Source organism: Aspergillus melleus, assembly GCF_016097325.1.
Source record: "Aspergillus melleus strain CBS 546.65 chromosome Unknown contig2, whole genome shotgun sequence".
NCBI lineage: Eukaryota > Fungi > Ascomycota > Eurotiomycetes > Eurotiales > Aspergillaceae > Aspergillus > Aspergillus melleus.
Genome location: NW_025763371.1, coordinates 4,586,257 through 5,506,458, shown reverse-complemented (window position 1 = coordinate 5,506,458; position 920,202 = coordinate 4,586,257). Strand labels below are relative to the sequence as shown.

The following is a 920,202-nucleotide window of genomic DNA, read 5'->3' as shown; positions in this document are numbered from 1 at the left end:
CTTTTAGACCTCGAAAGCAGCCCACATCTAGAGGCTGGAGATTGTTGAAAGAATGCGGAGACATGCAAATAAAAATAATATTATTTTCACTGCATAATTGATCGAATTGAAGTAAGAGATGACTGTCATGGCCGTCCATAATTAAAAGGCAGTATTTCTCAATCGTACGGTGAATAATCATAAAAATAAAAAGATATTTTAACCAGCGAAGGCTTATCTCATTAAAAGTCCATCCATTAGGACTAACTTCAAGCCTGATATCCAGTAAAAGCTTTGATTTTTCATACCAACCTTCTATATGAACCTTCCCTTTGAAGATAACACACGGAGGAAGCACCCAACCAGTAGAGTTAATACATTCAATCGAAATAATCCATTCCCGATTGCCTGACTGTACAACACGCGCTTTGCCATAATAATCAGCTCTAATAAGTACTCGAGCATTAGATATTAGGCCCATAGCGAAGCCAATTTCGTCGAAATTGTAGATATCCTCCTGTGCGATCCCATGTTGCATTATAATGATTTGTACGCGATCAAACCACTCTTTCATCACTTTAAGATTTTCGCATTTAACGCGTCGATAATCATATCGTCGAGAAAAGCAGGATTTTACTTTAGAACGGCATTTAATAAAGTTAATAATCCAGTTCACTCCAACTAATTAAATAAATGTAGTACCGCGGCCAGCAAGAAGAATATTAGCCATTTTTCGTGCATTTGATGGCTTAGGAGGAGCTCCACGTCGATCTAACAATAGAATCCATTGTACAAGCGATTCCTCTTCATTTTGAGTCATTTTATGATTGTTGGCGCGTATTTCTGAGCGCGAAGTTCTTCCGCTAAGTCGACGATTGAGAGTTTTATGGCAAATATGAAAAACACGCGCAGCTTCACGAATACTGCGAATTTCTTGATTTTTCAAAGCAGCAATAGCAAGTTTGATTCTGTCTTCCCGTTCTGCTAATTTTTTTGAATTTTGACGCGTTTTTGGAGGCATGGTTGATGGTTGAATTAGGTGAGGTTTTCCAACGCGTCTAAGTTGCGGGCGGTGTCACGTTCGTTTGTGTGTCACGTTCGCTTGTGAAATACGTTATGATCATATGAAACGATTGAAGGTCTTGATTATTCTAATCTACTGCAAAAAGAAGCCATATTTATGCAATTTCAGGGGCTTCAGATATGCAATAAAAGAGCTTGATCATACAATTCAAGCTCTATAATCGTATGATCAATATTGATCGATTGCTTAATCGATTAAACAAGATGATGAAATAATTGTTTAATTAGTTTCGCGGCCACACATCCCCTCAACACCTTGCGTAGAGCCATTATTTTTCTTTTTGAGTCATAATGAGGTCCTTGATATTGACAAGATTTAACATCTTCATGAATTTGTGATGATTTTGAACCGAAAAAGGCTTCGTGAGCCTGTCTGCAATCATTTGATCGGTAGAGATCTATTGTACGTATAGATCACCTTTCTAAGCTTCCTGGCGAAACCATGAACGATATATATCAACATAACAAAACTTAAAACGTTGCTTTATGTCTTCAAAATTGACCAATTAAACGATTTGTTGATTATCATAAAAAACAATCATTTCGTATTGAAAATTGAAGTCTATGATGTTGAAGACCCTTCTCCATCAATATATTGCCTTGACGGCTTCAGATAAAACAAGAAATTCAGCTTCAATTATAAAGATTGTTACGGTTTGTTGCTTACTCGCTTTCCATTCCACAAATCTGTTATAAAACTTCATTAAGAATTCTGCAGAGCTTCAGCAATCTGATCGATCTCCAAAAACTGTATCTAAAACAATAATTGCGATCTTTTGATCATCTGTTTCAACGGAATATTCAATTGCATAAAAACACATAACATAAAGATAAACGATAATTCGATCTGCAGCGTGAATATAATCTGCTGAGAGATTCTTAAACACTTCAGATAAACAGCTCATCATGTGTGCAATATCCAATCATGTGATTATTGCAGAATATTGATTTGACCCTATCTTCATCAAATATTCTTTGATTTTTATTTCCATTATCTGGCCTTCGTGAGGATCGAGATTAAGCAAAATTGAATACAATGTATTCGACCATTTCGTGAGATCATTCAAATAGAACTTCATAGTAATATTCTCGAAATATGTATTTTAGCAAAGTCAGAACTTCTTACAAATTCTATCTTGAATGATTCTGATTTCGAGGAACCAGCCCACTTTTTCCATATCACGTAGCTCATATTCCTTTGCAAAAACTTCTTTGAATTATTTTGTGATTTCTCAGGTTTCGGTGATAGATAGATTGATAATGATAATATTGTCAACATAAATTAATACGATCATATATCGGTTCACAAAGAGATATTGCTTTTCAAATATGAAATGGAAATCAAATTTGAACAATGTAATAAAAAAGACTTGCTGCCAAAGACGTGACAATTTCTATAATCCGTATAACGCTTTCTTTAGCTTTCATATCTTCTCTTTTATATAAAATCCCTTTAATAATTTCATGTATACGACTTCTTCAAGCAGAGTGTTTAGAAAGACATTTACAGCATCTTTCTGATCCATATCAAAGTTAAAGACAGCTATTAGTGTTATAATGACTCAAAATACTTTAGCAGATGTTATTATCGCAAAATTATTAACAATAATATTTTTTTCAAGATCTTCTTTTACGCAGATCCGTTCTTTCACTTTTATGAAATTGTCGTTTTTATCAAATTTGTATGTAAGAACCCATTTCAATGGAAAAACTTGTGAATCGTGAGTCTCTTTTTGATTAATGAAAATAAAGTAGTCTTTTGTTTTGAGATTTTCTACTTCGATTTGCACAATATGCAAGAATTCATTCTTAAACAGATGTTGCAATATTTTTGCATAAGAATTTGGTGAAAAAAAAACTCGTTGTGATGCCAATGTCTTCTTTCTCTTCCTGCAAACTCTATAACCATTGAAAAAGCCTTTTGAGCGATATAGAGATTGGAAATATAAAAATCGATAATCGCGTTACTATAATAGAAGTCTGGATCCTTTCAAATAGACCTTGATCTCTGCTTTGTATGCAATATATTCTCTTTCCGGGTTTCGTTATCAATAAAGCCTCTTCCTTTACATCTTCCACCCCCTGATTTCGATGAATTGTGTGAATCATGATCTTTCTTTAATTCGTGAAATTAAATTAATAATGCAAATGAAACTCATAAATTCTTTGTTTCGAATATCGAGCTCTGCAACGAATCTTATAAAAGTCCGGACAATGATTTGTTTTGTGAAAGGGCCATTGAGCTTTGCAGCGTTTGATTTAATATTTCAAATGTAAAATCTTCTAGAAATTCTTCAGAAATTGTTTCAATGCGATCACAGCTTGAATCGATTTTTTCATGAGCTTCAGTATGTGGTTTAGATATTAATTCAAATGTTGGTAGATTGTTCGATTGCGCGGGATTATCGTGATAAAAGATCTGCTTTATTTTCTGATCTTTTTGACTCCTTTTATTACTTGATTCTCGATCGATTTTATCGATTTGAACTTCTTCTGATTTTTGATTCTTTACAGTTTGTGAAAATTCTTTTATTTTAATGTGATTAGTCTCTTCATCGAAAAAGATCTCTTCGTTTTTCAATAAATTTAGCATCTCTATGGATGGCTCTGAAAACGCTTCGCTAAGCAAATCTTCAAGAAACGGTTGTGTGAGATCATAGGATTATGTTTCGTCAAATACGACATTTCTCGCTTCTTCAACACGTTGTCTTTTCAGGTTCTATATATGCCAGATATTCGAAATCACAAAGTCAAAGAGGATGCTTTTATACACGCAAGAGGCCATTTTATCATTTAATAATTGGTCTTATCTCATATATGCAACGCAGCCGATTACACGAAATATTGAAATGTCTGGCTTTTCGTTTGTAATTATCTTATATGGCATTTTCCAATTCAAGACTTTAGTAGAGATACAATTAACGATATTTGTTATTCTTTTTATGATTCACAATCAGAGATCTCGAGACAGTTTTGTCTCAATCATCATCTTCCTTTCTTTAAAATGGAGAATGGTTTCTGCACGTTTTATAGTGCCATTTTGTTTAGATGTGTCAATCACAGAATATTCGTGAATGATGCCTTCAAGTTCTTCTTTGTGCTTAACCACATTATCAAAGATTTGTTCGCGATTGCTTTTAAAAAAGATAATCTTTGTTTTAACGAGACGTTGCATCTGTCAAATAAAGATATTAAAAGCTCTTACACAGCCGTTCTTCAAGCGATAAATATAAACGTTGTGGAAGCGTGAATTTTTGTTATAAAAATGTGAAATCCACTGATTACCATTCAACGCAGGCTTCATTTGTATAAGATCAAAATGTACGTGTTAAAACAGTGCTTTAATTATCATCATAAACTGCCTCGAGATCTGTTTCAGAGTTTCGAACAATTTATATATCTCGCATTTCGGATTGTCATATTGTTTTGTTCGAGAATGATCAATTTGGACATCTTGAACAGTTTCAAATAAGTGATAAAGCGCATCTCAATTCAGATAAGTCATGCAGCGGTGCCACAAATCAATATCTTTTTTTAGAATATGAGATTTTGCTGATCTACGTGGATCATGATCAAATTAAATCATCGCGAAATCGTAATAAGTGCTTTTATTCTTTTTAATGATTTATAATCTTAATAAATGTTCTTTTATTTAGAATACAACTCTGCCGTTTTGTAAGATCGTGTTACAAATCATACTGAAGTCGTAATCGGCTTGTTTGAGTTTCTACGCGCTTAGGATATTTGTATGAAAACCTGAAACGAAGACAATGTTGATAAAAACAATCTTTTTATTCTCTTTTTCTTTTTCGCAATTTGATTATATCCTGACTTTTTCAAATCCTTGGATTTCGATAGTTGAATCGTCAGCATGAAGTTGATCTTTGTTTGATTAATTAAATTTCTCGAATCTCAATATCTCGTTACATACATGTGTGCAAGAACCGGTATCAATAATAAAGCAGTTTTTAAGCAGAACATCGAGCGAGGCACTGAATGAAAGAGCTATGATATGATATTTTTGAAATTTTTCATCATCTTGTTTTTAATTTTTTTCAATGATCGATCTAACCATTTAGACTTGTGTTGATGATCCTGCGACAAAATCTTTGATCTTTTTTATTATTTTATTATTTGCCTTCCAATTCAATAATTGTAAAATGGGATAAAACTGCTAACATTTATCCATACGATGCTTTAATCTGCATACACAATAGAGAGATCCTTCTTTCTCTGCTTTTTGAGGCTTTTGGGCATCTGCTGGTTTATCACTTTGATCGTTAAATATGACGAAATTGTGCGTTACTGCTAAATCGTTATCTCAGTCACTGTTGGCAAAATAAATGCGGAAATCGTTCAATAAAACATAATAAATAATATTGCAAATGTTGAAATAATACAGTTTCAAATACAAAAGATCTACGGCTTCAATTGATCGAAAAAAGTCCTTCTGTACATGTTTATCTTGGCTCTCGCTCATGTTGAGCCGTTTGATCGCGAGATAAATATGGTCAAAATCCTCAACTCATGCGTTGATCTTGTTTTTCCGTAATAATCTCTTAATGACTGCTTTATACTGCCATAGGATCTTTTCTTCCATCTTGTCCTCCATTAGCTCATATTGCTCTCTCAACATTTTCAATATCTCAAATTGTCGCTTCTTCTCAATCAACAATTGTACATAAATTGCAATAAAGACCTTGATCGCTTCCTTCATCTTCACAATATTATTGCGAGCATTCTTATAATCTTGAAAATCGAGTTAATATGCGCGGAAATTGGTTTTCATGAACTCTCCGAGCCTCATTGGCTTCACGGAGACTTCAAAACGTTGTATAATCAAAAAATCTTCCGGATTGAAGTGATTTCATACATCAAGCCGTTCGGCATATTCTTTGATATTGAAGATCCAATTACACCAATTATCTCAGCATTTTAAGATGACTTTAACCTTCGTGACGCTATCTAAATCAAATGAAGAAATCATATTGGTTTCAACAGCGGATCAGCTTTCCTGAATCGCTTCCTTTTGCAGGATTTCGTTGAAGTACCGTTTTTGTGTTTTGTTCAGAGCAAGAAGCTTGTATAGCTTCAATAATTGATTAAAGCGGTATGTTTTCTAGAACTGAGCCGGACTCATAACTGTGACAGAAATGGTCTTGGCAAAGAGCTAATTAATACGCCGAGTTTATATGATCATATGAAACGATTGAAGGTCTTGATTATTCTAATCTACTGCAAAAAGAAGTCATATTTATGCAATTTCAGGGGCTTCAGATATGCAATAAAAAGAGCTTGATCATATGATTCAAGCTCTATAATCGTACGATCAATATTGATCGATTGCTTAATCGGTTAAGCAAGGTGATGAAGTAATTGCTTAGTCAGTTCCGCGGCCACATTCCACTACCCCCCCTCCAGCTCCTTCCCACCACCACCATTACAATACTGCAACCGCACTTCCCACTTTCATACCATTCAGCATGGCCTGCTCTATTGCTGAGCTGACAACGTACGTTGGCTACTTTTCTCTGAGTCGTGATAAGCCAGCGAAAGGGTAGGAATGCAGCACACTGTCGTGGCACTCAAAGATTGGATGCTTGGCTGTGAGTGGCGGCAAACCCCGTGCGCCAGCATCCATGCTTCAATGAGGCAACATTATCTGAGTGATGGTTCTCATTGGTTCCGCGTCGACCAGTGTTGTCCTGCAACTGTCCCTGGTCTGTAGCCTCGCCTTGGCGCGAAAGTCAGCATGTCTGATTGGAATCCAAGCCCGCCTCATGTGACAATCCTGGGAAAGCCAACTCAGAGTGAGTCAAGCATCCCTGCAGCGAGACTGGATCGATTGTGCCCGAATCTTCTGTCGTGGGTGAGGCTTGCCAAACCGGGTGGTGGGTGGGGTATTGTCTGCTTATAAGGAAGACAAAAACCTGGTTTGGTCGGAACTCAGGTAGGTAAATTTTAATCTTGCGGAGGGTTACAAGCCTGGGAAGAGCGGAAGATGGCGGTCGCCGTTGCAGAGCAGTTTTCAGACTGCGTCTCTCAGACTCAGAAGAAAGTTGAGGAGATGAAGGTGAAGAATAAGCAACTTAAAAAAGGACGTTCCCACTCGATCACTAACTTCTGTTATCCAAGGCTTTTTCCGATCAGATTAAGAAGTTGGACAAGGAATTTCGCGACGTCTCAAACGACCTTCAGAGGGAGCGTGTTGCTGCCAGACAAACACAGGAAGAGTCGAAGTCGCTGATGCGTCAACTTGAGGAGTTGCAGGAGGCTGTCGTTCGTCTTACTCTCATTTTCAGGCCTTATCTTCACAGAATATAGGATGATGATAACAATGAATCCAGGAGCGAAGCTCGTTCGTGTTGGTTTTAATTGACGCCGACGCTGATGGCTATATTGTAAGTATTTTCTCCGCGAAAGATCAGAAAATGAGCCCTCACGTGTTTCAGTTCAAGGAAGACTACTATAAGGACATAGACGGCGGTCGGAATGCAGCTTTAGATCTTGAAGCTGCTGTTAGGGAGTATCTGAAGAGCTCACATCCAGACTTGTCGAGTATGCCGATCATGATCAAGGCATTCGCCAACGCTGATGGGCTTGCTCCATTACTGGTTAGGGCAAAACTTTTGAAGTCTCCAGAGTCGCTGACAAGTTTTGCGAAGGGGTTCTCGCAGGCCCGTGACGCATCCGATTTTGTTTTAGTCGGTAGTGGCAAGGATCGTGCGGATGAGAAGATAAAAGGTTAGCCGCACATTTCCAAACAGTAGCATATCGATTATTTACAAATGCTAACTGGAGAAAACCGACACAGGTACCTTTCAACAATTTATTACGAATCCCACCTGCCGTCATGTTGTCTTCGGAGCATGCCACGATAACGGTTATGTTCGTCTCTTGGAGAGGCATCAGAACACCCCTGCTGCAGACCGAGTGACTCTCCTTCGCTCCTTTGAGACAGGGAGAGAGTTTGCTGGTCTGATAGGCTTCCACTACATGCGGCTGGAGACGATCTTCCGGAGTGAACCTGTGGTTACTCGCAATTCGCCGCCTCCCGCACATCGAACCTTGAGTGCGGAGGAAGTCAAAGGTGGAGGAAGCCCACCCCGAGGAAACCCGTGGGTGACTCCCCGCCCCACGTTGCCCCGAAGTGTTGTTTCAAGGAAGCCCGAAGATTTGCCCCCAAACTCAGTTTACATAAACGCGGCAAATCAACGGCTTGACTCTGAGTTACCTTCTGCGTCCGCAGAAGCAGTACGTAGCTGGGAGCACAAAGTCAAAACTGCAAAAATGAGATACTGTCGGAAGTATCATTTGCAGGAGAATAGATGTACTGGCGGTTGCTGCTACTCGCATGGGCCTTTGACGCCCAGGGAGGTCTTGGTCTTCCGGCATAAAGTTAGGCAGGAGGTGTGTAATGATGGTCCGCAGTGTCGGGATGCAAGTTGTTTTTATGGGCACCATTGTTCATGCGCCAGGCCATCCTGCAAGTTTTCAGCTGCGATGCATCATGTTGATTTGTCTTCGGTTTCAATTTTTCGGTGCGCTTAGAGTGACGTTGAGTAGGAGGTATGGGGCTGGGCAGTTTGTTAGCAGTTTGCTGTTGGACCATTCTTGTCTGTGGGTGCTTATTGCACATACTTTGTAAGAGACAGCTCTTCAACAGCGCTGTCGAGGATTTCGGCTGTTTACGTCCTGCATCCATTATTATCCATCAAAATGCGAGTTATGAGTCGTGATACATGATGAATGCTTTCAAAGGTTTATTCGAGTCATTGCCGAAAATGTGCCGTGCAAGTATAGTAGTCCACGTAGCGCTCTCCAGTGGTGAGTGCTGGGCCTTTTCAGACAGCTCTTCGACCCCAGAAGTAGGCGTTTTCCTCGTACAATAGTACCTGTGTCTCACCACAGCACCGATTCTATTCTTTCGCATACGTTCCCCAAACATTATTATTTGGATTTCTTGAATTGTTCTGTGTACGGGTCCGTCAATGCTGCTGTTGGTGGTTTGTGAGACAGGCCACCCCAGCTATAAACAATTCACCGATAGGTCAGATATCGGGTGTTGGTTGCGGGGTTTCGACGGACGATGCTGTAACTGGATTGCTTGAGTTAGAAGTTGACTAGTATCATGGGATATCAAGAACACGCGCGGAAGAAAGAATTGCGTTACTATGTAGTTCTTACATCCATCAATCTGCTGCCTGCAAGCGTGGATCGTCACACAAGTTGTTTGCAGCAAGTTGCTCGGCATCCTATATTTGTACTAGGATCAATAAAGATTCGAGCAATGTACACGGAAATAAGACTCTTTTTCCAATTCAGAAACCTGATCTTGATCACCAAAACCTATTGCAGTAACAATCTCATTCACAAAACAATGAATATTAAAAAAGAAACAACAAAAATCAATCACATAATGATTTAAATCACAGCAACTCCAGCAGCAATCAATTCGACTTAAAACATTTTTATCTTTAACAATAAGCTTTTTAGAACTACATTGCAACTCGAGTCACTCTTCAATTCAACCATCTAGTTTAATATTCAAAAAAAGAAAACAAAAATAACGATTAATTTTCATAGAAGAATCCGAGATCGAATTAAAAATAACAATGTCTTTTAAAAATGTTGTGATATTAGATTAAGACCTAAATAAAATATCAATATTACTTAAATTATCAGATTTGTTGTCAAAAGTAAACAAGACATTGTTATAAATTTTATTAAAAATAAAATTGATTTTTTTGTTGCCGCATTCTTTATATCAGATCATTTCTAAAATTTCAATTATAGAATGAAAAATCTCATAACTAAAGATTTTACTAATATACAACAAAAAAATATATTAAAATTTAATCATACAATCTTTTTCAGAGATTTCGGCATAAATCCAAAAAAACAAAAAACGTTAGTAATAAACAATTATTAATTTGTTCTTATTTTGTTTAATAACTGTTAACTCTCTCTTCGCTTCTTCTTTCAGAAAATGATTGTTCAAATACATCTCGAGTTCCTTTATAAAAACTGAATAAATTATATTTTTTATATATATAATATATTGATTCATAATTTTGAAAACATTCTTAAACATATATTTCAAAACATATAAAATCTTGAAAAAATCATCCGAATAAAAAATGCTATCAATATAAAACTTTTTATTTATTATAAAATGCCATATTGAATAAAAATCAACATCATTTTCATCATTGTCTAAAGAAAAAATCGGCTTTTTTTCATAAAGATAGCCAATATCAATAATTACAATTTTAATAATGCGTTAACATTTAAAATGTTGAAATTTAAAACATCGAAATTAACTATTAAAATATAGATTTTTATACAGATTGTCAAATAGATTGTCTTTCATATTTTAAATAAATTTTTCAATCTTATAATTATCTTTATTTTTAATGAAAATCCACAAATCCCAAAATTAAAAAATCTCAAATTATTTGAAAGCTCTAAATTGCTTGAAAAACTTAAATTATTTAATAACGATTTTTAAATGAACAATTTTTTTTTACAAATAAAGAACCGATTGATTGATTTTTATAAAATTCTTTTTATAATATTCAACGCAGATATCTTGCATATAAATTAACATTTTAATTTTGTTTTTTTTTTGTTTTATAAACTTTTGTTTGTTTTTCAAAAATTTTAATCTGTATTTTTAACATGTCAATTTTTATATTATTAAAAAATGTTTCAATGAAATAGTCAAAAACAAAAATTTTAAAAAAATATTTAAAAAAAATACAAAAAGTTTTAAAATTATTATTTTTATCAATATTTTTGCGATTTAATGTGAAAAATTTAAAAATTTTTTTTGTTTACATTGATATTGTCAAAATCAAAACAAATATTTGAAATAAAAACAATCACGATAAAAATTGTTTTCAATTTTGATTAAATGTTAATAAAAATAATTTTTATAATCTTTTTTTTTATTAATTTTTTTATAATAATATTAAAAATCAAAAGCTCAACGGATTCATCACATTTTTAAAAAAATGTTATAAAATTATATTATCAATTCTGTTCGAGATTTTATTAATAAAATAATTCATTTTAAATTTTAACAGAATTCTGATAGAATTTTAATAAAATTCTAGAAGGATTCTGAAAAGGCTTGGCAATATCAAGATAATGTAAATAAATAATCAAATAAAAAATTAAATAAAAAATCAAACAAAAAATTAAATGAGATTTCAATTAATCAAATGATGATACAATTTATTAATGTAAAAAATATAAATCATTGAATGTAGATATATATTAACAAAAAATAAACTGCATGAAATGCAGTAACTGAATGTGGGCAGAAGTCTTTATTTATGATATTGTCTATTACTAACATGATTGTCAGGAATCGGGAGATTTTTGGCGGGAAGTTCTATATGGAGGGATCCTACCGGCAAGTTCATGGGAACATGCCGGAAGGTTCCTGACAAGGATATAGTTCAGGCCTCTGATGATCAGTCCGACTGATCTTGGAAACAGATAATATTTATCCGAAAAGCACCGTTGTTCCTGAATGATTGAAAATTATATCTAAAAATCAAATCTGGATTCTGATGAACTAATTCGATGATCAAAAAATCTTTTAACAATTAAAATAAAAATAAGATCAGATTGATATATATATCTTTTTATAATAAAATATGAACAAATCGCATTAGCAGTGTAATTCTTGTAATTATTAAAGATAATGATTGTATTGAATGTGAAAAATTAAACAAAAATTATTTTAAATATATGATAATGAATGTTCTTATATCTTTTTCTTTTCAATCTTTTGTAATTGATAAAAGATAACGTAATTCCCAACCGAGCGGGCCACCCCTACCGAGCGGGCCACCACTTCAATTTCTCCACAACGCTCATGAATGAAGCAATTCAACCATCAATCATGATCCCGAAAAGAAGTCAATCATCGCAAAAAATAGAGAGTCAAAAAGGGAGGATTCTATTAGCAATCTAATCAATTAAAAATCAAGAAATTCGATCAATTTGTCGCGCAGTAGAGCTTTTTCAAATTCCATGTACGACCTTTTAGGCGCGTTTTAAAGGATGTGAATATCGCGTGGAAAAACGTGCAAATTGTCATTGATTATTGTTTATTCAAAAAAATTCGCTTGTGCAATAAATATTCTCGCTAAATTTGCGTGAAATGGCTTTGAGACTTTCGCATGTACAAAAAATGGCCAATATTTTTTTAAACAAAAAAATCAATTCAGTATAAGTCTATAAGCAAGAATTGGGTTACTTTTTTCATTAAATGACATTCCAAAATAAAGATTTGTTTTATAAGGCGATATAATTATTCTCGCGTAAAATGTGAAGACTTGAAGATTATAAACGCGTGATTTAATAATTTATAGAAGATTCGAATGTAATACAATATATAAAATAAAGATATTTTTAATTTTGACAAAATCGATTTCGCAATAAGTTTAATCATTATTATTAAGATAATGACGAAAACTAATATGATTAGAAAATCTTATTTGATTTAATTAAGCAATCACGAATGAATTATTACAATCAAATGTAATAATTCAAACAATTGAGCAATTTTTATTTGCATTATCTTCAAAGAAAAGATTCATATACAAAAATGATATGAAGAATACAATATTCCGGACGATTAAAAAATTGAAGTTAATATAAATAAATAAATTATCGATAAAATCGGACTTAAATGACTTCAAAAAGTTTTTATTTTTGCAACTTTTCATTGTATTGTTAATTTTTATCAACTTTTTATTTTCGATGATCATGAAAACCATTTTACACTTGCATTTGATATAATATATATAAATAATAAAATTATCGTTTTATGTATGCCTGTGTATTCTTCGCATTTTTTACAGCCTTTTGATGTTGCCTATTTTAATCCTCTAAAGAAGGCTTACGGAGGTTTTATAGAATAATGAATGAGAAACAATTTTAATCATATCAATAAGCTTGATTTTTTGAAAACGTATTCTATTGCTTGTATAAAGGTCTTTACAATTTCAAATATTCAAAGCGACTTTGCAGCAACTGATATACGATTTTTTTCACGGCAGATAATTTTCAATGAATTAAATATACAATTAACAACGTTTATATCATTTACAAATTGTGGATCCATTTCATTTACGCTCGCTACACTTCATATAATGCATCAATTAAGAAAGTAGATTTTGTCAATCAAAAAGTTGTTTAAAAAAGATTCCCAAAATCTTTTTATATTTTTAAAATCGGCTCTACAACAGCTTATAAAAGATTACAAGATTGCAATGCAAAGTGTTGTTATATTAAGTAAAGAAAATCACGATTTACATTTAGCGAATAGAAAAGAAAGGTTCAAAAATATGTGATCAAGACATCAAATGATTCCGAATGAGGGATTCTCCGTGCAGAAAATTAAGGAATTAATTTAGTGTAAAAATGATCAACAGAATAAAAATGAAATTTTATATTTTGTATCTCGAACCTCTCCTTCAGGGACTCCAAGAAAAGCTCCACCAACATATTCTAATTGTTATATTCAAGGTTATACAAAAACTAGGTGTCGTACACGCGCAACTTAATTTATATAGCGAAATTCGCGTTGTTTTGTCGTTTAAAAAGGCTTCATTTTTGTATAAGCGGTCAAAATTCAGTGCGGGTGGCCCGCTCGGTAGGGGTGGCCCGCTCGGTTGGGAATTACGTTATACTAATATACAGATTGTGACCGTATATTGTCTATTTGTATATTATATAATCATGTGTAATGCGTGTAAAAATCTAAATACGCATAGATGCATACATACCATAATTTTTAATATTTTTGCTGTTTTTGATCTAATGTTCAGAATGTGTTCACTGAATATTGAAACAAATAATAGATATCTTTTTGTTATAAAATTTGATTAATTATTACTTGTCTGATGTTCTGTCTAACGTAATTGTTTTCATTTAAAGAATTAATGTTAATGTTATAATATCATTCTTTTTTTTAGATTTTCATTTCTAAAAGCATAAAAACTTAATCATTTCTTTAAATAAATGCTCATTAAACATTCTTTTATTTTTTTAATGCTATCTCATCATGTCTAAATGTCGCATTGATAATATATTAAAGAATATATTCAAAATTTTTTGTTTTTTTATAATCAAACCGCTGTTTATCACAATCAGATAAAATATATTTTAAATCATGATTTTTGATTTTCGTGTGATATGAATATTGCTTTTTTTTCAACAAAAAATATATTATAAATTGAAATTATTATTATTTTAAATATATCTTTTGCATTTATCACCATTGCATTTGTTGTCGTGATCTTCATATTAATAATGAATAAATGTTGTTAAAATATATAAAAAACAAAATTGCTTTTGATTTGTCTATAATTAATAATGAATTGGAATTATTGCAATCTAAATTTAAACAATTATAAATTTATTTAACTGAAATTCAAATCAAATTGATCAAAACTTTAATTTATCATTCTTGTTTATAGAAACAATAAGGATTTTTTAAATTGAAAAAATTTAAAATGTCAAAACATAACACAAAATTGTTATAAATTTTAAACAAAAAAAATAATAACACATCTCAATTTTTTATAAAGATTATTTAATTGGCCACTTCGTTTAATAATTTTTTAATTTTTATTTAGATAACGAAAAAAATCGTGTAATTGTTTTTTTTCTTTTCAAAATCTTTCAATCCTTTCATTAATAATATTGTTAAATCAATCAATAACATTTTGTCAAATTTTCGATAAATTTTCAAATATTTTTTGAAATATCATATTTCTTTCGTTTTATCAAATAATATGATTTTTTCTTAACTTTTTTATGTTGTAGAATTTTCTTAATTTTATATTTCTATTCTGTGTCATTTATAATTTTCATATTTTCTATAATCTGAACATTTTTTAATGCAGATTTCGATAATAAAATATGAAACATTGAATGTATTTTCATCAATTCTAATAAATTCAAATGATAATTGACTTTTTCGATTTTTTTATTGATTTTAAATGATCCGATTTTCTGATAATCAAATTTCTGATTTGATTATTTGATTTTGATATTTTTGCAAGATAAAAACACTTTTTCTCTCTCTTTGAGATTAGATTCTTCTTTATAATACTTATTGTAATAAACTACTGTCTTGAAATTGAAAAAATCGATATCTTTTGTCATTTATATATAAAAATATTTGAACATGTCAAACATTTCTTTTATTTTTACTACAATCGATATTCTTTTTTTTTGATTTTTCAATCAAAATAAAATTATAATTATAATTTACATAAAACGATATAATTTCTATTGTTAAATATATTGTATTATTGTACACAAACAATATGATAATAATAATCCTGCTCAATCATCTTGTTGATAATTTATATAATATTTTAGATATTGTGTTATTGTTTAATTCATTCATTTTATTTGATCATTTTTTTGTGAATGATATACCGTAATCAATAAATAATTAATCTTTATAAAATTTATAATTGATTGTCAAAATTTCGATATAAAAAATATGTTTTTATTTAAAATGATTTGCTGTGATATTCCACATTATATAATAATATGTATAATCAACAAATAAATCATGTCATTGATTATTACTATAATTTTGTTAAACACAAAATGTACATATTTTGTCAATCTGTTCATAATAACAATAATCATATTTCATCTTTACAATTTGGATAAAGATCTTATAAAATCTATTGTGATTTATTTTCATAATTTTAAAGATATATTTATTGATTGTATTTTTTTGTAAAATTAATATCTTATTAATTTATTTTTAATGCAAATTTCACATTTTTTAATGTATTCTTATATTTTTTATTTAATATTAAAAAAATAATAATTTCTCAAAATCTGTTTTGCAATCTTTTTTGTTCCGAAATGATTGTACAATGAATTATTATAATATATTATAATGATTTTATTTCTTATACATTCAAATATATAAATAAAATTATACATATATATCATTCTATCTTTATTTATAATTATTTTATCATTATTTTTTGAATTAATCAAAATCTCTTAAATCAATATATTACTTTTGATTGTTTTAATAATTTTGCTAATCAAATAGTTATTGATATTAATTGTTGTCAAAATTAAATGCTCTTTGTTATACAATAATAAATTATTTTTATTTTTTTTGAAAATTGTTAATTTCACAATTCAATTAATGATCTCATAATCTAATCGTCAATTAAACACATTTATTTCTATTTTTAATTTTCTTGCAATGCTCTATTCTGAAATCAAATTGCAATAATTTTTTTGATTATTTTATTTGTTTTTTAGTCAATTCTTTAATCATAATAAAAAATATAAGATTTTTGTAATCTGTTTTCATTAGAATCTAATATTGAATTTTTTTCAGATAAATTTTTCATATTTTAAATGTTATCACTATGATTAACAATTGTTTATTGTAAATATCATAATTTATTTTTGTTTGAATAAACTTTCGCGAGTAAAATATAATTGATTTCATTTTATTGTTTTCATTTAATTGCGTCAATCTCACTTTAATGACATAATTTAATATATTAATTTCAATTATGATTGATTTGTTTAGATTATATTGCACAAAAATTAATATAATAATAATTTTTTTTAAATTTTTTGAAAATTTATTGTGTTTGTAATATCCATTCGAATTTTTTTATTTTCTTTATTAAATTAAATATCAATATTATAATGTTTGTATAACCGTTAATGAATTGTCAATAATAATTGATCAATTCTGTAAATTATTGAATTTTTTCAAATTTTTTGATGTAAATCAATCTCTAATTGTTTAGACTTTGTTTTTTTTCATTTATATCTTTTTAATAAATATTTAATGTTCAAAAGACTCTGTTTCATAAACATGAAATTCACATTTCTTGAATTTCAATCGTAATTTAACAATGTATAACTTTTGTAACATTTGTTTCACATATTAAATGTGTTTTTTTTTAATATTTGAAAATATTAAAATGTCATTCAAATATGCAATGACAAATATATCGAATAATCTTTTCAAGATTTCGTTAATGAATTGTTGAAATGATATTGATGCATTAATCAATTTGAATAATATAATTATATGTTTAAAATGTCTAGATTTTGTTTTAAAAATCATTTTTTATTCATTTTTTTATGATTCACAATCTATTGTATATATCGATAATATTAAATTTGATAAATTATTTTATTTTTTTAATCTTGTCTTAAATCTTTAAAATAAATAATAATAAGTGTTAATCTTTAACTATTTGTTTATTTAAGGATCGATAATCCACGCATAATTGTAAATTTTCATTTTTTTTGACACAAATAAAACTTTGTGTTTTGTTGACAATGTTAATAATTTAATATATTTTTTTGTCAATTGTTTATTGATGTATTGTTGTAAAATTTGTAATTCTTTTTTTAATATTGAATAATTTTTTTTGCATGCAACTTTGTTTTCATTTTTAAATAAAGTATGATAATTATATTTGTTATAATTCAATAATTTAGATTTCTCTAGTTGTTCGAAAAATTCCTGAAAATCTTTTGTATCCATGTGATAATTTTTTTGATTTTTTATTAACCATTAAATTTATAATGTCAATCATCTGTTATGATTTGATTTTTTTATAAAAATTTGCGTGATATTTAACAATAATTATTGTTTAAATATATCATTTTTTTGTGTTTGAAACTCAATTAAATAATTATATCAATCATTTTTTATCAATAAAATTGATTGTTGTTATAATTGTGTTTACAATATTATATTTGTTATTATCAATTAATGTGTTCATAAATTTATTTTATAATTTTTTAACAGCAATTCAACAATCATTATTCTGAATGTGTCATTTAATTTTAGATATTTTCAATATTTTGTTTTATTGTGGACATTCATATTGTGTGAATTGAAAACTTTTTGTTTTTCAATTGATTCCTGAATTATAATTTTTAAATCATAGAATTTCCAATATCACATTATATTATTTCAAAAATGTTATATCGAAATTTATATATTTGAAATGATTTTTTACAATCATAAGTATCGATCTCAATTTAATTATAAGATTTTTTTTCAATAATTTGTCATTCAATTCTGAAATAGATTCTGATCTCATCTTTATGATTTTTAAAATTTTTAATCTTCTTAAAATCTTGAATTTATAAAATTGTCTGTTGCTTCAAAATCTATTATAATTCGAACATTCTAATTCAAAAACTTAATTATCAATTTCAAATATAATCTTTTTTGGATTGTTGTCGATAGATTCGTTGTTTAATAGGATTTGTGTAATTTTTATAATTATTGTGAAAAATATTATTTTAATTTAATGTTGTAATATGTTAAACAATAATTCTCATAACATTTTTTTCAATGTCGTGTGTTGTGCTTCGGATAAACTAAATATTCAATATAAACATATTTTGATTTTTTACAAAAACATTGTCGTTTCTTTAAGTCTTGATATTTTTGAACAATTGTTTTCAATATTTCATATATTGAATAATCACAATCCTCATCATAATATACAATTCATGAAATGGAATAATATTTTAAATGTGTTTTTCGATATAGACATTTGCAATTGTTTTTTTTTTACATTTATGTGATAATTTAATGTATTTTATAATGTAATTTTTTGCGATAATAATTTGATTATGATTATAATTTTATCAATTGCATGTTTTGCATTTAATTTCGTGTTTTATACATCTCAAATAATACATTTTCTAATTTTCTGTTTGTGGATTCTAACAATTTAATTAGACCTCGGCATGGAACTTCCACGGGTAGGCATTTTGGTTCCAGACCCGTGGAACAGGTAGACGAGTCCTACCCATTACCCATGACCTCCCTATCCATTACCCACCATGGGTACCCCGCGGAGTACCCGTGAACTATTTAAAAATGCATAACTAACCCTTTTTGGACGTGTCAAGCCGCATAAAACTGTTTATTTTCCTAATTAAAATATTGGTTTTAATATCTGTTTGGATCATTTTTCAATGAATGACGCAATATAATCACAATATTTATGTAAATTAAATATCAAAATTCGAAATTATCTTTAGAAGCTTTAATAATAGTAAAATATGTTTATTTTCAATTGATTATATATTAAAATAAAGATAGTTTTAAATAATATTAAGGGAAATGTCTTGTCGAATGTCTAAAATATATTTTGATATTTAAAAAAAATAATTGTATTTTTTTATAAGAATTATCTTTATCTCTTTATGTAATTTTATATCAATTAATTATATTAAAATATTGATAAATTGAATTATATATTCTATTTTTATTTTTAAATTATTCTTTTATTGACTTTATATATTTATAATATGCGTGAAAAAAACTTAAACTATTAGATTTTGTCGGAAATTAATGAGATTGAAGTATAAAAAAAATTATTAAAGTGAAACAAATATTTTGTAAACTACTTACAGAATATCCATTTACTCGCGAATAGTTCATGAGATATTTGCAAATAATTCGTAGAATTTATTAATTAAAATAATTTATCATTGATATAATGAATCATTTATTTATATATTATTATAGTTTAGAATATTTAGAGTTTTCAAATCTAAAATTATTAATTACAAAATTTATTGTAATAAATATTTATTTTATTATATGACTTTATATTATTGGTCTGGCTTCAATTTTTTTATTATAATGTTTTAATTTTTTTAATTTTCTGACGCATACGCATCATTTTTATATGATGTTGACAATCTAGATAATTTTCAAATTATTCAATCAAACAATCTCATCTTTAATCTTTTGTTTAATCAACAAGCGTTATAATCAATTGTTAATTTAGATTTTATTTGTTTATCTATTTTCATTTTTATATTTTTTTTTTGAGCGTGTTTGTTTTGATTGAATTTTAACGTATTTTGTTTATTCTGATATGACAAAGAACGATTTTATAAATTGATAATTTCAAACTGATTTTGAACAAAAAAAATGAATATATTGGAATGTTTGGCAGTAGTTTGACGTTTGGAAGCATTTTGATCAAATGATTAAAGTCAACAATAAAGTGTTGAAGATTATGTGTAAATGATGTAAAAAAATGTTTAATCATTTACAACAGCATGAAAATAGCATTACAACAATAATCAAGCATTCAAAAAAGATTCGATGTTGTAATCAAAATAAATCTAATATTAAGCAATTTCTTCAAGAAATAATATTTTTTTATGTTATGATAATTATTGAATTAATATCTTTTTTTTTATTAGGCCACATCTTTTTTAGATAGTCTTAGTTTCACTCAAAAGATTTGGAAAACAAATTTGCTCCATTTTATTATTGATTTTCGGCTATCATTCTAAATCTTTGAACATTTCAACTTTCATCATTTAATTTATATGGTTTTTTGTGTCTTAAAATATTCACAAATCTTATTTTCAAAGACAATTCAACGTTGATTTCAAAGCATTATTATCGAATGTCAAAATAATATTTTTTAGAAATTATTAAAAGATGAAAAATTATCAATGATTTTAAATTGTTAAATGTTTTTTTTTAACAGACATTTATGACAATTATTGATTACTTTTTCAATGAAGATTGAAATTATCGAAAAATATTTTTTGATTTTGAATTGTTACATAAAACATATTCAAAGATTAATTTTAGTGTCATTTTTTTTGAATTATTTTAGAAATATCAAATCATAAATAAAATATTTGCAATTATTATCGATAATGCATTAAACAATAATATTATGTTATTGAATATTCAAAATTTTATTTAATCTTTTGAAATTGGTAATCGTATTACAATTATTAAGATTTTTTATTTTGTTTATGTCATTCAATTCAGTTTTAAACAGTTTTTCGAACAAATAAAAATAAATCTGAAAAATGATATAGTTGAAATACAATGATTTAAAACATAAAATCAATTGATTTGCTCAAAATGATAAAAATAAAAGATTGTTGATACATTTAATAAAATCAGTTTATAACTTTGATATAATGAAAGTTTATTCATTCATTTAATTATATATAGATATGAGATTTAATTATTTTTATTAACGCGAGTTTTCAATGTTTAAAATTATTCTGCAAATTTTAAATTACATCAACATTTTTTGTGTTAATTCAAAACGTTAAAACATGTTGAAATTCGATCTTTTTTATGTTTCAATGTGCGAAATGTCTATAATTTATATTTAATAAGTTTTGCATTAAATATAAACATTTGCATTTGAAGTTTGATCAAGAGCAATGATATTAAATTGATTATTTTTTTTATATTATTCAATCTTTTTTTCAATTCACGAATGCGTTTTCAAAGACAAAAAATGTTATAATATATCTTATTTTTAATATTTATAACAAATCTTTTGGCTATTTCAAAAGATCTATTAATCAGTTTAGGTATAAAAAGATAGTTTGAAAAAAGATGATGCTAAACGCATTTTATATAGTGAAAATGAAGCTTTTTTAACATTATAATAAAATAGATGACATTTTTGACAATTTTTTTATTATTGAAATAATATTTGTGTTATAAAGCAAACTTTAATTTAAAAAAAAGATTGAAACAACAAATGGCGTGATCGATATCATTAGAGTTTTATAAATTATTTCGAATTTTATAAGCAATGTTTATTACAGAATTAGATATTATTAAAAATTTATATATTCACAATGAAGAACAAAAGACAGAATTTCTCAACGAATTTTTTTCTATCTACGAGATAGAGACAGCAAAGGAAAAAAAAAATGAGAATTTAGAGAAAATTGAAATAGGGCCGATTAGTGACATTGAGAAACAAAAAAATGAAAAAGTAATAGTGATACAGAGCCATATAGAGTCTAAATTACTAGAGAACATCACATAAATATGAGTTTCAAAAAGATTCAGAAAGAAAAAGAATAGGAAGAATGATGAGTTTGAATATCATTAATATATTAAATTATTATTTTTTAAATAATATTTTAATAATTAATCTCTGCACGCTGATCGCTTTAGCAAATAAAAATATAAGATATAATTAGACGAAATAGACATTACAACGAATCAATGATTGTTTTTCAAGAGAAATAATATAAAAGAAATATTCAATATTATAGCTAAAAAATGCATAAGTTATGCAGTCATGAGATCGGTGCATGTTTGCACTGTTTAATCTAGTTTGGAGGTCCATTTGGGCCCCATCTAATGGTCGTGGGCCCCTGGGCTCTGATGAAGTCTAACAAAAATACAAAGTTGAACAAATTCTACAACATAAAAAAGTCAAAGAAAAATCATACTATTTGATAAAATGGAAAAAATACAATATTTCAAAAAACACTTGAGAATCTATCAAGAACCTGATGAAGTGTTATTGACTAATTCAACAATATTATCAACAAAAAAATTAAAAAATTTTCAGAAAAAAGAAAATAATTGTGCAATCTTTTTTGCTATCTAAATAAAATCTGAAAAATCATCGAACAAAATGATTAGTTGAACGATTTTCGCAAAAGATTGAGATATATCATTATTTTTTTATCCAAAATTCGCAACAACTCTGTGTCATGCTCTAACATTTTAAATTTCTTGATTTAAAGAATTCTTGTTATTTCCGCAGACGAGAATGACAAGTCAAAATTTTAATTAATTTGATCTAAATTTTGATTAAACGAATCTGCAATTGTTCGAACTTAGATTGCAGCAATTTCAGTTCATTATTAATTGTAAACAAATCAAAAGCAATCTTGTTTTTTGCACATTTTAACAATGTTTATTCATTATCAATATGAAAATCACGACAACAGATGCGATCGCGATGAATGCAAGAAATATATTTGAAATAATAATGATTTCAATCTATAATACATTTTTTGTCGAAAGAAAAACAATGTTTATATTACACGAAAATCGAAAAATTGTGAATTAAAATATATTCTATCTAATTGTGACGAATGGCGATTTGATCACAAAAAATGAAAAATCTTGAAAACATTTTTTAATATATTGTCAGTGCGATGTTTAAACATGATAAAATGACATTAAAAAAATAAAAAGATGTTTAGTGAACATTTATCTGAAGAAATAATCAAGTTTTTATACTTTCAGGGACGAAAACATGAAAAAAAGAGAATGATGTTACAATATCAATATCAGTTACTTAAATAAGGGCAATTACGCTAAATAAAACATCGAGCAAATAACAATCAATCAAGTCTCGCAATAAAAAGATGTTCATTATTTATTCTAATGCTTAATGAACACACTCTGAGCACTAAACCAAGAATAGCAAGAATGCTAAAAATCACGGTATTTATGCAATTATATGTATTTGGGTTTTTACACGCATTACACATGATTACATGATATATAGATAAATGATATACGATCGCAATATATATATCAATATATCTTTTATCAATTATAAAGGGTTCAAAAAAAAGATATAAAGACATTCATTATTATATATTTAAAATAAATTTTGTTTAATTTTTCGCGTTTAATACAATCATTGTCTTTGATAATTATGAGAATTACACTGCTAATGCGATTTGTTCACATTTTACTACAGAAAGATATACGTATCAATCTAACTTTATTTTTATTTTAATTATTTAAAGATCTTTCAATCATCGAATTAATTTATCAGAATCTAAGTTTGATTTTTCGGCATAATTTTCAGTCATTCAAGAGCAACGATGCTCTTCGAATAGATATTATTCGTTTCCAAGATTAGTCGGACTGATCATCAGAAGCTTGAAACTATATCCTAGCAGTATAGCACAGCACAGCTTAGACGGATCCTAGGGTTTGACATGAATATATATGTTAATGAAATAAAAAATAAAACAAATATTATAAAAATAAAGATATATCGATTAAATCATTCAAAAAATTGAGAATTAAACTTATAAAAAAAATGAATAGATTTAACACAGAAAATATAAACAAAAAAAATAAAGAAAAAATAAAATAATCATTAATATATATTTATTTAATAAAAATATAATATTTTATATTGACATTATTATGTTTATTATTATATTTTTTTATATTATTACATTTATCATTTTTATTATTATTGTTATTATTTTTATTATCATTATTTTTATTATCATTATTTTTATTATCATTATTTTTATTATCATTATTTTTATTATCATTATTTTTATTTTCATTAATATAAAACACAAAAAACAGATTGTTTAGTCAAATATAACATTTATTAAAAAATATAATATTTTTTTTAAAAAAGATCTTACCGTTATCAGTAATTGTTTGAAAAAAATTTATATTTAAATTGTAAAAATTTTGCAAATTTTATATAATTTGAATATAAAAATATATTATTGATTTGTTGATTAAAAAAATGATTAATAAATATAAAAATATATATAAAACAAAAAAATGAATATTATTTTTGTAAAAAAATGACAAAAAAAACAAAAAAATAGATTATACATTAAATTTAAATGTAAAATTCAAAAAAAAAAGTAATAACAATAAAAACAAAAAATTATAATATCATTTTTTCATCATTGAAAAAAATACAAATATAATACGAAAAAATTCAATTAAATAATTATAATATTATAATAAATAATTAATAAAAAGCCAACACGTCGTCAAAACAGAAAATAAAAAATTTGATGAAATGAAATAATAAAATATTCAAGAATAATTAAAAAGAATCATTATTATCATTATTATGACAAAAACAAGTTTGTTGAAATAAAATAACAATCAACAATTAATAAGAATGCAAGAAGCTCACGGTTTTTACTGACTTAGACAAGATATGTATATAATTAGGAAATGAGTCCAGCAAAAGAGGGGTTCTCGGTAGACTTCCGCACAATCCAACATAATCCGGACCCAATCTGGATCCAATTCGGATTGGATTGGGTTTTGGATCAAAGATTCTGATTAAATGTTGGATTTAGATTAAAATTGAATGATTCAGTTTGGATTCAGGACTTTAATTTAAGTTATAAATGTAATATAACGTAAACCACAAGCGAGTCGCGAATCTGAGCGAGCCGCGAATTTGTATTCTCATACAAAATGGCGCTTTTGAACTCGGGATATCTCAGCCATTTCTATGTCGTATAAGATACTATTTAAAACTAGAATTATATGACACTATTTAACAATAATGTACTAAATTTTAATCTATGTATTAGGCTAATTGTCCAGGTATTATAAATTACACTGTATTATAAAGCTGGTTATGTATTAAAGACTCCCATAGGTTTTTTTATTATATAAAAAAGATATTATACTACTTACCTATATAATACTTCAGATCTTTAATATATTTTTTTAGAATAGAGGTATGGTAGAGATATTCCAAGTTGAAAAGTGCCAAATTGTATGGGAATACAAATTCGCGGCTCGCTCAGATTCGCGACTCGCTTGTGGTTTACGTTATATATCAAGGTCTGTGATTATATAAATTATACATTTTTTATTAATAATATTAAATATTTTTTTACAATTAAATCGGCAGGAAGCAAAAACAAAAAAAATTATAATATTTCAAAAATTAGAAAACAAACTATAATATATTTTAATTTGTATTTAAAATTTAATTAATGATATTTAAAAATATTATTATTACAATTCTTGCATTTCTATTTTGAAATCTGTATTTTCTTCCGCTCCTTCAGTTCCGGCGCCAGTCTATCCAGCTGTGTGGCATCGTCGAGGGCAAGTCGGCCTTGTTCTACTAATTGCATACAGGCAATCCCAGTGAGGAGCTTTGTACATGAGGCGAGCCATAGGACAGTATCGAGTGTCATTGGAGGTTGGTCAATGAGGCTTGTGAGGCCTGATGCGTGCGATAGTATAGAGTCGCCATTCTGATCCACAGCGATGCAGACGATTCCAGGTATTTTGGGGTTTGGGCCGCGGGTGGCCTCGTCGATCTTTGCGACGGCGGCATGGAGCGTTTGGGAAGAAGTTTCGGACATGTTGAATCACATAGAAGGTGGTGTTGAGAAGGCTTGGTATGTGTGAAGCAGCGATAAGAAGTGAGCAGCTTCTTATCCACGCGCTAGACACTCAAGCCCGATCCAGAGTATTTCGCAATCGCACTTACGTTGTGTGTGATTGCATCTGACCTTCTTAAAATCATTCGAACTAACTCTGATTCGCCTTCCTGAAGATAGAAGGGCTTCCGTCGCCTCCTTCCCCCTCCCCCGTAGCCAAAAACACCCATTAAGGAAACAGGAGCATCCCGGCGAGAAAAAAAAAAAAAAGGCTCAGATAACGAAATATTCACCAGTATCGTATACGGTGGAGTAACCAAACCCCGAGGTACCTCGAATCCACCCCCACACGTACTCAATAATGGACAGTGGGTCTGAGAATGTGGAACCACCATCAAGTGCTGCTGGAACCATTACCGGATTCGGAAACGATTCCAACCTCACTATCCCGGTCTGTCGCGCAGAACAGCACTAAATGTAACAGAAGAACAGAGACAATTGCACGATGACGCATAAGCACCATGTTTTCTTTTCTGATTCGAGGGCGCAAGTTTCGACAAATCGAGAAATATAGGCAACTCCTCTTGCTCCGATAGAGGCGACCATATCCTCGTCTGCGGTGTCAGTCGAGGGAAGGATAAATACCAACCCATTCGACATCTTGCTCGTAATTCTTTACCATCTTACCATACAGTGCCTACGTTCTTCCCCTCTATGTTTCATTTTTTGAGAGACTTGAACTAAATATTGTCGCCATGTTTCACCCCCTCGACCCCCTCGACCCAACCGAACTGCGCACCGTCTCACAGGCCGTACGAGCCTACCATGCCCCGACTCCGGTTCGATTCAAGGTTATAGACCTGCTCGAAACCCCAAAGACTACCCTCCTTGCATACTTGCGTGACAACACGCGAAGTGTCCCGGCGCCGCCTCGCAAAGGATACACCTACTACCATAAGCAAGGAAGCCAGACGCTGCGGAAAGCGAAGATCAATATCACCACCGGCAAGGTGGAAGAGGACACAGAGTATCCGGATATTCAAGGGCCGGCGGATATCGATGAGATAGAGCGGCTTCTGGATGTCTGTAGTAGGAATGCTGAGGTCGCGAAAGAGGTTGAGAAGTTGAAGTTACCGGAGAGGTACGTTAGGGATTTTGTCCCCTTTGATACAGTTGTTGATAAATTTATTGGTTGCTAATTTGGACTGTGCTGAAGTGCCACTGTTATCAATGATCCATGGCTTTATGGAACGGACAATGCAAATGAGCGCCGTCGTCTATACCAGTGCTATATGTATATGGTGCTGAACGATGACCCCGAAGCGAATCACTATTCCCTCCCTCTCCCACTTGCCCCCATATTCGACGCTCATACTCTCGAGCTGCTTGAAATCGAGAAACTTCCGCTGGGTGTCGGTGCCGAGCTAGAATCCGAAACTCAGCCATGGGACCCTGCCATCCCCGTCGAATATAGCCAGACACTGCTAGGAAAAGAGTACTTCCGAAAAGACGTCAAGCCTCTTCAGGTCGTTCAACCGGAGGGTCCGTCGTTCAAAATCGACGTCCGCCACATCAGCTGGCAAAAGTGGTCGTTCCATATGGGCTGGACGGTGCGTGAGGGGCCAATTCTGAACAATGTCTACTATGACGGACGGTCGCTATTCCATCGGGTCTCCATGAGCGAGATGACCGTGCCATATGGTGATCCTCGCTCTCCGTACCATCGCAAACAGGCCTTCGATCTAGGTGATTCCGGTTTCGGTATCACGTCCAACACGTTGACCCTGGGCTGTGATTGTCTCGGACACATTGCCTATTTCGACGGCATTCGGACCACCGGGGCCGGAGAGCCATTGGTGATGAAGAATGTGATTTGCGTGCACGAGGTGGACGATGGAGTTTGGAAGCATACCAACATCCGGAACGGGCAGGCTTCTATGGTGCGCAACAGACAGCTTGTGATCCAGTGTACGGCCACCGTGATGAATTACGAATACATCCTCGCCTTCATCCTGGACCAAGCGGCCAATCTACATATCGATGTGAAGGCGACCGGCATTGTGTCGACCATGCCGATTAGCAAGAAGACCCTATCGCCATGGGGAACGGTCGTGGCTCCGGGAGTGCTCGCCGTGAACCATCAGCACTTGTTCAGTGTGCGAGTCGACCCCGCCTTGGACGGCGTGCGAAACACAATCGTGTATGATGACATTATTCCTGTACGAGGTGAACCCGATTTGGATCCTTTTGGCTGCGCGTTCCGAGTGAATACCACGCCCATCAAGCGACCGGGCGGGTATGATCTGGACCTGACCAAGTCCAGGACTTATCGAATTATTAACCCCGACCACATCAATTCCGTGTCTGGCAAGCCAGTCGGCTATAAGCTGCATGCCCTGCCGAGCCAGATGCTGATGATGGGACCCGAGACGTTCAATTACAAACGTGGTCTGTTCTCAAGCAAGCCCATCTGGGTGACCTCGTACAAAGAGGGCGAGCTATGGGCTGCTGGAGAGTTCACTAACCAAAGCCGAGAGGACACTGGATTAGGAGTTTGGGCGCAGAGAAATGAGAACGTCGAGAATGAAGACCTCGTGTTGTGGCATACATTTGGGGTGACCCACGTAACGCGACCAGAAGGTAAGAGGCTCCCACAGCCTGATAAACGCACCTCGACGATGCTAATGGTGAACAGACTTCCCGGTGATGCCAGTCGAGAAGATGTCGATTTCTTTGAAGCCAACCAGCTTCTTTGAACTGAACCCTGCCAACGATGCTCCCCGTTCAAGCCAGAGTCAGAATCAATCCACCTTGGTCGAACATTCCAGTGTTGCTCCGGACTCGTGTGGCAAGTGCAGTCTTTAGGGTTCGGCTTCGGTCTAGAGAGACGTATGCGATCCTCAATGAAAGGCACATTCATTTCAGATGTCACAATGTGAATCTTATGGCTCGCGAGCAAGTCGGCGACCCAATGAGGTTAGGACTTGGATCAATTCCTTGTTATAGGAACCGATACAAGAACTGCAGATTCTGTAGATTAAGAGACTCCTGAGACTGTGGACTTCCGAGAACATCCGTAAAATCGTCTGTAAAATTGAACAAGCCGTACCAATCACTCGGTGCTGCAAGATCTCCAGCAGGAGCATATGGCGAGGCATGAAGAGACGGCGCGAGCGTAGGGTCATTCGAATTGGATGTCATCATAGTATTTGGCGTCCTGGGCTCTCGCTCATGGCTTACCACATTCTCTCCATTCGTATGATCCCCAGTAGTCTGTGTTGGCTGAGCTGGTGGGTTGATAATATCCGTCAATCGCAGTGTACGTGCCGTACAATCGTCTAGACAACGGAAGAAGAGATCTAGAACCCAGTTCTCCAAGTCCCATGTCTTTTGCAGTTCTTGTAATCCCAGCAGACAAAGCCTTGCGCGGTGTTCTGCCAATTTCCGGGCTGTGCCTGTCGTTCGTCGGCAATGGATAGTTTGAATGCACAAGGCGGAGAACGAGTGGGTGATCCTGCTATGTTAGAGTCTGTCCATGCATTTAACGGGATGACACTCACAAATGTGTTGCACCATGTTGGACGAGGTTATAAGACAGCATATCCTCGATAATCCTTGTGGTCTTAGTGGCAGCGTTCAATGCAATTTGGCCCAGTTCGTCCGTGGCCGAGTTGGATGGGTGGAGAAACAAGGATCGGTAGAGTAAGACGTAGAGATAGCTTCAAGTCGGTTAGCGATATCACCCCAATGGTGCCAAATCCGTCTCACTTGTGAGTTGTGTGTAGCAATCCCGTTAGGAACATAGCCCTAGGGCTAGCAGTATTCCCGAGCCTCAGAATAGAGGGTATGTTCGATTCCCATTCTGTAAGTTGATTATGAAGCTCTTGCCTAAGAGATGTATCGACAGAAGCTTGGATGGGCAGATATTGCGTAGAGACAATCGTGCGCACTATCATCGTCAGCATCTGATACCTAGCTATAGATAAGTCAGGTCGTACAAATCCTAGCTAGTCGGGCCATTTCGACTGGGTACGGCACATCTTCCACGTTCTGGGTGCCAAAGATTTCTGGGTTCTCCACAACCTCGTCTTCCCTGATGTCGTTCTCTGCAAGCATAGCCACGTCGCAATCCTCGTCACGTATCCGAGCGGGCAGTCCAAGAGCCGAGGCGCTTTGTTGGTCACGGATCTGGGAAGTTAGCCTGGTCTCGAATTCATCGTGTCGCTCAAACTCACATATAATGCCCACCATATCCGTTTCCACAACTTCTCTTCTCGGGATGAAGTAAAGGAAAGTTTCGACCTAGACCTGTCAGTGATGTAGTCAAACTACCCCGACAGGGACCACAAACATCATATGCATTCCGCGCTTCTGAGCCAAACTGATAGCTACACCGAGCCAAAACCGCGTGTCCTGCTCCTCAGAGGGACCTCCACGCCAGTAACTCAACAGAAACAGAGCTTGCAACTTAACTGTCTTATTCGACTCCCAGCCCGCATCATAGATTGCCTTCGCCCGACTATAGAACAAAAACTTGGCTCGATAGCGGACCTCAAACCCTGTTCGCGCAAACTCATCATCCGTACAAAGACTGACACCAATAAAAAGCATTGCTTGTAACAGGAGCGGCGAAACATTGCACTCAGCAAAACACTGCTGAACGGTCGTGCGGTCTAGGATCGGAAAGCAGGGATGAAACCAGGTGAAGTATGCGCGTAGCAAAGTCTCGACCGTCTCGGTTAGGGGGTACGAAAAAGCCCCGTCTGCAGTCAATTGGGCCTCCAGCTTGGCCTTGTGCGTCCGGAGGGCTTCATCACGCGTACTGCTAGACTCCAATCTCTCTGGAATCGGATAGTGAAGACGCGTCTTTTGCATCGCATTACTAGACCCCTTATCGGGCGACCGTCGTCCCTCATCAATCACACACGTCAAAGGACTCGACTCGCCCAGGAACACGCTAGTCGAGTCCCCCGGGGAGATCCATGGGGCACGGGGGCTATTCACATGCTGCTGCGCCTGCCACTTTTTAGTCTGCTGGGAGACGCGCGAGACATCAGACTGCGTGAACGGCGTGTCTCCATTTCGGGAAGCCGACGAGACGGTGGAGTCGACGACTGGCGGAGAGATCGGATGGCTCGGAGTAGTGGGCCGGTGGATATGATTGTTGTTTTTCTTGCGCGGGTACCTGCAACAACGTTACCAGAATGATGTTGGCACTGATCACTTCGGCGATCGAATTTTCAGAAAGCCTGCATGGCCTGGACTGGACATTTGCTTACTTTCCTCTCTTCGAGACTCCGACCTCGCAGGGCACGCTCATCGCGACGCAGTTCTCGCAGGGACGCTTCTCCAGTACATTGCAGCGGATGCGACGACGGTTGCAATGAAGGCATGCCTGTCTGGCGCGAAGTCTGGTTTGACGATGACCTGAATCTACTTCGGGTGTCATTTTAGATGATTCGATACGACTCGAGGGGTCATTGCAGAGGTAGGATTCTTGAAGAGAAGAAGAAGCCGAAGGGAGCATGATGCAAGTCGGCTAACTAGTCTTGGCGTTTGTCTGAGTCGGCTTTATGCTTGCCCGCCCGTTTGCACTCCACACTTCACTTTGCCCAAGTCTTTCTCGGTTTTCCCCCTTCGTTGTCCTTTCCCTTTTTTTTTGTTTTTTTTTTTTTTTTTTTCCCTCTTCATGTTTTCTTGGGTTATTGCATTCTCTGCCACAAGAGTTGACACAGGACTGAAAATCCAAGAAACAACAACGTCGCTAAAAAAAATCTTGTTATAGTTTGTCGTTCAATGGTTGGTGCGGAATATATACTTCGAATATTTGTGGCAACTATATGATGCAAGCATATATCAGGATGCCATAATTATTTCAGCCCAAACTGTAAAAATAGATCTATTCAGAATCCTCAACCCCAAGCTCCGCCAATATCGCCTCATTATGCTCCCCAACATCCGGCACAGCATCCATCCTCGCCCCAAAACCACCCCCTTTCTTCTGCATCCCCGGCGGCAGCAACGCAGGCACAACGCCAGCAGGAGTCGAAACCTCGGTCCAGCGACCCCTCGCCTTAAGTTGCGGATGATCCCAAACACCCTGCATATCATTAACACTAGCATTCGCGATCGCCGCCTCATCCAGCAACCTCAGCACCTGATCCGCTGACCTTGTCTTGAAAACATCACAGATAATCGCCCTCAGGACATCACGGTTCTTAACCCGTAGCGAATTACTGGCGAACCGCTCATCCGTCGCCAGCGCTGGCTGTCCAAGAACTTGATCGCAGAACTTGGCCCATTCGCGCTCATTTTGGATCCCAAGCATAACGGTCTTCGTCCCGCCCTCTGCCTCAAACGGTCCGTAGGGATAAATCGCAGCGTGCGAGGCTCCGGCGGGCGTCGGGCCTGCCGCATTGTTGTAGGTGTAGTACATCGGGAAACCCATCCACTCGACCATGCTTTCGAGCATGGAGACGTCGATGTTGGTTCCGGCTCGGTTCGGGTCTCTATCGCGTTGGATCAACGCGGCGAGGATGTTGGAGTAGGCGTAGCTACCAGCTGCGATGTCTGCGATCGAGATACCGACCTTTGCGGGTTCCGTACCGGTCCCTGTGACGGAGAGCATGCCCGCCTCGCTCTGGATGAGAAGATCGTAGGCTTTCTTGTCCCGATAGGGTCCGTCGGGCCCGTAGCCCGAGATATTGCAGACAATCAGAGACGGATTGTCCGTCTTTAGAGCATCATGCGATAGCCCAAGTCGTGCACTAGCGCCAGGAGCAAGGTTCTGAACTAGAACATCGGCGCGACTTAGCAGACGCATAAGGACCTTGTGATCACGAGGATTCTTCAGATCAAGCGCAAGGCTCTCTTTGGACCGGTTGGTCCAGACGAAATGCGAAGAGAGGCCGTTGACGCGGGTGTCGTAGTTGCGTGCAAAGTCGCCAACGCCGGGTCTTTCGACTTTGATCACACGGGCGCCTAGATCGGCGAGTTGTCTGGTGCAGAAGGGTGCCGCGATGGCTTGTTCCAGGCTGACTACTGTGATGCCGGAGAGGGGGCCTTTTGTCTTGGTTGATGAGGCCTGAGTGGAGGTGTGTCGAGTGCTCGGGACATGATGCCGTACCGTCCGGGAAAAGGATCTGAGAAGACTCATATTGTGGAGGTGTTTGCCGGGAAACGTATTGAGTTGTCAAAAGGTCTCCTTGAGCTGATTGTAAGAAGTAAATACTTTATCAGGGCTCGAGAGGTCATACCTCGGAGAGTCACGCGGGGGTGGAGATGCCGGCTACTTGTCGGCTACTTGTCGGTTACTTGGCGGGCTCTTGCTTGCTCGCGACGGATCATTACTACACATAAAGGGCCCCTTCAATTCCCCAGAACAGTGTTGCTGAGTATTACCACCAGATCACACAGAATGTCACGCATATACACTCCACGAAACTTACACCATGGACTGCGGTCGGTGTTGAGATCGCGCCCGGTGACATCCCCATCGCGGACGCCGCGGTCCTTCTCCACTACCCTGCAGCGACCGTTGATGGAGTTGACCGGGTTCACAGAGGAGCAATTGACCGTCCGCGACGCCATTTCAGCGATCTGCTCCAAATTCCAAAACACATATTGGCAAGAATGTGACCAACAAGAGCGTGATCCGAAGGATTTCCACGCCGCCCTAGCAAGGGACGGATGGTTAGGAATTGCGCTCCCGGAGGAGCACGGCGGAGCGGGATTAGGTGCGTTGAAGACCCTCCATATAATTCTCGAATTAGAACAGAGACTGATTATGTCCAGGTATCTCGGAAGCCACCATGATGATGCAGACCATTACCCAGTCCGGTGCTGGTATGGCAGGTGCTCAGTCCATCCACGCCAACGTGTATGCGACCCAACCACTCGCCAAATTCGGCACCAAGGAGCAGCTCGAGGAAACCATCCCCAAGATCATCAACGGCACCTGGCGAACGTGCTTCGGAGTCACCGAGCCCAACACCGGCCTAGAGACACTGAAACTCAAGACCCTCGCCCGGAAGCACGAAGACCGAGACGGGTACTCCGTCACCGGCCAAAAGATCTGGATCACCTGCGCGCAAGTAGCATCCAAAATGATCCTCCTCGCACGGACCACACCTCTCGAAGAAGTCCAAAAATCCAACCAGGGGTTATCGATGTTCTGCATTGACCTCGACCGCACGAAGCCGGGGTTGGACATGCGCAAGATCAAAAAAATGGGCGGTCGCGCCGTGGACGCCAACGAGGTGTTTTTCGATAACTACGATATCCCGTCGAGTAGCCTGATCGGGCAGGAAAACGACGGATTTAAAATCATCCTGCACGGTATGAACGCGGAGCGGTGTCTGCTTGCCGGCGAGGCTTTGGGGCTGGGCTACGCTGCACTGGAACGGTCTGCAGAATATGCCCGTGAGCGCGTGGTTTTCGGACGGCCGATTGGACAGAATCAGGGGATCGCGCATCCCCTGGCAGACGCGTACATGCAGCTCGAGGCAGCTAAGCTGGCGACGTACCATGCGGCGCGGCTATACGATGCGTCGACGACGGACGAGTCGATCCCCTTCCACTCGGTGGGTGTGGCCTGCAACAGCGCGAAGTATCTGGCAGCGGAGGCAGCGTTCAAGGCCTGCGAGCGTGCAGTCCTCAGTCATGGCGGCATGGGATACGCGATGGAGTATGACGTGGAGCGATATCTGCGAGAATGTTTGGTGCCGCGGATCGCGCCTGTGAGTCGCGAGATGATTCTCAATTATGTGAGCGAGAAGGTGCTACAGCTGCCTCGTAGCTACTGAGAGGCTTTGCACTGTTGTTGCTTGTACATAGAAGGATTACAGAGCAGGGCTAATATATGGTCGAGTAACTGTACTGCCTGAGAATTGGGGCATCGAGCAATATATGATGACGTATAATCCATGCCTGAGGCTCGCAATCTGTGTGGACTTGTCTGCGGTGATTCAGTCCCTTTCTCTTCATTTATAGAGGACTGTTAGGCAAAGAATTTGCTTGGATCTCGGGTGTGGAGCATAGGCCCAAAGCAATGGAACTACGGTGCCCTTTAATACTAGCCACAATCAACCTGGAACCCAATCTTTCTCTTCACATAAAAAGCGCTGCTGATGTAGGCTGATGCGCGAGGATGGAACTGGAGGATACTAGGTTGAGATACGCAGTTGGCCAGAAGAAATAGTGATAATCTAAATTCAGACTCCCAGTCCTTTCAAACTCTTTATTGGTCACGTTCTATCACCACAGCAGTCGTACATGCATATCTTACAACACATCTCAAGCAGTAGATCTCGCCGCGTTCCCCAAGTCCCCCATCAACTGACACAGACTCTGTACTAACGGCGGCAGTGCATCATGCGACGCCTCAGCACAAAGGACTCCCCGCGCAAGTGCCATAGTTTGACTTGGGTCTGCAACCAACACAGGCTCCAGCGGGCCCTGCAACGCCGGACATCCACATCCCAGCGAGATGAACTTCTGCACATCGGTTGAGTCGCCCCCATCCAGGAACACGGTCGGCCATCTCCCACCATAATGTCCCTCCGGTGGACTCCCTGCCGGCTTCTTCGCATTTTTCGCCTTGTAGACAACGCTATATGACCAGAACGCTAAGCTAGCGTAGTATACACCGACGGCGAGGAACCCAGTCAGAGAGCCCGACGGCATGGTCTTTGCCGCGCGCAGAACCTGACCAGCATGCCAGAGCGCGCGACGCGAATCGATACTATTGATCCACTCGAGAGCGCTTTGATACACGCGTCTGGCTTCTTTCTTGTCCTCTTTCCCAGCAAAGAGTTGTAGCTCTTCAAGAGACATGTAAAGAAACATGGAAATCATCTCATAGACAAGCATGATCTGTGGGCTTGGGATCTCGGCGAATTCGTGGTAGAGCATGCGGAAGTGGGATAGAATCTGAGAGAGTTCCTGTTGGCGGGAGTTGATGACTAGGGCGTTCCAGTGTTTGGAGTTACCCTTAGAGATGAACTTGAGGCGGTGGTATTCGTTTATAAGGGCGGAGAGACCGTGGAGGAGAACAAAGGTAGAAAGGTGTAGGTCGATGTAGCCTCGAAAGGAAGATAGTTCAGACATATCATGAAGTGTATCGACTAGAGACGGCAGCCGGCTAGGGCCTGCTCCGGTCCGTAGGTATATGTCTCGCCATGCATCGGCGGATTTGGCATCCCAAAGCGCTCGAACAGCAGGAAATGGAAGCTCTAGCTCAGCGTAGGAGAGGATGGGGGTGACATTGAGCATCATGGCGGACTGAGCGTCGTGGAGAAAGAGGTGATGAGCGAGCCTTTTGAAAGATTCTTGCTCGGCCCAGGTACGCCATTTGCGCTGAAGGGATTCCGGAGAGTCCTCCATGCTCGGAAGAATATTCGAATAAGCCGAGCGTCGGAAACGCATAGAGCGTCGCAGCATCGTAATGAGCGGATTTTGAAAGCTTTCAGCGATTTCCGTGCGTCGACCGTTCCCGCTCCAGATACCAATGTCGAGAGTCAAGGCGAAGGTCTGCGAGGCGCGCAAGTCTCGCGTCGTGGAGTTGTCATTTTCATACTACAGCCTGATCAGTGATGATTTCATCGGTATAGAAGGCCTTCCTGACCTTTGATGATAGCTGAAGCCGGGCAACTTCCATCAACGCATATCCCAACTTCCTGATTGTCGGAATAGGCGATCTAATCGCGCCCGCAGCGGCGACAGCGGCCAGCATGTCAGGATTCTGATCGTTTGGCTGAAACGTGGGGCCATGGATCCAAGAATCAATATTGCAACTCTGGAATTCAAAGTAATCCTGGATCAGGCTGTCCAGCAGCTCTGTACTCGGGAATGACTTCATGATGCGCGTCAGATTGGCTTTCGTGCTAGTTTGGAGAACCATGCCAAATATGAGATCGCGACTCCCCGCCGACAGGCGTTCCGATAGAATCTGACGTTCCGATCGCATACTAGCTTCCGGGCTGTCAATTGATTTCGGAACAGACAAGTCGCCTTGGTTCGCGTATGCGGTATCATCGTGAGCTGGTGTCCAGTTGGATAATGACGACCGACGATACGCTTCGGCACCCAAGGCAATGCCACTATCCTCCGATCGGTCGGTTGATGCGTCGGCGATCCCTCGAGTATTGAAGAAGTCAATTAGGCCAAAGTCCACGTCGGTGAGATCGAAGCCAAATTGCACATTATGATCAAATACGTCGTGAATGTAATCGTGAGGTAGGTTGGTGGAAGTGTGCATGTCATTGCGCACAAGGGAGGGTATCAAAGAATCGGGTATGAAGTTGGGAAAGAATGTGCCGTCAATGCTGAAAACGCCGCTGTCATGGTCCATTGTCGGTGAAATTGTTTGAACTACGTCCGTTCATTAGTTACGAGAACGTGGGAATTGATGGGGAACCGTATCTACCATCATAAGTCATGGATATTGTATCATCCGGGATCGAGGCTATTCCCGTCGGAGGCAGATAGTTGTCTATTGAGACATCCGGGGAATTGAACCCGGCGGGGTCAACAGCATCGGGCATATCGGTCTCGTCGTCATGAGTCAGAGATGTGAGCGGGGGCTGCGCGAATGCCTCGTCGAGGGAATAGCTCGGTTCTTCGCCATGAGATGCTAAACCTGGGGAAGGCGATGTATCGTTCCCACCGTCAGGCCAGTCGCACGCGAATCCCTTCTCCTTGCATCGTCTGCACGGCTTCTCTTCGTCGCATTTCAACTTACTTTTCGCACAGGCCGCGCAGGCCTGAGAGACGCGACCATTTTTGGGATATGGTGGAGGCCGTTTTCGCTTTCCTTCGTCTGGGCTGTCATGGCCTGCCGCATGGCGCTTCATCAAGTCACTGGCCCGGATTAGCGATGTCTGGAGTGGAAACCGGAGTGATACTAACGGTCTGGCGAAGCCTTTGTTGCAAACGTGGCAAACGTAAGGTTTCTCTCTTGTATCTGGGCATGGATTAATTTCCTGCCTTTTCAACCGCTAGGTGACTAGGGTACTAACGAGAGCGAACGTGTCGAATGAGATGGTCAGCGCGAACATAACTCTTGCTGCAACTGCCGCATTTGAAGTACCCCTTTGCCCCCGACCTCTGCGGCGACGTGGGAGAGGTGGTAGAAGGGGAGCCACCAAACATGGCGAAGGGGGATGGAGGAGACAAATGAAGGAGGGAAAAGGACAGAAGCACCGAAGGACCGAAGCGCATGCAGAGGGTCGGAGTGTGGGGAAGAAATGCGGGGAAAACAATGCTCTCCTTCTGCAGTAAGCTGCTTTTTCAAGACACCATTCCCATCGCGGGTCATCCGGACGCTAGGTCCCATAGATCTGCGGATTCAATTCCCTGCTCTCGCTACAATTGATCCCAATCATAAAGCATCCTCACATGACTCAGCGGAACCGGAAGTGGCGATTCGGCATGTGGTCCACTTCTCTCCCGATGGTCAGGAGGCGTTTCTGTCCTTGAAAATATACATATCAATTTTCGACATTTGCTGTAAGGGAAGGACCACTTTGGAACCTCGAGAATATGCTGACAGCAAGCACTCTGGCGCTTCCCCAACATTGTAGGATTGAATGCAGATTCATTCTCCGGCACTGACTCACCAACGATTTTTCATCATAATACCTTCGAACTTTCCAGAATGCTGAAAGAAGCAGAGTCTAGTCAGGTCTCAACCAGAGTTAATCACAGTTAATTGTCTTCTAGCCACAAACCCGCCAAAGTCGAAACACCAGAAAAAGACACCACAGATAGCGCACTAATCGCCGAACTCAGAATCTCCTAGACCATCACCAATCTACACAATCGCCCTACCCAGCCGCCAGTACGTAGCAAGATGGTAAAACCATCCAGAACCGAGGCTTAGCGCCAAGAGATAACCTCGTGGGGCGCCGGTCAGCAGGTTGCAGGCCTCATCCATCGGAGGCAACCCGGCCTTACGCATTAACTCCGATTGATGACGGAAGGCAAGTATCTATAAACACGTCGATTGTTTGGATTATGTCGATTTAGCAGACAAAGAGCTATCATTTCGTTTCGTTTAACCTTTGTACATGTACATACGTTGACATTTTGCCACGAAATGGCGCCGTGGTTGTTGCCTCTGATTCTTTTGACTCTTTATGCCGAGGAGATGCTGGCGGATTCTACAGACGAGGCAGAGTTTGAGGAGGCTAGTGATTGATGGCGAAGACATTTTCATGTGTGAATGTTTTAAATTATGGCTCGAGGGCGTTGAATTTTACGAATATCTTCACTGTTTTGACGAATCATGTATTGCCCTCTACGTTCATCAACTAGCCCATTTCCTTGATTAATAATGAACAAGTGGAACTGGTTTGCGACTGTAGAGATCATACCTCCTGGTAAACGGTGCGATGTTCTTAGTAATGTCAGTAATACTTCTATAGACTTCAGCGAGACAAGACCCCCGAAAATAGAATAAACGCACTAGAAGGCAATCTTCCAGAAACGCCATTTGTCCATGACCTAGAAACCATCTCGAATCAAGAGACCAACCCTCCTAATGTGTTCCTAAAACCCTACAAAAATCCAAGCACAGCCACCAGCAACCCCCTCCCCGTGCCTAGTCCGGTCCTTGGCATCGATGTCCCACCACTCGGAGTCCAGAAACCGACACAAAGTCCAAGACATCGAGCCATGGGCGGCTGTGCTTGGACGTAGGGCTCCGGTATTGACACCGCCAGTGGAGCCACAACCAGACCATCTGTCAGCATTGGCGGGTCTCGGTCGATGACGAGTCGGTCTTGGCTTGCAGTTTCTTTTCGGCCTCGGCGGTGGAATGCGGTTGATTTACTCTGATGCCTAGATGGGTGGGTCTGGTTTGGTGTGTATGCAAAGGTTGTTGAAGGCGATATATTTGCAGATTGGATTGGATGGGTTCGAGTGGTGCTGGGATGTATAAAAGGGTGGCCGTCTAGGGTACAGCGTTCATGTGTGGCTGTCTGCGCCAAACGTCTGTTCTGTAAATCATGAGATTCTCGATCTTTAATCTCGTGCTGGTATACTTCTTCTCGCTACTTCAACTAGCTACGGGTAAGTGCATACTGACACCCCTATCTGCCCTTTGATGTGACAAATCGCATACTTACGTTAGCAGGATACTCAATACATTCTTACGCAACCGACGGATCAGGCACACTCGAACATGTGACAATCAATACCCCCTCCCATAAAGTAACACTACGAACAGAATTCTCTCTCACATTCCGGATCTCCAATCAAGACCCGGACTTCAAACTGCACATAGAACCTAACAATGATATCTTCGTCCAAGCCCCGCATATTCGCCACCTGGACGCAAGCGGCGGAATCCGGCACACGGAGACTCTAGATGGCACGCAGCATAGAGTCTTCAAGGGAGCGGTCTGGGCTCGCTTCGGAGATCACGACTGGCAGAAGAAAGGCTGGGCGAGAGTATACGTGCTTCAAGATGGAGAAAATCCCATGTTTGAAGGCGCGTTTACGATTTCAGGCCAGCGGTACCGTATTGAGGCTATCTCAGACGAGGATGATGGTGGTATGGAAGAGAGGCTATCGCATATGGTTGTGCATCATGATGCGAGAAGAGGTGAAGACAGTGTTGGAGAGACATGTGCAGCTGGACGGATGCCGTCAATTCCCGGAACGAGTGACATTCTCATGGATAGTATCGGCATGATCACTGGCTCAACAGGACTAGACAAACGCCAGTTCGGCGGCTTCAATCCCGGAGACTTGACTGATAGCATCGGGAGCGCAGAAGGATGTCCGACAACGAGGCGAGTAGCGTTGGTCGGAATCGCGACAGACTGTTCGTACACAGCAGCGTTCAACTCGACAGAATCGGTGCGTCGAAACCTGATAAATATGGTCAACACGGCGTCGGAGGTATTTGAAAGTACGTTCAATATCTCATTGAGCCTTCACAACGTGACGATTAGCGACGCGAGCTGTCCAGACAGTGCATCGGACTCAACCCCTTGGAACGTCGAATGTTCCGAGGGAGATATGGACTGGCGACTACGACAGTTCTCATCTTGGCGACGATCGCTCGATGACTCCACCAATGCCTACTGGACACTCATGACGACGTGTCGAACCGGCGGAGAGGTCGGAGTATCGTGGATCGGGCAACTGTGCAACTCGCGAATGAGCACGAATGTGGTGGCTCGAACGTCCAACGAATGGCAGGTTTTTGCGTAAGTAGCCTCTACTCCTCCTCTAGTAGGTGGCATTGACACTGATAACTTTTTTCAATAGCCACGAGTCCGCCCACACATTCGGCGCCGTCCACGACTGCGTCGACTCTACTTGTCCCTCATCTCGAGGGCAATGCTGTCCGCTATCCACGTCCACATGCGACGCAGACGCCCAGTACCTGATGAATCCCTACTCCAGCTCCTCCCACAGTGACTTCTCACCCTGCACCCTGGGAAACGTCTGCTCCGCCATCGGATCCGGCGACGTGCGAACAAACTGCCTGATCAGCAACGACGACGTACCCACCATCACACCAGGAGAATGCGGCAACGGGATCGTAGAGGCGGGAGAGGAATGCGACTGCGGAGATAACTGCGACGGGAACTCCTGCTGCAACGGCTCCACCTGTCGATTCCGAGACGGGGCAGTCTGCGACAACGCGTCCGGTCCGTGCTGCAATGACTGCCAATACGCGTCTTCCGACACTGTATGTCGTCGCAGCTCAGGGGCCTGCGATCTCGAAGAGACATGTCCGGGGAATTCAAGCAGATGTCCGACCGATCGGCATGTCCCGAACGGCGACAGCTGCGGCGGCGGAAATAGCACTGATCTGTTCTGTGCCAGCGGTGAATGCACCAGTCGGGATATGCAATGTCGGGAACAGTTGTCGTCGAACAGCACCAGTATCTCGTCATGCGGTGATAGTAACTCTTGCACACTGAGCTGTAGCGACGGGAGCTCTGACTCCGGGAGCTGTATGAGCACAGGTCAACAGGTGCTTGACGGTACGCCGTGCGATGGAGGCTCGTGTCGCAGCGGACGGTGTCGTAGCGGGAACGAAGAGAACGGGGGTGACGGCGTTTCCTCGTGGGTGGATCAGCATCGAACCCTGGTGATCGGTCTGGCGGCAGGGCTTGGAGGCGCGCTTGTACTGGCGTTCCTTGGGTGTGTTGTCTGTTGCTGTTGTAGGCGTCCGAAAGTGAAGACCCCGCCAGCTGTGCCTCGGCGGCCGATGGCGGTGCCCTTGGCCTACCCTCCTCCGCCGCCGTATAGAGTGGCGGAACCCCGACCTGTGTTACCGAGATATGCTTGATTGATGTATGTTATGACGTTTAGTATGAGTTGCATGATAGACAATGGTTTTGTTCTTTCTTATTCTCCCGTGTCCCTGAATTAGAACATCGCCTACCAGAAATTGTCTCAAGAAATAGACAAAGACTCCAAAAGAGTAACTGCACTACCTAATAAATTGGATAATACTCCCTCATCAACCCATTCAAAAGCTCGCAATGTTCCGACACACTAAAAGCCCTCCGCACCGCCAAGCCGCGAATTCGGGAAGTTGACTCCATATTTTCTCCACAAACTGCGTCGATGTGGGGTGAAGAGTTTGTCCCCTGGAGAATTGCCATTTCCAGTCTGAAGAAGCGTCTTCGGAGCCGGCACGATCGGGCTAGCATGGATCTGGAAATAATCCAGGTGGTGCCTGAAACTGTCCGTGGGGAAATGTCGTATGCCAAGGCGATATCGCGAGATCCAAGGCCGGTGGGATAGAGGGGTGAAAGGGAATAAATACCTCACAGGGTAGGCTCAATTGCACTGCGTTCGAAAGTATATTATTACCTACCAGATATACATACAGCACGCCATGCGGTGGACAAGCGTGCTCGCCCTAATGGGCATGAGTGCCCTCATTCAAGCACAGGATACATTCATCAACCCCGTCCTCTGGGAAGACCTAGCAGACATCGACGTAATCCGCGTCAACGACACATTCTACTACTCCGCCTCAACAATGCACTACTCCCCTGGTGCCCCGGTGCTACGATCCTACAACCTCGCCGACTGGGAATACATCGGCCACTCCGTGCCCACACTCGACTGGGCCTCCGATTACTCCCTCGAGAACGGTAAACGGGCCTACGTACGCGGCATCTGGGCCTCAACAATCCAATACCGACCCAGCACCCAGACCTTCTTCTGGCTCGGCTGCATCGACTCCAGCACGACGTACATCTACACGGCCGACACGGCGGAAGGCCCCTGGAAGAAATCCGGCACCATCCCGTCCTGCTACTACGATGCCGGACTGCTCGTCGACGCCGACGACACCATGTACGTCGCCTACGACAAGTACAACATCTCGGTCGCGCAGCTCTCCGAGGACGGTCTCAGCGAAGTCAAAAGCGAAGTCGTGTACCGCGCGCCCGACGACATCGGATATCTCGAGGGCGCACGCTTCTACAACATCAACGGAAACCATTACATCTGGCTCACGCGGCCTGCGAGCGACCAGTTCGTGCTGAAATCTACCTCGGGGCCCTTTGGCCCGTACGAACTCCGCGAGGTCGTCATCGGAGTCGATGCCCCTGTTGCGGGAGCAGGGAGTCCACACCAAGGGGCATTGGTCGACACCCCCTCCGGAGACTGGTACTATATGGCCTTCATCGACGCGTACCCCGGGGGTCGCATCCCGGTGCTCGCGCCAGTCGAATGGGACGAGGATGGCTGGCCATCTGTAACGCTCGATAACGGCGCCTGGGGATCTTCATACCCATTACCCTCGGTATCAACCGACAAGACCATCACCCCGATCCCGACCTCCTATACATTCGAGGAGTCGGCTCTCAGCGCAGAATGGGAATGGAACCATAACCCCGACACCGAGAAATGGTCTCTCGACAGCGGCCTGATCCTGAAAACCGCAACCGTGACAGACGACCTCTACTCGGCTCGAAACACACTAACGCGACGCATCCCCGGCCCGAAATCCAGCGCTACCATCCATCTCGACATATCGAAGATGAGCAACGGCGATCGTGCAGGCCTTTCGCTCTTCCGAGACACGTCAGCATGGATCGGTATCCGACGGGACGAGGGAGGATCCCGAGTCAGCATGACGAGTGGGTTGACGATGGATGCGAACTGGAACACGAAGTCGAAGGGTAGCGAGGAGGCCGGTACAGACATCTCGGGGGATGAGATCTGGTTGCGCGCTACGATTGATATCACCCCTGGAACTGAGCGAAAGGGGTCGTTTGCGTATAGCACGGACGGGTCGTCGTTTACAGACCTTGGGGGCGAGTTGACGCTGAATAGCGATTGGCCGTTCTTTTTGGGGTATCGGTATGGGATCTTTAACTATGCGACTGAGGAGCTTGGGGGGCAGGTTACGGTGAAGAAGTTTGAGTTGGGGTCTGAGTGAGATATTCTGTGTATAAAATGTGCCATGTCTAGTCAAGAAGGAGAGTCAGCATGAATCGCAGACTAGAAACTTATAACCAAGTCTATTCTCAACCAACGCAATCGATGAACACCCCCCTACGTCACTCAAAAAACCCATTAAAAACCCTCGCGACCCTCCCTCTCTTCTTTGCCACAAAAGAAGCCTCATACGCATCAATCTCCCCCTTCAGCCCATTCAATCCCAAATCCGCCGTGCCCGGCCAAAGATACCTCGACCTACGCAGCACCTTCCAAAACCCAAACGCTACCACAAAGAATCCGATCATCGTATAATTGAGGAAGAAACTGGTGGTATCCCACTGCCCGTCGAAAAACAAATCAAACCCCAAAATTAACGTCATCACCCCCGTCCCGAACACCGCATACCACGCCGCGTAGGGTTGGAGACGGCCCGTATACGGCAGCGAGGCACGGTCAACGCCCTGTCGACGACATGCCGCGTGGAAATGCAGGTACGTGATACAAGTCCCGAAGTAGTTGAGCAGGTAGCTTGCGGTGATAATGCTAACGAGCCAGTTCAGGACGGTGGCGGAGCTGTTGCTTACCTGCAGGAAACCAAGGGCTGAGAAGGCCATTGTGCAGGCGACGGCGTAGTAGGGGAGACCGGCGCGGCTGCAGATAGCTAGGAAGGCTGGAGCTTGGCCTTCCAGGGCCATACCGTGGAGGGTGCGGGCGCCGGAGAAGACGAGGTTGTTGCCGGCGGAGAAGACGGAGGTCATGATGAGGGCGTTGACGAGGGAGGGGAGGCCGTGGATGTTGAAGTGGTTCATGGAGATGACGTAGGGGGATCTAAGATGGTTAGCTATATAGGAACATAGGTGACCGGAAGAAAAAGAAAGGAAGGGAAGCACACGCTGCTCCAGTTCCGCTGCCTTCTCGGGTGCCATCTAGGGTTGCGGCAAGCACGGGATCGTCATAGGGAAGAACGATACCCATGCAGAGAGCGCCACCAATGAAGAAAAACATCAGTCGCCAGACAAATGCGGAATAAGCCTTTTTCATGACGGTTCGCGGTCGCTCGGCCTCTGCGGCTGCCATGGAGATGTACTCAGGTCCGACCATACTGGGTTCATTAGCAGCGAAACACGACAACTCATACTGGTGGGTCGTACGTAAATGAGGCCTGAACCATGCTAGCTAGAATTCCGCAGAAGCGTCCAGCATCACCTGGGACAAGGTACGAAACAAATGCGCCCTGCTCGCAATCAGCCTAGTCCAGAACTCTATCAGGGATACAAACCGGATCACGCCAATATCGAAACCCATAAGCATCGTGCCTCGGGTTACCGCCGACCATGGTGACAAATGTGTACATCATCAAGCCTAGCATGAGGATGATTTTGAATATTGATAAGTAGAACTCAGATATGCCAAAGTATCTAACAGTAAGGATATTAAGGAACCTGCATGTCGCCATTAACATCAACCATAGGGGGTACGGCAAGGAATAAACCCTACGCATAGAGAACAATGCATGCTACCACCACCGCAGCGACAGGGACTTTATCAGTCCAGTATGTCAGCAGGACATTAATCGCGACAATCTCATACGGAATGCCCAATGCTGACGGGATCAGTCACAGTTCGACGAAATGCTCAATCCCCATCCGCAAGTAGGGAGCTCACCCAGGTTGAGGAAAAAGTTCCATCCCATCGCGAAGCTCAACGCATCATCCACCCAATGACTGGCTAATCGGACGAACGGCGATGGCACCGGAAGGTAGCACACCATTTCCGCTGATGGAAGAACTGTCAAAATTCGTCCTAAAGTCTCCGGTCTTTACCAACTCTCACCAAAGCACTGATTCACACTCAAGATGATACTAGCGTAAGCCACAAACCCGAGAAACAAGCCCGCGGGTCCGGCCTTGGGTAAGACAGCAGCCATCTGTACGAACAGAGCTGCATATATCAGCGAGCTGTACAATTGCGAGGAAAAGCCTTTGACCTACAAGTTCCGATAGCTCCCCCAACCGCGAACAGCTGGACCTCTCGACCTCTCAGTCGACGGTGCAGATGCTGTGATCCCGCTGAGATGAGATCAGGCTGATCTTGCTCTTCAGAGGGCACAGGAGTAGCATCATCGCTTGCCTTGATTGAATTGCGAGACATGATCATTCAGAGCAGTCGAGTTGAACTTGCATGACAACTGATGCTGAGTGTTTAAGACAGTCAGATTCTTATCGAAAACTCAACTACCCGGGAACAAGGCCCAAGCCATGCAGGATCCAATCATCCAACCCAGGTTGCGATCGTCGATGATATGCATGAAGCGCGGGTATATTCCCCTATCAACATCCCTGCTTTACAGCGGTCGGAATGATTTGTCCAGCATTAGCGTGCTCATACCCCTCCCTCAGCACCTATCAAGGGAATTTGGCCGAGAGGATGCAGCGATAGAAATGGTAGGGTATCTGCAATGAAAGTGGCGGTCACGTTTACCCCTCTTTGATGGCGTTTCCAGATCGGTGTCGGGCGTTTTAGGATTATTCTACTGAAGACATTCGGATCCAAATCGGGCAATTCGTGTTCGTTCAGAAGTTTGTAATTTCCTAGTGGTTAATTCCCCACTTTGCTAGCTGATCCATCTAGTTCCACATTTGGGTACCCACAGAATCACCCACAGCATCATTTGCTTTGGTTTTATTCTAGCAATTTCACATAACACGATCCAGAAGAAGGAGGAGTCAATGGTCCTATATGGAAAACGAGTATTCTTATAGGTGAAAAAAAAGATGAGAATTGTAATTTGATTAGGCATATTGCTCTTGCTGCCACGCGAAGAAGCTCTAACGATCATTAGACGAGGTCAGAACAAGATGAAAAACCAGATACCAAGAGAAAGAATGGAAGAATTATCGACCAGGGAGTCGATGCGAAAGAGAGAAAAAAGAGAACGAAAGATAGATCCGTAGCGGAATCTGAGACAATAGAAAAGAGAAGGAATGCAACGAATGTCCCAAGAAAAGAAGAAATAGTGTGTAATCAACAAAACACATCTGTCCCGCCTATTAAACATCGCTGGAATATGCAAAGATGACACGCTGTCGAGAGAGGCTGCGTGGTTGGCGCTTTACAGGCCCGGGGATATTGAAGCCAAAAAACTAATAGAGAAGTGCAATTAACATCGCCACGAACATAGCCGACAGCCACCCAGAAGGATAACCGTAGCCAGCAGCTGAGTTGGTAATATCTGCTTCTTTGAGGACCATTTGGGGGTTGTAGGAACCCGGCTTGCGACTATCTGTCGTACCATTCCAGCAGTACCGATTGAAGCATTGGCCACAAATGCTGGGCACCGATGTATTGGTGCGCTCAAATGAACGGCTCAACATGGCGCATCCCACGCAGGCTGACCAGTCTGAGTCCCGAGTCGAATTTCCCATGGTAGCGACGTTGTACCCATTCAGGATGATGGCATCCCGTTGCGTGTTGTTATACTTCCGGTCGAACGTGGAAACGTTGGAGTGGGCCATATAAGGGGAGTTGGGGAGGTAGACAATCAAAGGTGCGTCTCCAGCGGTGATGTTGGAACTGTTGCAGCCAAAGAACGTCGGATGGGTGTTGAACCCGAGATTGATGAAGGTATTTTGATCGGGGATCGCAGGGAATGCAGTGCCGTTGTTGATCTTCTGATTCAGACTTCGCTCGTACGTGGCCACCAGCGAAGTTCCGTCGGGCCAATTGTTGTTATCGGCCGATGAGTCGACGGCGAAAATCACATCAACATGGCGTTCAGGCTGGATGAGCGGATGCAAAGGAAGGTTTTGTAGGTCTTCACCCCCGTCTACCACAGCGAGGTATTCTGACTTGGCATAATGGGACTTCGACTCGGGATAGAGGTAGAATGGGTTGGTGTAGTTGGCAATGTCTTTTTCTTCGTCGTCGACCAACTCAAGGATGCCCGTTAGAATACCCCTGGCTGCCTCGGGTATGTCCGTGGAGTTGATTTGGAGCAGGAATTGATTGAACAGGCTGGACGAAGTGCCCATGATAAATCCCGCGTTATCGAACCCGCGAACACATTTTTCTTTGCTCGGGAGCTTGCCACCGATGTATCGCGATCCCAGATACTCCAATGGTACAAACCCGAAGAGAGTGGGATCGAACGTGCCGAACTCCCAAGGGTTGAATTCGTAGACAGTGGCGTTGCCGCCAACATGAAGCTCTCCGGGGTTACGGCCGTCGGCAACGAGAATGGGCAAAGGCATGTCGGCCTCCTGGAAATTATGTGACTTGGAGATCGAAGACCAGGTAAAGTCGATACCTCCCTCGGAGGCGTGGATAAGCTGATATGCAAGCGCGCGACCCCTTTAGAAAACTCGCTATTAGCTTTAATTGCTGTTTTAAGGGACAAGGCAAATTGACTCAGTGTTAAGGCATAATTTGCAGGAGGCTTACCAATAGTCGGTGATAGTAGTCGGGTAGCCAGCTTTCTCCTTTTCCTTCACAGCATCTCGAATCTGTTCCAGATACTTCAAAGTAGACGTCATGAGCGTGCCACTGCCCTCGGGGCCTTTGAGGATTGAATGCTCAAACTGCCAAGGATCACCCTTCTTATCGGTCTGTAGGGAAGAAACAGTGGTGAAATTGTTCATGTAGAGTGAACCCAGGAGCCAACCTCCACCACTGAGACCAGACAGATAGGTCGCAGACTGAAGCAAACCCCCGAGATGTCCCGACGTGGTGGAGTTCTCAGTCCTGCTGTCAAACGCCTTAAGCCCACCCGCGCCATTCATCAAAGCGCGGTAACCTCCACCGGAAACAGCAATGCCTACATTAGGCACATTATCCATGTCGTGGGCGGCCTTTTCGAGATAGGAAACCGCGTCGAACACCTTGATCTTCACGTGGCCGAAAAAGCTTTTCATAGCATCGAGAGTTTTCTTCCGGCGCTGGGTAAGCCATTCCGTTTCGTGGGTCGAGAGCTTTGCTGCACTGCGCACACTGGGGCGGTTTGGTGGGCATTCGACTTCGGTTGGAACATAACCATCTGGAGCGTTGGGAAGAGAGCGCTGTTCAACAGTTATCTGGTCATCTCCTTCGGGCAACGCTGAGATGCCTCCTGGTAAGAACTTTAGTTAGGGCTTGCACAATGCTTCATTGTGGGCAGACAACGCACTAGAAAAAGCTAACGCCAATGCGATAGCATTGAGAAAAAAAGAAGATTTCATTTTGGAACAGCAAATACCCCAGCCCTGAAAAAGGGAAAAGAATGTACGGGCAAGCGCTTCTGCATAACGTACAATCGGGTTTAACGCTCTATCTTATACAATTGAAGGTACTCTACCATTGATCCTCAGTTCAATAGGACTCAGTGAGACAGAGTGGATCAAACCAGGCTTCAACTTTTCTCTCCATGCAACTATACCAGTAGAAACCGGCTAAGGACGGTTTTGGCTACTAATTAGTATGAATGGGGTGCTTTCTGTTAGCCAATACCAACAGGATCCTTCTTAGGCTCTTCCATGGCATCCTCAACCAGTATAGCAAGTCGGGATTTTCCGTCCGATAGCCTTCTACCGCCAGGTAGTTTCTTCTTTAGTAATCCATGGTACTGTGGACCTTTCTGCCAAGCAGCCTAAATCCAGGCAGCAAGGAAAATATTTCAATTTTCAAGGGATACAGCTGCGCCACATTTACCGGTGAGTAGACTTGCTGGAATCGAAAGGCAGCAAGGCATAAGGCGTGGACCGCAAGTGGAGTTTTCACTACGACTAGCGGATGCTTGAAACTAGCTAATTTGAAGGGGTTCAATCCAGGATGAACATGCTTGAAGGATCACGATGATTGACTCTATCAATTCCACTAATTGCTGTGTTATCTGGTATGCGCTATGTTGATGCAGTTCTAGTGTGAATTTACTCTCTTTCACAATGCATATTTTGCGGTGACCTACTTGGCATCACCATTACTTCCATTATCTCCAGAATTATTACTAACCTTTTTCAAGAAACATCGGTAGTCTGACAAAGTAAACTAGTAGAATATTATTATCTGATTAAAATCCTATACAGCGATCCAACTATCCTTGCCCCTCATCTTCCCGGATAAGTCATAGGAAACGTCTCCTGATACCCTTCCTGAATAGACCTGACATACCGATCCGCCTCCTTTCCCTCCTGCACCAAAGCATAACACGGACAAAATCAGGTTGCAACAAAATCCCCACAGCAAGATGATTTGATGTTCAACTTGTTGACCATGGCCCCTTCGCTTGCAGAATTGAAGACACCCACAGCCGAGAACAAGGTTGCATATTGACTAGATCCTGCACTGTAGGGAGCAGTAGTCAGTACCGGTACTAGGAATTCTGAGGGGTCGGTATGTCAGGCTTAGGTCGTACATACATCTGAGTTGCAGCAACCGTAAGACGATCTGTAAGGATCCTTAAGCCGGGCCTGGGTTTTCCCATATTGTATGCAGGAACCGAGCCAGCTGCGTAGACCTAGTCGTACGATTAGTTAGCGGTAGTCTCACTAGGATGTAAACGACACTTGTCAGTCCACGAGAGGAGGAAAACCTACAGATACCAATGGGAGAACAGCATGCATAGAGAGAGAAGCTCCAATCTCGGGGTTCCAATGCTGACGCCATAATGAATGAGGGTAATCAGTTAATTGCCGTGTCAACGATTCAATACATTTTCGCATCGATGGAATGGTAGGAAGCATTCTTCATGCTCTGCACAGTTTGATGAGGAATCATATCTATGCTGTTTATCTCTCCGTGCTTTGGAAAATATACTATCTCATGTTCCGTTCCGTTGTAGTAACCAAAACATGAAGAACTAGTTCAATTTAGGATCACTGCTAGGCGTATCGGACCATATCCACTGTTGTTAATCACGTTGCCTAGATGTTAATTAAGGGACTAACAGCCACAATTTACATAATAGGCACGAAGCGGATGTTTCTAGTGCATCTAGTCAGATTCAGTTGGTGAACGAGAACGCTCGAATAATCCTTGGCGTCTCAACGCCGAACAGTTTTCTTCTATTTCGTTTCTTCTTTTGGGTTTTCCTGGCAATTGACGGTAGCCTAATTATCATTTCCAGATAGCTGTCCATGGAGCATTGATCAAGTGCGTGGGGCCGCGGAAAAGGGTTCACTTAATCTTGCTGACCCACTCCATGCTCGTTAACATTGATCTATAGGTATCAAAAATGGTTATCTACCTTTGTATGGTAGCAGAAATTCTTTGGTATGCTTGGAATGGCAAACAAGTATGTCCTTCCGTTGATAGTCCTTATTTCATCTACATTTTTCCTATGTTAATCGGCGACATACCATGGACATAGTATAATTCGCTTGTTACTTTTGTCGCTTCGCTTTTTCGCTCTTCGGGAACATTTCTCTTCATTTATATATATTTCCGCTGCTATGCCTTAAATATGCCACAAGGATACTTAGTTGCAAAGTTAGTTTATCCCGCCAGACCAGAGGTTATATAGAAACATGATAGACAAAGCCAAGGTATCAAAAGGGCAGCCTCACACGTACGCGGCACCAGGTCCCCCCTATAGTGACTGACGGGCCATAGTCTTGGTGGAAGGAGGCCAGTGTTAAATAAAGCCAAGGCCTATTAGATATGCCGTGAGGTGAGATCCTGTCTCGGGGAGATACAGCAAATAAACACAAGGCAGCTGTACAGGGACAAGAAGCGAGGCATGAATTTGAAAACATGATTCGGGTCAACCAAGAGAAAGACGCACTAGAGATCTGCCGATATAAATTCTGGAACACCCTTGTAGATACGGGATACTACGGTACACAATTCGGGCTGTCCACATATAGGAAGATATTGGTACTTCATAGAAGAGCAATACAGTTCCAACCTCTACATCTCTACTGATCATATGGGGAAATGAACCAGCATCCTGGGATGACCTAAGATGGTTTAGAGTTTGAAGATAAAGAAAATTGGTAAGATAGGAAAAGAACGAAAGACTACGCAGACCATGGAGAGCCGCTACTAGTGGCCTCGTGACTGTGTAGCAGCCCAGCTGTTCAAGAGAAGGAGAGGGAATGACCGTCCACCAACAGGTCAAGCGCTCAGGAAGCGGAAGGCCCGCATGACCACACCACAAACCCTAGGGCCGAGAACCAGTGTCTATGGAGCCAGGGATAGAAGAAATCAATTGCCGCATATGTGTACTATCCCGCGTTAGGGGGGGCTACAGGAAGTGGGCCTTGGGGCGAAATGGGTTGGATGAAAGTTTTCTGGAGGAAAGTTGTAGAAGCATCGATCACAACTTTACTCGTGGCGCGTCTTCTTAAGGCCCCATGACAGATCAAGTGAAAAGGTCAGAACAGACACGATTGTCTCATGCCCAACCGATACTTCTCCTGGCTGTGTGAATGGAGTGTGGATTTCGGGCCGAAAGGGTACGCGCACTAGGACGAAGATCTACCAGATGTTTATTTCCAAAGAGTTTTACATAACAGATGACCCCGAGCTCATCATCGGTACTCCAAAGCGACATATGATCTACTGAGTAGTTCAAGGAAAGCGTGACAGGCACGCGAGCGATTCTTTGGCGGATTCCCAGCCTAATGCAGAGCGAGAATTATACGCGACGGCATCAGCCTCCATTAGAGTCATAGAATCGCACAGATTTGGCGTGTTGAGAGGAGTCGCGTGCCTTGGGCTTGCAATCCAACATCAAATAGTATCATCGTTGTTTAACCCAACCGCGTATCGCTCCACTTACAAGGATGCCGAGACTTGGCTACGCAGTATCATAATCAGCCGAGTGAGCAGATCGTAAATATTGATTCGATGATAGGGAGTGCTAATGCAATTCAGTGAAGATCTTCCCGAATAGCAGGTTTTTGGACGATACAGCCCATCCATTTGCGATGTGATAATGTATCCGGGGCAGCAGCTGAGCAGCGATCAGAGAAAATCACCACTATTGATTATCTCCCGTGAGTTCTCATGTTTGTATCCGTCGATATCCAGACCTTGTCTAGCATATGTCCTTGGACGTAGGGTGTCGCTTGGGAAGCGAACCTTGACGTATGGCCATTCGGCCATGTCCGGGTTGGTGCCCCTCGGGTGCCATACGGAAATCCCCGGCGTTCTTGGATGGTAGCCGAGCGCTGGAAATGAGCGAATGTCCGAGATTATTCAGGAAATCCACCACGTATGCCGCGCACTCGGTCGGCTTGAAAACAGGTAAAATGACATCGGCCGTGCCAGCGTTCTCCAGGCCGAGCGAAGTTCCGCGCAGGGCTGGGGCGATATGGGGTGCCGGCCAAGCCTTGGCTGCCGCTCGGATTTCCCAATGCGGGCAACCCGCGCCTGAGCGCCAAGTCCGTCATGGCGGAACCCGGTCGGTGGTCTTGGCGGTCGGGACCCAATCTTCGGCTGTCGTCGACTTGGAAGTATGGAGTATGGAGTTGGGTTCGGGGCCAAACAGGAGAGAAGTTGCCTATCATACATTCATCCAATGTACGTGGGACGCTCCATGGCAGACCGTGGAGTCCTGATCGTCGGGGTATAAAAATGGGACTCTTTACCCCGGATCAAGTTGCTCTCGATCTGGGGTAAGAGCAGGTCTTTGTTTCGCGCTGTACACTGCCAGGACCGCCCCAGCGCTCATTCTACCATGTCGAGCCCGTCTGTGAACGAAAAAAATGGAGGGGACCTCTTTCCCCACTCACAGCACCTGCAAGACCAGTCATCCGACTCTTCCCCAACACGCAATGCCAGTAAGGAGGAGCGTATGAAATATGAACATCGGCGGGCCAGGAGCGGCAGTAAAATGGATAAGTGGTTTGGGTGGATGCAAGAGCTGCCTGAATGGAAGTACCGTGGCAAAGCGTTGGCTGGCAGGACACTGAACTGGTCCATTGGTTTCATTGCCAGCTGTGGTTTCCTCATGTTCGGGTATGATCAGGGTGTACTCAGCGCTCTTCTCACGTTGGACTCCTTCCAGGAAACGTTGTCACTCATGACGCCACGAGAGAAATCCAACGATCTCTGCTGGCTGGACAACCCGGATAACACCATTCCTCATCCTGACCACTGCAAAGGAGATGCCAATACGCAGGCGGCCGGAGTCGCCATCTATCAGATTGGGTGCTGGCTGGGCTCGCTGGTGATTCTGGCGTATGGGGAGAAATGGGGCCGAAAGTCGTCCACCTTCTGGGGCTCGTTGATCATGATCATTGGAACTGTCATGCAAGTCGCTTGCTTCGAGTATGGGCTGTTTGTTGCTGGCCGTGTTGTCGGAGGCATCGGGAACGGCATGGTTACTTCCAGTACGCTCTCCCTTTCTCGCAGCATACCTTGTATAGCTGATACTAACGGATTCCCTAGCTATCCCAACATGGCAGAGCGAATGCGCTCGTCCTCACCAACGTGGCGTTCTTATCATGCTGTCGGGCGCCTTGATCTCTGCCGGTATCATGATTGCTTACTGGGTGGATTATGGCTTCTACTTCTTGGAAGGCTCAGTCCGCTGGCGCTTCCCTCTGATGTTCCAATCGTTCTTCACAATCATTGTCATGATCGGTCTACTTTATCTTCCCGACTCTCCCCGATGGTTGATCATGAAGGGTCGTCACACCGAAGCCCGCGACGTCACCGCTCGTCTAGTGGACAAGCCGGAGAATGACCCGGCCGTCGACGAGGAACTACGCAACATCAAAGAGGCCTTAGAAGCCCAAAGTCGAGACGGGCCCTTCAGGTATCGGGAGTTGCTCACTAATGGACCCTCCCAGAACTGCCGCCGAGCAGCACTGGCTATGGTGGCGCAATTCTTCCAGCAGATCTGCGGTATCAACCTGATCACATACTACGCCACGTTCTTGTTCGAGAACTCGCTCGGTTTCGGACCCGACATGGCTCGATTACTTGCTGCTTGTAACGGGACTGAGTACTTCCTCGCCTCCTTAGTAGCCTTGCCGCTCATCGAACGAACTGGTCGCCGAAAGTTGATGATGATTGGAGCCTTTGGCATGATGGCTTCCATGGCCATCCTCGCGGGGACGGTGTCCACAGGTACTACGCTGGAAAACGGTGCTCCTCAGCTTGAGACACGCTATGGTATCACAGCTACTGTCTTCCTATTTGTTTTCAACTCTTTCTTCGCCATCGGCTGGCTCGGCATGACCTGGCTATACCCAGCAGAAATCACCAATCTCCGAATCCGCATCCAAGCCAACGCCTTGTCCACCAGTTCGAACTGGATGTCCAATTTCCTGATTGTGATGATTACACCTCCTGCTTTCGCGAATCTAGGCTATCAAACCTACATCATCTTTGCTGTCTTCAACGCCGCCCTGATCCCCTGTGTCTACTTTTTCTTCCCGGAAACCAAGGGCCGCACCCTGGAGGAGTTGGACGTCGTATTCGCTAGCGCCAGCGCACAGGGTATCTCGCCAGTGAAGCAGAGTTCTCAAATGCCTCATCTGGTCGGACAGGATCTTGACCGTGAATTGGCCCGCTACTTTGGCATCGGCAGTGACGAAGAGACCGTCAGATCTACTGAGAAAGTGGAGAGCACCCACGACAACTGATTTCGTCGAACGTGAGGTCCTGCAGATAAAGATACATTTACAATAGACACCATTATCTCCACGGAGCTCTGATACCCAATTTGACAGCATTTTGTGCATTGACCATGATCTTTCATGTATCTTGTTCTTTTCTCTTTCTGGCTTATCTTATTCCGTCTTCTCGCTTCCCTTGTATAGAACATTAAACATTGGTTCTCAGCATCTAAACTACTACTTTAAGTTTTTACCGATCTCCATGTCGGTTTAGAGTATTGCGAGTCTCCATTCCACTACCTCCTTTCGGTAAATAAGAAGGGTCTGACCCACTTTGCAAGGAGTACGTCGACAGTAATCCGTAGGCTGTCCCATTCATTACCTTTGTGAATGTCTATATCTCGAAGCCTAATTCACGCCCAGAACCACATGCCAATTCTGTCACGTCATAGTTTCGTAAAAGGTGAAAGTTAATTCACCCAATTCAGCGCTTATGAATAATCTCACGATACCCCCGGCCATCCGTTTTCCTTCTTCTCTACAACCTCACTGCCTTGCTTTATTGACCCTATCACACGATCATACTGTTCTTTCCTACTACCTACAATAGAGAGTACACTCCATTTAGAATTTTATGATCTTGGTAGCTAAAAGATCCCAAACCTGGCAGAGCTTAAGTCTCTGTGAGTTCCTTCGTTGCATGCACTGGGGAAATTGCCCCTGCCAAATCCAGGAGAATATACAAATCACCATGTTCTTGTCGCCCATTACTACAATATGTTGCAGCTCGAAATCGAGGGAACAGCTTTCTAAAAAACGCTATCTGAATGGCAAAAACCAGTATCGAATTGTTTTGGTCTGCTTGATAGACATAATTACCATGAAGCAGCACATGGGGAGTCATCACCTTGCAGAGGTAGGTTATTAGGCTTCGTTACAGTCATACATCATCATGCCTTGCCATAGAGGGAATGTCGACTGACTTTCTCATCCCTCAGTAGATTGGAATGACATTTGACACCAAAGGAACGAGAACTAGACAATCACAAGGCATCATCCGGAAGGGGAGAAAGAATTCCAAGGTTGCATAAAGCTTCTCAAAGACTAGAGAAAGGCAAACGTGTACCCATTCTTTGTCTTACGAAATGGACGATCTAACCTCTGCCCAGAGCTTCCCTCGCTAGGCATTGAGCTTACCACGATTGTTGCCGTATGAGCAGCGACGAACATGTCCATGCCGCCAACAGCTTTGAGGCTGCGAACGGCAAAGTGTCAGTTCTAGTGACCAGCTTCCATACCGGCGCCGTAAACACCAATGTGATTAATCCTCACGCGTCATCTTCATGGAGCCTCCGAATAATCAACGCCGGGCTACAAGGCTTGGGACGCATCCATTGTCTTGGACGGCGATTCCCTCAGCTAGTGTGGATCCTTTCCCATGTCGCGTCATTCGACGCGCATGTCGAGGCAAACAACATTGAGAAAGCACTACCGCAGGTCCCAGCCGACCTAGAGCCCATTCTCTGGGTGGCCGGTCTCCATGTGAAGGAGACTGGCGCGAATGGGGAGATTATTCGGCGGCTACTCCACTGCTGTTTTGAATTCATTGGTAGAAATGTCAAATATCGGCAACTGCGGCCTAGGCATCCGTGATTATTATGATGTGAAACTCAGTGAATATGAAGACCTATCGACATCTACAAACTACTTTTGTACGAACCAGCCTTGACAGAACGGAAAGGACGCAAGAAACGGATGCCATAGAGAGAGCCAATCCCAAAGGAAAGTCAGCCCTTTAGGCTTTTTACTGAGCCTGATTCTATGAGTCAGAGGCTACACATATGCATTGTTGACATTTCTCGCATACGGAATACGTCCAATCAACTACCCCTTGCGCAAGAAAGGACAAAGATCTTGATCACCCCGGCCACCATTGAGTAGTTCCCCAACGGGGAAGATCTATTCGCAAGCATGACGGGATGACAGGCGTTCTAGAAGTTGGTAGATCTACGCAATCAGATACGCAACACTTGTGAAAACTTCGACAATAAGCTGCGAAATGTCAACTTCAAACACTGGGCCGAGATCCCATGAAAGCAAGGTCTCTACCTTATCAACAATACATTGGGATGTGCGCTCCAGAATGTTCCTCTGTAGGGCAGAGGAAACCACGTTCCAGCCGCTGACAGAGGAAAAAGAAAGAAGATTTAATGATCTCATCCACGGTGCCAATATTGCCATACGTCGGTCAAACAGCGTTGTCTCCATAATATGCCCTTGCACCTCTTAGTAATTCTCTAGCTACAATTTCTAGACGATAGCGACCTTGACCAAGAAGCCTTGCAATATATACAGCTATTCCGTCTCCAACTCTATCACAAACCGGGACGCGTCAACGTCGTTCCTGACGCCTTATCTAGACTCCCAGCTGAGTCGGGCGAATCCTGTTTGAGCGATACGTTCGACCTTGACGCCTTGCAAGTTTCCTGCGCCTGGTCTTCATCGACCCTACAACTAACCTTACTGGTCATGGAAGACAGAGATCGCTGTATTCTGCTCAAGGACTCACACATAAGTGGCAGCTGGAGACATACAAGGAGCTCCAGAACAGGAGCAAGCTCCATGCTGAAGCACTTGCAGGGTAGAACATCGTCATATAGAACAAGGACAAAGCTATCATCGACCTCAACGAAACTGTCGCCACGAGTGTCGCCACCATCCGTGCCAAAGATAATAATAATTACAACGCCACTATCCACACGAAACAAGTTCAGCTCGAGGGCGCCACTCGGGCACATGCAAGCCGATTGCCCGTATGGGACGGAATTACTCAGATATTCTAAAAGAAAAAGTCGAAGAGCTTACCCATCGCATTAAAGAGTAAGACACGATTATAGGATATTAGAATGAGTCTTTTAATCACCATCAAATATTGAAATTGATTATCTTTATCGCTCCGAGTACCCAAATTTTTAGGCGCTTGATCGAGTCGAAGCAATAATATCTGTATAGGGCCCTTGGAAGACTTTAATACTCACTTGACCCCGACTCGCCTACTCTCGCTTCCGTAAGATAAAACCAACCCAGCATTTAACACCTTCCCAGTGTCCACGAAATGCTCCAACCATGTTTGGATCATCCGGGATACCTTCCTGTACCTCCAGTAGCTCAAACCCGCATTTAGTGCCCTCATCCTTCACGCCATCAATGGTGTGTATGTGATCGTCGCTCCAGAGACGTTCCCCAGTCTCGGGATCCAAATAGTTGCCATGCGATATCTTGGCCAAGTCCGAGTGTGTATTGCTGATGAGCAAGTATCCGCCTGGAACAAGCATTTCGTCACACATTTTGAAGAATCCAGGTAGCTCCATGTGCACCAGCACAAGCGTACAAATAATTCCCTGCGCTTGCTCAGCGACATGCGGTATTCGGGAACCCTCCTTTAGGGGATTGTAAACCTGGAAAGACACGGTCTTGGCCCTGCGTTCGGGTGGAGTTTTAGCGAATAGATCTTCGGACTGCTTTTCTGCTACATCTAGAAGACTCTTTGTTGCGTCGAGACCGACAACCTCGGATCCAGGTAGCATAGTTGCCAACTTGAAGGTGTTTCGTCCGGTGCCACAGCCAAAGTCGACCACTCTGAGAGACTCCGGAAAGGCGCTTTGTAATAGCGAGATGTACTTCGGTAAGAATGTCTTCAGCTGGACATCGTCGAGAGCTTGAAGATTGTTGACGCGACCTTGGTTGTAGCCGGCTCCCCAGCGCGAATAGAGGTCCTCAACAGGGACGGATCGGATGCTTTGCGATTCTGTGGCCGCCATTATGAGGTATCAAAAAGGTAGATATGCCCAAGTGATTGGTTCGTTGATTATGTGTTAAAGTAGCTGACCGGATGCAGGTTTGTGGACGGTGTCAGTTTTGCAAACTTATCATGCAGTGCAGTGTTGAAGAGAGGGAATCACAGATCCACTATGGAGACTTAAAAGACCGTTTATCTGATTTATCGGACAGAAGACGTCATAAGGGCTGAGCGAGATACCCCTACCTACGGAATTGTCTGCCTTTTTGCGACAAAGAATCCAGTCTTCCCCGCATCGGTAGAATCCGGGTTCCACTCGGTCTGTCCAGAATCGCTGGCTAGGATCGAAGAATGAGTGTGTCACTCCCTTGACTCTAGATGGCTTATATCAAAAGTATGAACAAGACTATTTCAGCTAGTATTCCACGTGCCCTCATCATCACCCGCCCGCGTCGACCCGACTCTCCTGCATGGCAATCTCTCTCAGCTCTTTACCCAACAATCTCGTCAGGTTGGGTCGCTTGCCGCAATTTATGAAACTCCTGGGGTCGTAGGGGTCGCCTGATCGGTCACCGAATCCGAAGTCAGACTCTTCGGCGTTGACTTCGAAGGCAATTACGCGAACTTCGACCGGTGGCATATTAGCAGGAGCAGCTTCAATCCTGTCCGAGTTCGGCCAAACGATCTGCAGCCTAAGCTTGCGCGCGCGAGGATGGTGTGTTTGATAATTGCGTCTGTGTTCTATACATCGGGCAGCAAACTACAGATCGAGTGCTTTGCTCAACCGATGTTTTGCATATCAATGATCACCAAAGCTATCTTTACCGGAGAGATCCTAGCATGGACGAGCTCACAATCGAGATGGACGCCGTGCTCTGACTTGTCTATGTTTGGACCTGATGGATGGTCAAGCTCTCAAAAGCCATATGACAACAAGAGCTCTCTGTGGAGGTGTTCAAGAGACCTGACTGATGAGGTACTGAACAGTTCAGGTGCCATCTTCACTTCTGGGGGTCTTGTGTCGTAGTATTCCTCGGCGATGGGAGAGAGTATACAACAATGTACAACAAAGAAAGCTAAGTCTTCACCAGTTCACAGACACAGTCCACTAAACTAGAACACAAACGAGCCTACGGGTCTATCTAAACTGAACAAATCTTAGTAGGTTCTTGTTCGGGAAATTAATGAAAGCCCCGTGTATTAGATAAAGCAATGACCCATACTCGGGAGAGCCCGGTTATCAGAGGAACATCATGGTAACAGCAGCAGAGTCAACATTCTAACCCTTGCTATATAAAAGCTGTATAAAGAGCTACAATTCTGACAATATCTCTTTCATCCTTCTCCATTCTCCTTTATCTCATCCTTTGTCTTTCCATTCATTTAGTGTTAGCTACACATCAACACCGCTTACCATGGGTCCTGACTTCAACATGGAGAAGCTCGAGGAATTCCTGCATCTAAACAAGTCCGTCAAGTTTATCCGTCTGCAATGGGTCGACTACTCTGGCGTGCTGCGCGCCCACTTTGTCCCCGTCGGTAGGTGTCTTCAAATCGCCAATGGCGATGACACCGTCCATCTATCGGGGAACAGTATGACGACACCAATTTCTATTGCTCCGGACGTTATCCCACTCCACGAATATCACGAGAGATGGGATCTGCTTCCCGACTGGTCTTCTCTGCGCCGTTGTGGCTTGAACACCGGTCATGCCGTCGCCATGAGCTTCGTCGATCAGAAACAGACCCATGCAAGGTTCGATAAATGTCCGCGCATGCTGCTAACTCGTGCTCTCGAGCGGTTTGAGAAGCAATGGCGTGCAACAGTCACGATTGGATTCGAGATTGAATTCGTCCTCTTGGATAAATCAAATGAATCCATTAAGCCGCTGGACCGCCCGACCGGCTACTCAAGCACTGCTGGCCTGCGCGGCGAAACGTTGGACTTGGTCGAAGAGATCATGAGTGCCCTTGAAAAATCATCCATCGCTGTTCACCACTTCAACACCGAAGCGGAGGATCAGCTCAAGATCGCCCTTGCTGCCCAGCCTGTGCTCCAAGCTATCGATTCGCTCGTTCTGGCGCAGGAAACCATCCGCACTATATGTACGCGCCGAAATATCAAGGCAGCCATGACCCCAAAATCGACGTTTTCTGGACCATCAAATGGGCTCCATCTCCACCTTTCGCTTCATACACTTATGGGTCCACGGCACTTCATTGCTGGTATCCTTAGCCATATGACCTCTCTCTACGCCTTTGGTATGGCCAACTATGACAGTTATGTTCGCTCGAATAACAATGCTGCGGGTGAATGGATTGGATTCGGCACCAACAATCGCGACTTGCCGGTGCGAAGGATCGATGAACAGCATTGGGAATTCCGCATGATGGATAGCACGGCGAACCCGTATCTATTCACAGCGGCTGTTTTGTTTGCTGGTATGGATGGATTGAAAAACTATACCAAGTTGATTTGGCAGGACTGTACTCTCTTTCCAGATTTAATGAGCGGGCATATGCTGGCCGCACATGGAATGGTGAAGGCCATGCCGATCACGCTCAAAGGAGCGCTGGATTGTCTTAAGAAGGATGTCGCTTTTAAAGACTGGATTGGCGAGGCTTTGCTAAAGTATTTCCTCTCCATCAAGGACAAAGAGGTCGAGCAGTTCGGGAAGATGACAGAGGACAAGAGGCGGCTTCGCTTCTTGGAGTACTTTTGAAGTTTTCCGTCCAGCGCGACGTTTTATCCACACTATTTGGCTTTTGCCTACAAACTGAATCATGGATTTGATCCTTATTTGTCTGTTTTTTTGTTTCCTGTTATTTCTATACTGTAGTAATATGCTTTGTATCTGGAGTCGAACACTCTCCCTTGGCGACTTATATACAAGTAATCTCATTAGAACTTTCCCACACCCCTAAAAGCTAATTCATCCCTACCCCCTTCCCTCGCCTCCTAATAACAACCAACATCTCAAACTCCGCCAACCCCACATCCTCCTGCACCTGAACATCCACAAACACCTCCGAGCCGCGAAAACACGGTTCATAATCCGCCCAATCAGCTCTCGGACCCAACCAAACAATCACCTTGACTTCACCCCCGGTAAACCCATCAAGATACCTAGATACGAGTTTCGGCTCGCGCGGATACACAAACATCCACGCTGCGGCGTCCTTGACTCGGGGATGAAGGTCCCATGTGCCCTGGACGATGTTCATGTGTTGTTCGGGGAGGTAACGATTCACGGTGGAGTTGACCTCGACGCCCTCGACTGATACATAGTGTTCATGAGAGAGGAGGGCTTCGAGGAGGCCAGATCCACTACCGATTGAGATGGTGAAGGAGGGGGTTTGGGGGAGAAGAGAGGCGAGGTGGGATAGTAGGGTTGTGGAGATGGAGAGGCAGCAATTTGGGAATGCTGTGGGGGTTTGGGAAAGTTGGGTAGAGATTTGGGTAATGTCCATTGTTGGAAATAAATGATAATTAATAATTTAGCTGAACAGATACTCTGTACAAGTCCTGTGGGAACGGTTCAATGGAGAAGAAAAGGCTGACGCTGAGAGAAAATCAAAGACAAACACGACAAACATGACAGACATCCGAGGGATGGTGCCGGGGCTAATCCATATGCGGATTAGCTGAAATCGGCAGGATCTTATCGCGGGCCGAGCTATGGCGGCGATAAGGAGGAGACCGATCCACCATAAGAGATCACCCACATCAACATCTCACTCCCTTCTCTCGGGATTCGAAAACCACCTTGGTCGCTTTTCTAGGCACCATGTTGGAACGCCAGATATGAACACGAGGAGCGCTCGGGTCCACCAGACTGCAATCATAGCCTAGGATGATCTGCGAGAGAACCACTTTCATCACTGCGGCGGCGTAAAATCGACCGGGACTTGTGCGACGTGATTTGCTGTCAGCGCGAGCAATATTTACATAGAGTACATCACTTACCAAGCCATGCGTCCAGTCCCCCACATCTGCCACGTCTCGTTCGCATCCGTCAACTTGGACGGTCGCGACTGAAGCGGGTGAGATCCTTGGAGCAAACCGGGGTCCGCGAATCGAAAACCGCTAAATTGCGAAGGCTCCGGGTAGTTGCCTGGATCTCGCATCATTGAACCAACCGGGGTACAAGCCCAGTCCCCAGCTGCTAGCTTGGTCCCGTCAGAAAAGGTAAAACTCTGGACAGCTTGGCGGCGAGTACTCACTGGTTCTCTCGTTAGTTCATTCTTGTCTTGTAGGATAGTTCGAGTTGATCTGAAACTTCAAGGAAACACTTACAAGATTCAACCGGGGTGAGACGGGCAGATTCTTTGATGAAGCTGTCTAACAGAGGAAGACCCTTTCCGGTGCTTTGAAAACCATCATATTGACTTTCGATCTCCTTTCGGAGAGAGTCAACATATTCCGGGTGTAGACAGATGTCGTGGATGGCAAATGTGAGCGTCTGTGCGAATGAACAATTGAATAGGCATAGGTGGTTAGCCTCGGACTTGATAGCCTTTTTCCCAGGATATAGCCTTACCATCGCCAGTCCATGTACCGAACCAAACCAGATCGCGATCAATTCGTGGACCATGCGGGTGGGTGAGCATGGCTTCTCACGTGGAGAGTTCTCAAGCATCCACTGGATACAATCGGTCTATCCACTAAGGTTAGAATTGCCGCATTTAATGATAGTGTAGGGAAGGCGGATGCCATACATGGTTCTCAGCCTCATGGCCCAGTTTACCCAACTCTCTCTGGCGACATCGCTCTTCGACAACACGGAGTAGCACGTTGAACACCGTCTCCTGAGCGCGAAATCGACCGGAAATCAAACGACCAACCAGACTATATGACCGTAAGTTAGAGAACCAATCTTTCCATTCCAATTGTTTCTTTCATCTCCATATTATCTACTTTGGATCAAATTCAGACATGGGGGACTTACGGAGCGAGAAAACGCGGCATCAATCGGATCACCTCGGCACCCACCATAGTCTCCTCGACGTAGACCAAAGCCGCTTTCAAGAATGTACGGTCTTTCGCTGTTTGGGGTTAGCGCAAGAGGTCTTTTTAATTATCTGGCAGCACAACCACATACCCAGCTCGGGACCAAAAAATGACAATGCATTGGACACGACCACAAGCTCGAGAACCATCTCGTACACCGGTGATTGCCGTGTTCCTGGTTCTGGTTAATTACTAAAGCAACGCAACGTTATATGATCGGCCTTACCATTAACTACCGGATACTCCATCCGAAGAGCAGCAAACCGCTGTTGAACGACCTTTGTGACATCCGGAAGGAGCTGGGGAATGTTGCGTGTCAAGACAGTACGCAAAGCTCGTGCAAGTCCGAACTCAGCTGCCCCTTTGCCATCAACCCAGTTGAATCCGTGCATAGTGTATTGAGCTTGTAGCATCTATGAAAAGTCAGCATGCTACTGGCTTAGAAAGGGGTATATCCTAACATGACTTGATGCGACATAGAGAGAAAGAACGCTATCAGATGCCTTTTCGACCTCCTTGATATGCTTGGGAGATGATACGAAGATATACCGGGTGTCTGGGGCAAGGATCTCGAACGGTTTGCCTTTGGCCTTTGTATTCCTTCGTCAGTACTGCATTGTCTGGGATGTGGCTTGTCGAGCGATGTCTGACCTGATTATATTTGAAGTTGATCTTCTCAGGGCCAGAGGAAAGGTATGTCCATGCCTGTACATACCTCCTGAGCACCGCAAAGATGCTCATGAGGAGGAACCAAGCGTTATGCTTTGAAGACCGAGGTCAGCGTGGCAATACGGTACTCCTAACATGTATGCTAGAGCTCACCATCATGTTTGCTCTCAATTGACTAGCTCTTTGAAGAAGAAAAAATCCTTTAAAATAGCAAGTGTCCCTGAGAAACAAGTGTTCCTAAATCTGTGAATACCCTCAAAGATGCAAACAAAATGGGAATTGACATTCTTCCTTTTTATAGACAACATTCAACAGCACTCGTGTCTGGAATAACCCCATCCTAGCCTGCAATATATCTACACTTTCAATTGAAGCCTCAAGGGTCTGAATCCTACAATGTCAGCACAACGAGCAAACAAACATGAAAACGACCAACTACGCCTAGAATGCAACCATAACTGTGGGGTCGACGCTGAGACTCTGTCCTAGTTCGAAAATTGTATATGAGGGTAGAATCTATTCAGCCTAGGGGGCGAGCCCCAAGGGTAGGGCGACATGCTCCGTCCCCTGTCAATTCTTCGGGGGTCGAACGTGAGGAAATAGCCATGTTGGAAGAATGCAATCTTCAGCTCATCGTTGGGAAGTCCTGACGAGAAATTCCAACAATTTACTTGCTAATCCTGAGACTAAGACTCGATCTTAGATCTTGCGCGTATCGCCCACGCAATCCTGGCCGCCCGGAATGACTCGGGATCATCATCGTTATGTCCGTTATGCAATAATCTGCCTAACGTGATACTTGGGGGCTCATAATTTCATTCTGGTCGCCCCCGCGCCTGTACAACATTACTTCTAGGACACGGTGGACTGGAGGCTCTGAGCCCAACACACATTCCAGTTCGCCAGTGGAGCAAGAAGGTCGCACGAATCAGCCTAAGAACATACCCTTGTCTCTCTGGGGCGGTTGGGCTTGTCAGCTACAGGGATAAAATCGATCGAGAAATCCTAGGAGTGCCTCGGCGTGTTTGCTAGGATCATTAACCTGGTACCAATTGATAACTGTCCGAGATCGTCCATCAATCATGTGGTAGCTGGATGGGTCTATACAAAGGAATTCCGAACTGGACGGGGCACTAGGGCCAATATATGACCTTGCGCGATGCAACGGTGTCAAAGCTCTAAGCGCTGGGAGCGGCGCCGCATCCTAGCGATACCCCACTCCAATCTAACAGTTCGTACTGGAATCTCCAATTAACGTACTCCACGATGTTGGTTAACCGACACTAGTAGCATTGTTATATTGACAACTCAATTGTATATATTGTGGTGTTTAGTGGCTGAGTTCTACGTGCCAGTTAGCCCCCGCTGAGTCTGGCCAATCGCAAGAAGTAACCTAAATCTGTCAGTCGATCAATCTCAGTTTTATTGTGCTTGCGAGAAGGAAGGTCTCCCCTGTAGTGTTGTATACACTCAGGGGTGTTGGAGGGGAAACCGACGATTGCTTGGCAGTTGGCACCTCAGGCAGCAATGATGTCCATGGTCAATCACGTGGAAGTCAATAAAGTCACGTGATGCTATCATCAGGCAGGCAGGTCGTACGTCAGCCCCTGTTGATTCCACAGAGGAAGCACTAGAACAATGCCAAAATGTACTAGAATCATTGACCTAGGAACTCACTCATGTAGCGGTCCTCGGTGCAGTTGTGCAAAGCTCACCCGTCTGTAAACTCCGTCCAAAAACGCCAAGGCGTCAAGGCAGCCGCGGCTTTGTGGGGTCTCCGCTCCGCTCCCTACCAGACCTCCCCCTCCTTGGGTTTTTCTCCTTCTCTTCCTACGACCTTCTTCTTCGTGCTCGACCACGAAGCTCAAGATCTGCCGGAAATGGCGCACTTTCTAAGAGCCAAGCAGGCTGGCATCCAGAAGGATTTCTCAGACGGCCTGTCGCCGGATCTGTTCGCTCTCGACGATGTACGCCCGCAGGCATCCACATTTCCGTCAACCTCCGTTGCTAACGCGCTCGCAGTTTGCCCGCTACGGCGTCAATTCCCAGATCAGTGCTATCGCATACGACCCCGTCCAGTCCCTCCTTGCCGTCGGTACCAGCGATACACAGTTTGGAAGTGGGCAGATCTATGTTTTCGGCCAGCGTCGGGTGTCGGTCACCTTCTCGCTCCCCCGAAAGGCGTCGGCCAAGTTCCTCCAGTTTTGCGCCAACAAACTCATAAGCGTGGACTCCAAGAGCGAAATCTCGGTCTATTCGCTGGAGACGCGACAAACCCTCTTCTCTTATGCTCCCCCGAACCATGTCAGCGCGGTATTGACCGACCCCAGCCTGGACTATGCATTCATCGGTTTACAAAATGGTATTACAGCACCGCAACATGGAGGAACTTATACGATGCTGATATATCCATGCAGGTGACATCATCGCCTACGACCTCGATCGCGAGTCCCTGACGCCATTTAAAATCCCCAACCTTTGGGCCTCGCGCAACCCGAGAGCTCGATTTTGCCCCGTCCTTGCGTTATCCTTCTCACCTCGCGATATTGGAAAGATACTTGTTGGATATCCCGAAGGTGCTGTGACGTTCTCTTTCAAACAGAACATCGCACAGAAATACTTTGAATATGAGGTTCCGCAAGGTGCCTTCGGTGGAAACGGCGAGGTCCCGGCACACGAACCGCGCAGGCCGAGGTTGACCCAGGCCCTGTGGCATCCGAATGGGATTTTCATCTTGACTGTTCATGACGATAACAGTCTTGTCTTTTGGGATACGAAGGATGGCCGTAGAATCATGGCTAGGTCGATTCAAGATGCGAACATCGACCAGCCGGGCGCTGGCCCAGAACGACCACTCTCATCCGGCGGTGCTGTTGGTCTGAAGGACCCTATCTCCCGTGTTGCTTGGTGTGTCAAGGAGAATGGCGATGACAGCGGGCTGTTGATCGCAGGTGGCCGCCCCAAGGCCGAGTCCAACAAAGGACTTACGTTCTTAGATCTGGGCCCGACTCCCAATTATCAGACGTCATCCTGGGCTATTCTTTCTCGGTATTTCGAGACTCCACGACAGATCATGAACCTCCCAACTCCACCGGGTGCGGAGGTTGTTGATTTTTGTCTTATCCCGCGCGCCTCGCCTTACTACGCTGGCTGTCATGACCCCATTGCCCTGATCTCTCTACTCTCCTCGGGAGAATTGATTACTATGAGTTTCCCAAGTGGCCACCCGATCACCCCTACGAATATGCTGCATCCCTCCCTTTCATTTGTTCATCCTTTCGTCAATAAAATGGTTCTGACGCCAGTGGACCGCTCTGCTTGGTTGGGTTTGAAGGAGAGGCGATCGCAAGGACCAAAGTTCCTTCTCGGGGGCGCTGAAGCGCACAAGACCCTCAAGCGATTTGAACATCGCAGCGTAATCACAACGGCACATGCAGACGGCACTGTTCGTCTGTGGGACGTGGGTCATGACGACGAGATTGAAAATGGCGACGTCATTCAGGTGGACTTGGCTCGTGCTGTTGGCCGAGTCGCAGGTATTGAAGTCACTGAGATGGCCCTGGGTGGCTCAACTGGCGAGCTGTCGGTTGGCCTCCGGACCGGCGAGGTTGTTATATTCAGATGGGGCAACAACCGAAGCTTTGGCAACGAGGGACCCTCCGGGACCAACGAAGGGGCAGGAAAATTGACCAACATCACTCACCGGACCGATCCTGGACTCAAACAAGGAATTCTCCCTCTGACGCTCTTGAACATGCAGCAAGGTCCAGTCACTGCTTTGAAACACAGCCAGGTTGGTTTCGTCGCGGCGGGCTTTGAAGGTGGCAGCTTGGCCATCATTGATTTGCGCGGGCCAGCAGTCATTCACACTGCACATCTTTCGGAGCTTACGAAGCCCAGCAAACGGAGTAGTTTCCTCAAGTCTCGTTCTCCCGAGCAAGCGCCCCCGGAATGGCCTACGAGCATTGAATTCGGTGTAATGACATTGGAGGGCGAGGGTAAGAATCAGGGTCCCAAAACCCTCTCAGTGAGAAATACACGCTAACTATATTTTACAGACTATTCTAGCATTTGCTGCTTTGTTGGCACGAACCGAGGAAATTTCGCTACCTTTAAGATTCTTCCGGCCAGCAATGGAGCTTATGAGGCTTCGTTTGCTGGGTCAATCCCATTAGATGATAGAGTCATCAAGATTAATCCCATTGATGCAGAAAGTGGCGAGCTCGCCTTAGCTACTCCGAATGCGGTTTCTGGTCTGAGGAATGGCAATAGAACCAACGGCGTTGTCCTCGCTGTGACTGTTTCTGGCTGCCGGATCTTCAAACCTGCGACATCCAAGGGCGCCCATAAGTCTTGGGATGATTTTCTGTGTGATTCGGCTGCCGTGGTCAAGACCGAAGGTCGAGGCACTAGCTTGGTTGGACTATTTGGCGACGGAAACACGCGAGCTTTCTCCATTCCAGGGCTCAAAGAGATTGGGTGCAGCGCCATCAACAACATGGTGGATATGAGACGCCTATCGGATTCCACTGTTTCTTCCAACGGAACGGCCCTTGTTTGGACGGGCCCTTCTGAGATAGGGTTGTTTAGCGTGTGGGGATCTGGGATCCCGCTGTATGAGGCCCCTTATATATTAACATTTGTTCCGACGACCGACCGGATGCTGATGGCTTATCTAGGAAACGTTCGGAGGACCAACTTTTCAATGTCCAAGCTGTCATTCCCCCACGGCCTACTATCACAAACATCCAGTGGATATCTGGTACCCAATACATTTCTCCTGCGGATATGGACATCCTTAGTAAGAAACCTGTCTTTTACTATCTTCTAGTCACTTTGGCTGTGAAGCTGCGTGCTAACATCGTTCTTTCAGTCGGAGGTCCCGATCGTCCTCTGTCCAAACGGATGCAGGAGCAGATGCGCCTCGATGACCAGGAAAGGCGACGAACGGAGAGGGAAGGAAGGTCCGCAGCCAACCAAGCTCCGCAAGGTAGTGAAGAGGGGTACTTCTCCTACATGCAGCGCCAAGTGCAAGAGCGCACCGAAAGAATTGGAACGGCCGGAGACCATATGGAACGTTTGGAGGAAAGCAGCAGTGGCTGGGCCCGTGACGTCAACAAGTTTGTGTCGAATCAGAAGAAGAAAGCCGTCCTTGGTGGTAAGTGATCCTCTAGATCGTCTACCTTCAAGCTATACTAATGAAATTTAGTATTGGGATCTAAATTTGGGTTGTAATCTTGCCCGAGTGTCGCTATTCTACCTTTCTACCTAGCGCCTAATATATCCCAAGCCCTACTCTACCCCTTAATACAATTATGGGAAATGTCCATGTTCTAACGATTTGAGAAAACAAAAAATAACTTATCTTCCGCTACATACCCCTACTTTGCTGGCGTTGGTTCTGTCTCGTTGAATGTGTAATCTTTGTCCTTTCTTGTTTTTGTCCTTATTGTTAAACACAGATTATTCGGGAATACTAAATTATAGAGGACTAACGTGGATTTACCAGACTGAATTCAAATCGGAAGCAGACAATTTTTACAGCTTCACTGGTCTATACGTAATCATTGCTTCCTTTGGCAATATGTAGAATTCCCTTAGACGGCAATGAACCCCTCTGACCATTGTATCTCATCCCTGATATTCATCATCGACCGGTGATAATCCTTCGAAAGCCCAAATCGAAGACCATGGAATATCGCGATCCATCATTCACAAAAACAAACCCTCTTCCCTTTTATCCCATAGTATTGAAAAAGGTGCAGACTCCATCGAACCTAATACGTCCACTCACCCACAAATTCCCTGCATCGATCTAATGAATAGTAATCTTCCATCCTCATGATCCGTCGCGTCTAAATCACTCTGTGGTATGCACAGTATATCACTGGCTTCACCGCAAGAACATAAACCAGTGGAGAAAGAGCGCGCATAGCGTAGGTAGGCAGTCTGAGCAGTGAAAACTACAGCATTCTGCCGTGCGCTTTCGGGTTGGCCTTCGTCCTCGCCCTGACTTGCTATTTCACTTGCATTTGCACCTTCACCGCACCGTATGTGCCGATGGTAGGAGAGTAAATGCAGGTGCAGGTGCAAGGTAATGGGTAAGTGAGAGGCGACCACACCACACCATCAAGCACTAGTCGCCGTTAGGTCGGCAGACATGAAAGTGTGGAGTGACAATCCATCATTCACGTACTGGGGGGGATGGTGATCATGCGGGTTTTACTTTGGTAGTTCGGGGCTGTCCTTGCCTTCTCTGTATGTTAGGGGTTTGGTGGGTACAAGCTACGTGCCGGTGGTGTGCAGACCGTTGTGAATGCCTGCCGCAGAGACAGACGTGCATATGGTTCCCTGGTTCATTTATTTCCCTTGCTGCGAGGGGGATTCGGTGAAGAAAGGAGAGGAGTATGGGATTGGTAGGGGCTGTGTGGTAGGGAGTCGAGTTAATCGGTCGTATTCAAGGACGGTATGTTTCTAATTTGGTTAGGAATTAGACTGGATCTATGTCGTAAGAACTAAAACTAGTAGATGCTAAGATAAATATGTAAAATCAAGCTGGTTTTGTCATCATCAACGCGTTGCATTCGAATCATCAGATCATTCGATATATAGAGGAAAATGGAATCAAGGGAAATAAAAGTCCAAGGCGTCAAATCACGTCGAGTAGATCAGTGAACCATCACTTCCGACTGATGGGGTTGCTGAGCCGAAGGGTTGGCCTTGCCGTTGGCAGACTCGTCTTTCTGTTCGGAGTCGTCGCCCATCTCGACGTCCTCGTCGCCATCGCCGCCATCCTCTTCGTCGAGATCGTCGTCATCGTCGTCACTTTCGTCTTCGATGTCCTCACTCTCGGCGTCAGAGATGTCTTCCTCTTCTTCTTCCTTGACGGCGGCCGGCTCGGTGCCCTCCATGTCGTGATCTTCAGTCTTGGGGGCCGGTTCCTTCTCAGAGTCGGCGAGTTCTTTGACCAGAGCGGCTTCAAGCTCGGCTTCTTCGGCACCGTAGGCACCACTGTCGTCGTCCAGGTTGTCGGCTTCGGGCTGGTCAGGGGGGTATTCGGCGGGAGCAGATTCCTCCGAGTCCCTAGTACGATAGAATTAGCCATAGCCAACGACAAGAAGAGGGTGAGAGATTGTTTCCGACAATCACAGAGTTCGTACCATTTGATCGCAAATCGGGTCACTCTGGGCTTCTCAGCAAGGATATTCCGACGAATGCGTTCGATGATAGGCTTCGCGGGCGGCTCGGTGGCAAGCTCCTCCGAGTCGTATTCATTGTTCACGTAGTAACCCACTCGAACGAACTCTCGGCCGTCGTAGCTGCAAGTAAGGAGAATGACCGTCACACCGAGGATTTCCGACGTAGGAATGCGCTTCAGGTCAGGGTGATCGGCTTCAAAAATGAACTTGTTGACACCGACAGGGATGGGTCCGACGAGAAGAGAGTCGAGCTCTTGGTCATATTCGGAGCTGAGTCAATATGTAAGCAGGAGAGGATTATCATAAGTTGGATTGATTGACCGCGAATTCAACTTACGAGGTCGCGGAACCGACGTAGGTGAGTTTCCATTCCAAATCTGGTCGTCCACCATTAGCGGGGTATCTTTCAACTTGGTATCGCCGTGTCGATTACACACCTTTTTGCAGCGACTCGAGACACTCGAAAGTGATCTCAAATTGATAAGGAGAGAGGAAAGGGGCGGGGTTGTTCAGGATCTTGACCCCGAGGAGAGAGACAACCGACATGATGTGCGTGAGAGGGGGGTTGATGGGGACAGGAGGAGATGAGGACTAGAGAGACAGGAAGAGGACTTGGGGTGAGGAGTGAGGTTGAATTTGAGATTGGAACGGGCGAGATTTTGTAGAGGAGAGAGGTAGGGATATGTTTGAAGGAAGAAAAAGCGAGTTGCTTGGGAGACGGAAACAATGCAGAGGGAAAAACTGGAGACGGTCCCCGTAAGGTGCTTCTAGGGCCTCAAAGCAATTAAAGCGTTCGACGCGCCGCGTGTGTCGGACGCATCTTTCGCGCCCACCGCCCTGGGGGTCACGTGTGCACCCGCCCTGACAGCTGCAGCTTCTAACGGGCATCGCCATCATCCATCGCGGCAATTTCTTTGTTCCAGCAGCCTCTGCCACCAACCCCCCCTTCCCCCTTGGACATCGCTCGTTTGCTTTGCGCTTGTCTTTGTATCTTTTATCCCTTTTCTTCCATCTCTCGTTTTATCGATTTCTTTGTCCAAGGCTTAGGTATTTATTGTAGGTGCTTTCCGTCAATCCTGATGACTCCCTCTCTCGCATGCCCATCCCGAACATACCTTAGCTGACCAAGCCACTCCCCCTTCTAGTATATAGGTTTATTCTTCTCTCATTCGCATCCCGTGGTCGCTATCGGAAGCCCATCCTCTTGTCATGGCCGACGATGACGCTGAGAAGGCCTTCTTTCAGGCTCAGGCGATGAATGCGGACTCGGTGGACTATCAGGCGGGTGAAGATCAGGGGGCAGATAATTCAGATTCAGATGATTATGATCCTTCAAACACATTGCATGACCAATTTTCCGCTCCCTTGCCAGACTCCAACCCAAATGGACATGTTTCCGCCAGTGCTACCCCCCAACCCAACTCTCAAGATCAAACTCCCCAAGTCCCCGAAACCGACCCCAGTCAGCCAGCTGGCAACGCCTTCCCTTCCCAGACACCTTCCCGAGCTGAGTCTCAGGTTTCCACCGCGGTACCTGCATCTGGTACTACTGCCCAACCGAAGACCAGAACGATTGGGGGCTTTGTGGTTGAGGATGAGGACGAGGATGACGCGGGTGATGCAGATTATGAGCCCCCAGCTGTACTAGGTGTCGAGGACTTGAATGCTATACCTATGAATGTGCCTCAGCACCCAATCTCAGGAAATGCAAATGAAGATACTTCTACCCCTGATGTATCGTTGGATGAAGCTGCGCAGAGTTCTGCCGGCGTGAAGAATGTTCCTAATAGTTCATACCCTCCTGCTGTTGCTTCTAAAAATGATGCGTCTATTCCTCCGGGCTCTTTGTACAACTCACGTACGTTACAGTCTGACCATGCGCAAGGAAGCGCCACAGCTACACCTGCGCCGGACTCTCCGTCCACTTCGAAGGGTCGATTGCCTCACGATAGAGTGGGCATCTTGGAAGACAGGATCCAAGAAGACCCTCGAGGTGACATCCCCGCTTGGATCGAGTTGCTTAATGAACACAGGAGTCGCAGTAGGATCGACAGCGCCCGGGATGTATACGAGCGCTTTCTGAAAGTCTTCCCCTTTTCTGTATGTCTCTCCCCCTTGTTTTCCACACTTTATCTTATGGAAAATTTCGAAACCTAATGAACTAACCGTTTCTACTAGGCTGAGCAATGGGTTGCGTACGCGAACATGGAATCCGAGCTCAACGAGCTGTTCCGTCTCGAGCAGATTTTCAACCGAACTCTCTTGACCATCGCGGATGTTCAACTTTGGACTGTCTATCTGGACTATGTCCGCCGACGTAATCCTCTAACTACCGATAACGCTGCTCAGTCGAGGACTATCATCTCGTCCGCCTACGACCTGGCCCTTCAGTATGTTGGTGTAGATAAAGATTCCGGCTCTATCTGGGCCGACTACATTCAGTTCATTCGTTCCGGTCCCGGAAATGTTGGGGGTTCTGGATGGCAAGATCAACAGAAGATGGATTTGCTCCGAAAGGCCTATCAAAAAGCCATTGCGGTTCCAACGCAGGCTATCAATACCATGTGGAAAGAGTACGACCAGTTTGAGATGGGCCTGAACAAGCTTACGGTATTGCGAAACTCTCCTTTCCCCTACTTTGATCCGATCTTGTTGTCGATCACTCGATTGAATAATCTCTTTCTCATTGCTTTTCGCGCCGCTTCTAACATATCATGTTTCCACTTCAGGGCCGAAAATTCCTCCAGGAGCAATCACCGGCATACATGACGGCTCGCAGCTCGTACACCGAACTCCAGAACACTACGCGAGACTTGAATCGTACGACTTTGCCGAGGCTACCTCCCATTCCCGGACATGATGGCGACGATGAATTTGGCCAGCAGGTTGAAATCTGGAAGCGCTGGATCCAGTGGGAGAAGGCAGATCCTCTCGTTCTCAAAGAGGATGAGCCAGCAGCATTTAAAAACCGAGTCGTTTACGTGTACAAGCAAGCTCTTATGGCCCTCAGATTCCTACCGGAAATGTGGTTCGAAGCAGCTGAATTCTGTTTTCTGAATGACCTGGAGACTGAAGGAAATGATTTCCTGAAGCATGGCATAGATGCTAACCCGGAAAGCTGTTTGCTCGCATTCAAACGCGCTGACCGCATTGAGATCACGTCGGATTCCGAGCAAGACTCCATCAAACGGGGTGCTCTGGTCAGAGAACCCTATGACAAGCTTCTGGATGCTCTTTACGACTTGATTGCCAAGGCGCGCACTCGCGAAGCCCAGGATGTCGCCCGCCTCGAAGAGGCGTTTGCCAAAAACTATCCTGAAAAGCCGTCCCGAAGGCCCGACGATGACGATGACGACCAAAGTGAGTCCAAGGCCAGGGAATCGCTTAAGAAGGCCCAGGTCGAGGTCCTACGGAATGCGCACGCCTTTCAGATTGGCATTCTCTCTAGGACGATCTCGTTCGCCTGGATTGCGCTTATGCGTGCAATGCGCCGTGTCCAGGGTAAGGGCAAGCCCGGAGAGATGCCTGGTTCACGACAGGTGTTTGCCGATGCCCGCAAGCGAGGTCGGATCACAAGCGATGTCTACATTGCGAGCGCGCTCATCGAGTATCACTGTTACAAGGACCCGGCCGCCACGAAAATCTTCGAGCGAGGCGCAAAGCTTTTCCCGGAGGATGAGAACTTTGCGCTCGAGTACTTGAAGCACCTGATCGACATCAACGATGTCATTAGTGAGTCCATACTCCTGGTCCCCCTTGCTGCGCATAAGAAATGCTAACTAGAACTCTTTTTCTGTTACAGATGCTCGTGCCGTGTTCGAGATGACGGTCAGAAAACTGGCGTCCAACCCCGACAATGTGCACAAGACCAAACCTATCTTCGCGTTCCTTCATGAATACGAATCTCGATACGGAGATCTGGTTCAAGTTATCAACCTCGAGAACCGCATGCGGGAGCTTTTCCCCGAAGACCCAACTCTGGAGCAATTTGCTCATCGGTACTCGACCCCAAATTTCGACCCTACCGGCGTACGGCCGATCATCTCGCCATCTCAGACCAGACCTAAGGCTGCCTTCCCAACGGAACAGGCTGTGTCGCGCCACGGCACCCCCGTCCCGAAGTATCCCGATCCTTCCGTCACCAACTCCCCCAAACGCTCGTTGGAAGACTTTGAAGATGACATGAGTCGGCCGCGCAAATTCGTTCGCGCCGAATCACCGCTCAAGACCACGCAACGGCGACAAGTGGATCAACAAAAACGCGCTCAGCCGACTATGAACAACCAGCCCGGATCGCAGTTCCGGACCCAGGGCTCACCCGCCTCGTTGCCTCGGGAAATCGTACACCTCCTGAGCATCATTCCCCCGGCGTCGGCGTACAATGCCGGTCGATTCTCAGCCGAGAAGCTGGTGGACCTCCTTCGAAGGATCGACATGCCCAGCTCTATCTCCCAGATTCCATTGCCGCAATCCGTCCGCGGACTCGGAACGGGACAAAATCCCATGCAGTCTTTCTCTAGTAAGATCTTGCTACTCGTTCCATCTTTGACAAACCCTGAGACCCTAGCTAACCGTTTCCATTCAGGCATGTACCGCTCTTAATCTACTACGAATATAGACACGGCCTTCTACTTGTTTTCTGATGATGACCCACAACTGAATATCCGGTCCCCCCCTGCGACGTGGGATTGTTCCTCCCCTTTTGTTCTTAATGTCTTCCGATATCATCTCATGGGCCCGATGTAGCTCGGGACTGTTTAGTCTTTCTCGAATGTTTCTTGCATCTGACGAAGTGGCGTTCTCGCTTGGATTTGACTTGACTTGACCGCCACGAAGGTTGTGAGCAGTGGGAGGGTTCGAGTTGACACTTCTCGTTTGTTCATCTGCCTGCCTCGGGAGTACGGGATTTTGTACAGTGGCCTTTATTGTTATTTCTTTATTTTTGGACGATTGGAATAGTCTGGACTGGTGTAGGAATCGCGTGGAATGGATTGAATTGAACTGAATTGAGTTGAATCCGACCGAATCAAATTAGTTTTGTTTCTTCTTGGTAATCTTGTAGGCAGTGCGGATTATAATAAATGCATCGCTTGCAGTGGGTAGGTGAATATCGTCTCTTCCTCCTACTGCTGGAGCCCTCTGTTATCTGTCACCAACCCAGACACTCCTCCACCCTCCACCTTCCCCTCCGGTTGCTCCGATCCTTCCCTTCTCGTCAACATTCATCCATTCCCTCTATCTTCTTCTACCCCTGGCCACCACTATTGAATCCATCTTCAAACTCGATTCATCTCACCTTTCTCAGCTGAGTTCATCACTTCCGTGAGCCAACCTTTTAGGTTTCTTGCTGCCACGGATACTGAAACCGATTCTATGAGTCACAGGTAGTTGCACCTATTCATCAAGAAAGCTCCCGGATACCGAATACATCCAACATCCTACACTATCGCACGAGAAAAAGCCAGCATCGCGACCACTTCCGCTACTATTGAACATCTTTCCAACGGAGAGTACCTATTCGCAAACATGACGGGACACTAGACGTTCGAGCTTTTGGCAGATCTCCGCGAGGTGCGGGAAATCCGAGCAGTGGACACAAACTTGAACAACTGAGGAGCCCATGATAAGGGGCACGCTACTTCATTTCATCTGGATGTGCGTTGCAGAACGTTTCTCCAGTGGGCGCAGGAAAGCTGTTAGTGGGTCCGAAGGCTCCTGGAGGCCACGAATAGCACGAAAGGAAGGAAGGGAGAAGGTAAAGAGTACATAGAAGAAAGGACGAAGAGAGATATCCAATCATCATAAAAAGAAATCCCTGGAATGAATCAAAAAAGTAATTGTAACAGATAACAGAGACGTACATACATACACACAAAAAGAAAGAAAGGGTGGTGAAAAGAAGAGAAAAGAAAAGATGGAAGGAACGCTGGAAGAGGTTGCAAATACAGATGAGATGGATCGATCTTTGCAAAAATAAGCACAGGCTTTCTTCTCCACTGAGTGAGTGGCTCAGAGCTCCAGACGTCAGAAATAAAAATGGTTCGAATGGGAAGGCAAATAAACAGCATTATGATCAACAAGTTAGTATAAAAGGGAGACTGTATCTCTCCCCTCTCTGGAAGTTATGCCATGGTGCGCCATCCATATACCCGACCTTTTTGTATCACAAATCCCAAATGCAAGATAGTAAGTAATAGAGAGATGAATCCAAAGCGGAGGAAGAAATAAACGCGTTGGGAGAAGACCACCACACCAGAATCCTAGTTCATGCAAAGCCCTTGGGTATCAAATCCGCAAATGAAATCGCCATTAGCCAATTTCCAAGAGGCACCAGGCAGGGGGTGCATCTCTTCATGCACAAGCACTATAGCCACCAAGAAAAACCTAGATAGAGGAAATGGGGAAGGAAGGAAGAATAGAAGACCAAGCCAGGTATCGTCGTAAAATCCTACAGTACAGGTATCTCCAAAACTCGAGGTGAATAGCATAAAATGCGGTAAGAACCAAGAGTCGAATAGCTCACGTTGTGTCTCATACATCATGACGCATCGCCGTTTGTCAAGGGCACGGTGCTGTCGTTATTCTTATTCGGGTCAAGATTGGAGACGCTGGTCGGATCGCTGCTTTCTGCACCAGCAGCATCGGTATCAAGGCCTTTCCCGCTGCCCAGGTCTGTGGCCGAAGCGGAAGTTTCATCGGCGCCCGCGTCCTTGTTCTTGAGATTGGTCACTGCTGGGTTCGAAGCTTTGGCCCCGTCGGCGTTCGCGGTAGCCTCATCCCCCTCGGCAGTCGATCCGGGGACGCCCAATGCAACCCCACTGTTCTTTTTAACTTTTTTCTTACTAGGCTCTGCAGTTCCCAGTTTGAGGGCGCTTGCCGGTCCGGTAGCCGTTGGCGGGTGTGGGCGCTTCTGTGGACTGGACGTTGGTCCCGTCGGTCCAGATGAAACCGGAATCTTGCCTGACGCCGGCAGGCGAGGACGGGCGGCCATGGGTCGCTGCTTCGGTGGCAATTCAAGATCTTCAACCAAAGGTTCGTTGTTGTTTGCTTGTAATTTGGCGCTGAAAAATCCTTGAACCAAGCCGATTTGCGATGCCAGCGTCTCCGCAGTGATACGCGGGAAGGGCGGAGGCGGTGCGAAAACAGTGACGGTTTGAGTAGAACTAGTAGGATAAGGTGAACGGATTAGCAGGGAGGGTGCCAGGCTGTCATCAGGGCAAGTGAACAATACGTACCTTGTATTTTGTGCCTGGGCAGCGTTGTACATCCTGTTCTGAAGTAGATGCAGAGGGACACTGAGGGTGGCAAGGCCAAACTCCCTGTCCAGACCAAGTTCCTTGAAACCGAAGAAATCTTCATCGATATCTTCCGCAAAGTCACCACCAATGAACTGGTCGCTTCCGTCGTTGAAAGCGTTGGAGCCATCTTCGCCCCCGTCGGCGAGAGCAGGCCGCAGGAGCTCAGACAGCAACGACTTCAATCGGTCATGGGCTGTCGCAAGCTTCGTTCCCAGTCGCTCCACGTCATCCTTAATGTAGGATTCGAGCGATTCAATGTCGGTGCCAACGGAAGAAAGGGTATGAAGCACGATCTCTGGCTCCGTGTATGCCGACTTCCACTGAGAGTTCGAGGTGTTCTCGACCGAATCGGTATCTGTAACTTTGGGAGCTTCCATGTAGGACTTCATGGTTTCGCCGATCTTCTGGAAAAAGTCCGAAGCGATGTCAGTGACTGCGTCAAGGGACGATGGCTGATACTCCTCGAATCCGGTGTGGTAGAAGATCTTCGCAACAGAGCGTTGCAAGGCCGCTCTGCAAGCCCAAGGCGCAATGACGGGCCCTTGGTCATTCAGCACGTGAGGCGGGATATCCTGCTCGACGAACGGTTCTGGGTTATATTTTTGGAACTGGTTTTGGTACATCTACAATGCATTAGATCAAGCTAGTCGGGGGGAAGGGGGCTGGAACGACCTACCTGAGACTGCAACTGCATCTGCTTCACGATGCCAACCTTGGAGCAAACCTTCCGAGTTTCCTGCATTTGCCGCATGTTGGCATCCATCTTGCGCGAGAGCTTGCTGTCCGGCTGAACGAAAGAATTCTTAGGCAGAATGCGCAAAAACTCCTCCGAGGCGTCGACAATGTTACCGTCGGCGTCTTCTCTCCACAACAAGCGTGGAGGAAGGTCAGGAACACCGGACATCACGTCGTAATAATCCGGGATCACCCGGTCTTCCTCCCCTTCGATACCTTCCGCCAGACTCTCGCCCGCCGCATTCGATTCGATGCCTTGCACATTTGCTTCATGGGCCTTGTCGCCTTCTGCGTTGACTTGTTTGTGGTTTTTAAGCCACCTTCTCATTCCGGCTTTCGTGCGAAGTAAGGCAGGCTCCTCCGAGTTCAGCTTGTCACCCTTGAACAGACGGTGTCGCTCTGCTGCAATCATCGCCCGATCTTTCTTTGTGACCTGCTTCCAAACTTTATACTCCGGGTCCTCAAGCTCCACGCCCGAGGCCGGCAGAGCGCTGGAGGTACTGCTCGAGGGTGCCAAGCCATCGATATCCATCGAGTCACCCTGACTCCCCGGTATCCCGTTTCCAAGACCGGACGGGTCCGACGGCGTTGCAGTTCCGGGAGGCGGCGGCGTCGCGAATCCATTCTGGGTGCCTTCCATGAGAGCATCGGAGTCGGAACGGACAGGAGCCGGGGGCTGTGAGGACGAACCAGCGGGAGGTTCTGATCCGCTGGGGGTGTTTCGAGTCGGCGCGGCACCTTTCTTGGACGATTTACCAGGAGCCTTTCGACCTCTTGACGACATGATCGGCTCATCGTCGCTCTCCTCGGCTCCGTCCAACTCGGCCATTTGCAGTCGGCGCTCTTCCGCCTCAACTTCGGCACGGTCTTTGATCTGAATGTCGGGGATCAGGGGGACCAATTTTTCCGTTTCCTTCTTCATATACATGGCGTGTTTGCGCAAGAAATGATCTGGGTTTGTATTGTACTTGAAGCAGTTGGTCCAGATCAGATTGACATCGTCCACGAAGTCCTGTTTTGACCGGTACTGCAGAGCTTTAAGTTTCTTCGTCATAGTCCCCAGGTCCATGGGATGTTTGATGACTATTATCGATCGTTAGCAAATCCACGTGCCGGAAAAGATCCAGATGTGCTAAGTGCGAGGGATGGGTCAGAGAGCATACTCGTATAGTAATCGGGAGCGTCGCGTTTATTTACGCGAGTCAAGAAAGCCGAGGAGTGCTCCGTCATGGCTTTCAACTCGCTGAGGACCTTCTCGGCAGCTTCGTACAGTTCTTCCTGACCGATCTTATCCTCACTCGCCCATTTGCTTCTGTTCTTGCGAACTTCGCTCATCAGACTGCGCAGTTCCGCATCCGAAGCTTGCACCATGGTCCGCTTCATGTCAATTCGGGCGATCAGGTTCTTCAATGTCAGGCTGGAGGCTCCCAGGTTCGCGTTGCTCAGCGAGCCGTAGCCGTTCGAGGCCGAGTTCGCGTTGGCGCCCGAGTTGGCCTGGCCCGACATTTCGGCCTCAACCTGCCGCTCGGACTCTTCTAGCCGCTGCTGGTCTAGCATGGCGTCTCTATCATTCTCCAGGGTATAGAACAGAGTGTGAAAGCTTCGCTTGGCGGCATCCTCCGTCGCCTTCTTGTCTTCCTCTAGCTTCTTGCGAATATCCTCGAGCGTTTCTTTCTTCGTCTCCTTCGAGGTCTCTGCCGCGGCCGGGGTTGAATTGCTGGGGTGGTGACTAGGAGAGGGCATGCCGCCGGACTCCTGCGAAGGGGGGAAGGGCTTGGGTTTGGGCAGGGAAGCCGCATCGGCATCGTCCTCGTCGTCGTCATCATCGTAGTCGTCGTAATCGTCGTCGTCCAGCTTCCGAGCGGGCTTCTTGGGGGGAGCCGGGGGCGGAGCGGGCTCCTCGGCGCGTGGCAGGTCGGCCTCAGGCACGTCAGGGAGCGCGCAGGCGGAGCTGGCCAGGTCCTCGGCGGCTTTCTGGTTGGCAAACAAGTCATTTATTTTCGCCTCGCTGCGTTTGTACAGGTCGCGAAACGTGGCGATGCGTGGGTCCTCCTCGGCTGCAGCATCAGCCTCCGATATCAAATTACCCGCGTGAGCGGCGTCGGTGTCGACGGAGGCGCGCATCAGGGGGGTGCGCGGACCGGACAGCGATTTGGAGTAGCCATTGACGGACCGCACGTCGTTATGATCATCGGGGGGGCGCAGATGGCCGGGGGGCAGCCAGGCGTGGTTGTGTCCGAGCGACATGCTCGCTCCAAGACCCCGGTTCTGGGGGCGGGCGAGGGGGCTCGCTTCTCCACGGTTATGTTCAGGATCGGGAGGGCAGCACAGAGGGGGGTTGCGGGCCTGAAAAAGACATGAAGAGAAAGGGCAGAGTGAGAGGAGTTGAATGCCGATATTTCCGGGGGACGAACGATGGTCCGAGGGGGGAAGATTTGATGGCAACTTTCGGGCTGAGGTTCTCTGCGCGGATGAGATGAAGTCGAAAGGCGGAACGGCCGCAGTTTTCAGACCAACCGCGCAGTTTGTCGCTAGTCAGTAGTCCGTCGGTCGCGATGCGATCGGATGTCTCCTTGCTCTGGCCGCAATGCCCGGGAATTAATGAATTAATATCTTAAAAAGATGTCCGACGCGCCAGTCCGGCGGTCAAAGGAAGTCTGACACAAAGGGTCTTTGACAGCGAGAGGCAGAAAGAAGAAGTTGATTTCCTTGACGGTCTTCGGCCGATGGGGCCAGCCAGCGCTGCACATGACGCATCCGTCGACACTTTCTTCTCTTCTTGTTCTCTTCTCCCTCTCCAAACTCACGCTTAACACTTTCTCTCTATCAACCTTCCTCCAATTCCTCCCACCATGCGAATCCGCTATCCTTTCGCGGGTATGTTCTCCTCCTCGTACCTCCGCCCGGGGAAAGCTGGGTCGGCCATATCCGCAGAGCCCCGATCGCTTGATGCTATCTCAATCACGATCAGCTAACCAACAACCCTCTCAATCCAGGCGCTTTCGTCTTCCTCCTCATTCTCGCCGCCTACATCGGTCTCCTTCCTCATGGCTCCTACGGCAGCGTCCCCGCCCAGCTACAACCCAACGACAAGTTCCTGCACGTCATCACCTTCTTCCTCCTCTCGCTCGTCTTCTACTGGATCCCCGACACCACCCGCCGTCGCACTCTCCACCTGACGCTCGTCGTCTGCACGCTCGTCCTAGGCATCGGCTCCGAGATCGTCCAGGGCCTCCTACCGAACGGTCGCTCCTTCGATCCCTTCGACCTCCTCGCCAACCTCGTCGGCAGCGTCGGCGCCATCGGCCTCTGCAGCTGGTACCACCGACGCATGCTGGAGCGGAGACGCAAGGCCCGCTTCGGCGCCATGGGTGACGGCGCCGGTGATGACATCGAACTGGGTCATCCCCGAGAGCACGACGACGGTCTCGGTCCGCAGGAATCAGGCGTCACGACGCTGGAGCAGGAGGTTGACAACTGGGATGAGAATGCCGTCGATAATTGGGATGCGGAGGACGTAGAGGAATCTGCTGCCGGGACGCCGGCACAGCGGGACACAAAGACCTCGCCGTCTGCTGTCAACGCCGACGACGAGGGGAGGAAACGAAGTGATTAAATACGTCGGGTGGACGTAATATCTTAAAACCCCGGTCTCGAAATCATTCAGCAAACGAAACAAAAGCATAGCGAAAAGTGAACGCAAAGCAATTGCGGCGCGGCTTGACCTCTCCCTGAAAAATGCATCAACCAACACCAACAGAAATCTCTAGGCATTTATTTTGATCTAGACCATTCTCTCTTTCTACTATCCAGGCCATCGCTCTTGATCTCACGACTCATCTGATTCTATATCACCTCATATCATGTCTAACGCTTCCTGACGTTTTATGTACTCTCACACACACACACTCTCTCTCTCTCTCTCTCTCTCTCTTTTTCTTCACCCCCTCACTCACTCGCCAACCTCACCGAAACACACGAAGAGTCAATCGTTACGATAGTCCACGACCATGAAAATGATACTCATCCATCCATCATCGGGGACACATTCATGCTATCCCCAATCCATCTATCTATCCGTTTATCTACGGTCTACGTCATTCTCTTTCCTCCTCTCTTCTCTTCTCATAATTCTCTTGTCTTATATACCGGGGGCGTGGGGCTGGTTCCGGCATGCTTTGTTTCCGTTTCTGCTTCAGTTCCAGTTTCAGTTTCAGCATCTCTTCACGCATGCGCTTTCGGCGTTGTATGTACATAACAGGTTGGGGACTTGAATTGAATTGAATTGAATGTCATAGCGAGTGGTTTAGTTATTTAAGTAAGTAATGAATGAACTGGAGTCATTCGAAATCGCTCGTTCGTAGTTGCGAGTAAATGTAGTGTAGTCGGGACTTGCGGCTTCACATTGATCCTTCGGAAGCGATATATATAAGCGTACCTTACTAAATAGATTAGGTGAAGGGGCACGCAACCAACAATCAAAGACCGAATGAATTGCCCGAAATGTTTACATTACACCCGAAGTATTATTACTATTGTATCAGAAGAAAATAGATTTCCTAGACGCTTTTGTATTCCTGTAGGCATAAATAGCTACGGAAGGTAGAATGCGAGCTGCTGCTATCCATGTCTGTAGCGTTGGGAGAGAACCTTGCATCGTGAAACCATAACCGGGACAAACCAGGGGGCATAAACAATGTTCTAGATGAAATAGTTGCTATTGAGGGTTGTTGAGAAGAAAAGATATTAGAGGCAACACAGTAAAGTAGCATGGGAGACATGAGTATCATATATTCAATATTCAAACAAGATGACACGCAGGATGCAAGGGTAACAGATCCACTGGAATCAATGCAAAATAGGGGAAACTCATGGTTGGTCGTTAACAGGATAACAGAAAGGATGATGAGACGTAAAGAAACATCAAAAGACTATAGAAAAAAAAAGGCCATATGTACGCGAATGGGTAAATAAAGAAACAGAATACTTCAGAATGGGGCTGTGGTCAGAACAAAAACAGCGAATCAAATGGAACCCTTCAAGCAGACTACTCATTGTCCGAAACCTCGGGCGTTCCTGACCAGCTCCTGTTCGGCGTCGAGCGGCGATCGGAGACGGGCTCCAGCTCCGGTTTAGCTGATGGCAGGTAGTCGCTTTGATCGGAAAGTTTGGCCATCTTCGTGGTTCTTTCGTCGGACCTGCGTTCGGTGGCACTGATGACCTTTCCAAGCTTCATGTCCACTTGCTCCCGTAAGACCTCGTAGATGAACTGCAGCTGCATTTCGTTGTAGACCATCATCATGCGTTGTTCGCGCATCTGGTTGACGGTTTCGAATACTGGATCAGTGCTTTCGTCATGCACCTGCAACAGTTGCCCCGACTCAAGTTCAAGCAGAAGATGGTCAAGAGCTATGAAAGTGCCGGTCCGACCGACACCGGCGCTGCAATGCACGACGCGTGGATTCGAGGGCGAGCACTTCGAGCCCGACAGTCGAATTAGTTGAAGCAGCGCGTCGCGATCGTCGCCTTCCGGCTTGGAGTAATCCGCCCATCCTGCGAACAGAAAGTGCCAAACGGTCTTGGACTCATCGCCCACAGTAAGACGCAGCTTCCGAACCTCGGAGCGAGCTTTCTCATCCCAAGTAGTTTCGAGTAGTGCGACCTCACCGATGAGGTGGTCGTCTGTTTGTTGTTGACCATCTTCGTTTATGTAGGGATGGCCTCTCTCGATCAAAGCCATGGCGGGTGCCTCCTCGTGGATAGGAAAGTATTGCGAACATTTCTCACGACCCGCTTCGACGGTTTGCGTGAGCATGACGATCACACCATCTTCAGTGGATTCGTGGAACACCATTTGCCAAAAGTGAGGGATATTTCCGATTTTTGGACCCTGTAGCATAAAACCATTAGACAACCCGACCGACCGGCAAACGAAGAATCGCATACTCACCTGCGTCGCAATATACCTCCGTTCCTCCCGAGACACTGAATCCCGCAGGACGATCGGCGAAGCATTTATGAAATCACATTCTCCTTCTGGCACTGGCAGATGAATGCGAGAATTTGCCCAGGCCTGCACGTTGATGTATCGGTTTCTTGCCTTAACCTCGGGATCTCCCTCCAGCGCCCAACGATGAGACGGGTCGTTGGCCAGCATGCCCTCCGCCAGACGAGACCGTTGTATCCATTCGAGTTCTTCAAATTTCTGGTGGATTTCTAGCGAGGCAAAGAGATATTAGCAGACGGCAACTGATGTTTGGCAGTGTCTGTTATCGAAAGCGACGAGTGATCATCTGGATGAAACCGAGTAGAGGGGTAAAGGGAGAACAGAAGGGACGCGAGAACCAACCTAAGACCGACTGGCAAAGGAAAGGAGGAACCAGTTCGTTATCGCCGGCTTCCAAACCGGGGTTGTCGTTGTCGGGCCCATCCAGGATGTCGAAGCCATCGTCCGGATCCTCGGGGAGGGCCCGCTTCGTCGCCTGCACGCTGGTATCGATCTTGATGGTGGGATGAGCCATTTTGGCCGCAGCAATCCTCTGGAAGGCCCGAACCTTGCCCAGGACGCCGCGCGCCTTCTTCGAGACCCGCTTCCTAGTCGAATCAGGCCGTCGGGGTCCGCTACGGAGGCTGACGGTGCCGGGAGATGGAGAGCGGGATGGTGGTGCAGTGATAAATTTCCCCTCCGTAGTAAAGCCGTCGGGCGGATCGTCGCTTGCGCCGCCTGCGGGTTGCGGCAGGGATGATATCTGTAGCGTCGATAGGTCGGGACAGCTGTGGAAGCTGCCCCTCGACGTAATTTGCTTGGCCAGCTTTAAGGATCTCACAAGGTCTCGGAGAAATGGTCGACGAAGGGTTCGGAAATTATCGAAGGCTCTATAAATGAGAGGGAGCCTCCGACTCGGCGCAATCGTTCTGGCTGCTGCGAACGGCGCAGTCGCAATTATGACGAATGACGGAATAAATTCTCCGCAAACAATTAAGATTAAGGAAGTATGCGCGATCGGTTGGTTTCGGAAAGAAAGAAATTAAAAAGACAGGTATTAAAAAAAATGTTAGAAAAAAAAGAGGGAGACAGAAATTAGAGAATCATGTATCAGAGCCCAGGAGAAGAGGGTCGAAAAGGCATAGATTATGACCGGACGGTCTTCCCGGATCGATCAATCGGACGTGGCCAGCAGTCCAAATAACCTCAAACAATGCGAGGCGAAGGAATGGTAGATCGGACTGGGAGAAGACGATCCGGTCAAGGCGAGATGCTGGAAGGAAGGACGAGAAGGAAAGATAAGAAGGGAAGAAAGGGAGAAAAAAACAGGGACGGACGATCGCAGTGGAAACGCGGTGATGTAACTCGATCTAGGGACGGGGGAAATTAAAATTATTATTATGAATGATAGAATAAAAACAATAATCTATAGTCCGGAGGGCATGGAATATGAAAATGGACCGGAAACAATTAAACCATATAGAGTTCAGGGAACTTAAAGTGCAATTGTCCTGCAGAACATCGATGGAAGCTCCGTCGAAGCCTTTTCGAAAATTGTCAACTTGCGGCAATTGATCGTCGGCTGACTCATGTTGAGCGGTGAGTCCGGTTCTTCTCTCCTTTCTCTCTCTCTGTCTCTCTCTCTCTCTCTCTCTCTCTTTCCACACTCACAACCCTCCCCAGTGTCCATAGGAACACGCCATATCGACACCCACGTCTATCAACAGACAAGCAGTAATGATGCGAGAATGAACTCGATGATGTCCGAGAACCCCGTCTCGCAGTAAACCCACGACGTTCCCAACCCTCGACAAACTCTGCACCTTCACCACACAATCACACAGGAGGAGCTACGCAGTACCGAGTACCACAACTGTCTCCTCCCAACCTATTAAACCATACACTTCTCTCATCTTCCACAAACCGGATACAGATTGGGTTGTATCTACATTGCGCCGTGAGATGCGTCCCTCATTATATCCGAAGAAGAACATTGTTCCTTTCCGCTTTGCCCGGTCAATCTTCTTTCTTGCCGTTTGACTGGGCGTTGAATTAGGAATCATATATATCTATAGACAGATATTTTGCGTAGTTTGAATTGAGCATGTTTGTTTAGCTTGCTTAAGTTTCGTCCCTCGTTCATCTGTTCGTTAGACGTGTTCATTTAGGCAGTAGGGTGTACGACGGAAGAGCTTTCTAGAATTGACCTAGTCTGTCGGATCGTCAGCACTATGGACATTTCGCACCGTTGCACGAGACTGCCTGACAATCTGTGGCGTCTGCATTGCAGAAAATTGATAGATCATTCAAGATACAGATCCCGAAGAATGATACCTCAGATTCGGTCTCTGCAACGCTGCCGTAAGGGCGTTGCGTTCCTCCATGCTAATACTAGTTTCTTGGACCAGCTCAGCATGGTCAGATCAGTATACGTACCATGAGCTAATTAGTACTTGGAATGAACAGAAGTCTTCGGTTTATTTACTATCCATTTTATATATTGGATACGTTATGCATTATTGCTGCTCCGCAAGCGCCCTGAAAGCCCGCAGCAAGTCATTCTTCAAATCCTCCCAGTGCTCCAACCCAACGCTCAATCTCAACAACTTCCGATCAACCCGAGAGTCGGACAGCGCACGCCACTCGATCAGAGACTCGACTCCACCCAGACTCGTCGCGTGCTGGAAGAAAGCCAGCTTGCTAGGCAGCACGCGGGCATACTCCTCCTTCTGGAGGATGATGGAAAATACCGGCCCGAAGCCGTTCGGCATCTGCTTTCGCAGCCAGGGCTCGTCCTGGAGACTGGCGTGGTGGATCTTTTGAAGAACCGTCTGAATGACCGCCTCGTCGCTCCCCGGTGCAGGTGACGAAGTAGTAAGCGCACTCTGCAGCCACGAGACCAAGTTCCCCGTGGTCTCGCTGGCGCGTTGCACCCGGACTTCTAGAGTCCGGAGGCTGCGGACGCCTAGCCAACCCTCCAGGTTGCCGATGACGCTGCCGATGGCGAGTCGGTCCTCGAGCAGCTGCTTGGTCCAGTCCTTGCGCTTGGTCGCGAGAACGCCGCAGAGCATGTCGCTGTGGCCGCCGAAATATTTCGAACCGGAATGCATCACAACATCTGCGCCCCATAGAAACGGGTCCTGCAAGCCGGGAGGCCCGAATGTGCTGTCGACGATAAGGTATGCGCCTCGCGAGTGGGCCTTCTGAGCGTATGCCTCGATGCTGAGTGCTGTTCCGTACGGGTTCACGGGCGTTTCGAGCAGAATCACATCGCCTTTCCCCAGACTATCAGCCGAACAGTCGAGGTCAAGCTTCTGAAGGCCCGATAGTCGGGAGATGACGCTAATCACTTCGTGGCTGCCGTGGTAGCCCTGCCCTACGGATATCCGGCGGGGATTCAAAAGAGTCAAGGCCGCATGTAGAGCAGCCAAGCCAGTAGCATAGCTTACCGCTTGGCCACCCAGCAGCGAGGAGAGAATAGCTTCGAATCGGGTCGCATTCGGGGCGAATTCTCGAGAGTAGATGTAGTTCTTTCCATCGAACTCGTCCTAGTGGGGAGTGTTAGGCCGCCTGCATTCCGCATATGGTTATCAAGACACACGTACAACAGGATCGACAGATGGAACCAAGTCTTCGGGGTTGCCGGGGAATCTGAATGTTGTTGACAAATGGATCGGGGGTGCGACATCCGTCACTAGGTGTAGAGGGTCATCGGCATGCAATGCACGAGTCGAGGGATGGCTGTTGGTTGACGGCGTCATTGTGGTCCAGAATCGTCAATGAGATGTGGGATGTGGTGAAGTCCGAAAGGATGAGTACCGTGCCCAGTGCTTATAATTCAGCTTTCAGAAATTGCTTGACACGGTACCAGACGAGGGCATTTCCATCTTTCTTATCGAGGCGATCCCCCACTCCATCCAAGTTCCTAATCCGGATGTGATTAGATCATGATCCACTGTCGGCCTCTCATTGGTGTATAGCGACCCACTCCCGTCAAGTTCCTAAAACGGTTAGATCTATCTTCACCCCCGTGATTTTCATGGCCTCAGGTGCCGAAGGGATGACGATAAAGTCCGCGCAACTACCCTCATATCTCTAGACGAGGAGCCAGTCCCGGCCTAGATTTCCAATATTGAATATCCACTGCGGTGAAAATGGCTCCTGCTGGCCCTCTTGTTGCCAATATGTCTGCAGGATTTTAGCAGCATTGATCGTGTTGAAACATTTGGTGGCGGCCCAGAACTTCTCTAAACAGCCAACGAGAAAATCTCGCTGGGTTTGCCATCGACATTCCAAGCCCGCAACAAAGATCGGCCACAAGATGCACTTGTACACTTCATCATCCTCCAATGCACCAATCAAGCCAATCAACTCACACACCAGCTCATCCTGCGGGGAAACGTCGTTCGTAAGTATATCAAGGACACGCCGTCCATATATGAGAGCACTGATTTTCCACGACTGGGACAGTATACAAAGGTTGCTCAGATCTCTCGTATGGGATTGCGGTCGTGGTAGATTTGAAGCCCAAAGATAACAATCAAAGTCCTGAATGGACTCGAGCACAGACGAGATTTCTTGCACACGATGCTGAGTCTCGGTTTCCACCAGTGGCTCTAAGCCCGAGATGGCATCTCTCTGGCTCAAGATGTACTGAACTGCATCCAGAATAAACTCGGGACATCCGACGAAGGACTGTTCCACAATCTCCGAGGGCTGTCGATCTAGACGATCCGGTGAAACGAATTGAGACAATAGTCCTGGTCGTACAAAGGTCGCTCCGAGGGTTTGAATCCTTGATAGCGGTCAGTCACTCGCTCGCGTTATCGGTCGACCTGAAGACATACATATAAATTTGCCGCGTGATGAAATCACGAATTTCCTGAACAGTTTGGCCGGGACCTTGGTTGACCCCTATGCTTGAATCAGGGGATGGCTGATCTAGTGTAATCAAGCTTTTGGCTCCTTCGAGATGGAAGTTCCACTTGTCGCTCCCCGACTCTAGGAGGTCCAGAAATATTAAGAGAAATGCAGCCGCCACCGTGGTGTGTTTCTTCTGCAATGTAGTATCGTTCAAAGCACGTGAAAGCCCTTGCACAGCCTGGTATTTGAAGGCCAGGGCATCCCGATGAGAGTCAGCTAGGGGGGAGGGTGTGGGTTCGTCAAGCTGGTAGAAAGAACGGTCTGCGTTAGCTCTATGACGAGCTGCAAGGGCCAGAGAGGCTTTCAAGAGAACGGGGTCATCTAGAGCAAGAGATATAAGGCTTCTGAAGGGGTTCTTGTCGCTGTCATATACGATGAAGAGTCTGCAAATATTTTCGTGATCTGAGTTTGAAATTAGTGGAGCTGCAGGGTCCAGAAAATAGAGCATGCTTACAATAATCTAGATAATATTTAGAGGTTGCATCTAAGTTGGAGGTTGCAGGGTCCCGGGGTACCAGTGGTAAGCTCAGCGAGGCTCCACTATGAATACCTGAGCAAGTTGAAGGTTAATTAGTGTGAGCCCATCAATGGCTTGTATAAAGAAAAGATAGAGAATGATTCAGAGTGGCCCTCCGAAGGGAGACAACAAGAGCTCACCATTTCGTTCGCATCTCATAGTCTTAACGAACGGGGTCATATTAGAATTTGGCAATAGAGCCGAACTATTCGTTTTCAATTCCATTCCTACATTTGCATTTGACGCATCTCGGGCATCTTGGAACGAGACTCCCCGCATCTTCCCTCGGATAGCCACGCCTTTGACCCATCTAGGGGGCCTTGTCGCGTAGCATTCTACCCCCATTTTCTGACACTTGACGCAAGGGGTCTGCGACCGGTCGCATTGGATGCGTCGTCGGCGACATGTGTAGCATGACTCAAGCATGGCATGCTGTCCCATACGGAGTACAGGGAAGAAAACGTGGACAAAATGCGCGGTGCTTGTCAATAGGAGGGATAGAATCAACTGACGTCACCAGCCACAATATCGTCACTTGAGATTATCTGGGGCAGTGCTCTGTACCCAGGGCCAGGGCAATAGTCAATAATAGAGATGTCGAATGGTGAAGGAGAAGCAAAGTGAGCGGAGGAGCGGCAAACCCCACGGGCCGTCACATGACTGGGTGAACGCCACAGAGAAGTGTGGCTGCTTTCTACTCCGTAGATCTGAGGATCGGGATTTATCAATCTACACCTGCCACTGATTCCAGAGCGCTACACCAGTGTACACTGTACAATTGCCTAGGATTCGAGCGATAGCGAGTATATATCGCTCCCATGCGAGGAGCATCTGATGCATATAAGCGTACGAAGTCTGGGGAAATGGTTACATGGTCCAGCTACCTATCCTTGACAGTACACAGCTAACTAGCAATCAACACCCAGAACCAGTTATGCATGAAGCACTGAGAAAAGGCTGTTCTTCCGGACAGTCACAACAATTTGGGCCACTATTTCAATGCACGATGGCAATCGGCCCCACCTCATGCACAGTTACCAATAAAATCTAATAATGAATCGACCGATTCTCCACTCCTCTCAACTTCCCAAACAGGAAGCCCAACGGAGAAGCGCTTGGCTCAATCAACAAGCTCGCCATTATTCTGCAATAATCCTTAAGCTTTGCGGCTCGATCGGTGGCCACTGGAGAAAGATCCCCTTTCGATTTTTGTTCGCTTCCCCACCGTCTGGCTTCTCGAAGAGGTAGTTGACGGGAGATGGCCGACCAGCTGGTATGCATGTACTTTAGCTAAGCACCATGGGGAATGTTGCAATCATGGCTCCCCTGGGTCCAATTCGCTCAATCCTGCAGATCCAGCTTGTCGGTTCGGTTGGTTAGTACAGCGCGGCAATTCTAGTGGCTTCGAGCTAAAGGGCTCTCTCGGCGTCTTCATAAAGAAGACAAGAAAACTCTTTTCTTCCGACCGCATGCGTTGTTGACGCTGGCTTAGAAATCGCTGTGTCTTGCCTCCCGACAATATGACAAGGAGGATTTGAATCGTATATATTCCAGCTTTTGTCCCGTCAACAGTCTTCTGCATGGATAGCGAACGACCAGTGGCTTTCAATTGTCTAAGAGCTCTATTCGAAACGGGGCCATGAACCCAACAACACCGACACCGGCGGCGCTTGAAGCCAACGAGAAGAATTCGACCGAAGCCTCGTCGCCTGGACCGCAAGATCCAAAGCACGACGGGAGATATGCAGACGATGCTTACATCGAGCAACTGGGACGACAGCGACCGCCATGTTTCCCCAATTTATTCTCCGAACTGGCCTTCTGCTTTTCCATCATGATGTCTCAGATCCTTGCAGTATGTCCTTTCTCCAGGTTTTCGTTAACCAGGGAAAGAATGAAATGCTAATCCGATATCACTAGGAATACTACATCTCCGGCTCGAATGTGCTTCTCCCTACCCTAGTCAAGGAACTGCACATCCCTGCCGCGTCCACGATCTGGCCGTCGACCGCTCTCTCTCTCGTAGTTACGTCAACGCTGCTCATCTTCGGCCGCCTGTCTGACATGTACGGCGGGTACATCCTCTACGTCGCCGGATTTACATGGATGATCATCTCCTCCATTCTCGCCGGCGTCTCCGTGTCCTGGCTGATGTTGCTCATCTGTCGCGCGCTGCAAGGCCTGGCCCTGGCCTGCTTTTTGCCCGCCGGGATGATGATCCTCGGCAGTACGTACCGGCCGGGGCCGCGCAAGAACCTCGTCTTCAGCATCTACGGCGCCTGCGCGGCGCTGGGGTTCTTCGCGGGGATCTTCTTCTCCGGGATCTGCAGCCAGTTCCTCACATGGCGCTGGTACTTCTTTTTCGGCGCCATCCTGTCCGGCATCACCACCGTCTCCTCGTTTTTCTACATCCCCAACGACTACCGCGAGAAGCGCAAACTGGGTATCCAGATGGACTGGGCCGGCTGCTGCCTCTCCGTGCCCGGCACCGTGCTCCTCGTATTCGCCATCGCCGAATGCTCCTACGCCCCACAGGGATGGCGCACGCCGTACATCCCCGTCTGCTTCGCGCTAGGGATCATCCTCCTCGCCATCTTGACCTACGTCGAAGGATGGGTAGTCCCGAACCCGCTCCTCCCCGGCGACATGTTCCACGTAAAGCACATGACCGCGCTCGCCATCGCCCTACTCTTCCTCTACGGCAGTCTCGGCACCTTCCTCCTCTACTCAGTGCTCTACATGTCGGACATCATGGGCGCCGGACCCCTCCAGATCGTCGCCTGGGCCGCCCCCATGGGCGTCGGCGGCCTCATCCTCTCCGCAGCGGGGGGACTCATCTTCCACCGCATCTCGGGCACGATCGTCATGCTAATCTCATGCCTGGGGTACCTCGGCTCAGCCCTACTCTTCGCCCTCATCCCCCTCGGCGGGAATTACTGGGCATTTGTCTTTCTCGCCATGATCTGCGGCACGGTGGGGATTGACATCAGCTTCAACCTGGCCAACATCTTCATCACGACCAGCATGCCCAAGGCGCGGCAGGGCCTGGCCGGCGCGCTGATCAACTGCACTCTGCATCTGGGGATCGCGATCATGTTGGGATTTGCGGATATCGTGCAGACGCAGACCAAGGGGTTGGAGCTGTACAAGAACTACAAGGCGGTGTTTTGGTTCCAGACGGGGCTGGCGGGGACGGGGATGCTGATCGTGTTGTTTTTCGTGAGGATTCATCATGCGAAGAGCGAGCTGACGGTGGATGAGCGAGAGGCGTTGGCGGCAGAGGCTAATCGCTTAGAGAGCGAATGATCTTTTTTTTTCTTTGTTTCTTCGGTTAGATGTGCCGATATATATCATCCGATACTAATTGATGTCCTATTGCTGAGGGTTACAAGTAGCGACTGATTGGGGATGGACCGTAGGTGTAAAGGTAGATATATTTGGTATGGGATTGGATGAATCTGTTATGCTTTGCCCTCCACTCCTGGTTTCTGAGATGAAGCCGTTGGTAATGTCGTCTGTTGGATGATTGGAAGATCAAGTACAGACTTCGTCAACTACGTGACCGCGATCCATTGTTTATCTCCGAGGTTCTACAGAGGACTGAAGGTTTGATGTTTGTAAAGACAAGCAAATAATATCAAATTGCGAAACGAAGCTATCCTGAGGCGCAGAAAGACATTCTAGTCTGCAATCACCGATCTTCCAGATGCAATCTGCCTTGCTAGAGCCAGCTGGCCTTGGTCGATTTGGCCATCGCGAGCCTAAAATTCAAAGTCCACAACCTGATCATTCGATAGCGTATAAATTCAATAAACCAAATCAGTGACAAAACGTGACGCGGCCCATAGAAGAAGAAAGGAGATTCTCAGATCCATGTGCTAAACATGGCTGGCCAGCGTGATAAGAGAGAGCATAGAGCAAAGAACAAAGAACAAAAAACAAAAAACAAAAAACAAAGAAGAAAGAAGAAAGAAGAAAGAAGAAAGAAGAAAGAAGAAAGAAGAAAGAAGAAAGAAGAAATTGTCGGATAAAAGACACAAATCTCGTAGTCCCAAGCGCTTCGTACCTAGATGTACCACATTCCAAATGGCAGTCTGTTGGAGGTTCCATGGATGGGCAACAAGCGCGGGTCAATTGGCTTGTTCTTTGGCTTCGGGTTGGTCAACTTGACTTCAGGGCCACTCTGAGGGCCAGAGCTGGCAGGAACGTCCTCGTGATGCTTGGCGCGCGTCGCGATCAGATGAGCATAATAAACAGCCGGGACTAGAAGAGACTTATGTTAGAAGCGGCAATCAAAGGGCAAGGAAATAAAGAAGGGGACATACACAATGAGACCGAGGTGGTCGACCTCATGTACTGATAGCAGTGATCATAGATCATGTTCTCCAGCTCCTGGGCACGGTGCTTGTTCTGGTCCAAGATGACATGATAATGGACTGGACGAGATGTTCCCTGAAGAGCAATGTGCGAGTACAGAAGGAAGTCCCAATCATGAGGACTGGTGACGTCCTTTTCGATGAGAGTGCCAGGGAGAGGGTTGCCATTCTTATCGGCGGAGTTGCGGTCACCAGCTCGGGGGAACGCCCTGAGGTGATGACGCTTGTTTGCAATCACGACGGTGAACTTTCCTTTCCACTGATCCTGAGTGAGCTGCATAAAGATAGACTTCATAGTGAAGACCTCATCATTGAGAACGTGCTCGAACTGGCCAGTCGACACACCGTCTCGGAAGTAGTACACACGCTCAGGCGCACGTCCTTGACCGACAGTAGACATCCATTCGCGGATAAGCGGGGTCAGCATGATCTCCATGTTAGCACGAGCAATGATCTCGATGCGGTCTCCGTTCGCTTCGCAGGCGCCCCAATAGCGACCCCCAAAGGTGTCCATGCACACGGACATAGCGGCCATGGACGGAGACCACACACCAAGAGGAGAGTGTGTTACATCAGCTCCAATGATCATTGACATAGGCTTAAGGGAAGCCTCAGGGGTTTTGGTGATAATCCGAGCGGTCGTACCCCCAAGCTTCGCGTTGACCTTCATCAGGACGTTGGAGATGTACTGCGGGTTTGCCTTTGCCACATGCAGCGACTGCATGACCTGAGAAGGCACGCCCCAGCGACAGTCACACGATTTCTTGATCCGGGTGTAGGTGAACGAGTTCTTATCAGGAACCACAATAAGTAGGATCTGGGGGTCCTTCTGGAACTTGACACCGGTTGAATTGTAAAGTTTCTTGATCGCCTCACCAATGTCCTCCTTGAGCTCGACGATAATTGGACGCTGCGGGACTTGACCTCCATGACCAGCGTAAGTTTTCATGAATCCATCAACGAATGTTTCCACCTGAGTTCTGTTCACCGCATTGCGCTTGCCGGCGAAGAACCCAACACCCCAGGACTCGAGAGGTCTCTTGTTGGGCTGATAGAACTTTTTGCCCCGAAGGTCCCAGCGACCATTGGTGCCGGGATTATGGCGTTGATTGCCACCAAATTGGATATCAGGGTTTGGCAACAGTCGGGCCTTGGTGCGAATCATGTTTTGGTCGATCTGAAGTCCGAATGTTTTGAGAACAGGATCTGCTTCGTGATCGAGCATGGCCTTGGACTTGTGAATGGATTGCAGACGGTCGCTGGGCCTCGCAGCCGCATACTTGATCATTTGGGACGTCTGATATTCGTTGAGTTTCCAGGGGTACTTCTGAAGTCCATGAATGGTAAGGACCTCCATTGGATAGATGACTCCCTTCTTGGTCATCTCGACAATGGGAAGGTCCCAGTTGGTGAGGGTGAGATTATACTTTCTCTTGAAGTAAGTCTCAATGCTGATCTTTTCGGTTTTACCGGTTGCTTTGTCCTTGATGTCGATAAGGTACTGCCGGGCGTTTCCGTTGATCAAACCCTTCACGACGAAGTTGGTACCCTGAACAGGACAGCCGCGATAATGAGGTTGCACCTGAAGCTTTCTCAAGCGCCGATGGACCTCGAAAAATTGAGTGGACTCGGTGACCCCGCCATGACCGTCAGGAACGGGCTTCAGAACATGTGCCAAATGTTGGTGGTCGCGGCAGTCAAGCACCGCCATCGCAGCACCCATGAAAGAGATTCGTGCCCAGAAGCAAGAGTTGGAAACGTCGATGTTCACAACCAGGCCACGTCCCTAGCGATTCCGTCAGCTTTGCAGTTCTGCAAGACGGAAAAGGAGTATAGGCGAACTTACAATAGCAGGTCGGATAGCCTGATAAACACCCTTGAAGGCAAGAACACCATTGCCCAAGTCTTTGTTGTCTCCGTTGGCATCGAAAAAGGAACGCTTGAGCGCAAGGAACTTGGTGCTGGGAAATTCCCGAAGAACATGATCAAGGAAGTCTACAACTGTCAATGGGGTGGTTCGTAGATGCAAGCAGAAGAAAACCTACTCAGAGCCTCCAAAACAGCCTCGGTCATCGAAGTTTTGCCCGAGAGCCAGGCGTTGAGAACCGCCAAGTTGACAGTCTTGGTCGGGCGCACAAGCAAACGGAAGGTATTTGGGGCCTTGGTATTGGGACGACGGTTTTGCTCGTGATCAAGGTCAACCATGACATTCAGGCCTTGTTTGTATTCATTCATGGACCTGTGGCTTGTCAGTTGGGGGTTTTGGTAAGATGAGATGGGGGAGCAGGAAGGACACACCATGCAAGTTTCTGACCATCGAAAACGATCTGCTTGAGGGCATTTTTTCTGGCATTTGAGTCCCAGACCTTTTTGATCACGATGTTCTTCTCAGCGCCGGAGCCAACTTGGACCTGGGTCTTATGTTAACGGCAGTTGCAGGAGCACGGAAGGACATCCGTTGACCGGCCAAGGGAACTTACATCATACTGATACACGTTCTTGTTGGGAAACTTGACGATGGGGTATGCGTTCATGGAGACTTCGATTTCTTTGCCGGTAGTGTTGAAGCCCGGACGAGGAACCGTCTCGACGGGGACCGAGTACTTTTCCTGTTCGTCAGCCGCGCGAAGACGAAGGTGGCGAAGGCCACCAGTGAGCTTGTTGATCTGCTCGAGGTTTTCCATGATTGCAAACAGAATAGAAGAAGAAGAAGAAGAGAAGATGTGAAAAGTGGAAATTATCGAAAGCGAAAGGATCGAGAGCGGGGAAAAAGGCGAAATTGTAGACAGCGAAGGTTGGGAGAGGACGGAAGAAGATGCGGTGGAAAGAGGGGGGTCGAGGGGCTTATATATACAGAAAACCTCGCGGGCAAATGCATGCTGTGAAGCCTTGATTGTGGCCCAGGGAATGGTGAGACAGGCGGATGAATATCGGCTCTTACATTGAAGGAGGCCTATGGGGTGTGAAGCCGGACCACCATCTGCAGACGCAGTTTGACCGGTGCCCCAGGTGAATGATCACTGGCCCGCGAAGGCCAGGGCTGGCCGAAGGAGGGGAGAAAAACAAAAGTGGTCATTTTCAGGATGATCGGGGAGAGGGAATTAGGGGGTTGCAAACGAGATATTCACAGAGAGCTGAGAATGGCGAAACGAAGACACAACCAGATGGAATAAATCGAGACAGACTGGATCTGGGACGGCAAATTCACAGAAAGTCGGGATGGACAGAGACTTACCAGGTGAAAGTTATAAGCCGCGATGGGCAAGTCCATATTATAGTTAATGTGAGCCATCGTAGCGCTTGATTGTCGCGATCGTCGCGACTGAAAAAGGCACAATGGAGGTGTGTATCAGGGGGTTAATGGTAGTTTCGTGGGATGTGATGGAAAGGAAGATGAATGAAAAAGGGAAGACGGAAGATGATGCAGAAGTTGAAGGGAAGGAGAGTCGAAGAGTAGAGCTGGTGAAGTTGAAGGGGAGGAGAGTAGAAGAGCGAAATTGGTGAGGTTGGAAGGAAGGAGAGTAGAGGAGTAGAACTGATGAAGATAGAAGGAAGAGTAGGACTGGTGAAGATGGAAGAGACGAGGAAGGAGCGGTCAGGTGAGCTTTGGTGTATTCACCCCTACTTCACTTGTAAGCTCCGGCTTGATGCAGTGACTTTGCCTGTGTAGTCAAGAGTGGAGGAAGTGATGAAAGAAGTGAGAAGCGATGGTGGAAGAGATGAAGGAAGAGATGAGGGAAGAGACGAAGGAAGTGAGGAAGTGATGGAAGTGATGGAAGTGATGGAAGTGATGGAGAGAGTCCTCAGACTGTGTAGGTAGTCTCAAGGAGTTCAGTGTGGGTAGTAGTGGGGGATACAAGGTAGTGAGAGTAGGTAGCAAATGTAAACAACCGTCTGATTTCTCACCTTCTTAATATGTGTAATGCTGGTAGTCGGACCAACTCAAGTCCACCAGAGCGAATTTGCAGTTGAATATGGCGAGTACGGAGGGAGAGCGAAGAAGGTTTGTTCTTGATTCCTTTCCTTGGATTACTGTGGATTGCTGGATTCTGATCAAGTGATCCAACACTCGAGGATAGTGTATCTCGATCTTGATCGACCGTCACTCGAATCTTCTATTTCGAAAGATTGCCTCGCGCCCAAGCTTCCCAGAATACCGCTCAACCTGTTCGCGATGAAAAAGTGCCGACTGGGCTCGACGCTTTCACAGCTTACAATCTCGACATGAAGTGTGGAACGTTCTTAGCTCGGGCAATCGGTCAGAAAAGGAGATGATCAAGGAGTTGAGAGGGCCTCTACATGGAGCAGACATTGAAAGAGATGTCCGGATGTTTCAAGAGGAGAATAGATGAGTTTGAACTGTTCAAGACCCTTCTTTCTGCTCCTTTCCTGTTGCCCAACGTTTGGGTAACTCTGACCCCTACTCTATTCTGGCAGCTGCCATTTCATTAGCTTACTTGCGAAATTACAAGAGGCAGCGTATATCCCCCGGTCAAGAAGAAGCATTCGCCCAGATCACGTCTTGTCGCGAGAATATCGACCCGGAAACCCTATACTCGGAGAGGAGGTTGCGAACCTGGAAGCCAGCTGCAATGCATTTCGTCTACGTGGACTTGAAAGCGGAATAGATAGGTTTTGCCAAAACACACGACGAACTGGGGATATAAAGCACTGGCTCCTACACACTGTCTGCCAAGTTCAGTCTATCACTCAGGTCACTCAGGCGGATATCGATAAGGATAAGAAAGAGCAGAAGAACCATAAGAAGAACGGCCCTTTCAGAGACCGTGCTGCTGAGATTTGGGAAGACTTCGGAAACCTGATCGGAAGAGATGAAATACGGCACGCAGCTCAACCTACAACATAATTGTACCCTATAGCTTGCCTCTGTTGTTCAGGACATCCAGCATCAACCAATCGACGAGTATTTCTACGCGGGCTTGAAAACGGACTATATCTGAATTGCAGACGGGTTACGGAGCCTAGCCTTGCCAGAACCGGGCACATGTGGTATCTTCATGACTTCAAAATGCTCGAGATTCATATTGGCGAAAGGTTCAAATATCAATTATTAAATTAATCAATTAATCAACCGAGCCCAGTGGGTAAGCGTTCCTACCATGATAGGCGTCAGGTTGAAGCAACTTCAATTTGTCGGCTCTATCCTCGACGACTTCGAATGTTGGATTTATTTGAAGGAGGGAAGTAAACACGGTACTTGCGCGCGATGTTGCAAGAACTTTTCCTCGGTCGAAAGTTGTAGCCATTCCAGTCACAAGCACAAAGAGACAAAGCGCAAGCCACCGACACGCATCGCCCGGGTTATTCGGAACGATCGTGACCGTCAAGGCATTGAAGGGAAAGCATGCTCGCTGAGTATGTCAAGGCACTCGGCCCTGATTCCACCATTTACCACAAGGATTTACGTTTTACCAAATCATTCAGCAATAATCCGAATGTTGCAGTGAATTAGACCACCAAGAAAAGGCCATTCGGTACGCAATGTTGGAAGTAAGGACTTTGGCATACTCCCCGACAGCGCAATTAAAAAAATTTGCTTCTAGGTCATGAGAAAAGTAGCATGCTCCTCACTACAGGGACCCAAGCATACATCTCCTCTCATACCGCTATGCAGAACGAGAACCGAAACCAGGCCGCCATCAAGAGTCTTCCCTGTTCACCTTTGTCATTCCCCTAATGGTGCTGATGATTATGGATGTTCCATGTTCCTTCGGGATGTTGGGAGATCCGCCTCTTTTGTGGGTATTCCTACAGTGGGCACATATTGCCCCAGGGCTATGGCGTACTCAGTTCATCTAAGATTTCATTGGAGGGACAACCGGCAAGACGCAGTCAGATTTCTAGGGACCCTACGGAGTACAGGCGGGGCTTAATGCGGAGGACTCCTCCAATGTCGACCACTACGATGGTCAACCGCTTCGCCCAAGTAATCGCCGAGGAGGCGCACTACATAAAGACACTCCGAACCAGAAACCACCAAGCCATCGCCCTACTACAGGCCAAGACATTCTGGGGCCTCAAGGCAACGCCCATCTAGAATCGTCCAGTAGACCTATGCGGGTACCTTATGCAGCTCTACGCGGACAAACCGGAGGTTGACGGGCCGCTCTGCTCTAGAAGGGCTTCCAAACGGGAATACCTCTTTTAACCATACCAAGGGAGGGCTGTAATGCCCTCGAACAAGAATCCTAGTTCACGCATGTTCCCAATAAAATGTCAATTTCATCGGACAGCCCGTGCATTGAAGCTCAATCATAGGAATGTCCGAGGGCGGTTTACCAAGGCGGTGCACAGTTACCGGCATGCGCGATGATGCAGCCGCACGCTATGGATGCGGATATGTTGTTTTTGTTGATGATTGGTAAATGAAGATTGTTTCTACGGATCTATCTTCCTCCTGTTTCTCTTCCGCCTCCTCTTTCTCTCCTGAGCGGACGGGAAGCCTTGTACTCTACACCCTGTGGTCGCACATGGCTAAAGAACCGTCGTCATACAATCAACCCGACCAGGCGGAAAACACGAATTGGGATTCGGTTCCAGATCAGCGACGACAGTGCGTTCAGCGAATCGAACAAAGGACGGGCTTATTAGGCAACGAGCACATGCATACATCCAATCACATACAGCGAATCGGGCAGGCGTCGGACAGTATATTACGAGCTTGAGATCTTCTCTCTGGCCTGTTTATATCTTTGGAAAAGAATGACACCCATCCGATCCGTTTGGTTTTAGGAATAGTGTGCTCTTGTTAACCCGTTCTATGAGAAAGCCATGCACAGCTTGTGTCCTTAACCATATTTCCTCCGTCTCTGTACGTTCTACGGATAAGGTGCGAACTGACAGCCCTGGCATGCAATATATATACATCAGGCCGGGAATCATCCCGCGAAGAGCGAGTTAACTAACGGTAGACAAGCAAGCGACTCTAGCGGCGGAGACCAATCATCTTGAGAGCGAAATTTTTTCTACATATCTTTCGGTAATGCGTTGTTTATTATTGTTCAGTACTAAATACTAATCAATTTTAAGCATGCGGTGAACGAGTCATATTTGTTTTGGTTAACTTAACCCTAAGGACTGGAATGTTTCACTGTGGAAGGTTGTGTCTTGAATTTCCATCCATATGGATCCTTGGGATGAGGGGAATAAGAATGCCACAGGGGTTGATTGACATAAGATCAATGTGGCATCGTCATCGTCGTTCGATAGCACATTCTCTAGCCTGTCGAGTCTCGTCCTGGAAACTGGAAAAGCCACGCGGAAGTCCTAGTTTGCGGATAGCCCACGAGCCTGCCGGTCGGCAATAGGGGATGGGTTATGCAATGGCAGGAGAAATCAATGACAGCCGCAAAATTGGGCGTTCTGCCCGGTTTAATGAGTGATGGTTCGCCGGTAATTGATGTCTCGCTGTCATTTGGTTAGTCCGTGAACTAGACTGATGTCGCCAAGATAGCGTGGGCATAGTTCTGGTTGACTGAGGGTTAGGCTGCTACGGACCGAGCAACCGAGGCTCTTTTCCGGAGTAGGTCAGAGAGATATCCAGAGACATAGACGCCCTTTTCCTTCAGTAGCTTGTTACTTAGCCTGTTAGATCGTGAGTCAAGTTAGTCAACTTGTACTAGCGGTCGGACAAACCGAGTCAACGCCGTGGCCAAGCACTTGCACTAGGCAGGCACCAGTGAGTCCATAGCGGGGTTCACTGCAGGGTTAGCCAGGAACAGGATACATTAAAAAAAAATCAACCAGACCTAGCAATCCGGATTCCGGAGTAATCTGTGCTATGTCCATAATATATATTAGGTGGAAATTACATCACCCGATTAGGGACGCAGAAATCGACCCCCTGGTATGCACCAGGCCGAGACCTTTCGCTGCCGGAGACTTAAGGCGATGGATAATTTCCCGAAACAGATGATGGCTTGCGAGTTGGAAGATGCTCGGATGATGGCCGCAGAGGTCATGTGAGGGCCGTGTACTTCGTCCTCCGTCAGTGCCGGGATTCCGACGAGAGAGAGAATTGTGAATTGGGATTTGTGATTTCCTAAGGAGGTATTACGGAGTCGAGTCGATATCCGGCGGAGACATTATTGACCATGTCTTACTTCCGTAGAGTGGTGGATGTTCCATTTTCAATGCCATTCAATTGACTGGGTCGGGTTTATTGGCGCCATGGATAGTCGATGGTCAAGGCCATGTGGTGCCTATTTTTTTTGTTCGATCCAATCTGATCCAACGGTCGGAGGTTGACGGTACAAAGAAAAATCCAACACTTCCAGGGATTGCAACCGTGGATAATTCCATGGCCCCTTGGATCGGACGAATGTAAGAAGGGCTGACATAAGCACCCGAGGGAGTTCGTGGGGCGGAGGACGGAGTTATCGAACGTACCTTAAAATAGGCACACAATGGGTTAATTAATTAATTGACAAGATTGATTGTGCAGTTTGCAGAAAGGCAGAAAGAGAGAACCAACTGATCATCTCAAGATCTTCGACTAAAGTTACATAGTACGACGGAGTGGAGGACACGGTGACAGCCGGTGCGTGGCTAACTCCCAAGACAGTCACAGCCCCGACGGTCAGGCGTGCCGACGTGCAGATTCCAGGCTGGACTTGTCTCACTGTCTGATTTTTTATTGGCGATGTGTTCGTCACTAGCGTTCTTAGCGCCGCCACTAGTGCCAGCCCGCCTCCTTTGGTGTTTGGCGCTTTTTTGGACCTTTGGAGAATTTGCACTGCTTAGCGCCCGTTCGCTGCCGGCGAGCGCTGTTTTCCTTCCTGCCCTTCCCTTTCTTAGTCCCTTGACTCCTCTCCACGGGATTATCAGTCAATCTCACCTCTTCCACTCCATCTTCTCTCGCTTTGCATCCCATCCGTTTTCGCCTCCTTACGGAGTACACTCGTTTTTCATCCATCGTGCAGCTCCTTGTCTGACAAGTCTTTCTTGACTGCCTCCTTTTAATCAACCTAGGTGTCATCTATCTTCGCCTGGTCATTCGTTAAATCCCACTCAGCCCCCCCTTTGGATTACGATCGTTTCTCTCTCGGTCGCTTTCTGACCTTCGCCTGAGAAATCCACCTCACGTCGATAATATAATCCAACCCGAGTATTTTCGATCTCACTCCAGGTCGCCCATCATGCGAGCCGCTCGTTTCTCTTTCCTCGTTTACTCCCTCTCCCTGCTGGCCGTGGTCGCCGGTCAGAGTACCGCCGTCACTAATGGCAACGTTGGCGGAGGAAATGCCATCACCTCTGGAAACGCCGCTCCCACCACCGCCGAAGAAGCAGCCACCACCTCGGTCCCTTCCGCTGAGACGACGGTAGCCGACAAGACTTCCTCCACCAAAGACACGAAGCCCACGGAGGCAACGACCTCGTCCACTACCTCGGAGGAACCAGCGAAGGAGACCACGAGCTCCACCACCGAAGCCCCTGCCGCCAAAACCACCGCAGAGAATACCAAACAGACGACAGCACCCAAGACCACCAAGGCTGACCAGACCACGGAAGCAGCCCCCAAGACCACCGCTGCTGATGCCACCAGCACCGGCACCAGCACCACGGAATCCAGCGCTACCCCCGTGGTGAAGACGATCACCACAATGCGTACCATTAGCGGCACTCCCATCGAAACCACGATGACCACGACCTCCGCCGACAAGAACGCTGCCGCCGATTCTACCGAGTCTCCCGGTCTGAACGGATCCTCCGAGGAGTCCAAGAGCTCGGGTCTCTCGAAGGGCCAGAAGAACATCATCATCGGTGTCGTGGTGGGTGTCGGTGGTGCCATCCTGATCGGAGCCCTCGGTGTGGTAGCCTGGAGAATCCGAGCCCGCAAGCAGAACGCCCGCGACAACGACGAAGCCGCCGATCTTATGAGCGGTACCGCCGTCGGTGCCGGCGCTCGTGAGAAGGCTCCCAGCCCCGGAGCTGGCGGCACGCCCTTCAAGAGCACGCTCGACCAATATCACAACCCCGGACCGGTGAACGCCGCTTCGAACTTTTAAGCTAGCCGCGTCCCCTCGCCCTCGAATTTCTTTTCGAGGACTGTATTCTATTCTCTTCTCGTTCATATGCCAATTTGGGCATGTGAGTTGAACACAAACAGTACATGACGGACTGAAGTGGTTAGATTGTCACTAGTTCTGATTGTCAAGTTTGTACGATATTTACGCAGTTATTTTATCGGCGCTTTAGGATGAGGATATCATCGGGTTGTGTTTTTTGCGTTGTGTTTTTGATACGCCATGTCTGCCTCGCGCAGCATCCGTTTTCTCTATCTGCATTGTCGTTTATAGAACGTCCGTCACTCCTTTCCGAGACCACGCTCCTTTATACCAGCGATATTTGTTCTAGCGTTTGTGCTATTTGATTCCCCGCTCGAAGCATCTGATTCTGCCATCGGATAGTGTGGGCAGTATTGGCTGTCTTACTTATCCTTTTCTCTTCGAACAAAAAGCCTTATTATCCTCGTGATATGTATCTATTTAATTTGACAGAAAGAAACTTCACTTCGAACTGTTCCACTCGTATAGGGCTTCTTCGTACAGATCTCTCATTCCGTACAGGGCTACGTCCACGACAGACCCAGTTACTCCGTACCTTAGTAGATGGAGATTCCCGTGCATGAGAATTGAAACCTACGGAAATTACCCGTCATGCTTATGGTCCAGCATGCAGAAAGTACCTAGAAATCGCATGAAACGACTAAGAATAGCAGACCGCATTTGCAGTTACAGAATTTGAGAATACAGGGACTTCCTCCCCCCCCCCCCCCCCCCCCCTTCCTGGCCCGTGTCCGAAGCCGTTCCCCGCCCTCCATCCTCCAATCTGTTTGTTGGCTTGGTCAACTCACCACACCACAACGTGATCGTCAGTCCTGGTCGTCATCCCGCCACGATGATGATCCGTTGTCGCGTGTCCTCGTCAACAGCCACTCTCGTTGCCAGTCGCCACAGCAGAGGGACTACTTACGGTGTACGGAGTACCTAGTCTTCCTGATACGCCCCGTGCCGGTGAAGTGAGCGCTGACCGCATCTCATGACGGGACTGATGGGTTGAAGTCTGAATGTGGATCAATAGGTACTGTACTTTAGCCGTTAGTGGTCCTTTGACATCACGTCTGCTGATCCATCCACCAAGCACACTTTTCGTCATTTCTTGGGGCGGTGATCTATCTTGCGGGATTAGCTTCCGTTGTTGCATTTCTATATACAGTAGCATGTTTACATAGTATGTATATATTGAGTCTCCGGGTTTCTCAGAGACCACACTGCACGGCGGACGGAGATTTCGCACATAAGTCATAGATGACAAATGGCATGTGCTCCGTATTGGTATAATAATTAGATTGTTTATTTATTAGTGAAGGGCGTTGATTATCCAACCAATTCTGACGGAGTAGATTAATTAATAACGGGTCCGCCGCTGTCAGTACTCCGTAGTCTCGGCGAAGGATCTTATTGTGGACAACGGAGTACACCGTATGTGGACTGTGTGGACTATGGTTAGACGAAGAGAAGATAGATACCCAAATAAGTAATCTAAGCGTTCAGATGTTCTTATTTCGTTTATTAACATTTTTACGCTATAGGTATGGTGTAGATGGTGGGGTTGATAAGTCCGTTTCTCCGTCTATCTATGCATCTGCGTGTCTGTCTATCTATAGAATCCTTCATCCTCTACCTAATCAAGTAGGAGTAGTCCGAGTCTTCCCTCTGGGCAGACTTACTACAAGGACTCAGGTACGGAGTATGGACAATAATATCCTCAAGTACCGTGATCATCCGCTTCGATGAACAGAGAGAAAGAAATAGTATCGGAGAGTCGCCGACTCCATCATACACAATATTAGAACCCTTTTGTAGATAGCAAATATGATTTCTATATACTGTTTTATTATGACCTCAACATACCGCTGAGAAGGCTCAGGCAGAACTCTCTTTTTGGGCAGTGTGACGGTCTCATCATCACAGTTGGCCTTACAACTACGGTCGGCCTCAGCACTATAGAAGGCCTATATAGTGTAGTAATTATATGATGGTAAGGTCAACTATAGTAATGGAGCCGACCGTAAAATCTACTATAGTAGTTAGAGCCCGCGCCGATTTCGCCGGTGTTACTTTGGATGGGCATGGGCGGATACTACTTCCGACATTGGAGATGACGGGAACGTATCCATGGATGTCAGTCGGCACCTTCTGGAATAATCTTCTCCATCCTCATCCATCCTCTGTACCCAATCAACTGTTATTCATCCTACTCCCTCTTCCTATCTTACGCGAGTGCGTCATCCTGCTTACGATCCCTAAGGGCTGTCGCACTGCCATGAGAAGTCGCTTGCCGCAAGTATGACCTCCGACAAACGAAACAACAAACCTTGAGAACTCCGCATTCGACACAGAGAAGATCCTGTTAGGAATACATCTGGTCTAGACAGGCAGGTAAAACCCTTGCTTGCTAATTATTTTTGACCCTCTTGCCCTCGTTCTTTGATCCAATACTGATAAAAAAAACAGAATGATCAGATCCGTTTCCCTACACGACAGGGCCTAAAATGTGGTCGGGATATTTGCAACCACCTAGATCTACGTAATGTTCTACGTTAGGTGTTTGCATGGATGGTTTCTACACCACGGTACCAGAATCTCGTCAACAACGAAATGGAGCAAACCTGCATTGGGAGACCACACAAGCTATTTGCATATGCCCAAAAGGAAAGCCCTTCTTTTCTCCGATCTGCCATTTGCCAGGGCTTGCATGGGAAAACCCAATACCCTCAGATCCAACTTTACAAGTGGCCAATCGAACCCTAGGAAGAAAGCCCTTCCCTGTGTTCTTTCTTCTATGTCTTACCCACGGCACTTCCGGCGCTCCCCGTCTTTCCCTTGTTTACTTCTCTTTCTATATTCATGCACGCTTAAACGGCTATGGGATCACCCGTTTTCTCCCATCGTTTGCTTCCATCCCCCTATCTCTCTCATCGCGTCAAGCAAGTGTTTATAAAAAGGATGCTTGCTGCTTCCTACGGACGATGTCCATTCTTCAGTCCCCATGTTCCCCTCTCGTCCGTCGACCTCATACTTTCCCTCCAAGCAAGTTTTGATAAGACCACTTCTCCAGCTACACCCACCACTTCATCCTCCGTTTCCTCACATTGCTTTCCACACGGTCGAGCAATCTATACAACGTTGCTTTGCCTAGAATGGAAAACAAGATCGAAAAGATGGAAGATCAGCTCTCCCATTGCGGAACAGAACCGAAAAAAGTGAGTCAATCTTCGGGGTCTTCCTTGTCACTGCCAGCAGAGGCTAACCCTTCGGACGAGATGCTGGATGTGGTGATTCGGGAGAGATATGTACTGGACACAATTCGCGCCCCGGAGGATTTCGCCCATGAGAAAGCCCACGAAGCCGCGGGATCAGCAACCCTGAGCGAACTCCCCAACGGAGATGTGGCTTTTGGAAACCCCAAGGGCCTTGAGACCCTGGCGCATGCATCTCAGTTCGAAGAAATCCACAAAGAGTTAGGCGACCTGAAACAGGAACTTGCTAAGGTTAATGAGAAACTCCGCGACCATGACCGACTTCTTGGAGACAGTAGAAGTTGGATGACAGTCAGAAACCGGATTTTTCTCACCTTTCTAAGATATCACAGCAAGAAAGGTTCTTCTTTCATATCAAGACTCGTCGATCCGTTTGGCTCGAAGCAGAAGCAACAGATCAAGGAATGCAACAAGCTCATCCACGAAGCGGACATGGTCACAGATATGCGAATGGTTAAGATGTGTCCCGAGAGCAGCGAATATCATGATGGTTTCGACATGTTCGACATGTACGAAATGATTTATTCATGTTCTCTCTCTGTTGCGGAGTGTCTAGAGGCCAACCGAATGACATACGCAATCAAGACAATTGACCAAATTGCAAGCTACGGACTCAGTGAAGAACATAGAATGTCTCGCGGTCAAGGAAAAGCAGCGAAAGAGTTAGAGTTATATCTTCAGGGAATCAACCCAGGAAAGGGTATTGCCCCGGAGGAAGCTCTAAAGCTGCAAAGTATTTGTGACGCGTTTCAAGCGGCCAAGGAATAGAATGTTTGATCTCTCAATATACTCCCATAGTTCTTGTTGATGTCACGCTTAGTTATGATTAATGCATTAGATATCTACTGAAATACCGTACCATTTCTTCACGTAGCAGAATTCCCCTTGGATTTCCGAACCTGTTCACCTCACTTACTCGTAGTTCAAGCCCAAATCAATCTATGAATACCGGTAACCCAGCCGAATTATCCTGGCCAGAGGACTGTCACTTCTTCGTCCTGGGAGAGCCTAGCCGGGGGCTTCGGGGCACTTGTATCTTCAAGGCAAAGAAAGACCTTGTGTGCAGTATTGACAGCTAGCCGCAATATTTGCGAATATTGAAGTATGTGGTTGTCTATTGGTAGGCGTCGCAGCTGACTGAAATAACCACTTGAAAACCGGATTATAGAAGTATCTGGACCTAATCAGATTCAGAAACGGTGGTTCTAAATTGTGATGGTCTTTCGACATGGTCTCCGTGAAATGGGCCATGAGTGTGAACCAGAAATGGACGAGGCCGTGAGATGAAGCGGAGGATGGGATATTAGAAGTTAAGACGGATACTGCTATCTTGAGAAGTTTTTCTTATTTAGAGAAGAAGAAAAAAAAGAAAAAGAAAGAAAGAAAGACATGAAACAAATAGAGCCGATCGTTGGGCGCAGAACCTTCTGATTATCGCTACCACGACTGTGGTCATTTTGTTGGGCTTCTAGTATGTTAAAAATCTCCTGGAATTGAGGAATCCGTTCTGATTTTCATAATCCCAATCTTTCTATCATACGTAACTTGCCAGAGATTATTATTTGACACAAAGTTCATCGACCAGAGAAAATTTAACGACGGCGCGCGGCGAAGGTAGTACTTATATTGAATATTATTATATTCCTATCGAAGTCTCCTATAGGGAGATCATTAGAGAACAGAAAAGGTCGGGAGACGGGCATCTATCCTTTCTATATTTATTCGGCAATGCTTCCTCTTTCTAGCAGCGCTACGGCTTTATTATTGGCAGTTGCTATCGTAGCTAAGAAGAAGATATTATCAGCGTTCAATTTAGATTTCTCGCTTAGAAAGCAGAAAAGCTTAACCGCTAGATCCCGTAGAGTTAAATGCAAAGCTTCTAAATAGACTGAATAAAATGTACTGTTAGACTACTATAGGTAGTTAGGTAAAAAAAGACGGCGTGAAAGCCTTCTACGGGTAGATACGGGGAAAACTCCAATTACTCACTTACATGTAGATTAAGCCCTATTGGATCTATAAACACCCGTAGCCCATCTAGATAGCCTGGTCAGAGAACTGGAGGCCTTAGTCAATCAGATGATGATGCAGAGTCCGCGCCTAACACCAGCCGTATTTGGATGCCATACCCCCCTATCCTATCCGGCCATAGCCACGTGCGGTGTGTTCACCCTCGTGTCGAAACATCCACCTTGACGTCTTTCCGTTCGGATAGTTCCACCACGTCGTCCAACTTTGCGATCTCAGCCCCAATGCCAGAGCACACATACTTATCAAATTTCCAAGTGGGAACCTTTTCCTGGAACATCTCATCCAGCTCTTCCAATGACCGTCGGCTAGTCTCCGGTACACAGAGCCACACAAAGAATAACGAGACGGCCGAGAACGCGCCGTAAATGAAAGTGACCCGCCCACCAATGGCACTCTGCACGTACGGATTGACAAAGTTGATCGGAACCGACGTGAGAAAGCTGCCCATGGATGCCAGGAACACCGTCCGCTCGCGAAGCTGGCCTGTTCCAATCTCCCCAGTGACAATCCAGCACCCCGGACTCAACGTGAAGCCGTAGATGCAATACCACAAGATCAGCAAAGCGGCACAGGCGTTCTTTGCTTGCGAGGAGAGGTCGGCGACCGTCGGACTCGATTCAATGGCGCCCTACGTGCCCAGCATTGTCGCAGCGTGGCCGACAGAGCCGAGGAAGAGGGAGTTGCGACGGCCCAGCTTGTCGAGCGTGATGAACGTAATGAAATGGGCCACAAAGGAACACCCGGTGACGAGGACGTTAGTCTTGAGGGGGTCTGGGAATCCCATCTGCTGCATAAAGGTGACGATAAGATTCTGGATGAATGAGACTCCTTGTGCTTGTTGGAGTATTTGAACGCCCATCGCCGCAACCGTTCGTCGGAGATTGGTGCCTTTGAAACAGTCCAACACCATCGTCGCTTTATGGAGCTCTCGTTGTTCGTCGATTTGAACTCGCAGCTTTTCAATCTCTTGCGGGATCGTCTCCGGGTGGTTGGATAGCTTTTTCATGACCGCTTCTGCTTCCGCAAATCTACCCCGGTAAACGAGATATCGGGGTGACTCGGGGAGGAAAGGGTAGGCGAGCAGATAGCCAACTGGGACGAATAGTTGGCAGCAGATCACGATCCTTAAAATCTTGTCAGCTTTTCGTTCAAGCATGAAGGAAATTGACAATGTCTATACAGATACTGAGAGCTATCGCTTCTGTTGCGGGATAGGTAGACAACAAGGGTTGCCATGAAAACGCCAAGCGACGTGAAGAATGAATAAAGCGACAGAAAGGCGCCTATGCTCTTAGGCACCATTCCGTCAAATAAGTGTTATACAAGACTTACCTCGAACACGCTGGGATGAACATTCCGATAAGTATGTTGGAACGACATTCGAAGCCAACCCAATCCCCGAGTAAACGATGATTCTCCCAACGGCCAGCTGCCAGAAAGACGTAACGGCACTCGCTTCCAAGATAACTCCCACGATCATAAGGCACGACAAGGTCATGAAGCCAATCTTGCGACCAAATCGTGAAGTGATGACTGGCGCCAGGATACAACCAAGGATGATACCCGCCGAGCCAGTTCCGGTTCCCACGGACGTCTTGTCAGAGGGAATCGCCCATTGATCACGATCCGCGTCATAAGCTCCATACTTGCGCTGGAATTCGGAGAGGCCCAAAGCTCCACCCCATCAGCCGTTGTCGAAACCAAAGCACGCCGTGAGGCCAATGAGGACCAGCCGCCAATTCAAGTCCTGGTATAATGGGGTCTGTTTGAGTGTGGCCAACATGATGTAAATCCTGCTGCACTGTCAGATGGCTGATATAAGACAGAATGCTAGATTTTAAATTATAGAAATCTTCAATATAAGCTTATATAGATATCCAACCCCACGGGGAAGGATCATCAAGCGGAGGAATTCAAGGCCTATCTCTCAGAACGCGGGGAAGATCATCAAAAGAGGCAACGCGAGCCACAGACTGCTAATTGAACTCTCTTGGCAAGATATAATCTACCACCTTAATCATGAGAAGTTTACTATGACCTAGCCTCTGTAGTCGATCATCGATGCATAGGCAAATAGTCAGCTCTTATGGGAAGGGAGATATCCAACTGGTAGGGTCAACAACGGTGTATCGCCTCCCTCCCCCCGCCCTCATATTCATCTAGACAGATAGCTAAGAATGATATTCCAGCCGAACCCAACAACCGATGTCACAACAACTCTCCATTGCCAGGGAACCCATAGAAAATTGACAAGAGCCACTGCGGGCCAGATCTTCCAACCGGCCTTCAAGATTCCGACAATACGAGATTCAATCTCGCGGAATAGGAGACTTGCGCTTTGGAGCCTTGCCCCTGTAGTGCAAGTAATGAATATGGCGTTTGTAAAATATAATCCAATAACAGCTTCCACAGGATATTGGACCAGTTGAGTCGATTTCGCGGAAAAGATTGAGCGTGGGGGGTTGATTCAACGACGACATTTTGAGTTGGGAAGAATCCCTCTGAAGTGCGCTGCCAGTACGAGACTAAAGGCGCCGAAACCATCCCAAGTATAGCAAATTCACCAACTCGAGCCCAGTCTGTTTCGGTGGGTGTTTCCGCTGGCCATTGTGATAGAGTCTGGGCCGTGAGGTTGGCGGCAGCTTTCAGGACAGCCGATTGAACGGTAACAATCAGAAGGGAGGGCATGATGGTATGAGATGGAATAATTGGTACTTTCACAGAGCTATACTTCATAGTGATTGTAAGTTTCATCTTATAGCAACGGCACACATGTCACCCCCACGTCCCAAATAGGCATCTTGAGCCATCCTTTCCTGATCCAGTTGTGCAGGACCGGCCCTTATCTATTTAGTGAGAGTGAAGGATTCCGCTATTAATTCCAACTAGAACCATCAGGAATATCTTATTCCATCCATCCGTCATGGCTGGGTTCCGAAAGTCACTATCCTTCTTTGCTGCATGTTGGGCTCTTTTGTCCACCTCCGTGGCTCTTCAAGGATGCCAGCTCCCAGAATCCCCACGACGCCGCCTCTTCCTGCTGAACGATATTGCAAACGAGCCAGATGATGCACAGTCGTTAGTTCGGCTGCTTGTATACGCCAACGAGTTCCAAATCAAAGGCCTAGTGGCTACCACAAGTTGGTGGCTCAATGACACGACCCGTCCTGATCAGATGAGCGACATCGTAGGCGGGTATGCCGAGTCGGTTGAAAATCTCAAGAAGCATGCCTCGGGATGGCCAGAGCCGGATGATTTGCTCGATCTCATCAAGTCAGGTTCAAGGTACGGGATGAACGGGGTGGGCGAGAACCAGAACAGCGAAGGTTCGGAGCTTCTCGTCGCGGCAGTGGACAAGTCGGAGGAACCGCTCTGGACTCCTGTATGGGGTGGTGCCAACACACTCGCGCAGGCACTCTGGTATGTGAACGCGACTCGATCGGCCGAAAGGTGGACGGCTTCGTTGCGAAACTGCGTGTGTACTCGATCTCCGACCAGGATAACAGCGATTCGACGGAACTGGCCGAATCTGTTCTACATTGCGAGCGTGCATGACTTCAACCGATATGCGAATGCTGCATGGGGAGGAATTTCGGGCGACGAGTACTATCACTTTCCTAGCAATGCAAACAAGGACGTCATCTCGAAATCGTGGATCAAACAGCATATCCAATCTGTGGGACCTCTTGGGGCCCAGTATCCAGATGGAGAGTTCATTATCGAAGGTGAGGTCCATTTCGCCTTGACGTACGCTCAGCTACTAACTGTACAAGGTGACTCACCGGCCTTGCTCTACATGATCCCGACTGGCCTTTCGGACCCAGAACACCCAGAATGGGGCTCTTGGGGAGGTCGATACGGTCCTGTGGCCTGGGGCGAAGGACATTTTGCCGATAGCATCGATACCATTATCAGTGAATCCGGGAGCACAATGATGGGTCCCCACGTCACGATCTAGAGATGGCGTACTGCATATCAGAACGATTTCAAAGAGCGAATGCAGTGGACTGTCCAACCCACGTTTGAAGAAGCAAATCATTCTCCTGTCGCTGTCGTGAACGGCAGCTCGGGCAGAGAAATTCTGGAATACACAGTCAAGCCTGGCGTGAAGATCATCCTGGATGCAACTGCTTCTTATGACCCAGATGGCGACCAGCTCTCTTTCAAGTGGTGGCAATATTTGGAGCCAAGTTCAAACCTCAACACTCCAAGGCGGGATGTGTTTGTTTTGAAGTTAGATGAAACCGACGCTTCGAGACTTTCGGTCGAGATACCCAACACTGCGATTGTGCGCATGCCGGGCAGAGGAGTCCATTCATATGCTGATAAGCACTTGCACATTATATTGGAGGTATCCGATGGAAATACTGTCGCTTATCGGCGAATAACATTGACTATAAAGGGGAGATTTGCTGTGGATGAATCTGCCCTGGAGAACTCGGGCCATGATGAATTGTGAAAACTACTTCAAACATGATTACTTCTGTACATATTCTGCTACTTGTATTCCATATATGTCCCTTGATTTTGAACCGATGAGATTCTGGCACCATGAAACCTTGATGAACTTAGGGCGAGGACCAATGACAATGGCCTTTACTTTCTGAAAAACTTGAGAGAGATCATGTATTCGGAATCCTCTATTGGATGAAATGGATTGGGTGTATCCAATCCAATGGTCAGCCCCCACTGTCAGGCGCATTCTTTAGCGTATGGAGTCGGTTGAATCAATCTTCTACAAGCTACTCTCTACATCAAGGGTTGATGTGGTAGACAGTCAGATAGTAAGACAGCAGTTCGTATACATAATATCATAGGATACCTCTTTCTAGGAAGTGTTTGAACAATTAACAGATTTATTGGTCAAATGAATCCAAGTATATAACCTTCCCTCTTGATATGATATCTATACCTTAGAATTCTTAGTGATCTATAGTTAGACTCGGCCCGCTCTAAAGCAACTGGTCTTTGTCCAAAGGAACCAAGTTTCCCGACAATATTTACACGTTATGCAAACTGTCTCTTACAGTGTCTAACTTGATTAATTGTTATGTCTTGTTCTATAATACTTCCCAGATAATATATATCAAAGTTCATAGGGATACAGACCCCCTTGGTATATTTACTGGATTTCCTGCCAAGACACGAGAGACAAGAAGATCGAGGAATGGTGATGGCAGCCTCAGGAATGCAATATACCCCAAGCGGGTTAGCGCGTCTGAGATCCGACGCGCCGCAAAGTCGCGGCGGAGGCTGGCCATCCGGAGACCTTCATTTATCTACTCCTACCCCGTACTCCTATGACATCTCGCTGTCTATTCTTCTTCCCTTGCTCGATGGACTGACCATCTTCAATCTCATCGCATCCAATCCCTCCTGACAACCCAAAAGCAAACCCCATCCGACGCGTCCAGTTCCCGTCTCCGACCCATCCCGCCACTCGAACCACGGTCTCGATCCTCTCCGAGATACCCACTTACCTGACCTACCTACCTACGAACCTCAGACGGGACCAAAAACTCCTCCAGACAAGATGATGTTCGCTACACCCATGCATCAACAATTCGTCCCCTTCACGCCCCTCCGCCCATCTCCTCTCTCGCCGCGTCGCGCAAACACCACGACCTCGCGCCCCATGACGACAACAACCACTACTGCGTCCTCCCCGACGTCGCCGTCACCGTCGCAATCGCAATCCCAATTCCACTTCCAACCACAATTCCAGTTCCAACCCAAACAACCCACAGATCCATTCACATTGCCATCGACCTCTCCTTCCCCCTCCCACTCCGCATTCACATTCTCCCCTCACCAAACACCCACATCTCCCTCCCCTCGCACATCCACAGCCACAGCCCCATCAACCTACGCGCACCGCTACGCCACCAAAATCTCCAACCCGCTACACAACCAACCGCGCTCCTACACGGCATCCTCGACGCCCACGGCGCGCTCGACGCGTCGCAACGCCTTCCTGAACCGCGTCAAGCGGGAGCGCGACGCGGGACGATTCGAGAACCGGGGCGAGCAGCTCGCGTTGATGGAGCATGTCGCGGAGGAGAAGAGATGGGGGGAGGTTATGCGGCGGAGGGCGGAGAGGTTAGCGATGGGGGAACTGGAATTGGATTATGACTATGAAGGTGAAGGTAGTGGTGGTGGTGATGTTGCAGAGGGTGAGGGGCAGGAGGTGGAGTTGAGCGTTGAAGGTATGGTGTCTATTTCCTTTCCTTTTCTATCTAGTGGGCTATGGCTAACTTTTGTATTCTCTGGTCTAGACGAAATCGCTCTAGAGGAGTACCTCAGACAGGAGGATGCGGCGCACATGGGGCCTTGGGGGTCTGGGTCTGGGTCTGATCATGCAGTAGCTACGGACCCCGGTCAGCTCGGTCAACTCGGTCAGGGCGGTAACAATGGAACCAAAGATGGCGGCTCGTTCAGTGACGAAGAGTACGATGATATCTTTATGGATTTGGCGCAGCCGCCTAGTCAAGATATGGATATGAGTGGGTGAGGTGAGAGGTCATGTCAGATGTGATTATTCGATTGCTTGTCTTGTGTGTCGGATTCATACGGAGTATCTATTGCTTGGGTTCCTTCGGAGAGGCTACTCTGTCCCGGGGTACTGGTGATGGCGTTTTTTGTTTGATGTTTGATTGTACATAGTACAGACGGACCGGGTTTATAGACTGTGAATAAGGGTATCGACATATATGTACAGTACAAAGGTGGCAGGTTAATGAAATAAAAGAGAGCCTAGCCTCATGCAAGATGACAGTGTCCACTACTCCGTATGTCTTGTGAAATTACTGCTGCGGGCAGTCCGGAACACCTCCTTTCGAGTCGTCCCAGGGATTGGCAACCAGTTCCTCGGGAGGGTTGCCGGCCGATTGCATCTGAAAAGTCCAAGTCAGTTGACGTTATCGATTTCGGGCTGAGAGAAAAACTCACTGCTTGCATCTTCTCCCACACGTACTCGCGACACTTCGAGTCCTCGTCCGTGTACCCCGGTTCCTCGAACTTGGTCACGATCTCGCTGACAATGCCGGCCTGCATCTCGTACCGACTCATGTCCTCATCAGACACCTTGCCCTTGCCCTTATTCTCCGCGATCCACGGTCCGAATTTCGTATGCAGCTCCTTCATAGGCTCGTACAGCATCTCCTTGTTCGAGAGCTGCTCCATCATCCCCATAAACATCTTCGCCAGATCCCCGTCCTCTCCGTCTCCCTCACCGGCGCCCGCACCCGCCTCCACGGCCTTCAGTAGCTGCGCCAGCAGATCATCCGAGATGTCGTCCTCCGACGCCGCCGCCGTCGCCTTATCGCCCGACTCTTTCATACGGTTAATTGTCCGATAAATCGCATCGTTGAATGATTCCGGCGCCGGCGCTCCTCCCTTCTTATCGCCCCCCGCAGCAGAAGTCGACGCAGCAGCCGCGGCACCCGCACCCGCAGCGGTAGCAGCGCCCGTGGCCGCCGCCGCGCCAGCTCCCAGATTAGCGCCTGACACGCCCTCTTCGGCCATGACGTCGGCCAACAGCTGCTTGATGAAGTCGCCCGGCGGGATGCCGCTTTCTTCGAGTTGCTTGGTGAAGGCGTCGGCGCCTTGCTCAATGTCCGCGAGGTGGGCGCTGTCCGCGGCGGATCCGGAATGCTGGCCCATCATGTTCGCCATATCTTTTTCGAGTTGCTTCATGAAGGCCGCTTCGTCGAAGTCGGCATCAGCATCGAGAGGGGCGCCGCCTGACGCGCCGGCGGCGGTAGTTGTAGTAGGAGCGGCGGCATCTTTGGGCGCGGTGGGTTTGAAGTTATCGAGGACGTCTGCAGAGGGTAGAATTACATGTTAGTTCACGTATGCCAAGTGGATGATGACTGAGATGGATTGATGAGGCGACGAAGTTCAGTTGTAGCGGCCATGCTTGGTGGATGTGCGCGGAGAGGATTTTGGCGGGGTTAAGTGGGTTTGGTATCAACCTACCGTCTAGCTCGTCAAAGTCGGAGTCATCATCGTCGTCATCATCTTGCGCGGCAGTCTGGCTAGGTTGTTTCTGGGCTTGCGATTGCGTTGAATCTGTCGATGTCGATGGGGGATTCGTGTTCGCGTTGTCTGAGCTGCTCTTCTCCTCCGTTGTGGTGGTCTGTTCGGCGGGGAGTTCCTCGCGAGGATCGACCGCGGGCGGCGCCGAGGAGGCCATTCTATCTGACTGGTCGAAGTACCGGTTGCAGATGCAAGGAGAAGGATGTAATGAGCGGAAAGGATGCAAAAGGGAAGGGAGTTCGAGATGGCGCTGGGATGGAATGAATCTACTCTACGGAGGAAGAGGATCGCATGTGAAGATTGAGAGAAATGGAGGAGCGGAAGACATGACTAAGCCGAGAGGCGGAGAAAGCCGACGAGCCGACCGCCGCGGTTGTTCGACTATGGGATGAAAGTGTACAGAGTAGTAGTTACTTCATACCGGGAGGTCCTCTGTTCTAGTACTGGTATAAAAGAATTGGGATAATCCGACTGCAGGGTTGGGGACGGAGAGAACGAGTTCCAGGGAAGGCCATCGTGGCCAAGGAACAACATACATACCACCTCAAAGTATGTACTTCGTATCTCGGTACTCCGAGGCGTCCGACGAGCTTCTAGATCCTACTCTGGAGTCCTCTCATTCCAATGCCAAGTCTGAAGTCATACTCGGTGTACTTTCCAGCTGGTTACATCGGTCGTCGGTAGGTCGTGGACTACCCAGCTAGAGGAATCTGTCCTGTCGATCCCTGCCAAGCGACCGGCTCGATCAGACCATCGCCCTGGCCTCAGATGATCGCATTCCATCCCACGGTGGCTGAACCTCGTGATGTCCTTCTCCCCGGTGAGAGCTGAGAAGACAGACTGGCAGTGCAACAGACGCTAAGAGAGGGACTCGCACTCGGTACCGGTGTGCCTGTATTGTGTACTGTACTCTGTTCAGGGGCATTCCCGGGGTACTCTCCAGTGGTGCTCATCCTGAAGCGACTCGAGAGTCGAGACTCGAGAGAATCTACTACTCCGTAGTCCGTACTCCAGTCCATAGCAAATCACCCCGGAAATGCCTCCCCCAAGTCACATGTCATTCCACGCGAGACCTGAGACAGTTATTATGATATATATTATATAATAGCATTGAATAGCCTCGAATAGAATACCGTAAGGGCCGTAACTGCCATACGGAAAACTCTGACGGGGGCGAGTGACGGTCGGTCCCAAGCGGAACTTCTCCGCGGGCAAAACGCGCCTCCATTCGACGCCTCTCCAACAAGCCATCTCTAACGAACTACTCCAACTCTCGTGGTCGGAAGGGGTTTTGACTCCGACGAGGGGAGCCAGCCAGGAGATACAGTACATGTTTTGCAACATTCCTTGGTGATGAAGGCCGACGTTGGTTGCTCGTTCGGTCAGAGTCGGCCTGTTGTTGACCAGCGTTCCAGGCTTCCAGCTGGTTGCCAATTGCCTGTCACCGACTTCTCTCCACTCGTTGCCTGCATGGGGTCAAATAGGCGAAACGGAGGCAGTGACGAGTCTGGTGCCTCGAACTAAGCGGATCTTCGGCCGGGTCTGACCTTGAGAAGTGGATCGCGTCGTGCCGTCGCCGAGAGAGAAGATTCTTACCTGTACCTGCGAAGGGGAGAGGGGGAAATGATCTCATCTGAGGGGATTCTGTATTCTGTCATTTTTCATCTTTCTTTGTTTTCTTTCACTTTTAAAGTCTTGGGAGGTCGATAGTTGGAGGATGGAGGAAGGACAGAGGGACGGGTAAGGAAAGGAAAGGAAAGAAATAATAATAAATAATGTAGAGACAAACGGAACCCCTCATCCGCCGTCGTCTGCCTGACCCAAACCGACACAGCGAACCTTTCTTTCTCCATCGTTGGTTCCTCCCGCACTTTTTCTTTTTTTTTTCTTTTTTCTTTTTCCTTTTTTCCCTCGTGCTCTTTTTTTTCCTTAATAACAATCCGGTTCTTTTTAGTAAATAATTTTACCTCACATCTTTCCCACACCTCCCCTTCTTCCTCCCTCTTTGCCTGCCCATCTCACCGTGCTGGTTATCTCTTTATCCATCGTCAATTTCCTTTATGTCACGCCTTTTACTGGCCCTCTTGCTAATCTCTGGCTTTACTCGCACGTCCCTTCCATCCGCCCAGCCGCGCGTTTCTTGCGCCTGATTCTTGTCTATCCCGTTGATTGTTCGCTTTAACCCACCCCGCCGGGGGAAAAAGGTTCCTGTTCTACGTATTTTTTTTTTATTCTTTATTTTTTTTTTTCTCCGGTGGTGTTTCTTGTCTACCCTAGAGCTGGTTAATCAGTCCACGACCATATCGGGGGTCGGTGTATCTGGGGTTTGATCGATTCCATTTTGGTCCCTATTCTTTTTTACCTTCTTTTTGATTTTTTATTTGATCTTTCTCCTCGCGGATCAGGTGTGATTCACCACACGTAAGGGGAGAAACGACGTCATTATAAAAAAGAAAGGAAAGGAAAGAAGACAGAGGGTGATAATCGTGTCTCCCTCAATATAATCCCAATGGTCTCTATGGTGGACACGTCGCATTCAAATCAAAATGACATGGAGGTCGTACCTAAGCCCGAACCTCCCATCGAGGGATCAATCAGTTCCGCCGTGTCGACGCCCGAAGCTGAGGGCGAGATCCTGACGCAGGACGTGGCCCAGACGCAAAAGCGAAAGGGAGGAAGGAAACCTGTACGTAAGAAAAAAAAAAACGAAGCAGCATCTTCCCCCTTTGTGAAATCCGGGGCCCCGCATTTTATCCTGGATTGTCGGCCCTTTTATCTTCTTTCTTTTATCTTCCTTTATCTTGTTTGCTTTATCGCTCTATCATTCTATCGTTCCTTCATCCATTTATCAGCGGCGTTATGCATCACAGCTCGTCCTGATTGATCGATTGTCTCTCCCTTATCACCTCACGCCCCCCTTCCTTTACCCCTTGTCCTTCTACCATTTGTTCCTTGTCTGTTCTGATCTCCGTCGGGCCCCGATCCTTTCTACTTTTACTTTCATTCTTTTTGTGTCTTATCTTTCGGTTTATTGACCCAGCTCCCTAGATCTATGCCACCTCCGAAGAGCGTAAGCAACGCAATCGGCAGGCCCAGGCTGCGTTTCGTGAGCGTCGCACTGAATACATTCGCCAACTCGAATCTACTATCAAGCGCAATGAAGATACCCTGCAGACCCTGCAACAAAATCATCGGACGGCTGCCGACGAGTGTCTGATGCTGCGCTATAAGAACTCTCTTCTAGAGCGTATCTTGCTTGAGAAAGGTACGTCATAGTCCCTGACTTTTCTCTGTCCCTTATCTTTCCTTCTTTCTTCATTTCTCTTACGTCACATTCAATTCCATCGTCCTAAATATCTGTTCCCTTCGATCTAACTTCCATCAGGTATCGATGTCCAAGCGGAATTGCGCCTGAAGGCCGCCACTCCCGGCGGCGGCAAACCCAACCCCATGGCGGCCAAGCCGCCGTCCTTAGAACGGGCGGCAATCAATCGAAATACGGCCCAGCGACATCCGACCGGCATCGCGCCCAAGGGAGAGCCGTTTGGTCTCTCACAGAACCGTGATGGTGCATACGGCATACCGTCGCCTCAATACCAAGGCACGCCCTCATCGCACGTGTCCTCCCCGTCCCATGCCAAGTCCCCGGGCTTTGGCTTCCAGGGCGCCATGTCGCCGGTGGGCGTCGATCCACAACAGGCGCAGCAATCTCGGTCGCAGATGCTGTCGCATTCTCGAAATATCAGTCAAGCATCTCCACCTATGAGTGTCGCGCCGTCGCAAGCAAGCGAACCCAAGTCCGCCGTGCCCGGAACTGGTCCTCGCGCTGCTCGCGTTTCCTCTGCATATTATCCTTCCCCATTCCAAAAGCATTATGACCAACTGGGTAAGTCGATCGCATCTCATGAGAACCAATATTCCAGGGCAGGCGGACTAACTAGAGCGATCAGAACAAGAATATGACGCCCAAGCGGACCTTATTGATGATGAGCATGAATCGTCGGTCGGAGCGTCTCCGTATGTGTCTGGCTTTAATCCGGCAGCATCAGTACCCTCTGGCTCGCATTCCATGGGAGCTCAGAGTCTCGGGCACTTCAATCCTCACGCGGCGGAAGGATCCAACGGCGCCTATAACAATCCAAATCAACTTCTCGGCAATTACGAGCCCATGTTAGATGCAGATCCCTTCGGACTCAGCGCCAGCATGCATTTCCAGACTCCCTTCAGCTACGAGCAAAATAGTACCCGCCATTAACTCTCAACCTTGTCATCTTTGTTCGGTTTGTTCTTCTTGCGTCACGATCCGCTCATGATCCGCCGACTTTTCATATCATATCAAAAACGACAGCATCTGTCGGAATTTCTTTCTATCATAATTTCTTTCTATTTTTTTTCTCTTCTCTTTACTTTCTCATCTCTCCTCCCATGATCATTCTATCCTGATCTTGCATCTTTCGTCATGGAACCGGAAGACAAAAGTTTTATACTTATATTACTTCGGAGCATTTTCTCGGCGCACGCGGTTGATACCATTTGTTTCTGCTGGTCATTTTGTTCGATGCAAAACAACCCCACAAAAGAAAGAAGAAGAATGGTTACTTGATTTGATTTGATTTTCAGCCCGAAAAAGGAAAAACACCAGAAAGACGGATAACGAAACTGAAGATAAAAAATTGTTGGACCGGAAAGAGACAGGGAAAAATGGACAAAAAAAAAACTGCAACACGAGAAACAAAACAAAAACAAACTTTGATATGAGACTTACTTCCTACTTTATCTTACATATGGATACATTTGATTATCATGTACATGATTATTAGCAATAATGTTGATGTTGGTTCAGCCGAGCTAGACTGTGTCTGTTCGGTCGACGACGAATGTTTTTCTCTCTACTCTACGATGAACATGTTGATAATTCTTTCCTTTAACTATCTTTTTCACCCGCAATTGCTTGATGAGACGCCTGAATACCGTATGGACGGGGGTCCATCTCATGGGATTCTAGGCTTGTTACTTGTTGTTCTCTAGGTACACTTACTAAGTAATACTTTCCACATGATATCCCATTCCAATTTCAACCCCTAATCCTTCACCGTTACACCATAGACAGTAGTTAGAAAGATGAGAAAAGTAACTACCTACCCACCTCCATAAACCCGAACTGAAAGCCCGGCAGAACGCAAACACACAACAACCTCCCTTCCCTTCCCTTCCTTTCATCCCCTCTCAAGACCATCCAAACAAACACAAACCAACGAACCAACTAGCACAGCCCAGCTCCGGGCCGTTTGAACCGGACCCGTATAACAAACCCTGCCGGTCTCACATGTACATAAAGTCATGTACATACATAAGGAAAGACCTTTCCTTTCGATGCTGATCTGGCGTTACCCATGGAATGATGTCATGCCAAAGACCACCTCTACGGAGCACCTAACTACACCCTAGTGAGCCATAGATGGGAGCTTCGATTCAGCGATCGACCCTCTCAAATACCTACTCCGTCCGGATAGACAGCGCGGAGTTGTATATTCCTGCCTGAAGGGTAAGGCATAAATCACCACAATGGCTGCCTGACCCATCAGGCATCTGAGATTGGAACCAAGTCACATGACCTAAAGTCTAAAAAACCACAACCGTCACGAGATCATCTGGGTGTGTACAAGATAGAAGATAACGGGTTCTGTATGGGCTTTACGGTTTGTAGGGCGCTGGAATCACCTGATCCTCGGTGTTTTATGTGAAAGTTACGTATCTGGTTAATATAGGTGCTGGCTATCAGACTCTCGTCTCGAATTTGGATTATTGGCGTTTTTGAGGCCGTGGGAGGGGGGTTTGTATCGTGGGGTAGATTTGTTGGGGAGGTTTTTGGGAGGAGGGGAGGGTTGGGCGGTCTGGGTGGCGGTGTCTAACTGGGACGATGGTTGCATACAGATGAGACAGGTCTCAAGCCCGTGCTATTTATCTTTCTTCATTTGTCTAAGCGGGTTAGGTATTAGGACGGTGAAAGTATGTTTCTTATGCAATATGCTTCGCTTGCTATATACAATGTACGAGCCTTCGTAAACAAAAGGGTATTCATGTCTGTATCTGCAAAGGATCTCGATGATCATGGCCTGTCCTATCACCGACGATGAGACGCCAGACTAGTCGAGCCACTCACACTGAGGCTTCGACTCGTCGTGGCATCGTCTCCATCTTCCTCCGGTGATGCCATCGCCACGCCAACTCGGAAGATACCCTCGCACCACTCTGAAAACGTATCGACGTCCCAGACGGCGTCCTCGCGCCCTTTACCCTTCCGCGTACTGACCGCGTGCCCCTTGCTCTTCTCTGTGGAGATGTACTTGTCGAAGAAATCCTCGTAGATCTGGATGACGCGGTCCTGGACCGCGCCGACGAGAGTCTCCCGCATGCGCGTGTCGTCGAGGTAGTCGACCAGGCACTTGCGGAGGGCGGGGACCTCGGACTCGATGGTGCGGCAGGTGGGGAAGATGAGTTCACCGCGCTGGAGGTTCCGTGTGTCGATGAATTGGGCGGGGAGGGAGGCGGTCATTTTCGTGGCGAAGCCGTCGATGAAGTCGTTGATGACGGTGCGGAGACGTCCGTCCAGCTCGACCTTGGCGTCGAGCATGTTCTCGACGACCCGCGGGAGGAGGCCGTGCCCGACGAGTCGCATCAGGTTGCGCGGGTTGAAGAGACCGCCGCGTTCGCGCAGCTCCCAGAAGGTATTGGTCATGCCGGAGAAGTCGAAGGAGACCTCTGGGGCGACATATTCAATGTCGAAGGCGACGATTTGCTGTTTGAGGATGAGAAGGTGGCTCATGAGGAAGAGTTGGCTGTCTGTGGCAGATTTGCTGGACATGAGGGAGCTCGCGTAGTGGAGGGATAGGATGGTTTGGTGGACGATTTGGTGTGCTAGGTCATCGAAGACGGTGGACTGGTCGTACATTTATTAGTTTGGGCGCTCATAAATTATGGAAAACGGGGATAGAGAGAATTACATTGACTAGTCGGTATATCCGGCTCAAAAGCCATATGGCCTTACGCAGGGTTGGATACCAGCCACTCAAGGCGGTTTGCGATTCAAAATCCCACTTGGAGTCTTGATCCGGGGGCGCGTCGGTACCGTCTTCGGCTTGCTTGCCTGGAGCGGATAGGTTCACCAAGGCATCTGCAGGCGCAACCTTCCGGCCCGAGATCTGGCCTTCAGTGACTGTGATTGAGACCGGTCGGTTGCGAGCTGGGTAATCGAGATCTTCCGGCCGGGGTTTGTACCGTTCGATTTCATCGCGAAGGAAAGCCTGCGCTCGGAAGACGAGGCGCGTTTGAACATCCTCCAGCGCAGGCTGAATCAGAGAGGAGAAATCGAGTTGGTTGACATCTGTGTGCTCTGTTTCTTCCTCCTGATCGAACAGATAGCGGGTCTGGAGTAGAGTGCAGAGTTGGCAGAGTCGGATGATCTTGTCTTCGTGAATGATCTTGGGTCGGAGGTGATCGTAGAGAGGTTCGGATAGCGTCTCCAGAAAATCGTATAAGCCGCCCTGGCCATGGAACCATTCTCCCCACAGATCAAATTCGTCCAAGCACACGCCGCGCACGTAGCTGATACTTCCGCGGGCGAAAGCGACAAGGTCCTTTGAAGTGCTCGGGGCCTGCGCGATATCATTGAGGTTCTTGTGCACCAGCGGAATGATGAGTTTGCCACGCGTGGCAGCATAGTTGGCATGAAGTTCGTTAAGAAGACTCTGGTATTCAGCTTCCGTCCCTTGGTCAGGGTCCAAAGGAGGGACGGCTCTCTTTTGGATTTCAAGACCAATTTGCTTCAGTTCTGGTGCCCCAACCCTGAATTTGGCGTAGAGTAGGGCGGACATCGTTGTGTCATTGAGTTGCTTGTCCGCGATCTTCTTGGAAGCGCTTAGGTACACGTCACGCAGGGCGGCAACAAAGTGTCCTCGGATGAGGGTCAGAGCACGGGTCAGAAGTAGCCTGTACCTAGACCGATATACACTGGATTCCTTTTGATCCGGCTGTTCGAGAGTCAGTAAGCTTTCCTTGAACGCTGCTTATCCGGGTGATACGAACATGCGTCTCCATATAGTCCAAGCACTCGTCTAGCCGTCTGAGCATATCCGAGAAGTCCTGCCCGCGAACAGTGTTGCCCGCACCCGGCGCATTGAGCCTTCTGGACGCAGGGTCTAGGAACTCGTAATACTGGAGGTTCTCCTGGATGTCTAACGCCAATTCCGAGTCCCGTTTTTGAGCAGATAAGAGACCTTCGCATTGTTTCTGAAATTTAGAGGTCTGCAATTCCACCGCCTGGAAGTCCTGGGACAGACTGCTGAGAACGTCGAGGGTAGAGGAGGTGTCGGTCAAGAGGGAGTCGAGGTGGGATTTGGACATCTGTAATTCATGAAGACACGCTCTAATCCCCATAATGGTCAGCCTGGCTCCTTTGCCTAGCGTGCGCCCGCAACAGCACTTACTGGTACTCATCGTAGCTAGTTTCCAGCAAACTGTCCTCCACTTCGTTATACCATTCGATGAAGTCTAGCTCATTATGAATTTCCGCAATCGCATCCAGGCCCTCTGGCTCGGCTTTGGTCTCCTCCGCCTCCTGAGCCTGGAACTGCTGAGGCGGGCGAGACGGGACTGTTTGTCGACGAGATCGCGGTCCCTTTGTCTGCTGGCGCATTGTGAGGGTGTAGTCGTTTGACGATCGTGAGTCTCTGCTCTTCAACCTTCAACCCTATAATGAAAAGAAAAAGTCCCGCAGTCCGCCCATCAGCCACAACAAAACGGCGGGTCTCTAATGGTCAAACTTGTCCTCCGCTGGCCGCTTCAATGCGGTATTCTGCCGCCGCCCTCCGCCTCCGCTCCGACTGACGCAAGTCTCTCGGAGCTGGACACTTTTGCCTTCTGTTTCTGCGGGGAAAGCTAATTACTGAGACTCACCCACTCTTGCTTCAGGAGTACACATTATGCACCTTTGAGGAGACTCAGGTCACAGGGCAATATGTGGACAGCTCGCTCGCGACAATCGGCGACGACCATCGTCGCCACCTCTCGCCGTCTTGCTCGAAATGGTCGGTCTGCCATACGGGAGCAAAAGAGATATGCCAGCAATCGTCCGAGGGTAGGAAGCCAGTCTGGCTCTTCGTCGCATTGGTTTCGCAATTCACTGGGTCTTGCAGGAACAGCAACTGCCGCGTTCGTGGCCTATTCGTACCTAACGAGCCCCGGAATTCGGATCGAGAACCCATTAGACCCAAATGCGAAAACCCTGTCGAAGGTTACTGGGGAATTGGGTCCCGAACTCATTCAAAAGAAAAGGAGTGTGAAAAGTCCGGGTGTCTATGTGTGGGGAACGAATACCCACCGTGTTGTTGATCCGGACTCGAAGGAGACTGTGGTCAAGACCCCTCGGAGGATCTCTTATTTCGACGACCAGGTGCTGAGGGATCTGAAAGTCGGTGATAAATCCGGTGCTGCAATTACTGATAAAGGCGACCTGGTTCAATGGGGCAAAGGCTATTCAGAGACGGACTTCAAGCCTACGAAGACTCTTACTGGCAAGAACCTAACCTCCTTATGTATGTCCAATGATCGGATTCTTGCTCTGTCCTCCGACGGAAGCGTTTACTCCCTGCCGATTGCGAGGGACGATCAAACCTCTGGTCGTAAGCTCAAGGAAGGCTCCTGGGTGCCCTTCTGGTCCGGAACGGCCGGAGTAAGCTATCGGCTGCTTCAGCCAAGCCTAAAATTGGGCGAAAGGATCACTTCTATCAGTGGTGGATTGGAGCATGCCCTTCTGCTTACAAGCAGTGGCAGAGTTTTCTCCGTTGCCTCATCCACTGAGAGCTACCCTTCTCACGGACAACTAGGTGTGCCGGGTCTGACATGGGCCACCCGACCCCAAGGTCCAGTTGATACCTGCCATGAAGTCACGGCGCTCAAGGGATTCAAGATTGCACAGATAGCCACCGGAGACTATCATTCCCTGGCCCTTAGCAAGGATGGCAGCGTATTTGCTTTTGGCGACAACTCATTTGGTCAGTTGGGAATGGAATTTGATCCGTCATTGCCATTCAGCGATACTCCTACCGTGATCCCCATCGAGAGGCTTTACCGTGGTAATATCTGGTTTCCCAAAGCCACCAGGATTGCAGCTGGTGGCGCCAACAGCTTCTTCACTGTGGACGCCAAACGGATTGTGGGCCCCGGAGAAAATCCTTCGGCAATCCGTGATCTAGACCGTATCACCGCCGACACTTGGACCTGTGGCCGAGGCATTTGGGGTGCTCTCGGGAATGGAAAGTGGGTTCATCTGCAAGATTCTCCCACCAAGGTGAAGCCATTGAGTGGTCTGTTTGAATACGATGAGCGAAAGAAGACACTATCTCCCATCCGGTTACACGAGATCTCCGTGGGAACAACGCATGTTTCGGCAGTCATGGACAACAAAACCCATATGGACGCTTCTCCGACATCATCTTTAGACAACGACAAGGATTGGGGCTTTGATGCGCTCTGGTGGGGAGGAAACGAGCACTTTCAGCTCGGAACGGGCAAGAGGAGCAACCTGTCCAAACCCAGCTACATCCTCGCACCTCACGAGGGTTCCAAGGAAGACAAAAAGGAAGAGGCGCGACTCCAGATCATGCCTCGCCATAAGAGCAAGGTCGGTTCGCGCACCGTCAGTATGGAGCAGCACGTTGTGTGTGGAAGGCATGTTTCTGCCATCTACTCTTCTGTATAATCGTTCCCTGAATATAGGGACACATTTGTATTATTCGATGTATTAAGGAGTTCTGTATCATGTCATCAAAATGAACAATCTCATGTGTTGAGCATCCATCCTCGTCGCATGTAACTATCGGTTGAGGCGTAGAGTGCAAACCGAGCAAACACCGTTCGATTCCGCGGAAGTAACGCTCGGACCAACGCTTATCCAAAAAATTTCCCTGCGCAAAAAAGAATCCAGTCCGACCAACTATTTTCCACCAGCCAGGAATTAGTGCACCATGCCCCGTGAAAACCAGAAACGAGGCCGCCGTGCCGCCGAAAAGGCCGAAAAAGATGCATCGAAGCGAAAGCGCGACGAAGCTCCCGAAGATGCCGCGCCCAAGCGATTGAAGCCCTCGACGGACGAGATGGAGATCGAGACCCCCGAGTTCAACGAAGGCGCCGACTACATTCCCCTCGAAGAACCTCAAGATCAAGAACAAGGACAGGATGGCGCGCCGTCGAGTGACATGCCGTTCTACGGTCTTCTCGATCCCGAAGAGCAGGAGTATTTCTCCCGCGCCGGCGAGATGCTGGAATTGAATCAGTTTCAGGACGCGGAGGAGCGGCGACTATTTATCGATAGCGTGTACAGGGAGGCCAACGGCAAGGAGTTGAAGATCGCATGCAGTCAGTCTTGCTCCCGACTCATGGAGAAACTTATGTCGATGTCCGACATACGCCAGATCCGGAGATTGTTCAATAAGTTCCTGGGCCATTTCCTGCACCTCGTTCAGCATCGGTTCGCGAGTCATTGCTGCGAAACACTGTTCATCAACGCGGCGCCTGGTGTGACGCAAAAACCATCCAAGACCAAGGAGATCAAAGACTACGGTGATGAGGAGGACGAGCCGGAACCCGAGCTGTCGCTTGCGGAGATGTTCATGCAGGTCGTCCAGGAGCTGGAAGGAAACTGGGGATACTTGTTGACGGAACGTTTCGCATCGCATACAATCCGAGTCCTTCTGTTGGTTCTTGCAGGTGAGCCGGTCGATCTCTCAACAAGCGACTCGGTTGTCGCGAGCCGAAAGAAGGAGAGAGTGGGCACCGTGAACGCCGAAACGACACAGAATGGAGATGCTGCTCCGCAGAAAAAGGGAGTGCCGGAGAAATTCGAAACCACATTGAAGAAGATCATGAGCGATATGGTGTCTGTGCTGGATGATACCTATCTGAGGGCATTGGCCACCCACCCCGTGGGTAACCCCGTACTTCAGGTGCTGGTTTCTTTGGAACTGTCCCATTTCGGAAAGTCGAGTGCGAAGGATCCGAAATCAATCACGAGAAGACTCATTCCCGACGAGAACTTTGAAGAGGGCTCCGAGACGTCGAATTTCATCCGGGGTCTGCTGTACGATCCCGTGGGATCTCGCCTTCTAGAAACCATTGTGCGCTGCATGCCTGGAAAACTCTTCAAAAGTCTTTACAAGAACTTCATGCGCGATCAGATCGCCTCGTTTGCTCGCAACACCACTGCCGGATACGTTGTTCTCCGGGTGCTAGAAAGACTTGGAAAGGACGATCTTCAGAGTGCTATGGAGTCGATCGTTAAGCAAATTCCCAATCTTCTTGAGCGGTCTCGGACAAATGTGCCTAAAGTGCTGATCGAGCGATGCGTGGTACGAGGCGTCAACACGGCGCCGCTTGCTCAATCTATGGAAGCTGCCTACGACAAAGACCCCGCCAAAAGACTGAATCAAATTCTACGCCTCGAGGAAACCGCTCAGGACAACGAAGGACCCGAATCGCAATCGAAAGATCCTGGCTCTGGTCAAGCATCTAACGCGGAGAAACTGCACGGCTCGCTGCTTGCCCAAACGATGTTGACAGCCCCCGGACCGATGAGCGGACTGATTTTCTCGAGCTTGCTAGCCCAGTCGTCCGAGACGCTCCTACAGCTGGCCAAGGACCCTACCGCCTCCCGAGTCCTCCAGCAGTCTCTTACTCTCCCGACTTCCACGCCTCAATTCCGCCGACAGTTTACCACGCGGTTCACTAGTCATCTAAAGGACCTTGCGCTCGACAGCAGTGGATCCCACGTCGTGGATTCCTTATGGACAGCCACTCAAGATCTTTATTTCGTCAAGGAGCGAATGGCGCAGGAATTGGCGCAACATGAGTTTGCACTTCGAGATTCCTTCGTCGGTCGCGCCGTCTGGAGAAACTGGTCCATGGATCTGTACAAACGACGACGGGGAGAATGGGCAGCTAAGGCTAAGGGCATTGATCGTCAGGACGGTTCTGGAGAACGACCGAAGTCGAAGATCGAGCTGGCACGGGAGAGGTATGCTGCGAAGGCGGGGGAAAACAAGGCAAAAGACAACCCGAATTTTGTGGCTGTGAAGAATAAATAATCGAAGGATGCCTGAAGGATGGATGGATGATTGAATGTATTTACTCTCAAGCTAGATTTTCTTCGATCTTGAGGCCTGCATGGAGTCAGGTGATTAACCGCGGGGTGCAAAAATAAAAAAAGAAAATTACCCCAAAAGTCTTAAAAGGATCGTACATACTACATACAATCAACACTCAACATCCATAGAGATGATCGCCAGATCCACTCCAGACACCAGTGCTTGTCAACCATGCAGTGCCGTCCATTCGACATGATGTCAGACCCGCTCGCCCTCTCGCCATCTTTTCTCCACCGAGATCGGGAGGGGCGTATCCTCGGGTTCGGTCATAGGTAGAGGAATTCTCCGGCTTCTGAAGTCTCATAAAATGCGCAATTGATTCACCGCAATTCGACCCTTATAAACTCACATCACGTTGAACTGCTCTACAAATTCCTGTTTTCAACTCGAGCATTGAACAGCATAGATGGCCGTGCCCGCAGCGTCTAGTCGCGCAGACGAAGTGCGAAATGTGAGTCAGACTACCTGAGCCGATTACTCCCAGCACCCATTGGTGGAATTTGGACCTGTTGCTAATCGTTTAATCCTGGACCAGCTTCTGAGCGCCGTCGAAGACCTTCTTATCCCTTTTATCCGCTCCGCAGACGAAGACTCCCTGAACAAAGTGCAGCAGTTGAAAAATGGCGTGAACGGATCCAATGGCTTGAACGGAGACCACCAGCACCCGAGTACCTCGTTGGTCGACTACAAGAAGCCCGACGAATTGCAAAAGATTCTCCAATTACAGCTTCCAGAGCAAGGTACGGGGCAGAATGGCTTGGTCGAAGTTCTCCAGAAGGTCCTGCGCTACTCCGTCAACACCTGGCACCAGGGTTTTCTCGACAAGCTGTATGCCTCGACCAATGCCCCAGGAGTCGCCTCGGAGCTGATCCTGGCGGCTCTGAACACAAACGTTCACGTGTATCAGGTGTCGCCGGCCTTGACGGTGATCGAGAAGTATACCGGACGGCAGCTGGCCGAGCTCTTCGGGCTGAACGGCCCTCGAGCCGGGGGTATTTCGGTGCAGGGCGGTTCCGCGTCCAACACGACGTCGATCGTCATTGCGCGCAACAACCTATTCCCAAGCACGAAAAAGGATGGAAACGGCGATTACCGGTTCGTACTGTTCACCAGCGCCCACGGTCACTACAGTATCGAGAAGGCGGCGCAGATGTTGGGTCTTGGAAGCAGCTCGGTCTGGTCGGTTCCCGTGGACAAGCAGGGCCGGATGATTGCGTCCGAACTGGAAAAACTGGTTCAGAAGGCGCTGAAGGAGAGTCGGACGCCATTCTACGTCAACGCGACTGCCGGATCGACCGTCATGGGGTCCTTCGACCCCTTCAACGAGATTGCCGCCATCTGTAAGCGATACAACCTCTGGTTCCACGTCGACGGCTCCTGGGGTGGCTCGTTTGCCTTCTCCAAGCGGCAGAGGGAGAAGCTCGCCGGCGCCGAAAAGGCCGACAGTATTGCCATCAACCCGCACAAGATGCTCGGGGTCCCCGTCACCTGTTCCTTCCTGCTAGCCGCCGACCTACGACGATTCCACCGCGCCAACACCCTCCCCGCCGGATACCTATTCCACAACGAAGACACCGAACCATCCGACGAGGACCCAGCAGGTGAGCCGGATTCCGAGCTGGCCGTCGACTCCCCCGAGGTGTGGGACCTGGCAGACCTGACCCTCCAGTGCGGCCGACGCGCCGACTCCCTCAAGCTCTTCCTCGGCTGGACCTACTACGGCACTGCGGGTTACGAACAGCAGATCGACACGGCCTGCGACATCGCCAGCTACCTGGCGACCCTAGTCGCCGAGCATCCCGACTTTATTCTCGTCAGCGAGAACCCGCCCCCTTGCCTGCAAGTGTGCTTCTATTACGCGCCGGGCCGAGAGTTCGTGCATCCGCGCGGCATCGTCTCGAACGAGACCGAGCGTGGCAAGGCCAACAGCAAGGTCACGGAGCAGGTGACGCACGCCATCGTCAGCCGGGGATTCATGGTGGACTTTGCGCCGCCCAGCGGCGACGAGGATGCAGTCGGCAACGGGAAGTTCTTCCGCTGCGTGGTGAACGTCCAGACGACCAGGGAGACTGTCGAGGCGCTGGTGCAGGCTATTCAGGACGTCGGTCCTGGTATCGTCGAGCAACTGAAGAAGGCCCAGAACGGGTCGGTGCCATCGAGGAGACCGGGTGAGAGGGGCCATGGACCTGTGGTCCACAATGCTTGATCTACTAATCTTGTATTGGGACCGTCAGAGGCTGATAGGTTTGTTTTCGGGTGGGCTATTTCGGATACATTTTTTTGGGTGTGAATGTTAGAAAAGATCTTCCATAGAGTATATATATATATGTATAATTGATATTACGAACACGGGTCAAACCCGCAGGGCTATTGGCATAAGGAATAGAAAAGAAAATAGGGGTAGTAAAACCATACGATTTATATCAATCACACCCACACTCGTGAAGTCATCAGGCCAGCCACTAAACAGCCTCCCTTAACGAACCAACTAATTACCGATCTCGGCGCGTCGCTCAAGCACACTTCTAGCCTCTGACTCCGCCAGAGTTTCAACCCCTAGCTCAGTAAGAACCTCCCTGGCGCTTTCATTGTCTTTGAACAGCCTCTTCTCCACTGCCCATAGTCCGAGTGCAGAGTCGGTACCTCCAGCAAGAGGATCAGGGGCATTGGAAGAAGCAGACTCGCCTTCGGGCTGCGATGCGTGGGCACTAAGTCCCAGAAGAAGTAGGCCCTCGGACAATTTCTGCAGCACTTTCGCCGAGCCGCCGGTCGGGGTGGCAGGGCCGAGAGCCACGTCGACGACGTTGCAGAGGTGATCGACGTCGCTGATGAGTTGCGCTGCGCCTGCTGCAGAGAAGGTGTTTTTCATGAGGATGGTGCCCCAGAGGTAGGTTTGGATGGCGAGGAGGACCTGTCGGATGATACGGCGCAAGGGCGCAATGCCTAATGTGCGGGATAGGAATGAGATCTCGGTGGACAAGGTACGCATGGCGGGGGTGAGATCGGAAGACGGGGGCACAGGGCCGGTGGAGGATGTCGAAGGCACTGAGATGGTTGTCCAGGTAGACACGCGAGAGTATGGCTTTAGGGTAGATCGCACGTTGGAGGTGAGAGTGGACGTGATGATGGATTCAGACCGCAGTCGGAGACGACGGTATGCGGAAGCGGTTTCGTCAAAGAGGGCTCCTTCCGAAGTCGCGCCGTTGTTGTCACTGTCCTCGGAGCCGTTGTTGACAGCCGGAGAGGTCCTGGAGGCGACGTCCGCCACTGACATGGAACCGGCAACGTTTTTGCCTCCGTCGCGGTTCTGCCGAACCCGCTCTTGGAGCTCCGACCAGAGCTCGACGAAGAATACCTCGTTGCTCCAGTCCTCCATCTTCTTCTCGAGGTATTCGGCGCTTCCGAAGACCCTGCACAGTCGTTCCAGCCCTGCAACTCCTTCCACGCTGGCACCGTCTGTCCCTTGCACCGTGCGACCGATGGTGGATGTCATTGCAAGGTAGGCTTCCAGGGCGGAGTACAGGCGTTCGTGGAATTGGTCGAAGATTGTGATTTGAATGTCAATAAGAAAACGCAGCTTCTGGCTGAATGAGGATAACGGCTGATAACGCTCGGTGATGGTCTCTAGCAGGTCATTCACGCGAATAGCTGCCTTTGTGGGCTTAGTCGCTGAAAGCTCGACGCCATCATAGTCAATATGACCACTGTCAGGCGTATCCACAATGTCCTTATAGCGAGCCAGAGCAAATTCCTTCTCGACCTGGAGCCAACGGTCGAACCATCCTTCCTTAGTCAAAACATCCCATGTAATCCCCTTCCAGTTATCGTCGCTATGAGGGTCTGGTAGGTAGTTCCAACTCTCTCGAATGTCGTTGTCGAAAGTCATCAACTCATGAACTAAGTGGCTTAAAAGCTGCGGGTGCTCGGAGATGTGAGGAAGGAAGCTTGCGATTTTCTGCCTAAGCATAGGCAGGAGAGCCGTGATGTACGCATGCGAGGCGTCGTTGAAGTTCCACTCTAAATCGGACCCAACAGCCTGGGCCTTTTCATCGAAGACGGGCTGGAGGGAGGAGATGAAGAAGCCTCCGAAATTGTTGATCAAGTCCAGAACATGAGACAGGAAGTATTCCGGCTGTAGAACACGTTAGACGGTAGATGGTCGAGTACAACTTAGGGTATAACATGCCTTATCGAGCCGGTTAGTCGGTTTGTTGCCACTGAAGTGGTATTTGAAACGAAGCTCCAGAGGGTGAACCATGACCTCCAACGGAAGCAAGATAGGCGGTTCAACGTTCTGGTGGTTTGCGGTAACGTTGCGACTCTTCAGTTCCCTAGTACAAAGTCAGACACAAGAATAAGATGCGAAGATAAAGGGGGTCCTCGTACGGGGTCTGCAGGTCGAGTAGCAACTCAACGTTTGTTTTCCACTGCGACTTCAGATCCTCGGGGAAATGCAAATCCTTCGATGGCCATTTCATCTGCTCCAACGTTCCTTGAAATCGTCTAGTAAAGTCGCCCTTCAATTGTTCCCTGAGGGCCGACGCCAGCTTTCCGACGTAGTCGACGAGATGGGGTGCGGCGCCTTCTGCTGCAGGCTGAGCTTTGACTAATGATTGGACAATATTCCGGAGTCGGGTGTAGGGTGGGATCGCCAGCTGGGGGGCGGTTTGAATGTTCTTCAGGGCTTCCTTGCTGTATATTTTCTTAGCGGCGAGGCGGATGTGGGATGTTTGGATGATAGGTACCTCAGCTCTTCTGCTTCTTTGAGCAGCGTCACATATCCTCTAGAGATCTCGAGTCGCCGAAGTTTCTCAATTCCCTCCTCGAACCGCTTCGCAGCCTCGTCGCTAGCATCCGACTTCGTTATCGCTTTCAGGCGCCGGTCGATGTCAGCCTGCTGTTCCTTGAAGGCCTCGGCTCGCTTTCGGGTGGCTTCTGCATGATCATTCGAGGCCTTTGTGGCATTTGACAGGACTTCTTGAGCTTCCGCTAGCTATCAAAGATGCGTTAGTTGATAAAAGTTGCGACCGCGGGGAAAGACAGTACCTGTTTCCGCTGCAGGTCATGTTGGGCACGGAGACTCGAAAGTAATGAGTCTAGACTTTCAAAATCCGCCGAGACCTGGATCTTGTCATTCAGGTAGTCCTCGACTCTCGTCCGCTCGTGCGGAGACAGGATAGACGTCGAAGAGGCCATTGTTTGAGGGTGGTGGTAGCAAGAGACAAGTTGCAAGCCGCAAGGTGTCGCCCATCACCGCCTCGGGTGAATTGCCGACCATCGCAAGCCAACCGCCAACTTCCATTTCGTCATCTCTTCTTCCGTCCAGGCATCATGGCGCCTGCTTCAGCCATGACCCCCTTTGACTCCTGTTATTCTGATAGATGATGCTTCACAATGTCAACGCCCACCAAAAAGCGAAAAAGAGACGTGTCGGAGTTCTCGCCGCCGCGCAATCGGAGCATAGCGTCATTCTTCCAGAGTCAATCTGCGGCCAAACCAGAGCAGCCGTCTTTACCACCCGCCGAAGATAACGAGCAGACCCTCTCCGACGAAGCTCTCGCTCGCAAGCTTCAAGCAGAATGGAATCAAGAGGAGGATTCAGCTCCGAGCATGGAGGCCGATACTCCAATCAACGTGGTCGCGACCGCTCCTGCGATTCTCGATGACGACATTTCGCGACCGAGCAACCCAGAAACCAAGAATAATAGCACATTGTCCTTACAATCGTCTACTGGTACAGAAGATACGGTGTCTCTCGCGGTTCCTTTCGATCAAAGTCCTCTCACGTTCGATTCGAGGAAATATGCGGAGGAGTTGAAATCGCACTGGGCGGCAGAAGGTGGCGATGCCTCTTACGCCCTGTTGACTCGGGCTTTCGTTCTTGCCAATGCGACGACGAGTCGTATACGCATCGTGGATACCTTGGTGAACTTTCTGCGGGTCCTAATCGAAGGAGATCCTTCGAGTGTTCTCCCCGCGGTCTGGCTTGCGACAAACTCCATCTCTCCGCCATACGATGAGCTGGAGCTGGGACTTGGCGGGTCCTCTATCTCAAAAGCGCTTAAGAAGATCTACGGACTCAACAGTCAAGGATTGAAGTCGCTCTACGACAAGTACGGAGATGCAGGCGATGTTGCGTTCGAAGCTAAGAAAAAACAGAGCTTCACGTTGATCAAACCGAAGCCGCTCAAGATCAAGGGCGCATATCAGTCACTCGTAAAGATCGCCGCCAGCAAAGGTAGCGGCAGTCAAGAAACGAAACAGAGAATTGTGGAGAAGTTATTGCAGGATGCTCGGGGTGCAGAAGAGAGTCGCTATATCGTCAGGACTTTGGTACAGAATTTGCGAATTGGAGCTGTCAAAACAACAATGCTCATCGCCCTTGCTCGAGCATTCCTGTATTCCAAACCCGACGGTGCGGAATTTTCTATACCCTCCCAAAAAGAGCTTGCTCGTCTCAAGAAAGAAGAGCTCGCGGAAACCTACAGTAGTGCTGAAGAGATTGTCAAGGCTTCGTATGCCAGGCACCCCAGCTACAATGATCTTGTCCCCTGTCTTCTCGAAATAGGGGTCACGGAAGAGCTCCTGCTGCGATGCGGACTACAGCTTCATGTGCCATTACGACCGATGCTAGGTAGCATCACGCGGGATCTTTCGGATATGTTGACGAAACTGCAAGGGCGAGATTTCAGCTGTGAGTACAAGTACGACGGACAGCGCGCCCAAGTGCATTGCGACGAAAGCGGGAAAGTGTCGATATTCTCTCGTCATTTAGAGAACATGACAGAGAAGTATCCAGATCTTGTGTCTTTAGTCCCTCAGATCAGAGGAGAGAGCGTATCCAGCTTCATCCTAGAAGGCGAGGTTGTTGCGGTGGACCAGGATACCGGTGACCTCCAGGCGTTTCAAGTCCTCACCAACCGAGCGAAGAAAAACGTCGACATCGGGACCATCAAAGTAAACGTGTGCCTCTTCGCTTTCGATCTGATGTACATGAACGGGGAGCCCCTGCTTGACCGATCTTTCCGCGAGCGCAGGGAGCTTCTACGGAGCCTTTTCGTCGAGATCCCGAAACGGTTCACATGGGTGAAAAGCATCGATGCAACGTCCGGAGACTCCGAGACGGTTTTGGAGTTTTTCAAGAGTGCCACGGATACCAAATGCGAGGGCATCATGGTCAAAGTTCTTGACAACCTACCCAAAAATGGGAATGGGAACGGTGAGGTTTCTATGGACGGCACCAAAGAATCTGAACAACAACCACGGCCTTCATCTAGCACGGAAGACAAAAGGTCTGCCAAAGGTACCCGACGCAAAGCCCTGCTGTCCACCTACGAACCCGACAAACGCCTCGATTCGTGGCTCAAGGTCAAAAAAGACTACAGCACCTCGTCCGAAACCCTCGACCTCATCCCTGTCGCCGGGTGGCACGGCCAAGGCCGAAAAGCCAAATGGTGGTCACCCATCTTACTTGCTGTCCGGAACCCAGAAACAGGTACCCTAGAAGCCGTCACCAAATGCATGTCGGGTTTCACGGATAAGTTCTATCAAGCCAACAAGGACAAGTACACGGAGGGCAGCGCCAACGTGATCTCACGACCCAGCTATGTCGAGTATGCCGGCGAGCCGGACGTCTGGTTCGAACCGCAGGAGGTCTGGGAGATGGCGTTTGCGGATATCACGCTGAGTCCGACTTACACCGCTGCTATCGGGCTGGTGAGCGACGAACGGGGACTAAGTCTCCGGTTCCCGCGATTTCTCAAAGTCCGGGAAGACAAGTCCATCGACGAAGCGACCACGTCGGATTATCTGGCTCTTCTTTGGAGAAAGCAGTCCGAGAAGGCACGACAGGAAGAAGCAGAGCAGCCAGTGCAGGAGGAGAACCTGGAGGATTGAATTGTCTATCTCCCACGAGCAGTTCGAATAGAGCAATTGCGGCTATTGGTTAGCTGGTTGGTTTGGCTCTTTATTTATAATGGATCTAGATGCGACCCTACTATATAATCGATAGAACCCAACCACATCATTTGGTTAATGTAACTCAAACCACATATCTAACCTACCTAATGAGGAACAAATACCGATAGTATCCCATGGTCGAACGCCCCGCCATACGGAGATGCCACAGATCATAACATAATTGAATCCTCAAGCGATGCCAAGTCAGACCAGTGATCTACAATGCACATCCTAATCACAACTTGTCATCAACCAACAATTCACAATCCGTGATCAACCATCCAGCACCTACACCCTACACTAAAAGTAGGCATTACTCATCAACAGATAAAAATCACGTGGCCCTCAACCAAATCTCCCAAACCGGAAACCCATCGGAGAAAAAAACAAAAAAACCCGCCCACAAAAAACCAGAACACTAGCGTCCCAATCTAACCACATCCGTACTATCCCCCCACCAAGCTGCATTGCACTATCCCCTTTCAGTCATAGCTCCAACGCGAAATGGACACGGTTTTAGGTTCGACGCGTCTAGTGCCGGTTCTGCGCGTTGTTTTCCCCTCTTTTTTCTTTTTTCTCTCCCTTCCAGTTAATCCACTCCCGAGGGCCGGTACGTGGCGTGCACCACTGAGCGGGAGGGGAATTTGCTTACGGACTAGCTGGCATCTTTTATGGATACAGGCTGAAATCAATTAGGTAAAAAAGGAAAAGAAAGTGTTCAAGAAGCCGTGAAGAAAAAAAAAAAGGGACCCATCGAGTGGGGATGTGTGCTAGTCGGTGAATTTTCTTCAGGAATGACGCAATGTTTTTCCTTTTCCTTTTTGGCACATAGGTCAGATTTAGTGGTTGATTTGGGGTATTGGGTTATTCATAAACAAGTGACATTGACATCCAGGTTCATAGGTATATACAACTGAATAGATGCTACTGCATGCACTGTGGATTGTGTGGGCATACAGTAGTCCATACGCAACATATCGTGCGATTCCAAAAGAAAAGAAGAATAACCAGGAAATTGGTAAAGAGTGTGAAGGTGGCAAAAGAGTGTTTGCACAAAAGAAACGGTATGCAGCAAATTAAACATAACATAGGAAACAGGGTATGTATGCACAAAGAAATGCATTATTCAGAGCATCGACCCACTTGAGGACTGATGGTCGGAGAAAACGTGCCGCGATAGGTAAGTAAAATGAAGTAAAATGTGAAAGATCAATCCAATGACCAGAGCATCGGGAAGGAGAAGGGAGTAAGACGTGTGGCAGTATCCGACAATGTATACGTAAATCATTATTTAGTCGTGACAAGATCCATGAGCAGATTCATGGTCATTTCAAGGGACCGTGATGTTTACGGTCGCAGCTCTCCGCCAAGCTGCAAGACTTTGCTGGCATCTTTGACGCGGGTTTTGGGGCTGTCCGCCCCGGGCGGCAACAGGTTGTCCAGGTTGGACCTCCTTCTGTCTTTAGCGGTCAGAGGTGTTCTGGAAGGTCCTCCAGGCGTACGACCCCCAAATGCAGGCTGGGCCGGACTTGGAGTTACGTTGACAAAGTCAGCAAAGTTGAACTGCTGATTGGGGGTGCCAAAATTGGCGAAGACCCCTCCGCCTCCAGGAGTTGGAGTGAGCCCCGGCAGAACGGCGTGTTGGCTGGGAGGGGTCGATGGGGGGAAATCCCGGGGCTGAGGTTTGGCAGAGACGCTGGCTGGCGTGGGAGAGTTCGCCAAGTACAGCAGCAGGTCTGCCCCGTCTTCGTGTCGGAGGTTTCGATCGTTGCGTGACAAGCGAGCATGCTTCGGCGGGGGAGTCCGAGGCGGCGACGAGCCCACCATGGAGCTGACGTGCTGGAAACTGTGTACCGGGAGATCCGGGTCGTTGTCGTCATCGGACAGATGATGATATGCAGGCGAGGAGAATTCGGGGATGGTCGCCGTCTCCGATATAAAGGGTAACGGGTGATGCCGACTGGGAAGATGACGGTTCATCCCCGGAGAGGACTCGGGCAGATGATACGAGCTCTTCCACGACACCCGTGGAGCCTTCACGGTACGGTCTGTTATCGAATCCGACCGAAGACGTTTTCGACTGGCGGACAGCATGGGCTGCATCACTTTGGAATTGAAGGTGGCTGCATGTCGGTTGCGGGACGACCTAGGCAGTTCCTTGGAATAGGTGGAGGTTCGCAAGGGAGGCGAGGTCATGGGGGTCTCGCAGCGACTCTGCGAGATTTCCGACGACGAATCCGAAGGCTTGTCACTCCCCAGGGAGATGTGTCGACTACCATTCTGGTCTAGGGCGTGCAGACGGCCGTTCTGGTATTTGACTTTGGCGAGGCCCAGGCGATCTTGAAGACTGAGGGACACCTAGATTCATCACGAGGAAACCATGCATTAGACTCTTCCAAGAAATCCGGAGGCCAACAATGTACAAAAGAAGGGGGAGGGGAGAAACTATAAAAAAAATGACACTTACCTGAGCAATGTCAATTTTACGGATTGTCTTCTCCGAATTGGTCGGCTGAGGTAAGGCCATTGCCAGCTGAAAATCGGGCTAAGCAGCAAAATGGACGAGGGTCGAGATCATAAACCAGCGGTGGGAAGGGAGTTGGGGGGTGTGCGAGGGTAAATGCAAGAACCAGACTGCAGGGAGGAAAGGGAGCTGGAGAGCGAGGGAAGTCGAGGGAAGTTGAAGTGAAGGTAAGGGCGGGTCAAAGAGAGAAGAAGAGGACGAAAGACTGCGTTGGGTTTAGTTTGGCCGTCGGGGCTGGCGAAGGGAGAAGTTTCGGCACTCTGAGAACTTCCCAACTTAATTAATTATTCACCCAGACACGAACTCCGGGGAAACGACGGAACTAGGGGTTCTTCTATTGATCATTACATTGTGATTCCAACGGATCCATTATGCCATTATGCTTGGTTGATTGTCTTTAGTCTTCAGTCTATGCTCTATCCTCATGCATCTCCCTTCATGGAATCTGTCAATTGTGCGACCCGTCGTTCGTATTGGTTACCAGCAAACCAGACACAGACACAAGATTTCGCCGTTTTAATTCCTCGTTTCGGTGATAATAAACTTGGAATGCTCAAGAGATGTTTATCTACCTAGGTAGGATGTGGAGAGTCGACGCCGGTTCAGGTACCGTAGATTCCCCCGATCATTCCTCATCCCTGAAGGGATCAATCGATCAATCAATCAATAAATATCTCCATAGTACCTCCGTACATCGAAGAAAATTCCGACCCGGAGCTGTTGCTATGCCAGTCGAGAATTTCATACTTTAGCTCGTCTCCATCGCCGTTCTGGCCCGCAGCCACATCGATGCCTGGCATGTCCACTCTGCCTTTCCGGATTCCGACCAGCCTCGGACGGGCGTAGAGCCGTTCGGAGTAGACACTTTCAGTTTCAGGGACGTGGAGAGTCCGATCGAGTCTGAGATCTCGTCGTCCGGTTTCAGGATCGATGAACGGTGAATGGCCCCGACTGGTCGCCACAATGAAGCTTAAGCCAACCCTACGGACCGATCTAAGTAAACAAAACCAATATTTCCCATCTCCTCACCTCAAGTAGGACATTTTCATCCCTTTCCTGGGAGCGGCGACTGAGACTGAGAGGAAAGGACCGCCAACGCACAGATCGCTCCCTATGTGTCAGCCATGAACCAACGGACGATCAACACCCTGATTGATTCGGTTCCTATTCAAGATTCTCATGTAAGATCCCGAGATTTGACAGCACCAACTTGTCAACTTTTTTGTCTTGCGGGTTGGGTGCTGCCTGAATGCGGCGCCAAGAACGATCAAGCACCTATGCGGTGGAGTCGAATTCCCCTGCAATGATCAAGTCCATGCCCGAGAAAGTTAGTGAGCAGAAACAAGGAACTGGAAATGAATGACGTGGACCAAGAGGGGGAAACCCAGGATAGACCGATACTGCAGGACGAGTCTTGGGCGCGTTGTCTTCTACTTAAATCGCATCTTTGTTCTGGACCGCCGATCGGAGGAAATCTTGACCGTAGGGCAGCTGCCAGTATTGACAGACAATGAATCAAATTCACGGGAAGAAAAATAAAATAAAATAAAACAACAGCCGCACTGGTTTGTGAGAGTCGAGATCGCTAGAGCCTAGTCGACCGTCTATTTTAGCCCGGTCTGAAAGGCTTGGAACTGGGCAGTTCCTGTTCTAGTCCGATAGTAGCTCTTTAGCACGACCGAGAGCAACCAAGGAAAAGGGATGAAGAAATGAGGGTCCAGAAATATCCGATGAAGACTCGCGCTCGCAATCTCGCAGTGTCAAGGAAAGATCTTGTATAGTCCGTAGCTATGGCCACCGTCCAGAGCGACCGCAATCGTACGGAGGATTGGCCAAGCATCAACACGGTGTACATCTTGATTGGCGATTCCACATGGAACGTGAAAATAGACCTTATCGAAGCGCGACAAAATTAGCAAGGCAAGCCTCCACTCGGGGTGAAACTAGGCGCTATCTCAATCCTGCGGTTGGCCAGTAAACGTTGGCCTACGTAACGCGCCCTTGTCTATTCGCAACAGGCAGTGCAACTTCTGTCGACCCACTTCTTGCATCGATGTTGCTGTTGTTGGCTTAAACAAGCAGGGAGAGGGGGGTTGATGCTGATAGTCAAGGTCAAGTGGACAAGACAGAGAGAAGAAAGGAAACAGGAAGAGGGAGAAAAGGAGATATTCATCCTCATTCATATCTGGAACATCCCCCTCCACTCAGTGCTCATCAGACACTAAAACCACGTAAAGGGAAAAGAGAAAGATTTGATAACAGAGTAAGCTTCAAATTTTTTATTGTCTAATTTTTTCCTAACTTATTTCCCTGTTTGTTGAAGTAACAACAATAACTCTCCTCTCTTGCTATCTATCGTCCTTCTTTTCCCTCTCCTCTCCCCTCTCTTCTCATCATCACCCCTTCTATTTTATTTTGTTTTATCTTTTCTTCGTTCTTCGTGGTACCTTTCAGATTCCCATTTTCAATTGTTTCTAAGTAATCTCCACTAATGAACTAGATCATTCCAAATCAATCGCAGCATACCAGCTCCACGACAGCCTGCCCCTGAGCATTCTGCGGGGTGGTTGTACCCTTCGTTCCTGTCGCATCCGCAAACGGTCGCCCTCGTTTGCCTCTCCTCTCGATTACACAAGAAAACACGCAAGCTGTTTTCTGTTTCGCTCTCTTCTCCGATTTCTCCGATTTCCCCTCCAGCAACCTGCTGGTCTGGTTTGTCGCTCGTTTTGAGAGGAGAACGGAACTGAACAAAGTACTCCGCGGTTCCTGACGTCGTGCTGCTCTCCTTCCTTTTCTACTTCCACCGCGACTTGGATCACTTCCTTCTTCGGTCGCCTCGACCAGCTCCTTCATCATGCCGTTTTTCACACAGCTTCGTCGTCGGTCCCGGGCCAGCTTTCGTACCAACAGATCCGCCGAGTCGAAATCCAACGAGTCGCAGTCCAATGGAGAGATGACATCCGGTAAATCCTCCTCAACGCTTGAGACGGCCTCCTACAGCTCGGTCACCCCGCCGTCTTCCATCAAACCTACCGCTTCGTCTCCGAACCTGCCCTCGTTGAGCGAAGGCAATGGTAGCGTTAATGGCTCGCAGCTGCAGGTGCCTACCCAAAGACCCGGTCCCCATACTCTCCAAAACCAGCGCAATAGTACCGTGATGGTAGGTCATTCTCACACCTTTCGCATAATAAAAGCTAACTCTCCTTCAGAGTGGCAGCGCGATGTCTGTCAACGGTGCGGCTCGGTCGCCGACTCCATCCTCCCCCTATGCACCCAGAATTATCTCCATTTCCGACAACTCGTGGGTAGGTATTTGATCGTTCTGATTCATCATTTTTGTTTGCGCCATCGACCCCACCCCAAGAAATAGAATAAAGAAATGGGTCAGATAAGGTTCAGCGGACATTAGCCACAGAAGAGCTTACATTTTCTCGCTCCTTTCTTGTCTAGGTACATCAGAAAGTCCTGCTGATCTACGGCCAAATCGGAGACCCCAGACAACATCCGCTGGACGGAAGTATCACGGTCTATCACCACCAAGACGCCTTCCCCTCGGTCAGCTGGCCCGTCACATCTTCCCACTTCAAAGCCCTCGTTCATCTCGTTCCCGGTCCTAATCGGTTACGCTTCGACTTTGTATCCACTAAACTCTCGTCCGGTAGCACGCATCCCGCGATTCATTCGTCGTGGCTCTGCGTCAACTACCTCCCGCTGGTTAACGCCCCGCCTCTACATCTGGTCGTCCTACTGGGCAAGGACTCCGACGGAACCTTCGATGCCACGCCGGAGAGGAAACAACGTGAGGGGAATGGACTCGAAACTGCCATCAAGAAGTACCGCATGGCCGCCTACCTGTGGCAATCGTTCACCGGCGAGCAGATGTTCCGCAACAACTTCGGCAGGCGTTGTTTCCGTTTCGAGGAAGAATGGCAGACCGGCACCTTGAGTCGACGGGATATCGCCAATGGACAAATGCGGAATGAGGCCAAGGTTCACGTTGTGCGCACCGATAAAACCGTCGCGGAGCTGAGGGATCTGAACATCGCCCAGCAGTATGGCCCGGCCACGAAGAAGGATGAGCTGTTCCGCATTGCCAAAGACGCCGTCAGGGACCACTTCCGGCCCCAGCAAAGTCAGAAGCAGTATGTCTCCGTTCTGCTTTTGGATTCTCACTGGGATACGGGCGCCCAGACTATCACCGGCCACGCCGCGTTAGGCTCCGGCGGGGACGATATTAAAATGGCCATTTTCGGCTCTCACAGCCTGCAGAGCTATCCCAGCAGCCTAGAAGAAGTCGTGGATGCTTTCTCCGATTGTACCAGGACCAACACGGACTACGTGGCGAACGACTGCGGCGAAGCAGGGTCCAGCTGGGAGTCGGCCAATATCGGGATCGGGGCACACCTACACGAAGTCGGCCATCTCTTCGGGAGCCCCCACCAAGAGTCCGGTATAATGCTGCGAGACTATGTCCGCTTTAACCGGTCCTTCACTACGCGTGAGCCATTCTCGACTCGGACGAAGCAACAGGGTCTCAAACTATGCTTGCCTCAGGACGAATGTGGTTGGCACCGACTGGATGCGCTGCGCTTCCGTTTCCACCCCTGCTTCCGCCTTCCCGGGGACGCTCCCGTGAGCTCCGACGATAGCGTCCAGGTCTGGCCTGTTGAGAACGGCAAAATCATGATTACCGCCTCGTCTGGAATTGCGTTTTTGGAACTATATGCAGAAGACGATCAAGTTTGCCACAACTTCATCGAGTATATCAACACTGAGTCGAGCAGCAACGGACTTCCCAAACAGATCACGGTGACGGAGAATGAGTTGCGGCAACGTGTGTTTGGCACCGAGAAGGAGAAGAAAAAGAAGGTCAAGATGTCGATCATCTCCGGTGCGCTCGGCTGCCACACCGTGGATTCTATCAGCAGTTTGAAATCCAAACTGTCTCTGGTGAAACTACCCAAGGGTCACACAGGTTATAAAAGTAGTGCATTGGGATTCTCTCAGATGGAAGGGAGTCAGCCCCAGCAGATTTTGCTGGATTGTTCGTTCTCAACTAAACTATTGACCTCCATCAAGGTTTATCACGGAGCCGCGTTGGACGGTCTTGAGTTCTTCTATGAAGATGCCACCAGCCAACTCTTCGGCAACAGAGGAGGCAAACCTGGGGGCGATGATTTTGTGCTTGGTACGCATCTTGACCTTCGGAGTCGGAGAATCACCGACATCCCCTTTTCTTCTACTCGAACATGAGAGCTAATTTGCTTCCTAGAAACTCGACGTGGAGAGATTCTACTTGGATTTTATGTCCGAGCTGGGGCTTGGATTGATGGCATCGAGTTCTTGACGAGTCTGGGCAGGAAGTCTGGCGTTTATGGTAACGCTCAAGGAGGCTCAGGGTATGGTTCATACTAGTTTGTTTTTGCAGATCATTGTCGCTGACCAGGGAATCTTTACAGACACACATTGATCCCGCCTCTAGGTTACAAAATTGCCGGTATTTCAGGGTCCTGTGGGCCTTGGATTGATGGCTTCTCGTTGATAATCATGCACTGATTTGATGCATCTGAGACGAATGTGTTATTTTTGCCTTGGATCCAGACCCTCGGACAGAAAGCTGAACTAGCTGATCCGGTTACCCTCCTTTTCCACCTCTATACCACTATACCTGTCTTTCCTTCGAGTCGACGCTGGCGCGTCTGAAGGAATCGTTGCCAACTCCGCTGCAACGGGCATTTTGATCGACTCGGATATTAGTCTCCTAGAAGAGACCTACTTGACTACTTAATTGAGAGCAGCACCGACTTTATGGCGCACACTTCGGGTTGATAGACCCCTCAAACCGCCAGGGCCCGGTTCCCCTCCAGCACCTGCGTCGTCGGCATCGAAGTACCTTTTATCATATGCCTTACGCTCTCTGTCCACCCCGGTAATTCCTCGGAGGCGCGGCGATATATCCCTCGTTCTTCCTACTCTTTTCTCAATTCTCTTTTGTCTTGACGGTCCACACTGTGGGTTTCCACGGGAGATGTATGGGCAGGTTGTTGAAGTAATGTGTGCCTCTAAATAAGCGGGACTTATGAACACGGGCAGTTAATTCTAGAAATATTTGCAAAAGGAACATAATTGATAGCCGGTCGACGGCATGTTTAGCCAATCGCCTTGTATGTGTCCTGCGCCTGATCGCTCCATCTGTAGTACTGCGCCGTCGTAGGTGGTACCCAAATTTGGCAAGAAATTGGCCAGGAATTTCTTCGGCACCAGGCTTGATTACTTCAGAGTGGCAGATTCAGCGTACTTTTGTTCCAGGAATCTTCTACGTTAGGGGAATAGTGAGTACATCACAGCGCCTCTGTCCAGGAACTCTACGATATCCATCATGATGTGTCAGAACAAGTGCGCCGGTCTACTCTATGCACAAATAAAGCAATTGCCCTGCAAGAAATCCATCCAGTTCCATCATCAATCAACATTACAATTTCCGGGGGACATGCAATGCAAGCCCCGCGGAGGCATGCAGACCAAGCCCGTTCGTCAACGGCTCAACCCAAAACCCATCCATATGGAAGGAACAGAAAGGGGAAAGAGGCGAAAAAAAGGAAGATGCGCTTCGGTGTTGTTTGTTGGACGGGCTTTGGTCGGATTCTCGCTCAGACCCATACATAACATGCCACTTAACAGGCAATGGACATACCATACCACCCACACACACACACAGTTTGCTCATGACAGGGGAGGTGTACGTGTCGAATTCCGGGGCATGATGTTTGTTTGCTTCATTCCCCTGGAGGGAGGGCGTGAGTTGCACGACAGATCCCGAGAGCATTGGGTAAGATGAGAACATGCTGAGTTAAGCGGAGCGGACTGGGAGGGAGGGAGGTCCGATCAGGTGACTGCGCGGGTGGAGGTTTATTCTCCGATGCGCCGCCACATCCCTCCTCCGCCACAAGGCCTGTCCCGCGTACTTTTTTTTTTCATACTTAATGTACACATTTAGTATGTAGTATGTACCATCTACCCCGGTCAATATCATACTACCTTGCAGGGATCTCCTGCAATCACAGGCATTAAAGTTACCTGATTACATGAACGCGTTCTTTGGATCTTCGGCGGTGCGCTGTCATTGACCATGCGCGGCCTTGGGAAGGAGGAGGAGGGAGGATTAGTTTATGAGTAATTAGCACCTACTTTGCCTTTTGGTCCTTTGTTTGCTCAGTAACTACTCAGAATATCCGTACAGACCGCGGAGATGAGATAATGGAAGAGGCACAAACAGTCCCGTGCGCGCGATGAGAACATTGACGCCATGTACATTGTACATACAACCTACTCCACTACCATATAGATGTCCGATTCAGCCTGGTAGGATTCGACTTCCTAGCCCTTGGGTACCTTGTACCACCCTATGTGTAAACATGTAAACATCAGTCATGGAAATCGACACAGCCCTCTACCGAGTACATAGATGGACAAATGACGATTTGTTCGTCGCCCATCTCGTCCGGAATAACAGCGACGGGTGAATACTGAATAGGAGAGACGGCGGAGGAGCGCGACCGGTGGCGAGTAAATGTATGTCATATTAGATAACCATCCCACCCCCTTTTTTCTTTAACTTCCTTTTTATTTTTCCTTTGGTCGAATGATAATTGCGTCGGAGTTGAGATGCGGAGACGCTCAGACATCATCAATCAGCCTACAACATCATATTAGGATTTGGATCCCCAACCGAAATCGAAGTCACAATCAGAATCATACTGCCTGCTCGGCATCCCGGACCTTAAGCCACACATTTTCCCCACGCAGCAGTGGCGACGACGGGATCTGCCCACTTAACTGGATGCGGAAAGGTACCGAAAGGGGTCGATTTTTTTTTTTTTTTAATTCTACCTTTGCGATCATAGTCCGTACATAGTACATACATACTCCATATCTATTGGCGAGGAGGACTCCTTCCTAACAACCACTACGCACCGATGGAGGGGCGGGATATGGTGACGATCAGCTTAAGCGACCATGGGTATCCCGAAGACGTTCTGCTCGCGTTCCACGGGTCGACTGGAAGCATGCACGGCACATGGCAAGCAAGCCGTACTCCGTATGTGAATCAGATGTGGTAGCTAGCGCCATACCCAGGTGGGAAAGAGAGGAGTAATAGGTACTTTTTGTGGCGTAGATAATATTGATTGATGAAGCATCATGGGTTCCCCTTGCCTCTGTCCCGTCTGAGCGAGTCGGCGTTCAGGCAGGAATGTAAGGTATGCACGTTGTTTATACCTGAAGTACTGTATTGCTGGACAATACATACTTGGGTATTTTACCGCATGTTGTATTTTTCGGTGCGGTAACAGTGACCATACCTGCCTATCCGGATGTACCTTAAGGGATCTACACCATATTATGGTGTGCCTTATGGTCCATAGACTCCGTACCTTACTCTCTACCTAGGCAGCTTGTGGTTTCTGTGGGCATCAGGAATTTAGATACCCTTACCTAACCGTGTAGGTACCTACGGGAGTACGTGCACTTACCATTGTGCTGGGTCGCTCTGTACGGACTACTCCGTACGGAATACTCCACTGGCTCCCTAGGGTGCACTACCCACGGAGTAAGACCTATCACTTTTCCTTTGACATTTCGAGGGGAAACAATCCATGTCGGATGAGAGGACAAGCCGTTTTCGGGTTCTCGCTGGATTGGTCAGAATGCAAAATGAAACTCGTTCGGGCAATACTTGCTCTGCGGAGGGCTCTCGTATGATAGACTCATGGACTGTCAGTCTAATCTGCTCCGTACCATGATCCTTCTCATCATCTAATTAGTTAGTCAACTATCTTGAACCATTTGACCAAGGCGAACCCACTTTCGGAAGCCAAGCTCTGTTGTTTGTGACGTCACCTGAACCGGTACTAGAAGCCTAGAATCGGTTCAAACTATAGCAGCGGTTTCATCCGCCATGGTTGTGAAAGGTTTTTGGTGTTCATTTGGAGGTCAAAATAGAGTCTCCGCTCCATGGGTTCGCCGGTTGAAGCTATCCACCAGAGTTGTCTCTCTTGTTAGATAGGGCGACCACCACTCCGAAGGCAGCAGGGGTCTTTGATTACGCCAAGGGGAGCCACTTCGACTGGGCACAGATAGGGCTGAGAAGTCGGAGCTCTCCTTCTCTAGGAATGGATAGATTAATTGAGTGTTATACCAACAAATGCTGGCAGACCATGACAAATCTCCAGTGCGAGTGTATTCACGTGGAGCGCAGCCATGGCTAATTTGCTAAGCTGCCTGTCCACTGTAGGAGGCTGCACGTCTTCCGAGGTCTTCTCCGTTGTCAACCAAAGTCCCCCCTTGAGTCGGAGCATCTTTCCGACAAATCACAGTGCGCGATGGTTGCGTCCGATCGCACCATATTCCTAAAGACACATCGACGGATCGGCAGTTATGAACGGTTGCTTCGATTCCCTGCGTGATGCATAAGTCGGCGGTGATACTTATGTTTTCTTTTTCTTTTTCTTCTTTCTGCTGGCTGTCCTCCCTTATGTAGGCACCATAAGGTGAATGGGAAAGAGCCAAGATGACGTCTCGATGCAGGAAGTTCCTGACAGTCGATTATTTGCTGCAACATCAGCCACCAGGCCGGCCCTTTCCAATCCTGGAGGTGGACCTTGTTACAATCCCAGCAAACCACGGCTCGAAATTGGCTTTCGGAGGGCGCCGTGTGACAGCTGCTCTGAGTATGAGCATTCTCGCTCTCTGATTGGCTGGGACGACATCCCGACAATGAGAGCTGGCGCTTTCCCTGTTGGTCTTAGCGCATATCATCATACATATACGCCCTGCGTACAATACCGCATACAATAATCCAGATTCACTTGCTCTAGGTACTTCGCCGTTGGAGGTGTTGCCGTTAGGGCTCATAGTCCTCCAGCAAATTGATATCAAGGGCAGTCCCTATTATCTAAGTCGTACCAGATATTTTTGCTCTGTGCCTTGCGTCCGCATTCTGTCATATGGAGCTCTTACCATGGGTGGTGGTTGTTGGGAGCTTCTGGTAAAGTTTTGGCTTCCACTTCGTGCCACCCGCTGGCATGGCCCCGTCCCCTTGACTTTAATTCCTGTTCTGGTAGGAGGGAGTGAGTTACTTTCGACGAATCGCATCTTTTTGAATATACTTCCATTCAGTGTTGGCCTCCCTCCCCGAGGAGATATGAATGCTTTTGAAGTGTCAATGGTAGGCGCCCTGCAATCAAAACCTACCTAGGTATGTATGTACCACCTAGCTCACCCCTAGAAATACGTCATTTCCTGGCTTGGACAATGAACTCTTCAATTAAGCTTCCACAACTCCGTCGGTACTACCGTCGAACCGTCAATCGCACATCTTCTACGGACCTTTGAATGGCACGGATCATTCTCTGTCCGGACCTAGCCCTACTCACATGTACGGAGTAGAGTAAGCCATTTCCTAGTCACCCCAGTCAGCCATGCAGTGGCATGCACGAGCCCAGGGCACCTTGAGGTACTGGCATTTCCAGGGGGGTTGGGTTCATGCAGCCTGACTGCGTGGCAGCTCCCGTCCTTCTCAACCAGACCATTCGCCTCCTTGTATAGATAGGGGTCCATCAGTCGAGACTCGACATATACCCGGGAGTGTTCAATTATCGGGAAAGAAATCCAAACTCTACGATGACTCTTTTCCCGCACCTTGCGGTTGTACGGGAATTGCTCAAGGTTGAACATGGCTTAGCTAGTGCCGTTTCTAGACATGGCACCCGGGTGGCATCTAACGGCATTCTTCCCCATCCAGCCATGTCAGTTGCTCTGACTCCTGCGGGAGCTACCATTCCGTTGGGATGTCATGACGACACCGATTACAGATGTGGCTGAGTCTACCAGCAATTCTAATGGATGTCGTGGAGAGCCGTAACCAGTCTACCTCCATAGATAGCTTAGCGAGGTACGGACTTAAACTCGGTGTCTGTGTGCCTGTGGAGACCTTCCTTTTCCTATCTCCTTTTTGTTTCCATTTGGCTTTTTTTTTTTTATTTTTTATTTTGATTAATCGTTCCCCCTTCTTCTCCTCGGTTCCATAAAGAGGATAGTGTTCCTCTTTCTCAGAGGAAATAGCAACCATACTTTTAGTATTAGGGTTCAGTTCGTGAATGCTGTGATGCTTGATGAAGAAGTACGGTGACCTTCCGTGTTTCAAGCATGCGCATAATGCATTACTGTGTAACCGTTCGAGGTCAAGTGCGGCAGGACAGCATTTCCATTGAATTCAATGCGGGGGAGCTGAAGTTCGTGCCGATTGGGTATTTGTGAGTTGATAAGTATTAACCAGGGGTTACCTGATCCGTGACTCTTTCTTGTAAGGTAAAGAGGGAGGTATCTGCGGTGTAGGGATGTACCTGTAGGTAGGCAGTGCCTACCTGGGCTACCTACCTCTACCTACCTACCTTTACGGTGTACCTACCTTAGGTTACCTACAGTACAGTAAATTACAAATTCCCGCTGTCTGTACGGTACCTTGGGATGAAATACGTGGAGGTATTGACCCAGTGTACTGTATTTGGGACCGCTCCACCCCCCTCTTTTGCTCCCCACCGATCCTGGCCTTGACCCAGAAAATCAATCTCCATTAAAAGAAAATTCAAAAAAAAAAAAAAAAAAAAGGCACCTTCTCCCCCCTCCACTTCTTTTTTTTTTCCCCCTCACCAAAAAAAAAAAAAAAAGAAAAAAAAAAAAAAAAAGAAAACTGAAGGCTCCTACTTTTTTCAACCAAATTCACAATCTCCATTGGAACCAAATCAAAAGAGTTTCTCGAATTCTTCCTCATACCGCATTTGATTTCTTTTGTCATCATCAACGGTCATTGCACGTCACCACACCTTTCCATGTGGCCCCTTTCTGCTGCTTTTATTAATAACCCAAGTATCACATTCTTTCCAAAATCTTCCGACCAGCAAATCGTTTCCTCAACACTTTGGGACTTCCACTTTCTTCGGTCGACTCGAGGCTCCCTTAGAATCGAGTATTCAATATTATTGGGGGCTCTGCTACCGTCCGATTCCTAAAGGCCCAGTTTTCTCAGCCTGGGAAAAAACTCTCCCACCCCTCCCTCTCACACTCTTTCTCTCCCCTTCGTCACCATCGACTTTGGAGAGATTCTCCCCCACTAATCTATTTCTTACCGATTCCATATATGGAGTACATAAATCCTACCCCGTCTTATGTGTACTATATATAGTCTCGGGTCCTAAAGTATTCTTCCCTTGTTTGACCGTGTTCGTGGTTCCTATGATTCTCCAGCAAGGGGCACTTCTGCTGTAAACCAAATACCGGCCGTATCTCCATCGCCCTCACAACCTTCAAAGCGCCTTGTCGTCTTCGGATCGGATCTCGAGCGCCCAAGTCCTCGCGACTGCGATTTCACTCGGGTCATTGCCGCTTCTTTATCTTGAGTTGTGATACGCTGGCTATCTTGATCGCAGTCCAGCGCTTGGCGGTCCAACCGCGCAATCCAAACAAACCGATAAATCCGCAATCTCCTCCACCCTCGACCTTCCCCTGTTGATTGCTTCTCTGCGACTGTTCATCCTGCAATGAATGCTATGTCCGCAAAATCCTTCATCTTCAATTAACTCCCGAAACACCCCTCGGTTCTCTTGCGCAACCCACCCAGGTTAACAGAGCTTCCATCTTATCATAATGTTCAATAGCAGGTAAGTCGGCAGTGACGCGGGTGACGCCGGGGCCTTCGGTGTCCATGCATACGACCATCTTGGCTGATTACTGGGGCGACAGGAACAATACGCAGAAGCCCGGTGGCGATCTCATCGAGAGATTCCAGAAGACTTTCCCCGACATCATTCCCTCACAATCTCACCGCAATGTGGCTTCCCTCAATCAGGTCCCTGGTGCACCGATCACTCCGAATAGGTTTGTCTTTTTCTTTCCTTTTGGTCTTTGCTGGCTGCGCCTTTCTTGTTCTCTGATTCACTCTGCCAACTTCATACCCTTGAGAAACCACAACGGTGTCTAATCTTTTCGTGAAATATCTTAGGGTCGGTTTGGAAAACGACGGCACTCTCCCCGGCGGCCACGACATGAGATTCGCACCAACGTTCGTCGACCCGAATTCCCTCTCGTTTATGAACTCCGTGAGCCAGCAGACGGGCGGCTACTATACGCCGAATTCCGGTGGATTGGGCACGGTTTTTCACAATCAGGCGGGCGACCTACATACGCCCAACCTAGGCCTCAATTTGATGAGCCCACTCTCGCTCGGACATCAAGTTAATGGCACAAATATCTCGGCCGACAGTTCATCCATGGGGCTAGATCCATTCAGCCAGCAGTTTATGCCGCCACATTATCACAATCCGCAACACTTTGCGCAGCAAGCAAGTTTTGCGCCCGGCGCATTGGTCCACCGTGATTCAGGTTATGATGCCATGGACGAATCTGTGGATGAACTGTCTCTAAAAGATATGGAACTGCAGGCAAATGCATCTTCACAACTCATCGGATCGACTGTACCGTCCTCGGGACAGCTAGACGCTGAGGCCCCTGGCGAGAAGTGGGTGCCTCCCTCTTGTTTCCAACTTTCAAGAGTCTTCTCCGGTTGTGTGCTTACCATGTTTTCTCAATAGGTTCCGCTATCATGTCACACTACGTGCACCGACAGCCATGGTCAAGGATTTCAATGAAATCCCGGTCTCATATCTCAACAAGGGCCAGGCCTACTCGTTATCCGTTGCCGATACAACTCCGCCTCCGCAAACTGCACAGCCGGTCAAATACAGAACCTTCGTCCGTGTTTCTTTCCAGGACAAGGAGCAGCGATCGAAACCAGCCGCCTGTTGGCAGCTCTGGAAGGAGGGACGAGGCTCTAATGAAGCCCATCAACGTGGTGGCAAACTTCAGGCAGTGGAGTATGTGGATCCGATTCAAGGAGGCATCGAAGACCATAAGAGCAGGCAAATTCAACTTGAGAGCTCGTCCTTTGATGGCTTCTGTGTGACCTGGACCGCCAACCCGGCTACCGGCGCTCCGGACTGCGCGATTTCCGTTCGATTCAATTTCTTGTCCACCGATTTCAGTCACTCTAAGGGTGTCAAGGGTATTCCAGTTCGGCTTTGCGCCAAAACGGAGATGGTTTCCCCGGACGAGACGGACGACAAAGACTCCGAAGTCTGCTTCTGCAAAGTGAAGCTGTTCCGGGACCATGGTGCCGAACGGAAGCTTTCGAACGACGTTGCCCACGTTAAGAAGTCAATAGAGAAGCTGAGGCAACAGATTGCGCAAGCTGAAATGGGTGCTGGCAATTATGGCAAGCGGAAACGTGTCAATGGATCGGTATCTCTCAAGGGCTCAGACGCGCGCCCTTCCAAGATCACCAAGCACAGACGAACCTGGTCAATGGGCTCCCAGGACGGTCCTGATAGGATGTCTATGGAAGATGATCTTCACGTGAAACTGGCGCTGATGCAGGAAATGTTCACGTCCACTCGGCCCGTGAGCATTCTGTCACTGCGCGGCGACGAGCAAGATGACCCGGATCTGTTCCCTGTTCAACTCTCTGATGCGCGCGGCCCTAGCAAGAAAGAGAAAATGGGATCTCAGTTTGGCAGTGTAGATGGGTTGAGCTCTCAGAATCTATCTCCTCTGAGCAGCTCCATGTCGCTGAACTCCCCATTTACCTCCACCAACTTGCAGCAGTTCACATTCGACTCGGGGGGCCGCGGGTCTGTCGGTGCTTTCCCGGAGTCTTCTGAGAGCTCCGATGATAAGTCTGTCTTGAAGCACCCTGTGAAAATTCAACGAGCCAGCACTTCGGATTCCAATGTGTCCTTAGGCTTCATTGAGGCGGTAGATATCGATCCCGCCTACCGGCCCCCAGCAGAGTCTCCACCCAAGCCCAGTAAGTTCCCTCCCAATAGTATTCCGTTAGTCGGGAGTAACCTTTGCTAACAATTATTCTAGTCGCATGTTTCTATGTCCGCTTCCCGCGAAACGATAAGCATCAAGACGACTATTACAGAGCTGTCTACCTCACCGAACTGACAGTTCGGGATTTGATGGAAAAGATCTCGTTGAAACAACATATCGACCCTCGACGCATTGTCCGCATTCTTCTCGTCAAACAGAACGGATTGAGAATCATGGTAGATGATGACGTGGTTCGTGAACTTCCCGACGGTCAGGATATGATTGCCGAGATCTCCGACACATCAGCTATCAACGTCGCTTCCAGCGTCGATCAAGAAGACTCTGCGAGCGCGGGAGTGGAGGTCAAATTGAGATATTAACGCCGTTCACGCCACGGAGCCTGCTTTTACGTCTCACGTTTTCGTTTGCTTCGATAATCCTGGTTTTTACGCCTCGATAGCCCAGAGCACACAGCGTTCTGGGATTTCTCTTTCGACCGGCGCCTGGTGCGCAGGGAACGGGTCGGTACGCTACAATCGACCTCGATGTCTCCAGAAACTATTTTTTATCTTTTCCTTTGTCTGTTTGGTGTTCGGTCTTGAATCTCATTGTTTTTCGGGGCGTTGTACCGGGGGATTATAAACGTGTCTCCTAACAATGATACCCTTTGCTGCGAGTTCTTTTCGTTTCGTTCATCATTCTTGTTTCATAACCAAATACCTCCAATATTGTTTTTTCACCTCCATTCGCGTTGTGTTTATTTTTTATTCTTTTTCATTTCATCTTTCTTTTTTTCTTTTTCTTTTTCTTTTTCCTTCTTTTCCGGTTTATGTTTGGGAATACACGACCAGGGGCGCGTTATTCGATCTCGACTCTGTACTTTCGAGAACTTGCCTCAGGGACGATGCACACGAAAAAGATACCCTGTTCCATTTTCGTCGGATTTGCATTTTTTTTTTTCTATCTCTGGCTATCTGTTCAGTGCCGTTCTATTTAATGTTGTCTTGGTTCGGGTTTCACGTGTTGTGCCGTGGCTACACTGTCCCAGCAACAGACTTGCCCCATTGAACACAGGTGGCGGCGGTCTTTGCTATGATTTGAGGTTTCTTGCTGCTTCTTCACAAACTGTCTTGCGCACCAGAATGGATGACATGGATGTAAATGTCCAGGCCACTGGCGGTTGTTCAGGGTATTTTTTGGGTCACAAGAGGGTTAGATTATATATGAGCCTACCTCCAGAATCGATTCAATTGATTGTGAACAAATTTGTCAACCTTTTCCTGTCCAATTCTCTCAAATCCCGGTAATGAATAATCTTCCTCGCTACACATGAAACCGGGATAGTATTCAGGTTGTAATGGAGTAGCACGCACGAACGGAGACGTTGCATTCCACCTAAAGAATCAGGACATTTCGGGAGTCCTCGGCCAGACTTGTCCCCGCCCCTTTCCTGGAGCAAGTGGAGAGGAGAATGTTTCCGTGTCAACGCAAAGCAGCGTTACTGGCCGAGCCGGACAGGCTTGTAATTGGAGGTATGGCTGGTATGGAGCGGCGTACATGTACCTTACGTACACCGTGTAACCTGAGGTGGAAGATTAGGTATCCCTAGGCGTAATTACCAAATTTCCTTTGCTTCCATTGACACCTTGAAATCGAAATACACACGGACTAAGACTCCACCTTTTCTCTGGATTTACTTATTGGTCGGGCCCCGGACCGAAAAAATCAAATTTTCCATTTCCGGTTTCCAGGTTTTCGAACGTTTCCTGAGACAGCCTCCATATTTTACCTGGAAACGAAGAAGTCGGTTAGGAACGGGCGGGTGTCCCGGACTGTTTCCATCCATACGCAAGTACCGAGCGAACCTGCCGAGCTTGTCATGGTACCGTATCATATACTTACCTACCCTCTCACTCAGCACTTAACCTCCCCATCTTGTCGTATATCGTAGGTATCTACTGACAGTACTGTATGCTGGAGAGGTAAGTCCGGGCAGCTAACTAACTACCTAAGATCTGCAGGCATTTCCAATTATGACCAATATCTGTACGTCCGGGTGTGAGCCGCGTCTCCCGGCTTCTCCGTCTTGAGACTAGGGACTAGGGTGTTGGGCATACCTCCACTGACCTGACCGACTAGGCTACTATGGGGTACGGAGTACGTGTTACACACCGATAGATTCTGCAGATGGTAGTTGCTCCGTGTCAAATTTCAATGGACTCGCGCGGCAGGTCGATGCGAGAGTGAATAGAATCCAAAAGTGGTATCTTCAGACTATAGTATGGCGTATGTACGGTGTACCCTATAGACATGCAAACATGATCTTCATAAAAACAGAGTTTATGGTTTTCATCCGCAATATTGCCGCCTCATCTCTAATTCTTCTATTTTTACAAGATCAACCGCTCCAATCTACGCACATCTCCAACGGTCAGGTTATCTCGCAGTCGATCTCATCGACGGACGCATACCCACCAATCGCAAGTACCTGTGTGCCTTGAAGATAGCACCCCATTGCCCGGGCCCCTGGCCCGAAATCGACGAAGAAATCTTCAACCAAAGATCGTGCATGGATTCATCCGGTCGATCCATGGCCTCGGGACTCGGATTGAGAACCGACCTGCCCTATCGTATCCATCGAGATTGAGATTCAGGGCAGACTAGGTTTCACTTCCTCCCCTATGGACCTGAGACCCCGGGGAGGAGAAGAAAAGGTGGAAAGGTGAACCATCGAAGCACTGCCCGTCGTAGTGCGCAATACGTGGTAAACCGCCGAGACGGACACCGGGGAGGAAAGCTGTGTAAATGACATCATAACCCGTTTGAAACCTTGGTTCTAGAACAGCCCGTTAGGACAGATAAACCGGTATGACATCATAGCGCATGACAAAAGCGAACTACTTTTCCCAAAAACCGGATTTCGAGCGATGGCGCGCCCCACACGGGACGTGCCGATGTGGCTCTGGCCATATGGTCTGGTATTTTACTTTTTTAGGCCTGTTTGCGTCGCGGTTTCGTTACGTATGCGTGTTTTTTACCGTCGGTATGGTTTTTTTGACGGGGGTATGGCTTCATTGGGGGTGGTTGTCGTTGCTCGTGAGGGTTGCGGTTGGGGTTTTGGATTGGCTATGGTTAATGGAGTTTGTGTGATGATGGATAGGGTGTTGGAATGGTCAATGTCAGTGAGGATATATCATTCAGTTTAAAACATACATGTCGTGTAGGTTATTGCGACCTGTCTCTGCCTGCTACTCGTGCTTATGAATATATAGTTCCGATCTATATTCGTATATCCATGTATGGACAAAGTACATACAGCTTGCGCAGGGACAGAAACACAGGCCATACCACCATCCACTCTAATCGGTATAAGCTTGATTCCTTCCCTGGCATGGTTCGAAAGTAATCAGCCACCGGCTTGCCGTGAAGAAACTTACTGAAAAAGGATCTGACTGGGGCGCATCGGCGTCCGATCTGGCGCAAGATCCCAGAATTTGCCACCCAGATTAGATTGACAGCTGCGGAGAAAGCCCGCTAGCGATCAGCCAGCCAGCCCGCTTTGTTTACTAGTATTGGGTCCCCACTGTCCAGTGTTTCTAGAATCCCGCGTGGAAAAGGCGGCGGTTTCTGCAGAGGGTTTGTGCTGAGGACGGCCTGTGCAAGCGGCCCTGACAGGTGACAAGCACTGGGGTGGCCCTGAGTGGTCCCTCCTATGTCTATTGGTTGCACATGTCCGCCTGTCGTGCAAATGTTACCTGGGCAATGGTGTACGGACGCAGGGAAATGGATAGGGGAAGTTACCAGTAGCCTTACTATCAAGGCCACCTTCTGCCGGTAGTTGCCTTGGTACTCAGGTGTACAGGCACGGGTGGCAGCAGGTCGTGCCTTCCATATTGGGAGGTACCTGTCGCACCTGCCCAAACAAAGGAACCTCCCTTTTTGGTCGCCGGCACACCTGACTTGCTCTTTCCTCTTCTGCTTCACTCGCTTCTTTTCTTTCTCCCCCCTCTTCTCCTTATCTCTCCTCTCCATCCACCTTCACGTTCGCTTCATCTCGATTCATCCCAATCCATCTGGTTTCCATCAACGGCCATCCATTGCTTGATTGTTCCACAGCTCTGTGTCTTTGTGCGTTCATCTGCTGCCTTTCACTTTCTGTTCGGGCCTTTTTCTGACTCCTGAAGTGAGTAAAATGGCATTCACCATGAACAAGTTTCTTGCCCTGGTGGCTGTTTGGTTCTTTGTGGTGGGGACTGTGGTTGGTGGTAAGTATCTTGAGTTTGATGATTTTTGGGATGGACTCGGATACTAATGATTGCAATCGGTCTCTTAGATTCTCTCAAGGAGCTTGGCAATGCTATCGATGACAGAGATGTTCCGGAGCGTGCTGTTTGTAAGTGCTTGTTGATTGTCCTCGGTTCTGTCTTTGTGCTGACTCCACAGATCTTGAATCCGGTCTTCTTCCTCGTGATGGTACGTTGCTCATCCAATATATGTTAAACCAATGGACTGTATGATTATTAACCTCTGTCTAGGACATCTCACTGTCACCATCACCGATACCGTATGTGAGACTCGGGTTCCTCCCACTACTTTGGTCACCGCTCCACAGCCCCCCGCTGTGACTCTCACTTCTGTGGCTCCGCCTACCTCGACCATCGAGAATACCCCTGTTCCCTCGGAGTCTCATAGTGGCCATACCACTGCGACTGTTCCTCCTGAGCCTTCCTCCATGTCGACTGCCGAGCACACCCCCGGTACTACTGGCCCTGTCATCCCGACGAGCACAGTTGTGTCCTCGGGTTCGCAGCCAAGTACTCATGTGGGCTCTCAGACCACCGGTCCTACTCCATCGAGCTCGCCTGCGACTTCGGCCGGACACCCAGGTAGCCACTCTGCCAGCTCCCAGACCACGGAGTCGGCGAGCACTGGCACGGCTCCCAGTAGCTCCCATTCTTCCACTGCACCTCCCCTCTCAAACGATGCATTGGCCCAGGGAGGCATGCAAGGCACACTGCTGGCTCTTGCCTTGACCTTCGTTGGCTTCATGGCGGTTTAGACTGTCTGTTCGCCACCCCAGCGTTGAATGGCGGAATTGAACGGCATCTGGTCTGGCTGGTTATGTTTTTCATTTACCGCTTTGATGATCTTACGTCGGAGATGTTTACATGATTCAGTTATGTTTTCTTCTTAGTGGGTTGCACTGACGACTACACGCTTTGCTCCCTTTAATACTGAGGCGGTTATTCGCATCTTCATGATGGGCCAGAGGCTTCTTCAAATCAAACTCTTAAAAGGTTGAACATTGCTTGCATTGTAGATGTTACACTACCATGGGTATCTCCTAAGAAACAAACAAATATCGCCTGTAGAGGCTGGACTTATCGCAAAGTTGAGATGGTAGTCAAAGCCGTTATCATCTTCGTATATGCACCTGCACTTGGAGCTTGTGAGTCAATGAATCTCACGATGGCAGGACGGTAACTCACGAGATTCAGATCAAGTAAACATCCTCATCTGCTTCGATCGCCTACGACCGACACCCCGCATCCCCTGAGCCCACCCCCCAGCACCAAGAAAGATTCAGTCCGTATAGAAGACCGTCTTCCACAATCCTATCCATCTCCCCCTACGAATCAACATGACTCTCCCCAAGATTCTCCATCTCCCTCGCCAGCGCACAAATCCGACATCCATCTCCGACCCGGTCCCTCAACAACCGCGCAGTCGTGACCTTCGGCCCGACAGTCCGGGACGCAGCAGCGGACAGTGACGGTTCGTCAATGGCTTGGGTATGTGTTCGAGACGGCGCCCATGGTCGCGGCGTCTGTGGCGCGGACCGACTGTCTGGTGACGAGGTGGGGGATGATGTAGTCGGGTGGACGTGCGAGAGGTGGAAGACGTGGCCGCAGGCGAAACCGATGAGGATTTCTTTTTCTGTTGGTGGGGAGGGTTAGTTTGTGTGGTTTAGGTGTTGTATTTGGGGTTATGGCTGGGGTGGGTGGGATGAGATGGTAAGGAGAGGGTGAGGTGAGGTGAGGTGAGGTGAGGTGAGGTGAGGAGTATGATATGGGATGGATTTCTGAAGAGGGAAAAGTAGGTGGAAGGTTGATGCTGAACTTACCATTAGCAATGAAAGGCTGCTGACAGCCTGCGCACCGACCCGCCTGCGAGGCCGAGGACGACGAGGCCGAGGCGAAAGGAATAGAAGTTCGCTCTGTGTCGGCGTCGCTTTTCACCTCGTCCTTGCCTGCAGGTTCGATCGACGGCAGGCCGGTAGACGCATCTTTCGTCTTCTCGTCTTCGATGATGTTGAATTTGATGCCGCGTCGCTGGCCCCGGCGCAGGGTGTCCATACCCACGGCGACCTCGCTCTGGAGTACCTTGGCAGCGCCCTGGCTGATACTGGCCTGCAGGTCGTGTTCGCGGATCAGTCGGGAAAGGCCCTCGCGGAGACCTTCGATCTCGAGGCCGCTGGGGATGCGTCGGACCAGCTTGATGGGGTCGATGGAGGTACCGGCCTCGACGAGCAGGCCGTGGATGAACCGCGGCTTGTCCATCGAGTAGTCGAGGAGGTCTTCCCAGAGATCCGGGTCGTCTTGGGACTTGGCGAAGGAGATCGCCTGCGAGACATCTTTCAGATCGGAGAGAATGAGGTTCAAGGCCCGTTTGGTCTGTCCGGTCTTGGAGAGGAGGTAGATGAGCTCCGGGGTGAAGTGGCGGGTCTCGCAGATGGTGACGGCTAGGTCGAAGGAGTACGAAGTGCTGATCTGCAGGAACTCCATCAGCAACGGACGGTCGTAGTCCGCGAAGAGCTCCGCCGCCGTGTCTGCGAAGTTGTCGACCAGTGCTTTCCCTTCATCCGCCGCGAGCTTGCTGGCAGCGTCCCGAATGTGGGCACCATGTCCTCGTCGGGGCTTGGCGGCGCCGTGGGGGAGCGATTCGCCTCGCCACAGGGCTCGCAGGTAGAAGTATAAGAACAACAGGCGATTGGTCGCTTTCAGTTGATCGACGACAATTTCCGGGCGTACAATACCCGTGTACGCTTCGCTGACGAGGAGCTTGATGGGCTCAGACGTCACTTCGTCGAGCTCCGAGACGGGCGCGGATTTCATCTGCGCCTTGGACACACGGATCATGATAAACGCCGGGATGTCGTTGGTGAGCTCGTCCAGTAAACGATGCTCTTTAATGAGAGCCATAGCCGTGTCTGCATCTTGTAGACGAATATAACAGCGCAATGCTTCGCCGTAGTGACCGCCGGCGAGATACAGTTTAGCAAGACACGCCATCAGAATACGCCAGTCCTCTGTTTCGGCCGCAACCACACCAGGCTGCAGTTGCTCTTCGATTATGGCCGCAATGCTGTTGGCGTCAAACAAGTCAAAGGACCACGAACCCACCAGCTCCCTGAGCCTCTGTCGATTTTCCGTGACATAATGACCCAGAATGGCCTGGTAGGTAGCTGGAGGCAGCGGCGGGCGCAGATCAGTCGGAATGACTGAAGAGATTTCGTCGACCTTGTGGTGTTTGATGAACGTCCAGATCCAGTGATCCCACCTTGGCGTGGAATGTATTGCTTTCACGCAAACTTCGGCGGCGACAGTCCAATTGTTCGCGTCAACAAGCTGTTCTATCCACAGCTCGCCAACCCGACTCTTCTCTTGCTCGGCGGGAGAGCCAACTGCCCGGCCGGTCGTCGTGATTGAGGATCTGTCGTCGGCGAAGAACTCACCCAGGCTGGTTTGCGATCGTGCGGGAGTACCGGGTACGCTGTCAATAGGCTGGATGGCAGTCCCTGTCCCTGCTGCCTCAGGATGCTCGTCAAGGAGATTCCAGGCTTCTTCGTATTTCTCGTGGGCCTTGAGCCACGCCAGGCGATCGGTCAACTCCCGCTTGAGTGCCACCACCGAGTCATAGGGGCTGTGTATGAAAATCTTGGGTCCTGAGTTGCCCGCAATAGCTTGTACCTCCTTCGACGCAGGCTCCTCCACCGAAATCCGCCGCGAGGCAAACGTGCTTGGCGCCCGACTAGAGCCTTTGTCGCCGCTGCTTGTCGTGCTGCGAATGCTTGCGCCTGAGCTGAACAGTCGTGCAGGATACATGGTTGCATCCCACAAACCAGTCCCGAGAGCTTCAAGTGTCCCGCGCTGAGAGACGGAGACACCTGTCTTCCAGGGAGGCACAGCACATAGGTGGTAGTCCGAGGACGTGAGTGTCTCATAACGGCTAACCGAAAGGGTGTCGGCGCTGAGCTCTTCTTTACTCTCAATATCGATGATGCGAAGCTCGGGCTCCAGGCCTCTTGGGCGGCGACGACCTCCACGAAGACTACCGTGTTTGGTCCGCTCCTCTTCCGAAACCTCCTTCTCCGCCTCGATGTATGCAAGAACCACCAACAAGGTGGGTGTATAAAGCGATATGCCGGAGATCACACAGTCGGTTCGTAATCTAGCATGAGATTAGCCACTGATCTACGTTCCGGGGTGTACGCTAGACTTACATCGTCGCGACTTCGACAGATCCAATTCTTCGATCCTTGTTGGATTTGCTTGGCCGATCAGGGTAAACGTCAATCACCCAAACAGTGCCGCCCCATCCTACCACAAGTTTTTCAACCCTTTCTTTGGTGGGGATTGCCTGGGCTGGGGTGGAATGGTCTTGGGACCCTTCCTGCGTCTTGAGATCCTCACTTCCCCAGGATCGCTCATCAACCCATTCTGCACGCGCTTTCCAGACACTAGCCATCTCCTCCCATCCTGTACGGTTGGGGCGATCAATGTGGCTGACACGCCTCCAAGCAAGTTCTGCATCGGCCGATTCCAGATGGAGGTTGGATCGCATGATCTTGATCCCTTCTTCATTGACCCAGACCACAAATTTCCCCGACAAAGACCACTTTATTGTGCTAATCGCACCCTCTCCGCTATGCAGAATACTGTCCTTCCCTGTGTTGCCTCCTAGACCTAAAGACCCAAGCCAGCTGGTAGCGGTGGCTGCAGCTCCCCCCATTGTAGTCGAATTTGTACTCGCACCCACTCGACCGCCAGTGGTGAGTATGAGATCGCCAGCGCGCCCTCCGGACAAGAATGTTCGGTCGGTTTTGTACTCTGGAGAAAGTGCCACCGCTTGAACGGGCCTGCCGAAGTTCCGCAAGAGGACATCTTTGGGGTCTACAAGAGACGCAACGCATACGTTTCCATCCATCGAGGACGTGGCAATGTAGATCGCATTCGAAGGTGTGGAAGCGACGGCCGATTGATGGCTTGACCTTGATTGGCCCCGAATACTGCCGCCGCTGGACAATGGCTTGGTCGGGTGGCTGAGGTCTTCGGGTACTCTCGTAAGGGCGTCTGGTTTGATGCTCGGTAGAGGTGGAGGGAAGGGTGAGACCGAAATCGACGTCACGCTCGCGGAGTGGGCATGGTACACACGCAGTGACTGGAACAGGGGGAGCGATAATACATGCTAGGAGAGCTGTTAGCTACACAAAGCACCCTAAGTCAATGAGGATGCCACTTACAGTATTGCCATTATGCGTTCCAATTATCTAGAGAATTCTCAGCGTCTGCAAGTACCCAGGAAATACTCGACAATAGCATACCATCTTGTCACCCGCGGCGAGAAAGGAGCTCGTTGCATCCCCGTTGCGATACACCGCTCCCAAATGCTTCGTCATGTATGTGTACTTCAACCGGGGCTCTTCTTCCTCCTCCTCCTCATCCTCGTCCTCTTCGGTCTCCTCCTCAGTCATGGTACCCTCCGTTTCGTCGTCATCGCCATTCGGATCCTCTTTGTTGCTCTTATCCTCGGTTCGGTGTTTGCGATGGGCGGTAGGTGAATGGACAATCTGCTCGGCAGATGCCTCCATCGTTGGGCTTATCCGAAGGGCATCCTCCGATGCCTCCGTCGCGCCAGGCGCGTCCATGGCGAGAGCCTTGTTCCGTGCCTGGGACTAGGTTGGGATAGTCGGGCTCCCAAACTACAGCGAGCTGCAGCTGTTCCGGCGGACCTTCGAAGCAGATGGTGACTTAATGCGATGACTAAGCCGCGGCACCTTCACAGTCTCCGCCCGGCCAACTCTGGAGAACCTCAATCGTCCGCCCCTCTTCTTCTTCCTTTCTTTCGGTGTCAATGTTCGCGAGACAGTCCGTCTGCTCGGCTTGCAAGAAGCCCGCGGTGCTGAGGCTTGTGCAGCAGCCCCGGAGTCAGTACCTTCATGCGTCCTCACCATTGAATCTTCCCCGCCGGAAGGACTTTTTCTCCTCCAATGCCTACCTCAATCAGAAGCAGGCCAAATCTGGCGAAGTGACTTCTGAGTCGCTTTCAGAACCACAGAAGCAGCGAAGAAGAAGTAGTAGGTTACCGGCCGCTTCAACCTCCCTGCGACGGGTCGCAGTCGAGGCACAAAGGTCGAAGGATGGCTTTGCATCCCGAGCCCAGCTCCGAGAGCAGGGCCTTTATCAGACTAAGGTACGAACACTTGCATATCTACACTAGACGAACAGTATGCTCATCAGGTTGTATCTACAGACCGTAACTGCCTACGCCGTGTCAGAACAGTTCGATATGCGGAAAGTGAGAACCATTCTGCAAGACAGAGGCTACGAGCCAGATCCGTTCGAAACCGGCCTTTACCCCCAAGTCGTTCACGTTCAAGTTCCCCTAGACTCTATTCGACGTGTGAGCAACCCGAGTACAACCGACCTGTCCCCGGAAGAGATCGGCGATATCTTTGTTTTCCCGTCTGGTACGGTAGTGGCATGGGGCCTTCCCGAAGGGTTCACATCTTTCCTAGCAACAAGGACTTTACTTCCAGCGGCTGAAGGGGCCCATGTCGACGAACTGGAAACGGAGGATCTTGAATTCGTTGAGGACCCATCTCGGGAACTCAGTAGCATCAAGGGCGACACCATCATCCTCGGGACCAAGCCCAGTACGAATGAGCCCGAGTCGCAGCAGTTGGGGAATCGACAATCCGTAGAAACGGTTCTCAGCAAGATTGCATTCTCCTCGGGGCTCGCTCGAAGTACGAAGCTGGCAGTTTTGGAGGCATTGCTATCGAATTACTTCGAGTCCACCAGACCTATTCCAACGATGCTGTCGCAAGGCTCCCGCCTTCCCTTTACGAGGGATTTCATTCTTCGCAAGACCGGCCAACTGCTGAGCGTTCGTGCGCAGCTGAACCTGTACTCGGAACTCACAGACTCCCTTCCCGACATCTTCTGGGACAGCCGACATGAGCTCGGATTAGAGGGATACTATGAGCAGGTAGGAAGGGCGCTGGATGTGGGAATCCGCATCAAGCTTTTGAACGAGAAGATGGATTATGCGCAGGAGATCGCCAGTGTTTTGCGCGAAAGATTGAGCGAAACGCATGGGCTCCGACTTGAGTGGATCATCATCCTGCTCATCGCCGTAGAGGTAGGTTTCGAGGTATTGAGGCTGTGGAAGGAGCGGGTCCATGAGAAGGAGCTGCAGGGTGAGGGGAAGACTGTGGACTGAGTGGCCTAGAATTATCTGTACAGCACATCGCGTCTCTCCTCAATATGATACCCTTTTACTTGTATGTCCAAATCGGGAAAGGAGCTGTCACGTATCTTATCAGCTGACCGCTTGCATGTGACGGCTCCTTCTGAGTCATCCGCCTATCAAGCTTCACGTGCTGCGTCATGGGGCGTCGCCTCACTTGGAGCTGACCTTCTTAAACTTAGAGGGACCGGCACTGTAGTCTATGCTCGTTCCTGAAATCTCTCATCGGTTCTGATTCTCCTGGTTTCAATCAATTCATCCCTACCGTCCAAGGCGCCATTGCAACAACGCCATGGTCCTCCCTATCAGCGATACCAATGACTCCACCGCATCGATAAGGCATCGCCTACTCCAATCACTCCCAGGACCCCAGCAGGTCCTGAAGGCCTTGACAGGCTCATTGAGCATACAGTCGCTCTCGGGGTCGGACATTGACACCTCACAGAACACCTTCCAGCATTGCTCCCAGCCGGAGCTGAGCTGTCAAACCAGATATCACGGCCAAGACACCTGCTGCTTCAACTATCCGAGTGGGCAATTCCTGCAGAGTCAATTCTGGGACGCTGACCCGGCAATCGGTCCGGAGGATTCATGGACAATTCATGGACTCTGGTGAGCCCTGGACACACCATTGCGCTGGGAGGCTGGGAGTCTCGGATATATATATACATGTTCGGGGACACTAATCCTCGGCTCTTTCTCTAGGCCGGACTACTGTGACGGCGGATTTGATCAATACTGTGACAATCATCGGAGATACAGCAACATCTCCTTGATCCTCGTCGACTCCGGTCGAGGCGATCTTCTGGATGAAATGCGACGCTATTGGAAAGACTGGCACGGCGACGACGCGAACCTTTGGGAGCATGAGTGGAACAAACACGGCACTTGCATTAGCACGCTGGAACCCCATTGCTACGATACCGACTACTATCCACAGCAGGAGGTGGTTGATTACTTTGATAAAACCGTCGAGGTTTTCAACAATCTTCCAACATACAAGGTTCGGGACTCACCGCTTCCTCTTCTTGCTCCTTGCCCTCGAGGCAACAAGCACTAGGAATATATGTGTATCTAACGAGGACAGACCCTTGCCGATGCCGGAATCTACCCGTCATACGAGAAGACATACACCCGTCACGAAATCCAAGATGCTCTGACCAAAGCGCATGGAGCCGAAGTGTCGATCCGGTGTCGACACAATGCCCTAAACGAAGCCTGGTACTACTTCAACATCGCCGGGTCCTTGCAAGCGGGCAAATTCGTGCCTTCAGATCCGGGTATGTTTGCTCCCTTCCTCGTTCCACTCCAGCATGATAGAGAAGTCACACCCATCCAATCTGATTACGAGAAACCAGATCTAACTTGATCTTCGCGATCCAGACGGCCAGAAATCCAACTGCCCAGCCAGCGGCATCTTCTACCAACCCAAAACACCCCGCAAGGGAACCCCGACCAAGGGTCCATCCGAGCCCACGGCCCCTAGCACGCCGTTCACAGGACGCGGTAACCTGGTCGTCTCGACACTCGGGCAACGCAGAGGCTGTCTGATTAGTCGCGGGACGTGGTTCACGTCGGGGACCTGCGCGACGTTCAGAGTCAAGGAAACTTCTGGTTCGTTATTTCTCCTCCTCTACTTCTTTAGTCGTTCATACCAGGCTCACTAACCAACCAACAACCTTGTAGACGAAGCTACCTCGTTCACATTACAATCCAGCATAGGGGCCTGCGCATTCGAAGACGATGTCTTCAGCTGCGGTCCCCATATCACATCGGCGACTGAGTTCAGTGTAAGTAGCGTCCAACTTACTTTACCTGCCACTTACCCTCTCTCTTCGCACACTCACCCACACTGCCTCTCTGTGTATCAATAGCCGACCCCAAAATTCAACGAAGATACTAACAACCAATTCAGGCCGAGGACACCAAACTCTCATACCGCGGAAACACCACATTCTTCGCAGACAAGGCACCCAAGGGCCCTGTGAAAAGCGAAGTATTTGCATCTGAAGCGGACCATCCGATTCAGTTGGAGATTAGCTGGAAGGGGAATTATTAACTACTCCGTAACAAGTAACATCTAACTAGTCATTCTATCTTAGTCATTGGCTCCTTCGGCTCTGCTCTGGCTATGGCTCTGGCTCCGACTCCGTCTCTGTTTCTGTCTGTTTCTTTGTTTGTGCATGGCTCTAGAAACTAGAAATTGTCCCTGATTAGACCTGCATTGCCTTATATAGGCGGTGCTTATACACTTGTACTGTTATTATCACGGTCATCGGTAAACAGATCTCGAATAGACCTACCTCCAAGGATAATCTACAAAAACCATGAATGAAGATATTCGAGTTCGTCAAACCGATGGATTCTATTGCTAAGTTAAAGTACAGGCCATGGAAACTACCAAGGGGAAGATTAAGTATCTAACAGAAGAGTTCGCATGCCGCCAAGGTCACAAGTCACAAAAAAAAACATGAAACAACATATCAAGTCCAACTCAAAGTCAGAGAGGCAAAGTCAAGTAAAAATCAAATCAGAAAAAAGCAAAATTCATTTAATACAGTCTTGAAATCATCGCAAAACGTAACATCGCATAAAGGTTCAAAGCATCATCAACATGGATAAGAACTCGATGATGCATCGAGTCATAAAGAAAACGAACGTAAAGGACAACATAGAAAAAACAAAAACAGACAAGAAATTCGTCAAATAAAGTAAAACGAACGGATGACCTGCAGAACTCCAATGTGTTGGCAATGTAAAAAAAGTTTCCCGCAAGTCCCAGAATTGTTTGTCGTACACGTAAAAGTCGCTTTGAGAAGATGAAAAGATCGATCGCAATGAAATGCATCAGATGGAAACAACATTCAAAGAAAAAGAAAGAAGATGTAAGAAAAAAGCCCGAAAAATTCTTTTGTCACAGATGTCATTCACAATGGGTAAACTTGTGTGTCGTTGAAATCATTTGTCGTTGGAAAAATTGTACATAAAATCTTGGTGTCGTGATCACTTTTGAAAAGCGTTGTCATAAAAAATTGGGGTTCGCTGTTTCGAGTCGTTGAAATCCTTAAGTCATGAGAAGGTGTATCTTGTTGCACGTTGGCCAGTAAGCCAGCAGAAGTCGTCCGTCGTTAGCTCGTCAGTCCCAATTTTGTTTTGTATGGTTATAGCTCTGTCTCCGCGAAGGGTTGCTATCCGTCAATTGCCATGAATTGCCAGGTCGCCTTAATCCATGAGAAACTCTCGGGTCATGACATCGGATGGCTGCTCGTCGACCTGGAACTGAAAAGAGAAGAAATCGTCACTCATAGGGGGACCGGCGGAGAAACCTTTCCCAGAAAACAAATCCATTCCAGGTTCGAAAGAGGAGTTCACGTAGTCCGGGAAGGAAGCCATGTCAGGGTCCGCCAGGTCGGGGAATTCATGCTTGCCGAAACCCGTTGAAGGAGCCTGACTGATGAAGATGTCGAGGTCGGGACCATGAGACGAGTCGGTCAGAATTGGGGCGGTATGAGGGGAGGACAATGCATGGGTGGTTGAACAGGCGTCCGTGTAGGGGCAGGCGTCACTGTTCGTCAAAGACGGCATGCCGTGTTCCTCGATGATCTTGTCCAGAGGGCCCTTGGAAGGTGACAAGGGGAGCATCTCATCCTCTGTGCTGGGAGTGACCGACCGCTCACTGTAGGTGGGAGACGTTCCGTGATCATGAGTACCACCAGGAGAGGCAGGAGGCGTGAAAGTGAAGACTTCCGGTGGTAGCGAGTAGTTGGGGTTGTTGAAGACAGGCATCTCTGTGGCAGGACTAGGCGCACGTAGACTCATGTTCTCAAACACCTCTGACGGTGGCGAGTTGCGCGACGTATCCGACTCGAGGGAGGCGAGGAACTTTTCGGCGAGTTTCTGGCGAGTCTTCGAGGTCTTCTGTTGCTGCTCCTCGGTCTCGGGACGGTGCTTCTTGGGACGGCCTCGCTTCGTCGTCTTGCGGACAATGCCCTTGTATCCGCCGATGCACATGCCTCTCTGTCGGTGTCGGGTCAGGGCATCATGGCGGGCGAAGACGTTCCCACACAGGCACTCGTATGGCTTGTCCCCGGTGTGGATTTTGGCATGGCGCTTCAGATCGTGGCCACGGACAAAGCATTTATTGCAATGATCGCACTTGTACTGGCGATCGCCCAAGTGGGTCTGAACGTGGGACTTGATGTTCTCTTTTCTGCCAAAGCGCCGTTCGCAACCGGGATGGAGGCACACCCACTTCCCGTCGTCGGGATCAGGGCCGTGGATGAAGGATGCGATCTCGTCCATGGTGACACCGGTCTCTTTGATGGATGCATGAACACGGTCATCCAGATTGAGGTTCTCGATCGAAGCGTTCTTGGGAGAAAGTTTGGCCTTCGACGCGGAGCTGGTGCTAGAGCGCACACTGGGGGACTTCCTCAGGCTGGGACGGCTAGGCGTGGCAGGGTATATCGGGAGTTTATCGGGACGTTCGTTCTCATCTCCGGGGCACGGCATGGCGGCAAGCACCGGGGAGGAGTGAAACGACGACGAGGCTGACGACGAAGCATACTGGCTCTGTGCGAAGTTCTCGGACTTGGGGATTTCAAAGCTAGATCCTTGCTGACAATCAAAAGTATCAAAGTTATCCATTTCAAATGACGCTGTATGGGGAGGGGAGGGCATTTCAATCTTCGGCTGCGTGAATGTTGTCCCAGCCACTCCTTGGAGTGACTTGGCACGTTGCATATACGACGACTGGGCTGAGCCCGGCATCGAACAATTCTGACCCTTGGTTGGCGTTGGCTGCATGTCGCTGTACTGAGCGAGATCCACCGATCTCTTGAATGGCGTCGTTGCTGGGGTAATCGGAACGTAGTCTGCTCTTACAGTCAGAGAACGAACGGCTTGGGTTCCGCGACAGAGGCCTTGCGTGACTTACGTGTGTTGGTGGGATGCTTCGGCGTGCGAGGCTGTTGAGGGATCTGTACATCGGACTGCATCGAGAGCCGTCTCATATCGGCAGGGACGGCGTTTGTCTGGTTGGCAAATGCAGGGCCGAGGTTGTCGTTTGAGTAGAGGTTCCAAGTGCCATTTTCCAGCAGTTGGCTGTCGAGTGGGTTGTTACACGAGACTTTCGAGTGATGTTGGATCAAATTGAAATCGGTGTTCATCGGCCGGTTGTCGAGATTTTGGCCGTCGAGTTTGATCATGTTCGGGGTGGCATACGCCATAGTTGATTGACTGTCCCGAAGACTGCGGTTAGTCAAGGCGCGCAGGTCTTCCTCGCATAGATCCTGGCACTCGGGCACCATCGGCATAGTCATTGGCAGCTGAGAAAATGACGGCTGAGCAGCGCGCATGTAAATCTGGTGTTGCTGTTCCCCGATCATATGCGGGGGTTGTTGGGGTCCTGTTACGCTAGGGTTAGTAGTAAAAGTGCCATCTCGCATGGCCTGCGGTCGTTGCATGGGCAGAGATCGTTGATCAAAGCTCTGTCCTCGGCGATGGGCATGATAGCGGTGCAATGCCTGTGCAGGGAGGGAGGGAGCTTTGGCGGCTTCGAGCGCGGATGGCGTGGAGATCTGCCTGCGATGTTGTCGATGCCGCTCATGCAGATTTCTCTGTGGATTGGCAAGCATGGTGGGCAAGATCTCGGAGCAAGTGTCGCGGATGGGCTGCCGATGTGATTGATAGATCTAATCCGACGTATGTAAGTCTCCGGTCAAGTCTCATGCAGGACGCAACACATCCGGGACTTCAGATGCATACCTCGAAACGCGCGACCAGGTTTTTTGGCTGGGCCAAAGGAGATGGATGATAGGACCGCCCTGTAGTTGTGTCAGTCGGTGAACGCACAAGTAAGAGCACAAACCGAGAAGGTTAGAAAGTAAAGGGAGGAAGCAAAAGCGTCAGTAAACTAGACTAGATCGCGCTATGCGTTAGACCTATCTAAAAAAGAAAAAAAAACGAAGAACAAAACGACGCTTTTGTGGTTGGAAAGCCTCCAACACCGACAAGTAACAGCTGTCGAAGCTTCGGCTTCCTGCGGAGAGACTGAAACTCGGTTCTGAGTGACAGATGGGAAACAGCGAGACAAAGGAAGTTAAGGTATTTAGAGGTGGGAACCAGAGGAAAGGTGGATGGGGATGATGAGGCTATCCCGATCTATCGTCCACGGTTCAGATCAACAATGGCGGCGTTGCTGGGACAACACCGCCCGGCTGAGGCGTCTGGGAAACCAGCGCTCCCTTGGCATCGCCCCGGCCACTTGTGCATCGTAGTGGATCGCCGGGCTCCCTGGCTCCAGCGGATTTAGTATTCCCAAGTGGTCCGAACGCAATTAAGGCAGCGTTAGTCACTGGCCGTTCCCTGCAAGGAGCTGGTTTTCCGCATCTCGCCCCTCGCGGTCCAGACAAACGCACCCTATCTTCAATTATCTATCATCGCTGCGTCCCTAGGATTGAAGGGGCGGATCTGTGGCCTGTGAGGGTTTGAGACACTATTTCACATGGTGCTCCCTTCCGCCGCAATAGTTGGGGAAATAATTGGACGCCCATCCGGCCAAGATTGGCCAATAAAGGGTGACTGGGGGGAGGCAAGAGAAAGAGGTAAAGGCGATGATGATGTTATTTTGGTGTTTTGGGCCGACACGATGTTGCTGCCTGAGGACCCAGGCTGCCATCCCGCGACCCGGTGATGTAATCGCCAAGACAGCGTCCCGTGATCTGAGCTTGAGTCACATGACTACTACCACCGGAAGAACAGAACGTCCGCTTATCGGGTGGCGCTAAGACCGATCAGGACAGGAACCGACACGTGACCGCACAACCGATTTTAACGCACTAAGCCTCTCCGCCGCTGCATATTTTCTCGCACACGATCTCGAAGGTTGAGGAAGACAAGTCTTGTCGAGGTGAGTTTGGGCACCCGTACCCCGAGGTTTTCTCTTGAGGAATAGGACTGGGAAGTTGTCTCAAGTCGTTTGATTCTTTCAGCCTCTGCCTCGTGCAGCGCGATAAGAACTTTTTTTTCACTGTCGTCTTGTTCTGCGACTGTCGCACCCAGAGTGAGGGAAGAGGCTCGAAACGGATCGACATCGACGAAAGACACTTCTCAGCGCCTCAAAATCCTCAAATCGAATCGCACAGACCGAACCAGCAAACTAACAATCGCAATGTATCCAGGCCTTCATCAAGATGCAGATCTTCGTCAAGACCCTTACGGGTAAGACCATCACCCTTGAGGTGGAGTCCTCGGACACCATTGACAATGTCAAGTCCAAGATCCAGGGTATGTTCTCTTCCTCCCTCTTTATCCTTGCCGCCGAGACCGCGTCGCAACACACCAAAAGTCAATCACGAAACTAACTCAACTCTCACCACAGACAAGGAGGGAATCCCCCCTGACCAGCAGCGTCTGATCTTCGCTGGTAAGCAGCTGGAGGACGGCCGCACTCTTTCGGACTACAACATCCAGAAGGAGTCGACCCTCCACCTGGTGCTGCGCCTGCGTGGTGGTGGTAAGAAGAGAAAGAAGAAGGTGTACACCACCCCCAAGAAGATCAAGCACAAGCGCAAGAAGACCAAGCTCGCCGTCCTGAAGTACTACAAGGTCGACGGTGACGGCAAGATCGAGCGTCTCCGCCGCGAGTGCCCCTCTCCCGAGGTATGTTTCTTTTGTCTTTGGTTACAGGTGGTTCTGCAGATGGCTAACTTCTCTTTTAGTGCGGTGCTGGTATCTTCATGGCCGCTATGCACAACCGCCAGTACTGCGGCAAGTGCCACCTCACCTACGTCTTTGACGAGTCCAAATAAGCGGACTAAGCGCGAGTCACCCCGCCTCTCTTTATTTCCGGTCATTTTCGGTGGAAGTTAGGTGGAGTCAGGTTGAGGAGTATTTATGGTTGACAAGATCAAATCATAGTAGCCTGCAATATGACAAATGAATAAACATGAGAACAACGTAACTGATACCTGCCTACTGCAGCTGGGAATCACCGGATGCACTCTGTAAACCAGTATGTACACTCAGGCAACGCAACGAATGTACTAAAAGCAGCAAGCGGCCCGAGTAAAAATCAACCAAAAGAATAGAACAAAACAAACAGAACGGAAGTAACTGATTCAACTGCAACCAAAGGAGAACAGCCTACTGCATCTTGGCTCTCAAGTTGTCGTACTTGCTCTCGGGATAGTCCAGAGCGTTGGCTGACTGGTCCAAAGCCCCGGTTCCGCCAACGCCTGCCACAAAGGTTCCGATCAAGCTGCCGTCGCCTTTGTTGGCAGCCTTTCCACCCCGATCGCCGCTGGTTTCCCACCACATGCCACCGCCGAGGTTGTTCTGCTTGATGAAGTTCACCTTCTGCTCTGCCATGCGGACGTTGTCGTAGGACACCATAGCGCGGGCGGACGGGTCATAGGACCAGGATGCGCCGGTCTGGTTATCATACTGCTCCGTTGCGCCAGCTCTGGGCAAAGCCTTGTAATCCCAAATACCATTCTCCCAGCTTCCCTGTCCGACTCCGGAGAAGGGGGTGCCGGGCCCGTCGGTATTGGTAAAGGCACGTCCGTAGAGGGGCATCCCCAGCACAATCTTCGACGACGGGACCTGCCCGACCTTGGTGTAGTAGTCCAGGGCCTGCACGGTCGAGAACGGCGTGGACGCAGCATTGCTGTTAGAGAAGTTAATGTTGGCCTGGTGGCCAGCCTTGGCGTCCCAACTGCCGGCATAGTCGTAGGCCATCAGATTGTAGAAGTCCAAGTAAGGAGTCATCTGAGCAAGCTTGAGCTTGGTGTAGTTCTCGGGGCCTATATGGAAGTTAATCGCATGGTCAATATATCCGTCTACAGTTCACTTACCAGCCGGGCAAGCGATCGTAAGAAGGAACTTCCGGTTGCCACCGGCAGCCCTGTTGAGAGTCTATGCTAGGTTAGTATTTAGTTATTACCCCTAGCAGCGGATCCTTACCTCGCGGCACTTCTGCAGAAGCAAGACAAAGTTCTGGGCCTGGGTTTCATCTATATTCCCGTCAGCACGACAGATCCCGAACATCGGCCAGTCAATCTCGAATTACCTTTAGGATATTCCCAATCAACATCGAAACCTGTGTCGAACATGTCAGCCATCAACGAATCATTCTATGAGATCCAGAGCAATGTTACCATCCAGTCCCAAATCTAACACCAACTTCGTAGCACTCTCAGCAAACCGAGTCCGTCCAGCGTCGGTGCTTGCCGGCTGGGCAAAGTTGGAGGAATAGGTCCATCCTCCGATAGAGAGCAAGATCTTCAGCTTGCGGTTCTGCTTCTTCAGCAAGTAGAACTGCTTAATGCAGCCATAGACGTTGGTGCCAACGTCGTTCCAGGAGTCCGTGGGGTAGTGTTTCTCGATGTCGGACCAAGTGTCGGACAAGTACCTGCGGCGGATTAGTCTGGGGTTGAAACGCCGGTGGGACAGTACGTCAACGTCAATGCTTACACTTCCCCGGATTCCGGACGCACGTTGGCGAAGGCATACAGAACGTGGGTCAATTTGTCAGCAGGGACATCCTGGGGGTTGTGGTTGCGTCCGTAGATCGCCTTTCAACATTGAATTAGTTAGTTAACAATCCCCAAAATCACAAACACAAGAGTAAAATCAGACATATATGCAGAGACAATCAACTCACCCAGTTGACAAAGTAAGCAACAGACTTCATGGAAGACATGGTGGGCTCCGACGAGTTCTCGGGAGTAGCTACGGAAGTAGTCGTAGGGCTGCTAGGATGCAGGGGGATCAGAGTTGGATTAGATCCAAAATAACGGAAAGAGAAGAAGATCACCACGCCGAGTACGACGAGGTAATTGAGAAAAGGAGGGAAAGCCATGAGTGCCAGCGACGTGAGTTGCACTTACTCTACTTTGGCTTGACAGATTCAGAATCGATTCTCACAGGAAGCTGCAGCAGTAGCTCCGTGGCTGCCTCAGGCTTACCGGGAGTGGTATGGTATGACGTCGGAATGAACTAGTCCCAAAACAGAAATAGCAACAAGTGGCGGTGCAAGACACGGCGTGGGGTGCTGTGGCTGGTGAGTGTTGACTGTGGCTGATGTGACAGGAACCGGATCTACAGATGGACAGGTTTTGGATGGCGAGATGATGTCCCCTTTTTATATCTCTGATCTGAGCAGTTCGGAGACACAGAACTGTCTCTTCCACATTGTCTTGTTGTTTGAACCCCCCCCGGGGAACAATTTAGTGGCGTAGTCATTCATTCCTCAGTCTGACCTTTGCATTCCGGATGACTACAGCAACGTCGCTTCGATGAAGAGCCAAAGTTGGACTGAGTAGAAGCGATTTCAATCACACAGAGAGTCTGTCAGGTTAGCCTCATCTGACGAGCGCCTGCCAATCTGTCACAAGAGCACCTTGAAAGCGACGAACAAAGGATTGACCATGTTGAGAGAGGGTCAGAATCTCGAGGCCAGACCAATGGCCGAGATACTAAGATCGGCAGGGTCTAGAAACCCCAAAGTTGCCTCTTCGCCATCCCAGCGACCTTAACCGACAAGCCGTGGCAGGGACGCGCATGATATTCAGGACCGGAGCTAGAGGAGCTCTCAAGGCCGTCATGGGAACTGGGGTTGCAATTTGCCGCCGTCGGGCTGACTTGGTGTAACATCCAAACTAAACGACCGAAGAGACGGGACGAGCGAGCCAATATATCCTTCCCCGACAGGGGGGAATGCTTGGTTTCGGTAGAGCCCCCTGACTCAAAAGACGGGATGGGCGACTGTCAAAGGGCTACATCGCATGACGCAGAGACCCCCGACTGTGTTACAGGGCGGGTGATGAAGATAGCGACCCTGGTCGAGGGTCCCGGCAGAAGGGAAAGAGATCAAAGAAAGAAACAGAAGTCCACCGAAAAAGAAAAAAAAAAAAAAAAAGATGTGATTAGGTCCCATCAGGAACAACCTTGTTCATCGGCCCCTCAATGCCCTCATGGTCGCAGAATGGGTCCCTGAAGCCGGGCAACGTGGCAGATGACTCTGAAGCCGAAAAAAGGGTCGAGAACGCACGAGGAGAAGAAGAAGAAGAAGAAGACTCCGGTTCAGCTGAGGTCTTCCTGGCGCGCCCCTCACGACTCTGGTCTCCGGGTCGCTGATTTGGCATCCACCGGGGCAACTACTGCAGGGCTCTTCTGCACGGCCACCGTCTGAGATCCCACCGCACGCGCCCGACTCTAATCGAACCGAAAGCCGTGGGTCACGAACTTAGTGCAGCGCTAGCAACCAGTCACTGGCGAGTACGGAGGTAAGGGAAAACGCCCCGGAGGAGTCCAAGTTTCAGGTTCAACTGCCATGCATCCGTGGGAGCGTCTTTCAGCTGGGTTGTGTTCGAGGCAGATCCACCGCGGTAGTCGGTATCGCCGACGGGGATTCGTCGCTTGACGACAACGGTGATATTACCTGCCATTCTGGGACTATTGTGAATTTATCACATCGTATGAGATCCGATTGAATTTTTATCAACTTTTTTTTAGTATCATTTTTTGATCTCGCTCCACATTTTCTACCCGTGGGGATCCACCGTGGGAAAAGTAGGGTTTGACAGGCAACGCCTCGGAAAGCGCAACCACATAAAGAATAGCAGTAGTATGAGCTGCCAAATAGAGAAATAAAATGAAATAGGAAACGATAATTCTCTATTGAGCTAGTCAAATTCAGACCTATCTTACCCACAAGACACAAATAACGCCGAAATTGACCCGGTTGAACTATGTATGTATGTACCTAAAGACATCATCTCATTCTCATCTGACTGGCACAGATCCAGAATACATACATCCAAAGATAACAAATGAAAACCAGAAAATGTAAATCTCTCGCAGAGAGAGTCATCCATCATCTAACATAAATCAAACCAATCAATCACTCGTAGGGGATATCATCACTGTGTATCAGAACAAAGAAATAAAAGAAAAACGCTTTTCTGCCCGGCAAGAATTAAGCGACCTGCGCTTGAGAATCATATCATGCCACCCCGATATTAAGCGTAGAAAAAGAAACGAAAAGAAAAATCAAAACCATCAATGCCGAGGCCCGAAACCGTTGAGGAACCTAAACGTCGTCATATCCTCTCATTTTGGCCCTGATTCTGCCAAGAGATACCAGGCGTCCAACCTTTCTCATGATTGGGTGTCTTCTTTTTAACTCTTCTTCTTTTTGTTTTAGTTTCGGTCTTTTGTAGTTCATGGATGCGAACGGATCCAATTCAGGATCATCTCCAGGGACGGATCATCGTCAAGCCAATGGCCAGCGCGCATATCGGCGGCTCGAAGATCGGCAACAACGTGTTGGTTCGTTACCTGGGCTAGTTCCTGCGCAAGGGTCAGTCCGGGTTTGTTTGAGATTAATTGAATCGAATGCAAGGATTGTCATTACCTGTCGGAATGTATTACTGATAGCCTTAAGTTGCGACGCATGTTGAGGACCGGGTCTCTGGCCTTGGAGGACGTTGGCGCGATGCATCGCCCATCGCTTTGCGGCCGCCGCTCGCAGGTAAATTCGATGAGCTTGGAATCGCCGAGCACTTCCGTCAAGGATGACCCTAGTTCATGACTTATGTCAGTGGATGCTCTTGTAGAAATGGCTTGTCTGTAGCCGCGCGCATACCTTCTTAGCTCTGCCTTCTCGGTCTCGGCAGTGCTGCCGTGGTTGGCCGGCATGCTGGGGCTGTAGTTGGATGACATCAGGTTCTGGGCGGCGGCCAGGGACTCTCGGATGACGACGAATCCTTCTTCGTAGTAGTCGTCGGCCGGAACTTGGACGTTTTGCTGGGGGATGTGCAAGAGGAGTGTGCGGTAGTCATTGATAATCTCGGCCAGTCTTAGGGCACGGGCTTCGTTGACTAGACCAGGTTATATTCATTAGTCTGTCATGCTTTCCAGGTTGATTGAAGATCTAGTTCAGGAGGGCAATTACTCACGTCCGTCTGCCATGGTGATAGTCAAGGTCGTTTTACCAGAAAAGGACCGAAAGACTCTATAACGAGAGGGAATTGGCGAAGAAAAGATAGAAAGCAATTGAGAGCCAACGAAGAGACCAACAACTGACTTAAGCAAATAGAAGCAAGTCTAGTACAGCGACGGACAAGAACACTAATAAAGCAGAACAAGAAAGTGGACTGAATGTTTCATCTCAGAAAAAGTCGGATCCATGGTTCGAGGGTGAGATATGCCTTTTTAAGGTTATTTCGATATCCACGGCCACGATGGAAACTGAGCGCACTATTTCCATAAGCAGAGCTTTCGGACAGTTCTGCAAAAAGAGGATCATCATTGTTCGTGGCTGGCTGCACCAATGGAGGCTGATAATGGAGAACCAGGACATCACAGCTAGAGACTGCAGCTGGGTCATAGTATCCGTGGTGGATCTATAGCAAAACAAAGGCGATTAGTCTTCGGACCATTTACGGGTTGTCTATTTCAGGACTAAAATTTATCAGGACTAAAATTTATTATTCATTTTTCAACAGCACAAATGATATAATTGCTGACATTCCAAGCGTGAAACGACGCAGCTGGAATGAATAAGAGGATGAAACCATGTCGGGTCTACATGTGCATAAGAAATAAAGGCCAAACCATAGAATGTACAATACGAGAGGGAGGCCAAGGGTTGTGGGCAGTGACAGAAAAGAAAAAAAAAAAAGAAAATCGAAAATAAAATAGCCTAGAGTAGAATGAAAAATGCAAATGAAAAATCCAACGGACTAAAACCCCACAAGGACTGAACGCAACAGCAGCAGGTTGCAGGATGATACATCCTTTCATCCCCTCCTGTCGAGAGAGCCAGACCGGCGGGATTTCTCATCCACCGTGGACTTCCTGGAACGGACTGGATCTCGGAAGACGGTAGGTGCATCTCGCAGGTGAGAGAGTGGGGGAGGGCAGCGAGGGCGAAGGAATGGATCGGAAAGGTCGAATGAATGGGCTGATTGATTGCCCGTTCGGCGAACTAAAGCAAGACTAAAAAGGGCCAGCTGGGCTGCTTGGACTTGGTTGACGCCACACTCTAACGACCTGCAAGTTCAGGCCCGAGGGAGACCGTAGGATTGAACTGTATCCGGACCTAGTGCTCAACTATTACTGTGTAATCACTAGTCAGTAGTCTGACCTCAAACAGTGATCAAACTTGGTGGCCACAACAGGCGAAAGTGTCAGATTTACTATTCTTGACGCGAAAGCCACACTTCACAGCTCAGCCACAGCAAGCTGAGCCGTGATCGCGGCCTCAGGCTGTCAGTCCGACGGGTGGCGATTTTCCTCCCGTCGAATCCACTCTCGAGATTGTCCATCCACTCGCCTTCCATCGCTTATCTCCTAGTTCTGGCTTCGCAGTAAGAATATGTAGTCCCTTCACAGCATTGACCTTGGCAGACCTCGCAGACCTGGCATCTTCCTTGACTCCGGTCGCTTCGCATTGCATTCCCTTTCCTTGCACCTCTCCTGCCTCCACGCATTGAGAGCTGGGGGAGAGAATATGCAGACTGTGTGTGTGACTTGGGTGTGACGAGCCCATCGGATCAATCCATCCCTCATGCTACTATGTTTATCTAGTCCGAGGGCCTATTTTTGAAATCTTGCCACCGGTCTGGAGAAAGCTACGATGATCTTCACGGTAGCTACGGAGAAGTTACCCATTTCGATCGTGCTTGGGCAAGCTGGACGCTGCAAGGACGGGAGGGAAAAAGGAAATGACGACATCCAATAACTCGCAAGAACTTGATATTCATATACTCTGGCGTCTAGCAACATGCATGCTCTCAACAATCACAAAATCAATTCGTTTAATCCTTCTCGCTAATGGCCTGCAACCGCTCGTCGATCTCGTCTTCCGTCAGAGCTCGGAACGCGGTGTCTGTGCCCTCCTTGCCGTCCGTCCGGGGACCGCCGACGATGCCGATTTCCAGTTCGTGCTTCTTGAAGTCGACGCTGAGCACGTGGCTCAGGGCCGTGATTCCCAGCTCAACGACCTCCTCCCAGCTGCCTTCGGCGTAGTCCTTGTTCTTCAACTTCTTCTCGAGGTGGTTCAGCGCCTCCTGCTGCTTGGGGCCGGACGCGGTGGCCTTGTATCCGGCGTAGTATCCTGCAGGGTCAGACTTGTAGAGCTGGGGGCCCTTCTCCGAATCCACCGAGATCAAGGTCATGGCGACACCTAGCGGCCGCATGTAAGCCTACAGGCAACCAGTCAGTCAGTACGTCTTCGGTTCTCGATCCAAACCGATGCAAAGGGAGGAAAATGCGCACCCTCTGTGTGTAGACCTGGTTGATGTTGGCCAGTCGCTTGGTAAGAACGTCGCAAGGCATCTCGTAGCCATACTTGTATCGGAACTCGGCCGCTTCTCCGCGAGCACGGTCGACGCTGGCTCTGGCATCGGCTATGGAACCGGTCATGACGCAGCCGACGGAGGGAGACAGGCGGAAGATATGCGAAACGGAGGAAGGGTCGATCAGTTTATCCTAGCATTTTTCTTGTATCAGACGTGGTCGGAACCGGGCGCTAAGGGCGAGCGTTGGGGCCTTACAGCGACTTTCTTCTGCGACAGCACCACGGCACAGTCCTTTCCTCTCACACCGAGCGAGGTGATGTTGGCCGAAGTGATGGCCTTGAACGCATATTCTAGATGAAGGGTATCACGAATTAGCCAAGTCGTCATGCCAGACCACGGAGGTCATGCGCGGAAAGGATCGAGCAACGTCAGAGAAGGCATCATTGCCAGAGTGAAGAACATACCGACTTGGTACAAGCGTCCATTGTCCGAGAAGATGGTAATATGTCTGTCGTAACCTGCGCTTCCTGCTCACGGAGGATTGTCAGTTCATCAATGAAGTCATGCACATCAGGGAAGGTGACGGCCCTACCAGACATGATGGTGGTCGAACTGTGATATCCGGGGGAAAGAAACGGAAAAGTATGGGCGAGGTTGAGGACAAGGGATGAGGTATTAAAGAGGATCCGAAAGAGATAATTGGGGATGAAGACGGCGGGGATTTCAGAGGACGCGTGCCAGAGGGTGCCTGGGCGAAGCTCTAAGCTTGGATTGAGTAAGCTCCCCGAAGGCCGTCACCGCCTTCTGACAGCGCATCATGGCAATATCGCATTGATGCTTCTTTGCAGTTCAACTGTCAATTGATCAATGCTTTACTCTGTCGGACTTGACGGCTCTATAAATAATGGTTTTCTACAAATACATGCTAATGTAGCGATGGCTATGACTTCCGGTCGAAAAAATAACTCCTTCATATGCCTAGCCAGGTATCAAACTTTTCGCTATGAACTTTTAGGGTATATTCTCTGGGAGAACAGAATAAGAAATGAGATACTGAAACGATGCAGTCCGCCAATGACAGAAAGAAAGCAATGATTCCGGCCTGAAGGACTGAGGAAGGCGTAGTAATAGATTCAGTTCTTGAGGTAGAACTAGGAAGACGAAGAATCACTTGAGCTCGTGCTGTCTGAGTCGCTAGAAGACGAGTCGCTGGCATCTTTGCGCGATTCCTTCTTGGGTTGGGGTTTTTTGGCTGTGTCATCGTCGCTGTCGCTATCGCTGGAACTGTCGCTTTCACTGCTACTCGAGATTTCAACGAACGCCGTGCGGTTCTTCTTCTTCTTTTTGCCAGGCTGGGCCTTCTTCGCGCCCTTACCCTTCTGTGCAGCGGGCTTGGGTTTCTGGAAGGTGTAAATGGCGCCATTGACCGCAAATAGTAGAAGCTCTGCTCGCTGTCTCTTCTCAACCTTCTTTACGGTCTCCCCGTCCAGCTCGTCGGCGCTGTGGACGCGATCCAGCTCGTCTTTCTTATCCTCGGACAGGTGCGCTTTGAAAGCGTCAACTGCCTTGTTGTAGCCGGTCGTGTCCTGCTTGGGGCTCTCTTGCGTTTCTTCCGTGCCGTTGGCTTCAGGCTCTGTAGATGTCGCCTCGATCTCTGCTTTCACGACCTCCTCGGCGATTTCACGTAGTCGTTGCTTCGCGCCCTCACTCTTCAGCCCTTGCAGATATGCCAGCAGCGCAGCGTTGTACTGAGTAGGAACGTGTTCCAGCGAGAGAATGTGCTTGAAGAGATGCGTCTCACGGTTCTTCTGGAACTTCCAAGCCGACCGGTGCTTGTAATAAAGGCTGAGATACGACAGGATCGGAGTCTCGTGGATTCTCGGCGATCCGTCACCATTCGTTGACTTTCCATCCTTGCTCTTCTTCTTCTTTTCCTTCTTTTTCTTTTTGCCGCCATCCTCAGCTCCACTCTTCTCGCCAGCTTTCGAAGAATCCTCGTCATCAGCATCAGCATTGGCATCAGATGCCGCAACGTCGTCGTGGTCGCTCTCCTCGCCATCGTGAACCTTCGCATCCGCCGAGAACGACACCCTCTTCTTCTTCTTTTTCTCCTTCTCCTTCTCCTTCTCCTCCTTCTCACCAGATTCATCCTGATCCTTACTCTTACTCTTGCTCTTCTTCTTACTCTTCTTCACCTTCTTCTTCTCCTCCCCCTCGCCGTCCTCCTGCTCATCATCCTCATCCTCATGCCGTCTCTTCTTGCTCTTGCGCTTCTCCTTCCCCTCCTCGTCCTTCTTGCTCTCCTTCGCCTCGATCTCCTCCTGAATCGGATCCTTTGCGTATTTCAGCTTCAACCCAAGCTTCTTCCACGCGGGGATGTTCGCTCCAGCGGTGGAGTCTCCTTCTTCGCTGGCCATTGTCTTGCTAGTTTCCGTCGTTCCGTACCGTAGGTGTGAATGTCGATGTCAATGTCGCTGCCGATTCGCGCGGCGCGGAGAGGGAAATTCGATTTCGATCGGACCAGGTCGGTCGCGCGGTTCGGAGGGGGTAAAGGACGTGATTCCGGATCGATTCAAGCAAGGGAATCGAAGGTATTATTGGGTATATTGGATTCAATTGACCTTTCTCGGCGAAGAGAAAGAGAGGAGGGTTTTTTTTGTCCGGAGAAAATTTCCACGTGAGTTGCGGCGGTCACGGCGGAGCGATCTTTTTTTTTCTCTAAGGAACTAAGGAAGGTCCACTTGATCTTGGTGCCTGAGGAAGAGACTTATCTACTCCGTACAGTTACACGGTCTAGAAACGAGAGAGTCAACTTGATAACAGAGTATGTTACTCTCTGACTAGGTAGTTACTAGCTACTACCTATTTACTACGGCTTACGGAGTAGAGTGATCATTCCGCAAAGGGTCGCATAGTTGTAGATGGACTTGTATGTACTGCCAGTCAAAGCAATCTACCTACCAAACCCCCTAACCAAAATGATACAAAAAATACTTTTATACCAAGTTCCCGCTCTTATCAAGGAAAAAGAAAGAAAAGAAAAGAAAACAGAAAGAAACTCCGGGGAGGAAGGAAGGAAGGAGCGGGGGTGGATCAGAAACCAAAAAGAAAGAAAGAACTGCCCGCCCCAGGACTCGAACCTGGATCTCCGTAACAATATGTTTAATAATAGAGAGGTGTGCTACCAATTGCACCAAGCGGGCTATTTTACATAGCGGGGATCCCAACTAGCTCTTCTGCGCGTTATTCGTATGTTTACCTGTTTTTCCTTTAGTGTCAGGACTCGATGGAGGCCATACCTCCCGTCGTCTGAGTAGGTATTAAAACAAGATGTATGGTGACGGAAGAATTCATCGTTTGGAAAACACATTAAGAGTGTATAAGGGAACGTGGTGGGTTAAAGGGAGAGCATGGTGGCCGGGAGCAGTGCTTTTCCAAGGATCATTCGAGAGAGAAAAGTTTTTAGTAGATTGGGGGAAACCAGCCTTTAAGTATCCGTACACCGTAAGACTACTGTACCTACTATAGCTAGAGGCACGCTATACCAGAACTAGTAAGTAACTCGCTGTCACCGCAGACTTACAAGTTACAAGTAACAGAGCCCTGCAGGATACTATTGGATCAATTGGACTCATAGTAGACTCTCCATCGTTCAAACGAGTCAATTCCCACTTTACAAGAACCATGTATAACCATAAATTCATCATTTGCATTATCATGCCATGCCAGCCAGCCATAGTGCCATGAATCTTGACTCAGTACTCCGTAGTATGAATGTATGTATATAACTTGCCCATTTTGCTCCCTCCCATCCTTGACTCCAGTGAAAAGAATCTCAGCCTGCCCATCACCCTGCGAACAATTCTTCACAAGCATAGAATGAACGAATCAAACAAAACGTGGAGTGTTAGAATTAAGTTCCACTTCCACTCGCATTGCCACCCCCATCAACTTCCCGTCTCTCTTTCTCCTTCTCGCGCTTCGCCTCTCGTTGCGAGCTGCTTTCTCCGTTCGAGGCGGCTGCCTTGCGTCGTGCTCGCTCGCGATCACGAGAGCTTACTCCTGTAGTGCGTCTCCTGCGAGCTGGTTCGTAGACGTCGTTGAAGTTCATGGCGACGCCGAGGAACCGCATGTCCGTCTCGGAATGGTAGGCAATGTCACCGAGGAAAACGTTCAGTCGCGATCGGAACTCGGCGGAGAGCTCTCGCAGGCGAGTCCGTAGAGAAGAGAGCATGTGGTCGTCCACGGAAAGATCGTGGTTCATGAGAGATGAGGGCGTGTCGGTGCCGTCGCCGGCGTTTCCGACGGTCGGCGTCGCAGATACCGAGGACATGGAGTTCTTGTGCTGTCCCAGAAGATCGCGCTCCGTGACGCCCCAGCGGCCTTGCGCTGTGCGAGTTTCGATTCTCGCGCTGAGTTCCTGTCGTCGGGTAAATTCGGCGACTGAGAAAGAATACAGCCCATCGACGGCGTCTTTGTAGGCAAGCATTATCTTCAAGATCTGATGGAGCTGCGTGAGGAACGTCTCTTCCTGATGCTTGTTCGCCGCCGACGTAGAGCCGAGGAGACCCTTGCGCGTGATGGAATTGAGGTAGGCGGTATGCGCCTCAATTAGGTCGTCCAGTGTGCATCCAGGCTTGGAAACTTGGGCCTGCAAATCGTTCCAGCTGGACTCAATAACCTCGAAAAGAATGTACCACTGTAGCTGGCAGACGAAGTGAATCATTTCGGCAATGACGCATCTTGCCCGCTTCCAATCCGGCCCGACCTTATCATCGACGCTGCCCAGGACACCCCGGGCGCCAGTCATGCATCGCCGCCACGTACTGCCTAAGGCAAACTCAACCCGTTTCACTCGCCAGAGAAAGTTGAACATTTTGAGGTACTGCGTGGAGGCCCAGGATGTAATGACGACATCTACCGGAGCATCGATCTTGTATTCGAGCGTGAAACAATCCCAGCCAATGTCACCGTGACTGAGCTCTAACATGCGAGCATCCAAGCGCCGAAGGACATCTGGCGAGTCGTATTGTGCGTTCGACGCACGGATAGCGTGTTCCAATTGAGCGGTCAAAGTGTGTCTATACTGCGAAGTGGCAGGCCGATCGAGGTTCGAGGCCAGCGATTCCATGAGCAAGGCAATGAAATCTCCCTGCCCAAGCAGCAAATACTTCTTCAACGCCTTTAGGTGATCGAACAGTTTGAATTTGTCATTCATGAGGTGAATGAGTTGCGCCATCGTGGTCTTGTACGCCTCGTCGATTGACGTCTCAAGACTGGCCGTATCACCATATCGTAGTTCTTTCGAGGCTTGTTTAGAGTATGCCTCTACCCAGCCAGAGTCCCCGCATCCATACCGTATGAAATTGAGAGATTTTCCGATAAGAAACACCTTCTTCGCGAAATCTTGCGTAATAATGGACGGCACCATCTCGTCGTCCAACTTGTATTTATCTTCCCATACACTCGTCGCAATGCGTCGCGGATCCGTGGCGGGTCTAAACTCGGGCTCAACAACGAAGAACTCCTTGAAAGGATCAGAAAGCTCTCCGTCGTAGATCCACAACCGGAGCATATCATAGAACGGCCTTGTAATATGTGCAAGAAGTTTCTCCGCAAAGGCGCAGACGAAAGGATCGCCATGCGAAGTCGAGAACCCATGGATCAAGGATATGAGTTGGCCGCCTTTCTTGTCTAGATCATTGTTAGATCCAATCCTTGATCCGCGCGTGGTAGAGACAGAGAGACTCAAGAATACTTACTTTGTGCCTCCTCGACAATGAGACTCATCAAACGTAACGCCATGGTGGCATCTCTTGTCCATACGGCGCATCGTTTCAACGTAACACCACTTTTAGCTGCGCTGTTGAAGTTGTTCGGGTCCTCCGAGGCGACCAATGCCCGCCGAATCTCTCCTTCCAAGGTTGCAATGAGGCCTAGATAAGACCGAAGCTCATTCGAGAGAGCTGCACGTAGACTCTGGTTGAGAAGACCACCACTATCATCTTCAACAAAAGCAGACAGCTTCCGATACAGTAGACATGGCTCGGCGATGGTATTGAGGAGTGAGATCATCGGGATAGGAAGCGACGGCGGCAATTTGATGACAGACGCCGACGTGAACTCGAGACTCGAAGAAGACAAGCCTTGCAGGTTGAACGGAAGATCGCGCAGCAAGCCATGTTCAGCGGGTCGAGTCAGATTCTTCTGCGCATCTGCAGTTGGCGGGCGCTGAGCGGCTCCCTGTTCCTCCACGGTGAAGTAACCTCGAGGGGTGTCATCCGGCTGGTCACGATGAACCACTGGCTCAGGGAATCTCTCGGGCTCCAGGTCTGCATCATTCTCAAGTCGTTCGACTCGTTCAACCCGTTCAGCTCGTTCCGGCCGTCGCAAGGACGCCTTCCGTGCCGGCAATTGCGACGCAGACGAGCTAATAGCAGGGCCTTCTTCGTCCCAATTATCCGCCATACGAGGCCCAGTCCCTCGTCTCGGCCGCTGACCTTTCCAAAGCATATTCTGCAAATTGTCCGGCTCCATGTGAGGACTCCGACTCCCTTCCCCATCATCCACAAACTCCTCCCCATCATCCGAGTTCGACAACCGATACAGCAGATACAGGATAGCCCATTTCTGCGACAGCACCGGCTGGGTCAACAAACGCGAGTACATATTCGAGAACCGCACCGCCTTATCCGGGCTAGCGTTTTCCCGCAACAGCTTCCGCTTGATGAGATCCGGCGCATTGTTGACGTTCTCTCCGCCAGCCAGACTGCCTCGGCGGGTTATGCCTAAGCCCGCCGCCGCACCGGAGGGCGAGGCTGAATCATTGGGCGCGTTTGCGTAGGCGTCGATGATGCGCCATGAGCGCTCGTGGTTCTCGCGATTCCGCTGGGCTTCGAGCGCGGCGAAGGTTTCGGTGTCGTCGGAGACGTCGTCGCCAATGGCCGAGAGCGACAGCGGGGGGGAGAGGGACTCGACCAGCTGGTAAAGGGCCTCGTCGACGCGACGTGGACGGGAGGGGTGGCGGGAAGACATCGTCGGTCCTTGGTTGCCCCGGTTTAGTCTTCTAAGCTCAAGTGTATAACCTGCAGTGTCCTTCCAGGTCGTTGGATAGTGAAATGTTAGGTACCTAAAGCGAAAAGGTCGGAGTGTGGAGCTTGTGTTGTAGGATTGTCAGGAGGGTGGTGTCTCAAAGGGGATCTGAGATTCACGGAAAACAAATGGAACAGCGCATGGCGCCCTGCGGCCTTTGCAACCCGGAGATATAATTGATCGCATAGACTTCACAAGTCCGACCCTCGAGCGCGCGTGGATGTTTTATGTTTGTCTGGTTTGGGCTGTTTGAAGCCACCCGCGTCGTGCCAAGACTTTCCACCGTCCAACGTCACTGGAATCTGCCGGTACTCGAGTACGAAGCAGTCTCGACTAAGTACGCATTAATCTCATACGCATTGAATGCCTTGAATTTCTACAGTAGGAAGATAAAATTGAAGATTTGAATTGATTGGAAGCCCCGGCATGCTCCATTCCTAGACGCCTAGAGACATGTTGACTTGAGCACAGTATAAGAATACTGTTGTAAAAAAGCAAAGAGCAAAACAAAAAGCCACCATTACGCCACCCCAGTTGTAAGCACCGCAGAAAATAGAAAGATGGATGGGAAACGGGAAAGAAGGGGAAAGCAAACCGTTCCGCGAATATCAAACAAACGAAGTGAAGTTGTCGCAGCCAATAGAACCTGCCAAATTATAGAAAAGAGAAGACGGCCACACAGAGAGAGGGGGAGAAAAGGACCAGCGTACAATCCTCCAGAAATTCGAGTTCCTTAAGGGGTCTAGGGATTGAAGACCTCCAGGACCGACACAAGACTCGAACGAAAGATAAAAGATAAAGACAAGGGAGAAAAGAAAAGCAGCCAAGAAGCTTTTGCGCCGAATTTGCACCTTCCGGTGATATCTCATGTCACACCATCAGATCCAGCCCGTGCGTTTTTGAAAATCGTATACATCATTAACACCAACCCCATGCCAGGGCGCCCTATGAGAAAAGCCGAAGCTGAAGACGATCATAACGTGGTGACAAGAATCCATTCAGTAAAGCTTGAGCCCGGGACACAGACAGCCGACAAAAAGTCGTAGCTTATACCGAGGAGAAGGACCAAGATCATGGCAATATTAGGATCGCGGTCTATTGAAAGTGTGCTCATTATCGTCGAACTCCTTGTGTCGGAATAGGTGCGCCTGGTTGCATGCCCATGTTGTTGGGGATGTTGTAGGGGTTGGGCTCGAACCCGGTTGACATTCCATTCATCATCAACGGACCGAGTCCCTGCGCTTGGGAGACTGGGCAATCCTTGTGAGCGAGCAGCAGGGTTTTCAGGTTGACGATTTCTTCGCGAAGCTGAGTCACCGTAGCAGTGAGGGCATCATTCTCGGAGGTGAATAGTTCAACTTTGGCCTGAAGGTTGGCTAGCCACTGCTTCTTGCGCTGCCGACATTTGAGCGCGGCGACCCTGGTGGTTCGTGTCAGCGCAAAGTTTCACCAGCGTCTAGTACAAAGTTCAGCACTTACCGGTTCCGCTCCAGGAAGTTCTTTCTCTTCTCTTCGTCAGTCATCTTCTTTGAATCTCCCTGTGCTTTCCGTTTCTGCTCATCATCCTCATCGTCGGAGTCTCCCATATCAGAAGGAGGTTCAGGACTACCAGAGCCCTGGCTAACTTTAGACTTCTTATTCGGACCCTTGACAGGGGTATCATCAGCTTTGCGCCGGTTGTTGGCGGCACCGCCCGTTTTCGTGGCAGCGTTCTTCTTGGATTTCCCTTTCATAGAGGGCTTGCCTTGCTCTGCTTGCAGATCCGAGGCGTCTCCGCTAGGCTCCCGGCCGGCGTTCGGGGCGCCGTTGGCAACGTGAGATGCTCGCTTGTCAGCATCGCGGGCCTGATCTTGACCTTGAGTGTTCTGCGAAGCCAGTGATGACTGGTTTGGCACGGAGAACTGGTTGGAGTTCGCCTGTCCGCCCTTGGCCAACATAAACAGGCCATTGGCCGCGTCTGTGGCGTCAGGATGGTTGATATCCATGGCTGCGGTTTGCGAACTTTGTTCTGGCTCAGCAGTGGGGTTGGACGTAGGACCATTCACCCCGTTTTTCTTAGCAGCGAGTGCGGTACGGTGAAATTCAATAGTCGACGGGGTTGCGCCGCCACTTTGAAGTTGCTGCAAGAGCGCCTGAGAGTTTGGACTGGGCGCCGGGAACATAGACCCGCCACCACCCGGCGTCAGTCCTGTACGAAGTGAAGATTCGTTGGGAGTAGGGAAGCCTCTGCCAATACTATCGAAATAATCATTAGAGCCGGTCGGCCCAGCTAGCATGGCAGGACTCAAGGGTCCCGAGCGCAACGAGTTGGACCAGTTGTAGCCCCCGGCGGCGGAACTGGTGCCCGGCAGGGCAGGAGAAGTGAGGGCTGCGACAGGAGGAAGGATCGACTTCCCGGGGGTCTCGCCAGTACCACCGTTACTACCGTTGCCGCTAAAGGACTGCTCGAAGGGGTTTGGCTCCAACGAGAACGGGTTGTGGATAGAGTTGAAGTAGTCAGGAGTGTCAGTAGAGGTAGTTATAGCAGGTCGAGGAGGCGGCGCCAATGAGTTTTGCGTTTCATCGGCCTTGGGCTCCTTGATTTCAGAGGGGGGCTTGGAGTCTGCACAACGACGGCACAAGTCTGAGTCAGCGAACCAAGTCGTAAGGTAAAAGGTGGACGATGAGGTTCAAAACGCGACGACGAGATAGTATGCGAGGATGTATGTGACGAAGACAGCGTCGCGATGGTGTTCCGACCGCGCGGTCAGGGATCAGACAGCAGAGCCCCATCGATGACGCCAATTGTGAGGTCATCCCGACGGCAGAACAGACAACATAAACATCTGGGAAGCAGTGGCGCGTGCGACCAACCCAGAAACAACATCAACACTATAAAGATGACAAGAAGACACCAAAAGACAATCAAGGCGAGCGCACACAGAAAAATAAAAATAAGAAAAAAAAAGGTTCAAAGTATAAGAAAAGTCTCGGAATACTTCGAGAAGAAAACGCCAGCACAAGGGGATTCCTACTAACCTTCGACCTCCAACGCGTTCTTTTTCGAGTCCATTGGGGATGAATTACGAGTATGATTTGATAAGTTGCTTGGAACTGAGGAAGCAACAGCGGCCGACATAATAATTGAACCGGATGTGGGCGATGTATTAGAGGAAAGACGAAGTCGCAGGTGACCAGGAGCGAGGAGCGCGGTAGAAAAGAGGGCGAAGGTAGCGAGGGTAGGGAAGAAAAAAAAAAGAAAAAAATGGCAGCGAGTGAGAGGAAAAGTGGCAAAGGCGACCAAATCAAACAGTTGCTGGCGAACAAAATTAAGGAATACAGAAACAATATAGAAATGAAGCCAGAAGCATAGATCTTGGAGGCGAGACTTATCAAAATCGGCTCGTAGCTCTCACACTCTGCACGATATCAGAGAGAGTAACTGCGAAAGGAAGGGAGATGAGAAGTTGTGACGTAGTCGGGTTTAACAAGGAGATTTTAGGGGGGGGGAAGAGGGGAGGCGGTCGAGTGTCGTGAGCTAAGCGTTTCCGACGGGCGAAGAACTCGACTCCTGTCACGCCAAAAACTATGCAACCCTGGGTGAGTACAAATTCCCACGGCTCCCAGAGACTGCAACCTCGACGGTGGAAGGGAACAAATCCTGATACTTTTTTCCCACTCCTTGGTTTCTTTCCTCTTTTGGTTCTTATTCTTCTTTTTTTCCTTTTTGTGACTATGGTGTGTTCCTTTTTTTTCTTTCCTTCGAATGGACCGTCTGATAGCTTCTCGACGTATTCTGGACCTTTTCGACTTATATTTGAATATTTGCACAATTATTTATTTCTGTGTGTGCCGTCCTGATTTCTAATCGACCCCAGGCACTTAGGATGGGAGCGAAAGGGGATCAACTGGTAACAAAGGGGGAATAAAAAATCAAGGATGGAACGAATTATGCAGGCAGAGACTGGCCCTTACTTGCAAAAGTAGCCAGAAACTTTGGGGACGGTGGGTTCCTGGTATTACTTTTGGACCAATGCCAATGACGCATGCGATCGTTAGATTGGAAGATGGGAAGATGGAGGGTGGACCGACGGCCAACCACTCGCCAGGAAGGATAGAAAAAAAAAAGAGAAAAAATCCTGTCGAACAATAAGACCATCGTATCTATGACTAACGCAATTTTCTACACACTAACAAATAGATACTGTGTAGAATATAGAATTTTGATTTCAGAATATTACTACACAGTAATTGTTATCGTAGAAAAAAGAAAAAGAAAAAAAGAAAAATAGATAAAATAACATAAAATAAAAGATGGCTTCTACCCCATCTGGACTGTGCGACGGAAGAAAAAGGAAGAAAAGGATGAGATCACGGTGACGACGACAGGAATTTTTCCCTGGGCTGTCGGACCAGCCGGGTGGCCACTCGCGACAGCTTGCCGGCTCCACTGCGGCCAGCCACTCACGGGCATCCTTCCGGGTCCCCGCCCTGGACAGACCGCGTTGGATCTGCCGTTGGAGTACTTGTAGTACACAGTACAGTGTTCACAGTAACTTCCTAGTAAGTTCCTCGAAGATTATTCACATCCGGATACTTCAGGGAAGTTCTATCGCAGCCATTGAATTCATCTATCCTAAGGCAAACGATCATCCAGCAGGTTTAGGGGGGTGACCGGTTCCATCTCTCAGGGGGGGTTGGTTTGTTCTCGGACAATTGACTGATACTGATTGGATCCGGCGGTGATGACGCAATGCTGCCGGGACGTTTCGTCCCGTGGTCCAGCATCACGTGACTAGGCCGGGCTCACTCTCGTTGGCCCTTTGGGATTGCCACCGGAGAGATCGACCACAATCTGGACGCTGAACCCTCCCGATCAGGCAGTAGCGTGATGTTCCTCCTAATCACCCGAGGACATGTGGCTGCTTTTGCTGGGAACTCTAGACTTAGTCTTCTCCGCACTCTGATAGCGGTGTACTTGCTAGTTGGAGTTAGATGAGGTGGTGTTCTTCTACACAGTACTTCTGTCATGCTTCAACTCAGCCCTTCCGTGTCGGTTGTTTCTACCTTAAACGGTACCAATTCCATCAACTCTGTACGGTGTATGTAGTCTCTGATACATTGTCTTTCTCTGGGATTATCATCTGTTGACGACAAGGTGCATACAATTATAATCTTGCTAAAATACCCTACTGGATGGTGTCCTATCTAGTCCAGGTAATTCCTTATTCTGCACCGAACCATCCTGCCAAGAGCAACCAAGAGCAACAATGCTAGTCCTAACAGGGCAATTTCACTCCATGGCCTGCAGTCGTCCTGTCATCCCTTCTATTCGTGGAAACAAGTGCGTCTTCCGGCAATATATCCCGGGTATAGATATAGAAGTGTGCATACGGAGTAGGCTTACGTGAGGACGGCACGAATGACCTCTTAAACCCCCAGATCTAACCAGTCAATCTCGAAGAAGCCTGATCATTCTGGCTGGACTTTCTTGGCCATCTTTTCTACTCCGTAGTATCGTCAACTTTGTTGTGGGTAGCTACTAACTATACGGAGTACAGTAAGTTAGACTTCCGTGGCATCTAGCTTCGCTTTTCAACCCCACTGTGAATGACCCTTCAAATTTAGTGTACGCACCGGGATGTGTCAATAGGTCATATCAACCAAATAGCCCTGAGTACACGTCTCTTGAGCCTCTGCATGGGAATTCCTAGGATAATCGCTGTACAAGAATCGAGAATATAGATTCGGGCCGAGACATAGATCAAAACATCCCCAACGCTGTGCTAACTTACGCTAGGCTATAAATAGCTGGCAGGCTGAAAGAAATTCGGTTTGAAACCTTAAAAAATCCCCTAAAAGACCCTTCATGTAGAATGATACCACTGTGCATAATGCAGTCCGTCAAAATCTACATATATTCCTGGCATCCCTGCCTAGAGCCCGTCGTTTATTTTAGCTTAATCGTCCGTTCAATCCTTAGGTTGCAGACTACTAGCAGTGCTAAACTGCAACAACAGGTAGAACCGCACCAGCTCCCGCATCAGCGTCCTCCATGGATGTGGCGTGCACCATGCAAGGCTGACCCTGTGTCACCGTTGCTTACGTTGATGCCTAACTAGGCTGCCTATTCATATTAATACTCCCCAGGGAAGATGAGCCTCATCTTTTACACACATCCCCAAAGCAGTTGGAGAACAGTGGTAGAGGTCGCATCATGGCATACAACACGGACTCTTCCTATGGGAAGTTCTTCTTCCTTTCCTCCTTCGCCGTGGGATCGTTCATCGCAAAGGCCCTCTTCGACCAATACGGCACTCTTCCGCTGCACCTCTTCTATTCCAGCATCGAGGTCCACTCCTACGACGAGGCATACAACTACCTCATGTACTGGCTAACGAAGCAGCAATTTAACGAAAACAAGCGCCACCTCATCGCCAGCACGTCCCTCACAAGCGGCCAGCCAGATTGGTACAACGAAAAAGCCAACGAGGAAGGCGGCCTTGATGACTTCGATCCGGACGATACCATCGACGACGCCAAATGGAGGGCGTCGTTTGCCAACACCCGTCCGCTGATGTGGATGCCGTCGACCGGCACGCACTGGTTCAAGTTCATGGGTCGGCATCTGGCGCTGACGCGCGAGGTCGAGGAGCACAACGCTATGATGTACACGCGTACCGAGAAGTTGCGGATCTCGTGTCTGGGCTGGGACGCCTCGGCGCTGAAGCAGTTGATGCTGGAGGCGCGCGTGGAGTTCTCGCAGAAGGAAAAGGGCAAGACCGTCATCTACCGCGGCTCGAAGAGAGCGTTCGATAACGAATTCACCTGGACGCGATCGATCTCCCGCCCGGCGAGACCGCTGTCCACGGTTTTGCTGGAGGGGGAGGAAAAACATGCCTTCCTCCAGGATGTACAGCAGTATCTGCACCCGGCGACGATGAGATGGTACAGCGATCGCGGCATTCCGTATCGCCGAGGATACCTGTTCTATGGCCCGCCCGGCACGGGTAAATCGAGTCTGGCGTTTGCGGCGGCCGGTTTCCTCGGGTTGAATGTGTATATTCTGAATTTGAACTCGCAGCAACTCACCGAGGACGCGCTCGCCCAGCTCTTCCAGGACCTGCCGCGACGATGCCTCGTGCTTCTCGAAGACATCGACTCGAACGAAGTCACGAACCGGCGCACCGCGGAGACCCAAAAGAAGCGAAAGGGAAAGAGCAGCCTGTCGCTATCAGCCTTGCTGAATATCATCGACGGCGTGGCCGCCCAGGAAGGCCGCGCGCTGATCATGACCACGAATCACCACGAACATCTCGACCCGGCCCTCGTCCGACCCGGTCGTGTCGACTACCAACTCGAGTTCAAGCTGGCCAGTCGGTATCTCGCAAGGGAGATGTTCCAGAATATCTTTAACGAGCCCCAGACGAACATTGATATGAACTTCGATGACAGTCGGAGTGAGATTGTCCCGGCTACTGAGTCAAAGGAGCTGGCTGTCTGGGACTCTTCAAGCCCTTCAGCTACTACAGACATCGAGGAGCTTGCTGAGGCTTTCAGCGAGAAGATACCAGAGTACACGTTCTCTCCGGCTGAGATCCAGGGCTTTCTGCTTCGGCATAAGAGTTCTCCGGAGGACGCCGTTGCTAATGTTGAGGCATGGGCACGTAAGACGCTAGATGAAAAAGAGCAGCAGGGTCTTGAAGAGACGCAAGAGCCAGAGGAAATAGATACTAAGACGGACGAAGAGCAAGCGGAATCTCATAGCGATGAGAACGAATCGGACCAGGAATCATCTGACGATGACGAAATTGATCAGGTTAAGAAGAGAGCCCAATGAACAGGGCGCTAGTCTCTGTCTCTGTATGAGTATTCATAATATCAGTTTTAATCTAATCATACGTCTCGATTCTTTCAATCTGAATGTAGATCTCCAATTCGTATTCTATATATCGCCTAAACTAGAACAATAGCGACATTGACCGACTCCAAGAAGATAGACTCGCAAAGTCTCCGCAACGAACCTCCCTCCGACCCCTCGGTCAACAGCTCTCACGACCCCCGATAAGTCGAATAATTCCACGGTCCCAAAAGCACCGGAACATGATAATGCCGCCAGCCCTCCTCGCCCTCGCGACCTCTACCCTTCACGGTGAATTTCACCTCCACCTCGGGCCAGAAGCTCTCGACGCCCTGTGCCTCATACCACGGGCCGACGTCGAATCGGACGGACCAGTTCGTCTTGCTGTCCGCGGCCGGCAGTGCGGACAGGATGGCGGGAACGGTCGTCGAGGTGGCCGCTTCAGCTGTCCAGTTTTTCACGCGTCCATCTGCGTCGGTGGTGGCGCGGAAAGTGACAGGGCTGGTCTGGCCGGTCGACGCTCCGGATAGGAGAGTCAACGTCACCGGGAGGCTTGCTGCGGGCGTGCCCGTCAGTGTGTTTAGGACGTGGCAGGTGATTGGGTCGCGAGACATTGAGGATGATGTCGGGGTGGAGGACACGTTTGTTGGCGTAGAAGATGGTGATGAAGAGGAGCTAGAGGATGAAAGAAGCTGGTTCTGGTAGAGGCCCAGTCGGTCTGTGATTCTTCCCAATTGCTCGCTCGACGGGGTTCTTGACCCAAAGTCCATCAAGGAGTAAGTAGAACGGGAAAGGGTAAGGGACGATGGGAGAGTGTTCAAGAAAGGAGCTTAAGAAAAGAGGAGGATTGTTTTAACTGTGGGAATTGATCTCTGGTCTGTAGGTCCGTGGGCCCTTTTCTACCTCCGCTCCTGATGCATCGGAGGACCCCGATGAGCTGCTCAATCACTCCGGAGTATACCTGCGGTGGGGCAGACACTTCTGATAACTGTGTCTGCGTGCCTTGCGTTGCTGGACCGGCACTGCATATGTCCTGTAAATGTGCCAGGGTTTAGCTGAAGATGACCAGATCCTCATAGAGCCATAGCATAGACCCTGAAATCAGAATGATGAAGGATGGGATCGATAGCGATAAAGGATGGATGACATCTCGTGGTCGCCTCAGGCAATCAGCCCCGCACGTGCCTCCAGGGAACGGCGGCCTTCCCACACAAGCGTCGGGGAATCTGGCTTCAGCCCGACTGTCGCATCGCGTTTGACTGACGACATCCTTTAGCCTTCTGTCATTTGTGCAAGGTGGCGGTGATTCTACCAAGTTTATTTGCTGGTGACTTCTAGGCGAAAAACGGTCGATCTTCCGGAAGCTTCTAAACCTTTGGAACTTGCGGGGATAAATACGTGGTAAATCTATCACCCTCTGTCAAAGCGGTAAGTGGCTGATAATTCCGGGGAATCTCTCTCTTTAAATTGAAGCTCAGATAGCTGACCCTTTCCGCAATCCCATCAGTTGATCCGATCTTCGAAAATGTCCTCTACCGCCGTCGTGCAGAGCGACGATCTCATGGAGCCGTCGCTCCAGTCGATTGTCAGCCAAGACACTCTCCGCTGGATCTTTGTTGGTGGTAAGGGAGGTGTGGGCAAGACGACAACATCGTGCTCTCTCGCTATTCAACTCGCCAAGGCCCGCAAGTCCGTTCTGCTTATCTCTACCGACCCCGCGCACAACCTGAGCGATGCGTTCGGCCAGAAGTTTGGAAAGGAAGCCCGGCTGGTGGATGGATACACGAATCTCAGTGCTATGGAGATCGACCCGAATGGCAGCATCCAGGATCTGCTGGCCAGCGGTGAAGGGCAAGGCGATGACCCTCTGGCTGGACTGGGCGTTGGAAACATGATGCAGGACCTAGCGTTCAGTGTACGGTGCCCCTGACCGGTGACTAGGAAGTCGGCCATTGATGCGGTCACCAGTTGCGACCAACGCTAACAGCTGTTAGATCCCCGGTGTCGACGAGGCCATGTCTTTCGCTGAGGTCTTGAAGCAAGTTAAGTCCTTGTCTTACGAGGTTATTGTCTTCGACACTGCCCCGACTGGTCACACGCTTCGCTTCCTCCAATTCCCCACGGTGCTCGAGAAAGCACTTGCGAAGCTCTCTCAGCTGTCTTCTCAGTTCGGACCGATGCTGAACTCTATCCTTGGATCTCGGGGTGGCCTCCCGGGTGGTCAGAACATTGACGAGCTGTTGCAGAAGATGGAATCTCTCCGGGAGACGATCAGCGAGGTCAACACGCAGTTCAAGAACCCCGACCTCACTACCTTCGTGTGTGTCTGCATTGCCGAGTTCCTGTCCCTCTACGAAACCGAGCGTATGATCCAGGAATTGACGAGCTACAACATCGATACGCACTCTATCGTGGTCAACCAGCTTCTGTTCCCCAAGCAAGGAAGTGACTGTGACCAGTGCAATGCCCGAAGGAAGATGCAGAAGAAGTACCTCGAGCAGATCGAGGAGCTTTACGAAGATTTCAACGTCGTCAGGATGCCGTTGCTTGTTGAGGAAGTTCGAGGAAAGGAGAAATTGGAAAAGTCAGCTATCTATCCAAAATCGCCGAGATGATCTTGATTGCTAACCTCTTCCACAGATTCAGCGACATGCTTGTACACCCGTATGTTCCTCCCCAGTAAGGCGATGGTGGCTCTGTGAAATAAAATTATCGTGATGGGACGTTCGGTGAATGTTTATGGGATGAGTTATGAAAAAGAAATAGACAATAATACACGGAGCATTTTTTCTAATCCTCCATTTGGTTATGTCGATCCTTGGGAGCTTTGATCCTGATCGCTTTCGACTATTCTTTTCTTTTTCGGCCTCAGAATTCTGGCTGCTAGATTGCCTTTGCCTTTCTTTCCGTCGTTCGCCCTGCTTCTTCGTTCTTTCCGCGTCTGATGCACTCCTTGTTATCTTCGACTTTGCCTCCGCGCCTCACTCTCGCCTCCTCGAGGCTTTTGACATTCGTATGAACGAAGCTGGTCAGCTGAAACTTTATCCATCAGGGCTGCCTTCCGCCTCCAGTGGGTCCCGCCTAAAGAAACAATCCGTCTCATACTCTATCCGAACATCTCCTCCGTCGATCAGATCAATATGCTGCGATTTTGACCTCTCACATGCATCAGTCTCCATACGCGGCGATCCTGCTCCAATGCAACGACAAACTTCTGACGGTGGTATCTTTTTGGTAACTCTCTGTTTGCTTCCTGACTCGGTCACGCTGGGTCACTAGGCATAAGTAACTGCGGTTCAGCAGCCACCATGGCCGATCAACTAAGTTTCGAGGTCGAAATCCCTGCTGCACTGCGAGTCAGGTGAAGTTTGCTTCTCTCAGCTCCGTTCAGGGGTTCTTCTCCTTCTACTGCAAAGTACACTCGCTCGAAATGCGTGGCACATCCTACCAATTGCAATTGTGCTAAGATGGTATCCTCTGGACTCGTCTACTTCGACATGTTTCCCACGAGTGCTCGAGACCACTGAGCAGCCGCCTCACATTCGAGCCCCTAGAAGGGAAACCGCCGACATCGGTCATTCTATTACATTCCACGCGGACGTGCAGATCTACCATAACGGCTGAATCAGTCTAGGCCCGTCCCACGCCAGCGAATTGCCCGCTACATCACGGATGTGCCATCGTGATTCCCAAAACTCCTAGACAGCTCGCTCTCCAGATGGAGAATATTATGCAGCGCTGGTGGTAAGGCTTGAACTTGCGCATCGGACATCACAAAGTCAAGCACAGTGGATGAAAAGTTTTCGCAAACGCACCTGCAGTCAGCCTTGGCTACGGGACTCGAGGCAGATATCGTAAGTTCTTGCAGCCAGCAGTCCATTCCGAAGCAGAAAAAGCTTTTCTGCACTGGTTTGAGAGTAAGCGTCACTATCAATTGGCTGCGCAATTTAAAACAAGACCGAAGGGACTTGCACCCCCGCCGCAGGACACAAAGTACAGGTGTCTGAATTTCAAAGACAACGGTGTCGTAGCTAACGCATCTATGGAAAAATCTGGTTGTCCTTATACCGTGCGTGTCTATCTAAGAATAGACATGAAACTTCGAGAATTGTTGTGGGTGTCCGGGGCGATGGATTTATCCCCCGAGAGACAATGGCAGTGAGTAAAATATTACACGAATAGAAAAGACAAGAAGAGCAAATGATAAAGGTAAAAGGAAAGAGAAAGTCGTTGCCATGCTGACAGGATTCCGACCGAATATACTTAGCGTTCTTCAGCACTCACACAATCAATACTGGAGGGGCCAAAACAAGAAAGAAAAGAGAAAGAGAAAAAAACCCTTTGTGCGCCTTCGCTATCGTTCCGGTTCCATGCAGACGTATGCCCGGGGATCTTTTGGGATCTCGAGATGCATGAAATCTGGACTCAGAAGGAAAATACGTTTAATCTAAGAGACTGGGGACATGCAGGAGATTACGAAGAGAGGTTCCTTCCGCGTTCAGCCCATGGAGCCACGCCATCATCAGACCAATCCTCGCAGGCTGCATGTTCACCGCAGAATCAGCCAAGACTGGGAAGAAGACAAGAGGACAGGAACGATAACTCCGGGCGCATCAGAGTCGGACGTATTGGCATTTCCTTTCGGCAGCGTCGATTTGTGGAAGCTACTAGTCTCTGTCAAGGTCAAGCCTCACTTTTCCCCGTGCGAAAGGGTTGGATGAAAGAGTGAGGCGGTTTCGCCGGGATCCGACATAAACAGCAACCGAAATGGTCTTCCAGCCGGTTCTCCCTGCTCCTAACGGGGTCTTCCATGGCATATTTGGTTCTCTAAGGTGTGGTAGAGCCAGGAAACTTTCTTCCTGGCCTGTTTCATGGGGATTTACTCATCCTTAAGCGTCGGCCGTCTCCAGCTAATTAGTGGACCAGCATACAGGCTTCCAGATCTTCATAACGGCAAATCCACATACAGCGATAACCTTATTGTTGTGCTTTCAGGTTCGTTAATGGTCTCCTTGCGTGAGCAGTACCAGGATGGATATTTATACTTCTTAGTCTCTCGTAGATGCTCGTTTACAGCTAGGGCTATCATCATTGTGGCACCCTTCTTCCTATCACGTCTCAACACATCTATATAGATCATACGCCTGTTAGGCCAATCAATCAACCCAAGCCTGATCTCGTCAATGAAGATGTCCCAGGTTCAGCAATACTGGCTGCCAGGATACGGTCTTTCTCGACATATTGTGCTTGGACACATACAGTATTTTCTAGGCCCATCCGCCTCGGTCAGACCCTATACTTACCAGGTACATACAATCCACCAAGTCGGCTCCGACGTAGGGCATGAAGAAGGAACAAGTCCCTAACAATCGATCTTGCCTTTCTAAGGGGCGCGAAGGTTACCTCATCGTGGGCGTACCTCTTACTCGGGTCTCTGCCCCTTTCCTATATCTGATCTATGGGCATCAATGTGGACTGATATAGCTGACCCATCATGTACAGGAACAAATCGATGACCTCGCAGTGATGTCCCGAGAATACGAACGACAGGAGTCTCTTCGCATGGCCGGTGATTCTATCGTCGATCGCTCCAGCAGGCAATCAGAGCCGTATATCAATGAGATCGTGCCGGTTCGGAATTCAGGTCGACGGTGTGCAGTCGAACATGAACCGCGACGAGGGCGATGATATACCTACCATTTCCTCTTACCCCCCCCCCCCCCCCTCCCCTCTTTCTCTCTTTACATTTTCCTCGGAATGTCTTTCTTCATTCCCCCTTACTCCTTCTTCTTTCTCCTTCACATTTCATTGCTCTTCTCTCCAATCAACGATATCCCTGTGTTTACGTTGAGCGTTCTCGTACATGTGATTCCCCGTCCAGGGAGCTGCTAAGAGAATAAGTTGGCTCTCATTTTCCGGTCACATTCCCTTTGTCGATGAATATATCCCAATAAGCTAAGCTAGCTCCATTGTCTTTCTTGCTTTACCTTACTTCTTTGTCTTTCTTACCCTCCTATATCATTTCCCAATGCCCTGTTTCAACAGCAGATGCGATACTACACAACTACATACAATTCCTAGTTCCGAAAGTGAATGAAGTCTCAACCAATTAAAAGTAGCGTCTCGTCCGTCCGATTGCAGATTTGCTTGCTTTGATTTGTTGTTTCTTCTAAGTCATGTCCGATATGTCCCTATCTTCACGGCTCATCGTTATCGGCGCTGTTTTTTAGACGCAAAGAAAGAGAAAAGCAAGTAATCTGTCGGACTCACCATCATAATCTTCAGTTTATAGACCAGACCGGCACATAGCTAGGAGCTTGATTATCGGTATAAAATACCCCCGAAATACAAGCGTTAGATGATAAAGAGCCAAGGGTGTGGAAGACAAACTAAACCCGATCCTCTGAGAATCTAGAAACGATGGCATAGCTTATCTCGACCATAAGATCAAGGATATAATCATAAAGATAGAAAAAGAAAGTAGCAAAAAGAAAGGCCTCAGGGTTCAGATAGAATTCCACTCGTCTCTATAGATCATTCGTAACAGCATAGACTAACTAATCAATCAATCAATCAACCACGTGGGAAGAAGACAGAAAGCTTTTTTTTTTGTATCGAAGGCAAGAATCATCGTATCGAGAGAGAAGGGAAAGGAAAACCAATATGCTCGCCCTTCCCTTCTCTCTTCGGAGAAATTCTTTCCATTATCTTTCCCTTTTTTTTCTTTCCCAAAAACATACGTATTTTCATCATCTCACAAGGTTTGGTCTGGTTTGGTTTGAAGAACGTCGACCAAATCGTGTGTGGCATCAAGACAGAGACAGATAAAATTGAGAGAAACAGAAAGAACACAATGATGAAAGGGGGGAAATAAATAAAATATGAAAAAAAAGAAATAAGATAAGTCGAATAAAGCATAAATAAAATTGTGGAACCACCTAAAAACGCCAGCCTGATGCCACTCTGCTTGGTCCCATCACTTTCTCATCAAGCAAAGCCCGCAATTGCAAATCCACGGGGAATACTAATAGGAACAGAACCGACAGGAGAACGGAAAAAGACGCATCTTTTGAATTCGAAGCCCAATGGGATATGGAATCTTGTTTGTATTTTCATAGTTTTTTATTTGGCAACGGCGGCACTAGAGAAGAAAACCGGGTTAGTTAATGGGACTATAACCTGGAGAAAGACTGAACCTGAACGAACCTGAGAACTTGCGTCCGGAAGAAGGCACCCTTCGTCTTCTCAATGACCTGCTGGTACACTGACTGGGGAGGGTGGTTCATGATCACTGTGCCCTCCTTGTAGTCGATCTTAGCATCCACACGGGTGTCGCGGATCAAGTTGACGATCCACTTCTCGCCCTCATCCTGGTTCAGACCCAATCGGGTAGAAAGGTCCCTGCGAGAATAGAACGTTAGTTTTGCTCGTACTATCAAACAGTATTATCAAACAGTATCCGAATTGTTCAAGGGACGTACTTGATGTCGATCCGTTGGTGGATCTTGCAGTAGCTCTCAGAGATCAGGTGGCGGGCAGCCTCAACGAAGGCATCGGCGGCGGAAACCAGGAAGAAATCGCTGCGCAGCACATCCTCGGCCTCACCCAGCTTCTTCTGGGCCTCCTCGAAGTCGAAGTCGACGTACAGCGCCTTGACGAAGTCGGTGATGGGGTCGGTGTATTCGTAGCCCTCCTGGCGGACAATCCGGATAAGATCCTTCAGCTGCTTCTGGTACATGCTGCTGTTCTTGTGGACACGGGTCCGGTTGGTAATGACGCCGGCGGCCAGGTATCGCAGAATCCAAGGGCAGCTGGTCTGGATGGTGTTGATGTAGGCGGGAGAGAAGAAGAGGTCGGTCAGGACATCGCGGGCGGGGTCATGGTTGAAGTAGGGGAAGAGAGACCAGTGGATGAGCCAGGAGCGGTTCTGCAGCTGACCCAGGGGGTTGTTGAATAGTCGGGTTTCAATGGAGTCCTTGACCTTCTGGACCTCCTCCATCGCACCGTCCCAGCTGGTGGTCAGGATCTCCGAGGCCAGCTTACCCCATGTGGCCGAGGCAACCTTGTCGTTGTCGGTGGACAGAACTCGGAACTGGTAGAGCAACTCCGCCGCATTACCGTAGCTACCGCAGCTGTACTGGAACCGGCCGTAGTCGTACAGGCTGTTGACCATCTCGGTCGTGACGCCGTGCTGTTCCTCGAGGAACTTCAAGTTGGCAGCCTTGTCGCTGCGCAGGTTGCCCACGACGCTCTCGTCCTGCAGCAGATCGGTGATCTTGGCGCTTTCATCCTGGTAGTGTTGCAACTTGGCGAGAACCTCCTCCCTCTTCTTCACAAACTCGTCGGGGATCGTGTCGGAGTCGTTGATTTCCTTCCACAGGTTGGCGACGTAGTCGGTCATGTTGGTGTGCTTGAGCAGTTCATATTTGGCCCGAACGACCTCCTTGTCGTCATCCTGGCCGGAGCTGAATTCGAGTAGGGGGAAAACCAGATGGCGGTCGAGGTAGGGGATCAACTTGGGCAGGAGGTCATATTGGTTGGCGATCTCTTCCGCGGTCTTGGGAGGGTGAGCGGCGGCACCGCTGAGCAAAGACTCAGCGGAAGGGGGGACGTTGGCTGCCATAATGAACAGCTTCAATGGGGGAGAGGGGGAAAAAGAGGAGGAGGGGGGAGGGGAGGGGAGATCAAAAGGCGACAAGGACAAGAAGGACGTGGATACGCAGACCAGAGTCTTTCTCAGTGTGCGGCGATGCGAAAATGTGGGCGGGAGGGCTGGTCGAGGCGCTAGACCCGACCGGGACTAGGGGCAGGTCTCCGCGCAAAGAAGATCCGGAAAGCCTCAAAGTCAGTCAGTCCATGTCGCTTTCTCTCGCCCGGCCTCTCCTCATCGCTCTTAACCCCCCTCCTCCCCCGCGCCGTCTCTTCCCTTCCCTTGCCTGGTCCGGATTCTCGTTGGTCGACCCTCTTGATTATCCATGGCGTCTTTCCTACAGTCTCGTCCGGTCTTGTCGGCTGTTCGCAAGCAGTCGACAGCTGTGCCTCTCTATCTACAAAACTCTTCACAGTCCATGCTTTTGCGTTCGGGGACATGTAGCTCTTTCTCTTCTCTATCTTCCTCCTCGAGCTTGGTCAACTCCCGTAAGTAGAAGCTATCCGTTTACTTCGAATCTTGCATTGAAAAACCCGTATCACGTCTTGCTATTCCGTATCTCAGGAACGGAACGGAAGACACGGAATGAACGCGAAAACCCGGATGAGAAACATGACAGGAATCCCATATTGACCCATCTACAGAAACCCCTCGTCGAAGCCTCCCTTCTGCCATCCCCACACAACAATCCCGAACCTTCCTGGTACAATTCAGACGTCAATCCCAGTCCCTGAAAGAAAACTCCCCTTCGAAATCTCCGCCGGCCGATTTGCAGCTCACCAACCTCCCCTACTTCATCCGTCGCACACCCTCCAACCAACTTCCCGTTTACCTGATCACCAAGGCCGGCGGTACCAAGCAACAGACGAAGCTCCAGAAAACCGAAGGCGATCTGGACGCGTTGCGGAGTGACCTGGCACAGTTTTTGGGACTCGAGTCTGGCGATCCTAATGCTCCCCAGAGCCCCGATGTTACCATCAACCGTCTGACTGGGCACATTCTGGTCAAGGTATGCGGCCACCCTCTCCCCCACCCCTGAGCGCTTATCTTTCAGACCCCGTTCCGTGCGGCTAACGGATCGTATGACAGGGTTGGCGGAAACCTGAAATCCAGCAGTTCCTGTTGCAGCGCAACTTCTAAACACCATAATCGAAAGGAACGGCTCCATCTATGACCATTTGACCTCCTAATTCCATCCGATGGGTCTTTCGCAACTACCTTCAAACCGTCGATTTTCCATCTCCCTAAAAAAAAGAAAAGCATCGAGAGGCATAATGTCATAGTCATACCAAAATATCACACACCAGCAGTGGGCCAAAGATGCTCACGAAGGTTTAGAAAGGACGGCAGGAAATAAGAAAACCAAGGACGAGAAACGCAAAGTTTAAAGAGGGGATAAGGCCCTGTTGGGGCCAGCTATTGAGACCTCCGTCTTATATAATTCTTTTTTCTCTTCTCACCCATTTTTCCATCTATCGTGTATTATTTTTCTCTCTTGTGCCGGTGTTCTGCTACTTTTTTCTACTTCTACAGTCTCATTCGTGTTGTCGGGGAGGTGTTGACTGGCTTTTTGCATTCTGGCATCTCTTTTTTTCTCTCTCTGATCTGATCTCTTCTCTGCTGCTTTTGTCGCGCGACTCTCTGTATCCTGTACATGTCCAATGACTTCACGGTTGCTTTTGTGCTAATTCTGTGGCTAATCTCGACAATTGATCTGGTTTTAATGGGCGAAGACAGTACGCGAAGTGTGTAAACAAGGTATCCAATTAAATCGTAATTGCTACAAGGCCCCCGTCCATCGCCGCGGTCATTTTCAAGACTTCATCCTCCAGATTCCAATTTCATGTATTCATTCATATCAAATCTATCCTATCCATTCACCCGTTGAAGAAGTACTCCATAAGTTGGTCCCAGAGCACCATATCAGCAGTCTTCAAATGGATGCACGAGAGCTGCGGATGAAGATATTGCAAGATAGCGAAAGAGTCCAAGAAAATCAAGAAAGAGATGTATCAGGATATGAAATTTACCCATTTAGACATCATGCGTGATCTTGCACCCGAGGGTATTGAGCATTGTACAAGGAGTGATAACCACGATGATACACAATGTTCACGCCTCTCATAATCTTCCCACCGGCGCCGGACACAAAAAAAAAAAAAAAGCACGTAAACCAAGAAATGAAGAGAAAATAAAAAATGTAATAGTTTACTCGATGTGAATAGAAGACATGACAGAAACAAACGTCAACAAGGCGTCTTGGGAGAGAGGTGTAAGGTCTTCGCCTTCGCTAGAAGTAACCAAAAGGAGAAAAAAAATTGTGAAAAGATCGAACCAACTATAACCAAACCATTCCTGATCAGTCCGCCAACCGCGCATATGTTATTAACTGCCGAACAACACCGGGATCTACATTCGGCATCAACAGGGCCCCAAGTAAGCTTTCTTTCTTGGGGATAATTCCGGACGGGAATCGTAATGCACAGTTCGTATCAACGTGTTTTGACTTCTCGGCCAGTCGCCGTAGAATAGCTAAGCCCCGGTTGATAATCGACCCATAGGCGGAAGCTTCGGCTTCAGCTTGTCCCCTTGCAGCATGGGACTGGCGCGTATTGGTCTGCGGAGGAGGAACACGTTCCGTACTTAATAAGCAGGACAGTCGAAGCAGATGTATGGCAAAACCATCGATAGACTCGAGCCATGCTTTGGCAAGGGTCCCATCAGCGTATCCGCTGAGGATATCGGCAGCCAAGAGCCCTTGCATGAGGAATACTTTGCGCGCATCAGCTATAGCAAGAGGCTTCCGAGGCTGGTCGGGAACTGGACAAATGGCAAGCGCGAATGACCGTGTGAGTAGCTCCAGCTGAGAGACTCCTCCACCATCACCGACAAATATCGTTCTGAAAAATGTTCGATTGGGCTCATCTCGGGCCAGTAGCTTTGCCAGACTGTCCACTGCCGCGGGAGTGTATTTATGAATGGATGGGTTGTAAGCCGTGAACATGACACCCTCCGATCCTAATGTCGGGCCTGGAAATGGCGCAAAGGATAAGAGGAAATGTAGAAGGCAGAGTGCTTCTTCCTTGCTCGGTAACTGAACCGTATGGGCCAGGTTACTCAGATAAATCACAGTGTCCTTCATAAAGTCCAACGTATTTTGGTGAGTTCGCAGGAGCATGTTTCGGGTTCCCAGATAGCGGATGATGGTAGAAATAAACTGTATGACGGGAGGTGTTGAGAGGATTCCAAAATTGGTCTCGGTAAATGAAAAGTTGCGCAGGATGGTTGTAATGCAAATGAGTCTATCCACAGCTCGATCTAGCTCATATTCAAGACTTCCAAACTCAGGAGTATCCGCCAGGGATGTCCACTCCGATTGGCACCCTCGGGTGATCTCTTCATAGGATGGAAGGAGCATCATATCTGAGACTTCTGCCGCATGTTCAGCAAGGAACTCAGCCTGGTCTTCCGCACATTCGATCAAGCTTTCGACCAGGTCATCGCAGTTGTCCAACGAAATTTGAATCGCCGGTTCACAAGAGATGGATGCCAGAGTGTCTAGTGCCATGCGCATCTCCGCGTGCATTCCAGATTTGATACTCATTGTGAGTGCATGGATATCGATGACACCAAGTTCGGCAAATGAAGGAACATTGGGTTTTAGCCTTGAGATGTCTTCCCCAAGTTGATACATTTCATCCACGGCAATCGGTCCATGCAGATTATTTTCCGATATAACCATGGGCTTGAAAGGATCCTCGATGGGTTGCTTCAAGGGCATATTGGAAGATTGCTCAAATTGTTCGACGGGTTTTCCGGGCACGGATATAGAGCCCTTCCCAGATTGCGCAGGAGACTGCGCCGGTACTTGTCCAGTAGGGTCATGTGGCGTGGCTGGCGGTTGAGACTGGCGCGAAACGCTGAGTCGATGTTGAGGCTGTTGTTTCGGGCCTTTGACCGGCGTCGGGGTTGCGAAGCCGTTTGAGGCGTTGTTCTGTACACTGCTAGATACCGAGGCGGTACTAGGAGAGGGGTGGCCCATCTGCTGCGGAGTCTCAAACGCCTGTGGGGGTTTGACAGCGGGCGACTGGAACTGCATCCCTGGTTGATCAGTGGGCTGACGAGGAAGTGACGTCTGCTGCTGCATCTGATCTGCGAACTGTTTCTGCTGGGTATTGAGAAATGCCTGCTCGTAAGCAGCAAGATTTCGCTGGTAGTGATCACGAATTTCTTGCACGGCCATTGGAAATTGCATCGGCGGGAACTGGAGTTGTTGGGCGATAACGGACCACATGTTGGTAGCCGATATCTTCTTGGACCCGCCTAATTTCATGACAGTGGCGTAAAGCTGTACCAAATGGATTGGACGACCGCATACAATCGGATTTAGGTCAAGAGGCATATTCCGCGACATCATAAACTTCTGCAAGGACCTCATGAACCCTTCAGGATTGGGGGGTTTCGACATGGTCTGCTGCATCTGCCTGATGGCCGCCATCTGCTGGGGGTTTGCCATTGCGTTCATCCCCGCGGCAACAGGGCGTCCGGCCATCGCAGGGTTCATGTTCATCGGCCGGGCTTGGTTCTGCATTTGCATAGCATGTATTCGCTGCTGTTGCTGTTGAGCGGCCATTGCCTGCTGGTATCCCTGTGGCATGCCACCGAACTGCGCTTGCATTGGGGCTTGGACCGCCGCGGACGACATGGCCGTGGCCGGCGAGAACTGCGGGCCCATGCCCTGAGGAAACGGCTGACCAGGCATGAACGAATTGTTCTGTGGCGTGTTCACCCTGCTCGGGTGGTCCGGTTGCGACGGCGACATCTGCTGGCCAACATGGGGACCCGCGGGCGAAAATGGGCTAGGAGAAGCCGTCCCCATCCTTTGTACGCCATGTTGATCGAAGTCCTGCATAATCGGAGACTGAGTCACATTTGGAGTGGCTCCTTGCTGCAGATGTTGATACTGGGCAGGATGCGGAGCAAATTGCGGAGTCCCGTTCGCCGGTCCTTGGTATCCTGGAAAAGGGACTTGGTGAGGCGTTTGCGATCGCGACGCAGCAATCCCGCCCGGCGCCTGTCTGGGAGACATGGAGATGCCATCCTCCGGTCGAGGCCGTTTGGACGGAATCACTTGATTAGGGTTGTGGAAGCCGGGCGAGACATTTCGCGGCACGCCGTTGAACATGCGTTGGAATTGGTTAGGGTCGGGAGTGGGGGATGCATGGAGAAATGCTGTTGAAGGATCAATGGTCGCCTGGTGAAAAGCACCATTGTCATGGCTGGGAAGATTCGAGCCGTCGGCTAGCCAGGCATTCATGTCGTGTGGTTTTACCAACCCATCTGCAGGTTTAAGAGAGCTGTCAGAAATTATGACACACACCAGGGTTGAACGGTCACTATGCGATCGACACAAATCGGTGCATAAGACCCATTATCCCAGAAACAACAAAAGAACACACTGAGAATGGATGGAATGCAATTAGGGGATGGGATATGAACGCGTCAACTATGGGGGCGGGCCTAGGTCGCGCTCGGAGTCTGCGACACGAGTGAGGCGAGGCAAACAACGAGCGCACCAAGGCAGCGCGACCTCAAGGCGGGGAGGGGAGGGAGAATGCGAGAGGTACATCCAGAGACCAAGCAGGAAGGGAGAAGTGTTTGCAACATAGTAATGGGACAGAGATAATGTACATACCGACAAGGCTGGATAACTATGTGCCGACTCACAAGCGGATGGAAGCCGGTCCCGAAATAGCAGCGGTTGGAGGGCGCAAGAAAGAGTGCGAGGAGGGAGAGGTCACGGGACCATACGCGCCGTTGGCCGAAAATGAGTGGAAGTACTAAAGTACTGTCCCATCAGCATCGGTGCAGAGGGGGGGAAGCAACGGCTCGCGGGAGAAGAAGTCATGAAAAACAGCAGTATAGAGGCTGCATGTTACAATGCAAAGGATGCAGAAATGAAGACATAAAACAAAAATAAAATGACAGAAGAAAAAAAAGATAATGGATAAGCCCAAAAAGAGAGATCGCGGTTCGCAGCATGAGTGCGTGGCCGGTCGTGGTGCGTGGCCATAACGATGGAGGCGTGGGAAGGAGAAAGCAGGCAAAATCCAATCATTGGAGCAGAGGCGGGGAGGAAAAGGCATACGTACCTGGTAAAACCGCACCGAGTTGGAATTGATGGGAAGCCCCGGAAGCTGGTATTTAATTCTTGGTATATTTTTTTAATTTTATTTTAAAGGCCTTTTTTTTCCCACTCTGTACTTTGGGGAGCGAAGGAGATCGCTTTGAAAGCAAAAGAAAGTGGAGGCACGGAAAGGTGGGAAGGGGAGGAATGGAGACCGGCGTGGAGAGTAGCAAGAGAGGGAATGAGAGTCGAGAGTCGAGACACCTCAGGAAGAGAGACGAAAGGTAAGGACAAGAAAAGTGAGGAGCAAAGCGGAAATTCCAAGGGAAAGGGTACGTACAAAACCTTCACTAGTAGGGTTATTTTACCAGTAGTCGCAGAGCGAAGGGGAGGAAGCAAGTCAGCTCAAGTCAGGTCGGGAGGAATTCGGCAGGCGGAATCGGGCGGCAGGTTGGCAGCTGACCGGATGGGATTAGCTAAGCGTCTCGGACTCGGACTAGCGTTAGTGTTACACTGCCGCGAGGTTGGGCGCTCGTCCATCGTGCTCGTAGCAGCTCGCATTTTTTTTTTTAAAAAAAAAAAAAAAAGAAAAAAATATATCTTCTCAAGGACCGAGAAATGATTCCCCGTATACAGTGAACAGTCAGCGATCCTAGAGCTCCCGTATTAGTTGCGGGTAAACAGGATGTGTATTATTGGAGTCACTGGTGGGCGCCGGTTAACTACTAGTTAGTTTAGGTAGTTAGTGGTTTGGGGTTGGGGTTGGAGTGATAGCAACTGTTAGAAATTAGAATGTCCTTCGGATTGTGTTGATCAGACTGCAGTTGCTAAACATCTTGCAAATGCGATTGATCCATCCTATGCACCGCTCGTTCTCTCCCCAGACCCCCGGGCAGAGATTCCGTTGGTTTAACGCGGCTGGTAGGTTAGTTGATCTTGTATACATGAGGACCTCGATCAGAAACGAAAAGAAGCATCATGCGATAGAAATCAAAAGGAACAAATCCAAGACGACCCCCCGATGGGAGAAGTCAACCTGTGGGAAACCAAAGATAACAAATGAGAGAAGAAGAGAAAAGAGAAATAGCCCCGGTGACTGGGAGGGAAAGGGCACCTGCTGCTCTTATAAACTGCTGAGGTAAAGCCCACCGAATGAATCGCCCAATCTGAGTAGGTACGGTATGGATGAGCATAATTTGTCGCCCGCTAAATCCATTGACACTCGCTAGATATCTTCCCACCCTTGCACAGATCCCTTTCGGTGAATTGTGATTTTCTTTTTCTTTTCTTTTTCCGCTTCCCTTTCTGTCGCAGAGGGGGGAAGTCTACCTATCCTATTGATTTGATTGTGTATTGAGTTTTGATCTGAATTTGAATTTAAACCCCTCTTTCTTTCCCCTTTTCTTTCCATCTTTCTGGACATCTCATTGTCCCACCTGCCACGTCCTGACGACGCACTAAATGACTGGGTGATTGGCCACTTCGTGGAGACCCGGATCGGTTCCGTGGAGCATCAGTGTAAAATTAAGAAGGGAACACGGTATGGGGTAGGGTGCTGTAAGGATTTCCAAGGGTGTGCTAAAGAGGATGAATCCGATTCCACTGGATCCTGTTCAATACTGTCTTCACCACCTCAGTCTAGACCGAGTCGTGTGTTAAAATCTATTCGCTGCCGTCATTGTCCGACGTGAATTCCACGGGCAATCTTCTGCAACTATATATTTAATTGCGCCACGAAACTGATGTTACCGAGTCCCCCCCTGAAAACATTATACGCACCACAGACCACGTATAGTATTTAGACAGCTTCAAGTATACCGTAGAAAATTACTCTCCTAAGCTGGGTAGAAGATGACCCTTGTTGGATGCCTTAGAATAACACCCAACGCCTGTAGAGGAAGTTACATGCATTGTGATTTTGGGGTTTCAAATTCTTTAAGCAGAAGGGCTTGTGCATATTTCTTTGGTAGATTCCCAAAGGATCTGAAATTGCTATCTGACATTGGGATCGAAAGATTTTCGTTATGCAGTGGATTGATTGCAACCGAATGAGTTGTACGGAGTACTCGGGCAGAAGATGATGCCTCACGGGATCGGGATATATCACGTGACTGAACTTGGTAAGCTACCTACGTGAGCCCGGCAAGTCATCCTGGAAGCCTCCAGCTCGTTCAACAGCGCACGCCAGCTACCTATCCTCGCCACCTTCCCCCAACTTCTCCTCCACCCTGCACGAAAGCCCAAACGCCAGATACGTCTCTTCTCTTTGTTTTATTCAAAACTCATCATGGGAGACGTCGCCGTGGAGAATCCGGCGAACAACGTCACGCCTTATACCAAGTCAGCTCCGTTGGACACTATTCCCAACATAGAATCCATCGAGGGCACGGCAAATGACGGAGGCGATGAATATGCCACGCTTAAGAAACTCCAAAGACACCTAGAGTATGCCGGACGGCCGCCATCTTCTCGCAGTCCGTACTGACAGCTGCCGTTAGGTACATTCAACTACAGGAGGAGTACATCAAGGATGAGCAACGGTACAAGCTATCTCTACGCTCTCATCGCCTTGAAGAACACCGGCTAACAAGTACGCTCAATCACCAGGAGCTTGAAGAGAGAGCTTGTTCGCGCACAGGAGGAAATCAAGCGGATACAGAGTGTTCCCTTGGTCATCGGCCAGTTCATGGAAGCTATTGATCAGAAGTTAGTTCCCAAACGAGCCGGCAATTAAGTTACAGGCTAACACCGAAATCTCTGTTATAGTACTGGAATTGTGCAGTCGTCGACCGGGTCGAATTACGTCGTCCGTATCTTGTCCACGCTCGATCGCGAAAAGCTCAAGCCGTCATCCTCGGTCGCCCTTCATCGCCACTCCAATGCTCTCGTTGATATCCTCCCCCCGGAGGCCGACTCTTCCATTGCCATGCTTGGTGAAAATGAGAAGCCGGACGTGTCGTACGCGGATGTTGGTGGTCTTGATATGCAGAAGCAGGAGATTAGGGAAGCGGTCGAACTGCCTTTGACGCACTTCGACCTCTACAAACAGATCGGTGAGTGTGATGGGTAGGGATGGAAAAGTATCTTTGTGGCTGACTCTGTCGCAGGTATTGACCCCCCTCGTGGTGTCCTGCTATACGGACCCCCCGGAACCGGTAAGACCATGCTGGTCAAGGCAGTGGCCAACAGCACGACCGCCAGCTTCATTCGTGTCAACGGTTCCGAGTTCGTCCAGAAGTATCTGGGAGAAGGACCTCGTATGGTCCGTGATGTGTTCAGAATGGCCCGGGAGAACTCCCCCGCGATCATTTTCATCGACGAAATTGATGCCATCGCCACCAAGCGTTTCGATGCCCAGACAGGTGCCGACCGTGAAGTTCAGCGAATTCTGCTGGAGTTGCTGAACCAGATGGACGGCTTTGAACAGTCGAGCAACGTGAAGGTCATTATGGCCACCAACCGAGCAGATACCCTGGATCCCGCCCTGCTGCGTCCGGGTCGTCTGGATCGTAAGATCGAATTCCCGTCGCTGCGTGACAGACGGGAACGTCGCTTGATCTTCTCGACCATTGCTTCCAAGATGTCTCTTTCTCCGGAAGTCGACTTGGACTCGCTGATCGTGCGCAACGAGCCTCTATCGGGTGCCGTGATTGCTGCTATCATGCAAGAGGCCGGTCTCCGGGCTGTGCGAAAGAACCGGTACAACATTATCCAGTCCGACCTTGAGGACGCCTATTCCGCCCAGGTCAAGACGGGCCAGGAAGCAGACAGGTACGTGACTTCCCTCCGATCTCGTTATGTGCTTCAGTTGAGACTAATACTTTACCCTACAGGCTGGAGTTCTACCGTTAAACGGCAAACGGTCGGTAATTAATGCGTTGAAAGGAAATGGGACTTGTGCATGGCGAATGGGGGGTTATCAGTTGTATCATCAAGGTCTAGGCTTCCACTTATATAGGGAAATGGCCGGTGTATTGCATCTCTTTCCGTGAAATGTATCCGTAGACTCGTCGGGACCACACCGTAAGTACGGACTCACTGCGGAGAACGGAGTAGACCGTAAAGATTCAGGTGTCTCGACCGACATCTCTTGCCCAGACCCCGTGCAGGCAGGGCAGGCTAGTGGCTTAGTAAGTCGGGGACCTCAGGAAGGTCTTACAGTTACATCATCGGCAGCGGCTTCTGCCGGGTAGGAACTCCGTAGTCCGTAGTTAGGTAGATAATCCTAACTAACTAGTTAATCATAGTAGATAATGGGCTAAGATAACAACTCAATCGCGTGATAACAAGTCCAATCTCCGTACGAAGGAAGAGAATGTAGAGCAACTACTCAGGTATGGCCACGCCGAAAATGCTCGCCCCTGAAACATACTACGGTGTACCTACTGTTGAGCTGGTCAGTCGGGCGCTTGCTACCTTTGGCCGTGCCTGGAGTCCTGGACTTGGCCGCACAGTCAGCAGTCAAGTGATGCACCCGTGATGATCCCCCGAGTCGAATGACGCAGCCTGGGGCACCATGATTGGCCGGCTCCACAGCTAGGCAAGGTCGCTCCGCAACCGACTCATCTCACCTCTCTCTCTCCTTGCCCCGACCTCGCTCCCTCCGCGTTCTCTCTTCCCTTTCCATCCTCTCTTCATCTCATCGTTACCTTCCCCATCGTCCTTCCTATCCATAGAGACGGTTTTTAATTCGAGTTCCTGTCCTTCACTAACTACCGTCTCTGTTGCCCATCATGAAGTCGGCCTCTTTGCTCACGGCCTCCGCGCTGTTGAGCTATGCTTCCGCCGAGGTTCATAAGCTGAAGCTCAACAAAGTGCCCCTAGCGGAGCAATTGGTGAGTCAAGCACTGTTGGGGATTTCTATCATGACCACATCCTCGCAATAGTTTGATGATTTGCTTATCGATTGACTTGACAGTACACCCACAACATCGACGCCCATGTGCAGGCTCTGGGCCAGAAGTACATGGGTATCCGTCCTTCTGTTCATGAGCAGATGTTCCAGAACAGTCCCGTAAATGATATGGGTCGCCACGACGTGCTAGTCGACAACTTCTTGAATGCTCAATGTAAGGTCATCTGTCCGCTCGGTCTTGTCGGGAGATACTGATCAATTCCAGACTTCTCTGAGATCGAAATTGGCACGCCCCCTCAGAAGTTCAAGGTCATCCTGGATACCGGTAGCTCCAACCTCTGGGTTCCTTCTTCGGAGTGTGGTTCCATCGCCTGCTATCTGCACAACAAGTACGACTCTTCCGCGTCGTCCTCGCACAAGAAGAACGGCAGCGAGTTCGAGATCAGATATGGATCTGGCAGCTTGAGTGGATACGTCTCTCAGGACACCGTCAAGATCGGTGATCTGAAGATCGAGGATCAGCTGTTTGCCGAGGCAACCAGCGAGCCCGGCCTTGCTTTTGCCTTCGGTCGCTTCGACGGCATTCTTGGACTGGGGTTTGACACCATCTCCGTCAACAAGATTGTCCCTCCTTTCTACAACCTGCTGGATCAGGATCTCCTTGATGAGGGCGTTTTTGCTTTCTACCTGGGAGACGCCAACAAGGAAGGTGACACCTCCGAGGTTACCTTTGGTGGTGTTGACAAGGACCACTACACCGGTGAACTGATCAAGATTCCTCTTCGCCGCAAGGCGTACTGGGAGGTCGAGTTTGATGCTGTTGCTCTCGGTGACAACAAGGCTGAGCTCGAGAACACCGGTGTTATCCTGGACACCGGCACCTCTCTCATTGCTCTGCCTTCCACGCTCGCTGAGCTCCTGTGCGTATTGACTTACTTGGTTCTTCTCATGTGTAATCCGTCTGCTAACGCCCGCCCAGCAACAAGGAAATCGGCGCCAAGAAGGGCTTCTCTGGTCAGTACTCGATCGAGTGTGACAAGCGTTCGTCCTTGCCCGACCTCACCTTCACCCTGAGTGGACACGACTTCACGATCACTCCCTACGACTACACCTTGGAGGTTCAGGGCTCCTGCATTAGCGCTTTCATCGGCATGGATTTCCCTGAGCCCGTTGGTCCCCTGGCCATCCTTGGTGATGCGTTCCTAAGGAAATGGTACAGCGTGTATGACCTTGACAACGGCGCCGTTGGTCTCGCCAAGGCTAAATAAGTATTATATTGACGATGACTTGCTCTGGTTCCGCAACGTGTGGTTCTCGAGTATGCCTCTGTCCCCTTTTGTAGCTGGCCTATTTGTTTTGCGTTGCCTTAGTGCCTGGATTTCCCTCTGGAGGATTCGGGGTAGGGGAAGAGAGTTATGTTGCGAGTGATGTGCATTTTGCTATTTCGAAACGGTAATCCTTGTGTGGCATACCCTTAGTTCCTTAGCCTTAGCTTCTTTGTCACCGAGTAACTAAATATTGATGATTCGTATTCTTCCTCCAATCTTTGCAACCTCTTTGACAAGGACTATCAATACAAGCATGGGCTCTGACCCTCGAGACAACCGAGGATTGTTAAGGGGAGGTAGGCTGTTGAGCACAGAATAAAGTAGCTACTAAAGGAGCCGAATACACTAGAGTCGACCTCTTGCCCTGTCAAGAGTGGAGCGACGGTCATCATTCAGGCAAACACAAAGGGAGCCATGAAAGACGGACCCTTGGAAGGGTCTGGGCCAAGTCGGTGTTCTTTTGTCTGGCCCCGCACGGGCTGCCGACCGCCCAACTGCACCTCTGCTCTTGCTGGCCTTGGCAGCCGACCTTCTTTCACGGCTCCTCACGCGGCCTTTCCCATCATCATCATCACCACCACCTTCTTTCTTTGGCTCCCAACTCCATCGTGACTCTTCTGATATATTTCTGGCCCCATTATTTATTTGTGGCGCCCGAGTTACTCTCCCATTCCAATCTTCTTTCTTGTTTTGTTCCTTCCCTTCTCGTGCCCTTGTCGCGTTCTGTGGCAAATTTCCTGCTTTTCTATCTGAGCTACGCTTTCACCCCGGTCACGTCAGACCTCGTCAGACCTTTTCGTTTACCGATAAGCGTCACACCCCAATCTTGGTCTTCTGAACTTCTCCTTTCGGATAGGTCGGATTGAGTTTCGCCAGCTTCTGTCTTTAATCCGTGATTGGCGCACGCCGGGTATGGCTCCATAGCCGTCGACCCCGATACATCTCAGCTCGCTACCAACCTCACAACTCAATTGGTTTCTTTCTTGTATCCCGTACTGGCCGACTGCGGAGGACCTTCTCCAGCCGTCTTGGAGGAAATTGGGGAAAGAGAACTAGGAACGAAACAAGCTAGGCTTGCCTAGGAGCATGCTTCTGCGTTTACCGTCTAGCCTCCATTACCCGATCACCGTAACGTCGTTGCTCAAACAGCCCGGCGATGCGGTGGAAAGGGACGAGGCGTTATTCTGGTATTCTTACCAAACGACCGTGACGGAGGGAGATGGGCTGGGCAACAAGAATGAAGTTCTGCGCAAGTTCCCGGCCAAGTTCGAGTCAACCGTTGATGGAGAAATCGTCCAGTGGAAGGTGAATAAGGGCGATGTGATCAGGGGGCCGTAAGTTTTGGACTCATGGCTCGCTCTGTTCGGCGGGCAAGAGCGAGTGTGATCGTGTTCGCTGACATGTGGGGTTAGTGTCGACGTCGTCGAGATCGATGAGCCATGCGCTCACGAGGTCCAGTTTGGGGGACTCTGCGCAGAATGTGGAAAGGATATGACCGAGTAAGTGGTCATACGACGCTTGGCTGTCTGGCTTAGAGGGTCTAATTTGTTCGATTTTAGATCGACGTATAACACGGAAGTCACGGATTCGATGCGCGCGCCCATTCAGATGGCCCACGATAACACGGCACTCACTGTGAGTGAGAGGGAAGCTACCCGAGTGGAGGAAGACGCGAAGCGCCGTCTTTTGTCGAACCGCAAGCTCTCGCTCGTGGTGGATCTTGACCAAACAATTATCCATGCTACTGTTGATCCGACCGTTGGAGAATGGATGGAAGACAAAGACAACCCAAACCACCAAGCCTTGAGCGATGTTCGAGCGTTTCAGCTAGTGGATGATGGCCCGGGAATGCGCGGATGCTGGTACTATGTCAAGTTACGACCAGGACTAGAGTCGTTTTTGCAGAATGTCGCGGAGCTCTACGAGCTGCATATCTACACTATGGGCACTAGAGCGTATGCACAGCACATCGCAAGTATCATTGATCCCGATCGGAATTTGTTTGGAGATCGCATTCTCAGTCGTGACGAGAGTGGCAGCTTGACGGCCAAGAACCTCCATCGCCTGTTCCCCGTGGATACCAAAATGGTGGTCATTATTGATGACCGTGGGGACGTTTGGCGCTGGAGCCCCAACCTCATCAAGGTGTCCCCCTACGATTTTTTCGTTGGCATCGGGGACATTAATTCGAGCTTCCTTCCCAAGAAGCAAGAGCTAGAAGCCAAAAACGAAGCGGCAAAGCCGGCCCTGCCGGCACCCAAACCAGCCCCGTTGGAGCAACATCATGTCAATGGGACGACGACAAAAGTGGGAACGAACGAGGAGGTGTCGACATTGGAACAATTAGTGACCATGGGCGGAGGAGACAACCCGAGGTTGTTGCAAGAGCAGAGTGATGCGCAGGAGGAAACCATCATGCACCAGGTCGAGGATCGGCCGTTGCTGCAAAAGCAAAAGGAACTGGATGCCGAGGACGATGCGGCCGAGAGCAGCGATTCGTCTACGAGCGTAGATGAGTCGCAAGATCCTAGCAAGCAACGGCACCATCTACTGGAGGACCATGACCGGGAGCTCTTTGAGCTAGAAGGACGACTCGAGCAAGTACATAAGCAGTTCTTCGAGGAGTATGAAAAGAAGCGCCTAGGGGCATTGGGTGGACGAGTGGCCGCTCTGAGAGGCGAGAAGACGCCGTCGAAGGACAGGGATGTGGACTTGAAGTTGGTTCCTGATGTGAAGGATATCATGCCGCAAATTAAACGCCGAATCCTTGGCGGAGTAGTCCTGGTGTTCTCGGGAGTTCTTCCTCTGGGGACAGATACCCAGAACGCGGACATCTCTCTGTGGACGAAGAGTTTCGGGGCCGCCATTTCCCAAAATATTAACCTCAGGACTACCCACCTGGTTGCCGGCCGAAATCGCACTCAGAAGGTCCGAGAAGCCACGCGATATCCGAAAATCAAGATTGTCACGACCCAGTGGCTGCTGGATTGTTTGACACAGTGGAAACGGTTGGACGAGGGGCCGTACCTGCTTCCCGTACACCCCGATGACCAAGGCGAGCCGATTGACCCTGGCTCGTCGTGGCCTTCGTCGTCTGACGAGGGAACAGGCACGCTCTGGACGGATGAAGAGGGCGGCGGTTCGGAATCTACGGAAGACATTCTCAAATCCTCAGGGCTTGACGAGACCTCGCAGATCGGTTATGATGTCGACCAGCAAGCCGCCATTCACGAGGAGCTGAAGGAATTTCTGGGGAGCGACGACGAAAGCGAAAGCGACAATGAGTCCTCTTTCTTGGCGGACGACGCCACGGCCGCGGCACCGGGCAAGAAACGAAAACGCGGCGAAGGACCAGGTGATAGCGAGGATGACTCGGAAGATCAAGACAGCCAGGGCGAAGACGGAGGTGACGTGCAAGGTTCGCGCTTATCGCAGCGGATCAAACGGTCGTATGAACGAAGCACCGGACTGCGGGCCGTGGCCAGCGCCGAGTCGTCCCAGGACTTGACCCAGCGTGACGACGACGACGATGATGACACACCCCGGCCCGAACCCAGAGAGTCGTCAGCCAGGTTCCCCGAAGACCCAGCGGACGACGACGACGAGCTGGAGCGGGAGATGATGGCGGCCTTTGGGGAGGAAAGCGACCCGGACTATGACCCCCCTACTACTGCGGAGCTGCCATCTTCCGCCGACAAGTAGACAGACAAACCGACAAACAAGCCAAGCGACGTCCATACCGTTTTTTTGTGTTTTGATTCTCTTCCGTGCTTGATCATTTCGTTGCACATGAGTTGCGATGCAATGCTCGCATAGCGATGGCGTTAGGACCTACATAATCAATCACCTTGATGTCTTTCTATCCGTCGATTTCACCTGGCTTTGATTTACTTGGTCTATAACAGGTTTAACCATTTGACGTGACGTGAAAGGTTCAGAGAGGGGGTACAAGTTTAAAGTTGGGATGTATTTAGGAGTGATCATGTCGATTCTGAATGAATAGCTAGCTCTACCTTAAGTGACTTGAACTCGGATATATCTCAATTGACATGGAATCCATATATGACATATGCGCACAGAGAAAAATAACATGAAGTAGAAGACCCAACCACATGACCATTATAAGTACAGTACATCGGGATAAATGCAATGCGCTTTTGAAAAAAACGATGAACATGGACAAGAACAAGAACAAGAACGGGAAACGCCATGCTTGCAAGCAAACCACACGTAAATGACAACAGAAACATAACCCTCGTAACTTCATCCGACATCAAAACATAAACATATATAGAATTGAGACAAGAAAGAATAGGAACCCAAGTAAGAAGTAAGTCATAAGAAAGAAATAACCAAGGATGAGACGGGGAGAAGGAGGATCAATCAATGGTAAACATCGCGATTGACCTGCCACGACATGATCATCATCCAGAGAAAGAAGATCGTGTTGACGAGTTCGAATGCGAACGCTGTCTTCCAGCAATTACCTATCCAACGAGTCATCCTGGTTAGTCTTGTCTCGGAGATATATGCAGCTGCGCGTAGCTGCAGGTGTATATCAATAGAGGAAGGGAGGGTGGTAGGTATATGTCGGGAAATTGAGTAGCAGCAAAAACCAAAACCACAATAGGTGAGGGGAGGGAAGACATACAAATAGTACTCTGCGTCAACCACGCCATCGTCTGCAGATTATTCCCCCCGAAATGATTATCATCGACGTAGATTTTACAATTATCGTTGACATTGCCGACGACGCCGTACAATTGCAGCGAGGTCTCGATCAGACCCGTCAACCAGAGCACGAAGAGGATGAAGCTGCCGACGATGATGATGCCAGGAAGGAGGAAGCGTTGCGCGGCGAGGATCAGGATCAGGATGATGAAGAAGACGCCAAGGGCGCCGGAGACGGTCATGTAGGGGAAGAGCCTGTTTGGAGACCAATCGAGAGATTTGGTTAGGATTTACTATCAGGATGGGGAGGGGAGGGGTATAGTCCATTGGATTGAGGAACGTACCATGGTATCCCGAGCTCTAGTTCGGATTGCACGACCATGAACCAGGAAAAGATGCCGAGACAGATAGCGGAGGCGGCGAGGACGATGATGATCCATATATTGAGTTGGAGTTCGGGCCAGTGGTAGCGTCTGCGACGATAGGGTCGCACGGCCATGGTGGGTGTGTATACCTGTATGTAGTTCGGGGACGTGGCAGGAGGTAAACAATGATGTGTTTGTGTGTTTGTAGATGAGTGGCTATTCGAGCGGATTGATTGCGGACAGCATGAGAAGTAGTCTCCGATCCTGGATTGTTGGCATATAGGGTTGGCTTCTCGAGTATTATATGGACGGTATAGCGACGTGGAGAGCAAGACCCATGAAGATGATGCTGTCGGGCACGAGAAGCGTGAAAGGCGGAGAAAAGAATGGAAGAGAACAGCGCATCAGCGCCGCAATCCCCTGGCGACCTCCAGCCAGTGGGGAGAGATCGAGATCCCGTTGGGCTTCGTCGGGAAGATTTAAAAAAAACTGCCTGCTGTGAATTGATTTGATTCTCGTGAGATGCTTTGATGCGTTGGTCGACCTTATGTCAGCGGGTCTACCCCGTCTTGCCCTTCCAGTTGGGTCCGGCTCTTCTTCGCAAACAATTCTCCTCGATCTAAACAAACAAACAAGCACACTCGAGAGTCCAATTCTAGGCACAAAGGAAGCGAAGGAAACGAATGCACAATTGTGGAAGAATCAGACCGAATGGAAACCGCTCTTTGATCCATCATAAGTCATAAATGAGGTGGCAGGTGCGAAATTGCGGTGGCGGGGAAGATCGACGGCTGCTAAAGCGACGGACGATGGCTTAGTATCGTCAACGCAATCTATTCTTGGAGCTCTAACAACCTGGGTTCTGCAGGCTCTGTTCATCATCTGATCTGGTCGTTGTCATTTAAGATCCGACCATGTGGAGAGCCAGTACTGAGGTTATTCTAGATAACTCTGATCTCGTCCTTGACGGATCGATCGCTACAACTTCCAAAGAAGCGACTATTCTACAGATAAGATCAGGTCCCAGACTAAGAACGTTAGAGACCCACTTCCAGGTGAAAATGACCGCACGGATCTCTGGTTCATGAGCGCAGAATCCGATGTTCCTTGACTCTCCAAAGCAATTGATGCAATGATATCACTTTGGCTGGTAACTGAGCTTATATGCCTGATACGACAAGAATGACTACTATAATTGTCTATCGCAATATGATGGTGTCAGTGAGCAGGCATGAGTGATTATTAGATGCACCTATACTCCAAATACGCGATGGTACTGACCATGCAGCATGGCCACCCTACAGCTCAAGCCCCTGACCCAGCCTTGGGTACGGGCATTGGGTGTCAACATGGATGACAGGCAACGCGTCCGACCGTTACAGGGTACCAAAAAGTCTACTTTAATCATTCGTTTCATTTCATATCCATGGGGAATATTACAAGCATATAACAAAAAGGAAGCCGCCCTGTTTTATACACCCAACGCCGCTTTACAGGAGGGTATCACCCAGGGCACTGCGCACCAACGAGCATCCGGTGCGGATGGTTTCCGACGCACCCACCGACTCGAGGCTGGGGTTGACCTCGACCAGGTCCATGGCCACCAGGTTACCCGTCTCATGCACGCATTCGCAGATGAAGTCACCCTCGCGCAGGGTCAGTCCACCACGCACAGGGGTGCCGGTGCTAGGCGCCCACTGCGGATCAAGCGCATCGACGTCGAATGACAGATGGATCGGCGTGTCGTTGCCGACGTGTGCCAGAGCCATCTCGACGACGCGGCCAATACCGTACCTGTCTCACGGTTAGCAACTCTATCCTGCATGCATGCGAGTATGCATGTAACCCTGTCTCCCGGTCCAATGCATGTCGGAATCATTCAATCCCGGGAGAGCTACAAGGGCCAGTGAGAAGGCTAAAAGACTTACCGATCAACGTCGTGCATGCTGAAAGCCTTGATTCCGTGCTCCCGGAGCAACTGCTTCTCGCCGCGATCCACGTCTCGCAGACCAATGTAGACCAGCTTGCGCGTGCTCACGATATGCTCATCCTTCAACCAGCCGAAGATATCCTTCTGCTCCTCGCGGGCCAACCGAGTCAGGAAGGCCATGGGCATGCCGTGGATGTTACCGCTGGGGCTCATCTCGGGAACGTTAATGTCGGCATGGGCGTCGACCCAGATGACGGCCATTTCGCGGCCCAACCGTTCGCGAACGGCCTTGGCGGTTCCGGAGATGGTACCGATGGCAATCGAGTGGTCACCTCCCAGCGTCAGAACGAACTTGCCGTCCTTGGCATGCTCGTAGACCTGCGAGCTCAGGGTCTCGGTCACGGCACTCACGGCACGGGGCTTCTTCATGCCTCGGTGGTCGGGGTCAGAGGCGGGGATCTGGTTCTCGTAGTAGTGTACCGTCTGGTCGTAGTGAAGCTCGTAACCCAGGTCATCGCGCAGCTGATCGAGAAGACCGGACTCGATCAGAGCCTGAGGGGCCGCTTCGACACCGGATTGGCACTGCAAGACACACATTCATTGGTGAGCTTTGAATTGAGAAATTGCACGCCGGCGGAATGATCGGCGCTGCCAAGGAAAGGTCACAGAATTACGTACCTGGCCTCCATTGAAACCAACGGCCACAACGCCCAGGTGGCTGGGCTTGGAGAGAAAGCGCTGGGTGATAGTGGAGGGCTGAGTCATGGTGAAGAGAAAGGTGGAGGGGAGATTGAATAGAGGTGGGGTGGTAGAGAGAGAAGAGAGGAAGAGGAAAAAGAGAAGAAGACGGCGAAAAAGCTTCTAGAAGGGGAACCCAAAGAGGACTAGCGAGAGATGCGATAAGATCCGCCGCGGTGGACCTTCCGTTTGCCTCAGGAATCAGGTTTCAGAAATGCGAGGGATGAATGCGCCGGAACGAAGACAAGACGAGCAAAGAAGAACCGGAGACACGACAGATCAAGGAGGAATGGAGAGAATGAAGAGAAAGAAAGAAAGAAAGAAAGACCCGGAGAAGCCGTGAAGAAAGTCAGCTTTAAATCCTGGCTGACCGTGGGTCCCTCCGTCCGCCCTTCTCTTGGACGATCGCTAAGACCTGCTTTTAGGGATCGCGGGCTTCCCCTAAGTACAGGTCGAGGAGAGACGCCCGCCATAGCGTCGCCATTCCAACTCCACCCCCCATTTTCCATTAGCAATCGTTTTCGGGAGGAATGATAACTGTCGGCTGGACTGGCGATGATCCGTCGGGTTATTTCCCGCCTTGGGTTACTATTTCGTGGGTTTTAATGGGTTTCATGGGTTCCAATGGGTATCATTTCTATGCCATATCCTACAACACTGACACTAGCTAGTTACACTACTTATACATGACCGGGCTCACTTCATGGACCCTGGCCGTCCCCTAGGATAAGCTCCCGCAGAATTGCGTCAGCCTTGGGTGCTTCCACGCGACCTTTCTCCCCCATGCGCATCATCTGTCCTACAAACCACCCTAATTTACCCACTTGGTTCTTGCTGCGAATCTGTTCGACCATCTGAGGGTTCTGAGCAATCGCGCCTTCGGCTAGGGTCACATACTCCTCCCGCGAAAGAGGGCGAAGAAGTAGATTCTCCTCCTCCAGAAGCCGGGGGACCGCCCGCGAGTCACCGTCAAACACCATGGCCAATACCTGCTTGGCCGTAGGACCGGTGATCCGTTTCCGCTGCAGCTGGTCGATTATTTCAGCGAGAGACTGTGCGGGAACACGCTCCGGATCCCAGACCAGGTCTGCTTTGGTCAGCAACCCTCCAAGCTCGTGAAGAACCCAGTTACCCGCCACGCGCCCTAGAGTTGCTCGAGTTTTGGAATCCTGATCTTGCTGCAGATCGCGCAGGATATCCACCACGTCCTGGTAGTATTCCAATCGTGCTCCGTCTTCCAGCTCAACCAGCGGTTTGGCATCCTCGATGGGAAGACCGTACGCAGGATCCTTCAACACCCCGATCAGCTCGTCCGAGACCGCTGGCAACGTGTTCCGTAGTTCAGCCACGAGGTCGTCACAAATAAAGAGCGGCGGAATGTCGGGGTCGGGCATATAGCGATAGTCCACCTCGCCTTCTTTGCCTCGGAGCTTCCGTGTCTCCGTGCTTCCAATCGTCCATCCGCGGGTCTCTCCTTCCACCTTTCCTCCGCTCTCGAGGACGGCGATCTGACGGTTCTTTTCGGCGATAATGGCATCCTCTACTGCCTTAAAACTGCTCAGGTTTTTGATCTCAGTGCGTTGGCCGAGACCGCCGATTCCTCCGTATTGGTGGGTGCCTTCGACTTCCCCCCGCTGGCGGATGGATACGTTGACATCGGCTCGGAGACCTCCCAGTTCCATACCCGTTGTGACGGCACTGCACGACTGGAGAATGGATTGGATCTTTCGAACGCATGCCGCAGCGGTTGCGGGCGTATGGATTTGGGGCATGGTGATGATCTCGATAAGCGGATGGGAGACACGGTTGAAATCGAGGAGTTGCGTCGAGGGAGGGTATTCTTGGGATTTGGCTGTATCCTGTTCGAGCTGGACCTGCTTGATGCCAATGCGAACCTGGTCTCCATCTTCCGGCGCAATACCGTCGTGGCTGAAGAGGTCGACGTAGCCGGCTCGTGCAAAGGGTTCTGCCCGAGCGTTAGCCGATCGGTCCCATCAATGGGACGGGTTAACGGTAGGGCGGAATGGTACCATAGTATTGGGTGATCTGGTAGCCAGCCGGTTGATCCTGGTAGAAATAATGTTTCCGGTCAAACCGACTGACCGACTGGATATCACAGTTCAGTGCCAGGGCAGCGCGCAGGGCAGGAAGGAGGGTTGGGATTTGAAATTTCTAAAACAACTCAGCGTCGGAGGTCTTCTGGTGTGATGAGGGCTTCGTAGACGAACGGGTTGACTGCCCGGAAAGGCCAGGTCAAAGAGAGCGACATTGGAATTGGGAAGGTCGGTAGATGACGTCGAGGCACCTGGTTTGCGATCATGGTCAGAGTGGGCTTTGTTTCCCCTCCCTCCCCAGTAACGGGTCCACATACTGGAGAACAATTTGGACTGGGTATTCAGTTGCGCGTGAATCTCAATGCCCACGGTCAATTCCCATTTCTGCCGGGATGCTTCCTCACTCTCCCTCCTCTGGCGCTTGTGAGCTTTCAAGGCCTTGGCACCTTGTTTGAGTTGCTTTCGTAGGGGAACGCGGTCTTCGGGCTCTGCGGTGGAGGTCTGTAGATGCCTAACTCGAGATTGCGATAAAGAAGATGAGATGGCATCAGAGGGGAGCAAACGTGGCCGAGGGATATAGGACTGGCGACAACGGGGACTGGCGAGAGAGCGGGCAGCTCTGGGGCATTGGCGTAGCCATGGTCGAAGCATGTGTGGAGGCGCGTGAGTGGTAGAGAGGCGTGGTGGTTGATAGCAGGGGAGGGTGGGGGAAGGAGGGGGGAACAAAGAACAAACTGCAGGCAGGAGAGAGATGCAGGGAGAGAAAGTCTGGGAAGTTGATCAAGTCAAGTTCAAGTGGAAACAAGAAACCCTTCAGTATCGCCGAAGAACCTCAGGCAGCAGAGACGGTGACAATACCGTACGGGTTACTTTACGCTCACCGCATCGTCTTTTCTTTTCTACTTTCTACTTTCTACTTCTTTCTACTCTCTCTATCCTTTTCTCGCACAAAATAGAAAGAGCCAAATTATTGAAAAGAGTCACCTGCATACTCTGCTTTGCTGCACCCTGAACATGTTTGTGCCTCGATGTGTGCCCCTCTCGCCCTACAATTGTCCCTAACTATAGATTGCTCTTATCCCACCATTCTCTGCCCGGGACAATCATCGCACTCCACGCCTGCAGGATCGGCAGCGAGTCAACGCCAGCCAACGCATCAACCGGTGGTTTAGATCCCTCTGGGGATGGAACATTGCTGATGATATAATTCCTCACGGTTCCGAGGCAAGGGCCCACTGTGGATACATCTGTGTGCTGCATGCCATCCTTCCTTTCGATATATATATCCACGAACTCTTCCCCTCCATGGACATCCCACCAGCTTCTATCGTTGTTTTTCCCTCACTCATCCTCTCTTTCCCCTCCTTGTCCAGTCTGATGGGCCGCTGGCGATAAGACCCGAGTCAAAGACCCTCCCGAAGAACAATCTGATTCTGACCGTCATCCGGTGATCGTCTGGTGATCTGTAGCCCTTGGCGCTTCTTACGCTCTGCAGCGACGAATGAGACTCGTCCATTCTCGCTGGCTTCCGCCTGTTCTTGTCGCATTATTGGGATTTGGTTTCAAATAGCTGCCAGTATTGCCGCCCTGTCTCAGCTTACTTCCCCGTGTTTGGGGCTGAACGCATGGTTTGACCATTGTCCCTCCATTCTCTTTCTTGGTCGGTCGAGATCTCGATATACATTCCCTGCTTTAGAACAGGGATCGCGGATCGGGGGGCGCCTGTCAGTATCAAATAGGAGAAAAGAAAGGGAGGGGGCGAGAGAGAAGGGAATCCAATAAAAAAGACAGGGACTGAACGCATACCTTTCTGTCCTACATTCCTTTGGTGCAACTGTTTGGCCGACCCTCCCTTGATATGCCTCGATTGCTGGCCCCCCTCCAAACAATTCATTCCACACTGCCTTGAACCATCTCTTCTTCACTCGTTCATGTCTCGACTTTCCCCATGTTGGATGGGGTATGGCTCAATAGCTAAAGATTTTCAGCGCTTTTCATAGTTCTGACGCAATTCATTTCTCACCCCTTGATTCGCGCCGGTCCTAATCATAATCACAATGCCATTCTACTCCGGGTCCAGTCGCTCCAAGAAGGCACGCAAAGACGGTTCTAACAGAACCTCAACGGCGTCTGTGGTCTCAACGGGCTCTCATGCTACTTCCAAGGGCTCTCGGTCCTCGGTGGAAAAGTCCAAGAAAGAAAGTTCGCCTACGCAGTCCGCGGCCTTAAAGCACGCTGTACCAGCTTCGACTGAGGCGCCAAAAACGCAGGATGCTAAACCCAAGCCGACCGAGTCGGAGAAAAAGCCTCCCAACGTGTTTGAATACCTCGAGGATGACTCGGAATCGGAGATATCTTCCTCGTCGGAGGACGATGACGACAGCTTGCAGTCGTCGAAATCGTCCGTAGGGGCACCCCCTGCGCAACCCAAGGTTGCATATGCTGCACCTGCCGGACGCCAGCCTATCTCCACAACCCCGGCAGCAAACGGACGCAGTCGAACCTCCTCGATGAAATCCAAAGGCTCCATGGATTCCCACAATTCCACCGGTCCCTATAACATCTCACCAACCACGGTGCCCCTGCAGTTAGCTAGACACAACCCTTCCCATCGAAAGTACTCCACAGATGGGTCCTACGTCTCGGGTCCTTTGCCCGATGGCTCCAACCACCCGGCTAGACGCAACCTTGATATAGTTACGTCGCCGGAAGCATACTATCCATCGCGAAATCCCGCCCCTTTTCACCGGCCTCCGCTTCCGCCTTCTCCTCCTCGAAGTCCCGGGGAGGATCTCCACCGAGTTAGCCGGAGATCTAGAAGAAACACCAAGACTGCTCACATACCGTCTGGCTACGGACTCCTTTCCTGGCAGCTGGACTCATCCGCAGAGGGTAAAGAAACCTCGCTCCCTCCGCTTTATCGCCGGTTTGAAAGTGTGAACCACCGTGTGCTACTACACCTGCAGGATGAAATTGCACACCTCGAAGAAGAATTGCACATGTTGGATGAGTACGAAGAAATGCACCGGATTGCTGCCGCCGATCAAGAGGGGACCAAGGTTTTGCCTGCCTCACGACGCATGGATGTCCAGGCGCAGGTGTACTCGTCCCTCCATTATCGGAGGGAAGAAGTGATGGGGGTTTTGGTACACAAGACCCAACAATACAGTGAGTCCTCCATCTACTCGAAAACAAGAAAGTCCAGCAAGAATATAATGCTAATATGAAGCAAGACACTGCCCTCAGCGCATATAGTAAAGTCTTGCAAACATTACCTCGCGCCTCGGAACAGGATACCGAGACATACCGTACCTGGATGAAAGAACATAATCCCATTGCAGCAGCTGAAACGCGTTTCCTTGACCACGCCCAGGACCTCATCTCTCTCGCACCGCGCACCGTCTCCAGCCCCTCCAACTCTTCGGTCTACTCGGCCATCATCATTGCCTCAGCCGCCATTCTCCTCCCACTACTGTCGTTTGCCATGATTGCTGAATTTTCTGGTCGTCTGCTGGTTGTCGCTGTCGTGGGGGGCGCCGCGGCTGCCATTGCATCCAACTCTTCGAGCGGTGCCGAACAATTGGTGGCGTCCCAGGACGGCTGGAGATGTGCATCACTGTATGTCGACTTCCTCCCTCCCAAGCCATGCTTCTATTCCCCTCCAACGTGAGACAAACTAATTTCCCTTCCTTAGATATTTCGGCTTCATGACCATAGCCGCGATGTTCATTCCTTAACTGACTATACCTTTTCCACCTACCAACAAACCCACGATCAGTGATCGATAATTTGACTTACGAGTGACGAATCTTCTTGGAGAAATCTACTAACTAGCTGGTGTCGACTGACCTTGATTCATTGCATTGCGCATCTTTCTTTATCTATTGGCTTTTCAATTCGTTATACTTCCCTGCATGCTAGCACCGCGGAAAGAAAGAAGGATGGGATAGACTGATAACAAAAAGGCGTTAAGGAAACGAAGAGATTCTTACTAGTCGCAACATAGACGAGACTAGAAGAGGGAGAAAATTACGGGGAAAAAAACAGAAGAAAGGATTCTCAAATCTTGACTGTTCTCTTCTTCTGAGGTCCCATTTGACCCTTGATTTGAACTTGAACTGGAACTGGAAATTGTGTACTCTATGACGAAAGCCTTTATGTATACTACAACACTTGCTCCGGGATCATTTATCCATTTTATGATTTTGAACTCCATCTTTTGGCTTTGGCCATTACATGTACATGATTCAATTTCTAGGATTTAGGATTAGAGTGACCATGAGAAATAGACTATAAGACCTACTGACACAAACCCAACCACGATACTCCGTACAGATTCGAAGGTTAGACTAAACTAGATAGTAGTAAAGGATACACTGAACAAAGTGAAAGGATACACGGACTAAGCTCATACATGGTGAAAAAACATCAAAATCAAGAGACTTTCAGAATCAAAACAAACGCACATATCCACGCCTACCTACACAGTACTGATGAACGACGAGCAAGAGCACAAGAAACGAAGGGATCAAACTAGAGGATCCTCTTCTACCCACCGAACCAAACCAGATAAGAATAAATATAATAAACCAGACCCCGTCCGGAAGTCTTCAAAATCCGCGCCATTCGCTGAATAATATCACCACCCCCTCCTGCGTAGTGTAATTTAGAGTAGAAAAGATGGAAAAATCCCAGGCATTAAGAAAAAAAAAAAAAAAAAAGCGAAAGGCAAAGGGGAAAAAGATAGAAAGTGAGAAAAGAGAATCTTGGTTCAAGAAGAACAAGCACAATCAAAAGAGACAAGTTTCCCAGAGTACAACCAACGCATGAATCAAAGGAGGACTGTGATGCTCATCAAAACACCCCCTCTTTCTCTCGAATAAAATCTAATAGTGAACCATTTCCCTCGAAGATTGAGGGTAAGAATTGAAATAAGGGGATAGGAAAAAGACATTGAAGCAAACAGTAAGACAAAGAAGTAAGTTCCGATCATAAAATGTTAAACCCATTAACCAACCCTTCCATTTTTGGCCGTTCTAGAAAGAGACAAGAGTATAAGAATAGCTATGAGAGGAAAAGGAAAGAAAGATGAATAAATGGGAGAGAACATGGTCAAGGGAGGCAAGCCAAGTTCCAATGCATGCACTATGATTCATCTGCTCATGAAGCTGCCGGGGTACCATTTTGCTTGCTCCCTGGCGTTACACTCCGGTCTTGAGAGTTACCCTGTTCAATAGAAGGCTGTGGCGTAGAAGGGCTCTGTCGAGTTTGGTGAGAAGCAAGCTGGACTTTATTGCGATCCATCAGGGCCGCCTGCTCGGCAGCACTCCGAGCATAGGTCATGGCGGCGGCCGAATTGGAATAGCTACCCGAGGTCTGTGGTACTTGAGTAGGGGGATAATTCCCGTATGGAGGAGGCTGCTGCTGTTGTTGGGAAGCGTATCGCTGAGGATTCTGAGGGTTGGGGCCGGGCGTCATATATGGTGTTCGTGGTGCTGCGTATGCTTGCTGTTTCTGAGGGGAGGCACTGCGCCCTGCGCCATAAGGAACATTGTACGGTGCTGGCTGTCCTGGACGGGGAGTGTATGGCTGCTGCGGAGAAGCTTGAGCAGGAGGCATGCCTTGTTGAGGCGGGTAAGGAGCATAGCCGTTCTGGGTGGGTCTCTGAAATTGAGGAGCATTTCCTTGGTTATACTGAGGAGTGGGCTGCGAGTACCCCTGAAGATAGTTGGGGCGCTGCGACGGCGTTGCTGGTCCACGAGCTCCCGCGTAATGCTGCTGTTGGGGACCAGGGGTGTATGGTGCCGACGCGGAGGGTTGCCGCCCACCATAGTACGGTTGTGGAGTCTGGAAACCGCTTTGTGGCTGTTGAGTCCGGGCATTGGTGGCGTAGGCGCGCTGGTTGTACCCTGCTGGGTAGTTGGACGAGCGTGACGGCGTGGACGTCCTGTTTACACTACCGGCCATCGGGGCCATGGCTGCAGTTCGCTCTTGCTGTAAGGTGAACTCATCTTTCTCCATGGTGCCGTGGTAGTCCGGGTTCTCAATCACAACCTTCCGGCTGATATTCAGCTCATCCAGTTGATCTCCATTTAGCTTGGCGACCGCGTGTGGGGGAAGTGTTGATACAAGCGCTGCTAGACTTGACCTCAGAGTCTCATAAACGGTTTGCTCTGCTGCCGAAGGGGCGTCGGGGGTACCCATATCGGGAACGATCTCTTTGGTGTCAGCGCCCTGACTTCCCGGGGCCTCGAGATTGCGAATCCGTTGATATGAGCTTAGGGTCTCCAGAAGATCCGAGATGTCTCGTAGTACATCCTCCGAGTCTTGTGATCCTTCTTCATCGTTTTCTTCTTTCTTGTTCCCATCATTCTCGTCGGCATCTTTGTTCTTTGGGGCATCGGCACGAGTAACACTGTCTGCAAAGTCTTCCGGTTTGAAGGATTTGACCATCTCCTCTAGAGTGCTCTCATCAAGCTCTCCGATATTCCCTGGTCGTTCCGATATCGTTTCCTCGTGTTCCTGTTGATCTGGTAGAGAAAGTAGCATGTGAAGGCGCTTCGACCCTCGCTTTTTCCACCATACCAAGTCTTTGGAGTCGGCCTGCACGACGGCTCCCGAACTGTCGAAAGATGGGGCGAACGAGGAGTACACCCCCTGCCAGATTGATGCGTCGTCATCTGCCCACATGGCAGAATCCTCATGGAACCTTTCGTCAACATGTTGTTGAGACGACTGCTGCTTCTGCCGACGATTCCAGTACGATGGCGAAGAAGTGACGCCGCCATACTGAAGCCACTGGCCGGAAGGCAGAGGCGCAAGACAGTAGTTGTTACGATCACCGAGGAAGGACTTGAAGTTGGTGACTGCTTCGAACGGATCAACCCAGCTGCTGAATGCCCCTCGGGATGAAGACCTGGCACGGCGAGGTGGTTCCAATTGAGGTAGAGTTTGACGAGGGGCGAAGACCTCCCCAAAGGTCCTTGTAGGCTCCTTGGGTTTAGCCTCAAGATCGTGAGGTTCGACCTTGGTGATGCTGATTCCGTTCGGCAGGCCTTCCTCATGCAACGGCGCCTGCACCTCGACAAACTTCTCGGTTTGCGGGTCGTCCGAAGGCAATGAAACCTTGACCGATTTTTGCAGACTCGAGTATAGCTGTTTTGGGTTGGCTGGGTTACCGAACAAGGTCAACACCAAACTGTCGCTACGCGTTTCCACGTTTGACGGGGTAGATTTCGTGGGCGCCTCCGCATCATCTTCCGATGTCTCCGTCTTGACATTAGCTGGGGTCGTTTGAGCCTGGCGAACAAGACTGTTCAAGTGTTTTTTGAAAGCGGCGATGCGATTAACCGTTTCAGTCAAAGGTGTTCCATCCGCGGGGGTCGCACTAGCTTGAGCCTTGTTCCTTTCAATCACGGCAGCAGACGCCCTCTCGATGTCGCTTAAGAATTCCGAAAGCGTGTTGTAGCGATCCGAAGCTACGCGTGTTTGTATACTGACCCCTTCGTCTTTGTCACCGGATACTTTGGCGCGCTTCGAGCGAGGTTTGGATAGAGAAGTCGACAGCGGACACGATAGAAGGTGAAGTTCTCCGTCAGTTCTAGCGCGGGTTAACAATCAAATGCGCGACAAATGGATACCATAGGGAGCGCGTACTTGCTCAGGATTTCGACGAGATTTCGAAGGGTTTCTTGCAGCTTGACTTTGTCCTGGGAGCCCTTCGAAGCAGACGAACTGGCGTCCTGAGCAGCCTTCTCGTCATGACTCGAGACACGCTTTCGTTTGCCCGGCGTCGCCATAGTAGGCGGATCGGGTGTGGAAGTATGCAGTTCTCCATTTGTGGCCGACATGGGCGCCGTGCCTCCGCCTTCGTCTGCGCTCATGGTTCCGGAGTCGCGCCGTTCCTGCAGTGTTTCTTCGAAACGAGAACAAAGGACAATCCGTCCCAGTCGAACAAGGTTTTTGCAGGCGAGTTTTTACAGGGTAACTCGAGACTCAGAGCCTTTGAAATTGATTTTAAACTAAGAGTTTCACCTTCAAGGAGGAAGGGGCATAAAGCAGAAAAAAAAGAGGGTATCGCAAAGAGCAACACTCGTGGATCTCCGAAGCGGTTGCGCCAATAAGTTACGAGGGCCAATTTGACGGGCGCGCAGGTCAGGACGAGAAGGAGAACGACGGGTGAAGATGCGACACCACAATGGCAGAGTGGCGACGAGGGCGGCTTTCGTTCACGCGGTAGAGGAACTCGAGGACGAGAAAAACAATAGAGCCGGAGAAAATCAGGGTCGAGACGGCGGATCGGATGGCAGGCGGGAGAGGGCGAGGAGGAACAAGATCTCCCTCCTGCGCGCCAGGCAACTCGTGACGATCGCTCACGTGACCCGGGCCCTTTTTCGTGCCATCATCTTCAATTTGTTTTCTCTCTCTTCTGGACCTCTGGAGACCAACACCACCCCCGACCGTGTCAAGCTGCTTTCTGCGCGCTGTTTCTCCTTGCACAGGCCCCCTCTTCCCATATCCTTCATGGATGTCATCGGCATTCAGTCATGCTCCGAGCCGCTCGAGGGTTCCCTCTCTGAGAGCAGCGCACATGCTCAGTAGTCGTTCATGGCCAAAGGTTTGCACCAATTGATTGTTATTAGCTCCGTCATTCTGCAGAGACTAACTACTGCTTTCTCCGTAGGAATGCTTTTCAGGTAGCCTCTTCCACCAACTGAACTTGACTCCGCTCTCAATACTCTCTCCCAATGTCCTCACGTCTTCAATTCCCTCCCGATCGATCAGTTCAACCCCGCGCAGACTTGTCTCAGCTCAAGGAGAGCATGTTAGTGGTTTCGATCAGAATGAGCAGCTTGCGACCTGTGAATACTGGTGTGGGCTGCGGCTTCAGACTATTCTAAGCCAATCCTATAATCCTCCGGGTCCAAATGACAAGCGGCGGCAGCGTACGGAATTCAGCTCCAATCTAGCGTCTTTCAAACCATTCGTTGCTCAGTCAATTATCTCGGAACCGTCGCAGCCACATCTTGTCCCCGACTCTACACCACTATCGCATAGTAACACATCGACGAAGAAACGAGATGCGGAAGGCAAACGGCCGCAAGAGAGGCCCGGCACGGGCCGAAGTAATCCTCGCAGAAGCTCGAAATTGGATTCTTCAACATTCACGCCGACTCCCACGGAGTTTATGATGGATACGCTACAAAATGTTTTCGAATACCCTGATAACGACGGAGGCGGCAATTGGGTACTGGCAGCGAGAAACCCCAACGACCCTCTTATGACACCCTTAACCAAGTCGCAAAGGATCTCGTACAAAATACACCACAGGAATTCGCTCCAGGAGGCTCTTGCTGAATACCTATACGATGTGGAGCGTCGTCGAGGCTCAGAGAATAGGCCCGGAGAGCTCAAGATTAAGACCCCCCCGGACGAGAAATGTGATCTTGACGCTGGGATACAAAGGTTCAGTCGCAGGAAATTTGAAACATACCTTCACCAACGTGGGTACCACATCACTGATCTGACAGTGTGGGCCTGGATATTTCGGGCTGTCACGCCTTACCAGGCTACTCTCCGTCTGCTAGCAACCGAGGATAAGGACAGGCTAAGGAACGCTTCTTATATTCGCACAACTCCTCCATTTATTCCGCTGTTTCTGTTACGGCAAAATCTTGATTTGGATACATTTCGCTTGCTTTTGCTATACTCACTGAGCCTCATTCGCGGTCAGCCGTTACCTAGACCGGAAGCATACGCGAGAGCGATGTCAGAAGATGTGTGGCTCGAAAACGTCCAAGTGGAAGACGCAGCACCCTTAATCAACCCCAACATGTGTATTACATTCGTCGTTCGACTGCTCCATCATGCCCGTCAATTGCTGCCGCAGGCTCAGGTTCCCATTGTGCGCGCGCTCGCAACCTATCTGACTCTCCTGAAGTCAGACAAGGCGCACGGCGTCTCTCGTGCGACTGCACATAACATGAAGTTCATGACGGCTAAATTCAATTTGGTTCTTCGGTTACTCGCACTGCGCTGCAGACAGGGTTCATTTAGGTCGGCTTCAATACAGCAGGAAGCACAGTTCACACTACTCAGAGCGATGGCGGGGAATCAACCCGTTATGCCTGTGACCCGGCAAAGCTATCAGGCTATCGCTGCGGTCCAACTTACACACAAAAAGACATCGGCAGAACGTCAATTTGCAGAATTGAAGGCACCATCGTGGCCACCCTGGAAAGAAGAGAAGTCAGGCATCGACTTCCAGCGCGGATCTGAAGGGATGAGTAGTCGAGCAATGCGCGTGATGGCCCAAATGAAGGAGGCAGGATACGGCCATAGCCGCTGGGAAGAGGTTGCTGGAATCTATGCCGGCTGGGACACCGACAAAAGTCCAACCATCCAAACTAGGGCTTCGACGCCCCAGCCCCGGCTTCTGGGCAATTCGGTAGGCAGTACCTCTAGTGCAGCAATCTGGGAGGCTCGTTTGCGTTCCACTAGAACTGTGCGTGAAGCCTGGGCATGCTTCCTGTCATACCAAGATCAAGGCCTGCCCCCACGGGACAGAGTGTATGGTGCGATGGTTGACAAGTTGATCTACGGCGATAAGCCAGAGAAGAACAACCTTAGCTACTCAAACCATGCGCTGCCGGGCGATGGATTGGAAGTTTTCCCCGAACCTTCCTCCGCCCGAGATTTGATCTATGTACATACCGAGCCACCTACTTTGGGTGAATTTCTCCATCAGATGATGTCCCAGGGCATCCGACCGCGGAGCAAGATGTTGGCTTCGCTTCTTCCTTCCGCGCCTAACATCCGTTGTGGTCTGGATTATCTTTGCTGCAGCCTTCTATCCAACGATCAGGTCATGGCCTTGTGTACTATTTGGGGCAGTGAAACCGCCTATCGAGAAAGAAGTGGGAGAGTCTTGAACGAGATATCAGACTATCTTTTCACTGCCTTTATATCCCTCTTGTGCAAGTTTCCGACCCCGAAGGAGCTTATGTTTCGACACTCCGTGCGCGCCATGGATGCCTTCCCCTTAATTATGGGGTACCGGTCCAAGGCTCACTTGAAGCCCGCGACCCTCTTTTCTTATGCCCCGGGCAGCCCAACCAATTTACAGCATGCGATCAATTTGCTTATGGTACGGAAGTCCAAGCCTCCCGAGGCATGGACTCATGTCTTGTCGGCTATTAGCAGGAACCGCCTGTCTCATGCCAACCGCGTGGTAAATAAAAACACGCAAATTGTATTCGCCTGGTATGAGAGCTTGGAATTACTTGGCCGCATGAAAAAGCTTCGAATTGAACTTCGTCCGGAGGCATTCCGGCTTCTTTGCAACAGTTTCTCCAAATTCATGATGGCCGAGAAAACACATCCCGGCGCAACAGAAGAAGGCATGCAACTTGTAGCAGAAGCGGCACGGCATGGAGCATTGACTCATGTCGATTCAGACTCTCTGCAGCCGCAGGATATCACTGCCCGTGGTCTTCATATCCTCCGAAGTCAATTTGACCGACTGGTTACCCAGGGCTCGATGACATACCCAGTGTTTGGGAAGGACAGCAAACGTCGATTCAGAGCGGAAGGCGCCGACTCACTGCCTCGTTTATCTTACATTCCCTCCCCGGCCATCTTCCACGCACTTGTGAGATCGCTTGGGTTTGCCGAAGATTACGATGGCTTAATACAAGTCCTTGAATGGATGTGTCGCTACGAATCCAACATCCAGGAAGTGTCGGAAGAGTATATGAACGGCGCAAGGATGTTGCGAAACGTCGTGGTGGCAGTCGGCGTGTTCCTCGAGGGACATTTGGGCGTACGGTCCCAACAGCGCTCGACCAAGACGCAGCCGGCTCATGTGCCGACCGAAACACTCTCAGCGGAGGAAGCCTCGTCGGATCATTCCGATGGAAGACCACCTGCGGACCTCTTCTTGGAGAAAGCATATGACATGGTGACGGCGTCGGAGGTCCTGGGTCCTTGGCCGAACCATGAAGAAATCCAGGCGTATTGCCAAACTCATTGGGAGGAGCAGCGGGTGCTGTGAGGGAGGCGGTGTACACTATCATTTATTCACCATTCTTGTATATATTATACCCCTTTGTACAATAGATAGACATAACTATATAGAGCAATGCATTGCAGGCGCTTATCCGCGGCAAGAATTGGGGACGGCTCCCCGCACGAAGCTGGACGGTCGCACTAAAAGCTTTCCCCACAGCCCCGGCGTCATCACCTTCGGGTTTTCATCAGCTGCTTTGCTCTTCTCTCCCCTTCACACTACCCAATCCCCCAGATCACCATCACCTGATTCCTCCCCTATCTCACGCTCTCCTCAAAATGCCCCCACGACTCGCACTACCAGCCCTTTGCCGCCCGCCCGTCTTTTCTGTTCGCGTTACAATCGCACGGTACAGCACCACGCCGGATGAGGCCGTGATCAAAACCCACCAGGTCCCCGCGCCCGGCTCTGGCAACATTCGGGTCTTGCTGTTGAACCGACCGAAGGCTCGGAATGCACTTTCACGAAGCCTCCTGGACAGTTTGGCCAAACACGTGCAGTCCATCTCCGCCGAAGGGGGCGACGGCCCTACACGAGCCTTGGTCATTGCCAGCAATGCCGACGCGGCTTTCTGTGCAGGTGCCGACTTGAAGGAGCGAGTGGATATGACGAAACAGGAGTACGTTCTGTTTTTGGCCTTGAATTTCAGTCTTTCGTATTTTTTGGGCTGCGAGGGTGTATTTTGCTGAATCTGTGTCGTTTTTCCAGAACAAACGAATTCCTTACAAAACTGCGCGGCACGTTCCAAGACCTCGCCAATCTCCCCATCCCCACGATCTCCGGCATTTCGTCGACCGCGCTCGGCGGCGGATTAGAGCTAGCGCTGTGTACGCACCTACGCGTCTTTGGCTCTTCCAGCGTCGTCGGACTCCCAGAGACCCGACTAGCCATCATCCCGGGAGCCGGGGGCACGTACCGCCTCCCCAGTGTGATTGGGGTGAACCGCGCCCGAGACCTCATCCTGACGGGGCGACGCGTATCGGGCGCGGAGTCATACTTCATCGGGCTTTGCGATCGGCTGGTCGAGATCTTGCCCGAGGAGGAGCAGAAGGAGGGTGTGGCGCGCGAGAAGGTGCTGCGCGAGAGCATCAAGCTGGCCATGGATATCTGCGAGGGCGGGCCCGTCGCTATCAAGCAGGCGCTGCAGGCCGTCAACGGATACCAGCGTGGCCAGGAGGCGGAGAACGAGGCGTACGCGGGCGTCATGGAGACGGAGGACCGCTACGAGGCTCTGCGGGCGTTTGCGGAGAAGAGGAAGCCGGCTTTCCGCGGGCGATGAGATGAGGCTCTGATGGGCGAATGTGTATATCAAGGTTGAATACCGTATCACCCTTGTTCTTTGTTTTTGGGCCTCGGTCTCGTTCCAATTATAGTATGCTATAGAGGGCACGAGAATCACAATAAACAGGCGCAGACATGAATACCTAGGCATATGCAGTCACTGAGTCCAGCCCCTCTGGGAATGACACCTGAGGTCTAAGGCTACTGCAACTACACACCATCTCTCATCGGCATAACTATCCATTACCCACCAACGAGGGCATCCCAGGGAAGGGGACCCATGAGTCATGCCTCGCCCACGAACCCACCCCGAGGGTGATTCACAAGGTTGCATCCAGGCCATTTCAGGAGCTCGTTAGTCACACATGGCTCAGTGTCAGAGACCGATACGGCAAACTACAGCCGCATGCCGCCAGAATCACAACGTTCGATGTCCCGTAGAGACTGACTGTAACGTCGGTCCTCCTAGGCCCTCGAATATTAGGTAAACTACATCTGGCTCTCTGGTCGAGTCCCAACGTACCCTGGAACCGCTGGACGGGCCGCCGTTCCACAAGAGAAGCCACTGGGCTGGAAGGTTTGTTTGTTGACAGTCACCGACGAGTGGGTGTGGGGGTGGATTGGATTGTACGAGAATCGGAAATAAGGCTTTTAAAGATTACCATAATGGTGTTGATTAGGTTGCATGCAGGTACCCCCACCACCTTTCCATGGATCTATATGACGTTACTGTACATAATAAGATGTATCCAGGATGTAACGGGCCCACGGGGGAGCCTTGCGATTAACATTCTGCCTAGAACTGGAGTACACAACAACACAGCCTTCTGGTGCATGTCAACTCACTGTCACTGCAGGGACTGTCCTAAAGAAAGAAACATACAGTGACTTTTCGAGATCTGATCTTCAGTTACTCCGGTATCATGTCTCTTAGCCATGAGCGGGCAAATACTGACTACTGTGTAGTTACTAGGCACTATCTAAAAGGAGGGGGCCAAAAGTGAAGAAAAGTAGGGCAAACTAGCGCCCGGCCGGGCGTTACAGCCTCATGCCGGTGCTCGTATAGGTACTTGCCTCGGAGTATAGAGATCACTTGCGTATTGACAGGTTCGGACGGATTGTTCGATTGTTCTCGCTGAATAGGAGGCTCCTCTTTGGCAGGAGAATTAATTAACTGGTCGGTTCACCTACTGACCTCCTTGTTAGCGCGGGATTCCCCCGACGATCTGCAGCGCTAAGCCTTTATCCCGATCTGTACAGTATGTATACCGTACATACTAGGTAGGTAGTATATGTATGACTATAGATGCAGGGTCCGATTCAATTCAAGGTGGTTAACTTGTCATAGGTTATATTTAGAGATATTGTTCACTCTGTCGAGTCTAGTGAATCAAGATCGTAATTCAAGCTGATCCTCAGGGGGAAAAAAAAAAGAGACTTGCATGCAACGAACAGATGACTTTGCCTTGGTCAGCCCCGGCCCATCTTAGTGTCCACGGGATGGTTATTTCAGTCAATTTCACTGCTGGAACTAAGACTCACTAATGCAGGCGCTGCCACTCCGCAGGCACCAGGCACCCTCCTCTCGCCCTCGTCGGCGTCATCTGGCCCTTTCATCCTCCCCTCCTCTTCCCGCTCTTCCATAAATATCCCCAATCTCCCTGATCTTCCTGTTCCCATTCTGTCTCCCCGCAATCCGTACCTTCGTTATATTTCATCATTTCCCCACACGCTTCTTCCATCGAGATCGACAGCTAGTCTTCTCGCCTCTTTCTGATCGGAGCTGTCTCAAGTCGTTTTCCATTTCGCTCTCTTTTCGTATGATCACAACCCTTCTGAGTTTCACCCCGTATCGCCCTTTCAATGACCTCCCTCGCCACCCGGGTCAAGCAGTTCGGCTTGACCCAGGTTTACTGCTCCCCTGAGAAGCCCCAGGTCGACATCGTCTTGGTCCACGGTCTGAACGGTCATCCGTACAAGTCCTGGGCCACCGACTCGGGCATCTTCTGGCCGGCGGACCTGCTGCCTGACGTGCTGGGAACCAGCCGAGTGAGGATCCTAACGTACGGATACAACGCAAACGTAACCGCCTTCACGGACGGCGCCTCGAAAGATCGCATCTTGAACCATGCCGAAACGCTGGCCTCAGGCCTGGCGGCTAACCGAAATGTAAGTGATTCAGCTCCATGGGTGCCTGTCGGACTCGGAAAAAAGTCCCTGGTCGCTAGCCCTAACGCTAACACTTCGCTGCCGTCTCTTGTAGCTTCGAGGATGTTCAGATCGTCCCATCATCTTCGTGTGCCATTCCCTCGGCGGCTTGGTCGTCAAGCGAGCGCTGATCTATTGTCGCAACGTGTCAAATGAGAAGATCGAGCACCTTCGGTCGATCTTCGTCTCCACGTACGGCATCCTATTCCTAGGGACCCCTCATAACGGATCGGACGTTGCCAAATGGGGACTTCTGTTACAAAATATTTGTAGCGCTGTCCTGCCCCGGAAGTTCTTCGACTCGTCGCCGCATCTCGTGAAAATCCTGCGATCAAACAACGAGACGTTGCAGAACATCAACAGTCTTTTCGTGGAGATTATGAGCCGCTTTCATATCTACTTCTTCCATGAGACCCTGCCGACAGATGTCAAGGGCACTCGAGAAGTGATTGTAGATGAAAGCTCGGCTGCCCCCCAGATGGAAGGGGTGGAACGCATGGGCATAGAGTCGGATCATCGACACATGTGTAAGTTCGAGGATGACGGCGCCCCGGGTTATGAGGCGGTGGCAGAAGCCCTCCTGCGGTATTCGCGTGATGCCCCTCACACGATCCAGGATCGATGGTCCGAGGAGGAGGAAACTCGCAGAGTGATGAAACGGACCAAGGTCAGGGAGATTTTCAGCCAGGGTGAGTGAGGCCTCAGTTCGTGGACAAGCATGTTTTGCTGACAGGTTGCTCAGAAAGGATGGAGTCGCCACCATTGGGAGGAAGCGAACCGGATCTTCGTGCAATTGGTAGGGCCAATTTCCTTCCCGAGTCTTCGCCTTCTGTGACTTTGCGAGATTATGAGATTGAGGAGCCCTCGGAGGCATCCTATGCTAGTAAGCATGTGTAACCTGGTTTTGTTTGAATGTCGGCACGGAGAAAGGAAGGGAAACCCGCAAAAGCAAACAAAAACAATGTCTCCTCAAAATGCTGCAATTCATACCTTTTGATATTTCATTTGTTGTCGGGGTCAGCTTGATTTTTTTCCTTTTCTATTATGTTTTCTTCTTACTTTTTTCTTTCTCTCTTCTGTTTTCCTCGTCCTCCCTTTCGGGTTGTTCTTTCTCCCGCGAACGTGACGTTTTATTCTCCATGACTCTTTCCTGTATCCTACCGCGCTGTTGTATCTTTAGAACACAACGAAGCAGCAGTCAGAAGTGCTGACTATTTGTCCCTTAGGTAACTTCGCTGTACCCAACGACAGACGCTTGCCCCCGGCGGAAGGCCGACAATCTCCAGTGTCCGAGCTCGCTGGCAGTACGGATCTGTCCTTATCTAGAATCATGAAGAAAGAACCTCTCTTCGTAGTGCCCCCGGGATTTCATCCGAACTCGACCTTTATAGGAATGCTGAAAGAGCTTGAAGTCCTTCATACGCGATTGTTCAAGGTCAAGAAGCGATCAAATGGTCTGTCGTCCGTTCTGGTCTCTGGGGTGCCCGGCTCCGGAAAGACTCACATAACACGCGAGTATGTTTGGCGCCACCGAGAGGACTATCCCGGCGGTGTCTTCTGGGTCGACGCCAAATCTCTCCAGTCCATCTTCAAATGTTTCTGGGACATTGCTGTGGCCGCGGCACTGACCGACGGCGAAGACTTCCCGGAAATAGACGATAAGATCACTCAGAAATATGTGGAGTTGGTTCGCGCCTGGTTTCAAGGCCGTGAGGGCTGGCTGCTGATCTTCGATGGGCTCTCATTTGATCATGAGAACGACCTCAACCACTTCAAGCAGTTTCTGCCCTTCAACAAGCAATGTAGCATCATTTACACCTCTGTTGATAGGACATTGCGCAAGAAACAGCGATTGTACGAGCCCTATTGTCTGCAGATGACCCCTTTCCAGGTTGAGGATGCCTGCAAGCTGCTTTTCAAGGATCTCGGGATCAAGAGGCCGTCTCCCGATCAAGTCCGCAAAGCAGTCGAGATCGTCAACCACTATGAGTGTCTTCCTTTGGCCATTCATGCCATCAGCCACCGCCTCAGTGCAACCTCAAAGCCCATTGAGCGCTATCACCTCGATTCTCACCTGACCGATGAGAAGTTGGCGGAACCATTCCTCGGCATCATGCATGACCTTTACCGCACGAATCACTTCGAAGCGTTGAATCTCATCAACCTTCTGTCCTTCTTTGGTCATCAGGTTCCTATCGGCATGATAAACCTAGGAAAACAGGCCCTAGAACACTGGCACGTTGACATACACGGTCCAAGTAGACCTGGGGACTCTGGAGACATTGACACAACGCTGGGCACTCTGATTCGGTATGGGCTCATAGAAAGAACATCGGACGCCTATGCCTTGCAAGCAAAGGCCTTGTCTCCCCGCTCCGAAAAGGATGAAATCCTCGACATGAAAGCCGTGGCTCCGGAGTTGTCGGAATCGCAGACGGAGAGTAGCCAGGACGCCTTCTTTTCCATCTACCAAAACTCCGGATCTATTGATATGCTCAAAATCCATAGCGTGGTCCAAGGATTTTGTCGAGACGAGTTGAAGATCAGGGACAAGGAGATTAGGAATATGAGAAATCCATCCGCCGAACCGGAAAGGCCGGTGGCCGGCTACTATAACTCGTGGCTGGTGGTTGCGATCCGCGTTTTTATTCTCTCCTATGAGAACGCACAAAAGCGGATGAATCAAGCCGATGATTATGGCCTGGTTAAGGATTATCGGGAGTATGAGACGCATGCCTCCGCGTTGGCCAACAATTTCCCACGAAGGCTGGTGAACGAACCGACCATCGTGCAAGAAGCCCGACGAGATCTTAAGCAAGTCATGAGAAGTATCGGCAAGGAGATTGAACGGGTCTCCCCGAGCTCTTCGCAAGAGTCTATTCGCAAGTATCGCTCCGTCTTTGACCGCTCCAGTAGTTCCTCTTCCTCCATCCCGGACTCCGTGGGAGAAGACGGACTGAGTCGCCACTTCACATGGGATCTAAATGAAATGACGCCGCCGCCGGTGGAATCGCCAAAGGAGATGAGCCCGCCTTCCACCCACTTCAATCTGGATCCTTTCGTCCCGCATATTTACCGAGAAAACAACGCGGCCAAGGACATCGGGTATGAAACGGATGGAGAAGGTGCGAAGCCAATGACTCGCGGATCGCCGGCACTCTCGCAATTGAGTCATTCGACGGCAAAACCCAAATCGGAGCAGGCTTCGAGTCCTCCGCAACAATTCGACGACCATGGTTGGCAAGTAGTGGAGAAGACGCCCAAGCCGAAGCCAAGCAAGGAAAAATTGCCAAAAAGACCCCCGTTTCCCCGGAAAATCCGGGGTCCGAAGCTAGCTGCGCCCGTTCTTAAGGTGTTTCCTGTCGAAGGGAGAAGTGCATCGACGGGTGTCGTGGAAAGGGCCCGAACGAGTTCGCTGGTATCTGCTTCCGAATCTCTCTCCGCCGTGCATCATGCGAGTCCCCCTCATTCTCAGCAAGATGTCTCAAAGCTGGCGGACGAGCGGCCACTGATCAATGACGAGAACGCACCGACCTATGCTAACGTGGCAGCCAAACGAGCTCATGAGATCGGCTCCTCCGCAAAACAGCGATCTTCTTCTAGTCCTGGCGGGAAAACTCGTCCGACGTTTCTCGGACTTCAGAGCAAATCCTCCGGAGATTCATTGTCCAGCGCCATCCATGTTTCAGCTTTTGAAGCCGAGCTCAAACCCGACTACATGAACCAATCCACATACAGTGAGCCGGAACAGGGACGTCTAACACAACAGTTGCATGCTTTGGACTTGAACATGGCCCAAGGGTCGCGTTACCATGCTCGGCATCTATCAACTGTTAGAGCGGTTGGTCCTATCGGAGACATGTCCGCAAGCACGCCTTCCATTGTCACCTATGTCCCAGCGCTGCCATATGACAGTAACATTGAGGTTACCCACGCGCGTCGCCAAAGTGCTGTAGCAAGACCACCATCCGCCGGTCAGCCGGCGACTAACGTGAGTCCCCTGTCCCATCCGTCTGCGTTTATGCCCGGTGTTTCGCCGCCGCCATCTACCAAGGTCACCGAGATACCTGCTGGGGGTTATGCCTCTGATCCAGCCCCGGAGCCGATGACACGGGGTCCGTCTGCGCAGTCCCACCAGTCGTGGGCGACAGATCCAATCCGCCTTCCCCAGCGATTTTCACCGATGCCTTCAACTGCGCATGCCGCAATTCCTGCCAATATCCACCATGTTATGCCGCATCCGCACGCTGTTTCGGGAGCTGGAAGCTGGATCGAAAACACACCGTCATTTCAATCTCCGCCACCACAGCTGGCGGCCCCATTCCAGCCGGACCCGAGCTATGCCGCACAGCATCAACTGCGAGCAGTCGACCCCCTGAGTCACCCCATGGTGGGCATGGATCGTAACTGGGAATATAGGGAGCCCCAACCGCTATTCATTGGCGCCCATCAAGTCGACGTGCGTGAGGCTCGTCAAAGACCAGGAGCGTTCCCAGCCTACGCGGCACCAGCCATGCCAGGACACCTTGCACCGTTGAGCATGTACCATCCGAACTTGTCAGGACCGCTCATTCCACATGAGTTGCAGATGCAGCCTCAGGAACTGCCGCCGAATGTGCGAGGACGGAGTGGCAGCTCCCCTGTCCATCCTGCATTTGATCGATTTGGTTGACGAGTATGAGTTTTTCAAAGATCAGGCGTCCACAGAAAATAAGGGACGCCTCAAAGACAGGGAAGACATGAATTATAGAGAAAAAAAAAAGAAAAGAAAAGAAAAGAAAAGCATCAAAGGGTACGAGAACGAGAAATGCATATAAGATCAGAGTTTGGAGTTGTGGTTTGATTTCACTCTTTTTGCCTTTCCCCCTTGCAGGCGTTCTCACAGAAGGCGCTTAGGAATCATGTCGAATTGTTGATAGACGCAAAGATGAAATGGATAAAGGGCATATGAGGTGGCGTCTCTCGGATTGAACATTGACATTTTCATATTCACTTGCATTGTCTGGTTTGTTTTGTTTTGTTTGCCTTATGCAGGAATAGGTTGCACAGGTGGGTGGGTTGTTTCGATCTTTTCAATATATATGAGTACGTTGGATGCTAATGAAGTATGACGGTCGGCTTCTCTTTGGGAGTTGTTGTTTGTGTGCATTCCAGCACTTCAGATGGAGGGAAGGGTGACCAGGAACAAGAGACCGTTCATAATGCTAATCCCCCTCTCAGTCAACTGTTCTGTTCTGTGCTACAGAGGCTTTATCCGCAACCGTACAGTAGCCCTATACACTGTAGCTAAGCGTGCATTCACGTGTACTTCTAACCACCCAGTGGGGAAAACAAATTCCCTGTGCGGAAGGAAGACAGAAGGAAAGGAAAGACAACGACATCATCGACTTGTCCCAGTACCTAAAAACCCATGTCGATCCAGCCCTTTAACGAGGCAATTCACTGGAACATGCCTTGGTTGAACCGGATCGGCGCTATACCTCATTGGGCTGGCCACTGACCGTTTATCGACGTAAGAGCTCCGTCGGCCGATGACGTCGCTGCATCATAGACGGTCTTATATAGAGGCGAGGAAGGGGACTTGGGTTTGTTTCATCTTTAGTATTTTTCTTCTGAATTATTATCTACATTGACATTCTCATCTCACCACGATTTCCATCGATCAATTGAATTTAATTAGATCTCCTCCATATACATACAACAATGTCTTCGTCTATCATGCGCATCTCTCCCATGGCTGCCCGCCTGGCAGCTCGCAGCTCCGTCCGCACGACCACGCCCTCCTTGGCTATCGGTCTGAACCGATCGATTTCCTCGACTGCACGGATGCAAAAGGGCCCCGTCGAAGCTGCCAAGGATACGCTAAAGAAGGCCGACAGCACTATCTCCGGTGCTGCGGTTAAGGGTATCGAGAAGGGCCGTATGTGATGACCTATTATTCCCCTTCCCCACCCCCCTTAATGCTCGTGTCTACCTCTGTACTGTATACAGACACTAACGAACAAACAGAGGAAGCCACCGAAAAGATCAAGGAGGCGACCGGGACGGCCGAATCCAAGGGCCAGGAGCTGAAGGGTGAGGCGCAAGACGTCGCCGGAAAGGGCAAGGGCAAGGCCGAGGAGACCCTGGGTCAGGCGAAGGGTAAGGCCGAGGAAACCTTTGGCGAAGCCAAGGGTAAGACTAAGGAGGCCTATGGCGAAGCCAAGGGCAAGGCCAAGGAGACCTTCGGCTCATCGTGAACTTCTCTCTCGCCCTCCCACTTGGATGTTGTGAAAATTAGGCGCTATGGTAGCATCGTTGGTTCCTTTTCTTTTTGTCGTTGCATGTGTAACGAATTTCATATAGTTGAGGATTGTTTATTTCCAAGGATCCTTGTGTAATAATATACATGATCGTTATGACCGAAGGTTCTTGCTGATTATTGTGGTTTTTATCGTTGCGTATATCCAAGGTTGTCTCGCATAGATCCGAGGATTGGATCAGTTCCAGTAGGAGAATCATAAGATTTTATTCCGGCGGAGGAAGCATGAGGACGTATTCTCGACTGCTCAGACCGAACTTGAGCACGTCCTTGTCTCTCACTTCGACATACCTCCCACCTGGAACGGGTTCTCCATTCACACTCGACCCATTGGCACTCTCCAGGTCGATGAGATAAGGCTTGACCTTTCCGATGCGATCGCCGAATTCGTTGCGCTTGTCGACAAACCGAAACTGCAAGGCGGCATGCTGCTTCGAGCAGCTCGGGTGATCCAGCGGGAAATCCACCACCAGCCGCTCCCGTCCGATGAGCCAGCAGCTGCGTTCGTTCAGCTCGACCACTTCCAGCAAGTCCTCGCCCTTGAACACGTAGAGCCGCCAGGGCTCTTTGCCCGGTGGCTTGCGCGCCTCCGGAGGCTCGTGATACTTGAGAACGACCGACTCTCCATTGACCGCGACGGTGTTGCTCTCCGCCGCCAAGCGGCCCGTGTTGCCAAAGTTCGGCTTCTCTTTCTCAACCGGTGGAACTGGGGGTTCCCCTCCTTGCGACACCTCCGATTTGTATGCGTCGTTCTGGGAAGGAAGGGGTCCTCGCGACCGTTTCAACTCGCGCGACGGTGGGCTTCGCGAGCGTCGGACCGGGGAGCGGGATCGGGAGGTACTTCGATGTCTTCGGGAAGGCCTTTCCCTTCCTTTTTCCCTGTCGTCGTCTGCATCTCGGTCCCGGTGGCGTCGATGAGATCGCCGTTCGTCGGGGGAGCGATGCCGGCGTCTTCTTCGGTCGTCGTCTGGACTCCGGTCGCGGTCTCGACGCTCTCGACGACGGCGGTCGGAATCTCTGTGGTGGCTGCTTCGACCGGATGGGCTGCGAGAGGATCTTCTTCGCGAACTGTCCCGGCGCGAGCTTCGGTGGTCATCGCGGCGTCGTGAGCTGCTCTCGTGCTCGTCGTCACCACGTCTCCGTCGGTCGCGGTCATGCGAAGGACCTGGGGAATCGCGCGGCGAGCGATGCCGCCTTCTGTCACGGTAGCCGTCGGGCGATTCGGCCATTATTGGCTTTGTTGTATGAATGGAGTGGAGCAAGTTTGGTTGAAGGAGAAGAAGGCTGGGAAGTTGACCTTTTTTTCTATGGTCGCAAGACTCGGAGATAATACCGGCACGTGATGGTCGGGATTTCGTCACAACAGCGGATAACACTGCTCGTTTCTCCTCTCCATCATCCATCCTCTACCTCCCATGGTTCCTGAATTTTATCGGGGGAGTAAGCCACGTCTCCTCCGTGGAAAATCATGCGGTCATGCTCAAGAAATCCAATGAGATATATCGCCATAGACTCCAATTGCTGATTCCGTCATGCCCCTCATCGCCACTCTTCTCGCGGCTTCATTCCGTACAGCATCTTCTCCATAGATATAGACTTTACGCCACGGCTCATGGTTTCCCCGAACAAGACCTGTCCTGGCCGTCTTCTTCCTCGTTCACCCCCTATGATGTGTTCAAGCAAGACAAGAAGGCTCCGTACTCGAAGTCTCGGTTCTACGAACTAGTCAAGATCTACCACCCCGATCGCCCGTGTCATGACCACCCATTATGCAAAGATATCGCACCAGAGGTGAGACTACAGCGGTACCGCTTAGTCGTTACGGCCCATGAGATTCTTTCCGACCCGGCCAGGCGAGCCGCGTACGATCTCTCTGGCGAAGGATGGAGCCTTCACCCGCGTCGCAGCGAGGGCCCGACGCCCTCCTGGGCCCGATCGGGATCCAGTGACTACGGTCCCATTCATACAAATGCCACTTGGGAGGATTGGGAACGATGGCGTAATCGCCATCAGGGAAAGCAGCAGCACATGGTGGACAATCGCACCTTCACCATCTTCATCATCCTGCTCACGCTCTTCGGAGGTGCAATGCAGGCTTCCTGGATCACTCGGGTTAGCACGGGTTACGAGTCCCGGCTTCAAGAGCTCAATAACGAGTCTGCGCGGTTCTTAACAGGGCGACGGGAGAATACCGTCAACCAAATGGCCTCGAATGAGGCTAAAGTCCAGCACTTTCTCATCCGCAGAGACCCGTCTGGTTATGGGTTGAAGGAGGAAGAACAGACGGTCTATAAGACTTTGTTGAGCCCTCGAACCTCCGATTCTGAGGCTGAGGTCGACGCCGTAACGGCCCAAGGTCAGGGACAGTTAAATCGAAAGCTGCAGGACGACCAGTCCAAGACTGCACATGAACCTGCGCCGGATAGGGGAGCGGCAAACGGACAGTAAAGTCCGAGAATATATCGCTTGAAATAATTGCTGTACATACCTACAAATGCACGGAGCATACGGAGTTTTGACTGATGCCTACAGACTAGAAGCAAGGGGATTATACAATGAACAAGGAGATTGGCCCCACAAAAAGGTTGATCCACTTTTCTGCAGAACAGTTCCATTCGTGTGCTGGCGCTGCATCGAATCGACGTCAACCGAGGCATGTCGAGTTCCCAGTTTTGCGACTTCCGCGGTTCTCCTCCTCGTCGGCTTCTTTTCTTCTCTTCTCTTCTCTTCTCTTTTTTTTTGTTTTGCCTCCCACCCCCTGCGACGGCCTCAGCCGTCTCCATTCTTCCCTCTCTTCTCTGTTCCTTGTATTCAAAGCGCGTCAGTCATTCTCTTTGCTGTGCTTGAGTTTGCCTATCATGAGCAATCTCAGCATGTCTCCCGGCCTCTTGAAGGCCATGATAGCCCGTGTCCCGCTCATTTTAAAGACAGTCCTTCTTCATGGAATGCGCCTGTCTCCTGTCTCTGGCAAACAAGATCTTCGCACGGAGTTAACGGTTGTCATCATTCGCTCTTTCATGAACTTCCTCCTGCCTATCGGTCTCCAGCAAAAACAAAGCATGCGCGACCCCGGCATTAAGGGGCCCATGTGGGTGTCTAAAGTCACATTTCCTGCACCTGAGGATGCGGTTCAAGATGCAGTCTTGAAAGCGATTGATGATCTTAAAGCAGGTGGCGAGACTTTTGATATACCAGCTGTCAAGCCTGTCGAGGCCGAGTGGACTGGGAATCGCAGCGGAGTAGGCAACAACGCACCGCAGCCTGACGTATCAGAGGAAGAGAAGTACAAGAAGTTACAGGGGGAGTCGCAGTCGGATATGGTGATTTTGTATTTCCACGGAGGGGCGTACTTGTAAGTATACTTGCCGTGGCGACTTTCCTTTCCGGGAATGCTGACGGTTCATTTTTTTTTTGTTATAGTTTGATGGATCCGTGTACGCACCGCCCTGCGGTGGCCCGTCTTTCCAAACAAACGGGTGGTCGTGTTCTATCGGTGCGCTACCGTCTTGCTCCTCAGCATCCCTTTCCGTCGGCGCTCCTTGACGCCTTGGTCGCCTACCTCTCGCTCCTCGCACCGCCACCCGGTTCATTGCACGAAGCTGTGCCCGCCAACAAGATAGTCTTCTCCGGCGATTCGGCAGGAGGCAACCTGTGCTTGGTTCTGCTTCAAACCCTCCTTACCCTTCGGCGCATCGCTCCCACAATCCGCTTCCACGGGCGAGAAATCCCCATTGAGATTCCTGCCGGATTGGCTTTAAGCTCTCCCTGGTGCGACGTCACACGATCCATGCCCTCCGTCGTTCACAATGCGCCTTACGACTATCTAGCACCTCCGCCTCAAGACCACGAGGTAGCCTATCGCCCCCCGCCAGTCACCGTGGACGAGTCATGGCCCACCAACCCCCCACGTGTCGATCTCTTCGCGAACGCAAACGCTCTCATCCATCCGCTTGTCAGCCCCCTGGCAGCACAAAAGGACCTCTGGAAGGACGCCCCCCCCCCTCTTCGTCTCCGTCGGTGAGGAAGGCCTCACAGACGAAAGCCTTGTCGTCGCCCGCAGGATGCACCAAGTCGGCGTCCCAGTCGTGGTCGACCAGTTCGAGGGCATGCCACACTGCTTCGCAATGATGATGATGGAGACCTCGGCTGGACGACGGTTCTTCGACGGAATGGCCAATTTTTGCAGTGACGCGGTCGCGAACACGGTCAAGTCGACCGGACATATCAACTACATCACCTACAAACTGCGTTCGACTCACAAAGTCTCCCTGGATGATGCCGTGCCTCTCTCCGACGAGGAGGTTGACGAGCGATTGCGTAGATGCAGTACTTGGCGCGTGGAAGGGGAGAAACAGCTTTTGGAGGAATGGTCTGGGAGAGCGAAGCTTTGAGAGATCTCTCTTACTTTTCATTGTGTCGATTGATTTGGACTATCTGGACATGTTCCAATTCTGGTCTTGTTCTTCTTGGTCTACTTGCGGGCGTTGGTGGATATTCCCCTTGTGTTCTTGTCTTTGTCATTTTGTCTTTCGGAATCGATTGCAGTGACATGCGCTGTATATACAGCTGTATACACTTTCTAGATAGACCTACTGTTATATATCTTTGACTAATTGTTTCAGTGTTAGCAAGCACTTCCTATCATACCACAAAGTTTTGGTGGATGGCTAGGATAGTATGAAAGGTCACATAGGTTACTACATGGAAGAAAAGACGGTATATCATATTAGTCTCCAGCTTTCCCAGTACATACGACCACAGGGTGTGGAGAAATGCCTCCTGCAAATAAAGATAAATACATACGACCACAGGGTGTGGAAAACAGGGCTTCCCGTCCGCTCAGCCGTACTTAAGCCACACGCCGGGAGGTTAGTAGTTGGGTGGGTGACCACCAGCGAATCCCTTCTGTTGTATGTTTTTCAATTTTTGTTTTCCAGACACATACAATGTGATTCCTTCAATGTTCGATAAGACGAGCAAGTTGCCCATGAAAATAACACCGACTTGACTATAAGAATATGTAAGTATGAGTGAGAGCATATCCGGCTACGGCTACGTCATACTTAAAGTCCGTCTTGTGCCATCCAGCCCGATAAGATAACAGATTTAGGATTCTGCCACCGCCTGCCAGGTATTCTATCATCATGGTATTGCAGGCAAGTACCTACTTGGTAACTGATGTCTCGCAAAGGAAATATACTTGAATCGAAAACAACAAGCAGAAATGTAGAATAGAATAGCTGATATACAGAAAAAAGCTCCCGACCTATGGAGAATATGAAAAACACCCAGTCCATAAAACTCAATTTACTCCCATCCGCGCTGCTCTGCCGCAACTCCGCTCGTTAAAATGCATTGAAGAAGGAATAATCGAGAAAGATAATCAAGTAAAGCGTACGTGAAATGGAGGTAGATCCAAGATGTGGGGAATAGAGAGAGAAAAAAAGGGCAAAAAAAGAAAAATGAGCAAAATCACTCAGATCGAGTTCTCGCTTCACGATACATACTACATCGCATTGCTAGATGTATTCGTCATCGTCCATGGATCCGTCGTCGTGGCTCGCTCCAGGCCAGTTCTGATTGGTATTGAGATCAAGATCGGGAACGGGCTCTGGGACGCTCGGTTGACGGGTGTTCTCTTGCGATTTCAGACCGGCGAAGCCGAAGAGCCCTCGCGTCGGGGTTGCAGTTACAGCAAAGTCGCGCGTCTGGCTGCCCCGAATTCGGATCTCACCGGACAGGTTATAGGCGCGAGGAGCCTCGTCCACGCACCCGTCCCAGAAGCCCAGTAGTTGCCCGGCGAGTCTAGATAAGGCAAGCACGAGGGCCCAGACAGGTGCGAGAGCGCCGGAGAGATGGGACCAGCGCCAGAGCATGGTTGGGAGCACAAACGGAAATTGAGGTGCGTCGCGGAGTAAGCAATTGCCCTCGCATACGTTGGCAGCAAGCGGATGGCAATAGTAGTCGCACATGGTCGATTCCGCGTAAGACCAGGCAAATAGAAGAATGATGAACCAGGTCAGGCGAGTCGGTCGGACCCGTCCCGTAGCAGCATCGTGTTTCCATAGACGTGGAAGGGGAATCGCACTCGACGAGTGGTTGTGGGAATGAGCTCTGCATGCCTCACAGCTGTCACTTCCACGGTTACGCATCGATTTGAGGTCCTTTTTCGAGGTTGGGATCAAATCAACCTGTTTTTCGAGGCCATCTAGACCCTTTTTCACCCGATTGATGTTTTCCGAAAACGCGCGTAATTTCTCGTTAAGCCCGTCGAGATCGACGACATCACGACCCTTGGAGCCGGCAAGCGCGAGTTTTTCCATCACTGATTTCTCGTACGCGGCGTCTTCCTCGGCTTCGGTTTTCATCTCATTTGGCTGCTCGTCGAGTATAAGCTGAAGAGACTCGATAGTGTCATCACCAACGTCAAGGCGGTCTTTGTCGGCTTTGAAGTCTTGCATGACCGTCTCGAGGGCACTTTTAGGTAGGTCCGGTTTTGTCAACGGCGGTTTCTGGGCGACTTTGGGCTTGTTTGTTGCGTTATCCTTCTTCTCCTCATCTTTACCCTGTTCTGAGTTCTTCTCCCGAGACTTGATTTCCGATTCTTTCTTCTCCCTTTCTTTCCTCTCACTTTCGGCTTTGTCTCTTTCTTCCTTCCTCTTCTCTCTCTCTCTCCTCAATTCTGCTTCACGCTCCTGTTCTTTTTGAGACTGTGACTCGAAAGAAGTGGGCTTTCCAGCGACTTGTAACTCATTAGGCCGATCCTCCATGATAGGCGATGGTACGATATTTTTCGAGAGATGTTCCGGGAAGCGGTCAGCTCGTTCGGTCATGGGAGTGTCGATCCAGGCGCCCGTCACCACCGGAGTCTTGTCATAAATGCGATTTTCCGGCATTTTTGGTCCTTCCGGGGTCCTCAGCTCACTTAGCCGCTGGGGCTGGTTGGGGCTTTCGGTTCTAGCGAGCTTGCGAAGCAAATCATGTGAGTCTCGTTTGGTGGGACTGCGCTTGGTGAAGGTGGAGTTCTTATAGACCATGATGGGGGTATTGGGAATTTGGTCGCCGCCGGTCAATTTGTCTGTCGTTTGTTCAGAGGAGAGCTTGTTCTGTGCATCTGCAAGGGGGACTCTGCTGTATCGGTTCGCTGAGCGGTCTTCCGTAGTAGCTCGATTTGTATCGGTGGTCTGTTCGAGTTGACTGCTACGCGAGGCCAAATCAAGCTTGAACTTCGGAGGGGAGGTGGCGGTGGGCTCCTCGACAGGCTCCTTCGATTCAGGTTCTTTACGTCGCGTAATATCCCTCAGCCAGTCTCGGCGATGGGTGCCCCGACTGCCCCAGTTTGTCGGAAGATTCAGCCCGGGCTTGAACCCTTCGTCTTCTTCCGGAACTTGCGCCTGCGCCTCCTCTTCCTCCCGTCGCTGTAAGTTTTCCGACGTTAGAGCACTGGCGGTACCGGTTCTGTTTAGTACTGGAGAACGGCTCGAGGTCGCTCGTCTCAATCGTTGCTCGTCCCGGACAGGGTCTCTTGAAGTTCGACGGTATGCCCTATCCGTCGCGTCCTCTGCGTAATTCGCGTCCGTGTGGGTGAAAAGGCCATGATCCCGTATCGTCGAGCCCAGAGAGGAGCCCCTGCTGCGGGTTCCGCGGAACTGCGTGCGCGGGATGTAAACATCGTCGTCGTCCGGCGCGTCGAAATCTATCAAACTGCCCGCGTCGTCAATCTGTCGGTACGTCTCCGCCAATTCATTCGGGGGGTTCGACTCCGGGGATGCATGACTGAAGCTCTGTTGCCTCCGCTTAGGAGTCCCAAAAGCGTAGGGGTCGGTCGAGAAGTCCTCGTTGTCGGTCATGGTTGGGTAATGGGAGAGGGCTTCGAAAGCTCCTCGCAAAGTGCCGGTTTGGCTGTAATTCCTCCGACGTCGAGCGGTCGAGGCGTTGGAAGGGCTTGGAATTCGCGACGCGTCGACTCGGTCGGTGGCGCGAGATTCGAGATGCGCTCGGCGAAAGGGGGAGCGGTGGTCCTGCGGCGGTTCGAAAGCGCGACGCGACCACCCGGACTTGCGCTCGGGGGTAGGCATGTTGGAAGGGGAGAGAGGGGTGATCGTTCTGTGATTGACTTATGAACTTCCTCCCTCCGAAGAAGGAGAGAAGAGTGAATATCCTCCCGATCGGGTTAGCGGCGGGCATCATCTGAATAATTCGGGATTTCTGTCTCCCTCAACTCGTTCAACTCTCGCGATTTACAACACTCCCCTCGACTGACGACGACCTGCGCCTCTTGCTGTTGACGTCCAGCCAATCTCTCCCATCCGGTACGAAATAGGCCCGATCCCTCCCTTCCTCTGTTGGCCGATCATCGTCTGCAGTGCCTCCTTTCGCGCTTTGTGCACTGACATGTGACCCGATCAGCTGTCGTGGCCCTCATTGATCTCCCCGCCTGCTCCTCCACATCCTCGCGCTCAATTGTGTTGGAGGGAAATACCTGCGTGTGAATATCCTGCGGCGGGTAGTTCTGCATCCTACAATATCTCTCCTCGTCATATCTAGTGCCTGCATGCGTTGAAACCGAACCCCCGTTCCACCTCACACGACACCCACACCTTACAACATGGCCAAGTCTGCAAAGCGATCCGGAAAAGCCAAGGGCTCGACAACGCCTTCCTCTTCATCTGGAACCTCGACTCCTAGCTCCCAGGCGGGCCCTCTTCCTCCGTTCGCCAAAGCTCCCGAGACACTCCAGCCCTTTCTCCAAACCTTCGCCCCCGACGAAGTCTACCTGATCCATATCGACCGCACCCCGCAAGACATCAAGAAACAGGCATTCAATGTGCCCGTCATAATCAACATTGTAATCACAGTGGTGATAGCCGCCCGAGTCTACATGGTCCGGAATCTGTACCCAGCTATGCTAGCGACGGTGCTTGGTTTCGTGAGCCCCGCGACGGTAGATACCATCTCGACGCCTTGGCAGGAGCAGGCGGTGACAGTCCTGATCCGCACCGCCAACGTGATGCTGGACTATTTTCTGGTGACGATTTTCCTCTCCTGGCCCATCCGCTTCATCGAGGGTCCCGTCATGTGGCGCCGGAACGTTGGCTTCCGGGACCGCGAGATTATTATCCGACGCAGCCGACCGAGCCTGAGCGAGGGACTGGAGCGCAATCGCTGGATCCGCGAAGACGAGGCGACGCGGGATAAGATCGTGGCGGCCGTCACGCCGGACCGGATCAAGAAGACCGGCTACCTGCTCGTGGACGCCGACTGGGATCTCGATTACGACGCCATGGTCCGGGCGCATGAGCTTGTCGACCGCAGCCGGACGGGCAATGGCATTCCCTTGGACGAGTTCCGCACCGCGGTGGTCGTTAACACCGACGCCGATGGTTGGCTGATGTGGCACGTTGGAGACGAGGATACCGCGGAAGGACGGGCGCGGTCAGCCCAACGGGACCAGATCTTGGCCTTCAAGGATAAGCTGACGGCCATGGGCAAGGAGGACCTTTTCTTCCGATGGGTCGAGCTGATCCAGTACGAGAGCACCCGGCCCGGGGGCTTCACGCCGGAAAGACAAAAGTCCGCCATGGTGCAGGCAAAGCAACTGTTTGAGAACGAGGGGGTAGACTTTGCGCGCTTCTGGCAGGAAGTTGGGGGTCTGGAAGGGTTCATTGAAGAGCTGGATTGAATTTGCATTTGGTAGATTCAATTGGACTGTATACATATAAATTTCTTTTTTTTTCCTGTTTGTTTCCATTTCGGCTCGACTTTGTTTCTTTGTTCTTTACCTTCTCATCCGTTCTTTTCTATTGGAATTATTTGCCGCGGTGTTTTAGGAGGGGTCTCAGTTAGCGGAATTCGATACTATCAATCCATGGGCTTTCAAAATCTATAGATCATAACACCCTGTGCCAATACTTGTATGAACCATATCACCATTGTAATCAATCATAGCTACCTAAGAAAACGCAAGTCTAGTCCCCAGACCAAAGAAGAAGAGGAAAGTGTCAAATGCTGAAAGTGAACTGATGCTTGGGAAATGAAAATGGAAATGAAAACCCCAATAAGATAAGATAGTAAGTAGCCAATGTTCCATATAGATGGGTATCATTCAATCATGGCAATTTCGTGACGCTAAGAAAGCTCCAAGGTATTGTTTCCTGCTGTTGTAGTCGGAGCCGATTCCGATGTGAAATATCGGAAGTATAAGTTTGGTGAAAATATTTGGTGTCGGAGGTCTGGTAGGACCCAGTAGGCAAAGCCACCCAGCCGAGGGTTCCTTTCACTGATTATTCCCGCTTTCCAAGCGGTAGTCTACAGACCAGAGCTTCTCCCAGGGGCGATACCGAGAAGTTGGGCGCGGACTGGAGATCGATCGCGACGGAGTGGTGCTGGCTTCCTCGAACCGGGAGGCAGTGAGTGACTGAGTGCCCCCGGGTTGTCGATGGGATCGCTGCTGCGCGGAAACCCCAGGAGTTCTTCGTTCCAAGCCCTGTGAAGGTCCGTCAGCTCCGTTCAACAGACAACGAAGTCGGGGACCGTGGGTCTCACGGGCCCTGACGCAGTTCGCGGCGAACCTCGTCAAGATCAGGAGCGCCCTCCCGCGACTGCGAGCCAACAGCCGTAGTTGTAGTAGCATCCGGCTCAGGGGCTCGAGTCAAATCCGTCGTGGAGTCATTATTGGGTCGCTGGGATGGCGTTCCCGGCGGCCCTTTCTTGGAGTTCGAACTGTTCCGCCGACTGTCCAGACTCTTTGAGAGTGTTTTCGCGACGTTTCCCCCGGCCGTGGTGCGTTTCAACCGAATGCTGCCTCTGGCGTCGACGTGGGCGGGTGCAACTGTGCTTTTGCCTAACCCTGGGGTGGCCGGGGCACCGGGCTTTTCTTCTGTGGCGTCTAAGAGATACCATCGGAGACCATCGGATAATTCGAATGGATTCTCGTCGTCGAAAGAAGTCCCGTCGCTGACCTCTCCGATTGATCGGCGGTCGGGGTTGGCACCGTTCATTGACTTGGAAAGGTCTACAACTCTCTCCTCGACCTTATTGATACGGGCAAGAAGCCAGTCCCGGGCCTGGAGTTTGTGGGCATCTTGTTCGCGCAGGAAATAGTGTGGCGCGCCAACGTTGAACGCAGCCCAGGATCGAATGGCCTGGTTTCTAGTCGGCAGGAAAAGAGCCAGATCACCGTCTTTGAAAGAGCGAAAGGCAATCTTCTCATGAGCTTCGCTTTGCATGCGATGGTACTTATCACGGTATCCCCTGGCCTCTTTCTGCCATTTGCGAGCGAGTAGCTCGATATCCTTGACCCGTTTAACGACCGCGTCTCCAAAGATATCGACATCGAATTGAGCAAGGCACTCAGTGAATGCCATAAACCTGTCGGTCTCTTCCTCGTCACTTTCCGCCTCCATCCAGGTGAGAAGGTTCGGGTCTGGCTTGACAGACACGATACCGGATTGAGCCAATGTGTCCGCCGTGCCCGAAAGGGCGTTTACTTTTGAGGACCTCTGGACAACTATGTTTCCATCTTGCCGGATGACGGTGAAGCCCAAGTGTTCCAACATAGACTCCAGCTTCTCCACTTGGTCGAACAGCTGCTTTGAGAGATCTTTAGACCGTAATGCAGAAACTTCGGCTCGGGCTGTAGCCTGTTGTTCAGACTGGGAAACCGCTTCAAACTTCTGCTTCCAATCTTGGACTTCGCCATTCGATTGACGCGTCTGGGTCTCCAGCTCGGCCACCCTTTGTGACATTCTGGCCAATTTTTGCTCGTCTTCCACTGCCCTTTCGCGAAGGGCATCGGAGCCCGTCTCACCTGCGTCAAATTGCGACTGCAGCGCCTTCAGCTTTGCGCGCTCATCGTTTAGCTCCGACGTAAGGGCAGCTAGCTCCGATTCTCTTTGTGCAAGTTGTTCTCTAACTTGCGAGATCTCGGTCTCACGCGTCTCGGCACTCGTCCTCAGCTCATGAGCCTCGGATTCCATTTGGCTCAGACGTTCCTCTAGTTCCTTATTTTCCGAAGACGCTTTCGTGGAATTCTCTTCGGCATTCTTAGCATGAATAGCCAATCCCTCTGAAAGCACCTCAATAGTCTTGATAATACCAGGGAGTTGATCGGGAACAACTCCACCAGGAGATAAATTCATGAATGCAGCCTGCAGCGCGTGATAGTTCTCTTGATCCCTTTCTTCTCTTGCGGCTGCTTGCTGTTCAAGGTCATCAATGCGTGCTTGAAGACTCCCCTCTCTCTCATTGAAGCTTTGCATTTGCTCGCTAAGAAGGGCTGCCTTTCGGATTTCGGTTTCTGCACGACTATGAGCATCCTGAAGTTCAGTTTCAAGATGGTGTATGCGTTCATCTGCATCTTGCTTTTCGTGTTCACGCCCATCCAGGATCCGATCCAGCTCTTCCTCGAGTTCCTCGGCCCGCATTTTGATCTTCTTCTTTTCCCCTTCCAGAAACCTCCGTTCGTCGTCGAACTCACGTTGCCGTGCTTCGAGATTGCCAATCAAGTCCTTCTTCGTTGAGTGAGCCTCCTGTATCTTATCAGTGTTCGATTGGCGCTCAGCATGGGCTTCTTTCTGGAGCTTTTGCACCGTCTCGCGCTCGGTTGCGAGTTCGGTCTCGAGGTGGGCAATGCGCTGCACAAGCGCCTTCTCTTCCGAGGATTGATTGGCAGACATGCGTCTTGATGAAACAGAAGACCTTCTTGAGAGCTGGTCCGGATGAGGGGATGCTGGAGAGCTCGGGAAGTCCAGAGTGAAGTTACCGCTTGCAGGACGGCCCAGATGACTCTGTCGATGCAAAAGATCCTCCAGCTTCCGAATACGGCTCTCAGATCCTTTGAGCTTATCCTCTAGCTTAGATTTCTCATCTCGCAGACTGCGGACCATGTCGTCACCACGAACTAACAGAGAGCTGCGACTCAAGTCAAAGATACTGCCCTGTTTGAATGCCTTTGCCCTACGTCGCTGTAGGCGGGTAGGAGCGTCCAAATCTTTAAAGTCCTGGGACAGGTCTTGAGCTATGCTGGCCATACTCGGTTTGGACCTAAGATCATTGATATATGATTCAACTTCCTTCCTGTTGACCGTGGGCCATTGAATCTCGTGGCCTCGGAGGTTGACTTCAATACCCGGCGTCGTCGTGTCGGAGATGGAAATGAATTCGCCCATGTTCTTGACCCATTTCTTTCTTCGACGCTGCTCCTCATCACGGAAGACAGACATTTCTTCCGCCAGAGTGAGAGAGTCGGTTTTCATCTTCTCATTGAATTCGTGGCGTCGCACAGACTCGATGAGAATGGACCCATAGACCATGGGCATATGGAACACGGAGTATATAATGTCAAAGGCATCACTATGGAGGTTGAGGTTGTTTATGTGGGTTTGCACGTCGGACAGACGAGATTCCAAAGTGGAAATGTGTCGCATGTGACTAGGGGTAGCCTTGACCGCGTCATTATACCGTCTGACCGCTTCCTCCTGGGCAGCCTGGACTTCAGCACTGATATCTTGAAGCCCCGGCAGAAGATCTTTGGTGTGACCCAAGGCAAGTCTCGAAACGTTTGCCAGCGTTTTTTGATTATTGGGCAGAGCCAAGACATGCTCATAGTCGGATTGTATTTTCTTAGATATCGTCTCAACTTCTTGTAAAAGGCCTTCGACACCATCGAAACCTGAAGACGCAGTCCCATCGACCAAGTGTTGTGTATCTGACGCAATTTCACCCACAGCTTTCTCGACATCTTGAACCCGATGAGCGAATTGGGAAAATGCGACCGCTGCTTCCGACCCAGCTTTTTGTACTTCTTCCGCATCCACATATTCACGTAGCGATCCAGTCGCTGTCTCTTTCTCCTTTTTCGGCGTAGAAGGACGGCCAAGAAATGGGAAGTCCTTGCGGGCAGGGATGGTCTCTAAAGTCGCCAGGGCTCGTTTCCATCCGTCGAGCGCCGTTTGTTGCTCCTTCAACAAGTCATTCGCCCAGGTCTGCGCTTCCTGAAAGCGATGCTCCAGTGTTCCCACATGTGTTTTCAGGTTCTCCAGAGCTACGCCAACGGCACGATGGATAACGTTGGTCCGCTCATTGCACTCCTGAATGTTCTTATCGACCGATTCACAGCGCTCTAGCAGCGTCAAGGCCCATGTTTTTCTGGCCTCATAGAGGCTCCTCCATGACTGTAGGTCGTTCTGGTCTTTGAGGATGTCGGGCGGGTTGTCGAGGTCGAACGGTTGCGGAGGAGGAAGCTCTGGCAGCTCGGCGCTGTTCTGTTCATTCACGTATCGCCGATCGTATACAAAGATTTCGTCCTAAGGCAAGTGATTAATAGGCGAGGAAACTAAGGTAGCCCAGCTCACGGCGAGACCATACCTCTGTGGCGAGTGTTTGGATCTTGACGTTTTTCCCACGGGCAGTCATCAAGATCTGCCTCTGAGATGGGACTGACGTGTTGCGGGCAATCCATGACCGGAGTGCATCCGGACTAGGAGTCAAGGATTCAGATGTTAGCCAGTATTCCTAGACACACCGGAGAGCCGAGGGAGGGCTTGGGCAGGTTCAAGAGCACAGAAGATGGCCCGGGCACACAAGGGCGGTAGAAGCAAGTAGAGGAACGCAACGTACGAGGCAAACGACACCGGGTCGGCATGTAAATGCTCACCCGAGTGGGCGATATAGATGTGCAGAGACATCCCCTCCTCACCAGCCGGTCAAAGCGGCCCTAGAAATCTGATGTGAAGAATGCGGGAAAGGAGGAAGATAAGAGAAGCCGAAGGCATATGAAATAAACGCAAGGCACCCAGGCCCCGAGAGCTCCCCGGCCTAGACCATGTTTGGTGAATGACGCGCTGCCCCGGAAGCATTCATCGAGCGGCTTCTCCACCGCCTGCCAACCAGCCAAAATAGAAATCCGCCCTCCCCCATCACACGATGCTTGTTTCTCCGCTCTGCCACGGGGCCTAGTTCGATGGCTTCGTCAAAGGCTCGTTCTCTGCCTCACCTGGACCCGGGTGAGGTCACCTTAGTAGAAATTGCCGCCAATGACCCTCGAGATACTGTGTCTTTCTCCGACAAAGAGGCGTCGATCCTGCAGCTCTATCGCCAGATCCAGGAACAACAATTAGAAAAGGCGCTACTTCAACAAGGTAGACCATTTTTCTTTTTACCCTCTGTTTCAACTTCTTTTATTGGGCTCGGCTTCTTTGTTACATCGAACGCTAACATGATGATAGACCCTCAGTTGCTCTCCGGAGACAATGCCGAAGAGCAGTTGGCCATCGCTGAACGCGAGCTTCTCGAGGCGAGAGCCACTTACACGGTCAGGAGGAAAGCTGTCGCAACCATCCTGATGACTGACCCTACTCTGAAAGCTGTTCACCTGAAAGCGACGTCCCCAGCTGAACAGTGAGTTTCCCGGCTGTTGGCCTGCACATCGCAAGAATCTTCAAGAAACATTCCCTAAGGAAACATAGTGATCTTCTTCGCCTGATTAACCGCCGGGATGCACTTTCCCTAGCGCATGAGAACCTCAACTCGGCGCATAATACGACGATCAAGAACCTATCATCCGTGGAGGTCGAAAATCGAAAGCTTCATAAAAAGAACCAGGAGCTTGTACGTGAACTACTAGAACTCACCAAAGATGATGCATCATGGAAAGAACGCCTTGAGGATGAGGAACTGGTATCGCAATTGGACCAAGCAAAGGAAGATCACAAGAAAAGCAAAGCCAAGTGGGATACCATGAAAAATATAGCAAGCGCCATGGTTGTTGGAAGTGGAATAAATTGGGCGGATGACGAGGCCCTGACGGCCCTTGTTCTGGATGAATCTGATGAGTGATGCACTTGACGAACTGATGTGATGCTTGTTCTGCTGGTACTTAGACAAGGCAGGTGTTGGATTTGGACTATACCCTGTTGACTGGAATTTGAATCATTCTTACTACCACACTCGGAGTATTGTATACTATGTAAGGTGTAAATCCATAGGTAGTAAATCCGTAAGCAAACACCGCCGCGGTGGTGCTTACTTGATCAAGATGGAAGCCGCAAGAAAGGCCGGAGACCCACGTGACATCATGGTATCCCCGGTGATGGAAGGCGTTCGTCATGCTCTAGTACGGATTACATACCTCAACACCACGGGAGAAAGTAACAGAGGGAAAAATGATTAGGAGCGCCCATTTAATTATCCAACAGTCACATACGCCATAGCAAGAACGAATTAAAAATCCAGGGAAACACCAACGCCGAACGAGGCAATTTTTGGGAAAGGTCCAAGGGGAGCCGGGCGTTTCCACTTGGAACCAGGCCAGGAGGACTCCATGACCCCCTCATTATTGGTATTATTTTGATTTATTGTTACCATTAACTAACGGAGTGGCAGAGCGCTTACAGGCCCGGTTATTTTGCCGGTATCTTTGACGGGTGCTGTTTAGCCCGGTTTGCGGTGGCATTTAATTTCCATTTCCAGTCGGCCTCTGCAGAACTGGACAATCAATAATAATATTCATCATTATATTATAATAACCGACAATTACAGTACAATAGTCGATCCGAACTAAAGATCGCACTGACGAATATGGTTACTCGGGAAAAACAATTATATCGGCATTCATGTCTTTCTTTCAGGCTTTACACAGCATGAAGTACGCTGGTCCTCTTTCAGCCCTCCACCACCACAAGGACCCTTCGGCAGGTATGTAGGTACTCCGTACAGTGTACACAGACAAATGGTTCTAAAGCAGCAAGCCACTGGTCATCTGGACTGCGGATGCCACTAGACAAATACTACCCAGCCGGGCAAGGGACAGAAATACCTCTCCCCGGTGCAAGGGAAGCCGCGTATGCCGTATGCTATTTCATTTGGCCAGTGCCTAGTGTCGAGCCTGCAGGGTCTGTTCACAGCAAGCCGGAGCATGTACGGAGTACTCCGTACAACCTCCCAAGTGCGGGCATAGCTAAGTCACTAAACCTCGTGCCGTATGTTGAGCAACAGGGTATCTATCGGCACACGCACACCTAACTGGAAAGGAGGACCGAGTGTGGGCGTAAGCAGTACACCTACGGAGTAGATTCTGAGCATGACATGCGGTGTACTTCACCATGAATCGGACAGAACTGACTTTAGTTCCAATGTTATGATCCTCCATCCCAATGAATTGCTGGAACCATAGCGCCCTGCAAAGAGTTCATCCATCATTTGGTTGATATGACATGGTGTGGGTAACTTGTTGTAGCGCTGCGATGTAGGTATATCCTCCAGTACTGGTTACCTATGGCTCTTGCTTGCAGGCTGCCGCGTTCAATCCTAATCAATCACTACTAATTCTCGGAGGGTATCACATCTCCATCTGCAATGAGACCCCCGCGTTCGATCCGCGGGTCAGGTCTACACATTCGCTCCCCCTCAATGATAGTACAGTTTGGGGGGATGTTCTTGTCTTTCTGGCTTAGAAGAAAGAGAGGATTGATTTGCTGGTAGCGTTTCCCTCCCAACGTCTGTAGGCACCGTCTGTGTGAATGGATGTACCGTTTCTGATTCATCTGGAAAATCGCGCTGCGGCAGATGGGAGGCCGTCATGTGACCGGAGCCGAGGGCGCCTTCTTAGCAGTACGCACCTGGATGCTTGGTGCACCCGCTCGCTTCTACTGTCCGCCTTTCGCCTACGGAAAATCCTACGCGCAGAAGTAACTTACCTGTTACCAAATGCTCCGACTGACTTTCCCGTCTAGTCTGCTACCTACTGACTCTTAGTGGCGCTGAGAAATGGACCGTACCGTAGATTACCTACGCTACCTCTCACCTTTATGGAAGATACCCAAGGTATGAGGAGGGTATTGTATTATACCATACAGCCAGATAACGGTGGAGCTCAGCTCGATTGCTCAGCAACCACACACACAGAGAGAGCTAGCTCTGTCTGAGTCTGACGACATTGCAAGCAGTACGGAGGACGAGAGTCCACTTGGAATACAGAAAATATGGATTCCTTCACATCAAGAAAAAAGAAAAGTAAGAACAAAAAAACAAAAAAACATGGTAGCTACTGCCGGACTTAGCTGGGCAGATGGTATGGTACGATACCGGTCATTCCCATTTCCCCCCTCCGAGCAGGAATTCCCTTGCTGTGCTGCCCACTTCACCCCCCTTCAGTCCTTCAGTCACGGTGGCCCGCCTTCCCGTCTCCCTCGCTCGACTACTACTACTCTCCCCTCTCCCTCTCTCTCTCTCCCTCTCACTCACTCTCTCTACTCCTACTACTCTCTCTCACTACGCTTCCCTCTCCCATACAATTCTCTCCCCCATACAAAAAAGTACGCATATCCGCGTCGGTGAGTACCCTAACACAACCTCCCTCTCTTCACAATGCTTCTACCACGCAAATCCTTTTTCCTCTTTCCCTTCAAATCTTCTTGTTTCCATCTTATTTGTTCGGTCAAAATGTCATTTCCTGGAAGTTTTCCTTCACCTCCGCGCCATCTTGCTGTCGCGCATCTGCGCCGGCAACTATATACTTCCTTGTTCAAGCTTCATATCTGCGCCTATTGCTTCCCACGAGCAAATTTGACTCCTCGCAATTCCTAATTTGGGGAGATGTCGTCTTCGGAGTCAATTGCCAGGCAGCTTTGTTTTTGCGCGCTTTTCCTTTGCGTGTTTGACCTGCGCCCGCGATCGCTCTACTCTTGTTTGGGCCGCGCGCAACACCGCGCAGCGCCCGCACTCTCCATTGCGCGCACATCATCGCGTCGTCGTTCAATTCTCCTTCACTTGAATTTTATTTTGTCGCTGCCTTCCTTGCTGTCGGGTCCTGTTGTTCTTCTGTCATTTGCACCTCCCTGAAGCGATTCATTTCGATTCTTCCTAACGAAGCATCATTAGACTTAATCACTCAACATGCCTAAGGAGAAGACCACCCGCAAGACTAAGCCCCGTGTTGAGCGGAAGAAGAAGGGTACGTTGCCATCCCCCATTTCCATCCTCTCGAGGCATCGCTGACCATCATTCTAGACCCCAACGCTCCCAAGCGTGGCCTTTCCGCCTACATGTTCTTCGCCAACGAGAACCGTGAGAAGGTTCGCGAGGAGAACCCCGGCATCACCTTCGGTAAGTCTCGCCCGGGATTTGCGTCTCGGCGCCAAATGCTAACTGCTTTGCAGGTCAGGTTGGTAAGATGCTCGGTGAGAAGTGGAAGGCTCTGAACGACAAGGACCGTGGTCCCTATGAGGAGAAGGCCGCTGCCGACAAGAAGCGTTATGAAGATGAGAAGGCCAGCTACAACGTGAGTTCTCTCCCCACAGCAGCGTCTCTAGGCTGTAAGAAGAGCCCTGCTAACAATGCCATAGGCCGGAGCCGCCGCTTCGGACGAGGAGTCATCCTAAATGCTTGCCTCTTCTCTTAGCAGGTCTCGTTTAGCTTGACCGGTTGGCGTTTCTGTGTCGTTTGTTTTCGCTGATTGCTGGCCTCTGTATTTCGTCGCTTCTTATATTTCCTTTTTCCTCAATGGCTTCTGGTATGGGATGACGGTGGTATCTCCTTGCTTTTTTCTGTTTATGAAGGATCTTCGATGGGAAATGTTTACTGTACGACATGGCGGCTTTTGAGACGAATCGAGGAGCCCGGCGCCGATGATGCCCGAGCGATGGGAGTGCCTCGTTTTCGAGTATCTATGGTGCAATAAGAATGGAAGCTGCAGAAATGTTGTAACGCAAGCTTTGTTGTATACTAGCCTAATTGACCGCATCCTTCTTTTTTCTTTCCTTTTTCTCTTTGTTACTTTTCTACTTGTTCCCCATTCCCTATGTTGTAGGTTCCTCATGCCCCTTATTGGTTTCTTCGGAATAGGCGTTGGCGTGGGCAAGAGTCCTGGTGTTGGCGACGTGGTGACCGAGAAGGAGTGACGCGGGAGTTGCTTGTTTACGTGTCGGACGCGTCGTGGTTCCGACCGACCTCGGTATTGATGCCTGAGGCCAGGACAGTTGGCCGTCAAGGTGTTCGGGCGTGAATCACTTTCACTAGTTAGTATTATTAGCCGTGAAGGATTCCTTCCGGTGCAGCCCGTCAGAATGCAGATAAGGGAAGTGTCGGCTTTATCTACTCCGTACTTCCTCCTACGAGATACTACCATGGCCACCAGTACTCCGTACCAGGTACGGATACTCAAGTTGCACCGATCCTCAGGCGGAGAAGCCTGTCATGCGACGACAACGTCCATCTCTGCACGTCAACTCTCGATATCTGGCGCGAAACTCGTTCCCCGTTTATTCATCCACTGCGTGTCTGCCCGAAGACCACGGCCAGACCACCGAAGTGCATATGTCTAGATGACACGAACGGGATCTGGATGACTTGGGGAGATCTGCTTGGTGGTTGTCGAACTGGCCGCGCAAAACCAGGGACGGTACTCCAGACACGATGCTGGACTGGTCCTTTTATACTCTTGCCCCATAATGAAGTTTTCCGGTTCGCAGCTGGCAGGAGAATTAGCTTGAACCTGGCGGTTTCATTCAGGGCTCGCAAAAATTGCCCGGAAAGGGAACGCGTTCCAAGCTGCATGGATAGATCGAGAGCTATACTGGAAATAGATGGCGTAAGCACCGTAGTTATCGATAGAGATCGAGTGCTTCGGAGTGTTTGTTCTGAACTCGGTCGATGAAGATGCCAGGGGAAGGAAGTTTAATCATGAATTCATAGGAATGCCGTAGTAATGTCGAGTCTCGTGACCAACCGGGCCCGTGACTTGGGGCTTCATCTCTTCGTAGTACAACTTCTTGCCAGAAGGAACATCCGTTGATAGTCCCTCCCTCCACTCTGGCTGTACAGGGTACAGGCGGTGATCGTTCCAACACATCTGCAATCACTCTGACAAGAATCCTAATACTCTGATGAGAATGGCGATGATAACTTGACGCTTTCCAATCAACCGAGTCCATTTCTGCAATGACATGCCAAAGCATGGACGAATGATCAGACCCGCGGGGTTGCACACCTCTTCATCTCTCCCATCACCGCTCAATTCCGCCCATCCACTTCCGCTGCCCATTATTGGCCTCTTCCCTCCAAAGCCGCATGAACACGTCAACGCTCCCAACCCCAAAGACAGTTAGCCAGCCCTCGGAGGCCTTTTGGTTTCACCCCATTGTGCTCCATTTGTCTGTCTAAGTCTCTGAGAGCCGCAAGTAAGCATTGCATGGTTGAGGGTCTCTCGGACACGGTCCATTGACGAGGTCCTGCCCCACTTCAAAGGATTCTTGTGCCCGCATTCTTTCCCGGACGGATGATTGATGCTTCCCTGCTTGGCTGCTGGATTGACTCTATTTTTCCTACCGTCCGCTTTGCTTCAGCTGGACCCTGTGCTTTGGCGGATCCCTTTTGGGCCCTCACTTGCGGTCTTCGTCCGGAAGACGCCAATCGACATGCATCGGAGGGGTGCCTTTGCCGATAGAACGTCGCTCCCTGACTCCTTTCATTGTCCGTTTGTGACTGAGTTGTCGTTTGGCTGCCCCCCTCCCCGGTCGATTTTCTGATTACTTTGTAGTCCCACTGTGTGAAGCTTTTTTTTTTATTTTTATTTTTTTTGTCTCCGGCCTGGCCGCATTTAAAGACTTTTGCCCTATCTTAGTTCCATCCTTTATATTTTAAACATCCCACTCGTGATTGTGATCGGCGTATATCTTGTGGGCGGGCTGCCTTTCACCGTTTCCTCCTTTGCATACCCCTCTTCACGAGTTCAGGACTGCGAAACCTCCCATTTGCTTCTTTTGCGGTCAGAAGGCAAGGGAGGAATTATTGTTTTATGCATGGTCAACCCTAAAGGCTCATCCACCATGGCCCTGCGCACTTCCGCCGATAATGCCGAGGACGTGGCCGCGGGTTTCACCATGTTTCGCGATCCTCTCCCCGAACATTCTACCGAAATCACTGGTCTTATTGCCGATCTATATTCCATTAGCACGTCTCTTAAGAAGCTGGAGGACCTGACAAGAAACCGGTCCTATCGTCACAACTATGCCGCTGCCCATCCCGACTTAGAACTAGTCCGAACTAGTTTAAAGTATACACTGGAGGATATCGTCGACTTCTTCGGGGATCTAGAAGAGCGACCGGCCTCTAGTCGAGATACCTACAAGCGTACATGGTTACATCTATGCACTTATTTTCGGGAAGAATCACAAGATTCATTGTCCACGCGCTTGGCCAAGTATAAGGCATTCCTGAATGAATTGGATGATTTTATGAAAGAGTAGGTCTCGAATATTTGCTTTTTCCTGTCCACTTCTGGGGTAGCATTAACCTTACTGGCTCAAATCTAGCAAATATCCCGATGTAAACCTCATGTCCAGTCTCCGCAACAACATCAAATCCCTCTATATACAACAAAGCAATCGTCTCATACCTCAGCTGGGTTCCATCTCGCTGAGCACGCCGTCCACTGTAAGCAGCAACAGTGCCGATCCGGGGAGCCCTGTCAGCGATCGCAGACCTCGCAACCGAAGGTCGTATGAACGGCAGAGGCCTTCTCGGTCATCTCCACAAACGCCTCTCTCTCCATCGTCAGGAACCTCCTCGGACATTCCTCCATCAGTACCCGATATTCCGGGCTCTCCTCTCACAAGCTCAGCCACAAGCAACTCCTTGAGTTCCACTTTTCCTAGCGATCATTGGGCCCGAAGAGTGTTTCTGGATGAGCACCCAAAGACTCATATCCCATACGTAGGCGAAAGGTGAGACCCTGACAACGCAATCTTCAGACCGGGTGCTGATACAACCGTAGCTCTAAATGCCTTGGGGATATAAAGCCTGGAGCTAGGCGATGGCTGCACGAGGAAGGATTTGAAGAACTGGTCCAACTGCAAGTTCATCATGTTTCAATTTGCATGAACCAGGCTAATTTATTATAGGGCTTTCAACGGCGACTCTGAACTTCACGTTTACTTCTACCAACGTGAAGAGGACCATCGAGCGCGCATTATGTGCAAAACCCCGCGGGGGTCGAGGTCCAATGAATATTCCTGTCTTCCTCTGAACATGCTGGAGATTTTCCGGGTCGGCTCTTGTTTGCAGTTGTGTCGGCGCCGTCGTGGAAAGTATGATCTTGAGTTGTGGGCCAACCTCAAGTTCAGCACTATCGAACGTATGTGCAGCCCTTTCATTGATTTAGGAGCATCACTGATGAACTGTAGATATGGTGCTTTTCTTTTGCACCTTCTTGGCCCTTCGCTCCCAGGATTGCCACAAAACCGTGGAGCGCATTCGTGACTACGAGCTAGACGACGAAGAGGAGCTTTTTGGAGGGTAGGAGCCACGTAATCACCAGAGAACATACCATCATGCTAATTCAGGTGCTAGGCAAATCGTCGACGATAATTTCCTCCATGCCTTGCGCGTCTATCGGGACAACATTTCAGGGGCCGTCAGACTCCAGGCGTCCGTACATAAAGGGGAAATGAAACGGTAAGACAGCCATGCGGTGGGTCAGGATCTTTCTAGCTGACTATAATACCGTCAGAGCACCGGTATGGACTGCTTTTATCACGCACAACATCGGCAGTCGAGGGTGGATTCGGCGTATGGACAGCAAAGTTGTGGTATTGCGTGAACTCCACCCTACCATTCTCACCATTTCAGATTATAATGCCCCCCGAACATCCAAAGGGGAGCACATTTTGAAATTCACGAATAAAGCTGGTAAGTTAGGACATGGTCAGCATCATCCATTCGCGTGGAAGTTGACTAACGAGAGGATTAGACGCCCAGGGGTTCATGGAAACCATGACGGAACTTGCACACTCATGAAAAGTTGATCTTGCAATCGAGACCCGCTTGGAGGTCCTAATGATTCTCAGTATAATTTCACACCCCGCCGCTTCCACACAAAAAAGATAACAAAACAAAAACAGGACCTTTTATGCTGCTGGTATACAGGACCGCACGATAATATTGGATAGTATATTACGACTCACGAGCTATGACACACGATATGATGAACTGACGTTGATGCTGATGACTCGGTGCCATTGCTTTCTCGCTTTTTTCTGTTCCTGATTTTTCTTTCTTGTATTTAGGAACGAACTATTTGGGTGGGCAGCGATTGATTCTATATGGTCCATCAAGGTGGATATTTATACCCTTTTCATTGCTCTCGTGTCAACAATGTCTGTTTCTTATAGGTTCAAAAAACACAATTCAATTCATTAATCTAGGGGTATCATAAAACATCAAATGCAACAGTATACAGATCATTAGGCATCTGCCTCAACCGGGGCGGATCCAGTCCAATCCCCCACGTCGCCCAAACCAGCCAAAAACATCTCCGCACGTCTCTTAGACCGCAATTCGCCGATTGCCTTTCTTCGTTGGTCCTTGACCTGCTCTCTCTCAGCTTTCCTCTTCTGCCGAGCCTCCCGCGCACGCTGAGTCTCATCGCGCGCACTCACAAGCTCCTCCATCTGCTGCCGGCGCACCGTCTCATCTTTCGAGAAAGCATAGAACCCGGTTCCCCGGTTGCGGACCTCAGCGTCAGCATCGTAATGCGTTTCTCCCGGCGGCGTGGGCGACCGGTCCCTTCGTGTAGCTAAATATGACATCTGCGACGCAGCCGCGGCCGACGGATTGAACGCCTCCGCCTGCACCGTCTCCCCGTAGATCAAGTTCTCCGGACGCGACGGACGCCAGCGCTCCTGCATATTCGACCGCTGCCCGGACTCTTCATCCGCCTTTGCTCGCGCGGCCCGCGCCGCTTCGGCCCTGGTTCCTCGACGTGTCCGACCCAGCTCATCTTCGTAGGACACGACGGAGGCGTCATCGTCATCCTCCTCCGCATCGCTTTCGTCTCCCGATCCGGGCCCTTTCTCGCGCTCCGCGTCCGCCCATTTCCGATCGAAATCCACCAACCCCTCGCGCTCTTTCCGGCGCAGTCGAGCAAGATATTGATCCGTCTGTCCATAACCATCCTCCTCCTCATCACTATCCGCCATCAAATACGCCCCACCCTTCAACTCCTCATAGACCCGTGCCTTCTCCTGCATGCGCCGCTTCGAACGATGCAACGCCGCGGCGTCCGCGCCACCAATATCCTCCGATCGCTGATGCGTCTGGAACACGCCATTCTCGTCGTCGCGGAGATCAGCGGCCGCGCGCTTCTGGGCGCCTTTGTTGTGGCGCGCGAAGATGTCGGATTTGTTTGTTTTCGAGGGCCGGGGGCGTCCGCTGCTGCTGGAGCCGTCTTTCGTGTCTTGGGAGATGAGCGAGGAGAGGGTGGTCGTGAAGGCGAGGTTGGAGGCGGAGGGGGCGGAGGATTTGGAGGTGGAGGTTGTTTTGGGACGGGGGATTCCGTAGAGAGAGTCGGACATTATGAGATTATGAGAAGGTGGGGGGGGGGATTGTTGGGCTGATATTTTGATATTGAGACTGGGATGGAGATTGTAGAGAGGATAAGACGCAATCGGAGAAGGCGGTCACCGCTTTCGGAATGACTCAGCGGAGGACCCCCGCGACAACCCCTCCATCTTCTTCTGTTCTTCATCTTCATCTTCGCCTTCACCTTCTCTCTCTAGTTCAATTCGAAGGTCAGACAGACATTCTCACTGATTTTCGAGGCATTGCAATCTGATTGATTCCAGTTTCTTTCCAGTTTCTAGTTCATATCCTTCATCATCATGGCCAGCCCTATCTACCTCGGTGTCATTGGTATGTCTTCATGTTCTCCCTCAGTATAGGATGAGGATGCTATGACTCTCTCTACACATCAATTCCCCACACCATCGCAAATAGAGAACCATACTAACTCTATCATTCAGGCGTCGGCGGCGTCGGCTCTGCCTTCCTGAACCAACTCGCCCGTCTCCCCAACGCCCCCCAACTCATCCTCCTCGCCCGCTCCACGCAGACCCTCCTCTCGCCGACACCGGCCTACTCGCCCTCGATCCCCGCCACGTCGGACTGGCAAGCCGCCGTGTCGACCCCCTCGCTCACCAAATCCGGCGCGCTCTCCGCCGACGAAATTGCCTCTTACCTCTCCGCCGCGCCCGGCCGGTCCATCCTCGTCGACAACACCAGCGACCCCGCCCTCGCGGCCTCCTACCCGACCTTCCTCCGCCGCGGCATCTCCATCGTCACGCCCAACAAGAAGGGGTTCTCCTCCGACCTCGCCCTCTGGAAGGACATCTTCGCCTCCGCCGCCCAAGGCAACGCCCTCGTCTACCACGAGAGCACCGTCGGCGCCGGTCTCCCCGTCATCTCGACCCTGCGCGACCTGGTCGCGACCGGCGACGAAGTGACCCGCATCGAGGGCGTGTTCTCGGGCACGCTCTCCTTCCTCTTCAACACCTTCGCTCCTAGCGGCGCCTCCTCGTCCGCGAAATGGTCCGACGTCGTGTCCCAGGCTAAAGAGCTCGGATACACGGAGCCCGATCCCCGCGACGACCTGAACGGCATGGACGTCGCGCGGAAACTGACCATCCTGGCGCGCATCGCCGGTCTGGACGTCCAGGCTCCGGACTCGTTCCCGATTGAATCGCTCATCCCTGACGAGTTGGCCTCCCTGCCTTCCACGGGCGATGGCATCGCGCAGTTCATGACGCGTCTGCCGGAGTTCGATGGCCAGATGGCGGCGATCAAGGAGGGCGCGGAGAAGGCGGGGAAGGTGGTGCGGTACGTGGGTAGCGTGGATGTCGGTAAGAAGGAGGTCCGCGTGGGATTGCAGCAGTTTGATCGGGATAGCGCGATCGCCGGGCTGAAGGGCAGTGATAACATTATTAACTTCTATACCAAGCGGTATGGTGGAAACCCGTTGATTGTGCAGGGTGCCGGGGCTGGTGGTGATGTGACTGCTATGGGTGTTTCGGCTGATTTGATCAAGGTGGTTCAGCGGTTGTCTTAAGGTTAGGGTAGCTATGGGTTAGAGAAAAGTATAGAGATGAAGATGAACAGTTGAATCTGAACATGAGCCCAACCAAACAAGAAGACATGACTTTCTATTCAGAGTGCACAATAGAGAAAATTAGAGAAAGAAAGATATAGAGACCCTCCCTCCATCCTCCTCCCTTCTCAAATCCCTTTCAACCCCCCCAATCTAAGCACCGCAAAAGTCTAACTAAGATCGTAAAAACCTCTTCACCGCATCCCCCCAAACCGGCGCCCTCTTATACCAATGCATCTCAGGCACATTCCCCTCCTTAAGCCCGTCAATCGCTCGGGCCAGATCCTCGCCGAGCCCTTCGTCTTTGACGGATTGGATCGGATACGTGTATGTGTGGAAGGCGAAGACGAGGGCTTTGGAGCGGGGGAGGCGATGGAGCGTTTGGCGTTCGCAGCGGAGGAGGGTCTATTTTTCGTTTTCAGTCGGTTAGTTTTTTCACTCAACTCATCACATATATATAACCTGAGGTTTTAGTCTTAAGTTCAAAGGGTCATGAAGTGTTATCATGAGAGATAACCGGAATAACAGAAAGATGGAATGAAGAAACAGGGGGAACTCACCGAATCAACATTCAACCCACCCTCCTCAATCGCCCCGCCCTCCCCCTCAGAACCATGCACGCCGCCGAACGCAGCAAACAAGTCCGTCTCCGTCGTGACGCTCCAATTGACCCGCTGCACGAACTTGCCGACTTCAACGCGCGCAAAGAACCGGTCCATGCTGCGTTCCAGCTTCTCCTTGTACCCTGGCACCGGGGCGTGGATGTTCGCGAGCCTCAGACCGATCTTCTCGGCTGGGTTGAAGCCGGATGGAAAGTAGGCGGTGTATGCGCGGAGGACGTATTTGGGTTCTGTTTCTTCTGTTTCTTCTTTCTGGGAGGTGGTGAATTGTGGATCCGGGTCCTGGCTGGGCGACGATGGAGAAGATTCTGGTAAGAGGATGAGAAAGTCCTCGTCAACGAGAGAGCCGAGGATTTCGAGCTGTCGGCGGCCGTTCTGAGGGGTTGCGGTCCAGTCCAGGGGTGCCTGTTGGCCGGTGACGAGACTATGCAGGACGGTGTGCTTCTCCGCAGTCTGGATCGCTCGGAACATCCGGGGATATCGGGTGGGAAGATAAGAGCCCACGACGAACGTGTAGAGTTCATTGATAGCGGCAAGGACGTGGGTATCCTCGGGATCATTGATAGCGATGACGACGTCAGGGTATTGGTGCAGGAGATTAGCGCGAAGAGCCAGCCGGTCCTTATATGTCTTATCCATAGGGATGAGGGTGGAGGGGTCAAGAGAGGACAGCGCTGTTGCCATGTTAGATTGGAACCCTTCCTTGCTGTAGCAACGACCACTTGCCCATTGTCAGATGGTATTTGGGCTTGAAGGGCCGGAAGCATAGCGGTTCGGCGGTTTCCCAGTTGAAATCGGGCAGCGGTTCAATGGGCGGATAGCCCGTTGATTCTGGTGAGGGTTCATGGCTGTAGACATCAAGCTGTCTCTGCGTGGTTGGTTAGTCTTACCCGACTATCCGACAGAGGTGAATCGTACTCGGTTCCATAGGCTGAACAGCCAGGTTGCCAGGACCAAGAAAAGGATAACTAGAGGATTCCTCTCGACGTAGAGAATCCAGTCATCCAGGCTATCCAGCTGCATTGTGACTGCCTCGATGCTGTTCGGGTGGGGACGTTGATAGAGGAAGTCAACCCAAACTTTCGGACGAGCAACCACGGATCTTAAATATCAGTGCCTGTTATGATTTGCCGACAAGGCCGCCCACCGCCGATTGCACCAAGCACCGAGCGGACAGGAACCTCGAGCGATCTGCATGCAACGAGACAAGGGAGAGAGATGAAGGAATCTGGCTGGCAGACCGACGCTCCCCGCTGCTCAGCCACTAAACCGAATCCAGCAGCTGAGGAGAGAAACTGATATCGCCTCGTCATCGGCGTATAGATAGACCAGTCTTGTTTCCCCATTAGCTTATCAGTTCACTTTGGTGGCTGAACTGAATTGCCCCGTCGTACGCCCAACCACCAGAACAACAGTATATCCCAGAGCAAAGCAAAGCAGAGCATCTTAACCTTCCTTTCTATCATCGGTCGGCGTCCTCCGCCTCACCGATCCCTCTGCCTCCGTAACATCCAGCTTCGTCGCCGTACTAATATCTTCATATCCCGCCAGCCCGAAAGCCCTTCGTTGTCCATCCGGTCTCTCGTTCAAGCTAGGCGCGCGCGGTCGTTGCATGCCTCTCGCGCGACCTCCGACCACGGGGAGTTCATACCCCACCGTCCGCCACAAATACAGGCTCACGTCGAAGATGAGAAGCACCGCCCAGGGGAAGATGGTTATTATACCGAGGATGACCTATTGTAGAGGTGTAGGTTAGCGAGAGGGTCATATTGACTTCACTCTGCTCCGGATGTCGACTCAGGGCAAAGTTGATGTCAGGCAAGTCAACGAACGAACGAACTCACAAAGAAACGAGCAAACCAGCTCTCGACGTAGATCAAATTCGGCGGGAGGATAGAATACCACGCCATTCTCTTGTATGGTGTATTCAGAGTATATTGTGTTGCTGCTGTTGCTGTTGCTGTTGCTGTTGTTCTAAGGATCCGATGGTCTGCGAGCAAACATCCGGACTTGCGCACCACGTCGCGGTCTCGCTAGGCAGCAGGCTGGGCACTGGTCGGTTGTTCCTGGCGTTCAGCAGCGTAGAGAAACGTGTGATTCGACGAGCTGGGCTTGGGTTCCGGACTGGGTGGCTTTCGTTTCCTGCGCGCACTGGCTGGGGGATTGTTGATGTGTTGATGTTGATTGCTGGTCGGAGCGGTTGGCCTCGGAAATGCGGCCCGGGCGGAGACGGAGGTGTTCTGGTGAGAAGCAGGCGGAGGGAAGTATTTGGTAAATTTGGTGGAATATAGAGAGCCTCCAAGGTAGCAATTGACTAACTGACTTGAGGAGGTGAAGGGAGCAAAAAAGGTTGTTGTTGGAGTGTTGACAACCCCTGGAAATGAGTGGAAACGAAAGGGGGGAAATCAGGGCGGACCGGAGAAAACGCTGGACTTCCGCCCGCAATCAACCAGAGGATTCATCTTCACGGATTGATATGAACATCAGTTATTTTAATGGAGAGAATTCTATATATTATGTACAGCCCATTCTTGCTCAATAAAATACAGCAAATGTCCAGACATGCTTGTGTACAGCACCATATGTCCTGTTGACTCCAGGTAGTCCCAAAATACAATCGTCATGACCCACGCTCTATACAATCAACAATCCAAACAAATAAACAAAGATCCACAGTCCCTGGCAGATACAAAAAGAAAAGGTCGTCATTCAAATCTATCGTGGCACACGAAAATGTTCGTATGAAGTGGAATTGGGTTCGTCCTGATCCACAGGCCCGTATCCTCCGGTTCGCCATCGACCCAGCGGCGTCGTCGTCTCGCTGATTGCCGGCCCTTGTGCCTGGCTGAGGAGCCCGGCATGACTCTCGTCATCATGCTGGTAGAGTCCTTGGCCCACCGGGCCGCTATCCATCCGGTTTAAGGGCGTGCGGAACGCTGGGTGGATGTGCTCGTTGCCATTCAGATCGTACGGCCGAATAGACGGTAGCGATGGCGTCGGAGAGGATGCACGCGAGGAGGTGGGCGACCACTCGCCGCCCAGATGGCTGTGAGGAGTGTGCGAGCGTTCGGTAATGAGGTCGTCCGGGCGCCCGTAGATGCCGCCGCCAAATTCGTCGCGGAAGTCGGATCGATCCTTGTAGTAGGAGAAGTCGAGGTGGTTTTCCGGAACGACCTCGAAGGGGGCGTTCGAGGGAGCGTCCATCTTCTTGCCCGGCTGCGACGTGGACATGGGGTTCATGGCGATATCCGAGTACTCGCCCTCCGGGCCCACCGAGCCGAGACGGCCCCGGTAGATGCGGCTCAGCGCGTCGGCCGCCCTCGCGTGCACCATGGGAGTGATCAGGGGCTTGTAGAGGGCGGGATGGCCGAACCGCGAGTTGAGTCGTTCGGCGGCCTTCTTGCTGGATTTGCCCACTGCCAGAGCTTCGGCATCGCTGAGGTTGGCTCGGTTGTAATACTTGATGTCGCCATCGAAGGTCTTCATGCAGTAGAACTTGAAGCCCAGCATCAGGAAGGGAAGCGGGATTACGCAGAAGACCATCGTCCAGGTGCCGCGCACCTTGGCCACCAGGGCGATCACCACGTTGGCGAGGATCGTCGCAAAGACCAACCGGTTGAACACGACCCGCCAGAAACGTCCGCCGGATTCGTTCTTCGTCACGAACACGTAGAGCAGCATGTACTTCTTCATGATGGCATCCATGCCAAAGTACAGCGCGGTAACCGGAAGAACGATGGGCTGCAACGTAGCGAAGCAGAGAGCGACCGTCGCATAGTACAGGAAGTAGTTGTAGTAGCTGGCGAATTGGAACTGTGGCGGCGCCGTCCACTCGATAGCCTGCCGGGGCGTGGGGGCCAGGAAGGTCTTGGAGAACCAGACCCAGAACACGTTCACCAGCTGGACGAGGTCGATGGCCGCTCCGAGGTTTCGCTGCAAGAGGTAGGTCACCCAGAACGGCGAGACTTGACAGAGGGCGCCCATCACCTTCCCGTAGAGCTCTCCGCCTTTGATGGTGTTCCAGGCATCTTCGCCACTGTTCGACTTGACGAGCGTTGCGATGAAGGTCCATGCAGCGGAGAAGAGGGAGAAGACAACCAAGTTGTTGAAAACAAAGAAGGCGTACAGGTTGTGAAGCACGTGCCGTTCTCTCGAGGTTTTCGTCACGTCGCCGGCCCGGATGGCCATCCGACGGAAGATAATGGGCAGAAGGATGTAGACAAGAGAGGTAATGGCAGGCGACAAGATACCTTGCACGGCGGCCCAGACCTCGGAATGGCCGCTCAGCGAGGTCTGAAAAGCCGGCCAGACCAAACCCAGGTTGTTCAGGTTGGACAAGAAGACGGCGATAAGGGCGTTGGGAACGATCCAAATCACCGTCAAGATGGCCGAGTAGATCCAGTTCATGAACCGCTTCCATTTGCGAGCCGATTTCGACAACGGCAGGTTTTCCCAGATCAGGTCGCTCGGCCGGGGAGCCAGACGGATGGTGGTGCCTTGAGGATGCTTGTTGCGCGCAGTGTAGGCCACCGCATGCGCATGCTCAATCATTTCCCAGCTGACGAAGCCGAAAGAGAGCGCATTACGCTTGTCAATGGACCCGCGCACATGCTTAATTTCTTCCTCTAGCCGTTGAATTTGGTCGGTCAAGAAGTCGATGGCATCCACCTTGCCCTTGACGCCGTCGCCTCGGTATTTCCGCGGGGGCCGCATAGTCGGCCGATTGACGGGTAATTTATCCGGGTTTTTGAAATATTTGGCCAACACCGACTCGAGCTCCCGCACCGCTTCCTCGTGTTCCTTGATCAAAGCGGGGAGGCCCTTGACATTACGGCCAACGGAAGCTCGGGGTACGGCGGCGGTAGGGTTGACTTCGTCGACCAGGCGCATCACACCCTCGTCGGATCGGGCCGAGGCAGGAACATCGGTGATCTAGACATTCAATCGGTGAGTTACCGGGGTAAGTTGGGGTTGACGAAGGATACGCGACATACCATCAAAGTCCGGGCGTGCAGACTGCGCTGGTAATCCGAACTTTCGAAATAAGCCCTGCGGAGTGCTCGGACGGCGCTGTAGTTCCTCCAGAGAAAGTAGGCGATGATGATATCGAAGGTCCAGGCGCAGACGACTTGACTCCAAATCGCATTCGATTTGACGTTCAACGGAGTCATGGTGGAAAACACGGAAAGGTCATTGCCGTTGCCGTCACTCTGAGTGATATTGACGGGAATCATGATGCCGCAGCCGATGATGCTGAGCAGGATGAAAACGTTGCGGCACATCTTGGTGAAGCGCAGGAAAATGGCGGCATCGAGACCGACGATGTTGATCAACTCCTGCTCTCTGGTGCTCAGAACCGGTTTCACCCAGGCGAAAAGACCCTTTCCCACGGGAGGCGGAGTGTGTTTGCGGTCGGCATGCTTGACTTTAGGGGCATAAACCACCGAGTGTCGAGGGCGAAAGAGCGAGAAGAGCAAGGCGAGGATGATAGCGAGGCCCGCGGAGGTAGCCAAGGAGGCCCAGACAGCTTTCACTTGAAACTGAGGATCGGGTTAGTTGGCGCAAGTGATGAAGGTAGAATCGGGAGGCAGTGGCGTTTCGTCAACAGGGAAAAGGTAAACATACAGCTGATTTGAACGGATCCTGGATGAGATCGAGGAATTGATCCGCGCCGCCCTCGCGGCGCTCAAGGGGATTAGAATCCATGATAAGAGAGTCGAGACGGCATGGATGAAATCCGTTAGGGGGCGAATTGGAGGTGGAAGAGCGTTGAGATTGAAGGACTTTCTCACCAGGAAAAAGGGTTTAAGAATGAACAAGAAAATGGAATCAAATGAAGAAACGAAGAAAAAAAGAAAAGAAAAGAAAATTCAAAACCGAACAGACCGCGGAGAAAAGACAGAGAACGGATAAGAACCAGGAATGACGATGCGGGACTGGAGAAGCGACAGGAAGAACAGGACAAAAGAGAAAGAAAGAGAGGCAGTTAGCGCGGGTGGAGCAGGTGGAGGCGGGTCTGGAACATTATCATATCTACCTCAGGGTTTGGGACTTTGGGTAGATTCGCAAGCGCAAGACGTGGGAGTCTGGAGGATTCGTGGTCAGTGGAGACTTTATTATGACAGTAGGGATTTAGAGAATGAGGGACAAGATCTATCGAAGCGAAACTATTACTATAGAACAACAACTGCACGAGGGATCTGTATACAGCTACACCGTCAGCAGAGGAAGGACTACTGAAAATGGACAGTCAAGACTTGAACAGTCGTGAACAAATCAACAAAGGAAATGCAAAAACTTGAGCAACCACAAACAGTCCACGACCCACTCTATGATCCTTCATTGGGCAAAATGCGACTACTATTTTGGCCAACCAATCCGCGTCTGTCGAGGTCTGGACCTTTCTGAGACACGGCTGGTGGATCTGTCCGCTGATTGGTTCAGCGGCCATTTCGCGTCAGGTGTCGACGGCATCCTCAGGCAGCCGTTGTCAGTTCTGCCCACGCGATTAAGATTCTGACACTCTTAGTGTACGGAGTAGAAGTATACGATTATTGACTATTTATCCACCATTCAGTCATCCTCTCCTCAGCGAAATCCAGAATTCTCCAGCCAACACTCCCAACCAACTCCATACAAAAACCAACGTTGGTCATCCGTGCCATAATCATAATCATAATCATAACTCATAAGACGCCGCCATGCGGCCACCCACCACTAGATCCCCAATAGTCAGACATCCCCAGCAACTCCAACCCGTTAGTGCCGCGATGGCCACAAAATAGTGTCCAACGCTACCCGCAACATTCTTTAAATAGCTCACTCAAGCTCTCCGCTGGCCGCCGCTCCCGGGAAAAATTTCTGTGCCGGGAGACCCTGAATACATCATAAGTCTTCAATATTGGAAATTTCTGAACGAATCAAGGAAATTGCCGACGGGGCAATAGATCGAGTGAGGCACTTGTCTTGGATTCAAGCGCCTAGTACGGGGTATTTACTGCTTGTGTGAGGAACCGTGTCTGTGGGAGTATGACTACGGAGTATACCGTATGGAGTAGGGACCCTGAGGTTTCTACCAGTACCGGCGATAGATGTATTAATGGAGTATGCAGGCTCTCTCTAGTCTTTGCTACTACACAGTTCTATCTACTGAGTATGCGTGTGACTGACATGAATAGGACCACCTGTTCTACGAGGCACGCGGAAACCGGACAATAATAAACGTCATGGTTTAACCCAGTCAAGGGAGATTAATTCCCAGCCCTATACTCCGTAGAACAACAATTCTCCGTGGTAACTAAACACCGACAAAATCATCACAGACCAAAAGTTGGTAGCACCGCCTCACTTCACCAGCCACATCTACAACAAGCACTGCCACGATGATCGCCACAATGTGGCGGCTCGGGTGGCCACCGGATTCTTGCCTGAGTCCTTGAATCCTGAGGCACACAGTTGTGAGTGGATCCCAAGGAGGGGCAGCCCCTCCTTCCCTCGACGTCCGACGGTTACTCGGACAATGCAGACATACGGTGAAGCGGTTGAAACGGCGGTGGTTGTACATCTTAAATTTAACACCGTTTAGGACAAAAAAAGTTCATTAGTGTAAATTCGTCTCCATACTACATACATCGTCATCATCGTCAATCAACCACCACCTCAACTCCGACCCCAGTATCCAAAGTGTTACAAATGACCGTCATCTTTTTTTGGTTTGTTTTGTTGTCCTTCGAATTTATCAATTTATGTACTGGTATCTGAATTCGTCATATCGGCAGACGTCAAATCGAACGGGAAAAGAAAAAAGAAACTATTTTGGAGACATTTACAGCTGGCCAGCAGTGTTGAAGTCCTCCAGGGCCTCCTGGACACGCTTGCTCATGGTCTTCTCACCCTCGCGAACCCAGACGCGGGGGTCGAAGAACTTCTTGTTGGGCTTGTCCTCGCCGTCGGGGTTGCCGACGGTGCTCATGAGGTAGTCCTTCTTGTTGAGGATGTAGTCCCGGATACCGGTCAGGTAGGCGTACTGCATGTCGGTGTCAACGTTGACCTTGACGACACCGTAGCTAATGGCCTCCTTGTACTCGGCCTTGGAGGAGCCGGAGCCACCGTGGAAGACGAAGAAGACGGGCTTGTCCTTCTTGGACTTGGTCTGCTCCTGGACGTAGGCCTGGTGCTTGGAGAGCAGCTCGGGGTGCAGGCGGACGTTGCCGGGCTTGTAGACACCGTGCACATTACCGAAACCAGCGGCAATGGAGAAGTAGGGGCTGATGGCGGAGAGAGCGTTGTGGATGGCGAGGATGTCCTCGGGCTGGGTGTACAGGGAGTTGTTGTCAACGTCCTCGTTGTTGACACCGTCCTCCTCACCACCGGTGATACCGATTTCCTGCAGTAGGCGTTAGTTACCTTTCATAATCTTCACCTATACACGAGAAAGCTTACCATCTCGAGCCACTGCTTCATGGGAGCGGCACGCTTGAGGTAGGCGGCGGTGGTGTTGATGTTGTAGTCGACGGGCTCCTCAGACAGATCGATCATGTGGGAGGAGTAGAGGGGCTCGCCGTGGAGCTTGAAGTAACGCTCATCCTCGTCGAGGAGACCGTCCAACCAGGGGAGGAGCTTCTTGGCGCAGTGGTCGGTGTGAAGAACGACGGGGATGCCGTAGGCGGGGGCAACGCTACGGATGAAGTGGGCACCGGCAATACCACCGGCAATGGAAGCAGCCTGGCCGTCGTTGCTGACACCCTGGAAGAAAATTGGGGTTACTGACGGTCCTGAATATTTACCACAAGATGTTCAACGTACCTTTCCGGCGAAGTAGGCGGCACCACCCTGAGAGAGCTGGAGGATGATGGGGCAGTTCTTGTCACGAGCAGCCTCGAGGGAAGCGATGACGGTGGAAGAGGAGGTCACGTTCTATAGGATGGGTTAGTCCAGATCGTCTTCGGGCTCATGGGAAAAGGTATAGAGCTAGGGAGCTAGGAGAAGGGCCTAGGATGAGCGGTACTTACGATGGCGGGGATGGCGAACTTGTTCGCCTGAGCATATTCGAAGAGACGGAGAACGTCGTCACCGACGATGACACCGGACTTGCGGGAGAGCTGTTCGAGGACACCCATTGTGATAGATAGTAGGTAGAAGTCTTAGAGACAAGAGGATTAGTTTCTTGAGGATAGAGAAGTAGAGAGTGATGAAGAAAGAAGGATGAGAAGAGGGAGAAGAGCAATTAATAAATTCTGCAGCAGAGTTCCAACTAAATGGTTTACCGGACGACGAATACGGAGCCAGGTATTTAGAAGGGCCAGCAGAGGAGGGGCAGCGAGCCGCTAATGGAGGGGCAGCAGCTTGAAAGAACTCACCGGGTAGTGGGGACGGATGCGATCAGTATGATTTCAGTGACCGGTTGGGAGGCTGAACGATGACGATGACGAAGTTGTGGGAGGAAGAAAGAGGGAAGAAGGAAAAGGGCGAAGAAAACGGGAAGCCAGCAGAATTAATAGGAAAATGAATTTACCGTTGGCCGAGGGAATTAACGTGCTGGAAGAACAGCTCGTCTTTTCCATGACGACGACGATGCTTTGGCCTTAGTCCTGAGGCCGCCGGCTCGCCGTGCACCGCTGCGTCCCGGGAATCCCCGCGGCCCGTCACATGACATCATCGCCAGCCGGCTTCCATGGGCCCGACTGGGAGCGAAATCCGGATGAACCATCAATATAACATCATATCCTCTTTTGTATATCTTGTTAGAATCGTCAACGACCCTGGCTGGTCTACACTGTGTGTCTATCAGGTTCCCCCGTCCCATCCTGGCACAGTCCCGACGTGGTGTTCCTGGTTCGGGTGCTGGCTCCTGTGCTCGTCGCTGCGAAAACATTGACCCATCTTCCTCCGTATTTCTTTCGTGCTTCATTCCAACTTCGGGGAAATTGGCGGGGAATCTATCTCCGTAGCCGTGGCTTTTGCTGGTCCCCCCTTCTACCCATTTCCGTCCCTTTCTTTCCCACGGTCTAGATGCCTCTTTGGAAGTCCAGCTGATCTTGGAAGCACTAAAAGAGACAAGGTGATAGTAATGCCAGGAAGCATCAATTGCATTCTTCTTATCTAATAGCCTTGCTTGGAGGGGTACGTCGGTGGGGTCGTTGAACGCATCCGTTGGAAACCCTGTGATATGTCCGGGGGCCTGCCTGGGAATATACAGTAGTCAGATGAGGTATTTCTGGCATTCTGCTGCCAGCTGGCACTGCATCAAGTCTCGACCATTATTGTTCCGATTGTCGCACAGCGTTGATCGCTGCTCGACATGCCCAGACACCGACTGTCTAGCGTCGTAGCGGAGGCACGCTGGCAGGCCCGCCTGCCACGGCATTCAAGCTAGCCTCCACAGTCGGTCGCAGAGCAAACCAGTTTTCCCCATTTATATGCTTGTTTGGAGGGGTTCGGGCCTCTGAGCATCATCAAGTCCGGTTGACTCCATGCCATCCATCGAAAGAATGGCGAATTCATTATTCCACGGCGTTGGCGCCGAGACGGCTTCCTCCATCATTCCCTGACGTTCACTACACCGTAATTGTTATGAATGCGGGATTCTTCGAACACGTCTACAATAACTTCAGATGGTAGCATTTCCTCAAGGTCAAATGGAATATCCTCTTACTTGAAGTAACTGGAACTCCCCCAGGTTCCGAGCTGCCTCAGAGCTGATCCTGAACCTTTCGCGTCCTGTTGCGAGCATATTCCCGATCGGAGATCTAATTCGACGGTCATGTCTGAGAAAAGAATCGTAGCTCGAGTTATATATCTGCGTAGGTATTCATAGGGGTCGACGGGGGACGGGGAGGTCGGATATAGAGCTGCTTACCAGGCTAACCCCGATCGGTCTCTCGAGATCACATGTTGTCTTCCTTACAGCGGTTTCTTTGATCCTTCCTTCTCTTTACCAGACATCCCTGTATAAACGTGGCTCACACAGTAAGCAGCATTCTACTGGCGACTGCTCAACTCAGACGAATGTAATGAAGCGTTAGTTTGTCAGCAGCCATTTGAAGAGACTGGTTCTGGGACCGGTACGTCATGACAAACCATGGCTCCCACTGCTCGGGAGAGCTGATAGAGGCCTCGAGTCCTCGTGGAGACCGATAGGTATTGCTCGACACTCGACTGATACTAGACCTCTTTGCTATCATTTACAGACCACTGGCTGATATTTTACTGCACCATGCCGGAAATTGGAGGCGGAGATTTGCACTGATATAGTGCCCATGTCAACCACATCCGACGAGTACTTCATTCTCATTCTACAGGCTCCACCGGACCTATCAGAGAAACTTTCTAGTTGATTTTGTTCTGCGATAAAGTCAGTCTACAGCCAGCCCACAGTTGACAGATCAAAGTCCTTTCGACATGGGAACGAAACCAACTCTCTCGGTCCGGGACAGACTGGCAGCTGGATGGGGAATGCTAGAAACAAGTATATCTCGACCATCTGACGTGCTTTTTACCTTTATGCACCCGACTAATTTTGACGTCTTGGCCAATCAGTTCCCAGCATTGTCTCAGCTGCATTGACTTGGCCTTTACAGGGTACGGAGCGAGCCTCGACGTACTATCGCCATGTTGCATACACAGCTATGCGAGAAGTGGTCAACAATGTTCCCACGCGGACAATTGTGTATGGCCCTCACCCGATGCTAGGAAGCATTTCCCCACTTGCATGTATCTAACGAATCATTCAGGGGACTTTCGCCGACTACGGAGGAAGCGTATACCGCCTTCATGAAGTCAATAGATAGTACAGCCCATACCGTGGATCTGGGGAATGGCACTCGGGGCCACTGGATTGGCAATAGTTCCGCTGAGCATGTGTTGTTTCATTGTCATGGTAAGTATGGGCGTAATTGTCTCTTGGATTTGCCGTAGATATCTAACTCAAGTCAATTAGGAGGCGGATATGCCATATACGCCACCACTGCACACTTCGAAGGCCTTTGGAACATCGTGCAGGAGCTTCGTCGCACCGGCAAAAGCCTGGCTGTGTTGCTGCTATCATACGGTACGATAATGCGTCTGATCCTACCCACCTGCCGACTAACAGACATTGAAATAGATGTGAGCAGCACGGCACATTACCCAAGACAGCTCCAGCAAGCATCTAGCCTCCTTTCCTATCTCATTCAATCTAAGGGGATCGCATCATCTAAAGTATGCATGGTCCTTTCGATTTCTTTTCCTGTTGATCACCAAATCAACAACGGTGCACGAACCAAGAGAACGATGCTCACCCACTAGTCCAGGTCATGCTCTCTGGGGACTCCGCGGGCGGCCACCTATTGTTATCCCTACTCTCTCACATCATTCATCCTCATCCGGACGTTTCCCCGATACTTCTCCCTCCAGGAGCCATGTTCCTCGGCGCAGCTCTCCTCTCTCCATGGGTCACCTTTGACACCGAGTTCTCCGACTCCATGAGACGCAACCGAACCAAAGACGTCCTGCACATCCCACGCCTCGAAACCTGGTCCGCCAGCTTCACCGGCACCGCGCCCCGAGACAATTACCTCGATCCACTGGGAGCGCCGCCCGAATGGTGGATCGGCCTTCGAATCCGGGATATTCTAATTGTCTCCGGCGCGGACGAGATCTTCATCGATGACATCGATGCTTTTGCACGAAAGTTATCGGTATGGCGGAGCTGGTCTCCAACTATCAATCTATTAAATCAAAGGAAACGGAATGTGAATCCACTAACTCGGCTCTTTCTTTTAGGCCGTTCATCCAAACGTCTCTCATTTCTCGGCCTCCGGGGAAGCTCACATCCAACTGTTCACGGAGTTTATGATTCGAGAGTCAAAGTCGAAACAACGGGATGTGCTCCAGGAATGGATAGGGAGCAAAATCTAAATCAGAAAAGGGTTTCTCTTCATGATTGGTCGTTCTTAACTATATAGTCAATTTGAGTAATTCCACAGTCTATTTCTGGAGAACTTAAAATCAAACCAACGTCTAGATACTCAGACCGATTAGATGGGGAAGGTAAGTATGTAGAATGGCCCTCAAGATCCTCTATTCATGTATCAAATGATATATCTACGATTGACTTAGGTACAAAAAAGATCTAGTCTTTTTAAAAGATATCAACTGTCATCCGTAAGTAACACTTGTTCAATATGTGCATATATTTCATATACATGCGAAGCCCAAACTCCCAGTAACTATATATAGACGTAAATGTCGATAATATGTGCAGTTTATGTGTGTCCTCTGTCTATACATTGATCATTGTTCCATGTTCACACCCAGGTGCAAAGGGGAGTGGGGGCATCAAACGCCAGTAGGAACTTGCGGGCCATGCGCAGGCTTCTCCATTTCGTAGAATAAAAGGTAGACTTCCTTTTGCATGCCCAGCACGTCGGAGGTCTTGCATTCCTTGATCTTCTCGTCGGAGATACGCCACCAGCGGTCGTTTGCCTTGCGGCGGCGGCGAAGGCGCGAGGCGGATCCGGAGGACGTGTCGAATGAGGGACTCGGTGATATACGCTCGCTCATGAACGATGTCCTTGATCCGGACTTGCTGAAGCGGCTACCTTCGGTGGCGGCAGGGCTCTGGGGAGCCGACTCAGGGGACAGTCGTTGCTTTGATTTTGAGCGATGGCTCTGGAAGGAAATGCGGGAGCTTGATGTGCTGGGGCGAGCGGGCGATGAAGGTGTGTTTAGCTGGGATGAAGCTTTGGATTTCTTGTTTGATGCGGACTGTGAGGGCTCTGAGGATAGTGACGAGAGAGACGGCGAGGATGTCGACGCCGACATGTTGGGGTTGGAAGACTCTGCATCAGGAGCGTTGCGGGCCTCCGGACGAGGGCTTGGGGCCCGCGAAGGAGTGGCGCTGGCTGCTCGACTCTGAGCGTAGGAGCTGAAGGCCCCCGGGGTTGCGAAAGGCGGATAGAGATTGTTGCGTCGGAAGGATTCGTAGTGCCCGCTATGGTGACTGCCTTTGTGGCAGACAATCGCCAGCAGCTTGAACCATGTTTGATTTAGGATGCCTCCCAAAGGTAGCCGCTCAGGGAATGACACCTTGGCTGCATTCTTGGTAGAACTGCTTCGGTCGAAGATTGAACGTGAAAGATGAATTGCAATTATTTTGGGGAAAACTGTGATTCTCATGTGACGTGCAATCTTGCGCTTGGGAGCAAATTCAGCAGCGGGCAGAGTGACCCCTTCTAGAGGACCCTCGGGGTCTTTGGCCAGAGCAGTTTGGATCGTTTCAATTTCCCTCTCCAGGTGCTCCCGGTCTTTTCCTGCGCGAGTTCGCGCGAGTTCATGGGTCTTCGTGTCAAGTGCATGCTGTAGTCGACATTTGTCGCACTTGAAATCTTCAATGTACTCGGTTTTGAGAAGACCGTCAAAGCATGCGTTGAGTGTGGTGGAGCTTTTCTGGGGCACCTGGAGCGTCAGGTTCACGAAGGAGGTTTGGTTTGGTTTGTATTGATAATGGCAGAACTGGCATTCAATCTGTGACTCCATCTTGCCCTCAAATGGAAAGCCATACTCGTTATCGATTTCCTTGAGTTTTGTATCGATGATCGCAGGAAGACCGTTAGACGAGCCGTCATCTATGCGCACCTCGATCTCAGTCGGGCTCTTTTCCGACTCGACCGTGCTTTCTTGCTCAGAGGTACCTGACCCCTCGGGCATCTCAATAGCGCCCTGAAACCGCTGTCGCGCCTTGACACCGGCGTGGTATTCATCGCTCAATCTTTCAGCCACGATTTGCAAGAACTCCTGTGCATCCTGTTGATTGCGGCTGATCCGGGTCCGATAAGCATATTCCAGCGATTGAATAAAGGCTCGAGCGGAGATCGTCTTCTTGTATATCGGGCGCTCATTAAGTCGATCCAGAATTTCCTTCAGCGCCCTTGTAATGGTCCCTTGTTGAAGCTCTCGAAGCTTATCCGGTCTTTGTCCACGGGGAAAGTCGTCCAAATCTGGAAGAAGATTGTACATCTCCGGTCCATCCAGCTCACGACGGTGAAGTTCTCTGATCAGGTATACGCGTAAATCGCCGAGACCGGCGAGGGCCTGCAGTACTGAGTTGATAAAGCAGTCATTGGCGGGATTGGACAGCCCGACGATGCTCTTTTTCCGGTTGCTGTCAAACGAGTCATCGCCATCGATCGTGTAGTTCGGCCCGAAGACATAGAATAAGGCGACCGCAGCGAGGGATGCACCGGCCGCATATGCGGCGACCGTGCCTGGTTTTTCTTGCATCAATTCGTCCAAGAGAGAAGGCTGGGAGTGGTTGTGTATGTATGGTGTTGACGCAGAGCTGAGTCGATGTCCTATCGTAGCTCCATTGGCCGTGTTGCGAGAACCAGGCGGGGAACGTCGGAGGATCCGGAAGGGTAATATTCAAGCGGGGAGTCGTATTTACCTGTGATGCAGGCTCACGAAGGGATGCTATGTACGCGGTGGAGATTTCAGCGTCGAGTTGGCGGTTATGACAGGATGCCTGCGATCTTGTCAGCCGTAATTTTCCCCATAAAAAGCCGGCGGTGTGGAGAATGGGGTAAAATCATTGAAGAAAACAGAAGGGGCCACTTCAGTGCAAGTAATGAAATGACGTACAATTTAACAATGTTCCAGGGCAAATAGTATATCAAATCTCCGACCGATGCGTGTAATCATGGTAGCACGATAAATTTCCATGCAGGGAGAGGGGTTCGCAGACAGGAGGAGAGGGGAGAGCCGGCTCTTTTGGCTGCCTGTCCGGAGGTTCTTCAGCGCCGAGCGTCCGTCCTCCGGTTATCTCCACATTTTTCTCACAATGCTCGTCCGGCGCTATTCCAGGATCCTGGAAGCCTCGCAAATGAGACACCTCGCAAGATCAAGGAGTCAGCGATAACCGGGCAACAGGCGGATCGACATGGATGATCGACAAGGAGTGGACGGAAAGAGGGATTGTCTTCAATAGAGGCCGAAGATCTCTGCAGGCGATCGATGATGGTTGATTGTCAATCCATAAACCGCTGTCTCCAAGACGGTTGGGATGCCATGAGTCTTCATTGGAGGATAATTTAGGCAGCACAAATGAAGAAGAGAAGAAGGATCAACGACGGCAGCGGGCTGAATGAATGACAGGATCAGGTGACTGCTTATTAAGGGTTGAATGGCTTTGTATATTTTGTGTAGCTTGGATCATTTGGGATGTTTGTCGGGCAGTAGGGAAATATTATAGACAATCTTTGGTTGCTTTTGAAACGATCAGGCAATCGATGCGCATCCCATTCTTGGTACGCTTACCTTGTCTATCTGTTCTGTGTTACAAACCCTGCCTTTTCCTAGAGTAGTATTGTCTACCTACAGTACTCAGGAATGCTGGCACTAAACCATCGCCAGGGCATGATTTTCCCATGATAAGGTGATTCAAGGATCCCAAGGTCCCTGAGCTTGCGTGCCTGTCAATAGAACTGGCTCGCCATTCTCCTGCACCAGGAAAATGTCCTCATGACGGACCCCAAACTTGTCCACCAAGTAAATGCCAGGCTCCGATGTGAATGTCATGCCTGCTTTGAGGAGTATTCCACTGTTGCCTTTGTTCAAGTATGGGCTCTCATGGGCTGATAAGATATTAGTTCTATCTAATTGTCTATACGAGAACTCAGCACACGGAGAGCTCACCTTTGATTCCAATACCATGACCAACTCGGTGAGTGAACGCATCACCGTAGCCTGCATCGCTGATGACACTGCGAGCTGCAATATCGACACTCGCGGCTGTCGAGTTCTCTCGAAAGTGGTGGCTAGACTGCACCTGAGCTTCAAGAACGATGTCCCACACCTAACTCTGTCAGCAGATCACACAGTGAAGGTAATCTGATTGGACTTTGTAAAGTAGTACCTTCAGTTTCTCTTCCAGATTTGGTGGGACCGGGCCATTCTTGGACGGCTTTTCAAGGAATGGAGGGAAGAAAGTGCGACAAATATCCGATGAGTAGCCAAGAAGATGTGCCCTGGGCAGGTCAGTTGTAACCCTCATATGGCGGGCAAGAAAGAGACACACCCAACGTCAATCAAGACTAGAGTTTCCGCTTCGAGAACCTTGGTGCCATTGGTTCCACCATGAGGATTTGAGGCATTCTCATCTGTGGAACGAATTAGCTGATGATATAAAGCATGGTCACCAGTCTACTTACCAAACAACACAATATCAAAGAACGGTTCCAAACCAGCGGAACGAAGGGTATTGTCCAACACCTCCGCGATTTCGTTTTCGGTCAACCCGGGGTAGAGGCCTAAAGAATCAAAATCTTAGCTGCGGCGCAGAGTCGAATGGTTATTTAAAGCTCTCACATTTCCTCATCTGCCGCACAGCTTCTACTGTGCCAGTATTCACGGCCTGAAGAATACCTACTTCCTTGTCGGACTTGATTTGTCTTACTCGCTCTACTTCACCTTGCAAGCCGATGACCTGGAACCCATTGTCTCCCAGCCCACGCTGTATGAAATCGCGCATTTCCTCATCTACCATGAGTCGTGGGACTCTTTCAAGGCCAGAAAAGATATTCGACCGTTTTAGAGTCTCATACGGATTCCAATGCTCTTCCCACGGGACAACATCCAACGGCTTTGAAAAAGGCATGCCTAAAAGACGAGCACGCTCTGCCTCGAATGATGGACAGAGAAATGACGTCTTTGCAGTGACTTGGCCAGACGAATGGCGATACGGCTGCACTACCATGAGGAAAGGCCGCTCTTCTGGCTGAAGACATAATGAGAATACTGTGAATGAGAATCAATGAACCGATGCGTACCTCCCAAACTTCCCATTCGGGCTGGCTGACGTTTGCAAAATATTTAAACGTGTAGCCAGGCTCAACAACGAAGGCGTCCGCTCCATCCGCTACAAGAGCCCGAGCAAGTCGGTTGCGTCGCTCCTCAAAGTCTTCCAGGGCAATTGGAACTGCAGTTTCCAGGAATTCAAGTCCCGTGTCGTGGAAGCTTTTGATGGAACATTGTTGGAATTCCTCGAACCGAGAGGCTGGTGTGAGAGTCTTCGGGCTGGTATTATGGTTGAAGTGCTGAAAGCATTTCGTAAAACACTCTTTCCCTATCGTAAAGACCCCTACACCCGAAGCCAAGAATATGATCAGAAAAGGCCAGAAAGCTTTGTTCGGGCGCCTGGTCATGTCGCTGCCCGGTGTCTGCTTTGCCTCTTGATAGAGAGGTAAACGAAGCTGCTTTTCCGACATGGCGAGCACAGTGTAAAGCTAATAAACCATGGAAGTTGAGAAGACTTAACACCGTCTGAGAAATAAAGAGCAAAGAGCAAAGAGCAAAGAGCAAGAGATAGCTGCCGTGTGGATCATGCAGAAAGGGACTATGGCCGAAGAGGACAGTCGATACGACGTTTTCCCCGCGCTCTACCGGAGCCCTAACTCGCCCAGCCCCAGACGCCGGTCGCCACGCTACGGCGCCCTTAGCATCCCTCGCAGCACGCCGGCCTTCTCATGCATCACAATGGTTGGCCCAGGGACATTAGTCTGTCCGGATCGGCCTCCAGTTGCCTGATAAGCGATGAGTACCAGGCTTGGTCAAGACATTGTGCCGCTCGCTCAAACCACAGAGATAACCGGAATTGGCCGATCAAGGCAGGCGAAGAGCGTATAAATACAGCCGATCATGGGTGGTGCATTTCTCATGCAGTCAGCAAGGGTGGCATCCGATCAGAATGACTGTCGAAATAACTTCAAGTCCTGAGAGTTATGGGCGCCCCCTGTCCAAGAAAGATGCTCAACTACAGACCATTCATGACGCAGGAGAGCAAGAGGAACAGGAGCAGGCGGAGGGTTCCTCGGGAAAATACTCCAAGCTCTCAGTCTTGTTGATGATCATCTTCTCCGGTTTGGCTATTGGATCGGATGGATTCAACGCTGCCATTATAGGCAATATCGAGCTTATCATGGCTGTGATCTACCCCGATTCGCTCACAACTGACGTGCAGTCTCGGCTGTCTACCGCCTTCATGGTTGGTATGATAATTGGCATGCTCTCGTTTGGGTATGTGTCGGACAGGCTTGGCCGCAAGACTGGAGCTGTTCTCACTACTACGATTTTGGTTCTCGGCATCGCGCTCAGTGCTGGGGCCAGTGGTGTGACGCAGAACGGCATGTTCTGGATGCTGATAATTGCTCGCGGTATTGCGGGTGTCGGCGCTGGTGGGTAAGTCTACCGCTATGAGCTGCAGCTGGTATCTCTCAGTGTATCATCAGGCTGATCGTAGCGTGAACAGAGAATACCCCGTTGCAGGCGCAGGAGCAGCCGAAGCGACCGACGAACAATCTGCTGTTCGTAATAAGCGAGGGTTTATCTTCGCCATGATTGCCGATCTATCTGCATCACTCGGCTTTGCCTTCGGGGCGTTAGTCCCATTGCTCCTGCTTCTGTGTTTTCATCAGCGAGTGAGCAATTACGACAAGGTCTGGCGCGTTGCATTGGCCATGGGTGCCATCCCTCCGCTGTCAATCTTCTGGTTTCGATACCGCATGGCTGTCAGCTCGGCCTACCGCAAGAGCTCCATGAGGAAACAACGCATACCATATTGGCTGGCGTTGAAGAAATATTGGCGACCGCTTCTCGGGGTCTGCGGCTCATGGTTCATCTACAACTACATTTCCTACCCTTTTGGGCTTTTCTCGTCTGCGATTGTCGGCCGCGTCAATCCGAATTCCTCTCTCGCTCTGACCATGGCGTGGGGTACCTTGATAAACTGCTTTTATATTCCGGGAGCCTTTATTGGCGGTCTCCTCTCAGATCGCATTGGTCGACGACGTACGATGGCCCTCGGGTTCTTCCTCCAAGCGATACTGGGATTTGTCCTCGGTGGAGCTCTGAAGCATATCGAGAAGCACCTGGCTCTCTTCATCGTTCTTTACGGTGTTTTTCTCACTCTAGGAGAGATCGGACCGGGTTCAACGATCGTACTCACTGCTAGTGAAAGCTTTCCCACGGCACTGCGTGGCCACGGAGTGGGCTTGGCCGCCGCATGGAGCAAGGCCGGCGCTGCGGTTGGCACGCAGGTCTTCAAGCCGATTCTCGCTAGTTGGGGTGAGGATGAATTTCACGGTACGCAGGCGGTCTTCTTGATCGGGTCGGGATTCGCAGTGCTGGGAGGGTTGGTGGCATGGTTCGTCCTCGTGGATCCGGATAAGGAACTAGACAACGGGGACCAGGAGTGGAAAGACTATCTGGCCGTGAAAGGATACCATGTGCAATGGGGAGTGGAGGGACAGAATGAAGTCCCAGAGAACAAGGCCGTCTCTTAGAATTGGACGTTGCAGTGAGTGATGTATTCACTTGGGCTAGTTAGTTTACTGAGCTATTAGTCTGCAAACCCTATATTTGCCTCTTTAATCCTAGGCTGGAGTTGATTTTGATAAACTTGTATTAGACTGAAACGGCGTTCTGTCTTACCTGAGGCCATCGACAAGGAAGGCGCAGTCAAAGTGGAAGTGGCAGTGGCAGGAAGACAACGGAAAAGGATGCAAAAATAGCAAGAACAAACGAAGAACCAACGGCCGCACGTGCATCCAAACGCCCAGGCTGCCACTTTCCCCTCTTGTGATAACCACTTTCTTTCTTTATCATACTTTGATCACCGTCGATCGTATTTCGAAGAGAAGCGAAAATAGAAAGAGAACCATACACACACAGAGAGAGGGACCGATGCCACCACATACACAAACCCACACCACCGGCTCCCTAAATTATCACTTAACTTCCCTACGCAAACTAGAAGGCCACTCCGGCTGGGTCTGGGCCGCGACTCCATTCCCTGACGGAGATAAGATTGCATCCGTCTCAAACGACACGACCGTGAAGGTCTGGAACACGGCTTCAGGCTACCAGGCGAGGAGCTTCCAAGGTCATACTGGATGGGTTCGGGCTGTGGCCGTATCACCAGACGGCCGACGAGTTGCCTCTGGGTCGGATGATACGACAGTTCGACTGTGGAATGTGGTTTCGGGACGCGCTGAACGATCGTTTGCGGGCCATTCGGGCTGCGTCAGGAGCGTCGCCTTCTCGCCTGATAGCAAGGTAATCGCTTCTGCATCGGATGACATGACAGTTCGCCTGTGGAATATCAGCTCCGGTTATACGCACAGAATTCTTCGTGGACACGCAGGCTGGGTCAGAGCCGTTGCCTTCTCGCCAGACAATCGGCTGATTGCGTCGGCGTCAGATGACATGACTGTTAAACTATGGGATGCAAATACCGGGGCTCTATGCAGGACGCTGGAGGGCCATACTGGATTTACGAGGGCTGTGGCTTTCTCTCCAGACAGCAGCCTTATCGCGTCGGCTTCCAAGGATACGACAATTCGGGTTTGGAATACAGGCACGGCCTCTTTGCAGAGGGTCATCACTGGACATTCGTCCTGGGTCAGAGCCGTGACCTTTTCTCCGGATGGGACACGGCTTGCCTCTGCTTCAGATGATATGACGGTTAGGCTGTGGGATGTGCGCGCTGGTTCCGTACACAAAGTGCTGAGGGGACACTCTGGCTGGGTCAAGGCAGTCAAGTTTGTGGACGACGAGAAGTTGTTGGTGTGTTCTGCAGATGATGGAATTGTTCAGCTATGGATATGATGAGATACGACATGGCAAGTTTTACTCCTAACGGAACACGAGGGTAATTGGGATGTTGAGCTTATCTGAGGGCGATTACCCTGAATGATGAATGATGTATCGGTATTAATTAGACTGTATCTGGTAGTGGCGTACGGCGGGACGGAATTCATTGAGAAACGAAGTTATAAACCTCCACTATGTTCGGATACTACGTCCGTGGCAGTTGTCCATATTTTCGATCACAGGGTGCCATAATGAGAACCTACGCTGATACTAAACATTAAGCAGAGAAAGCAATACAGATACTAGGAGGGAATGTCATCAAGAAATGCTTCCTAGTTCCTGGATTCTTCTAGTAGCTTCTCAGGTAACATGATATACCGAAATAAACTGAATTTTATATGCACAATTTTCAAGCCAAGAGACATCGAATTCTATGGGATATCAATCATGGCAAAGTAGCAACCTTCTCCTTGAACAGATCCTCCGCCTGCTTCCAGACACGGGCATTAGATCGGTCCTTCAGCTGCAAAAGACTGGGCAACAGAGCCTCGCTGAACATCTCGGAACTTTCGCGGGGCAGGAGCGAGGGCAGGTGGTCGATGCTGATGACGCTCAGGGGAGGGCCCTGGGTGCCTGCCGGCAAGGTGACGGGCACGGTGGGCTTGTCGAATGTGGTGGTGATATCGTACACGGGGATGGGGTTGTGAGGGTTGGTGCTGTAGGGAGCGGAAGAGTCAGCGGTGCATATTCAAAACACACGGATAAGAGCCGGCTGGGACTTACGTGTCGGCGCTGACGTCGCAGATGACAGACAGGCGGCGGTTAGGCGAAGCAAGAGTTTCCACGTTGACGAACGGAGGAATCTTAGCAGAAAGGTAAATGCAGTTGACGAAAATGTCGACGTCCTCAACGATCTCCTTGAAGGGCCCGCCTACAGCGTATATTAGTATGGGAAGCGAAACTTAATGGACGGCATGGGATTCCATACCCTTCTTGGTCTCTTCAATATCCCATTGCAGGATGTCGGATTCCGGAATACCGACATCCTTGGCGAGCTGCACGGCACCCTTACCGCAGCGTCCAAGCTAGTAGAATTTAGCGACGAGCCTTTCTATTCACAATGAAGAATTGCACTCACAGCTCCGATCACCAGGACCTTGGGGGACCGGCCAGATTGTTTCTTGCCGGCCTCAACGGACTCCTTCACCGACTCAATCAAAAGTTGTTGGTTGGCGTAAGGGACCTCGCCCGGTAGAGGCTCGCCCTGGTGCGTCAGTTGCCGAGCCCAGTTCTTCACAGCCAAAGCGGAGCCTATAATTTGTGAGTTCCTGTTTCAATATTATATGACCTCCAAAGCATTGCATACCTGCGTAGCCAGCCGAGTAGCCGAAAGCTGCGGAAAAGAGAAAAATCCATAGTTAGGTCCGAGACTCAAATCATCCAGAGTATAGCCTTCTTACCAGCCACTCTGCGTCCGACATCATCCGTGAGGAACTCAAGATCCAAGAGGGTACCGCCTCCACGGGGCCATCGGCTGAGGACCTTCTCCCAGCCACCCTGCTGCTTGTAGCAATGCGCGAAAGAGATGTGAACATGTTCGAGAGGGAAGTCATCTTCAGGAAGCTCCTTGAGACCCAGAATGTAGGCATCCTTAGGGGCATCCTTCACCCAGGAACCTTCTTCGACCAAGGGAGCTCCAACCTATTTAGCCGGATAATGAGTACTCAATTGTGTTGAGAAGGGGGCAAACGGTAGGCAAACCTTGGCGAATTCCTCATCTATCATTGGAGGCCAGGGTCAGCAATCGTTCAACATGAAGCACGGGAAAGGGGTTCGAATTGCAACATACCGTCAAAGATACGCTGGGTAGAGCGTTCGACTGTCACCTTGTAACCAGCATCAAGGAGCGCCTTCGTAGTAGTCGGGGTCACTGGCCATCCAATTAGCTTTTCTGAGCTCTTGCGCTTTTTGCGATGCATCCAATTGCGAACGCAGAAACGAAACGGAATAAATTGACTACCATTGGCTAGGATAGCAATGGCATTGACGAAGGAAATACTCACGAGCAGACCGCGCCTCGGCGGGCTTTGTCTCTGCGCGAAGCCAGATATGAGAAGACATAATTTCTGCGAGTGAAGGACTGTTGCTGATTCTAACGGAGTAAAGTCAAAAGAGAAATTTCGAAGACCGACGATAATCACCCAGCGATTAATACCTTAGGTTGGTTCCCCTCTATGACACAGACTTGCCCCTCTGGTAATAGCGGGGGGAGTTCACAGTTGTTCCGTTCCGGAGCCATGACTCAGCCAGATCCCGGCCGATATCGGCAAAGTGCATTCGTCACGACTACCGTACGGAGTGCATCACTACCTACCTAGTATGTACCTCAGGCATTACTTTCTTTGTACATATACGGTATACTTCGGATGCAGGGCAAAATAATTTAACCTCCTCTAGAAAAGACAGGCACGGAACTCGATGGCTCATGGTCCTTGAATATACCTATCTGAGGAGATGACTTGTCCGACCACGGCTCCACGAACAAAACAATATGCTGACATGCATTGAGCCTACCTCCTATTGCGACCATACTGCATGGTAAGCATTAAAGTGATAATGGAGATGCCGCCCAGCTCATCGAGTCATATATGAGCATCCATTGACAATGCCACCACCTCAAGACACGGCCTTGGTCCGGCTGCGAGTCCGACTACCAATACCATCCGTAGGTATCACCTTCTTCGCGGCTTCTTTCACCTTCTTCGGGCGACCTGTCTTCTTGTTCTCCCCATTCGCCCGGGTGCCATTTGCGGCCGCAGCGTTGTCGTCGGCCTTTTGCTTTTTGGCGATAGGCGCAACGGTGGACGGGCCGGAGGAGTCGGTGACAGGTTTATCTGTATCCGTCGGAGCAGGGGTCGACTCAAGGTCCCGCTTGTCACCTGTGTTGGGTGCATCGGGCTTGGCCTCCCCGGCAGGCTTCTCAGAATCGACGCTCGGAGCGAGGACCGGCCCCCCTGATAGTGGCTCCTCCGCCGCCGGTTTGGCTATATCCGCCCGTCCAGGTGCATCCGTAGAGTTGCTTTCTACAGACGTATGGCCAGCCCCGTCTGGTTTGGCCGAATGATTGTCACCATTGGTCTGTTTTGGTGCGTCATCCGGGACCGTCTTGGTGACGTCAGCGCCCGTAGTGTTGGTGGGGTCTAAGACGCGGAACGTTAGTATCGGTTGATGAATCGCCCGAAATTTCTCAGATAGGGCGCATGGGAAAAGGGCGTAGGATGGCTGAGCGTACCCGGAACTGTAGTTGTGTTGGCGTTGACGGTAGGCTCCGTAGACATGATGGCAAGGTAGGAGTGGTCCCAACCGATATTGGGTGCTTAGGTTGGAACAATTTCAAGTGAAGAAGCGTCGCCGATAGGTAGCGACCGCGATTTGGCTATAATTGATGCCTACTAATACTAAGATTCAGAGGAAGGATGTTCGGTTGATGAGGAGGTCAGAGCAGAAGGAGAAGTGAGGTTGCGCGGTGACGTTGACTAAGGACATCATCGTAGGGCGCTAAACCCGATTTATGCGGAACTCAATCTGGAAATCAATCATTTCGGGACGGAGAGCAAATTAGCGACCAGGAGCTTCAGATACTAATCCTCCGAAGCTCAGCTCGCGAGGTACAGTCAGTAGCGGAGTACATAAGCTGCGCTAGACGGGCTCCTGGGGAAGGGGGGATGAGTATGTGCAGGAGACTAATGGCCCGTACGGGTAACGGAGTAGTAAGCATGCCAAGGAGAGGAGAATCGCCCCAGTTGTGTGGCTGGCTGGGTGGAGCAGGATGCGGAGTAGCGTGGGTTGGCGTGATCGTATGAGACGATAATGGCCAGTCCGCCATTCGCGGATCGCACTGACGAATCATTCCTACTCTCCGGTCGAGGGGGTCCATGACGTTGACAGTCTGGGAGTTTGGAAGTCTGGGAGGCGACTGTCGAGAGAGAAAGAAGAAAGTCGATGGTCCCTCACGGTCACGTGGCCGCGAGGTTCACGCGGGCGAGGAAGTTTTCCTCCACAAACCACCCGAATCCATTCTGCACCGCTTTCTGGTCTTTGAGAGCAGGCAACGACCGTTGCATAATCTGTGCCAGATCAGAGGCATCATGATCCCGGCCCTGGTCCATCATAATCTGAAGCGCCTTGAAACCACCCCGCATAAAGGACTCCTGCTTCTTTTCGTTCCATGATTCAACACGATCAGGAGACAGTCGCTTCGCGTATTGGAGGAACGGGGTAGGGTTTGCTTGTGTAGGGTGGTAAAGATGCACCACGGCAGACAGGCGCCCCATGGGCCACACTTGGTCTTGGATTTTGGCGAAATCTTCGAATACAGCAACGGGAATTTCGGTGGACACCGTCTTCATAAACATGTTCAGTTTGATAGTCGCATCATGAAGACCGGCGGAGTGAAATTTCGGGTCTTTCTTGTCAAGTGCAAGCAAGCTCTTGGCAGCCGGTAGATAACATTTCTGCAAGGCAGCGGGCACGCCTCCACCATGAAAAATCTCCCATCTAATCATATCAAGTAGAAACACACGGTAAAGCTCCTGAGCAGCGTCCCTCGGAAGCCGTTTGAGTTCTCCTTTTGCCAGTAAGTCCAGCCAACCCAAGACGGTATTTTGTAGTCCCTCGGCCATCATGAACTTCGTCAGAGTCCGGGTCGAAACTTGGGACTTGAAAAGTATTCCCAATGCACGGGGGCCGGACGCAAACCACCAGTGCACAAACCTCGACCCGGCCCGCGCCTCCTTCATGGCTTTGGGGTAATCATCTCCCGTATGACGGCTTGCGAGCCAAAGCTGCGATTGCAGGCAGCTCCGAAGAGTCGAGGTAGTAACCGAGCCAGATGCGACTAGATCATCAAAGAGCGCCATGGGTTCCGTGCGCAACCTGTGCTCGTCGAGCTGAACAGAAGAGCGGGCAGGTTTCCCACGGAAGAGCGGGTTGTCCAGGATTAACTGCATATGCTTGTCGGTTGCATGCACGGACGAGTACAGGTTTTCTGGTCGGGAATCCCCATTGTGAGGCTGCTCTGATGGTGAACTGGAAGATGGGTGTTCCCGGTCTAACTGGCGACGAAAGGAGGATGTAAGGGCGTTGAGCAGCTGCTGAGATTGGCGAGGGTTACGGGGTAACGGCTGATGGATTTTCGGCCAAGACGCAAAACGCAAGACCGACGTGCCCTTCATGGCGTGGACAGAGTAGAGTGCCGACTGATTGGGAGAGGAAGGCGAGGATGTCAAAAGGATGGTTCGTCACGGCGGAAGATAAGCATGGGGTGATTATTCTTGACGGGTTGACGGCAATCGTCGACGTCTGACTTTGGCCTGAGGACGAGAAGGCGGTGAGAAGCCGGGCTTAGTCATTACTTCCCCAGACTTGTTCATTAACTTAACTTGACTACGGTGTAGTTAGTTAACTACAACGTATTAGTACTTTGTAGGTAGTCAATTAACAGCTCATCGAGGAGATACAGCGTAAATATTTCACTGTTTGAGGTGAAGGAGCCGAGAAGGAAGGGGGAGTATATCAAGGGATATACTATTGTCTAATGAACGAATTCATTGATCCTCAATTGTCGATGAATGACGAATGGGCCAACTTTCTCGGACTTTAGTGTTAACTCGCTAAAAGTGCTGCCTGAATATTCAGGGTGGCCATCGCAACTCTGAACGGGTTCGTTACGGACGGGGGTGGGTAATTTTGCGCGGTGGGTGGCGGGTGAGCAGGACGATTGGGGGGAATTGGGAGGAAATCAGAATGATGGAATTGGGGCATTTCATATGAGAAGGAATTAAACTCACAGATCGAATTTCGCCTCACTTAGTCTACTCTGTATAGGTACCTACACGGAGTAAGTACTACATACTGTACACCTGACTAGGTTTCCTTACCAAACGGTACCGCCGCCCCGGAGCAGCCTCAGGCAACACAAAAGCTGACCTAAACCTAAACCAAACCGACCAAACCAACCAAACCTTTCCACCTCTCCCTTCCCTTCTTCTTGAAATTCACACCAAATCTTTCTACCTCTCGAACCAACTAAACCTCGTTTTACCCGCTTTTTCTCTTCCACTAGCCACACCTTGTTTTCTCCCTTCGCCCTCTTTCCTCCTTTCCTTTCCCTTTTTCCCTTCCGACCCTCTTTCTCTCCTCTGTTGTCCTGGGAGAATTCACACAAATTCCCATTAGAACGATATGTCTGACGTTCAATCACGACCCGCTGCTTCTCGTGGCAGGGTGTCTGCTCGCGGTGGTCGAGGCGGCTATAGCTCTAGAGGTGGTCGGGGTGGCAGCAGCAGATCTGCAAAGGCAGACAGCTCAGAGGACACGCAGTCCGCATTCGAAGATGAGGGCGAAATCGGTCAGATGAAGAAGAAGTATTCCGACACTCTGCCTATGCTGAATGAGCTGTTCCCCGACTGGACGAACGAGGACCTGGTCTTCGCCTTGGAGGATGCTGATGGTGACCTCGAGGCTGCAATTGATCGCATAACCGAAGGTGCGACCCATACTATGTCCTCCCCTACTCGCTTACTCTCTTCCGTCATTATTACGGCCTGGCTAACATTGTCGTGTTCCGTCTCTCATCAGGCAACGTCTCTCAGTGGGGTGAGGTAAAGAAGAAGACCACAGATCGGAGTCGACCCAAGCCAAAGGAGGTACAGAGCACCCCGACCGAGACAACTCCCGCTCCTGTCCGAGCAGGCCGTGGACGTGGTGGATTTGAAGGTCGTGGTCGCGCTCGCGGAGATCGCGGTCGGGGCGGTCGGGGCGGCCGTGCAGGTGCTCATACCAATGGAAGCCGATTGGAGAAGCCAGCTGTTACCGCTCCCATTGCATCCACTGCCGAGTCGGCTGCGACAGCTGTTCCCGAGGCGCAGAAAACTGACAAGGTGGACGCCGACGCCGAATCCACAACCGTTGAATCGACCGACACTTCGAAGGAGGATGCCAAGGACACGCCCAAGAGCAGCGTCATCCCCGAGGGCACCAAGAAAGGCTGGGCCAGTTTATTTGCCAAACCCGCTCCTCCTCCTCCTACCGCTACTACTGCTACTCCTCCCACTCAGAAGAAACCTGCTGCTCCGGCTCCCGCCCCCGCTTCCGCTCCTGCTCCTGCTGCTCCGGCCGCTCCTGCTCCCACCGCTGCCCCTACTACATCCGCCCCCGAAAAGCCTGCTGCTGTTGAACCAGTCGCAGAGCAAAAAGCCCCCGAACCCGCACCCATTCCTGCCCCGGTCCCTGCCCCGGTTCCCATCCCCGTGGAAAAGGCGCCCGAACCGGTCATCCCTAAGCAGCCTGAGGCGCCGGCTGCTGCCCCTCCTTCAACCGAGGTCACTCCTCCTAAGGATGATTTGACCAAGACGAACCTCGCGCAGATTCCCGATGTTTCTCCCCCTGCTCCTACCGCTACTGCAGCCAGCACTGTGGGAAGCGCCTTTGATGCTCACAATGTCGGCTCAACCGGAACTCCTGGACGTGGCGCCCCTGGTGCCTACCCTGGCAGCGCATTGAGACACAGCGTCCGAGGTCCGGGCGCCCAGCGTCGCGTTATGGAACAGCAGGAAGCGGTGGTTATGCCTGGAAACCATGCCGTTGACCGGGCCGCCGTGCAGTTCGGTAGCATGGGTCTGAACGGCGACTCTGCGGACGTCGACATCGACGAGAACCGCGAGGACGCCGAGACCCGGGCTCAACCCCCTCAACACTCCCCCGTGGCCCCTCGTGCCTCCTTGCCCCCTTCTACCCAGCCGCAGGCCTCGACCGGCAGCCCCGCTGTCTCGCGCCCAGCCCCTGGACTTCCTCCTGTTCCTCAGGTCTCCGCCGCCGACTCTTCCTTCACCGACTTCTCTCGCTACACTGACGCCCACAAACCCTACGACCCATTCAGCCAGCAGGTTTCGCAGCCTCAGCCTCAAATCCAGGAGCCATTCGCCAACCAGGCTCCCGTTCAGCCCGCCGTCACCACCAGCAGCGAGTACTCTCCTTTCTACGGCGTTGACCAGCGTCTCCCCTACAACTATTACGGCACCTACGGCCAGTCTCAGGATGCCACCGCTGCCCAGAGAGCGGGTGCTGGATTCGGTGTTTCCGGCGCCGAAGTACAGCCGCACATCCCCACGACCCAGCCCCCCAGCCGTTACGGCCATGTCGATGCTCCCAACAGTGGTCACAACACACCTAATCCCACTCTTCCAGCGGCTGCTCAAACCCCGACTGCGGCGCACATGCCTGGCCATGCCGCCTACCAATACCAGTACCCCTACTTCTCCAACCCCCACTATGCGACGTACATGAGCCAGATGAACCAATACAGCCGAAACCGTCCGATGTATGATGACGCTCGCCGCTATGATGACCACTACATGCCCCACAGCGCCGCCCAATATGCCTACGGCAATCAGTATGGACCCTACGGCAAGACTGGAATGTACGGACAGCCCCACGGCTTTTCCTACGACCACTCTTCGTCGCCTGCGGCGGCCGGCGCCTTCAACCAAGCTATGCCGGGCCGAGAATCCGTTTACGGACGTACCGGCTCCGCCCAGCCCTCAGAAAGCCAGCAGACCGCGGCCGGGGCCAATGCGTTCGGCACGGGCATGTCTGATGTTTTTGGACGTTCCCAGGCGGGCTTCGGCCAGAGCCAGCCCATTTCCCAGCAGCCCCCGGTGACTTCGGAGGAAACGAAGGCCTTCGACACACCCAAGGCGGGCGGCCCTAGCCCTTCGTTGGCACAGGCCAACCGTCCTGGATCTGCGACCAACAGCGTTCCCGGTCAGTCTCAAGCTCAAACCGGACTTCCTCCTTTGCAGGGCCAGCAAGGCCAGCAGGGATTTGGCGCTTACCCCCACCTCAACCCCCAGTATGGAGGCCTGGGTGGACTTGGTGGCCACCAAGCAGCCGCTACCCAGAGTCACCATCAAGCGACCGGCTACGGTAACTACGGCGGTGCAGGATTCACCAACTACTACGGCAACACTGGTCGTGGAGGCTGGGGCGGCAACTACGGTCACTAAATGATCATGACATTATCATCTCTCGACCTCAAGCTGCTCTAATTTCCATTTCATTTCCTCTTTTCTTTTTTTTCTTCTCTTATGTTTTATGGGCGATGGATTGCGGACTTCTCTTGCTCAGGGCCGGTGAGCCTGGATCAAAAACCGTTTTATATTTGCTCTTTTCCGTTCTGTTTCCTATTTCTATCTATCGTGACGCCTTGAAATGTGTAATCTCTACTCTCAAGGGGAGCTTGGCTGGGTTTCCGTTGGGCTTTTTCTTTTCACCGCCGGTTTGCGTTTCCCTTGTTGTATGGAACTGAAAAAAAATGTTACTCGTTTTTCTTTTCTGTTGTTGCTTTATTACTTTATACGGGTTTATGACATCGACCAACGGGTCTTGTTTTTCACTCATGATTTCCTTGATTAATGTTCTACAAAAACCATGTCCTTGTTCTTTACGTCGCATAATTTCCGCTGCCTGTACTACATACCTGGGGTCAATTGGGATTTCATCTATGCAATTTGACTGGATTGGGATCGGAGGAAGAGGGGCATAAAGAATGCAACGACCTTACTTGGGTGGCGTTTTTGTTCATCGACTCGATCGTCTATCTCGCTTCTTGTAGTCCAATGTACAAGTACCTGAATCAAGTACCTACGTTTCACAATCCTGCCGGCTGTTATCTGATCTGATCTCATTTGATCGGATCAGATCTGACCGAGTGGAGCAGAGAGACCAATGTGCCTCGCTAGCTCTGATCCGGTTAGCGCCGTCAGTGGTCTTTTCGATCCGATCTGTTCCTGCGTTGACTCATGTTCCATCTTCTTGTCTTATATAGATCGGGTTGGGTGGGCTTTTGGACTAATGGTTGTGTTGCTTGTTGATTGTCGACATGGTTTCATTTGCTCGGGGAGTGGAGGTCCATGACGTTAATTGAGGTTGTTCAGATGGATAGCTTGATTAGGCAGGTATGCAAAAAGGCATGAAAGGGGTTGGTTGCTTTCTGCGGGCTGGATGGTGACGGGGTTGGGTTGTTATAAGGGGATTCCGTTGTTTCGATGATGAATGAGATGTGCCAATTCTTTTTCGTACTTTCTTCTCTCCCCTTTTCCTTCTGGAGCTACTAACCTTGGTAAAGAGAAGTCACAGCGCCTTAAGCGAACACCAAGGAAGAGAGAGTGACAGGTGAGAAAACTGAGGAAATTGGAAGGGAGGCAAGGGGAAGAAAGAAGCATTGTTCAGGTAGAAATCGAGATGCTACGATCTTGGAACCAGCGCATCCATGGATCTTATCTATCGTATGCATAGACTGTTTTTCGGTAGGTAAGTACTGAAGGGGACCGCGGGAAGAGGACTAGGATGGGTGGGTAGGTACAATGCAGACAGATCAAGTGGAAATAGAATGTTACGGCGAGGAAGATGTAGGGAGGATGATGGAGAGAGGACGTTTGGGGCAACAACATAAGGAACAAGGAAGAGGAGAACAAAAAAGAAAGGAAGCAGGAAAAACAAAAAGCTCACCCCCGGGATGCGTCCACGCCATCGACTCAAATGAGGAAGGGGACGCGTTATCCATATCCAGGTAAGAGGTCCAACTGACCCCGACGAAGGGGGTAGTGAGATTCCCTCATGCTGTCACCCCCAAACGGCTGGACCGGTACCATTCTTCCCAAACAATGGCTTATATGTCAATAAAATAATCCCGATCAAGAAGGCGGTCGGTATCTGCCATAATTTGCCGCCCGCAGAACAGCAAGTGAGCAGAAGATGCCTGAGGCAAGTTGCCAAGCATTTCGTCGTTTCCCACTAGGCACACCGTAGTTATATGTAAGCCTAGCGGTGCAAGTAGCCCTTTGTATACCAACATGTTCGAATCTATTGCCGTTCGACTTCTGCCAACACCAAACCTAGGCTAGGCAATGGCGAGCCCTTGGAGCTTTAAGGAGACTAGCAAGCCGGCATGTCTCTTGGGGACATGAGGCTATTCCGGAGAAGTATATTTATGTCGTGTGGGTCTACCCGAACCGGACCTTCTCCACATACTCAGTAGTTACCGCCAGCAAAATGCTCTCTCTTTCTCTCTCTCTCTCTCTCTCTCTTCTTCTTACGGTGGACATCTTCTCTAGATTTACCGAGCTTGTTTTTCATCCGAGTATCGTCTTCCAAAGTCTTTGCGGGAGCCTAAGGCATCTTATAAATTCTGATCATCCTTGTTTCCACATGTATACTCTGCACGAAGTGACAAATTGGAATTGCATCCTGACCACGCGCTATCGTTTGTTGGACTACCAGTAGGTAATCTTCCTTGCGACCGATTCGTCCGTCTCCTCTGCCAGCCAGCCGCCTAGAAGTTTAGTGGCATCCGGACTTGGTCTTTTTGATGTATTCTCGATGTACAATCTCCTCGGCCGTGTTCATCTTCGCCCCTTCGCTCAAAGACCATTCGCTGACCGGCTTCGCTTCCTTATTATTAGCTACTGCAGGGTACTTGGACCTAAACATAAGCGAGCTCACTTGCTAAAGAGTGCTAATAGCATCGCCAAGATCCTTAGTTAGCCCGGTCAGCAGCCGTGAAGCGGAGCAAATTTCGGCATTATACCGCGGGAAACTTGCGGTTAAATCACGATCGAGCACGGCCATTGGCACAATATGGTACAACACCATGGCATATTTCGCTCATAACGGGACTTGAAACGTGCATAGAAGCTAATGTTGCTCCCCTCAAGCCACTCCATTGAAGACAGACCCTGAGCAAAAGCTCGAAAGCATACCAATGGTGCCATCCTCTAGGATGATCGTCTTTTCAAGGAAGTCCGCCCATTGCCCTTGTCCGACGTCGTGCTACACATGGCGTGCGAAGCCCTGGAACTTGTTCGGGAAAGACCGTCTTTTCGTGAATCAACAAGGCGACCTCCCTTTATCTTCTCTACTCGTGTTTTCCAGAGGCACGGCCTTATTGTAGTCCACAGCGGCGTAGTCCTTCTACCCCAACAAAGTCCACGATGCAAGGACTATTGCAGTGACAATACCACCAAGAGCACGACTAGCCTTCTTGGCTTGTCGTCGTGAAGACCCACACGGTGGAAGCTGTGTTGTTGATTCTGGGTTTTCCCCAGTTTTCCCTTCCTCGCTCCGCGGAGATATGCAGAACATCCATATTGCACAATTTTAGCTCGACGCGCGCCACTGAGTATCACCAAGTATTCGCCCAAGAGGCATAACTCAGTGTCCAAAATTGGTATTGCACCATCTTTGACCCTGTGCACGTGTTGCACGTTGGGGAGTATATAAGATGGTGGAATTGTTTCGGTCATTGCTGTCAAGACGTCCTGTCAGCGGGCTTAGCGTGTATCGACAATGTCGGGCGACTCAGAATCTAAGAAATGGGAGGATTCAAAATATGCGCCGCAGGAGTTGGTTGTGGAAGAAGGAGCAACTAAAAGGTACCAAGGAAATGGCAACGCGTTCGCGGATGGCGGGGCCACCGAGCTGTACGAACCAATTCCAGAGTACGAGGGCAGACATCGATATGATCCGACGGCCGAGTGGACGGAGAAAGAAGAGAAAAAATTGGTGCGAAAAGTATGTCATTGATCGTCTCTCATCCATATGTTGTGATGTCGCTGACGTCTACTCTCCCGTATTCAGCTTGATTATAGGATCTGTTCCTGGGTTTGTCTAATGTTTTTCGCACTACAACTCGATCGCGGAAACATATCCCAGGCTCTCAGTGACGGGCTTTTAGACGATCTTGGGCTATCAACAAACCAGTACAACTATGGCATGATGATATTCTACCTCTGCTTCTTATCAGCCGAAGTACCGTCGCAGATGATCTCGAAAAAGCTAGGACCCGACGTTTGGATCCCGATACAAATGGTCACTTGGAGCGTTATTGGCATCTGCCAAGCTTTGATAGTTGACGAGAAAAGCTTCTATGCCACCCGTGCTCTTCTTGGCCTAGTAGAGGGTGGGTTCATTCCAGATGCCCTGCTATACCTTTCATACTTCTACACCAATAAAGAGCTCCCGATCCGGGTGGGCTATTTTTACTGTTCATCGCACTTCACCTTCATCATTGCTGCTTTTCTGGCCTACGGAATCTTGCATATGAAGATGATTGGAGGCTGGGAGGGCTGGCGGTGGTTGTTTGCCTTGGAGGGTGCTTTGACGGCCATCATCGGCATCCTTTCCTGGTTCTACTTGCCACCAAGCCCGACACAAACTGCAAGCTGGTTTCGTGGTAGAGATGGTTGGTTTGATGAGAGGGAGGAGGTTATCATGGTTAATCGAGTGCTACGAGACGACCCAGGCAAGGTGAGTGCACGGTCATCTGAACAAGCGCTGACGGACAATGCTGACCTGGGTACTCAGGGTGGTATGCACAACCGTCAAGGCCTGAATCTGAAGCTGCTCTGGGCTTCCCTCATGGACTACGATTTGTGGCCATTATACGCAATCAGTTTTACCATGCTCATTCCCACCAACCCTGTATCGGCATACCTAACGCTGAATTTAAAGTCTCTTGGGTTCGACACGTTCGAGACCAACCTTTTGACCATCCCGGCATATGTCCTGTTTTTGATCCAACTGATCTTCTGGTCCTGGCTCTCGGAGAAAATCAACAACCGAATGGCAATTGTCATGTTCTACTCAGTCTGGTGTCTACCTCTCCTACTTGCCTTGGAGCTGTTGCCGTCATCCGCTAGTCCGTGGAGCTGGTACACGGTGACTATCATGCTGATTGGGTTTCCATACATCCATTCCATTAATGGTACGACGATCCTCTCATCCCCACCCCCTAGGTCTAGACCTGGGTATATAAGCAGAATTGTCTAACCACACTACGCCACAATAGTTAGTCTTACTTCTCGGAACGCCGGATCCGTGCGCACAAGGACAGTGGGCAGCGCACTATACAACATGATCTGCCAAGCGAGCTCGATCATTTCCTCTAATGTAAGCCAGCCGCATCTGTTTTCTCGCTCAACCCGCTTCTTCACATGTTGTTTCTCTTTCTAACCAACCCTCGATCCACACGTAGATCTACCGTGCCGACGACGCCCCCTACTACCGCCGAGGAAACAAGGTCCTCCTGGCCATCGTCGCCTGGAACGTGGTCATGACCGTCTTCATCAAAGTCTACTACATCCGGCGCAACCAGGCGCGTGAACGCACCTGGAACGCCATGAGCTCAGAAGAGAAGGACAACTACCTCCGGACGACGAAGGATCAGGGGAATAAGCGCTTGGATTTCCGGTTTGCTCATTAGATAGAGAGGGATGGATGGAACGCTAGACACTCACACTCTGTTTGAGTAAATTGTTCTAAAGTGTAGCCCTCTCAAAAGAAGTAGCGACGGTTATTGTGGCCCTTGATGATCCTTATCTCCTGGGATGATTGGGTTTCAATGACTAGGGCTAGCTGTTAGATTATAGACGCTTTATGCTTAGCAAAAGGTGAGCTCAATGTACATTCAGAAGTACGATGACTTAAAGAACAACTAGAAAAAGCGAAAGTTCCTCCCGAAAACCAAGAACATCCGAATAGAAATGTAGCATCTCTTAAATATTCAACAGAAACAGAAGCCCCCCCACAAAAAAAAAAAAAAACAAGCACCACAGAAGACCAAACCCCCTAGTACATAGCCACGAGTTATTGAACCAGGACGCAATAGTCCAGACGACAATGTCTGTCACATGTCGTCAACTCTCGAGTCTCGACTCAAGCTTTTCAAGATCGGAAGACACCCAAGAACTAGAAAATAGAAAGCAACTAGAAACAAAAGTGGATCCGAACTACTGACGCGTTCGTTATCCCCATCCCCATTCTCATCCCCTGACCTGCGAGGCTGCGACATGCTAATAGCTAGATGATTTTCAAAAGTCATATGGGAGTCGATCATGGGCCCGCTCTACGAACTAGTCGAAGACGGCAGGAGACGATCGGCTGGTGGAAACTGCAAACTGGAAACATCCAATTCGGAGACACTATATTGAAGATTCTATATACAGGAAGCAAGATTTGCGACAAGAAAAAAAAAGCAATATCCAGAGTCACCCATCCTATTCCTATCCCATCCCATCCCTGATCACGAGACTTTCCTCTATAGTCGGACTGCGGACGTTCTACCTAATGACAAACCTTATGTGGATTAATGAAACCTATATAAAACCTCCCTTTCTCCACTGTAAATTAGGGAGATACCCATATGTATTCTATTTAGTTGCTGCTAAGTCCGAGACCTTCGGGGCCGACGGGGTGGTAGGGCGGCTGGGCACCGGTGGCGCGCTCGCGGTCGAAGCGCCAGACTCCGCCGGTCTTGTCGCTTTCCAGGGATGTCAGGCCCACTGTCTGGGCGAGGCTCTTGAACCTGTCATCATCCTCACCCTCGTTGAGGCGCTTGAAGAATCGTCGAGGCCATTCCCGACCTTCGGACTTCTCAACCTTGCGCAGCTCTCGCTGAGCATTTTCGATGCGACCCTTATGGTTGGACACGGAGTCCATGTCACCGCGCTCGATCGACGCAGCCACATCGCTCCACGCGCGTCGACTTTCGAAGAGGTCCTGTTGCTCCAGGGGGGCCAGCTGTAGAGGAGTGGTCTTGGCGTCCTTCACCACATGCTTGTCGACCTCCTCCTTGGTGCGGGCGTTGCGAATGGTGAATTTCTCTGACCATTGACCTTCGGCGGTGTAAAGGGGCTTCTTCTCGCCCTCACTTTCCTTGAACAGGCTCGCGGTGAACGTGTTCTTCTTCCCGCTCAGCCAGCCCTTGCCGGAGTAATCGATTTTGGCCACGTAGCCTGTGCTGCTGACAATCTTCGTCGTCTTCTCCAGTTCGACAAAGGGCGTGCCGTAGATCAAAGATTCAATGTGCAGATGCGGGAGGGTGATGAGGTACTGCTCTTGCTGGGCAGGGTCGTTCTTGTTCGCGCCGGGCGGGGTGATGGTCAGGAGTGCGTGACCGATCTGCTTGATCTGGATGGTGCTAGAGAACGACGCCTTCTGGGCGTTGTATCCTTGTAGCTACAATAGGGTTAGAATTCGACGTACGATTAATTGATCCCTGTGGTAGTTCGGCACTCACCTCGACACCATGCTTATCGTTCGTAATCGCGTAGGCAGTGGCGGGAGGGTGGTGGCTGGCATTCTCGTCAGCTTGTCATGTTTCCCCCCCGGCAAGCATGTTAATCAACAACCCACCTGACTTGCTCACTGATCAACGAGGTATCCCCGACGTTGTCGTCGCCATTCCACTTTCCAATGAAGAGCTCACCCAGGAAAGGGTTCAGGGGCTTCTTCTCGCTGCCCAGCTTCTCACTGCGGCTGCAGTACTGTTGGTGCAGGGTGCTAAGGAACCATTTCAAAACAGCCAGAGCTCGCTTTTCCGGGTCCGGCTCCTGGGCCGGGGCCACGAACAGACTCGGATGTTCGGCCCAGTAGGCGGAATATTCGACCAGGGAGGTAGAGGAGAGGATGAAGGGTGGAGCGGTCAAGGAGGACAGGTCGCCGTTGAAAGAGGCAATAGACTAGCGAAGAACCATTTCATGTCAGACCAGGTTTCTGACTAAACTAACCGGACGCCAATTGAGTAGTGCGGGCTTACCTTGAGGAAACTCGACCAAGAGCCTTTGCTGTTGGCGGGGATTTGAGATTGTGGATCCTTGCTGGAACTCATTTTCCCCGGGGATAAGATTACAGGTGTACTTTTAGAAAATTCCCGATTAAAGATGGAATGTTATAAAGGTGGGTATGGACAGAGCAGGACCCAATAATGAGAAACCGAGGAAAGGGGGGGTGAACAGAGAAGAAAGGGTGAGAAGTGAAGGAGAAGCGAGGGAGAGGGGGGAAAGATGTCATGGAGAGGGAGAGGAAGAAAGGGAGAGCGAGACAGACGAGAACGGCGGGACCTCAGGCAGAAAGTGCGCAAGTGCAGGGCGGCTCTCGTCACCGCCGACGTCATGGCCCCCGCCTCTTGGCTCTTTGTACCGTCGACTTGTGCCATTTGCGCAGGAAATACCGTGAGTGAAGTCACTGGTACAACGGTACATCAACACCAGCTTAATTGCAAGTACCTTATCAGATGACTCGGTCTTCGGATTATCCTCTCTTCCTTTGTCGTCCGTTTCTCGTCCTCTCCTCCATCTTCGGAGCTCTCTCGGCTCTCAATTTTGGTCCTTCTTCGTTCCCAACAACATTCCTCCCTTTTCCAGCCATGTTCTCCGGTCGGATCCCTCAACTTTGTTGCACGCCTTCCACCAGTCAATGTCATCGCCGGCTCCATCATTGCATAACTTCTTCATCATCGTCGGCAAGATGATGACGCCAAGAATGAACAGAAATAGAACGGCAGGGAAAAATTGTCGGTTGAATATTCGATGAGCGACATCAGGAAATGTGTCTGCAGCCAGAATAGGGGATTGCGGCCTGAACCACTTTTCCCTGCGAAATTAACGGGGGTTGCTGCTCAAAAGATCATCTCAAAATGACCGACCACTGTCAGGCACAACACAAGGCACCGGCTCGAAGAAAAGGGTCTTTTACTTATGGCCTTTACATAATGGGAACGCACTTCCAACAGTGCTTTGGCGCGAACGCCTGGGATCGATCAGGACAACGATGATCGATGGGTCCTCCAGGCGTACGGAATACAAATATTCCCTCTCAAAGACAAGACTAGGATCGATGATTCACACAGAATGTGAAACCAGACCCAGCCTGGGCATCATGTGCAAGCCTCCGTGAAGATCCTCCTGGTCTGGCTCCTGAAGCTTCCGCCCGGCCGCGGGTCGTCCCTGGGCCAAGAGCTGGTTGGGCAACGGGAGCTACCGGATGGAAAAGGAGCTTGTCACCGCGCGCCACGCCTCGGAATGCGAGAAAAAGACTGGCATTACACCATCGGATGATGCGTTCTCGCAAGGTTTAGTAGAACCCGACGTTAGTCGTCAGGGGCCCATCTGCTCGGCCATGTCGATCATGTCCCACACCTCAACCAAGCTATAGGCCCCGGTTCCTTTCCCGAGCTTATAGTTGCCAAGGGCGTGTCCACCGTTCGAGAGTCTCATTGGCTCTGCACTTCTCTAACTTCTGCTTACGAAGATCCAGACCATGTGCGCGCAAAAAATGCTCTTACGATGTTTCCAATTAAAGCTTTGAGAGCTTTGGGCGGCTCCGCGGACAGATGATGTGATGATAGACGTAGAAAAACTGGGGGGGCTATTCTACGCAACGCGCAATGCTGGCCACCAGGGTCAGCTCTCCTTTCTTGGGACCCTGCTCATTTATAATGAATGTGCGTGCAAAACACCTTCATAATATTGCGTTGTCTTACCCAAAAAGGATTCCTCTGCGTCCTCTTCGTCACTCTCTTTACCTGCATGTGCTCTTGTTAGCTTTTATTTTCATCCGTTCTTTTCTTCCGAATTTGGTCCATTGCACAAGGCTTTTTTTCGGGCCTTTTTTTCGTCCATTCATTTTCTTAAAACGGTTGGCCCTGTCGCATGAACATCGGTCGAAATAGTTCCTTTCCCTTAGAGCTTGAAAGCAGACCATTCTTTATCAATCTAGAACTTTATGACACTGTTCTATCAATTGACGTGAATCATGTTGAAGGCTCCTTCGAAGGTGTATCCCATGTCAGGCGGGTCATCCGTCAATTCCTCAGCAACACATGTTGCTTCAGAGTATGGTCAGGGGTCAGAATCAGACTTTGGCTCACCCCCTGGTACACCGAACACACTGATTCCAGTTCAAAGTCATTCCTCGCGTCGTGGATTCGCCGTAGAAGACGACCACTACGACGAGTCCGAGGCCAAGCAGTATGAACAGTTCTCACCCGCGCGCAAAGTTCTCATTCTTTGTATCCTGTCGTATTGTGCTTTCCTCGCTCCCATCTCCTCCACGGCCATGCTGTCTGCCGTGCCAGAGATAGCCAAGACCTACCAGACCACCGAAGAGATCATAAATGCCAGTACGGCCCTTTATTTAGCTTTCATGGGCCTCTCGGCCTTGTTCTGGGGTCCTCTAAGTCAGGTCTTCGGCCGTCGTCCAGTAAGTGCCTGAAGAACAGTCCGAATACTCGATCCTTCTCTCTAATATGCCTTAGATTCTTATTGCCAGCAGTGTTCTTTTTTTCCTCTTCACTATTGGCACCACGCTCTCTCCCAACCTAACCGCTTACTTCATCCTTCGTGTCCTTACTGCTTTCCAAGGAACATCATTTCTGGTCGTCGGCAGCTCCGCAGTGGGAGATATCTATGAGCCTAAAACCCGAGCAACGGCTCTGGGATGGGTCACGTCTGGCAGCTTGATAGGCCCTGCCGTAGGCCCCTTCCTCGGCGTAAGTTCAACATCCCATCTTCTAGCTCTCCAGCATCAACACCACTAACCCGTTTGTCAATTTCAGGGTGCTGTGATTACTTTTCGACCCTGGACCACCATCTTCTGGCTTCTCACGGCCATGAACGGCCTCGCCGCCGCCACTATCATCCTCTTCTTCCCCGAGACCATTCCCTCCAAGTCCAACGCCGACTTCGCCGGCCAAACCGTCCCTCGTCAAGCCAAACTCCTCTGGCATCGAATCAACCCTATCCGCGTCTTCACCCTCTACGCCTCCTACCCCAACCTCTTCTGGACCGGCCTTGCCGCCGGCGCTCTCGTCTGGAACCAATACGCCCTGCTCACACCGATCCGCCCCGTCCTCAACCCTCGATTCAACCTCACCAGCCCCGTGCAAGCCGGGCTATTCTACCTCGCTCCGGGAGCGGGGTTCTTAGCCGGGACATTCGTCGGCGGTCGGTGGGCCGACTACGTCGTGCAGAAATACATCGCGCGACGCAACGGTCTGCGCATCCCCGAGGACCGCCTCCGCTCGTGTCTGATCTTCATCTGCGTCCTGACTCCCGGCTCGATCCTCGTCTACGGGTGGAGTCTGGATCAGGATGTCGGCGGCATCCCAGTCCCTGTCGTCTTCATGTTCCTGCAAGGCGTCTTCCAACTCTTCTGTCAACCTAGTCTGAACACCTACTGTCTTGACGTCCTGAAGGGGCGCAGCGCGGAGGTCGTGGCTGGTAGCTACCTCTTCCGTTACGTGTTCGCGGCCTTGGGCACGGGCGTCGCTCTCCCTGCGATTCAGGAAATGGGCGTCGGTTGGTTCAACACCCTCTCTGGATTATTCTTGGTGTTGGCTGGTGCGATGGTCTGGTTGACGGCGGAGTTTGGGCCGCGGTGGAGGGAAAATGTTGATTTGAAATGTGAGGAGAAGGCGGCCAGACGGAAGGGTTTGGCTTGATTCTTCTCTTTTTGGCTCTCGTTCTCACACTCTATATTCCTTCTTTCGATACGCTCTTATTTCTTGTCTCTCTCTTTCTATCTACCATTTCCGTTTCTGTTTTGTTGACTTGTTGTGACGTGACACCACTCTGTATAACTACTGTATATATGTAAATACCAACCCTTCCCCCCCTTACTTGCCAAACAAATTTCACAAAGGAGGTATATTCAACTCTCCTATAGCAGCTACATGGTCTGTAACCAGACACTGGAAATCTTCCGAATCCATATAGATTGTGTAGCCATCATTCGGTGATCGTCCAGCGCTCAATTTGTCCCCCCATTGCCAGAACAGATCTGCTGCGACGCCTTCCTCGTCCAGTGCTGTTTGCTGCCACGGCTTCTCAGTGCTGCAGCGACTGTAATTAGAGCCATATTCCTCCAAAATACACGGCTTACCGGCCGCCCGGCACACTGCTTCATGCGAGGACACCCAGTCCTTCCCCCACAAGCTGTATAGGTCCCCTTGACTTCGCGTTAACTTGGTCCGAATGGAAGGTTGTAGCTGGACTGGGAAAACCTACATTGATCCGGATAGAGGTGGAAAGTGCCAAAATCAATAGTGGGAATGGCGAGGTTGTTCCCGAAGTTGGTTCCCTCTGCGAACTGGTAGGGATAGCTGTCATCTGAGCCGGTCCAGAGACCGAATCCCTCTGTTATGTTAAGCGTCAGATTTAGAGCTTTTGACAATTACCTAGGGGATGCTGGCTGGCTGGCTGGTTACAAACCATCTCCGATGCCGATCATGTGCCGCGCATCGAGCGATTTAATGTATCTGCTCGTCTCCTCCGCCCAATTGTTTATCACGGTGCTGTTGCATCCTTTGCAACGAGGCTCGTTGGCCAGCTCCCAGGCAAAGATCGCAGCGGAGTCGCGATACCGGGTCACGACGGCCTTGATATAAGTGCGATAAGCGGTTTGTATATCCTCGTGGGTATAAAAGTCCGATTTCCAGGATCCTCCGTACGCGTTCAGGTATGCGTTCATTCCGCCGTAGTCATCCCAATGATTGACGAAGTTGATAATAAGCTTGACGCCGTATTTCGCGGCCGAGGAAACCACAGAGTCGAGCCGTTGCAGTCCGTCGGCTCCGGTATTGATATATGAGCGTCGATTCCTGTGCAGCTGGTACCAAATCCTTCCCTCCTCGGGCTTTTCGTTGACATCGTTGAACCCCCAGACGCGCAGGATTTTGAGGCCTGCTTCCTGCAAATGCGCGAATACCTGGTCCACATCGTTGTCGTCGGTCAGGTACCCAATCCAATAGGCATTCGACCCAGCAAAATACCCCGTCTTGCCGTCTATACCAAAGTTCAGGCCGGAGGTTCTCGCGAAAGAGCCAGTGGTGGAGGCGTCGGTTAAGGGTGCTTGGGAGCCAGCGGCAGCCAGTTGAGCTGATGCTAGGCCGGCCAAGGCCATCAAAAAGCGAAAGATTTTCATGATATGTGTTGGTATAAAAGGGGTTGCTGTGAGCACTCGATGAATGGTTAGAATATTATGTTATATAGGTGCGTAGGTCGGTAGGTACATTACATTACTATGTTGTCTACCACCGGCATTCGGGTAGCTCGATGCCAGACCAGCTTGAATGTAACCACTTGACCCCAACGTCACTCATGGCTAATAACTGTGGGTGACACTCCCCAGCCCCTACTGCATCAGAAGGCTAGTGTTAACCCGGTATATCTTTCTTTGATAGCTTATTAACTGTCCACTCAAGTTGCTAAATTGCTGTCCAGTTATACTAGAGCCATGGGACGAAATGGCCACAGCTGTGGTGGAGACATATTATTGCTTGATACTACTCCACAAACCGGTTTCGTGCGATTAATAGCACACATAGATGACAACTGACATAATAGATGTTGTCAAGGATATTACCATGACAGTTAATGATATAATTTTGGACGCTGTTTTCGTACAATTAATAGTATATATAGATGGCAATTGACATAATAGATATCGCCAAGGATGTTGTCATGGCAGTCAACGATATAAATTTGAACACCGTTTTCGTACGATCTATAGTATATACATATAGTAACTGAGATAATAGATGTCGTCAAGGATGTTGTCATAGCAGTAAATGATATAATTCTGAACACCATTTTGTCTTCTAGGCTCTCCTCTATGGCTATAAATTCAGCCTCGAGAGCCATGAACTGTCGTTCTGAACTGGAACACACACCCAGCAATCCTTCTTCTCCCTCTCCTAAATCATACTCATTACCTACTTGTCATCTACCTTTTGACAACACAAACCATGACACCAAACGAAGAATACGGCGGCCCCGGCGGGAACCAATTCACCCATTCCGAAGACGGTTCCTACGTTAAAGCCCTCTTGATCTACTGCGCTCGTTCCGAGACCTCTGAAGGGGGCCCGTATGTCGTGCGAGGAATATATGTCAGCTGGGCGAATGGTGGATCCAACATGATTGGTACCAGGGCTGCAGACGAGTTCCAGTACTTTTTTGAGGACGGAGAAGAGATCGTCTCGATGGCTCTCTGGACTGGCGAACGCGTGGACAAGATGCAATTTTCGACCAACCGAGCAAAGAGCTTTATAGCAGGTGGAGCCGGCGGTTATGAGCATTCGCTTCATGTTGGTAGAGGCCGAATCATAAGCTTACATGGAGGTGCGCATGGGGACGTTGATAGGCTTGGTGTGGACTTTGATTAAGGAATGCAGAGCACGGAACGGGTCGGAATGAATGCAATAAATACATGTATGCTACAAAGTACGCAGTGCACACAATTCAATCCTCTACGTCTTAGCAGTAATTAGCAGGATGCTACCAGAGATAATCATGACGCATTTTTCCCTCTACGAAGGAATCCAGGAAATCCAGAGGCATTTAGAGAAGCCTGCGGAGTCAGCCAAGTAGCAACCCCTGTATGTATAACTAGGGAAGATGCCGTATGCTGCGCTGTCTGTAGTGGGAATGACAGATTCCGTCGCGAGGGCCGGCCCTGAAAAAGCGTCGGCTTCGGTTGCGACACAGGAATGGCAGGGTGTTGTACAAGATAGGATTGCCGGACGGAGAGATTCTGTCGTGACCTACATAAGAATCTCGCATGGCACTTATCGTCTACTTTATAGTTGTATTGTCTGCACGTTCTACTCGGTGCTACGGTGGCATTGATCTTCCAATATTAAAAGCATGATCATGAAATTAATGCACTCAGTTCGAATCATACTCCACATCCCCTTCCTTTCTAAACTGTTGCATGAAAAGATAGCAGGAGACCCAGAGTTCCCACCCATTGATAATTATCTTCGGGTTCTATTGCTAGTGTGGTTTAAGCTAATGCTGCAGCTGATACTTTGCGTTGTTCTAGGAGAACCAAGCGTCATTCAGATGGTAACCAAAAACGCGGTCCCAAATCCTTTATATCTATAGTCTATAGTATATCTATCTACGTGATATTGACTTCTTTAATAACCCGGAATACACGGGGCGATTTACACTCCCCGTCCTCTTCAATAAAAAGACCTATCGCATTATAAGTAACAAGGTATATCTTAACCTTTTACCTATCTATAGATTATCTTTAATACTTATTCTCTTTGAAGAGATCACCTGTATACTTTGTGATAAATTCAATAACCTCCTACCCGAGAGCCATAAATCCATTAATCTCTTCCCTAGCGCCCCACGTGCCCAGATCAACGCCACGAACGAATAAATCTATAATAATATTAATAATATGATGTACAAGTCTGGCTACGCGACCACGTAAGGAACGTATAAGAAGGCCGTGACCACGCTCTTCGCCTCGCTTGATAAAGTTAAGGCCTGTCTCGCTATATTCGAAGGCCCATTCTTCTTCAGCTCGCGTATTGTCGAGCTTTATATCCGGCTATTTATAACTATTATCCGCTTTAACCCGGTCTACGTGTAGTATTTCAAGTATAATATGCGGGATATTCGCTGGGAATATCCCGCGTTATATCGCTGGTTGAGGATCCTGTACTAAAATATACTGGTATTCTAGAAGACGACGAGTTTCGAGTATATCAAGAAGTACTATATAAAGTGTTCTATGCAGATTGGTCTGACTAGAATCACTTCTATTAGACCGGTGCCGGATATTCTTCCACAGGATGAGGAGGTTAGGGCCGTGGCTGCGGCTAAGAATTGATTGAAGGTCGAGAACAGTACCTGATCATAGTTAATGCTTCGCCAGGGAATTGATGGCAACTGAAGATGTCTATAATTAACCAAATAGTCTATCTAGCCCAGTGCAGTATGTGAAAAATGCCCATTGAGTATTTTCTGATATATGTGGGCGTGATTTAAGGCTGAGCACAATTATCTACCCTAATTTAACACTGACTCCTAGGCTGTTCTGACCTCTATATAACTGCTTGTTATAATTAATAATAATAGCTATTTACACCCTGATATATCCAGAGTAGTAAGGCTGAAGGGTAAGTAGGTCTGCTTTCTAGAGATGGTTAGAACCCTAGGGCGAATTTAGCTGTTTAAAGATAAACTTAAAAGGGGAGATATAAATTACCTTGAGTGGGTAGGGATGCTGGCACATGTGGCGGCTAAATAGTTAACTTGCGTTCTGTTTGTATCACCATTGTTATATTTAACTATAACCATTTAATAGCCTGCCTTCTAATGACATGTTTGATTTTAATAGAAAGGTTACTAACACCTTATAAGATCCACTTACACCTTTTTAACAGCTATATTTGATAAACTGCCGAAAGAATAAATAGATTAGCTTATATAAGGTCGAAGATTTAGTCTTGTTAACCTGTGCTACCAGACTAGAAATGAAAAGAGAGGAGGTCTAGTCCCTGGGGATGTGGTAGACCGATATATAGATAGTAAAGACAATTGCCTGGCACCACAATTGATGGCCGATGGCGTCCGGAAAATAAGGATGACGTTAACCCCAATATGAAGGGGTTAATATACGTACCGACCGGGGTCTAGGCCCGTAGTAGTCCAAACCCATATGCTCTGTAGATACTTGAGGCTTCAGATCAGAATGTTCCGGCCGTGTAGGAGTATTAAGGTTTCGCTCTTACTGGTAACTAGTTATTCAGTAATAGCTATTACGTAGAGGAAGTTGCATAGTCTGGGGCTAGATCTTCTAAGTTGAAGATATGACCAAGTAGTTGCGTGTCCTTGCTCTCATCAATCCAGGTCAGATGATAGAAGTATACTGCGTCTATTTTTCAGACTCCTAGATATTCCAGCGGCGTGATCTGGTCTCTTTGTCCTACTATTACCAGCATCTGGGGCAGGTGCATCATGAGACTAGGTGGTGAACAAGCTTCTACAAAGTTAGATCTCTCTAAGGTCTACTGTGCTAAAATCTTTGGATCCATCTTTCTCTTCTAACTGACTTGTCTAGGTGCTCTCGGGCTAGCCCAGGGTCAAACACACCCGCAACACCCCCCTGATGGGCAATTATATGTCCATCTTGATTAAGAGAGTCGCCTAGACTAGGGACTTCCATGGCTCAAGAGAGTGGCATGCCGCAACCGGACTCCGTTACTCGATGTTCCAGGCTTTTAAGTTAGTTCAGGTCAGACAATGCAGGCTTCTTGGCACACCTTAACTAATAAAGAGTGCGTGCATACAGACTTGATTTTCTAGGATCAACGTGATTTTACGCATTTAGATGAGGCTACTGTAATGAGGTTTATCAAGGAGTTGCTTCATACCTCTAATCACAGGTGATCTATGCGTAATTGCGTATACTGCACTCACTCAGATTTCCTTTCAAGTCACATAGATTTCCGATCAGCTCAGGGAGTTTTTTCCTTTGGGTCATGTTCACATACGAGAATGGGCATGCCAAGAAACTCCTCGTATTTGACGAGTTGCTCTGACATCAAAGCTGTCTCATAGAACGAAGGATCGGGTTGCTCGTTGCCTCGGGAACGTCTTGGCGTGTGGTTACACTTCGCGGTTAGCTACGTCTGTTCCAGAGTATAGAACCAACTGTTCCCAGCATTTGGTAAATAAGTCACAGGTTTGTTGCCAATCTGGTTACCCAGAGTGTCTATACTCTAACTTGCAAAAGAAGTCAACTGGCTGGCTGCCGTAGATGGTACCATGGGTCTACTGATCTGCACTGCGGCCGTTTGCGGCGGAATGGTGCTGTCAAAGGATCTTCCTTCCCCACAGGAGGCCACTAGTAACCAACTATTATTCCGCCATGCTGTTAGAGGAAGGGACTGAGCTGCCATGGAGGAAGCTTTATGGGACTTCCAATAAGAACCTTCTACCCACCAACCAGTGATCACCTTGTCTTGGGTCAGTCGGTGGCTCATTGGGCCGAGGTGTAGAATGGTGCTGGCCTAGACCTTGCCGTTCAGCTGATCATGATCAGTAGTAAAGAAGTGAAAAGCGTCAGGAGACAAACATAATCCGGGGTCTAGGCCGTCAGGGTATGTATGTATTTAGGCGCAGGAATTCTCCGTGGAGAAGTTGAATTTTTCTGTTTTACGGTAAATTCAACCTCTATGGAACTTTGATTTTGGATGACAATTGAAACAACGAAGCAGATGATTGTCCAAATTATTTGCCTCTGTATGCTGTGCCAGGTAGATGGCACAGCCATCAAGAGACAGACTTCTGATGGCGGGGGTCAGCTCAGCCCCGAACCAAGCAGTGGAACGATCCCAAACACCGCTGAAGACGCAACTGCCATGCTCAATGAGATGATCGACACGGGGGCCGCAAATGAAACCCTCTGCGTTTAATCCAATAGTTCGATTAACCCTGCTTGTATCGCGAATTCCAATACTTCACAACCATTACTAGTTCAACCGGAGGAGATCAAAGCACAGGATGCGCCTCTGTTCATGGACATCGTGAATGCCAGTGAATCCGAAAACCCCTTATCTGATGCAACATCCGAGCTTGCCCGTGTCGCCGGTCTCGATATCGGAGTAATTGATACCCAGCTGCGGAACGATTCCAAGGTGACCGAGCTTACGGGAATACCGCCGCCAGATGCCCCGAATTTGCTATCTAGGGACACATCCTGGAGGGCTGTTGCCGAGACTCGAGCGCGTGCCGCACTAATCAACAACCTAGGGCGGCTGCTTCAGGTGTATGACGCTCCCATGCCGGTAGTAACGGACCTCAGAAATCTCGGAATGTGCGGTCAGACCAGCCGATCTATAATTGATAGCTGCAAACAGGGCGTGAGGGCGCAGGTTGCCGCTTGCAAGCAGAAATTGAAAGATGCCATTGCCCAATGCAAGGACCACGTGGGAAGAACCATTGACGCTTGCAAGAAACGTTATTCGCGGTGGGACCCTCGGAAACTCAACTGTGAGCTACAAAGAAAGCCACTGGAGCTAAGTTGCGAGGCCAGGAGACTCAACGTGCCACTCTGTGAATTTGACCGACTGAATGCCGCATGTTGCGAGGGAACTCGCCCACAAGCACAGTCCATGTGCTATGCTGGGTTCTCTGCAGCAGAGATTGAAAAGCAGTCGCAATCCGTTCAGCAGAAGTGTGCTATTGCTGTTGCGATAGCCAAGTCGGCCACCAAATCATACCTTACCGGCCAGGCCGTTGGGATTCTGAGCCAGCTAAGCACAGTCAGGGAAATCCAACAGGGAACTCAGCTTGTTCAAAAACTCCAAAACGCGCAGAAAGATTATCAGTCCTTCGCCCAGGGGGTCACGGCTGTGACTGAGGGCCGGATCAACGATGCTCAGCAGCTGCTCGGTACATTCAGATCCCAACTTCCCTCCCCCATTAGCAATGCTGCAGCCTGGGGTGATGCTGCGCAGGCTCTGGCAAGCCGCAAGTCCAATGAACTACTGAAAGCGGCTTGTGGTGCAGTTGGAGATATCCAGGTACTCTCTAAGGCGGTTGAGCAGATTGAAAGATTTAAGTCGGTCCAGAAAACTCTGCTTTCGATCCAAAGTGCAGCGCGAGAATGCAGTTGGCAGACACGTCTCAACCCGGAGAACTTTAGAGGGTTCAGGGAGGTGAAATCAGAACAACAAGTTAGGGCTGCTATTGCCGCGTACGAGCGTTTCATTGCGGCTGAGATGCGTGAGTTTGCACAATGTCGGGCAGTCTTTGACCGAGTAACCAAGCTTATCAATATCAACTTTTGACGTCTCCAAACGCGACATATTGTTTCGATTAACATATCAAAGACGAGGAAGGTATACAAAGGGCGGGAAACGATAAAAAAACACATGGATAGTAACGCTCGTCAGGGTGACAGATGTCCTGCCATGCAGTATTGTACTCTCGGCTATTGTGTATTCATTGTACTTCATGTGTCTTTCAGTATTGGTCTATTCAACCTGTACAATTACAAAAGTCCCAAGTGATCTGAATATATCGTTTTCTCTTAACATTCTACGCGCCCTGTCTCTTCCAAATACTCTTCCGCGGCGGCTATTTATACACTAGTAATATAGCCACTCAATATCACTCTGTGGCGTTCTAAGCGATCTTAATGTATTTCGAAAAAAGATCTTCAGACAGTGCTTCAAACATAAGACAGATACCACTGATCTGTTTTAGAGAAATTCTTCCGCAGCAACATGCGGCAGGACGATTTCTCTCTATCGGCTTCCACCTGAAATGACTCTTAGCAGACGGTGAAAAATACAGAAAGCAAGACTCGACGCTGGATATATTAGAATAGTGCAACATTGGTTGAAGTTCTTGAGAATCTGCCGGGAAAAGGCATGTTCTACAATACTCATATGTGAAAGCCCAGTGGATGTTGCAATCATTAGTTGTAATCAGGATCTGGAACGGTTCTAGAGGCTACAAGATCCAATGCTTTCTAGGCACAGTAGCTGGGATATAATCCCGAGGGAGCGAGAGAGATTTAATGTTGGTTTTGTTAGAGTTCAGGTTCCGTGACATGAAAGTTTCACTGAAGCTTTGAAGCTATTTTCTTTAGGCGAAACCCTAATGATAATACGCATGCCTTAAAACGGAAATCTTTGTAGGTGGAAGACCTCGTCGTGATAGTAAGGCTCCTACTATACCTAGAGCCGCCAAACCGGTGGCTGACCAAGTTAAATGGTCACGTAGGGATGTGCCGGTAGAACCTTCCTTCTAGTCCTAGTGAGATCTTCCACTACTTTCTCCACCCACGCCAGACAGGTTCCTTTCCCTGACTGTTGTCCGTACGCTGTCTTTACCAAGGTCTACACGAGGCTCGTTCGCGGGCTGAGCGCTGGTGCGTGCTAGCACGAATTTTCGACTGTCCTCGCGGCCCTTTTCCACATCCACAAACCCAATCGCTATCATGGCGGCAGCGCAGATGGCAAAAAGGAAAGGAAACCCCATCCAGTTGTTCTGTGTATTATTGATAATTGCCTGGATAACGTTGGGACCAATAATAGACGACTATAGATGAGTTGTCAGCCAGAATGAACGATGACGTGCAGTTCCCAGCAAAATGAACTCACAGCACGATTAGTGATTCCGAAAAGGGCGAAGAACATGTTATCATAGCCTTGAGGCATGAGCTCACTAATCATGGTTTGCGCATACTAATTTGAAGATAATCAGAAAAAGACGTTGAGTGGATGGAATTTGGGTCTGACGCACGGCATAATAAGGGGCTTGAAACAGCCCAAAGATGACGTTATAGAAGTAGAACTCCCACTATCAATCAAGTCAACAAAGCTCTAGGATCGTATACCTATCAGAGAACTCACCCGATGGTGATAGCCAATACGGTTGGTCCACAAACCTATCATGCCCCAGAGTGGGATCAGTACACTGAAGAAATTGGTGACAAGGAACATTCGCTTGGTGCGGATTTTGAAGTGATTCTGGATATACCAGAACCCAAAGGTTGAGGTTATTGAACACACAGCCTGTGTGATTCCCAAGTATGTTATTTGTAAAAAGGAAAATGACACGTAGTCATTTTGAATGATAGACACCAGCGTTCCTAGATGGAAAAGCCCCTGTAAGCTCTAGCTCCTTCGCGGATGGATGAAGTCTGTTCACTACTTACCTGTAGTGTTCAGCCCATCCGCTAGCAGGAAGTAGGCAACAAAGTATAAGAAGGTTTGTGGCAAAGACCGGACCTCTTTCAGTGCGAGACAGAGTTGCTTGAGTCCAATTGTAGCGTAGTTTGACCCTTTGGGAACCTTGGGCCCCGGTCGTTTCTGCTGGAACATGAACCACCATACTCCTAGGACAACCCAGTCTGCGTACTTAGCATCAGATAATCGTGTTAGTTAGGACTGTGGGGGCTGCATACATGAGTTCGTCAAACAAAGGGCGAGGTTGTTGGAGTAATTATTATTCTGGAGTGGGATCAACACACTCAGGTTAATGAGTAGCGTTAGAAAGTAGCCTATGTTACTATGTGCGGTGGAGATGTTGCTGACATCGTGCGATCCCTTCATTAGTAGAGTCATCTGTAGGCGAAGAAAGAAAGATTACCTGATGTGGTTTCTCTCCAACGACTCGACGGCGTCGTACTCTTCCTGGCTTATTTTGCCCTCTCTCAGATCCTCCTCGCGGGCCTTACGGACATGCGGCATGTAGCGAGCCAGCCGGGGGAAAACGGCCGCATAAAACACCAATGTCGCACCGTATGCCACATATGCGACTATATACATACCCATCGCAGCCGGCCATTGACTAGGATGTTTAATGGCCATCATGCCGTACTGCAAACACCAGCAGACCACCGTCAGGCCAAGGAGTAGCCAGCTTCCGAAGGAGCCATAGTCTGCGGCACTCCCGAGCCAGACAAAAATTACCGTCATGAAAGCGAAACATAGACCATTAGCTATAAGAACAACCGAAGAGACCGATCGTGTCCCTCCAGCCCATGGGACGACGCACGGAGACGAATCGCTGCAAGGTTTGGGAGGATTGGTTCCGGGCTGCCATCCTGCTCCGTTCAAGGCCCACTGGAAACTGAACAAAGGGGCAAAGTCAACCCGAAGCTCTCTATAGTCTGCAAGTCCTGGGTAGACCTACAGTGCCTGTGTGTAGGAACCCGGACCAACTCCATTGTCACCTAAACGTGCCCAACGTTCAAATCAGTCCGACTTCTGGAGCAAGGAGCCGACGCGGGATATTACCGTTGTAATAGAGGTAGTAGGACCAGAGCTCCCTCCGAGAGGTTGTCGGCTGCTCGTACGCCTCCTCTGCCCTGAACAAACGCTCGAAGTCTGTATAAGCCAATTGACTGGGAGTTGTATGACGCGATTTTCCTTGATTCATAGCGGTTGCAGCTTCTGTACTAGATTCGACATTTTCACTCTGATTGCCGATCGGGTTGCGCGTGTCCACCAAGGTGGTCTCCTGGACTGGTAATACATGATCATCCGACATGGCGATGATCTATCGGAAGAAGAGTTGTATATACACCCCTTGTTAGAAGTAGGGATATGCCAACTCATGCGATGTTTCTATAAGTCTGTTAATTATTAGATACGAAGACCAAGATACGTGCAAGGATCAACAGCACTAGTGTAGCAACAGACGGAAAGAAAGAAAAGGCAAGGTTGATGGCGCGGAAGAGCAAGACAGTCCTCTCTCTCGCTGGACGGAGGAAGGTTACCCCGCATGTGACCGTGACTTCCATTTGCAGCAGACCGATCACACCCCCGGGAGATTTTCCTCTCAGTCTACTTCTTGGCTCCCACTCTCACACGTATGAATATCTATATCGAGAGAGTTTGCGTAGGAATAATTCTTCATTATACATTTGAAATGATTGACATTGAGCGTTAAAGTACTGATAAAACACACACCTTTGTAAGGATCAATATCTATAACTTCAAGTAGAGTAATGTATAAGATAAGATAAACATTCTATACATTCTAAATAGTAAGTTAATATTCGTTAATTGGTACGTAGGTTGCAACCTCAGGCATTCAGGCGTCCACCCTAGACCCTAGTGTCGCTCTCTTCTCCGCTCCGCTTCTCCCCCCACATCTTCCATCGTCTCTTCGCGTTTCCCTCTTTACCCTTTCGCGTTTCCATTTGCCTCCCCCTGGATTCGATCCCACCTGTCACCACTAATAGTCTACTGTGGATCCCGGTGATCTACTTACTACCCCGGAAGTTGCTGGCTAGCCCCGACCGTCTTTGTGCGTTCCTGTGACTCACATACCTAAAATCTACCGAGCGGGGCCGCCAAAATGCAGCCCTCCGAGCTAAGGAAAGAAGTTGGCCAGGTAAGAGATAGTAACTCCCTCTTCAAAGCAGACCAGGGCAAGGAAGCCCTGGCGAATAAAAATCTGACAGGCTGAACCTACTTAGCTTTTTGCAGTTGGCTTTCATGGCCTCACGCCGAGTCCGGAAATTAAAACCTTGATCCATGATCACGGACTTGGCGGGATTGTTCTCTTCAAACGAAATGTTCAAGATGCCGCCCAATTACAGGTATGTCAGAACCCTCCCCGACATGGACGATGCGCATCAGCTGAACTGGGCCACTGATCTGTGCGACTAGGCTTTGACATTGGCCCTCCAAGAGGAAGCGAAGGCTGCGGGACATGAGCATCCGCTGTTTATTGGAATCGACCAAGAGAATGGACTGGTCACAAGGATATCACCGCCAATTGCCCCTCAGCTTCCAGGCGCGATGGCTCTAGGGGCTACATATGACCCCGAGCTCGCCTACAAAGTGGGAGCTGCCACTGGAGAAACGTTGAGACTGTTTGGGATCAACATGAACTATGCGCCCGTCTGTGATATTAACTCGGAGCCCCTTAACCCCGTTATTGGTGTACGTAGCTTTGGGGATGATCCCGGTTTCGTGGGGCGGTTTGCGGGAGCTACTGCCCGAGGCCTAAGGGAGCAGAAAGTTGTCCCTACCGTTAAGCATTTCCCCGGTCATGGGGATACTGCGGTGGACTCCCATTACGGACTTCCCGTGATACAGAAGACGAGGGATCAACTAGAACAATGTGAATTGAGACCCTTTCGTCGAGCAGTTGCCGAAGGCATAGAGGCCGTGATGACCGCACATATCTCTCTACCTGCTCTCGGGGATTCTAACCTCCCCGCCACCCTTTCTGCCGATGCCTTGAACATCCTGCGTGAAGACATGCAGTATGACGGTATGGTGGTCACGGACTGCCTGGAGATGGACGGAATCCGGGCCACCTACGGGACTGAGCAAGGCGCAGTCCTTGCTCTTGGGGCTGGCAGCGACAGCATCATGATTTGCCATACCTATGACGTGCAGGTTGCGTCTATCAATCGAGTTATAGAGGCTGTCGAGTCCGGGAAAATTCCAATGGCGCGCCTGAAGGAAGCCCATCGCCGGGTCACCAAGGTGAAGCGGGAATTCTTAAGCTGGGACGCAGCGTTGCAATCTCGGGGCTTGGATGGCCTTGTCTCCATTAATGACAAGGCCCTTAAACTGGCCACCGATACATACTCACAGTCTGCTACTATTGTTCGCGAGAAGCCAGGTGTGTTTTACAAGCTCTTCGACGAATCTTCTACCGTGGTCTTCCTTTTCCCCGGCGAGAAGACCCCGGCCGGTGGCGCAGTAGACGGGGAAGGACTGGGACGGAAAGGATCCTACAACGCCACTGAGTATCTTGAAATACTCAAAAAACAATCAGCGAATGCTACAGAGATTCGCTATGGTGAACCAGGTCTTTCATCGGAGGAGTGGAGTCTCGTCGAGGCCGCCGACGTCGTTGTATTCACATCCATCAATGCGCGAGAATCGCAGTATCAAAGAAACCTAGGCCTTGAACTGCCACAACGTGCTCGGAATCTCGTTGCTATTGCCGCTTGCAGCCCGTACGACTTCCTAGATGACGTGAGCATTGAAACGTACGTCACCACATACGAACCAACGATTGAAGCCTTTTCGGCAGCTGTTCAGCGCATGAAAGGCGGACTGGGTGGTCGAAAAGGTCAATTGCCAGTTGGATCATTAAAGCCAACACCACAATGGATTAAGGTAGATGTCTACAGGGCGGCTAGGGACTTTTACCCTTTGCTGGCGCTTTGGGACAAGGCCCTGCCCACTTACCCGCTACTTGACAAAGATCCGCTATTGCTTCCTAAAAATGCACACCATTTTGTCGTTGGACATGGAAAAAATCTCATTGGATTCTGCCTTTTGTTCACCGAAGAACGACAGGACATTACTTGCGGTCATCTGGCGGCGTTGGCGGTTGATCCGAGCAAGCAGGGGTTGGGCGTGGGAACCGCTCTGGTTGCAGCATGCCGGTCGTGGCTCAAGAAAGAGTTCAAGAACGCTCGTTTGGAGCTGGGAAGCTCATTTCCTCGATTTTGGCCCGGAGTTCCGACTGATCTGCCTCCCGAAGTGCTGCAATTTTTTGTCCATCGCGGCTTCCAGCTCAACCCCGTGTCGGCCCGGTCTGTTGACCTGTACCAGGACATCCGCAATTTCCAGGCCCCGGAAAAATACGTCGCCAGAGCTCGGGACCGAGGATATACGTTTAGACCTCTCAAACCGGAAGAATTTCTGAAGGGTTTGGTAGGACAGAAGAGAAACTTCTCTGACAACGAGGTGAGAACCGTAGAACCCTTGTTAGATTTAAGAACTAATTGTCCTCGGCAGGCCTGGGTTCAAAAATTCATGGACCTTGACCCAAGTGTGTACCCATCCAGCATTATGACTGCGTGGGACAATCGAGGCAACCAGGTGGGCTGGACGTTCATGCTGGGGCCGGAATGCGACATTCTCCGGCAAAATTGGGCTTTCCCTCCCATGTGTGGCCCCAAAACGGGCCTGATCGGCTGCGTAGGCGTGGACAAAGATCATCGCAAGGGTGGAGTCGGCCTCGCTCTAGTCAGCCATGCTATCGAAAACATGAAGCAGAGAGGCATTGAGGGGGTTTTCGTGGACTGGGTGGCTTTGGATGGCTGGTATGAACAACTTGGGTTCGAGGTGTGGCGCAGCTATCGACCAGGACGGATGCTCCTGTAGGTCGGAGTGGACTGTTCACTGATCTAGTAGTTGAATATTAGTCGAGGCACCCTTATCCATCGTGGACGAATGAAAACTGGCTGATTTGTCTTATTTCTTGGCCGAGGGTTCCGAGACGGTGTGGGGAACCTCGGTTATACCTCTCGTAATCTGTTTTCCGAGACGTCTCCCTTGCTCGAACGCAGCTGGCCATTTACTCTTCAAGCCCACCGCGCTCATTTGGATCCCCAATGTATCGTCTATCTCGTATCTCCCATCTGGCCGGGCGCTGGAATAAGGTATTAGGACCGACCAATCGACGGCTATTATCTGCTTCCACACAGCCGTTCCCTCTCTCGGACACCCCTCTGTTCGATCATCATTATGAGTAGGTGCCCCAAATATCGCCAGGCATTTATGATTGAGCATTTGGTCAGAAACTGAAGTTGAGGCCACTGTAGTGCCATTGTCGTCGGGGCGGGAGGAGCCGGCCTTCGCGCTGCTGTCGGGCTGACCGAGTCCGGACTCAAAACAGCCTGTATCACGAAACTCGTGCGTATAGAATCATGATATAGATAGACCAAAGCTGTTGCTGATAGCGAACTTAGTTTCCGACGCGATCTCATACTGTCGCTGCACAGGGCGGCATCAATGCTGCCCTGGGCAATATGACCCGGGACGATTATCGATGGCACATGTACGATACAGTCAAAGGATCCGACTGGCTTGGGGATCAGGACGCGATCCATTATATGACGCGAGAAGCCCCGCAAGCTATTTATGAGCTGGAAGGATATGGGATGGCCTTTTCACGAACCGAGGACGGCAGAATCTATCAGCGGGCTCTGGGTGGACAGAGCTTGGAGTATGGGCGCGGAGGGCAGGCATATCGGACGGCCTGCGCCGCGGACCGGACCGGACATGCTATGTTGCATGCATTATACGGACAGGCATTGAAGGTAAGTCGGGGGAATAGCATGTCGAAAAGCATACGCCTCGAGAAGTTGAACATGCGCTAATCGATGTAGCACGACACTGAATTTTTCGTCGAATTCTTCGCGCTCGACCTGCTGATGGTGAACGGAGCTTGTGTTGGGGTTATTTGCTTATCTCTAGAAGATGGCAGTCTCCATCGATTCTTCGCTCGTAATACTGTCCTCGCCACGGGGGGCTATGGCAGGGCTTACTTCTCCTGCACATCTGCTCATACTTCAACGGGGGATGGCAGTGCCATGGTCGCGCGTGCCGGCCTTCCAAATCAGGACATGGAGTTCGTCCAGTTCCATCCATCTGGTATATATGGAGCCGGGGTGCTGATCACTGAAGGCGCACGCGGCGAAGGGGGATACTTGCTTAATTCCCAAGGCGAGCGTTTTATGGAACGATATGCTCCTACCGCCAAGGATCTTGCGAGTCGAGATGTGGTAGCCCGCGCCATGAACCTGGAAATTCGGGAGGGGCGTGGATGCGGACCACACCGTGATCACATCCATCTGCAGCTGTCACATCTACCGCGCAATCTTATTCAAAATCGGCTACCTGGCATTATGGAGACGGCCTCTATTTTCGCTGGCATCGATATCACTCGAGACCCTATACCAGTGGTGCCAACAGTCCATTACTGCATGGGTGGAATTCCAACAAACTTCAAGGGTCAGGTCCTGAGGATCGATAAAGATTCCATGGAGAGCACCGAGTCTCCCGTCCCCGGTCTTTATGCTGCGGGCGAAGCAGCCTGCGTTAGCGTCCATGGAGCCAATCGGCTTGGCGCCAACTCTCTGTTGGATATCGTGGTATTTGGGCGTGCATGTGCCATTGACATCGCTGAGAACAACGAGCCCAATATGCCGCTACAGTCGTCTTGCTCGGAGAACCCGACCGTTGGGCTGGATTCTATCAGGGACATGCACCGCGTCCGGACCGCGGATGGCGATATGTTGACGGCACAAATCCGCGAGCAGCTCCAGCGAGCTATGCAGTCAGACGTTGCTGTCTTTCGGACCGAGGCGTCCCTCATCGAAGGCACATCTAAAGTACAACAAGTGCAGCACGATTTCTCGACGCGATTAGCCACGAGGGATCGTAGTTTAATATGGAACTCGGACCTTGTAGAGACACTGGAATTGCGGAATTTGCTGACCTGTGCAGCACAGACCGCGCATGCAGCTGTGCAGAGAACAGAAAGTCGGGGAAGCCACGCTCGAGAGGACTTCCCGGAAAGAGACGACGTGGGCTGGCTGCGGCATAGTTTGACGTGGCAAGGCCGAGAAGATGAGGATGTGCACGTGGGGTACCGAGAGGTCATGATGAAGACATTGGATGAGATAGACTGCGCAAATGTTGCCCCCGTGAAGCGAAGCTATTGAAAGGAGATTGAGGTTGATAGCGAGGAGAAAGCAGAGAGTAAACAACTGTCAAGGAGAGACGGGCCAGACTATGCCGGATCAGGATGCCTCCACATGATCTCCGAGAGGAACGTGGAGACGCTCCACTCTCGGAATCTACACGAACCTACGCGCCATAAAGGAATCAATGCATTCGAAAATGTTTTATTATTCAGTCCCCGAGTATATCACACGACTAGTAATACATGTTCTTTCCTGATTAGATATTAAGAGGATATGGAAAACAGGCTTCCGAAGATATCCCGCATCTGACGGACTACTACAACGACGTGAAAACATCCAAGGGACCGAAGGTATCAATCGAAGTTGGGAAAAAGAAATGATCAACTGGATCGGCCTAACGATCATCTACCATGAAGCATGGGTTATGATAGCATCCTCACCAGGGTCCACAGTCTAAGAGGTGCGAGTGGCAATGTGGTCGAACTTGTAAAGCGGCTCCAGTTCGACCTTGCGACGGAAAATGAATCGCTGAATCCACCATGGAAGAACCTTGAAGATTTGGTAGTGAATGTGAACGCGAGTTGGGACTGCAAATATGTAGTCCAACTCCTCGAGGGTGCGCTGCTTGGTCTCGGGTACCCAAAGGAAGATCATGACTAAGGCAGTCATATTCAATCCCCTGGTCAAGTTAGAATCTAGATTGCAAATGTGCGGAAGAAGAAAGGAATCAAAACTTACGCGTAGAAGCCAAATGCTCCAGTTGGAGTCATAGCATGCAACATACGGGGGAAGGTGATGGAAAGCACTGCTGCCCAGCTGAGGCAAACTGCAACAGCCCAGGACATTCCAACCTCTGCAATGCGCGGTATGTCAGTAACTATAGGCACCCTGTAACAGAAGAGGGTAACTTACCGCGATGGGACAAGGGGAAGACCTCTGCGGAATAGGCGTAAGGCACAGGGCCTTCACCGGGAGAGTAGAACGCAGCGAACAAAAAGACGAACAGAGCAATGCAGGCAATGTGTGCTGTAGATTCCTGCGGAATGTAGAAACAAAAGCCGGCAGCCAACAGAGTCCAGGCCATCTGCGGGAAGGTAAACAGCAGCAGAGTTCTGCGACCGTACGTGTCGATGGTGAACACGGCTGGGAAGGCAAAGATGAAGTTGACCAATCCAAACCCCCACGAAGCAAAGAGAGCCCCCGTAACGCTAGCACCAGCCTCTTGAAAGATGGTGGAAGAATAGAATGCCACAATGTTAATACCACACATCTGTTGCGCAATCATCACCACAGACGAGGCGAGAGTGGCACGTCGGACCCGGGGAATAGTAAATAATTCAATGAAACGCTTGACATAATGGCCTTGGCCTGTAATCTCTTGCTCAATCTTGATCTGAGCGTGGATGTAATACAGGTCGCGTGCAGCCTGCAGCCTCGTGTTGCGCAGGCGGCACAGAGATTGATACGCCTGCCTCATCTTACCACACTTGATGTACCAACGGGGTGATTCGGGACAGAAGTACACTCCAATGAGGAGGGGCACGGCGGGAATAAAGGCAGAGCCAAGCTGAAGGCGCCAGGAAATGTCTCCAGTATCTTTGACAGCCAAATTTGCGCTGGTACCGAGGAAGATGCCGAAGGCTGTCCACAATTGCCAACTCATCACCAAGCCTCCACGGATTATGGCTGGGCAATTTTCTGCACAAAAGACGGGAATAGTGGACGCTTTCAAGCCCATTCCAATACCGAGAAGAAGACGGGTAACAAGCAACTGAGGCCAGGTCTGGCACACGGCAGAGCCAATGGGAGTGAGCAAGCAGAAAATAGCGGAAATGAAAATAGCACCTCGGCGGCCCAAGATTTTGTTGCAGGGGTCAGACAGCCAGCAACCCAAGACGGCGCTGGCCATGTATGGCCCTCTATGTTACGGGTCAGCTACTTCAACTAGTCAAGAGAGCATGTGACAGGTGCGACTCACGCATTCACAACACCAACAAGCCACTGATTTCTTTCGGCATCAGGATTATTCTTCTCTGGGATGCCAAGAGCATCAGGAAAGGAGAGGTTGGCTCCTAAACAGATAATGAGTAATCCGTCGTCTTTCACAAGGGTGGAATTTCTTGCTTACCGTTACTTCCAGTCTGATCCCATCCTCTATCACGGGGATTAGTCTACATTCACAGTTGCGGATTCCATCAGGGATAAAAATGGACACTTACTGCACCGCCGCCCCGATGGAGCAGAGGATGATGGTGAAATACAAGGCCACGGGCTGGCGCCACTTATGAGTGACCTCGTTGTCAATAGCGGCAAGGTCAGCCGCCGACATCTCAGGGACCGACTCATAGTTGTCAGGATCACGAGCGATAAGAGCACCCTTCTTCAGATCAGGAAGAATGTCGGTCAATTGATACTCATGAGCAAACTCTTCAACATCGTGAAGAACCTCCTCGGGGCTCAAGTCAGCGAGAGGATTCTTGATCCTAAGAGGGAGTTAGCAGCCGACACAGAGCATCTACAGGATGATCAGGAAGGTGAGCCAGTTTACTTTGCAGAGGTATTCTGGTTGAGATTGATATGCTCAAAGTGACCCTTCTCGGCGGTCTCCTGGTCGTCACTGACGCTACACAGACGTAAGCCACGGGAACTCAAAGGAAAGTGGGTGATGCAACCAACCGCTTCTGAACAGTGACATTGGGAGCTACGATCTGAGAATCATCAATCTCAGCCTTCCCCACGCTTTCAGCCATGGTGACTGCAGCTTGTTGATGAAGAACGAGATAGAACGAGAGAGAATGATGGAGAACGATGGAGAACGATGAAATGAATCAAGGTAAGGAAGGTGGTGAGACGCGATAGGACAAAGTGAAGACGCAGTGAATAAGTCGCGACGCGGGGAAGTAAGAGAGAGAGAGGAAGTGCGGGGGTGAGCAGAGGAAGAAAAAGAAGGAGGAGGGAGAAGCGAAGTGAAAAGGGCAATAGGGCTGATAAATAGCAGGTGACTCCCCTCGTACCTGCTGGTCACTTTTTCTGGGGAACTCCGGAATTTTCGACCGTGGATTGGGGGCCCAACTCCTCTTGTTACCTCCGATTCGAGTGGCGTCGATTGGTTCCTTCTACCACAGTTTACGCATGTATGACCTTTGATGAAGCCAGTTTCTGGTAACTAATGCGGAGTTCTCCTTTGTGTGGAGGAAGCAACCCATGGGTGAGGTAGCGTGATGTCTTCCCCAGGCAGTCTATACCTTCCGCCTCTCTTTTCCTGGAGCGGCAATTGGGTTCTTTGATTCTCTCTACTCGCTTTATCGGCGGGTGCCCCTGTTTTGTTTTCTTCTTGGGTTCTTCCATTTCTTTGTGTCCCCTCCGGCCGACCTTCTCAGACACTGACGATGCGACCAGAAATATTCTGTGCGATACTTGTTACTCGCGCCAGTCCAGGGTGCTTGGCAGTTTCTTACGGTCCGATGACTCGAAAAAAAACTCTCTTTGTTTGATTTGGTCAGGGCATCAGGGTCAACGCACACACGTGTCGGGCGATGGACTTTCCCAGGTTCCTTTGTGGACAGGACTTTGCTTCTCGAAACCGAGGGCTGTCAAGGCTTGCAGGTCATGATCATCCCATACGCCACAGACCGAACGGGGCGTTTGCTAACGTTGTAGAACAGGCTGCTTTGGATAGTGAAACGACTACAGACTGGATTAGGGAATCGAAGTCTAATCGTTTTAGGGTTATTTGGCCCCTTTTTCCAACCAGAACCCGCTCCCGAGTGCCATCGTTCCTTCTTTATTTTTCGTTTCACTTCTTTTTCTTTCGGTGATCCTTTGCCCGTGGCGATGATTCGCTTGCACCCAGACCATTGAAGCGAAGGTGATACTAAAAACGCCACGCTCCCATTGCGATGCCATGAAGTGCCCAGCGGCCAAGCGTTGAGTCAAGAAATCATTGGCTACTCTTGGCTGGGAAGAGGATTAGCTCGGCGCCACTAATCCCGATGCGGCGACTGAGCGCGGGAATCGGCCTCCAGAGTGTATAGCGTGTACACTTCTTCTCGCCGTGGCTGAGTGAGACGGCGTTCTGCCTTCTTGGACGTTTTCGTCGTGGGAGGCTGTCCTTTGGGCCTTGGCCGGTGCTCACATGGTTGAGCTCCATTGACACGAAGGGACGCCAACGCTGGTTACCATTCCCCCACTCGACTACGGCCAGAGGCTCCGGATCGAAACGATTGACTACTAGTTAGGGGGCTCACGCCGTGGCTGTCATATTGAATTTTGGTGTAACCATCCAGGGTAACATCAGGGTTCTATATTAGGTAAGTCGTAAGTCTAATACATTTCTGATTGTGTGTCGCCTGTCGGACTGATCGTATTCTTCTCGGTCGGATATCAAGCAACGCTCGAAGATGCCTTTTACCACTCCCTTCCACCGCAACAAAGAGCATCAACTTGACGTGATGCACACAAGGAAGATGAATAGATTTCAACAGAGGCGGCCTAATCACTGCTCGAGATTATTGTAGGATGAACGGTTGGGGAGGCAAAATCCCTGACCTCAAAGAGCGGCAGAGCGGGAAAAGAAAAAAGAAGGGGAAAAAAAAGAAAAGAAAAGAAAAAAGATACTAAGACACAAGATGGGCTGAGCGAAAAAGCAGTCCAACAAACCGCGCATCTGAGCGCCTTCGTCAAGGATTGTTACCCTCCTGACCAACGGGGGATGGCGCCGGCCTCTCCACGCCAATGACGGGCTCGAGCGTCCGGGGTTGCAACGCCGAGTGGGGAAATTTATCGGCCTGGCCGGGGCTGAGCTTAACTGGCCCGGGTTAGTTTGCCTGAAGATTGTTCGTTCCATTTCTCTGTTTAATGTATATAGTAACTAGCAAGTATACTAAGTGACCCCGGTCTGTTTTGCCATCGCCGGGCTAATCCCGCGACACAATACTAAGAGGGCCTTCCTCGGATCTAGCCCCAGTAGCCTTATACCTACAACTCCAGTCCACAATCCGGCAAATATCAGACCTTACTCCGCAACTATGTCCACGTTTGTTATCGTTGAAATGGTTCGACAACATTTTAATCAAAACAGGTGGCGGCGCAGAAGACTTGTAAGTTGCGGTCGCCATTGCCCGACATGATTTTTCATCACTTTCTTTTTCCGCTCGTATTCGCGCCGCATGTGAGCTTGAATATGCAGTTGAGTTAATTTACTGTGTTGATCACCATTCGCTCGATAGTGCCACCACTAAATCGTCATAGTATAGCTCTTTAGCAGCCAACGCGCCCAAAGACCCTGCACATTAACATCGCATTTGAAAGCTGAAATGACCTGTCGCGGATTTCCTGACACAGCCCTCTGGTGAGCTGACCCGCGTCTGTGTGTTCCGTAGCACAAGATCGATTCAAAATTCCGGTGCGACAGGACTAGTAATCCTCGACCAAATATATTCCCGGCGTGGGGCTCTGGTACCAGTGCCCAGTGTCTGGTGTAATATTGTGCCGTCGTTCTAGGTTCCAATGAAACAACAAATGAGACTGCTTGGTCACTCGCGATGATCGGTGGTGGCCAAGCCTGACGCTTATGCCTACTTTGGTGTATAGTAACGAGCAATATAAAATTCCTGGGGTCATATATACGATAAAAGGCGGTGGGTGACAACTTTAACTAGGCACTAGAGGTATTCAAATGATGGACTGTAAAGGCTGTCTCAATTATAGACTTCTTTCTATCCTTCTATATCTTGTCTTCGTCTAAGGCCGCACGATTCTTCTCCCCCTCCTCCAGCTGTGCTACATTCATACAAAGCCCCTGCGCAACCCAACCCTCGAGTCCCAGTTTATAAAGTGTCCGTTGTTCTTCTCGCGTAGGGGGGTTCGGAGACTTTCCGCGACGCACACGAGACTCTTCAGTCTCGACCAAACTAGCATTGTGTCCCTGAAGATCTATGCCACCTAGATCGTCGTAGACCTCATCGGTAAACCGATACGTTCTATATTCGGTGTTCATCCAGCCAGTACCTGGCGGGGATCTTAGTAGGCGTGTCCTGGGTTAGATAACCCGGGGAGGTAATTGCACTGACCTGTACATCTACAGTTGTCTTCCCAGTCCTCGGTCATATAATGCAGCAGTCCGCCATGCGTGACGACCACTATCTCTTTTTCGGGTCTGTCTCGCAGCCAGGACCTCATGTCGCGAGCACGCAGGGTGATGGCTTCGCGGTTTGGAGCATGTCTTCCGCGCTATTTGACGTCAGCCAAATTCACAGCCATAGATGATCGTCTAGTGACCTTCTTACCTTAAGTTGCCAACCGTCAGAAACTAAGCTCATGTCGACAGGGACCTTGTTGTCTCGAATTTCGGACTCAAGAGCGCCGCGCTCGCTTCCGACGTCGCAAGGAAAATCAGAAATCTCCTGCAAATCAGGATGCAAAAGGATCGTTCTGTCCGGATGTGCCGTAAACACAGGTTCGAAACCCTTCAGCGCCGTGTAGAGAGTCCGTCGGAAAGGGGACGACACCACGAGATCGACGTGCGCGTGGCGGGGGAAGTCTCTCTGGAGTTCCTGGCATTGTTCAATGCCTTTCTCGGTGATGGTTGGATCCGGTATGTGACTGAATTCGAGAGAGAGATTGTGCATGCCCTGCAGAGGGCCTCGTGGCCTCGATAAGTACCGTGCTTCTTGGGAGATGAGCTGCGGGGGTTTGTGATGCTAGCAACATACTTGAGCGTGGCGCACAAAATGGATTATTGGCGACATCGATGCTGTGGACTTGTGCAGGTATCTGGCGGTAGCACTGTACAGTCTTCGTCGCAAGGGATTGGGTTTCACGAAGCGAGTTGTGATCATTTCAATCTGTCTGTTTAGTGTTTGTCCGATCGTCGGGAAGATCGCACGGTGGGACCGGGATTCGTTGGGCTCAGGGGGGATGCTTCATTGATGTGACCCTATTCACCCCATGTAATTTAAGAACACGCACTAAGCCAGCCTTTGCCTGTATGGGTACATTAAGGGAATACTTCTATCTCAGTTCATAGATGATTCCCAACCTACTTGAACAAATATTCATAGAATAAATCAAATACCACTGACATGACTAACCAGATCCAGTTAGGCGCTGGTAGTGTCACGTGCAGATGCCCGAGGCATCATCGAGCGATCATCGTTTCCGAGATGGTCGCTCTCATATCGCATGACATCGCAAGACGCCCACAGACCGAACATGCCACCGCTGGTTGATGATATTTGAAGTTTTTACCCTTATTTGACTCCTATTGTTATGGACTTCTCGGACGCAAAAGTCCCGTCATTCCATAGCCTTCTCCAGTCCGGGGACCCGTGGGTCCCTTTTTCCGAGTTCTCGATTGAAACCTCCCGCGACTTGCTGAGCGGAGATGGCAATAGCTGGGTGCAGGGCAGGCTGAAAGAAGGTCGACCCTTCGTTCTTCGCGGATTTAACCGCTTGGAGAGCTGGGATGCATCCGTCTTCAATAAGGATAGCTTGGCTGCGTTGTCGTCCTCGGAAGGTACGTCGGATAGTGTGCAACCCCAAGAACAGCTTGGTGAACCGGGCTGACGATGCACTCGATACCGTGGTAGCGATTCCTATTAGGAACTGTCAATCAGGTCGAGATGTAAGAATGCGACTGCGAGATTTGTTATCGACGGCAGGGTATGATCGTACCAATATCGTCAAAGAACTGTATGGAGTAACCTTGGTTGCTGTAGGTAAACCTTGCTCTGCTTGACTAACCGTCTTGTTAGACTATATGCGAAAGACCTTCAATGCCCTTCTGAGTGGATCAGGGCGTTGGAAACCGTCTTACCGTCGTCACTGAGGCATCTAGGTTCGCTCGACTTGTTCCGAGTGCTGCCGAAAGAGATTGCCCCGGAAGTTTTGATGGCTTATGTTGGAACTCGAAAATCCTTGTGAGTATAGAGAGGGCCCCAGAAATAGGGTTCAAATCCATTGCTGAACCGTGCCTTCAACGTCTAGCTCTGGATTTCACAGATGCTTCAGCGCAACTGTTGCCCTTAATCTTTTAATTGGATCGGAAGGTGCGTCGGACTTGTTTGAGGCGGGTTTGCCTTGGCATACTGTGGGCAAATTGTAACTCCTTGTGGCATTTACTAACATTTGATGAAGGTCATGGGCCGGGAACATTATGCTTTGGTACAGACACGAGCTCACGGGCTCAATACGACGCATTCATGGAAGAACTCGGAAAATCATCTCACACCGACTGGGCTAACGTTTCCATCGAAAAGCTCAGACTAGCCAAGTTCCCCATATATATAACGTATCAGGAACCTGGGGATCTGGTGGTATTTCCGTCGGCAACTTCCCATCAAATATGGAACACTAGCTCTTTGGTTACGAAGGTAGTATGGAACATCATGCACACTTCTTCGCTCGAGTCTTTCTTCGACTACGTGCAACCGGTTTATCAAATGCAATGTCATGCAGACACGGGTCGAGTTCCTTTGATACCGTTCCATGCTCTGAACAGCAGTCTTGGAGTGCCAGAGACTCGGCTTCTTTTGGAAATCTTCCAGCGACTGTTCGATGATGAAGACATTGGAGACGACCAAAATGTTTCGATTAAGCTTGTGGATACGCAAGGAGCGGTTGTGGAGTGTAACTTTTGTGGATTGACGATCTGGAACCGGCACTTGCATTGTGAGCAGTGCGGTGATTTTGACCTTTGCCTAACATGCTTCGTTTCCGGCCGCAGCTGCAAGCATACCGCTGGCTATGCTTGGGCGGAATTATTGCCCAGTCAGCGTTGCCAAGATATGATAAGAGCATGCAGAGATGTATTCCACGATCAGCCGCTCTCGAGGATGAGAGAATCCAGGTATGGTCACCAAGGGGCTTTTGAGACCTCCAGTCCCTTCCCTTCAGTTGGAACAGACTTCTCGGGACTTGTTAGCTTACTTGCCGACTAGGAAAAGGTCGTTGGGTACGCTCGCAATAGCGGCGGCGGATGCACGGAGACAACAAATGGTAAGATGTTCGAGCTAGGAAAAGCCCTCTACGTGGGCACACCGAGGAGAATAGAAAGTAACCCTATCTAGGAGCGACTGTGCCACTTGTGTCGGGATAGTCACCCTGTGTGGAAGGGTATCACGTGTCCTATATGTGACGCCTTTTTCTGCTTCCGTGGTCTTTACAGGCATTTCGATGTTGATCTTCTCACGTTTCTCCGGAAGGACGAGGCATGGAGTTGTCCTAAATGCGTGCGAATATGCAATTGCCGATGTTGCCATTCAGCCCACCCATACCAAAGCAGAGATAAGCCAGTCCGGGCGCGCATCAAACCCGTTGACCCCCGAGGGCGCGTATATGGTTTTGTGGATAACGTTTTTGACCAAAAGAGAGGTAAGAAGGCAAACTTGCCCTTACACGGCGTCTCTCCACAGGGCGACACCACCCCTCGAGGGCAAAAACGATCCAGAGTGTCAAGCGAAGACGACCAGGTCAAACTGTGGCCCCAAAATGGTCATGCGCGCCTCCCAAGTGCAAGACCTGAGGTTGTCGACATTACTCCATCTAATGGGACACCTTTCAATCCCCCAAGCACCGGATCCCTTGGGCCGAAAGGACAGCTGCGCATTAGCGACCTTGTCGAGGATCAGAATTCGCCCGTCGATGCCACGCCGACCCCTCGTAGCGGTATAATGCATCAGCCGATGTCATCGGTATCCTCGGTGCCGCAGAATGGTACAATCCGCGACCCCAGCGGATCCCGGAATGATCGCCGTCACGCGGAATTCCCGTCGTCAGGGAGTGGAGAAAGCATTGCGGCGCTCGAAAGGAAACTAGACAATCTCCGGCAGTCTGCCGATGTCCTCATCGATTTGGCTTTGACGGATTCTCACGCGGAGGTCATGGAGACCATTCGTCAATTAGAAAGTGAAATCAAACAGCGAAAGCGCGCAAAGGCGGAAGTGTTGTTCAATAATCTCAGTCGAGATTTCCCTCATTTGGCCGATCTGGCTCGCGAGGAAGCGCGACGACGGGGGATCCAGTCTGAATAACTTGTATTGCTTGGTTAGCGAACAAATTAATCTAATGTGGAATCATATAACATCTTTGAGAACCCATGTACGTATATGAAGTAGGAAGAATGGTGACGGAGAGAGAGAGAGAGAGAGAGAAGCTTGGCAGCGGACCTCCAAAGCCCCAAGGCACCAAGGCAAGACCGGCAACGATCCAGGGATCGCAATCAGGCGGAGGTCCCGTCGATCTTCCTCTTCCTCCCACCCCCCTTCCTTTCCATCCCCATCAGTCATTCATTCATTCATGACTAGCTCTACTGTTGCTATTATTATTCCACTTCGTCTCCTATGTCAATCATCGTCAGTGCCATACTGTCTATTCTAAGAATATTTCTTCATCTCCCTTCCCTGTTTCGTCATCGATCCCTACTACCTATCTAGCCGCTTGATGTCACCGGGTGTTATTATTCACTCCTAAGTCGGTTGTCCCGCCTACTACTGACACTAAACTAACGCCAACACTAACAACCCATCACTCCCTCTCCTTTCACCCCTCCGCACCGCTAGTAAATTGGCTAACATTCCGCGGGGCCTTCGCAGAGTCTGAACCAATTTTTCTCTCTCTCCCACATCCCCCTCCTCGCTTCGGCTGCGTGTATCAACCCAAAAGCGCATCGCATCTCCCACGATTCTCGTTTCCCTTTCCCCCCGCGGCCTGCAGCCGCCGTGGCTACGACCGACCCGCGCTCTCGCATCGAGTAGTTCCTAGTCTTGGGGATCGTCGGTAGCAATCTCAACACACTATCCTGACCGCCTCCACAACGCTTGACTACGCTCCTCTCCCCACGACCATTTTCACCTTCCTCGACGGTCCCCCTCCCCGCCCCTCGTTCGACTGCTCTTACGTTTGGACTGTCATCACATAAAGGGACTTTCGTTCTCTCCTTGCCTCCACGCGTCATGCCATGCTTCAAGGGTCTCGCCGTGAGTATACACACTCCGGATGGCCCGATTTCCGAGTATTCCATTCAACGCCAGTCTCGGGCCTCTCGCATAGCTTGCTTCATTCCCGTACCGCCTCCCAAACTCCCCGACTCCGCTACTGGCAAGCCCGAGCAATCGACCTTTGCCATTTCGATCACGCTACTGAACCCCGGCCAAGATGTACCCTACTCCGCCCCGAAGTCGACCCCCGAAAACCCCATGCCCAAGCCCAAGATTGTCGGAGGGTTACCGGGCCAAACGGAAGAGCGGGGACAATACTCAAGTATGGTTGCTCCGTATCAGGCGCTGACCAACTCACCCAACGAGACGGTCGCTGCCTATATATACTTTGACGGACGGCAGAAGGAGGAGGTGGCCACGCTCCTCCGAAGAGGAGAGGAGACTTGGGTCAACTCTCGATGGGTCAGTGTTCCCGATTCGGAGGGAGGAGGTCTGGCCGAGCGGGAGTTTCTATTCCGTGAAGTCGGACTGGAGCGGTGGCTCAACGGACTAGACCTGGAGGGCAAAGACGCGGCCGCCAAAATTGAGCGGCGGCGACAGAAGATAGAGAAGCGCCGCTTGAAGCGACTGGCAGAACAGAATGGTGATCTGGAAATGGAGTCCAAACGTGAGAAGGGGATCATGCGGTATGGCAACGACGATAAATCCCCGCTTGAAGATATCTCCGATGAGGACATGTCCTTCTCCGATTCCGACGACGACCCGATTCCTGAGTCGGCGGGCCAGATTAAAGTGGCCTTGTTTCGCGTTTTAGCCTCGGGCGAGATTAAACGCGGAGAGTACTCGCCACAATTTGACGCCCATGACGACGACGACGAAGGCCAGGGCGGACAAACCAGTAATGGCGGGGCCGACGCGGAAATCGACCACACTACTAGCTTTGCTAAACCAAAGTCGCTTGACCCCAAATCGATCAGTACGCAGACGGTGACGGGGATTGACCCGTCGGACAAGCCCTACGCGATTTTCACCTTTATGTATCGAGGTGAACGTGAGTCTCTACAAATTTGGCTTCTTCACGCTCGAATCGGATAGATTTTGTGCTGACTTTAATTCTTTCGCAGGACAACTACAGAAAATGAAGATCATAAAGGATCCCAAAGCCCAGGAGACACCCGGCTCAGCGAAGCGCAGATCCCTACAGCCGGACTTTGCCAACCTCGGGCCTTTGAAGCCCGGCGGGACAGTCGGCTTCCTGAACTTCCGGGATAGCACAGAGAACAAAGGCAAAAAGGGCAAGAAAGGAGCTGCCGACGACGAGATGGACAGTGACGATGACGACGACGATTCGATACTGGGTAAAGCCGACGATGAAGAGGCCAAGGACCAGGACCGACCGCTGTCCCCTGACGACCTCAGGCGTCAGGGTGAACTCGCCGAGGGCGTTCGCCAAATTAAGGTACGTGTTGAGCCAGGACCTACTAAACAGTCACTGTATCCCGAGTGCTAGTGGCTAACATCATGGTCCAGTTGAAACGCCAGCACTCGTCGGCGTCGCTTGGAGTCAACACCCCCAAGAGCGACGCGGCTAGTCCCCAGCCCTCCGGAGAAACGCCGTCTAACGTCTCGACAACGCCCCCGACGGCTTCGGCAGCAGCCCCCAGTGCGACCCTTGAAGCTCCTAAGCCCACGGTCAACACGTTGGAAGGTGGATTCGTTGGGAGCCCCTTGAAGAAGCAGCGAGCCAGTGTCTCGCAAGCGGACGAACATGCCATGCGCCGACGCATCGAGTCCGGGCTTTCCCAACAGGTTAGCGGCGTCCTCGACAGTGCCGGAACCGAGAATCCGCCTGCTCCTGGAACCGATGCTAAAGCTTTTGGAGAGAGCCTCCAACCACCTCAACCAACGAAGCAACATGACGAGGAGGAGGAGGAGCTGTGAATGAGCCCTCGTCTTTCCCGAGAACACCATGGAATCTCTTTACTTCTCTTTTTTTTTCTGTGGGAATCTCATTCAAAAATTCTCCTTTTGACGATTGTGATGGACTGGCGTATTTGGATCAGTCGATTTCTATTTCTTTCTGAATCATTTTTGGGGAGGATTTTACTGGATCTCACTCCAGTTGATCTGTCGATGGCAAGATGTGTTGGAGGCATTTACCTAGAGATTTTTTTTTTCTTCCTTGCTTTTGAGCACTTTATTCTATCTATCTCCAGTGTGTCCAGGAATACAGCGAGAGAATTAATTGGTATAGAATCAATGAAGTTACGCAAGTTGCCATGTTACATCAAGATCCACTTCTTTTAGTTCTTTTTCTCCGCCAGGCACCCAAACTTACCAACCTTCATCGATCTCCCCCTCTACGGCTCTTTGCCACTTCCGAGACCAAGGACGAGAAAGCAACAGGCACAGAATAGTTCTCACCATGCCGTTAGCACGCTCATCCGATCCCCTAGTGTGGATCGACTGCGAGGTAGGGAATCCTTCGTCTTTCCCCGCGGTCTACCATCTTTCAAAGCTCATGCACTTCCATAGATGACCGGGCTGGATGCCGAGAACGACCACATCCTGCAAGTCTGCTGCTTTATCACCGATGCCGACCTACAGCTACTCGACTCTACGGGGTTTGAGACGGTGATTCACCAGCCGAAGTCGACTCTGGACCAGATGAATGCCTGGTGCATCGACACCCACGGTCGCACCGGGCTCACGGCGGCCGTGCTGGCCTCGTCGGTGACAGCGGAGACGGCGGCGGCCGAGTTGCTGGCGTACATCCAGCGATTTGTGCCCAGGCCTCGAACCGGTTTGTTGGCGGGCAACAGCGTCCATGCAGACAAGGCCTTCTTAGCGCGGGGCCCGTACGCGGCGGTCCTGGACTGGTTACACTATCGCATTGTGGACGTGAGTACCATCAAGGAGGCGGCCCGACGATGGGGATCGGATGATCTATTGGCATCGGTGCCTCCGAAGCGCGAGGTGCATCTGGCAAAGGACGATATTTTGGAAAGCATCGAGGAGATGCGATTCTACCGACAACAGCTGTTTGGTGGGGCGGCGCGGAGTGGATGAGGGGGGAAAGCTGTGTGAGCTGGTGATATGGTATCCTATGGAATTGGGATAAATTAAGGGGGAATTGACATCGCAAACCCTGTAGACAAGCAGACAGACTGATTGAACAGAGAGAGTTATGTAGACTGATGGAAAAGGAGGTGACGCGCACATGACGATCCCGCAGCCCCTCCGTTGTTTTGCTCTTCGTTCTTTTCCTCCCCCACTTCGTTGACTTTCTCCTTCTCCCTTCAACTTCGGCTTCCTCTCGCCTTGCATCGTGTCTCTCCTGCTTCCTCCACTTAGCCTGCATTTCAATAGTCGGTGAGCCGGACAGCTTGGACCTTCTTTATATATCATCCCTTGCTGCCCCCCTCCTCCTTCCTTCCCTCTCTTCCTATTCTCCGTCTCTGCCAACAAAACACTCCCTTTCCTCCCCACCCCACTCGATCCACCATGTCTGTCCAGACCGTCTCGCTGCAGCCCTTTACCGACCAGAAGCCTGGAACGTATGTCGCTTCTTGTCACCCAATTGGAGTGGCCCCGGATAAATCACTAACAACTTGCATCCAGCTCCGGTCTGCGGAAAAAGGTCAAGGTCTTCCAGCAGCCCAACTACTCCGAGTCCTTCATCACCTCCATCCTCCTCTCCATCCCTGAAGGTGCCGATGGTGCCTTCCTCGTCATCGGTGGCGATGGCCGCTACTACAACCCCGAAGTCATCCAGAAGATTGCCCAGATTAGTGCTGCCTACGGTGTCAAGAAGCTGCTGGTCGGCCAGAATGGCATTCTCAGTACCCCCGCTGCCAGCAACCTGATCCGCGTCCGCAAGGCCACCGGTGGTATCTTGTTGACTGCTAGCCACAACCCTGGTGGTGAGTTCTTTTTTTCTCGTTCGTGATGATCGTAATAACTGACATGCTATGCGTGCACGATAGGTCCCAATGCCGACTTTGGCATCAAGTACAACTTGGCCAACGGCGCCCCTGCCCCCGAAACCGTCACCAACAAGATCTACGAAACCTCCAAGTCCCTTGCCTCCTACAAAATCGCCGAAATCCCTCAGGTGGACACCTCCACCGTCGGGACTCAGACCTACGGCCCCTTGGAGGTCGAGGTGGTCCACTCGACCGCCGACTACGTGACCATGATGAAGCAGATCTTCGACTTCGACCTCATCCGTGAGTTCCTGGACACGCACAAGGACTTCAAGGTGTTGTTCGACGGCATGCACGGTGTCACCGGCCCCTACGGTGTCGACATCTTCGTCAAGGAGCTGGGTCTGCCCAGCAGCAGCACCATGAACTGCCAGCCCAGCCCCGACTTCAACAATGGCCACCCCGACCCCAACCTAGTCTATGCACACGAGCTAGTCGAGGCCGTCGACAAGAACGGCATCCACTTCGGTGCCGCCAGTGACGGTGACGGCGACCGTAACATGATCTACGGCGCCAACACTTTCGTCTCCCCCGGAGACAGTCTGGCCATCATCGCCCACCACGCCAAGCTGATCCCTTACTTCCGCGACCAGGGCGTCTACGGTCTGGCCCGTTCCATGCCCACCTCCGGGGCCGTGGACCGGGTGGCCGAGGCCCAGGGCCTGCAGAGCTACGAGGTGCCCACGGGCTGGAAATTCTTCTGCAACCTGTTCGACAACAAGAAAATCTCCATCTGCGGTGAGGAGAGCTTCGGCACGGGTAGCAACCACATCCGGGAGAAGGACGGTCTGTGGGCCATCGTGGCCTGGTTGAACGTCATCGCCGGCGTGGCCAAGCAGAAGGGCTCCGAGACGCCCAGCATTGCCTCGATCCAGAACGAGTTCTGGCAGACCTACGGCCGCACCTTCTTCACCCGCTACGACTACGAGAACGTCGACAGCGACGGTGCCAACAAGGTGATTGCCACCCTGTCGGAGAAGCTGGCCGAGCGCGACACCTTCGTCGGCTCCAGCATCTCCGGCCGCCGCGTCACCGACATCGGCAACTTCGCCTACACCGACCTGGACGGCAGCGTGGCCAAGAACCAGGGCCTGTACGCCACCTTCGATGACGGCAGCCGCATCGTCGTCCGTCTGTCCGGCACGGGCAGCAGTGGCGCCACCATCCGTCTGTACATCGAGAAGTTCGAGAAGGACGCCAGCAAGTTCGGTCTCAGCGCCCAGGAGTACCTGCAGGACAACGTCTCTCTGGCCCTGTCGCTGCTCAAGTTCAAGGAGTACATCGGCCGGGACGAGCCTGACGTGCGGACTTAAAACGTTCAGATTCGTTTCCGTCCGTGTTAACGAGGTTACGTGAGCAATTCGTACAGTGTATTTTCTCCAGCCCGCCTCATGGACAGAGAGAGTGAGCAGCAGCAGCATCGCAGCGTTGATTGATTCGTCGCTTCACCATTGATTCGTAAATATTTAATCATATCATATCATACCATACCACATGCATCGTTATCATATCTTGATAGTCATAACTACTAGTAACTATATCAAAGTAGGAAAGCAAGTCATCACTTCGTAAACCATGAATCCGTCGCCCATATCCTCCCACAGTCCAAGCCAAATATCCAATGAGTATACTACCCATCTTCAGACCACAAGAGCCACCGCTCAATATAGGTCAACTCTCACCCCTCATGCCCACTCACCTTCCTCTCCCACCACTCCCCCCACTTCACAACCTTCTCCTCCCTCCTCGCCTCCTCCGCCGCAAACACCACCGCATGACTCCTAACCGCCTCCTCCAACGAACACCCCACAAACCTCCTCTGCGCCCTCTCAACCTCCCACCCCCTCCTCACCACCGCATCAACCGCCTTCACAAAACTCCGTGCCAATCCATAATCCCCGCCCCCGTGCGATTTCTCCTCTTCCGGCGCCTGTCGAGGAACGGGGATTTCTGTCGTCGACCGCGTCGCGAAGGAGTACACGCTGATGGTGCGCGAGTCGTAGCTTATCTCGCCGGTTGTGCCGTAGACGCGGCCGCGGCGTTCGCATTGTTTTTCCGTGGGCGCGATCATGTGGAATGTTGCTGTTTTGGATGGGCGGGGGGACGCTTTGGAGGAAGAGGAGGGCTGTTCATCGTCCCAGGTGATGGTGACGATTTGGTCGTCGCAGACGGTGTTATCGCCGTCGTACACGCACCGGCCGTACCATGGTCTCGAGGCGATTTCGGTATCCGTCATGGTCTCGCGGGAGTAGTCTTCTCCGAGGCGTTTGAGGAGGTGCGTTTCTGCTGCGGCGATGGCGCCGTCATTGCTGGAGGAGGACGCAAACGGACGGACTACGTCCTCGATGTCCGGACAGACGATATTTACGGGCCAGTCGAAGATGGACTGCTTCACGTGCATGTCGCGGTAGATTTTCAGCGCGCTGTAATTGCATTCCGGCTCGGCTGGACAGGAAAGACAGTTTGTGGCAGAGCCTGCGGCGAGTGGTTTCCGAGCGGGTCGGAATTGAGTGAGAGTGCCTGTGGAGGAGATGGAGCGGGGGAGATGTGGTGATCCAGAGTCTGTCGTTGCATCTGCATCTGCGTCTGCGTCTGCGTTGTCGGCCGAAGAAACCGGCGGCGGCGAGCACAGCAACCAAAGAATGAAATCGATATCATGACACGATTTCGTAAGAAGAGACCCGTCACCAGCGGGGGTCTGACGCCGCCAATTCCCGCGGACGTAGCTGTGCGCGAAATGCCACCAGCCGACAGGTTCGCAGTGCTCGAGGGAAACGATATCGCCGATGACGCGGTCAACAAGCAGGAGTTTCCTCAGGAGGATATTGTGCGGGCTGTATCGCAGGACGTGACCGATGGAGAAGATAGTCGATGGCGACTGGCCGCCCAGCACGCGATAGGCCGTGAGACAGTCGGCCAGCGACAGGGCCAGCGGCTTCTCGCAGAGGATATGGAGTTGGAGCGGGGCAATGGCGCGGAGAATCTCGATATGGGTCTCATCGAGGGTGCAGATGAAGACGCCGTCCACGCCTGGGGGTTGAATGGCGTGCTGGAGCTGTTGACGACGCTTCAGTTCCCATTGCAGCCATTCCTGCCAGTCAGTGAATTCCTGGCCTTCGTGTGGGCTGCCGCCTTTATCGCCCCAGACGAAGTTGCGGCCGAACTCCTGGCGTTTGAAGGCGTGGGGCTCGGCGATGGTGTGGATCACCCCGGCGGTGGTGGTCGTTACGGCACGCGCATAGGCCGTTCCCCGCGATCCGGCCCCGATGACAAGAAATCGGAGGGGCTTGGTGGTGTTTAGAGGGGAGGGGCTGTTGTTGATGTTGACGACGGGAGGTTGAGCTTCCTTCATGGTGGAGACTACCCTGGTCAAATATCAAGATGCGATTAGAGGCTCACGCAAGAGGACATGAATGTAGCTGTAAGATACAAGACGAGGCCAGCCGTCACCTTTGCGAAAGTGAAAAGACTGAAGAAGAGGAAGAGAGAGCAGATGCGAGCAGCGAAGTAGATAATGCAACCCTGACTAATGCCAATCCCGTGACGCTGGTTGGCCGGTTGGCTCGTGTTTTATGTCAGCGACTACATTCAAGAGTTGAAGACTTAAAAGAGTTGATTGTTGATAATTGATTGTTGATTGTCACATTCGATACTTCAATATTTGATAGACAAGCTATACGAGTCCTGATGGTTCCAAAACCCACCATGAAAAGGAATGTACATACAGACAAACAAGGAAAATACAGAATCACGGACAGACAGGAAAACATCGAATTCAATTCGGGGTATCCATAGAAGAAATAGCAGAGAAGGCTAGTACTGAATATCAAGACGTCATCGACATGGCGCGCCGTTGGTGCGCGCAATGGCAGCGGTCAAGCGGCTCGGCCTCGACGATTTACCGTCGAAGCGGTCTTCGTCGGAGGATGTGAGAGAGAAGTTCTCTCTCGTTCCTCATGGAGTAGCCGGTCGCGAGCGCGCCAACCGTCAGTGTATGTACAGAGCAAAAGCTCTAAACTTATATACCCTGGAATGTGGAATGGGGAGGGGCTTTATTATATGTGCACACCATCCACAACGGGAAATTAAAAAGTCACAGCGAGAAATCCAAGGCAAGACTCATAGGTTCTCGGAAAATCGGCTGCCTCGACTCCCATCGAAGCTCGGGTGACTCCGACCCAGCATGTCGGGTCGTTTGGGGATTGTAGGGGACAGTGCTCCCGATAGTTGGGGAACAGCTCGCGAGCCGGTGGGCTCGTTGGAGAGACTGGCACTCGCCGAGCCCGCGACGGGTGTCCGCGCTGGGGACGGCCGGAAGATCACTCTGGAATCCGACTCCTCCGCCTCCCGCGTATAGCTGGTGTCTAGGGGCATGCCGTACGGCACCGACGGAGGCGGCTGCGTGGGCGACCGCGGATACACCGGTGACGGCGGCGGAATGATGGTACTCGGCTCGGACGTGGTCGGGGAACCGGCTTCGAAGCCACCCCCATAACCGTCCCCGCCGGACTGCAGCACCGAGGGAATTTTCCTTCCCGAAATCTTCTGGAAACCACGCTCGCTGGTGCTGGACGTTAACGTGCTATCGGTCCGAGTGGTCTGATTGGACTGTCTCCAGCGTTTCATGAACGCCGGAGCAAAGTACGAGGCGGTGAACAGGGGATCGTTACTCGACCGCCGCGAAGCCATCTCGGCAGACCGCGACACCGATTCGGCCCCGAGCGCCGTCCCCGTCTCTGGTCCGGCCGGGAGGGCTTCTTGAACCGGGGTGCGCGCCGCCTTTCGTCGTCGGAACAGCAGGAAAGCGACAAGAAGCAGGATGAGGGCTCCCGCCACGCCGCCGACCACACCGCCAGCAATCTTCCCCTTGGTCTGACTGTCGAGCGAGCCAGAGCCCCCGGAAGCCACCTCGGTTGACGTGGGAGTTGCGTTTGTCGTGGTGCTGGTAGCGGAAGATTCGCCGCTTCCCCAGCCATAACTCGTGGATGACCAAGATGCCGTGGTGCTCTCCGAAGTGGTCCACACAATCGCGACGGAGCTGGTCGTCGACGATGTCGTAATGGTGGAATTCGAGGTACTGGACGTCGACATTGAGGCCGTCGAAACCGCCGAACTTGACGACACCCGGTGGCTCGACGAAGCGCTGATCGTAGTCGGACTGATGATGGGATGCGAGGTCTGGGTGGAAAGCTGGACGGTGGAGTTTCCGGAAGTGATAGACGTACCGGTGGTGGAGGCGTCATGGCCGGTCGTCATCGTCGGGGTGTCCGCGGTGGGTGATGAATAGGCCGGCGAGGCAGTGGGAAAACCTTCATCCGACGAGGACGAGGACGAGGATGAGGACGCATTCGTTACTGTACTTGTCTCAGATGAAGTATTGTCTGCGGTGGAACGATGGGAATGCGTGACAGACGTCGGGTCGGACGAAGTATGCGATGTTGTGGAGTGATCCGATTTGACGTCTGAAGTTTTTGTCGGTCGAGCCGTTGCGGTGGTGTCTGAAAGTGACGTTTGGGGATCTTGGTCGACCGTGCTAATCACCCTCGCTAGCACCGTGGTTTGCTCCTCCGGGTCGGCGGTCTCGCGGCGTTTCTCCGGGGTAGGATCCCTATCACTACGAACAGACGTGCCGTCCGTTCTATCCTCCACGTCACGGAGCATGTTGGACTGTGTTGAAGAATCGCCATTCCCATCGGGATATTGGTCCACACCTGGTTCCTGACCGTCCGTCGAACGAGTTCTCCTCCTCATCAATCTTGTATACCGGGTGTGTCTGGAGCTGCCATGATGGGACATCCTGACGTGCCCCACGTGTCGGTCGTACAAAGACAATTCCTTCCCGGTTACCGTCACGCAGGAATTGACCGAAGGGGAAAATGGTTCGTTTCACAAAAGATCGATCTGTAACAAGTCTCCACTGGTATAAAACAGGCGAGCCGGCCAACGAAGGCGATTTCAATTCAACTCGGAAGTACGTGGGATTGGGAACAAGAGCGGGAGCTTGTCGAAAGCAGTTCGGAGTAATCGCAAGCTCAAAAGCGAGAAGTCGAAGGAACGTCGAGAATTAAACGATAGAATTCGAAGTCGAAAGAATGAAGTCAATGGGAATGTAAAAGAAGGCGATATCGATATCCGAGTTTGTCGAAGGAGCGATTAAACACTGGAAAGTCGATAATATAACGAATAAATATTAAGGTGAAAAACCAAGGAGCGGACGTCAACTGGGAGAGCAGCCGACAATTGAAAGATCGCGATAGGAAAAACGAAAATCAATGATCGAGAGGCATGGACAACTGGCAGAGGGGGCGAGTCAGTTAGCATCGGGAGCAGTGAGACATTGAGGCCAGTCCACTCGGGATCCATTGCGAAGGGCAGATTGTCTGGACCTACCCGTAGAGGACGAGGAAATAGATTAGTTCCACTTCTCTTTCTTTTCGTTCTTTCTAATTAATTCCAACCGGAAAGAAAAAAAAAGAACAAATGAAAATGAAAATGACCCTTAACACCTTCCCGTTATCCTCGTATTGATGACCGAATTTTTGAACAAATTAAATCCACCGAATTAATCCATTCTCGTTGGAGATAAAATGTGTAGGAGAGTCGAGGTGCGGACAGCTCGAAGCTCCGAACGGACGAGGGACTCCGTAGCGAGGTGATCGTCGAAATTATTTCCGATCTGACGACTTCTTCCCGACGGACCCAGGATCCACGCTGACACCTACGGAGTAGGTTCTGAGTCTGGACCCAAGACGTCTGGTCAATTGATTTGGACTGTGTTGCTCGGTCGAAGGCCGTGCCGTGGTGGTCGTTTTCTGGAAGGTCGATTCGGAGGGGGAGTACCCGTCGCGATAGTCGTCTATCTTATCGTCTTTAGATCTCCGGAGAAGAATTCAAACAATGGAATTGAAAATGAGAGACAGGAGAGAATTGACCACGTCGAAAGGATAGACGGAGGGGGAGGGGGAAGAGGGGGGAAAGAGAAGGGAAGAGGAGAAGGAGGCGGGGAGGATGAACGGACGAGGAAGAGAAAGAGAGAGAGGGAGAGTCGAGGAGGAGAAGAGGAGCGAAGAGAGAGAGAGATCGATCAGGCCAGGCCTAAGAATAACCACAACCCACGACGGGTTGGACGTGCAGCGGTCACTAGCGGTCACGGGATGTAAGACATGCAATCTGAGCATAAGACATAAGATACCGCCATGCCACTTCGGGCGGGGTGTCATTGGCCCAAAAGGGGGAGCCAAGCCTGAGTTTAATGAAACGCCGCTGGAAAGTTTCACCATCCGGGACTAATCAATCCTCTCGCACTCTTAGTCCTATACAATGTATTATTCGTTGTCTTTATTCTCTGGGAATCATCTGAAGAGAAGAACTCTATCAGTGTATCTAGTACACCAATGAACACCTAATTTATCGAGTCAGAAAGACCACGTATAGTGTTGCACACAGTACCTATACAGTAATCTCCTAACCGAGTCGGGATTACAGACCCACTCGGCGTTGGCAAACACCCAATCAGACTTGACGGCGACCAGGCCGAAGCTGCAGGTACCGTCGACTTCCCGTCGTGGGATTTTATTTTCTCATTGTTATTATTGATCATTATCTATGGGAGCCGACAGGATAAAGCCTAATATACGAAGAAGAATAATAATAATAGATTATCAGCGGGGCCCAACGGCATTCCGATGGCGCAAGGGGGAACGCCGTTAATTCCTCGCTTACTTTCTCCGTCAGAATGGCTTTCTGCAAGGTACGGGCTCGAGAGGAAATTAATTAACTAATTTCTCTCGCTGTGTGTTGACAGTGTACTCGGCCAGAATGGTCGCTTCATGCGTTGAATATCTTCATATCTTCTACTTTGTGGATTACACCAGGAGGATTCCCCAGCATGCAGGCTGCAGTCCCATACATGATAATAACAAGTCCTAATAAGTGCGTGTTGGTTTCACATCCCCACCACCCTCCGTACTATTTATATACGGCATCAGTTCGTCGGGTGTAACAAGTTACAGTCTAGATTACAGAATACAATATTGGTTGACGTTGCCTCTGCCCGCTTCTATCCTTGTTTTCTTTTTTATTTTTTTTCGGCCGCTCTTGGCTTCTCGACCTTTTCCATTTGTCTCGGCGTGAGGTCATATCTGGCTGGAATTAGTATTCGGCCTGCCGTGTCCGCCGATCAATCCTATCAATCCTATCGACGGAGTACTCCGTAACTGAACTAGATGTGATGATGACGGTGGTGCAATTTCCCCCCAACATACGAGAATATTACTAGGTAGTTATCCGGTCGGATCCAAATACAATTGCAGTCAGAAAATCATCCCTCCGAATATCCTGTCCCATACCTACCTCTCAACCTGCCTCCCCATCGCATAAACCCCATCGGCATGACCGCAAACGCCAACACCACTAACCCCAACAACGTCCCGCCCCAATGATACCCTAATTTATGGAACAGCGGCGGCCCGGCCAGCGGCAGGAACGCGGCGCTGGCGTTCCGAGGGACCAGCATCGCGCTGGTGGCGCTGACGGCGTAGATGCCGAAGACGTCGACGATGTAGGTCTGCAGGGAGATGGTGGTAGCGACGAGACCGAGGCCGATGACGGCGGTGCCGATGATGGGCACAATGAAGTGCACGTGTGCGTGTACCGTCCAGCCGAAGAGGAAGAAGCCGCTGGACATGAAGATGCAGGAGAAGAGGACGGGCGGGAGACGGTGCTCGGGGGTGATGGGGGATGAGTCGTCGGGGCTGGTCTGCTGTGCCGCTGCCCCTGCGCTGGCTCTGGCACTGGCTCTGGCTTTGGCCAGGCGGATGTACCGATCGAGCAGGAAACTGCAGATGAAAGCGCCCAGGGCAAGTCCCAGACAGAGACCCAGGAAGCAGAGACCCGACGTCCCCGTCGAAAAGCCGTAGATCTCCTGGAAAACGGGCGCGATAGTGGTCATCATGAGGTAGACGTATCCGTAGACGACGCTGATGTAGACAGTGATCAGGATGAGGATGGGGGACCGGACGAGTAGACGCAACGGCCGGATGAAGGCATCGAAGAGCTTGGATGCTGCGCTGGCATCCGTCTCTCCGGCTTCGGTTTCGTACTTAGACCGCAGATTCATGTTCCCCGTTTCACGACGCCGCTGTTTCGCCTTCCGCTTCAGGATGGTAACCTGGTACGTTTCACGATAGAGTGCGAGTAGCAGCAGCGCGAGGGCCCCGGCCACGATGGTCGGCAGCCAAAACGCCCACCGCCATCCCTCCCTTTCGCCCAGATAAGATCCCACGATGGGACCCGCCACGACCCCTAGCGTGGTCGTCAGGGACATGATGGACATGGCGCGACCGCGGCGCTCTTCTTCAAACAGATCCCTCACGATCCCTGGGCCAATTGGTAAGGAGGCCGTGGCGGCGCCGCTCAGAAACCGAAAGGCAATGAGCATCTGGATGTTGGTGCTGAGGGCGGTGCCGGCATGGAAGGCAATGAAGAGAGCGTTGGCGATGTTGAGCACCCAGCGTCGTCCGTAGAGCTCAGACAGAGGTCCCCAGATCAGAGGAGCTACTATTTCTCCAAGTTCCCAGATAGACACGATGAGAGTGCGATAGAGGGCGTTGTTGGAGTGAAAGTCGATCAGGATGGAAGGGGAGACGGGCGCCGCGATGATGGTCGATAACTGCCTGTGTTTGGCTTGAGGTCAGGATCATGTATTGTGATTTTGATTCCATAGCATTATTGAACGTGTACGTACACCACCGCAGAGAAGCTGGCCACGAGCACCACAATCGACCGTTTGTACGGTGGGCGCCAGTTCAGCGGGTTCGCTACATCGCCCTCGGTAAAGTCCACAATATGCGTCGTTGGGTTGACGGTTATTTCTGTGTCTTTCTCTTGCTTGACGCTCTGTTCTATCGCCATCACTTCAGTCATTCCAAGCGATGGGATGCGACGAGCAAGAAAGTCACAGCCTGATCAGAGTGCATTGACCCCCTCATTTGGGGGATGTTGAGGTTACACAAGGGCCCAAACATCGAGATCAAACAAAGACATGATCGTCTGTGAGATTGGAAAATGAACCAGACTATAATACGACTATCAAGCTAACTATTCCGCAAAAGGATCCGCATAATGTCCATGATCTTCGAAATACCGGCTCATGGCGGCAAAATGCGGGCTATCAGCTGGACAAAAGGCATATCGCTCAATACTGTGCACGATCGGCCTGTAGTCACTGGTGATCAACCGTTTATAGCATGCATTGCGCTCCGGAGCTTGCGTCCAGGCGACGAGCTTGTCAAAGTCCTTGCATTGCATCATTTGGCCTTCGCCACTGCCGTTCAGAAGTTCCAGCGACGGCATGGGGGTGTCGTCCGCGGCGCACATCAAGTCTTGACGCAAGCTGTCGAGACAGTGTTCGACGTGGCCTACTGGGATCGCGGTCTCTCCATCGGTCCGGAGGTCATGGAATGATCTACGCATGACTTTCTATAAGAGCAGCATTCAGTGTGAGTAATTCCATCTGAATACCGCGGCAAACCATGATGAGCGAGAAGGTTTGAGTACATACCAGACAGTGCAGCTGATGGAACACCTTGACAAAATAAATTCGTCGGTTCGAATCCCATGGGAATACCCAAGAGGTAGGGAGATTCATGCTTTCAGCCCATTCCAGAGTAGGCGCAATAATCATTGGGTCGATGTTCAAGCTATCCCACATGTAGTCGGCGTGGGTTTCATTGGAGCTTGTGTACTCAGTATTGTGAGCGTAAGGGATTTGTTTATCATAACCGAGATCACCTAGCAATATGCATCATTAGCCATTTGGAACACGTACAGGTTGTGTCCTTATTTGCAAAGACATACTGTAGGGAGACCGATGAGCCGAAAGTATCTCTGATGGCATCGCCTTCTCATCTGAGACATCAATTCTACGCTCAACCAAAAGCCACCATGCGTTCAGTAGCAATGAGAAGATAAGTGCGATGGCCAGGAAGGCTGTCCTCCATGGTTGTAACCTAGAGAGCGATGAGGTCCCACGATCAATTTTTACCATGCTCTCCGACCCCTGGATCAAGGGCTGAGCGGCCTCAGCTCGTTTACCACCCTCGTTTGCATACATTATACACAAATTGTGGAGTGTGAAGTTGACATGAAGTTTGTTTCCTCTCGAGGATGGGCGATGAGCATCCCTTTTTCAGCCTCATTTGACCGGACTTCTCCGAGCTTGGGTGTCCTTCGTTGTTTGCTTTCCGGTTGCACTGCATGATGCCCCAAGAGCAAGCATGTGAGCTCTTCAAATCACTCGTAGCCAAAGATCTGTTTTTCTTTGGCACAGTAGCATCTGTGTCGTAACACAGGACCAATCATATACGTTCCGAACAGGCTGAAAACGTAATATCTTGCGCTTTAAGGTAAAGCCTTGTCATGATACCCCCATACATATTGATCGCCTAGTCCCCGTCCTATTTCTCTAGACATTCGCCTTTCCATCTTTATTCTATGATCAAAACACCACAGGCCTTTGAAAGGTATTAGCATCATCCTGGCCATCAAAGTTTAGAAAATCAGCTAAATATCGCAGAACCAACTCTTGCCTCCGCTGAAACTTAACGAGACGAGCATCATTGACAGACCGGACATGCGGCTTTCCGTTCTTCTTAGCCTTGCCTTGGCTACGGCGATCATGGGCCGCCCGATCCGAGATCTTGATAGCAGCGACTTTTCAATCGAGAAAAAGTCCGCCAATCCTGAGACGAGCCCAGATGAGTTTGAGGTCGCTTCGATTGCTAAATGAGGACAACGACAGGGCTGGGGATGGGGTGTGGATTTTCGCTTGGATTACATGATATATATCTGGCTCTCGGAATCTCAAGATATATGACTGAGATCATGTAATGCATAATCGTGCTTGAGTGTTGCATCACTGCCCGTATTCCCTGTTGATCCGTATCTGTAGCGGAGACCCATGCTTTGATTCTCAATAGGCTGGAACATCCCACTTGGGAAAGACCGAAGAAATTCGCGTAGATACGGCACACAGGCTGAGATGATAGTCACTGTCTGCAGGACCTGACTACATATGACCCATGGCCAGAGTTCAAGCGATATGGAGGAGCGAGCTCCGAATGCGTGGGTATAGCGGATTTGGACAGCCGTAACCACAATGTCCCTAGCAGAGAAGAGAGTCAGTATGTCAAGTACCCTTTGTATATGCGCATAGCTTACAAAGTCCTGATGCTAAAACAGCCAATAACCACCACACGCTTGTGCAAGCTCATATGTATGCTGTAAACTAGCAATGATGGTAGTGCAATAAGCAAAGTCTCAATAAGAATATTGGATACACCGAAATATATCCAAAGCGCAGTCTTGGAGTATGTTAACAGAAGACGTAGTACTCGGAACGATGTTGGGAAGCTCACCAGATTGCGGCAATTGCCTTCTGCTAGATTCCAGACCTCAGGGGGATGGCACTCCAGCGAAGCTGCAATGACCATCGTCACCGTCCAGAGAACCAAAAAGACTGCGGCCGCAACAACAGCCCTGGACCAACGGGTCGACGATAGAAGAACGTAGAAAAGTGCGGTAAAAGATAGCTTTCCAAGGCCTACAGTCAAGACGTGAAAAATCTCGGTGACATAGATAGCTTTTTCCATGGCAGTCAATTGCGCATCGGAGTACATGCCAGGAGACTTCCCCAGGCCACTCTCTGCGGCTATGGAAGCAGCTACACCGGCAAGTATAGACGATATCTAGGGCACGGGAATTTGTTAGTCTCTTGGTATCCCAGAGCCTGCTCAACGAAACAGATCATGTATACCAGAGTCGCTATGAGAAGAGTCACGATGAGGAGCTTTCTCCTGAGCGCCTGCCAACTTGCGATGAGACAGGCTGCCACGACGCCGGACGATGAAATCAGCAAAAAGCAGCTGATAACCTTGATTGCTGCGCTGTGGTCCTCCATAATTGATATAGGCAATCACGATAAGATGTTTCTAAACGATCAAGACGTCAATATCGAATTTGTGAAGTCGGTCATCGACATAAAAATTCAGGATTATGGCACAGTAGATCATCTGCACGGACACTTCTGGGCTCGCCCATAGCCTCAACCGAAAAAAACAATCTGGATACACGTCCCCCTCTGCGTAACCCTTATAACATGGTATATCACCACACGCGACTATGGGAAAAGGCTGACCCTCGACAGGCTGATCGACGCCGTGCCACTAACCGCTTCGACCCTGGTTGGCTAGAAATCTCCAGATGGCTTTGGAATCTGTCCGGTCTCCATAATCTCTGTCCAGTCCGAGTTCCATATTAGCCGACACTCGCACACACCCGGGAGTCCGGTCTCCAACATACATGTTGTCCGTGTGATTCGGTGGAAGCAATCGCATTACTCCGAAATCTGCACAATTCATCATCGTGTCACATTATTATCACATTAATAATGCTCACGTCATATCCTGTGTAACAACGTTGCAGGTAAGGTCGTATTGTCTGGTAGTGCCGAGTTCTTTGTCGAAGGGAAGGAGGAGCAAGGCTCAACTGAGAATCAGAAAATCACTGGATGTCACGGGTTTCCTGCCTGTTCCGACCTGAGGGATCAACGTCAACGCTTCCAACGCTTTCTTTCAGACCCTCAGTTCTGCATTTGTACATACATCCAATCATTGCATTGAATGTCATCCACTATGGCTCGATATCATGCGTCAGATGGCCATCTCGAATTGAGCTCAGCAATTGGTGAAGGAAATCCCGTTTTCGACAAAAGCAACGTAACTTCTTCCAGCAAAGATGCCATTGAACTTGCCAGAGTCGGAAAAAAGGAGGTTCTGAAGGTCGGTGAAGCAGTCTTTCCAGATTCCCATGGGAATTTTTCTTTTCCGACTGATACATATTGTTCACATTCACAAGCGAAGATTTGGCTTGACAAGCACCATTGGGTTCGCTTGTAGTCTCATGTTGACATGGGAAGCAATGATCATGTAAGTTTTCATTCTCATCCCATTTTCGCGATGGAAACATCTGACTCGGCTCAGGAACATACAATTGGGTCTAATGAAGTATGATGTACTCAATTAAAAGTTCTTCAGTTATAGATGCCCGATGTTGACTTCACTCTTAGCGGCGGCCCGGCCGGACTAGTATATGGATATATCGGGGTTTGGATTGGCTTCGTGAGCATCTTCCTCGCGATGGGAGAATTGGCAAGCATGTTTCCTTCGGTAAGAGTGCACAAGAACCGCCATGTTGGTCATGTACCTGATCTCGCATCCAGGCCGGAGGACAATACCACTGGGCATTTCTTCTTGCTCCCAGGTCATCCCAGCGATTTTTGAGCCACGTCACCGGTACTTTCACTTCAACTGTCTACCTTTCCCCATTCCCCTCAAGATGCTGATGAGCAAACAAAAGGTTCCATCTGCATACTGGCATGGACTGCAGGTCCAACGGCAACCGTCTACCTGGCGGGCAGTGTTCTGCAAAACGCCGTCGCAATGAACGTCCCCGAGTATGACCCTAAAGGCTGGCATGTCACCTTCATCATGTGGGGAGTTTTGCTCATCTGCACGGTGCTGAATACATGGCTGGGCATGATCCTGCCGGTCATCGAAGTGTTCATTCTTATCGTCCATGTGCTTGGTTTCTTCGCCGTCTTGATCCCGCTCGTCTATCTCGGTCCGCGAGCTGATCCACGCTCTGTCTTTACCCTGTCATTCAATTACGGTGGTTGGCATGACATTACTCTCGCAACGTTCGTTGGTCTCAAGGGAACAGTTGCAGCCTTTCTCGGTAAGGCTTCCTTGCCAAAGCTATTGAAACCGAGCCTAACAACAGTCTTTCTCTAGGCACGGACGGCGCCGTCCATGTAAGCATTCACCCAAGCCAAACATGCACCACACTATCACTAACCTCATATTGTATCAGATGGCCGAAGAAGTCGCGAATAGCAGTATGGTCGTACCACAATCCATGGTACTATCAATTTTAATCAACGGTCTCCTCGGTTTCGGCATCTTAATCGCATTCCTCTTCACCGCGGGAGATCTGTCTACCCTTATCGAATCCAACGCCGCGTACCCATTCATGGACATCCTAGCCAGCTCGACCAAGAGTAAAGGCGCTGCAATCGTCCTCTCTAGCATGATGGCCATCCTTCAAGCTTGCGCGGGAGTCGGTGCCATCTCTTCCGGTAGTCGCATGCTGTGGTCTTTCTCGCGCGAACGCGCCATTCCAGGATGGCAATGGATCCGTCAAGTTAGTATCTCATGACCTCATATCCTCACCCCCTTCCTCCCCCCCCAAAAAAGGGTATCAAATCCTCTCCAACAAGGTAGCTAAAATAAGATGAAAACAGGTCAACGCCCGAACCTCCGTCCCCTTCCACAGCACCTGCATCATCGTCATCGCCGTCGGCCTCCTCAGCCTCATCAACATCGGCTCCTCCGTCGTTCTGAACATCATCCTCTCCCTCGTACTCGAGGGCTTCTTCGCCTCCTACCTAATCTCGCTCTCCCTGCTCCTCTACCGCCGACTACGGAACGACATCGCCTTGCCACACGACGACGCCGACAGTGGCGGGGTCAATCGCAACCGGAAACCTTTCCTCTGGGGCCCCTTCCGCGTAAACGGCTGGATCGGAGTCGCGAACAATATCTTCGCCATCATCTTCACGGTCATTATGATGTTCTTCGGGTGCTGGCCGCCCAAGACACGTCCGGCGCCGGCGGAGATGAATTATAGTATCGTTATCTTCGGGGGCGTGACTATTCTAGCGGTGGTGTATTATCTGGGTTGGGCGAGGAAGTATTATCATGGACCTGTGATTGAGGTGTAAGAGGGAGTATCCGATCCGGGGTTATACTTGCTTGTGGTATAGGTCTTCTGCTTTTTCTCCGGGTGTTTTGTTCTGTTTTTGTTGAGAACAGGTAATTGACTGGGCTGGACCGGTCTGATTTTTAAACCTGAGCATCAAGACGGGATTGAATTGAGATCAACAAGCACAGAAGAAAAGAGAAGAAAGAAATAATGCAAAGAAATCTATTGATTTTTCTTCCCCGGGCTTGGGAAAAAAACAACCAGATTTCTGACTCTCCAAAGTATACACACAAAGTCAAGTAAAATAAGAATTTCAACAACACACCCCCTTTGTTTCTTTTCTCCCTTCTTCTCCGTTCACTCTCGATCTCCAAGGTCCAATTCAACGTATTAAAAGCAATTCAAATACACGGGTCGGAAGACCACGCACTCAACGCTAGCGACACTACGACGAGGGGGTATTAATAACGGACAGACGTTCCTAACCATGGATCTAAAAGGTCTCCAGTTCATCGGCGCCTGCCTCGGCCTCTGCGGGGATTTCGAATCCTTCCTGTTCCTATTGTTAGTAGAAGAAGGATTAAAAATAGATAATAAAGGGGTGATATGACGCTTCTCCGGGTGGAGAAAGGGACGATGGGGGGACGAGACGTACCTCTGTCGAGTACAAAATGCCTTGGATGTGCTTGACTAACGAGTCCTCCTCCTTGTCCAACTCGGGGTCCGCCTCGATAGCGCTCTGCAGCAGCAGCTCGATGTCGCGTAGCTTGGCAAAGTAAAAGTCCCGCTCCTTCTCCAGACCACCAATGGCCTCTTTCTGGGTGGCGATCTCCTGCTGCAGCGCGGCCACGTTGGCCCCGCCAGCACCGGGGGCAGCCCGAGTGCGACTTCCTCCGACGGTGGGCGTGGTGCCTCGTCGCGTGGCTCCGGCCGAGCTGGCGCCCGCGCGAGAGCTGGCGGCCGAGGTGGGAGCACCGCCGGAAGCCTTGCGACGGCTGACGGCATCGTAGTCACCACCCGGGTAGTGCTGGTCCCAGTATTTCTTCACCCACTGGAGGAACTCCAGGTTATCCTGCATGCGGCATTTCGTGAGCTGCTCGACGGGGACGGGCTTGTCGACGTGGTGGCGCGCGAAAACGTCTGCGATGGGATCGTGTCAGCGATGAACAAAGAGATATAACCGTTTCATCCACAAGGGGGGATTCGTCATGATACGCAGAATTGACAAGACATACTCTGGAGGACCTTGAAGTTCTGGAGGTAAGCATATTCGGTGTTGACGTTGAATTTCACACGGGACATGGGAACATCCACTGGAGAAATGGCACATTAGCAAGTTGATCTTGAAATCGGACACGTATAATCCCCAGGCTTTGCACTCACTGAATATCGAATCGAAAACCTGACACAAGGCAGCACTGTGCAAGATTTACCACATCAGCGTGTCCTGTTCATACTGGGGGAAAGCCTTCATTGCAAAAGACTCTGCCACCCGTCGTCTCAAGGCATCGGGGATAACAAGTCCATCGCCGAAGCGGAGGAATTGCACAGCATGCAGAGTAATAGGAGCGTTGTTCATACCCGGTTCCGCACTGCTCAATCTTGGTTAGGTTCAGCTGCAGCAGATTGTTGAGCCATCCCAACAGCTCTTGTCTAGTCGATTACGCATGGTTAATTGTTCACATTCTGCACGCAAAGAGTTCTTCAGGTCACTGAAGGGGAGGAGATGCCCGACGAACCTGGATTCGCCCATGGTGGGGTAGATGGCGTGAATAGGTGGTAGAATTTAGAATCGAGGAGAGGAAGATTTGACGGTGCCGATACGGCGGGAGTGCAATGAGAGATCAGGGAATGAAGCGGGAGGAATAGAAGAGACGACCCCTTTTCCAGGCAGCGTTGGGAGATTTGTTTATGACGAGGAAGAGGGAAAGAGCCAAAAGAAGAGGATTGTTTTGTTGCTGTCGACAAAACCCACGGGTTCCGCTGGCCGCTAGGGGGCCTCCTCGACCAATCAGAGCCGGGCGGTCGGTCGATTTTAAGGTACGGCTGCCTCAGGCAGGAAACGGGGGGATCCCATACAAACAAGGCAAACATCACAAACACTACAAACCGGGCAAATCATGCAAGAGAAGCAACGGGTGGATTGACGGCCATCTATATACCTTCTAGCAAGTCTAGATGAATCGATCACAAGTGACCATCACCACAACACAAAGACAGAAGAAGAAAACAACATCTATCGCTTGCCAAAACTGTGTATCCCAGAAAGCAAATATAAGCAAGATAAGCAAAAAGAACTCCCGTAACCAATGGCTTTTCCGTATTAAAAATGTCCAGCAAATTTCAATATATGGCAAACCAAATGCCCTGTTCATTATATTATTCTTCCAGCAACTCGATGCCGTCAAGACCATATCCAAAGTCCATGATGACGGCACGAGAGTCTTGACTGGTGGCCACGATACGCCGGTAGTCAGATTTCACACTCAGCATCCAGCTAGTGGTCCATCCCGGGAGGTCAATCGACAATTCTCCCGTCTGCGCGTCAAAGACCTTGACGCTAACATCGTAGCTACCGCTGACAATCCGCTGGCTCATACTATCCAGGTGCAGAGACCGGACTAGGCCAACGTGGCCTTTGAGCTCTTTCACGAGCTCGCCCGTGTTGGCATCGAACTGATAGATCACCTGGTCGTTTCCGCCGGTGAGGATAGTCCGAGCATCGTCGCTGAACTCGACGCATGCCAACCCGCGGTCCTTGCTGGGGAACTCCTTAATGCAGAGACCCGATGTGATATTCCACAACTTGGCCACCCCGTCTCCACTAGCAGAAACGACCAGGTCGCCCCTCAGCTGGACGGCGTTAACCGGTCCGCGGTGTCCAACGAGCCTCTTCACGAGCGCTCCGGTCTGGCGATCCCAAACGCAAATGGTAGTGTCCTTGGAACAGGAGACGATGTACCGCTCGTCAAAGCAGACGTCCAGCACACCGGCTCGGTGGCCTTCAAGGCGACGGATTGGCTTGTAGTCATTGTGAATATCCCACACAATGCACGAGAAGTCCGAAGATCCAGTGACCATGATCTCCTCGTCGAACTGAAGGCACAGAATCGAAGCGCTATGGTAGTCCGAAGACTGGTCCATCGGCGTCACAATCCCGTCAGCGACGGTAGGAGGAGGGCAGATGGTCAGGAAAGGAGGTTTGCCCGAAGACTGTTGGCTTGGGTTGTTCACCGGCCCAATCCCCGGAACATCTCCCGGGGGAGGGCCGATGATCTTTCGACACGGCCAGGGATAATGGGCGTCCCAGATGCGAATGGTCCGGTCACGCGAACCGGTGATGATTTTGTCCCTGCGGGTCATTGTCAGTATGAGAGATGAGAAAGAAGATCAAGGTGGTACATACTCATCAAACTGCGCACAGTATACACTGTCCGTGTGTCCGTGAAGATAGATGGCGGCGGCCTTGCCTTCCTTCCAGCGAGCGTCTAGAGCGCGTCGAACGAAGAACATTCTCTTCCAGTCCTGATTGGGAATGGTCTTTCCCAAACCTGCGGACTGTTTCTTCTTGGACGAAACAGCAGTAGGTCGACTATGTCCGTAGACGCGACGGAATACCTGTCTCCAGATATGCCGAGAGGAAGCCTGCCCATTCCAAGCGTGAGAGACCGACTCGGATTGCATCAACGACTCGGGGTCGAGATAACTAAAGACCTGGGACATGATCTCCGTTGGCAGATAGTCAACCGGGTCGAGACGCACAATATCCTCGAGGTCAACGTCGGAGATCTCATCCGAACGATCACGCAGGTCAATTCCGATGCCGCTTTCCGAATCCTGCGGCAACCTCGCATCGGACAGTTTGGCACAGTCGCGCTCGACTCGAGCCATCTCATTCTGAGCCGCAGCCGCAGCTCGGGCAGCTGAGCCCGCAAAGAGGTCGTTTGGAAGAATTGGAGGCTCCAGGCCATGGCCGGGAATCGGACCATTAATGCCGGCAGTAGGAGCGTAGAATCCGTGCAGACCGGGGACGCCGTTCAGCGAAGCGCGACGGTTGATGTTGGAGCCTCTGCACCAACTATGCCTCGACAGAACCGCATCTCTGTTTGGGGTATGTTCATCATCCTGGCACAGGACATGGTCCCCATGATGAGGGTGAGACACATGTCTGGTCGATTTGTTGCGAATGGTGACTGACAGACGACGGCCGAGAGCGCGTAGGCCGTCCACGGGATGACGGAGACTGGAGAAGCTCTTAGCTCCGCGGCGCCTCGGGACCGGTTCCGGGAAGTGGTTCATTTCTTCCACAACCTGTCCCTCACCGTCGTCCACTGCGTCCAACACGGACAGTCTATTCCAGGCCTCATTTTCAAGTCCGGACGGTTGCAGGGTCGAGGAGGCGGAGGTACGAGGTCGAGGTCTGAGCGAAAGGGAGGGACGTCGTCGGGAGGAAGAAGCGATAGGGTCTCGTGGAGTCATGGCGCGAGAGATAAGGGGGGGGAAGAGAAATTAATCACGATAGAGCCAAGAGACGAGGACAAGGGGATCGCGCAGAAGATCCGGTGGGTTGCGCAGATCGAAATATATACAGACACCCAAGAATCCCCTTGAACACGGCTCACGACACAATTTCAGGGGCGAAACCGCAAGGGATAGGGTGGAGTGGTTGGACTGCGTGGACAGCGGGCAACCTGTGACAGATGAATTATGGAGGACTGAACGTTTTTCAGCAAGGGAGGCCTCCAAGAAAGATTCCAGGTGAATAGATAATAATTAAAACCGATTGCAGAGAAGCAAAGAACAAGCAATAGAGAATGTGCGGGGGAAAATGTCGAGATAAACAGAGATAGGATAGATAATGATAACACAAGAGACACCCCAGTAAACACGTTGTATAAACTAAAAGCCCGAGTAAGTAGACGATATGATCCAAAGGAGAGAAGAATGAGACGACGAGAAAAAGAAAGATAGGTAAGAAACCAGAAACCAGAACCGCAACGCTGACAGAAGAGAAGAAAAAAAAAATGGATGATGGCGAAGAGCGTCAGGGGAGAAGAAAAAAAAGGGCGAAACTTTACTGTCGGGCGGTGAGGCTGAATTTTTGCCTCCCCGATCAGGCCCGACTGGAATCGACCAAGTCTGGAGTGGCCGGTCATTGGTCTTTCCATTGGGTCTAGCTGAGTGGATTCATTTGCCTGAATTCTGTTTTTAATTTTTCAATCATCAATGGCGAAAAAAGCAAAAAAAGCAAAAAAAGCAAAAAAAGCAAAAAAAGCAAAAAAAGCAAAAAAAGCAAAAAAAGCAAAAAAAAAATTTCTAACTAGCCACCACTGGCTGGCCTTCGCTGGTCCCCCCGGTAAGCGACTCACCGCACTTGGTTTCAGGCAGAGAGACACTTAGGCTGACATACTGAACAACGCAGAATTGTTGTCTTCCACATATGTATGGGGCATGCATGTATGTAACTCTACCTGATTGTTCTCTTTTCTTGGTAGAAACACGGCATGGAGTATGCACATGGCCTTATAGAGACCAAGAAGGAAGACCTTGAATCCATCCGACAATGATCGCCCTCATCTCCTTCCCGCCCCCGTGGGGTCTCCGTTTTTCACCCTGATCCACCCGTGCTGAAGCTAGGGGGTTTGGGAACTTGAGAGAAAGGGGCTGGCCATGATGGCAGTGGATTTTTTGCTAATCATCCGAGCTAATTGTCAGCCACATTGGGTCGATTGTCAATCATCGTTGGCCGTGCCCTCTCGACTTAGGGCTAGATTCCCGATTGGGAATATATAACTGGTTAGTGCAGCCCCCTCGGCGTCCTTTACTCACACCGGTACAGAGAAGAATCAAACATTCAAGTAGGGATCACACGTGAAGTACGGAGTAGTGAAGGATATTGTTCTTCATGTGTTTATGCATAGGCCACATGGCTCTTTGGACCGTTTGTGGCAGCAATACATAAGGCCTTTGCCAATCTTTTCCCAGAGTCCTTCCTTGGCATCTAAAACATCTATAATCCATAGTGTCCTTCTATTCTCCGAATGAACTTGACTTAAATTTTGTTACTGGATATCAGCAAACTCGTGATACGAGCAAATCGGATTACATTCTCTATGAATAAACCCACATGTAGGCATGATTCCACGCTTTCCCGCCTCACTCATCTACATCCTTGTAATCAACTTTCAACATCCGATCCGGCGCACCCCAAAACATCATCACTATCTCAAACACATTCAGTAGTGACACCGGTCAAGTCCTCTTGTCTTGGGATTATATTTGAGTGGAACGCCTGATCGGCACTGTCCATTGAAGCCGGTATCGCTATTTATATAGATTTGTCAATAGAAACAGAATGAAGCTTTTGTATACTTCACTCTCCGGGGCAGGACATAGTGGTGTTAATAGTTATGGTACTAGATTAGGTTTAGCGGGGGGTTACTCCGCTCTGCAGGCACCGAAGTATAAGAAGGTAGTTAGACAACACACATCTCTTCCCACTTCACATCTATCTCAGACATTAGGTTTGATATATATTATATTAATTTGGTAGTATTGACTGGAATTGCATAGCCGAAGTCCTCTCCCGCCGCGTCCTATCTAGAGCAAGAAGAGTTGGTTGAATACGAGTCTTTTGACAGCTGTCTTTGAAACAGCTATTTCAATCAGAAATCATGAGATAATCCATGACTAGGCAGCTATAGGAGCCATTCCCATGACTGATCCAGGATATAGTAGCTGTTACTATTTACCCGTGCTGGTCTCCGTGACACCCGGGCAGTTTTCTCTCGTATTGGAGCCCCCACACTCCATTCAATTGCAGTTTGTCCACCTATGAGATGCGACGCGGGTTGAGGTTGGCGTGGGGGTTTGAGAAAGGTCTAGCCCCGCAATCATCGTGGGCCCGGTGTTTTGTCCGAGGTTTTGAATCCGGACCTTGGATTATGTGCTGCTCTCCGTGCAATAATCTAGAGACTAGGCAGAGCTTTCACACGAAGGGACACAAATTATTATAATTTACGAGTTTAGGAAATGCTAGAAGTTCTCGATTTTGATCATGCAATCATACAATATACATTCATTCAAGGTATGAAACAGTTTACGCAACGTCAGGAAGCGTCTTCTCCAGTTCGATCGCTTCCTTGATTCCCTCGGCCACAGCCTGGGTCTGTTCCGCGCTCAGACGTCCCAAAGGCCGACGAGGGTATCCGCCATATCCGTAATACGACTGGATGGCTCCCTTGGTGCCAGGAATGGCGGTCTTGGTGAGAACCCAGTCGGCGGCGCTCAGCAGCTGCTGGGCCTCGACCGCCTCGGCAAAGCGACCTGCGCTCCAGAGGTTGAAGATGTGCACGCAAAGCTTGGGGATGACGTTGGCGCCACCTGCCAGGATGGCCGAGCCTCCTGAGGCCAGCGTCTGCAGCGAGAAGTCTGCGATACCGCCGAAGGCCACGTAGGGGTGGTTCTCGGACTTTTTGGTCGAGATGTTCTTGCGAGGAGTCACCAGGGGCGACTCGGGGGTGATGGCGTTGAGAGCGCGCGCGACACGGGTCAGCTTGCCGGTGTTGGCGCAGGTGAACTTGGTGCCGACGATGTTGGGGTGTTGCGAGATGCGGATGATGAGGTCGGAGTCCATGTCGATGCCGGAGACGGCGCCGGGGTAGTTGTAGAGGATGATGGGCAGGGGAGAGGCGTCGGCCACGGCGGTGAAGTATTCATACAGCGTCTCGTCGTTGCCGACGGCGTAGCGGTAGTAGCTGGGGGGCACGATCAATGCGTACTCGGCACCGGCCTCGGCCGACTCCTTGGTCAGCTCGATGGTGAGGCGGATGCTCTGCTCGCTGGCACCGGTGATGACGGGAACGTTCTGGAAGCCGGCCTCGACAAGGGCAGACCGCGTCTCGCGGATGACGGTCTTCCGCTCCTCCCGGGTCAGGTGAACGGCCTCTCCGTTCGAGCCCATGGTGACCAGACCGACGAGACCGGCCTTGGCTAGACGCACGGCATGCTTGCGGATCGTGGGGACGTCGAGCTCCTCGGTGTCGGGGTTGAAGAAGGTCATGGTGGGAGCGTAGACTCCGGTGCGGAGGGGCGTACGGGAAGCCATGTTTACTGGAGGCTGAATCGGTATGCAGTAAGTAACTGGATTGACAATTGGAGGTGGATTGGGAGGGAAAATACGCACTGTACCTGGACAGACCGGGGAGACTGGGATGGATGAAATTGAATGGAGAGAGAGGAAGACAGCAGACAGCGGGAACTATATAACTTATAAGGCGCAATCTCTCCGCTTTCCGGAGCGAAGTGGCTACCCCTCAGGCAGTCATAAACCATAATAGTGTAGTGAAGTACTGTATACTTCGTCGGCAACGGAAACGCGGGGCACCTGAAGCAGGCACCCCCACCTTCCTAATTGGCGGCTGTTCCTCGCCGGACAGACAATTTTCCACCAATCAGCATCCACCCTCTCCCCAGCTCGGCGGATCAAAGGCCGACGGTACCGTGACCGGATGGAGAAGAGGCGTCAATTCTTCCGTCATGCGAGGGGAAGAAAGTCCAACAGCGGCTTTATCTGTCGCTTGCCCGGCTCAATGGCATTTTTTTCAACTTTCTTTCCTTCATCGCTTGTGCGCTGTCTCTTTCTGACCCGCACCATACCGTAACCCCGTCAGTTCCTTGAATTTTTGGTTATTTCGACGTGTGCGACAACGACGACAACATGGCTCCCAGTGTGTTGATGGTATGTCTGACTAGCTGTAGCCTGATCTCTGTTCAATTGATCAATTGTTGACCGTAACAGGTTGGTACCGGCGAGTACACCACCGGCTACGTGGGCGGTGCTGCCTCCGGCTCCGACAAGAAAGTCGGCGTGGTCGGTTTGACGCTGTTTGACCTGCGACGACGAGGCAAGGTCGGCAAGCTGAGCATGGTCGGAGTGTCGGGCTCCAAGTTCCCTGGCATTCGTAAGTTGGCTCGGAGGTTCTATGGGAAAGACACGCTTGACCGGAAGTGCTGATTCACGCTGGACAGGCGACCACCTGAACAAGAACATCTCGCAGGTCTACAACGGCCTGGACACCTCGTTCGACTCCTATCCCGCCGACAACCAGACCGACCCCGATGCCTACAAGGCCGCCATTGACGCCCTGGAGCCTGGTTCGGCCATCACCATCTTCACCCCCGACCCCACCCATTTCCCCATCGCCCTGTACGCCATCCAGCGCAAGATCCACGTGCTCATCACCAAGCCCGCTACCCAGTTGCTCGCAGACCACCTGACGCTGCTGGAGGAGGCGCGCAAGCACGGCGTCTTCGTCTTCATCGAGCACCACAAGCGATTCGACCCGGCCTACGCCGACGCGCGCGCCAAGGCCCAGAACCTGGGCGACTTCAACTACTTCTACAGTTACATGAGCCAGCCTAAGAGTCAGCTGGAAACGTTCAAGGCCTGGGCCGGCAAGGACAGCGATATCTCGTACTACCTCAACTCGCACCACATTGACATCAACGAGAGCATGGTGCCCGACTACACTCCCGTCAAGGTCACCGCGTCGGCGTCCAAGGGCACCGCCGTCGAGCTGGGCTGCGTTCCGGAGACCGAGGATACTATCACTTTGCTCGTGGACTGGAGACACAAGGCCGACTCGTCTAAGAATGCCATGGGTGTCTACACGGCTAGCTGGACGGCGCCTCAGAAGGCCGGCGTGCACTCGAACCAGTACTTCCACTGTAAGCTGTCCTTATTGCCCCACAGACAAGCAGAGTACATCTGACCAAATGAATTAGACATGGGCTCCAAGGGCGAGGTGCGCATCAACCAAGCCAAGCGCGGTTACGATGTCACCGGTGATGAGTCCGGACTGAGCTGGTTGAACCCGTAAGTGTTCCCTAACTTGACCCAGCACCTCATATAGTTAGTCCCAAATCTAACCCATGACCAGATTCTACATGCGCTACGCCCCCGACGACGAAGGCAACTTCGCCGGCCAGACCGGCTACGGCTACATCAGTTTCGAGAAGTTCATCGACGCCGTGACGGCGGTCAACGAGGGCCGGGTGACGCTGGACCAGCTGGACGCGCGCCCTCTACCGACGCTGAAGAACACGATCGCCACGACTGCCATCCTGCAGGCGGGACGGGTGTCGCTGGATGAGAAGCGTTCAGTGGAGATTGTCTCGGAGAACGGCCAGTGGGCTTTGAAATAGGATCTTGTATATAGTTTAAGGCTTTTGTATTGACATGTACGTGAATGAATGAATGAATTGGTAACAACGGGTCAAATGTTTCAACCCGACTTCCTTTTCCACCCGATATAGTGAGATCCCAGAACACCCCCCAGAGTTACAAAGATGAAGCTAAACCGCTAGGTTCACTTCCAAGACCGTATAATCGTTTTGGAAGAAGCTGGTCCTCTCAATTCATGCTCGCTCCCAACTGGCACTGCCCCTCTAGCCGAGATTCTGCCTAAAGAACCGAGTGAACTTCTCGAACGGAATCATCTCCGCGCGATCAAAGTCTGACTGAGTGTTCTAGAATGTGTATTCCCAGTAGAGGAAGCTGGTTGTTGATGAATAACATTGGGGCAGAGCTCAACTGGTGGACAAGGATGAACAGCCTCTGGGCGAGAGACATCTAAATGATATTCCAGCAACTAAAATGATCCGACGTTTTGAAGATGATCCATCTGCAGTAAACTTCAATTTAGCCCGTGTACTCAATCAATCAGTCAGTCAATCAATCTCACACGATCACATAGAGCAAGTACAGAAAATCACGAGAACACCTCCAACACCGCCGCCATCCATTCCAGGATCGGGTTAAATGCTACCTAAATCCGATAGAAGCAACGCTGAGGAAGGTGAAAAGAAATATCAGACACCATATCGTAGACTCGTCAACGCCATATAACAAACAAGTCCGGAAAAATCAAACCCCAATAAATCCATGCAGCTAGCTAGCAAGAACCGATAGATCAACCGAATAAAAGCCTAAGAAAAACAAGCAAAAAGATTCAACGACGAGGATTGTTGCGCACAATCCCGTCGGTGCCCTTGTTGAGCTTCACTCGACAGTCGGGACAATACCATTTGGCGGTTCGGCTGGGAACTTCGGAGAGACCGACGCAATTAAGATGGAACCATTCTCGGTCGCACTAGATGTTAAGCAATTAGCTGTTGCGAGTATAGACAAAACTGGACAGGCACTTACATCTTGGTTCTCACAACAGATCATCGTTCCGAAGCTCACATCGCCACAGATGCAATAACGGGGTTCGTTGGGGTCGATTTCCTCCAACACGCCATCTTCGTCAATGCGAATGCCCTCGTGGGCTTGGGGGTCCTCCAACAAGCCGGGCTCGCGCGGTCCGATGCGTTTCTTAGTAGGTTTGGCTTTGCGTCGGCCGTAACTGACCGCAGCGCCGCCGTCTTGCCCGGTGGACACGATTCCCGGAGCGGGTCGCTTGCGGCGTCTAGTGGGCGCCGCAGCACCGAGCGCACTTTCGGGAATCGGAGTTCTGCGGGCAGGCGTGGCGCTCTTCCGACGCAGCTCACGACCCCCTAATGTGATGGTAATGTTGGTAACGGGCTCCGCCGATGCGGCCGCAGAACGGCGTCGAGAGGGAGGCCGCGTCACGGGCGGCGTGGTGGTCCTACTTTCCTTAACGGCAGGGACAGCCGCGGTGATGGTCAAGGGGATGGAACTTTTGGATCCGGTTGGGGATGGTGGTGCAGGGGGAGATGGCTTTCGCGCATCAGCTGCATCGGCACCGGCTACGGGCACATTAGTCGACGCCAGGGTGGTGGCCGGAGCGCTGGATGTGCTCACACTCGTCTCCACTGGGGTGGGAGATTCCTTGCTGGTCCTACGGCGTTTATTGACCGAACTGCGCAGGGCCACACGTGTTTCGCTTTCCTGGGGTGCCGGGGCCGGCGGAGGAGGCGGAGGAGGAGCAGCAGTAGCGGGAGAAGGAGGTGAAGGAACGATGGCCGAGGAAGAGCTCTCGTCGAGACTCCTCTTCTTGGTGGCGGCTCGAATGGGCTTTTCCGAGATAAGAGCATCCTGAGAGCTGACGGGAGGAACGACGAGTCCCTGTTTGGCCGCCAACTCCGCCTCCGCAGCGGCAAGGGCTGCTTGTTCCCTCGCCTGGTTCTCGCGCTTGAGCTTCTTGGCCTCGTTTAGCTTCATGCCCCGGTTGCTGAGCTTCGTCTCGAAGGTGCCCTCCGGATCCTTCATTCCCTCAGTACGTCGGATCAACTGGCCCGGAATGTATGTGTTCATGATGTCGTCGCAGTCCACAAACTCGGTCCCTTCCGCGTCCGACTTGGCCTTGGCTGCGCGGTACGCCTCCCAACCCCGCCCCCGGAGAGCCAGCTCGCGGTGGATCATGACCTCGCTGGGTTGCCACACGGCATTCTTCTTCATCTTCTTGCGGAGTTTGGTCATTTCCCATTCAGTGAGACGCAGCCACGGCATGTCCTCGCTGCCGGGTTGCGCGTCCTCCGGAGGTGGTTTGAGCAGGGCCAGGGCGTTACTTGTCGAGATGGATGTGACATGATTGGGATCATGGGTAGCCGCCGAGGTCCGTGATCGCCGGCGCTGCTTCTCCTTCTTGGCCGGACTCAATCCCAGCTCCATGGGCGACTCGGACGGAACGGCCTTAGGTTCGGCCTCCACGTCGGAATGCTCCGTGCTCGCGATGGGGGAATCGGGGTGCAGGCCGGCCAGATGTCCGGTCGCTGACCGCCGCGATCGAGACTTAGGACCACGTCGGGCATTGTCATGGCTATCTAATCGAAGCGTAATGCGCGTCGTGGTCGGCGCACCTTCGTCGCCCTTCTTCGAGGACCGACCGCGTTTTGAGGTAGTCGTATTGGGGACAGGGGGTGCGGGGGTAGGTTCGCGTGAGGCCGGTTTGGGAAGCGCGTTCAGCTTCTGCCGAATGCAATCCAGTCGATTGAAGTGACGATCGACCACGTCATAGAGACGACAGGCCTCGGCGTAGGCGGACTCGCGAGCGTTGATCGCACTGTCAATCTGGGCGGAGATGTCTTTGCGCAATATGCGCGCATCGGGACGAGCATCTGGGGCGAGGTCAGGAAGCTGGCCGTAGGTCTTTGTGGAATCATGGACGCTCTGCGCGGCGTCCAAATATCTCTCGTCCAGACCGCGAATGAGCGTGAGGGAACGAATGAGGTCGGCGGGAAGGTATTCGGTGTAGTCGATGTAATCGGTGACGGTGGCTTGCGCGTCTGGATCGAAGGGGCCGTCCAGGATCACGCCGCCTGAATTATCGTGAAAGTCGGACATGACGAAATGGTGGAGGATGGAGGAAGCGGAGATGGACCAGAGCTATAGGGGTCGGTGATGGGGGAGGTGGAGCTCTTAGGGCGAGGACAGCACCATGGATGTCGGGGTGCGACCATGCAAATGAGACTAATGTCGAGACATGGGTTGAGCGGACGAAACCGACCCCAGAGTCTTGTCAGAGGGAGGCGAAGTTGAAGAAGAAGAGAGAAAGTGGGATGGGATGGGAAGAAGGTCGACTCTGGGAGCCTGGGAGCCTGGGAGCCTGGGAGTCTGGACTTCGCCGGGGACATCGGAGGAAGGTTCTTCCGATCTTGTTTGTGCTTGTTGCTGAGTCATCTATCTATACTTCCTAGTGTCCCTGTTCATTTGAGTCTTTATTCTAAGCAACTGATTGATCAGGCTGACTTTTCATAAAGCCTAGAGAATTTCCTGGACAGTTTCCCTTCCTGATGTTGATCTTAACGATAGCATTATGCTCGAATATCACCCCCCTATTGGGGCACTTCCCGAATCGCCAACCAGTAGTAGTAGTAGTAGTATTGATTAACGTTCAACAGGCCAAGGTACTCCGACCTCCGAGGGGGGAGACCCGGCCCTATGACCTTCCTAGGGCGTACGGGGTACGTGTCTAAGTCAAGGTTTTATGTACTGTACTTAAGTCAATATATGGCCCCTATACTACCCCAGAAGATAATGTCGAGTTGCTGTTTATAGGCCCGATCATAAGAAAATTGTCTATCAAGCCCTGCACGTCCTCGCCGCCTCGAATTAAGGCCGCTTCATTACCTTGAGTGAGAGGTGTCTCAGCGTCTCTGTGCCTAAGCGGTCTAGATATACCAATAAAGCGTGTGTGCAACCCCTGTATTACTGTATTGTCGCAAGTCATGTCGAATGCTCGCCGGTTGTCGCTCTCGCTGTCTAATCTCGATTCCGAGCGCTAATCCATCTCCTTTTGTATGCCATCGGCTCCGGGGCCCCGAAGGATCGGAGGAGGGGGTAGCAGATAGGTCAATGTCATCTCTTCACCATATCACTGAACTTCAAGCGATCTGCAAGTGAAAGTAGAAGTGAAAATGAACGTGGAAGTGAAAGCGAAAGTGAAGGTGGAAATACCCACTGTCACTAGGTAAACCATTCATCTTCTGTGCTCCCCAAACAACTCTCTTCCGCCCTGCAAACGCTTTCCGGACCGGCCCTTCAACTCTCTTCTCCCCCATTCAGTCATCAGCGTTTGCATCAGTTCCATCTCATTCAAGGAAGCTCTAGAAGCAAGTCCTCACAATGGATCGGGTCAGTCGTCTGTGCCTCCTCTTTGACCAGGATGAAGCTCTGTTGCAGGTCAATACGGGGTTAAGGGTGGTCCCCCCGGAAGAGAATCACGGCACCGAAAAGGATTCCAGTGGCCAGACCAGCGTTCTTGTGGAGGAGCACCTCGAGAAAGCCTCACCTATCCAGACAACTCAGCAACACCCCGACCAGCCCCCAGCTCACACCACCAAACCCGATCAGGAATCTGAAGCATCGACTGCATCATCCGAACAACCCCCCCAAGATCCTCTGGAGCACGACGGGTCTTTCTGCCCCCTGCTGGCTATTTCCAGATATCCTTACAGGTTCCTCAAAGACAAGCTCTCTCAGAGCGTGGCCAGCCGATTTTTTGACCGCGGTCAGTTCTGGAGCAGAAGCTGGGATGTGTGAGTAATCCTTTCTGCTTCTGATGCCTGCTGATTTGACATATGATAGTTATCATTGCCATCTCCCTCCTCGTCTCGGGCCCAAATATATCCTCCTCGTCCCTGCCTCCCAATTCCGGAAGCTCATCCGGGAAATCAATTGCGAGTTCAAGTGCCAGTTGTCGCTACCCCCCAACCAAGGATTGCTTCTTCCCTTTCGGGAGAAGAACTGGTATCCCCAGCCCGTTTTCCTCGGTAAATGCGATAGCCAACAGATCAAAGATGAGCTTCAGGCGAAGGTCCCTCCCCCGGTCAACCACGACCAGTGCCTCCCGGAGCTAGATGAGCAGTATCTGGAATACGAGACGATTCTCGAGGCGGCATGGGAGGCGACTCGAAATAAGAAGTCTAAAAGCAAAATGCAGCAGCGCGTACAGCACCAACAGCAACTGGTACAGTGTTATGAACGTATACAGACATACCTAGGATGGCGCTCGCACGAATCGGAGAGTCGACCCGACGTTCTTGACGCCGCCTCATGGGCAGACAAGGCCAACTTGCAGAATGTCGTCCCCAGCGCGACTGTCTGGGGAATGACCCAGCCCATGCCGTACCCCTTCTGGAAGGACCCAGTGCTCATCAGCGTCGACATCGAGTGTAACGAGCGGTGCCATTCCCAAGTGACGGAGGTGGGCATCACAACTTTAGACCTGTCGCGTCTATCGGGCGTTCCACCGGGTCAGCAAGGGGCACAGTGGACGACGCAAATCCAGTCACGCCACCTGCGGGTGCGCGAGTTCGGACACATCGTCAACCACGAGTTCGTGGCCGGCTGCCCTGCGAACTTTGACTTCGGCACCAGCGAATGGGTGTCACTGGCCGACCTGGCGGCGGTGGTGCAGGCGGGATTGACAGCTAAGGACGAGGCAGGCGAGCCGCGTACGGTGGTGGTGGTTGGCCACAACCCTTCGATGGACCTCGCGTATCTCCGAGATATGGGGGCGCCCGTGGAGGTCAAGAGCAACGGAGTCGTCGACATTGTGGACACGGCGGAGACCTGGCGCATCATACGGGGCGAGACATCGCCGCGATCCCTGGGAGCGATTCTGGTGGAACTGGGGATGGAGGGATGGCACCTGCACAATGCCGGCAATGATGCACGGTATACGATGGAGGTGCTGATTCGGATGATGTTGAACCATTTTCAGGAGGTGGGCAAAGTGATGGGCATTAGTTAGGTGGGCGGATGCCGAGTGGGACTACATATAATATCTCCGTGTGTGCCTTACGGCCTAGGCAGCGGCACGTGGAGCGGGCGGTACGATCCATTCTTCGTAGATCAGACTACTATCATCTTCCCTCCTAGGAGGACCCATTCACTATTCTCTTAAAACAATTCTACTGCAGAGGTCTCTCATTACCATGGAGGGAGAATAACCATCATATTTTATGCGCATACAATTTCATAACATGGCATATGCTGCAGAACCCGCTTTACCCATACTCGCTCAGTCTCTTCTAACACTGCCGGAATCGAGAATCGAGACTGACCCCAAAACTGATATTGAGCTCCGAAACTTGGAAAATCAGTCAGGCACATGGAGTCTTCAGGATGATATTAGCTCATGCTTCCAAGACCCGCCCAGTGGTATATTTCGAAAGGGCATCTTCATCGGGATCTCAAGTTTGCGTAGTCAACAGAGGAATGGCAACGTCGATGAATTCACGGGACAGGTAGGATTCAACTCTTATCCAGTTCGAGGATAGATGCTAATAATGTACTCACAGTTTCCTCGCCACCTTCTCTCTGCTTACTTGCACAAACAACCCAAATCACCCACTCCGTTCCCGCGGGCAATGATAATCCATCCAGCTACCTTTGAAGGCTTCTCTCCGAGAAATCTTTTCTCATCACTCCTGTCACCGTCACTGAAACCTCAATTTACTCGCGAGGATGCAATCACCTGCTTGGATTCTGTCCAGCTCTTCCCTGTATATGACGTTGCTGCTGCCGTGCAGGCAATTTCGGAGGTTTCGAACCTCCTCGATAGATCTCGAGAAGAGCGGGCTCGAACGCAAAATTCCGAACAGCTTTCAGAACCCAACGATGCCTCCGTTCTACTTATCGTCGCTGGCCTGGACACGCTGGCCGAGGCCGCAGTTCGTGCTTCGAATACTCTCCGGGGTGCGGCGATTCTGACAACCGCGTTACGCTCTTTGACTCACTTGTCGCGGGTGCACAGCTCAGTCCTGTCCGTGATGCTGGTCAATACCAACGGACTTGGGTCTTTTGGTACCTCCGCCAACGCTCCTAACCATACACAACAAAGTAAATCACGAAGAGACCACCAAGACGATGGCATTCACTCTATCTTTCATACGTCCGAGAGCCCACTGCTACCCAGTTTGCTAATGCGGACGCTGGATCAAGGCATCGATACGCACCTTTTGCTATCGATGACCACGACCGCTACTGTGGTCGAAGTCATCAAGGATCGAGTTGGGGAGAGTGTTGGGAAGTGGTGTATCTGGGACAAACGGGCGAAATAACAATGTTTCCTATCAGATCCTTACAACCATGCAGAGCATCCACTCGGGGTGTTTGCAGAACAAAATTTCACATTCGATATTGTACAAGCCATCTATCAGAGCTCAACCGGTTGTCTTACAGAAAAAGAAAAGCCATCTGAAAATGCGCCAACCTTATGCAATAATGGGTGTTAATATCACAGTCCAAAAATTCCAATCATACCAACTCCAGTGAAAGATACCTGGTGACTTTTGTTTTTTTTCCTGGCTTTCCTTCTTTTTGCCATTTCCATGCAGAATAGGGTATCAATCAAACAGGTCACTTCCGCCATCCTCCGGAGAAAGAAACAAAAAAAAGATAATTAGAGATATTGTGCGTTCACCTCAATGTACATGTGGGAACGAGGCAAAAACCGAGATTGGCGTCATTGACCACCAATTTGGGCATTATCTGTCTCGGCCCACATCCTCAGAACTGCTCTTTCCACAACGTTTTGAGCCTCTTTTTCGCATCTGGCGAGATCCTGGGTCAGAGTATTTTCCTCGAAAAGAAGTTCCTGCTGCTGGATCTTGACCCATTGCTTATGCCGTTCGCAGCGCTTTTTCAAACAGACTCCTCGCGTAGTGTTGGCCATGTCGGTTTCATCGGTGTCCATTTTCGCATCACCGTCGGCATCGGTGGCATCAGGATGGCTTGATGCCAACAATTCAGGCGTGCCGTCTTGAAGCGCTTTCGCCCCGGGTTCGGAAAGTCTCCATTCGTCAAACTCCTCGTCCGACCACGCGAGGCGAGTATCAAACCCGCATATGTCCTTCCATCCACCCTTAGGGTCTGTCTGCTTCAGTTTTTCGATGATGCTCTTGGATCGTTGGCGGACAAGTGTCAGGAATGTGTTACGAGCATTGAGCATGTCCTTGCGATGGTGCAGCTCGTCACGCCACTTGCGCAACTCCTCGATTTTCGCGGCCTCATCGGGAGAATAAGTAAGGCGCTTGGGATCTGGGTCCACATCCAATCCGAGCTTCTTCTTGGGCTTCGTCTCGCCCTCCGGGTTTCCTTCCTTCCCTTCCTTCCCTTCCTTCTCTTCCTCTTCTTCCGGTGGAGGGGTTATGATGCGTTCGCCGAGTTTGCGGAATTCGCTCGCGGAGGAAACACCCGTTACAAGTGCCTTAAGTTCGCCAGCGGTAAGGATGCCGCCTCTGCTGCCAAGTTCTTCTGGAATCCCATTTCTCTGGCCATGGATGGTCGTGGTTCCGTTTCCGACAGGGACTCCATTGGTCTGGGGCTCGGCGTCCTGGCTATCTCGCAAGCGACTTGATCCATTGGTTGTGTTCCGTCCATTCGTGAGGGACTTTTGTGGCCCTTTACTCAATGACACACCGAGTGGTTTTGTTCTTGTAAGCATGAATTCACGGCCATGTTCATCGGTGCAGTATTTGCTGGGATTGTTCGTGTATATGCGGGCAGGTTTTCGACAGTTGGGCAATCGGCACATTGGCTTCCACGTGGTCCATCCTAGACCCTTCTCCTTGCAATTGGGACCTAATCTATAATCAGTTGGGGAAGCCGGGATGGAAGTCCGATGAAAGCTTACATATATACTTTTCAATCAAGTCGGCATCTCTCGGGTCAATGTTCACGCACTTTCCATGAAACCAATCATCACACTCGCCGTCACAGGCAATCATCCAGGTATGGTTATCAGGTTTGCGGCAAATGCAGAACAGCTCGTTCTCATCCACCGAATCATCGTCTTCCTCTTCCTGTTGCACTGCTGGCTTCTTCCTGCCCTTCTTTTTGGTCTCGGGGGCTGGAGATCCAGCGACGGAGGCAGAGCCACGTTTCTTTGCAGCCGGGGTTTTGCTACCACGAGCTGACGAAGGCGTGTTGGACCGGCCGCCATCGACACTCTCGTTGTCTATGTCATTGAGTTTACGTTTCTTGGCTGGCGGCTTCCTTCCAACCCCCTTCTTGGTGGCGCCAGTGGCCGACTTTCTACCGGTCGCTTGTTTGGTAGAATTTGCCGGCGATGATCGCTCGGATGACGAAGACGCTCTGGACGTTCCCCCTTGTTTGAGATTGGCGATCTTTTTAGGGGTCGGATGCTCCCCGGGCAAGTCCGTGCCGTCAAGCTGGCCGAGAGTCGACCGCTCCTCGACATCTTCATCCAAAGGGACCTTGTCAAGGACCATTGCTGAAGGTTCCGTTTTGACCGGAGGTCCGGGTGTGTTTCGATTCCCCGCGGCTCTAGAACCTTCGCCAGCCCCGGGCATATTTTCGTAAAGGCTGAGCCAGGTTTGTACGTTCCCAGATAAGCGGCCAACTCCCCCACCGAGACTTTCCGAGACCCTGAATTGTCGATGGATTTTGTTCGCCCTTCCGAAGCCAAAGAAACCGCAGTGTCGCCAGCCGAGGATCCCCACGACCTGATCGTCGCTCACAATAACATTTGAAAGCGTCATGTTGTTATGCACCAGGTCCAAACTCTCGCCTTCGCCTTTGTCCTTGAACAATATTTCTTTCTCTGTATCCCGAATCTCGGGCGGTAGTTGCGAGTTCAGCCCGCTGCAGACGTAAGAAGGGCTCTCAGGCGGGGAACCAATGTCTCGTAGGCGTTCCAGAATGCGGCGACATTGCTGTTTGAACATGTTAATTTGCTCGTCGCTCAGATGTCTCCACGCAACCTCCAGCGAAACACCCGGTATTCGGGATTCCACGGACACGTTCTTGCCGTCAATGGTACCGTAGAAATATATGACTGGTACGGCAACATTGATCTCCCTTAGCGCATCTTCCGCCTTTCTCGCCGCACTTAACTCGTTTGCGTTGACATAAGAGTATTTTTCGGCCGCTGCGTCAAGGGCGGGCTCGGTGTCCACTCTGATGACCACACTGCCGACCGCAAAGACCTCACGCGACCCAGGCATATTCAATGAGTTTTCCGAGAGCCAGGAAGATCTGACGAAATTCTCCCAGTAAGAAAATGCGCTCGGATCCGACTGATACCAATGGTCGTAGCGGGGGGTAAAATCATCGTCACGTGGGTGATAACGGCCGTAGTGGGGACTTTGCTTCATAAAAGGGTCATCTTTGGGGATGTTTTCGGGGAGGCTCTCGTAGGGGTTCAAGGTTGTTGAATCGGCGCCTTTGTTCCCCTGGCTGGGATCAGCGGGACCATTCGTATCGCCAGCCATCGCAGTGCGACTTTCACTTCTGAGGATTTCTGCGGCGCCGGAGTCTGAACACCTGGATTGTGAACAGGTGGACGCAAAAATATGCCCCAGACTAGTCTTCGAGACGGGTCAGTCGATATTGAATGAAAAGTCTGCAAAGGCGGAGATTATTAGGTGGTAAACGTCGGTCGCTTTGGATGTGACGGAGACATCATGGGATGACCAGGAGAGGCGATGAGTGCTTCCAGCGGCAACAGCGCGCACTCCAAAGCCTAGTTGCCCACGGTATGAAGACCCTCACAGGAATCAGGAGGGGGCGATCGAGCGAAATTGACAGATACGTTGTTTGGGTATCGTCTGGGCGCCCTCTGCGACGGCAAAAGTTGTTCGGAGGTGATTTGCGAGATCAGATGTAAGGCCCCGTTGCGAAATGGCAAGGACGCGGTGTTCTGGAGATCAAAGTTGCGGATATTATGAATAAAAGCACAAAAAACCATTCGAAATACAATTCCCAACGATCCGAACGCCCTGGAACTTGAAGACGACGCGCCTGACAGGATGCAACTCGCGGTCGGTCGCGGAGATTCATTTCAGGATTTGGCGGTTCTGCCGCGGATTTAGTCGAAGGCGGTGTCGACTTAACTCCGATCGCGGTCTTGTCTGTCTTCTGCTTTCGCAAACAGTCAACACTCAACATTCTACGAGAACAACACCGGAGGGAGAGTATTGCATGAATGTGTCGCTCCCCCTATGCTATTATCTAATGTGATGCATTTCTAGCTTTATCTGCTTTGGAGGAATCCAATCAGTTTTCGCGACCTTCGTGAATCTCATTTTGCGACAATAGCCTTTCCATAAATGTCGAATATCCTCCCCGTCTCTCCTTGCTGCGAAGCCTGCGATAGACGACCGAAACCAACTTTGGGCCCCATATCCCCTGAAGTATACAACCATGCAATCTATCATTATTACTAGTAATTGATTATCCGAATTGACATATGCAAGACCAAAGACGCCATCGCTTCAACCACCAGATCCCTACGGAATATTGTTTAATCAAGATGGCCCCCACTGAATCTCAGCCGCTCGAGAACCCACAACTGAATGTGAATACTGGATAGGGGGTTTTAGAATTTGGGGGGATTGTGTGGCAAAAATGTTTATTTTTGGGCGGCCACATGGCGCATGGGGCGATTCATCAACGGTGGCACGGAGTATACTAGGTATAATATACTACTCCGTGCCGTGATTCTATATGGATCCTGGAGGAGCGGTCCCGGTGACAAGAGCTCGGACAAGTCGGCAGGATGACTAGAGTGACCCTTCTTGCTGAAACTTAGTCCAGGGGATGTCGGAGTGAGAAGAGTGCGGAATATTTCCATCCAGGCTACACAGTTGTTCAGCCCCGGCATTATGCAATATGCATTGTGGGGGTATGGTCACTATGTAGTATGTACACCGTACGGTGATGTCAAGCAAACATGAAACAACAATAATAGTAATATGGCGGATCTCAAGCCTTAATCGGCAATCCCCTGTCAAAGTGCTCACGGAACAAACGGCGTAAAGCTTCTGATCCTGCAAGGGCCCTGGAAGGCTAATTACACTACTCCGTAGCCATACAGAGAACACCGTAGTGTACTCATTTATGATTATTGATACTCGTGGGAGATTGTCATGGAGATTAAAGTTCTCGAGCTTTTGCAGAAACGGGTTTGGTGCCTGATGTTGCAGGCCTCCACCGCGACCCTTTGCGGGGATTGAGCGTTTCTACTTTCCACTTCCCGTCCCTGTCGACCGTTGATCCTCTCCCCGTCGCCTACTCCGACCCTCCGAGACATTTGACTCGGATCATGGTATGGTCTCATTGTGATTATGCACCATACATCATCACGATAAAGTCGCCACTTGTCAGCAAGTGGACTGTGCACTTGTCCAGTGAGCACAAGCCTTCGCCCCTAGCAGGTAGTTCGAGCCTGCGACTAACAAGTCAGAATTTGGACCGTCTTTCTTCGCATTTTATCCTCCACTGGACAGGATCTGATAAGGGGCAAGCAAATAAGATGGCCGGGGAAAGACCGACCTGTGTTGGTGATCTACGCCCTAGTCGTGGAAGATACTTTTATTGAACCTCACAACTACAAATCACAACTTCCCTGTACCGGCTGCACCCGCATACGGACTACGGAACAGGAATGCGCATGGCCGGGGTTTGATTGGCTTTGTAACGGTTTAATCAAACCCAGCCTCGGGGTGGATGGGCCCAAGGCCCCAAAGCCACCAATCGAGCCGACAATTCGACATCAAGAGCCAAGAGTCCAAGACTGACAAATCCCCACTGAAACCAATATTACCAGTAACTATCCTCCAAAAGTCTCTCGGTGCTAACTGCTAAGAGACGACTAAGAGCTTAGAGGCGCTGGCTAATTCGGCAAGCCCGTACCGCATTTTCAGCTTCTCGCCGACAATTCGTCCCAGTCCATGACCTTTCACGCCCATATTATGGCGGACTTGCCTCGTCTCATCAGTGTATAACGAAACCCTCTTAGTAAGACTCGGTTTCTTCTGGTGGTGGTCATCCTTACCTGCTTAGCCCCCCACCCCGATTGCAAACCAGATAGCGAGAAGGCAAATTTCTTTCCCTAAACGCTACAGAAATGGAAGGGACCATAAATTGGGGTTATCGATCAGGTGGGGATGTTCCAGTCGGGGCCAACCAGCTACCACTCGAAGATTCCCGGACCTTAATTGCAATCCGACGGCGGACTTCCGATTTTGTACCCACTTCCAAGGTTTTTCTTTCCCCGTGGTGATTCAGCCGGTGGGGTGAGAAGTACCATTTGACTCGGGCTGAATTTCCCGGGTCTCACTTCCCATCTTGATTTGATGATTTTCGTCCCCTGGGTACATCGCATCCTCCGGCCCTGTGAAGTCAGAGTCAGACTTCTCCAAATTTCTCGCCCTTAACCGCAGGATTGAAAGGTGAAACGCAGATCAATCCCCTCCCACAGGGTGGCAGTGGGCACAGACTACGGAGTCGACTACGAACTGCTAATCCAACTGCTAGACCCTAGTGATCTTAGTGTCCCTTAGTATAGTACTTGGCTACTCATGCCCATCTCGGCTGCCAAAGCCATCTTCTCGGAACCCGTGCGGATTCTGGGTACCAGTCATTTGGATATCCGTCCACAAAGCCATCATCATCTACCGGTCTACTCCTAGATCGAGGCTATTATTAGGCTAACTGAACTGCTAGTCTCTCTGGGTGAAACGCCTAACCAATTTGGAGACTCTCCGCTGTCTGCTGGCCACATCTGCGCGCCCATATCGCCCGCTCCGAGTCCGTTAAGCGCAAGCTACCCGATTGCTTTCTTGGGCATAATATAATCCATTATTGAGTCCTTCTTCTACCCAGCATCCCTTATCTGTCGGTTCTCCAAGGGTGGAGACTTGTATTGCTGGTCCGATCATCTGGATTTATGCTCTGCACGTTCCCAAGCCCTCCATCTGGCTGCGGTTGAATTGACTCCGAACTCCGTTCCTATCTTCTTTTCAAAGTCGTTTGCAACTTTAAGCAAACCGGTCTTCGATTTCTTTTATGTCCATGAATTATCTTGGCACCTCTGATCATTGTTGAATTTTTCTTCAAGAAGGTACTGCGAGCGCGATTGACTTAAGCGCAGAACGTGGATCAACTCTACCCCCCAGCCTCCATTACCCCAAATCAGTGGCAGAGCATGTCGACTGAGAGCGACGCCAAAGATTCGAATCAGACCGCTCCGGAGTCATCGCAAATGCGGTGGCAATTCATCGATGCATCTAACAACAGTCGGAGCAATCTGACGCAAGTCAAACGACATGTGATGCAAGAGTATATGCGGCAGAAGCGCCATGTCGATGACATCGAACAAGATGATCAAGAACCCACGAAACCCGATCAAGACTCCCGGCAGCAAACACGCCGCCGATCGAGGAAGGCCCAATTTTCAGCCAAAAATACCAGTGAGAAAGCGAAGAAAGGGAAAACCAAGAGCAAAAAGCGAAGCGAGTCTAAGCTCCAGCCTGCGCATAGCGAAAGAAGTTCAGCTCTGCAGATCCAGGCATCGGATGATGATGATGATAAGACTGTGGAGGAGATCGAACGGCATTATGTCACGAAGCCGGCAGTTCATGCTTTAAAGCTGCCATACAGGGGAGCGACTCCTTCAGCTCCTAGACTGGCGGTTCCCCCTGAATTCCTGGAGCAACACGCTTTTAATGATCAGAGCAGTATATCAGAGCTTAGCAGTGGAACGCCTCCTTCCTCAGCCCCGGCGTCTCCCTTCAACCTCGGTATTTCCCCAAAGACCATCCTCAGCGCCGCTCGAACGGATCCTTTCAATTCTCTTCCCATGGACTTGGGTCTTGAAGGCCAGAGATTGTTCGACTTCTACGTGAATGAGATGCCAGCCTGCTCCTATGGCTCGCATTTCCGATCACACAAGGCTCACAATTGGTACACGGCCGTTTTTGTTCCGGAGGGCATGAAGGGACCGGTGGCATTTCAAAATACTATCCTTGTCCACGCAGCCAACACATGGGCGTGGGTTCGCAATGAAGAGGAGACCGATTATACCTTAGCCCATCGCAATCGATCGATTTCCATGCTTCGAGATCACATGGCAAAGCATCCCGGGGATATCTCTGACCAGGCCATCATAGCCTGTCTCAGCGCCGCAGGGCTTGAGGACTTCGATCCTCGACCGGGGCGCAAACCAGTAAGCTGGGTACACATGCGAGCCGCAAGAGAAATGATCCGTGCGCGAGGGGGGCCAGCTGCCTTTGAGGGGACGCGGTTGGGCATGTTGATCAACTGGCAAGACTATATCCTATCGGGCTATGAAACCAACGGACCGAGCTTTTTCTTCGAGCATAGCCCTCTTTCACGAAGACTGCCCGAACACGGTCAATCACCAGACTCGGGCCCATCTTCATTTTTTCCATCACCGTCCCCTTCTCATTCGATAACCTCAATATCCACTGAAAGCACAACACGTATGCCCGGGCTTGGTTTCGCTGGAGCAGCTCTCCCTCAGCAGTATTTTTCGCCCGCGGATGAGCTTCAGTATCAGTGTGATGAGTTCGTCCATTTCCTCAAACGATGCGAACAGCTCGCTTTTCAACATCAAGGAGTCTATAGTGGACCCGTGCCGTCGATGCGACGCGCCGCGTTCCAACAAAATTCCCCCCTCTTCCAAATCATCGCTGCGCCGCCCGGAGTACGATTCACGGCGTCGGGGAACCGTAAGCAATTTGTTGCACGCTTGGTCGTTCTCATCTTGTTGAATGCAGGCCTCTGGGACTATCGATACTCCATACAACACAGCGAGACTTTTCTGCAGACATTGGAGCTAGCTGTACTGGATAGCGAGGTCGATGTCAGTGGTTCGGTCGAGGCGCTACTCCAAATAATGCTCGAGTGTAACGATGGGAGTGTTACTATGGGGGACCCTCTATTCCTTGCTACATCTCTGGGCGTTGAAGGCTTCCCTGACTTCACGCAATATTCGGCGACCGCTCAGACTGCGTTCGGCCGACCTTGGTTCGCGGGTCGGATGCTCAAAGTTGCGAAGCGACTCAGCTTAGACTCTTGGCTGAGCATTCATGATTTTCTTTTCTCGTGTCTGACCCTACAACCTATGGTCGGATGGGTAGCTTTATGGGAGGGGGCGCTCCGCAAGGAAATTCTCAGTGCACCGCTCACGAGCTACATCATGCCAGCGCTTACAGCATGATCGCTTCAATAATGCTATCAGGGGGGCTACAACCGTCGTTTCTCTTCGTCTTCCTTCACTCCTCTCCCTCTCCCTACCTCTCTCTGCCTCTTTCTCTCTCTTTCTTCTTTTTTCTTTTCTTCTTCTTTTTAATCTGCTCTATCTCAGCTTGGATTCCATTTTGGGAAGAGGACTCTCCAATACCCATTGTATACAAATTGGTCTAGGACACGGCGTCGATTGGAAGTGATAGAATAGCTATAGCGTGTTGCATGTTGCATGGACTGGCGGGGTTGGAATTTGCATTTACTTTATCTCTATCATTTTGGTTTTAGTCATTTCTTGACACTTTCAGTAAAAATACATGTTGGCAAATTTTGGGGTTATCTGAAATCTCTATACTGAATTCTAACATGTCATACAAGTGCAAATCAGAATCGCCTAACTCTTGGGTCTTACCACCATAAGATCCTCCGACCGATGGTCTTCTTTCAAAGACCTGTCACCCCCCAGGTTCAGCGGCGCAAAATTGAGCTCGGAGTCTTGCGAGTCAGAAGTGAAGACCTGCTCGACTTCCTCCAGAGACTTGCCCGCTGTTTCGGGGTAGAATAGCCACACGATGATAGCAGCGGCCCAGTTGAAAGCAAAAAAGCAGTAGAAATAGTTGAAGCCTATATTGGTCCTCGCAATCGGGGAACACTGGGCGAAGACCAGATTTAGACTCCAGTTCGTGGCCGTGGCTAGCGAGGAGCCTCGAGCGCGGATGGCTGTCGGGAAGATCTCGGACTGGTAGATCCAAGAAATGAGACCGATGCTGGTGAAGAAAAAAGAGAAAACGAAGAACATGGCGATGGCGGCACGCACGGCATTCGGGTTTGCCGAAGGGTCGGCGAAGCCGTTGTTAGCCTGGGCCAGTGCTGCCTCGACGCACATCGTGACGCCCATTCCCAGCAGAGATGGAATCAACAATTTGCGACGTGGCACACGGTCAATGAAGAGCATGAATACGCAGTTCCAAAACTGTGCCAGTGCGCCCCAGATGCCCTGGATCATGAGTGGCGTAGGATTCTTCAAGCCCAGAGTCTTGTACAGACCGGGATTATAATTCTGGATCACGTTGGTCCCCGAGCACTGCGTGAAAGCCTGCAGTCCACAGGCAAGTAGCACGCGGCGACGCCATGTGGCCCGGGTGCACAGCAGCTGCCGCCACGAGCGAACGCTCCGGCGTTGTTCTTCGGCGATGCTCTCGCTGATCTCGGCGAACTCCAACTCGACCAGATCGGCGTTGGATTGATCGCGATTGAGGTGCAGACGGGCGAGAACATCGCGCCCTTTTTCAGTCCGACCCTTTTCAATCAGCCAGCGGGGGGATTCGGGGAGGAACCAGACGCCTGCGACAAGGATGACAGCCGGCACGGCCTGGAGCGCCAGTGGAAAGCGCCAGGTAAAGTCGCCGGTGTGATGGAGGGAGCATCCATATCCCGTCCACTGCGCGACCACCACTCCCAGCCCAATCATCCATTGCTGCATCGAACCCAAAAACCCACGGATACGAGGTGGAGATACCTCACTCTAGTCATGGAGGTTAGTCTCAACTCCAGAGAGCACAATGTGGATGAGTGGCGAATCGACGTACGCAATAGACCGGGATGATCGAGGACATCAGGCCGATCGCCATCCCGGCGATCAAACGGCCAGCAATCAGCATGGCGACGGTAGCAGCACCGGCCTGCAATGCCGCTCCCAGAGAAGCCAGGATTCCACCGACGAACATGACAGGACGGCGTCCATAAGGATCGGAGAGATAGGAAGCAAAGAAGGAGCCCAGAATTGCACCTCCTTCACGGGAACCAGATTCGTTAGACGAAGAGGGTCGGCTGAAGAATCGGCAAAGAGAGTTCAATGCACTTACCATTGTAGGAGGCGACGATGCCTCCTGTAGCAGCATCGGACGGATGATTGAAGCGATCTAGAAAGGCCGTCTGCTCCAGAGTCGACGAAATGACGCCAGAGTCATAACCGAACAGGAACGACCCCAGGGTTGCAAAGACACAACACAAGGTGACCAGCATGAACGCCATGATGGATGAGAATGAAAGGAAGGGAAAACAATTGAATTATTCAATGATGCATGACGAAATGAATTGAATGTACGGGGGTTCCTGACCGTTTATCTATCCAACAAGACCGGGGGCAAAAAAGACTCCGTGAGATGAATCGAAGGAACGGAGAAGAATTGAGAAGCGATTGGCAAGGCATGAATAATGGACATCTAAGTCTAACCCCAGGGCCAAGAACCAGTGCGGAATTGGGTCCTTGAAACGTTCTCGAGACTTCGTATAACTGACTAGTTGACTAGATTATCGCAGGCTTACTCATGCAGAGCATCAGCCCTGTCATCCACGGACATCCTTCCAGACGTCTTCTAGTCAATTCCCCTCCGGCGGATCGGATTCCTTTTTCATCTTTCATCTGACCTGCATCTTGATCCCTCGTCTCTCGGTCGGACTTGTCGCGGATGACTGATGCTTTTCTAATTCTTACTCTCTCCCGGTCTCTACTCCTTTCTCGCTCTTCTTTCATTCTTCATCCCCTTCCAATTATTCCCCACTTCCTGTTCCTCTCGCCCTCCACTCGGCGACTGAGACCGAACACCGATAAACTGTCAGTCAGACTAAGGCTAAGACCAGGAGAATAACAGGGACCAAAAGCCAAGAACGAGGATCATTTCGACCAGGCGATCCCTTGCTCGATCTCTTCCTTCCCTACCTCCCTCAAACTCTCTTCTTCTCTTTTTCTCTCTCGCTTTCTATCTCGCTTTCTATCTCGCTGTCCATAAATTCGGCGTGGATTTTTCCACGATTGACTCATTTGTCGCTGATTAGTTATTATTAATCTCGGCCCATTACCTCGGACTTTAGAGCGAACCAAGTTTTCCTCCTTGCTTTCTCATCTTTTCGTCACTGATTGGATCCCACCGACAAGTTTCGTTGGGCAAAAAAAACCTCATCTCCGACCTTCGTCATCATTGCTCCCTCTCACCTCCCACTCCGAACAGGTCGCGGTGCGCCTTCGATGAACCTGTGAGAAGCGACAATTCCACCCTCGTGGAGGTGCGATAACTGTCGGATCGCCACGCGGGCTCTGATCTCCTTGCTGATCGCTGTAGTCTCGTCACTACTTTTTCATTTTCTGCCCCCGCTCGGATACATTCTTGCGCCCTCGTTCGACCCCCTTGCATGACGCCGCGCCGTGCGCCGACCGCCCAATTCCCTTCTGCTCAATCGTTGTGTGTGATTGCGCCATGACCACTTCCGCCAGCCCTTTTCACGCCGCGACGGCTGAGAATGCGACCGAGGACGACCCCGCGACCGCCTCCGACGCATTTTTCTATACCCAGGATGACTCCGACCCCTCGGCCAATGTGCCCGAGATCTCCGGTGACCCCGATGCAGATGATATCGACCCAAAGCAGGCCAAGGAGCCTCTGCCGATGCAGAAGAGGCGACGAGTGACTCGGGCTTGTGATGAATGTCGTCGAAAAAAGATCAAGTGCGATGGCAAACAACCGTGCACCCATTGCACGGTCTACAGCTATGGTAAGAAGATTTCGCTCCTGTCTTATATACCATTCTACCATAGTCGTATGCTTTTGTTCCCAATCACTCATTCAATCTCTGTGTACAGAATGCACTTACGACCAACCCTCCAATCGTCGCCGCAACCCCGCCCCTCAATATGTCGAGGCGCTCGAGAACCGCCTCCACAAGGCCGAAGCTCTCCTTCGCGTCGTACTCCCCGATATTAATCTCGATGACCCTCGATTCGATGTACACGCGACGCAACAAATGCTGGCGACGGTCAAGCGAGAGAAACTTCCGCAGCAGCCGCAGCAGCCGCAGGAACCCGCACCCCAATTTCCACCCTCTCAACCCCAAACTCTCCCTCCGGCCCACGTTAACTCTAGACCGACTGTAGCCGCGGCCGGCCCGGCGGATGCGGCGCCGGAGCATGGAGGATGTGAGGAGTCTTTGCTGGAGTCAATGGTCGATAATTCGGGGTTCTTGGACTTGGATGACCAAGGTCATTGGGATTACCACGGACACACTTCCGGTGTCATTTTCATCCGTCGATTGCGGAAGCAGTTGGGTGCTGCGGACATCTCGGCGCCTACGCTCCGGTCGCGCTCGATCACGCAGCAGATGCTAGACAGTCCCAAATCTGCGTCGGAATCGCCGCAGGACGCAACGTTGCCTCCCACGCATGATCTACCGCCACGCGATGTCGCACGGCGTCTGTGTTACAATGCATTGGAAGACGGATGTTCCTTGATGCGATTTGTCCACGAGCCTTCGTTCTTTGCGACCTTCGAGCGGGTTTACGACACCCCTCCCGAACAGTATTCCAACGAAGAGAATTCGTTCTTGCCGCTTCTATATATCGTGATGTCCGTCGGTTGTTTGTTTTCGGATGATAGGACTGGTCCCCTGGATCTTTCCGGCTATGAGAGTGCGATTGGCCAAGGGTATGTTATTGTGGTAGTTTCTTTCTAGATCCCATTTACTAACTCGGGAGTCTAGATTTCAATTCTTCAAAGCTGGTCGCCAGCTCTTGGAAATCACCGACTGTCGCGACCTCACCTCCCTACAGGCGATCTGCTTCATGGTGCTCTTCCTCCAGTCTTCTGCCAAATTGAGTACATGCTATTCTTATGTCGGTATTGCGCTTCGCTCCGCTTTGCGATTGGGACTTCATCGCTCCGCAGTGACGGCCCATTTTAACCCCCTAGAGCGAGAGCTGCGCAAGCGCATTTTCTGGGTCGTCCGGAAGATGGATGTCTACGTGAGCACGATGCTGGGGCTGCCTCAGATGTTGAGCGACGACGACATCGACCAGGAATATCCTGCCTCTATCGATGGAGACTTCATCACCCAGGACGGCGTTCTGCCCGCGCCTAAGGACTATACGCCTCTTATGGCCGGGGCTAATGCGCATACGCGCCTGTCCAACATCATCCTGAAAGTGGTGAAATATATATACCCAGTCAAGAATGCCCAGCACCGTTCCGAGTCTGATCAGCGCTACGTCGTGAGCCACTCGAAAATTCGTGAGATCGAACGCGATCTCCAGGCGTGGATGGAAGAACTGCCCGCAGCTCTTCGACCGGGGACGGAGGTCTCCCCTCAACTAGAGCGGTATGTGCTTTGATGGCTTCTCTTTCACCTCTCACCCAGCAGAACACAGGCTGACATCTTAATTAGTGTACGACAACTGTTGCGAATTAGCTATGCACACGTACAAGTCGTCATGTATCGACCCTTCTTGCATTACGTCTCGAGCGGCTCGCAGGCGCGCGGCGTGGACCGACGCTCATATGCCTGTGCCGCCGCTTGCGTGAGTGTCTCTCGGAACATCGTTCACATCACTACCGGCATGCATAAAAGAGGACTGCTCAACGGATCCTTCTGGTTCACCATGTACACCACCTATTTCGCCATCCTCTCGTTGCTTTTCTTCGTGCTTGAAAACCCTGATTCGCCAACGGCGAAGGATGGAGTCCTCAAAGATGCGATGGAAGGCAAGAACACACTTGCCGGGCTGGCGAAGAAGAGTATGGCAGCGGACCGATGCTCGCAGAGCCTGAATTCTCTGTTCAAGAATTTGCCGGAACTGTTGAAGAATCGGCAGACCACAGCAAACCCGGTCAACCTGAAGCGACCCGCCCCGGCGAGCAACAATGAAGTCAACAGTAATACCAACAGCACCTCGCCTCTGTTCGAAAAGCAACCGCCCCAACGGTCAAGCACTTTCCCCATCCAATTGCTTAATCGGGGATCCAAAGAAGCCAGCAATACGCCCAAGAGTCTGGACGACAGCAGTTCAGGCCACCGACGCTCGCCCTCGAATGCCCGTCTTAATCATGCCTCGACCTGGTTCGCGTCCACGCCCGAAGGGGCCTCGGAACCCGTGTCGACCCCATCGGATACTTACCCGGTGAGCGAGCCCGTGGGCGCCTCATCCAACACGGCATCACCGATGCCTATGTCATTGCCGATGCGAGACGCATCCGCCACTCAGTATGCCTCGCACCCCTTTAACACCAACGCGGCGAATCTGCCTGATCTTATGGGCATCATGTTCCCGTCCGACGACCCGTTCGCCTACCCCACGCAACCCATGTCCACGCTGGAAGATGGTCATTTCCGACAGGACGGTGGTGCTCCATTCGGCGTGAACCCGGCGTCGCAACAGTCTGCCATCTCATCTGGTCCTGAAACCATGGGAGTGTCGACGCCGAATCTGGATAACTTCGCCAATTTCCCCCTCTTCCCCAACGGCACCCCGACGCCGATGCACGCGACCTTACCCACCCGGCTCGCCAACCCGTCCCATATCAGCCAGTCACGACTACAGTCGCCCGTCTCACATGGATCAACGCCAGGGGCCACTGGCGAAGCCGTCAACAGCCCAGATCTGGTGTCGCTTCCCAACAACAATTACATGTGGCAGGGCTACAACTTCCAGCCCCAGGACTTCCAACAAGGCGTGTCCGCACAGCCGGCTATGCCGTCAGGCCAGGCGCCTGATCTCGGAATGGGTCTCGACGACCCCAACTCGCTAGGAATGGGCATCGATCTAGGGATCTCCCTAGATGACATCTTCGGGAACGGCGACGCGACTCGAGGCGGACTGCCGATTGACGATTGGACACAATGGAATCCGAGTGGTTAGCAGAGGAAAAGCGTATACCCTTTTTGAATGTGTTTTTGTTTCTGGCTTGGATTTGCTTTATCCTTTTCTTCTTACGTTGCAATGTGATGTTCTTCGGTTGCTGGTTTTGGCTACGATATGTAATGAAGAAATGGTGTATGGGTATGGTCAACGTGATGAGGCGTTTTCATTTTTTTTATTCATATTATTATCATTATATATATATACTATTTAGATGTGAATATGGTGCTTTTCTATATATACATTCAGTGTTCTTCCATGGCTTCTAGGCGAGGAAATCGTGTCTTTGTCATCTACACACGTCTACAAAGCATATATGAACGAGAGCTCTATATATAATACATCCAGACCGGACAAATCCAAGTCTTGTATCTACACCCTCCTTCTCGGCGCCTGATACCAACTCCAAATATTCAACCCGAACTTCGTCCCCTCCGTCACCGGCTCCGCGGCATGCCACGTCTCCGGGTATCCGGAGCCATCCGCCCTCAGATTCTCCCAGAAGATCGCATTCCCCTTGATAGGTTTGAACGTGATCCCTTCTCTCCTTCCTTGCCCTTGTTGCCCCTGCCCTACCACCCCATTATTCCCACCCTCTCCCTCCTCCTTCTCCTCCGGCTTTGTCTCCTCATCTGTCTCGCATTCAATAAACCGACACCACCGCTGATCCCTCGGCTTCCGCAGTCTCGGGAAATTCGTCCCTCCTCCCCTACACTCATCCCCCAGATACACCATGAACGTACTCGCGCGATCCCCGCCCCGCGCCACGCTCCCAGCCCAGTCATAATGATGCGTATAGTGTCCCGACGCGTTATACCGTTGCGCCCACATGCGCTCGATGTATAGGTTCGGACGCCAGCCTTGGAACGCGCGCGCGCGGGCCTCGAGACATCGGATTGTGGGGGTGCGCGGGAGGAGGGATCGGTCGGAGAGACGACGGGAGGGGTCCACGATTGAGGCGGTGCCGTTGTAGAGGATGGAGGGGGTGTAGTTTGATTTGCTTTTTGGAATTCGGGTGGTTAATTAGTTGATTGGTTCTTCATTATAGAATTTTGGGGGGGGTGACATGGTATTGGAAGGGGGAATACGCTCATGGGTAAAGGACGAATTGGACCAACTGAAAGGGGAGGGGTGTATGTGTATGTGTGTATAGACGTACCTCATCTCAACAATCTCATCTGCTTCCGCTCCTGAGACGAAATTCTCAATGTAAATGACCAAAGGATCGCGCGCGAGTAGATGGATCTGATATTGATCGGCCTCTGGGGGACAGGTGACTTCTACGCCGTCGTCGAGGCTGAGGACGGATTCGTCGAGCGTGACGTCCGGGTCATGGTCGGTGGAGTCGAAGTCGAGGATGGAGGAGGATGCGGCGTCGGAGGGGAAGATTTGGCGGAGGAGAGGCGCGAGGACGAAGATGTAGAGGGGGAGGAGGTAGAAGAAGGAGGAGAGGAGGGTGGAGAGTTTGATCATTTCGGGGACATGGGGTGCGGTATATATAGTAAAGATGATATTGGAGTAAGGAGATGGATATGGATATGAATCCAGGGAGGATGTAGGAAGAAGAAAGTATAGATCGGATCGGATCGTCGGATCGATTGATAAGAGGTGGATGAGTCAGCGAATATCATATGACCAGGAACTATACGGATCATTATCATCAAGTGTTGATTTATGGGATCTATGTACAAGATGTCTAGTATAGATAATACAAATTACCCTGGAGGTTGGCTGGGGCTTTCAGTTTCTCTATCTGTCAGCTCAGGGTCGCTCACTGCCATGCTTTCCACGCGAGGCTCCTTCGCCTGCATCTCATGCTCTTCTTTCTTTGACTCAGGGTCGTAATCCACCGTCAATCGCGTCACCTCGTCCGAACATACAGACTCTCCGAATCGGTACCTTCTGAAGTCTTCCTGGAGATACCCTTCCCATTCAGACAGACCCAATCGACCTGCTTGTCTGAAATCCCGCATCATATGACTATGCGTGACCCACGGCAGAAGAGCCCCGATTGATCGAGGGATACGAGGTCCTCGGAAGCGTCCGCGGCGTGTGAAGAAAACCCCGGCCATGACTAGCACATCCATTGAGACGATCACGATGACAATGACCATGGTTGGGATGGACAGGGTCATCTCCCAGTACAGGTCGGTTCGGGTCCCGTTCAAAGCGGGCAGCGTAGACTCAGCCAACCGCTCAAGATACAGTTCTCGCCAGAGCGAGAAGTAGGTACTAAAAATGGTCGAGTAAACGGACTGTGTCGCATTGATCAAGATGCCGGCGTCGAATGATGAAAATTCAGGGTCTACTTCTTCGTAGGCATGCGCAGTCAACATCCCAGGCCAGTCAAAGGGAGAAAAAGAAGACAGGCGATGGGTGGCAGATCGTTTGACAACCTGGGCCAGTGCGTGGTTATATCGCGCGAGGCTCTTGGTGGCATTGGCCATCACGCTTCCGCTTGTGATTGCGCTGCCAGGCACCGGTCTGCGCGTTTGCACTTGTCCGTCGAAATTGAAGTCAATTTCGAAATCTTGAATGCTGATATGGGGCTCACAGTGCAATGCTAGTGTGTAATCTGGATCCCCGGCAGTGCTGTTGATCATACTCCAACGTGCAACAACGACGAGGGTGTTCGTTTGGCACTTTCCAGACTCAAGTGGCGTTAAGTAACGAATAGACTTGTCATCGAAGGTTGTGTTATCGATCCCTGCTGGATAAGGAGCTTCCACAGTACAGTGTTCACTACTAGCATGATCGAAGGGCTGGTAAAGCCAGTATTGTTTGCCAGTCTTGGCTTCCACTCGTAGCTGGTTGGCATTAAGTTCCCGACACGTTAGATCTGCGCCAATTCCGCGCGTGGTAGTGGTATAAAACGAACGACCCATCTCTGTGTCATTGATTGCCAGAGGATAAAATGAATAATCAGAAGTGGTCCACGGAAGAAGGGGCATAGTCTTGCTCAATGGGACAAAATGAAAGCTGTCGAATTCGGGTGCAGATTCTGATGTAGAAAATTTCGAAAGGCTGTACTGCTGCGATAGGGCGGAAGTAGGATCCTCGTATTGATTGGTCTGCGGTATGAAAAGACTCCCGCTGACGAGGCTGAGGACTAAATCGATGACACAGGCCAGCGACACGACGGTCAAAAGAGGGGGTCCGTTTCTTGTACATTTTGCGAACACCGCCAGCGGAGTTCGAGAGGAGTAATCCATCAACAGAGTCTGCTTGGCAGTGGCCATACCTCGTTCCAACCGTACCCATGGTTCTAAGGTGCTCAAATGACGTAGGCTAGACGCCAGCAGGGCGGTTATCATGGAGGCGATCACATTGGGAGCGTAAAGGAGTAAAAGTAGGCACATGATATCCCAATTGGAATAAGAGGGGTTATCATCATGGAACCCAAATCGCTTTAGTGATAATGAGAAAACGACCAGCATCACGATGAGCAATAGACATTCAATTGCAAAGCAAGGTATCATGAGGAAATGCGGAACGGGATCTTGCTGTCGACGAGCTGCGCGAGCGGAGATGGTCGAAGAACGTCCATCGGTCGGAACAAAGGTTATCCGCCACCCATGTGGCCCTTCTCGCCATTGGCAATGCAGATTTCTCGCCCATCCGCGAAGCTGTCGGGTAGTGGCCTTGTGCAGATTGGCACATGATAGAGCCTCGGCAGTGTCGGGGTGAAACAAGTCGGCAATAATTCGGGATTGTGCCGCAATAGACCCGGGATCACTTTGCAGAAAGCTCGGTCGGCGTGGATAAACGCAAACGAGATATAACAGTAGAATAATAGCTGAGCCAAGTATGGATTCTGCGATAAGGGCCGTATGTGATATCACCATGACAGAGATCATCGGTGTCACTTGCAGCGCATCCACCTCAATCGAGCCTGTCATCGGGTCGAACATTCGATTCACGGTGAAAACAAAAGTTTGCTTCCAGAGATTAGCAACGTCACCCTGGTACTGCGCCGGATCGGTAATGAAGGTAGCTCTGTGTGGCACTAGTTGGTTGGATGCGTTTGCGGCCTGGCCATGCTCTGCCATGGCGCCATCAGACAATAGATACATCAGGCCCTGGAATTCATCTGCTCTGAAATCCGACAGTCCCAATCGATTAATGGTGTTGGGGTAAATCGAGACAGAATCGATTGAGGAATTGGCGGTGATGGAAACATTGGCCGTCGCTTGTTGGTATGTTACTCTGCAGCCAAACGCAGCAGCTTTAGTCGTCGAGATCGACCCATCACCTCTCACATTCAAGTCAGCTACAAGAGAATAAAAAGCATACTGATCACATTGGCCGGCATTGAAAACTCCGGAAGTCGAATTTCCCTGGCGGGGCTCCCAATAGCGCAATTGGAAGGAGTCGGTATCATCCGGGATGGTACTATTAAGAGCGATGTCGATTTCGCAACCGTTGGTGGTAGTACCTGCCCCGGATACAGGAGATCCATGGGCTTTTAGCGATACCGTCCGACGGCCATCCGCGGTCCTGTTTCCAAAAGAAACGCTCCCGGGGGGAAGCTGATCAAGTATTGTATCGGCGCAGGTTGTGTTGGCCCAATAGACTGTTTGATTCAAATACAGCATGGTATTCTCATTCTGATCCTCGCCAGGCATGACAAATGGGGGCATCGCGTAGTCGGCAGAACGAAGCGGTGGCAGGTGGGCGTTCATGGCCGACATGGCTGAATGGCCGCGATGTGGCAACTGACCATGCATCCATGCTGCTTGGGAATCTCCATCAATTAAGTCAGGCCATAATCTCACCGTCTGGGCGTTATGCATATCCAAATCGTTCAATAATGTGAGACCGGAACATAGCGACGGCAGGAACATTCGTAGGACCAAGGACATGACTGACACGCAGAAAACGAGCCAATGGTTGTGGCGTGCCGCGGTAATAGGAGCCAGGATGCCGTATGAGAAATTATAATTGAGAAAGAGCACACTCGCTGGCGCGCCATTGTGTTTGGATAGCTGCAAATAAGGCTCCAGTCGCATCACGTCGTAGGCACAGAAACTCCAGAGTGTGACAATGATCAGCGCAACGAGAGTTGGCACGTATTTCGAGCCAGCCAGTATAGAGTTCTCGATGTCGGTAAGGTCATTGTAGAGTACAAGGCCCTTATTTCTGTTCGAAAGACATCGCAAGACCTCCAGCGTCACCAGCGTCGCCAGCATGAGTCCGGTCAGAGACAGGAGAAAGGGCGCCCGCAACGGTGTAGGCCTCCAGGCCTGCTTTGGGGAAGTGGCATGCCGGGTTTGGTTGGATCTGGAGACACCTGTGCAGAGTCGCGCCTTAGAACTGAACTGAAGTGGGCCTTGTGTTATAGGATTTAGCTCACCTTTAGGATGCAGCCGCTTGATCGCTCCGGAGAAAAGATTTCTGGACATTTGTCCCCTCTGTCAATCACGACGAATGCCTCCGTTGATAGTTCCCCAGCACAGGGCTGACAGAACCCATTGAGCTCGTTGGCAATGGAACAGAAGGTTTTAAAGGCATACGACTCGATGATCGCGAGAGGGTGTGCGTACGAGAGTGTGGCTTGAGCTGAGAGGCGCGCCAGAAAATTTGTACGGGCACCAGCCTTGCGGGCCGTTGAAAGGGTTCGGCGTGTGGCTCATCATGGTGAGTGTTCTAGCCTTTTAGGCCAATCGAGACCTTGGTCGGGAAGTGCCAAGGCCCACAGACGGATAACCATCGTGTTAGGTTGGCAGCTAGAGTCTTAGTCTCGAATCTTGAGTGCCCCTAACCATTATCAAGCGTCGTTAGGTTGACAGTTGCGAGCCACTCCGGAGTAGTTGACACCGTCGCAAATAGACCGGTGCATGTTGTGTCCAGTCCCGTGTGAGCAAAAGCCCAATTATATATGTGAGAAGCGAGTTTTTAGAAAGGATATTCTAGCTTCAACTGGGAGGGTCTCTCAGGAGGATGTCTCTAGCCGAAACGAATCAACGGGTTTTGTCAGACAAAGAAGTCCCACTCAGTCCCACATTGGGCCAATCGAAGAAACTTTGGTGCCTACGAGCGACGGAGTAGGAAGTCCCGGCAGTTGTGCAACTGGCAGCGAATTGGTCTGTGATCTGAGCTGGGTGGCTACCTTGGTGGTTCAATATGGATGAGGCACAGGAGAGGATTCGAGGAGAAGAAGGATGGGGAAAGATGTGGAGGACACACAAAAAGAGAGAAAATGCCGTGACTGCTTATGTCATGCCCGCCGTACACTCACTAACTTACTCGGTGGAGGAATGGGTGGCCTCGACTCCTTCCATTTACTTGTGGAGAGGCCATTTGATATTAATGAATTGTACGGTGTCATGGAAAATTCTAGCCTTTGGGTCGGCACTTTCTACTCATCTTGGTTTTTCGTCAACTGACCCTCGGTCAAGTTTATCTACACAACGCCTGCGTGACCTGTCTCAATTTATATATAACTTTACTGCTCCGAGAAAAGATTGAGGTCGCCACTTGATTCTGCTATATGATCCCATGCTTTGGAAATCATAGAGACTCAGTAACCAGGCTGTGCTAATCCATGCTGGAAATTTAGTCCCCACTTTGCTTGTTAGGCTTGCAAACCTCCAGAGCCATCTACCATAAACTACGCTAGAGGTCAGATAGCATTACCTAGACCAAACGTCAAGACACTCTCATGAGAAGACTTTTATATGCTCCGTAAGCATGTATTCAAATCCCGAGACCCCTTTAGAGGAATACTGATTGATTCATGGCTTGTCTGCCTAGAGATCACGCCCATGTACTGCCAACATGCGTCGTACAGAGTATACCCTACAACAAAAGGCCATCGCTGGAATTGATTTCGTGTGCTCGATGACAGCATGCCGGGTTTGACCTGTCAAGGTGTGATGCATCCATGACAGCCCCCGGTCCATATCCATACTTCTACCAAACCGGATGTCAGAAAACCCCTCAGGATTACACGGTGTACAGAATGAATGCGTCAGGCCAGAAAGAGGAGGGTAGGGCTGCATAAGGCAAATCGATGGTTTCTACATTATTATTTTTGACGCTGCCTCTGACCCGTTGCTTCTTTGTCCACCGGGGAAAACCTGCATGTCAGCAACATATTAGGAAAACCTGACGAGATTCCAACAACCAGGCCGCGCGATTTTGTCTTCTAGCGCTTGTTCATTGCATGAAGAATGCCTTGTCGGCCCATTCTGACGCATGGTGTAGGAGAGATTCTGGGGCTGAGGTGCCTCCTTGCAGACGGAACCCTCATACCCTAGAAGCCAACGTGATGCAGCTCTCCAAGTGGGACGGTCTCCATGTCACCGAAAACAAGGTAGAGAGCAGAAACGCGGGCTATTCCCTACTGCTCTTAGACCGATCACTAAAGCGACGCTAAACCAGGAGGACGAGGGACCATCCGGGGATGGACGTCCCTAGCTAAGTGATGCCAGCCAACGACGCCATCCGAGGAATCATCTGCAGAACGAGAACGAGAAACCTAATTCCCGTCGTTATTCTACTTCGTTGCCCTCATCCGGGGTTGGAGCAGATAGGCAGCAAGATTAGTAACGGAGGGCGCCAAGATGCAAGACTCGTCGCATTAATCATCCTCTTGGCCACCTTCCAAGACTTCTTGTCCTTTGGACGGAGCGGGAAGGTCAGAGGAGGGATGCCAAGCGAGCACCCGTGGTCGATGTCTGAGCAGGAGATCGGGGAGACGAAGGGGGTTCGCCTAGACTTCCAGAAGGACGACAACTGAAAGATTGGAGGTGGAGGATGCTTGGTTCGGGGAACTTTTTCATTTTCGTCTCGCCTTTGACGACCCCCGGTTGATTTTGGCACGTGAGCCGATCACATTGGCTGACTCGGTTCTCGTGTTTTCCCCCCTTTCTTTTTCTTTCTTTCTTCTTCTTTTTTTTTTTTTTTCTTTTTTTCCCTTCTTTTTCTTTTCTTTTGTCGTTTGTTTTTGGTTCTTTATATAATTTTAACTGTTATCATTATGATGCTTTCCAGGGATATCCAACCGATGAACAGCCGGAGTAATAGTAATTCGTGGAGGTACACGGCGACGGATGGATCAGGGGGTGTTCTGGGAAGTACCAAGGCAGGGAAGGCATCTACGCGGGGTCCGAGGGTTTCTGTAAGACTCGGGCGATTACTCGGACGGGTTTAGCCCTTCGGTATATTACAGATGCATGGGAATAGTCCCTGGTCTTTGAGGGGTTAGACTGACTAGTTCACATTATTATTATGATTATGATTATTATTATGATCAGTAGAATTATAAAAACTATTGTTTATTTTCACTCTATATACTCCCCCTGTGTTTACAAATTCCTGGTGAAATGCAAAGTACATTACGTACGTAGTAAGTACCTAAAAGCCTAAGAGGACTAAAATGACCCAACGCCACCAGCCCCGCACAGATCTTGGCCCGGTCTTGTCCCTGTCCTCCGCCCGGCTGTGCAAGCGGCCTTTTCTGGGCAAGGCTCGGCTCCGGACGCCCGCAAAGGACAAGAACCCAAGCCTCCCCCTCTTGCTTCCAAGACTTTCCTCTCTTCTCTTCCCCCCTTGGTTCTCCTCTACTCGTATTCCCTTTTATCTGCCCTCTTCCCCCCTATTTTAGTGTCTCTGATTGTCTTGTTTCCCTCTCCAAACTGACTGACTTGACACTGAGGCATTTTTTTTTAAACACGCGTGTGTGTTATCTTATTCTGATTATTTGTATTCGTTGTCCTTTCCCTGGACTCACCGCGTCTTTTCCATCATCCATCATTCCCCTGGGGTCGGCTGCAAACAAAAATACGTAGCGACGCCCTCTGATTGACCGTTTCATCCTGTTCGTTGAGGGAGAGCCTTGTCATCTCTCTCTTGTCTTGAGTTCTTGACCCTTTTCCGCCGTGCCCAAGAAAGGGACAAGAAAGATTTTTCTTGGCAATGTCGGAACATCAAGACACCACGGCTGCCGCGACCACGACGGCTCCCACTGCCGCGTCGACCGCACAGGAGCAGCCTGCTACCCAAGCCCCTGCTGCCCAGGTCTCGTCGGCTGCCTCGACGTCGTCGGTGACGGCCACTGCCGCCGCTGCGACCGCCGCCGTCGCCAATCCCCAAGTCAACGGCAATGCTGCTCGCCCCAGTGAAGAACTCTCCTGCCTGTGGAACGGATGCACTGAAAAGTGCCCTACCCCTGAATCCCTTTATGTAAGTTATATCTCTGCCTTCGGTTATGATCAAGTGTTATCGTTTGGTGCTGCTGTTATGGTGTTTTCGCCCTTCATCTTCGTCGCCACTTGAACACTGGCGCGCGCGACCGTGTGTTTTTGTTGACGCTGTGGACGCATCGCATCTTGGCATCACATTGCTGACCTTCTCTTCCGCAGGAACATGTCTGCGAGCGTCACGTTGGTCGCAAAAGCACCAACAACCTCAACCTGACCTGCCAATGGGGAAGCTGCCGCACGACAACGGTGAAGCGCGATCACATCACCTCCCACATTCGAGTACATGTGCCCCTGAAGCCACACAAGTGTGACTTCTGCGGGAAGGCCTTCAAGCGCCCCCAGGATTTGAAGAAACATGTCAAGACTCATGCAGATGACTCTGTTTTGGTTCGCTCGCCCGAGCCTGGTGCTCGGAACCCAGACATGATGTTCGGTGGAAACCCGGCGAAAGGTCGGTTTGATCTCACGCCGTTGATTGTTGTAGTTCATGACTAATTGGTTACTTTCTAGGCTATGCTGCTGCTGCACACTACTTTGAGCCGGCGCTGAACCCGGTCCCAAGCCAGGGCTATGCTCATGGCGCTCCTCAGTATTACCAGTCGCACCCTCCGCCTCAGCCGGCGAACCCGTCCTATGGAAACGTCTACTATGCTCTGAACCACGGCCCCGAGCCCGGTCACGCGTCGTACGAATCCAAGAAACGCGGCTATGATGCGCTGAATGAGTTCTTTGGGGACCTGAAGCGCCGCCAGTTTGACCCCAACTCGTATGCTGCTGTGGGCCAGCGCCTGCTCGGCCTCCAGAGCCTGTCTCTTCCCATCCTCAGCGGTGGTCCTCTGCCTGAGTACCAACCCATGCCTGCGCCTGTCGCCGTTGCTGGCGGAGGCTACAGCCCGGGTGGTCCTCCCCCGGCACCCGCCTATCATCTGCCGCCCATGAGTAACGTGCGCACCAAGAACGACTTGATCAACATCGATCAGTTCCTGCAGCAAATGCAGGATACCATCTACGAAAACGATGATAACGTAGCGGCGGCGGGAGTTGCTCAACCGGGCGCTCATTACGTTCATGGCGGTATGAGCTACCGCACGACCAACTCGCCGCCTACTCAGCTGCCCCCTAGTCATGCCACGGCCCCCTCCTCGGCAGGGCCGGTCATGAACGCGGCAGCAGCCCATTCTCCGTCCACGGGGACTCCGGCCTTGACGCCCCCCTCCAGCGCGCAGTCGTACACTTCGGGTCGGTCGCCCATCTCTCTTCCCTCGGCCCACCGCGTCTCGCCGCCTCACCATGAGGGTGGTTCGAGCATGTACCCGCGCTTGCCGTCGGCCACGATGCCCGACACGATGACGGCTGGCTACCCCACCGCGTCGAGTGCGGCGCCGCCTTCAACGTTGGGCGGCATCTTTGACCACGACGAGCGTCGTCGCTACACTGGAGGCACTTTGCAGCGCGCGAGACCCGACGACCGACCCGTCGACCGATCCGTGGCGGAGCCCATGGACGTGTCTCAGGACAACAAGGAGGATGGTGATCGTACCCCGCCTGCCAAGGCTCGTCCCGCTCCTTCGTCCCCCGGGCGCATCTCCGCCAGCCTCATCGACCCTGCTCTGTCGGGTTCGCCCACTGAGGAGGAGGCGACGCTCCGGACGGCTCAGGCCGCCACGGAAGTTGCGGAGCGCTCGGACGTGCAGTGGGTTGAAAAGGTGCGTCTCATCGAGTACCTGCGTAACTACATTGCTTCTCGCCTTGAACGGGGCGAGTACGAGGGACTCCTGCAACAGCAGCAGCAACAACAACAACAAGAAAGCGGTTCCCACTCGCCGGAAACTGGACTGGACGAGCGCATGGAAGGGGTTGAGCTTGAGTCTCCGGCCAAGTCGGAGGAGCCGCCGATGAAGACGGAGACGGGCAGCGACCAGGTGATGTACCCGACATTACGGGGAGTCGACGACGACGGCGATTCGAAGATGCCCAACTAAAGATGAAAAAATTGGGATTTCTTTCTATTTTTTTAACTGTTTTTCTGTCTTGATAGCCATCTCCCACTCTCTTCACGCCCTCTTACGACTTCGGAGTTCAATTGATTCCAATTCGATTCATCACTCTTCTCTACATCTTGTTTATTCCCTGTCCACTTGACCGTGGAACACTTAGTTTACACTTGTCCGTGACAACCATCTATGTCTTTTATTCTATCTTTTCATCATGCTCCTTCCCCTTTCAATGTCGCGTGTCTCTTTCGTTTTTGTTTTCCACATTGTATGTTCTTTAAGGGAAGGCTGATCTTGGGTTCGAAATGGTGTTTCTATTCCTGTACAAGTGGGGTTCTTTACTATTTTATCTTTTTCTCTACTACAATTCTAGTTTCCTGTCTTGGAATGGCAATTATTATCTGCTACTCATCCATTGAAAGTAAGACAGCCCCTCGAAAACGTAGTTGTAGTGCTGTCGACCCAGCCGTGAGCGAATCGACGTTTTCAACGGGGTGTTTGTTTGGCGAGAGCCGGATGTTGACGGCGAGTGTTGACGCTGCAACAGTCCACGATGCTACCGTTCCGTCGGCCCTTGTTTGATTATTTACGAGTCCGAATCGATTATTTGATTATTTGGTTATTTGGATACCACCGAATGGCTGATCGACTCGACGGCGACAGTTGCGGACACATTCCAGGGCTGGGCGCTAAACTGAACGCGGTGTGGCATGACGCAAACAGACGCCGGTATGCAGATGGATCAGCGACGTTTCTCACGAGCGATCCGTGGGATGCTTTCTCCATGGCCCCATCCGGGCACTACTCTCTGCCAATTGGGACCGGTTTGCCTTGGGGGAAAGGAGACTTGGGTCGCATCAATGGAACCCTTCTAGGTGTTCATCCCAGGTGCATTCGAAGGGTCCGTCCACTGTTTATGTCAGAACCGTCCAATCCCCACTGCCTGTTTTCTTGTAGATGTATGGATCACTTGTAGGCGAGAGATCCTGTAGTTTAGTGGTAGTCCACCTTTTGAGACAGGGACTGATGATGGGTCTTTTGTATGCGAACAGTTTAGCCCGACCAGTTTCTCCCTTTCCCTCTCTCTGAACCGGTTGTGTTTTCCTTTGGTCTCAAGTTGAGAAAAGAGTGATTCGGCCTCTTGATTCGTCGATGCTCCACTGTCTGTTTACGGCGGCGGGGAACGACATCGTGCTGGGAAGGCTGATCCACTCAGTCGGATGGAAGCTGGTTGCTTTTTGCTGTTTCACTTTTCCTGTTCTGTTCCGGGGGTAGGATATTAAAGGCAGCGGGAACCATCAAAAGAATCTGAAGGTCCTCTGTGAATGGGACAGGGAATGAGAGTGAGAGAGAGAGTGAGTGAATGCAGGAATTCGAAGTTGCGAGAGGCAGAGAGTGAAAGACAGACAGAAAAGAGTCTTCCCCACACGGAAGCGGTCACGCCCCAACACGCGCGTTATCGTCATCGCTCCGTCCACAAACCCTTTGTCACGGACTTTCTCCTTCGCGCATCTCGGGGATTTCCTCGCTACATCTGCTCCTCTGAGTTGGATCTCTCCAGTTGTCCCCTGAATTTATCTGCATGAGACGCTAAACTCCCCCCGCCTTTATCTTCTGGTCTACGCATCTGGATTCATCCGGCAAGATCCTTCACACAAATTCCCGTGGCTGGTTCTATTATTCAGCCACGCCCAGTTCGCGTCTGGTCTCTTGCGCGAGTGGCAAACCGTTCTCTGGCTCTTCCTTCCAGCACTTCCTGGTTGAGTTTTCTCGTTGCCTTTTTTTGAGTTCCCTCAGTCCTGCTAGGACTTGGTCGTGGTTCTCTTCTACATTGCTTTGATCCTTTGCGCCATTCCGCCCTTGCCTGCCCGTGTGTGCGACATCGCCGCGATCTTCCCATCTATTGTTATTGCTCTATTTTTTTTTCGACTCCGTCTGATCCGGCACGATATCGACTTGGACGATCGACTCGAACCTTGCGGTGTCTCGAAACTAGTTTGATCTACGTCACCGAAGGAAACACAACCAGTGGGAATTGTTTTCGCGGAGGAAGTCGAGTGGGTGAGACTCAGAATGCCTCTGTCCAATCGCCGTCGCGCGCGGCGCAAGGAAATTCAACTCCAGGAAACGTCGGATGTGGAGGCGCCGGATTCTTCGCCGACTCGGCCTTCGAATAAGAAGCGCAAGGTGAGTTGATGTCGCAGAGAATCCTTCCTGGCGATCGCTGTGGCTAATCTGGTGTTTCTGTTGAAACAAACAAAGGTCGAGCGGACTTCCCCTCATCCTCGTCCCATCAAAACAGCAGAGTCGGCCGACGAAGCCGACGACTCGTCCCCGGAGCATGATCTGTCGGAAAACCAGGACCTGGTGGACATGGTCATCTCGTACCTTGATGCGGCCCGTGAAGAAGTCCGTGTCCTGCGCGACCACTCCAATGCGAAGACCGAAAACAAGCAGAGCATCCGGGCGTATGCGAAGATCGCCGGCCGCAACTGGACCTACTACGTCAAAACCCTCCATGTGAACATTGGCCGCGAACCCGACCGCGAACAGAAGCTGGACGAACAGTCCAGTCCCGTCACCATCGCCGCGCGGGCCCTGCCGGAAGTCAACGTGGATCTGGGGCCGAGCAAGTTCGTGTCGCGCCTGCATGCGGAAATCTTCTACGACGGCGAAGAGACGGCTTCCTGGCATATCCGTGTGAACGGTCGCAACGGCGTTCGACTGAACAATGGCATCCTCAAGCGCGGAACCGATACCATCCTGTCCTGCGGTGATATTATCGAGATTGCGAACACGCAGATGATGTTTGTGACGCCCGGTGACAAGGCCAACATCCACCCCAGCTTCATCGATCGAGCGCAACGCCTGGCCAACGGCGAGGATGATCCCGGCACCTGGGATGCTTCGCAGCATGCGCACCCCCAGACCACACCCAGGTCGACCAACCACGACGCCGCGCCCGCGCCCTCCACCGGTCAACCCTCACTGGCCCCCGCCCCTCAGTTCCTCAAACGCCAGGTGACACCACCGCCTCGGTCGCCAGACACCGTGGGCGCGCGAACGGCGAAGCAGTCCCCGCTATACAACCGCGGCATGATGATGGAGAGTACGGAGGAAATAGACTACAGCAAGGATTCGGCCAAGGATCTGAAACCACCCTTCAGCTACGCGACGCTGATCGCTCAGGCGATTTTCTCGAGTGAGGAGGAGAAACTCACGCTAAACAGTATCTACAATTGGATTATGGACAAGTACGCGTTCTATCGTCATTCGCAGAGTGGCTGGCAGGTATGCATTCTCCGTTGCAGCTCACTGGGGGACTTTGAGGGCTAATGCGAAGTAGAACTCGATTCGACATAACCTTTCACTCAACAAAGCCTTCCAGAAGGTGCCTCGCCGTACCGACGAGCCCGGGAAAGGAATGAAGTGGCAGATTGCGCCGGAATATCGCGAGGAGTATTACAAGAAGCAACTTCGCAAGGGTCCGCAGTCGTCAGCTCCGTCGTCACCAGCCACCAAGGAACCTCCTAGCTCGCGCGCCCACAACGGCGTGGAGAGTATCTTCGCCGGCAAAAAGTCTCCTCCCGTCTCCTCTCCCGGATTTAGCTCGTTCCCCGTGGCCCCCGTCGAGGCCTACACTCCGGAACGGGGCTCGCGGGCAAGTCGGAACGGTCGTCAGGAGCATTCTCTACGGCCACCCAACACGCGGGACTACGAGGAGCCCTCGCCATTGCCCACGCGAACCACCGCCAAGCAGCACAACGGCACCAGTCTGAGTCGGTCATACGGACTGTCCGACAACGTGGCCGGGTCTCCGCCCGTGCTGTCGTCGTCGTACTACGACGAAGGACCGTCGTCCATGATCACCCCGGCACCGCAGCGTCAGCAACCCCGTCTTCCTCCTCCCAGCACGGCCCAGATCCCGTCCAAGTTCATGCCGATGAGCTCGCCCGCGCAGTTCTGGAAATTTGCGGATATCGGTAGCACGCCAGCGCGGCCCGTGCCCGATATGAGTCCTCTGAAAGGCGATCCGGGAGACGGACTGGGCAGCATCCCCAGCAGCAGTCCGCCGCCGCCGAATTTGGCCAGTCCCAGCAAACCGGGCACCTCCAACGGCCTTGGCCATGGACGAGCGCGGCGATCTGTCGACGGCGACGAGACCCCTCGGCCTGGAATGAATGGTGGGGTCCGAGAACGACCTCCGGGACCGGACGAAGACGAGGAGGAGGACGATAATGCAGGATTTGATCTCGCAAGGTGAGTGCTTTATAACAACATTCGACTGATTGAACTTTGGATCTAACTTGAATTACAGAGGGTTCCAACCTATTGGCTCGTACCATCGACAATTAAGTAGTGCTGCTCGAGCCAGCGCAGCCACATCTTGATGATCTACACCTTTCTCCTATCCATGATTCTTTTTATTACTCCGAACTTCTATCCTCACCAGATAACTCGATGGACTTTCTTATCATCTTTGATCTTTATCAACTTGCGCACGACCTACGTTACGACTGCTCTTTTTATTACTATTTCTAGATCGGAACTGCCAGCAGGGCAACCTCGCATAGAATGGAGTGTTGGCAGAATTCAGCAGAGAAAACATGGAGAAAGAAGGCGTTTATTGACGGGATAGTCACTTTGTTTGTTTTTCTTTTGTGTTTTGTTTCTTGCTATGGCTGGTTTTGCTCGATGGATGTACTTACGTGATGCAATGAATCCGAATGACCTCTATTCACTATTTGACTGGACGACCCATTCCTAAGTTACTCGATCATACACAACAACACGGCCTCTAAGTGATTACTACCTTATCAATTTATAGACTGACATCCGGCCAAAACCTCTCCTCCAACCAAACCACCTGCCTCCACCACCTCTCACACCGTCTCATCACCTCCCCCTTCTCCCCATCCGCAACCCCTCCTCTTGCCATCACATCCACCAACTCCCCAATCCCATCCACAAACCCCTCAAACTCCCTACTCGACCAATTCGGAATAAACTCCTTCCGCAGCGCGCCTCCATCCGTATCCTGGGTTCCCCCCTGCCGTTGATCCAAAAACCCTGCTGCGAACCTCCAAGCCCGCAAGTAACACGTCTCCGTCGCCCACAGAACAACCATCCCCTCGAGCACCGACGCCCCGGGACTCCCCGCCGCCATAAATAGATCGATATATGCGTGGGTGATGGCGTTGGGGCCGAATTCCTTCCCACCCTCCTCCTCCCCGGCAGGGGTAGTAGATGTCGATGCGCTCAAATCCAGCCCGTACGCCGCAGCCGTGGCCTCGAAGAACTCGATCTCGCGACGGATGTTGACGAGTGCGTCGATGAGGGTGGAGGAGAGGCGGGATTCGAGGGATGCGGACTGCGACTCCGTCTCCGACTGGGGTTTGGCCGGAAACCGGAGCTTCGAGAGAAGCAGGCCGATGAAGCGGATGTAGGACTGCGCGTAGAGACGGTCTTGGGAGAGCCATTGCTCCAGCACGGGTTTCGGGAGCGTGCCCTGGCCGGCGCGTTGGAGGAAGGGGTGGGTGGTTGCGCGGTGGAGGGAGTGCGGGGTGAGGGTGGGGAGGTGGGTTGTTAGGGATTCTTGGGGGGGCATTGTGATGTGATGGGGGTTTCTTTTTGTATTGAGCAGACTGATTGATTGATTGATTGATTGATTGATTTGGACGAGGGGATTTGAGGTTAACTTGAAATTGTTATATCAACACTGGATTTGATTTGGAGGGGTCAATTAACATTGGAAAACGGTTGGTTACGTCAGGCGGTCCACTCGGCAATTAGCATCAACAATTTCTGTACAGAGTAATGCATCAGAAACTATCCTAAAGTAGATATGAAACAGATCTAGGATGGATTTTGCTAACAAGGACCTGTATGTTAACTCTTTTTAATGGATTCAATAAATAAACGTTATCATACTAAATGTAACATGCTCGCTCAGGGCAAGACTAGAAACTCAAGAAACTGATAAAATCCACTGTGAAACTGATATATGTATACAACCTTTCGGAATATGTACATACAGCACTTGTAAATTATCTGCACAGATAGCGTAGCCGGCTACGCAGGCTTGATAAACTAGTGCCAATGGCAAGCTGAGGCGTTTGGTCCAGTAGTGCAAGAGAGATTTAGAGGTCCACTAATGGCGGTACCTTATTGACTGATTCAGACGAGTTTGTGACTCTCCTGTTCCAAGTGCCGTCGCCGTCATGTACCCAATCGGTATCATCCAAGACCTCGCTAAGTATGGCCGAAAGTTCAGGCCGAAGGGCATCAAAAGAATAGTCATGGGCCGTGAATCGCACAAGGCGCTCTTTTTCACCGAGATCCTTCACCGAATGTGCAATGAGCGAGTACCCAGTGGCGATTTCCATCCAAGGATCGCTCGGGTCCATCGAGCCCTTTTGCTCTATTTCTGTGACTTTGTCGCCCTCGCAAGGCGCTAGCTGAATGCTTAGCGATCGTAGATTCACCATCAATTCGATCGCATTGAGCACAAGTTTCACGTGGTTGTAGAATGGAAACACCGCAACGAAGCTGAAGGAGGTCAGGTTATTAAACCGAACAGATAGTCCAGCTCGGGCCTCGCGAGCGCGGAGGGATGCTACAGAGCCCCATGTACTGAAGAGAGAAGGGCTTTGAAACATGAAGTACTCGTAGTGAGTGTACGCTTTGATAGAAGAAGACTCGTTGAAAGCCATGGATGACCAATCTCGGGTTTCGAGAAGGCTGAAACATTTCTCGAGAGAGGGCAACTGCCCAAGAGCGACATTTTGCGGCTTCTGCTCGAGTTGGATGATTTGCAACGGTACGTCAAAGGCCCAGCTATCTCCCTCGAATATTTCAACGCCCAGCATCGTTCCAATAGACGGGGGTGGTGCGACGATAGTCACACGCAGCGGATCTAGGCAGGCAAGCACCCGGCGCCACCATAATGGATCCTCTGCCTGCTCCATAGATGGCCGACTTTGTACCACGATTGATGTCACATATCGATCAAGGTTCGATGTTGAAATGAAAGAAAGAAACTCGGTGACATTCTCTAGATCAAAGCAGACATGCGCGAAAAGCCGAGGCCGCACAACCTCGAGTATCTGCGATGAAGCGCGAGCAAGATTTTTGAGCGAACGATCATCGGATCTAGAGATACGGGCGCTTGGGGGCTGGTGCAATCGGGCTGCAGAAGGGGGAGAAGTGGCTAGATAGGAGATTATTTCATCAAGAAGCTCATTTGGCAGTGATCCGAATGACGGCACCGACACGGGTGTCATCGTCAATCTTGAGATGGAGGATATTAGTACAAGAAGGGTCTAACTGAGCAACATGTTACAGAATCAAGAAGATCATCTTTGAGAAAGTCCATAGAAGACAGGAAGACGAGTCAAAGGCAAAGGCAGTTGGCGGTGACGACAATAAACGATAACGGTCTCCCGGAACAGCAGGCGGTGGACGGGCGAGGGGCAGTAAAACGTCGGGATTGAACAACGCGCTCAACTGCCGGGCGTTCTTCTTCCATCTTTGCAATTTGCAGCCTCCAATACGCTAGAGAGAGACCGTCTGCTCGTCGGCAAAACCCCTTGGACTGTGGAGTCCTGAATCCGAGAACTGTTATACGGCTTATATCCGTGGTTCTATTTCACTAATTACATTCCTGTCGCCTCTCCGGTGAACCGATCCCATGCAGCGTTTGCTCACAAGTAAAGAGGAATCATCGAGCTGCGAGGAGCTCTAGGATCTCCCTCGCTATCCTGTCAAAAGCCTCAACTGGCCTCTCAAGTGGCGCTAAACAAGCATATAGCTGAGTAAGAGCTGACAAGAGCCCCACCTCTCAATGGAGGTATTGTGCTCTCTTCATGCGTCATGACTTTTGTATCTGCAGATTGGTGCCATGAATCTGCTGAGATGATGCTTGTCAATCAGATAGTATCCGGTTTGAGGATATCACTTCCTCGCTTTTCTTTTCCGGAAACACTGTCTCCTTCCTAAGTGAGATAACCTATCGTCAAGCCTTCGTTCCTCCCATGAGGCCGCTCTGAAATGTGGAGAGAACCTTCAATCAACGGGTGGGGCACCAGTCCAAATTGTGGGCGAATTCGGTAGTTTGGGGCAAGAGTCAGGATCCGGGGAGGTTATATTGAGACGTAAAACTGATCGACTGGGGACTACTGCCCCTCTCCCGTCGGTCTCGTCCTTCCTAAAATCTTCCTTCACTCTCCCGACACTCCTGCTTCACCGTTGGACATACTAACAATCATGTAAGTTCATGAGGTCATACCTGCTCCATGTGAGGACTGGTCGTAGACATTAAGTTACTAACGGATTAAGCCATAGCTTTCATAATGTCGCCTCAACTCCACCGCAATCCCCCCTTTCGTGCTGAGCACTTGGGGTCTCTTCTGAGAACGAATGCACTTCTGGAAGCGAAGACAGCCTTTGAGAAAGGGCAACTCCCCAGTGCCGATCTAGCCGCGATTGAAAACAAGGACGTCAAGGAAGTTGCTGAGACCCAGAAGAAACTCGGCTATGCTGCGATCTCGGATGGAGAATATCGTCGACACAGTGAGGGCCTGCCATTTTCTGTACCCACCCAACAATGCATTGATTGACCCGTCTTCCAGTGTTCTGGGGCACATTTTTCCCTGGTCTTGATGGCTTTGAGGAAGTTACGGATTTCGATACCGATATCTTCCGTACTTATGCCCCCGATATTGCCGCTTTCCTTGAGGCTGGCCACAAGCCTGGCGAGACTGTCCTCTGTACTGGCAAGATCAAGCATGTTGGAAGTACGTACGTCGACGAGTTCAAGTATCTGGCCAGCCTGGTTGCCCCAGAGGAAGTCAAGAACCTAAAACTTACTCTGGCTGCTCCCAACTGGTACCACTTGCGCTATAAGGAGGGCAAGGCCTATCCCAAGGAGGTGTATGCCTCTGACGAGGAGTATTTTGCCGACATTGCCAAGGCGTACCAAGATGAACTGCAGATTTTGTACGATGCTGGCTGCCGCAACGTTCAGTTCGACGACCCCAACCTTGCTTGTAAGATTGCAGAGCCCTTGGTGGTGGTAACGGTAGAGGCTAATCCGGTCGGTAGATTTCTGCTCCGATAAGATGCTTGATGGTTGGAAGGCGGATCCGTTGAATGTCCACACCGCGGATGAGGTCTTCGAAAAGTACATCAAGCTGTACAACGACTTGCTGTCGAAGCGTCCTGCCGACTTCCACATCGGTGTGCACATCTGTCGTGGTAACTTTGTCGGTAGCCGTCATTTCTCCGAGGGTGGCTATGACCGCATCGCAACCAAGCTGTTCCAGGAACTCAACGTCGACACCTACTACCTGGAATACGACACCCCTCGTGCTGGAGGATTCGAGCCTCTGAAGGAACTTCCCAAGAACAAGAACGTGATCTTGGGCGTTGTGACCAGCAAGTTCCCTCAGCTTGAGGATAAGGAGGAGATGAAGAAGAGGGTGTACGACGCCGCCAAGTTCATTGCCGAAGGAAACAACATCTCGGTCGAGGAGGCCCTCAACCAAGTTGGTGTTAGCCCGCAGTGTGGATTCGCAAGCCACCGCGAAGGCAATGACATTGACCACAACGGCATGATTGCCAAGCTGAAGCTGGTCCGAGACATTGCCAACGATATCTGGCCGGGTCAGTTGTAGGAGGGAGATCCAGCTGATATGAATAGAGGGACAATGTCTAAGAGAAGAGGAATAAATGGTGGGTAATTTGTACTCATTATGTAGAATTTGTCTTGCTTGATTCCTAGCTATGAGGGGATAATTGAATGAATGTTATGAACGTACAGAATTCATCGGGCCACACGAGTCCTTATAATCGAGTGCCGAGTACCTTGGGGATAAGCTATGGGATCCACCAACTCCATAGCCCTACGGAGATTAATCCTGCACTGTTCACCAACGAAACCCTTCCAACCGATAGTCACATACAAATATTCCCAGCTCTCCATAGTTACATCCTGGAGACCCTCCCTCCTCAATCCTCGCAACACAACAACAGCCACTATAATATCTACTCATCTGCACTAAACCCACAGAGTAGAAACCCACGACCTACCAACCTACTCCTCAACCGGCCCAATAATACTCGTCTCCTTGATCGCAGACGTCTTATGCGTATGCTCATTCTCAATCTACATCCAACCCACAAAATACGTTGGCACCATGATCGCAAAACAACCACCCTCAGCCACCTCAGCACAAAGCATACCTCATACCGAGGATCATCTTTCGACGCTGCAATATGCCGACCCATCAGATTTATCGGCGAAGTGCGGACTTCGCGAATAATCCCCACCGTCGCGGACGTTTTGGAGTCAAGGCCTAGAATCGGGATTGGTGAGTTTAGTGCCATGCCTTTTCCCTGGGCTTTATATACGGGGTTCGGGATAGTACAGACAAAGCGGAGAGAAGGGGGGATGTACTGTACCTCCGAGAGCCTTGTAGCGGACTTTATCGCCTTCGCTGTAGGTTGGCATGCTTGGTTTCGCGCTATTAGCGGGTTTGATATTTAAGGGCTGTGGATAAGCGTTAGAGAGTGAACCCATAGCTAGCTAGTAGGGTGATTGGTTTTATAGGGCTTGGAAAATCAGCTGTCGTCGACGTAAAGGTGACGCGAGTATACCGTATAGGACTGATGTTTGGACAAGGAACACGATTAACCATCCGTCTACATGACCTGGACGGTCATAGGCGGACCAGAACGCCAGGGCTTCGTTTCCACGGGCGAACTAACGGCCTGGCGTTGGTGGCTATTCTGGACCATGGTCAAATTGTAGATCAACATCGTTGCTATTTTAGGCTATTCTTTAAGATACGCTGGGTTTGGCAGGCAGGTCAAGACAGAATGCTGTATTTATTATTCCAGACTTCCTTCTATTTTGGATGTTTCTACATGAAGAGAACCAAGATGAACAGGAGAAAGAAGAACCAGGGGGCTCGGTTAGAAGACAAGAGGGGGCAGATTATATTAAAAGGGAGATTATATGACCCGCATAGCAACAGTGAGGGATATCATGAGAGGAATAGAAAAAGAGTATAAGAAAATAGGGCGGAAATGGAGAAGCGAAGGATAGGAAAGACGTGCGCGTGAGAAGGGAAAGGTGGTGAAAAAACGGAGTCCAAATGCTGCGTCTTCTGTTCATCAAAACGGACATGAAACGAAAGAGACTGGATGATACAAAAGAGATTGTTGTACATGAGGCAGGATGCGTTGTTTCGGTGCCTCTCGAAAGGGTCCATGTTTCCCATGAACGGGATTATTTCGCAGGTTGGGTTTTGACGTTGTTCGAAAGCCAAGCCTGAACCAGTTAGTTTCGTAATGAAACAAGGTAGTCGGGAGGATCCTTACCAGGCCTTCGAAGATACCAGTTCCGTCGGTAGCCACACTGGGTGCAACATACCACAGCTTGTCCTTGAGTTTGTTGAGTTGCAGGGCATTGGTGACATCTTCAGGGCTGAGATCTACACGCGCAAGACTGTTAGTAACCGGAAACACTCATGAACAAGGGGCCAAACACGTACGGCCTGTAACATCCTGCTTGTTGGCGAAGACCAGCAAAAGAGCGTCCTTCATTTCCCGGTCGTTGATGATCTTGTGAAGTTCGGAGCGAGCCTCCTCGATTCGTGCCGTGTCGCTAGAATCGACGACGAAGATCAGACCTTGGGTACCTGCACAGATTCACACTCGGGTCAGCAACAATTTAGGGCTGAACATGGTGCATCCGGGTCTTACCAGAATAGTAGTGTCTCCAGAGGGGCCGAATCTTATCCTGACCACCCACATCCCACACGTTGAATTTGACATTCTTATATGTAACACTCTCGACGTTGAAACCGACGGTGGGGATGGTGGTCACGTCCTGGTTTGTGAGTTTAAGCTTGTAGAGGATTGCTAATTGGGGAGGCATATCAGCGGGATCATTCTTGAACCATACAAACCGACAGTCGACAGTTGCGGGGTCAAAAGTCGCGTCGAGGGAGATGCAACTCACTCGTCTTTCCAGCAGCATCCAATCCCAGCATCAGAATCCGCATTTCCTTCGTTCCGAAAATCTTCCCCATTATCTTGGAAACTTGGCCTCCCATTTTCACAGGTGATTAAGCGACTTGCGTAGTCGCCGACAACGATTAAGAGTGATTAAGAAAGATTGGTAATAGGTAGCGTGTTGATATCGTTCGGAGGCGTTCGAGGTAGGAACCCAATGGCTGATGAGCGAAGAGGGAGGGGGGGAAAGGAGTGGTTAAAGGAAGGATCGAATAAAATAATTGGAGAGGGAGAAAAAAAGAATGTGAAGTCGGACTACTCCGCTGTACCAGAACTCCGCGTTAACAGGGACCAAGCCTAAGTCGCAAGGTAAACAAGACTTGTGAAACTAACTCACCTTGGCCGAAAGGGGGAAATGAGCAGATGAGGGGGGTACACAACAGGAACAGTCCTGGTTCTGAACCGTGGCAGAAAGGAGACAGGAGAGGGAGAAGGGAGAGAGAGGGAAGGTCAAGGAGAGGAGGAGAAACCACCAATTGACCCTGGTGACTAGTCTAGTCGTCAGTAATTTAATTAAAATGGGAATAAACCAGAGTTCCTGGCGACGATCCACACGAGGCCGAGCAGGACGGAGCCAGAATGGATCGGGCGGACTCCGTAAAAGGGGGTTTGCGCTGACTCAGCCAGTGCCAAGCATTCGGGTGTTTCACGTGTGATGGGCCTGATAACGTGACATCTCTTTTCTCCTCTCTCTCTAAGGAGTCTATCCGCGACAGCTCATCTCCCCATCCTCAGGTCCTGCATCGTCCCTGGTGGGCACGCCTTCCGGTTGGACCCCTCCATGATCCATGCTCCTGACCTGTGTCCCCGAGTCAGGGGCCCCTCTCTTGCTCCCTTTCAATTTCAGGACTAGTCAGGGTCGATGGAGTACGGCTCCGTAGATAGGGTTGAGTGCTTGGGTTTGGTGCACAATTAACATCCCGATCCATTCTCTCTGATTAGATCTCATGAATTAAGCATTGACCGTCCACTGGAATGTCTTCACGGGAAGCTCCTTTAACAGGCTCTGCAGACTCGGATGTTGCGGAGAAACGCGTTTGATGTCACCATTCATACGTCATGGGCTTGAACTGGTGACCTCACCAACGCCTCAGCCAGCACACTGTACTACATACAAGAATACTTGCAATCAAAACCCCTTTTTATCTTCATCCTCATCGAATGCAGCTTCGCTGTTTTCTTATTTCTTCCATATTTCGTACATAGTCTCAGTATCATACATCTTTTATCCGATACATCACGCAACTATGGCGCCTGGTATGGCACCTCAGAGACGTCGAAGTTCGCTGTATCAGCAACGACGTCTCTCTATCCAGTACGAACAAAATTCGTGGAGTGCACCTTCTTCCGGGGTATGCAGATTGCCACTCCCTCTAGTGTACTGTCGTGCTTGATTGCTGAATCAACACCCTGACTGACTTCACTAGACTGTATATGCAGGTCTTTCGGCAAACTTCTCTGACGATGGCCTTGTGACCGTTGCTCTCGCCATCCGGGACGTGACCTACCTCCTAGATTTTGTACAGCAGGAGATAAAACTCAAGAAGAATGCGTCGTTCTGCGCGGAGATCGGAGATTTCATTGTCGACCAATTGCAGAAATTCAGCGAAAGGCACATGGAGAAGTTCATTGGTTTAGCAATGCCGGAAAGTGTGGCAGATGCTTGTCCTAATCTTTGTTCGCGCCTGTGGGCTGAACTCGATGTACTTCCATTGGTACTGCGCGAGGAAAGCAGAAGAGAGGGTGATGATAAATTCGCTTTTGGTCTCCCCAGCAGCCAGGCCTGGAAGATCCGGAGTCTCGACGAGCAGGCTGAATCGATGGGACGTAAATGTGTGAGGTAAGAACTCATCTAGCTTTCTTCTATGGGACGAGAAGCTAAAGCAACGCCTAGACTATTTGGCCCAGACAATCTTCCTTTGCTACAAGTTGGCTTTCTAGGCCTGGTTGAGGTTGATACTGCCTTCCATGTCCGTCTCACCAATCTTGGTGACTTCCAAAAGACGGTAACCCCTAAGACATGGAATGCTGTTCAACACTATGCGACAGATCTCAAACAAAGGAAACTCAAAATTGCCTTTTTCAGTGCCACCCCTCAAGGTGGCGGCGTGGCCTTGATGAGACATGCTCTGGTGAGATTCTCCCATTCGCTAGGTACCGAGATTGCATGGTAAGAGTCTCCCTCCTCTTCCCTTACCCCTCCGACCAAAAGTGCTTGCGTGACCACAATCCGAAATTAAAGGATGGCAACTGATCTGATGACCCAGGTATGTGCCCAAACCACGACCGGGGATCTTCCGTGTCACCAAAACAAATCACAATATTTTGCAGGGCGTTTCACAGCCTGGAGAACGGTTGACCGAGGAGAAATGGGGCCAGGTTGTAGAATGGATCCATGAAAATGCAAAGAGATACTGGCTGGTTCCCGGGGGGCCTCTCGTTCACCCTTCGGAAGGAGGTGCCGACGTGATAATTATCGATGACCCGCAGATGCCTGCATTGATCCCCATTGCCAAAGAGATAGCACCGGATCGCCCGGTCATTTTCCGAAGTCACATCCATATCCGGACGGACTTAATCTCCCAATCAGGCACTCCGCAGGAAGAGGCGTGGAATCGGATGTGGGAAACCATCAAAGCCGCAGACGTCTTCATCAGTCAACCCGTCAGGGCGTTTGTTCCGCATAATGTGCCCCGGGAAAAAGTGGGCTACATGCCGGCATCAACGGACTGGTAAGCAATCTGTTCCCTGCCTGTCATTTGCATTGATTGAGATTCTGGCTGACGTTTTGTCTCAGGCTGGATGGTCTGAACAAAAACATGCGAGACTGGGATGTCGCCTATTACGGCCGAGTTTTCAATTCGACCTGCAGGAACTCGGGCATGCCGACCATTGACTATCCGAAAGGTAAGGGATCCCATGCATACCGTTTTAGTAGCCTTCCTGCAGGCTGACATCGCATTTGCTTGGGGGTTTCAGAAAAGTACATCGCACAGATCGCCCGGTTTGATCCATCCAAGGGAATCCCTGAGGTGGTCGAATCGTACGTCAAATTTCATGAGCGGTTTACGGCCTCGGTGAAAAATCAGTCGCCACCTAAGCTGTTGATTTGTGGACATGGGTCAGTTGATGACCCCGACGGCTCAGTGATTTATGATGCGGTCGTATCGCACATCGAGGAGAACCTCGCCCATCTCGCGGATCAGATTTGTGTCGTCCGGCTGGGATCGTCGGACCAGCTGCTCAATGCACTGCTGTCGAAGACCAAGGTGGCACTCCAGCTGTCCACTCAGGAAGGATTCGAGGTGAAGGTTTCCGAGGCCATTCACAAGGGAGTACCAGTCATTGCCACCCGGGCCGGAGGCATCCCCCTGCAGGTCGCTGACCAGGAGAACGGTTTCCTGGTGGACGTTGGGGACACCGACAGCGTGGCGCAACACCTTTATGACCTGTGCACCGACGACAAATTGTACCAGCGGATGAGCCAGTTCGCGTTGAAGAACGTCTGCGACGAGGTTAGCACCGTGGGCAACACATTGAACTGGCTCTACCTGGCATCCACCCTCACCGGACCGAAGGGCCTAAAGCCAAACGGGCGGTGGATCAATGACCTGGCGCGCAACGAAGCCGGTCAACCCTACACCGAGGGAGAACCTATGTTGAAGCGAGCGATTGATTTAGAGAAGATGGGCTAAACATCACTAGACATGATACACTACTATTGATACAGTGTTCAGACAGATCAGATCTTAGCATATCTTTGTTGTTAGTTAATGTTTTATGAACCTGTTTGCGCTCGACTATTTCAGTATCCAGCTATGCAGGCGACATGTCTTTCCTATGTTACAATATCCCAGAATGAAAGCAAAGAATCAAAGCAGCGATGTACTCAAACACAAAATCCAACCATTTGCTCAGGGGTATAAGAAGTAAGAGTAAGAACAAACGCAGATCAAAGAGAAATCCCAAACCCACCCATCATGATTATCACCACCAGCACCACCACCACCACCACCCATCATGACCACCACCAAAGCCATGAAATCCAACTACCTCCCAACAACCCTATACCTCTCCCTCGCCATCCCCCCCTCCGCCCCCTCAACTCCATACCCCTCCCCGACCTCCCCTACAATCCTCGCCGGCGCGCCCCCAACAACACACCAACTCGGCACCACCATACCCGCCGGCACGACCGCCCCGTCAAGCACATACGCAAAGTCCTTCAAAATCGCCATACTCCCCACCACCACCTCGCGCCCGATATGCACATGATTCCCAACAGTCGCGGCCTCCACGACGGCGCGCTCGCCGACGAACACGTGGTCGCCGATCTTGAGTGGGTAGAACGAGTGGACGCCTCTGTGGAGACGCGACGGGGGCCGCAGAACAGCTTGTCGTGAGATGTAGCTGTATCGGCCGATTGTGATGGCGACGGAGGGGGTTGAGGTGGGGGCGGAGGTTGAGGAGGTGTGGTGGTGGTGGCTGCTGCTGTGGCCGTGGTGGTCTGAGGATGAAGATGAGGTGGAGGAGCGGTAGAGGTCTCCGCGGATGACGGCCTCGGCTTGGATCACGGTCTTTCCGCCGAGGATGATGTGCTGGGTTCCGTGGATTTGGGAGCGGCGGGAGATTTTGTTGCCTGTGTCCTGTGTGGATTTTGGGTTGTGTTAGTGAGGTTTGGGGAGGGAGAGGAGATGGGATGAGATCGATGTGTTGATGGTTAAGAAGGGGACTCGAAAGGAGTGAGTGTTAGACTTACGGTCTCGATGTATTCGCCTTTGGCGGCTTTAGGCGGCATGATGGAGGTATTGCCTGTGGATCAATTATCAATTGAGCTCGATTGTTTTCCCCGGTCGATGCGATGTTTATCAGTGGCAGAATATCCTGAGGGCGGTGAGGTGCAGACACCTTGAGCGATGACATCAAGGCTTTAAGGCGCTCAGGCATCAACAGACATGCTAATTCTCCACTACTCTACATGGTATTGAATACACTTCCAATCTGCAATGCTCAAATCATTAAAATATTACTACATCTCGATCGAAGTACGAGTTCATCTGAGTCCATCACATCCAAGCCATTGCGCATCAATCAAACCAGATAAAACAAAACAAAATTAGGATATCTTAGCAAGCAATTATCACCCGTTCACCGTCATCTCAAACAATTTAGAGCCAACGCAGACGCCGCTCCACCTTAGTGCACCCGCTTCTTAGGGGTGGGAAGCTCTCCGTCGAAGTGGATTTTGAAGGCTAAAGTACATATATTAGCAACCTGTCACACGAATACACTGTCCAAAAGGAATACTCACTGGTTGGGAAGGGCGAGTAGCTGCCCCAGTCCGCCCGCATATACACATAGTAGCCACTCTCGTTGTAGATCTTCTTCACCTGGCCCTGGGCGCCGGGGGCAGGGCGGAGGTTATCCAGACGACCGACCACACGCAGCATAGCTGTCAGGGCCAGCAGAGTGGCCTCCTTGCCCAGTCCAGTGTGGGCGCCAAGGCCGTACTGGATGTACGAGTCCAGCGGGCGATCCAGGTGCACTTCATTGGGGTCGGGGAACACCTGAGGGTCCCGGTTGGCTTTAACAGCGCCAACGAAGACGGTGTCACCCGCCTTGATGTGAACGGGTCCGTTCACATCATTGACCGTGAAGTCTCTCTGCGCCTCCCGGTAGGAGCCAAAGGTTCCGTTGAGACGGAAGGCCTCCAGGCAGTAGCGAGTCAGCTTATCGTCTGACTCCTTGCCTTCCTGCTTGGCTAGGCGGTTGATCTCTGGCAGGTGCTTCTTGCCATCAGGAGATAGATAGTAGTCCAGAATCTGAGTAAACATCTGGGCCTGGTTGTGCACCATGGAGACAGCCGCTGGCAGGATCTGGCCGAAGACAACTCCAGAGACACCCAGGCCGGTCTCCAGGAGCTGCTTAATTAGCTGGTCACCGTAGTCCTTGAGGACATTGTGGTCATCGGTGAAGCTATCAATGATTGCGGAGAGGAAGCCAGGGGAGTTGATGGACTTGACATGGGTCTCAATGACCTGGCCCAGCTGCTGAGCGACAGCGTGCGCCGCGTGGTGCAGGGGGTATGACTTCATCTTGTCCACGTCAAAGAAAACACTGGTGAAGATCACAGCCAGACTCATGAACATCTCATGCTCAGTGAAAACACCCCGGGGGTTCTCTTTGGTCTTCAAAGGCAAGGAGAAGATCTTGGAGGCGAAGTGAACAGGCGCCAGGTTTCCAAGGCTGTCATCAAATTAGTCAGAAGACCACGAAAATATGGAATAGAAAAAAAACTCACTCTCGCGCAACATCGATCTGTCTAATTCCTGCGAGTTTGCACGACTTGTCTTGCAAAAGGGTGATGGTCGCATCTTCGTAGAATTCCTTAATGTTCTTGCGCCACTGGTCGTTGTTGAGCGACTTGCTCCAGAAGTCATTTCCACCCTTTCCAGGGCTGAGCTTGGTGGAGCCGCCCCAGACGACACGGAAGTCCTTCTCCTGCTCCAGGGCCAATTTGACATTGGGGTAAGAGACCAGGTTCACGTGGGGAGGCGTGAACTTGGGCCGGTCGTAGGAGTAGTGCGACTCTCTGCCGAGATTCTTCATGATGTTGCGGTTCTCGCTGGGGATCGTCATGGGATAGTGGGCATAGATCGAATCGGCCTTGTACCAGTTGGGGAAGGCTCTCGCGACCAACTTGTAGAACACGCAGCCCTGGTTGATGTTGAGGTCGTACCGGGACTCGTTGTATCCCCAATTAGTCAGGTTTCTCGGGTTGTAGTCGATCTAAAGTCGAAGTTAGGACATTGGAACAAACTCCGCCAGCTTTGAAGACGAGAATCTTACCGTGTAGTGGCGGTCACCACGCACAAGTGCCACGGCATCAGACAGGACAGCCCGAGAGATGGTGTAGGTAGGAGCAATACCAACACCAGGAACCATGGGCTCCTTGGCTTCTTCCGCAACAATACCAGGGTACAGCTCCACGTAATCCGGATGCTCATACAGATGGCGCAAAGCATCGGCGACCTCAGGATCCGAGTTGATTTCCTCGAAGGTGTCATAAGGCTTCAAGTCGAAGAATTTACGGAACTCGTTAAGAGAACCCACGTTCCAACGACGACCCTGCTGGATACCCAGAATCTCAATAGACCTGAGTGCCTTGGGCACATTACGGGCGCCAAAAGAGCCTAAAAAAGTCATATTAGACACATTGACCCGTTGCACAACTGGTGGGGACAACTCACTGGCAACATCCTCAGTCGCATTGGCCAAGATGGTCACGAGATCCTCATCTTTGAAAGTGCCGTCTTCCTGACGTTCAAGATGGGCAAAGGTACGCTTGGAAGGATCCTTGGGCGTGCTCGCCTCATATTTTCCGAGTCCCATCAAGAGCTCTTGCATAGTAACCTCCTCAGCAGGCTTCCCCATTAGCTCTTCATAGATCTGCTCGGTCCACTTCTCATCGTTGGCACTGATGGCGGAGTGCCAGCGATAGGCAAGGTTGAACTCGACGGAGCACTGATTGCCCAATCCCGACGGAGTAGTGCTGTTACCCTCCATTTGGGCACGAGGGTCCTATAGTTTGTCAGGCATTTGGTTCGACACGTATCCTGTTATTTAGCGACTTACCAAGCACCAGGTGCTGTTGACCCGGTTCAAATTGACGATCGTGCGCAGGTAATCGTACAGGGTAATGTTGATGAAGAGACCGCAAGTGATACTGCAAACTATCAGCGCTCCTCAACTTCGGTGAAGGGGGCTTGATGTATAAGGAAGCTACATACAGTCGGCCTGTCTGGAAGAGATCCTCATCATATTTCGCCCATGCTTTCTTGGCCTCCTCCTCGGAAAGACGGGGGCTAGGCTTGTTGAAGCGACCATTCTCGTTGATTTCGGCAAGTTGCTCCACAACATGGTTATGGAATCTGTTCAGCATGACCAGCATCACCGAGCATGCTGGGGGGAAGGCCTGGAGACGGGGTTCGGAGAAAGTATCGGGCTTCAGTCTGCCACCTTCATGCGTTCGAACCAGATCCTGCTCTTCTTGGACGTCACCGTACAGGATAGAAAGATCGAGATAACCCGAGGTCTTGTTGATATGAGGGTTTCGGTAATCAGTTTGGAAGATGTCTAGCAGGTGGCATTAGCGCATGTACCGTGACAGTCTATCTTCCACAAGCACTCACCGTGGATGACCAAAGAAGCCCAATCGAAGAAAACACTAGAGACCTTATTCGGATGAGGCGTGAACTTCTCACGGGCGAAAAGACAATCGAAGATAAGGCCTGGATCGGGCAGTCCGCCGGGCTGGATGGTCAATGGAGCAATCGAGCGAGCATAGGGCGTGTTGGCAGCTCCAAGCCAAGGAAGAGTAGGGTTGTTGTTTGAGCCATCTGCGCTGCGATACGCATACTCATTTCCCATGAATCTTGAGAGTCTTAGCCAAAGTTCGGATTGGCGCGCGCGAATAGCTGGTAATCAATTTTCTAACTTACGAGAGTGGGGGATGGGGCAAAGAACCCCATAGCTGATCCAAGAAGGCATTCGTAAGGTCGGTACGGGTTTTCGAGTTCCCTGGAAGACCAGCGACAAGCTGCGAAGACACACTCGCGCGTGAGCAAACTCATAGATAGATATTACCGGGGGCTGTGGCATTCGTCTTACCTGAATAATGCGCTCCATCAACATGGTCTTATCGTCGGTGTGCTCTCCCTTCGCCTTCGTTTTCACGATATCTCTCACGGTCCCAACATCCCGAAAGCCCAGAGCGCGAACATCTTGGAACAGGCTTCCGGAGTGTTCCTTGTCAAGATAGGTGCCATCGCCAGTCTGATTCGGCAGAGGGCGTCGCGAAGCATGGAGCACCTGCGCATACTTGTCAAAAACAGACACGCCATCTTCCAGTGTTTCGCTCGGGTCTTCGTCGGACGATGAGAGAGGCGCCGACGACATCTTGGACTGGCGCTTGGTGCCATTTACTTGCGCGCCATTCTGGTTCTGCTTGGGCTCACGGTCGCCTTTCGACTTCTTGAAGGTGGTGGAGAATCTCCGCAACATGATGGGTATCTTATTATGAACAATTAATAAGGAAAGTAAGTAATAACAGAAGGAATTTTAGTAGAGTGGTACGAAGGAACAAGCAAGAACAACAAACGAGAAAAGGAAGCAAAGGGGAATCTCAGGGAGAAAAAGCGACCGAGCTATCGATGCGTCGGCACAGTGGCATTTAAAAAGCAAGCCGCGAGATAATCGGGTTTAGAAATCACTTGTACGGAAGTAAGTAGCCACCTGGTGGAGCCTGCGCGTCGAATCCTATTGATAGCAATAGTAATTAATTAAAATTTCCATGGAATTATTGTGTATGGCTGCCGAGGGCCGCCCTTGAAGCTGTCAAGTAATAATACCGAGTACACATAGCTCAAGCCCCGCGAGTAGCGCAAAAGAGCCGTGTTTTGCCCAACCTTGGTGCTGGGGACCGAGTGGGGACCTCCGATTCGATCAAGCAAGAAGAGATTTAGTGCCGATCGAACGTGGTTCAGCTATGATCGATCTCGGGTTCTGAGGAATCGGGGTAGAGGGAGCACCGTCAATTGCACCGCGTATATCCCTTCTATATTGGTACCACATAACAATTGCAAGGATGGTGTGTGGAATCCTGTTGGAAGGCCCGAAGTTTCTGTTTCCTGTAACTTTGACGTAAGTCGGGATAGGCAAGGCACCTTGAGTCAGTCAATTGCCTCCTGTGCCCGTGCATACCAATTCCAAAAAGCAAGGTGCCCGAAAAGGAAAGAAACCTTTGTGGGGAACAGCATGGCAGAAGGGGGGGGATAATAATAATGATGATGATATGATGTTTCTTTTTTTTCGACGGAGGGAAAAAAAATAAAAATAAAAATAAAATAAGATAAACAGAAGAAGAAGAACAAAATAAAAGAGGCGTATTAGTTTCTAATGCTCAGGGCGCGTCATCGCCAATCAGGCCCGGGGCTGATCGCAGTCCATAGCGGTGAGGGTCGCCAGCCCCAAAGCACAAACAAAGTTGCACTCTGCAGGTATCGTGAATTAGTGACTGGGTGGAGGCCAAGATGATGAGCATTGGAAAGTGGATCCGTCGAGACAGGGAGAGGAGTGAGTCTATCTCCACCTCGGCTCTGGGCTGCCAATTGCAAAGGCAGATGGCCCCAAGCTTGGAGCTGGACAGTTCCGAACTATTGGTTTGTTAATTCCAAATGGTACTGGTCGTACAGAAGCCCATCTGGCTGGGTAAGTTTGGCAATCATTCCATGAATGAAGCAGACTGGACAGACACCTCAGCTGGGGCCGCGTATCGAGGGTCTTTGTCACACCTCACGGCTCACGGCCGTCGGTCAACGGATGTACTCCGTACGTAACCACCGCATCAATTAATATGACCTATCTCAGTCGCTCGTATGCAAGGATGGGCGCCCTATCAGCACCGACATCGTGGCGAACGTTGTCTGTTGGGGCTCAAATAGGGAAGCACAGCCGACGACAACACAAAATGCTAACAGGCCCCTCTTCAAGATTGTCAAAACTTATGTCTTGAGCAATATGCTCGCGAGGGCTAGAAGGTGGTCAGTGATCGATACAACCGAAAGATCCCCCACCGACAAAGGGATTTGGTTTGAATTTCGATTTCACCATTCCAGACACTCGGTGGAGTCCAATCGGGGACGGCTCATTGCTAAGTTACCCACACGTTCGCAACACGGGATCATCATCATTTTACTTGGAAGAAACTAAAGATTAGTGGCATTAGCGTGTCAATCACTCAGGGATGGCAACTGACTAATGATATCTCAATTGTTTGGTTAGTATAGCCGTCCACTCCCAGCCGTCGTCTCTCTCTGCGTTCCCGGTTCCATCCGGGCTTCTGTTCTGCTATCCCCAGCCTTTTCGCATCCCTGTATCTCGGAGAATAACTGGTGCACCGTCGAGACGCCGGTAGACCATGTATAGGAAACCACGAGAAAAAGGTCAATAATCTCCGAGACCGGTCACGGGCAGGCACATAAACACATGCTCAAACTTAATTTGAGGCATCACAGAGCCGGGCGCAAAGGCCCTAGACCACTGTTAACTACGCCGTATGTCAAATACTAATGTTATTCTCAATCAGGATCGTCCAGCAGATCGACAGACCGAAGCGGGTGTTCGCCAATGTGACTGTGAATTTGTAAGAATACACCGTACGGAGTAAGCTCTGAGACTGAATCCATCTGGGAGAATTGGTTTGTCTCGCAGCGTAGTAAGATCATTGGTTGAACCCAGCCCCCTGCAGTCAGTTAGTAGGGAGTCAAATTGTGGTTAGTCCCCCTTGATTTGGTCATTGAGAATCCACCAGAGAACCGAGGGAGGGGTTGGCTAACTTAGTCTTAGTTTGTCCTTCGCAGTTCGCACAGTACTACTAGCCAGATAAGACTCCATCTCGTGGGATTTACCCGAAGCGATCCTGATAAGTGCGGAGTAGAATGAGGATGATACCAGATACCGTGATGGTGATGGAACTTGCCCGTATACAGTATACAGACCATGGACCGAGAAAATGCCGAAGAATGGGAGCCCAACACCATCGGCAGAGTGGCTTGCTGATACGCAGGGAATTACGACAGCCCCAGTGGTGGACGGCCAGCGGTGCGCTGGACGAGGGTTGACTATTGAAGAAATCGTGCAGGAAGGTGGGTTGGAAGTGGACAGGAGGGAACAATCGGGTACTGCCGAGTGGTTCGTCCTTGGGAAGTCTGGGTTGCCTGGGGCCACTAAGGCTCCCCACCGGCGGGGATAGCCTGAGGCCATCGCTCTTTAGGTTTGCCGGTGGATTCAGGCAATACGATCTATCAGACTAGCTGTCTATGAACCACCCGGGGCTCGGTTCCAAGTATTCTCTCTAGTTTCTGGTCCAAACGTACTCCGTAGGTAGACTCAGAGTATTGAACCCGCTGTACTCCGTAGGTGCGAACGCTGGCCCTAAAGGACCAAAGCCGGTCTGAACCTCTTGGTTCGTCCCTTGCTTCGGTCACGGTGCTCCATCGATGATCGCTCCCTTTTCCAGCAGGTTTCTAACACATGGGTCCTCGCCTGGTGCGTCTGAGTACGGCTGTAATAACCTTTCTTATCACATACCAGCGTGTTTGGACCCCAAAGTAAATCCTAGCTTGGTGAAGTCCAATTCGTTTTTTGTTTTTGTGCTCATCACATTCCAATGTAGACAGCACGGGGTAGATCTAGGACACCAACCTTGAATGTGTTGGGCGAGGGCTTTTTTTTCTTCTTTCATCTCCCGATACACACTCAGTACACAGCTAGGGGCACTAGGGTCGACCCGTCAGCGGCAGGATTTCCCCACTTGACGTACTGTGTAGACTGTAGAGTTGGGAATGATCGTCCGCACATAAATCATGGTTCCCCATTCGATGACTGGCGGCTGGATCAGCGGCTTCAAAATGATCATGTCTTGGACTCTTGGTGCACCTCGCATTCCGATTCCCGAAGGAGGGGAGGGACCCAGAGCTAGGGGTTGCGGAAGAGGGGGAAAGAACAGAAAAAAAAGGTTGAGATCTTCCTTCAGTCCAAGAAAAGGAATGGAAAAGACAAAGACGATCGCTGTCGAGGATAGACCATGTCCAATTATGACATTGACAGATAAACGCATGGTCATCCTTAGCGGGCTGGCTGATGTAGCGCGTCAACCCCGGCTGAATGTTCGGCAGTCTTGGCCAGCTCGGGTCTTGTACGGCTGACATGCCAATCACTCCAGTCAGAAAAAAAAAGTCAAACAATTGAGGACGGGGGCATAATCACATTCTTAGAAAAAGAACTTTTCCAAAGCTGCAGATGCCACTAGACTAATACTTTCCGCCTTTTTTTTTTTTTTTTTTTTTTTTCCCTCCCTCTTTGCCCTCTCTCCCTAACCTTCAGAACCACCGAGTGAATCAAGTTGACCAACCACTGTCTTTGCTCCACCTCCTAGGTATGAGCTTGACGTAGCGTTTGGTGAAAGACAAGTCTGCAGGAGCCTATTTGCCAAATCTTGGAGAGTTTCACAGCGTTGCCGTGCACATATTTTCCTGAAGATCCACGAGTGATAGGCCGCAGTCTGTCAGGACGGGGGCATCCATCCGGTCGAGGCTCGCCTGCAGGTGCTGCATGTCTCTGTCCATTATCAGCCCCCTTTGTATATAGACTGTGGGATTCCCTGAATACGTGTCGTGTCAATCTGCCGATTAAATTGTCCTGACGGCCCATAAGCCTTTCCACTTGCTGCACCCTTCAACTCTTGTCCAGACCACGCCACCATGGACGCACCACACATGGGGCCAAGTCCCATGCCCAAGCAGTTCGTCCTCTGCTTTGACGGTACCGGTAATAAATTTTGCGGCGACGAGTCTGACAGCAACGTTCTCAAGATCTTTCGCGTAAGTCGGCTCCAACCGTCGGCTTTGCCTCTTACAGGATGCTAACGATTAATTCAGATGCTTGATCGCAGTAAAAGCCATCAGTTCCACTATTACCAGCCGGGCATTGGGACCTACGTGACGTCGAAGTCCCTTTCTAGCCATGGTCGGTTCCAGCGCATCAAGTCTGCTTACCTAAAAGCCAAGGACTCTGCCGTCGGTTCCTCCTTTGATGAGCATGTTATGGGAGGATACAAGTTCCTCATGAGGTACTACACTCCTGGCGATGAGATTTATTTCATCGGATTCAGTCGGGGCGCTTATATTGCCCGTTTCCTGGCGGAGATGCTCGACTACATCGGCCTCCTCGAAGCAGGTAATGAGGAGCTGACCCGGTTTGCGTGGAAGACCTTCGCGAAATGGCAGCAGCGACGGAGCGGAGGCACCGACGAAGAAAAAGAGGAGAAACGGAAACTGTTCCGTTATATGAAAGCCTTCCGTGAGACTTTCAGCCGGCCGATTACCCGAATCAAGTTCATGGGCTTGTTCGATACAGTCAACAGTGTGCCCCGTTTTGAGTCCGCTTGGATGCAAAGAAGTAAATTCCCATATACGGCCCGTAGCTCGGCCAAAGTCATTCGACATGCCGTGGGAATCGACGAACGGCGTGCCAAGTTTCGACAGGATTTAATCTCGGAGAGCAGACCTTGGCAGCAGAAGAAGAGACGCCACCATAATTGGGGAAGACATCACCTGCATAACATTCGCCGCCATCATGATAGATCCGAGAACGTGCCTGCCATTGTCGTCAATGACGACAACAAGGACGGGAAAGAAGCCACCGACGAGGGATCCACCCAACAGGGACATGAGGACACCGCATCGGTCTATCGCAGCATAGCAGGCTCGCACGACGATGATGACGAGCAAATCCATCGTTACCGCGCCCCTTCCCCTGCTCCTAACCAAAGAAGACTTCTCAGTCTCGCGGTTCCCATGGTGACTGGGTCTACAGAGGACTTGACGTCTGTCCGGAGTGGACACTCTGGTCTTTCACTTCAAGTTCCAGGTGCTAATCCAGGGTACTTCGACGAGGAGGACGAAAGCGCCCAAGACATCCAAGAAGTATGGTTTCCTGGAGGCCATGCGGACATTGGTGGCGGATGGAAACTAGGAGCCGAGGAAGATTGGCCGCTCAGCCACGCACCTCTAGTCTGGATGGTCCAAGAGGCACAGCAGGCGGGCCTTCAGTTTGATCCTCGGAAACTGAAACAGTTTGAATGCTGTGAAGAATACGAGGGACAGTATTCTCCCATCCACGAGAACATCCGCTGGAACCGCAGCAATGGCTGGGGCCACGATCAAGACTATGCTCACGGGGCCAATGGCGAGTCCGAGCACCCTATGTTCAGAATGGCAGTCAATGACGGCGCAAAGTCGCGATCCAAGTCGAGCTGCAACTTCCTTGCCGCTCTTCACAGTTCCAGCCGAGAAGGATTGCTGCACGACTGTCTTTCTTTCAACAAGGGGCTCCCAGCAATGTCCGTCCTGACATGGCGCATCATGGAGTATCTGCCGTTCCGACGCATGGATCTGCAGGATGACGGATCGTGGAAGCCAATCCGGTGGCCGCTTCCTTGTGGTGAGGTTCGTGATATTCCGAACGACGCACAGATCCATGTGTCTGCGATACGTCGAATGACTGCAGACCCGGACTATCGTCCGGGAAATCTCATCATCGGTGGAGGTGGAAGAGGCGTCAAGCGAGCCCCCGAAGAATATGGAATTGGAGAGTGGGTGATCAAAGATTTTGAGGGGGATCCAGTTCGAGAGGTGTACATGCGAAAGAAGGCGTCGAAGATGTGTCAAGATGAAGGACACCGAGATCAGGCGCCCAGCATGTGCAAAGACGATGAACATGAGTAGACCCGGGAGTTCTGCGATGGTATGAGTGAAGTCGCTCGTCCTTATGTTTACCATCTCTTTCTTGCTTTTTCTTCACCTTTTCTTTCTCTTCTCTTTCTCTTTCTCTCTCTTTCATTTGATCCTGTCATTTTCTTTATATCCTCGGTCCACTCATTCCCCCTTTCGCCCATGTTGAGGGGACCATTTAATACTGTGTGCGCTTCCACTACTCGAAGCTCGAACCTGTTAAACTATACAATTAACCAATGTAATGTATTTCGATAGCGGTCTGTCTGTCTGTTGATCTATCATCGAATTTGTGGTCATCGAATCGATCAATACTCTTGAATTCTGGATGGAGCAGCGACGTGAATCATCGTAGGCGATCGGTAAGGAATAGTGGCTCTCCGTACGGACTTTCCAGCCGACAATGCGACGATGATCAGGACTCGGCCAGTCGGGAAGCTCCAGAAGGACTACCGATGTACCTGTTTCCAGGTGCGTCAGGGTCTAACAAGCGAGTGGCTCAGCGCAGTCCCTGCGCCGAGGGAGATGTGCAGGAGATACATTAGTCTTGACCGAATGGCAAATCTCGACCCGTCTGGATCGAGCGCGACAGGAGTCATCCCGCCGTAGTCTTGTTGGAATTTCCGTTGTGAAGGTGGAGGAGTGGATAGTCAAAAGGGGGTGACCCGTGGACGAAGGCGAAAGATGGTCCGTGACTTTGCCCCGGTCGGTGACCTCGTGCCGGCCAAAGGCAAAAAGTCTTGACCTCACCAGTCAAACTCTCCAAACTTCTCTTTCCCCCCCTTCTTCTTCGTCCTCCTCTTCTTTCTCTCTCTCCCTCTCTCCGTCCTTCCTTCCGCCACCCTCTTCACCCCACATCCCCCAATCCCCAATCCACCAACCAACCCCTCCTCCCCCCTGCTGGTTGGTTCTTGGTCTTCTCTCGTGGAGAAGAGGATATAATATCCTGGGGTGCATTCTCCTTTTTCAACTAGTCATCCTTGCTTTTCCCGCTCTCTCGACCTCGGACCGGCTACAAGTTAGGTTTCTCTGGGCCAGTTGTTCGACGCACCAGCATGCAGCCGCTTTAGCCTAATTCTTTTCTTGCCAACGGATATGGAAGCGTCTCACCTACCGCCAGAGGGAATTATGCTTCCCCCTAGCCCCATGGATTCGGTCGATTCGATCGATTCGATCGACTCGACGACGTCTACACCCGCCCACGACTCGACGCCGGAACCCGAGGAGAACGTCATGATAACCTTATCGCTCAATCACCATCCCCCTACCTCTTCTCCGAGCCGATTACCTTTCAACCGTTCCCATTTCCGGTCGCGATCTCTAGCAGAGGTTTCGGGGGTCCCTCCAATGACGCGCGCTCACTCCTCTCCCGGGTTGGACTCTCGAGGAAGATATATTTTCGTCAACGGCCGAGGCGCACCGACGAACTTCGCGGATCACATTCCCAAGCGCTACTCGCCTCTACAGGCTACAGCTGGAGAGAATCTCGAGGCCAGAATGATCCCCCTGAATATTTCCGAAACCATTTCTGAACACGCCGAACTCGACACCGCGATGGCCTCCTCACCGCACGGAGAACCACCCTCTGCCTCACCGATGTTCTCTCACACCTTCCCGCGCATTGGTCGCCGGCGACCATCGTCCCCTCTCCATTTCCATGCCGGAACCCCCACCAGCAACTTGACCAGCAGCCCTTCTTCCGCGCATGCCTCCCCGTTGTTTCTGAACTCGAAGTTCAACGAGTCCTATCCGGGATACTCGGCGTCCTCCGCTTCCTCCGTGCCGTCCACGCCTACCAGCATCCGGTCTCGCAGCCCCAGTATCTCGTCTTTGGAAACTATTCCCGACATTCCCGATGCTGAAGCGGAGGCCACCGAAGCCGATCAGATCGCGATGTTGAAAGCTGCGGCCGACAAGGCAGACGAAGCCGAGGCGGCGGCTAATGGGAGTCGGCGACGCGGTACGTCCGATGCTTCCGGCCCTTCGAGCACGTTCATGAATGCGAGAGGTGGATCGGGAGGCTACGGAGTCCGAGCGGACAAGAGAAAGCGCTGGAGTGTTTGTGGAGCAGAGCGTCGCCAAGACCTGGACCTAGAGACTATTTGGGAAGATTGATCGGTGATAGCTGATCAAGCTGGGATCTCCTTCCTGCTCTGTGCTTCTGTCAATAGACTCTGGGACTTGCATGATCACAAACTTCAAGAATCCTGAGCATACAGCCCTGGGTTTGGTTCCCATCAATTCAGACACCACGAAGAATTATCTATTTGGTCTCAACGCCCATCTAAGGCAGTTCAGTCGGACTGAAGGTGGCTACAATGCATTCTCGTCATTCCGTGTCACTTAATCTCGGAAATGAAGCTGGGTTTTCCTAGCTGCAGCCACTTGACCAAACTTTGCCAGTTTCATCGTTTGTGCGCCATCATACGCTGTACTATATGAGCATTGCTCTTTTTTCTTTTTTCAATCATTGCATTTCTTCCCGACCTGTGGATTTCAAGCTTATCGGATCGCACCTTTGTTTTTCTGTTATTCCGGCGTTCAGTTCGGGATTTTGCGGATACCCCCCTTACTGTCCTTAAGTGGTACTGCTTGTTTTTACTTTTGCCTTGCTTGCAGATTACGCGGAGTCTTGGGGGTCGTGCATGATTATTGAATGCTCCCCGTCAATGGTGCGAAGTTATTCTCTGGAATTCCGTTCTCTGCCTCGCGTGATTATTCCTGCCGCTGCTTTTATTGTTTTCTTTCACCCTCCCCTCGTAGGAGCGGTTGAATAGCGTCTTCATTATGATTCCCCTATTTTTTTTTTCCTTCTATCTTTCGTTCGAATCATAGTACTGGCTGGCTTTTGTGCTTTGCTTCCTGCTGCTGCTGCTGCTTTTTATTGTACAATGCATCCGAATTAGGTCCACTTTTCTCTTTACTGGCCTAGGTACCGTCGGACTTCCGGCACTGAATGGCTTTTGTGTTTCGTGGATGTGTAAATATTGCGAATACATATTACCTTGTCTATTCCATGAACTATATCAATTAGTGAAACTGAGTGAGATTGCTAGATTATTGTGTAGTCAGGAGTAGTTGGCGTTGCATTTATGTAGGTAGGCATATCATATTCCAAACCGAAATCTCTTGTTCTTCTCTAGATTCACCTCGGGTCGATCTATCAATATATAGATCTAGTTGTAGTCTACCTCCCTCACCCTCCCTACTAGCTAGTTGAAATCACCATCCACCACCCCATCCTTCCCCTCCGCTGCCACCGCCGCCGAAGGCAAAGAATCATCCCTCACAACCCCCACCCCAACACTCCCCAGCCCATAAAGCCCACAGATCTGACCCGCCGCGCGCTCCCCACTCCAATACGCCCCCGTCGTGGTCCCCAACGCCACGAACGGCGCCGTATGCTCGCCCGCGAACCACACGCCGCGCTCAACGCCCATACCTGCCCTGAGGACCTCGATGTCGCGATCGCCGTGCTCCAAACCGCGCTGGAAATTGCAGTACGAGCCGTTCCCTGCGTAGGAGTCGTTTTGCCATTGTGTGGCGAGGAAGGCGGTGGGTTGGCAGGTCGGTGAGGTGGGGTTGTAGCCTGGGAGGAGTGAGTAGAAGGGGGAGAGGACGGTGGTGAGGTAGTTGGTGTAGGCTGCGGAGGACAGGGGGAGGTCTTTGAGGGTTGAGACTATGTGCGTGGCGCAGGGGCCGTAGGTGTAGAAGAGGAGGGTGGGTTGGGCGCATGGAGGGGGGAGAGTTGCGAGCGAGACGCATTCTTGGTTCCATATTATGTTGGACGGGTGGGGGGTGTAGGTTGGGTCGAGGAATTGGATGAAGGTGGGTGGTTGTTCGGGGGTGTTGGTCTTTGTTGTTGGTGGTGGTCCGCTGGGATCGTTGGCGTTGTGGTCTGTATGATTGTGCCAGAATGCTTCAGGGAAAGTGACGTATATCTTCTCCAATCGACCGTACGAGATGCTGTTGATGGCTTGGGTGAGTCGGGCTGGGAGCTCGGGGGTGAAGGCCGCTTGGTTGCGCTTCAGCCATCCCAGTGGGCAGGTAACTACCACTTCGTCGAACTGAAAGGTTTCGCCAGTTGCGGTGGTTAAGGTGATTTCACCCGGTGTCTTTGGATCATCTCGGATCTTCGAGTCAATTTTGACGATCGGTTGGTCAAATCGAATCTCGGCGTTCTCAAGGGCGGTCTTGGAGACATGCTGCAGGATAGCTCTATAAGTGGAAGCCACAAAGTAGTTGTCTAGAGTTCGAGTGAGTAGTGATGCAATATGAGCAGAATTAGCGAGAACTTACTGCCGTCTATACACTCTTCAAGGCAAAAGAACTTCAAGCTCTGCCTTTCAATGGGATCCCCGACATATGCACCCCACAGCCTGCTTGATTCTATACACAGCTCCTTTTCCAAGGGAGTGAGACTGGTTGCCTCCAGTCGATCCGTGAGGAAATCGAGCAGACTGCGGTGTGGAGAAATGGTTTCCTTGTGAGCATTGCTGTACTCGAAAGCCTCTCCGATAGTTTCCCACAGGAATTCGGATACTTTGGTAGCCAGTTGGCGGTCTATGAGCTTGCCATCAGAGGAATACAAAATCTGATCTCCCTCAAGGTCGTAAATGGTAGTTCCTGTCAGCGCTGCAATGTCGGCGATTGGATTCTTCCCGGTGCCATGGATCCAATTAGGTCCTCTGCCGTAAGAGTTAGTCTTCCCATTCCCATGGATGTTAACTTCTAAGGGAGGGAAAGTAAGCATACAAATCTACAAGGTTACTCCCAACCTCACTTTGATGGACCTGTTCCAGGTTAGTACGAACGAGGCATCAGTTTGAATGAGTACGCACCCTCCCTCCGACTCTATTCCTAGCCTCGACGATGGTCACCTGGGCACCATTTTTGGCAAGAATATCTGCACATCTGAGTCCCGAAAAGCCGGCTCCAATGATGGCCACTTGAGGCTTTTTGCCCATGGCAGTGATGCAGAGTGAGGTAAAGCTACGTGTCTGATGTCGATGCCTAAATGACGGTAATAAAAAGTCCGATGTTGCAGTTACACCGACATAAGCTGTTCTCTGTTGCACCATAGGATTTAGTTAGCTTATTTCCTGCAGAATGGAGTGTACGACCAACTCCAGCGCCTGTTATATCTCCTTTTTGGGGTGCATCAAGTAGAACCCCACAAACCGAGTATACAGCCATATGCACCAAGGCAATTGAATATGACTCCCATGGAAGAAGAGGTATTCAATGTCCCAGATCATGGGGTATTGCACGAGAATAGCCAAAGAGCAACATCAGAGGCAATGGATTCGAAGTACTCCGTACAGGCAATGTGAGGCAGTTTGAGTACCGCTACATTGATTATGCTGAGCAGAAAATCAAATACTGAAGATCTACAACAGCGATTGAAGAAAAACCACACAGATGATGGAATAAACAAAAACAGACAGATTGAACTCACCGTAAGACGAAACGATCGTCCTCCCCAGCACAAGAGAGAAGCAGATGGACAGCTCATGTGCGAGTTGACGGGAGGGACAAAAGAGCCAAGAAACCGCAGGACAAAGAGAAGTCAGCGGTGCAGGCCACGTGCAGACCGACTAGCCGTGCTTGGTTCTCACTAAAACCTCGCTTATGTGCACTACATGGGCAAGATACAATTCATTGGTCAAAATAATTTGCAGAATATTCTGTTTTGTTTGATAATTGTTATATTAGCCGGAGATTTACACAGGACTATCACTGTGTCCTACTCGGTGGCAAAATTTCATCATCAATGCTAGGCAGTCATTACAGCTCAAGGGCCAGGACTGCACTAGACAGGAAAGACTGGTCAATCGTCATAGAATGAGCATCGCTCAGCATCATACAGGCAATCACCGCTTGCTGGATTGCACCTTCCAACATGATTACAGAAGGAATGAATGGATATGAAACAAAGGAAAATGGACAAAAGAAAATAACAAAAAAAAAAGAAGATTCGTATCAGAGAGATCAGAGCAGAGTCTCTACCTCCATGCACCTTGGCTGAGTGACAGTAAGCCTTGGATGCAATCAAGGTCTTCTTCCTGACTTGCACTACCCCCGCCAGCCATGAATGCAGAGACATCGGCGTCCACTTCTGGTACGTCTTTGCCTCCGCTGACTTTGCGCTGCGACGCCTGAGAAAGTCGAGAGCGTCTTCCGGTGGCCATTAGGTCCTTATTGGCCTTCCCGTCTCTGCCCTTCGACTCTCCGAGTGCGGGGCGTTGTGATTGATGGTGGGAAGCCGCCCGACGACGAACATTGGACGCTCGTGTACCGGGGACCCAGTTCTCCTTGTCGGAATCACCACCATGCATATCTGCGTCGCCGGCGTCCTTAGCAATCTTCGGGAGTAACTTGGGCTGTCTGACCGGGCCAGATGCCGTCCGGTTCAGAAGGCTATGACCAGACTCCAGACGCCCCAAGGAGGAAACGGTACGTGATATCTTGCGTCGCTTCTCTCTTGCGGCGTTGGGGACTGGCGTGTTCAGGTACTCAGAAGATGTGGGAGTAGAAGTCAACATGTTTCTGTGTCTAGCCGATAGGCTTCGGGTTAAAGAACGTGGAGCTCCGGGGCGGAACATCCCCGGGGAGCCAGAGTTGGGCGCAGTCTGGGAGCTAGACGGTGTGGACAGGGCACTTCGGGCATCGGTATCGAAGAAAGACTCCCAGTTGCGAGGGTCTCGTGATCTTCCAAAGAGTCTCTCTTTCTCTGCGGGACCACGCGGCGTTCCATGCACCACAGCACTGTTGCTCCGTCGAAGACCTGCAGACCGAGGTTTCCGGGCCGAGAACATAGAGACCCGGTTCTTAGACGGTGACGGTTCGCCTTCGGCACGGATCACGGCCTTCCCATCTGAAGACATGGCGATTCGAAGCGCGTTGCGTCCCTTCGGCGGAGACGGCGTCAACTCGGTGTCCTTTCTCACCATCGCCTCGCCATCAAATGACAGGGAAATCCTCAAGGAAGGCGGCGACTTAGCATCCGGCACTGCACCCGGCGTGACTGGTTGCTGTACTGCTGGCTCGCATTCACGAAGTTCGGAGATAGATCGTTTTCTCTTCGCAGAGCTCGGGAGTGACTCCTCTGATACGATGGTCTCGTGTATCTGCGTCGGTTCAGGGTCCGGTTCAGTCGTCTCTGAGATGGGCTGGCTATTGTCCGGAACTTCGGATGACTCCACGCTCGTTTGAGAGTCGGGACCAAGTTGTTCAGTCTCATCTCTTTCTGCGGGCGGCACGTCCGCCTCTACCAAGTCGGTGCCGGCCAATTGTTCCATCGAATGCTTCTCGCTGCCCGATTCCTCCGACTGTTCCGTTCCACTTGAAGACCCGGGTTCTGCGGGTAGGACTTCATCACTCGAGATGTTTTTCGACGCGTCGGTCCCGCCGGAACGCGGGGCTAAGAGTTCATGGGGCTGGAGAGGCTTGGACTTTCGACGATCGTTCTGGCGACGGTTCTGGAACCAAATCTGAAAAGACATGGGTAAGAATCAGTCATGGGGATGGATGGTGGCGCGTAATATGTGGAACTAGAAGTTAGGCATACCTGCACTTCCTTCTCGCCCAACGAAACCCGCTGGACTATATTTGTACGGGCGGCCTTGTCCGGCTTGGGATTCAGTTGATACTCCGACTCAAGAATAGCATGGTCCTCCGGACTATATGAAAACAAGATACTCGCGTTAGTATAGTTCATCTTCGCCGGGAAGGTCAAAGGTGGTACACCGCGTACCTCGTCCGGCGACGCTTCTGCCTCGCCAACAGTTTATTGTCGACCCTCGGAGGCAGGTTCTGGGTCAGAGTCTTCTGCGAGTGGACCAGGAAGGCATAATTAAGAGCCGCAGCCGCAGCCGACTCGGGTGCCTGGGCAGTGGCCGGGGACGACGAACGTGCCGCTACAGATGGCTCCGGATCAGACATGGAAGGCTGGCTGGGCTATGAGAGAGGACAGACGGGGAGCATGAGGATACGGGAGAGAGAGAAAGAAAGAAAGAAAGGAAAGGAGAGAGGAATGGAGGAGGAGGAGGCCGTTCAGGGGAGGGCGGAAGTAGAGTGGGAAGGACCCCAAGGCGTAGCAAGAAAAAAGCGCTTCATCTAAATCGCGTCGCGATGTGGACGCGGACGGAGCGTGCAGGCGTTGGACGCATCTTTCTTAGCTCGGTCCAGCCCGCCCGCACGAGATGTCTACGGATATGGTTCACTGTTGAACTGCGGCGTGTCCTGGTTTCACTACGACCTTTTGACAGGAATTGAATTTGAACCAATCCGAATTGATCTTCTACTGACAGCTTTACAATCTCATATGACAGCATCGAGGGATGAAGTGTCCATAGTCCATCGTAGTAGTAACTGAAGTATGAACGCCGGTGTCCTTACGTAAGGACGTGACGGCGTGTCGTGATGCGCTGTCACGTGGTCAGCGTGGTCGACATCACGTGTCTGTCGTTGCCTGAGGGCTTCATGTCTGTCAGTTCAGAGACATACGGGGTATCATGGACATTTTTCAGTCGGTCCACTACCAAAGTGATTTGTGTGGCAGCTAGTAGCTCTCAGGAGCTGAGTTTCAAACACCAATAAAGCCTCCTCCCGTGCGCTCGGAACCGAGTCTCCCTATATATATTCAAACACGAAGCTATTATTGAGACAAAGCCCGTCAAAGAGCAATAGCTGGCTTAAACCTGGCTATACGGGCCTTTTTAATATACTCCTCGCCCCCTATTCCCCAAAATATCATATAATGACGGCTCTCGTAGAAAATCGCAGCGACTCTAGAACGGCACCGGTCATCCTAGCTCGTACTCCGTCTAGGCTGTCATATTCTATAGAACCCTCTTCTATAAAGAACATCAAGGACACTAAATCACTAATAGAACGACCTGGCGCCGGCGTGCGGCCTGGCCAGCCTAATCGAGCCTAGCCGCCATCCCATTGACCAATTCTTTAGGTAGCCAAATACTTTATAACTTTAGGAAAGGGATCTAAAAATATTCGGACGTCGGAGGCTTGTTTAATCAAACCACCCTCCAACTATCCCTCTTCATGGATTCTACAGTTCACATTCACAATGACGTCTGCGAAATCTACTCCGCGGCAAGTTCCCAACGAGCCCTCCGTAGAAAGGGGTGGATCTGCAGAGATTTTTTGTTTTTGCGAACCCACCGCTTGGGGATCGGATCGCCGAGCTATGTGCTATGTATGGAGGGCAGAATTGATCGACATTGCGGTTCGGCGGCAGTTGAGATGAGCTGCGAACTTGCCTCAGTCCAGATGGTGAATGTCGATAGATGGCAACATTGCGATTGTCTCCCAACTACAGTACTGCTTCCGCGTAGTTGCAGTCTAGTTTCTCCTATCCAGCGACCGTGGTTCAGGCTCTCCATCTGCCGACGGAGGCCCTAGGCACCCTAACCATACGCCGTTCTCGATGGTGCCATTAGCTCCTGGGCCCTTCTGTCTAAATTTATCTATACTCCGAGCGCACATCCGCATACATTTCCCTCCCCGGATGAAGAGCCTGGTAAAAATGCCGGTGGCATTGCCACTGGGCCAATCATCGACGGTCGGTCAATCACAGTTCCAGACATGCTGAGTTTTCACTTTTCAGGCCGGGTCGACTCCGTAAGTACCAACTAGTCTCACCTGCCAATCCGGTTTCCCAGGGAAGAGTGGCTGTCCTGGGCGTTGGTTTTGGATGCTTGGAAGAGGGGGCCGGGTGTCACAGTCCATGATCTGAGTGTTACCTCCAGGATCGAGGAGAGTCAGCGTGTCTGACTGTCTGACGTTATGGACTTTGGCCCCTTGGTTAGATGTTTAGAGTACGCACGGAGAAGCGAGTCAAGCGGCAAGCGACAAGCGACATTCCCATGGATTTGCCCCCCCGCGCAGGAGGAAACGGCGAAGGTGCCTTGCTTTTAAGGATCCTCCGATGAAATCATGAAACACCCATGGAGATGGAAACCCCCTGCAGAACTCGGATGATTGGCCCCGCCCCTATCGGTGCTGCAGACGAGCCCGGCCATTGGTCCAGCTGCTGCCTGACCGCCGGTCCGCGCCTTACCGGACGCGGTTGGCGCCAGGCACAGGGATCACGCTAGACCCTGAACGGGGCTAGCGGGGCCCAGCGCTAGTCCCACCCAGGACTAGACAGGGCAGCCACCGCGAGCCAAGAGGGGCGAGTTTCCAGTTTAGGGCGACCCCTTAAACGACTAGAGGAGAAACTAGTGGCATCGACTGCAGAAGGGGGGAGGAAAAATCAAAAAATAAGAAGAAATTGAGAAACGACAAGAAAAAAAAGATGCTTGGAAGGCAGTCCTGCTAATAATAAACCCCCGAAAGGAAATTACTTGCCCATGCGGCCCAAGACCACCGGACGACTCGACTAATTATTTCGTTAGGATGGATTGGGTTAAAGTGAAAAAAGGACCCCATGATGGTCTTTCTTTCTTCTTCCCGTCGTTCCCCTCCGGATCTTCTCATTCATCGATCGTTTCATCCTCCCTCGTCTACATCCCTTCTTGCGGGCGGACTTCACTCTCGTGCGGTTTGATCGCACATCCATTCTTTAATTCCTAGCTCCTTAGCTAGATAGTCATTCCTTTCCAGAATTCCGGGGACGCCTATCAATTGTAAACACTCGCTTGTTGTGTGCGCCCCCCTTTCCGCCCTCTATACTTGGGTAGTCCGCCCAGGGTTCGATCTATATACATACGACGAGTGCGAATCCACGCAGAACAAATCCACCTCCATATTCAACCCACCGGGGGGAGCTGATCCTACACGCGTCCTCCCACCATGTCATTCCTTCGCTTTTTGTCCCTCTGGGCCATCGCCATTGTCTGCGTGACGGCGCAGACCTTCACCGACTGCGATCCGCTCAAGAAAGATGATTGTCCGGCAGCGCCGGCCTTGGGTACCAACCACACATGGACCTTCAATTCGACCCTGGACGACACGATCTGGAACGTCACCAATGGCCGCATCTACTACACCGACGAGGGCGCCGAGTTCACCATCAAATCGAAGTTGCAATCCCCCACGCTGCAGTCGAACTTCTACATCTTCTTCGGTATTGTCGAGTCCCACGTCAAGATGGCCAAGGGTGCCGGTATCATCAGTAGTGTCGTGCTGCAGTCCGCCGATCGGGACGAGATTGACTGGGAATGGGTCGGCTACAACACCTCCGAGGTGCAATCCAACTACTTCGGCAAGGGTAACGATACGAGTTTCAACCGCGGTGGATACCACGGTCTCAGCAACGCCGACACCGAATTCCACAACTACACCACCTACTGGTCGAAAGAGAAAATCGAATGGTGGCTGGACGGCGATCTCGTGCGGACGTTGAAATACGAGGATGCTTTGGACGGCAAGAACTTCCCGCAAACGCCGAGCAACGTCCGCTTCGGTATCTGGCCGGCTGGTGACTCCGGGAACAAACTCGGAACCATCGAGTGGGCCGGAGGTGAGGTCGACTATGATAAGGGTCCTTACACCATGGTGGTTCAGAAAGTGCGCGTGCACGATTTCCACACTGGTAAGGAGTACTCGTACGGCGATCGCTCCGGCTCGTATGAAAGTATCAAGGTTGTCGAGTAGGTTTTCCCTTTCTTACTGATACTGCAGCTCAGACCAGCAGATTTGAGGCTAACCGGGTGGCAGTGGTAACTCAACGACCGTCGAAGAATTGAACAAACCTCCCCCGAAGTCAACGGCGGAGAAATGGGCCGAGCTACCTATGGCGGCGAGAGTCGGTATCTACTGCGGTGCCGCGGCCGCCGGTATCATCCTCATCGTTGCATTCGTCTTCTTCTTCATCAAGCAGCGCAAGAGAGGCCGTCTCGAGCACGCTTTGGATGATGCCAAATGGAACAACAACCGCACCGAGATGACCAACTTCCAATCGGACTGGAAGACAACCGAATTCAGGAACAAGGGCGGCTACCAACCGGTAGCATAACTGTTCTCGTTTCCCCTCAGATGACTGTGATCAGAACCGACTCTCCCTTGCGTTCAGTATGAAACAAAGCAATCAAATCCATCTCGGGGAGGTTTCCCTCGTGCAGCTTGATCTGTAAGGGGGCTCTCACCTTGCCACACCCGCGTGCAAAGGTGTCGCGGAATTTTAGAAGAAAAGATCCTTGCACCCCTACTTTGCTGGCCAAAGTTGCACGGGTTGGTGTTGGAGACATGCTGTATCTTTGGCGTCAAGTGACGGGGGTCGGACTCATGATTCATCCTCACAATCTCTTTCTTTCCTCAAATCTATTCTTTATAGTCATGTCCATATTATACCTCTCTCCGCTTTCTTTTGAGATAAGAGGTCTCCGTCGATTGTATATACCTACCTATTTGTATCGTTTTACTTGCAGCCATTTGATTGTTTTGTTCTGGGGAATTTTGATATTCTGAAAACGCAGATCTCATCTTTTGATTTTGACAGTTCATTATAGACATTTACGTTTGTTTTTTCAGCCACTCTGGACTTCGTTGATATGGCGTATTATTCTACTTCCGCCCCCGCCCCCTTCGATCTCAAATCCCTCGACGATCCCTCGACCTTGGCGGAGTGGCACAGCCATCCTCTCAACGGACCCGGTATTCTCCCTCCTCAGTTCTCTCTGGGCACGTTGATATGTTTCTAGTCTTGCGAAATGAAGCCATCGACTCCCCACGACCGCCATCGCTGGCTAGTAAGATGTAGCCTGGTTCTTAATACCGGGGCCGGAAGATATCCTGTAGTATTATATAGCTCGGCACCTAACTGGTCCTGCTTGGTTCAGATGTCAATACTGGTCTGGGACTGAATAGTCTGGTTTTAAATACTCCGATACCTTAATGAGAGCGAGGGGCCAAGCATCAACTGCGCCATTATTTGGCGCTCAGATGGGAATTCGTTGTTCGATCTGTCAAGCCTGCGGGCGTGGAGTCGTGGCTGGGCGAATACGCTGAAATGGCCAAGTTCTGACGAACAGCAGGGCTGAGTCGAAAGAAGCAAAAGGGTTCCTGAGACAATGAACCAGACATGCCATGATCGGCATAATTGAGAGGAATATAAGATCTCGATGTTATTCTATTCTAGACAAGAATGGGCAAGTCACGACATCGTTCCTCGCCTGAGGCAGACCTGAGATAGTTAAGACATGTCTGAGATGCCTTAGGCAGTGTGGTCTCGTCTCTTGCCCTAATTTCAACCCTTCACTCGGTGATAAGTCGGCGTATTTCGCTTTCCCCATATCTCTATCTTCTCTGGTTCCCAGCTTGTCAACATACGGCTGCGTAAACAAATACAACTGAGAATATGAACCAACCCCACTCCCATCCAAAATGAAGTTTGAGCCAACCTTTGACTCTGTCAAAATGTCACCCATCATGTAACCTCGGCTCATCGCCCCTAAGTAACTAAACTCTTGACATTATTCCCTCAATCTAGGACAGATTCGGAAACACGAGGGCCTGGTTTTTCTTAATTTTTTTTTTTCTACTTTGGCGTGGGCTGTGTCGAGGAAGTGGAGATTGGTGGAGTCATGTCGGGTTCTTTTAGTTTGTAAGGTTGGATTTGAAGAACTTGGCTTTTTTTTTTTTCTTTTTTCCTAACCTATGACTTGTTAATTGTTATAGTGATCGGGCATACTTTCCCTTTTTGATCACGAAGTAGTATCGAGTAGTTGTCGGATATGATCTATTGACTCAATAAATAAATCATTATATGGGAAGTAGAAGTAAATACAACCCCTATCAAACCCCATAAACCATACCCCTATGTATAATTCCCCTCTTACACCTAGTAAACATCACCACATCCTCCAACACCTACTCACTAAACATACTCCCCACTTAGCAGAAGAATTGCTTACTGCACATTAGCAAACGTATCCTCCTTAATCTTAATAGCGTCCGCATGCCATGTCTTTCCACTATCAGAGGTCGTGAAACCAGTCGACGCGGTGCCGCTGTACAAGCTGAGCGTGTCACCGTACTTCTCGTCCGCCTCGCTCAGGTGGATCGTGATGTTGGTGTAGCTGTAGGCTTCGAGGGTGCCACAGGTGCCGGAGCCGGTGTAGCATTCATCTCCGGAGTAGAGGTAGAGGAGGGGGCTGTCTAGGGCTGTGGAACGTATTCTTGTTAGCATTCCTGACTGGTTTGGTTGATCTTTTCGAAGGGGGAGTGGAGGGGGACGTACCGTCAGATTCCTTGGAGACGACCTTGTTGTCGATGGTGACGATTTGGATGACTTTGTTGTTGGAGACGGAGGCTGGAGTAGGTGTTAGATTTCTGTATGGTTTTGGGTGCGGGAGGGGGGGTGTAGAGGTTGGTAGATGGGTGAGCGATACGTACTTTCAAAGTCAACCTGGGTGTCCTTGGGCACGGTGACGTAGGCCTGGCCGTTCTGACCGTCTAGAATAGTCAACGTTAATATCAAAGTTCAAATCATCTGGTGAACCATTTCGTCTGCTCCACCGTGTAAAGCCAAGAATCAAGAAACTAACCAGGAGTATAAGTGCTAGCAGCAACGCACCACTCCTCCGCGCTAGCAGAGCAACCCCTACAACACCGCATTAGCATTCTTTTCCTCATTCTCACGGAAACGAAACCACCCCCGAAAAGGCTCAAATCAACGTACTGAGATTCCTGATCAGGCGACCAGTTCAACAAAGGCTGGTACAGGTTGGCGTCCTGGTCACCAGCGGTCGAGGACAGACCGATCCAAAGCGACACCCAGACCTGGTCGCTCTCGTCCTCGACAGTCACGCCGGAGGGCACGGCAGGGGGCACGAGAGACCAGGTGGCTTTGGTGATGTGGGCGTTACCGGACGAGGGACCGGAGTAGAAGCCGTTTCCGAAGGCCCAGGAGTCCTTTGTAACGGCGGCGGCGCGGAGGGCCAGAGCCAGAGGAACGGTGGTGTAGGCAGAACGCATGATGATGACGGGGATTATGTAGGGAGAAAGAATGGAAGAGTAGCGAGCCAGTCGCTACGGAAAAGGAAGAATGATAGAAGCGAATGGATGGGGTAGAGAACGAAAGGAAGGTGAAGCGGAAGAAGACATGTTGAGCCGGGGCAGCATGGCTAAGATATAACTTTGTGGTTTCTCAAACTAAAAAGCTTAGCTTGTGAGAACGATTCAGGGGGAGGTAGGCTAAATTAAAAATATGAAAAGATTGTAGAGGACCCATTGGTCTTTGGGAGCCAGAACGAAGCTTGTGGGAGACTGAAACAGTTCAAATGAATTGGGTGTTCTTTAGGCTGTTTTAAATCTTCGGTCTGGTGGAATTTCGCCGACGTTAAATGAGCGAGACCCGGGAGACAATCAGATTAAGCATTTTGGACATGGAGTTTGTGGAAAGTCTCCCCATCTCATGATTTATGGGCAGGGAGGAATTGCGTCTTTAATCTTAGTATCTTGTCTATGAGACTGGACAGTGGGAGGATTCTTGAAGGCTGATAGCCTGATGCGCATCGTTTCCCCTGTTGACTGGTGGAGCGACACGGTGGAGACGGCTGTTCTTAGGCTCAGAAGGCTGATATAAACTCATCTCTGGCAACCTTATGGCAATTTAACAATCCCGTTGTGCCCGCTTACTCAGATTCTGTCATTCTGACTGACCAGGGTTTTATCTTCGAGGTCGAAGATGTCAAAGGCTAAAGGGAATAAGAGCTATGCTCACGCGAATAGTTGTTTTGTATGTGACACATCTCTTGCACACCATTTGTCCAAGCTTGAAGGACTTATAAGTAAGTACAATGATCGAAGCAAGAAACCCAGCGGCTAATAAGTGGTGATTGACAGCCTGACAGGTGAGGCCATTCGAGATGGCTAATAATGGCGTGATCAGCTTTGCCCTAATTAAGTCTTCAATCTACAACGACAAGCTCGGTTTCAAGTAGATATTTACGGAGTACGAATTTAGATAGATTACGTATGTTTTCTCTAGCTGGGCAGGTATAAATATGCCAATGGGTATTACAGTTTACCCTGCCTTCAAGAAGACTCCAGGTCGACGCTCGAGTGTGACGAGCTAGAAATAGCTTCCGCCCTCGAGATGCAGCGTAACAACCGATCTCCAACATATTTCTGGCATGCACGATTGATGAATAATTATTAGGTCGTAGGCAATGGTTATTAGCAGGTGTTTCTCATGACTCTGGAGTATGTCATCCTGAGTTCGCGGACGCAAGGAGACTGAGTGATGGACACCCCATTTTCATATTCGAGTTGACTACAAAGGGGCATATATGACCAAGAAAGTCAAGTTTGAAATCCAGCCGCACTCTGGAAGAATCCCATGATTCTACAATTCTGCAAGGGCATGTTGAGTGGATCATTGGCCTGCTTAGGTGCATAGGGTGCAGACCGGTCAGCCTCGGCACTGGCAGACAGGCATCGTCGATCTGGTCCCCAATCTTATCTCATCGTCTCTGGTGATCAATTTTTTCAATTGACAATTGAGATTCCCTACACCGTGTACTTCATAGGTGCAGTTTGTTGATGCCTGGTGCCAATCCAGCCAAGATGGACCATTAGGTAATCTCCCCACTGGTGGCGACAAATCTGAAGTTTGAAGCCTGAAGTCACAAACCCTGCAGAGGCACGATCAGAGGGAATGACCGATCGATGATGCATCAGCAATGCGTCGCACTAAATTATCCGGGAAGATTCAAAATCCAAGATGCAAGTCGACGTTGAAATATCCTTCTGATCAGATCTGATTTCGTGATTAGTGAACACGGGACCGGCCCAACTCACGGTCGGCATCGCGTGGAGTCGGTCTTCTCCGACTCGACTCGGCGGTCGAAAGTTGACTCCGGTGGAACCGTTGGGATCGTTCCTTCAACCTTGGGTCTGTTTATGCACGCGTTATGAGGGAGGTCTGGCATAAGGCCACACTCAATCAGCACAAGGCCTATTCTAATCTGCCCGCCAACAGAGACATCCGAGGCATTTCCGCATGCAGGCATGGGCCCGACCTCGAGATGCGACGATATTCGATCCTTTAACTGGTTCTGGATAGTCCTGGGGTTTTTTATTTATTTTTGTTTGCAATTTTATTTGACTTGTCTTTGACAGCAACAGAAGTTCCGCGTCACACGTGCAACCAGCGAGAGGAAGCTCACACAACCAACGCCCCCCCCCCCCCAACTTTAAATACTGTCCTGCTCGCCCCTCCTTGGAATCCTCTGATCAACCTTCTCCCTTCTTCACTCCTTATAGACTTCGTTTTGGATATAGTCGCATTGGTGGCCGATAAACGTCTTTGTAAAGTCACTTCTCCCTCTGGACCCCGCCTGCCAGCTCAACGACATACGTCATCGATCTCCGATCGCCATGAGCGATTCGAAATTCATCCCCATCCCGGGTCCCAGGGGTGTGCCCTTCCTGGGGAATGTGCTGGATGTCGACCCCGAGGTGCCCGAGCAGAGTTTCTCGTTGATGGCAGATAACTATGGTAGCTCCTCCCATTGCTCTGACAATGAGTTTTTCAACGTAGATCGACTATCCGGCTAACCTGACCAGGGCCTATTTTCCGGTTATCCATCGTCGGAAAAACGAGAGTCTTCATCAGTACCCATGAACTAGTCGATGAGATTTGTAACGAAGAACGATTCACGAAAAAGGTCGTGGCTGGTCTGCAAGAAATCCGAAATGGTGTCGAAGACGGCCTGTTCACGGCCCATTACCCCGGCGAGGAGAACTGGGAGATCGCCCACCGAGTTTTGGTCCCTGCTTTTGGACCTCTGACAATTCGGGCCATGTTCGATGGTAGGCCATTCTCTTCTTCTTTATTTTGCGATCCATCTCTTGACAGCCCAATATGCTAACGTCGTCAAGATATGTACGACATCGCCAGTCAACTTGCCCTGAAATGGGCCCGTCAAGGCCCCAACGTGCCCATCATGGTCACCGATGATTTCACCCGGCTGGCCCTGGACACCATCGCCCTTTGTTCTATGGGTACCCGTTTCAACTCATTCTACCACGAAGAGATGCATCCTTTCGTTGAAGCGATGGTCACCCTGCTGCAAGGCTCGGGTGACCGGGCCCGGCGCCCGGCGCTCATGAACAGCCTCCCCACTAGCGAAAATAACAAGTACTGGCATGACATTGAATTTCTACGAAAGTTGGCCCAGGATTTGGTGGATGCGCGCAAGAACAACCCCGAGGATAAGAAGGACCTACTAAACGCGTTGATTCTCGGCCGCGACCCCAAGACCGGTCAAGGTCTCTCGGACAGCTCCATCATCAACAACATGATTACGTTTTTGATCGCCGGTACGAACGCCACCCTCGTAAGAATGATTTGACGAGCTAACTCACGTTCCAGGCCACGAGACCACTTCTGGCATGCTCTCGTTCTTGTTCTATTACCTTCTCAAGAACCCCAAGGCTTACCAGAAGGCACAGCAAGAGGTAGACACGGTGATTGGGCGACGCAAGATCACCGTGGAGGATGTGTCGAAACTTCCCTACATCACGGCCGTGATGCGCGAAACCCTGCGTCTTCGATCCCCGGCACCTTTGATTGCTTTCCACGCCCATCCAACCAAGAACACTGAGAGCCCTGTGACTCTGGGAGGCGGCAAGTACGCTCTGGAAGAAGACGAGGCAATCGTGGCGATTCTGGGCAAGCTGCACCGGGATCCTAAGATCTACGGCGACGACGCAGAGGAATTCAGACCGGAAAGAATGCTGGACGCCGAATTCGAGAAACTGCCGAAGAACGCGTGGAAGCCATTTGGCAACGGCATGCGCGCCTGCATCGGTCGCCCGTTTGCTTGGCAGGAGGTGCTGCTTCTGGTGTCGATGCTCTTGCAGAACTTCAACTTCCAAATGGATGACCCTAGCTACGATCTACGGTTGAAGCAGACCCTCACGATCAAGCCCGATGGCTTCCACATGAAGGCAACCCTTCGACATGGTATGGATGCCACAAAATTGGGTGCTTTCTTGAACAGCGGCGAAGCGTCCTCCGAAGACTCAGATGCTAGCAGCAAAGACCGCAAGAAGAAGGCTACTCCCGCGGGCGATGCCAAGCCGATGCACGTCTTCTTTGGCAGCAACACTGGAACCTGCGAGGCGTTTGCTCGAAGACTGGCGGATGATGCCGCTGGCTATGGGTTTGCTGCCGAGGTCAAGTCCCTGGACTCGGCTATGCAGAACGTCCCGAAGAACGACCCTGTGGTTTTCATCTCGGCCTCGTATGAGGGCCAGCCCCCGGACAACGCCGCTCACTTCTTTGAGTGGCTGAGCAACCTGAAGGAAAACGAACTTGAGGGCACAAACTATGCCGTTTTTGGCTGCGGTCATCGTAAGTATCCTCTAAATTCTGCAGTATGCCGCACCCTCGCTAATCTCGGGAACGACAGACGACTGGGCATCCACCTTCCACCGCATTCCCAAGGCTATCAATCAGCTGGTTGAGGAACGAGGTGGAAACCGTCTTTGCGACCTTGGAGTCGCCGATGCCGCCAACTCGGACATGTTCACCAACTTCGATAACTGGGGTGAATCCACCTTCTGGCCTGCGGTGACGGGCAAGTTCGGCCGCTCTCAGGCGAAAGAAAGCAAATCGGCCCTTCAGGTAGACGTCAGCAAAGGAACGCGGCCCTCCACATTAGGTCTTCAGCTGCAGGAGGGATCCGTGATCGAGAACAAACTTCTGACGGCGCCCGGGGTCCCCGTCAAGCGGATGATTCGATTCAAGCTTCCCGTTGACATGACCTACCAATGCGGTGACTATCTCGCCGTGCTTCCCACCAACCCGGACAACGTCGTCCGACGAGCCATCAGCCGCTTCAACCTCCCATCCGACGCCATGCTCACGGTCTCGAAACCTTCACAGGCCTCCAACGGGCCCACCGCGATCCCCTTGGGCACCCCCATCTCCGCGTTCGAGCTCTTCGCGACGTACGTGGAACTCTCGCAGCCGGCCTCCAAGCGCGATCTCACCACCATCGCCAACGCCGCTTCCTCCGATGCCGACGTCCAGGCCGAACTTCAGTATCTCGCGTCCAGCCCCACCCGGTTCAGCGAAGAGATCAGCAAGAAGCGTCTAAGCCCCTTGGACATCCTTATGCGGTACCCCTCCGTCAACCTTCCCATCGGCGACTTCCTCGCCATGCTCCCGCCCATGCGCGTGCGTCAATACTCTATCTCCTCGTCGCCGCTCGTCGACCCCACAGAATGCACCATCACCTTCTCCGTGCTCAGCGCCCCATCCCTCGCCTCCTCCGACGAGCAGTACCTCGGCGTAGCCTCCACCTACCTTTCGGAACTCCGACCCGAAGAGCGCGCGCACATCTCCGTCCGCCCCTCACACACAGGCTTCAAGCCCCCAATCGACCTCGACACGCCCATGATCATGGCATGCGCCGGCAGCGGCCTCGCCCCCTTCCGCGGTTTCGTGATGGACCGAGTCGAGAAGATCCGCGGCCGACGCAGCCCGATGGGCTCAGCAGACGAACACCCAGACGTCGGCAAGGCCGCCAAAGCCATCCTCTACGTCGGCTGCCGCACCCCAGGAAGCGACGACATCCACGCTGACGAGCTGAACGAGTGGGCGCGCCTCGGCGCCGTCGACGTCCGCTACGCCTACAGTCGACCCGCTGACGGCACGCCCAGTCGACACGTACAGGACCTGATGCTGGACGACCGGAAGGAACTCGTCGAATTGTTCGATAGCGGCGCGCGTGTCTATGTCTGTGGCACGACGGGCGTCGGCCAGGGCGTGCGCTCGGCTTGCAAATCTATGTACCTGGAGAAGCGGCGCGAGCATTACCGTCAGGCGCGCGAGCGCGGCGAGGATGTCGACGAAGGCGACGAGGAGAAGGCCGCGGAGGAGTTCTTGGAGGGGTTGAAGACGAAGGAAAGATATGCTACGGATGTGTTTACTTGAATGTGAACTTTACTGTAGATAGTTAGGGGTGGAGGGTGTTTTTCTTGGTTTCATTCATTGAGTCTGAGCGTTTTTGGTTTGCATTGAGAGAGAGAAAGAATGTTTATAGAGAATTATGAGATTGGATTGGAGGACCGATTCACTCAGCCACTTGCATTTTGCATATGTTTGAACTACTTAGTCTTCTCGTTCTAGTGACAAGACTGTTAAAACTTATACTTACATCATGAATCAGCAGGGTCTTCTTCTCTACTTCTTTAATCACTTAACAGGGCAGTTATGCTTCTATTTATACAATATTTACGAGAAAGATGGCACGAAGTAGATCATAAATCCAGCTTTCCTGCATTCCGGTCTATCCATGCATCTTCTTCTCACTTCAATAGACAGATACACAGCCCGTAACCATACCCATATCCATCATCCAATATCCATGTCATCATGATCCTTCAACAAGGCGTCTGCTCCCATTATATCGTCATCTCCGATACCACAAATTCCGCACATTCATAACCACGTCCACTTAAGCCTTGAAAGCAACGGCCGATCCAGTAGGGACAGCCGCGCTAGTCGGGGTCGGTGCAGGTTGCTCACCACCAACAGGCTTAGGGGGCTCGGGGAAGAGGCCAGTGGGCTTCGGGAAGTCGGGCAGACCGGTGGGCTTGGGGAAACCCGGGAAGTTGGGGAAGCCGCTGGGCAGAAGGTGGAACGGCAGGCGGCCGGCCTCCTCGTCACGCTTGATAGGGAGTTCGGTGGGCAGTAGCTTGGAGATGTCGGGCAGACCGGAGGGAAGCAAGTCTCCGAGTCCGGATCCGGATCCGGATCCGCTGGACGAGCCAGACTCGCCGGATCCTCCAGATGGGTTCAGCAGGTCAGAGATTCCGCTGGGGATGGGGAATGGTAGGCCACCGGCCTCCTCGTCACGCTTGATGGGGAGGTCGGTAGGCAGCAGCTTGGTGAGGTCGGGCAGACCTCCGGCTCCGCTGGAGGAGCCAGATCCGCCGGAACCTCCGGACGGGTTCAGCAGGTCCGAAATCCCGCTGGGGATAGGGAACGGAAGACTACCGGAGCCTCCTGGCTGTCCGGAGGGATGCAGCAAGTTGGAGATTCCGCTGGGGATGGGCAGGCCTCCGGATCCGCTGGATCCGCTAGAGGTGGCGGTTGCGCTGGATTCGCCAGATCCCCCGGACGGGTTCAGCAAGTCGGAGATCCCGCTGGGAAGAGGGAATGGCAGACCACCGCTTTCGTCGCGCTTGATGGGCAGTCCGGTGGGCAGAAGGTCGGAGATCTTGGGGAGCTCGGACGGTAGAGCAAGGCCGCTTGGAAGAGGGAATGGAAGGTTCGGGAGTCCCTGACTCTCGTCTTGAGCAGGCGTGGGCAAGGCAAGGGCACAGCCCAGGAAGCCCAGAATAGCGGCGTTGGAGTACTTCATTCTGAAAGAAATTTGAAAGTTTGATTGAAAGTTTGAGTAATTGGGTCAAAGAAAGACAGATGAAATCAAGTCACATAAAAGAAAGAATTGAATTCCAGATCCAATTGAGTCCGAGCTCACTGAGTTGGATTGAGAGTTATTCTCATGGACGGGATGTTGGCCTGGCTTTTATAGACTTTGGACACAAAGTAAAGAGTCGCTCCAACTGCAGCAAGCCGGCAACGGCTGTGACGATTGATCAGTACAATTTGAACAGAAAGCACCTCATCATGGAAAGCTGCGGGAAGATCATCAGGTCACGGTCAGGCTTGTCCTTCCATACGGCCCATTGAAGAAACTCAATATTGAGGAGTGGAGCCTTAGACGTCAGCTATCCGAACGGCATGTCTTCAAGGTACTAGGCAAGAAAAAGTGCTCTCTATTTGAGTAGTTAGTACCGTGCAAGCAGAAGCTGCAATGATCTTCCTGTATGCGAAACAAGGCAAGTTCCAGGGTCTCCTAGCTGACGGTGCCGACAAGGCTAAGGAACGGGACCGAGACTCAAAAACGAGACCTCGGATCCCAGGGAAAGTCAATGGAAACGCACACCATATCGCAGGCCTTAACTTAATTCTCACGCTTTATGACGTGATCCTGTAACAGTGGTCAGGGATAGTCCTTCCATCCTTCCATCCTTCCATGCTAGCGACGCGAGTCCCTTCCGAGAGTCTGTAGGCTTTGCAAACCCGACCACTGCACCTCCTACCATGGGACGAAAAGGTTGATCTAGGTGTTTGTGGGGGGCCCCACATCTCACGATCAACACACATCGCAAAACCATGGATGACCATCGTGTAGGGCCAGTGAGACGGTAGGAACTCGATCGATTTGTGGTACGCCGGACAGCGAGTCTGAACCCCGAACTGGTTTTGGGATTCGTGCCCTGGGGAGACCCCTCTGACCCGACCACCTGCAGGCGCAAGGGCACCACAATGGGACCCCCGTAGATGATGCCGTGATGGACACTTAACCTGAGCCGTTTCCCGTCAAGCACGTATCAGATGTACAGAGAAGCGACGATCGTCGCATTCTGGTTGGTGCAACGAGATGGCCTTCACCGAATTTGGGGTATGGTCCGAGAGCACGGGTTGCCGCTTCGTTTCGAAAACGTCTCAAAATTGGAAAATCGAACATCCATGAAACCGACAAGCACCGACCGGAGTTTTCCCGGGGACGTGTCATCAAAAAGGTTGTCCCTGGACCTGAACCAGGCGAAGGGAAGAAAGGAGAAGGACAAGCGGGAGAAACAGCCGATGCGGATAAAACACGCACCCAGGCAGCTGTTGATGCCTGAGGCACAAACCCTTCTATACTTCGGTACTCCGTCGGGGGTCCTGCGATGTTCCTAAACTCGCCTCGTACCGCACAATCAGTTGCGATGATCAGTTGCCACCTATTCTATTGAAATGTGCTTGTAACCAGTGCCTGTACTTCAGCCACAATGTAAGAACATGGCCCCTAAACCATTGGTTTGTAGCTCTTATACTTCGGAGCGGATGTTCTGTCTTGCGGTTGATTTTCGAGCAGACTACTATTATGTCTGTGTTGATACCGACTGACTACGGTGTAGGAACCGAATAAAGAGCTCCGTAGGTTGTCTCAGTCAGATAAGGCTGTCATCCCGTATTAGTGGCAGCGATAAACCCCTCATCATCATATCTCGTCGACTTAACCCGATGTGGTCTCTACATAGGAATTATTCAGAGCGCAACAGGCCGAAGATCACGAACTTTATTTCTGGGCATCAAGGCAAGCAGTTGTTTCGCGTACCTTGCAGGACAGCGTAAAGATCGTCCTATGTGTTGGAAACATTGTTTTCGTTCCACTACTAGGTCTAGAAGTCGGCAACTGAGTTCCAGACGCCGACCAACTCTCTGTCACTGTGATCCATGGTCTAGCCTGGATGACTGATAAGCTCGTAATATAGGAACAAGTGCCGAAGCCCTCGGATTGGCGATCTTCGCTAGATCAGGACCAATTCAACTGCCGGCGACTGCACACGTCGGACACGGCATTCGGACTTCCAAGGCCTGGGCAAGCGGACCATGTATCATTCCCAGGATGGTCACGGAGTGGTCTTTCTCGAATCCTGGAGGTTCCAGGGTTGACACTGCCAACCTCCTACAATGTGGCGTATGTTCCACCCTAGTACGGATGATGACAATGGCAACAAAGGAGCCTGCTTGTACAATTGGAAACAAAATAAATTTTGACGAAGATCAGACGTGATACCCCTTTCCCCCCGTATCTCCCCGTTTTTCAGATTCGATTGCGCGTTCGGCCAATTGAGATGATCCGCGAGGTATTGCTCGCATTCGACTCGAAACGTGTAGGAGAGGATCATTTCTGTGACCTGACGCACGCCTCCACCTAATGTATAAAGGCAACTATCCTACGAGGTATCTGAGAGAGAACTAAAAAGGAAGCTTCGTGAATTTTTGCCATATTCCGCCCCATGCCCAGCTCATAAGACACCGGAATGAGAGACAATTTTTGTTGTAGATGCAGTGAACTCGTTGATTTCCCACTGTCGTAAGGCCAATGAATAAATCAATCTCTGATATGTGTAATTTATCTAAGGAAGATACCAGTATGCGCAGGAAATCAAAGTTAACTCTAACCAGTGGCAATCATCAATGGTCTGCTGGATCCATGTTGAGTTCGTGCCAATCAGCGTATACGTTGGACCCCAGCTTAAGGGTTCCCCTTGTAAGAACCTCGCTGGCGCTTCTGTCTGTATAAGCCGTGAATTTGAATTGGGCTTCAGGAATGAACCCCAGGCCTGGGGAATTGGCAATATTATGGCTGTTGTTCGTTGACCTGAGAGAATATTAGACAAACTCGTTCTGAGCATCAAAGTAGGATGAACTTACAGAGGCTGCAGCGCATGTTCAGGCACAGTGTCGAATTCGATCAATATTCCCGAGCGTAAAGCATCCTGACAGGCACTCAAAGGCGAATAGTTTTGGGCCGTTGCGACCTGAACACAATCGGCACTCAATTGTGCATTTGGCGATTTCATCAAGACGTGATCAATGTGGTACTCCGAACCGTCGCCATAAAGATAAAATGGCATCTTCTTCGGGTATGCGCTGCTCAGACTGTCGAAACAAAGTGACTCCGACACCACGACTCGTTTAATCGTCACCTGGAAACCCGTCTCCAATGGATCTGGCATCACTGGCTCTCCCTCGGGGTTATCTATCGGCCGCTGGGGTTTGGGTATACCCTCATCCATGCGTGCTTGAAATGACCCAGCATTTACCAGGTCCTTAAGGTGTTCTTTCTCTACATTGGCGAGAGTGAAGAACTGATTAGGTTTTGCAGTCCTGAGTTCCGTGTATCTCGACATCACCTCCTCGGGGATCTCGGCCTCTATGATGAACTGGCGCCGATGGTTTGCCATGTGAAACATGGGAAGATGAACCAAGAATAGTTTTTGAGTCCCTTGCATGACGAAGCCATGGATATCGGGACTCGGCATGTTGCGTTTCAGACACCGCTATCTCTACTTAGCTTCACGTTCCCAAATGTCCCACACATTAAGGTATATAGAAGAAGAAGTGTAGAAGAAGAAGTGCATAAGGACTTACCTGGACCTCCTCGCCTGCAATACGTTTGAACCCATTCACCATATTTGTCATGGCTGTGGAATCAGAGGGCCAAGGACTCATTGTCACATTTATCAAGGACACCAGGTCTCCGACAGCATCGCTTCCAAGCCCCAAACGTTTCTTGTATTTCCGAAGACAATCCCCATAGGCACTCTCAGTAAACCTAGACTCAGTAAGAAACATGGGTTTTTCTTCAACTTGATCATTCAGGCTGGTAATTGATAGACGCTTGAAGATTCGTGAATTGAGGTAATTGGCCTCATTCTATCTCCATTTAGTGGCTGAGTAGGTATAGAGGGCCACTCATGACTTACCACATCCTTGTTCGCCACCCCGTGAATCTTGAAATTACAGGCAAAAGCGTTAATCATCAAGTCGCTTCCAATCTTCTTTAACAAGTCAGAAGCAGTAGCGTTCTCAGACACTTCTTTATTGGACTTTCTTAGTATATTCTCTTGAATATACCGTCTCTGGCCAAGCACGTCATCCGATGTCCAAGGTTTCTCTCTGTTGTTCTCGGTCTCGGCAGGAAGCATATTCAATGGTACTACAATGAGGTCTGAATTGTCGCGTCCTTGCTCATCAAGCGTCATCGTGGCCCAGTGGCAGTACAGCTATGTCGGATTCTTCAGTTGAGCCTTCAAGATACATAGTAGGAAACAGTGACCACTGACCTTGGTTGCAGTGAAGATGGCCTCCCCGAGCAATCTTCCATATCCGTCTGGAGTGAGCTTGATGGTTTCATGAGACAGCCACGCAGCGACGGCCGCTGCCCCGGGCTTACTGCCCTCAACACCGTACACGCCCATACTCTCCAACTGATCGCCTTGGTGAAACACGATCGGGCTCGTCCAAGTGATCAGAAATCTCATCCGCTCATCTTGATAGCAGAGGCCACCTGCTGGGTAGTTTATATAACCGGACCTGCAAGTCCATATTAGAGGGTATATCCGGCACAGTTCTCGATTTCAACTCCTTCATACTTACTTGTGAGGGTCAACGGTAATGGTATTCGCATACTGAAGACTCTGCAGTTGTGTGACAGTATAGGGTTTCAATGCTAAGGTAGGAACGAATGGGGCATACCCTGCGGGGCGTCCAAGCATCGAAGTGAAGTAGCCGCCCCATGCGGCGTCACAATGCACTGCAAATGATTTTCCTTCCCTCTCGTAGGTATCTCGGAGACTGATGACCGCGGACAAAGGGTCGCAGGCACCATGCTCTGTAGAGCCCATGATAACAATAACCCCAAATACGGGTGTCTCATTACCAAAGGACTCGTCAAGCTCTTCCTTGAGAGCAGTGATATCCATCCTCGCATGTTTGTCAACCTTCACATCGACGAATCTATCGGAGCCCATGCCAGTAATTGCTGGGTACCATGTTAAAGATAACATAAGTAGAATTCAGAAGCCATCCTTACCTCCGCCCTTAGGCCAAGAGTAGTGGCGAGTAGCACTGACAAAGAATTTGGCTGGTTTTGTGATTCCGAACTCATCCTCTAGCAGCTTCATCCCAGTGGTCTGCACCAGATGCTGCTGCAAAGAAGATTCAAGGAATGAGGGTGAGACACCGTACTCTTTCTGTAGGCGAGTGGGAAGGTTAAGAATAACACTCGGTGCGAGATTCATCAGCTCCCAGGAAGTGAGATTCAGGAAGTCTTTTGAGACCCCCTCGCTGACCTGGACTTGAAAGACTGGTCTGGCTGCCCTAAGAAATTCGAGTGCGTTCCCGCTCCTCATTGCCCGTCGCAGGGACAAGGGATAGAACTTGAGGTTACGGGCTACAAGACCGGTCAGCCGATTGATAGACAAACAAGAGACTTGGGAGCCGCCATGGAACACCAACCTGCCCAGATTGCCTCGAGATTTGCGACAGAGCCATCCTGGTTGCACCGTTAGTTTTGGAAAAAGAACCTATTATAGAAGACATGTGGGGGACCAACGCATGTAATGTGGCCCCATCCAACAGGCCTTTCAATCCCTCGCCTGATATTGTAGCCCATCATTTGGCATAGGTCAAGGCCAACTTGTCGCTCAATAGAAGTGGTATATGGGCTGGACTCCAGGGCCACATTGTTTGGGTTATACATCATCGCAGCGATGTCTTTGAGTAATTTAGTAACGATATATCATAGGGGGCTCGAGATCACCAGGATTCAACTCACAACCAAGATTACTAGCCATTGTAGTGTCCATGTTCATATGTGCATTGTATCTCGGGGACCAGAATGGAATAGAACATTTTTCCAAGTTGTCCATTAGCTCGAGGACCTTCCTTTTCAGAGTGTTATTGCTGGCCCTAGCAGTCTCATGGACCCTCATTTCGCTGGTTATAAACTCCTCATCGTGGTATAAGGTGCTTCTCCTGTTTGTGTGCCGTGAAATGATCTGGTTCAAGAGATCAGTGAAGACCGAGCCATTCTCCGCTCGTGGGCCCAGAAACCAAGAGCCCACTCTAGCATGCTCCCCAACGTGATCAATTTGTTCGGCCATTTCTGGGCTTTCTTCCAGTAACTGAGGTCAAGCGCTTATAGTGGTGGCAGTCTTCTTGATAGGATATGGAACGTGATGTTTCGAGAGAACAATCGCACCGATAGAGGAAGTTGAATCATTTATAGCTAACACAACAGGTTAGCATAACAGACATGTATAACGCCTTGAACTGCAACGCGATGGTGAATAGGCTAGAGAATGGCATACAATACGGCCAATGCAACCCCCTCCACCCCTCCTCCACGGACGTCTCCTAATGATCTGCAGTGATATGGGGTGGCCGGGGGTATCAAGTGGCAGCGTTCCTATTGGTACTAGGTATGCACATACGACTCATGTCGCTCGGGGAAGGCTTCCGCTGCTAGAGGTACATACGTGCTACATGCTGCTAATCTTGATTGAGGAAAGTACAAAGCAAAACGTCGCCATGCCACAGACAGCTCATCTTACGGACTTAATGGAACAAAGAAGGAGCGTTCTATTAGTTCTGGGATGCGAATGAATAACTATTATATGGTTATTGAGTTGAGTGGTCTTGCTGCTTCCTTTTGGAATGGACGTACTTCTTCTTCTCCTTTGTACAGCCGGGGGGACGCTGTCGAGGATGCAACTATACAGCGTAGTTCAGGTATGAAATATCGATCTCTAGCTAGCATGTAGCTATACGACCCTCGCCCGTATGGTGAATCAGTCCGCTTTGACCTGGCACCAACTATGACAGGGGTATTTCCGGTGGGTGCATAAAGACCCGCCAAGAACTAGTTAGGTATTGTTGCATTCAGCAACATGCGATCGGCGCTGTTCGGTGTGTATCATATATAGTTATGCAGAGACTACATACCTAGACGCCTACCTAGTAATGTACCCCTCCCGACATGTCCAATCATCTTTACTTCTCTGTGTACACCTTCACACCCACGACTCCTTAGTACAAGCAAGAGAATGGCATGGTAGAGGTAGAACAGCTAATCAAGCCGCTGCTGCTGTTGCATATGATGACGCGGTCGACTTTCTATGGTTAATTGGTATCATATGTCGCGCACGAAAATGCCTCACCATGCTTCTGGCGGCTATGTGAGAAAGGCCTCGCTCCAAGCTGCGTTACCACAGATCCATCGCTGTGCTGCTTCACATAGAATTATCAGAAAACATCATTTGCTCAATCATCGGAACCACCGGCCTTGACCCGAGGAGATACCCTAAATGATAATTTTACCGATTCAGCTAACTATGCAGCCTTGTTGGCGAGGCTGGGTCTACCCTATACAATCAGTTCCAGCTGACTCTGACGCTGATCAATAGCACCCTAGATCAGCAACCAATTAAGAAGACAATGAGATACACACTAGATCACAGATAGGTCTCCAAGTAGCTGCACTGAGTTACCAAAACAGCAATAGTTTTGGTTCGGGTGTACGTCACCGGTCTATTACAGATGTGATAGGGCGGTTGGGACAGTTGAAGGGCTGCAACATAGAAAATAGCTTATGTTCTCAATCCATGAGGCATGCCACACTGAGATCCGCCGTCTCTTTATATAGCTTGTCAACAGGAAGAGGCAGCCTTCACATCCACAAGTCCTCTTTTCCCTTCGCACCATTGACTCAAATTTGACTTTTCTTATTCATAATACTCCTTTTCCGTTAGGATTATCAAGCTTCTTTGGTGGCTCTTGTACTCTCTTTAAGAATGGGAGACGAAAGAAGGAGAGTCCTAAACGATGTTATCAACGAGGCAGCAAATCATCTTGACAACGGCGCTCTTGAACCCGTTCCAATCCCAGCAGTCCCAGAAGAGCCACCAAATGCAGATGATAGACTACCTGTTATTCCGCAATGTGTGACGCAAGCCCCTACAGACCGTCCTGCGGCTCTTATGGTTGGCTTACGGGATGTAATCCCACGTTGGAGACCAGGTTCCGTGATCAAATTTGCTGCGTGGCGAATGGGGTACCAGTCCCAAGAAGACGCAAACTTCGGCGCATTGCATCTTTGGATTGCTGCGAAGTGCTGGAATGCAGCCAATATCGGGGTCCGAATCGAACCTGTTCACCTCGCGGCCGACGCCGACTTTGTCATCTACCACGGCACCTATAGAGGACGGCATTTCTTTGCTGAAGCGTTTTTCCCGAATGACACGGAAAGGCTTAATGTCCTCGAGGTCTATAGTCCGGCACTGGAACCAAAAGCGAGAAACAATTTGTGGAAAGTTCTCCTTCATGAGTGCGGCCACATCTTGGGCTTCAGGCACGAGGATGCAGCGACAGAGATCGTCGGGGGCGCGGTGCAATTTGGCGAGCCTAATAGGGACTCTGTGATGAGGCCATATTCAGATGGAATCCTACCTACGATTCAGCAATCCGACATTGAAAGCGCAAGGGCATTTTATCAAATGGAAGAAGGAGCCATGATAGGTAACGCCAGGATTAGGGATTACGATCCCCCAAGGTTGCGACGTCAGGTGAATTAGTACGGCTTCAGCTGGCCGGGCTGTTTGGCTTCGACCTTTAACCGGACTTCTTATTTCTTGACGGTGATAGCGTGTGTGAATCTTGGCTCAATGTATTGGATCTGAGAATTATTCAAAACCAATCATTTTAGCATATCTTCGAATAACAAGTCCTCCGGATGACTTTCTCTATCTTAAGGGGGGAGGAAAGATGATGATAATAAGAAGAGACACCCAATCGGGACTAGTCCACCCCACGTGGGGCAATCACCACGTGATCTAAAATCTCTCCGGCGCAAGAAAAGTCAAAGAAAACATCGAATCAACGTCAACGAGAGTCCATTTCACTTTTACTCTGTCGGCACCTGTTGATCGCGTCGCTGCCCTGTCGTGGCCTGCATCTTCAACCATGGTGTCAGTCAGCCTTGGGCCGCTCTCCAACTTCACGCAATCGCGTTATGTGATCCATCTGTCGGATGGCAAGCGTCTGGTGCTTTTCCGCCTACCGTCGATCGAACCGTCGAGCGGCAAAAGTAAGAATGCAAACGAGACCGAGGACGGGTGGTTATATTATGCGATGGAGGCAGAGTGTCCCCATGCCGGTGGCCCGATGCAGGACAGCTCTGTTGACATCGAAGATTCCGCATATATCGTGTCGTGTCCGTGGCATGCATACGATTTCAATGTAGAGACGGGCGAGTCGAGTGTGGGGATTACGGCTTGCACATTTCCCATCAATGTTCACGGTGACGATGTGGTCATGCAGTATCCTGGAGACAACATCACGGCTGCAAAACTCGAGCCAGTGAGCGAGAAGATGCGCCTGAAGAAGAACGAGCCCGCAACCAAGTCGACTGCGTCAACTAAGGAAATCGCTCTGTCTGAGCCGGCTCGGTATCTGGACGAAAATGCCACGCTTTGCGATTGGTGTGCGCATATCTTGAATACCTCGAATCCTGAGCACAAAATTGAACTGACGGCACATCTCTATGCGACCTTTACCGAGAGGGAGGGCTCGTCATCTCCTATGCCGCTGGGGCGTGGCACAGTGCCCGCGCCGGCCGAACCGCCCCGTGATGGATTGACATCCGTCAAACCTTGGGAGATGCCGAGAGCAGGAAAGGGAGGCACTCTCAAAAGTAGAATTTCCATGTTGCACGCACTGGCCAATATTGAGCAGTGGGCCATCGATCTTGCCCTCGACATTTGCATTCGATTCGCTGCTTTCCAGACAGAGGCAGCATCGCAGGGCGGCCCGCGCGAGCTACCACGGACTTATTTCCATGACTGGTTGAAGGTCGCCAATGACGAAGCCAAGCACTTTTCTTTACTTCGGGCCCGTCTCGAAGAGATGGGATCTTTCTTTGGAGCCCTTCCTGTTCACCACGGTCTCTGGGAATCAGCCACGTCTACGGCCCATGATCTCCGGGCGCGCATCAGCATTATTGCCCTCGTGCACGAAGCCCGTGGACTCGACGTCAACCCGATGACCATCGACAAGTTCCGCAAGGCTGGCGACAAGGAGAGCGTGGACGCGCTGGAGATTATTCACAACGACGAAATCACCCATGTGACGACCGGGCACCGATGGCTTTCGTGGATCTGCCGACAGGAAGAGACTGACCCCGTTGAGGTTTTCCGCTCAAATGTACAGAAGTATTTCCGAGGCGCTCTTCGGGGGCCTTTCAACACGGAAGCCAGAGCGCAGGCGGGTATGGATCAGCACTATTATGAAAACTTGGTCGGTTTGCATGGCATTGAGGCAGCTTAAGATCTCCGGGGTGTGGCTTGATCAGATATTGGGCCATCTAGCGGCCCTAGAGCAGGCTCTAATAAGAGAGTCCCTCATGGCGTAGCATGTCTATGTTACAGGTGTTATGACGGAGAAGAGTCGCATAGCCATAACCTTGTGGCAATACCCACGCTGCTTCCCCCAGAACACCGGAGTGGTTCTTTCGAACTGCACTCGCAAAATGCAGATGTATTCGGAGGTACAGGATGAAACCGTCTCGTTCAACCAATGTTGGCTCCGAACCCTAGGATTCGCAATTGAGCTCCCTCTTGCATGTATAAGGCGCTATGGCGAGATGCAGAGATATTGAAAATCGTTTCCATCATCCTTAGAGGATATGGTTATGGTGGAGATCCGGGACAGGTAGCTGTTCGATTCATGGGTTGTTGGGCTGTTCACCTCGAGGATATCCCTGGATATGCACCTCAGAAAAAAATCAATTGTGATATGGGAAGTTTATTACAATCTTATGATTATGACAGGAATGAATGACAATAGATGACATGATAGCAATGGAAATTACTTGAGGGTAATATAAGTCCGCATGAAGCCGTATCAAGCCGTATGTTAAAGAAAGCCACCGACAGGCAGCAAAGACACGGAACAGTAACTAAAAATATTTTCTCCCAAATGAAGCAAGCAAAAATTGTTTCCTTTCCTACTCAATGAGGCAAAAGATTGAAAACAAAAAGATAGGAATAATGGGATGAACCGGGATTGAACCGGTGACCTCACGATTGTCAGATGAACTGACTGACTGAGTGGATCTTCAGTCGTGCGCTCTCCCAACTGAGCTATCACCCCATTTTATGTAAAATAGCTCATTATTTGAACTCATGTTCCTGCAGTTTGGAACGGGGCATCGATATCAACTTCCGGAATTCCCATATGAGTACCCGAGGATCTATACAGATAGATCGGCCTTCTTTCGTCTTTTGTGTCGTAATTGAGACTGGGGATTCAGCCTACGTATGTGGTATTTCGATTTACTCCAGGATACTTACTTGCTTTAGACCGAAAATCATAGAGGCTGTAGCCTGTAGAGAAAATATATCACTGAGGCCTATTATCAGATCGCTGGATCATCCATGTCTTGGAAATTTCGCCCTCAGTCTGGAATCATACATCGCCAATCCTTCATACCAAACATGATAGAAGGTTACACAGAGCCACTGACTTAAGAACCCAGCCATTACAGCCACAGCCACAGCTATCCATGGCTTCTGCCTTGCACCCCTGCACCACTTCCACCACCTCCACCACCTCACCACCCACACACGATGCTACCCATCCTCAAACACCTGCTCCGTCGCGTTGCAAGACGCCCCTCGAACATCATCACTACCCTTCTCGTCACCCTCCTCCTCGTCCCTCTCACCCTCTACCACCTCCTCGCCTACCTTCTCGCCAATGACCCCCGCCTCGTATCCTACACCTTCCACCGCGCGTCCTCCATCCTCTTCGTAACGGCACACCCGGACGACGAGAGCCTCTTCTTCAGTCCAACGCTGTTGTACAGAGAAGATGATCCCAGTGTGGAGAGGGCGTTGTTGGTTTTATCGTCTGGTTTGCTCAATCCCTACCTATCATCTTTCTAATTACCCATTCAAATATAAAAAAAAACGCCATAGGAATAAAGACGGAAAACTGATATTGGATCTTCTCAAGGAAACTATGGCGGAGAAGGTTCGACCAGACACGTCGAACTGCAAGCTGCCTGCGTCGTGGCCGGTATCCGAGCAGATCGATGCGTCGGGCTCGATCACCGCGAGTTGCAGGATAATCCGAAGAAATGGTGGGACGAGGAGTTGATTGCTGAAGTGGTGGCGAGGTATGTGAGGAGGTGGGAGGTGGATTTGGTTAGTATCACTGATACCAGTCATTTCATCTATCTTGTTCTGTTGAGCACCATTTGAGATGGATTGAAATGGGAGGAACCGGAAATTGAAACCGAAACTGACGCCGGACTGCGATTCTAGATCGTGACGTTCGACGATGGTGGGATCTCCGGCCACTTGAACCATAGGGCTGTTGCTGGGGGTGTGAGGTATGTATAGGCCGCAATCTACTATCTCTACCGAGAACCATACCAGTTAGTAACCAGCAACGATCTTCTACCGAAGCAGAAAATACACAGAAACAACCCCCGAACCCGGCATCGCAGTATACGCCCTGCAAACCAAATCCCTCATCCGAAAGTACTCCGGACTGATTGATCTCATCCCCACCTGTATACCATTTACGGGACGGATTATAGCGGCGCTGTTCACGTCCTTCCCGCGCCAGGATCCAGCGACGGATATATATGGCGACCACGTCCTGCTGGTGAGTCCCTGGGGGCGGTATTTCCAGGGACGAAGGACGTTCCGGGAACACTGGAGTCAGTATTCGTGGGACAGGGGGATCTATTTGGTGGCTAGTCGGTATATGTGGGTAAATGATTTGAGGAGGATTTGATGATTAGGTTGTATTGGTAGATGTGTATGCAGTTTGATTGAGTTGGTTTATTGATTCTACAAATTCACGACGGGTAGTGTTAGCGACAAGTAATTGGAGCATTGAATACTTAATTTTCCAATGAACAGTACAAAACACCAAGTAGCGACAATCGAAAAGAAATGACAAGACCCAAACATCCAGAACCGCCACCATATCACCCAAGCTAGCAGGAGTAAATAAACGCCTACGCCGCCTTAGTTATCACCGACCCATCCCGCCTCGAAGACCGTCGCATAACCCCAAGCGTCCCCACCACAACCAGCACAACAACCCCAAATCCAATCCCAAATGCGACCAGACATGTCCAACTTCTTCGAGCGGCATTCAATACTCGAAATGCGGTCACATCATGCGCATGCCAGGACGATGTCCCCAGGTGTTGAAATAGCGGCGTGTCCACGAATCCGTTGAGCATGTGCATGTTTGGATCGGTAGGGGGTCCGGAGAGAATACGTAGGCTAGTACGGTTGCGCTGCATGGTATAGATGGTCCTGTGAGACTGTGTGAGTGATGCGCTCCAGCCCAAATCCATCTGAACAAAAAGAAACGGAGAAGGAACCAAACGCACGAAGCATAATGGCACCCAGCACTGAACATGACAGTCGCATACGGCAACAGAAACCACCGCCGATTGAATGCCGGCAGATGATGTACGAGATCGGCCAGAAACGAATGATTCGGCGAGGCGAGCATCATTCCAATCGAAAAGCCCGCCGGATGCGCCGCGGGGGCAACAAAGTCGAACTGACGAAGAGGGTCAAGTGGTCGTCGACAGACGAGATCGAAGTCTAGTATAGCGCCTATATACTCCTGTGTGCATCAGCCCTCGAGGTTCCCAGCCCTTCTACATCCTTCTGGGGTTGTCGATTCTAGCACGGACAGTGAACCAACCTACCTCCGTACTTGTACAACACCATATACCGTAGCGCATCCACGCGCTGCACCAGGTACGGGTAACTCTCCCAGAGCCCGGCGATCTCGGGGAATTCTTCGCGCACGAGGCGCGTGGCGGCCGCGTCGTCCCAGAGATAGGGTTCCCAGGTCGGGTGGTGTTTCAGACATTCGGTCCGCGCGGTCTGCCACTCGGGTCGCAGTTCGGCGGTCCCTAGGTGGATGTGATGCAGTCGGACGGGGACGCGCAGCTCGGATTCTGCAGTGGAGGTCGTCGCAGAGGGGTCCGAGTCGTCGAAGGAGGGCAACGCCGGGTAGGAATGAAAGGTGACGTCGAAACGGTCACGCTCGAGCGAGATGACGGACTCGGCGGACGAATCGGTCCAGACAAAGGGAAGTCGCAGCAACAGGTACAGCTGCGTCGCTAGGGAGGATCGCAGAGAAAGGTACAGAGAGACGAGTAGGACGACGAGCAGCAGCCGGACCCGCGTGAGGACCATGGCTCACCGTGCTGGATCAATTGGGCAGTCAAGTAATTAGCAGCGTTAAGAATCGAGACAAGACGAGGGGGGAACAAGTCATGGATCCGAAGAGGATGGGCATCGAGGTGGTACATTGGGTGATGCATCGTGTAACCCCAGTAGGCAGTTCTTTTCCTAAGCGTTTGACGGTGGGACAAGCGTCAGCGCCGTGGATTGCTTGACCGTAGTTTATCTCATGGATTGGTGCCTGATAGGGCACTCCCTACGGTAGGAACAAATCGAATGATATCTGTGGATCTATCTTCCCTACATACATCATCCACTGGAGAGACCATGCATTGGAAGCAGAAGTACTGTCATCCAATCATGCTCTGTCGGAAAAGAAAATGTATTGTACAGCCAATCACATCCATTACAGCATTGCATGTCCACCAATCACACTGCTTTTCTACCACGTGACTGCCAGGCCCTAGAAAAATCTGCGGAGACAAAGACTGGAGGCTGGAGACAAAAACCTGGAGATCCCCGGATAAATTCCAGTCAAGGACAAGCATACGACAGGGCAAGCATCAAAGCGCAGAAGGGCAACGGTCAGTCCCAAATCCAGGCGTGGACGGGCAGTTCCACCGCTGTGCCGACTGGTTTCTGCTGATGCAATCGGCCCCGTTCTTTGCACCACTCCTGACCCTATTTAGACATCTCCCCCGGTTGTACGGAGTAGACCATCCTCCACCCCAACCGTGAAGTTTCACCTCCAATGTCAGCCAAAAGTGTTGCTGTGATCGGGACAGGCCCCGCTGGAGCCATTGCTGTTGATGCCCTGGTGCAAGAAAAGGCATTTGACGTGGTGCGGGTGTTTGAGCGACAGGAAAAAGCGGGCGGATGCTGGTACGTTCTTACTGCATTGCCCTCCTGACGGATCCTGAGATTGATGATATCCAGGGTCTCTAGAACAAGCGAGACGCCCGTTCCGCTTGACATCGACAGTCTCTCGACCAGATCGGCAGATGCACCGGTAGCGATCCCCTCCAAGCTGCCGTCGCATGCGCCGACGCTGTCGCGACACCGGTTTGCCGACTCGCATGTCTATCCCACGCTGCACACCAACGTGGATGCGTCCGTCATGGAATACTCGCAGGAGTCGATCCCGACCGTTCGCTCCGCCGAGTCAATTGGCCTGCATGGCCCGGATACGCCGTTTCGCCATCACACCGTGATTCGCCAGTATATCGAGGATCTGCTCAATCGCCACGGCTACCAGGACCTGGTGGAGTACAACACCACGGTCGAGCGTGCTGTGAAAGATGCGTCCACGGGCAAGTGGATTCTGACTCTCCGTCGCGCAGGCAAACCGGGCGGGTTCGACTACTGGTGGTCGGAATCGTTCGATGCGCTGGTCGTAGCCTCGGGACATTACAATGTGCCTTTCGTGCCCGCCATTCCCGGGTTGAAAGAATTCTCCGCGAAATATCCAGGTAGCGTGCTGCACACGAAGCAGTATCGGGGACCGGAGCAGTACCGAGGGAAGGTATGTGTTTCTTGAACTTCCCTGCACTCCGACAAGCGTTGACAATATCCAGAGGGTCGTCACAGTCGGCGCCTCCGTCTCAGCGGCAGACACGGCTGTCAGTTTGATCGGCTCGGCGCAGTCGCCCATCTACGCCGTCGTTCGCGGCAAATACAATGTCTACTTCGGCGACGAGGCGTTCAAGCACCCGCAGATCGAGCGTCGGCCGCCAATCTCGCGCATCTGCAGCGACAACGGCGAGAAAACGATCCATTTCGAAGACGGCACATCCGTGACTGATGTCGACTATATTATCCTAGGCACGGGGTTCACCTGGACGCTGCCTTTCTTGCCGGACATCCCGATCCGCAACAACCGTGTGCCGGATCTATATCTGCATGTCTTCCACCAGCGAGACCCGTCCTTGGTTTTCCTCGGAGCGGTATGTCATCTCCCCCTTAAAATACGTATCATTCGAACATAAGCTAAACTGAGATAGGTCGGTGCCGGTCTGACCTTCAAAGTCTTCGAATGGCAAGCTGTGGCCGCGGCCCGCGTTCTTGCTGGCAAGGCGCAATTACCGTCGCTGGACGAACAGCGCCAATGGGAAACCGACAGAATCGCGAAGAAAGGCGACGGGTCGGCATTTCTGATGATATATCCTGACTTCGAGCAATACTTTGAGCAGCTTCGCGGGCTGGCAGGAGAGCCCGAAGGATCGGGTCGGCGGTTGCCAGTGTTTCAAGAGGCCTGGGTGGATAATTTCATGGACGGGCATCAGAGGAGGATTCGCATGTGGAAGAAGGCGAATCAACAGGGAAACGAGAGTAAATTATGATAGATCGAGTGATGGTTAGACGGGGATGTGGCAGTTGAGCTAGAGGCTTGACCAGTGCCAGTTTTTCTTTCCAGTTCTTTGGTAGCCAGTCATAGAGAGTCTTAAGTATTCAGATTCACTCATTTTGATCATCTTCAGCCATTCATATGCTTAAACATCGAGAGTATTTTTCTCTGGTAAATCTGATGATTTGTTTGCGGAGAATGAGGAGGGAGAAATGTTAATATTGTTCATACATCCACCCAGCGATGTAAAAAGTGCCAGAGACCATTCGTTGTCTGGTTCTAACCCTGTTAGTTTTATTCAATTACAAGAGTAGAAATATTGATCTTGTTCAAAAAGCCCTACTAATAATATTCCTGCATGAAATCCCCGCAATCGCCGATCGACGCAGTCTAAAAATCCTCCAATCAACCGTGCAGATGCAGGAACAAGGAGCAGGAATGGAATTGCATGACTTGACTTAATCTAAATATTTCAGTCTGCAGAAATTAACCGAGCTCGCCTGCATAAATAAAAGCTTCCCCTCTTTATTCCCCTGTCCCCTCCTCGTTGGTCTCTAATCCATGTATCAATCAGGTCCAAAATGCGCCCTTTCGTACTCGCCGCCTCGACACTGGCGCTATCGCTGTCACTCCCTCTAACAACAGCCAAATCACTCTGGTCCAATACACCCGGCGATAATGACAATTTTATCACGACGGCGATTCCATTGGGGAATGGACGGTTGGGAGGTGAGTCTATTTCATTTCTCCCATCTATAATGGAATTGCACTGGTGGATGCTAACATTCTATGTTGTTCAGCAATGCCATTGGGCGCCTACGGCAAGGAAATCATCAATCTGAACATCGACTCGTTATGGCGTGGCGGGCCATTTGAAGATGAGGTAGACATTACTCGCCATTATATCCACTTCTATCTATAGGCTCACGCGCACCTATATGTAGTCTTACACCGGCGGAAACCCCAACGCCTCCATCGCCGCCGCACTGCCCGACATCCGCGATTTCATCTTCCAGAACAAAACCGGCAATGTGTCTGCCTTGCTGGGTGAGTTTCCTCATTACGGGTCATACCAGGTTCTTGGGAATCTGACGGTTGATTTGGGGCCTCTGGATCATGTGCATGGGTATAGACGGACTCTGGATTTGGAGTCGGGTGTGTATACGGATGGGTTTAGTTTTGAGAAGGGGGGTAGGAATGCGTCGGTTCAGCGGTAAGTATCAGTCTCGGAGCTATTGTCCTGGGTTCGTTGGGGAAGACGTATACCTGGTTGACTGATGCATGGGAGCAGAGAGGCGTTTTGCTCGTATCCGGACCAAGTATGTGTGTATCGCGTGCGATCAGAGTCAGGTCTTCCAGCTGTTCAGATCGGGTTGGAGAATCGCGTCGTTGAACCAGCTCCGAAAGTGAGTTGTCAAGGTAATAGTCTCGTTCTTCACGGACAAACGGCTCCCAGCATTGGGATGATCTATAATGCCAGGGCGACTGTCGTGACTGGTTCGAAGACAAGTAAAGACCTCTGTTCGTTGTCCTCGTCCACGTCCACTGTGAAAATCCCACCAGGTCAACCGGAGGTATACATCATCCTAGCGGCAGGGACGAACTATGATTCTTCCAAGGGCAACGCAGCCGACGGGTACTCATTCAAAGGCGAAGACCCGACCTCCAGGGTTCAAGAGACCGTTACCAAAGCCATCCGCAAGAAATCCTTCACCCGACTCAAGAAATCGCACATCGCCGACTTCCAGTCGATATATGGAGACTTCACGCTCAGCCTACCGGACCCGAACGGGTCGGCGAAGAAGCCGACAACGGACCTCCTCGCCTCCTACGATCAACCGGGCGATCCCTTCGTCGAAAACCTCCTCTTCGACTACGGTCGATACCTGTTCCTGTCGGCGTCACGACCGGGCAGCTTACCGCCGAACTTGCAGGGTCTGTGGACGGAGCAGGACTCTCCCGCTTGGAAAGCCGACTACCACGCCAATATCAACCTGCAGATGAACCACTGGGGAGTCGAGACGACGGGTCTCGGAGGACAGACGGAGCCGCTGTGGACTTATATGACGGAGACCTGGATGCCGCGGGGCGCTGAGACAGCTCGACTTCTGTATGGCGCGGAGGAAGGATGGGTGGTGCATAACGAGGTGAATATATTTGGACACACGGCGTGAGTATTCCCCTCCCAGATTTTCTGTAGCCAATTTGAAACTCAGCAAGGTATTCCAGGATGAAAAACGGCGCTGAATGGGCCAACTACCCCGTCGTCAACGCGTGGATGGCACAACACGTCTGGGACCATTTCGACTATACCCAGAACGTCACCTGGTATCGACAGACGGGATACCCGATTCTCAAAGGCACGGCGCATTTCTGGCTCTCGCAGCTTGTCGAGGATGAATACAGCCAGGATGGAACGCTGGTCGTCAACCCTTGCAATTCCCCAGAGCATGGACCTACGGTCAGTCAACATATCCTCGCCCCCTTTCCCAGCCAACTCCCCATCCGATAAAGCCCTAACATTAGATCCATCAGACATTCGGCTGCACACACTACCAACAACTAATCTGGGAAGTATTCGACCACATCCTCCAAGGCTGGTCCGCATCCGACGACACCAACGGTACATTCAAGGCCGCCATCTCAGCCGCACACACAAAACTCGACCCTGGAATCCACATCGGCAGCTGGGGCCAAATCCAAGAATGGAAACTCGACATCGACACTCCCAATGACACGCACCGCCACCTCTCCGAGCTCTACGGCTGGTATCCAGGGTATCTGCTCTCCTCGGTGCACGGATCTAACCGGACGATCAGCTCTGCCGTCGCGAAGACACTCACCTCGCGCGGCGACGGCACACACGATCAGAATACCGGGTGGGGGAAGGTCTGGCGGAGTGCGTGCTGGGCTGTCCTGCGTGACGCGGAGAAGGCGTATGAGCTGCTGACGCTGGCTGTGAGGGATAATATCGCACCAAATGGGCTGTCGATGTATGGCGGGAGTCCGCCGTTTCAGATTGATGCGAATTATGGGATTCTGGGCGCGGTGGTGGCGATGTTGATTAGGGATTTGGATGGCAGGAGGGCAGGTGCTGCGAGGGTGCAGGAGGTGGTTTTGGGTCCGGCGATTCCCGCGGCTTGGGGTGGTGGGAGTGTGAAGGGGTTGAGATTGAGAGGGGGTGGGAGGGTTGGGTTTAGCTGGGATGAGAAGGGGGTTGTTACGTCTTGTCGGGCGGATTTGAAGGGTAGTGGGAAGGGGGTGCCGGAGTTGGTGTTTTCTGTTCGTGGGGGGAAGTCGATTGCATGCTGAGTGGTAGACACTGTATATACATCTGAGGATCTATCATATGTGCCTGTCGATGTTTAATATTGTGAAAGGTGATCAACTCAGTGTTCCATTTTCTGAGTCGATTTGATTAGGCGTTGGTGAGTAGGTAGGGCAGGGTAGATACTTACTGAGCTGTTCAGCATAGAGAAATTCAGACGCTGTCGTTTGATCAGGGGGTGGGATTCAAGATGCGCCGGTCAAGTCGCCGCAGGTAATGACGAAGAATGGGATGGCTGAGGTAGCGTAGTGCTGCTTTTGTTGAGCGATGCGTCGTCGTATATCACAAGGGCGATTTGGTGTGAATGGAGGGTAAAAGTGAGGTATGAAGAATGAAGACAGAGAAAGAAGCAGAGAGATAGAAATGACTGCTTTGTAACAGGGTATTCGCCAGATGTACATTCAACCCGAACGCCGACTCCTCGATATCTTTGCACGCTGTACATGATATGAACTCTATGCAGACTGATGTAAAAAGAATGAACGTGAAAGACAGTGATCCATCACCTGTACAACCACAGAAATGCCCCGGTGACTAGGAGCAAAAACACAAAAATGAGCTTCGATCCAGTAAAACGCGTGGTAAGCAGCATCAAAGCCAAGCAGCACATACACAAAACAGCAAGGAAGGTGGACGTGTAATTAGGACGCACGATCGATCCGCGACTTTTGCATGCTCTAACACGGGTCAGTCATATGAAATGAATTCTGCAATAGACACATACTTTGCTACCGGCCATCCATCCTGATAGTCGATGCAGCTATAGCCGAGACGTGCTTGCTACGATTGAAAATTAGCAAATTAATATCAATGTAGAATGCACTAACTTACTCCATCTCGAAGTCCAATGGACGTGTTCACTATACCCATCAGTTCAGCTGTCGTTGGCAACAACCGTAGATAGGCGACTTACGATAATGATAATACATGACATCGGGGTCGCTTGAGTTACTGGTCATCACTCCGATCCCACCAGGCGCATATACAACCCCGTGGTTTGACCCGTAGACTACCGTGCCACCGCCGTCGGTAAGACTCCGTTCGTCCTTGTCCAGAAAAGGGCCTCGCACGTTCTTAGATCGTCCAACCCTGATGCTGTATCTGTTGGGCAAGTCGTTAGTCTACGAAAACCCCTCAGAACACCCGTGCACTTACTCCTGTCCCATCTTCGGGAAACCCTGGGAAAAATGGCAGCATTTACCCTGGCTGAACCAGACATAGTAATATGGTTCGTGATAGCTCATAAACGACCCTTCTTGCGGCTTCACCTTGCGGTCCGGCAGAAAGGCCAGATTCTTAGCGTCAGGACGGCGGGGATGCTCGACCGACAGGAGATCATCACTCAACGGGACCTGGAAGATCCCATGCCAGAAACTGCCGTATAGCAAATACGGCTTCCCAGACTCCTGATCCGTGATGAAAGCCGCATCGATAGCGTTGGACACCGTGTACGGGTAGATGTGGGACTGCGGCCCTTCTCCCGTGTTGATCAGAGCACCATGATCGGTCCAGGACCCATCATCGATGGAATCTGTCGATGCGACGCCGATGGCGCTGTCGCGGCTTCCGCGTTTGCTGATGGTATAGAAGCAGTAGAAGCGCCCGTTGCGCTCGACGGTGGTGGGGGCCCAGGGGCGAGTGCGGTTCTGTTTCTGGATGACACTGGGCCCATCGAAGACCGTTCCGATTCGTTTCCAAGGTCCCCCGAGGCTGTCTGATTTGAAAACGGGCAGATACATGCCGCCTTTGAACATGTAATAATTGTCGTTGTACCGCAGAATGTTGGGGTCATGAGCCGCAATGTTGCTTTGGTTCGGCAGCGGGTAATCCTTGGTTTGCGAGAATACTTTCAGGGGATCCGACACATGGATGTCGGCTGGGATGGCATTCACCAAACACACCAGCGCCAGCCATAGCGATAGAAGTCGGAGTTGTACCATTGACGTCGTCCTCTACGCACATGGAGCTCAACCGTGTTCCTGGGCTGTATTTGTCGAGGACAGATAGATTCAGAGGGATGAGATTATATCAAGGAAAGGTGGACTGGCGACGAAAAGACATTGGGATTCTGGGAATCAAGAACCGGTGGAGAGAAAACAGGACGCCGACTGAGATAAATGGCACTGGATGTGGGTGAAACTTGCGTTAGCCACAGCGTCTATCGATAAGACCAATTGATAAGGGGGAGGCGAGGACCAACATGATTTTCTCTCAACGGGGCCTTGATAGGGGCTACATCAACATGACGAAGATCGGAGGGATTGGATGACGGTGGACACTGGACACACTAAACAGCGAGAGGATCTACAGAGCGCTCACGTACCTGAGGCACTGCTTTCCTGCTGCCTGGAAGGACTGAGACAAACAAGCCAAACAGGACAGTCCGCGACGGTCCAGAACCACATGCAGCCAATGAGAGACAGTGAAGTGGGACCACAGCGAGTGACGTCACCCTACCAGATGCTTGTTATGAAGTATATCCACGCTGCACGCAGTTTATACTCCGTACTATACGAGTCTATTGATTGAAACCCCCAGCTGAGGAGTCAGTGAGACATCTAGCTAGGTGGCTAGTCTTGGCCTCTTTGCACTGCCGAGTCTCAATAAATCGTGTCATAGCTAGGTTCTTGTGACCAACTATCTAGCATCCATCAATAAATATCATCTGAATGGTCCAATTAGTCTCAGTGAGGTCAATGGCAGTAGATAACTATATACCCCGAAATTCTACACGAGCTCAGGAAAAGAGGGCTTAGTATACCTACCGGAATATGTCTTAGAAAAAGCGAACGATCAGCATTGAGGATCTCCATCATGAACAGGGAGGTTATCAAGGGGCGTTCGGGCTTCGGATGCTTGCCAAACCCTAATGTTGATGATCGACCATGCCAATCCGGTGGAGAATGCATCCCTGGTCCTCGAAGCTCTTGGTTCTAGAGTACCAAGGGGGACCCAGAATTAAAGCCAATCCACGAAAGCTAGTGCCCCCTGAACTCAATCCGAATTTGGGTTGACAGGACCTGGCTTAAAATTCGATTTCTAGCACTTCAAACTGGAAACATGGCGATGATCCAATAAATTATGCCGCTCACGCAGATTGCGCCAATCTATCACGAACAGAGAGAAACTCAATTAATTAGAAAAGTATCCACCACTCAATCATAACAGCCACATATTAAATGATAATCCCACCCCATCAAAAAGTTCAATGCCCTAAACCTAGTTGTTGTAGGTGTTCATCAGGTCGTCAAACGCCCCGTTGATCCGCTCGTTATGCGGCTGGAAGTTCTGGTACTCCGACTCAGACATCCGCTGCATGTCGCTGGTCAAGCCCCTTCGCTCCTCGTCAAGCTCGCCCAACATCTTGCTAGCTACGCCACCAGCTCCAGCCTTCTTGAATTGAGGGGCCTGCGTCCGAGTTAACTTTTGAATTCAATATGCAATACACTCCTTATCATTGAACTCACCTTCTCAGCACCCAGACGAGCGGTCTCCACGATGGATGGCTCTAGCTGCTCCCAGGCCTTGCGAGTCGCCTCGGCATCCTCGTCGGCGAAGGGCTCGTTGCCCTCCACGTGAGCGCGGGCATCGCTGACGCTGTTGGTCGTGTCGCGCAAGGCGTAGGCAACGGGGAGCGCCTGGACCATGCCGCCGTTGTAGTCCTTCAGGGCCCCGTTCAACCGGTCCACGTTGTTCGAGATGTTGTCGATGTCCGACATGGTTTGCTTGCTGCTGCGGGCGGCCACGGCGCAGGCCGCGAGGGCGAGGAGGGAAGCTACCTTGGTGACGAGCATTGTGGATAGATTGTTTGATCCGAAGGAATTAATTGATTAGGTTTGGATTGGTAGGAGTGGAGGCAAGTATGGTATCAAATTAGAGATAGTTTGGGAGGACCGAGCAGAGCTGTCGCCAGGTCGGTTTCTCTCGTTATATATACAGCAGACGAGCGGAAGGGAGGAGTGTCGCATTCCACTAGAACTCGGGCTTGGGAATGTCCTATAACAGGGACTCACATTCCCCGGTCGGAAGAAGCATGATAGACAGTGTTGCAGGGACCACAGAACACCGATAATGGCAGGTCAAGGGATATCCTTTCCTGAACGTAGACCTCTAGGCATTTGACCATCCTCCTTTCTCGGGGATGGAAAATCAAGGGATGTCAAGGGTGGTGGTGTATGCGAGCCAATTATCGTGTTGGGCATTCCCGAGCCATTCCCCCCTGGCTCCGAATTTAGATTGATTGTAGAATTGCGGGTGTGGTAAACACAAGCTCACGGAAAGCTCCACCTGCTATTCTCACGATCATTCAAAAGTAATTCCTGTCAAATCGGTCCAGTCAAAGGCATCCAGAAATGGGTCCAATTCTCCAGACGGCTGGTGATGAAACAGGTCAGAGCCGTCTTCGGCAAGGTCTGGTATATGACAACTTACTAGCATATTGAACTCGGCTGTCGGTTGGAACATGTTGAAGTCAGGGACAAACGATGGCCCCATGCCAGGATTGGCGTTTAAACTGGGAACCTTTCAAGGACAAGATTAGCGCACTGGTTGGGCCAAGGTGGGACGGAAGAGATCATAAGACTCACTTGGTTGGTCTTGAAGCTTCCCATTCCCCAATCACCCAAATGAGCGCAATTGGCATGGCGCGTGAAGAGCGTCTGCGCGAAGAAGATCACTCTTTCCACAACCTCCTGTTTGTACATGTTCGCTTGCGCCGGCCAAAGGTTCGCTTTTACTAACGCCACAATTGTCGACATGAAGAAGTATTCCTTGGCACCTTTGACCACGAGCAGAAGCCGTGCCTCTAGACAGATCAAGATTGTCTCCACCAACGAAATCAGAGATTCCGGCATTCCAGGTAGCAGGCGAGCGAGAGACGTGCCGCACGAAGAATTGGCTGTTCAGATAGTCAGCTTGATTTCAGGGAATGAAATAGATTGATAATATACTCACTCTTTTCTTCGTTCCCGGCGTGAAGAAGTTGGCAAATCGAGCAGTAGGCTTGCATGGTCCAATCACCTATGTTACAGAGGGATAACTGCCTCGACGTTTCGTATAACTGTCGCTGGGTGACCAGAATCATAGTGGCTACTTCAAGACGACTGCGAGCGGAGGCAGCAAAAAGAGGTTCCCGCTGTGCCTCGATGGCAAACGGGGTGTGGATAGACAACAAGCTCTGGGCAATCTTGGTCTCCAGTAGAGCTTTAATTAATGTGATTTTGTGCTGTGTCTGGACATCCTCAACGCCGGATATCGACCAGGATGGGATGTTCGAGAGATATCGGCTCAGCTCCCAGTCCATGCGGAGAATCTCATCGTAGCGGCAGCTGATCCGAGGGGAATGCATCAACTCACACGCCTTCAGCCTCAGCGGTAGCGACTGCGTCAGTACAGACTGGAAAGACGAGTCTGTCATTTCGTCCAATGGCCTCCCCGGCGGAAGCTCAGTCGTGTCTTCGTTGATCTCGTTATCGTTGATATTTGAGGGCGGAAGCGTATCGTAGTCGGTTTCTTGGATGGAAGGCGGCATCCCCCGCTCCAGGGATATCTGAAGATCGAGCTCCACAATGGTGGTCCAGACTCTCCGGCGCATCTCTTTATTGAAGATAGAAATTTTGGTATACCGACTAGGGTCACGATGGTAACCCGCTAGCATGGCCTGCTTAGCCAGTGTCCCCGTGGTGAGCCAAGCTTTACTCCGATTCATGCCGTGGATAATCTGCGCAATAACCAAGAGAATGGAAAGACGTAGCGTTGTTATCTCCGGCCGCTTGATATGTGCGTTCTCGATCCATTTTTCCGCATGGAGCACCCATTCGATGGCGGTGTAACAGACCAGCGTAGATTCATTCTTCGCCTGCAGGGAGTCGAAGTCGGCCAGGTCCCAAGCGCACGCTAGAACTAACAGCAGCTGGACGACGAAGTGCGGCGAGATGAGGTCCGGGTTTTCCCTCTGTGCCCAGAACTCATCCAGCTCCTTGAGAAAGGAGGGAACATGAAGGATGCGGTGGGTGGACTCGATGTAGGTCAGGTAGAGAACAACCAACTCGTCGACAACCCACCGCGAAGGAAGCATGTTTGTTAGAGAAGTGGTGTCCGGCATGGGAATGGGCGTGTTGAGGGGCTTCCTCTTCCACAGACCCCTCGCCACCCGGGACAGATCTGGTCGCAGCGCCGAAAGCTGAGGACTGGCCACTCGAATCTCTTCCGCAAATGACTTGATGTCGGGAAACTATCCACTCGTCAGTATATTTGTGAGACTCAGTATTCGTACAGATCACGGGAGGAGACAGAGATAGCCACCTGAGCGATGAGATTGGCGAAAATCCCCGAGCCGTTGAAGCGCGTCTTGGTCTCCTTCCCCCGCATCATGATGCGAGGCATGAGGTCCAACTGCCGCGAAGGAGAGGGAGGACTGTCATTATCTTCGAGAGGGCGCGAGGGTGCCGCCCGACGATTCTCGGAGGAAGGTCGCGGGCGTTGCAGCACCTCGGTGTTCACATAGGGCTCCTGGTTCACGGCGGCCTTAGGGGCGCCCAAGACGGTTTCCAGAAAACGATCTCGCTTCTCCTCGCCGGGTTTCCTGCCCGTCAAGCTCGGGAAAGGCCGAGAGGGCAGCGAGCTTATCGCCGAGTCCGGGGTAGGGTGGGCAGCGCTTGTCCGATCGATTCGGGGCAATTGAGCCATGGCTGTGGAACCTCGGTCGGAGAACGCGGGCGATGCAACCGTATTGGGTTGCTGCCAAAGGAAGCCATCTTCGTAGGTGCAACTGGAGGGCGACTTGCTCTTCTGACAACGGCCGCAGACGGGGTACTCGCGATCGCAGCGGTGCTTTCTACTGCGACACTGCGTACAGGCCATGGTACGGCGCCGCCTCTTCCGCACGCGCTGTTCCGGCTGGGGCTCGGGATCAGGAGCCCCCAGATGCTGCTGGTCGTCGGTCATGATGGTGGCACCCGAGGAATTATTGAAGTTGACGGAGAAAGGGAAAGGGGCGGATCCAAGAGACTTTGATGGCGGCACATCCCCGTCATGGTTCTTTTGGTCGTTTTTTCCCCTCTAATTTTATTTTTCCATTCGGTTGGGAGCGATTATCAGTGGAGAATCGTCGGCGCAGCGCAGAAGAATTGAATTACGTGTGTGGCCCCACGGGCGAATTGACCGCATGGAGTAATCCACGCCGGAGGGGGTTTCACAATGAGATTGATAAAGATCGGATGGGTGCCTGTCACTCACTCTTCTCGCTGCCTGTTAGGCTGCAAGATAATCTCAACATCCATGAATGGCACCAGATGAAGTCTGAGACATGAAATTCTCCGACTTAATCTAGTCCTCGTTGGCCTGTCATGGTATCTCCGACATAATGCCGAGCGGGAGAGATGCGAGGAGAGCTCCCAGAGATGCAGTACTGAGTACTCCGTATGCAGTATGGACTCAAACCATATGCTATCCTATCACCAGCTGCGTCTAACATGCTTATATACCGTACTACAGTAAGCATGCACGGTAGATGCAAGCATTTCGACTCATTCTGATGCATCCTTCGGTCGCATCGTCTCTCGGGCTTCGGTCTCGGCATATTCGGCGCTCTCCGAGTTCTTTGTCCGATGGGAGTATATCAGCCTTACTGTCTGTCATGTCGTCGGACAGGCTTTTTTTCTTCTAGTTCTGCTAAAGGGAAATAAATCCGAGAATACTGTTCTCCACATACTCTTGTCATTTTATTGCTCTTACTATCTCTCTCCATCATGTTGCGTTCCCTTCTGTCGCTAAGTGGCATCCAACGCAACAACTACCTCTTCCCTACCGTCGATCCGGCCGAGGATGGCGCAGACTGCAAGAAAGACTGCGCGGATTGCACCGCACAATTCCCTCCAAAAGTCAAGATCGAATCTTTGACTCCTCTCTACGGACATTTGAAACCTGTCAACACCCATGTCTTAGTAGCGACGGGCAAATCCGACTGGAAGCAGCACGTAGAGGAAGAACGAGGAAGCTTGATGGAAGCGTTTGATCGCGCCTCCGTGAAATCCAAACATGGGGTAAGCTTCACTACCAAGCCTTTGCTGTTGCCTTTCGCTAACCCGAATACCCAGCGAATTATGGTCTCCGCATCGAATCTCCAGGAACCAGAGCATGACACCGACAGCGAGACCCAGACACCGCCGGGAAGCACAGTCCTGCTTCTACCCTCCTTCACATTCGTCGATTCCGTCCAAAGCGACGACGTCAAAGAGCTCGTGGATTGCTTCATCGATGCCCCCCAGTCCAGCGCCGACAGACAACCCGCCACGTCTCGATTACCGTCGCGACCTTGCCAATATGACTACGTGGTGTTGCTCTGCTCTCACAAGCGACGAGACGCACGATGCGGCATAACGGCACCGTTAATCAAGCGAGAACTCGAACGGCATCTGCGACCGCTAGGCCTCTATCGAGACGCGGATGACGAACGGCCCGGCGGCGTAGGCATCTTCTTCGTGTCTCACGTCGGCGGCCACAAGTTCTCGGCTAACGTTCTAATATACCGCAAGAAGGAGGAGCAGTTGATTTGGCTGGCGAGAATCAAACCCGAGCATTGCGAGGGCGTGGTTAAATATACCCTTCTACAGGGGAAGGTGGTGCATCCTGAGTCGCAGTTGAGAGGAGGGTTTGATAGACAACGCGGGTTGACGAGTTGGTGAGAGCAGGGAAATTGCATTGAGCGGGCCTGAAGATACAATTTGCATATAATAGATTGAGAATACTACAATAATGATATTGAAACTAATACAATAACAATCATGGTTTTCAGTAGATAGAAGAAGAAAATCACGTGGCAGAACACGCTACGTCACCCGCGCCCAACCCGCGTTAATTGGATTTTCGCGTGCGCGACGGAGGGGCCGCGCTGTCTTGCATTGACTTCTCCTTGCGCCAGCATTGCCATTCCAGCACCTGCGCACTGGCTACTTCTTTCTGACTATTATCAACTTCTTTCCATTGCTTCTTATCGTCCCAACATGCAATAATGGCCGACGTCGACGTCTCCGAAATCGCGACGCTCTCGGGCAATCTACGCGCCGAACTGAAAGAATGGGAGAGAGCCTTTGCAGCGGCAAATGAAGGCCGGAAAGCAGAACGGAATGATATCAAGCAGGAGCCGGAGATAGGTATGACTACATTATCTATCTATTCTTATTTCATCCTGTTTTTAGGAACAAGAAATATTTTTGGTCATTTGTTCCTCTCGATTAACCCCCTTTCCAATGCAGCCGCCAAATACAAAGAATACTCCCGACTCAAATCCCTCGAAAAGTCCACCAAATACGAGAAGAAACACCGATCCCACCAGCCTCAGCCCGAAGAACATCGTCCCACGAAGCGCAAGCACGCATCGCCCACAGATCCAGGAACTGGCGACCATGCGACCACCCCCCGCAAAGCAACGAGGGGAGGACTCTTCGAGACACCCGCCAAGTCACGAAAAGACAGCACGCATCCATCACAAATCGACCCTTACGATTCGCCGTCGGTGTTTCGCCGACTCTTCAGCCCGTCGGCGCACATGCAGGCATCGCCATTGAAGGCAGCTATCGGTCCCACGCCCCAACGCGACGGGAAAGCGCTCGGGCTGTTCGATCTGCTTTCAGAATCCGGCGGGAGCACGGCGACGCCGTCGGCGACAAGAATAGCGAGCGTTCAGGGCGCGAACGCTCAGACGCCGTCGAAGCGGAGGACTATGGATACGATTGCCGAGGAGGAAGAGGAAGACGATGGTCCGAGAGGGGAGCGGACGCCTGCGTCGTCTGGGAAGATGTATATGCTTTCGACTTTGTTCGCGACACCGACGACGCTGCGCTATGCTGCGATGGTGGAGGGTGAGGACGATGCAGGGCACGCTGACGCTGGGAAACAGCACGCCGATGTCGAGAACGCGCAGCCGGCGGGGTCGGAGACACCGTCCTTCCTCAGAAGGTCAAATTCGGGGCGGTACGGCCTTTCCAACTCCACCGGTAATGCTGGTGGGTTTAGCCCCATGGCTGTGCGAAAACCGCCGAAGCTCGTCGGAAGGGGTCTGTCGGCTATAGTACAAGGGCTGCGCGATATGGAAGATGAGCGGATGCAGGACGATATGGACGTGCTGGATGAGATTGAGGCCGAGGAAGCGGCTGCGGAGAACGTCCAAGTGAATGATAGCCAAGCGCCAACTACCTTCAACGGACGACCATACAAGAAGAAGGGTCAGAAGCGAACAACGCGCAGGGTGAATATGAAGCCGGTCGTCGTGAAACCACAACCCCAGCCCCAGCCACATTCGCCAGAACCGCCCGAAGAGGATGATGACGACGAAGGGCAACAGGATGAGCCTGCGGCAGTGCCCGAAACACAGGGACCGAGTAGAACAGAAGACGTCGACGAATTCGACTACGATGGCTTCGACGACATCGATTCGCTGCACACAATGTCGGAACCCGATCTTGACTCTGACCCCGAATACGGAGAGAAGCCTAAGCCGGCGGCAAAGAGCAAGAGCTTTTCAGAGAAGATGAAAGAGGCCATCGGCGTGCCCGATCCTCAACCGCGAGCTCGCGAGGAGAAAGCACCGCCACCTCAGGCCAAGGCGACTGAGGCTAAGAAACCGCGCGAGAGGAAGGTCAATCCGCAAGCGCATGCAAACTATCGATCTTTGAAGATTCGAAGCAGGGGCAGCAGAGGCCGAGGCGCGGGTCGCTTTGGCAGACGCAGATGAGATATCCGCTTACAGGCATTTTAATGAGCAACGATCCGAGAGCATTCATCTTTTCATACCATATTCCCACCGCACAGAAAGCGCTGGTCTATATACATAATTCTAAAGCATATCATACAAATCATCAACTTCATGAGGCCCAAGGAGACAAGAGTAAATCTCTAATCAGGAATGTATCGATCTCGCGCGTGTTGTATGCGCCGTGCCTGCGCTGAAGCGTCCTGCGGTCCGCCCTGAGCTTGCCGACCTCGTGCATAGTGAGACTTGGATACTCTTCCGCGAAAGCCACGATCACGACCGTAACCGCGACCACGACCACGGCCTCGGTACACCGGAGTCGATGTTCGATCGGAACCTACAGGATCTCGACGAGCCGTACTCGTACTGCTAGCACCCGATCTCGAAGTGTTATCATACTGAACATTGCGATCCCAATCTTCGAGGGAGGTAAATGGACTCCGAAGCCAGGCCTGCAGCTCATGCAGAAAAAGGCGCGCATTGTCCCTCCCCAGGAAGTCTCGCAAAAGCTCCTCTGCCTGACCAGCACTGCCTTTGATATCCACTGTGCGAAGAATGGCAATGATATACTCGAGCAAAAACTCGGCGTTGTTGCCCCGACGACTCTCCAGCCTCTGTGGTCCAGGACGAGCCGTCCGTCCGCGATGTGAACCTGTCTGCGTCTGTGTCTGGGACTGCGTTTCTGTCTCTGTCTCTGTCTCGGGATTCAGGAACGCAAAGACCTTTAGTTCCCGTCTGATCCATTTGCGGGCGCGCGAGACCAGTCCTTCGTCGCGATTGAACATTTCAGGGGTGAATTCACGATATTGCGAGATGCGGTTCGAACCGACTCGAAGGGAATATAGCTGGTGGCGGTAGACATCTTGTCGGCGTAGAAGGGGGTCGTCGGGTGGTTGCTGTCGTGGGCTTGGAGGGCGTCGCTGGCGGCGAGATCCGCGGAATGCAAATGATCGTTGGTGAGAGTTGAATGTATCGAATGACGAGGCACTAGTGCCTGCTGCAGCTTGTGGAGGAAGGGGAGGAAGCTGGTAGATCTTTGGACCTGCACTATTGTCGAGATCGTATCGCACGGATTCGACGTCACTTTTGCCTAGGCGGAAGTTAGAACACACACGAAGGGAAATTAGCAGGGAAAGTCTGAAGACATACATAGGGGACAGCTGCGTCGCTGCTCCAGCCAGCTCAGTAGACAAAGAAAATCGAAGTTGGCATGTTGACAGGGCAGGGCGAGAGCGCATTCTGAGACGGGCTCTAAACAGATGACGCATGGATTAGCCACTTCGTCACTCTCCTCCTCCTGCACTACCTCCTGCAGAGTCCGTTGCAGAATTTCCTGCTGTATGTCGACATCGTCAGACATCAGACCGGCATCTGAGTAACGCGCGAGGGAAAGAGACGCCTTTCAGGACCTTTGATGGGAATCCGGTTCAGGCCCATCAGGCAAGTCGGGGTGTTGGCGGAGGAAGTCACGTTGTGGTCGGCGATGGCGAAAATTCCGCGGCGAAACCGCCGCTTGCTTCCCCCGACGCCCGCCAGCAAGCGAAGAGATCATCACTCTACACTGCCTACCGCCTCGAGCAATGCACTAACCGACGCAGCGTTTGATCGCCAGTCCCATGGTCTGCAAGAGATGAGGTCTGCGAAAGCTGTCGTGGCAGAGAACGCGTCTCGCCAGGAGTCGGCCGCCATGTCGCGCGGTCAGGCAAACGGGGCTCTGGCCCAGGACCTTCCCCGGTCTCCCTCACGCACTATTACAGGTCTGAGACGATGGTCGATCATCAATAGGAATTTGCCCGGTGAGACATCCCATTTTTATTTTTTTATCTACTTTGTGTCATATGGTGGATGTGGCCTCGCTAACATAGTTCCTTTCTATGGTCTCTAGCCGTACCGCAGGTGAAAGCGATTCACGTCTATGATTTCGACAACACATGTAAGGAACAATAAAACTGGGAAATAAAATAGGCACATCTGGGAATTAATACCGTGCAGTGTTTCTAAGCCCACTCCCAAACCCACAAATATGGAATGGCCCGACCATCGGGTTCTTGCAAGCCTACGAGAGCTTTGCAAACGGAGGATGGTGGCACGACCCGAACCTCCTTGCCGCCACGGGGGATGGCATTGAAAAAGAAGAACCTCGCGCCTGGGAAGGATGGTGGAACGAGCAGATTGTGCGACCCAAGTCCGCTCTATAGACGCTGGGAATAATGGCTGATTCGTCGCAGGTGCAACTGGTCAAGCTCAGTATGGAGCAGAAAGACGCTCTCACGGTGCTCCTTACTGGACGGAGTGAGAGCGGATTCTCCGACCTGATTAGACGCATGGTGGACAGTAGAAAACTTGAGTTTGACCTGATTTGTCTCAAGCCCGAAGTTGGACCCAATAACGCGCGGTTCTCAACGACCATGGAGTTCAAGCAATCTTTCCTTGAAGATCTCGTTCTCACATATGAACAGGCCGACGAGATTCGCGTCTACGAGGATCGGGTGAAGCAGTGAGTGCGATGGCCAACCCTTCCCGTGAGGATGCTTCTAATTCGCTCAGTGTCAAACACTTCCGAGATTTCTTTGAGCACCAGAACCGGAGATTCCAGGGCGTGTCGACACCCTATTCCCGCAGACCTATCAACGCGGAGGTGATTCAAGTAGCCGAGGGATCGATGTATCTTTCGCCCGTTCTTGAAACCGCCGAAGTGCAGCGTATGATCAACTCCCACAACCTTGTGGCCCGCAATCCGTCCCTCAACGGAGCAAAGTCCCCGTACGGTCGGCTCCGTATTAAGCGGACTATTTTCTACACTGGCTATCTGATATCGAATACAGACTCTAGTCGTCTGATCAGTCAGATTCTGACACCCATGTTGCCTTCGGGGCTTGCTGAATCCAATGACTTGAAGTACATGGCTAACAGTATACTAATCACCCCACGGCCCGCCCCTCGGTCTATTCTAGAGAAGGTCGGTGGCATCGGCAAGAAACTGAGCTGGCAGGTCACCGGAATTGCAGCTTTCGAGAACCGGGTCTGGGCTGCCCGGCTAACGCCCGTTCCGGCGACCGAAAAGTACTACACCGAGAACCCATCCCCCGTGGTGGTGCTGGCGGTGCGCAAAGGCGCGCGACCGATAGATGCCGGCAAGATCCAGAACTGGCAACCCGTCTCTGCTGATAAAGCCTTGACGCTCGAGACGGTCGTCGGGGAGAAAGTAGTATTGCGTGTGGAAGAGGAGAACCCCAACGAGGGCGAGTGGGAGAGCCAGTTCTTGAACAAGAATAACAAGAGACGTCATCGGCAGGATCACGATGACTATGCTCATGGCCATCAGAACACGCACGATGAGCCTTCTCACGGAAGGGCGCATCCGTACAATCGTCACGGACCCAACAGCCGACACCATGACGACGGCCCTCGTCGGGGATCCCACCGTGGCCGTGGCCGTGGCTCGGGTCCGCGCGGACGAGGACATGCCAACCGAGGAGGTGCCCGTGGCCGTGGTCGTGGACGCGACGCTGGTCCTCCCAACTACAAGTCATTGGATGACTATGGCGGACACGAAGCCAACTTTGAGGACAAGCCTGGTCCTGGTCCCGGCGGCCCAGTGATGAATTATTGAACACTTTTACTTCTAGGAAAACGGCGTATGTGTCTTGAAGTATCTCCGCGCTGATTCTCTGCAAGGATCTTACCTACTTAGGCGGAGTGCCACGTATCGAGTTGATTGTTTCCAATATACCTTATATTGTCCTTTACCTTTTCGCAGACTATGACCAGTTTCCATGGCAGGCAGATTAGTCCCGTTCCATAATACCAAAAGACAAACGAGAATTCAAAATCAAAATGAGTTCACATTCAGTGCAATCTTATAAATGTAATTTCTGAGTGTTTGATTTGTGAAATCACAATTTCCAATAATTGATTGATTTCATGGACGAGATGTGACCTCTCCAGCAAGGAATGTCCGTGAGACCCTGCCATATGCCTGCCCATAGGGCTGCTGTGATATGCAAGGAGTTTCGTATTTACTCGGCACCTTCGTTCTATGTGGAACAGCCACAGTCAACAGGCAGTCAAACAATCAGACACAGTGAACTGTACAATCCAAAGACCGCCGAGGAACCCACAATTAATCAAAACCCTCAGATGTCCCGATGCAGCCGATTGGTGGAAAGCGACCGAGACAGATAAATATAAACCGGTGGATCCGACGGTTGCATTTCCATTTTCTAGTGAGACATCGAGGCATCGCGTGTTTGGGGGCAAGAATGGACCCTGGACGAGCTTCTGCACCGGTGGCTCGGCAGTCATTATTGGTGGATACTGTTCATCTGATCGTTTCGCATGACTGAATAGCAGGAGTAGTGCGCTTTGTTATGGTCGCACAGCGTTGGACGATAGAAGATTCCCTGTCGGTCATCTCGATTCTCGATGTATTCCGGAGTAGTTCATGTCCAGCTCAATTGAGCCGAATATCCTTTCCTGAAAGATGCCTAGAGAGACCCTCCAAGCATTGATCGGCCCGGGATAATGTCGGGGGAGAGCGTCTGATTGATCGGTGCCTGGCGATGAATATCCACTTGGACTGCTTTTGCAATGATTCTGCCCCAAGCGAACTTCCCTTGCATCTGATCTGGCCCCGTTGAACAGGTTCAACCTTCAAATCCATCCGAAATAATGGAATTCAATAGACTCCAGAAGTTCAGGCTGACCTCAGCGAACGCCGAGGCTGCAGCGTCCAAGACATGGTCGCCCCAAAGAGTCACGACTATTGATGTTAGCGTCGAACTACCGATGGGGCCTTTGCTCTTTTCCCCCCCGCCTTTTCTTCCTTTGTCAGTTGCTAATTTGCTGTCCATGCGATTTATTTAAAAAAGGTCGCCTGGTCTCGTGGCTCTCTCCTTTTGGGGATTGTTCTCTCGTCGGACCCTGTCCTGTCATCGCCATGTCTTGACAACTTTCCTTCGATCAACTCAGTCAAATAAACAGAGGCGCAATACATGGTCGCAATGCGCAGAAATCGTTCGTGAAGATCTACATCTCGGGCTACCAGGCGCAATAACTTCAAAATCATGAACTATTTACTCATCCTAGGCCTTCTTACGCCCCTGGCCCTGGGAGCCAATCCCCATGACCACCAGTCGCCGATTGGCAATTATATGCCCGTGGCCAACGAGAAAACGTCGCTGACGCTGCTTTACCAAAACAACCTTAATGCCTCGGACGACTCAAACCATGTCGGTGCCATCCTCCTGGATCGCATGCACCAGTACGATATCCGCGAGGCGTGCCAGGAGATCGGGGAGACCATGATCTCCAACGGGACCCTCGAGGAGCATAAAGAGGATTTCAAACACCTGTTCTCCTACCTCGTCCACTCGGGCAGAGCCAATTCGACCAACAGCTACTACATTCGCAACGGCCTTCTCTCCGTGACGCAGGGCTCCGACAAGTTTCAGGTCCTGCCCTACCCCGGTCGAGACTTCAAATTGCCCGTGTTGTGCACCCAGAGTGGTGCTCGATCCAGCGCAGTCAGTTCTCCGGCAGCTAGTAAACATGCGACTCGGTCCACGGAATTGCGCATCGAGTCGGAAGGCATTTCGTATGTCGGGTCTCGGGACCAGAAGTCGTTTCGCTTCTTAGGTATTCCTTATGCCGACGTGCCGCAGCGTTTCGCGTACGCAGTGCCCCATTCTCCTAGAGCGAAGGCGATCCGCGCGACAAAGTACGGGCCCAGCTGCGCCCAGGCACGAGGTGGTAGCGAAGATTGCCTGTTCCTGAACATCCAGACCCCGTATCTTCCGAGAAAGAACTCCAAGGAGGGCTTGAAGCCTGTTTTGTTCTGGATCCATGGTGGCGATTTTACCGACGGGTCTGGTGCCGATAGTCTAACCGACGGAGGGAACCTGGCTTCGCGCGAGGATATCGTGGTGGTGACGTTCAATTACCGACTCTCCACGTTGGGGTTTTTGGCTGTTCCGGGGACGGACCTGCAAGGGAACTACGGGTTGGGCGACCAGGTTCTCGCTCTCGAGGTAACTGGGATACATATCTTGCCGCATTTCCGGGATCTACAATACTGACACATGAGTAGTGGACCGCTAAAAACATCGCTCAATTCGGTGGGGACCCCGATCGCATCACTATCGTCGGTGAATTTGCCGGCGCGGCCTCCGTGAGAGCTCTGTTGGACTCCAACCCTGCGTCGGGTCTGTTTCACGGCGCCGTTGCCATGTCGAATCTCGGAGGTGGCATTGGACTTGGCCGTAAAAACGACTTCGCAACGCCATTCAGCTCGTATCTGACCATCGAAGAATCATATAATTCTACCGGAAAGCAGGTGCTTGTGGAGGCAGGCTGCGCCAAAGGGACCCCCGAACAGCAAGTCGCCTGCTTACGAGATGTCCCGGCGTCGAGACTGGTTGGGCTGGATAGTGTTGCGGGACACATTGTCCAGGATGGTCATTATGTGAACTCGAAAGAGATTAATCTCCTCCGCGCGAGCTGGAAACACCCTGGTATCCCTGTTATTTTTGGAAACACTGCCAACGACGGTGCCTCTTTCTGTCAATACCCACCTGCTTCGATCAAAACACCGCTGGAAGGAGTTCAAATAGCCCTGGGGATTGATGAAACCCATGCTCGAAAAATCATGGACTCCGGTCTCTTCCCCTATCGGGACACTGGCAACATGACTCTGGACTCCTTCAATGTCGCCCAACGAGTTGCCACAGACCTTCGCGTCCGCTGCGTCAACCAAGCGACAGCGTTCGCCGGCTCCACGTCAGGACGGTTTAAGCCTGCTTATTACTATCAGATGGAAAGGACTACGGGGGGTCGAGATCCTAATCACGTCGGGGGACCGAAGGCAACATCTGATTTTCCTAATGGCGACCCTGAACTCCCATACTTCCGTCTTCATGGCTCCGATCTCCCTTGGATTTTTGGCAACTTAGAGGCTATCCGAGACCGCTTGGACCTTCGATCCGTTGAACTCGTATCGGCCTATTTCGCCGAATTTGTTCGCTCAGGCCAGCCGAACCCTTCGACTGACTATCTTCAAGCGCGCGGATACTCCGGAGTACTGGAGGCAGTCAACAATTTTGATCGGTGGGAAGAAGTCTCGCATCTTGAGGGACCTATGCAGCGCTTGGACTTCCCTAGTGCTCGGTCTACTTTCCAGGATATCGAACAGTGTGAATTCCTAGGCTATCCGATGACGCATTACTTCCGATGGACTTGAGCCAGGGTTGCATTTGCTATGAATTATTTCAACGCTATAAGGTGGAAATCGACTAGCCTCCTCTCTTGGGACAAAGTATCCCACCACCAGCAGGATCTGAACAGGAGATACGCCCGCGCGCTCAGCGGGCCATTTGACAGAATTGCATCGGATCGACCATGCGAATTCGATGATTGACTGGAGATGCGAATCGTGGATCAAAATCCCATACCAAAACACCTGTCATCACGGCTGTCAGCTTGGCAACATAAACAGCCGCCCTCCCCGGCGGGCAAAGCATCTTTATTTGATATACTTGTCACCGCAATGATGTTCTTGCCGAAAAGTCAGAGTATGCGACTGGTCCTTCGATATGGGACTAGGGCTACGTCGGAGGATGTACATACATCAAGGGCATGAGCTATGTTGGTGACAGTGCGGTCTAAATTGATGGAAGTCCGAATGGACACTCGATGATTCTAGAGCGGTGCGGGGAATGCTCCATTGATTATGTCTTCTAGGCCATGGAGCATGTATGATTGAGGGTCATTGAGCAATGGAATGCATCCTTCATTTCGCCGGGCTAGTTGGTTATACCTATAGAGCCAAGAACATATCACCAGATAATATTTTGCATCTTCTCATATGAGAAAACAATCTTTGAGCTCATGCTCAAGTTCTATCAGTGATCGCTTCCTACTTACAGTCGGCAGTCGGAAGTTTGAAAAACTTCCGCTACCGCAATACACTGACACGATTTGATTCCTAGAAAGTACATTTGCCAAAGCATGTAGGAATGCCTTCATATTGCCAAGCTCCGAGTCAATTCAATCAATCTAGTCTATTAGGTAGTGATAGATATGTTTCTGTGCCATTAACCCAAGTCCAATACTGCTGCTTATGTTTGCTCCGCATCGACTGGCTTTTCACAAGCCCAATGGCCCAGAAGTCGTCACAAGACGAAGCCAGTTTACATGGCATATAAAAGTATAAGGATAGAATATTCTCACATCCAGCTATTCTTACATAGGAGCGTGAAGTTATTGCGGTTTCTGTAGATAGCCCATGCGGGAACCCGATTGAAAGTTAACCCTGCAAGGCTCCTGCTTCTGCACTACAGTGGAGACATTTTTAATCCATTTGTATGTGCTGTCTACAGGGCCCATACGACACGACCGTTCAGGTAAGCAGTAGGCCTAATCGACTAAGCAAGAACATAGCGTGTTTCATATCATCTATATGTATGTGATCTTCCATTCGACTTTATCACGATCTAAACAGAGAAAGAAAACACAAGGAAAACAAATTGATTGCAAAAAAGTCCATTTCCACGTAACGGCGTCCCAAAGTTTCCCAGAATCCAGTCCTCGTCATCCGTATCCCATCCCAATGAAGTAGCAAACACAAAAAAAAGTAAAAGAAGAAAAATGATTAACAAAAGGGGAAATCCTTTTTATACAGGGGTAAAAAAACATCAAATCATTGACCAATTCAAGCACGGCAGAATGTACAGGGTGCGAGAGGGAGGAGAGGTTAAGATATAATGAACGGTAGGGAGACCCTTCCAGGGCCATAAGTTCATTATCATTTTCATAGCCATTTCCATTTCCATTTCCATTTTCATAATTTCCAAATGTCGTAGGGGGTTAATATCGTAGGGGGTGTTGTCGTATTATTCATGTGCCGTTCGTGTCCGTTGCGTCCAAAAAGATCATGCGTAAAGAAAAGTCAAGGGGAATAAATCAAGGAAATATAGAATGGGTGATTTTCCCATTCACACGGACTAGTCTTCATCCGTCAATTGTCGTATCAGTTTGATGCTGAGAATCATGACCAGTAATCCGATGGTCACCACGACCATGAGACCGAATCCGAACCAACCCAGAACCATCGCGGACGTGCCCACACCACTCTTGACACTGCCATTGCCCATATCCTGGGCGATCGTACTGGCGGCCACGGACGCCGTGTGTTGCCATAGCACCGATACTAGCACGAAGACGGACGCGATAAAGATGAGCGCAAGAGCGGCTTGGGAGACGGGTCGTGATGGGAACGGTTTCACCTCCCGTTCAGAGCCGGTGGCGTCGGTTTCCTCGTGCCATCCGGGGAACGTGGCGAGAAGGATGAAGCAGAAAAAGGCGAGAATGACCGCGATGATCCTATATTGGGTTAGTGATCTGAAACGAACCGGACAGATCGAGTCAAACAGGTAGAATTCACGTACAGTAGGTAAGGGAAGACCACGGCGTCTTTGAATGTCGAAGCGACCCAGATCAAGTTCAATGGGTCTTGGTCGACCGTAACGATCTCTGCCAGCGCAGTCGCATTGGAGTTGCAGATGTAAGACCCGCTATCCGGCGACACACAGATACCAAAGTATCCCACACGGACCTCCATCTCTGCTCCTCCCACAATGTTGGCCGTTGCGGTCACCACGCCAGGGTCAACTTGCGCGAGGTTAAACACCGGGTCGTAGCGCGTGTAGTACATCGAGATCAAAAAGATGTCGGGGATTTGCGGCGAAGATGACGAGCAACCCGCCAATAGTAGAGCTGCGATGGTTAGTGGCATTCCGTGGTACGGGCCTGGAAGGGCAGACTCACAGAGAAGAATGATAGCGACGGCGATTATAATCATAAGCACGTGGTGGTACCCGATCATCGGTATGAACCCTAGACACAACCATTAGCCCGTGAACCAGCATTCTTTGCTATCCAAGAGAGCGTACGGGCAAACTTAGCCCCAATGGCAGCCATGGCGAATAATCAATCCTCTATCTGCTCCTTTCTGCGCACGGTATGACTCGCTTCTCGGGCCCCCCGAGAAGGAGCGTTCGAGGGTCACTGAATAGCTCCCAACCCTGGGCTATTCTATCGCCAATATGCTCTGTACAGAACGATCGTAAGGTCTCGTGATCTTGGATTGTCGATATCGTGGACCGAAGAGTGATAACGAAGGAATGCTGAATGGATCGGACGATAACGTCGGTATGGAATGTGGAACGAGTGCCGTCAATGAAGGTCCAAAGAATGCAGACCTCCTTTCCGATCGAACCTGGGCCAATGTGATACTCGTCAGAGACAATCAAATCGTGAACTCGTGATGCAAATGTTCCGATTTCCGGAGGCGTGCGATATGTGTCGGAAATAGGAAAGGTAAGGAATGGAGGTGGGAAAGGGAGATGGAGAATTGGGTAAGGGGAGAAGGGGGGGGGGAAGAGGGAGAGCGTAGCTGATCAGATCTTTCACCACTAAAACCAGGCCAGAATGCTTTGGCACGAGCGAGAGGAATGCGAATGGTGACGATAGTCTGGTGGCTGGGGATGTCTATACAAGGGCGAAATGGAGAGGCTGGGCCAACGCCGTTTTGTTTACTCTCGCCGTTCCCCGGTAACCGCCCCTCACCGCCTGCCGCTCCTAAGGGGTCCACTCGTCCTCATCGGGCTAAATCTGCCCCGCCGACGGCGCTAGGGCGGATCTGGATTGGTCCAGGCCCCGTTTTGGGTTGGCCCCACCGCTTATCGCGTTATCAACACGGGATCTCCCCAGCCTCTCAATTTCTGAGTAGATCAACTTGCCAGACGGGATAATATCATTAGGTATCTATCAAGGCACGAAGAAGTGCCTCCAATGTGTTCGCCCAATCTCTCCTAATCTTCTCTAGGGTATACAAATCGCCATGTGCCAATAAATATGCCTCAAAAACACCATGATGCCTATGCTAAATGGTTTGCGAGTCGCCCAATGACGTAACACAAAAATGAAATGATACAGCTGCACCAATGTGTGATGCTCTTGCATCTATACAATAAGCCAGAACCGCTATAATATTATCCAGCTGAGAAGGAGAACTGCTGTAGGTTCAAGGGAGCAGGTTTTGGCCGATCGCCGACGTCGGATCCATCGGCTTCGTCTTCGCTATCCGGGACCAGCATATCCTCACTGCCTTGTGGACTGAAGATAGGGTGTTGGGATGCCACGTCACTTTCCAAAGCACTGGTAGTTCTTCCGAGGGTGCGAGGAGTTGGTCTCGTAACCGAAGGAGAGATGGTATTCATGGACTGAGATCGAGCGAGGGCGGTCTGACCCAGACGTTGTAATGGCGTCAGGCGCTGGCGTCTGGGTGAGGTTCCACCATTTCCATTTCTCACTGACGCTGTTCTTCCTGGAACAGGTCTTCTCGTATCCTGGGGGCTGCTCCCGTTGCTGGTAGTTGTCTTGGCACCGGCATTAGGTTGAAAATGATACCTGGAGAGTAAAGAGGAATTCTGTCTTGTAACGTGATAGTCCAGAACTTGGTGAAACATTTCCGCATTCAATTCCACACTCACAGACTTGTCGGGGGAATGCACTGTAGTTGAGCTGGTCGCTTTATGCCTGACATTACCATCCTTCTTGATAGTAGTTTCTGTGCCTTCAGGAGAATCTCCAGGGCCTGGTACAGATTTGAACTCTTCCCTGACATCCTTGATCGGATGGCCAGCGTCTTTGACATCCTCTTTTGGTTCATTGGGAGCCCGTGCTGGATCAGGTAGCTGCGTCATGATGTCTTCTGCGATGTCATCAGAAAAGACGTCCAGATTAGACTTGCGGGCCTTTTTGCTTCGAGACGCCTTAAAGCCACTTGGACTAGTCTCCTGTTGCCCAGAAGCGAAGAACCGGCTGCGACAATCAGGAAGATTGGATAAAGAGGCCTCGTCCGCCTCAGAACACAGCCGTTGTCTTTTGACGGGCTGCAAATTCGACGCTCGCGAGGCATGGGCTAAGAAAGAGTTGCGCTCAACGCTCCTCACCAAGGGACTAGAGGACTGCCGCATTAGAGATGACGCCGACCTCACGTTGTCTGACCTTGGAGTCACAGGGTTGCTGGCCCAGGAGTTGTTTGCATGACGCTCTAGCAATCTTTGCTGGCTCGGAGACGGCGTGAGACTGTTCGGGTCCAGCTCAGCCAAAGGAACCCGCTTAGGGGTGAAGAATGAATTGATTGATTTCTTCGGCTTCAGCTCTGCTGACGAGCCGAGCGTTTGTCGGCGACTCAAGCCGTTGGCGAGTTGTCTCACTGCCAGGGGCTTTACCACGAGCGGTTTCTTGGTGGTCGGGTCCAAGTCACCATGAGCAACTCCCACAGCCGTGGCCGGTTCCACATCGTCCCCAATAAACGTAAGCTCCTCTAGTTTGACATCGTCTCCTAGCGGAGTCAGTGTCACCAGCTTTCTGGCTTTCGGACAAAACACCCTCTGGTAAAGGAACGTAAGCTCGGCCTGCTTGAAGTTCTGAAGATAGTCCGCGGGAACTTGGTATTGGCCCTCAAATTGAAACATGCGCAACGCCCTCTCAACACTCTTGTATTTTCGAATGCTCCGATATGCCGTCTTGAGACCCATCCGTGCAATATTAGGCAAGTAATCGCAGCCACTCAGAATGCACATGTGCCGGAAATCAGCGTCTGTCCACCCGATGAGGCTCACTTCACGACAGGCTGTGAAGTCCGCTCGGTTGATCTCAATGCAATCACCATATTGATCGAGCTTTGACAACAGCCTCTTCGCGCCGAACACGAGCAAGTCGGAGTCTTCGGATATAATGCCATTAATAATGCCCTGCCTTTCCAGATAAACCAGTTGTGCGTCTGCCTCGTATGGTGCCACCACGTATTGAACCTTCATCTTCTTCAATTCCTCGATCAATTGACGGGCCATCAGAGGAGTTACATCAACAGCTTTCTGCAATTCCTGGTACGCTTCAGCCGTTCTGCCTTTCCGCTGCAGCTCTAGCCCCAGGGCTTTGCTGTCCTGGCGTTTTTTATGGCGGTCGGTCTCGGTTCCGGATTTGCTGGGTAGATCGTCTCCATCGAAGACCAGGTAGGGCGTGACGCCAAAGTGAAGGAGCATTCGAACTCGGTTAAGGACGAAGTCGATGTGTCTGGCTTGAAGTTAGCATTTATGCCCGCCGCTTCCACTGATCAGAACACACTTCGTCGTTGGCCTGTCGAGAACTAAATCGACAGCACAAGCAATGGTGCCTCGATGGAGCCATCCATACGCATCAACCCCAAGGGTTTGCCCACTGAACTTCTTCAGGTGACATGGCTTCTGAATAGACTTGAGAAGGCCATGAAGCCCTGAGAATTGAGTCAGTAAGTTGCATGATTCTGGAGCACGCGCAAGTTCATCCTACCTTTAATACCCATCGTGAACACCGATGAAGGACAGACTCCTCGTAATTGTTTACCTGTACGGCCTAAACGGGCATCGAACGTGACCGTTTGGCGGTTAGGCGTCGAGGATAGTTTGGAGTAACAGGGTCATCGGAGCGATGTTAAGAGAAAGAGGAACGGAGGGCCAAATTGCCAAGAAACCCTGTCGAACCCTCCTCAAAGACGATGGCCAGGACAACGAGATTGGAATGTTTGACTTCGACCCTCCGACGCGCCAAAGGGACGCGATGCATAGGGCGCCCTCTTAATTGGTTGCCTTGAGGCGGTAATACACGAGAGTCTCACCGCCTGTGATTCTGCCCCGAGAAAAAAAAAGTAGGGAAGGGAAGGTCATCAGCGGGCACGAATTATTGCGCACAGTTTGGAACGCCCCAGACCAAGGAATCCAGACGCCCGTTATGCCGAAGACATTATCTAAAGTTCATAAGCATATCTCCAAGAAGCGCGGAGTCGTCGAGGCGCTTCATGAGAACAGCCGCGATGCAAAGAGACTGCGCCGCGCCAATGCGAGAGACGACCGAGTCGCTCGAGTCCACACCAATATGTCGCGGGGGAGACAGACATATGGTGAGACCTGCGTCTTCTATATCGGGTCTTGAAAAATCGCTGACATTTTGTTTTTAGTGGACCGGATTGCCTATTTCCAAGATAACATTCCTGAAGATAGTGGGCCGTTCTCCGACAAGGACATGATGGATGTGGCCGCAAGGTTGGTGGGATATTCCCCGAATACTAGAGTGTCTATTAATACCGATATGATCAGATACATCAACCGCAGCGTCCCCGAGATCGAACAGCTACAAAGCGAGCGCCGGAAAGGTCGACCGCCTAGCAAGCGCGAAGAAGCCCTGTTGCAACGAACGGACGTGGAGGACAAGGAATTCAAGACTGGATTTTGGATGCCCGATATCAGCCAGCAGGATGTGATCAAGAAACTTGCGTCGTGGAATGGCGATTGGTCCGGTTTGAGTACGATGAAATTCATCCGTCTCACTAAAGATGGAGAGAAACAGTCGTCAGCCTTTCCGCCGAAGGGCATGTCGTGAGGTCATCTTTCATATTCCTCGGTGTATAGTGGTTTCTCTTTTTTCTTTCGTTTTTCCTTCACAAAAAAGTCGGCGTATGTTGTGACATTTGCTTTCAATTACGGGACAATGGCATGCATGATTGTATATACCTAATTACTGTGACCCCATGAGGCACGAATTCCTAGTAGTACAATTACGAGAGTGAAATTCTTAGCCAATGTACAGAGTAGAGGTAATTTGCTAGAATAACCTGACCATCGCAATCCCATCGTATGAACAAAGCTTGGCGCACAGAAGCTCCAAGTCTTGGCGCCTGACCAGTAGCGGCAACGGTAACATCATCAGTTCCAAACTTTCCGTCCGTCAACTTCGTCTTCTTTCTCTCCATCATCCTCTATTCATCCCACCCATCCACTCTTCAAAATGTTTTCTCTCCGCGCTCTTGCCCGCTCCCTGCCCCGCACGGTTTCGCGCTCTGTCGCTACGTCCTCTCGCTCCGCCCTCTACCGACCTGCGTCGGCCGTCCCCAAGAACACTTTTCTCCAGTCTTCGTTGAAGCAGGCCACGAGGTCTTCTTATGCCGCTTTCTCGACCTCTCAGGCATTCAAGCAGCCTGCCGCTGATGGTATGATAACTTTTGCATATTCAATCCGCGTTTCCCAATTGTGCACCGTCTATTCATTGTGGCGTTCGCCCCGGCATTGAGAAGTGCGATGGAATCCTGCAAACATCATACTAATCATCGAATCCTCTAATAGGTGATGTCGAACTTGCTGCCAAGCTCGAAGATGAGTTGAAGCATGAGAAGTCTTCCGGTCTCAATGACTTAGAAGCGTCTGTTCAGAACATCCAATATGTCCTTCAGAACAACTCGTGGGAGGTATGTACACCTGCTCTCAGCGGTTTATCAAAAGCGAAGGAAATCTAATCATCTCAATCTAGGTCAAGGACGTTCCCGGAGAGCAGGAGGTTGTGCTGACGAAGAAGCTTGGCAACGAGGAGTAAGTGTTGATTCCAATCCTACCGAGCTCTGTTGCCAGTCGCAGGCCCTGGTTCATGGTATTTTCCCCCCCGCAACTAACCTTGTTTCCCTGATAGGATCCGACTTACCTTCACCGTTGCCGATCTCCAGAACCTCAGCGAACAGGAAGACTTTGATGATGCTGCCCTTGGTGATGAGATGGACTTCCAGTCCGGCCATCAGCCCGCCAACCAGGGACGGAATGGCAATGTGTCTCAACACCCCGAGGACAGCATTGCCCCCGCCGATCGCGAGGTCGAAGACCTCGAGCCTAGCTTCCCTGCTCGTGTCAATGTCACCGTTGAGAAGCCCAGCACCGGCGCTCTTCTGATCCAAACCGTTGTTCAGGACGGCCTCTTCCAGATCGAGGAGGTGTCGTACTTCAACAAGCCTGACTTGGCCTATGCCCAGACTGCCGAGAAGGACTGGGCTAGACAGAGCTTGTATGCCGGTCCTCCTTTTGAGAACTTGGACGAGGACTTGCAGACTTTCCTGGAGCGCTACCTCGAGGAGCGCGGCATCAACGCCGAGCTTGCCAACATGATCCCCGATTATATTCAGGTCAAGGAGCAGAAGGAGTACGTTCGCTGGCTTGAGAGTAAGTTTTCATTTTCCTTGCCTTCCATAGAGCTCACCCTAACTGATTGCTGCAGATGTCAAAAACTTCGTCTCCGCTTAAATGCGAGCCTCTACCCTTAGCAGGATCGCAACATGCTGGGTAACCCCTTCTCTTGGGTTTGGTTATGACTCGATTGGGTTGGACCTGTCAAAATATCATATTAATTCTTTGTATCGCATGAGCTCATTGACATATTGTCTTTGCCAATAGCTTAAGTCTTGTTCATGAAGTTGCAGTTTGCTGCTTTTGAAGCAGTGTGCACGTGTACTATTATAGAAACGAATTGAGGAATTTTGTAATTACCATATGTCTGTCTATTGATATCTTCAAGTCATTTAAGTTGCACCATGCAGCTGCATATGCTCGTACTCTTCTTTAGCTCGGCTAGGCCAGGTTATGACAAGTCGTCCGAGTTCTTGGGTTGTGGTGCTTAAGTCACTGATATTCGAATGTAGGGTGGATTGAATTGATAAAATATAAACGCCCAGAATCCATCATAATGGCGTGCCAGAACATGATGAGATCACAGAATAATATAACTCCCAACCCGCTTGAAATAATCCCAAATGATCGTCAAAGATACGGTATCATACACCCTTCAAGGTGAAGACAAGGCACAAATCGAGAGATTTAGAATTCCATACTTTCTGATTTGATTTCGACCTTCTCTTCATTGCGCTCCCTTTTACCCGTGCGCTCTTCTTGGAGAAGCCCAGCAATAAACGAGCGGAAGTAGTCGATGTAGGGCTTAAGGCTTGTTTTCTCGTAGTCTTGCAATTTCCGACCACCCTTGGCATCCGAGCCATTGGGCACACTCCCTTCAGCATCCGCCGTATCGGCACCTCCAGAGTAATTGGGGTTTTCTGCGTCCCAGGCATCAATTTCAGCAAGCAACTCCGTAACGGTAGGGACCGAGAGAGGGTCAAAATCTTCTGCCTTTCGAGCATCGATGGGAACACAAATACGACCGGTACCAGGATGAATGACGAAGGGACTCTTCAGCAAGTGAATCATTTTCTTACTGACTTCGGAATCGAGCCGCGGATAAGTGTATTCTAACACGACATCTTGTTTGGCATCTCGGAGAGCGGTAGGTTTGAGGGTACTGCTTTTTCCCGTTTTAGCAAGAGCATCGATGTCGGCCCATTTGCTGGTGCTGGAGCGGTCCGGCGATGACTCCCACTTTTTGCGCAGGGCGTCATTCAGCGATTTATCGGGGAGCAGGGAGAGAAGTCGCTGCGCTTGCTCAGAGCCAGCGAATGTATCCTGATCGACCAAGGTAGTCTGGGCGAAATAGGGTTTCAGGATTTCCAAGCTCCGAGCCATATGGGGATGTAGCGGTCGCCTCAAATTCACACGTTTGCCGTTTTGAGATCCTCCCCGTATGAGATCCAAGTATCCTGCAATAGCCCGTCGTCGGTCATCAGGAAGACTGCGCGCACGAGGATCGCAAACCCAGGCGTGGGCACCACGACGACCGGAGTACACCCAGAGGATGTGTTGGAATCCGAAGTCATCGCGTAGAGCGGTGTCAACAACTTTCATGGCCATCGTCACAAAGGCCCAGCATTTGCCGCAAATATTCGCCTTCTCGCAGCAAGAACGGATGTCGTCATAATCTGTCAAATCGATATCGAATACCAACTCCTTCGAGATGGGTTTCATCTGGCCTCCTCGCAGCGTTTTGCGATCACGCGGGTTTGTATTATACACAGGTCCGATTTCGAAACGCGAAGGGTTCATTTTCAAGATATCTTTCCGAAAACTAAAATCATGGTCTGTCAGCAATTTGCTCGTGCCGATTCGTAATCGGTTGGCTCACAGGTCTGCGGTTGTATAGGACTGGTATCGGAGATAGGCATCATTCTGAAGCGTGAGGGCAAATTCACGATTCCCAAAGTCTGGAGAAGGGACGATCCCATGGTTGAGCCATTGGAACAGATATCGGAATGGGAAAAGGCGCTGATAAAAAGCAAGCATGGTGTCGGTATCTACTTTGGCCGGTGGAGGCGCAGAGGATCTGAAGATGTCGGTATTAGCATCTCTCATGAATTGTCGTATCAATCGACGGGTCAGGACTCACTCGACCGCCGGAGGTACATTTTTCGTGTCTGGCGCACTCGATGCAGGGTATTCATCGTCATCGTCATCGTCAAATAGGAGTTCCGCAAGGTTTTCTCCTGTCGTTTCATTTTGCGGGTTATCAGAGTTGCTTTCGGCGGCACTGGAAGTCGCGTCTACTGGAGGGGCATCCGGTAGAGTTCCCTCATCGTTGTGATGAGTCGGCGATGTTCCTGGAGATTCAGAATGAGGCATCCTGGGGGAAATTCGAGGTCTTTGCGCTTGGGATCGGGATGTTTCGCCTGTCCTCACACTTGCTGTATGTCTTCTCCCTGCTCGGCCAAGCCCATTAACGCGCCGTCCGGACGCGTGACGACGCGCCTTCCTACCCGGCCCTAAGCCCTAATCTAGTCAGGTGACTCGACGGTGTAGTCTAGTCACGTGCATTTCTTCTGGAGCTTGGACCACCGAGAGGTCCGCAAACGGCGATGGGCCCCACTCGGGCTTTATCTACTACATCAACCTCGACTTCGACTGCTACCCTTCTATTGCTGGCCATTACACACATTAATTGGCTCTTCGACTCCACCCTACATTCCTCAGGGGCCACCAGCTCCAGGGGGTTGCCTTTTCCGGCACTTTGTTCACCGACCCTGCCATGACTACTCCTATCCTTGTTGCATGACGCCTACACTAGTCTTTGATGTCGTCGACGAGACCCATTTTGTATGAAACCTCGCACAATCTACTACGCATATTGAGCCTTCTACCAGACTTCAAGTGTGGCCAATTTCTGCAATCGTATCGCAATGTTCCCCTGATTACCCTTGACTGGTTGACTAGTCCACATCGGAACTCGAAGGAACGTCATCATGGCCCTCGGGGATTCAGAATGAAGTGGACGACACGCCATTATGGGACCTACCATGTTGCTATTTCGGTTTTATCTTGCCTACTGGGTGCTTGGCCATGCGCTTGCTTGCTCCACTCCAAGTGTGCTCATTGCAGACAGACATATCTCTTTTTGTCCACTCAGTCACCAGCTTCCTCCTCCAATATGAGGGTCCCAACGTAATGTGTAACGTTGCAGGGGCACTTTTCCAAAGTCCCACATTCCAGCAAGATCAAGAAGATCTTGTAAATTGTTCACTTGGGTTGGCGGGCGATTTCGATGCCCCTGGAGTGGGGATCGAATGATTTGCTCTTCTTGATCCAATGCCCGTGTACAGGCTCTTAGCCGACCAAATATGCTTTGAGATCTATCAGATCAGCTCTATTCATTAGGCTACGTGCTGTCAAGCTCGTGCAGGCCTACCAAGGCTGTTCTCGTCTGCTTTCATGTTGAGCATGCTAAACTAGCTCTTCAAGAGAACCGATCCTTTCAATGCTCGATCTGCTAGGCCGTGTAGTCAGGGTAGTGATGCCATTCGCCCGCGAAATTTCTCCTCAGGGCCACCAGGTTGCTCCAGACTCCCAAAGTTTGAAGTGGGTACTTCAAACTTGCACCTGAATGACACCACTGGATGTCACGTCTCTATCTTGGTTAGCATGTTTGAGTCAATTACCTGATCACACTCCAGCTTGGTTGATTAGACAGGTCCCTTTGCAAACCATGGATCGCCCTCAGTTGCTACATCTCTGCAAACCAATGGTGCTATTCTCTGGAGTGTTGAAGATTTGCTTCTCCTCTCGAACCGTACCTCGAGACTTATTACCTACCCATGGATACTACAGTGGCATTATCGCCAGAAGTTGATTGAGTGCACGAAAACGGCAGCATTAGTATCTTTTGACAGGCTACAAATACAGACACCTTTGCTCGTCTGCCTTCAACTCCCCTTCTCTTTCTCTTTCTCATCGCGCTTACTGTGAGCCAGAGAAAAAGTCGCTCGCTGTTCTTTCACTCGTTTAAATTTCTTTGAATATTTTGCTGCCCCTTCTGTCTCTGGCATTGTTGATACCTTCGACATGGTCCGAGGAACTGTTGCCCTTCTGGCTCTCGCCGGCCCGGCTCTTGCTGGTGTTGCCAAGGAACACCATGAGGTGCGTACCTTGATATTCGTATGAACAAGTCATCTTTACTTACATGTTGAGAAGTCTGGCCCCAAGATTCCTGGTCCTCATGAGCCTCACAAGCATGTGGACAAGCCCGGGAAGGTCTTGACCGCTACCGCGACTGCGCCTCACATCATTATCACCAAGACAAGCACCTATGTGACTACTGAATGCCCAGGTAAGGTGACCAACATAAGTACTTTGCCTAGTGCCTATCTGACTTGATTCCTAGTCACCTCGTCTGTTGTCACCAGCGGCACCAAGACTCTGACGGTCCCGATTACTCTGACCAACACCGTCACTAAGACCACCACTTACCAGGATGAGGCGACTCCCACCGGCTCGACTCGCAAGCCTGTGGTCCCAACTGGCACTGGACACCCTGTCCCGCCGCCGCCTCACCACACCACTGTTGTGCCTCCTAAGAAGCCTGTCCCGACTGGACACAACAGCACCATTCCTCACCCAACCACCAAACCCGCTCCCTACCACAACTCCACTGTTGTGCCGGTTCCGGGCAAGCCTACGAGCAAGCCTGTTCCCATTCCTGTTCCTCAGCCCTCTCCTGGCACCCCTGGCACCCCTGGCACTCCTGGAACTCCGGCCACCCCCGGCGAGCCCGGTACCCCCGGTACTCCCGGTACTCCTGCCACCCCTGGAACCCCCGGTACTCCCGGCACCCCTGGTGAGCCCGGCACTCCTGCCACCCCCGGTACCCCGGGCACTCCTGGCACCCCTGGCACCCCTGGCGAGCCCGGCACCCCCGGCACTCCCGGCACTCCCGGTACTCCTGCCACCCCCGGCACTCCTGCTACCCCTGGCGAGCCCGGCACTCCCGGTACTCCTGGCACCCCCGGATCTCCCAGCACCCCTGGCGAGCCCGGCACCCCTGGCACCCCTGGAACTCCCGGTACCCCTGGCACTCCTGGCACCCCGGGCCAGCCCGAGCAGCCTGAAGAGCCCGAGCAGCCCAAGGAGCCCCAGCAGCCTGAGGAGCCTGAGCACCCCAAGGAGCCCGAGCACCCCAAGCACCCCAAGGAGCCTGAGCAGCCCACCGGAGCCTCTCCGGCTCAGCCCACCAGCTCGCCCTCTGGACAGCCCTTCACTGGTGCTGCCCAGGCCGTCAAGCCAACCGCCGGTCTCTTGGCTGCCGTCATGGCCGTCATGGTCCTCCTCTAAATCAGTCATCTTTGACCTGGGCTCTCTAGCGCTTATTTTTAAGTTGCTGAAAGCCACCACTACACTTGGGTAATGGTATCTCGGAGTTATCTTTATATGGTCTGTTTTGGTCTTTTTTCTTTCCCTGACGCCGGAACTCAAGACCCTTGTTTACGTTGATGGGTTGAAAAGTTGTCAATTCTTTTTTGTCAGATTTGTATGCTAGTAATAAATAATCAATAATCAATAATGAAGGGGCATTTTGCATCTACTTTGATTCTACAAATGGAATAGTAGCCACTGAATGATAAAATAGCAGAAGTACACGCACGCTCTGCCACGTGACACCGCCACTGGACTGGCTACCTTATGGGGGGACTCGACCTTCCTACATTCAAGCAATCCCAATCAAAAGCCAAAACCGGAAACGTCATTCATACATTATATTCTATTCTTGGTATCTTCAAAAAGCCGCTGTCAACCTCAACTATCACAAACACCTAATCCACTCCAGTTCCTTTCTACTGCTCGTTGACCAGCACGTAGCGGTAGCGTGCCTTGCCCTCATGCATATCAACAATGGCCTTGTTGGCTTCCTTCATGGGGACTTCCTCGATCCAGGGCTTGATGCTGCCCTTCCGGCCGACCAGCTCGAACATCTCGCGAATCTCGTCGGGGCTTCCCACCAGAGAACTCTCAACCTTCAGACGACGGATGAGGTTGGGCACCGGGGCGCTGAGCGCTCCATCCTCAGGAAGTCCGACCTGGACCAGGCTGCCGTTGGTGTGAAGAAGCCCCAAGTACTGGGCCATCGGCATCTGCGTCTTCGTTAGTAACTCCCGGTGCATTTAGACTGGCCGTTTGGAGACTCACCTTGGTAGAGGACACCGTGCAGACGACGAGGTCCAAGGAACGAGCATACTTTGTGGCCCAATCAGGCTCGTCGTCGGTGGCAATATAAACGTCCGCACCCATCTTGATCGCGTCCTCACTCTTGCCGGACTTGCGCGAGATGGCGACGACCTTATCGGCACCCATGGCCTTGGCCAGGAGGACGCCGAAGTGGCCTAGTCCACCAACACCGATGATGCCGACCCGCTTGCCGGGGCCGCAGTTGTTGTGCTTGAGCGGGCTGTAGAGGGTGACACCTCCGCACAGCATCGGCGCAGCCTCCGCGGAAGGAATACTGTCAGGGATCTTGACCACAAAGTGCGACGGGGTACGGTTATACGTGGCATAGCCACCGTACGATTTACCACCGTTCAGGTACACGTCGTTGTAGGTACCGACGAACTTGTGGGAGCAGTATTGTTCCCATCCCATAGCGCACTCGGAGCAATCGCCGAGACGTCCCAGGCAAGAATCACTCTGCGCGCCAACGCCGACACGGTCACCGACCTTGATGCCACCAACGGCCTTGGAGCCCACGCGCACGGCCGTACCGACGATTTCATGGCCAACACAGCAGGGGTACAAGGTGGGTTTCTAGGAAACAATGCGTTAAATTTATGTAGGATCTTTGGGGAAGCTGCACCACTTACCCAGCCGCTACGGAGCGTGTGCAAGTCCGAACCGCAGATACCGCAGTGCGAGACCTTGATGTCAACATCCGTCTCCTCCCAGGGCTTTGGCTCGAACTCCTGCCAGACCATCTTGCCGTCGGCGGAGCCTTCGTCGAGACCCATCCACCCCTCGAATTTGTAGTCGGTCTGCGCCATGATGAAAGTTTGTTTGGATATCCGGTGATCAAGTCAAAACTTCACTTTGGATTGAATGCGCCAGCAACGTTTCGATTCCAGAACAAATCAACCGGGACTCCAATTCCATCTTTATACAAAACCATAGCCCAACAAATTTTCTATGCGCGGAAAGTACCCGGAACAAGCGGGTCAACAAAACCCATGGTCCCACAGTCTCCAAGACTCCAACACAAGCGAAACAGTAAGACCAATGTCGTGATGGACCGATGGAGTAATGGATAAGGGGAAATATGGGAATCCCGTTCCATTGTCGTTGGGCACTGGAAACCAAACAGCTCCCTTGAAATCTAGCCAGGTCGTCGGACATGGTGTCCCGTCCATCTTCCGAACACATCGACACGGCGACACGGTATAGAACTAGAGATGGACTATTTGCACAGTCGTGGCTTTGTCGCAAAACTGACAGAGATGCCTTTTCATTTTTTGAACGCTAGGAAAAAGCGTTAGGTTTAGGCTGTTGGCTAGTAGTGCACATCACGGGCAAATCCCGGCTTGCCGATAGGTACACGGCGCTTAGCGCCGACGGACTCTGCTGCAGGGGATCGTTCTTATTCATCCTTGCACATAAATTGCAATCCACTGTGTAGGTATAATGGACGTGCGACGTCATCGTTCTAGAACCGGAGAGCCGGCAATTCACAGACATCAATTCATTAAGCGGCCTTTGACCTATCCATAGAGAGCACCGTTTTCTGTCGGAACCGGTCCCCCTACGATGGGATGATGCGACGCTGCCTGAATCAGAGAGCGCAACCGAAAAATTTCCGCTGTGGAGAAACGTTTAATCCCGGACAATCACTCCACGCAGTCCTTTGTTTGTATTTTCCATTCCATTGTGTCATATTTTTCCTGCTCTTACGGACGAGTCTTTCCCGGCCGGGAACGTAGAGATTTCCCTTGAATTTTTTTTACGTGGAGATTTGGAGTCAACGCGGCACAGAAATGGAAGAGAAGGCCTTATAGTTTTATTTTGATAGATATTTGCGTTCATTCTGGCTACACCGCATCTCGTAGTCACATACTCCATGGAAGTAATAACAAGTCTAGCTTTATAGCCCAAACAGGTTGGGAATTATAAAATGGGGGACAATCCCATCATGCGAAGGGGAACAGGATATACAAATAACAGAAAAATGGCTGGAGAAAGAGGGGGCCGGAAGAGCAGAAGAAACGGTGTCGGTAAACATGGTTTGAGAAGGGGATGGTAGATGGATCATGGTGAAAATCAGACAATCGAGTCCGAGACGGTCCGGTCCATCTGGACTAATGGTGTGATATATGACCTTTTCATCCTGTGCCTTCAACCCCGCGATGGGACCGCAAAAGCACCATATCTAGAACAATGACATGATGTCTTCGTTGGTCTTCTTGGGCTGACTACCCCCAGGTGGCGGTGACGTAGGGTTGCTGTTGGAAGAAAGATCCAACCCGGCAAATCCATTCATCAGGTCTGCACTTGCACTTGCGCCGTTGGAAGCAGCAGGGCTGCTCGAGCTAGGTGCCCCGTCACCAAACACACCCAGGAGATCATCAAGGTTGTTGCTGGGGGCCGGAGCACCGACTGCAGGAGACTCCACTCGGACGGGGGTGCCGGCAAGACCTTCTAGCCCAGACATACCACTGCTGGGTTCATTCTGAGCAGATGCGGGTGCTCCGCCATCAAAGTCAATATCCAGGAGATTCTCGACGTTGTTCTGGGGCTGCTGAGACGATGGCTCGCCAGTAGCCGCCGCCGCCGCCGCCGCCGCCAAGGGATTCTCACGTGCGTTCTCGATTTGTTCCCTGAGAAAGAGAGTAAATTAGGATTGGGGAAGAAGGTAAAAGCCAACAGGGATACGCACTGGATAGCCGCTTTTTGAACGGCGTCGGCACCGAATCTGCCCTGGCCAACAAACTGCTCTGGCGGCTTGTGGTAGACAGAGGAAAGGGTGGAGAGCTCGTTGAGGAGTTGTTCGAGGAGTGTGGGCGGTAGAGAGTGAATGGTAGTCACGATTGGCGGCTTTTCGGACAAGACAATGTTCCTGGTGGCATTGGGATCGCTCGTGTTGGACAACAAACGCCAGTACACGTAAGCACGGTCTCGAACGTCGGGGTTATCGTTCTCCGCCGTTGCCGCCTGCAGGACCTTCTGGACAAGACCCTGCGCCTTCTCGGGCTTTTTGAGGAAGAGCTTGACAACCGCAGTGAGGATCTGCAGTTGGGTCTATGCACGAGTTAGCTCGGCGGGTTCGCAGTGACAAAGCGTAGACAAGACCTACCTGCGAGAACTCCTCGTTGAACCCTTCCACAAACCCGGCCAGAATGTCACCGGCGTTGCTAATCTTCTCCGCATACTCGCCGACGATCCAGATGAGAGCCGCCCTAGCGTTAGGCTCGTCCAATTCATCAATGCATTGACAGAGAGTGGGAATGATGCCCTCATAGCCTGGATATTTCCGGAAGATATCCTTGATCACCACAATCGCCTCCTGTACAACATAGTTGACCTTCGTGTTGATCAGATCCAGCAGAGTGTTGACACACTTCTCGCTGGCGCTCTCAATCTTGATGGCAACTTGGCCAATGGCCTTGACGGCGCGTCGCACAAAGTCCATATCCACTTCCAAGGCGTATTCCCTCAACTCGGCAAGAAGTTGATCCACATTTTTATCGTTGGCTATCCGAACCATGATTTCGAGTTTCTGGAACTTGACATAGGGGGGATCGTTGTACTTGCAAAAGAACACACGAAGCTCCTTGTTCAGAATGTCCGGTTGCTTTTGCAGAAGCAGGTCGATGTTTCTGAGGGCGACATATTGCACCTCGGGAGCCGACGACACCAGGGTCACTATAGCCAAGTAATTAGTACCAGGTTCTCATGAATGGCAACGAGTGCAGCATACCTAGAGGAGGTGCCATTTTCTTCAAGTAATTTTTGGACAGCTCAGGGTTGATGTTCTTCATGTGCAAGAAAACGACTTTGACGGCAGCCAACACCACACTGGGATTGGCATGCTGGAACTGGGGTGCAACTCGTTCACAGATATGCTCCGACTCCGTCACCTCGCCAGTCCTATACTCCGCCAGTGTAGTGAGGATCGTGACGCGACCCCATTCAGTACACTCGTTTAGCGCCATTAAAAGCTTGCGCAGAGTGTTCGATGTCACCTTGAACGCCTGCGTCTCAGGAGCGGCATGGTAGATCTCCGATAACGCCGTCACGGAGTTCGCGACTACCATGGGGTTGGGGTCACCAATCATTTCTTGCAGCATCTCTAGGAACCCATTTTCCAAGCACATGGCTGGGTTGAGGTCGAAAAGCTTGGCCACACAGATCGCGGCAGTCTTGCGGACATACGGCGACTCATCCCGAAGAGTCTTTCGTAGTGGCTCCTCCATGTAGTCGACCATTTTGTCTACTCGAATGCACCCCATCGTTCGGATCGCAAGAGCACGAATGAGGGGGTTAGGATCTTCGGAATCTTGAACGAAGGTATTCACGGCGAGGATACACAGGTCCGGGTGGGATTTGGCGTAATTCCTAATTGTCGCAGACCGGAGAATCAGTATTCACGGACGCAGTCGCCCTGGTAGACAATTACCTACATTAGATAAAGATATACAAGCTTCTTCTGTTCCAGGTCACTGGTCGCAATATTCTTGAGGACATCGGGGAAAAGGGCAGAGACATCTTTGCCCAGGGTCATGGCCATGATGGTCTTCTGGATAGACTCCTTTCTATAGCTGGATTAGACACCATGTTCGAGCGTGGTAGGAAAATCCCGAAGTATATCGACATACCGTTCGTAGGCATACTGGGATCTAATGTCTTAGTTAGCACTACCTTCTCAATGGACAGGTATCACAAGATAGCCGGAGGAAAACCGCATACACAAGGCCAGCTCGCAATTCAAACGTCTCTCCTTTCCTAGGCACCGCGAAGGCGCCTCTTATGCGACTCATCGCCATTTCGGGGGAAGGCAAGTATTAACAACGTCCAAGGCGCCCCTCCCGCAAGAAATAAGGGGCTCGAAGTTGGGTATGACAGAGCGTCCTTGCGGACCACTGCGGGGAATGTCCACGCCGGTAGCTTCAGGGAGTCGGGGAATAACTTGGAGTGAAAGAGGGGAGGCGTGGGGGGAAACGATCGGAGGGATAGAAAACGACCTCCTCCAGCTGAGAGAGTCGAGCAAAGGCGGAAGAGGAATGGGTGTGGAGAGTCGAGGGGCGGAGAGGAAGGATGGTGGACGATGGAAGAAGGTCAGGGAGAGAACGAGAGTGTCTGGGCCCAAAAGTTGTCCACAAAGCGGCTCACTAAAACCTCCCCCGGACTTCATCCTGCGAACAACCAGCAAGACATCTGGCCGCTTCTTCGACACGGTCGCTGATCAACTTTAACCATTTTACTACTTCTTTGAATCTATTGGCATTCGGTGATCTCAAATATCTATCTATGGTAAACCCTCCCCTTCTACTCGCGCTACCTCAAAGCAAGCAATGTTAACCAAGTACCCACAGGCGAAACTGCCCAACCTTCGACGTCTCTTCGTCGAGGCGCGATCTGAGTCAGAAGAAAACGAGTATTCAAGAACGGCGGTATGATCCTTGAACGAAATGTTTTCAAAGCACCGGAGCAAGTTATTGACCGACACCCTCGATAGTTCTACAACCTCGTTCTCTTCATATCGTCGGTCGCCGTCTTTAGCCTCGTAGCTCAACGAATGGGAGGAACGAAGTCAAATCGATGAGCGACAGAATCTTGTGATTTGTGTGAATTTTAGTCGATGGATATCATTACATCAAACTCCCAGGATCTCTTCCAGGACTCGACCGGAGGCTGCTCCAGGCAGACAACGCGGAAGGACCTCATGATCCGCAATGCGCCAACCATGCTGCCATCAATCTGTTTCCTCACCGTCGCTGTCTAGAAATGCCAGAGTTTGGCGTCCACGATTCAACCTTCGTCGAGGCTGTGCGTTGTCGCTACCATCGTCTCCACTCCCTGTCCCCCATCGTTTGGCGCCTTCTTGGACCTGTTCAAGATCCGCTCGGAGTTCCCGCTCCTCCCGGATTCTGTTCGCCTTTTCCGCGCTATACCTGCCTTCCATTCCCGCATCTTTCAGCATCTCTTTGAGATGTTTGATCTTGGCCTTGGGAGTGTCGTAAGGGGCCAACTCTCGCCACCACATCTTGCGGATACCACATTTGACCAGCCAGCCTTGCAACCGCTTGATCTCTGCTTCATTCGGGTCGGTGTCCGCGTCCTTCGGCTTGGGGGCGGTCTTTTTCTTGCCCTTAGGTGCGGCTGTCTCGGAGCTCTTCTGTCGTTTGCGGGTGGGCTGAGGCTCCTCGTCTAGGACTACCGACATTTCACTTTCTGATTCGTCCTTTGGTTCCACCTTCTGTTCCTCCGATGGTTTGGTATCTTCCTCCTTCTCGTCATCAGACTCTTCGACTGTCTTTCCTTTGGGCTTGGATTGGGACTTCTTCCCCTGCTTTGCCTTGGACCCCTTGGTGGGCTTCTTGGCCTTCTCTTCGCTTTCGTCACCCGGCGCATCGCTACCTTGTTCTTCTTCTTCTTCATCCTCGTTTCCATCTTCATTATCTTCCTCGGGGTCTGGAATGCTCGCTTTCCGTCGTTTTCGCGGAGCCGAAACATCTGGTTTGGTGCGCTTGGCGGGTTTGGATTTGGCTGGAGGGGGCGAAGGGGCTTTTTTCTCTTCCTCGTCACCGTCGGACTGTTCGGACGCATTATCTTGCGATTCCTATGACAAAGAGTTAGTCTCATTAGTGACCAGAACTTTCAAAACAGACAATTGGCCCAACAGAAACATACGACAGCTTCCCTAATAATCTGCTCACTCTTTGCTTTCCACGCGTCGTCGGCCTTGAAGAACCCCGGCTCCAGTTCGAGGGACTTTTCCGCTGCTAGCCGCACCCGTTTTACCGTCAGTTCTTCCATGTTCCCTGTTTTATATATTTCAGCGACCGTGTCGCGTAGAGCTTTCTCCAACGCATCATCGGAGGGAGCTGTCGGCTGTTCGGGTTCGGACTCGGCTTCGGAGTCCGACAGAGCGTATCGAGGAGCCATTATAACAGGTTACTTTGTAGAATATAGAACTCGTTCAACTATTCTCACAAATTTGGTAGTTCGCGTTGCACCGAACGGTTTGGCGCGCGGTCAATCGAGGGCGGAGAACGGAGACCGCGACGCGACAAACTCGAAACACGACCAGCGTCAGTGGCGTAGGGAGAATTTCGACAACAATTTAGCCGCAGGAACGACAAGGTAGACGACACGTCAGGCTAACTAGCAGGGCAATAAAATCGATCGAAAATGGCCGCAAAGCTAAGAAATGGAGAGCAACGGAGTGACTGGTCGATTTGGTCTCGGCGCATTTGATGCCTGAATTCGATGGTGCTAAACCAAGACGGGAATGGGAGGCCTGCTGACAAAGCCCCGACTTTCTCTTCCTAGTGAACCATTACCAATCCATCCGGTCATTTCTTTCCATCATTCAGACCTATTTAATTTCTTGCTTGCTTTGATGCTTGTTCATTTGTACTGTACATAGATACTCCCGAATGCTTCTGGCCTAGTTGCTGTGTTTGAGACTTCTCGTTCGTTCCGAAGCGAATTGCTCTATCTACTTTGATCGCATCTTATCTACACTTCCAATTCCATACCCACCCACCACCTACCGATCCGCAATCAGCGCCCTCAAGCCTGAGCAGACAATCATGGCCGAAGAATCGCAACCCCGGCCGTTCAAATCTCCATTCCCACATCAGCCCGCAGCAACGGCAAGCTCCTCAACCGACTCCAAAGATGATGACTCGAAGACCAAACTAGCCAACGGTGTTGTCCTAGACAAAGATGGGAAACCGTACGTCCAACCTAAATCCAATTGCCCCGATGCTCCTCCAGAAATACTAACCCAGATGTCTTCCAGATGCCGTCTCTGCACCTCCGCCGCATCATGGCGCTCTCTCACCAAGCAAGCCAAAGCCTCCGGCGCCGCATCAACAGCAGCTTCGACCTCCTCCAACGACCCCGTCGCAAACCCCCCCTCCTCCAATCCCACCCCGTCGCGAAATGAATGCCCCCCGGACGTTGAGAACCTCGGCCGCTCAACCTGGACCCTCCTCCACTCGATGACGGCGACCTACCCGACGAAAGCAACAACAGAGCAGCAGACAGAGATGCGCACGTTCCTGAAGCTCTTCTCGCGACTGTATCCGTGCTGGGTGTGTGCGGACGATTTCCGCACGTGGATGGCGGAGCCGAGTGGGAAGAACCAGCCGCGGTTGGGCGGCCGAGCGGACTTCGGGACGTGGATGTGCGAGGCGCACAATGAGGTGAATCGCAAGCTGGGGAAGAAGGAGTTTGATTGTCGGTTTTGGGAGGAGCGGTGGAGGACGGGTTGGAAGGATGGGAGGTGTGACTGATTGATTGAATGGATTCGGACTCTACTAGCTAGGCAGCTGGGTGTAGATACCTAAGGCACTCTACTCTGTATGATATTGTACGATGGCATTTTGGATAGATATGGAACCACTCCTATGTATGTATGATTACTGTGAAATAGATCGCAACTCTACTCTATTCTTCTATATTTTTCATTGTATTCAACAGTTCACATGCATTGCAGGAAAGAAAAAGAACCAAGTTAACATAGCTAACGTCGCTGAGTAATTATCGGAGACAACAGATCCATACATCTAGTAGAGGAGCCACCCCAGCGCTACACCTCATTTCCACACGAACATACATTTGGAGCTGGTTTGGTCAAAGGGGGGAATTACAGGATTGAAAGTGAAAAAGATTCGGGTCTAGTCATTCTTCAGAATTGGCCGGGCACAAACAAGCGCAGGCCGCTGGCCGGCGCACCGATCTCGGTGACTTCGGATACCCGACAGACGGTGCCCTTGTACTGTTCATGATACTTGGCTCCGGTGAAGGGATCCGAAACGCTAGGAGATCCGCTGTAGATTGGAGTGTACGAGGCAGCGCAGATATCGAACTCGGCAAACTGGTCGAATTCGATGTCGATCTTGTCTTGCGGGCTGCGCTCGCACTGCGCCTTAATCTTCTTGGCCTATATGTCATGTTAGCTGTCAATTCCATCTCGGTTTTGTATCCTGACTACATGACAAGACTTACCTGTTCAAGAAGCTTGGCGGAACCGCCGTTGGCCAGCATGCGGTTGGCAAAGCTGAGGGCCGATGAGTAGTTCTTGTTGGCAAACGAGAATTTCATAGCAGCCATCAAGGCGAGCTGACGGTGAGCCACCTCCAACTTGGGGATTGTGAAGTAGGCAGAGAGCTCGAGGCTTCTCTTGAGGCTCTCAGGATCATCCGTCGAAAGGGAACGACGCTCCAACTCAATGGACATGGCGACAATGTATTCGCGGGCAGTTTGGATGATCTTCTTCGCCTGCTCAACCTCGGCTTCCGAGGAGAGGGTGTTCACCAAGACGGAGTGCAGGATACGCTTGAAGACCTTGACTCCGTCTTCCAGTTTGTTGGCCCTCATGGCAGCGTAACCTTCTTGCAGGTCGACGTTGGCAATCGTTTCCAAATCTCTGGGGATGACGGGCAGAACCTTGCGGCTGTCGGTCTCGTCAACTGTCCGACGCACGTAGTTCACCAAAGGAGGAAGTCCAGCTGTGGCAGGCAGATACGTCTTCGAGGCCTTGTAGATTTCAAGGAAACGGGGCTTGAGAGGGGCAAAGCTGACAGCGCCCACCTGGCGGTTCAGGAGCTGCATAGCAGAGTCGAAGGACCCAGCGGCAACATGGTCGGCTGCCAGAGGGGAATTCCGAGCCCAGAGATCGGCTTCAGTGCTGCCTGCACCGGCCTCTGCGCTGTCCACATTGACAAAGTCAACGTCTTCCTCAACGTTGATCTCTTCTCCCATATCCCATCCGCCAACATCCTCCTCCTCATCGTCCAGGGTCTCTTGAGCCGCAACGGCTTCCTCTTCCTCCTCGGGCTCGTAGCCGATAGCGGCGGCATCGTCATCAACCGCACCAACTTCTCCAAGCAAGGCCTTCTCGAAGGAAGAGTGGGCGGCAGCCTTAACAGGCCAGTTTGCCTTGAACGTGGGAGCGATGGGGTGCGGCACCCGCAAAGGCTCGTCGATATTCGGCATGGTGATCTGGTCTTCCGTCAGGCCAGACGCTTCGAGAATAGATTCAGCCTCCTCGGTCAGGCCATGAGCCTTGGCAGTTAGATAAGCCAAGGGATCTATGAAAAGGGTTAGCAGGGGTAAACATAATTGTCGCTTGGTGCACTTACATAGATCAACTTCCTTGTACATCTGGATACGATCCTCGATGTCGCCTCGATAGATAGCGTTCTGGAAGCGAGAGGTGAAATCACCACGGTGCTCTGCGATCTTGGCCATTCTCGACAGCTTCTCTTGATCACCAGTAGACAGATACAGGAAGGACAGCTTATCGAAGTTTCTCTGCTTCTGGTAGGCCATCTCTACCGTCTGGTGGTTACCATGAGCCAGGGCCTCCGCTCCGAGCCGGCTCCACAGGTTAGGGCGGTCCAGCTCTCTCGCCATCTCAATGGCGACATCAAGGTTACCACACTGGAGGGCGAGCTCGAAGCGAGTCTGAGGGTCCTGCACGAACTGCAGAGCGATCTCGGGGTAACCCTTCTTCTGCAGGTAAGAGATGATACTTTGACCGACCAAACTAGACGTCTTGATGATCTGAAGCATCTCATCGTAGTTTCTCTTGACCAGAGCCAACTTGAAACGGTATTCCGTGGGGTCGATCTCCAGAACCCTAGGCTTGGCGTTACGATCAAGGCAGTAGACACTTCGGCCCTTCACCTTGACGAGGTAAACCGTGTGTTCGAGGGTGCGGATAATACCATTGTCGCTAATCACGGTCAATATGTGTCTTGCATCATCAATAGAAAGTAGCTTACCCGTTCAGAAGAGAATACTTCACATGGTTCAAAGTGGAGTAGAGAAGGACACCAGCATCATCCCAAGCAGCGCTCTTGATGCGGATTGTCTCGTGTAAGGTGCTCACTTGCTCCAAGCTCTTGGTGACAATCGTGACATTGTGCTTGCTGAGCAGGGCTGCATAAAGGCCATCATTCGACCAAACCACATATTTGACGCCGGCAACCGCCAGTTCGGCGAGTTGCTTCTTCTGTTGAATGTCGAAAAGGACGACGTGGGTGGGAGTAATGAAGAGCAGACAGCCGGTTCCACCGAAGTAGATGTCGGTCGTTCCCGCCGGGGGCTTGATGGTCTTGGTCGTCGAGTTGCTCAGATCCTTGATATCCACCTGCTGGTTGGCCGGGCTAAAGACAGCAAATCGGTTGCGGGCAACAAAAACTGCCGAAGAAGCCTGGCCGCGCTTGACATCGGTGGGTTCGACAGCTCCGGTGGCATCCCTCGGGAGGTGAATCAGCTCGTAGATACCACCATCTGTGGGCGAAGTGACCAGGATGGCGCGCTCAGCGGGGTTGTATGAAACAGTTCTAGGCGGCACCCAAGCGGACCCAAGCTTCCGCAATGAGAGCATGGGTGGGGATTCAACATTCTTGGCGAAATCGTACGACTTGACATGCTTCTCTTTGGTGATGTAGAAAAGCTGGTTCTGGTACACCGCAGACGCAGGTCTCTCCCGTTCCAGCTTGAAAACCATCACACCGGTGTCGTGGCCGGCGGCGAAAAGGTTGATCTCAGGGTGAGCGGCGATGACCCAGAATCGGTCCATGTCCCGTTTGAAAGACTGTACAGAGGTTCTCTTGTTCAGATCCCATACCCGAATTGTCTTGTCTTCGCCAACGGAGAGTATCAGGTCTTGGTGAGGATGGAACAGACAGGCGGAGGCATTCTGGAAGTGACCACGGCAGGTATCGACCTCCCACGCTTTCGTATCTGCAAAGTGTCAGCACGCTTATCTCTATCACAAATGTTCCAATGTCCATCACATACCACTCATCCGCCACAACTTGATGAGGCGGTCGTCACCGGCGGAGACAATCAGGGGGAGGGTGGGGTGGAAGGAAACCCAGTTAACACCACGGTCATGGCCCTCCAACACAAACTTCACAACTGCATCGGTGTTTCCGAACATGTCCGCTTGGCTGGGGTTGGCTCGAGCCATCTGATCTTCGAACGAAATCGTAGTAGGAGCCGAATGTTTCTTCCGCAGTCCGGAGATATCCCAAATGCGAACGGACTGATCCAGGGAGGCGGAGGCAATCAGGTCTTCGGTCGGGTGGAATTGCGCGCACATCACGTAGTGGTTATGGCCAGTCATCGTACAAACTAGGGGTCGAACATCAGCCGCATTCAAACCCAATTGCGAGAGATCAACTTACTCAACGACCGGTTCTGCCAGTTCCATATCCGGATCGTCTGGTCATCGGACGCGGAGATAATCCAGGGGAGTTCATGATGGAAGAAAACCGTCCGCACGTAGTCCAGATGGCCATTGAGTGTGAACAGACATCTCCGAGTCTGGTAGCTCCAAACCTTGATCTTGTAATCATCACCACCGGACACGAAGAGGGGCTGGGTCGGATGGAAGTCGATGCCTCGAACAGGGCCGTCGTGTTCTTCGAAGCGATCAATGAGGGTACCCATGCGGTAGTCCCATAGCTGAATAGTGGACGAATGAAGAGATACTAGAATCCATGGCCTACCAAAGGACGGGAGTCAGCGGTTTCCAAATGCGACGCGTGGGCCGGTTCCATCGCTCCGTTCATGCACGTTGTTCACTAACCGTTTAGGATGGAAGGCAATTCCTTTGGCTCTGGAGGATTTGGACTCAAACTATACATGGGAGGGTGGTGAGTAGGGATCCTTGGAGGCGAGCAGGTCGTGATATAGAATCAGGGGGGTTAAACCCGGGGTAGACGGACCTTGGTGAGCATGTTTGGGGAGGACTGCATCTTGAGGGAGTGTTGGCCGGAGCCGCACCATAGAGAGGCAAGCTCCGCTCGCTAATCACAAATAATATACCGGAGAAGGCGACCACCTCATCCACTGCAACGGGGCGGGCAGAATGGCAGAGGATTGCGGCAAGGTGAGGTCGTGGAACGTCTAGCCAGACAGTCTGGACAACTAACTGCTAACAGCCAGCAACAAGCAGACCAGACTAAGGGAACGGGGGCGGTAGAGTAACGTGGACTTAATGGCCGTAAGCGAGGCCTGAGAGCCAATCATGGCCCCGGCGGTGAGCGGCCCTCCGATGGGTGCCTGGACGCCTGAGGCCGCCATGACATACTCTTCGTTGGGTTTCCGACCTGTTCTTGCCCTTCTTACCTGCGCTCTTTGGCCTTCTATACGCTTCGTACCCTCCGTCCTCGTGGGGTCTCCGCCGTTCTTTAAGATGTGATCCGTCCCCCTTTTTCCTTACTCTCAAGAGCTCCCATCTCCTTTCAGAAATCAATATCATCATATAACGCTCTTCTTTATGATATCTCTCTCCCCCTCCTCTTCCCTTTCTTCTATCTGGGACGTGAATCCTTTGACCTCTAATAGGGAAATTGCAATTTGATTTGCGCGGTCGCATTCCGTGCTCAAGTATCTTGCTTGAAGATATACCTTTCAACCGTCTTTCGATTGTCCGACATACAACCGAGTTTCTGATTTGGCATGAGGGTGATATACTCGTTGCAATCGTTATATACCTTGGACCCTGGCTAGTGCGACATGAGCGATATCTCTGAAACGAACCCATCCACTTCGAATCCAACCCAACCCCAAATACCATGGGAAAATAACAGCCGGCTGTCTGGCACGTCCCGTGTGGACGATAGCCAAAGCAATCTCTCCGATGAAGGATTGATTTTGCTGGGAGACGCCACTGCGCAAGATCCCGAGCCCGGCACCAACGCTGTGGTAGTCCAGCCTTATGAAATTGAGGAACCGGGCGATGACCCCAGCGAAATCCCTCGCTCAACAAGGGACCATGCTAGAAAAGCTCAATCTGACCTGGTCGGCTCATTGGAGGATCTTCACTGCGATTCGGACAGCACAAACCCACGGCTTGTCCATCGATCGAAAAGGGGCAGAAAGAGGAAGCCGAACACTGTCGCAGGGCCCTCTGGCGCACACCAAAAGGATTATAGGGGCACGTTTGATGCGCAATACGGGGAAGGGTCACTAAGTCCGAAAAGACAACGCAGGGGAAGCAGCTTGTCACCTCCGGAACTCAGTGAGGCCGCATCAAGCGACAGCTTCACACCCGACTCTCCCTTCACTGATGCAAGTACAACGAGCGCATCAGATGTATTTAATGCTCCCGAATTAATGGATCTGGATTGAATCTGTGCTTTGATCAGATGTGATCTATACTCTGCCCCATCGGGTATCTGTCATTCACGTGACCTATCCTAGTCTCGAAGCGCGCTAGTCCCGATCAGGTAGGCGACATCTATGACGTCACTCAGCCCTCATCGACCTCGAAGACCTGGAAGAGGCTCTGCAGGTTCTCGACCTTACCGTAGCTTCATTAAAGACAATTCTGTATCCACACGACTTGTACCCTCATTGTATCAACCCACAATGGCGCCAACCAGAACTTCTTCCCGCCAAGCTGCTCAGAAAGCCAAAGAGGCCATGGCTGCCGCTCCAGACACCAAGCCCCGGGGCGGAGCGGGCACGAAGCGCAAGGAGTCGTCTGATAAAGGCCCAGAGACCAAAAAAGAGAAGAAGAATGACCACAAGCCCGCTCAGGAAGAAGTAGCCGAGCAGACACCGTCAACCGAACCATCGAAACAGGCAGAAGAGGATAAGCCCGCGCCCGAGCATGACGAACACAAGGAACAGGAATCTGAGGAACCAAAGACCGAGAAGAATTATGAGCATGTTGAGGAGAAATCGCCGGAGAAGTCTCCGGCGGCCAGTGCAGAAAATACCAAACCCCCTGAATCTGCAGGTGCGAAATAATATAGAGCCATATACCAGCCCCAACTTGAACAATTTATACTTACGACTTGCTCATAGCGCCTGATCAGAAACCAGCCCCCGAGCACGAAGTTGAGAATGGCGTCAAGAAATCCCCGAAGAGAGAAGACGTCATTACCTCGAATGTCCTTGAGAAAGGTATCATCTACTTCTTTTACCGTCCTCGTGTTAATACTTCGGAACCTCAGAGCATAAACGACGTTGCTCGGAGTTTTATTGTATTGCGGCCCACCCCGTTGGGAGCCGCGCTTGGTGAAGATCAAGGGACGGTGGAAGCTGGCTCGAAATGTCGACTGATGGCGCTCCCAAAAAAGAAATTCCCTACAAGTGGGAATGAGAGAGATATGGGATTTGTGGAAAAGGCGGGCCAGTCAATGAAAGCGCTACATGATAGCTTCATGGTCGGCGGAAAATACGAGACTGCTACCCAGGGCGAGCGTAGTATCGAAGAAGCCAGACCGTTCGCCGAGGGTGTCTATGCAATTACGTCTGCGAAACGAGCCTCGCACTTGGCCTACATCCTCACTATTCCCGAAAAGATCGGGACACTCCAGGAGGACTTCGGTCTCCATGGACGCGGTAGCTGGATTGTACAGTCTAAGAATCCCAAGCATCCAGGCCCCTCATACGCCGCTCTTCCCCAAGGCCCGGAGTATCCTGAACAGTATGACTCTGTCGTACCCTGCCCGAGAGCACTCTTCCAGGTTCATAGCAACTTACTTTGAAAAACAGGATTCTCGAGAAGTTCGGTGATTACCGCTGGAAACCATTGGAGCCCGAGTTCATCGATTACCCCAATGCTCAATTCCTCATGGTCGGCGAGTCCACGAATGAGCTGGGTAAGGCTGCCACTGCCGACCCTGACGATAAACAAGAGGGAGAAGAACAGCCCGGGGAAGAACTTGAAAAGTTCGAGCACGAAAATGAAGAACGAGTGGAATCGTTGCGAGGTAGGATTTTCCTTCTTGTCATACATGGGTTCGTCGCATCCACCGGCTAATGACGTCCTCTACTCCTAGGCGATGACACCGTGTATGAAGACCTTGGGTTGGATGCCAAGAAATATCCCAAGGTGCCCACGACTTGGACAACATCATAGGTACATAACTAGCTGGATGTAATAGTGGTTTGGCGAGTCATGCGAGTGGTTGGAAGTCCTGAATAGGTGGAGGATCAACCGTGTAAGGAGTATTTAGTTCTCGATCGGGAAGGCAATGCCCCTGACAGTTAATTAAAAGTTGGATTGCATTGTTCAATCAACGCCAATGAGAGTCTCCTCGTGCCAGCCTAATTGTACAACAAACACTAGCATCGCGCGAATGACAGGCGCGATCGTCACCACGTTCGACGCTGCTGTCTTGGCTATTGCCATAGCTTGCTTTCCGTGATGAGGGGGAGTATTTAATTCACATCCATCGTCGTGTTATTTCCAGTCCGAATGGCGGTGAAATAACAACTCTTGTTTTCTTGTTTTCTCTGTCTCTGCATTTTTGTCCTGCAACCAACTCCGTCAATTATGAAATTGACCTTCTTCGCAGCCACTCTGCCTCTCTCGGCAGCCGTGACGGCGCTGTCTCTTCCCCCACGTGCCAATCGCATTGTCAACCAGACCACCTGTGGGGGCACTAAGTATGCATACACTGGTTTAGAAGGCTACGGCTTCATCCCGTCCAACGCGCTCGACAAATACGGCGATACCCTCGGAGGCATTGGCAGTTCTGCGGCCATCGACCAGGCCTCCTGGCGCCAGACAGGCCGTGATTCATATGAAGGTGTCGCCTACTGTCTCCCTGATCGTGGCTGGTTCGTTACTGTCTTGATTCCCACAGTAGATTCTGATCAATCCATCTAAAAAACTGCTTCAGGAACACCAATGGCACAATCAACTTCCAGCCACGCATCCACAAGATAGGGCTTTCTCTTCATCTCGCCCCCAATGCGTCGGCGCAACACCCCTCCAAACCAAACCTCGGCCTCAAGTATCTCGACACCATCCTTCTCACCGACCCCAAGGGCGAGCCTCTCACCGGCCTCGACGCCGACGTGACCGGTTCGGCCGCATATTCCGGCTTTCCTCCTCTGCCTGTAGCAACCTACGAGGGCGACGGCTTCGGGGGATCTGGCCCCGGCGGCAAGAGAGTGACGATTGATGCCGAGGGACTCGTCCTAGACACGTCGGACGACGGGTTCTGGGTCTCGGAGGAATACGGACCCTACGTGTACAAATTCACCGCGACCGGACAGATGGTGCAAGCGATCCGGCCCCCAGATGCCATCCTCCCTCATCGCAACTCCACCGGCAGCTTCAGCGCCGCCAGCCCGCCGGTCTACGATCCGGAGCGCCTGCCCGTCCCGGAGGACACCGACAGCGGCCGCAACAACAACCAAGGCCTCGAGGCCCTGAGCCTCTCCGCTGATGGCAAGACCCTGTACACGATGCTGCAATCCGCGCTGGATCAAGAAGGCGGACCTAAGAAGAAGAACCGACAGCCTACGCGCTTCCTCGCGTACGATATCTCCTCTGACACACCCAAACTCAAGCACGAATACGCCGTCCTCCTCCCCAAATACAACGACTACACAAAAGAAGACAAGAAAGACCCCATGCGCGTCGCCTCGCAGTCCGAGATTCTGGCCCTCCCGACAGGCGACTTCCTGATCCTGTCGCGGGACTCGAACTTCGGTCACGGCCAGGATAACACCCGCTCCGTGTACCGCCACGTCGACGTCTTCTCGGTCTCGAACGCCACGACCGACCTGAAGGGCAAGTACGACGAGGCCGGCGCATCCATCGCCTCCTCCAAGGGCGAGCTAAACGACGACATCACCCCCGTCGAGTACTGCTCTTTCCTGAATTTCAACGTCGACTCGGAATTGGCGAAGTTCGGCCTGCATAATGGCGCCGACCAGGATGCTGGTCTGCTGAATGAGAAGTGGGAGAGTTTGGCGCTGGTTCCGGCGGGCGCGTCGTCGTCGTCGAAGAGCAACAGCAAGAAGGAGTACTTCTTGTTTAGTTTCAGTGATAATGACTTCATGACTCAGGATGGTAAGTGAGACCTTGGCTCGCGTTGCTCCGGATACGGTTCTATCTGCGGCGTTTGAATGTCGGTGCTAAGTATTAAATTCTCTGTCATAGGATATATGAACTTTGGTCGGTTCAAGTACTCGGACGGGTCTGGGTATGATATTGATAACCAGGTGCTGGTGTTCAGGGTGGAGTTTTAAGAGTTCCATTGCGGGTATTAAACACATGTATATATAAAGTCTGGAAATGCGGATGGAAGCCAGGTTCCTGCACTCGAATGGATCATATAGCTGTAAAGCACATTAGCGGGCTTCGTCTTATGATCCATCCTGGTCATCGATCCAAAGCATGCATGAAATGATTTTCAATTCCAGACCTGTACATTATAGTACTAGTACAAACGAAACCGCAGTAAATCGCATGAAATCAACCAGCAAAACTCCATTCCAGATAGATAAAAAGGGATAATTCAAAAAGTGATGGGCCGTCATCAATGATACCAGCTCCTTACCAACATTCAAGTCATCCAAGATAAAAAAGCAAGAACCATAACAGAGTGACTTTAGCCAAAATACCCACAAGGCGGCTAGTAAATCAGGCTTTCACTATATTAGTAGCACGGAGGATATCTTCCAGAGACCATCCAGGGCCACCAGGGACAATTTCCGCCCACACTTCCTCCGGGACCGCATCGTCGCCACCCAGCAAGCTCCAGTTGGGACTGGGCTCGGGCTTGATCCATTTGAAATCTTCGACTTGATTCCAGCGGTCCTCGGTATCGGGGCGGTCGTGATCCAGAGCCTAGTAAGCGAACGGGAATCAGTACGTAGTTATCAACGGGAATCTAGGCCTCAGGAACATACATAAGCTCTGGGAATCCGGCCAAATCGAACATTCTTGCAGTCTTCGATCACCGGGTTGCTCGAGGAGCTGAGATAAACGTCTACGTTGGAGCAGTTGTGCATGCGGAACTGACGGGAAGTCACGACGATGATGCTGTTCTCCGCGCCTGTGATATGAGCCGGGCCGTTGATTTGGCCACAAATCAAGAGACTTTCCTTGATGCCCTTGGCCGTCAGGCTAGCATAGGGCTTGCCGTTCGCAGTAGGTATGGACATGTCCACCACGCAGTGACGGAGGGAGGTGATAGACGCGGGGACAGTAGCAGTGGACCCGGAGGCAGGAAGCATGATATGAAGGCCAAAGTGGTTATTCACCGCCACGGACGACACAGCCGTCGCAGCAAAGGCAGAGTTCATGTCGTCCTCCTTTGATAGCATGTCTGGCTTGTCCACTGAAATCGCCGGAACAGAAGTAGGAGCGAATTCGGCCCGGGGTTGAAGAATCGGGTTGGGTTCATTCAATGGCGTGGACGGGTAGTTGGGTGTCTGGCCTTCCGACGAACTAACGGAGGATGCGCCGGGCGAGAGATATCCCGGTACGCGACGGCGACGTTCCATAGCAAGCTGGGCGGCATCATTCAAGGAGACAGCCGAAGCATTCTTCTTAGTTTTAAAGCTGAACTTAGGACGAGGCTCCACTAGCGCCCTGGTCTCGGCCAGCTTATCCTGCAGTGCCTTGATAGCCTAGAACGCATTAGTTTAAAACAGCGACAATAATAATGAATGGTGCGAATGCAGCCTGCAGGGAAATGCTCACCTCTGCATATACCCGCTGGTCATAAGTTGGGATGTAGCTCGCTGCATCCTTGACCTCGTTCGATAACCGCGCGATTCCAGCCAGACAGTGATCGGTGGCATCGGTGCGTTCTCCGCCTATGAGAGACGTATCTGCCAGACGGTCCATTTGTTCTTGGAGAGCTACAGAATACCTCTAGTGTCAGGGTGTCTTTGACTGTGTTTCACAGTCCAGGAGCTGTAATCATACCAGTAATCTCTTGTTGGAAGTAGCGGAAGAACCGCTCCTTCAACGGGATTTCGGATTTCTGGATGGTCTGGTTTTCAGCCTGCGAGGGCCGACGCGCATAGTCGTACTCGGGTTGTGACATGATTGTGTGTATAAAAAGAAGTATACTTTCACTATTTAGGGTTGGCTTGTCTTGATCGAAGTAGGAGTTGATGTGACTGGTAGGTACAGGAAGGTTGGGGGAAGTGCTCGGATGGCATGTATATTAATGACGTCGACCTGAAGTGATGCGCCGTGGATAGTTGATGGGGTGGAACGGCTGACACAATGGTGTCTGTTCGGGGCTCAGATAACGGACAAATGCGGTTCAAGATTGTGGAACACCTTGGATTCCTGTAATTCCGAGCAGAAGTTAGCTCATAGAAAGAAGCAAGCAATGTATCGGCGCATGAGGGGCTTCGTCAATGGCCCGATGCCAAGTCGATCATCCGCAAAGGCAGATCCACATGTTCACTAGAGTCCAGAGACGCGGGGAGTGCAAGGAGTGAAAGATAAGGGCTCAAAGGACCAAAAACAGCAAGAACACTCACCTCTGGCGCTCTCCTTCTCCTCAGAGACCTCTTTGTTAGGCAATGTTGATGCTGTCGTTGGTGACGTCGAGGAAGCCCCCGGCGCTCGGTCTTTTGTTGATCCGCCAAGCTCCCCGCTCTAACCCGTTTAGGTAACAGGTGGCCTGCTCCGAGATTACGTAATGTCACTGCCTCGCATTTCTTTGTTTGCTCTTTGTTACAGTACAGACAAAAGTATACAGACAAGCCAACCTAACCTTCTTTTAATCAAGTACATGCTCACAAAGATCGCTAGTATGGAAACACGGGATATCTTTCAGGTCGATGGGAGTTCGGGCATTTCGGGTCTTCCAGGAGATGATAACGCCAGACCATCCATCTCCGCGATTGGCTGATTCGACAAGGAATATTGCCGGTGGTGGATTGGTGACCCGGCCATTTGGAGGCGCTCCATCACTAACCGGTCATAATCGGACCGCAAATCGTACTCGCTGACGGTCTCGTTGCCCTCGTATAGTCGGACCATGCGGAGTATTAGCCGCCCCTGTTTGATCCAGAACAGGAGTACTTCGTTCTCCCGCGGGAAGGAGAGAGCCAGCTTTCCTGGCTTGAAGACCGATGGGCTGATCTTGTTGGAGGCCTTTTTTGTCCGCGAAGGCCTGAGTGTCCCGCTAGCACTGGTGTTGCACAAGCAGACTTGGTTGTTCCCATTGGCTATTACAAACCGTGACCCGGACGGCGATTGGGCGGCGTGGATGATCGTTGTGCCAGATTGGTCACTCATGTTGCTTTCCTCGACGGTAGGGGATGATACAGGGTATTCCTTCTTGGATGAGGCGGTCAAGAGGACGGCACGGTGGTAATTGTCATAGAAAACACACGTGGCGCCTTTATCGTTGGATGTCCACTGTCTGCCGTTAGAATGCTCGTTGATGAGACACGCAAGGTCAAGTGTACACTTACTGGTGGAAGTTTGAATGTCCTCGAACAGTCGGGACCGACGTTCCATTGCTCGGTGCTGCAGTTCCAAACGTCCACAAAGGCATCCTGACCTCCTAAATGGGTCGCAACGACGAGGTTCTTCCCGTCGGTGGAGAATTGAATCTTTCTCTCAAGTGCTGTTTTATTGCTCTTTTCCGCTGTACCATCTGCTGGTATTGAGCTGTCGGCAGAATATATTTTGTGGTGATTCAGATTCATGTCTACCATGATTTTTCTGATGTATTTGGTGCCAACCTCATAAATTCGAACCTCCTCATTGAGGGTAAATGCGACGTATCTATCATCTCGTGACATCACTATGGAAATTGGAGGTAATAGAGATAGTTGGGTGTCGATTGTCACGAATGCTTCTGGAACGGGCGCCGTTTTGTGGAAGATAAGAAGCTCATAGTGCTGCACTCGTGTTAGCTAATGAAGTCTCGGTCTTGCAAGATAGAAAGGGGACTGATCTCACCTCCCCAACTGCGGCAATCACAGCGCAGCGCTGATCGCCTGCGGCGGCGTATTGTACGCCGGACACGTCATATCGTTGACCAATGGGTTTTTGCGCTTCAACAGAGGATGTTTCGAAGCGCACTAGCCAGTTGCTACCGGCACCCCAAAGGAGGAGGGACTCTCCAGAAGCCGAGAAACAGAATCGAGGTTGCTGGGGCAGTTGGGCCTCTCGGGACGAACCGCGTCTAAATATAGATCCTCCACCAATGGGTAGCTTCACACTCTTCAGCTCTCTTGAAATCGGCTTGACTTTTTGCTTCTCAAGGAACGGGTCTCCCTTCGCCCTAGTCAGATACGGGTCCGACCCATCTGGGTACATGCCAGCTGATTGGTTGCTTCCAATCTCATTGAACCCGGGCGTATATGATACCGGTGTGACGGGACTCCTCAATGCATCGCCTGAGGAGTGGCTCGTTGAATAGCTTACTGAACTCGAGGATGTTGTATTTCGGGAGATTGAGCCGGAGAGAGAGAGGCGTCTGTTGCTGTCCGATTCAGGGAGTATGGGCGTAGTCACTTGGTCGAGAGGCTCAATCATCCGTGCGTACTGTATCTTTGTGTTCCCAGGGCACATGGGGCAAGATATATTCGTGGTCAAAAACCGCAGGTTCCCTTTCAGTTGCTAATACGATTGTTAGTAGACGCGGTGGCAAACCCATTGGGTTGTGGAGGGAAACTGTTATCCTGCTAGAATGTGGGGAGCCGGGTCTGCACATACTTCGAGAGCGTTTTTGTCAAAATTTCTCAGCTGTTCCTCTAACAGTCCTCTGGGGATGAGGTGTACCGCAGGACAGTTCACCACATAGATGATGTCGGCCCATTTTTCGGGCATTTGAAATGAGTCGCCGCTGTCTGGTACAGGCGAGAGTTGTAACCAATTGGCCAGGTTCTGCTGGTAATAGTGCGAGTTTGCTTCAAGCTCCCCATTGCAGCCCCAGAGCTGGACTCTGCGGTTGATCAACCACCTCACTAGATGCCCGAGGGAGCTCTCCCATGTCTCCCGCAGCCCAGAAAGCTGGGCCCACGAGTCTCGAATCCTCCTCGTTTGCACGGGCGGTTGGCCCTCGCCGTCCTGGCTCAATATAATGGTCGCCAGTACCTGCAAAGACGGAGTGGTAAACTCATCCTTGAACGCAGCCAAGATTGTTTTGGCCAATTTCGTCCGTGTCTCTCGCGCTTCTTCGAAAGCCTCGTCAACCTCGAATGCTGCATCACTAGTGTGCTCTGCTTCCTGGGAGACGCGCCGGCGGTCGATATGACACTGGACAAGGGCCGACTCCGCCGCCCACAGCATGTCAAATAAGAGGCAGAACGGAATCAGTTGGTCGGTCTTGTTATTGAGGAGCGCGGACAAAAGTTCCGTGATGTTCGGCTCCGATGTCCCCGAGAACGGGTACTAAAACAATTCACGTCAGCCGATTATATCCTCAGCTTCGGCGCAGAGGCAGAACCTACCATTCCCGAGACAAACGCCGGGGAACCGGATTTCCCCATGGCCAGGGGAGTTTGGCTCCTACACAACTCTGGCGAGCCGATGTTGTTGATGGCCTTAGGCAACAGGTCGCTGACCAGATATCTCTCCATGCCGGACAAGTCGGGGTCGCGCCACGCCGAACGGATCACGCGCTCCATGTTAAATTTCGCATCGGGCGACATGTTCTCCCCGCGCAGGAGCAACAGGCGAATGCCCGCCAGTAGCGTATGGGCCAAGAAATGTCGAGAGCGTACCAGGTCGGGCGCGGTAGTCGAGGTACACGGAAACAGACTGGTCTTGACCTGCACCAGGTACATGACGGCCGACAGTATCACATCCGACGGCAATAAGTAATGCAAAAAGTTCGACTGGCCATCATGAACACTCCTCAATCCCTGCAAGTACGTCCTCTGTAGATCGAAAATGGCGCGGATCCAAAACACCGAGCGCGTCAAGGACTCGACTTTGGAGGCCTGCGTGCCATCCTGGATCTGGGAGACGGCAATCGCAGCCGCATGTTCCCCGATAATCTCGCGTAGAATGCTTGCCAGATCACGGCGCCCGAGTTGCTCCCAAACGGCTGCCACGAGCGGATGTGACATGGAGAAAACGAAGCCAATGCGCCTCGGACATAAGAGCGGACCCGGTTGACTCGATCGGCACGCTTATGAGGGAGGGGGCCAAATGGTGGACCGATCCGAAGTGAGAGTTCCGGAGTAGGCGTCGTGATAGTGTGGGTGGGGGTTGAAGAGTCAGTCAGAAGGGGACTTCAGGTGGTTAAAGAGAGACAAGTTTAATTTTTTTTTGGAGATGACAGATGGATTGACATGAAGGAAAGGAATAGAAACGACGAGGAAGGCCCGTTCTGCCCGATGACCCGCATTGACCGGGGGTTGGGAGGGGGAGAGAAGTGAGAAGAAAGAGAAAAATGGACTGGTGTCCTGCAGGCGAAGAAACAGCGCAGCAGCTGATGCGAGGCTGCATCTTGTCTTACAGGGGGGTTTCGTCTGTTGCGCCCCGATTGGCGATCGTTTGCTGGCCTTGCATGCACCCTCGCGTCTTTGGGTTTTATTTGGTCCATCATAGCCGGTCAGCATGCCAATAATTTGCCGCTGGAGAGTTCGGCCGGAATATCTTCTGCTGACATGTCGACATGTCGACACTCCATTGCGTCCGAGGCGTTCGGGGGTAGGATAGCCGCAATGTGTCAAGTGTAGGTGTTTCCGTAGGTGTTGCCCGTGGAGTAGGTACTACTAACTAGTAATTAGTGATTACCCCCGCTAAGTTGGACTAGACGGCTGGACTTCTGGGGGCCAGACGAAACAATGAATCGTCAAGATTCAGGATCCAACTCTTGTGGATTTATTCCCAATGATAAGCAGCGGTGAGAAGTTTATTCAAACACAATCATCCGTTATTGTTATTCCACCCGGACAAGGTCTCTTGTCCCATTAGTAGGGCTTACCTACACCGACGAGGTTCCCTCTTTATACGAACTAATATTTAATTTATACCCTAGTCCCCAAAGTCTTCATGATCCGTGCATCTCACCCCGGGCCAATCACGGGATGATGCAGAGTTTCCCCTGAAGAAATCAGCATGTGCAAGATAAGCCCGATGTGCACACGGCGCCGTGTCCGACAATTGCAGCTGTTGGTAACCAGTCTGACGTTTCACGGCATTCATCATGGCTAGAACTGGCCTCGGCATCCTACATTTATAATGGGAAAACGAGCCCTAGCTGTTCCATTGCGGAGGGTGTGAAGGTTTTAGTCACGACGGCCGGGAAGTGATCTTCCACTTCACAACTTCTTGAGGTGTACCCGACATCCTGCTTGAACTCAACAATTTCCTCCGGCGAATCTTCAAGCTGCAACTCCAACCACTGGGTTCCTCGACGTCGACGGGTCCCCGTGGATGCGACGACGCATTCTGTCTGACATGTGGCTATCGTCTGACCGAGAACACCTGTTCGGGAAGGTTTAGCCTCGAAAAAGTTGTTACCGAGTGCAAGGAATGGAGGGCTTGCGCCAGCAAGCATGGCTACCTTGCCGGAAGCACCTCGGACCTGAACCACTGAGTCCACTGCACTCCGTACTTATCTGAGAGCTTTACAGCTCAGACACAGATCATGGCCATAAACGGCGCATCTACTGGGACCGGTATGAGGGTTATTCTCATCTTTGCAGCTACACTTCGAAGCGCATCAGCAGCTTTAACAACCGAGTATCGCAAAAGGTTGTTCTCGAACAAACCCACCAAACCTCCATACATGATGTTTGTGTTCTAGAGTTCATTCACAAGAATGGCGGCTCTACTAATCTCAACCAGCTGGGCAAATGGGGCTCGACTCCGCTCCATTATGCCGTTCTGTGTGAAATGGGCATGGATCCCCCAGAGACCTTGCAGAATGTCAGATCTCTCCTAGCCCCAAGTGCAGTCCCTTATCTGAAGGGGTGGATCCCGCATCTTTACGGCTAGAAAGTTAGCGCCGAGCCGCTTGATCCTGCTGCACTAGGAAACTATTTGCGTCCGGACCTGGGCATGGGATTTATAGATGTGCTTGATGGCATGAATATGTCTCGGGTAGATGAATATTTCTATGATGCTGTCGAACACCATGACTGGATGACTGGTCGGGCTTTTGTGTCGAATACCGTGATGATATTGTGACAAGTGTAACTGGTACTTTGAGGGGATGTTAACCAAGACACCAAGTATATATGCCAGGCACCCGTCAAGTTGCAGGAGTCCAGATCTAGAGATTCCATTGCTCCACGGGCCCGTATCAGGGCTGGAACTTCCAAACTTGGTGCTCAATTGACCGACCCGAAATCTCTTGCGGGATGAATCCTGCCAACCAAACATTGGTAGAGTGCTGAAGCCACAGTCAACCGGAAAACCAAACCCACGGAGCACCAGGTCATATAATGAATCCCTTAAGCTGTAGGGAGTAGATACATCGGGAAAGTCACAGTAGTAGATACGGAGTACGGACTCGGACTGGCATGACCCCTTTGTACCTTTCGGCATTGAGAGTCTCTGGCGCAGGTGGCAAAGTCTAACATGACGACTGATCAGCGAGGACTAGTGGCATTCCCGATGTTTGCTTCTTCCGCGCAACTCCATTCTTTGTGTCACTCGAGCGTCGCCGAGGAATCCGTTTGGCGCGCAGTGATTGGAGATCGGGCGCTTTCCCTCCCTTGCTTGATCTGGTCGTCAATAACAAAGCGACAATAGGCATGAATCGCGGCATCGCCCCGCCCAGCGGTATCACCAACAAACAGCAGCAATTGCTGCTTCATCTGGTTCGACCTTGGGTCAGGCGAATTTCATCCTGGCGTAGATCTCGCCACGTTCTTTGATGGCGTATCGGGGCCATTTTCAGAGATATACCAAGATTTGACCCAACTTGATGGCGAATCGTGTCAATCCCCCAAACGATTTTGAATTTCATGGCGGATTTTGTCGTGATGCGTCGGAGTGTCACATTCCTCCTAAGGACGTGGGCGGGATGGAAGGTTGAGACGCCCTCCCTTCATCCAAGCCGGTTCAAGATGGCTATGCATTTCCCAGGATAAGACCAACCGTTGTGTGGCATCAAGTAGCCCCTGGACTGGCTGTGCTGGTTCCTTTTACCAGCTCGCTGGAAGCCTATTTAGGTCACCGGGAAGACAAGGTTTCTCGACGCGTTGCGATATTATCTGGTAGGTTGCGGCCCAACCCCGGCATGCGACGGCGAAGATATTTACAAAATTCCTCGGGTTTATCCATCCACGCCTGGGGAAATACATCTGTTCTTCGTGTTCTTCTTTCAGCGTCCTGTCGATTTTCTGGTTTCCCGCGGTAGGTGATACTGCGCCGTACTAGATTCTCGATGGGGGCCTTCTCTCATCTCACAGGGACGTTGTCCCTCGTGCTCTTTTGCTTGTACCTCGTTGTGGCCGCCGAACCTGGTTACGCAGTGGTTGAGCGTTTGAGCCATGTGCCTGATGGCTGGATAAAGAGCAGTGCGCCTCCACCACACCAGCAAATGAGGTTTCATTTGGCTCTTCACCAGGAGAAAGCAAGCGAATTCGAGCAAAGGGTAATGGACCTATCTACCCCTGGTCATCCCAGCTATGGACAACACATGAAGCGCGACGAGATCAAGGACTTTGTGCGCCCATCAGCTGGGGCATTGGACCCGGTTCTCTTCTGGCTTGCATCGGAGGATGTTCCGCCAGAAACTCTCGACATTCATGGGAACTGGATTACGTTCACGGTTCCGCTTTACCAGGCCGAGGCTCTACTGAAAACACGTTTCTACAACTTCTACAATAGAGCGACTGGGGCGATGGTGATTAGAACCCTAGAATACTCAGTGCCTGAGGAGATCTATCCGTTCGTTCAACTAGTTCAGCCTACGACTCGATTTGGAAGACTAGTATCGCAGACAGAAATGCCACAGTTCCAACCGACTGCGGCGACTTTCGAAGAGCTCTCGGCCAACTGTTCAACGAGCATCACCCCGGATTGTCTCCGGGAACTGTACGGCCTTTATGACACCGAGGCGGAGCCTGACCCTCGCAACATACTCGGGGTTTCGGGGTTTCTAGATCAGTACGCGCGGTATGGCGACTTCCACGACTTCATGGGGCTATATGCGCCCAATCGGACCGATACCAATTTCACGGTGGTTTCCATAAACGGCGGGTTGAACTTGCAGAACTCTACTCGGTCGAGCTCTGAGGCGAGCTTGGATATACAATATGCCGCGGCCTTGGCATATAATTCGCTGACGACGTATTACACCACTGGCGGACGCGGTCCTGCCGTACCTAATGTCGGCGAATCGAAGGACAGCGAGTCGACTAACGAACCGTACTTGGAACAACTCCATTATCTTCTCAATCTCCCGGACGAGGAGCTTCCCGCGGTTCTGACCACTTCTTACGGCGAGGACGAGCAGACCGTACCGGAATCGTACTCGAACGCGACCTGCAACCTGTTCGCCCAGCTTGGCGCACGTGGTGTCTCCGTGATATTCAGCAGCGGTGACTCGGGGGTTGGGGAGTCTTGCATCACCAACGACGGGACCAACACGACTCGCTTTCAGCCAACATTCCCGGCCTCGTGTCCCTTCGTGACTTCCGTAGGCGGCACCTACGGCATCGATCCCGAAAAAGCCATCGGGTTTTCGGGAGGTGGTTTCTCTGAACGATTCGCGCGCCCCAGATATCAAGACGAAAGCATCGGTCGTTACCTCGAAGAACTTGGGGATCGATGGGATGGGTTATATAACCGCGTTGGGAGAGCCATTCCCGACGTTGCCGCTCAAGCCGCCAACTTCCTCGTGGTGGATAAAGGAAATATCATCAAGATCGGTGGTACTAGGTAAGTCACCGCACCAGGACCGAGTATATAGAGACTGCCGGCTAACATGCTTCTGATCAGTGCCTCGGCGCCCGCCTTTGCCGCTATCATCTCTCGGTTGAATGCGGTACGGCTGGAAGATGAAAAGCCACGACTGGGGTTCTTGAACCCATGGCTCTATTCTCTGAACCAAACTGGTTTCACCGACATCGTTAACGGGGGTTCGGTTGGTTGTCGCAGTGGGCCTGGCTCAGAGGTTCCTTATGCCAGCTGGAATGCAACGAAGGGTTGGGATCCGGTGACTGGCTTGGGGACTCCCTTTTACAACACTCTGGCGAAAGTCGTAAAATCTATATGAGCCGTGGTCATGAGGAGGGGGCGGACATTGTTTCCTGGGAATGATAGCCGGCTATATATGTTTGGAGGCACTCACATAGCTTGTTTGTTCTCTCTTTTTTTTTTTTTTTTTTTTTTTTTTTTTAATTCAACCTTTTTCTCCTTTCTTGCATGAAGCTCTTGTTTGAAACTGATGGTTGTAGACCCGTGGCCCGAACTGCTCTTGCCGCTCGTCCTCCACCATACTGCCTTCCTAATCTGGACTTCTCTTCCTTCCACTTTTGCACCAGTCATTCCTTCCCGGTGCGGACACTTCTTCCAGCATATCTACCGCCTACTTCCCCTCGTCGTCTTCTTCTTCTTCTTTCTCCCCAGCTCTCTTTGTTCGACGCGCCATGCCCCTCTATACGGGGAAACTTAGAGTAGGTCTAAGTGCACCGTCTTGTCCTCTCGGGGGCAAGCAATTTTTGAAATATCCATTCGGGCTTACACTTCCCCCGTCTGTACACCCACCTTTTCTTTCATCAATACTGTCGGCATGTCCGGCTACTTGAAGAAGAGAATTGCCTGGGTTCTCCTGCAGTAGAGTCAGAGGATCGTGCTTTTGTTCTAAGTTGTTGCGAGATAGTGCTAGATCTTGCTGTTGGAGAGCTCTCTGTTTTTTGGCGCTAGCAGTGACAGGTGAAAATAATACCCATCTATCTCCTGTACAGAGTACTCATATAATTACCTTGAAACATGTCTCGGTCTCAAAAAGCGGGGGAGAGAGAAGTAGAGATGATACAGTCTGTATGGTGAGAATTACGGCTAAATGACTGATTGCAAATGAACGGACGAGGACGAAGGGCGCAGGGGTCGAATGACGATTCACATTGACGGAGTTCGCATTCCAGAGACAACAATAGCCAGTGCAGTCGCTAGGTCGTCGGGACGATGGAGAAGTTGGGGGCGATTTAGAGCGAGAGAGTGCGGTGTTGGTATAGTGAGTGGAAAAAAAAAGAAAAATAAAAAGAAAAAGCAAAAGAGAGAGACTTGGGCGGGATTCGAACCACCGACCAAGAGATAGAAACTAGGTGACAAAAAGCTATAGCAAAAGGAGAGCCTTGCCAACTACACCATCAGCTCAACCTCAAAAACATATTCTTGTAATTGAACTATATGCTAGAGTCGAGTTGAACTTATATCGTTTCCTTGCAGCGTCGGGACGAGATGAAAGGTCGGCATTTGCTAACTTGACCAAAAGTCCACCTGGACAATGGTCAGCCCTTGCACTAGATATCAGGTGAACTTTGCCAGCTGTACCATCAGCTCTACCCAAATATCTTTTTCTTGAGCAGCCGGGCCCCGCACGGGCTTGCGACCAGGGGCGCTCTATATGGGCACGTGACCAGAATCTGCCAAGGCCGGCGAAGCTCTTGGAAGCTGCTGACAACGTCAACCCGACTGCTAACTAACGAACCCACCACTTGCTATCCTCCCCAATACCATTCCATCTTCTGTCGTCTTTCCTTTTACGCTCTTGCTATCTCTCAATCTATCTCTCTAGACTATCAATTTAAATTCTTCAACTTTTTCCCCGACATAATACATAACACAACCACCATGGCCGACCTCCGGTCCCTCGTCTCCGAGCTCCATAACGCTCTTAACCAGAAACAGCCCGATGCTGCCAACAACCTCATGAGCCGCGCAAAGCGGACTCTTCTGCTCCAGAACGCCCTGATCCCCACCCCGTCGACATCGCCCGAGCTGATTGCTCTTGCGCGTGAGATCCTGGAGCTCGGCGCTCTGGCGTCCATCCGGCAAACCGACGCACCCACCTTCACGAGATACTACCAACAGCTCCAGCCCTTCTACGACCTGGAACGGGACAGCTCGAACTCCGGCAATGTGGATTTTAAGACCAGCCAGCGCAGCAAAATCACGGGACTGTATATGCTGCTCTTGTTGAGCATGGGTGACAGCACCACCTTCCACACCGTCTTGGAAGGCCTGGTTGAGGAGGCGAGCTTGAAGGGTCACAGCGTTGAAGATGACCCCTACATCAAATACCCCGTGGAGCTGGAGAGAAATTTGATGGAGGGTAGCTACGATAAGGTGTGGCGGGAGACGAACTCGGAGCGAGTGCCTTCGGAGGACTTTGCTTTGTTCTCGAATGTGAGTTGAAATGCTGGAGATCTGCGGCCATCCGGGATATCTTTGTGCTAATGTGTCGTTTTTCTGGGGAATAGGTCCTGGTCGGTACCATCCGCAGCGAAATTGCAGACTGCTCCGAGAAGGCGTACCCTTCACTCCCGATTTCCAACGCCAAGAACCTGTTGTTTCTCGAGTCGGAGGGGGCTGTGATCGAGTTCGCCCAGCAGCGCGGATGGGTGCTTCGTGATGGACGGATATACTTCCCGGTCGAGCCCGAGGCCGCTGCTCGTTCGGAGAAGGACATTCTGGTGGCCAGCGGAACCATCATCGAGAATGCCATTGGCTACGCCCGAGAACTAGAGACGATTGTTTGATAGATTTATCTACGTTACGGATTTTTCTTTTTGCGTTTTCAATCTTCATATCGTTTCTAGGGTCTCGGGTAGGTTGTATTTAATTGTATACCGTCGCTTTGCATCACGAATTCACCAAGCGAATTATCTCATGAACTAAAACATTTTACGCCCTGTGTTGGTCATACGCTCGTTCGCCAGATGCACACCCTTCGATCGTAGAAGCTGCTGGACACACAGAGCAACTCCGATCCTTCTTGCCCTTGCAAATCATACCCACCGCGGGGCTTCCACACGTCCGAAGCGTAGTTCATACTCTCGTGCTCCGTAAACTCCGCCAAAACCTCAATCCCCCATTGAGGTTCTGAGCCCTCTTTCATTTCCCCCGTAACTCGCACCACTCGTGTCCCGGCATGCATGCAACTCGCCAGGACCAGGAACGTCCATCGCGCACCCCCTTCTACGGATTCATGCGTCGTCTTCAGCAACTGCAGTCGCCACACTCCACCCCCTAGACACTCCTCTGCTAGCACATCGCCCGGCCGCGTAGCATGATATACTCTCAGATACTCATCGTAACTACCGGTCAGCAGCAATGGTGCCCCGTCGACCAGCGGCAGCGGCAGCGGCAGGATGGACGTGACGCCGGCAGTATGGTGTCTCCCTCGGTCATCATGATCCAAAAGTAGGGGAGACAAGAGCTCGTCCTCGTCCTGCTCAGATGCTTGAGCAAGACGACGAGTATGCAGAGAACCGAAATCATTACCCGTGAACAGGAACCGAGTAGTGGTCGACGCCGAGCTCGACTCCTCGTCCTGCACCGCAGCCAGCGCGACAAACCATACCTCGATGGGCTGTTTCGCTGCAAAACTGCCGAGTTCTGCGATCTCGTCCGACTTCTCGGAGAGCGTGGCGGTGGAATCACATCCGAAGACGACCGTGGAGCCGTCGGAGAACGTGACGGCGAACCCGTCGGCCTGCTCGCGATTCAACCAGTGCGGAGGCGTCCAGGCCAGGAAGAGAGCCGGGATGGACGGATCATCGTGGACGGGACGGGCCCAGAGATGGGTGATTTCAGTGGGTGATGGGCCTGAGACGCGGAACAGCGCGACAGAGCCGACGCTGGAGGCGATTGCCAAGAGCGAGGGATCTCGCGGGTGGAAATGCAGATCGAAGACTGCGTAGGGCACGGATATCCGGTGGATGAGCGTGCTGATGTGCGAGGTCAGACATGGGATTTTTTTTTTCATTCAATTTATCAGGTGTGTGGGGATTACTTACAGGTTGTTTTGTTCGGGCTCAATATTCCATAGCTGTAAACTTCCAGTCTTGGACTGCTCGACGACGTTCCCCTCGTCGTCCTTCTTCTCGGACAAAAGATAGGTGCCGATGACGAAAGTGTTTGGCGCAGCCGGGCAGAACTGCATGCAGCTCGGAGGCTGGTCGAGGAAGACGGTCGTGGCGGACGCGGGACGTGCAGCAGTCATTCTGCTGGGGTTTGGCTTTTCTGTCAATACTCTCTTTGCCTCTGTCGACGTTGCATCTCGAGTGAATTTTTGATTCCATTCAGAGACTGGCCGCGGCAGGCGGTGAACCATTCCATGCGTCGTGTATCCTGAACCGTTACATCATATTCACGGTCGATCATGTCTAGATTTCTCTTTTACTTTGTATGCAACTCTAGGCAACGCTCTGATGCCTGGTCAATCCCCGTACCCTTCCAGCCTAGCCTGCCGATCTAATCGATTGGATCCTTGTCATGGCGCAGAATGATTCATTCTCCCTCGTATGATTAACAATCAAATGCGGAGGGCGTTTACCCCGCATATTGTTTTTAAAAGGCCTCTATAAATTCCAATATCAAACGGTTGACCAGTAATCCTGTTCCATAGGCCTAGTTTCTCAAGCTAATCGATCTATCCACCATGTCTGCACCGTATAGCAAGCTCCCGGCGGCCGCGAGTATCTCGCCGGCCCCGTTTACTGTCTCTATTCCCCAGCAGCAGCTTGAAGAACTATATGATCTCGTCAGGCTATCCAAGATCGCCCCGCCGACATACGAGAATGTCCAACCGGATGGTCGCTTTGGCGTCACGTCCGACTGGCTGACAACCATGAAGCAGAAGTGGCTGGGTGACTTTGACTGGTATTTGTGCTCTGTATACCGAACGTTATGCAATCAACGGTACAGTTAACCAGTGACTCTTTGTAGGAGAGCATTGGAGGCTCGCACCAATAGCTTCCCTCAATTCACCACGGAAATCGAAGACATCAAGCTGCATTTTCTCGCCCTGTTCTCCGAGAAGCCGGATGCGGTTCCCGTACTTCTACTTCATGGATGGCCCGGTATGCCACACTCTTTTCAGATATATTAGACTGCTGTCTCATGTACCGACTACAGGCAGCTTTCTCGAATTTCTTCCGATGCTGGATTTGTTCCGGGAGCAGTTTACTCCCAGCAAGCTGCCCTATCACTTCATTGTCCCCTCGCTCCCGGGATACGCTTTCTCCTCTGGACCTCCCCTCGACAGGGACTACACCACTGAGGATGCAGCCCGGGTGCTGGATCAACTGATGAAAGGTCTAGGCTTTGCCAGTGGCTATGTTGCGCAGGGCGGCGATATCGGAAGTAGGGTATCTCGAGTGCTCGCGGTGGACTATGATAGTTGCAAAGGTGAGTTTTGTCTTGGATTCATCTGAAATATGTGCGTTCTCAATCAAGCTGACACATTTTCATAGCTATTCATCGTAAGTGTGATTGACTTTCCCCCTGCTCAGAACGTGCGAATGATGCCAACCATCATAGTGAATTTCAATGGCATCCCGGCCCCTCCCCCGGGAGTCTCTGAAAACAGTCTCAACAACTACGAGAAACAGGGCCTGAAACGCAGGGAGGAATTCTTGACCGTTGGTAGGGCTTATGCGGACGAGCACGCCACAAGACCAAGCACCATTGGCCTTGTCCTATCCAGCAGTCCAATAGCCTTGCTGGCATGGTAAGTCCCCCAGAGGGCAAGTAACTCGAAAAGCTAGTGTCCGTGGTTGACCCGGTAAACAGGTGTGGTGAGAAATTCCTCCAATGGGTCGACGAGCCACTTCCATCCCAGACCATCCTGGAGTTTGTATCGCTGTACTGGCTTACGGAGTCGTTCCCGCGAGCGATTTACCCATATCGCGAGGTAAGTGATGCGCACGCTTGGGGAATCCCAGGATAAGAGCCTCGATCGTTAAACTATATGGAATAGAACCTCGACGCTTTCATCAACCCGGAGAAGTGGCGACAGCGCTGGTTCATTCGCAAGCCGCTCGGTTTCTCGTCTTTCCCCAAAGAAATCATGCCTATACCGAAGTCCTGGCTGGAGGGAACCGGCAATGTGGTCTATTTCAAGGATCATCGAAAGGTATGTGTCTTTGTGGCTTATTGGTACCTAGACAACTGACAGTGATTAGGGTGGACATTTTGCCGCACTGGAGAAGCCCGATGTGCTGAAGGAGGACCTGAGCGAATTCATTTCACAGGTCTGGAAATGACTTGCCTAGGCTGTGAATCTAAAAATGAGCTAGCATTTTAGATTGGACGTGGAGGCTGACTAGATGCTGGTGGCTTGTTGATTTCATTGGACATTCGATCATGTGTACTATGTAGTATGCAGTCTCATGGTGCTCATATCCAGAAGGGAAATAATGCAACGCATAAAGATACGCAAAGGATAACTCAGTGAATGTGCAACAAACAGAAGACAAACGCAGCACTTGTCAGGTTGGCCAGGGGTATAAAAGTGCTTGGCGTCCCCACCATCCTCCCCGATAAGATCCACCGCTGCACTTTATCAATTTCATCAAAACAAGTCTAGGTAAACCAAGAACTTCTTCCATCACACATCAAAGAGTATTTTTTGGATGGGTTGGATAGTCCCTCCCATCAGCAATGCCCAAAAAGTCAGACAAGCCCTGGCACGATATCTCCGAGGAATCCAGTTTCTACGGTATGTGGTTCCGTCGATTCCCACCCAAGGATAATAACGGACGGAAGAAGGAAGGAAAGAAAAAACGACGGAGAGAGAAAGAGATCTATAAATAGACCAGAAAGGGCAGAGCTCACTTTCATTCACAGGCAATGACGAAGAAAGGTCCCTTCTGGAAGAACAAGTCAGGAACGACGCCTTGAAGTCATCCTGTAGGGATTTTCATTTTTATCATCTCTTCCGTCTTTCCAACCTACTTTCGCTTCGTGATAAAGTTCCTGTTTATTGACAAAGGCTGATCTTACTGGTTATGGCTTCTCCAGCGTCAAAGTCAAAGACAACGCAAAAGTCTAAATCGAAGGCCAAGCCCGCAATCGCAATGTCCAGTACTGATTCGGATTCCGACGTCGAGGTCATCTCTCCGCCGAAAGAACGGTCGTCAAGAGGAAAGGGAAAGGAAAAGGCATCCGCGTCCAAGTCTACTTCCACGTCTAAGAAGACATCCTCAGTCAAGACAAGTGAGGCGAAGGGTCGAGGATCTGCCAAAGATCCAGAACCTGCGTCGGAGCCTGCAAAGAAATCGACCAGAAAGAGAGGCAGGAAAGAGGATCCAAGCTCAACAGACTCAGACTCGGATGCTTTCACTCCCGAACCCAAGAAGAGATCCAACCCAAAGAAACGCAAGGCAGACAGTCCTCAGCCGGCAGTCTCTGACTCTGCACCTCCACCCAACAAGAAGCCTGCGCAGAGGGCTGAGTCCCCCGAATCTACGGACTCGGGCTCGCCATCGCCATCGCCGTCTCCGCCCCGAGAACCGTTCCCAGAGGAAACTGAAGAACCGGAACCCTATGGCGACGATGCATCTACTGAGGACCCGGACGAATCGGACCCATACGAAAGCAAGTATGACGATTACTACCCAGACGAAGCAGACCCCGTCATGCGCCGTCCCGACGTCGATCTCCTGAGAGAGCGCCGACCCAATCAATCGATGTCCAACCTCGTCGCAAGCATGCCGCCCTCCACTGCAAACATGCACGACACCGGACCTTGGATCTTCGTGCATAACCCTCACTACCGGGGGCCGCAGCCACCAAATCCGAGCAGCTTCTGGGTCGAAGCGTCGGAGGATAACATGGGAGGGTTTGGCAGCAGCACCCCGATAAGACGCCTTGGAGGAAGCTTTTCGTCAGCGGAAAACCATCGGACTCAACAGTTCATGGAACGGAGTATCCTTGACCTGGCGAGAAGGGAAGGCATCAAGACGGGCAAGTGGTTGTTCTTTATGGCGCCGGACCGGGTGGACTATGTCTGGAACGTGATTGCGCAGGCGACGGAGAGAGGAGAGCTGGGGCCGTCGTCGAAAGTAGCCACAAATGACGGGTCGGGCAAGGCACGCATGATTGCAGTCTACACGTATGATTTCGACGACGTGGCTGATATAAGGAGGGTGGCGCGGAAACTGGTCGATCTAGGCCTGATCAAGCCCTATGATCGACCGATTTACTACAAGACTGATGCTTATACGCACTTGGACATTAATTCTGGTAACGCTTGGGGGCTGAAGACGAGCATGTACAATAGCAGGGACATATTGGCGGGAGGGTTCTGAGTGGACTTGTCTGAAGTCGTATGTTCAAAGATGGTCTCATAGTAAGAATGTTATGTTTATGCTGTTTCTATCTGTACATGTCTTGCGCTAAACTCGAGCAAGTGATGAAAGTAAGTGGTGACATGACCCAGTGCTTGCGGTAGCTAGGCAGATTGTTGGCCTACTTCTCAAGCCCACAATAAGGCCTGTGTCTGAGACCAGGAGACTGTATGTGCGGGTGGTCTCTTGGGTTGATGGTTTGCCTGCCATTTCGGCGTCCAAGCCCAGTGCATGGCCTGGTGTATTACGGATTCTCGACCTGCGAGACAGTCCGTTCGACGACTTGTAGGATTCCGCCGCATCTCGAAAGCCCCAGCGAGCTTCGAATGACGAGCTTCGAATAAGATCATAGCATCTGCCACGCACGCAGGATACGTCCGTCGACATGAAGGTTTTTTCCGTCCTAATCCAGCCCTCAAGACGCCTCATCCTCCTTCGCCATGATCTTCTCGCAGGACTCCCGGATCTCGCTAACCCCCTTCACCTCTCCCCACTTCGCAAGCAGATTGCGGACCTCCTCCCAGTCCTTTTCAGCCTCCTCCCTATTCTCATCGGCAAGGAGCTTCTCAAGCCTTTCCGGCGCCGCCAGCACCCATTTCACAGTTTGCTTTTCAGCCTTCTTGCGATCTGCCCCATCCGACGTCTTCGCCTCCTTCATCCGTCTTCTCTGTTCCTCGCCCTCCTGAATCAGACCCCCGGCAGTCTCCGCCACGAACGCAATCGCTGGCCCCAACGTCTTGGTCATCGTCAACGGAGCTCCCCGATCATCCATACTCCGCCGCATTTTCCCGATGGTCTCAACGGCACGGATCAGCTTCGAATAGTTATCGTAAACGAGGGCCTTGCGCTCGCTATCCAGCGTACGGATGTCGCCGACAAGCGTATTCTCGGCCTTCAGGATCGTCGACAGCGACGACGTCGCGAGCAGGTGGTTCACGTAGCGCTGCGGATCGAAGTCCGGACTGTCCAGCTCCGTGCCGGTCGACACGACCGACGGGCTCGAGATGTCGCCGGCATCTGTGTGTCGGGGGACGCTGGGGGAGCGCGGGCCGCCGGACGGGTCGGCCGCGGACGGCTTCAGGTTGTAGTAGTCTCGGAGGGCGGTTCGGTTGCGTTTCGGGCGGAGTGAGGGTGAGACTGCGCGCGCCGTGGAGGGCGTTGAGGACGCGCTGAGGCCGCCGCCGCCGACGTGGGTGTTTAGAGTGTCGAGGGACGGACGGCGTGAGGAGGCAGGGGTGGGCGAGTGAGCTCGGGACGAAGCGATTGAGGGGCGTGGAGAAGATAAAGTCGACATGATGGGTGAATGCAAGCTGCGAGGAGGGGAGGAAGAATGAGACAGGTGGATGACGAGGATGGGGGAAGAGGAATAGGAGATGCGACTGATTGATTGTTGGCCAAATCAGGAAGCGGTGGTGGTCCGTTCCCCGGATTCTTTAGCGTCAATTCATCCTCCGCAAATCAATCAATCAATCAATCAATCAACACTCTTTCAGCCGCCCAATTCGATCCTCCAACTTCCTCATGGCTAACATCAACCAGCAAATCTCTGCTCAATTGCAGGGAAAATCCCTCCCTGTCTCGTCGTCCTGGCTCAACACCTTCGTGGCCTCCACATCCCACCAGCGCAATGTTCCTCTCGCAGCCCTGACGCAAACCGCTGTCTTTCGCGTCCTGGCCTCAGATTTCCGAGACTCCTTGACAACCAGCTCCCCGTCCTCGCTCCTCCCAGCCGACATATCCGACCCCACGGTGCAGGAAAGACGGATCCAGGGCCCGATCCCGGTACAGGTCCTAGACGTCGAAGACATCGGCTCTAGTCTGTGGAGCCAAGTCGAGGCCATCGAGCGCGTTGAACGCGGAGAAGCGATACGGGGCCGGGAGATCGTGCGGACGGTGAACGTAGGCGAAGACAGGGGGGAGGGTGCCGACGGCGCGAACGGTACCGCCGCGGGGTCAAACGAGCTAGGGAATAGCAATGGTCCGCATCGACTGATTGTTCAAGACGCGAAGGGAACAAAGGCCGTGGCTGTGGAATTGAGACAGGTTCATGGGATCGGGATCGGGAAGCTCGCTATCGGAGGGAAGTTGCTTTTGCGGAATGCGACGGTTGCGCGGGGAATGGTGCTGTTGACGCCCGAGTGTGTGACTATTCTTGGAGGGAAGATTGATGCGCTGGATCAGAGTTGGAGGGATGGTAGGAAGGAAAGATTGTTGGCGAGGATTACAGCAGCAGCTGGAGAGCAGACGCAATGAGGTGGGAATGGTCCGAATTGTTCGAGGTATGTGTGAATGCATTGCATTTAATTCTTCATGATGCGTTTCTAAACTAACTTATTTCTTATGCTGATCCCGAGAAGTCATCTACCTATATAACATAACTTCCCTTCGGACTCTCAAGGTCTAGGCTGTTGTTGACGTCGCGTGGTTCAATTCCTCCCATCCGTCTCGCTTCCACGGCGCGACCATAATGGCTCTGAAAGCATCGCCGGCCTTTCCAGTCTGGGCAAATGCAGCAGAAAGGTCCTCGGCTTCGAGTCGGCCACGAGGGGGAACGCTCCGCAAAGCTCTCTTGACGCCCATTTCGGCAGTGTATGGCTCGCCAGATGCTGCCGACAGCTCCATCCAGCCCTGTGGTTGATGTGGTGCTCTCATCACGGCGGCAGCGGCCTCGCCCACGCGTCTTGTTTCCTCGGGTACACCTGAGTTGTCGCTGAATCCTAACGTGGATACCGCTGTCAACAGCTTGATAAGCTTGGCTTGCTCGTGAATCTCAATATCGTCTCTCGTAATCATGTTCTGGAGGTCCGATTCGACCGCCTCGATGACATCTTTGTCTGCGTCCAAGATCGCAATGGCTCCGAGAAGTGTGACGGCCCCGACATGATCGGGGTTTGCCTCGACACAGTCGAATAATTGCTGGCGAGCCACAGCCCGCTCCTCCTCTCCGCCCTTCGCCCACAACACTTGAGCAAGAAGACACACAACCTCCGGTGCATTGTCTGCCTCCTGCAGAGCATCGCGGAACATGTCGATCGCGCTGTCCATGGACTTCAGATAGTAATGCGATAGACCAGCGGTCAGGTGTGCCGACAAGCGCAATTTCCTACTCGTTTCAGAATCGAACTTTCCTGCGTCTTCCTCCCCGGACAGCATGAGAGCCATCTCAGCTTTCTCCGCAGCCTCCTCGAATTCATGCTGCGCCAGTAAAACACGCGCAATATCTGCGTTCGCCTGCGCAAATCTTGAAAGTGAGGAAGTTGATTCGGACACCTCGTATTCGGCTTCAACAGCAGAGCACACTGTTCGGAGACTGGTTTCTGCGTCGGATATTTCCCCAATCCTTTCCGCAAGAAGAGCAGAGAGATGTACAAAGGGAAGATCCGAGGGGTTTTGTGAAGAGAGTTGATGAAGTGCAAAGAAGGGCTGGATCAGTTGCGAGATCTCATTGGAAACCGAGGAATCCGCCATCAGGTGGTCGAACAAGCTGAGAGCATACTGCTGTTTCGGCAAGACCAACAATGAGCTAGAGATATCGAACGCGTGCTCGAAGAGGCCTCTAGCTTCCCGCGGATCCCCGAACAGAAGGGCCAGGAAACCCTGGCCAATCCAGGCCTGGGCGTAATCCGGGTCCGTTGATTGAGCACGGGTAAATGCCTCATTTGCCAGTTGGATGTCATTGTGGATGAGGTAGAGCGCTCCTAGATTAGTCCAAACCTGGGCACTTCGCTCGTTGAGATGGAGACTTCTCACAAACGCGTGCTGCGCTACCTTGGGACTCATGCCGGTGGTCACCACACCAAGAGCATTCCAAAATTCAGAGTTACCCGCTTCTAACTCAATTGCGCGTTTGAAGCAACGCATCGCGGCTTTCAAGAATTTGCGCGACTGTTTCTGGCCCGTCGTGCCCGCAGCAGCCTGCGTACACTTGTAGGTCCTGTATTCTGCCCAGCCGAGATTGTACCAAGAAACTGCCTGGGCATGCACGTCGTGCACAGAGACATGGATGGCGCGTTTATACGCCAATATGGAGGCATACATGCATTTATCAGACAGTGTAGTCTCCTCGTTGCTTTCATCCTTAAGCAGCGAAAGGTGTCTTTGGCCTATCTCGTCGACATCGGCGAGAATATCAAAGGCCGTGGGTTCGAGTTGAGTAGAGAGCAAGGTGAAAGCTTCACTGATCGGCAGCCGTCCAGATTTAGCTTTGACATACGCGAAAAGTGAGCATGCATCCCCAACGCCCTTCCACAGGTTAAAGATATCGACTCTTTCGAGGGCAAGCGACGTCGCCACGAAGATAGCTTTGCGCGCCAGCTCGATACAGTCGTTGTAAAGCCCCAGCTCAAGACTCTTCCACGAGCTTTCTGTAAGCGTCTGAAGCAGTGCAATAGAAACACCAAACTCGTTTGGCCGGAAGCTCAATACTTCTTCGTATCTCGAGATGGCGTCTTCGAATTCACCAAGCTCCCGCTTAACATTCGCCAGCATGTATCGTGCGAACCAAATCTGCTCCTTATCGGAACTAGATAGTGCACCTTCCAATTGCTGGGCATGCTCGAATGCCTTCGTGGCCGCGATGAACCGTCCGGAATGGTGGTAACTCTCACCTAGGCCCACCCACGAATGATAGTCTCCCGGCGAGATTCTCAGAGCCACCTGGAACGAAACAATGCTCTTAGGGTATTGCTGCTTATTGATTTGAACGGTTCCCAAAGCTGCATAGGGCCAACTGAAGCCTTTCCGCTTCGAGCCGGGTGCCGGTTTGGCTTTGCCCGAGTCCACGACCCGCTGAGACACTGCTTCAACAAGATCCCATTCCTTTTGGTCGGCGAACGTCTTTGCTAGTCTCCTTGCGGCTTCAATCTCCGAGGCTGACAGTTCGAAGGCTTTGTGGAAACACCGGCGTGCTCTCGTCTTGTCCTTCTTGTAATCTGCGTAATACAGACCGAGGAAAGTATAAGGGGGAGCGAAATTCATGTTGGTTTGAATTGAGGACAAAAAGCTGGCGTAGGCACCAGTGCGATCTTTACGCGCGGCCGAGGACGGATCGATTTCCCACTGGCAGTATCCTAACCGGTAGAGGATCTCGGCTTTGAATTCTCGGTTCTCGGAGCGTGAGGACTGCAGCTCGGAGAGGACGTCCTGAAGACCTTCGAGACCCGATTCGAGATCTCCGTTGAGCGCTTTGCACCAGGATAACTCACCCCGGACCTTGATATTTGTCGGGTCCCGGTTTAGAGCACGTCCCAGGAAGTTAACGGCTTCCACGTAATCTTCATCGACCTTAAGAATAAGACCAATTCCCAGTAAGCAGCTCGTCGATTTCGGGTTTCGACGGAGAATCTCCTCGAAGATGCGTTTGGCCTCTGGGTGGTTTCTTGGAGACTGGTAATAAATCAGGGCATTCGCAAGGGTGATTCTCATCGAATCAGTCGTGTTCTGGAGCTTCATCCCAGACATTTTCACCAGTGACTGTAAATTGTCTAGCCCTTTCCTGGCTACATCAGCCACGCTTTCGTATTCTTCCAGCGATAAGTAGACATCACTGACGATCCTATGCGCAACGACAGATGAGGACGACATTTCAAGACCTTCGACCATCAATATCAAGCTATCCTGAGCTGCTAGCTCAACGATTTCACCATTGCTGCCATCGGCGTCTTGGTCGTTGGCTGCTTGCTGAGAGTTCTTCGACCCTTTCCGTTTCTTCGGGTCTTTGGGAAATGGTGAGAAATCACTGGCCAGAAATCCCTTGAGAACTTTAGTAAGGCCGTGCTCGGGAAAGAACTCGATGAAATCCTCCAAGAACCCATGATCCCACTCCGAAAAGCTTTGGATATCTTGCCACTCGATGTAGATCCTCCAGGCAAGTTCGAAAGGATGTTTGATAATGACCATGTCACGGGCGGCCTGCCAAACCTCATTCCGTTTGTCCGCCTTTTCATTTGCAGGAAGAACTGCAAGAACATCGCATCCACGTTCCAGCAGCTTCTCCTCGTACGTACGTCGAACCTGGTCGTCATGGGACCAGTTCACTATTCCACGATAGAGTGACTCTAGCTCACTCCGCTTGAAAGCTTCTCGCTTGACCTCCAAGGTAACCTGGTCAACCCTGGCTCCCAATCGTGTACGTCGCTCGCCTATCTCCCGATTTATGAATTCCTTCTCGTCTGCCTCGGTCATTTCAATGAGACGAAGGTATGTATGCGCAGGATGCGGGACACGGCCCTCAAGGAAGTCGTACAATGGGCTCGAGGGGAGGTGCAGTTCGATCGCTTTTCGATACTGAGAGCGACTGCCATGTTTTTTGGCGAAGCTGATGAATTTATCGACGGCATCTTGACAGCGGTGCTTGTCATCTCTAAATTATAATTAGCGGGGAGGGGGCCATGAAGGATTGTTTGTGGACAGTCTCCCGGTCTTACGCTTCAGCGAATATTTGGCCAAGTTTCAGCACTGCTTCGCGATACGAGTCGAGTTTCAGACTTCCTTGTTTTTCATAGAGGCTGATAAGTCCCTGCCATGCTGGCTTGTCGCCTTCCTTCACGCGAGTGGCTGCGAGATAGGCCTTCTCAGCATCCTGGGTTTTATTGAGTTTGTCCAGCGCAAGGCCTAAGAAGACATTCCTAAATGAGGGTCTTAAGTTAGCAAGGAGAAGCAGGGAAGGCCTAGAATGTAGACTTCAACGTACGCATGATAATTTTGAGGTTCCTGTTGCACAAGATCGCTAGCTTTTTGGGCTGCCTGATCGAAATCCTTCGAGTCCAGCGCTGTGCGCACAGCTTTAAGAGCGGCCTTGTTGGACATCCTAACCCAATGGCAGCATGGCCTTACCTCAAGGACGTATTTGAGAGCAGAAAGAGTTAGACGAGGATGGCCTGTTCGGGATGCGAAAAGGTGCGGTTGTGGGGAAGGCCGACCGCGGGTGATACGTCAGAGGGCCGATCTCGTGGCCGCTTATCGCCCTCTCCTCTTCCCGAGCTTCTCCTCTCCGCCCAGCTTGTCTTCAACCTGCCCCTTGCAGCTGGATCGTCTCTCCGCTCCCCAGAAGTGGTGCTGGATATTACCTGGGTCTTTTGATATTCCTCACTGTACATGTACTGTCCTACCTGATCAGTAATCCTCATTGACGCAGGACGTCTTGGCTAGCTGTGTGAAGGTCTGCGGAATTCACTGGATGGAATGCATTCATGCACTCATGTATGCTGACTTTCTTGTTCCATAGGCTACCTGCCACGAGACAGGGTTATTTTTAGCTCCAACCTTCCGGGAATTCTCCTCATATCCATCGGCAGCTCATTCCTTCCTTTACCGGAGCAATCCTGAGCACAGTTGGTGATCATGGGCCCTCTTCGACTTCGCATCGATGGCAAGACCTTCAAGGATCCACAGAATCGAGAAATCACCTTAAGGGGGATCAACGTTGCTGGCGAATCCAAGTATCCAAAGGATCCCGATACCCCATCTTACGTTCCCGATAAGTTCTTCGACACCGACAATGTTTCGTTCGTCGGTCGACCTTTCTCCCTTGACGAGGCGCATACACATTTTGGAAGACTGCGGAAATGGGGATACAACACAATAAGATACATATTCACTTGGGAAGCGATCGAGCATGCTGGTCCTGGAAAGTATGACGACGACTGGGTTGCGTTTACTATCGAAGTGCTCCGTATTGCAAAGCAGTACCAGTTCTTCGTGTTTATGGACCCTCATCAGGATGTGGTATGCTTGTCTATCCCAGCGAAACGCTGGTGGCCTAACTTACTGAATACATGCAGTGGTCAAGACTCTCGGGTGGGTCTGGTGCACCGGGCTGGACTCTGTACGCGGCAGGACTCAACCCCCGGACATTCAAGAAAACCGAAGCCGCCCTGGTTCAGAATACCTATGACCACCCCGAGGAATTCCCCAAAATGATCTGGAGCACGAACTATACTCGCCTGGTCTGTCAGACTATCTTTACCATGTTCTGGGCCGGGCGTGACTTCGCTCCCAAGGCGATCATCGACGGCGTCAATATCCAGGACTATCTCCAAGGTCATTTCATCGCTGCTTGCAAATACCTAGCACAAAAAATCCACGACGCCGGCGATCTTGAAAATGAAGTGGTCATTGGATGGGAAAGCATGAACGAACCTCACCGAGGACTTATTGGTCTTCAGGATATCTCCGTCGTTCCAGCCGATCAACAGTTACAGCTAGGTACCTCGCCATCACCATTCCAGGCAATCCTGACGGGATCGGGTCGAGCTTGCGAGGAGACGACTTGGGCATTTGGCGGCTTCGGTCCTCATCAAACAGGGAGGGCACTTGTGGACCCGGAGGGTGTTTCTGCATGGCTCCCCGCCGATTACGATGACAAGAAGTATGGCTGGACCCGAGACCCGGGCTGGAAACTGGGTGAATGTCTGTGGGCTCAGCATGGAGTCTGGGACCCATCGTCAGACCAGCTACTACGGAAAGATTATTTCGCTAGCCACCCCAAAACTGGAGAACCTCTGGACTACGATAAATTCACCAACTCCTACTTCCTAGAGCACTACAGGGCGTATAGAGATGCCATCAGGAGTGTTTGGCCTGAGTCCATCATGCTTTGCCAGCCTCCGGTCATGGAAATTCCCCCCGACTTGAAGGGAACATTTGACGATGACCCCAACATGGTCCACGCTGTACATTACTACGATGGACTCACCTTGTTGACGAAACATTGGTAAGGAACCTTCCACAATGCTATTTGAATACTGCTCACAGCTGTAGGAATCGACTCTACAATGTGGACGTGATCGGAGTGCTTCGCGGGAAATATCTTACGCCTGCCTTTGCTGTTAAGATCGGGGAGACGGCCATCCGAAACTGCTTGCGCGACCAACTGAAATTCCTTAGAGATGAGAGTCTGCGTTACATGGGAGACCATCCCATGGTACTGACCGAAATTGGCATCCCTTACGACATGGATGACAAATATGCATACAGGACTGGAGACTACAGCAGCCAGATCAGTGCGATGGACGCCAACCACTTCGCTATCGAAGGCAGTACGGCTAACGGCTTTACTTTATGGCTGTACACTTCTCAGGTAAATCCCGCCCAACCTACTCTCCAGCAGCTTTTATGTGCGCAGCTTATTGATGTTTTCCTCAGAACAACCATGAGTGGGGTGATAATTGGAATGGTGAGGATTTGTCGATCTTCTCTATTGACGATCCGGAGCTGCCAAACGGGAAGAACCTGGTGCTTGAGAGCGAACCCTTGTCGGATCCTCGATCTCCAGCTTTCTCGGAGAGCCAAAGCAACATCGAAACTCAGCATGTTGGTCCTGGGAACCTGAAGGATGCCATTCGGTCCCCATCTATATCGACAGAACATTCTCAGCTGATCAAGGACAACGTCGGATTCCGTGCTGCAGAGGCGTACATACGACCAAGTCCTATTGTGACGAATGGCATCGTCACAAACTACGGATTTGATCTACGCAACTGCACTTTCACCATGTCTCTGACCGGAAATGAACGCTCTTCTGAAGATAGAACACCCACCGAAATCTATCTGCCAAATTTCCATTTCCCCGAACAACACCCTGTGGTGTCGGTCAGCAGCGGGGAATGGACTATCGACTACCTGGAAGTCAGCTCCTTGAAAATACAGCGGCTTCGATGGTGGCATCCGGCCGGTGAACAAGACATCAAAGTCCAGGGAGTCAAACGCAAACCTGGCGAATTAGGTGGTGCCTCCAGTGAGGACGTGACCTATCTTGAACAATGTCAGAGTGGAGGTTGTTCTGTCATGTAATCCAATCATGAATTGTTATGGAACCATTGGCTCAGTGGCGCTTTTCGGGTTCAGATTTCTATTAGCCTCCGTTGTGAAACCTGGTTGGTTTTTCCCTCTTCCTTAATGTGTTCAGCCCTCGATAATTCCAGGCAAATAATACGTTCCGCACATGGTCAATTTCAGAATACTAGCATAGTCGTTTATACAATACCAGATTGACCATATTTCTGTGTCATGGCATTCCGTAACAATTTCAAGTGCATATGATAGACCTAGAACCTTGTGGTAAACCTAGGCGCCACTGATAGTCTCAACCTAAGCGTTATTCACGGGCTCAAAAACACCTCTAGCAACTTCCTGGGCTAGTGGTACATATCTCCAACGACTGATCCATGCTTTTGCAGTACCAGTTCCGTTGTTATTCGTGTTATACGCAGCAAGCAGGGTGCCTTTACGAACCATCAGCAATCGGGCACCTCCACAGACGAAGTGAATTCATACTCACCGGTATAGCTCCCACTACCACCAGTCACATATTCCGCACTGACGTTGCCGAATTGCCTCACATCCAACGGATCATTGGCACGTGCCACATGGAATGAATAGATTGTCGGGTCCGTCGCCTCGATGTATATACGCAACCTTTCTCCGATCCACGATCGGGGCATATTTAACGTTCTCGGTGCTGGAGGTTCCAGATTTGGCTTACCGTATGCTGTGGTCTGAAGACGCAGGACCTGGCTTCCATTCGTGGCTAGTTGGATGCTCAAGTCGATGTGTTGGAGTTGAGTGACGAAGATGGACACGCCGGCTTCTTCTCCGGCCTCTGTGGGTGAGAATTCAAGATCCACGCTGAAATTGAAGAGACTGGCGGTTTGACGTCGGGATATTAAAGTGATAGAATGGGCCTCGGTCAAAGTTCCAGTGAGGTTTGAGCTGGAGGGTGCAAGCTCGAGGGAATTACGGTGTTCAGGAGAAGAGATCGTGTACGATGATGATTCGGGAAAGCGCCAAAACTTCCAATGCGGAGGGATGGATGATCCCGGCTTGAAGTCCACAGACTCTGAGTCCCCTGTAGCATGTTGATCACTGGATGGTTGCTGGTTGCTTCCTGGTCTTTCCCAGCCTTCCATGTTCCCATAGACAGGATCCAATATGGGCCATTCATCGTCCCATGTGACAGGGTATAGCACCGTTTCCCGGCCCATAGGGTAGGATCGATATTCCGGTCCTGAACGCGTTGACAAGGCCACTCCCCACCATCTTCCGTTGGCGTCCTGAAACAAATCCGCATGGCCAACGCATTGGAAGAAATTCTGCGTGTCCTTGGCCGTTAATAGCGGATTTCCGGTATACCCTTCGAACGGTCCCGAGACATGCTCAGATCTCGCTATTGCCACGCTATGGGTAATTCCAGTGCCCCCTTGAGCAACTAAGAGATAATAGACTCCATCTTTTCTATACATGTGTGGTCCTTCCGGCTTTTCGGCGCCAGTGCCGTTCCAGACATTCATTGGGTTCGATGACGCACCGGTTTGGAGGTCCACGGCAGACTGGTATATTTTGCCCCATCCGGTGAGCATGTAGGCTTGGCCATTGTCGTCCCAGAAAAGGTCGGGGTCAATCGCCTGCACACCGTGCATGTCAATTTCAACGGGATCAGACCATGCATCGTCGTTGGAGGGATCTGTTGAGTTGAAAACAAGATTTATGAAAGTCCTTTTCTCGGGTTCGTAGTAGTCCACGAGAGTGGCAGCAACGTAGAAGGTGCCGTCATGGCGTCTAATCGTTGGTGCCCAGATACCACCTTCGCTACTTGCTGTAAGGACCTTTCCGAAACCTGGGTATTGAGAAGGTCGATTGAAGACATGACTGATCAAGTTCCAGTTCTTCAAATCCTTGCTGGCGTAAACGGGAATCCCGGGAAAGGCTAGAAAAGTTGACGTCACGCAGAAGAAAGTACTATCTAGCTCGTCGACAAAGATACAGCTAGGATCAGGATGAAATCCCGGTAGGATAGGGTTAGAGAAACTCGAATTCTGCGCTGCAACAGCATGAACCACAAACAGGACGGCTTGGAAAATGATGCTGATGAGCATGATGGAGGGTCAGGTATTGACAACAAAACCGTTCTATATGAAAAAGAGGATCTTGCAATTTTCCTGGGAAAAGAAAACCCAATGGCATATCTGGGTGCTTCTCCAGTTAATATACAAACCGTGGATAGTTCTCCTGGGTAAATGAACGCATTCAGGATAAAGTCCCCTGCGGAGCTTCGGTTTAAAGGAACCGGGAGTCGGATCATTTCACTGGTCGAGGCTCATCTTATGATGCCATGAGCATCTCGGCGCAAATGCACCACGAGAGATGCTATGTCCCTTCGTTCATCGGTCCTTTAGGTACCGGGGAACCTGCGGTAGACAGTTTTGGCAGACACCGACTGGACTGAATTGATTGTGCGGGGAACCCTGCAGATGGTAAAATTAGTTTGATGATCGACAATTTCAGAACAGGTATATGCTGTCCAAAGGATCAATGTGAATTTGTGTGATGGCTTGGACTATGCATTGCGTGCTTGTTGAGTAGTTGAAGGTATAGTTACTCTAAATCGAGAACTATACACCGAAGTATATATGGCGGGTGAACGAAACGACTCTTGGATGTCTTGGCCTCCCCCACTCCTAGACCCTATTTATGCTGAGTACTCTGCGTGCTCTGAGGCAATTATGATCCCCAAAATGATTCTTCAGCAAGATCCATGCATTACTGGAGATTCCCCCTGAACTGAACTGAATATTATGGAGGAGAACAGGAGAACAAGAAGGCGGTGAGCGTGTGGAGATTGCGGCGGGAGGCCGTGGAAAATCCGAGGCAGCCAAAAAACAAACGGCGGGCCTTCTTATCTCCCTCTCCCTCTCTCCTTCTCTCTTCCCTCCCACCAAACAACACCCGCGTCAAGCTAGAAAGATCTAAGCCCCAGATCATCCTGACCACGTGAAGAAGCCTTAGTCTCTCCCCCTCCCCCCTTGCGCCACTAAGTCCCAATTTAAGAAAAGAGTTCCTTCGGGCAGACATCAGGCGTTGAGCCGCAACTGTTTCTTCTGAACGGCGCTTGCCGTTTTGTCCGCCCGCGGGAGAGCTGACCGGTGTGATTCGGCTTGCTTCCCCACGCTCTGTTTGGTGGTTTGAACGCTCTCCGATCAGAGGGAAAAGGAAGGTACTTTCCACAAGAGAATTCGCCAGAAACGGGGGCAACGAAAAGAAAAAGAAGAAAAAAAAATATCTTAGGACCGTGCACCAAAATCTGGATCATGAGCATACTGTCCAACAACAACTGAAACAGCATCCAGAGGTAATCATTAATTATTCATCTTTCCCCCAATATCACATAGACCCAACCCGGAACTTGGGAAATTATTAGCTCGGTTGGAAGCAATGGCGGCCGAGGAAGATCTCTCCGAAGGACGCATGGCCGATATCGTTCGCGCCTTGGAGCTCATCCACAACCCCTCGTCCACGAATGATCTACGCAGAGAGGCCCTGACGTTTGTCGAATCGCAAAAGGAAAGCAAGTCGGCGGCTCGTAATGGCTTTCTACTGGCATCTGGCGCCAACCAGAATCCGCTGGTTCGCTATTTTGGCCTAGGTCTTCTGGATCATGTTTTGCGACACACGTCGTTTACGGCTTCGGAGCAGGTGCTTGCGTTGAAAGACCTGGTTCTCAAACTGGCAGAGTCCATCCGCCCAGAAGACCCTCCGTATATCCGCAACAAAATTCCTCAACTATGGGCGGAGGTTGCAAAGAGAAGCTGGGGTTTGGACTGGATCGACATGGACCAGACCCTCTTTCAATTCTGGGAGGCAAGCCTGGTGCACAAGGAGCTGGTGCTCTCCGTCCTGGAAACCTTGTCTGAAGACATCTTCTACCGCGAAGACACCGTTTCTTCCTTGCGGGGGACTGACTTGAACAGAGCCCTGGTGGAGATCTTCACTCCGCTGTCGGTCTTTGAGGAGTTCTATCCCAAGCGGGAGCACCACGTTGAACTACGATACGGAACTGATTCCTGGCTTGCCCGCATAAACGAGTTCCTTCAATACTGCATCGAGAACCTGCAGAACTCGAAGCAAGCGAAAGATGCGGCACTCAAAGCGCTGGCAACGCTGAAGTCTGTCCTCGTCTGGGCGATCCCCAAAGCGATCATCTCCTCCAATTGCGTTCCGACTATAGCCATGGCTTTGACCTGCAACGACGAGCAGGTTTTGCTGGTAAGAAATGCCTATCAGATGTCTTCATAGCGGAGTGTTAAACTAAGTTTCTATCAAGGCTGCCGTCGAAGCCTTGCACTCCTTGTACAGCAGATCCAATATCGACATCGGAAGCTTCCAGCCACTCGTACACAAGATGTATGAAACAGACTACCTGGATGTCCTGCAGAAATTGTACCAGTGGTCTGTGGTAGGACCCGATGACATCGATGATACAAGATACATGATCTCGAAGAAGATCTCCGAGGTACGAAGAACAGACTATGCTGTTGAACGTGCTGTGTGATGCTAATCCTCATCGAAAGATGCTGTCATACCTTGCAGGATTCCTTGAGGAGAAGGGGTTTTCTTTGGAAAGCGTTCATGGCATGAACCTCCCGTTCTTTTTCCACCTTATGTTAAATGTTATTCAACATCGAAGCTTAACAGTTTCGATACCTGTTCTTCATGTGTGGTCCAAACTATTAGCTTCTGAGAGGATTGGAAACACTGATTTGGTCACTGGCCTGATCCCCGCCCTGCTAGAAATTTGTACCCAGCGGCTGGTCCGCTGGGAGTCTCTTCCAGCCGATTCCGATGACCCTACAGTAGTGTTCCTCGTTGAGGACATCGACACCATTCCCGAAAGACATGCGTTTGTGGGCAACTACCGCCGTTATTGCTCCGCCATCATCGACACCACCGTCCAAAAGAGACCCCAGGAGGCCATTCCTCACATCCTGTCAACCGTCGATGGCAACCTGGATAACCTATACAATGGGGCTGAGCCTTTCAATGGTGAGATTCGGCTTGACGACAAGTAATCATTTTCACTAACAAATTCAACCAGTAAAATCGTTCTCGAAAAGCTCGCTTCCCCTTATGCGTGCCGACACCCAGTTCGCCGTCGTCGAGGCTTTGCTGAGAGGATACAATAGGTGGCTTGCAGCACACGGTAAAATGCCACAGCAGGACGTATGTATACCTAGCAAGCCTCCATTACACTAGTCTGACTGATTTCGCAGGAGCAACAAAGAAGCGAGCTGGAAAGCATTTTGGAGACTTGGACATTCAAATTGATGCAGAGAGATTTTGAGGTGAGATTCCAAAGAATTTGAGTTATAGTGGAAGAGAACTCTAGGTTGCTAATTAAGATACAGGATCCCATTTTGAAGCAACGAATCATTAAGCTTATCGTTGATGTCTCTTCGAAAGCTCTTGACAAGACTCCCAGTTTTGCGCTGAAAGTTCTTGAATACATTCTTATGACGCGCCTTCCTGATCAACCCGAATTTCCTGCCTACTCGGAGGCCGTGAAAGAGCTCCACGGTCTGGCCAGCCATGAGCTTCGACGCCTTGCAATGCGCTATGCCGATTATTTCGCCACATTTTACGATCTGCTTGAACCGAAGATCAAGGAGATAAGCCAGGCGAACCGGGTGGATGACAAGCTACAGATGGAACTGACTTCGATTCTATTAATTATCATGCAACGTGCGAACAACGTGGAACCCCAGGTTCGCCAGTACCGATTGTCGTCTTTTGTGGAACCCATTAATCAAGCATGGCAAGAAGAGGAACTTCGACAATTGAGCTCGTCCTTCGGAGGGTTTTGTGATATGTTAGGTCTGCAAAGCGTGGGACCATATATGCAGACCAGGCAGGCGCAGAAACTGGAAGATTGGACCTCAGTGCCTCTAGATGACGAAGGCAGACGTATCCAAGAGGAGATGACAAGGAAGTTCCAGCAATTGCCCCTGCGTGGCACCAAGACCATGCTCGCAGTCTCTACGGAGAAGTTGAAAAAGACCGAGCCTGCCTATGAACTTGCATGTGGGGTTTGGCATGACATTATCCCCGTCGTACTACCAACACTGCTATCGCTTGTTAGTAACGCACATGCTTTCCATAACCCGGAGAACTGGAGCGGCCTGTCGGTTGATATGAAGGCCGTTGTTGAACGCATCTTGACCGATAGGTTCTGGCAAGCAGGAATCTCTACGGGTAGTCGGGACGAATTCTATGCTAGAATCACTTCTTCCCGGGTGTCCCTTGAAGGGTTTGCGTCCTCTGTCAGGGGCAAAATTCGAGCGGTCCGGGAATCCTGCTATTCAATGTTATTCAGCATGAGCAGGCTCAGGGAACATTTCTATGGATTCGCCGAACTTCCAGGACCCCTTTCCCAGGCGTTATTCAAAGATTCCTCTTATCTCTCATCTCACCAGTTTTCGGTCTTGCTGAACATCTCGAGATGCTTGATCGATGACTGCCCGGTTCGGTTCAGAGCACAATTCTTACCTCCCATGCTGGCAACCCTCTTCACCAACATTGACCGAAAAGTCACCACCGAGTGGGAAATTATTGAACAGCGCAGGGAAGGCCTGGCTGATGGTGATTTGACCGATGAGATGAAATCAGAGAGCATTCTTCGGCAATTGACATACTCTGCTGTCATCATGGTGGCAAGTCTCCTCGACCCGCAACGAGGAGGTGAGTTACCCCAGTGCTACCTGTGCATTTATATTCCATGACTGACATGTTGAATAGATCCCGACGGCGAACCGGCGGATCCGAGCGCTCCGCAGCAAGCACCGGCGCTCTCTGACTCGATAAGACATTTTGTGCTTTCGTCGCCCGAGATCTTTGAGCCGGTGATGCTGTTTTGTACTCACGCCCTTCGCATGCGTGATACGCGATGCTGTAGCATCATTACTCGTGTTATTCGCTCCATCCTTCAGGATTTCGCCCCTCCCAACCAGTCCGCTACGACTGTGACGATCCGCGAATTCATCAGTTCCGAAGTACTCAAAGCTTGTATTACATCTGTACATGAGCCTTATTTTGTGGATATGCAGAAGGACTTGGCCCAGCTTATTGCGTCGATCTGGGTTCTCTACGGCTCGAGCAGCCCGACGCCGCGCTCGGTGATTCTGAGTCTTCCCGGTCTGGATGAGCAGCGAGTTGCAAATGCCGAAGCTGCACTCGTGAGATCGACGGCAGCACGGCAGCAACGGGCCCTCGTTTTGGATCTCCTAGAGGGTCTACGCGGGGTCAGCATCGCCGAACAAGGCAAGATCCTCGGCAGCCGCGAGGAGCGTCGCAAGGCTCGAAGTGCCTTGCAGGAGAGATATATGACCGCTGAGATGGAGGGCCAGCAGAACAACAAGGTTGACATCAATGACGGACCCGATCTGGCAGGGGTAGCGGACATGTTTGGTTAAAGAACCGCTTCCCGTCTCTATGTCCATTCAATGTCTCGATTGTATAGTATAATGGTTTGGTGTCGTGCGTTCGCTATCTTCCCAACACCACGTCTCTCACTTCCATTGCCTGCCTTGTTACATTCCTTCCGCATCACGAGCATAAAAGAATATAGAAACATGACAATGAATTTGGTTTAGAGCGGTTGAGAGTACGGGCCTCAAGCTGGCTCATGTTCGGTTTGGATTGGTCTCCAGACTAAGTCTCGAGCAACGCCCCAAGAAAACAACAAAAAAGCATAGATTGCGGGACTAGTTAATTTCTTTCAAACGGTATATCTACATCATACAGCTCTGCTTTCCACTTTCCTGGTACCTCTCTTCTCTCCTGTTTAGAAGAATTCCGCGCCGGAGCATTCGACCTTTTTTGACACTCAAGATCCGTATAAGATCAGTTCACGCATCGCACACTCAAATAAGGAAGCGAGAATAAACGTAAACGAGCCCAAGCCCGTTGTAATTCTAGTCGCTTATTGAGTGACCTTGGACGGCATGTAGGCGTAAGTAGGGCGGACGAAGCTGTTCAAACGGGTTATTAGCATCAATCCCACCCTTGGTACCAATACAAGGAATTGAAGTGACATACCGGTCAGAGTTGTAGACCTTGGTCTCGGATCCGAGGAGCTCCTTCTCACGGGCCTTGTCGGCGTAGTAGCGACGGACCTGGTCACGGTCTTCTTCGGCCTGAAGGAGAGGGACCAGGTGGAGACGGCCCCAGATCTTCTCACGGGCGAGTTCGCTAGACGAGGGAGAGTCAGCGCACGAGAATTGGGTATGCAGATTTCAACCCCAAGTCAATTGAGGGGTTTTGAGATCGAGCCTGTCACGTACTTTTGTTCGCGGATACCGTAGAAGAGCTTGTACATGCCGTAGGCCATGAACATGTGCATTCCGAGGAGGTAGTAGACGGGGCGGAATCCGCGGGCGGGGATGTTTCGCTACAGAGGGTAACGCGTTAGCCATTATTCGTGCAATTGAGCCTGGGAGACGGCGATGCGTGTGCGAATGCGTAGAGATCAATCAAGGGCATCGAGATGGAGGGCGACCAGGGCGACCGATGAACCGAAATAAGCCGGGGCAAGGGCGGGAGACCGCCGATGAACAATCGTACCTTATACTGGACTGGCCCGTAGCCCCCCGATGGGGGCATATCCTGAGGCATTTTGACGAGAGACGGACGCAGCACCCTTTATCGAAGTCTGGGGAGGGATTCTCAGGGAAGATCGGCCGATGATGCTCGAGCGAAGTTGGACGGCATGTCACGTGTGCCCTTCCCGTTTGGTAATGCGGGCTGCGGCGGCTCCCATTGGCTGCGGTCTGGATTTTCTTGCTGCCGCGCCTGCTCGATTTCCGCGACTTTTTTTCTTTTCGGCACCCATTGAGCCTGTTTGTCTAGTGTCTACGTTGGGTGTTCTACAGAATTGACATCATGGAGGACGGAGAGCGACCCAGAAAGATCGCGAAATTGGCGAAGGAAAGTGCCCAGGATGAATCGGTCCCTGTGATGACCGGCGCCGTGGGGAGCGTTTCCGACGACACCGATGCGCGCAACGATTCCAGTGCAGCAAATGGACAAGCAAAGGAAGGGGAAACGAGCGAATCAGCACCCCAATTGTCCAAGAACCAGCTGAAGAAACTCCGCCGACAAGAGCATTGGGAGTCCCAGCGCGAACTGCGCAAGGTGAAGCGGAAGGAATACATGCAGGCGAAGAAGGATCGGGTACGCAATCAATGGGACGAGGCACGGAAGGCCGGACCGGAAGCTGTGGAGAAGCTGAGGAAAGAACGAGAATCGACCCGGCACCGATTTCGAAAGTCAACCCTGCTCCCTCTGACGCTGGTCATGGACTGCGGATACGACGACCTGATGAACGACAAGGAGCGGAAGTCCCTCGCTTCGCAGATCACACGCTCCTACTCCGACAACGCCCGATCTCCATACCGCGCGCATATGATTATGTCCACATTCGATAAGTTGTTGAAGGAGCGGTTTGACACCGTGATGAGGAAGACGCACGAGAGTTGGAAGGGCGTTAGCTTCATTGGGGAAGACTTTGCCGTTGCCGCTGAGCAGGCGAAGGAGTTGATGCAGGGACCTAAGGGCGGCGAGCTCGCCGGCGTATTCGCCGACAAGACTGATGCCAAACCGGAAGATGGAGAGGTCATCTACCTCAGCAGCGACAGCCCTCACACCTTGACGGAATTGAAGCCGTACAGCACGTACATCATTGGCGGACTGGTCGACAAAAACCGGCACAAGGGGATCTGCTACAGAGCGGCGGAGGAAAAAGGAATCAAAACCGCCAAGCTACCCATTGGAGACTATATCCAGATGGCGTCGCGCAAGGTGCTGGCAACCAACCATGTGGTGGAAATCATGCTTAAGTGGCTGGAAGTCAGGGACTGGGGTGAGGCGTTCATGCAAGTGATCCCTCAAAGAAAAGGAGGGGCTTTGAAGAACTCGGAGCGTGACTCGGAAGATCCAGTGCAGCGTGGTGATAGCGCAGAAGCTGAGTCCGAGGATGACCCGGAAGAGGCGACACCTAAGGAAGCATAGAACGGTCAAAAACACACATCTGGGTAGAGACTACGCGATGGATGATCTGTAGATATGATGGAAATACCAGGGAAAAGTGATATTGTATTTATGGCTATACTGCGGTGACAGCGATTTACTGAAAGTGGTATGGAGTTCCCGCTAGGAAAAGCGCATTATAGCCCCTAAGCAGCCTGGTAGAGGGAAATAATGGGGGCATCCGTGCGAGAGGACGGAGCATCCGAAGGTACAATAAGTAGACGATTGATTAGAATTGAGTCAGGGCGAGGAAACGACGGTAAGTAAAGCGATCGGGTGGTCGGACGCCATAGAAATGATTCAACAATGTAAGATCGGATAGAAGGACAGGACAAGAAAAGAGAGGATTGGAACCAGGACAAGACCAGCGAAAACAAGTCCAAATTCTTGAAACCCATCGAGTCTCTTTTGGAGGTTTCCTGTAAGTGGCCACTGGTCGATAGCGTCGCCAACCGATGGCTCGAAATCTTGCTGTAGAAAATCCACGACTCGGAATCGTCAACAAGTTACTGTATCTTGGGTTTAGCATATATGAAATGTTCAAGTACGGACGCCTGAGACGCGAGGTTCCAGTTATGATATGCTGGGATGACTTGGATTTGTTCTTGAAAAGTCCTTGCGAACCGCTGGAATATTGACATATGGCGGCTTAGGCAGATCGAAGATGACTTAAAATGATTTCTCCGGACATCTGACCATCGCTTTCTACCAGCTTAGATGCCGGTCCTGCATCCAAGCGAATAGCCCATTCATATCTAAACCGGCAATTGTCGACTGGCTTCGAACTCCTGTGTCTTCCGATGAGTTGAGTTCGCCCACGGGCTTGTCTAAAGCAATGCAGAGGGGCTGTAGCCGGGGAAGTAGAATAGAACTTCGTGGGGGTGGTGTATCTCTTGGTAGAGATTGCCTGCACTGTCTTTTGCCTATTGTAAAGCAGACATCCGGATTCAATGTACCGTAGGATCATCACCTGGTTAAACGGACACTCGGTTATAAAGCCTGGGCGAAGGTGTTTGACCAAGCCCCTGATCATTGATGACCCTGTAGAGCCTGGTTTTTATCTGTATTTGGCAGTTATCGAATGACTACCACCATTATAGATGGCGTTATGCATGAGGAATGAGGAATCGTCCGACCAACGGAAGGATATCAAGGAGGATCTTTTGATGATGCCATGTTAGTTGTAGAAACGTGCTTCTTTGCTATGTCATGGAGTATTCCGAAAAGTAGTTGGAAAAACCGAGGGCGGCTGAGTCAGCGGTTGCCACCGACGATCGATCGATGACGGAAGATCAACAGAAGCACAACAACTTCTTTTCTTCCCCTCCGTCGAGTCGCCTTCCCTGATCGTTTCCCTTATCTCTATCCAGGCCGTGGGGTCTGCTGTACTATTAACCCGGTAGTGAGCCTGCTGCCTTGTCTCTGCCTACCCTGCTCAGTCTATCACTAAATAGTCCTTTTTATTTTCACCCCCTCCCACCTTCCATCGTTGAAAGTAAACAACAAACAACAACGCCTGTGCCGCCGCCAGGGAAACCGCAACCATGTTTATGCTCCGCAACGGTATGTGATCCTACCTGTCCTTAAGGTTTCCTAGTTAGCTCTTCTTGTCTTCTCTGCTTTTCGTCCTTTCGCTACCTCTGTCTTACCCCACCTTCTACCCCTCCTCCGCATACTGTGTCACTTTGCCATTCACATCCTTCTTGTTTGCCACACCTTCGGCTAATCACATCCTCCTCTTGATAGTGAGCAAGTACATCTTTGGAGACACCTCCAAGGAATCCATCATCGAGATTCCGCAAGGCCAGCTATACCTAGTTCGCCCTCTATCGCCCAAGGGCTACTCCGAGCTTATATTCAAGGACGCTGCTGCCTCCATCAGACGCACTGGCCAGGATTTCCAGTATCAACTTGTTATCCAGAGAGCGTACGAGGAAGGCGAAGAGGAGTTGGCTGAGGAGGACGACGAACAGGGTGGAGCCGACGGCTTGGACAAAGACGAGAAAACTTTTCTCCTTGACCAGGCCTTACATTTCCGCTCCGAGGTCCGCGAAGGAGGTGCTAAGATCCTGGCATGGAGAGATTTGAGTGGTGATATTGGTGACCTTTTCGAATTCGTTTGCGATCCTTCGGTGCCCTCAGATAAAGTAACCACTTTCGAGCTGGCAGCGCTACAGTGCCAGTACGAGCGGAAATACCGACGCAGCGCTCAACGAGCCACCGAACAAGAACTTCAAGAATTCTCTTTCCAGGAAGAACGACCCATTCCTTCTGCGAGTCCTATCGCTTCGCCTACCAAATCCCGTACCCACTCATCAGCGTCCGGAGACTCGACTGCGGCCATGGCGCGAGACGTGGAATATGCGAAGGCCAAGGGCCAAATAAAGCCTGCCGGTGATGGCGAAGAGTCCATCGTGGCTCCTCCCTCGGCGGCTCAACCCGAGGCGAGAGAAATCCTTGCTAAGGAAACGGCGGAACTGCATCTTTTTGACTTCCAGTCCGGCACTTTCGTCCTCCAGGATTCTAAGATTGTGGCCACCGTGTCGGAAGTCGGTGACTGGCAATACTGGCTCCAAATCAGTGGCGAAGAAAAAGAGTGGCTTGGCCAAGCCGTGGTTGCGGATATCAACCCCGTTTTCAACTTTGAATATCTCTCGTTTATCTTCAACGCGTATGGTGAAGATGGCTCCGCGTTTTCCTGGCTCTTGCGCTTCAGTGATCAAGAAACGGAAGAGAGGTTCCAGGAAGGTCTTATGCAAGCTCTTTGGGAACAGCTGAACGAGATGAAGTGGACCAAGGTCAAGGAAAACGACCGGGAGTATGTTTTGGATGCCTTCCAGGACCTCACCATGGAAGACACCGAATCAGAAGAGCAGCAGGCTGAAGAGGAAGAAGAAGCCGAAGAGGAAGAGGAAGAGGATCAGGACGATGGCCAGCGGAGCGAACACTATGACACCGACGAAGAGGAAGAAGATGTGGTTACACGCGACGATGATGGAAATGTCAACTCTCAGCTTGCGGTTGGTTATAAACACGATAGGTCGTTTGTCGTTCGTGGCTCCAAGATCGGAGTTTTCAAGCACACTCCGAACAACAACCTCGAGTTCTCGACCAATATTTCCAAGGTGGAAACCCCTAAGGGCAAGTTGTTTAGCCCGAAGAAGGTCATGTTGCACGCGGAAGACTCGAACATGATTCTCCAGAACGGCGATGACCCCAACTCCCTGTACCGTATGGACCTGGAATACGGTAAGATTGTCGATGAGTGGAAGGTTCACGACGATATTCCAGTGCACACCTTCGCACCCGAAAACGTAAGTAGCGCATCCTGTCTCATCCCGTCAAAAAGGAAAGCTTTTGCTGACTTGTATCTAGAAATTCTCTCAAATGACCTCGGCTCAGCCATTCATCGGTGCTTCCCAGAACGCACTATATCGGATTGATCCTCGTTTAGCCGGGAACAAACTGGTGGATGCGGAGCTGAAGCAGTATGCCAGCAAGAACGACTTCTCGTCTGTTGCCACGACCGAGAAGGGATACCTCGCTGTCGCATCAAACAAGGGTGATATTCGGATGTTCGACCGCCTGGGAATCAACGCCAAGACTCATATTCCTGCCCTTGGAGAGCCGATCATCGGTCTGGATGTGTCTGCGGATGGTCGCTGGGTATTGGCAACCTGCCGAACCTATCTGCTCCTGATCGACTCGCTCCAAAAGGAGGGCAAGAATGAAGGCAAGCTTGGTTTTGAGCGCTCGTTCGCCAAGGACTCGAAGCCCCAACCTCGGCGCCTGGGACTTCAGCCTGCACATGTTGCCCAGTTCCAGCATGAAACCAAGAAGCCCCTTGCTTTCACCCCTGCTCGCTTCAACACCGGAGTTGGCAGCGAAGAAACGTCTATCATCACGGCGACGGGCCCATTCATTATCACTTGGAGCTTGAAAAAGGTCACCACTGGCCGGCGAGACCCGTACACCATTAAGCGATACTCGGAAGAAGTCATGGCGGACAACTTCCGATTCGGGTCGGATAAGAATGTCATCGTCGCCCTGCCAAACGAGGTCAACATGGTCGCAAAGAAGAGCCTCCAGAGACCCACTCGTGAGAGCATTGCAGGTCCTCCTGTTACCCCGAGTCGTCGGAGCACCCGTTGGGGAAGCCGCCTGGGACGAGACGAGATCGTCAACTCTCCTTACTAATTGGCATTGATATGACTGGCCACTTTGGTGGTAGCACTGTCTGTTGCTTCTGCTTCTTTTTCTCTTTAATACATTTTATTTTTTTTTCTCGGTGGATTTATTTACACCCCATACCCCAGTTAGGGATTTTCATTAATGGTGATATGACGGCTGAGTCGGACGGGACTGGCGAAAGGCGGGTTTGATTTAAAGCAGTTTCACTTTTAGCAACTTATAATCTCCAGATAGGTAGCTAATCAAAGATTACGATTCACGAGAGCTTTTGTTTTCGCAACTCCAACCATAATATGGTTGATGGCCATGCAAAGCAATCAATATTCTCAACTTGGCACTGCATCACCCCAGTGGCCGCAGCCATCTCCATGATATAAACTATAGGGCTTCCTGGTCCTTCCCAACGCGTTAAAGGCTATATAGATAGAATTTTGCAATGATGATGCATGGACACGATGGGGACCAGCCATATCGTGTTCGGGTATTATGTACGTAAACGACAACGCCAAAGTAAAGAAAAAGAAAAGAAGTCAACACAGCGAGTCACCAATTAATCCACGTCCGTCTGGACTCAGCCAATTGCGAAACTGAAAATGATCAACCGGGCACGGCAGTCTTGGTAATCAATCCATTATATGCGATGTTCGTCTTTTCGCCGACAAGAAGAATGCAGGTCGAGGGTGAATGAAAAGTTCACGCGCCGACATACCACACCTCAACGCCGATGACGTCGAATTTAACCCCTTCGTCAGAGAGAGGCTCGTTTCCGAAGGTCTGACAGGCGGAGCTGACGCCCTTTTCGAAGCTGGAGTCAACCCAGAGACCGTAGCGGCCATCTCTGCATTCGAGTTAGTTCCATCACCTGATTATCATCTACCAGGCAGGGAGATAGTAGGAAGCCGACTTACCCTCCACCCAAACTCAAGAATCCCGTCTCGCAGAACATCATATAATCATTCACGCCGCTGTAGGGGAACGCCTTGAATCGAATCCGGTCCGGCGTGCTCGCACCACTGGCCCCGCCGCTAGACAGCGGCGGCGCGAGGCGATTCTCCTCAGCTTGACCCGGCGTCGCACCTTTCTTATCGCCGCGCAGGGTCGTTGAGCGACCTGCATGGGTGGTATCCGCGCTCGGAGGAGGCGGTAGCCCCGCCATCTCGAGCAAGTCCTCCGACGGGGGCGGGCCGCCAGCGGCGAAAGAAAGATTGCCAGGGGGTGGCAGGATGCTGGCACGCCAGAGGAAACATTCGCCGGTGCCGAAGTAGTGCGGGTTCGGATGAGGAGGGTCGGTCATGTAAGCGCCGAAGACGGCGCCAGCGGGCGACGAATCCCGGACGATAAGCACGTAACCAGCGCGCGGGCTGCGGTTGGATATCTCGCGACAATTTTCGTACAGAGTGGCGAGGGAGGCGCCGTCGCGATCAAGGCTGTAGGCTAGACGCCAGGTGTCGACGAGTTGCAGGCGAGCCGGGACCAGCAAACGGATTTCCTCGGCCAGGGCGCGCGTAAGCAGCTGTTGTTGGAGATTGGAAGGGTCGCCGGTGAGGGTGAGGGGAGTGAGGGGCGGCGGCTGGAAAGGCGATATGGTGCGAACGGGGGTAAAGAGTGAGGAGGACGATTCGTTGGGAGAGGTTAGGGACGATTTGGAATCGCGCTGGGAGCGGCCCATGGCATTGGATTTGGACGGTGGGTCGGTGAGTCGACGGTAGAGACCAGATACCACGTGAGTCACGGGGTAGGAGAAGTAAGAGGCTGTGGATTGATTCGACTGGGAGCTTTTTTGTCGAGTGCGCGATGTTGACCTAGAGGAGGAGGATGAAGAAGGATCCCCGTGGGAGGTGGACTCCATGCGGGCGGCGAAGAGAAATGTGAAGAGGGGGAGAAGTGGCGATAATTAGATGATGAGGCAACCATTCAATTGGGTTGGACCGGAAAAGCTGGAAGAGAGGGGATGAGAAGGCGACGATAATGTTCGAGGGGTGAAGGAGTAAAGAGAAAGAGAGGAGGGAACAAAGCCGAAAGAGAAGGACGAGGTGGGGAGATCGTCACACCCCGACGCGCCTTCCAACGTCACCCTCGACTCCACAGTGTTGCTCAGCATTTACCAATTTCCTACAGCCGAATGTTCTCTAGATAAACGATGCATTCATACCATTCATCCCATTTTAAGGCACCGGGCTATAAAGAGATAATACAGTGGGGCTTCGATTAAGGACGCTCAGATTGGGAATTCCGTAAGCAACGAATACAACGGTCTAACCGTCTAACACAGAGGGCTCAGTGGTTTTCATAACTCATAAGAGATGCGTGTTTATATGAACAAAACATAGATGTCACAATGGCGACTACGATTCGTCAGGCCGTAGATCCACCGTCTCGAACTCCAGCCCTTTGGCCTCGAAAACATGGCCCGGTCTAAGGGCATCCGTATAGATATGGGTTTCGGGATGAGGATGGAATAACCCACTCTGCGTACAGCTCAAGATCGACTTCAAGCCCGGAGGATCCGTCAGTCGAAACACACCCCACTCCGGTGTTTGACTGGGGGCGCAAACGATCGCTATGCTTTCCGGTAGCATTACTTGATATCCACAGTGGGTGTGCAAATCTCGCGAGCTCATGAAACATGTCTGCGTCGGATGGGTGTGGATCCAGCCAAGCACCATTAAATCTTCCGAGTCGCAGTAATCAAATATTGCCGATTCATTCACGGTCTCGCACGTGTCTGACGTGCACGTTTGCTCCGGGATGAGAAGTCTTGAGATAAACAAGGCGTTGGAAATCAGTGTCCCACAGAGGATACCGCAGGTTTCCAGGTTGCGTCGTGTGTTCGAGGAGGCCAAAGCTAAGAAATGAGTTCGCAGCTCTGGTGGTAGAAAGACAGTACGGAGAGGAGCGCCGTTCTCGAGATAGGCGGACGGCTTGAAAGTGAAGCTGGAGGGGTTGAGCTCAGGGCGGGCATCATTACCCGCCACCGGCGGCGTGTTCGCTGGAACAGGCGGAGCGGGCGTAGTTACTGAAGTTACCTTGTCAGGCAAAGGAGGTGGTGACGGTTTATTCAACGCGGTTTCAAGACTCTCCTTGGGAGGTAGTATAGGTGCTTCAGGGGGCAGTATCCTTTCACGCGGGGCCTTGGGGGGCGGAGGCGACGAATACTCCAGAGGTTTCTGGCGAGGCACAGTCGGATACTTGTAGGCCGATGTGGAGGATGTCGTTGACGGTGGCAGAGCGATGGGTTGTTTTGCGTTTGGTACGCGGTGGTCTGACCGTTGTCCCTCGCCCATATTGACCCGGACATTTTGGATTCGCTGACTCAAGTCATTCTCGGCGTCCGCGCCGTTTTGATGCAAGGCGCTTTCCCAATTACCCCAGAGACCGGCCGCCCGGCGCTGCTGCTCTTCCTCCGGAGACACTCCTGCCTGTCGGAAGGCTTTCCGCACGGTGGCCCGTCGACTGATTTCGGTCCTTGCCAACTTCACGGCCAAATCTCGATTTTCACCGGCCTCTAAGGGTTCGGCGACTCCCACCAGGGCCGGATCATGCGGCTGCCGATCGCTGGGAGAAGCATGAACCGCTCCACGAGGCGGACTGCGAGATTGACGATCCCGCATCAATAGCGTGTAGCGTTCATAACGTTTGTTGATGCGAGGCTTCAGGGTCTCAAGTTTTTTGAGGTTTCGACTCACTTCCTTCTCGGCATCCATCAAAGCCTTGCGGTTTGCTTCATCTTTGGCATCGGGATGGCTGGCCAGGTGGACCAGTACCAACTGGGCGTGTCGAAACAAAAGTAGATAGGTCTGCTCGTCATGTCCTTCTCGTTCGTAAATGTGAGCCTATTCAATCCACCAATTTCAGTCAGCAAAAATATATCGGAGAATATTGCCGGAGAAGCGCCACTTACCTCTCGGACGAGCGTTGCTGCTGTCCGCAGCCAATATCGGAGGGGCACGGAGGGGTTGTATTCATAATCTTGAGCTATTTGAGTGATCTTTTCCACACTCTGAGGCGGGGAGCCGGACGGCGGAGGGAGATTCGTTGCCATGGCTGCGCGTCCAAGCGAAGCTTGGCAGAAGCTTCAGTGATAGGACCAGCGATGGGGGAAAGGATGTCGGAGTCGAAATGAATGGTTCTGCGGATCATCGAGGCCTGGTGTGAAGACCAGGAGAAGGCGTGGTGGGGACGTGCCGCATCTAGGCAGCCAAAAGCTCTCTGCGGGCACCTTGAGGACGAGAAGAACGAGAAGAAAATCTTCCTAACGCGACATAAGAACTGAATCAAAGGGAGATGGCGAGAGTGTGATGTTTCAATACGGCTGGCCGAGTCATGGTGGAGATGAGGAAAGGAAAACGCGCAAAGCGGAAGAGAGCGAAGTGACTCCGGAGGTTATCGATCCACGCGGGAAGTCGCTGCTTTTTCATTCTTTGCACTCTTTTCGACCCTCGCGCTCTGGCGGATCCACGACACAGCTTGTGGTATGGAGGTGGTGTATGCACTTATGAATCCAGGTTCTCGATGTCTTAAGCACGCCTAACAGTCTCGATCTGTTCATCGGCACAAGATGAGGTCGATTTCGAAGATTTTGAACACCCGTTCGAACCGGTGGACTCCCTTGCCACAGTTTCCCTTGACGCAGACTCTCAACAAAACCTTTCCACAAGGCGCAAAGAAGACAGCCAAATCTTCCGAAATTGTGAGTGAGAAGCTATGCGGTAAGTCTCGCACTGGGAAGAGTAAAGGACCAGTCAAGTCTAACATGGATACTGCCCAGATGACATTCTCCATCGATTGTCGCCGCTCTTGCTCCGCAACCGCCCAGTAGACGTGCTTGACCTCTGGCCTGGGCCTGGGCTCTGGTCCTCGAAGATTAACGACCTCTTGCAACCTCGACGGCACATCCTGATCGAGCCCAACGCGGTATTCAAGCCAGTTCTGCAGCCGTTGGTTGACAGTCGCTCCTGCTATAAACTACTTTCTTCGAATCCTCTCGACGTTGATTGGCACAGTCTTTACACCAAACACCTTCCTGAGCAAGGACCGTCAAACTCGGATCGGACAGGTACCTTGACGAAGAATGACACCTTACTCGTCCTCGCCCATCCTCCTCCTCCAAGCTCGAAGAAGGACCACTTTACCCCAGCACGCTGGTTGGCATCATTCATGAGTTCTTGTATACGAAACACTGAAATAAATTTGTACGGGAGTGTGAGGTTAATCGCCGTCCTTCCGCCGGCCGATGCGCAGACCATTCTCCCCCGAACCACCCATGAAATAAAACGACCAGCGCTCTTGACAGAATGCATTACCTTGCATGCCTTCGAGGTCGCAGCAGCCCAGGACCCTGGATCTTGGATAACGTACAAGGGATGGGACCTTGTCAGTCAGAGTGCTGCGCGGGTGGCTCAGAGGGCTGCAGAGCAGGGCATAGTGACCCCGAAAGACCGAGAATGGCCCCCTTACGAACTGGCACCAGAGTGCCCGGACCCGGGCTCAATACCATGTCCTTACGTGCCGCGTCTCAAAACCTCGTTTCATACTCGCATGATGGAAACCATCAATGCGGAACAAGAACTGCTGGCCAAGAAACCACTTACCAAGAACGGCAAGCCGCCGAAGAAAAGCGTGAAACACGGGCGCTGCATCACTCTCCTGAACCAGGATAACCGACATGCCTTTATTCGCGAAGAGCTCATCCAGCGTCACGCGAAACTTGAGGAACTGACGAGGTCGCTCTCGCGAGCGGCCGCCGATCCCCAAGCCGATTCCACGACCCTACGTCCGTTGGTAAATGAGATCGAGGCCGTCAAGTCAGCCATTGCCCAACAGCACGCGGACGTTCACTGGGCAATCATCAAGCTGGCGCCCGTCGCTGTGGATGACAGACGAGCGGCTCTCCCCACCGGCAATTTCGACGACGCAAGTCTCCTTTGGGACCGTCGCCCCTTCGAACCGCTCGCCATCCGACCCGAGGAACTCTACCCACGCGAGCACGAACGCACTATGATCTACTTCGAGCCCGACCTCAACCCCCCGGCGATGCGTAAGCTCAACCAACTCGAACCGGCGCAGAGAGACGAGGCGCTGCGCCTCTTCGAAGCGCTCACCTTCACCCTCAGCGTTCGCCCGCTCCTCTCGGTCACCGAGATGTTCCAGATCGTGCTCCCGAACCGATCTATCAACAGCCTCGTCCAGGCTGTCCCCAGTCTGGCCACGTTCGCGGCGAAAACCCTCAAGCCCGACTTCGACTCCCTCCCCAAGACGATCCACGGTGACACCAAAGATGCAGGAGGCAAGCCCCTTGACCCGGCCGACTGTTACCAGGAAAACCTCGACTACGACCTTAGCGACGTACGGCTTCGCTCCTTATCGACCAAAACCATGCTGGATATTTGCTTCGAGTATCAGAAATCAGACCAGCAACATTCCGCCATGCACCTGAATCGCCTCCTAGGCGGTACGCTGACTTCGTTCCGGACAGGCGATTACCTTACTGATCGAGTGTGAACAAATCACCTTACGTTTTTTCCTTTCTTCACCATCATCATCTCATCTCCTGCCCACATTCCTGACCTACCTGCACCACCCCCACTACAGTGTATAATTATGAATCCCTCCGTCCGCCGGACCTTGTACGATAATTACTTATAGAGCTAAACAGCGATACGACCGAATACTATAGAATAGAATGTACCAATATGATAAAATATACCGAGGAATGTGTTCAGGTTTCTTTGTTTGGTTTAAACCGCTCGCATTTTATGCTAAGCGGGAATTAATTTGACGGATGATTTCTCTAGCCAAGATCTTGTTTCGCAGAAAATACATGATAGCGTAGATGCTCTTGAGATACAATCCAGCTGCGAAAACAAGTCGACTCTATTTATATGACATTGGTAGAATAGATGGGTTTGACCTTTGATTGCCCCATCACATAACAGAACAAGTTAACAAAGAAAAGAAAAAGGTCTTAGGGTATCTTCAAAGTATATGAGAAATTGGGAAAAAGGAGAAAGAGAAAAAGGAAAAGAAAAAAACAGTAGATCTGAACATGAACACCCCATAAAACTCCCACATATAACCCAATAAAAATCCATGCATAGTAAAGAAGACGATAAGATGATGTGTTGTTGAAATGGGATACCGTAGGGTATGTTGAAATAACAACCGACTGCTCAATGCAAAGACTGCACTAGTTTCAACCATTCACCGGGGCTGATTCGCTGGGCCGGATCTTTGGTAATGGCCGGTTTGATGATCTGTTCGACGATGCCCTTGCGAGGGATTCGGGCGCCGTTGGGACCGGATCGCGCAAATTCGATGACTTGGTGGCCTTCGCGGGCCATGGCAAGGCGCTGCATGTTGCTGGTACCCGGATATAGTAGCAGGTTGCCCGTTGCGGCGGCGAGAAGAGTGACGGCGAGGGAGAACACGTCTGATGCTGCGGTGGGGGCCGAGTCCGGGGAGGCCAGAGATGACACAGATAACAGCTCGGGGGCCGCAAACGGCGGCGTTAATGCGGTCAGAGATGTGCCGGTATGTTTTTCGGCAGACAAGGATGGGCCGGCGATGTTGTGGGCCGAGGAAAAGTCCGCGAAGAGCGGATCGAATGGGAATTTGTCGGATGTGGAATCTAAGTCGTCGGACTGCGGTTGGAGCAGGATGTTATGCGGTTTGATGTCGCCGTGGATGATCTGGGGCTCCGTGTGCAGCCAGTGAAGACCGGCTATAAGTCGTTCAGCTAGGTCATGCCACTGGGTCAAGCCCTGGATGGGCTCAAACATGGTTTTGGTGGAAAGATTCTTTTTGGCCGCTGCTGCCTTTTCCTCTATATAAGACGAGAACGAGAGAGGCACGGCGGACATGACGATGGAATGGGATTTGGCGATATACCCGAGAAAGGGGACGACGTGAGCCTCGGATCCGGGCATCATACTGAGTCGAGTCAAAGTGAGAGCCTCGGCATCGAGGACCTGATGGGCATCTCGACGAGCAGGTGACTTGACAGCCACCAAGTGACCCCCTGCCCTTGGCGAGCTAGGCGGAGTGATGAGAGAAGAGCTTGGACGCGGTCGAGATGACGCCTCGTAGACGATACTCCAAACCCCGCTGCCGAATTCGACCGGACGACCCTTGGGGTCATAATGATACTCCAGGTCGTCGGCATACTTGAGGGGCTCTGAGACGGAGCGAATGTCTACATCGACTACTTGCGATTTTGTATCGACCGGCGATAGCAGAGTGGACGAGTCGTTCTTGCCACCCGGTTTGCCATTTCCGGCAGTTGGAGTCACCGGTGGAGTCAGACCTGAAAGCACTTTATCGGGCGAGACTTGAGCCGTGTGGTTTTCATTATTTGCCGTGCAGATAGAAAGTCGAGAAGGCATGGTGACTTCAAAGAGGGCCGGTCGGATGATGAATATAGATTGCTCTGTGAGATGGTAAAGCACCTCTGGCCGAGATGCAAAGTATGACCAGTGTGACTCAGAATAGCTTCCGTAAAGGGAATAAAAGCTAAAATATGATATAGGGAGTGTATATGAGGCACTCTCGGGGCAAGTAATTTGGTCACGAAAGAGGCGCGGAAAAAGGCTGGCAGTAGGATAGGACTGGGAAGATGGTGTTTGCAGAGGAGAGGATGACTCTTCCAGTAGGTGAGTCAGATATAACGTTCAAGCTGGTGGCAAGACTGCGTAGGTTTGACGTCGAGGATTGCTAATGATGACTCCGAAGTATGGGAAGGCGATACATGGTTTGGGAAGAGGAATGACCGAATAGTGAGGCCTGCGGAACATACATGGTGGGAATCAAGACCGAGAAAAGAGAGAAAGAGGGGAACAGGGGAAGAAAAAGATAATAGAAGACCAGCGCGGCTTTTGAAATAAATTCAAACGAAAGCGCGCGTAGGGCGAAGAAGAAAAAAAAAAGGGAAAAAGAAAAGAAAAGAGAAAAAAAAGAGGGCAAATGGACGATCGACGGAATAGCTTAAGGACGAGGAGCAACCATGGATGGAACCAGACAAGCTGGCTACTACCTTGCCCAATGCAGCTTCAGAGAATATTACCGTGACATCCCCCACACTTGGCCGCTCCGAGAATGGATCTCGGCGTCAAGTCCGGATGAGAGATTATCATTCTGATTATCATCCCGATAATAGTATTAATAGTAAAAAGGGTTATCTTCATTCTGCAGTTCGCGGCACGGACACTAAGCCTGGTCGGCGGCCCGAATGCAGTAATCCGGCGGTTACTGTAGGAGGATTCTCAACGCGAATGACGTAGCGGACGACTCGATCTTATCGCAGTCTCCAACTGGAAGGATCACTATAATGTATGTACATCCATGCATGTCAGGACATGTCGACTTACCTCCGACCTGTGCCAATCAAGGTGAGGCCCGATACACCCTCGTCGCTGTCCACGCGTCCACTTTTTTCCTAGGGTTCAATAGTAATATTATCCTGTAGACAATTCGATTGTTCGGCCGATAGTGGCGTATGAAACGGTAACACTGCTTGTGGTCCAATCCCCACCCCCACGTGGGTCTCTCGTCTGTCAACGAAATTAACAATTTACTAACAAATGTTAAATGTTTACTAAATACTAATAGCCAGCATCCCATGACTGTTGACTGTCCACAGGCAGACAGGAATCGCCTCATCCTCATTATTCACTAGACCGAGTATGACTGTATGACTGTATGTACACCATGCCTAGTGTCCGATTGAATCCCGCCTCAACCGGTTTGAGGGAAGAGCTGTCGACCGGGGTGATTCATCCTGCATAATTAGCGGGAAACTGCTGAGATCCACACAAGTCATGATGCGAGTCAGGTGTAGCATTTCGAGAATGAGGCTGGTACGGAACTGCCATGATTCGTCGTGCCTGTCATCCTACACTCGACTAACTGCCACCCCGCAGCTTCCTCAAATTCAATGGTAATTAAACTGTTAAACTGTTAAACTGTTATGTGCCCGGAAAGTAGTCGAACGAGTCCCCGCGTATTAGCGTGGTAGCCACCCCCCAGTTATCATCAACCGTCTAGCGATAGGGAATCCCATTAATTCTCCGATCTCTGTCGCTCGACGTACTGTTTTAAATCCCGCACCCACGTCTCGAAGTTCTTCTTCAGTTGCGCGCCATACATCCACCGAACCACGTAGACCAAATATCCCACTTGCGCCTCCCAGTTCCGCACTTCGGTGACTCGTCGGGTCGGTCCTCCCTCTTCGTCAATGACCACCTCTTGCACCTCGTGCACCCTCTCCGCAGTCAAGAGAAAAGACGGAATGCCGCCCTTGGCTGTCACGTCGTTGGCCCAGACAATCCGACCGGGCTTTTGCGTCGCTGCATCAGGTGGGTCAAATTCGATGACCGCTAGCGCCACCCCTTGTGCGTTCTGCGGCTTGGGAGACGACGGGTCCATCTGAACATGAAATGTCATTTTCGTTCCAAGTTGGAGGATCGGAGAAAGAGCTTCGGAAGAGGCAGGCTGTGCGTCGGTCCCGGGCTGCTCACGGATGGTAACTTGCGGCACGAAGGTATTCCATGATGGCCAGGTGGACGTGTCGATCAACGTGTTCCAGACATCCTGGGATGAGGCATCGATGAGCGAGGCGCTATTGACGTGCAGGACCGCGTCCGAGGCACCAATGTTGGGCGTCGCTTTGGCCGCCAGGGTCGCCTCGGAGGATGGAGACGGAAACGTGGCCATTGTAGATGCCTGCCAAATTATGTTGTTGAGATTATAAGGCACAAGCTTTCAATGGATGGAATGGATAAACGAAGGAAGGGCTGCAGGGGATCGACAGAAACAAAGCGAAGCTCAAGCGCCGAAAGCGAGTGGGTACGAAGGTACCTGACTAACCGCCCTGATGACCTCATCGGACAGCGGCCTCGTCGTGTGTAACCGGATCAATCCATTTCTTTTTTCTCCTTTGCTCAACTGCCTATTAGCAAAGGGGACAGATGCTTCTTCAGTTAATGGCCGAGGAACAGAGCCTGGCCCTCTGCATTCTATTCTCTCAAAAAATAACTAGTCTTACTAATACACAATCTGAACGATCTCTCACCCCTGAACGCCAGGCGTGTCCGCAATGCGCACCACATACTTGGAGTAGCTCGACTTCCAATCCTTCAATTCTCCCAATGCCTTCTCCAATCCCTCTAGACCCCTGGGTACGGTCACCCAAGGATGTCCAGACAAGAACCCATCTCTCAAGCCCTGGCCAAAGAAGTTGGAAAAGACGGCGCCAAATTCTCGCTCTCTCAGAACTACCCTTCCTTCCTTCTTCTCCGGGACAGGGCCATGCACTCGGCCCACAAAAGTGAACGAAACGTCGACAGCCGCTGGAAATTTGTCTCGGTCTTCTCGAACGGGCTGAATGGTGGTAACGCGCCCGGCCTGGGGGTCGATGACCTGCGCAATGTTCTGATAACTGTTGAACTCGGTGATAGCGTCGAATGCGTGAAGGAGCGGTCTTCCATTCAGCGCCGCGCGCAGCTTTCTCACCACGGCCGCGTCGCCTTCGCGATAATCGATGACAACGTCGCCCTTGGAACGATCCAGAAGGGTTTCTATCTGCGAGCCACTTTTGCCGGCAACCACGATCAACGGGTGGAGGTTGGACAGCTTCGCCAGTTTGATCACGAAGGCCCCGACGGCGGAGCCGCCCCCGTATACGACCAAAGGATGGGGCTCTGTCTCCGGGAGCCAGGGAGGCGTCAATCGGAGGCTTTGATAAAGCCCCAGGGCGGCAGTCAATCCAGCAAGCGGAATAGTTGATGCCTCTGGTTGTAATTAGCATGACACTGCCATCAGGGAACAGCGAAAAAGAAAGATCGGACACGTACCTTCAAAGGAGGTTTTCTCCGGTATATGAAAAGTCGTGCGTGCCCAAGTCACCGCATATTCAGCGAAGCCGCCATGAGGAGTGCCCATCTGATGGAAAGCCGCCACGCGGTCGCCGGCCTTGAACTCGGTGACATTTTCGCCCGTCAGATGAACTATACCAGCGATGTCGTCACCTTGGTTAATAATGCCGTGGCTTTTATGCTTGTAGTCCTTGGGATTAAGGCTAGCAGCGACCACTTTGATCACTACTTGATCTGCGGCTGGGGTGGGAATCGGTGAGTCCACGATAGACACCCGGGGGTAAGCAGCGCTTTCCAGATCCACGAGAGCTTCTTTCATATTGTTGGGTTTTTGGGGTCTTGAGATGAATGAAGAGAAAATAGATGAGAAGTTGATTGCTGTGTAGCATGGAATAATAGAATACACTGGACAGTGAATGATCTAATCACCGATCAGACCGGAAATCGAAGCATTATTTATAACTTTCTCTCCTATTGCGATTCCATACGTTTTCCTCGATCTGAATATACGATTAATCATCGAGTGTTGAATTAATAATTTGTGATCAGCAAATAGCGCCAACCGATTGGGGCCAATCGTGTAATTGGTTGGCGTCGCACCTTTCCTTCTTTTCGCTTCTTCTTTCGTCGAAATCAACAGTTCTCGCTCTATTCCTTTACCTAAACTCCGAAGCTAAAAGCTGTCCAATACTAGCTAACTCGGCGTGGCCGAATGCCTTCGTCCGAAATCTCCATCGTCTGATACACAACATGCTTGATAATCTTCGGCCACTACCGTAACTAGTTAACTAGTCAGTTAGTTAACTAGCTTTCGATAAGTTGTTCTCAACATGGAACTCACGACTCGCAGGTCATATTCAATCTAAATTAACTCGATTGCTGACATGCTTTCACGAGTATCTGGATTCTTGAACCTACAACATATGCACGGTTCTGTAAGATTCACGCCTTCGTTCAGTCTTATAATACATCACTGGCTGTCACTCTTAAATATCGAAGGCATTCATCTTCATAAGCTTGTTATGCATGGAATAGGGACCAATCCTGGTCATCAACATGATGACTTTGCTCCGCACTATGGCAACTTGTCGCCTGTCGCCTGGCGGTGGCACGTCGCCCCATATCATCGGCATCACGCGCATCTCAAGTCTTTTTCTCACTGTCTGTCATTATTGGACAGTTGATTGTTCTATTAACAAGCGACTGACTTCGCCATTTTGACAATGGGGATGTGTCTCTGAGTGTCTTTGTCTATCGTTATTGCAGACTAGCAAATGGGGCCTCGCTCCCATCAGTGCGATGTTCGCCAGGCAAAGGGCCGCCATTGGCCGAAAACTTCGCAGACGACTAGAGACAAGGTCGGTTTGTACGTATCGACCCTCCGAGCGCATAATTCAGACGCGTCTCCGTAGTGTTGCAATTGCGATGGGAATCCCCAGATCAGTCCCTTGAGAGACTGTTCCGGGAGCTTGGACAGTAACTTCAATAAGTAGCCGTTCGCTGGGAGTATCAAGTGGTCCAGGAAGTCCCCATTCTTGGGAGCTGATCGGTCACTTTCCATGTAGATGATGGATTAGGGATAACGAACGCTGTGCCGCTTATGTTCTCCTTCCACGGAGTTTCTTCCCTACGGCGAAGCCGCAGAAAGGCAATATTCTGCATTAGGGTCACTTGTGGTCTGAAGACAGTCAATGACAAGATGCAGTGCGCTCCTAAATTGGCGATGATACACCTCCTCCCGAAGGTAAAGTCTGATTCCGGTAATTATGTTGCTAAAAAAAACGCAGGGAAAAGAAGGTGAAAACAGCATGTCGCTGGCAAGTCACTCGCCCCAGCATTCGCTTAGGTATATATGCTAATGATCCCGTCTTCTTTAGGTTAGAACCATGAATTCTAATGTCTACATTATTCCAACTGAATGCATATTGGACAGATCCGCATCCAGATCTAGTATCTTTATTGTTGCATTTGATGGAACCGCCGGCGCATGAGCAACGACTAGGGTTCGGAACATACCAGCAAAGCCCAGTCAACCCCTTGCACAGCAACCCTGCATTCTCTAAACAGAAGATCCTGGATATTATGACGACATCTTAATCCACTTGCGATGTACTTTTGTACAGGACTACCGGAGGACTTTTTCCGACAATCCTCCAGATTGTCCCCATGTCCGGGGCGTGGGTTTCTCCACCAATCATGTGGATACGTGCAAAACTATGAGATGACGACCAGCAGGGAGTTTCTCCGTCTGGTGGATCGATCAATCAAGCTCTTTACCATTCAGCTTGTCCAAAAAAGCTTTCTGACCTGGGGAACAGTCTCCGAGTCCGTTCAAAGCCACATGCCTAGGTAATCCGGAGCTATAAGTATGCACTAAGTTCTTGAAAGAGAGAAACTTGTTGGATTTCAGGCCAGCACACACTTTCGTCCAACTCCCTTGAATTCGCAATGTTAGTCCCCTCGGCAGCTTTACTGGCGCTTCTCTCCGCCGTGCCCCCGGCACTAGGAATCCCAACCGGATCTACGTCTACGCAATCTCGAAGCAATCAATGTGTCGTTCGGTCGACCAACGGCACCACAGATGACTCGCCAGCAATTTCCCAGGCCTTTGCACGCTGTGCGACCGATTCGGTCATTGTTTTTGAAAAGGGTGTCAATTATAACATCTTCCGTCCCATCCAGGCCACCAATCTGAACAACGTGGAAATCCGGATGCACGGAAACCTACATCTTCCGCAGAACATCACCGCCGTGAAAGAAATTGTCAGCGGGGGTAAATCAACGTGGATCACGTTGGAGGGGCCGCGCGTGGACTGGATTGGTCCCGAAGACGAGGATGACGGATGGATCAACTCGTACGGCCAGGCCTGGTGGGACGCCAATCCTGCTAATGGCACAGGAATCGACGGCCGTCCGCATCTTATGAGCTTTAAGTCGAGCCAGGCGACGCTCAAGTATTTCCGGTCCCGCAAGCCCATTGCTTGGAATGCGAAGCTTCATGGCGAGGACATCACGGTCACTCATGCCATTGTCGACGCACGATCCTCTACGAGCAGTTTCCCTTTCAACACGGATGGTTTCGACGTGAAGGGGACCAACATTCGCATCTCTGATAGCATCATGTACAATGGAGATGATGCCATTGCGGTGGGATCCGAATCCCATGACATCGTGTTCGAACGTAACACAATCGGATATCAGACACATGGCATGAGCATCGGATCTCTAGGAAAAGATCCCTCAGATATTACCAATATCACCAACCTGAGGTTTGAAGATGTCACCGTGAACGGCGGACTCTATGCCGCCCGCTTTAAGTCCTGGGCTGGCGGACAGGGACTGGTCAAGAATGTGACCTGGAAGAACATCCGGGTGTCCAATGTCACCTTCCCAATCTTCGTTACCCAGAGCTATTTGGATCAAAGCGTCACGCGAGATGATGTGGATACCGACTCCTCGGTGATGATGGAGGACTTTACTTGGGCCAACTTCGGCGGATCAATCAACACGTTCCAGCCGGGTGATGGGTCGTGCGCCACGACTCCTTGCTGGTATGATGCCGGCCTTTCCAATCTGAATCACACGGAAGCAATCATTATCGAGTGCAATACCGACAAATCATGCAAGAACTTTGTGACCGAGAACATTAATCTCCATCCTCAGAGTCACGACGCGCCCACCGTGATTTGCATCGATGCCACAGCTGAACTGAACCCCGACCTGGGATTTGATTGTCGGAATGGCACGTACACACCACTATCTGGCTGATGAACAGTCCTGTCCCGTCTCATGTACATAGACACACACCTATCCTTTATACAGCGAAAATTGTTTTTGATTTCGATAGGGTCCTAATCTATAATGTAATATGTAAGGACTATCGCGGGGGAGGTACCGATTGCCGCCAGGCGCCGTGTACATGAAATCGAACCCTTGTCAAGCCGCTCCATCCTTTTTAGTTGTTTCGGAGGCCTAGCTACCACGCATCTACATCGGATGGGGTATATGGTGCGGCCCAGGCGTCCATCACTATCCTTGTCTATTGCCAGTAGTCGCTTAGCCCTTCAACGGCGTCCGCTCACCTCCTCAAGTTCCCTTATGCTCCCAGTCTGACTCTAAGTCCGGTTCCAATCCCTCTGACTTGACAATATCGGGATACAACACCGCCCCCTGTTGCAGGCATCTGGGTCCTGTCCTAACCTTGATCGCGGCCGGTAATTGTCCCTAGATGTTTTTAAAAGTGCTGTCATTGTACCTTGTATTTCTATAACGCGGTAGTAGACTACTTAGCCGTTCGTTCCGTCATGATAACCCGCCAGATCCCCTGGCGGCAGTATGCAGCGGCCGCCTCGTTCCATAATCCATACACACCTATTCAACCGTGATAGTAACGTGACTCCAAAGCCCTAAAGGCATGCCTTCCTGAAATGGGAGATAGTATAGTAGTTTCCGAATGCGCCATGTTTACTTTTTTCCTTACACCTCGAGCGGCTGTCGCTCTTCAATTGACTCACTATTTCCATTCAACTTACTTCTGCTACTCTCTGCTACTCTATCTCTCGTTTTCAGGTCTTACCCCAGTCACTCGTTCCCGCCAGTGCGTCCGTCCATTAACTATCTCATTGTATTGCCGCTACGGCATCACTAGCTTTCCATTTGCAAGACTCCATGACCCAGCCTTTCCCCAAGTTCTACATTATCCGCCCGGATGGCTCTCTTACTCCTCTGATACCTGTCGACGAACTCCCTAAATGGGTATCCTTTGCCAACTGGGACCCGGAAGACATCTCTATGTATTCCTACATGTACGCAGCCAGTCTGACCAGCTTCCCTCGGGAAGGCGAGTACGACCTCGTTTGCCACAACTGTTTCGCACAAGTCGACGGACACCATCGCAGCGTTTCAGAACAGAGTGACCTCGGCATCTCGATGCCCCTCCCCGCTCTCACTTACGGAGATGCCATCAGCATGTCGGGTTCGGCCCTGGGCCCGGCTCCCTCGCAGATCACCAAGGTGCCTCTCTTGTCGACGATTTCGAAGCGGCCACCATTCCACGCGAACCTGTACAGCCCCTTCGTAGGTATGTGCCTTGTCAGCTTTCCTCGTTTGCGATGGCCTTTCCGGCTCGGGTCGACAGCTCAGGATCAGGAGCAGAATCAAGACCAGGATCAGAATCAAGACCAGAATCAGAATCAAAACCAGGATCAGAATCAGGATCGAGATCATACCGATGAGGGGCAAGGAAACGAAGAACGGCATGGAAGAAGACGTCTTCCCAGTACTTCATCATCAGAGGCCGAAGTTGAATCAGATATCGAAGAGGCAATACTGACACCTTTGTTGGAAGGATTGAACAGATTAAGACAGGATGCACGAGATGCATCATTTGATGACCTTGAACTTGGATATGGAACTTTCCCTCGCGATTCGCCTTATCTCGAAGGTGCAAGTGAGCCTTCTAAGCCTGTGCAGTCGGATGAGGGCTCGGCCGCAAGGAACGTGGCTCCCAAGAGGTCGATCATCGTCCACACAGTTTCGAGCTCGCGGCGGGGGACTAAGAGAGTGCGATTCGATCCACTTAAGTGCGACTAACTTTGAAAACTGACTGTTTTTTATTCTTCTACTAAAAGTTCCTTTCTTATGTCCATGAATCCACATTTCCTCTGGTATGGGAAAACCAAAGGTTGTGCTTTCTAGTCGTTATAACTAGTCCTTGAGACAGTGCTTCAACTAGGAATGATCCGTCATATTAAAGTTAAACCAACAATTGATAGCCCTTCCAAAGTCCTCAGCTTGAAATAAATAGTCTCCTTGACTTATCATGTCCAGATTCCCTAAGCCTTCGAATAGCCGTTCATCAGGAACATTCGATCCATCAGCCACTGAATGAACCGGTGGGAATGATGGGTTGCTTGAAGAAGACGGAGGAGGGTGAGGCGCGCTGTCCTCGGGTGCATACGCAGATATCTCTTTCCAGGCTGATTTATGACCGGATATACCGGCGGACCCGACCATGGCAAGTTCAGCAACATAATCGTGACGCACAAATTCTAGGTCAATGATTTTGTCGAACATGGTTTCGTCGGCGGACGCATTGTGTCTTCCGGCTTTTTCGTAGACTAGTACGTCCCAGAGGAGTTGCGCATCGATCGACCAGGACTCGTTGGGTCCGTCCCGCCGATTGGCTTGAGAGCCAGGAGCAGGGACGGTTGTGATGCTTTCCTGCAGCTTTCGGAGATTCCGGGCCTACATGAACAGAAATCAGCTACACGGTTGTGATATCATGAGTACGGAACATACCATCGAGGAATCAGAGGGCCAGATTGACCCCATGCGATCCAAAAATCGCATGCATGTATCAAACCCATTCCGCGCTTTCGTACGAAGTGTATCGTCTTTAACAAAGCTATGCTGTAAATGGATAGAAGCTACTATAGCCACACAGTGCGCAATCAATGGGTCTGATACTTGAAAATGCTGCTTCTCGACGAGGTCCAGGAAACAGATAGTCCAGGCAGTATGCCGTGATATCTGGTCAAAGCATTGATGCATGAAAGTCTGTGGCATCATGTGCCGGAAACTCTTCAGACGCATCGATAATAGGAAAGGGTGGTTCAACAGGGTTGGAATTGCATGATGAATGAACTAGATGAACAGCCATGAACCCCAGTAATCTCTTCGCTGTTGCAATGCCTCGGGCGATAAGCTGCCGAAGTTACTCGTTGCGAAACGAAACTTGAGTTGGAAGCGACAGTCAAGCTCGAGATTGCGCAGCATCACAAATGAATAGTCGGATCGAGGGTCCCATGGAGGAGGGTTGTCGGATGCGCCTTGGGAGGACGCGTAGGCTCAAGCCATGTGCCAGACCTCGGAAGCCTGGAACATGTAGGGCAGAATGCCTGAGTCAATGTCTCCAAAGCTGGGTTCTCGGAGCAAGGGGGATCTGGTAGATTGGTAACTGAGTGACCCGGGTAGCTGATAGGCATCTTTGAACCAACTTCCCGCATGACTGTTCTTTGCTGCATCAGGGATGGTTCATTGGAGGCGCTGCAGTAAGGATATACCTCGAATACACAGGGAGCATTCCAAGGGGTCCCCTAGAATTGAGCCTGGTGGGAGACTACTGGCAAAATAATGAGCCATGCCAAGATCAAGCCCTGCTTGCATCACATTGCCATCTATATGTTTCACATCAGTTCTCGCCGAATACAGAAGACTCCAAGTGAAACCTACCCGCAAAACAAGTCATACTTAGAAGACAGAGAGATTGCAAAGCTGACAGCCTTATCTTCCCGTCAGTGACGCGGTCCAGCACCAATGTTCGGCATGCCTCCTAACGGTGTAGGCTGCGACCCACGGAACCCTAACAAATCCCTTACACTATTCCAAGCCCTATCCATTCTATACCAGACTCGCAATTATCTAGCAAAAGAACATTGATGAAGCAGCTTAAGAAACCCTGAAAAACTGAAGAACGCTCAGTTGTATGTCGAATTATTTTTTACCAGAAGATAAGGGACGCCAAGCAAGAGGCTCCATGGGTAAGGAAACAACAGTACTATCTAATTACTAAAACTGTTTGAGCAACCTCAACAGTCAGGCACACTGACGGGGATGTTTAGCGGTACACTGGTTGCAAGCCCGCTTAGCGACGTCTCTTTGAACTCGTTCCTCATACCTCGAGCCGTCAGCCGCATCGCACGTATGGCGTTGTCCAGGCTGACTTTCTGCGTGCCAACATCTCCACTCAAAGCCAGGTTTGCGCTCGATACCGCTTTGATTGCACCCAGGGCGTTACGCTCTATACACGGGGCCTGTACAAGCCCACCAATCGGGTCGCAGGTGAGCCCCAGATTATGCTCGATCCCAATCTCCGCCGCTTGCTCTATGACTTCGGGACTCGCGCCCATGCAAGCAGCAAAGGCTCCTGCAGCCATGGAGCAAGCCACGCCGACCTCTGCCATGCAGCCACCCTCAGCGGCGGAGATGGTGGCACCACGTTTGTACAGCATGCCGATAGCTGCTGCAGTAAGCAGAAAGACGGGGACGTCATGATCCGGATCGTCGCTAATGAACTCGACGATATACTTGAGTACTGCGGGTATAATTCCTGCTGCGCCATTGGTTGGGGCTGTAACGATGCGGCCACCTGCCGCGTTGGTCTCGTTGACGGCCATCGCGTAGACGTTAAGGTAATCCATGGCAGGGAGAGCGACGCGACGCTGAGGGGAAGGCATTATCGGGTGGTAGAATGAGCCGTGAACGTGCGGTAGACCTCGTTTGCCTTTGGGTCGCTGACCAAATGATGTCGCGGCTGAGGTAGAAGTCAAGGTTGGTTCAAGGGCCTCCGAGCTGCCCTCGGTTGAAGAGGAGATTTGTCCCTGCTTTCGCTCCCGTGCCTGTATCTGCTGTGTCTCCACATCTTTGACAGGCTGGGTATGAGACGCATAGAGGCCACGGGCTAGTCGACGATACAGCGCCGGTGCTCGTCGGTGCAACTTAAGCGACCCGGGCAGGGTAGAGCCCGGTGGGGCCATTACAGCCTCGAGGATGCTATTGTCCATGACATCCCAGATGCGGAGCAGCTTCGTCATGATCTCCTCATCCGTATACCCAAGGCTTTTCTCGTTCTCGTACACCAGCTGCGCAATCGTCAAGTTGTGATGTTTGCATAGATTCAGTAAACTGCGACCGTTATGGAAAGGATAAGTCGGCTTCGCCGCTGCGGATGCACGTTCTTCGCCATTTTCGTCTCCAGTTTTAGCAACCGCTTCGTTTTTCTGCTTGATCTCAGCCAGCCCAGTTGAGCTTTGAGGGATGGCGCCTGCATCGTTGACCTCCGGGCCGCTTCTGCGATCACCAACTGCTTCCTCGCGATGGATCTCCTTGTAGAACACATTCTCGGTCAAATCAGCTGGATGCGCTCCCTGGGCCTCCGTCTGAAGGCCTACGGTGCTCGGCTGGAGCTTCCCCTGATCCGGTTGCTTGGCCGCAGTGGTTGCCGTTGACAAGGCGCCGTTCACCACGAAGCCGCCGCCGACGCTGAACAGGTCGTTATAGGCAAGCATGTCACCGCTTTCATCAAACACCATAAGCCGCATGCCGTTACTGTGCATTGGTAGCTTCTTCGCCCATTCCCATTTGAAGTCGACATTGTAATCGAAAGCAATCTCCTTGCCTTGATCTGTGCCTGGCAGCCCGTGACCTAGATGGAGCTTCTTCTCGGCCTTGATGCGCTCGAAGCGCGCAGGCACATAGGCTGTGTCGACCGTCTCGACGTCAGCGCTCTCAAGTCCCAGTAGCAAGGCCGATGGCGTCATGTGGCCTTCCCCGGTAAGAGCCAGGCTGCCGTAAATTGACACCTTTATCTTGCTAACTCGTTGTAATATATCGGCTTTCAGAAGATCTGAAATGAAGATATTACCGGCACGCATGGGTCCCACGGTATGGGAGGACGAAGGGCCGATGCCGATAGAGAACAAGTCGAAAGTCGAGATTACGGCGTGTTCATGATGCGCTTCGGAGTACAAGCCCGATTCTTTGTCTTCCTTCTCGACCTCATTGCCAGATGAAGCTGCCGATGCGCTCATGAGCCGAGGCTGCGGACCATGACCGATTGCTTTGATGGCGACGGCATTGTGAAGTGCCAAACCTGATCGTGAAGAGGAGATTCTAATCGGCGACACTGCCGGGTAACGGATTAAGCCCCTCGCTGCAGCTCGTAGTAATCTAGGCTGGCTCATTACTGCATATGTCATGAGAGACAGGTGCCAGTCCCCTTGATTTCAGTTCTGAAGTCGTCTCCCTAAACGATGTGTTCTCCGGTTCTGATGACTTCTCCGAAAATGATGTCGGGAAACGCAGCTTAACGTGAGCTTCTCCGCTGATAGCTGCCTCAGGCCATAAAAGCTGTGGGGACGGACCCATGCCGAGAATTCCTAATCGCGCCAATCACAAGTTTGCCTTTGTCAGAGGTCCCGGAGATCACGCGGCGCTCCTCCGTGCCCATCGACCGCGGCCATGGCACCGATTGGCCAATCTTGTATACTTCTACATCTCTCAGTACTGTAGGTAGGTAGATATAAAGATAAAATGCTTAAGCTCAGAATGCTCCCTTCCACTTGATATCGGTCGCATTGTCTTCCTACTCCGATACTCCTGTTCGAGTTCTCGGCGCACATCATGTCTTCTCCTTCGAACTACCGCAAGAACGAACCTGTCGTCATCGTCGGGGCTGGGATTTTTGGTCTGTCAACTGCCCTAGAGCTACCCCGGCGTGGGTTTTCGAACATCACAGTGTTGGATCGATACCAGGCTCCCGTTCTCGATGGAAGCAGTGTCGATCTTACCAGGATCATTTGCGTGGAGTAAGGCGACGAGCTTTATGCCAAAATGGCCCGCCAGGCACTCGCCGAGTGGAATACCACGTACAAGAGCCATCTCTATCCAGCTGGCTTTGCCATGCTGGCGGACAAGAACGATAACATGTCTTATTTCAACAAGACATAGGAGATGAACGATAAGTTTGGCGACACTAAAGCTCACCTGATTGATTCTGCCGGGCTAAAGGCCATGTATCAGAATTTCCCAGCCAATTTGAATGGGCTTCTCGCATACATTAATCTCGAAGACGGGTGGGCGGACGCTGGAGCAGCCTTTGGGCAACTGGCACAGGTGTGCAGCCAGGCTGGTGTCAGCTTTATCACGGGCCCCCGCGGAAGAGTCACGTCCCTGCGGATTTATAACGGAAAGGTAGTCGGCGTGAACGTTGCTCAAGGAAGCCCAATTCTTGCTGCTCAAGTCATTCTGTCGACTGGGGCGTGGTCAAATCGTCTCCTACCAATGAGCCACGCCATCATAGCGTCAGGTCAATTAGTAGGCTTTGTCGAGCTTACTGACGAAAAGGCCCGCTCTTTACAAGGGATACCCGTTATTTAGAACTGGAGTACGGGGCTGTTCGTCTTCCCACCCCCCCGTACCCTCGAAGACGGTTTGGGAAGAACCTACTCAAAGTGGTCCGCCATGGATTTAGGTTCGCGACGAATTTCTCGGTTGGAGGGGGCCACCGAACTGTGTCTTCGCCCAAATTAAACTCGAACAATGCCACTTCGGGCTTCCTCCCAGACGATGCCGCCGACGGGCTTCGTGATGGACTGCGCCAGATCGTGCCCCGATTTGCGAACCGCCCATGGTTCACGAAGCGGATGTGCTGGTACTCTGATACTCTCGAGAGCGACTTCATCGTGGATCGTCATCCGCAGATTGACGGCCTATTTCTCGCGACCGGCGGTGCTGGACAGTAAGGAAGCCTTCTTAACAAACGAACTTCAGGTAACATGGCTGACATGCATCTCAGCTCTTTCAAATACATGCCCATCCTGGGACGTTACATCGCGGACGTCTATGAGAACAAAGCCTCGCCCGATATTCGTCAGAAGTGGAGATTCAGGCTGCCAGATGGGATACTGGAGGGACCGAAGGCTAGAGATGGAAGTAGAGGGGCCCCTCCTTTAAGGCAGTTGCGTCCCGATGAGCAAGCTAAGCTGTAAACAACTGTTATGAGGATTTAGCCGTATAATTCATATATATCTCCAGTTCTACGCGCTGGGCAACTTCTAGAAACAAGTCTTTCAATGGGTCTTTATGTTAAACTGCCGCACCGCAAGGCACACATTCGTGTAGACTTCATCATCCGGAGGACAGCCTGTGACGTGAAACCACACTGCCACCTTGACAATGGAAGCATACAGTTCTGTATCTTCCACCGTCCTTGTGGATATATGCAAAGTTCGATGTAACTGCCTCTCCCATAATATGGTAGTTCCTGTGTTGTTTTATTCACCGATAGGGAAAGATCGACCGGCTACATTCAGGACAAGTGTGGATACCATTCGTACCTTCCCTTATTATCGCCCCCGGAATGGTCGGCTGGAGATAGTTCCCTCTTTTGTTATCATTTCTTGACGGATACAAACACCACACCGCTGACGAGCTAATGTTCGCAGCATCCGACCGAATAGTAACGGGCAATAGCGCATGGAGTGACCCTCCGTCCCCATGTTGGACTCCACACCCCGCCCTTATCAGCATCTGCAAAGTTGTTGATCTAACAATGTCAGTCATGGTCCAGCCTAAAAAAGTAGAAACCGGACAGGTGAAGTATTGACTTGGGTGGTTCCCATCGGCTGCAATATGGCTGAATCATTGCGTAAATTTCTTTCTGCTTGGAGTCTGTCGGATGATGAAGACCAGATCCAGAAACATCGTGCGGAGATGCTACAACAGCACCGCGGGCTCATGCCATGATTCTACTCGGTAAGCAAAAGCGGAGAGGAGATACATATTGAAACAGAGAGGAGCCCCAAGATTTACCAGAAACAATCAAGTACATGTCTATATGCAATAAAGAAAAGCCCCCAACATTTCTCTCTACCAGTCCGACACCGAATTCGACACTGACAACGGCGACAGATGATACGAATGAGAATCCTCAACCGCGTCAACCGAGGCAGTCTCCAAATGTAACTCGCTGACTACATGAATACTCTCGCACTCAGGAGGACAATGCGTGGATTCCCCGTCCCCAATGATATTGTTATGGTGGCTTGAGACGTTCCCCGTGACACTGGCAGAGTAGCTGGTGTTGGTGAAGTTGAAAGGGTTGGAGAAGTCGAGGGTTTGGCAGGTGGTCTTTTCGCGCTCATAAGAGCTACGAATGCGAGGGGGGAGTAGACGTGGGAAGAAGTAGGCCAGGAAAGGACGGAGGGGAGGCAGACAGGCGCTGATTATGGCGACGTTGCTCTCGATGAAGGACCAGAGGGCGGCCTGGGCGTTGGATTCTGTTTTAATGACGACAGTAAGCAAGATATTGGGGATGTGTGAGAGGATAGGAAGAGAAGGGTAGGCGTTACTGGTAGGATCATTAGAATTGATCAGTCGGATTACTGCGCCGAGACGAACCACGCTAGTCGCGCAGGCACTGTTGATGAAGGAGAGATAAACGCGTTAGATGCAGTTCAGTTTCCTAGAAAAGCTGACAGGACAGGTCTCTTGCTTACAAAAGCCCCAGCGCAAATACCACGATCAGCGCGACCTTCTGTCTTTTTGGGAGCCGTAACTGGGCGAGGACCGGCATCGGCAAGATAACGATGATCAAATCGCTGGCAATTTGGATAGAGGCGTTGAGGCACCATACCACCGGCTTGGGCAGGCAGTTCTGCGGGGCCCTGGGATCCCAGAATGCATGGACGGGGATGCAGAAGAAGACAGCGCTGAAGACCATCCAGAGGCCGGTGACGACGACACAGGCGAGCGCGATAAGAAGAATGATCTGGTAGCGATGGGTCGGGAAGAGGCGTCTATATAGCAAGATCATGGAGATCTTGGTCAGATTGAGCGACGAGTTGTACAATATGATGGTAGTATAAAGAGCCTATTGTTACTCAGTCAATCAAGGGGCGGTTCTATGGCGTGAACTGGCAAAAAGCACCTTCGTCTGGGACCGAATTCTCTCTGGCTCCAGCGTTGCCGCTTCCCTCCCCAGGCCATAATGGATCTCTGTTGAATACTATTAGTATCTTTCTCCTCTCAGTTCCTCCAGGGGAAACCAGCGCCTACCGATTACTAGGAATGCAAAAAAGAGGATGTCGGCAATCTGTCAGTCGGTCAGTGTACTATCAACCCGGAAAATATATTGCTCCAGGTCATACCAAGGACAAGACAATCAGCAGATCGTCCCAACCTGGGGTGCGAATGAAATACAGTCGAGTGAACAGTCGCAGAGCAACAACCACCACTGTCAGAGAAATGAAGGCTATCGCGATGCCCAGTACGTACATCGTGCGATGTGGTTCAAATCACTAGAGCTCGAGGTTGCGCACATGGTTTGAAAGGGTGTTAATTTTCGAACTAAGTTTGAAGGTAAATTCGCCATATCCTTGACCTGGCTCGGCACGATTGACACCGGAGCCCTCGAGGGAGGCAAAACCAAAACGCCTGAAAGTTGGCGTGGTGGCTGAATGGCGCCGGGAATGACGTCCAGCACCCGAGTCAATTGCGTCAAGGAATGCGGGCGCCAGGCGAGTATCCATGGTACAGGTTTGTGGGGAAATTCGAGGTTGCGCCTGGCTTGTGAGCAAAAACTCATTGTTGCATTATCTAGTAAACACATATATTGATATCTCATGGCACATGAAGAATAATCAAGACAAGCACAGAAACAAGAGTAAACCAAACCCAATACAAAAACTCAAAAGGAAGCCCCAATTAGAGAGTGGCGGTTCATCCTTGTTCACTCCCAGGGGAGGAAATCCTTGATAGATCGCCCTGTCCTCATGGATTCCAATGTACAAAAGACAGCTGTGCATCTCTTTTTCAACTCTGTGACTGAGTGCGGCCGGTTTAGTCGCGCGCTAAGAATGGTATTGTAATAGACTTCAAAAAATCGCTAAAGCATTTAAAGGCGGGCCTTGAGGTTAGACTTCAGTCTGCGCTCGACGGCGGCCATGTACTCCCGGGTAGTAACCCAGGCCTCACGCTCCTTGCGGCCACAGGCCAGAGCAAGGTCCTTGGTCATGATGCCCTCCTCGTTGACCACCTCGACGCAAGCACGCTCGAGCTCCTCAGCGAAAGCGACCAGGTCGGGGGTCTCGTCGAGCTGACCACGCTGCACCAGGCCCCGAGTCCAAGCGAAGATGGAGGCGATGGGGTTGGTGGAGGTCTCACGACCCTTCTGGTGCTCGCGGTAGTGACGAGTCACGGTACCGTGAGCAGCTTCGGACTCGAAGGCCTCGCCGGTAGGGGTAACCAAAGTCGAGGTCATCAGGCCCAGCGAGCCGAAGCCCTGGGCGACGATGTCGGACTGGACGTCACCGTCGTAGTCTATATAGCTAAAATTAGGATTGCACGTTCTCCACCAAGGATAGAGAATAGCAACTTACTCTTCAGGGCCATGATAAATCCACCCTCGCTCTTGACCATCTGGGCCACCATGTCGTCAATCAGACGGTGCTCATACCAGATGTTCTTGGCATCGAAGTCCTTCTTGTAGGTAGTCTCGAAGATCTCCTGGAAGATGTCCTTGAAGCGGCCATCGTACTTCTTCAGGATGGTGTTCTTGGTGCTCATGTACAGGGGCAGCTCCTTCAACAGGGCCAACTGGAAGCTGGCATGGGCGAAACCCGCGATCGACTCGTCCGTGTTGTACTGAGTCTGGGCAACACCGCCACCACTCTTGAAGTCGTAGACCTGGACAGTCTCCGGCTGGCCACCAGCCGGGGTGTAAACCATCTCCAGCTTGCCGGGGCCGGGGATCACACGGTCCTGGGCACGGTACTGGTCTCCGAAAGCGTGACGACCAATGATGATGGGCTTGGTCCAGCCAGGCACCAGACGGGGGATACGGGGAATGATAATGGGCTCACGGAAAACAGTTCCGCCGCTAGTACAGGGATTAGCATGAAAACAAGTGCAAAGCGTGGCAGACAGCGAGCGACATACAGGATGTTTCGGATAGTACCGTTGGGAGACAGCCACACTGCACGCGATCATTAGTTCCTGAACTCAATCGCGCCCACAGAGCCGTTGGAGCTTACTCTTCTTCAGCTTGAACTCCTCCACACGGGCCTCATCCGGGGTGATGGTGGCGCACTTGACACCGACGCCATACTTCTTGATGGCCTCGGCAGCCTCGATGGTGACCTGGTCATCAGTCTGGTCACGGTATTCAAGACCCTGCAAGAGGAGTTAATTAAAAACACACTAGTCCTTCGACGGGTAGAGATTAGGATCGTACCAGGTCATAGTACTTGAGGTCGATGTCGAGGTAACTAGTGTTGTGTCTCAGCTGCGCTGTCCCCGAAGAAGGGCGACAGACAGGGCGAATTAAACTTACGGCAAGATCAACTATGCAACGCAACAAAGTTAGCTAAGTTTCACAAGGTCGGGACGGGACGGCAGCGCATGACGCAAGATTGGGGGGGGGACCGCGGTACTTACTTTTTCTCTGATCTCCTTCCAGATAATACGAGTCATCTAAAGCCACCGAAGAACAGGTATGGTTAGCCACATGTGCCAAAGAGGAGTGCGCGCATGTTCGTTGGTCGAGCCTCGGAAGAAAGAGAACGCCCGGCGTGTTTCCCCGCGTTCGGGCTTCATGACGAAAATGCGCAGAGTCGATCGCAGGACAGGTATATAAATGTATACAACGCCACGCCCACGGGACAAAAGTTTCAATTGAGAAAAAAAAAACAATTGAGGGAAAGGAACGTACCTCATCTCCGTCCAATTCCACCACGGGGTTCTTAACCTTGATCTTGGGAGCTTCGGTCGCCATCGTGCGGGATTGGGTCCAGGACCAACGGGATGCAGAGCCAACGGAACGAGGAAGTGCAGTCGAAGCGGACGCAAGAGTTCTCTGAGAGCGGGAAGCTGTAGAGAAGGAAGAGGAAGAGGAAGTAGAGCGAAGGGGAGAGGAAGAAGAAGTAAAAGAAGAGAGCGCGCGGAAGGTGGAGGTAGGAGGGGCAGCCAGAGGGGAGCGGCGAGCCAATGCGGAATGCAGCCGAAGGGAGTTCATCATCGCGGTTCAACGTGATCGGATTGCCCAAACGGAGGGACAATCGGTAATGGCAGATCGACTGGACGAGGCGATATCCAACGGAATCTGGGACGAGCAGACAATACCCGAGGGAAAAGCGCAGCTGAAGCTCTCGGCTGGAAGGAGCGGGCGGTGGAGGATCGGAAGCGCCCGTTCGCGGGTAATGGATAAATGGGGGAGATCGGAGAGTCCGGCAAATGTATTTTCTGCTTTTCTGGGGAAAAGGAAGGTCGAGAGAATCGGAGAGGAGAGGATAGAAATGGGACGGAGGAGGAAGGTCAGGGAGAAAAGAAGAGACTCTTATCCCCAAAGGAAAAGGCCTTTGCCCCGGTGACTTGACTCTTTCCGCCCACCGTTGCAAGTCACGCCGAAGCCGGCCGGAGTGGTGGATTCCTCCCCGTTCGTCTGCTCTGCTCTCTACGGCGGTCGCTACGTTGCTAATCTACGTTGCACTCTCTCGCAGTCGTGGAACTCGACCTCAGTTGATCACCAGGACGGTCCATCCGAATTCCGCCCGTCTTGTTTCTCAGTCCGTCCGTCTATGTTGACGTGCAGGGTATACTAGTTAGCTACTCCCTGCGAAGTATAACAGGGATTACCTCATCCCTTCGCTAACCGCCGTTTCCCGCGGTAACGCAGACTCCGCCCGGCTTGTTTTTCACCGAAGTCGCCTTTTTCGGGGACGAACAGTCCAACTCCGCCGCTGATCCATGGTGACAATTAGAGACACTAACAACGACTCCATTCTACGGAGTGGTGCATTTCTCTCTAGCGTCATAATCATATCTAATCCATCAATCGCCTGGCCCAGCCGTCTTCCGACTCCATTTTTTGTTGAAATTGCGCCCCTCCCAATTGTCCTCCGCTCCCAGGGGACGCCGCCGTGGTTTCATCATGCTTGTATACGTTGAAGTAAATAATGCCCGCAAATGCTGTTCCGGTTGTAATGTAAATGTGAACGGCATGGTATCGAGAGAAAGAAAAAAAAAGTAAAAGGTTATGATAGCGAGGTGGAGAAACAAATCAGAAATATACAGAGAATCAGACCAGATATAGAGCCTACGTCTAGAACAGGCCGTCGATCTCTCCGGTTTCCGGATCAATGTCAACGTTCAAGTAGCCCGGCGCGGTCGGCAGACCGGGGATGGTCTGGATATCAGCCGCCAGAGCGTATCTAAAGTAAGAAAAACAAAATAGTTCAGCGCGATGTCGCCAGTCAGAGCATTAAAATGGGTAACAACTTACAGATATCCAGCGCCCACGGCCAGGCGAACGTCCCGAATGGGAACGGTGAATCCGGTCGGGGCGCCCTTCAAAGCAGGGTCGTGACTGAGCGAGTATTGCGTCTTGGCAATGCAGATGGGAAGATTGCCAAAGCCTTGCGCCGTGTAGGTGTCCACCTTCTTCTGCGCCAGTTCGCTGAACTCAACCTTGTCTGCGCCGTACATGGTCTTGCCGATGTGTTCAATGCGCTCCTGCACGCTACCGCTGGTCTCGTACAGCAGCTTGAAGTCCTTGGGCTTGGAGCTGGCAGTAAGAACGGCCTTGGCCAAATCAACCGCGCCGGCTCCGCCCTCGGCCCAGTGGTTAGCGGGAACTGCATCCTCCGCGCCCGCAGCGATGGCTTCCTCACGAATAACGGCGATCTCGGCATCCGTGTCGGTCTCCATCCGGTTGATAGCCACCACCACGGGGACTCCGTATTGGCGGGCGTTCTCGATGTGCTTCTTCATGTTGACACAGCCCTTGCGGAGAATGTCCACATTCTCCGTACGGTAGACCTCATTCAGAGGAGCTCCGGGGCTGATCTCGGGGCCGCCGCCGTGGACCTTGAGGGCCCGAACGGTAGCCACGATCACCACAGTGTCAGGGGATAAGCCGGAGGATCGGCACTTGATGTTGAAAAATCTCTCGCCGCCCATGGTGAAGTCGAATCCGGCCTCGGTCACCACGAAACCAGTCTTGGCGTCGTGGTCCTCGTCGGGCTCCGTACCCGCCAGCTTCAGCGCGAGTTTGTCCGCGATCACCGAGCTGGCGCCGATACTAATATTGGCGAAGGGGCCGGCATGAACCAGGACGGGGGTACCCTCCAAGCTCTGCATCATGTTGGGCTTGATAGCGTCCTTCATGAGCGCCGCAAGAGCGCCACCGGCACCAATGTCATCACACGTAACCGGATCGCCCTTCTTGGACGTAGCAACAACCATACGTCCCAGTCTCTCGCGCATGTCCTCAAGGCTGTTGCTCAGCGCAAGGATGGCCATGCATTCACTGGCAACGGAAATATCGAAACCGGTTTCACGGGTCAGGCCCTTCTCAGTGGGAGCCTGTCCGACGGTGATGCCTCGAAGGTGTCGATCGTTGACGTCCAACACGCGACGCCAGGTGATGGTTTCGGGGTCGATATCAAGACGAGCGAAACGGTTGATCTCCTCCTCAGTAAGTTCGTCGGGGTTGGTCTTGGTAATTCCCAGTTTGTTCAATCGTTTAAACATGACGGGCTGGAACTGGCGCGTACCCTTCTTGGCGGGAACCAATCGCTTGTAGAGCGCCCCGTCCTTCTGCGTGGCTTCGTGGAACATGCGGGTTTCAATGGCCGCGGCAAGAAGGTTGTTGGCAGCCGTGATGGCATGGATATCACCAGTCAAGTGAAGGTTGAACTCGTCCATGGGAATGACTTGGCTGTAACCACCACCAGCAGCTCCACCCTTGATACCGAAGGTAGGGCCTTGGCTAGGCTGTCTGACGTTGGCGAATACGATGCGGTTCAAGTGCGCACCAATGGCTTGAGTGAGACCCAGGGTAGTCGTCGACTTGCCCTCTCCAAGAGGCGTGGGCGTGATACCACACACCAAAACATATCTTCCGTTGCGGCGATGGGCCAGGCGGTCGAGGACGCTGAGACTGATCTTGGCCTTGGTGTGGCCATAAGGCTCGAGCTCGTGAGGGGCAATACCAATTTCAGAGGCGAGGTCGGTAATCGCCTTAGGGTATTGGGCACGCGAGATGGCAATGTCAGAGGGGACAGGCTGGGCCAGCTTCAGTGGCAGGGGAGTGATGTGACGATCCTTCTGCTTTTCGAAATACTCCTTGGCCGAGTTGACCACGTTCTGCAAAAGCATGGCCACCGTCATAGGGCCAACACCACCGGGGACGGGGGTAATCTGCGAAGCAACATGGACAGCGGACTCGTAGTCAACGTCTCCAACAAGGCGCTGACCTGACTTCTTGGAAGCGTCGGGTTTGTAGTTGATACCGACATCGATGACAACGGCACCAGGCTTCAGCCATTCTCCCTTGACAAATTCCGTCTTCCCAATGGCGGCTACCACAATGTCGGCATTCCTCACGATTGCCGCAATGTCCGGGGTCTTTGAGTGACACAGTGTCACAGTAGCATCTGCATTCTTCAGGAGGTAGCTGACGGGGCTACCCACGATGTCACTCCGACCAAGCACGACCGCTTGTTTGCCCGCCGGGTCGACTCCGCTCACCCGCAGGAGCTCCATCACGGCCTTCGGTGTGCAAGGAACGAAGAGCGGACGGCCACCGCGCTTGGCCAGCTCTCCAATGTTGATGGCACCGAATCCGTCGACATCTTTCTCATCGGCGACAGCGGAAGTGACGGTGTGCTCGGACAGGTGTTGAGGGAGGGGCAATTGGACGAGAATACCGTGCACGGAGGGGTCATTGTTGGCCTTGGTGATTTCCTGGAGGATCTCGGGCTGGCTGATGGCCTGGGGGAAGTTGACCACTTTACAGAGGATGTCGGCCTTTCAAGAACGGGTGTGTCAGTATACTAGCATTGCGTGACGACTCGGGAATGACAACGTACTTCCTCGGCAGCCTTCAGCTTCATGCGCACATAGGTGCCTTTAGATTATATTAGTCCCGTCTCCACACCAAACCTAAGGCCTGTGAAAGTCCGATAGACTAGACTCACTCGAATCCGATCTGTCACCCACTAGTTTGGTTCCGTCAGCCTTCCTGCATATCCCGGTATAGCTTCATAAGGGCCAGAAGGACCACACACCTTGAAAGATCACCAAGCTCGGCTTGAACCTAGGGTTGGACTGCTGAATCTCCTTGATTTCGGTCTTCAGGCCCGCCCGAATGCTCTTGGCGATTTGCGTGCCATCGATCTTAGTGGCCGCCATGGCAGTTGAAGTGCTGGAAAACAGCCGGTGGGGAGAGCGCAGGAATCCACAGGTAAGCTCTTGAAACCCCGCAGTACCAGTGACGAGAGGCTGGGTCCGGCGTCGAGGGGAGGAAGATCGAGAATTGAAGGGAACGAAGAGAGAAGGAAGGTGGTAAGGTGAGAGGGACGAATGACGGGAGCAATGCTTTGCCTTTCCAGCGCAGCGGGGTAGGGTCGCCGAACGGGCGGGGGGAAATGGCATCAACTGCAGGTTCTCCTCGGGCGGAGTGGATGGAGATAGGGGAACTCCTAGGTCGATCAAGCACCGAGATCAATAATGCTTATGAATAATCAGAAACCCAACTCCGGAATTCAAACAAGTAACACGCAATACCAAAGACAAGTAAAAAAGACACTCCTATTATTACAATAAACCCAAAAAGAAGCTTCAAATTACCGGGGTCTATGATGGCATCGGTCCTTCTCGGTCCTGCTGTCTGCAGTTTGATATCGAATTTTCCCGAGGAAATAGCACGACGGGATTATGTCAGCCCCAGCATTTTCCGGGATCTGGACACTAGGCCAGATGCGGACGACCGCCATTCAGGGCTGGAGACTGTCACGTGCAGAAGAATCATCGTTACCGGGCCGAGCATTGTTCCCTTACGTGAGATTTACCGTACAAACGGCCTCGAACAGGAAGGTCTTGGCGCGCGAGTCCGGACTGTGCGATGAAATTCACTAGTCTAACCAACGCCGACGAAGAGAGCAGTCCGCCAGCACCCCGCCAGCATTTCCGCCTCATCTTAGACATCTTCGGTCACAGACGATCTTTCTGTGATCTACCCTAGTCTATTCTCCGTCGCCTTCACCGGAATCAGATCCTGGTCGGCCCAAAATGAGGCCTATTTTGCTTTCGGGCCATGTGCGTTGCCCGTGTTGCAGTTTTATCATTTTTTCATTCTACCTTGAAAGAGGTTTCAGATGTACTGATAGTCAAGCCTACCTATAGGAGCGGTCCCTCAACCAAATCAAATTCAACCGCGATGGCGATCTCATCTTCTCCGTGGCAAAGGATAAAATTGTGTGTGCTTGGTGGTCGGCTAACGGCGAGCGACTCGGTACCTACAACGGACATCAGGGTGCCATCTGGACGGTCGACGTGAGTCCCAACACCGTTCTCCTGGCGACCGGATCGGCAGACAACACCGTGCGACTATGGAACGTGAAGACCGGCGAGTGCGTGAAGGTGTGGGACTTCCCCACGGCCGTGAAGCGCGTTGAATTCACCCCCGACGGAACCAGGCTGCTGGCTGTGACGGAAAAGCGTATGGGTTTCCTGGGCACTATCGCCGTGCTCGATATCAACTACGGAGATGGTCAGGGCGGCAACCTGGAGGTTCAGGCCGAGGAGCCTAGCCTCAGAATCACCTGCACGGAGAGCAAGGCCACCGTTGCGGGCTGGAGTTATCTGGGCCAGTACATCATCGCCGGCCACGAGGACGGCAGCATCAGCCAGTACGATGCCAAGGTGCGCATTACGAAGATCCCCGGGTCCATTTGTCGCATTCGGCCGACGTAATGTTCTTTTGAGAAGTACCGGCGCGCAGGAGCTAACTTTGTTCGATGATTTAGACCGGTGAGCAGCTGGAGAACGTCCAGGCTCACGAGTTCGACCACCAGATCAACGACATCCAATTCTCCGAAGACCGCACCTACTTCATCACCGCCTCGAAAGACAAATCTGCCAAAGTACGTTCTATCCTGCGACATTCTGCGCGGCGCTATGCAAACTAACCATCGCACCTAGCTCATCTCCACCCGTAACCTCGCCATCCTCAAAACCTACGTTGCCGACACGCCCCTGAACAGCGCCACCATTACTGCCAAGAAGGAGTACGTGATCCTGGGAGGTGGTCAGGCCGCCATGGATGTCACCACTACCTCTGCTCGCCAGGGTAAATTCGAAGCTCGTTTCTACCACAAGGTCTTCGAGGACGAGATCGGCCGTGTCCGAGGCCATTTCGGTCCCCTGAACACCGTTCACGCTCACCCCAACGGTACCGCCTACGCCTCCGGCGGAGAGGACGGTTACGTCCGTGTCCACCACTTCGACAAGTCGTACTTTGATTTCATGTACGAGGTCGAGCGGGAGCAGCTGAGACGGTAAATTGGTCGATGAATCGAGGTTTTTTCTATTCTACGCATATACGTATGTGTCATGAGGCAAAGACATTTATTACCCAAGGAAGAAAAAAAGTAGAAAAAGCAAGGCCGAGGCGATATGAAAGGGGGGTGTGGGTGGCTTTAGGGCATGAGTTTCTCATTTCATTTGATTCCATGATAAATCGGAGTTGGTACCATTTCCTTTTCTTTGGTCGCTTTCTGTGTCCTAATAAAAGAAACACATTTTTACTTTCACCAGTTCATATTTTACTATTTTTGCTTCATATTTGAATTTGATTGACAATTTGCTGGGCAGCATTTCTATGAACTATGATTATATCTAGACATAAGCCAACACCAACGTCTCTCAACTAAATGAGAAGCACAGCACAATTTATCAAATGATCTTTCTTTAAAGGGAATCCCATTTTGATGCCAGGCCAGCGCTCTTCCGACCAGCAGAAAGTAATAACAAAACAGACATGAAATCCTCATTGCACATGTTGCGTCACGTAACAACCGAAAATGAACGGGAAAAAGACATGAAATAGGTCAAGATCCCGGGATATGTTATAAAAAAAAAAAGAAGCAGAAAGAAAGGAAAAGAGAGTCGTTTCTAAGCCATTCCCGAAATTATTTCTTCTTGGGAAACCTCTCCTTGCCGATGTCCGAGCCTCTCAGCTTGATATTGAGCACACGCTCCATGGCGCTGAGGACCTTCTGGTCGGGCGTAGCGGTACCCTTCTCGAAGTCCTGGATGACACCGGGGGTGGTGTTGCACTTGGTGGCAAGTTCCTTCTGCGTCATCTTGTAGCCCTCCTCGTTTCGGCGCTTCTTGATGGCGTCTGCGACCTGGTAACCCACGGTCTTGGGCTTGACGATGTCGTCGCTGCGGTCGACCTTGGTCAAGTGCTGGCCCTCGGGGGCTCCTGAGCGACCAGCCTACGAAATCCGATTAGCCACTGATTTAACAGAACAATAGAAGATACCTCATCTGGATGAAGAGGAGAGAAATAAGGAGGAAAAACACATACAGCATTGCCGCTAGCATACTTCTTCTCAGTGCCAATGACCAGACCTTGACGCTGAGCGGCGTTCAGGGCGCTTTTGCCCTTGATGACGGTCTCACGAGGGGCAGCGCCGCCGCGGTTCTTAGCGCCAATGCGAGTAACGGAGTCCCAGTCGCTCATTTTGAAAGAAAGTCTAACGATTATAGAGGATTAAAGGTATCGGTGATGGTCGTGGTGATGGTGGACGGTGGAGGGTGTGAGGTGGCGTTCAGATCGTGTAAATATTTTGTGTGGCTCAGAAGAAGGGATGTTCTCAGCCCGCCGAATTTATATCGATGACACAGAAGCTTCTCGAGCCCTGGGATGGCGGAGTCCCGTTACGGCCACTGGCGCTAGCCCTACTCTGGTTAGGCCCGCTGACATCATACGTTTCGCTTCGCCGTCGCATTTGCGGTTGTAAAGGAACTCTCCGTTTGCCTTTCTCCGTGAGTGCTCTCTTTGTCAGAATGAGTCAGTTAATTGCTCAGTCATTCTGAGCTGCGCTTGATTTCAGTTCTTTTCCTGTCGTATGGTCTCCCGGTTCTCCTTCAATGGGGTGTGCCTCCATAGCACAACGTCACTGTCCTCTTATCGGCCTCGTACTGGATTCTACAACCCCACTAATCAGCATCACGGCCAAATCTATCGGGTATTGAATCACGACGAAAGCAGCCAATTGACCTACTTGAAGCTGGCCCTTGGATTACTGTTCACTCTTCTTACATATGATCATTCTTGTTCCCGTGTTTGCTCTTTAGAAGGGTGGTATAATTTTATGTTTTACGTCTTAAAGGGCAGAATATGGACATTCTATATATTCCGAAACACATATCCGAAAGGTCTACGGAGCAGCTTCACATATCGTGTTGTTTCACTCTGATGAACTAACCCGCTGTTACCTTCCCTTTAGAGAATTTTATTTCTCTGTATGCATTTCACTCTAACTCGTGTTATTCTGCATCAGTATAAACTAATGGTATGGAGTGTCTTCAATTATCTTCATGCTGGCAATGTGCAGTACAGCAACACCGAGTGGGCGATAGAGAAAGAGACGGCAACCAAGAGCAAGGCAACCTAGGCAACTGATAAATAGACTACTCAAAACTTCTGATATCTCCTATCTAGGTAGTATCACGTTGGATGGTCATGCCTCAACAATGGACAATGCCGGACTACACACCAGAGCAATGTTCATTCTCCCCGGAAGACACCGGATCTCAGATGAGCAACATGGATATGCACATAGCAAAAAAGCATACTCGGGCCTCCGACAAGGAACTCGCGAACATTCGTATTTTTAGCTCGCAAAAGGGACAACCCACTCAATGTCCCGGACTAGTATGATGCCTATGTCCTTAGCACCATTAAAGCTGGCCCTACTGGGCATTTTGGGACTAGCTTTTAGGATATATGGGTCATGTCTGAGAAAGCCAAGAGGAATGCAGAGGAGACATTCCAAAGGACAGATCGAATGTCGAGATATACTGAGGGTGTTCTGGCTGGAGAAGGAAAAGAACACGCAGGGGATTTAGTGAAGCGGCACCACAATCTGACCACGTGCCGGATCCACGATCTATGAGAAGGCTCGCGATTCATTGCGGTCTGAGAATTGAGTACCAGTCGAGCAAGATAGTTAAACTGAGGCATGAGACTGAATATATTGAGACTTGGCATTTCAAATTATTAGGCAGACATGGAAAACAGCCCCAGTGACTTCCTTGGCTGTCCGCCAATGACCGAACAGGCTGGCTGGCCTCAGGTACCAAAGCTCATAATGCACGGCATTAATTATTATCCAACTCCCCATCCCCGTCCTATTTCACCTCCATCCATTCCGTCTCTTCTTTTCTTTTCTCTCTTTTTTGTATAAGGTGGTCCATCATTCTTCCATTCTTTTCACTTCCTATATTTTTCTGTCGGCTTGTTTGGAAACCTCAGACTTCCTCTTTATCCCCCCCCTTTGCCTATCATGGCGTCCCAGCCCGACTTCGTCAGGGCCATGACCAACCGGTCGGTCCGCACTGTTCGATTAGTATGCCGTCCCATCTACCTTTTCGTGTCGCTAGAAGCATTACCTCTCCTTTTTGTCGTTGGTTTTGTCTACTGACGCTCGTTTCTTTCAGGAACTTGAGTTCCTTGCAGATGCCTCGGTCATCACGCCACAGCAACTCTCCTCCATCCTTTCGCAACTGCCGTCGGAGGATGCACGTCAACCTTCGGCGCCTCGACAGCATCAATCGCCACCGGCTGTCGCTCCATCCCCAATTCCGGCCCCGGCTCCCGTGCGAGCGCCGGCTCAGACGCAGCCTCCCCCTGCTCCGTACTCCCCTCCCACGAACCAGTTCGCCAATGCCTCGTTGAACGAGAAGGCGACGTATCAGCAGCCGCCGACGCCGCAGTACAACCCAACCCCTCCCCCGCCGGCCTATCCCCAAGTCCCGCCAGTTCTATCCATTGCCTCTGCACTGTATGCATACACCCCGACGGACCCCGGCGATTTGGCTTTGCAGCCCAACGACCGGGTTCAGGTTCTCGAGCACATGAATGCCGACTGTATGACGCCCCGTCTCCTCTTGGGATATTCATGATCAAACAACTGATAATTTTGAACTAGGGTGGCGCGGACGTAATGAGCGCACCAACCTCGAGGGTATCTTCCCTCGTAGCTATGTGAATGTGATCCAGGATAAGGGAGTGGCCGGGCCGCAGCCATCTGGCTATGGCAACATGCCCCTCGAGGTCAGCCAGAGTGGCTCCTCGGCCGACCCCGAAGGCAAAAACGGCAAGTTTGAGGAACACGGCAAGAAGTTTGGCAAGAAATTGGGTAATGCCGGTACGTACTCTCTACATGGCAGATGCTTCCACACGGATGAGCATCTTCAAAACCTTCCATTCAATGCATGACTGACATCTATCTCTAGCCATCTTCGGTGCTGGTGCTACTGTTGGCTCCAACATTGTGAATAGCATTTTCTAATGTCTTGGTTATCGCTCGAATACCTATTTGTTATCGCCCGTTCCCATAACATGCGGGGTCGTCTTGTTTTATCGCTTTCACTCTATCTTTGCTTATCATGGGAAAGGCGTTGGGGATGCTTCTTTGACTAATTCCTGGAATAATTATTCTTTGTGGTCCAGTGGACATCATTGGAACAGTGTGCTGCCATGGTTTCTGGGAGGGGCGTTATTGAATAAGCTTGAATTCAACTATTTGAGCCATGATTTGCCGTAGATCATCCAACCTTTATTCAACAATAGGCTGCCCACTCAGGAGGGCCGATAGTGTAGGTAGGCAGACTAATGATCCAGCACTCGATCCAGTCGATGAAACACGGCGCGTATCTAAGCGCCATCATGGGGCTCGACATGTCACTCTAAGGGGGTCTAGAGCCCCTACCCATTTCTGAACCCCGGCGGCAGGCAACCGTTGGAGCCCTCGAAGCGCCGACATGCAAAGCGGGGCATTTCGCAAGGCTGATCGATGCCGCAGCTGCAGGAGCTGAATGCCGGCGCATAATCATAAGGCATATGAATTCGAATTTCTAACTAATAATGGTTGATCCCCATGGGCTTGATAAAATGTTTGCTCATCCGGTTGGGATCTTTTTGTTATCTTCTAAACATAGTTCCGAGTCATGTTGTGGCATTTGAATTTCATAGTCTTTTTTCTACTTCCCTCAGTGCGAGCAAACGATTGGGATGGTTTCACGGACAACCTTGCCACTGACCTGGTAAGTGGAAAATAGGTCTCGTGGAAATGGAAGGTCAATACTGACGTGACTAGGCACCCCTCATCTCCCTATTCGGAGAACGACTGACAAAACAATTTCTGTCCGAATCAATCAGCGTCCTAGATAATTTCATCTTTGCCGTGTCCCCGCTAGGTATCCTAACGGCGGTCGTATCAGTCATTCGCGTCTGCGGAAACTCGTCTCTACGAGCCTTCGTTGGACGAGCACAGGAAGGTCCCGGAGAAGCCGAGAATGAGCTTCTTTCTTGCGTATCGGAGACCACAGCTGAGCTGTTCAATGACGGAGGTATATCCAGAGTTATTGGTCGGCCACGAATTCTAGAGGTAGTGGTCTGGGACGAGGAAGGAACGGAGAGGAAAGAGGGCTCGCGGAAAATCGGGACGCTGCGAGATGCCCTGCAGCAGAATGCTTGGTCTGTGAAAGACGGAGCGAAGTTGCAAGACGAGAAGGGTTATCCACTGGAGCTTGATGTTCCCAATCTTTCTCTAAATAAAGGGATTGAGAGAAGAAGTCAAGTCTGGTTCTACTGTGCTGCCGTGCTAGGGTTTGCACTGCAGACAGGTGGGCTTTCAAGTGTTCCTACTGAGGGATGAATTGCTGATACATAGTTGGCAGGTGTTCTCGCATACGCTGGTCTTACTGTATTTTTATATCCCGATGACTTCGAGAAAGACGACGAGCCAGTTCCGAGTTATGCGTTTCCGCTCTTCCTCTTTGGGACGATATTTCTCTGCACGGGCATGTTCCTTTGTGCCTTCATGATTGAGCGCGCATCGACTGAATTCTACCTTCGTCCGACCAAGCCAAGTAAGATTTACTGGCTGCAGCCTGGCAAACAGGATGTTGGGCACCAGCCTTTTGGTGCCTTTCTCGGAGTGACTGAGGGTCCTGGATCGCGGATGACATACATCAAATCCATCCGCGACCGAGGACACAACAACAAGGGTCCTCTGCTGGTAATTGCCATAGCAATCACCATGGTCGGATTTGTGGTCCAATTTGTCGGTCTCCGAGGCCTGCATGCCTCAGTCATCCTAGCACAAATGGGCTCCACGCTTCTGATGGCTATTGTCCGAACGTGTCTTCGGACCAAGCGGATTGGTCCAGATGAGAACCGATTAGATTCAACAGAGCGTCAGCTGAGTTCCTATAAACACCAAGAGTTAGATAGTTTCGCATTCCACCTTGAAGACGTTGAATCATTCAGCCTTATCTCTACAGCTGCCAGCGGCCCCCTTCCTTCCCAATCGAGCTCCGCGTCATCCACTTCCTCAATTGGAAGCTCCATTCAACAGGTTCGAACGGGAACACGACTTGTGCAGACAAGAGCTCGACTAGCAGAGCTAACATCTAATACCGATGAACATCCCGACCGAGCCTGGGAGGACCTTCCCATTCGACTGGCAGCAGAAAATCTGGCACAAACAATTGAATCGACCATGGATGTGATATCAAACTGGAAAAAATCATCTAGCGACACCTTTAGCTTTGATTTATCGCTTGTGTGTCAGTCCCGCAAAAAGTTCGTTGCTCCCAAGGTTGAAACCTACCCAATTACGCTAGAAAGGTCGGACGACACCTTCCAATGGCGCATTAAGGATCACGAGCTCGAGGCCATAATAGGGCTGCGGGCATGGTCTCTATTGAAGGCCAACCCCAACTGGAACCAGAAGGGTCTCGACCGTCTTGTGGGACTGAGTGAGTCCGAGGCCAGAGCAGAGGAGACGGATTTATACTTTCAAAAGTGGATATACCGCCATACGCAAGCACGGATGGTTTCATCCAAAACGATATCCTTTCCTGAGCAGATGTTCGGCTTTTCGCCGGACGAAAGTTCGAATGATAAGGACATCCTTGTTGTTAAAACAGACAATGATTTAGAGACCATGGTCGCCCAGGACATCTACATACAATTTCTCAGCAGCGCGTTGGAAGATTTGCAAGAGCTCGGGGGCGATGTTAAATTGCTTCCTGGGTCACAGAGCGGGTATCTTGCATACAGCAGCCGCCTTGATGAGCTTGTCTCTTGCTTTGAATCTGGTGGGATGGGTTCTAGAGAAGACGCGTTGCTATGCGTGGTACCTGTTCTGAAACATCAAGGTATTTTACCTCAGCTGGCTGGGTACTCGGGTATCATAAGAGAGCGCATAGATGAGCTTATGGCGAACGAAAACTGGGCCGAAGCCTTTGCAACTCTGCGATGGATTTGTGAGCGATGTGAAGGGGCTGAATTTGAATATTCTCTATTCGAATTAGGCGATCTTTGCCGACGGGCAATGATTCATACCGAAGCCAGCGTCCAGTCCGAGGGTTTCAAGCAAGCACTCCTCGTTATACAAGGCGACCCGAGAGCGAATCTCCTGAAGAATTCAAAAACCTCTCGTCGTGACGGTTGGATGTCTAACAGGCCTGAGGATTGGAGAACGTTCTCTTTGCAATTAGGATGGGTTGCATGGCATATCGCAAGAAACCACTGCGACAAGCGTTCAATTCAGGGAGACCTGGACTCACTTGGTATCAATGAGCAGTCTATACCGTCAGGCAAAGTCAACAACAGCGTCGACCAGGGAGCACGAGGACAGCAGATCGCCCTACTATGGTTGACTGACAGCGACGAGAAACTATCCCATCGGGAGCTTGAAAAACTGTACAATGGGGAGCTTCCAGGGTCAGATGAAATGCTGGCATTCGACTGGGCATGCCAGAACGATCACTATGCTCTAATAAATTGGCTCCTTGCAAGATGGCTCCAGTTTGAGAAGCGGTACCCCGGCTTCATCTACCATTTTCTTCTGTGGGCTGCTGAGAGGCGATATCGGGTAGCGATCACTTCACTCCGTCGCCATGGAGTAAACCTTGATAAGCAGGCCTACCAAGATGGTGCAACTGCTCTTATCAACAGGGTTGCGGTTGCTGATCTCCCAGCAATTTGCGAACTGCTCGAGACAGGGGCAGATGTCAACGGCACGGCTGCAAGGGGAGCCACGCCATTGATAACTGCCAGCTATGCAGGCGATATCGATATCGTTCGCCTCCTCTTACGCAGAGGAGCCACTGTCCATGCCCATGATGACGATGGACTTACTCCTCTGGTATGGTCCGCCGTCCAAAACCATGTGGGCGTTGCACAAACCCTCCTGGAGCACGGTGCCCATGTTAATTTGGGTACTTTTGGCGGCGACACTCCTTTGATAGCCGCTGCTGCAGACAACCACGCGGAGATGGCTAAATTCCTTCTCTCTCGAGGAGCTGATGTAGATGCGCAGACTCAAGAAGGCTGCACTGCTCTGATGCTGGCCACACGAAATGGTGGCACCGAGACCATGCGAGTCCTGTTGGAACATGGCGCCAATGTTCGTGGACGTATTTCGGACGGACCGACGGCCCTTGACTGGGCACGGGGGATGCACTACCTGGAGGGGATACAACTCCTCGAAGCAGCGATGGCGCGCGAGCCGGGAGTATAGGCGAAATACCTTGTACTCCCAAAGAGTACTATGGGTGGAGTCAACCGCCAAGTGGAAGAAGACCAGCGCCAAGGGACGGTGTCGAGCGAATGGAGGGCGAGAATCGGACGGGCCGCTGCTATTAATATTCTACCCCGCTCCTCTCCTGTCGATTGGCCGCGGCGTTGCTGCAGCTGCTATCACAGATTCACAGTCTAACGCTCTCTAAGCGCCGACGTCCCTCTCGTCATGCAATCAGATTGCGACGTCCTGCTGCCCCCTCGGCGCCTACTCGTCCTACTGCATGTGGTCTCCGACCACTATCGCTCCCATGCGCTTCGCATGATGGTCTTTTCTTTCTTTTCCCTTTCTCTTTCCCCGCTGTGTTAGGATTAAGTGGGCTATTAAGATCGAACATATATATATAGGCTGTTTAGACGCATTCCGGTCGCCTTCTCAACTCATTTTCTTTCTCTCCTTAGCTATAGAATATCATTACAACTACAGACTACTCCCCCCCGAACTGAGAGCTCTATCGACTTGGTTAGCTCGCTGAAAAGTTCAGACACAGGCATACATAGCTAGCCCTAAGCAATGGCTTCAGCTTTCCCTCCTCCCCCCAACCAGGAAACTTCGTTCCCTCGTGAGTCCCTTAGGCTCCTAAAATACGTTCTGTTTGATTGTAATTAACACAGCTTTGTCAATCTAGCTCCCGTGCACCCCGCAAATACTGCACCACCTGCTCCCCCTGCAAACGCCTTGCCGCACAGTATAGCTTTCCCTGCTCCTCAAAGCTCTCCTGCATTTCCACCACCAAACTTCAGCTACCCCCCTCCTCCGAAGCAGCAGCCTGCCAGCCCACCCCCATCCGATCCCAATAATGCAGCATACAATGTCAATTCTGGGATTGACAATCCCTATGCCCGGCCGACTTCTGTATCACCGCCTCCCCAATCCCCTCCTCCCGCCGTGCAACAACCGCAAAGAGCATCTACAATGCCCGTGCAGTATAGTCCAGTCCAACATAGCCCAGTTCAAAGCGTATCTAGTGCAGACGAGGTGGGCACGTTCAATGGCGGCAGCTACAGAATTAGTCACAGAGACACAAACTCTGTTCTCACCTTGCAATTGGCAAGGGGATGCCCCATTGAGGCCAAGCCTGGTGAGCTCAGTCCCTTCTCCCACCACGTGATGTTTGAGAAGCAATCAACTGACTTGGATCACTAGGCGCGATGATCGCCATGTCGCATGAAGTTCAACTGATGGGAAGCGTCAAGTTTGGATGGAAGAAATTGCTCGCCGGAGAAATGACACTGTCCACATACACTGGACCTGGTGAAGTTCTTCTTGCCCCCTCGACACTAGGTGATATAATCGTGCTGCGCCTGTCGGGTTCTGATTCTTGGAAAGTCGGCAAAGACGGTTTCCTCGCCGCGACCAGCGGCATAGTTAAAGACTTTCAAGCCCAGCGCATCAGCAAGGCTGTCTTCTCTGGCGAAGGCTTATTCGTCTACAAGATGACTGGAATCGGCTTAGTCTGGCTTCAAAGCTTCGGTGCCATCATCAGGAAAGACGTATGCTTGGTCTCTCTATAACCTCCTCCAAAAAATCTCCGGCTAATCACTGTTCTGATCCAGATCCCCGATGGCGAAACCTACTTCGTCGATAATGGTCATCTGGTGACTTGGAATTGCCAGTACAAGATCGAGCGAGTCGCATCTGGCGGCATCGTCTCCGGCCTTAGTTCTGGCGAAGGTCTTGCCTGTCGGTTCATAGGCCCCGGAACGGTCTACTTGCAGACGAGAAACGTGAATACCTTTGCAGCCCATATTGGGGCTTCTACGGCTAGTGGCTGAGGTTTGGATATCTCAAACGATCTTATGACAGTTGATTCTTTCTTTCTTTCTCATTTTTTTACCCCCTGCCGCTTCTTTTTCCCTTCTATTCTTTTGAGCCATTTGTTGGTTATATGCCCCTCAAGTTCCTGGTGATCTTGCGAGCAAAGCACATTATACTCGATCCAGATTTGGAAACAGTTTTATATGCTTGATTGTATGTTATAGCTGTCGGTTATTCTCATACCAAGATTCAATATTTCTTCTAAACAATACTTTTTTGAGTGGAACGTAAACTGGACAATGTAGATTTTGAGAAGAGTCTTACCGACTCATTACGATATCTACTCGAAACACAAGAATAAAAAAAATGACGACCAACAAAGTCATATACTTATCATGCCATGCTATATCTTCAATTCGTCTCTTCTTAACGTCAAGGCCAAAGTCTTTTTTTTTCCCTCACTCGCGTTCCCGTCCCCGTTGCGCCCCACAACATCACACATGCTTTCATCTCCAACATAATAACTCATATCAACTGAGCTTTGTACGAGATAAAGGGGGAGGAGGAAGGGACAAAGAAAAAAAAGAAAATCGTAAACGGCCAAAGATAGCGAAAATAATATGGAATAATGACCACCGGGCTCCTTGCAATTTTCTTCCCCGAGAAACCATCCAGCCACAAGAAAACACCATTCGTCTCTTTTTTGCGCTCTCCTCCCCGTTTAACCCTGTCTCTTTCTGCGGCCGACCTGTCCACGGAAACCGGTCTTGATGGCGGCGACGGAACGACGAGATCCGCACGAGTTGCAGGTAACGAAGTACAGACGGTTCTCACCCTTGTTGAGTTCGGTGTCGGGGCTGCGGCAGGTCTTGCAGGTGACGTATTCGACTGTTTCGAGGTTAGATGTTATTCATACTATTTGGTCGTATGATTGGGGGCGGAGGAGAGGGGAAGAAAAACATACCGATGTACCGTCTAAGAACGTTCTCAATCTGCTTCTGCTGGAAACGACCCTTGATAACCAGACGTCGGCTACCGTCCACACTGCCACTGGTACCCAATTCGGCGAACAAGAACTGCATGACGTGGTCGTCGGAACGCTTCATACGCTTGCAGATATCGGAGATGTTGGCGAAAATGGTACGACGGTTACCTTCACGCAGACACTGGGGCGGGGGGATCTTGTAGGACTTGGCGCCGCTCGACAACAGATCGGGGTGGTGGCTCTGGATGAGGGAGAAGAATCGCGAGACCAGCAGCGAGTAGGGGATGGCTTGCGATGCGTCGTGGGCCCAGATGCCCGTTCCGGCCTCAAGGTCGCCCTCGGGCACCTCCTCCTCCTTCTCCTCGCCGGCCTTCTCGGTGGCGCCGGCCTCGGCCAGCTTGGCCTCGAAATCACCGGCGTCCTTCTTGGGCTTCTTCTTCTTCTTCTTCAGGGCCGTGGGGTCGAACTCGCCGTCGGCGGCGGGGCTGGCCTCGTCGCCTTCTCCGCCCTCGGACTCCTTGGGCTTCTTGGACTTCTTCTTTTTCGAGAGACCCTTGAACATCTCGGTGACATCATCGACGGACTTGTCTACCGTGGCTGGTTGAGGTGAAAGCGGGAAAAAAAATTAGCAATTGTTGGACAACGGATAGGTTCGGGCAGTGGTGAGATCGATGAGGCACACTCCTCCGGGCGATGGTGGGTGATAACGAGAGGATCTAGAGAACATCATGAAAAACCTACCGTCATTCTCCGTAGTAGGCTTCTCGACCTGAGGGGCCTCTGTGACTTCACCGTTGGTATCCATGATGACTGCGCCTTCGCTGAATGCGACGGACTTGCGTTGCTTCGGTTCAACCTGGCCCCGCCAGAGAAATAGGTTAGCGGTGGAGGATTTAAAAAAGGAAGTGGAAGGACAAAAGATCAAGGCCCAAAGAACGGTCCAAGAACACAAAGAGTCAAATGTCACGGTAAGCTGGGGAAGCAGCAGCGTACAACTCTCACAGCGCGGGGGAAAAGGAGATAAAGCACAGGAAGTTTGGGCGGAAAGGTAACTTAAAGGTATGGGAAGTGAAATGTTGAAGAAAATGTGGGAGGGCAAATCGGTAAAGGGAAAACAGAGCGTTTGTGACGTACAGTCTCCGCCATATTGGCAGTATCTCGCAGGAAAGCAGGGGTAGAAACACGCCACAAAATTGGATTGTAGCGACTCGGCTGGTCGTGTCGATGGAGCGTCTGGCGTTGACACAGAGTGATGCTTTTTGCTTGTCCGCAGCGAGCCAGACTCGCAATTCAGAGGCTGCGATGGCGACCTGTTATCGGGCACGTGACCCCCTCTGACTCAAGGTGCGCCGTATCGATACCGTATGGCCGTACAGCCCGTACGGTCGTCGCCTCAGGCTCTCTACGGGCACGTGACAAGGACCGTCACCGGGTCTCGTCCAGTGATTGATTACATCAGACGATTCCCGTCCTCTCCTTCGCCATACTCGACTCGTTTCCATCCCGAATTCCATCGTTGTTCAGGCGGTAGGCAGGCCACTGCTCGAATCCTTGTTGCATACCTGCCTCTCTTCTTCCGCAACATCCTCCTCCCGATACCAAACCGCATCAATCCAACACCAGGACCGAAACCAGACCGGACCGGACCAGCATCCACCATGTCCTTCCCATCCCCCTCCGCCTCCGACCCGTCCCTCACCACCTCCGCCTACATGGTCTCCTCTCGCGACAACTACTCCGACGAAGACGTCGCCTCTCTCCCATCCGAATCCACCTCCGCCTCCGACCTAGACACCCTCTCAGACTACTCCGACGCCGAGGAGGAATGGCGCGAAAGCATTGAGCAATTGGAGCTCCTCCTGACCATGGTCCTGGTTCCGTTCGTGGGGAAATACTTTGGGAGGAAGTGTGCTTATTGGGGTACGCATCTCTCTTCTCTTCTTTACACTTGTCCCGAGGACAACTTCGAGAGTCCCCTATTAGGGCTATACTATAGATCGATTTACTGACTCTGCACGACCAGGCTGGACCAGATTCATGGAATGGAAATATCCCGTCGAAGTGGTGATGAAGAACCCATCGGCGTATAAGGGAACGGGAGTTGTTGCATCACTATGAGCTGGATACCGTGCATCAAACACCACAGACTCTGCGCTCTTTCTCGGAGACAGTGAGAGGGCTATATCTTCGTCATTCCTTCCAAGTTTCGTTTGTGCATGAGCCATTCCCGTTCCTGTGATACATACATAATGATACCCACCCTCGCCATCTTCGTCGGAGAGCGATGATAAACCTCCTTGTCCTCGTGGTTTTCTCCCCAGCCTCTGGTTTCGCTGCTAGATAGTTAGCAGTTATCTACTTCCTACAGCGATCTTTAACAGATCGTGAGCAAGAGGCCCCTGGCCTTATTTGGGTACACCGTGGAGGGTTATAAAGGACAAAAGCATGCTCACTGGGCCAAACCTGCGTCAAGAGCATTGCAGAATCTCGGTGAACCAGCAAACCCTAGGTCCAGGGCTTAAAAAAGGGCTGGTCAACTTGATTTCGTTTAGGAATAGAGCGTGCTATGGGACACAATCATATCTAATTCAACATTATTGTATAGAATCAAGATTATATATGAGAAAACTGGCACCGACTTCAATCTTCGAGCATTATTGCTATGACATGATCCCGAAAGAAACAAAAAAGTCTGCAATCATATCACCCATAGGCGATCACCAAGACTCGAGATAGTGGAATGTGCTCGCGAACCCAGACCCGCAGCCCAGAACATCATACTCTGACACCAGCATAAACCCATGACTGCCCTCAGCATGGATGTCCCCTCGCAGCGCGCCTCTTCGAGACCATCTTGGCGCAATGAATCGCGGGCTATTCTCGCGCTCTGCCGAGGTCTCCTCCCCACCGGACTGAATCCTCACCCTCGACCACAACCCAGTAGAGACAGAAGACGACCGGGCGTGGCGGACTCGTTCGTTCAAATTGACCAAACCGGCCCATGGGACGAGACCGATGCCGTGGTTCTGCAAGTGAAGCTGTCAGCAATCAATCAATCAATCTTCTGTCTGCGGAGTAGGGGGATCCGATATATCGGCCTTCTTAGCTGGTACTACCGAGAATGTCTTGATGGCAGCCGGAATCACAAAATTGATCATCCAGGGCAAGTAGAAGAATCTGAAATACTCGAGTATCGCGTTCATCGTGCGAAGGGCCTGGTATATGCCCGCGACGTTACCCGGTAACACCTCGAATTCAGCAATATTTTCAATGCACTAGAAGGGTTGCAAGTTTAGCATGAGAGTGATACACTTCCAGAAGAGTAGTGAGAAGGGGATGCATAAAAGGGAGCATACTTACCAGTTTCTCTTCGTCGTCCACGAGCATTGAATAGCCCACGGAAACCGTCCACGTGTCGTTGACGATTTTCAGCCCTATACTCGCCGGCGCGGGATGCTGGTCGTAATCCAGTCGGATATATCGACATAAGCGCTTCATGTGGAGGATTGTTGCTGCGTGCCAGGCGTTTATGTGCAAGGAAGCTTCGGCCCGGATGATGTCGCCCTCGCCCTCGCGGACTACAACTCCGCCGCACATGGGAGAAAAAGCGAGGAATTTGCTGTGGATAGGGTTGAGTGGAAGCCGTGACTGGGTCATTTGTCTGTACAGATCAACCAGTGTCCTGTGGTGTGTGCCCTCCAGTCGGCTGATAAACGCGAAATCCGCCATTCGATCGATAGGCTTCTTGTCCACTAGGCGAGGCTTGTATAGTTCGTGGATTTTAAAGTCCTTACTGAAAGCATGATTAGTCCATCGTATGATCATAGTTCTTTGAAAGCTCTCAAAAACTTACACATCGAAGGGTATGATACTGTCGTGTTGTTCGCACATCTTGTGCATGATCTTATACATGATACCCGAGCGTCTCTTGCTGTCCGGTGGAAATGCTTGATGCAGCTCCTGCGCTTGGAGATATTGTAGGATCATGTTCTCATCAGGCTGATGGGTGATCAGCTGGCCTCGGAACAGCTCGTCCCTGCTTTTCCCCTTGTGCCACTCCCCCAATTTCTACAGAATGACCCGGCCTGTGAGCCTTCTATAATCGTCAATATATCACGAGGACGGGCGAGTACTCACAAGCAGGTAATCCGGACAAATGGCACCATTCATAACCCTCATCATGACTTCTCCAAGCTCCCAAATGAGCGGAGGCCTCGCTGGTACGTACTTCAAAACGTCGGATGTGAGAATATTCAACGGTTTTGCCGTGGCCAAGCCGGTTAGGTCCGTGTGCAATGCAAGATTGGCCACGTTCACGGCCCATTGAGATGGAGCTAAATTTGGATCGTTACACTTTTGAGCGAGGTTCTTGGTCGCTCGACTTCCTTCGCTCATTGGGGTATCACTGGTGGGTGTTGATCGCTGTTTTGGGGGCATCTTGGATGTAACAAGAAGGTGAATGCAGGGTATTTCTTGAGAGATGTACTTGAAAATTCAAAATAAGAATCTCAATAAATTATTCTATAGTAGTCCTGCGGACGCTTGGGGAGGAAGTAGTCTTTTATGTCGCCCCTGTGTCCTTTATCTCCCCCGGGACAAGGGCCAACAACAATAGACAGAAAGGGGGAGTAGATACAAAGAACAAAGAGCACATTGTCGCCAAGAGGTACTTTGGCAAAGTTATTTCCCTAGCTAGAGACCAACTATGATACAAGAAGATCCATTCGTTCCAAGTGGTCAGCTGTCTCAGCCATGATGCAGGTTAGAAACAGCGGTAGTCGTGGTAAGCGTCCACTTGATCCCGATGCAACGGGCCCTGGGACATGCGTCCTTAGGCCATCACATAAAAGTGACCCACCTAGAGAGAGCAACTAGCTGCGCCGATAGCGAGCGTGAAATGGGCTGATCTTTCTTATCATTGGATGTGGAAGAGAGACAAGTCCCCAAAACCGGTGGAATGGAGACTGAGCCCTAATATGGCAGATACTACTAAGGTTACATTAGTACTTCTTAGCTTCACCACGTCACTGTCACTATGCAGGTTTGGGGCCTGACTGAGACTACCTATCAATTACTTGATACCCACCATGCTCTTGGCTTACCACTCCGTCGGGTGAACCGACTCTCATCATATGTGCCAACGGCTTATTCCCGCAGTTGACTGTCCAGCCTAACAATGTCCATTATGGGGACCAACAATAAGAATCCGACAAAGACCATCGGTCTTCTAGGGCTCGTCATTGATTTGAAAGCATAGCACCTTCTTCCTTTGTATAATAGGGAAAAACGGAAGAACAAAGCCAAAACACAAGTGATCTACAGAAAAAGGGAAATCCCCTGACCCAAGGGAGCGGGTCAACACTTAAGTGCATCCGTCGACGACAACGAAGACCTACACCATACACGATGCACGCCCACAAATCTAGGCAGAAATGACCGACCCGCCGGATTCTAGTGCGCTAAGTTCCCACTGCATATTAATCCCTGCCCGTAAGTGAGCCGGTCTTTGGTTTCTGCTTCGGCCGGACGGGATTTGGTTTTAGGGGCAAGGATGTATATCGGTAGGCTTGTTATTTTTCTTTTCTTTTTTTCGGGTTTCACGCTAGATAACTGCGTCTATGGTACTTTTGGGGACGAACTCGGCAGAGACTCTAGTCAGGTGTCGGGGTGCACTGTTACGGTCATAGTTCGAATATAGTAGCAAGTCTAGGACCCTCGAGTGACCAATGCACTGGACGTTACCACAGACTTGGGACGAACACGGACCTCGGGGAGTGGGGGTGGGCTTATGGTTGCATATGTTGGAACGCACTAAATCATGACTAGGGCACCGACTATCACATTCCTCATTCAGTCCGTCCGCGTAAACCGTGGTATAAAAAGCAATATACGGAATCGTTTCCGCGTTGGTCGTGGCGCTAAGCGCATCTAAGAGTGGGCCTTGGTACGAATGAACGAGTCGGAAGAAACAACTGGTACCTGCCTAGAACCAGATGGCTTTGACGCATCCATTCCCTCGGGTTCAGCAGTATTTGAGGAGCTGCTGTACAGTGTGAATCCCATTTGGCAATCGCCTTATATATACAGCATAGATGGTAATGGCATCTCCATCGTGTTGAAGGGGTTATCAAACATCTAGATATGCAGAGAATTTAGGGACTAATATGCTATCGAATGGTGCTGGGTAAAGTGAAGGGAAATATTAAAGCAAAGTAACGAAAAGCCAATCCGGGATTAGTATAGCTTATTCTGCCTCCAAAACCCTTTCAACCCATGGACCAGTTCCTCTTCGGGATTAAATGTCCCTGCAAACTGCTGGCCAGAACGTTCTTCTTGCCTTGTTGGAGGTTGCCTAATGCAGCGTCTCGTTTCCGGTGATTTGCTCGCGTAGGGATGTTGGCGAATTTCCTGGGCATATGAGTCCCCATTAAATTGCTCCTGTAAGCCGATATTGAATTGGGGGTATTTTTCGAGGGATGGAGGGAAAAGCGAGCATGCCTGGTTTGAATTGCCCCAAGATCGACAGCCTTGCTGTATCAGCCCAGTGGTCTCATTGTCCCCAATCGGAGAGCCATCTGCTAATTTCAACCCACCATTACCAGCAGTCTCGTATAGAGAACACTTGTCTGAGTCGATAATCATATCTAGAGCATGGAAGACAAGATCCTCGTAGTGACCCATCACTGGACCATTCTCCATTCCATTCGATACCGGCCTATCATATGCCCAGTCAATTTCAGTACCATAATTTTCACACTCATCCCCATGGTAAAATTTAGTTCGCTCATGGCTGATCGGTTCTGCGAGCTTGGAAGGATCGGTTGATTCTTGATCGAACGCCATCAAGTCATGGCATTCTTGATTGCGCTTAAGGCTCCAGCATGGCCCATCCTGCTCAAGGTCCTCACACACATAATTGTGAATCCCTTGAGAAATCCTTGAGGGAGTGAATGCCGCATTCTCAGTTCTGGACTTGACGGTCTCAATCACTTCTACCTGGTCTTCTTGGCTTTGGTTTTTCGTCTTGCTAGGCTGCTGCGGCATAGTTGCCTTCGATTCAACGAACGGAAGCCGTTCGTATTCGCATTGCTCTTGGCTCGAGTGCCATGACTGTATTCGCTCTTCCAGTAGAAATTTCAAATCCTCTAGAGTCCAGTACTTCTTTGATGAACCCACTTTGGATATTACCTCACTTGTCTCCCTGGCACTTAAGTCAAAATATAAGAGTCCCTTTGTATATATCTCCAAAGTCTCTGCTGTACTCTCTTCTATTTGCGCATTGCCAATCAAATTTTCAATTGGCGAAAAACAAAATCGTTCTTCAATGCCCTTCTCCCGCACTAAGTTGCTCGAGGTGCAATTCGTCCTTTGCCTTTCTAGGCATTCTGTATCACTCCGCTGGACTGTAGACAACCGTTCGCGGTTCGACACTGTGGATCGAGATAGAAAATTGACTTCCGAGAACACTTCAGCAACTAGAATTAGGATAAGCCTCGTGACCAAAGTAAACATAGTAGCCTCGAAAAGCTTCATACCTCGACGAGACTTCACAGGAGCCGATGCTTTCCCTTTATTAAATATGCCCATGTCCAGGGATTGACGGAGCTAACGTAGAGTTAGTGTGAGTTCCCGAACGTTCGAACTTCAAATTCATACAGTCAATCTATTTGCCGCCACATTTGAAGCGTGGAAGTAGTCATTGATTGTATGTTTTCGAATGCGGTTCGTGGTCTTCTTTCTTTTCTTCGACCCCGACGTATCTTTCGCCCGGGCACCTTTTCCCTTGTACTCGTAACGATCCTCTTTCGTCTTGTGCCGTGCCCGACGAACGTAATCACGTCTTCCTAGCTCAATGTCAGAGTGCCTTCTTCGGCTCGCTATGTTTGCATCGGCAATAGAAAGGTCGGCGGCGGCATCGTTTGTTCTGAACGCTACATGTCGACCATTCAAATGAGCCTTCCTGAGCTTGCATTAAACAGACGAGTTAGAAAGCCTACCTTGAGGTATTGTAGTTTGAGCAAGAACAACGTCGGGAAACGCGCCCGGCAGAGTGTTGGTGTCTCGTGGTTCTTCTAGCGTCCCCGATAGCCATTCTTGAATGTGAGACCGCGTTTGTGAATCCATGTTAAAGCAGAAGACAAGTTAATGAGATTCATGGAGCTCTTGCTTGACGTGTAGAGAAGGTTGACGGGTGCATGTTGCAAGAGGTATGATCCATGGGCGGCGACGTCTCTGACAATGATTGTGACATCAGAGTTGGGTAAATTAACACGGGACTATAGAAGCTTCTCCCTTCCGATTCGGGCAACTACCTCAAGGAAAGCATACCACGTTTGAATCCATTCGTACCATTTTTCATGCATCATACTTATTAGAAGCATACACTCATAGCCATTACCATTGATGCATTCGTTCAACCCAGACGGCCTCGTTGCTTTTCGAATCACCAGACGCCCTTTCAATCGCCGTTGCGCTCCCCACCCTTTTTTCTTCAGAAGATCAACAAATACAAAAGTAGAAAAAGACAACAAATAAGAAATCTCAAAAAAGTCAAGCCAGACATATCGCAACTCTTCCCGTTCAATCAGAGCCGGTTGTATCTGCAGCGAACACAGGCGCATATTCCGCAAAGTGAACAACGTAATATGAAATAGGGCAACTCGTCCAGGCAATTCTCGCACTCATGAACGCCATCATGGCGGGTCCACTCCTCCTCATGATCACAACTCTCCCGCTCCCGAAGATACTGTGCTACTCTCTGTACTTCGGCCTGGGCTGGAGGGCCATGTTGGTCTCGAGCAGCAAGAACCTCGGCTCTTCGAATCAACCTATTCTCATCCCATATTGCACAGCGACAACGACGCCATTGCGTGCCACAAACGTAGCAAAACTCAAAACGGCAACGGCACCTATAGAAGATGATCATGTACGTCAGATGGATATAGGTCAATGCAATGGCTGTACGGTCTTACGTTATGTGGTTGCAGCCATCTTTGAGTTCAACAAGATTCCGGCATCCAGGGCAGCGTCTCCATCCTTCACGTTCCGCTAGGTCTAGGACTTCTGTATCTTCCTCGGCGCATGGACCTTGAGGGTGCTCGGCCCGCTTGCACAGGGTACAAGTCTTTTGCGCGCAGGCATTGCAAGTTCCGATGTAGAGATTCACCTGAGCCGGGAAGATATACTGCGCACATTGCGGATTGGAACAATAGGTCCGGTAGGGATCACTTCGCTCAATGGACTTCTCGTCATAGCGGTTAGCGATATCAAGCCCAACGAACTGCCGCACAGCCGACACTGGGAATACAAGGCGACAGCAACGAGGCGGGAAGAGTGAGTCGTCCACAAAGGAAGCTTGGATCAACTGAGTTGCACAAACTCGACAGTAGATGTGTCCACAGGGTGCCTTCATGAGCTCCGATGAAACGTACACTGTCATGCAGGACGCGCATGGAAGCCTCTCGTGGTTCTCGAGGGCCTCGTTTGGCTCATGGTTTGTAGAAAGGGTACGTGCGTCCAGAAACGAGCCTTGTGCATCGACTAGAGTAGGTGGGTTTCCCAAGAGGCCAGCCATAGCAGCATTGTTGCGCATCACCAGTTGCTCCGGATGCGGGACATCGTGACCCCCGACTCTGAGGGCGGTTACTCGGTCTGCAAGGGCTCTTCTTTCCTCTTCGACTGCAATAGTCACTGCCACACCATCGTCCTGGACCGCATTGGATATACTCTGGGCCATTTGTTGATCGGTGAACGCTGCAATGAACTGCCCCAGCTGCGCTTCCCAATCTCTAAGCGCAAGGTCGCGGTCGGTCTGGGGATCTCTCGGTATTCCATTCTGTCCCAGAGCATCCTGCAGTTCACCCAAATCACTCTGTAAGATCTGAATAATGAGTTCGGCACTGGGGGCGTCCAGTTCGGAGGCCATATTGACAGAGGATGAAGACTGATGCTTGTCAGGAGGAACGGAGAAAGAGGTAGGCGGATTAAGATAGAATTGGTGATGAAAAGGGAGGGGATATGGGAAGAAGGTGAGATGAATTGTTTAGAGGTGAAAGAGGCAACACGACCGCAGTGAAAGACTTGGAAGGATGCAAGCCTGAGGATTCACTTTCCCAGTCCACGCAAACGAGGAAAACAAAACAATCTTCTCATGTTTGTATGTAACAGGTACACCCCCTTCCACGGGAAAGTCCATTCCCCAATCCCCCAGAGCGGCCGGAAACGAGGCCACCCTTTTTCATATCGTATATTATCTCAAGGGAGAGGTGTCGATGGTATAGAAAGACCCCTGTCAGATAGCCCTGGTATCCACTCCAGACGACTACCGGGCGACTACGCCGACACTACCTTCACCACTCCCACTACGACTACATCCCTCCTACTCACCGTCGAAAAGAACGAAATCCCACCAGGGAAACCCTCGCCCGCAGCAGAAAGCAGCAAATGAGGGGAACCGGAGGTGCGCCATCGATGGGCTTAGTTTAGCGCCTCTCCAATCCGTCCAGTCAGTTCCATCTTGTCCTCCTGTTTTCTAGGGCCCCCCCCCCGCCTCCAAGCGCCTTTCTTCACTTTTTCCTGTCCTTCCTTAGGTCCCCCCCTCCTCTCCCTGCCCCCATTTGATTGATTACTCCGGCGACCTTTTTCTTTTAATTTCTCCTAATTTATAATTTCCAATTTCCTACTATTACTTGCTTTTTTCTGCTATTATCCTTGAGGCCACACACCCACAAACCCACCGTCAGGCAATCCGGGTCTCGCCTTCTCCTTCTCCCCCCGCTTTATCTGCCGCATCCCACTTCCGTTGTCTCCTTCACTGACGAGTTGACTTCCCCTCCATCTTGCAGCTGATTTTCCTCTGGATATCCGCTGACAGGTCTAACGTTATTTCCCTCTTCTGCACGTTGACTGGGTGGTTTCACTTGAAATGTAGGTGACAGAGAGCCATCTGGCCGCAGAATCCGTGTCAAGCAGCCTCATTCTGCAGTGAACTCGGACCACCCCCCTGCCTCACTCGCTACCCACATTTCCTTCCTTTTGCTTGATTTGATTTTTCCATCTCGTCGCTCATCCTCTTGGATACTAACCTTCCTACCAGTCCCCTAGCTTCATCTCACAGACAGTCGAGATGGCCAAACTATTTATTGGGTCGGTTTTCTTGTCTTCATATGCTTACCGTCGTTGCCGTCTCACCCATCTGGCTCAACTTTAATCAATCGGCTGACTGTCTTGTTTTTGCAGTGGCCTGGCATGGCACACCACTGACCAAACCCTGCGCGAGGGCTTCGAAAAGTATGGTCAGGTCGAAGAAGCGGTCAGTCTTGCCCATCTTCCCACTTGATTCAGACATGGCTCATAATCAATAGGTCGTCGTCAAAGATCATGACACCTTCCGCAGTCGAGGATTCGGTTTTGTCCGGTTCTCTCAGGAACAGGATGCAGAGACTGCCATGAACGCCATGAACAACCAGGAGTAAGCCGTTCTGATACAATGCTCTTCTTAAAGTGAAATATTGATCCATATTAGATTTGACGGCCGCACCATTCGCGTCGACAAGGCCTCTGAGCGTCCCGGTGGTCGCAACAACGGTGGCTACCATGGTCGCGGCGGTTACAACCGGCCAGAGGGCAATGGAAATGGTGGCGGTTACCGTGGAGGATACGGTGAGCGCACGATGATCCACGATGCCAGACGGCTTTTATTCTGATGCATTCACAGGCGGAGGCTATGGCGGAGGCTATGGAGGCGGTGCCGGTGGTGGTGGTGGTAAGTAGAAACCCTTCGGCAGTCATAACTCTGCCCACTTTTCAAGGCTTCGCAGCCTTCAAATGGGCCTCTCAACTGATTTTGCATAGGCTGGCGTGGCAACCCTCAGCAAGCTCCCACCAACCCCGGTGCTTAACGTCCAACACGATGAGAAGCTCAATTCAGACTTTCGCTGATTTGTTATCTTATTCAACCTACGAATATATGACTACGAGACACGATCTGATGGAAATATTGGCCAGTTTGGTTCTGGATACACGCGATTCGTGGAATTATTGGTACTTTTGTGCTACTCTGCTGCCTTGACTAGTGCTACGATAGTTTCTGTTTTTCGATTTGCAGTGAACTTTTGCTCTCGGCTAGTAGTTTTGTTTTCAACTACCATCTGATACCACCCTGCGCTTATTCATGCGAGCAAATAATATGAGATTGTCCTCAACATTCTTTTGGCGTAGTTTCTTGCATCTGCGTATTCTATGAGTCGTCTATTCATTGTCACTTCCCGAGCCCTGTATTGATCCATCGCAGATCCCCTTTATAAACACGGGGGAGAGGGGCCCTTATTCACTCCCGATATTCTGATGAGCTTCCTCCTCAGATCGACTGAGTGATTTCTTTAGGTCTCTTTCAGCGGCATTCTCCTCCCTCGCTGCCTCATCCGCACCCTCTATCGCTTTCACTCGCCGAACTAGGTCGGTGACATGTCCATCGGCGCTTCCAAGTCCCACGCTCTCGAGAGCCTTCTCTAGCAAATAAAGATACTCGGTGTTTTTCCCGCTCTGACCCCGTCCGCGGCTGATCACTTCAGCCACATCCTGCGGCTCACGGCGGGCCGGGTCGCGCAAGAATTGCGGATTTGTCGGTTGGCCGATGTAGACCATGCAGGTGATCGGCTTGGTCTCCGGCACATCGGTCGATCCAAAGGCATGGAATGGGGTGAAGTGCGCGGTGTATCCGTCAATTTCACGCTCGTCGAGGTAGTCGTGGACTTCCTCGGCGTGGGAGGCGGGAATATGGTACGCCGCACCCCAGACTCGGGATGTCGACGAGTCCGCGGTCTCGAGGTGCGCCAACTATCTGGCTGTTAGCCCCGTCAAGGATATCAATAACAACGAACGCATACTGGGTCATCCAAGGTCTCCCAGAATTCTCGCTCAATTACAGTCACCACACGGCCGGGAACCTCTGGAGTGCCTCGGTGGTCGGTACTACAACAGGAGTTGTCAGCATCCAGCATCAGCAAACAGTCAAACCCAGTAGGTCCGTTTATGCAACAGACCTGGCCTATGACACGAGTTAGTTAGGGTTAACATGTGTATAAAGGCTCTTCAGGAAAGGAGTCTACAAACCTGCCAAAACCGCCGTACATAGCCATTGATATAACCAGGCACCCTTTGATCTACGCGAACACGATCAATCAGCCGGGATCATACCCAGAACGGATAAGCATATTCTATAATCTTCCCGTGTCTGTGAATTGAGACACGCGATGCTTCGTTCCGCGCCTGCTTGGACGTACCATAGTGTGGCGGGGGCTTCCAAATCAAACTCCTATTGCAGATCATATTAGCTTCGTCTATTTACTGTCGATATAATACATAGACTGAAAGAAATGACGGGCCTCTGCATGGCGGATTTCTAGCGGTGGGGACTCGTGGCGCTTGACATACCCATAACCAAAGACCCAGAGATCGCCATCAGGAAAATGGTTGCGCCATGTTCGACCGTTTGTCTGGTGGTCTTCTTTGCTTGGTGCCATTTCCGGGAATTTTTAGATGCAAGAACACGAGTAAATATTGAGGTGACAGAAAAGCGTCTTCTTTTCTTTTCTTTTTTTTTTTTTTTAAAAAAAAAAAAAAGAGCTCAAGAAGTGGTGGATACTATTTCCCCTAGAACAAAGATATAAGGTGAAAGAAGAACCCCATGGACGGAGAGAAAATCAATTAGGACAGGATTCCAGAAGCCAAGAATTAGAAGCAATGATCTCCGGTTGAGCCAAAATTTACCCAACCTGCGAACCAGTGCCTTGAGAAGGGGATACGTTGGCAGAGCCCCGCGATGGAGTACACCGTAGCTAAGATGATGTCGAAAACCCGGTGTGTTTGCATCGTTTGTTCGTCACGATGCTGATGATTAATTCATTCGCGACGGATCCAATCTCAACTTCCCAACTATTCCGGATGGCGCAAGTTGATGCAAGATCCGCCAAATCATCATCGTTGTCTTAACTACGCTAGCACTGGCGAAAGATATAATCGCCGTGTGCATCTATCTCTCAAAGGTCAGATTGCGGTGATTGTTTACCTACACGGTGTACGTGCGGTGGCGTCGGGCATAGGTACTTTTTTCCATTTAGCTTGTGATTTGCGGCCGATTGCTTTATCACTGCAGGCAATGTTCCCTCTGTAACTGAACAACAACCCAGTCCCACATCATTATTGGCCACCTCGTAATTCGTATCGACCGAGTTGCGGTGCAGAATCCTTCTCCGAGGGTCCAAATTAATTGCCCGGGAGGTTTCAGCGGGGTGCCGAGCCACCGAAGGCGGGCCCCAGCAGTCAACCACGGCAAGTTGGCCAACTGCATCGATTCCTGAGGATTATCCAGTGGAGCGCAGTATGCCCGACTGAATTTCTTGCCTCGCGGCGTTCTACTAATCCCAGTTCCAAACTTCCAATACGCCAGGGTCTGATTAGTCCTGACTCCTGACTCCTGGGACTAAAGCCAGTCGGGCAAAAATCCACCTTTCGGCCACCGGGTCCTGTTAACGCCCGTCGTTCAGCCAATTACCAGTTGAGGAACTGTTCTATACGAAAGCTTCGTCTTCTTTTCCCGTTTCGTTGCCTCCATCTGTTTCTCCGGTTCTCGTCATGGCTGGCATTTTTCGTCTGCTCCGAATGCAATATACTCCCCCGACGGACCCAGTACGGGTAGGGGCATCCTTTGCCGGTAAAACCGTGGTTCTGACCGGCGCAACGACGGGCCTGGGATTCGAGGCCGCTATCAAGTTCTTGAATCTCGGCGTGGAATCTTTGATCATCGGAAGCCGCAATCTCGAACGGGGTCAGGCAACCAAAGCTGTGCTGGAAGAACGCACTGGCCGACGAGATGTGGTCCAGGTCTGGGAGTTGGAAATGAACAGCTTCCAAAGTGTGAAAGACTTCGCGACTCGGGTCAACAGGGAGGTCAAACAATTAGACATTGCGTTGCTCAACGCCGGCCTATGGAACCGGGAGTACACCGTGTCGCGCGAGGGTTGGGAAGAAACGCTGCAGGTCAATACACTATCCACATCACTGCTGGCGCTTCTACTCCTACCGAAACTAAGAGACAGTTCGTCCACGTCGAGCCCGGCGCAACTGACGGTGGTGTCCAGCCAACAGTTTGTCCGCGTCAAGGCAGCAACCCTCCGCACGAACGGGTCACTGCTGGAGCATTTGAATGGTTCGGAGCAATTTGTTGGCCCAAAACAATACGGCGCTTCGAAACTTCTTCTCGAGTACGTGCTGAAAACTGTGGCGAGCCGGATCCGAAATGAGAACGGAACCCTTCCGGTCATCATCAAGACAGTCAGTCCGGGGTTCTGCGTATCGTCACTGGGGCGGCAATATAATCGATTCTACGAGCGCTGGCTGGTTTGGTTGGGGCACAGGCTATTTGCTCGCACGACGGAGCAGGGGAGCCGCTCGCTAGTCAGTGCCACTTATCAGGGGGCCGAGTCGCATGGAAAATGCTGGCGGAGCGATGGATATCTGGAGTACGTCTTTTTTTTTTTCTTTTTTTTTTCTCTCTTCGTTCCCGCGCGCTCTTTTTAGTGTCTTTTCCCCCCACATCGTGCTAATAATGGATGCCAGCGAATCGACGTCTTTGACAGTGGGCGCAGAAGGAAAGCAGTTCCAGGAGAAAGCATGGGCGGAAATCATAAAGGTTTTGCAGGAGCAATCTGAAGACATTGTCGACTTGATTTAAAGTGCAGGGTTGTATGTCCGACCGGTTGACATTTTGAACTGCGTCATGGGGATAAATTTAGCACGGGGCTCCACCCGCGAGAGAAACCTCAGATACAAAAGTCGAACCCGTCGCAGTCAAAGAACCCGTGGGCCAAACAAATCAGCGAACAGAGCACCTGGCAGGGCTGACGAGCAGGGTTGTGTCTCGCCGGAGCCCCTCCCTGTAGCGCCCTCGACCGACCATTATCATATTAATACAAGGGACTATTTGAAACATCTCACTAATTTGTGTACTTTGTAGTGGCAGTATTGTTCACCCCCGACGATGACTAGGATTTCTGATTTATTATTTTATCTCTTGGCGGGCGCTGGGGAACCAAAATCACTCGCCCCACGGCTCCGCTTTCAACTGCGAAATGATGGACACTTGACTCCCCTCCTCCTGAACTCCTGACCGTTCGCTTCCTTTCATATTTTGACTGTTTCGCTGCTCTCTTGTTTCCTTTCCTCCCCAGATCTCCTACTGACCCCATATAAGGGGGACTTGCTCCAGAAATCTTGTGGTCTACAGATTTCCATCCCTACATCTGTTACGTCAGCTGTCACGGTCATGGCTTACAACAAGTCCTACAACCCCGATGCGCTGCCTGCGTAAGTCCAGTCTGCCCTGCTTCGATCAGAGATCGGGGGATTGCTGCATTATGGGAGATTTGCGCTAACCTGTCGTGAACCGAACTAGACATGCAGAGCCTGAACAGGTACGGGACAAGGAATTCCGATTCGCAGTGGTGTCGATTCATAAACTGACAAGATGACAACGCGACCTCAAGGTGGCTCAGATGATCGGTGCCATGCAAGTTGGTCCCGGGCAGCAGCAGAAACCCCCTCGGCCGTCTCCCAATCCCTCCTCCAGCGGCGTTCCGCCTCGAGTTCCCGTATCCGGCGCCCCAAACGCCCAATTCCAATCTGCACCGGTCTCGCGCCCTCTAAATAACAATAAGCCGCTCCCCGCGGGGCCCCAGCAGAATCACCATCACACGCATCCATTGCATCCGTCGCCCCCTCCCCAGAACTACGGGTTCGGCCCTCCCCCGTCTCAACCAGTGCGCAATCGCCCTCAGCCCACGTCGCGTCCTCCTCGATCGCCCAATCCGCCTCCGTTGGGGGTCCCCGATGATGATCCGCAGCAGCTTTTTCCCTTGTTTCGCGCCGCCAACTCATCCCACTCCGGGTCGCTCACCGAGATGGAGCTGGGCTCCGCTCTAGTCAACGGGGACTACACTTCGTTTCACCCGCGGACCGTGAAGATGATGATCCGCATGTTCGATCGTAATAGCAGCGGGACCATATCCTTCGACGAATTCGTGTCGCTGTGGCGCTACCTGGCCGCCTGGCGCGAGCTTTTCGACCGATTCGACGTCGACCGCAGCGGTCGCATCAGCTTGCAGGAGTTCGAGAATGCGCTGACTGCCTTCGGTTACCGCCTGAGCCAGCCATTTGTCACGGTGTTATTCACAACTTTCGAGGCGAAGGGACGGCAGATGAACGGGCCTCCCAAGGGTCCGCCTTCGACGGGGATGAGTTTCGACTTGTTCGTGCAAGCGTGTATTAGTTTGAGGCGCATGACGGATGCATTTAAACGATATGATGACGATCGTGATGGTTATATCACAGTGAGCTTCGAGGAGTTCTTGACGGGTGAGTTGATTTTCTGCCGAGGAAGTGAGAATCGCAGCGGCTAATATGATGAACAGAAATTCTACAGTTACAGGACTAGAGGATGAGTTAGATTTTCTGGACATTGTTTGGCCTTGTCTCTTTTTATGTTTTTGTCATCGATCGTCTACGGTGATTTTCGTGTGATATTCTTCCATTATACCCTTTCCCCCAAATATTATTATTCCGGAGTCGGGGATGCATGACCACAAAAGTAGGTTTCTAATTGGATTTGTTGACTGATTGTAGCATTATTGTATACTATACAGCGGGAAATGATGATAAATGCGAGGTGGAAAGTGCCATGTCATTGTTGTACAGTATTGTAGATTGAAGGTAGTCCGTAAACATTTTGTGGCCTGAGGTATCCGGCTGCCTGAGACACAAGGCCAAACTTGGCTTATCCTCGACCTCGACCGTTTTTTAATCTCCGAGTCTTCTTCGACCCTGCAGAGAAAGCTCGGCATGCACTACATACGTACTTGTCTTTTGCCCCTGCATTCTTTGGGCTCCCGGAGCCTGAATCCTGATGTGCTTTGTACGTTCTGCCTTGCTTTCAATGATAAGTACGGCTCGATGCTCTCTAGTCTCGGCCATTCGGACACGCGAAAGCGCGAGGGCCCAGGGACGATCTGTTCGCCCCTTGGACAGTGTTCCAACTCGCTAGGCTAATTCCGACCATGAGCACGGTCACCTAAAGACCTCGTCGGCAAGCTTCAACTTGCACCAACTTGGCATCCGTCTGGACCAATTCTCTCGTCCTTCGGTGTTTTGCTGTTTCCCTCGGGTCGCAACGTCGGCTCCACCCGCCAGAGCAGATCTTATACTAAATTATTGCTCGGCGCTAAGTGTTCCCTGGCTCCGATCCTAGTCATTCTTCACTTGTGGACGGACGTACGTTGGGGAATTTTTTCTTTCTCTCTCTTTCATCCCCTCTCCCTGCAAGTAATGTCGGTGCATCAGGATCCCACCGACGCAAGTCGCATCGCTCCTCACGATGCCGGAAATGCGCCTCCGCCTGGGGCGGACAAGATTTCTCCAGTAGAGACAGAGCATTCTTCTCTGCACAGTTCATCCCCTTCGGAAAAACGCCGACGATCATCAGAGCATCAGAACCCGGATGAATCAACTATTCAGGATGAATCGGACGAGAAAGCTCCCTCGGGGGAACCGCTGGATCGTGTTCCCTCCCAAGCGCAAAAGTTGGGAAAGAAGAAAATTATCATTATAATGACTGCCCTCTGCGTATGCCGGTTACTTCTTGCCACCATCCCCACCAGCAAAGTTAGACCGCTAACCACGACAAACCTTTAGCTAGTTTTGTTCCTTGCTGCTCTGGATATGGTATGTGATCAAGATTTGAGAACCATCTCTATGCGGTTAATCTGACGTGTCCTAGACTATCGTTTCTACGGCATTGCCCACCATGGCGCGCTCTTTCAATGCCTCGGAGAGTGGATATTCATGGATGGCTTCGTCGTACATGCTGGCAAATGCCGCGTGTGTCCCTCTTTGGGGTAAAATCAGTGATATCTGGGGCAGAAAACTAATCCTATTGGTTGCGAATATTGTATTCCTCGTAGGAAGTCTCATCTGCGCCCTCGCCCACAACCTACCTATGATGTTGGCTGGAAGAGCCATACAAGGTGCGGGAGGCGGTGGTATCATTGTCCTAGTGAATATCTCTGTGTCTGACTTGTTCAGTGTCAGGTATCGTTCCCCTAAATATGACAGTTTACCCTGATAAGCGCTAATAAACCCTTTCCAGGGACCGACCTCTGTACTACGGACTGTTTGGTTCGGTTTGGGCGATCGCAGGTGCTTTGGGCCCTATCATTGGAGGTGCATTCACCACGGATGTCAGCTGGCGCTGGTGTTTCTATCTCAACTGTACGGCTTCTTCTATAACCCATAGCTATCTCCTATACTGACAGCGTATCACACAGTACCTATCGGCGGGTTTTCATTTGTGATGCTTCTCTTCTTCCTCAAGATCGAAGCAGGAAAGACCCCTCTTCTAGCTGGACTCCGATCTATCGATTGGTCGGGTACCCTCCTCATCATCGGCGGAACTCTCATGTTTCTTTTCGGCCTGGAGTTTGGTGGTGTCAGCTACCCATGGAACTCGCCAACGGTGATTTGTCTTATTGTCTTTGGCATAGTAACATGGGGCCTCGCTATGGTGAATGAGTGGAAAATAGCCCGATATCCAGTGATTCCTACCCGCCTATTTCAGAACTGGCACAACGTCCTGGTGCTCCTTGTCTGTTTCTGTCACAGTTTCGTCTTCATCGCCGGATCATACTACCTGCCGCTTTATTTCCAGACCGTCATTCTTGCCAACCCCATCATGAGCGGTGTCTATGTCTTCCCTATGGTTCTCAGCCTGTCGTTCGTGTCAGCAGCCACAGGTTTTATCATCAAAAAGACTGGCCGCTACCATGAATTGATAGTGGCTGGGATGTGCTTCCTCACGCTCGGCTATGGTCTGCTTATCGATCTGAAATACTACGCTTCCTGGTCTCGCATCGTCATCTATCAGTTGATCGGTGGTATCGGTACAGGCCCGATTTTCCAGGCCCCGCTCGTCGCACTGCAAGCCAACATCCACCGCGCCGACGTCGCCGCCGCAACAGCCACCTTCAGCTTCCTTCGCCAAGCCTCCGCCGCTATATCTATTGTCCTCGGCACGGTAATCTACCAGAATGTCCTCGGCCAGCAGATGCCAGCCATCACCGCCGCTCTCGGTGCCGAAAAGGCCGCGGCCGTGGCCCAGACCTTCTCCGGATCTCAAACAGATCTCGTCAAGAACCTCCCCGAAGACCAGAAGACCGTCGTCTTGAAAGCTTTTACATTCACCATGAGCCGCATGTGGATCTTCTATACAGCAGTCGCCGGCTTCGGTCTCATAGTCAGTCTCTTCATTCGGCCCGTCGAGCTCAGCAAGGCGCATACGTTCACCAAGACCGGTCTCGAAGAACAGGAGCGCGCTAGACAAGAAGTCCTGGCTGCCCAGAAGAACAAGAACAAACCGTCACCCGAAAAGGAAAGCGTCTAATACTTCCTACCATTTCGGCCTACTCTTAACTGACTCATGATGCCATGGATTAATATTCCACGATACACACTTTATATCTTCAACATCATCCCCCAATATAATCATACTAAAGGAGTTGGACATTCTTCGATTTGGGTTCTGCATGTAAATATACATGCCCTGTTGCACATGCTTTGAACAAAAAGCCATTGTAGATATTCACGCCTTTTTTTGTCTCTCTTTTTGCCCCTTTGGGCTGGATGGGTTACGTTTCTCGGGGACTTATATACGTCGATCTTATGGCATAACGGTCTGAGGTACGAGATATGAGCTTTCATTTTCAAGTCTACATTAATGAGAACAGAAGTATTAAAAATTCAACTTTTTCCCGGCATAATTGAAAGCATTGATCTATCGAATTCATTCCAATGTCAAATGGATGACCATCGCCAATATATTCCTAATAAAACAACCATATATACATTATTGAACAAAAGAGGAAAGATAAGTAAATTGGAAAAGGTAAAGGAAAAGAAGACTGTAGAAACGCCATCACCAGGAAGCAATCACTACCAAAAGACACAAAATGGAAAAAGAAAAGACAAGGAAAGAGATAGGATTTTTGTAGCGACCAAGAAGAGGAAGGAAGGAAAACGGTCAGGATGTGAGAGGGATAGGGATGTGGCCAGGTTGTAAATCGAGGGTTTCGGTTTTCTCTCCAAGAAAAGATGAGAATATTGCCGGAGGAAAAAGACATACACAAAGCACTGACTAAGAAGTCCAATGACAAAATTGCAGACTCACAAAAAGATATCGATAAGAAAAGGAAGGGGTATAAAGTTGACAAAAAAGGAGCAGCTATGAGACAATCAAAACGAGGCTCATTCAATTGGAATATCAATCAAGTAGCCAAGGCCCGGGTGAGCAAAGAAGAGAGGGAGATATGATAGGGGAAATGAAAGGATATAGCCAAATTTAGTTCAACTTTCCCGACCCATGCATGCAATTGAGAGACCCACGGCTGCCTTTAGAACGCCACAGATGCCAAGATAGTAAAGACAAGTGAAGATATATTGAGAATCGTCATAGGAGACTGATCGTAAAGATCACGTCTTTGTTTTCTTCGTGGTTCCTTCGGCATTCGGTCCACTATCTGGGCTTTTGCGCTTTTTGTCTTGTTCGTCTTCCCGTCCAAAACTGGGCCCCGTTTGAACTGCTGGCGTCGGGAAAGTGAGAGGACTTGGAAGCATATTACTGTCCGGGCCAGAGCGACCGAAACCCCACTCTGGGAAGAAGCTGGACGGTGACGGAAGGAGTGCATCCGATACAAAGCGACTAGGAAGTGCGGATATCGGTGTCTCTATATTGTTGTTGTTATTATACGCGCTATTGTTTTGGGCTGCGGCTGCAGCAGCCGCAGCAGGAGGCGGTGGCCTCGCGAATGGATTTGGGGGCCCTTGGGCCCCCGCACTGAGTATCGCGCCGGCCGATGGTGACGGTGGAGGCAAAACTACTCCTGAGTGATTGGTATCGGGATTGGCTTTAGCCGGCGTAAGCGTCTTGTTTCCCGCGGAGTCGCGTGAGGATGATTCCGCCGTCGCACTGCCGTGATCCGAGTTCTCGCTTGGTATCTGGACTTTAAGTTGTGGGCGCTTTGGCAATTGACCACTATTTGTTCGTATTGGCGGCGGCTTGAGATCGGCAGCCGATTGCGAAGATGGTGTCTCCGTCGCAGCGCGAAGAGGGGGCGGAGGCGCGACTGGATGGCTCATAGGCTTTGGATCAGCGGATTCAGCCTGTGCCGATTCAAGCTTTGCTTGAGAGCCAGGTGATATAGGAGGGCCGACTCCAAAATGCCGCGCTAGAACCGAACCCCGATCGTCGATGGGTGTGAAGATACTCCGCGACTTGGAGGATAGTGATCTTTGGTGAGGTGGCGACTGACTCCCTTCCGTCTTCATGGGACCAGGTATTTGATCTGGTAAGGGCGCTTCGGGTAGGGAGACCGTTCGAGGGGGCGGCTGCTGATGTTCCGACGTGAATGTTGGCGGCATTGAGCTTCTCCCTTGCTCAGGCATGAAGGCTTGAGCGACCTGCGGTACCGGGGCATGCGGCGCTTGCGAGATACCCATTGGAGGCGCCTGGGGAGCCATAAGATGATGTTGGTGTTGGATGTGCGGCGGGGGTGTTTGATGGTGCGGGGCGATTGACTGAGGGGGCATAGAGTGCGGTGGCAAAGAGTGCGCAGGCATGGGCTGATGCTGAGGCGGCGGGGGATGTTGCGCTCCAGGCGGAGGCCCAAAATGCGCAAACTGAGCGGGCCGGGGCGGTTGGCTAAGATTGTGGGCGTTGGGATTATACACGGATGGGTTGGGCATGAAGGCGAATCCATTCTGAGGCGGCGGGGGCGGCGGGGGGGTAGCATGATGCGACTGAGTACCGATATTTGAGCTCACTCGTCGAAGGTGATTTCGAGAGGAAGGCCTAGAAACACCTTGCGGTTGAGGTGTTCCATGGCGGGGATCGAAAGGGATGCCATTGCCGATAGGAGGAGAGGCTGATGGTGCGTGGTTGACATGCTGGAAGCCTGGATGGCCTTGGAGATGAGGCGGAATCATCGGGGGGGCATTCTGAGGGGGCGTGGGATGCATATCTTCCGGAGCAGGTGTGGTGCCATCTTCATCCTCATCATCATCGTCATCACGCCTGCCGTTAAAATCCTCCGGACCCTTATGCTCATGCGGCGGACCGAGCTGAATTAGAATGACGAGGTTAGCTGAAGATGTCCAAGGTTGAGATTGGGGGTGCCAAAACACACGTATTGATATCGATGCAACGTCTCGCGCATATCACATGATGAGAATTCGTAAAGTTTCTTGTTGTGGCCAAATATTATTACGGCGACATCTACGGAACATAGAACTGCGAGCTCATGTGCTTTCTTGAACAAGCCACCCTTCCGTTTTAAAAACGTTCTTGAAACACACACACCATGTTAGCTCCCATACGATGCTGCAGGGGGGGGCACGCGAGCAGTTAAAACGTACACTGAGCGGTTGCGATCATCTTTGATCGCCTTGATCTCGATCTTTCTTCGACCCATCAGGGGCAGAGTGTGACCGAATCACACGGAGATATGAACCGTCGGTGAAGCACGAAATAGTAGAACGATAAACAGGATCGACAGCGACTAGGCGTGGAAACGTTTGGAGCCCTGGGATCGAGGAGTGGCGCGAGTAGGAATCGAAGGACACCGCCCGAGGGGGAACAATTGAGAGATGCGATTGGAATGCAGCGACTGTAGTTCGCAGAATAAGCGCTTGGCCTTTAGTATTTTATGTGGATTTCAAGAAACTCCAAATGACAATTTGAGGGAAAAAATAAATAAAAAATTTCTTCCCGCAATCCGAGGAGGGGACGTTTCAGTTGCAAAAGAGTGGGTACAAAGAAAGAAAGGGAAAGGAATGAGAGGACAGCGCAAGAAGGAAAAGAGAGGGGTGAGATTGGAGATGGCGCGTAGAGCGAGGGCACGGCGCCGGTCGGGGGGCCAGCAATGAACAAGGGGCTGGGAAACAAAGAAAACGCGACCGCAGCGGCCTCAGGAACACCTACCTTGAAAGAAAGGGAACAGAAGAAACTAAGGCAAAGACGATAAGATGGAGGCGAAAGTCAAAATCTTGGGATGGAGATGGGAGGATGAGTTTGGGTTGAATGGATGGGAAGACTGGACTGGAACACGCGGGTGATGCAGAAGATTCTAAAGATAGACGGGTCGCTTGTCGCCCTGCCGCCGTTGGCGCTGCGTAGCCGCCGTCCGCTATTTTTAGATTGCATCACTCTTACGGAGAGCTTTAAATCCTTCAATCTGTCCATTCGTTCGAATCTATCACACAAGGTGGCTTGGCTTCTTCAAATTCCTCGAATTGCGCCAGGATTGTTGACCGATCAATGATCAACCAGTTTAACAAGGGTGGATTCATTATTTGACCAGGAACTATGCCGTAAAAGCCATTGATTGAGCCGTTAGTATCTGGTCTTGTAGACCATTATGTCACACAGGCTATATGCCCCCCCCCCCCCTTTTTTTTCCTTTGTGCCCTGTGCCGTTCTCTTGTCTAGGGTTACATAAATCCTATCCCCGCCAGGGTTCCGAACTTCTCTCAGCAAAACACTATCGAAAGCAAATCATTCTGGATGTAAGGTAACTAATTCAATTGGATTTCCTTCATTGATTGCGATGAATTCCTGGAGACATCAAGGGGCATCGATTCCTGTTCTACAGCGAGTATTGCTTTGCAAGCCATGAAGAATGGCTGTGCGCTAGCATTTGCTTACCAATGGCATCTTGTTCAATGGCATTCACTCTTATACATAGCCCACTTTCTGATATTTTGAGTGACTCCAAAAGGTTAAAAGACTAACTATCCTTACAAGGGGGAGTTTAGGTATCATCCTAACCTTCACTGATAATAGAAAATGATGCGGTGCAGCGTGTTTGTGCCTTTGTTCCTTACTATCTGGTGGACCCCAATGGTAATGCGATAGAAAAAATTTCAATCGCCCATCACTGGGTCTGACCAGGCTTTTGCGTTGTCGTAGATAGTTCCGAGGATAGGGATTCTACTGATGTCATCGACGTGGACAAATCTAGGTCTCTTTGACCACATCAGGGTGAGGTGAGAAAGAGGAAAAGAAAAAGAAAAAGCGCTCTAATTTGGGATGGTGGGGAAGGAAGATCCGAAACCTAAAAGGCTAAAGCGAGCATAAGCCAGAAGGGACGATTGACGATAAGGTCGAGTCTGGTGGGGACGCGATAGCAGGCAACCCCGCCACTGATCGGCTCTGTATACGGAGTAACGTCCTTTGTTTAGTGTTCTACTCAATGCTGCATTTTTCCAGTGAAGCCTAGCCAATTTGAATTTTCATTATCTAGATGGAGTCGTTGCTTCATTGACAATAGCGTGATGGCTGTCAAAGTAACCCTTCTATGCTACATACTACCCGTCCACCTTAGAATTCCATAGGATCCTACTCCAATGCTATTAGCTGGATTGCCATCTATCTCAGAGCTATTAATAGCATGATATCATTATAAGCTACGTCGAATAGACCGGGAAGTCCGGAATTAACAAACAGCTGTACCAGGGGTTCCCTGAGAGAAGCAACATGTGCCAAGCCTGCTTATCTAATGCTAACTGACCGTCAGTCTCCCTTGGAAATCGAACAACATCATCACCTTCACAATTACAACATTGTTTATCGAGATCTAACTGCATTGAGTATACGACTCTGGCCCCTTTTGATAGAGCTACTCAATTACAAGCTCAGGAAAACCATGCAGTAACTGGCGGCCTGCCATCCCTCCACGGATGTGAATGCAATTAGTAGCATCATCACAGGTTGAGAGTCCATTTGTTTCAAATCATCAAATTGTGCTTTATATATCATCTTAAAGGAAACTTTTCAGCATCTTACCAGACTCATAGCTGTGGATCATGTCATCACAACGATTACAGGAAGATTATCCTGGCTCAATTGAGAATGGGATCGAAAGCCGACCAACCAGAAGGACCCTCCATTCTAGCCGCGATATTGATGATGAGCCCGAAAGTATTCATTCAACTGAGGAATCATCTTTAATTCATCAGTCTGATGATGAAGCCTACCCGATTCAAGAATCGTCGGGACCGCATCGTCGCTTTGGTCTTCTTTCCACGACATTTCTGATGTGCGTGGGTGTCATGTAACCGTAGCCCTGACGCGGTTTCACAAACCCCCAAATGGAGATATGTAGATTTCTGACAATTTACTCTACACAGAACCAATCGCATGATTGGCACCGCAATATTCTCTGTGCCATCATCTATCGCACAGTCCGTTGGGAGCGCTGGTGCAGCCCTGACGTTATGGCTAGTTGGGTTTCTCCTGTCTTTCTGTGGATTTCTCATTTACCTTGAACTGGGCAGTCTGCTGCCTCACAATGGTGGGGAGAAGGTCTATCTTCAGGCGGCGTATCCCCGACCACCATTGCTAGTGAGTACAGTATTTGCAACTCATGTTATATTTCTCGGCTTTACTGGTATGTATTTCTGAACCCTCAGTCCATCGCATACGCGGAGTTACTAAACCCCGTGTAGGTATTGGGACTGTCGTCGTTGCAGAGAATATGCTTCTGGCATTTGGGGTCACAACAAATGACTGGGTGAAACGTGGTATAGCGATCGCTATCATGGCATGTATAGCAGCCATGCACGTTTACACGAAGAACTGGGGAATCAAGCTAATGGTAAGCGATCTGAAACAGCTGCTAATTGTTTTTGTACCCAATAATGACTTGGTTTTCCAGAATACGCTAGCCTCGATCAAACTCATAGTCCTCGTCCTCATCATCTTGACTGGCCTTATAGTTCTCCATGGGGATGTGTCAAATGTACCCCATCCAGGAGCCAGCTTTGAACATCCCTTCTCGGAATCATCTTCGCGTGTCAGTGATTATACGTTCGCTCTCTATAAAGTCCTAGCCAGTTACCAGGGCTGGTGCAATGCTGGCTATGTTTTAGACGAAGTCAAAGACCCCCGTCGGACCCTCAAGATCGCTGGCATCTTAGGGCTTACCTCCGTGGGTCTTCTATATTTCATGGTAAATGTGGCATACTTTGCTGCCGCAACCCCCAAAGAGCTGAGCGAGACTGGCGTCACAGTCGCTGCGCTGTTCATCGGTAGGGTTTTTGGGGAGGAAATGCAGTCATTGAGTGCCGTCCTCGCTGCCCTTTCTTCTTTAGGGAACTTAATGACAGCATCGTTCTCAATCTCGCGGGTGGTTCAAGGGTTTGCAGAGGAGCAAGTTCTGCCGTTCTCCTCATTCTTTGCCAAGAAATCGCGCTTTGGCTCACCAGCCGCTGCCTTCATATTGGTTTTCTTGTCATCGTTCATTATGATTATCTGTGTACCGTTTGGTAAGTGTACGCCACTAGTGTTGTTCAAAAGACATGCATACATACACTCATTTTACCTTCCTCTCCATCGAGCTCCACTGACGCGAAAACACAGGGGATGTTTACAACTTCATCCTCGATGTAGGCCAATACGCAATGGCGATTGTCCAACTGTTCGTCGTTATTGGCCTCTTCATCATCCGAAGACGAATGACATATCCACAGCGGACTTTCAGGGTCTGGACGAGCGTTGCATTGATATTCATGGCTTCTCAGATCTACTTGCTCTTTTCAACATTCTCAAGTTCGGCGGAAAGCAGCTCAAGTCTACCAGTATGGATGACTCCTGTGACATCAGTCCTGGTGCTTTCGTTTGGCAGTGTTTACTGGTTTTACGGGTGGGCAATACAGCCTAGAATGCGGGAGAGGTCTGACAGGAGGCCTCTGCCATTGGAAGATTCTCGCGATGATTAATGGCGAGGTCAATCTATATGAGTCCTGTCACTTCTATGTCTCTTTTGAACGCTTAATAACCTTAATTGCCCATTGGCAGTCTTCGCGAACTTTAATCACATCCAAAGATTGCTTATGTACTTTCCTACTCTGATCAAGAAACGCAACAGCGTCTGTCTTCCTACTTGAAATGAAAACTGTGTCCAAATTCTATAAACGGATGAACGCTATATGAATGAGAAAGAAAATTCGATATTCTACCAAACGCCCCCCGCTAATAAAATCTTATCATGCAGACTCCACAGGCCGTAACTCCGTGCTTGTCTCGCGCGAATCATAGGATAGTTGCGCCGCCTTCGCTCTCTTCCCCAGCAACTCAGACGGATGATAAGTGCTCATCACAACCATAGTGAAGAACATCAGCATCGCGTCAAACACATACATGAACACCTCGTGGCTGATCAAATAGCCATTATTCCCCTGGGCGTACTCAATAAGCCGGAAGATAGACCGGATCAGGATCAGTACGCTGGAAGCGTACAGCACCACCATGATGGTCTCCCAGGAAGTCTGTTTCCAGCTTTTCAGAGCCCCCTGGAGAGACATGCGGGTCGGCTGCTTGTAAATTCGCCAATGAAAGATGGTCGAGGTGATGATGAAGACGCTGAAGAAGAGGAGCTGGATGCAGAGACCGACGATGGTGATTTTTTCGCCTGTGTGCATGGCACTGATGGTGCCGCTGGCCATGATGCCACCACCTAGATGAAATGTCTTTGTCAGAGACTGAGAATGTACTGGGGAGTAAGATCGCCTGAAGGTTGTTGATAGTCATACCTGCAGCTTGCATGACAAACGCAACGATATCCCCCGTGAGGAATATCCCCGTCAACCACTTGGTGGGCACGACACTGATCGACTCGGCGTCAAGGTACCGGATAAGTCGACCTAGGGTCATGTATATCGATGCAGCGTAGAGTGGTGGGGCGAGGAGGATCATGATCGTTCCGATTGAGTATATCGGGATGGACTCTTTATCGTAATGTGCTAAAATCCGACATATGTACCCTATAATCTGGACTGAGTGGGTGTCAGTCAGCCAATTCCAACGCGCTAGTCTTGGAATCTATAACACTTACAGACTCCACCAGTCACAAATACCAGCATGTATGAAGAGCGCATGCAAATGACCTGGTATAAATGGTACACAGTGGTAAGGGTGAACAGGATCAGGAATAGAATTCCGGCTGCCAGGGAGGGCGTGTAGCGATAGAGCTCAAAGTCGATGCCCGTATACTGGTCGTCGGAGCTCATGATGAAGTAGACACAACAATGAATGAATGAGTGAGTGAATGAGTGAATGAGTGAATGAATTAAAAACACTCGACTTATATTGACCCCTAAGTATGATCTATGAAACAGCCTTCATTTCATCGTCCTTTTCAGTAGTATATATTAGTTTCGTATTCATTTTTGCCGCCGTGTTCGCATTTTCGTATCCTCGTATATTCGTGTTTTCTCCTGACCCACAGGCATTGGCCGTTGGATCAGCATACTTGGCGCGACAATCCATGGACCTACTTCTTCAGAAATTCAGAAGGCAGCGGATTTTCAGCGAACGAACCCTCGCACTGAGTTCTCAAGCTACCTATTCGTGGGTGAGTTGCAAAGATTGATTTCCCACGGTGAATTTCCGGATGTTCTAGAATCATTCCGTAATCGGGTTTTTTCACGGCGTGAGAGCGAAGGTTAAACTTTTCTAGATTTATCTTAAACTCTTTTTCTCTCCTATCCAAAACTATAGTGCTAAAATGACCATTTCCAGTGGTATCTAATTCCATCAGACCATGGGTGTACCCATGTACTCGGTGTCCTTTGGCATCCCATCCAGTAGTTTCCCAATCTCGCTCGGATGGACAAAGTTGAAAATCACCATCGCCAAAAACATAAGGCAGGCATCGAAAATATACATGTAGGCCTCGTGCTTCAGCAGGTACCCCGAATTGCCTTGAATGTACTCAATCACCCTAAAAACCGAGCGGACCATGATCAGCGCGCTCGAGACGTACAGCACAATTAGATGCTTTCGCCAGGGGATATCAGGCGAAAAGGAGCGGGGGATGGGATAGTTCTTCAATTTCATATCGAACGAAAATGCCACGAAGATGAAGAATCCGAAGAAAGCGAGCTGCACGAAGAGTCCGACGATGATGATCTTTTCTCCCGTTTTCATGCCGTCGAGAGATCCGCTGGATTGGATGCCGCCGCCTGTATTGGCCAGATAAAGTTAGGGCTCGGTCTATCTGCTGCAATGGAAGGATATCAATCATCTTGCTGTAAAGCAATGTGAGACTTACCGGCCGATTGGAGCAGAAAAGAGAGCACGTCGCCTGTCACGAAAATCTTCGTGAGCCATTTCTTCTTCAACATGGCATGCGACTCGGCTTGTAGCACGAGGATAATGCGACCCATCAACATGTATATCGACGCGGCGAACAATGCCGGTGCCAGGAGGAGGAGCAAGGTTTGTAGCAGGTACGGGCCAAGGGTCCAATTTGGTGACTCGTCACTGGACATGGCTCGTCCAATATATCCGATCCATTCAACTGAGCAGAAGTATATTAGCCTTGGAGAGATCAATTGAGGTCGAGCTGTACTAACAGAAGCCGCCGATGACGAAAGGCGTGAAAAACCACGTCCGTGTTTTGATCATCTGAAATGTATGCATCGCAGTCGTAGCGATGAATAGCAGGATGAAGATGATGGCGCCAGCTTTGGTGGGATCATAATGGTAAAAGGAGAACGCCACGTATTCTCCGTTGGATGTATCAGCCATGTTGAAAGGAATTGGCCTGCTGATAGGGTAAAATGAGTGATGAACAGAAAGATGTTTCCTCCGAGACTAGATAGCAGTATCTTATATATTTTTTTCCCATCAACTACGCTCTTAGGTGCCACCAGGTCAGGTTTAAAGGCGCCTACATTCTCTGTTCAAAGCTCCATTCCCCCATCTACGTTGTTTATTCTAGACTAACTGATCCACTTGTCTCCAAAGACTTTGTTATTAGACGCTGACAACTCTAGTCTATTATTACTGGGGACACTAGCACTGCAGAATATGGTCCAGGCACTTTGAAATCCCTTGACCAGCTAAGCCAAGCTATCCATTCTGGTCTCAGGAATATAAGATGGATGCACAGAGTAGGTTCAATATCTCTCCTACGTGACCCACTGCGGCGACGACTGCTATACTTAGAGTACCTCCGGTGCTCTCGTGGCAATAGGGTCATGGACTTTCCAGGGTCCCCACAAGGCCCAAAAACGAATACGCTCGTGCTCTGATAGGCCACAAAGAGGGCTGAAAGATGGATGCCTTCCGAGATCTGATAATTAAAGTTCTTTCTCTTACGGGTTCTCCCAGGGCATCGGTGGGTCATCGATAACGAACTAGAATACGAACGCGAGGGAGATCAGATAGGCTGAAGTCTTGGCCTTCAAGGGGCATTTTCAATCTATTTATTGCGATCCTTCCCCGTCCAAATGGACTCCGATATTCTATCATCAACGGAGCAGTACCGGTGGATTGGAGACTGTTCAGCTTATCGGCGTGATGGGAGGAATGCCTATCGCCATCCTCCTACTCATACTCATCATTTGGACAACACATTTCAGTCTGACGTCCCATCTACAATTTCCACGGAAGCACCGACATCTGACTCGCTCTTACTGGCTCAGCACAGCAGAAAAGTACTCTGCAGAGCGCATTGTCGTGACATGGGACTCTGTTGTACCTTTAGCACGTCTACGTGTGGGTGAAAAAAAAAGTGGGTTCCGCATACTTCGTGCATTGCAGTCAATTGAACTGTTGATCTACAACCCAGGAATACATCAACGTGCATTTCATAAAGCCCTGCCTCCACCTCGACTACTTACCTCGATCGCACATCCCTCGCCTGGCACTTTCACCGCGTCAGTGATCCCAGAATCTCGACTGGTAAAACGATCTTGAACGGGCCACGGGATTTCCTATATTAGCAAGTACTTGCTTGGTATCACAGCATCTCTAAAGTGGGATGTTATGTGTTGTAGCGAATGCTTGGGGTAGTCGGAAGCTGGGCAGGGTGGTGGCAGAGGTCGTGGAGAGGGCGAGGCATCTGGCATCCTCGAAATCCGAGCTGAGCCGCATACCTCGCTCGCCAAAACAGGCCCCGATCTTCGAATATTGTAATTGCCATCGAATTTGAACAATAGTGAGACAAGTTGCAGAGCTGGATAGCCTACAGACAGATTGTTGGGGCGCTTGACGTGAACCGGGTATATGGCATCGCTCATACAGCGACCACACATCGCAAGAGAGCCATTCATTTAAGGGCAGGTCTACAGATGGATTGATTCAATCTCCGACATATCTCAGCGACAGGATCATCCGGCATCACGCGTTCCACTATCTTCTGGTAATGAGAGTGGTCGCGAAGGGTTTCTTCCAAAACAGTCTGACTAGCTGCCCACTAATCTCAATGATTGAATAGCCATCACGAGAAGGGAAGTGAGAGGTTATCGCAAAGCTAGGGCCGGGATTATTTGGAATGGGAGGGATACAATGGGGTCTATAGAAAAGGGAAAGAGTACCCCGTTCGGTTGGGGTCTGGATTGGATAGATCCCAGAGATGATCTTATATATTGAAAGAACGGGGGAGCATAGTGGTGGTTCTTCGGATGGATTCGGCCATTCTTTGGGGTTTGAGTAACGTCCGTCGTGCCCTATTGAATTTCAATCAATAATTCCCGGACCCATTGGGCGTTCAACGGTCTATTGAATCTGATATCAGATTCGCGACAAGAAGAAAAGGTTTACCGCCGGGACGGGAATTGCCTGAGGCCACCAGTCCTAAGATCCATGATCAGTCAGAAATTGGACCTGTCGCTTTTGATTATTTTTCTTTTGTTTGATTTTTGATTGTGTTTATCATTTGAGGTTTTTTGTTCGAACACAAAGAAATTACACTTTGCCCTTGCAACCTGCCAAACCACCACTTTCAGCGCATGGCAAATGCTTCGTCGATGCAGCAACATGCGACAAGTCGCATGAGCGTATGCATGTATTAGCCATGCACCTAGAAAATAGTGAGTCGAGACCAAAATGCGGTATACCTTGACTGCTTTTACTTCTGCTGCCTCGACTACTCATCAAAATAATGCACATTGGGCAGAGATAGCAGTATCACGACGACCAACGCATGAAACGCTGGTTGGGTATCCGGTAACTTAGGTGAACTGGTCGTATGGCGCCTTACAATACCTTCTCTTCCAGGTGAGGATGATTTAGGTTAAGGCACTTGTTTAGTGACTTAGTAGTGACTCGAGGGTCTGGTACTTTATCCTAGAAGGGCCGTAGACCCGGTACCTCTCCATCCCGTACCCACGATGGATCCCTCCAGACGGTTTATGTCATGCTGACCGTTGCTCTCCTCCTGGACGAAGACCCGTCCTATGATTATCATATTCATACTACATGATTATGTAGTGCCTTCAGAGACGGGAATTCCGTTCCTGCAATAATGGATCCAATGCCCCTCCTTTTCAGCTCGATGGAGGGGATCGATCTCCGGCTGGGATTAGTCGCGGCCGCAGAACCATGGCTCCTGGCGTGTTTTGCACGCGTATTATTATTTCACCCCTGAAACGAGCTGCCCAGTAGATCCTCATTATCACCATCTCTCCCTGGGCTTCGCTTTTTTTTTTTTTTTTTCTCTCTCTCTCTTCTATTATTTCTCCCACTTCTCTCGCTCGTGTCCCCTGGACCGGTTTTTTTTAGGTTGTTTTAATTTGCCAATACTATCCTGATCGGATTCTATCCGTTCAGCAATTCCCAAATTCTAGTCCACGCCATCCACCGTGGTCATTGCTGCTGCACGCTAGACGTGCTGCCCCGTCCTGGGCTGCAGGCGATCCTCTCTGGCCACCTGGAAAAGGTTTCTTTTTTCTTTTTTCTTTTTTTTCTTGTTCGGCTTCTTTCTTGGTCTCGATTGTTTACGCCTTCGATCATTAATTAACCCACCCTGGCTGGAACGTCGGCTTCTCCCCTCCTCTCCGACGGCCTTTTTTTTTTTCTCTTGCTCCCTCCCCTCTCCTCTGAACCCTCCTATATCGTGCCGATTTACTGGATAGTCGTCTCTCGCACGGTTCGTTGTTGAATCTTGGAGCCTTCGTGGGATCGACTGAGTCTGTAAAAGAGACGCGATCTTGACGGCGCCTGTGGACATTGTCTCCCACATTCCCCACCGGTTATCGATTCGTCGCGCCTGCTAGCGGAGGGCATTCGGAGACCCCAACCAAAATGCCCTTCTTCACTCGTGTTTTCCGGGGCAAGGACGCCAATTCTACGAAGAAGGCGACCAAAACCCCCGTGGCGGAGGAAACTGGTCCCGCGAAGCCAACATGGACTGACGCGTGGCAACGAACCGAGGTGGCCCCCGAGGAAGTTCAGGAGCTACTCCGGGGCTGTACTCAAGAACTGAAGTCGCGAGGTATGCTTGTCACGCGATAATTGACGTCAACTGTGGAAATTGGAGGCCCGCGCATTCTTGACATTTGCTGATCACTGTCTTGTTCTTGCACAGCTCTACAAACGCCCTTCCTTCTCTTGCCCTTCCGTCCCAGTTCCGATTCCACGGCCGCTCGCACCTTCATTCGCAACTACTTCAACCAGTCAGTCGAGAAAGGCTCGCCTCTCGGTGGTGATGCCCTGGCGCGAGAATTACGGCTTTCGGACCCCATGGTGAGCGGAATACCCCCCCCCCCCCCACACCGAACAAGCGCCATGAGGTTTTGGAGGATATCCCTTACACATCATACAGGTCCTTTGCGGTGTGATGAAGTGGTGTTGGGCTAGACTGCCTGGCGGAGTCGTTACTTGGGAGGCATACGAATTGTTCAAAGTCGGCGAGCAAGGTATGGTTAAGCACCGCATACCAGTTATGGTCTTGGGGAGGTGTGTGTGCTGATAAGACTAGATGCTCAATTCGCCCGCGATGCCTTCACGACATTCATCCCAATCAGTGTTGATTCAGACGCCCGGACCAAGATCATCTTCGATTTCTTCGACCTCTTGACGGCTATCGCAGCCCACGGAAAGTCAAATGGCCTTGGAGGTCGAAAGCTTTCTAGATACGCCGGGTGGTGGGCCTTTGAGCATACGGACATGGGCAATGGCTTTGAAGCCGCTTACAAGAACTGGATGGCGTACGTGGGCATCCTTGAGCCCTCCCTTGGGGATCGCCCGGATTCCCAGGAAGTAAATCGTTGGCTAATTTGACATCTAGTGCTGCGGACGCAACGAGCCACCTCTTCTTCGCCTACCTGCGCTCGATGTCTCCGGAGGCCCGAGGGATGGGCAGCATCTCCACCCTACCTATTGCCTTGCAGACTTTGGTTCAAGCCACGGAGTACCCGCCGGAGATGCCCGCCCTTCTCCAGGTCTCGACTACTAGAGTCGTCATGATCGTTGACACGGTCTCGCCTACCCCCTTTGCTCTTCTCCGGCGCGCAAAGAACTTCGAGTACCGAGACAGCGATCACCATCTGCAGGAATTCTCTAATCTCGAGGACCCCCTTCGTGCTCTGACCGATGAGTGTCTCCGCGTGCTGAAATGCATTTCTTCCACCAATCAATCCAGCGAAGTGGATCCGACCAAGTCTGCCCGGGAAGCTTCGTGGTCGAGATTTGAGGATTTCGGTTTCGGTGGTGCCCTGGAGGATGACGTGGATGATGCAAAGGGACCTGGCTCGAGGAAAGAATTCGGGGATGGTCTGCGTTCCGCTCCGCAGTCCGGCGGAGGTGATCTGGGACGTCCCACCACCCCATCATGGGCAGACTTCATGTCATCAGGCTTCAGTGACGAGAATGTCTTCAAGTCTCCTGTTGCTCCCGTGCTACTTCCCCCGGACAAGGTCCTGCCTCCTATTGCAACTGTTCGCGGCCAGAGTTCGCAGTCTCATAAGCGTACCCTAGATACTGAAACTTCTATGGATCCGGGTGAGCTGGCAAGTATCACCACTCTTGACCTCGATGACTCTTTCTGGTGGGTATGGATCAGCAGTCTTGCGGGTGAGGAGTCGCCGCTGCGCAAAGCAGTGTTCGGACGGTGCGCACTTCTGGAGACTATCATCAAGGGTGCCAAATGGCTTGTTCTAGAGGAGCAGGTCAAGGGCGCAGCCCCGGAACCCGAGCCTGGCGCGCACATCGTCGAGAAGAAGAGCTTCTTCGGATTCTCGACGCGCAAAAGGCTTGGGCGCCGCAAGTCTTCGGCTAAGAAAGTTAACGCGGTCGAAGATGCCTACAAAAGACCTGATAACCAGGCGCCACAGAGCAAGACTAGCATTGCTCCTGACCAGCATGCGCGCATTCAGGCTGCTGCTGCCGCTCTCCAGAGAAAGCATCGGGAGCAAGAGTCTGCGAACGGATCTCAAACAAATCTCGCAAATAATCGCTACTCGACCAAGACTAACTCTGTCCTGACCTTGCAACCTGGCATCGTGAACGAGGCCTCGCAGGCAATGAAATGGGCTAACAACTACGACAAGAATGCTTACCGAAAGGCATATCTAAGCAATGACCGTGCGGGAACCGGGGCCGCGTCCGACAGCATGAGGGAACTTGCACGAGACGACGTGCCGCCATCGCCGACGACTAGTACCCGCCAGGCTCCTCCGCCATTGCCGAAGGATTCAGCTCCTAGCTCCCCAGCACCTAGGGCGTCCAAAGAGGTTCCCGAGGAGACCTCCAGCACCCGTAACAATAGCACGAGTGACCCATTAGCCGCCGAATCGATCCCCAAGAAATCCATGGAATCGGCAGACGAACCGGGCCGGAAGTTGAAGAAGAAGGCCGGAAATACGGGATTCAAGGGCCTGTTTGGGACGGTCAAAAAGAAGAATATTCCCGACACCGAACCGAGACCACCTATGAAACCAACTGGCGCCGAGAAGTCTGCCGTCGCCTCGGCTCGCGCCGCTCTGGAGAGCAAGGCCATGGCTGCGCAGCAGCAACCCCCTCGGTCTTCCCCTAAGGGCCCCTCGACTCTGAAGAAGAAACCTGTTCCTGGAACGCCAACTGCTGAGTCTCGGGAGGCTAGCGCGGATTTGGCTACTACACCGCGGGCACCGCAATCACCCCAGACGCCTGAAAAACAGGAAACCAAGCACACCGAAACCGAAGACCAATCTCAAGAGACCAAGGAGCCTTCCCATGAGGCCCCCAGCCCGCCTAGCACCAACGGTTACCACGGCAGAAGCCGGCGGGAAGCCGAAATCGATGCTCTCTCACGCGTCGACACCAATGAAAGGGCAGCAGCTGACCGTGAATTTTCGAGGTTTGATCAGGGACCCTTGATGGAACAACCGGCATTTGTCCCAGAGGATTCGCCGGTCTCTCCAAACTTCCCGGAAAAGAAAGACCCAGCCGCAGCCGCGTCTGAGGTTCCCACAGAGCCCGAGGCCAACGACGCTGAGACCAGCGGTCCTAGTCCACAGACCAATCCCTCCTATGATCGCTGGGCCCAGATCCGCAAGAACGCCGCGGAAAGAGCTCAACAAGGTCCGGTCCCCGGCGAGCAGACCCGTCCCACTGACGCTGATGACAGCGATGATACCAGCGAGGAAGAGAGTAAGTAAATCCAGATATGGCTTCGTTCATCCAGCCATTCCCATGCTGACTTCTTTTCTTTCTAGGCTTTGAGACTCGTGCCGCTCGTATCAAGGCCCGTGTTGCCGAGCTGACCGGCAATATGCAAGCCTAATCTATCTCCCTTGTTCCTTTCTCTCTTCCCAAGTCCGATTCTACTTCGTCCGATCTGCGTTTCCACCTTTTTGATACCTTAGTGCCTGTTCAGTTCTATGGAAAATTTTCAACCCTTCCCCCTTTAATCCCTTGTATTTCAGGAGATCCCTTTCCGAATCCGTGCAGGCTCGAGCCCGGATACGTGTCTCCTCGTGTTCATCCAATGGTGGCTTTAATGCGCTTTTCAACCTTCATCGCAATCGTGAAGAAGGACCAGACCACCATATTCTCTTATGCTTGTTCCTTGTTCCCCATTGTTCCTCTACGCCGTTCAGCTTGTTCTATTCCCCATTCGCTCGTGCTGACTGCCTTGTTTTTGCCCGATATCTGTTTAATTCTGCTTCGTCTTTTTTTTTGTTGGTGTTGTTGATATATGCAATATACCTCAGCAGACTCTCGCTATGTAAACCAGATCAATCAATCAATCAGTTAATCAGTTAAGCGTACATCGTTGTAATTGGTTCTCAAGATAAGGTCGGCATGTGGAGTAGTTCTCTCAGCTCCTTTCACAATGTGAGAACCTAAGGGACAATTCCGGATGGACTCAGGCATATTTATGATTTAGATATATTTAATTAATATTAACTAGATATCATTAACCCAATGCATAATGTAGACTATGTATGTACCCATCGTCTAAACGCCGAGATATATGCATGCCAGAAAAAAGAGTTCCAGAAAAGCAAGATGGTCTTGGTCTTCCTCCATGTCTGTGGCCATGGTCGTCGATATGTGCTTAATCAATATACTCTCGTGATCAAATGTTTCCGCCCCCCAAGTCCAATGGGTCCTGGGGGGATTAAATATAGGTGCAAAGATGTCGGGCGATCAGTCGCTTGATGCTTGCTTATAAAGAATGGAGAAGTAAGAAAAAAGAGGGCAAAAGAAAAGGAATTACTATAGAACGTAGCGTAGTCGGCGGGTCGCTTCCACGGCTATGATGGCGCTCAAGGCACCGATGAATAGACAGATGGAGATAGCGTTGGGGGAGTTCTGGTCGAGATCCATCCACTGCGTCTCGGACGCCGATTCATCGCGCTTGGTGCTGGCCGGTTCGAAGATACTGAAAACGATCCAGCTGATGAAGGTGCCGACGAATTGGGGGAGGGTGGTGTACACGTTCAGCACGCCGAGGTAGATGCCGGCCAGTTCGCCGGTGGAGGGTGCGTTCGAGGCGCCGTCTTCGACATCGCTGTCGCTGTCGGGATCGTGGTGGTTGAGTCGGAGCGTTTCCATTTCGGTCTCGCCGTTCGGGTCGTAAGCGCCGGAGCGAACGCTGGCGGAGGTAATCATGGTTACTCCGGAACGGGAGGGCTGAGAGGCGCCCGTGGCGAGCTTGTTGATCTCCACGCCCATGAAGGTGAATGGGGCCCAGCAGCTGACTGCCCAGGGGACACCGCAGACGGCCACGAGTAAGGTGGCGACGGCGCGCGATCGGGCCAGTGGCGCGAAAATCATCGTGGCGGCGAATATGATGTGCGAAATTAACCAGGTCGTCTGCAGGTCTGGCCGGACTGAAGTTATTTTGGTAAGCATCGCAGCCATGCCCGGCGGGGGCCGTGGAGTAAACCGAAGTCGTTTGCTATCCGGCGGTTGGACGCAGAACGGTAGGAGAACCGAGCCGATGAAGGTTACAGATGAGAAAACCACCAAAGACAGACTACCAACACGGCCCACCTCTCCCAGCATGTCGCTTTGTTGGATTTCGTCTTTGGACACCTCGTATCGAAAATAGGTTTCCCCGACCCAAGTCGTGCTGTAAAACAGAAAGGGGAACCAGCCTAAAGGAGGAATAAGTAACACGAGGGATAATCATGTGAAAACATAGTCCCTTACCAATCCAGGCCCAGAATTGGGCCCAACAGATGGCTTGGATCCGAGGAGGCAGGTCCATCGTCGTCTTGAAGAGCTGGGAAAGCACCTGGAGAGCTCCAGCCTGACCATCCGAGTCTCTGTAAGCCAATGTTAGCACCGGATCCTACAAACATCGTTGGCTATGACCCACCTGGCAGTGATCAGAACTCTTTCCTTGACGGAATATGATGTGACCATGACCGCTCCGATCAGGGAGAGTGCAGCAATGACCGTCATTTGCTTGAACTGCGTGTCACCAATTATGGTACCAAAAATGCTAACTGTATCCAGTGACCCAATGAAGTATCCAATAAGTTGGCCGATAGCCGACATCCTAGAAGCTTCATGGTATCAGTCCCTAATCTTATAAACCCCAAAATGGATAGAATACTAACCCCATGCCGACCCAGCTTGCTGCTGGGGAATAGGCAATGTATCGACAATCAAGCTGCGACAGCATGCTTGGACTAGTAACATGTTAGTGAGCTGTAAGAGATGGCTTCCTCGGGTACTATACTCACCAACGTTGATCGCGAAATCTACGGCGTAAATACTAAGAACCGCCAGAGCGATCGTCGCATTTTTAGCCTAGCAGAAATGAAACCCCCGCGTGAGTACCAATGACCCAGGCATATGCGCAAGATTATAGGCAATGACCATACCTTCTCTGTATCTTTGACGAACACTCCGACAATCTCCGAGGTCCACCCCAGAACCAGCAAACACAATGTGACAACAAATGAACCCACCACCATGAATGGCCTCCGTCGCCCCCATTTTGATCGCGATCGGTCTGCAATAACACCGATCAGCGGTTGTATGATCAATCCCGATAGAGGACCGGCAATCCAGACGAGCGAGGTTTTCGACTTGGTGAGACCGAGCTGAAGTAGGTACGGCGTGCAATCTATCGCGAGCGCGTTGTTAGAGGAGCTATACGGTCGGTTGGTCATGGTCAAAGGGTCTGTCGCTCACAGGTCATTTCAATGCCCCAGGTAAACCTATATGTAACAAGGATGAGTTAGTGCATCTCTTGTCTGCAGGAACTAGCCAACGCCGCCCAAGGCAGCCACCCAAGAAAAAGCAGAAATCGAGCACGTACTGTAATCCCACCAAGCTGAAAGTCAACAGCGCCATACGCGCCGACTCTGACCGTCCCTTGATTGAAGGGGAGCCCGCCCATCTCGCAGCTTGCGGCATCCTTAACCTCCAGGTGCCTGCATGCACTTGACGCCTTTCGCTGTTTCTCGTTTTCCATGAACCGCGCCGGGTTCCGTGGTCTCGTGACTCGAATCAGGCCGACAAAACGCGCCGTGTAGTAGAATTGTTTGCGATTCCCCGGCGTCAATTGAAGTATTGGTTAGGGCTAGAAGCAATTCCGAGGTTGGAGAAACCAAAAAAAGGGTCCAGCAATATGGAGGGTGGGTAATTTGATTGCGCTCGTCGCACGGTCCGTCTCTGATTTAAAAATAGATGCGAGGGATGCAGCGGAAACTACTGCCGTTGGCCAGACAGTTATGGTTCTCGATGGTTGCAGGGTGGGAACGAAAGAAATCTCCGTGATTCGGACGAGAGTGGCTCTGATCAATGGAAAGGGGACGGAGAGAAGAAGAAAAGGGAGAGAAAAAAGAATGGGATGGAATAATGGGATGGGGCGGAGAGCCGCGAGGAAGCAAGCCGGGCTGAGCCCACACAAACACACGCATGCGGGCCCCCGGCCGTCAGCCTAGCGGTGCCCAGGCCGCCCCACTGCGCTCGTCTTTCTTTTAATTAATATTATGCGATGAATACACTACGTAGTCAATCGGAAGGAGTCTGCCTATAGGTATGGTCCATGTCATAGGATTCGTAACGGTCACTGCATTCGTTTCTAAATTTCCGAGGTAGGTAGTAGCCTAGTTGTCCGATACATGATATCGTCGCACACCTATATCAATCCGAATTTCCCATATCGTGCCATAACAACGGAACAAAAATCTTCAGTAGTGATATCATTAATGCTTTTTTTTTCTTGTCTCATACCCATGCGCCGATCTAAAGTCGGTTGGGGGTGGGGGTTGTTACGGGCCACTGGTAGCCAGCGGCATCACTGAACTTGTAACCGAATGATGCCGTGAAGTCGTCAAGGACGGCAGGGCCGCGCGAGCCTGTATAAATAATCAGTCAACAGAACACTACCAACATGCGAGGCTACTATCCCCAGAGTCGCAAAACGTACCGTAAGGGTATTCCATAGGAATGATCTCCTTGTTATCGTCGAGGTAGTGCAAGAGAGGAGTGAACATTCTCCAGCTAGCGTCGAGTTCATCGTCACGGACGAAGTTCGAGTGGTCGCCCTTTAGAGCGTCCAGGATAAGCGACTCGTAGGCCTCGGGGATCTTCAGATCAGAGAAGCGACGGCGGTAGGTGAGATCAAGCTCGGTCACCACGGTCTGCATGGACAGACCAGGCAACTTCGAGTTCATCTTGATGTAAACCGACTCGTTGGGCTGGACACGGATGACAAGCTCGTTGCGAGGAATGTCCTTGAAGATTCCGGAGGTCACGTCCTTGAACTGAATGCGGATCTCGGTCTTCTGCTCGTTCAGGGCTGGATATAATGGATCAGTATGCTGGGCGCGAAGTCCGAAGCTTGAAAGAACATACCTTTACCAGCTTTCATGATGAAAGGCACACCGTCCCAACGCTCGTTCTTGATGTACGCAACCATGGCGCAGAAGGTCGGGCAGCGAGAGTCCTGGGGAACAGTCTCGTCCTCCTTGTAGGCGGGCTTGCTACCATCCAAGGACTTGCCGTACTGACCGATGATGACGTTCTTGGGCTCAATCGCGCCCATCGCACGCAGAACACGGACCTGGTCATGTTAATACTCATGTTCTCCGTCATTCTAGGCACCGGACTCCTCACCTTCTCATCACGGATGTCCTCCGCAGAGAAAGAGATGGGGCGCTCCATCGCGAGCAAGGTGAGAACCTGCAAAAGATCTGGGACAATAAATCAGCCAAGCGGTCTTCAATGGGGGATCAGGAGCCGATAACATACGGTTCTGCATGACGTCACGGATGATACCGAATTCATCGAAGTATCCGCCACGGCCCTCGGTGCCGAAAGGTTCCTTGAAGGTGATCTATATTCGAAAGAAGCGCATGTTAGAGAATGATTTGGTCGAATCCCTGTGAAATTGATGATATCGTACCTGTACATTGTCGATGTGGTGACGGTTCCAGGTGGCGTTGAAGAACTCGTTTCCGAAACGCATGATGAGAATGTTCTTGACCATCTCCTTACCGAGGTAGTGGTCGATACGGAAGATCTCCTCTTCCTTCCAGTTGGGGTCGAGGGCTTTCTGGAGGTCGCGAGAGCTCTGAAGGTCCTTGCCGAAGGGCTTCTCAACCTGTTAAGACGAGACGAGGTGCGCATGAGCAAGTGTCCGGTCCGAGAATTCAGCAACGAAGCCACTTACGATAATACGGGCAATGCCGTTCTTGGGGTAGCAGTTCCGCTTCAACTGATCGGAAACGGTGATGAAGACGCTAGGGGGCAGAGCCATGTAGAAGACTCGGTTCTGTTCCTTCTGTCCCTTCTCGACATCCTCAAGGTGCTTCGTAAGGTTCTGGAACGATTCGTCCTTGTCATATTGCCCAGAGACGTAGGTGCAGAGCTTGCAGAAGCTGTCCAGCTGCTCCTCGATCTCCTTCGTGGGGGTCTTGATGTATGATCGCACACGTTTCAGGTATTCCTCGTGGTCCATGTTCGTCCGGGCATATCCGACGATCTTGATACCCTTGGGGAGGAATTTGTTGCGGAACTATTTGAATGGTCAATTGGAAATCATCCTGGGCGGGGGCAGGATCATGGTATATCCCGGTTCTAGAGGCTCAATAGGAACATACAAGGCCAAAAAGAGCAGGGAACTATCGAGTTGTCAGTTTCTTATCCATGCTTTTTTTTTAATTTCTCACATCGGATTCAACTCAGAATAAACCTACCGTCTTCTTCTTTGCCAAATCTCCCGACGCACCTAGTACCACAATGACGGTGTCATCTTTGAGTTCAACGGTGCTAAGATGGACATCCATGTTAGCAGTCAATCAGGCAGGGATTCGTGAGGCAGGGTAGTTTGCTGGCTGTCGATTACAAAATCTGCGTGCGGCGAAATGAATGGGCAATCAAAAGAGGGGTAAATATTGAGCGCGCAGTCCAATTGGTGTGAAATGGCCAAATTCAAAACAAGGTGATTTCAATGCAAAAATATGAGGTTGGGATATTTTGCGAAGGGACGTTGGCCGACAATTCCGCACGAAGTGGGCGAAAGAGCAGGAAGCGGGCGACAGAGAACCGGAGGAGGAGGGGGTGTGATGTCAGAGAGGGCAACGGCAGTGTTCACAAACTCACCCAGCGTTGTGGTGTTCCTCAGTGTTTGCTATCGTGCTAGCCATGGTTGTGTTTAAGGTTAATGAAACAATGGTAATGATGAATGACAAGAGAAAGAGGAAGAGAAAAAGAGGGCGAGAGCAAGAGGGAGAAAGGAGAGAATAGTTGGGAAAATGGCCAACAGTTCCGGCGGAGCAGGGTACGTTTTAATGCCGTGAGGAGCTGCTGCTGCGACGGTGGGCGAAGCACTTTCCTTACCAGCGCGTGGTGGGGCAGCTTTCCTTTCCACTACGTCGATGCTGCCGCCAGACCCCGTCCGAGATGATTCGACTCTTTTTTATCTAATTAATTCCGGTGGATGTTTTCTTTTTCCTTTTCTCTCTTTTACATTTTTCTATTTCTTTCTTTGTTTCTTTTCAAGATGCTTGCCATTTGAGCGGGATTTATAATCACATAGCTATAAATGTTTAAAATAAAAGGTCATGGGATCCTATATGTTTTCTCTTTTGGCCCTTTTTTTCCCGCCCTCTTTGGTCTCTTTCTAGTTATCCGTTCTCCGGAGGGACTGGTTCTTCACCGGATATTAAGTTATCTCCTATCGTGGCAACGTCTCGCATTATTATATCATAGCTCAACCAACCTTTACTGCAAGGGAAATCAAATCAGCTCAATCCTATACACTGATACAAAGAATGCATGGGAAATTCTATAGTCATCAAGCCTGTAACTCCGAGTCCCCTCCCCCCACGTATCTTAATAATATCCTATCAGTAATCAATTAATCACGTACCTCCTGACCGATTAATGTCTGGGTGAGAGAGACTAGCTAGTAACTATTACTGATATTATCCGAACCACCGACGCTGGAAATTTCATCCCAGCGCGCTCCACCGAGGACCGTCCATCGAGTGGATGTCCCCTTTAAGGCACGTTTTGGAATGGCCGACCCCGCGTGCGCTAAACCTAGCAATTCGACGCCTTCCCAACGATGATCTGACTCAAGTTGGTCCGCGTGACAAGGGGAAGGACAAATTAACGGCGCTTATGGCTTCTTATCGTGGATTCCCAGCGAATCCGCGGAGTGCGGGCAGTTTTGGTCAATGTTACCTCAATCAATGAAATAATAATGTCAGTGCTTGAAGGGTGGAGCTACAAAGCATCACAGTTTAGCCCCGAAGAAGCCGGCCACTTGCTGCCATTCATTGTAAAGGACCGACACATTAATCTTCAAGGGGATCAAATGATCGACATTCGTTTGGTGCATTTGTGCTGCGAAGTGTGTACATCCATGAAACCTTGCGACGGGCTTGCGTTCGCTTGCCGTCGGATGTATCTATACCGGAGCGGTACACAACAGCGACTTCGGACGGTCTCCACGCATGGGACTGTTGCAGAGATCGCGCCAGAAGCTGCAGCGAAGATTACTGTGTCTCCTGAAGCGCCTCCCGGTGACCCTACTCGTGGAGAGATGGATCGGCGGATTTGTCATCTGGAAAGAACGATACGGATTCTATTTTCCCGGAGGTCTAAAACAGGAAAAAAAGAGAAATGAAAACAAAAATAATAAAAACTATACTCCGTAGATGCAGACCGAATCTTTCGGCCCAGTGCAGTCCGGAGTTAGTGATTACATCCCGAGGAAGGGAATCCCTGGTTCTGGACAATGTGAGGAATATCAACAAGGCCGATGTGTCCAGGACCTTTGTGATTGGATTTTGGTACTTTTTCCTCTTTCACTTCGTTGACTAAATTTTGCCTGTCCTCTTCCCCTTTTCGCGTGTTCTCAAGGTTCAGAATCATCCCAGTAAAATTTCCCAAGAGCTTCAAGCAGTATTGCGTGCTATGCGTCATGTCAAGATTGTTGCCGATATCCTAGAGGGTGGGGCGGGGAACTCGCTATATTTCCAAATAAGTGCTCCCGGTATGATGGCACCGAAGGGTCTCATCTTTTGGGTTATATACTCCGTACTGTACAGAGGACACCCATGACAGTAGGACTATACTACTCGGCATCTTATCTCACGCCTCAATATGAAGATACGCTGTTACTCAATGTACATCGGTCAAGCGCCCCGAATTTGATGATCTCACCCACCTCGGGGGTCATTGAGGGCCGAGAGGGAAAGACTGAAAAAATCCCCCATCTTGACAAGTATCATCACGATGCACTATGATGGAGCCCTTTGTCGTCATGGAGGGAGGAATCAGCAAGTTTTGTCAGCCAAAGGCGCTCTAGACAGAACGTTCCCCCATCCGTTGCAGGAACCGGCGAACCACTCTCGGACTACAGTAGCCCGACGGCAAAATAGCGACGATGGTGGGGTTGGAGGTTGGCGGTCGGTCGGTCTTGGGATCTGAACGATTTTCTCAACTCCCCGTTTATCTCGGAACCCGGAGATTGTAGTTGTTCCGGACGCACTCCCAATGCGGAATAGCGGGTGTTCGGTCCCCTGCTCGAGTCTCCATCACGGGACTTCGCTTAGCCCTGATCGCTAAGCATCCCGTTTAGGTTAGCGCACCGAACACACTCTCGCAAATTGTAAGCCTTGTGTGTGCGTCGACTGATACCTATCGAAGCGACGACAACCACGACAACCCGGACGACTTTTTGCGGGTCATATCTGCCTTCCTTCGACTTGTTTGCGTTGCCCGCTGTTGCTCAGAGAATCGCCGTCAGAATGCCTTCGGAACAAGGTCACAGACGTGAGTAACTTCTTTTGCCCGGTGCCATTTGATATCCTATGTGCGCGATGGCTGGATCTCGGCGGTTGGAGATGAAGAGATCCGGGGACGGTCGCGAATATCGATTGGGATTTTTTTTTACCACACCCACAAAGGACATTCAGGCTAACATTCATTCTTTCTTACAGTCTATGTCAAGTAAGTTTCGATTGTCTACACCGTCGTGTCGCGCACGTCCGAAAATGATCAAATTCGAATTCAATGTTGGATCGGGACATGGGTCGAGCTGCGACATATCATCAGAACAGAAGGGTTAATACGAATTGTTTGTTCTAGGGGTCGTCACCTGAGCTACCAGCGCTCCAAGCGCGCGGTCAACCCCAACACCAGGTACGGATTTACATATGATATTGGGATGAACATGGGACAGGGATTCTGACAACTGGTACAGTCTGATCCAGATCGACGGTGTTGACACCACCGAGGCCGCCAAGTGAGTAACATCTGGAACGCCGTGCTGGATATGGACGAGGTTACTAAGACTGGTTTCGCAGCTTCTACTTGGGCAAGAAGGTCGCTTTCGTCTACCGGGCCAAGCGTGAGGTTCGGGGTTCCAACATCCGGGTGATCTGGGGCAAGGTCACCCGCCCTCACGGTACGTGAACTCGATGCATCCAGCGAAACAGATGCGATTTGTCGATGGCGAGAATATCGGGTCATGGAATCGAAATCGGCGAGAAGGCTGACCAGTGATTTCCTTGCAACAGGCAACTCCGGTGTCGTCCGCGCTCAGTTCCGCCACAACCTCCCCCCCAAGTCCTTCGGTGCTACTGTCCGCGTCATGCTCTACCCCTCCAACATCTAAACGAGTCGAATTTCTCTTTTCATGTGTTAGTTGGCACTCCGGAATCTTCGCGCAGACAGTCGGGCAAGGAGTCGACGGTATGAGCCGATGTTGAGATGGAGTTGGCGGGTTGATGATAATGTTCGTGGGAGAGGCAGGGCCGTCCAGCCCTACGAATTAAAATAAAAGAACTCTTGTCTTCTTTACAGCATGGTTATTCTTGTCGGTTACTAGGCATTTAGAAAGGCTTGGCCTGTTTTGGTACTGGCGAGCATCCTATGTCTTGTCTGACAACGTGGCTTCTCCCATCTGTACTGATGATCATAACACCAATGAATACCATTTCAACAAAGTTCGGGTTTTCGTGCTACCGTACAGGAATCAACTGGAAAATTGACAACGATTGATAAGCAACACCTGAGATTCCGGCAGCACGCTCGCCTTTTTCATGAGACACCAACCAGATGTATCAAGACCGCTCGTTATCGAACCATTCCATATGCGACATTTGGTGCTCGACATTCCGGTTTTAACTTAGGCTAACAGATACACCTTTTATTCTCCGGGTACCTGTTTAGAGCTATATGAATTCTGTGCTTCAAGCAGTTCATTCCTTCGCACAAACTCAAGGTTGTACTCCGTAGGCAGCTTGGGAATATGTTCAACCGCGGTTTTCATCAGTATCAATATATATGGCTTCGTAAATCGGCCAGCTTAGTTCCAACAGATGTTATAACTGCTATAGTTCGTAGGCGCGGAGCTAGCGATCTATTTGATCTTGGAAGGAGTCCAGTTCACAGCAGGCCTTGTCATTATATACCTAGTTTGGGTATCCTATCACTTAAGACAACTGTATTTTAGGAATAATTCTGTTTTCAACTCGGGGCTTTCAGCTGCATGCTCCATCTATATAGCATTATGCCGTTTCCCTTCAAAACTTGATATATTCTTGACCGCGTGGATCTATCCAAGGGAATAAAATATGTGCTCTCGAGACCTCTAGACAACAGACGGCTACCTTTGTTTTGTACATAAAGCATCCAGCACTATCAGGTCGAGAAAAAAAGGTGTTTTGGCCTTTACTGGCATTTAATGGCCTTCCAGAGTCATGCTTTCATGGTCGGTATAGTCAAGGGCGCATATTGGCAGAATGAGGGCCGAAAACGCTGAATTGATTGAACAAAGGTAAGGCTTCGGTTCATATGTTATGTAGTTCGATTGCAATTGTATTTCACCCGCGCCCTGGATTGGCCTATGTATGCCCCTGAGAGGTATTTACATGAGGACCAGGGAAAGGACCTAAGAGGATATATCTCGGTCCATGGAATTAGGCCGAGAAAAGGCGCGGATTTGAGTTTTACCTATATGTCTGATGATTGACAAATACCTCAAACTAAGGGGAAGCTTTAGCTTTGCCTTTAATTCCGGGATGTGTAACTACTGCTAGGTGATGATTAATTTCTAAGAAGCCAAATATTGATAATCAGAAATCACACATCTCATGAAGATGGGCAAAGTATACAAGAGAAATTGAGACTCATGTGTCAGAGCCTGACGCGTCTTGTCTGTCCAGACAGCTGAGATAAACACAATTGTATTCAAGGGGTTCGCTATCATTGTATCACCTGGGTCTGGGGATAGTATGCTTTCAAAATACGCGAGCCAACTGCCAGCAATGCGATTTTGAAAGCCTCGATGTGATTGTTCAGCCTAAAATAAGCATCAGTTGTTAGTTACAGCCCCCATTCCAGACCAACACCCCAGGACCCAGATATATATTCCTCATGATCTGCCCGAATATGCACCAGAACCAAGAAATCCATTTCAACTGAAAACAGAATGATATCAGAAAGCCATCTAGATCGAACGACTCCCCGCAATCCGGAGTAGGGGTGAAAAATGATTCTGGAAAGGGGACTCCTTGCATTGTTTACCCCGAGTTAATAGGGATTAAAGTAGGCGCCATCCCCCACCGCGATGACCCACCAGGATACCTTGATGATCGTCACGGATCCTCCAACAGCCAGCCGCCGACTTGATCGACTAGCGGTTTCGACGTGGCCAACTCTGTCTTCCGCACGTCAATTAGGTTTGGGGAAAGCAGATAAGAGGGACCCGACCTGCTATGCGAATACGATGAATTATGAGAATGCCCGTAACCTTCATTAACTCTTCCTAGGCGATCGCCGGCATCGACTGCAGCGAATGAAGTTAGGCCGAAATGCAAGAGGCTGGTTCAGTTCAATACAGTACGTGATGCATACAGCTCGTCGCCAGTTTCATCAGACCAGGTTAGGATCCGGTTGGACTGCAACGATGCAAGCCCACCTTGGACTTCTGCAGCAGAGATTGTTGTGCAACAGCTTGTGCATGTATAAGGGATTGGCTGCGAGCCACCCATCCCTCTTGAAATCTTGGACAAGAGACAAATCCTGTTTCATTCCAAGTGCCACATAGCCAATGGGAAGAAGACGGATGAGCCAAGCGCCGGGTTAGTCGACCTTTTAGCGGTCCGACTAAGGAAGGACATGTCTTGGGCACGTCCATGGGAGGAGCAGCAGAAGTGCGCAGATTTGCCAGACTAGACCAGACTAGACTGGAATCGCTCAGTGGTGAAAACAGAAGAAAACATGGATAAGCAGAAGTTTTCCCGTGCCTGAGTAACCAGCGCAGGGCAAACCATGGGAGACTTCTGCCAACTGAGGGGGAAATTGCGTAACGTCGACGAAAGTCTGGCCAGGCGCGGTATTTTATCGCCGCCGCTTGTCTTGATCGGGCCTAGCTGCTTTCTTAGCTTGGGCTAGTGGCGTAATCTATTCTATTTCCGGGTCCTGCGTCTGGTAATCGGTACCGTCAGCTGCTCATGCACGTTTTTCTTTTATCTTCTTTTCATTTTTGGAGCAAACGAGCACGAGTCAATGACAGATGCAAAGGTGGATTTTATTGTTTCCCCCGAGGGAGCAGAGTCCACGAGACTTCTGGGGTAGGCAGAGAGACACCAATTGATAGATATCATACCCTTCATCTAATCTCCCAGCAGTCGACTATCCTGGTTCTCTAAAGAAACAGCAGCGGAGGGTCAATGAACTGGCTAGGTTATTTCCAGAACAAACAAGAAAGAACCCGATTGACTTCTAGTCCGGTGGCTTCGGCTCTCACGCCGCCGTCCGACCCAAAGCTGATAGGAGGTGTTCCAATTGTTCATCGATTGTCAGTCCCCTCCCATTGCGTGGCGCCTGTCGTCAACACCATGGTCCTCTTCTAGTCAAAAAGCCTCTCTTGTCCTCTCAAGACCGCCTGGCCTTTCTTTCTTCTTCCTCTTTCTCTTCCTCCTCATCCCACCTTCGTTTGGACAGCGACAACTTTTTCGCCGAATTTGCTTTCTCTTCCAGCTCCTGCTATTCCTACAATCTGTATTACTACTACAATACCGAATCTGCTTATTGCCACTGCTTTCCTACCCCTCCAACCATCGCTTTTTCCCTGCCTGCAGGGTTCATTTGCAGCCAGTTGTGGTCTGACCACGACCACCTCTTCGACGCTCTCGTTTTGCGGTGGCAACCCTCGTTCCTGTCATTGCATCTTCCGATTGTCTGGACGACTTATGTAAAACCAAAACTCACCAGGATCAGCTCATCGACTTGACTCGAATTTCAGCATCGGTTTCAGTTGTCTCTCTAGTTAGATTTCAATCAAATTAAACGTGCGAGCCAGTTTCAGGCAACGGAGCCCATTCAACCCCACTTGACAGTCAAAGTTTCGTGCGCTGCAGAGTCGTGAAAGTGAATGTCTCGAAGCGCCTGATACTCGATCAATCAGTGTGCACCATCATACATTCCTTGGCGGTTTCCACCCCATCGTGGTTGCGCTCCACAACGGCCGCCATAGTTCTAGCAGATCGCAAGGATTCCAAGGAAACCCGTTTTATCAGGCGCTAAAAACAACGGGGTGATAATAAAAAATGGCGGCCCCCCAACCGGTCGCGTCTCCTAGGCGCAGTCGAGGTTTCAGTCTGAGGTCGGAGAACTCCCATAATTCCAACAACTCTGGCAAGAATAAAACCCATCATCGCACCGAATCCGCCGAGGAGAAGGCAAAACGCAATCTACATACCAAAGCCGACCCGATGGTTGCTATGAGCGAAGCGCAACCCAGTATGTGTACCCTTATCTACCCTGCTCCACACATTTTTGGCAGTCGCGCTCTCTCCTTTTCTTTCACTTTTTAAATCCAGCTATTGCCTGTCCAACCCCCACCGCATTGTCGAAAATTTCCGACCGATTTGCACCCATGATCCGACTGACAGATCTCATTTAGTGACGGTTGCTCTGGAGAAATCGAATCTGGGCTCGTTGAGGGACATGGAGCACAAGGATCAATACGGGAATGCAATAAGTTCGTTGGCGCCTTCCTCCCATCCCCCCTATTGAGACCGTTCGGGATCTTTGGTTACTGAATTCGATACTGACTTTCTCCCCCTTTTCTCCTGAATCTAGCCGAACCCGATCTTTCCAATCCAACCCGTCCTCGTTTTGAGCGCCCGTTGGACACCATTCGGTCCTTTGAGGCCGCAATATATGGCACCTACAGTAGTCGACCAGTTTCGTACGCGAAAACAGGTGGGACACATGCCCTTCGTTTGTCTCATTGCAATTGCTGATATTTGTCTCCAGACTATGAGCCGACTCCCGGACCTGATTATACCAGTAGACGCAGCAGCTATTTTGGAGGTACCTCATCCTATTCTTGATTCAGTTTCCTGTGCTGGCTTGAAGGTCGCCTAGCTAACCGAAATGATAATGTGCAGCACCCAATGGACATCTGAATCGGGGCTATAGCGAACAAGGCGCATACCATAATGGCCGAGGGACGTATTCGCGACCGGACAGTTTCGTCGATAATTATGGCGACGGGCCCCCTCCGGAGAACCATTATCCCTATAATCAGGGTGGCAGAAGACCGCGACGCCATCCTCGCATGAAGTCCGAGCACGCAATGTACGGGCAAAATTACGGTCAGAATGGTTATGCTCCGAACGGGCACTCGCAGAACGGCTACCACAAATCCTATGAGAATGTAACGGCGGCGTCAGGCTCAGGCAGCAACACCGACCAATGGGGCAATTCGACTGATCCCAGTTCCGTGAACAGTTCTATCGACCAGCTCCAGCAACAACAGCAGATCCAACGGATGGAAGAGAGAGCGATGGCAGAGAACTACGGATTCCAGGGATTTGGCCCAGGGCCCAACCTGGAGGGTCAGGCAATGTCCGGGGCGGCTGGGCCGGCGCCCGGAAGGATCAACCTGAGCAAAGATTCCCCGGCCACCGATCCGACAGCTGGCGGCCCCGTGGGCGGGCCTGTTGGTGGACCATCAGCTGCGACTGCCGCACCCACTCGTCGCCATTTGCGCAAAGCGACCAATGCTTCGGACGTCAGCGATACAAACACAAAACGCAAGAGCTGGTTCAAGCGACGCTTTAGCAAGAACAATTAGTCGATCTTCTCCACACCTCCCTTTTCTACCTTTACCCCTCCTTTCTGTTACCTCTTTCCATCCCTCTCTTTCTCTCTCCTGATGCGTGGTCATTGTCCTCTTCCCCCCTTTTTTTATCTTTCTACCCATGTAATAATTGACCTGGCGTTTCTTGCTTTCTTTCTTTTTCTCGAGTACAGCCAACGGGAACTTCGGAACGGGATAACCTGGGAATAATATTTGCGTTCAGCTTGCCATGATTATCTTTCTATTAGCATTTTTATGTTTATTGTTCTCTGTCTGATTTTCTGTTGACGAGACCACGAGACTTACATGGGATGCACGACGGAATCTATCTATTTTATCTTGTTTTCTTCGTTTTCATGAACACCATTCTTGACCATGTCTAGTAATATGGGTGGGTTCATTGAATTTTCTTTCTGTTTGTCTTTCCAGTGATATATTCAAGTTTAATCTTCTCAAATTGAAAATACATCTTTGATCATGGAATTGGGGATGAAACTGCAAGATGTGATAAGTCACAATTACAAGGTGATGATCCATATAGTCAGATGGCAGCTCCCTGTTGATCTGTGATAGAATGTCACCAGAGACTGTAGGCCGTGAAGATCTTCATCTTGTCGAGTCTGTGATATATGGGATAATGAAAGTAGCTGGTCTGATGACTAGCATACTGTAGATTTATAAGGTAACTGTTGAAAATACCCCGTAGACAAGAAGCAGACACTAGAACACAATGAACCGACAATGGGAATCACAAGAACAGAGAAACAGACGCAGACACAGACACTAATACATACACACACACACACATCAAAGACAATTCAACAAGTCAAGTGGATAAGGCAAATGCAGACCGGCAGTTGAACGTGGATGAACAACCCAGCACAGCAGCCTTCCAAACAATCCAGACTATTTAGGTAGTCAAGACACAGTAGGAAGAGTCAAGTTTACTTCCTCCCTAGCAACTTATGTTTCAATTTATCCGCCAGTCCCTCATGAGCTAGAGACTTCTGGTGCTTCTTCTCTTCTTTCTCTTTCTTGTGCTCTTCGTCGAGGTGCACGTTGCCTTGGCCGCCGCGCTGGATTTGTCATGGCCATGTTAGATATAGATACTGGACAGGCGGACGGAATAATAGGTAGGTATTGGACTAGATCCGATGGGAAGGAAGAATGACATACCCCAACGTGGTAATCTCCGTCGCCGGAATTGCGGATCGCGAGTTCAGGAATTACCTCCGCGTCGTGAGGGGATCTGCTCGTCGGACGCACATGTGGAGAGCCGATGTTGCCGGCACCGCCTCGCTAGATATCTGTTAGATGGGATGCTTGTGTTTTGCGAGATGCAGTCATTTGATATGAATCGAGGATAGAGGTGGGGTGTGAAGGTATGGTTCTGCGCAGTCCGTATGGATTTTGGATACTTACACCGGCAGAATAGGCGCCATCGCCCTGGTCGCCGTAGACTCCTTCACGGACTATACCGCCATCGACGTAGCTGGTGGGATGTTAGAAGGATGGGAGAACATTCTTGGAGACGACGTAGGAAGGGAGGGAGGGAGGGAGTGTACGGAGTAGAGTCAGCGCCGATGTTTCCTTGACCTAGAGAGATGACATATGAGCATGAGGTTCCGGGATAGATAAGCTCAAGGGATGCGCGCACCTCCTCGGCCATGCGACACGACAGGTTCATGTTCGCCCATGATGGATCGCGGGGCTGTATGTTGATGGGGGTCTAGTCGAGGGGTCGGAGTCAGTATACGACAAAGAAACGCGAAAAAAAGGCTGATTAGAGACAGTCTTATATTATGACACAGGAGGAAAAGAACGCGATACATGGTGTAAGCAGCGTACCTGGAATGAATGGATCGCAAATGTTAGGCGCCTGTTTAGGGTTTCTAGATCAGATGGTGGGTGTATGGAGACAAAGGTCGTAAGATGCAGCCCTTCGGGCATCAAAGGAAAGGACCGGATCTTATATAAAACCAACAACCTTGTCCCTTAGAGTCAGACGGGCCAGATGAGACTAGATCAGCTCCGGGTGATCTCAGGGACGAGCCCTCGTTGGAGGCGATGCGACAAGAAAATGGGAATACGAATGACGTCGGGTCCCTTTGATGATAAGATAAGGCCCGGCGGGTGATTGGTCCCGCCCGTGACTAACGGCGGTTGCTGATAACCAATTCTTGGCGAGGATCTCGTCAGTCATGGCAGTTAGTTGCATTAGGGATAGTAGTACATAAGGTAGTCCTAGGGAGAAGGAATGGATAGAAGAGAGGAGAGTGTCATATCATTCATCAGTGACAACTTATCGTGCCCGTAGCCAGTCTGCTTCGCTCAAATGTTCATACTACGACCCTACAGCACTACACCTAACAATATATCCGTCACGGACCCTACCGACCGACCACGACATTCAGTATTCTTACTCTTACTTCTTTTCAGGAGCAGGACCTCCACCGGTGGTCGGAAGACCCATGAAGATCTTGAATGAATCGTATCTAATATCCGTTAGCAGGCATAATTTCGCAAAGGAATCTAATCGGAGCAGAGGCAACACATACATCATCCATTGCAGTCCGGTCTGTCACAATGTCCATGATTAGCAAAAGCATTGCCCTAGCGAGTCAGAGAAACTTACCAAAGTTCCGATCATAACAATTCGGACGGGAAGACCGTTCCACAAGCCCTTGAACCCAATGTCCTTGTAGATCCGACTGGTGGCTGCACCAAAAGCCTCACCCGCCTGGCGATTTGCATTCAACTTACTCACCATCACGTCGGCAGGGTGGGATACAATGGCGCAGAGAATACCGGCCAAATAACCACCAATGAAAGCAACACCTGTTTGGGCTCCCTTGTTGTAGTCGGATTTCTGACCAGGCAGGTAACGGTAGATCATCTCCACAATGGTTTCAAAAGAAGCGAACTTCATCATAGTGTATGGAATCTGACGACCCCAGAGAGGGTACAGACCCTTGTAGAGACTGATCCCGATCAGTTTCATCGAGCCGCATCGGACTGGAGTATACTTACCCTGCAACGCCCTCCTTCGAGACAATGCTGGTGATACCGCCAAAGGTCGACCTGAATTCTGGCGGGATCGTGGTCTGCGTGCGCACCTTGACGGCTTCGAAAGGACAGAGGGCCACATCGGCGATGAGCTCGGCTGAGGCGCTAGCTGCCAGGTACAAGGAGGTCTTCCAGCGGTTGGCGTTTTCGGCACCGACCAAGTCGCTGTAGAACTTCTTGAAATACTCGTAACCACCGTATTTGAACGCTCCTTGCGCCTTGAAAAGTCAATCAGTGATGGGAATATCGGTAGACACTCTGATCCCCTCAGCTTACGCTGTAACCGAAGAAGGTAGGACTCCATCCAGTAAAGACCCCTCTCAGGCCTTCGGCGCCACGGATTCTGCGGAATGCCTCCCCATTGCTCTTGTAAAGCAGCGGGTCGACTTGCCGCCGACATTTGATCAAGTCCAGCGGCGTTACTGCTGTATGAGTCAGGCCCTGTAGAATGGACAGTTAATAGCGGGAACAGAATGATGCCTAAGAAATACATACGCAAGCAAGCAGTCCACCGACAGTACAAGCCGCATAGTATTTGGGAGTCCACGGTTCAATATGCCCTGTCTTAGCTTGCACTTTTTGGCTGGCGACATTGAACTCGCGAGTTGCTTCCTTTGCCAAAGACTGTGCCGATTTCTTGGGGTCATCAATCACACTCCATGCGGGGAAAGGGTTCCTTTGTTTCGGTGCCGGAGCAGCCGACTGTTCTTCAGCCCGACGCAGCGGATGGTGGGAGAAAGCGCTCGCAACGACGCTCTCGGAGGGTAGCATGGCGACGACCGTTATTGCAACTCAATCGCGATGAGAGTTATCTCGTTCCGAGTAGACGAACTTCGAGATTGATGGGCGTACTCCGTAATGCTGATGGTTCCTTATCTATCTATAGAAGCGACCGAAGATCGTCTCCACTTTTATTAAAGTCAGTAAGAGTAGGTACTCCGGAAGGACATTGAGAACGATCAATGGAGAGGGAGGCGGGCAGAATAAAAGAGATTGGAAACGCCACTGACCTTGATTCTGACAGGACCCGATGAAACCCTGCTATCAGGGGCTAACAGGGGAGGAAGGGTGCAAAGTACCGTAAATAAATACCTCGTTGCGGGCGAGGGACCCCGGGACCCCGTGACTCAGCGACCATGACGTCGCAGCGTGACATCCCGAGGGTGGGCCGCCTCAAATTTATCATTGGGTCACCCCTCAATCTTCCCTCCAGAATACGCACCACCATTCTCTTGACGGAGACGGAGTCCAACATACCGAACCCCGATATATTCAGCATCCTCAACTGCCATTGCTGCTACCAGACTCAATTACCTCTTTCGCGCACCCACCTCTCGCACAACTTAACCGATCATCATGGCTTCCTACATGTCCGCTAGCGAGGCCTTTGCCCGCGAGAAGCTCTCCCCCAATGCCGACAAATCTACATCGCAAGCCTCCTGGGCCGACAAGTACCGCGGAGTTAGTTCTCCCTGCTACTCTAACCGTCCTTCCGGTCCTGGCCCAACAATCCTTCGGGGCTGGGAACCGACACAAACCCACTATACTAACATTGCTCGTTTCAGGCTACCGTCGAGGACCTGGACCCCCCTCTCGCTCTATCGGTCTCCCCCAACGACCCTATCTCCTCCGCCCTGATGGCCGCCTACGAGCGCGACTACACCCACCTCACCGTGATCTCGTCGACGAAACGATCTCTGCTCGGATACCTCAGTATCCCCCGGTTGAGGGAGCTGCTGAAGGAAGGCGCCGTGAAGGAATCGGATTCCGTGTCCGCCGCGATGCAGCGATTCAACCGCAAGCGGGGCACCTACCAGGTGATCACGATGGAGACTCCGCTGGAAGAGCTGGAACAGTTCTTCGAGAGCGAGGCGGGCCCCAGCGGCGAGAAGAGGGAGAAGCAGGGCTTTGCCGTTGTGACGGATGCCTCGAGGAAGTTTGTGCTGGGGGTGGCTACGAAGGCTGATCTGGAGGAGTTTGTCAAGAGACGGCCGTGATGGCGTGCTGGTTCTTAGGGTGCGGATTTCTTTTCTTGGGATTATGTTACATGTTTGATACACATATCGTTAGTGCATTTCCAGGCGCAGCTATTCAACATGGACTGAATATATACTATGCGGACTCCACTAGACTGATGTTTCCGAAGTGTATGCGATTGTAGTCGAATTACTGGCGTTCAAGTACGCTTGAAGTATCTATTAGCGGCATTACTCAAGATTCTGGTGAATGAAGATTAAACAACAAAGACGATCAAACAAAATCGGTAATCTGATTCACATAGTCAAGGAAATCCTTCATTTCGTACACAACCAGGCTTGCCATATAAGCCTAAATACGCCCAATTAACTGAAAATGTAGAACAAACACCCGAATTCCCACGAGTACAAATAACAAAGGACATGGGTATGGAGCAGAAATCCAGTGAATGTAGTCAACAAGACTTAGACCAGCCTACTGGGCCTTCTTTTCCTTCTTCTTTGCCAAGGCTTCCCGCTCTTCTTGATCCTCCTGCCACGCGACGAAGATGTAGGCGAAGAGGACTATATTTGCGGTAATGGCTGCAAAGACGCCCGCAATGGTTGCGCTCGCTGTGCAGGCGTTAGATCGGGGGCCTTGTGTTAAGAAGGAAGGTTCAAATGCTATTACTCACAACCAAAAGATACTGATATGAAATACATGCCGATGGGGGCGGAGATCATAGCTGCCGTGAACCCGAGCAGTTTGAAGATCACATGACTAGAGAAGACGAGTCAGTCTTGCATATGCAATCGACGAGGATATACACGAGAGGGATGATCCCATGGGTTGGTGAATGCGCATCCGACGTGGTTGCACGGCTTGACCATTCATCTCTCATCCGTGATCATTGGGCAGTGGCCATGTGGCATCAGGCAGGAGAGCGTAGCACTTACGTGGGGACTGCAGGCGTAACGTCAGAATCCGACGGTTTCTCGGATACTGATGGGGGTACAGCATCTGCTGGAGATTGGGAGTGAGGGCGACGACTGGCCATGTTGGATGTGTGTTTCCGTGGTCAATATGAACCCAGGACGGAGGAATTCGGGGAGTTTGATGAACTGTTGGGATAGCAGAGGGTATAGAGGGTTTTGCTGAAAGTGAAAATCAAATAGGCAGATCTAGAGGCGCTGTAAACACCCCGTCTTCAACTCGACTGGAATGTAAAGTCTCTCGGAAGGAAGTAGATTCCTTCATTAATTCATCTGGGCGGAGGAGATACGACGAGAACGCGGATCTCATTGGGCCCCGGAGCTTGGACGGTTCTTCCCCACGACGAAGAGCCTCTCGTTCGGTCGGTGGCGCGGCTGCTGCTTTCTAGAACAACGCTTCTTTCACTCGTTGCGGTTTTGTTCTGTTCTCTTCCTATACTTATATACTACGTGATCTTTTATTCATTCAACCAGAAAGAACATTTAGACTTCTATCTTCCCCCCCAGACTTTGACGCCTTTCCCCGTCGGTCTTAATTGAAGCGCCAACCCACGTGACGGGCTGCGCGTCTGGGCGCGTTTTTGCTTTTTCCCTTTTTTTTTTCTCTTTTGCGGAGAATCCAATCCGATCTGAAGAGGTTGGACGCCTTTCACTCAGTCGATCGAGCAGGTCCTCCCTGACTGGGTTCCCCCCCCACACTCACTCTCTGTGTTCTTTCACTTCGAATTTTCCCTCTCCCTCTTCCATCCTCTCAAAATGGATGACACCGTTCCCGATACGCCTGTGAGTGACAAGAAGATCATTCACAGCACTCCTCCGCCCGCCGACGCAGAATATGAGACGGTTGCCACCGTGCCGCTGGGAAACCTCCACCATCCCCCGACCACCCAATTGACCCCGGCTTCTCAGCGACTAACGCAGCCCACTCAACTGATCGAGCCCCCTCATTCTGCGAAAAGTAACTCCATCGTCCAGGTCGCTGCTTCCTCTCCTCCGGGCCCTACTTCGTCCCCCTCGCGACCGACCCCGGTCGGTGGTCGTCTTTCGAGCGTCATGGCGCCCAACGGTACGCAGTTTCGTCCCCCTGTCTCCGCAGGTCCGGCCAAACGTGCGCCAGCGATTGACCTCGATGACGATGTTCCGATGTATCGAGGTGGTTCCTCCGATGACGATGCTCAAATGGTCATGAACACGGACATCAAACCCTCCACGTTTACCAAATCTGCTCGAATCTCGGAAGGTGGGAGCGATCCCATGAATCGTTTCAAAGAGATCACGGCGTCGGCAGTGTACAACCCTACGACCGCCAAACGCCCTGCGGCTCAAATGGACCCTGCGCCCAAGGGGATCCCGGTTAAGAAAATCCGCCAGGACGGCCCCTCCCGCGCGCAGCCTGTGTCCTCGAACATCGCATCGCTACAAGAAATCGAAGACTACCAGATGAGAGTCAAAGTTGAACGAATGCAGAAGGTGATGCCGCAAAAGTCTGTGCAGGCTTGTCTGCAGGCCCTCGTTTTCAAGCGTGGGAATTACGACGATGCGTTAGATCATTTGGTCAATAGCGAAGAAGTGGATGCGCATGGTTCGTCGGACGATGAGTTAAGTACGAATAAACACGCGTCGGCGCCGGTGAAGCAGCAGATCAAAGCTCGTGGTACGATCCAAGACAAATGGGCTGCGATGAACCTGCAAAATCGGGGCAGCCAGAAAGCCGAGCCTTCCCAGGAGGAATTGAAACCTCGAAGACGGTTAATGAGAGGACCGAAAAGTCGGGCCACATCTCCAAGCCCAGTTCGCTCGGAATCGCCGCCGAAGAAGAAGCCTGGTCGACTGATCCAGGGTCGCAAACGCGTCTCTCCTGAGCGCTCCGAATCACCGGAGGCGCCCTTGGAGATTTCCGACGATTCCGACTCTGCAGTCGAGGACGGTCCCGAGGAAGGAGGACCGCTGGAAACCAAGGTGTTGAACTTCTTCAACAAGTGTCAGATGCTTGACCTTGCAGACATCGCCGCGATCACCGAAGATATTGCCGAGCACATCATCTCCCATCGACCATTTGCGTCTCTTGACGAGGTGCGCGTGGTTCCTGCACCGACAGCCAACCAGCCCGCGAAGCCGAAAGGGAGTCGTGGGCGGAAGACACCCAAGCCGATTGGTGACAAAATTGTTGACAAATGCTTGGACATGTGGGTGGGGTACGATGCCGTGGACTCTTTGGTCGCTCGGTGTGAAGCCTTAGGAAAACCGATTGCGACCGAGATGAAGAAATGGGGCGTGGATATCTTCGGCAAGCGTGATGGTGAACTAGAGCTGGTATCGATTGATCCTGGGGCCTCCCACGATTCCGGCATTGGCACTCCCGCTAGTCAGCGCTCTGAGGAAGACAGCGATGGCCCTGCCTCCGGATCATGCAAGGCGCGCTTCATCTCGCAACCGGGAATTATGCGCGAAGACTTGAAGATGAAAGATTATCAGATCGTCGGCATCAACTGGCTGTCGCTGCTTTTCGAAAAGGAGCTTAGCTGTATTCTGGCGGATGACATGGGACTTGGAAAGACTTGCCAGGTTATCGCATTTTTAGCCCATCTCTTTGAAAAGGGCATTAAGGGCCCTCATCTGGTTGTGGTTCCCTCCTCCACAATCGAAAACTGGCTTAGAGAGTTCCAGAAATTCTGTCCCACCCTCCAGGTCATGCCCTACTATGCCGGCCAGAATGAGCGGGGAGTGATTCGGGAGACAATCGAGGATAACAGGGACGACATCAATGTCATCATCACCACCTACACCATCGCGAAGGGCAAGGTCGATGCTCATTTCCTTCGAAATATGAACTTCAGTGTCTGCGTCTACGATGAAGGACACATGCTGAAGAGCTCGACGTCTGTCCTGTATGAAAAGTTGATCAGGATTCCGGCCCGCTTCAGGCTACTCCTGACGGGTACTCCCCTCCAGAACAACCTTCAGGAGCTCGCGTCCCTGCTGGGCTTCATCCTGCCAAAGGTTTTCCACGAGCGCAAAGAGGAACTTCAATATATCTTTGCGAACAAAGCGAAGACTGTCGACGACTCGCACTCTGCGCTCTTGTCTGCTCAACGCATCGAACGGGCAAAGTCCATGCTCAAGCCTTTTGTCCTGCGACGGAAGAAGCACCAAGTCATCGATCTTCCGCCAAAGGTTTCTCATGTGGAGTATTGCGAGCTCAATGCCTCTCAGAAAGAAATCTACGAGCACGAGCAGGAGGAGGTCCGCCAGCTTTTGGCTGACCGAGCAGCTGGCAAGAAGACCGGCAATCGGTCTGCCAACATTCTGATGAAGCTGCGCCAGGCCGCTATCCATTCCCTTCTTTACCGACGTCATTATAATGACACCACCCTGAGCAAAATGTCCAAGGCATGCCTCAAGGAAGAGCAATGGTCTATGTCCAACCCGGACATCATCTTCGACGAGCTGAAAGCTTACAACGACTTCGAATGCCATACCATGTGCGTCACCTATCCTAAATCCTTAGGAAAGTTTGTTTTGAAGAACGACGAGTGGATGGATTCGGGCAAGGTTGATAAGCTTTGCGAACTCCTTGCGCGATTCAAAGAGAAGGGGGATCGCACCTTGGTCTTCTCTCAATTCACCATGGTTATGGATATCCTGGAACACGTGCTTGAACACCAACAAATAGAGTTTGTCAGGATTGACGGACGAACAAATGTTGAAGATCGCCAGTCAATCATCGACGCCTTCCATGAACGGACAGAAATTCCGGTCTTCCTTCTTTCGACCAAAGCCGGTGGCGCTGGTATCAACCTGGCGTGTGCCAATAAAGTGATTATCTTCGACTCCAGCTTCAATCCCCAGGAGGACGTGCAAGCCGAGAACCGTGCCCACCGAGTGGGTCAAACTCAGGAGGTCGAGGTCATTCGCCTAGTGACCAAGGATACTATTGAAGAGCAAATCTATTCCCTTGGTCAGACCAAACTTGCCCTCGACCAAGCAGTTGCCGGTGAAGATGGCGCGGAGTCTAAGAAGACAGAGGAGGCTGGGATGAAAGCCGTTGAAGACATGGTCCTCGCGGACATGAACCAAGACAAGAAAAGCACATGATCTCATATCTCTGTCATTGGCTGATCTTTTCTTAAAAGAACATTTGAAAACACCTGTTGTTCCTCTTGCTATGAACATACCGCTTGTTTGTTTGACCTGGAGCTGTTTCATGATCTTCATTTGAATCGACGTCATTCATCCATCGGATTAGCGAATTGGATATCTACATGCCGTTGATCCCGCCAGGATATTCGATCCTGTCGAAGCCTCTATGGCCCCAGTGGAGTCTGATGTGAACATTTTTTTGTCGGAGCAAGAGGAAACTTGGTGTTATACGGTGTATTGGGAGCTGTTCATGTTCATCTCCATTTCCTTTTTTTTTCTCTCTTTCGTTTCTTCCCTGTCGTTCATTGTTCATTACAAAAAGGAGTCCGACTGGTTTTTCTTTTTTAGCTAGAGACACTACCTTTCCACGATCAGATGGAAATCTTAATAGATCATTGCACAAGATCTGGCTCGTGCATCTTTTTGTTCGGGGACTCGCAAGCGAGCGTTTTTATGGCCCGGAAAGACATTACGGAGTACTGTATTATACATGACCGAGGTTGATTGCACGGGAGTTTTGCACTTTCTTTTTGGAATAATTAGATAGATGAATAACTTTTCGTTTCTATTGACTTTGATCGATCGTGTATGTGGGTGAAATTATCTTAAGTGGACTTTGCGTGTATGTATGTATGAGTGGGGACAGAAGAAGAAGAAGACATGAATTGAAACGAAACACCTTGGGAATCTATGAGAACCTCCAAACTACCTAGTAAGAACCGAACCGGTATTTGAACACCAGAATAATGCGCTCTGGACGTGAGAGACCAGAAGAATGAAGAACTTTAATGAAAAGCAATGCAACAGCGGGGAATTGGATTCCCTGCATAGTAACGAATATGTATATGAAGGGAGGATGGAAGCGGGCGGAAGAAGTTACGCCGCAAGTTCAGGCTGCTGAGTCGTCTGCTCGGGCACAGGGGCAGTCTCAACAGTCGCCGTGGTCTCGGGCTTTGCCGTCGGCTTGGGGATGGAGTTGGTGCGGATGGGACCTCCGGCAGCGGCGACGACGGGCGAGGTGGGCTTGGAACGAGGGGCCCCGCCGGCCGCACGAGCAGTTTCGTTGTTCTCGAGGGCGTTCTGGACGGCCTTGTTGCGGGCTTCCTCCTTGTAGACGGATCGGTCCGCGATGTTGAGTGTCTGGTCCACCTGCTCGGCAAGAGGCAAGAGGTCCTCGAATTGGAGAAGGTGGCAGCAATCCCAGTAGGACCGCGCGTTCTTGGCCATTTTGAACTCCTTGTTCTTGCCGGGGATCATCATGTTGAGCAGGTACTTGGTGTTGCCGAAGCGGTTCTCGGATTCCAAGCAGAATCGCACGTATTCGTGAACGACGTCCCTCCACGGGAGGAGGCCGCCCTGGGCTTCGGTTTGGAAGCAGGAGGGATTGGTTTCAGCGGCGGTAGCGATCATTGCGCCATCCACGCCGAATTCCTCCATTAGCGCGAGGCCCTCTTCGCGCGAGGTCACGTCGCCGTTCATGACGCACGCCACGCCGGCCTCGTGACAGACGTTGGCAACCATGCGCAGCTGGTCTCGAATGGCCTTCTCCCGAGGTCGCATGGGCGTTGTCCGACAGTGGACCGTCAGGCCCGTGATGCCCGTCTTGACAAGTCTTGTCACTAGCTGCTCCGTCTCCTCGGGCTGCGCAAGGATGCGAATCTTTACCGAGATGCCGATCTGGAAGGGGGTTCCGACCTCGCGGACCAGCGCCTCGAGGATCGCGCACAGTTTATCCGGCGTGCGCAGCAACGCAGCACCCATTCCACCACTCGTGCTGAACGGCTTGGGACATCCCGAGTTCACGTCGATGCCGGCCACGTCGGCGGCGACTATCTTGGCGGCTTCGACAGCCAGCTCCGGCGAGGCGGTGCCGATCTGATAGATGAGCTTGCCCTTCTCCCGGACCGGATCGATGCGGTAGATAACGGAGTCGTAGATGGGTCGGTCAGGGCGGCCGCCGTTGGAGGGCCGTCTGAAGAACTCGATGGTGCCGTTGCGGGGGTTGACTCGACGGGTGGTTCCGATCATGGCGCGGTCAATCGTTTCGGGGCCCCAGACGAGGTCGGCACCATATCTGAGGGCGAGAAGGCGAGAGGGAAGTTCTCCCGATCGAACCATCGGCGCAAGAACGAGCTTGCCACGGTAGTCCACCCCGTTGGCGGGGATGGGCACACGGGGTGGTGCAGTGAGCGAGGTCATGGTGCGAAGGAATCTTTTCATAGCATAGCTTGGTGAGAAGGTGATGAGAGAGCTGACCTTGAGGAGCAGACGCACTTGTCTAGTTAGAGACTCCTATCTGTCGGTCCTGAGGCTATTCGGAGATACTCCACGATCTGGTATATGGATAAATTAATTAAATTGTTAGTCATGGAGGCGGAGAGAAAAAGTCGAGTACACGTGATGATAGCCGATAAGAAAAAATACAGATTACCATCGTGTAAGTTACCGGTACGTGACGCTGTTCCTGCCAAGCATCGATTCTTCTCTTTTCTCTCTCTCCAACACTCCCCGACCACCGTCAACGACTCCATAGACAGCTACGGTCTGACTAGTTTCTGACCAGGAAGAACAGAACAAGTCTTGGAGTCTTGAAACCGCAATGATGCCATTCTGGGCAATCTTTGCGCACATGCTGTCTAGAACTACTTGCGTTCTACGAAGTTCGATTCGATAGTTCCCATGGTGGCACGAGAATAAACTGCCCCCTCAACTTGATTGCTGTCCGCATCCACAGGAATTGGTTATTGGACCTTGCTTCCACTACAAAGTTAAAAGTCTATTCCAACCATCCGAGACTAAAAAAGGATGGCAAACCACCGAACCTCATCGATTCGTCAGCCCATAATGAGTGGAACGGGTCAGACCCGGTGGAGCTCGTCCAGAAGTTTCACCGAAAGAGAACACAAGGAGGAGGATTGACAATGCGCCTAAGACCTGGTAGGACAGGCCCAGTCCGAATTGAAGGTGAAAACCTGGTGGAAGGAGTTGGAGTCATTTATGGTCGAGGGTGGCAATCCGCATCGACATGTTTCGGCCCTGACGGTAGGGATTGAGCTTTACCTATCCCGAGTCACGAGAGCTGTAGACCGAGCATCAGTAGTTCCTAGGTTGTAATAAAGAAAAAAGGTAGAGACCAAGCAAGACGGAAATCAGGAGCCTCGGAAGGACATGCCGGGAGACCGATTTTCCTCCCGACAAATTCCTTTCTCCTTTTCTCTCGGGAGTTTAAAGACACTTGGCCATCCATTGAAGCCCAGCGAAGACGAGATCTCTCGAGCGTGACCAATTGGTTGTAATCGCTCTGCCAATCAATTAGTGCTTGACTTTACAGTCTTACACTGCAGTCTTTGTCCACACTCAATGTCCCTGGGGTCGTCATCGGTGCCCAGACGAGCTCCATTAAGCCGATTGCTGCCCACCGCCTCTCCGATTCTCGCCCGCTTCTCGCGCACATCCGCAACGCTGGCTCCCCCCACTAAACAAGCCACCCCTCCCTCCTCCTCTTCTCTCTCCCCTCCTTCTCTTCTTTCTTCCTCTTCTCTTCCTTCTGCCGTTTTGTCTCCCTCTTCATCCTCATCTTCCCCCCTTCCTAGAGTTGACCGCTCGCTTGCTTCGGCGTCAACTCGTGCTGCTCTTGTTTCTAGACATTTTTCTACTGCCCCGCCACCCTCGCCCAACATGTCTTACACCGTTCGCAAGATTGGCCAGGCCAACACCCTGGAGCACCGTGTCTTCATCGAGCGCGATGGCCAGCCCGTCTCTCCCTTCCACGACATCCCTCTCTACGCCAATGAGCAGCAGACCATCCTCAACATGGTTGTTGAGATCCCTCGCTGGACCAACGCCAAGCAGGAGGTACGACTCCGCCCGACTGCGATCTGATATAACCGCCGATTTGGTTCGTGGCGAGAACTCGACATACTGACCTGATATTCCACAAAAAGATCTCCAAGGAGGACTTCCTCAACCCCATCAAGCAGGACACCAAGAAGGGCAAGCTCCGTTACGTCCGTAACTGCTTCCCCCACAAGGGTTACCTCTGGAACTACGGTGCCTTTCCCCAGGTATGTTGGAGCATGCGCACGTCCTTTCCGTTGGTTTTGTGTCACCATGCTGATTGTGTTTAACCAGACCTGGGAAGACCCCAACACCGTCCACCCCGAGACCAAGGCCAAGGGTGACAACGACCCGCTCGACGTTTGCGAAATCGGTGAGCTCGTCGGCTACCCCGGTCAGGTCAAGCAGGTGAAGGTCCTCGGTGTCATGGCCCTGCTCGACGAGGAGGAGACCGACTGGAAGATCATTGTCATCGACGTCAACGACCCTCTGGCCGCTAAGCTGCACGACATCGAGGATGTCGAGCGCCACCTCCCCGGCCTTCTCCGTGCCACCAACGAGTGGTTCCGTATCTACAAGATCCCCGACGGAAAGCCCGAGAACCAGTTCGCTTTCTCCGGCGAGTGCAAGAACAAGAAGTGAGATCATTCGCTGCGTGCTGTCGTGTAATAAAACAAAACTGACTGATTTTGTCTAGGTACGCTCTGGACGTTGTCCGCGAGTGCGCCGACGCCTGGGAGAAGCTCATCTCCGGCAAGGCTCCCCGTGGCGAGATCAGCCTGTAAGAACCCGTCGTTTGATTTGCCTATCAATTTCGTGGATGCTAATAACCTGTGCAGGGCCAACTCTACCGTTGAGGGCTCCGCTGACCGTGCTGACCCCAGCAAGATCGCCGCCATCCCCCAGGGCGAGAACTTGCCTCCTGCCCCTATCGATGGCAGCGTTGACAAGTGGTTCTTCATCTCTGGTGCTGCCGTCTAAGTCAATCCCCAGAGAAAATCATAAAAAAGAAAATCAAACTCTTCATATCCACCCTGTGGGTGAACACATTTCAACGTCTTTCCTCGTCCATGTAGTACATAGAGTGCTTTGAAAACTTAGCTGCTCGTTTCCGTGTAGTCGTCCAATGCGGGAATCATGATACAATTCACACGCAATTGCGAGCTAGATAACATTAAGCTGGTTGCCTGTGTAGACCTATAAACACTGCTTTCGAAGAAGACAGCATAGAAACACTTATGAAAACATGAAAGTATCTTTCAACAGCTATGGTAGTATATACACATGAAGGTATCGTAATGCTACAGATAGTAAACAGTCTTCTCCATCAATCTCAACATCCCCAGAAGTTCAGCACCGAAACAGGGTCCAACGGATAGGATAGAGATGTCCATTCCATCTCGAGCCATTAGGCACGCCCGACCCAATCGACGCGTGAAGCACCCACTCAGACACAGAGAAATCAATCCAATTAACCCTTCAAACTCTCCTCTCTCTCAATGGCTCGTCCCACTCGCGCAAGCTCCTCAACCACATCGCCAATCTTCATCTTCCGCTTCCCCACCTCGATCTTGACTTCCTTGCCGCCCTTGAATCCGACCAGGATCTCGGGTTCCTGGGTCGATAGACGCGGCAGCTGGTTGACCTTGATGTTGACGTGCGTCGGGCTGGCCGCCGGGGTCGTGGATGGGTTGCGCAGCAGGGAGAGTAAAAGCCTGCAGGGCCGAGAGGAGGCGCGGAACGGGTTGAAGGTGGTTTGCAGGGTAGCGATAGTATGGACGGGGATCGTCATGGTGGGCGGACTTTTGGGGTTTATTCGAGCGGATTAGGTAGTTATGTTTTGTTTCTGAAGTAGATGTTAGTTCAGCGTTCACTTAGAGTGGATGGAGGGAGAGGATAAATGATCGGCTTGGAGAGCATGGATGCGACTAACCCTCACGAACCCTATAAACCAGGCCTTAGAACGCTGGAAATATATGGAAATTAAAAGCACGAAGCCTCGCAATCCGGCCCGAGTCGAAAGAGGAGGTGCAATCGGCGCAAAAGCTGTCGCTGTATCTCCCGGGGAAAATCGCCTGGCGGAGAGCGGAAGAGAAGAAGCAGTGGGTGTGTTTGACGGAGATGCAAACACGTCTGCGGCCTGGCTGGCCTCAGGAACGGAACGGGGCCCCGATGACGCTGTTGCGGCCAGCTCGACCATATCGGCAGAATCCCTCTTATTTGATGCCAGCTGTCGCGTTTGTTTTCTACGCTGCTGTCGAACCGTCCTCATCTGCCTAGAATGTCGACGTGCGGTCTGCTCTGAATTATCGACATCTCTGGATCCGAAATCCACGCCGGCTTCGTTATCCCCCACTCTTGATCGGCCAGAATACGACTGCGATCATTACCACCACACTACATACGATGTCTTCTACTTCTGCACTACAATCACGCTTGAAAGAGCTATCTGCAGCTCTTGGTCGAATCCACCCGCTTGTTTCTCGGTTAGGCAATTTCACCGCCGCGGTTGGGCAAGGCGATGAGGCTCGTTTAGAGTTGGGCGCCGAGATCCACGGTCTGCTGAAAGAGGCGGAGGAACAACTGGAATTGCTGAAGGTGGATGTCGAAGCGCTTGAGTCTGGCTCGGACAGTAGGAGGAAGACTGTGGATAACGAGAAGGAGCTGGAGAGGGAGCGAATTGTTGCATGGGCCGGCAGGTTGACGGATGATTTGAAGAAGTGAGTGCCCTCCAATTGCCCAGATCAACGGTCGAAGAGTTTGCTAATGCCTGATTGTAGAACGCGAGGCGAATTTAGAAATGCCCAGCTACAAGCCAAACGGAATGCCGAACTCGCAAAACGGAAAGAACGAGAGCTGCTATTCTCGAGGTCGCAGAGCGGGGAGAGACAGAAGCAGTCGAACGAGAAGTTGACACAGGATGATATCACCATCAACGCATCGAACGACGTGACCGCGGCGTTGAGGAGAACACATCAGTTGATGCAGGCCGAACTCTCCCGCAGCCAATTCGCGCAGGAAACGTTAGGTAGGTTAGAGCGCGCCGTGAGTTGGAACCGTTGCTGATCTGTACGCACAGAACAATCTACCGCAGTCCTTTCATCTCTTTCCGAGTCCTACACTGGTCTCGATTCTCTTCTCTCGTCATCACGCAATCTTATCGGCTCGTTGCTTCGCTCTCAAAAGTCCGATACATGGTACCTTGAGACGGCTTTCTACATCCTGGTTGGCACCATTACCTGGCTTCTCTTCCGTCGCATACTCTACGGGCCACTGTGGTGGTTGCTGTGGCTGCCTCTCAAGCTCGTCTTTCGTTTCATTTTCGGTATTCTGGGCGTTGTTGGCATCTCAAGCACAGCCGTCCAATCCTCTGCTTCTATCACCACTAGTGAGACGCTTGTGCAAGAAACGCCAGTTGTGACTCCCAAGGCAGAGCCCAGCGTCGAGACTGCGCCTAGCGAAGCCGTTTGGGACCAGCCCCCGGCAACTGAAGAGTTGGATAGTGACCGAATGATCGACCAGATCGCGGAAATGGTGGAAACAAGCGCCGATCATGAAGAAACCTTTATCAAAGAAGAGCCATTACCGGAAGAGTCGCGGACGCAGGATGAACCGCCTCGAAACACCAAAAAGCGGATGTACGAGGCTACCGAGGTGTTGGAGAATAGAAGGGATGAACTATAGATAGATGAGATAATGTTTTACGAAAATATCAATAGTACTATAGAATAATTAATAAGAGAACTCTGCTCTGTAGACCGCATGGGATGCAGAACAATAAAAGTCTTGGCTTTCATGCGCGTATCACGTGGGGACGCGTCTCGACACGACTTCATCTGCGGGTGTCGTCGGTCGTTCGTCAAGCATATTCAACTTGACTCTTTTTTATGAATCAAGGAATTTTGCTTCTAAACTTACTGTCTATTCACATAGCTAGCTATGGCTGCTAATTTCTTCAACAACAAAGCCCGCGCTGCAGCTGCAGCTGCAGGGACGTCAAGCAGCTCCAAACCCAAAGGCGCTGATAAAGAAGCGCAAGCACAAAATCAACCATGGGTTGAGAAATAGTACGAGGAGACCATTCGCAAGAGCATTGGCAAAATATTCTGCTAACATTAACAAACAGCCGCCCGAAGACGCTAGATGATGTCGCTGCCCAAGATCATACCACGAAAGTCCTCCAGCGAACACTGCAGGCGTCCAACGTATGTCCTTTCCTGTTGTTTCAAATCCAGCCTGAAGTGCTAATGTTGCTGATTACACCAGCTTCCCCATATGCTCTTCTATGGTCCTCCTGGTACCGGAAAAACTTCGACAATCCTCGCCCTCGCAAAGTCGCTATTCGGCCCTGCACTCTACCGCTCACGAATCCTCGAACTGAACGCCTCCGACGAACGTGGTATCGGAATTGTCCGTGAGAAAGTTAAGAACTTCGCCCGCATGCAATTGAGCCAGCCGACCGGAGATAAGTCATATTTCGACCAATACCCTTGCCCGCCGTTCAAGATCATCGTGCTGGATGAAGCCGACAGCATGACCCAAGATGCCCAGTCGGCTCTCCGACGGACCATGGAGCAGTACAGTCGGATCACGCGTTTCTGTCTTGTCTGCAACTATGTCACCCGCATCATTGAGCCTCTTGCGAGTCGATGCAGCAAGTTCCGTTTTAAGCCGTTGGACAATGCCGCTGCGGGTGATCGGTTGAGCGATATTGCCAAGTTGGAGGGTGTGAACGTGGAAGAAGGGGTGGTGGATAAACTCATCCAATGCAGTGAGGGTGACTTGCGACGCGCAATTACGTACCTACAGAGTGCGGCGCGGTTGGTGGGTGCTACGGGTGGCAGCGGAAAGAAAGACGGTGATGACGATGCCGAGATGCCGGATGCCAGCTCGCAGGCAGTCACTGTGAACATGATCGAAGAGATTGCCGGCGTGGTGCCCGAGAGCGTTCTGGACCGGTTGGTTCAGGCTATGCAGCCTAAGAAATTCGGCTCTTCATACGAGTCTGTCTCGAAGGTCATTACGGATGTTATTGCGGATGGGTGGAGTGCGACGCAGCTTCTCTTGCAGGTAAGACAGGCTTTGTGCTTTACAGACACATCGGGCCAGGCTAATTCGTTCCCAGTTGTACCGACGAGTTGTTTACAACGATGCCATTCCTGACAGCCAGAAGAACAAGATTGTTATGGTATTCTCAGAAATGGATAAGCGACTGATTGATGGAGCCGATGAACACCTGTCAGTGTTGGATGCTTCTCTCAAGATCTCTGGCATTCTTGGTGAATCCTAATGGTCTACCATCCTGGGATACAGAAATACTTGGGGGTAGCAGCTCTTGGGCATAACAACAAACATCCTCGGTGACAGGCAGACGTAGCGACAGAGCTATACCAATGGACCAAATTACTTGGTCTTTTGGTTCCTGCTAGTTCTGCCAAACTGAGAGATCCTCACCCTTGAACATCGCAGGGTTGACCAATGCTGGGTAGGCAGCGGATCAGGACTACAGAGGTCCGGCGCTGAGATCTGACTATCTTGGAGATATTGCCTTGCCTTCAAGTGCCCTGCTAAAAAGTCACGATTGTATGAAGCTTAATGATATCTAGTGCAAGTTGTATAATATTAGTTGTATCATCAAACACTCTCTTGTCTCCTTTTCCTTGTCTACTGTTGTATATCAGATCGGACCAACGCCGAGCGTGCCTGAGTCAAGCCAAACCACGTGCGGGACCGCCTTTCTCCGATATCTTTGGGTTGGTTCGACCGCCACCCCGATGAACTCTCCAATTCTTTGACAATCTCTCTAAAACTTATAGACCATTTATTGAACACATTCTTTGCCCGGTTGCAGAGCACAGGGTGACCGAGACAAGCCATGACTGCCACAGAAGTAACGCAGACCAACCCCGCGGTACCCCGCTATCTGAGCGGTGACGGAGCTGGAATCCGTGAGTTCTTGGACAAGTTCGATGTGAGTTTTACCGGACGACGTCTTTATGCGACTGTGTAGGTGTACGAGTGACTGACCTTCGAAAACTAGGTATTCCTATTCGATTGCGATGGTGTGTGTCCCCGTTCTTCTCTCGGAGTTCTCTCCGGCACTCTTCGAATCGCATTTCTGCACGACCGGATTATAGCGAATGGCAATACTAAGTGGGTATTATCGATGCAGGTGTCCTCTGGTCCGGCGATCACCTCTTCCCCGGAACAAATGAGACGTTGGAATTGTTGAGAAGTCGAGGTACGACACGCCCGTTTGAACCGAGCCCTCCTATTCTTCGAAGACGAAGCAACGAATCGAGCTCTAGCTAACACAGTTCCTTCTCCGCACCAGGCAAGCAAGTTGTCTTCGTCACGAACAACAGCACCAAGTCCCGAGCAGACTACAAGAAGAAACTCGAGTCCCTAGGCATCCCCGCCTCGACGGTATGCTTCTCCCCCTCCAGACTACAACATGCCTTTATCGCCACCAGCTAGATAAACTAACACCCTCCTGTAGGAAGAAATCTTCTCCTCCTCCTACAGCGCCTCGATCTACATCTCCCGCATCCTGAATCTCCCCCCAACCAAGCCCAAGGTCTTCGTCCTCGGCGAAACCGGCATCGAGCAGGAACTCCGCTCCGAGAACGTCCCCTTCATCGGGGGCACAGACCCCGCGTATCGACGAGATATCACGCCCGAGGATTACAAGCGGATTGCAGCGGGTGATTCCTCGCTGATCGACCCGGAGGTCGGGGTCGTGCTGGTCGGGCTGGATTTCCACATCAACTACTTCAAGTTGGCCCTGGCGTTCCACTATGTTCGGCGCGGCGCGGTGTTCCTCGCGACGAATATTGATTCGACGTTGCCGAATTCCGGGACGCTGTTCCCTGGCGCTGGGTCGATGAGTGCGCCCTTGATTATGATGCTCGGTAAGGAGCCGGTGTCCCTGGGGAAGCCGAATCAGGCGATGATGGATGCTATTGAGGGGAAATTCAAGTTCGATCGCAGCCGCGCGTGTATGGTTGGGGATCGCGCGAATACTGATATTCGGTTTGGTTTGGAGGGTAAGTTGGGTGGCACGCTGGGTGTGCTTACGGGTGTGAGCTCGAAGGAGGACTTCGAGAGTGGTGAGGTCAGACCGGCGGCTTACTTGGATAAGTTGTCGGATCTGCTGGATTCGCAGTAAATAGATAGACGTGGGATAGAGGAACATTCGAATCTACGGGCTATGACTAACGATATTGGAGATGTATATGACATGGCATTTGTTGATAGAACGATATACTGGAGATATTTCATAGATCTGCATACAACGCGGTATATAGTCAAAGCCCAGTTGAGCCCTAGATGAGCCTAATCAAATCGAATGTCCTCATTGAGAAAATTTTGCAGCTTCCACAAGGCCATCATCGCCTTACGAGCCTTGGGACCATGCGGTCTGAAAAACAGACCTGTTCTCTGGAACCTCGGATCAGCGCTGCGCAGTGCCTCTCGGTCAGAATCTGAAAGTAACACGGACAGATCAAATACAGGAACACGCGACCCAGTCTGCGGGAGAGTCACTAGCCGCGGCAGCGCATCCTGTTCGATCTGCTGCTCTCTCATAACGATCACGGCGCCGCACTCCATGCGATCAACCGCCTTCATACCCTCCAACCCCTTTTTCAGGGTATCCTCCGACACCTGGCCCTCGATTTCAACCTCCTGCCACACTCCGTTATGATGACCCAGCTTTGGGCGATTCACGGTGACTTTCTCCAGCCGCTTCACGGCTTCCATTCGCATTCTCTTCAGTACAAACGTCGGCATATCTTGCCTCCATATCAGCGAACGCGCATGGGACGGGGTCAGCGGGCCGACCGGATGCTTATACCGATACGGGATGGCCTTGACCAGGGCCGAGTAATTTCCGATTTCATGCGATGCCATGGACCTGCACAGCCTCCGCAGCAGCTGGATACTATCGACGAGCCGCACCGACAGGTGCCGCAGAGCCCGGGGCGGAGATGAGACGGAGGCCTGCTCTTCTTGAGAGGATTCGGTTGACGGCGCGGGTTTCTGGTCCTTGGGGGACTCGTCTGCGCTTAGTTCATCCTTCAGCAAATCCACGGGCATCATCCACAGTCCCCTGGAGTTGGGACGCTGGACCAGGCCCCAGGTTGTCAGCAGATCTCGCGGCGCTCGGGCGCCTGTGATGCAACACATTCGGATGGGCGAGGCGAGGGCTTGGGCCCAGGGGTTCCTGCGGAGGCAGCTGGGGTCTTCATCGGTTGGGCGTTCCTTTCTGCGCTTCTTCACGGGGCTGATGTGCGGGTCTGTGAGGAGCGGCGATTGAGGGAGTAGGTCGGAGGGTCGGGGTGTAGGTGATTCCTCAGAGTCATTGTTGGGTTGTTCTGCGTGTGTTGCGTCTTGTTGGTCGTGCTGTTGTGCTTGGTACTGAGTCGTCGTGGATGAGATGGTACGTCGAGAGCTGGAAGACAAGGTATTGGGGCGAGGGGTTGTAAAAAGCTGTCGGTACACGGTCAAACGCCATGATGTGTATGGAACATGATGCAGACACTGCATTATGTGAAACTGTGCCTTGGAGCGAGTGTAGTAGAAGAGGATGAGAAGAAGAGGAGAAAGCGCGACGGAAGAAGAAAAGAAGCTCCGAAAGCTTGGCGGGACTTTGCTCTCGTCCAGCCCCGACCTTATCGATCTACTTCATTTGATCAATTCAACCTCCGCTTTCCTCTCTCACATACCCCTCCCGTCTTTCTCTCGATTATAAATACATCTTCAATATACAACATGAATCCGGCCCGCTCGGTATCGCGACTGGGTCGCCTTCTCCCTCGCTCTTCCATTGCTGCTGGTCTTCCCGCGGCATCGCGCAGCTTCACCAGCTCCATTCCGTCGTTATCGAAGGGCGCGAGCTCTCCGCGGGGATGGACTCCTACGCCGTTCGTCACGGAGACTGTGGTATGTTTTTGAATATTTGTGCACATTGGCAAGGAAGAATGCTAACGATGTCAGGGAGGTGGTTGGCACACTTGTACGTCATGATTTCAATCGATCTGATCCTTATGCCGGTCAGCGCTCACCGCAGCGGTAACTAACTACTTCCTCCTAAAAACCGCAGATGATATATTCTCTAGACTCCTCAAGGTACTCCCCATAACTAGACAGAACCCCCTCAGTCTAGTTCGTGCTAATTGACCGCCCAGGAACGAATCATCTGTCTAAACGGCGAAGTCGACGAATCCATGTCCGCGTCGATCGTCGCGCAACTCCTCTTCCTCGAAGCCGATAACCCCCAGAAACCCATTCATCTGTATATCAATTCTCCGGGAGGATCAGTCACGGCTGGTTAGTACACTCCCTCTCGCCTCCCGCGAAGCGATCCCTCCTCCCCACCTTTCACTAACAACGCCATCTAAACCAAACCTGCAGGCCTCGCAATCTACGATACGATGTGCTACATCGCCTCTCCAGTCTCCACGATCTGCGTCGGCCAAGCCGCCTCCATGGGCTCGCTGCTGCTGTGTGGCGGTCACGCCGGAAAACGGTACTGCCTGCCACACTCGTCCATCATGATGCACCAGCCCTCGGGCGGATACTTCGGGCAGGCCAGCGATATCGCGATCCACGCAAAGGAGATCCTGCGTGTGCGCGAACAGCTGAATAAAATCTACAAGCGGCACTTGACGGGCAAGAAGGAGATGTCGCTGGAGGAGATCGAGAGGTTGATGGAGAGGGATTATTTCATGGGAGCGCAGGAGGCGCTGGAGATGGGTATTGTGGATGAGATTTTGGATCGCAGGGTCCAGGGGGTAGAGGGGGAGAAGGAGTGATTGATTCGGGAACCGGTTTTGAAAGTCGAGGATACGTGTTTGTGGTTTATGGTTCATGGCATACCCTTATCTTGTTTTGTGTGTTTGTATAACTATGATCGCTCGGGAGATGGTCTGACCCTCTTCATAATGGAAGGATTGGGTCGAAACGAGGAACAATAGATCATGATCATTTATATTCATATTGTCATATGTACATGAAACAGCAATACCAACTCCAACGCCAGTGAGCTGTAAGGTCTAAAACCAGGCCAGAGGAAGGTCATGAGCCGCCCAGTCCGATTCTCTCTAGCCGTCCGTCCGGCCGCACTTGAAGTCCGAATCGCTGTCGCAGAAAAGCCGCCGTCTGGTCGGAGGGAACGTATGCAGAGGTGCGTCTCGCAGCGACGGGACTATACCGCCACTGGTCTCGAATCACGTCGAACAAACCAAGATCCATGACTACCGCTTCTCCCGAGGCGAACGAGTCAACGGGGTGATGATTCTTACTACCAGAGGCATGTCCGCTTTCCGAGGGATCCGCCAGCAGCTCGTCCCGTTCGGACTCCTCGTTCAGGTCGAGTCGAGGCTGGGACCCGGACCCCAATTCCCGGGATCCAACAGCGTCCTCAAGTCCAAGCCCATGGCTAGTTGTCTCCGACGAACCCGAGGTGTCATTGGTGCGGTTACTGTCGTTGCGCAGAACACCGCGTTCCTCGGAATCATGGTCCTGATCTCGCTCGGCGATAGGCGATTGCGCAGACGACGACGGCGACGACGATACGGCAGCGGTAGTGGCGGCAGCCGTTGCCTCGGTAGTTTTAACCCGCTCAACGATAAGACCCAGCATGATAAGATGGAGCAGCATGACCAACATATCAAAAGAGAGGAGCCGAGCGACCGGCACGGGCGCCTTCTGGCCAATGAAGTCAATCAAGATTCCGCCGTGCAGGTAGCCACGCGTGGACTCCCCGGCGTCTGGGTGAACGAAGAAGTAGTGGAACGTCATACAGAATAAGTTGCTGGCGAATATGGCGCCGACGAAGGGCTGGTTTCGAGTCGGGTCGAACGGGGGGGCTTTAGGGGTGAAGAAGATTAATTGGACGATGGCACGGACGGCGAAGAGGACAATGGAACAACTAGAGACTGTGAGTGTGGCTCCTAAAATCCAAATCGGGGAGGTGGCAGCCCTCCGGAGTATTGAAGTGTGGGGAATGGGAGAGGAAGTATATCCAGGGGAATGCTCACTCCATATAATACAGCGCAGAAAGTTGACAATATATTAAGATATCAAGATCGCGGAGCAGCCTATCAATCAGCGCGACCTTCGCAGCCGATTGCAGCTTCTTTATGCGCCCATCCTGAGGGTCGGGGGAGCTCGACCGTCCTCCAGGGACGTCCGCGACGCTTCCATATGATAAGCCGGAGACGTCAGCGATGTATTCCGCATCTCGAAAGACATCTGGGGTTGTCATAGAGGGTCATGAGGGCATCAACGACATTAGGAGGGATCAGGATAGAAGAATAACGAAAGGAAATCCGTGAGCTAACGGACGGAGGAGATGAGGAAGATGCAAGGATAGTAGTGGAGGTCGGCGATGGGAGGATGGACGTCAGGTGGGAGAGTGCGGGCGGCGGACTTTCCTCGGCCCGATCCGTCTACTGGGGGAGAGGAGGCAAGTATTCCGAGTTACACTTTCTACAACCAGGAGAGAAAATTTAGAACGGTAGAATTGAGTTTGCTATTTACAGGGGACAACCCTTGACTCAATCAACAAAGATGGTCTGGGATGTCTGGGAGTAGTGCTGGAAGAAGCTGGTAAACAGCCGGATCGAGTGAGCCACATCGTAGGTACCCCCGGTCTCGCGGATGCTGTGCATGCTCAGCTGCGGGTTACCCAGGTCCAAGGTACGAGCGCCAAGAGCTGCAGACAGCATGGGACCAATGGTGCTTCCGCAGCTGGAATCGTTGCGCACGACAAACAGCTGCAGCGGAACGCCCTCTCCGCCGTCCTGGGCCGCCTTCCGGGCCACTTCCTGCAACAGAACGATGCCGGGAGAGTTGGTAGCATAACGAGCGTTGGCGTTGATCTTGATCACAGGTCCTTTGTTAATCTCCGGCCGGTGATCGGATTCGTACTTGCCCGAGTAATTGGGGTGCACCGCATGTGCCATGTCTGCCGAAAGGAGGAAGGAGGTAGACAGCGTCTCCTCGTAGGCAGTCGACAGGTTGGCATTGTCAGTGGCCGAAGAGGGCAAGACGGAAAGGCGACGGATGATGGCGGGCAGTATATTGGAGTCGGCACCTTGGGCAGTGCGGCTTCCAATCTCTTCGTGGTCAAAGAGTGCAATGAGACGGATGGAAGGCTCGTCATCCAAGGCCGACGCATCAGCCACCGAATCAATCAGGCCAACGGTGGCACAGAAGGAGCTGTTCAAGTTGTCCAAGCGAGGAGAGAAGATGAATTCCTCAAGCAGTCCACCCAGGGCAGACTTTTGGGTGTCAAACAAGATCATTTCGAAATCCAGGATGTCAAGCGGCTTCACTCCGGCTTCGGCGGCAATGAGTTCCACAATGTAGGGATGGTGACGCTCCGTGATCGCTTTCAGAGGAGAAAACTCTCCTTTCTCCTCTTCGTCAGTCTTGGTGTCTTTAGAATCATTGGAGGTACCGTTGGTAGCACCGGTGCGGTTGAGCTCGGCGGAAACAAGGCCGGCAATAGGGAAGAGCTGGGTTTCCTTGTTGAAGGAGAAAGTTTCCTGGCGATCCAGGTGAATGGCCAAAGTCGGGATTCGGAGAACTATGGGTCGTCAGTTGGGTTCTATTTGTCGGTGATATCATTTTGGACGGATCATACTGGGGCGGTCAATCTTGATCAGCTTCTGGGTGATAGAGCCATCACCTGTGCGGACCATAGCCCGACCGGCAACACCCAAGTCACGATCGAACCCTAGGCAAAGATTAGCAATCGTTGAGCAACAGCATGGAGAGCTATTGAATACATACATGTGTGCCAGATGCCACCTCCGTAGGTCTCAACGCCAACCTGGACGAAGCCTTCCCCGCGCTTGTTGCTCACCGGTTTGATCCTCAACACGGGAGAGTCCGTGTGGGCACCGATCATGGAGATCGAGTTTCCAGGCTAGAAGAGACATTAGCATTTTTGGACCTCGTGTTTCGTGACATTGGTGACACTGTGGTCTAGACAGACCTTCCATTTTTTACCGACAGCAAAAGCGACGATGGTCGAGTGATTGCGGGTCAGGTAGTATTTGCCGCCAGGCCGACACGTGGAGGCCCAGGAGTCTTTTTCCTGAAGAAGGCTGTCAGTGATAGAACAGGAAAACGAGCTTCCCCTGATCTACGAACCTTTATTTCCTGGAAACCAGCCTTGGCAAGGAGCTCTTTGGCGGATTGGACCGCATGAAAAGCTAGATGGGGACTAGGTCAGCCATGCAAAACAAACGACCAGAGCGACAGGGACGGGGACAGTACGGGTAGGCGAGGCATTGACAAAGGACAGGAAGTCCAGAGCCGGCTGCTTAAGGTTTTGGGCGAGTTTGGAAGTCATCGTTCGGGACCTTGGGGACTGTGGAGAGACAATTAGGGAGGGGAAGGAACCCAGAGGATAATAAATCGGAGGACGGAGAGTGGAGGAGAATCCGTTGGCAATGAGATCACTCGGGCTGCTTCGGTGCTTGGCGGTCGGCCTTGTCTGTGGTTCGGAGACAACTTAGCCTCGTGCTGGGAGAACTCGCCCTCAGTGACCATGATCGTGATATTACTCAGATCATGCAGGGGAGACTGTCGGCGATATGTCTCACGCATTTAGCAATATTTACGGAGTACATACCACGGAGTATATAGGGAGATATTACTTAGCCTTACGAGCATTGTTGCACTATAGTACACTAGACAGGCTTGGAAGTATTCTCTTTTAGAATATATGAGTTGAACGAGAGCACCAATTGCCTTGAAAAAGTAGGTATACAAGTATAGGAGGAGAGCTTGACCAAATTTTCTGAATATAGTCACAGCTAGGAAATAGTCTGTAGAAGAATATTAAATGCCGGGATGACATCGGCTCCACGCGACCAAGAGAAAGCTGGAAACTAGAAGAGCTTAATCAAGAGACCAACCCCAGTGATCATCTTTTAGCCCATGTCTAAGAAATCAACAAGAAGCACGGGGATTGGGGAATTCCAAACCGCCCCAGCAGGCAGGCCCAAACTCCATGAACAGACCGAGACCGACACGATCGCCGGGGAACATTTCCATCCCGTGGCCCAAGCGTTTTTCGCGTTTCTCCCGCGCGTGCAACGGTGGCAGCTCGCGTCACGGGCGTGTCAGGATAACAGTATAGTTCACGATCATAATAACCATTGTACTTGGTTTGTGAGAGATCCACTCGATCGGACAGAGGGGTTTCTGATACCTGAGAAACATGGTAAGTTGACCTGTTCCTCGATTTCTGAGACAGGTGCTTGGATGTACCTGACTGGTAAAAATGACCAGTCGGGCTATCAGATGGAGTCCCTCTGGCTCATGACCGGCAGCCAGAGATAGTCACACACCCCACATCCACAGACTCCAACGGGGATGCCATTCCCCGTCCACGGCGAGAAGAAGAGCAGAATCCAAGATGATGCATCCCGAATTAAATTGTAGGGAAGGATCACAACAAAGCAACGGGCCAACCTCCCTGGCAGGTTTGTCTCGGAAGGGTTTAGCGCAGCCGACGCGTGACCGGGCGGAATCCCCTTCGCAGGTCCGTCACCCCCAAGGCGATCCCATCGCCAGCCCTTGGTTCCCTCCCTGTCCCTTCACCTCTCTCTTCCTCACCAGACGGTGGCCAGGTCGCTCTCAAATGACCTGCCCGAGTTGTCTGTGTCCTTCCATTCAGCACTGGGTCTGGTGAGAGTCATTGTTCTATCTTCTCTCCTTCCCCCTCTTGTCTCTTCCCTCCCGCTCAGTTCGTTTATTTGATTATTATTGTCCGGAGAGCGGAGCAAAGCCGGTTGCAGCTCCCCAGCAACGTCTACGTTCGCCAATCCAACGATCAATTTCCCCCCGATAGGGCAACCAAGCAGGACCGTTGTGTTGTCGTTTCTGTCTGTGAAAGAATCCCCCGTTTGATCACCACCGTAAACCCCGCCGTTTTCGCAGTTCAACTCTAGGCCCTGGTCGCAATCCCTCAGTTGAGCCTCGAAATCTCCTGCATTCGATCGCCGATAAAGCTATTCCGAAAGCGCCAATCTAGCAGCTATGGGCAAGGGCAAGAAAGAGCCCGATGCTACCGCCGGTCGCAGTGCTGCTGGGGGTGCAAAGAAGGCAACGTCTACAGCAGCGAATGGACTGAACCTAGCCTCCCCGCCCGGGTCGAGAACACCACCGAGCATGCCCTCCAAAAAGACCCTGTTCTATCCAGACCTGCAGGGCAGCCGACAGAAAAGTCGCAATAGCTCCGAGCCCATTGATCCCAATGCGCTAGCTAAGGCCTTGAAAGAATATGAGGATGCTGGCAACCCGCGCGAAAGAACGCCTGGAACAAGTCCGAGTCGAAAAAGACAAAGAGTGTATGGTGATAGGTTAGTCTTTATCTTTTCTTTGCGCTCTGTTTTGGTGTTGGTCCATGCCACTCGGAAAGGTCCCTTGCAGCGTCGCGAGTAACCGCCACGGGTGTGTCCTTGAAAGACAGTCGCTGATTTACGGCGCTTGCCACAGATTCATCCCAAACCGGGACGGACAGGATCTTCAAGCGACCTATAGTCTGCTTCATGAAGACGGTTGTCCTTCGACTCCGTCTAAATCGAAGCGTCGAACCCCGCATTCAGAACTCCATTTCCAGAAGAGTAAGTTGAACCCCCTGGGGAAGATGGCGCCAGCCCGAAACTCAAAGTGCTAATATTGCCCTTCAGCCGAAGAAGCAAATCGAATGTATTCGCGGGTTTTGCGCAGCGAATTGTTCGGAAATACCGTGCCGCAGGCGGAACTCGACTCGCTATCGCCGGATCCATTACTAGGACTCGGCAGCGGCATCCTTGACAAAACTCGTTCTCACACTCCTCCCTCACACGTCGTGTCGAATAAACCTCCTGCTAGCATCACCCCCTCCACGCCGCACAAAAACCTCTTTAACTACGCCTCCCCTCGCACTGGCTCCGCCCATCCCACACCCTCGAAGACGCCTCGCAGCCAACATGGGCCGAATCTCAACGTCCGATCCGAACTCTACAGCCTCTCTCCCATTCGCTATGATAGTCAGCGCATTCTCGAAACTCCTCGCAAGCAACCGCGCTACGTGAACAAAGTCCCGTATAAGGTGCTAGATGCGCCTGACTTGCAAGATGATTTCTATCTCAACCTGGTGGACTGGGGCAGTAGTAACGTTCTGGGAGTGGGACTGGGCAACTCAGTTTACATGTGGAACTCTCAGTCCGGGCGAGTCACTAAGCTCTGCGAATTGAAGGACGACACAGTCACTAGCGTTAGCTGGATTCAAAGGGTAAGCCAGGCAACCTAGCTCCTACGCACCACGTAACGGCTAACCGGTATATAATCAGGGAACACACCTTTCAATCGGAACCGGAAAAGGTCTTGTACAGATTTGGGATGCGGAACGTTGCCGACGACTTCGAACAATGGTTGGACATACTAATCGTGTGGGGGCGCTCGCATGGAACGACCATATCCTCACGTCCGGATCCCGAGATCGGTTGATTTTCCATCGTGATGTCCGTTCTCCAGATCAATACCTGCGTCGGCTGTCCGGTCACAAGCAAGAGGTCTGCGGGTTGAGATGGAACACAGAAGACGGTCAATTAGCTTCGGGTGGTAATGATAACAAACTGATGGTGTGGGACAAGTTGAACGAAACGCCTCTTTATCGTTTCTCTGACCACACCGCTGCCGTCAAGGCCATAACCTGGTCACCCCACCAGCACCATCTGCTTGCGTCGGGTGGTGGAACGGCCGATAGAACGATCAAATTCTGGAACACATCAACCGGCTCCATGATCAAAGAGGTCGACACCGGCAGCCAGGTCTGCAACTTGGCCTGGTCGAAGAACTCCGATGAGATCATCAGCACTCATGGTTACAGCCAGAACCAGATCGTCATTTGGAAGTATCCGCGCATGGAGCAGGTTGTTTCGCTGACCGGCCACACCTTCCGTGTTCTTTACTTAGCCATGAGCCCTGACGGCCAAACGGTAGTCACGGGAGCTGGAGACGAGACTTTGAGATTCTGGAAGATATTCAATCGACGACCTGGACGAAATCAGGAACGCGAGGGCAGCAAATTGGCCGAATGGGGAACCATCCGGTAGATAGAGGCTGTCGATCGTCTCGATGAGATTGATGCTACGGCGTCACTCGGTTTCTTATCATGCTTTGCAACATGCATTAGACGCGGCGTTCCAGGGATTCGGCGTTGTTTCAAACCTGGGTATATCTTTGGTCGGTTTGAAGCAGGGTTTTATCAGGGTGTAATTTGGCATCTCTCGCATTTTGTGGGTTTACAGCATTTTGCAGGCGATTAATAGGTGGGCTCCTTTATTTTCCTTTTCAATTTCCCTTCGATATTCGACATGTACCTTGGGCCCTTTTCTTGTGCTGCAGTTTTTTCCCTCTTGTCTTCTCAGCCCATCTGTGTTCTTTTTGACCCGTGTTTGTCTATTCGGGCATTCGGGACCGTCGGCATTCAGCGTTGACTTTTTGATTTTATTATGCGAATCGACTACCAATCCATGGCGCTCCTGGCGTTCTCAGAGGCGGACGAAGGCCATGTTCATAACTGGCTGAAGGATGATTTGAACTTTCCCATCACCCCTCCGTATATGGCATGTGTCTCTTTTTCTCACTTGCGACTGCGGTTTTCTTGTTTCTTTCTCCTTTTCTTTCTCTTCGCGTTGTTTTTATGATGAGATGACTTTGTCCACCCTTCTATTTCTTGTTCGCCGCATGGCTTCGGGGGACTGCATTACTAGGTACTTAAGAGATCTTTGCAAATTACGAGAGCGTTCGCGCATGGTCCTTGGTAATGAGAATGAAACTGCAGATGTTATTTCAAAACAATCATATAGCGCTCGAGTACATTCCTATATAAGAAAACAGGAAGAAAAGACCAAGTCCCGTTGAAATCTTTGAGCTCGAAGCGGCTCCCGCGGGTAGTTTATTACTATGCTACAACTATACTAGAATTAGCCCCCAATGAATCAACGAATCCACATTTCCCAGTCACGCGGAAGTGCCAAATGCAAACTTACAATGTAAAATGGAGAGAGATCTATAGAACCAGCCGGCCAGGCTCAACCGTCAGAAGGGTCTTAACACGGTCCAAGAAAGTCTGAGCCCGCTTCTCCTCGCCCACGGGGATCGTCAGGCTGAAAACGTTGGCGGCCTGCTCGGCAGGAGCCGACTCTGCCCGGGACGCTCGTCGGCCAGCAGCAGCAACCTTGGACGCCTTCCCGCTCAGAATGTCAATGATGTCCTCCTGGACCGGCTTGACCGACCGGGTCTCCACGGGCGCCGCGACGGCATTCAACTCCGGCACGAAGTCGCCCCGGGAGGTGGTGACGGGCTCGCCACCCAGGACTTCATTGAACAACTCGTCGGCGGAGGGGGTGGCGCGCGGAGAGCGCGGCAGGTCGTCGTTGGCCAGGTCAGCGGCGCGGGCCAGGAAAGTAGACAGCGGAACGCTGACGCCCAGCGAATCCTGCAGCTTCTTCTGCGCGGACAACACGGCGGCCAGGGAGATGGAGACGGCGACCGAGGTGGTGGGAGGGGGTTTGGCGACGGGGGCTTCCTCGACGACGGGCGCGGCAGCCTTGGGCTCGGGGCCGACGATCTTGATGTTGCTGAGGTCGAGGTGGGCGAGCTGTGCGATCCGCGCGGCTTGGATCGCCGGGTAGTCGGAGGCGATGGCGCCCAGGTAGGCGAGAACGTCACCCTTCAGGAGACGGCCCTTGGGGCCGGAGGCGGGGATCTTGGAGATGTCGGACTCCGGGATGCCCTTTTCGTGGAGGAGTTGGATGACCGATGGATAGAGCGGATAGGCGGGGTTCTGGGTTTGGATAGACGAGGAGGATGCCAGGCCTGTAAAGTATAGCGAAGAGATTTCTGTTAGCGAGATGTATTCTCGGAAATGAGATGGACATAGCGACTATTATCGCCAGAAAAAAAATGATTCTCCGCGGGCCAAACTCACGTCTGGTGGTACCGATCACTCGAGGCTGGCGCCTGGCAAGAACTGCCGGGACCTGACGCAAGCTAGCGGCCATATTTAAGGTAGTGGATGAGGGTCTGGTGACGAGAAATGAAACCGAGAGTTCTCTCTGATCGATGTTCTTTGCGCAACGGTATGCTTGTCGGATTCGGCGGGCAAGGGACGTCGATCAAAGAACCCACCACCACGAGCGACGGGGCCAAAATCCCAGATTAGTCCGTAATAGTCAAGTCGGGGAGTCGCAATCGGAGATCAATTGACAGATCCGAAATAGGGGTATCTGCGTCGGCGTAAGAGCAGGGCGTTCGCTTTGGAGATGTTGAGGTTGTTGGGAGCTTCACCGGCCGCCCGGACGGGAACATTTTTCTGCCGCGGAGAAGTTCGGGATTCCTGCCCGTCACGACATTAAAAGGGCCATCGGCTTCTCCGATTGAAACTCCGGTACGTCTTTGTATGACCTTTGTTGATTTTCATGCGTCCTGGGTTTATGGATCGTAGATATCCATGCCTAGACATGTTCTGGCTGTCTCCCAGGAGTGGCACAGACCCAATTGCTCCACTTACATTCAGAGTATGCTAATGGCCCATTGATGATAAGCAGGTAGCACCATGTTCGCCAGATCGTTTGCCTTCCGGGCTTTCTCGCACCAGTGTCCCGGGGTCGCCGTGTCACCTAGAGTCTTTCCATCGAACTCGATATGGAGACATTTCGCCTCGAGCGCGGCGCGAACGAAAGGCGCGGCCAAGGGCAAGCAACCACAGTTACCCCCGAAACCCACGGCGCGGACCAAGCCCATAGCCAACGCTGAAGAGACACTGAAGTTTGCTGGCAGACGGCCAGAGGGATTTGGAAAACTCGAGCGCAAGGTAGCTAGGGAAGGGCAGATTCTCCTCTTCCGGTCGCCGTCGCATCGCAGTTATGTTCTAGGAGCCTACGGTATCGCCGCATTCTGCTTTGCCTACTCAGTATACAACTCCAAAATTGTCTTCCACGACCCTATCATGCCTCTTCCTACGTGGCAAAAGACTCTATTTGGCGGAATCTGCATCGTGATGAGCGCGATGGGCACCGTCTTTCTCATGAAAACCCAACGCTTGATCAAGACTGTCACGGCCGTCAGCACCAACGCCGGAGCTCAGCTTCGCTTCCAGGTCCGAAGCACGATCCCCTTCCGCCGGCCCTATGAGTTTGATGCCGTTCCTCGTCAAATCGCCTTTTCCCGCCGTCTAGTAGTCACGCCTGAATCTGTCGCTCGCATGCAGCAGGGTGGCATGTCTTCGATCGAACCGCCGTCTCAGCCGAGTTTCTTCAGGGCACCCCTGAAGAGGTCGAGTCTTCTGTTCTGGCGTCTTTTCCAGTCCGTGCGGCAGATTTTCACTGGTGAGGATTTCATTCTCCTCGAGGTGGAAGGCCAGAAGGGTGCTTTCCGAATGGACTCCACGGGATTCGTATCGGAGGACTTCTTGGTCGTTGGGAACCCGTTGAGCGTTGCGCCTTCTCACAGGTCGTGAGCCTGGAGGTCTAAGGGCCGTCTAGCTGGTGATCTATCTCTCCTTCTGTCGATGTCTAACTACTCATTTGTACTTCATTGCCGCGACACTTTACAGCATCTACAGCAGATTCCCGTGTACATATACAAATCAACTCTTTCCAAAGGTCTAAGCCCATTCGGGAAGTGTAATTAATAGAATCTTTCATAAATAAGAGAAAAAAAGAAAGAGAATAAGGTAGGCCATGTGTTGTAGAAATCCGCGGGTGCCACGTGACCGGGGCGCGTCCTCCCGTCGGCCGGCGGAAGACGCGCCTTCAAGCTCTCTATCGCGCGGGCCCCTCCAAACAGCGCCTCCACTTTCACCTGGCACCCACCTCGCCGACATCCCAGCTCTTCCGTCCTTGCTTCTGTGGTCGCCAGAAAGCGGCCGGACTGTTGCAAGATGGGAAAGCTCATTCGTCTCGAGCTGTACAGTACGTAGTGATCCCCGTTCTGTGGATTTGCTTGATCATTACTGACGGGCGTTTCTAGACTTCAAGTCCTATAAGGGCCACCATACTCTCCTGTTTGGCGATGCCTACTTCACATCTATCATCGGACCTAACGGGTCTGGAAAGTCCAACTCGTACGTATATTCCCCTCGTCCACATCCGCGTTCAGTCCGTCCAGTCCGCAAGTGTCGTTTGCGCTAATGCGTCCCCCCAGTATGGATGCGATCTCTTTCGTCCTAGGTATCAAGTCCTCCCATCTACGATCAACGAACCTCCGCGATCTTGTTTACCGCGGCCGCGTACTGCGCACATCCCGAGTCGATGCGGATGGAAATGCCATCGATGGAGAAACAAATGGGGACGCGCAGGACGGCGACGACATCGAGCCATCACAGGACCCGAGCGGATCCAATGACCCACGCACGGCCTGGGTGATGGCCGTCTACGAGGATGATGCGGGCGAGGAACAGCAATGGCGACGATCGATCACCAGCGGAGGTGTGAGCGAATACCGAATCAACAACCGCACGGTGACGGCGCAACAGTACAACGAGGCTCTCGAGGCCGAGAACATCCTCATCAAGGCGCGCAACTTCCTTGTTTTCCAGGGTGATGTGGAAGCGATCGCATCGCAATCTCCGAAGGATCTTACGCGCCTGATCGAGCAGATCTCCGGCAGTCTCGAATACAAGGCCGAATACGAGCGTCTGAAGGCGGAGGCGGAGGAGGCTGCGGAACAACAGACTGTGCAGCTTAATCGCCGCCGAGGCATCAATTCCGAAATCAAGCAGTACCAGGAGCAGAAGCGCGAGGCCGAGAACTATGCCCGCAAGGCAGAGGAGCGCGACCAAGCCATCATCACCCATATCCTGTGGAAGCTCTTCCACTTCCAGCGCACGATCGATGAGTCCAGCGCCGAGATTCTCAAGTATCAGGACGAGCTCAAGGAATTCCGCCGCAACGTTGAGAAATATGAGCACAATGTTGAGGAGGCCAAGAAAGAGCACGCTAGGGTTGGTCGGGACGTGGCGAAGGCCGAGAAGAACATCACGAAGAAAGAAAAGGATATCGAGGAGTCTACCAACGCACTCGTTCCTGTCGATGAGAAAGTCGACATCACGATGAAGAAGGTGGAACGGTTCGCTTCTCGAATTGCTGAAATCGGCAAAGAACGGGAGGCTCAATCATCCAACGCGAAGCAATTGGAAAAAGACCTCAAGGTTGTCGAGAAAGCCCAGGCCCAGTGGGAAGCGGAATGGCAAAAGACGATCAGCAAGAAGGGTGGACAGTTGAGTGAAGCCGACCAGCAAGAATACAACAAGCTTAAGGAAGAGGTCAATAAGCGATCCTCGGCCGAGCAGCTGAACCTGGACAACCTGCGGCGCCAGCGAAAGACCGAAGCCGAGGCCTACAACAGTCTCAAATCCAAGTTCGAGGGCACGGAATGGCAGCTCAAGTCTCTGGAGACTGACACCCAGTCTATGGCTGAACGCAAAACATCTCTCAATGATACGGTCAAAACGACATCTAAGGATATCGACCGTAAAAAGAAGGAACTCAACACTCTGACGTCCGAGCGATTGCGTGTCTCTCAGATGAGGACGGAACTTGAGGAGAAGCTCCAGGCGGTCTTGAAGAAGCTGCTTGAGGCTGACGACGGCAAGAAGCAGAGCGAGAAGGAGCTCCGAGCGAAGGAGTTGATCTCGACCTTGAGACGTATCTTCCCGGGTGTGAAGGGCCGAGTCAGTGACCTCTGCAAACCGAAGCAGAAAAAGTACGCCGAAGCTGTTAGCACCGTGCTGGGCCGGCACTTCGACGCAATTGTCGTTGACAATGAGAAGACTGCCAAGGAGTGTATCCAACACCTGCGTGACCAGAGAGCTGGACAGGCCACTTTCATTCCCTTGGAAACAATTCAGGTGAAAGCCTTTAATTCCAACCTGAAGGGAATGCACCGCGGAATGCGCCCGGCCATCGAAACGGTGGACTACGATGACTCGGTTGCGAGAGCCATCAGCTACTCCTGTGGCAACGCCATCGTGTGCGACGACCTGGCCACGGCTAAGTATCTGTGCTACGAGAAACACGTGGACGCGAAGGCGGTCACTCTCGATGGAACGGTGATTCATAAGGGTGGTTTGATGACAGGTGGTAAAGGTCCTCAGCAAAACTCGAAGCGGTGGGAGGACTCCGAGGTGGAGAATCTGTACAAGCTCAAGGACAAACTGTTGGCCGATCTCACCAATCTTCCGAAGGGCCACCGCCGCGGAACCGAAGAGGAAACCCTTCAGGGTGAGCTCGTCGGTCTTGAGCAGCGTCTGGCCTATGCTCGAGATGAGCTCAAGGCTCTGGAAAGGAACCTCGAGAGCAAGCGCACGGAGTTGGACTTCGTTAAGCGCCAGCTGGAAGAGCTGAGGCCGAAGTACTTTGAGCGGCAAGAAGCTTTGGAGGAACTTGACCAGACCATCACCGAATCGCAGGAATCGGTTAGCAATGTTGAGGACGAGATTTACCGCAAGTTCTGCAAGCGCCTTGGTTACAGCAACATCCGCGAATATGAAGTCCAACAGGGCTCCCTGCATGAAGAGGCTGCTCAAAAGAAGCTGGAGTTCACGACACAGAAGAGTCGAATCGAGAACCAGCTGAGCTTCGAGAAACAGCGACTCCAGGCTACTGGTGATCGCATTGCCAGTCTTGAGGCTCAACACCAGCGCGATCAAAACTTGATCGAGGAGCTCCAAGCAGAACAGGAAGAAATCGGAAACCGTTTGGACGAATACAATGCTGAACTTGACATTCTCCGGGAGCGACTTGAAGAACAGAAGGAGGCCTATGCGCACTCCGCCGAGAACTTGGCGCAACACCGCAGGGAACTTCAAAAGCGCAGCAGGGAAGTCGAAGGGACGTTGAAGAATGTTAACGCCTTGGAAACAGACGTCCAACGCAATTCATCCAGCCGATATGCTCTTCTACGGCGCTGCAAGCTTGAAGACATTGATATCCCGCTGACAGAGGATTCCAACCCTCTTGAACAGCTTCCCATTGATGATCTCATTCAAGCATCCGATCCTGATGCGATGGACGTTGACGAGGATGGCGCCGGCGCCGGCGATACTTTTACTGTGCAAGACTACGGAATCGAGGTCGATTTTGATTCCTTGGGAGAAACTCTTAAGGAGGTGAGTGAGATATGGTCCTGGCTGTGGGAAGATTGACGCTTACGGGAGGATAGGAGGACGATGACAAGCTTGAAGAAGAATTGTTGGACAAAGTACGAAACCTCAGCAGCGAACTCGACAAGATGGCCCCCAACACGAGAGCCATTGAGCGCCTGGAGAGTGTCGAGAACAAACTCCGTGGCACCGAAAAGGACTTTGACGACGCCCGCAAACATGCTCGGAAGGCCAAGGAAGATTTCGAGGACGTCATGCGTCAGCGATCCGACCTGTTCAACAAGGCCTTCACTCATATCTCTGATCAAATCGCTCCTATTTACCGCGAGTTGACGAAGAGTGCCAATTACCCGTTGGGTGGACAAGCGTAAGTCGATCATTATTCTTTGCTATGAAGCCACTCATATACTGATGCAAGACGTCTCGCAGCTACCTGGATATCGAGGACTCGGACGAGCCCTACCTTGACGGTATCAAGTACCATGCGATGCCCCCACTCAAGCGTTTCCGCGACATGGAACATCTATCCGGTGGTGAAAAAACCATGGCTGCTTTGGCTTTGTTGTTCGCAATCCACTCATACCAGCCATCGCCGTTTTTCGTTCTGGACGAGGTCGATGCGGCTTTGGACAACACCAACGTGGCGCGAATTGCCAACTACATCCATGACCACGCCGCCCCTGGAATGCAGTTCATTGTGATCAGTTTGAAGACTGGCCTGTTCCAGAACAGTGAGGCCCTGGTGGGTATCTACCGGGACCAGACTGAGAACAGCAGTAAATCACTGACGCTTGATGTAAGCAACACCCTTTCCGGGCGTGACTTTGGCCGATTACTGACCTCTTTGTTTACTTGCAGCTACGGAAATATAACTAAATGGCTAGGAATGTTATCTCATTATCTCTTTACTTTCTGCGATGAGCCTACGGGTTTGCTCCTTTATTTCTTGCGACGTGCGTGTAGAATAGCTGTCAACTTTGCCCGCTTATGACATGATTTTTTATGGGTAATCTTTTCTTGCTTTGCTTCGATGGGGGTTAATAGATTCCTGCTGTAGGCGTTTGACCTGGAATCGTGACAGTCATTCTGACCGGCTCTTTTCTTCTGTATGGGTAAGACATAGTTGCCATCGAGGTAGCCAATTCCTGATCACCCATGTGACGTAGACAGCAAGTAATAAGTCAATACCATCCAAGTCAACCAGAGTAGTAGGAACATGGGATGGCCAGGGCTTGAACAGGATCCCCAGTATAGCCCGACGATTCATTCCCCATCCGGACTAACGCCAATATCTTTTGTGGGACTCAAACTCCATAGTCGCCCTGGCCCTGTGATTGGATGTGCCGCAGTCCACTGCAAGACTCCGAGAAAACCAGCCGAAAGGGGCGAGACCGCCAGAGGTGCGAAGTATGGAATGTCCGACTGGCTTGTCCTGATTGTCTTTTGGCCATGAGATAGCATCATCTACCAGTCAGTTATATCCGGACATTCGCACAGCAATGGTCGCTAGGCAATTGACAAAACATCTTCGACGTATGCACACCTCCGCTTCCCGTGCAACTTCCAGAGTCCCCCTGGCCTACGAAGTACATGAGCCAAAGAGCAAAGGACCAGACGAACATCGACCCCCGATCATTTTTCTCCATGGATTCCTGGGATCCAAGAGGGAGAATGCGCGGGTAAGCAGGTACGATTACGAGTCACAATCCTCATTGTTCTCCTGCGAATTGCGCTAATCGACCTCTTAAGGCTTTTGTCGCAAGATCTATCGCGACGGGTGTTTGCTCTGGTAGGAAGCTATAGCTTGACTACATCAGTTCCAAAAACTGACGAGACATCAGGACCTCCGGAACCATGGTGACTCAGGCCACCACCAGAGGCACGACTACATGGAGATGGCATTGGACGTTGAGTCATTCATCAAGAAGCACAAATTTGAGAGCGCAACAGTCATCGGTCATTCGATGTAAGACACATTTTCCGCTGTTGTTGCATTCGATGAAGCTGGATGCTAACCTTTGGTACTAGGGGCGCTAAAGCAGCATTGACTCTAGCTCTTCATAATCCCGACATTGTGTCAAATGTCGTTGCGGTCGACAACGGCCCAATTGCTCTGCCCATACCGAGCGATTTCAAAAGGTATATGGAAGGCCTGGCAGAGGTAGAACAGGCCCATGTCCGAACTCATGCGGAGGGAGAGCGGATTCTTGCAAAATTCGAGGAGGCACGTACAGTCTTTCTCTTTTTTCCTTCTTTCCGTCAGCCTATGATGCATGTTTGGTATTTGGCTAACTATTCGACAGTCCCCAGTTGTACGACTATTTCTGCTGAGCAACTTTATCAAGGACAGTCACCACAAATACCTAAGGTCACGTCTTCCCCTTGACATCCTGGAAACCGCATTGGGCCCACTTGGTGATTTTCCTTATAACACTAGTTCTACAAAGTTCCTCAAACCCGCATTGTTTCTTCGGGCTCGTCGCAGTTACTATATACCGGACAGTGCTTTTCCACTTATATCTTCTTTATTCCCACGCTCAAAAATCGTCGATATGAACTGTGGGCATTGGATCGTTCAAGAAAAGCCGGAAGAATTTAGACAGAGTAAGGAACCCTAAATCCGAAGCCAGGCATGGTACTGACTATATGTGCTATATCAGCGGTATGCGACTTCTTGCAGTCTCCTTAGGTATTAATTGCGGTCGAGGTGTCGCCGGAAGTCCTCAATGGACCAGTTGTATTTATATCAGTACATAGCACTTATAACTGGCATTGAATAAATAAGAAAAGAAATAACAATCTCGCATGCCAAATAAAAACCAGAGTATAGAAAAGCAATGCGTCATATCTCGTGACCAAGCATTGCCCCCATCAGGCAGATATTTTGCAGAACTCCGGATGTGACGTTCACTCTTCATGGTCTGCTTACTCTTGAATCTTCAATCGTCTAGCAGGTTTGTTGCCGAGCTTCATGCAATATAGATGCATAAACCTGCAAATTGGCCAGTAGCACGGCAGGTCAGCAAACCTTCATACGCAATCAGATGAAAGGTCTCTACGATAGACTGCGATTTGGAAATATTGCGAGGACTCTTTTGATTCTGGAAGATGTTTGGAATTCTCAAGTAGCCTGCGAGCGACTCGGATGGACTTCGTCGATTCAACGGCGCAGTTGGACATTGGCGCTGGCTTGAGCTTCACGCTATCCCCAGCACTCGCACTCAGAGCAACTAGCCAGGCTTACAATTCATCTAGCCATGGTTGGAATTGTCTGAAATATTCCTTTGGGCGGGTTGATGGTCTAGTTGGCAAGGCCCGCCCGATGCCTGCTCGATGAGGTCCCCCTTAGGAGGGAAGGTACGCTCAATCAAGGAAAAAAAGCTACCGTTTTTTTTAAAGCCCACGGTTCGAATCCCGCTCGCCCTGTGTTATTTGTTTCATGCCTTGCTGTGTTGGCCGCTCGTGTCATCATGACGGAGTCTTCGGTGGAAGGCACCGGGCACGTTTCGCTCCAGACTCATCCTTCCGCATCTAATCCAGGATGAGTGGAGACCACATTGGGGATTATTGCCAGTCCTGGGACAGAAAACTAGGTAGCTATCATAAGAAACAGACGTCTTATGGTGAGCAGCACCTCGTGGGTTGACCCTTCATTCAGTGACCCCGAACAGATCATCATGGTCCAGATCACAAAGTGTACAATACACTCCACACCTACTTGACCGACCATATGAGGTCCAAGGGTATGCAGACATAAGGATAGAAGAAAGGAAAAGAAAGGGAATCTTGAAAGGGTTAGGCATGATCCACCCGCGAGATCCCTGAGCCCTAAGTGTGGGCGCCTGGCGACTACAGATCCCTTATGAGACACAGAGCAGGAAGTCTAACTACACCACTCGAATTGCACGAATTATCCTCTTCAAACATTCCTCCAACACGTGTTTAGGATGCGCAAATACCAAACGAAACCATCCCGCATCCTCCGCCGCATACGCCTTTCCCGCCGCTATATAGACCTTTTCCCGTCGCAGCCGAGCCACAATGTCTGCGTCAGTCGCCCCTTGATCTTTCACCATGGCTCCCAGATCCATCCAGATGAAGAAGGCAGCGCAGCACTCGATGTATGGGATTCCGTGCGCGCGGAGAAAATCAGCAGCGAAATGATAGCTCGCGGTCAACCGACGTCGATTGGTCGAGTGATATTGATTCGTGAACTTCTCATCAAGGAGGAAAGATGATGCTATTCGATCGGCGACGCTAGATGGGAAATCATGAAGGTTATAATGAGGGTGATGGCTGGTGGTTAGCAAGACCTTTTGTGGATAGTAACCACAGAACCATGGGAGATCTCACGAAATGCCCTCGGCCGCTTCCAAGAGAGACGTGTTAGATGGACTGATTAAACATCCAATTCGTAGGCCTGTGGCGCCGAAGTCCTGTATAAGAGGCATTGGTTGTCTTGTTTTCCTGGGGAGATTAATCGCTAGGCTTCGTACCTTACTGAGCCCCCAAACAACGTGCACCATGCTCGGGTTGATCCAATTCTCGATATCTAGGGACAAAATCGATTTGAAACCCGGTGCATCTGGAAGACGATGATTCTTCCAGGTTGACAGGGCATAAATTTAATCACTGATCAGATGAAGTTCATTCCTCGCACACAACTTCATATACTCTTGCAGGACATCTTCCGGGTAGCAGCGCCTTGGGAGAAAGTGATCAGTGAATATTCGGCCTTCTTTATAAGCGACCCTTGAACAACTTACCAAGAGGATTATGTGGCGAGCACAACAAAAGCGCCTTAATAGAAAGACCGCGGCTTTTCGCCTCGACATAAGCTTTTTCATACTGCTGCACTCCAGCTAAACTAAACGGATCTGTTCCTGCGAATGCGACCTTCAGTAACTCAACCCTGCAAACTGTGTCAGCCTATCTGCCAGTAGGATGAAACTAGAACAACTGTTCATACCCCGGTAGCGTCCCAAAAATGGACTTGAAGGGGTTGAAGTACGGCCGTCCGACGAGGATATAGTCACCTGGGTCGGCCAACGCCCACGCGCAACACTCGAGTGCATTGCTAACACCCGATGTAATAGCTAGGTCAGAAGTGCTGAGCGCTGTCCAAGGGCAAAAGGAACGATTCAGGAATCGGCAGAGGGCATTCTTGAGCTGATGCGACTCGCTGAATCCGTCGCCGTATGTCAATGTATGTGCGTCGATTTGAATCTATAGATCTCACCCTAATTAGGATAGCGTCTTTGGGGTAACTGAGAGGGGCTGCACGGAATACCTTGGAATTGACAAAGTCTAGCATTTCCTCATGCATGAGGGCCTAGATAGAGGTTAGCTCATTTATCTGAACCAAAGTCTGTCCTGCGTGCTTACATTTTCAGCCAGCCCCAGAGTGACAATGCCATTAGGGTTAGACTGCGGGTCCCACGAGTTACTCAAGACATCGCGGAAGGCCGGTTGCTGTGCTGCGAATGATCGGCCTCGGGCAGAAACAGTTTTCATGCTGGTTGTGTTGCTTGATCCAGAAGGTGCAGAGAAATGAGTTGTGCTCTTACTATTCGAGATGCTTCGCGGCATTTGCTGCGGCCTTTGCTCTGGATGTTCGGAGAAGGCGCACGGTTATTGCGGCACTAGCGGAGAAGAAGATTCAAACTTCACCAGAACTTTATGACTTTCTCATCAGAATAAGGAAAACAGTCATTGCCCCAATCTCCTTGTTGTTAAGTGACGCTATTACAAGCTCCCCAGCAAACCCATCGCCAGTGATATGGCTACAGTCAATTTCATCGCTCGTGGAGATGACATCATCATGGACACGGCGCGCGAAGCCCTAATCGACATTCAACCCAAAGGCTTTTTCATACGTCTACCTCCGGCACAGCATGAGCTGGACGAGACGCTGACCCCGGACGCTCTTCTCTTCCAAACCATCCATATGGGAACTGCACTGGTAGACACGAGTCGCTGGAGACTGGTCCTCGACGGGCTCGTCGAGCGTCCATTCTCCATCACTCTCGCACAATTACGACAAATGCCTGCAAAGTCAATTATCTCGTTCCACGAATGCTACGGAAGTCCGCTCAACCCTCCCCCGACCAAGAATGTGTGGAGAATTGGCAACGTGCAATGGACGGGGGTACCGTTGTGGGATCTCCTCTCGCTTGCGCGGCCACACGCTGATCGAGGGTTATTTGTGTGGTCGGACGGGTTGGACTCGGGGACGTTTGCTGGAGTAGAAGCGGACAGGTATCAGAAGGACTTGCCTATTGAGAAGACCCGGTGTCCGGAAGTGCTGGTGGGGTACGAGATGAATGGACAGCCGTTGAATGAGAAGCGCGGCGGGCCGGTGAGACTCGTCGTGCCGGGATGGTTTGGGACTAATTCTACAAAGTGGTTGTGTCGCTTGTCGGTGCAGGAGACCAGAGCTAGAGGGTCGTTCACTACTGTCTTTTATAACGAGCCTGATCCGGTGGGTTTGGAGGGCAACCGCACCAGGCCCGTGTGGGCGGTTCAGCCAAACCCGATCATTGTACGGCCTCGTCCCCGGGAAGCGTTTGCGTGTCCCGCATACGTGGAGGGCTGGGGACGGGCATGGGGAGCAGAATAGATAGCGCACGTCGCAATTAGCCCGGATGGAGACAGTTGGGTTGAGGCGAGCGTGGCACCGCGGAAGCAGTTTGAGTGGCAACTGTTTCGCTTCCAGATCTCTATCACCCAGCCCCGTAGGCATAATATCAAGGCTAGAGCGACGGATAAGCAAGGTGCTCGACAACCGTTGGTAGGCAGTCGAAACCATGTGCCAACGGTGCAGATTGAAGTGTCACCTTCGGGGAGTGGGACTGCAGATACAGGTGTGAACCTAACTTTAAGGGAAAATGGTATAGCACAACCCGAGGAGGCTATCTAGTGCATGCCAAGAAAATACTCCTACCTGGGTCTATCAGGTGGCCTCTAACCAGGTCGACTGGAGTGTGAGTCAACAGATGGGAAAACACCGTAAGTCCTTAGACCCAGAGCGGCGACTCAAGATCGGAGCGGCGTTTGATGTGGGTCAATCTTCATAGTTTTCATCATATGCGATGATTGCTGATAAGTAGGTTAGTTCCCCTTGCAATAGAGTCAAGCCCAGATTTTGGAACTCTATATCGCAAGTGCCATGGCATCCTCATCGGAAAACCTGTCCAAAGCACTGCCGCACATGGCGATGGCCACCAAGGCCATCCACGCGGACGACAGTGTCAGCGCACACCGAGCCATAGCGCCGGCGATGCATGTGGCCGTCACATATCGATATGCGCGAGAACCCTCCCAGCTCATCCAAATGGAGAACAAAGACGTACGTCCCCATGCATCTCTCTTCTCAGTCCGGCTTCTCCAAGAACTAACCAAAAGCGACCTAACAATCAGCCCAATGCCTCCCTCGACTCTCACGTCTACGGACGCTACTCTGCCCCTAACGCAAGCCGCTTCGAAACCGTCCTCAAGCACCTTTTCGGCGGCGGCGGCATAATGACCTACGCACGGAACTCGCTGCATTCCATGCTGCCATGGTGTTACTGAACCTGCGGAGGGTGTGCGTCGGTCCCGGATACCACGGCGTGCACAGCATGATTGTACTCGTCGGCAAACTAAGCGGCGTGCAGAAACTAGGGCTGGAGGATCATGACCTGGATCAGCTGCGCGCGGGCGACGTTGTACATATCGAAACGCCCGTCAACCCCACGGGTGAGGCACGAGACCTGGCCTACTACCGTGCCCGGGCTCATGCAGCCGGAGCGTACTTGGTGGTAGATTCGACGTTGGCGCCGCCACCACTGCAGAACCCTCTGTCCTTCGGGGCCGATCTCGTGCTGCACAGCGGGACCAAGTATATCGGCGGTCACTCGGACCTGATGTGCGGTATTCTGGTCGTGCATCCGGATCGGGTCCGCGAGGGGTGGTTGGAGACTCCGTACGCGGAGCGGCTGGTGCTGGGGGCTGTGATGGGAAATCTGGAGGGATGGCTTGGATTGCGATCGCTGCGGACGCTGGAGTTGCGCGTACGGCGGTAATCGGAGACGGCAGAGCAGTTGGTGACCTGGTTGGTGGAGGAGATGCAGAAGGGGGCTTCTTCTGTGGTAGGGCAGGTAGTGGAGAGCGTGTGGCATGCATCGTTGCAGACGAAGGATTTGCAGGACGGCTTGCTGCGCCGGCAGATGCCCGGAGGGTTTGCGCCGTTGTTCTCCATCTGGTTGAAGAGCGCAGAGCAGGCGAAGCGGTTGCCAAGTAAGATGCTGATATTTCAGCATGCGACAAGTTTAGGGGATGTGGAAAGTCTAATTGAGTGGCGGGCGATGAGTGACAAGGGCTGCGATGAACGGCTGCTGCGAGTGAGCTGTGGCTTGGAGGATGTTGAAGACTTGAAGCAGAACCTTGTTCAGTCTCTTCATGCGGTCTATGAAGACACAGAGTCGTCATAGTTTGGCTATTAGATAAATCATCAGCCAGTTTCCCTCTTTCGCCCTGACAACCCCTCATCAGTACGTGAGAGTGAAGTATAAAAAGGGATAGACCCACCGCGGGCTTTGATACCCACACATTGGCCCTACCCCGGCGACCGATCAATCGCCGCACCGACAGCCCGTTCGCCTGCGCTATCCTTAAAAAATATTTCCACGCTTGGCCTCCCCATCTATCTTTTAGCCTATTCAATAAACACCGAGCGGCTAATCTCAGAAGTCCCCCGCACAAACACCGTGGTACGCCGCCTGGATCTCCTCGCCCATGCCTCTGATCCCTTCAAACATGGTCGCCAACCTCACAACCCTAAGGACCGAGTCAATGCCCTGCCGCAGCTCGCGCAGCAATCGCTCCGTATCCTGGACCTCGAATCCCGGCTCGGGATGATGAAGCAGGTGACTGTATGTCGACCCCTGATCCTTTGACCGCAGCGACACTTGGAGTCGGTAGTGTGTTATGAGCAAGACATACGAAGCCTGCATCGCTCCGCACATGAAAAATGGCAGTACAATATGCGCTTGGGGTGGGGTAGTTGTAGCACGAGAAGTAACAGTAGGACCACCCTCAGCAAATATTGCGACTCTTTCATAGGCACGCACCATGGCCAGGGATGCTTTGAGACAGATCAGGGAGGATTGCGCTTCCGTGAACGGGAATACGCTTGACGTAAAGATCCCACTGGAGAGTGTTTGGGACGGGTTTCTGGTCTCCTGGTAGGAAATCAAGTCACAGTGATTGTTGATATATAAGGGGATGTCGGTGAAGACACGCACTCGATGTAATCGTACACGGGCCCTGGGGAAGTCAGACATGTAGGGGCTGGGAGAACTGGGAACATTACGAATAGGCCAGGGCCTGGGCAATTGCCCACATAGTTCGCAGCCCTTGTGTGTCGACACTAATCCCGGATTCAAGCTGTGGCGAGCGGTCTAGCTTCCGCGTCAGCTTGGATAGATTAGAGTCAAGTTGTGTGATCTTCGCGGAGATATTCGACGATGAAGACGGTTCTACTGTTGAGTGGGCGTTGTGGTTACGCAGAGTCTGCGAGACAGATAGGATGGCGGCTCCAGCCTGGAGCAGCAATGGCCATAGCTGAAAGAAAAATCAGTGATGCTGAATCTTGGGTTTATACAGATCCGACCATACCTCTGGTTGATTGTGAAATGAAGGATAAGGAGTAGTTATTCTCTGGTCACCAAGAGAATTTATAGGTGGCTAGCATTACTTGTCAGAACAGGAGTTGGCAATAAGGAATGAAGAGAGGGAAGTGCATGAAACTATAGGAGCACTTACGGTTTCATGATCAATGGACGATAGAATAAGCATGAACATCTGCAGGACTCATCAGAACCCCTCAACCAGGCACTTGACAACAGAGAGAATAACACACCGCACTCCACCATGCCCGACGCTGTGCTTCGGTCGCTGCAGCTCCTAGTCTGTTCAAGCCAAGGTCCATAGCTGTGGTGATGGCCTGATTGGCGCGACGCCGCATGCGGGATACATTTCCTCTCTGGCAATATTCATGAATACTTAGTAATATAAGAGCAATAACAGGAGATAATCGTGAAATGGCGCCGGCATCCGTGTCTGACCCTGTGAAGAGGCTTGTTTGGTTCGATACTCGAGAGATCCGATCAATCTCATTTTCCACCTCGCGGAAGGCCGCTTCTGCGAAAAGTTGTGCAGCCGAACGACTCGTAGATATCCTCGATTCCGCAAATTTATCAGAGTCGTCCTGAGGCCGCGCAATTGAAGCAAGTATGGCAGAGATTGCCAGTGTAAGTGCAGAAGCCGGCCAGTGTGGCAGAGAGGTCCTTTCGACCTCGATGACCTCTACCCATACGGGCCGATCACTGATTTGGTCTGATAGAGGAGGCGGGAGTATGGACAGGACGGGATGAATGTGTACGTAGTAGGCATTCAGACTAAAGCCAGCGTCAGTTACGGACCATCGGTCACTCAGGCCACAGCTTCGATGCCGATACTGACATGTCTTCATCGGACGTGTATGTGCGCAAGGGGACATGACTGGACCCCAGAAGGCCATTGTTCCCGGTGACTGGCACGCCGCTCCAATCTTCATGTCTCGACCCGTTGATCACGTCCACATCCAGATCTCGAACGCCGCCAAGGGGGCTTAGCAGATGGGAATGCTAAATAGATCATCCCCTTTCATCTCATTGGCTGACGCAGAGATAGGGAAAGGGACCAAGGGAGACGACGTGAGGTTGTGAGGTTGGGACGGAGACTCGGTGATCGGCTTCTTCGTACCGCGCCGGTTTATCCCTCGACGACTGGGGCGATAGACGCAGCTCAATCCTCTATAGGAGCACTAGAGATTGACTCATTACTTCAAGATGGTGAAAATTCCGACGAGAGATCTTACTCTGCTACAAGGATTCCGCCCATCGCATCGAATTTTGCGCGTGCGGCTAAGCAAGAGCAGTTAATTTTCATGCGGTAAACTGTCACAGTGGATGAGAAAACTGACCAGGCCAGACAGGCAACTAGGCTGGGTATTCTCGGGGTGGATTGCATCCTGCCTCGTTGGATGCTCAGGGGAGAAATTCGTAGTACAAGGTCGCCGCTTGCCGGGCCAAACGCCGCGCCGTATCACATGTCGTCGTGACTGCTCAGTGCTCAGAGGCCCTTCTCAGAACACACCTCGCAAATGCCCCTCCCCACCATGACCGATCTACGAGGCAAGATAGAATGTATCTATGCAGCCTGGGCTCAATTACTGTTTCTAGAGTATCTTCATTTGCATTACAACCTACATACCCGTCACCGGTGACTTCACTGCACTCGCAGGAAAATGGGTTGACGATGCTTGGGGTTTCTCGCTGGTTAGAACTTCTTCATCTTCATGGCACTCAATATCCCGTTCGAGATCTCGGCGGTTAATGTGCTTCTCACCTTCTGGAGAGATGACATTCCCACGTGGGCTGTATGTTTGACTTGTCTTGCTGTTTATTCGTAAGTCAAAGTAGGATTGATTCTCACGGAGCTTATGCTGATTCTTGTCTTATCTTACTGCAGTGCAACGCACCTTTTCATTGTCAATGCCTACGGTGACGCGGAGTTTTGGCTTTCAGGGGGAAGGGTCCTCTTGATTCTCATCCTCTTTGCCTTCACCTTCATAACAATGGTCGGAGGCAATCCAAGCCATGACGCATATTCGCTATTGGAACACCCCCGATGCTTTTGCAACATACGCGTCTACTCGAGGTTCTGCGTCTTCTTTATTCGAGGTGCGATCTGCGTCGGGGTGATCCTAGCTTCCAACGACCCCAAGCTGGTCGATGCCATCGAAAGTGAAACCTCCTCCGCTGCCTCGTCGCCGTGGATCATCGCCATGGAGAATCTCGTCATCATCGGTTTGTCTCATCTAGCCACGGCGCTCATGCTGACGGCTGTCTTCTCTGCGGGAAACACATACTGTCATGCTGCAATGCATGCCCTATACGGCCTGGCAGTTGGTGGCCGGGCTCCGCGTCTATTCCTTAAGACCAATGCTCGAGGCGTCCCGATCTACTGCTTCATAGTGGCCATGGCATTCGGCTGCCTCTCATTTATGCAGATGTCAGGAAACTCCAAGACCGGACTAAACTGGCTCATTCGTCTAACGACCACCAACGTCCTCATCAACTACGTTGTCATCTCGATCACCTATCTGTGCTTCTATCGCGCATGCCAAGCACAAGGGCTCGACCGATCTCAATTGCCCTATTACGCTCGCTTCCAGCCATACTGTGGCTACGTCTCAACTGGGTGGATGACGCTGATGCTGTTCTGCTATGGATACCGCACCTTTGCCCCATGGAGTGCCGAGAGCTTTTTCTTGGATTATACCATGATGGTGCTGGCTCCAATCTTGTTTATATCTTGGAAGATCGTCCATAAAACTAGATGGTTACGACCCTCTGAGGTCGATCTACAATGAGGTTCAGATCTAGTGGCACTGTATGAAGCGAGCGAAACGGAACAGCCAAGCTCGTTTTGAAGAGAGATCAACCAGATGTTCAAGTTTCAGCGAGCGCAGCGTCATTCATCTCGTCTTGAGCCCTAGCAGATAATGCATAGTGGTATTTTTATGCAGCATACAACTACATAGATACTGTTCTTAACAGGCTCGGTGGGCCATCGAGGGATAGGCAAACGTTGAAATGCCTGCCAGCTTGCACCTTAGGCATGTAGGATGCCTACAAATACAAGGCTAAGCAAGCTATTAGTCCAAGATGTTTATATATAGATTACTCCGTACTCCGTGCTCATTTGGATCCAAAGCTGTTGGACCGGCCAAGTCTAATGAACTCTCATTCTCGTAATTTTGGAGCAATCACTTACCGTAGATAAGCCCCTAGTATGAGAACATCATAGTAGCGGCGATGCTACACGGCAGCGAAGACGTCTGCATCATACCCATCCGCCAGTGGCCCGTAAGACGAAGACCGCATGTAGAAGCCTAGCCCGGATGACCTGAAATTCAACTACTCGACTCACTCGGGCAAGAAAGTGTTCCGCCGATTGACGAAGAAATCCCATTGTTTCTGGCTGCCTCCATCGACATCTCCTTGATAGGGTAGGTTCCGGCTCCTGTTGGCCAATGGAGGCAACGCCACCACCGGGATCACTTGGGTTGGCAGATCGTATCAGTATGAACTGAGAAAGGAGAAACCGGTGTCAGTGGTCGAGAACGGGGCAGTGGAGATTGCAGTGCTCTTCTCCGGCGAAATCATCATGAACTTGAAGAGCAATCATTCGTTGAAATTGGAGGTGGAGCATTATCCGAGGACGGTTGTTGCCGGGAATAGATACATATGCACGGTGAATCCGGATAACTATAACCAATTCCCCCATAGCATATGTATCCATTTCGTTGCCCACCTGATGATCTCGATCGGGCTTTGAAAGACATGGAATCCTGGGCGCCTAAAACATGAGTCGCTCCGTAACACGCCGTCATTTGAAAGGAGTTCGTTTGACTGGGCCCGGTGGTGAGCTTCCCATTTGTGCGAGGCAAAGCATCGACCTCTTCAGGGACAGTAATAAGCAGTGTCAATCAGTGGGGGAGGGAGCTCAAAGAGCTCTCGGCTTAAACCTAAATAAACAAGAATCTCATAGTCCGGATTGCGGAGTACACTATCCGCCGTGCTGCTCAGGGGTTGTCACCCTTCTATTCCGACGATACCTCACATTTATCAAACAGGACGAACGGGCTTCCATGATTCATTGCCGTCGCATGTAGGGTTTCGTTGCGTCAGCCACGGCGCGACGACATTGAATTTGGAGGATCATCCTCCGTACTCCGTACGGAGGATGGGATGGAAAACGCTGAAAATACGGCCGGGCATTTTGCATCAATATCCGCAAGTACGAAACCAATAGTGTGCTGCGAGACAAAAATAATCGAGAAAATGGTGCAACAGTGGCAAAGTCTCTTGAAACAATCGCTTTCTTTAGTGTTGGCTCTCTTTCTTTCCTTCTCTTTTTTTTTTCGAGCCAGAGCGGTAAGCATTCATGCTGGTCGCCTTACAAGACTCAGTCGTCGAGGAAGTGGGACATTGACAGTCTGGATCTTATTGATCGAATATTCGGTGTGGAGTTGATTATCCATCGGATCTTCGATTTTTGATCGATTCACGGACCAACGAATCCAAGTGGCTGACGGTCTCTGTAACTTACAGGTAGCAAGTTCTCACTAGATTCATCCATTCCTGCCAGTGCTCGGACATCACGCTTGTCCTCCATGCAGGCAACCACTAATCGAAGGGCGTCATGTCATTCGCTGGACAATCCCTCGACGGGCCTGTTGCGCCAAATGGAAGCCCAACGTTTACCACACTGCTCAGCTGTCAATTTACCTTGTTTTTGGCTCCCCGCTGGCCCTTTTTCTCGGCGCCACTGACGGGCCTCGCTCGGATCCCCAGACTGCAAGCCATCATGTAGCAAATTCCTGGTACCCGATTTTCCTGCATCAGGTATTCAGAGAATACGTGGCGGCTTTTCTGGTTCACTGTCGCTAGGACTCCGTAGTTGTAATATGCAGGTCTCTCGGGAATCGGGACGGGGCCGGCCCTATTTTCCATCGTTCCAACTAAGCAGAATGAGGGAAAAGCAGGGTCAGAACCAAAGGAAACTGCGAAAGGCATCCATTCTCCCGCATACGTAGACGTGAGGGAGAGCCAGAGTGACCCCTCTCTGATCTCGCTGATTCGCCCACAGGCCCGGTGGACATTAGGTTAGGCATTGGTGTCAACTGTGGCGTTGGCTGAGACTCTGCTGCACAACAATATCGGCAGCCTTCCGCGGCTGACCACTTGCCGGCTTACCCCTTTGAGACCTGAAGGATCGAAATGTTTGCTTTCGCACACCATTCCCCCTCATTCCTGCTGTTGCACAAATAAATTAGGAGGTCCAATGGTCAATCTTGGAAGCTTTATCCGCAGTGGTATGGATGGCTTCCGGTCTGCGCAGTGGTCTATAGGAGCAATTGACGACCCCCTCGTCTCGATTTCAATATGGATGTAGCCCGTTCGGACCTTATCGTGTCAAAATGGTCGAGTCCTGCAGACCTTCGCGCCATCTGCCTAGGCATGACGGCGTGGATTTGTTTCATTATGTACAAGTTGAACTCTATTTGTTGAGACACTGGGGTGCCACTGTCACGGAGTGACAGCGATCAGCGGTCAAGCCGTAGGTATCGCCTTTGCGAGGGTATGCCTATTGCGCGCTTTGACTGTGCGCCCGATTTCTGTTTTTATTTTAATTCTTCTTTCTTCTTTTTCTTTTCTGTAAGGCTCGGTCAGTGCGGATCATCGAGGAGGCTATCCCACTGGCTGGATTCCGATCATGACCGCAAAGGTATTGGAATAAACGTAGCTTCGGCGTGTTCTACTCTATGATGGACGCAATGTCAACAATCCTGTCGTTAGCCGCGAGAAAAATGACAAGAGCAGGCTATACTAACATAGCCTCATTTTTGCTTAAAGATCCCATGGCCTTCATCATAACTGAAGCTCGCACCCCTAGTCTCTAGGTACTCCGTGTAGACTTCATTGTCACCGATAATATGCCAACGGTCTGGAACGTCAATATGATAGTAAATTTCTTCCTGTCTTAACGGGTGATTTTCGCGAGAAGCAGAAGCCGTATTTTCCGCCAAACGATTCTTCGTATCCCTCTCTAAAATGTCGATCGAGAAATGATATTAGCTATGAATCAGGAGCGGTGGGCCTCGCAAACCAGGACGTGCGCAATGCATGATTTCAGAGGCGCACAGGTGTCACCACCTTGTCAGAACCCGACTCTCACAGTCAATACTTGACGATCTACTCCGTAGGGCCTAGACAGGTTGTAAGTCAGCTTTTTCACTCATTCAGGTTAGTCCGTTAGAAAGTTTCGGTGCTCTGGATGTTGTAGGATCTCAGGTCGTCACTTTTAATCATTCACGGCTACTTCGGTCCAGCTTTCATTCATGGTCGTAGATCTTCCTCTCCAATGAACGCAGAAAAGCCCATTCGGAACGCTAGTTCCTGTAGAGATAAGGCTTTATTGTGAACTCTTGGCCTAGACTCACTTCTAGGGTGGCAGTGTATCTCTGTTTTCTTAAGCCGCCTCCCTAGCTGATAATCCGATCGATTGCCGGGTCGTAAAAAGCTGTGGAGATTAATGTGATCATGCCAAAAATGGAAACACTTTCCTGCATTTCTCTCACTCTCTTCAAAAGAGAAAGAGAGAGAAAAAAAAAAAAACCAATATCCAAAGGAAAAAAAGGGGGTTCCGACGACAGACCCATCCACGTACAGTTATGGAGAAGACTCGCCTTGGCTGTAAAATCAAGTGCATGGTTCAATTCTGTATGTATTTGTTTTCCTTGCATTAGTTTGGGGTCGTAACAGCCACACATTGCGTAGCATTCAGATGACATGACCCGTTGGCCAGGATGTCGGAGAACGTACTTTTTCTCCTCTCTTAGTTGCGCATGCCAGTCGAAGTTATTGTTTTATGTTGGCCAGTGCGTTATAAATGGCAATCGCCGAGCCATCGTGACCGGCCGTGGAGCATTATAAATTCATCGATGGTACATATCTTGTCCTGCTGGTCAGCGGCCGCCTTTTTGTGACTTCTCCTACTAGCATTCTGCGAATTCCAACTGTTGGAAGAGATTGTCCCTGAATATGGATACGACAGGTCAGCCCGTGGTCATGAGAGAAGAGGGACAATCTCAGATGCTACCATTCCATGATGCGACTGTTCGTCCAAAGCCAACGGTATGAGACAGTACTCTTCCATCCCAATAGACGTGTCATTGATAGATGTGATCTGGCACACAGGAACTTGAAGCCCCACCATCAACAGCAGATGCATTCCCGTATCCTCACTTTACAATGATGTATATCGATCGTAATGGCGAGACTCAGGTTCAGTCGTCGCCCTCAATCATGGAGTACGAGCCGGCCATTTTCACTCCGGACGTGAGGGAAAGATTTGTGAGGGCAGCAGCAAAGACAACCTGGCATCCAGGGATGCCAAATTTTCAGTCCAGTAAGTGAACGTGAGCGGATGGATGCGAAGCGCAACAATGTCTCGCCAGGTCTTGATACTAACGGGTAGCAGCTTCCGGGGGTCACATGGAAGGCGATGTCACGGGGAGAACGCAGGTCTTCCCGACCGCAAGCAACTCTTTCATGGCTTTGCACCACGGCTCGGGGTGGTATCAGCCCGGGCTCATTCCATTTGAATGGCAATCAGTTCAGAACAGGCGTCACAGGAGAAGTCTGAGGCGCGTTGATTCGGGTATTGGCCCGGACTCTCCTTCGCCTACGCCAGCAATCACATGGACACCACTTCGCATTGGGAACAAGGACCTCTTGCGACGCTACTACGAAATGGCATTTGAGAACTTCCAGCAACTGAATTGCAGAGCAATTGCGAAAGCCTTCGTCAAGTTGGTAGAGCCTCGCAAGCAGGTGCACCACCCTTACAATGGACGATCAACCGTGGCCGGAATGTCTCAACGAGTGGACCCCGAATTGACCAAGCCTCAGTGGTGGCCTGAAGGAATAAGACACAGAGAGCCCGATCATCTTCTAAAGTTTGGTAAGAACCGCGATTGAAAAGCGTAGCTTGTATCAAATCTCCCATTACTAACATTATCGACACAGAGAGAATTCGGCTTCTCGTTCATATATTGTGTGAACTTAGAGAGAGCCACAACATTACTTCGGAGAAACTCAAAGACGCCGGTCAGGATGTCAGACGAGGAATTGTGCCTGAAGAACGATTGCAAGTTCTCGACGAGATTTACTATGTTCGAGACATGGAGGAGTTATACCTGGACGGGAAAATTGGTATGCACCCTTGGGCACGGCCTAATTCTCGAGTTAGAGCTGACGCTAACCTTGATTTCGCTCTACAGATGGTGACACTGTGATACATGTCTCTCAAGTGCAGATGCCTGAGGCCAGCCTGACCTCGGTGCCCAGTCAGCAAGTGACAGGTGACAACGTTGGCGAACAGTCCGTTCCTATGATCGCCGTATCCAACAACCACGACACGGTACAAAGCGCTGATCACCTCCCACCGGGCCAGACGCAAAGCCAGTGCTCCGATGCTGTACTAACTCCAAATACGTCGCCAGCCGTCAGCCGACGAAGCTCGCTAGAAAGTAACATGACGGGCTACTCGCACAATATGACCCCATGTGGGCTGGCGACGAATGATTCCATCAGAGCCGTGCAACCTTCAGGGCCGCCATCTATGGCAAATTATTATGAGCAGCAGTCGAATGCTCAATCTTCTGGCCAAACCCCTCAAAATGGACTCTGGGGTCAACTTTCACACTCCCATCAGCCACTTGGATTTCAAGGGTACTGAGAGTGGGCAAGGCCATTTTCCCTCTCGCTCTCGTTCTTCACATTCTTTTGCTTTCTAACTCCAAGGTGTACAGATAGGTTATGGGTTTTGTTTCATGCTTTTTTCAAAGCGATTTGAAGAGTTCTTTCCTTGTTTTGCATTTTCCAGGCGTGTGATGTGACTTTTCCTCGAAATATTCTAGAGCCTGTTGCTTCGGTTGTGTTATAATATACGCTGATATAGAAAGTGTCCACATTTGCATTGGGTCTATTCATTGAAGCATTCATAGCACAAAACAGAAAGAAAAAAAAAAGAGAAGGAAGTCACCAATATGCATTGTCCTCTGTCGTACGTCGTACGGAGTAGCAAGGGAGTAGAGTAAAGTTGTACTCCATACTTCTGTAGTCTGGACCATGTTCTCCAACTCGGCTCTCTCACTGGTCCAACTAGGCACTTTAGTTGCCGATCCCGTGCTCTGACGCGACCCTCCCGCACTGGCCAACCACCAGCTGCAACGCGTGCACACCCAGAACCTCCTTCTTCCCACTTGTCTGCCTTTGTCTGTTCTCGACTTCATCCGAGTGCATCTTCCTCTGTCATGCGCTGCGACCGTTGAAGAACACTGGTCCGTTGAATCGTCGCAAATCCCACCTGATCGTTTCCAGAGTTCTCTGGCCCACGGTTCCTTTCATTCCATTCCTTCCTATCGGAGATAGCACGTCTATAGTATACTTTACTTATCTGCTTGGCAGTATCGCTTTTCGATCCGGTGAGTTGACCTGTCCTGACCTTCTTAATGACTCCAAGGCCCTTCGCTTCTTGCCCTCTTGTCTTCGGTCTTTGGTGCTCGAGATTCCTCGGTCACTCCAACTTCGGGGCAATTGCTGCTTGGCTCATAACCGAAAATATGGTGATGCTAACATTTGGGCGCTTCCTTAGTCGACCCTATCCGCATCGCCGTGACGGTCCTACAATTTTTGTCTTTCAACAGAAACTCATAATGGAGGACGGTGGCTACGACCAAAAGCTCCCCTCACGAAATGACTCGCCTTTGCTGCGCGCGGCCGCAGGCGACGACGACCTATCTGATATGGACGAGCTCGCAGACTCCGACAACTACTATTCGCCACCTGGTTCGCCAGGGAGGTTGTCCCGGAGTCCCTCGTTCTCGTACCAAGATGATTGGGAGACCTTCCCATCCCTCGACCAGCTGTCAGTCTTCGACTTGCTCGACAACCTTTCCCTTTCGCAACGGCTCGAAAAGCTTCAGCAAGCGATCAATGCGCAGAAAGACAAAGTGCGAAAACAACGCGAGAAACTGAAGTATACCTCTATAAATGCAAAGGAGCGCGTCGTGGGCGAATGGAAAAAGCGGGTTCCTACGGCCGACGAGCGCCTGGACAAGTATCGCCGGCGGATGAAGGTCGGGGTTGAACGCCTAGGGAAACAATGGAACGAAGCGGCCACAGTCACTCTGCGAGAAAAGATATCATTCATCGCTGGAGTTCTCAACATCTTTATCAGTGGCTATCTCATCGGCGCACACCCCGAATATTTCTACATCTGGTTCAGCGCGCAGCTGGCGTACTTCATGCCCATTCGGTATTACCGATACCACAAGAAGGGGTATCATTACTTCTTGGCTGACTTGTGCTACTTTGCCAATGTGCTTTGTCTGTTGAGTCTCTGGGTCTTTCCAGGCTCGCCGAGACTCTTTATTAGCACGTTTTGCCTGGTGTTCGGGAATAATGCGGTTGCAATTGCCATGTGGCGGAACTCCATGGTATTCCATAGCATGGATAAGGTCGTGAGGTATGGCATATTTATCTTGAACATTATTATAATGTCGACCGACTAACCGGGCTCGCAGCCTTTTCATTCACATTATGCCTCCGATGACTTTGCATTGCCTAGTTCACCTGACCTCGGCCGAAACACTGAAGGAGAGATTCCCCGCGGTGTATAGCATCAAATTTAGCGATCCTGGGTCTCCAGAACACTTTACTCTTCTCTCTATGATGGGCTGGGCGACCGTACCGTACATTGTCTGGCAGCTTGCCTATCATTGCTTTATCACCGTTCGCCGAGCAGAGCAGATCGCTGCTGGACGGCCGACCAGCTTCACCTGGCTTCGCAAATCTTACTCGAAAGCCTGGATTGGCAAGATTGTGCTTAGCCTTCCGGAGTCACTGCAGGCTCCAGCATTTATGCTGATCCAGTACCTCTATGCCATGCTGACTATGATTCCCTGTCCACTGTGGCTGTGGTACCGGTGGGCCAGTGGGGCTTTTTTGACCTGCTTGTTCATTCTGAGCATTCATAACGGTGCAACCTATTATATCGATGTATTTGGCAAACGATTCCAGAAAGAATTGGAGGAGCTGAAGAAGGATGTTGCACGCTGGCAGTCGTCTCCCGAAAACAACGCCACGGTCGCCGGGCCCGATGAGAAGGCCACAACAGGAGAGCCAGCCCCGAACGGCTTGGAATATATTGCCGGTGTTAAGCTGTCTGACCGGTCCGGTATTGACAAGATCCCTCCTCTTGACTCCAGTGCTGCCTCGACGGGCGTGCAAGACCAGAACTCTGCAGGCGACTCATCGATGCGTGAAAGGAAATAATGACGCACTTGACTTTTTGGATGTTCTTTGTATTTTAAGCTACTCCGAATTTGCTCTCACTGTCGTCTTTGCACGCCCTCGCCCCCTGTCCTTTCTTTCCACTTGGCTCGAATTATTCAACTGCGTTGATACCCAACCCTACCACCAGCCGTTCTTTGTTTTTTGCGTTTCTACTTGGGGTTACTGGTTTTTGACCTGTTAAATAAATACATCTTGATGTTAATATGATTATATAGACTAAATGTGGCCGCTGGACAATGTGATATCTTGTTTTGCGACTGTTCAGCCATCAACAACAATAGTCATTAAAGTCTGTCAAAAACCGATATTGCCCTGAAATAACCTCCGCAGACAAGAAAGCTTGGCGCTGTTATCTCCGGCGGCGACGGGCCGCAAACGCCGAGGCCGGTCAGATCACGTGCAGAGCCACCTCTTTCCTCGCAGTCCTTCGGAGAGCGACAACGGCGAGCCGTGACCATCATTCCGAAGGTCAATCTTTAATCTTTTCTTTTCCCGTCTTGTGTCTTTGATCTTCTGAGGTCTTTCAATTCTAGTCGAATCTCTACTGCCCAATAGTGGTTTTTACTCTATCTCTTCGCCCGCTCTCCCGAGCACCTCCTATCCAGTCATCCGCTATGTCCGTTTCGATGAGATCGGCCAGAGTTGTGCGCAACAACTCGGCCTTGCGGTCGAGCTTGGTTGGTAAGTGACTAGACTCTGTCGATTCTATACCCATGAAATCTTAAGCATATTGTGCTTTCATTGAGCAATGCGGATGGCTAACATGAGATTTCCCTACGCAGCCCGGCCGCGCTTTTCCGGGGCATTGGGCGCCTCTACCGCCGCAAACCTTCGTTTTAACGGCCGGGGTATTCCATCGCAGGTGCCAGCTATCGCACTCTTAGTTTCTCAGCGTGGCTATGCCACGGAGCAATCCACCTCTTCATCTTCCGACAATTTGCCACCTCCAGGATTCAACGCAGAACAGGCCAAGAAGCCTCTCTCGCCCGAAACAGCGCAACGAGCAAGCGCCAATACAACCCAGCAAGTTGCTACCAAGGGCGAGTCGGCAGTCGCTAATACAAACAACACGGGCGAGGTCGCAGTGGCCAAGTCCGCGGAGGATGACAAAAAGGCTGGAGAGGAGAAAAAGGAGCAGAAGAAGTTGACAATTGGTCAAAAGATCAAGAAGGAGGCCCAGCACTACTGGGATGGAACTAAACTTCTTGCGACAGAGGTGAAGATCAGCTCAAGGCTGGCATTGAAGATGGCCGGAGGATACGAGCTCAGTCGTCGTGAACACCGTCAGGTTAGTTAATTGCCACGCAGTCGGTTGGGTCTAGTACATATGCTAACTGCTTTTGTCGTTTAGTTGCAAAGAACCGTCAAGGATCTCGGTCGGCTGGTGCCATTTTCCATGTTCATCATCATTCCTTTCGCCGAATTGCTCCTTCCCGTTGCCCTTAAGCTTTTCCCCAACCTGCTTCCCAGCACCTACGAAGGCCAGAAGGCCCGTGAAACCAAGGCGCTGAGCCTCAGTTCGACGCGGAAAGAGGTCTCTGCCTTCTTGAAGGACACTTTGAAAGAAAGCGGTCTCCCTGTGACAGCTGCGACCGTCAAGAACGAGGAGTTCGCGGAATTCTTCAAGAAGATCCGGACTACGGGAGAAACGCCGTCGACCGAGGATGTCATTAAGGTCTGCAAGATCTTCAAGGATGATCTGACCCTCGACAATTTGTCCCGTCCCCAGCTTGTCGGTATCTGCAAGTACATGAACCTCAACTCCTTCGGAACCGACGCCATGCTCAGATACAACATTCGCCACCGTATGCGCCAGATCAAGCGCGATGACCGCGCCATCTTCTACGAGGGAGTGTCGTCGCTTTCGGTTCCCGAGCTGCAGATGGCCTCTGCCTCCCGCGGCATTCGCACTCACGGGGTTTCTCCCGCTCGCCTGCGTGAGGATCTCTCTATGTGGCTGGACCTTCGTCTCAAGCAGGGCGTCCCGTCCACGCTTCTGGTTCTTAGCAATGCGTACGTCTACGCACAGGGAGGCAAGGAAGCGGAAATGTCTTCTCAGATCGACTCTCTTCAGTCTGTTCTGTCCAGCATTCCTGAGGAGCTGTTCCACGAAATCGAGCTAGAAGTGCATAATGCCGAGGGTGCCGCCACCAACAAGCAGCGTCTCGAGGTTATCAAGGAACAGCAAGAGCTCATTGAGGAAGAAAACGAGCAGAACAGCGAGAACGAAGAGAAGGGTATGTCGGCGCCCAAGGACAACGAGGACATTGATGATAAGGAGGACACCATCGAGGCCAAGTACGAGAAGCAGTCCGACGAGGCGGTTGAGGCCGTCAAGGAGGGTGAAAAGGCCGAGGCTTCGCAGTCCACAAACACTTCGGCGCCGACCGAAAAGAAGGAAACGCCTTCTCAGTAATTTTCCCTTTGTGACATGGTTGTGCTATAGACTATTTTCTGTCCCCCCCTTTCTCCCTTCTTGACTTGTCTTAGTGTTGATACGATAGATTTTTTTATAACTCTTCTCTGACCGATTGCGGCTCCTGGCTACCACCTGGCTTGATGATCTACTGTTTATTATTATATTTGCTCTTCTCATGTTTCTGATTTGTGGTGCATCAACCCGGCTGATACTTCGAAGCTTGGCCGAAGTTTGGACAATTTCCCGGCGTGATATTATTTTGGGTGGTGCGATTATTGTGTATTATGTTAGTAGAGAGGACCCTAAAATCAAATAGAACACGCTATTCTGAATACAAAAAGCAAGTGTTGACCGATTGACTGCTAGTATCTTATTATCATACAATAACTCCTTCGTACATCAAGCACCGATGAATCATCGGCCCCAGCTGGGATTTATCTAACCTCGGCAATCGACCCTTCGGATCTACCACAATGCATCACCACCCCCGTCTTAGATCGAAACACGGCCATGCGGAGTCCACGACTTCTTTCGCTCCTATCGATAAACCGCAATTTTAGTACCCAACGCTCCTCTAGCCTGGTGCAGAAAATGCCGCGGTTAAACCCAGCCTCTCAGGTACTGATTTGAAGCTGCTCTCCTTGACATACGAAACCATCGCATGCCCACCATCCTCGGTGTTTCAGGCATGCACCATTAGAGATTATTATGACACTTCGGCTAATTTTATCTGCAGAAAGCAATCGATCGGCTGAGATCGTATCAGCCCCCGGCGACCAGCTATGATTTGGTGCCGTTGTCACGCCGAGCGGCTGTTCTCGTCCTGCTTTATGCTGACTCGAAGGGCGACCTTCGGGTGGTTTTGACCATGCGAGCGAAAACTTTGAGTTCTTGTATGCTAGTTTGATTCTCTATGATTGTCCTGATGGATTGGATCAGATGGCGATAAGACACTCGGCGAGCAAGTAGCTAACGTATTCATACAGATGCCGGCCAAGCGGCCCTCCCTGGAGGTAAGCTACATCTCAACAGTTCTAAGGTTCTCGAGATGACGTGATACCAATCACCACGCGAACACCAAGCCCAATATGACTACAATATTAACGGAACCAAAATCCAGGTAAGGCGGACTCCGTCGAAGAGACACCCTTTCAGACCGCGCGCCGCGAAGCACATGAAGAAATCGGCCTAGCGGACATCGGCCAGCCCCTGCCGCATCCGTTCTCCGTCGAGCATCTCTGCGAGTTCCCTGCCAGCCTAGCACGTACGGAACTGGTTGTTCGACCGTGCGTGGCACTCTTGCATTCCTACGACGAGACGACGAACTCCAACGCCGACCCGGAGGTGTCGTTGATCCCGAAGCTGGATGCGCGCGAAGTAGCGGCCGTGTTCACGGCGCCGTTTAGTAATTTTCTAAGCATGCGGGATGAAGAGGAGTGGGTGGTGGGAGACCAGGGTAGCAATCATGTGAAGCCGGAGGACTGGTACCAAGGGGCCTGGACCGAGTGGCACCAGTCGAACTGGCGGATGCATCAGTTCTTTGTGCCGATTCGGCCGGAGGCGGTGGTGAAGCCGCGGGCCAGGACGAGGTCAGAGCATCTGAAGACGGCATTTAATGAGCTGGAGGAGAAGGAGAAGGCAGGCGAGGTGGTTCGGTATCGCGTTTGGGGCATGACGGCTCGTTTGGTGGTGGATGTGGCCCGGGTGGCATATGATCGGGAGCCAGCGTTCGAGCACAATAGCCACCTTGGGGATGAGGAGATGATTGCGAGGCTGCGGCGTATTGGACGACTGAGTCCGATTCGGAGGTCGGGCGATGTGCTGACGAGAGAGGATATGGAGAAGGCGGCAAAGTTGAGCTAACATCGATACCCAGGTGAGCCAGAATATCTCTGAGTGATTGAGTAGAATAGTGTCTATATGGTTGATATGCTTTGAGTGCCTCAAACCGCTATTCTTAGAACTGTTTATACACTGGATCTAGCAAGCAGACAATATAACCATGGAATCTTTCTTTCATTCTACTTCTTACCGGCAATATACCAGCCCTTCCCAAACATCCATATCACACAACCATACCAACCTCAACCCCGTATATCCATCTCCCCATCCCGGCAACCCCGAAACACCACAAGCCCATGCACACGAATGCTGAAATCCCTCGGCAAATAAACGGGTCTCAATTACCCCGAACGGCATTCAGCTTCAGCCTGCTGTACCCTCCTCTCCCTCCACCACAGACCCTGACGATAAACAAGGACATGCCACGAATCAACCCATACCATCCCTGATCCATCTGACTGGCCACAATATGTATAATGACAAATATTTGCAAGCAGGTGCAGCCCTTTTGGGCCCAAGTCACCGGTCCCCGAGCCAATCAGGCCGGATCTATACGGGTCTGGTCTGACAGCCTCGTGGCATGAGGTGGCTGAAGGGTCATAGTCCGGACTTGTTTTGTTTCTGGTCGGGGTTCTGGTTATCTAAATCTAGGGATCTTCCTTGGGGATGATAACTTTGTTTATGGTTTGGGGGATGACACGGCGTGAGATTTGGGCATGAATGGAGTAGGTAGACAAAGACTGTTTCAGGTTTTGAGGTAGAGTACGTAACGGTGTTTTTGTTTAGCCTTTTTCTGATGATCATACTTTCATTCGATGGGTTGAGGTTATTGTATCTTCTATCCATATCTACTGTCGACCTCAATGTAGACAATAACACGGAGTAACACCTTCCGACATGAGTCCACCATATAAATATAGTCATATCGATGGTCATAGCGATATGCAAAGCCACCATCATCCCCCATCCCAACTTCCAGCGCAAATAAGCGACGCAAAACCCACGAAACTCAAACTCGCCACCCGACCAACCACGCACCCAGTAACCTACGATAGATTCTTAACTCTCGGGATCTCCGACAGGCTCCAAGACCAAGCCCCATGGATAAGACCACGCCAGACAAGTGAATTGCATTATTGTGCGGCTCCATTCATTCGTATTCCACGAGGCCCCGGAATGCCCCAACTGGACAATCTAGAGCATTCCCCATCCACGCCCTGCGCCGATTGGACAGAAGAAAACATTCAAGTTTTCAAGGACGCCAGCCACAGTTTTCTTTGCGATCGGATCTTCCAGTAACGTACTGTACATAGCTTACTTGGTCCTGGTCAAGAGGGCTGATTAAGTGGCCTAGACTAGTTCTGCTTTGCTTGGTGGGCTTTACCTAAGTGGGTAAGGGGACTAGTTAACTAAGGTAGGTATTATTGACGGTTTAGCCAGTCCCTGCACTGACTCTTAGTCTTGTTCCTCCCTTCGGCCGGTAACGGTAACTAACCACTTTGCCAGGGGACGGACGGACCCGGGGAACGATTCGAGGAACGAGTGAACTGAATGATTCAGGCAGCCCTGAGCTAGTGGCGAGGGTCTAGATCCAGAACGGTATCTGTCAATGTCAACAGTCAACTAGACAGATCCGAACGAACTAAAGGGACCTTATTTTTTCTTTCTGAGTGGGGATGGGACACATCGCGTGGTATAGATCTAATCTAGATAGTTTCACTGCCGATGTGAACGACGGAGTTACTCTACAAAGCGAGCGCTGCAGTGGAATGCTGTCACTCTAGGTAGATAGTCTGTCTGCTTGTTTAGGTTTGACTGCTGCCTGCCTGCCTGCCTCCCTGCATCTGCATCGTGCACAATGTAAGTAATCCAAAGGGCATGACAGGGAGCGGCCACCCGAGAGGAAGGGGCCCGAGAGAGAATTCCGGCAATTTGGGTCCTAAGTTCCAGGGATGGTGCGTTATAGAGTTTCCCTTTTATTCTCTATTTTCAATCCATTCTTTTCGAAAGGGGTCTAAGAGATTAATTCCCTTTCACGCGGACGGACAACACGTTGGAAGGAGAAAAGGGAGAAGAAGAGGGGAAGGGGTAAAGCCGAGGGTGAGATATATTTCAAGGGGGCAAATTGTCCTGAACCTGGCTTGGACTGGGGATGGTCTAAACGAACTACGGTAGGAAAACGAGAAAGACTTGTCCGGACTGGGCTAGACCTGGTAAGATTAGGTAGCTCTGGAAGGTAAGTAAGGCCAGTACCTAGGAACCAGGAAGATAGACTACTCCAGATAAGGCTATAAGCAGGTACCAGATCCGGGCATGTCAAGAGGCGAGAAATGCGCCCCCACTCCGACCAGAGGATCGAGGGTTCGGGTCGAGGCTATCGAGATTCTAGCCTCATGGATTGCCAATTTTTTTGCCATGTGGTTTGTATTCGTGCAGCATCGACCATGTCCCGGAGTCCGAGTCCGTACGTGGCTGTCCCGTACCTGTCGCTGAATCTGTTCCTTGCTTGCTCGTTATTAGATGTGTATTCAACTCCGTCGATAGTTCCCGGAGTCCTGGACGGGAGAGAGCGAAAAAAAAAAAAAAAAAAAAGAGAGAGCTGGAGGGTGGATGTCGGCGGTCAATGTGGCGTCAAGGTGCTGCTAGTCTGAGTATTCCTAATTGATGCTTCGGGCTTCAGTTTACTTGTTTGCTTGCGCGTTGCTTGCGAAACTTGTCGGGTGTACAGGTACACCGTAGATCCTGGACACATGGATATGGATGGATACAGGTAGATCCTGGAAAGTGAGAATTAACTCGGCGAACCGCGCTTCGCTACCAAGTTCCAGATCTTGTTTAGGGTTGGCGATGGTGGCACTCGTCGAGGTCTGGCCAACAGGTCGCTATGGATGATGCACTTCTGACGCCAGAAGAATGTTGCAGGAGAATTTGCCCCTGGAGAGAGAAGATTGAAAGTTCACAAAAGAAGAAGAAAAAGTAAATAGATGAGAAATAAAAATAAAATAATGAGATCAAATGGTTCACCGCTAGAAAGAGGATGTGATGGATCCGAACTGCACGCCATTTCCCAGGCCCCAAAATGCAGAATGGTCGCGTTGTCAATTCGGCCGGGCGGCTTTCTTTTCCCCCGTGCAGGAATCAATCTTTGTCCTTCCCAATTCTTGCACATCGGCCGCATAAAGGCAACCAAGCGAGGATGAGAATTTAGTAGCCCGAGTAAGTCATGGCGACCGGGATTCATGCGTTTCTTTGTTCCTGCGAAGACGGCCATCCCGCGCAATCAATCAATCAATTGCGTCGCCGAGTTGATTCATCATTGTTCGTTCGCTATTCTGGGAGCTGACGGGGGCTCCACTTTTTGTGCTCTGATCTGCCCCAGGGAATTCCCATGGAATCATCGACACTAAACGGAGTGGACTATGAACTGTCAATTGGCCCGGCTCCACTCTCTCATTAAGTTGTCCACGACAACCCGATGATTTGTTCAGCTCCGGACTACAGCCTGGTCGGTATCTACATCCCCATTCCACCGCGACACCTCTCTTCGGTCTCTCGACGCCGGAAATGGACTGTGATGATTCCATTCAGAGGAGCCATTGGCGAGAGCAAGCGAGAATTCGACCACGATTTGTTATGTTTCAGAGCTCCCTCCTCCCGGGGACGAACTCCTCCAGGGATGATTGCGATGGGCTGTTTTGGCACAACCCTTGCATGGTGGTGTGTCACTCGGCCGGTCCATGAGGTTATCGCCGCTCATGCTGATGACGATCCTGCAGCCAAACTCTTCGTTTCTTTTTCCCTTCTCCATAGTCCATTCCCTTTCCGGAGAACGGAGAGCTCTGGCTCGGATGAGTTGACCATTATTTGTTTATTATTTACCATTTATCATATTTATCATTTACCGTCTTATTTATTCTATGTTACTTAACATTTATCGTTTATTATTTATGATTTATTCTCTGAGCTTCCATTTGTTGGGGGCCACCATCTCGGATCCCTCCCTCTCTCTCTCTTTTCTTCTCTCGCAGCTTAACTAGGGGGAGACCCTCGTTTAGCTGCATGATCCACCCCTTTATATCACATTATCGAGGCTTTCTTTGTCGTCGTCATTGATTGCTTCGTTTTCTTTCTCCGGTCCGCCCGAGTCTCCCCTTCTCTGCATTCTTTAAACGATGCGATTCCCGGATCTTTGGCTGGACGAACGGATTCTGCAGGCCCGACTTAGGGCTCGAGCGACACTTGGCGGGGTCTTGTGATCGCAGCGGCCCAAAGAAAACGAGAAAAGGAAGACCAGGATCTGAAGTGCATCGCGATTCTTTATTTCTCGGAATCTTAATCATATAATTGGATTGATTGCCCGGAAAATCCCAGCATTCCATCGTGACACAAGGCTGTGAATGGTCGCCTGCTCTGCCTTTTTTTTATTGTTTCAATCGCCTCCGTCTTCTTGTCGGCCGTTTTTTTATTTGTCCCTCGTTTCTTTTCCCCTCTTCTCGTTTTCGCTCCTCTTCTTTACTGTCCTTCTCCTCTTCTCTTTCTCTCCCTCTTTTGCTTTCTCTACTCTCCTTCTCCCGTCTCTTCGGTCCCCTGTCCCCCGGGGGGAAGGGTTCTTAGATATCCCCCCCGCGTATTGTTCGGGAATCCCTTTCGACGATACCTTCTATATCCTTCCCATATAGTATTGCAACATGCCGTCGCCAACGTCCTTTGCCGTATCCCGGCAGGCTCCTCCCGTCAGGCCGTCTCGATCCCTCGAGGGCATGGAGCGGGTCATCCCGCCCGTATCGCCTGCTCGTCCTTCGCTCAAGCTGGACAAGCCTCTTCCCGATCTGCCCTCGAAGCCGTTGCCGGCGACCCCGTCAATGGAAGTCTCGACGGCATGGAGCGACGACAGCAGCCTCGCCGACAGCTTCGAGAGTCGACGCCCTTCGAACGCATCGGCCGTCAGCTATCCGGTCGTCGTTCGGTCACCCTCCGACGATCTGGCCGAGCTAGTCGATCATACCCCGGCAGCCAATCTAGATCGTTCGTCGCCCATCGAGCCTTTCTCCAAGCCTCGTCCGGCACCTTTGGCTTTCGCAACTGTATCCCAGGACCCATATGCCAGCTCTCAGCCCTGGACTCCCAATCGGTCGCGTCCCAATCACTATTTCCGAGAGAAGAAGTGGGATTTCTTCCCGGAGCTGGCCATTCCGTCGGAGCTGCCACCGAGATCGCCCAAGCTTCCGTCCAAGCAACGGAAGAAGGATGCCAGTCGATTGAATCTGGGAACATTCGACTTTGCGAAGAAGGGAAGTCGCTGGAATACCGAACGCGGCGGACTCACCCTGGCGCATGACATGCGGAAGTCGATCCGATCGTATGTTCAACGAAGGATCTCGAAGCACTCCGTCGATAAAGAGAAAGCAAAACGGGCACGACCAGCTACCGCCCCCTCGGAATACACGCAGAAGTGTCACCCGACGCCTCGAGTACCGTCCAGCAACTACTCCGACAATGACAGCATTGTTTCCCCAAGGAACGACCTCGATTCGGCCGAGAATCTGACACGGCTATCCATATCAACCATATCTAGTTCCGAGAGTCCGGGGAAGCCGTTGGAGCCGGTCGCTTTCCATCGACGAAAACAGCTGGCCGTACCTATGTCACCGTATCAAAAGTATGGTGCAGCAATCTGGGAGAAGTCGGGTCGCGAGAAGCGAATCAGCTACCGACAAACCCAGAATGTACGATTCCCGCGGTATCACAAGAAGCCCTCGTCTTCTAAACCAGAGGGGATTGTGAATGCCACAGCTCCATTGTCGCCACCACCACGCTCACCGGTCCAACAGAATCCGCTGAGAGCTCTGCAAGATGGAACGAGTCAAGTCCTAGTCGCAGCGAAGCAGAAGATGATCGGAGCTCGAGTGGATCGAAAACGGATGGAGCTGAAATCGCAAATCCGCCTAGTCGGACCGGTCAGCCCACCGAATTCCTTTGAACGCGATGGAGTCGATCCTTGGATCTAGTGCACGAATGGGTTTTCTTTGTCTTCATTTCATCCTGGTCTGTTATTACTACTACTATTATTATAGCCTCGTTGATCTTTCTTTTCTTGTCCCGGTCGGCACTCTCTTTTGGCAAGCGCTTTTCTTTCCATCAAATATCTTTCTGTTAACCCTTTGTTTTTTGTCACTCTCTCATCTCTTTTTGCATCTATCTTTGAGGTTTCAAGACCGTGTACGCTGGGCGTTATGGGAGCTGAAAGGACGTCTCCCCGGAAGGATTGGTTCCGTCAGTGATTTTACATTCTCACAATATATCCAGGTCAATAGCGTGCATGATTATATACTTTGCTTTCTAGCCAGAATGAATATCTATCTATCCTTGACACTGGATCTCATATCTTGTGGACATGTTGCCTTCGACAGAAGTAGATCATCCGAGTGCACCCCTGCGAGTAGATGCAGGCTTGCAAGGGCCAAGAGGGGCAGAATGTAACATTGTGACTGTTAACCACTACTAGGTCAACATCATCTGATGGCAAAGGTCATCATGGTCCAGGATTGATCTAGGATTATTGCAGGATATTCTGCATGCAAAACGGTGTGAATTGAAACTCCACCGGTCACATTCTCACGATCCCCCCAAATCCCCCCGCCTTGAAATGATTAAGTAAATCTGATCTCCGCAAACAACGTCACCTGCTCCCCCCCTCCGTTCCTGCATTCCTCCGCACTTCCAGCCTTCTCTTTCTTTCCCTCTTCTCCTCCTTCTTCCCCCCATTCCTCATTAAACCCACTTCTATCGCCATCCCCTTCAATTTATCATCTGCTTGTTGATGCCATCATCGGGCCTACGCTTTACAGATAGACCCATCTTAACCCACCCCCGTACCCACCGCACAACCATGGGTGGAGACGTGCCCCGACAAGCTCCAAGCTCTCTTCCCCGGACTCCGGCTCATCCCGTTGGCCAGCGGATCAAGGGCATCTACACCGATCGGTTGAAACAATTCACTGCATCTGGCCAGTACGAGGGCCAGAACTTGATCTCGTGGGTTTCTATCCATTTGCTATTAAATCACCAATTATCGAGATTCATCGCTGACCTCAATCTAATATAGGAAGCTCTTCGAGGCCACCAACTCCGACGAAGACCACGTCAAACTCGAAGTCTACTCTGCCCCCAACCTGCAGCGCCCTTCGTTCGAAGAGGCTACCTCCCACGAGTTCAAGCCCACTCATATCGGCGCCTCATTTGGTCCCAGCTGGTCTACACATTGGTTTCGCATCCGACTAACCATCCCGGAGAACTTGCGCCAGAAGGAACGGCTGGAGTTCCATTGGGATGCCAACAATGAGGGTTTGGTGTGGACGGAGGACGGCCGGCCGTTGCAGGGTCTTACGGGCGGAGGTGAGCGGATCGAGTGGGTGATCCCTGACGCCTGGCGCGATGGGAAGGAGCATACGTTCTATATCGAGATGGCCTGCAATGGCATGTTTGGCAATGCCCCCGGCGGCGATTCGATCCAACCGCCGGCCCCGAATAAGTACTATACTCTTCATACGGCCCGCATCACTGCCGTCAATCTTGAGGCGCGGGCTCTCTTTTACGATTTCTGGATTATTGGAGGTAGGTTATGTGCGGTTAGATGGGTGTGTTGAGTACGGCTCACTAATGGATAATGCAGATGCGGCTAGAGAGTTCCCTGGTGATGGCTGGGAGTCTCACGAGGCAAACATGGTCGGTAATGCCATTATGGATGCTTTCATTGCCGGAAATGGAAGCAATGAAGCGATCAAAGAGGCGCGCAAGATTGCTCAGAAGTATATCGGGAACAAAGTCGATTCGTCCGATGTGTACAACACGGAGACTCAGCCGATTGTCTACGGTATTGGTCATTGCCACATCGATACGTGCTGGCTTTGGCCGTGGGCCGAAACCAAGCGCAAGGTGGCCCGGTCGTGGTCGAATCAATGTGATCTGATGGACCGGTACCCCGAGCACCGATTCACTTGCTCACAGGCCCAGCAGTTCAAATGGTTGAAACAGTACTATCCGACCGTCTTTGACCGCGTAAAGAGCTGGGTGAAGAAAGGTCACTTCCAGCCCATTGGCGGGAGCTGGGTCGAGCATGATACCAATCTGCCCAGCGGAGAATCGTTGGTCAGACAGTTTCTCTACGGACAGCGGTTCTTTGAAAGCCACTTCGGAGAGCGGTCCACAACTTTCTGGCTTCCCGATACATTTGGCTATTCCTCCCAAATCCCTCAGATCTGTCGCTTGGCAGGAATGAGCCGCTTCTTCACCCAGAAGCTCAGCTGGAACAACATCAACAACTTTCCCCATACGACCTTCCAATGGGTTTCCCTGGATGGCAGCCAAGTTATGTGCCATATGTCCCCTTCGGAGACATACACTGCCAGTGCTCACTTCGGTGATGTCAAGCGTAGCGTGACCCAACACAAGTCGATGGACCAAGACAACACGTCGCTTTTGGTGTTCGGAAAGGGGGATGGCGGTGGAGGACCTACTTTCGAGCATCTCGAAAAGCTTCGCCGATGTCGTGGTCTGAGTGACAAGGTGGGCCTACTCCCGCGCGTGAAGATGGGAGAGTCCGTGGACGACTTCTTTGAAAAATTGGAAAAGAAAGCCGCGAATGGCACCGAATTCGCTACGTGGTATGGTGAGCTCTACTTCGAGCTCCACCGCGGTACATATACCACGCAAGCAAACAACAAGCGCAACAATCGCAAGGCTGAGTTCTTGCTCCGCGAGCTTGAATATCTGGCCACTCTTGCGTCCATAACTAAGACCAAAAGTCAATATGAATACCCCAAGAAAGACATTGACGACATGTGGGAGGGAACCCTCCTGTGCCAGTTCCATGACTGCCTTCCCGGAAGCTGTATTGAGATGTGTTACGATGACTCCGATCAGCTTTATGCGGAGATCTTCAAGACAGGGAAGAAGGCCAGGCGTCAAGCGCTCGAGGCTCTCGGATATGGTCGTACAGGCAGTGGTCAGACTCTTCAGGCCATCAATACCCTGCCTTGGCGTCGCTCTGAGATAGTCCGAATTCCCGCTGAATTCACAACCTCGGCGGGTTCAAAATTTGCCCTCGTCAGCGGTGAAACTGGACCTATTGAGTGTAACCCATCCGTCACGCGCCCGGCTTCTGCTGTGACGGCATCGGAAATCAGCCCTGGCACGTTCCGTCTTGAAAACTCCAAGTTAAGAGTTGATATCCACAACGGTGTGATCACCTCACTGTACGACGTCGAGGAGGATCGTGAGGTAATTGCCAAGGATGGCAAGGCTGGGCAGCTGGTCATCTTTGACGATAAGCCATTGTACTGGCAAGCTTGGGATGTAGAGGTCTTCCATTTGGAGTCCAGGAAAGAGCTGCAATCCGGCAAGAGCAACATTTCCGAGAAAGACCCCTACCGTGCCAGTGTGATCACTGAAACCAAGATCAGTGACAAGAGCTGGGTCAAGACTACCATCAGCCTTGCCGCTCCCACAGAGGATCAGCCGTCGTATGTGGAGTTTCACAGCGAGATTGAGTGGAAGGAGGATATGAAATTCCTCAAGGTTGAGTTCCCTGTCGACATCACCAACACGGAGGCATCTTATGAGACTCAATATGGGATTATCAAGCGCCCAACCCACTACAACACGAGGTATGTCCCCCCATTTATCTCAAGTGCTTTCAGCTAGTTGTAACACTGATATCATCTAGCTGGGATATGGCCAAGTTCGAAGTATGCTGTCACAAATGGGCCGACTTGTCCGAGAATGGATACGGTGTGTCTGTCCTGAACGATTCGAAGTACGGTTTTGCAACCTGCGGTAACCTGATGCGCCTTTCCTTGCTCCGTGCACCGAAAGCACCCGACGCTCACGCCGATATGGGCCGCCATCACATTCGCTATGCCATTGTGCCGCATGCCGGTCCCCTTGATGCTCGTATTGTTCGGGCTGGATATAACTTCAATCACCCTCTGGTGCTGGAGCCTGCCACTGGTCCAGACAACGCGAGCGTTTTCACATCTGTTTCCCTCGGTGGATCACCGTCTCTCATCCTGGACGCCGTCAAACGTGGAGAAGACGACGAGGACGTGTCTCGGGACAACTTGCCTCGCCGTCCAGGCAAAAGCATTATCCTCCGCATCTACGAGTCTCTCGGCGGTAGAAGCCGGGGAACTATCCGCACCAAGCTCCCCGTTAAAGAGGTCTGGAAATGTAATGTGCTTGAGGATAACGAGACCTCGCTGTCACTTTCTAAGAAAGGCGACTCCCTTGATGTTGACATCGAGCTGAGGGCTTATGAAGTGGCTACTTACCGCTTGCAGCTATAGCCTCGACACATTACCCCATTAGCTAGTACCCGCTTGGCATGAAACGTATATATAACAGTAGTTCGTTTGCTACAGTTTAGTTTGGTTTTTTCCTGACATATTTGACTTGATCTGATATGATCTATGATCTAGCCTCTCAAACATAAGACAAAGGATATCATGAAATAGGAAGAGAAACCTTACCCATATAATCATACACTACACCAGAGAATACCATGGGGAAACAAAACGCCCTAGCTCCCCCGCCCCCAGACAAACAAAACTCCAGACCTTTTTTTACTCCCAAAGATGAAATCCAGGCAAATCACTCAATCCCTCCCATAGCTGATCTTCAACCGCTTCGTGGGCGGCTTATCTCCGCTCTCCTCGTCATCGTCATTCTTGCTATCTTTGTTATTGCCGCTGCTGTTATTGTTGGACTTCTTCTTGTTCTTGGACGATGATCCCCCCTTTACACTGCCAGATGCTGAGCCCGTCTCGCCGTTCGGTTTCCCTGTGGATCCGTTATACGTGGACGTTGGCGTCGGTGCATGCGAGGGTGTCGTGTGAGATGAAGAGGGCGTTGAGTCCTGCAGCAAACCACAGTTAGATCCACCAGTTCGCAACACAGCGAGAGAATACGAGAGCCCGTAGCAAGAGAGCGAGAGAGAAAGGACGGGTAGAAACATACACGCATAAATCCCGCCGAACTCCTCGAGAACACGCGATCCGCGTCCGTCACCTGGGCCTTGCGTCTTGTGCCGCTGCCACCGCCGCCGCCGCCCACGCCGCCGGAGAACGAGAGCGAGGTCGCGCCGACCCCCGTGTTCGAGGACCCTTTGATGTAGTTGTCGAAGCCTTTGATGATGTTTCCGGCGGTGGTTTCTTCGAGGTAGGATTGTTCGAAACGGAAGATTTGGTCTTCGAGTTGGGCCTGGGGGTTTGAGGGGATTGCTCTGGTTAGCCCTTTCATTTGTTGTGCTTATGGTATATGATTTTGGTGATGGGGGGTTTAATGTAAATGTGGTGAATGCGCGTAGTCATAGATAGAAAGGCATCCACGTCCATCGTCGCATCCTATCGCACCTCCGATGAGATAGGTAGAGTGGGACAGGCAGGTAGGCAGCCAGCCAGGAAACTCACCATGCCCTTATCCATCAATCGCTTCCTCTGTAACGTGTCGCGTAGCTCGCGCCTTAATTTCTCATAGTACGGGAGTCCGCGACTCCCGGTCTGATCTGCATTGCTGCCGGCGCTGGAGCCAGTACCCGTGGCGGTCACCGCGACGGAGGAATTCGTGCCCTGGATGTTGGGATTGGGGATTGGAGGGGCGGATTCGCTCATTGTCGGTGTCTAATTGTCTTTTTTTCCTTCTCTGGTCTTATCGTGTCTGGTCTGCTCTGGTCTGGTCTTTGGTAGATGGGTCGGCGGTTGCAAGAGGTACTGGAAGCCGTGCCGGTGGGTGGTGGTTGGATTTCCGCATCTTATCGGTGTGTTTGTCTGGTTTGCATGATGGCGCAACCCGATCGGCTTCTCCATGCTGCTGCTGCTTCTACTCCTACTTCTCCTCCCTTTCATCCCCCGGTTTATCTTTCCCGCTGTGTACAGCATTCTGAGAATACTATTGATTATCGATTCTCACATACTCTTGTGTATACTCTTGAAGCGCTGCATTCTTTTCTATATTTTCGCGATCATATACATTACTAGACTCCTCGGCTTTCAACATGGATCACCACGCAATGCACCATGACATGGACATGGACCACGGTGGTCATGGTGGTCATGGTGATATGGATATGGGCGAAGGACAATGTAGTATGAATGTATGAAGCCTTCTCCAGATATACCCTCCCCGCCTAAGATGGCACTTATCGTTCCAGTCGTATCTATGATGATTGGCATGCTCGTGTGATACAAACTATGGCGGTACTAATGAAACCCCGCTAGATGCTATTCACTTGGTCCAGCAAAGGCCTCTGCATCGTCTTTCGCCAGTGGCAGGTAACCGGGCTCGCGTCTCTTCTGGGCTCCTTGGTTGTGATCGTACTTTTGACGGCCGGGTACGAGGGCGTGCGTCAACTAACGAGGCGGTTTGAGACGGCCCATGCAAGACGGTTGAATGCATTTACGTCGTCTGCTACGACCGGGGGTAAGTCTGTTTTTCATCTTGATTCCTCGTCAATTTCCAATTCCATGCTATATCTCTTTTATGCTATGATTATGCTATGGTTGTATCGTAATGGGAACCCCATCGGAGGTCAAAAGATATCGCACCGGACTCAAGTCCAGTCTCGTTGACACCATCAAGGCAATGACTTCGCCGACGATCCTGCCCCGGATGGCTCCCCTTATCGTCCAGCGACTCATCTTCCCGACGCGAGCTCACCGCTACTTGTAGGCAGCGACAATCGCCGGAGACTGGAGCAGAGGGGCAAGATCATCATGGCCCTTTTGTATGCCGTGCAGGTGTTCTATAGCTTCTTTATCATGTGAGTGCTACCGACCTGCCTTCTCCGCGTGCTCGGCAGACCGCTCATAAGCCATTCCCAGGTTACTTTTCATGACCTATAACGGCTGGGTTATGATTTCCGTGGCGATCGGTGCCTTCGTGGGATATCTGGTCTTCGGGGACAATACGTCGGCTTCTAAGACGGTGGCTTGTCATTAAGCGTTCGTATGCACTTTATGTTTGGGATTTTTGGTTTCCGATATTTGAGTCTTCGAGTTTTCGAGACCCATGTTGAGCTTGTGAAAGTTGCACATCAAGACTGAACAGCGGAAGCAGGCGTGTGCTTTGTCATGATAGTATATTCTGCTTTTCTTTCACAATCTTATCCGAGTATCGTCCATTCAGTCTCGTGTCCATGCTTGTCGCACGATTGACCGCTTGAATTTCAGGGAACTTCCACGTCGCTTCCGTCGTCTCCGAAGCCAAAGCTAAATCCTCCTCCTTCCGATGCGTCTGCGGCTCCTTCGCCATCCGGCTTTCCGTGGACGATTTCGTCCCATTTCCGTTTCTTGCCGTCATTTTTCTTTTTCAGCTCTTCCTCGGCCTGCTCTAGGATGTGCGGATGAGTCTCGCGCATCCGATTGACAAACCGGTTGTATGGATCGTGCACGTCCTTTCGGAATCCGGACACTTGATCAGCCTTGTTGGATAAAAAGTCCAACGCGGCGCCCAGATGAGCACGAGGGATAAAGTTCTGCGTGACCGCGATAGCCGGTTCAATGTTGACGACGAGATGCCACCACCCTGAAGGCACGTGCAGGATTTCGCCCTCGCCGCAGATGCCCTCAATGCAGCCCGCGGTGCGCCGGGCTTCGGCATGGAACCCGAGAAGCCATTCCGCGATACTGAGCGGGGACGTCACCTCACTCTGGTCATCGGAGACGTAGACCCCGGGCGGCGGGGGCAGCTTGGACGACGAAGGGAACATGATCCAGTACTTCGAGCCACGGACGACCGCATTCCAGGCGCTGGTGGCATTCGGATCCTTGTGAAATGTACTCCCCGATCGCTCGGGTCCAATGATCAACCATTGTCGGTCCGGACGGTCGTTTCCTAGAACGGAGAAGAAGTCTTCTCCGAAACAGGGCGGCGGCCAGTACGTCGCCTCGGGCTCCTGGTCTAGCGGACCGGCCTTAATCCCCATCTTGGACACGAAAGCCCGGTCGAACAGATACAGGGGACTCTCATCCGAGTTGTGATGCATGTAGTCCACGTAGGTCTTGAAGGGCCAATCCACCGCCTCCGCGCGGAACTCTACGTCGCCGTGCCGCGACAACAGCGACTCGACGGACCAATCTCGATAAGCCGGCCATTGTTTGACGGGTTCGGTCAGGATAAACGGCGTGTCGGTCCACTTCTCTTGGAACTCGTCTGGGGACAGATCCGGCAAGCGAGCGATCTGGTTTCTCGTCGGGATGTTGCGAACGAACGGGTCCAGGGATATGTGCGCGCAATAGAAGGGTCGGTGTAGGGCATCGGAGTAAAGATTCGAGCAGTCCAAGATGGCGACCTTGGTCTGAGGCAAATTGAGATAGGTTGACCGCCATGTTCCTCTCCAAGCAAACGAAGGGGGAGGCGACCTGGTATAGCGTTTAGTACGGCATGGAGCATATCAACTACATACTTGGTTGGGGGCCATTTGCGCCCGCCGAGTACGTAGGTATAGTATAGCCAGGTACGATGATGTCTTACTGGATAAAAAGCGCCTTCCACAAATCCTCCGCGCGAGTGAACGCATAGAATGCCTTACACGTGCGTCCTATACTCAGCAAAGCCGGGCCATCCAGGCACTCCAGCAACATCAAGATCAGTTCATCGGGCAGTAATTTGAACGTGCCAATAGCATTTCGGAGATTCTCCGTGGCGAGCAAGGCATTGCCACTGGGCTTCACGCCCATAGGATGACCAGGGATTGTATCGTGTCCAGGGACATCCTCTAGTAAGCCATGTTCCGAGTGGCTGTCGATGGAGGTGGTGTCAGGCATGACTGGACAGCCTCAGGCCAGGGCTTTCCCTTTTTGGTGGGGGAGATTGATGACACGCACAAACACGCACTCAAAGTAACTGCTACCCACAGATGACAGTCGCTGAAGTTGCCAGAGTCAAATCAAAACTTCAACCAGAATGACAAAACTCATACAATCATTCAATCAGAAAGAACCAACAGCCCAGCAACCGTCGGCGAGCATCCGGCCAACAACCCTAGGTATACAAATGGACGATGGCAAAAAACCCCACGAGGCGAATTCCGGTTAGCACGCCTCAAAGCAGCAGGCGGTCAGGATTGTGTGTGGGCAGAATGAGCGCCAAGAATCAATTTTTTCATCGGTCTTTCCCCATTAAAAACCCACACTTCGGTGAAACCAAACTTCCAGATTGCCGACTGCCCACGGACTAGTTTCCCTTAGAAAATTTTCTGACTGCTTGGACTAGTCAGCGTTTTTTTCCCGTCTTTTTTCTTGACTGTGATTTTCTGCCGCTGCGACCAACCCCCACTGGGAATCGTCTTGTCGCTAAGAAAAAAAACCTCTACAAACTTCTCACCCAAAACCCCACCATCTTTCTTTCCGGTCACAGGCACAACTCGCTCTGTGATCATTCTATCTTACAACCGCAATCATGGCTTCTAACGACAAGGGCTTGGAGGAGATCCCCGAGGGTATGCTCTTCTTCCCTTTTTTTCCTGCTTTGTTCTGGATTTCGACTTTTTCTCCGTCTTGATTACCTTGTGGCGGGATTCTTGCCCAACGCCGGAGGGAAAGAGAAGAGAGAGAAAAAGAGACAAACGCACCACACAAAGTCCTCAGATACAGTAACTAATGTCATTTCTTCGCCAACAACAGGACAGATCGACTCTAACTACGATGAGATCACCGACTCTTTCGACTCCATGGACCTGAAGGCCGAGCTCCTTCGCGGTATGTGATTTCCCTGCAACGACAGTGAGGTCGGACTTGTGGAAAAAGATTTTTCTTGTACTGATACGACGGTTTACAGGTATCTACGCCTATGGTTTCGAGCGTCCCTCTGCTATCCAGCAGCGTGCCATCATGCCCATCATCAAGGGTAGGTTTCTCTCGGGTTTGATCACTCTGATAAGAGTGATTTGAGGCGCAGAGTTGAGACTGACGGTTTTGCATCACAGGTAACGATGTCATCGCTCAGGCTCAGTCCGGTACTGGAAAGACTGCCACCTTCTCCATCTCCGCCCTCCAGAAGATCGACCCCAACCTCAAGGCTTGCCAGGCCCTGATCGTCGCTCCCACCCGTGAGTTGGCTCAGCAGATCCAGAAGGTCGTCGTCGCCATCGGTGATTTCATGGAGAACATCACCTGCCACGCCTGTATCGGTGGTACCGGTGTCCGTGAGGACATGAACACCCTCCGTGAGGGTCCTCAGGTCGTTGTCGGTACCCCCGGTCGTATCCACGATATGATCCAGCGTCGTGCCCTCAAGACCGACCAGATGAAGCTCTTCATCCTCGACGAGGCTGATGAGATGTTGTCCGTAAGTTTATCTCCCAAAAAGTGCATGAGGCGCATGGATGTTAACGACCTCTGTAGCGTGGTTTCACCGAGCAAATCTACGACATCTTCCAGCTTCTTCCCCAGTCCACCCAGGTCACCCTGCTGTCCGCCACCATGCCCCAGGATGTCCTCGAGGTGACCACCAAGTTCATGCGCGACCCCGTCCGTATCCTTGTCAAGAAGCAGGAACTCACCCTTGAGGGTATCAAGCAGTTCTACATTGCTGTTGAGAAGGAGGAGTGGAAGCTCGACACCCTGTCGGATCTCTACGAGACCGTCACCATCACCCAGGCTGTTATCTTCTGTAACACCCGCAGAAAGGTCGACTGGCTCACCGACAAGCTCACTGCCCGTGACTTCACCGTCTCCGCCATGCACGGTGACATGGAGCAGTCCCAGCGTGATATCATCATGAAGGAGTTCCGCTCTGGATCTTCCCGTGTCCTGATCGCCACCGATCTGCTGGCCCGTGGTATCGATGTCCAGCAGGTTTCCCTGGTCATCAACTACGACCTCCCCTCCAACCGTGAGAACTACATCCACCGTATCGGTCGTGGTGGTCGTTTCGGTCGTAAGGGTGTTGCCATCAACTTCGTCACTGCTGATGACGTCCGTATGATGCGTGAGATCGAGCAGTTCTACAGCACCCAGATTGAGGAGATGCCCATGAACGTTGCTGGTATGTCTTCAACCTGTCCACTTCTTGATCCTGTTCCACTGGCTAACCTTTATCTCTTGCAGACCTCATCTAAACTTCTCAATTCCGAGCCACCTTATGTCTCTCGATGCGGATTACGAATGCAGTTGCCAATCACGGTCCAAGGGTAAGCTGCGGTGGAAAAGGCGTTTTAACATCATCGTTGCTTCTCTTGGCTAAGGAGAATCCTTCAAAAAGTGGCTTTCTGTATCTCCAGCATTTTTTCTTTTTACTGGCGGGGGTTATCGAGGAAAGACTAGCATGGTGTTTTGACCCTAGTCAGGTTCTTGGTTCTCGCTAATGGTTTCCTTTGTTTTCTGTGCTTACGGAGATGCGTCATGTTTGTGCGAATGATTGCTGTAATTCATGGTTTCTCTGCCGGAATCGGTTTTCCTTTTTTTTTTTTTACCCTTTTCCTATTACTATATTTCCTCCCATTTTGTACCTAGCTCGCTCTGGTTTGTTATGGAAATCTTTCATGCTTATCCAGAAGATCGAGCAAAAAATGTGATTTGTTCGTTCCAAAAAGCTGGTCTCGACACGATCTGGGTGGATGCAACGTGCCCCATGACATTGGGATGGTGATGTACCTGCTTTCAGTATGATAGACAAGAGGGAATGCCATTCTATTCTGCTTATTCACTCCTCGTAGGTCCATGTGCTATAGTCATGCCCTCCACTCGAATGATCAGGATGTATGAGGGCCCCTCCACTTTCTTCCCCGTTACTGTCTCTCACTAATCTCACCAACCACTTCTCACCATCACATCCTCTACAATATCCATCTATATCTCTTTCGTACCCATCCATGGAGCCATCCCGTCCACCGATCTCAAATCCCTCGTCTCTCCTCTGGGCGCACCAAATCCGTCGCGAACACATCCACCTCGTCCAGCAGATCGACATTCTGAAGGCCGATATCGCCGTCGCTACTGATACCATGAATGATCTGAAACAGGGTCTTGAGGAACTCACCCGCCAGGTTGAGGACACCAGACAATGTAATGCTCAGCTACAGGGGAATCTTCTTCAGTTGGAAGGCCGGTTGGATACACGGTTACATTCCATGCTCGGGCGGATCAATGGTCTCGAGTCGGAGAACGGGCTTCTGAAGACAAGAGTTGAGGTTCTTGAAGCTGAGCGTCAGCGTGGAGGGGAGCACCATGAGCGCGAAGCAACTAGCACAGTGTCCCAGAGGCAGAGGCAAAAGAAGTCGCCGGTTCGACAGCCCACGGTCTTGAGGATCGCATGCGAGAATGGTGTGTTTAAGCGTGCACGGAGTTGTGGGTTGTTAGACCAAGATCCAGATACCCGTAAGTATACTCACTTGGTCTTGGATGACGATTCCTTTGGGTTTTGGTTTGCTTTGTCCTTTCTTTCAGTGATCACTAATCCAGTCGTCTAGGTGTAGACACCACAGCATCAAAACCATTAACAGACTCGGAGATCCTCGCCCCAGACTCCATGCCTGTCAACGAGTCTTCGCCTCTCCCGCTCTTGCGTCCGGATGATTACGTGCGCTCGCTCTCCGAAACGACCTTGACCTCTTCCTACATATCCAAAGACGGAGAGACACAGGACAACAGACCGCAGACACGCAGTGCCAATACCAATCCAAACCCGGAAGGAACAGAACGATGGGACCAGCTCACGAAGGAGAAGCGAAGCCGTCTTGCTGATTTCTATCACCGGGTCAGTCCTCTATACATGGGGTGGCCGCATCCAGACGACGAGGGGCGCAATATGAATGTATTCGTGGGGTCGATCCATGATACCGATACGAGGGTGTTGTTGGAGGCACGGATGCATGTTGCAAGGTGTCGCTCATGGGATGAGTTAAGAGCTATGGTGCAGGAGATGACTGGAGATAGCGAGGGTGATGCTGCAGTTGGTGAGCGTGCTATGCAGCCTGGGGCTGATGTTCAACAGGTTACCACGACGAATGGGATCCCGGTTGAGTCGGCGCTGAAGAGGAAGAGGTATATTCCCATCGTGCCGCCTGATCAGGATGAACAGCTTGTGATTGATGCGTATGGGCGGGGATGGTCTGGTGTTTCATGACCTGTATATCAGAGGCAGTTGTCGGTAGATAGGTAGTGTCTGAATAGAGGATGAGCATTCGTCTAATGAATTTTGTTGCATTGCAAGGGTATGTATATACGTATATAACTCTATTTACTCACGCGCATCATAACTAAATCCCAGTGCCCAGTCAAGACCTCTTAAGTCTCACCATACACATACCGACCCTCCCGATCCTTAACCTCGACCTCGATACGGCCCTCCTCAATCTCCTTTCCATCCACCTCGATCGACGCCCTCATGACATCTCCCGACTTCACCTCCCCCACACCCTTCGGCGTTCCCGTCAGCACCAGATCACCCTTCTCCAGCGTCATGACGCGCGAGATCTCCGCCAGCTGGCGCGGGATCTGGTAGAGCATCAGGCTGGTCGAATCGGCCTGGCGCTGCTGCGAACCGACGCTCAGCCGCAGGAAGGCGTCGTGGGGGTTGGGGATGCGCGATTTCGCGATCTGCTGCGAGATGGGCAGGAAGGTGTCGAAGCCCTTGGCGATCGACCAGGGGAGACCCTTCTTCTTGGCTTCGTCTTGCACGTTGCGCGCCGTCATGTCAATGGCGAGGAGGTAGCCTAGGTTTTAAGAAACCCATTAGCACGGCAATTCAAGAGCCGCACATAACGCATAGGTGCAGAGTACTAAAAGAGAAACGGGGAGCACTGACTGTGAATCGCATCCAAGGCACCCTTCTCGTCGTTCGGGTCCAGATCCCGAACGGTCTTGCCCATCACCAGACCCAATTCCACCTCGTAGTGCAGGTTCGTACCGCGGGGTCGAAGCACGGGGCCTTCGCCGGGACACAGGATAGCGGAAGCCGGCTTCAGGAAGAAGAAGGGCTGCTTGGGCTTGGTGTTGTTAAGCTCGGTAATGTGGTCGCTGCGGACGAACGAGTTGCGATTAGCCGGGGAACTTTGAACTCCGCGGGGACAAGACTCCTAGGAAAACTTCACGTACGCATAGTTGCGACCGATGCAAATGACCTTGCGGCATTGAGCCTTGAAAGCGGCCGCCATTGTGTTTATTCAATTGATTGTCCGGGTCGGGGTCAGAGGCTGGGGAGAGTGGAGAGTGCGGAGGGGAGGAGGAACGAGCGATGACTGAAGGCGGGAATTTAAAGGGCAGAGCGTCGGAAGGGAGCCGATGCGCCGGGACGCTGGCCCGCGACGATTTGCGGAGTTGGGGTCGGCTTCTCCGAACTCGGCGCGTTTGCCGGTCATTGCGATGGAGGAGGTAGATATACTCTTGATCGATGTGTTGATATGTCTAGGTAGGATTGTGTGGGGGAATGTGTAATAGAAATGCTGTAGCAGCAGGGCTGCGACTTGAGCTCGTCTGACGGCGTTACGTCACTAATCATTGTCTGTACTACACTACAGATACATGCGCTTGGTCTCACCCCTGCATCCCTCGCAGTCTTCCTCCTCGAAGCACTTCATTGCGTCAATTGACTCACATCTTTGAATCCCAAGTCCAACTCGAGTCGAGTCCAGACCCTAGAGAGCCATGCAAGTTGCCGAGATCCTATCCGATCTGACGTCCCTACGAGTTTGTGTACGTGTAGATCATGTCCCACTCCCCGCAGTCCTGTCATGTCACATGGAGTCTAATACTTCACAATTTCTGCGCGAATAATCATCTCGTTATTTGGCCAGGCACATTGTCCACGACTTCATCACACGCATCACCTACAAACCCATTCAGCTGACGAAATTAGGACCACCATGACGCTCTCGCCCTAGTCACCGTCAACGACCGACTCTCTGCCTCGAGAATACCCTCCGAGCATCCTTCTTCCGGGATTTCGAAGGATGAAAACCTCGGCGATTCGGCCGACGAGGACCTTCGACGCGCCAAAGAGCTGGTAGAATTACATTATGAGATCAAAGCGCGACATGCCGATGGACGGGTGGATGGAGAGTTGGCGCAGGCGAGGGAGGGGGTAGACCGGGTATTGAGAGACCTGGGGAGGTAGATATGGTCTTGACAGTTGCTGTTGGTCGGTATAATGCTTGTATAATTACTGGGTGTCTGTTTTTCGGTGTTGGGTTTGATTCGTGGTTTTGCCGTGGTAGGTCCTATTGTTATGATGTTTGTTTGGTGGCTTGCTAGCCAGTCCCTGCATGAGCTATTTATACTCTGAAACTCTGTATGACTACCCCTCTGTCCACCGTAGAGAGTATAGACCTGTGTATTTCATCCTGTCTAAGCAGATCAACAATCCCAAACAGGCAAGATTGAAGCCATCCCAGATCCCGGGCGGACAGTTCCTCCGATCTCCGATATAGTGCGGTGAGGCATTCCGACCAGCCGCGCAGCCTCGTCCGGCGCGATCAGCCAAAGCGAAGAATTTCCGAATCCTGTCCAGCGATCAGTCATTCTTCTTCTCCACCGGCTTTTCACGCGTCACCTTGTTTACTGGAAATTATAACTATCTCCCATCTGGCTGGCAGGGCAAACACACCATGGCGACTACCGTGGATGCCAAGCTGCTGAAGCAGACCAAGTTCCCTCCCGAGTTCAGTCGGAAGGTGGACATGACCAAGGTCAATATCGAGGTTATGAAGAAGTGAGTGTCGCAGCTTTCCCCAACCAGAGGTGGGCGAAGGAAATATCTTACTGACGGTTGATAACGCTCCACAGATGGATTGCGGGCAAAATCTCGGATATCCTAGGCAATGAAGATGACGTCGTGATTGAGCTGTGCTTTAATCTGCTGGAGGGGTCCCGCTTTGTATGTCTTTCCTAACAGGGGTCTGGTTTCTGTGTTCATGTGTTGTGGATTGCGCTAACTATGCGTTCTGTCTACTTGTTAGCCCGATGTCAAGTCCCTACAAATCCAGCTTACGGGCTTCTTGGATAAGGATACGGCGAAATTCTGCAAGGAGCTTTGGTCTCTATGTCTGAGTGCGCAGGAGAACCCTCAGGGCGTGCCGAAGGAGCTCTTGGAAGCGAAGAAGCTGGAACTCATTCAGGAGAAGGTAGAGTATTTTTTTTCTGGTTCCCTGCCTGTTTGGATATGCTGACCCCGTTGCCCCTACATAGATCGAAGCGGAGAAAGCTGCGGAAGAGGCTCGTCGACAGAAAGAACAAGAGCGTACACGAGAACGCGAAATGGAACAGCTGCGGAGAAGAGAGCGCAACGATCGCGGCCGCGGAGGCCGAAGGGGCGGGGCCCGCGGAGGGCGCGACTTTGATAGACGTCGGTCTCCGCCGCGGAGGCACAGTCGAGAGCGTTTCCGAGAGCCGCCCGCTCGCCGCGAATTCGACTCCTACGTGCCCTCGGGTCCCCGTCGCGGTCGCTACCCTTCACGATCGCCCAGTCGGTCGCGGTCGCGGTCGCGATCGGTATCTTCGTCTCGGTCGCCCCCTCCTCGTCGGCAGCGCCACGCAAGCAGGGACAGGGGAGACAGAGACAGACACAGGAACAGAGACAAACCCAGACGCCGCCGGTCGGTGAGCAGCTCCGTCTCCTCGGAACGAGGGGACCGCCACAAAAGGCCGCGAAGGCGCAGTCCGGTTTACGGTGATCGAGCTAGATCCATTTCCCACAGTGATTCATCGCGCTCACGTTCTCCCAGAAGAGACCGACGGAGACCCCGATCCGTGTCTTCCCGCAGTTCATCCCGGTCCAGATCCCGGTCGCCACTAGAGTCGGAGGATAAGGGCGCCGCTAGACGGAGGAGATCTTCGCCTTATTCTTCACGAGCTGATAAGAGAGAATCCCCCGCTGATATTGCAAAGGCCCGCAAGTCCCGTGACCACCGCCGCTTGAGTCGCAGCAGAGAGCGCGACGACCACCGCAGGCGTCGATACTCCAGAAGCGTCAGCCGCAGTCGCAGTCGCAGTCGAGGCCGTTCTCGCACTGCCAGTTCTAGTCCGAGGCGGGGAGGAGATTCGCGCAGTCGGAGTCGCAGTCGAACTCGCAGCCGCAGCCGCAGCCGTGGCCCTAGAGACAGGAAGCGACGTCGTTCTCTACAACGATATGCGCCTGCCGCTCGACGTCGTCGTAACACCTCTTCCGTATCCGTCCGTAGTGATAAACGACAGAGGATGACTGATCAGGAAGAACCCTCCGCACGAGGCTCGGCCTCGCCTCCGCCGCCTGAGAAAACAAGCTCGGCGGATCAAAAGCCCAAGGATACCGAAGAGGTGGGTGAATAAAAACTTTCGAAGGTATTCTATTCTCTAAACTCTACACGCCGAGATAATAATGTTTATGTATGACCCTGATGTGTGTCCCAACATCGTCCACAATCTACTCTTCCGTGACCCTAGAGCTTCTGTTCAAAAGGCTAATCGGATAAACTCTTAGAATCGAACTACCACTACTCGAGCCCGTATCTCTCGCACCGAATTGCGCGAGAAACTTCTTCGCGAAAAGCTGGTTGCCATGCGACGAAACGCCTCCACTGACCAGGTAGGTAGCCACTTGAAGCCATCGAAGTAGGTAGTTTTCTTTGCAGTGGATGAACGGAGGGACACTCACGACCACCTGGGATTTCACTCGGCTACTCGCTCCATGAAAATGGTCAAATATTCCGGCCAGGAAGGTCCCAGTCAGCTATCTGACTTTTGATTTGAATTCTGTGCCCAAAACTAGCGAAAATTCAAAATACAAACACCCATGATCAAATGAAAAGGGGTGTATCAGCACAATGAACAGTACATCTGCAGCAATGTTCTTCTAGTTCTCTTTCCTTTTTCAATCTTGAGCCATCTATGTAGTGAGTGATCTTGTTATCTCGAATCACTGATCCCAATTTTTCGATCTTGTTCTCGGTTCACCTTTCAATAGCTACACTGTATTTATGAGTCCAGTCTGCCTAAATACTTGGCAGCTACTATACACGAACTCCTGAATATCTAGCTAAACCGCTGTCGATATACAGGAAGTAAAGTTGAACGGAGAACTCATTAGTCTCCCTAGTATCCTAACTATTGCCCCCCGGAAGCGAAATAACCCCAAGATCATCCCATGGTTCCTCTAAAGTCAAATAGTTAGACGGCCCTCGCCTAGTCTCCCTCTCCTTGTCCGTGTCTCTCCTACTGAAGAACTAAATCAACAGTCAACCGAGGGACAAATGACGATCCACGAAGACCGAAAATCAGTCCAATATCCAATAGATCAGTTTAGACTGGAGTCAACGGGATGATGATTGGTGAACATGGCTAGAAAATCGATTGTCAATAACGGTTCGACCCCAGTATAATCTCCATAGTGCCATCCACATGAGAACGTCAGTCATCAATAGTCCGAAAGACGGAAGACGGAAGTAATGTCGCTATCAAGTGCCGCCAAAGTCGAAAAATTTCGAAAAATTGTCCTGATTATTTGATGATAGACATGAACGTCAAAAAGTCCTGACCCATCATCACGTACCTACTACGAGCTACGTAGACCGACCGACAGGACGGAATCAATTCCACTCCCCCTTTCCATCCGCCCCGTAGATCCTACTCAGTAGAGAACCAAGTACCAACACGTACACCGTAGAATATGAACATTTTATTTTATTTTACGATCTTCATTCTGACAAGCGATGATCAGTAATCCTTCGGTAGAAAATCCACCCAACGTTGGATCCCAGTTAGTGATTATTGTGATCGACCGCGACACATCAGCGATTAGGTCAGACGAGCGAGAAGGATTCGTTACTATGTACGGAGTACGGAGTAAGAGAGCTTGGTTTGCTTTATTTAGGTTCGTGGGGACTTTCCCTTGCTTCCTTCCTCTCGGTCTCTGCATTGAAGACCTAGGCGGTTTTAATTAGTATTCTGTATTCATGTGGTTGTTTGAACTTAGCGTGTTCATCTGGGAGAGTAAAGAGGGACATATGGTTAACTAGTTACCCGTTTCGGTAGTGATCGATTGCACTGGGTTTGGTTTGACTTGGGACAATTGAATCAAGTTTAGATGGTCTACTGGTACTGGTCAAGCTATGAAGACAAGTCTACAATGATACAAGTAGCATGACTAGAGCCGTTGAACTTTTAATTACTTGGAACCACACTTCTAGTCTAGTCCAAGTACTGTACATTGAAAGATCTCTGAATCCCATTAAAAACGGATAAGGAATGTACTCCATTGAAGGGGGAATCAAGAAAAAGAACCAAAATAGGTGAAATATAATATAAAACAGTACATGATCCTCAGACAAGTCACGCGTTCCAAGTAATGAGTTTGATATTGGCTCTTTGATATTGAAGAGTTCGGAAACACGTTCTGAAGAATTAGAATTAGAATTAGTTATGTACAGGTATATTCACCATTTCTGCCATTGCATTGCGATTCATCTCGTAATTTATCCCGGGCTTCGGCCTGAGGAGCTTAGAGCTCACAGGCGGAGACGCTGACGGTGGTAGTGATGGTAACCACCTTGGGGCCAGGGCCGGAGCTGGCAGCGGGCACAGGGGCCGTGGTGATCTCGGGAGAGACACCGGTGGGGCCGCTGGGGGCGGGAGCATCGGTCTTGGTGGCAATGGGGACAACGTTCTGCGAAGTCAGAGTGTCGCAAGGGGTGGTGGAGGCACCACCGCTGGGAGCAGGGACCTCACCGCCAGCAGGGGCAGTGCCGGAGGGGGCGGGCACGTCACCACCAGCGGGAGCAGTGCCGGAAGGAGCAGGCTGCTCGGCGGGGGCAGTGGGAGCGGGAGAGTCGCTGCCGGTAACAATGGGAACGACGTTCTGCGAGGTCAAGGTGTCACAGGGGGTAGTGGAGGCACCCTCGCTGGGAACGGGGACCTCACCGCCAACGGGGGCAGTGCCGGAAGGAGCAGGCTGCTCAGCAGGGGCGGTGGGGGCGGGAGAGTCGCTGCCGGTGACGATAGGGACAACGTTCTGCGAGGTGAGGGTGTCACAAGGGGTGGAGGTGGCCTCAACGGGAGCGGTACCGGAGGGAACGTCGCCGCCAGCAGGGGCGGTACCAGAGGGGGCAGGGACATCACCGCCAGCGGGGGCAGTGCCAGAGGGAGCAGGCTGCTCAACGGGAGCGGTGCCAGTGGGCACACCCTCAGAGCCGGTGACAATGGGGACAACAGTCTCGGAAGTCAGAGTGTCACAGGGGGTAGAGGAAGCACCACCGCTGGGGACGGGGACCTCACCACCGGCGGGAGCGGTACCAGTAGGAGCAGGAACATCACCGCCAGCGGGGGCAGTGCCGGAGGGAACGTTACCACCGGCGGGGACAGTGCCGGAGTGGGCGGGGACCTCGCCACCAGCAGGGCCGGTAGGGGCGGGGGAGTCGCTGCCGGTAACAATGGGGATAACCGTCTCGGAAGTCAGAGTGTCACAGGGGGTAGAAGAGGCACCACCGCTAGGGACGGGGACTTCACCGCCGGCGGGAGCGGTACCAGTAGGGGCAGGGCCCTCAGGAACACTGACGGAGTCGGTAGGGCTGACACCGCTGGGGGCAGTGCCGGTAGGAGCGGGAACCTCACCACCAGCAGGGGCAGTACCAGTGGGAACACCCTCGGAGCCGGTGACAATGGGCACGACAGTCTCGGAAGTCAGGGTGTCGCAAGGGGTAGTAGAGGCACCACCGCTAGGGACAGGAACCTCACCACCGGAGGGGGCGGTGCCAGAGGGAGCGGGGACATCACCACCAGCAGGGGCGGTACCGGAAGGAACGTTGCCACCAGCAGGGACAGTGCCAGAAGGAGCAGGGACATCACCACCGGAAGGAGCGGTGCCAGAAGGAGCAGGCTGCTCAGCGGGAGCGGTGCCGGTGGGCACACTCTCGGAACCGGTGACAATGGGAACAACGTTCTGGGAGGTCAGGGTGTCGCAGGGGGTGGAGGTGGCCTCAACGGGAGCAGTGCCGGAGGGGACGTCACCGCCAGCAGGGGCGGTACCGGTGGGAGCAGGGCCCTCGGGAACACCAGGGGTAGAGACTCCAGGGACACCAGCGGTGGAAGAAGCACCGGGGATGACGGGAGAAGAGCCCGAAGGAGTAACGGCGGGGATGCTGGGAACACCCGAGGAGGAAGAGCCGGTGTTGGTGCCAGTACCGGCACCGGTGTCGCAGCCGGAGATAATGCCAATGAGAATGAGCTGGATGTGGCTGTCGATCTCAACGCTGGCAGCACCACCGCAGATGGCGACGAGCTGGGCGCGAGCCTCAAGAGAGAGGTTGATGAAGCTCTCGCCAGAGATGAGAAGAGAGATGATACCACGGATGCTACCACCAAGGGTGGTCTCAACGGTGCCCTCCAGGAAGGAAGTGAGCTCGGAGATAATGCCGCTGTGGATGTCGATAGAGACTTCACCAGAGACGGCGAACGAGAGCCAGAGGATGAGAACAGACTTGAGTTCAGCTCCAAGACGGCAGCTGGAACCGGAGAGCCAGGTGGCCAAAGCAGTGCGGACCTCGATGTCGAGGCTGGAGGCGAGGCCTCCCTTGATGCAGAGGTTGAGAGCGGTTTCAATATCGCCTTCGATGCCGGCGGAGACGTCGGACTTGAGGAAGGCAGCGAGGGAGGCCTGGGCACTAGCGGAAAGAGCACCGCTCTCCTCGATAAGAGCCTCGACGGCAGCACCGGCAGAGATGGTGGCAACTCCACCAGTGGGGAGAGAGCCCAGGTGAACGACCTCGCCCTCCAGCTTGCCCTCCAACCAGGCGATCACGGAGGCCTTCAGGGAGGCGCTCAGAGAGCAGTCGGAGCCGTGGAGCCAGACCTTCAGGGCAGCCTTGATGTCCGCAGACAGGTCGGTGACAACACCGCCACCAGCACAAAGGCCAAGACCAGCCTTGATCTTAGCATCAAGAGCGGCACCAATGGAGCCCTTGATGAATGCAGACAGGTGAGTCTGGGCAGAGGCGTTGAGAACGACCTCGGCAGCGAGCTCGGCGGTGGAGAAGATACCGTCGATAGTAACGTACAGATCACCCTTGGCGGCGATGTCGGCACAGGTGGGGATGAAGAGCGAGAGACCGGCGCAGGTGCCCACAGACAGAGTGGCGGATTCCTCGCCGTCACACCAGTCCAAAAGGGCGGTCTTCAGAGAGGCCTCAAGGTGAAGGTCCGCGTGGGCGCGAACCCAGGCGGCCAACTCAGCACGGGCATGAGCATGGATGTCACCGGCCTTGCATCCCAGAGCACCACCTTCCAGGGCCGCAGCTGCCCGAGCGCTGATACCGGAAAGGATGGTGGCGGGAGTATGACCACCGTCGCCGAGGAGAAGTCCGATGAGACCGGTCAAATCATGGGCGACACCAGACACGATACCGGGGATGAGACCGAAGGTACGGGATTCCAGGTCAGCAGTGGGAAGAGCGACACCGTAGCTCGCCAAACTGGCGAGCAACAAAAGGTTGTTGGAACGCATGATGCGTAGAAGGAAAAAGAAATGTTTTTAAGTCAACAAGATGTCAGGGAATGACTGTGTAACCGTGGGAAAAGAAAGGAAAGTATTATGGCCGTAAACAGCCAAAACGGTTTAACGATAGACTGATGAAAATAATTCAATCGAACAAACACAAAAAAGAAGGACAGGTCCGCCGACAGGACGAGACCAAAATGAAGCGATTGACAGAGGCTTGAACGTTCTGTCCGGAGAGGTGATCTTCGGCGAGGTTTATATACCCCTGAGGGTTTCTTCCCCCGTGCCCACAGCCTTCGTGCGATGGAGCCTCCAGCCCTCTGTCCGGATTCCACGATTGGAGCAGAGGAGCCATTGTGATCGAAGACCCGGATCTTCAAGGCCAACCTAGCCAGGTGGAGCGTCGGCTGCCAGTGGAAACTCGAAAGGCAAATGATATCAGGCTAACGCTGATGGTGGGAACATTCGAAACAGTCCAACCGGGATGAGAATACTATTTCAAGCAACGGAGCTTGCTAACTGGGAAGGTGTGAGTTCCGAGCACTGCGGGTCACTCTATGGGTCCGCCACCTAGGACTTTTTTGGTAACCTGCAAACATGAATCCCCATGCGAGAAGCATTAGCCTGTCTTGGTCAATTGACCAAGCAGTGCAAGCACCCCCTTGGGCGTTTCAATCCCCTGGTAAATGCTCCGCCGGAGGCAAAATAGTGTGGTTTGAAAACTCCCAATTCATGGACCATCCGTGCCAAGCCATATCAAAATCAGGAGAGGGGAAGAAAAGCATTGTGGATGACAGTGGAGCTCGTGCAGTAAAGTCAGCATGGAAAACATTCCGCAGGGTAGCACAACTGCATCCAGGGGATGGTCTGCCAACCGCAACGATCGTGGCTTTGCTTTCGACTTGAGCCAATAATGAGATGGTCTGCCAATCCCTATTGGGAAGGGGATCAGGATAATCGTAGAGTCCGGTCTGTTGCCGAGTCGACCCATGGATGATCATCATGACCGGTGTTTTGTCCCAACTTTTCTTGACTCCAGAGGTTGCCTTCCCCTGGAGCCCAAAAAAAGATATCCTGAAACATGGGCTTTTGTGATAGCTTGATTTTGCCTTTTTGCTCTTCCATGTACTTCGTATGCTTTAGGTTGATTTTTTTTATCGAAGATTAAATTTTTCTTGCGATTTTCCCTGGTCGCTTTGCTTTTTCTCACTCAAGGCGTGTTTAATGGAAATGTAGCGCAGATGTGAGGCTGGTGGAGGCAACAAAAAGGGCGCATGTGAGGTGACAAATGCATTGGGGCAGATCGCAGTATCTCTGCCGTAGTGCATGATTTCCTTGTATTCCTGTTGGCATGAACAGGGAGAAGCCCTTCCTCCACAATCCCCGTGATGACGGCATTGCTCAGTATGTACGCAAACGAGTACGATCTCATTTCGTCATGATGGGCGGCTTGCCGCAGAAAACTGGCATTAGAATCCAATTATAGAAATTGTCATTTCTCAGGGACGAACACCCTCCTTCAAGCCTTCAATCAAAGAAAGGCTGGGGTTTGCCTGGGCGTGATGAAACCCCGGTCTATCCGTACTTTTTCCCTTCTCTCCGGTCGACGCGGAAAGCGAGAGCCTGGAGTGGAAAACAGGGGGGCGGTTTTGGTGGAAAAGGAGAGCTAAGTGGATGCGTCTAAATCACTAGTCGATTTTAGTCAGGGACGAGCACGGAAGCCATCACGTCCTCGGCCCACCGCACAACAAACACTGGATGGGCGGAATGGCTGACTTTTCGAGTCAGTGCCTCAGTAGTCGTGCCGAGTCACATACCAACGCAAACTAACCTGCATCCAGGTCGCTGCTAAGAAGTCCAGGGACCAGAGTCCAGAATCTAGAATCCAGACTTCGAATCTGCCCACGCCGATAGTTGCTAAATTGACAATGGTTGATATTCAGGTACCGGGGGAGGTGGAGATCACTGCCCGAACAAGCGTTCCTGGCCTAGTTGGCTTGAAGCCATGGTTCCTGCAACTCCACATCTCTGTATGTGACGGTGAGTGGCCTGAGCAGCCCGCTTCCACCCAGCGAGGCACCCAAAGGCCGTTCCCAGCGAGATCGCAGTGGCACCCAAGAAAAAACAACCCTTACCAAGTCAGATCTCGACTCTGGAAGGGGAAACGGAGGTTCTGCGATAGTTAGCCCTACGAAGAGCGGATTCGTAGCTCGACGCTAGGTCTCAAGATCTCTAATTTGAGCAAACTCGACTAGTGATGGGAAAAGAATGAGTGGATTGGAATAGAGTTGGCCAGTGTTTCGGCCTATGGATCGGAACACCTCATTGGATGGAGAGAAAGGTCGACCCTTGACCGACTCGAAAATGAGCAGCAAACTTAGCAAAATCGAAGGAGTCGAAGGACTCGGAAGGACGATGGAAAGGAAGAAAGGGAGGAGTCGGGGCAATGTCAGGTGATGTCAAGTGCCAGCGCCCGACTGACATCTGTCGGTGTTTGAGGATGAAGCATACTAATTACTATATCAAATTTACAGTTAGAGCACGTTTACCATCTAACTATCTGCATCCTACCGAATACTCCGTGCCATCTATGCCATTGTATGTGCACCTTACCGTAGGGTATGTGACATTCGGATGGACCGGTTAGCTGCCTCCAGCGCTACGGAGGTATACGGGAGAACTTCGGAAGGCCTGGATGCATTCGTCGGTTCGACTTCAGGATATCACGAGACATACTCCGTTGTATTTAAGATGTAGAGATGAGATTATACGGATTAGAGCGAACCCTAATCATTAGTCCTCGTGGGTTGCGGACAATAATAGCTTTCCAATGGTCTTCAGCCACTTCGGTCCATGTGGCTCCGGACGACCAAGTTGGTAGAATTTGAGATTTGAGGAAGAATCGGAGCAATATTGTGGAGTCCATTGCCATTGCGGTCGTGCCCATGCAAAACATACCGAGCAAGACACATTGTCCGGTAGTCTAGCTGGCTCATCGTCTTTGCTCCATGCGTTGGACGGAGATCGATCACTGGGGGAAAACGTTAGTGGCGTACTCAGTAGAGTGTCGGGAGAGATGATCAATGATGTAACGCCCCAATTTCGCCCGGAAATGTGTTTTGGGAAGTGGTACGGATAACTCTCAGCCAGAGAGTGAGAGTACTGGTCGCTGGTGCGACTGTCTGACGGGCACCTGCTGTCAAGTTTGCCTTAACGAGAGTTGTTGGGGTAAATCTTTCTGAGCGTCCTCGTTTCTTATACTCGGTAATCTAGGTGACACACCCAACCTTGAGTAATCATTAATATATATCTCGGGTGGAAGTAGGCCCAGGACAGTGACACACCGATCCCCTCCAGACTGAAAACCATTCGAAACAAGGTCTTTGACGTGACAATATGCAGTGGTGCAGTGGAGTGAGTTGAATTGACCTGTCAGTAGCAATCCTGATTAGTCCCCTCCGGCGATATGACTGCGCATAATCCGAATGACAGAAGAGAGACAGGTGGAGGTCTGTTGTTGTGACTCGAGCGGTTGCCGTAGCAATAGACGCCATCACGTGACCAGGCGGTCTTCCCAGCCACCCGCGATGTTGATTCTTGCCGGGGCGAAAACTAACTAACAGCATACAACAATTCGACGACTAACCTCCGACAGCCAGCCCTCCCCTTACCGTCTGGGATTTGGGACCGACGCATTGGCGGACACGTCCATGCGGTCTTTCTCCGAATTGCGATAATGGTTTCCCCCGATTCTCTCTCTGCAGCTTATACTAGCGGCCTGCGTCGACAACCTTCTTCCCGACAAATGTCCCGCGCCTCGTCGATCTCTCGCTCCGGTTCCAGGCGCAATTCACCAGAACTCCAAAACCTGGCTGCATTTCGAAACAATGGTACGTCGGCTTCGAAGCGCTATTCCGCTGGGGATAGCTCCGACGACGAAGTCCCAGAGCCCAAGTTCAGTGCTTCGGTGAAGGCGCTTCTCGACGAAGACGGCCTGGAGACTTCCCCACGCCTCCAGAATGGCGGTCAGGGACATCGCTACTCGAGCGAACGTGCAGGATCCGCCGTGACAAGTCAAGAAAGGCGATCCCGCACAGCGTCTCCCCTTGATCAATCTAATGGGAGCCCGGCACCCCGAGTCGTACGCATCGCACCCGCCTTGGCCCCCAGCGCCAGATCGCGAAGGGAAGGATCGCTCTTGTCCAACGCCGAGAACGCAGAAGTTGAACCTGAACCAAGAACCCAAACGGAGGACTTCATTACGCCGGCCCCTAGACATCGCAGTGTGCGCATCAACGGGTCGCGTAGTCAAACACGGTCCCCGGCATCGATATCGCCGTCTCAGAAAAGATCGACGGAAAGAAGTTTTTCAGATGAACAGGGAAGTGCGGAACGATCGGAGAGCGAGAGTAAAACGAGATATGAAGATGATTACGCCCCTCGCATCGGCACGTCATCAGTGCTCCGTACCCGCAACCTGGAGGATTTCGGAGCCCAAAGCTCTTTGCGCGTCAAAAGAGTCGGAAGACTCACCGGCACCTTTTTGAATGGACCGGCGCGGCGCGGCGTTCTGCGACGCCAGAGTGAAGAAAACGATGAGCTGCAGAGTTATCTTCCCGAGCACGGAGTGAAGGACTCAGACTTATACCCTACCGACAACGGCGATGAATACAACTACAACTACAAGACTACAGCAAGATCATCCTCCCCGAAAATATCATGGGCAGACCCCAGCCCGCCACAGAGGGAGGACCACCGAGCGGAGCCGATCAGCACCTCGTCTGGAAATGCGCCCTACTCCAGATCCTCGTCGCCCAAGTCATATGGTTCATATTCCAAGACAACACCAGGATCATCTTCGGAGATGTCATCCAAGCCTCCGAGCGGGAAGGAACAGCAACAGCAACAGCAACAGCCTGTTTTCAAGGTTCCCCCGCCGCCCACATTGCCTGCTGCCCGAGACCAGGAAAATGACCCACCACCAACGTTTAAGCGCGTGAAGCCTCAAGGGTTTAATATGCTTGATAAGCCCGAGAAACCCTCCGTTGTTTACGGAGAAGAGAAGAAAGAAAATATGGACCCTCCGGCGGGAAATTCGCCGCGAAAGATTCTGGCCACCAGAAGCAGCAACACGCCGCATAGGCCGGCACCACCTCCTCCCAAGATGTCAGTCCTCGAGACGGCTACAGCCGGAGGGGCGGCCACAGCCTCTCATTCTCGCAGGAAGCGCAATCAAGTGTCAGTAAACCACAAGCCATTTACGCGGCTGGACTGCATTGGCCGTGGTGGGAGTTCGCGTGTGTACCGTGTCATGGCGGAGAACTACAAGATCTTTGCGCTGAAGAGGGTCAACCTGGAGGATGTGGATCCAGTGACCTTGGCTGGCTACAAGGGCGAGATTGACCTTTTGAAGAAATTGGAAAACCTCGACCGAGTGGTTCGTCTGTTTGATTGGGAACTGAACTCGGACAAGCACACGCTGAGTGTTCTCATGGAGATCGGTGAATCGGATTTGGAGAAGATCCTTACCTATCGTCTGAACGCGGAAGATGCCGTGTTCGACACTAATTTCACCCGATACTACTGGAAGGAAATGCTCGAGTGCGTCCAGGCTGTACACAATCACAACATCGTGCATTCGGATCTCAAACCTGCCAACTTCCTGCTGGTCCAGGGCAGACTCAAATTGATTGACTTCGGAATCGCGAATGCCATCCAGGATAACACGGTCAATGTGCACCGCGAACAGCAGGTGGGAACTCCCAACTACATGTCACCAGAAGCCTTGATCGACTCGAATGCATCTCTTGGTCTCCCAGCTAGTGTGGGCAAGGTGATGAAGCTTGGTAAACCCAGTGACGTATGGAGTCTGGGCTGTATACTTTACAAGATGGTCTACGGCCAACCTCCATTCGCGAAAATCGCTAAATACTACGAGCGCATCCTTGCGATCCCGAACCCTCACGTGAAAATCGATTTCCCGTCGTACGGCGTTGGGGGGGTGTTGGTCCCCCCAGGATTGATTCGAACGCTCAAGCGTTGTTTACAGCGGGACCAGACACTACGACCAACCGTGGAAGAGCTTCTTAGCCAAAGGGACCCGTTCTTGTATCCTGATTCACAGCTTGAGGGGACTGTCCCAATCACTCAAGAAATGCTCAACCGAATCCTCGTCAACGTCGTGAACCACTGTCGTGTTCGGGGCGTACCCAAAGACGAAGACTTGGCTGCATGGCCTGCTGGGTTCTTCGCTAAAATCAAAGCGGCCATGGAAGAAGACTCCTGACGATACTGGACTCAACCTTTTCTTTTCCTTTGTAATTCTTTCTTGCTTTAGCCCTTGGTTTACTATGCGTTTGATATCCTGAATGATCCGATGATCCGGCGTTCAAGTCCTAAATACTTGGATTGGTCTCTTTTGTGTGCTTCTTCATCCTTTTCTCACTTCATTCCCACTTTGGATCTATACATTTACCCTCTTTTTTGGCTTACGGGGACTTGGTGTTTTGTGATCGCGTTTCAGCATTGCATGTAGATGTTTTATACGTCAGGGTTGCATTGGAAGCTGTAGTCAGCGGTGGTATATGTGGAGCATATTGGAATATAATAATTATTATCGAGTACCTGAGACCTGGGAGTCATGTAGGAAACGGTATATCATACTCTGTGGATGGTTCGCGATATGGCTGGTATCGGTCAGGTGTCACGGGTTTTTTACCCCTGTCCTTGAGCGGGAACTAATTTCTATCAAGATCATGGTTTGTAATAAATCGAGCTAGATTCCTTGTTCGTTGAGAGAAAACCCGACTTCTATCGTGTAGCTCTGCAAGCAGCCGCACCGCCAGTCCACCAGCCACATCACGTGACCTTCTCATCGGGAATTTCTTCGACTCGGCAACCGCTTCACCTTCACCAGACACCCAACTCTCCCAATCCTGCGCAACCCGGGTTTTCAACCGGTCTCAAGCAGCCGCGGAATTCAATTACTTCTGCCACTTAATCTCAACCATTTGTTTCGCGCCAAAGACCTCAATCCACCCACTCACCATGTTCTCCCGCGCCACCGCGGTGCCACGAGCCTTCGCTCTACCCATCTCGCAGAGTCTCCGAAGGGCACCAGCAACCAGCACCAGCATCAGCAGCAGTATCCAACAAGGCCTTTTCCTCCGCAGCACGTCCGCCGCCCCCCGCCCCATCACCTCCATCGCCTCGAGCAGCCACGAAACGCAACCCCCCAGCACCACCACACCACCCCCCAGCACATCGACCTCCCCGGTGCTCCCAATCGAAACACAAACCCACGCGGACCCTCGCAGCAAGAAACCCTGGCCGCCGAAATTCACCGAGCCCTTGAAGATCAGCAAGTCGTTGTTCGAGCAGCTGCCGTACCTGACATCGCAGCGACCGCACTACGTGACCGCCCATCTGCACGACCGGCCCTACCTCCTCACGGAGGGCGATCAGCTGCGTCTCCCGTTCTTGATGCCGAAGGTCAAGCCCGGCGATGTGCTGCGGTTCAACCGCGCGAGTGTGCTGGGTTCGCGTGAGTTTACGATGCGTGGCGCGCCGTACCTCGATGAACGGCTGTTTGAGTGTCGGATGCGTGTGATGGGGACGGAGTCGGAGCCGTTGCGGATCAAGGAGAAGACGAAGAGGAGGCAGAGACATATTCGTCGGGTGAAGAGCAAGCATCGGTATACCATTCTGAAGGTCATGGATGTGAAGGTCAAGACGGCCGATGAGTTGTTGGCAGAGGGAGCGGTTGTTGTGGAGGATGCCGAGATGGCTCAGAAGAAGTGAACACGAGGAATTTGAGGAACAACCTTATGGAAAATCTGTTATAAAAGAAGAGGGTGTTTTGTATCCTATACTTGGGTTGAGATTGGCATGTACAGATATAGACTGACTGCATTTTGTACTCTATAATTGCAATTGAATGTTTGATTTGAGCCGCATGGTATGTTTACAGCATGAACTAACAATATTAAGATTATGGATCCTGCGGATGAGTCTGCGCTAATACACTGGCGACCAAGGTCTCATCTCCAAGCTACTCTTCGTTCAATATCTCATCCGCGATCTTCTCTGCCAAAGCGTAGACTGTCGCTTGCGGATGCCCCGGGATCAAGAACGGAAAGGCGCTGGTATCGACGACCCTGAGGCGATGCACGCCGTACACCCGGGCTTTGCTGTCGACCACAGCCATGGGATCGCTTTCACTACCCATCTTGCAGGTGCCGGCCACATGATAGATCGTCGACATGGTTTGCTGGATGAATTCGAGGATCTGCTCGTCGGTTGTGACATTTTTACCCGGATAGTATTCCGGTTCCGCAATCCCCAAGTCGACGAGCTTTCCCCAGATCTCGCGACAACGCTTGAAGCTGGCAATGGCCAACTCGACGTCGGTTGGGTCTTCCAAGAATGCGGGATCAACCAGTGGAAGAGTGTTCATGTCCGAGCTGTTCAATTTAACAGTGCCTCTCGATTGCGGGGCCACGAGTCCTGCCGAAATCGAGGCGTAATTATGTCCGTCTACCGGGTCTAGGCCAGTCCTGAAGGAGTTGTCGCCCTGGAAAGAATCGAGAGGGAGCCACTCAACCTCTGGCCAATCCTCCGGATAGTCTGCAAGCACCTCAATGGACTCATCGGAAAGCTGTGAGCGATACGGCTCCGGCAGCTTCTCCCAGCCGTAATAGCTGGGAATAGCGATGGAGAGCCGACCGGAGGCATCCTGCAGATATTGTTGCACGGCGAGTGCCGCAGCGGTTGCGTTGTTCGAGAATACGGACGTTGTCTCAAGGTGCACTCTATGTGAGGGGCCAAACAGGACGTGGTCTTGCAAGTTCTTGCCCACACCAGGCAGATCGCTGATGCAGGGGATTCCGAACTCGGAAATCTCATCGCATGGCCCGACACCAGACACCATCAAAAGCTGAGGAGACTGGAAGGCACCCGTGGAAAGGATGACTTCCTCACGAGCACTGAGTGTGGAGGTGAAGGGTTGCGTTCCGAATGTGCCAGCTGTCGAAACCTGCACGCCAGTGGCCACGTTATCTTCATCAAAAAGGATCTTCTGGCCCAGGGTGTTCTTGTAAACCACAAGATTGGAACCACTGTTGAGTGCCGTTTGCAGGAAGCTGGCCTCGGACGTTGATCGATGTGCGTTCTTCGGGTTGATCGTGGACGTTCCAAACCCCGAGCCCAGGAGTTTGCCACTGTTGAAGCCCTCGATTTGCGGTAGGCCTACGGAAACAAGGGCACGGCGAACCCAGCCGGCGAAAGAAGAGGCAAAGTTGCTGTAGGAAACCTGAAGAGGCCCTCCGGCTGGGTCAAAGGCGTCCGGTGCCTGAATGGATGCGTTCGTTGCATTTGCGAAGAGCGCTGGGTTCGGAGGCGTATAATGGGTGGACTTTTTATAATAAGGCAACATTTTGTCCCAAACGAAGCTCTGGTCATCCACTTCGTCGGCCCATTTCTGCATGCTTCCAACCGTGGGTCGGTGATAGAACATGTAGTTTCTGGCCGAACTACCCCCGAGTGTTTTCCCACGCGCGTAATGCATGACTCGATCGGCGGCGCCCCGTTGAGGAACGGTGTTTACACCCCAATCGACGAGGGGGTTGGTGTCTCTGGGGTCAAGCCCCGAAAACTGCGCTCCGTATCCAGGAACGACGGAGACATTCCCATTGTCAACCTCATAGAAGCCGCCGGCCTCGACGACGGCAACACTCAGGTTCGATTGACTTAGAGCCAGCCGACTGGCAATAGTCAACCCGGCTGTACCCCCTCCTACGATCACATAGTCATAGGTTGCGTTCCCTGGCGCACCAAAGGAGGATCCTAGAATAGGTCCGCGCTGTCCATAGTCGAAGAGGTCCAGATGGGAGATTGTCTGGGCCGCTGCAAAGCCCACTAGACCGAGCCCCGGGAGGAAGCGCATGATGGAAGGATATCCTTGCGAACAGGAGCAAAAAACTGGAGGTCGTATAGTCTATAATATGGAGGCGATGCAATGTTGATAAGTGTCTTCCTCCGCGGATCGGAACAAGCGCAAGAGGAAGGAATGCTGGAATGTAGGGAGGGTAAACTAGACCCCGAGAAGGAGATGGGAAACTGGGAGCAAAGAGGAATGCTCTTGCCATCCACAGGCGATGACCGATTCATTGGATTCGAGGCAGCAGCCTCATGCATTTTCCTTGCCAATAGTCCGAGTCGCCTGTACTTTCCGGATCTCTCATGCAGCACCGTAAGCTCAATAGTGTCATGCATGTCATAACAAGGCAATAACCCTCCATCTTGTGGGTAAATCATATGCAATCTAATAATCATCAACTGATACGTCCACATCGAATAAATAGATTTTGAGTCGCGAAGAATCCCTCCAGGTGGGTGGGAAAATTCTGTGGTTCATGCGCCGGCGTATACTGCAGACCATTCGGCAGCCGATCCCTTAGACCATGACGAGGGCTTGTAATACTTAAGAGGAATTTTATGACTGGGGATTTCCTGGGATCGCGATGACAGAGGATTGGTACTGGGATTCCACCCAAGTCTGCGCCCGTGAGGTAAGACATTTGGATATTGGCTTGCTGACGTTGCCACCAGAGAATCTAGATCATCAAGATTAAACAGGACGGCCCCATAAACAAATTGTGTGTGGTACTTAGGTAGTTGATGCAATAGATAAGAGTAAAAGTTACAACAAAGACAGGGAACTCGTAAGGTCATCGTTGGGTAAGACTATGACTCGGTGCACTGTGTCATGGTGTACACGTATAAGCCCACAAGTATATGGATGATAAGCTGACGATCAACAACAGATGGTTGGGATCTTATAAGAGAAAGACTGCCTTAAAAGGCAATTATATATCTGATCGAATATCTAGAAGGTTGGAAGAAAGAAAGAAATGAAAAGTCGATTCTCCATAGTAATAGATAATCACCACATCACGATTGAAGCTCAAATGACATCAAGTTCTAGTTTCCGCTCGAATATATACTTTACAACGAACTGATGCTGCTTGTTCCTTGTACAGTTTCAAGGTTCGACTCTTGAGTGATGCACGTCTGCACACTGTGCATGAACCTCGCCAAGATCTCGATTCGCATTCAGCACCTCGAATGGCCGCATGTCGGTCTTATATGTTGCAGAAGATACGGTTTGCGCGAGGTTGCTGAGAAAGCGCCCAAATTTGGATCCTGACCGTCTGGGGGATCGAGTGGAGGTGATCGACTCGCGCCCGAAACTTGGGACTATTCCTGCCCGGGAAAGGCTTGCGAATGACCGATGGTGTCTCTGTCTTTGATCATATCGATTTGGATGGCTTTTGACCAGTCTATTCCCTCCTTGGATATCCTTGCGATCTGGGATAACCGCGGAACTCCCCCTCCCCTCGTGTTCGCCCACAATGATACTCTTCTGCTTACTGGGTCAAGTCTCATACTACATTACGGGTTCCAGTCTTATCACATGTACAGGCTTAACGTTATGATGCCTGTCTCAACGGTGACCCGGTCTGTCCGTAGCCTTAACGAATGGCTGCCAGCTCCAAAATTTCTAGTCCTTCAGGCAATAGCAATTGAAACCTGTCCAGTGATCTGCATGACCTCGGTTCATGGTGATTTATTTGAATGAGCGGTCTGTCATGGGCCCTAGGCATGAGTTATATTTATATGAAGGGACTCCCACTTCGGAGACCCGATATCGAAGATGCAAATAACGCCTATCTAGACCGAGAACCAAAACATCACCGAAGGCAGCGTACACGATGAGCACCCATCCAAATCCCAAAGACTCGATGAAGTCCACCTGGCGGCGACAAGACCGCTCGCAGTGGAAACTCCCGCACCGGATCTTCGAATGGGCCAACGTCTACCACGTCGATCTAGACCGCGAAGTGCCCAAGCACTCCAAGAGCGAGAAAGTGCCCTACGTCCCGGACTGGCATCTCCACCGCTGGGTGCTCGTCTACGGCAGCATCCCACTGCTTCTCCACCAACTCTACGTCGCCCTCACGGGCCAGAACTTCCACCCCGTCGTTGCCTTCCTATACTACTACTACGCCTCGCGGGTGTTCACGGTGCGAGAACTGCGCCAGCTGCGAGAAATGGGCCACAAGTATGGCTTCCTGGATGGCGATAAACACGAGCGCGACGGCGTACCAGATGTCGGGGTCGGCAAGGTCCTCACATCCGTTATGCTCGCAGGGCTCGTGCGACCCTTGATGATGGTGCTTCTCACGTACCGGGCCAACGAGGCCCCTGCGTCCCTGGATTGGCGATACCTACCCCTCGAGATCAGCCTATACGGGATCATCCTCGACTTCTGGTACTACTGGTACCACCGCCTGATGCACGACGTGGCAGGGCTCTGGAAATACCACCGCACGCACCACCTCACGAAACACCCGAACCCGCTCCTAACCATCTACGCAGACTCAGAGCAAGAGTTCTTCGACATCGCGGGTATCCCGTTGATGACGTGGGGGACGATGCGTCTGATGGGCCTGCCGATGGGCTTCTACGAGTGGTACATCTGTCAGCTGTACGTGCTGTTCGCCGAGCTGGCGGGGCACAGCGGTCTTCGAATCCATGCGTCGCCGCCGAATCCGTTGACGTGGCTAATGCGGATGTTTGATGCCGAGCTGGTGATTGAGGATCATGACCTTCATCATCGGAAGGGGTGGAAGAAGAGCCATAACTATGGGAAGCAGACGCGCGTGTGGGATCGGGTGTTTAGGACTTGCAGTGCGAGGATCGAGAGTGCGGAGGAGAATATCGATTACGAGAATCCGGCGGCCATGGATTTGTTCTAGTTACCTATGAAGGTTGCTGCTGGTTTGTTTTATAGATATTTATAGTGATGTGTACGCGTTTAATGGTTGCCCCATGGATAACGACGCTTGAAAGAAATATCTGACTCCAGGATCATGATTTATTAACCCGATTGGATTTATGTATCTGAGTATATAGCATCCCCATAAATACCAATGAACCGATGTCAATGCACGAATATAGGGATCGATCGCTTGATACGCCCCCACATCGATTCGTCGGGAACGGGGTTGGCAGTTCGATGCCACTCGCCATTGAAGGCGTTGATGAGCCAGCTCGACAGACCTATCAGAAGAGTGAGTCTCATTTCCTTGAAAGATACTACCAAGTGTAGCTGAATGTATACTTACGGCTATAGACCATATAATGAGCATTGTGGAAGTTAATGCTGTGATCCGAGTCCGGGTAAAAATGTAGGTCATAATTCTGAACATTGGACAAGTCCAGCTTGTCGACTAACACGAGTGTGTTTTGAAGATGTACGTTGTCGTCCGAGGCGCCGTGCATGACGAGGAAGCGCACTGATTGCTCTAATGCAGACATATCGGTGATGGACGAGTTATCATACCCCGAGGGGTTGTTTTGGGGTGTATGCATATAACGCTCTGTATAGATGGAGTCTGAAGTAAGATAGGTCAGTAAGGGCTCATTCGAAACAGAAAGAGTAAGATGTACCATAGTATCTCCAGTCGGTGACAGGAGCAACGGCTAGGCCATACTGGAACGTCTCTCCAGCGTCCTGCTCGAGGGTCTTCAAGGTCATGAAGCCACCGTAACTCCAGCCCCAGATGGCCATGCGGGCCTCATCAACATACGGCTTTTCAGCCCACATCTTTGCAGTCGTGATCTGATCATAGGCTTCGTAATACCCTAGGTTTCCACGGGTGATACATTTGGCCTTTCGACCGATATATCCAGTGCCGCGTCCGTCAACGGTGACGACGATGTAGCCTAGACTGGAAGCAACGTAGGATTGGAAATCAACAGCGAATTTACGATCCACAGTCTGCGAGCCAGGGCCTCCGTAGAGATAGAAAAGCACAGGGTACTTCTTTGCAGGGTTGAAATGCGGCGGGCGGCGTTCGACAACCTGAAGCGTGAAGCCATCAATGGTTACGTTTTGGTAAATTTCTGTGGGGATAGCAAATGCCTCCACCATGCGAGAGAGCTGAGGATTATCCTCAATAGTCTTCTCGAGAATAGGCTGATCGCCTTGGGTGTTGAGGATCGCCTGCCACGGCACCGAAGGCCCCTTGTAGCTGAGCAACGCATACCCAGATCCATCGGAAAAGGATACATCAAAGTATCCCGGTTTCGAGATGTCAGTCAAAGGTTGGAGGTTCTTCCCGTCCAGCTGCACTCGATAAACATGGCGTTGGGTCGGAGCTTCTTTCGTCGCAACAAAGTAAACAAGTCCTCGTTTCAAGTCCACTGCGGATGGCGAGTCCACGACCTCCCACTCACCCGTCGTGAGCATGACGGGATCCGCATTGTCAAGAGGCGTAAAGTAGGCGAGATGCACGTATCCGTCGTGGACCACGGCATCAACATATCCGTCCTCTGGGCGCCCATTGCCGGGATCGGCAGGAATGAACCGGGTGGATTGCGCCGGTTCTATCCACCCTCCATCAAGAGCGGCGATGTCTTGTTCTCGGACAAGCTTTCCCGTCCGAGTCTTGGTGTCGACCAAGAATACCTTCAGGTAATCACTTTCTCGGTTGGTGACCTGGATGAGAACCTTCGCCTCGGTAGCCCACAGCACTTGGAAAATGATACGATCGTCATCTTCGAAGTCGTCGGCCACCTCAACGGGAAACACTTCGTTTTTCTCGACGTCGTAAAATTGCAAGTTAACGACCGGATTCGGAGCTCCGGCCTTGGGATATTTGATCTGTGAGACCTCGGGATAGTCCTCCAGCTCTGGAATAGGTTTCTTGCCCGATGGCCTCGACAGGTAATACTGGACAGGGAACTCGGGAACAGCAGACTCGTTGGTGCGAAGGAAGGCGATGTACTTCCCATCATTCGACCACCAGGTCACGCTGTTTCCCGAGATCACTTCCTCTTCGTATACCCAGTCAGGAACGCCATAGAACAAATCTTTGCCGCCGTCCTTAGTGATCGGAATGACGGACTCCGACGACAGTTTGCGCAAGTACATGTTGTTTTCACGCACGAAGACGACTGCATCCGAGGTTGGCGACCAAGTTGCCAGCTGCACTCGCCCATCAGGCACTTTAGAGTCCAGAGGTTGGGCGGTTTGCGTGTCCACATCGAAGATCCAGTACTTCCCAATGTACGAATGCCTCCAGTTCTTCTCCCGGTCGGACATGAGTAGTACCTTTTTCAGGTTGGGACTCGGCCAGGTCTTGGAAGGCACAAAGGCATGCCCATCCACCTTTACAATGGACTTCTGCATCAACACCCTTCCCTCCAGCGTATCCTCACCGTCCTTGCGGCTGCGAATATCCTCAACCCTCAGGTATTCGTTTCCACCCTCGCCTTGTTCCACCAAGAGGCCGTCTTCACCCTCCGGCCCCGCAATCCAGGAAATGGAGTGCGACGTAGGCGACCACTCACCGGAGAGAACTTGATCTAGCGTCACGGGTTTCCCCGCGCTCGTGCTCCCTGAGTTGGAATCCGGTTCGTGCAGTTGCAGAGTATCGGAAGCGGTCTGGTACTTCGACCGACCCTGGGTGAGGAATAGCACAAAAGCCAGCACCCAGCCTCCCACACAGAGGATTATTAAAGCCCAGAATATCCGGCGGGTTCGACTTGAAGTGGTCGGCTTCTTCGATCCAGGGAGGAACGGGTCATCCGCCGCAGCATCCCCATCTTCCATATCACGGTATCTGGCCTCCTCAGCTACACTGAAATTCTCGGTCATTGTCGCATCGCGTTTGTTCTCTCCTAAGAATGACGATTCGACAGAAAGGCCCGAATCGGAGGAGGTTTGAGAGGCGGTCGACGTGGATCTCGGGCGAGCCATGGGGAGGAACTCTGTATTTTCATCGGCGTCTGACTTAGCCATTATGATCAGAATAACATGTAGAAAACGAATTGATGAGAGTCAGCTATGACGACAGCGATGATGGCGCGATATCGGATTACAACTCGGACTAGGCAGCTGAGATAGGGGAGTACAGCCGAGGCTCGACGATTATCGGTGCCACGATGGACAGAACGCAGGTGGGTGCGATGTGGCAATTAAGGCTCATGGACCTCTAGTATATAAGAATGAAAACGAGAGAGACCCAAGACCGAAGGGAAATGGGCCATGTCGAACCACGGACGTTATAAAGGGACGCTGGGGATGTTGTGAGACGCCGCGACAGGAGGAAAGGCGGAGGGTGACGAAGCCTTGGCAGTCAGCCTTATTTTGCGGGCATTATTCACGACTCATTATTGAGCACCGTTCCCGGCCATCAATCAGGATTTCCCCGGTCGGTCTACTGAGCCCCAACACTAGTTAGACTCATCAAGCCAACCTCGCATGTAATATGGATCGTTGTCTGATATGGCAATAGACCGTCGTTGCAGTGCTGCACACGACTATCATCGCATACCTCGGCATAGCTGCTTGGCTCGATGACGGACTGGTTATTACGATGCCAGAGCCCAGAGCCCAGAGCTTCATACCACTCTACGGTGTAAATGGGAAATGCAAGCATTTATCCACCCCGCCCGATACCTTTTATGACGTTTCCAATTGTTCTCCAGATTATCCAGACAGCCTCAACGCCATGGAGCCCATGCAACCAATTTCAACCATATCGCGGAGGACAAACAACTAAGAACCAAAACCAAAACTAGAAAACCAAACCTAGAACGCCCAGACATTCGCATCGTAAATCATTTCAATCGTCGAAATATCACCAAAACACAGAATTCCTAAAATAAGTCGCCCGCGAGCAGAGGGTGGCCGAATCCATCGCCAGCTGGAAACATTGTCCCCTTAGGTTTAACCAGGAGTCTTCGTCGAACGTAGATTGCTCTTCAAGTTTTTCATTTAGTCGGGCCACGCAACCGTGGAGCTTCTTCATTTGGAGGTAGGTAAGTGAGCAGAGAAGACTCATTCGTTCCTGACTTGTGGCGACTGTGTAGTCCCGCTGTAAAAGGGACTGGTGGTCCTCCTGATCTTTCTGTTCTAACATCTCGTTCAAGAACCCGCGAAACAATTGACACTGGGCTAGAACCTTGTTGCAGAGGATGCTGAGAAAGTCGGGAGAATGTTCATGTTCGGAGCACTTTGGACAAAGGCTCATCTTTTCCAACAGGCTGATCGTATCTTCAAGGCAGAGCAAGCCGGACTCTTTGGTCTCGAATTCGGAGAAGGAGGGGATGCCGGCAATGGTATGGAGAATCTCCATACCCAGTTGTTTGCATTCACATAAGTCCACGCTACTGTCCCTTGTCAGGGTCCAGGCGGAGTCGAAGCTCGGCCTATGCTCGTCGGGTTTTGGCGTAACTGTGGCATGCGTTGCAGTATGTCTTGTCGCGTGACTCGTTTTTTGGATTCGCACAGATCTCCTTAGTCTGCTGAATAACATTATGCTTAATTTGTAGTTGTCCTTGGCCTAAGATGAGGGGAAATGTTTGAGATGGAGGAAGATGGGTTAGGTTATTAAGTGGAAAGAGTGGTGTGAGTTGGAAGGAAGGGACCCCTCAAGTTAGGCAAAGGCCTTCGTGCCCAAACCAGGTACTTGTGAACATGTAATACTGGCTTTCGATGATGTGAATGTGATGGCAGGATGTGTTGGTAGACGGATCTCCGGACGCGAGTATCAAAACGTGGTAAACGAGAATTCCGGTGCCAACCAACGCATTCACCCGAACTACAAGTTGCCTTCGCCCGATTTTGGCTTCATGTTGTTTGTGGTCGATTAGGTCAACGTGAGCAACCGAAGACTCTAGCACTGACGAGTGATCAAATGTAGTCGATCAACTCATGTGCTCCCAAGTGCTCCCAATTCAGGTTTCTATCATATGACCATTAGATGAACGAAACATGACGCGGAACGAGGCCATTTCCAGTATCTCTGGGTAGAATCGGCAAGAGGACCTCCGGAATTGGTGCAAACGATATGGCCGACGAGCCCAGTAATTTGGACATTCTTTCTTTCCCACAAAAGGATTTTTCTGTTTGTTTGCTTGGCTGTTTGTAGGTGACTCAGTTATCAGTTGTCAGTCTCAGTGTCCGTTGTGACCCTTTTCTATTTCGGTCCACTCCGTCTTCCCCTCAGGGGGCGGCCAGAGTGGCTATGTTAGTTGGTGCCATCTGGTGAGTGAGATTGGAGAAAGCACAACTATCAGAAAACGGGGAATTGTTGCAGACGATCGATGGATGAAAATGGGAAAGGTGCAGCGACCATCGTTTGGTGGCTGCCTACTTGGCGCATGTCGAACTGAGCCATATTGACTCTACTAGAGGGACTTGGCGAGGCATCATCTTGCGAATGCCAACAATAAATAGTATCGCTGTCGATCCGCTCTCGACCCTGCGGGGCTACAGGGCTGAGCCCCCTCAATGGACGCGTCAAAGGGGGAAAGAGGGTATGGAGAAAGAAAGGGAGGAGTGGCTTTGACGATGGGGGGTTCTCCATCGTAAATGTTATGAGTGTTAGCGTGGTCTTAGTTATAAAGACTAAAGAGAGGAAGAAGAAGAGGTGGTCGGAAGGGGAAAGATTAATATCGCGATCATCGACTTCCCGTGACTGCCCAACTTCTACTGAACTCAACTCATCTCCACGGATTCGTCCTCTTCTCGCTCTCCCTCTTTCCCTTTCCCTTAGCCGCCCTCCTTTCCTCCGTCTGATCGGCACCATTCTCCCCCTCCTACGCTGGGAAATACCAAGAAGCCACCCAGCACCTTCGTATCTCGGCATTGGCCCGATCAACGTCATTTTCGCATTACGCCACTAGGCAGACGGATTCTGCCCTGTACTCAGGAACCGTCCCCGATCTTTAACTAACTGTGGCTCTCGTGGACTTTCTTTTCTTTGGGGTTTCTTTTTCCTTATAAGTTTAGGATCCGTCGTTTGGGCGAGTGGTGTTGAGCGATCGTACGCAACTGTCGTTCACCATGACCTCTGAGAACCCTGCCCAGAGCTCCGATGGCCTGTCGGTCGGCGCTCCATTGGAATCCCAGAACATTACCCCGCCAGGTCAAATCCTGACGGGAAAGCAAGAACATTGTTGGTCTTTTGTTTTCAAGCGCGCAATGTCACATTTCTAACGGCTCCAGACCTGAAGCGCGAACTCATCGCACGCCAGGTGCAGAGCGAAATCGCCGAGCTGAACTCGCCAACTGCCCTCCGTCGCTTCGGTGCCCCGTTCAAGTCGGAATTCGGCGAAGTCGCGCCCGTGGATTCAGAACTCCCTATCCTCCGTCATATCTTCGTTCATCATGTGCGGAACTTCCCCTTTCTCGATAAAGCCCGCGAAAAGGAGTTTTGGCAGGACAAGTTGCAGGTGGTGCGTGTGGCCCCTCCCCCCTCTCCTCGCCCCGCAGCAGCTGATGTCAAGGACCTAGTTTCTTGAATCCTTCGCCAAGAAGAATGTTTCGTCGTCGGAAGATAGATTGGAGGAGACAAAACGGCGAAAGCTGGCTAGGAAGTGCGAGAAGCTCGTTGAACTGATGATGGTGTCTGGTATCCCTACAGCATCAGGATATGAAGAACGGATACAATTTTCGGAGATGGAGGTTGTCGAGCGTGGTGCCAACGAGTCAGGACTTCTAGTCAATATGCCTGAAGGGAATGCGATCCATGGCTGGGACGTCAATGTGGCTGCGGTGCGCGTCGCTTCCGTTAGACGAACAGTACGGTACCATCAGCATGCGGTGAGCAACCTTGACCAATGTCGCACCAAGGTCTACTACTAATGTTCGGAACTAGGAGTTCATTATTCGCGTGCGACGGGAAGGGAAGTCTGACATCTTCGTGGCCCGGCGGTATGGCGAATTTTCAAAGCTTCAAAAACGGCTGCAAACTGAATTCCCCGGAAAACCTCTTCCTCCCCTGCCACGAAAGAACAAGACTTCTACGTCGTCCAGCTTTTTCTCCTCGGCAGATGACGATGCGTCTTCCGTATCGTCGTTGTCCACTCAGAGTACAAGTACTCCGGAAGAAAACCAAAGCCAGAGCTCGAGCTCGAGAAACCTGACACCCGGGAACCACAATCTTCATCGTTCGATATCAAGGTCGTCTATGAGGTCCGCACTGGGGAAGTCCCCCAAGTCCCCGAGAGCCTCAGGCGAGGTTTCTCGCGAGACTGTTCTATACAGAGAAGAGCAGCGGGTGTCGCTCCGAGCCTTCCTTCGCACCTTACTGCAAAATAAACGGGCGGCCGAATCGAAGGCTCTCGAAGAATTTCTCACTGCGCAGCCTGTTGCTCTAAATGAGGAAGAGATGATAGACATGCAGCGTCGCAAGGAAGCGGATGCCATTAGAATAGAAGAGCAGAAGCGTTTCTACGAGATTGCAAGACAGCGAGCAGCTGAGTTGGATGTTTACATGGAGAACTTTCGCCGAGACATCGTGGAGAGCAGTATGTGCCGCAGCCCAAACGATTATCATGCATTTTACTAACAGCACTGTTTCCTTCCAGATGGCTTGACCAAGCTCTTTGCCGAGATTCGAGAGAAGTCTACAGTAGAGGATCTCAGCCCCCAGTACCAGAAGTTTGCTGAGTGGCTTCGAATTGAGTTCGTCTTCCAGCCGAGGATGACCATGTTTGATGCGATCGCTAACAACAGCTAGGGTTGCTGCCACGCTGTACCATTTGTTCTTAGCCGAAGACAATTCGCCGGAACTATTTGCGCAGTTTAAGCGGATTCACTCTCTTGTCCCATATACTTTGATGAAGAACGTGATCCGTATCGCCAACCCCGCCGCTGTTATGACTGGGGTTCTAGATCTCTTCCTAGCCCAGCCGTTTGGGTCACGTTCTCTCCTGCAGCGCATTTTCTCGATGACTCTGAATGACGGCATCAAGGCCTTCCAAAAATCGATCGATGCACTGGCCGCCAAAGTTGACGACCCCGTTCTCTGCCAGAAGTTGAAGGCATTCACCGACGCCGACGAAACGGTGAAAAATGAGATCCGCAACGAGGCGGCTATGGAGGACGTGGATCTCATTGTCGCCATCCTCCGTTCCGAATATATCGCTCCGGAAATCACCACCGAACAAGTCGGCAAAGTGTTCAATGCGTACGTTGCTTGGAACTTTGCCGTCGAGAATGTTGACCAAGAGATGCGCGAGGGTGCTCAGTGGTTTGCTCACTTGAAACAGCTACTCAAGCTCTATACGCGACAGCGCGATAAGGCCATGATGCTGAGTATCGTTGAAGAGCCGGTCACTCTTCAATTATTCCGTGATCTCTTCACCATTTTCTACGAGCCTCTTGTACGAGTATACAAGTCGGCCAATGTCTACAACAGCATCACGGACTTTGCCCAGTTCGCCGACGATGCGATCGCTGTCATTGAGAAGTGCCAGCGACAGGACGTGTCCGCCGATCCGAACCAAACCGTCCAGGCCTTTATCGATCTCTGTGAACGCCATCAGAGTAGCTTCTACAAGTTTGTGCATGAGGTTCACTTGCATGACAACGGTTTGTTCGGCTCTCTGATGGCGTGGATCGAAGATATTCTGGACTTCTTGCGCCACGGGCCACAAGGCGGTCGATTAGACATGAATGCCCTCTTGCATGGGGCTAAAGATGTGGGGCAAATCGATAAGGATAAGGCGTTACAAGAGATCAATGCCTTGATCAAATGGCATGAGGATCGTAAACGTTGGCACCTCAACAAGACCCGGCAAAAGATGGCGGCTGAAGGCACTGGAAATGAAACGTTCCCTGGCGCCACGTTCAGGGGAAGCGATTTTGGATTAGATGAGGTATGTCATACCTTACGGTGGCTACTTGTTTCAATACTAACTTGTTATTCAGGGTGATTTGGAAGATCTCGCTATCTCTGACGATGAATCGGAGAACTCGGAGGAGCTCGATGAGGAGGACGACCTTGACCCCATCAACGCCGAACGAAAACGCCGGGGCAAGCAACAGGATCAGCTCCGCCGCACAGCTGGAGAACCCGTGAAGCCCGAAATCCAAGAGATACTCAAGCTGTCCGATTCGTTCAGCATGATGCTGCGGCAGGTTCTTGCAGAATAGATTCGGTAGTTTCCTTGTGATACCCCATCATATACCATCCTTCTGTCTGATTTATTGTTTTGTGCTCTGCATTGCATTGTCTGATGAAGAGAGACGTCTGTTAAAGCGTGGAGTAGATTTGTATAGTCCGATGGGCTTTTCATAGATCAAGACAAAGAAAGAGATAAAGCAATGCATCTGATGCCTGAGGCAGCAATCGGCCACTGAGCATGATGACATAAGGAACTTAGCCAATAAGGTTTGCTGGTTAAGTACGGACGCTAGACCTCTTCCAGCGTAGCTGCCCCGCACCCCGCTGACTCAGCCTGTCAAAGAAGGCAGTTACCATAGCGACATCGCATCTAAATATCAAAGACCATTGTTGGCAGGGGAGTTGTCTTTGATCGCACCATGTGCTTCTCTCTCAAATCACCTTCCCAAAATGCTCTCTCCTCAGGAGTCCCCATCCAAAGGCTTTTCTCCGCGCACCTCGGTGCCATTGCGGGGTCTCTTTGCCGACGGGGTCTGGCGCTGTGACTGTTCCGGACGGCCCCCTGCTGTCAAACTGCAAACCAAGAACCACGGGATAAATCACGGAAAGTGGTGTAAGGTGACCTTTTAGATTGGGCGGTGTTAGCCATGAGCGACTAACTAGTAGGGCACATCGCAGTTTACAAATGCCAGAAACCCCCTTCGCAACAATGCCGATTCTTTCTCTGGGAAACCGATGCCAAACTTCGCGAAGAAAGAGCCGTCCTTTCGAACTCGCGCACCGAACCGATCGACCCGCAAACTCCTTCGAAATTAACCGGTTATGGAAGATCCGGGCTTCTCACGCCGCAGACCGAGCGACTGTCCCGCACCGCGCCCGCGATGGGACCCCCTGGAGCACAAGCTCTACCGCGGAGTGCAAAGGCGAAAATGATGTCTGAGGATTCGGTTGAGTTCGAATGGGATGATACGTTTGATGAGACACCGGGGAAATTATTGGGCAAGCCGCGCCGGCTTTTCGCATCGGCTGGTAGCTCCAGCTCGACTTTGGGGACTGAATCCTTCGAATCCGAGTCAAGTCCACGGAAGGCGGCCCGTACGGATTCGTTCACCTCACCTGGCAAACGCAAACTGTCTGATATGCAAAACGATATCCCCCAGACTCCGAAATCAGTGTGGTCGCAGTCTGAGTCGTGGCGGTTACCGCCACCTTCGGCGGAGCTGTGCATGACTCCTACGCCGAGTAAATACCAAAATGCGCTATCGGGCGATCCGCGGGCGGAACCGTCAGACCTTGCGCTTCAGGTGGTGAAGATCCTCGAGAGCCATAATGCGGTGCTGCCACGCCGAGCGCAGGAGGAGGTTGCCGAGCTACTGAACAAGCATGATTTGAGAACGAAGGGGGTCATCCGCGGGCGGGAGATCTCTTGGGCGCAGATAAAGAAAAAGAACGAGGAGATCAAACAGCTCCAGGATAGGATTGAAGTCCTAGAGAAACAACGCGAGCTGGACCAGGCTTTGCTGAATGAGCTGAGCTCGCCATAGCTGGTTTATGGACCTGTCGCTGTACTTCGCATGGTGTCTGGGGAGCGGCAATGTTCGCATTGGTACTGTAGTACTTTTTTGTTATTCCAGAATGCAGGATAGCGTATGCCTGTACGATTGCTATTTAGCCATAGGTACGAATTGAGAATGTAATACCCACACTTACAATCAACTCATCGACCCTCAACCCCCCTCCCTCCCTGGTAAGTCAATCAATATTAATTCAAATTGCTTGAAATGCGATCGCGATCCAACCTTATCGCTCCTGTCACGTGCCGATAAAATCGCGAACCCAACGCAAATCGGGAAAATCCTCAAAAAGAAAACCCCACGCTATGATCAAATAACGACCAGATACCCCAATATTCGATAATCAGCCCCAATCCAACCCTTTCGCCTCCTCCGACCTCACCACCACAGTCCATGGCCCAACCAAGTCGCTCCGAGCCCTCGAACCCGTCGACCAGCGCTCTCCCCACCATGTTTCGGCCGCCTGTGAACCGTGCCATGCGAGCGCTGGACCGATCGTTTTTCAAGAAGACGCTACCGCTCTCCGCTGCGACGGTGTTCAAGAACTCGGATATCTCGAAGGTGCGCGGGACGCTGAACAAGAGCCAGGACTTGCTGGAGGCGCCGAGATTGAACATTATCCGGGAGGTGAAAGTCGACGACGCTGTGAAGAAGTGTCTGTTGCTGAAGGATGGGGTGAAGCATGATGGTTGGTTATGATTGAATGATATGTGCCAGGCGGGTGCTGATAGGAGGCAGATGCTGCGACTTGGTCGCCGACACTGAGTGAGCTTGTGGAAAAGGGGACGGTTGCTATGAGAGGTTATGATTTGACCTTGGAGTATGATTATTGGGCGTATGGTGAGTGTTGCTTTCATTATGGAAGACTCTGAAAGGGAGAACGGGACTAATTGTCTGTACAGCGGATATCATGGATGCCATCATACCGGAAGATTTGCTGGCGGAATTCCCGCAAGGATATACGCAAGTTGGTCATGTTGGTATGTCACTCTGACTTCGACGCAGGTAACATGGCCGGCCACTAAACTGACGTGTTCTAGCGCATCTCAACCTACGTGAACAATATCTTCCCTATAAGAACATAATTGCGCAGGTTATAATGGACAAAAATGTGAACATCAAGACGGTGATTAGAAAGACGGAAGACGTCGGCGCGCACAGCGAATTCCGCACTTTCCCATTCGAGTTGCTGGCCGGTGAAGACGATATGAATGTCGTTCAGAGCGAGCAGGATTGTGTGTTCCATTTCGACTACTCGCGAGTCTACTGGAACAGTCGTTTGGAGACGGAACACCGTCGACTGGTGCAGAAGTTCCGCCCTGGCGAAATGGTCTGCGATGTCATGGCCGGCGTTGGCCCCTTCGCGGTCCCTGCCGGCAAGAAGAAGATCTTTGTTTGGGCCAATGATCTCAACCCGCACGGATACGAAGTCATGCAGGATGCAGTCAAGAGGAACCGCGTGGAACCGTTTGTGACTCCGTTCAACCAGGACGGCAGAGACTTCATCCGCTGGTCTGCTAAGGAGCTCGTGGAACTAGGCCCTCAGCAGGTGTCTTTGCCACATAAGCGCAGGGAGAGGAGAAGTGCCAGAAAGGAGGAACAGCCCCCCATGCCGCCCCCGGAAGTCATGACCCGTCCCACTGTCTTTGACCACTACGTGATGAATCTACCTGCCATTGCCCTGGAATTCCTCGATGCATTCCCCGGGCTCTACGCCGGTAAAGAGTCGCTGTTTGCGCCGCACACCTCGCAGGCTCTTCCCATGATCCATGTCTACTGCTTCTCTGGCCATTCGGAAGACGAGACCGATGACCACGCCGACATCTGCAAGCGCATTACCGAACGAATCGGGCACCCCGTCAATTTGGAGGACCGAGTTGGGGGCAGTGGCAATCAGGAACTGGAACTCTCCATCCACAACGTGAGACTGGTCAGTCCCAACAAGCAAATGTTCTGTGCCAGCTTCCGTCTACCCAAAGAGGTTGCATTCCGCAAAGTATAGATTGCAGGACCATATTGTATAGAATGGCCGCATAGCATGAGGCGTTTGGGACATGAGATATAAAGCCTGGATAGAAAAATAGTGAATTTTCAATCGATACCCTCTTCGCTTAACTGAACTGTATAGTGCAGAGTATTGCAGAACACCATGCATATTGGAATCTCCCAGCATATTGGCAAGTTGTTTCTCTAAGTTCCGGTGGCCTATCACTGTGTACCACATATAACCATGCTTAATGGAATGTTTACATGCTGCATGACAAGATAAAGACACCGATCTGTTCAGTGATTTTCCGATCCGTAGATTCTTTCATTGTTGATAACAAAGGCGGTGGAAAGTTCACCGCCCAGAACTGCCAGAGCCAAACTTCATAGAGGAAGTTTTCCCGTGCCGTGCGGACCTCACATTCAACATTCAGCGAAATTGTCTCTGTCGAGTCGAGATCCGTTCAGTCAAATTATCCATAGAGGGTCATCGCGCGCCTTACCGCCGCCAACCGAAACGAATAACGAACTCCCACCCAAAGCGCACAGACTTGTATTAGGTCCTCAAAATGAGCGTCCAGTTACCCCCCGCCACGCATCGCAAACGCGCCTTGCCCCAGGGCGAGCTCGAGGCCGCCTCGACGCTGAAACTTGGCGCGGACCAGAACACCCACACGCTGTCGCTGTCCGAAGCGCGTCTCGTCATCAACAAGGTGCTGGAGAACAAACGGAGAGGGGGCAAGAAATACGAGGAGCCGGAGTGAGTTCAGTTCTACGGCAGCTGCAGGAATGCGGGCAAGCGTTCTTTGTGACGCCCGCCGGCTGGGATAAAGAATGACCCATGCTTACACATGCAGAAACCTTACCAAAACCTTGGACTACTTGGAGGTCTTTGCGAGGTTCAAGGACGAAGAGAATATCAAGGCTGTTGAGCGACTGCTTAATTCGCATACGGAGTTGGAGATGTTCGAGCGGTCTCAGCTGGGTATGGTTATCCTCTTACTTTCTTTCTCCTGTTTGGTGCTTTTGTTCTTTCTCTTTGTTGATTTGTTGTTGTTGTCGATGTCTATGCCACTTCCGTCGTTATCACATGTCAAGAGGCTAGTCTAACGTTGTACAGGGAGTCTGTGTTGCGACAATGCCGAAGAAGCCAAGTCACTCATTCCTAGTCTGCAGCACAAAATCTCCGATGGGGATCTGCAAGAACTTCTGGATGAGTTGACCAAGCTGCGGAATTTCACCGAGTAAACTGTTGACAGATTATATCGTGTCATCTATTGCTTGGCGACTTGGCCTCTCTTTTTTTCATTTATTTCATGGTCTGTTTGTCTGTGACATTTGTCTCATTTTCAACGACGGCTTCAGCCTCGTATAGCAGGGAGTTATGGGAGTTTATCGGACATCTGGGAGAAATTACATTCCGAGATCAGCGGGCGACGGATAACATAGAAAGGGTCGCGCGTTGTACGGGAATCTCTGAAAAACAAAAAAGGACAAAGGCAGTGCGATTAGAGGGTGGCTGCATGAGACAGAAAAATGCCTCGACTCGTGATGACGAAAAAGAAAATGTGACACTGCATTCCGTCAAGGCATGTGGTTATGCTTAGTGGGAAGTCGCAATCATACAGCTGGCTGCGACGCAAGGGATTTGATAATGATGAAAACATTTGTAGATATTAATTGGACTGCACCGACGTCGTCTGAGCAGCGGAAATCTGTATGAGATGCATGATAACCATTTGCATTAAGTAATGAGATCTCGGTAAGGGGGGAAAGTCATCCCGTAGGGAGCAAAAAAAAGGTGGTACAGAGTACATACATCTGCCACTATGGTGCTATGAGTGCATAATAGAGTCACAGGCTCACACAACACTACTACCTAAACAGGTGCCTGGTCGGTAGACCCGAGCGTGCCACCTTCCATCAGGATAGAGGCTATTAGATATCCATTATATAACAGCTATTCGGCCAAGGCCTCTCATTGGAAGTATAGCGAGGGGACACAGTCTGGGCAATGACCTCCGTCCGCGGTAAGGAAATTGCCAAAAGATTGGCATAGACAAATTCTCCGGAGATCGATCGCCTCTCCGAGTCACCCCGTTCCAGTTTCCCGTCCGGACAGCAGAGGAAAGACGGGGAAGATGAATCATGATTTGGTCATAGCGAGGGAACTACTACCGAGTAGTGTCTAGTAGTAGTCTTCATCTCCAGAGAGGTGGGGCTCTTGCTGTCTTTTTTTCTTCTAGGATGAGAAAGGCATTCTTATTAGGTTATTATTAGCATTTCACATTATCCAAAGCAGTGCTGCCCAAGGGCGAATGACCAATGGGAGACGGGCAGATTAGTTCCCAGCAACCTTGAACTCAGCAGGAACTCCGCCTAGGGCCAGTCTGCTCCGGAGATGGCTCTTATTCTCCCTTCACCCACATGGACCGACCTGGGAGGCTGTGGGGAAAGCCGCCGGCTGCAGGGCCGATCCCCGTTGCCGGTTTGGCACTAGGCCAGATTGGCTGGAGGCGAGCTGGTGTGATTGGCTGCGGGGGTGGTGTTATCAGAGCATGGTGATTGGTGGGAGTAGATGAGTAATCACCCGTGACTGGAGCGCTCGGCATGTTTGTCGGCTTTGCGCGGTACTTTTGGAGAGGATGAGACTGAGCTTTATTCGTCAGGATCTTACAGGACTAGTGCGGGTTGCCGGCAGACTTATCTTTTCTCTGTTTCAATTGATCAATTCATCCCCTTCACATACCTCAAGTGTAAGTACATACTTTGCACTCTCGGGACTCCAGAGTCCTGCCATACTCCGGAGTACTCATTAATCAGTCGATCCACCGCCCTTTCCCAGTACGTAATACCAAGCCCCAGCTCGGCCGCCATCAGATCGCAGACCCAATCAGCTGGGCGAGGCTTATCTCGAACCGCAGCAGGAACCAAAGCGGTGGTTGTTCATGACGTCCAACCGCTGCATATCTGTTACGTGTGGGAAATCCTTTGCCTCGAAGCTCCGGACTTTTCTCTTATTGATCCTGATGACTGTTCGCTTGACCCGGAATTATCATGGCCATCTCAATTGTCATAATATCAACGACGGGGTCATTCTTTCATCCCTTCGCGTCTGGATTCTCTCTCCTTTTTCTTTTTCTTTTTCTTTTTCCTTTTCCCCGTCGTTTTTCTTGTTCCCGGGAGGCCTGTAGGTAGGAAGGTCGTTGATCTCGCGTGCAGCGCAGCAAGCAGCATCGCGACCCGAATCCACCGCGATTCCCTAATCACCGATTTCTTTCGTCAAATCGTATTATCTTTATCATTGCGCCGAGACTCCTCCCCGATCTGCCACGCTCCGGTTCCGCTGTGGTCGGTGCTCTGCGCTCGGTGGTCTCTTGTGTCTGTTCTCTGTACTCCCCGACTGGACATCTTCCTCTGGCCTCGTTGCGCCTGCTGTGCCCTGATAAGCTTCTCCGCTGCGGTTCGCACGTCCATTCAGCCCCCTGGCCGTTTCCAATCTGCCTGCCCGTCATTGGTCCGTTGGCCGCGCACTCTCCTTCCCGCTTCGTCCAGGACTCCAGCCTCGAGCTCAACCCCGGATATTCCTCATCATTGCCTGATCCTCATCATATCTCGGGGTTCTTACTCTTAGCTACCTTCCTTCTGAGCCCTGTGCGGAGCATCTTGGTGGAGTTTCCGAACGTCCCGGGTCATTTACGTGTCGAAAAATCCCCGTTGCGATTGGAGAGGTTCCTATCATATCGTCATTCCGCGTTACCTTTGTGAGGAATCATATCTCCTATCTTTCGCCTTTCCCCCCCAATCTCACCCTCTGCATTATCTATCGGGGTCGCATCCTTCTGGCCGGATCTGAATGGCTGCCGTTATCACTCTTCAGTCGTCTTCGACGACGGGGCCGACGGCTACCACGGCGGCCTCTTTTCAGCAGCCATCCTCTGATCATATCATCCGGCCCCGAGTCCCCGGTTCGACTTCCACGCCAATCTCTCCCTCCGCATCAATTGGTACCCTTCCCCGTGTCCCTGTACCCGGTCGGGATGGCCCCAGTTGCGACGCTTGTTTGCGCAGAAAAAGCCGGTGCGCTATGAATGAAATGGTGAAAAAGTGCTACTCGTGCGATTTTCATCGTCAGGATTGCACATTTACCCTGTCTGCGGTGGCGAGCCGTCCTGGCACCGCCGATTTGCAGTCCAAGAAACGAAAGTTGGACGATTCCGCCCCGGATGATGTAGAATCCTCCAAGAGGTATGAATCAAGCCTCGAAGTGGACATCCCAGTCCGATTTCGGACATTGCATATAGATAGACGTGGGAACGCTAATCTTGTCCCCGCTGACAGGCAATCAACCGTCCCCCCAGTTTCCAAACCTGAACTCTCTCGTGCACCCTTGAACGGCCACCCTCGAATCACGTCGGGGTATTGGCATCAGCAAACCCAGCACATCGGTTTAACTACCGAACTGGAACCCACTCTCCTCGAATATCTCCCCCTGGATCACAACCTCGAAGGATCTGTCGCCTCGTCCCGCGTCCGGAAGTTCGCTGACGACGGGACCTTCATGCGGGTGGTCAACACCCTCTCCCAAGCGGGCGTACCGCCGCCCCCTCCCTTGGATGCCATTGAAAGCCTGGTCGCTCCCTATGGCCCGACGTTGATCGATAAATTCTTCGAAAATGTTCATCCGACCTTCCCCATTCTCATGGAGGACACCTTCCGCCAGTCGTACCGCTCCCGGCAAGGCATGCCCCCTCTCTTGCTATGTGCCGTCTACGTGCTGGCCTTGAAGTTTGTGGACGTGGGCCCGGCGTCTCAAGCCGCCCGACGACCCGATGTCAGCCGCCTGGAAAGTACGGCCCTGAGACTGCTCAACGAGTCGTTGCCTCATGCCTCCATCTCAACCATCCAGGCAGGTGTGTTGCTCATGGAAAAGTCCACCATCGCCACATCCGCATTGAACGCTCAATTAGTCACCGCCGGGTTCGAGCTTGGCCTGCACCAGGACTGTTCGGAATGGAGGATGGAGACCTGGGAGAAGGGTCTCCGCAAGCGTCTCGCTTGGGCCCTTTACATGCAGGATAAATGGTCCGCGCTGGTACACGGACGCCCGTCTCACATCTTTTCTTTTAACTGGACGGTGAAGGATCTGGTGGAGCAGGATTTCACCGATGCATTTCCCTCGCCGTCAACCCAGTCCGATGATGCTCCCGTGGGCCACGGCCCTCTCTACTTCTGTCACATGGTGGCCCTGACGACCATCCTTTCCGATATCCTGGACCGCTTTTACACACTGCAGGCGATCGAGGAGTTCAAATCAGCCGGCATCAACCGCACGCGAATGATCCTGGAACGCGCCAAACCCGCACAGATCCGCCTGAAGGACTGGTTTGGACGTCTGCCTGCCGAATTGAAAATGGAGTCGGGCGGCGACCTCTTCGAAACGATCAACGAGGATAACGCCCGCAACGGAGCGTTGCACCTGTCGTATTTCGCCACGGAAATCACCCTTCACCGTTGCATCGTGAGATCTCTCGGCCAGGAGACGGCGGATGCTTACCTGTCTCACATTTGCCGCTCCGCTGCGAAGACGCGGTTGATTTCAGCGATGGACTTTGTCAATCGTCTCCGACCTCCGCATCTCCGATCCTTCTGGCCTGCTGCATCGCGCACTAACTTTGCCCTGATCGGCTCCTTCGGAGTGCTCCTGCGCATCACCGCCCCGACAAAAGAGGAGGGCGAGTTCTACCGTCTCCGGCTGTGTGAATACCGCTGGACCTTGAGCGTCAGTAAGAAGAACGCCGAGTTCCTAGAGTTCGCTCTCGATAGTCTGGATCAGGCCACCAACCTCGACCAACACGTCCCCGAGAAACCGGGTATTGACGAGCTGATGACGAGCGCGGCAAAGCCGATCACCACGACCCAGCCGCGCATCACGTCTGCAACGCAGCTGGAGGATTCGATCCTCGAGATTGAACCGCCAGGCGGTACCTCGTCTGTGATCTCGGGACTGGCATCGCCGGCGACCTCGATTAGCGACGAGAGTCTCCACGACGCCGCGATCCCGCCTCTATAATCCGACACTCCCTAATTACCCTACTTTCACCTTTCCACGGAGGTCACCTCCTATCTTCGACACTCCTCACCTGATGCCATATAATGACCTCCACTGTTTTGTTTTCTAGATTTCGGCGCATTGTTTCGAGGTCGCGCACTTGATGATACCTTGTTGGCTTTCTGGGGATCTTCACGACTGATTGATTGATCGCATGTGATTGTTTTCTTTGTAGGCTTTATGAATAATATCCGGGATGGATGAATGATTGTTTTGCACGCATGTATATATGGGATATTTGTTTATGACGGATGGGCATAGACTGGACACGGCGATCGGATAGAAGAATGAATAATGATTTGATTCACAAGCCAGGGCCATTTCGTAGGGTTCCTCGAGATTTATACCTACGCAATCGAGGGGCAGGCAGTTTTCCTCATTTTGCTCGGTTATAACGCAATCCTGCCTCCGGAGAGGTGATTATGCCTCGAATGGCACAATGCCAAGTCACATGTTCTCCTGGTCGTTCCTGCCTGAAGAAACGCATCTTCTGCTCCTCTCTCGTCCCCTCACTTCTCCTCTCGACACAACTTGCCTTTCGATCTGCCTACCTGCAGAACCGGCCACTCCTACCGCTCCCAGGGCCAATATCAGGTTTCTGCTGATTTGCTGGATGCGTCTCGCACGAGGGTAAATTGAACTTTCTGTTCCCCGATCTTGTACCTACCTCCGCTGGATGTTAGCTCCATCCAAATACCTCTGTTCAATTTCTTCGAGTTCTTTTCTTGCTCATCTAACAAGGTCGCATGACCCCGCTGGTTTCTTTCATATCCCTCCAAATCCCTACAATTACCATCAAATGCCATCTATTGCCCAACATGGCCATCACTCGTTCTCATTAACCTAAACCCCCGCCGACCACCTCCGCTCCATCAAACTGTCGGATCCACCGCATGATTTAAACTTGGTCAGCCACAGCTACTATTCCCATCCTGACAATACCCCCCTCGGTTTACTTTTGCCAAAATCTAAGCCGCCCGCAGGCCGCATTACCGGTAGGCTTGTCACGGCTGCCAGCCACCGCGAACGGGTTGCCAACGTTGATCTCAGTGGTACAATGGTTCCACAGAAGCAGGACAATGGGCCACAATATGTACGGAACTGTGGCGTCATGGTGGTATCCGGGCTTCTGATTTTAGAAAACGCCCGTGTTTGGGTGCGGAGTATATATGAGCGGGCAGAAAAGAAATGCGGCCTTCACCATGCCTATATAATGACGGCAAGTATGCTCTTTTTTGCTGGGTTTGATATTTTCTCTCTAACTCGAATGGGCTCCCTATGCATGCGCCATTGTCCGCGATTGCCAACCTACTGAGCATACCCTTGCCCTTAACGTGAATTCCAATCAGCCCCTAGTCTTCTTCTCTCCTGATATAAGACAGAACCATCTGGGGTCAGGAGGTTGACTAGACACATACACATAACTAATTGACCCACCACACATCTGCCATTCTGACCACCTCACCCAACCCCACGAAAAGCAATCATGGCCCGGAAAGACCTCCATCTCAGCACCGAAAAACCAATAAATGCCCATCTCTCCGCCTCCCCTCGCCCACTGACCCCTCCTACCCCTTCATCACCCCGAGTCCTCATCATCGGAGCCGGTGTGACAGGCCTCACAACAGCCTGGACTCTCCTGGACCGAGGATACCATGTGACCATTATATCGCGCGAGTGGGCCAACAGCAACGAGCGACTCACCTCGCAAGTCGCCGGCGCTCTCTGGGAACTGCCTCCTGCTGGCTGCGGGCCCCAGATGTACGGCGCGAAGATCCCCATGGCGCAGCGGTGGGCTCTCGAGAGTCTCCGCATATACCGCACGCTCGCAGACCGCAGGGAACTGGCGCGGGCCTTTGGTGTCCAGATGCGCATGTTCACTGCGTTCCACATGAACCGCGTAGACGAGGATACCGTGAAGAGCGATAAAGTGCGGTATATACAAGAAGCCGAGCTGGAGGGGTTCTCGCACGGGACGCAGCTGTTGAAGAAGTACGGGGTGAACGCCGACTCGCATGGCGGGTTAGAAGATGCATACGAGCACCTCGCACCTGTAATCGACACGGACGTGGCCATGTCGTTCCTGATGCGCCTGGTCCGACGGAAGGGTGGCCGCATGGAGACGGATACAGTGTACGGAGACCTCCTCGACCAGGAAGAACACCTGCTGAAGATCTACGAGGCGGACGCCATTGTGAACGCCACGGGTGTGTGGGCCGGCGACACGGCCAACGACGCCTCGGTCTATCCGCTCCGAGGCGGGCTCCTACGCGTGATCAACGACGGGACAGACTTCCCCAAGATCGAGAACAGCATGGTGGTGTCGTCTCCGACGCGAGAGGACGGGAGTTTCAAGGACATGGCGTTCCTGGTGCCGCGGAACGACCGGACCCTGCTCCTGGGGTCGATCTTGCATCAGGACTCGTGGCAGCTGGATCTAACGCCGTCGTGCGCGGAGGTCGTGCAGATGCGTCGCCGGTGCGAGGATCTCTTGCCGTGTTTGAAGAATGCGCGCTTGGATCCGCTGTGTCCGCTGGTGCAGGGACGACGGCCCATGAGGACGGGCCATGTGCGCGTGGAGCGCGAGAAGAGGCTGACGCCGCGGACGCGACCGAGTCGGATTGTGCATGCGTACGGGCATGGCGGCGCAGGGTGGTCTCTTGCTTTTGGATCCGCGAAGGAAGTGACTCGATTGGTGCAGGATGTGCTGCAGGTGAAGAATTGTTGCTGAGAGAACAGGGCAGGTCAATCAATGTGTTTTTTACGTTTTATGTCTACAAAAGATTGAGAGCGTTCGTACGAAATGACTTGAAATTGCATGTTACGAAAGCACAGTTTGATTTATCTGGTCATCATCATTCATTTGATTGGTTCAATCTATATGGAAGGTTCTATGCAAAAAGCAAAATCCACAACAACAAAAATGAATAACATGATTAAGGACTGTGATAATCCAGCCTTTTCTGTACAAAAAGACGCAGTATGATGCAAGCGTTCGATGACATGCTAAATACAAAGAACAATGGAATATTTGAGACAAGAGAAGGAGAGTAGACAATAGTCAGGAAAGAATGAGGGAGGGTAGGTAAGCGAGGGAATATTTCCAAAAAGAAAAGATGAAAAGAGGAAGTGGATGTAGTATGTATGTACAGGGCGGATCATGACCAAGAGAGAAGATGAGGGAGAGAGCAGGTAAGAGTGAAAGGAGGAGGGTAAGGGGGAAAAGTCTGATATCCAAAATAAACCAGACATCAATCCAAAACTAGAAATAGATCCGGACTCGAGCTTGTCACAAGTTCTTAGACATTGTTCGACTTGTTGCCACCTTCAATGCCCCGGTAGATGCTCGACTGAAGAAACTCATCTCTCATGATAGTACTGACATCCGAGTTACGGTAAGGGTGCACGTCTTCACGCTGCAGACCGCGCAGCTGTTCTCGGCCGGCAGTGGAGATGGAGCGCGTGTGCGAGTGGCGATGAGGCAGAGGAGAAAGCCGACCCGACGGCGAAGCGCGTCCGGAAGGCGACAGACGGCCCGACATGCCGGAATACGAGAGGGCCTGACGCGGCGCGAAGACAGGGAGCGAGGCATTGCTGGGCAGAGGCAGGAAGGACTCGGTGTCTGTGGAGACGTTGCTGAGACCGGAGCGGATGGAGGAGGCACGTTGGTTGCCGCCCAGCATGGGGAAGTTGTCGTTGCTGTACATGGTCGACATGCCGGAGGCAGCGGAGGAGCGCCACGAGTGGACGGCGCTGCGAGGAATGGTAATAACCTCCTCCTCAATGGGCAGCGCTTGTTGCATGGCCGTGGCGACGTCAACGGGGTCGCTGATGCCGGCGCCGGGGCGGCTCGACATGATCTTGGCCGACTTGCCGATCCAGAGCATCTGCTCGTGCTCACGAAGGTATCGATCGCCGCTGAAGGACTTCTGCACGATCTTGCGCGTCATCATCCCGAGTTTGCGACGGTGGTCGCTCTTCTCGTACATACGGCGGGTGATCCGTTCGACGTCTTCCGGTGTGGGAGACGAAGTGAGCACAGGGGCAGGCTCCGTGTCTTCGGCGTGCTGGCTCCATTCGCCTAACATTCCGAGCATCGAGATCTGCGCCTTTGCAAGAGCCAGAGCATCGTTGGGGGCAACGACGGCACTGAAGCGAGAGAAATTGTCGGGGTCGCTGAGAACTCGGAGCGACGCACCCACGTCGGTACAGACCACAGGCGCACCGGTCAGGGCAGCTTCACCCAAGGCTAGCGGGAGACCTTCCGACAAGGACGAGTTCAGGAAGAGCCAGGTGTTCTCCAACACCTTCATTGGGTCAGCTGTGCCGCGAAGAGTAACCTTGCCACGCAAACCCTTGGAAGCGATGATTTCTTGACATTCCGTGGAATACGTCGGGGCCTTGTCAATGGCGCCGTAGATGTCCAGGTGGTAATCATCGAACTTCCACTGGTTAATGATGATGTCGGCGGCGAGGAGTGCCGTTTTGATGTCCTTGGCATACCAAACGTGGGACAACATCGTAACCGTGGGGCGCTGGGATTTGATTTCCTTGACGGGGGCAAACTTCTGCATATCCGTGATACCATTGACGACGGGATCGACCTTGCGGCGGAACACATTGCGATGCTCGATACTTCCTTGACAGGTACCAATTTCAGCCTCCCATCCGGGATTGAAGAAATCCGCACAGGGAAGGATGATATCAGCATGGTGCAGGGTCAAAGCAGAGGTGATACGCATCAAGCCCAGCAATGCATTTCGAACGAACGGCGACAGTTTGCACAAAGCAGACGAAAGACACAGGTTGGTTTCTCTCCAGCTGATGGCATGGTCCCAAATCTGCAAGGTGCAGTTCTTCTTGACCTTGCAGACCACTCCATAAGAGGCGCTGACACTGTGGTGAGATGCCTGGAACACGCTCGGGATCTTTTCCGGGATGGGGATGGAGAAGATGAACAAATACCGGTACCACAGCTCCAACGCGACGTCGAGCGAGGCGAGTGTGGGAAGCTCAGTACGGAACCACTCGGAAGATGGCGTGGCGTTGGGCATCTCTTGAGTAAGCCACAGATTACGCCAGCTCTCCTTGACAATGTCACTGTTCCACACTTGGGTCCAATGACGCGACTCCTGGAAGTAGGTGTTGAGGTTGACCAGGGCTCGGGTGGCTTGATGGATGTCGGCCTTTGAAAGATGGACGGAGCGGGCTCCCTTGACCAATGCAGTGAGGATCGGAATGAAGTTGAGTTTGATGTCAGTGTCGCTGGCAGAGGTGACGTTCTCGACCTCGGAGTCGAGCTTGTTCCTAAAGAGACCATGGGTAGGGGTGAGGAAATCCAGACCCCAGAGGGGGACAACCTTCAAGGACAGAATGTTCTGCTCGGTCTGGTGCTTGGGTACGCCGAAATCGTTGGCCGACTCGCAGATCATGTGCCATTTAATGGACCGCAGGGAATTGATCATATCACGTCGACAGGCAGAGACACCACCGCCTTCGTTAGGCCAGGTACCTGTATCAGCAGCCATGACATGCAACGATTTCTCGGTGTCCGAGCCAAAGTCCTTAGATCGAGTGTTGACAACAGCATCACCTCCAGGTCCAAAATTAAACAGATCACTCATCTTCACCGCAAGAGGAGTCCAGCTAGAGATGTCGTCGTCCAGATCGGCACTGGCTGTAATAGTATCCGCACGAAGATCCAAGTATTTCTTTGCCGCCGCGAGGTTTCCGCGATCCCGGCTGCGCCAGTAAGGCGCAAGGGTCTTGTCTCGCCGGAGAAGTCGGTCGTCCATCCATCGAACAATGATACCATCAAAGTCAGCACGGTCTTTCCAGGCCTTCCAGATCAGTGAACGAGCACGAGAGGTTGACACGGGGAAGCGTTTGGTTGTCAGTCCGAGAGACCGGGTCAAGATGTTTGAGTTCAATCTCTCGCAGTAGACAAGGGGGTTGTCATTCACAAAGCTGGTATGCCTGGGTTTCGCAAGTACGGCCAGGTAGTCGTGTTCAATCATGGGCGGGGTCTGTACCGTTTGTCCGTTGAGCGTGGTAAAGATCATCGGGTGGAACTTGTGGTCATACAACCAACGAGCTTCATAAACATCCGCTCCCTGGACGAAAGTGGCCTCTGTGACCTTGGAATGAGGAATCCATCGATCCACCTTCTGAGCATGGCGAAGAGGAGGTGCACACCAGGAGACAGTACAAGTGATATGCGAAAGCGCAAACTCGGCCCGAAGCAGTTCGTCACCGAATCGTGGATTCTTGCGGTAGTGGTACTTGAAGCGAACGAGATTGCCATCTTTCATGTAAGAACCAGCCTCGATGAGACCTTTGCGGTTGTACTGGATGCTTTGGAGGTTGTTCTGTCCACGCACGCAACGCCTACCCATTGGAATCTTGGTGTCTGAAGTCTTCGAGAGCGCGAAGTTCTTTTTCGTCGGAGCGCGGTAGTCATAGTGGTACTCGTTAAGCAGCTTGCCGTCTTTGAATTCTTGTCGGATGAGTAACAAGATCTCCTTGGAGTATGTGTTGATGTATCGGAGATGCTTCGTTCCTTCAGGTTCGGTTTTAGACTCCCCAAGGTAGATGTAGACTTTGAATCCACCATCTGCCTCGTCGTGTCTGAAAGCAGTGAATGTTCCATCAAGGCTCTGGATGATGTACCTGCTCTTCTTGATGCTGATCGTCATGCCCTTTGTCTCGTCCCAAAGCCGTTTGACATTCGTCCGGCCAGCGAACAAGAAAAATGTAAGACACATATCCTGGAAGAATTTGGCATAAGACCACAGCATATTCAGCACGAAGACAAGGGGCACTCGGATGGCCGCAGGGCGATCACTCATGACGTGGGCGAATTCCCTCTGGAACTCGGGGTCAGCTACCAAAGCAACGACAGTGAACTTGATCATTGAGGAAAGACAGTAATGGAAGGAGTTCCCAATTTTTTTTAGCATGGAGATGGCCTTCTGGGGTCTCTTGGGGATGTACGGGATATAGGCTGGAGATTCGTTATCCTTGATGATGGCAGCTTCACCGGTACCGTAGTTCGCATAGTCGAGGATGCTAACAGCCGTGGCAGCGCCGAGATTGGTCCGCGCAACGTGCACTTCGAAGTCGTTTGTGTCAAATTGTCGCAAGCTCTCCTGGAGCCACTGTCGGTTATGATCGGGGAACTCAGATGGCTGGCCGAGACAGCGATCCAACAGGGCAGTTCGCACGGATTTCGGAAGCTTTTCCCAGTGAGCGTCACATTCGAACCCGAGGCAAAGTTGGCGCAGAAGCTCCTTCTTGGCCCAGCGCACGACGAGCGGCGTGTTGGTTTCCTCACGGAGCTGTCGGGCGGTGGTCTCGGTTACACCTGCGGTGACGAGCGACTCGGCAAGGACCGCATAGTCGTGCGGCATCCGCAGCATACACTCCGCCACTGCGTGGAGGAGGGTTTCGGCAATGACCTGACAATTGGCACTGACGTCGATGCGCTCATCGAGACCACGTCCCACACACACCGCAATCCTAAGCTGAGTTGACGTGTTGCAGCTCAGAGCCTGAATGTTCGGGCCCAGGGATCCTAAGGGAACAAGCTCGAGCACAATTTGTCCCTTTTCCCAGGCTCCTAGGGCTTTGTTGACCAGCTCCTGCGACTGTGGAAACGCCTCTTCAATTCTTGGCTCTTTTCTGCGCATGAGCAGAATGTTTTTCACCTCCACGCCGGGATGGATGCTGGGAGTGAGAGTCAACCTGGCGTCGGCGGGAATAACAGACATCCCCTCGAAAAAGGTCTGCAGCTCCTGTTGAGACCACTCAGGATCCGCCCATGGTGCAGTGAAAGCATGGAAGGTCTTGCCGAGTTCAACGGGGGATTCCACCTTCTTTGGCATGCCCATTTTCGATGCAAAGAGGGCGAGAATGGCGGTTGTCCACGTAGCGGACCCCAGACCAATCACCTGGGAGTACAAGAACCCTGGGAGACAGACCTTCAGAGCAATACCAACTGGAAGACCCACGACGACTCCCGCTAGCAAGGGCTTCAAAGCATGAGGTCCAGTGAAGATTTTCGTATACTGATACCAAAGCAAACCGGTATAGGCCAGGACGTAGGCAAAGAACATAATCATCGCCTCCACGGAAGACTGGAAGCTCCAGATGAGAGCGGTGGCCAGGGCAAGACTCCAGACGTGCCACATAAGATATTTACCGAACGTCTTCCAGTAGACCTTCCTCTTGAATTTGATGTCCCGCTTCTGCGAAGGTCGGATGTCCTTAGCGGTTTCGACCGCGACAGCCGAGTGCTTACCGATCAGATCATGGAGCTCTTGGGCCTTCGTGTCAATCAACACCGCACCGATGAGGTAGTACGCCAGACCGAAACCAACAGACATTCGGTAGGCATCCGTCAGCGCGGCCGAGAGACCGACAAGATGTCCACCACTCAGCAGCTCCACCCACTTATCAAGCAGGGCCAAGACGAAGTACAGAATGCCACAACCTATTTCTCTGCTCGACTGGCGCCAGTGGATAAAAGCGTTGTGAGATCGAATACCTTTCTGAGAACTGCGCAGCGTGTCAAGAGCGACCTTGGTTTGGATGTTCCATCCAGAACTGAACGGGATTGGACGGGGCACGTCTGCGTAACGGCAGTACCAGTCGAGGAGGAAGTTCGTCGAATCCCAATCGCGAGCAAGCTCAAGAACCAGCGTGTCGGGCGTTGCCTTGGTGAAGAACCACCGCTCCTTCTCCGCCATAACATCCTTGAACAGAGCTTCTCTTGACAGTTTGAGAACGGCAGGATCACTCAAGTTCCCGAAGACCTTCTCGTTGCCGTCACCGTGGGTGGCAACGTACCATTTCCGGATTTCAGTGTCATCGGTTCTTCGGATGTGCTGATACCAAGTCACCCACTTGGAGGCGATCGTTCGCAGACCAAAGAGAAGGAAGCCGATGAAGACATAGATGACGGCGAGATAAATGGCCGAATCGTGACCAGTGAAGGTTGTGACAATTGGCGAGATAAAAAGAATGGGGATGCAAGCGAAGATAACGGTGCGGCCGGACAAAAAGCTGGATCCGGGGTAACTGAAACTGGCAAGGGATGCAAAGGCGGAGAAGTAAATCGTCAGCGCAATGAGATAGAGGTAAAAGATAATTCCAGCACGAGGACCGTTAACCCCCGAGATGGCAACGAATCCGATCAGACCACCGGCGACAGTGAATGCGATACCAGCAATCAGTCTGGTGAGCACAAACATGTTGGAGGCAGCGAATGCCATGGAAATCAGGTAGTAAGGTCCGCCGCAAGCAATCCATGTACCGATGGCTCCAGACATGAGAAGCGATATCATCAGGGCAATAGTGGCGCTCTCCTGCTCCTCGTACGTCATGAATGCGGACAGGTACAATCCGCGACCGATGATGGTGAGCATAATGATATCAATCAGGGCTGGGAAGGCGAAGACACTGAGGAAAGTAAATCGCTGGTACCCCCTCATTGGTTTGACCTTGTCGTCTGGGTTCACGTCAATCTGTGCACCGGCATACGACGTAGCCATCTCAGGAGCACCATTGATCCAATCCGGCAGCTTCTCGTCCGTGTACTGCTTTCTGAAGCGATCCGACAGCAGTTTTCCGAAGGCACTGGGCGAGATGTCAAAGTACGCCTCGCATCGCGAGCCAAGGGCAAACGATTCAGCAAAAGCAGCCGCCTGATCGGATTGATTGTTGAACAAGGGGTTTCGATCTGTCACCTCGGCGTAGATCTCATCCAGAGCACCCTTCCTTGCGGCGCAGAAAAGCGAAAGCGCCAATATGTCGGCATACGGGTCAATAACATCATTCTGTAGAAGCTTGCACAGACTGTTGGAAATTAAAGCAAGGTCATTCTCACGGCGCTCTTTCAAGATTTGAGTAAAGACGGCATCGGTCTGATTGAAGAGAGCGAGACATTTAGAGGCAGATGGATAAGACGATTGTTGTTCCTGGTACCAAGCCACACGAGTGTTAATCAAGGATTCGGGAGATACAGATCCCTCGAGGTAAGAGATGGTGTTGAGTTCCTTGAGCTGGACAAATGAAGGCGCATCGATGAGCTGTCTCCGGATATATGCACAGATGGTATCCGAAGCCTCGCTCTTGGAATCGGTCAAGGAGAGGTGCTGCAACAAGAGCAGTCGCTCCTCCGGGCTCAAAGCGTCAATATCCTGAACAAGTCGACGGGGAAGCCCCGTGTCATCGACCAAATCATTTGACCATTTGGCGAAGGCAATCTCTGTCTCGAAGCAAACATGGCGAGGATGACCCTTTGCGGATAAGAATGTATGCAGCACCGTGCCAACCAATCCTTGAGCGTTCTTGGAAGCAAACACTTCGAAACCATCGGCATCCATCTGGTAAACAGCCCAGAAACGCATGTCAACGCTCTTGCGCAATCCAGAATCCAACGCAAGATACACTCGCAGAGAGTCGTTCGAGGCCATATTACACAGCTCCCTGAGTGAGGCAACGAGCTGGTCCGAAGTATTCAACTCGGAGGCGACATAGGTTTGGAGGAATTTCTTCAGAACCTTACCGATATCAGGAACCGTTGTTGCGGGGACCGGATGGAGCAGTGCGAGCGACTTGAGGCGTAGCTGGGACTGGAGAATTTCGGCAAAAGCAGTCGGTGTTGCCTCTGACCCAAGCGGAAAGCATCCCAATGAGTTGTATTCCAGTCCGGCCATGGATACGGATAATGGACTCCCTTGTGATTTGATCTGGGCAACCCACTCTGGCGGATCACGAACCGAGGTGTTCAGGCCGTCGGCCATAGTCGCATGAGTTTCAGAGGAATCAAGAACATCGTTCAAAGCCGGGAAGAGCTGAGCGAGGGTGTCCCATTCGTGCTGGTCGGCCACGGTATTTTTCACGTGTAAATTGGAGCGCCAACGATCGTGAGCCTTCATAACATCGGCGTCTTTCAACCAACCGAAAGAAGAGAGCGGCTCGGTGATCTTCACGTTCAGGGCGGCATTTTGCAAGGCAGACTGCCGGCCAATCCAAGGGATTGCGCTGTAGAAATTGCACCACTGAAGAGATCTCTGAACCACGGCATTGGACAACGGGGCATTGTCGTCCACGGTTTCCCACGCCAGTACCACAAAGTCTCTCATGCAAGCTTCGGAGACGAAAGCCTTAATCGTCGGCTGCAATTTCACGATTTGGAAGTAATCCCTCTTCTCACCCTGGGGCATGATACTAGCGTTTCGCATGACGAGTCCGGATATGGCGCCATTTTGGAGGGCTTTGTGATCTTTCAGGAATTTTTCGGGACCTGTTTCCAAATAAACCGCCAGGCACAATTCGTCGACAACCTCGATAAGCTTGGAGAAAACAGTCGGAGTGAATTTGTCTTCCCAGTTGGCGAACAGAATACCGCTGAAGACCGAGTTGTTGAAACTTCCCATCAAAACATTCTCGAACTTTTCAATGGCCAGCAGCAATGAATCATCCTTGGAGATGATGCGATCGAGGTCGACTCGGCCAACCAATTGTTTCCGTTCCGCGGTGGTGATCGCTTCCAGAGTACCAGGTTGAGAAGGGTCGACGATTAGTAAATCCCACTGATTCAGAACGCGCAGTTCGTCCTGGGTCGGGGGCGAATTGAAAGTGCCCAGGTAGACGCCAAAAGAAGACGGCTTCCGTCGTTCAAAGTTCCTCAAAACCAGCTGTCGGTCTGAAAGCCTTTCAAGTCGCTGGGCGACGTCGGACGGTATGGTCTCTGATCGCGGTCTTGTCTATAAGACACAAGGATATGCAGTCAGATCAACATTCCCGCATAGATCATCAATTGATCGCGAATTATAACTTTGCCTACCTTATGCCAGTTCCAGAGGCGCGTCACCCCCGAGTAAAGGAGCTTGAGCGAACCGATAGAAACACAAGCAAGCAAGATGGCAATGAAGACCTACTGGCGGGTTAGAGCAAACAGTTCTCATCGGGCCCAGGATACTTACAAACTGCCACCAGTTCTTCTTCATGTTATCCCACCCCACGGGTGAGACGTCGAGGATCTCGGCCATGTTGATTAGAGATTAAGATAGACGAGCAGAAATAAGATGCGCGTAAACGAGAGACCGAATAAATAAGGAGAAAATTATACTATTAAACGATGGCGCCCTCAAGGACTGGGGTGGTTGAGGGGTCACAATCACTGTCTCAAGAGAACCATGACGGTGCCATGCACTGGTCCCCGCGAGAAGTCCAATATGATGGAGATATAAGACTTCCGCCGAAAAGTTTAACGAGAGGAAGATACCGTGTAGAAAGATCGAGGAAGGAAGAAAATAAGAATGATAAACGAAAGGAAGGCGCAATAGTCGAAGGGAAAAAAAAAAGAAGAGAGAGAAAAGAAAAAAAAAAAAAAAAAATGCAAAATAAGATCGGATCAGTTAGCACAGAGTTGGCTGGCGTTCAACGAGAGAAAGGACGATCAATCATCCAATGCCAGCCTCTGCGATCTTGGACTTCTAAAAGCAAAGGGTGTAAGTACTGGCTTAGCTGCAGATGGTACTTCAGTAGTAGTGATATGGTGACAGACTGACAGCACTAAATCTTCTCGTAATAATTATTCTCTTTTTTTTTCGATCTTTTTTTTCTTGCTTTCGCCCAATGTCTTATTCCGATGGAACCACTGTGGTTTAGGGTCTGTGGCGACGCTCCAGGCAAGTCCCAGTAAACGGGACAAAAATAGCGAGAAGGACCAAAACCTGCAAGACTAGCTCGACGCTAAGTAGTTAGGACTGTCTGAGTCTAATATTAATAAAAAAAAAAGTTAACGGATGACAGGCGAAACTAAGTCTCGGGCAGAAGCCATGAGAGTGGCAAAGGCTCATCGACAGCGTGGCAGTCGCCATGGAAGAGCGATTGACGATGCCTTTTAGTAACTACGGACTCTGTTCTTTGTGTCCAGCGACATTCTTGTAGAACCATGATAGAAGCGATCATTTGACAGGCTTTGACCACCGTCGATCATAATCCAGACCACGATCATGACGATCATGAGGAAGAACCGTTCCGCCCTTTGCGAACCCCCAACTGCTGGGGGGCCGACGCGAGCAAGTTGTGCAAAGGCAAAATAATATGCCAAAAACCCGCGACACAAAGGATGAGCCACGATGTCGGCGTTACCCCCGGTTGGGGGCAGGAGTCCGACCAGGACGTGCATTTTTGCCCAAATGGACTGCGTTGCTGACCGAAAGAGCATCTCTTGGAAGGAAGAAAAAAGAACAGGAAAAAAGGAAAAGCGGAGCTGCACGTCGGCAGGTGTATTTTATACCATGGTGATACAGTACATACCGTACCCTGTTTTTGAACAGGTTTCGTACGGTAATACGAGTAATCCTCACCGGGTTTTCAAATTTCGGCATTTCCAAATCACCGCCGTCTGACGATACCCCGTGATACTAATCGAAACGCGGTGTCGACTTGGTTACTCTCCCCGTCCTCCATCTTCTTCCTTCTCGCTCTCTCAGGATTGCCTCGGTCAGCGAGCTTCGTGTAACGAATTGCCAATCGATCGTCCCTAGTCCGACTGACTCGCTTCCCACCCTCCTTTATTATCGTCTTGCTACCCCACATCCCTCCCTTCATCGATTCTTTTCCCACCTTCCAAGATCTTAGCGACTCTAATTTTGGACGAACCAACTTATCAACTCCGTCCTTCTCCAACTCCTTTCACGCTTAGGCGCTTAGCCCTTGGTCCGTCATGGATAAAGAACTAGTGATTAATGAACCGTCAATGAATGGATACATCCCCTTCTTCGCTAGAGGGCTCCTTCGCCCATTGTTCCCCTTGGCATGGGTCGTCCCTCCCATTGGATTCCGTCCCACTATCTCGGGTTTAGGGCAATGATGATTTCTGATTTCTGACATCTCGCCGCCCTTCCGTCTAAATTCCCTCCTTTCAACGTCTGCAAAGTAGTTAGCGCGAGATCCGTGGGTACGGACAGTCCGTCTCCGTTGCCCAAAAATAATTCAGAATAATCGAAAACCATGAATGAACCAGAAAAGGTCTCAGGGCAATTTCCACCTTCTCAAGCCATCGGTCGATATTGGCATTGTCAATGACAAACTTGCCGCCGTTTGAGGCGCTGGCGACCTGTCGATTTGCCGGTTTGCTAGGGGCGGCCTAAGTCCGGGTCCGATATGAAAGAACTCTCGATTTGATCGGACGGTGGAACCATCAGGGCTTGGACGTCGGACTGTCCCTGGTGGCGTGTGGAACGATAAGCTAGAAAATTTCCGTTCTTGGTCTCCAACCGGCATAAATAGCCATACATAAATGTGATTGAGTCCGCAGTCAAACGACGATCTCCAGTCTAACTCTGCTGCATCATCGTGGTTGGATCGGAAAAGGTCCACCTTGTCATTCGTTCTCTTTTGCTCGCCTGCAGACTCCTGTATCTTTTTCAGTCTCGTCGTCTGACCCCTGGACCACATTCAAATGGTTCCTCTCTGGGTCCTCCGTGTTGGCTGCTACTTCGGCCTTATAACTTGCACCACTCCCCCAGGTGTTTGGCCTGGTAGATTCCCGACTGTCATCGCTCCTGTGCCTCCATCGCGGACTTCTATTTCCAGTTCCACTGGAGTGACTGGTACCGCCTTGCCCGGAGTGACTTCGTCGGCGCACTCGTTTACTACTTCCTTCGTTGAGACTTCATTGGTTGACACCTCGTTCTCGTCCACCCTGGTCTCGGACCCATCTACTTTCGTTACATCTTCTGCCTCGACCTCGTTCGCTTCTACTTCGTCTGCAAGCACATTCGTTTCTGTTTCTTCTTCTGGTTCTTCCTCTTCTAGCACTTCGCTGTCCTCCGGTACTCGGGTCTCCTCTACTATTCCCGTGTCCTCGAGCACTGCCGTGAGCCCATCTCGCACGATGTCTCTCACCTCGTCCAGCATCATCCCCAGCGTCACGCCCTCGGCCTCGCCGATCGCGCAGGGCACCGTTGCGGGTAACATTCTCGTTATTGCGAGAGACACGGCTGCCGCCGGCGTCGCGTCCTCGGGACTTAACGCATATGGCATCCCCTTCACCACTCTGTTGGTTCCTCAGGCTGGCGCCAGTCTGCCCGACCTGAACACCACTTCAGGGGGAAACTTCGGCGGTATCGTCGTGGCTGGTGAGGTCAGTTATGACTATGGTGGCACTCGAGGCTTCCAGAGTGCCTTGACTACCGATCAATGGAACCAGCTGTATGCCTACCAGCTCGACTTCGGTGTGCGAATGGTTCAGTACGATGTCTTCCCGGGACCTTCCTTCGGCGCCTCTGCCGTGGGCGACGGATGCTGTGCTTCCGGCGTGGAACAGCTGATCTCTTTCTCCAATGTCGACGACTTCCCCACGGCCGGTCTGCGAACCGGCGCCGGCGTCAGCACCCAGGGTCTCTGGCACTACCCGGCTACCATCAGCAACACCACTACCACCAAGGAAATCGCCAAATTCGCTGCCAACTCGGTGACCTCGGGAGAATCGACTGCCGCTGTCATCAACAACTTTGCTGGCAGAGAGCAGATGGCCTTCTTTATCTCCTTCGATACGGTCTGGAGTGCCACCTCCAACTATCTGCAGCACGCCTGGATCAACTGGATCACTCGCGGTCTCTATGTGGGACATCGTCGTATCAACCTCAACACCCAGATTGACGATGTGTTCTTGGAGACTGAGGTCTACAAGCCAGCCGGAGTCAACTTCCGTATCAGCGTCGCCGACATGAACGGAATCGCCGACTGGCTTCCCACCATCAACGCCAAGATGAACGAGGGCAGTGACTACTGGGTCGAACTGGGACACAACGGTAACGGTAACATTGAAGCCGCTACTCAGAAGACCAACGGCGAGTCTCGCTGCAACGGCGGCGGTATTGAGTACGACTCGCCCCCTGACACCGAGTTGGAGTTCAAGAAGCCCCTGGGAACCGGAACCGACCTTTGGCCCTCGACTCAGACCTCCTACGGCTGGACCACCGACTGCACTCAACTGGATGACCTTCTGATCTGGGTGACCAACCCGGCCAACCGTGATAAGTTCGGTCACATCTCCCACACATTCACCCACCTGGAACAGAACAATGCCACCAACTCCGATATCAACAAGGAAATCTCCTACAACCAGGCTTGGCTCAAGCAGAATGGCATTTCCTCGGCCAAGTACTTCACCAGCAACGGTATCATCCCCCCTGCCATCACTGGGCTTCACAACGGTGATGCTCTGAAGGCTTGGTGGGATAACGGTATTACCAACTGCGTTGGTGACAACACTCGTTCCCCTCTGCTCAACAAGGTCAACGACATGTGGCCTTACTTTACTACCGTTGACAGCGACGGATTCGACGGCATCCAGGTCAACCCTCGTTGGGCCACCCGTATCTACTACAACTGTGATACCCCTGACTGCACCGTCCAGGAATGGATCGACACGTCTGCCGGCAGCGGTGACTTCAATGACCTGCTTGCCACCGAGAAGGCCGACACCATGCGTCACTTGTTCGGTCTGCACCACGATCCCTACATGTTCCACCAGGCCAACCTTCGCAACGCCGACGTTACGCCGATCACCGTCAACGGCGTCACGGCCCAGTACTCGATCTTCCAGGCCTGGGTTGAGACCCAGGTTCAGGAGTTCGTGCGTCTGGTGAAGTGGCCCATTGTCACCATCACCCACCAGCAGGTACGTTACCCTTTCCATTCCTCATCCCCTCCTCCCCACAATGCTAGAGAATCTTGCCAAGCTGACAGTTGTTATCTAGATGTCCGCGAACTTCTTGGAACGTTACACCCGTGATGCCTGCAACTACTCTCTTCAGTACACCATTGCCAACCACCAGATTACCGGTGTGACGGTGTCTTCCAGCAGCAACACCTGCAGCGCCCCCATCCCGGTGACCTTCCCCGTTGCGCCCACCAACACCCAGAGCTTCGCCACCGAACAGCTCGGCAGCGACCCTCTGACCGTCTGGGCCAAGCTCTCCGGCTCCCCGGTCACCTTCACTCTGTCCACTCCTATTCCGTTGTAATTGATCCAACCGAAGATTACAGCCTTACGGACTGGGCACGAACCAGGAACTATGCTAGCTCTGAGAAAACACCAACAAACACATAATAACTAATGTTTATTGATGGATTATAGAGCTTTCATGAAGGAATGCCACCAATTGTTTTGTTTTCAAGTGTTGTACCACCCAACCAGCGATGGATTTTGACTTTCTACTCCGTAGTGCAATACATAATTCAACGATCTATTTTGACGTGTTCCCAACTGATCTTCCTTATTCCTGCCTAACACGTAGAACTTCCGGGGAGAAACCCCGCAAAACGAGCGCCCGTACCTGGTGCACCAAACCCCGACGTCTGGGCATACAACAGGTACAACCATAAGGTAGGTAGTCCATGATTCGCATAAGCCAACAAGCAACCAAGAAACCATGACACCAACATTCCTGCCCATAATAACACAACAACAGTCCAACACCCCGCAAACAGCCCTCTCTCGCTTGTCTGCCTGTCCACCTTAGTGTTCTAATGTCTACCCCCTACCACTGCCACGTTGACTGTTGACTGACGTCGACCTAATGACGCACCAGTGACACAACAAAATAAGCCCTAGGGATATACCCATGTCCGCGTATGGACGCGCTAGCATGGATGAGAACCTAACCGGCGGTAGTTAATTGATTGGTGTACTCGGAATAATCTTAGGGAAATGAATTATAGGCATAATGTCTCGGACGAATTTCGGTCGTAGGGATTTCGTCTTGGGGTTCTACTCCTTTTTTTGCTCCGGGTTGTGGTCTAGATGTTTGGTATTGGTGGATGTATATATTTGTGCTCCGTAGGTACTCTCATGGAGTCTTTCTGGCAATGGAAAGGTCGGATCATATTATCTTATGCCAAGGTGCATCTGAACCCATGTCTGCTTGGCATTTCCGGAAAAAGTAAAAGCGTTTCATTAAAATTTCCGAAGGTTATGATATAATAGCACTTGATATGATATGATATGTATGTCGTGCTGTACACCGTACATTCTACGTAGGTACATCCGGCACCGGATCCGATCCATATCCCGAACAACAACACGGAAATAAGACAAGGGAGAGACATACCATGCCATGCCATGCCACGCCCTGCCATGTCATGTCATGTACGACTCGACTCGTACTCGGAGAAAATCGAAACTCAACACAGAGCTTGTGCGGCATTGAATTTCCACAAGGCGCGCACGCCATGGACCTTTCCCCTCGCAGAGAGCTCGTATTCACATCGATTCCCCTCTCCGACCCAACCTTAAAAGATGACGGCAGACGGACAGACGGACAGGCGGCAAACCGACGACCTTCTAGCCGACGAGAGACAAAGAGAGCGAGGCGAAAACCAAACCCAATTGTTGCGTTGGGCTGCGGGGTCTGGAGCTGGCCTCGAAAGATCTCTTGGAGTCGGCTTTTGGCATCTTTGCCCTTCAGCATGGCGTTCTTCCCCGCTATTTTGGTGGAAAACAACGCGCTGAGTTGGGACCAGTAATGAGGCGGTGGACGTGCCCAGTGAGGGAAGCACTGTCGTTGGCAACCGCGGAAGGAAATCGCTGCAGGACAAGCTTCAAGCCAGAGATGTCAGGGGACCAGGGGGATGATGCGTTGGCGGGGCATGACTGGTCCGGATTCAGTATGACTCTTTTCTATCCTGTCGGCTTAACCTGTTGTTGTTTTTTGTTCATCCTACACCTTTGCTGCTTTTTCCGGCGTGAGAAAAGCCTTCCGGCCGACGGCATTGCATCTAACCCTTCGCGTCGAGTATGACTTCTCACACGGCGTTTCCGCAAAGCATCTGTAGCGATCGAAAGCCAAAGCGAAAAATGATTGGCCGACAGGTCGGGGTAATAATCAGCATGCCAAGTATCCCATTGGACAAAATGGCACTAGAGTGCGAAAGTGTAAACAGCGACGTCCGCCACCAAAACGTGGTAGTGGAGCAAGGGGGAGGGGGGTTGAAAGACTACGGAGCACTTCGTAGGATGGGACACACTGTTTCCTCAGTATCCATGGTCCGTTGCCTTCTTTTTCTTTTCCTTGTTTTTTCTCCTTGTCCCGTGTTTCTCTTTCTCATTCTTCTTTGCTTCTTCTTTCCGTCCAATGTCCGCAGACCGTCCGAGACAAAGTGGGACACACCCGAGCGATCAAATCCCTGGAGAGAAGTAAGACTAGCGTCTCCGGACTAAACCAGGGAAAAGAGAGCCTGGACCGCCACCGGAATGCGACGAGTCATGACGTTGCGGCTCTCGGATTTCCAAACCGCTGCCGTATGTGTTAAAGTGCCAAGGCCCTATCATACGAGGTCAGACCGTCAAAGAGAGAGGCAAGATGCCGACGTGCTGCGATGGCGAGCCGAGAACGAGTCGGTTGATAGGCGAAAGTTGGCAGATCCCGTCCGCTTAGCCCTAAAACTAGGCCGAACTAGCGTCGTACCGGCGGGGAATTGCAAGATACACGGTCAGACTGGGTCGTACCCGACGGTATTCCCGTATTTCCGTCTGTATCATGTTACTGTATGTACCGTACTGACCGAATCCACCGGATCGGCGACATCTCGGGACTTAGCAGTTAGTGTCCGTGGCCGGAGTGGATTGGACTGATCAGATTCCCTTCACGCCCCAAAGACAGCAGGTTCATTGGCGAGGTTCCAGGCCCCATCACCGGTCAGGAAAGCGGCCCAACGGATGAAAAGTGACTTGGTCCTTCTTCTGTCGGCGCTACTGTTTGGTCACCACTTGGTGCTTTTTCTTTGTGCTTTATCCCTTTCCCTGGCTCTCTCTACGGAGTACGGAGAACTCACTCCTCTTTTCCCTCGGTATGTTTGGTTCTGAATCCCTGCATCTTTAGGGGGGAGTTCAGCCCCAAGTCTGGTCCAGGGAGTAGTCCTGTTAGAGATGGCTGAAGCTGCATACCGAAGTCGCCATTTCGACTAGCTGCGCAGAGTCTCGTTCTTTGGTCGCACCCGGTAGGAAACTAGCAATAGCCAGCATTAGTTAGTTAGCCTCGAAAGGTGTCACATCACGCAAGAATAAGGAGAGCAATCCTGGTCCGAAATATCCATGCCCTCAGCCCGCCACGCCGCAGTCCAAAAGACTTGCTTCAGCCACAAGTTCATTTGAAAATAATTAGTCAGGGTCGTTGTACGCGCCGACGGCATCAACGAAGTCACATCCAAGGGCAAACAACGGAGGTGTGGCGCATGGCAAATAGCCTGGCGCTAGGCTTCCGCGTTCTTCCTAGACCCTCTCTCTCTTGCCCTCTTAAGTCTTAATTAGTCTCCAGTTTGCCCGGTAGGGTCGCATTGCAGATCGAGTCTGGACTTCCCTGGAGAATATAGCGACTTCGAGGCAATCTGGGGTTGCACAAACTCCCATCAATCCCGGACTTGAGTCGTATCGCCTCCCCCCCTTCACGGCATTCTCATTTCCTCTCTCTTTGTCCCGTTTGGCCCTCATTATCCCGATTTCATTTTATTGATCCTCTCAGACGAGGCGTCAGGCACAGTGGTGTAACCAACAAGTCGAAGCTTTCCATCTCAAGTGGGATCCTTTTCGCGACCCTGTTGGAACTGTTGGAATTTGGGGGTGTGGCGCAGGTCGAAGCAACGTGCCTTTCAGGCGGCGATTATCTTATCGCCTGATCGACCAGCCCTGTCTCGTCCCCTTTCCCTCACTCTTCTCTCTTATACGCCCCTCCATCGCTACCCACTTTTTCTCTCCTTTCCCTTACTTTTCGTCTTCTATACTCGACCCTTTTTTTTTATGCTTTAATTTATCTTCTTCATTTCTCGTGATTAATTTCTACTAGTCGCTTCGCCACCCCATCCATTCGTTTTTCATCTATTCGATCTTTCGTTCACTTTTTTTTTATCTCTTTTCTGAACTCATCAATCGTTAATTCCCTACCCATCCGGCGCGATGGTAGGCAACTTTGAAGAAGCGGCCCTGAAGGGTCAGTCGGCAGGAGGCTGGAAATCCTGGTCGACGAAGAAGAAACTCTTGGTGATCGGCTCGGTCCTCTTGGCCATCATCGCCCTGGCCATTGGTCTGGGCGTTGGCCTCGGCGTAGGGCTGAACAACGGCGACAACGACGAAGGCGACAGCGGTGATAACGAGACCACCCCGCCCACCACCGGAGGCGGCGGCGGCAACACCACCAGCGGCAGCGTCAAATGGAAGCCCAAGGCCGGTACCACCTGGCAGATCGAGTTGCTGTACCCGCTCAACGACACCTCGTATGATGTCGAAGTCTATGACATTGACCTGTTCACCAACAAGAAGGAGACCATCGATGACCTCCACAAGCAGGGCCGCAAGGTCATCTGCTACTTCTCCGCGGGCAGCTACGAGAACTGGCGCCCGGACAAGGACAAGTTCAAGAAGTCGAGTCTCGGCTCGGTCATGGACGGCTGGGAGGATGAGAAGTGGATCGACATCCGCAGCGACAACGTCAAGGAAATCATGACCGACCGGTTGGACATGGCGGTCAAGAAGGGCTGCGACGGCGTCGACCCCGACAATGTCGACGGATACGACAACGAGAACGGTCTGGACCTGAAGGAATCCGACTCGGCCACGTTCATGAACTGGCTGGCCGACGAGACGCACAAGCGCAACATGTCCATCGGTCTGAAGAACGCGGGCGCCATCATCCCCAAGGTCATCAACAAGATGCAGTGGAGCGTCAACGAGCAGTGCGCGCAGTACGAGGAATGCGACACGTACGCCGCCTTTGTGCACAAGGACAAGCCGGTCTTCCACATCGAGTACCCCAAGGGCGACGACACCAACAATAACGTCAACGTCTCGACGAAGAAGAAGGACCAGGCTTGTGAATTCAGCGGCTCGGGCAACTTCTCCACGGTGATCAAGAACATGAACCTGAACAACTGGGTCCAGACTTGTTAAGCTGGGATCAGTAGATCAGGGCAAAGCCATCTTGTAAGTTTTCTGTTTTGAGCGTGAACATGACCATGACCATGACCATGAACCATGACCATGAGCATGAGCATCGGGCGCAGGGAGTTGGGATCTGCAAACCACTACTATTTCTACTACTATCTACCTTTATGTACCTAGTTTGAATATGATGTAATCTACCAGACCCATATAACGTTGACGTGTGTACGTACGCACATCCTGACAGAACTAATGTATTATGTAAATCTTGAGCTTGTCTCATTCTCTCTGCCGTGGCTCGCGGCTCATGGCTCGAGTGCCACAAGGAACGGAGACCCCATACTAGTTAATCTATATTAATTTACTTCCCGCCCGGGGAATATGCAAATCCTCATGTATATAATTAGCTACACGGTAGATAGTGACGGACTAGCGAGTAAGTACAAAACAATCGTCAAACGACAAGTCCTGACCAGAAAGAAGACCGAGCGTAGCATGTAAAAATCACCAGTCAGGTATGAGTATCCTTTCATCACATAGTATACACGCATCAAACCATCGCTGACAGAAGATATCTATTTCCAGCATCCAAGACTTTCAGACTGAGACTAGATGAGACGCGCGCTAATCCTACTCTCCTATCATTGTTCCTCATTGCTATCTTACATGTCTCCTTCAATTCAACAAATATCACCCCATACTCCTACGCCTCTATAACGTCTACATACCATGTATCACCAACAATGAACCCCATCCCACCCGAGGTATCCGAATGCGAGCGAAAATAGAACCGACTCACACCATGTCTCAACTTCAAACCGCGAAGTGGGCAACAAACTCCATTATTCAGGTCAACAATGGAAACCAAGGAAAAGAATCATCAAACAGTCAAACACACAAAAAAGACAGAGACCCGAAAGGAATCCATCCGAGCGACCAAAAATAGAGTTCCCAGAACCACAAGACAGAAAAATTTTCTACACACTCCGTGGTTAGAGCGTAGAGGACGGAGTAGAGACTACCAGAGAACCCAAGCGGAACGACCCCCCGAAATCAGAGTCTTCGCCGTCCGAAGTCTTGGCACTCAGAAAAAAAAAAAAAAAAACTTGGCCTTCCGCAAAACTTCCGTCCTCCGTACCTACAGCACTGAATTTGCTTGTATTTGTCCGCACTCCGACTCGCCTAAGAATGGCACCCAACCCAATAACGGGTTTTCCGTTCCTGAAGAACCAGAACCAAACAGCCGACAACTTTGGTACGGAACTACTGGAAGTCTGGCGCTGAGATGGAACTAGATCTGGTCTCGGAGCCGGCTAGAACCGTGGATCTATGTGCATACTCACGAACAGGGCAACAGACGGAGTACGTACAGGAAAACGAACTATGCATCGGAGGTAGCCGAGCGGGCGAGAACCATTCGGAGTACTGTACTGTAGGAATAAAATCAGATAAAACATCCGACGAACATACCCATACAGAGTAGTACTCAAAGGGTCACCGGCCGGAGTCCAGCAAGTCGAACCCGATCCTGCATTATTGGATTAAGGCACAGCACAACAAGACTACACCTACACCTACGGAGTACTTCACTACAGGGCGCATAGCTCCCAACTACTGTACACTTTAGTTTAGTACAACTAGTATAGCATCTTTTAGTCAGAAAAGCAGACCAGTCACCTGCCACTTACCAATCCCAACTCCCCATGAGAATTTCCCATCCCGGACCAGACCAAGGCGAATCGCGCGCCAAGCATCGGAGGAGACCTGCCCCCTCCTCCGACTCAACAGGCGATGTAGTTGGCGGTTTGGCCAGGTCTTAGCTCAAGCGGCAAGTGTTAGGGCCGATTGGAGCGAAAGAGGGATGTTTTGAAGTCGGCTAGCGTGGATATCTTTGGGGCTTTACTCTTTAGGAAAGACACTAGGAAGAACTTGAGCTATGTTTAGGTTAGTAGATGTGTTGTACCGTGGGATGGAGTTTAGCCTGTTGTATCCTGGCGCTAAAAGTACTTTTACTGTACCTAATGGGGGGTAAGTTTGATCTTTTCATTACTTACCATAATTACCGATTGGACGTTGCAGAAAGTACGAAGGTATTTTTCAACCACCCCGGATGACCAATCTTACGGCCTCGGTATCTGATGTAGTGCGCTTAGATAGACTACCGTATACATCGTACCTACCTACCCACCTAGGTAAGTATCTAGATTCCAGCATGAAACAAAGTAGGACAAGGAAGTCACGAATCAGTCCTTTGTCTCAAAGCATTTTTCCCCTCATTCAGAGAGTCAGAGTTTTCCCATACGAGGCAACTGGGTCAACCCGACAAAGAAAAACAAAGGGAGGAATACGGCCGCAAACGTCACCACTTCCAGCCAGCCTTTTCTACAACCTCGCATACGAAAGTAGCGGTGTTGGTGTCACGATGGAGCTCTTCTTTTTGTGCCAATGCGTCAGGTTTTCCCGATTGCCTCTTTAATGGATGGGATGGGGCACTAAGGTATGGAGCAGTGTACTGGCACACAGGCTCTAGTGTATCTTTCTGCGTTTCATACATACATAGCTTATATTACTTACTTACGTCGTAAATTACATGGTATGATTAACATACCTACCATACATCATTCCGAATCCCAGAATCAGATAAAGAAAAAACAAACCCAGCTTAGACGAGGTCAAAGCAAGATCTTCTTTCTCCCTCTCTGTCTGTACGCTGAGTAGCCCTACATACAATTACGAGAAACAAGCAGAACCGAACAGAGAAAAAGAAAACCGGCTTGAAAAGTGGTCCGTTCCTGGACGGCGGGACGGGTGTTCCTGAATTTCTAGTTTTTTGAGTTTTTTCACACCAGCTGAGATCTCTGGGTCATCGGTCAGGGGTGGGTCGTTGTTCAGGAACCATCATCGGGGAGGCGGCGCTTAGAAGATTTTCTTCTTTTTTTTCATTTTTCTTTTTGATGACTACGATATTTGTTTTTCATATTTGTTTATCTAATTATATCGGATTCACTGGTAGTCTTGTTTCCAACCAGACAACCGAAAGAACATAAACAGGGACCGGATAAGTGTATGGGGCAGTCTTAGAGAGAAAAGAAAAGGGGGGGCCAAGGTTGCTCACTCATTTCCCTGCGCGTGCATGGAAGCGAGAGCCCGATTTGAAATTCCTGTCCGCCGGTCTTCTTGGCATGCGTTTGCTTCTTACCCTCGGGAGTAAAGTAGACCAGTAGGTTGGTCGATGGTCGGGGATAGCGCAGAACGGTGGATATGAGATATCCCGGGCGGTCTTTTCCCACTCAAGTGTTCTCGAGATGCTTGCTCTGTCCTGTTGGTCTCTGTCTGGGTGTTCGGCGTTTAGAAGGGGTTTAGAGGGAGTTAAGGCTGCATCTACTGTATGGCTTGTGTGAGTCTGGAGTTAAGGATGTAAGTACGGAATTGGGATGCAGATAATGCTAGATCCAGTGCTGTAACGATGTAGGCCATCGAGGCGGTGGATGTGTCACGTTGGCGTTGACTGTCAGTCGACGGGGATGGGTTGGTCCGGATGGCGATGGTGACTTTTTCAGCCTGGGGCGATGATACCTCACTTCTGTATGGGAGGGGGCGCAAGAGATGACTGCATACATACTGACAGACAGACAGACATGATACCCGTGAGGTTACTGCGTTGGGATGACATTGTGCTGTGATCCAGGCCCGGCGGATATCATATTGCAATACGAGGCTCGAAGGCATGACCGCAGGCACATCCCGGGGCTTATTGGACTGTACTTTTAAACTACATTTTGACTATTTCTGACTTGGTCTTCGCGATGGTTGGGCTGGCTGACTCAGCCTTTCGGGCCCCGGCCCTAATTCACCTTATTTCTGCGACCTTGTGTTTCTTTTCCCGCCCCGATTCAGCAGCTTGGAGGCGTTTGTCGGAAATATCTGCTTTGTGTTTAGATTGTATACAGTATGTAGGTAAGCCCGTATGTACTAGGGGGTCACATCCCTTAGACAGATCCGGGACATGCGTGGGGGGCGAGAGGAACTGGAGCGAAGGACATCGATCAGTCGATCCCCATTTACCTATCGAGTACGACATGCATGCTCTCGATGTCCCGGGGGGATACCATCGTCGCATAATTACTCCGAACAATGTAACCTCTCTCCCCTAACGGAGCCCTAAAACCAGAGCGGGCCTGATGAGTCTCTTGATAGCGAGATGACGTCCGCGTGACTTCGTCACTGGGTACAGCACGTATTGAAGAAATGAATGCCATTAACAGACACACAAACAATGATACAAACAATACTACTACCTCATGAGGTAGGATAGGTATCTATTATGGTCATTATTATGATACTTCGGCTCGCATCACGAAACAGCCGAACAAGACACTATAAATAAACACCCTCACCCATGTCTCATCCCGACTGCACGCAATCTACACTAAAAATATGTATGTCTTACCCAGGAGATTGACCACCAGGATTTCCAAGGCAGAAGGACGTAACTAAACGACTAGATTCTTAGATAGATGCCTCTACTGTAGGTAACTCTCCCTCAGACGCAGAGCATGGCAGACAAGGCAGACAGCTCTCGCTTTCAGGATTTGATTAAGGCCCAAGACAACAACCAGGCCACTTCGTCCATCTGTCCGTCACTCATTGTATATGTTTTAGACCCAGCCGTGGAACATCCCATCCCACTCTAGGCTAAAGTGTGAATGGCATGCACACCGCAGAACAGGCGACGAAGAAGCGGGCTACTCCATCAGGAACTCCGGTGGCTGACTCTGATTTGTGTTGTTTTTGCATCCTTTCTAGACATTCCACCCGACTCAACCAGTCGTTCACCATCCATCACTCTCCATTGACGTCGCCTCCCTCGACCGACCAAATTGGCAACCCGGTCGATAATAGAACAGAATAGAATAGAAAAACAAACTAAAAAAAAGAAAAGAAAAGAAAAGAAAAGAAAAAAAGAAACAAGAAGCCATGCCGACGAGGAAAATTTTCCTCACCACTAGTTTCCAGCCCATTCCGACATCCATCCGGGACCCCCCATGTCTAGGCTATCTTTCTAAATCACTGGTCAGGACTCACTTGGATTTTGATTATTCTTCCATCATTTTTGCACAGCTTCTGAAACCTTATTGGTTACACCTGGCTCGGGCCGAACAAATGATATCCTACTGGGATGGGACCCATCAAGGGCGAAAAAAAAAAAGGTAATGCGTTTGGGCGCTTCGCTGGTCCTAGCCCTGGCCCTGGTCCTGGGCGCAGGGTGACAAGGTCAGGTCTCATTCTGCGTCGGCGCTATTATTAATCCCTGATGCAGATGGTAAGAGAGGAACGCATGGAGGTATGTACTCCGTACAGTGGTTTGTGAATGATATGATTGAGGTGACTAAGAGTAAGGATACATCCACTTTCAAACACCCCCACATGGAAAAGGAAAGAAAGAGAGAAAAAAAATTGGGACTGTTCTAAACCTGGAAATGGAGGGATCTTGGCCGACTGGTTGTCTGAAGGTCGGGTCTCATGTCTGAGTTAGGGCTTGTATGTGGGTATTGGACTAGCGGGTTGGCCAGGATTGAAAATTACCTACGACTCTGAGTCCGGTCAGTATCGATTCAATACCGGACTATGCCTGTTATGGATAAGTACATGTGCCAAGACCAAGTAGTGACCTTGGTCCTTGGTGGTAACCAGCATTTTTCTATGTTTACTATTTTTCCTCGGATTCTTTGGCTGGGGGCGATTCCCGTACTGTGTCAATTCTAGTGGATAGAAAATTCAGTGGAAACAAATAAAAATAGACAAAAAAGAAGTAACAATGATAATAATGAAGCCCAAGTGCAGAGATTTTTCGTCCAACAAGATCAGAAACCGCCTTTCATATACATCATTAATAACCAATCATTCCAGAGATACAAACCAATGTCGTAATAGATGCATCCAATATGGAAATCACAAAGATCATTTCGCCATCAGGCTCACGAACTCGTTCCACTTGCTTCCGAAGCTAGCGTAGTAGTCGGTGCTGAGATGGGTGATGAAAATCTCATCTGCAACCTTGCGGACCTGCTTGACGAGCGAGCGAAGTTCGGATCCTTCGACATTATCTGGCACCGAGTGGATCACCGCGCACAGCTGGCTGCGAGTGCTGTTCGGGATCTCCTCGAACAGGTTGGCACCATGGCGCTCCTGGAAGGTGTCATAAGTTGCCTCAAAGACCACCGTCGAATCAGCGGTAGGCAGGTAGCGAGAATCAGGAATCGCCCCAGGATTATGGACAGTCTAGATCGACAAGAATTAGCATTGCTGATCTACCCAATCGAGGTTCCAGATCGTATAGATTTGATGACGGGGTAAACGAGGCCGACAAAGGATGAAAGGAAAGTCAAAGAAAATTAAAAAAGAAAATACACAACAAAAAAAAAGGGGCGGGGATGAAAGGGCGATTTTTGCCAGGTGCTGAAAGTGAAAAAAAAGAAAAGGATAAAGGTAATTGATAAATTACGGATTACTCCGTTTGGCAATCAGGTATGGGGAGGGGGAAGGGAAAAGGGTCGCACATACATAGTGGTCCGGACCAAGCCCGGGCGTATCCTTCACAAAATCAGTAAGATTTTGCAAATAGTTCAGTGCAGATGTATTGAACTGCTGGGGTGTTTCGTCGAAGAATATTCCCCGAACCGCGAGTTTGGGATTGGAGCTGTTAGTCGGCCACGCCGCATAAGTCTCGATGTCCTTGCGAACCAAAGAGACATTCCGTGTTGCCCAGGTGGTAGCAACGTAGCCCAAGACACGCACGTTGTCAAAGGAGACGAGCTTAGGGATTTCTCGGGTATAATTGGCGTCGGGCAGGGCATCGGGCCCGGGGCCACTCCCAGGGTTAATCACGACCGTAAAGTTGACATCCGGATGAGTAGAGATCCTGTGGCGTTCAGCTACTTCATCCATACACTTTTTATGTCAGGCCATGGAAGAATCCAGATGGCTCATGGCGTGGGTAGAATTTTCGAATCTGGTTGGTGGAGAGAGGGGGGAAAATTGAGAAAAAAGACCTACACTTCTTCCAATGGAGTCCAGGCCCCGGGAGCAGGGTACACATAGAGCGGTACAAAGACCGTAGCTTTAGGGCCCATGCTGTTTTTCTTGTGTAGGGTAACCACAACTGCCGGAGGTATAACGACCGCGAGGACTGCAATAAAAACAAGGACGGCCAAAATAATGCGAGAGCGCCGGCTCTGAAGGCAGCGGCGGTTGCTCACGTGTTTTTCTAGCGCCATTTTGTTTCGCTATAGAAGACTGTAATAGAAACGAAGGGCATTAAAGTGCAACGAAAAGCAATAGTGAGTGGGTTTGTCTGGCCGTCGCGAAAATATGCCAGACACGGAGCCGGAAGACTAAGAAATAAGTAGAAGTCAGCCCTCTAAAACCTGGTGATTAGCAGAAATTGTAATGGCCCAGGGTCATTATGCCTGCCGCGGGCCCAAAATAGAGCGGGGCAGAATCTACCCATGCAGAGTAGGTCTTGGATCGTTAGCTGTCGCTCTCGAACAATTCCTTTTTCCCTGGTTCCAAGGGTTGGAATTTTCCCTTTTTTTTTTTCGTAAAAAATAATTCTTTTGCCCTTGTTTTTTCACGATCTTTTTCATTTTCTCGTACCAAAGTACTGAATGCGGTCCTGTGGAGGCGGCTAGAGTTCGTTCATTATTGCCCCCCAACAGAGGCGAACTCTGTCTAGAACAACTGAAGGAGACAGTAAGACGTTTTAGCCGCTTTCCCATGCGACAATCTGACACCCGTGGGTGGTTGTTTATTTCCTGGCCTTTTTTTTTTTTCTGTTTTTTTCTTTTCATTTTTTCCTTTTTCTCTGCGTCAATAGTATATCCCTCTTTTTTACCTTGCATCCAGACCTTTTATTATGCCCATCGTTCGTTGTAAATAAAGCACGTCACAAATCAGATATCTTCGCCTGACCTAGCTGAATACGGCGGTTACATCGGCGAACCAGTGGCAGTGCGCGCCTTTCGTTCTCAGAGAGTATAAAATTTGTGGACTCCTGTCTGTCTTTCGAGTATCCAGTTCGGAGTCACCCGCCCTCCGGAATCTTCATTTAAACAAGCTCCTCTTGTGTTTGCTCAGGCGCTTCTCATTGTTCCCGTTTCCTCGTCCTTCGTTCAGCATTGACTGCCCTTGGCCCTTTCCCACCACCAATGATGGAGAGCCCTCGACGATCAGATGCAAGCACTCCTGTGGAGCCATGCTCTCCCGTGTGCGTCGATACGCCGGCAACGCAATCATCCGTCTTGTTTGATGGCAATTTCGAGGAGTTGCTGCGGAACTTCCCTCTCGAACAGTACATTCTGGTCACCGGAGGCCTCGGGTTTATCGGAAGTCACACAACATTGGAGCTATTGAAAGCCAACTACAACGTAATTGTGATCGACAACCTCAGCAACTCCTTCCAAGTCGTCTTCGACCGCATCAAAACTCTAGCGTCAAAGCACCATGAGCAACATGGCACAAAGATGCCGTCCATGCACCTGCACGCCCACGACTACCGAGACACGGTTGCCCTCCGCGGCCTGCTCGAGCAATACCAGGTCCAGTCCAGATGGGGCTCGATGAAGTCAAAAATTTCCGGCGTCATCCACTTTGCTGCGTACAAGGCTGTGGAGGAAAGCATCCGGAACCCGTTGAAATATTATGCAAACAATGTTGGAGGTCTTGTGGATTTTGCTACCACATTGGGTGAATTCGGCATCAAAACTTTTGTCTTCTCTTCGTCGGCCACAGTGTACGGCACGTTGGCAACTTCTGGTCTCCCTCTCAAGGAGGAGCTTTGCGTCCACAAGGAGGAGCCCCTCCAAAGCCATGAAGGGGCCGAGGAAGTCGTGAAGCCGGGGTGCACGGGCATCACCAATCCTTATGGACGCACGAAGTGGATCTGTGAAGCCATATTAGCGGACCTTGCTGCCTCTGACCCTGAGTGGACTATTGTAGCTCTGCGGTACTTCAACCCCATAGGTTGCGACGAGTCCGGTGTTCTGGGAGAAGACCCAAGACAAATCCCTACCAACCTCCTGCCCGTCGTTGTCAAGGTCATGACTGGAGAGTATAAGGAGCTCCAAATGTTTGGAACCGACTGGGACACAGAGGACGGCACGGCCGTCCGTGACTTCATTCACGTCACCGATCTTGCCCGAGGGCACATTGCGGCACTTGGTGCTGCTAATGATGGACGACTTGTCGAGAATTTCCGCACTTTCAACCTCGGAACCGGGCAGGGTCACTCTGTCATGGACGTGGTCAATACCATGGAAAGTGTGTCATCCAAACCCATCCCACGGAAGGCTGCTGGCCGTCGTGCAGGAGATGTGGGCTCCTGTGTTGCCGTGGCCACTCGGTCGCAAGAAGAGCTTCAGTGGAAGACTGAAAAGACACTGAAGGATGCTTGTGTCAACTTGTGTAATTTCCTGGAAGTTAGCGGTCTGTCCTCCTAGGGACTATCTATAATGTTTTGAATAATGGATGTGCTCTCTTCATGGGGCGGCGTTTGGTGGTGCTTCCTTTCTTTCCCTCACTTTTCTCAATACCTCTTTTCTGTTTTGATGTTTTTGTTTCTTCTCTTGCTTTTTCATGCCCGAATTCATCGTGTGTATCACTCTTATCTGTGTTCCTGTCAACAACCCGTTCCAAGTCAACATATTTCGGCAGTTCCATAATGAGCCTACCTGTTCTTTTTGCATTATAGAAGGCACCCCTTCGAGATCCAAGCCCACACAGCGTTGTCTGTCTCTGATATCGTTGTAGCATATTCCTCAGCCTTGTGTCGACCCAAAACATGAAGCACTTGTATCTCATTATGATAGTTAATTCATCAAGTAGATGGTTATTCCAACGAGATGATCGACTTTTCATCAACCTGAACTTAGCACCATAGGGTGGTAGGTCCTTGGTAGTGAACTTGAGACTTTGACTAAGAGTGTCAACCCCGTGGGGTGCAACGGTCCCGGCGGTCACTCATATTTTGGTAGCACTTGCCAAAAGGGAAATTTTTGCCACCTTAGACTGATGGCGGTTGAACAGCAAGAGCTTGGTGTTGTCTGACAAGTTGGACGATCTGACGAGAGAGAGGGGCAGGGACTCCTCATAAAATAAGTAAAATGAGAGTTGTGGATGCGGTTGATTGTCGTTATCGGGGGGGGGGGGCGTGGCTTAGTCATGGCGAGCATCACTTTCCTTTTCAACCCCTCGATACCGCTGATCATCAACTGTTCCAACAAGGATTATATTCCCTCATATGCGCAATCGTTGCAAAGCGAAAAAGTACGATGGTCTGACCTTTCGACTCTTTAGAGTGATGCACTATTTCGTGGAACCGATAAGCGTGCAGCAGATGGGCTGCTTCCCTTTTTATGTGTGTTCTTATCAGGGCCCTGTCCACATCCATGAAAGTGGCATATCCCACGTAACCAGTAAACAAAAAGGCGCGGAAACAGGTGGTTCCAAGACCTAAAATGGCCTTATTACGCATCCGCCAGGCAATATTCTGCAGAGACTGGTTGGTAGACTGGTGCCTCTTTTGCGCCGAGTCGACTTCACATGCTCATTGTCGGCGCCACCAACTATAACGAACAGGGTTCCACTCGGCTGTGGAAGGTCAGCAGATCTCCGTTCCTCGAGGTTTCCAAAAGATGAATAGAGTGCATAGTCTTCACTAAACAGTTCGGTGGGAAGTGAGTTGTCTCCTGACTGGCGGATGGGAACATATTCTCCACAGCCGTTGCCTCCTTGGATAGTGAATCTATATATACGACAATCCAGCAAGGGATAATCAGCAAAATAGGTATCAAGAACGCCCCAAATTCTTTCACCTCCGCCACCGAGACACCAAGGAGTCTAGATGGCTTAAAGAGCCCTCGTTGTAAGACCTTTGCATATTGTGATGTTTGAATACGAACTGCATCCCACGGCTGGTGCAAGTGTGTTGAGGTGGCCCTGCATTGAATACTTGGAGACACACTCTCTTTCACAGAAGATTAAGGACCCAAGACCAGGCTTCTGTACTAGGGCCTGTGCTCTGAGAATCAGTGGGCTAGTACGAGGGGATGTGATGTGAGATTGATCGGTAGTGTCTGGTTACAGCGGCCGGGATTGATTCACAACAGGGCAGAGACTTTCTGATGGTAAGGGTCTATATCCAGGGATCCAGCAAAGACCTTCAGTCAAAAGCAGAAAATCGACAATCCGCGCTTACATTTGCCGATTGGACGATGATGGAACCGAAGAATAGGCATCTATCCTATAGGAGAGACAGGGAAACGAAAGGAGGATCTAGAACGGTTGAAAGGCAAAGTATTAGGTATGCTCTGTAAGTGCGAAGAAAAGTTATACTGTACCCCTCGGTAAGAGTCATGCTATATCACAGCAGCCGGAGAGAGCGAACAATAGACAAAGTTATCCTTGAATGTATGTTTCGTAACGGTTAGGTCAACATTAGTATGCCTGAAGAGCGTAACAGGAGACCTACTTACATTAATATCCTGGATTTAGCAATACAATATCACAAAAAGGCGTTCTCGGCTATACTGACTAAGGAAATCTGCGCATGATGTTTGAGTTACTTCCTAGAGAGGCAATTTCGGTCTATCCCCACATTGGGCGCGCGATCAGTCGCCAAGCCGCAAGGTCACATGATAGCCTGCCGCAAATAGCAGGCCCAACACCCGATGTACGCCGCTTTTGATGGCCAAATCCATGGCTTTTGGCTTCGCAAAAACAATAAGAAATGTTGATCTAGCTGAATAGATATCCAAAGTTCTCCAACCTGGCAAGCACTGCCGTAGATTGACCTAGTGTACAATCTCATGAGTGAACTCACGTGACTATAATGCTTGGCATCAAATTCATCCCGCAGTTTTCATCTAGCTTGCTCCGTGCCGGCGACTGTCTCTCTCAATCCTATACTCACGTTACGCTGACAGTTCGGTGGGCCAATCTATCGCGTCGGGCAAATTTATTGTCTTTTACATTGTCCCCATTGCTGGTTTCTTCGGTCTTTGAAACCCCAGCGACAAGATGATCTGCCAACGGTGCCGAACCAGCATCCTCTCTCGACTCCAGCCGCAAACCTCGATTGCCTGGTCTGCTCCGTCATGCACCCGCCAGCTTCCAATCCAGCGCAGCCTCTTCCGGAATTACAGCACGGATGGCAAGCCTACTGTTTCCGCTCCCCCGCCGCCTCCTTCCCCTAGACAGCCCGTCGCGGGTGACATCTCGATCCCGTCGGCCGTTTCGTCCGCTACCCCCGGGGTGTCGCAACCCTTGAGCACACCGGAGGGCATTCACACCGACGTGGACCCCGAAAAGCCCACCAAGCCCACTCCCAGACCTACGCAAAGCTCCTGCCCGGCCGGTTCCATGCTGCATGGTCTCAATTACTTCAAGAACAAGCCGAACGTCGTCGCCCGGGAGGACTCCGAATATCCGGATTGGCTGTGGACGTTGCTGGACGATAGCAAGAAGTCCAAGAAATCCGAGGGCGGAGTCGACCCAAGCAGTATGGACATTCCATTCCCATCCCCATTCCGATCTACCTGTTGTGCCAGCCTTTGCTAACCACGTCTTTGTTTATTAGCTCTCAATAAGAAACAGCGCAAGCGCTACGAGAAGAAGATGTCTGCTCGCGCTGCCCTCCTCCCGCCTCAGATCCCCATCCACCACCACGCTACCGATATTACCCCTGCCGAATACAACCGCAGCGAATCGGCGACCGAGAGCATCTTGGACCAGGCCGCGCAGAGTCTCGACAAGCGGGCCGAGATCACAAAGAGTGCCAGAGATGCCCGCAGAAAGGCTATTCGGGAGGCCAACTTCCTGCGCGGACTCTAATTTCTTGTATAACTGGGTTTGTCTCGAGGGTCATCAGGGCTCTGTTGCGTGGAATTCTATTTCAAGCTACCTCTGTACAATTGTGTTGACTGACATTCCGTGTGCGTGTGAAAAGGACCCTCGTGTTGGGACATTCCAGATGTATTTTATGTGACTTGTATTCATCTTCTTTTATAATTCGCAGATCAGGCGCTGAATGGAATGCCATTTTTGTATACGATTGTTCGCACTCCCCCTTCCACAGCTTACCATAAGGCTATACTTTGTGTCCCACATTCCGGCATGTGCATACGACATTTGCACGGGACTTGACCTAGGAAGAAACCTGATATATCTACGAACTGTAGGTAAAACAAGCGATCGAAGAGAACTTGCTAACGTGTCGTGTGTTCCCCTAGGCACGATTCACCGAGGGACTTCCCAATCCTTATCTTCGCCTTGACCATTTATCCACGGCAAACAGGCATCCCAAAGAGCTCGAACCTCCCCCTCCCCAATATTCACCAATGCAGTCCATAGCTCCTTATCGCCTCTTTCGACCCAAGCTAGGAACGAAACAATCAAGAAGTCCGCATACCCTGGTCTCTCACTCTCCAGAAAAGGCCCGTTCTTCCCTAACCTGCCTCGCAACATCTGCGCCAAGGGTGCCATTTCGGCCACCGTGGCGTTGATAGCCGCTTGAACCTGGTCGGCGTCTTTTGGACGAACTTCAGAGAGAGGCTTCCCAAACCGAGCCGACCGAGTCTTGATGAAATATTCGCGACCTCTGGGATCGAGAAAGTCCGCCACATGGGGGATAACCAGGAAAGCACACCTGGATCTGACGCTTGCTACGAGCTTGTCGACCGCAAGAGCGAGCGCGTAACTGGCATCTCGGGACGGGAATAAAGGCGGGGATGGATATGTCTGGTCTAAATGGGCTGCGATAGCGAAAGAATCCATCAGAGCTCCTTGGGAATTTGACGTCACCGATGGCGGGTGATAGATGGCGGGAAGGGTATACGGCACGCCCTCCCTACTAGGTTGGACGTCCAAGTTGGAGAGTAGAGGAGCTATATCAGGATAGGAGACGTAGGACTGTGTGTAAACAATGCGTTTGTAGTTCAAAACCATGCGGGTCTTGATCGTATTGGGGGACCATGGTTTCAAGTCTCCTGCAATTAACGTGAGCTAGCTGGGTTTAGAGTTGGAGAAATACTTGTCTACCATGGAAGTCGTACGTGGGAGAGTTGATTCAATATCGAAAAAGTGCACTGGGGGTTGTCTGGTCATGTTTGTTTTGTGTTCTTTTCATAAAATTGATCAGAGTCTGGGTGAGGATAGTGTATTGAGAGCGTTGCGGGGTTGATGCCGTTGATTTATCAGCGATGCGGCGAAGCTCCGTCTAAATCAAGTACAGCTTGTTTTATTAAGCATTGGGGGCCCGAAACATTGGGTCTCCTAGAGCTAATTTCCTTCTCATCCAGCATGCTGGGTGGACGGCGGGTAAGGCTGATCATGAGCCGATTATCCTGACGCCCATGAGAGCGGCCATTCTCCCTCTAGAAGGCTTCACACATCTCGCGGAAAATATTGGAACACAAGTTGAAGACTCTCTCAAGATCCAAGCAGACAGGACAAACAAGCAAAGTGATGATTGATATCCCAGAGCAGCCAAAGAAATGGCCTTACGGAGTAGTATGGAGAAGGAGGGAAGGAGTCTTGGTGGGGGAAGAAGCACTGGACTGCTGTCACCTGCCTGTGCTGCCTCAGGTCTGCTATTTTGCGTCTCCCGGGTCTGGTGGCTTCCTCTCCAATCCACACCTCTCTCTCTCATTCATCGTTTTCATCAATTTACAACCCTCCTCTGGCACTTTTCCCTTCGTCTCTCTCATCTCGCTGTGACCCCCACTTCGTTCCCAACAACAACTTCCGACCAACGGCAAGACACATATGTACAGTCGCACAAAAACTCTCTTGAAACCAAGGATATCCTGGTCCAAAGAACGCATTTGAGCTCTCATGTACTGACTAGCTTGGGCCGTTGAATCTACAGTCCGTGTGATCAAGCCAAGCACCCGAGTGGAGCACCAAAAACAAATCACGAAACACCGCCAACTCACCAGATAACCCGGGTCGGTAGCCCACCTTCCTCTGTGCCCTGTCGTCCATCACGTCGAATGTTGGTGGCATTTCAACCATCTCTCCTCTGTTCCATAATTTCTGTTGTTTTGAAGGTCCACTATTTCCCGGAAGATATTGTGCCTGGGCCACTGTGACTCTGAGGGCTTGGTACGACAGAGTGTTGATCCTCCACCACACACCGATCCAACGTCATCAGGGGAGACCGCATATCGGCAAACGTGCTGTGGTTATTGCACATAACAGACGACAGTCTATGCACAGCACATTTTGTTTATCTTTTCATCATCAATTATGGGAATAGTCAAAGAGCTTGTCGAACTTACCCACCATACTGACCATATCAGTCTTGAAGCCTCTCCAGGGCCCGCCGACAGCAGATTAAATTCTGAATTCTCACCTCCCGTATCCACCCATTTGGGTCGTATCTATAAAACCCTAAAAGAATCACCGGAGTCCGATTTCCTTCGGGATGTGCAACACGAGTCCCAAGATGTGATTGCCACTCGCCAGGGGCCAGCAAACCCTCTCACCTCCTTGGATACATTTGCTGCGTACATGTCCAGCCCAGCGTCGTCTGCAGTACGCCCCGCAACAAGACAGGAGCTTTCTTCGCCAATTGCGGACTATTTCATCTCTTCGAGTCACAATACCTACCTGACCGGCAACCAACTGTACAGTGACGCAGCTGCGAGCGCTTATGCCAATGTATGCCCTCATCCCTTGAAAGTCTAGAGGCCCTTCCATTCGAGGCTGCACTGCACTTGCAGTGTATGGGTGCTTACTTGGTTTCTTCGGATTGGAGCGTTTGTGCGGAACAAAGTGTAACCATGCGTCACTGTGTCCCCTGCATAAAGCATTAGTCTTTAGAACCAAACTGGGTCAACGTTTCTCGGCACAGATACATAGCAGCTAATGGCATGATAGGCTCTTCTCACTGGTTGCCGATGTGTTGAAATTGACATCTGGGACGGTGACCCATCAGACAATGACGATGACACTAGCAGTAGCAGTAGCGACGACTCCAGCTCCGACGAAAAGAAGGTCGCTCGGCGTCAGAAGCAAGAAAAGCCAAAGAAGGAAAAGCTCTCCCGCATGAAATCCGTTTCGTCCAAACTGGGAGGCTTGTTGGGTCGCAGGTCGCCTCATCATGCTGAGTCTGCTCCCAAAGAAACTGGCGTGGCTGCTAGTACCGCAGTGCCGGTGCCGCCACGCCCAGAGCCCAAAGTGCTCCATGGTCACACGCTGACCAAGGATATAACGTTTCGGGACGTATGCCATGTCATTCGAGATAACGCGTTCGTGACGAGTGACCTTCCGGTCATTGTGAGTCTGGAAGTGCATGCATCACTCGAGCAACAGGTCACAATGGTGGAGATCATGGAGGAGACGTGGAAGGGGATGCTGGTCGAAGTCACACCCGAAATCGCAGCCACCAACAGCCTTCCAGCGCCTGAGGCTCTGAAACGAAAGATCCTGATTAAGGTGAAGTATGTGGCTCAAACGAGCCAAGGAGAGGCGGACGACGCGGAGGATGATCGCACGGACGAGCTCGAACCCTCGAGCCAACAACAACCCAGTCAGGGTGTATCCAATAGCTTAGCTACCACCGGCGATCCCACCGCCCCACCGCCCAAAAAGCCCTCGAAGATCCTACACGATCTCAGTAAATTGGCCGTTTTCACCAAAGGATTTCATTTCAGCCACTTTGCACAACCAGGTAAGTTTGAACGAAAGGAAAAGACTAGCTTCATGGCTACCCGATCACTTTCCCACATCCCGGTTCGAATTCAATCCCCCACCCCCAAAGGATCCGACTATCCGCATATTAGCCCACATATTAGCCCAGTATCGACCAAAGGCAGGGACAGAGCAAAAGTTAACTTTCCTTTCCCCGTCTGACAGAGGCCAAAGTCCCCGGACACGTGTTTTCCCTTTCAGAAAATGCGGCTCGGGCAGCATATGCGAAGGAGCGGGACGCGCTCTTTGAGCACAACCGCCACCACTTCATGCGGGTCTATCCGTATGGGCTGCGCGTAACGTCCTCCAATTACGATCCGACCTCCTTCTGGCGCTGTGGCGCCCAGATAGTCGCGCTGAACTGGCAGTACCTAGACAAAGGAATGATGCTCAATCACGCCATGTTTGACGGTGAGCAGGGCTGGGTGCTCAAGCCTCAGGGTTATCGCGGATCCGACCCCCCTGGTGGAGGCAACATCGTCCGTAGCCATCTTGACCTGACAATTGAGGTCCTCGCCGGCCAAGCAATTCCGCTACCTCCCGGCGACACTAGGGAAAAGGGGTTCCATCCTTACGTGAGCTGCTCGCTGCACGTCGAGACGCCGCCGGAGGAGGAGACCGAATCAGCCAACGCAGACGATAGCACCGATTCCGAGGAGACTAGCTACAAGCGGACCATTAAAAGCGACTCCGGATCCAACCCGGACTTTGGCGGGCAGAAGCTTCAATTCCCGAAACTGTCGGGAATCATCGAGGAGTTGACCTTTGTCAGGTACGTCTACTATGACCATAACAGTACAAGTAATATCTCGGTGTGGGCTCCCAGCATTGTGTGTCACACAACATTGGCTCGGCGCGCTGAGCGACACTAGAAAAAAAAGAAAAGAAAAAGGCAAAGAGACGACGAAAAGATAAGCGGAAAGCGCAGGAAAAAGCAAAAGCAAAGGGGCCCTCACCGAAGATTGTTTCCTACGTACTGGCGTTATGTAGTATACCGTACAAAACTTGATCTCAACCGGCTAACACACGATTGCTCCTGCAGGTTCAAAGTCAAAGACGACGAATTCGGTCGCGACTCCATGGCCGCCTGGGCATGTATCAAACTCAACCGACTTCAAGCGGGTTATCGCCTAATCCACCTCCTTGACTGCGCCGGACGCGCATCTGGCGGTGTCCTCCTCGTCCACATCACCAAGGACATTTCTTAAAGATTACATATAACAGCTGGCTCTTATACATAGATCACTCCATGCAGGTGCCGATTGCGGACCCAGAATGCCATAGAAAACACTTAAGTAAGAGATACGGATACGTGCATTGCATTGTGTATCAGATTCGTAGTTCTATATTAAGAGGCCTGTCAAATTTGACTGATTCCGACAGCAGTCATCTCCCGGGAGTTCTATCATGCAAGCCATCGAGGTTTGTACATGATTTTTCACATCTCCAGTGGCAAAGTCAGTCAGAAACGAGGGGTAGTTAGCGGAAAGAGCTGAAATGAAAAATAAGATTAAGTAAAAGAAAAAAAAAAAAAAAAGCAATGACCTCTTAAAAGAAAGAGGAGAAAAATCGAAATCGATGAATAAATTATCTAGGAAAAGCAAATAGAAAGCCAAAGTGGAGGAAAACGAAAGAAAAAAGTAATTAAAATAACGTCCCACTTGTGCCGCATCTGAAGCGACCCTAGATAAGTCCGACAGGTATGCAAAGTTGCAAACGCACATGCAGCCGGTGTGCCTTGGTCTTTGCGTTTGACTTTTGACGTGAGTTGGAGCCGACGATGGCTATTGACCTGTTTGAGTGAGTGGAGACCGGAATGATGGTGGGTAAGCGTGCTCTCTCAATCCTTTATGCATTCATTCAATTTTTTGGGTCTTTGCTCTAGGAGGGGATCTGGATCCGATTCTCCTGAATAATGGCTTGATCGAGATCAACTGTACTGGACCAATTTGGATAGAGTCTGGCAAAGAAGGTGTAGACAAAAAGGATTTAGCCACTTCCCGTTTAATCTATGAATTGAGGTATATCGATTGTTGCCAGCCATCGGATCTTGCGAATTGATCATTTCCCGGTGAGAACGCCAGCCGAGATTCAGAGTCAATTACCTACCAAACATTCACCTCGGATTGGCGATTCAAGCGCTAACTACGGAGTAGTGTCCGTAGTTTCCTTTCATGGATGTCGTTCTGCGTATGCAACGGACACCCACGGGAATGGTAAACTTGCCGCTGATAACTGAATCAAACTTCGTACTCAGTCCGGAAAAAGAGACCATTGGTGGTTCCAATGAGAATTCCAAATCCGCAGACCCCGCCGGATGGTTGACTAGCGGTGTGGTGATAGTTTCTCATACGGAGCATGCTTGGATAGGAGCGAGTGGGCAAAGAAATTTGATCAATTCATTGTTTGTTTGCGCCGTATCCACACGGTCAGCGAGCGATCCGTAGGCATTCACTTTCGAAGAGGGGAATGGAACGGAATTCGGCGTTGGATTGGTTGCGACGGGTCTGGTGGAGAGTCCGATGCAGCTATTTTGATTTGACACATATTGCTCCAGAATTGACCTGTCAACTTTTTGACGAAAATCAGCTCTCCCACCCATTTTCCCAAGGGTTCCCCTCACGAAATTGAAATGATCAATAAACCAAATAAAGATAATAGAACAACAAAGAGAGACAGAAGGAGAAAGAGAAAGTGGTACCGAGTTAGTCTGAGAGTCCGGCTCAAGGACTACCATTAGTGCGACCAGGTACCTATCCCGTTTCCAAACAAGAAAAGTCCCACGTTAAGAGGCCCAGACAGAATAGTCCCAAAACGATGCCACCTGGTATAGTCGGCGGACCGAGAAACCCGATGTAGTGGTGTGAAATGGGGAGTTTCAGTTACCTCATCTGGCGTTTCTTTACTGAAAAAGAAAAGAACTGAAAACAAAAAAAGTCAGAACAGGAAACAGGGGTGCTGAACGCTGCAAGACATCGGAGAATAAGTCGTCAACGACTGTCCTGTACAACCAACTCGCAATAACATGCTCGGCTTGGTGGGATAAGAACCCCAGCTCCACATTCTTTTATGTATCGAAAATTGAGATAGTTCAAGGCTAAAACCCTTTGACTGCTTCTGTCGACCAAGGGCCACTCGGCCAAGAATATGAGGAATATACTGATCAACGTCAGCGGGTGGGACCAGGAAATGGCATTTCCCCAGACCTGATAAGGTTTAGCTTCATGATCCCAGTCCCAGCAAGGGCGGTAAATTGCAGGTGGCTGAGCTACTGCGTTCAAGAAGGGGTAAAGGTCGAGCGGACAGCTTGGGAACCTGCGCTTGCATCTTCTACCCGTCGAATCAGCTATCCCCAAACCCCAGTAACTGATTTGCACCGGAAAACCTAGGGTATCAATCACTCGACTGACAACCGATCCAAATGGTGAACTTTTCATGATTGGTCCATCTGATTCGATCCAATCATGCTGACTGCCATTGCATATTGGCTGAAAGAAGTTCCGTATGTATGCCCCCGCCCCCCTCAAAATAGCTCTCGCAGGATAGATCCCACAGGGAGTACTGTGGATGCCGTGACGGTGCCTCGGGGCATTAGCGCTCGCAGTGGGGCCCTGTTTTCTTTAGGTAGCAAACAAGTGGGCTTTGATCAAAAAATATTTTAGTGATGGAGCTTCCCGACTCCCAAGTTCTGGATTAACTCCAGTTTACACTTATCTGGCTGCAAGGCTGCCCGCAACGAATGGAGACTGGAGATGCATCATCCCATTAGCCAATCAAGGAAGATAAGGCTGGATCCCTCGCTCGGTAACCACAGAGAGATGTGTGCAATATTTAGAGGCGCGTCAATTGCATCCCTGTTCCAAAGACCCGTAACCACCGCACCGCTAGCTGCTAGCAATTATAACACCACTCAATTAAGACCCCGAGCGGGTCAAGCGTAGGAGACGGATTTTAGTCCATCAAGACTTGATGGGTAGCCTGAAGCCTTGAGGCGGCCCAGACCAGGGGATTGTGCTAGAAGTGGAATCGATCGCGTCCCGTTCGACGTCATTCGCAACAAGTCACATTAAGAGAGCGCGACAGAGGGAGAGAATCAGCGTCCGCGGTTACCGACTACCGAGTTTCTCTGGTGATAAGCTGCATTAACGGTTTCCAAAATATGCAGGCGATGACAGTGTGGTCCCCTTGCAAAAAAGCAAAATTATTATCGGAATTTCTTTTATTTCGTCTTGAATTTGATTTTTCGTCGTTGTTCTGGATCCGCGGATGTGCCTGCATGAGATTTCAATTATTTTTTTCCTCTTTTCTTTTTTTCCGTGTCTCTCAATTTCGTAAAATGAGACCAGCTTTGAGGGAGTCGAAACACGTATCGCACCCATGTACATGGAAAGCAGATCGCACTTTTCCAAGCGTTCTCATTTGCTAGACTGCAAACGCTTGTCATCAACGGGAATATCCGAGTAACCTGGGACCATCACGGACCCCAACATGACATGTTAGTTTGCAAGGGTTCTGGTGTGATTGATATTTGGATGCATGGATTTCATCTAGTCGTGTCTCCAATCGATCGATCGGCCCTAGAGCGAAGATCTCCCGATGACCAGTGCGAATTTCTGGGTTTCAGAGAGGGTCTTGGATCAACGGACCACTCGCTCCTCGCCAGACTCTATAAAAGGGCGACGGGTACCCCAAGGAGATTAAGCTCAGCGATCGAGGAGACGTGCGCCAGACAAACAACCGACTTCATTTAGACTTTGGCCATTGCGATTCTTCGGGGAAATCTTTTGGGAAATCGGGCCCTCTTTCTCTCTCTCCCTCCCTCTTTCTCAAAGGACCTTTCGCGCATTCAATCCTACCTTTCCCTCAAAAAGTCTTTTGTCAAGCTCGATCTTCTCCATCATCACAATGCCGGTAAGTGTCTTGATCGGTCATCACTCTGCTCCAAAAAAATCGCTGATTTTGTGTTGACCACGCCAAAGATGCCCGGAGTCCGCTGTCCCACTTGCCAGGGGAATGGCAAAGAAACCTGGGTAATTCCAGGCAAAGACTGCCATGTATGCGGTACATCATGCTGAAAAGCACAGTTTGGTAAGCCCAAATCACCGCTGACTCCGTCTGGAAAATGTCGAAAGCCGAAGCTAATTGATTGATCTCGACCGACAGACTCTTTGAAAATATGAGTCGACGCTAAAGACACAAAATATTTCGCAAGAACCCTTGGATAAACGGACAGTCGAAGGTCCGTTCACGTCCAGGCAAATGCATTGGCTCGCGACCATGCTCTGTTTTCTTTTCCTTTTGCTGGGGGAGCGAGGACGGGGGAAGAAGGGACAGGATGGAATGGAAGCAACCAAGACCCGATCGCATGAGACCTGGAATCCGACATCGACAGGCCGGGCTGGGATTAGTCGCGCACATGAAAAGGACATGGAGACCAGAATGTACGATACAGAGTATCCAGAGGGAGAGTAATGAAGTGATGATCAACAACGGTTCCGGATCCATGGAGAAGTAGATGTGAGTGTTGAAGGAGGAAGGAACTTCAACAGAGGAAGAGAGACGCGCCTTGTGCTCCAGGCATTCCTGTGCCTGATACTTCTGGCTTCCCTGCGAGATCACGAGACCATGTACCTCATGCACCCAGATAAGATCGGCGAATCAACGCGCTCCAATTCCGCATTAACATTCAGGAACCCAACGACGTCATTCCCCGCATCTCGCCATTTTGCCAGCATCACCACTTCATAGACCTCAGACTTACCAACTAACTTGAGGGTTCTCTCTGACTAAACGAATACACAAGAATCCAATCCTCAGCCGTCAATATGGCAGAAACCTACACCATTGGCGCCCGCAGCGAATGCGAACGAATGGTCCGAGACTGGGGATTCGGACATGTCTTCACTTGGTCTGATGGAAGGTAATCATCTAGCCTTTGTAGTTCCCCAGTTGTTCTCTACCTCTAATGCATTGCATAGCAACTCTCATTACTCACCACACTCTCATCGTGGTCTGACAACCCATCTCATCCGCCAAGGGACCTTGACAATCACGTATCCCGAAGACAATGCCAGATTGCACAATGGGGAGGTGAAGAAGGAGACGTTCGGGGTGGGCGCTCGAGTGGATGTCCCCGCTGGGAAGCTTCATGAGGTTTGGATTGGGCCGGAGGGATGCGAGTATGTGATTGGGGAATGAATGGAGACGAATGTCAAATTGGAAGATGAAAGAAACTGAGTTGTTCGTTTTCCCCGGACTTGGGAGGGTTCATTATCTATCTTTATTGTACGTGTCTTTCCGGCGCTATATCGATACCAATTCCCATCCGTAAATTTTGTTTATCCGTCGTTTCTGTGTTGATTTTATCTTCCTCCACCGAAGAGTGTTCGTTTTGCATTACAGCAAAAGCAAACAGTGAATCCATGACCAGCTGGATACTGTCCGCTTTGATGCGTATCTATTCTAATAAATGAATCGGAAGTCAAGCCTGAACAGGACGTTAGTCTATGTCACGAGAACTACGCAGCACACGGAAGTAGATATCCCCTACCGTTTGTTTCCTCTATGAGAGTTCTCAGCCAAATACTGCTCCCTCTCCTCAGTGGACATGGCATCCCAGATTGCAGATTTTTGCCTAACAAGCCATCAGCAACTGGACACGTGTGACAAGGCACGATGAACTTACTTGTTACGCCAGACATAGTATTGTCTCGCGAATATGAAGAGAAATATGCTCACGACCGTCAAAGCTATGAGGACCTTGTTTCCGGTGCGATAATGAGGCTTGTCGTCTTCGCGGTAAATCTACAGACAGCAATGTGTTAGCCTCGCCTCGTCAATCTAGTTGATGAGAAGTTAATTATACTCACATTACCGGCGATAATACTCGACGCCTGAACCATCATGTTGTACAATGCACTCGCAACCGTTCGGGTACGGACCGAACCCGCATTGCGAGAGGTCATCGCTACAACGATAGCATGCACGTATGGAGCTCCAATCAAGAGAACGTTGATTATCCAGAGACCCCAGGGGCTGGTTCCATCGGGAAGAACCTCGAGTGCAATAAGCAGAACCAAGCACCACACTTCCGTCATGACGCCCAGGGTGAAGCGCTGGTTGAAACGCTCGGAAATCCACGTCCAAAAGAGCAGGTTCAGGATAAAAATGACATATGCAGGGATGGTCAGAAGGTTGGTCTCGAAAGTTCCGAACCCAAGCGACTTCAGTTGCAGTGTGATATAATTGGTAGCCGGAGTGTTGGGTATCATCCAGACCAGTCCCAAGAGGTAAATGGGCCACATGTCGTAATCGCAGACGGCATGCCAAAGCATCTTCGGCGTCACTGCCTGTCTGTTGTGCATACCTCCTTTGCTAGGGTCGTCTCGAAGCACGCGGTTTACCATGATCTTTTCTTCATGTTCATTGAACCAGCCGTCCTTCCCTCGAAGGCCACCCTTGGTCTGCGTGGGTGAGGCAGGCATCCAGAAAGCCGCGACGATTGCGATGATGCCGGTGATGAGACCCTCGTAGGCGAAAAGGTACCGCCATCCGCCTTTTCCATCGTCATCGCGGATGTGTAGAAACCCAAACGCCAGGAATGCACCGATGATCGCAGTTCCTTGGAAAGATACCCAGAAAAAGCTCAAGCGAATGGGCAGTTCCTTAGATTTGTACCAGAAAGAAAGGAACAAAATGGTATCCGGAATACTAAAAGAGGTCAGTACAACTTGCACTCACGAGACTCAGTTCTACTAGTAAACTCACAATCCACCCTCAAAGAGACCCAGAAGCGCCCTGCAAGTAAAATATCCTCCTTTGCTCTTGATGAAGGCTTGGCAGGCTGCGATCAAACTCCAACAGAACATCTGAATGGGAATCCATCGATCGGGTCCCAACTTTTTCGACAATAGCTGAGACGGAAGTTCCGCAAACAAGAATATGAGGTAGAAAATAGTCTGACCGGTGTTGTAGTCGTTGGTGTTCATGCCTAGGTCCTCTAACATGTTGTCGGACATGGCCTGGACGATATTACCACGATCTAGCTGGAGCGCAAAGAAGGTGACGCATGCGAACGTGCATACGCGCCAATCGATCTGCAGCAATGTCAGCGCCTTCTGTCCTTCCGGCTTTTTTGATCCTTCTGTTCATTCGTCTCGATTCGAACACAATGTGCACCACATACCTTTCTTATAATTCGCTTTTCTTCCTCTTCTGTCCACTCAAAATCTGGATCCCAGCGGTGAATACCCTCATACGAATCGATAGGCTTGTAATATCTCGGATCCTCGACGGCATCGAAAGCGCATTCGCCTAAATCTTTAACTCGAGCACGAGGCTGGTCCAGCGACGACGAGGATGTATTCCCCAACTGAGGTGCGTCCCCATCATATTTGATTGGGCTAGAGTCCGTAACTGTCCCCTTGGGTTCGTCCGCGCCCATTGCTGCCGAGTATGGACATGCGTCTGCTGTCTGTCCACGGCTAGAAACGGTCGATGGCAAAAAGGAGAACGAACACGGGCCAGACTCTTTATATGAAGACTTATTCTACAGAAGCTTTCGCACGAAAGAAAAGCTGCCATGCCGCCATCACGCAATTCTGGATCCCAGATGGACCGCTATCTCTCGAAACTAGTAGTAAACCCCCGACACTGTGGATAGCTGCCCGCGGCCAATGGTGATGCATGAATAAGTGTAGCCATATGCAGTTCAAAGCTTTTTGACTTGCTTTTTTTGCTGAGAAAGGTCGATCGCGGCCAGTGTCCGCAATGGTTGAACGTCATCAACGGCATTTGTCGTAAAAATTATACTGATAAGGCACTTGCCACGATAGGCGAGTTGATATGCATGAAATTGTACTATTGTTGTAGACGAGGATGCTTAAACGATGGGCTTCTATCCAATGGGAACCAAGTTGGTTATATCACGCAAATCGCACCGTGGTGACGTTATGGTGGACGAGTTAGATCAGCGTTAATTGACAGGGGGTCTTATTAGTCTAGACACCAGAGAGATTGGACCCTCAACAGACCCATCGTGTAAACCAGCGATACTCAGTGTAGACTGGGTTTGGAAATTTAGTACGGAATGTCAAACAAGCAACGGGCGGATGTCACCATCGGATTGGCTTATGGTGATATCTTTCGTCATCACCATCACAACATTGGGTCTGGCCTTGATTCGCCTTGAATGCTGCAGCATCGAAACGAAGATATACATCGACAGGGATGTTTTTTTTTCTCTTTTTTTTCTTTTCAACCGTGCCTGTTTACCGAAGCTCGTATGCCAACGTCGTGCAGTGTCCCTGATTGATTTTCAGAAACAAAAAAGGGCAAGCCATAGGGACTCAGGTTCTTCAGGAGAGAAACCTACTCGAGACGAGGCTAACTGGGGCCTAAGCGGGGTGGTTGCGTTTGGGTTCAGGGTTGGGGCCGTTTGCGCGACTGAGCAGCCCTAGCACGCCATGGCCGATCCACTCCTCTCTCTCCCCGAGATCTCTCGCTTTCACCTACCGTGTGCTTCAATTCACTCACGATGGCGACTTTTTTCATAAGTAGTAGCGACCTTCCATAACCGGCTATTCTTCTTCCCATTGACTCTTGCCGCCGTTAAATTCTCGACTGGGCGAAACCGAGCCAGTTGCGGACCGGAAAGCTGTCGTTATATTCGCCGAATAGGAAATCCTACCTGGCATCACACCATAAAGCAGCAATGCTTGATCAGCATCCTTTGCTGGGCAAAGTTGTCCTCATTCGACGACTTGCACAACAGGCTCGGGTTGCGAACCGTGTAACCCCGCGCCAGTCCATGGCGAATCCAATGATGCCTTCCATGTCGGATCAAAACATACCCCGCAGGTATTGCGCAAGCCCATAAGACGGATATTCGGGTACGATGAAGAGAACGGTATATCTGGCAATGGGATCCTCGTGAATGGAAGGCTTGATAGATAGATTGTCGATATTGCATTTCCTCCAGAACATAATCTAATCTGATCTGTTTCTCACCCCTGAAAATGGCTCCTTCCATCGCTGAGACCGTGTCTCTGCGTACGGCCCCTGCTAAGCCTCTCCGCACTGAGGGAGGCCATAACAAGGAGAATTTTGCAGGATTGAAGAACACCTACAATCACGACGATGAGATCAAAGGCACGACAAAGCAGCCTCCGGCTTCGTTTCCTCATTACCTTCCCGTCTGGGACAACGAGACCGAGAAGTATGTCGAGCTTGTATTTTCGAGTCGTCTGCTAGTCGTGCTAATCGAGTATCAAGATACCCCCCTTTGACCCCCTTCGAGCATTATGACCACGGAAAGGATGCGGATCCTACCTTCCCCGACCTCTTGCCCGAAGGCAAGGTTGAACTGGACCATCTGACGCCCACCATCGGTACCGAAGTCAAGGGAGTCCAACTGAGTCAGCTATCAAAAGAAGGAAAGGACCAGCTAGCGCTATTCGTTGCTCAGAGGAAGGTTGTTGGTATGTTGTGCCGTATGGGCCTGGAAATAAACAGCATAAACTAAGATCTTCCCAGCATTCCGTGACCAGGACTTTGCCCACCTACCAATTGACAAGGCCCTTGAGTTCGGTGGATACTTCGGACGGCACCACATTCACCAGACCTCTGGAGCCCCGAAGGGCTACCCAGAGATTCACCTCGTGCACCGAGGTGCCGATGACAAGAGCGGTGCTGAATTCCTAGCTCGCAACACAAACTCCATCACATGGCATTCGGATGTGACGTTCGAGAAGCAACCCCCAGGCACCACGTTCCTGTATTTCCTGGACGGACCTTCGAGCGGAGGAGACACCTTGTTCGCAGACCAGGCTCAGGCGTACAGACGCCTATCACCCGAATTCCGCAAGCGTCTGCACGGGCTGAAGGCTGTTCACTCTGGAATCGAGCAGGTTAACAACAGCTTGAACCAAGGAGGCATTGCTCGCCGTGACCCTATTACCTCGGAGCACCCCATCGTCCGCACTCATCCGGTGAGCCATATTCTTTCGAACATTATATGTGAGACTGAGATTTAACATACCCGTCTAGGTCACTGGAGAGAAGGCGCTTTATGTGAACCCGCAGTGTGAGTACAGCTTCTGATGCTCAGTGGACCTAGTACAGTTCCTAACAACCATCCAGTCACCCGTTACATTGTTGGGTTTAAGAAGGAGGAGTCAGACTTCCTCCTCAAGTTCTTGTATGACCACATTGCTCTGTCTCAAGACTTGCAAACTCGCGTAAGATGGCGCCCTGGAACCGTTGTGGTCTGGGATGTAAGTACCATGTGCTGTTCATTGATGCCCAAGCCGAAACTGACTATCGTAGAACCGCGTGACCGCACATAGTGCGCAGTACGACTGGGAGGACGGTCAGAGACGTCACATCGCAAGAATCACCCCACAAGCGGAAGCACCTTATGAGACACCTTTTGAAGCATGAGCAAGTCAACGTGGAAAAGGCCACTTGGGAGAAATGCTCAAAAGCTATTCAAATACAACGCGAGAAGCGGTACATAAAGAACGAAGTATGGAGTTAACGAATGAGAATTTCAATTTGTACTGGAATCAAAACCTTTCCGTCCTGGGCAAAAAATTGAAAGGAAGAGCTGGAGTGTGCCAACGCAGCTGCCTTGAAAACCATAGAGGAACTATGCCGGGTATAATAATGCTTTCTTCGCGGGTTACTGTAATCCCAACCTCTCGAGGAATCCAAGCTAAAAATAATATCCACCAACTGGAAATTTTCCTGTCTCAGCGAAAAGAGATATCAATGCCTAGCGTGAGATCAGCCCCAAATGGCGGATTCAATCAGCTCGACATGCATTCATCTTCACAAGGATCTGTAGGCGGAGGAGTGACTCTGATCGTTGGCGGTGGCATGGAGGATGCGCGTCCACGAAGTCCAGGCTTCTTGGCGTCGTGTGCCACGTCCTCGATATGGTAAGACTGGGGTTCGTTTGGGGCCTTTGATTGGGAGAGGACTGCTGTATTGGTCGGGCTCGAGGTACCGCTTCCCGCAGATCCGCAGTCATCCTTTATCGAAAGTCGTTCGAAAGCATTCTCAAACTGTTCCCAGGTGATAACGTCGTCGATTTGAGAAATTGTTGATGCCATGTGAGAATCTTGAGAGAGCGCTGCCATTTGGAGGCTAGTAAGCGGGGTGAATCTGAAAGACCGAAGAGAACAGTTAGTTACCATCAGATGAGATTCAAAATCTTCGGAGGTCAGCTTACAGGAGAGATTATTGACTGAGCTATGTATGCAAAGTTTGCGTACAGGTGTCTGTCGCGAAGAAAAATATAGGCGCACTGAAGGAAGGCCCAATGTATGTATGACTTCGGTAGGTAGTCTTGTGGTTTTAAGTAAGCGTGGAAGGGAAGTTGAAGAAAGCGGCGATGGAGATGGCCGGAGGAAGAAGAATCACCTGAAATGACCCCCGACAAAGAAAGTGAAATAAGGTACAAAGGCTTTCTTAAGGGGTGGCTCAAAAGGGAAGGTGCGTCTCGCTAGGCTCCAGGGCCATCGTCGGTTCATTGTCTCCTCAACCCTTCAACCGATCAAAGCGATGCATCACTGCCACTCGCCACTCCCGGAAATTCCTTGCAGACACGGGCAAGCCCTCACTGCTACCCTCCAACGACTTGAAGACAGCAGAGAAAACATAGGGCGGTAGGCGAAGCTCATCGAGAGACAACGACAAAGTCTTGCCGTTTTCGGGATGCAACATCTCATCCACATCGGTAACGGTCTGGAACAGAATCTTCATTGCCCTCTGTGCCGTGACACTGTGGTCAGGGCCGGAATTTGAATACCACAGGTCGGGATTGAAGACCCAGAGCTATATACCAGTCAGATAACGCAAGTTGAAAGGAGGATACAACAAACATACGAGCAAGCCGTTCTTCTGCCCACCGTGAACAACGAACCGTCGAGTGCTTTCTCGTTCTATAAGCTCCAACAATTGAGCGGCCACAACAGTTTCTATAGGGTGACTGTGCCAGGCAGAATTCCCGTCTTCATCTTGTTCCTCTGGCGGCGCACTTGCAGATATGCTTGTCTTGAACAATCGCCACCCTTGAGAGACAGTATCTTCCACGCCGATCAGAAAATCGCAATTCTCACAGTGAAGCTCTCTCTGCAACTCTAGCGAGGTTTTACCCGTGTCATCTGATTGAACCTGACAAGTAAAATCAGCAATTAGCTTGCTGCATTCGACCAACATAGATAAACAATTTAACTGCGGAACAAAAGAACGCGATTGAACACTTGGAAAGGTTATATTTGTGGGATATTACGCTCTGTTCTATCTGGTAAACGACCATCGAGTATGGCAAGAAAGCCCACAGATATTGCAGGTCAGCTACCATCCTCATTCCCACGGCCTCAAGCATGTACCTTGTTGTAATCACGTCGACCCCATGTCTCTGGGTCAGTCCCATGGGACCAAATCAACGAAGAAATAAGCAAGGCGCAGTCTTGGCCCCCAACAACTCGGTATGGATGAGGATAGCCACGAAATCCATCTCGAGAAAGAGGATAACTGCAACGTATCCTCCAACCAGCCAAAATGTTGGGCATAGACTCATGCTATGCAAACAGACCAAGACCCTGTAGCTGTAGGGCAGTTGTATCGAAGACCAAAGCATTGAGATGAAAAGGCCTCCTTCTTTTTTACCCAAAACGTGCTTTTTGAGAATTACGGGAAAGGGGCGACCCTGGCGTCATGAGTAGACACGGGGCAGAACGCAGAACGCAGAAAACAACAGTGGCAGAAGACCACCTTGCAAATAGCGTTTCTTACCTGTTTCAAACCCTTACACTCGGTTTGCGATATCAGAAACGTCGCCACATCCACCAGGACAGTACCAGGTATCGCGACCACTTGATTCGCAGCCCCATACCCCTTCACCGTTGCATTGGGGTCTTCGTCTTGCTTATCCTCAGGCTCCGGGTCCGGTTTATGACAGTGCCAGAAATCCATCATTTCTGCCCAATTCCCACTCGGAAGATCTTTCCAAATCCACCCAGGAGACCGCGCACCAGTTTCATCACCTGGCGAATCCAACACCACCGCCTCACACTGCCGACAACGCAGCTTAGTGGTAGGCGCCATATCATTCGTAGTCCAGGGCACGAACCCATCCAACGGCTCCTCTCTCGAAAGCAACGACTCGCTTTCACCGTCGATCTGCATTCGAAACGAATACTCCCGCTGATCGGCCTCGCATTTTCCCTCCCCGAGACCGCCGTCTCTTTGTGATGTGAGCGTTAACGCGCGACGAGAGGCTTCGCTGACGCGCGCGGGAAGCTTGATCGTGTCTGACACGTGGTCGAACGGGGGAGGCAGCGAGACGGTGATGGCTCGACGGGACTGCGAGAGTGATACGTCGGGGTGGATTCCCTGTGAGTGTAAATTTGCGGGAAGAGAGACGTAGAGTGTGATGTGTCGGATGTTGGGGAGAAGTTCTGCATGTAAGGAGAGGATGGGATCCTGGTCTTGATTAGTTTCTGTAGACATTCTTGGTTGTTTGTCGTGATATGGTGTCGATCGGGTCACGTCAGTAATTCATTTATGGCTGAGGGACGTGTTCGGGTTGGTGTTGGTGGACGCAGGACGCGGCGTAAACCGAATGCAAACATTGCAAACCTTATATGCCTTAACAAATAGGCATCAATTAAGCTGGCAGGTCTATTGTCAAAGAATTCTTTTTTGCTCTTTGCCATGGTCCCCTTCGTATTTGTTAGATAATCTATAAGGGTTGTGAAATATCTTCCAATATACCTAGTGATACTTTTATTTGATGCAAAACTCCAACCAAGATCGACGACACCGGTGAACCAACTAGGTACATACAATACCCTCATAGCACTGACACAAAAGAAAGAGATGCCATTAACGCCATTAAGTAATCGAACAAAACCATTAAAAGAACAAGTATCACAAATATCCGTTATTATTAAAAACCCTCAAATAAAGCCTCCCCAGCCGCTAAACTCCTCGGCAAACTTGACGGCCGTCTTCAAGAAATAAGAGTCCGAGTCACCCCATGTCGAGGCGGCCTCTCTGCAGGCGCGAATAGCCTTGACGTAATGCGCATCAGTCGAGTGCTCGCCCTTGACGGCCTTCTTTGCCGTCCATTTCCAATCTCTTCCAGCAAGGTCATAGTCCCGGATGCGGTCGAGGTGGATTTCCGGCCTCATTTGCGCAATGTAGATCGCCAGAGTAATAAGCCACCATTGTCTGACCAAGGGGATTTGGTAGCGGCCGGGGATCAAGGGGAGAAGGATGCGAACGGCGTGGCTAGTTGTCAAGATGTGGACGAAGAAAAAGTCGTATTTCTCGTTGATCTTGTCATGGGTGGCAGCCAATATGGCTGCGGCTACCTCCTGGCTCTCGCGGAATTGGTTGATGGGGTCCTCGATCTTCCACGCGTTCCAGTGATTGAGAAGGGCAGCTTCATGTTCTCGGAAGATGATCTCCATGTTGTGGGCGCCTGGGTGGCCGAAGAGCCCGTTGAACCGCTGGTCGGTTCGCACCTTGTTCAGAACACCTAGGATGGAAGTTGAGTTATAGGACGACTCTGCTTGAGAATACGACGGGTCATCCAGATATTTATGGATGCCTCCGTAGCAGGTAGTCGTCAGAGAGAGAGCTTCCATGCCCACCTCACGGCTGTTCATTTCGAAGGCATAGGCCAAATGGATCAAGGGATGTCCAACTATGTCGAAGGGTTAGCTCAATGATTCCGAACATGAATTCGCAGATTTCAACTCACGATCTTCAACAAGCGAGTTAAAGATGGGCTCTTTGCCCGCAAATAGGTATTGAAAGATAACTTCCTTCCAGTCATATCCGTATCGCACGAGCTCATCTTCAAAGAAGTCTACATAAGCTCGCTGATACCTAATAGACCAGGTTATTAGCCGGGGTCCAAAAGTCGCAGTTGCAAAAAAACAGGTAAACGAAGGGTCTTTGCATACTCCCTACAACTCAAAAAGTCTCTCCAGTCACTTGTACTGATCTCCGTGGGAGAATCCACCCAAGGATCCAATGACTTGGATTCCTCCTCATAGATGCGAGTGAGATCATCCGCATCCGCTCCCTGCAGGAAGGACGAGCTCAGGAGCTGGAAATCGAATTAGTGCTAACTTCACCACGAATGGAATCTGTTACTGACATGAGGAGCATGGTTGTGGAATTTCCGTTCATTCCACAAAATGGCATGATTGGCGTGGTTGAGCTTCAGAAGGTGCTTTAAAGCTCGGGCTGGCTTCTCATGAGCTGTATCCGTCTCATGAACCTTGACCGGCGGAAGGTTGAACACCGTTCGGTCACTCCATGAGAATAGCTTGCCCAACGAAGGCAATGATATGGTAAACATTGTCGATGACTGCGTATATGTGCAATGGGAACTGGTTGACACGCGGATCCCAGCAGATCTTGGCGTTGAGCTCTGATGTTAGAAGGGCTCGATGGCGATCGGGCCTGGACACTGGGAATTTGTTGATATGCTTCGATTATTTACTCGTATAATCCAAATAAATACAGCACCTGATCACTCAAGGTCGAGTAGACAGGGGAGTGGCTCTGGCGACGATCTGAACAAAACTGTGGGGAACTCAAGAGTTGTTGGGGTGGAGTGGTGGCCTCAGGTGGCCATGACGCAATGTGCACGGCGTGGCGCATGTACATGCCTGAGGCACCAACTATTCCCAAAGTAGATACCAGTATCTATCTTCTATTCAAGCGCGATGATAATTAAACAAAGCCAAACGCTAATCGATCATGTGCCATAATACCTGCCCATGGCTTTACTTCCTTTGTTGTCCTTCAAGCTGCTCGTCCTGTCCACCTTTGTGTTCACCATAGAATTCGCCTCCAGCGACTTCGCCTGCGATAACATCCACATCTGCCCGTGGTCCGGTGAAGTTCTTGCGACCATCAATAAACCACTGAAATGTTGAAATAATCAAGATAATACCAAAAGCAGCAACACAGTAGTCTAGATTCACGGATTGCATTAGCATCTTGGAAATTGCCCAGATATCAATTGGGGAACATACTCATGTTACTACCGGTAACAGGAAGCTCGGGTGGGAAGAGGAAAAGTACGGTAGTGAGAGAGATGTATGCTAGGGAAATCTATCAAAATCATTAGTCAACGCACATTTCATGTCAGGTTGCCTTTCAAACATACCATGTTGGCGATCCAGCCGACAACATTCGGGAGCACAAAGTGTCGCTCAGGGAGCGTGTTTCGGCCACGCAGGCAATTGATCGCAATCGGAATTCCGTATGCAATATCAAGCATCACCACTGACGAAGAAACGATAGCGTTGAAGGCGCTATAGCCGATTCATTAGTCGAATGATTTGAAGGTGAGATGGCCTATTGGGCTTACCTAGAGGATCCAAGGAAAATGCATCCGAAGACAATGACAAGGAAGTTTGTCAGGTACAAGGCGTTGAGAGGCACCTTGAGCTTGGGGTGAACCTTGCTGAAAAAGGGTGAAGCTGGTAGACCGCCATCCCTGTATTTTGATCATTAGCACAGCGATAAGGACAATAATTCAAGATCAGCCAATTCTCACCTTGCGAATGCGTAGACCATACGGCTGCTCGTTGCCATGATGGTTGTGGTAGCAAAAAGCATGCAAACCAGGGGAAACCTATCAAGCATTGGTCAGCAAAAGTGCCAGGAACATATCAAAAGTCACAAATACTCACATGAGAAGGCAGATGGCTCCAGCGTTGTTGTTCGTGGCATACTTGAAGATATACGCCAGAGGTCCGGCGGCCGAATCGATGACCTTCTGGATGTCACCAGCAACGAAAAGCAGAACAATCAAGAATATCAGTCCGGTTCCAGTTCCGATGAGGACACATCCGATCATAATCTTGGGGCCGACCACGGACGGGTTGGGGATTTCTTCGATCATATGTGCGACTCCATCCTTTCGCAAAGTTAGTTTTGAAGAGTTAGGTTCGACGCAAGGGGTGACTAACAAATCCGGTGACACCGAGTCCTCCTTGAAGTAGCTAGAAAAATAATTAGACCGAGTTTGCAATCATCAAGCTATAAGATACATACGCCAAGTAACCAAGCAATTCCATCCGGCCCTGCGTACAGTTAGTACCCCGACATATTACCTCTAGAGTCATGAATGGAGCAGAACATCGACTTACAGCCTGTCTCGTTGAGAAACTCTCGAAAGACGAAACTGTTGAAATGAGCGACGAGAAAACTAGGAACACATTCAGGAAGTCCCTTACTCTCCAGAATTAAAATCGGGCGACGAGCACGAAAGCAAAGTTATGCAGATGATGGTAAAGCCAGAAAGAGACCAGATGACTATTACATGTTTAGATCCCCTCTGTCAAGAAACATAAAGGGTAGACTTACAAGCACTCTTAGTGACAAGCGGCAGGCCATTGTTCATAAGTGAGTTGATCAAGAAACCCATGACGTTATACGCAATGTAAATCAAAAATTGATGCCAACGCTGGGATTCATAGGACTATAGGATAGCATCAGCAGCATGATCAAGAACGCCGGATCCGAGATTTTAATACCGGGTGCATTATGGTAATGGCTCCGAGGATAAGCTCACTACCCAACAACCCGCCGGTGGCAGTCAAAGCGAGCTAGAAACCATTAGCACGGACAATTTCCAGAAGAGGTATATTTATACGCACCCAGCCGGAGACATTGGCCCAACCGGTAATCCAAGACAATATCGGCATCCATTTTTCCCAAGCAACTTTCATTTATCTTAGCAAGAAGATGACATGACGGCATTAACGAGACAACTCACTGACTACCAGACGAAGATAATGTTAGTAGCTTTCAAATGAATATACAAGAGCGCGAACTTACCTGCGACCCAATGGTACTGTCCACCAGCTCTGTATAGATCGTCAGACCGTGTATTCAGCCAAAGCAATATACTTTGAGACTCACGTAGGATATGCTGACAAGAACTCGGCAAGCGAAACGGCGGTGGCAAGATTACAGACACCTGCTGTTACCAAACCTATCGAGAGGATCAGATTAGACGACGCTATTTGAGAGTCGAAGGGTATATGATATCATAAACAGGTTCATGAGAACAAGTGACCAGAACTCATCAACAGGTGTTTCTTACCCCAGACGACGCTAACAGGGCCTCCAGATGAAAGACTCAGATTCAAACTGGCAGATAAAGCGGTCCATGACTGCATTCGCGATCAAAGTCAACGGTCTGTCGAGCTTATAGCATAGACTAGCCCCAATGACGGGCACAAGAAGTCGACCTGAACGTCCATTGGCGGGGAAATTCTTCGTGCTGCACGTACATTTAGAATAGCGAATGCAAGGCCTAACATCGATCTAGTTTTAGGGAGTATATTAGCCTGATCCAGGTTACATGGGATTAGCAAGAGCCTTGAGAAACATACAGCATCGAGAAATTGCGTTTTAATTCGGCCCTATGGCCCATGGCGGCCAACTGCGCATCATCATCCCCCCGGATATCTTTTTCTGTTGACATCTCAACAACTTCCGCCAGACTATAACAAGTCACAAGTCACGTCAAACAAGCGTTATTACTGGAACCAAACTAGAATGCCGGAATGCTAGAAAGAGGCAAAAGGAGAAAATAAGATCCAGGCACAGAGGCAGGGAAGGGAAGGAGGGAGGAAGGGAGGGAAAAAAGACGAAGGGAAGGGATGAAGAGCGATAATACGGAGTACTACAGCAGCCCTGAGGGATTCTCGTCCCTCTTTCCTATTACCTCCACCGTGTTATGTCCCATCGGGACATCATCCCGGACCCTCATCATTGTCATCGACCGTTTCCTTGACTCGAGGATTGGTGGTCCACCCACATTTGCGGGGGAGCGTGGCACCGCGCAGTCCGTTACCTAATGGATATGGGGTAATTGTGAGATTCCGAGCGCGATGGCGAACATGGCTCTGATAAGGCCAAGAAAAGGTATGCTCAAGAAGATCGTGGGTGAGATAGGGCCGGCGCCCGATGATTTGTCCACAGCGCCGAACGCAAGGAGCCGAGAACCAGTCAGAGCGATTCGGAGGCTGATCTGCGGTCGCATCTGTTGGTTCTGCCGAAAAAAGGCGCGGTTAACGGACTGAAGCTTGTCTGGGGAGGGCCCAATGACGATGGGACGCCGAGTGCGATAATGGCGCCAGGATTCGGAGGGTTTCCTGGAGGGTGATACTGATAGATAAACAAGATTTCATGACTATACCAGCTGATTCAGGGAGAGTATCAATTCAAATTATCAAATTGCGAAGATGCCTCTGATATGAGAATGGCTGATGATAATTGAATGAGGTGATAAGAGAAAGGGCAGATCGAAAGCCCCGCTCCACTTGTCTCACACCGGTCACGGGCTGTCACGGGGATGTTGCGGTCTTCGCTGGCGGACGCAGGACTACGGTCCTTTCGGGAGGAGTGCAGCGGGCTGAAATCCTCCGTCGGATTCAATCCCGACATACTCACACCCTGGGAGAAGAGAGGATAATGCACCAACGGAGGAGCGTAAATTTTGCCAAGACCGTGTTTCTGCCTACAGGTAGCAAGTACAGGACCCAATTTTGGCCGAGAACCCAGCCCCCGGACGGAAGTTCTCCGGATGCAATAGAAAAGGATATAATCATTGGATGCAACGCTATGTATGTACAGCAGCCCGATGCTCTTATCCCTGTACCTACCTACGGTGTATATACTACTTCTGGTGGTGCCTAGTCTCTCCCAGGGCTAAATGATTACTAATGTAGCAAGAAATCCGAGTCGTCTGCGCCCCTGTCCTCCTACTTCGAGCTGTCCGACCGAACGAGATGATCAGTTCGAACAATGTAGTCTTCGTCTCCATTGGCGATGCCGTCCTCAGCACCGTCGTCATCCTCCCCTAAATCATCGTACTCACGCGACAGTCCCCGGTCATTTCTTGAGTTGGGGCCATCGAAGGAAGAATCGGAGTCCCCGTTGCTGGCGGAGATGGCTTTGTTCTTCGACTTTCCACCTCCATTGGCGGGGTTTTTGCCTTTGCCCTTGCTGCTGACCGAGTGGCCACTCGCGTTCCTGGATCCAGTCAGGCCTTGTTTGCCTTTGCCTTTGCCTATGGAGGCATGGTCGCCATTCAAAACGGGTCCGCCTATGTGGTCGCCCAATTGATCCCCAAGACTCAGGGCATCCAGCGCATCCTGGATGGTCTGTGGTGCTTGTGATCCGTTGGAATTGCCGGCAGAGTCCTGCTTCTGCTTATCAACCGATTCGAACGTGCGTCGGATGCGTTCAAAATGTTCAAGTTCCTTGGCACTGCGCAGCGTTAGTATTTCACTCCTGTAGTTAAATGACCCCGTGTTTAACTGAGACGTACCTGACACTAGGAACAAGCTCGTTCTGCGCTTCCGTAAAGTCGTCCTCCGTAACCATCACCGACACATCCTCCGGCGTAGCCAAGTGGTCAAAGAAGTACGCAGTGCTAACGGGCTCTCCTGGCAACTGCTTGATTTTCTCATCCACGGCCGTTGATTTGCGTGTGATCGCTTTGAGCATGGAATCCGAGCACAGGGCATAAAGATCAGCACCCGTGTACGTAAGAGGCAACCGCTCGGCGACTCGGCCCAGCGACAAGCCAGGGTCAAGGGTAAATTTCCTCGTGAGAGCCTCGAGGATAGTAGCTTGTTTATCGTGGGTGTCAGACACTCCAAGGTAGAGCATCTTGTCAAACCGACCGGGACGGAGGAGCGCCGTATCTAGCAAGTCGGGTCGGTTCGTAGCACCGATGACGAACACACCACCGCTGTTTTCCTCGCCACCGTTCATGCCGTCCAGTTCGGCCAGCAACTGACTGACAATACGATCCATCACACCACCACTGTCTCCTTGGTTTCCTCGTTTCGGGGCGACCGAGTCCAGTTCATCAAAGAAGACAACACACGGGCGGGCGTCTCGGGCTCGCTGGAAGACTCGCCGCACGTTGGCTTCGGACTCACCAATGTACATATTCAATAACTCAGGGCCTTTGACGGAGAAGAAGTTCAGAGAGAACTCGGTCGCAATGGCTTTGGCAAGCAAGGTTTTGCCAGTACCCGGCGGGCCGTAGAACAAGATACCGCTGCGTTTCTTCATGCCCTTGGCAAACAACTCTGGTCGCTCAAGGGGCAGCTGGATGGTTTCGATAAGGGCGTCCTTAACATTCGTCAGTCCACCGACATCATCCCAGCCGACATTGGGGATCTTAGGTGCGCCGATAGAGTCGGCAAAGTTCTTTCTTGCAGCCTCGACAGCTGAGTCAAAGTCGGCCTTGGTGACGCCTCGTGCTGCATCACCACCAGAGACGAGCACATCCCTGACGCTAACGTTGAGTCCTTTATGCTGCTTGCTTGCAGCCTCTGCGAGTTTCTCCAGGCGAGCAGCCTTCACAGCAGAGGCACGCTCAACAACGTCAACCAAGTCTCCAGCAACTAGCGCGGCAGTCTTCAAAGCTACCGTACCCAAATCGACATCAGGGGACAACTTGATGGCTCGCTCAGACACGGCATTACGCAGAATTCCCTCGCGCTCCTTTTCTTCCGGAGCAGTCATCTCAAACTCATGTGTAAATATACTGCGAATGCCCTCGGGAATTTGCTCGGCATCCGTTGTGGTTGCGATTACGACCCGAGCATCAGACACGATCTCGGTCATGGCCGATACAATTCGGTCCGCGGTTAGCACCTCAATATGTTTAATCAGAAGCGCCGTGCAGTTAGAACCGCAGTGGAATGCACGCTCTGCCCTTGCTTTGAGGTACGCTTCGGTTTTCACATCGCCACCATTAGCACCACCTTCTGTCAGGATGTCGTAAGAATCAATCGGGAAAGTATGGAGACCAATATCGGAACAAGCCCGGGTAGCGACAGTTGCCTTTCCAATATGTCTCTGCTGCGACCTCAGCAGAATAACAACTGGCTTCATACCGAGCTGAATCGCCCGGGGACTTGTAGCCACTGACATCAGATCCCTAATGCGCTGCTGCAATGGAGGCACGAACGATTGCGGAAGTTCGGTAATGAGACCATGCGGAGATTTGGAATCACCCACGCTTCTCGGCACTGATTTCGTACCAAGCCAATATTCCCAGCTGTTATTCATAGTACCTGGCACACGGCTCACGTCACTCCCAGCTTGTACCATCCTTGTCGTCGCAGGGTCAATTATAGCAACACCGCCCCAGTGTATGTCCCCTACTTCATCCTCGTTATCCGGAGAGCTAGGAACGACTTGTCCGGCGCGGAACCAGGCAACCCCAACCTTTTTCATGCCGGCGCCATCAGTCTCTGTCACCTGACCCAGTCGAGTAGTGAGATCCTCATCCTGAACAGCACCATCGCCTGCAGCAGTTCCTGTAAAGACAGCTCTACCCAGTCCTTCATCAATGCTGATCCCAACGAGGTCACCGCTTTTCAGGAGCCGTCGTTTGGACTCGAAATATTGTTTGAGCCCGGCAAAAAGGGCTGGCTGAAGGATGCGATCCATGGAAAGGGGCGTGGAAACCTTATGCAGAGTCACTTCTTTTGCCAAAGGAGGACATCTAGTGGAGCCTGTCTTCATTTGATGCAGAAGTCCTGGCTTGGAGGTGCCGCTACCGGTGCCGAAACTCATAGAGGATATACGAAGGTATTTGGGGTTTTCCAAATTGTTCAATAGAAGGGGCGGGACAAAGACGGAAGGCGTCAAGCGCACAGGGGGTCTTTGGGTTATGCTGGGCCGTCTATCCCCGGACTGGTTGATTGAGTACCGCGGTTTTGCTGATGGGAACCCAGGCAGTCCATAAATCCTAACCGCGCGCCATTCCCCAGAGTCTTCTTCTTGTTCGTTAAAGCTCCCTAGCTTGATAGAGGCAAATATATTGGCTTGAGGCTCTTCTGTTGCCTCTATTTTCACCCAATCGCCAGAGAAACAGCCGATTTTGGCGAGTACACTGATGTCCACAAAAACAAAGGACTCGGTATCATCGTCTTCTCGCGGCTTTGGATGTAGGAGATCGGTTGCAATGCTCCGCAGAAGGCTCTCGGCCTTGAAAACTTTACCGCCGCCACCCCGGCCAGGGCGCAGGGTGGCCGATGTGAAATTTGAGGCCACGGATCCTGGAGTATGAACGCCGTCGGCCCGTCGGCCACCCGCACGGGGTGTAGCAGCAGTCATCGCAGACATGACGCCAGAAGCCGACTGAGGAAGTTCAGGGGCGGAGAGAGAGATCATGTCCTCCAAAGATTCATCGGACGTATCGCTCATGTTCCCTCCGGAGCCCTCCGTTTCCGATTCTTCCGGGGTTGATGTAGTCTCCGTCTCCATTTCGGTGCTGCTTTCAATCGGTTTATCCTCCGCCGCGGAGTAAAATTGCTCGTTAGAGGTATCGTCAGCTTCATCTTCGGCAACCTGCTTCAGCAGACCAGACCCTGATCGCAAACTTCGTTGGGTCCGGCTACCGTGCGGCCTGGCTTGGATGAGAACGATCTTCGTTGTCGGCATCAGTAAGCCCTGGGATACAGGTTCGCAAAACGAGATGTGTGCCGGAGGTGGCTTGGCATAGGTAATGGGGTGTGGTGGCAGAGGCAGCTGCAGCACATCACCGGTGTGCACGATCTTCTGCGCTCCCAGCGCTTCACGCACAGCAACCGTGAGTCTCTTCTCGGCCTCCGCTGCAGCCTTCTTCGAGTATTTCTTCGTCTCTATGCCCTTCCCCGTCTTCGCCCAAAGCCCGTTAGGTCCTTGTAGGCTATTGGTGAACCCGCCACCGAACTTATTCTGGATCTCATCGTGATTCCGCAGCAAATTGCGCTCGACTGTCACGTAGATCGTATCCAGGTGCAACGGTACCACATCCAAGATCTTGATTTCCACCGCGCGCTGCGCTTGAATTGGTCGGGTCGGGTCGAGCTTGCTCAATGCCTGGATGAAAGGCTGCAGAGAGTCCGTGAAATCGGGAAATATAACCGTAGAGTGCGGGATGGAAATATTATAGGCGCGATCCTTTGACTGCCGCCGAACCGGAATAACGGTCCAGGTCAGGTCCTCGACAGAGCCGTGGCCCGGAACATACGGAGAGATTGCGATATAGCGAGTATCGTTCCCGTCTTGATCTAATCCTGCGGCGAACCCAACAGGCGGCAGCAGTTAGCAGAGTAATTTAGTTATCCGAGGCTGCAGCATCTCATACCAATGGAAGGCGACGACTGGAAGAGGTCGGCCGCCAAGTCATCGGACAAAACGCCCACGTTCCCGCGGAGCTGATCGTCCAAAGCAAGACGTGCTGAGATCGGAGCTCTATTGCGCAACCGCTTTCCTCGAGCAGTGCGTCTGCACCGTTTTGGCTGGTCAGAATGTACGTCGCGATGCTCCATGTCAATGTTGGAGGTAGTTGTGTTGCGCAGGTCGGTCGGTCGATTGAAGCGGGGAAAGGAGAGAGTTGTCCGGTGGAAAGAAGAGAGTACCCGGGAGGGGAGAGAACTGGGGAATATCGGGTCAATCAAAGATTCAGGGAAGCGAGTCCATCGGTCAGGGATGCTAATCTCAGATTAAAAGCGCAGTCCTCCCCCAGGTATGGGATTCACCAAACGAGAGACGTTGGAGAAAGTCTGGGGAGGTGCCCCGAGCAGTTCTTCGGCACCGCCCGCGCGTTCTGCCCTTTCCCGAAGCCGAGGTCCAACCGCTTCACGAGACCATCGGATTATTAACGGGCTCGATATCTTGCTATGTGATTACTCTATAGGAATTTGTTAATATGTATACGCATAAAGGTTATCAAGCTATCAATCATCGATTGTATACTAGTAGAAAGCCTTGCTGTGTTAATATCTACCTTATCTTCATTCGGAGATTCCAAAATATATCTAACTAGCTCCGCCGCCATACTTAAGGTGCACCAGTGTTGTTCTCTGTTATCTACTTCGTCCACCCCCTGAGAGCTAGAGAAGTCCCCTATTGACTATGATTCTCTCCAACGACTATATCTGGTTTAAGAGCACCGCGGACAGGAATTTACTGCCCTGTGGTTGTATTTCATGATATTGGGATAGTTAATATGCTATGACTTCTTATCCTATCCAAACTATGTTAACGTATCAGGTACTGCAAGGACTGACCATTGCCAAGTTGGGTTTTTTATCTAGTTGGAAGTACATTACCTTTCTACAAACTGCACCCACCGATCTGTGATGTAAACTCAGACATGATTGAATACTTGAAAACGAAAGAGTTATGCGTCCATCCTCCGCCATTACACCAAGCTCGCCGATGAAGAGCCTCCTCAAAGGACCCGACCAGGCACTCACAGTAGGAACAGCAGATCGAGAGCCGCCACCCCCCCGCGTCCAAAAAACCCAAATGCGGAAATGCGGAAAGGAAGGCACCAAAGTAAGGCATCAAACCATACATCGTTGACAGGCAACGTGTCCAGACTGGGCGTGTGAGCGACGAAGCATAATTCAATTCAAATCGAATCGCGGACCTAGGAGTAGGCAGCCTCCAAAGTCAATGCACGGAGATCGCAGTCCATACAGGACTGAGCTCAATGACCCCGGACTCAACCCTGTCAGCTAACTTTAGAACGCTGATCCAGTCCCTATCCGCGGAGTATGTTTTATCATCAAATCGCCGAGTCCTATGATGCGACGATTGCGAAGTTCAGGCACATACATATTCAGGAATAGCTGCAGGAACAGGACCAAACAGAGTTGAGTATAACAGGTGATGACCCGGGTGAAATTGCGGCACCTTCATCCCTACATTCTGATAGGGTATGTTGTTGATCCTAGACAGATAGAGTCGTAAGCTTGAAGGGGCAGAATGCTGAGCGATATTTGTGACGGCAGGCTGCTAAATTTCAAGGATGAGAAACATGAACAGATCAAACGATGATTAGATTAGAAATGTGTGAGCCTGAAGACTTTGGCCGGATCTCGACCGACTCGTGATGTCACGTTCTGATACGTCCTTATCAGAATGTTGGTGCCTCAGGAGCAGCCAAGCCATTTTACCCTTTTACTTACGCAAGAAGCCACGGCAGAGACGGCAGTCACGGCACTCCAAACGGAGGAGAGTTCTGGAAAAACACGAGGCTCGTCGCTGAGGAGATTTCCAGATCTAGAAAATTGTGTTGCCTGTTTAGGGAGGGGAAAACTGAGGGGGCACTACTTTTGGAAACGTCGGGGTTAACAGCATTTGGGGAGATCAAAGAACAGCTAGCAGTGTGGCGATGCAACGGCATACAGGACTAGCAGACTAGCCACAGTGACAGTTCATTGTTACCAAACCTACTGCATCGTGTCACGAAAGCTTCCGGCCGTGCCGTTAGTTATTGGAAAGAGATTAAGAATCAAGGTCCTTCTATTCCGCATTTTGTACGGAGCATCCGTCGTAGTATGCTAGATGAGCAGCCTCCATGGTTGCCATAGCAAGAATAATGATTGATTACCTTGTCACACCCAGAGCCAACAACAGAAACGAAAACATACGAAGTTAGTTACACCGACATTTCTTACCCAAGTCCACAGGTTTGATTGGAGCGCAACCCAAATCCTGGCGGTCGGGTGGCTATGCCCTCCACTGGATGGAGTACCTTGTACTCCGTACATCCATACTGACCAGTAACCCCGGCCTGGGCTGTACGAAGCAGGGAGAAGATTGTAGCACTCGGGAACATGCAGCTCAGCGTCATCACGATGAGGCTCATGGTCTGGCACGAATAAGAGCGTAGCTCCCAGCAGCAAGGAAAGCTCACTGGACCAGAGTGCGCGACGGTACATATTCCTCCAAAGACCAGCGTGTACGGAGTGGAAAATACAGGGTCGCACTGTCGGGCGTAAGCAATCGAATCCCGTAACACCGAATCCTTGTCCGAGGGGCGAGAACGCCAATGTCGAGCCATCGTGTCCCATTCATCATTATTAGGAATTGTTAAGACGGACAAGGGAGGATGTTGGTCCCATGCCATCATATGATGGGCTCCTATGACATGGCCGGCGTGAAACTCAAAGCGCCGACATTTCCTGACTGCCTTGGAGAACGCCTCATCGCCGCATGGGTCCCCTTCAATTTGAGAAGAACGATCGATAGAATTTTCCAATGCTGTCCCCTGGAATTATATAGCTCACTAGAACGATGGGGGATGTTATGGGACGAAGTTTCCGAGATCCGCGGAGACCGAAAAGGGGAGAAGAGAGAAAAAGTCAAATTCAAGAAAGGCAAAAGATGCGTTGGACCTTGGAAAGGGTTGCGAACTATTTTCGGAATCGTCTGTAACCGGATCCACCTGGACTGGGTGAGCCGGGAATGATTGGTCTGCCGCCCTTGAAATAGGGACTGCGAGGCGCGGAGAACGGGACACAACGGCCCCGACCACGGGGGGGCAGAGCCGTACGGAAGACGTACGGGCGACGTAAGGGCGCCCTCAAATACGCTGACGTCGGAGCGTCGTGGCCCGGTAGCCCCTGTAAGTACAGCGTACATTACCATCGAAGGGGACCAACGCGGCGGAGCGCAACTCACTAGGGCAGACCAATCACGCCAAACTGAACCCACAGCACTTGCCCCCTTCGGGCCTAGTCCGACTCGTCTATCAGGCAGACATCCAAAACGCATCAGCCCCGGCGAACAGCCTCCATGACTTGATTGACTGTCATCCTCTTTCCAGCCAGATCGCATATCTGTTTTCCTCCTCTCTTCCCCAGTCCCAATATCTAAGCTGTGTCATCCCTCCACCCGCTGCTGCCTTCTCTCCACCACCAGGATTCTTTGTTGGAACTAGAATTTCATCTCAAACGCCGTCGAGTCCCAAGAAACCCGTTTTTTTGACCCGGGGCCTTACCTCTATCCCCTTTCGCCGTTGATCGAACTTAGCGGCCGTTGCATGCGGATACTTTCTTCCATCGTCAAGTCGGACAGGACGGCATCCTAGGTCACCGTAAGTTTTCGAGAGACGGCTTATTAGATCACCCGCCTGTCTTCTATCTCTCTCAGTATTCCTTTGGGGAATCAAGGGAAACCGATGTGAGATGACAGACAACTGATTGATGAGATATAAGAGTGTAAACGTCTCAACGAGTACGACCTTGATTTTACCAATTCCGACCGCGCTGAAGGAGTCTGGCGACTCTCACACCACCATGTCGACCTCCCAGGGTGTAGAGACTCAAACTCACCGGCACCCTCGCCGTCGAATGATGCTATCGACTCCTAGCCCTCTAGGATCTGAAGCCCACTCGAGTCCCCGTTTGCGAAAAGGCGAAACGTTTCATTCCCCTCACAGCCCGCCCAGGAGCCGTGATCCCTTGTTGCACTTCCCTTTGCTGCCTCGTCGCTCTCCTACCAGCCCCGAGGCCCTCGAAGCCATCGCTACCGGTCAACAACGCATGGCTAACCTTCTCGATAACCTGGAAAACGATATGTCGCGGTCGGAGACTTCGGATAACGATGGCCCCTATTCGCCTGCCTCTCGTCGGTCCCTGAGAGCCCCGGTCAAGCCGTCGAATTTCGCAGAACTGTCCGACAAGGAATCCGAACGCAGCCAGCCCGTTCTGCGGAAGCAGGCTTCGGCGAAGACTCGGCGAGTGAACTGTCATGACTCGGACAGTGGCCTGGGATCCTCGATCCGTAGCGTCGAAACCGCGGCCTCCAAACAAAACAAGGGTATGTCATCGAAGCACGCTTTTGATCGTTTGTTTGCATTGCATCTCACCACTAACGCTCCGCAGTCACTACTGGCCCCCTGGCACAGACTAGTGCGGCTTTCTCTACTCGCAAGTTGAGCAACAATGGCCGCCTGGCGATCGAAGGCCGTATTCTCTTCCCTTTGCTCAAGGAGGAGAAGTTCCGCCCATACCACACTCTCGTCCGCCGAGCCCATGAGCGCATGGAGAAGGATCAGATTGTCTGCCTGCGTGATCTCGAAAAGACCCTGCTCATGTCCGCTCCTGTGAGTCTTATCATTCTCCCGGCTAGTTCAACCTACGAAGGACCCTCACTAATAGGATGAATCAATAGGACGTGAAAGCTCGCATCAGAACCTACTTCGAATTCTGCCAGGTCACTATCTCTTGTCTGTTCGGCACCGTTCCCCATCTCAACGATCGGGACCTGCGTATGCCAGCTGACCGGCCTTACACCAACGGCTACTTCCTCGACCTGGTCTCGCAAATAAATCGGTTCAAATCCATGCGAGAGGCGTCTCGCGGTCTCCAGCTCCGTGCGGAGGCACGTAAGAACGGTGACAAGGCTGATGGTGTGATGTATGTTCCTATTCCTTTTCACTTAGGAAGGTGCAGACCGGAGACTGACTTTTCATTTTCTTAGCGACCTTCGCCTTACCCTCGAGGGTGGAATCGCCAAAACTGGACGTCCTGCCGAGTTCGTCGCCCGCAAGGACGGCGAAGCCATTTCTATGCGCACCGGCGAGGCTTACAACGAACATTCGGGACCTTCTATGAAGCGCAAGGCCGATGACGGAGTCGTGCGTTCTATGGCTCGCCGCAAGAAGAATGCTCCTCCTATGGACATCAACAAGAAGTGTGAATTCTGTGACAAGGTCTTCCAAAGACCCTGTGACCTAACGTAAGGAACTCCAGTTGCGCTAAGAATCGATGCAAGATGCTGACCGACCGTAGGAAACACGAGAAGACCCACTCGCGTCCGTACAAATGTGCCGAACCCACCTGCAAATACCACGAACTGGGCTTCCCGACCGAGAAGGAGACCGAGCGCCACTACAACGACAAGCACTGCAACACTCCCATGATGTACAAGTGCTTGTTTCCGTCCTGCTCCTACCAGTCCAAGCGACAGAGCAACTGCAAGCAGCACATGGAGAAGACCCACAAGTGGACGTATGTTCGATCCAAGAACAATGGTCGCATTACCAAGCGTACCACTCCCCAGCGAGGATCCTCTCGGGCTTCGTCGCAGGGCCACGAGATTTCCACCCCGGCGGTCAAGCAGGTGCCTGAGCTCTCTACTCCCACCAGCGGTACCAGCTCCTCGCCCGAGCAGATGGCCGCGTACCCACAGCACATGTCCTTCTCGTTCGCAGATCCCTCCATGGCCGCGAAGACCGAGGATTTCCAACTCTTTTCGAATGGCAGTTCCCTTGGAGGAGCATCCCCTCCGTGTGAGTTCAACGACTACAGGACGCTGCCGTCTGCCTCAACCAGCTACGACATGGGCCAGGCTCAGATGAACGGCGTTGCGACTCCCAACTCTGGGTCGGCAGAGTTCCTCACGCCCGCCACAGGAACCACCCACTCCCCGTACGAGCCTGTCAGCGCATATCCTGAGAACTCGATGTTCGCCTTTGCCGATCCCTTCGCCCAGGCCAAGCCTGACGATAGTCTCTTGTTTATGAACGGCGGAGCATTTGGCGGTGAACTTCCGAGTATGTTTGAGGACCCGTTGGCTTGTTTCCCGGACCCTGCCACTTACGAGCCTGCAACCATGGACTTCGAGGGTCTCCCGTCGCAACTGGAGCCGGATTCGAATGTCATGTACAACATGGATCCGTGGGAAGATTTCTTTAACCGGACTGACCACACCATGTAAGAGAGTCAACCATTATTATGTAGTTAAAAGGCGTTCCACTTGGAAGGGGAATTAGGGGGATCTTGGGAAATTGGTTTTATGTATTTATGTTCATATTGTGAAGCGTTCTTTTGTTCCTTTGAGAAACGATCAGACTGTAGGCATATCCATACCAACAGGCATACCCAATGAATGATATTGGCCAACACTTGTGATACAAGCTAGAGGGACTATCACTGTTCCCGGGAATTCCCCTTGAAGTAGCGTATAACACACCGCGTTGTATGCACATCGCTTATCCCGGCTGTTTAATTTCTGCCACCATCCCAGAAACTCAAACGCCTCGAACTAAATCTCAAGACAGTGACCGCAATTTTTATCCGCTTGTTGCGCTAATAACCCGACCTTGAGTTTTTACCCGCAATGTACTGTACTCCATACCGAGTACACAAAACAAATGATCGACTTAAGCTATGCATACTAACGGCTGCTAATCCTTCACGCAGACTTTCTCCACGCAATTGATCCCAGCACTATTGTCATGTTTGCTTCTTTCTTGTCGATCATAGAGTGCTAGTGCATCTTGTATAAGACATGCAATGCTGTAGTCACCATTGTCTGTGCTGTGTGTGCACACCCTTCTGTCCGATCCTCCTCCCCCTGGCAGCCTTATCTCCTTCTGGATCGGGGAATGAGCGTCATCGTGGATTGGTGCCTAGTCCTTGATTCCTGGAGTTGGGATTCGAAGACCGTAGCAGATGGTAACTAAATACGAGCCAGCCAAGGTAGGGTAGGTAGGGTAGGCACAATATGTACCCTCCTGCATATGATATACCAACCCCAGCCAACACCACCCCTAAGAAGCAACTATCTCCGTCGTCGGGGACCTCGTTGTTCCCTGCTTTTTTTCATACCTCCCTGTCTGCCTGCCACGAACATGGAAGAGGCCCCACAAACGATCCTCCCTGCAGCACTGCCAAAGCCAAAGCTCAAGCCAAAGCTAGACGCATCGATCACTTGCAGGGGTTATTGCCCGGATTATGCGCCTGCAAGGCTGCGTTGTGTTGGTCTGATCGTCGACCAATGCCGATAGTATAGCGTATACGTGACATGGATTGGTTGGAATCGAATTGATCGGGCGATGGGATGGTCTTGATCTGGTCTGCTCTGAGCTGATCCGATCCCTAAGAGCGGATTTCCCTGGTCGTGGATCTGATAGCGCGAGACGATCATAGCCTCTGACTCATTGAGACTTTTCGGTTCAGCTATCTTGCGGTGGAAGCTGGGTGAGCTATTGGTAGGAGGGAGAGAGGAGGCGGTATGGCAAGTCAGTCACTCAGTGATAGTCAATTCATTGATCGAGACATGGTCAGTCGATGACGTAGTTGAGGTGGATTTGACCCCGGATTATCTTCTCCTGTTTTCGATATGCGTCTTTTTCTCCCCATGATTTGACTTTCTAGAGAGGGGTTTTCTGCAAGATAGGAATTTATGTCGGGTGAGGCGGTTGGGGAGCGGATAAGACCCTTTTTTTTTTTTTTTTTTTTTTTAATTCTGAATGGCTTTTTGTGATGGTGATGTTATCATTAAGTTTGGGGTCTGCAGTAGTAGATTCGCTATGTGCATGCTATTCTGTTATACTTCTGCTATGGTAGGACTATGGTCCTAGCTAATCCTACGGGTACTACCTGCCCTGACCTGTGATAATGGCTATATGGCTACCATTAAAATGCCATAGTTACATAGTATACCTAACTAACTACTTGGTATCGTACCCTCTAAAACAGACAACCCCAAAGCTCAGACATCACCTTGCACCTACAACGGTACCCGAAATCAGACGTACCCTAATCAATAGCCCCAGTCTTCCCCAGACCATTGCAATTATCCTAAATTCCCGCATCTTGAAAGGGGGCGGGGCGGGAGTAACCTTACCTTGCTTTGCTTGCCCTTTCATTTTCCTTGAACAGAGCACAGACATCGATCAGACTAGATAGGAGGATGATCATGACTTACTTACATGCAAGCGGGGTTTTCTTTGACCTCACCCTCACACTCATGCTTAATCCGGTTATTCTCATTCCAGGTTATTTTCTCCGTAGATGCCTCACTACTCACTGTGTATTCACCCCTTGGGGTAAAGATGGATACTGCCGACTGACACATCCGGGTGATCAACAACCCGCATTCCAACCACCACAAGGCCTATTCAAGTGACTACACTATTTTCCTAAGAGCTGAATTGACTGAAGAGCCCTCGTCCTATTTCCTGTTCCATATCCGGAATGAACCCCTACACCGCTGCACATGACATACATACAGGAGCTAATTAGTTAGTGCGAGTAGTGACAAATCCCCGACCTATCCTACTGTATGATTCTTCAGCGTGGTGCTCAGGCCCCCAGAGCCAATCTAGTCAATTATCCAGCGCTTACACCGTCAAAAGCTAGCTGCAAGCTGCAATCTCCAATCTGCAAGACAATAGAAACCACGGTGGAAAGGGACCCGGAAAAAATATGATCTATACAATCCCATTCTACACCGCATGCTTGAATGCACGAACACCATGCACGCATTGACAGGGATGATACTTAGCGAGAGGAGGGACAGGGTTGGGTTGGTTTCATGAGTGGAGACTGTAGGGAGAAGGAGGAGCAGAAAGAAGGAAAGTAGCTTCTAGCATGATTCTACAGGGCCAGTTCGAAACAACCAACTCACTATGTACTCCACTTCCTCCACTCCAGTAAACTGTATGTATACTCCACAACGAACAACCTGTTCGAGTTAAACTTTAGCTTCAGCTTCAGCTACTTCACCGCTTCATTGAATGTGAAGAATTCTCCCCTGAACTCCTCCGTAACTACTCTGTGCAATGCATACACGGAGGGTCTGAAGGAAATGGACGGGCCACGATCTAGTCATGCACCTATTTACCTACCTACCTACCTACTCCATCTGATCTATCAATCATCTCAACACTCCTTTCCTTCTCCTTCTCCTTATCGCCGAGCCCACAGATTCCCACTTCGCACGGGTGTACCCGCGATTATGTGACCTGAGGGAAAGGGGAGAGGAGAGAGGGAAACAATGATTCGAACTTGTCTTTTCTTTTTCTTTTTCTTTTTCTTTTTCAGAATTACTTTAAATGGAAGGTAGTTAGGAACGTAGCCCTCTACCCCTGATGCAGGATGCAGGAGACATGATGCAGGAGACATGGTGCAGTAGCGCACATGATGCATATGATATGAGATGAGACGATAGATGAGACGCGATGGAATGCGGGGTGACTCCTGCTCAGGAGACTAGGAGTTAGTCAGAGACAGGGGTTCGCTAGCTAGCTAGCTAGGCAGGTCAGGACAGGAACAAGGGGCAGGAGTAAAAGTCAGGCATGCAGCAGCGGGTAGGAAATGAGAGAGATCAGATTCCGGCGACTTGAACGAGGAGGGAAGATTTTTCAGTTAGCCGCGATTATCTACGGTTTTTATGTATGAGAATTTAAACTTTTTAATTTATCTTTCGAGGGAAAGGGGAATGGAGATTAGATTGGGTTGGTGGGATTAGGTTGGTTCCGTTTTCTTCCTTCTCTGTCTAACTGTGTATACTCTTTGGAGAGGGAGTATACGTAGGAGGTATTTAATGGATGCACATACACACATACAACTTAAGGAGAAGATTACAGTAGAATAGTAGATGTTCAATCCTGTTAATATGTTCTTCAATTGATTATATCTAGATAACGAAATAATGCCAATGCTTGATATGATTCGCCCTTGCGTGTATGCCCAACGAACTCCTCGCTAAATCCCTAACCTAACCGCTAATCAATCCATGAGTGTATAAAGTAAACATAAAAATATGAAGAGAAGAGAAGAAAAAAAAAAGAAGACACATGAACAGAAGAAAAAGCAACGATAGTGAAAATGTCCCGAGAGAATAAGAGATCTTCAAGATGCATGGCTGACAGATGACAAAAGAAATGTTGACAAGAGGGTATTCGCTTGCAGCGGCTCCAGCATATTGCTGATACAACGTGTGTCTGGAAAGTGTATGGCTGGTTGACTGTGAGTGTATGTCTATGCGGGTGAAAAGGAAACAGCAAAAGAAAGGCAGGCTATGTCCGAAAAGTTAATTATAGATACAAGGAAAGAAAAAAAAAAGAAGTCAAATCGTAGAGAAGGATTCGTATCTAGCCGAGACTCAGGCTGAGGCAGATTCATGCCTGTCGCTGGCGTCTGCGCATCTCGTCTCGGCTGAGGAATCGTCGTATTCTGGAAACAAATTTTAGAGCTGTGGAGTCTGCATGAAACCATGAGTTAGCTGATCTGACAGGTAAGATTTTAATGAAGGAAAAGAAAGGAAAACGCACCACTGTACCTGCGTGCGGTACTCGGTCTGGGTCTGGAGTAATCCTCCGCTGGTCCCTCAGAAGAAATCTCGGTCCAGTAGCTGATCTCGTGGTATCCGGAGAAGTTGTTGTTCTGAGCCCATGGGTTCTCATCGGCTTGGAGTTGAAGGGCCACGACGTGTGGATAGAGAGATTCCAATGGATAGAGGATTTCTTCCGATGAAAGTTCGCGAGTCATGTCGAAGCTTTGGCTTTGGCTTGTCTAGAGGAAAATCTATGAGTATGGTCGTCGAGTAGAAGAATTGTATGTTAAAACTCACGTAAGGTTCGTAGTTGGTCTTGTAGCACATAATGATAGAAGTCAAGCGGACTTGGAGGTGGATGGAGGGTTCAAAATATAGGCGAGCCGAAAAGGCGGGATGGCGATCTATATCGAGATGGAGGAATAGAATGGGATGGATGTCTTGGTTGAGATAGGAATTGTTGATCTTCGGGAAACTCTTTATTGATTTAAATTCCAAGGCACTGGAGAACAATAAGCCCGCTCCATTGTGAGAAACCTTGATGGCTTTATATCGTGGCATCACAACTCATGGGCAAGCAAGCAACCAGCCCGCCACAGACAAGTGACAGGGAAGTCAAAAGTGGGGATCGGTAAGCGCATGGTCCTGGGGTGTGACATTTCTTTTTTTCGATCTTAATTAGAAAAAAAAAGAATAATAAAAATTAATTTATTATCCTCGATCCTCTAAACTCGAGTAGTGCTAGCGCTAAAGGTCGCGACGAGGCTACGAGGGTTGATGATGAATCTCATCGACGCGACATGATTTGAATTTTGGTAGTGACAAAGTCATGATCTCATCGTGTCAGGCGACAAATCAGGGCACGACGGACACGATCGACTCCATATTGCGATGCATCCTGTATGAAGTTTATGACGGACCAGTAGACGGTCGGGTTTCCTCGGTCGGCGACTCCACTGTAGGACCAGGAGAACTCTCTGACCTCTGTCCAAGGGGGCAGGCATATCGGCTATACTCCTTTATGCTTAGTGCTCCAGTAGTCCTGACGGTCTGGGACCTGATCTTCGTCTGCCGGTGTGTCCGATGAACAGACAGGAGAGAGCATTGCGGCTCCCCCTTGCGTCGCCCTCTACTCCGTTAGTCTCTACCAGTCGCCGACCCTTCCTAGTCCACGTTTTTTACTGTTTTCCCCTCCCCCCAGCGTTGCATGCGATATGTAATGGTGACGATGAGAAACCCGACCGAAGCGCACGCTATCTCCTCCCTGTGTGACCCTGGATTCCAGTCCTGACCGACCATGCGTCCATGGAGTCATGTACCTGGGTGGAGAATGAGCGAAAATACACGATTGAAAATGAATAATAAATAATACAGAAATGGAAAAATGAATAAAAAATGATTCAATCGTTGACCCAGAAGGGATGAGAGCTGTCACATCTCGTTGGGAGACGGTTTGGTCGACTATTGAATTTCCGCTGCCCACGCAGTCCGGAGTAGCGTGCTTGAGGTTGATTATGATGACTGTTTAGTCTCGAGACGGAGACTCAATTCCTTAGCTGTTAATGTTTTCCCCTCCCCGAGCTTCTCCATGATCCACGGCGATCCTGTTGAGGCGAAAGATGGCGAGCTGACGAGACCAGGATCAACCGACACTAGTTGTCAGGTCTTCCAAATCCTTTGACTTAGCGTGATGGGGAGGGGGGGAGTGTGTCCAGGTTCCTGGGATCTTAGGAGGGTGTTTTAGTAGCCTTAGTGTCTTAGTGTCTTAGTGTGGCCGAGCATTAGAGATTTAGAGCCTGGATAGGGGCAGAGCGTCTAATAGTGTCATGGAGAAGCCCGAGACTTCATTGATCCGCTTGACCCGAAAGAGGAAGTAAGAGGTCTTAGTGTGGGATTTTCCATGGTGGAAGAGGAGTCCGTAGGACCGTCCAGACAAGTGAACCAGCAGGAAGAATGCAGACAGCAGAAAGAAGAAAAAGCAAGCATAACTCGGTGTGGTCTATTGACTACGAAGTCAGTGAAGGAAACGTAAGCAAGGGAGCACAGCCACTCGGACCTGGCCAGCGGTGCATGAGCCACGGTCTAGGGCTGAGGCCGTGGCTTGCTCTATGTGGCTGGAGATCTGTGGCTTGACCCAGTCCGTCACCCCGTTCGGGATAGCCTCAAATCGCATCGCATCGGCTTTGCTCCACTCGGCCTCTGCGGACCCAGACGGGCCCTGCAAAATTGTCTATAGCTGCCGGTCTTGGGCTGTCTGCCAAATTTTTCGGTCCTTGCGCTTCGGGATGCCCGTCCCTTATTATTTTTTCTCGTTCATTCTCTCTTCCCTTCCCCCGATCTGGGAAGGGAGAAGATCATTCTGGAGAAGTATAAGTAAAAGGAGCTCCTTCGGTCTCCATCCTGTTTGACATCTGTTCAGCCCCCAACTGTCTGGAGTATATCTCGGTCTATTATCATCGTTGGAACTCAGTTGCATATAAACTCAGCCGTTTTCCGTCTTCGAACTTAAATCATCTTCTTCCTATCCTGACACCTCTTCGGCACATGTCCAAAACTACTCATCATGACCATGAACATGCAGGTTTCTGGCGGAGACTGTTGGGCAAGCTCTCCAGTCATGGACGCAAACGAGCCATCCTTCGCATGGCATCCCGCAAGTAAGTCCACCCTTTGTTCTCTTATTTGGTTTCGCCCCTTTCTATTTTTTTTCTGTCTCCCGTTTTCTAAGACCCAATCCCCTTGACAGAACCTACCGAATTGGACACTGAACGCCGTAGACACCAACACCACATGTCCGCCGGCTCTGGTGCTGAATTCCCAGTGAGCCCCGATCAGGACATAGAGACGCCCACGGATGCATCGCGCGCTAGTCCGGAATACGCGCAGGTCGACCTGAACGACTGGTATCCGCAGTATCTGGGATGCATGCAGCATTTTCTGGACCACGCGCAGCACTCCCTAGCCGTACAATCGCTGGCAGCGTTCGTCAACATCCGACTTCCCTGCCAACGCCAGCGCGATCCTATTCTCAGCATGTCCGGCCCCCAGCAGGAGCAGGGTCAGCAGCAGCAACCGCCCCCGACTCTGGGATCGGACTATCATCCTGGGGTGGATGCCCAAACGCCCACGGCGTCGCAGGTGTGCCTGAGATCGTATATCCGGCGTCTCATCGTCACCGGCAACGACACGCCCCCCGTGTTACAGGCCTTTTTCGGGGCGGAGTGGGAGACGGGCCTCGGCTGTGTCTGGAAGCAGGAGCGCGTCAACTACTTGTTCTCGGCGAAGAGTGGCGGCTGGGCGTCGACCAAGGCGGCGTACGATATCCTGCCGGACGAGCAGACGCCCTTTCTACGACCGCTCCATGCGGCGACGGAAGAGGAGCTCCGGGTCGCGGAGTCACGATGGAGCGAGTGGTTGGCGATGGAGGATTGGATGGTGGGACCGCGCAGTCCCTGGTGAATTGATCTGGAGAGGTGGTGTCTACGGTCTATTTGGTTAGGCTGACGATGGGATGATTTACGACCGGGATGATCACTAGTCGCTCTTTATTTTTGGCTCTATTTTCCTTTGTTTGTTTCAGATACAGTCCTTGAATATTACTATCTATTTTGTCTATGATTTTGATTTATATATTCGAGATAAAACATGAGCCCAATCGTGGGTTCAAGTTACAGGGAGTATATAACTAGGCAGTAGTGAAGACAGACAAATATAGTGTACTCCGTAGGAAAAGAACTTCAGTTAATATGTAGCAGACCGATCATTGGTGCCCAAGAGGTTTCAGCTCGTCTACTTAAGCCGAATCAGGCAAATGAAGAAATGAAAGACAATTAATCTACGAGGTAAAATGGATGTGTCACAATTCCAGCGGCTTCGACAGGACTTCCATGCAGATCAGTTCATTAATTCCAGCTCCACTCCATGTGGCCGCCAAACAAAAATAAACCGAGGGCCTCCTGTCATCACTCGACACTAGTCCGTTAGTCGGTCTTTAGTCTGGTATAGTCCCGGTCTCTTCGCACCGCCACACTTCCCCCTGGAATCATGACAAATTCCGTCTCTGCTAAATTAACTTACGGAGTCTAGTCGTCTGCAACTAAGCTTCGCGTCATCGCTTGGCTTCGGCCTGACTCATACCTGGCAAGGAGAATGCAGCTTAAAAGTAGCTCGTCGGGTTGCCCTGGCATCTGGAAGCGATTGATTGATTGATTGATTGATTCATCTGTCATCGACGGGTAAACTCTCCGCTGTCATACTTGCCATGACACTTTTGGCCCCCTTTTCATGAGTATTCTTAGTAATTCTGATCTCGAATCACAATTGATTGATAGATGCACTGGCGCTGACATCGATTGTGATCCATAGTAGCTTCTGTTTCACCTTAAGACCTGAGACCACGACCCAACCAGATGGATACTACGATGGATCTCCCCATCTCCATCCACGACGTCGATCCGCAAGTCCTAATTCCGGCCCTCAAATCTCACCTCCCCTATTCGCTTCCGTTGCTACGGCGCCTCCAACACTCGCTAGCCCATCCCTCCCCGACCGCCAAGTACCTGGTCACTGCCTCCGTCTTGGATGCCGTCGGGGACCTGAAACCCGCGTCTGACTCGAACTCCGTGTCCGCTTCGTTATTGTCCAGGGGATCCTTGCCAGGAGATGTTGGTGTTACCAATACCAACACTGGCGTTCCGATGCCCTGGCTAGCCGCCTGGGTGGATCTGCATGCCGGTCCTGAGACCCAGGTTGTTGTTTACTCCAGTCTCGAAAGGGAAGCTCCAGCTCCATCTGGAAAGAAAGAAGTCACAGAAGAAGCAAACGCGATCGAAGAATCCGTCTCCACTCTCGATTCCGCTAGCAATAATGTCAGGCTCAATGCCAATGGCAGCGTCATCTCACCCGACCCTCTGGACCGGGTGCGTGCGCAACTATTGGCTCTACTATCCCATATCAAGAATCGCTTGATGCCCGAATATCCCCAGTCTCTTAGTCCTAATCAGAATCTCGACGACAATCTGGCCCCCACGTCAGCTCGTGACGCCAATACGAACCGGATTGGAACTAGTTGCACTGCGAGTAGTGCGACTGACGGCCGTCCTCCCAACCCACCGGGTCAGGGTCAAGGTCAGCCTGTCGGTCCTAGTCCAAGAGCTTTCAAAATCGGCCACCTGCACACGGGACTCTTCTCCGTGTTAACTGCTTCGGGAAAATACCCTCCCCCTTCTTCTCCTCCTCCCCTTGGCCAATGCCAAACCCACACCCATGGTTTTGGTGCTGGTGCCAGCCAGCCACATGGCCCCCAGATGGTCGTCCCAGGTCTCCGGGTCCACCGTTTCGACCACCCCCCCTACAACAAGTACCTATTTCGGGACCAGGAATTTGTCATTGTAGATGGGGACCCCGACGGGGACCATGATAGTGACAGCGACAAGAACGGGGACGTGACCCAGCATGATGGTCCCCGTTCGCGATCGACTTCTGGATCCGCACCCGCTGTCACCCATGAGTCTAATTGTTCCCAGTCCCAGCTGCCCCCCGGATACCGCTTCTCCGACCGTAAGGGGAACTCGGCCCTCTTGCCCCGTCACTACGAGCTCATTTGTCGTCGATCGGCTGTCTTTCGGACTCCTAAGAGCTTGGCTTCTTTCCCGGGTGTTGCGATTTACGTGGATACTCCTTCGTCTGTCTCAGATACTAGGAGAATTAGCGGCGACGATGAAGAAGAAGAAGAAGAAGAAGAAGAAGAAGAAGAAGAAGAAGAAGAAGAAGAAACCCCCATCGCATGGGCCTTCCTCAGCGCAGACGGAACACTAGCCGTTCTACACGTCGAGCCGGAGCACCGTGGCAAGGGACTGGCCGAGTCGGCGAGTCGAGAGGTCATGCGAAGAGGGATGCACGAAGGAGGGATGTTCCGAGCGAAGGGCGAGAAGGGCTGGGTTCATGCGGACGTGGCGCCGGGCAATCGAGCTAGTTGTAGGGTGATGGAGAAGCTTGGGGGTGTGGTTGGTTGGACGGTTACGTGGACGGTTGTAGAGTTTGATTGATGGGTAGATTTGGTGGATATATCGGTTGTGGGGGCTGTATATACTACTGCATGAGAAGTAGAGATGGGTTAGATTCAGATCCAGATAGTCGAGTCGTGTTTAAAGGTTGTAGTTACTGAGGGAGGACCTCACTTATACATACTAGCTAAAGGGGACATATTTACCTATCTATGCATATTGAAGATGATGGAGTAATAGTTGAATTCATTCTACAAGCTAACAAGACGAATGTCGCTATAGACCATTTAGTCAACATGATATCTATCTACAAGCATTCTAAACATGAGGTCCCAAATCCGCATAGCCTCGAATCAAACAGTACAATCTATGATTCTATCGTTCATGATACCATCCTATTTTCCCACCCAGTCAGTAAACTCCAACCAAGCCTACTCCCTCAACAAAAACAACAAAAAAACGCCCGGCGCGCCCATCAACAACCCCAACGCCCAAGTCATCGTATTCCAACCATCATTATCCCGAATAAACCCCCCATAAATCGGGCCTATTAAACTCCCCGCCGCCCACGCCGCATTCATAACCCCATAGCCCAGCGCCAACCCCCCACCCTTCCCAAACACATGCGGATACTCCTTCTCCTTCTGCTCGATGAGATACGTAATCTCGACCATGATCGGGGGTTCGAGGATCCCGCCTATGATACCGATCAGGGCCAGCAGGGCACATAGCAGCGCTTTATCGCCGAGGGTGTTCTCGGTGACGAAGCGTAGACAGACGAGCAGGGGCACGGCGGTCAGGAAGGCGCCCGCGGCCAGGGGGATGCGGGATCGGGGCCAGCGGTCGACGATGAAGCCTGTGAGCGGGTCGCCGATGTGAGGCAGGGAGAGCGGGATGAAGATCAGGCCTTGCCCGGACTGGCCCCAGCCGAAGGTGTCGTGGACGAAGAGCGGGAGGACGCTGTCGAAGCACATGACGCACGTGGCTTGGATGAAGTAGGCGAAGAGGGCGATGGCGAGACGCCGTGATTTGAGCAGCGTGAGGAGGCGGTTGTGTGAGAGGGGGTTGGGAGATGTTGTGGTGCTGGCGTGGCTGCGTCCGTCTTCGGATTTGCTGCGTATGCTGGCCGTGGGCTCGTCGGTGGTGGTGTTGGCGGTGCAGGTGGATGAGGTGTCGGTTGAGAGGTCCTGTCTGTCAGGGGAGGAGGTCTCGGTGTCATGGGTAGGGTGGGCAGCGAGACCGCGTTCGCTACTATCAACTGGGTCGGATGGGAGTTGGGGAGTCTGAGGTTCGCTGTCCCTGTCCTGGTCTCTTGTGCTTTCGGTTTCGGTTTGGGTTTCACTCTCATTCTCACTCTCGCTTCTGAGCCATTTCGCGGCATCTTTCTTCTCGATCAGAACCAGACGGAAAAAGATATCAAGTCCGATGAAGCCAAATGCTAGACCAAAGACGGCGTAGTAGCCGGCGTGTTCATACAAGACACCTCCCAGAAGAGGACCAACCATCACTCCCAGAGTCATTCCCGAGCTTGCGAGTCCCATGGCACCTCCCAATTCGTCCGTTTCCACATTGTCCGCTAGCAAAGCCATCCCTACGGTCCAGACAACGGCAGCCGAGGCGCCCTGGAAGAGGCGGCCGGTGATCCAGAGAGCCAGGTTGGAGCCCACGCAGAGTAGGGCCGTCGAGGCTGCCATGATCACTAGGCCGACGAGGAGTGGCCATCGTCTCGATTGAATGCGATCGGCTATGTAGCCGGAGATTGCTGATTGAATTGTCAGTGTGCTGTGATGGCAGAGGTACTGCAACTGTCAGCGGTCGATGTAGCGATTCAACTCACGGCAAAACGCTAATAACGTTGACCCGTAGAGGGCAAGGAGGATGGATGTCCATCGCTGCTCTAAGCATTGGAAGAAGTTGGTTAGATATTGATATACTGAAAGTACGCAGAAACATACCTTCGCCTACTGATAACCCTACTCGTTGAGTAAGAACTGTTGGAATCACAGGGACAATCTTCCGAAAAGTCAATATATATAGAGTAGTGAATATAGTTTGATCGATCACCAACCAGTCCGTAAAGAAGCATATCCTATTACCAAGCATGAGCGATTATACGTCAAATAAAAGTCAAAAAGAGACATACCGTAAACATAGCAAAGGCCACCATAAACAGAATAAAGACCTTAGAGGATCGCCATTCTAGACAGATTGGCCGTCCAGAAGCCAAGCTTCCTAGCTTCTCCTGATACATATCCCACTGTCTCATCGGGACGGTTGAGAGTGTGCAAAAGGATCTCTTTTTCGAAAGAGACAAGTTTCTGGACCCGGCCCCTTTAAAAAAAGGCGCATGGGAAATGACTGCATCACAAATTGACATTTCTTCGAACGACAAAGTGGATCTCTCTCAATATCCTTCTTTCCATTGCCCGAATGGGTAAAGTCGGACATTTTCTATGGAATTGGATGCAAGGACCACCGGATGACGACGCTTAATGCTATGTCGAACGGAGAACGTGGAGACATGGAGACACAAGTTCAGAGTGCACGGTGACTAGAAGCGTGCCTGGGTTGACATTGTCGATCGAGTCTCGGGTCTTCAGACTGTTCATGCTACATGGGTAAAACCTGCCTCTGCTTCTTTGGCCATTTGGAAATTTTCAAGTAGACAGTGGAGTACTATAATCAATAGCCAGCTCTATATTGCATATGAGGGCCCGATTGCAATAAAGCACGGAGTGGTTTCATTTGAAAGTATGTACCTAATTAGCGCAGTGACGTTCCCCTTGCATTATTGAGCACGTCTTTGGAAGCAACCGGTTAGCTGGAACGGTGCCGTCTGGACATGACTATGAGGCATAGTATCAAACAATTTGGACTTTCATTGTCTGGTTCGCAGACCCAAAATTTGTCCTCGCAGCCTGATTCGGTCAAGCGGACCCCCTTGGAGTCAAAAACACCAAGCTTTTTTATGATCGCCCTTATGCAGCCCCAGGCTGAAGGCAACTCAAAGCAAGGTGATACCAAACCATCCATGGATAGTCTGGATCGGGGCCTTCAATTTTGGGCAGGCTGATGCGTGCTCCGGGCATCCCTTGATCTAGGGAAAGGCAACGGAGGCGATGACGTTGGCGGGTCACCTGGGTTGGATGCGAAATGCCATTGAAAAGAGGGAGTGAACCCACGTTGATGGGCTTATACGTTCTGATAAATCCCTCGCACTTCCCACCCTTTGAGGAGGCGGAACGATCGCACCCGAGGTTGGGGGGACTCGTTGCCTTAGGTGTTTCGCATGCTGGAATGAAAGCTTCTTGGGGAAAAGGGGGAGGCCATGCCATTGCATACAAAGGAGACAGCCCCGGACGTGTCAGATATGGTGCACCAAAGCGATGAAGCTCCCAAACAAGATTGCTAAGTTCCTTAAGGTGGCTTCAAGCAGACTGATCAGGTGCGTCCCAAAGCGGACTAGCGCCCCGATGTCGCATCCCCGCGCCAGAACCGGATGAGTCATCGGCATCGGTGCCTCGTTGATCTTCGTCGCTGTCGGTTTCTGTGTCTTCTCATCCCTTTCTTCCCTTGCCAGTCCCTTCATTGTCCCGTTTGACAGTCTGCACAAAATGAGCGCTCCCAAGGTTGCTGAGAACATGCTCTGGGGTGGTCGATTCACCCGTGAGTCCCTCAATTGCCCGTTCCATTTCCTTCCCCATCCTTGGTCTTCACCGCACTGAGATAACTAACATGACGACTCAGAGGGTCTCGACCCCCTTATGGTCCAATATAACGAGTCTCTCCCCTACGACCGCATCCTGTGGAAGCAGGACATTGCCGGCTCGATTGCCTTTGCCCGGGCCAACACCAAGTCCGGCATCCTCACCCCCCACGAGTTCTCCGAGATCGAGCGCGGCTTCAAGCAGATCGCCGAGGAATGGAGCACCGACTCCTTCGTCGTCAAGGCGAACGACGAGGACATCCACACGGCCAACGAGCGCCGCCTGTCCGAGATCATCGGCAAGGAGATCGGCGGCAAGCTGCACACCGGTCGGTCCCGGAACGAGCAGGTCGCAACGGACATGCGGCTGTGGCTGCGCGACGAGCTCCGCAAGCTGGACACCTTCCTGTGCGACCTGATCAAGGTCTGCATTGCCCGGGCCGAGAATGACATCGAGTACATCATGCCCGGTTACACGCATCTGCAGAAGGCCCAGCCTGTCCGCTGGAGTCACTGGCTCCTGTCGCACGCCACGGCCTTTGCCAGCGAGCTGCAGCGTCTCCGTGAGGTCACCCGCCGCGTCAACCGCAGCCCTCTGGGTACTGGTGCGTTGGCCGGAAACCCCTTCCAGATCGACCGCGAACAGATGGCCAAGGAGCTCGGCTTCGAGGGTCTGCTGTACAACTCGATGAACGCCGTGGCGGACCGTGACTTCGCCATGGAGACCATGCAGTGGGGTAGCTCGTTCATGCTCAAGATCTCTCGCTGGGCCGAGGATCTGATCATCTACAGCAGCTTGGAGTTCGGCTACGTCCGCTTGTCGGATGCCTACTCCACGGGGTCATCGCTGATGCCTCAGAAGAAGAACGCGGGTGAGTTTGATACGCCCCTTGTCTCCTAAAAACAATATCTGACCCCGAAACAGACAGCCTGGAGCTTCTGCGTGGCAAATCCGGCCGAGCATTCGGCCACATGGCCGGCCTCATGATGACCATCAAGGGCCTGCCCACCACCTACAACAAGGATCTGCAGGAGAGCATCGAGCCGCTCCTCGACCACATCAAGACCGTCAGCGACAGCATCCAGATCGCCACCGGCGTGCTCTCCACCATCACCGTCATCCCCGAGAAGATGACCGCCGCCCTGGCGCCCGAGATGCTGGCCACCGAGATCGCCGACTACCTGGTCCGCAAGGGCGTACCGTTCCGCGAGGGTCACCACATCTCCGGCCGCGTCGTCGCCCTCGCCGAGCAGCAGAACGTGCCCATGGACACGCTCTCCCTGGAGCAGCTGCAGACCGTCGATGCGCGGTTCGATGACGCCGTCCGCGCTTGTCTGGACTACGAGCGCGCTGTCGAGCTGAAGGATGCGGTTGGTGGAACGAGCAAGCGTGCCGTTCTGGAACAGACTTCCGTTCTGAGGGGCTTGCTATAGATTTTCCTTTCCTTCTAGGGGACGGTTGGGGTGTTCTTTTCGAAAAGATTTCGGGATTTTGTAATAGATGCGAAAAAGTAGAACGAACGGATCTGAACTTATGAGATATTTCGGTTTAATTTACGAGATAGAGAATGGCATTTATCTTTGATCTACGGGGATTCCAATAGTCAACTTTGTCAAGAGAGAGCTGAAATACTAAGATTACGGGGAAGAAGCATTGAGACTCGAGAATCACAAGCTACTCGCTAGATAGAGGATACCGACATGATTGATACAATCATATCCAAACCGCGCAAAACGCAATAACAGACTAGAACAAGAGCATAGGCCAAGATGAGAAGAAAGAAACGAAAAGAAAAGAAAGTTGAAAGAAAAAACGAAGCGAAAACAACCCATTACAATTCCCATCCTAACGCCCAAATATATATCCCCCGATCAATGTCTGACCTCCCTTCTCTCCTTCTCCTCCCAAGCACTGACATTCTCATTGCCAGCGACATTCGCACTCCCAGTCGACGACCTCCCCAAGCTGGCCTGATAGGCCGGTAACATCGCGTCCTTGGCGGCATCATACCGCATGAAGCTCATGACATGGTCCTCGTCAGACCCGGCAGCACTCCTAGGGCTAGAATCCTTGGCCAGTTGGTCTAAGTTGGACGTCAGCACCACGCCGTCCGCAGTGACGATCGGTATGGCAGGTGGGGGACGGAGATTGGGACTCAAAGTCGACGAGACCTGGGATTGGCGCGGTGATGGACGGTGATGGTGAGGATGCAGGCGCTGGCTGTGAGGTACGTTGATCAGTTCGTGGCCGGAATGGGCTGCGAGCTCGGCGCGTTGGCGGTAGAAGCCCGTGTCGGAGAGTTCAGGGGTGGGTTCTAGTTGGCGTTGGGTATTGGTTGTTCGTGTGCTGGTGCTTCTGGTGTTTGTGCTAGTATTTTTGTTTGGGAATATCGCTAACGCGGCTGTGGTAGAGGCGGCTGGGTCGGTGAGGTGGGTACTTGAAGGGGTGGAGAGGGTTGTGGAGGAAGGAGGGGTCAGTATGATGCCAGGGTTACTGCTTATAGAATGGCTGTTTGTGTGGGAGCCCAGTGAGAACAGGGTTTCTGTTCCTGGTCCTGCTATGGAACTATTGCGAGATGCAGCTGCTCGGGGTCGAGATGGGGAATTGTCAGAATCTTCAAGGGATCAGCCATGAGATCGATGGGTATCTGTGAGGAAAGGTACCTGCGACATACCATGATAACGACTATCTTTGGATGTCAAATGTGTGGGTGATGGGGCATTCTCGTTGCATTCATACATAGGTCCACGCCAGCGAAGAAGAGTAAACCTTCTGCCTCGCTTCTTGCGTGAACGGCGGATTAGGCAAAACAATAGACCCAGAAGGACCAACACTGCCGCTACGCCTATCACGATGCCAGCGATTAGTCCTGTGTTGGGTTTGTCTCCACTGCTGCTGGTATGGCTGCTAGTGGGTAAGACCGTAGACAGCCCTGTGCTTGTCTGGGTTGTCGACGGCGAGTCCTCGGCCGATACGCTATTCGGGGACAACGGGGACGAGGTCGAAATTGAGGTCGAGGTCGAGGTCGAGATCGAGATCGATTCAGTAACCCCAGTCGAATTCTCAGTTGGAGTCGAGGCCGAACGAAAAGTTGTTGTAGTTGAGGCTCCTGTCGCCTTTGTCGACAGTGTCGACGTCCTTGCTGTGATCGAGGTGGTAACAGTAGTCGATACACCCGAGGGAGCCGCTGGGACAGCTGGCGTGGGTTTGGATTTGTCGGTGCTGTCGGTGCCGTTGTTATCGTCATCCGGGCAAATGCCCGAGTTACATGGATCGATCGAACAACATCCCTGGAACGGACCCTTGGAGCAGACATACCAGGCCTTGCCTCCCGAGCAAGACATTATCGGTCTGGTGAGCTGGAGCAAGTGACACTGGAGCAAGACATAGAATCAGGCGTCCACGAGGGACGAGTGGATCGCAGTCCCGTTCCGCAAGAACCAGAGCGAAAGTAAAGTGGACAACGAGGGCTGAGAAGACGTTGCAGCTGCTTGTCACAAAGCGCTCCTAGCGCGGGGTGGAGGGTGGGTCAGCAATTGCGTATTCTCCTGATATAACTGTTACTATAAAGGGTGGCAAGATGATACTTCTTTGTCCGTTGTGGAACGCAGATACTTGGCAAGGAGGTTCGTTGCCAGTACTTGGGTTAACAATGGCAAACGATTCCAGCCCGGGACTTTGCAATTGTTCCATATCCATAGGCTCATTGGAGGAATGCTGCTTCGTAGATGGGGGACATCGCTGGTAGTCGATATCGAAATTTCGTAGCTCGAGTCCGCTACTTCTTCGATCAAGTCAGACAGTCGGCTAGAAACAATTGTCATGGAGGGTCAGCTGTAATGCCATGTGTTCAGAGCAACTGGTCAATCATTGTCTTTGTCAACCAACAAAGAGTTCTTCAGCGGACGGCTCGATCAAGTAGAATGACAAAGCGAGAAACGAACACTTGAAACGCAAGACAGCGGGCTGTGTAGAGAGAGGAGTGTCATCCATCCAACTCGCGTTATGGTTAAGTGCAAAAGAAAAAAGAACTCCAATTGTATGAGGTAATAAAGGGCTATAAAAGACAATATAACGTGAGTACACCAAACTCATCGCCCGGAAAGGAAAAAGGAAAAAGGAACAAAAGGATGGATATACACATATGAACACAGGAAATAAAACACAGCCTAGTTTTCATGACGCTTCTTTTTCCGCCCAGTCAAAACACTTCCACCACTTCGGTTTGACTATTCAAACCGATATCGACCCCTATTTGTCAATGTGCGCCTGGCCAGCATTGTCGTATCTTAGTAGACACGCTTGAAGGGGGGCACGGGCTTGCACTCGTTCTCGTCGAGGGTGTTGGCCTCGACGGCGCGGTAGTCCAGGTCGATCTTGCCGTGGGGCTTCTTCTGCCACGTAAGGGTGTGCTTCATCCAGTTCTCGTCATCACGGTCGGGGAAGTCCTCGCGGGCGTGGGCACCACGAGACTCCTTACGGTTGGCGGCGGCGACAGCGGTTTGGGTACTAAATTGTATTATGTCAGCCAAAAGCTCCTTGGAGTCTTGTGTCATGTGGGAATGGGGAATACGTACGCGCAGGTCAACAAGTTCTTGAGCTCAAGGGTCTCGACGAGGTCGGAGTTCCAGATCATGCTGCGGTCCTTGGTGCCGACCTGGTCGAACCAGGTGTCGATCTCGGTGACCTTCTGAACACCCTCATCCAAACTCTCCTGGGTACGGAAGACACTGACGTCCGTCTGCATGGCCTTCTGCATGGCGTTACGGATGTCGAAGGTCGACTTGGGACCGTCGGCGTTACGGACAAAGTCGAGGTCCTTGATCGACTGGGCACCGGCGTCGGAGCTCAGCTCGCGGTGAGGAGCACCAGGGGTGGCGATGTCGCGGACACGGTGGGAAACGGCACGACCGAAGACGACCAGATCCAGTAGGGAGTTGGCACCCAGACGGTTGGCGCCGTGGACGGAGACACAGGCGGCCTCACCGCAGGCATACAGACCGGGGACCACCTTGTCCTTGCCCTGCTCATCAACGGTCAAGACCTCACCGGTGAACTTGGTGGGGATACCACCCATGTTGTAGTGAACGGTGGGCAGGACGGGGATGGGCTGCTTGGTAACGTCGACACCGGAGAAAATGGAGGCGGTCTCGGAGATACCGGGCAGACGCTCGTGCAGAAGCTCAGGGGGCAAGTGGCTCAGCTGCAGGTAGATGTGGTCCTTCTCGGGGCCAACACCACGGCCCTCACGGATTTCCAGGGTCATGGATCGGGAGACGACGTCACGGGAAGCCAGATCCTTGGCGGTGGGCGCGTAACGCTCCATGAAACGCTCACCCTCGGAGTTGAGCAGGTAACCACCCTCACCACGGGCACCCTCGGTGATCAGACAACCGGCACCGTAGATACCAGTGGGGTGGAACTGAACGAACTCGAGATCCTGGTTGGGAAGACCGGCACGGGCGACCATGGCCATACCGTCACCGGTACAGGTGTGGGCCGAAGTGCAAGAGAAGTAGGCACGTCCGTAACCACCGGTGGCCAGGACGGTGTGGTGGGCCTTGAAACGGTGCAGGGTACCGTCCTCCTGGTTGTAAGCAATGATACCGCGGCACTCGCCGTCCTCCATCAGCAGGTCCAGGGCGAAGTACTCGATGAAGTAGTTGGTGTTGTGGCTCAGAGACTGTCCGTAGAGGGTGTGAAGAAGGGCGTGACCGGTACGATCAGCGACGGCGCAGCAACGATAGGCCTGGCCACCCTTTCCGAATTCCCGGGATTGACCACCGAACGCACGCTGGTAGATAAGACCGTCCTCGGTACGGGAGAAGGGGCATCCGTAGCCTTCGAGCTCACGAACACTAGCGGGGGCTTCACGGGTCATGTAGTGGATGGCATCCTGGTCACCCAGCCAGTCGGAACCCTTCACGGTGTCGTACATGTGCCATCTCCAGTCATCCTTGTGCATGCTATATACCACGAAGACATGGTTAACAAAAAAACTTTCCTCCTTTCCTCTTGAAGTCTCAAATCAAAATGGAAGAAACAGAAAATAACGAGACTGCCACAATTAGGAGCAAGGGCAAACCTACTTTCCAAGAGCAGCGTTGATACCACCCTGAGCGGCAACAGTGTGACTTCTCGTGGGGAAAAGCTTGGAGACACAGGCAGTGTTGAAGCCAGCCTCGGCCAAACCGAAAGCGGCACGCAGACCGGCACCACCAGCCCCGACGACGACGGCATCATACTCGTGGTCCTAACCAGACAATTAGGTTCAATGCTGGAGGACACATCAATCAGAGAGAATTGGCTTACAATGACGGGGTATTTCTCGGAGATATAGCCAGTGTTCTCCTTGGCGCGCAAAGGGTTGTTGGCGAAGATCCGGGCTTGCGGAAGGACGAGTTAGTTGAATTGGCGAAGAGGGGACTCAAGGAAAGGTGTCCAATGCATACCAGCGGGCCGCGAAGAGGAGAACAGACGTCTCTGATCCCTCAAAGCACGGGAAATCTGCGCAAAATGGCGTGTCAGCTCCAGGTGAAACCGAAGATCTCGGGGGCAATTGATGCGATCAGGGTCGTGGGTTAAACCGGACAGGTCGGTTACTGACCTTGGAAGCGGGAGCTAGGCTCCGCAAGCTCATGGAGCTCATGATGACGGATCAAAAGAAAAGGAACACTTCCCTAATGAATCCGAGCAAGAGGGGAGGGGAGAGAGGGGGGATGGAGAGGAGAGAAAGTGCAAAGGCAACGGCAGAGAGGAGAATGCAGACCTCGCGAGCTGCACTTTTGGATCGCCGGTTCTGCTGGCCGAAAGCTGGCTGACATAATCACCCGCGCAGTTGCCGACGGGGAGGACCGGGGCCGAGTCGGCCAATCAGCGGGTGCGCAGTGGTAATCACCTCGGGCGGTGGCCGACTGCTGATTGGCTTATTTCGGGCCAGGGCACGTGGCCGGCCTTCCTTTTAACCCGCGCACTGCGAGGAATTCCGGACTTGCAAAGTACACAGCAGACTCCCTGCGTCATTCATCGTTCATCTTCCATAGGGCTACTGGGCTGGGTCGGGGGACGATGATACACGAAGAGATTCCCATTGTATTTACTGAAAGTCAGACTGTCAGAGACTCTTCATCCGGACGGACGTTCATGACGGCACGGTATCTCTTACCCGGACGAGGTGGTGTGCTGAGGTAATCCTGATGCCGAACTCTGTCATGTGATATCTACGGATAGGCAGAAGGCACTCTATGGAAACTCTCTACAAAAGGCCTTGAACAGCTCACGTGATAAACTCATAGTAGACTGAATTACGAGATAAATTGATCATACACATCCGTCCAGCCATGCTATGTAAATCCAACCTGCAGAGGGGAAAGGGAGGGGGCGTCATCTAATTATACTGCATGTAGGTTGCCGTCGAGTTGAACTTCAGGTTGCCCTTGATCACCTTGTCCACGGCAGCCAGGAAGTCCTTCTCCGTGGCGACCTTCCGGCGCGCCCGAATGGCGAACATACCGGCCTCCGTCGCAACACTGCGGAGTTCCGCACCCGTGGCGTTGGGGCACAGTCGAGAAATCAGCTCCCATCGAATGTCGCGCTCCACCGACATGCTCTTGGCGTGAATCCGGAGAATGTTGGCTCGGCCCTCGACGTCCGGGAGAGAGAACTCGATCTTACGGTCAATACGTCCAGGACGCATGAGGGCAGGATCCAGAGTCGACGGTCGGTTGGTGGCAAACATGACCTTGATGTTACCGCGGGCATCGAATCCGTCCAGTTGGGTAATCAGTTCCAGCATGGTACGTTGCACTTCGTTGTCTCCGCCAGCGCCATCGTCGAAACGAGCACCACCGACCGCGTCGATTTCGTCGAAGAAGATAATGCAGGCCTTCTTGGTACGCGCCATCTCGAATAGCTCTCGAACCATCCGGGCACCCTCACCCACGTATTTCTGAACCAGTTCACTACCAATGACACGGATGAAGGTGGCGTCTGTTCGGTTGGCGACGGCTCGAGCACAGAGTGTCTTACCGGTTCCGGGAGGGCCGTAAAGCAGAGCACCCTTGGGCGGGTCGATACCGAGATTGACGAAGCGCTCTGGCGATAGCAAGGGCATCTCCACGACTTCTCGCAGCTTCTCGATCTGTTCTTTGCACCCACCAACGTCGCCGTACGTCACGTCGGGCTTGTCTTCGACCGTCATCATCGTCACGCTGGGGTCGATCTTGGGCGGGAGGGGAAGCATAATCTGGTACTTATTCCGGTCGACACTGGTAAGAGAATCAGCAAATCGAGTCCAGAGATTTCTGGAGAACCAACATACCCGACTCGCATGCCTTCCTCGATATCCGTAGGACTCACACGTTCCCCTAGATTGACAACGAACTTGGCGATCTGCTTGACGTTGATGACGTATTTACTCTTGTCCGTATCCTTCTCATCTTGAATGATCTTCGTGCAGCGAGCGACCTGTAGCGGTTGCTCCTCTGCCATGCGTTGTCGGTCCGCGGCAACATCCCAAAGGTGTGGAGGTGCAAGACCAGTGTCGGATTCCTAAGACGGTCAGCTCCATCCGGAGATGGATGGGGAAAGTAGCCAGTATACCTTAACGCCAATCTTCTCGTTTACGCTGTTCTGCTTGTCTTTGATCTGCTTCTCCAACTTCTTCAAGGCATTCGCGTAGGGAGCGGCGCCGTACGTCTTCAATACTGCGATATCACTGGGAGCTCGGTCAGCCATCACTTCCATCGACCATCCGAACAGAACATCCACGGGGAAACATACTCATCTGTGAGAGGAGTGATCTTCTTCTCCGGCTCTTCTTCATCGGCGAAGTTCTTCTTGTACTTCTCCCAGTTCTCTCCCGTGGCGCTAGGCATGGTGAGAGGAGGGTTGTGAGGTCACGGCGGCGAGGGTAGGGATGGAAAGGAAATGCACAGAGAAGTTATAAATCAAAGTGATAGATGAGATCCAACGGTCGTGAATAGCACCAGAGTCGTAGAGAATGGATGAGATGGAGCTTGGGATGAGAGGCAAGGGAAGTGGTAGCTCTTCGGGTTGCTTGCTGAGGTGGTTGCGTCGGTCGGTTCGAGCTGTTGACGCTAGTGGCCGCCAAGGCTAACCGTAACTTCGCAGAAATTCCAAAGCCGCCTTCACGGTCTGGCCTGCGTCTTGACTCTCCAACCCTCTCTTATTCCTCCCCCCCAATTTCTCCCCGGTCTTTGTACCATATTCAACTTCAAAATGGCGACCGCAGCACCCCAGGCCGCCCCTGGGAACAACTCCTTCAAGGTGCGTCTCATTGTGTGGGAGGAATCCTATCTGTGGGCCGTTTTCTGATAACCGGACAGGACAAGGAGAAGCCCATGGCCGTGCGAACGTCCAACATTCTCGCTGCGAGAGGTAAGTGCAGGGCTTTGGTTTGCAGTTGTGTCATGGAGAAGATTGGTTTTGCTAACTTGGATGATAGCCGTTTCCGATGCTATTAGAACTGTATGCTCATCTAACAATCTTGTCACAGATGAGGGGCTAACATATTCAACAGTCTCTGGGACCCAGGGGAATGGACAAGATGGTAGGAACAACTCCCAGTTTACCCCCGAACCTACTGCTAACGAGTAAATAGATCCAAACTCCCAAGGGCAACACCATCATCGTACGAAGCCGACTTCCTCAAACTTATATACACCCCGCCGCTAACCACCCCCGCAGACCAACGATGGAAACACTATGCTGAAGGATATGAGCGTCATGCACCCCGCTGCTAGGATGCTGGTCGATCTGAGTGCCGCCCAGGATGTCGAGGCTGGAGATGGAACTACATCGGTTGTTGTCATCGCCGGAAGCCTGCTGGGCGCCGCGGAGCGTCTGTTGTCTAAGGGCATTCACCCCACCGTCATCTCGGAGTCCTTCCAACGAGCCGCGGGCGCTGCCGTCGAGATCCTTCACAACATGTCCCGACCGATCAACCTCGCTGACCGTTCGACTCTCCTCCAAGCCGCCTCTACCTCGCTTTCCTCGAAGATTGTGGCCCAGCACTCTGGTCTTCTCGGCCCCATGGCCGTCGACTCGGTATTGAAGGTTGTCGACCCTAAGACCGCGGAGAACGTGGACCTTAGAAACATTCGGATTATCAAGAAGGTTGGCGGTACGATTGAGGATAGTGAGATGGTGGACGGTCTGGTGTTGAACCAGCCCGTCATCAAGAGCAGCGGTGGTCCCACAAGAACCGAGAAGGCCCGGATAGGATTGATTCAGTTCCAACTGAGCCCTCCCAAGCCTGACGTATGTCCCTCGATTCCCACTCTCTCGGTTGTACGTACAATACTGACGCGCGAGTGGCTACATAGATGGAGAACCAGATCGTGGTGAACGACTACCGTCAAATGGACAAGATTCTCAAGGAAGAGCGCCAATATCTGCTTAACATGGTCAAAAAGATCCAGAAGACGAAGTGCAATGTCCTCCTTATTCAGAAATCGATCCTCCGTGATGCCGTTAACGAACTGTCGCTTCACTTCCTTTCTCGTCTGAAAATCCTTGCGGTCAAGGACATCGAGCGCGACGAGATTGAGTTCCTGTGCAAGAGTCTTGGCTGCAAGCCCATTGCCAACATCGACTCCTTTACCGAAGATAAGCTGGGTACTGCCGACCTGGTTGAGGAGGTCCAGTCCTCCGGCGCTCGCTACGTGAAGATCACCGGCATCAAGGCCCCCGCCGCCTCTGCCAACCAGACCGTGTCGATTGTCGCCCGCGGTGCCAACAACCTCATTCTCGACGAGGCTGAGCGTTCCTTGCACGACGCTCTGTGTGTCATCCGCTGCTTGGTCAAGAAGCGTGCTCTCATCGCGGGTGGTGGTGCTCCGGAGGTTCAGGTGGCCCACGCTCTCGCCATGCAAGCTCGTGAGCTTACCGGCACGGAAGCCATCTGCTGGAAGGCCTTTGCCGACGCGATGGAAGTTATCCCCACCACCCTCGCCGAGAACGCCGGTCTCAACTCGATCAAGGTCGTCACGGACCTGCGTCACCGTCATGCCCAGGGCCAGCACAACGCTGGTGTCAGCATCCGCAGCGGCGGTGTGAAGGACGATATCACCGAGGAGAACATCCTGCAGCCTCTCTTGGTGAGCACCAGCGCCATTGAGCTGGCAGCCGAGACGGTTAAGATGATTATGAGAATTGATGACATTGCTTTGTCGCGGTAAGCTCCGACGGGATGAGTGGCACAGAGAGAAAAACGTATAGAAAAAAGCCCGGGGGTGTATTATGACGAGTAATTCCATCAAAATCAAACGACGTTTAAAGGTCGATCTACTTTTGGATTTATTAATTGCAAATAGTTTGTCCACTTTGGTCCGTCAGTGAAGGACGGTCAACCGTGAAGATAATATTCGGAATCTAGTCTTTTTCACCGCACAGAAGAATTGTACAGATCTCCGTCCCGTCGAATGTAGTTCCGGACCAGCCATAAGATTCACTGACCGAGCAGCATTCAATATCAAAAATCATTCCCTACCAATATTATGTCTGCATTGCTTGCTTCACGGCCTGCTTGGTTATTCATACATCATCCGATCGACTGTGAATCAAGGCAAGGGGATTGCTTGGAAGCCATTAACCACGTATAATGACCTACGATCCATATAAAGGCTCTCCCACCCCCTTCCTTTCCGCTCTTCTTGATTTCTCTTCCATCATACTTACATACTTCTAGAACCAGGGTGACACATGGCGTCATCGGAGCTTTTATCGACGAGTGGGAACCCGAGAGAACTTCGCCATCTCAAGAGACGCTTTCGTTATTTAAGCTGTCGTTAAAAGAAAAGATACGAATCAAGTACAGGCCCGGTTGTATGCACCTATAAAGCAGAAGAGTTCCGTGACCAGCTATAAAGGCGAACAGGTCGATAACCGAGAAGGGAACATACCTCTAGCCATACACAAAAAAAACCAAAAACCCACACCTTGAGAAACAAGACCAGTGTGGTTCTTTCGCTATCAGCGGAGAAATTAACCTGGTATCGATCCAGAACGAGCGATTTATATCCCTGGCTGATTCGCTGCGTTCTTCATCAGCCGGATTTACAGAGAATCCCAGTTTTCAATTGAGCAATTAGGTTGACGAGATATCATCAAAGCCCGAATCAAACCAAAACGTTCGTGCGTGGGCAGATTTCGCGCAAGATGTCAACCTGCGCACCACTAGAACTACCAGTTATTTCATCTCGCGATAACTCTCTGGAAGGGCCGTTCATCATGTACAAATAATGCAGTTGACGGTTTCCACTGATGTCAACAACAAAAGCATGGCTAGCAAAAAGCTAAGACACAAGATGGGTGTGCCAAAGCCCATACTGGTACACAGTGATGCCTTCAATCCAATCCTTGGGACAGGTTGCTCAGATATCGAGACTAGAGACAGTGGCCTTCGACCAGGAATCTGATATTTCCATGTGAACACCGCTACCTTTGCGATAAGGGGGTAGCTCAAATCAAACCTTTGCGTCATAAACATCCACATGGAGAAGCAGAGAAGAGACCCCGCCGAAGATGCAAACGTGCATCCCCCAAAATGTCAGATACTAGGAGTGTGGGATACACAGGTTGGCTGCCCCCGCCATCACCATGCGTTGCATTTTGGGCTGCTTGGGGCTTGTCGCAGCCTGCGTGAAAGACTCCGACCTCCTTGGTTCGGACAGAGCACGTTGTCAGCACCAGAAAGAGAGCCTTCCCAGGCCGAAAGACTTCAACCAAAACGGCAGCATTTGAAAGACGTGTATGCCTCGCAATTAGTCCAATTTTTACGAGGCAGATGATAGTTGATGGCTTTCATCTACGATCTTTAAGTGGAGAAAATCTCAGAGTTCAATCGGTAAAACAGATCGTTGACAATCATCGACAGCGCCTTTAGTCACCCAGGCAGGGATCTTCAATCTTCGATTTACGTTGATCGTGCTAAAGTTGGATTATCGCGATGTATTCCTTCAATCTGGCAAGAAAAGTCGAGCTCGACATTAGCTCTGTGAAAACACCAAAAGGCTTGTCATTCTTATCGCAGCAGAGACGTTTGTAAGCTGAAGTTTGCCAATTTCAAGTAGGGTTTACGCTTCCTTTCTCTTTTCCTTAGGTGAAAACGAGCGCATTACTCGTTTCTGGTTCCGATCTAACCTGATTGCTCGAGAAATGTCTATTCTTCGCAAAAATGCCGAAGGAATCTGGCTGGAGATAAGATGCCAGAAGAATTCGAACAGAAAATGAACACAACTCTCGGAATGAACTTGGTAAGACATGACGGGTGAGTCCGTTGATCGAAGAATTGCGGGCGTTATCGCCTGGGCAAATTCTTACCTCGACGCACAGGACGTTTTCGGGAGTATCACGCTATCATTCGGAACCGAAAAGGAGCATTTGAAAGTGGTCCGTACACTGCTAGGGTAGGATACCAATTGAGCAATGAACGGTTGGATTCAATTACTAATTTGTATAACGAATATAGGCCAGATAGCACGATACATGAAGGACCTAAACCTCATGTACGGATTCTTGAGTGAATTCAGGAGAGTGGGCTTGATATGTGTACAACCTCTCTAGATGCCCAAAGTCTGTCTTCTCGCTAGGTTTATATTTACTAGATCGATGGTAGCTTCATCCTGTCGCATTACCTCAGGAGGCCCTGCCGTGGTCTTGCTTCCAACCTTGAGATTATATGATATATGAAGTCAAAAATGATATCAATAATCGATATCAACAGCCTCGCATTTCATGCTGATTACACCGAACTCAATCGAACCCTTGTCATTGCAAGGATGATGATAACCAAAACCAGTCGCAAGAACCAAAAGAACTGGGAATGCCGAACAACCTGTACATGGAACTGTATATGACCTACAATCGCAGAAGACCAGATTTGAAGGAGGACTCGATTCAGGGTCTGATATGCCTCGAAAAAGGGCTCCAACGTCCATGGAGCAGCTAGACATACGAGGAGCAAACATTCCAAGCTACTAACTACTAATCTAAGCTAAATGCGCAGGGGGTTGAAAACTCCCGTGCCAAAAATACTTCGACAGGCGGCTGTTTTACTTTGTCGCCGTTGAACTAACCCACCTCCCTATCTTGAAGTGTCTCCTGGATCTTGAGAGGAGGGATTGGGTTCACATGTCTCCATGGATGCATGCTCCTGGGGCTGCCGTCCACCAGTGGTGACCGACGCAGGGGATGTGCTGTCGGCCGTTATCTACTTGCAGGAAAGAGGAGAGAATCGCCGGGAAGTTGTCTCAGTATAGAGACACGCTCTGGAGATTGAACCGAAGTCATCTCTATCTAAGGTCCTCGGTAAGTCGCTACAGGGCAGTATCTTCCGGGACCATGTTGCTGTGGGAAATGAATATAGGGTCCAAGAGTAGCACATTGGTCAGGTTATTCTACGGTGTTTTATGATTCAGAGTTAAACTTGAGACAAGGAGGCTTAACAAGTTGACGGATTATCTCGCCTCTCGGTTTCTGATGTCGACTGAACTAGATTTATTCTAAATGACTTGGATCTTGATTCCGAGACCACTTTTTGGATCATTCAATGTCAGTTTAGTGTTGGATTTTACGTGGTTATGCTCTTGGAAATAGCTGATAAACCAAACAATAAGATTAAGAGTTCAAAGATGGACAAATGTGCAAACCCATGACAATAGCTGTAGAAATGCCCGATTCGTAGCCCAAATGTACCACGTAGCTAGTCATTCCATAGCGGAGTTCGACTGACGATTCACGTTCCAACGTCAAATGAGGGGAAAGGGGGTATAGCGTGCAAAAGTAAGATGATCGCAAGTGAGTCGAGCAGAAAAATGAATAGTCAAACTCTCGATATAGACAAGACACCAAGGATAGATCTGCAAGGTACTTTTCCCAAGACAGCAGCCCCATGTTTATGCAACGAATAGAAAGAGACCTAGTATGTAGATCCGTGAAAACACCGACCCAACCAACGGTAAGTCAATGGAAACGAGAGAAAAGGGGTTTCATGCACATGAGCATCGTAATTCCGTCATCATCGTAAGATCTTGATTAGCTGATTAGCCTCATGCAATGATGCCCGACCCGGACGTTCCAGAGCCCCATCGGAATCGTTTCAGCCCTCCTCGGACAGCTTCCTGACCGCACCCGGCGGTTGCTTTCCCTCCAGAAAATCCCCCATCTCCCATGACGGATCCCATGCCAGTACCGCCCTCCATTCTTCCCACTTCGCGACCGAGTACATAGCCGGCCGAGAAGCTGATGGCCGAGAAAAGAACCACTACGCCGGCACTGATAACCCACGTCATGATTGTTGGACTGCCGGCAGAGTCTGCCGTGGCGGTATGGCGGCTCTTTTTGGAAGATGAGCGTCGATCTTTAGGAGAGCTAGACCGCCGTTTGATCTTGGGTGAGTTGGCTGCCGTGAAGGCCGGCATTGGTGCTGGCGGTGGTCTTGGCCGCTGCGACTTGGTAGAATCGTGGGTCTCGGCAGCCGATGCGGCCTCCTCTTCTCCGGCCTCATCTCCCATGGCCACCGATTCTGACACGAGCCGAAAGGAGGCTGGCGGTGCCCGAGAGGGACCTGACTGTGGGGCTTGCGAGGGTTGCGAGTCGTTTTTGGGCAAACCTCGCGCTGCGGCAGCACAGGAGAGTAAAGTCGACAGGCTGGCTCGGAGGGCGGCGTCGTGATCAGCGTGGTGTGAAGGAGAGATCATGTTGTACGGGCTATGCTGTGTTGACGACCTTCGAGCTGACCGTATACTGGCTTGGGAGTTCCTTCGGATGGCGGTCCGACGGCTGCAGTTGGAGACCTCACTCGGTTGAGAACGACGTCGTTCTAGCGGCCTCGTCCAGGACGGGTCCTGTGACGCGGGGGGATGGGAGAAGACGTTGGGCTGCGGAACGAAGGGAGACGAGCTGATCCGCATCCCCAACGCAGTAGAATTATCATCGTCATCAGTTGAGGGTGCATCGTCCGAGACCGGGACCGACGGTCTCAGTCCGGTCATGGACGGACCTGCCAGCGGGCGGCGAGCCATGTCCTCATTCGAACTGCTCAAGACGCGGTCCGACTCGCTTTCACTTTCTTCATATTCATCCTGGCTACTGCTTTGCTCGCGGGACGAGTAATCGACCTGTGCCGTGGTGACGGCAGCCAGATGTTGCAGGCGACGCCGTGTGCTACGGCGATGGTATGGTCGAGAACCATTTTGCTCGACACGGAGACCGGTAGTGATAATGTCATCATTGGTGGCGGCGGACGACAGGGACGAGGAGGAGGGCTGGGAGGAGACCTCGATCCATGAATCTAAATAATACTGTAGTGAGTACATGTTGGTAAAATAATATGGCGGTGAGAACGATAGCGAAACTGCATGCATGTTGCAACGTGCAGGAGAGATCGTCGGGAAGTAACGACAGGAGTAAGATATCTATCGTGGAGAGAAAACAAGACGAGCATCACGTACCTTCTGATCTCGTGGGCGCCGCACCAGATGGCGAGCGTGACGGCAGGGGGTTATGCTGCTGATGAGCCTCTCGCGTCATCCGTGGGCGAGGCTCATCCTGCACCTGACCCAGGAGGTCATAGTGGTTGGGCTGCATGGCGCTGGTACGAGGACAAGAGAACTGGGTATAGAGAAGAGGGAAAAGGAACAAGAAAAAGAGGAGAGAAGAGTCGAAAGAAGAGAAAAAGAATAAAAGGAACCAAGGAGGGGAACAATCAGCCCACTGGAAGAAAGGGAGCGGTCAAGCAGCGATCGATGCAACGATCAATCAATCGGCAATGAGGGGGTGGGCCCTGATTATCTTATCTTTTGGGCGATGAAGTGACTCTTGCAGATCGTTGTGATGGGGCTGGCTTGGGACGGGTCTTTGGGGCCTATGCACGCGATCCACCTGAGGGGGATGAGGGACAAAGAACAGATATACAGATGAAGCGGTCGACAAATAGACTGGATTGTATAGAAAGAAGGTAGGAAGGAAAGATACAGATGGAAGAGAGAAAGTAAACAAGACGAGGGGAGTTCCTAAGTAACAAATGAGTGGTTGCCTTCGATCAGCAGACGGCCAACAGCTGACTTGTCCTCCCGCCGCGGATCATTGGCAGGCCTCCTTTGCTCGTTCGATGATCTTCCACAAGGATGAGGGGAGATGTCGTCACTAGAAGGATGATAATAAATCAAATGAAAGGAGACTGTTCTGTCTGCAAAAGAAACAAGGGAGGGGGAGAAAAGAGGAGAGGGGAAAATCAGCCGATGGGAGAGGAACAAAGACGCGGGATGCCAAGACCCCCGTCACGTTACCGGAGTCTATACGAAAAGAGAAGTTGAGAAGTGAGAAGCATCAGAATTTGAAGTCGTGAATTAGTTATCCGGGTCTAATCTAATAAACTCCCAGTTCATAAGTGGTGAAAACGTAAGAACTTTTTTTCAAAATCAAAATCGCAAGAGCAAATAATCCTACAAACTTTTCCTACCATGTCGTTTCAATTAAACATTTAGAAAGTGACCTTAGTTCCCTTGTACTCGGGGATGGAACCACGGCCACGGTTGGGAGCACCACCGCCGCGGCCACCGAAGCCTCCACGGCCACCACCGCGAGGGCCACCGCGTCCGCCAAAGCCACCGCGGCCACCACGAGGGCCACCGCCACCGCGGGGAGCACCGCCGCCGTTGTTGGCACGGGGAGTGCTGAAGTCCAGACGCACGGGGCGGCCGTCAATCTCAGCGCCGCTCAGGTCGTTGTAGGCCTGGCGGGCCTCCTCCACGGAGGCGTACTGAACGTATCCGAAGCCCTTAGGCTGGCCCGAGTCGGGGTGGGTGGGCAGGCGAATGCCCAGGATGCTGCCGCTGGCTCCGAACACCTCGCTGATCGAGTCCTCGGTGGCGCTGAAGGGAAGGTTGCCCAGGAAGAGCGTGTCGCTCTCGGGGCTGGTCTGGTCACCGAACGAACGGGCACGGGCCTGGGCCCGATCACCAGGGGCATCCTTGTTGGCCGGGCGGCCAGTGGCGTAGTCAAGGTTGATCGTACGGCCGTCGATCTCGGTACCCTTCTTAGCCTCGTAGGCCTTAGCAGAGTCGACGTTGTTGGAGAACTCGACGTATCCGAATCTGTGCGGAGTCAGCTACATGCCGGGTATATTCTGCGGCTGGGACAAATGAACTTACCCGCGAGAGCGGCCAGTGTCACGCTCGGTCATGATGCGCACACCAGTGAGGTCACCGAAGCCCTCGAACTCCTGCTGGAGCCAGGCCTCGTCGACGTTCCAGGAAAGGTTGCCGACGAAGAGGTTGGCCGAGGCACCGCCAGCGGGCTCTTCGGTCTTGGACTTCTTGGGGGTGGCAGATTCCTCCTCATCCTCCGCCTTACGCTTCTTGGAGTCCTTGGCGGACTCGTCGCTCTCCTCAGACTCAGAGTCGGAAGAGTCGGAAGAGTCAGAGTCAGAGCCAGACTCGGAATCAGAAGAGTCGGAGTCAGAAGACTGTAATGGATCTTTGTTAGCGTCCGTTCCGCTCCTATAGGATGTTGTTCAAACATACCTTCTCAGCCTTCTTGGCCTTGGCGGGAGCCTCCTCCTCGCTCTCGGAGTCAGAGTCAGAGTCAGAGTCAGAGTCGCTGGACTCCTTCTTAGCGGCCTTGGGGGCCTCCTTCTTGTCAGAGTCGGAGTCGGAGTCGGAATCGGAAGAGTCGGAGTCGGAGGACTCGGCCTTCTTGGCGGGCTTCTTCTTCTCCTCCTTCTTGGGAGCAGGCTTCTCATCCTCAGACTCGGAGTCGGAGGAGTCAGAAGAGTCGGAAGAGTCGGAGGAATCCTCCTTCTTCTCGGCCTTCTTGCCCTTCTTGGGCTCCTCAGCCTTCTTGGGGGTAGGCTTCTCCTCCTCACTCTCGCTGCTGGAAGAAGCATCCTCCATGTCCTCGTCGCTGTCAGACGACTCGGACTCGGAAGAGGACTCAGCAGCCTTCTTCTTAGCATCCTTCTTCACCTCCTTCTTGGCAGGCTTCTTCTTCTCATCCTCGCTCTCGCTGCTGGAGCTGGAGCTAGAGTCCATCTCCTCGTCGCTGTCAGAGTCGGAGCTGCTGCTAGGAGTAGGCTCCTTCTTCTTGCTCTTCGACTTCTTCTCCTTGGTAGCCAGGTCACGAGCAATCTGCTTGCTCTTGGCCTTAGGAGACTGGGAAGACTTGGTCACGCCAGCATCCTTGACCTTGCTCAAGGACTTGTCAACGGCCTTCTCACCACCCTTCTTGGAAACCGACTTGGTCTTAGACATTTTGGAACTGATGGGAGAGAGGTGGTTAGTGGAAGTTTGGAAGCAAAAAAACTCGACGGGTGGTAGGTGACACAAACCAAAGATATATCTGTAGGATAAAAACCGACAGAAAGATTCAAATGGTGCGGCAGATTCTTCACGATCCCACAATCACCCGATTTAATCTCAACAAAAAATGAAGAGACTTAAGCACAGATACCCACAGGTAGCCCACAACTGACAATGTTCAAGCCCACAAGAGACGGACAGGAAATATGCAACCGTCTATAGATGAAACCCACGAGAGTAACCCACAGATCCCACAGGAAAAGGTATGCGATATGCCACAGCCCACAGCCCTCAAATGTAAAAAGCCCACAGGATGTCTGTTGAAGTTGTACCTTGAAAGATACACGCTACTGCGTCAGTGAAGAGGTCTAAGATGGAAAGAGTTATCAAACCAGATCCTAGATCTCAGTTAAGTTAAGGGATGATGGAGAAAGGTGAAGTGTGAGAGGAAGAGAAAATAAAATCAGATGAGAGGAGCAGATGGGGGGATTAAAAGGAAGAAAATTTTAGCAACTGCCAGCTCCGATAAGAAGGGAAAAAAAAAAAAAAAAAAAAAAACTGGGGGTTGGCAAAAATTTCTTTTGCACACCGCCTCCTCCATGAGGTTTGGTCTAGGCACGTTCTACCCGCTGGAACAGTGGAGACCTGGGAGGTACTGAATCGCCGTCTGCCAATCGCTGCGGCCGGAGTGTCACTCCCCGGTACCCAGCGTTACTCGGAGCTTCTCTTCCTTGACTGCCAAACTTCAACTCTGTTCTCCCGTCTCCATCGTGTCTCCGGTCTCTATACCACCAACTCAGTATTCATTGAGATCGACCACGACACAGGGTCAATGGAAGACTGTCAGTAATTTCTCAGGTTCAAAGACAGCATGGCTCCTCCCAACCCTTCCCATCGCCCGCGGAAGAAGAGAAAGTTCGCTTCCTCTTTCGCCGGGTCCAATGACTCTCTGATCTTGGAGACGGATGGGAAGCCTTCGCCTGCCTTTCCTCTAGTTTCTTTTCTATGGGCTGCGCGGGCCGGTGTTTCCCAATGGCTTGTTTTACCCCTTATCTTGATGGCCGTGGGCCTCTTTCGCTGGGCTGTTAGTCTGTGGGGGTACTCTGGTAAGTGGAAATGACAGGGCGTGGAAGCCCTTGGGACTTGGAACACCATGATGCTAATCATTGTTAGGATTCAAAATACCTCCGATGCACGGTGACTTCGAAGCGCAGAGACACTGGATGGAATTGACAATCCACTTACCGATGTCCAAGTGGTACACGTACGATCTGCAGTACTGGGGCCTGGATTACCCGCCATTGACAGCTTACCATAGCTGGCTCCTTGGGAAAATGTATGTGAATGCCTCGCTTTCTGTTTCAGCAAGTCCTGTTCGAAAACTGACAGTTAGAAGTGGCTCCCTTTTCGATCCCGCCTGGTTTGCGCTGGACGAATCCCGTGGCTTCGAAGACCCCCAGTTGAAGGTGTTTATGCGCGCGACCGTGATTGTATCCGAATACCTCATCTATATCCCCGCCATCGTCAATTTCTTGCGTCGCTTGACTCGCATGCAGGATGTCCCTGTGTGGTCTGCTTCGATCGCCCTCGTTGCCATCCTGCTCCAACCGTCGACCATACTCATCGATCACGGCCACTTTCAGTACAACACCGTGATGCTGGGACTTGTCGTTGCGAGTCTAGATGCTATACTGGCTGGCCGCATGCTTTGGGCCTGTATATTTTTCGTGGGTGCTCTGGGTTTCAAGCAGATGGCGCTCTATTATGCTCCGGTCATGTTCGCTTTCCTTCTCGGCGTCTGCATCTTCCCGAAGATCCGCATTCTCCGCCTACTTTGCATCTCCATCGTCACGCTTGCCGCTTTTGCAGTTCTATTTGCCCCGCTGTTGGTGGGGGTTGCCAATGTCGATGCCCAAAAGGCCGTAGCTTCGCTTCCACAGCCTCCGCTGCTGCAGAAGCTTCCCATCGCTTTGGATAAGAGCTCCTTGCTCTACGCGCCCTTGTTCCAGCTGACCCAGATTATCCACCGAGTCTTTCCCTTTGCCCGTGGGTTGTTCGAAGACAAGGTCGCGAATGCTTGGTGTGCTATTCACACCTTCTACAAGCTTCATCGATTTGAGGCGAGTCTTCTTCAGCGAGTGTCTCTTGGCGCCACGCTGGCATCCATCTTGGTTCCTTGCGCCATCGTCTTCCGGCACCCGCGCGCCTCGCTTCTCCTTCCTGCCCTCTCCTGCGTGGCTTGGGGCTTTTTCTTGTTCTCATTCCAGGTGCACGAAAAGAGCGTCCTGCTGCCTTTGCTCCCCATGACACTCCTCCTGGCCGGTGACGGAGGACTCACCAAAGAGACCCGGGCGTGGGTGGGATGGGCCAACATGCTCGGATCTTGGACTATGTATCCCCTCCTCAAGCGCGACGAACTTCGGGTGCCCTACTTTGTTATGTCGCTCTTGTGGGCTTATCTGCTAGGTCTTCCACCGACGTCGATGGAAATCTTTCGCACTCGACCCACCTCGGAAGATTCGGGACCACGCGCCGAACTTCACATCCTCACCAAGCTTCTTCACTTCTGTTTCTATCTGGTTATGATCGGATGGCACGTGGTAGAGGCTTTTGTTCCTCCTCCCCCCGGAAAGCCGGATTTGTGGGTGGTGCTAAACGTTCTCGTCGGTGCCGGAGGGTTTGGTCTTGCATACCTGTGGTGTTTGACGAAATTGATCTCTCAGTGCTGCTTGATTGATCGCAAGACGGCGGAAGAGACTCAGAAGAAAAAGCAATAGGATGAGTGTTTTTATACTTAGATCAAAATTTAACCAATGATACCCAGTTTCAATTCAAAAATTCGGCTTCAGTCTTCTTACAGGGACGGACAGTCCAAAGTAAAACAAATTTCAATATGGAGTACATGAATCAAAAACCTAGTTTACATATATCTATGGCACAAGAAAGGAGATATCTCATAGGTAATATACAACGCAGCCCAAACCCGAACACCATGCAGAAAGACCGAACAGCCGCATGCACGCATGCACATGCAATCAATTGACACGAGGTGACCAAGTCCCTCAATGCAACCCCGTTATCCCATCAACAGCACAAGACCAGAACGAACGAGCAAGCGAATCTAGACCTTGAAGCCGAATCCAGCCATACAGGCCTTGTACTGATCGATCGTGGACTTGCATTCCTGTGTCGGATCGTCGGACTTCGAGAACAGCATGCAGTCGTCCCGGGCCGTCTTCTCGGTCTTGCAGACGCAGCAGGGCTGTGGTGAATATGTATGTCAGTCGGAGGAGTCCGGAGTGGCGATTGCGACGCGAGGTTGTTGACTCAACGTACCTTGGGCTTCTCGGCGGGGGCGGCTTGCGCAGGGGCAGCGGGGGCAGGAGGAGCCTGTTCAGCAGGGCCTAGATAGGAGATTGATATGTTAGTTATGTTATTGTCTTTCTCTTTAAGTTTTCGGTACTCCGGTTGGATTGATTGGATGAACATGCGGAGAGCATCGGGTATGTTGAAGGAGAAACCTACCGCTGGAAGAACCGATAAAAGAAGACATTATGGTAGATGGATGCGTAAAGATGACAGCGATTGACAAGAATTGCAAGGCAAAAGGAAGAGCGCAGTTGAGTTGAAGCAAGAAACCGGAAGAAAAGCGAGGCTGAATAATCCAAATGATGCGATGCCCTGCGCAGATGGTCTTTCCCGTTATCCGTACAGGCCGATCGGCGCCAACCGGATCGGGACTAGCGGAGGGACGAGGCCATCGCAAAGAGTCTCCAAAGCCGCCTTTATTTTGCCTTCTGTGTTTTTTTCCCTCGCCTTTTTTTCGCCTCCACGCTTGCATTCTTTCACCACATTCTTTGTTCCTGTTCCCAAGCTTGCATAGACCCTGCGGCCTTCTCTCACGCGGTCTCTCCAAAGTCTGTTCATTTTTGACTTTTCGCTCTCGTCGAATTGCAATCTACAATCGTGATCTCTCCCACCCCTGAAATTTACCCCGCCATGGCCCCTCCAAAGGTCTTTTCTCTTGAAGGCAAAGGCCTCAAGCTTGACACCGCCGAGGATGTCGAGGCCCATATCAAGCCCTTGCTGGAGAGCGCCGATTATACTGAGATCCGTCTCGGGGGCAACACTTTCGGCGTGACGGCTTGTGAACGCTTCGCCGCTGCCTTCGCCACGCAGAAGAACCTCGAAGTGGCCGAGCTGGCCGATATCTTCACCTCGCGTCTGATCGAAGAGATCCCCGATGCTCTGACCCATCTGTTGAACGCCCTTCTCGCGATCCCCTCCCTCCACACCGTCAACCTCTCCGATAATGCCTTCGGCAAACGCACCTCGAAGCCCCTCGTCGATTTCCTCTCCCGCCATGTCCCTCTGCGCCACCTGATCCTGAACAACAACGGTATGGGTCCCGACGCGGGTGCCGAGATCGCCGATGCCCTGAAGGAACTGGCCGAGCGCAAAGAGGAGGCCCGCAAGGCCGGCAAGGAGGTTGCCCCTCTGGAGAGCATCGTCTGCGGTCGGAATCGTCTGGAGAACGGCAGTATGGCCGCCTGGGCTCGTGCCTACGAGGTGCACGCCGCCGGAATGCGCTCTGTGAAGATGACTCAGAATGGAATTCGTCAGGAGGGTATCTCTCACCTCCTGCGCGAGGGTCTCCGCCACGCCAGCGGTCTGGAGGTTCTCGACTTGCAGGACAACACCTTCACCCTTATGGGATCCACGGCTCTGGCTGAAGTGCTTCCGGGCTGGCCCGCTCTGCGCGAACTCGGTGTCGGCGACTGCCTGCTCTCTCCTCGTGGCGGTGTCAAGGTCGCTCAGGCTCTGGCGGACGCTAAGAACCAGAAGGTGGAGACCCTGCGTCTGCAGTACAACGACATCACTGCCGAGGGTGTCAAGCAGTTCCTGCACGCGACCAAGACTGCGCTCCCGTCGCTACGCCGCATCGAGCTGAACGGCAACAAGTTCATGGAAGAAGATGAGCACGTGGTCGAATTACAAGAGGTCCTGGAGGCTCGCAAGGAGGAGCACGGCAAGGATGACGACCCTGAGGACATGTGGGGTGTCGACGAACTCGATGAGCTTGAGGAGGAGAGCGACGAGGAGGAAGAGGAAGAAGAAGAGGAAGAGGAAGAAGAGCACAAGGCCGAGAAGGTTGTCGAGGACGCCGCTCGTGCCGAGAACGAGAAGGTCGCCCAGAAGCAAGACAAAGAGGTGGACGAGCTTGCTGCCGCCCTTGGAAAGACCGGCCTGTAAAGACAGGTTCTGGTTCCTTGATAGATCACTCACCCCCCATCCACTTCCACCCCTTCCGCTTTTTCGTCTTATACCCCGATACAACGACAGGAGCTACTCGCGTGCGGTAAGAATACCACGGTGCGTGTGTGACGGATGACGTGTCTAGCCTGACACAGGTCATCGATGCATCGAGCTTCTTCACTCGATGACCGTCCGACCAGCATTGTCCCTGAAAGGGTCAATCACGCAGGCGATGACAATACCATGGGTCATTCCGTGATATTTCCTCCCGCCGCGAGTTACCTGCCTTTCGCAATTAGATCAGACCAGACCAATGCCCTTATGCTTTGATGTCCAGCACATTTTTATCATCTTTTTGAGTTTGCTTCCAAGACATTGAATAGAATAACTTGGCATATGGTTTTTGGCTTCTTGTTACCACGAAAAACAATTGCACCCCTTGTCATGATGTATATAATGAATCAAAATGAATTATGTGCAGTAGATGGTCTTGCGCACGGAGTAGATTAAGTATTCTTTTTGAGCGCTGCGCGAGCTGCTCGGAGTAAATCCTCGGTGTGCGACAATCTACCTTAGTAGGACCGGATGCGATGTGACATAGTTTGACTCTAATTCTCAGTCAGGCCATTACTGCAGAATCTGTACATTTCGAACTACTTTCAATGTACTCTATAGCATGTAATTAAACCTCTTCGGAGTACGAACATACAACAGGATTGACATCGAGTATCTCCTTATGATGTCATCTTCACCACATCATATCAAATTCGTTCACACCGTCAAGCATCCAACCTCCTCCTCCTCCTCCTCCTCCTCCTCCTCCTCCTCCCCTTCATATTCCTCATCTTCTTCTTACATACCTTTAACCAAAGACTGAAGACACCCAACCATCACGCCCTTACCCCAAAAACCGAAAAGACCAAAAAGAATGTCCCGCCCCGCCATCCTCACCCGCACACACTCCCTCCTCAACGCCTTCAGCTCCCCCTCAACCCCCCTCCCAGCTCTCCTCTCAAACTTCACCCCCAATGACCCATGGGCCCTCGAACACGGCCTCCCCAGACTCGCGCCCTTCCTCGGCCGGAAATACACCGGCCTCGAGGGCCTAAAGGAATACTTTACGTTGTTGGCGGAGACGTTGGAGATTGAGTGGATGCGATTTGAGGGGGAGGGGGCGTGGGTTGTTGATCTTGGTGAACATCAACAAGGTCATGGGGATAAGGAAGGGGAAGGGGAAGGGGAGAGGAAAGTGTCATTGCGCGGAGAGGCGCGGTTTAAATGGAAGAGTACGGGGCAGGCGTGGGAAGAGACGTTTGCGTATCGGATTGGGTTCGTTGATGATGAGGAACGTGGTGGTGATGATGTGAAGGTCAAGTCGTATGAGGTTTGGGCGGATACGGGGGCTGCTTATTTGGCGAGGGTTGGGGGTTTGGATCGGTTGAGTTAGATTTTTTCTTTTGGTTTGGGTTTGAGGTTTAATGATGGTTGGTTGGTATAGATTGGATCTGAAAGTGTATGATAGTGGTATTTTCACTATATGGAGATCTTAATGGTGATGTGGTGTAAAGTTAATCAACATTCCGATCAATCCAACCCACGTTTCCAAACTTGCCCTCCGGCGTCTGGAATACCTTCTTCGGCGAATCGTACCGCTGATACCCCCGTGCATCGAGCACGATGCTGGCATTCGTGCCAGCACGTCCAGAGGCACTGAACCCCGGTCCGAAGGCCTTGTACTCAGCCTGGAAGGTCTGGCTAGTCAGACGGCTCTGTCCGTCAACGACCCAGTCGATGTACCCCGCGGGCAAGATACTCTCGTCCTCGTAGGTGTTGGCGAAGATCGACCGGTGGAGGCTATTCCAGGGACGGCCGAGGGGGCACTTCCCCTTGATAACCGGGGCGATGGACGCGTTGGCCGCCTTGACGGAGGAGTCGACGATGTAGACGCCATAGTTGTTGACGAAGGAGGTGTTGGTGCCTTTCCAGGCGGTGATGCCGCCGCCGCAGTTGCGAAGCTGAAGCTGCGAGGATTGGATCCAGGCGGTGCCGAACCCGTATATGAAGTCGGTTTGCCCGGCGATGATGGATTTGTGGAAGTAGGCGTTGCCGAGTTTGCCGACGTAGACCTATTGTCCGCTCGTTAGAATTTATTATACTTTTTTTTTCGCGGGAGATGAGCGAAGCACATACAGTATCCTGGTAGGAGTAGAATCCGCAGTAATAGAATCCTCCATTGGCACGGCTAAAGCTGAGCGCATGAGCCGGTCCATCCGAGTGATCGGACCAAGTATTCGTAAAGTCGATATTGTACGCTCGGAAATCCACGTTGCCAAAAGGCGTATTCTCAGGCACCGGATATCCCGTCGGGCCTGACCCCGTGTAGCTGGACTCCAGCGTCGGAGCAACGGTCAAGACGCTCGAGAAGACATTGTCTACGGCCTGGCCGGTGTTGTCATGATTGGCCTGCGCCCAGGTGAGGTTGACTTTGTTCTTGGTGGCATCTTTCGAGTCATTCGTTTGGCCTAGCAGGGTGATCGGCCCCGATCGCGTCACATTGACTTGCTCTTTGTATTCTCCCGCTAGGATCAGGATCGTCTGAGTAGAGTTATCGTCGGGCAGGGACTCAATGGCTGCCTGGACGGACGAGAATTGTGCCGCCGGGTGAGAGGACTGCGAGACGACAATAGTCCCAGGTGCACAACGTTTGTAAGATTTCTGACAAGCTTGTCGAGAGTTCGAAGGCACAGCGGCCGAATGGACCCCTGCGGCGCAGAACAGCAACGTAGATAAAGTTGAGAGCTTCATTATTCCACCGTGTATTTCAACAAACACCACGTCAACTCCAAGAGCGCGATGATCTGCTTCTCATTTTATCTTTGAATACTGCCATACTGTCATGGTTGCGCATTCGACTTCCCCGGAAAATCTCCTTCAACCCGCATCACCCGCAGGAGAAATTGCGGAGAGAACAATGCCAATCAGCGACACAAATATCGGCAGATGGACATGATTCCCGGACTCAAGCATAGCCAGCCGTCTTGAATTCAAAGCCAATATCGCGCATCCAATTGTATGCGATAATGTGCTGCGATCCCCGCAAGTTGTTTACCCCGGACCAGGCGACGGAGAAATCAGAGCAGCGAGGCGGAGAATTGCATTCCGCCTGTCAGGGGGATAATCGAACGCGGAGTGACGATGATTCCACGCCATGCAAATATGAGGAGTGTCTATTCAACGAATTCTAAGATTGTCTGCCTGAAAGGTACCGTACAGCATATACACCGTACTCCGTACAGCGGTGTAGACATAGAGCGATCACAGCTTAGGCCCGTCGAGGTGGCCAGTGCACGAGACTATCCCATCACGTCAGCACAACCACGAATAGTTAATTAAATTAAGCAAGGAAAAAAAGAAGATGGAGAAAAAAAAAAAAAAAAAAGAATTTTCAAAGGACAGAAAAAGCCGCATAATAGAGACGTTTACTCCGTACCAGTGGAGGCATCCCAGCGGTTGGAAACGGAAATGAAGGTCTCGATAAGCCGAAATGAGGGCATGAAACAAGTCACCCGTTAGGAGAGCCAAGTGGAAACTCTCAGGTACGACGGAGTAACATCCCAATTTGAGGAATTCGCGAATGAGAGCAGAGGAATTGGAGACGAGGGGACGAGTCATACCGCTGGGTGCAAGGATCCAGATTCCAGACTAGCGAGTGCGTTCGCGTAAGGCACGCCGGCGATGGCCCATAGTCAGGTGAAAAATGGAAATAGATAGCTCGTGTGGTCGTGGCACGACGAAGCACACCAAAGCAAGCAATCAGTCATTCAGAATCCCGGTGGAGAGAATCCACCACAGCTCCAACATGCAGCAAGTCTCGCATTTGCGCTGGTAACCTCGGTCTCACCATATCGGGCGTCGTCCGAGGCCGAGTATCGCAGCGATTCGCGTCGATAGGACGATACGAGCAACTAAGCAGACACAAAGGCCCACCGTGCCTGCCAAGCGTCAAAGAAACTGGGAATTCGTGCAGCGAGTGGAGCGTGGGGGCTTCGCTCGATAGCTCTGGTGCTGGGTTGCTAACCTGCTAGCCGATCCAAATCAGCCCCCAGCGCACAACAGAAGGAAAAAGAATCCTTCCGTCGGAGTTTCCGGTGAGTCCAAGTCGGTTGGTGTCGGTCACGGGTTCCCCCGAACATTGGAGTCAGTCGAGTCCCCAAGGCCAATGCTGTGGTTAGTTAGGAAAAATAAGCTGAAGATGGAAAAACAGTTTTCTTGAATGAACCCTTGGTTTGATTTCACTAAATTTACCACTATTAATGACATACATACATGTGAAAGAAGAGAAAATTGACTCTATAACGTAGAGACAAAAGATAATAAGAAAAAAAAAAGTCTATGATACGGAAAAAAAGGGGTATGCGCAGCTGGGCCCAGAAGCCAGCCCATGCATGTATGCGGAGTGATTATCCAGAGCGGATCATATTAAAAGGAAATGAGCGTAGATGTTTACTCATCCTCCTCAACCTCTTCGGCGCGAGCACCAAGGGTGTAGCGAGACTTGCCGTGGGAGTCGACCTCGTGCTCGATGGCAAGCTTGGAAAGGTGACCGAGCAGGTTCTCGATCTTGGTGTCGGCCTTGGAGCGGTTCTTACGTCCAAGGTTGTCGAGGCCGGGGATGATGGTGAGGATGTAGTACACCACGGCAATGATGATGGTGACACCAATGGAGTAGGCCCAGATGACAACGACGGTGACAATGTCGACATCACCGTTGACGGAGAACTCAGCAGGGCTGGGAGGGCTGGTCTGCTTGTATTCACCGGACAACCAACCGAAGACACAGAAGAGGGTGGCGAGCACATCGACAATGAAGATGGCACCAACCAGCTGCCACGAGGGCCAGGTCTTACCACCACGGGTAACGAAGATCAGCCAGTTCTCAGTAAGGGCAACCTCCAGGAAGAGGATCTCCTGAGGAGAACCGAAGTTCTGGATGATACCACCGTTGGACAGGAACAGAGAGGCACGGATGATCCAGGTACCAGCGGCAAGGAGGACACCGAGGACGACGGAGATAACCCAAATCTTAGGAAGCTGCCACTCGACGGGACGGGCTTCGAAGTGAGCGTTATCGTAGGCAACGGCAATGGTGGCAAGATCGGCGAACAGGGCGATGAAGACAATCAGATCAGCGCGCATGGTCTCGTTGATGATGATCATGGAGGTAACGAGGTAGATCTCAAGGTGGAGACACAGAGCAATACGGTACTGGATGTAGGCCTTCATACGCTGGAAGATCTGACGGGCCAGCTTGATGGCATCGACGATAGTGCTGAGACCGGGGGCAAGGAAGACGATATCGGCAGCGGCCTGGGCGGCTTCGGTAGAACCTTCGACGGCAATACCGCAGTCAGCCTTCTTGAGGGAAGGAGCATCGTTGACACCGTCACCAGTCATGGCAGTCAAGTGACCACGCTGCTGCAACATCTCGACGACCTGGTACTTGTGTTCGGGGAACACCTCAGCGAAACCATCAGCCTTCTCGACAAGGTCATGCTGGGCAGAGCCGGCAAGACCACCGTGGATCAGACGCTCGGAGTCGTAGACCTTGGTAGACAGGGCAAGCATCTTGCAAGTTTCCTTGGCGATGGCAAGAGCATCACCAGTCAACATCTTAACGGACAGACCAAGGACCTGGGCCTCGGCGATGGTGTGGGCAGTATCCTCACGAGGGGGGTCGAACATGGGGTACATGCCCAGCAGTTGCCAGGGCTCACCCTCCTTCTGGACGGCAACACCGAGAGAACGGAAACCACGGCGAGCGAACTCGGTGGCCTTGTCACGGAAGAGACGGGCCTCCTCCTCGGAGCACTCAGACATGTTGAGGATAGCCTTGGGGGCACCCTTGGCGCAGACGTAGCGGACACCGTCGCAAGTACAGATGGTGGTGATACGCTTGGAGACGGGGTCGAAGGGAGTGTACTTCTCGGTAACCCAGTTGCGAGCGAGGATCTCACGGGCCTTGGGGTAACGGCGGAGAGTAAGGATGGTAACCTTGTCGATGGGGTCCAGGTTCTTGACGTTGTGGTTGGAGGCAATAGCAGCGACGGCCATCATCCAGTTAACATCGACACCCTCGTTGACGTAGGGCTCACGGATAGACAGCTGGTTGGCAGTGAGAGTACCAGTCTTGTCAGAGCAGAGAATGTCGACACCAGCAAGAGATTCGATGGCAGTGAGCTTCTGGACAATAGCCTTCTGCTCGGCGAGGTAGGCAGCACCGACAGCGAGGGTGGTGGTGGTGACGACGGGCAGACCGACGGGGACACCAATGATGAGCAGAATAAGGGTGTAGTGAAGCAGGTTGTTGTCCTCATCCTCGGGGGTGGCGATCTTGAGGTGGCGGTAGAAACCACCGATCCAGGCAGCGAGAATCCAGAACATGACGAGAACCAGCAGCGTAGTACCAATGTTGTCCATGACAGCCTTGAAGTGACCCTGGTCCTGAGCACCCTGGACAAGAGCGGCGGTCTTACCGACGAAGGACTGCTTGGCGGTAGCGGTGACGATACCGTAGGCCTTGCCACGCTTGCAACCGGTGGTGTAGTAGCAGGTATCGGCCATGTACTTGTCGACAGCGAGAGATTCACCAGTGATGGCAGACTGGTCAACGGCGACCAGGGAGACACCGGCGCGAGCCTCAATGCCACCATCCTCATCGTCGTCATCCTTCTCCTTGAGGGTGTCGTCCTGAGACTGGATCAGGTATTCCTTGTAGGTGTCGAACATTTCGGGCTTGGAGTAGTCGCAGATCAGGCGGACATCGGCAGGGACGACGGTACCTTCCTCAACAATGACCTAGAGAGAGATAACCGGTCAGTCTGGCTGGCCCCTTCCAAAGATTGATAGGCGGAATGGGAGGGAAGAAACTTACGATATCACCGGTAACGAGCTCACGAGCAAGGATCTCCTGCTCTTGACCATCACGAATAACAACAGACTTCATGGCGATGTCACCCTTGAGAGAAGCAACAACGTCGGCAGCCTGCTTTTCCTGGTACCAACCGACAACAGCGTTAAGCATCAGAATACCAATAATGACACCCAGATCAATCCAGTCACGAAGACCAGCGGCGAGGAGGACAGCAAGTTCCATAACTGTAGGCGATTGTTAGTGGCCATTGAATCGTCGTTGTGAATGCTGATATGGCGCCGACTCACCATAAAGAATGGGACCACGGAAGTAACCAATGAACTGAACGAAGAAGTTGGTCTTCTCGGTGGTCAACTCGTTCCATCCAGTTCTCTTGCGGCGAGGCTCAATGTCGCTGGCGCGGAGACCAGAGCGGATATCGGTCTCGAGCCAGTCATCGGGGCAAACAAAATCTCCATCAACAGCATCTTCCTTTCCACCCCAGAACTTGTACCAGGGCTTCTTGTTCTTCTTGGCACTGAAGCCACCGGCAGAAGAAGTCGAGCCACGGCGACCATCACGAGCAGTAGAGATGTACCGGTTCAACGCTCCGTACTCGTCGAGACCGGCACCCTCGTTGACATCAGCAGTGCTGCGAGAATGGTCACCATTCTCGACGTCGGGAGCATAGGAGATTCTTCGCTCCGCCATTGTTGCGACACGGCTCACAAAGCCTTAAAGGACCTAACGATATGAGCAGAGGCAAACAAAAAATGGCAGGAATGGCAAGAGTGTAAGAATTCCCATAAAGAAGAGAAAAGATCGAGGCGAGGGGGAAGTGGGAGAATGCGCTCTTTTATGTCACTTTGGGGGGGGGGGGGGGGGGGGGGACTGACTGATTTGCACGGGACCTGGACACAAACACGTCTTGTCTCCTAAGCTCCAACGGGCGACCTTCCCTGTGCGTAAGCCCACTTTTTCTTTTTTTTCTTTTTTATTTTTTATTTTCTGAATTCTTTTTTTTTTCTTGTTAGGTTATTCCGTAATAATGGGGGGGGTGTGGCCGGGAGCAGCAGCCAGTAGCCACTTCGATCGAAAGTTCACTGTCCCTGGTAAGTTCCAGTGGGTGAATGACCGAGGCGACCCTCACTTTGCCTCTTTGGTCCGTTCCTCCCACACGCGCACACATTTTTTGTCTTAACGGGACGCCCCTGAGGAATTTTCGTCTTTCTTTTTTTTTTTTCTCGTCGGTTTTATTTATTTATTTTTCTTTTTTCTTTCTTATTTTCCGTTTCCCTCTATGGCCTGGTTCTCCAGAACTCGGTGGATCCCTTACTGAACTCAGTCTAGTCTCAGTCAGTGGAAAAACTCTGACCTTTTCCATATTATTATCATGATGGTACACGCCTTACGCCTGTGGTTCTTTTTCTTCTATACTCGATAGAGTAACCTTTACTGTGCGTTTAGCCTCCATGACCGGCAGACCTGTGCCGAGTTCGCCCCCCCTCCTCCACTTTCTCTCCATACAGCTACAGTAAGAGGCCATCTCCGGTCAGTGAGGGAAATTCTGGGGAGTCTGAGATACGGTACAGTAAATTCGGTACGGTCGTCCTCGGTCAATGGGCGCCGGAATTTTCTCTTTGGGCGTTAGTAAGGTTGTTCGACGGAAAGTGTAGGCCATCTTTGACATTTTCCGACCGGCTGTTCGGCCAAAATACATTTTTCATCCTTGTCATTGACATGAGGCAAATCGTGTGGGATGAAAAATTTTTTTTTAACTACGGAGTACTAGCAGAGATATGACATCTTTTTTTCCTGTACAGTACGACTGTACGGCATTGGAAAGCGCCAGAGACAGAGCGAGAATAGAGAGAGAGACCTTTTTTGACCAAAGCTATGCCGCGTGCGGGTGGCCCTCGTTAATTCTCCTGATCCTTTCCCTCTCGTCTCGCTCTTCCCACCTATCGTCACTTTTCTTTTAACTATGCGCGATTTTCCCACCCCCTCCGGGGGCGGCTGCGACAAGGCCCTTTTTCTGCCCGGAGCGATTAATTATGATGGAAATAATAACAATCATCATACTACAGGTTGGTTTAGAGCTGAAGTAGGAAAGGTAGATGAAACCAACAGAAGGACAAGAAAAGGACAAGACATAACTATCGGTCGCATCATCGATCATATTGGAAGGGATATATTTCGTTTTCTTTTTAAACCTCGCCGGAGAAAGTATGTACAGTATGTAGGTACATGTACATGTAAATGCAGAGGTACTGCCGGTATCCTGAGGCACATCCCATTTCCTACTCCGTACCTTTATAGGAGATTATGATTCAAATTTTGATTTGTTTCGCCGGGTGCGGGTGACAGTCCATTGGGATCCATAATTGTTCGGTTCCCTTGCAGAAAGAATAAACCCAAGGTCCAAGATATCATATCCCCAAGGGACTGGAAGCATCGAAATACTCCGACGGAAGTGAAAACGCCTTCCTGGAACTGCAGATGAGATGAGATTTTGCTTCCAGGAGGTTTGGATTCAATGTGATTTCCGAAATGTCCAATAGGGATGCTGCGGCCGGGGGAAAGATTCTTTTTTTTTCGTACGAGAGACTTACATACTTTCCATGGCTACGGAGCCTCCGATTACTATCTACAGTACTCGGGAGTACTTGTGTACATACTTTGATGCAGCCGTCGACATACACTGAGTACAAGAACAAAACAAGCAAACAGAAATCGAGAACAGCCTCATCTTACCAGCTGGACACTTCTCATTGCAGCAGAATCCTCCGATCACTACTTTGTTTAGCTTTTTCCAAGATACCACACTACCGGAGGAGAGAGAGACCAAAGCCAGCCAGCGTTCAGGGCCGTCCGAGCCGATCTTGGAACCACGAGCCCAGCGAAACGGAAACGCAAGGGGTTTGGTGCCGTCCATACCAGTTCCGGCGACAGGGCCAAAACAAACAAAGCCGGAAGGATAATGGATGAGAAGGTTTGGGAGATATGATGTAGTATTTCGTCAGGACCTAATTGATTGATTTGATTTATTTTGCTCTTATTCTTCACATCATATCATCCGGGCAATACTGAATATAGGACCAGTATACTGCCATCGAACTCCGTAAGGTAGTAATACTAATACCAATCTCGAAGGCAAAATTTACCACCACTTATGTCATCACGCCTTAGGCTTGGATTTTCCCTCGCCGTAATTTGTTATCGGCAGACAAGGAATAATTGCTATTAGACAACAAGAACCCGTCCTGGCGTTATCTTGGAGCTACGCACCACCGCCCTTTGTTCCCACGCCCATTTCTTTTTTTCTGACAGACTTCCCACTACTGTAACTAAAACTAACCCAGAGTCGATCGCCCTCTCGCTCCCACCAACCCAATGACGAGACCTTGTTCTCTTTCTTTGCCCACCCACC

The 920,202-nt window shown here is 50.9% G+C and overlaps 341 protein-coding genes and 2 non-coding genes across 359 annotated transcripts; 178 read left to right on the top strand and 165 right to left on the bottom strand.

Moving 5' to 3' along the window:
- Positions 1-7,063: 7,063 nt before the first annotated feature.
- Positions 7,064-7,811, top strand: LDX57_004751 (uncharacterized protein; the record flags this gene model as incomplete). Its single annotated transcript, XM_046086424.1, has 4 exons — positions 7,064-7,135; positions 7,198-7,341; positions 7,410-7,463; positions 7,515-7,811. The coding sequence occupies 4 exons, from the start codon at positions 7,064-7,066 to the stop codon at positions 7,809-7,811; spliced, it is 567 nt and encodes a 188-aa protein (XP_045942389.1).
- Positions 7,812-25,722: 17,911 nt separating this feature from the next.
- LDX57_013059 (uncharacterized protein) lies at positions 25,723-26,055 on the bottom strand. The gene has a single exon (XM_046094812.1). It carries the CDS (start codon positions 26,007-26,009, stop codon positions 25,863-25,865), a length of 147 nt encoding a protein of 48 aa, XP_045942388.1. The 5' UTR covers positions 26,010-26,055; the 3' UTR covers positions 25,723-25,862.
- On the top strand, positions 26,034-28,920 carry AMO2_1 (cytochrome c oxidase subunit 1; the record flags this gene model as incomplete). Its single annotated transcript, XM_046086423.1, has 3 exons — positions 26,034-27,196; positions 27,272-28,695; positions 28,751-28,920. Exons 1-3 carry the CDS (start codon positions 26,811-26,813, stop codon positions 28,918-28,920), a joined length of 1,980 nt encoding a protein of 659 aa, XP_045942387.1. The 5' UTR covers positions 26,034-26,810.
- A 135-nt stretch (positions 28,921-29,055) lies between these two features.
- Positions 29,056-31,582, bottom strand: LDX57_004749 (Zn(II)2Cys6 transcription factor; the record flags this gene model as incomplete). The annotated part of the gene is made up of 7 exons (XM_046086422.1): positions 29,056-29,569; positions 29,616-29,774; positions 29,824-30,004; positions 30,054-30,243; positions 30,291-30,357; positions 30,407-31,240; positions 31,335-31,582. The coding sequence occupies 7 exons, from the start codon at positions 31,580-31,582 to the stop codon at positions 29,056-29,058; spliced, it is 2,193 nt and encodes a 730-aa protein (XP_045942386.1).
- A 337-nt stretch (positions 31,583-31,919) lies between these two features.
- LDX57_004748 (CaiB/BaiF CoA transferase family protein) lies at positions 31,920-33,438 on the bottom strand. The gene has a single exon (XM_046086421.1). The coding sequence runs from the start codon at positions 33,209-33,211 to the stop codon at positions 31,955-31,957; it is 1,257 nt and encodes a 418-aa protein (XP_045942385.1). The 5' UTR covers positions 33,212-33,438; the 3' UTR covers positions 31,920-31,954.
- A 34-nt stretch (positions 33,439-33,472) lies between these two features.
- On the top strand, positions 33,473-34,859 carry LDX57_004747 (acyl-CoA dehydrogenase family protein; the record flags this gene model as incomplete). The annotated part of the gene is made up of 2 exons (XM_046086420.1): positions 33,473-33,791; positions 33,850-34,859. 2 exons carry the CDS (start codon positions 33,473-33,475, stop codon positions 34,857-34,859), a joined length of 1,329 nt encoding a protein of 442 aa, XP_045942384.1.
- Positions 34,860-35,349: 490 nt separating this feature from the next.
- Positions 35,350-38,205, bottom strand: LDX57_004746 (putative C6 and C2H2 transcription factor RegA-like; the record flags this gene model as incomplete). The annotated part of the gene is made up of 5 exons (XM_046086419.1): positions 35,350-36,630; positions 36,680-37,425; positions 37,481-37,914; positions 37,963-38,017; positions 38,073-38,205. The coding sequence occupies 5 exons, from the start codon at positions 38,203-38,205 to the stop codon at positions 35,350-35,352; spliced, it is 2,649 nt and encodes an 882-aa protein (XP_045942383.1).
- Positions 38,206-40,061: 1,856 nt separating this feature from the next.
- Positions 40,062-42,364, top strand: LDX57_004745 (uncharacterized protein; the record flags this gene model as incomplete). Its single annotated transcript, XM_046086418.1, has 3 exons — positions 40,062-40,125; positions 40,283-41,270; positions 41,332-42,364. 3 exons carry the CDS (start codon positions 40,062-40,064, stop codon positions 42,362-42,364), a joined length of 2,085 nt encoding a protein of 694 aa, XP_045942382.1.
- Positions 42,365-42,919: 555 nt separating this feature from the next.
- Positions 42,920-44,476, top strand: LDX57_004744 (putative xylosidase/glycosyl hydrolase; the record flags this gene model as incomplete). The annotated part of the gene is made up of 1 exon (XM_046086417.1): positions 42,920-44,476. The coding sequence occupies one exon, from the start codon at positions 42,920-42,922 to the stop codon at positions 44,474-44,476; it is 1,557 nt and encodes a 518-aa protein (XP_045942381.1).
- A 121-nt stretch (positions 44,477-44,597) lies between these two features.
- Positions 44,598-45,287, bottom strand: LDX57_004743 (uncharacterized protein; the record flags this gene model as incomplete). The annotated part of the gene is made up of 1 exon (XM_046086416.1): positions 44,598-45,287. One exon carries the CDS (start codon positions 45,285-45,287, stop codon positions 44,598-44,600), a length of 690 nt encoding a protein of 229 aa, XP_045942380.1.
- Positions 45,288-45,315: 28 nt separating this feature from the next.
- On the bottom strand, positions 45,316-45,814 carry LDX57_004742 (uncharacterized protein; the record flags this gene model as incomplete). Its single annotated transcript, XM_046086415.1, has 3 exons — positions 45,316-45,580; positions 45,630-45,712; positions 45,758-45,814. The coding sequence occupies 3 exons, from the start codon at positions 45,812-45,814 to the stop codon at positions 45,316-45,318; spliced, it is 405 nt and encodes a 134-aa protein (XP_045942379.1).
- A 1,807-nt stretch (positions 45,815-47,621) lies between these two features.
- Positions 47,622-49,388, bottom strand: PLB1_3 (Lysophospholipase 1; the record flags this gene model as incomplete). The annotated part of the gene is made up of 2 exons (XM_046086414.1): positions 47,622-48,828; positions 48,919-49,388. The coding sequence occupies 2 exons, from the start codon at positions 49,386-49,388 to the stop codon at positions 47,622-47,624; spliced, it is 1,677 nt and encodes a 558-aa protein (XP_045942378.1).
- Positions 49,389-54,130: 4,742 nt separating this feature from the next.
- On the top strand, positions 54,131-56,045 carry LDX57_004740 (sugar porter family MFS transporter; the record flags this gene model as incomplete). Its single annotated transcript, XM_046086413.1, has 2 exons — positions 54,131-54,785; positions 54,844-56,045. 2 exons carry the CDS (start codon positions 54,131-54,133, stop codon positions 56,043-56,045), a joined length of 1,857 nt encoding a protein of 618 aa, XP_045942377.1.
- A 3,026-nt stretch (positions 56,046-59,071) lies between these two features.
- LDX57_004739 (class I SAM-dependent methyltransferase) lies at positions 59,072-59,839 on the bottom strand (the record flags this gene model as incomplete). Its single annotated transcript, XM_046086412.1, has 1 exon — positions 59,072-59,839. One exon carries the CDS (start codon positions 59,837-59,839, stop codon positions 59,072-59,074), a length of 768 nt encoding a protein of 255 aa, XP_045942376.1.
- A 417-nt stretch (positions 59,840-60,256) lies between these two features.
- Positions 60,257-60,457, bottom strand: LDX57_004738 (uncharacterized protein; the record flags this gene model as incomplete). The annotated part of the gene is made up of 1 exon (XM_046086411.1): positions 60,257-60,457. The coding sequence occupies one exon, from the start codon at positions 60,455-60,457 to the stop codon at positions 60,257-60,259; it is 201 nt and encodes a 66-aa protein (XP_045942375.1).
- Positions 60,458-61,232: 775 nt separating this feature from the next.
- On the top strand, positions 61,233-62,540 carry LDX57_004737 (uncharacterized protein; the record flags this gene model as incomplete). Its single annotated transcript, XM_046086410.1, has 1 exon — positions 61,233-62,540. The coding sequence occupies one exon, from the start codon at positions 61,233-61,235 to the stop codon at positions 62,538-62,540; it is 1,308 nt and encodes a 435-aa protein (XP_045942374.1).
- Positions 62,541-62,745: 205 nt separating this feature from the next.
- Positions 62,746-63,288, bottom strand: LDX57_004736 (uncharacterized protein; the record flags this gene model as incomplete). Its single annotated transcript, XM_046086409.1, has 1 exon — positions 62,746-63,288. The coding sequence occupies one exon, from the start codon at positions 63,286-63,288 to the stop codon at positions 62,746-62,748; it is 543 nt and encodes a 180-aa protein (XP_045942373.1).
- A 256-nt stretch (positions 63,289-63,544) lies between these two features.
- LDX57_004735 (cytochrome P450) lies at positions 63,545-65,569 on the bottom strand (the record flags this gene model as incomplete). Its single annotated transcript, XM_046086408.1, has 10 exons — positions 63,545-63,725; positions 63,785-64,040; positions 64,115-64,280; positions 64,359-64,475; positions 64,537-64,666; positions 64,767-64,863; positions 64,920-65,003; positions 65,055-65,241; positions 65,290-65,418; positions 65,480-65,569. 10 exons carry the CDS (start codon positions 65,567-65,569, stop codon positions 63,545-63,547), a joined length of 1,437 nt encoding a protein of 478 aa, XP_045942372.1.
- Positions 65,570-67,068: 1,499 nt separating this feature from the next.
- SRO7 (putative SNARE-dependent exocytosis protein (Sro7)) lies at positions 67,069-70,930 on the top strand (the record flags this gene model as incomplete). Its single annotated transcript, XM_046086407.1, has 7 exons — positions 67,069-67,092; positions 67,183-67,464; positions 67,520-67,859; positions 67,915-69,495; positions 69,556-70,298; positions 70,371-70,655; positions 70,707-70,930. The coding sequence occupies 7 exons, from the start codon at positions 67,069-67,071 to the stop codon at positions 70,767-70,769; spliced, it is 3,318 nt and encodes a 1,105-aa protein (XP_045942371.1). The 3' UTR covers positions 70,770-70,930.
- A 1,235-nt stretch (positions 70,931-72,165) lies between these two features.
- Positions 72,166-73,242, bottom strand: asf1 (nucleosome assembly factor ASF1; the record flags this gene model as incomplete). The annotated part of the gene is made up of 4 exons (XM_046086406.1): positions 72,166-72,580; positions 72,658-72,966; positions 73,034-73,073; positions 73,134-73,242. 4 exons carry the CDS (start codon positions 73,240-73,242, stop codon positions 72,166-72,168), a joined length of 873 nt encoding a protein of 290 aa, XP_045942370.1.
- A 663-nt stretch (positions 73,243-73,905) lies between these two features.
- rna14 (cleavage polyadenylation factor subunit RNA14) lies at positions 73,906-77,298 on the top strand (the record flags this gene model as incomplete). The annotated part of the gene is made up of 5 exons (XM_046086405.1): positions 73,906-74,796; positions 74,875-75,306; positions 75,426-76,428; positions 76,499-77,215; positions 77,282-77,298. 5 exons carry the CDS (start codon positions 73,906-73,908, stop codon positions 77,296-77,298), a joined length of 3,060 nt encoding a protein of 1,019 aa, XP_045942369.1.
- A 1,936-nt stretch (positions 77,299-79,234) lies between these two features.
- SPT7 (SAGA histone acetyltransferase complex subunit SPT7) lies at positions 79,235-82,976 on the bottom strand (the record flags this gene model as incomplete). The annotated part of the gene is made up of 4 exons (XM_046086404.1): positions 79,235-79,859; positions 79,932-80,617; positions 80,671-81,812; positions 81,893-82,976. The coding sequence occupies 4 exons, from the start codon at positions 82,974-82,976 to the stop codon at positions 79,235-79,237; spliced, it is 3,537 nt and encodes a 1,178-aa protein (XP_045942368.1).
- Positions 82,977-83,581: 605 nt separating this feature from the next.
- On the top strand, positions 83,582-84,345 carry LDX57_004730 (VanZ family protein; the record flags this gene model as incomplete). The annotated part of the gene is made up of 2 exons (XM_046086403.1): positions 83,582-83,606; positions 83,726-84,345. The coding sequence occupies 2 exons, from the start codon at positions 83,582-83,584 to the stop codon at positions 84,343-84,345; spliced, it is 645 nt and encodes a 214-aa protein (XP_045942367.1).
- A 1,431-nt stretch (positions 84,346-85,776) lies between these two features.
- Positions 85,777-87,250, bottom strand: ptpB (tyrosine protein phosphatase PTP1; the record flags this gene model as incomplete). The annotated part of the gene is made up of 3 exons (XM_046086402.1): positions 85,777-86,619; positions 86,680-86,945; positions 87,079-87,250. The coding sequence occupies 3 exons, from the start codon at positions 87,248-87,250 to the stop codon at positions 85,777-85,779; spliced, it is 1,281 nt and encodes a 426-aa protein (XP_045942366.1).
- A 1,981-nt stretch (positions 87,251-89,231) lies between these two features.
- LDX57_004728 (putative transsulfuration enzyme family protein) lies at positions 89,232-90,476 on the bottom strand (the record flags this gene model as incomplete). The annotated part of the gene is made up of 2 exons (XM_046086401.1): positions 89,232-90,263; positions 90,321-90,476. The coding sequence occupies 2 exons, from the start codon at positions 90,474-90,476 to the stop codon at positions 89,232-89,234; spliced, it is 1,188 nt and encodes a 395-aa protein (XP_045942365.1).
- Positions 90,477-90,810: 334 nt separating this feature from the next.
- Positions 90,811-92,335, bottom strand: LDX57_004727 (uncharacterized protein; the record flags this gene model as incomplete). Its single annotated transcript, XM_046086400.1, has 4 exons — positions 90,811-91,510; positions 91,563-92,040; positions 92,093-92,188; positions 92,296-92,335. 4 exons carry the CDS (start codon positions 92,333-92,335, stop codon positions 90,811-90,813), a joined length of 1,314 nt encoding a protein of 437 aa, XP_045942364.1.
- Positions 92,336-93,794: 1,459 nt separating this feature from the next.
- Positions 93,795-95,461, top strand: LDX57_004726 (putative MFS multidrug transporter; the record flags this gene model as incomplete). Its single annotated transcript, XM_046086399.1, has 2 exons — positions 93,795-94,010; positions 94,076-95,461. 2 exons carry the CDS (start codon positions 93,795-93,797, stop codon positions 95,459-95,461), a joined length of 1,602 nt encoding a protein of 533 aa, XP_045942363.1.
- Positions 95,462-96,221: 760 nt separating this feature from the next.
- On the bottom strand, positions 96,222-99,215 carry ago1 (putative eukaryotic translation initiation factor eIF-2C4; the record flags this gene model as incomplete). Its single annotated transcript, XM_046086398.1, has 6 exons — positions 96,222-96,418; positions 96,481-98,317; positions 98,378-98,526; positions 98,577-98,770; positions 98,830-98,942; positions 99,012-99,215. The coding sequence occupies 6 exons, from the start codon at positions 99,213-99,215 to the stop codon at positions 96,222-96,224; spliced, it is 2,694 nt and encodes an 897-aa protein (XP_045942362.1).
- A 6,474-nt stretch (positions 99,216-105,689) lies between these two features.
- Positions 105,690-106,559, top strand: midA (putative cell wall protein; the record flags this gene model as incomplete). The annotated part of the gene is made up of 1 exon (XM_046086397.1): positions 105,690-106,559. One exon carries the CDS (start codon positions 105,690-105,692, stop codon positions 106,557-106,559), a length of 870 nt encoding a protein of 289 aa, XP_045942361.1.
- A 3,320-nt stretch (positions 106,560-109,879) lies between these two features.
- Positions 109,880-110,644, top strand: LDX57_004723 (uncharacterized protein; the record flags this gene model as incomplete). The annotated part of the gene is made up of 1 exon (XM_046086396.1): positions 109,880-110,644. One exon carries the CDS (start codon positions 109,880-109,882, stop codon positions 110,642-110,644), a length of 765 nt encoding a protein of 254 aa, XP_045942360.1.
- A 1,399-nt stretch (positions 110,645-112,043) lies between these two features.
- On the bottom strand, positions 112,044-112,355 carry LDX57_004722 (uncharacterized protein; the record flags this gene model as incomplete). The annotated part of the gene is made up of 1 exon (XM_046086395.1): positions 112,044-112,355. One exon carries the CDS (start codon positions 112,353-112,355, stop codon positions 112,044-112,046), a length of 312 nt encoding a protein of 103 aa, XP_045942359.1.
- A 77-nt stretch (positions 112,356-112,432) lies between these two features.
- LDX57_004721 (uncharacterized protein) lies at positions 112,433-113,690 on the bottom strand (the record flags this gene model as incomplete). Its single annotated transcript, XM_046086394.1, has 4 exons — positions 112,433-113,031; positions 113,088-113,190; positions 113,240-113,558; positions 113,637-113,690. The coding sequence occupies 4 exons, from the start codon at positions 113,688-113,690 to the stop codon at positions 112,536-112,538; spliced, it is 972 nt and encodes a 323-aa protein (XP_045942358.1). The 3' UTR covers positions 112,433-112,535.
- A 1,140-nt stretch (positions 113,691-114,830) lies between these two features.
- LDX57_004720 (DUF1593 domain-containing protein) lies at positions 114,831-115,865 on the top strand (the record flags this gene model as incomplete). Its single annotated transcript, XM_046086393.1, has 1 exon — positions 114,831-115,865. The coding sequence occupies one exon, from the start codon at positions 114,831-114,833 to the stop codon at positions 115,863-115,865; it is 1,035 nt and encodes a 344-aa protein (XP_045942357.1).
- Positions 115,866-117,440: 1,575 nt separating this feature from the next.
- Positions 117,441-118,418, top strand: LDX57_004719 (uncharacterized protein; the record flags this gene model as incomplete). Its single annotated transcript, XM_046086392.1, has 2 exons — positions 117,441-118,113; positions 118,183-118,418. 2 exons carry the CDS (start codon positions 117,441-117,443, stop codon positions 118,416-118,418), a joined length of 909 nt encoding a protein of 302 aa, XP_045942356.1.
- A 248-nt stretch (positions 118,419-118,666) lies between these two features.
- PEX19 (peroxisomal biogenesis factor 19) lies at positions 118,667-119,602 on the bottom strand (the record flags this gene model as incomplete). Its single annotated transcript, XM_046086391.1, has 1 exon — positions 118,667-119,602. The coding sequence occupies one exon, from the start codon at positions 119,600-119,602 to the stop codon at positions 118,667-118,669; it is 936 nt and encodes a 311-aa protein (XP_045942355.1).
- Positions 119,603-119,714: 112 nt separating this feature from the next.
- Positions 119,715-120,101, bottom strand: LDX57_004717 (uncharacterized protein; the record flags this gene model as incomplete). The annotated part of the gene is made up of 1 exon (XM_046086390.1): positions 119,715-120,101. The coding sequence occupies one exon, from the start codon at positions 120,099-120,101 to the stop codon at positions 119,715-119,717; it is 387 nt and encodes a 128-aa protein (XP_045942354.1).
- Positions 120,102-122,453: 2,352 nt separating this feature from the next.
- On the top strand, positions 122,454-122,828 carry LDX57_004716 (uncharacterized protein; the record flags this gene model as incomplete). The annotated part of the gene is made up of 1 exon (XM_046086389.1): positions 122,454-122,828. The coding sequence occupies one exon, from the start codon at positions 122,454-122,456 to the stop codon at positions 122,826-122,828; it is 375 nt and encodes a 124-aa protein (XP_045942353.1).
- A 332-nt stretch (positions 122,829-123,160) lies between these two features.
- LDX57_004715 (uncharacterized protein) lies at positions 123,161-124,199 on the top strand (the record flags this gene model as incomplete). The annotated part of the gene is made up of 3 exons (XM_046086388.1): positions 123,161-123,209; positions 123,330-123,830; positions 123,895-124,199. 3 exons carry the CDS (start codon positions 123,161-123,163, stop codon positions 124,197-124,199), a joined length of 855 nt encoding a protein of 284 aa, XP_045942352.1.
- A 1,629-nt stretch (positions 124,200-125,828) lies between these two features.
- Positions 125,829-128,840, bottom strand: COG3. 3 transcript variants are annotated; one of them, XM_046086385.1, is made up of 4 exons: positions 128,431-128,840; positions 128,030-128,369; positions 126,949-127,974; positions 125,829-126,884 (listed from the first exon to the last, which is right to left on the bottom strand). In XM_046086385.1, the coding sequence occupies exons 1-4, from the start codon at positions 128,637-128,639 to the stop codon at positions 126,069-126,071; spliced, it is 2,391 nt and encodes a 796-aa protein (XP_045942349.1). In that variant the 5' UTR covers positions 128,640-128,840; the 3' UTR covers positions 125,829-126,068. The 3 variants fall into 3 exon arrangements, with proteins under 3 accessions (XP_045942349.1, XP_045942350.1, XP_045942351.1); XM_046086386.1 differs by having other exon boundaries at positions 128,030-128,840; XM_046086387.1 differs by having other exon boundaries at positions 126,949-128,369.
- Positions 128,841-128,960: 120 nt separating this feature from the next.
- LDX57_004713 (RCC1 domain-containing protein) lies at positions 128,961-130,703 on the top strand (the record flags this gene model as incomplete). Its single annotated transcript, XM_046086384.1, has 1 exon — positions 128,961-130,703. One exon carries the CDS (start codon positions 128,961-128,963, stop codon positions 130,701-130,703), a length of 1,743 nt encoding a protein of 580 aa, XP_045942348.1.
- Positions 130,704-130,968: 265 nt separating this feature from the next.
- nop9 (RNA-binding RNA processing protein NOP9) lies at positions 130,969-133,083 on the top strand (the record flags this gene model as incomplete). Its single annotated transcript, XM_046086383.1, has 1 exon — positions 130,969-133,083. One exon carries the CDS (start codon positions 130,969-130,971, stop codon positions 133,081-133,083), a length of 2,115 nt encoding a protein of 704 aa, XP_045942347.1.
- A 466-nt stretch (positions 133,084-133,549) lies between these two features.
- GAD2 (pyridoxal phosphate-dependent decarboxylase family protein) lies at positions 133,550-135,349 on the top strand (the record flags this gene model as incomplete). The annotated part of the gene is made up of 2 exons (XM_046086382.1): positions 133,550-133,594; positions 133,679-135,349. 2 exons carry the CDS (start codon positions 133,550-133,552, stop codon positions 135,347-135,349), a joined length of 1,716 nt encoding a protein of 571 aa, XP_045942346.1.
- A 282-nt stretch (positions 135,350-135,631) lies between these two features.
- Positions 135,632-137,029, bottom strand: LDX57_004710 (uncharacterized protein; the record flags this gene model as incomplete). Its single annotated transcript, XM_046086381.1, has 1 exon — positions 135,632-137,029. The coding sequence occupies one exon, from the start codon at positions 137,027-137,029 to the stop codon at positions 135,632-135,634; it is 1,398 nt and encodes a 465-aa protein (XP_045942345.1).
- Positions 137,030-137,474: 445 nt separating this feature from the next.
- On the bottom strand, positions 137,475-138,339 carry LDX57_004709 (uncharacterized protein; the record flags this gene model as incomplete). The annotated part of the gene is made up of 3 exons (XM_046086380.1): positions 137,475-137,835; positions 137,889-138,136; positions 138,190-138,339. The coding sequence occupies 3 exons, from the start codon at positions 138,337-138,339 to the stop codon at positions 137,475-137,477; spliced, it is 759 nt and encodes a 252-aa protein (XP_045942344.1).
- Positions 138,340-138,537: 198 nt separating this feature from the next.
- LDX57_004708 (putative DNA ligase I) lies at positions 138,538-141,039 on the top strand (the record flags this gene model as incomplete). The annotated part of the gene is made up of 1 exon (XM_046086379.1): positions 138,538-141,039. One exon carries the CDS (start codon positions 138,538-138,540, stop codon positions 141,037-141,039), a length of 2,502 nt encoding a protein of 833 aa, XP_045942343.1.
- Positions 141,040-142,449: 1,410 nt separating this feature from the next.
- Positions 142,450-143,629, bottom strand: LDX57_004707 (uncharacterized protein; the record flags this gene model as incomplete). Its single annotated transcript, XM_046086378.1, has 2 exons — positions 142,450-143,460; positions 143,570-143,629. The coding sequence occupies 2 exons, from the start codon at positions 143,627-143,629 to the stop codon at positions 142,450-142,452; spliced, it is 1,071 nt and encodes a 356-aa protein (XP_045942342.1).
- A 2,851-nt stretch (positions 143,630-146,480) lies between these two features.
- On the top strand, positions 146,481-149,182 carry LDX57_004706 (zinc metalloproteinase family protein; the record flags this gene model as incomplete). Its single annotated transcript, XM_046086377.1, has 5 exons — positions 146,481-146,786; positions 146,836-146,931; positions 147,077-148,814; positions 148,899-149,025; positions 149,086-149,182. The coding sequence occupies 5 exons, from the start codon at positions 146,481-146,483 to the stop codon at positions 149,180-149,182; spliced, it is 2,364 nt and encodes a 787-aa protein (XP_045942341.1).
- Positions 149,183-156,328: 7,146 nt separating this feature from the next.
- On the top strand, positions 156,329-158,931 carry LDX57_004705 (grainyhead-like protein; the record flags this gene model as incomplete). The annotated part of the gene is made up of 5 exons (XM_046086376.1): positions 156,329-156,342; positions 156,425-156,559; positions 156,684-157,199; positions 157,273-158,543; positions 158,606-158,931. 5 exons carry the CDS (start codon positions 156,329-156,331, stop codon positions 158,929-158,931), a joined length of 2,262 nt encoding a protein of 753 aa, XP_045942340.1.
- A 3,824-nt stretch (positions 158,932-162,755) lies between these two features.
- Positions 162,756-163,610, top strand: LDX57_004704 (uncharacterized protein; the record flags this gene model as incomplete). Its single annotated transcript, XM_046086375.1, has 4 exons — positions 162,756-162,816; positions 162,885-162,944; positions 162,995-163,024; positions 163,087-163,610. The coding sequence occupies 4 exons, from the start codon at positions 162,756-162,758 to the stop codon at positions 163,608-163,610; spliced, it is 675 nt and encodes a 224-aa protein (XP_045942339.1).
- A 721-nt stretch (positions 163,611-164,331) lies between these two features.
- VPS41 (CLH domain-containing protein) lies at positions 164,332-168,479 on the bottom strand (the record flags this gene model as incomplete). The annotated part of the gene is made up of 4 exons (XM_046086374.1): positions 164,332-167,002; positions 167,055-168,019; positions 168,075-168,101; positions 168,156-168,479. 4 exons carry the CDS (start codon positions 168,477-168,479, stop codon positions 164,332-164,334), a joined length of 3,987 nt encoding a protein of 1,328 aa, XP_045942338.1.
- A 206-nt stretch (positions 168,480-168,685) lies between these two features.
- Positions 168,686-170,056, top strand: LDX57_004702 (RMD1 family protein; the record flags this gene model as incomplete). The annotated part of the gene is made up of 2 exons (XM_046086373.1): positions 168,686-169,024; positions 169,085-170,056. The coding sequence occupies 2 exons, from the start codon at positions 168,686-168,688 to the stop codon at positions 170,054-170,056; spliced, it is 1,311 nt and encodes a 436-aa protein (XP_045942337.1).
- A 319-nt stretch (positions 170,057-170,375) lies between these two features.
- On the top strand, positions 170,376-172,142 carry rny1 (T2 family ribonuclease; the record flags this gene model as incomplete). Its single annotated transcript, XM_046086372.1, has 6 exons — positions 170,376-170,695; positions 170,789-171,086; positions 171,171-171,363; positions 171,467-171,697; positions 171,770-171,873; positions 171,999-172,142. 6 exons carry the CDS (start codon positions 170,376-170,378, stop codon positions 172,140-172,142), a joined length of 1,290 nt encoding a protein of 429 aa, XP_045942336.1.
- A 1,163-nt stretch (positions 172,143-173,305) lies between these two features.
- Positions 173,306-175,719, bottom strand: ace2 (putative C2H2 transcription factor (Swi5); the record flags this gene model as incomplete). Its single annotated transcript, XM_046086371.1, has 2 exons — positions 173,306-174,957; positions 175,020-175,719. 2 exons carry the CDS (start codon positions 175,717-175,719, stop codon positions 173,306-173,308), a joined length of 2,352 nt encoding a protein of 783 aa, XP_045942335.1.
- A 1,213-nt stretch (positions 175,720-176,932) lies between these two features.
- Positions 176,933-178,040, top strand: ubi3 (ubiquitin-ribosomal 40S subunit protein eS31 fusion protein). The gene is made up of 4 exons (XM_046094811.1): positions 176,933-176,993; positions 177,265-177,370; positions 177,465-177,745; positions 177,805-178,040. The coding sequence occupies exons 2-4, from the start codon at positions 177,277-177,279 to the stop codon at positions 177,892-177,894; spliced, it is 465 nt and encodes a 154-aa protein (XP_045942334.1). The 5' UTR covers positions 176,933-176,993; positions 177,265-177,276; the 3' UTR covers positions 177,895-178,040.
- Positions 178,041-178,228: 188 nt separating this feature from the next.
- Positions 178,229-179,786, bottom strand: CHT4_2 (glycoside hydrolase family 18 protein; the record flags this gene model as incomplete). Its single annotated transcript, XM_046086370.1, has 7 exons — positions 178,229-178,887; positions 178,939-178,999; positions 179,048-179,097; positions 179,154-179,183; positions 179,242-179,495; positions 179,558-179,658; positions 179,748-179,786. 7 exons carry the CDS (start codon positions 179,784-179,786, stop codon positions 178,229-178,231), a joined length of 1,194 nt encoding a protein of 397 aa, XP_045942333.1.
- Positions 179,787-181,353: 1,567 nt separating this feature from the next.
- On the bottom strand, positions 181,354-181,533 carry LDX57_004698 (uncharacterized protein; the record flags this gene model as incomplete). Its single annotated transcript, XM_046086369.1, has 1 exon — positions 181,354-181,533. One exon carries the CDS (start codon positions 181,531-181,533, stop codon positions 181,354-181,356), a length of 180 nt encoding a protein of 59 aa, XP_045942332.1.
- A 775-nt stretch (positions 181,534-182,308) lies between these two features.
- On the bottom strand, positions 182,309-183,058 carry LDX57_004697 (uncharacterized protein; the record flags this gene model as incomplete). Its single annotated transcript, XM_046086368.1, has 4 exons — positions 182,309-182,437; positions 182,502-182,667; positions 182,733-182,967; positions 183,046-183,058. 4 exons carry the CDS (start codon positions 183,056-183,058, stop codon positions 182,309-182,311), a joined length of 543 nt encoding a protein of 180 aa, XP_045942331.1.
- Positions 183,059-184,908: 1,850 nt separating this feature from the next.
- On the bottom strand, positions 184,909-185,990 carry prs2 (proteasome core particle subunit alpha 1; the record flags this gene model as incomplete). The annotated part of the gene is made up of 5 exons (XM_046086367.1): positions 184,909-185,295; positions 185,369-185,581; positions 185,647-185,741; positions 185,856-185,918; positions 185,984-185,990. 5 exons carry the CDS (start codon positions 185,988-185,990, stop codon positions 184,909-184,911), a joined length of 765 nt encoding a protein of 254 aa, XP_045942330.1.
- A 552-nt stretch (positions 185,991-186,542) lies between these two features.
- Positions 186,543-187,808, bottom strand: LDX57_004695 (WKF domain-containing protein; the record flags this gene model as incomplete). The annotated part of the gene is made up of 1 exon (XM_046086366.1): positions 186,543-187,808. One exon carries the CDS (start codon positions 187,806-187,808, stop codon positions 186,543-186,545), a length of 1,266 nt encoding a protein of 421 aa, XP_045942329.1.
- A 702-nt stretch (positions 187,809-188,510) lies between these two features.
- LDX57_004694 lies at positions 188,511-188,594 on the bottom strand. The gene has a single exon. It is a non-coding gene; the product is annotated as a tRNA-Asn (tRNA).
- A 710-nt stretch (positions 188,595-189,304) lies between these two features.
- Positions 189,305-192,426, bottom strand: SPC98 (tubulin gamma complex associated family protein; the record flags this gene model as incomplete). The annotated part of the gene is made up of 2 exons (XM_046086365.1): positions 189,305-191,085; positions 191,154-192,426. 2 exons carry the CDS (start codon positions 192,424-192,426, stop codon positions 189,305-189,307), a joined length of 3,054 nt encoding a protein of 1,017 aa, XP_045942328.1.
- Positions 192,427-193,596: 1,170 nt separating this feature from the next.
- On the bottom strand, positions 193,597-195,535 carry atfA (bZIP transcription factor atfA; the record flags this gene model as incomplete). Its single annotated transcript, XM_046086364.1, has 3 exons — positions 193,597-193,903; positions 193,963-195,085; positions 195,502-195,535. The coding sequence occupies 3 exons, from the start codon at positions 195,533-195,535 to the stop codon at positions 193,597-193,599; spliced, it is 1,464 nt and encodes a 487-aa protein (XP_045942327.1).
- A 3,144-nt stretch (positions 195,536-198,679) lies between these two features.
- Positions 198,680-200,302, top strand: LDX57_004691 (BCS1 and AAA domain-containing protein; the record flags this gene model as incomplete). Its single annotated transcript, XM_046086363.1, has 1 exon — positions 198,680-200,302. The coding sequence occupies one exon, from the start codon at positions 198,680-198,682 to the stop codon at positions 200,300-200,302; it is 1,623 nt and encodes a 540-aa protein (XP_045942326.1).
- A 212-nt stretch (positions 200,303-200,514) lies between these two features.
- Positions 200,515-201,093, bottom strand: LDX57_004690 (hydroxyisourate hydrolase; the record flags this gene model as incomplete). Its single annotated transcript, XM_046086362.1, has 1 exon — positions 200,515-201,093. The coding sequence occupies one exon, from the start codon at positions 201,091-201,093 to the stop codon at positions 200,515-200,517; it is 579 nt and encodes a 192-aa protein (XP_045942325.1).
- A 755-nt stretch (positions 201,094-201,848) lies between these two features.
- Positions 201,849-203,006, top strand: GET3 (ArsA family ATPase; the record flags this gene model as incomplete). The annotated part of the gene is made up of 3 exons (XM_046086361.1): positions 201,849-202,238; positions 202,318-202,907; positions 202,964-203,006. 3 exons carry the CDS (start codon positions 201,849-201,851, stop codon positions 203,004-203,006), a joined length of 1,023 nt encoding a protein of 340 aa, XP_045942324.1.
- Positions 203,007-207,729: 4,723 nt separating this feature from the next.
- On the bottom strand, positions 207,730-209,088 carry INT6 (eukaryotic translation initiation factor 3 subunit E). The gene has a single exon (XM_046086360.1). The coding sequence runs from the start codon at positions 208,944-208,946 to the stop codon at positions 207,792-207,794; it is 1,155 nt and encodes a 384-aa protein (XP_045942323.1). The 5' UTR covers positions 208,947-209,088; the 3' UTR covers positions 207,730-207,791.
- Positions 209,089-209,153: 65 nt separating this feature from the next.
- Positions 209,154-215,520, bottom strand: LDX57_004686 (putative ARID/BRIGHT domain protein (SWI1)). Its single transcript, XM_046086358.1, has 3 exons — positions 215,126-215,520; positions 214,669-214,813; positions 209,154-214,313 (listed from the first exon to the last, which is right to left on the bottom strand). The coding sequence occupies exon 3, from the start codon at positions 214,288-214,290 to the stop codon at positions 211,333-211,335; it is 2,958 nt and encodes a 985-aa protein (XP_045942321.1). The 5' UTR covers positions 214,291-214,313; positions 214,669-214,813; positions 215,126-215,520; the 3' UTR covers positions 209,154-211,332.
- On the top strand, positions 209,299-210,113 carry LDX57_004687 (mitochondrial 54S ribosomal protein mL49; the record flags this gene model as incomplete). Its single annotated transcript, XM_046086359.1, has 3 exons — positions 209,299-209,461; positions 209,618-209,982; positions 210,063-210,113. 3 exons carry the CDS (start codon positions 209,299-209,301, stop codon positions 210,111-210,113), a joined length of 579 nt encoding a protein of 192 aa, XP_045942322.1.
- Positions 215,521-217,387: 1,867 nt separating the features above from the next.
- On the top strand, positions 217,388-218,170 carry RPT3_2 (26S proteasome regulatory subunit 6B; the record flags this gene model as incomplete). Its single annotated transcript, XM_046086357.1, has 4 exons — positions 217,388-217,545; positions 217,599-217,640; positions 217,708-217,806; positions 217,867-218,170. The coding sequence occupies 4 exons, from the start codon at positions 217,388-217,390 to the stop codon at positions 218,168-218,170; spliced, it is 603 nt and encodes a 200-aa protein (XP_045942320.1).
- Positions 218,171-218,263: 93 nt separating this feature from the next.
- Positions 218,264-218,952, top strand: rpt3 (proteasome regulatory particle base subunit RPT3; the record flags this gene model as incomplete). Its single annotated transcript, XM_046086356.1, has 2 exons — positions 218,264-218,871; positions 218,934-218,952. The coding sequence occupies 2 exons, from the start codon at positions 218,264-218,266 to the stop codon at positions 218,950-218,952; spliced, it is 627 nt and encodes a 208-aa protein (XP_045942319.1).
- Positions 218,953-219,833: 881 nt separating this feature from the next.
- On the top strand, positions 219,834-221,223 carry APR1 (aspartic proteinase precursor; the record flags this gene model as incomplete). The annotated part of the gene is made up of 4 exons (XM_046086355.1): positions 219,834-219,935; positions 220,019-220,169; positions 220,221-220,875; positions 220,935-221,223. The coding sequence occupies 4 exons, from the start codon at positions 219,834-219,836 to the stop codon at positions 221,221-221,223; spliced, it is 1,197 nt and encodes a 398-aa protein (XP_045942318.1).
- Positions 221,224-222,369: 1,146 nt separating this feature from the next.
- fcpA (protein-serine/threonine phosphatase) lies at positions 222,370-224,985 on the top strand (the record flags this gene model as incomplete). The annotated part of the gene is made up of 3 exons (XM_046086354.1): positions 222,370-222,617; positions 222,696-222,782; positions 222,843-224,985. The coding sequence occupies 3 exons, from the start codon at positions 222,370-222,372 to the stop codon at positions 224,983-224,985; spliced, it is 2,478 nt and encodes an 825-aa protein (XP_045942317.1).
- A 681-nt stretch (positions 224,986-225,666) lies between these two features.
- LDX57_004681 (uncharacterized protein) lies at positions 225,667-226,453 on the bottom strand (the record flags this gene model as incomplete). Its single annotated transcript, XM_046086353.1, has 3 exons — positions 225,667-225,770; positions 225,935-226,209; positions 226,299-226,453. 3 exons carry the CDS (start codon positions 226,451-226,453, stop codon positions 225,667-225,669), a joined length of 534 nt encoding a protein of 177 aa, XP_045942316.1.
- Positions 226,454-227,809: 1,356 nt separating this feature from the next.
- Positions 227,810-229,014, bottom strand: CAR1 (arginase; the record flags this gene model as incomplete). Its single annotated transcript, XM_046086352.1, has 3 exons — positions 227,810-228,113; positions 228,248-228,831; positions 228,928-229,014. 3 exons carry the CDS (start codon positions 229,012-229,014, stop codon positions 227,810-227,812), a joined length of 975 nt encoding a protein of 324 aa, XP_045942315.1.
- Positions 229,015-229,688: 674 nt separating this feature from the next.
- On the bottom strand, positions 229,689-231,692 carry LDX57_004679 (glutamyl-tRNA(Gln) amidotransferase subunit PET112; the record flags this gene model as incomplete). Its single annotated transcript, XM_046086351.1, has 4 exons — positions 229,689-230,953; positions 231,018-231,159; positions 231,216-231,292; positions 231,359-231,692. 4 exons carry the CDS (start codon positions 231,690-231,692, stop codon positions 229,689-229,691), a joined length of 1,818 nt encoding a protein of 605 aa, XP_045942314.1.
- A 1,406-nt stretch (positions 231,693-233,098) lies between these two features.
- On the top strand, positions 233,099-234,778 carry LDX57_004678 (uncharacterized protein; the record flags this gene model as incomplete). The annotated part of the gene is made up of 3 exons (XM_046086350.1): positions 233,099-234,209; positions 234,275-234,659; positions 234,736-234,778. The coding sequence occupies 3 exons, from the start codon at positions 233,099-233,101 to the stop codon at positions 234,776-234,778; spliced, it is 1,539 nt and encodes a 512-aa protein (XP_045942313.1).
- A 1,423-nt stretch (positions 234,779-236,201) lies between these two features.
- Positions 236,202-238,924, bottom strand: LDX57_004677 (uncharacterized protein; the record flags this gene model as incomplete). The annotated part of the gene is made up of 2 exons (XM_046086349.1): positions 236,202-238,641; positions 238,698-238,924. 2 exons carry the CDS (start codon positions 238,922-238,924, stop codon positions 236,202-236,204), a joined length of 2,667 nt encoding a protein of 888 aa, XP_045942312.1.
- Positions 238,925-240,807: 1,883 nt separating this feature from the next.
- Positions 240,808-243,093, top strand: LDX57_004676 (uncharacterized protein; the record flags this gene model as incomplete). Its single annotated transcript, XM_046086348.1, has 1 exon — positions 240,808-243,093. The coding sequence occupies one exon, from the start codon at positions 240,808-240,810 to the stop codon at positions 243,091-243,093; it is 2,286 nt and encodes a 761-aa protein (XP_045942311.1).
- A 293-nt stretch (positions 243,094-243,386) lies between these two features.
- Positions 243,387-244,387, top strand: LDX57_004675 (putative mitochondrial methylglutaconyl-CoA hydratase (Auh); the record flags this gene model as incomplete). Its single annotated transcript, XM_046086347.1, has 2 exons — positions 243,387-243,727; positions 243,817-244,387. The coding sequence occupies 2 exons, from the start codon at positions 243,387-243,389 to the stop codon at positions 244,385-244,387; spliced, it is 912 nt and encodes a 303-aa protein (XP_045942310.1).
- Positions 244,388-245,985: 1,598 nt separating this feature from the next.
- Positions 245,986-247,862, top strand: LDX57_004674 (esterase/lipase family protein). The gene is made up of 2 exons (XM_046086346.1): positions 245,986-246,558; positions 246,653-247,862. The coding sequence occupies exons 1-2, from the start codon at positions 246,253-246,255 to the stop codon at positions 247,292-247,294; spliced, it is 948 nt and encodes a 315-aa protein (XP_045942309.1). The 5' UTR covers positions 245,986-246,252; the 3' UTR covers positions 247,295-247,862.
- Positions 247,345-252,191, top strand: LDX57_004673 (uncharacterized protein; the record flags this gene model as incomplete). Its single annotated transcript, XM_046086345.1, has 2 exons — positions 247,345-247,480; positions 247,824-252,191. 2 exons carry the CDS (start codon positions 247,345-247,347, stop codon positions 251,267-251,269), a joined length of 3,582 nt encoding a protein of 1,193 aa, XP_045942308.1. The 3' UTR covers positions 251,270-252,191.
- Positions 252,192-252,524: 333 nt separating this feature from the next.
- Positions 252,525-252,836, top strand: LDX57_004672 (uncharacterized protein; the record flags this gene model as incomplete). Its single annotated transcript, XM_046086344.1, has 1 exon — positions 252,525-252,836. The coding sequence occupies one exon, from the start codon at positions 252,525-252,527 to the stop codon at positions 252,834-252,836; it is 312 nt and encodes a 103-aa protein (XP_045942307.1).
- A 268-nt stretch (positions 252,837-253,104) lies between these two features.
- LDX57_004671 (putative FHA domain protein SNIP1) lies at positions 253,105-254,054 on the bottom strand (the record flags this gene model as incomplete). Its single annotated transcript, XM_046086343.1, has 2 exons — positions 253,105-253,650; positions 253,740-254,054. The coding sequence occupies 2 exons, from the start codon at positions 254,052-254,054 to the stop codon at positions 253,105-253,107; spliced, it is 861 nt and encodes a 286-aa protein (XP_045942306.1).
- A 320-nt stretch (positions 254,055-254,374) lies between these two features.
- LDX57_004670 (J domain-containing protein) lies at positions 254,375-255,346 on the top strand (the record flags this gene model as incomplete). The annotated part of the gene is made up of 1 exon (XM_046086342.1): positions 254,375-255,346. The coding sequence occupies one exon, from the start codon at positions 254,375-254,377 to the stop codon at positions 255,344-255,346; it is 972 nt and encodes a 323-aa protein (XP_045942305.1).
- A 410-nt stretch (positions 255,347-255,756) lies between these two features.
- LDX57_004669 (uncharacterized protein) lies at positions 255,757-256,919 on the top strand (the record flags this gene model as incomplete). The annotated part of the gene is made up of 2 exons (XM_046086341.1): positions 255,757-256,250; positions 256,319-256,919. 2 exons carry the CDS (start codon positions 255,757-255,759, stop codon positions 256,917-256,919), a joined length of 1,095 nt encoding a protein of 364 aa, XP_045942304.1.
- Positions 256,920-256,959: 40 nt separating this feature from the next.
- Positions 256,960-257,289, top strand: LDX57_004668 (uncharacterized protein; the record flags this gene model as incomplete). The annotated part of the gene is made up of 1 exon (XM_046086340.1): positions 256,960-257,289. The coding sequence occupies one exon, from the start codon at positions 256,960-256,962 to the stop codon at positions 257,287-257,289; it is 330 nt and encodes a 109-aa protein (XP_045942303.1).
- Positions 257,290-258,417: 1,128 nt separating this feature from the next.
- Positions 258,418-260,976, bottom strand: LDX57_004667 (uncharacterized protein; the record flags this gene model as incomplete). Its single annotated transcript, XM_046086339.1, has 1 exon — positions 258,418-260,976. The coding sequence occupies one exon, from the start codon at positions 260,974-260,976 to the stop codon at positions 258,418-258,420; it is 2,559 nt and encodes an 852-aa protein (XP_045942302.1).
- A 166-nt stretch (positions 260,977-261,142) lies between these two features.
- On the bottom strand, positions 261,143-267,735 carry atg11 (autophagy protein ATG11). The gene is made up of 3 exons (XM_046086337.1): positions 267,518-267,735; positions 267,266-267,377; positions 261,143-267,204 (listed from the first exon to the last, which is right to left on the bottom strand). Exons 1-3 carry the CDS (start codon positions 267,583-267,585, stop codon positions 263,440-263,442), a joined length of 3,945 nt encoding a protein of 1,314 aa, XP_045942300.1. The 5' UTR covers positions 267,586-267,735; the 3' UTR covers positions 261,143-263,439.
- Positions 261,507-262,580, top strand: LDX57_004666 (uncharacterized protein; the record flags this gene model as incomplete). Its single annotated transcript, XM_046086338.1, has 1 exon — positions 261,507-262,580. One exon carries the CDS (start codon positions 261,507-261,509, stop codon positions 262,578-262,580), a length of 1,074 nt encoding a protein of 357 aa, XP_045942301.1.
- Positions 267,736-267,788: 53 nt separating the features above from the next.
- On the top strand, positions 267,789-268,920 carry LDX57_004664 (centromere protein H). Its single transcript, XM_046086336.1, has 3 exons — positions 267,789-268,038; positions 268,126-268,297; positions 268,366-268,920. Exons 1-3 carry the CDS (start codon positions 267,861-267,863, stop codon positions 268,733-268,735), a joined length of 720 nt encoding a protein of 239 aa, XP_045942299.1. The 5' UTR covers positions 267,789-267,860; the 3' UTR covers positions 268,736-268,920.
- Positions 268,921-271,792: 2,872 nt separating this feature from the next.
- nhp6 (high-mobility group nucleosome-binding protein) lies at positions 271,793-272,277 on the top strand (the record flags this gene model as incomplete). The annotated part of the gene is made up of 4 exons (XM_046086335.1): positions 271,793-271,850; positions 271,907-272,002; positions 272,056-272,177; positions 272,242-272,277. The coding sequence occupies 4 exons, from the start codon at positions 271,793-271,795 to the stop codon at positions 272,275-272,277; spliced, it is 312 nt and encodes a 103-aa protein (XP_045942298.1).
- Positions 272,278-274,722: 2,445 nt separating this feature from the next.
- Positions 274,723-276,691, top strand: LDX57_004662 (uncharacterized protein; the record flags this gene model as incomplete). Its single annotated transcript, XM_046086334.1, has 8 exons — positions 274,723-275,138; positions 275,209-275,619; positions 275,670-275,747; positions 275,797-276,029; positions 276,079-276,190; positions 276,245-276,349; positions 276,405-276,583; positions 276,645-276,691. 8 exons carry the CDS (start codon positions 274,723-274,725, stop codon positions 276,689-276,691), a joined length of 1,581 nt encoding a protein of 526 aa, XP_045942297.1.
- Positions 276,692-277,137: 446 nt separating this feature from the next.
- Positions 277,138-278,247, bottom strand: LDX57_004661 (CCDC174 family protein; the record flags this gene model as incomplete). Its single annotated transcript, XM_046086333.1, has 1 exon — positions 277,138-278,247. One exon carries the CDS (start codon positions 278,245-278,247, stop codon positions 277,138-277,140), a length of 1,110 nt encoding a protein of 369 aa, XP_045942296.1.
- A 306-nt stretch (positions 278,248-278,553) lies between these two features.
- HOM6_2 (homoserine dehydrogenase) lies at positions 278,554-279,776 on the top strand (the record flags this gene model as incomplete). Its single annotated transcript, XM_046086332.1, has 2 exons — positions 278,554-278,584; positions 278,695-279,776. 2 exons carry the CDS (start codon positions 278,554-278,556, stop codon positions 279,774-279,776), a joined length of 1,113 nt encoding a protein of 370 aa, XP_045942295.1.
- A 213-nt stretch (positions 279,777-279,989) lies between these two features.
- LDX57_004659 (heme-dependent oxidative N-demethylase family protein) lies at positions 279,990-281,458 on the bottom strand (the record flags this gene model as incomplete). The annotated part of the gene is made up of 4 exons (XM_046086331.1): positions 279,990-280,220; positions 280,376-281,109; positions 281,162-281,303; positions 281,354-281,458. 4 exons carry the CDS (start codon positions 281,456-281,458, stop codon positions 279,990-279,992), a joined length of 1,212 nt encoding a protein of 403 aa, XP_045942294.1.
- A 423-nt stretch (positions 281,459-281,881) lies between these two features.
- LDX57_004658 (uncharacterized protein) lies at positions 281,882-282,345 on the bottom strand (the record flags this gene model as incomplete). The annotated part of the gene is made up of 2 exons (XM_046086330.1): positions 281,882-282,169; positions 282,280-282,345. The coding sequence occupies 2 exons, from the start codon at positions 282,343-282,345 to the stop codon at positions 281,882-281,884; spliced, it is 354 nt and encodes a 117-aa protein (XP_045942293.1).
- Positions 282,346-283,150: 805 nt separating this feature from the next.
- On the bottom strand, positions 283,151-286,141 carry LDX57_004657 (putative DUF221 domain protein; the record flags this gene model as incomplete). Its single annotated transcript, XM_046086329.1, has 3 exons — positions 283,151-285,367; positions 285,430-285,975; positions 286,061-286,141. The coding sequence occupies 3 exons, from the start codon at positions 286,139-286,141 to the stop codon at positions 283,151-283,153; spliced, it is 2,844 nt and encodes a 947-aa protein (XP_045942292.1).
- A 2,119-nt stretch (positions 286,142-288,260) lies between these two features.
- Positions 288,261-289,554, bottom strand: FBA1 (fructose-bisphosphate aldolase FBA1; the record flags this gene model as incomplete). Its single annotated transcript, XM_046086328.1, has 4 exons — positions 288,261-288,821; positions 288,878-289,180; positions 289,241-289,351; positions 289,447-289,554. The coding sequence occupies 4 exons, from the start codon at positions 289,552-289,554 to the stop codon at positions 288,261-288,263; spliced, it is 1,083 nt and encodes a 360-aa protein (XP_045942291.1).
- A 2,508-nt stretch (positions 289,555-292,062) lies between these two features.
- On the top strand, positions 292,063-293,332 carry LDX57_004655 (uncharacterized protein; the record flags this gene model as incomplete). Its single annotated transcript, XM_046086327.1, has 6 exons — positions 292,063-292,103; positions 292,168-292,313; positions 292,374-292,484; positions 292,539-292,633; positions 292,726-293,112; positions 293,198-293,332. 6 exons carry the CDS (start codon positions 292,063-292,065, stop codon positions 293,330-293,332), a joined length of 915 nt encoding a protein of 304 aa, XP_045942290.1.
- A 420-nt stretch (positions 293,333-293,752) lies between these two features.
- Positions 293,753-295,696, bottom strand: UBP16 (putative ubiquitin C-terminal hydrolase; the record flags this gene model as incomplete). The annotated part of the gene is made up of 1 exon (XM_046086326.1): positions 293,753-295,696. The coding sequence occupies one exon, from the start codon at positions 295,694-295,696 to the stop codon at positions 293,753-293,755; it is 1,944 nt and encodes a 647-aa protein (XP_045942289.1).
- Positions 295,697-296,851: 1,155 nt separating this feature from the next.
- Positions 296,852-298,677, bottom strand: LDX57_004653 (uncharacterized protein; the record flags this gene model as incomplete). The annotated part of the gene is made up of 7 exons (XM_046086325.1): positions 296,852-297,045; positions 297,107-297,266; positions 297,327-297,438; positions 297,489-297,570; positions 297,622-297,720; positions 297,779-298,187; positions 298,240-298,677. The coding sequence occupies 7 exons, from the start codon at positions 298,675-298,677 to the stop codon at positions 296,852-296,854; spliced, it is 1,494 nt and encodes a 497-aa protein (XP_045942288.1).
- Positions 298,678-299,156: 479 nt separating this feature from the next.
- LDX57_004652 (uncharacterized protein) lies at positions 299,157-300,750 on the top strand (the record flags this gene model as incomplete). Its single annotated transcript, XM_046086324.1, has 2 exons — positions 299,157-299,647; positions 299,718-300,750. The coding sequence occupies 2 exons, from the start codon at positions 299,157-299,159 to the stop codon at positions 300,748-300,750; spliced, it is 1,524 nt and encodes a 507-aa protein (XP_045942287.1).
- Positions 300,751-301,150: 400 nt separating this feature from the next.
- On the top strand, positions 301,151-302,074 carry LDX57_004651 (WD40 repeat domain-containing protein; the record flags this gene model as incomplete). Its single annotated transcript, XM_046086323.1, has 1 exon — positions 301,151-302,074. One exon carries the CDS (start codon positions 301,151-301,153, stop codon positions 302,072-302,074), a length of 924 nt encoding a protein of 307 aa, XP_045942286.1.
- A 430-nt stretch (positions 302,075-302,504) lies between these two features.
- lys1 (saccharopine dehydrogenase (NAD+, L-lysine-forming)) lies at positions 302,505-304,180 on the bottom strand (the record flags this gene model as incomplete). Its single annotated transcript, XM_046086322.1, has 9 exons — positions 302,505-302,775; positions 302,843-302,990; positions 303,048-303,144; positions 303,198-303,370; positions 303,426-303,452; positions 303,520-303,760; positions 303,821-303,837; positions 303,909-303,989; positions 304,123-304,180. 9 exons carry the CDS (start codon positions 304,178-304,180, stop codon positions 302,505-302,507), a joined length of 1,113 nt encoding a protein of 370 aa, XP_045942285.1.
- Positions 304,181-304,735: 555 nt separating this feature from the next.
- On the bottom strand, positions 304,736-305,397 carry LYS1_2 (uncharacterized protein; the record flags this gene model as incomplete). Its single annotated transcript, XM_046086321.1, has 2 exons — positions 304,736-305,259; positions 305,352-305,397. 2 exons carry the CDS (start codon positions 305,395-305,397, stop codon positions 304,736-304,738), a joined length of 570 nt encoding a protein of 189 aa, XP_045942284.1.
- Positions 305,398-306,075: 678 nt separating this feature from the next.
- LYS1_1 (uncharacterized protein) lies at positions 306,076-307,293 on the bottom strand (the record flags this gene model as incomplete). Its single annotated transcript, XM_046086320.1, has 1 exon — positions 306,076-307,293. The coding sequence occupies one exon, from the start codon at positions 307,291-307,293 to the stop codon at positions 306,076-306,078; it is 1,218 nt and encodes a 405-aa protein (XP_045942283.1).
- A 1,009-nt stretch (positions 307,294-308,302) lies between these two features.
- DEF1 (putative RNAPII degradation factor Def1) lies at positions 308,303-311,124 on the top strand (the record flags this gene model as incomplete). Its single annotated transcript, XM_046086319.1, has 2 exons — positions 308,303-308,606; positions 308,699-311,124. 2 exons carry the CDS (start codon positions 308,303-308,305, stop codon positions 311,122-311,124), a joined length of 2,730 nt encoding a protein of 909 aa, XP_045942282.1.
- A 3,530-nt stretch (positions 311,125-314,654) lies between these two features.
- On the top strand, positions 314,655-316,055 carry LDX57_004646 (uncharacterized protein). The gene is made up of 2 exons (XM_046086318.1): positions 314,655-315,424; positions 315,482-316,055. The coding sequence occupies exons 1-2, from the start codon at positions 314,789-314,791 to the stop codon at positions 315,944-315,946; spliced, it is 1,101 nt and encodes a 366-aa protein (XP_045942281.1). The 5' UTR covers positions 314,655-314,788; the 3' UTR covers positions 315,947-316,055.
- Positions 316,056-317,329: 1,274 nt separating this feature from the next.
- kes1_2 (Oxysterol-binding protein 4) lies at positions 317,330-318,205 on the bottom strand (the record flags this gene model as incomplete). The annotated part of the gene is made up of 2 exons (XM_046086317.1): positions 317,330-318,095; positions 318,201-318,205. 2 exons carry the CDS (start codon positions 318,203-318,205, stop codon positions 317,330-317,332), a joined length of 771 nt encoding a protein of 256 aa, XP_045942280.1.
- An 89-nt stretch (positions 318,206-318,294) lies between these two features.
- On the bottom strand, positions 318,295-318,785 carry kes1_1 (Oxysterol-binding protein 4; the record flags this gene model as incomplete). The annotated part of the gene is made up of 2 exons (XM_046086316.1): positions 318,295-318,636; positions 318,714-318,785. 2 exons carry the CDS (start codon positions 318,783-318,785, stop codon positions 318,295-318,297), a joined length of 414 nt encoding a protein of 137 aa, XP_045942279.1.
- A 1,925-nt stretch (positions 318,786-320,710) lies between these two features.
- On the top strand, positions 320,711-322,397 carry LDX57_004643 (putative MFS transporter; the record flags this gene model as incomplete). Its single annotated transcript, XM_046086315.1, has 3 exons — positions 320,711-321,157; positions 321,213-321,446; positions 321,513-322,397. 3 exons carry the CDS (start codon positions 320,711-320,713, stop codon positions 322,395-322,397), a joined length of 1,566 nt encoding a protein of 521 aa, XP_045942278.1.
- Positions 322,398-322,589: 192 nt separating this feature from the next.
- MANA1 (glycoside hydrolase 5 family protein) lies at positions 322,590-323,878 on the bottom strand (the record flags this gene model as incomplete). Its single annotated transcript, XM_046086314.1, has 3 exons — positions 322,590-322,903; positions 322,963-323,091; positions 323,167-323,878. The coding sequence occupies 3 exons, from the start codon at positions 323,876-323,878 to the stop codon at positions 322,590-322,592; spliced, it is 1,155 nt and encodes a 384-aa protein (XP_045942277.1).
- Positions 323,879-324,701: 823 nt separating this feature from the next.
- On the top strand, positions 324,702-325,121 carry LDX57_004641 (uncharacterized protein; the record flags this gene model as incomplete). The annotated part of the gene is made up of 1 exon (XM_046086313.1): positions 324,702-325,121. One exon carries the CDS (start codon positions 324,702-324,704, stop codon positions 325,119-325,121), a length of 420 nt encoding a protein of 139 aa, XP_045942276.1.
- A 4,155-nt stretch (positions 325,122-329,276) lies between these two features.
- Positions 329,277-330,551, top strand: LDX57_004640 (uncharacterized protein; the record flags this gene model as incomplete). Its single annotated transcript, XM_046086312.1, has 1 exon — positions 329,277-330,551. One exon carries the CDS (start codon positions 329,277-329,279, stop codon positions 330,549-330,551), a length of 1,275 nt encoding a protein of 424 aa, XP_045942275.1.
- A 970-nt stretch (positions 330,552-331,521) lies between these two features.
- On the bottom strand, positions 331,522-333,765 carry LDX57_004639 (uncharacterized protein; the record flags this gene model as incomplete). The annotated part of the gene is made up of 9 exons (XM_046086311.1): positions 331,522-331,809; positions 331,872-331,955; positions 332,014-332,070; positions 332,124-332,362; positions 332,429-332,623; positions 332,678-332,802; positions 332,863-333,345; positions 333,409-333,448; positions 333,513-333,765. 9 exons carry the CDS (start codon positions 333,763-333,765, stop codon positions 331,522-331,524), a joined length of 1,764 nt encoding a protein of 587 aa, XP_045942274.1.
- Positions 333,766-334,291: 526 nt separating this feature from the next.
- Positions 334,292-337,570, top strand: LDX57_004638. Of its 2 annotated transcripts, XM_046086309.1 has the most exons (4): positions 334,292-334,614; positions 334,700-334,822; positions 334,893-336,938; positions 336,990-337,570. In XM_046086309.1, the coding sequence occupies exons 1-4, from the start codon at positions 334,579-334,581 to the stop codon at positions 337,356-337,358; spliced, it is 2,574 nt and encodes an 857-aa protein (XP_045942272.1). In that variant the 5' UTR covers positions 334,292-334,578; the 3' UTR covers positions 337,359-337,570. The 2 variants fall into 2 exon arrangements, with proteins under 2 accessions (XP_045942272.1, XP_045942273.1); XM_046086310.1 differs by having other exon boundaries at positions 334,292-336,938.
- A 435-nt stretch (positions 337,571-338,005) lies between these two features.
- SDH1_2 (succinate dehydrogenase flavoprotein subunit) lies at positions 338,006-339,738 on the top strand (the record flags this gene model as incomplete). The annotated part of the gene is made up of 2 exons (XM_046086308.1): positions 338,006-338,296; positions 338,366-339,738. 2 exons carry the CDS (start codon positions 338,006-338,008, stop codon positions 339,701-339,703), a joined length of 1,629 nt encoding a protein of 542 aa, XP_045942271.1. The 3' UTR covers positions 339,704-339,738.
- A 26-nt stretch (positions 339,739-339,764) lies between these two features.
- LDX57_004636 (uncharacterized protein) lies at positions 339,765-341,686 on the bottom strand. The gene is made up of 3 exons (XM_046086307.1): positions 340,598-341,686; positions 340,424-340,538; positions 339,765-340,364 (listed from the first exon to the last, which is right to left on the bottom strand). Exons 1-3 carry the CDS (start codon positions 341,592-341,594, stop codon positions 340,139-340,141), a joined length of 1,338 nt encoding a protein of 445 aa, XP_045942270.1. The 5' UTR covers positions 341,595-341,686; the 3' UTR covers positions 339,765-340,138.
- A 214-nt stretch (positions 341,687-341,900) lies between these two features.
- Positions 341,901-342,435, bottom strand: LDX57_004635 (uncharacterized protein; the record flags this gene model as incomplete). Its single annotated transcript, XM_046086306.1, has 3 exons — positions 341,901-342,168; positions 342,234-342,308; positions 342,362-342,435. 3 exons carry the CDS (start codon positions 342,433-342,435, stop codon positions 341,901-341,903), a joined length of 417 nt encoding a protein of 138 aa, XP_045942269.1.
- Positions 342,436-345,039: 2,604 nt separating this feature from the next.
- Positions 345,040-346,846, bottom strand: LDX57_004634 (histidine phosphatase family protein). 3 transcript variants are annotated; one of them, XM_046086303.1, is made up of 4 exons: positions 346,399-346,846; positions 345,973-346,317; positions 345,757-345,916; positions 345,040-345,694 (listed from the first exon to the last, which is right to left on the bottom strand). In XM_046086303.1, the coding sequence occupies exons 1-4, from the start codon at positions 346,522-346,524 to the stop codon at positions 345,411-345,413; spliced, it is 915 nt and encodes a 304-aa protein (XP_045942266.1). In that variant the 5' UTR covers positions 346,525-346,846; the 3' UTR covers positions 345,040-345,410. The 3 variants fall into 3 exon arrangements, with proteins under 3 accessions (XP_045942266.1, XP_045942268.1, XP_045942267.1); XM_046086304.1 differs by having other exon boundaries at positions 345,973-346,846; XM_046086305.1 differs by having other exon boundaries at positions 345,040-345,916.
- Positions 346,847-346,954: 108 nt separating this feature from the next.
- On the top strand, positions 346,955-349,716 carry LDX57_004633 (uncharacterized protein; the record flags this gene model as incomplete). Its single annotated transcript, XM_046086302.1, has 7 exons — positions 346,955-347,201; positions 347,275-347,377; positions 347,440-347,604; positions 347,672-347,733; positions 347,822-348,533; positions 348,625-348,682; positions 348,754-349,716. The coding sequence occupies 7 exons, from the start codon at positions 346,955-346,957 to the stop codon at positions 349,714-349,716; spliced, it is 2,310 nt and encodes a 769-aa protein (XP_045942265.1).
- A 921-nt stretch (positions 349,717-350,637) lies between these two features.
- Positions 350,638-352,563, top strand: LDX57_004632 (uncharacterized protein; the record flags this gene model as incomplete). The annotated part of the gene is made up of 3 exons (XM_046086301.1): positions 350,638-351,673; positions 351,747-352,081; positions 352,153-352,563. The coding sequence occupies 3 exons, from the start codon at positions 350,638-350,640 to the stop codon at positions 352,561-352,563; spliced, it is 1,782 nt and encodes a 593-aa protein (XP_045942264.1).
- Positions 352,564-353,047: 484 nt separating this feature from the next.
- rex2 (oligoribonuclease) lies at positions 353,048-353,691 on the top strand (the record flags this gene model as incomplete). Its single annotated transcript, XM_046086300.1, has 2 exons — positions 353,048-353,095; positions 353,158-353,691. 2 exons carry the CDS (start codon positions 353,048-353,050, stop codon positions 353,689-353,691), a joined length of 582 nt encoding a protein of 193 aa, XP_045942263.1.
- A 435-nt stretch (positions 353,692-354,126) lies between these two features.
- On the top strand, positions 354,127-355,921 carry pgmA (phosphoglucomutase PGM2; the record flags this gene model as incomplete). The annotated part of the gene is made up of 3 exons (XM_046086299.1): positions 354,127-354,179; positions 354,244-354,545; positions 354,609-355,921. The coding sequence occupies 3 exons, from the start codon at positions 354,127-354,129 to the stop codon at positions 355,919-355,921; spliced, it is 1,668 nt and encodes a 555-aa protein (XP_045942262.1).
- Positions 355,922-356,286: 365 nt separating this feature from the next.
- On the bottom strand, positions 356,287-357,960 carry LDX57_004629 (Gfo/Idh/MocA family protein; the record flags this gene model as incomplete). Its single annotated transcript, XM_046086298.1, has 1 exon — positions 356,287-357,960. The coding sequence occupies one exon, from the start codon at positions 357,958-357,960 to the stop codon at positions 356,287-356,289; it is 1,674 nt and encodes a 557-aa protein (XP_045942261.1).
- A 767-nt stretch (positions 357,961-358,727) lies between these two features.
- Positions 358,728-360,404, bottom strand: LDX57_004628 (uncharacterized protein; the record flags this gene model as incomplete). The annotated part of the gene is made up of 1 exon (XM_046086297.1): positions 358,728-360,404. One exon carries the CDS (start codon positions 360,402-360,404, stop codon positions 358,728-358,730), a length of 1,677 nt encoding a protein of 558 aa, XP_045942260.1.
- A 2,524-nt stretch (positions 360,405-362,928) lies between these two features.
- LDX57_004627 (uncharacterized protein) lies at positions 362,929-364,532 on the bottom strand (the record flags this gene model as incomplete). Its single annotated transcript, XM_046086296.1, has 2 exons — positions 362,929-364,282; positions 364,354-364,532. The coding sequence occupies 2 exons, from the start codon at positions 364,530-364,532 to the stop codon at positions 362,929-362,931; spliced, it is 1,533 nt and encodes a 510-aa protein (XP_045942259.1).
- Positions 364,533-364,706: 174 nt separating this feature from the next.
- Positions 364,707-365,721, bottom strand: LDX57_004626 (uncharacterized protein; the record flags this gene model as incomplete). Its single annotated transcript, XM_046086295.1, has 3 exons — positions 364,707-365,087; positions 365,170-365,399; positions 365,466-365,721. The coding sequence occupies 3 exons, from the start codon at positions 365,719-365,721 to the stop codon at positions 364,707-364,709; spliced, it is 867 nt and encodes a 288-aa protein (XP_045942258.1).
- Positions 365,722-369,106: 3,385 nt separating this feature from the next.
- Positions 369,107-369,457, top strand: LDX57_004625 (uncharacterized protein; the record flags this gene model as incomplete). The annotated part of the gene is made up of 1 exon (XM_046086294.1): positions 369,107-369,457. One exon carries the CDS (start codon positions 369,107-369,109, stop codon positions 369,455-369,457), a length of 351 nt encoding a protein of 116 aa, XP_045942257.1.
- A 124-nt stretch (positions 369,458-369,581) lies between these two features.
- On the top strand, positions 369,582-370,446 carry LDX57_004624 (uncharacterized protein; the record flags this gene model as incomplete). Its single annotated transcript, XM_046086293.1, has 2 exons — positions 369,582-369,866; positions 369,967-370,446. The coding sequence occupies 2 exons, from the start codon at positions 369,582-369,584 to the stop codon at positions 370,444-370,446; spliced, it is 765 nt and encodes a 254-aa protein (XP_045942256.1).
- A 474-nt stretch (positions 370,447-370,920) lies between these two features.
- Positions 370,921-372,547, bottom strand: eb1 (microtubule-binding protein BIM1; the record flags this gene model as incomplete). Its single annotated transcript, XM_046086292.1, has 4 exons — positions 372,167-372,547; positions 371,663-372,080; positions 371,083-371,567; positions 370,921-370,980 (listed from the first exon to the last, which is right to left on the bottom strand). Exons 2-4 carry the CDS (start codon positions 371,727-371,729, stop codon positions 370,921-370,923), a joined length of 612 nt encoding a protein of 203 aa, XP_045942255.1. The 5' UTR covers positions 371,730-372,080; positions 372,167-372,547.
- LDX57_004622 (F-box/WD repeat-containing protein) lies at positions 372,548-375,434 on the bottom strand. The gene is made up of 2 exons (XM_046086291.1): positions 373,834-375,434; positions 372,548-373,779 (listed from the first exon to the last, which is right to left on the bottom strand). Exons 1-2 carry the CDS (start codon positions 374,904-374,906, stop codon positions 372,807-372,809), a joined length of 2,046 nt encoding a protein of 681 aa, XP_045942254.1. The 5' UTR covers positions 374,907-375,434; the 3' UTR covers positions 372,548-372,806.
- A 2,092-nt stretch (positions 375,435-377,526) lies between these two features.
- Positions 377,527-378,489, bottom strand: LDX57_004621 (dihydrodipicolinate synthase family protein; the record flags this gene model as incomplete). The annotated part of the gene is made up of 1 exon (XM_046086290.1): positions 377,527-378,489. The coding sequence occupies one exon, from the start codon at positions 378,487-378,489 to the stop codon at positions 377,527-377,529; it is 963 nt and encodes a 320-aa protein (XP_045942253.1).
- A 657-nt stretch (positions 378,490-379,146) lies between these two features.
- On the top strand, positions 379,147-380,633 carry LDX57_004620 (Gfo/Idh/MocA family protein; the record flags this gene model as incomplete). The annotated part of the gene is made up of 5 exons (XM_046086289.1): positions 379,147-379,167; positions 379,228-379,390; positions 379,458-380,156; positions 380,214-380,304; positions 380,369-380,633. 5 exons carry the CDS (start codon positions 379,147-379,149, stop codon positions 380,631-380,633), a joined length of 1,239 nt encoding a protein of 412 aa, XP_045942252.1.
- A 307-nt stretch (positions 380,634-380,940) lies between these two features.
- On the bottom strand, positions 380,941-383,943 carry LDX57_004619 (putative PHD finger domain protein). The gene has a single exon (XM_046086288.1). The coding sequence runs from the start codon at positions 383,734-383,736 to the stop codon at positions 381,490-381,492; it is 2,247 nt and encodes a 748-aa protein (XP_045942251.1). The 5' UTR covers positions 383,737-383,943; the 3' UTR covers positions 380,941-381,489.
- Positions 383,944-385,017: 1,074 nt separating this feature from the next.
- LDX57_004618 (uncharacterized protein) lies at positions 385,018-386,647 on the top strand (the record flags this gene model as incomplete). The annotated part of the gene is made up of 2 exons (XM_046086287.1): positions 385,018-385,430; positions 385,480-386,647. 2 exons carry the CDS (start codon positions 385,018-385,020, stop codon positions 386,645-386,647), a joined length of 1,581 nt encoding a protein of 526 aa, XP_045942250.1.
- Positions 386,648-387,266: 619 nt separating this feature from the next.
- LDX57_004617 (uncharacterized protein) lies at positions 387,267-387,959 on the top strand (the record flags this gene model as incomplete). Its single annotated transcript, XM_046086286.1, has 1 exon — positions 387,267-387,959. The coding sequence occupies one exon, from the start codon at positions 387,267-387,269 to the stop codon at positions 387,957-387,959; it is 693 nt and encodes a 230-aa protein (XP_045942249.1).
- Positions 387,960-388,363: 404 nt separating this feature from the next.
- Positions 388,364-391,133, bottom strand: SPP1 (putative PHD transcription factor; the record flags this gene model as incomplete). The annotated part of the gene is made up of 2 exons (XM_046086285.1): positions 388,364-389,481; positions 389,534-391,133. The coding sequence occupies 2 exons, from the start codon at positions 391,131-391,133 to the stop codon at positions 388,364-388,366; spliced, it is 2,718 nt and encodes a 905-aa protein (XP_045942248.1).
- A 3,665-nt stretch (positions 391,134-394,798) lies between these two features.
- LDX57_004615 (sigma-70 region 2 family protein) lies at positions 394,799-397,237 on the top strand. The gene has a single exon (XM_046086284.1). It carries the CDS (start codon positions 394,850-394,852, stop codon positions 396,884-396,886), a length of 2,037 nt encoding a protein of 678 aa, XP_045942247.1. The 5' UTR covers positions 394,799-394,849; the 3' UTR covers positions 396,887-397,237.
- A 66-nt stretch (positions 397,238-397,303) lies between these two features.
- LDX57_004614 (sugar porter family MFS transporter) lies at positions 397,304-399,100 on the bottom strand. The gene is made up of 3 exons (XM_046086283.1): positions 398,778-399,100; positions 398,502-398,704; positions 397,304-398,437 (listed from the first exon to the last, which is right to left on the bottom strand). The coding sequence occupies exons 1-3, from the start codon at positions 398,944-398,946 to the stop codon at positions 397,307-397,309; spliced, it is 1,503 nt and encodes a 500-aa protein (XP_045942246.1). The 5' UTR covers positions 398,947-399,100; the 3' UTR covers positions 397,304-397,306.
- Positions 399,101-400,169: 1,069 nt separating this feature from the next.
- GIN1 (putative C6 transcription factor (Mut3)) lies at positions 400,170-403,597 on the top strand (the record flags this gene model as incomplete). The annotated part of the gene is made up of 4 exons (XM_046086282.1): positions 400,170-400,464; positions 400,553-401,390; positions 401,446-402,060; positions 402,127-403,597. 4 exons carry the CDS (start codon positions 400,170-400,172, stop codon positions 403,595-403,597), a joined length of 3,219 nt encoding a protein of 1,072 aa, XP_045942245.1.
- Positions 403,598-403,969: 372 nt separating this feature from the next.
- LDX57_004612 (oxidoreductase, 2OG-Fe(II) oxygenase family) lies at positions 403,970-405,070 on the bottom strand (the record flags this gene model as incomplete). Its single annotated transcript, XM_046086281.1, has 2 exons — positions 403,970-404,597; positions 404,757-405,070. 2 exons carry the CDS (start codon positions 405,068-405,070, stop codon positions 403,970-403,972), a joined length of 942 nt encoding a protein of 313 aa, XP_045942244.1.
- Positions 405,071-405,312: 242 nt separating this feature from the next.
- On the bottom strand, positions 405,313-408,786 carry LDX57_004611 (DUF3433 domain-containing protein; the record flags this gene model as incomplete). Its single annotated transcript, XM_046086280.1, has 1 exon — positions 405,313-408,786. One exon carries the CDS (start codon positions 408,784-408,786, stop codon positions 405,313-405,315), a length of 3,474 nt encoding a protein of 1,157 aa, XP_045942243.1.
- A 2,237-nt stretch (positions 408,787-411,023) lies between these two features.
- Positions 411,024-411,338, top strand: LDX57_004610 (uncharacterized protein; the record flags this gene model as incomplete). The annotated part of the gene is made up of 1 exon (XM_046086279.1): positions 411,024-411,338. One exon carries the CDS (start codon positions 411,024-411,026, stop codon positions 411,336-411,338), a length of 315 nt encoding a protein of 104 aa, XP_045942242.1.
- A 1,178-nt stretch (positions 411,339-412,516) lies between these two features.
- Positions 412,517-414,785, top strand: pacC (putative C2H2 transcription factor PacC; the record flags this gene model as incomplete). The annotated part of the gene is made up of 3 exons (XM_046086278.1): positions 412,517-412,783; positions 412,963-413,254; positions 413,314-414,785. 3 exons carry the CDS (start codon positions 412,517-412,519, stop codon positions 414,783-414,785), a joined length of 2,031 nt encoding a protein of 676 aa, XP_045942241.1.
- Positions 414,786-416,870: 2,085 nt separating this feature from the next.
- FKH2 (putative forkhead transcription factor Fkh1/2) lies at positions 416,871-419,188 on the top strand (the record flags this gene model as incomplete). The annotated part of the gene is made up of 4 exons (XM_046086277.1): positions 416,871-416,984; positions 417,060-418,088; positions 418,144-419,057; positions 419,116-419,188. 4 exons carry the CDS (start codon positions 416,871-416,873, stop codon positions 419,186-419,188), a joined length of 2,130 nt encoding a protein of 709 aa, XP_045942240.1.
- A 431-nt stretch (positions 419,189-419,619) lies between these two features.
- On the bottom strand, positions 419,620-420,405 carry LDX57_004607 (putative transcription regulator PAB1642; the record flags this gene model as incomplete). Its single annotated transcript, XM_046086276.1, has 1 exon — positions 419,620-420,405. The coding sequence occupies one exon, from the start codon at positions 420,403-420,405 to the stop codon at positions 419,620-419,622; it is 786 nt and encodes a 261-aa protein (XP_045942239.1).
- A 532-nt stretch (positions 420,406-420,937) lies between these two features.
- Positions 420,938-422,080, bottom strand: LDX57_004606 (F-box domain protein; the record flags this gene model as incomplete). Its single annotated transcript, XM_046086275.1, has 1 exon — positions 420,938-422,080. One exon carries the CDS (start codon positions 422,078-422,080, stop codon positions 420,938-420,940), a length of 1,143 nt encoding a protein of 380 aa, XP_045942238.1.
- A 1,068-nt stretch (positions 422,081-423,148) lies between these two features.
- LDX57_004605 (cobalamin-independent methionine synthase II family protein) lies at positions 423,149-424,471 on the top strand (the record flags this gene model as incomplete). The annotated part of the gene is made up of 3 exons (XM_046086274.1): positions 423,149-423,368; positions 423,428-423,844; positions 423,900-424,471. The coding sequence occupies 3 exons, from the start codon at positions 423,149-423,151 to the stop codon at positions 424,469-424,471; spliced, it is 1,209 nt and encodes a 402-aa protein (XP_045942237.1).
- Positions 424,472-424,890: 419 nt separating this feature from the next.
- On the bottom strand, positions 424,891-425,307 carry LDX57_004604 (DUF2945 domain-containing protein; the record flags this gene model as incomplete). Its single annotated transcript, XM_046086273.1, has 3 exons — positions 424,891-424,962; positions 425,040-425,152; positions 425,259-425,307. 3 exons carry the CDS (start codon positions 425,305-425,307, stop codon positions 424,891-424,893), a joined length of 234 nt encoding a protein of 77 aa, XP_045942236.1.
- Positions 425,308-426,087: 780 nt separating this feature from the next.
- On the bottom strand, positions 426,088-426,916 carry ARF6 (ADP-ribosylation factor family protein; the record flags this gene model as incomplete). The annotated part of the gene is made up of 5 exons (XM_046086272.1): positions 426,088-426,129; positions 426,180-426,292; positions 426,353-426,499; positions 426,564-426,722; positions 426,823-426,916. 5 exons carry the CDS (start codon positions 426,914-426,916, stop codon positions 426,088-426,090), a joined length of 555 nt encoding a protein of 184 aa, XP_045942235.1.
- A 1,206-nt stretch (positions 426,917-428,122) lies between these two features.
- Positions 428,123-430,570, top strand: ccg9 (putative trehalose synthase (Ccg-9); the record flags this gene model as incomplete). The annotated part of the gene is made up of 6 exons (XM_046086271.1): positions 428,123-428,227; positions 428,303-428,715; positions 428,770-429,045; positions 429,143-429,607; positions 429,673-429,782; positions 429,855-430,570. The coding sequence occupies 6 exons, from the start codon at positions 428,123-428,125 to the stop codon at positions 430,568-430,570; spliced, it is 2,085 nt and encodes a 694-aa protein (XP_045942234.1).
- A 354-nt stretch (positions 430,571-430,924) lies between these two features.
- LDX57_004601 (dynactin subunit 5) lies at positions 430,925-431,673 on the bottom strand (the record flags this gene model as incomplete). The annotated part of the gene is made up of 2 exons (XM_046086270.1): positions 430,925-431,521; positions 431,635-431,673. 2 exons carry the CDS (start codon positions 431,671-431,673, stop codon positions 430,925-430,927), a joined length of 636 nt encoding a protein of 211 aa, XP_045942233.1.
- Positions 431,674-432,071: 398 nt separating this feature from the next.
- Positions 432,072-435,938, bottom strand: LDX57_004600 (peroxidase/cytochrome P450 family protein; the record flags this gene model as incomplete). Its single annotated transcript, XM_046086269.1, has 10 exons — positions 432,072-432,127; positions 432,187-433,121; positions 433,177-433,664; positions 433,725-434,068; positions 434,126-434,456; positions 434,511-434,601; positions 434,666-435,011; positions 435,068-435,309; positions 435,377-435,474; positions 435,546-435,938. The coding sequence occupies 10 exons, from the start codon at positions 435,936-435,938 to the stop codon at positions 432,072-432,074; spliced, it is 3,324 nt and encodes a 1,107-aa protein (XP_045942232.1).
- A 3,850-nt stretch (positions 435,939-439,788) lies between these two features.
- LDX57_004599 (T6SS phospholipase effector Tle1-like catalytic domain-containing protein) lies at positions 439,789-442,664 on the top strand. The gene is made up of 2 exons (XM_046086268.1): positions 439,789-440,317; positions 440,375-442,664. The coding sequence occupies exons 1-2, from the start codon at positions 440,198-440,200 to the stop codon at positions 442,220-442,222; spliced, it is 1,968 nt and encodes a 655-aa protein (XP_045942231.1). The 5' UTR covers positions 439,789-440,197; the 3' UTR covers positions 442,223-442,664.
- A 659-nt stretch (positions 442,665-443,323) lies between these two features.
- LDX57_004598 (uncharacterized protein) lies at positions 443,324-444,343 on the top strand (the record flags this gene model as incomplete). Its single annotated transcript, XM_046086267.1, has 1 exon — positions 443,324-444,343. One exon carries the CDS (start codon positions 443,324-443,326, stop codon positions 444,341-444,343), a length of 1,020 nt encoding a protein of 339 aa, XP_045942230.1.
- A 1,097-nt stretch (positions 444,344-445,440) lies between these two features.
- Positions 445,441-447,744, bottom strand: LDX57_004597 (uncharacterized protein; the record flags this gene model as incomplete). Its single annotated transcript, XM_046086266.1, has 5 exons — positions 447,687-447,744; positions 447,070-447,297; positions 446,984-447,021; positions 446,528-446,916; positions 445,441-446,474 (listed from the first exon to the last, which is right to left on the bottom strand). The coding sequence occupies exons 1-5, from the start codon at positions 447,741-447,743 to the stop codon at positions 445,441-445,443; spliced, it is 1,746 nt and encodes a 581-aa protein (XP_045942229.1). The 5' UTR covers position 447,744.
- A 143-nt stretch (positions 447,745-447,887) lies between these two features.
- On the bottom strand, positions 447,888-450,356 carry YOX1 (Homeobox protein yox1). Its single transcript, XM_046086265.1, has 3 exons — positions 449,985-450,356; positions 449,799-449,910; positions 447,888-449,721 (listed from the first exon to the last, which is right to left on the bottom strand). The coding sequence occupies exons 1-3, from the start codon at positions 450,170-450,172 to the stop codon at positions 448,234-448,236; spliced, it is 1,788 nt and encodes a 595-aa protein (XP_045942228.1). The 5' UTR covers positions 450,173-450,356; the 3' UTR covers positions 447,888-448,233.
- A 2,357-nt stretch (positions 450,357-452,713) lies between these two features.
- LDX57_004595 (glycoside hydrolase family 16 protein) lies at positions 452,714-454,712 on the top strand. The gene is made up of 2 exons (XM_046086264.1): positions 452,714-453,843; positions 453,911-454,712. The coding sequence occupies exons 1-2, from the start codon at positions 453,044-453,046 to the stop codon at positions 454,206-454,208; spliced, it is 1,098 nt and encodes a 365-aa protein (XP_045942227.1). The 5' UTR covers positions 452,714-453,043; the 3' UTR covers positions 454,209-454,712.
- A 1,389-nt stretch (positions 454,713-456,101) lies between these two features.
- Positions 456,102-457,168, bottom strand: LDX57_004594 (uncharacterized protein; the record flags this gene model as incomplete). The annotated part of the gene is made up of 5 exons (XM_046086263.1): positions 456,102-456,355; positions 456,432-456,503; positions 456,587-456,646; positions 456,739-456,794; positions 456,873-457,168. 5 exons carry the CDS (start codon positions 457,166-457,168, stop codon positions 456,102-456,104), a joined length of 738 nt encoding a protein of 245 aa, XP_045942226.1.
- A 2,127-nt stretch (positions 457,169-459,295) lies between these two features.
- LDX57_004593 lies at positions 459,296-463,464 on the top strand. 2 transcript variants are annotated; one of them, XM_046086261.1, is made up of 5 exons: positions 459,296-459,695; positions 459,764-460,009; positions 460,079-460,519; positions 460,572-461,555; positions 461,614-463,464. In XM_046086261.1, exons 1-5 carry the CDS (start codon positions 459,575-459,577, stop codon positions 463,140-463,142), a joined length of 3,321 nt encoding a protein of 1,106 aa, XP_045942224.1. In that variant the 5' UTR covers positions 459,296-459,574; the 3' UTR covers positions 463,143-463,464. The 2 variants fall into 2 exon arrangements, with proteins under 2 accessions (XP_045942224.1, XP_045942225.1); XM_046086262.1 differs by having other exon boundaries at positions 460,079-461,555.
- Positions 463,465-463,665: 201 nt separating this feature from the next.
- Positions 463,666-464,574, bottom strand: LDX57_004592 (extracellular proline-rich protein; the record flags this gene model as incomplete). The annotated part of the gene is made up of 1 exon (XM_046086260.1): positions 463,666-464,574. One exon carries the CDS (start codon positions 464,572-464,574, stop codon positions 463,666-463,668), a length of 909 nt encoding a protein of 302 aa, XP_045942223.1.
- A 1,040-nt stretch (positions 464,575-465,614) lies between these two features.
- On the top strand, positions 465,615-465,962 carry LDX57_004591 (uncharacterized protein; the record flags this gene model as incomplete). The annotated part of the gene is made up of 1 exon (XM_046086259.1): positions 465,615-465,962. The coding sequence occupies one exon, from the start codon at positions 465,615-465,617 to the stop codon at positions 465,960-465,962; it is 348 nt and encodes a 115-aa protein (XP_045942222.1).
- A 1,284-nt stretch (positions 465,963-467,246) lies between these two features.
- Positions 467,247-470,322, bottom strand: LDX57_004590 (uncharacterized protein; the record flags this gene model as incomplete). Its single annotated transcript, XM_046086258.1, has 9 exons — positions 467,247-467,433; positions 467,487-468,115; positions 468,207-468,491; positions 468,542-468,841; positions 468,902-469,151; positions 469,215-469,599; positions 469,651-470,010; positions 470,076-470,112; positions 470,173-470,322. The coding sequence occupies 9 exons, from the start codon at positions 470,320-470,322 to the stop codon at positions 467,247-467,249; spliced, it is 2,583 nt and encodes an 860-aa protein (XP_045942221.1).
- A 2,284-nt stretch (positions 470,323-472,606) lies between these two features.
- Positions 472,607-472,942, bottom strand: LDX57_004589 (uncharacterized protein; the record flags this gene model as incomplete). Its single annotated transcript, XM_046086257.1, has 1 exon — positions 472,607-472,942. One exon carries the CDS (start codon positions 472,940-472,942, stop codon positions 472,607-472,609), a length of 336 nt encoding a protein of 111 aa, XP_045942220.1.
- Positions 472,943-473,579: 637 nt separating this feature from the next.
- On the top strand, positions 473,580-474,941 carry LDX57_004588 (Rieske [2Fe-2S] domain protein; the record flags this gene model as incomplete). Its single annotated transcript, XM_046086256.1, has 1 exon — positions 473,580-474,941. The coding sequence occupies one exon, from the start codon at positions 473,580-473,582 to the stop codon at positions 474,939-474,941; it is 1,362 nt and encodes a 453-aa protein (XP_045942219.1).
- A 723-nt stretch (positions 474,942-475,664) lies between these two features.
- On the bottom strand, positions 475,665-475,766 carry LDX57_004587. Its single transcript has one exon. It is a non-coding gene; the product is annotated as a tRNA-Phe (tRNA).
- Positions 475,767-476,242: 476 nt separating this feature from the next.
- Positions 476,243-477,447, top strand: LDX57_004586 (PIG-L family deacetylase; the record flags this gene model as incomplete). Its single annotated transcript, XM_046086255.1, has 4 exons — positions 476,243-476,528; positions 476,631-476,821; positions 476,942-477,009; positions 477,089-477,447. The coding sequence occupies 4 exons, from the start codon at positions 476,243-476,245 to the stop codon at positions 477,417-477,419; spliced, it is 876 nt and encodes a 291-aa protein (XP_045942218.1). The 3' UTR covers positions 477,420-477,447.
- Positions 477,448-477,555: 108 nt separating this feature from the next.
- On the bottom strand, positions 477,556-478,974 carry LDX57_004585 (glycosyltransferase family 32 protein). Its single transcript, XM_046086254.1, has 3 exons — positions 478,357-478,974; positions 478,030-478,261; positions 477,556-477,952 (listed from the first exon to the last, which is right to left on the bottom strand). Exons 1-3 carry the CDS (start codon positions 478,850-478,852, stop codon positions 477,646-477,648), a joined length of 1,035 nt encoding a protein of 344 aa, XP_045942217.1. The 5' UTR covers positions 478,853-478,974; the 3' UTR covers positions 477,556-477,645.
- Positions 478,975-479,591: 617 nt separating this feature from the next.
- Positions 479,592-481,201, top strand: LDX57_004584 (uncharacterized protein; the record flags this gene model as incomplete). The annotated part of the gene is made up of 4 exons (XM_046086253.1): positions 479,592-479,722; positions 479,777-480,362; positions 480,415-480,783; positions 480,841-481,201. The coding sequence occupies 4 exons, from the start codon at positions 479,592-479,594 to the stop codon at positions 481,177-481,179; spliced, it is 1,425 nt and encodes a 474-aa protein (XP_045942216.1). The 3' UTR covers positions 481,180-481,201.
- Positions 481,202-481,765: 564 nt separating this feature from the next.
- Positions 481,766-484,496, top strand: LDX57_004583 (glycoside hydrolase family 95 protein; the record flags this gene model as incomplete). The annotated part of the gene is made up of 6 exons (XM_046086252.1): positions 481,766-481,913; positions 481,985-482,067; positions 482,129-482,397; positions 482,476-483,354; positions 483,414-483,645; positions 483,720-484,496. 6 exons carry the CDS (start codon positions 481,766-481,768, stop codon positions 484,494-484,496), a joined length of 2,388 nt encoding a protein of 795 aa, XP_045942215.1.
- A 518-nt stretch (positions 484,497-485,014) lies between these two features.
- LDX57_004582 (endo 1,5-alpha-arabinase) lies at positions 485,015-486,452 on the bottom strand (the record flags this gene model as incomplete). Its single annotated transcript, XM_046086251.1, has 6 exons — positions 485,015-485,046; positions 485,125-485,189; positions 485,237-485,292; positions 485,344-485,372; positions 485,426-485,613; positions 485,668-486,452. 6 exons carry the CDS (start codon positions 486,450-486,452, stop codon positions 485,015-485,017), a joined length of 1,155 nt encoding a protein of 384 aa, XP_045942214.1.
- Positions 486,453-487,731: 1,279 nt separating this feature from the next.
- On the bottom strand, positions 487,732-488,306 carry LDX57_004581 (cell wall mannoprotein 1 family protein; the record flags this gene model as incomplete). The annotated part of the gene is made up of 2 exons (XM_046086250.1): positions 487,732-487,920; positions 487,980-488,306. The coding sequence occupies 2 exons, from the start codon at positions 488,304-488,306 to the stop codon at positions 487,732-487,734; spliced, it is 516 nt and encodes a 171-aa protein (XP_045942213.1).
- A 714-nt stretch (positions 488,307-489,020) lies between these two features.
- LDX57_004580 (putative C6 transcription factor) lies at positions 489,021-491,457 on the bottom strand (the record flags this gene model as incomplete). Its single annotated transcript, XM_046086249.1, has 3 exons — positions 489,021-489,409; positions 489,466-490,744; positions 490,816-491,457. 3 exons carry the CDS (start codon positions 491,455-491,457, stop codon positions 489,021-489,023), a joined length of 2,310 nt encoding a protein of 769 aa, XP_045942212.1.
- Positions 491,458-492,260: 803 nt separating this feature from the next.
- LDX57_004579 (sucrase/ferredoxin-like domain-containing protein) lies at positions 492,261-493,196 on the top strand (the record flags this gene model as incomplete). The annotated part of the gene is made up of 2 exons (XM_046086248.1): positions 492,261-492,554; positions 492,609-493,196. The coding sequence occupies 2 exons, from the start codon at positions 492,261-492,263 to the stop codon at positions 493,194-493,196; spliced, it is 882 nt and encodes a 293-aa protein (XP_045942211.1).
- Positions 493,197-493,522: 326 nt separating this feature from the next.
- Positions 493,523-495,244, top strand: sld2 (the record flags this gene model as incomplete). Its single annotated transcript, XM_046086247.1, has 2 exons — positions 493,523-493,664; positions 493,767-495,244. The coding sequence occupies 2 exons, from the start codon at positions 493,523-493,525 to the stop codon at positions 495,242-495,244; spliced, it is 1,620 nt and encodes a 539-aa protein (XP_045942210.1).
- Positions 495,245-495,405: 161 nt separating this feature from the next.
- Positions 495,406-496,622, bottom strand: LDX57_004577 (RING finger domain protein; the record flags this gene model as incomplete). Its single annotated transcript, XM_046086246.1, has 2 exons — positions 495,406-496,352; positions 496,412-496,622. The coding sequence occupies 2 exons, from the start codon at positions 496,620-496,622 to the stop codon at positions 495,406-495,408; spliced, it is 1,158 nt and encodes a 385-aa protein (XP_045942209.1).
- Positions 496,623-496,745: 123 nt separating this feature from the next.
- On the top strand, positions 496,746-498,875 carry LDX57_004576 (rRNA 2'-O-methyltransferase fibrillarin-like protein; the record flags this gene model as incomplete). The annotated part of the gene is made up of 5 exons (XM_046086245.1): positions 496,746-497,058; positions 497,148-497,195; positions 497,255-497,436; positions 497,491-497,759; positions 497,810-498,875. The coding sequence occupies 5 exons, from the start codon at positions 496,746-496,748 to the stop codon at positions 498,873-498,875; spliced, it is 1,878 nt and encodes a 625-aa protein (XP_045942208.1).
- Positions 498,876-500,328: 1,453 nt separating this feature from the next.
- LDX57_004575 (putative carboxylesterase) lies at positions 500,329-502,499 on the top strand (the record flags this gene model as incomplete). Its single annotated transcript, XM_046086244.1, has 2 exons — positions 500,329-501,291; positions 501,351-502,499. 2 exons carry the CDS (start codon positions 500,329-500,331, stop codon positions 502,497-502,499), a joined length of 2,112 nt encoding a protein of 703 aa, XP_045942207.1.
- Positions 502,500-504,261: 1,762 nt separating this feature from the next.
- Positions 504,262-505,237, bottom strand: LDX57_004574 (Fig1 domain-containing protein; the record flags this gene model as incomplete). Its single annotated transcript, XM_046086243.1, has 4 exons — positions 504,262-504,640; positions 504,706-505,033; positions 505,085-505,153; positions 505,210-505,237. 4 exons carry the CDS (start codon positions 505,235-505,237, stop codon positions 504,262-504,264), a joined length of 804 nt encoding a protein of 267 aa, XP_045942206.1.
- An 816-nt stretch (positions 505,238-506,053) lies between these two features.
- Positions 506,054-508,902, bottom strand: EXO1. 2 transcript variants are annotated; one of them, XM_046086241.1, is made up of 3 exons: positions 508,658-508,902; positions 508,454-508,601; positions 506,054-508,402 (listed from the first exon to the last, which is right to left on the bottom strand). In XM_046086241.1, exons 1-3 carry the CDS (start codon positions 508,668-508,670, stop codon positions 506,311-506,313), a joined length of 2,253 nt encoding a protein of 750 aa, XP_045942204.1. In that variant the 5' UTR covers positions 508,671-508,902; the 3' UTR covers positions 506,054-506,310. The 2 variants fall into 2 exon arrangements, with proteins under 2 accessions (XP_045942204.1, XP_045942205.1); XM_046086242.1 differs by having other exon boundaries at positions 506,054-508,601.
- A 193-nt stretch (positions 508,903-509,095) lies between these two features.
- Positions 509,096-509,743, top strand: TMA16 (translation machinery-associated protein 16; the record flags this gene model as incomplete). Its single annotated transcript, XM_046086240.1, has 3 exons — positions 509,096-509,264; positions 509,322-509,406; positions 509,461-509,743. 3 exons carry the CDS (start codon positions 509,096-509,098, stop codon positions 509,741-509,743), a joined length of 537 nt encoding a protein of 178 aa, XP_045942203.1.
- A 347-nt stretch (positions 509,744-510,090) lies between these two features.
- MAM33 (MAM33 family protein) lies at positions 510,091-511,768 on the top strand. The gene is made up of 5 exons (XM_046086239.1): positions 510,091-510,350; positions 510,484-510,605; positions 510,668-510,726; positions 510,824-511,344; positions 511,400-511,768. The coding sequence occupies exons 1-5, from the start codon at positions 510,149-510,151 to the stop codon at positions 511,423-511,425; spliced, it is 930 nt and encodes a 309-aa protein (XP_045942202.1). The 5' UTR covers positions 510,091-510,148; the 3' UTR covers positions 511,426-511,768.
- A 3-nt stretch (positions 511,769-511,771) lies between these two features.
- On the bottom strand, positions 511,772-514,857 carry PRI1. Of its 2 annotated transcripts, XM_046086237.1 has the most exons (3): positions 513,449-514,857; positions 513,188-513,385; positions 511,772-513,130 (listed from the first exon to the last, which is right to left on the bottom strand). In XM_046086237.1, the coding sequence occupies exons 1-3, from the start codon at positions 513,679-513,681 to the stop codon at positions 511,996-511,998; spliced, it is 1,566 nt and encodes a 521-aa protein (XP_045942200.1). In that variant the 5' UTR covers positions 513,682-514,857; the 3' UTR covers positions 511,772-511,995. The 2 variants fall into 2 exon arrangements, with proteins under 2 accessions (XP_045942200.1, XP_045942201.1); XM_046086238.1 differs by having other exon boundaries at positions 513,188-514,857.
- A 537-nt stretch (positions 514,858-515,394) lies between these two features.
- On the top strand, positions 515,395-516,660 carry cspA (putative cell surface protein; the record flags this gene model as incomplete). The annotated part of the gene is made up of 3 exons (XM_046086236.1): positions 515,395-515,469; positions 515,524-515,659; positions 515,714-516,660. The coding sequence occupies 3 exons, from the start codon at positions 515,395-515,397 to the stop codon at positions 516,658-516,660; spliced, it is 1,158 nt and encodes a 385-aa protein (XP_045942199.1).
- A 500-nt stretch (positions 516,661-517,160) lies between these two features.
- LDX57_004568 (NAD(P)-dependent alcohol dehydrogenase) lies at positions 517,161-518,357 on the bottom strand (the record flags this gene model as incomplete). Its single annotated transcript, XM_046086235.1, has 3 exons — positions 517,161-517,457; positions 517,513-518,124; positions 518,181-518,357. 3 exons carry the CDS (start codon positions 518,355-518,357, stop codon positions 517,161-517,163), a joined length of 1,086 nt encoding a protein of 361 aa, XP_045942198.1.
- Positions 518,358-519,733: 1,376 nt separating this feature from the next.
- On the bottom strand, positions 519,734-522,347 carry APL2 (putative AP-1 adaptor complex subunit beta; the record flags this gene model as incomplete). Its single annotated transcript, XM_046086234.1, has 7 exons — positions 519,734-520,181; positions 520,241-520,602; positions 520,658-521,226; positions 521,282-521,919; positions 521,985-522,116; positions 522,180-522,200; positions 522,271-522,347. 7 exons carry the CDS (start codon positions 522,345-522,347, stop codon positions 519,734-519,736), a joined length of 2,247 nt encoding a protein of 748 aa, XP_045942197.1.
- Positions 522,348-523,276: 929 nt separating this feature from the next.
- On the bottom strand, positions 523,277-524,469 carry LDX57_004566 (putative transcriptional regulator; the record flags this gene model as incomplete). The annotated part of the gene is made up of 2 exons (XM_046086233.1): positions 523,277-524,143; positions 524,215-524,469. The coding sequence occupies 2 exons, from the start codon at positions 524,467-524,469 to the stop codon at positions 523,277-523,279; spliced, it is 1,122 nt and encodes a 373-aa protein (XP_045942196.1).
- A 650-nt stretch (positions 524,470-525,119) lies between these two features.
- On the top strand, positions 525,120-525,827 carry ERV1 (flavin-linked sulfhydryl oxidase; the record flags this gene model as incomplete). The annotated part of the gene is made up of 1 exon (XM_046086232.1): positions 525,120-525,827. The coding sequence occupies one exon, from the start codon at positions 525,120-525,122 to the stop codon at positions 525,825-525,827; it is 708 nt and encodes a 235-aa protein (XP_045942195.1).
- Positions 525,828-525,993: 166 nt separating this feature from the next.
- Positions 525,994-530,479, bottom strand: LDX57_004564. 4 transcript variants are annotated; one of them, XM_046086229.1, is made up of 7 exons: positions 530,280-530,479; positions 529,737-530,190; positions 529,348-529,683; positions 528,324-529,290; positions 527,679-528,274; positions 526,543-527,627; positions 525,994-526,477 (listed from the first exon to the last, which is right to left on the bottom strand). In XM_046086229.1, exons 2-7 carry the CDS (start codon positions 529,999-530,001, stop codon positions 526,223-526,225), a joined length of 3,504 nt encoding a protein of 1,167 aa, XP_045942193.1. In that variant the 5' UTR covers positions 530,002-530,190; positions 530,280-530,479; the 3' UTR covers positions 525,994-526,222. The 4 variants fall into 4 exon arrangements, with proteins under 4 accessions (XP_045942193.1, XP_045942194.1, XP_045942191.1 ...); XM_046086228.1 differs by having other exon boundaries at positions 529,348-530,056; positions 530,141-530,190; XM_046086230.1 differs by having other exon boundaries at positions 526,543-528,274; positions 529,737-530,056; positions 530,141-530,190.
- Positions 530,480-531,927: 1,448 nt separating this feature from the next.
- Positions 531,928-533,428, top strand: LDX57_004563 (uncharacterized protein; the record flags this gene model as incomplete). Its single annotated transcript, XM_046086227.1, has 4 exons — positions 531,928-532,300; positions 532,369-532,993; positions 533,062-533,279; positions 533,349-533,428. 4 exons carry the CDS (start codon positions 531,928-531,930, stop codon positions 533,426-533,428), a joined length of 1,296 nt encoding a protein of 431 aa, XP_045942190.1.
- A 417-nt stretch (positions 533,429-533,845) lies between these two features.
- Positions 533,846-535,554, top strand: LDX57_004562 (esterase-like/phytase family protein; the record flags this gene model as incomplete). The annotated part of the gene is made up of 3 exons (XM_046086226.1): positions 533,846-534,132; positions 534,195-535,375; positions 535,466-535,554. 3 exons carry the CDS (start codon positions 533,846-533,848, stop codon positions 535,552-535,554), a joined length of 1,557 nt encoding a protein of 518 aa, XP_045942189.1.
- Positions 535,555-535,948: 394 nt separating this feature from the next.
- On the bottom strand, positions 535,949-537,362 carry LDX57_004561 (putative tubulin-specific chaperone c; the record flags this gene model as incomplete). The annotated part of the gene is made up of 4 exons (XM_046086225.1): positions 535,949-536,155; positions 536,218-536,940; positions 537,014-537,174; positions 537,242-537,362. The coding sequence occupies 4 exons, from the start codon at positions 537,360-537,362 to the stop codon at positions 535,949-535,951; spliced, it is 1,212 nt and encodes a 403-aa protein (XP_045942188.1).
- On the bottom strand, positions 536,920-541,649 carry LDX57_004560 (uncharacterized protein). Its single transcript, XM_046086224.1, has 6 exons — positions 540,742-541,649; positions 540,005-540,682; positions 539,246-539,908; positions 538,753-539,184; positions 537,242-538,696; positions 536,920-537,174 (listed from the first exon to the last, which is right to left on the bottom strand). The coding sequence occupies exons 1-5, from the start codon at positions 541,360-541,362 to the stop codon at positions 538,106-538,108; spliced, it is 2,985 nt and encodes a 994-aa protein (XP_045942187.1). The 5' UTR covers positions 541,363-541,649; the 3' UTR covers positions 536,920-537,174; positions 537,242-538,105.
- A 2,988-nt stretch (positions 541,650-544,637) lies between these two features.
- Positions 544,638-546,562, top strand: SED4 (S53 family peptidase; the record flags this gene model as incomplete). The annotated part of the gene is made up of 2 exons (XM_046086223.1): positions 544,638-546,136; positions 546,197-546,562. The coding sequence occupies 2 exons, from the start codon at positions 544,638-544,640 to the stop codon at positions 546,471-546,473; spliced, it is 1,776 nt and encodes a 591-aa protein (XP_045942186.1). The 3' UTR covers positions 546,474-546,562.
- A 1,491-nt stretch (positions 546,563-548,053) lies between these two features.
- Positions 548,054-548,961, top strand: rpnL (proteasome regulatory particle lid subunit rpnL; the record flags this gene model as incomplete). The annotated part of the gene is made up of 2 exons (XM_046086222.1): positions 548,054-548,608; positions 548,683-548,961. 2 exons carry the CDS (start codon positions 548,054-548,056, stop codon positions 548,959-548,961), a joined length of 834 nt encoding a protein of 277 aa, XP_045942185.1.
- A 161-nt stretch (positions 548,962-549,122) lies between these two features.
- LDX57_004557 (uncharacterized protein) lies at positions 549,123-550,427 on the bottom strand (the record flags this gene model as incomplete). Its single annotated transcript, XM_046086221.1, has 2 exons — positions 549,123-550,152; positions 550,222-550,427. 2 exons carry the CDS (start codon positions 550,425-550,427, stop codon positions 549,123-549,125), a joined length of 1,236 nt encoding a protein of 411 aa, XP_045942184.1.
- Positions 550,428-550,865: 438 nt separating this feature from the next.
- On the top strand, positions 550,866-552,471 carry LDX57_004556 (epoxide hydrolase family protein; the record flags this gene model as incomplete). Its single annotated transcript, XM_046086220.1, has 7 exons — positions 550,866-551,086; positions 551,153-551,286; positions 551,342-551,614; positions 551,747-551,936; positions 551,999-552,119; positions 552,186-552,341; positions 552,391-552,471. 7 exons carry the CDS (start codon positions 550,866-550,868, stop codon positions 552,469-552,471), a joined length of 1,176 nt encoding a protein of 391 aa, XP_045942183.1.
- Positions 552,472-552,868: 397 nt separating this feature from the next.
- Positions 552,869-554,517, top strand: LDX57_004555 (uncharacterized protein; the record flags this gene model as incomplete). The annotated part of the gene is made up of 3 exons (XM_046086219.1): positions 552,869-552,926; positions 553,055-553,117; positions 553,229-554,517. The coding sequence occupies 3 exons, from the start codon at positions 552,869-552,871 to the stop codon at positions 554,515-554,517; spliced, it is 1,410 nt and encodes a 469-aa protein (XP_045942182.1).
- Positions 554,518-554,971: 454 nt separating this feature from the next.
- Positions 554,972-555,850, bottom strand: LDX57_004554 (COG1/VPS51 family protein; the record flags this gene model as incomplete). The annotated part of the gene is made up of 1 exon (XM_046086218.1): positions 554,972-555,850. One exon carries the CDS (start codon positions 555,848-555,850, stop codon positions 554,972-554,974), a length of 879 nt encoding a protein of 292 aa, XP_045942181.1.
- Positions 555,851-556,077: 227 nt separating this feature from the next.
- LDX57_004553 (OB fold domain-containing protein) lies at positions 556,078-556,809 on the top strand (the record flags this gene model as incomplete). Its single annotated transcript, XM_046086217.1, has 1 exon — positions 556,078-556,809. One exon carries the CDS (start codon positions 556,078-556,080, stop codon positions 556,807-556,809), a length of 732 nt encoding a protein of 243 aa, XP_045942180.1.
- Positions 556,810-556,833: 24 nt separating this feature from the next.
- Positions 556,834-561,251, bottom strand: SKI3 (SKI complex subunit tetratricopeptide repeat protein SKI3; the record flags this gene model as incomplete). The annotated part of the gene is made up of 3 exons (XM_046086216.1): positions 556,834-560,917; positions 560,982-561,168; positions 561,248-561,251. 3 exons carry the CDS (start codon positions 561,249-561,251, stop codon positions 556,957-556,959), a joined length of 4,152 nt encoding a protein of 1,383 aa, XP_045942179.1. The 3' UTR covers positions 556,834-556,956.
- A 646-nt stretch (positions 561,252-561,897) lies between these two features.
- On the top strand, positions 561,898-564,348 carry EGC1 (sterylglucosidase 1; the record flags this gene model as incomplete). The annotated part of the gene is made up of 4 exons (XM_046086215.1): positions 561,898-562,281; positions 562,338-563,269; positions 563,317-563,635; positions 563,701-564,348. 4 exons carry the CDS (start codon positions 561,898-561,900, stop codon positions 564,346-564,348), a joined length of 2,283 nt encoding a protein of 760 aa, XP_045942178.1.
- A 297-nt stretch (positions 564,349-564,645) lies between these two features.
- Positions 564,646-566,429, bottom strand: LDX57_004549 (uncharacterized protein; the record flags this gene model as incomplete). Its single annotated transcript, XM_046086214.1, has 2 exons — positions 564,646-564,779; positions 564,836-566,429. 2 exons carry the CDS (start codon positions 566,427-566,429, stop codon positions 564,646-564,648), a joined length of 1,728 nt encoding a protein of 575 aa, XP_045942177.1.
- Positions 566,430-567,181: 752 nt separating this feature from the next.
- MSN5 (karyopherin MSN5) lies at positions 567,182-573,124 on the top strand. Its single transcript, XM_046086213.1, has 7 exons — positions 567,182-568,596; positions 568,655-568,843; positions 568,902-569,373; positions 569,426-569,550; positions 569,601-569,672; positions 569,736-571,065; positions 571,123-573,124. The coding sequence occupies exons 1-7, from the start codon at positions 567,766-567,768 to the stop codon at positions 571,794-571,796; spliced, it is 3,693 nt and encodes a 1,230-aa protein (XP_045942176.1). The 5' UTR covers positions 567,182-567,765; the 3' UTR covers positions 571,797-573,124.
- Positions 572,306-572,997, bottom strand: LDX57_004547 (putative NADH-ubiquinone oxidoreductase subunit GRIM-19; the record flags this gene model as incomplete). Its single annotated transcript, XM_046086212.1, has 4 exons — positions 572,306-572,354; positions 572,422-572,574; positions 572,667-572,773; positions 572,947-572,997. 4 exons carry the CDS (start codon positions 572,995-572,997, stop codon positions 572,306-572,308), a joined length of 360 nt encoding a protein of 119 aa, XP_045942175.1.
- Positions 573,125-573,264: 140 nt separating the features above from the next.
- Positions 573,265-574,392, top strand: trm10 (tRNA (guanine(9)-N(1))-methyltransferase; the record flags this gene model as incomplete). The annotated part of the gene is made up of 1 exon (XM_046086211.1): positions 573,265-574,392. One exon carries the CDS (start codon positions 573,265-573,267, stop codon positions 574,390-574,392), a length of 1,128 nt encoding a protein of 375 aa, XP_045942174.1.
- A 115-nt stretch (positions 574,393-574,507) lies between these two features.
- LDX57_004545 (uncharacterized protein) lies at positions 574,508-575,700 on the bottom strand. Its single transcript, XM_046086210.1, has one exon. It carries the CDS (start codon positions 575,441-575,443, stop codon positions 575,060-575,062), a length of 384 nt encoding a protein of 127 aa, XP_045942173.1. The 5' UTR covers positions 575,444-575,700; the 3' UTR covers positions 574,508-575,059.
- Positions 575,701-575,954: 254 nt separating this feature from the next.
- On the top strand, positions 575,955-578,607 carry vid27 (uncharacterized protein; the record flags this gene model as incomplete). Its single annotated transcript, XM_046086209.1, has 3 exons — positions 575,955-575,973; positions 576,157-577,724; positions 577,786-578,607. The coding sequence occupies 3 exons, from the start codon at positions 575,955-575,957 to the stop codon at positions 578,605-578,607; spliced, it is 2,409 nt and encodes an 802-aa protein (XP_045942172.1).
- A 687-nt stretch (positions 578,608-579,294) lies between these two features.
- On the bottom strand, positions 579,295-580,450 carry OXR1 (putative oxidative stress response protein Oxr1; the record flags this gene model as incomplete). Its single annotated transcript, XM_046086208.1, has 2 exons — positions 579,295-579,439; positions 579,510-580,450. The coding sequence occupies 2 exons, from the start codon at positions 580,448-580,450 to the stop codon at positions 579,295-579,297; spliced, it is 1,086 nt and encodes a 361-aa protein (XP_045942171.1).
- Positions 580,451-580,946: 496 nt separating this feature from the next.
- On the bottom strand, positions 580,947-582,643 carry LDX57_004542 (putative endosome-associated ubiquitin isopeptidase (AmsH); the record flags this gene model as incomplete). Its single annotated transcript, XM_046086207.1, has 2 exons — positions 580,947-582,434; positions 582,503-582,643. The coding sequence occupies 2 exons, from the start codon at positions 582,641-582,643 to the stop codon at positions 580,947-580,949; spliced, it is 1,629 nt and encodes a 542-aa protein (XP_045942170.1).
- A 516-nt stretch (positions 582,644-583,159) lies between these two features.
- On the top strand, positions 583,160-585,102 carry LDX57_004541 (uncharacterized protein; the record flags this gene model as incomplete). The annotated part of the gene is made up of 2 exons (XM_046086206.1): positions 583,160-583,310; positions 583,370-585,102. The coding sequence occupies 2 exons, from the start codon at positions 583,160-583,162 to the stop codon at positions 585,100-585,102; spliced, it is 1,884 nt and encodes a 627-aa protein (XP_045942169.1).
- A 668-nt stretch (positions 585,103-585,770) lies between these two features.
- On the bottom strand, positions 585,771-586,982 carry LDX57_004540 (protein kinase domain-containing protein; the record flags this gene model as incomplete). The annotated part of the gene is made up of 1 exon (XM_046086205.1): positions 585,771-586,982. The coding sequence occupies one exon, from the start codon at positions 586,980-586,982 to the stop codon at positions 585,771-585,773; it is 1,212 nt and encodes a 403-aa protein (XP_045942168.1).
- A 1,672-nt stretch (positions 586,983-588,654) lies between these two features.
- LDX57_004539 (SRPBCC domain-containing protein) lies at positions 588,655-589,308 on the bottom strand (the record flags this gene model as incomplete). Its single annotated transcript, XM_046086204.1, has 1 exon — positions 588,655-589,308. One exon carries the CDS (start codon positions 589,306-589,308, stop codon positions 588,655-588,657), a length of 654 nt encoding a protein of 217 aa, XP_045942167.1.
- Positions 589,309-589,662: 354 nt separating this feature from the next.
- Positions 589,663-590,787, bottom strand: LDX57_004538 (zinc-binding alcohol dehydrogenase family protein; the record flags this gene model as incomplete). The annotated part of the gene is made up of 2 exons (XM_046086203.1): positions 589,663-590,384; positions 590,448-590,787. 2 exons carry the CDS (start codon positions 590,785-590,787, stop codon positions 589,663-589,665), a joined length of 1,062 nt encoding a protein of 353 aa, XP_045942166.1.
- Positions 590,788-592,916: 2,129 nt separating this feature from the next.
- Positions 592,917-594,236, top strand: pgxC (putative extracellular exo-polygalacturonase; the record flags this gene model as incomplete). Its single annotated transcript, XM_046086202.1, has 1 exon — positions 592,917-594,236. The coding sequence occupies one exon, from the start codon at positions 592,917-592,919 to the stop codon at positions 594,234-594,236; it is 1,320 nt and encodes a 439-aa protein (XP_045942165.1).
- A 900-nt stretch (positions 594,237-595,136) lies between these two features.
- On the top strand, positions 595,137-596,060 carry LDX57_004536 (uncharacterized protein; the record flags this gene model as incomplete). The annotated part of the gene is made up of 1 exon (XM_046086201.1): positions 595,137-596,060. One exon carries the CDS (start codon positions 595,137-595,139, stop codon positions 596,058-596,060), a length of 924 nt encoding a protein of 307 aa, XP_045942164.1.
- A 138-nt stretch (positions 596,061-596,198) lies between these two features.
- On the bottom strand, positions 596,199-596,801 carry LDX57_004535 (uncharacterized protein; the record flags this gene model as incomplete). Its single annotated transcript, XM_046086200.1, has 2 exons — positions 596,199-596,714; positions 596,769-596,801. The coding sequence occupies 2 exons, from the start codon at positions 596,799-596,801 to the stop codon at positions 596,199-596,201; spliced, it is 549 nt and encodes a 182-aa protein (XP_045942163.1).
- Positions 596,802-597,816: 1,015 nt separating this feature from the next.
- Positions 597,817-600,468, bottom strand: LDX57_004534 (uncharacterized protein). The gene has a single exon (XM_046086199.1). The coding sequence runs from the start codon at positions 600,224-600,226 to the stop codon at positions 598,058-598,060; it is 2,169 nt and encodes a 722-aa protein (XP_045942162.1). The 5' UTR covers positions 600,227-600,468; the 3' UTR covers positions 597,817-598,057.
- Positions 600,469-600,650: 182 nt separating this feature from the next.
- On the top strand, positions 600,651-600,839 carry FAP1_1 (FAD-dependent oxidoreductase; the record flags this gene model as incomplete). The annotated part of the gene is made up of 1 exon (XM_046086198.1): positions 600,651-600,839. The coding sequence occupies one exon, from the start codon at positions 600,651-600,653 to the stop codon at positions 600,837-600,839; it is 189 nt and encodes a 62-aa protein (XP_045942161.1).
- A 141-nt stretch (positions 600,840-600,980) lies between these two features.
- Positions 600,981-602,017, top strand: LDX57_004532 (NAD(P)/FAD-dependent oxidoreductase; the record flags this gene model as incomplete). Its single annotated transcript, XM_046086197.1, has 3 exons — positions 600,981-601,330; positions 601,390-601,767; positions 601,825-602,017. 3 exons carry the CDS (start codon positions 600,981-600,983, stop codon positions 602,015-602,017), a joined length of 921 nt encoding a protein of 306 aa, XP_045942160.1.
- An 880-nt stretch (positions 602,018-602,897) lies between these two features.
- Positions 602,898-604,306, bottom strand: LDX57_004531 (uncharacterized protein; the record flags this gene model as incomplete). The annotated part of the gene is made up of 5 exons (XM_046086196.1): positions 602,898-603,447; positions 603,527-603,900; positions 603,958-604,025; positions 604,086-604,122; positions 604,178-604,306. The coding sequence occupies 5 exons, from the start codon at positions 604,304-604,306 to the stop codon at positions 602,898-602,900; spliced, it is 1,158 nt and encodes a 385-aa protein (XP_045942159.1).
- A 617-nt stretch (positions 604,307-604,923) lies between these two features.
- Positions 604,924-606,801, bottom strand: IDP1 (NADP-dependent isocitrate dehydrogenase; the record flags this gene model as incomplete). The annotated part of the gene is made up of 5 exons (XM_046086195.1): positions 604,924-605,348; positions 605,408-605,907; positions 605,967-606,003; positions 606,062-606,200; positions 606,739-606,801. The coding sequence occupies 5 exons, from the start codon at positions 606,799-606,801 to the stop codon at positions 604,924-604,926; spliced, it is 1,164 nt and encodes a 387-aa protein (XP_045942158.1).
- A 1,326-nt stretch (positions 606,802-608,127) lies between these two features.
- On the bottom strand, positions 608,128-611,219 carry ADE3 (C-1-tetrahydrofolate synthase; the record flags this gene model as incomplete). Its single annotated transcript, XM_046086194.1, has 5 exons — positions 608,128-608,236; positions 608,308-610,835; positions 610,898-610,935; positions 611,006-611,026; positions 611,096-611,219. The coding sequence occupies 5 exons, from the start codon at positions 611,217-611,219 to the stop codon at positions 608,128-608,130; spliced, it is 2,820 nt and encodes a 939-aa protein (XP_045942157.1).
- Positions 611,220-611,893: 674 nt separating this feature from the next.
- On the top strand, positions 611,894-614,697 carry tif34 (translation initiation factor eIF3 subunit i). The gene is made up of 4 exons (XM_046086193.1): positions 611,894-612,125; positions 612,213-612,731; positions 612,836-612,952; positions 613,011-614,697. The coding sequence occupies exons 1-4, from the start codon at positions 612,099-612,101 to the stop codon at positions 613,368-613,370; spliced, it is 1,023 nt and encodes a 340-aa protein (XP_045942156.1). The 5' UTR covers positions 611,894-612,098; the 3' UTR covers positions 613,371-614,697.
- Positions 614,000-614,556, bottom strand: mbf1 (multiprotein-bridging factor 1; the record flags this gene model as incomplete). Its single annotated transcript, XM_046086192.1, has 2 exons — positions 614,000-614,308; positions 614,401-614,556. The coding sequence occupies 2 exons, from the start codon at positions 614,554-614,556 to the stop codon at positions 614,000-614,002; spliced, it is 465 nt and encodes a 154-aa protein (XP_045942155.1).
- Positions 614,698-616,384: 1,687 nt separating the features above from the next.
- On the top strand, positions 616,385-617,392 carry PIN3 (SH3 domain-containing protein; the record flags this gene model as incomplete). Its single annotated transcript, XM_046086191.1, has 4 exons — positions 616,385-616,447; positions 616,539-616,968; positions 617,030-617,248; positions 617,337-617,392. The coding sequence occupies 4 exons, from the start codon at positions 616,385-616,387 to the stop codon at positions 617,390-617,392; spliced, it is 768 nt and encodes a 255-aa protein (XP_045942154.1).
- Positions 617,393-618,925: 1,533 nt separating this feature from the next.
- On the top strand, positions 618,926-621,634 carry LDX57_004525 (ankyrin repeat domain-containing protein; the record flags this gene model as incomplete). The annotated part of the gene is made up of 1 exon (XM_046086190.1): positions 618,926-621,634. The coding sequence occupies one exon, from the start codon at positions 618,926-618,928 to the stop codon at positions 621,632-621,634; it is 2,709 nt and encodes a 902-aa protein (XP_045942153.1).
- A 573-nt stretch (positions 621,635-622,207) lies between these two features.
- On the top strand, positions 622,208-623,469 carry LDX57_004524 (AIM24 family protein; the record flags this gene model as incomplete). The annotated part of the gene is made up of 4 exons (XM_046086189.1): positions 622,208-622,256; positions 622,323-622,775; positions 622,841-623,187; positions 623,251-623,469. The coding sequence occupies 4 exons, from the start codon at positions 622,208-622,210 to the stop codon at positions 623,467-623,469; spliced, it is 1,068 nt and encodes a 355-aa protein (XP_045942152.1).
- A 704-nt stretch (positions 623,470-624,173) lies between these two features.
- Positions 624,174-625,242, bottom strand: SUI3 (translation initiation factor eIF2 subunit beta; the record flags this gene model as incomplete). Its single annotated transcript, XM_046086188.1, has 3 exons — positions 624,174-624,340; positions 624,417-625,034; positions 625,179-625,242. The coding sequence occupies 3 exons, from the start codon at positions 625,240-625,242 to the stop codon at positions 624,174-624,176; spliced, it is 849 nt and encodes a 282-aa protein (XP_045942151.1).
- Positions 625,243-626,095: 853 nt separating this feature from the next.
- On the top strand, positions 626,096-626,555 carry LDX57_004522 (uncharacterized protein; the record flags this gene model as incomplete). Its single annotated transcript, XM_046086187.1, has 2 exons — positions 626,096-626,357; positions 626,461-626,555. The coding sequence occupies 2 exons, from the start codon at positions 626,096-626,098 to the stop codon at positions 626,553-626,555; spliced, it is 357 nt and encodes a 118-aa protein (XP_045942150.1).
- Positions 626,556-627,493: 938 nt separating this feature from the next.
- Positions 627,494-628,874, bottom strand: LDX57_004521 (uncharacterized protein; the record flags this gene model as incomplete). Its single annotated transcript, XM_046086186.1, has 4 exons — positions 627,494-627,712; positions 627,798-628,230; positions 628,291-628,505; positions 628,575-628,874. The coding sequence occupies 4 exons, from the start codon at positions 628,872-628,874 to the stop codon at positions 627,494-627,496; spliced, it is 1,167 nt and encodes a 388-aa protein (XP_045942149.1).
- A 4,531-nt stretch (positions 628,875-633,405) lies between these two features.
- Positions 633,406-634,362, bottom strand: LDX57_004520 (E3 ubiquitin-protein ligase; the record flags this gene model as incomplete). The annotated part of the gene is made up of 1 exon (XM_046086185.1): positions 633,406-634,362. One exon carries the CDS (start codon positions 634,360-634,362, stop codon positions 633,406-633,408), a length of 957 nt encoding a protein of 318 aa, XP_045942148.1.
- Positions 634,363-635,562: 1,200 nt separating this feature from the next.
- LDX57_004519 (RNA recognition motif domain-containing protein) lies at positions 635,563-636,337 on the top strand (the record flags this gene model as incomplete). The annotated part of the gene is made up of 6 exons (XM_046086184.1): positions 635,563-635,582; positions 635,676-635,748; positions 635,801-635,907; positions 635,962-636,098; positions 636,154-636,201; positions 636,291-636,337. The coding sequence occupies 6 exons, from the start codon at positions 635,563-635,565 to the stop codon at positions 636,335-636,337; spliced, it is 432 nt and encodes a 143-aa protein (XP_045942147.1).
- Positions 636,338-636,761: 424 nt separating this feature from the next.
- Positions 636,762-637,723, bottom strand: LDX57_004518 (gamma-glutamylcyclotransferase; the record flags this gene model as incomplete). Its single annotated transcript, XM_046086183.1, has 5 exons — positions 636,762-637,274; positions 637,325-637,409; positions 637,477-637,485; positions 637,551-637,600; positions 637,721-637,723. The coding sequence occupies 5 exons, from the start codon at positions 637,721-637,723 to the stop codon at positions 636,762-636,764; spliced, it is 660 nt and encodes a 219-aa protein (XP_045942146.1).
- Positions 637,724-639,071: 1,348 nt separating this feature from the next.
- On the top strand, positions 639,072-640,170 carry LDX57_004517 (putative short-chain dehydrogenase/reductase family protein; the record flags this gene model as incomplete). Its single annotated transcript, XM_046086182.1, has 2 exons — positions 639,072-639,958; positions 640,056-640,170. 2 exons carry the CDS (start codon positions 639,072-639,074, stop codon positions 640,168-640,170), a joined length of 1,002 nt encoding a protein of 333 aa, XP_045942145.1.
- Positions 640,171-640,990: 820 nt separating this feature from the next.
- Positions 640,991-641,928, top strand: LDX57_004516 (uncharacterized protein; the record flags this gene model as incomplete). Its single annotated transcript, XM_046086181.1, has 2 exons — positions 640,991-641,849; positions 641,906-641,928. 2 exons carry the CDS (start codon positions 640,991-640,993, stop codon positions 641,926-641,928), a joined length of 882 nt encoding a protein of 293 aa, XP_045942144.1.
- An 887-nt stretch (positions 641,929-642,815) lies between these two features.
- On the top strand, positions 642,816-644,925 carry LDX57_004515 (MDR family MFS transporter; the record flags this gene model as incomplete). Its single annotated transcript, XM_046086180.1, has 5 exons — positions 642,816-643,112; positions 643,182-643,211; positions 643,267-643,577; positions 643,636-643,757; positions 643,814-644,925. 5 exons carry the CDS (start codon positions 642,816-642,818, stop codon positions 644,923-644,925), a joined length of 1,872 nt encoding a protein of 623 aa, XP_045942143.1.
- A 1,085-nt stretch (positions 644,926-646,010) lies between these two features.
- rlmA (SRF-type transcription factor RlmA) lies at positions 646,011-648,007 on the bottom strand (the record flags this gene model as incomplete). Its single annotated transcript, XM_046086179.1, has 3 exons — positions 646,011-647,657; positions 647,723-647,879; positions 647,952-648,007. 3 exons carry the CDS (start codon positions 648,005-648,007, stop codon positions 646,011-646,013), a joined length of 1,860 nt encoding a protein of 619 aa, XP_045942142.1.
- Positions 648,008-650,399: 2,392 nt separating this feature from the next.
- LDX57_004513 (APC family permease) lies at positions 650,400-652,313 on the top strand (the record flags this gene model as incomplete). The annotated part of the gene is made up of 5 exons (XM_046086178.1): positions 650,400-650,632; positions 650,724-650,983; positions 651,042-651,190; positions 651,251-651,860; positions 651,955-652,313. The coding sequence occupies 5 exons, from the start codon at positions 650,400-650,402 to the stop codon at positions 652,311-652,313; spliced, it is 1,611 nt and encodes a 536-aa protein (XP_045942141.1).
- A 267-nt stretch (positions 652,314-652,580) lies between these two features.
- On the bottom strand, positions 652,581-653,603 carry LDX57_004512 (RTA1 domain-containing protein; the record flags this gene model as incomplete). Its single annotated transcript, XM_046086177.1, has 3 exons — positions 652,581-653,050; positions 653,127-653,369; positions 653,429-653,603. The coding sequence occupies 3 exons, from the start codon at positions 653,601-653,603 to the stop codon at positions 652,581-652,583; spliced, it is 888 nt and encodes a 295-aa protein (XP_045942140.1).
- Positions 653,604-654,129: 526 nt separating this feature from the next.
- Positions 654,130-655,125, bottom strand: LDX57_004511 (RTA1 domain-containing protein; the record flags this gene model as incomplete). The annotated part of the gene is made up of 3 exons (XM_046086176.1): positions 654,130-654,557; positions 654,647-654,895; positions 654,951-655,125. The coding sequence occupies 3 exons, from the start codon at positions 655,123-655,125 to the stop codon at positions 654,130-654,132; spliced, it is 852 nt and encodes a 283-aa protein (XP_045942139.1).
- A 2,911-nt stretch (positions 655,126-658,036) lies between these two features.
- LDX57_004510 (uncharacterized protein) lies at positions 658,037-662,679 on the top strand. Of its 4 annotated transcripts, XM_046086172.1 has the most exons (6): positions 658,037-658,816; positions 658,910-659,067; positions 659,147-659,240; positions 659,303-659,531; positions 659,612-661,953; positions 662,019-662,679. In XM_046086172.1, the coding sequence occupies exons 1-6, from the start codon at positions 658,627-658,629 to the stop codon at positions 662,084-662,086; spliced, it is 3,081 nt and encodes a 1,026-aa protein (XP_045942135.1). In that variant the 5' UTR covers positions 658,037-658,626; the 3' UTR covers positions 662,087-662,679. The 4 variants fall into 4 exon arrangements, with proteins under 4 accessions (XP_045942135.1, XP_045942138.1, XP_045942137.1 ...); XM_046086175.1 differs by having other exon boundaries at positions 659,612-662,679; XM_046086173.1 differs by having other exon boundaries at positions 658,910-659,240; positions 659,303-661,953.
- A 345-nt stretch (positions 662,680-663,024) lies between these two features.
- LDX57_004509 (uncharacterized protein) lies at positions 663,025-664,314 on the bottom strand (the record flags this gene model as incomplete). Its single annotated transcript, XM_046086171.1, has 3 exons — positions 663,025-663,908; positions 663,964-664,079; positions 664,133-664,314. 3 exons carry the CDS (start codon positions 664,312-664,314, stop codon positions 663,025-663,027), a joined length of 1,182 nt encoding a protein of 393 aa, XP_045942134.1.
- Positions 664,315-664,371: 57 nt separating this feature from the next.
- LDX57_004508 (uncharacterized protein) lies at positions 664,372-665,118 on the bottom strand (the record flags this gene model as incomplete). Its single annotated transcript, XM_046086170.1, has 5 exons — positions 664,372-664,448; positions 664,503-664,569; positions 664,644-664,888; positions 664,957-664,982; positions 665,084-665,118. The coding sequence occupies 5 exons, from the start codon at positions 665,116-665,118 to the stop codon at positions 664,372-664,374; spliced, it is 450 nt and encodes a 149-aa protein (XP_045942133.1).
- Positions 665,119-666,015: 897 nt separating this feature from the next.
- Positions 666,016-668,420, bottom strand: ZWF1 (glucose-6-phosphate dehydrogenase; the record flags this gene model as incomplete). The annotated part of the gene is made up of 10 exons (XM_046086169.1): positions 666,016-666,128; positions 666,200-666,571; positions 666,628-666,835; positions 666,889-666,965; positions 667,024-667,108; positions 667,178-667,375; positions 667,445-667,789; positions 667,875-667,895; positions 667,971-668,043; positions 668,377-668,420. The coding sequence occupies 10 exons, from the start codon at positions 668,418-668,420 to the stop codon at positions 666,016-666,018; spliced, it is 1,536 nt and encodes a 511-aa protein (XP_045942132.1).
- An 865-nt stretch (positions 668,421-669,285) lies between these two features.
- LDX57_004506 (uncharacterized protein) lies at positions 669,286-670,872 on the top strand. The gene has a single exon (XM_046086168.1). The coding sequence runs from the start codon at positions 669,482-669,484 to the stop codon at positions 669,905-669,907; it is 426 nt and encodes a 141-aa protein (XP_045942131.1). The 5' UTR covers positions 669,286-669,481; the 3' UTR covers positions 669,908-670,872.
- A 161-nt stretch (positions 670,873-671,033) lies between these two features.
- Positions 671,034-671,902, top strand: RPL33B (60S ribosomal protein eL33; the record flags this gene model as incomplete). The annotated part of the gene is made up of 6 exons (XM_046086167.1): positions 671,034-671,058; positions 671,226-671,235; positions 671,374-671,427; positions 671,489-671,530; positions 671,592-671,692; positions 671,805-671,902. 6 exons carry the CDS (start codon positions 671,034-671,036, stop codon positions 671,900-671,902), a joined length of 330 nt encoding a protein of 109 aa, XP_045942130.1.
- Positions 671,903-675,842: 3,940 nt separating this feature from the next.
- Positions 675,843-677,377, top strand: LDX57_004504 (uncharacterized protein; the record flags this gene model as incomplete). The annotated part of the gene is made up of 5 exons (XM_046086166.1): positions 675,843-676,035; positions 676,199-676,276; positions 676,378-676,500; positions 676,555-676,611; positions 676,689-677,377. 5 exons carry the CDS (start codon positions 675,843-675,845, stop codon positions 677,375-677,377), a joined length of 1,140 nt encoding a protein of 379 aa, XP_045942129.1.
- Positions 677,378-678,327: 950 nt separating this feature from the next.
- LDX57_004503 (DUF3602 domain-containing protein) lies at positions 678,328-679,080 on the bottom strand (the record flags this gene model as incomplete). The annotated part of the gene is made up of 5 exons (XM_046086165.1): positions 678,328-678,459; positions 678,560-678,682; positions 678,806-678,875; positions 678,949-678,979; positions 679,041-679,080. 5 exons carry the CDS (start codon positions 679,078-679,080, stop codon positions 678,328-678,330), a joined length of 396 nt encoding a protein of 131 aa, XP_045942128.1.
- Positions 679,081-679,808: 728 nt separating this feature from the next.
- PIC2_2 (putative mitochondrial phosphate carrier protein) lies at positions 679,809-681,220 on the bottom strand (the record flags this gene model as incomplete). The annotated part of the gene is made up of 6 exons (XM_046086164.1): positions 679,809-679,878; positions 679,942-679,961; positions 680,019-680,364; positions 680,414-680,667; positions 680,726-680,890; positions 680,945-681,220. The coding sequence occupies 6 exons, from the start codon at positions 681,218-681,220 to the stop codon at positions 679,809-679,811; spliced, it is 1,131 nt and encodes a 376-aa protein (XP_045942127.1).
- A 366-nt stretch (positions 681,221-681,586) lies between these two features.
- LDX57_004501 (putative cystathionine beta-synthase (beta-thionase)) lies at positions 681,587-682,693 on the top strand. The gene is made up of 2 exons (XM_046086163.1): positions 681,587-681,910; positions 682,015-682,693. Exons 1-2 carry the CDS (start codon positions 681,806-681,808, stop codon positions 682,444-682,446), a joined length of 537 nt encoding a protein of 178 aa, XP_045942126.1. The 5' UTR covers positions 681,587-681,805; the 3' UTR covers positions 682,447-682,693.
- A 207-nt stretch (positions 682,694-682,900) lies between these two features.
- VMA21 (vacuolar ATPase assembly integral membrane protein VMA21) lies at positions 682,901-683,462 on the bottom strand (the record flags this gene model as incomplete). The annotated part of the gene is made up of 3 exons (XM_046086162.1): positions 682,901-683,037; positions 683,100-683,185; positions 683,362-683,462. The coding sequence occupies 3 exons, from the start codon at positions 683,460-683,462 to the stop codon at positions 682,901-682,903; spliced, it is 324 nt and encodes a 107-aa protein (XP_045942125.1).
- Positions 683,463-684,153: 691 nt separating this feature from the next.
- FUN30 (DEAD/DEAH box helicase) lies at positions 684,154-687,492 on the top strand (the record flags this gene model as incomplete). Its single annotated transcript, XM_046086161.1, has 1 exon — positions 684,154-687,492. One exon carries the CDS (start codon positions 684,154-684,156, stop codon positions 687,490-687,492), a length of 3,339 nt encoding a protein of 1,112 aa, XP_045942124.1.
- Positions 687,493-688,151: 659 nt separating this feature from the next.
- Positions 688,152-689,951, bottom strand: dus2 (tRNA-dihydrouridine(20) synthase (NAD(+))). The gene has a single exon (XM_046086160.1). It carries the CDS (start codon positions 689,755-689,757, stop codon positions 688,414-688,416), a length of 1,344 nt encoding a protein of 447 aa, XP_045942123.1. The 5' UTR covers positions 689,758-689,951; the 3' UTR covers positions 688,152-688,413.
- Positions 689,952-691,215: 1,264 nt separating this feature from the next.
- On the top strand, positions 691,216-692,355 carry ipp1 (inorganic diphosphatase IPP1; the record flags this gene model as incomplete). Its single annotated transcript, XM_046086159.1, has 5 exons — positions 691,216-691,392; positions 691,482-691,601; positions 691,669-692,012; positions 692,072-692,155; positions 692,214-692,355. 5 exons carry the CDS (start codon positions 691,216-691,218, stop codon positions 692,353-692,355), a joined length of 867 nt encoding a protein of 288 aa, XP_045942122.1.
- Positions 692,356-692,845: 490 nt separating this feature from the next.
- LDX57_004496 (mitochondrial 54S ribosomal mL53 protein) lies at positions 692,846-693,166 on the bottom strand (the record flags this gene model as incomplete). Its single annotated transcript, XM_046086158.1, has 1 exon — positions 692,846-693,166. The coding sequence occupies one exon, from the start codon at positions 693,164-693,166 to the stop codon at positions 692,846-692,848; it is 321 nt and encodes a 106-aa protein (XP_045942121.1).
- Positions 693,167-693,780: 614 nt separating this feature from the next.
- Positions 693,781-695,058, top strand: SEC20 (putative protein transport membrane glycoprotein Sec20; the record flags this gene model as incomplete). Its single annotated transcript, XM_046086157.1, has 3 exons — positions 693,781-694,094; positions 694,155-694,402; positions 694,454-695,058. 3 exons carry the CDS (start codon positions 693,781-693,783, stop codon positions 695,056-695,058), a joined length of 1,167 nt encoding a protein of 388 aa, XP_045942120.1.
- Positions 695,059-695,313: 255 nt separating this feature from the next.
- RFC2 (replication factor C subunit 2) lies at positions 695,314-696,664 on the top strand (the record flags this gene model as incomplete). Its single annotated transcript, XM_046086156.1, has 4 exons — positions 695,314-695,441; positions 695,501-695,579; positions 695,641-696,444; positions 696,500-696,664. 4 exons carry the CDS (start codon positions 695,314-695,316, stop codon positions 696,662-696,664), a joined length of 1,176 nt encoding a protein of 391 aa, XP_045942119.1.
- A 379-nt stretch (positions 696,665-697,043) lies between these two features.
- PHO13 (4-nitrophenylphosphatase) lies at positions 697,044-698,604 on the top strand. The gene is made up of 5 exons (XM_046086155.1): positions 697,044-697,345; positions 697,415-697,436; positions 697,547-697,615; positions 697,709-697,800; positions 697,874-698,604. Exons 1-5 carry the CDS (start codon positions 697,250-697,252, stop codon positions 698,540-698,542), a joined length of 948 nt encoding a protein of 315 aa, XP_045942118.1. The 5' UTR covers positions 697,044-697,249; the 3' UTR covers positions 698,543-698,604.
- Positions 698,605-698,709: 105 nt separating this feature from the next.
- Positions 698,710-699,921, bottom strand: LDX57_004492 (uncharacterized protein; the record flags this gene model as incomplete). Its single annotated transcript, XM_046086154.1, has 1 exon — positions 698,710-699,921. The coding sequence occupies one exon, from the start codon at positions 699,919-699,921 to the stop codon at positions 698,710-698,712; it is 1,212 nt and encodes a 403-aa protein (XP_045942117.1).
- Positions 699,922-700,146: 225 nt separating this feature from the next.
- LDX57_004491 (ATP-dependent Clp protease proteolytic subunit) lies at positions 700,147-701,189 on the top strand (the record flags this gene model as incomplete). Its single annotated transcript, XM_046086153.1, has 3 exons — positions 700,147-700,317; positions 700,563-700,704; positions 700,789-701,189. The coding sequence occupies 3 exons, from the start codon at positions 700,147-700,149 to the stop codon at positions 701,187-701,189; spliced, it is 714 nt and encodes a 237-aa protein (XP_045942116.1).
- Positions 701,190-701,451: 262 nt separating this feature from the next.
- LDX57_004490 (DSC4 family protein) lies at positions 701,452-702,643 on the bottom strand (the record flags this gene model as incomplete). The annotated part of the gene is made up of 2 exons (XM_046086152.1): positions 701,452-702,307; positions 702,417-702,643. The coding sequence occupies 2 exons, from the start codon at positions 702,641-702,643 to the stop codon at positions 701,452-701,454; spliced, it is 1,083 nt and encodes a 360-aa protein (XP_045942115.1).
- A 236-nt stretch (positions 702,644-702,879) lies between these two features.
- On the bottom strand, positions 702,880-704,848 carry LDX57_004489 (M18 family aminopeptidase). The gene is made up of 6 exons (XM_046086151.1): positions 704,665-704,848; positions 704,539-704,600; positions 704,381-704,482; positions 704,176-704,311; positions 704,027-704,119; positions 702,880-703,969 (listed from the first exon to the last, which is right to left on the bottom strand). The coding sequence occupies exons 1-6, from the start codon at positions 704,738-704,740 to the stop codon at positions 702,936-702,938; spliced, it is 1,503 nt and encodes a 500-aa protein (XP_045942114.1). The 5' UTR covers positions 704,741-704,848; the 3' UTR covers positions 702,880-702,935.
- Positions 704,849-706,434: 1,586 nt separating this feature from the next.
- On the top strand, positions 706,435-708,497 carry CDH1 (WD40 repeat domain-containing protein; the record flags this gene model as incomplete). The annotated part of the gene is made up of 4 exons (XM_046086150.1): positions 706,435-706,757; positions 706,894-707,021; positions 707,088-707,674; positions 707,733-708,497. The coding sequence occupies 4 exons, from the start codon at positions 706,435-706,437 to the stop codon at positions 708,495-708,497; spliced, it is 1,803 nt and encodes a 600-aa protein (XP_045942113.1).
- Positions 708,498-709,456: 959 nt separating this feature from the next.
- pdx1 (putative pyruvate dehydrogenase complex component Pdx1) lies at positions 709,457-710,450 on the bottom strand (the record flags this gene model as incomplete). Its single annotated transcript, XM_046086149.1, has 2 exons — positions 709,457-710,265; positions 710,378-710,450. 2 exons carry the CDS (start codon positions 710,448-710,450, stop codon positions 709,457-709,459), a joined length of 882 nt encoding a protein of 293 aa, XP_045942112.1.
- Positions 710,451-711,004: 554 nt separating this feature from the next.
- On the top strand, positions 711,005-711,907 carry LDX57_004486 (uncharacterized protein; the record flags this gene model as incomplete). Its single annotated transcript, XM_046086148.1, has 1 exon — positions 711,005-711,907. One exon carries the CDS (start codon positions 711,005-711,007, stop codon positions 711,905-711,907), a length of 903 nt encoding a protein of 300 aa, XP_045942111.1.
- A 326-nt stretch (positions 711,908-712,233) lies between these two features.
- Positions 712,234-716,570, top strand: SMC1 (cohesin subunit SMC1). Its single transcript, XM_046086147.1, has 6 exons — positions 712,234-712,361; positions 712,420-712,513; positions 712,594-715,558; positions 715,612-715,919; positions 715,982-716,348; positions 716,411-716,570. The coding sequence occupies exons 1-6, from the start codon at positions 712,331-712,333 to the stop codon at positions 716,426-716,428; spliced, it is 3,783 nt and encodes a 1,260-aa protein (XP_045942110.1). The 5' UTR covers positions 712,234-712,330; the 3' UTR covers positions 716,429-716,570.
- Positions 716,571-717,087: 517 nt separating this feature from the next.
- LDX57_004484 (alpha/beta fold hydrolase) lies at positions 717,088-717,938 on the top strand (the record flags this gene model as incomplete). The annotated part of the gene is made up of 5 exons (XM_046086146.1): positions 717,088-717,239; positions 717,302-717,341; positions 717,394-717,518; positions 717,581-717,780; positions 717,856-717,938. 5 exons carry the CDS (start codon positions 717,088-717,090, stop codon positions 717,936-717,938), a joined length of 600 nt encoding a protein of 199 aa, XP_045942109.1.
- Positions 717,939-720,502: 2,564 nt separating this feature from the next.
- LDX57_004483 (uncharacterized protein) lies at positions 720,503-721,066 on the bottom strand (the record flags this gene model as incomplete). Its single annotated transcript, XM_046086145.1, has 3 exons — positions 720,503-720,778; positions 720,843-720,884; positions 720,938-721,066. 3 exons carry the CDS (start codon positions 721,064-721,066, stop codon positions 720,503-720,505), a joined length of 447 nt encoding a protein of 148 aa, XP_045942108.1.
- Positions 721,067-721,373: 307 nt separating this feature from the next.
- On the top strand, positions 721,374-722,171 carry LDX57_004482 (uncharacterized protein; the record flags this gene model as incomplete). Its single annotated transcript, XM_046086144.1, has 1 exon — positions 721,374-722,171. The coding sequence occupies one exon, from the start codon at positions 721,374-721,376 to the stop codon at positions 722,169-722,171; it is 798 nt and encodes a 265-aa protein (XP_045942107.1).
- A 549-nt stretch (positions 722,172-722,720) lies between these two features.
- LDX57_004481 (uncharacterized protein) lies at positions 722,721-723,124 on the top strand (the record flags this gene model as incomplete). The annotated part of the gene is made up of 2 exons (XM_046086143.1): positions 722,721-722,900; positions 722,972-723,124. The coding sequence occupies 2 exons, from the start codon at positions 722,721-722,723 to the stop codon at positions 723,122-723,124; spliced, it is 333 nt and encodes a 110-aa protein (XP_045942106.1).
- A 47-nt stretch (positions 723,125-723,171) lies between these two features.
- Positions 723,172-723,615, top strand: LDX57_004480 (uncharacterized protein; the record flags this gene model as incomplete). Its single annotated transcript, XM_046086142.1, has 1 exon — positions 723,172-723,615. One exon carries the CDS (start codon positions 723,172-723,174, stop codon positions 723,613-723,615), a length of 444 nt encoding a protein of 147 aa, XP_045942105.1.
- A 42-nt stretch (positions 723,616-723,657) lies between these two features.
- Positions 723,658-724,023, top strand: LDX57_004479 (uncharacterized protein; the record flags this gene model as incomplete). Its single annotated transcript, XM_046086141.1, has 1 exon — positions 723,658-724,023. The coding sequence occupies one exon, from the start codon at positions 723,658-723,660 to the stop codon at positions 724,021-724,023; it is 366 nt and encodes a 121-aa protein (XP_045942104.1).
- Positions 724,024-724,275: 252 nt separating this feature from the next.
- LDX57_004478 (fungal specific transcription factor domain-containing protein) lies at positions 724,276-725,558 on the bottom strand (the record flags this gene model as incomplete). Its single annotated transcript, XM_046086140.1, has 5 exons — positions 724,276-724,858; positions 724,905-725,155; positions 725,210-725,278; positions 725,357-725,395; positions 725,454-725,558. The coding sequence occupies 5 exons, from the start codon at positions 725,556-725,558 to the stop codon at positions 724,276-724,278; spliced, it is 1,047 nt and encodes a 348-aa protein (XP_045942103.1).
- A 1,653-nt stretch (positions 725,559-727,211) lies between these two features.
- LDX57_004477 (uncharacterized protein) lies at positions 727,212-728,009 on the top strand (the record flags this gene model as incomplete). Its single annotated transcript, XM_046086139.1, has 1 exon — positions 727,212-728,009. One exon carries the CDS (start codon positions 727,212-727,214, stop codon positions 728,007-728,009), a length of 798 nt encoding a protein of 265 aa, XP_045942102.1.
- A 4,447-nt stretch (positions 728,010-732,456) lies between these two features.
- On the top strand, positions 732,457-733,945 carry LDX57_004476 (DUF2841 domain-containing protein; the record flags this gene model as incomplete). Its single annotated transcript, XM_046086138.1, has 4 exons — positions 732,457-732,613; positions 732,686-733,168; positions 733,234-733,419; positions 733,488-733,945. The coding sequence occupies 4 exons, from the start codon at positions 732,457-732,459 to the stop codon at positions 733,943-733,945; spliced, it is 1,284 nt and encodes a 427-aa protein (XP_045942101.1).
- A 511-nt stretch (positions 733,946-734,456) lies between these two features.
- LDX57_004475 (glycerophosphocholine acyltransferase) lies at positions 734,457-736,990 on the top strand. Its single transcript, XM_046086137.1, has 3 exons — positions 734,457-734,693; positions 734,864-735,736; positions 735,795-736,990. Exons 2-3 carry the CDS (start codon positions 734,925-734,927, stop codon positions 736,543-736,545), a joined length of 1,563 nt encoding a protein of 520 aa, XP_045942100.1. The 5' UTR covers positions 734,457-734,693; positions 734,864-734,924; the 3' UTR covers positions 736,546-736,990.
- Positions 736,991-737,180: 190 nt separating this feature from the next.
- On the top strand, positions 737,181-738,982 carry YLH47 (MRS7 family protein; the record flags this gene model as incomplete). The annotated part of the gene is made up of 3 exons (XM_046086136.1): positions 737,181-737,247; positions 737,349-737,854; positions 737,918-738,982. The coding sequence occupies 3 exons, from the start codon at positions 737,181-737,183 to the stop codon at positions 738,980-738,982; spliced, it is 1,638 nt and encodes a 545-aa protein (XP_045942099.1).
- A 594-nt stretch (positions 738,983-739,576) lies between these two features.
- On the top strand, positions 739,577-740,848 carry PCD1 (NUDIX hydrolase; the record flags this gene model as incomplete). The annotated part of the gene is made up of 4 exons (XM_046086135.1): positions 739,577-739,603; positions 739,722-739,878; positions 739,972-739,998; positions 740,106-740,848. 4 exons carry the CDS (start codon positions 739,577-739,579, stop codon positions 740,846-740,848), a joined length of 954 nt encoding a protein of 317 aa, XP_045942098.1.
- Positions 740,849-744,302: 3,454 nt separating this feature from the next.
- On the top strand, positions 744,303-744,755 carry LDX57_004472 (uncharacterized protein; the record flags this gene model as incomplete). The annotated part of the gene is made up of 1 exon (XM_046086134.1): positions 744,303-744,755. The coding sequence occupies one exon, from the start codon at positions 744,303-744,305 to the stop codon at positions 744,753-744,755; it is 453 nt and encodes a 150-aa protein (XP_045942097.1).
- Positions 744,756-745,515: 760 nt separating this feature from the next.
- Positions 745,516-746,835, top strand: LDX57_004471 (uncharacterized protein; the record flags this gene model as incomplete). The annotated part of the gene is made up of 1 exon (XM_046086133.1): positions 745,516-746,835. One exon carries the CDS (start codon positions 745,516-745,518, stop codon positions 746,833-746,835), a length of 1,320 nt encoding a protein of 439 aa, XP_045942096.1.
- Positions 746,836-747,716: 881 nt separating this feature from the next.
- ams1 (alpha-mannosidase) lies at positions 747,717-751,170 on the top strand (the record flags this gene model as incomplete). Its single annotated transcript, XM_046086132.1, has 4 exons — positions 747,717-747,862; positions 747,933-748,441; positions 748,500-750,492; positions 750,552-751,170. 4 exons carry the CDS (start codon positions 747,717-747,719, stop codon positions 751,168-751,170), a joined length of 3,267 nt encoding a protein of 1,088 aa, XP_045942095.1.
- Positions 751,171-751,299: 129 nt separating this feature from the next.
- On the bottom strand, positions 751,300-752,636 carry LDX57_004469 (chromatin modification-related protein EAF6/MEAF6). Its single transcript, XM_046086131.1, has 3 exons — positions 752,293-752,636; positions 751,841-752,083; positions 751,300-751,739 (listed from the first exon to the last, which is right to left on the bottom strand). Exons 1-3 carry the CDS (start codon positions 752,491-752,493, stop codon positions 751,479-751,481), a joined length of 705 nt encoding a protein of 234 aa, XP_045942094.1. The 5' UTR covers positions 752,494-752,636; the 3' UTR covers positions 751,300-751,478.
- Positions 752,637-752,876: 240 nt separating this feature from the next.
- Positions 752,877-753,820, top strand: CTR2 (low-affinity Cu transporter; the record flags this gene model as incomplete). The annotated part of the gene is made up of 4 exons (XM_046086130.1): positions 752,877-752,975; positions 753,100-753,301; positions 753,461-753,641; positions 753,703-753,820. 4 exons carry the CDS (start codon positions 752,877-752,879, stop codon positions 753,818-753,820), a joined length of 600 nt encoding a protein of 199 aa, XP_045942093.1.
- Positions 753,821-754,046: 226 nt separating this feature from the next.
- LDX57_004467 (putative F-box and JmjC domain protein) lies at positions 754,047-755,646 on the bottom strand (the record flags this gene model as incomplete). The annotated part of the gene is made up of 2 exons (XM_046086129.1): positions 754,047-755,241; positions 755,354-755,646. 2 exons carry the CDS (start codon positions 755,644-755,646, stop codon positions 754,047-754,049), a joined length of 1,488 nt encoding a protein of 495 aa, XP_045942092.1.
- A 634-nt stretch (positions 755,647-756,280) lies between these two features.
- Positions 756,281-757,940, top strand: tif1 (putative eukaryotic translation initiation factor 4; the record flags this gene model as incomplete). The annotated part of the gene is made up of 6 exons (XM_046086128.1): positions 756,281-756,320; positions 756,505-756,579; positions 756,659-756,727; positions 756,807-757,168; positions 757,225-757,867; positions 757,930-757,940. 6 exons carry the CDS (start codon positions 756,281-756,283, stop codon positions 757,938-757,940), a joined length of 1,200 nt encoding a protein of 399 aa, XP_045942091.1.
- Positions 757,941-758,693: 753 nt separating this feature from the next.
- Positions 758,694-759,290, top strand: LDX57_004465 (uncharacterized protein; the record flags this gene model as incomplete). Its single annotated transcript, XM_046086127.1, has 1 exon — positions 758,694-759,290. The coding sequence occupies one exon, from the start codon at positions 758,694-758,696 to the stop codon at positions 759,288-759,290; it is 597 nt and encodes a 198-aa protein (XP_045942090.1).
- Positions 759,291-759,349: 59 nt separating this feature from the next.
- LDX57_004464 (uncharacterized protein) lies at positions 759,350-759,946 on the top strand (the record flags this gene model as incomplete). The annotated part of the gene is made up of 1 exon (XM_046086126.1): positions 759,350-759,946. The coding sequence occupies one exon, from the start codon at positions 759,350-759,352 to the stop codon at positions 759,944-759,946; it is 597 nt and encodes a 198-aa protein (XP_045942089.1).
- A 161-nt stretch (positions 759,947-760,107) lies between these two features.
- LDX57_004463 (fumarylacetoacetate hydrolase family protein) lies at positions 760,108-760,976 on the bottom strand (the record flags this gene model as incomplete). The annotated part of the gene is made up of 3 exons (XM_046086125.1): positions 760,108-760,535; positions 760,628-760,839; positions 760,918-760,976. 3 exons carry the CDS (start codon positions 760,974-760,976, stop codon positions 760,108-760,110), a joined length of 699 nt encoding a protein of 232 aa, XP_045942088.1.
- Positions 760,977-761,466: 490 nt separating this feature from the next.
- Positions 761,467-761,935, top strand: LDX57_004462 (uncharacterized protein; the record flags this gene model as incomplete). The annotated part of the gene is made up of 2 exons (XM_046086124.1): positions 761,467-761,514; positions 761,678-761,935. The coding sequence occupies 2 exons, from the start codon at positions 761,467-761,469 to the stop codon at positions 761,933-761,935; spliced, it is 306 nt and encodes a 101-aa protein (XP_045942087.1).
- A 490-nt stretch (positions 761,936-762,425) lies between these two features.
- LDX57_004461 (PWI domain-containing protein) lies at positions 762,426-764,124 on the top strand (the record flags this gene model as incomplete). Its single annotated transcript, XM_046086123.1, has 4 exons — positions 762,426-762,529; positions 762,604-762,694; positions 762,777-762,941; positions 763,006-764,124. The coding sequence occupies 4 exons, from the start codon at positions 762,426-762,428 to the stop codon at positions 764,122-764,124; spliced, it is 1,479 nt and encodes a 492-aa protein (XP_045942086.1).
- Positions 764,125-766,291: 2,167 nt separating this feature from the next.
- LDX57_004460 (putative cell wall protein) lies at positions 766,292-769,288 on the bottom strand (the record flags this gene model as incomplete). The annotated part of the gene is made up of 1 exon (XM_046086122.1): positions 766,292-769,288. The coding sequence occupies one exon, from the start codon at positions 769,286-769,288 to the stop codon at positions 766,292-766,294; it is 2,997 nt and encodes a 998-aa protein (XP_045942085.1).
- A 3,730-nt stretch (positions 769,289-773,018) lies between these two features.
- LDX57_004459 (serine/threonine/tyrosine protein kinase MPS1) lies at positions 773,019-775,568 on the top strand (the record flags this gene model as incomplete). The annotated part of the gene is made up of 1 exon (XM_046086121.1): positions 773,019-775,568. One exon carries the CDS (start codon positions 773,019-773,021, stop codon positions 775,566-775,568), a length of 2,550 nt encoding a protein of 849 aa, XP_045942084.1.
- A 761-nt stretch (positions 775,569-776,329) lies between these two features.
- Positions 776,330-777,082, top strand: LDX57_004458 (mitochondrial 54S ribosomal protein bL21m; the record flags this gene model as incomplete). The annotated part of the gene is made up of 1 exon (XM_046086120.1): positions 776,330-777,082. One exon carries the CDS (start codon positions 776,330-776,332, stop codon positions 777,080-777,082), a length of 753 nt encoding a protein of 250 aa, XP_045942083.1.
- Positions 777,083-777,332: 250 nt separating this feature from the next.
- LDX57_004457 (GMC family oxidoreductase) lies at positions 777,333-779,225 on the bottom strand (the record flags this gene model as incomplete). The annotated part of the gene is made up of 1 exon (XM_046086119.1): positions 777,333-779,225. One exon carries the CDS (start codon positions 779,223-779,225, stop codon positions 777,333-777,335), a length of 1,893 nt encoding a protein of 630 aa, XP_045942082.1.
- Positions 779,226-780,916: 1,691 nt separating this feature from the next.
- LDX57_004456 (sterol desaturase family protein) lies at positions 780,917-782,100 on the top strand (the record flags this gene model as incomplete). The annotated part of the gene is made up of 2 exons (XM_046086118.1): positions 780,917-780,923; positions 781,046-782,100. 2 exons carry the CDS (start codon positions 780,917-780,919, stop codon positions 782,098-782,100), a joined length of 1,062 nt encoding a protein of 353 aa, XP_045942081.1.
- Positions 782,101-782,285: 185 nt separating this feature from the next.
- Positions 782,286-785,150, bottom strand: dapB (dipeptidyl aminopeptidase dapB; the record flags this gene model as incomplete). The annotated part of the gene is made up of 3 exons (XM_046086117.1): positions 782,286-782,404; positions 782,470-782,739; positions 782,795-785,150. The coding sequence occupies 3 exons, from the start codon at positions 785,148-785,150 to the stop codon at positions 782,286-782,288; spliced, it is 2,745 nt and encodes a 914-aa protein (XP_045942080.1).
- Positions 785,151-785,991: 841 nt separating this feature from the next.
- On the bottom strand, positions 785,992-786,489 carry LDX57_004454 (uncharacterized protein; the record flags this gene model as incomplete). Its single annotated transcript, XM_046086116.1, has 1 exon — positions 785,992-786,489. The coding sequence occupies one exon, from the start codon at positions 786,487-786,489 to the stop codon at positions 785,992-785,994; it is 498 nt and encodes a 165-aa protein (XP_045942079.1).
- A 1,712-nt stretch (positions 786,490-788,201) lies between these two features.
- Positions 788,202-791,297, top strand: LDX57_004453 (PX domain-containing protein; the record flags this gene model as incomplete). The annotated part of the gene is made up of 7 exons (XM_046086115.1): positions 788,202-788,313; positions 788,364-788,593; positions 788,652-788,960; positions 789,016-789,667; positions 789,728-789,824; positions 789,880-791,020; positions 791,073-791,297. 7 exons carry the CDS (start codon positions 788,202-788,204, stop codon positions 791,295-791,297), a joined length of 2,766 nt encoding a protein of 921 aa, XP_045942078.1.
- A 421-nt stretch (positions 791,298-791,718) lies between these two features.
- LDX57_004452 (uncharacterized protein) lies at positions 791,719-792,812 on the top strand (the record flags this gene model as incomplete). The annotated part of the gene is made up of 2 exons (XM_046086114.1): positions 791,719-791,881; positions 791,947-792,812. The coding sequence occupies 2 exons, from the start codon at positions 791,719-791,721 to the stop codon at positions 792,810-792,812; spliced, it is 1,029 nt and encodes a 342-aa protein (XP_045942077.1).
- Positions 792,813-793,235: 423 nt separating this feature from the next.
- Positions 793,236-793,836, top strand: TRM5_2 (tRNA(m(1)G37)methyltransferase; the record flags this gene model as incomplete). Its single annotated transcript, XM_046086113.1, has 3 exons — positions 793,236-793,530; positions 793,581-793,682; positions 793,745-793,836. The coding sequence occupies 3 exons, from the start codon at positions 793,236-793,238 to the stop codon at positions 793,834-793,836; spliced, it is 489 nt and encodes a 162-aa protein (XP_045942076.1).
- A 105-nt stretch (positions 793,837-793,941) lies between these two features.
- On the top strand, positions 793,942-794,844 carry TRM5_1 (tRNA(m(1)G37)methyltransferase; the record flags this gene model as incomplete). The annotated part of the gene is made up of 1 exon (XM_046086112.1): positions 793,942-794,844. One exon carries the CDS (start codon positions 793,942-793,944, stop codon positions 794,842-794,844), a length of 903 nt encoding a protein of 300 aa, XP_045942075.1.
- A 553-nt stretch (positions 794,845-795,397) lies between these two features.
- On the top strand, positions 795,398-796,076 carry RPB4 (DNA-directed RNA polymerase II subunit RPB4; the record flags this gene model as incomplete). The annotated part of the gene is made up of 3 exons (XM_046086111.1): positions 795,398-795,588; positions 795,686-795,813; positions 795,949-796,076. 3 exons carry the CDS (start codon positions 795,398-795,400, stop codon positions 796,074-796,076), a joined length of 447 nt encoding a protein of 148 aa, XP_045942074.1.
- Positions 796,077-797,787: 1,711 nt separating this feature from the next.
- DAL81_1 (putative C6 transcription factor (OTam)) lies at positions 797,788-801,249 on the top strand. The gene is made up of 2 exons (XM_046086110.1): positions 797,788-799,076; positions 799,170-801,249. Exons 1-2 carry the CDS (start codon positions 798,685-798,687, stop codon positions 800,899-800,901), a joined length of 2,124 nt encoding a protein of 707 aa, XP_045942073.1. The 5' UTR covers positions 797,788-798,684; the 3' UTR covers positions 800,902-801,249.
- A 2-nt stretch (positions 801,250-801,251) lies between these two features.
- On the bottom strand, positions 801,252-813,300 carry gtb3 (glycosyltransferase family 4 protein). The gene is made up of 2 exons (XM_046086108.1): positions 812,792-813,300; positions 801,252-812,711 (listed from the first exon to the last, which is right to left on the bottom strand). Exon 2 carries the CDS (start codon positions 812,379-812,381, stop codon positions 804,240-804,242), a length of 8,142 nt encoding a protein of 2,713 aa, XP_045942071.1. The 5' UTR covers positions 812,382-812,711; positions 812,792-813,300; the 3' UTR covers positions 801,252-804,239.
- On the top strand, positions 802,427-803,671 carry LDX57_004447 (FAD-dependent oxidoreductase; the record flags this gene model as incomplete). Its single annotated transcript, XM_046086109.1, has 1 exon — positions 802,427-803,671. One exon carries the CDS (start codon positions 802,427-802,429, stop codon positions 803,669-803,671), a length of 1,245 nt encoding a protein of 414 aa, XP_045942072.1.
- Positions 813,301-813,587: 287 nt separating the features above from the next.
- On the top strand, positions 813,588-818,760 carry agd3 (putative extracellular serine-rich protein). Its single transcript, XM_046086107.1, has 2 exons — positions 813,588-817,645; positions 817,725-818,760. Exons 1-2 carry the CDS (start codon positions 815,420-815,422, stop codon positions 817,989-817,991), a joined length of 2,493 nt encoding a protein of 830 aa, XP_045942070.1. The 5' UTR covers positions 813,588-815,419; the 3' UTR covers positions 817,992-818,760.
- A 3,157-nt stretch (positions 818,761-821,917) lies between these two features.
- Positions 821,918-822,907, top strand: LDX57_004444 (endo alpha-1,4 polygalactosaminidase; the record flags this gene model as incomplete). The annotated part of the gene is made up of 1 exon (XM_046086106.1): positions 821,918-822,907. The coding sequence occupies one exon, from the start codon at positions 821,918-821,920 to the stop codon at positions 822,905-822,907; it is 990 nt and encodes a 329-aa protein (XP_045942069.1).
- A 5,952-nt stretch (positions 822,908-828,859) lies between these two features.
- LDX57_004443 (spherulation-specific family 4 protein) lies at positions 828,860-830,175 on the bottom strand (the record flags this gene model as incomplete). Its single annotated transcript, XM_046086105.1, has 3 exons — positions 828,860-829,180; positions 829,463-829,820; positions 829,955-830,175. 3 exons carry the CDS (start codon positions 830,173-830,175, stop codon positions 828,860-828,862), a joined length of 900 nt encoding a protein of 299 aa, XP_045942068.1.
- A 930-nt stretch (positions 830,176-831,105) lies between these two features.
- Positions 831,106-832,395, top strand: LDX57_004442 (NAD-dependent epimerase/dehydratase family protein; the record flags this gene model as incomplete). The annotated part of the gene is made up of 1 exon (XM_046086104.1): positions 831,106-832,395. One exon carries the CDS (start codon positions 831,106-831,108, stop codon positions 832,393-832,395), a length of 1,290 nt encoding a protein of 429 aa, XP_045942067.1.
- Positions 832,396-834,973: 2,578 nt separating this feature from the next.
- On the top strand, positions 834,974-835,786 carry LDX57_004441 (mitochondrial 54S ribosomal protein mL54; the record flags this gene model as incomplete). The annotated part of the gene is made up of 2 exons (XM_046086103.1): positions 834,974-835,454; positions 835,533-835,786. 2 exons carry the CDS (start codon positions 834,974-834,976, stop codon positions 835,784-835,786), a joined length of 735 nt encoding a protein of 244 aa, XP_045942066.1.
- A 405-nt stretch (positions 835,787-836,191) lies between these two features.
- Positions 836,192-836,899, bottom strand: LDX57_004440 (uncharacterized protein; the record flags this gene model as incomplete). The annotated part of the gene is made up of 1 exon (XM_046086102.1): positions 836,192-836,899. The coding sequence occupies one exon, from the start codon at positions 836,897-836,899 to the stop codon at positions 836,192-836,194; it is 708 nt and encodes a 235-aa protein (XP_045942065.1).
- Positions 836,900-837,241: 342 nt separating this feature from the next.
- LDX57_004439 (putative phosphoinositide-specific phospholipase C) lies at positions 837,242-840,416 on the top strand. The gene is made up of 2 exons (XM_046086101.1): positions 837,242-838,615; positions 838,835-840,416. The coding sequence occupies exons 1-2, from the start codon at positions 838,202-838,204 to the stop codon at positions 839,807-839,809; spliced, it is 1,389 nt and encodes a 462-aa protein (XP_045942064.1). The 5' UTR covers positions 837,242-838,201; the 3' UTR covers positions 839,810-840,416.
- A 5,126-nt stretch (positions 840,417-845,542) lies between these two features.
- On the top strand, positions 845,543-845,845 carry LDX57_004438 (uncharacterized protein; the record flags this gene model as incomplete). The annotated part of the gene is made up of 1 exon (XM_046086100.1): positions 845,543-845,845. The coding sequence occupies one exon, from the start codon at positions 845,543-845,545 to the stop codon at positions 845,843-845,845; it is 303 nt and encodes a 100-aa protein (XP_045942063.1).
- A 264-nt stretch (positions 845,846-846,109) lies between these two features.
- Positions 846,110-848,090, bottom strand: LDX57_004437 (putative transporter; the record flags this gene model as incomplete). Its single annotated transcript, XM_046086099.1, has 6 exons — positions 846,110-846,134; positions 846,198-846,281; positions 846,333-846,451; positions 846,517-847,357; positions 847,415-847,743; positions 847,833-848,090. 6 exons carry the CDS (start codon positions 848,088-848,090, stop codon positions 846,110-846,112), a joined length of 1,656 nt encoding a protein of 551 aa, XP_045942062.1.
- Positions 848,091-849,663: 1,573 nt separating this feature from the next.
- Positions 849,664-851,086, top strand: LDX57_004436 (TauD/TfdA dioxygenase family protein; the record flags this gene model as incomplete). The annotated part of the gene is made up of 6 exons (XM_046086098.1): positions 849,664-849,863; positions 849,920-850,125; positions 850,181-850,635; positions 850,694-850,730; positions 850,787-850,920; positions 850,973-851,086. 6 exons carry the CDS (start codon positions 849,664-849,666, stop codon positions 851,084-851,086), a joined length of 1,146 nt encoding a protein of 381 aa, XP_045942061.1.
- Positions 851,087-851,454: 368 nt separating this feature from the next.
- Positions 851,455-851,787, bottom strand: LDX57_004435 (uncharacterized protein; the record flags this gene model as incomplete). The annotated part of the gene is made up of 1 exon (XM_046086097.1): positions 851,455-851,787. One exon carries the CDS (start codon positions 851,785-851,787, stop codon positions 851,455-851,457), a length of 333 nt encoding a protein of 110 aa, XP_045942060.1.
- A 400-nt stretch (positions 851,788-852,187) lies between these two features.
- LDX57_004434 (HECT-type E3 ubiquitin transferase) lies at positions 852,188-854,164 on the bottom strand (the record flags this gene model as incomplete). Its single annotated transcript, XM_046086096.1, has 3 exons — positions 852,188-852,484; positions 852,536-852,823; positions 853,448-854,164. The coding sequence occupies 3 exons, from the start codon at positions 854,162-854,164 to the stop codon at positions 852,188-852,190; spliced, it is 1,302 nt and encodes a 433-aa protein (XP_045942059.1).
- Positions 854,165-854,613: 449 nt separating this feature from the next.
- Positions 854,614-856,028, bottom strand: LDX57_004433 (questin oxidase family protein; the record flags this gene model as incomplete). The annotated part of the gene is made up of 4 exons (XM_046086095.1): positions 854,614-855,365; positions 855,423-855,550; positions 855,628-855,773; positions 855,825-856,028. The coding sequence occupies 4 exons, from the start codon at positions 856,026-856,028 to the stop codon at positions 854,614-854,616; spliced, it is 1,230 nt and encodes a 409-aa protein (XP_045942058.1).
- A 430-nt stretch (positions 856,029-856,458) lies between these two features.
- On the bottom strand, positions 856,459-859,175 carry LDX57_004432 (GABA permease GabA; the record flags this gene model as incomplete). Its single annotated transcript, XM_046086094.1, has 18 exons — positions 856,459-856,649; positions 856,711-856,789; positions 856,845-856,992; positions 857,049-857,177; positions 857,238-857,315; positions 857,374-857,600; positions 857,653-857,685; positions 857,738-857,766; positions 857,833-857,867; positions 857,920-857,998; positions 858,050-858,164; positions 858,220-858,291; positions 858,343-858,407; positions 858,524-858,552; positions 858,608-858,680; positions 858,792-858,861; positions 858,982-859,015; positions 859,084-859,175. 18 exons carry the CDS (start codon positions 859,173-859,175, stop codon positions 856,459-856,461), a joined length of 1,578 nt encoding a protein of 525 aa, XP_045942057.1.
- Positions 859,176-860,457: 1,282 nt separating this feature from the next.
- On the bottom strand, positions 860,458-865,038 carry pex6 (AAA family ATPase peroxin 6; the record flags this gene model as incomplete). The annotated part of the gene is made up of 3 exons (XM_046086093.1): positions 860,458-860,965; positions 861,027-864,783; positions 864,855-865,038. The coding sequence occupies 3 exons, from the start codon at positions 865,036-865,038 to the stop codon at positions 860,458-860,460; spliced, it is 4,449 nt and encodes a 1,482-aa protein (XP_045942056.1).
- Positions 865,039-868,800: 3,762 nt separating this feature from the next.
- Positions 868,801-869,986, top strand: LDX57_004430 (uncharacterized protein; the record flags this gene model as incomplete). The annotated part of the gene is made up of 3 exons (XM_046086092.1): positions 868,801-869,323; positions 869,389-869,609; positions 869,678-869,986. The coding sequence occupies 3 exons, from the start codon at positions 868,801-868,803 to the stop codon at positions 869,984-869,986; spliced, it is 1,053 nt and encodes a 350-aa protein (XP_045942055.1).
- Positions 869,987-870,074: 88 nt separating this feature from the next.
- Positions 870,075-870,248, top strand: LDX57_004429 (uncharacterized protein; the record flags this gene model as incomplete). Its single annotated transcript, XM_046086091.1, has 1 exon — positions 870,075-870,248. One exon carries the CDS (start codon positions 870,075-870,077, stop codon positions 870,246-870,248), a length of 174 nt encoding a protein of 57 aa, XP_045942054.1.
- Positions 870,249-870,280: 32 nt separating this feature from the next.
- LDX57_004428 (uncharacterized protein) lies at positions 870,281-871,225 on the top strand (the record flags this gene model as incomplete). The annotated part of the gene is made up of 1 exon (XM_046086090.1): positions 870,281-871,225. One exon carries the CDS (start codon positions 870,281-870,283, stop codon positions 871,223-871,225), a length of 945 nt encoding a protein of 314 aa, XP_045942053.1.
- Positions 871,226-874,907: 3,682 nt separating this feature from the next.
- Positions 874,908-876,134, bottom strand: LDX57_004427 (uncharacterized protein). Its single transcript, XM_046086089.1, has 3 exons — positions 875,870-876,134; positions 875,571-875,811; positions 874,908-875,500 (listed from the first exon to the last, which is right to left on the bottom strand). Exons 1-3 carry the CDS (start codon positions 876,131-876,133, stop codon positions 875,418-875,420), a joined length of 588 nt encoding a protein of 195 aa, XP_045942052.1. The 5' UTR covers position 876,134; the 3' UTR covers positions 874,908-875,417.
- A 1,592-nt stretch (positions 876,135-877,726) lies between these two features.
- LDX57_004426 (uncharacterized protein) lies at positions 877,727-879,174 on the top strand. 2 transcript variants are annotated; one of them, XM_046086088.1, is made up of 2 exons: positions 877,727-878,229; positions 878,350-879,174. In XM_046086088.1, exons 1-2 carry the CDS (start codon positions 878,117-878,119, stop codon positions 879,029-879,031), a joined length of 795 nt encoding a protein of 264 aa, XP_045942050.1. In that variant the 5' UTR covers positions 877,727-878,116; the 3' UTR covers positions 879,032-879,174. The 2 variants fall into 2 exon arrangements, with proteins under 2 accessions (XP_045942050.1, XP_045942051.1); XM_046086087.1 differs by having other exon boundaries at positions 878,319-879,174.
- An 807-nt stretch (positions 879,175-879,981) lies between these two features.
- On the top strand, positions 879,982-881,619 carry LDX57_004425 (uncharacterized protein; the record flags this gene model as incomplete). The annotated part of the gene is made up of 1 exon (XM_046086086.1): positions 879,982-881,619. One exon carries the CDS (start codon positions 879,982-879,984, stop codon positions 881,617-881,619), a length of 1,638 nt encoding a protein of 545 aa, XP_045942049.1.
- A 389-nt stretch (positions 881,620-882,008) lies between these two features.
- On the bottom strand, positions 882,009-883,271 carry LDX57_004424 (MFS transporter; the record flags this gene model as incomplete). Its single annotated transcript, XM_046086085.1, has 1 exon — positions 882,009-883,271. The coding sequence occupies one exon, from the start codon at positions 883,269-883,271 to the stop codon at positions 882,009-882,011; it is 1,263 nt and encodes a 420-aa protein (XP_045942048.1).
- Positions 883,272-885,191: 1,920 nt separating this feature from the next.
- On the top strand, positions 885,192-886,717 carry ARG4 (argininosuccinate lyase ARG4; the record flags this gene model as incomplete). Its single annotated transcript, XM_046086084.1, has 3 exons — positions 885,192-885,243; positions 885,325-886,155; positions 886,209-886,717. The coding sequence occupies 3 exons, from the start codon at positions 885,192-885,194 to the stop codon at positions 886,715-886,717; spliced, it is 1,392 nt and encodes a 463-aa protein (XP_045942047.1).
- A 438-nt stretch (positions 886,718-887,155) lies between these two features.
- LDX57_004422 (uncharacterized protein) lies at positions 887,156-888,025 on the bottom strand (the record flags this gene model as incomplete). The annotated part of the gene is made up of 2 exons (XM_046086083.1): positions 887,156-887,898; positions 887,959-888,025. 2 exons carry the CDS (start codon positions 888,023-888,025, stop codon positions 887,156-887,158), a joined length of 810 nt encoding a protein of 269 aa, XP_045942046.1.
- Positions 888,026-888,137: 112 nt separating this feature from the next.
- Positions 888,138-888,656, top strand: LDX57_004421 (uncharacterized protein; the record flags this gene model as incomplete). The annotated part of the gene is made up of 1 exon (XM_046086082.1): positions 888,138-888,656. The coding sequence occupies one exon, from the start codon at positions 888,138-888,140 to the stop codon at positions 888,654-888,656; it is 519 nt and encodes a 172-aa protein (XP_045942045.1).
- A 917-nt stretch (positions 888,657-889,573) lies between these two features.
- On the bottom strand, positions 889,574-891,933 carry SDH1_1 (succinate dehydrogenase [ubiquinone] flavoprotein subunit; the record flags this gene model as incomplete). The annotated part of the gene is made up of 6 exons (XM_046086081.1): positions 889,574-889,793; positions 889,862-891,250; positions 891,374-891,537; positions 891,597-891,670; positions 891,737-891,791; positions 891,892-891,933. The coding sequence occupies 6 exons, from the start codon at positions 891,931-891,933 to the stop codon at positions 889,574-889,576; spliced, it is 1,944 nt and encodes a 647-aa protein (XP_045942044.1).
- A 738-nt stretch (positions 891,934-892,671) lies between these two features.
- Positions 892,672-894,160, bottom strand: rpt1 (proteasome regulatory particle base subunit RPT1; the record flags this gene model as incomplete). The annotated part of the gene is made up of 4 exons (XM_046086080.1): positions 892,672-893,551; positions 893,605-893,834; positions 893,886-894,000; positions 894,066-894,160. The coding sequence occupies 4 exons, from the start codon at positions 894,158-894,160 to the stop codon at positions 892,672-892,674; spliced, it is 1,320 nt and encodes a 439-aa protein (XP_045942043.1).
- Positions 894,161-894,524: 364 nt separating this feature from the next.
- Positions 894,525-896,485, top strand: CCT4 (chaperonin-containing T-complex subunit CCT4; the record flags this gene model as incomplete). Its single annotated transcript, XM_046086079.1, has 7 exons — positions 894,525-894,572; positions 894,632-894,683; positions 894,751-894,773; positions 894,826-894,855; positions 894,907-894,936; positions 894,993-895,565; positions 895,631-896,485. 7 exons carry the CDS (start codon positions 894,525-894,527, stop codon positions 896,483-896,485), a joined length of 1,611 nt encoding a protein of 536 aa, XP_045942042.1.
- Positions 896,486-900,355: 3,870 nt separating this feature from the next.
- LDX57_004417 (uncharacterized protein) lies at positions 900,356-901,895 on the bottom strand (the record flags this gene model as incomplete). Its single annotated transcript, XM_046086078.1, has 2 exons — positions 900,356-901,599; positions 901,760-901,895. The coding sequence occupies 2 exons, from the start codon at positions 901,893-901,895 to the stop codon at positions 900,356-900,358; spliced, it is 1,380 nt and encodes a 459-aa protein (XP_045942041.1).
- A 752-nt stretch (positions 901,896-902,647) lies between these two features.
- NSR1 (putative nucleolin protein Nsr1) lies at positions 902,648-905,120 on the bottom strand. Its single transcript, XM_046086077.1, has 4 exons — positions 904,636-905,120; positions 903,833-904,565; positions 903,461-903,774; positions 902,648-903,403 (listed from the first exon to the last, which is right to left on the bottom strand). The coding sequence occupies exons 2-4, from the start codon at positions 904,556-904,558 to the stop codon at positions 902,791-902,793; spliced, it is 1,653 nt and encodes a 550-aa protein (XP_045942040.1). The 5' UTR covers positions 904,559-904,565; positions 904,636-905,120; the 3' UTR covers positions 902,648-902,790.
- Positions 905,121-905,477: 357 nt separating this feature from the next.
- On the top strand, positions 905,478-907,383 carry ALG6 (dolichyl-P-Glc:Man(9)GlcNAc(2)-PP-dolichol alpha-1,3-glucosyltransferase ALG6; the record flags this gene model as incomplete). The annotated part of the gene is made up of 3 exons (XM_046086076.1): positions 905,478-905,712; positions 905,780-905,942; positions 906,003-907,383. The coding sequence occupies 3 exons, from the start codon at positions 905,478-905,480 to the stop codon at positions 907,381-907,383; spliced, it is 1,779 nt and encodes a 592-aa protein (XP_045942039.1).
- A 344-nt stretch (positions 907,384-907,727) lies between these two features.
- On the bottom strand, positions 907,728-908,159 carry COX17 (copper metallochaperone COX17; the record flags this gene model as incomplete). Its single annotated transcript, XM_046086075.1, has 3 exons — positions 907,728-907,868; positions 907,943-908,010; positions 908,132-908,159. The coding sequence occupies 3 exons, from the start codon at positions 908,157-908,159 to the stop codon at positions 907,728-907,730; spliced, it is 237 nt and encodes a 78-aa protein (XP_045942038.1).
- Positions 908,160-908,605: 446 nt separating this feature from the next.
- On the top strand, positions 908,606-909,859 carry rna1 (GTPase-activating protein RNA1; the record flags this gene model as incomplete). Its single annotated transcript, XM_046086074.1, has 1 exon — positions 908,606-909,859. One exon carries the CDS (start codon positions 908,606-908,608, stop codon positions 909,857-909,859), a length of 1,254 nt encoding a protein of 417 aa, XP_045942037.1.
- A 931-nt stretch (positions 909,860-910,790) lies between these two features.
- Positions 910,791-911,309, top strand: LDX57_004412 (uncharacterized protein; the record flags this gene model as incomplete). Its single annotated transcript, XM_046086073.1, has 1 exon — positions 910,791-911,309. The coding sequence occupies one exon, from the start codon at positions 910,791-910,793 to the stop codon at positions 911,307-911,309; it is 519 nt and encodes a 172-aa protein (XP_045942036.1).
- Positions 911,310-911,430: 121 nt separating this feature from the next.
- LDX57_004411 (putative pectin methylesterase) lies at positions 911,431-912,667 on the bottom strand (the record flags this gene model as incomplete). The annotated part of the gene is made up of 2 exons (XM_046086072.1): positions 911,431-911,988; positions 912,053-912,667. The coding sequence occupies 2 exons, from the start codon at positions 912,665-912,667 to the stop codon at positions 911,431-911,433; spliced, it is 1,173 nt and encodes a 390-aa protein (XP_045942035.1).
- Positions 912,668-914,124: 1,457 nt separating this feature from the next.
- Positions 914,125-917,591, bottom strand: LDX57_004410 (uncharacterized protein). 2 transcript variants are annotated; one of them, XM_046086070.1, is made up of 2 exons: positions 916,794-917,591; positions 914,125-916,717 (listed from the first exon to the last, which is right to left on the bottom strand). In XM_046086070.1, the coding sequence occupies exons 1-2, from the start codon at positions 917,013-917,015 to the stop codon at positions 914,366-914,368; spliced, it is 2,574 nt and encodes an 857-aa protein (XP_045942033.1). In that variant the 5' UTR covers positions 917,016-917,591; the 3' UTR covers positions 914,125-914,365. The 2 variants fall into 2 exon arrangements, with proteins under 2 accessions (XP_045942033.1, XP_045942034.1); XM_046086071.1 differs by having other exon boundaries at positions 914,125-917,017; positions 917,081-917,591.
- Between the last annotated feature and the right edge of the window lie 2,611 nt (positions 917,592-920,202).

Bases quoted from the DNA above. Each gene is read 5' to 3' on its own strand.
- LDX57_004686 (XM_046086358.1), bottom strand. From the start codon at position 214,290: ATGAATGCCTGGCTAGCCGACGGCTCGAATCTTCCCAGCCATGACAAT.
- NSR1 (XM_046086077.1), bottom strand. From the start codon at position 904,558: ATGTCTAAGACCAAGTCGGTTTCCAAGAAGGGTGGTGAGAAGGCCGTT. The intron at 903,775-903,832 runs GTATGTTTGAAC...GATCCATTACAG, and splicing joins AGGCCAAGAAGGCTGAGAAG to TCTTCTGACTCCGACTCTTC. The intron at 903,404-903,460 runs GTAAGTTCATTT...GACTCCGCACAG, and splicing joins GACACTGGCCGCTCTCGCGG to ATTCGGATACGTCGAGTTCT.
- EXO1 (XM_046086241.1), bottom strand. The intron at 508,403-508,453 runs GTGTGTTCTGAT...ACTTCAAGCCAG, and splicing joins CTCGACAGGCCAACGACGAA to ACACATCGACTTCGTCCTTA.
- LDX57_004489 (XM_046086151.1), bottom strand. From the start codon at position 704,740: ATGACTTCCAAACTCGCCCAAAACCTTAAGCAGCCGGCTCTGGACTTC. The intron at 704,601-704,664 runs GTACTGTCCCCG...GTCCCCATCTAG, and splicing joins TGTCAATGCCTCGCCTACCC to CTTTTCATGCGGTCCAATCC. The intron at 704,483-704,538 runs GTTCGTAGATCA...AGCCTTCTTCAG, and splicing joins CTGGTTTCCAGGAAATAAAG to GAAAAAGACTCCTGGGCCTC.
- LDX57_004564 (XM_046086230.1), bottom strand. From the start codon at position 530,309: ATGCAGTCCTCCCCAAACATGCTCACCAAG. The intron at 530,057-530,140 runs GTTAGTGAACAA...GTCCTTTGGTAG, and splicing joins ATTGCCTTCCATCCTAAACG to GCCATGGATTCTAGTATCTC. The intron at 529,291-529,347 runs GTATGTGATGGA...GACACTTTGCAG, and splicing joins CAAGTTGTGGCGGATGAGTG to ATACGAAAGCGTGGGAGGTC.
- LDX57_004506 (XM_046086168.1), top strand. From the start codon at position 669,482: ATGTCAGTGCTTGAAGGGTGGAGCTACAAAGCATCACAGTTTAGCCCC.
- agd3 (XM_046086107.1), top strand. From the start codon at position 815,420: ATGGTTCCTCTCTGGGTCCTCCGTGTTGGCTGCTACTTCGGCCTTATA. The intron at 817,646-817,724 runs GTACGTTACCCT...GTTGTTATCTAG, and splicing joins TCACCATCACCCACCAGCAG to ATGTCCGCGAACTTCTTGGA.
- COG3 (XM_046086385.1), bottom strand. From the start codon at position 128,639: ATGCGCCAGCAGACAAAGGGACCGCGATCTCGTCGACAAACAGTCCCG. The intron at 128,370-128,430 runs GTAAGTGCTGTT...TATGGGGATTAG, and splicing joins ACTAGCTACGATGAGTACCA to AGCGTGTCTTCATGAATTAC. The intron at 126,885-126,948 runs GTAATTCTCTCT...ATGTACGACCAG, and splicing joins GGATATACCGACTAGTCAAT to TCCACCGTCTTCGATGACCT.
- LDX57_004560 (XM_046086224.1), bottom strand. From the start codon at position 541,362: ATGTCACATCCGCTCGTGGCAGCCGTTTGGGAGCAACTCGGGCGCCGT. The intron at 539,909-540,004 runs GTATGTGCAGAC...CAATCGTATTAG, and splicing joins TTGACAAAAACGCTCTCGAA to CAACTGAAAGGGAACCTGCG. The intron at 539,185-539,245 runs GTGAGATCAGTC...ACACGAGTGCAG, and splicing joins TGATTGCCGCAGTTGGGGAG to CACTATGAGCTTCTTATCTT.
- gtb3 (XM_046086108.1), bottom strand. From the start codon at position 812,381: ATGGGAAGTTTCAACAACTCGGTCTTCAGCGGTATTCTGTTCGCCAAC.
- PRI1 (XM_046086237.1), bottom strand. From the start codon at position 513,681: ATGCCTCATTCTGAATCTCCAGGAACATCGCCGACTCATCACAACGAT. The intron at 513,386-513,448 runs GTGAGTCCTGAC...CGACATCTTCAG, and splicing joins AATGTACCTCCGGCGGTCGA to ATCCTCTGCGCCTCCACCGG. The intron at 513,131-513,187 runs GTGAGCCAACCG...CCATGATTTTAG, and splicing joins TCCTATACAACCGCAGACCT to TTTTCGGAAAGATATCTTGA.
- LDX57_004501 (XM_046086163.1), top strand. From the start codon at position 681,806: ATGGCTTCCTACATGTCCGCTAGCGAGGCCTTTGCCCGCGAGAAGCTC. The intron at 681,911-682,014 runs GTTAGTTCTCCC...TGCTCGTTTCAG, and splicing joins GGGCCGACAAGTACCGCGGA to GCTACCGTCGAGGACCTGGA.
- atg11 (XM_046086337.1), bottom strand. From the start codon at position 267,585: ATGTCTCTGCACATCTATATCGCCCACTCGGGTGAGCATTTACATGCC. The intron at 267,378-267,517 runs GTACGTTGCGTT...CTTGACTCCTAG, and splicing joins GACCCGGTGTCGTTTGCCTC to TCCGGATGCACTCCGGTCAT. The intron at 267,205-267,265 runs GTATGGTCTCGC...CACTTGCCTTAG, and splicing joins TCCAAACACTCGCCACAGAG to GACGAAATCTTTGTATACGA.
- LDX57_004469 (XM_046086131.1), bottom strand. From the start codon at position 752,493: ATGAGCGAATCCGCCCCTCCAATCCCCAATCCCAACATCCAGGGCACG. The intron at 752,084-752,292 runs GTGAGTTTCCTG...TCAAACCCCCAG, and splicing joins GATTGATGGATAAGGGCATG to GCCCAACTCGAAGACCAAAT. The intron at 751,740-751,840 runs GTATGTTTCTAC...GGTTTGCTGCAG, and splicing joins GTTCGGCGGGATTTATGCGT to GACTCAACGCCCTCTTCATC.
- LDX57_004614 (XM_046086283.1), bottom strand. From the start codon at position 398,946: ATGGCGTTCATGCTGGTCACCTTGTGTTGTGTCTTTGCAACCCTGGGG. The intron at 398,705-398,777 runs GTAAGTGCATTG...GTTCCCGTGAAG, and splicing joins CATCGTCGCCTCCTACAATG to GAGGTGCAATTCTGGGCTCC. The intron at 398,438-398,501 runs GTACGTCGATTC...CTCCATGACTAG, and splicing joins CGATCATCCCGGTCTATTGC to AGTGAGGTATCTCCACCTCG.
- dus2 (XM_046086160.1), bottom strand. From the start codon at position 689,757: ATGAAAAGATTCCTTCGCACCATGACCTCGCTCACTGCACCACCCCGT.
- LDX57_004664 (XM_046086336.1), top strand. From the start codon at position 267,861: ATGGCTTCGTCAAAGGCTCGTTCTCTGCCTCACCTGGACCCGGGTGAG. The intron at 268,039-268,125 runs GTAGACCATTTT...ACATGATGATAG, and splicing joins AAAGGCGCTACTTCAACAAG to ACCCTCAGTTGCTCTCCGGA. The intron at 268,298-268,365 runs GTGAGTTTCCCG...AAGGAAACATAG, and splicing joins GCGACGTCCCCAGCTGAACA to TGATCTTCTTCGCCTGATTA.
- INT6 (XM_046086360.1), bottom strand. From the start codon at position 208,946: ATGGCAGCCAACGTCCCCCCTTCCGCTGAGTCTTTGCTCAGCGGTGCC.
- MSN5 (XM_046086213.1), top strand. From the start codon at position 567,766: ATGGCGGCCGAGGAAGATCTCTCCGAAGGACGCATGGCCGATATCGTT. The intron at 568,844-568,901 runs GTACGAAGAACA...CCTCATCGAAAG, and splicing joins TCTCGAAGAAGATCTCCGAG to ATGCTGTCATACCTTGCAGG. The intron at 571,066-571,122 runs GTGAGTTACCCC...CATGTTGAATAG, and splicing joins CCTCGACCCGCAACGAGGAG to ATCCCGACGGCGAACCGGCG.
- MAM33 (XM_046086239.1), top strand. From the start codon at position 510,149: ATGTTTTCTCTCCGCGCTCTTGCCCGCTCCCTGCCCCGCACGGTTTCG. The intron at 510,606-510,667 runs GTATGTACACCT...ATCTCAATCTAG, and splicing joins TTCAGAACAACTCGTGGGAG to GTCAAGGACGTTCCCGGAGA. The intron at 510,727-510,823 runs GTAAGTGTTGAT...TTTCCCTGATAG, and splicing joins AAGAAGCTTGGCAACGAGGA to GATCCGACTTACCTTCACCG.
- LDX57_004615 (XM_046086284.1), top strand. From the start codon at position 394,850: ATGTCGACTGAGAGCGACGCCAAAGATTCGAATCAGACCGCTCCGGAG.
- ubi3 (XM_046094811.1), top strand. From the start codon at position 177,277: ATGCAGATCTTCGTCAAGACCCTTACGGGTAAGACCATCACCCTTGAG. The intron at 177,371-177,464 runs GTATGTTCTCTT...CTCTCACCACAG, and splicing joins TGTCAAGTCCAAGATCCAGG to ACAAGGAGGGAATCCCCCCT. The intron at 177,746-177,804 runs GTATGTTTCTTT...CTTCTCTTTTAG, and splicing joins GCGAGTGCCCCTCTCCCGAG to TGCGGTGCTGGTATCTTCAT.
- LDX57_004545 (XM_046086210.1), bottom strand. From the start codon at position 575,443: ATGATCAGGGGCTTGGTCAAACACCTTCGCCCAGGCTTTATAACCGAG.
- LDX57_004475 (XM_046086137.1), top strand. From the start codon at position 734,925: ATGGAGGACGGTGGCTACGACCAAAAGCTCCCCTCACGAAATGACTCG. The intron at 735,737-735,794 runs GTATGGCATATT...CCGGGCTCGCAG, and splicing joins AGCATGGATAAGGTCGTGAG to CCTTTTCATTCACATTATGC.
- YOX1 (XM_046086265.1), bottom strand. From the start codon at position 450,172: ATGTCTGATCCGGAGCCATCTGTAGCGGCACGTTCGTCGTCCCCGGCC. The intron at 449,911-449,984 runs GTACGCGGTGTA...GTTTTCATATAG, and splicing joins CAGAAGCGTCGCCGGACGAG to TCCGGAGGACCATGCTATTC. The intron at 449,722-449,798 runs GTATGCCTAACT...ATGTCTTTTCAG, and splicing joins TGGGCGAGAAGGAAGTGCAG to ATTTGGTTCCAGAACCGTCG.
- LDX57_004646 (XM_046086318.1), top strand. From the start codon at position 314,789: ATGTTTTTCGCACTACAACTCGATCGCGGAAACATATCCCAGGCTCTC. The intron at 315,425-315,481 runs GTGAGTGCACGG...CTGGGTACTCAG, and splicing joins TACGAGACGACCCAGGCAAG to GGTGGTATGCACAACCGTCA.
- LDX57_004638 (XM_046086309.1), top strand. From the start codon at position 334,579: ATGCAGCCCTCCGAGCTAAGGAAAGAAGTTGGCCAG. The intron at 334,615-334,699 runs GTAAGAGATAGT...GAACCTACTTAG, and splicing joins TAAGGAAAGAAGTTGGCCAG to CTTTTTGCAGTTGGCTTTCA. The intron at 336,939-336,989 runs GTGAGAACCGTA...TGTCCTCGGCAG, and splicing joins GAAACTTCTCTGACAACGAG to GCCTGGGTTCAAAAATTCAT.
- tif34 (XM_046086193.1), top strand. From the start codon at position 612,099: ATGAGGCCTATTTTGCTTTCGGGCCAT. The intron at 612,732-612,835 runs GTGCGCATTACG...TCGATGATTTAG, and splicing joins TCAGCCAGTACGATGCCAAG to ACCGGTGAGCAGCTGGAGAA. The intron at 612,953-613,010 runs GTACGTTCTATC...CATCGCACCTAG, and splicing joins CGAAAGACAAATCTGCCAAA to CTCATCTCCACCCGTAACCT.
- LDX57_004439 (XM_046086101.1), top strand. From the start codon at position 838,202: ATGGGAATAGTCAAAGAGCTTGTCGAACTTACCCACCATACTGACCAT. The intron at 838,616-838,834 runs GTATGCCCTCAT...ATGGCATGATAG, and splicing joins CTGCGAGCGCTTATGCCAAT to GCTCTTCTCACTGGTTGCCG.
- LDX57_004426 (XM_046086087.1), top strand. From the start codon at position 878,136: ATGACCATGAACATGCAGGTTTCTGGCGGAGACTGTTGGGCAAGCTCT. The intron at 878,230-878,318 runs GTAAGTCCACCC...TCCCCTTGACAG, and splicing joins CTTCGCATGGCATCCCGCAA to AACCTACCGAATTGGACACT.
- LDX57_004748 (XM_046086421.1), bottom strand. From the start codon at position 33,211: ATGAGTCTTCTCAGATCCTTTTCCCGGACGGTACGGCATCATGTCCCG.
- LDX57_004593 (XM_046086261.1), top strand. From the start codon at position 459,575: ATGAGCGATTCGAAATTCATCCCCATCCCGGGTCCCAGGGGTGTGCCC. The intron at 460,010-460,078 runs GTAGGCCATTCT...AACGTCGTCAAG, and splicing joins AATTCGGGCCATGTTCGATG to ATATGTACGACATCGCCAGT. The intron at 461,556-461,613 runs GTAAGTATCCTC...CGGGAACGACAG, and splicing joins CGTTTTTGGCTGCGGTCATC to ACGACTGGGCATCCACCTTC.
- LDX57_004410 (XM_046086070.1), bottom strand. From the start codon at position 917,015: ATGGAACTTGCTGTCCTCCTCGCCGCTGGTCTTCGTGACTGGATTGAT. The intron at 916,718-916,793 runs GTAAGTTTCTTC...ATCTCTCTCTAG, and splicing joins AGCTCGTTACCGGTGATATC to GTCATTGTTGAGGAAGGTAC.
- SMC1 (XM_046086147.1), top strand. From the start codon at position 712,331: ATGGGAAAGCTCATTCGTCTCGAGCTGTACA. The intron at 715,559-715,611 runs GTGAGTGAGATA...ACGGGAGGATAG, and splicing joins TGGGAGAAACTCTTAAGGAG to GAGGACGATGACAAGCTTGA. The intron at 715,920-715,981 runs GTAAGTCGATCA...GACGTCTCGCAG, and splicing joins TACCCGTTGGGTGGACAAGC to CTACCTGGATATCGAGGACT.
- DAL81_1 (XM_046086110.1), top strand. From the start codon at position 798,685: ATGGCTGCCGTTATCACTCTTCAGTCGTCTTCGACGACGGGGCCGACG. The intron at 799,077-799,169 runs GTATGAATCAAG...CCCCGCTGACAG, and splicing joins GATGTAGAATCCTCCAAGAG to GCAATCAACCGTCCCCCCAG.
- LDX57_004599 (XM_046086268.1), top strand. From the start codon at position 440,198: ATGGACGCACCACACATGGGGCCAAGTCCCATGCCCAAGCAGTTCGTC. The intron at 440,318-440,374 runs GTAAGTCGGCTC...CGATTAATTCAG, and splicing joins ACGTTCTCAAGATCTTTCGC to ATGCTTGATCGCAGTAAAAG.
- LDX57_004636 (XM_046086307.1), bottom strand. From the start codon at position 341,594: ATGGCCAGCGCCGTCTTGGGTTGCTGGCTGTCTGACCCCTGCAACAAA. The intron at 340,539-340,597 runs GTAAGTTACCCT...CGCGCATTGCAG, and splicing joins CTTCCCCTTGTCCCATCGCG to AGGTTGGAATGTCCTGGGCT. The intron at 340,365-340,423 runs GTAAGTTTTGAT...TAACTTGACCAG, and splicing joins GGAGCATTTGGCTTCTACGC to GGGATTGAATATGACTGCCT.
- LDX57_004585 (XM_046086254.1), bottom strand. From the start codon at position 478,852: ATGGTCCTCACGCGGGTCCGGCTGCTGCTCGTCGTCCTACTCGTCTCT. The intron at 478,262-478,356 runs GTAGGTTGGTTC...AGGAGTATATAG, and splicing joins GGTGTTGTACAAGTACGGAG to GCGCTATACTAGACTTCGAT. The intron at 477,953-478,029 runs GTGCGTTTGGTT...ACAGTCTCACAG, and splicing joins GCTGGGTGCCATTATGCTTC to GACCATCTATACCATGCAGC.
- LDX57_004634 (XM_046086303.1), bottom strand. From the start codon at position 346,524: ATGATCACAACTCGCTTCGTGAAACCCAATCCCTTGCGACGAAGACTG. The intron at 345,917-345,972 runs GTAAGAAGGTCA...GACGTCAAATAG, and splicing joins CTGACGGTTGGCAACTTAAG to CGCGGAAGACATGCTCCAAA. The intron at 345,695-345,756 runs GTCAGTGCAATT...GATCCCCGCCAG, and splicing joins AGACAACTGTAGATGTACAG to GTACTGGCTGGATGAACACC.
- LDX57_004674 (XM_046086346.1), top strand. From the start codon at position 246,253: ATGACCTCCCTCGCCACCCGGGTCAAGCAGTTCGGCTTGACCCAGGTT. The intron at 246,559-246,652 runs GTAAGTGATTCA...CGTCTCTTGTAG, and splicing joins GCCTGGCGGCTAACCGAAAT to CTTCGAGGATGTTCAGATCG.
- LDX57_004427 (XM_046086089.1), bottom strand. From the start codon at position 876,133: ATGCCACGATATAAAGCCATCAAGGTTTCTCACAATGGAGCGGGCTTA. The intron at 875,812-875,869 runs GTGAGTTTTAAC...ATTTTCCTCTAG, and splicing joins AGACCAACTACGAACCTTAC to ACAAGCCAAAGCCAAAGCTT. The intron at 875,501-875,570 runs GTGCGTTTTCCT...GGTTTCATGCAG, and splicing joins TACCGCACGCAGGTACAGTG to ACTCCACAGCTCTAAAATTT.
- LDX57_013059 (XM_046094812.1), bottom strand. From the start codon at position 26,009: ATGCCGCCGTCGCAAAGATCGACGAGGCCACCCGCGGCCCAAACCCCA.
- LDX57_004595 (XM_046086264.1), top strand. From the start codon at position 453,044: ATGTCATTCCTTCGCTTTTTGTCCCTCTGGGCCATCGCCATTGTCTGC. The intron at 453,844-453,910 runs GTAGGTTTTCCC...ACCGGGTGGCAG, and splicing joins GAAAGTATCAAGGTTGTCGA to TGGTAACTCAACGACCGTCG.
- PHO13 (XM_046086155.1), top strand. From the start codon at position 697,250: ATGACTGCCACAGAAGTAACGCAGACCAACCCCGCGGTACCCCGCTAT. The intron at 697,437-697,546 runs GTGTGTGTCCCC...TTATCGATGCAG, and splicing joins ATTCCTATTCGATTGCGATG to GTGTCCTCTGGTCCGGCGAT. The intron at 697,616-697,708 runs GTACGACACGCC...TCTCCGCACCAG, and splicing joins GGAATTGTTGAGAAGTCGAG to GCAAGCAAGTTGTCTTCGTC.
- LDX57_004534 (XM_046086199.1), bottom strand. From the start codon at position 600,226: ATGACATATGCAGTAATGAGCCAGCCTAGATTACTACGAGCTGCAGCG.
- LDX57_004619 (XM_046086288.1), bottom strand. From the start codon at position 383,736: ATGTCCGACTTTCACGATAATTCAGGCGGCGTGATCCTGGACGGCCCC.
- LDX57_004622 (XM_046086291.1), bottom strand. From the start codon at position 374,906: ATGACTCCACGAGACCCTATCGCTTCTTCCTCCCGACGACGTCCCTCC. The intron at 373,780-373,833 runs GTATGTACCACC...AATGACCCGCAG, and splicing joins TACTGTGCGCAGTTTGATGA to GGACAAAATCATCACCGGTT.
- LDX57_004510 (XM_046086172.1), top strand. From the start codon at position 658,627: ATGCCCTTCTTCACTCGTGTTTTCCGGGGCAAGGACGCCAATTCTACG. The intron at 658,817-658,909 runs GTATGCTTGTCA...GTTCTTGCACAG, and splicing joins TCAAGAACTGAAGTCGCGAG to CTCTACAAACGCCCTTCCTT. The intron at 659,532-659,611 runs GTACGTGGGCAT...TTTGACATCTAG, and splicing joins GCTTACAAGAACTGGATGGC to TGCTGCGGACGCAACGAGCC.